The sequence below is a fragment of the Zootoca vivipara genome, chromosome 2, assembly GCF_963506605.1.
Source record: "Zootoca vivipara chromosome 2, rZooViv1.1, whole genome shotgun sequence".
Taxonomy (NCBI): domain Eukaryota; kingdom Metazoa; phylum Chordata; class Lepidosauria; order Squamata; family Lacertidae; genus Zootoca; species Zootoca vivipara.
Genome location: NC_083277.1, coordinates 65,710,287 through 66,863,719, shown reverse-complemented (window position 1 = coordinate 66,863,719; position 1,153,433 = coordinate 65,710,287). Strand labels below are relative to the sequence as shown.

Here is a 1,153,433-nt window from a genome sequence, read left to right as displayed (position 1 = left end):
CTTGGGTATTGGCTTATGGTTCATGTTTGTTTGCTGATGCACACATTTGTTACATGCTTTCCACTTTAAAAAAAAAAATTTAAATAATGTTTGTTAACACACAACCTGAAAGCTTTAGAGTTTCCTAAAAGCTTTAAATGTAAATGCGGTGCTTTGCTCACTCTCCTTTTTCTCCCAAACCACTACTGAGAGCTGTCATGAAAGTTTGAAGGAGGAGACAGATGAAGAGCAGGTGCGGTTGTGAGAAGGGAAGTGCCTTCTGTAGCCTTACACACACCCTCACACTGTAATGAACAACCATAAAGATGAGCATTAAAAAACAACATCTTCTTCCATTGTGATGGAATGAAGGGGTATAAGAAACCAGGAATAGTTTTCCCCCTTTTCCCTTTCCTTAGAACTCTTGTAAAAATCCTGTCTAAGTATGTGCCCAGAGGCACTCTGATGCTGTATTCTAAACGTGTGAGGGGGGGCAGGAAACTGTTGCTATTTTCTTGCAAATATTGTGCTAATTTGCTCACAAAGTATCACAGGCTGTAGAATATGGGACCAACAAAACTAGGGATGGGGAAGAAATTCAGTTAGCATTTATAGGCAAACACAGTGCTTTTTGGAGGGGGGGAGGTAAGCAGGGGTACGCATACCTCTAAACATTTTTTTAGGGAAAAAAGCACTGGGCAAACATATCCAGTTTTCACTTTGCAAAACAATGCACAAACTGAATCACAGCCATCCTTCAAAATGCACGCTTCTCTGGTGCAACATGCACCAAAATACATATTCCAGGGTAAAGTGTGTGGAAAATGCATATTTTAGTACAAATATCATACAAAATGCATCATATGAGGGGAAGTTGCTTTTAAGAATGTGTAAATGAGGCATAATAGCATACAAAGATTAGTATATGAGGAGAAACTCCTCATATGCTGCTGAATTTTTATGAAGACTTATTTTTAAGGCAAACAAACAATGCACACATGTATGTGGAAATGTGGAGAACCGAATTAAAAGAGTAGGAAAATAAGCAAATGAGAAAATCTGAAATAAGCAGCTTTACCCATTCCTATACTGAACCCATTTAGCAGTCTCGCAACACATGGTTTTGCACAACAGGGTCAATATGCCATGCTTTTGCTACGGCTCTGGGACTGCTTGAGCAGCACAGGGGACGGTCCTGAAGTATGTAGGAAGCAATAAGACATGACTAGAAGATAGGGTTCAGCACAAGGGAGGGTTGTGTCAGCCTGAGCTGCCATGTCCTGTACTGATTCTATCCTTTCTACCTTTTCCCTATTGGAGTAGTGAGCTCCGTCTATGCACTTTATATAGTAAACTGCGATAAATAGTTGAGAAATCAAGTTATAAACAACAATTGAAGATGGGTGGTAAATAATTGGCTGCCGACTATTAGGTGAGCAAAATATGAAAAAAATAATGGACTGGCTATATAAAGAAATCAGTTTATTAAAATCCCTCTTGTTGCTCAAACCCATTAAATGTAATATAAAATTGCATCAGAATCAACGACTGTCCTTTTCCTTTTAAGGTAATTGATGGACATTCTTAAATGTTTTTTTTAAGACGGAGAGGGCTAATCCTGGAGTGTTTAGGAACAAATCATCCCACATATTGGCCCAGCTCTCATTGCTTATAAAACCCAAGTAACAACAGCACCAGCAACACACAAACAAGAACAACTTGAAAGATAATGAACAGAAGCGGAGTTTGTCTAATTCTGTGTGCATCTTTTTAATGCCTTTTGAGCATCAAAGGAATAAGCATTGTAAGCTATGCCAGATGTGGTTCTTTGAAGAACCAGGCAAGGAAGTGTCAAAACTGACAAGCCTCTTGCCACCCTCCCCTTCCACCACCAATGGAAGTGCAACTCTTTGTGTGCTGCTCCCAACTGTGTCAATATACAGTGAGGAAATTGCACTAAAGCAAGAAAGAGCGGCGCTTCGCATTACCAAGTTAAGGCAGCTGGGAAACCTGAATCATGAAATGCTCTGCAGAATGCTGATTGTTGCTCTTTAGAGCCGTAAAATAGATGAACTGCCCGCATTATAGCCATCTTAGCTCTTTATTCTAGAAAGGACTCCTGGAAACAGTATTTTACTTCTACAAATAGTGACATTCAGCCATGCTCTACTTTGTGACTAAGACACAACACCCAGGGTGATACAACACAGAAGATAAGAGCAGATTTCATTTCCGGTGGCTCAGTGTCCTGGGACTCTCAGCAGGAAGCAGATTTAACCCCCAAGTTCTTCTCATTAGTTTATGTTGTGTGAGAAGGATTGTTGTTCACTCTTACGGAGAAAAGTAAATAAGTTTTGTAGTCCTTACTGGTGCTCTCACTGATGCTCCTACTGGCTGTCCCTGGTGCTCATAGAAGGTTCTTTGACCCAGCAGAGGCTTCCATGAACAGAGAGCAGAGAAAGGTGATGCTTTCAAAGTCCCCATTTTCTTTGCAGCCCACAAACTATTCTGGAGAGCCCATCAACTCTGCGGAACAGATGCTTTGGGAGTGTTGGAGTCCTATGGTAGGAGGAATCTTCCTTCTGTTCACATAAGTCTCCTCTGGATTGAAGAGCCTTTTATCAATGGACGGATAAAATTGGAATGCAAACTATTTACCTCTTTTGGTTATGATTGTTTTCTCTGGCAGCTGCTTTGCTGGCATTGTTTTTCCCTTGGCTGATTCCACCCGATTAAGGAATGGGAGGATACTGCAATGCTACCCTGTCAATTGTATTAGGGTATGTGATGACATCACAGGAGCTAAGTGAAGGGAATTTAAATGAACCAGCCAAGATTTTTACAACAAGAAACAAAAGGGGGAAAGGAGAGGATGTTTTCTGGCATTGTTGAAAACATTCATAAAAGGGGGGGGGGGGTCGTTTGGCCAAGATCCCTCCTTGCAATCAAGGAATCATTATATTTTGTAACAAAGATACCAAAATGGTAATGATCAAGCAGTTTTTTAAAAATATATATATATCAAAATGACAATACCAAGCAATTTTTAAGATTAGCCAGGAACAGACCTTGGGCCAGGTAGGGGCTGTCAATATTGTGTCCTCCAGATGTTTTGTTTTTTGTTTAAAAAAGATTTATTTATACTCAAATGAAAATGAAAAGTAATATATTTGGGGGAAGGATGTTACAACTACTAAAATCAGCTTGTGATTCTTGAACTTGAACTTTATATTTATACTCATTAAACAGAGTGATCTTATTTGCAACATTTATAACCAGATGATCTCTCTCATTCTGGATGGGAAATAGATGGATGGAGGAGGAAAGCCCTCTGCAAGGAATCAGATCTATGACAAGAGGGACCGACCACTCCTCTGGCAGTCCAGAGGTGGCTGGGGAGGGTGGCAGATGGAGATAAAATGAACAGGGTTAACAAAAGGATAGAACAAATGATGCTAATGACTTCCTCACCCACTGCTAGCATGCCCCCCCCCAACAGATTATGCATGAGGTAATGTAAAAGACATTCTCTGTAAAAGACTCTCTATTCTCATACAAACCTATTCTCATAAAAATGACTAAATGTGTGAACCAGTGAGGTGGCCAATGATAGTGGTGCACCTGGGAAATATGCACAATCACATTTGGCCTCAAACACAAGGGGCAGGGAACTGCTACCCATGGTTTTGCCTGAATGGTGCCCATCTCCATACCAGTTTGGAACTGAGTCTATAAATTGACTTCGAGGCTGCATTAGCCTAATTTTTGTACTAAAAAAAAGTACATCTCCTCTCCACCTGTTTTGGGTCCATATTGCCAGATTACAAGTTCTGATGAAACTGAAAATTTGCTACACGTTTGTGACATTTTGGTCACTATTGCTTGCCTGTAGATTTTGGAATTTATCAGATGTTTCATTGAAATTGTCAGTCAAGCAATCCTGCACCTATGCTGAGGGAGGTTTAAATTCAAAATATGCATATCTAGTTGTTGTCTTTCAGACTTTCATAATTCCATTACTTGCTTGGTACACAATGCTTTATATAAGCATGTTCAGTAAATGCATTTCTTATTTTAAGACCTAAAAAAACTCAGTGCTAATTCTGAACTTAATGAAGCCAAAGTCCTGGTCTATTACTTGAAAATAAACAGAATGTGAAGTACATTGAAAACTCTAGCATATGAGGTGATAAATCAAAAAGCCGAATACGTTAATAAAATAAAAACAGTCTTTTCTTTTATTCATACACATTGCAAAAATGTCAGCAAATGATTATATAACTATGTTTTCAAAAGTCCAAAAAGAAATGTTTTTACTTATTTCTAAGCATTTCTAAACTGCTTAGGGTTGTATCGAATGTTAATCCTAATCGGAATAGATTCATTGAAATTAATGGACATGATTTATGTAGGTTCATTGATTTCAATGAACTTTGAATAAATGTTATTTGGACACAATCCTTAATCTTTAAAAATGGAAAAGGCCTGCTAGCAGGGTGGGTCAAGTTAGGGTTGTACCCTAAATCTGTAATCCTAGCCATGCTTTCCTGGCAGAAAGACTTTTCTAAACATAGTGGGCCTTGCCTCTGAGGAAATATATGCAGGATTCTGTTGGGCTAATAAAGTAGCCCTCAACTCTTTCCCTCTTTTTCTTACACATGGAAAATCCTTATAATATTAATTTCTACTTGTAATTTGGTGCTTTTAAAACATTTGAACATTGAATCTCTGACTCTGATACTGATATCAGTATTAAAAAATAAAAAAATAAAACTTGACAATGCAAGCCTGGTGTGTACAGAAGTAAATGTCATTGAGCTTGAAGGAGCTTATTTCTAGTACTGGGGTGAATGGGGTGTTAGGGGAGGAGTGTGGGACACATAACACTCCTTCTGGGCTAGTTTGTCCACCTTTGGTCCCCACCCTGCACTCAACTCTTGCCTGTGGCTCCTAGAAACTGTCAGCATGCGATAGCAGCCACATCCTGGAAAACAACTTCTACTGGATGGCTAAACCAGGTGAGGATAGCCAACAGATCTCAAAGCCTTGGCGAGTTAAGGATTTCCCCTTCATGTGAAGACAGCCTCTGTCAGATTGAGTGGACAAGACCAATAGTGTGTCCAACGGTAAAGAAGGTGGTTTCTGCACATGCTGTAGAGCAGGCATCCCCAAACTTCGGCCCTCCAGATGTTTTGGACTACAATTCCCATCATCCCTGACTGCTTGTCCTCTTAGCTAGGGATCATGGGAGTTGTAGGTCAAAACATCTGGAGGGCCGCAGTTTGGGGATGCCTGCTGTAGAGGGCCAGATAGGGCTCATGAACCTGAGAAGGTAGCCCATCTAGGAGAAGGAAAACTCTGATCTTAAACCACCACTGCCTTATGGCTATACTCATTTCTGAGAAAAGCTATGGGGGTAAACCTTGATGAAAAATCCATAACCACTGCCTTGCAGGACAACTTACAGAGGAGAAAAATCTAAGGAGTAAAACCCTACACAAATCCAGAATGGAGTCCCTAAGATGGTTGGTTGACGCCTTGTACATCTCCTTCTCCAGCTCCTATAGCCAAGCTGGTGCCAAATGTTTTGTTTTGCTCTGCTTTCTTTTGGACCACATCAGCAGGCCCAAGAGGAGGATCCTGTCATCTGGGTAGCCCAGGACCTCCATTCACACTGCTGAGTCTTGTGCCTTGGAGAGGTCATTTTGGTGCTTCTAACTCAGCAAAAACAATGTGTGATGCAGCAGTTATGAGTTACTGGTCTCTACACCACAACAGGCACTGTGATTCTACAGCAGTGTGACTTCACCCCCAGAGATGCACTGCATTGTCTCTCAAGACAGACAGATGCCAGCAACAAGTCCCACTAAAGTCAGTAAGATTTATTTCTGGGTAAACATAGTTAGGTTTGTGCCTAATCTTCCCCTGGGTGTTTAACAACAAACTCTTAATTGTTCTATCAATATCAATGGGAAAATGTTTGTAGCACAATATTAAAAAGAAATGGAGAATTTCAAGTTCTGGACTACCCTTCAAATATATTCAATTGTCTACAGCCAGTTATATGCATGTGAAAATAACACTGTTGGCATAGCATCCATGTTTTTAATTAGCCCCTTATCATTATTTTTGCTAATCATTTTTTTTTGATGAGTGATTCAATATTACCATCCCTTGAGTAGTGAAGGACATAGGGGGTTTTGTGCATTATCTGAAATAGGTCAGCTGAACAAAAAGCTTTGGATATCTTTTACTACTGATCTCTCTGCAAACAAAGTCACAAATTAAAAGAGATGCTTCTGTATCTTCCATCTAAGACAGTTGAGGGCATTGGTTGAAATCTAACAAGGGTAAATTCCTTTCTCGGAGAGAACTTACTCTGATGGTCTAGATATTTGTCAAACCCCTGCTGAAATTTATCATCACGTACCAAGCAGACACTCTTGAATCTGACAGTGCAGATAAATCCCGTTGGATGAATACATCACACAATCTCTTCTTAAACTCTATTTTGGCAGTTGACATCTTTGAACCCACAAAATGATTTACAGAAATACTATGAAATTGTGTCATAAGCAGGCTTTGACATCCGAGAAGATTGCTTGACAGAATTTAAATGTCACTTCCCTACTGAACGAATCTTGAGAACCCTCTGCTTCCAGTAATTGAAAATATACAAACATAGCCTCATTTGCAACAACAGAATGACTTCTTGTGTGAGCTCATAATACAGATGTGGTTGTCCTTTGTGTACATAATATGGATTTCAGAATAAAATTTTCCATTTAATAATAAACAGTCACATCATTACTATCCACTTTACCTCCCTGGCTCTTTAGAGCCTATTGACTTCCTTCCCTCCTGCTTCAGGGCTTTCAAAATTAACCTTTCTATCATTGCATTTTGTACGTTTCCCCATTCTAATTACACTAATTACAAAATAACTCAAAATTTAAATAAATACAGAAAGGTAGAAAACTTCTCATTACAAATATTCAGACCACCCTGCTAGTGATGTTAATTGCTTACAATAATCTTTCATATATCATATAAATTTACTCCGGTCCTTTTGGAATACTCGATTTTAGAATTTTGTTCTGGGAAGTTTCTAGTCCAATTGCTTCGCGTTGACCCTAAATTCCTGTACTATTCAGAATTTGGGAATATAGTTTAGATCAGCCTTTGCCAACCTGGTGCCCTCCAGATGTTTTGGAGTGCAACTCACAGCTAGTGTGGCTGTGTGCGCTGTCACTGGTGAGAGTTATACTCCAAAATATCTGGAAGGGTATTTTGGCAAAGGCTTGTTAAGGTTCTAAAATGCTCTAGTCAAATTTCTCTCTCTGAGTTCTCCAAAACTTAAACTTTTATCAGCTATATTGATACCCTAATTTTTACTTAAACAATGTTATGTTTCTAGCTATCTATGTTGGTTTGGAGAACACAATCCCGAAGAAAAAAAAAAGATTTAACTTGTTTTAGTCTATGGAAATAGTTGCCAGTTATAATAAGGGCATATCTGAGCAAAGACTATCTATTTTGGCTTTATTGTATTTTTACATGTAACAAATCTTTTTTGCCATTTATTTATTTTTATCCTTATCTTCCAAACCACTTGCATTGAAGGTCATGTGCTGTTTATGGCCTTGCACCATCTTATGCTCCTTGTAGCTCATAGCATCTCCCTCATGAAGGAAAGATGGGATACAAGTTATTTAAATGGTATCATATGGCTAAAACTATGATGAAGTTTTGATGGACCAGAAAAGGTTTTGCAGAACAAAAGATCCCTAACTACAGGGAAGACGTGACACGATGTGATATTGACACAACCAACTAATGTTTTATGTTTTTATAGTATGCAATTAACACTTGGAATCAGAAAACACACTTCAATTTTCATAGGGAGGTTTACAAGAGAAACTGCATAAAATGTGGCTAATTATTATTATTATTTTAATTAAAGGTTTGGCTGATCTTATGTTTTTATTCATGGCTTGTGTTTTTCATAATTGTCTCTTGACTGCTTTACAAATAAAGTGTCAGGCAGCAATCCCTAGAGTTCCCAGCATTGAAATCAGCTGTGCATTTCAAGAAAGAGATGGCACAGAAAGCAAGTCCTTTGGACAATCTAGTGCAAAATAAAACCAATCACTCAAAGGCATAGGGCAAGCTGGGATAGGTTCTCTGGAGGGAGTTTACATTGCTTTTTGAGTTTACATTGCTTTTTGAAGCCCTAGAGTATATTCAATTTATACCCCACCAAAGATCCCCAAATTCAGGATTTGCATTCCTATAAGCTACCCAGGTGGCGCTGTGGGTTAAACCACAGTCTAGGGCTTGCCGATCAGAAGGTTGGCGGTTCGAATCCCTGCAATGGGGTGAGCTCCCGTTGCTCGGTCCCAGCTCCTGCCCACCTAGCAGTTCGAAAGCACGTCAAAGTGCAAGTAGATAAATAGGGACCACTCCGGTGGGAAGGTAAACGGCGTTTCCGTGTGCTGCTCTGGTTCGCCAGAAGAGGCTTTGTCATGCTGGCCACATGACCCGGAAGCTGTCTGCGGACAAACGCTGGCTCCCTCGGCCTATAGAGCGAGGTGAGCACCGCAACCCCAGAGTCGGACATGACTGGACCTGATGATCAGGGGTCCCTTTACCTTTAAGCTATTGCCACACTACACAACAGCCTTCCCTCATATAAACATTGCTATTCATGAACATATTATATGAATTAAGATTCTTTTGGCTCCCTTTTAACTCAGAACTTCTGAGTGTCCAAACTGGATGCTTTGGGCTATAATTCCCTCCAACCCTGACTAAATTACGCTATGCTGGCTGGGGCTGATGGGAGTTGAAGTCCCAGACATCTGGAAGGCACCAGGCTGGGGAAAGGCTGGACCAGTGGGTAAGATAAAGAGGCAGGGGTCTTCCCTGCTGAAGAGCAACATGAAAGGAGAGAAGGGACTCCAACTGCAGCTGGCCAGCCTTTAAGAACATGGAGAAGAAGGCACTGGTGAGAACCAGATGGCTTCAGCCTTCTTAAACAGGGCTTTTGGCAGCAGTCAGGTGCTGGAAACAACACCTATGGTTCCCAGTCCTACCTTGTTGCTTCCTGCTCTCCATCTGGATCCTTGGCTTTGTGATCATTTCCTGACCTCTGGATTGACTGACTACATGGACTGCTGTTTGCGCGACCCTTAGAATGGAGCTGACTTTGTATGCTTAACTCTGCCTCTAGGCCAGCGTAGCTCAGAAACTCTTCTGTATCTTCTGTATGCTTTGCTTCGCCTTCCACTGAGGTCAAACAGAGTGAGCAAAGCAGGTGTGATGCCTGCCTGAATTTGCCTGCACGAATTTGACCCCTGCACAGTTGTTTTGATAGTGAGCAATCTTGGGGTGAGTTCATTAGTAGCATCTTGCTATAACACCTGAAATGGCAGGGTTGTAAAACTGCCCCAGTCATTATGATACAGTACTGGGAACACTTTACTATTAGTAGGATTATACTGTGCCACAAAGTGATATATCTCAAGTGATTCACTAATAGATTTCTTCAATCTACACCTAAAATAAAATCTGTAAAGAAAAACATTCACCTGATTTTAATACGTTTATCATTTCTCTCCCGAGAAGAGGCTCAGAAGAGATGAAGGTGGGACTCTGTCAATCTTTTGTGCAGTAATTTCTTTCTGTTAGCTCTTTCTGGCAGGCAAAGATTTCTTGGTGATTGGTTTTTGTGTGTTTTTGACATGCATCTCTTTTGCTTCTCAATTTGAAAGTGGGGGGAGCCCAGATAAATTAATTGAATTGTTTATCAGACAAACACCTTTGGCATTCCATGTCTAGATTTTTTGAGAGGAATATTGATGACTTTCCCCATCCAAATTGCTCTGTTTATGGAAGGAGATTATAATTCTTCCAAAAATAGTTTTGGATAATTCAAATATTCTCCAGTCCTTTATGCATAAAAGTAATTTCAAAATGAGCAAGATTGAAGATAGATTTAATTCCACCCACCCACTACTCAGTATGGAGATTGAACACTCCTATGGGGTGGGGGATAGATTTTTCTGATGTTGTTTCAAGATTTATGGTGGGGGGCAGGAATGAAATGAGCAAATAATCGCAGCCCTAAATTATTAATCAGAGCATATGATTCTTTTTTCTAGGAAGGGCACAGAAAAAAATAACAAACATGCTTGCATTTTGATTCCATGTGAAATTATTATTGACAACACTTTACCTGATTTGAAATGACAGCTTGAAAGATCTATCATTCCCTCCTAGCAGCTTACATTTCTAATTTGTTCTCTAATAAAGTTTGGTTTGGAGACAGAAGACAGCTGAAGAATTAAAATGAGAACAGATATGGATAGGGTTGTTCTGTATGTGTCTTGAGATGTGTCTCAGCCGTTCATGATTTCTTCTCCATCCCTTCTGCCCATATTATTGCTATGTGTCTCTATTTGTCTAATAGAGAGTGATCAGAATATGGTAGGGATAGGCACACATTATTGGGCAATACATCCAATCAGTGCTTTTTTTCCTGGGGGTACACAGGGGTACGCACACCCCTAAACATTTTGTGAATCTAAGTTTGGTCTCATTGATAGGACAGTATTTCAATATGAGTAGGATAATGAAAGTACCCCTAAACATTTTTTAAAGAAAAAAAGCACTGCATTCAATGCTTTTAGGCTTCATTTGGTGGGAGACACACAAAGTCGGACACACGCATGAATCAAGAAAGCCTCCACAAGGGAAAGAAAGAGAATGTGTAAAGTTGACAAGTTGGTTAGTGTCAAAATGAGCTGCTACTTGTGAACTGACTAAAAGCCTATTTGTTTCAGCTCTGATATTAAACACAATTAGTTTTAATGATATGTGCCCTTAGGAATGTCTAAGTGCTGCTGGACAGGCTGGGAATTTGACCTTGTCAAGTTACATGAGGCGCTTTGCCCAGTTTATTGGAAATTGCTAGGCATTTGAAAGGCATACTTTGGGCTCCTGCTCTGCTCATGAGGTACACTAATGCTTTGTTTGATAAATAATATTGGGTTGTATCCAACTAAGTTCTGCTCAGAGTAGATCCACTGAAATTAATGGTCCTGAGTTAGTCCTGTACTTTAATTTCCAGCAGCGGGAGACCTGGGACATGGACCTTACTGTGCCAGCTCCATCATGCTCCATCCCTCAGTTGTCATCTGGGGGGAACCATTCCATCAAAGTACATCACTGGGAGAGAAAGAAAAAGCAGGGCTCGTTCTGTCAGCTCGTTGCTGAAAGCCCAGTTCCATCGGGCATCTCCTACCCCTTAACTGTGCCAGATAGTCATTAATAAGAACAAGTGTTTAAAAATTAGTGCCCATGTTTCATTTTTATTTTCCTCTTCCTCTCTGTGTCCATTTCTCATTGCATGTAATGGCTTTTAGATTGTCAGCCGGTAGGCAGGGGCTGTCTTGTTTTAAATATGTGTAAACTGCTCTGGGAGCCTTTTATGGCTGATGCTCTAAATAAATATAAACAGATAGATTAGATAGATTAGATAGATAGATAGATAGATAGATAGATGATAGATGATAGATGATGATAGATGATGATAGATGATAGATGATAGATGATAGATGATAGATGATAGATGATAGATGATAGATGTAGATAGATAGATAGATAGATAGATAGATAGATAGATGATAGATAGATAGATGATAGATAGATAGATAGATAGATAGATGGTAGATAGATGATAGACAGATTTAGATAAAAATGGATCCCACTAAATACACAGAATTTTTGTGGGCAATGTGTGGTGGACATGGGTTCGCTCCATACTTCCTCCTCTGAATGTGTATTTTGAGACCTTGCCATTTCCCCCTATTCTCTTTGCTTCTTTCCTTTCCTTTCCCCTTTCCCCATCTCCAACCTATCTCCTACTTCCCCTCTCTAAATTGGACCAACCATTCCTAACTTAACTACCTAAACAGCCAGCTAACTAAAAAATTTCATCTTCCATCTCTTGTGAGAGAAGAATCTGATTTAGCTTCTGGTTTTCCACTCAGAATCTCTTGAAAGACAGAAGTGAAAGACAATTTCCCCCATTGTTAGACCTTAAGCACTAGAAGAGAAGCTGTGCCACTTGGCAATACAATCATACTCCAGAGGCCACTCTGAGGGTGGGAGAAAAAAGGCCAGGCAGAAAAGCAACAATAGCTTAATGGTGAACAAGAGGTAACTTCAAATGGGAATTGTCTCCTTAGCCTAAATAGAAAAAAGAGAGAGAAATCGTATTAAGCAGACGGGACTCTTCCCTTGGCTGTATCACATGACTAGGTGTCTCTGCTCTGTACAGAATGAATGGTGTTGTTGTTGGGGGTTTGGGGAGAGAAATAGTCCTAGATTTGTTGTTCAAAAGAGAGATCATGCTGGAGAATTAAGAAATGTCCCTGAGAAACAGGGCTGGTTTAGCACCATATTCTCTTGCAATTAAGGTTAATGTAAATTTAATGCCTGTGTGTGCTAGGAGGCCAGTTGGTTAAGCAAATGCATCATCCAGGTCCTGTTTGTGCCCATGAAGAGCAGATCCATGTCTATTTCAGTCAGACTGATGGTCTTGCTGATTTTAGCTTGTGAAGCAACTCTTTCAACCCATGTTGCAGCTTTTCAATAGAACACCCAGCAAAAGCAATCCCAAGCAGCGCAGTGGCACCTTCCTCTTTTACTGACGTACATCCAGAGAGAAGGCAATACTTTATGCTCTAACATGAACTGCCTTCAAACTGCTGCCATTTGGCTCTTTGGTGCAAGAAAATCAGGAAGTATTGCGTTTACACTTAAATGTCTTCAAGATGTTATCTGACGTGATGTCAAAAAGCTAACTCAGAGTGAAGAAGGATATATCGTCCTCAGTTTAAATGGGTGGAGCAGAGACACTGTTTTTTACAAAATGGCACAGACAATCAGTTCTCTTTCAAACATAAAACTATAACCTGACCCAGTCCTTCTACCAGTCAGGATATCTACCATTTCATGAAGAGGGGATCCTGGGAGGCTGAAAGTTGGGAAGCTTAGACTAGCCCCTGGAGGATCTTGGTGACTCAGGGGAAATGTCTCAAACAAGCTAACCTGTTTGTTCACCATTTGCTTAATGGCAAGGTATTTGTGCTTCTGCAAAAGTGATTCCAGAGCAATACAAATTCCTTAAAGAATTCTGGCATGCTCCCCACCCCCCTTCTAGTCTCAGCAACAGTCGCGAATGTATATCTGGTAATACCAGAAATCCTCAAAGGGGCAGTGCAAAAAGAAAGAGTCCATTGGGAGGTACCCATGATTGTGTGGCAGAAGTTATAGCCCCAAACTCTTAAACAGACAAGGTGCAACAAACAAACAAACAAACAAACAAACAACAAAGAAAGAGTAATATCTTCAAATGCATTGGGGGAGGGGGATGCAGTGTGTGTGTGAGAGAGAGATGGGGGGAGGGGTCAGGGGGCTATTGACTACTTATCCATTGAGAGGCTGCAATTTGTTCCCATGTGGGAATGACTAGAGACTGGCAATTTTTTTAAAAAATCCATTGCTTTCTCAGAAATTATCTTTCTTTTCCAAACACACACAGAGAAAAATTTGGAAAAATTTCTGAGGCTCGAAGAGGAGCCCGCTCCCAGCATTCCCTGCTCCCCACAAATACTCATCCTTTACTTACCACCAGAAGAATCCTTTTTCTCCTCCCTTTCCATCATTCTGGTTTCTTGCATTTCATCATGTCCCTGGCCCAGAGCCCATGGGAGATGTAGTTCTCCTAATGGCTACTGCAGCCATCAAAGGGATGAAACCCCAAAGTTCTTCTCCAGCTTGGGAAAACTTCACTGATATGTCTATAAATAATTTTATGAACTCATTTTTCCAGTTGATCCAATATCACACCTGGGAGAGGAGAACAATATTTGATTTGTGGGAGTTTGGTCCATAGATATTTTTAGTGCTATGTAAGAGAAAGTGGGGAGAAAATTCCAGACTGGCACAATCATTCAGTGTGGTAATGAAACACCAGCACAGCTCCCAAAATGTTTCCAGTACTGGCCAGATGCTTATTACCGTATCTGTTCTTCTACGCAGTAAAGCCTTATTGCATACAGAGCCATAGAGCCTATTTACCAAGTATTCTGAGGAAATTAGCTAAATGGTGAGATGAGCCAGCAGGGATGAAGAGAGAGAGATGGAAGAACAAGAAACCAGAAAGAGAAGTACTGATCAAACCCTGGTAATGGTTGTAGAAGAGACTGGATTGCCAGCACTGCTTAATTATTCCTGTTTTCTAATACACGTACCAGCCCTTAATCTGCTAATCACATGGATTAGTTATTTATTGCTTTCTTTCAACTTCTTTCTTCCCAGACTTCTAAACTGTCTGAGACCTCATTAGATGCTACAACTTTTATTTTGCACACTTAAATGGCCTTGGTACATTCAGGCATATATGAAAACACACACACGCACACACACTGAGCAATATGGCTCCCTGGGCTCCTTTGGGAAGAAGGGGTGGGGTGTAAACTTAATAAATAAATAATATAATACAATATAATTATGTACCAAATATTACACAATTTGGTAAATGAATGGTGTAATTTTCATGGGTCCACCCACAATGGCGGTGGTATTGTCACAAGGTTTTGTTCTACAACAGCATGATAACACTAGCCCACTGACACCACTACAGTCAAGGTAATTGATGGGATTCTGCTATATTTAATTATATAACTCTCTCCGTCTCTTTTCATACTGTCCTGTGGAAGAGGTATACCCAAGCTCCATGCATAGAAAAGTGCCATGCTGGAAGTGGAGTGCAAATTCATTAGTCAGGGGTTTAGGAGCAGGACAATCCCGACCCAAGGTCAAGAGCTAGGTCTAGTTTCATGTATATGCCACAGATTGTAAAGGTAAAGGGACCCCTGACCATTAGGTCCAGTCGTGACCGACTCTGGAGTTGTGGCGCTCATCTCACTTTACTGTCCAAGGGAGCAGGCGTACAGCTTCCAGGTCATGTGGCTAGCATGACAAAGCCGCTTCTGGTGAACTAGAGCAGTGCACGGAAACACCGTTTACCTTCCCGCCGAAGCGGTACCTATTTATCTACTTGCACTCTGACATGCTTGCGAACTGCTAGGTTGGCAGGAGCTGGGACCGAGCAGCGGGAGCTCACCCGTCGCAGGGATTCGAACTGCTGACCTTCTGATCGGCAAGCCCTAGGCTCTGTGGTTTAAAGCCACAGATTGACCAGCCGCCAAATTAATAACAGATTATAAATGCAGTCAAGATCAGGAACAAGGTTAGGGATCATAAATGCTGTCAGTATCATCTTTATATACCAACAGAACAAGCAAGAGTGATCAGAATGATACAAGACACAGTGACCACAGAGTTCCAGGATGCAATAAACAGAATTAAATGTGCCAGCAGTTAAATAATCAGGAGCTAGGCATGCAAAGCCTCAGGGGAAAGTACAATAACTTGAAAAGAAAACTGGAAGCTCAGCACCATGGGAATGGAGGTATGATACCAATAGTCACTGAGTCAAACTCCAAGGAGTTTAACTCCTAACTCCCTATGACTTTCCCCTTAGTTTTTAAAAACAACAAAATCTATTTTTAAAAAAGAATTTTATCTCTGGCTACAACCAGATAGACTTCTCTTCAGACCTCTGGGTAGCTGAGGAATATGGGCACAGATAATTTAATCTACAGACATATTTTGCATAAAGACCCTGATGTTGGGAAAGATTGAGGGCACTAGGAGAAGGGGACGACAGAGGACAAGATGGTTGGACAGTGTTCTCGAAGCTACGAACATGAGTTTGACCAAACTGCGGGAGGCAGTGGAAGACAGGAGTGCCTGGCGTGCTCTGGTCCATGGGGTCACGAAGAGTCGGACACGACTAAACGACTAAACAACAACAACAAAAAACAGTTGTACTCACTGGGGAATTAGAATAAAAAGACATTCAAATATAAAAGAAAATAAGATATTTCTAAGCATGCTAAAAGCCACATTTCCTTCATCTGAAGATAGTATGAAAAGAGTAGGCACATATTTGCATAGTTATGAGAGTTAACTATATATTTCAAATCAGAAACAGATTTATATTTTTAGAGTCTAATCTGAAATTGACTCTCTCTTTTAGCCAAAATTCTAGAATTTATCAACAAACCTATTTTATACCAATGTTCAGTGGCGTCTTGAACCCTCTGTGCAGTACAATGTGACAAAGTTGTAGGTCATGCTCTAAAATGCCAACCACAACCTTAGTTGGCCTGTGGTAGTTCGACTAAATTTGCCGGGGGACTTCTCCCAGTTTTGCTACTATTTATCTGAAGATCCTCTAGCAACATAGTACATAAAAGTAGAAAGGTTTGCTTTTGAATTATATGCAGTGAGAAGCATAAGCCCTGCTGCAAATCTGGTTATGTAAACCACGTGAGTCTAGTGGCAAGCTTGATTATAAAGAACTGCATCCAGTTGAGTATATCTACGGTAATTATAACCCATTTAAAAAGTAATTTCTGTTCATTATATTAGACAGTCATAAAACAACAGAACAAAATAAAATGCTCATCAACGTGATATGAGTGAATTATATGAAAAATGCATAACTGCAAGAGATTATGAGGCATAATTCTGCTGAGTGTTTAAAGGGGTAAAATATAATGGAAGTTAAGAGACTTCCACTTTTTTTAAAAAAGTAATCTTTATTTAATTCAAACATTTGCAACCAGATATATTTCGCTTACATCAATTTTCCTCCAACTGTGTTTCACATAGAACAAAATTCTTCAAAACCTAAGAAAGAAGGTAAAAGGAAAAAAGAAAAAGAAAAGACTACAATAGCTAAAAAGACAACAGAAAAAAAATTGCATTAGACTTCCACTTGAGCAATGTGATTTCTCCTTCTCCCCACCCAGTAGCCTCCATGCACTTACAAAATCTGCTCTGGTAGGTTGGGACACACACACACACAAAGATTTGAGAGTTATGGGGCTTCAGGGAGAAGGAAAGGAATAAATCCTATTGGCTGAGCAGATGTGTGCTTATGCACTATTGAATGTTATCCACAGACATTTTTAACATGCAAAATAAATATTGATCTTTCTATATAGTTATTGTTAACTATAAAAAGGTAAAGGGACCCCTGACCATTAGGTCCAGTCGTGACCGACTCTGGGGTTGCGGTGCTCATCTCGCTTTATTGGCCGAGGGAGCCAGCGTACAGCTTCCAGGTCATGTGGCCAGCATGACAAAGCCTCCTGCCTGCACATTTCATAGAAATATTACCCTTCTGGAGGACTGTATTCAGCCTTGGCAAAATCTTGGGTGACTCCAATCCCCCACAATCCACGGGTGGAGCTGGATAATTTTATTTTCACAATAAAGAAGTACATTTATCAGCTAAATCGGGTAGCTAAAATCTGATTTCAGAAAATTGATGTTTGCAACTTCTTTGACCTCTCCCATATAGAGAGCAGAAGAATGAACTTTTCTACTACTGTAATAATGGAGAAAATGACTTTACCAGTCGGGAAAGCCTAGGTGATATTTACTCTTGTATGAAAGTGCTGCACTCCCCTGCAGATTAAGAAATACTCATTCTTTCTGGACTCACAACTCTGCCTTTGCTTACCCATCTATTTAATTGCTGTTTTAACAACTGATGCTCTATAGAGCACACAGCCCCCGCCTCCCACTTTTGGCTGTGTATTTGGTTTCTTTCCTGGTTTTCTTAAAATTAGAATCTAATTTTGCTATTCATTATTCATTCAGTATATATATTTATAATTTTGGCTTTGTATACCACGATGTTGCTGATTCACAGTTCCCCTCATCATTGGCCATTGGCCACACTGGCTGGGCTGATGTGAGCAGAAGTCTAAAAACATCCAGAAAGTCACAGGTTTCCCATCACTGGTCTATAGAGATCAACAATGAACATTAAACTGAAAGGGTTGCAGTTTTGATTAAACAACTTGGTTGTACAGTTTAGTGTGACACACATCTGCACACGCACAACTCCAGAAGGAAGAGATGAGAGTGTGGCAGATTTTAATTTGGTCACAACTTTACTGAGGACCTATTGAAAAGGGATGCAATAATTAAACCCCAAAGATAAACCTTCCCTTCCAGTATGGACAGAACAAAGGAAGAGCATGAATACCACTTCTCCTTCAATAAATTGATCCCACCATGGCTTAGATCTGGAAATTAAGCCAGTGTTCTGTCTCTCATTTCCATCCATACACTTCCTTGAAATGAAGGTCTAGGGCTCACCTGGCAATGAGCTCCCATACTGATGCTCGCCAAGCCCGAGAAATCTTCCCAGCTAACTTGCAGATGGCCCAGTTCCATGTGATGTATTAAGGGCACCCTCCCATTTCCCATGCCTTCCTAGAAAATGCCTTTGAGGGAGCAAGGTATTTCCTTAATGTTTCCATATCGTCTCTCCATTTCAACTCTACTCATCCTGCTTGTTGCGAGGTACGGCTGAAAGTGTCAATAAGGCAAGGCATGCTGTCCTTGGTCAGGCTTTTTTCTTCATCTTGCTGTCTTAGGACTGAACCAGATAGAGGCTTAAGAACGACACCTTTAGCTTCTAGCTTTTCTCAACATACAAAATTGTAGCCATTGCATAGGGACTTCATCTGCAAGCCTATGCACACTCTCCTGGGAATAAGTTCCATTGAATTTAGAGAGACTCACTTCCCTGTAGTGATGTCTGTGCATGTGGTCATGACTGTTATCCCTCCAACTGGGATGAAGTAGAATTCATCCCTTATTCTTTCCTCGCCAGTGGGTTGAGAATTGTTTCATAGTGCACTGTTGGATCTCGGTGGGGAAGCTAAGCTGCTGCTTGATTCAAACATGTGATAAGTCAAGATTCTATAGCAGGCAGGCAGGGGGGAAAGCGAGAGAGCAGCCCCATCAGATGGGCAGTTTTCTTCAACATTACTGAAATTGTACTACAGATGTTGTGTGTTTCAAAGACTCTCTCATCCAGAATGCCCTACCTGGGAGATAGATTGTGGCAAATGACTATGTAAAGGATAAATCACACCCATACACCGCATGCAGGACCAAAGAGTTTATAGTTATGTCCAGCTTGGAGAGAGATAGCACAGGAGCTATGACTCAATAAGAGGATAAAAATATTATTGATTGTTCACAAGATTTTCTTCTCAGCTCCCAGCATCAGAGAAAACAGATGACCTGATTTTCTTCTCACCTCCCTCATGTGACTCAGGAGTGATGACTGAAGTCAGTACATTGATTATAATCAGCTGGCTGTGGTGTTAGGGAACCAGCTCCTCACTTTTCCACTTTACTATGCCATCAGCTGTAAATCTGTCTCCCAGGGTTCAGCGAAGTGCAAGGCTGCATGATGGAGGTGCAACGTGCTCAGTTTTAAATATCTGGTGCCTTTTCCTAGCTGCTTTCCTTGTTCTTTTCTAATAGGACTTCCAGGTTTCAGATATATTACTCCTACAGGAGGAAGAGGAAATGGGTTGCTTAAAGAAATACACCGTGCTAGTGCCAGTGCTGAACCAACCTTGAGGCCGCAATATATTACAGCAGCTTGATAGCAACTCATTGTTCTGTTCCTTCTCTGCCAAATTTCTTGTGGGAGTCAGACAAATAGCTCACCTTTACCATATGTGAGGTAAAAGCTTTAAGACTATTTCCTGTTAATGCTGTTCCTAACAACATGCCCAAAATGGTCCTAGAAAAATGGAAAGGGGGCCATTATTGCATCAATACCGACAATGCAACAGAAAGGTTATGAATTTGGTGAACCTTAACACTGAGTAACATGAGGTTTCATCCACTATCGACACTCACATACTGTTTATCTGTCAGAACCATCAGTTGTAAGTGATGCTGATCTGGGCATGCCATATAGCAAGAATGGGGCCCTTGAGTGCAGCTTATTATCTCTGCCTTATGCAGCAGCAACAGGTTCTACTTTTAAAAAATGCATCTCAGCAATTAGAGCAGTCAAACTGGGGCACAGCTTGGTTTGTCAGCAATAAGGTGGAGCTGAGGCTGTGCAATGGGGTAAGGGGCTTAGAGTTTGGCCAGTCTGCTATATCCGCAATGGCAATGTTATCAGGCTGTTTGTTGATCTGCCCATCACCTTCATAAAATAACCTCTCAGTGGGTAAACAATGCCTCGACAGTTGCTTACCCTGAATGGAAGTGTTGTTATTGTTGTTGTTGTTGTTTATTGAATTTATATATCGCCCTATACCCGGAGGTCTCAGGGTGGTTCATATTGTCCTTGATCATGGCTCAGCAAAGAGTTAGTATCCTTATCGGTTATGCCCTTCACTACTGAGGTGAACATGAAATACTTTTTCAAGCTCCATGTTACTTCTGCAGAGAAGTGACCAATTGTCTTGTTAACTGTACAATCAGGTCCCAGCTTCTGGAGCAGCCTTCTCATCTACAAACATGCCCTCAACACATGGGCAGCAAGGGGGCAAGACCGGCATGGGATATGATGCTGGAGCAGGGCTAGAACATGCTCCTCTTCTTTCTCTCTCCCTGTGATCTTCACTGTGTGGAGAAAATGAGGAATGAAAACAGCTAAATGAATCCATGCTGAGCAACGAATCCATGTTCATCAACCAGAAGTAAGGGGGAATGTAGAAAAGACCAATGAGCCAGAGAATGGAGAGTTTAGCTAAAGCACATAATATGCCTCCATGTGTTAAACAAAATCTAGAGTATTACAGAATTCCAAAGTTATCACACGTTTATGTTATGTAGGTAATTTAATAATATGAATCAATCCGGTGCAGCAGATATTTCAAGCATGAGAATGAGTAGCAGTCATTACATGACATACTGTTACAATGGAAAGGTCACTTTCATATCAGTAAAGTGTCCAAGGTTGGAGGGGGGGTTGGGGGGTGAGTGCAGGATATCTTGACAGATGAAAATATTTTCACAGTGCTTCCATATTTGCCTATATAATGACATTTTTGTGTGTGTGGCAATCCACTGCATTGGGAAAACTTCCATAAATAGGAGCCCTAAAGCTATGCCCTATAATGGAAAGTCTCATGATAAAGTTGTCAATTTAGCAGTTTGGCTGGGTGGGTGGGGGGAAGCTTAGCATGTCAGGGATATATACAAAGAAATAATATAAGCAACAAATAAGACTATGAAACATACTAAGTACATAAATATTGTTCACAGCTGCCAAGTTATCCCTTTTTTACAGGGATTTTCCCTTATGCTGAATAGGCTTCCTCGCGAGAAAAGGGAAAACTTGGCAGCTATGATATTGTTGTCGTTACCATTCGTTACCCTTCACCCTAAGGTACCAAGGTGGGTTGGAGCAATTAAAGCAAATGTTCTCAGCACTTAAGGAATTGGAGTAGTAAACATGTTTACCGAGTAAAAGACAAGGCTTAGGAAGTGTGAGTGTGGTGGGATAAGAGTAGGAGTCGAAATGATAAGGAAAAGCCCATTAGATCTTTATTGGCAATTTGGCAGAGATCTAAATTGGATACCAATCATATAGAAGATCCCATGTTACTCCATGAAGGAACTCATTCCTGCATCACCATAAAAGGTATCTCATACCATTAGAGGCCGCTCACCCACATCTTTAGTCTTGAGAAAGCTCACCTACGAACATGCTTGATCAATCTGTCTAGAAAGGCTTTATGCTGTGCTGGGATATATTCCTTAATTTTTGCAAAGATGTTAGATTATTAGAACAGGGATATGACCATGTGAAGTGTAATGGAAAAAATCTATATTGTTGCAAAAATGTGAATAAAGCAATTAAAATGGCATTCTGTGTCTATCCTTCTTAGGTTGGCTAGAATGGGATTCCTGATGTCAATCTTCATGTACTCCTGGACCCGCTGCCTCCTCAGCAAACTCCGCCCCATGTCACCTCTACAGTGGTCCTTTGGCAAATAGGAAGTGCTGCTGGTTTCCTCCCACATTTGTTCCTGATGTAGATCTTCACTCCCCACTTCTTGGCTGGTGGGGAGGCACTATTTTGTAGTTTGCCTCAGGTGCCAAAATGTATTGGGTCAACCCTGGTCATGAGTTTGAGTGTGTACCAGCAGTAGCTGGTGGAAAGTTCATAGAGCAAGAAGTGAGAAGATGCAGTGTGAACAGGGAGATCTAAGGGGAGCAGATATCAGAATATTTACAGTAAGTGATAGGAATCAGGGTTTTAGCATGTTGGCATTTGCCCTTTGGAATGCCTTCCTGTGAAATATGAGAGAGGCACCATTTCTGTTGTCTTTTCAGTACCTACTGAAAACCTTCTTTTAAGCAGAGATCTTTCCCAGTCTGCATTGATATTGTTGTTGAGCTGTTTTATCAATTGTGCATTTGCCACCCTAGGCTCCTTTTAGAAGGAGGGATGGGGTATAAATTAATGAATTTCTCCTCACTATTTGCTAAGATCTGTAGGATTCTAAGGAAAACACCCAAAAGTCATGACTATGTAATTTCATAATAAGAAACACAATGGGTTATCTCTAACTAGGGCCCACTGAGACTAGACCCATTGGAATCAATGAACCTAAGTCAGGCATGGCCAAACTTGGCCCTCTAGCTGTTTTGGGACTACAACTCCCATCATCCCTAGCTAACAGGACCAGTGGTCAGGGATGATGGGAATTGTAGTCCCAAAACAGCTGGAGACCAAGTTTGGTAACTTATACATGTCTATTAATGGGTCTGAGTAGGACCAGCATTGGGTACAACCCATTGTAAACACTAGCTAGAACTGAATTAACAAGGCAAAAATGAACTACTATATTTCAGATCAACTGTGTTTCATTTGTATAAATATTTCCCTTTCAGCTGAAAAAACCCCAGACTATTCTTCATGAAGAATATTATATAAAGATGATGAAGTAGCCATAAAATGATATCAAAATAATTCCATCAACTAAAGGCAAACTGGGGGAAGAACATGCAATTCTTCTTTCATCTATAATCTAGTTATGTGAGCTTATAATGAGATCCTGCACAGTCAGGCAAAACAGAATCACTGAAAATGTATTGTTTAGCATTGAAACCCAATGTGCTTCCAGACCAAAGCCAGCCACTTTCGGTAGAGAGGGAATTAGTCAGTTTTCTCACTGCTTTTGAGTGTCACAGAAGAAGATTTTGTATTTCAACTTTCGATAGGAGTGGGAGAATCAATATATTTGATTCCAGATATAAAGTATGAATAAAATGGCAATAAGTCCACAGTCAGACTGGCTGGGGAATTAGCCTTCCAATGATAGGAGGGCTGTGAGTTGGGGGCCCCTTAATTGCCTGAGACATGGAGGAAAGAGGACCAAATGTATCAGTGCCAACAGAGAGAGAGGCCAGCAGCTTATTTAAGTCTGTAGCTTCCCTCCCAAAACAGCTGCAGTAAACCAGTCGCCAGAGATGCCACCATCAAGTCCCTATTGCCATGGCAACACAGCTGCTACCATATTGACAATGGGCAGGAATTCTTTCCCCAGGGTGCCATTGCGGGGATGGGGCAGCTTGGTGGGAAGTGGAGTGGAGTTCCAATCTCCATGCCTGGGACAGAATTTAAATAATGGATTTCATTTTATTGTGCACAACATCTGGGAGTGGTCTTGCAAGATCACAGGAAACAAGATCACAATTTCAGGAAATGATGAGGTGCAGGCGGGGGGAGTGGAGAGACCTCCGACTTTTGCCTGGCTAAGAGTCACATCCATTGTTCCACTCACTTTTACCTCTGACCCTGCTCACCCACAGGAATATGGACCCCCAAAGTTTCCTCACGAGGAGATGCAGACCTCAGATTTACAAAAAGCTTCCTCACCCCTACTATAGAGGAAAAGGCTTCTTCAGCCAACCTATTATTATGGTCACCAGACTGAAATCACAACTAGCTTTGCTGGCTGTCATTTCGACTCCTGTTCTGGAAAGAAATGAAGCAGACTGCAGGTTAAATTTATGTGGTTTTGAAGTCAGTGGGGCAATATTAATTTTCAAAGTAGTTGTAAAGAAAGTAAGTAGTGGAATAAAATGGCCCATTATGCTTGAAGTAATTACTTTGATGTCATCTCGGCTATACACACATACCATGGATAACATGAAAGGCTAATTCATTTATGTTGTCTCCCTCTCATTCCAAAGATCTAAAAAAAGCTTTCGTGATGTTTAAAAGCATGCTGACCTTGCATCATTTTTTCTTAGTGTTAATCACATTACGGTGTAAGACGTTATTGCTTCTTGCAACGTCTCATAGTACCAAACAACACCAATGGACTTTAGGGACATAGAGTCATAGCTAGCAATGGTGGGTACAATTTCTCGGTGGAATCCCCTGGAGAAGGGCAAATGGGTCTATCTCTGGTTCAAGTCACACAAGGACACAGGAAGAGCCTGCTGAACCAGGCCTATGGCTGATCTAGCCCTAGACTTGCAGCAGCCAAGCAGATGCTTGTGGGAAGCATTCAAGCAGGGCATGACTGCAACAGCATTCGCACATGTGTAAGTCACTTCCATTTGTGTTCACTCAAGTTCATTCCATCTCATTTCCACATTAATCTGCATGGGTGCTGCGGATGGAATCTACACGAGAACTCACATTTAAATACACGTGCCCCTCCAAAACAAACAAAACCATTGCTTTTCTAAACATACATTATTATCTCTGAAAATACCCATTTTACATGTTGAAGCAAAGCTTTTTTCTTCAGGCAAGCACTATGTAGAACATTCAGGAAGAGCTCAGTTCGAACAAGCACATTGGTCCAAAAGTTCTGTTCATATTGGAATTCACAAAGATCAAATCCCTCAATTATTCCTACCACTTTGCATGCACACACACTGCTCTGTGAGCGGATATTTTCTGCCAACATGCCCCATACGTATTGGCAGTGATTCCACGCTGCACTGACTATATTTCCTCAGGACAAAATAGCACACAACAAAGTAAATAAAGTATAAAAACGTGTTAAATGAGGTGAAGCCAATTGGTAGAATTAGTCTGCATCTAAACCAAAAATGAGCAGTGCAGGACTTGGTTTTGCATATACATTATTCCAGGAATTTTATGACAGGCAGAGCAGTATTCAACCCGCCAGGTGGTTTAACATGTGCCTTGTTGACATGATCCTATAAATTCTTATGTCCATTGAAGCTTATGTCATTATAAATGTGTTAGGCTGTAAGCCTAATGCCACTTACTTGGAAATAAGTCCCATTGAATTCAATAGGACTTACTTCTGAGTAGGCATGGTTTGGATGGTATTAGTCATTAAAATGCCACAGGCTCCTTGTTATTGCTTTTGCTACAATGGATTAACACAGCCTGTTGTAGATATACTTAGGAAGATTGCCTCTTTTTTCTCTCCTGGGCCAATTCCTCTTCTGTGGATGCTGTTTCCTATATATTCACTCTTGTGCAGGGGGTTCTTATTCACTACAAAAGAACAATAGTTGTTAGCACAATTCATCAGTCTTCCCTGGAAATGGATCAAAATGCACACAAGTCTGTTTTCTTGAATTTAATCAGCAGAATCAAAACTGGATCATCTGTGGTTGCACGTCTGATTAAAAAATAGTAGCAAAGAAGAGAATTTAAACACCATTGACTATACGATAGAGGAAAAACAGACTCCACACAAAACCCATCTTAATTTATTTTCCCTAGTTTTATTGAGGGAGAAGCAGAATTTAAGCAAATTTAGATGCACAAAAGCTCTTTTTTGGGGGGGGGGTCTTTTATGTAGTCAGTATCTTATCCAATTAAAGTATACCATAAGGCAAAGCTATATTCTTCTGGTCACCTGACTTTGTTCTGTTTTGCCATTTATGTAAAATACTTTTTTTTTCATAATCTGTGAATGCTAGGATAATATGTGGAAGCCCGATCACAAAAGGATCACAGTTACAACTGATCATTACCACGACATCTGGGGGAGGGCAGGGGTGTTCAACCCCTTCCTCTGCACTTCATGGTTCCCATCTTGGTTTCCCCAAACCAAAGCTTCTATACATTTGTTCATTTAAAAGACATTTAAATGCATCCAGTTGGGCTCTGACATGGTTCCTGCTAAAACGGGTCCTCCCAAGAGGGCATGTGTTGCGGCAACCTGGCAACCAGACCCTCTGTTGTGGGTGGGAACATTTGGACAGCCACAACACCCTATTGGGGGTCCCTCGAACCTGGGTGCAATTGGGCCAGAGGGAAGCCAGTCAAAGCGATCAATGGACCTCTGTTTAAGCCCATGCATGTGTCCCTGAGCTTCCTCTTTGGGGCTCTGTGGATCGGAACACCCGTCCACCTCTCTCTATATTTAGGGCTTGCGCTTGACCTTTTATGTCATCGTGTGTCGCCTGTCGTTGGGACAGGGCAAGAATTTTCCCCACTTGGCTGATGCCTCTTGGGTTTCGCCTGCCACGTAGCAAATCATCACAACTTGTAAGGTTGGCGGATAGGCTCTGGTTCAGGTGATGGGGGGGGGGCAGAGTGGTCTGGCCATCCCTATGTGAAGGGTATTCCGTTAAAGGAATCCAGGAACATTATGGTTTGGTCAACCCTGAGAGGGGTTGTCCCCATGGTTGAGTCCAGGGGGACATCTGGCTGGTGGACTGGTTGGACACCGCCTTCCACTGGGCTGGGTGTTCACCCCATAGCTGCCAAGTTTTCCCTTTTCTCACGAGGAAGCCTATTCAGCATAAGGGAAAATCCCTTAAAAAAAGGGATAACTTGGCAGCTATGGTTCACCCAAGGCTGACCTATGGTGTGCCCTGGGTCAGCGCTACCTGCAACGGTGCAGGGAGCTAGTTGAACCAGAGCCTATGCAACCACTCACTTGATTGTAATCAATAAAGTTGTGGCCTAAATTCTGCCAAAAAACAAACCTAAAATTTGAATCTTGTCTGAATTTATTTCAGGAGGTGATTAAAAGGTCTCTACATTCAAATGCAGCTTGCACAAATTATATGGCATGCTTTCGTATTTGTAAGCCAGATAAGTAGTTAATTTGGCATGTAATAAATGTAATATGGACTAGATGACCCTCAGGGTCCCTTCCAACTCTACAATCCTATGATTCGCTTTGTTCTGCCTCCCATTAGTGACTATATTTTGACCAAATTGTTAGGTATAACACTTTCACGTGATATTTTCCCCATGATCACAGCCCTGGGGAGAGCACTCAGGGAAAGTAAACATAAGCAAAACACGTCTTTCTTGAAGGGATATCTGCACACAAGTGGTTTTGTATTCTCCCTGGATAGATTTTTTTCCCCTCATGGGCAGCTGAACCCAGATAGAACTGACGTCTCCCCAGGGACAGCATAATGTGCAAAAACCTCTAAATAAAGAAATCAATGTCCTAGACTGTTTGGTAAGGAATATAGTTTTTAAACATGTAAGCTTCGCCACTTACATCAAGAATATTTATTTAACAACATGTATATATTGCTTGATTGTAATAAAACTTCAAAGCTGTGTACAAGAAATATTAAAATTAGCAGTTAAAGCAGTTTTTAAAAAGTGGTTAAAATTCAAAAGATAATTTAACAGTAAAAGATTAAAACATGTCAACACAATGAATGGGATTTTCCCTCCTCTTCTCCCACCCCACATCCCAAAAAATCTAGAGAAGCCCCATAGCAGCATTTTGGGAAAGGAGAGGGTTCAGCAAGCGAAAATGCTTGTGTGGATGGAATGATTGGAACAACAGAATGTGGAATTCCTGTGCTGTGCATAAAAAACCAAGCTGAAGTATAGTATAGTATGGTATGGTATGGTATGGTATGGTATGGTATGGTATGGTATGGTATGGTATGGTATGGTATGGTATGGTATGGTATGGCATAGTTTCTGGTCCTCTAGATATGCCTGAACTATAATGCCCATAATTCATGAATGTTGGTCTCGCTGCCTAGGGATGATTAAAATTAGAGTCCGGCAGCACCTGGAAAACAGAATCAAGCATGGCACCACAACAGCAGCATTGAAGTCATCTGCACTGAAACATATTCTAATATTCACTCCAAATATTAGTGGACCGGCATGAAATGGGGCTGCTCCTCCAAAGCTGCTAAGTAGATACCATCACAGCAACATGATGAGAAATTTACAATACCTTTGAGTATTTCATTCCCAGCTGTGGGGAAATCAGTTTCAAGATGAGCTATCTTTATCCATTCATGTGGCAATAACCCTTTCTTTCAAAGTTAGTGACCGATTACATATGCTCAGTGGGAGGACCATTACATGACGAAAAATTGTAGTTCACAACTGAAATAATTTTGAGATGCTTAATTCCCATTGGGAACGAGATAGATGTCAAGCATGGGATCAGAATGTCTGTCTCTTAGAGCCACTGACTGACCTTCCATGCATGAAATGATCTAATCCTTCCTAGACTCATTTTTCCAAATAGATTTCAAAACATTTGGGGCAGTGACTCTCACATTGGATTTTGTGTGTGTTGCTTCCTGGTAGTTTTCATCTTCCTGAAAAAATAAGCTAGTGCTAGTGCTAGTACCTGCTAGTACCTTCTATGGCACCCACAAAAAGTTTCAGCAAAAATCCACAGTGTATAAAATACTGTTTGTTTTTCTTGCTCCATTGCTGTTTACATTGGCTTGACCTCTCCTACATGCCCACATTTCGTTGGATCCCATAAATTTATACTTTCTGTTCTGAAAATAGGAAAAGTGAAAAGAGCTTCTTTCTGTGAGTAAGCATGGTCATGGCTGCCTCTTCCCCAGTGATAGTGGCATGCCCCACAATTTTGTGGGCCTGACTTTTTCTGCATGTTTAGATGTGGCAGCCATTTTGTGCTGTGCCATGCTCATGTGGCAGCCATTTTGTCTTATGCCACACACCGCCACAGCGGCAATTTTGTGACTGCTGCCCATGGTGGTCTCTCAAAATTTCAAATGTGTCCCCAGGCTCCAAAATGTTGGCAAACCCTGTGCTAGACATTAAGGTCAGAAGCTGTTAGATGCCATTTTTGCTGTGTGTTTTTTAATTAACAGGAAAAATTATCATAAACAGTCACGATCCTATACCATTTTAATCATATATCCTCCCCACTTCCAATGATAGCTTTTCTGTTTTCATAACCCCAAATCTCAGTATCTTCATAAAGACTATCCTTTGACAGTGTCCTGTCTTTGCACACCAAGTCCAGTGATAAGAGGGACCAGGCTATTTCTAGAACAAGATGAGAACTCTCAGCATCACAGGGTTTGTCATTCAAGAAGTATATGTCACACGATCAGCCAGCTATGAACAAGCAACTGTGAACTAAAGAGCTGTAGTGTGAAGCATAAAGACAAGGTGACCCAAATAATACTCTTAGGGATATAAGGGGAAGTCTGACCTCCCACACAGAAAGTCCTCACCTTGAATCATAGGCTACCTCTGCATAACTGACACATTTTTTAAATAAAGCATAACTGACGCCATTGTTAAAAATATGCATGCAGAGTATTCTGTCTATTATTTGTTATTAATTAAATTTATATACCACCCATGACCTGAAGATCATAGTGTGGTTTACAGCATATAAATGTAAAATAAAAACAACAGAATACCTAACAACAAAAACCAATAACCCCACCTCACACAAACAAACACATTTAGATTGTTTGATCAGCTCAAAGCCTGTTTACAGAGGAAAAAAATTGCCTGGCAATAACATGTAGTATAGGTGCCAGGCAAGTCTCCCCGGAGAGAGCATTCCACAAACAGGGAGCCACCACAGAAAAGGCATGTTCTTGTGCTGCCATCCTCCGAGCCTGTCGTGGAGGGGGCACACAAAGCAGGTACTTAGATGGTGACTGCAGGGTCCAGGTAGGTTCATACGACGGAGTCAATGAAAGGCATTCTTTAAAAAGGAGCCTGTGAGAGAGGATGCTACAGTTAAGAAATCACCCAACAAGAGGCTGGCAAGATGTCCTGCTTTACAGAAGACACACCTGCGTTTTGAAGGATTGTCTCATTTATACTGTATCCAGTTTCAAGATAAAGAATGATGGAAAAGGAGAGAAGGAGCCTTGCCGTTGCCCACCAACAGTCAACAGCACCTAGGTCAGCACATTAAACAGGCACACAAGTCATCTGGTGTCTTCCCCATTATGGTGAAATACAGGGCTTTTTTTCAGCCAGGTCTCAGTTCTTGCACCTCTCACCATTGCCATTATAGGTGAACAAGGGAGCCGTTTATGGGGCATTCCGGACCTCTTTTTCTAGAAAAATAGCACTGGTGAGCTATATTGTATTAAAGCGTTATAATTTCAGGCAGATGGCATCTGCAACTTCTGGATCGCAGAACTCAGCAGAACTACTGGGCTTTAATTTTAATATGGAAAGCTGGGGATGCTAGCTACCAAGCGCCTTAGATCAGCACACTCAATAATTTTGTTTTTAATGGAAGCCATTCCTCTTACCTTTGTAGAAGGAATGGTATTAGGTAAGTTTCACAGCTTGTTTTCATGTTCTTTAGACAAAAATATGGCACATGCTCTCAACTTACAACTACAAATTTAAGCAACTAAGAGATAAATTTGGTAAAAGACATATTTTTTGTTAACAGGTATAGACTTTATTGTATGTGTAAAGTCAACTGAATGAAAGCCATATTTTTCCTCAATAATTATTGCATTTTGCACAAAAAGAGCAAGAAAAGCATTTGAGACAGAATTTGAAAAACTTTTATTTAACAATCTCTTCGTACTTTGCCTTTTTTCTGTGCCTTATTTTGTTCCCATGTGGAGGAAAGGAATATTAGTTGTTTAATTGTGTCTGACTCTTCATGACCCCATGGACCATAGCACGCCAGGCACTCGTGTCTTGCACTACCTCCCGCAGCTTGGTCAAACTCATGTTCGTAGCTTCAAGATCGCTGTCCAACCATCTCGTCCTCTGTCATCCCCATCTCCTTGTGCCCTCAATCTTTCCAGAGATCAGGGTCTTTTCCAGAGAGTCTTCTCTTCTCATGAGGTGGCCAAAGTAGTCAAAGCTCTCCACTATGACCTGTCCATTTTGGGTGGCTCTGTACAGCATAGCTCATAGCTTCTCTGAGTTATTCAAGCCCCTTCACCACGACAAGGCAGTGATCCATGAAGGAGATGGAACCCCACACAAAGTGATAATTCCCCAAAGGGCAAAAGTACATGAATGAGGGCCCTCTCAGCATCCTGGCAGCTAGACCAGGAAAGCATACAGGAAACTGCTGGCAAGATCTAATCATTATACAAAGGAATAACTGAAAGTGTATGAATATAATCCAAAAGGCAAATTTACAAAATTTTGAGCTAGAAAGGAAGGCTAAACATAATAAGAAGATCTGCAAGTACTTTAGATACAGAAAGCAAAGGAAATGGTAGGACCATCGATAAACAGAAACAATGTTCCTAAATTATAACTTGAGATGCAGAACAAAGATTTGTTGGAGCTTATCAGGAATACCTCAGTGAGGCAATCAATAACTGCTAGGCTAAATTCAATGTGCTTATTTTATTGTCTAAGGCTTGTACAGTTTGGGACCAGGATACTTAAAAGATCATCCCACCCATTATATACCCAATTGGTCTCTGTGCTCTGCAGGTAAGGGCTTACCTGTTCCACATAATACAGGAGTCAGGCTTTTAATACCTTGGCACTTACCCTTTGGAATGCCCTCCCCATAAATATTATACCGATGTTGCATCTACTGTCCTTTTTCTTCCAACTTAGCCTTTTCCAAGTGGGTAGATGGGATTGAAGCAAAGCTTGATCAGTGCAATTTTCTCTACAGTAGAACTTCATGAGGCTGTTGGTGGCATTCGTCGCCATTGCCATGGAGTCAGAGAAGGAAGATGAGCTTGTCAAAAACCAAGGTTGCTCTGCCACTGTCTGAAGAGCTGGACAAAGAGTCTGTCCAGTAGCAGATAGTGCTGTGAGGCTGTACTGCTTACCTGACCTCCCTCCAGTTGAGTCGCTGCTGCATGGCAGGACATTTGCTTGCTACTTCCGGCCACCATAGCCAACTTAAGGTAAAACCCACAAGTCCATTAATATTGACTGCTTACTTTCCAAAATGGCTTCTAGATTGCCCAAAGTCAAATTCATAGAAAGGATATACCCCCATGAAGGAACTTACAGACTCACAGCAACTGCATTATGATGACATTGTGCCTTCTGAGCTCTCAAGAGCAGACGACAACATCACTGGTGTTCATGAAAGGCTTCCTACGGAAAACGGCATTGCAAACATTTGCCATTTTGCACAAGAGTTAGCAGCACTGCGTACGCCATTGCTTACTGCACACCATCAAAACGTAGAAAGGTGAGACAGAATAAGTGTCCTTTGATTCAAGCAGCAGCAAAGCGCTATTAGGAAAACAGGTTCCCAGGAAGAAGCAAGCTTGCTTGCTGTAATACTAATTTCCTTCCATGATTACATTAAATATGACAGCAGCAGCAGCTGCATTTGCAAATAAGCAATGTGACTGCAGAGCAAATTAGAGAGCAAAGAAGAGTGCAGAAGACTACAGAACAGTTTATTAGGCCCCAAACACATCATTTCCTACTATCTACAAAGCATAACACCCTTAAAGTACAGTAGTTATAGCAAAGGATTTATTTCCAACTTTAATTGGAAATACTGATTTTTAAAAAATCTTACTTATGTTTGCATTTTTCACTTATAACGCTTTGCTTTCATTTAGGGGTTTAGTGTATATTGCCTAATAACAGTTGCTTTATTTCCAATAACGTGCACCACAATTTGCATCTAGAATGCTAAAAGCTGTCACACATGGCCCAACTCTGTATGTTAAGGAAACTTCAAAATGTGTGTAGTCACGATTGCATTCTCAAGCCATGCACACCTACTTCATTCCTATTATATTCAAAGGTACTTCTGAGTATTTACTTGTTTGGAAACAGATACATCGCTATGTCATAAAAATATATCAAAGCGTTTTACAGCAATAAAATACGAAATTGTATAATAAAACTAGTTCCCAACAACATCATATAAATGTTAAACAGCATGGGAGACAAAATGAATCCCTGAGAAGCTGCAGAGGATAGATGCCATAGGTCTTCCCAATGTAACAATCCTGCAGCTGGAAGCAGAACCACGGCTATCCAGTGCGTCTAATGTCCAACACAGAGTTGTTCCAGGAAGATGGTACAAGGGTATCAAAAGCCACAGAGAGGTCAAAGAGAATTAATGGCGTAGTACTCCTCCCATCTCTTTCTCAATAAAGTTAATCAGGGTAACCAAGGCTGTTCCACTACCATATCCAGTCCTGAAGTCAGACTGAAATGAGTCTGCTGAAAGAAACAACCATTTGAACCTGATTTTGTAAAAAACAACCACAGTGCAAAACAAGCATTCTTGAATACTAGGGCCCAAGTCATTGGACTGGTCATGTTGTGCAGATGCCTGATGATCGTCTTCCAAAGCAACTACTCTATTCCGAACTTAAAAATGGAAAGTTTAATGCTGGTGGTCAACAAAAGAGGTTTAAAGATTGTCTCAAGGCAAATCTTTAAAAATGTAGTATCAACACTGACAACTGGGAAACACTGGCCTGCGAGTGCTCCAGTTGGAGAACAGCCTTTACCAAAGGTGTCATGGGCTTTGAAGAAACTCGATCTCAGGACGCAAGGGAGAAACGTGCTAAGAGGAAGGCACGCTTGGCAAATCCACATGGTGATCAACTCCCGCCAGCAAAACAAATGTCCCCACTGTGGAAGGACGTGTGGATCCAGAATTGGCCTCCACAGTCACTTACTGACCCATTGTTAAAATCGCGTTTATGGAAGACAATCTTACTCGGCTACGAGTGATCGCCAAAGAAGAAGAAAAGATTGGTTAGCTGGGACGTAATTTGAGCCGATGCTTGTCTGTCTATTGGTTAAACAAGCACCTGAGGAAGTCGCCTGTCAGCATAAAAGAGTTGCAGAGGGCAGAATCCTTGGACTGCTTGCTGTTTAATCTAAGGGCATGTAGACATCAATCCCATTTTTGAAGCTGATGAATTGCCAGTAGCACTCTGTATCTTTAACATTTATAGCTTATTAAACACCTGAAGCACATACTGAGTTACAATCACTGTTCAGACAGGTGTATTGAATCTACTGCTGAGGCTTTATTGATTTGAAAATTATAAGTTTCAATGACTATGTTATTTGTTGAGAATGTATCATCGTTTTAGAAAATTATGGAAAGAGAAATCAAAACATTGATTACATTCAATGATTTAAATCAATTTACATTCAATAAATTAAATCAATTTTTGCCACTGGTAGTCATTTAATTTAAAATGCCTACTTTAAAGAAATCACTCATGAAGTTCAGAAAGTGAAAAGTCCCAAATTGGTAGTACAAGGGAGATCTCTTAGCGGCCAACAAGTTCACCCTTTCCTGAGCTTTTTCTTCTGGCTTATAATATAACAGTGCACAAATTGTGATCTGCACTTATCATACTGCCCCCTGAGAACTGTAATTTTTAATGCACCTCCTCCCAAAAGAATGCACCCAAGAATCTATTCAGCATCTCCATCTCAAAAGAGAGGATGCAAAACAAAAGAAGTCAGGTACATTGTTTGCACTGTTTCACTGATCGGAAGGTCGGCGGTTCGAATCCCCGCAACCGAGTGAGCTCCCGTTGCTTTGTCCCAGCTCCTGCCAACCTAGCAAGTTTGAAAGCACACCAGTGCAAGTGGATAAATTAGTACCGCTGCGGTGGGAAGGTAAACGATGTTTCTGTGCACTCTGGTTTCCTTTATGGTGTTCCATTGCGCCAGAAGCGGTTTAGTCATGCTGGCCACATGACCCGGAAAGCTGTCTGTGGGCAAACACAGACTCCCCTGGCTGAAGCGAAATGAGCGCCGCAACCCCATAATCGCCTTTGACTAGACTTAACCATCCAGGGGTTATTTACCTTAACCTTACTCTGTACAACTAAAGGGATAGATATAGGTAGGTAGCCATGTTGGTCTGCCGTAGTCGAAACAAAATAAAAAAATTCCTTCCAGTAGCAGGTGCTACTGGGAGGAATTTTTTTTATTTTGTTTCAACTAAAGGAATATAAGCAGTAGGGCCTTGTTTCTTTGCCTTAGGCTTTTGCCATTCTTGTTTTGTTAGGATTCTGCCCTATTGATCCCTGTTAGGTTTTGTGCAGTGTATGCTTATTATGCTTTATTCCGTCTGGTACCTGTGCATTATGCTCAGAAGCAGGCTAGCAATGTGCAGTATGCTGATTCTTGCTTTATGTGAACAACACTTGCAGTCATCATCCAAAAAGGTGCTTATTGCCTCCAAATCACAAAGAACAGCTTCTTTTGGGAAAGCATTGCCACAATTCAATTGGGGCCTTGTCTGCTTAGGTACTGTGGTTCATCAGTGCACAGTGGCTTGCAGAGTTGCAAGGGAGGCTATGGAAGTTGATTGATCATCTCTTATTTTTACTGGTATTTTTTATTTTTTGTTTTGCAGTGGGGGGGGGGTCTTAGAATTAGAACTGTAGCTGTGTTAACTGGACCAAGAGATCAACCTGGCCATCCAAATTGAATTCCATTGATTTCTGTGAGACTTATTGCAAGTCTCATTAGTATTTGCTGAGTTGTTCTGTTTGTTTATACCTCAAGTAAACTGTCTCCCTACTGAGTTTTCTCCAGCCCCATATTTTACTTTGTTTACTTTGCCTGAATAATTGGAAAGACAATTCTGAACAAGCATATATATGAAATCAAAGGAAAACAAGTTAGTCTTTAGGTGCTTGTGTTGTATTGTTTGTAGTATGATGTAGTCACGCCTTAAATTCCCCGAAATTTTATTTTGTCAGTAACCAATCAAATGTTCTCTGCACTGAGTGCTTTTTATAAGTCATGCAAGCAAAACCTTGACGACTAGTTTTGAGACAGTCTTCTGATGCTTGGAAGCTTTTATTGGCATTTTTAATAACTCATAAATGGAATATCTCTAAACTTTAATGTTCATTAAGAAAATAGTCCTTGGCCTGGACAACCTGAACTATATGGCTGGCAATAGTGAATTAGTCCATAAACACCAACATCATTCAAACACCAAGCATTTCCTAAAGTATAATCTATTGTGTAATTTTCTACTTTTAAAATGTATCTTGATCAATTGAATACCAAATTCTCGTGAAATTTGGACAAAACCCCATTCTCCCATTTTCTCATCTACTGCCTCATCTACTAATCAGCACAGAGCAAAATGTTGTACAGGAAAATGTTTCAAGTATCTAATTGCTATTCATTCCTTCAGCATGGACTTAAATAAACTATTAATTCTAATTAATTTCTAGGGGTGATAATGATAGTGTAAAATGCACCCAAGAGAGTTACATTGGAAGAATAAAATGTAGTAAAGTAACAGGTTAATAAGGAGTTGGCAAAATGTGTGCAGGAAGTTAAGCAGATCAAAACTCTTTTGCCAAGGCGAAGAAGAATCATGGCAGCCCTCCACTAAGAACTTCAGTACTTTGACTCTGCTTACCATTTTCCAGGCATATGGGCCCTGCGCCTCACTTACCGTATTTTTCGCTCCATAAGACACACTTTGTTCCTCCTAAAAAGTAAGAGGAAATGTCTGTGCGTCTTATGGAGCAAATGTGTGGTCCCTGGAGCCGAATTGCCCAGGGGCGAAAGGCAGATTGTTGTTTTTGTTTTTGTTGTTGTTGTTTAGGAAGAGCTAAAGGCTAACAAGAGGCAAAGAGAGTGTTGAAAGGACCCACTCAGCAGCTGATTGCAAGAGATCGGGGAGGGAGATAAAGGGACTATCTCCCTAGCTCCCTTCCCGCCCTGCCCAGGCCCCTTGCCCAGGCCTCAATTGTTGTCTGCAGAGAGAGGCTGCTTGTTTCCCCAGCACATGTGACTGGCTGATTAGATTATCTGTCTAGAAACTGTAGAAATGGGTCCCTTTCCTTTCCTAGAGAAGCTGCAGAACTGTGAGTTGAACCCCATAAAAACAGGATTTTTTCCCTTTGCAATGTAAGCTCAACAACTTTGAGCTGATCCTCAAAAATGGAGCTTTCCCCCTTTGCAAAAAAGATGCACAACTGTGAGCTGACCCCCCCCCCCAAAAAACGGGGCTTTTCCCATTTGCAAAAAAAGCTGCAGAACTTTGAGCTGATCCTCAAAACAATGGAGCTTCCTCCGTTTGCAAAAGAAGCTTCCTCAAATATTTAATGGGTGGGGGCAAAGGCACCTAGGCCTCTAGGTGTTGGCTGCTATGCCTAGGACAATTCAAGAAAGCAAAATATTTTTTCTTGTTTTCCTACTCTAAAAACTAGGTGCATCCTATGGTCAGGTGCGTCCTATGGAGCAAAAAATGTGGTATGCCTTGCTGTGAACCCAAAAAACCTCTGTATTGTGTTTCTGTACTAGTTAAAGGTTTTCCCCTATTTAGAGGTAGTTCAACTAGGTCCCTCCAGCTCTAATTGCTATGTTATTTTGCCATTACTCAGTGGGAGATTGTATTCGTCTTTCTAGAAATCTAAATAAACACACGTATATCCAATATCTAACTGAACGAGTTGCTAGCATCCTAGCGATCAGAATAAACAGGAAAGGTTCTATCTTACCAGAGCTATTATCTCTTCATGGATGGAAATGAAATTGCTTCTAGGGGGAAAGGGGGGGTAACAACCACCATTTAATTAACTGTCATTTTAATAGTGCACCCTTCCCAGAAAAGATAGTACAGAGCACAAAAGCCACAAATAACATATTTCTGAATTGGCAATTTCCCTACATTATAAGAAAAAGGCTGGGCATGTTTGGTGCCTGTCCAATTTTACTAGCCTGTATAACAGCCTAAAGGGAAGATATCGAAGAAAAGGAATCAATAGCACTTCATTTCTCAGATAAATAAGGTACTTCAGAAAGGGAAGCAAGCGACCAAGGAAGGGAAATGGGGACAGGCGCCAACTTCCAATCATTTTAGCATCTCAAATGTGATGGTATGTACAAGAATACACAGAACCACTTTGCCAGAGGAATGATTGAACCAGTCCAACAGTGCCTTTGGTTCCTATTGACAGTTACTAGACACATCTGAGTAGACAACTGAGTTTTGGAGCCACTATTCTTAAGCCCATAATGCCAGCTAGAGCTTAAAGACTTAACTGATTTATCACTTTCTGTTCAGTCTAGGGTTAGGTTTTTGCACTTGTCTAGTTCCTTGTCAGAAAGGGAGGAGCAATGGGAGTGCAGGAGGATCATTATGGAGCTATGTCAAGTTTTGTCAGCCTGGTGCCATCCAGATATTTTAGACCACATCTCCCATCAACCCCAGCCATCGCAGAAGTTGTAGTCCCCACTAAAGCCTGAGTGCACCAGACTAGCAGTGACTAAACTATGTCATTGGCTAGCTGACCTCAGAATGTAGACATGATTTAAAACTGCTTTTATGATAATAGAAACAGGCATTGTAACAAAAATTGTTCTCAACTAGCGTTACCCACCCACCCACCCCCCCAAAAAAGCTATAGAAAAAGCAATTCCTATGCTAAATTTCTCTTGGCCACAATTTTAATATGAAACTACCTATTTCACACTTCCCAAAATGATAAGCCAGTCAAAATGTATCTGTTCTTCAAAAATTTGGACGTCTCCTAATCTTGCAGTATAGCTATGCAGCTGAAAAGAGTGCACAAAGGTGGAAAGGTTGGGAGAATGTGCATATAAAAATGCACATATTCCTGAAAATAGCATACACAGATTTGGGGAAACTGATAGGAAAAATATGCATATTAGGCAAAAATGCATACAAAATATGTTTATTGGGGGAAAGCACATTAGAATGCTGATGACTGTTTTTAAATACAGCACACGCACACACACACACACACACACACACACACACAAAAGCTGATACGGAAATGTAGTGAACTGAAGTGAAGATTGGGAAAAGAAGAAACTGAGAGTAATGAAAACAGACAAGTTTGTGCATCCTTGCTTGAGACCCCCTGCCAGTAGCAAAGAGTAAACCCGCTGCTCACCACACTAATACCACACTTTCAGATCTAGCAGATCTAATCCATTTTGTGACCCTTTGCTTTCTCTCTTTCGCTGCCCTGGAAGCCCTTTCATTATTAATACCTGGGTGAACATGAGACATTCCCATCTCTCTTTATGATTCCCACTGCATATTTTATGAGCTTAAATTGAAATATGCACAACATCTCCACACCATTTTAATGACCTTCCATACCGGATTGACTCATCAGACAGAGCCCTGGCATTCTGAAATATTCTCAGCAGCACGTTATCTGTTTGGGAGATACAATCAGCAGGGGTTGTTCTGTCTCAGGGCAGGAGCCTCACAGAAGGGTCAGGTTTTCCATTTAACTCTTGGTACATATTTATATTTCACAGATGTTGAAGCTTCTGCCGATTATGCATGCGGATTTGTTCTGCAGATGCGGGGTCAAAGGCAGTGCAAATCCGGAGACAGTACAAGCAAAATCTGATTATAAAGGGATATGATGAAGCAACTTGCCTTCCTTAGTATCTAACTTTACATATTCTGAGTTGCATTTATACAGGAAATGTCACCACAGGCAACTCATTCTAGCCGGCTGATGACCTTATCAGATTTTAACATCTGCTCTTATTGCTCTGAAGTACGTGGCAACGCACAGTATCCAGTTTTCAATTTATTTATTGTGCAGCTTTGCAAAAACATTGCTCCATTTCACCCAATATTTGGGGGGGGGGAAGGTGAGGAGGGCTGTAGCTCAGCAAACATGTTTCATGCAGAGTATCTCAGGTTCAATCTGTTACATCTTCAGGTAGGACTAGAAAACACTCCCCTCTGAATTCCCAAAGAGCCACTGCCAGTCAGTATAGAGAAAAATGAGCTAGTTTGATGGACCAATGGTCTGACTTGGGCTGCATTCACTTTACAGTGGTACCTCTACTTACGAATTTAATGCATTCCAAACACACATTCATAAGTCGAAGATATTTGTAAGTCGAATCCGATAGGAATGCATTGGGAGAAAAAAATTCGTAAGTCGAAGCAACCCTATCGAAAAATTCGTAAGTAGAAAAAATCCTATCTAAACCGCATCCAAGATGGCGGACGGAGCTCCGTTCGTAAGTAGAAACATTTGTAAGTCGAGTCATTTGTAAGTAGAGGTACCACTGTATTACATTTTCCCAGTGTTTTGTTCCCTGTTGATTTTTATCTTTTATATGCTCTTTCACACATTCTAAAAGCCACTTCTGTAAATCTTGCAGAATCTAGTGAAAGTTTAGTAGTCATTTCCATGTTAATTGCTTCTAGAAAGATCTCACTGCAAACTCATTTACCCAGAAAATCACAGTTTTCATGGATCACACCAACACAACTCACATGTTGTAATGTGATGTACAACCAGACACTTCATCTGCCCCAGCTGCAACAAAACATGTCTCTCTACAGCCATAGCAGATGCTGTAACCTTCTAACAGTTTGACTTAAGCCCCAAAGGAACACTCATCCATTATCTCCCAAGACAGATGGATGCTAACCGGTTCAGGCATATAGCTTGTTGTTGTTGTTTAGTTGTTTAGTCGTGTCCGACTCTTCGTGACCCCATGGACCACAGCACGCCAGGCACTCCTGTCTTGCACTGCCTCCCGCAGTTTGGTCAAACTCATGTTCGTAGCTTTGAGAACACTGCCCAACCATCTCGCCCTCTGTCATCTCCTTCTCCTTGTGCCCTCCATCTTTCCCAACATCAGGGTCTTTTCCAGGGAGTCTTCTCTTCTCATGAGGTGGCCAAAGTATTGGAGCCTCAGCTTCAGGATCTGTGCTTCCAGTGAGCACTCAGGGCTGATTTCCTTCAGAATGGATAGGTTTGATCTTTTTGCAGTCCATGGGACTCTCAAGAGTCTCCTCCAGCACCATAATTCAAAAGCTTCAATTCTTCGGCGATCAGCCTTCTTTATGGTCCAGCTCTCACTTCCATACATCACAACTGGGAAAACCATAGCTTTAACTATACGGACCTTTGTTGGCAAGGAAATGTCTCTGCTTTTTAAGATGCTGTCTTGGTTTGTCATTGCTTTTCTCCCAAGAAGCAGGCGTCTTTAAATTTTGTGACTGCTGTCACCATCTGCAGTGATCAAGGAGCCCAAGAAAGTAAAATCTCTCACTGTTATTGTTGTTGTTATTAGCAGTGCTTTCTAAGGCCCATTTGACTTCACTCTCCAGGATGTCTGGCTCAAGGTCAGCAACCACTCTACCTGGGGTGTCCATATCTTTCTGGTATGATTCCTCTGAGTATTCTTGCCACCTCTTCTTGATGTCTTCTGCTTCTGTTAGGTCCTTACCACTTTTGTCCTTTATAATGGTAATCCTTGTACGAAATGTTCATTTCATATCTCCAATTTTCTTGAACAGATCTCTGGTTTTCCCCATTCTGTTGTTTTCCTCTATTTCTTTGCATTGCTCATTTAAGAAGGCCCTCTTGTCGCTCCTTGCTATTTTTTGGAAATCTGCATTCAATTTCCTGTATTTTCCACTATCTCCCTCACATTTTGCTTGCCTTCTCTCTCCCGCTATTTGTAAGGCCTCATTGGACAGCCACTTTACTTTCTTGCATTTCCTTATCATTTGGGATGGTTTTCGTTGCTGTCTCCTGTATAATGTTACAAGCCTCCATCCATAGTTCTTCAGGCACTCTGTCCACCAAATCTAAATCCTTAAACCTGTTCCTCACTTCCACTGTGTATTCATAAGGGATTTGATTTAGATTGTATCTTACTGGCCCAGTGGTTTTTCCTACTTTCTTCAGTTTAAGTTGGAATTTTGCTATAAGAAGCTGGTGATCTGAGCCACAGTCAGTTCCAGGTTTTGTTTTTGCTGACTGTATAGAGCTTCTCCATCTTTGGCTGCAGAGAATATAATCAATCTGATTTCGATGCTGCCCATCTGGTGATGTCCATGTGTAGAGTCGTCTCTTGTGTTGTTGGAAAAGAGTGTTTGTGATGACCAGCTTGTTCTCTTGACAGAACTCTATTAGCCTTTGCCCTGCTTCATTTTGAACTCCAAGGCCAAACTTGCCAGTTGTTCCTTTTATCTCTTGATTCCCTACTTTAGCATTCCAATCCCCTAAAATGAGAAGAACATCCTTTTTTGGTGTCATTTCTAGAAGGTGTTGTAAGTCTTCATAGAACTGGTCAATTTCACTTTCTTCAGCACTGGTAGTTGGTGCATAAACTTGGATTACTGTAATGTTAAAAGGTGTGCCTTGGATCCGTATCGAGATCATTCTATCATTTTTGAGATTGCATCCCAGTACAGCTTTCGCCACTCTTTTGTTGACTATGAGGGCCACTCCATTTCTTTTACGGGATTCTTGCCCACAGTAGTAGATCTGATAGTCATCCGAACTGAATTCGCCCATTCCCATCTGTGAGGGGCAAGGGGTATCGCGAAGCCCCTCCCCTCCTGAGTTCCAGCCCAGCCCAGAGCACGACTGAGAGCAGGGAAAGCTCCAGCTCAAGTGGGGAAACAGGAAGTGGGGTCCAAGGCTCTGGCAGGGTAGAAGAGCCAGCGTCCCAGGTGGGACAGGAAGGAGGAAGAAAGGGGGGGAGACCCATCCCCCCAACTCCGGAACTTCGCAGAAAGCGTCGGGGGAAGAGGATGGGGCTCCCCAAGTTGTTATGCTGGCGCAAGACGCGCCAAACGCCATTCGGAGGTACTGATTCAAGCTGAGAAGATGTGTCTCTGTAAATAGCTCCACCTTTAGCACTGTAAATACGTAACACAAATAAAAAGATAAAATGCAGAGCGGTGCAGAGTCGTTACTCTGAAGTAGCCCTATCCGGTCACTGTGACACCATCCATTTTAGTTCACTGATGCCCAGGATGTCAATATTTATTCTTGTCATCTCATTTTTGACCACATCCAGCTTACCTCCATTCATGCTTCTTACATTCCAGGTTCCTATGCAATATTTTTCTTTACAGCATCAGACTTTCCTTTCGCTTCCAGGCATATCCGCAACTCAGCGACCTTTCGGTTTTGGCCCAGCCGCTTCATCAGCTCTGAATCTACTTGTACTTGTCCTCCGCTCTTCCTCAGTAGCATGTTGGACGCCTTCTGACCTGAGGGGCTCATCTTCCAGTGTCATAACTTCTATCTGCTTGTTGTCTTTGTCCATGGAGTTTTCTTGGCAGGGATACTGGAGTGGCTTGCCAGTTCCTGCTCCAGGTGGATCACATTTAGTCAAAACTCTCCACTATGACCTGTCCATCTTGGGTGGCCCTGCACGGCATAGCTCATAGCTTCTCCGAGTTATTCAAGTCCCTTCGCCACGACAAGGCAGCGATCCGTGAAAGGGGGATATAGCTATTTCCCACCATTTTCATGGGGTTAAAATATCTGGCTATAAACAAACAAACAAACAAAGGAGGATGTTGTTAAGATTCTGCACATTGTTTCATATCATGCTGTCAGGTCTCATCAGTAGAAGTAGACACGCTATGTTGTAATAAGGTGAGCTGCTTTTGTTTCAAGGTTGGAAAAGCTAGTTTGACAAGGAACATCGATGGAGCACGTTGTGCTCTCTTTCTGAATCCCCTGAGGATATACAGTATAATTCTGGGAAAACTATTTATTTGGAGACATGAAGCTCCAAGAAAGCAATTTAACCCCAAGTCACATCTAATGGCTGTCTAACGTGGATAATGTTTTATCCACAGCTGTGAGAGCATGTTGCATGAAAACCTCTCTGGTGAATCAGCCCATCTGATGATAAGCTGTTTTTCCAATCAATCAGTCTAGAAACACTTTAATTAGAGAAAGAATTTAGTGAAGAAAACCGTGAAGTATCATGGCATTAATAAATGCTAGTGCTTCAGTATAGATATTTGGATGCCAAATGTTGACCACATGTAAGAATTTCAGGGAACATTTCTGTTCACAAGCTGAAGCTTGGGGATTGATTCTTCAAACAGCCCAAACATTAGGAAGAGACACTGGGGTTTTTATTGCCACCATGCTCTCTTTGTGGCCTTCCAAAGGCAAGTGGCTGGTTGCTGTGGCATCCTGAACTAGATGAGACTTAATCTGATCCAGCAATGCAATGTTTATGTCCTAATGGTCTCACCATGTGCACATTATCTAACTTTTAGCTCTATCTCTCCATTTTATGTTATAATACATTGATGTTTAATGCTCTAGCAGTTAAGTATGGATGGGTCAATGCAAGCTCTGCCAGCAAGTGTCATCTGGCTAATTTCAGGCTATGTCTTCCACCTTCTACTGCAGCCGTGTCTAAAATAGACCCCGATGTTCAGGGATACAGAGGGGGAAATAGACATTAGTTGTACAAGCCTCCTTGTGAGAGGAGGTGGTCGCTGCTTGCTTGAAGGAGGCAGTGGTGAAACCACTCCACAAGAAACCTTCCCTGGATTCAGAAAATGTAAGTCATTACTGGCTAGTTGCCAATCTCCTCTTCTTGGGCAAGGTTCTTGAGCTCACTCTCGGAGGAAACTCATTTTCTGGATTCATTTCAATTGGGGTTTAGGCCTAGCTTTGGCACATAAACTGCTCTGGGCACCCTGTATGATAACCTCTTTCAGAAGAGACAGGGAAAATGTGTCCTTGTTATTTCTCCTCGACCTCTCAACCATAGTACCCTTCTGGAGCAGCTGTCCGAGTTGGGGTGGGTGGCATTGTTTTGCAGTGGTTCCGATCCTACTTGGATGGTCACATTCAGAGGATGATGCTTAGGGCTATGGAGCCTTCAATGTGGGGTTCCTCAGGTTCTGATTTTATCCCCCATGCTGTTTAACAGCTACATGAAACCACTGAATGGGCTCATCCAGAGTTTTGGAGTAAGTTGTCAGCCATATGCTGATGGCACACAACTCTACTGCTTTACATCTGCAGGCAAGGCAGTGGATGTGCTGGACCCTTGTCTTGCCTTAGTAATGGATTGCATGAGAGCCAATAAACTGAAGCTCAATCCAGATGAGACTGAGGCACTGTTAGTGAGTGGTTCCCTGAACCAGATGTCTGGGAGGTCGCCTGCCCTTGATGGGGTTACACACCATGTGAAAGAATGGATACGCAGCTTGGGGATACTTCTGGATCCATTGTCACCTGAGACTCAGGTGGCCTCAGTGGCGTGGAGTTCCTTCCATCAGCTTTGGGTGGTGGCCCAGCTGGACAAGAATAGCTAAACTTATGTCATCTGTACTCTAGTAACCTCTAGGTTAGATTATTGTTGTGTGTCATATGTGGGGCTGTCTCTGAAGACAGTTAGGAAACTAAAGCTGGTACAGAATTCAGTACCCAGGTTGCCCACTGCATGCGGCAAGATGGTTTGAACATATAACACCAATCCTGGCTCAGCTGCACTGGCTACATAATAGTTTCTGGGCCCAATTCAAACAGCTGGTTCTAACCTCTAAAGCCTTAAATGGCACAAAGCTACAATACCTCAAGGACCGCCTCTCCCAATATGGACTGACTGGAACCCTGCAATCATCATATGAGGCCCTTCTTTGTGTGCCTCCTTTGCAAGAATTCAAGAAGGTGCCTTTTTGTGGTGGTTCCCTGCTTGCAGAATGCTCTCTCCAGGGAGGCTTGCCTGACCTCTTCATTACATATCTTTAGGCACCAGGCAAAAGCATTCCTCTTCTTCCAGGCCTTTGGCTAATTAAACAAACAATGGCCTGTGGAGTTACTCTATGCAACTCATTTACTCATATGTATCAAACTTTAACTATGCAAATCTTGGGGATGTCTGCCAAGAAATGCAAATAACATCCTTGGATTTTATGCGCTGGTGTTAGTGACAAATTCTGCAGCTGTGAGAAAAGGAAGACACATCACAAAACTCACAAAGCACCCTAAAAACAACATTACCTTCTCTGTTTAAAATGCAAGTTTGCTGGAATTTCAGGTTTCCAGAATTTCCAGTCATGGGGATTACAAAGGTTCTTTTTAACTGGCACTCATCCCTTCCAGTCTTGCACTCTTCCTGCACTGCACTTGCTTTGGGTGGGTGACTTCATCTTGTACCTCCTGTATACCTTCCTTGGTGCCCTTATGTATATATTTCTTTCAAAGCCTCTAAGATCCTTTGCCAACACCAAGATCTACATTACCTCAGTAGGGGTGCCATCATAGCCCTAAGATAGTTCTGCAATAATCTTTTTGCATTCTCTGCTTCAGAAAATCAGAGGGGCTCTGTGTAGTCATCTAGATCTGAGATGCTACCTGTCTAAGAATGTAAGGTAAGCCTCTTCTCTGATTTGAGCACTAACTCTTCAAATCCCACAAGGAATTTATTCATCTGTATTCATTAATAGCAGACTTGGTGGGCAGCACTTTCTACATCCTTAGATGGACACACTAATAAAAATGGTAAATTGAAGACTGGTGGCTGTAGACTTCACCATCCTTTATTGCATACCATGAATTTGATACAGAGATATTGAAATTCAGTTTTCTATCCATTTTTACTCAGAAATAATTCCCACTGAGTTGAATGTGGTTTACTTACAGTAAGTGAGCATAGGACTGCAACCTTTGCACAGCAACCTTAGCAATTGTACATCAACAATATTGGCAGTTCTTCCTAACTCATATTTCTAGTACGTTTTCAGTAAAGACATATGGATCTGTGTTAACAACCTTGTAATGTTGTATTGATTTATTACCTCTCATCCAATAAATGAACCAGCTCCTCCATCCAAAAAAGAAAGCAAGATATAGATTGATAACAGTAAGCATGGATGCATTCAGAACAAATTATTCTAAAGCACTTGCTCAGTTTGTGTGCTAGAAATAAGACAGAACTGAGAGAGCAGATGAATAAGCAATCTTGGTCTTAATAATTTTGAAAGCTTACCCCATGTTTCTACATAATTGGACCTGCTACTTACCAAGTAATTCCTTCATTGATTCTCTGAGTCTTTGGTGTTGGTCTCATCGAAGATAGGAATAAGAATAGGATAGGAAATGCCCATCCATGTAGGAACTATGATTTTGGATGTGGCCAGTGTCAGTGTCATTGGTGCGCATGCATGCTTATATAAAAATGGTCAGCTGCATGGCTCAATAATTCAATACACACTTGTGGCTAGAGAGGATAGAGGACATGTTCTTCAAATATTCATTCCATCCTGACTCCATATTCTGTTTATAATAGTTTTGCTCCCCTTTCCTTTTTTTAAAGCATGCATTCTTCATTTTATAAGGTTTAACTCCATTAGTCATCCAAGGTTGCAGTTAATCAACCAGATTGCCTTTCCCATATGTGCCTACTTGACCTCTTTGATCTCTGGACCTGCCAATCTTACAAGTGCCGCATAATACTCACTCCACAGTTGTAAGACATCAATATTTTACTGTGGCAGCACCTACACTTCGAAACTCCCTGCCTTTTGACACCAGGCAATCACTTTTGATGTGTGTTTTTCAGCACCTACCTAAAACATTTTTGTTTAGGCAAGCCGACCCACACACATGGGTGCTGATGGGTTTTAATCTTTTACTGGGAATTTTCAATTATTTGTCAATGTTTTAAATTGTTTTAACTGTTTCTACTGATAAATTTAATATTTTGGTGAACCACTTATAGCTTTTTACTACAATAAAGCAGTATATACTTTTTGTTAAGGAAATAAACACGTCATCAGCTAACTTCTTCATTGCCCTAATGTAATTTTAGTTACATTAACTTTTGGGGCCTCACTACATGTTCTACTTTCCCCTACAGACTAAAAGCATTGGTTTTATGGCTGTCGGGCTAGAAAACAATGGAACACCCTCTTTGTTTTCAGCGGTGAGCTGACTTTTAAATGATAGCTTTGGGAATACTGTTAAATTCAACACAATATGAGAATATGAGCCTAGGCAAGATTTATATATTCATATCTAAACCCTCAGATTCTCTTTCCTTCTCAAATACGATTTTCCCTATAGAGGGGGTGAGGAGATAGATTTAACCCCCTTTTTGTACTGCCTGTTCTTCATGCCCAACAGAAAACATTATACAGTGGTACCTCGGGAGGTCCGTTCTTAACCTGAAACTGTTCTTAACCTGAGGTACTAATGGGACCTCCTGCTGCCACTGCCCCACCACTGCACGATTTCTGTTCTCATCCTGAAGCAAAGTTCTTAACCCGAGGTACTATTTCTGGGTTAGATGGGTTTGTAACCTGAAGCGGCTGTAACCTGAAGCATCTTTTAACCCAAGGTACCACTGTAGTAAATATTATCAGATTGATGTTCCTTTTAAGAAACATATGGAGCTGCCTTACATGTATTGAGTCAGATCATTGGTCTGTCTACTTCAGTGAAACGGTAACAACTCTCTAGGATTCCACAGGTATATTTCCCAGTTCTACCTGGAGAAGCCAGTGATAGAAACTGGAGTATTCTGCACTCTGGGCATGTGCTCTGCCCCAGAGCTATAGCCCTTTACTTACTGCAAATTAGTGAAGGTTTTAATTTCTTTAAGTTTGTTTACTTTGACTATGATTGGCTTATGCTAACATCATTCATTCAGGAAGAGTGTTATTGTGAAACTTAATCTTTTATTTATTTACACACCACCCTTCATCAGAAGGCAAAACATTTTTTTTAAAAAACTATCTCAAAATTATAACCTTAGTTTATTGTTTTGTAAATCCAATTTGTTAGACAAAGGATAAATCATATGTTATAAAACTCATAGTCATCCTTTGTTGGCTTGGCGCTGCTCATTCCTTTCCTCCTTCTGTTTTACCTACCACTCATATATGATGTTGGTTCAATCACCACCATCATCATAATCCTCTATCATTATATAATACACTTATACAGATATTCCCCCCCCCAACTTACCTCCAAACATGCACACACACCTCAACACGTTGATTGTTGACTTTTGGAGTTCCAAATAGCAAAGTGATCATAGCAATGCAATACTAATGGCAATGTGCTGATGCTGCAAATAGTAAATACCCTAAACCTCTATCCATTGCATCACCAGTCATAGCTGCAATGAAGATTTCCCTGCTCCTTTAGTATTCTTTGCTTGTTTCCTCAGAATGCCTGCCATTCACACACACCACAAATATTACCCTCTAGGTTAAACAGTCCTGATTGTACTATTCAATACCACCTCACTGAAAATGCCAAGTATTAAGTATATATGGCTCTTAATCTGTCATGCCATAAATTCAGAATGTGTTTCACTTAGCACTCACCCCAGGCAATAGAATATTTTATTATTATTCCATAATAGAGCAAGTTTTAGAGGGTAAGAGGTAAAATGCCTCAATGCTGTATCAGACCTTTATTACGGTAATTTCTACTTCCTCCACGCTCCCCTACCCACACATTAAAAAATTAGGACTCACTGTAATCCCCATCACCCTGAGGTTTATGATTGATTCTGGGCCTTGCAGGTGCTCTTTTCTGGAAACATTCCCCTGTCTCACCAGGTAATCTGCCCTCAAAGTGCCAGATGCAACTTCTAACACAGCATAATGAGATCTCACCAAATACAGGAACTTTTAAATATGCCCAAAGGGCTTTTTGGATCATGGCTGATGGTTCAAAATAATTATCTTCCAACTTTAATCAGGATAAGGATAGGAAGACAGAGTGCAGTAGGGATAGGCTCTGATTTTCTATACAACAGGTGCCTATATGGATTTTTCAGTAATGTTCCACGACTTCACCTTGGCCTTCTGTAAACAGATAAAACCCAACACATTCTATTAAACCAAATTCTCACTTCTTTCATGTGTCTGAATGAATTTTGGAACCACAAGCACACTGGAAACTGCTTCAGCGCAGGCCTCTTCTTGCTTGCTTGAGATAGCATCACAATATTGAAACTTTCAGGAGCCAAAATGTTTTCCAGCTGGATTGAATTGTCAAGCCTGGTTAACACAAGCAAAAGAACATATGGAAATGCAGAGATAATGCTTGCATGGTTGCACCACAGCCTTCTGCCAGATTTAAATCTTTAGAATCAGAGCTTGGAGTTACCGTAAAGATTTATGCTTCAGTGGACCCAGGTGTCCTTGTGACTTGTATCTCCTAGATCTTAGCAGGAACGCCTTGCACAGCTTGTTAATTGCAAAGATTTCTATGAAATTTTATATAACATTAAGATCTAGCAATTATTTCTGCCCAAAATAAGCACTCTTAATCCCACTGAATTCAAATTAATAGTTTATTATTGCAATTAAATTATGAATCGCCTTATAGCAATGGTCTGAAGGCAGTTTAACCATGAAATAATTGAAAACAGTTTTTAAAACCAACAAAAGCAACAAATACATTTAAAGCAAGACTAAAACCCTAGCTAATGGACACTGGTAGTAAAGATCCATTTATCCAGTTGGGGATGCCTGTCAGAACAAAAATATCTTCAAAGGAAACCAGACCTAGCCATGCTTCAAGTATAGCTCTTTGCAGTGGTTTCAACAGAACTTTTTAAAGCATGTCTAAGGCTGTAATGCTAACCCCACTTACCTGAGAGTAAGCCTCATTGAACTCAGTAGGACTTGTTTCTGATTAGACAAGCACTGTTAGTCTTGATCCAATGCAGTTACTTTGAAACTGCAAGTGGTCCTTTCAAACAAGTCCCTTTGGCATGATTTAGAGGTGTGAGTTGGTCACATCTTGACCTCATATTCTTGACATCTTAATGGCATATGTGTTTGTCCAGCAGCTTAACATTTCCAATCATGGCATGCCTTTTATAAAACCAATAAGAGGTGTGACTTGATAGCATTTTAAAATCTGTAATGCCAGCACTTGCATTTTACAAATTGCTTTCTGCCAAATGCTTCAATTTAGCTCAGCCTGTTGATAGCCAGCTTGATAGACTGAAACACTTCCCTCCCCGCATGTGAAGAAAATTGCAGTTTCATTCCTAGCTTTTATGAATAGGTTCATCATGTTAAGGTTCGATAATGTCCATAATGTGTTGTCTGCTTTTGTCCTTTGCTAACAAATACCTTCTGCAGTGATACAAAAATGCTTTATGTTCTCTTAGCCCAAACTGCTTGCCTCAAACTTGGTCATTATTTGTCAATTCTCTAATGGGTTTGTTGTGTTCCTTCTCCTTTCTTTGTATTCCATAACATGCAAATTATCCTATTTTAGTACTTGAGTAGAGTGGTAGGGATCAATCAGTGCCTATAGCTGACTGCGGTGAAAATACAATTTGAATAAAAATCACCTCTGCAAAGAGATGGTCAACAGAACAGGAAAAGGAGGACTTAACAGTAAGTTTTAGTTCTTTTCAAGACTTTTGATGTGTTTGTCCCAAGTAGGAGCCATGGCTATTACCTGTGCTTGATAATCAGCAGAAGCTCATTGGTTTCACTGTGGGTGAATCCAATAAATCTTACTTATGAAATAACATAACAAAAACAGAGCTGTAAGTCTGGGTAATGTAGAAATGCATTCCTAGGGAGGAATTCAGCATTGGAGAATGATCTCCTCTCTCTTCCCCACCTATAATTTCCTGGGGGTTCTCCTGACCCAAGTCAATATGTGGGGCATAATGGGAGGAGAGTGAGAGAATGCCTATTGTGCTGGGTGGGACTCATCCTGGCTCTTGTTAACACAAGTGCTTAGTTGAATCCAGCTCTCAGTTTGCAGATCTGTACGAGTCAACAAGGGGGATCTGTTGAATCAGTAAGTGGCCGGGTATTCAAACACTAGAGAACTCATAAAACTCAGTGTCTTCATATGAAGACCTTATAATAGAAGCAGACAGACCAACAGCATTGTACTGTTTAGAGGGCATGCATTTGGAATATCCATATGGATAAGTAATCAGTGTGAATGTGATTATTAAGCAACTCTTTCAGAGAATTCCTTGCTTTTCTTGATGGGAAGCCTGTTGAATGCAATGTTATTACCACAGCACTTTCCCCAATTTGAACATGCTGCGCTTTTTAAAATAGAGGTGAATTACTATTATTATGGCCTTTTATGTTTGGTTTGTATATTTACTGTGCCAAAATGCCATGTGGATGTATAAAAACTAAATTTACAATATTTAAAATGCACACATTCTGGGAATAAACAATTACCACAAATGATTCAGTATGAAATAAAATTAAATGAAAATAATATTAATTCATACAAATCCAGCCCTTGACAACAAACCAAAATATTTTCATGCTGGTGAGCAAAATGCAGGTCTTGTGCATTTTAAATGTACCAAGTCCCCTACATTTACATATAATCATCATGATTTTTTAAATGATTAATTCCTCACATTCAGATGACATGAATCCTAAAGAGGGGAACAAATTCAGGTTCAAGTTGCTCAGGTTTGGGGGTTCACTGCAAGGCCAGTGCAGGGCCGGCCCTACGGCCAGGCTGGGTGGCGCAGGGCACCACGGTGCCGGCCCGCCAGGAGGGCGCTGCGAGCTGCGCCCGCCCGCCGGTCCGCCGCGCAGCTGTGCCCACGGCAACCATGCTGTGCCTGCCCGCCCGCCCGCCGCGCAGCAGCGCCTGTGGCAGCCGCCCTGCGCCCACCCACCCACCACGCTGGGAAACGGGGCGGGAGGACGCCGGATGGATCCGGCGCACCACGGTGCCAGGGGCGCTTAAGACGGCCCTGGGCCAGTGCTATCTTTCTCAGTTCTATCCTTGGGAAGAATCTCAAGCAATTTGCTTCCAGTATCATGAAAGAGCAGGAAATTGTTAGTTCTTTAATTTATTTTATTGGGAGTGTTTTTTTCTCTCTGAAAGGGAGCGGGAGAGGTACCTATGGTATTTTCTGCCTCAGATACATGTTTGACTTCTGGGCAGGGAAATGTTGCCATTTGCTGTGCTACCCCAGGCAGCAAAGTATCCACACCATCAAGACACAATGTTTGTTTTCTGGAGGAGCACTCAAGATGGCAAAAGTTGTCTTATGGTACCTTATAGACCACATGACTGTTTGTGAACAAGAGTCCACTTCATCATATGCATGTGATGGAGTCCATAAAATGTCATAATAAAGTTGGTAATCATTATGGTGCTTTAATAATTCTTCGCTGCACATTCCAATATAAAAATCAATACAGTTGTAGCTTGGAAGTGAAAAACCAAAGCGTTTGGAAAAGTATAAAAAAAATGAAGCTCCTGCAGCCAATCAGAAGCCCCGGCGGACATTCGGCTTCCAAAAATAGTTCGAAACTAGAACACTCATTTCCAGGTTTGCGGTGTTTGGGAGCCAAAACATTCAACAACTAAGCTGTTTGAAAACCAAGGTATGCCTGTATATACATTTTGTGTTGGACAAGGGGATAAACCCATTGCCTATTGCTTTGTTTACAGTATATTCAATCAACTGCTGCTTTAGAGTACACAAGAACCTTGCTGAATCAGACAAGCATCTAGTCCAGCATACTCTTTCCAGGAGCAGCCAATCAGAGCCAGGAACCTCACAGAGTGGAAGGTGATTGTCTCTCCCAATGTTGTCTATGCTCAGCACTTGGCAATCAGGAGCATGTCGCAATTGAAAACAAAGGTTATTGTTCATTGGTATGGGTTATTGGTATCATTTTCCTTTGTGCTTCATAAAAATGAAGCATAACCTCATTGTTGACAAGTATGAAAATATTACATAGGTCAGGCATGGGGAACCTGTGAGAATTCTAACTCCCATCAGATGCAGCCAGCATGGCTAATGGTCAGTGATTATGGGAGCTGTAGCCCATCAACCTCTAGATGGGTCTAGGTTCCTTATCTCCAGCATAACCAATGAAAAAGTAGAAGTGCGTCTCGAAATCATCTGGTAGTCATGGTAAGTTAAAATCCACAGTTTGAGCACAAATTCAATTCTACATAAGTCAACACATCTCACCATTTACACAGTCACTACTAAAGTATTGAAAAGTACATTCTGCTTTCAGATCTTTACCTTCAGAAGTATGAAAAACAATGCAAAGTAATTATAAAGTGTTACCCTCAAATCTCAAGAGGATCATATTGCTACAGATGTTCATAATATTTGCAGAGTACACTCTATTGTACTGAGATGCCAAGGCCTTTTTTATTCTAGGATGTTGTTAAATTTCTTTTCACCCACTCCCTTTTGACATTTGCACTTTCGGAGACTGACTCTCAGTAAATCTTCATGCCCTTTCTTCATGATGTGTGAGTAATAACATACCTTGCCTGCTAAACTGCAGCATCCCTTCTGGAAACTAAGGAAAGTGGCTGGGAAATTCTCCATGCAAATTGCAGAAAGATCAAACACATAAAATGGGAGTTTTGTAAAACAAAAGCCGGTGTCAGCTTGCTTTGTTGTTTAGTCATGTATCACTCTTCGTGACCCCATGGACCAGAGCACGCCAGGCACTCCTGTCTTCCACTGCCTCCCGCAGTTTGGTCAGACTCATGTTCATAGCTTCGAGTACACTCTCCAATCACCTCGTCCTCTGTCATCCCCTTCTCCTTGTGCCCTCCATCTTTCCCAACATCAGGGTCTTTTCCAGGAAGTCTTCTCTTCTCATGAGGTGGCCAAAGTATTGGAGCCTCAGCTTCAGGATCTGTCCTTCCAGTGAGCACTCAGAGCTGATTTCCTTCAGAATGGATAGGTTTGATCTTCTTGTAGTCCATGGGACTCTCAAGAGTCTCCTCCAGCACCATAATTCAAAAGCATCATTTCTTCGGTGATCAGCCTTCTTTATGGTCCAGCTCTCACTTCCATACATCACTACTGGGAAAACCATAGCTTTAACTATACGGACCTACCCTTAAACAAATAGCTGCTTTTCAGATACGTTGTTTAGAAGCTCCTTTGATGTTAAGATTAGGGATGGGGAGAAATTTGATTCTGTTTGTATTTAAAGACAAGCCTACCTAATTTCCATTTGTCAAAATCATACACAAACTGAAACACAGCCACCCTTTGAAATTCACACTTCACTCAATTAATTCTGCAGTTGAGTTTCCAGTCATGTAAATGTCTACAGTGCGTATACTAAGTTAAAGTGTGCATAAAAATGCATATAGTAGTGCGACATGCAAACACGTGTGATATTAAACAGCATTTATATAAAGTAACTTTCCCAAAATGTGTACATCAGGCAAAATTGCATACAAATACCATATTTTTTCCGTGTATAAGACGCCCCCATGTATAAGACTACCCCTATTTTTTAAAACCCCAAATTAAGAAATTAAGTTGTTTAGCTTTATTGGGGGATTGGGGAGGTCACTTCCGCCAATCTCTCACCCAGTTTCCCGCCACTGCCAATCGCTTGCCACAGCCAATGCCAATCGCACACCTCACCACAGCCAATTGTCTGCCTGCTCACTGCCACCAACAGCCCACCCGCCCACTTGCCGCAGCCACCAATCACCCGCCCAGTCACCGCTGCCAATCTCCTGCTTGCTGCTGCCATTAATCGCACGTCCCCCCCTCTGCATTCACAATCTGTGTATAAGAAGACACCCAATTTTTGCCTAATCCTTTTTAGCACAAAGTATCATCTTATACATGGAAAAATGTGGTATGTATATTAGGAGAAACTGGCACTAAAATACTATTGAATTTTCATGAGGACTTTAAAACAAAAGCAAACTGCTGTGGAAAAAATGAACAAAATATTGGGAAAATAAGAAACTGAGTGGAAAGGAAATTGACAGATTCGCTCACCAGTCAAGAATAATAAGATTCCTTTATTTTTCCTATTGGTCCACATTTCTCAAAATACTGATTGAGAAGTAAATAGATGAAGCAAACAAAGAAAAATAATACCTTTGAGGTATTTTCACTTTGCCTTTGAATAAAAAAAAATGCATTTGAATCGGAATATTTGCTGTATCTGTCCATAAAGTTCATGACATCCCAAATCTGCATGAAATCTGGGCCTTTGCTTCCACTATAATCTGATTTTTAAAAATGGGGGGCAAACAACTGGAATTTGCATTGGGCTTAACTGGGTATATTATTATTGTCAAAAAGAGAATATGGAGGGCAGCACTAAAAATTGAATTCAATTGGGCTTACTCCCAGGTAAGTAGGTTTAGGACTGCAGCCTTAGTATGAGAGGTACTACTCTATGAAAAAAACATGAACAGAGTCTTGCTCCTGAAGAAGGACTTCACACCTCAAACATATTTGGATGTAGTTTGTTTGAGTTGAGATCCCATTCTCTTCATTTTCATATTAGCCCTATTTCATGGTTGCTGTCACACAATTAAGAATAATCTGAAAGGGAGGGGGTGTCTCAAAGGCATCAAAGAAATGCTGATGAAATATTTAAGACATGATCTAAACCCTGATCCTAAGATTGTCTGTGTCCTTTATTTGAATACAATCATGATGCTGTTCCAGCATTTTAGACACATGTGCCATCATGAAGTTTAGGGCAATCATATGTAAACACTATATTTCCCCCAAAATCTGTAGTCCTTTGTGGCTAAAAGTTCATATACTAAGCCTATCATTTCAGCGAATTCAAGTGTTAAGCTTTCACAAATGGAAATCTATATTTTAAGTATAAGTGAAAATATCAGCCCCTGGTGTGATGATAAAACATTATTTATGATCGGTTTTTACTGGCAACCTTTTGAAGAAATTTAAGGAAAAAACCCCAAATTATGAGCAAAGCACAGCCTTCTGTAAAGACTTCAGATAAAAATGCTTTCTGCTCAGTTTTATACCACCGCTATTCTGCATACTAATTTGAGAACACTTAACTAATGGATTATATACAATAATGGAATATTAATAATATTTTCTCTCTCCTCCTCCTTTCTCCCATTCTTGCATCTGCATTAGGAAGCTGCCTGTTGCTAAACTGTAAGGGACCAGTAGAATATAAATCCATAGAAAGGGCAGACTAACAGTTCCATTAGTATAACACGATCCAAGATGGTGGAAGTACTGCTCTAGTGCTATATGCAGATATGCCAATGCAATTAGCATTGAGTAGAGTTGTGTATTAGATTTGAATGAACCCTGAACACTAAATCACTTCTGATGGATTTGGGGCTTGTCTGAGATTAAGTGAGGCACCCCTAACCAAAGCAGTGACCTTGACATGTTGGCTATGTACTAGGAGTATGCAATGGCTCTGGGTGTACTCCAAATTATGAGGAAAATTTGAGTGATTCAGGGATGGTTTCCAGATTTCTGAAATGGATCGTGCCATTAGCAAGGCATTGAAAACGAGTGATCAGTGATTTGTTAAGGTTCCAAGTGTGTCCATGGCTTGGGGTCTCCAGAAAAAAGAAAAAAGCCCCACAGCAACAACCCCCACCCCTGGAAAACAAAGGAAAGCTGATTGAGGAAAACATCAGACCTCACAATGGAAAGAGGGGTCTTTTATTTTTATCAACAAGTCTAGCTTTTAATCACAGTGAATTATTTTCCAGGGCTGTCCAGTCCTAGTGAACTGGGGGAGAGAATCTATATCTCCCCATATGTGAGGTTTGCATAAGTTCTGTTTGGGTGTTCAATCTCTTCACAAGTAAGCATAATCTGTACACAGTTCAGTCTTCTTTGGCACATCATCTGTACAGTTTAGAGGCCTCCGTTAGTTTGTGGGGAAAGTTCTGAAGGGGTCAGCATTTCCTACTTATGGAGGCTCCCCTGATGCATAGCTGCCAAGTTTTCCCTTTTCTCGCGAGGAAGCCTATTCAGCATAAGGGAAAATCCCTGTAAAAAAGGGATAACTTGGCAGCTATGCCCTGATGACTTAAAACCATGATTATGCATGGGGAGCTGCCATGAGTACAGGAGACTCCACACTTCAGGCATTTGCCCTCAGACTTACGAAGGGCTCTAAACTATGATATGCCATAGTGGGTAGAGCTTTGAGGCACATCTTCACTTCTCACATTATTCTGCTTACACACAAAGAGATTGAGTGCCCAAACAGGACTATAGTCTGCTTGGATCTTCATCTTCCTGAAAATTTTGATGTCATCTGCAAGCTTGACTTCCTAACTCAGTAACATTTATGCCTAAAAATGCATTCCTTAACAATCCTACTAAGAAGTGAGCTCCATTAAATATAGTCAGGGCCTGAGCTAAGATTGCACAGTTAGGTCCCTGCAGATATTTCCCCCACTGTCTTAACTATTTCTGAATTTTTAAAAATATTACACGCACAGCTGTAGAACCCCAAGAGTAGATTATCCATTACATAATTGAACACTTTCTTGCAAACCTAAATCATAATAGCTGTCTTTCTTTTCACAAGTTTAAGGCCAAAACAAACACTAATAGAACTGGCCAAGGAAGAATACAAACTGGCACAATAAAAATATAAGAGAAAGTGTGTTTTTCCCTGCAGGAAAGTCCTATGGATGATTATAGATCAAAGCAATAAAGTGGCTAAAAGCTGTTCTCAGGAACCTACAACAGAAGGAGGAAGAGTTGAATTAGAGCTCAGTATCAAATTAATGGTCTACGTACAATAATAAGACGGGGCCTAGCATTCTTCATTTATCCAATCCTCCCCTCCCCATGAAATTAACCATCTTAAATTAGACAAAGAGGAGAATGGAACAAAAGCAAATCCTGGGCAAAGCGCCATACATTTTGACAAATTGTAATGACCTTTCCTCATTTGTCAGGCTCAGCTGCTCTTGCACCTTCATGCAGTTCCACCGAATTGGCTATTTAGAGACAATCAAGTCAAACTCCTATGGAAAGGAGAAGCCAGGGGACAAAAGCTACAGTGTTAAAACTCTTCCTCCACAAAAGCAATTATTTTTTAGAGCCAGAATCAAAAACACAAAACTCATGGAATTAGGGTAACGCTCATAATACTGTGTCAACTTGCTAGAGCACAATTGCACCTTAATGTTACAGCTATTTCTGCTACCTTAATTGGCTGTAGTAGAGGGAGAGGGACAACAGTGCTTTCTCTAGTGGCTTCTCTGAGAAACCAGCTGCCATCTGACTCCTCCCCTCCCTGAACTGTTTCTAAATAACCTGGTAACTGTAAGACCAACTACGGTATTTAACATTAAGAACAGATGCCTCAGGTTGCTGATTTTCCTTTCCCCTTCCCATCCCAAGTCCCTTTTAGGTTTTGTCTTTTAGACTGTAAACCATACAGGGTGTTATTTTTAATCTGAGATTTAAGTGATTTATAAATGACTGCTGCTGCGATGGGGTGAGCTCCCGTTGCTTGCTCCCAGCTCCTGCCAACCTAGCAGTTCGAAAGCACGTCAAAGTGCAAGTAGATAAATAGGGACCACTACAGCAGGAAGGTAAATGGCGTTTCCGTGTGCTGCTCTGGTTCGCCAGAACCGGCTTTGTCATGCTGGCCACATGACTTGGAAGCTGTACGCCGGCTCCCTCAGCCAATAATGCAAGATGAGCGGCGCAACCCCAGAGTCGATCACGACTGGACCTAATGGTCAGGGGTCCCTTTACCTCTGGTTATCTTGCACAATAGTGCCCATTGGCAAAGTTACACGGCTCTTTTGCTCCTTGTGAAGGCTACCTCACTACTCATCTTTGATTCGAGGTCCTTGATGCCAGAACAATGATCCAAATATATATTTAATGACAGCCATGAGGCCTGATCCTATACATGTTATGTCAGTCCTGGTATTTTCAATGGGACTTGAAAATGCAAAGAGGAAACAAATGAAGTTCCCTGTATGGGAAGGGTCAAAGGTTAGTTACAGAGCAGGCAGAAGGTCCCTTGTTCAATCACTGGCCTCTCCAGGGAGGTATATGGAGGCCCCTTTCTGAAACCCTGGAAAACCACTGCTGCTCAGTGTAGAACATACTGATTTAGATGGATCAGTGGCCTGACTAAGCATAAGTGAGACTCCTATCCGCTTGGTGTGACAAAAACATACCTGAGTAGAAAGGCTGTTGGTTTGCCAACAAACAGAAAGCAGGAGGAGAAGGGCCCAAATGTACATCACAAGTCAAGGTACAGTGGTACCTTGGTTGGTTGTTGAACTTAATCCGTTCTGGAAATCCGTTCGACTCCTGGAACAGTTCAAAAACCAACACGTGGCTTCCGATTGGCTGCAGGAGCTTCCTGCGCTCAATCAGAAGCCACAGAAGCCATGTCAGACATTTGGCTCCCCAAAAACTTTTGCAAACCACAACACTCACTTCCAGGTTTGTGGCGTTCAGGAGCCGATTTGTTCGACAGCCAAGCCGTTCGACAACCAAGGTACCACTGTATTCCATAATCTGGGTTTGGTTCTCATCCCAGCCCTTTACTCCTCCACATCACAGGTGGAACACAGAGAAGGGTCTCTCATCTCCAGCAGATTTTAGGGTTCTTTATAAATGCTGATTAAATTATTTATTAGCAAGTCAATATGCAGTGCTTTAATATTCTTCTTGTTATTGTGAGCTATGGCAACTGGTTCATATACCATGCATGCATCAGACAAGTGCCCTTAGGCCAGGTGTGGAGAAGCTTTGGCCTTCCAAATGCTGCTGACCTACAACTCCCTCCGCCATCAGCAAATACAGTCAATGGCCAGGAATGATGGGAGTTGTAGTTCAGCAGCAACTGGAGAGCCACTGTTTCCCTACACTTGCCTTGTGCTTTCTGCCAAGGGTAGGCATACCTTGTTGGAATTCTGTCAGAATTGTCTTTTTTTCCCTTCCTTCCTTCCTTCCTTCCTTCCTTCCTTCCTTCCTTCCTTCCTTCCTTCCTTCCTTCCTTCCTTCCTTCCACTATGAATGCAGACCAACACTTTTCCTCCTCTTAGAAGGTGATTCAATGTCACTGCTAGAATCCCATCTACTATGAAACGCTAAAAATACAGTGATGCAATGTAAATATTAAATGGGACCGCATCACTATATGGCAACTGAACCATGAAATACAAAGTGACCTATTAAATAGCGAAATTTACTATTAAAATATTGCATAGCATCTCTACTGAACTGTTCAACCAGCTTGCATAGGCCATGTGTGCTTATGAGTGTACACTGGCACATAGCATGAAGTGATATATGGTCCAGCTGAAACTAGGAGAAGGTGAGTCCAACATCACACGTGGTCATTCCATCCATGGAACTTCAGAAGCAAAAATCTGATTTCCAGTTAAACTTCCAGTGTAGCATTGAGAAATGTGATGAATCACATATGGTAAGGTGTGCATAAATCACATTCCACCAAAAGGAATAAAATAATTAAGCACGCTGAAATCACATTGGTGATACATTAATACTGTTTGGATCACAATGTGTTAGGCTCAGAACTCCCCTGACATTTTTGCTTTTAAAATTTCAGCAATTGCAATGCACCCATTTTTTTCCCTTATAAATTTGGCCACAGTTTAAAACCTGGGGCAAACTGCCAATGTGGCTTTTACTTGAGCCACATTTTGCTATTTCAGCAAAAGTGGGGAAACCATTAAGAAACAACCTGACAGATTCTCAGACTAATTCTCTTACTGTTGCAATATTGGCACAAGGAAGCCCACAAGCTAAAAGCCCCCTGCAAAACTGCCATGCCACACATTCTAGCCCAGTTCCTGTACAGGCAGAGACATATCCTTGGCCAGCTTAAGACTGAACCCATGTCATTGGAAGGATTTTCCCAGCTGCTTAAGAAACTTGTGTGTGTAAATTATTAGAGTCAACAGTTGCTTGCATCCTGACAACATTCCTTTTGGTGAAAGATACACCAGTTCCTTAAAGCCTGAACCACTCGGGCAGGGATTTGTGTTGTTGATGAACTATGGTTAAACTAGATTATTTTCACACCATGTTTGGGAGATCCATGGAATTTGGGTCCATTTCATGTGGTCAGCTGAGATCTCTGGAATTTCAAAATGGGAACAAAATGTCCCAAAGAAGAAAAGTCTTATCAGAAGGTTGGTTTCAGTACTTGCCCAATGAGACACACTGCATTCTCTACCACCAGATCCTGGAGAGATCCTGGAGTTCAAGGTACCTGAAACTAGGGATGTCACTAAATTATACTTGGAGTAGGGTCTGTTGGTGGATTTGGAAGTCACCTGGACCAAGAACTGAAAGAGATGGAATCTGGATACTTCTTTTACAGGATGAAACCATTTTATTGCAAACCACTCTTGTGTTCCTATACCAATAATTTAGGAACTTTCACCACTGTAACTAAGCCAACTTTTATTGCTTGTGTTTCTTGAACAGCTGACACATGAACTTGGTCTCTGGAGAGTTTGTAAGTAAACCATTTTTAACTTACCAAATGTGTGGTCTTTTTCTATCCTAAGGGAAAGGGGGAACTTTGGATGGAACTTAGAAGGGCATAGTTTAAAGCTCTAACAACCTATATTTCCACACTCTGTTTTCCTGAATATTTTGTTATTTTAAATCTCTGCTGGGGTTCTCTCACCAAAGAGTATTTTCCCCAGACTTGGGTCTTGTCATCTAGGAATTCTCCTTTTATACCCATTTTTTCCTTGCAATCAACAGTAAGCACAGCATATGAAAAGAATTATCTTTGCACATGACTAATGTCAGATAGTCGCTAAATCTTATCCTGAGAACTTTCTTGCCCAAGCTAATTTTCCTGACTTGTATGAATCTGATACTGCTTTACGTTAGAGCAAAAGGGCTAATGAGCCTGTTTTGATAAAAAATTGATCCCTTCTGAGGTATGTCATGAGATAATGTCAAAGATGAACCTTGTCTGACTTGATGACCATGGAATGAATCTCAGCTCACAGGTGTTGGTTTTTAACAAATTATGCCTGCCTTTTTCTCAGAGCTTTGACAGATCACCTGATGTCGCTTTGCAAGCGACAAATTAATATAGATACATGCAGGTTTCAGGCAGTCTCAAATACCATTTTAGTCTTATACATCTGTTCTTTTTCTCCATACCACAATGAAACATACCATGAATGTTAAGTAGTGGGAAAAGAAGGTTGCTTGTTGGAAGGTACATCAAATAGATTTATTGATTTATTGATTTCCAATAGTCCACAGTGTAAATTGTCCACAGGCTGTCTGAGAGTTGAAGTAGATCAGATATCATTACAGCCAAGCTTGCTGGTCCTGTGAACTTGTGAAAAGTGAAGAAATGCTCTCAGGCACTACAGACAGGCTGCAACCAAGCACACGCGGCAACTCATTCTATTAGCTGCAGCAGAATGCTTTGTTCAAACTTAATATACCTGAAGGAGTGTCTCCACCCCCATCAATCAGTCCGGACACTGAGGTCCAGCTCTGAGGGCCTTCTGGCGGTTCCCTCACTATGAGAAGTGAGGTTACAGGGAACCAGGCAGTGGCACCCACCCTGTAGAACACCCTCCCATCAGGTGTCAAGGAAACAAACAACTATCTGACTTTTAGAAGACATCTGAATGCATCCCTGTTTAGGGAAGTTTTAAATGTTTTATGTTTTATCGTGGTTTTAATATTCTGTTGGGCGCCGTCCAGAGTGGCTGGGGAAATCCAGCCAGATGGGCAGGGTATAAATAATAAATTATCATCATTGTTGTTGTTGTTGTTGTTTTCAGCAGCAGGGGAAGAGATCCTGTGGGCACCAAGGAAAGCCTCTTCCAGTACAAGTAGGCACCACATTGGCAACCTCTGTATTAGAGACAAGTTTTTGAGGTAGGAACTTCTAGTTGTAGCTGCTGCTGTTGTTTAGCAAAGCATCCAACACTTTCTAAGCACTGCATACATAATAAACGGTATGACTGCCCCCGCCTGCAGCCGGATAATTGACTAGACACGATACAAAAGGTAGAAGGAATGGGGAGGGTAGATGAAAGCAAGCACTGGAGCAGCTACGTCTTCACTGGCAGGTGGCTAGGAGCAGGTTGGTCTCCTCCATACTATGACATTTTTCCAGGAAAGCAAAGAGTGCAGCTTCACAGAGGCTCATAGTTTCACTATCAGTACCTTTTAATGCTATTGGTGTCTTTTGCAGTTCCTAAATTGCTGTCCACACGATTGGAATACCTACCAATTGCACTCTATCAGTTTCAGCAGGCTTGAATCCCAGAACTGCTGAAGTTGTGAAAGGAGTAACTCTACAGACTACCTCTAATGCCAGATCTAATTTTGATGGAAAGGGGATTAATAATACATCACAGCCTGCAGTTCCTTCATTTGGCAGTTTGAAGGATAAGACTTTAGTGGAGGGACAGTGGGATTAGTAGGATATGAACCTAAAATCTATTTCATTTTATTCTATAGCAGTTGTGTTGTTTATATTTTAAGTTGCGGTGTCAATTTGGTGAAGCGCAGCAGCAGCTTTATGTGAGGTAAAGACAATTGTAAAATGTAAAATGTAAAGAAAAAGTCAGTTCAGGGAACGTGGAATTGGCACAGGTATACAGGTAGGAAACAGGTAGAAGAGCAGGCTTGGAAACAGAGGAGCCAAGAGGGAAGCATATGGAAAAGTTAAAAGGCAGAAAAATTCAAGAAGCACTCATATTCAATGCACTATGCAGTTTTAGGATTTTTCATCTGTAATATCAATAATTTGGTGCAGGCAATGGCTTATGGTGAAGGACCACAGAGTGCAGGAAACGGCCAGTTAGACTTTCATTGAAGTTTGGAGAAGGGATTATCTAACTTAGTGTACCTGGAATATTTGTCATCAGAATTAGTACACTAAACAGCAGCTGCTAGAATGCAACCATGGGCTGTGGGTACTGAAACATTCTCCTGAATTCCTTGATGACTTCACAACATATTGATTTTTAAAACACATATCTAGCTAGGGAGGACTACTGAGCATTGATCCCCAGAAATGTTCAGTGTCTCTGAGCTGTGGTTTTGTTGAAGCTAACCTCTTCACAAGGTCCTGCCAGCAAATTTCACATAGCAGGAGTCCTTTGTCGAAAGGAACCTATGCTGTGAAATTCTCTTCCTCAGGAACTCCACAGGGCTCAGAGTACTTTGACATTTCAATTAATTTAACAGCCTGTCTTTCTCTGCATCGGCAGAAATTATACATGTGGGTTTTAAACATTTTATTTGCCTATTGCTTCAACACACACACCCGTCTCCAAGCACCATTTGCCATGGCCATGAAGTGCACTGGTTAAAACCATCAATACAGCAGTAGGAAGGAATCTAGAGACAGAACTAGGTAAACTTGAACCTTTCTTGCAGAATAATTTTGTATTATTTTAAGTAAGTCAGGGACAACATCACCAAATCATTTGAGTGTGCCAATGTTAAACAAAGCCTAACTTCATTTTCTTTCTGTAATTATGTTCTGAAAAGCATTTGGGCTGATCTCTCTTCCTTCCCTCCAGCTTTGATTTATTATCCATGCCATAAAGCAAAAGACCCGTTGGTGTGGCTTGCCTTATAAGTTTATTTTCATCACACACAATGCAAAGCTCCCCCAGTATAGAAAGTGGAGGATTCCCCAAAGATCCATCCCTTGCTTTCATAAATCTAAACTGTCATATATCTAAGCAATTGTCAACTGTGCCAGTCCTAAACTTAAACATTTTATTGCTCCATAATAAAATGGGGTACTATCGAAAAGGGAATGCATTCCTTCTCCCTTTTATTCTTCCTGAAACATCTCCATAGAATGTAGGGAGGAGAGTTTTCAACATCACAGCATTTCTCCCCCCCCCCCATCCTAATACCAGAGTGATCAGTGAGGAGGTGCAGCATCAGATACCTTTCAGGTGTGGAGTCACTGCCACTTACAGGGAGTGGGAATGGGGGTGTGATGAGTATGGGCACCTCAGTGGGAGTGCCAGATTGGTTCCCCACAAAACAAACCTCCCTGCCCCTTCCCTTTCCCATTCTTCTTCTTCTTGTTGCTGCTTAGTCGTTTAGTTGTATCCAACTCTTCGTGACCCCATGGATCATAGCATGCCAGGCTTACTCTTAATAACCAGCAATTCCACTGTCAGGAGGTGAGGTGTGCAACAGCATCCCTCCTCATTGTCACTGCTCCTGTCAAATCTCCCTCCAGGATATTTACAATAAACAGTTAGAGGCATGAGAATGCCAATTCTTTCTCCTTACACATCTCTAATCACCTCTCCCTGAAAGGACACATCAGCACTCTGTACAAATTGGAAAACCTACAGTTGTTATCAGGCTGCTTTTAAGTCTCTTTCTTTCTTTCTTTCTTTCTTTCTTTCTTTCTTTCTTTCTTTCTTTCTTTCTTTCTTTCTTTCTGTTTACAAATCAATATACTTTAGTGTACCCAGGGAATCCCTGGGTATAAACTGCTACCTTGTTTTTGGGTGGTCTTGTTCATTTCACTCCCATCCAATCACTCACCTTTGCTGCTAGAGAGAACAAGTGGGACCTGCTGCAAAATGTTGCTTGGATCAATCAAGCAAGGACTTCAATGTCCCAGACAACTCCTCATATCCTCCCCCTGCCCCTCTCCCCTCTTTTTGCCTGCCATTCTGTTTTTGGGTCCTCCTCCTCACTCTTTTGCTCTAGTTTCCATTTCATACCTCTCTTGTTTCCTCCTCTTGTGTCTGTGGTTGACCTTGCCCTTGCCCTTCCTTCTGCTCATCCTTTCTCATTTGCTCTTCCCTCAGCTCTTAGTGGTCCTGTTTCCATTGTCCCTCTTGTACTTTTTCCTATCTCCAGCTTCCTTCTCCCACTTACCTCTGCTCCTGCCAGCACCTTATACCCTCCTGTGTTATTCTTGCTTCTGCTTTTGTAATCCATCCTCTACTGCAGTGTTTCTCAACCAGTGTGCCTCCAGATGTTTTGGGACTACAACTCCCATCATCCCTAGCTAGCAAGACCAGTGGTCAGGAATGATGGGAGTTGTAGTCCCAAAACATCTGGAGGCACACTGGTTGAGAAACACTGCTCTACTGACTTCTACTTTCTGCTTTGAGTTCCTCTCTACCTTTGCCCTCATCCCCTCCATTGATCATCTGTTGGTTTGCATCCCGTTTCTCATTCTCCTTCCTGCTTCCACCAAGGCCTTATGAAAACCTGCCACGTTAGGCCCGGCCTGAATAGATTGTATTCAGAACAGGGAGAGAACAGGATGAGTCTAGCATATGTTGCATATCTTCACAGTTGCAATCAAAGTCTTTGGGGAATTTCCCAAAGTCTTTGGGAAGGAATTTCCCCCTTCTGGGTTCTCTCTCCAGATTTTTTGTTGTTATCTGGCATATAAATCTAGGGTTAAATAAGTACATCATAGATTCTTGGCATTACAGCCAACAGAGTCAACTGGCATCATCAAACTGAACTGTTTTTGTGCCATGCAAGTGTGTGCAGTACAGAGTTCTCTGTAGCTGCCCCACAATGGAGAATCTCCCTGTCATTAAGAGATGAATAAATCATGGCCCTGGATGCATGAGCTGGTTTAAATACAGGGTGAAAAAAAGTTACAAGCAGGTGTGAAGCAGGTGTGTCTTTTAAATAATGAATCCATCCAATTAGCGTTATCCATCTTCTTCAGTAATCCATGACCCACTGAGGTCTCTTTTGCTGCAGGGCACATTCCTATGCTGCAAATTTGGCATATTTCTAAAGTTTGGTGTTATCATAACATTGTGTGTCTCATCTTTCCTTGGATTTATGTGAAGAAAGAAAGTAAACAAATCCAAACAATTCAGGCAAATTAAACAAACCAAGAAAAATTACAGGAACTGGTGCTAGATGAAAGGCAAACAAATTAACTCAAATTAAACTACTATGAGCCAGATTGCAAAATTGTCATCCACAGGCCACTTTGTGCTGTGACCTGACCCCAGATAATGCCAGTCATGATCTCTCTCATGAACATCAAGTCAGGATCATCAGCGTGGGGGACAAGGTTATTCCACAGATTAATTGACCAAATGTAGACTCTGAGAGGAAATTCTCTCTTCCTTGAGAATGAGGAGGACAAGGTTATCAGACTCTTGACTATGAGAATCACAACACATATCCTTCGGACAAGCCTGATCTGATAAGGTCTGAATCTATGTGGTCAGCAGGCCATGACTTCCCACAGCCACATTCTGTTGGCTCTTCCTGCCTGCAGAAATTCGTGATACAGCATGTAACAGCTGGCCCATCCACACTGCCTCAATGATATCTGTGAATGTGTGAAAGGAGACTCAACACAACCAATTGTGCATGGCCCTTGACCATAAAATTGGACGGGTGCCTAGAGACAATGATGGGCTGGATGGAGACCAATAAACTGAAGCTAAATCCTGACAGGATGGAGATGCTGTTGAGCTGATAGTTCCTGTGTTCAGGAATTGGGTGGATTACTTCCTTTGAAAGGGTTTGTGCTCCTCCTGAAGATGCATAATCCATTGCTGAAGGCCCAAGTGGCCTGTGCAACAAGGGGTGCTTATACCCAGCTCTGCTTGGGTTGCCAGCTGTTGCTCTTTCTGCAACTAGATAGCCTGGCCTCCACAGTCTACCAACCTTCCTTCGGAGTACTGTAATGTAGTTACCCTTGGAGATAATCCAGAAGCTGCAGCTAGTGCAGAATGTGATAGCCAGGGTGATGAGTGCAACAACATGGTGGGACCACCCGCCACCAGTCAACAAAGCACTGCACTAGATGCAGGAGGGCTAGTGGGCCTGATTCACAGTGTTGGTACTGGTGTACAAGATCCTAAATTACTGAAAGGCAAAGTACTTAAAAGAGTTCCTCCCCAGTATCACCCTCTCCAGGCCTTACAATTGACAGAAGAGGTCCTGCTGTTATTGGGTATAACAACGCTTTCTCAGTGGACATATGGACCCTCCTCCCTAATTATATGTTTTGGCCCCATCAATATTCTCCTTCAGAAAGAATCTGAAAGGCTTTCTGTTCACCCAGGCATTTGGTAACTGAAAGTTGGTTTTAGCAGGTCTGAAAGTGTTGTTTCTGAAACAACACTTTTCATATGTATCTTAAATGGTTTTTAATTCTGTATTGTTTCTGTATGGACTCCTTCAGGCGGGTGTGATAAAATTTGTTGTCATCATAAATAATCTAAATAAAATTCTGTTTAAATGGGATCCTGATCAGAGACTGGCATTCCTTCTTGTATGCCTAGGGTAGTATTTTTAAGGGCCTAAATATGATTTGGGGTCAGGGTATTACAGCTCAAGACATTAAGGGACCGATTTAGCAGGAACTAAATAAAGTCCAACAAACAATAATGCAAACCAATACAGTACCTTGGTAAGAGCCATCCAGTGACTTTAGTGTAAACTATTCAGAATCCTTGTGGCCATGAAATGTTGTTCATTAACATACGTTTTTCATTAACATGGACTGATATTAAATGCCATCTATTAGTTTTGGTTACTCAATTAATGTCCACATGTTTTGAAAATGCTGATTTCATCTACCTAATTTACTTTGATATCAAGTTTTTTCCTGTTCTGAACTATTTATCATCCGAGTGTAATGAAAAGCCTTTTCTAAATCATCTGTTATCATTAAAACTAACACATTTAAGGAAATATGCATAGTTTAGTGACTGGATCATGAAGTCTTAATTATAAACCTAATTCAGTGATGTAAGCCAAAAACCTAAATCCTAAGGGCATCTCCCTGTATTGAGTAACAGATATTCTATCTTCAGACATAAGCAACCTAATTTAATTATTTAGAAAGACTGTGCATCTTTCATGCAGCAGAATAAGAAATCCCCCTTCGTCTAGTCATTTATACCAGTTTCCAGGAACCGCAGGAGGGAAGAGAGCTGTTGCTCTCAGGTCCTGCTTAAAGGCTGAAAGGTAGGCAGAATGGAAAGAGGATGCATTCGGTGGGGTAAGGAAGGGGCCTGAGATGAGACCTTTCCTGAATGGAAGATAGAAAGGGATGTGCAAGTATGAAGAAGCTGCCACAGTGAGAAGGAGGTGACGCCACCACAGGAAAGCAAGCAGGAGGCGGGGGGGCAGACACAACACCCAGATCTAAATCTGCCACCCTCCCAGAGTCCTACTTGAAGCAACTGCCTCAAAAAGGCTTGTGTGGCCCTGTTTCCTCTCACCTGAGTGACTCTGAAAACAACCCCTTTTAAACAACCCCACTTTTATGGCAGATGTATGGCCCCCATGAAATGGGGTGGTGCGTTTCAGTTCAGCCCACAGGGAACTCCCTTCTTATTGTGGGGTTGGCGCTGCTCATGCACACAACTTTGGTTTTGGCCGGGGAGGCATTTTCCACACAACACTGTTGGCATCAAAAAGCCAGTCCATTGCCTGCTCCGTTTGCCATTCCCAAGGAAAATCCAGTAAGTATCACACACAAACACAGCCTCTTGCCAATGACACATTTGTGATCTATCATTGCCATACGATTTGTGAATTAAGCCCCGCTCTGGAAGCACCCTGAATCTCAAGATACTGCTAAGTTTTATCAGATGTTTTTAAAAGACAGAAAATAGATGGCTTTGTAAATGTTTTTCCATCAATCTTAGTCCAGGCAGTAATAGTATTCTGAGCAGTGGTTTGAAAGGCAAGTGAGGGACACCCGAGCTGCAGACCATATACTGCGGATCACTTTCAGAAGAGAAAGAGTTCTCTCCTCCCTTTGTTCTCCATCTTTCCTTGCTAATCAACTTTAGGACTGATGCTTTCCTTCCTTCATTCCCCTGCTGTGCCCTCAACCACTGCCTGTTGAAACTGTAAACATTTCTCACTTTTATCTCTGGGATCTCTTTACTCAGCTTTAAGTAAGACAGATAGCTAGTTTCCAGCACCGTGGCATGGATTTGTATGTGAATAATGAGCAGCAAAGGGGAAATGATTAATAATTTTCTATATAGGGAGGGGGTGTGTGGGGATTGATATACGGACTGTTATTAGTGCAGTACATTCAGGGCTGACTGCAGAAAAGAAAAGGAGCAAGAAAAGGTTTCTTGTGTGGAAATTGTAGATGGCATATAAGGAAGAGAAAGCAGCACAGGACAAAGGGAAGCTGACAAATTGTAACATAAGGAGGGGGAGAGCAAAGAGAACGAGCAATCTGTGCAGCAAAAAGAAAAAGGGGTGGGGAGGGGGGAAGCATTAGCAGAATATTAAAGATCCCTGAACAATTCCTTAAAGAAAGAAATGTCCAGGAATGAAAGGAACAATCAGAGGAGAGGCTTTCTGATTAAATAGTGAAGGTCTAGAGAGTTAGACTATGACTCACATAAAGGTCTTAATAATTCTTTTTTCTTCCTTTCAAAAAAGAGATGGTGGTTTAAAAGGCAATACTACATGAAAAAAACCCCATCTGATATTGATCTTGCATGAGGTTACTATACTTTTATAGAGGAGAGAGGAGGAGAAAGAACTGAAGAGGAATATTTCCAAGCAAACCATTCAAAATACAACATATGTGTGGTAGTTTGTTAGATGTACAGAATACAGGTGTCTTCATTAAATATACAACAGGGGCAATGGCTGGAGCATAAGTGGTGTAAATCCTGGCGTGAGCATGACTGGACACGTCATCATGTGCTGGTGGAGGCAGTAAATAACACCTACTTGTTCATCTCTATTGCATTCTTCAGTAAACTATCCCAAGTGAGTCCTTAGACAACTAGTAACATATGGATGGATTGAGAGGGCAGGATTCACCTAAACAGCTTCATCAGCCAAAGCCCTGTGCAAGGAATTACATTTGCTCAACGGGGCTTTCCTCCTACTGCTCCCTCCGCAGCTGTCAAAATTGGCTCGGGGGGGTGGGGTGGAAGAACCCCCCAGAACAGTGGTGGTGGGAAGAGAAGAGGGATTGTTCCACTTTGTAAGCTGTAATGCTGGCACAGATGTAACAATTAGAAAAGTGTCATGCTGAATTCCACCCAAGGGTCTTCTGAACCACCCAAAACTTGCTGTGACAATTTGCAAGGCGCTTCAAGTCTACAATTGCCCAGAATTAGATACCAGTGTTAAGAATAGTCCTGAGGATGTGTCCCAAACATTGATGGCTCCTATTATCTTGTATGAGCTTCAGCTATTCCACTTGGATAACCTGCTCTGGATGGAGAGCCATTTCCAGCTGGTTCATAGCTAGGAGGTGCTTCTTGACCCAGGACAATCTCTTGAGACCCAAGTGGCTAGGAATGAGCCTTTCCTGGACCGAGAAAGCTTGGTTGCAGTGACTGATGCTCTGGCAACCTCAGGAATGGTTTATGTCATGAACTCTGTGTGGGGCTGCTGTTGAAGTGTTGAGAAGCTGCAAGTGGTTCAAAATGCAGAGGTCAGGATCCTGGCAGACACTATGGGCTGGAAACAAATTATGCCAACCCTTAAAGAGTTGCACTGGTTGATGATGTGACTCTGAGCCCAGTTCAAGGACCATTGCAGCCAGGCAAAATATGGGGTGTGGTCTCAGGAGAAGGGATGTGGCCAAGGAGTTAAAAAGCCCTGGAGGGTCACATTTGGTTCACGGGCCAAATGGTTCACGGCCCACCTCTGCTCTGCTATATCCCTCCCTTACATAGCAATCTTTTACTGGAACTTACTTCTGTGTAGACATGTATAGCATTGCACTGTTGCTCATATATTTTCTAAATGAAACCACACCAAACACATTCCACCTGTGGCTAGACTACAGCTATTTAACAACTCTTGATATCAAAGATTAATATTCCCTGGGAAAAAGAGGCAAGTGAATGTCATGTTTCATCCTACAATGAAAGGAAGATAAAACAAAGCAATTAACTTGAAGAGGAGGAGAATGTTTGTTCCATTTCCCTTGGGTTAGATCGTCCGTTGGAAATAAAGCACCCTGCTGACATATTTTTATGCCATCTGAGGATATGATCCCTATCTCTTTCCATTCATGTGAGCACACTGGCATTCAATGTGATCTCTAAATATGTCGCTTCCTGCTTCAATAATAGAATATGTGTTTTTAAAGAAGTAATAAAAGATTTTCATTGTTCAAAAAGAAATGTTAGCAAATAAGCAATAATCTACTGATTAGATGCAGTTCAACTCTGTAATAAATGCAGGATTTGACAAAATGTTAGTTGGTTTTGATGTTCTTTTGAAAAGTAGCAATTTCTGGTTGTAGGAGATAGGTAATTATTTCCTGCAAAGATCTTTAAAGGTGCAAATGCTCATCTTTGGAAAGGTTTGCTGCTATAGTTCCCCATTTCTGATGATGTTTCACCATCACCCTCTCTTCTCCCATTTCTGCTTTCTCAATTGATCCCAGGCAATCAGAAACCACATTCTGCATGTGATAGTATGACAATGCTATATAGCGCATCAGCCTGTCATTAGAAAAGTTTGTAAATATTGACCCCTCCATCACAGCCCTGATAATTTGCTAACTTAAAAAAAATCAAAGTGGTTATGCTTTCTTAAAGCACTTGTGGAAAATGTGAAAGCCTACTGTCTTTTGAATAAGAGTAAAGCATTCTTATTTAGCACAATTCCAAATTCTGACTTTAGTAACCTTTAAATCCCTAAATATCATTTAAAAGAACTCCCTACTCCCAAAAGCTCCAGTATTTTACCCACCCCAAATACATTGTACATTGGCTATGGAAGTCCCTCCTCCTATTTGTTCACCTGGCATCCAATTTGATGACCATTAGGTGCCAAGCAAAATTATCTTGTTTTCCTGGGCTTTTAATCGTTTCTAAATTGGCTTTAGGAACTCTTGGGGATCCGATAGCTTTTAAATGGCTTTTGAAGAGTCTGCTACTGCTGAAAAATGCTGTTTATCTGTTTAATAACAGGCCATGCTTGAGAGCCTCTCAGTAGGGAAGAGTAACTTGAACTGTGGGTGAGAATACTCTGCATAAAGCAAACCTTTATGGTTCTGTTTTGGATTTAGCAATGCCTGTGCTATCTGATGCTTGCCATCAATTCTTTCTCAGCTTGCAAATATGTGAGCACATCCTTATTCGTAGATTTCATTGTGCAGTTCTCTGAAGGAAAACCAAACCTGAGAAGGCTCCCTGAACAGGATCCCCTGAACATGACATTGATCTGAAAAGTGAAAGGGAAATGGTATGATGCTCAAAGCTGCCAGAAAACAAGCCCCAACATTGCTTAAGAGATTTAGAAGCCCACTAAAGTATTCCCATATGAAAACTAATTGATCGTTTGGTTTCAGAGAGGAAGACCAGTTGTTGGTTCCTTACAATGCAATTATTTGCTTAGCAAATGCCTTGTGGGCCACTGTGAGGAGATGATGATGGACTAGATAGAACTTTGACCTGCTCTATTAGGACTCTTCTTATTTCCATGAACATAGTTAAGTATGAAGCGAAGGTGGAGAAAATGAGTAGTAAGGCAGCCTCCAGCCACAGTGGCTGCATATTGATTCCTTGGTTCAGCACATCGTACTAGACATTGAAACGTTGTTGAGAATAACTCTCCTCTGTTGCAACATAAGGAGAGTGTATGAGGGGTTCTTCATGTCATGGTGAATCCAAAAAGAATTATATTTCCCTTGATCAAGGCATGTCTTTACTGGATACAATACAGGGGTACCTCGGGTTACAAACGCTTCAGGTTACAAACTCTGCTAACCCAGAAATAGTACCTCAGGTTAAGAACTTTGCTTCAGGATGAGAACAGAAATCGTGCTCTGGTGGCGTGGCGGCAGTGGGGGGGCCCATTAGCTAAAGTGGTGCTTCAGGTTAAGAACAGTTTCAGGTTAAGAACAGACCTCCGGAACGAATTACGGTAAGTTTTTAACCAGAGGTACCACTGTACACTGGGAGCAGTAGGGCAAAGTCAGGCAACATCTATCATACCCTTTTCTGGAGTTCAGAGGTGCAAGAACAAACACAGTATAGAGACCTCCAAAAACATAGTTACACGTGCCATAAAGGACACACTGAAAGGTCTCTGGAAAGACTTGTGAAGGACTTGGGTGAGTTGTGTAATTCAGGGTTCCTTGGGTAGTTACACCCCTTGTAGTTAGCTAGGGCAGTGTTTCTCAACCTTTTTTGGGCCATGGCACACTTGTTCTATGAAAAAAAATCCCGCGGCACACCAACTCTGTGCCGCCCTATATTTAGTTTAGTTTGGAGGGGAGATGTAAAGCATGCCACTGAAGAACTGCTGCGCAGTAGCCAGGGGGACCCACCAGGCGCAGAGCCTGCAGAGCGAGCGGGGACACCTTAGACGGCACGCACAGACCCCAGGCGGGCAGACACGGGCACGCAGCTGCCGCCGCCTCCCTCCCAGCCGCCCCAGGCAGCCGCCGCCGCTCTGGCCCAGCGAAGGGAAGCCCTGCGCAGCCTTCTCCGCCTGCCTCCTCCTCCCCAGGCTTTGGCGGTGCCCTCTCTGGCCTCCGGTGCTCGCCTCGCGTCATGACCCGGCCGGCTTCCTTTCCGGCGGGTCAGCGACGTGACAATGCAAATCGCCCTTCTCGTCGCGGCACACCAGCCAGCGTCTCACGGCACAGTAGTGTGCTGCGGAACACCGGTTGAGAAACGCTGAGCTAGGGACTTCCCCTGCATATGAAGACAGGCTCCAGTGGATTGAGCAGATAAGACTAATATCCAATGGTCAAGAAGGCAGTTACTGCATGTTCTGTAGAGGGTCGGATGGGGCTTGTCAACCTGGGAAGGTAGCCAATCTAGGAGAATAAAAATGCTAATCCTAAACCTCCACTGCCTTGCGGGATATCTTCAGGAGAAGAAAAAGCAACTCCTGTAGCCAAGCTAGTGCCAAATGTATTGTTCTGCTTTCATTTGGACCACATCAGCAAGACCAGGCGGGGGGGGGGTGTCTTGTCGTCTGGGCAGCCCAGGTCCTCCATACACACTGCCCAGGCTTGCACCCCAGGTAGGTCACTTTGATGCTGCTAAGACAGTGGTTTGACTTCACTCCTGGAGGCACCCTCAATTGTCTCTCGAGACAGATGCCAACAACTTGTTGCTTAACAAAGTAGGAGATGGGGTCTAGGCTTTAGAAGGAATTTGAAATATTTCTTGTGAAGGATACTTGAGAATTTGGGCCCTTATCAATCAAGAGGTGGGACATTGTTGCTTTGATTATATGTAGAACTGGACAAAGATTGATCAATCATTTAATCATTTCAGGACACTAGGGAATGGAAGGTGCAGACACTCCCTTGAATTCCAGTAGAGGATATTGGGCCAAGAAACTTTCAAGTTCATTTTGTCCTAGTTTTCTAGATCCTTTCCAAGTTAGCTAAACTTTCCAACAAAATACAGCCATTTGAACTAACGTGCTCATAATGGGATACACAAAATGGAAGCAGATCTTGCTCTTTAGCTGGCAGAAATAATGCTAGAAAGCAACAACAGCACTCCTTAATCAAGTGACTAAGCAGTGATGTCATAAACATCTACTTCCAAAGGCCAAAAGGTTCTCTTCAGGAGCCAGAACTGTGTGCACATAGTTCCAGTAAGGCCGTCAATGATAGCATTGAACATCTGTTTGGGATTATGTGTTAATAACTAATTTGTGGAGAAGCAATTTCAGTATTGAGCTCTTAAGAACTTCTATTATGAACAAATCTCTTTCTTTTAGCACTAGTGAAAAGCATTTAGAGAGCTCATTTCAGCCAAGATAGGGCTGAATGATTGCCTCCACTGGTAAAGTTTCAGCTTGAGTCAGGCAGAAGGAACTAATTGGCTAGAACCAATTAGGATAAAAATCTACAGTGTGTTTTGGTCTCCATTGTCTATGGAGACCTCTGACTATACAGTCACATACTAATCTGAAGTGGCTTATTTGTGTTCTTGCTTTCTTTAAGATGAAGGTAAGATAGATAATAAGACAAAAGCTAGTTCCCTTTCTGTGGCATTGACTGATGACTAAGAATTGTAGTTATTTAAAAATATGCTGAAACCTTAGGATTCATACTTAAGTGTTCAGGATGGGTCAGATAGGCTGAGTCACATAAAAAGCTGCTCCAATTTGAATATCCAGGTGGCACTGTGGAAGAAACAAGACCCTTTTGGGGGTGTTAATGCGCTGTGGGTTAAACCACAGAGTCTAGGGCTTGCTGATCAGAAGGTCGGCGGTTCGAATCCCTGCAACAGGGTGAGCTCCCGTTGCTCGGTCCCAGCTCCTGCCAACCTAGCAGTTCGAAAGCACATCAAAGTGCAAGTAGATAAATAGGGACCGCTCTGGCGGGAAGGTAAACGGCGTTTCCATGTGCTGCTCTGGTTCACCAGAAGCAGCTTTGTCATGCTGGCCACATGACCCGGAAGCTGTCTGCGGACAAACGCCGGCTCCCTCGGCCTATAGAGTGAGATGAGCGCCGCAACCCCAGAGTCAGACACGACTGGACCTGATGGTCAGGGGCCCCTTTACCATATATATAAACTGAATTTCTCAGTTTATATATATATATATATATACTGAGAAATTCAGCTGTTTGGGCAGGCACTTTCAGCATGGCCAGTGGTCAGCAATGCTTGTTGTTGGACTGAAAAACATCTAGAGCAGGAAATAAATAAAAAATCCTTCCAGTAGCACTTTAGAGACCAACTAAGTTTGTCATTGGTATGAGCTTTCGTGTGCATGCACACTTCTTCAGATACACTGAAACAGAAGTCACCAGACCCTTATGTGTAGTCAGAGAGTGGGGAGGGGTATTACTCAGAAGGGTGGTGGCTGTTGACGACTGTTAACGACTGCAATTGGTCTTACAGGGAAAAGCAAGGGCTAGCTTTTTAACCATCTCACCCCTTGCTTTTTCCTGTAAGACCAATTGCAGTCGTTAACAGTCAACAGGTTTACCACTGCCAATCACCCATTCCCACCACCCTTCTGTATAATCAGGGCCGTCTTAAACGCCCCTGCCACTGTGGTGTGCCGGATCTCTCTGGCGCCCTCCCGCCCCGTTTCCCAGCGTGGTGGGCGGGTGGGCACAGCGGTGGGTGGGCAGGCACAGCGCGATCTCTCTGGCGCCCTCCCGCCCCATTTCCCAGCGCGGTGGGCGGGTGGGCGCCATGCGCAGCGCGGCACCCACAGGCGCAGCTGCGCGGCGGATCGACCGGTCAGCGGGCGGGCGCAGCTCGCGGCGCCTTTCTGGCAGGCCGGCGCCATGGTGCCCTGCGCCACCGGGGTCTACCTAGAGCCGGGCCTGTGTATAATGCACTTAAAACATATTTGCAGCTGTATAGCCGAGTCCCTGGTTTATGTACTTTAACTGCCGCTTTAAATCACACAGAAATATTCCTGTGTTAGTCCTGGCAGAGGACTAACAAATTGTCAATAATTTAGGCAAATTTTAGCAACAATTTACTAAGTGCAGCCCCTGCACAAGCTGCTCATTTAAACAAATGGCATTTGTCCAGCCGAAGTGCTCAGTGGATTGCATGCTACAGATGAAACCTGGAGGATGCAAGAGAATTTTGTCCAATCTAGCTCAGCAGTGGATATTAGCCAGTTTTCAATATCTTCATTCTTGAACATGGTTCAAGTTTCAGTTGCATTCAGTAGTAAAAGCATGCCAAGACCCCAACTTTAATCAGAACTGCAAAAAAAGAAACAAAACAACCACTCTCTTAATAAGCTCATCATATGTAATTAAAGCACATGAAGATCACATAAATTCACCATTAAAAATTAACATCCAGCAAGGAAAAAATCACAGGTATCACACAAAATTAATCCTATGCATACCTACCCAGAAGTAAGTCCTACTCCATTTAGGTATGTGGGAATATGATTGTATCCATAGGGAATTGAATGAATGAATGAATGAATGATAATAAAGGTAGTGCAGTGCATCTTGTATAAATGTGATACCATACTGCATCATGCAGCTTTTATTACCAACTTCTACCATATAGCTTTAATCAAGAAGTTGCCTTCGATGCACCTGCTCCAAATGACTTTTTAAGTAGGTTTCTAGTATAAACTGAGGGCTTTTACAGCAACGAGAGATTTGTGCTATTATCTCATCTCATACTTTTTTACAGTGTGTGACTAGTATTGGTTTAACCTTCTTTTGTCTATGAGTTCCCATAGCCAAATTCCTTCAAAGGGCTATGCTGTTTTCCTATTATTTAGGTCATGAGTGCTAACTTATGTAGATGAGATTCAGTACACCAGCCACAAGTGTCTGTCCTGTGCTCCTGCAACAAGAGAAAGGGCGTTTAGCAGCTTCCTTATGAGAGGAGAAGGCAGAGCTCAGCAGCTGAGCACATTATACACCCATTTCAATCCCCAACATCCCCAATTAAAGGATTTCAAGCAGCAGAAGTGAGAGAGTCTTCTAATTAAGATTCTCTAGGAAACTGTGCCAAGCAGGCTCAGCAGCAAGAGATGTGAGATGACTTGAAACACTCATCTCCCCTTCACCTGGGTCCGATTCAAAGTGGCAGTCACATCCTGCCCTACAGCCACCTGCCTTTCCAAGCAATGGTCCCTTACTTTGGGAGAAGGGGAAATAGTATCATCAGGGGGCAAAGGGGGTTCGTTACCACACAGGAGAGATCTTCTCCATCACCATCACTGGAAATAATGCCCAGAGAGTCATTTCCTGTCAGGAATGATGGGACTTGTAGTTTTCATACTGTTCGGTAATGAATTTTCCTGAAGTATTTTGTTTGTGTTTAGTTGAGAAAGATGGTGGAGACTGGTCGGAAAGTGAGGGGCTGTCCTTCTTCACCTTTTTGAATGTCACATAGTGCTTTCAAACCCTGGAATAACACCTCATGATTGTTTGAGAATTGAAGAGAAATGCTCACAAAACCTATATAGTTTTTTTGAGAACCAGAGTGGGGGAGAGACTAAGACATTAATAGGTGGAATATTGGTCTGACTTTATCAGTGTAAGACTATATATAGCCTTACAATATCCATTATACTGTATGTCTTTATTTATTAAATTTATTCCTTCATCCGAGAATCGTAGGGCGGTTTACAGTATAAAAACACAAAACTAAACAACATAATAACATACAAAACCATTTCCCACAGCAGACAGAAGTTCTTATTTTCCAAAATATGGAAGAAGGAAGATACCATTGTATCTTTTTTGGAAGAGGGAAACCAAACTGTGCAGGCATGGATAAAGGAGGCCGTTGCGTCTGGTGTCAGCTGTGAAGTCAAAACACTATCAGATACTGTAGGTGCTTGCGAAGATTACATTACATTAAACAAGATTACACACATCTGCAGTAACAGCATTGGAAGAGTTTTTACTGTTGTGATTTGTCATGCCATGCGTGCTACTGGCTATTATGTAGCCACAGGGACACAGTAAGAATTCAGGAGGAAAAACATTCACAGACACTACAACTGCCTGTCTACAACCCAAGGACAGTTATGAGACTGGATGAAAACGCATAGACCTACACCCCTCCCCTCACAACTGAGACCTCAAAACCTTTCAGCAAATGAGGGACAGGCCTGCTTAAAACCATCCTGATTATGGCAATCTTATTCAGAATTATTGACCACTGGATAATAAAACAGCAATGGGTAACTGGTGAAGGAGGTGGCAGCATTTTCTATTATGTGTTATTGGTCTAGGCAGGTAAGGTCAGTTGGAGGTCAGAGCTGTGTATGCCACATGGCATGTCCTGGGGGCCCCTGAACCTGCCTGCTGCTACAGGTACAGTGAAGGATGCTAACCAGTTGCCAGTGTAGAAGTAAGATTCAGATGCCAGTCCAATCAATTGCTGTATGCGGAATGGAGAGGTAGGCCATCTGGTCCTTTGCCTCAGGCAGCAAATGTTTGGGGCCGGCCATGAACACACTGCTGTATCTTGTTCTATGGAGACTCATAGCTACTTTTTATTTAATGTTCACATCATCTGAAATGAATGTCTGCCAAACTGAGAACTGCAATCATGGTACATTTGCTTTAAAAAGCAAAATAGAAAATCTCTTTTTTTGAGAGCGTTTCTGCATTTTGGTGGGAAGCAGTATAGATAAAATTGCCTTTTTATTATTTGCTGTGCCAATTCAATTATCAAAGTTTGCTAAATTCAGTTATCGAGAGTGGATAACACAACAAACCATTCTAGATTAGTCAAGCCTATGCACTATATAGTACATTCACACCTGGGGCATATTCATTTTATACATAAATGCATGTAACATAGCCATAAAAGTTCTTTTGTTTTTCAGTGTCTTCTAGAAAAAGAGGTGCCAGTATTCACTATGAAGTTGTTACAGGAAATGCTATGTTTTAACCAGTGCTTTTCTTCTAGAAAATAGGTGCTGGTGCTGTATAACTTTGAGTACCCCCAGAAAAAAGCACTGTTTTTTTCCCTTTTTTAAAATGACAAGCAGACTGAAGATTTGGTGGGGTTTATTAAGTGGAGGAACAGTAGGGGAACAGTAGGGGAAGGTAAAGGTAAAGGGACCCCTGACCATTAGGTCCAGTTGTGGGGTTGCGCGCTCATCTCGCATTATTGGCCGCGGGAGCCGGCATACAGCTTCCAGGTCATGTGGCCAGCATGACAAAGCCGCTTCTGGCAAACCAGAGCAGCACATGGAAATGCCGTTTACCTTCCCGCTGTAGCGGTTCCTATTTATCTACTTGCATTTTGATGTGCTTTCGAACTGCTAGGTTGGCAGGAGCTGGGACCAAGCAACGGGAGCTCACCCCCGTCACAGGGATTCGAACCACCGACCTTCTGATCAGCAAGCCTAGGCTGCTTAATTCTTCACCTGCTTGTCTTTACTGTCCAAAATCATTCTTTGGCTCCTATTCATTTCACTGGTTCCATATATGTATGCCCATAAGTTTAGTTTGGCTTCATATTTATACCCCACTTTTCTATGAAAAAAATGGTTTATTAAAACATACAATATACGATAGAGGCAGAAGAATAAAATCACATAACCAATTGACGACATTAAAACAATAATAGCAATAAATAAAAACAAGAAGCACAACAAAATGAATATCTCTAACACTTAGAAATGAGATCCCATCTTAGAAACTAGCTCTCAACTAATGTTTGCACCTGTCAAAGACAATCAGAGAGAGAGAAACACAGTGTATTTCCATCAGGAGGACATTCCATAATTACATCACCCAGCAGTGGCAAATGTGGTGGGGCAGAAAGCAAAGTTACCCTCCTGACATTGGCATCATTACAGCATACCTGGGCAGGGCTTGGGTGGTGGTGAGGTCAAAGCCATGCAGAAACAGCAGTGGAGCCAATCCATTCATAGCTGCCAAGTCTCCCACCGAAGAATGCGGGATCAGCAGCGGCCCAGCACCGGAAGTCGCGTCTATGCATGTCCGGACATGTGTAGAAGCAACTTCCAGTGCCGCGCTACCCATGTATGGGCACCAGAAATCGGGCAGCGCCAGGACTCAAAATGGAGCCTCCCTGGCAGGTAAGAAATCTGGGGGATTTACGGGATTTTTTTCAATCCAGGCTGCCAGTGGGAAACTGTTTAAAATACGGGGATTTCCTGCGAAAAACAGGAGACTTGGCAGCTATGATTGCTATTAGCAGTGCATCCAAGCAACTGCTACTTTGCCAACATCCAGCGCCATTTTAGTAAGCTGTAGCGACACCAGCCTAAGCAAGGCAGGACCACAGCTCTGCCTAACCACACTGGCACTACTGTCACCATTACCAAAAAGACCCTGTCCCTTGCCCATCTAGCAGTTCATATGGGAGGAACAAAGACCAAGACCCTACAGCCAAACTGAAACGCCAACAGGCTCATATGCACAAGCACTTTTAAGTTGAGCCCAGCAGAAAATGAGAGCCCAAAACAGAAAGTGTAAGATCAAAGAAATAGCCTCCAATATCATGATAGCAGCAAACAGCCTAGCAGCCAAGTTATGTACCAACTGAAGTTTCTGGATTGTCTTTAAAGGCAACACCTCAATGAAAGCACTACATCAATCCAGGTTGGAGGTATCGAGGGCATGAATGACTGATGCCAGGCCCATCTTCTCCAGATAGGTTTATTATCTGTAGACCTTAATACCAAACCTGCAGCACTATCCTATTTTCAGTATTATAGTTCCACAAACCAGATGGGAAGCCTCACACTATGCTTTTCACATATTGTGCATATAGGAATGGAAATGTCAGAGACACTCCCCCACCCACCCACATATTTTTCTTGTTATGGTCAATCCAGAGCAGTACGGAGCTGCAATGGTGTTGGTTATATGTGGAAGAGATCTCAATACAGTGTTTGTTTTACAAAAAGAAGTAGAGATGTGGCCCATTGGATTATAAAGTCAAATGCAGATTCCTTCATAGAGAACAGATCAGGCATAGGCAAACTCGGCCCTCCAGATGTTTTGGGACTACAGTTCCCATCATCCCTGACCACTGGTCCTGTTAGCTAGGGATGATGGGAGTTGTAGCCCCAAAACATCTGGAGGGCTGAGTTTGCCTATGCCTGTTCTAGATGATCTACTTATTTGGAAGGTGGATAACAATCCTTTTTCAGAGCTGCAGTAAACGCTGTCTGTCAAGTATTATTGCAGTGTAAAACAAGCCATTTCCTAAGGCTACTTGACAACGCAGCTGCCTAAAACCCTGGGAAAGGATTGTTAGCCAGCTGCCAAATAATGTGCATGTTTTCATCTAGCAAATGTTTCATACCCTTATATCTAGCCATAAGCATATGTCCCTCAGCAGTGAGAAAAGAGAGATATTGCAGATCACGTCTGTGGTGATGCAAACTGGCATTGTTCTGTTGCTTGATGAAGCTGATAGCATAACCTTGCCAATCTGGCAAATACAGCAGGTTTTCTATCATAACCTTGCAGAGTTGAGAAAAATTCTGTTTTTCTATCTCCGCCATCTGAAGCGTCCTTCTACCATTTTCTCTGGGCAAGTGGGCACAATTGCCATTTTTCTTGTTTTCAACATATGACACGAACAATTCTGAAACAAGATATGTCTGATACTAAATGGCTGAGAAATGCGGCAAACTGTTTTAATGTCTCTGTTGCGTTAGATTGAGTTGATTGAATGCATGGGTTTTCTTTTATGAGGTTTGTGAGTGCCTAAGCATGTTCTGTGTACAGACAGGGAATTTTCCATTCAGCCATCTAAATGCTTAGAGTGTTACTTTTAGGCTATATCACCTGAGAGAGTGGGTGTGATTAAGACAGTGCCTTGGCATGCTCAGACAACACAAGTGTGTACACATCAGCGCATGAAAGGGAGGAGCAGGAATCTATCTTAGGTGTTGGCTGATCTGCCAAACTGCCTCCCACTTCCTTTTGGGGGCATGCACAGAATTCCCATGGGACCATTTCCCCCTGGAAAATACCTACTGTGTGAAATTCAAAAATATTTGCCCTCAGGCTGGCATGATGCTTCCTCAGCCTGATTCAGTTATAAATGTAATATAAACTGTATGTTATATAAACTCATTTAGGTAGAACATTTTGCTTCCTTTGGGGCTATTTTGAAACCTTTGCGTCTTTCTCTTTTGTATCTTAAAATGATTGTGTTGGTGGTGACCCTGAAAACTCCTGAGCTTACTTCCCCATGAAGCCCATCCAGTTTGTCCATGCTACTGGCTGTGAGTGCTGAAGGCTGCTCCCTGCAAGGCACTTTTCATCTGGCCTAGGGGGTGGGGCCCAGGGCTCACCTTGCCCTACCTCAGCGACTCCTGGGAGATTGGAGGGACACCTACCAGCTGTGAGTGCTGAAGAGCCCAGACTCACTGGAACAACTCTGGGGTGGCTAGGGAAACCCAGCCAGACCGGCAGTGTATAAATAAATTAGTAGTAGTAGTAGTAGTAGTAGTGAAGAGAGACAGAAGAAACAAATGAAATGCCACTGGCTGGAGGAAACTGAAGGACTGGTCATCTCAGCTGTAGAGTTCCCACTTAGTAGTATGCATACTGTCCCTAAAACAGTTCTCCTGGTTGGTCAGGCAAATATCAGTGTGAATGACTAGTGGCTGCTTCTACCAGTCAGAAGTTAGAGGTAAGTGGATTCAGGATTAGAATTTGGCTGAAAGTTGATTCAGATATTTAACAGGCGCTAGAGTGCTCTTGCATACTAGCAACAGCAACACCAGCAGGTAATAAAATCACTACTCATAGAATTGTATTAGGTAGTCAAATTCAGTAGTTGATATTGATATATTATGAAAATAAAATATCAGAACACCTCAGTGTTTATACTAGGCAAATATAGTGCGTCCTAGTCAAACAATATAAGGGGAGAATCTACTCACATATTCAGTAGACATTGTGTGATATCCTATAGGCTTTTACTAGTGAAGGTATTTAACTTATCTACAGTAAAGATGAAAGAACGGGAGCATTGCCTTTTTCTCATTTTTATTTATTTAAGTAGGCACAATATTAGGAACAATTTTTTTGTATTTATAACTAACGTAACATCCATATTTTTTCTTGCACTTTAACACTGGGATTCTCTTGGGAAATTAAAGTAGAAAGATGAAACAGATCACATACAAAGCAAAATGTGCTGGAGGCCCGAGGCTAGCCACTGGTACTGGCAGCATTCTCTGGGCACAGGATGAGTGTTTTGTCTCATCCATTTATCTTCCATAAAAAAAAAAGGCCCTGGTGCTACAGTCCGCATTATTAACCAACAGAATGTTGTTTCCCTAAAGGAAATATAAAGCAAGATTATGAAGACTTAGAACCGTCTAGTATCACATTCTACAGTTTCATAACCAAATTCAAACATCGTACAGTCCCTAGAGATACCGTGTTAAAAATAATTGTTCAGAGCATGTTGACAGTTCCAAAACGCTTGAGTGGCATGGTATTATAGACAACAATAGAGCTCATTCTGCTTCTTATAAATATATGCTGTGAAAGAGAGAAACCTCTGGCCAAGTCAAATCCATTATGTCATCAGCCTGCTTGGCACCCCTCTTTCCCATAACGTATATCGGAAAGGAGAGCTGGTTATCAGAAGGGAGACTTGCTGCATTCTCCAAGCTACATCCTGAAGTTCTAGGGTTGTTTTCCCCTCTTAACTATTTCATTGGAAATTTACAAAAATAAAGTAGTAGTTTCCAAATCTTGAAGGCCTAAATGCTGTCGCTACTTTTCAACATGTGCATATTTTTGGCTGGAAATTTTAATTTTGGCTTAATTAAAATGTGGGAAACGTGTGGCTCTCGAGCTGCTGTTGAACTTCACCTCCCATCAGCCCCTGGTCAATGGTTCAAGGGTGAAGGGAGTTGCATGTGAAGTATAATTGGTTTAATTCACACAGAAATGGAGGAAATGCCTGTGTATTAATGAAAGTTTAAAATGGAAAATGGTTAAATGTGTATTGCTAACATTGGGGTTTTGCCACAGTAGTTTTCTAAGTGGTCTCTGAGCTCCTTAATGGATTGATAATTAACTAACTGTTGTTTTCTGCTAGCTTACTAACACGTGAGTGAGTGAGTGAGTGAGTGAGTAAGTAAGTAAGTAAGTAACTAAGTAAGTAACATTAGATCAAGCGATTGCAGGCATCCCCAAACTGTGGCCCTCCAGATGTTTTGGCCTACAACTCCCATGATCCCTAGCTAACAGGACCAGTGGTCAGGGATGATGGGAATTGTTGTCCAAAACATCTGGAGGGCTGAAGTTTGGGGATGCCTGGATTAAAGTATTGAATTGCAAATTGCCATTTTGAAGGGTGTTGCCTTTGGTTCTTTGTTCCCAAACTTTGTGGAATGTAAATGAAGCTCTCCATGTACATCTAGTTGCAGGTAGGCAGCTGTGTTGGTCTGGCGTAGTCAAAACAAAATTAAAAAATTCCAAACAACCTAAGGCAGGCTGCAGGCTGTGGGGAGAGACAGGCCTCTGCTTCTAGTTCTGTTGGGGTCATTTCATATTTTCTAAGATGCTGAGCCTGTGCTCACAATATATTGTATGGCTATTTTTGATGTATCTTTGATGCTTTTGTTACGTTTTGAAGAAAGTTCTGTAAGTTTGAATAATATTTAATGGGTCTGGACAATGCTTCCTTTCCAGGAGGAGTCAGTTTTCTTGCATCCAGTCACTTCAAGCTGTGCGGTATTAATACCTGCAATATTGCAGTCCAGAAATATTAAGTTGATGGCAACAGGTTTCTCACTTCCTAGTGCATTGAGGTGTGGGGCACCTTGAACTCCATTTCCCAGTCTTCCTAGCAGCAATGAATTCTTGTGAAGAAAGCCCAGGACTATGGGGGAGATAGGCAGTGGGTTTTTTGTGTGGCAGGAGTGGAGAGGGCTTGTGTGTTTAAAATTTACATCTCTTGTGAAAGTGTTGTACTAAAATATGTCAGGAATAAAGGACATAATATTTTGCTATGTAGCTATCCTCTCAGTTTTTCTTCTACTATATGGCCCACTAGCCTAGTGTTTTACACAGGTATAATATGACCTAATTAAACATATAGAGATCATTACTGTAAGGTGATAAAAATGGAAGGAAATGTTCTCTGAAGTCATTTTCATTACCATGCTATCTTCTGCTGAAACAATTTTGAAAATGAATCGGCCTTTGTATTACATGTATCTGCTCACTGATGGAGCATAACAAATAGGTGAAGCATGAGTATCCAAGGAAATTATTATTCAGCCCTGACTACAATAATGTGAAAAGGTATCTGAGGTTGAAACAAATGAGGAACTGATACATTCAGACTTGACGCTATTTGCCTTTTAAAGAAAGGTCTTTAGTTTAGAGCTGCTATATGTGTCATCAGTGTGGTGTAGTTTTCTAAGTGGTCTCTGAGCCAGTGTGGTGTAGTGGTTAAGAGCAGTGGACTCGTAACCTGGTGAACCGGGTTTGCATCCCCGCTCCTCCACATGCAGCTGCTGGGTGACCTTGGGCTAGTCACACTTCTTTGAAGTCTCTCAGCCCCACTCACCTCACAGAGTGTTTGTTGTGGGGGAGGAAGGGAAAGGAGAATGCTAGCCGCTTTGAGACTCCTTAGGGTAGTGATAAAGCAGGATATAAAATCCAATCTCTTCTCTTCTTCATCAAAACTTAAGCCATCTGGATGTATGTGGTACCATCTCTATATAATCAAATAGTCAGGAGGTGCACAGATCTCCAGCAGTACAGTAGTCACACTCAGAGTAGAACCACAGAAAGCAACTTAACTGTTTTGACTTCAGCAAACCTACTCTGAGCATGACTTAGTTAGCTATCACCCTTTGATAGCACTGAGCAATGGTACTGAGAAAGGAAGTGGTATACATGGAAGACTATTTTTAAGGTATTCGTCTGCCAAAAATAGAGTCCAGGCAGAATTTCCAAAAATCGGCCAAAATCTCTGGGGGAAACCCGGGTGTATGGCAACCCATACTAGGAGTGTAGACTGGCAACCATAATTTGGTGGTGTGTGGAGGCTTCTGCCAGGCAAAAGGGACTAGCATTCTGAATGTGCTCTGGTCCTTTTCAAACCATTACATTCTGTGATAATCACACAAAGTAACATAGTGCTTGAATGGCTTCATCTCTAGGCAACCTTGCACGATTTCTCAAAGCTGTCCTAGTGCCATCTTAGTGCCCTTAGGTGATAGCCAACTGGGTATAGTCCAAGTATGACTAGCATTGAATATCACACATCGTATCACATCCTTCCTCCAAGAAGAAGCATAGGATGAAATACATAAGTAATCACCGCAATTTTTAAAATCACATTAACAAGATACGGTAGGTTAGAGTGAGAGGTAGTAGCTGGCACAAAGTGAGCTTTCTGGTTGACGGTGAATTTGAACAACTCCAATACCCACAAAATTGTACTATGCTTTTCCTTTTGGTCCCTCTGTTTGCTGCTACTTCTGAAGTATGCAACAGATGAATGCAAGATTTAAGTGCTAAAGAAAGCACCAGGGAGCCAAAGGAGTGAGTAAAAGAGAAGAATGCAAGAAAAGATGGAGATGAATGAGCAGCAGCAGCAATCTGCATGGAAATCTCTGTCCAGAAGCCAAGTGTGGGGCCAATGGGCCATAGAGGTTTTAGCAGTGGCCAGGACCGGACCATGTCAGTGGATCTGTGTCTTGACGTGGTCCATACCCCAGACATGACCCTGCATAAGCTTCAGTCCTCCATTAGGGGCTGTAATAGATATACACCCAATGCCCGAGCCAAAACCTACCTATACAGTCGTACCTTGGAAGTCAAACAGAATCCGTTCCAGAAGTCTGTTTGACTTCCAAAACATTTGAAAATCAGAGCACAGCTTCTGATTGGCTGCAGGAAGCTCCTGCAGCCAATTGGAAGCTGCAGAAACCCCATTGGACATTCGGCTTCCAAAAATAGTTCACAAACCGGAACGGTCCCTTCCAGGTTTGCAATGTTCGGGAGCCAAAATGTTAGGAAACAAAGCTATTCGACTTCCAAGGTACGACTGTATCTGTAATCAATAAAGTTGTAGGCAATTTTTAATCCCAGATCATTGTCTTGTCAAGTTTGTTCTATCACACTTTTACTATTGTCTTCGCTCACTGGGGTGGAGGGGGTGCTGCGTTTGGCTTCACAATATCAAAAAATAGCATTCAGAGACTGGTAAAAACATCATGCCTCCATCTCATCTGCTATTGCCAATGGTGGCATGATTTTATTAAATTTAGCAAAGTATTGCTAGAGGATATTTACTTCCAGGGTTAGGAGTGGCTGTGACCACCAAAACCTTTTAACATAGTAACCACAGGGTCTTGCAGAATCATTGGCTTGTATCCAATACAGAGCGAAGTAACCACCACATCAGTGCAATAATTTTCTCCCAGGGCCCTCTCCAAATCTGCTTGGGAAGGAGAGGGGAGGAAAGTCCCATTGCACAAGCCAAATACTTGTGCTGATGGGATGGTTACTTAGCTCTGCATTGTATACAAACCATTGGCTCCACCAAGTCTGACACTGTCCAGTTCTCACTATGTGTGTTTGCATGAATTTGAAGGGAGCATTTCCATACTAAGGAAACACAGTGGGATAGATTTGCCTGTAAAGGTAAAGGGACCCCTGACCATTAGGTCCAGTCGTGACCAACTCTGGGGTTGCGCGCTCATCTCGCATGATTGGCCGAGGGAGCCGGCGTATAGCTTCCAGGTCATGTGGCCAGCATGACAAAGCCGCTTCTGGCAAACCAAAGCAGCACATGGAAACGCCGTTTACCTTCCCGCTGTAGCGGTTCCTATTTATCTACTTGCATTTTGACGTGCTTTCGAACTGCTAGGTTGGCAGGAGCTGGGACCAAGCAACGGGAGCTCACCCCGTCACAGGGATTCGAACCGCCGACCTTCTGATCAGCAAGCCCTAGGCTCAGTGGTTTAACCACAGCGCCACCTGGGTCCCTTTTTGCCTGTATCCAGGCATAAAGAAGGTGAAGCAGGTGTTCCAGGACCTCTTAAGGCTAGATAAGCTCAGTCTCTATGGCTAAGTAGAGTACATTGTTGGAGCTCTGTACTTGACAAAATGAATTCATTACCAAAGGGCCCAGATCTCTATGTCGCCATGGTGAGCCAAATCTAAGAACCAAACATGGGCTGCTACTATGTCTCATAGCTGCTAACTATTCAAATATAGCTTCCATTCTACCATTGCTTTGTTTAGTGACAAAAAGATGCAGCTCACGTACCCAGAACACTGAAAGATTGATATATCTAATGCAATTATTCTACTGTTTTCTTTGGGGCTTAATTAAATTCCAGTTACCACCCTCTGAAAGTAGATTTGACACATGAAGATTTAGCTTGGCATGTTTGGCTGCTTAATTTTTGATTTAGGCTAAGTCGTTTAATTTAATGAAGGGGACAACAGTATGCTTACGTCATTGATAAAGCAAATTCATACTTAGAGTAAAATATGCAGCACACACACACACACACACACACACACACACATATTGTTGGTAAAGAATGCAGGTTTAAACTGTTGAGAATTGGACCCACAAGCCTCACTCTTCCAGAGTCTTAAACCAAACTGTTTCAACACAGAAAACACACACAAACACACACACACACACAGAGAGAGAGAGAGAGAGAGAGAGAGAGAGTCTTCTAGTGCATAGGAACCATTTTGTCATACATTGATTTTACAAAATACATGCTACTATTTGAAAGTGCCCTATATTTGAGGGATGGTCTGGTCCAAATCTGGTTTAAACAGGGTGGGGGCATAAGAAAGGAGAGCAGTTCCCTTAAAGTGGCAACTGGTCATCAGAGTGAGTGGACACATGACACCTGTGTCCCACGCTATGTTGAAATATATTAATATGGTCATTTTATCAAAATTATTATCATTTTTTTAAAAATACTTCTCAGTATTATTTCTAGTTATGGGGTGGCGCTGTGGTCTAAACAACTGAGCCTCTTGGGCTTGCCGAGTAGAAGGTTGGCGGTTCAAATCCCTGTGACGGGGTGAGCTCCCGTTGCTCGGTCCCAGCTCCTGTCAACCGAAAGCATGCCAAAAAGTGCAAGTAGATAAATAGGTACCACTCCAGTGGGAAGGTAAATGGTGTTTCCATGCACTGCTCTGGATTCAGTGTTCCGTTGCGCCAGAAGCGCTTAGTCATGCTGGCCACATGGCCCGGAAAAACTGTCTGCAGACAAACGCCAGCTCCCTTGGCCTTTAAAACCAGATGAGCACTGCAACCCCAGAGTCGTCTGCAACTGGACTTTACCTTTACCTTTTTATCATTTCTAGTTATGATTCCAGGGTATGGCTTAAAGGCAGATCAGCTGCCCCACCTTGGCTGAAGCCAAGCAGGTCTAGAACTGGTCAGTACCTAGATGGGCAACAGCTTAGGAAGCACATGCATGCCATGTTGGGTTCCATGGCAGAAGATAGGTGACAGATAAAATAAATATGCGTCTACATGTGTGAATTAGCATATGCAAATTTCATGCAAATTGGGGGGGGAGAAAAGAAAAGAAGAATAAAATTAAATAAAAATAAAGCGTGAGCCAAAACATGAGAAGACTCTTCTATTGTATGCTTCTGTCAAGGTCACAACAGATCGTTATTCTTATCAATTCCCTCTATTTACATTCCATGGAATCCCTCATCTTGGTATCAGGGAACATTTCCCTATAGTTTAACTACCCATTCACCTTTGGTGGGTGCATTTTTATCTTTCCAGTGTTTTGCCATTATAACCCTTGCTGCTGACGTCGCATACATAAATAACCTGATTTTGTTTTTGGGAATATTATTTGAAACAATTCCTAATAAAAATTCTTCTGGTTTCTTACTAAATGTAATTTTTGTCAATCTCTTTATCTCTTCATAAATCATATTCCAAAATCTTTGTATCTAGACAGGGCCACCACATGTGGTAATATGTTCCTATCTGTTCCTTACATCTCCAACACTTATTATTATATGATTTATTTATTTTTGATAATTTTACAGGGGCCATGTACCATCTATAGTACATTTTCATAAGATTTTCCCTTATAAGATAGCAAGCCGTAAATTTTATATTTTTAGTCCATAATTCATTCCAACTATTGGGTTTAATCATGTGTCCCTCTCCCATTTTACTGTAATTTCTTTAATATCTTCCTCTTTACTTTGCTAATTCGTCTATTCTACTCAATCTGCTGACTCACCGCCTTCTCCACCTTCCCCTCTATTTTATTCTGTCTTCCACAGCGCTCTCATCGCTTCTCCAGGTCCCCACAAGCCTCTGGTAAAGGGCTCTCCTTGTTACTGTCATCTGTTTGACCGGTCTAGACTGCTCCTCCACTCCAGGCGATGATAACGTTTATTGGGCTATTTGGGAGCATGGAGAAACCCCTCAAAACCTCTACCGCAATGCTTGTTCTGCAGCGTTAATTTTTCTTGTGAGGGATGACTTCCTTTTAACATTCCATTTGAAACATCTTAATTCTAACTATTTACTAGTTTCCCCCTTTTATTTTATGTTTCCAACATATTGTTGGGGCTTGTATAACCCCTTTATCGCTGTATCACATTTTGGGGGGACGCGCCTTAAGTTTGTGTCAGTATCGTACTGGAGAGTCCAGTGCTAGCTCATGGGGTCTGGAGGCAAAGGCGGTCTCGCTCTTTTGTGCTGAGGTTCTCCCCTAAATTCCTTCTTTAAAATGTTCTTAAGACCGTTTCTGGGAAAACCCGCTGGGAAAACCCTTTAGACTTCCCGATCATGGAAGTGTTTGGGTGAGGGAAAGCATCAGGATTCTCTTCAATGGAGCAAAAGCTGCACATTTTGTCATGCTACAAAACAAAACAAAACCCTGATAATTGGGATGAAGAGCTGTCCTTTCTGACACATTTTTTAAAAAATTAAGAGACAGTGTGGTGTAGTGGTTAAGAGCGGTAGACTCGTAATCTGGGAAACCGGATCCACATCTCCGCTCCTCCACATGCAGCTGCTGGGTGACCTTGGGCTAGTCACACTTCTCTGAAGTCTCTCAGCCTCACTCACCTCACAGTGTGTCTGTTGTGGGGGAGGGAGAGAAAGGAGAATGTTAGCCGTTTTGAGACTCCTTGGGGTAGTGATAAAACGGGATATCAAATCCAAATCCAAACTCCTCTGCTCCTGGGAAATCCACCCGAGAAGGGGCAACTTACATCTCCCACCGCTCCTACTTAGCCTTACCAGGTGCAGAGTCTGTCTCGAGCAGCTCAGAGCTCAAACTCCGACCCGACGCTGAGCACACTGTTCCAGAAGTTCACTTTTATTTCTTTTTTTAATTAAATGGGAAGTGAAGCATCTTGGCTATGGCTTTTATAATGTAGTGGAGAGAGTAAAGCAGCATGAAAGGGAATTCCTCCAAGTAAAAGAAAAAAGAAAACCCCACACGATTGCATAGCCTGCTTCATGTCTATGCCAGGAATGGCTACCATACAGTGGTACCTTGGTTTACAAATGCTTCAAGTTACAGACGCTTCAGGTTACAGAGTCTGCTAACCCAGAAATAGTACCTCGGGTTAAGAACTTTGTTTCAGGGTGAGAACAGAAATCGTGTGGTGGCGGTGCGGCGGCAGCAGGAGGCCCTATTAGCTAAAGTGGTACCTCAAGTTAAGAACAGTTTCAGGTTAAGAACGAACCTCCAGAACAAATTAATTTATTAAGCCGAGGTACCACTGTACAAAAATAATGCACCTCACAGTACAAGCTTTCCAGTGCAAGGGCGTAGCCAGGATCAAAACTAGGGGGGGGGCAAGCCATGATCATTCAGGGGCGGGGCCACAAAGTGGGAACGTGGGCGGGGCTACAGGGCCAGCTGGCCTGACGACATTGTGGTGGCGGCAGCGGCGGCAGCGGCCACCTTGTGCTTCTGGGGCTGGCAACGGCGGCGGCTACCCTGCTTGGCTGGAGAGGACGGGAGGGTCGGGCAGGCGAGAGGGGGTGACAGGGTGGGCAAGGGCGAGGCAAGGCACGGCCGCAGTCACGACGGCTCCGAGGCGTTGCTGCATATCAGCATAATATTTCAACCATGTTGTGGGTTCAAGCCCCACCTTAGGAAAAAATTCCTGCATTGCAGGGGGTTGGACTAGATGACCCTTGTGGTCCCTTCCGACTACAATTCTATGATTCTATTGATATATTGCCATAGCATATGCATCATTCTGCTTTCTTGAATTGTCCTACTCCTAGGCATAGCAGCCAACTCCTAGAGGCCTAGGTGCCTCCCCCCCCCAAATACTAGTAAATACCGTATGTGAAAGAGTCATCCCCCCCCATGTTGATGGGCTTTCTATGTGGGGCTTATCTGCCCCCCCCCATATTTTATTAAGAATGGAAGAGGGAGGGAAGGAAGGAAGAAATAGAGAGAGGGATAACTCATATTTGTGGGTGCCTCTGGGTGATGCTGTGAAGCTGGAACTCTGCAGCAAGAGGATGGGAGGGTCGGGCAGGCGAGAGGGGGTGGCAGGGCGGGTGAGGGCGAGGGAAGGCACGGCCGCAGTCACGACAGCTCCGAGGCGTTGCTGCATATCAGCATAATATTTCAACCATGTTGTGGGTTCAAGCCCCACCTTGGGGGAAAAATCCTGCATTGCATGGGGTTGGACTAGATGACCCTTGTGGTCCCTTCCGACTACAATTCTATGATTCCATTGATATATTACCATAGCATATGCATCATTCTGCTTTCTTGAATTGTCCTACTCCTAGGCATAGCAGCCAAATCCTAGAGGCCTAGGTGCCTCTCCCCCCCCCCCGCAATTACTGGTAAATACCGTATTTGAAAGAGTCACCCCCCCATTTTGATGGGCTTTCTATGTGGGGCTTATCTGCCCCCCCCCCCCAGTATTTTATTAAGGATGGAAGAGGGAGGGAAGGAAGGAATAATAGAGAGAGGGATACCTCATATTTGTGGGTGCCTCTGGGTGATGCTGTGAAGCTGGAACTCTGCAGCAAGAGGATGGGAGGGTCGGGCAGGAGAGAGGGGGTGGCAGGGCAGGCGAGGGCGAGGCAAGACAGGGCCGCAGTCTCGATGGCTCCGAGGCGTTGCTGCATATCAGCATAATATTTCAACCATGTTGTGGGTTCAAGCCCCACATTGGGGAAAAATTCCTGCATTGCAGGGGGTTGGACTAGATGACCCTTGTGGTCCCTTCCGACTACAATTCCATGATTCTATTGATATATTACCATAGCATATGCATGATTCTGCTTTCTTGAATTGTCCTAGGCATAGCAGCCAACTCCTAGAGGCCTAGGTGCCTCCCCCCCCAAAAGAAATTACTGGTAAATACTGTATTTTAAAGAGTCCTCCCCCCCCATGTTGATGGGCTTTCTATGTGGGGCTTATCTGCCCCCCCCCCCAGTATTTTATTGAGGATGGAAGAGGGAGGAAAGGAAGGAAGAAATAGAGAGAGGGATAACTCACATTTGTGGGTGCCTCTGGGTGACGCTGTGATGCTAGAACTCTGCAGCAAGAGGAAGATACCGGTACACCTGTACAGGAGCCTTGTAAGCAGCTTTCTCTCTGCTTGATTTACAGCAGGCACGTCCAACAGGTAGATTGTGATCTACCAGTAGATCACTGGATGTCTGTGGTAGATCACTGCTAGATCACTGGCACCCCTAAAAAAAGCTCACCCAAATTTTTCCTCCTCCCTAAAAAAAGCTGAACTATGACCTGAAGCCCTAAACAAAAATGGGCCTCCCTCCCTCCTAAAAGAAGCTCAACAAGTTTGACCTAAACCCCCCAAAACAGGGCTTCCCTTCCTTAAAAAAACTCAACAGCTTTGACCTGAACCCCCCAAAAGGGGGTAGATCACTCCCAGTTTTTAACTCTGTGAGTAGATCAGAGTCTCTTGGGAGGTGGCCACCCCTGATTTACAGTATACAGATGCAGGAGGAGGGGCAGACTGGAACACCAATGCTTTTTATAAACATCACTGTGTCTATCAAAGCTACAGCCCCCCCCCCTTCTTATTCACTTCCTTTTAGCCTTGCAGGGCCACCTTAGTCAAATTGAATCCTCTGCACCCTCATTAAATCGCCAATAGAACTGTTAATGCGATCCCTGAATGCCCATTAACAACTCCCACTGAATAACAATAGGGTGAATAGGGTGGACCTTGCCTGAAGGGATATTCTGCTCCATTGTCTTAACTGCTTAAGTACTGGTAGCCACTTTGCTTTATTTATTTGATGTGTTTTTGTTACAGCTGTGTTCCCGCCCCCAGCAAGTGGAGAGCTGCTCTTGCTAAAGCAAAGCCCTTTCCACTTCAGTTTTTGGAGGGGCAAAGTATTGGTTATGGTCTGTAAAATACAATAATTTTTTGCTTCTAGGGGGGGCAGCTGCCCCCTCCTGCCCCCCCTGTCTACACCCATGTTCCAGTGTGACATCCTTCTTGGGGGAATCGGACCACTTCTTCATTTCTTGTTCCCCAGTCCTATTAGGAGCTCTCAACATGTAGGCACTCTGAGAATCATGGCATCCATTTATATTTTTCTTCCTGGAACATCTTGCAATCAGAGTTTCTATTCAGAAATAAGTACGAAGTATTGCATCAGTTATGAGAATGCTTCAATAATGTTATAAATAATTATTTTTTTAGAGCCTATGAAGTTTTTTCATGGGGTCATTGATTATATGTTCTTATCTGTTTTGTTAACAAGATGCTTACATTTTAGGATTATTGATAATTATGTTGCTGGCTAATTACTGATAGTGTATTGTTTTATTGAGGGTAAGAACTATCATCGATATGGGCCATTCCGTGAAAAATGAGCCTGATTAGAAAAAAATTATTTTTAAAATATACTTATTTTACTTATAGTTTCATTAACTAAACATATTAAAGTTCAATATTCCAAAGGAAAAAAGAATTTGAAATTATTTTTTTCATGAGAAATCTGAGCTTGAAGTTTCAGTATCATTTTTCTGATTGTGTAGCTTAATTTTGTTCATTTAGGTTGGCATTATTTTTTAAAGATAAACAAAAATTGTGGTTGTCATTGTTGGTATATTATTAAAGTGAAGAACTTTGTCTACACATTGGACTTGAAAATTTTTAAATAGGTAAGTTATTTCTATTTTATTTTTATTATTGAATGGGATGCTGTTTCAGTGTCCCACCCGTGACAGCAAAAGGTACAAAAGTTTATTTTGTGATAAAACTAATTTATAGGTTATGTTTGTTTTATTGTGGGAGTATGTATTAGAGTATAACACACCTATCAATAATAAAAATGCAGTTAATTAATGTAAACACCATGAAATTTTAATAATTCTTTTTCTGTCCCACCCGTGACAGTTTTCAACTTGTTTTACTGTTGTAGCTTGAGTTAGTGATTTCAGCAAGTGATTTCAGCTCTCTGCAGACAGGAGACAGATTCCTCATGTAACAATTCTTTATTCTGGCAAACAAGACTGAGGGACTGAGGAGAGGGGAACTAGCTAGAAAGGGATACATTTTGGAGGGAACAATCTCAAGCAATCACAAAGCTGCCTTTTGGTGGAAACCAATAAGACTAAGGAGCCAAATGCAGCTGCTTGAATGAATCAATAGTAGCTGTTCCTTCTGGAACATAAAGGCAGTTACCGTTACTTTACCCTAGTACGAATACATACAGTAATACAGATAATATAACCTTTGAATCAATACACAAAATGGGAAAGACTACATCTGCAGAACGTATGAGAAAGCTGCGTGAAAAACTAAAACAAGATAAAAACAAATGTGAAAGCTTCAAAGAAAAGGAGAGGGTCAGAGATAAGAAGAGGCGAGAAAAGTTGGTAAAGAATTTGTCTGCAAAATCACTTATGGAATACAGACGGAAAGAAACTGAGCGCAAAAGAAAGTACAGACAAAAGATAAAAGAAAAAAATCTAGGCCAATTGGCGACACTACTATTCCAGAGATTGGGTCATTTAAATGCCCACAATCTCTTGGAAAGGCTGTTACCAAAGTTAAAAGAGTGTTCCATTAAGTCCATGGAAAAGAATAAAGAATAGCCATGTTACGAAAGCTTGTGTATGAGAGTTCACCTCAAGCGCCAAAAACACTACAGTGGTACCTCGGGTTACGAACGCGATGCGTTCCGGGTCGCAGTTCGTAACCCGAAAAGTTCGTAACCCGAAAAGGGCCCAAACCGCCTTTTGCGCATGCGCGCGCGGCAAAATACTTCCCGGTTTGCGAAGTTCACAACCCGAGGTACGACTGTATATGATAAAAGCCCTAAACAGAACACCAAAAGTTCTATTATTTCACAAGATAATATCTCAAAGGTCCATGAGTTTTATAATTCAGATGATATTAGCAGGCAGGCACCAGGATTTAAGGATGTCAAATCTATTAAAGATCCGACAAGTGGAAAAAGAATCAAAATCCAAAAGCGGCATATGAATATGACAGTCCAAGAAGCCTATGCCTTATTTAAGATTGCATAGCTGCCAAGTTATCCCTTTTTTTAAGGGATTTTCCCTTATGCTGAATAGGCTTCCTCGCGAGAAAAGGGAAAACTTGGCAGCTATGAGATTGATAATCCAACAGATGAAATCAGCAAATCAAAATCAAGAAAATATTTTTTTAATAGATTTTAATTTTAGTACAGTGGAACCTCGGTTTACGAACACAATTGGTTCCAGAAGTCTGTTCATAAACCGAAGTGTTCGTAAACTGAAGTGAACTTTCCCATTGAAAGTAATGGGAAGTTGATTAATCCGTTCTAGACGAGGAAAAACACCCCCTAGAACGGATTAACCGCTTTGCTCCGATGCCTTCGCGGAGGCCGGGGAGCGTTTCCGCGACTGGGCTGCAGCCGCGAAAGCGGTCCCGGCCTCCGCAAAGGCATCGGAGCAAAGCCCCAGCCTCCAGAAGGCATCGGAGCCGGGACTTCGCTCCGATGCCTTTGCGGAGGCCGGGGAAAGCGGTCCCCGGCCTCCGCAAAGGCATCGGAGCGAAGTCCCGGCTCCGATGCTTTCCGGGGGCCAGGGAGCGTTTCCGCGACTGGACTGCAGCCGCGAAAGCAGTCCCCGGCTACCGGAAGCCGGGGACCGCTTTCGCGGCTGCACAGCCCAGTCGCGGAAACGCTCCCCGGCCTCTGGAAGGCATCAGAGCGAAGTCCCGGCTCCGATGCCTTTGCGGAGGCCGGGGAGCACTTTCGTGACTGCAGCCCAGTCACGAAAACGCTCCCCGGCCTCCGCAAACGCATCGGAGCGAAGCCCAGCCTCCCCGAAGGTATCCGACGCTCCGATGCCTTTGGGGAGGTTTGGCCTTTGCTCCGATGTCTTCGGGGAGGCCGGGCCTTCGCTGCGGGCCTCCAGGAGGCATCGGAGCGAAGGCCCGGCCTCCCCGAAGGCATCGGACGCTCAGTAGACCTCCGGCACCTCGGTTTACTAACTTCCGGGTTAGGATAGTTCGTAAACCGAAAGTTCGTAAACCGAGGTGTTCGTAAACCGAGGTACCACTGTAAATACAACATTATACTTTGTAGGCTATGGTAGATAGTAAGTATAGTAATAGCAAAAGGTTTTTTGTAATTATTCCATTTTTAACAACCTTAATTGTATGTTAAATCAAGTGTATGCCAGACGCGTCCCACCCGTGACATTTCATTGTCCCACCCGTGACAGCATTTTTTTCCTTAATTTTGTATCATTAAATTTCTTAACCTGAATTTCTGATTGCATAGTTGTAACCGATAAACATTGATTTAAACAAATATGCTGAGTTTATAATTGATTCACCTCCCAACTCACAGAGTTTTTCCATAAATCAAACTTATCTCAAGCCCCATGTCCTTTTTTTGTCCCACCCGTGACAATACTTTAACATTTAATAAAATTGTCAAAAATATCCATAAAAATAATAAAAAATTAGTAAAATGTTCAGTATCTTATTAAGAACATAGTTCAAATTTTGGTTGTTAATTTTTATGTATATTTACATTCTTACACATGTGTGAATACCAAAAAACATGGTCCAAGTGTCCCACCCGTGACAATGGAATGGCCCATATGCTGCTACTCTTTTTTTGTTTAAGATGTATTCTGAATTTGCTTTCATCAATGTAATTTTGTTTTGTTCACCAAAATGATTATTTTAATTTTGGCAGTAGGCTATAGAAATAATAAAATAAATAAGACTGAGGCTGAAGCCATCAGTTAGACTTGATTCACACTCTCATTTTTGTTCTTTATAGCTGGTTAGCAGAACTGATTCCTTAGCATAGCTGCTTGAACTGCAAGAGGTGATTATCCAAGGCTTGGCAGAGGATAGTTAAGCATCAATTGTTACCACTTTAGGCTTGTGTTGTGTCTGCTGTGAGATCTTGTTATGGGTCTCCTAACAATCTCAGAAGCTTGAACAAACTACAGTTCCCAGAATTCTTGGGGGGGGGGTGTCATGAGTGTTAGCAGCTCCTGAAGGCTTGTTCTTGGAGTCTGAAGATAATGTTTGGGAGGGCATGAGGAACAGTGCTGAAGGTTCTATCAGAGGGAATAGCAAATTTAATCCACACTCATGCCTTTTTCAGAGCACTGTGGGAACCTCAGGGTCATAACTTGAACTTCCTTATGTTAATTTTGGATCCAAGCCTTTATATATGGGACAACAAAGCTTGAATTGACTCTGGAGGGTTTGCTTTCTATTGATCTTTTTAGAATTGTGGGAGGGAGAAAAAGGATTGATCAAGCCTCCTATACGTAAAGAATTATATGCAGGTGTGCTTTCAATTTCCTTTCCTTGATTCATTACTTTTAACAATAAAACCCATAAGCAGGTTCTGTAGCACCATTTGGGCTAATGCCAGTGCTAATGGGATTACTCTGGAATAACTAGATTAAAGTTCCTGTCCAAAGTCTGGTTCTTAGGGATAATCATTTTTAGATATAAATAGTTGGCATGCCCTAGAAGTCAAAGTTAAGTAGTATAAGCCAAATTGATTTCAGTGGGACAATAGAAAATCAATGGGATTCATTGAAACAGAAGGGCTTATTTTTGGCTGATTTATCCCATTGCTAAGATGTTTTTAGAGCCAAATGCTTTTCTTTTCTTCCCAGCACTAGCTAATCTGATTTGATAAGAAAGAACTGTACAGTAATTTCAGGATCTTAGTCAGTAGATTACCCTTCACAAGTAGCCAAGATCGTGTGTTAATTTTCACTGGTGATGGAAAATAGGAAGCATGTGACATTTTATGATTTGATGCTTTTGTGTGTGACCAAAGGAATGACACATTTCACAAATAGCATTGTCTGGATATGTCCAAGGGACATCTACAAGACAGCTAGGGTTGCATCCAACATCATGTGAATGGGAGGCAGTTTGCTCAACTAATTTTTCTCTTCCTCTTCTCTCTCCTGCAGCGCCCTGAACTTTGCCTGTGAAGCTCTCTCTGAGTACTGTCGTCTGTGTCTTACAGGGCTACAGCAGGATTGGGAACATTTTGGTTGAGCCCCCCTTCCTCTGCAGAGCTGTCAGACTCAGTTTACAATATTTGGTAGGGTTTTTTTGACGATAAGGAGAAGTTCAGTCCCCCTCCCACATTTTTGGTGATGTTTCACCACATGGTCACCTTCTTGTTTAGGCAGGTGTTTGTACTTCTACGGTATTTTATCTGTTGCACTTTCCTCTGTTTTTATTACAGTGGTGGGTTTTTTTGGGGGGGGGGTGTATTTCATACGAACTAAAAGGGTGGGACATATATAGGTATTTCTTTTCAGCCAGAACTCACCAAAATTCAGTTCAGGTGGGTGCCATTGCCATTATAAGATATAAGATTTTCTGAGCCATGTCTTGTTGTCAGCAAAAGAACCCTGCAAATGTCTGTAATGGAACCTTGCTGTATTACCAGGAATTTAGAGGCATGTGCTGGGATATACAAGACTATGCCAGATTCACCTTGCTGTCCCATTACATGAACCCACAGAGGAGTAATAGAATGAGAGAAGTCTGTTCATTTCTACTCATTTCCCTTGTGACATGGGTATTTGAACTGTTTTCTCCTGTTGGGCAGTTTGCCAGCCTACTGGTGTTCTAATGGATGATGAGCTAGGCAGCTCTGGCAGTTTGATTCATATTCTTGGGCATAATTTTAGCAAAACCTTGGTATCCTTTCTACAAACATCTTGGGGTTGGTTTTTTTTAAAAAGGAGTGAAATTCAAAGCATTGCTGTCTGTCACTCCATCAGCATGCTACTGATGTGCTTGGCAAGTCACCAGAAAAGAGAGCAGCAGCTGCTAATGGCGCCCACTGACATTTATATGCGCAACGTATGCATTGACAGCAATGATAAATCCACACGGGAAAGGCTTTACTCCAGAAGCCCATGACCCACAAACTGAATTCAGTTGAAATATTTCAACTACGTTCTTGAGTGTTAATAATAATAAAACAGGAACAGAACAGAAAGCCCTCTTCTCAAAATCGGCTCGCATCAATAGAATATTTTTCAGGACAAAATCTTTAGACATTGTCACTGTAAGCCATTTTGCAAGGTACAGTATACTGAAGTGAAGAAAGATATTTCAGTTGGGGAATAATAGTCGCATACACTGTTGGCCTTTCTGGTGTGTTGCCAGAGATTGGATAGAGAAAGGGCCAGATAATGCACATTCACACAGACTGGTTTTTCAAAGTACTTTCATGGTATGTCAAATGTACAACCCATAAAGTGCTTTGAACTATCTCTTTAGGTGGACTGCATGAAAATATTATATTGCAAAGTGCTATAAGCATACTGTAAGTGTTCGCTTTGAATATACATTCTCAGAGGTATATACATTCATACTTAAGAGTATGAAGTAGCTTTTAATTTGCAATAAATAATGTTAAAGATCTGCAACTGCCTAAGTGCTTTTGTTTTGTTTCTATATCCATTGTGGGTATCTACAAAACTCTCATTTTAAGTAACTTGACACTTATTATTCTTACCAAGCCATGGTGTTACATTGCATGGTTCATGCCCTAAGATCAATAAAATATTTTCATTTGAATTATTTTATTTTATTTCATATTTCAAAAAATGTATACACCGCTTGATCGTAAAAAAAACCACCACCTCGAAGCAGTTTATAAAATATAAAACAGTCAAGAAAAATTCACAACCATACTTTAAAACATGCAAAAGTCAAACTATTAAAGCAATTTAAAATTATCTCGGCTTTCTAAGCATCTTAGATTACCTTCAAGATAGCTGTACCTCATCCAGAACACACAGAAATATTTATTTAGTTGGAACTTAATTCTGCTGTCTTTTACTTCCTGCACAATGAAAGTTGTTTTCACCCATTCCAAGTTTAATCTTGCTGGTGTAGGTTGCTGATTTCAATGATATCTATTTGTTTTCTCAGTCCAATGGGTCATATAGAGACGTCTACCCTGCTCTGTCCCTTCCTTGAGTGATTTTGCCTGGCTAGAATGTGTACCTGAACAGTGATAATGCCAGAGTGGAAGATGGAAATGTGTGTGTTAGAGACCTTTGATTTATGTGTGGCCACAATGTAGCCCACTGCACAAAAGTAAGTCACATCCATTCCTCCACCCACAAGTGCCTCTGATGAGCTAGTGCTTGTGGTACAGGAGGTAACTGTGTTTACATATGCCCAGCTAACATGCGACAAGCTTATTTATCTTGGGTCCAATCCTACACCACTTTACCTAGTTCCGTTGGATTATGATGTTAAAAAATCAGCTTTCTATAACCTAAAATTATTACTATTTTAGTGTAACACAGTGGGTTGCATTTAACCTGTGAAGGCCTGGACTCGTATCCCTATTTGACTAAGACGTGGGTGGCACTGTGGTCTAAACCACTGAGCCTCTTGGGCTTGCCAATCAAAAGGTTGGCAGTTCAGATCTGCATGACGGGGTGAGCTCCTGTTGCTCTGTCTCAGCTCCTGCCAACCTAGCAGTTTGAAGGCACCCCAGTGCAAGTAGATAAATAGGCATCGCTGTGGCAGGAAAGTAAACGGCATTTCTGTGAGTTCTGGTTTCTGTCACAGTGTTCTGTTGCACCAGAAGCAGTTTAGTCATGCTGGCCACATAACCTTGAAAGCTGTCTGTGGACAAACGGCAGCTCCCTCGGCCTGAAAGCGAGATGAGCACTGCACCCCATAGTCACCTTTGACTGGACTTAACCATCCAGGGGTCCTTTACCTTTACCTTTACCTTTACCTGACTAAGATGTTTGCTAGGTGACCTTCAACCAGCTGTTCTTCCTCTGGCATTTTGGGGGCAAGCATAGAATGAAATCACACACACACACACACACACACACACACACACACACACACTAAATAAGAACAGGAAAGGTGAAATTGAAAATTTTCTGGTATTTACAATTAAGGCAAAGGAACTAGTGAAAGAAATGAAGCAGTAGCTAGACTTGAATAAGTTTATCATTGGCTATTTTGTTCCTGAAAGACAAAGCCCTGCTTCTCCAAAATTCTCTGTTTCTTTTATCTAATATGAGAAATATCTTATTAGAGTTGCCATTGCAGTAGAAATGCAAATTACATTATAGTGCTAGAACAATTAAGATTTTGTCTGCAGGTTTATTGCCACAGGAGAACTGTAATTGAATTCATACTGCTTCCAGAGTAAGTGGAAATAAGCTATAATGAAACACATCACTTTTCTACTTCACATGTCATTGTTTGAACACCGAAACATCTGTCTGGAACTTTTCTTCCCACGAAAGCAGATCAGAGAAGTATCATGAGAAAAGCTGCTAAATATTGTTAGTATAACTTCTAATTGTATAAACTCAAGGAATTAAAAGTTATGTGTCCCTAAACTCTCTTGATTCTACTAAGTCTAAAGTAGCTCAAGAACAAATTTTAAAGAGTTGCATTGCTCACTTTAGAATTTGATTTGGGAAAGAGTTCATTTGTAATTTAAGAAGAAAAATAAAGGTTCCCAGGATCCCATTAGCACACACATTTTCCAATGAGCAAAGGAAGTATATGAGCAAGTATAAATTAAATTAAAATGAATAACGTAGGCAATAGGGCCCAAAGCTACTTTTACATATACTTGAACAAATAAATTGCTTAGTCCTAGGGCCAAGCTAAACTTTATGACAAATATGCGGCTATCACCAAAGATGGTGTCCATGTCTCCAGTTCTCTCTGATCATCTTTAATGTCTAGTAAAATATACTTCATGTGATGTCACAGGTTTCCCTATTTCTCCATCTTCTATCATCAGCCAGATTATGTGGAGCAAGAGCAGAACCCAGAATGCTGTGATATTAAAACACAAGAGGGTAAATTCTACATGATGTTACAGGATGTAATGGGAATTAGATAGGCAGTCATTCTTTTTGACAACAATCACACATTTGCCACAACATCCTGTATTGCCCTTAAATGCAGCTATGCACCACTTTTCTGTAAAGCTTTGTGTAGAGGTGCAACCCATATACACAGGAGCAGCATGCTCACATGGGACTATGAGTGATCAAGCATGCAGTGTGCAGTTCATTCTGGATCAACCAAGTGGTATAGTTCCTGACTAAGACTAGAGTGCTACTGAAGGAATTTTTTTTAGAGTACAAAAGATTGGGATGAAAAATTAGCTTTCTTTGGTAGCAGATAACTCAATAGGACACAATTCAGTGTACTAATAACAGGAATTTCCAAAATAATTGCCCCGGGGCATTGTACTCTCTTAGAACAAAGAACATTGACTTCAACAGTGCTTAGTTTCCCTTGCAGTCATTTGAACTGTTGCTTCGTGAATGAAACAGTTTTCTTGTTCCCTAGATTAATGTAAAGCGAAATAAAGCAGTATGAGTACAGGAAAACTCCAGTCATCCTATCCATTGGAAAAAAATACACATTGATTCTGAAACTATCCCCTGTCCCACCCCAGCTGAAGATCCTTTATTCTCTGAGACGCTATGGAAAGTCATTGAAGAAAAAAATTTATACTGGACTTTTGGGGTTGTTTTAAAGCCATTATATTTCATCCTCATAGAAAACAGATCCCATCCTAATGGTATCAAAGTCATTATTCACACATTTAAAGTTAAGCATGTGGTCAATATATTATCTGATCATTGCCTTATATGTATGCATAGCTTCATTCAACATGACAATTTGTGTTATTTGTTACATGGTTGATGTATTATTCTGTTACTTTCTCTGTTACTGGTTTATGAGTTGGTTGATTTAATTTCAAGGAACAATGAAATAGTACAGAACATCATTTATCTGCCAAATGGCCCAGGACATAGCCAAAACAGTTGAATTCCCCAGTGATAAATAAGCATTTATGCAGGCTATGTAATGACGGGGAGATCCCCATAGTCCAGTCCAAAAATTCTCTCCTGCAGCATAGAGCTGCATGTTTCCTGGCATATACAAGTATTTCTGCTTCTCAAGCTTGCTCAGTAAACAAGTTTACAGCTCTGAGGATTGACTGTCTGGTAGGAACAGGGGCCACTGCTAATAGCACAGGACCTCTATTCTTTTTCAATATAAGAGTAATTAACAGTGCACTCCAATATATGTCCAGTGGGTCCTGATGAGTTCAGTGGTACTTACTTCCTGATGAACTGTCAGTGGAATTGACTCCGTCTGAAGGTAGTGGGCTCTCCTTCATTGGAGGTTTAAAGCATAGCTGCCAAGTTTTCCCTTTTCTCACGAGGAAGCCTATTCAGCATAAGGGGAAATCCCTTTTAAAAAGGGATAACTTGGCAGCTATGGTTTAAAGCAGTGGTTAGATGGTTACCTGTCATGGATGCTTTAGTTGAGATTTTTCCATGACAGGTGGTTGGACAAGAGATGGTACCTGTCCTAACCAGAAAACTATGGTATGAGCAATCCTTCTAAACCAGCATGACCAATGTTATACTCAGATCCAGCTGATGAAGCAGCTTGCCTCATGTCTAGCTGATTTAGGCCTCTGCATTGGTTATATATATATATATATAACACAATCACTAGTTTAAAATATATCAAAGGATGTTGGGCTGTGGGAGGGAAGTCACAATAACAGAATAAGATAGACACAGAATGGAAAACGGGAATTTTATTAATGTCATATTTTACACTGTATATTTTACACTGTATATCTTAGAACATATATTATATGTTATAATAATCAAATTAAATAAAGATTTAGAAATAATAATAAAGATTTGGGCCTCTGCACTTAATGGTTTGACTGACTGACTCTTTGTTGCTGATGGCAATCATACATCAAAATAAATAAAAAGTCAAACAACCCTTTCACAGGTAAAAGCTATGTACCTTAGTATCCGATCTTATGCATATTTATTATTATTTATTGCATTTGTTAAGCAACAGGACAATTTACTCAGAAATAAGCCCTGTTTTGTTCAGTTAAGCTTCTTCCCAGGTAAATGTGCTTGCGATTACTATCTTAATCACCTTAAAGCAATTTCACATGATATTATAGGTGTCTTTTATTTCATGGAGATTCATTGCCAAATTCATTCTACTGTATCAAAAACCTAAACAATACTTCCCTTTGTTTGTAAAGCATATAACAAAAGCAATATCCATAAAATAATATCTATAAAAGCTCATTTTTACTTCACAGTTGCATAACTGATAATGAACTGTTTTCCAGCAACTGGGTCATTTATTGCTGATATTACTAACAATAAGTGACACATGGTCTGATATTTTTCCAGGCTAAATACTTTGTCGCAAAGATGGGTGGATGGAAAGTTCTTTCTTCCTTAGTGTGCCATATAGCAGAAATAAAAAGCAGCCAAATATTCCTGGTATGGGAAGGAGTACAAGTAAATGACTACAATGCATATGTAACATATTACCTTTGAATGAGAGATTTTCTCTTTGTTGTATGACTGATAGTTTATGGTTTTCAAATGGACAAATGAACTGATTTGATTCAGTTACTTCTACTATTATATTTTATGCTCCATGGAGAAAGTAAAATTCTAAAACAATTATTAAATATAACTTGTGTCTTGAAATATAATAATTATGACTTGTAAGCAAGGCCAGCCCCTAGGATAAAACTGCCCTAGGCAAGGACTGCTCTCTCTCTCTCTCTCTCTCTCTCTCTCTCTCTCTCTCTCTCTCTCACACACACACACACACACAGAGAGAGAGAGAGAGAGAGAGAGAGAGAGAGAGAGAGAGAATGAGTTAGTTTCGCAGAGCCCCCCAGATGGTCTATTATGGGGCCTTGTGCAAGTGTGATGTTGGCAGCCCTGCTGCTGCCCACTATACAGACTCATCCATATGTGTAGAAAGCAGGAGGTACATGTGAGAATTATTGCATGCATGGACTACATGTATGAATTCTTGCTTGCAGCAACTCTTGGATTAAGCGGAATGATGGATGTGTGAATCGAGATCAGGTTGTGCATCTTCCAAATTCCAAACCCCTTCTGGCAGAACTTCTTTCTTTATGCTTCCTGGGGCTCAGTCTCTGTGAAGTTTAAACTGCATCCTTTATTTAACAACATCAGACAACCGAAGCAAGGAGTTAAGGGGCAGGTGCAAGAAACTAAATTTACATACATTCGCTTTTCAATGGATTTTCCCCACCAGTACAGTGGGTATTAATTAAAGACTATTGCTTATTGCAACAGTTCCTAGTCTAACCATCTTCCAGGTCCTAGTCCAATAGTCTAAAAGGCATCCCCAAACTGCAGCCCTCCAGATGTTTTGGTCTACAACTCCCATGATCCCTAGCTAACAGGACCAGTGGTCGGGGATGATGGGAATTATAGTCCAAAACATCTGGAGGGCTGAAGTTTGGGGATGCCTGGAACACTACACCACTCATTTTGACTTACACATTGTAGCAACGATGCCGCTTTCATTACATGGCCATTAGAGGGTTTCTTCCTTCTAAAACTTGCACATGCCAGATGAAAGAAGCTCTACCCATTCTTTTGTGTTAGTGTTTGTTGCTTTAATTTGTATCCTAGCTCCTATAAATGGAAGGAAAGGAAAAAATAGAGACATAAAATCTGCCTATATGGTTTATACCAGGCATCCCCAAACTTCGGCTGTCCAGATGTTTTGGGCTACAATTCCCATCATCCCTGACCACTGGTCCTGTTAGCTAGGGATCATGGGAGTTGTAGGCCAAAACATCTGGAGGGCCGCAGTTTGGGGATGCCTGGTTTATACACAGCCTTTCTTGATAAGAAAAACAAGTTGAACATTTCTCTATGACTCATCTAGGCTGGTAAGCATTCTCACACTGCTTCTTTTAATAAATAAAAACATGACCTGTGAGCTGTGACCCCATTTCTGCCACCCTTCAGACTCTGTCCTACCCAATCTGAGAGAGAAACATAAAATCTCTCCATACTTATTCTTTTTCTGCATTAGAAGTATAGAATGATTTTGAGAACGAGAGCCTGAAGCTGAACATATGTTGCTGTCAAGAATGACATTTTCCCCTTTTCTTGCTCAGTAACTCAGTCATAATAGTATTAAGATAACACATGAAGGCATTCCTGGTCAGCCTGTGACCTTTGCCTGCCTTCCATTTGGACTATGCTAGCGTCTACAGTTATTATCTGCCAGACTTGTTATCCGTGAAATAATACAGCACAAAAAAATTTTTGTGTGAAGTAGCAGACAGTCTTTTAAAATACAAGGCTCAATCCAGGCAAAGTTAAGTGCTTTGAGATCCATTTATTTACATTCTATTCATCATAAGGAAATGCTATGAGAATGAGCATCGTTGGCCACTGTCTTGAATTAGGTGTGCACTATTATATGTGACTATTTCTGGATCAGGACCTAGGTTTATTATCTCTAAATAAAAGACACCCTGTAGGCATCCCTCTGTGTTAATATCTCTCCAATATGAATTCATTTAATTGTTCTCTTGAGTTCAGCTACAAGGTACAGTATATTAATAAGCATTTGTGTTCATCCAAAACTTACAGCTCAATTTGCTTATTGGATTTCATATCCTTATCCAGGGAACCAAAGCTTACCATATGTTTAATGAAGCATTCATTAGATTTCTTCCCTTCTAGCAAACATATTAAACAGAATGTGGTGTTGAGTTTTGGCCTCCCGCGACACCTAATGGGAGTTTTTAAGGCACACTGTTTCCATGTATACGGGACATGAAGGAAATTACTCTTCCATCTTATACCTGCCCATCTACAGCTAAACTATAGTGTATGGGTGCTAGAATCCAGATTTTGATGCACATAGCTAAGCTTTTAATTTCTGCATTCCATTATATTTATGCCACTATTTGTATTTTTAGATTGTTTAAAATGATAAAAACCAGGAATGCAATACATAGTTTTATCATACAGATTGTTTAAATGATTGGGGCTCCCTTATAAATAAGTCCACAGAAGTTACTATCCTGCAACTCTTTTACTCGCCTGCTAAGAGGATAGTAGCCTGTGTTTCTATGCTAGACATGGAAGAGGGAAAGTCCCTGCTTGGTGGTCAACATGGAAATGGAGGCTACCCCAGGCTTCTGGAGGAGCCATGAAGCAATCTATTCCTCCTTGGTCAACTTTCTCACTTGCCTGCCTTGTCACCGATGACAACCAGGCAGCTTGCTAAATACAAGGCTGACTTAAGGTGTGACTTAGTGACGCAATATGTTCACGCAGCTAACACAAAGGTTGACAACTCAGATGCAGGTGAAAGTAGCAGGGGCAGTGCTAGTGCATGGAGATGGAACTACAGCATTGTTGTTGCAATGGGGATATTAATACCTTGTCCTAAAAGCTTTTTGGTCAGTGCAAATGGACATAGGATTGGTCTGTTAAGAGGATTTGTCCTTGTGCAGGGAGGGAGGGAGGAATATAGCACAGCAATTGAAGCAATTCATACAACAGTCTGAACCTCCCATGTCCCTTAAGCTTTGGGGTGCCAGGGGGAGCTATGACTGGCTGTGTGCTATATGCACCCACAAAGATATTCATATCCAGCATCACAGCTGTTTCTACTTATTCCTTTCACTCTCTGGAACTGATTTGTTTCTGGAAGGGAAGAACAGGGGTATAACTGTGACTTCTTTTCTCTTGACTTCCTTCTACTGCCAGAGAAGGAGCTGCTGAATGGGCTATGTGTTGCTGGAAGTGAGAAGGCTGCAAGGGACTTCCAAACCCAACCAGGAAAAGCATTTGTGGAGTACTCATCTATCTTTTTTACTTGACAAGGATATTTGAATGTGGGAGGGAAATCTCATCTTCTTTCTGCACAGTTGGAATCAGTTGCTGATCGGCTGCTATCAACAAGGTGAAGCTGGCAGGAACACAACTAATTCCAGTATGCCTGGGCTCTGTGGGAGTTGTAGGGAGACAAAGTGATTTTTATGCCTAAAAACTCACTTCCCCACTACTTCAGTGACACTGTTCGGGACATGCTTTTCTCAAGGGTGCTGAGAATATACTTCCTTAATGTTATATACAATCCCAGCATACCTTGCTCTTCTTAGGCTCAAACATTTGAGTGACGAATGTAAGTACACTAATCTCTTATTAAGCAAGCAAGCATACATTTTAATCAATTCTGCAATCAGTGCTGTATTGAATAAGCAAGCAAAATGACCGGCTTCTGTGAAGCAATCTGGTGTGTGCCAACAGGTTATTAATTTCACTGGCTCCAAATTAGAAAGCAGCTTGCTGCATTTCAATGATGCTAAACACATATATATTTCTTATCTGAATACATATGACAGAAAATGTAACGCTATAAAACTGTCCAGACCTGTCCATGGGAAGTCTGAGCAGAACTTTCTAAACATACTATCAGAGAATAAGAGTAGTCCACTTGAGAAGCAGGGTGGTGGTATCCAACCCTAAACCAGAAACTGAAAAATTATCATAAAACAAGAAACAAAATCCAGGTTCAATATATACTCTGTAGTACCCAGGACAGCTCCCAAGCAGCAGACACCCTACTTCAACAACTTCCAAAATTATCAAGAGCCCCTATATCACCCACCATTCTGGCTCTAGGTTCTAGTCTTTATTTGAGGAGCAAAGATCCTTATATAAGCCCTATACGAAGGCATCCCAACACCATCTTGACTGAACAAGTGGGGAGGGGCAGAAGTAGTTCTGCTTTCCATGTCCTTGGAGTGCGACAATGCCTCTTTCTAGCCTCGATGGAGAGATGTGGGTGTCTAGAAATGGCTAGCTTTTGCCTGACTGGAATGTACAAAGGTAAAAGGCATATCCATTGCTCTGCCCACTCTGACAATGCCCATCACTTGCATGTGCTCCCAGAAAGTTGCTTGTGACTCTTAGTCTGAGAAAAGCTTCCCTATTCTTGCATTAGATAAATGTGTATAGATATGTATATCAATGATGGGTAGTTCTGACATGGTGATAAATACCAGGGCCACAGCTGGAGACATTGCCAGGTGGTTGGATCCAGCCTAGGCTATGCTTAGTTGTTATATTCTAATTTAGATTAGAATTGAAATGGGCACAATTAAAAAAACTTTTCTGCTAACCTACTGCTATCAAAAGCTGTCATTGGGAATGCTTTTGAAAAACCCCATCGAAGAGGCTTTAAAGCAAATTCTCAAAGCAACACATTTCTGTGTTCTAGAGACTCTTCTATTAAGGAGATAATTGGTTGGGGGTTAAAGAGAAGAAGAATGTCTTATTCCTGCGGGAGTCTCTTGGCAGGTTTCATTTTAAATAACAGTCAACAACAACAAGGCTTCAAGTTTGCCAGCTGCCTTTTAGAAAGAAAAAGACCCATCAAGATTGGTTGTTCTCACAGGCAAAAGCAATGTTCTTTTGTTTTATACCCTAAAGAATCAGATTAAAAGAAAAGAAAATGATTGTTTTCCTGTCCTTGTTACCTGTCATAAGTTAGCAAAGAAAACAAAATTATGCTCATAGGTCAAAAAGGGAAGAGCAGGGGCCAAGCATGAGGCAAAACCAAAAATGACTGAACTAAAGACTAAGACATGTGCTGTACATACGTAATGCTGTTCTCAGGTATGAAAGAGCAACAGGTTCTTATGGGACAAAACCCTGAAATATTTTCTCTCTCACACAGCCCTCTTTTGCCATGGCAGTTGCACTTTTTACTCAACTTATTGTGCCCCATGCTAAGCTGGCTCACTGCATGCGCCAGGAGTTGGCTTAGTTTTCTTAGCACACCATTGCAAAAGGAGAAATGACGAAGATGGGAATGTGTGCTAAAGATATCAGTCACAGTGATCTACAGGGTTCAGATCATTAACATTCACACAACCTGCTCAATACATGGCACTGTGGCTAAAAGTTACCATGCTATGGGGTGGTGGTGTAGATAGCCGATGACTACCAAAAGGTTGGTGAGAATAGCAGAGTCTGATATTGAAAACTTCCACAATGTATTTCACAGTATGCAACAATGATTTATGAAGAAAGATGCATGGCATGGCATGGCATGGCATGGCATGGCAGCTAGATCAGTTCTCATGTTATACTGGGAGGGAGGCATCCACAGGTGAGTTCCCCTTGACTCATTTCAGAACTAGGCTTAACACACTGAACCCCAAATTGTCCCCTGCAGACCCTCCAGCCAACTCCTGCCCAAACAGTTTCTTCCATTCCACCTACATAAACATTCCACTAGAGGCTTCTCTATTCATCTCTCATTCCCATTCCCATTGGTTTCATCACTAATCCCTTCAGAATCTTATGAACTCCTGACAATGGAACAACTCATGCAATAGAGTGTAACTCATTGATGACAGTAATATACTATAAATCTAACAGAGGGAGAACCAAATACTGTACAAAGCCAGGAACAGCACTGAGCCTAAAATATGAAGTGAAAGATCACCTCTGCCCATATATGCCTACCCAAACCTTCAGATCCTCTTCAGAGGCCCTGTTCCAGGTGTACTGGCCAAATGAATTTAGGTGAGTGGCTACCAAGGTGAGGGCCTTTTCGGTAGTGGCAACTCTGCTAACCTGGAGAGGCTGACCTGGAGCCTTCTTAATTGTATTTTCAATGGCAGGTGAGGATCTTTAAAGCTTTTTAATTGTGCTTTAATAGGAGGCTCTTTAATGCCATCTCTGTAGTAATGAAAATATTTTATTACCTTCTATTTCACAGGTTGGTTTTAATCATGAAATACTGCATTTGAGCACTTTTTTGTTTGAAAGTCACCTCAGAAATGCTTATTGATGTGAGGCTATATAAATGAAATGATTAATAATGGTGGTGATGATGATGATGATGATGTGACTAAGATGTTAAAGTTTTGTGTTGGATTCAGACTTAGTCATGCTTAGAGTAATGCACTGACACCAATGGGAGTTAAAGTAGCCATGACATGAAATCTGATCTAATCCACTATTCTTTGGGGGGTTTTGTGCATTTATCTCAGTCTGCCAGTCAGGGAAATAAGCTCTGCTGATGTTGCTGCATTTGCTCTAAGAACGTCATTGTCCTAAATGGAATATATGCATCAATATTCATGGCATAATTTGAATCCTGTATTAAGCAGAAATTCAGTACTCAATTACGCAGAATAAATAATAGTACCATTTTGCATATATTGTTGGCATAGCTAATTTGTCTCCTTCCGAGAATTTGCAATAAGATTATTATCCAAGCCTTTAGCTTCATGTAATATTTATTTACCATTCCTTAGCCCTTTGTAAATCACAGGAATGGCAAACACATTTCAATACCAACATGACTTTATACAGTTGTCAGAGGGGGCACTAAAGAACAGTAAATCTACCAGTCTCATACTATTTGTTCATGATTAATTCATATTCTTGTAATTCACAACATTCTTCTTAAAATTTCATGAGACTATAAGGCAAAGGCAAATCATATAATATTGTAGTGTGACTGTAAGATTGTTTTAAATACATATGAAACTGACATGTTTTTAGCAATCATTCTGAAAATCTGAGCTGTTGATTTAAATGTTTTTATTTAATATTATATTTCACTCTGGGAACTTTTCTATGACTTGTAAAAGTTTAAAATGTGCATATTTGATTGTTTTTCAGGTTGTTTTGTGCTTTTTAAGCAAGTGCAACTTGAAGCTTTGATATAGAAGAGCAAATCTTCAGTTTGGCACATCAAAAGAACAGCAATGAAAGATGAGAGGGATTTTTGGAAGCTTCCCTGGTTCGATAAAGTGAAAGCATTTAAATTGTCTACAATTTTTGCATTTTTATAAGTCATTGAAAAGTTTTCAAATCATGGGGTTTTTATTTTTCTCTTTGTTAACACCTTTCCAAAAAAAAATCCTATGACAACACTGGCTAAAAACAAATACGTGTCACGTGTCTTTCAGATTATCCAATGTATATTGGTAAAGATGTGCACATTTGAGGACCAGAAGATGCTCAGGCTGAGATCTGACCACAAAATTGAATATGACCTAAGTTAGAATGTCTGCTGCCACTCATGTACATTGTCCCCCATGGGATTCAGAACCTTGATTGTGCAGGGTTCTGGAGCAAACTTCTGATCTTCCTTCTCCATCATGTTGAAGATGGCAATGCAACAGAGATGGTACAGCAAGGGAGCACTGTCATCTTCCACGCCCATGCCCCCCATGCATGGGGAAGAGGCGGATAAGGCAGGGGTGGACTTTGGTAATCTTCCATAATATGGCGCCCTGTGCAAGGCCAAAATCTGCCATCCCAAAATAGATCTTCTCAATAATGGATCTTGTCAATTTTGTGCCCCCTCAGCTCAACACCCTGTGTGAGGGAACTGCCCACACCACCCTAAATCTGGCACAGGATAAGGTTATAGTCACGGTGATACAGTTATCAAGTATAGGCCAGTAACTTCACAATAAAGCTGACTGCTTTATAGGCTGCAACCCAATGTGCACTTATCTCAGAATAAACCCCATTCAAAACCATGGAACTCAGGCTGCAATCCAAGACCTGGCAGGTCAATGCCAGGGCTTCGTGGATTAGTGGGGCTGCTGCCAAATCCTCAGCGCTGCCACTCACAGCAGCTTGGTTGGAAGGCAAAGGATCTGGAGGTGGTGCAGCGAGGGGGTCTGAATCAGGGCTGATGCCATCACATGACAGCAGTGGGGCCAAGGCTCCTCCCTGCCCCAACAGAGTTCTACCCACATGTGCAGTGGAATGAATGAGTATCTCTGTGCTAGGGAAGTGGTGCTGGGGCCACTCTATGGGCAGATGACTGTAACTGTCAGCAGGGCTGGACAGAGGGACATCTTTGCCCAATCTAACCCACCAGCCTGGCACAATGAGGGTTTTAATGCAGCCCTAGTTCTGAGTAAAGGATTGCACTGAAAATAGTTATTTATTTATTTTTTATTGCCTTTATTATCCTTTCACTGAATGCCCAGGAACAACATTTAAAAAGTAAAACACATCAAATAGAATAAATAATAATAATAATAATAATTTATTTATACCCCACCATAGCTGCCAAGTTATCCCTTTTTTTAAGGGATTTTCCCTTAAGCTGAATAGGCTTCCTCACGAGAAAAGGGAAAACTTGGCAGCTATGTACCCCATCCATCTGGCTGGGTTTCCCCAGCCACTCTGGGTGGCTTCCAATAGAAGAATAAAATAATTGATTAAAGATTAAAAGCCTCCCTAAACAGGGCTGCCTTCAGATGTCTTCTAAAAATCTGGTAGCTGTTTTTCTCTTTGACATCTAATGGGAGGGCGTTCCACAAGGCGGGCGCCACTACCGAGAAGGCCTCCGCCTGGTTCCCTGTAACTTGGCTTCTCGCAATGAGGGAACCGCCAGAAGGCCCTTGGTGCTGGACCTCTGTGTCCGGGCAGAATGATGGGGGTGGAGGCGCTCCTTCAGATATACTGGACCGAGGTCATTTAGGGCTTTAAGGGTCAGCACCAACACTTTGAATTGTGCTCAGAAACATACTGGATCAATTAATCTAAGGATCAATTAATCTAAGAGTCCCAAAACCTGTAGCCTATCTACGGCCAAAATACAATAGGATGTGGACACATGTCATTCACTGTAAACTAGCCTTTCACAAAACTCTCTAATTTATAGAACATGGTGCGTCAGCAGCAATATTATATTTTGGCTGTGAAAGAGCTAACGATGTTGAGGCTCTCCATTTAATCCATCCCTAACCCAGTTCATTAAAAGAACAGATGCACATTTAAACAATTAGAATTGGACTAAGGTCAGTGATGAATGGAGTGCTGCAATGAAGTCTCTTTGGCTAAACTAACGGATGCACACAGCCTTTGAGGTTAGTTATGCAGATTTCCAGAATTTAAAACTGTATTCTGGAAGGCCGCATTTCATCTGAATGGTTTCCTGGCCTGTGGGAAGCATTGCAGCACTAACTTAAGAGGGGAGGGAGGGAATCCCCACACATCAATAAGCAATATTGGTAGTCATAAACTTCAGAGCAGAGTTAATAAAAAGCCCTTTGTCCTCTCCAGTGGTTTTATTGTACAGCAAATGAGCATACTCTTTTCTTGCTCACAAAACAGACCATCTACTTAAGTGTTCTATTTGAAATTCATGCACTTGGAAGAGCTGGAGTTGTGTGTGCCCAGTTAGATACTCTGTCACAAATCAGCTGTTCATTGAGAAGTTGAGGGGCACTGCCCCTTGTTTTAAATTACACAACATCACACTTATCTCCTTTTCTCACTAGATAGTTTTAGATTATCCTGTAACTCTTCAGGCAATCCTAACTACCTATCATCTTCCCAATATTCAAATATATTTAAATATACTTATTTAACTGATTGATTAGTTAAAAGGCATATGATTAAGCATCCAGGCATTCTTAATCAGCTGACATGCGAGAATTATTACGCATCTTGATGATGTACTAAAATATGTCAAATAGTTTTTCAAAGTAAAGCTGACTTTATATTTTACTTATTTGGGAATATAGCCATTTGTTTTTAAGCATTTAATTATCTTTTCATTGAAAGCTCAGTATTTGTGACAACATTTTAATGTATTTGTAACACGTTTCAGTGTTGAATCATGCATGAATGGGGCTTCCATTTATCAGCTCAGGGATCATCCCCTGTGGCTGTTAAGTACTGTATACTTCCCCAAGTATGACTTTTCTACACCATTTCCTATTATCAGTGATGCAGTGGGTGGGGTGGGGGCAGCTGCAGGATGCTTTTTCAGAGCAGGAGGAATGACATTATCTGCCAGAGAGCCCCACTACAATTTTTTTTTTTACTGTTCTTCAGCTTTTGATAGCTTTTAGGCAATATCACAATGAACTGCTGCACTTTAAAATTTGCCACTACACCCCTGATCATTATTGTACATTTAAACATAATCTCCCCTCTTCCATTCCCCAAAGTATTATTTGCAGAATAGACAGAACAGAAGGAAAGGTTTGGATTCATGTGCTGTGTCTTCTTTCAAACCACATTAAGAATTGGGGGATCGAATCTTGCATTTATCATGGATGTCATCGCAGGGCTGAATTGCAAAAGGCTCTTAAGCTACGTGCTTTATTGCTGATGATGACTATGGGCTTTGGCAACAATTAAAATAAATGTAATTTTGTAAGCTGATCAGAAAAAGGTCACATATTTCAAGTAGCTAATTAGCATTCCATCTTACTTTATTTATTTATTAAATTTACATCCCATGCTTCCTCCCAAAGGAGGGTCCTGGGCTGCATTAAGCATGATCGACAAATCTCTGGTGATGACTCCTTTATTAAAATTGGCAGTAATAAAAAAGACAAGCATTGACGGATATCCATTAGAATCATTTTGAGAGGAAGGAAAGGCCATTTCATCTTCATATCCTTTGGAATTAAAAGGCAAATCCATGTTATGTCTGGCAGAGCCCTGACTGAGTTGGACAAGCAGTAAATCTGGCTGAGACTCGGGCTGGCAGACTTACAAGCAGCCAGATGAGAAAACAGGTCCAGGACTTGGTCTTCCCTCTTAGAATACGTTTTTCAAACAGATACTCCATTTGAAAGTCTGAAGCTGTCAAGATCCAGGTGAAGCCTCTAATGCTCCTTCCTGTCACCTGGCAAGCGCTGAGCCGGCCAATGGCAGCAGGGGTGGAGGAAGGGGGTGTGGTGGGTGTGGTCTGCCCCAGGTGTCAATATGGAGGGGGGTGACAAAATGCCAGGCGGCACTCACCGCAGGGCCTGCTGCGAGCCCGAGCCATGCATCTCTCCTGGGAGAGACATGGTGGCTTGCGCACGAGAGCCTCCGTGCTGCCCAAACAGTCTGCCTGCTGCCTCCCCCCCCCCAGCTATAGGGCAGCTGAGTTGGAGGAGGCAGGCAGACTCCGGAGGCCATGTGGTGCACCCCACCCCTATGGGCGTCTCACCCCAGACGCCTGAGTGGCTTCCTCTGCCGCTGAATGGCAGCACTCGATTCTGGCCAGGTTCATGGATGATGACCAGCTAGGGAAAATAAGATCCTAGTGGCTCCATCTTCTGGAGATCTGCTATTGTAGAGCAGCGAATAAAGTGCTTAGGTCTGCCTGCCACTAAATTATATGTACAGTGGAACCTTGGTTGTCGAACGTCTTGGCTTTCAAACGCCGACGACCCAGAAGCAAATGCTTCCATTTTAGAACGCGCCTCAGAAGCATAGCTGTCAGGTTCTCCCTTTTTGAAAGGGAGATTCCCTTATGCTGAAATAGGCTTTCTCGTGAGAAAAGGGAAAACTGGACAGCTATGCTCAGAAGTCAAATGGCTTACGAGGCACATTTTTCCCCATGCATTTTGCCGACCGGCAATTGCTCCTCGCTTGTCGAACAATTCGGAACTTGAACAGTCTTCCGGAACGGATTACATTCGACAACTGAGGTTCCACTGTAATATGTGAAAAAATTGCCTTTTTGGATTTGTTGCTAATCTACAACAATACATATTAATTTATTAATGCTCCAGTACACTGAAGAATGCTGGTTTACCCTGACTGTGTTACAGTGAGATAAAACATACAGTATTCAACAAAACATGCTGTGGGAGCTAGCCCACTACCCTGATTCATTGATGGTTGAACAACTAGGGACAGTTGTTATAGTCATGTGCATTTCCTTTGTATTTGTATTGTCTGTATGTGTTCCACTCAACAAAGTGACAAAACAACTAAAATCTACGTACAACAGTGCATCGATATCAGTGATATCTACACAGAACAGTTCAAAACAGCTTCAGAATAACAAAGCCATAAGATATGCCCAGTGTCAATGTAAAAGCCAAGGCGAATTATTCATTGCTAACACAAAGAGTGAGATGCCTTCTGGCTGGAGCAGCAGCAAAATGCGCATGCTCAAAGAGATGCAGGGCAAGACTGGGGAACCTCAGCCCCAAGAAAGTTGCCCAGGAGGGCATGTGACCTTTGAAAAAGGTTCCCCAGTCCTGCTGCAGAGGGAGGCTGGACCAGTTGTCATGAATTTAGCCTGGGATCAGAGTAGGAGTGAACAGAAACTAAAGCACTGGCACCAGTTTTCAAAAGTATTTATTCATTTTTATCCATTCTAGAGCTATCAGTCAAACAGCACATTCACACATGCCCTGCAGCAATATAGTAACCAAAGGTAGTCACTCTGACTAATGAGTGGCCAGCCTGGTAGTACATAGAGACGGTGCAGCAGGACAATGTTCAAGCTTCCCACTGCCCCTTTGGGTGCTGCAGAGATCTTCACCCAAAGATTGCTCCGCCTTCAAAGTTCTTGCACTCTCAGCTCAGTCTTATATCACATCACACAGCCTTGAAAATTTGAGTAAATTCCTTTTAAAGCCATCTCAAGTTGGTTGCCATCACTGCATCTTGTGGGAGCCGAGCTCACATGTTCACTTCTTTTTATCTATCCTGTATTGGAGACTTTAGGTTAAGCTGGTTTATCATTGCTCCACTTGACTTTCCTCTGTCACATATGGCTTGGCTTACTTGCTTTGTCTTTGAGAGCCATTTATTTCATAAGCACCTTCTGTGGAGAACCTGCTCCCTCTTGTGGTATAGTGTACTATGGCTTTTGATTGCGTACATTAATTGGCGAGGGTTCGTGGATGACAGAGAAGACTTTGTCTTTGGTGCAAAAGGGCTTGACTTGAGAGACTTTCAGAAGCTGGATCCAGTCCTCACTCAGAGGCACTTTATCTACAAACTGCATTCAAATTTCTGGTGGCCATCTGCGAAGTGTTTTCTTCATCCCTGCTTTAAAATATGAATATCTTCTACAAAAAAAATTAAAATGATTGCAGTTTTAAAATCACTTATGCCAAGAAAGTATTTTCACTGATTTTCCCCTAGCTTGATTAATCTGGGGGCTGGTAGCCTTGAAATGTTGGCCTAAAGGCACACTAGAGATCCATGAATTACTGGTGGCTCATCAGTAATTCCCCAAATGCTAGCCTTAGGTTGCTATACTAAGAAGTAATCATTGCTTTTACCTCTAGGAAGATGGAGTGCTGCTGTAAGAAATGCTGGAGGTAAGTAGGAAACCTCAGGCCATGACAGATGGCAAGCATGCAACATAGAAAGTAATTTACTCCAGGAAAATGCTGTGCACAGTGTAATGTGTGTGTACAAGCTCTTGGTCCAACAAATGCAATTATGATTATGTTAAGAAAAATGACAATAACTAGACAAAGATCATGCTGCCTATCAAGGAATCAATCTAACTCAGACAAAAACCTTTCAATTCACTTCAGTGGGCATTTTAATCATCTTCAGGCATTAGCAGTGCATTCCAAATATAAGCCCAGATGTTAAAGTGCATCCTACAGAAGGAGGCCTCCGATAACATAAGAATATAAAGAGGAGTAGGATTTCACAGGGGGGGAAAGGATGACTAGTGAAGTATTCTGGAGACAGAAGCTGAAAGGCTACAGTCCTAGTGGCTTGTGGAATAGTGACTTGCCATCTTCACAGTTTAACGAAAAACAGTGACATAGTGATGCCCTCAAAATACAAATATGCTCAAATATTTCCACATCAGTCACAATTACCAATTATAAGAGACAATGAGCGGGTAGGCTAAAAGGGGTTGTACCAGACTATTTTAGACTCATTGTACTGAAGACCCATCCAGTGTAAAAGAGGTACAGATGCCATTTATGGGCATTTATACCCTCTTTTCACCAGATGACCATATGGGGAGAGAGAGAGAGAGAGAGAGAGAGAGAGAGAGAGAGAGAGAGAGAGAGAGAGAGAGAGAGAGAAGATCACACACAATACCCAAAGTTAGAAAACCAGCATGAGTGATTTGGGGACTGAGATTTAAACTAAGGATTTCTTTAATTCACTGTAGTCTCTGAAATGGTTGCAAGACTCTTTGATTGCAAAACCTTTTATTTGAACTCCAATGCTTTGTAGAAACTAATTGGCACTAATTAGTGTGATCCTTTTATCTCACTCCAACCAATACTCTTCCCTCTTCAGCGATACTATAAGGAACGAAGGGACAGGGGCCCATTCAGCTATATTGTCTTTAAGGACTGTTGTTGTCGTCGTCAAAATTAATTTCAATGCAGTTACTAAAGTCCTAGAGCCTCTTTATTAAATGCTTCAGCAAACAGAAGCTGTATTGCCCATAGCCAGAAGCGACACTGGTACCTTTGAATTTATTGATCTGAATTGGCATTTTGAAATGGTTGCTTCCAAAAATACTGCCCTCTCCATGATATTTAGGTCTTTGTGAATTCTAGGATATTGAACTTCAAACCACTAGGTTGAAATGCAAGGATTTTGCTTTCTATATGCCACAACTTTTCCTATATTTTTCCAGGTATGTCTGACTCTATTAACAGTGTTGTGATTTTACATGAATATTGGCATGTATTGTGGGGGTTTTTTTGACATTGTATACATTGCAGCAGCTTTTGGCTATAAGCAATAAACTTGACTGAGTGACTGTATTGTGATTTTACACTAATACAGGCCGATTTAATCCGGTCCTCGTGGCTCAACAATTTTGGTTGGCCCTTTGGTCACCCCCCCCCAATAGCCCTTCACTTCATCGAATCTGGCCCTCTTTGAAAAAAAGTTTGGACACCACTGCATTAATACATAAAATATCAAGTATTGTAATCCTAATTGCGGTGTTCCCAGCAGTGCCCCCGAGGCTCCATGCCCAGTGTGAGCAAACTACGGTAGTCACACTTCCCTAAATCCACCTCTGTCCTTCTCAGGTAGGACTCTGCTAGAAGCTAGAACCAACCCAAGCAAGAAAACTGCACATGGGGTACAGATGCAATCAATGCACTTCCACAGCAGGATCAGGGGTGTATAGGACCGAGGACATTTAGGGTCATATCATGTTACCTGCAATTAAGTAAAAAGCAGAAAAATAAACTCTGGTTGGAAGCGATCCACACATGCCTTTTTCTCATATTAGAAAGTTGCCGTTTCTTTCTCTCTCTGGTGTAAACCATGCATTAAACCCATAAGTATCTGTAATGCAGACTAATATCAGCTATATATTTTACAGACTGAGAACTGAGGTTGAGAGATACTGGTTTGCCTAACTCTTCCACAGATGTTTCGATTCTGGCAGTTTAATCCAAGTCTGCACAGCAGTTTTAAACAGTCTGGTATATAGTAAACAATCCATTTGTGCTGCTTCACTGAGTCAAGTGCAATTTTTGAACCTCTGTTCTTAGCATTTCAGGACCTTGTCTAGGAGCAGGGAACACTTACGTAAGAAGGGCATCATTGTTCCTTTGTGCAACCTTTAAAAAATCTGCAATGTTTTTATCATTATTGCTTCATGGAACTCAGCTTTCTGAAACAATTTAGCGGCTCAGAGTTATGGCAACTCCAAATATTTCAAAGAAAAGTGAATCAGGAGGGGAATGACATTTTCTTTAGAGTTGGCAGCCAAGTTTTCCCAAGCCAGTTCCAATTAAAAAAAAAAAAATGCCAGGGGCACATAAAAAATCTGCCTGAAATGGCCATCTTAAAAAACAAACCCTGAGCCAAAGTGGAATTCCCAATATATCTCCCTTCCATTCTCACACCCATCACCCTCCCAATTGCTTTCTTTGGTAATCTCAGTCCCCAATGCATCCTCTTCCCCTCTCTTCTCTTACCTGGCAAGCATATGAAGTAAAGAGGAGGGATGTTTGATCTTTCCCTCTGGCATTCTCATTACCACCATGCCTGGGCACAGCAAAGGGGTCTATGGGACATAGTAGTAGCCCTTGAGAGAGAAACAACTGCCATGACTCATACTTTGCACCCTGGTGTGTTGTTCATGGTGATGAAGAACAAAAGAATGGAAAGGGGAGTGGAGAGTATTTCAAGAAGTGGGGTTGGCATAAGAGGGGTTTTTGAAGACAAGATAGTAGTGTGTCATTTTCCCAAGGCTCCAAATAGCTAGGTAAAACAAGTCTTTTTTTTCAATATTATTTTTTGTGGGGGGGGGGGAGCTCTGGTCATTTTCAACTTAATCTGAGGTGAGTGGAAAAGCTCTCACCCATGTCTAATTTTCCTGCCATTTCAGTTCAGCAAAGTCTTCCACCACTATCTCCTGACAGCTTCAGGCTTTTTAATACCAATGTGAAGGCATTGTGAAATTGTCGTTTATAGTTTTCTAATCCTTACTGTTCTAGGAAAAGCCTGACTGATATAGAATGAAGAGCAGGCCTGTCTATGAAGTCCTATTGCACTAATGAGACAGTAAATGTTTCCATCAGTCTTGACATATAATGAGCCTATTTAGTCCAGCATCCTGTTCTCACAGTGACTAACCAGATGGCTGTGGGAAGTTTGAAAGCTGGACATGAGTGGCACATTGTTCTCTCCTTCTGCAGTTTCCAGCATCCATGGAGGCAGAGAATAGCCACTGTGGCTAGTAACCATTGATAGCCTTATCCTCCATGGATTTTCCCAGTTATCTTTTAAAGCCATCCAAATTGGTGGCCACCACTATCTCTTGTGTCGACCACAGCAAACTATGGCAAGTTCTTAAAGAAATGGGAGTGCCTGATCACCTCATCTGTCTCCTGAGAAATCTCTATGTGGGACAAGAAGCTACAGTTAGAACTGGATATGGAACAACTGATTGGTTCAAAATTGGGAAAGGAGTACGACAGGGTTGTATATTGTCTCCCTGCTTATTTAACTTATATGCAGAATTCATCATGCGAAAGGCTGGACTAGATGAATCCCAAGCCGGAATTAAGATTGCCGGAAGAAATATCAACAACCTCAGATATGCAGATGACACAACCTTGATGGCAGAAAGCGAGGAGGAATTAAAGAACCTTTTAATGAGGGTGAAAGAGGAGAGCACAAAATATGGTCTGAAGCTCAACATCAAAAAAACCAAGATCATGGCCACCGGTCCCATCACCTCCTGGCAAATAGAAGGGGAAGAAATGGAGGCAGTGAGAGATTTTACTTTCTTGGGCTCCTTGATCACTGCAGATGGTGATAGCAGTCACGAAATTAAAAGACGCCTGCTTCTTGGGAGAAAAGCAATGACAAACCTAGACAGCATCTTAAAAAGCAGAGACATCACCTTGCCGACAAAGGTCCGTATAGTTAAAGCTATGGTTTTCCCAGTAGTGATGTATGGAAGTGAGAGCTGGACCATAAAGAAGGCTGATCGCCAAAGAATTGATGCTTTTGAATTATGGTGCTGGAGGAGACTCTTGAGAGTCCCATGGACTGCTAGAAGATCAAACCTATCCATTCTTAAGGAAATCAGCCCTGAGTGCTCCCTGGAAGGACAGATCGTGAAGCTGAGGCTCCAATACTTTGGCCACCTCATGAGAAGAGAAGAATCCTTGGAAAAGACCCTGATGTTGGGAAAGATTGAGGGCACTAGGAGAAGGGGACGACAGAGGACAAGATGGTTGGACAGTGTTCTCGAAGCTACGAACATGAGTTTGACCAAACTGTGGGAGGCAGTGCAAGACAGGAGTGCCTGGCGTGCTCTGGTCCATGGGGTCACGAAGAGTCGGACACGACTAAACGACTAAACAACAACAACTATCTCTTGTGGGAGAGAATTACGTACATACTGTAGTTTAGCTATGTGTCATGCATGGTATGGCATGTGATCTTCTAACCAAGGCAACAAGGAACTGGGCCAAAGTCTTCTGTCTGGCTAATATAGAATAATGCTTTGCTATCTTCTTCCTCCCATTTTAGTTCATTGGAAAATAGTGAAATGAATCTTTCTTCCAAGTTTATTTTAATGGATGTCAGTTGTTAAGCTTAATGATCTGAAATTACCTGAATCCCTTGAAGAAGTCCCATATGGGACAGTGCTAAGCATTGCCATTTGCATGGCAAGCCATTTGCATGGCAAGCATTGCCATTTGCATGGCAAGATCCCCCCAGCTCCCTGAAATAAATACACAAACACAAGAATATTGGGTTAATGGGATAAATAAAGCCACAACTTTATTGGTTACAGATGTGAGCGGTTTGGCTTAAGCAATTGGGTGAAGCAAGACTATAAACTAGACAGCATGTTAAAAAGCAGAGACATCACCTTGCCTACAAAGGCCCGTATACTTAAAGCTATGGTTTTCCCAGTAGTGATGTATGGAAGTGAGAGATGGACCATAAAGAAGGCTGATTGCCAAAGAATTGATGCTTTTGAATTATGGTGCTGGAGGAGACTCTTGAGAGTCCCATGGACTGCAAGAAGATCAAACCTATTCATTCTGAAGGAAATCAGCCCTGAGTGCTCACTGGAAGGACAAACCAAGCAAGAAAAGAGGGTGGGTGGGCTGGAAGATCGTAAATTGGAAGCAAAGGAGGCCGCCTCCCCAGCCACACCACAATTTAAATTGTGGGTAGCCACGCCCCCAGGCAGCCCGATTGGCTGGCCGGAGGCGTGATGCAGCCTGGGATACCGCTGGCGTGGGCTGCGTACCTCTGCCCACAGCCAAGTCACAGGATGGCCCCAGATTCCCGCCCGCAAAGCGACCCTTCAAAGAGGGAGAGCTGACTTATCTCAACCTCCAGAAATGTTTCTACAATGCTCCTTATTTACTCTAACATCTTCAGATGACAGCAGTTCACTTACAAAATCCTCTGTACTGACTGTGGATGGCTGTGTAAAAGATTGAATCTTTGTGCAGTGTTTTGTTTCCTTTCTTACCAAAACTATTTTAAAAAAGCAATGTTTGTAGTTTTAAAAGAAGTGAGGGGGGCTATATTGATCCTGTTGGAATCAGAGACATGTTGGCCTCTGTAATGTGCTTATTGGGCATCTTGATACTTTTCTTAATTGCCTCACAGAATGTGATGAAGTGGTGTGGTACTACTAAAGAGAGGATTCAAATCTACAGCCTCGGTTTTCTGAAATAAAGATGTACTTTAAGGGTCATTTTCCTTAGTTATTTCTGGCCTTTTTAAAAAAGACACCATTATAATGAGTCAAATTTAAAAGGCTGGTTCAGCTGGACTTCTGGGGGAGACTTCAGTGTGATTGGCAGTAATGAGAAAGCTCTTCATAGGAGCTGCTCTATTTCCTTCCTCAGAGCACAGTTCTTCTGACAAGGGAAGAACTATTCAGTGTGACACAATGTGGCTGTTACTGAGTGTTATCACACATCTCCATGTGGTTGTCACTGTTGCTTAATGTCCAGAAAATGACCAGTTATGGCCGAGTGTCTACATCTGAACTGGAAGCCTTTCCCCAAGTTTCTAGTGGGTGATGAGGGACATGCCCTTAGAACTTCTTAAGAAACATTTTTGCTTTCTATTATTTTATTGCATATTCTCCAAGCTAAAGCCTTCCAACTTTCTTGAACAGAAAGGAGAAGACGACTCTGCCATTTACCTTTCATTTGCCGACACAGCCTCCCCAAGGAGCTGCTGATTCCCAAACCTACAAATAATGTGTGTGTGTGTGTGCTTTTAATGGGAGCAGCCATTTTCATTTCTTTGTTTCGGTGCAAAATACGTTTTGCACCAAGAAGGGGCACAAGAATCCCTTGAATCAATCAATCTTAAACTTCTTTCAATCTGTGGGTGGTGTGGTTTAAATTTCATTGTGGCTTTTACTAGTCATGAAGACTATTTGTGATTCAGTGGTCATATGCCACTGAATATCAGTTACTGGGGATCATGAATGGTGAAGTGTTATGCTTGTTGACTTCCCATACGCATTTGGTATGAAAAAAAGAGTGCGGGACCTCTGGTCTGATCCAACATGGTTTGTCTTACGTTTATAGACTGACTTAAATATTTCACCCACCCATACAGATCTGTACAGATTTGCCATTCATGTCTTAGGGTCATATATTTATTATTTCTGGATATCCCTGGATTGGAAACTTTGTAAAATGCCCCCCCCCACACACACACACACCTCACCACCATGTACTCTCTCCTTCTCAGTTTCTCTCTGTCCTCTTGTCCTTGATTCTTTTTTCCTCGCTTTCCATTACCTTATTTTACACCTTTTTTCCACATTTGCTTCTTACCAGAGTGCTAAACCAATGGCTTGCACCTCCAAGTCAATATTCTGAGCCACCCCATTTGAAGGGACACAATAAAAGTGCACCCATGAGTGTTCACCTTTAATGTTTAATGGGGGCTTGCAATCTCAATGAGCTACCAGCAATTCCATGTCTCAATAAGAAAAGTCATACATAAACATAAAGTGAGAATGCTAATAGAATTTGCCTTTTGGGTGAGGGGTCTTTAATCATGATGCCACACAGAGCCAACTAATATCCAATCTGTGTCAGTTAGCTGCAAGCCTTTTTGGTTTCAAAATTCTGGTCTTCAGGAAAAATAATAATCAAAAACCAAAAATAAAAAGGTGGCAAAAGCTTTTAGCAATGTGGTCCCTACAGAGAGTGACCCAGTGACATCAAAGATAGTAAACAAGAAGAGAGGTTCACCCACCCTTAGAAACAAGCCTCTAAAGCATTTTACCGCCACAAGTCATTTGAGAATGATGGCCTTACCTTTTACATGTCCTTCAAAGTTAAAGGTTTCAAATATAAGACGTAGAACTTTGCTTCAAAGTACTTGACAAAGAGCACGTGGCTTAGAGGCAGAACACACAGAAGGTCTATGCTTAACTCCTCACATCTTCATTTAACAGATCAAAGGGTCAGTAATGGAGTGCTGGCATAGTGTATGACTCCAGGGCAGGGGTGGGGAGCATGTAGACCCCCATCTATTGATAGTCCAAAACTCAGATCAGCCCCAATAAGGATAGTCAATGGTCAGGGATGAGGCACATTGGACTCCAGCAACATCTGAAGGGCCAATGGTCCCCCACCCTTGCGCTGGAGCAGAGTTTCCCAAACTTGGGTCTCCAGCTGTTATTGGACTACAACTCCCATCATCCCTACCTAGCAGGACCAGTGGTCAGGGATGATGAAAATTGTAGTCTAACAGCAGCCAAAAAAACCCCAAGTTTGGGAAACCCTGCTCTAGAGCCATAATAATATTGGAGTGTATTGCACAAGTCAGAAGTTGTGGAAGAGGGCCCATCTGTGTGAGGGGTACAGCTGCTCACCCTTTCTGAAGCAATACACTTCTAACTGTCCAGATTATAATCGTACTGGTGAGTACCATCACAAAAAGCAGTACACAAGGACCATCACCTCTTCTTTTTTTGCTGCCCATGGCATCCACTTGATGCTAGTACACATAACACTTTCAACAAGATATGAGCAAGGATGCCAAAAGGATTTCCTGGCTCAGTACACTTTATTTGGATAAGCTCCCTTGCCCTGTCCAGCAATCTATTGCCAGCCCATTGTGACCCAGACCACAGGACTGACTCAGGCTCTATCCACTGATGTCAAAATATCTCCCATCACAGGATGGGGAAAGCTGCCTTAAACCCCACATACTCTCTGTTAATTTTCCACTTATTTCTTGGAAACTCTTGCTCTTTCTTCTGGGTGGACAATGGTGTGAGTTGTTTTCAGAGCACTTTCTCTCTGCATCCTCTTGTTCTTTCCCTTTGACAGTATTCACTGGGAGAGCATTTACATGGTGGACAGTTCCTGTTGAAGGCTGCAGACATGCCAACAAAGAATCTCTAAAAAGATAGTGAAAGTATCCTATTTATCTCCAAAACCATGGAACAAAGAAAAGGGAAGGATAGATCTAAAAGACACTACAATTAATGGTGTTTGAACTAACTTCACAAATGCTACTTTTGAGAACTAAAGGATGTATGATTCTTGCAATCCCGCACTGCTACAGCTATACCTCTGATTAGAAGAAGCACAGCCTTTCTTCTTCTAATCCCTTTTTAATAATCAGAACAGTCTCAATTCATCCTACAATAAAGTACAGGGTGTTAAAACATTGCCCAGCTCTACAGGGAACCTTCCTAAGCTACGGGTTTTCCCATGAGGAAAATGGACTTCTGCCACATGCACACACACAGCCACATTCACACGCACACACAGTGTGAGTTTTGTCTGAATTTTCCAAGGACAGACCTTCAAAGCAACATTCTAGCAAAGCAATGGAGAAATGCTACTACATTGCTTTTGTAGACGACTTGTGTTTAAAGGGTTGGCCCTGGAGAAACTTGAAGGAGGCAAAATAAATGCCCTGGGCCTAGGGAAGGTTGTGCTACAAGGATATTGTTATGTACTGAGCTGAATCCTAGAACAATAGGATTCAGAATCAGCAGTCTGATTGGTCAGCAGGAGCTACCCAATCCAACTCCAGGTGGAAGTGAATCCGCAACCTGATTGGCCTGCAGGAGTAGCCAATCAGGCGGCTGGTAGAAGTGAATCTGTAACCTGATTGGCCTGTAGGAGCAGCCAATCAGGCTGCAGGCAGAAGTCAATCCACAACCTGATTGGCCCACAGTTGTAGCCCTGAAGTAGCCAATCACGCAAGGCCCATTGTGTAAATAATGTATATAAGCAGATGGTTTTGGGAAAAGAGCCATTCTTCTCTTCTTCTCCTTGATGACTATGAGCTCAATAAAGATATCCTGAACACGGGTGGACTTGGAAAAGAGTTCTCTTCAATTCAGCCAGGGACAAATAGCAACAAATAGAGAAAACCTAGTAAAGGTGTAACCTCCTGAAAGTGAGAGAGGGGGAAATGGTTCCCATTCTGTTGTGAGTGGATTGACACAGCAAATCTGCTTATTCCCTGGTTGCGTTCAGACCTTAGCTATTGAATAGAAGGAGAATATGAACCTCAGATTGATTTTGTATGTGAGTATTCTTGACTAGAGTGGAAAAGGACAATCAATTAAACTAATTTTAGGCAAGAAGATAGAATGGAAATTCTTAAAATAAAGATTTAGAGTGTAATAAGAGCCTGCCTGGACTCTTGATAAAATCATGAGACTCTCAGATCACATTGTGCAAAATGAAATGAGCTCAGCAATAAAGGTATTTGACTGCTAATCTGAGCCCTTCAGACTGAATGGGATGTGCTGTCTTGGCCACAGCGACATGTTGGACAAGGGATGGCTCTGAATTTCCAGACCTTTACAGTTGTTCACATCAGTCTGCTTAGGCTTTATCCAAAGTCTCACATTATCACAAAACATACCCATATACACAATCAAAAAAATGTTATCCAGATCCATCACTATGTACTCAATGTGAGACCTACTCAGACATGACTAACCTAGCTCATTAATTTCAGTGGGTCTACAGTGGGAAAACTTAGTTGTAATAAATAATAATAATAATAATAATAATAATAATAATAATAATAATTTATTTATACCCCGCCCATCTGGCTGGGTTTCCCCAGCCACTCTGGGTGGCTTCCAACAGAAAAATGAAATAAAATAATCTATTAAACATTAAAAGCCTCCCTAAACAGGGCTGCCTTCAGATGTCTTCTAAAAATCTGGTAGCTGTTTTTCTCTTTGACATCTGATGGGAGGGCGTTCCACAGGGCAGCCGCCACCACCAAGAAGGCCCTCTGTCTGGTTCCCTGCAACTTGGCTTCTCGCAACGAGGGAACCACCAGAAGGCCCTCGGAGCTGGACCTCAGTGTCCGGGCAGAACGATGGGAGTGGAGACGCTCCTTCAGGTATACTGGACCAAGGCCATTTAGGGCTTTAAAGGTCAGCACCAACACTTTGAACTGTGCTCGGAAACGTACTGGGAGCCAATGTAGAACTTTCAAGACCGGTGTTATGTGGTCTCGGCGGCCGCTCCCAGTCACCAGTCTAGCTGCCGCATTCTGGATTAGTTGTAGTTTCCGGGTCACCTTCAAAGGTAGCCCCACGTAGAGTGCATTGCAGTAGTCCAAGTGGGAGATAACTAGAGCATGCACCACTCTGGCGAGACAGTCTGCAGGCAGGTAGGGTCTCAGCCTGTGTACCAGATGGAGCTGATAGACAGCTGCCCTGGACACAGAATTGACCTGCGCCTCCATGGACAGCTGTGAGTCCAGAATGACTCCCAGGCTGCTCACCTGGTCCTTCAGGGGCACAGTTGCCCCATTCAGGACCAGGGAGTCCTCCACACCTGCCCGCCTCCTGTCCCCCACAAACAGTACTTCTGTCTTGTCAGGATTCAAACTCAATCTGTTAGCCGCCATCCATCCTCCAACCGCCTCCAGGCACTCACACAGGACCTTCACCGCCTTCACTGGTTCTGATTTAAAAGAGAGGTAGAGCTGGGTATCATCCACATACTGATGAATACCCAGCCCAGCTGCATGTAGATGTTAAAAAGCATGGGGGAGAGGACAGAGCCCTCACTATTGCTAATCAACTCACTATTGCTACTCTGAAGTAAGCAAGGGATATTTATAGATGGCCCCAATATTATTATTTTTGAAATCAATAATTCAGGGTCCAACAACCAATTACATATCCCTGTTCGCTATGTTATAAACATTAGAATATGTATATCATGTGTAACAATATGTCAATCAAAGGTCCACAAATCAAATGATCAGAAGGAAGCTATATAACAATTCAATAACAAGGGTAATGAAAAGAATGCATGAAGGAAAATAAATCAGGCTGTTCCTCTGCATTAGTTTTTTAAAAAAATGTAGGGTACAATCTAGTCCCTTCTGTGTATCTAACAATAGACTATGCAAGCAACTGCAGAATCATGTTCCTGATAGAAACCTCAAAGGCTAGCAAACAATATAGCAGACCCAAAATGCAGGTGCACAAATAGCTCCCTTTGGTCTTGTTGTTGGGTCTTTTGTACTTTGCCTCGGCTGCCCTTTTGACATCCTCTAGAGTGTTTCTGATCATAGCCGGTCTTATCTGCAGGCTGCTAGGCAAAATGAGATGCTAGTCTGTTTTCTAAAAGTCACCCAAAGATTTCAAAATGGCCTGTTTTCAGCATTGTACTCCTGGCCTCCACTGCAAATCCCCTCAGCTGCATTTTGAGGCTATATAAAAATGTCATGCTGGGTCAAACAAATGGGTCACCTTAGTTGACATTTTAGTGTTGGTAAAGAGAGGAGACTAGCCTCAACCTATTTGGGACTCTAGATCCTCACTCTGGAAGTCCTGAACCTCATTTCAAGATATGGAATTGTTGAGATTGCATATTAGCGAAAGTTACTTTGCATATTCCTACTATGAAAACTAAATGGCCTTGATGATTCCTGACTCAAATGAAGCTGCATCTATGGACAGTGGCAAATCAGCTGCTTCAGGGTGGTTCACCTCAGTTTGCCTTGATACACTCTGACTTCCCTTCTTAATATATGGACAAGGACAAAGCTTTTGACTCCCTGGAAAACATAATCTGAAAAGAAGTTTAAGCACACTCATTTCTGAAGAAAGCAGCTGTTTTCATTATGGGAAAAGGCTCCATTGAAAGGCTCTATTCAGCAATTCTCCAGCCACCTGTAATGGCAAACTCTTGTTACAACCACCCAAATAAAATAGACCAATCAGTCTTATTCAGGTAAGATTCAATTTTGTTTCTTCATTTTTCTTCATGAAGCAAGGCCTCCTTTTATTTAAGTGGAATAGCAAGAAATCATTGCTTGTTTGCCACAAAAGAACCAAGGCTTTAGCAAAATCATATCATTTTTTAAACAAATCATTAAATTCAGGTTTTCAAAGGTGAGCGTTCTTTTTTGGCACAGACTGTTAAAAAGTAACTGTTGCATGCTTATTATTTTTTAAATGTTATGATTATTCAGAATTGGGTTTGTGTCATGGCTACTTGGAGATCCAGGTTGGCAGGAAACTCAAAAAGAAGCAAGGAAACAAATCAAATTAAGTGACTTTGAATCCAGACTTGCTGATCTGAGAAGGGACAAATTCATTTACAGAAGAGTCTTCAGTACATTGAAGCACCTCATATTTGTAAAGTAGTGGGGAAATTTTCCAAGATTCCCCCTACTGCCTGCAGCCTCTCCCTGACACCAACTACCAATGAAATAAATGGAAAATGATGAACTGAAGTACTGATTAATGAGTGGCAGGGAGCTGCCTGAGTTGCATTAGCAGATGGTTTTTGCATGCCAAAGAGCCCAGGGCACTTTGGAGTCTTGAGTTAGTGAGGTTCCTTTGACAGCAGCAGGAAACTGAGCCTTTATTGCTACAGGCCCAGTTCCGTGGAATGTTCCTTCTGGTGCTGATGTGTTGACATGGCCACCAATGCGTTTCCTGAAGAATTGACAATTCACCTCAACTCAAGGTCTTGTCTTGATTGTCTAGAATAGCAATCAGTACTAAAATCAAGAGAGGCTATGCTCAAGAAATATGAACGACATGGGAGTGATTAAAGTGTTTGTCAGTTTCCAGGAGAGCCTCCTTCACTTTCCTTCCCATGGTTATGCCCAACAGCTATTATTTGCCAGATCCTCGTTTTCTTTCTTTACAGTGTAATCCACAACATGCTCACTATCCAGTAACTTTTTCAATATATTACCATGAGACACAATTCTTACAAAGTGATAATTCCTACAAGATGACTGTTATTGAAGTGATAGTTGTGCCTATGAACAGAAAAGTAGACTCTCAGACCGAATTTGGAAAAGTGGAAGTAACCTTTGATATTTCATTGACTCACTCCTATAGATCCAATATTTCAAGAAAATGAGTGTCAGACTAAGCTAAGAAAAAGGTTCTTCTCCTTCCCAATGCTGAAAGATGTACAAGTTAGGATGACTGCAGGTGCCCAGGGCTGAGTGCTATGTCAACATATGCATGTCATTACACTGATGTGACTCGCACATGCCGGGGGCGCGATGATAGTTGCACACACACTTGGGGGTGTGCATGTGGAGCCGCACCACACTTTGTGGGCTCCTGGTCCCCTCATTTAAAATGTTGTGGAAGCCACAGCATCCAGGGCCCCTGGGACCGGGTGCCTATGGTCACAGCCTTGGATTCAAGCAGAGATCTGGCCTCTCTCTCCCTCTCCCTCTCTCTTCCAGTCTGCTACTTTTGCATCTAAGGACGTGGGTGGCGCTGCAGTCCAAACCACAGAGCCTAGGGCTTGCCGATCGGAAGGTCGGTGGTTCAAATCCCCACAACAGGGTGAGCTCCCATTGCTCGGTCCCTGCTCTGTCAACCTAGCAGTTTGAAAGCACGTCAAAGTGCAAGTAGATAAAAAAGTACCACTCCGGGGGGAAGGTAAATGGCGTTTCCGTGTGCTGCTCTGGTTTTGCCAGAAGCAGCGTAGTCATGCTGGCCACATGACCCGGAAAAACTGTCTACGGACAAATATTAGCTCCTTCAGCCAGTAAAGTGAGATGAGCGCCGCAACCCCATAGTCGTTTGCAACTGGACTTAACTTTCAGGGGTCCTTTACCTTTTACTTTTGCATCTAGCTGACATAACTGCTAACTCTCAGCTCTGGATTTATTCCCAGTGGGGCCCCACCCATTTGCCACCTCCCACAGAGCCTCTTAATCCCCCTTAATGCTTCATCACCCCGCAGGAAGCTAGTTTGGCTTCATTAGATTTTAGCACTTGCTGGATCCAGGGATTAAATGGATCTGGCACCCACAAATTCATAATCTGTAACTATAATCCTCATATGGCCTCTGGTAGAGTTTTTTTTTATGTAACCAAACTTTTGAGCCAGACTTCATACTAATGATGATTAATACATTAATAAGTGCACACAGTAGCTGGAGGCAAATCATTGGTGCAAAGAAAAGGACAAAACCGTGGGTGACGTTTGCTGTTAACACCTTCCATGTCATGTGTATTCATGTTTGACTCCAAAACAACCCCCCAACCAAACACACACACACACACACAACACACACACACACACACACACACACACTCCAGTGTAGCATGCTTTCATACTGCAGTACATCAGTTAGAATCAAGAAGCAGGAATGAAAAAAAGGGTAATCAAGTACCCCACCACACAGGTTCCATACATCAGAAGTATTAGAGGCAAGTCACATATTTCTGCAAACAATAAACAAAACACTGCATTCCATACCAAAATGCCCAATGAACAGATTCCTCCATCAAAGTGGGGGGAGTGAGTCAATGTACAGAAGGAAACAAAGTCTATTGAAAGATCCACAGTAGCTTTCTGTGGAATACCATTTCTGACCAGATATGGCGGGTACTCACAATCTACACATTCTGGAAGCAATTCTGACAGGCTCCCTCAGGTGGATGAGTGGGTCTTTGCCATGAGCACCGATTTTGCATAGTTTCACTTTAAATATATCAGCCTGTTTTTTGCTTTAACTGTTTTTAATCGTATGTAACAAGGCAAAAAATTAAAATTTACTATTTATATAATTTGAGAATGCATGGAATTAAAACTTTTCTAAACGTAAGTCTATGTTTAAGTTATCTTAGCCAGCCTCTCTCTTCTAGGCAGGGAAACACGTATTATTTGTGGGGTTAAATTGTGGGGCCATGAGTCACTCAACCAAACAGAATGCCTCATGTTGGAGCAGGAGGAGAAGGCATCCCATAAAGATTTAAAAGATCTTTTAAAAATCATTTTTAAAGAGGTTCAAGATGAGTGATTTCTTACCAGGTTCATCATCTTCACTTCCCACTATGGCGGGGGCAAGCCCGGCCACTGGCTGTGGCTATGAGAGAAACAAAAAACTTTGGGGGTGTTAATGCTGTGAACCCCTCCATCGTAGACTGTGTGTGTGTGTGTGTGTGTGTGTGTGTGTGTAAATAAACCATATATCATAAAGACACCACATTATTCACTCTGCCATATTTCCAAACCCCTGAAATTTCACACCACTTAGAGACTGGGATGACGTGAAACAATATGACACATATTAGCACATTGTCTAGAATTCTTCAAAGTTTACACAGTATATTTTAATGCATATTAGAGCCAGAACATAATGGGTAAAAAAAAGGGGGGTGGCATGACTTTGATTGACTTTAAGACATTATTAGATGCATATTTGAACCATCTTATAAAAAATGGGGGGGGGGGGTATTAAGGGAAATACCCAGAAACTGACAGTGAATTTTATAATTGTAGTGTTTACATAGGGAATATTCAATATGGGATTTAACGTCTGCATTCTAATGTACTACAGTACTTAATGCAGAAGCATTAAAGCTGCAATCTCTCTCTCTCTCTCTCTCTCTCTCTCTCTCTCTCTCTCTCTCTCTCTCTCTCTCTCACACACACACACACACACACACACACACACACACATATCCCTGGCAGTAGATACCACTTAATGCAATAGGGATTACTTTTGCTAGTGAGTATAGGATTGTAACTGAAGCCTCATGATAGGCAAGCTCTCTCTGGCTTACTTCAGTTTTCAGGCAATCTGAGGCTTGGAAAATGACAACCCAGCTCCTACCAGCTATCCCAAACACCCCTGTTTTCCATTACTTGCTCAAATGCAAGCAGGAGTGGATATCTAGTTCTCCTGAGGGCTACTGCAATTATGGATTTTGATACAGGTGAGTGCTGAATTCAGGGACTTGTCAAGCTCATTTAAGGAGGGAAAAAATTACCAGTATCTCTAGTTTAGCCTTTTGCCTACACATAGCAGCTTCCAATATATTCCACCTAGATCCATTTTTGGCCACTAAAAGGATTGATAATGTTATTTGGCGGGAGGGAGGGGCAGAGAGGAAAGAACTAATTTATAATGTATTTTAGCTTGGCTCAGCACAGAGAGATGCTGTATTTCAGAGAAATAGAAATGAAAGAAGTTGTAAAGGCTGAGATAAGCCTGAAGGAAATGGTTATGGTTTCTTGCCAAATAGTACTTTGCCCCTATTCAGAACAAAAACAACACTTTTTTCATAGGTCACAGCAGAAAAGGCTTAACAAAGACATGTTTTTTTTAAAAAAAAAACCAACCGAAGTTTTTCTTTTTCTTTTTTAAATAACTAAAAGAATGTAGCCAGTATGTGTTATCAAGCAAAAATCAGGAGTATGTTGTACAAACAGAAGTCCTTGAAAGTTTATTTCCTATAACTATAGGTATGCAATATATATAGTATATTTATAGTATTATATTATATTTATGTTCTATTAATAGTATAGTATTTTTAATAAGAATACAGAGAAATAATTGAACAGTAGGGATATAACATTTATATACGCTGCAATGAATATTCAAAATGGATTAACTGCAGACATGAGGGCATATTAGGATTCCAGATGAATGCCAAAAATTATAGAGTTACACTAACAAATGTCGGCAGCAGACAATGACCTTTAGGTGATATGCACATCCACTGATCTTTCAGTGCTATATCTTTGGGCATTTCCCAGATAGATAAATGATAACCAGTACTTCCTAATGATGGTTGACCTTGTCTATATTTCACTTGAAAATATATATTGTCTTACCGTATGTCTAAAGGGGTCTCATGTGAGCAGAAAAGCATTATCTGCTTGTGCCTGGTGCCACCATCAAACTTCCTCATCCTCCTGTAGCTTCAGTGCCACACCATCCCAGGGGACTTTGCTAGCAACTGAGCTCTGGACTTAGCAAGGCTCTTGTAAGCAAAGAACCTTCTCTGGGCTCAGAGAATGAAAACTACTTGTAACATCTGATAATACTATGTATGTACATAATGTGTATGTGTTGGCCTAGTAAAGATAACTCTGCTAAACAGTTGTTTCCTTTGGTGAGCTCAGCCACTTGACCGAGCACCCAACAGAGGTCCACTCAATCTTCTCTACATCCAAATCATAATTAGCAAATTTTTATATGTTAGTGCATGGCATGCTATGACAGAATTTGAGTATCAGGCAACAGAAAGCTGTTCTTCATATTCATAACCCTTCTGCCTAGCCAAGTATGGTCCCATGTTATTAATAACTCATTCTCATGCCATTGAGCTACATCATTTGTGGACATAGTCACATTGATTTAGGTGAACTAAACTGGTCCCTGATACAGCTTACAGTTACATAAAAGAGATGCAAATATGTTTGCAAAACCAATTTTTAAAAAACCAAGTTGATGACTGATTTTGGCTGATGCTGACTAAAATGCTTTTCACTTACTGGAGCATAAAGAAGTGGCAACCACACTATGAAGTGATATAAGAAGTGCTCATTGACTTTCAGGTAAGCGTGCTCTCAAAAACATAGCCTTACAAGAAAAGTGCATGCAAACTATGGCAGTTCTTAAAATATGAAAAACTGCAAAAAAATTGCAATCTTTTCTATTTTGCTTGTTGCGGGAAGAAAATTGTAATTAAATTTAAAAAGAAAAGATAGATTTCCTGCCACATTGCTTTTACAGTGTAATAGTTCTGCAAACCACTCAAGTCATCTAGGCAATATGTAATATAATAATAATAATAATAATAATAATAATAATAATAATAATAATAAATTATTTATACCCCGCCCATCTGGCCGGGTCTCCCCAGCCACTCTGGGCGGCTTCCAACAGAAAAATAAAACAATAATCTATTAAACATTAAAAGCCTCCCTGAACAGGGCTGCCTTCAGATGTCTTCTAAAAGTCTGGTAGTTGTTTTCCTTTTTGACATCTGCTGGGAGGGCATTCCACAGGGCAGACGCCACCACCGAGAAGACCCTCTGCCTAGTTCCCTGCAACTTGGCTTCTCGCAACGAGGGAACTGCCAGAAGGGCAGTAAACAAAATCCATTGAAATCAAAGCCTGATGAATCAAAAACATCAAGTTATAGCATCCACATTAAGGAACATCCCACTAGTAATCACCCTGCCCTTGCCCTTTCTCTTCTTGCCCTGCCTATAGATACACAGAATAGGGGAAGACATGAAGGCAAAATGAATACGAAGGGGCTTTGCCTAAGCTTCTCTGATCAGACTGATCTAAGATTAGAGATTGCAGAGCTCTCTCACTTGAGCAGCTCAGGCATTTGCCAGAGCTGTGTGCTGCAGGTTAGCTTAGGAATTTCATAGTCCCTCAGAAAAAGATGCCTTTGGGTGCTTTTGCACAGCTACCTCTCGCTGTGATTTGTCTCCAGAACTTGGATGGAAAACACAGGCTCACCATTCATTTTCAGGCACTTTGTTAAGCTGTGAAAGGTTCACCTTCACCAACTATACAAATGGCAGCAGAAAAAACAAAACTCACCTGAGTGGTAACCATCACCTTCATTTCAAAATACAGAGGGGAATAAGTTAATATACTGGGAAGAACTTGTATGGGGTGGCTACTGTGGTACCTTCCAGCTGTTGTTGAACTGCTAGTCCCATAGCTCCAGCCACCATAGCCCATGGTCAAGGATGATGAGTGTTATCCTTGTGTTATCCAGCAATATCTGGAGGGCATCATCATAGAGCATAGACTTGTAGAGTTGGAAGGCACCACAGGGGTCATCTGGTCCAACCCCCTGCAATGCAGGCATCTTTAGCCCCACACGGGGCTCGAACCTGTGACCTTGAGATTAAGACTCTCATGCTCTACCGACTGAACTATCCCAGGCCTGCCCTAGCTCCCTCTAGCTTAGAAATGCTATAATGAAGTGAGGGTGGGTGAGTTGGTTTAACCATAATTGTTTAACCACTATTTGTTTATTAAAATATTCCTTTCGTGTATCAGAGTATTATTCATCATTTAAAACAATGACAAATATATAGACGTGTACAAATAGCACCCTAATAGCACGACAAATATATTGACGTGTACAAATAGCACCCTAATACTCGATCAGCGCCATCAATTAGCAAACAACACTGGATATCTGTTTGGTAAGGGGGAACTACCTCAGAAGGTGATGGAGTCAGCTTAACTGGAGGTTTTTAAAGAGAGGTGGGATGGCCATCTGCCAGGGGTTCTTTAGCTCTGATTCCTGTATTTGAGGGGGTTGGACTAGATAATCTTATGAGTCTTTCCCAGCTCTACAATTCAATGATTCTATGATTCATGCACCAGCATGTATATACATACATATATACATAATGCTGGATATATATGGATTGGAGAAAAATATATTTAGAACGACAAGTCTCAGAAAAGTCATACTTTTGGTATTTTATAGTAGAATGCTAATTCATAGTTCATAGGGAAGAAAATTGGGCACTAAAATAATTTTGCTGAAAAGAAAATATGCACGGCCAAAAATATAATTCACAATCCTTTTGCCAACAAACATATTACAGACAACAGTAATATGCCAAATCCATTTAAACACTACTCAGTTCAAAGCCAAGCAAAAACTCATGATGTGTTTAATTTGCCAGAAATTTAATGAGCGAATACCGGAAGCTAATATTATCTATTTAAAAATAGAGAGACGGTCATAGTGGCAAGGGCCCTAGCACTGAGTGAGAGTCCTCCCTCTAATAAAACATGGTGACTTTATCAGACTGTCACCTGGAGGCAGCCATTACATTAAGTACCTCAGTGGGAGAAAAGGGAAGCAGGGCTTGTCCGCTTCATTGAAACAATAGCTTCCATCAGACACCACCTACCCCAACCCCTTGTGCCAGGGGATTGATTTTTCCCCCTTCTTCATTACCTGTCCTTTTTCTTTTGTGTGTCTTTTTTAAAAAATAAATCTGTAAGTTTGCAGGCAGGGACTGTCTTGTTTTAATTGTGTGTAAGCCACTCTGGGAGCCGTTTTTGGCTGTATACTCATATACAAATATACATTTTATTGCATAAATTATTAGGTTGGAAAACTGTATCACAAAATTTGGAAAAGTGAATTTTGAAGGCTCACTATGTTTCAGTTTGCACATGGTTTCAGAAAGCACATATTAGGTTTGTTTTAAACTCATAACCAATCTAAAGGAGGAAAGGAGAAATGTGGGTGGGGAACTTGCGTGTGGAGGTCCCCAAACCACCACCCCCCCAATAACTCACCACGGAGACAGGATTTAAGTTTAATGGTTTTTTGGCATGAATTTGGCCACAACTTTTATTTAATACAAAACATGTGAGTGGTTGCGTAGGCATTGGTTCTCAACTGTCACCTAAGGACAGAAATGATAATACTAGTAACTTGCCTTGTCAACACGGGGAAATCCAACAGGGAGAGATGGGGACCCGGGTGCAATGAACTCTCCCCTCTCAGGCTCCCAGAGGCATCAATATGCCGGCCTGGCCCCCTACCTTGGGGTTACAGACACAGCATAGAGCCCCTGTATTCCTGACCAGGATTTCCCCAACCACGCAAGCATAAACTTGGGGCCAACTTAATCAATAAGACCCTTTAATACAACCAAAATAACCAATGCCTAACTGCCAACCTTACAAGTTGTGACTATTTGCTATGCAGTAGGCGAAAACCCAGATGGCACCAGCCAATCAGCCAAATGGGAAAAATTCCTACCGGCCCCTGAATACAGGCGACCAACGAAGTCATAGCAATGTCAACACAGAGGCCTAAAAATAGCGGAGGGAGGGTGGGGATCAGAAACACAGCCAAAGAGAAGGAAAAAACCAAGCATTTAAGTATTTATACCCCAGGGGCTTGCCTTACCAAATTGTTACATGTGATTTTGCCCAACAACAGCCCAGATCCAATCGAACGGTGGCCACTCATGCCCCCCCCCCTTGACTCAGGCGTGGTTTGCCAGCCCCCACCGCAAATCGTGCTCTCTATAATAAAGAACCCGCATTATAAGAGGGAGGGGAGATGAAATGGAAGAAGGGGGAAGAGGCTGAGTAAGGAAAAGTGGCAGTGGGAACAGTTTATTAATAAACACGAATTCCTGTCACTTGATTCTTAATGCTTAGCTGTAACACAGATAGTCTTCAACTAAGAAGCAAATTCAGCTGGGCAATGTGTTCCTACAATAATTAGACAAGTTATCACAGACTTAATTATGTCTGGTCCCAGATTCTCTTTAATGTTTAAACATAAAATATACTTTTAAGCAGAACATTTTATCTGTGTTATTTTTGAAGTTACTCCCAATTCCAACTTTCAAAAGAACCTAAAGGGCAACACTGAAAGCAAGAAACATGATCATTTATTTGGAAAATAGTACATTTGCTGCTGCTGCCCCTTGCAAAGCAAACTACATGGTCAAAGAGCAGATGTTATCCATGTAAAATGAGAATGTCTTCTTTTATGCCCCATTCACCCCATCCTAACTTCATGCAAATCCAGGATTGCGATGCTGCACCAATACTCCAATGGCAGTTGCCCAGTGACAGTCCTACATTTTTATGTATATAGAAAGATATATGCATTTAAAAATGGCCTCACCTTACTAATTGACAGTGAGTGTTCTAAGCAGTCACAACACGAGACCTAGTAAAAGGAATTTCTCACAATGGCAAAGATTTGATCACATAATGTGTTGCTGTAACAGTGAACTTTATAACAGGCAATTTATAACAAACTTCACATTTGTGTACTGCACAGTACAGTGGAACCTCGGAAACTGAACGCCTTGGTACCGATACTCGTATGTTTCGGCTCCCGAACGATCAAAACCCAGAAGTGAGTGTTCCGGTTTTCAAATGGTTTTCGGAAGCCGAACGTCTGGCGCGGTTTCCGATTGGCTGCAGGACACTCCTGCAGCCAATCAGAAGCCACACTTTGGAAGTCGAATGCTTTGGAAGCCGAACAGACTTCCGGAATGGATTCTGTTCGACTTCCAAGGTTTGACTTTATTTATTTATTTATTGTAAGAAACCTACTGTGAAACAACTTATTTCCTTTTAACTTAGGGCTTTTGTGCGTCATCAAGTACACAAGTTATCCAGATAATATTTATAGTACTCTCCAGGTGAGAAAATGATTTCTGGAGAGCCTTAGGAAAAGAAACCCAGCAAGAAAGATGCAAGCAAACGCTTGATGTCTAGCTGTAAAAGCTTTCAATTACTTTGTTTATGAGGCATAAAGTATCAGAAATGTAGATTTATGAAGCAACAGCCAACAGTCATGTAAGAGCATTTAATTTCATTTAGAGATTTGATGAAGGAAGGTGAACTGAGTAACTCAAACAACCACTATGTTTATTGTGATATATGTGACATTATATTTCTATGACATTAAGAAACATGACCTACCTGAAAATACATTGAAATCCCTAGACTGATATCCCTAGTCACCCTTTAACTTTATCCTGTGCAATAATTTTTCTGTACCAGGGCATTTATTTGTAGCGGGCGGGAACTCAGTGGCATGCAAGATGTCTCAGGTACAATCCCTGGCTTCTCTAGGTCACTTCTGCCTGAACTATGGAGGAGCCACTGTCACTCAGTGGAGACAGTACTGAGAGCAGCGCTGGGAAAACTCATTTTTAATAGCAGCTAGGACTCATTCCAGTTCACCCTGTGCAAAAAAGGAACTATCTCAAGTTCGTCCTTTTTACAAAACAAGCATGTTTATCCAAATGAACTTCTTAAGTTTATAAAAAAAGTTCATCCTTGGCCAATTTATGTCGCTTCAGCTTTTAAAGGACACCAGAGTTTTTAACTGGCTTCCCTATCCGCTCCGAAGTAAGTGCTATTGAATTCAGTGGGCCTAACTCGCAGGTAAGTGGGTTTTAGGATTGCAGTCTTAGCAAAGGGATCAGAAGCTGGATTGCAGCAATGATCCACCTCCTCTTTCAAACAGTAGAATCTTATGTGCCTGGCATTTTGAACAGTACAATGGCGCATTACTAACATATGTAACGGCCCCCTTTGATGGGGCACTTCTGGTGGTTCTCCAAGCCCCTGAGGTTTGGTTGGCAACCACTAGGGATTGAGCCTTCAGGGTAAGTGCCCCTGCCCTACTTACAACTTTGGCAGGGACTGTCCTTGCTTTCTTCCAGACATTTTCTGAAAACTCCACTGTTTAGAGAGGCCTTCACAACATGGCTTTTTCTTTAAACCAAACAGTGCCCAGTGATGTTTGCAATTCTATTCTATGGATACTTACTGTATAGACTGGTTTTATTGTATTTCACATGTTGCAATCTGCCTTGTTATATTTTACGGCAGAGCGGATTGTAAATTTTCAAATGAGCAAATGCCATACAAACTATGTAGATGTGGGCAATACAATAAAATACCACCCCCACCCCACCCCATTCCTTTGAAAGTAGACACAGATTAAAAGCGCATCCTGTTTAGTTGATTAGTTATGGGGAGGGGAATTGTAAAAGTACGACTTTCAACTAAAACATTCATGAGCTTTAGACAAAGATAGCCAACGTGGTGCCCTCCACCTGTCATTGGGCTCACAAGTTCCCACCAGCTCCAGCCAGTATGGCCAGAGGCCAGAAATGGGAGTTAGCTCCCCCTACCTACTGATTTAGGGCCAAAAAAAGTGACCTCGCCAAACTGGTTAGAAATGAAAAGCCATCCCTTCAAAAACATTTTTAATGCGGCTGAAGAAAGAGATAATATTCATGGCACATCCTGCCATCCATGTTTTCAGGGAAGAAAAACTGAAAAAGTGGAGGTCACATCTGTTCTTTCTCTTGGCAGATATTCTGTCAAAGTGTACCGCAGCTGAGGGGAATTCTTCACACTGAAATCAAATTAAAACTGGCTTTGTGGTGGTTTGTTCCCCTCCCCTGCTTTCATTTTTTCTTTCTTTGCTTTATATGTTTCCAGATTTGGGAGGGATTTTTCTCCCCCTTTTTACAGCATCCTGGAAGTCGCCCAGGGAAGAGAGTGCTACATAACCTCATAACCATTTCTTCATTTGCTCACTTGCTGGTCCTCACCCTACACACACGCCCTACATATCTGACCCTCATCGATCATGTAAGAAGCAGATGGGTGCCTTGACAGTATATTCTTTACCACCAGGTGAAATGGACATTGATCTATCTATAAGCAGTTCTCCAAAAGGAACACTCCACGAATGGGGGCCCACAAAATCTATTTGCGGATACAGAAGGAAATAACTGCTGCTTGAAGCTGGGAGGCTGAGCTAGAAACAGAGAAGGCAAAATCCGAAGAAAGATACAAAACCTAAGAATTTGCTATTAGTCTGCAAACTCCATTGTCACCTGTTTAGATCCAAGGGGAGATTTTTGGGGGTGCATCTCATAATTTGCAGCTAGGGACAGCTTTTTTAAAAAGCCTCCTTCATGTTTATTTCAGAGAGTATTACAGGAATTTGGTGGATTTTGAGAATTAAGCAATTTTGGCACAGCTGACAGTTTCAGTGTGGTAAGGAAAGAAGATAAGCAAAGGTTACCCTGGTGAACACTCTGACATCTGTATGGTGGAGAGCCATTAATACAACTGACTTCTTATGGAAGACCAGAGCAAGAGGCTATGGGAAAGTTGGTCTTTAACCCTGGCAAACACAATTAAAACTGACCTGCAGCGTAAATTAGTAACGCAGTGTCTTCTTCAGTAAAAGAATAAAAGCTTTACTGAGTTAAAATAAACTTGTTTGCAAATAACAGCATAGTGAACAGAAGATTAAACTAGCTTCAGAGCATACACAGAGTTACTGAGTCACACAGAGTCTCCATTGAGCACAGGCTTCACAGAGCACAGGCTCCATCTTCACACACACACACACACACACACTGACTGACTGACTGACTGAGTCTGCCTGCCAAGCAGATACAATACTTATACAGAAAATGAGTCATCCTCAATATGAGTCACAATGATTCAGCATGCTAAATGATTCTGCAGCTTTTCAGCATTTCACAACATTTCTAGACTCCTTTACTGCTTCTGCTCTCAAATACCTTTGTCACATGACAAAAACATCTTAATAATAATAATAAATCTGGCTGGGTTTCCGCTCTAGGCGGCTCCCAACAGAATACTAAAAACACGCTAAAACATTAAAAACTTCCCTAAACAGGGCTGCCGTCAGATGTCTCCTAAAAGTCAGGTAGTTGTTTGTTTCCTTGACATCTGATGGGAGGACGTTCCACAGGGCAGGTGCCACTACTGAGAAGACCCTCTGCCTTGTTCCCTGTAACCTCACTTCTCAGAGCCAGGATGGAGTCAGCCATGCCAGAAATACAGTGGAATAGGTATGCTCTGCATTTGCAAGAACTCGATCGTTTAGTGTGGCAGCATCTGCACTTTGGAACTCCCTGCCTATTGAGATCAAGCAGGCGCCTTCACACAGTACTCTTTTCAGCACCTGCTAAAAACATTCCAGGTTAGACAAGTCTACCCAGATACTTAGAAAGCTGAGGTAATTTTGGTATTTTAATTTTGTATTTTCCCTCCATTTTATAGTTTATCTCTTTGTAAACCACTTTGAGGGGTTTTTTATGATCAAGTGGTGTATACATTTTATGAATAAAATGAAATAAAATGCTCTCCGCTTTCACTTGAAGTTAAGGGCCCAGACCAGACAGCCTTTCAAATAGAGAATTCCTTTAAAACGAGGTCTGAGCTCCGTAAGGTGGGACACATTGGCACTGCATTTGCATGGGATGTGTGTTATCACCGTTTCTGCTAGCTGCAGGCACTGACAAAGATAAATTCTGCTTTACCTGTCCTGGAGCTGGAATAACAATCTCAAAGCTGTACTTTGGTTACCTATGCAAGTGCAGGTAACTGTCTTCTTAAACAGAGCCATGCCTATCCTTGCCCCCCTTTACTAGGCTTTACGGCTTTGGGTTTAAGATCTGTGAAAGCGAACCAGCACATGTCTGAGCCTAGGTTAGCCCCTGTTGGATATTTGCTCATAATGGGCCATGTCACAGCAAATGCTTGGAATATGTTCATAAGAAGTACCACTGAAAGCCAATTCTTTAAAAACCTACAAGTGTATCAGACATCAGGAGGAAATCAGCACAGTTCACCTTCCTTTTTCCAGGGCAGGCGTGATGGAGAATGTGGCCTGGGTTTGATTTGAAATTAATACAAAGCAACAGCACTAGCTGAATAAGTTATATATCTAAACTGTTGGGTCTTCTAGCACCCCCAAATGGAATCTAGAAACAGCTGCATGGACCTAGGCCTAGCAGCAAACTCGTCTCCTTCAGCATATCGGAATAAACAACAGATTCACTCCTATTCATATTGCAGTATTTCCTCTCTCAAAATGCATACATATGCACATGTATTGAAAATTGCATATACATCTTATAAAATCACAGGGGTATTGAAAAAATGTTTTGTTGAAAGGTAAAATTTCATATCAACCCTGTTTGACTTCAATACAATACTTTCCTGTTGTGACTGTCACTAAGTCACTCCTTCTCAGACAAAGCGAATATTATATCTTATCTAAAAATAAGGTGATTGGGAAAGTGTTCTCTGCTAAACTTTGTTTTTACGTCTTCAAGAATATAAGCAGGACCTGCAACAAATAGTTGCTGTGCATCTCCAGATCTACAGAGGACTTCTGCTCTTCAAGACACATATGCATATCTAAAGTATCCCCTAGGTCAGTGGTTCCCAACAGGTGGTCCGGGGACCCCCAGGGGTCCGCGAGCTATGCCAGAGGGGTCCGCAAGATGCTATTAGAATAAAAAAAATATTAAATATATTTCGTATGATAACAGATTTTTTGTTTTGGCCGCTTCCTGCATGAGCAGAGTCTAGCGCAAAACTAGAATTAGATAGAGGCAGTAGTTCTGCTGTATGCCGTTAGGTGGCGCTTTACAAACACTACTGTTTTGCAAAGAGGCAGCGCGCACATTCTACTAACGCTCACCTCCCCAAGATGCTTTGCGTGTGTCAGCTTCATTTGTGCGTTACTGCGCAGGTACCCTGTCTTCTCCATTCCCCTCCCTCCTCCCTGGCAGGCGCTGCCTCTTTGCAAAACAGTAGTGTTTGTAAACAAAGCGCTGTTTTTCGCGGAAGCTACAGTTCGCGTAGTTAAAAATGGACCGTTGGTTAAAAAGTGGTTCGTTAAAACGACAAAGGCCTACAGATGACGAGGAAGAACTGTAAAAAACGTATAAATATAAAATATAAAAAGACTCTTAATTTGGCTCTCACTTTTTAATTTTAGGATTAGGAATTAATGGGGGTCCTTGTCACAATAGCGGCTCGATGAGGGGTCCTCGAGAAAATTTTGTTGGGAACCCCTGCCCTAGGTATAAAGAAACTACTACGGTACCTTTTCTTCCCTTGTATGGCCTCGTTTCACTTCCAAATTGATAGGCATTCAACCACCCAAGGTCATTATTAGAAGGAATGGTATACAGTTTATGAACTGTGGGTGTTTGTATTAGAATCTTAATGTTTTATTTATTTATTTTAAGGATATCGTGTAGTTATGCTTCTTTTAAAAAACATAAGCCACTTGTAGACCTTGGTAACATGTGACTAATGGGAAATAAATCATGGTTAGTAAACTCAAGCAGCAACTGGAAGAGAGGTGGAATTCCCTCTGTACTTCAGTTAAGACTTTTAAAAAGTGCTGCTTTGTCGACAAGTTCTTACATCTAAAACTGAGGTGACACAGCCAAGAAATGAAGATCAGACAAGCATGGAGAGCAAATGGCTTTTGAAGATGGGTTTAAATGAAGTGGGGAGGTAACTGGGAAGCCTGATGGGAGATAACACGAACAAAGAGGAGGCAGGAGTGGAAAAGAAGGGGGCAGGTGACCATTTGCAGTATGACAGTTGTGCAAAAATGGAGATCAGGCTGCTATTACCCTTCAGCAGGATGAAGTGGCCCATAGTTGTCAATCATATTTTTACAAACATGGTAAAAATACCAATTGGATTTTCTGCTTTAAGTACCAACATGATTCAGGCCATATCATAAAAAATAGGCTCTAAAGGAAAGTGGATTTTAAACATCATGGTCCCTACATGAGCCATCACCACACAGAAGCATGTTTGGTGATGTGCAACATTTGAATTGCGAGGCCTTGTTTTAATCGCCACTGTTGGGCTATGTAAATGGCTTTAGTCCACTTGGGGATCTGGTCGCAATAAAACAGAACAGCAAGCTTGCAATTGTCTCTCTTCACTGTTTCACAACACAATATCTTTACCCGTCATCATTTTGCAGGTTTTATTTACTTATTTGTACCTAAGAAATTTATTAAACAACAATAATGGGGAAGGTTCAAATTAACATTAGTGGACAAGTTGGAGAGTTGGCATTACTGCACAAGCAGAACTGTAACAGTACAAAACAGTATACGATAGGCAGGGCCGGCCCTAAGGCAAGGCTGGGTGGCGCAATGCGCCAGGGCGCCGGGCCGCCAGGGGGCGCCGCACTGCTGCACCCACCAGACAGCCGCACTGGGAAACGGGGGGCGCTGGAGGGATCTTCCACCATGGCACCAGATATGCTTAAGACGGCCCTGACGATAGGTTAACACTTTTGCCAATCCTAGGTACTAATTCAATTTAGCTGTTGCACTACCATAGGAACAGGGCTTCATCTAACAGGCTGGGTCTTGCAATAGTGAGTTGCCACAGTTGGATCTCTAAATAATGATGATGATGATGATGATGATGATGATGATGGATGATGTCTGGGCAAAAGCATCTTCACTCATACACTAGAGTTGGAATAAGTATAACATAGATACATCAATTCAAGAATACACAAAGGAACATGAATGGAACATGTCCAGATTTTTAGTTGCCCATCCAGAAACCTATCTTACTTAGTGTAAGGAACATGCAAACTTATGCTGCACATTAGCAAACATTCCTCAAATGCATTCATATCATTTCATTCTTACGCAGAGATACAGCTTGCAATGAGAAGCTACTTTCATTCTGGGAAGCTGAAGGGATGAGAGTACATAACTATACTACAGATTAAAGTCAATATTGGTCACAATCTTGTAAATCCACATACCGGTAGATCCCATGAGGATGAAGAGTAAAACGGGGAAAGATTTAAAAGGTTCTGTTCAGTCATGGGTTTTTAAACCCAGGAGTCTTAAGTGTTTGCTTCGACAGATTGACTGCTGGTGTTTAAATAATCTCATGGTTTATTTATTGAGGGGCATGGAGCAAGAAATGTCAAGAATGGCTGAAGCTGGCACAGCATATACATCTTCTTCCACTTCAGTTTACTAGTCCACATCCAGTCTATCACTACCTCTACACAACAATGCAGCATCTGCACAGCCCCACACAGCAAACCAACCCCACTGGTTATCCCTTCCTGTGGCTGTGTATAGATGTTAACCAATAGAGGAGACAACCCTATAGGACCCCACAGTGCAATTGCCATGGAGCTAAGCAGAGCTAAGACACTCGCCAGAGCAGAGTGAAGCAAAGCCAGCATATCACCAAGATACCATGGTCAGCATGACCAAAAGCTGGTATGAAATCAAGGAGAATCAACTGCCATGATCCATGGAGAGTCCAGTCATGAATAGGTCAGTAGCTTCTCATTCCCCTAGTTGGCCAGGAAAGCACAGCGTGGATGTTTGAAGCTGAACATCTAATGTCCTGAACTCGGCTTCAAGTGACAAGAAAGGAGATTCCAACTAAACATATGGAAAAAAACTTGCTGACAGTAAGAGCTGTTTGACAGTGGAACAGCCTGCCTCAGGAGGTTGTGGACTCTCCTTCCTTGGAGGTTTTTAAGCAGAGGTTGAATAGCCATCTGTATGGATGTTTGACCTGTGATTCCTGCATTGCAGGGGATTGCACTAGATGACCCTTGGGTCCCTTCCAACTCTATGATTCCATGAACCTCTGGCCTACCTGGCAGCAAGTCAGTATTTCAAGTGCCCAGTCCAGGGTCAATCCATGACTGCAAAGTCCTGCAGAGATTCTGGAGCATCCAAGCTGAGGTCCATCAACATGGGCAGTTGAGCAGACACAGCATTCTGCTCTGCTGCCCTTTTATACTTTGCATACAGATTGCAGCATCTGGGCTCAATGTGGCATGTGACCCTCACCTATCCAAGCCAACTTCAACTGGGGAATCACACACCTCCTCCCAAAGCTTGCGAGCCCCACCTGGCCAGGATTTTGGGCCCTTGCCTACCTCTGCCTCCTAGGGAGCACCGCCCGCTGTTCCTTACGCCTTAGAGCAGGCATGGCCAAACTTCGGCCCGCCAGCTGTTTTGGGACTACAATTCCCATCATCCCTGACCACTGGTCCTGTTAGCTAGGGATGATGGGATTTGTAGTCCCAAGACATCTGGAGGGCCAAGTTTGGCCATGCCTGCCTTAGAGCCTGTTGTGTTCAGAGAGAAAGGGCCCCTCTGGCTCTGGTGATGAGTCCTGCTGCTCTGGTTCCTGTGCAATGACCCCCTTCCCCTTGTCATCCTCTGTCACCCTGTGAGTACTTCCTACACCGACCTCTCCTTCTCCTTCCCCATCCCCAGCTTGCCCCAGTCCCAGCTACACCCCTTGCTGGGATCCTCTTCCTCCTCCCCGTTGTTCTACCAGTTCATGACATCCAATTTGGACTAGCAAAGGCCTGGTGCAACTGACTGAGTTCTATTATTTATTTATTTATTTTATAATGCTTTTTATTAACTTTTCATTACAGCACGCACACACATGACACTTAAGAAACAAACTAAAAACACACACACAAAACAAATGGCAAACATATAGCCATAAATTCACACGTTCTTACATACAGACTTATGTTACCCTATGTTCTCTTTCCGATTCTTATTCTATTCTAATAGACTTTCTTTCTCCTCAAAGCGGTTCTGGTTTCGTGTTTGATAAACGGTTTCTTTCTCATTTAATCATTTCTACCCTTCTCCATATACTCCATAATTTATTTTGCAGAAATTACTCAAAGCAAGTCCAGGTTTGATTTGGGGGCCCTATTTTTTTTTAAAAGTAATCTATGTACATTCCTCACTCTTTTTGAAATTTTTGGTTAGGCTGTCCCCCTAACTGCATCCATCATTTTTGCCAATTCAAGAAAATCAAATAGTCTGCCTTGCCACTCTTTTTTTGTTTGTACTGTTTCACTTTTCCAATTTTTTGCAATTAATATTGCTGCTGGTGATGCATAAAGGAATAGTCTCTTATTTTCATTTGGGATGTCTGAGTCTAATATGCCCAATAAAAAGGCTTCTGGTTTTTTAAAAAATAAAAGTTTGTTTAAATATTTTTTTTCAGCTCCTCATAAAAAGTGTCCCAGAAGCTCTTAATTTTGTTGCAGGTCCACCACATATGAAATAGTGTCCCTTCTGCTTGGTTACACCCCCAGCACATTTTAGATCTCATTTTGAATATTTTGCTAGGTGTTATATACCACCTATCAAACATCTTTAGGAAATTTTCCTTTATCGAGTGCAATTGACTGAGTTTTATAGCAGGTCATCATTGACTAGAAACCCCATCTCTCAGTGGTGCCTCCTGGGCAGTTAAAGGGCTGGTGTGTATTTCTGTAGCCATTGGCTTCTTTGAGCTGATGGAATTTCTGGCTGTGGGATCTTCACTCAAGGTTCTGTAAACCTCCAAGGAGTCTGAGGACCAGCCTCAGAATCTGATGACAGCTATTTTCTGCAGGTTCAGAGGAGGGGAGGTGGGCAAAAAGCAGCATATTAACAGTACAGCGCATATTCTACCAGCACCAAATTTTATTTATATTTTCAATTTCCTTTTGCAGCAATTTCAAGAGTGACCCAAAAATGTATTCTGATCATATTCATCAAATTTGTTCATGACTTTTTGTTTTCTCATAGTCAAACAAGGACATTTCTCTAACAAATTCTCCACAAAGCATTTTGTATTGCACAGGGTTTTGCTGCCCTCTCGTGTTGGAAATCAGTTTGAAGATGTTTCATGCTAGAAGTACCTTCCAATGGAGAATTAGGGCTTCTCTGCAAATACATCTTAAAGACGCCCACTCCCGTTGCACTTTTTCCAAAGTTCTGCTGCATTTTTTACAAAGGTGTGGTGCCAGTATCCCTTCACTTTGGGAGAAACTAATTTTGAGGACTCAGAAAATTGTAACTGCATCTAGAAAGGGAATAGACAGCTAAATGGCTAATTGCCACTCTTTATTCTCCTCCTCCCATACAACTGTCATAGAGGATTCTGCTTTCTGAGCATCAGAAGGAAGAAATCGGGGAATACAACTCTTTATGAAGAGGAGTGAAACTAAGCAAAGTCATGCAGAGTGCACTTCATTCAGCAGCGGAGATCCACTAGTGGGCAGAGTGCAAGGGGGGAGAGTGGAAGGTTTTACATACACACAGAGTTGCTGCCTCTAGGTCTTATACTGCAACATGGATCATGTCATTTTCAAACTGCTGCCCTATTCATGCATTACTCACATGTAGCGTATTCGTGTGGTGAAACAGGAGTGCTGCTGGCCCACTCCCAAAATTGTGCACCTGAGCTAGCCATGCTTCCCAATAGTCACATGGATCTTTTTTAAAAAAGCTATGAAAAAAAAACCATTATATAGCTCTCAATGTGATTTTCAATTGACTGCTGTACAATGCCACCTGCTGTCACATTTTTATAACACATTTATAATGTTATAACTCACCAGTATAGATTAGTCCAGTGCAGATGGCTGCTCATACATGGAACTCCACTTGACTGAGACACTCAGTCGCATTAACCCCCTACTAGTATGTAGACCTCAATAAGTAAGCAGTTGCTCACACATAGGAAATCCTTGGAAGTCATTCAGCATGAAGTCATTGGAAGGCAAGGCTAGCTTGGGGTGTGATGTCAGGGATAGGGACAACAGAACTGCCCCACATCAACACCTTGCATGTAAATAATGTGTAGATAGGACTTGTGAAAAAAGTCATTCAGACACTTGCATGATTTGGCAGCAAAAATCAACATCGTCCTATGAATGATAATATCACATGGGAGCAGGTCCTGTTGAACTCACTCATGCATACCTTGCATGTAGGGACTAGAGATGATTTCATGTGAATGGAAGAAAACTGCAAAATACAGATGACATGACACAGATGTCAGTAAAACGCAAATTATTTTGCATGAAAAGCTTAAACTTTTGGTACTCGAGAATTATGCTGCAAATCTATCAGGTGAGTAAGTTATGGTGGGAGGGTTTCCTCACTTTATTTGATTACAATGGTACCTCGGTTTATGAACACAATTGGTTCCGGAAGTCTGTTCATAAGCTGAAGCGTTCCAGATGGTCTGCGGAGTACTTAAACTGAAGTGTTCATAAACTGAAGCAAACTTTCCCATTGAAAGTAATGTAAAGTGGATTAATCCGTTCCAGACGGGTCTGCGGAGTACTCAACCTGAAGCGTACTTAACCCGAAGCATGGGTGTAATTGGTTCTGGAAGTCTGTTCATAAACTGAAGCATTCATAAACTGAAGCGAACTTTCCCATTGAAAGTAATGGAAAGTGAATTAATCCGTTCCAGATGGGTCCGCGGCGTTCGTAAACCAAAAATTCGTAAACCGAGGTGTTCATAAACCGAAGTTCCACTGTATATTGAAAGGCAGAAAGGATGGGAGATGGCTCAGTTGCTAAATTTTATTAGGCCAGATGGGGCACTTCATAGCTAAAGATTTGTCAAATCCCTATTTATATTTTATACATAAAATACAAAAAATATGGGAATCCACAACTGTTTGCTAGATTGCATAGCGTTCCAGGGGCTAAGTAGAGAGGCTTGGAGGGCTGCATGAGACCTCAGGGCCATAAGTTCAACACCACTGCTTTAAACTATGTAATTTGAGTCCCACATTTTTATGTGATACTAGCTGTTCCGGCCACGCATTGCTATGGCTCAGTCTGTTAAATGGACCTTCAGAGTCCCCTCACCTTCAGAGTTCCTGTGTGTGACATCATCTTCCTTCCACGTGACAGCACCCATCACCCCAACGGCTCTATCTGCCCCCCCTTGCAAACCCCTGCGGCCTGGCCAGTTCCCCCACATTGGTGTTGTTTTCTGTTAAAGGCCCATATTCAGTTGGTTGGAATGTTTTGTTGTGATGTCACTGCTAGTATGCAGCCAATGGCAGCAGGTGAGGTGTATGTTCCTTTGACGTCCACTGGAGGGCGCTGTGTTTTTTTTTAAAAAAATCATGTTTTTACCTGTGATAGGTGACCCATCTATGTAATATAAGTGCATGCAAACATGCCCACATTGGTCTGGAACGTTGTGTCAAAATTTCAACCCAATTGGTCAAGTGGTTTGGGAGAAAAGTGGATGCCCACCAACACACACACACACACACACACACACACACACACATATATATATATTGATATTTCCCTCTAAGACAAGCATGTAGTCATTGTTTACGTAGCACCACTGAATAAAAATATACTATTTTTTTCTTTCCCACCATCCCATGGCAAGAACAGCTATTTTTAGGCTTCTCAATCTTCAGGTATGCAACGAACATTATTTCACTTCTGTAGACACTGCCGCAAATTGACTGCTGACTCATAAAGATGCACAGTTCAGCCAAAATCTCATCTTATTCCTCTTAGTAGTTACTGCATGCCATTAACTGGGGTAATATGACTCTCACAAAATTGTACTGCATTGCATTTGTACTTGGGGACAAAAGGGAAGGTTGTGATGGGGAAAAAATAAGGGGTCAGGGAGATTGTTCCACCAGTGACAGAAATGCACTGGTGGAATGATTTCCTTAGTGCTATGTTGAATGCAACCCTTAGCTTCTTAGCCTTTATAGTTCTGTGTTAATAGCTAAAAGATATGTACTAAAAGTGGGACGCGAGTGGCGCTGTGGTCTAAACCACTGAGCCTAGGGCTTGCCGATCGGAAGGTCGGCGGTTCGAATCCCCGCCATGGGGTGAGCTCCCGTTGCTCGGTCCCAGCTCCTGCCCACCTAGCAGTTTGAAAGCATGTCAAAGTGCAAGTAGATAAATAGGTACCACTCTGGTGGGAAGGTAAATGGTGTTTCTGTGTGCTGCTCTGGTTTTGCCAGAAGCGGTTTAGTCATGCTGGCCACATGACCCGGAAAAACTGTCTGCGGACAAACGTCCTTGGCCAGTAAAGCGAGATGAGCGCCGCAACCCCAGAATCATTCATGACTGAACTTAACTGTCAGGGTCATGTACTAAATGCTCCATGATAGCCAACAGCCATGAAAACCACGAGCAGACAAACAGTTAAACTGCACAGTCTAATATGGCAATATCTCCACTTGACACAACACAATGCTACTAGCATATCATCATTGTAATATGTCACTTGATGCATTAACAATCCCAGTTAAAAAAGAGACCGTACAGCATCCATATACTTTGTCCCATTGTCTACATATTGTTTTTTTTCACACCCATTTAAAATAAGTACGATGTATTGCTGTGTCACGAAACTTTGAAAACCTTTTCCTGGTGTGCTTTATCGACTCCTGTCCCTGACTGTTACTCATTGTTAGCAGTCCTGTCATGGCTATTAAATGATTGGGCTGATCCTCTTGGCTTACATTAAGTTAGCACTTAAGATCAATGAAACGTCTTGATAATTAATCACTTCAACAATGAGAACCACTGTCAAATTAAGCTTTAATCTCTTACAGCTCGAGCCTCGTAGTGCTCAGCACTCTTAGCTGCCACTCTTCACACACAATTTCATTGTCTTCAAATTAAAATCTTTATCCTTTCCAGGCACAGTAAAGTTCAACTATCTTCAATCACTTCAGTTTTCATGATAAATTAGGCTGAAATCCTTGTTTTGAAAATGTCAGCCTATTCAAATACCCCTGTATTTTAAAATAAATAAATAATAAAACTCCCCTCAAGGGTAAATGTAAGCCAGTGGACAAAGATTTTGAAAACCTGGGTTCAAGGCTTACCTCAGCGAAGCTTTCATTGTGCAGCTTTGAGGGAATTGCTATTTCACAGTCTTAGTCCCACATCTCTAAAATTGAAATTATTATCCTCACAAATAGGGTAAAACTCTTTGCATAATAATACCACAATATTGAACATGTTTAGTTGGAATAGAAAGAACTTTATTTCGATTAAACCTTATTTCATGCTAGTCTATATATGTGTGTGTGTGTGTGTGTGTGTGTGTGTGTGTGTGTGTGTAAAAAGGGCATGTGGGTGTGTTTCCACTTTTCTCCAAAACCGCTTGACCGATAGCGTTCAAATTCGGACAAAACGTCACATGCGAATGTGAGAGTAATCTTATAAAGTTTGCTTAGACAGATGTCACACCTGGGCCACGTAAAAACCCCAAAACCACGTGTTCCAGAACTCACAACTCACCCTAAAGTGCATGCTGGGGAAAAGAACAGAGAAGCAGTGTCTCCATTGGCTGCAGACAATCGGTGACATCACAAAATTCCACAGCAACCAACTGAAATCAGGCCTTTTGCAGCAACAAGGCCCAGTATTGCCCAGCAGACTGAATAGGCCGCAGCATTGCCCAGCCGAGAGAACTGGCTAGGCTGCAACATTGCCCAGCCGGGAAAACTGACTAGGCCGCACCATTGCCCAGGTGGGAGAACTGACTGGGCCGCAGCATTGCCCAGCCAGGAGAACTGCACCATTGCCCAGCTAGAAGAACTGCACCGTTGCCTAGCCAGGAGAACTGATTAGGCCACAGCATTGCCCAGCCGGGAAAACTGACTAGGCTGCAGCATTGCCCAGCCGGGAGAACTGACTAGGCCGCAGCATTGCCCAGCCAAGAGAACTGACTAGGCCACAACATTGCCCAGCTGGGAAAACTGACTAGGCCGCACCAGTTCTCCCAGCTGGGAGAACTGACTAGGCCACACCATTGCCCAGCTGGGAGAACTGACTAGGGTGCAGCATTGCCCATCCGGGAGAACTGACTAGGTCACAGGCAACAACAAACTAAATATGGGCCTTTTACAGGGTCGTGCTTTTGGGTAGGATAAATGTGTCAGGGCGGGGGTGGGGTAATTTCAGATAACACGCGTGGGTAGGGGAGTCTGGGTTGTGACAGGGCAAAATTTTACAGAACATGTGTATTGGGGGGAATGATTGTATGCAAAATGAAGGGGAACTCTGAAGGTGAGGGGACTCTGAAGGGAGACTCTGAAGGTCCATTTAACAGAAAAAGGTCCATTTAACACAAAAAGCCACAGCAACGCGTGGCAGGGCCAGCTAGTACTATATAAAGTACAATATTACAAATTGTACATTAACAGTACATTCTTTATTATACAAAATTATTTCATCACTGTCTCTCTAATCCAATTATATCCTATCCTTCTGTGTAACAATAAAGCAAGAACAGTAACACAACATTTTGAATTCACAGAATTCCTTTATTCGCAACAGCTGCGCTGCTTGCCCATTTATTTCTGGGACTAATTCAAGGTGCTCATATTGGTGTTTAAAAGCCTAGGTGACTTCGGCCCCAAATATCTGAAGGAGCACCTCTTTGCCTTCAGGAGCACTTAAATTTTGCTTTGGGTTTCAGGTGCATTCTGAGGAAGGGCATTTTGGCTGAAATTCTGAAGGGGAAGGGGAAAACACGTTGGGATTGGGCTTTGGGGTGTGGCTTTTTACTGCTCCCCTTGCCTTTTTCATTTCTTCTTTTTGTATATCTACTGTAGTAGGAGTCAAAGTTCTGCTGCTGCCATCTTTCCACCAACTCAAACAGCTGTAGAGCAGCAGAAAAAAAAGGGCTTTGGGCACCATTTTGAGCAAGTTTCAAGACACATAAGCATTTTAAAAGCTTTTATTCCTTTCTGCCTTAACTGTTGGGTACTTGTGAGAGAGCCAGAAGGAGTTTTCCAGGAGTATAGCTTCTCTGGGAGACCAAATCACAGCAGAGAAGCTGGGGACCATACAATTGAGCTCTGTGGCCTCAGCAGGCGCCTGCCTCCTAGCAGATTTCCATGGCAGCGCAGCAGCAGAAAGAGTTTGCATGCGCCTCACTGAAATGGAGTGGAAATATTCCTTTACTTGAAGAAACTGAAATGATACTGAACTTCCCCATGGGAGCATTTGGGGGAGATTATTTCGGGGGGGGGGAAGGATCTCATGCCTTCTGAAAACTTGTGGGTGACAAGGAAGGGAGAGGGAGGGGGCAGTTCTGGCACTTTTTGTCCAGGAACAAACACTGCAGCTACTGGTGTGTTTTCCACTGTGAGAGGATGATTTAGATTACAGAAAGATGTAGAAGAGGACTAAACGGTTTCTCTTTCCTTCCCAGTGACCATGCCTCCATCCAGTTTGAGTCTTCCTGCTATCTCTTATACATTACACCAGAAAGTCCTGGATCGCCGGCATAATGCCCTGAGACTGGAAAATTATGTATTGCCATGGGAGTTCATGAGTGAGATCAGATTAGAAGAAGCTCACAACTCAAACCGCCGCATATCAGCTGTCCTGTGAATCTGAGTTTATCTGATATGGCTTTCCTCTATACATACCAAATTCAAAATTGATTGATACATATGCAAAAGTGTCTCCCATCTCGAGATTCAAGTGATTTGGAGGTCAAACTGCTAACTTCCTTTAAACAAATGAAGTTTTGCATGATAATGTAATTTATATCTTTGTCCAATCCAGTTTGCCTCCTGGGCAATGAATTCTTCACCCACACGTAGCACCATTCTTATTCAACTTCTGCCACTTTTATTTAAATCAGTCCAGGCTAAATGGAAGAAGCACAAAGGAAGTTAATGGTGTCTGTTAATTCAATGAATTCAGCACCAGCTCCCTTGAAGAGATTCTGGATAGACAGAGTGAATGGAATTGTAGGGGAAGCCTACAAGTGTGGGGAAACCTACAAGCTACATTCTCAATTTCTTACAACATGGGGATCGGGGAAGGGTGCAGGGGTAGAACATCTGCTTGCCAAGCAGAAAGGCCCAGGTTCAATCCCTGGTATCTCTAGATACTGCTAGGAGAAATTCCTGCCTGAAACCTGGAAAGCCACTGCCAGTCAGGGTAGCAAGTAAAATAAAAAAATTCCTTCAGTAGCACCTTAAAGACCAACTAAGTTTTTATTTTGGTATGAGCTTTCGTGTGCATGCACACTTCTTCAGATACAGTGAAATGGAAGTTTCCAGGCACTTATGTAGAGAAGGGGTGGGGAGGGGTGGGGATGGGGAGGGGGGATCACTCAGAAGGGTGGTGGAAATGGGTGATTGACTGACTGATAGCTGTTGATGACCGCAAACGACTGCAAATGGTTTTGCATGAAAAAGCAAGGGTTGAGATGGCTGAAGATCGCTTATCATGTATAATGAGATAAGAACCCGATATCTCTGTTCAAACCAGGTCCCTCCATGGTTTTGAGCTTGGTGATAAGTTGCAATTCAGCAACTTCTCTTTCCAGTCTATTTCTGAAATTCTTTTGTAGTAAGACAGCTACTTTGAGATCTTGTATAGAATGTCCTGGGAGATTGAAGTGTTCTCCTACTGGTTTTTCTGTCTTCTGGTTCCTGATGTCAGATTTATGTCCATTTATCCTTTGGCGTAGGGTTTGGCCTGTTTGTCCAATATAGAGAGCTGAAGGGCACTGTTGGCATTTGATGGCATACACAATGTTAGAGGATGAGCAATTAAATAGTCCTGAGATGGTATGTTGGATGTTGTTGGGGCCAGTAATGGTGTTGTCTGGGTGTATGTGGCAGCAAAGTTGGCATCTGGGTTTATTGCAGGCTCTGGTACCAGTGTCCATGTTAAGTCTGGTGGTTGTATTATTGTGGGTGAGGAGTTGTTTAAGATTGGGTGGCTGTCTGTAGGCAATGAAAGGTCTTCCTCCCAGAGCTTGAGAAAGGGAGCGGTCATTGTCCAGGAGAGGCTGTAGATCTCTGATGATGCGTTGTACTGTTTTAGCTTGGGAGCTGTATGTGATGACTAGTGGTGTTCTGTTATTTTCTTTTTTGGGTCTGTCTTGCAGCAGGTTCTCTCTAGGTATCTGTCTGGCTCTGTTGATCTGTTGTTTAACTTCATCAGGTGGATATTTTAGTTCTAAAAAGGTTTGCTGTAGATCTCTTAGGTGAGATTCTCTGTCTGTAGAGTTGGAACAGATGCGGTTGTAACGTAAGGCCTGGCTGTATACGATGGATTGTTTGGTATGTTTGGGATGGTAGCTAGAAGCATGTAGATATGTTTGTCGGTCAGTTGGTTTTCTGTATAAGGTGGTGTCTATACGTCCATCCTGTATTTTTATAGTAGTGTCCAAAAAATGTATTTCTTGCATAGATTGGTTCATTGTTAGGTTGATGGTGGGGTGAAAGTCATTGAATGTCTGGTGGAAGGTTTCCAGGGTCTGTTGTCCATGTGTCCAGATAATAAAAATATCGTCAATGTATCGCAGGTACAGGAGAGGTTTGAGTGGGTAGGAGTTAAGGAAACGTTGTTCTAAATCTGCCATGAAGATGTTGGCATACTGTGGGGCCATGCGGGTGCCCATGGCTGTGCCGCTGATCTGGAGGAACAGGTCATCACCAAATTTGAAGTGGTTGTGGGTAAGGACAAAGTGGCAGAGTTTGGTAGCAAAGTCCGCTGTGGTTTTATCTGAAATGGTGTTCCTTATGGCTTGTAAACCATCATTGTGTGGGATGTTGGTATATAGAGATTCCACATCCATAGTGGCTAGTATAGTATTGTTAGGAAGATTGTTCAAATATTGTATTTTCCTCAGAAAATCTGTGGTGTCACGTACGTAGCTGGGAGCACTGATAGCATATGGTTTCAGAACAGAGTCCATATAGCCGGAAACACCCACTGTAATGGTGCCAATACCTGAGATGATGGGGCGTCCTGGGTTTCCTGGTTTGTGTATTTTGGGTAGAAGATAGAAAGTTCCTGGCCGAGGTTCCGCTGGTGTGTTTGTGAGGATCTGTTCTTGGATGTGTAGGGGTAGCTCCTTAATAATCTTGTTCAGTTCTTTTTTGTATGCTTGTGTGGGGTCTGAGTCCAATTTCATGTAAAAGGCAGTATTGGAAAGTTGTCTGTGGGCCTCTTGGATGTAATCAGTTTTGTTCATGATGACGACAGCTCCACCCTTGTCTGCCTCTTTAATTATAATGTCTGGGTTGTTCCTGAGATTTTCTATGGCTCTCCTTTCAGCATGGTTTAGATTTTGTTGTAAGCGATGGTGTTTTCTGGTCACATCCGTTTGGATTCTGTGGCGGAAGCATTCAATGTACAGATCTAGTGTGGTATTGCGTCCATCAGGAGGGGTCCACGTGGAGTCCCTTTTTGTGTAACTTCTTTTCGGTGGTAGTTGGTGGTCAATGTTCTGTTCATTGATGCGTTTGGAGGGTGATGGTTGTTCCCCAGTAAGTTGAGAGGTGTTGTGTTGTGGGGATGTAGTTTGTTCTACTTTGTCTTGTTCTTGTGTGTGATGAAAATACTCCTTCAGGCGTAAACGGCGGAAAAATGCTTCCAGGTCCCCGCAGAACTGAATCATGTGTTGGGATTTGGCAGGGCAGAATGATAGTCCCCGTGAAAGGACGGATTCCTCAGCTGGGCTGAGTGTTTGCTGTGAAAGATTGACAATGTTGTTGATCTTGTTTTGATTGGTGGCCTGTAGGTTGGAAAGGTTGCAGACCATCACCCTCCAAACGCATCAATGAACAGAATGCTTCCGCCACAGAATCCAAACGGATGTGACCAGAAAACACCATCGCTTACAACAAAATCTAAACCATGCTGAAAGGAGAGCCATAGAAAATCTCAGGAACAACCCAGACATTATAATTAAAGAGGCAGACAAGGGTGGAGCTGTCGTCATCATGAACAAAACTGATTACATCCAAGAGGCCCACAGACAACTTTCCAATACTGCCTTTTACATGAAATTGGACTCAGACCCCACACAAGCATACAAAAAAGAACTGAACAAGATTATTAAGGAGCTACCCCTACACATCCAAGAACAGATCCTCACAAACACACCAGCGGAACCTCGGCCAGGAACTTTCTATCTTCTACCCAAAATACACAAACCAGGAAACCCAGGACGCCCCATCATCTCAGGTATTGGCACCATTACAGTGGGTGTTTCCGGCTATATGGACTCTGTTCTGAAACCATATGCTATCAGTGCTCCCAGCTATGTACGTGACACCACAGATTTTCTGAGGAAAATACAATATTTGAACAATCTTCCTAACAATACTATACTAGCCACTATGGATGTGGAATCTCTATATACCAACATCCCACACAATGATGGTTTACAAGCCATAAGGAACACCATTTCAGATAAAACCACAGCGGACTTTGCTACCAAACTCTGCCACTTTGTCCTTACCCACAACCACTTCAAATTTGGTGATGACCTGTTCCTCCAGATCAGCGGCACAGCCATGGGCACCCGCATGGCCCCACAGTATGCCAACATCTTCATGGCAGATTTAGAACAACGTTTCCTTAACTCCTACCCACTCAAACCTCTCCTGTACCTGCGATACATTGACGATATTTTTATTATCTGGACACATGGACAACAGACCCTGGAAACCTTCCACCAGACATTCAATGACTTTCACCCCACCATCAACCTAACAATGAACCAATCTATGCAAGAAATACATTTTTTGGACACTACTATAAAAATACAGGATGGACGTATAGACACCACCTTATACAGAAAACCAACTGACCGACAAACATATCTACATGCTTCTAGCTACCATCCCAAACATACCAAACAATCCATCGTATAAAGCCAGGCCTTACGTTACAACCGCATCTGTTCCAACTCTACAGACAGAGAATCTCACCTAAGAGATCTACAGCAAACCTTTTTAGAACTAAAATATCCACCTGATGAAGTTAAACAACAGATCAACAGAGCCAGACAGATACCTAGAGAGAACCTGCTGCAAGACAGACCCAAAAAAGAAAATAACAGAACACCACTAGTCATCACATACAGCTCCCAAGCTAAAACAGTACAACGCATCATCAGAGATCTACAGCCTCTCCTGGACAATGACCGCTCCCTTTCTCAAGCTCTGGGAGGAAGACCTTTCATTGCCTACAGACAGCCACCCAATCTTAAACAACTCCTCACCCACAATAATACAACCACCAGACTTAACATGGACACTGGTACCAGAGCCTGCAATAAACCCAGATGCCAACTTTGCTGCCACATACACCCAGACAACACCATTACTGGCCCCAACAACATCCAACATACCATCTCAGGACTATTTAATTGCTCATCCTCTAACATTGTGTATGCCATCAAATGCCAACAGTGCCCTTCAGCTCTCTATATTGGACAAACAGGCCAAACCCTACGCCAAAGGATAAATGGACATAAATCTGACATCAGGAACCAGAAGACAGAAAAACCAGTAGGAGAACACTTCAATCTCCCAGGACATTCTATACAAGATCTCAAAGTAGCTGTCTTACTACAAAAGAATTTCAGAAATAGACTGGAAAGAGAAGTTGCTGAATTGCAACTTATCACCAAGCTCAAAACCATGGAGGGACCTGGTTTGAACAGAGATATCGGGTTCTTATCTCATTATACATGATAAGCGATCTTCAGCCATCTCAACCCTTGCTTTTTCATGCAAAACCATTTGCAGTCGTTTGCGGTCATCAACAGCTATCAGTCAGTCAATCACCCATTTCCACCACCCTTCTGAGTGATCCCCCCTCCCCATCCCCACCCCTCCCCACCCCTTCTCTACATAAGTGCCTGGAAACTTCCATTTCACTGTATCTGAAGAAGTGTGCATGCACACGAAAGCTCATACCAAAAAATAAAAAAAATAAAATAAAAACTTAGTTGGTCTTTAAGGTGCTACTGAAGGAATTTTTTTATTTTACTTCGATCCAGACCAACACGGCTACCTACCTGTAACCAGGGTAGCAAGTATTGAGCTAGATGGGTCAATGACTCAGTATAAGGCAGCTTAAAAGGGACGCAGGTGGCATTGTGGTTAAACCACTGAGCCTCATGGGCTTGCCACTCAGAAGGTTGCCAGTTTGAATCCCTGCAACAGGGTGAGCTCCCGTTGCTTTGTCCCAGCTCCTGCCAACCTAGCAGTTCAAAAGCACGTCAAAGTGCAAGTAGATAAATAGGCACCACTGCCGCGGGAAGGTAAACAGTATTTCCGTGCGCTCTCCAGAAAGCTTCTGTGGACAAACGCCAGCTCCCTTAGCCTGAAAGCGAGATGAGCGCCACAACCCCATAGTTGCCTTTGAATGGACTTAACCATCTAGGGGTCCTTTACCTTTTTTAAAAAAAATAAGGCAGCTTCCTATGTTTCTAATATATTAAACATTTCTCAGATTCCTGTAGTGAGTATGGTTATTTTCAAATACCAATTTCACCATGTTTTTATTTTCAAAATTGCTGTTTAATGAGCCATCTAGTGATTATCCCGAAACATATGAGGAGTGGTGTGCAGACACAAAATGCCCTCCTGTGGAGCAAATAGCTTCTGTTTCATGATGGCACGTTAGGCAAGCACTAATGAAACAGAACAGCAGAGGGCACTGCCAATCCATAGGTAGGAGCCATTTGTGCTAAGTTGATTTGAATGGTCTTTCTCAGCAAAGCTAAAATCTTAAGATTTTCTCCAATTAAAAGTATCTTAGGCTGCATTTGCAGCAAACTGGAGTGATAACAACAGGTTTTCACTGTGTGTTCAGCAAACCTTCAAACCTTCATCTGTCTATGGTTTGTCCAGGGGCTTGCAGAGCTAAAGCAGTCCAGGTAAACATTCTGCAATCGGAACACATTTCTGACCTTCAAAATAGCTGAAAATTCATGGCATCAGATTTCTCAGAGAGGTATTAAAAATTGTTCAACTGACACCTTGAATTCTGAAATCAGGTTTTGATGCTTCAGTACAGTATTTGCATTTTTATGCTACAGCTGGGAGTAAGGTGAGAGGTGTTATTATACAGGTGCAATGACACAGTAAGCAGAAAATACATCACTGCTTTCATCAGATTTTGCACATAACATTACAAAACAACAACAACACACCTCTGGTCTAAAAAGATTTGAAAAAAACTATATACTGATATGAAAGAGGATGTGACTAAACGTCAGAAACACTAGAGAAACAGAGGCTACTGGAGCTTTTCCGTTGCCTGATTGGGTTTGGATTTGGAATTTGTTTTAGGGGAACACAGTTTCACTGGAAAATATCTGGTGCTAGCTGGACTGTACAAAACTGAAATGTAGATATGGAGGTCTCAGATTCCCTCCCCCACCCCCCAGCCTTTGTTGCCAGGCTAGAGAAATAAGAAACTGGTCAAGAGGGCAGGTATAAGAGAACAATTAGCAGTAAGCTACTGTCTGGTGGGATGCGGGTGGTGCTGTGGGTTAAACCACTGAGCCTAGGATTTGCCGAGCAGAAGGTTGGCGGTTTGAATCCCCGCAACAGGGTGAGCTCCCATTGCTTGGGCCTGCAAACCTAGCATTTCGAAAGCATGTCAAAGTGGCAGGTAGATAAATAGGTATGCTTCGGTGGGAAGGTAAACGGTGTTTCCGTGTGCTGCTCTGGTTCACTAGAAGCGGCTTTGTCATGCTGGCCACATGACCTGGAAGCTGTATGCCGGCTCCCTCGACCAATAACACAAGATGAACGCTGCAACTCTAGAGTTGGTCATGACTGGACCTAATGCTCAGGGGTCCCTTTACCTTTACCTTTACTGTCTGATGAGGGTAAGTCTTGGTAACCTAATTATAGCCATGTGACCTTGGGGAAAGGGCCACTGGGTCGTCCATTGGCAGTTACATCGATTGATGTGGAGTGGGTAGGGGCAGGGAATCACACAGGCCACAGGGTAAGCTAGACCAGACATAGAAAATAGTCTAGGGGCATGACACAAGGCTGCTACCTTCAACAGCAGCCGCACAGCCATTCCAAGGTTGTTATTGTGTGGATGTCACAGAAAGTGATATAGGATCTCTCCATTTGCATTTTCTTCCTGCAATGTCCACTGATGGGTATTAAAATCCTATAAATCATAGCAACATTTTTTTTTCACTAGCCGTTTTCAGGCTTTGCTCTTTTTTTTTTTAAAGCCACTTCAGTTTTAACTCACATATACCATATTTAACAAGAACCCTGTCATAAGCTCATATTTATGGATTTAGTCAATAAAAATCAGTTGGACGTAATTGATAGCTCTATATTCTTATTGTGTTTAAATTATGCAATTATCAATCCTGGCCTCTGGGTTGCTATTAAAATGTGCATAGTAAATGGAGGAGCTGGATATCATGTTGTCGTGTCTTTCCTTGACAGAAGAGCAGAACACTGAAACAAGTGGATTTAGTGCGGCTATTTCCCCCTTCCTACTGCCTCCCGCAAAGGGAGAAGGAAAGTAATGCTGTTGGCCAGGCTTTTCTTCTCTATGATAAAAGTTTAGCAGCTACCAAATTCTGCTGAGTTTAATGTCCTTGCTCCCTGCATGAGCCATTACAGATCTGAATTCCATTATTAAATATTTTTGCACAGCTGAGGGGGGCAGGGAGGGGAATGTGGACCCAGGCCGGCACTATCCATATCTCAGGTAGGCTTGGCCTATCCCATCATGCAAAGCCTGAAAACGGCTAGTGGATTGGCTGAGATAATCTTAGTGGTCACTAATAAGACTTACTAGGAACTGTTCCATTGATTTTTATGGCTTGGATCCAGGCTTGCTCTTCTATTGGCAGAAGGGTGTTTGAGCCAGCAGAGACTCCAACTGAGAGGAAGGAGAAGGAGTTTGCCACACACACTTCCTGCAGCTTCTTTCGCATATTCCAGAAGAACCCCAAGCCTCCAGAGCAGAGGTGTGATGAGGCTGCAGGAAGAAAGTGTAATTGACAAAAAATCACCTCCACCCTTCCATGAGAGGGAACATCCCATGAGCTGATCTCTGGATCCAAGCCTATATATTTTTTATATTTTGTTCCTTTTCCATCTGGCTATTGTACACAACACTGAAAATATTGTTAAAACCAGGATGCAAATGGTGGAGGAGCTGAATTTAAGGGATTAGAGCATGGGTAGGCAAACTAAGGCCTGGGGGGCTGGATCCAGCCCAATCACCTTCTAAATCTGGCCCGCAGATGGTCCAGGAATCAGCATGTTTTTACATGAGTAGAGTGTGTGCTTTTATTTAAAATGCGCCTCTGGGTTATTTTTGGGGCATAGGAATTCGTTCATTTTTCTTCTTCTTCAAAATATAGTCCACCACCCCCCACAAGGTCTGAGGGACAGTGGAGCGGCCCCCTGCTGAAAAAGTTTGCTGGCCCCTGGATTAGAGCATGAGACATACAGCAATAGATGCACTTCATTGCATTCCTTCCTGCATGGTGTTTGTTCTCTGAGTGTCAGAACAGAATTCACTTCCCGGGGGAGCATAACTTTACCACAGTCCTAGTTTGTTTAAAATGCTCAAGTCTCAGAATGCCTCCCAATAGGCCTACTCTTTGACACACAACTGTAAAAAAATGAGGGACCAGAAAATGTGACTGTGAAAGAACAGTTATCCCTGCCCTGCCTAATATTTATTTTATGTGGTTTTTCATAAGGTATCAATTGCCTCGTCAAAAATACTGCCCGGGGCCATGTACAATAAAATACGTAAAACCTATACGATAAAACATCATAAAACCAGACAAAAACAACTGAGTATATTCTCATAAAGGAGCTCTTAGCCCAAATACCTGCCTAAAGAGGAAAGTATTCATCTTCTACCTAAGAAGAAACTGGCTCAGGTGGGCCTCATTGGAAGAAACTGCCAGAGAAAAAAGGCTGGTAACCTGCTGTCACAGAGGAGCAATATGGAGGTAGCTGTGCACAACAGAGTTCCATTGTCCTGCCTGCAGTGAGCCCAGCTTCTGGTATGGCACTGTAGTGCTGAGAATGCTGGTTTGCTTGTAGGTGGCATCTTCTAGTTCTTTAGTACCCTGATTTTAATGCAGAACATTGCTTACATGTAAAAACGAAATGTGAGTGCAAAATCTGAATTCCTGCAAAGTTTATTGTTCCACTTCTAAATATTATCAAGGATGTGCAGTGACTTCAGACAAAGCTGAAGCAGGGTGTTTGGGAGTGTTTCTTGGTCTGTCTGAGATAAAGGTAGAATGTGCACTTCATCATGCATTTGACACCAAAAAAGAAAACACTACAGAGAAATGTCTGTGCAAAGCGAAACTGGTATCTCTAAGGTTACCTTATAAGGGAGACAACGGGGAGAGGGTTAGAACAAATGCTCTTCTGGAAAGAGGGCAAATTCTGCTGTAACTGACAGGTCAATTTTATAATCAGAGGGGATGATTTACCCAGACCTTTCAATCCCAATGCTTTGGGGAAGGGATGTTGATGGAAATAAAAACAGCCTCTTGTTCATGTGCTTCTTTCTCTTTGCAAATTGTTTCCCCCCTGAGAAGCAGAACTTTACAGAGTTCTGCTGCAGCCTTTTGTTAACCACTCATCATTCCAACCTAGTCCCTTATTTATAACCCATTTTCTTCCAAATAGTTTTAAAATAAAATAATAATAATAATAATAATAATAATAATAATAATAATAATAATATTGACAGATTCCTTATCTAGGAAGAACTTCTTTCGTGTCTGCTGTTTTCATAACAATGGGAGAGAGTGAGTGATTCCATTTTTAACCCTCCAAAGAGAAGCTGACGTGAGCCATTTTCTGAAGTACCGAATCAGAGTCCTCGCCAGATCTTGTGGTCAGTGCACATCTCTATTATTCTTCTGTAGGTTTGCTCTGCCCCACATTCTACTTTGCCTGTCTTCTATTTTATATGGAGAATCATTTTTTGCCAGATATTCAGATTCACCCACTCACACCAAAGAAGCCCAAGATGAAACAGGCAAGGACCGAGTAAGAATTCACCTGGCAACTGCCATTTGCTTCTTTGGCCTTGCCCACATTGCACATATGACTGCTTAGGAATGCACAGCATTCTTGCATATTACTGTATCTGGAATGGATCTATCAAGAAAAAACAAAAACAAGTGGCACTTTTTAATATTAGATTAGGTTGATCTTCTGATTGCTCAACTTGTATATAAAATATAAAATATTTTAAAACAGCAATATTAAGCCTAGAAATCGCAGTTGTTTCAGTGTGTGTGTGTGTGTGTGTGTGTGTGTACACACCACATACAGACGTACCTTGGAAGTCAAATGGAATCCATTCCGGAAGTTCGTTTGACTTCCAAAACGTTCAACTTCCAAGGTGTGGCATCCTGCAGCCAACTGGAAGCCACAGAAGCCGCACAGGATGTTTGGCTTCTGAAAAATCATTCAAAAACAATCACTTCTGGTTTTCGATTGTTCGGGAGCCGAAACGTTCGAGTTTACAGGCTTTTGGCTTCCAAGGTTCCAGTGTGTGTGTGTGTGTGTGTGTGCATTTACATCCCACCTTTTCTCCAAGGAGCTCAATGTGCTGTATATGATTCTCCCCCACCTCATTTAAACCCCACAACAACCCTGTTAGGTAGGTTAGGTAGGGAGATAATGACTGGCCAAGGTCACCCAACAAACTTCATGACTGAGTGGGGACTGGAACCCTTGTCTCTCAGGTCTTACTTTAGCACTTTAATCACTGGACTACACAGGCTCTTGTGTTATTCTCTCTATTGCTGAAGCACAGACACAAGTGCTGGTGCATATGCAGCCAAAACACCACCACACATGCACAAGTAAAAAAAAAACACCCAACATATTGGGAAGGGGAAAACTAAGGAGAACCACCACCACCACCCAACTCAGCCCATTGAGGACTGTGTGTGCTTAGTACCCAAAAAATGCTGCCTTTGGGTGGTAGAGGGAAGAAAAGTGGGAAAGAGGATGGAATGGAGTAACCTGGAGAAGGTCATAACTAATTGACTGAACAATAAAAAAGAGAACTACACATAGAAACACTTCGTCGCTGGTCCCACTTCTACCTCTGTCTTTTCTTAAATAATTCCCAGATATTAAGAAAATTGTAGCCAAAACCTGCTTTGCATCTCTTCAGCATAATACACAAAATGGGTTGATAGGACCCTCCAAGTGAATATGAAATCCTGCCTGCTCATCTGCAGTTACATGCAAGTGCTGTACAAAAGTAATGTGTCCATATCAAAAGGCCAAAGCCAGTATAATAAATGGGAATAATTTTCCAACACCAAGGAACTTGCTCAGTTATGTTTTGCATGCCTTCCTAGAAAAGGAAAATGTTAAAATTGTTCACTTGCAGTTTGGGCTTTTTTTTTTTTAATGAAGAAGAAAAACATTGATTGAGCTCAATCTTTACGTATTGCATTAGGTAATAAGAGATGGAATTGAAGTGTAGCTATGCAAAGCTTTCTCTTCTGCAGTACCAATGGCAAAGGAGAGATAGAACCTTCCTCTTCTTTGTTTTTTATATAGTCATGTATGTTAGATCCACTATATGGTACATTGTTCTCTTAAATTAGCTGATCTTATCCCTCCCTCACTATACTCAGGCACACACCCCTGCACTGCAAAAATAAACACAAAAATAAACACACAAAGACCATAAAGAAGGCTGATCGTCGAAGAATTGATGCTTTCGAATTATGGTGCTGGAGGAGACTCTTGAGAGTCCCATGGACTGCAAGAAGATCAAACCTATCCATTCTTAAGGAAATCAGCACCGAGTGCTCACTGGAAGGACAGATCGTGAAGCTGAGGCTCCAATACTTTGGCCACCTCATGAGAAGAGAAGAATCCTTGGAAAAGATCCTGATGTTGGGAAAGATTGAGGGCACTAGGAGAAGGGGACGACAGAGGACGAGATGGTTGGACAGTGTTCTCGAAGCTACGAACATGAGTTTGACCAAACTGCGGGAGGCAATGCAAGATAGGAGTGCCTGGCGTGCTATGGTCCATGGGGTCACGAAGAGTTGGACACGACTAAATGACTAAACAACAACAAAACACACAAAAACCAGGCTACCAGAATGTCTATTAGAAGGCTTGAGAATGTTGATCCTTCCAGACACTAGGGTTACCGTTTCTGCACTGCGCTACGTACACTTCATCCCACATGTATTATTTGGGGATCTGCAGATCAGATATTTCAATGGTCTATTGAAAGCATTTTCCTTCAGTCACAGTTCTTCAGGTGCTCTGCCCACATAGAAACTGTCATGAAGTAGTGATCCTGTGAGCAATGACCGCTGGGTTGGGGCCCTCAGGCAGGTGGTAACAATGAGTCCCCCAAGTGGGAGCATGTGATGGGGATGGCTGGTTGCCAGCATCCCCCAGCCCCTATAAATCTTCGAGTTAACCTGCCAGGGGAGGCAGAGAACACGCCGTGTTTTAGACTTGCTGTTTGATGTTCTGTAGCTGGTGCCAGAGAAGAAGACAAGAAAGTCTGGTATCCCGTTCGGTGCCTGCATGTGATGGATTAGTAGCTTAGAGGGAAGACTCGGGAAAGCGACCCCCTTCTTGACAGAAACTTCTAAATCGTTCTTTCTTCTCAGATAAGGAATTTCTAGTCATATATACCACAAGTCTTCTTTGAAACCTCTTGTATGTTTTCTTTCGCCTAGCAGCACTGAACAATAATATGGAAGCATACAAATTTCTTTAACAGATCTGATTTGTTGAGTCCATTGGATATAGAAGTTTCCAACAGCAACAATACAGTTTCTGTATATCATGTGTAGAGTTTGGAATGCAGAAAATATGTACACAATTCATGTTTTATTTGGAGATGCAGATATTTGTACAAACAAGGAAAAAGCACAGCAGTTGATGACTAAAAGACAATGGGAGCGCATTGTTAATATATCTTTAGCTTCACATGTTTTGATTTTGTCTATTGTATCTTCAAGAAAGATGCAATCACACAGAAGAATGCAAAGTAATTTTATTAAAAGCCTTTCAAAACAGTATAAAGCTCCATTTCATTCAGTAAATATCAAGTAGTCCATACATTCATTTTTCAATGTAGCTTAATACTGTCTTTTGAATTCTATGGGAGCTGAGTATGCAGTTAATCCACAGGAAGTTGTGGACTCTCCTTGGAGGTGTTTAAGCAAAGGTTGGATGGCCATCTATCATGGATGCTTTAGTTAAGATTCCTGCATTGCAGAGGGTTGGACTAGATGACCCTCAAGGTTCCTTCCAACTCTACAATTCTATGATTCAGTGAGTCCAACAGTTTAGACTGGGGCTCCCATACATCCAGACATTACCGAGATTTCCAAGGCCGAATTGACATGGGGGGGGTCTGAAAGGCAGCGCTTTGTCCTGGGGTTTATCTAAGAAAAGCTCAACAATTTTGGGGGTGTTCCATTTCCTGAATTTGCAGGTAGAAATTGACCTAGCCCAGAAACACTTGTTTTCCTATGAATCATTTAGAAGCATGAACATCGAATACTTCTGGCTTAATTAGTTAAGGGATCTGAATTTATTGCCATATGAATCCATATATACTTCTTCACAGATTGATATTACTGGGTAAAAGTAGCAGAATGGGACAGCATTAAACATTGATTGAGGACTGTTCAGCTGTCACCATCATTAAAAAACTAAAATCTCAGCACGAAGACTGCGATGATATCTTACTCTTCAAATTATCTGAGAGTCAACAAGGACCATTACTATAACATACAGACATGTGAATCAGTATCCTTGTTGTATCTGTCTAGCTAACTGTCTCTACTCTGCTGCACCTTGCTTCATAAAACAAATACAAAGAGGAAGTTAACCAGCAAAAAAGTATTGTAGCCCCTTAAAGACTGTGACCTAAATAGAGATGGGCACACTTGAGCCATTGATTTCAGTGGGCTTTAAGCATGGGACAACACTGTGTTGGATTTAAGCCAAAGACTTAACCACAAATTAACTACAACATATTCAGGACTGGTGAAGTTTTGTGTGCAGGGGGCTCCTGCTGGTGACACATCTACTTTGGCAGAGCCTTCCTCTAGCATACAGAGCTGCTAGCTCCTTCCCTTGATGGACAGCTCCTCTCCATTGGTAGAGCAGTACAGCTTCCTGTGGCTCCTCAGCCTTTGGCCAGCTCTTGAATTACTTGGTAACAAATTTATTATGACATAAGCTTCCAAGTCCAGAACACCAGAGGTGTATGTTTTTCAGGCTGCAAAACTGTTGGCCTGCCTCGCCAAAGCGTTGGTGGTGCTATGTCCAGCTTTTGTCATGTTGCAGACTACAAGTGGGAGAATCGCTCATTTGAATGTTCCCCCTTTATTAGATTTTTAAAAAAGTAAAGTATGCTGCAAGAGTATTCAATACAATATCCTTAAAAAAAAACCTTTAAGAGTATTGGTTTTTTAAACATTTTAAATGTTGATGTTCTCTTATTTTCTAATCTAAAGCATTACTGTCTAATTCATGGGGTCCTGATGATTCTACATCTTGCTCTGTGAGTCAAAACACATATTATAGTTGTCATGAAGATACCATCAAGAATGGCTTCCACGTTTTGCTTGCCTTGTCCATAACATTTGCACATACTGACTGCCTGAATTGCTCTCATGATATTCTGAATTTATATGAAGCCCAAGCTACTAGCTAGAACATGAAGTACTGTCAGACAAACTTGCAAGGGCTACTCTGATATATTCTTTAAGGGGGAAAACCTTTATAAAAGCAGTTCAAAAATTATAGCAATAAAGATAGAGCAGTTTAAAAGTTAATCTGAAATTTTGCACAATATAAGCAAGCAACTGCAGTGATACCAAGTGCTCAGCTTCCACCATAGCTGCCAAGTTATCCCTTTTTTTAAGGGAAATTCCATTATGCTGAATAGGCTTCCTCGCGAGAAAAGGGAAAACTTGGCAGCTATGGCTTCCACATCTCTGGCTGATGATGTCGCTTGCTCCAGTGGGATTCCTGGACCAGCCCATCTATTTTTCTCTGTTTAATTTAGTTTAGCCTTTGCTGAGCAGACAATTGTTCATTACAGAATTAGACAGCAAACTGATTTAATGCCATATCCCACTGAGCAGGCAACTGAGTGAAGAAATTACTTAAGGCAGGCAAAGAGCCTAGCATTTGAACAAGTTGGTGTTGTTCAACAAAGGTCAACTTAAAATTGCCAGAGGCCTCTCAGTGGTTTTCCTGTACTGCATGTGAGACAACTACCTTGAAAATGAACCCACGTTTGTAGCTGTGTTGATAAATCGTACCTAGGATTGCCAACATTTTCTTGGCATGGCTGCTATACCTTTAACAAGCAGAAATTCACCAGGTTAAGTTTTCTGACTTGTTACACCTACACACTGGAAATCTTTTGCTTACCACGGAGCCATTAAATGCACAAACACCCTGTAGGGAAAGAAGTACCTCATTATGCTTTGTTTGGTAGTTGCATCCCCAGGGTTGGTGTAAACAAATCATTATAAATGGCAGAATTGTAAAATCTTCCATTTTCCATCTGCATTTCTCTCTTTTGTCCAAGCTGAAGGCCATTTAAGAACTCCACTGGTTATCATCTGGCGGGCAGCAGACTCTGTATGGCATGTGTACTGCACTCTTGAGTGGCATCCTGTCTCATTCTTTGGACTTGCCCTGTGGCACACTTGCAAAATGGTTGGCCAGCTCCACAGATGTATGTCAAATATCTCCAAGGACTACAGCTGTTAAAGGCAAGGGAGATCACCATTGGAGGCCAAAGCTGACACCTCTAGAAAAAAATATATATGGTCAGTTCCCCAGGGTTCATGTAAACAAATCAGTATCAATGGCAGAACTGAAAAAGCTTCAACTTTGCATTTCAATTCTACCTTCTTGTCTCCCTGAATTCATAAACTGTGAATTTCATTGGCCACAATCTGGCAGCAAGAAATTCTGCTGAACACTCTTAGTCGGAAATAAACTGCACCCAATAAATGAAAATAATTTTAAGCGGCCAGTTCATAGCTGCCAAGTTTTCCCTTTTCTCGCGAGGAAGCCTATTCAGCATAAGGGAAAATCCCTTAAAAAGGGGGATAACTTGGCAGCTATGGGCCAGTTGGAGCCTAGAACTCACAACTGTGATGCATTTTGTAATTTCAACGTTTTGGGCCAAATCCATACATGAGCCACTAGCTATCTAATTTTATGCATGTATATATTTGAAATATTTATATCCCACATTTTAATTTCAAGAAAATTCACAAAGTAGGTTCTTTAAAAACACAGCAAAAAAAAGTCAAACATTCAATAAAACGCAAACTCTGTAAATTGAGCAACCTGGTAGAACACAGCACAAGAGAATAACAATAATAATATAAACTATTCATCTAAATACCAAACAAAGACATTTGACTTGGCAGCGAACACTTTATAGGATAGGCACCAAAGCTACTGTTTCTGAAGCCAGTGTTCCCCAGTTTGACATCACTATCAAACAACATTTCATAGGATCAGAGAATTGTAGAGTTGGAAGGGATAATGAGGATCATCTAGTCAACCCCCCTGCAAAGCAGGAATATGCAGCTGTCCCATATGGGGACTGAACTTGCAACCTTGGCATTATCAGCACCATGCTCTAACCAACTGAGCTATTGAAGGTCTTAACTGGGCAAGTTCATACATGAGAAAGTATTCCTTTAAATGCCCAGCTCTCAAGCAGTAAAGAGCTTTTCGTATCAAAACCAGCACTTTGTATTGTACCAGAAACACACAGGTACCAACTGAGGATCTTTGCACATGATTAAGCTATGTTCCATGTGAATAGTTCAAGTCAATATCCTTTCCAAAATATTTTGCATCAATTGGCATTTTAGCAGTCTTTGGGCATCCCCATGGAACATGCACTGCAGTAATCTATTTGCATGGATAAATCATCAGCAAGGGCATGGATAATTAATCCTGCTATCTCTATCCTGGAGGGGTTATGCTAGCGAAAGGTGCTTTGTATATCACAAATGTCATCTGGCAATCTAAAGTAAGGGCTGGACCTAACAACTGTGAACAGCTCAAGCTGTTAACCTGCTCTTTGAAGAAGAGCACAGGCTCATATAGGGTGAATGCCAACTCCGTGGTCAGAAAAGTCAACCACTGAAACAGACATCTGGATGAGCTTCAGGTTATTCACCCTCATCCAGTCCATTACTGACCCCTGCTCAGAACAGATATGAACCATGGATTCTGTGAACATTTGTGTACATGTGCTTTAGCAAAATGTGCCCCAGGGTCCCCTTGCTTGTTGTTGTTGCTGTTTCTGCTGAGTTCTGTGTATTTCTTCCATGTCTGGGGACTGGTGACACAAGAGACTCACCCCTGGCTCAGCCTGTGCATATTGGGTCTCTCTGTGTCCACATGGCATGTAGCCACTTTCAGCAGTTTTTCCAGGGGCACTGCTAGCCTTGTACTTCATAGTAGCATAAAGCAAGTATAGGATCGCTCTATTATCTTAAATGAATGTGGAATACTGTATTATTATTATCTGTGGCTTAGATCTAAGCAAACTTATACATTTAAACATATGTGCACACAGACAAAAATGCACACACACTTTTGCAAACAAATATTATGATGCTGATAGTCATTTTTGACAACATGGAAATATACACAGAAGTAACAGGGAAAGTCTGTTGCATTGCAAGAATATACAAGGATGATCTTGACTATCAATAACCTTCCCTATCAAAAGATTATAGCAGTTAGTGAAACTAGTAAGAGGTTCTACATTATGTACAACCTACATAAAGGGATTTAATTGATGTCATATTTTACTAGGAAATATAAATCGACAGATTAAACATTTATGTCCATTAAGCAAATTTTTTTGTATTGTGCTCAGCGGCATGCCAGGCCTTGGTAGAGGATGCAATGGGAGTCAATTTCTACAACAGTATGATATATGATGTTTACAGTAGTATGAACAGGAAATGAATTAATAAAAGAGTCTAGGGGTTTGGATTTTAAAATTTAACACAAGGGCAAATTTGTCTCAAGCTTTGCCTTGCAAAGTAGAACACAGCAGTTGCTCTAAGACATATCAGTTCCAGCATGGCATATGCAAAAGCCCACATGGCTATCACGAATCTCACAGACCATTTTGTTTGATTGTAATTGCATGAAAACCAATATAGGAGTACATCAGCATAAAATTGAATTAGTGCCATGGTAAATCACAGACATTTCTAGGTGCATGCATTGGTGATTAGACTAATTTTTGCTGCCTATAATGGTAGTGATAAAAAAGAAAGTCTTGTTCTTAGAACCCAACTGTGCACAAGCTCCTAGTAAGAGGAAAGATAATAGACTTCAGTCAATTAAAAATTTAAACAGATCTCTTATTTAATGCAAACCATCTGGTACATGATAATACATGCAATGTGCCTGGAGATAGAAGAGATGGACTGGGCCAGATTCTACAGAAGCATTCCAACCACTTACTTTACCTCCCAGTTTTACTGTGCAAGAACCTTAGACTAAAGCTGTGCTAAATACTTTGGAAACAAGTGGGGCTTGTGGGGTGAGATCTCTGGAAATGGCTAAGTCAAAGTCTATTATGGCTTAGCTTTAGAGAACTTGTGACCCTCCAGATTTCATTGGACTTCATCTCTCATCCTCCCTGACGATTGGCCTTACTAGCTGGGTCTGATGGGAATCAGAGTCCAACAACATCTGGAAGGCCATAAATTCCCAAACCCTGATGAAAAGCTTAATTACATTACTATACTTCTTTCCATACTTGTCACTTTGTATATACTGATGTATATTTCATCAGTGATAGAGTTTAGGAATGTGAATCCTTTGTGAACAAAATTTATTTGTGCCAGGAAAATAAATAAGAATCACTCCTGTTACGTTGGCATGAGAGCAAGGGCCGCACCCCTTTTTAGGTGTTTTAGATTATCTCCTGCTGTAATGATTATTTCATACTAGATGTGCTCCCAATTTTGTTATAAAGACATTTGTTTTGTGAGCAGTTATTTACACTGATTCAGGAATGTAATGGAGGGGAACATAAGGGAGGCAATTTTTGGATTTTTCAGGGCAGTAGCAATGGTGCTATCTGCCAAAGCACCAGGATAATGGATGGGTCCTCCTTACTCTGGCAAGTGAGTGAGGTGATAATGAAGCTTTCACATGTTCTGCTGTTTGTGATGCATATTGCTTGAGATATATTAGCATAGAGGAAGCCGGACAATGAGAACAAAACAATATACAAACAGAGGCTGGGTACCTATTTCATTTTATTTTATGTTCCTACTTCATGCTAATACGGTAGTTTAAATTGCACAACTATTTGATGGGAGACTAGGGTAGGTCATGACCCTTATAGCTAAGAAAATGTTTGAGTTCCACACAATCTAGGTTTCTCTAACCTTGAGACTAATGGGTGGAAATGTGTTAATAATAATAATAATAATAATAATAATAATAATAATAATAATAATTTATTATTTGTACCCCACCCATCTGGCTCGGTTTCCCCAGCCACTCTGGGCAGCTTCCAACAAAGATTAAAAATACATAAACAAAAACAAAACAGTTATACTAAAATTAATCCCCAACCAGATATCCATCCCACCCACCCCCAACAAAGCAAAAGAGGGTGGAGAGGAGAAAAAACTTAAAATGCCACCAACTGCTTAAGGACATTTTAAAACACATTAGACACTTGGAACAGGGAAGCAATAGCAGAACAACTGCACACCTCCCCAAGAGTTTGTTCCAAATGAGTCCAGCCCCAGTCTAGGCACTGCAGCAGGAGTCCTTTTAACGCTGGGAGTGTGAAGGCCTGGGCCAGCTGGAAAAGGCCTTGGAAGGGAGCAGGCCCTGCAGTCCTCACCACATCCAATGGTTTACCTATGGCTGCAGTGCCTCAGGCATAGAATGTTCCTTCATCAGGTCTCTAGGATGGCCAATTATTTTATTTTATTTTATTTATTTTGTTAGTTTGTTAGTTGCTGTAGTATACTGCCCTTCATCTGAAGCTCACAGGGTGGTTTACAACATAAAACTACAAAATGGTAGGGAATAATAATAATAATAATAATAATAATAATAATAATAATAATAATAAAAAACAATGAACCAAAAGCTCCCTCCTACAAACACATTTAAAAGGTCATAGATTTCTTAACCAGCCCAAGGCCTGGTTACAGAGAAGCATTTTTGCCTGACACCAATTAGTATGCACACCTTGCTGATGTGATTGCATTAGGAATGGCATGGAGGAAGACGCCTTCATATTCAGGATGCCTCGTGTATCTTTGCATAATGCCCAAAGGGTCACTGCTATGTTCTATGCTAATGGACAGCAGACAGGCTACACTCCTGCTTGCTCATGCCCTGGGTTTCTAAGTCCCAGATGAAATGGAGATTTTAGCAGCCAAGGTATTGTATAGATACTTAAAATGAGAGCAAGGTTGCGCCTCTAGGTAACATGTTAGATAACATACTTTTTTCATACTTTTCATACTTTTAACATACTTATAACATGCTAGAAAGAACATTATATTTCTTTCACTGACTGGTCACACTTCAGAAGTTTTCTTTTTGACATTTATATTCTGCCCCGTGTCAATCCAATCCTTAAAGGGTTAAAGGATATTGTCACTCGAGACCGAAGATGACCAAAGCCTTAGACCTCACATGCAAGGAAACCCTAGACTCAGATTGTGTCTGGGAACATGCTTTTCAAACAAAGAAGCTGTGAATGCTAAGTATGAGCTTGTGATGAAAAATCACAGTGTGGTTTGATATGCATAGATTTACATGCAGTGAGAAGCAGCAGGGGTTAATGGTTAAGACCTAGCAGGTGCAGGTAAGGAGACAACTGAGATTAAAAAAACTCAGAAGCTAGTGATGAAAGACAGTGGGGTGAGAATGTCCTTTACTTGACAGTGCCATGCCACAACACAAATGATCTTGTGTCATAGCTGCCAAGTTATCCCTTTTTTAAAGGGATTTTCCCTTATGCTGAATAGGCTTCCTCGCGAGAAAGGGGAAAACTTGGCAGCTATGTCTTGTGTTCAAAGAACAATGACAAGGCTGGCGGCAAGACAGGCCATCAGAGGTTCAAAGACAACATACCAAGAAAGACTCTATTAACCAGAAGATACACACAGATGGATACTTCAGAGAAAGTTTAAAGGAACAACAAAAGGACTATTTGAGGACAAAGGTTAGGTGACCACAAAACAAAAACTGAAGGTAATTGGAACAGGTGATGACCTCACTATTGGTGAATGGTGAAATTATTCCACCATGAGGGTCCCTATCACTGACCAGAACTAGGGTATAAGAAACGCCATGCAATGGAAGCTGAAAGGCATTCACCTTACTTTTGGCTTCACCTTACCTTTATCTTTTTTTATAAGGGTTTTTTGTTGGTTTGAAGGTTTTTGCCAAAAAATAAAGCAAGATATCTAAGCCAAACGATGCATTTTGCTTTGACTTTATTCAGTGGACACAAAGTAAGGGAACACTTTTCTGCAGAATAAAGGTCACAAATTGTTGTCCATCTGCCAGCCATTATGGTACTGGTTCCTCAGTACCATAAATGTTATGATGGTGTGATGGAAAGATGGGTCTGTTATGGTCCCGGTTGGATTTTGATTCGTATTGGAATATCCATACAATTCATGAGCTTCGGAGCAGTTTCCTTTGTGCAGCTCTAATGTGACTAATGACAGTAATATTACCTGGCCAGTTTTACTCCAAGAGTCTCTGCAAGCTTTGTACCCTGTAAATTTTACTTTTATGGCATTTCATGCTTCTGCACATTGCTGCCAGAGTTACCTGCAGCATTTATTGCTTTAACAACATTTTCAAACAGTCTGCCAGAAACTAATTGGCTTTCAATGTCACAAAGTAAACATGGCAAAGGCAAGTTAAGGAACATCAATGTCTAACAAATAAGCAGACAGATGCATGGATCCACAGACAGATGCATGGAAACTACAGTGGCATTTAATCATATCAGCTAGTAGAAAGAAAGAAAGAAAGAAAGAAAGAAAGAAAGAAAGAAAGAAAGAAAGAAAGAAAGAAAGAAAGAAAGAAAGAAGGTCTATCATTTGCTAAGTGTAAAGGCACACTTTGGAGTTGACTCAGCTCATATTGAGGGTTCCAACAGGGGCAACTTTGAAACTATGGAAGTCGCTTTCTCAGGAGACAGTGATGGCAACCAACCTAGATGGATTTTAAAGAGGATAAGGCAAATTCATGGTGGAGAGGGCTATTGATGGCTGTGCTGTGCCTCCACAGTTGGAGGCAGTGGTGCTTCTTAATACCAATTGCTGTGAACCACCAGAAGGGAGAGAGGTCTTGAATCCTGCTTGGAGGTTTCTCACAGGCATCTAGTTGGCCACTGTAAGAACACTGCAATGAACAGGCAACTGTTCCATACGGGGATCGAGCATGCAACCTTGGCATTATCAGCACCATGCCCTAACCAACTGAGCTACCAACCAAGAAACTGTTGAAGATTCATTCCTCGTGCCTGCTGTCATGGGATTGTTCATCACATGATGGTGTATGTTTGTGTTACTCTGTTTCCTGAAGTGGGACTGTTGTCCTTTGTTCTTTCTCTTTGCTGCCTGATGCTAGAAGGAGAGGGAGCCATGTTGCAGTGTTCCATGTTTTTATATGTAAATAAACGTAGATTAGCCAAGATGCTGGGTTTCTGAGTTCTGTTACGAAACTGCCCAACTCTGCGGATCCGTAAGTGTGCTGTTTCTTGGCATCAGTCGCTGTGATGTTTGGACTGAAGAAAGCTTTTGAAGCTCCCGAACAATTGACCAGGTTGCCTGTGTGCCTGCTCAGCCTACTTGCTGTGACTTCCAGATCCCTGCCACTCTTCCTTCTCATGGTTCTTTATCTTTAAAACAGACTTCGACCAGAGAGACCTTTAAAGAGAAGAACTCCTTCAAACAGAAGACTGTCTTCTGTAAAGTAGGATATATGACCATCCTAATTTAAAGCATGCAGTTCTAACTGGGGGAAACTGCCACTGTGACAGACAAGGTCTGAAAAGCTACATTAAGAAAGGCTAGTAGCTCACAATGCGGAATAGTACGCTGCCTTGGAGCAGAGTAGCAGAGTTCACATTTGCAGAATGGGGCTATTCCATCTTCCCTTTGCAGTTCCTGGCCCTCTCCCATCCCCAATCTACACACACCAAAAGAGGAGAAGCTTCAGAAGCCAGAGGCTTACTGGGAAATTTCAGCTACCAAAAAAGAAAAAAAAACCAAAAACTTCTGCTTTGGAGTAGATTTCAAGGTGACTTAACAGACCAAACTGACTTCTATCTAAGCATGTTGTATATTTTGTGTAGGCTTTTCATAACATGTCAATACATCATTATGTGTTATTGGGCAGAAATGCACTGCCACAAATGGAGCGGGGGAAACCACCCTGATTTTTGATACCTACCAATCCTAAGTGATGAACTTGGACAAACAGTCTGTACCAAGGGTTTGCGATCTTGAATTAACTTTATTCTTCAAATAACTAATCACTCAATTAGCAAATGGTAGGGGAGTGGATGAAGTGGATGAAGGAAGGAAATAAAACAAGTAGTTCACAGCTTGCAACCTGTGACAGCCAATGATGTGGTATATTGGGAAATAAGAAGCTGAACAATGGCTGAGTGGCCCAGATGCCTTTAGCATTGGGTGCTTGGAAGTGCATGGATATGGTGATGTCAATGCCATGCAGGTATACAGCTGTTAACAGATCAGTAGCATCTAAAGCAGGTCTGAAGCTCATTTTGGGTTATGCAAGCCAGAAAACAGTACATGGTGTTCACCTAGTAGCTGTCATTCCACTGCCACCATCTCCTGCCACCTGTTAGAAAGGGTATTGGTCTTCCCAGCTGCTACCTAGCAGCAGTGGTCTCTTACTTTCTACTGAAAGTAACTGCTGCTTACCAGTTTCACAGAAGAATGACTAACACCAAGCCTAGAAATCCTACATCCTACTTTCTAAAGTTGCTCTGAGAGTCAAAGTAGCTGGTGACAGAAGCTTCCATTAAAACAAGGCCCACCATGGTGTTCTCCAAGTTCTATTGTTAAAAATTAATTTGGCAGATTTATCTGTTCAGCTGTCTTTTGTACATGAATTACAGTGGCTGGTGGATGATGCAAACAATTATCTTTATATCAAGATGGAATATGCAGTCTGTAATGTGTGTGTGTGTGTGTGTGTTAAAAAAAAATATGGTTTTTACATATGGAATTTAAAATTATTTTAAAATGCTTTATAGAGGGAACTGTTTTTAAATGTTCTTACACTTTTCTTCTTTTGTGGTTGTAATTATTTTATAACTTGCTATTTTATTATTGTAGCCAACCCTGGAACTTTACAGTAAAGGACAGGAATCGGAATCTAATAAGAGAAATAAACAAATACATACTCGCATTAAAAATCTGAGGAAAAGATCAGTTATGGAGATATAGTGTGCAAGAAAGGAGGGGCCATGATGAAAATGGGGCTGGGAAATTTCTTTTGAAGGACCTAGGCACATGAGGGACTTCGTAGTGAGGAGAGGAAGGGAGTAGGCATATGTGGGCACAAGCAGAAATTTTTTTGATCATTTATTTAAAACTCTTCACTTTCACCTTTCCTTGGTGGGGAACAAAAATAAAATCAGAAGTTAGCATTAAAAATATCTCTTACAAACACTAGAACACTAACACTTTAAACCAACAGCAGAAACAGCAGCAGCAATAAAAATAAATATGCAAAGTTCCAGAGACAGTTAAAGTCATTTTCATAAAATTTATGATCCAAATGCCTTCAGAGGTTGCCTGTGTGTGTGTGACAGTTTGATTTGTGAGATGTTGTAGAATTTCCTAAATTAAAAACACGGTATATAAATGGACCCAATAAAATAAATAATGAATAATAAAATGGAAACTTTTTCACTGTTTTATGAAAGGCCATTAGAAAGGAAGCAAGATGGGCAATTGAATAGACAACTACTTTGAGAAGGGCTGCAGCTCAGTGGCAGAGCATCACCTTTGCATGCAAAAGGCCCCAAGGTCAATCCATGGCATAGCCAGGTAGGGCTGGAGAGACCCCTAACATAAAAGCCTGGAGAACCGTCATCATCCAGTGTCAACAATACTGGACCAATGAAGCTTGGACCAATGAAGCTTGCACCTTAAAGAACTGCAGAGTTCAGAAAAGTCAGCTAGGTAATGTGTCTTCTGTAACAGAAAAGGGCATGCCTCTAAAATTCTTCTTTCTGTGCAAATGCAGAAGCTGTCTCTGCCATCTGTAAGTAAACCCTGAGAGACCCAAGAGGATAGTGTGTAAATGGGATTCATAAACTGATTTCAAGCCAAAGCTACCAAACAGAAAATCCAGTACCTTCAAATAAATTGTTTCCCACACGGTCAGAAAGACACCCAGTTTGGGTACCAGTGTAACACAGGGATGCATCACAACTGTTTGCTCTTGCTCTATTCCACAGTTTCAAGTTCCCCTGCTGAATTTGTCTGGTTAAGCATTTCCAAATCACAGTAGGATAAATGCTGCTGCAACTGTTTTAATTCTTGTAATTTTCAGTAGATTACAGCTAGTAGCAAATAATTGTAGTTACTGTGCTGCAATACTACAATTTTATGTTCCAGCTAGCAGTGTTGCTAACATTGGCTTTATTATATTCCCTGTCTTCTTGTGCAGTCTCCGAAAATCTAATAGTAAAATAAAAATCCCAGGAAGGCACATATATTTCTATAAAGCATTGGCAAAAGCACAATACAGCATGAAAACCTTCACCTGAAATGCTCTTGATACACATGAGAACTATGATTTCTTTAATAAATCTAGTTTGAAAAGCTTTATAAACAGATACATTAATTTTTTTTACAAAAAGAAGTGGGCAACTCATTTCTATAGTGCATTCGTGACTACTTTACTGTCATAACTACAAGCTAGTGTATATTCTATACTTGGTGAACAGTGTCAAGAGTCATGACGTAGTCAAGATGATGCAGGTATGTTTAAATCAATTGTACAACCAGTCACAATGCTGGGCCCGAACAACATCCCTGCCAACTCACAAGGAAAGCACAATCCATACCTATATTCTTCCCCAGAGGTTTTTAAGCAGAGGCTAGATGGCCATCTGTCATGGATGCTTTAGTTGAGATTCCTGCATTGCAGGTGGTTGGACCAGATGACCCTTTGTGTGCCTTCCAACTCTAAGATTCCATGATTCTATGAAGTATCACAACCACAGGGAAGGGCTGTAGCTCCCGTTGTAGAGCACTTGCTTTGTATATAAAAGGTTCCAGGCTCAATGCCTGGTATCTCCAGCTAGAACTGGGAAAGATACCTTTTCTCTGAAACTCTGGAGAGCAGCTGATGGTCTGTGTGGAAGTACTAATCTAGATGGATCAATGGTCTGACATAGTAGAAGGCAGCTTTTGATGTTTCCGAGTTCAAATCCATATTCCCGTAGGCTATGTAATTTCATTTTCTTAACTGGAATAGCTGCTTACAGTTAGCATTCCCAATACTACTCAAAACTGACATATATTGGCATCTACATAATTGAAATAAGTGTTTTGCAACAGTTCGTTTCAGAATTCAGCATAGTAGCTGTGTTGAAGCCGCAAACACAACAAAGGCAGACACATCACAACACCATCAAATGCAAGAACGTGGCGTGCATTTGATGACATAGGGCCTTGCCCGCAAAAAGATTGTGGTTAGATATATTTGCTTGTCTTTAATATGCCACTGATTGGTACTAAAGAGAGGAAATGGGTCAAGGTATCATCACACAAATAAATCCTTATCACTGAGGAAAGAATAGAAAAGTTATGTGTGGAGGGTCAAATCCAGTCAAAGCAGTGGATTTTGGTGGAAATGGAAGAGCTCAGATGGCATAAGCTGCTATCTCCTGGTGTCAGATTTACACATTCAAATGATGTGTGCAGATTACAGATAACAATACTTAACCAATATCAATGGCCACCAGAGTTGGGATTTGGAACTTCTTATTTCCACAAACTTACCAAAATAATCTTTTTCTGCTCAAGGTAGTCCAAAACTTCATGAAAATAGATTTTTTCTTTATTAATTTACTTGTCATAGAATGTTTTTCATCACATCCTGATCACTAGTGGTTTCCAATATATCGTATTCATGAAACACAATTAAGATTATCACAATTTATAACAAAAACAGACAGTGCAGTCACTTCTAAAATCTGGTGCATGCTAAAGTCTTTCAAAAGCCTGTTAGAATATGTATGTTGTTACTTGGTGATGGAAAAATGGCAATGTGGTCGTTATCTGTGCCGCCAGGAAGAGGGAATTTCACAGTTGGTGTGCCGGAGAGACACTATGCTGTACTGTGAATGTACACCTGCTGTCACCCAACCACCACTGAGCTCAGGTTCCAGGTCAGCTGATATGGGAACAGGCACTTCATCAAGCATCTCAGCTCAGGGCTTTATATGTTAACATGAATACCTTAAATTTGGCCATGCAATGTATAGGCAGCCGGTGCATGTCCTGAAAAATGGGTGTCATACGTAGTGCTGTATCAGCCAGTACTCTAGTGGCAGCATTCTACACTAGCTCCATTTTTAGACCATCTTCAAGCTCCTGCCAACCTAGCAGTTCGAAAGCACATCAAAATGCAAGTAGATAAATAGGAATCGCTACAGCGGGAAGGTAAACGGCGTTTCCATGTGCTGCTCTGGTTTGCCAGAAGCGGCTTTGTCATGCTGGCCACATGACCTGGAAGCTATACGCCGGCTCCCTCGGGCAATAATGCGAGATGAGCGCGCAACCCCAGAGTCGGTCATGACTGGTCAGGGGTCCCTTTACCTTTACCTTTTACAAGAGAATTGGGGGAGCAGGCTTATGGACGCTATAATGTGAAACACAAGCCCCCCCCCCCACTTTCTGGATGTACTCACTTTTTTCGAAACAAAAGAGGCCCAATTGTTGTTATCGTCCCTCATAGAGATCACCTGTTCGTCACATGACATCACAGCAAGATTGATGGATTTGGTAGGTTTGACTTGGGAACTCCATAAGCTGTAATATAACAGTGTTTCAAAAGGGTGTGATTCATGAGAGGGCCCTTCTTTGCTGATACAGTCATGATCTTCACCTTCTTCATGTCAGTACAACCAACCAACTTGGGCAAACATATGTGGGATAAGAATGCCATCTGACTACTACCAATTCTGCCTGTTTCTGATGGAGAAGACTTGTGGGTGATCAGAGTAGGTGTAAAGCTTTTTGACCAGGAACAAAGCAGCACCAGGTCTAGTTAGGCATATGGCCTGTGAGCTGCATGATACAAAACGTACACAAATATATCTGCACGTAAGTGTGCACTTTTATCAGGGATGGTGAGAAAGGGTTGTCGGTACAATCAGAAACTTTGGTATCCAGTTGCAATTTCAGATAATGCATTGTCTAGGCTTGTAAACATTTCTTAGATGTGCATTAAGTAGGTAGGAATTTTAGTTGGGATTCTCAAATGTAGCCTATTATTCAGAGTACATGCTTTATAAAACAGTGAGAAGATGGCATTTTACATGGTTTTTACCTGCCATTTTCCTATTAATTCTAGGCTGTTTGGTTGCTTTTCTGGTTCCCTTTGTCTGAAATAAATATGCTATGAGACTTTCTTCCAGGCTGCAGGTATTTGTATGCTCAATCACGTCTAGGGAGAGCAATTATTCCTAAATATGGTAATAGGCTCTGTGTAAAAAGCTTCAAATAGAGGAATTGTGCCCTCTTTTTTGCTGGTTACACACAAAAGAGGTTAGGAAGAGGAAAAATTACATTTCACACTCTGTAATTTTGTTAAGTGTTGCCAAAAGCAAAAGCCTTTAGCAGTTTAATACTAAAACAAAATTAACCTTATTTATGGCAGTTTTAAATTAAGTAATTTGAGAAGGTTCTTGTGTAATGCATACCTGAAAGCAGTGAACCAAATGTTCTCCTGTTGGTCAAAAGTGGTGGATGAATATCTAACCAACAAACAGCCTTGCATTATATGAAACAAGTGTGATCCTTCCTGAATCAGTTACATGTGCAGTCCAGTCCATCAGGGAGCACACAGTGAACAGGACGATGTCACAACACTATACAGTGGTACCTCGGTTTACGAATAGCCCTGTTTAAGAACTATTCGGTATACGAACTCTGCAAAACCAGAAGTAGGTGTTCCAGTTAGCAAATTTTACCTCGGTCTACGAATAGAAGCCGAATGTTGGAAAGGCACCAGCGGCGGGAGGCCTCATTAGGGAAAGCGTGCCTTGGTTTAAGAACAGCTTTGGTTTATGAACGGACTAAGTTCATAAACCAAGGTACCACATTTCAATAAAACACAATTCTGAGGGCAAACACAACCAATACAGAGTTAGGGCAATGCTTCCGGAGTATCTGAAACATTTCCTCTTTTTTGTCACATGAAAAAAAAAATCACTGAAAGGGGGGGGGTATTATTATATCAAAAATGTTCACAAAAGTGCCTCACCTTTTCATCATGGTTCTTTGTTTTGAGCTGATGTTTATCTGAACATGTTTATTGAGATCTTAATAATGAATTAATATTGCTCTGCAAAATGCATATTTTCTGTAAATTCACATGATCCTTTCCTACGGTTTCATATTTGGGGTCTGACCAAGTTCAACTCAGATTTTTTCTTCATTTCCAGAGACTTTCCCTTCATATCATTTGATCATATTGTTTGATTTCCTTCATAACCCTTGATATTGTTTTCAAATTCTTTCTCTCTATGTTATTTATTTCTCTCATGCTGCTGAATCAAACACATCCTCTTGTGCATTAAGCTGAGATGCTTGAACAAACTGGGCCAGAGTGAAAGTTGTCTATTATGTAGAAGAAAGCCCATCATCTTGTTCAGCACAGCTGTAAATCTGCATAACTGGCAGCACAAAACAAGGGAGCAAACTCTACCCAAAGATGGAAGGGGTGGTTAAATTCATTGGCAACTGAGCTTGGTGTTTCTTCTCCTACAGATGGGTAACTTGAAGCAGAATCTTTTAAACTCATTTGGCTCCAATCACAGTGCAAGGCAGTGGTGCAACGGTGAAAAGAACTCTTTAACTAAAAAACCCACAAGCTTAGTGGGCATACATGAGAGTGCCTTTTCATCGGTGGTTCCACTTTTGTAGAAATAAACTCCAAATGATATCAGACAAACTATATCCTTGTGAATTTTTTGAGTGGGCCATGAAAACATACTTGTTCTATTGAATTAGCACTGTTAGCCACCTCGACCATTATTTAGTGTAAAGGTAGAATACAAATATAATACATTTTTAAAAAAATTACTGTAATGTCTCCAGGAATTGTAGCTCCGACTGATGGGTGGGCTCTTTCCTGGACTCAACTCTTGGGCTCTGGACTCTCAGCCTGGCGTCCCCGAGAGCCCGGCACCCAGGTGCCCCGCACCCTAGCACCTATGGGTAAGACGGCCCTGAATACAGAGCATTGCACTCAAACACATTTTATTCCCTGATCTTCTTTCAGATTCAGTATTTTAGATAAGGAAGCTTTGTAACTGGGTGTTCCCCCCGCTCTTTTTTTAAATTAAAAAACAGTATTATATGAAGTATTAGTAGATAGCCAGTCATAATCACATTGGCACAGAGAGGATAGTGGACAATATGCTAAATTAGATGCCACTGAAATGAGTAGGACTTGCATTCAAGTCATCTGGATATACAAACCACCTAAATTTGAGAATTGGGCTTAAATATGACTTGGTGCCACTGAAGTCTTTGATATTAAGGTGATATAGAAGCTATAAGGCAACTGGCCTTGCTATTTATGTGTTTCTCAAAAACATACTGATTAAATAGATGAGACTATTTGGAACAGATTATTTGACAATTGCTGCTGAACACGGTAAAAGACTGCATCCAGGATATCTGTTGCCAAAGGTACTGCAGTATTCTATCAATATCCTGGGATCCAATGTCTATTATTGCTAGAACTTTTCTGTTTTATCCTAACTACACACTGGTGAAGCAAATGTTGGTACTAGACTATGAGACTGATCTTTTTTGAGTAAAAGTCCCTGGCTCCCTTAATCAAAGGGGGAAATGTTAAAGTAAATGTTAAAAACCATACAGTTATTCAGATTCTTTAATATGGAAGCAGCCCATGAAAGCTTTCAGTTTGGTAGACAGCTATCTATATATTAGACTTGGCAGTAAAACTTTTCTAATAACTGAGGATATATTGGTCGCTTCCACATTTTATTGTCCTTACATTCATAAGCTGACACTAGAGTCCTTTTACTTAAATGTCTGGACTAATGTATCAGTCCAATTAATGCTTTTATTCTCCTTGAAGGGCAGCCTAATAACAATTAGATTGCTTTATTCCTAAAAGACAAATCAAGTTCTGCAATATGCCTCTATATAGCCATAAACAAAATGTCTGATGTCATCACCTTAAATATCGGGAAAGAGAGACATTGGCATCTCCTGTAGCTCTTTTTTAAACTAGCTAGCATTTCCCTATGTTAACTGAGCCCTTTGACAGTAATAGGTATTAATTCAGCAATGCCTATTGTTCAAGACAGGCTTGATTAACTGTCAAATCCCATGCTGTTGATACTAACTCCTAGGCTCCTTTCTCTGACAGTTGAGCTCTTAACTTTTAAGATGAATGGAAAGTTTAAGAGATGACTTCATGTACCTACCTCGGGACCAAGAGCTGGAAATTGATATTTTTTTCTTGCTAAGAGCCAGCCAATAGCATAGCTGTGGAGCAAGAGACCACTCCATCTGACTTCAAATGACACAACAGAAAATGTCTCTGAACATTTAAAGTACTATTTGGACTCAAAAGACATACTCAGTATCCTAGAGAGACTAATTTAATTGCCCTCTGCTGATCTACTGAAAATGCCTTAGCCTGGGAAAATCGCATTCTAGCCTCTGAGGCTTCATGTATATTCTTTTTTATATATTAAAAAAATTCATGCAATATCAAAGGAAATGCCTATAAGAATATAAATTCTGAGCATGCATTTGCTAATATCAGATTTTTCTGAACAGGATGCAGAAATTGCTAGGTGAATGTTCTGGGCCTGCATTAGACAAGAGGTTACATAAAATGATGGGTTCCTTCAGCCTTAAAAAATCTATGAATACATTTATCTAAGGTTCCTTGCAATTTATATTCATGGTGAAATTTTCCCAGAGTCCGGTTTTGATTCAAAGGGGCCATTTTCACAGTTACAATGTGATTTAGCAACAAGAGGCACTTAGGCTTCCTACGTAAGGTTATATCAGGTAAGAAATTGTATGCTGTGTCTTAGCATTTACAGTATGTCTTTTTCAGCACAACCCCATCATACATGTGTTTATTTGGAAATAAGCTCAGAGTTCATTCAAACTTACTGCCTAGTACCACAGTCTTAGACACAATGCAGCACATCCTGAACAAACCCCTAATGTATTTGAAGAAATCCTTTCAAGTGTTATTTTTATCAGCTAATAATAATTTTTTCCTTATTGGGACTGCTAAGGGTGTCACCAGTTGCTTTAATCAAACCATTGTTTTTTATGTTCAAGTTCCTATTCTAGTTCGAGTTAGACATACACTTTCAGAGAGTGATTCTCCATTCTGCTCTGTTTTGGGAAACAATAAAGATTCGGTCACGTTTGGCTTGACTCCCTGACAATGTGAGCAGCTGAGGAATATTGACTTCCACAAGAATATATTATCCATATAAAGATGACAAAAGAAGGGCAGCTGAACCAAGAAATTCACAATGGAAATGGACTCAGATGGAAAACTGTGGCACCTGAGACACTTGCAAGAATTATTTATAATGCCATTTCGGTAGCCATTTTGATTTGCTTTATGTAAATATATGTACGAGACCAAAAGTTACTGCAAAATATGTCTCATCTATTCAAAGTTTAATAAATGAAGGTCTGTTCATCATCTTATGAAATATCCAATAGAATACACTTTCATATTACTGCCAAAATTAAATCAATTTTCCCAACTATGTCTTACAGTGCCCTAGATTAGAAATGTCTATACAATTTTTTGACATTCAAATAGTGGGAGACAAAAAAAAATAGGTAGTTAGCAAGTGACTTCTCCTTGGAACCAAACACAAGGCTGCAAATAATAGCCTTTATTGTCTTTCTATATTCAGACATCACCTTCCAGTAATTTACCAGAATCATTACTCACTGGATGAATCATTAGCTATTGGAGAAATGATGGAAAGTGTCATATATTAAAAGACAAATTTATAAGTTAGAAACAGAGCTTTAGGATATCTGAAAATGTAATCAATACAGATGGAAGTTATATAATGTCATATATTGTTATAGCAAAAACTTCACATCTAATTTTAAAACAATTCCTCAACCTAAATAATAAGTATGGTCAGTATAGTCATGTGACTTGAGAACCCAGCTTAAGTTAAATTGGCAAAAAGGGTGGTATAATATAAACTGTTTAAAGGTTTGTTTTCCCTTTGTCAGACGTACGCTGTCTTAGCTAGCAGTAACCCTGCGAGAAAATGGAGTTTGGATCTGGCTTATTTTGCCTTGGCTTAACTTTAATTTCTCCTGCCAACCTAGCAGTTCAAAAGCACGTCAAAATGCAAGTAGATAAACAGGAACTGCTACAGCGGGAAGGTAAATGGCGTTTCCATGTGCTACTCTGGTTTGCCAGAAGCAGCTTTGTCATGCTGGCCACATGACCTGGAAGCTGTACGCCGGCTCCCTCAGCCAATAATGCGAGATGAGCGCGCAACCCCAGAGTCGTTCACGACAGGACCTAATGGTCAGGGGTCCCTTTACCTTTTTAACTTTACTTTATATAGGTACAGTCATACCTCGGTTTAAGTATGCCTCGGTTTGAGTACTTTCAGTTTAAGTACTCCGCGGACCCGTCTGGAATAGATTAATCTTCTTTCCATTACTTTCAATGGGAAAGTTCGCTTCAGGTTAAGTACGCTTCAGGTTAAGTACAGTCTTCCAGAACCAATTGTGTACTTAAAGCGAGGTACCACTATATAAGTATAGTGTACAGGATTTTCCTGTATTATAAAACTTGACTACTTCAGTAACCTTTTTTTAAAAAAAAAATTGATGATCAGCTGGTTAGTCTTTTGCTGTCAGCAATCACTGGATGCATTTCATTTGTTCAAACTGCTGGGCTATTCCAACTGTTTTCCAAATTAATGTGGATTTCCATTGCCATTTTTTATGTAGCAAAGTGATTACAGTCATCGCAATGTGAAAGATCCACTTGCCAGCAGGGATGTGATGAGATTATCAGTGTGCTTAGACAGACCCTTTGTTCAAAATTCATCTTAGTGTGTGTTTGCACAGTCAATTTTGACAATAAAGGGCACATTGAAGTGAATTATCCCCAGCACACATTAAGTTTATTGTGGATGTGCCCTTGTTTTGTGCAAATAGATTTTATGATCTTATTCAGGACGTTATTCTGTAGGGTCCTTTATTCTATTTAGTCCATTTTATAGACTGCCCCTGTGAGGGCTTTGAGAAGTTGATAACAAAACAAAATAATTAAATGATGTGGTCAGTCTTACATTTAGTTAGATTTTGAAGCAACTTATTTTTATGTTTAAGTTTATGGCTAAAATATAATTATGGCATGTTTTCATTTTAAAAAAGAAGCAGCTTAACCATACCAGAATGACAGTGGGGGAATTGCCACCAGCTGACCTTTTCCTGGACAAAATAATTATGTGAAGCTATTCTTATACAATACACCATAGGAGTGCTTCACATATCTATCATCCAGAAAGTTCCTCCACAGACTTACCATCAAGGCAAGTGCATGATGGAACATGTGGCACAGAGCACCTGTATTTCACAGGCCTTTCCACTAAGGGTAAAGTAGTGAGGGATCCAGAATCCACCATATGGATGCATGTATGTATGTAGCTACTATTCTACTTGGAGAGGGAAAGCTCTCACTAACAGAAGTTGGCCAAATTAGAGTTTCCAGCTTGCCGACTTTGTCTCTCAAACTGTTGAAAAGATAATTCCTTGCAATTGCTTTCCTGCACGAAGTTTGTCAAATTCAGGCAATGTGATAGCATAGTTGCACCAGTCACCAAGCTGTATTGCTCTTTAGATGCAGTTAACTGTTGCAACCCATTCCCATCACATCCTCCAGCTAGCATTGTTTCTGAGATTTATTTCACTCCTGGCCATTAATATGGACAGCTGGCTCTGCCCTGAATATATTCTCATGATAATATCCATGTATATCAGGGGTTGGCAAACTACAGCCCCCGGGCCAGATTAGGCCCACCTGGGTCCTAAATCCAGCCTACGCCGCAAAGTCGGAACCTGCCACAAAGCCGAGACTCCCGGTGGTGGCGATGGGAGGAGAGCGGCAGTGCCTCTGCCACTTAAACACTGTGCCTGGTTTACCTCAGCGGCATTTGATTGGTAGAGCCGCTGCCGCTTGACCTCCTCCTCCCATTGTCGTCGCTGCCCTGGTGCTCCTGCGGGCCAGAGAGCAGAGCAGACAAGCTCGCCCTGCCTATCCACGAGAAGCAGCAGTGGCGGCAGCGGTGGCAGCCCCTAGGAAGGTAAGCGCAGCGGTTGGGGTTGGGGGTGGGGAGGGGGACTACTTGCCCACCTCTCTTCTTCTTCCAGACCCCCCCCCCTGTGCCACTTCTCTGGCCCACCGCAAGGTCTGAGGGACATTGGACCAGCCCACTGCTAAAAATAATAATAACAACCCCTGGTGTATATTCTATATGTGCATGTTGACCTGCCAGTTGTTATTCTGATCCACCAAGGTGCATGTTTTTGGCAGAACAACATATGTGTGGAATAGAAGTTGGCACCTGCTGAATCAGGCTGACAGCACATCTATTCCGGCATCCTGTTCTCACACTGGCCAACCAGATGCCCGTGAGAAGCCTGCCAGCAGGACCTGAGCACAAGAGCACTCTGCCCATCTGCGATTCCCAGCAATTGGTATTCAGAGGCATATAGCCATTAACAGTGGAGACAGAACAAAGCCATCATGACTAGTAACCACTGATAGCATTGCACTCCATGAATTTGTCAAATCCTCTTTTAAAGCCTCCAGGTTGGTGGCCATCATCACAGCCTCCTGTGGGAGTGTGTGGAGAAGTACTTTCTCTCTTTTTTTGTCCTGAACCTTTCAACATTCAGCTTCACTGGATGCTCACTAGTTCTAGTGTTGTGAGAGAGGGTGAAAAGCTTTTCTCTATCCACGTTCTTCATGCCATGCATATAAATTTCTATCGTGGCATAGGAGAGTTGCTCCATCCCTTTGATCATTTTGGCCATCCTTTTCTAGAAGATAATGTAATGAGTTGAAGAAATAAAAATGCTTTGGAGAAAACTGGCAAAAGAATGACTGGAGGAGAGCTCCGGTGTTCCAGTGAAAGGGGTGGTGAAGCCACTGCCTAAGGTGGTGCACTTGTACACTGGACCCTCTCTGTGGGAAGCCCATGCAATAGTAATGCAGGGGGGTAGAGTGCCTGTGCAAATTGTTTCATAAATATTGTATGGCTCTCAATCTTTCTGGGGGCGAAAGGAAAGGTGTTACAGCCGTGGAGGCTCAAGAGAGGTTCGATAGAGCTCAAGATGCCCAGCAGCAAATTCCTGCAGGAGAAGAGCACATAGACAAAAAAAAGGACGCTTATTGTGTCAGAATCAGTTGTGAAAGTAAATGATAACAGGGATTAAAGAGCATCTTATGAAAGCACAATGTGTTGCTGGGGAATTGGAACAGCAGAATGAGAGTCTGCTCAAACAAGTTTCTCAGATTGCTGGACTAAAGGAATTAGCTACGGAGTTAACACATGAAAAGCATGTTCCATCTCCCCTGTGTTCTTGTGAGCAGGGAAGGAGGAAAATGGAACAGCATTGTAAAATTGTAAGATGCTTGTTTAACTGGTATTTTATTAAATATGAATAATTCCTTGAATTTAGGAAATTGAGGGGTTAAAGTGTGTCTTTTTCAGTCCAGTTAGAGAAATTGGGTATAATGGAAAAGTTAATATGCCAATATGCATTAACTGAATGGCCTAAAGTAATAGGTTTGTTCAACATAATGGATGTATCAGTTTGCAGTCAACAGGAATGAGGATATTGTCCATGTCATACATTATCTCTAACCTGAGTAAGAATCTAGAACACTTATTGGTGGCTCTGGAAAATGATCTGTCTCCAAATTTTTTGAAATATATCCCAGTTGGATAAAAATAAGTATACTGGATGGAATAATGTATCTGCTTCTCAGTATCAGTCTGTGTGTGGAAAAGCTGTGTGATTTCTTTCTTTTTATTCAGATGCTTTAACATAGGCTGGGGCAAAAAGAGCACCCTATTGGCAAAAATCAATATATTTCCTGGAATACAACCAGTCTCTTTATTGGTTTTCAAAAAAATAAAACTCTTTCTTCACACTTAGACCTGCACCACTGGAGTTTTTTGTCAGAAAGAAAAATTACCCAGACTCATTACATTGGCTGGGACAAAAAACAGATCCCCACATGTAAAATTCAATTGGTTTACTTCCTCCCTCCACCTTTTTTTTTTTTTTTGGTCCCTGGTGATTTTTCTGTACAGAATGAAAACTGAAAACAGTAAGCGGCTGAAATGTAGAGACATTGCTTATTACTGGACAGGACTGCACTGTGAATCTACTCGGGTGTAATTTCACCCTCAAAGGTCTGGGGTATTAAAGAGCTGAGTTAAATGATAATAAATGTTTATTATAATAATAGGAAATGCAGAAAGGAAATTGATCCTCTGCTGTCTGTCAAGTGATCCCAAGTATGCACTCTTGCTTAAGTACATAAGAAGTACCATGCTGTGTCAGGCCAAGGACCACCTAGCATTCTTTGCAAAAGCCCAGAAACCAACAAGTACAAGACTGTCCTTTGGGAACTGGTCTTCTGCTAGATGATGGTCTACCCATCCACTCTTTAACTGGCCAACTAAAGACACACACACCCAACAGCACCGTGCCTGTTTTTGTATTTGTCCCAATCAGAACCTTCTGACTAATCATCAGGTTCTTCCAATGATTCTAAATCCTTGTTGGTCTATAACAGGCATCCCCAAACTTCGGCCCTCCAGATGTTTTGGACTACAATTCCCATCTTCTCTGACCACTGGTCCTGCTAGCTAGGGATCATGGGACTTGTAGGCCAAAACATCTGGAGGGCCGCAGTTTGGGGGTGCCTGGTCTGTAACTAAGGACCATTGATTCTGAAAAGAGTGGTCACTAAAAGACTTGCCTCAATTTGGCAATTTTCCTGACCTCCATTATAGCCAGATTTTACTGGTAACTTCCACACACATAAACTGTGTTGAAAACCTTAACTGCTTCTTGGAAGACCACGTCTTTTTGTTTGCTTCTAGCTTCAGTCAAAAGTGAACTGCCAGTTTATCATCTCACAAAGTTAACCCTTTACAAAACAGTGCTGATAACAGTATACTGTTGTTATTGCTTAACCATCCCCTCACAATCTAATTGTTTCTTCAAAGCATGAATACAGAGGTTCAGCCACAAGGAATGAAAGGAATAGTTGGATTTTCACCATAATATACAGAGAGAAGTTGAGTGAGGACTTGGTAAGAAAAAGAGAAATCTAAGATAAAGTCAAGACCTCTTCTCTAGTCAGTGAGATATATGGGCATTGTCAGTGAAGAAGGTCTGTTTGTGAGTAAGATATGAACAAGAAGGTCTTTTTCCACACACAGTGTATAAGAAGGCTGTTTCCCACAGGCATCTGAGCGGCCACTGCAAGAATAGCACATTGGACTAGATGGGCCATTAGCCTGATCCAGCAGACTTGTCTTGTGTTCTTAACCAGAACTTGTGTTCTAGTTTATAGAAGGCAAGGAGATACATCATAGGAACACAGATGTCCAATACTATAAATGCCTACTCAGAACTTAGTCTCATTGTTTTTCATTGTAACTTACTCCTGGGATTTGACCATTTCTTAATTTTTTATTAGGATGCAAGCACCAAATATTGAGAGCCACAGTCTCTGCTAAGATCGGACATGGGCAAAATAAAACCAAGTGGCATTTCACATCCTGTCGCAATACAAGTGCAGCTTTAAAATGTAGCTTGATATATAACACTGATGGACATAAGGTAATATATTCTCAGACCTATCTCTTTTTAGTTTAATAGTAATAAATGGAAGTGAATTCAGTACTACTTAGTTTACAAGTCACATTTAAATGTATCTTCTGAGGACCACTTTCCTATGAAGAATGGAACATTTCATATTTTTCCCCTTAAAAACCAGGAGATTAATTTTCAGCAGTTGGTGTAGGAAAATGTACAGATGGTTCCTTTCAATTACACACAAAAGCAGTATTTTCCTCTCAACTGCTCTGAACTTTATACAGGTGTATCTCAGATGAGAAATGACAATTTCATGCATTACTTTCAGTCCACGTTTTTGAATTCTGGGCCTGAGTGACCTCAAAAATCAGAAATAAGGTCAAAAGTCTTGCATGAGGTTTTTCAAGTCTGCATTCATACATCCTTAAAGAAAAGCTTTTCAGGTATTGTGAAGTCTACAGCAAGGCTTTTCTGTGGATGTAAAGACAGCCATAAAACTGTAGGGGGCAGAGATTGAGGCACTATCGTTTGATTTATAGCTTCATTCTTTTCACACAAAGCTCACCTCACTTAAAACATAAAAAAATGAAATAAAAAAATCAAGTTATTGTTTAGAGAGCTAGCAAGCGATGGATAATAAGGAAAGCATGTGGTAGGACACAAAATAAATTACTGCAGTGTTTCTCCAACTTCCAAACAAGAACAGTTCTGGTTCAGGAACCAACCAAACTGAAATGGGAGCCTTGTAGCAAAGTTTGGGGTTCACAGATGGCACCAATGGAAGTTGGTCCATTTGGGCAGGTGGGATACTGTCTCCCCACCCACCTGCCTTCTTTCTTGCAATGAGCCCAAGGGGTGACCCTGCATGCCAGCTTCCTCCTCCTTAGTCTTGGTGTTGTCATTGTAGATCTCAACAAAGAGAAGGATGGGCCAAGGGGACTAGAACTGGCTCTTCCTATCATTTTCTCTGACTCCACCTACTGTTGCTGACCCTTGCGGCCTTCCACCTTAGTTGTTCCAATGGGCACCAGTCACTGAAGGACATCCCCCCCCCATTTCCAGCCTACTGAAAACTTCCAGTTATGTGCTATGTAGTGGTAAAGGCCTTAGGACTGGAGTCCCCAGCTCTGAACCTGACTGCTTTATTGTAACTTAACTGGAGGGGAGTAGAGAGATTTTTTAAAACTCATGGTGTGAGGGATTCAGGGCAGTATTCTGCTAAATAAAGGCACAAGATTTTGACTTGCACTATGAGACTTTCAACCCTTCTCCTCTGCTTGTGTGCTCCCTGCACCATTTCCGTATCTTCTCTGGAGGGCTGAGGAGTTCTCCCCATAGCTGCCAAGTTATCCCTTTTTTAAAGGGATTTTCCCTTATGCTGAATAGGCTTCCTCGCGAGAAAAGGGAAAACTTGGCAGCTATGGTTCTCCCTGGTCCCATTCCCCCTGTCAAATTCTTGGCTTCATTGCCCTCCACACACTGAATTTTTGCTGAATTTTTGCAGCAAGAAATCTTCTCTGTTTGTATAGATCCTGGCATGATTTAGAACCCAGCTCCCCCTGCCACATGATCAGGAGAGAATATTCTTTAGAATATTTTTCCTGCAGGGCAGGTGAGATCTTTCCATTTTTTAAAAAAACAACAACCAGGGAAATCCAAGATAGGACATGATACTTCCTAACTTTGGCATTCACGGTGAATCAGTAAGTTGCCTCACCACACATTGCAGTGAATAGCAGCAAGTACTGGACTGATTTCACTCATCCAATCAAGTCAAAGCGGAAGAACTGATGTAAAGTCTGAAAGCAATGGGAAAGACAGCATTCATTATGAGTGCTGTTATATTCAGCTTGCTCTGAAATTAACATTTCCATGGAGAATACAGCAAAGGCATTCTACAGAACCAGTACAGTATAAAGAACCTGTACACAACCCACAGAAGCAAGGAAACAGTATAACTTAAAGGATACAATATTTGGTCCTCAAGTGATCTCCTTCCCAAGGCAACTTGCAATTCAAGAACAGACTGGTATGGTGACACTTAAGGTTGATGCAGCAAAGGAATTTGGAAGTTGGAAACAAAATCTGTGCCAGGGGTGGGGGTGGGGGTGAGGAATAGAGTGGAAGTCCATAAAAGAGATTTTGTTTAAGAGAAAACATCAAGCTATGCAAATGATAGCTAAACAAATACCAGATGGTGGGTACATACAATTAGATTTGCTTTTTCTTTCCCTAAGATTTGCAGTCATTGCTTCAATAGGAATATTATGAATGTTTTCAGTACAAGCTTGGTGCATATCTGACCATTATTTGATGAGTCTCTGACATCACAAACAAACCAGTGTGCTCATTAGCACCAATAAGTTGTCATTCAGAGGATAATTAACTGTGCTTTAGCTAGAGGTGTCTTTCTGCATATAATTCCACAGACTGAGAACGATAATTGCTATGACATGAATGTTATGTAACTTACATGTCAAGAAGATAGCGCAGGGCACCCCTCTGTCTCTGGCCATTAAAGTCAGGTATTACATTCACCAGGATTACTATGGACCAGGACTTCCTACTACTTCCATTGCCTGTGCAGCATCCAGAGGGTGAGCCTTTTCTGCCCTGGCATCAAGCCTTTGGAACCCCCCCCCCCTAGTCCATTGTTCCAATTCTCTAATATTATTTAAGAAAATGTATGATGGCTAAGCTTTTCCTTGAGCAAAGGAACCACAATGTTTTCTTACCGCATCTAGCAAGAAGATTCTTTATAATCAGATGCTATGAGAAATGAGGTGCCTTCAGTAGAGGTTGGTCAATTAGGAAAATAGGGCAGTGCCCTGCCAGCCTCAGTCTGCCCCCAGTGAATCCAAGGGGTGGAACTGCTTATAAACTTTCCCTCCTCTTTTAGTCTCAGAGTTGCTCTTGTAGAATCCAGTAGTGAGGAGATTGGGGACAAAGATAATATTAGTTAGCTCTGCCCATCACTGAATCATAGAATCATAGAGTTGGAAGAGACCACAAGGGCCATCCAGTCCAACCCCCTGCCAAGCAGGAAACACCATCAAAGCATTCTTGACATATGGCTGTCAAGCCTCTGCTTAAAGACCTCGAAAGAAGGAGACTCCACCACACTCCTTGGTAGCAAATTCCACTGCCGAACAGCTCTTACTGTCAGGAAGTTCTTCCTAATGTTTAGGTGGAATCTTCTTTCTTGTAGTTTGAATCCATTGCTCCGTGTCCGCTTCTCTGGAGCAGCAGAAAACAACCTTTCATCCTCCTCTATATGACATCCTTTTATATATTTGAACATGGCTATCATATCACCCCTTAACCTTCTCTTCTCCAGGCTAAACATACCCAGCTCCCTAAGCCGTTCCTCATAAGGCATCGTTTCCAGACCTTTGACCATTTTGGTTGCCCTCTTCTGGTGGTGCTTGTCATTGGCTCTGTCTCCACCTACACTTTGGACTTCTTGCTTTACACCCCAACAGTCTCAGTAGGCATCAACCACCACTGGGTGCCTTTAAAGATTCATTAGATCGAACACCAGAGCTTTAGCTCTTTCTAAAGGTAAAGACAACGGGAGCTCACCCCGTCACAGGGATTCGAACCGCCGACCTTCTGATCAGCAAGCCCTAGGCTCAGTGGTTTAACCACAGCGCCACCTGGTCCTTAGCTCTTTCTAGCCCATACCAAACACATTTGGTACTCTGCCTCAAAAATCTCAAAGACACAGTGATAATAAACTCTTACACTAACAGGGAAACAGGGAATTTTCAAAAGGCAACCAGTGGAGAAACCCACATCAATAGCTATAGATCAGCTGTAGAAATGGGTTGCATCACGTAACAGTGCTAGTGAGTATAAATCTGGGTTAAGAACTGCAAAGTATGCAAAACTGAGCCAAGGGATGTATAGGGCTGACATTGCTATTTGCTACTAATTGCTACCATTATGCAGTGTTGAGAAGGGCATAGAAAACAGACGTACTTTGGAAATGAGTCAAGAGACTTGTGAGAGAAAATATGGATCCACCCTTCCTTCCAGCCCACACCTGCAACAATATTAAGAAGACAAGCATTAAAATACCGTGTTTCCCCTTTTTTAAGACACCGTCTTATAACTTTTTTCTCTCAAAAAAACACAGGGTGTCTTATTTTCAGTGGGGTGTCTTATTTTTTTATTACCTGTCATCTAGCCCAAATTCTACCATCAAGTTACCCCAAAGCAGATGCAGCACATGAGTGTCTGAAGAGAGGGGAAAGAGACGGAAAAGGAGGGAGGGAGAGAAGTTCCAGAGCAACCCCCCAGCCCTCCGGATGCTGTGGGGCTGCAGTTCCCATTATCCCCAACCACTGGCCATGCTGGCTATTGGGAGTTGGAGTCCAGCAGCACCTGAAAGCCTGGCTTGGATGAACATCTTCTCCTTAGCCCTCCCCATCCGCTACGCTTTGAGCAACGTGACGATGGGGCAGAGCCGATCTGGGGAGGAAAGGTGGGGAGGCGGCAGCTGGGGAAGGTGGGGTTGGATTGAACCCTGAGAAAAGCAAACCCAAAAGGTCCACACCTCCTGTTTCTTGTGCCCATTTCTGCTTTGCTGCAGATAATATTTTTAAAAGGAAAAGGAAACTACCCAGTTATCTTCCTTTTTAAATGTGAAATTTAAACAGACAACAGAGTTCAATGGTTGTAAAGAACTAAGGAAAGACGTCTGTGCATTTCTCAATTGGCCGGGAGGGTTCCACAATTACACACACACACACAGAAAAGAAACGGAGGGGTGAAATTGTAATAATAGTGATGATGATAAGATATAGTTTGCATTTCTGTACATTGCAAAAAGGGAAGAAAACAAGAAAATGCAAGAATCCAAAAGGCACACCCCAGTCGCCCTCCCACCCAGGCCCCTGATTTCTGCCGATCCGGAGGCCACTGGCTTACGTGGTTCGCTCGGCCCGGCAGGGCGCTCCAAGTGCTTGGCGCTGCGGAGCGTTTGGCGTGCTCCACGCTGCAGCTGCCGGTTCTGGGTGGCGGGGAAGCAGGTCTCCTTGGCCGGGCCAAGCGGAGGCCGCTGGCTCAGGCGCTCCGCCCGGCCCGACAGAGTGCTCCAAGCGCTCAGTCCTGCAGAGCGCTCGGCGCGCTCCACACTGCAGCAGCCGGATCTGGGCGGCGGGGAGGCAGGTCTCCGCCGGGCCAGGCGGAGGCCGCTGGCTCAGGCGCTCCGCCCGGCCCGACAGAGCGCTCCAAGCGCTCAGTCCTGCAGAGCGCTCCAAGTGCTCCATGCTGCAGCCGCCACTTCTGGGCGGCAGGGAGGCAGGTCTCCTCGGCCGGGCCAAGCGGACGCCGCTGGCTCAGGCGCTCCACCCGGCCCGACAGAGCGCTCCAAGTGCTCAGTCCTGCAGAGCGCTCCAAGTGCTCCATGCTGCAGCCGCCACTTCTGGGCGGCAGGGAGGCAGGTCTCATCGGCCGGGTCAAGCGGAGGCCGCTGGCTCAAGCGCTCCGCCCGGCCCGACAGAGCGCTCCAAGCGCTCGATGCTGCGGAGCGCTTGGCACGCTCCACGCTGCAGCCACCGGTTCTGGGCGGCAGGCCTCCTCGGCCGGGCGGAGGCAAAACCGCTGGCTCGGGTGCTCTGCGCGCTCGCCGCTGCAGCAGCAGCTGGCTCCAGGCACCAAGCCGGCAGGCCTCCTGCTGCTGCAGCCGGCGTTCTGAGTCCCGCTGGCTGGCTGGGGCCCTCGGCGGTCTCGCTCCACACGGCATGGAGGTATGTCTTATTTTCAGGGTATGTCTTATATTTCACAAATGTTTAAAAATCCTGCCATGGCTTACTTTATGGCTACGTCTTAAAAAAGGGGAAACACGGTAGTTGCCATTACAGCACGCCAACCAGCTCACATGCAAATATCCAAATTACTCTAATTGGAACGGCATTCTAGAAGAGTGTAATGGCTCTCTGAATTGGATGTACTTAGGCCTAATAGTCACAAGCAGCAAACGAGCTGGCAAATTTGTGTCTGCCAGTGGACACTCAGTGACTAAACTTAAATAAATAAATGAAAACCCTGCACATGGACAACTAGATGCCAAGGAAAAGTGTTTTATCCTAATTATAAAAAAAGTCCAGTTGCACCTTAAAGGTACAGGTAAAGGGACCCCTGACCATTAGGTCCCGTCATGACTGACTCTGGGGTTGCAGCGCTCATCTCGCGTTATTGGCCGAGGGAGCCGGTGTACAGCTTCCAGGTCATGTGGCCACCATGACAAAGCTGCTTCTGGCGAACCAGAGCAGCACACGGAAATGCCGTTTACCTTCCCGCTGTAGTGGTACCTATTTATCTACTTGCACTTTGACGTGCTTTTCAACTGCTAGGTTGGCAGGAGCTAGGACCGAGCAATGGGAGCTCACCCCGTCGCAGGGATTCAAACCGTCGACCTTCTGATTGGCAAGCCCTAGGCTCTGTGGTTTAACCCACAGCGCCACCTGCATCCTTAGCACCTTAGAGACCAACTAAGTTTGTTCTCGGTATAAGCTTTCGTGTGCATGCACACTTCTTCAGATACCTAGTCTTCTCTCAGACATACCAATGTCGGATTTCCCCCCACCTTGGGAATCATCGACATACCTGTATCTGAAGTGGTGCAGTCCACATGCAGAGCTCACACTAACATGCACACCACTAGTCATGTGAACAGCTTCCAGCAGTATACATTGCAGGTTATTCAGCCCCTGTCCAGCTGAGGGTTATATGGAGGCAGGCCTTGGTGTATGTGCGGGAGTGCTATTGGCATTCAGTTCCCTGCCTTGGTTCAGCAGCCGGAGACATGTGTTTGTAGTCCTTTTTAAAAAGTGGAACTCTCACTAATTGGGTGTTCTGGGAAGATGGATCCCATCTCTCTCATTGCCCCTTCTTTACCAAACAGCTAATTGGTGGGATTCTGACCTATTAAAAAAAATAAGAAAGACTGCCTGCTCTGCTTTGTGAGTGCTACATTGGATTGAAGTTATAAAATACAAGTGCATGTGTGTGTACTAAATGGAAGAAGATATCATCCTTGGAGAACAGATCACATATCTTTTTCTTTCTTTTTTTAAGAAAAGCTCCCAGGATCAGAGACACTATTTCTTTTTATTTTTCTATTTTCATATTTATTTGTGGTGAACAATTACATTGCCAGTAATATGCCCATCATTGTGATTCATGAGACATGTCTGGAGGCAGAGCTTTTTATTTCAATGATCCCTGAGCTGCTGCTCTAATCCCATTCAGGGGGCAGAGGAAAGCTACTTCTAAGTTAAAATCAAAACCATCAGGAGATCAGAACAAGAATCTCTTACATAAAATATAGTTTGACAGTAACTTGTCCAATTAATGTGAAAGTTACTTGAGAACTATATTTCTTAAGACTGGGGCCATAGATTATTGGTTATTTCTTTTTGTGTGGCTATGGCACATTTCTGCGGGGAAAAGAAAAGATAAGGGAAATTGAAAGGCTCCAGAGGCAGGTGGAATAAAATAACTTCCTGGGACACTTTTTATCCCAGTCATAGTAATAACATCCCTGACATTTTTCAATGTTCATTTTTCAATTAGTGCTACATAGCATGGTTGTGTACAGAATTGTACAGAAAGACAAGCAATTTCATATAAAGTTTCAAAGGGTATGCCAGAAAAATTTTGCTTACCAGCTTGTTTTCATTCCTTCTGTTACAAAGGCCTTCTAATAACAGAGCAGAGACTATTCACCTTTTAGGTTCACATGCAGAGCAGAAAAAAACAAAACCATTGCAGCACTGTTTGTTCTTGTTGGTTTGCAGGATTGTGTGTGTGTGTGTGTCCATCAACCATGTCAGTGCAAAATCCTGTTTATTTTGAAACAAGCTGGTGATTCCCCAGTGTTTGACTCTTTTTTTTTAATACTGAGAAAGGTCATGTTTCCCTGTGGGAAACAAAAAGGAAATCTCCACGTTAATTCAAATTAAAAAAGAATGATATATGTATACCGGGGGTGGAGTGGGGTAAGAAAAAATGATGCAATGTATATATCTCTATATAATAAAATTGTAAAGATGTTGTCAGAACTAAAGTATGAAGGCAGAAGAACGGGAAGGGACCCTGGGTAAGTAGTGTAGGTGTTGGGTAGCCCAAGTAAGCTTCAGAATGAATCCTTTATTTTGTACACAGTACACACACCTTCTCTGGCAGAAAAAGACAGGTAATTTTGAGGTACATAGGTATATAGTTTTATTGCTACAAATTGTCTGATCATGAAATGCTAATTAATTGACTGGCAAGGATCATAACATGGATAGTCAAGCTATAGTGTGGGTGTCATTTTGTAATGGGTCGATAATGATGAGTTATAGGCACAGACTGAAAGAAAACATCCTCTTCTGTGGGAGCACACCTTTCTATTAACAAGCTAGGTATGTAGCTCGGCACATCTTTTGGAGCATGTTTGTTTGGCCTGAAGAAATACAGGTTTATATAGATGATTACCTCATAGACACTGTTTGGTTTGTTCCCTTGGGATGTAACAACGGAAAAAGAATACTTAATTCTTCGAACAAGCAATTTAATATGCCAGTTTCAGATAAAAATTCTATATACAATACATTTTTGGCTTTTGAAGGTTTTATTTTGCAGCTACTACTATATTTCCACAGCCCTCTGTTTCCTTTACTTTTCATGCCAACATGTCTAAATTTCATCAGGATTTAGTATTTTAAAACCGTGCCTTCTAATCATGTCTCATCTTCCTTGTATTGTAATAGATGGTGCATGCTGATCGCCATGCCTTCCGCAAATTAAGATTTCCAGCTTTGGAGCCCTCGAGATTTTGTTTGTGGCATTTTGATTGGCTCATCAGTATTCCTAAGCCTTTTAGACTGCCTTTGTTTCTCATTCTTTGTGGCCAAGTTTTCAGTTGTGAGGGACAAAAACAGCAATGGGAAATGGCTCTGGTAATTACAATACTGTTACTTCTTTTTCTTGATTTAGCTCATTGCGAGGTCTATCACAATAGCAGCATTGCTGAATTCAAAACTAATGGTGGGCTCTCAGCCTCACCTGAAGAGATCCTTATCTCACAGTAATTCATATTCTCAGCACCTGCGTTCAGCATGGTGGCACTACTGGTGTGGTATTCTGGCATATTTATTTATGTTAAACATTTATATCCCACCTGTCCTCACACAGAGCTCCAGGTGGCTAACAAAGGCAAGTTAAATCAAATAGGAGTGAAACAATGAAATGGACAAAAACAACAGAGGGGGAAATGTAAACACAAAATAAAAAGTAAAGTCAAATATGGTTATTAAAACAATTTCATCAAGCAGTTTCCAAGGTAAAACAATTCAGTGCAGGAACTTAAAAAACATTTTTTTTCTATGAAGGGAAGCTTTTGTCAACCCAAGAGAAGACCATGAAAGGAGGAGGGGAGGGAAGCCTCCCTAGGAAGGGAGTTCCAAAGCCTGGGGTGGTAAACCTAAAAGGCCCCCTTCCTAATCCCAAGTATGCTTACTTCAGGCATAGACAACAGAACATCCAATGAAGATCTCAATAGACAAGGGGCAGGATCATACTGGAGTTGGGCTTTTGAATTAACCATGCACCCCTTAATGATAGTCCAGCCTCCAGGTTCCTCAGTCTCTCTCTGCCTTTGGACTAGGACAAACCCTGTTGCAGGCTCGTGTTGTTAAAGTCCTGCCAGGGAGCAACATATACCTGTATAACCCTGTATAAGAAGCCTGTTATGTCGTCAGCTTTGTGCAGAGCTGAAGTTCAGCAGACCACACAATGTTGCACTATAGATACAAATGTTTGTCATTGCCCTTCTGATGATGAATTGAATTTTATTCTTATGGCCACAGACCAGCTTACAAAATCAGAAGAATCATAAAAATAATAAAACACAAAAATAATACACAAAAATTTACACAGCAGGAACAACACACACACACATATATGTATATAGCAGCATTTAAAATGTATAAATTGGAACTGGGACACTAAAATAAAAACAAGTCCTTTCTGTGGTGGCTCTCTGTTTGTGGATTGCTCTCCTCAGGGAGGCTTACCTGGCACCTTCATTACATATATTTAGGCCATAGCTGCCAAGTTATCCCTTTTTTACAGGGATTTTCCCTTATGCTGAATAGGCTTCCCCGTGAGAAAAGTGAAAACTTGGCAGCTATGATTTAGGCACCAGGTGAAAAAGGTTCACTATAACCTGGCTTTTGAATAATTAATCTGTGGCCTTTTAAATTGGTTTGAGGGAGGGGTGCTATGGTTTTTGTTTTTATGTATTCTGTGTTTTCTCTTTCTTTTTGTATTTTTATGTTGTGGACTGCCCTGTGATCTTTGAATGAATGGCAGTATATATCTTTAATAAGTAAAATAAATATTTTTGTGCGTGTGACTTGGGTGTTTTCTTGGCATTATGGACCCAAACTGCACCAATTTGGATGCTTCTGAAGATATCAGTTTGACATGAAATGATGCAACCCTGCCAATTTGGGTGCCTCTCAGGAGGGTTGCTGTTGTGGAGGCAGCAATATTTGTCTATGTTTGGATGGTGGTTGCCATTTCAAAGCAAGATGGCAGACTGAAATGTGACTTTGGTGTAACTTCACCCAATTTGGCATGACAGTAACAAACAAGGTTTCCCAAGGTTACACATTTTGAATGTTGGAAATCCACATTTTGAATGCTGTAAATGCAGTAGCTGGAGCGTGGAGTTTTAAAAATAACAACATTTTGGGGTTCCTCTAATTCCCAGGCAGCGCCAGGTACTTCCTATTAGTAAGAATATAAAAGGAACCCTGTTGGATCCAGCTCCAAAACCCTGTTGCTCACAGTAACCAACAAGAATCCTCTCCAAAGCCCACAGGCAGAATGTGAAGCTGATTGCCTTCTCCTATGTTACTTCCCAGTAGCTGATATTCAGTGGCATATTGTGCCTGAAATAGGAAGGTGCCTGAAACCAGTGGTACTAGTAGCCATTGACTGACTGCAGTGCTAATTAGGCAAGAAATATGGATATGTGCAGAACCCCAACTGTCTGCCAAAGTAAATGGATTCAAACTGTCTGGCACCCTAAACCTGAACACAAACAGAAAATATTTTTGTAGGATTTTGAAGTGCGTGATTTTCCCCTCCTCCTGCAAGCAGCCTCATGACATGCAGTGACACAAATCCACAGTTTATATGTTCCAGATTGCTCCTTGTTGGATCATAGCAGGTCGGTCCAGAATTGTTGCTAATCATTATAATGGGGGGGATTTAAATCAACGTTAGTATTTCAAATAACCTGCCATGGTAGAAATGATTTTAAAAAAACCCAACAACCAGTGTATCAGAAAAGTCCTTTGGAAATTTGTTGTTGTTTAGTCATTCAATCATGTCCGACTCTTCGTGACCCCATGGACCAGAGCACACCAGGCACTCCTATCTTTCACTGCCTCCCGCAGTTTGGTCAGACTCATGTTGGTGGCTTCGAGAACACTGTCCAACCATCTTGTCCTCTGTCGTTCCTTCTTCCTAGTGCCCTCAATCTTTCCCAACATCAGGGTCTTTTCCAGGGAGTCTTCTCTTCTCATGAGGTGGCCAAAGTATTGGAGCCTCAGCTTCAGGATCTGTCCTTCCATTGAGCACTCACGGCTGATTTCCTTCAGAATGGATAGGTTTTATCTTCTTGCAGTCCATGGGACTCTCAAGAGTCTCCTCCGGCACCATAATTCAAAAGCATCAATTCTTCAGCGATCAGCCTTCTTTATGGTCTAGCTCTCACTTCCATACATCACTACTGGGAAAACCATAGCTTTAACTATACAGACCTTTGTCGTCAAGGTGATGTCTCTGCTTTTTAAGATGCTGTCTAGGTTTGTCATTGCTTTTCTCCCAAGAAGAAGGCGTCTTTTAATTTTGTAACTGCTGTCACCATCTGCAGTGATCAAGTAGCCCAAGAAAGTAAAATCTCTCACTGCCTCCATTTCTTCCCCTTTTATTTGCCAGGAGGTGATGGGACCAATAGGCACTGATTTATTCCTTTTTTTTCCAAAGTAAGCATCACATCTTCAAGAGGAGCACTCATAATTTAGCATATCCTACCTACCTACAATGAAATACAGTGAGATACTGGGGAGGATGCTCACAAATGTTAAGTGATGGATGAAAATAATGGGAACAATTTAACAAGACTGACTCAGATAGAAACTGGAAAGGGATGCAATTCAAGTCACAAAAGGACTTGAAAAAATAGGCTGGATTTCTTTTAAAATCTAAGGGTGGCATTCACCTAACAAACCCCATCAGCAGAATGCCTTCAGGGAACAGATATCAGTCAATTGATTAGAAAATGGCAGAAATAACTAAATTCAGTGGTTTGCACAGCATGAACAATGGAAAAGATATTATGAGCTCAGTGTCTGACATACATTAGATCAAAGTGCCTTCAATGCATAGCTGCCAAGTTTTCCCTTTTCTCGCGAGGAAGCCTATTCAACATAATGGAAAATCCCTTAAAAAAAGGGATAACTTGGCAGCTATGCTTCAATGAAATTATAAATTTGATTAGTATTATAGCTGTTTGAACTTCTCACTTAAAACACCAAGGGGGAAAATACTACTTTTACTTTTATTTATTGTTAGTATTGCTGAAATATTGGTTAAAGAATGTTTGTTTCACAAATACAATGAACCAGGTAATATCCAAATCATAAACCTTTCCTAAGAAAAGAAACAACAGCTTTGTTTTTAAGAAGTTAGTTCAAATATTTGATTTTCTCAACCAATCATAATTCATAACAAACAAGCAAGGAAAGTAATGTAAATGTACTATTCAAATACTTAAATTTGCTAAATAGTTAATGCAAGATGAGTTTTCTTAAGTGTTGCTTAGCAATGGATTAAGATACTTCATTCAGCATATTAAGGCAGGTTTGGGATAATAAAATTGCCTCTGAAAGAAAATACTTTTTAGGGAGTTGTTCTTTAGTACTTGGATATAGGTTTTATTTATTATCCACTGCACTATGCTGAAAGGACCAGGACTATAGTTTGTAAGTACTCCTGGATCCAACACTATCATGGGAGACTGAAGTAGCCTTGGAGCTAAGTGTCAACTTCCAGCAACAGCCCCTATTGCACAGAGATGACTTGACCCCTGTATTCCATGCACTGGTAACCTTCAGACCGAACAGTTACAATGTGCTCACCTTGGGCCTGCCCTTGAAAATGATTTAGAAACCAAAATGCAGCAGCCAGTTTCCATTTAGAACTGATATAGCTGCACTGGTTGCCATTTTGTTTCTGGGCCCAATCCAATGTACTTGTGTTAGTGTTTAAAACCCTAAACAACAAATATCTGAAAGACCATATCCATCCATATTGACCTTCACAGATATTAAGTGTCACAGAGGCTGTTCTCTTGGTAACTCCACCACCCTCAGTGTGGGGTTGGCAGTAAGGGAGAGGGCATCTAGTTGATGCATCTAGCATCTTCATGGTACCATATGCTGAAGACACACCTCTTTACCTTGGGCTTTGACATTTTGAGTATTTTGTTCTGTGGGGCTCCCACCCCTTTTGCTGCATTAACATTGTTCTGTTCCATTTGCAATGGTTTTTTTGTGATTTATAACTTATAATTGTATTTTCTATGCTGTAACTTATTGTGAAAGGTGGGTAAAAAATCTTTAAGCCTTTTTCAAGCTTCTGGGGTATTTTACATTCAAGAAGCATATAGATTTTATGAAATAAATAAATAAAATCGTAATGTGTTTTAAAACATTTTAACAATTGTTTTATGTAAGCTTGTAAGATGCCTTGTGAGGATTATGCAGTGTTCTAAAATATGTAAATAAATTAAGTATAAGCTTAATGTAACATATAGTTTGACTCTGGAGGATAGAAGAGGCTTCCACTGATCTCCTACTTCAGAGATTGGAACCCTGGGCCCATCTGAAGCTTGGTGGTCTGGGATGATGGTAGTCATAGTTCAACAACCTCTGGAGGGCCTCGGCTTCCCCATCCCTGTCCTATGGTGACAGCTCCTCACATGGATGGCTATGATGTGGTTTTAATTGAACCAAAGGCAACTGACCAAAGTGATTAATAGATTGTCTGGCACACACAGGCATGCACAGACACCACCAACCAAATAAAACTTAGAATCTGCAAGCGTAAATCTATTCAGCAATTTCAAGTCTCTTAAATATTCATTAGAATGGATGCCAAGCTCAACCCGTGAAGGTGATAAGTGCTTTGGGAAACTGTCCATTGAGGGGTGGGGATGGGTTGCGATGAGTTCTGTTATGTATAGTAATCCCTCAGAAATCAATTAAATTGTCCTAAAAAGGGCACTCAAATGAACCAGAGAGGCAAACCAAAAAAAGTAAAGTTACAGAGCAGGAGGCTGGTGTGTGGGGAAAGCTAAAGAAAAGGAAGGATGGTCATATATGGAAGACATTAATTTCTCCTTCCTATGCCGCTGCTTCAGTAACATGTACTAGATAAATAAGGCAGAGCTCTTCAGCATCACTATTTTTTTTAATGGTATTGGGGAGACAAACATACTCTGAGAAGAAGAGGAATGAATGGTAGCAGCCCTTCCATATCTTCCACCTGTTTTCCATACCCCTTGCACTGTACAGGAGCTCATTTAGTATGCTGGAATAGTGCCATCCATCCTAGAACAGCAAAAGGGGTCATGCCACACTGCTCTGGCAAAAGGAGAAAGTGCTACTTTGTACTGTCACTGAGGTTGTGTCACACAACACGGTTTTTCAGTTCTGCCCGAATTGCAACTGTTGCTGGATTGGGATGGCATTGCCAGGATATCATTGTAGGGCTTCCATCGCTATGAGCAAACTATTTCCACATACCATACATTTCTAACAGTGATGTCTCTTGTTGGTACTGATGAGATTCATTAGTAAGCTCATGGGGATCAACGATGTACTCCCTTAACATCTAGTCTGACTCATATCAATAAAACTTTCACAGATGTTCTTTGTTGGTTGTACCCTGTTGTATCAACAAAAGAGCACTTTTTTGCTTTGAAAAAGTTGCACAGAAATTTGGCAACAATTTACATTCATTTATAACACCCTTTGCATGGTTTCCAACTTTTCCTCCCCCGCCGCATGCACCCAGCCAACACCTGTGTTGACTTCAAGCTTGGCAGCTGCAGTAAAGTCTTAAATTGGATTTTTTTTCTCAGGTTATTATAACTAATTAAGGCTAATGAACTGTTTGCAGAATCTGCTAATTTGTTGGAGTCCAATTTTGCTGCTCCTATTAAAGTCAATGGGATTTCTCCCACTGGGCCATTGGGAGTATGCAATTTCAATACGATAGTATCTCTTACTGCTGAGTACAGGGAAAATCTGCAAAGTCTAATATATGGTCAGTGGTTCTCTGTTCTGTTAGCGCATTACTTTTCATGCCAAGTGCCATTTTTCTTTAGTTCTCGTTTAATTGTGTGGATATGGCAGACTCTTGACAAGATCCATGTCCTTCGACTGTAAAATATCCTTGCACAGCCATATGGGATTGAAAGCATGCCTGTCTTAACATTGTGGAAGCTATGAATTAAGTCCTTTTCACTGCCTGCTGCTTCCAACTTCAGAGCAACAGAAAGATAGGGGAAGAATTGCAGCTCAGTGAAATGTGGAAGACCATCTAAGAAACATTTCATTGCCTCATAATCATTTCCAGTAGGGGATAAATGAGCTTTTCTGTATTACTCTGCATCACAGCTAACAATGCTGAAGTTGCAATCTTGGAAATCTCAAGGGTGTGGGGTGGAACCATAGTATGTGAATTTGTGCAAATGTCACAAATGGAATATCTATGCCATGTAGTCCTGAGAGAGATGTAAATAAATGATGTGTGCATGTAGGTTAAAGTACAGTGGTACCTCGGTTTACAAACACAGTTGGTTCCGGAAGTCTGTACTTAACCTGAAGCGTATTTAACCTGAAGCGAACTTTCCCATTGAAAGTAATGGAAAGTAGATTAATCCGTTCCAGACGGTCCGTGGAGTACTTAAACTGAAGTGTACTTAAACTGAAGTGTACTTAACCTGAAGTGAACTTTCCCATTGAAAGTAATGGAAAGTGGATTAATCTGTTCCAGACGGGTCCGCGGACTACTCAACCTGAAGCGTACTTAACCCGAGGTATGAGTGTAATTGGTTCCGGAAGTCCATACTTAACCTGAAGCGTACTTAACCTGAAGCGAACTTTCCCATTGAAAGTAATGGAAAGTGATTTAATACGTTCCAGATAGGTCCGCGGAGTACTTAAACTGAAAATACTCAAACCGAGGTGTACTTAAACCGAGGTATGACTGTACTGGGGGGCAGGGAGCTAGAGCTATTTTTTGTGTTATTTCAGAAGTGTTTTCATTGCTACAGAAACAGCTCACTTTTAAAACAAAATACTAGTGTATCTGTTTCTCTTCTCATGAGAAGAGAAGACTCCCTGGAAAAGACCCTGATGTTGGGAAAGATTGAGGGCACAAGGAGAAGGGGAAGACAGAGGACGAAATGGTTGGACAGTGTTCTCGAAGCTACCAACATGAGTCTGACCAAACTGCGGGAGGCAGTGGAAGACAGGAGTGCCTGGCGTACTCTGGTCCATGGGGTCACGAAGAGTCAGACACGACTAAAGGACTAAACAACAACAGTGTGTCTGTTTAGAAGTGGAAACTACTACAATGAAAACAATTAATGGAACTGTAGCAGAATATGTGGGTCTTTCTGCTCTACTTGCACAATCACTTCTTTGAGTCCTGGTATGGTACTTATTTTTCTTTTTTGTGTTGGTGGTAGATTTTTTTTAAAAAAAACCTAAACATAATTTGGCCCAGAACGCCATATTTATTTGTTTGCGAATCTTAACCTGGGACAAATACGGTAACCGTCTCCTGGCACCAACGAGCAGGAAAAGGCATGCCTTACTGTGGTGCATTTTCATGTCCAGAAGGGGTGTGAATCAGCTTCATGAGTTGTATACATTTCCTACCCATAAATTACTTCCCCCAAAGCAGGAATGCTCCTTGAAGTCCCGAAGACATTACAAAAGTCACTACCCCTTCCCCGACCCCAGAAAGCGTTATTCTTACTGTCTTTCCTTTTCAGCAACTGTATTTCATGGAATTGCATTTCATGGAATATTAGTTTCAGCAGCCTTCCACTCTATTATAATATAAGTAAGTGTGGTGATCACACTGGGTCCCTGGACGTTTAACGGTTGATTGATCCCTGTGCCACCACGGTAATCACTGAGTAATCACTGAGTCCAGTAAGGGTTTTGAAAGTGAACACAAAACTTCACTTTATTTCTTACAGAGTAACAAGCATATGGTTTCTCAGGTAGTATTCAGTCAATATATTAACTTAGTTCCTATACCGGCCTAAACCTTCCTATACTTTCCACCCTCAAGTTCACACTTCAACCAACCTCCTCCCAGTTTCCAACCAACTGCCTTAGTTCTTATCTGATCCTCTCAGATGCTTTCTCTCACACAGACTAAACCAACCCACAGCCTCCCCTCACAGAACTCTCCACTCTCTCAACGACAGCTCTCACAACTGTCTCTCAATTCCTCAACTCAACTTCAACTGCCTCTTAACTCCCCAGGACTTGTCCTATAACCTAACTGACTCCACACCCTGGGTTCCTTTTGGATATACATTTAACCCTTTCACACACAAACTAGGATTACATCACTGGCTGTAAGAATCATGATAGTCCCCTGCCAACAGGAATTAGGTAGGATTAAGGCATTTTATCCCTTTAGGAGGGCATATAAAAGGCTATGGTGATTATCATCCAGTTGGAGGTGCAAGTGGAACGATTTTCCAAGGAGGCATTGCTTCCTGGCCCTTCAGTCCTGCAAGTGGTCAAGGCAAAAGAATGAAATGAGGAAGCTCAACCATCTCCCCATATAGACTCAGACTTCTGATTTGATGCCCTCCTATCAAATCTTTTACTCGCTGAACACCCATCCTTGAACATTGCTTTTCATTTGTGCCTTTCATATTTGATACTCTGATACAAATCTCTGAGTGGTGTAAGATTCCAAGGGTTCTGGGATTGAGGCCCAGAGGAGATTATGGCATCTTTGTGATATATGTTTTTTTTTTAACATCTACATCTACAACCCGAGCCTACGATGGAGGGGTTCACAGTAAGAAGGTCTTGTTTCTCCCAAAGCCACAGCCTTGGATTCAAACAGAAATCAAATGTTGCTCTGAGTCTTTCTCCAGTTGCTTTACATCTAGGTCACATCACTCCCACACCCAACTCCAGGCTCTGGCTTTGTCTGCTGAGAGAGTGGCCTTTTGCCATCTCCCACCAGAGTCCCTTAATCCCCCATCACCTCACTAGAAAGCGAGCCTGGCTATTTCCTGGAATGGGAAGGCATGATTAGCTTTTAACATTTGCTGGATCCAGAGATTAGCAGGATCTCACATACAGCCTACTTCCACACGCCCCACCAAAAACTCATTTATTTATTTGTTTATTTCCCACTCATCTGACTGGATTTCCCAAGACACTGGGTGGTTCCCAACAGAATACTAAAAATAGAATCAAACATTAAAAACTTCCCTAAACAGGGCTGACTTCAGATGTCTTCTAAAAGTCTTACCCCTCCCTACCCTCTGACTATACATAAGGGTCTGGTGACTTCTGTTTCAATGTATTTGAATACTGGTAAGTGTGCATGCACACGAAAGCTCATACCAGTGGCAAACTTAGTTGGTCTCTAAGGTGCTACTGGAAGGAATTTTTTTATTTTTTGTTTCGACTATGTCAGACCAACACGGCTACCTACCTGTAACTTCTAAAAGTCTGTAACTTCACTTCTCACAGTGAGGGAACCACCAGAAGGCCCTCGGTGCTGGACCTCTGTGTCCGGGCTGAACGATGGGGGTGGAGATGCTCCCTCAGGTATATTTGGGCCAAGACCGTTTAGGGCTTTAAAGGTCAGCACCAACACTTTGAATGATTAAGTCTCAGAGGATGCAACCCTGGTCTGGTTACAATCCCAGGTCAATGAGTACAGGGTACAATGAGTACCCTTGTACAGTGCCCCCCTGTACAGTGCCCCCCTCCCGTCACAACACTTTCCCTGCAACTCTTTTGTGCTTCCAGCCCCTCCAGCCTTGTTGTAGCTACTATCAGTAACTACAGAGAAAATGGCACACTCTATTCTAAAAATTGAAACTATCTACAATATACAAAAAGGGAATATACATTGCTGTGCCCCCCCCCCCCCGCATTATAATTATGCTTCAGAGCTTTAGTTGGTGGTAAATATATTATTAATCTATAGGCAAGTGTTTATATTTTTTACTGCTACTGTAAGTAATAAACAGCTGTGATATACTGCAGCTGTTGAAGGATGTGAAACACTGTCAAAGATTAAACCTAGAATTGCACACTTAGTAGGATCAAAACGGATTAGAAGCATTTGAAATATGAAATTATGGCATAATTAGGCAAATGGGAACACATCTTTCTTGTGCAAACATAATCCATGTTACAATGTTCAGAATATACAAGCAAAGCACAAAACTGTTTGGTAAACTTGTAGAACAGTAGGGTTTCTGGTACCTTGAAGGTTATGTTTATATGTCACCCCCACAATTTGCACTCTTTAAAAGTTCTCATTGTCTCAGTCCCAAGCCGATTATTTTGTTAATTTCCCACATGTGGCTCAGATCTATTTTCCACCGCCACAATTCAATGTGATGTATTGCATTAGGCATGTGTGGATCAATGCCACCGTCCTGCTCATCCCTTCTTTCCATGAAGTAAATATCATATTACATGCTTTGTTTAAACTTCAGAGCTTCTGGGACTGGGTGAGGCTTGGGGACACTCATGCTGGAGGGCATAACAGCAGGTGTGTAAGCAACTCCCATAGCTGCAGCTGTCATTGCCATGCTTTGCCACAACCCCACCTTGCCTTTGTTGAATCAACAGAATATGTTTGCATGGGTGTGACTGTAGAACAGAAGTAGATTGGGATCTACTTGGCATTTTCAGCTTTCAAATTGGGACTATACAGCTTGGGACAAGGATCACCTCTTATATGCCCAATCAACAGCTTCAATGTGTAGGTGAGAGTGTCCTGCAGATACCACCTTTGTAGGAGGTCCATTCCTTGCAATACAGTGGTACCTCGGTTTATGAACACAATTGGTTCCGGAAGTCTGTTCATAAACTGAAGCGAACTTTCCCATTGAAAGTAATGGAAAGTGGATTAATCCGTTCCAGACGGGTCTGCGGAGTACTCAACCTGAAGCGTACTTAACCCGAAGCATGGGTGTAATTGGTTCCGGAAGTCTGTTCATAAACTGAAGCGTTCATAAAGTGAAGTGAACTTTCCCATTGAAAGTAATGGAAAGTGAATTAATCCGTTCCAGATGGGTCTGCGGCGTTCGTAAACCAAAAATTCGTAAACCAAGGTGTTCATAAACCGAGGGGAACCAGGCAGAGGGCCTTCTTGGTAATGGCACCCGTCCTGTGGAGCACCCTCCTATCAGATGTCAAGAAAATAGACAACTATCTGACTTTTAGAAGACATCTGAAGGCAGCTCTGTTTAGGGAAGTTTTTTAATGTTTGATTTATCATGTTAATATTCTGTTGGGAGTTGCCCAGAATGGCTGGGGTAACCCAGTCAGATGGGTGGCATACAAATAATAAAATTATTATGAATTATTATTACTCTTCTTCTGGCTTCATTGCTGAAATAAAGGCTTGGGGAATGTATTTTGTGGGTAGAAAGCCTCGCTCACTTGTGATACTGAAAACAAAACCCTGGGCTGTACAGAGACACCTTTTCCTCAGTTCTAAATACATGTTCAGTCACTGCTTGGTGCCTTGCTCCAGCTCATGGAGTTAATGGGTCCATCCCAAAATAGATCCCACAAGCCCTAATTCTGCTTATCATTGCTATAGAGCAGGTATCCCCAAACTGCGGCCCTCCAGATGTTTTGGCCTACAACTCCCATGATCCCTAGCTAAGAGGACCAGTGGTCAGGGATGATGGGAATTGTAGTCCAAAAGCAGCTGGAGACCCAAGGTTGGGGAAACTCTGCTATAGAGGAATCACACCCACTGTTTTTTTCAGCCCTGGGTTCCTGAACTTCTCATGTGGGTGCTATTTTGCCATTACAAGAGAATGAGTGAGTTCCGGCACCTCTTTTTCTAGAATAGCACCGACCACAGGCATGCAAGTATCTCATGCAGGAGCTGAGCTCAAACACTTAGGTCCCCAAAGTATTTTGGGTCCTCAGCACAGAGCTTTTGCAAACCAACTTCGCGGCAACCGGACCTCAACAATGCACACCTGCATTTACAAACCCCAAGCTTGAGAGTCTGATGCCTGGGCAAGAGTGTTACAAGACGCAGAGGTGGTTAAAGAAGCTCTGTTGTTGCACACAGTACTTTTGAGCTGGTGAGGCAGCGAGCAAAGTGCCAACATTTTGGCCACCGGACGCCTCTGCAAAGGAGCTAGCTAGGCCCCAGGATGCAGCGCAGCCGGGAGGAGCCGGTTCCTTTCCTCCTCCACCAGGCGCCGCCGCAATTCCACCGATCGGTCAGCAAGCGGCGCCAGATTTCGATGATTCACGCCGAGCCCGCGAGGAAGCACGCGCGCACACACAGCCCGGCACTTACACAAGCGCACACAAAGCGGCTGGGCGAAAGCTGGAGCGGGGCTCCGACGCCGAGCCAGCGGGGAACGGCGGCGCAAAGCGAGGCGGAACGGGTGGCAGCGCGCGGAGAACGGCAAAGCCCTCTGACCGAAGGTGAGTGCGCCTGGAATAGCTCGGCAGGGAAACTTGCAGGCTGCTTCTCGCGCCGCCCTTGAAAGGTACTGGCAGCACCCGCGTCTCCCTCAGAGCGTCCTTTTATTCCCTCAGCCGGAGGGGCGGCTGCTTTTCTTTGGGGAGGAGGCGCAGGGAGGGGCTCCCAAGGTAGGTCAAGCCCGTGAGGAGAATCCCTACTTCTGCCACTCAAACTTTCCCGGGAACCCTCCGCCCTCCCTTCCCGGTATGACTGCTGCTGCCTTGGCAGTTTTGGTTTCATCTCGAGGTTCCTCTGACGGAGCGCCCTGTGCGGTGAGCGAAGCTCGCGCAGGAGACCATCAGCTGCGTCTCCCATCAAATGCGTGGCTCTCCCGCCTCCCTTGCCCCTCCTAGAGCTATTAAGTCGCTGTGTTTTAAACGCTTGCCTCTTTTTCCTTTTCTTGTGGACTGATTGATTGAGACAGGTATTTGTCCCTGTTCTCTCTCCCCCCCCCTCACCTCCTTTCTTTTCTTCCTGCTTTCTCCCTCTCCCAACCACCCCGCACCCCGTTTTGCAGATGCATAGGATATTGGCCATAGTTGTTTGGTGTTTTCTGCAAGTGGAAGGCAGGCATCCAGAAATCATCCCTGGGAGCAGCAACAATGGCAATTTCTTGGACAATGACAAATGGCTGAGCACTGTTTCCCAATATGACAAAGATAAATATTGGAATAAGTTCAGAGATGTAAGTACTCCTGTTTTTCCCCTCCAAGCTGGTCCTTAGAGATTTTTTTTTCTTTGCTAGAGACTGTCTGATGGTTCAGGTGTGTTGTTTTGGTGGGGTCAGAGGGATGGGTATATGTCAGTGGTTGCTGTAGATTTGGAAGAAGATCCTCATCCTTTAAGATCAGCTGTGTTTGTCTTCTTACTATTAGTATTCTGTATATGTTTGGTTAAGGACTCATTTTCTTGGTGTTCAGTTTTTCCTTAGGGCATAACTTTCAGAGAACTTTCTGTGTGCCTGTGTTAAGAGATTAGTTGCTCTTAAATGCAACCTTCTAGAAAAAAAAGGATGCAAAACTATTTACCCACTCAAGCCACAAGGTGGTAAACACCTGAAGCTTTCTTCATGCACATGTGGCAAGAGACCAAAGCAGAAGATTCTATTATCTCAATTCTGCTCTCAGGGATATTTGTTATGGTGTCTGTATTTCTCTGCCTTGGCATACTAAACATTCAGGAATGATTTCAGCTAACATTGTTACTCCAGTTTATGGATTGTGCATAAACATGCATGCATTTGTTTGGGCGGGGAAAATGTATTTCATAACCAAAACTTTAGGGAAAATGAACACTTCGAGAAACAATTCCATTGTGATTAACCTCCCCAGGATCAGTAAGGGGGGGGATGAAATGGCTTTGTTACTAAGGCTAGGTATTTGAGAAGCTTAATGCAACCCATTTAGAAATGTCTAAAGGAATATTGTGGTAAGCTATTAACAGATTCAATCTCCTTGCAGTTGGTATAAGCAAGGGCATTATGCCAAGTGGATTGTAGGGAGATGGCTGGGAATAATTGGTCACCTGGTGTTCTAAAAACAATGAGGCAGATTCACAGCAACATTGATCTGCTTATGCCAGGCCTTATGGGAAAAATAAGAGCAGATTCTTAAAAAGATGGCATTTACTTGACTATGACTATTGCAATCTGTTATTTAGTGCAAGCAGTTCTCCAATTAAGTAAAGCCTCAGTTCAGTCCCATTGATGCTATGTTCATTTTTATTCAACTTCCTTATATATATTAAACAAAATTCTAAGTTTACATTGAACCATGAGTGATAAATGTATCTAAGCAGGAGGAGGTGTTATGATTCAGTTAATGTTTCTGACTGAATAAGGATTGATCTATATGGTCAGAACTCAACAGGAATTTTGCTATTGAGTCTAGTGGATTTGACTTGCAACCTTTTTAAGAATTTTATTGAATAAGTTAAAGCATGCAGTGAAAGAGTGGCCTTCTCCAGTCTCTGAGCGGACTCTCCAGGAGATGGCAAAATATTCTCCACATCTGCTCATTTCAAACCACCAGTATGTTTGGCCTGTGGTTGCTAACTGGCAAGGGGAGGGGAGTGTGGTCTTTATCTGCCCCCTTAATAAAGGTTTTATGTGCAGAAAAGAGAAAATTATATTTTCCATGGTATGAAACTAAATATATTTAGCAGTCTGTGGGAATCAGCAAGAGATAGCAGGATAACTAATGGACTAAGTCCAAAAGTTGGCAGCCCTTTGCTTAGCACACATCAAGGATACTACAGCAAGGAATACAGGTATATTTTGCAGCAAATGTGGGGAAGGAGATAAGTAAGGTGTGTAACACATGGATGCTACATTTACCTGTTTACATGTTTATTGACCATCCATTAACAGCACTCTTGGAGTGGCTTGCAGGTGGTTCAAAACAACCTAACATACAAAGAACTTATAACACAAACATCAGTATGGAAACCAGCACAAAGTGTTTGAAAAACATTCCTTCCACTTACCTGATAAATCAGCCTTGCAAATAAGTCCACAGCAGTTCCTAGTCTATTAACCTACCTGCTTAATAATGCCATATAAGTAATTATTTTATGGCACAAAATAAGGAGGGTAGGGATTATTCCAATTAAGGGCTTATCCACACTTCCTCTTGTCCTGCTCCTTCTCCCACCCTCCTGGGGAAACTGCTCTTTAGTGCTCAGTTGGAGTAAATGGCAATTTGGATTGTCTCTGGATTGAGATTTGTTTGGTTTTAGCACTAAAGAGCTGATTTTTCTTTGGGAAAGGAGTAGGGCAAGCAAGGGGAAAACCACTCAGATGTATGCCTAGAAAGTGCAGGTCTAATAGAAGATGGCTTGGACCAGTTCTTTCTAGGCATGGGAGAAGCAGAAGTATGATGAGTCGAGTGGAAGTGTGGATGAGCCCTTCGCTAACAAAATTGTCACCTACCTGGTCATCTTGTCACTTGTTTTTTTTTGACCTAGGTGAATAGGTGGGTGGGCTAGGCTTGATGAAACTTTCTAGTTACTGCATTTTATGTATTCCCACTGTGATTTTTTAAGACCAAAAGATAATACAGTGGTACCCCTAGTTGGGAACTCAATTCGTTCCGGAGGTCCGTTCTTAATCTGAAACTGTTCTTAACTAGAGGCGTGCTTTCGCTAATGGGGCCTCTTGCTGCCGCCGCGCCGCCGGGACACGATTTCCGTTCTCATCCTGGCGCAAAGTTCTCAACTTGAGGTAACTCTTCCAGGTTAGCGGAGTTTGAAACCTGAAGCGTTTGTACCACTGTACACTGTACCACTGTAATTTACATAAGCACATTCAAAAGTTGGTGCTGTTTAGTGGATGCAAGTAAGCTGAGAAGTTGACCTGATTGGGTTCAACTCGTTGTTTAGACTGGATTTGGATGTTTGAATTTTTCTTTTAAGTAAAATTACAAACTGATTTTTGAAGTTTCCTTGGTTTTCAAAGTGGTTTGTTGTAAGCCGGCTGAGAAACACAAACACAAAATGCATTTTGCTTTGCATCTCATTTTTAAAATATATCTTTCATTATTCTTCTCCACACCTCGTAGAGGAGTATACGGTGGTTTTGGCTGTTTGATTGGTCTCAACTACTGCTTCATGCATGGTCCAGTATGCTGTGCTTGAAGAGAGCAATTTATTTAATATGACCCATTTTCCTCAGAGATGAAAGGAGGTAGCAGAGGCATACTCTGCTATGACATTTGGGTCATTGAAATGAGCATTACCCGGAGCAGATCTAACTCATGTCATTGGGCCTAGCACACCAGAAAACTGGTAGATTGTTTCTTAGAATGTCAGGAGAAGATTGTTCACCAGTCACCATCCTTCTTCTTGAAGAGAAGTGCACATTATTCAAATTCTGCATGCCATATATGTTTAAAAGGAGATTCGAGTGCCTCAACTTGGGCAGTAATAATGCTGTCAAAAGATTATCAAGAGAAGGAAAACATTAGGGTTCAGTATGTAGGTGAATGGCCCTGTGTGTACTAAATCTTAAAACTATATAAGTAATTAACATACATGTTTCTTTCATGGCTTGGGTATTTGGTGTTTTGAGCTACCATTTGGGGCATGCATTTCATCAGAATAAGAAACTTAAGTTGCCAAACTAGATGTGCTGGGAGGTGTTTTTGCTTCAGCGAATGCCCTTCTGTGAAAAGATATATTTTTCCCGATCCTATGAGCTTTTTGCTTACTTCTGCCCTCAAGGCAACGAAATATACTTTGGTGCAGTAGAGAAGAGAAAGGAAGAGCAAGCCCTTTCAGATCCCTGTGGAACATTGCTTCCCCCTTAGGAACGGTTAACTAAATTTCAGAAGGGTTGTTTACACATTGCGTTCAACGAGTGAACAATCTCAGTATGCAAATTGTTGAGCTGTACACTTGTTCTTGCAGTTATTCACATGTAATGCTTAACAAGTGCACAGTCTGTGTACCTGGTTAAATAATACCTATAGAAACCAACAGGCTGGACACTCTTTTACTTAAATGCTTGTGCATGTGTAGAAAAGGCTTGTACCTGGGTTCAGGGTAACATGTAAACAAACCCATGGCATACCATTATCTGTTTAAAGTCATAGCCATCTGTTTTTACTATCCTTTTAGTCTATGGCTGTGAATTTTAATTATCCCATCACAATTGCAGTACTGTAAATAAAACCACAGGGATGCGGGTGGTGCTGTGGTCTAAACCACAGAGCCTAGGGCTTGCTGATCGGAAGGTCGGCGGTTCGAATCCCTGCGACGGGGTGAGCTCCCATAGCTCGGTCGCAGCTCCTGCCCACCTAGCAGTTCGAAAGCACGTCAAAGTGCAAGTAGATAAATAGGTACTGCTCCGGTGAGAAGGTAAACGGTGTTTCCGTGCGCTGCTCTGGTTTCACCAGAAGTGACTTAGTCGTGCTGGCCACATGACCTGGAAAAACTGTCTGCGGACAAACGTCTGCTCCCTCAGCCAGTAAAGCGAGATGAGCAGCACAACCCCAGAGTTGTTCACGACTGGACTTAACTGTCAGGGGTTCCAGTATGAGTTGTAATATCTGATGCATTGTGCCTGAGCAGGAAACTACAACAAAAGTAGGGGCCAGAGGTTATAAATACTGGTCCCTCTCCAAGCATCCCTGTCCCCAACCTTGAGGAGGAAGGTGTTTCTATCATCAATGCTTTTACACACACACACACACACACACACACACACACACACACACACACACACCCTCTCAGAAATAAAGGGAGGACTCTCTCACCAGATAGCAGGATGTGCATTTTCTTTTCTTCTCTTGTGTCTTAAAGGCATTTTGTCATTAGATTGGGGAGTCTACTTCAGTCGCCTGGGCTCCACCATACCTCTGTCTTCCCTCAGCATTTTAGGATGAAAACATTGATATCCAGCAAGGAACAGGTTAATAAAAAACATACATATCCTGCAAGAGGATATTGGCTAAGAGGGCAGTTTAGCATAAGCACTACACCCCACCCCCAACCCTCCATTGCCAGCCAGAATCCAAAGCTTTCCACTTCACTGGGCTGGCACTATGTGTTAACTTCCCCTGTTAGGATCAGTGGACTTTTCTCCTAGGATATAGAGAAGGAATGGTCAGCGGCGTTGCTAGCCTTCTGGCTGCCGGGGGCGGCAAACCCGAAGGCACCCCGCTGGGGGGTGGGGCGTCTGTCGCACGCATGTGTTGTGTGCCATGACGCATGCATCATGACGCATGATGCACGCGTCATGGAGCACGACACATGCGGGTGCAGGGCGGCGGCCGCGTCGCACAGCAGCGGCAGTGGCCGTTGGAGGTGGGCAGCCCCGTCTAGCCCCTTCCAGCCTGCTGCCCCCGCCCAGCCTGCCGCTCGGGGTGGCACGCTCCCACCGCCCCCATCTTAATACGCCACTGGGAATGGTGTTTGTTACCACTTTTTTTAGTTTAGAGTGAATGTGATTCACTTCCATTGAGTTCCAAACCCTCCAACTGTCCCTGTTTTCCAGGGACAGTGCCGGGTTTACAGAAACTGCCCTGCTTTCTTTTTGATACTGTAATGTCCTGCTTTTCCTTAGGATGTCCCTATTTTCATCAGAGAAATGTTGGAGGGTAAGGAGTTCTGGTAGCTCAGAATAAAAGAAATATCCTTCTGTGCCAAAATTTAGCAGAGTAGAACCCATTCATACTTTCAAGAGAGAGCATCATGTTTTATTTTGAAGGCAACTTCCTTGAATATAATAACTCGGTGGTCAGCAATCCAAATCAGATGCATTTGGCTTCAAAATAGGAGAGCAGCTCATGGCAGGAAATCTAAATTAATAGTACTGCAATGCTTTAGCAGGAGTGATAATAAGCTTCTCCATTTGCTTTGTGCTCATAAATCAGTATTTGATAAATCTATTTGGAATAATGAATTTTAATCCAAGGAACACATATTCTGCAACTTGTGTATGCAAGAGCTAAGAAAATATTTAGACAGAGAATATTTCTATCTTCCATATATATAAAAATTGGGGAGTCTTAGAGCATGCATTAAGAAAGGTGTCATGGTCAGTACAAAACTGAAAAGCTTGAGTCATAACAGCAGAAACTTTGCAAATGTGTCAGTTTAGTCACATGTATTCAGATACAGTATTTGAAGATAAAATAGTCTAGGTTTGTATTTGCTTTATAATGCTTATGTAGAATAAAGAATATGTTTGGCACAATTTTTTAACCCAGTAATAATTACGTAGCAGTGAAGAGATGTAAATGACCTACTGAGATCATTAGGAATTTTTATTTTTAAAGCAGTTGGATTGCAGCCACAGAGGTCCAAGCAGTCAAATGATTATGTATTATGCCTGCATATAGATATTGGTCATATCTATATTTCCTGCTGCTAGGTTATTGACATGCCAAAAAAATGTTTCTTCATATTGCAATGTTTGAAAGTAGAAAATACATTGGGTGCAATGCTTTCAGGGAACTTTCTTTTATACAATGATAATGGTTGAACTGAATTATGAACAATTACAGTTATAGAACTGGACAGGGTTATCTCTGTATTTGCCGGTATGTTTTCAAGGTAGTTTTCATCAGCCTGGGCTGCATTTTAAAAAATTGTGCCCATGTTTCAAATTTGTCTGTCATCTTAGAAAGAAAGTTATAGTTTGCTTTCTGGATGTTGGTTATAGGTACCAAAAATAGCCAAGCTGCAGGGAACTATAATGATGTTGAGATTGTGCTATCTTCATGTTGAGGATGGAAACAGAAAAAGAAATATTTCAGCTTTTGGTGAATTGTTGAGTGGAGTGAAATAAAATGAAGAAAATTGACAACCTTAATATGGAAGATGGATGCCTTCAAGGATGAAAAGGGGCAAATGGGCAAATTAGATCTTAGCCAGATGTGCTTGAGATGTGAATTGTTTTTAGATTGATGAAATCCTAAACCCTTGTTAAATAAGCAGCCTCTGGGCAAAATTCTCTTTTTCAGTAACATTGGCAAAACCTAAACTGAAATGAAACAGTATTGCCAAAAGCACTTCTCTGTATCTCCTCATTAAAAAGTTGGTAAGAGACAAAACAGGTTTGGAAAACAGACCCATATTCTAGTATACAACAGTGTAGCTGTGGGTTTGTATAGCTATAAAAGAGTCAGCTTTTGAAAGTACACTACTCTATTGGGACTTGATGCTGCCCTCCTGCCATGTATTTGTGAAGAGACCATTTGATGTAGCAGCTGCAATATTAGGTTCAAGTATGAGAAACTTAAATTCATATCCCTGGAGAGCAATGAAGTTCCAGTGATCGTTATAATAAGTCACTTTCTTATTCTAAGGTCCTTTCTGGTCTTTTAAAGAGGCCCCGATACTGTCTGGTTTTGTGGAAAAGAAGCTTCCAAACACACACACACACCGTTCAGGGCCATCTACACTGGCTCTCCCTCTTCTGGGTAGATGTTCTGCCTCCCTTGTAGTTACATAGAGAATAAATCAGACTGGTAACCCCTTGCTGTACGTATAATCCTGTGTCATCCTGGTTTCTCTTTTCCTCTGCTTCCTTTGCTGACCTTTGTTCTTAATTTAGATTGTAAGTTCCTTGGGGCAGGAACCTGCCATCTTCATTTGTTACTCTGTAATGCTCCATGAAAAAAACAGGTGGCAAAATCTTATAGAACCAAGAAGTAATATGAGGCTGGGGCTTAGTGCAGCTTGGGGACATCCCCAAGCTGTGCTAGCTCCCACTTTGCATGATCCATTGACCCCTAGCCGAGAGGAGAAGTGATGGCATTATTACTTCCTAACTTTGCTGAATGCATTGAAACATATAAAACAGGTATAGCAAAACAAGGGAATGCCTGCAGGCTGAGCTGGTTTCCGCCTTGCATGTGATGAGGCTTGCTTTTTCTGTAGATTATCGGAAGTGGGGATAAATTTAGAGTTCAGTTCAGGACCCAAAACTAACATCCGGAGGGATTCAAGGAACCAGAGTAGAAATTTCAGTAAATGGGATGCGGGAAGGGAAACCAGTGCATCACAAAAATTAAAAACCAAACACTGCAAGCATTTATGAGATATTAGCATCTGTCTGTCTTGAGAGACAATGGGCTTTGCCTCCGGGGGTGAACTCCAACTGCTGTGTTAGCAGCACCAAAGTGATCTCCCTGTTGTGCAAGCCTGGGTAGTGTGTATGGAGGTCCTGGGCTGGTGTCCAAGGGAAAGCACAGCAATATGTTTGGCACCAACTTGGCTGCAGGAGTTGATGGAAGGAGGCATTCAAGGTGCCATCCAACAGTCTTAGGGACTCCACTTCAGATTTGTGTAGGCTTTACTCCTTAGCTTTTTCTTCTCCTGAAGATATCCAGGAAGACAACAGAGGTTTAGGATCTGAATTTTCCTTCTCTTAGAAGGGCTACCTTCCCAGGCTGACAAACTTCATCTGCCCCTCACTTCCCTCTACAGTGCATGCAGAAACAGTCTTCTTGACTGTTGGACCCACTATTGGTCTCAGCTGCTCAATCTTCCAGAGCCTGTCTTCACATTCATGGGAAATCCATAACTCTCTGAGGGTTTGAGATCCATCGGCTACCCTCACCTGGTTTAGCCAGCTTGTTTAAGCCCTTTCCTGGGCTATGGGTGTGTTGAATGGTGACACCTTCTAGAAGACACAAGTGAGATCTGAGTGCAAGGTGAGTACCAAAGGTGGACAAACTACCCCGGAAGGAGCACAATGTGTCCCCTACCACAGGTACTACCGTGTTTCTCATATTATAAGACATGTCTTATATTTATTTTTTCCTCAAAAAAACACACTATGGCTTATTTTCAGGGGATGTCTTATATTTTTCCTCCTCCTCCTGCCATGGCCGGCATTGCTGCTGCGCCTATCACTATGTCTTATTTTCGGGGTGTGGCTTATATTCCTTGAATGCTTAAAAATCCTGCTATGGCTTATTTTATGGGTATGTCTTAAAATATGAGAAACAGGGTACCCCTCCCCTAACCATCCCATAAACCCCATAGAGCCCCTGAACATGCCTGATCTCATCTCGCAGGGTGCTTGGATGAGAGAAAATCTGAGAATACTGGGTGCTGTAGGCTTTTATCTCATGAAATGTATGTGTTATATCATCTTGTTAATAAATTTGATCTAGTTTTAAATGACCTAATAGCAAAGTTACTGTTTGTCCAGGATGATATAAAGCAGAATTTGGTATGCTACAGGTACCTATACTTTTCAAAATCTGGTATAGTTAGCATACCAAACATTGCATATCTAATTTATTTTTTATACAAACCCCTTCTCTCAATTATTTCCCAGACATAGTACTCACCATGTTGTTAACCAGTGTGTCTAAATCTTGATTTCAGTTTTACCAAATTACTTTCCCCTCAAATTCCTGAATAATGTCACTTCTTGGTTATTGCTTGAAGAAGTTTGTTCTGCCAGTCGGACATTTAAAAATTTGAATGTTCATTTGAGCGGGGTTGCTATTCCATAGTGGGATTCAAGGGCAAGTGACGTTTTAAGAGGCAGCTTATAGTTAAAATAATTCCTAAAGTTGTGCAGCAGAGGCTTTGTCAGGGAGGCAGCTTGGGTTAGTAGATCAGTCTTTTATCTGTCACCTAAGCTGTTTGGTTTGTAATCCATTGTAGCAGAAAATCAGTCTCATTAAATGGGCGCAAATGACTTAAATTAATTTTGTGGAATCCTATTCATATCTACTCAGAAGTAAGTACTACTGAGTTCAGTTGAACTTACTACTCTTAGGTAAGTGTATAGTATTGCAGTCTTAGTTTATTTAATGATCTAAGCACCATAAATTCACCCTTCTCCTTCTTCGACTTATTCAGCCCTTCCTCCGTGTTTTCTCAGAATGCACACATTTTAACATGGGTATGAAAAAATTTTCTTTTGCATTTCTCCCAGGCTAGGACTCTGGAGAGTAAGACAGCAAATGATAGATGTGTAAAAATGTCCTTGGTAGTGTAAACACTGAAGTCAGTTCAACTGTCCTTGTTCAGTGTGCTTGCTATATGCTTGTAGCAGGTTAAGAAGAGGACAGTGAAAAACTTTTGAGAGGCATTTGCAATAATATTGTGTTGTATCCAGCTAAACCAGGCATACCCAAACTGCGGCCCTCCAGTTGTTTTGGACTACAATTCCCATCTTCCCCGACCACTGGTCCTGTTAGCTAGGGATCATGGGAGCTGTAGGCCAAAACATCTGGAGGGCCGCAGTTTGGGGATGCCTGAGCTGAAAAATCATATGCCCAGAACAACATTTGCAAGAACAGTGGAACTTTCCCTCCATCTCTTCCCCTTCATTCCCCCCCAAAATTCTCTCTGCAGTTTTACCCAACTTACGGAGCAGGCTTAGAGTCCAGGGGGAGCAGAGGGAGATCTTTTGTGCTTGCAGAAGCCATTCTGTGCACAAAATGATTTAGTTTGGCTATAAGCCAACATTATCACAGCACTATTGGGCAATATGTATTTATATACAATCTTACATTTTTGGCCTGCTGTCTGAAATTGTCCTGTAAATAATTTGAGATTGTGATGAAAACCACAAATCTCTATTTTGTTAGTTTGGGGATATGTTCTTACAGAAGATTCCAAAGCAAAATCTTAGTAGCACCTTTTTGCTAACAGAAGCACATGAATAATCCCTACACAATCAAGATTTTATAACTTGGGTATCCCAAGTGATAGCCAGCTTTTCCAAACCTATTATACTCAGAACATCCTGACCTGTGTAAGAATTCTATTACTTTTCTAGTGCTCTCATATGTACCAGGATGCAATATACTGTCTCTTAGATTTCATTGAAGCTTTGCAAAGCTTATTCATTGTGCTATGCAAACACTTTGGTGTAGCTATGAGTAATAATCATAAAACATAGAAAAGAGATTGCCTTGTAAAGATAAGAAAATGAAAGATAATAACAAAATGAAATTGAGAATAACATTTTCAGTGAAGGTGTGCATTCCGTCTTCCAAATGTAATTGTATTAGACTTGGGAAACTTTGTTTCATGCATGCTTATCTAACTTTCTTCTCTTCCTCAACATAAGAAAAAATAATAGTTATGGTGAAAACTGGGGCCTCCTGTTATTACATCTAGGGGGGAAAACCTCTGGTGTAGCTCATGACCCAGAGTGTATTTGTAAATCCACCTAGGCTTTTTGGAGCTTGGGTTTTAATTCTCATGTAGATAAGGTTCCCATACGGTAAACTGTGGTTTAACTATGCTCAGTGGAAACAAAACAATGTCAAACCAAAACTGATGAATCTGGACCAACCGTAGATAAGATTAAGCTCAATTTAAAGTTTGGATGACATACTAAATTGGGGTTAACCTAAATGGAAAGAGAAGCTCTTTAATTCATTGCCATATGGCAGTTGTTGTCCATCACATCACGCTGATGTTTAAGCTTCATTCTGGATAGATGAAATCAGATATAATTACATTTTTGTAATTTTATCAATATATTATATGTTCATACTTTTTGGAGAGGCTTAAAGATGCATTTCATCATTGTGCACATGCCAGTAGTACTTTACATAAGTTTTTGCTCTCCCCAAATTCTAAGTTCAAGTGTGGATTTGCAAATCCTTCTTTTCTCTTATCAATATGACCTAGGCCTCTGTAGCTTCTGGGTGCTATCCAACTAGTGTGTCCCTTCAGTGCAAGAACGTCCCTTTCTGCAATGGAACTCCCTTTTCGCTCCTTGCAAGCCCCACACCCTTGCCAAAGCTGTTCTGGAGGGTGAGGGGTAGCAAGCAAAAGAAAAGATGGCAAAACTTGAACCTGAGATCTTCTGCATGCAAACCATGTTCTCAGTGGCTGAGCTATATGCACCCCCTGCAATCAACTAGTGTCCCAGTTGAAACTGAAGTGACAGCTTCTCATTCCTAAGGCATACTTTCTTGATTAGGGACATTCCCTGGAATTCTGTATTAAACCTGAATATTTGCTCAATATTTCAACAGCAAGGCTTCTTTTTATTATCTGATCCTTTGTAAGCTTAATATCACAGATGCATCAACCTGATGCCTTGCTCATCCTCATTGTTCTGTCCTCATCTGCTGCTTTTTATATAATTGGCCACAGAGGACCTTCTTTTAGCTTTCTGCTCTCCATTATGCTTATCATGCTATTATTGAATGACTTTCAAGGTAAAGTCTTGTACAGGTTTTTTCCCCTTCAAAGAGAACTGTTGGTTTCATCATTTAGTTGTTATAGAGCATATGGAATTCAGCTTTATATAGTTGGTACATAGAAGTAGTTTTAAAAGCTGCTTAGCTTGTCATCCACCAAGGTGAGCATGACCAGCTAGCCCTGTATGACGGCCAATGGTAGTCTCAATAAACTGCACTTAAGGAGTACAGTTAGTTGTCCCTCATGGTTTCAGAAGCCTGACTCATTTAAACTTAGAAGTCAGGCATTTAGAATTGCTGTTCCCATGCTGTGGGACACTGTTCCAATGAGTAGACGTTCAGCAGGCATCCTCACAGCTGACTTTCAGATGTTTTTCTTTATGCCAAGAGGCCAAATTATTTGCTTAAATTTCCTTAAGCTGAGCTAGTATTTTAATGATATTTTGTATTGTTTTCATATTTTATGTTCCATTGTATTTGTGATTGCCGTGCATTGCCTTGACATTTTATGAATGGCAAGTTTTATCTCTTTTTTTTTGGATGCCTGGATGACACCATGGAAACAGGTCAAAAACTCAACAAGTCATGATACATAGCTAGTGGGATGCATTTGGCTTCTTTTCATACTTCAAATTGAAGAATAGGGTATTAGGAATTGCATCCAAGAGGAAAACGTCTGCATACCATATTTTAAGGCCCAGCTGCTACAAGCTGAATTTTGCATATATAATTAATGCTGATATGCATTAATTCTTTCTGTAATCTGTAGGTGATAATTATAAAGCGCTTTGATCATAAGATGTACCTTTTAAATAATATGTATTGGATCATTAGTTTTATTCAGTACATGCTTTTTCAGTACAGAATATTGGTCAATTAAAACTTGTCCTGGAAAACTAGAGCTTTCCCACTTTTTCACTTCTGTAATAAAGTACTGGATGATCATTGGAAAAGCAGTGTGTAGTATTATTATCCCATGTGTCTTTGTAATTATATGTGTGGAAGTAGTTTCCTTTTTTGTGTGTGGAGTACAACTTAATCATCAATGAGCAAGACCTGCAAAATAACTAATTTTCTTCAAATATTTTGACAGTTCACATTGCTTTCATTGTACATTGGTCCATTACCCAAATACCAGGGTGTATGTGTATAGCTATTTCAAAATCTTCAACACTTAAACCAGGCATTTCACTTCACACAGCATGAGGATCACCTGATCTAATCCTTCATAGTTTTCCTCCAGTTCTTACATATTCCACACTGAGGTTCAGTGAAGTGGACACACTGTATTTATTAGTTTAAAACTGTTAAGATTGCAAACCACAAATAGCTCATTCTGGAATGATCCCAATGAGTTAATTTGGAATACACCAGAGAAGAAATATATTGTCATTGTGCCTTCCAAATGACATTTAGTTTGGTTTCCCTTGTGTTTCTAAAAAATGTGAAACCTCACAGGGACTTCTCTTCTTATTTCTATCTGTCCCAGAACTGAAACATAAATGTACAAAACCATGCTAATCAAACCAACGCACTTGCAGATGTAGAATGACTAGTTTCTGCCTAACTCTCCTAACATCTGTGTCTACTGCACAAACTGCTATGTTGGCATTCAATAAGTCCCGTTGCTTTCATCTGAGTTTTATTTCTCTACAGATGGAAAAGGATGCTTCACTGCTACCATTTTAGGTCCACAGTTGTATATAACTCAGTGGGAACCACTAAATTTGAAGGAAAATTCTGTGTATGTGTGTCATAAATTAGTTTTCTACATTTAATTTTATAGCCATGTGTGGGAGTCCTGTGCAGTTACTTGGACACATTGATGCATATACAAAACTTAAGAATATAATATGAACAGTAACTCATAATTTCCCTTTTTTGAATGATGGGTGCCATAAACATGTTTTAAATAACTAGAAATTATCTACCGGTAAATTAGAAGTATAATTAGAAATATAAATCAAACATTTATATTGACTGTTGCTACTTCTCTGCCCTCTTATAAATTACTGTGTTTGTGCCCTTAAATATATATATATATACACGTTGGTCCCTTTACCATATGTTTTCCTTTAAAGAACTTGAGTTTTCAATAGCGCACCCTTTTTCCTGCCTGGTCTTGATGCCACAAGGAGCTGTCCAGTGCTGAATAATTCTACAAGCACCTCATTGAGTTACTGAGGAAAGCCAGCTTGTATTACATGAAGAGTGCTTTAATGTAGGAAAGGTAACCCAGTCACTGACTCCTAGGTATCCTGCGTATAATTAGCATTGTCTTTGATATCCCCCGCCCCACTACCATGTAGGAGCGCCTTAAGTAATATTTTGCTGAATGCATATCAAACATCACATTTTCATCATGTTGTCTCTCCCTAGGGGAGCTGCACAGCAGCAAACAACTTTAATATTAGTCCTCTCTCACTCTGTCTTGCCTGTCTGGGCTTCACTTTAAATGGAGAACTGCAAGTCCATTTGTGGAAGGAGCACATGTTAAATTTCTTAACATTTTTGCTGAGGTAATGGCAAAAGTTTTTTACATTCGTAATCAGAAGTGGAACAGATGGCATAGTCCTAGTTTTATCCACTAAACATTCCAGTAATACATACTTAGTTTATCTTGCTTAGGTTTATACAAAGACAAAACAGTGCTTTAAAACAGATACAAAGTACTAAAAGAAATACTTTTGGCTAATTGAGCAAGCCAGATCAATGTGCATAAAATATACTGCCTTGTATAAACCACCATACTGGCAGGGCGATGAGAATTCACACTGTGAGGGTGGGAGGGGAGAAGCAGTAAGGGTATAGATGCTGAGGGCCAGGATCTAAGAAGCATTGGTAGGGATGAATGTATTCAAAGCAGAATAACACATCCTTTTGCTGCTTTTCAACTTCCAACTTATGCTAAGCTTTTCTTCACAATCTAGTGACAACTAGAAAAATGAGCAACCCAAATTTTATTTAGCTGACTTTTATTTGTTTATTGGAAAGTGATTTTTTTGTCAATTTTGAAGTTCTTAACAGTTTCAGGGAAATTGGGATTGTATATCTGATGTTGAAAACATGCTAATAGTGGCATGTTTGCCATTATTTGGCCAACCTCTAGCCAAAAGTTGTTATTTTTGTGTATTGCAGAACAGCAAAAGTTTTCAGTTTGGTCTTGCTTTATCAGTGATATATTTTAATGTGTTTACTTCCTCCTTTTGGGAAAACAAAAACAAAAAACATTTATTCTCATCTTTTCTGTCTTCACATTAGTTCTTCAAAGCCAGGAAATGTGTGAAGGAGTTTTGTAAGCTTTTCACAGTGATACTAGTTCTACATAGAAAGCCAGAGGGCAAAACAAAGTGGTTTCTTTTGGTCCATGTAATCTACTTAGAAAGCAGTTGTAGCCTTACGGGCACAATCACAAGGGTCTATGTGAGCTACTGTTCAGGAAGATAAGATTTTAGATGCAAAAGCTGCCTGGTGATTAGTTGTGAGATGGTCCTTTGTACAAATTTCAAATGGGAAAAAATGAGTTTTTCCTCCCTTCTGTGTGAGAAGGAGAACCACTTTAAAGTACTCTATTTCTCTAATCTAACAGATATATTATTTTTATATCCTGAAGAGACTGGATGGATTATTGCATCCTGTCCTATATTGCCAGGATCAGTTGGTTTTATTTTTCCAATTTCTTCTTGGTTCACAATCAGATGGCTTCAGAAAAAGCCAAAGATAAATGACATTTTGGATGCTTATCTTGTAAGATAGCTTATATTTATCTTCAGGCTACAATGAATAGAGCATTCTGATAAACATAGCAGTCATGTTTTATACTGTACTTTCATTCCTTGAACTTCTAAAGGAGAGAGAGAGAGAGAGAGAGAGATGATTCTGACAAAACAGGGATGGCATCTTCAGGTGTATACAATTACAACTTCTAAGTGTATAGTGTCTATTTCACTTCCAGTGAAGTAATATTTTGTGATGCATTCCTCTGTTCTGTATGGAAAACTGTAAATTTTGATGCTACATTGCAGACAACATCTTCTGTGTGCCACTTGTAATGTCCTGTATTTCTTCACAACCAGAATCACAAGAAATGCAGAAGCAGAAATATAAGAGTTCCAGTGCTGGGCAAGAACAAAGTTATTCTATCTCCCAGGACAAATTGTTGGAAATAGTGGTCAGGGATGGTGAGAGTTGTAGCCAGCAACATCTGGAGAGCAACAGTTGCCCTGTCCTTCTTTTGAGGAATCATAGAATCATAGAGTTGGAAGAGACCACAAGGGTCATCCAGTCCAACCCCCTGCCAAGCAGGAAACAAACTGTAAATTTTGTTAAAAAGTTAAAAAGAAATACCACATACTTTAGATAGCAGCTGAGAAGTTCAGCTCAGCTTTAAGAGTTTTGTGAAGTCTTTCAAAATAACATTCCATGACAAATTGCTCTAGTTTTGCATGGTATTCATTTTTGTCGTTTATAAACATATTGGTTTATTTTATTGAGCTTGCAGAACTGGTGAATAAGTGAACTGATTCTTGTTAATTCGCTTTTTGTGTAAGCATTAAAAATAAGTTTGAAATAATAAGAAATAGCTGCTTAGATGTTTTATCACACTGGCTAGGCACACTATGAACACCAGAACTAAGCCTGTGAGCTAGTGACTTTTTTCATACCCGCTTAATATAGGAATGGGCATATTTCTGCAGTATGGTAAGAGTAGCCCTGAACTGTATCCTACTAAATTAGTCATGTCCATTAATTTCATTGTGTCTACTCTGAGTAGGATTTTTGAATTGCAAGGACTGTGTCAGAGTTTTCAATTGTTCTCTCTAGTCTGGAACCCTATGCACAGTAACAGCTAAGAGCAATTTCCGAGTAGACATGCAAGACTTGTGTTATAGCTACCCTCTTCTCAAATTTTTATTACTTGCTATTTTCTCATAAAGCATGAACTTGTACATGTTGATATAGGGGTCCAAAGTTAGGGAACTAATACTGGCACGAGTACTATATGAATATATTGTATATATCATATAGTCCTAAGTGAAGCCAATCCCTGCCAAAAGCAGGGTTGGCAGTCAGGGTTGAATTTAAATTTGGTTTCAAATGCAAGCCCTGCTTTAAGCAGGAATCTCAGCAGCCCTACCTTGGTTTCAAGCCATGGCCGCAGTTGAAGAAAGGAAGAATCAGCAGTGCTCTTAGTGTTTGAAATTTGCCACCTGACATCTCATGACACCAGGTGATTAAGTGGCCTGTGGAGGGTGGGCCAGATCTCCCCTCTGACCTGTACATTGGCACCAAGGGTTGATTCAGATATTCTTGAAATCACTTCTCCACATTTCCTTTTCCTACTACACAGATAGGCAACTGTGAAGCACAACATCATCCTTTTCTTTCGGGTTATGTTAGCTAGAAGCACATTTGGTGCAAAAAATTGAAAAGCCTTTTCACATCTGAGTGCCCAGCACAAAGTTCCTCTCAGCTATATACAGTCAGTTGCAGTGCAGACCTAGGAATTCCCAGTATCATGACCCTTTTATCGATCACCATACTTCATGTTATTAGTTTAGTCTGTTTGTGAACAAAGAACACTTCGCTAAAGGCTAGAAGGCAGGTTTTGTTTGAGAGTTGCTGAGAATATCAGGTTTTTTTGAAAGCTGGCTTCCCCTCTCAGTTCTTTTTCTTTCTGTGCTTTTACTTTGCTCTCTTGCTTCTTCAGACATTGACAAGGCCATCTGAGCTCATGTATCGCTGTGGGCTAGACTTTAAACTGCTTCATGAGTCAAGTGCCTTCAAGTTAATAGTCGTTAACTTAAACGCCTTCTGCACAATTTGGGAAGACAGCATAATCGTTTCAACACACTTTTGGTCCTGTGGTAACCCTCAGTTGTACAATTGCATTGTAAATGTTTTCATTGGCTACTTTGCAACTCATCCAAGCTCTGAGCAACCTTAAACTTAGGGGACACATTTTCAAGCAATTTGTTATCAAGCTCTACTTTAAGAGGACAACCACTGCACTGAAATATTTTGAACTATCTGCTGTTCTGGAACATTCTTATACATTTAAATGGTCATTTCCCTTAGATACAAAAATCAAGGTGGGTACTACAAATGGATGTAAATCATGTTGCAGTGTGAGGAGCAGGGGCGTAGGAAGATAGGGGCGGTGGGGGCGGTGCGCCCCGAGCGACATGATCCCAGGGGTGCCATCAGCCCCAAAATGCGCACCCCACCCCAAAACGCACACCCCATCACTGCGCACGGCGCCCCCCGCCCCCAGAATGCGCACCACATCACTAGGGGCAGTGTGCCTGCTCTCCGCCCCCAGTGGCGGAGTATGATGCACCGCCGCTGGTGAGGAGGAAAGAATAGAGCATTCCAGATTCAGTCTCTATATTTCTTTTAGTACAGAAACAATCTCTACATGTATGTAACAGTGCACAACATCCTGATGGAGGGAAAGGGCAAGTCTGAAGTGAACTTGAGAATTAGATTAAAGTTTGCTTCAGATCCATGATCTAGAAAATGCCCGAGAGAGTCTTCCTTGGCAGTGCATCATTTTAGCCCTGACTCCATTAGGCATAATGCCTTCTTCTGCCTCTGATTTATGCAGGCTAGTATGTAGGATTGTAGATACCAACCCCCTCCATGAGATGTGATTCCTCTGTGATTAATTACTACAACCATTTGGAGACAGACTTTCTGACTTTTGATAGACCTTTTACAGTTCCAGAGCAGTATAAATCACTACAAATCATTTTGGGTCCACCCAACCTGTTCTGTAACAATTTGTACCTGCCTCAACTTCGTCCCAATTCAGCACAAATCACTACAAGTTGACCTGATTTGGTTTGTGAGTTGGTCAAATCAGTTGCATAGTCACAACACAGTTGCCTCCATGTTTAGGGGTTGTTGGGGGTGGTTTTTTTTGGGGGGGGGTAGGTGGCAATACTAATGTGGCATGGCAGGCAATGTGTCCAGTGCTAGGGGTAAGGCCAAGGGTGCAGTCTCACTCCTTAGTACTTGCATGGTGCCCCTTCATATATTTAATGTATTTAGGGGCCTTCTGTGTTCTTATGGACAGATGACATTTTTATGCAACCTTTAATCAAATAAGATTCTAGGACATTGTACAATACATGTAGTTCACAAGCAGAAATCCAAATATCTTTTAAAGAAAACCCCAGAAAACACTGAGGCATTACATATAGTTTAATAATGGATGTGTTAATAATGTATAAAAACTTGTAAATATAGACCCACCATTGAAAAGGATGTATAGAGGACTTAAGGATTTTATCCTTAAAACTAATTTTCTAATATTTAAGCTACTGTTATTGGCCATAAAGATCAAGAGAGACATCTTTAAAGGTGCACTACCCATCAGACCCAGATTAATCTCAGAGTTAGAGGTACAACAAATTAAATTGAAATTTATAAGCATCTGTATCTGACCTTTAGTTTCACCCAGCTCTACCAGCACACCTGTCCTTCTAAGAGCAAAAGTGCATGTTGTGATCACTGGTTGACTTTCGTTTCATACCCACTCAATACCCTAAAGCAGGTCTTGCCATTGCAACCATTTTTTTAGGCAAGTTCCTATAAATGTTCAACAAAGGCCTCCAGTTTGTGTTAGCAAAAAGCTGTGTCCCCTGGAATTCATATTATATTGTCTGGGGGACTTTCAGTGTGTGGTAAAGGACTCTGATGAGGATGAAGTTCAGGCTGCTTACTCAAAGGAAGAACCATCAGTATCATACTTGGGGACCTCCTGGTCACAATGCCACCTTCCTCTGATTCAGACAATGAAGACTCTGCAACACCTGTCTCCTCCACACTCCCAGAAGTAAAGTACTGCAAAGTAAGGTAAAAGCCCTTGAACCTCCCAAGTCCTCTAGCAGGTTAGAGCCAACCACACTCCAGGTCTGGTCAGCCTACACAAAGCTTCAGAATCTGTGTATCAAGCTTCACCTGCCGTTTTCAGACACTGCTTGCTATAATGGAACTATCGCTCAGCTGTCAATGATGCCGTAAGAAGGACATGATTCATTCTGAATCCATTGAACTTCATTTGATGCTTCCTTTCTGTGGGCTTTCTACTAGGTGGTAATGATATGTGTGTATTTCAGAATAAAGTTGAGAGAGAACACAAAGGAAGCATTTGTTGTTCTAAAAGCATCAATCAAGAAAATATTAGGTGTAGCTTTTTAAAAGCTCTAGGTAGCCTTGAAATAATTGGGAAGTTGATATATGCCAAATATATATGATATATGCCAAATGCCAATATTATACAAGGCCCACTTTTTATTTCTGAAGACAGAGAGGGAGAGCGATTGGCATCCTAATGAGAGTTGAGCTCTCTTATCTCTTGCAGCCCTGTGTACACTGCTAGAACTGGGACATATGCTTTAAAGAGATCTCATATTTTGAAGGACATTCCTGTTAACAGAAAAACAGTGCACCATAAAATATTCTGGTTTCCTCTTATTTCAGAAAGCAACTACTGTACTCTGTTGTAGCTCATCAAATATTTGTGCCATAGATAAACATGTTGTAAAATGTTTTGTTCACATTTTAAACATTTAGCTCAACAATAAATCATGTCTGTATGAAAGGGAAGTGGCACTTGGTTGAACATTCCACAGGAATACTGAACCTGCAAGGGCTTGAGCAAGTAAAATGCCAAAAGTGTATTCATAGTACTGGTGAAGGTGGGTAGTTGTTGCCATCCTTGGTAATATCATCTGACTAGTGCTGGAATTGTTGCTCTGGTAATCATTTTACATTCTTCCACCTGAGCAGAACCCTATTTAGAAGATGTGTTATCAGCACTTTGTTGTTAGGGTGCAACCTTTAAGAGGATTATAGTTATACCTTGGGTTGCGAACACTGCGGGTTATGTGTTTTCGGGTTGCGGACCGCGCTGAACCTAGAAGTAATGGAACGGGTTAGTTCCAGGTTTTGGCACTCGCACATGCGCAGAAACGCAAAATGACATCTGTAACGGATTGACACAGTTTTGAAATATTTATTCCTACCTGGCTGGAAAAGAGTTAATCCACCTCCAGCCTGACTGACATAACATTCTGATGGGGGCGGGACTGTTCCCAGTTTAAAAGGAGAGAGGAGCGGTTTGGTCAGTTAGGTGGTTGGCAGTTGACAGTTGGGAGTTAGGGAGTTGGTAGAGAGTAGAGTGTTAAAGAGGGATGCAGGAGCTGTATGAAGAAAACTGTGTTAAATAAAAAAGAAGATATGTGCTTTTAAGAACCAAAGAAACTCATGTTTATAAGTTAAATAATAACGTTAAATGTGCTTAAACGTTCACTGACTCAGCAGTGTCTCAGTACCTTCAGAGGTGTGACAAAGAGGGGAGAACAAAGCTTTCCTGGGGAAGAGGAAACTGTTTGCTGTTTCTCCTGTCATACAAAGGGCTGGTTAGCGAAGCTGAAGGAGCCACATAGTTGCCTAAGGGAGAGGCACACTGTAGCAGTAGGGATCCCAGGGAGGGAGACCCCACTGGTGGCCATAGGTTTCGAACGCAGAGCCTGAGGTACTCTGGAGACAAGTCCAATTTGGACTCTGGAGGTTTTTTTTCTCCTGTTTGTGGAGAAGCACAGGGAGAGCCTCTGAGGTTAAAGCAGTGAGGTGGGGGATCCATCACAACATCATGCACAGAAGCACCAAATCACGTCACACACACACACAGATGTGGCGCTGTGGGTTGCGAACGCTGTGGGTTACGAACGTGTCTCCCGCACAAATCACGCTCGCAACCTGAGGTATGACTGTACCCCATAGCAAATTGGAAATGCCCTTGTTGAGCCTTTAGCTTTTGTAAAGTCAGCTGCGGTTCTGAGCATCCTAGATGAGGTTTCTATCCTTCTATACTATATTCTGATACTATACTATACTATACTATACTATACTATACTATACTATACTATACTATACTATACTATACTGTACTATATTTTACATATGAAAAGACCAAAGCAAAAACAGTATAAGTGCAATATGCTTTTATTGTATTATCTCTCTGTTTTCTAAGATCCCTTACTTTGCTCCCTACGTTTCTACTGTTCTCTCTTAGAGGCATTTAGGTAGTTGACTTGAAAAACAGAATCCTCTCTCAAAGAAAAACACCTTTCAGCTTGTTTACAGTGGGAGTTAATGGTTCTTAAACACACACACACACACACACACACACACACACACACTTTTTCCTTTTTTGACTTCTTTTAAAATGAGTCAAGATTGTAGCATCAGTTGAGTCATTCTCTGAGTCACATAATTAACTAAGCAAAGCTATCGTATTTACTTATTTTACAGTATTTGTCTCACTTGGCAAGAGCAGTAATGGCGCATGGCAGTGGTTATTTAATGCAGTGGTCTTATTTAATGGCGCATGGCAGTGGTTTTCAACCAGTGTGCTGTGGAACCATTGGGTTCCTTGAATGATGGTCAGGGATGCCACGGGCAACACTGACCTCTGTCTCTGGCAGGTGAGGGAGCCAGTTCCAGGCCCCTGTGGGGCAGTGTGAAGAGCCACCTTTCTTCAGAGTGGGGGGCATTTAAATTTTTTAAGAATCCAACAGAGCCCCTTGGAACTCTGCAGGCAGTGTTCTGGACAGATAGTAAGGTCTATTGGGAAATAATAATAATAATAATAATAATAATAATAATAATAATAATTTATTATTTATACCCCGCCCATCTGACTGGGTTTCCCCAGCCACTCTGGGCAGCTTCTAACAGAAAAATAAAATACAGTAATCTATTAAACATTAAAAGCCTCCCTAAACAGGGCTGCCTTCAGATGTCTTCTAAAAGTCTGGTAATTGTTTTTCTCTTAGACATCGGATGGGAGGGCGTTCCACAGGGTGGGCGCCACTACCGAGAAAGCCCTCTGTCTGGTTCCCTGCAACTTGGGTTCTTGCAACCAGAAGGCCCTCAGTGCTGGACCTTAGTGTCCGGGCAGAACGATGGGGGCGGAGACGTTCCTTCAGGTATACTGGACTGAGGCCATTTATGGCTTTAAAGGTCAGCACCAACACATTGAATTGTGCTCGGAAACGTACTGGGAGCCAATGTAGATCTTTAAAGACCAGTGTTATGTGGTCTCGGCGGCTGCTCCCAGTCACCAGTCTAGCTGCCACATTCTGGATTAGTTGTAGTTTCCGGGTCACCTTCAAAGGTAGCCCCACGTAGAGCGCATTGCAGTAGTCCAAGCGAGAGATAACTAGAGCATGCACTACTCTGGCTAGACAGTCAGCAGGCACGTAGGGTCTCAGCCTGCATACCAGATGGAGCTGATAGAAAGCTGCCCTAGACACAGAATTGACCTGTGCCCCCATGGACAGCTGTGAGTCCAAAATGACTCCCAGGCTGCGCACCTGGTCCTTCAGGGGCACACTTACCCCATTCAGGACCAGGGAGTCTTCCACACCTGCCCGCCTCCTGTCCCCCACAAACAGTACTTCTGTCTTGTCAGGATTCAACCTCAATCTGCTGGCCGCCATCCATCCTCCAACCGCCTCCAGGCAATCACACAGGACCTTCACTGCCTTCACTGGTTCTGATTTGAAAGGGAGTTAGAGCTGGGTATCATCCGCATACTGATGAACACCCAGCCCAAACCCCCTGATGATCTCTCCCAGCGGCTGCATGTAAATGTTAAAAAGCATGGGGGAAAGGACAGGACCCTGAGGCACCCCAGAAGTGAGAGCCCAGGGGTCTGAACACTCATCCCTCACCACCACTTTCTGAACATGGCCCAGGAGGAAGGAGCGGAACCACTGTATAACAGTACTCCCAGCTCCCAACCCCTCTAGATGGTCCAGAAGGATGTTATGGTCGATGGTGTCAAAAGCAGCAGGACTAGGAAACAGCTCTCACCTTTGTCCCTAGCCCTCCGGAGATCATCAACCAAGGCAGTTTCAGTCGCATGATGAGGCCTGAATCCCAACTGGAAGGGATCCAAATGGTCCGCTTCTTCCAGGCGTGCCTGGAGTTGTTCAGCAACCACTCGCTCAATCACCTTGCCCAAGAATGGAAGATTTGAGACTGGGCGATAGTTGGCCATATTGGCCACATCTAAAAATGGTTTTTTAAGAAGCGGTTTAATAACTGCCTCTTTCAGCGGGTCTGGGAAGGCTCCTTCACAGAGAGAAGCATTCACCAACCTGTGAAGCCCATCGCCCAGCCCTTCCTGGCTAGCTTTTATAAGCCAGGGATGGGCAAGGATCAAGGAGACAGGTGGTTGGTTTCACTCGTCCAAGCAGCCTGTCCACATCCTTGGAGGTAACAGATTGGAATTGATCCCACGCAACTTGACTAGACAGACCTCTAGCACTCCCCCACCATGGCCCTGCTTCCACGATGGAGTCTACCTCTTCCCAAATCTGAGCAACTTTATCTGCAAAAAAAAAAAAAACTTTGCAAAATCGTTGCAGGAGATCATGTGGCCCGTACTGGGCCCCGATGGAGCAGGTGGTTCCACTAAATGGTGAACCACCTGAAAAAGTTGTCTGGTGCTGTTTTCTGCAGATGCAATGGGCTTGTAAAGGTCCATTACTTGATTAAAAACAACCACCAGAAGGAAAGGCTGGTGTGAATTTTTAAAGGAAAAAAGATAAACAAGAACACACACTACTGTACTTCCCCACCTCTTTATTATTTTAAGGGAAGAAAGAGATAAACTGCCACTCCACCTTAAAGGACCATGGATGAAAACATATCCCTTTTATTTCCCTGTCAAAAAGATTCTTGGCCTATTTGTCTGCAATTTGGCAGGCTTAATTGATTGGGGAAGGATTCCTGTGTCCATAAATTTCATTGACTTTGGTCAAAATGTGGAAATGTTTTAGCTATTTTTAGATTCCTCATTATAGTGAATGGAAAAACACAGCTTGCCTTGTACAGAGAGGCTCAGAACTGATGCGGAGAGAGCATGGAGTGACTCAGAACCAGAATGGAATTTTTAGAAAGTATACAGGTGGAGGTCATATTGGGCACACTCCTAGTATATACAGTTTAGTAAAGGTGTGCTTACAAACTCTAATGCAACTTGCACTTCTTTAATTAGTCTTGGGCTGCAATTGATTATTATTGAGTAATTCTAAAGACAGAAAGTGAAGCAAATGGATATTTTTCTCACCGCAACATATTTCAAGGCACCACACTGAAATGGTAATACATATTGGCCCTAAATAACCTTTGCTGTTGAAGTTTCCACAGTGCATTGCAAGAAATATTCAGTCCTATTGTACGTGCATAGGATGAAGGCATTTTTAATGATTGATGAAAGAGCCTGCTAGTTTTTTCACCAACCTTTTTGGGTGGTATATGAACATGCAGAGATCTGCTGCTGCACTGCTTTTGTTTTATTTGAACACATTATATGTAAAGTTATATTTCATCTGGTTGAAAAGTTGCATAGAAAGAATGTGACAAACGGCAAGAACTGAGACATGGCTTTGAAACTGTGCTCTGCAACTTAAATGACAAGGGAGTTGAAGGTGTGCTAAAGGAGGATAAGGAGATTGCTGATAAGTTGAATGAATTCCCTGCAACTATCCTCACAGCAGAAGATATTAAACTGTTCAGGCTGTTAAAACAAAAAAGGGGGGAAGGAAAGAAAAAAGAAACTGCAAAAGGAAAGGACCAATTTGGACTCTGGAGGTTTTTTTTCTCCTGTTTGTGGAGAAGCACAGGGAGAGCCTCTGAGGTTAAAGCAGTGAGGTGGGGGATCCATCACAACATCATGCACAGAAGCACCAAATCACGTCACACACACACACAGATGTGGCGCTGTGGGTTGCGAACGCTGTGGGTTACGAACGTGTCTCCCGCACAAATCACGCTCGCAACCTGAGGTATGACTGTACCCCATAGCAAATTGGAAATGCCCTTGTTGAGCCTTTAGCTTTTGTAAAGTCAGCTGCGGTTCTGAGCATCCTAGATGAGGTTTCTATCCTTCTATACTATATTCTGATACTATACTATACTATACTATACTATACTATACTATACTATACTATACTGTACTATATTTTACATATGAAAAGACCAAAGCAAAAACAGTATAAGTGCAATATGCTTTTATTGTATTATCTCTCTGTTTTCTAAGATCCCTTACTTTGCTCCCTACGTTTCTACTGTTCTCTCTTAGAGGCATTTAGGTAGTTGACTTGAAAAACAGAATCCTCTCTCAAAGAAAAACACCTTTCAGCTTGTTTACAGTGGGAGTTAATGGTTCTTAAACACACACACACACACACACACACACACACACACACACACTTTTTCCTTTTTTGACTTCTTTTAAAATGAGTCAAGATTGTAGCATCAGTTGAGTCATTCTCTGAGTCACATAATTAACTAAGCAAAGCTATCGTATTTACTTATTTTACAGTATTTGTCTCACTTGGCAAGAGCAGTAATGGCGCATGGCAGTGGTTATTTAATGCAGTGGTCTTATTTAATGGCGCATGGCAGTGGTTTTCAACCAGTGTGCTGTGGAACCATTGGGTTCCTTGAATGATGGTCAGGGATGCCACGGGCAACACTGACCTCTGTCTCTGGCAGGTGAGGGAGCCAGTTCCAGGCCCCTGTGGGGCAGTGTGAAGAGCCACCTTTCTTCAGAGTGGGGGGCATTTAAATTTTTTAAGAATCCAACAGAGCCCCTTGGAACTCTGCAGGCAGTGTTCTGGACAGATAGTAAGGTCTATTGGGAAATAATAATAATAATAATAATAATAATAATAATAATAATAATAATAATAATTTATTATTTATACCCCGCCCATCTGACTGGGTTTCCCCAGCCACTCTGGGCAGCTTCTAACAGAAAAATAAAATACAGTAATCTATTAAACATTAAAAGCCTCCCTAAACAGGGCTGCCTTCAGATGTCTTCTAAAAGTCTGGTAATTGTTTTTCTCTTAGACATCGGATGGGAGGGCGTTCCACAGGGTGGGCGCCACTACCGAGAAAGCCCTCTGTCTGGTTCCCTGCAACTTGGGTTCTTGCAACCAGAAGGCCCTCAGTGCTGGACCTTAGTGTCCGGGCAGAACGATGGGGGCGGAGACGTTCCTTCAGGTATACTGGACTGAGGCCATTTATGGCTTTAAAGGTCAGCACCAACACATTGAATTGTGCTCGGAAACGTACTGGGAGCCAATGTAGATCTTTAAAGACCAGTGTTATGTGGTCTCGGCGGCTGCTCCCAGTCACCAGTCTAGCTGCCACATTCTGGATTAGTTGTAGTTTCCGGGTCACCTTCAAAGGTAGCCCCACGTAGAGCGCATTGCAGTAGTCCAAGCGAGAGATAACTAGAGCATGCACTACTCTGGCTAGACAGTCAGCAGGCACGTAGGGTCTCAGCCTGCATACCAGATGGAGCTGATAGAAAGCTGCCCTAGACACAGAATTGACCTGTGCCCCCATGGACAGCTGTGAGTCCAAAATGACTCCCAGGCTGCGCACCTGGTCCTTCAGGGGCACACTTACCCCATTCAGGACCAGGGAGTCTTCCACACCTGCCCGCCTCCTGTCCCCCACAAACAGTACTTCTGTCTTGTCAGGATTCAACCTCAATCTGCTGGCCGCCATCCATCCTCCAACCGCCTCCAGGCAATCACACAGGACCTTCACTGCCTTCACTGGTTCTGATTTGAAAGGGAGTTAGAGCTGGGTATCATCCGCATACTGATGAACACCCAGCCCAAACCCCCTGATGATCTCTCCCAGCGGCTGCATGTAAATGTTAAAAAGCATGGGGGAAAGGACAGGACCCTGAGGCACCCCAGAAGTGAGAGCCCAGGGGTCTGAACACTCATCCCTCACCACCACTTTCTGAACATGGCCCAGGAGGAAGGAGCGGAACCACTGTATAACAGTACTCCCAGCTCCCAACCCCTCTAGATGGTCCAGAAGGATGTTATGGTCGATGGTGTCAAAAGCAGCAGGACTAGGAAACAGCTCTCACCTTTGTCCCTAGCCCTCCGGAGATCATCAACCAAGGCAGTTTCAGTCGCATGATGAGGCCTGAATCCCAACTGGAAGGGATCCAAATGGTCCGCTTCTTCCAGGCGTGCCTGGAGTTGTTCAGCAACCACTCGCTCAATCACCTTGCCCAAGAATGGAAGATTTGAGACTGGGCGATAGTTGGCCATATTGGCCACATCTAAAAATGGTTTTTTAAGAAGCGGTTTAATAACTGCCTCTTTCAGCGGGTCTGGGAAGGCTCCTTCACAGAGAGAAGCATTCACCAACCTGTGAAGCCCATCGCCCAGCCCTTCCTGGCTAGCTTTTATAAGCCAGGGATGGGCAAGGATCAAGGAGACAGGTGGTTGGTTTCACTCGTCCAAGCAGCCTGTCCACATCCTTGGAGGTAACAGATTGGAATTGATCCCACGCAACTTGACTAGACAGACCTCTAGCACTCCCCCACCATGGCCCTGCTTCCACGATGGAGTCTACCTCTTCCCAAATCTGAGCAACTTTATCTGCAAAAAAAAAAAAACTTTGCAAAATCGTTGCAGGAGATCATGTGGCCCGTACTGGGCCCCGATGGAGCAGGTGGTTCCACTAAATGGTGAACCACCTGAAAAAGTTGTCTGGTGCTGTTTTCTGCAGATGCAATGGGCTTGTAAAGGTCCATTACTTGATTAAAAACAACCACCAGAAGGAAAGGCTGGTGTGAATTTTTAAAGGAAAAAAGATAAACAAGAACACACACTACTGTACTTCCCCACCTCTTTATTATTTTAAGGGAAGAAAGAGATAAACTGCCACTCCACCTTAAAGGACCATGGATGAAAACATATCCCTTTTATTTCCCTGTCAAAAAGATTCTTGGCCTATTTGTCTGCAATTTGGCAGGCTTAATTGATTGGGGAAGGATTCCTGTGTCCATAAATTTCATTGACTTTGGTCAAAATGTGGAAATGTTTTAGCTATTTTTAGATTCCTCATTATAGTGAATGGAAAAACACAGCTTGCCTTGTACAGAGAGGCTCAGAACTGATGCGGAGAGAGCATGGAGTGACTCAGAACCAGAATGGAATTTTTAGAAAGTATACAGGTGGAGGTCATATTGGGCACACTCCTAGTATATACAGTTTAGTAAAGGTGTGCTTACAAACTCTAATGCAACTTGCACTTCTTTAATTAGTCTTGGGCTGCAATTGATTATTATTGAGTAATTCTAAAGACAGAAAGTGAAGCAAATGGATATTTTTCTCACCGCAACATATTTCAAGGCACCACACTGAAATGGTAATACATATTGGCCCTAAATAACCTTTGCTGTTGAAGTTTCCACAGTGCATTGCAAGAAATATTCAGTCCTATTGTACGTGCATAGGATGAAGGCATTTTTAATGATTGATGAAAGAGCCTGCTAGTTTTTTCACCAACCTTTTTGGGTGGTATATGAACATGCAGAGATCTGCTGCTGCACTGCTTTTGTTTTATTTGAACACATTATATGTAAAGTTATATTTCATCTGGTTGAAAAGTTGCATAGAAAGAATGTGACAAACGGCAAGAACTGAGACATGGCTTTGAAACTGTGCTCTGCAACTTAAATGACAAGGGAGTTGAAGGTGTGCTAAAGGAGGATAAGGAGATTGCTGATAAGTTGAATGAATTCCCTGCAACTATCCTCACAGCAGAAGATATTAAACTGTTCAGGCTGTTAAAACAAAAAAGGGGGGAAGGAAAGAAAAAAGAAACTGCAAAAGGAAAGGACCAAAGTGAATATGTGGTAAAATGGCAAATGCAGTTCACTGTAAACAAGTGTAAAGTGATACATGTGCTTGGGGTGGGGGTGGGGTATTAATTTCACATACAAACTCACAGGGTCTGAACTGATGGCAACTGATGAAGAATGAGACCTTGCGGTTGTAGTGGATAGATGGATGAAGATGTTGACCATGTGTGTGACAGCTGCAAAAAAGGCAAAGCCCATGCTAGGAATCATTAGGAAAGTAATTAGAAATAAAACTGCCTGTATCTTAAGGGCCATTATACAAATCTATTGTTCAACTCCATTTCAAATACTGTGTACAGTTCTGATCACTTCTCAAAAAGTATATTATAGAGTTGGAAAAGGTTAAGGAAAGAGTAACCAACAAGGGGATGGAGAAACTTCTCTGTGAGGAAAGGTTGGAGGCTTTGTAGTTTAGAGGAAAGGTGTGAATAAGAGGAAACAGAAGTGTACAAAATTTAGCATGGCATGGGGAAAGTAGTAAGAGAAAACACTAGAACTCATGGACATCCAGTGAAGCTGAGGGTTGGAAGATTCAAGACAGACAAAAGAAAATGCTTATTCATGCAGTGCCTAGTTAAATTGGAATTTGCTTCCACAAGAGGTGATGATGGTTTCCAAGTTGGATAACCTTAAAATATGATTGGTCAAACTGATGAAGGATAAAGCTATCAGTGGCTGCTAGTCATGATACAGCCAGAGGAACATGCTTCTGAATGCAAGTTACTGGAAATGGAAGGATGAAAGAGTACTGTTGTAGTCAGGTTCTACTTCCAGGCTTCCCTTGGGTGTCTGGTTTGCCACTCTGAGAACAGAATGCTGGACAAGGTGGGCCTCTCACCTCATACAGCAGGGCTATCCATATGTTCTTAATTGCCATGATTCTACTCTGAGCTGACCTATGTCTAAAGGTATACCTGGGTGGGGGAAGGGGAAATGGAAATATAAATATCCTAAATATTAAATGTGATGTTTCCTTTAGAATTCTGTGCATGTTCCAGAGCTAAGTATGACCCTGTTTTTAATCTGTATTAAACCCCAAAGCAAGATTTTTGTCTCTATTGTGTGCATGTGCAAAGTCATACATTTTCAATGCTGAGAGCAAATTCATCAGAGCTCTCTTTTTTGGAGTTGAGGGAGAGAAGCATGTTTAAATAGGTTACTGAAAACATATTTCACTTGTTGTTCTTATTGAAAATATGATCAAACGATGAAAGGCCTTCCAACAAGCTTCATTTCATTTTCTAGTTTTTCTCCAAGGAGCCCATATAATTAGTTCCTTTTTCTGTGTACAGATAGAAAGCTTTCCCCTGGAGCTTAAAATGCACTGTGTGTTATTTTATCCTGGGTAACAAGATACTGTTGCAATTCCTGCAAGCATAACATGAATGTAGCAGCTTATTAAAACAATGCATAATATAACTTCATCCATTAAGAAACACAAGATAATTTATTGTTATTGCTGCCCTAGATGCAGTTAGGACAGCATGGAGCATTTATGGTCTCTGCTGGACAAGTGGGGGAAGTAGAATAAATCTTCACAACTGTTCCATTTAATGGTCACAATTAATCATTTAACTGTTCTCCCAGATAAGGCCATTCTCGACCACAGCTGAGACTTGCAGCTACAAAGATATACCTAGAATCTGGTCACCATTAACTGTGAGAAATGTTATGAGCCATACATTGCCACAGAATTTGCTTCCTCTGATTTCTGGGTGCTGGGGGAGTAAAGAAATGCTGTTTATCATTTGACTGGGACTGCCCCTCTCTGTGGGACAAGAGTGATCACGTGATTAGTTAAATTGGTTCTCTGTTCTTCATTGATCTTCCGATTCAATCCTTGGGACTTCAAAAAATGATTAATTTTTTTTAATGTAACACTTGCAGACTTTTATCTATGCTTTTGGCGCTAGCATCTACTTTAAGCAGAGCCAACATCAATAGTAGGAGCGCAGACTGCCAGAGATCCTGAAAAGAGACAGAGAAGCCAGTAAACATCACCACTCATTGCTGTCTTTGTTCTGCATTGTGCACATAATCAAACATATGCATAATGAAGCTGTTCCTCTCCTGCAACCAATAACAAGCAAAAGGGGACAATGTGGTATGACAATGGCACTTTTAAATATACAGGAGCCATCTTCCTATGGCTTTGCAATACATTCAGCCTCCTCTGTCAATTGAGAAGAAGGGAGAGGAGATGCTATGTTGGAAAACATCGCTGCTTCCATTCATGGGAGCCAAAGCAATCTTCAGCTGCAGAAATGGGAGGGAAAGTAAAATATGCCACTACTGCCGCCAAAGTACTGGATGTAGCCCTGGCTGGGAACATAAAATGCAGCTGCTCTGCTCACTCTTCCGCCACATGGATTGCTGGGAAGTTTAAATAATCCCTTGGCTGGGCGTAATGTGTGGCAATCAGAGGTGATGAAACACTGAAGAGCCAGTTTCCAGATTCCTTCTCCACATACTGAACCTAGAGTGCCAGTTCCTAGAAAGGGACACTTTTTAGAAGTAATAAATACAGGGAAAGAGGCACAAGAGACCATACAAATCTGGAGCCAGTCCTCCTTTTAAAGCTGTACCATTATAGATTCTTATTTACAGTACCATTTTGGGCACATTATTAAAAACTGAGTGACTATGTTTTCAAGTGTTGGATGCTGAGTGGCATTAACTAAGAGCACAACTGATGAATGTGCCATTCCCAGCTAGGCTCACATTTCTTCTTTCCCTGCCCCATTACGCTTTGTGTTTTTGTTTGTGGCTGATTTGGTATACAGCTGTCCATGGTCATTCAAGTGTGTGGTGGGTGAGCTTCTTCCTACTTTGTGTAAATAGATAACGGCTAAACACAAGGGGACATGAGTGACACTTTCCATTACACAGTCCTGGGGTGTCATTTACACAGAAACAGTTTGCTTCATTTGAAGAAATCCTCATATGGATTTTTTCTCTCCCCCCCCCCTTTTGTCATGAAGAATGCTATGTGGCATTTGCTGATACATTACCCTGCATGACAGTGGAAATAACGTGCTGTCGGGTGTGATTAATAATGTGCTGCTAAGCTCTGTACAATTAAATGTTGCTATTTAATGAAATATAGTCAAAACCTGAAGCCAAATTCTAACTACTTTTGTGAAATGCTTCCATGACTCTGTGTGTATAATGTATAAAGAAAAAGCACATTTTAGCCCTAGAGAAAAGAATTTGCTCCTCCATGGCTATGATGTCATCTATATTTTATGTTCCACCTTTGGGGATGCTACCTTTTGCATCAGCTTATAGCTTACTGAACTACAGTGTGTAGTGAGACTGAAATTGATAGTGGTTGTGGCAGCTGGGTTAGTACCATATTTTGTATAGCAGCATTTCCCCAGCCAATGATGAGTAGAAGTGAGGCTATTGCAGTGTCATGGCTACTACTAACTATGAAAAAGCCTCAGAATAATGGAGCTATAAACTTGGAAAGTACATCCAGGAGTTTTCTAATTTACTCCTGCCCCCAAGAACAGGGTTGGCATTTACCGGTGTGAGTGTCTTTCAATACCAAGTCAGTCCCAATTCAAGGCAGTAATACTGCCTGTTTTCAAGGAGTTCCACCAACACTCATCACGTTACATTAGATTGGAACAAGCTGAGGTAGATGGTAAAGCTAAGTAAGATGTTAGCTAAGTGGTATATGTGCCATTAAAGTTCAGGGTTTTTGTACAAATTGCTAGTTTGTGGGACTAAGAATCCAGTGGGTGGGGTAGGGGGTGTTTTAACCCCCTGCATGCTTCTTGGGCCCCAATTTGGATTGGCATTCATGGCTGCAATTTGTATTGTGGGTGGGGGCTCCCATTACTTAACATGTTTAAAATGTAACTTCTCTGAAACAGTAGGTTTAGTGGTGTGCAAATAAGAGTGCCCTTTCTTACAGAAATGTTAGTACATTAGGGATTGGATGGATATCCCCAACTATCTGGGGTGCAACCATAGTTTTCAGAAGGTGTACAAGCATTTCTATAATGGTCCCAGGACCCACTTATTTCTTCCATTGGACCACAATAACTCCTGCCTGCCATGAGGTGCACTGTCTTTCTTGACTTTATTGAGTGCCAAGTGAAAAAGTTTTTATTCTGATAATTTGATTGGTTCACTGTTGTAGTTCACTGCTGCTACTGCTGTTTGTAAGCACTGTTTTTTAAAATGATTTTAGCAGACAGGCAAGACATAAATATCTTAATTAAAATTAGTATGAATTATATTTTAAAAACCTATGAAATGGTGACATGGTCTTGCATGTTTCGTCATCTCAAGAGTTGCTGTTGGGGAGTTGTTGTTTACAGAAAGAGTTGTTGTTTACAGAAAGTGCATGTGGCATTGGATTGGCACCTACAAATCTATTATATTGCAAGATAGCTAGTTTAGGATGGAGACATGTATGCACGTGAAGTCATGCAATGGTTTTCTGTAGAAAAGAAATTCTAAACACTATGAATGACTAGATTGTAGCATTTGAAAGGCCAGTGTCTTTCCTAGTTGAAAACACAGGCATTATCACAGGCAAAAAGTGTCAACACTGACCCTGCCATTCCTGTCTATTTTCCTTGGCATGAGGGTATGAGCACATTGGAAGGTGTAAATTAATGCTCCTAGCACATGCTGAAAGTTTAATGTAGGTCCCTGCCTCTGTATTTGGTAGATTCCTGAAAAGGCATAGTTAGTCAGCTTACGGCATGACCTCGCTCCTACTGAAGCTAAAGGCAAATCTCCTACTGGCTTCAATGGTGTTGGATAAAGCCGCAGAATTGATTTCCTATAGTGCCTGTGGTGCTAGGAGTTGTTAAAGAAGCTATAGAGTTTGGCACATTGTTCATGACTGCAATACTAAACATTTCTGAAACTCCCTATAAGAGAATCTCTTGCTTTGTGTTTTATGGCTTTCATGTAGAATTCTACTCTTGATGAAATTGCCTGAAATTGCCAGTAATTTTAATCAAGCAATTTAGTGTCAAATAGTAGGCTGCAGGCATAATCCAGCATGCATTTCTGCATGCATGCGCAAGCAGTCCATATAGGACTGATTTGCGATTTAACTTTAAAACTGTTGAAATAAAAAAGCTGCATCTTGCTGTTTAGGTTATCTTAACAGTTGTAGAGTTTGCAACTGAATGATGGAACTGGTCAGCTGGTATATTAGATGCTCTGGGGGATTATTCATTGGATAATCCTGTCCAGTTGAAGATCCTGCCAGAACCCTGGTGTCACTATGGAATGATGAGATTAAATGTACAGTTGACACAATTGCTCCTGAACGTCTTCCCCAGTGCAGTGGAGCCAAAGTGACTACTTGGTACTTTGGGGAGCTATGAGCTATGAAGCAAACCAACCGAAGGAAAGAGTGCAAATGGTGCAAGTCTCACTCTGAAGCTGACTGAACATTAGCTAGTACATGTAATTGTGTCTACCATGTGGTGAGGGGAGAGACTTCGTCAGGCAAGGCCTCCTTCCACCTGCCTTTCCCCACCCTCTAGTCTCTGCTTCTCAATTTGTATTGTATTATTTTATGTACTGTAGCTTGCCATTATTTTATTGATAATAGTTTAGAAATTATTTTTGTAACTGTTGAGTGGATTTCTGTTTGACTTTTTATATGTTGATATTATTATTTTATTCTATTCTAATGATTGTTGAATGTTACTTTTTGATGTAGGTTGCTTATTTTAAAATTTTGTTTTATTATCACATTTTTGTATTACATTAGATTGTTATAAGATGTACATTTTTTTGTTTCTTCAGCTTATAAACCACCTTGAGTATTGTAAGATAGAAAGACGGTATACAAAATAAAAATGATGATGATGATGATGATGGCAGTGAAGTTTGCATTGCATCTTTTAGTAGCCAGCCAGTGAAGTTATTTCAGACTGTGCAGAGGTTATTGACTTGCAATGTGGTGGAGGAACCTGTGGAGCATTCAAGGAACTACTGTGACCTGACCTACTGTGAACTGACTACAGATGATTAGGATAAAAGTCACTTGACTTCAGAGGGGGAAAAGCTACCCCCTTCCTCGGGAAGATGGTTGAGAGGGTTGTAGTGGGGCAGCTACAGGCATTCTTGGAGGACACAAACCATCTTGACCAGGCATAGGCAACCTTGGCTCTCCAGATGTTTTGGAACTACAACTCCCATGATCCCTGACCACTGGCCCTGTTAGCTAGGGATCATGGGAGTTGTAGTTCCAAAACATCTGGAGAGCCAAGGTTGCCTATGCCTGATCTAGACTCATTCCAATCTCAGTTCAGGCTGATGATACTTAGCTCTCTTTATCCATATCATCTGAATCAGGAGAGGCTGTGCAGTCCCTGGACTAGTGCCTGAACGCAGCAATGAGATGGCTGAGGAACAGCAAGTAGAATTCCAGAAAGGCTTTAATGATACAAGCATATCTACCAATAGTGTAAATTTGACATACTGGTAATTCTGGAATTGTTGCTCATATATGTTTTAAATCTGCTTCATAGTCTAGTGATCTGCATCTCTGGTACTGTTCCTTCTTGCACAAGAAATTATTAACCACCTATGTAGTTAGTTGTCACACTCCGACATATGACTGAATACTAAATTATACCCCTGAAATTAGAAGACAACTTGATGTTCCACTTACACCCCTTCATGGGAAGCATTTAAAAAAATGGTATAATAAGTTTTAAATCAAATACAGATTAACAGACACCTGAAAATGAATCTAGGGAGAGCTTTTAAAGTCACCTTCATTTTTAATGGAGCTTGGCTAACATTCAGCACCTTCTGTATACAATCAGAATAAGATAGGGAATGAATATTCAATTTAAGATTTATTTACATATAATTCCACTCAGATGGGATTTGGAATTGCTCAACCAGACACTCCTGTCAGCTAGCAGCTAAAACCTGTCAGTCTCAGCTGTTTTGATTTGATGCCTCCATTCCTAATCATGATGTGACTGTGCAGCAGTATGTGGAGTAGGATTTAAATTTTAGTGAGAAGGATTAAAAATTTGATTTTAACTTCAGGCCGCTGAAATCTTGCTTCATATCAAAATATTTGAAGCTAGCTTTCAAACAAGATTTCTAGGAAGTGCCATGTATATAGAAACGTGATCCAGACCAGAGCTCTACATAGATGATAAAAACCAGGTCAGAGACGTATCCAAATCTAGGCATACATTAATGAACCTGACATAGTACACGAAGGCAGGAATGGAGAACCAGTGAGTCTCCTGATGTTGTTGGACTCCAGCTCCCAGCAACCAAGCTATCATGGCCAGTGGTGAGGAATTGTGGGAGTTGTAGTCTGGCAGCATCTCGAGAGCCATAGGCTTCACATATCTGCACTAGGGTTTCCATAACCAAGAGTGTGCCTGTACTCTAAATGCCCAGGCATGTTCTGCAAGGGCATCTGCTGGCTTGTTTCTTACCAATTCCTCCACATGTTCTTTCCCCTGCCCCTTGAAATAAACAGCATGCTTATTTTTGTTGATGAGTTTTAGAACTCTTCTCTTCTGTCCTCCACACTCTGATTCTGGAAAAAACAAGCTGTTCTCCTTTATTATTGCTGACTATGTTCAGGGTGTTCTTAACTGCTCCCCCCCCCCAGTGTGTTTTCTAGCTGCAGTGATGGGAGCAGATATAGTTGAGCACAGAGATTTCATGAGATCTGATGTTTCCAATGCAGAATGTCATGGGAACAGCAGCTTGCAAGGATTTCCAACCCATTACCAGAAGCAATGATCAACTCAGTATGGTCCACATTTGGTTAGGAAAAGCAGCCCTCCTCTTCACTTCCCTCTCCTATCATGCTGCTACAAAATAGGTCTGGAAGAAAGATGGCTGGGGGTGAGCCTTACAATGGGAAGAGGAGGGAAGCTGGTTGTAATGAAGATTGAAAAGAGTGTAGGCCTGCAAGAGAACTGTTTGGAATGGACTAGGCAGGGGCAAACTTGGGTCTTTCCAATTTTCTGGCAACACACCTTAAAGCTGACTGACTGAAGGATGCATAACTAATTCACATGCAAAAGAAATGTGAATGTGTGTAGGCTATGCATGTGTTCTACCCTTATTGTTGTATATGAAACTTATAAACAGTGTCATGGCTCAGCAAGGATACTAATCCTGTAGTCATAAGTTGTCCTGCTTTATATATTCTACATCATATTAAGTGTGCCGGACTGTGAATTAAACTCTTGCATGCACAGTAATCCACGCCAGCTCTTTGCAGCGGCGGAGCTTCATGCTCCGCCACCAGGGGTGGAGAGCAGGCATGCTGCCCCCAGGGACGTGGCACACGTTTTGTGGGCAGGGCGTGTCACGTGCAGGGGTGGGGCGTGCAGCAGCGATGGTGCCCCTGGGATCGTGCCGCTTGGGGCGCCCCACCCCCACCGCCCCTATCTTCCTACGCCCCTGGCTCTTGGTAACAGCTATCACTTGGTGGAAGAGATCCTTTCACCTCCCTTGTTTCTGATTTTGTGCTGGTGAAGCAGAATGTTCCAGCCATCTTAGCTGGGTGCATGCATGCAGCCCACTCCTCTGTCCAAACATCTCTAGATCAGCCACATGGGCTCCATATAGAATGGGGTTAAGTTACAGTATGTAGTGGAGAAAATGAAATGAAGCAGACTGAGGAAGGAATGGCTTGGGGTTTTTTGTTAACCCAAGTTGAAGGAATTATGAAAAATGCCCAGGACCCCCTGCTTTTTTGGATCTTCCAGGCACATTCCAGAAATAAGAGAGGTGGTATTGTGTGCTCCATAATGTGCCCAGCCTATTCTATTCCCATCTTTCATGTCTGAAGGCCTCCCATCATGCAGAGGAATATCAATAGCTGGAAGGCTCTGGAGTGGATGATGTAAAGTGACTTGAGATGTTCCGAGGCTGAACTGAGACTCCCCAATCCCCATTCTCAGGTATCCAGAGTGCTACAAGGGCAGCAATATCTGCTCAAGCCTGAAAATAGATAGAGGAATTCATTTCAGATGCCCCCATCTCATAAGAGATTCGATAAAATAGAATGAGTTGAATCCATTCTTCATAAAAGCTTTTTGCAGCAGAACCTAGTGATTCTACTCATCTGTAAGGTCATAGTGATATCACATACAAAATGGAGAAAATATATATGTTTATACACTTCTTAATAGTGGTTAATTAACCCTGGAGAAGAAAATAATGTTGACAATCCTATTGAGGGTACAAAAGCTAATCAAGTGAAATAATTTTCAAGTTGGTGATCTTAAACTAGAACACAAATGTCCTCCTCTGGGTGATGATTTTATTTTTCTGCAAAGTTCCTTCTCCTTTTATTTTAGAGGTCATCAAGATTGGGTTTTAAAACCAACACACGGATCAGCAAATTCCCCATTTGGAACCTTCTGTCTGGAAGTGCTATCGGATCTATTTAATTAGGTTTCAGTACAGCATCTGTAGCACCAGTAAATTCCAATAATTAAGCTCCATGATTTCTTCTGTATTATAAATGTCACTAAAATTGCTGTTGCAGAACAGATAATTTCTTTTTATAATTGGAATTTGTCATGAATTGTTTCCTCACTTACCGCTATTACAAGTTACAAATAATTCTATATAATTGGACTCCTTTTATTATTTTAGTTTATTTCCTTTTTTTGTTTTGTATTTTAAATATATAATGCTTTTCTGTGTTCCTATAGTCTAATGTGCCTCCTTTGCTCTACTCTGTACAGCATGTTGGTGAGCTGCCGCTTTAAGGCCTGCCTTGTAGATGAGCTAGAGTAGAATGGTTACTGCCACCTGGTGGTTGCTCTCTCCCAGCTTCCCAAATATTTGTAACCTTTCAGGCGTGGAATTAAGATCTTGGCTATTAAAATGGGTAAAACCTTTTTTGTGAACCCCCCTGAGACCTCTGGGTATAGGGCAGTATATCAAACAAACAATTAAAACTGTTTATTACTGATATTTTGGGGAGAAGGGACATGAAAAACATTGGTGCATTTCTCTTTTTGCATAATTGGAGCCAACATCTGTCATTCATGGACTATAGGAAGCTGCCTTATGCTGTCAATGGCTCTCCACAGTTTCAGACATGAGTCTTTCCCACTGGAAATTGCAGAAATACATCTGGGAGTTTCTTCAAGCAAAGCATGCCCTCTACTGTTAAGCTATGCCCTTCCCCAGTGATTTGTATGATGTTGAAATCACAGTGCAGTCATCTGAATTATTTCCTTTTGCCAAATGCAAAGAATACAAAGCAATTTCTGATTATTATTATTATTATTATTATTATTATTATTATTATTATTACTCTTGCTGTTTTATGTTGCCCAGTGGAACTAGAAGTTCTGCTTGTTTACCAGTCCCTTTCCAGAGCTATTTTGCTCTTGGGGTGAGGAATGTATTTAGCATAACACAGCAGTAGGTAAATCCGTGCCCTCCAGATGTGAAACAAAATAAAAAAAATCCTTCCAGTAGCATCTTAGAGACCAACTAAGTTTGTCATTGGTATGAGCTTTTGTGTGCATGCACACTTCTTCAGTGGCTCCAGATGTGAGTTGAAGTCAAATAATGTCATCTCTAGTCAGCATTACCAATGGTCCGGAATTGTGGGAGTTGTAGTCCAGCACTATCTAAAGCAGCCTTTTCCTCAACAATTGGGTCCCCAGATATTGTTGGACTACAACTCCCATCATCCCTAGCTAGTGGGACCATTGGTCAGGGATGATGGGAGTTGTAGATGACTGTATTACAGAAAAAAGGAAAAGAAAGGCATACAGGCAGGAAATGTGCAAATGGGTTGGGGGCAGATGTAATTTCTGGAAAGATTGTGGCAGAGCAAAGTAACAGTACAGTGGTACCTCTGGTTAAGAACTTAATTCATTCTGGAGATCTTCTTCTTAACCTGAAACCATTCTTAACCTGAAGCACCACTTTAGCTAATGGGGCCTGCTGCTGCTGCTGCGCTGCTGGAGCACGATTTATGTTCTCATCCTGAAGCAAAGTTCTTAACCTGAGGTACTATTTCTGGGTTAGCGGAGTTTGTAACCTGAAGTGTTTGTAACCTGAAGTGTTTGTAACCCAAGGTACCACTGTAAAGATTCCAGTATTCTGCCTTATAATAATGGGCAGAAGCTTTCCAGAGTTTTAGATAGGAGCCTTTCCCAACCATACCTGGGCACCCCAGGGACTGGACCTTGGAAGTTTTCCAATGTGCTCCATGCTCTAACAGCAGCTGTGGCCTTTGTCTCTAGATGAGGCACAAATGAAAGAATCCTTAAAAAATGGAGCGAGTCTTGTGATTACTCTCAATGCCTATGTGACATTTCTGCCACGAGTACATGTAAACCTTCTTCTAGGAGACTTTTCAGGACTGAAAAGTGTGTTGTCAGCATGCAGTACTAGATTTCCCAGGATTTCCCTGGAGGGGCTGAACTCGCCACATTAAAACAACAATAGAAAGAGGAATTCCAAGGGAAAAGAGAGATAATCATAGCTTTTGAAGGGGCCTCAAAGGTCATCTAGTGCTACCCTCTGCTGGTTCTACTAGTCCATGTGATAGTAGCAACTGGACTGCTCATTGTAAGACATTGGAAAGCCAATAATGCCCAGAGGCTGAAAAAATGATTTTTGCTATTTTTATTTGAGCAGGGGAGTGGCAGGGGAAGCCCAGCCAGATGGGTGGGGTATAAATAATAATTTATTATTATTATTATTATTATTATTATTCTCAATTTTGTAAGGATGGGTTGATTAGATGATAGAAATATGTAAACTAAATAAATTGAAACAATTGCTGTGATAGAAACTTAAGACCGAGTGTATCTGAAACTTAAATCAAGCTCTGTGTCTAGCAGTGCTAAGTCAGTAATACACATTAAAAGAAAATATTGATCAGATCCTTTGATACGATATGTTACATTAAGATTTATGTTGGATTTTTCCCTGGCAGGTTTCTATTAGTTCATTTTGCTGTGATAAGAACTTACACAAGACTGGGGCAAATAAAAAAAAACCCATCCAGATCAATAAAAGCATTAGTAATAAATGCAACTCTCCTGGGTGAGCTAATCCATTGCGCTACACCAAAATGAAGTGTTGGATGGAATATATTGGCCAGAAAAAGCGCATTATAGACCAATCAATACAGAAGCCCTCTAGATGCATCAGCTTAACATTAAGTGCTATTATTGGTCTTAATAAAATATTTGATACTCTACAGTAAATACTGGGATAATGTGGTAGTAAAGCAGGTCTGAACTTTGGAAATCATTGTGCCTTAAACCTAGAGCTTATGATCTCCAGGAAAGTTAGGAGTAATCGCTGCCTACCTACAATGGTCAGAGAAATCAATGAAATAGAGGAAAGTTTGGCTGGAGAAAGTTTGGCTGGAGTGGCTTCTGCTATGGATCTTGCTTTGAAAATCTGGAAGTATACAAAAGCAACAGTGGGTCTGATGCCAACTAGGGATCTGCAGCTTTGAGTTGCTGTGTGTTGAAAGCTAAAAGTGCTGACACTAAGACGTAATACATAATTCTAAGGGAGCCTACGGTGTGTGGCATGCATTCCTAACTTGTGTTAATCAAGTTTGTGATGTTATTAGGTGTTTGTGGTTGGGTGCCAGTTTAGAACCTGCCAGTATATATTTATGGCTTTTGACAGCATGGAGAAGAAGGCTCTTCTTAAGTTATTTCCCAGTTGCCCCTGAATAGCTTTGAAAAGTTAGATAATCTAATAGTTAAGATACCAAGAAGAATCTTTATATGTTCATCATTTGCCTGCTCAGCAATGTGTTGTCAGTTGTGTAAGAAAAGACAGGAATAATCCTTTCTGCATGGTAATTTGCAGTCCTGCTATATTCTAGAACATATTTCTGCTGGGTGTTCCATTAGTAGCAACATTCAAGTATCACCTCAGTGTTTAATTGTAGCTCTTTATTTTAGCAGTCACATGCTGTTATTTGAACACAGTAATTATTTCCCAGTGGAATATTGCTAATATAACAAATGCAATTTCTTACAATATCTAAACAAATACAGTCAATATTTTTCATCTCCTTTACGAATTTTGTCACTGACTAGATGAGGATAATCAAATTCTTTCAGAAACCTCAAGATTACTGCTAGTTTATAATATAATTTCCATACCATGTAATGTTGCAAATCTTGTATTCCTCCAGATGGCATCCTGTTATAAATTGCATTCAGGAAGCTGCTTCAGTAAACTCACCAGGTTTTGTCAACAGATCATAATTGTTGCTGTAATGGAAACTGCTCTTGGCTATTTTATAGAATTTTTGAATTTTTAAACTTATAAATGGGTTTGAATTTTTTTCTATGAAAATGATGACTACAATTTAATAGATAAAAATATAATCAATGCAAACTCTTTATTCTATTTTGATTTACTTTTGCTGCAGTTTGCTTTTTGAGTCCAAGTGTATTACGGTAAGGTAAAAGGTAAAGGACCCTGGATGCTTAAGTTCAGTCAAAGGCGACTATGGGGTTGCGGCGCTTATCTCGCTTTCAGGCCGAGGGAGCTAGCGTTTGTCCACAGCTTTCCAGGTTATGTGCCCAGCATGACTAAACCGCTTCTGGTGCAATGGAACCCCTGACGGAAGCCAGAGTACACAGAACGCTGTTTACCTTCCCACCTATTTATCTACTTATTTATCTACTTGCACTAGTGTACACCTATTTATCTACTTGCACTAGTGTAGTTTCAAACTGCTGGGTTAGCTGAGACAGAGCAATGAGAGCTCACCACTGTCAAGAGGATTTGAACCTCTGACCTTCCAGTTGGCAAGTCCAAGAGGCTCAAGTGGTTTAGACCACAGCTCTGAGCACAAACATTCCACCCATCATAATGGGAGGCATGTCACTAGAAATAAAAAGTTCTGAAGTGCTATTAGGCTATTTCAAGTAGACAGTGAAGTCTAATTCAACTAAATGTAGAAATACTTTGCTATCCATGTTTCCTAATCAGAAATTTAATTCTAGTCATGATTGAACTAACATATATGATCTTGGCAGGCAGAGAGAGAGAGAGAGAGAGAAAGAAAGAAAGAGGAGAGAACAAACATATGAGGCCAAGACTCACTAAACACCATGGTTTGTGACTGCATCTAAACTGGGCCTAAATGTCCTATTTTGAATCTGTTAAGTAGTTAGAAAGGGTAAGCAACTCAAAATCTGTCTTAGTATCGGATATAGCTGTTGATTAATAGCTGCAGTGGATATGTAGCTTGCCATTTTTGGTTTAGATGGACAAGAGTGTTTCCCAGCTGCCTGCTCTTTTGATGTCGAAATGTCATCCAAGAGCATTCTTCTCAAGCCTGTATGTGGGCTATTGGTTTAGCTTTACCTCCTGCCTTGAGTGTTGCAGTTTTTTATATCTATGTCTGAAATTGTCTCTAAAAATCTTTGGGCCCTACATATATGTATATAGTACCCTTATTGAGAAGTCAACCGGAGTGCCATTTCACAAATGCAGGAGCACTGAAGAACAAATCTGAAATGGCTCCTACTTGCACTAACACTTACTTAGTTTCCGTTCTGTTTAAACTTGATCTTTGGCAACATATCAGGTCCTGGCCTCATTAGTATCCGACAGTGATGTACGTCAAGACATATTGGTTTCTGTTGTATTTAGTGGGAAACGTTTATGTTCTCACCCATGATCACTGAACTCTTCATATAAGAAGGGTTCTGGTGCTACTCCAGAGTCCATAGAATACACTGTCAGTGTGTTAATGCACAGTATATGTTTCTTCAAATTAGAAGAGAGCAGCTGCATTTCCAGCATGTCTGTTAACTTACCTAAGCATGAAGGTGAAGTTATTTGCAGCAGAGTCCACATCTTCTTTACTCATAAATAAGCACCACTTGTTGTTTCCTGTATTTCATTTCAGCATGTACAGTCATACCTCATGTTGCGTCCGCTTCAGGTTACGTCTTTTCAAGTTTTGTCCCGCGGCAACCCAAAAGTACCAGAACAGTTACTTCCGGGTTTCGCCACATGCGCAGAAGTGCTAAATCATGCCGCGCACATGCACAGACGTGGCACTTCTGGATGCGAACGCTTTGAGTTGTGGGCGTGCCTCCAGGATGGATTATGTCCACAACTAGAGGTTCCACTGTAAACTAATTGTTTTTATTTATGCAAAAAGATGCATCAATGTGTGGTGTAGTGCACCACACCAGTGTGGTGTAGTGGTTAAGAGCGGCAGACTCGTAATCTGGGGAACCGGGTTCGCGTCTCCGCTCCTCCACATGCAGCTGCTGGGTGACCTTGGGCTAGTCACACTTCTCTGAAGTCTCTCAGACCCACCCACCTTACAGGGTGTCTGTTGTGGGGGGGGGGAGGGGAAAGGAGATTGTTAGCCGCTTTGAGACTCCTTCAGGTAGTGATAAAGCGAGATATCAAATCCAAACTTTCTTCTTCTTCTTCAAAATAAAGATTACCCATTTCATCTTTTAGCCCTGATCTGTAACATAGCGTTGTTCATAGCTAAACATTTACCATTAATTTGTATTTAAAATTAAGATAATACGTGAGCTTAGGTGAATGAATAGCTTGCATTTCCGTGAGATATCATTATTTTTCATTTCCCACATTATAATGACTACCTTGTCCTTTTCCATAGCTGCTTTGCCTGTTGCTTTTTCTCAGTCATCATACAGAGAAAAACAAAGGATAGTATTTCTTAAAAATGAGAAATGAATAATATTTAGGATTTAAATGAGTGATCTCTAGTTTCCTCTGCTTCAAAGGCTTAATTTTTCCCAGTCAAGCTTCTTGGGAGCTGTAGGTAACCTGGTGGTTACATCTTTATCCATCCTTTGGAGCATTGCCAGTGAAATTTTTCCATCATGAAAAAACCTGGTGGACCTTTTATGGTCCTGCCAGTTTCCAGCAGGTGCTCCTCCCACTTGGAAACTGCCTCTCCTGGAAGACCAAGCTTAGCTTTCCCCCTTCCCTTCCGTTTCTAGCCACATTAAATTGGGGATTTCCCCCTCCCCTCTGCTTCCCAAGCAGCAAAAGTTACACCTTGATCTTTCCATTTATTTGATAGCATTGTAGATGCAGACAGATGAAAGTTGGGTATAGCTGAGTATTTCACATTAATTAATGCTAGGCATTGTTGCCGAAATGCTTAGGTATTAGAGAGAATTTAAATTAGTACAGCTGGTAGACCCAGGGGGCAATCAGTAGCATAAAAGAAGCTGCTAACAGGTTAAAGTATCGAGATTTATTATGACTGAAAAGTTCAGTAGTGATACTGTACTTGAAGTTTGCAGATTCTGACATTGAGTTTTGAAAAGTTTTTTGCTTTTTGGGTTGTTTCTTTTTTGCCTATTAGGCTGAAGTAAGGGAAGTTATAATATGCTGCCCCTTCCCTTAGCATATGGCAAAGATTTTTCATTTTGCTCTGCACTTTTGCCCTGGGAGATGATATTTCTGAGTGGGAATTCTATGTACTGATCATCTTTTCTCTGGCAAAGCTTTTTCTCTGGCTTCAGGATACATTAGTTTTTGACACCCACAAGAACGTATGATAAGAGAGAGAGAAGCATAAAAGGGGAACAGGTTCTAATTGCATAATAAACCCAATAAATAAATAAATATTAATTAAATAAGGTATAACAAGGCATCAGCAGCATTTAGTAAAATTCCCTAAAAACTAGATAAAATACTGAACAAAATTATATATCACAAATAAAATTTAGCCATATACAAAAGTATACAATTAATTATTGAGAGCCATACAATAAAAGTAACTTTAAAAGAAGTATTTAAAGGCCATGACTGTCTTTGCACCAAGAATGGTCTGACAGAGGAAACTCTATCATAGAGTGGGTGCTGTTGCTGAGAATGCCCTGCCTCTACATTGTCACCAAGTGGCAAAACCCAGCGATGATTTTTTTTTTAAAGGAGAAAATGTGATGTCTGTATTGCCAGCAGTTGCCTTCAGCACTGGGAGAATCCTTTTGGGGAAAGGCATGGGGTAAGGGAATTTAGCTCTGAGGACATGAACCTGAAGGGAAGCATGTTTTTTATTCTAAACTGTCCCTAAAATGAAGGTGTAAGGCACAGGTGTCAAACCCAAGGCCCGCGGGCCAAATCCGGCCCGCCAGACCTCCTCATGTGGCCCGCCGAGCGCCCCAGCCAGCAGGACCTTGCTGCTGAAGCGCCGTGCCGACAAACAGGCCGCTATCTGGAGGCGCGCGGGGAGCGCTCCGCTTGGAGACTACAGCTCCCAGGGGCTCCTTTCGGGAAACCGTTCTCGCCTCTTACTCTTGCGAGATGGCCTGCCGCCGCTCCCTTCCCCAACCCCACCTCTCGCAACTTCACGCTCGCTTTCGGCGCGGTGGTTGAATGTGGGGCGGGGCGGTGGCGGCGATGGCAACGCGCTCCGCTGCCGCGTCGTCTCCTCCGACGAAGCTGTCCTTGTCGCCGTTCGTCCAGAAGCTCCGTAAGTCCTCCAAAGCCCCTCTCCCTTTCTGGCTAGAGGAGACAAGTGCGCTGGAGCCGCAGCCGCGGCTTCCAGGGGCGCCGGAATGAGCGGCAGAGGCAGGGCTGGCTGCTGCTGCTGCTTCTCCCTCTCGCTCGCTCGCTCGCTCGCTCTGAACTACCCAATGAAGGGTTGCTTCACTGGGAGGGATCAAAAGAGCAGCGAGGGGTGTGGGAAGGGAGGGGGGTGGGAGAAATGCAACAGTGGAGAAACTGAGGTCGGGCTGCCTTTAAATGGGAGTTTTTTAAAAAAGGTTTCAATCCAAGTGGGGGGGGGGGAGAAGGAAAAAATCAACTCCTCCTGATTCCCGAGGAAGTCAGAAGCAGATTTCAAGACATTTAATCACACACAGGGTGTCACTCCCGTGTGTGTGTGTGTGTGTGTGTGTGTGTGTATGTGTGTTATGCTTTTCAAAATCTGCTTCACCCAACAAGGACAGCGAATTTGGGTTTCCTGTAAATTTCCCAAATGGAGAAGGATTAATTGGCGAAAAAGGGGAGGGAAGGTAAACGGCGTTTACTCTGGCTTCCGTCAGGGGTTCCATTGCACCAGAAGCGGTTTAGTCATGCTGGGCACATAACCTGGAAAGCTGTCTGTGGACAAACGCTAGCTCCCTCGGCCTGAAAGCGAGATAAGCGCCGCAACCCCATAGTCGCCTTTGACTGAACTTAAGCATCCAGGGGTCCTTTACCTTTTACCTTACCGTAATACACTTGGACTCAAAAAGCAAACTGCAGCAAAAGTAAATCAAAATAGAATAAAGAGTTTGCATTGATTATATTTTTATCTATTAAATTGTAGTCATCGTTTTCATAGATGGGGGACCCTTGTAAATCCATCTTCCTGAACAGCAGCTCCAAGCGTTTGGCAATATTTGTATGTTAAAAAAAAATACTGTCTGTTACCAAAAATCATTTTTCAATAAATTGTACAATAATTGTACATTTGAATATCTACTTGCCATTATTCTGACTATGTTTCTGCTTTCAGAGCTAGTTATTACTTATATTATTACAAAAAACAGCAATAATTGAATGCAGTGACAATAATTCATGATAATAAAGAGTGGACACATAGTCCTACAGATGCAACCGGCCCTTTGAGGGTGACCAAACTGCTGATGCAGCCCCCGATGAATTTGAGTTTGACACCCCTGGTGTAAGGTGATAGCAGCAGTGTTCTGTTGGAAGTTCCTGTTCTGCTGTGTTAAGTCATTGTCTTTAAACACTGTGATGTCCCATGAAAGTGTAAAAAAAAAAAAAAGCGGGAAAGCATAGCTTGATTTAAACATATGGTTAGAAGCAATAAATATCAACACCCCATGGAACTTAATGGATGATAAGAGAAGTCCCAATTCAATTTAGGAACATAAAAAGAGCCTGCTAGATCAGGCCAGTTGCCCATCTAGTCCAGGATTCTGTTCTCACAGTGGTAAAAGAGATGCCTGTAAGAAAACCTTAAGTGTTGTTGTTGTTGTTGTTGTTTATTAAATTTATATACCGCTCTTCATCCTGTCTTTCCTTTTCATTCTTTCATTTGATGTTGTTTTATCTGCCTGAGAAGCAAATATGTCTGATGTATAATGGTTTTGGCTACATATTGTTATGGTGATGATGGTGATGATGATTGATTGATTACTAGTAATTTTTAGCAAAATAAAAAAAATTCCTTCAGTAGCACCTTAAAGACCAACTAAGTTTTTATTTTGGTATGAGCTTTCGTGTGCATGCACACTTCTTAAGTGTGCATGCACACAAAAGCTCATACCAAAATAAAAACTTAGTTGGTCTTTAAGGAGTTACTGAAGGAATTTTTTTATTTTGCTTCGACTCAGACCAACACGGCTACCTACCTGTAACTAGTAATTTTTAACTATCTGAGTTGTCAAATTTCAAAATGAAAATTTTCAGTTCCCTGAAGCTCAGAAGAGCTAGGAAAGTTGAATCGCTGTCATATCTTAGAGATTCCCCCACCCTCATGAGTTGCATTTATCTTTGAGTAGAATCTCTTATAGGAATGTTCTGTGAAATAAACACCATTCATACTGCTTCTTTTTTTGCATGTACAGTGGAACCTCGGTTTATGAACACCTCGGTTTATGAATTTTCGGTTTATGAACGCCGCGGACCCATCTGGAACGGATTAATTCATTTTCCATTACTTTCCATGGGAAAGTTCGCTTCAGTTTATGAACGCTTCAGTTTATGAACAGACTTCCAGAACCAATTACACCCATGCTTCAGTTTATGAACATTTCAGTTTAAGTACTCCGCGGGCCCGTCTGGAACGGATTAATCCACTTTCCATTACTTTCAATGGGAAAGTCTGCTTCAGTTTATGAACGCTTCAGTTTAAGTACTCCGCGGACCCGTCTGGAACGGATTAATCCACTTTCCATTACTTTCAATGGGAAAGTTCGCTTCAGTTTATGAACGCTTCAGTTTATGAACAGACTTCCGGAACCAATTGTGTTCATAAACCGAGGTACCACTGTACAGTGAACACATGAAACAGTGAGGTCTCGCAGGACAGGAAGGGCTGTCATTGATGCAGTCACTTAGCCCATGACTTTGACTTTTGCATCTAGTGTCAAAGGTCTGAAAAGTAGGAACAACTGAAAATGCAAGTGCCCCTTTGAGGTCCTAAGCTCTTGGTGTGAAAGTTGTGGGCAGGAGGACCAGACAGGTTTGCAACACTGGGGGATTTTCACCATACACGTGTTGCCCATAAACGTGACTATTCTATGAATGGGACCATAGTTTTGAATATATGTCCAGGTACAATAATGAGATGGTGATAACCACACATGCCTACTTTTAAAGGTTTCTCCTACACTTGTATCTGTCAAGGGTATATTATACATGGCAACATGTAGACCAGGAATGGCTAAGTTCTGATCCTCAAGATGCTTTTGGACTACAACTCCCATCCTTTTTAGGCAGCATGACCAAAAGTCAGGGAGGAAAGAAATTTGCCACTGCATTGGCTTCTCTTGATATAGACCAGAGGTCCCCAAACTAAGGCCCGGGGGCCGGATGCGGCCCAATCACCTTCTAAATCTGGCCCGCAGATGGTCCAGGAATCAGCATGTTTTTACATGAGTAGAACTTGTCACTTTTATTTAAAATGCATCTCTGGGTTATTTGAGGGGCATAGGAATTCGTTCATATTTTTTTCAAAATATAGTCCGGCCCCCCACAAGGTCTGAGGGACAGTGGACCAGCCCCCTGCTGAAAAAGTTTGCTGACCCCTGATATAGACAGACTGAGAATATGCATTGGGCATGGGTAATAACATTGCTTAAATTATTAAGCCTGTGGAAGTTGTGTTAAATAAATCCATATCTTTCCTATGCCGATTTTACTCGAGAAGTATTAGAAACATTTTCAAATATGGTGTTCACATCTCATATAGCCTGAAGCACGTCACATAAAGGTGACGTTAAACAGAAGGCAGTGAGCCTTAGGATGGCTTTGAGATTAAATAAATTAATTGCTTTTTACAGAGGGTCACGATGTTGCTACACTTGATCAAAATATTCATGTACCAGAGTAGTATATGATTTTTAGAATCTGGCTTTTGTACACTGTGGGGAAGCAGGGAAATGAGGGCAGCAACAACTGGTGCAAACTCAAGCTGTGGTAGAGGACAAAAATAATATTTATGGAAGCATTATTACCATAATCATATTTATTTATTTTAAAGAATAACGGCAGAAAGCAGCTCTTAAGAACAGTGAGGATGAAAAAGGAGAACCAGTTTCAGGAAGCTGAGGCGTATTTCAATTTTTAATAAATGCAGTACACTTTAGCTTGGTATTGAGATTGGTTCTCATTTTTGTTGTCTTTCATGTCTTTCATTTTTGCATGTGTTTCTCAAAATGTACTGTAGGTACACCAAAAATATAGTCATAAATGCATGATTTCACAAAAATAGTACGGTACTGTATTTTGTACCAACATTGGTGAACAGACTAATATTCATACTAATAGCTAGGCACCTAATAATATAAAAAGAGCCTGCTGGATCAGACCAATGACCTATTTGGTGCATCAGCCAGATGCCTGTGGGTATCACCTGTAGCTGCAGTCGCTTCTTTTGTGGCTAGAGAAAGACGGGGCTATGCCCTTCTAGTTCAGGTGAAAATGGACAGGGACAAGGTCTTCAAGGACTCACTACAAGTCACTATTGTGCACAATGTGTTTTGAGTACAGCCTGCTCTTAACTGGAGGGAATTGCTGCTACTTTTCTCCAGAATCAGGAGCTGCTTCCCCTTCTGAGAGAAATGCTTCCCTGAGGCAAGGGGTGCTTCCATAAAAGAGTCTTTCAGCTCCACTGAGACTTTGCTTTTTCATAATTATCTGGAACAAAATTAAAATATACACAGGCTTTAATATAATGCTATATTTACTAGTGATGTCCTTCCCCATAGCCAGGATCTTTCTATAATTACTCGAAAGTTTTCCATTCAGCAACATTCCTCAAAACTTCAAATAAAAGACCAAGTTCCTCTTGAACAGCCCTTCATCATCTGTGTTCAAATGAAAATATAGTTTATGCTTGCTTTACTGTTCAATGTATTAACCAAGAACGGGCTTTAGATGACACTTCAGTTTTATTTGAAAAGCTGTGTAGTCCTAGAAATGGCTATTATACCTATTGTAGCCTTTTCCTCATCTCCAAAGTGATGACTCAGTGTATGTGGCAAGACTTACTGATTTTTAAAGAAATAAAGTGGCAGCTCAGAAGTTCAGGGGGTGGATTCATATAAAAAAAATGGGTGAGGTGTAGGTCAAAACCAAGCATAATTAATAAAATGTACATTCCCCCCCATGTTGCAAATACTACCGTAGTACTGTGTCCCAAACCTGACCTCCATTTTTTTGAAAGTTTTCTCCCATCACCCCACAGTGAAAGAGGCTTTGTTTTTTCATTTACAGAGGGATTCCCAATCGATAGAATATCAGTGGAGAAATACCATATTTTTCTGTCTATAAGGCACCCCCATGTATAAGACACCCCTTATTTTAGGGGACTCAGATTTAAGAAAATGGGGGAGGGGGAGAGAGAGAGAGAAAGAGAGAGAGAGAGAGAGAGAGAGAGAGAGAGAGAGAGAGAGAGAGAGAGAGAGAGAGAGAGAGAGATGTATCAGTGTATAAGACGCCCCCTAATTTTTGACATTATTTTTAAGGGAAAAAACCTAGTCTTATACACGAAAAATATGGTACTTTATCACAGTACAAGCAGGCCAGTGGTAGTGTGTGTGCATTTCTTATTCATTTATTTATGTTGCAGGATTATTACTTTGTTGTCTCTGAATTTTTTCCCCTTTTGGTATTATCGTCAACATGCAACAACCAACCAAGTTGTCAAAGTACTGGTATTTCTCTAATTTAACCGAAGTAACAGCCTGGCCCACACAACCAGGAACTGCATCCATCTGTTCGGGTTTTTATTATTATTATTAATCTTGTAGAAATATTTTTATGATGCTGGCATAGAAAAGGAACAACAGAAATTTCATGTGGCTTTTCACCGATTCAGGATTTGGAATAATTGTTCATCATTAAAATGTTAGTAGCAAAATGTCTGTTTATGGCGTTTGGCATTCACACCGGGTGTGTGCGCACGTGTTAGGGAAGATTTCCAAAGCCAGATGCACAGGGCTCTGTGCACAAGTCTCCTTGCATTCCTTTCTCTGAGTGTGGTGTTTGTGAGTGTCAGCTCCTTTAAGGGACAAGGAGCAAAGGGGTGTGGAACAGCAGAAGCTGGAAGATTAATTATGAATGGAATTCTTTAGTATTAAAACAAAATAAAACATTTGTCATTTGCTTACAAGTTCCTAGCTTTGTTCTTTAATACAAGGAACAACACAGTTCCTTGTGCTGGAAGCTGGGTCATTTTTGCATCAGGGTTGGAATGTGTTTTTCATTTATAAGGGAGAACTGGAAGGGTCATAATCAGAGACCCTCATGAGAGAGGTGCTTAAACAAGCTTTATAACCAAGCCTGTTACTATTTGCATAATCATATCCCTTTTTCTAATCCTTGGTGATGCACCAAAATGCAGACCATACTTGCATGCATAGATTTCCCTCTGCTTCCCCATTCCATTCAGTACATTAAAATGGCCTTTGTATCTTCACCACTACCCTTTTGAGCTTTCATTACTTGCCTCTGTGTGTTTGTATTTAGAATGTTTTATATAAGAATCTGACTTTTAAAATGTAAAAGCATGATTGATTGATTGATTGATTGAAAGTAGTACTTCAGTGGACAGCAGAACAATATTTAAGCTTGTCATAAAAAAGTATTCTTCTTCTTATATGCTTGGCATAAGCACTGAACTTGTTATGCATTACTTTTGTGCATTACATTTCAATGATTACAGTATGAGAGGTATTTTGTACAAGTTCAGTGTGACAGCTGTGGCTGTAGCAAATCATGCTCCTTTGCTGACCCTCAGAGATTGATGCCAGAAGCTGGTTAACTACGTTCTTGGATGAAGTAACCACAAATCTTTGACCCACAGCCAAAACAATAGGTATTGTAGATTCAGAAAGGCAATTTGGGGATGTTGCTTAGAATAAATGATTGCTTTACATTAGATGTACCAGTTTAAAAATCAAGGGCTGCTTTAGTTTGTCTTCTCTCAGACTTCTTACTTCGTAGCATACATCACTGTTATACAGCCCCTTAGTGATCCCTCCATTTCATAACCTTAATGTCATCAGGCTTGGCTGCCTGGTAATTTTATATCCCCAAGGGGAAGGATTAGACCAAATGCTCAGTGTTTCATTGAACCTGTGCATATGGACTGCTGGAACAACCTTTCTCAACCTAGCGCCTTACAAATGTTTTGGACTGCATGCTCCATCATCCTTGATAATCAACCTTGTTGGCCAAGGTGGATGGGAATCTTAGTTCAAAGCATCTGGAAGGCACTAGGTTGTGGAAAGCTGGCCTGAAAGATTGAGTGCACATTTAAGCCTTCTTGATTGAGGAATCAGGAAAGGCTCCTGCTTACATGAAAACCTGTGTTTGATCAGCTCCTCATGCATAGGTTTCTTGACTGCAGATGTCTACAACAGTGTGGGAATCTGGGCAGGCCAGCAGTGCAGCATTTTCACCCGTGGTTGTGAGGTGCACCCAAGGCTTTTTTTCAGCTGGAACTCAGTGATGGCACCTCTCAAGTGGGCTCCATTGCCATTATAAGAGAACAAGGGAGGCATTCATGGTGAGCTCCGGTACCTCTTTCTCTAGGAAAAAAAGCACTATTATACACAAATTAAAGGAACTTGTGACATATGCAATTCTCTGTCAAGAAAAATGTAAGACAGCACAGTGTTTTGCAAGCTATTTTATGTCAAGCTTTACAGGATTTCAGACAGAAGTGTTTCCTAGTGCTGCCCGGAGGTGCTAGGAATTTAACCTGAGACCATCTGCATGCAAACCCTGTGTTCTACCATTAGGCTAAAGCTCAACAATTGAGAGATTTTGCTGGCTCAGAGCTGAGTGTGCAGCATCCAAGTGGGACTATGTCCATGGTGTGTTTATTTGACAAGTTATGTTCATGTCACCAGGGTAGATTTAAAAGGCATTTGTAAATAGATGCAAAGGAAGTCTGTTACAGCACACATATTTTAATGGCTGTAAAGGAGCTCAAATCAAATCTGCTTGCCATATCTCAAAAGTACGCTGATATTTTATCAAATTTTTATAATTATAAAATATGAGACAAATAAATGAAAATATATAAGCTATTCAATCTTGTTATATGTATATTTACTTGGAGGAAAGTCCCACAGAGTATAATGGTGTACTCATTTTGCTTTGTTGCATTGTGCTATTGAATGTGTCTGATTAAGGCAACTATCATTTTACCCTTGGAGAATCATCAGTCGAAGTTCATCATATATCCAGTGCTCTTGTTACTTCCTTTTGATATTCTTTGCTTTGGTTTGCCAACATTTCAGGATCAGATGCTGCCATTTGCATAATAGATTGCATAGCTTTTTCCTCTCAATTGGCAGTTACAAGCGTCATTATGTCAAATGCCACTTAGTGGAGCTTAAAACTGATTTAGCATGATTGAAAGCCCAATCTTGACATCAAAGATGTGGATGTTTTTGTAAAATGGTATGCTGATATTGCTTTGGAAAATGAATCAAGGCACAATTTTTCAGTTTCTCAATTTGCTTATGCCAGTAAGTAGCAAATGACAATACTGTGCTCGATTCATTTTTCAAAACTAAGTGTCATTTTATTATCATGTCTCATGTTTATTAAGCTACTGTTAATAAAGTCTGAACCATTTTGCAAACCCATTCATGCACTATTCAGGAAGCAAGCCTTCAAATGAGTCAGTAGGGCGTAAGACAGTCATTTGAAACAATGGTGATGTAAAGGTTTGTGTCTACTGGAATGCTTAAGCTTCATTTGGTAAATAGAATTGCTAAGCATAGATTAGCTGCATACATAATAAACAGTAGATAAATTGTGTATGGATATTGAAGCAAGAATATTTAAACTATTCCTTTGTCTTCTCTCTGTGAAATCATACAGCCATTACATAGTAATGTATCTTGAGTCTCAGAACATTCTTCACACAAAATAATATCCATAAAAAGGAACATCCTTTTTTTAATAAAAAAAAGGAAACAGAAAAAAGTCTAAGCTTTTAAACTTTTGAATGCTCAGTAAAACTTTTTCTAATAGTCTGAGAATTCTCTCTTTGAGGTAAAGATGAATCTGCATGTTTAAAATCTGTTTTATAGTTTAACAACATTAGCATTATATTCAAGATAAGAAAATCTCTTCAAATGCTTACTATATCTTTGTTGTGATGAAAAGGTTATATAGGCTCACTACCAACTACTTTGTGTTTAATTGTTTTGGGACGAGGGCTGCAACAAAAACATAGTTCTTTTGATTTTAAAGGAACGTGCTAGAATTTTGCCCCCATACTGAGAAAAAAGACTCAAGACAACATGTTGGGTGGTTTTTAAAAAAGCTTATGTTCTACAAAATATAATGAATTAGAAGATTTCCTGGTAAGCCAAATAATTAAATGCAGGCAAAGGAATCAATGATTACATGTGAGGAACGTATCCCTCATCCTCCAGGCACGTGAGCTAACAAATTATTTGCTCCTCAGCCAAGGATTGGGAGAAGTTTCACCTTGCTAAGTGAAACTTCGATAATTAAAGTCCAACCTGTGTACCTGGGCCCTGCTGTCTATTTCTTACCATGGTGCGCAGGTCAGGCCCTCAGACTATTGAGTGATGACTGAAGACTTCCCTTTATCCTCATAATGCCTAAGGTTGGCATCAGGGGTCCCCCCCCAAATTCCTACTCAGCCCCAGAAAAAAGGCAGCTAGGCAAAGCTCACACTATAGAGGGAGGGAGGGTATTGTAAGGCAAAAAGAGAGGGAACAGGGGATGGAGCAGCCTTAAATGTCAGGCAGTTCTGGCCTTTCCCTCTGGGCACTCTGGCTGGCCCATGTAACTCACAACCTTCTCCCCCTGAGAGAGATCAGTTTGAGACTCTTTTTGCCCCCACTGAGAGCACTATTACCATACATGTTATACTTACCTGTCTGCTGTTGTGTAAATGTTTGCTGCTGTGCTACAAATGGGAAAGTAATACATTTGCTAAATCCAAAGGTATAGAAGGTACAGGAAAGTATGTTTTAGGGCTGTAGCTATGACAAGCTACCTGTGCATTGCTCATTTGTTTCCACAGAGTTCTCCAACTGTATCCTGGCTTGCAGAGATGAGCTTTCACCTACTTTGCTTCTCCCTGGTCCTTTTATCTCAGCAAGCTTCAACTTAGTGTTTCATCCAAACATAGGATAGCATTTAAGCTCTCACCATCATTGCCCATGATCTGTAGCCTGATCCTAGTGGTTCCTTTGCCATTTGAAGGTGTCCTTATACTCCCATCACATGGTTGTCCTTGGAGATTGGCATCCATAACCTGAGAAGCAAAAGATACAGGATTTAAAGGGGCGAGTAAATAATTGCTTGGTTTTACTACAAGTGTAGTAAAGCAATTTCTTCTCAAGTTATAGTTTGTGATCTGTCTAGTTGGTAAATCCCATCAGATTATCTGATGGACCCGATAGCAGTCCATCAAAGTGCAAAGAACAGCCAAGAGGTCCATACTTTTCTATCTGCAGTTCTTGTCTATCAGCGCTTCCAATCCATTTTGGAAGTCACAAATAAGGAGAAAAGGGAGGGGAAGCAAACTGTACACATTTATTGGTTCTGCTCCATACTTTCCAGTCATTACAGAAAATTTAAGATGATACTGTTACCTAGTGATGTATTTTAAATCATTAGCAATCTGTGCCGGGGTGACTAACCTGTGGCCTTTCAGATGTTCCTGGTCTACAGCTCCCATCATCCTTGACTGTTTGTTGGTCATGCTGGATGGGGCTGATGTGAGTTTGACTCCGAGAGTATGAGGGTGGGGGTACAGGTTAGCCATCCTTGATCTATGCAAATGAGACACATAGAGCTGTCTTGTTACTGCACAGTTTTGGAACTCAGTGTTTCGGCTGTGGGTTGACTACATGTTTTCTGTAACTTTTGAAATGTTTTCATGTTTCCAAAGACATATATAGCAGATAGATACTATTGCACTCCACCCCGATCTCTCTGCAATGCAAGGTTCCAGGGGTTCCAGGCATGCTTTCCTGGGGTTCATGTTTTCTTTTGGGAATGAGGCACAGCGGAAACTGTAGTGTCTTTAAGATATACACTGGAACCTTGGTTTATGCTTACCTCCGTTTACGAACGCCTCAGTTTACAAACGCCGCAGACCCGGAAGTGTTTATATCCAGGTTCTGCGGCGTCAGATGCGCAGACGTGATCTGCACAGCTCGTGCATGTGCAGAAGCAATCTGCGCAGCATGCACGTGCACAGAAGCGCTCTATCGGCACTTCGCAGACGCGCAGAAGCGTGCCTTTGGCGAGTGAATGGCTCGGCAAGCGAACGCCTCCGCAGAATGGATTGCGTTTGCAAACCGAGGTACCACGGTATAGTTTATTTACACATATATACAACCTGAGCTGATGATGGAGAGGCGTACAGTATTGATACTCTTGAGGGGGTCTTACTTCTCCCATAGCTGCAACCATGGATTCAGACACCAACCATGGCTGTGACTCTCTGCAGCGGGCTGACTTTTTCACACTGCAAGCACTTTCCCCTGGGTCACCTCACAGCCAACTCTGAAACTACTTTTAAACTTTGTTTTGTCTTCTAAACTAAACTATGAGTTGAGGGAGGGGCCCCTCCCATTTGCTATCTGGCACAGAGTCCTCTCTTTTTGGCTTTCCTAATGGCTCATTAACTTCCCTTTGTGTTTCTTAATGGCTTGTCTTCCGTCCTGACACAGGGACCTGGCCTGGCTTATCCAGTTTTAACGCTCTAAACATAGATTAAAGTCTGGTGTTTACTTAATCCAGGAATTTAGGGTGTCTAGCACCCAGAAACTCATATCAATACATACCATTTAGCCTTGGCTAATCACAGCACCCCAGTGGCAAGTTTTACTGTAGTTGAACAAATATCCTTAAGATGTTTCAGGAAGTACTCAAGATTTCAGGTACTCCTTTGATACTGCAAACCTTAAAGGAGTGAAATTGTTCATAATCGAACAGTTTTCTGGGAGACAAATTTTCTAATGTGTTAAAGTTATGATTTCCTTTTCAAAAACTATCCTAGTTGGAATTGAAGGGAGCGAGAGAAAATCAATTGCAATGTTATGCCATCTTGTCAGCCAATTTATACTAAGTTCCTTATTGCACTTGACTTGATTCATTAGTACTTTATCTATTGCTTCGGAGATATCTATGCATATGTCAGCTGTGAAGTTCAGTGTTCACACATGATATCTATCAGGCTTTCATTTTGATAAAGGAAAAGGGCATTATTAAAATACGTTTCAAACTATGATTTGTCCATTTTAAAACGATCAGCTGAAAATCTGGTGATGCAAAGTAATTTGATATTGAACCTTGGACGTTGCTATGAAAAAATTAAATGATTCTGTTCCAGGGCAAACTAACATCACCAAAAAAGGCAGATGAGTGAGTGCATAATTTATCATCCCTTCCTTTACCTTACTACCTGTAGGTTAAGAATCCTCATGCAACATTAAATACCCTGGTCATGCAGGACCTTGTTTTGGTGTTGCAGCAAAAACTACACAATCTACTCTTTACTTTGCCATTTTGTATTTATTATTTACAAATTACAGTTTTCAAAACATTAGTGTGTTTCTTTCATTTGCACTTCCCAAAATGCATGGCGACCTTTAATCTAGTACACCCTTTCTCAACCTTGGGTCCCCAGCTATTGTTGGACTGCAACTCCCATCACCCCTGACCACTGATATTGCTAGTTTGCAGTGATGGTAGCTGTAGTCCAGCAACATATGGGGACCCAAGGTTGAGAAAGTCTGCTCTAGCAACATCAGTAGAACTGAAGCCTACTTCCTAAGTTTCTTTCAGGTTCCTTTTGCTCTGCTTTCCTTTGGACCACATCTGTGAGGCTGAGGGGGGAGTTTTGTCTCCTCAGAAGCCCAGGACCTCCATAGACATTGACTGGGCTCATGCCCCAGAGTGGTCACTTCAGTACTGCTAACACAACAAAAACAACTGCAGGAGGCCGCAGTTATGAGTTACTGGTCTCTGCAGCCACAGCAGGTGCCGTGATTCTCCAGCAGTTTGACTTCACCCCCAGAGGTCTGTTGAGACAGACAGATGCTAACAATTATTTGCAAAGCATTTCCACTCAAATGCTTTATCACATTTCAGATTAAAATTGTATATGATGAATGTGGCAAATCTGTTGACTCTGAAGTAAACATTGGTGTAGTGCCATGATTAAAGCAAACAAAATGTTGCAGGGTGACGTGTATGTTTTGGAAGGTTGCTTCCAATTTGCAGACCCTGCCTTATAGATTGGCAGTGTTACATCTGTCTCTTACCACAAACTATATTTAAGATTTTGCAATTTTTTTAAACTTCCCTTTTAAATAAGTCTTGTGCAATAAAATAAGAGGCATTTTCAGACACAGGTTCAGTAGCCCGGGTTCACCAGGGCTTGGAGGCATGAAGGTACCAATAATGACCTGGGAATGAAATGGCCCCAACTTTTATTGGATTTCAGATTTGAGTAGACTTTGGTATAGGCAGTGGCTATGTATCCTGAAACAGTCCTATCCAGTTGGTGGTTGATTGCTCCATTAGGTTCAATCCTGTTTTAAAGGATTTCCCCCATGGCATAGATCAAATAGGGCAAACCTGCCAGGACACCACTTGGAAGAGTGTTATGACCCATTAGTCCATCTGAGTCTTCAGACAAAACTCTCCCCAGCACCCTTTACTGGAGTATCTTAACCTTTGTTCCAATTTAACTAAGGATCCAGGGACCCAGGTGGCTCTGTGGTTAAACCACTGAGCCTAGGGCTTGCTGATCAGAAGGTCGGCGGTTCGAATCCCTGCGATGGGGTGAGCTCCCGTTGCTCGGTCCCAGCTCCTGCCAACCTAGCAGTTCGAAAGCACGTCAAAATGCAAGTAGATAAATAGGAACCGCTACAGCGGGAAGGTAAACGGCGTTTCCATGTGCTGCTCTGGTTTGCCAGAAGCGGCTTTGTCATGCTGGCCACATGACCTGGAAGCTATACGCCGGCTCCCTCGGCCAATAATGCGAGATGAGCGCGCAACCCCAGAGTCGGTCACGACTGGACCTAATGGTCAGGGGTCCCTTTACCTTTAACTAAGGATCCAACTGAGGTCTTTTCCTCCAAAAGCTGTGACAGTTACTATGAGGTAGGCAAAAACCCCAGATTGGCCCAATTTATCCGCAGGCAAATTCCTCCCTTGCCCCAAGTACAGCAACTGATTAATTCCACAGCATGATCATGCAAGAGCACTTTCCACTTACCTTCAGAAAGTGCACAGGTATACAGAGTGGGCAGGTGGGATGACCTTTTTGCTGACTGCAGTGTCCACCCACAGCACAGATTGGATATATGGCAGAGAGGTCTCCACACACTATGCCCGCCCCCAAACCATCCCCGATTGGCCATCTCGAATTTGAAATTTGGGCTGGAAGCCTCCATGGCTAGCCAAGGCTGAAGACACTGTCAGTCATGCAGCAGATGATTCCCAGTCCCTCTGCAGCTGTGCTGGACTACAACTGCCCCTGCAGTGTTTCTAAGCTTCTTGTTCTCAATGCACTGAGGCTGCCATTATGAAAAGCAAATCAGTAAGAACCTTCCCATAACTTCTTTGTCTAGATTATCACTTCTCAAAGATACAGCAATCACTCTTTAATTTCTGTTTGCCAGAAAACTTTGAGACATTACATTCTGTTTGCATTTCCAACAGATTGATTACAGTTGACAAGTGTTTGTGATTATCAGCTTAATCTAAAATGAACTTTCCTATCAAAATAACACAAAGGTAAATGCTCTGACAAAAAATAACTAAAATTGGCACACAGCTTTGGCTTGGTTGCTCCAGGGGAGTATGGCATGCATTGAAATTATGTTTCAAGAGAAAAGAATGATTATGATAGAAATTTCATTATTATAGAACAGAACCTAATGGGTTTATACATGATGGGGAAATGCAATATCTTTCATCTAAAGGTTCGATCTTAATGCATGGGTGACTTTACCACATCAGCTAAATGTGGAAATGATGCCTGTTGTGAGGTTAAGCATCTTGATTACAGCAGTCTGTTTTGCAGATCTGAGAAAAAGCCAAATAATGAGTCTCTTACATCTGATTTATTTATTTTAAGTAATTCTTGCTTGCTTGCTTTTTCCTCTTTATTTTGTTGCTGAGCTCTTTCTGAGCTTCTATATTTCTTAATTTCATGCCTTGTGATTACTCTTAGAAATTCGCTTTTTAAGTCACCCAGTTCATACATTTACTGAGCTGGCAATAGTCTTTCTGTGGTGAAAGGACATGTATTCTCATTCCTCTCCACCAGTGTCCCAAAAGTTCCTCTTATAGGAACTGCAAGCTTGCTGCTCTTAGGTCCAAACTAAGCAATTTCTGTTTTGCATTTGGTCTGAATTCACAATAACTGCTGTACGGAATGGCTCCTGGCCAATAAGTGTGTTATGTTTTATGGTGGATTGCAGCAGTGTGAAAAAGCTAGGTCCTGTTTGTGGTAGCATCTGCATATCAACATGGCGCCATTGGCTAATGCATCAGGCAGCCACAGAGCAGCTTCAGTTAGAGCTAGATAGCTTATAGTACAATGTATTGTATTTTAAACATACTGTACTTTTTCCTGTATACAAGGTTGGCTGCATTTTTGGAGTTGTGCTTGTGCTCGAAGAATAGCTTGGTTAATAATTGCGAAATATATGACACCCTCAACTTTGGGGTTCAATAAAGGGTCATTTAACTATAAGTATATAGTTAAAGCTATAGTATAGTATAGTATAGTATAGTATAGTATAGTATAGTATAGTATAGTTAAAGCTATAGTATAGTTAAAGCTATGGTTTTCCCAGTAGTGATGTATGGAAGTGAGAGCTGGACCATAAAGAAGGCTGGTTGCCGAAGAATTGATGCTTTTGGATTATGGTGCTGGAGGAGACTCTTGAGAGTCCCATGGACTGCAAGAAGATCAAACCTATCCATTCTGAAGGAAATCAGCCCTGAGTGCTCACTGGAAGACCAGATCGTGAAGCTGAGGCTCCAGTCCTTTGGCCACCTCATGAGAAGAGAAGAATCCTTGGAAAAGACCCTGATGTTGGGAAAGATTGAGGGCACTAGGAGAAGGGGACGACAGAGGACGAGATGGTTGGACAGTGTTCTCAAAGCTACGAACATGAGTCTGACCAAACTGCGGGAGGCAGTGCAAGACAGGAGTGCCTGGTGTGCTCTGGTCCATGGGGTCACGAAGAGTCGGACACGACTAAACAACAAAAGGGTCATTTTGACCACCCTTATTTTTGGCAAAATGCTTGTGGCTTTTAAGCTTCTAAATCTGTATATGATCAGTTGAGCTGAGAAATACATATGGTACTTGCGACCTTCTGGTTTTGCACTTTAGTATTCCATTGGTAAGGCTTCTGAGCTTTTATTAGTATCCACATAACTGAGAAATGTAATCTTTCAGGTTGCTAAATGTAAACAAGTTAATAAATCGAGGAACTGCAGGATCAAGAACTATTCAAAGGAAGAAACATGTAACTATCTCTGTCTTCCTGCTTTGGAAAAATTGATTCCTCTAAAAAGGAGATGTCAGCAGATGGGCCACACAAATTAAATGCAGTTGAAATAAATCTACATTGATAATTATATAAATCCCACATAAATTAATCAGTGAATACTTTGTCTGCTTTATTTCCGAAGATATAATGGCATGCTGGATAACATTTTATCCTAATAAACCCAAGTAATACAAATACAGGTGAGAGATGGCCTGTTCTTACTGATGGAACATAAATGTATACTGGGATATAACATTTGTGAAACTGAACTTTGTATAGTAGATATATTAAAAATTTCAGATGATTAATACTGCTGTATTTGTTCAAACAAAATGCCATCTAGTCATTTTAATATTGTGAAGTGATTAAACACAGGATTCTGTTTTTTCTTTAACATGCTCTGTCTCCTATGTCTATGAGAGGAAATTAAACAAAGAAAATGAACTTAAAAGAGATTTTTTAAAAAACCAACCCTATGAATATTCAGAGAGGCAGACCAGAGAGAGAAAAATGAGCTGACTCGTTGGAGAAAGTCGGCATGTGAAAAAGGAACAACAGAGAGAAAACTGAAAAGGCAAACATTTCATTTAAATTTGTCTGTCATCTTACTCTGCCATCTAGGGAACCAGTAAGGTCAGCCTGGACAATTTTGATTTCCATGCCTCTACTTGGCCCTAATTAGAGAGCTCCTTTTGGATCACATTAGATTGGTTCAGAAATGAGACAAGCTATTTCCTTGAAAGTTGAGGCATGGCTCTGTTAGTTTCTGAAGAAATCTGAATTCACCAACTTATCCTGGGGGAAGCCCTTCAAAGGAACCCTTGATGTAAAACAACAAAGATGCTTCTCAGTTGCTTTGCCCAAGGCAGGTGTTCCCAAACTCTGCTCTGTGGACCACCCATGGTTTGTGAACTTCATTCAGGTGGTCCACAACATGCTTGTAAAATGGTTGTGGATGACAGGATATGGTACATCCATCATATTCTATGGAATTCAAATTTCCCTAAAATACAATATACAAAAAAGCAGCAATATAAATACAATTTTGAACCATACAGCAACTTGCATTGTGCATCACAATTTATATACTGCAACAGGCACAAAAATCATTAAGTGGAGAAAGTTTATGAACCACTGGCTTGAGATTTTTGTATTAATTACTCCACTTCCAGAATAGCTTCCAAATCAGTCAAAAAAAGAAACCCCCAGACAATCAGACTCACAGTGTAAGAGAGATGGAGAAAGAGAAACTTTGCCACTTATTTTAAAAGTTACATTGTACAACTGTACCTTGGTTCTCAAGCATAATCTGTTCTGGAAGTCTGTTTGAATTCTGAAAACGTTCGAAAACCAAGACTTGGCTTCCGATTGGCTGCAGGAGCTTCCTGCACTCAATCAGAAGCCGCAGAAGCCACGTCAGACATTTGGGTTCCAAAGAACGTTTAAAAACCAGAACACTCACTTCCGGGTTTTCAGTGTTCAGGAGCCAAAACGTACGAGTACCAAGGCGTTGGAGAACCAAGGTACGACTGCATGTAAGAGTTAGTTGGGATGTAAATTGTTCATGTAGCCAGGTTGGAAAAGCTGGTGGCTTTGAAGCTCACCTTAAAACTTCAGCTGTATGGGGTGCCCCCAGGGCTCAGCAGTCCCCAGCAGGGTTTGGGCACAGATACCTCTTCTGCGGTTTTGATTGGGGGGCAGCTCTTCAAAGTATTTCCCTAGGAATTAGCCCAGGGGTGCCAACTTGAATAAAATATTTGAGGGGGACAAGTAGGCCTCGCCCCTGCATAATCAGTCACATGACACAGTGCCAGTACACCATTGGAATGGTAGTGCCTATCAGCTTGGGGGGGGGGGTCCCTCAAGGGGCGAAGGCTCCTCAGCCCCTAAGAGTTGGCTCTTTTGAATGAGGTTGCCCAGGAATGAAAACTGGAGCTGGAGGGTAAAAGCATGAGAGCATTGGGACATGAGCAGAAGGACTGTTTTGAGCCTATTAATTCTCATTTGCATTGCCAACTTAGTTTCATCAGTGTTTCTTGTCCTTATAAAGGTATCACCACCACCATATGCTCAAATAAACCAAGTTAGTGCAAGTTTTTCAAGCTCAGGGTGAATCAATTGATTGAATCTTAGCAGCATATTAAATTGTGATGGTTAAAATATACCTTCTGGTAGAGCATTCTTCTTTTATGAACCTAAATATTTGTCCTTCGTATGGAACCCCATTTTGTCCAACTCTGACTAATATTCAGAATATTTTTTGTTGAGTTGGAGAGCTTCTTTCTCATGCATTTCACAAATACTGGTCATCCAGAGCTCTGGATAGAAATCAGGATAAACTGTGAGAACTGTAGAAAATCACCCTGGCTTGCCCCCGCAATTGAGGAGGTTGGCTCTGCGTGCAACATGCCGATGTGTCATGTGCATGCTGTGCAGTGTGTGTGCATGACATTAGCACGTTGCATGGCTTTCAGGTATGTTGTGTGCATGTCACCATGGGATATCAAGGGGGCTCAGTCCCCCCCTTGAAAATTTCGGGGGTAATGCCCCTCAGGGTCCCCTAGATACTCCCCCCCCCCCCGAGTGTAGCACATCTCTTCCAAAAAAACCCAGTTCTTCTTAATTGATATTGCTAATTTCACTCATACCTCTTTTTGCCAATCTCATCCACACCTCTTTTATTGCTTATCTTTCTTTGGCTCAAAGAAGTATGACACATTTTACAGGCTGTGTTGGATTATGACATCAGAGAATAAGTTTAACTTCCTTTCTAATTTGCATGCTTGCAGCTGCATCAGTTATAAGGCTTTCTAGGGCTTTGGATGTGACTTCAGGTCAGACAGAAAATGACTTGAACTGTTTAATTGAAAAAGGCCGAAATGTTCTTGTCTAGTTTTTCTGGTGCTACTTCATTCTGTACATAGCTGTAGCCCTTATTACCCTTGCACCTGTTCCTGGTATCTACATTTTTTATTGTTGTGCAGCTGCATTTTTGATACTTCATTTGATTTTGATTTTTGTGAGCCACTTTGGGTTTATTTTTGGAGAAAAGAAGAATATGCTATTAAAAAAGTAAGGGTTTTTTTTTTTACAGCTATGCATATTCAAAACACGTCAGAGCACAGGAAGTAGCAGTCATGCCTACAGGAATAAGTACAGCAGGAAGAGACCAGGTGCCTATTTAGGCTTTTTGGAAGTCTAAATATTAGAACACAGAAACAAATATTCCTGAGTTACAAGTGCAGATGCTGGTTCTCATGCACAGCCAGCCTTGGATGTAGAACAAATGGGCAGCTACGCTGTATTACTTATGTCTGTACAGCCTGCTGAACCATTTTAATGCTGTGACTTGATAGCTGTCAAGCAGATGAATGTAGTTCAGTTCTCTGCATGGTGAGTTTTCATTGTATCATGTTAACTCTTTTGAATTGTTTGGGTGACTAAGCTTACATCACACCGAGACCTACACAGATGTTTGCTGGAGACCTTTGTCCATGCTGTGGGTTTCTCACCTGCTAAATAGGAAGCAATTAGTACCGATTCATGCTTTTTAAGTACTGCTTGAAAATTCAGTTAAGGGGGATACATTTTGGGGTTATTGTAAATAAGTGGTGGTGCAGCAGTTTTAATAAGGTCAGCTGTAATGTTACATGAATTGATCCAGAGGGGGCGGGAATTGTGTGAGTGACAATATGCATACTAAAAAGGGGGCTGTATAAATATTGTTAAATTCCAGAAAGGTTTTAACATGAATAAATTTGCATGAAAGAATACCTTGCATCTTCTCTGAATGAGGGTAGTGATTCAGCATCACAAGGCAGAAATAGATTTCTCTCTATATGCAAAATTTCCAGTAATCTGGACTTCAGCATTCTGCATACTTAGTCTCAAGAAAGAAGACATCCTTAGAACTGTGCTTTAAGACATAACCAGAAGGACAGGACGGGACTATATTGCATTGCATAATTGTAAAGCAGCATGCAGAAATCGAATTTTGAAAGAATCGATCTACAACATTCATAGGAGGTGAAAACAATAGCTAGGCCCAGTGATTCTGAATTCAGTGTTGCTTCATTGACTTGAAGGAAATTGACAATATTTGGGGCCATTCATAGCTTACACTAAAGATTGGTGTCAACGCACCTAATGGTATTCATACTTTATTGTTGCTGATCAAGAATTATTTCTCACCTTCATTGTATTTCTTCTGATTTACAGCAGCATGCTAGTGTGTTCCATTCGGTATTGATCAGGCTTGTATCTCAAAACCCATAAACAAATTAAAATCCATTTGCAACCCACCAGCTATACCTAAGAAGTGGCATTGTGCAGCCCAGAAGACAGGTGGCTCTGTCTTGCTGTGACACCGGCATTCTTCAAAAAGTTGTGCATTGTTGAGGCCACAGCCCCTCTTTCTCTGGGAAAGGTGAAATAGAAGCCTCATTACTATGGGACCCCACTATGTAGTTTTTAACTGGGAAGTTAAAAAGGACTTAAATATGACCAAGTAAGTTCCTTCTCCAGCTAATGGGCATGTCACACAATCATTCTCTTTGTCTGGTTGGCTAGATCCGTCACCCCCAAATGCCAGTCATTGTTATGATTCCCTGCCTTTTAGTGTTTTTAGCCAATGAATGAAGAGGATAGTCTCTCTTCCTCCTCCTCCTCCTCCTCCTCCTCCTCCTCCTCCTCCTCCTCCTCCTCCTCCTCCTCCTCCTCTCCTCTCCCTCTCCCTCTCCCTCTCCTTCTCCCTCTCCTTCTCCCTCTCTCACCCCCACCTTCAGATACCAATTGTTCCAGTAATGAATTTGTTGTGGTTACCTCTTACATTGGAAGGTAGATTATCTTTAGCAACTTAAATCAGTATTCTTTGTGACCACCAAAGAATTTATGGATTTGGTTAGAAATGATCAGCTGGACTATTCTTTTCAAATAGGCTTTTAACCTCCAAGGGTAATGGAATTTACCTGTGTTTATGTTACCTGCCTTCATGGTTGTGTTTATTTTTAATTAATTCCCCAGTTTAAGGAAGAATCTGAATCAAAAAGTAAGTAAAGATAATCCATGAAATGGCATTAACTGTTAAAGCCTTCATGGATATAAATATCTCAACCAACCTATTTATTAGGAACATCCAAGATTAGGTGGTTGCCCATTGCATGTTCTATATGTGTTCTTTCTTGAATGAACAGACCCTCTGGATAGAGCAGGAACATTTTGCCAGTGTGTATTTTCCCCCAACTCACTTTAGCCTCCAATTCACAGGCTTTGTGTTTTCACCTCAAATAGCAAATGCCTGAGCAAAAAATCAACCTACATCTGTAATAAATAAAGCTATGGCCATTTTCAATCCAGATTGTACTCACTGCATTGAGGGGGGGCACTGTGACTGGTACTGCAACCACCTTGCCCTGATAAGCTACGTTCTACAAGATGTGTCATTTTAACATTATGTTTCCTAACCTAGACTCCTTTGGGAGGAAAGGTGAGATACAAATTTAATAAATATATAAAGCCTACCTGTCCTTCACTCACCTAATTGGCACTAGCAGACTCCCTTTCTCTGTGTCTCTCTGAGATACGGTTTGTTACTTCCAAACTTGTACCTTACCGAATACACAGAACCAAGTTTTGAGTAAACCCGATAGAGAAAGTTGCATGTTGAAATGAAAATGTGCAAGCCAAACTGCACCTAAGTTGCAGAGTTTCTGAATGCTTGTCACATGTCTACTTACTATTGGTTCCCAGTGGCCTAAACAGCCCACTGGATTCAGATGAATTGCTTACATTTTATTAAGTCTGGCAGTTCTGTATTTCACCATTGATTAGATGACCTAGGAGCACTGTAGGTTGTCGTCCGCGGATTGAAAAAGGATTGGCACTGCCTGCCAAATTAGGCTGGATTGCCGGGAAATATCAATGTATGCTTCCAAGGATTTGACAGAAATTAATAAAGTCAAAAGTTTCTTCAAGGTAGTCAGTGACATCATGAGAGCAATTTATTTTCTTTCAGTCTAAGAAAAGCAAGGCACTATTTTTATTAGTGTAAAAAGCAGCATTTAAAAGTAGCTATCACTTATTGTGGGCACAGTGTAATAATAATAATAATAATAATAATAATAATAATAATAATAATATAATACCCCACCCATCCAGCTTGGTGGCAATAAACTGAAGCTCAGCAATTTGCCCCTCTTTGGATAACCTGATACATTATTCCCATTAAGAATGGAGATTCAGTACCTATATTGAAAAGAGAAATAGCCCAAAGTGTGATGCCTCATTCTTCCCCATATAATGTTATGAATACCTGTGATCATGATGGAGCACATTCTTTTTCTAAACAACTGTGTTATATGAAGTTAACATATCCTGGAACTGCTTGGCAACTTTGAAGAATATGAACTGACCTGGCCTAGTGGTTTCTTTTAAAACTTGAGTCCTCTAACTGCATTAGTTAACCGCAGGATTCTTAACCAAAATGCCATATTTATTTTCCTGTGCTCTGAAAGTAAAATTACAGAATTTGTTGCAGCAACAGCCTAAACCCTGGTCCATTACTTACACACAGTAGCATCCACACTTTAAAAACAACAAATGTTTCTGCAATAAAAAATATTGGGACTCAGTCACCGAAACTGCATTTTCCAAAATTCCTAGCTTCACTCCTACAGTTAACAGACTCCCGAACCTATTCCTATGGTAAAGGATCAGGTGTGAAATGCCTCTCTGCTATGCATAGCCTGTTGCCAATCTTTGAGGTCACCAACCTTGTGGGCCTGTGGGCACATGTAGCATTCTGAGAGAGAGGAATAGTGGGCATCCAGCACATTTCACCCCCTCTTTCTCATGTAAGAATTAAGAGAACCACTTGCCACCTCCGCACACATACTACACACAGGTGCAGAATATTACACATACATGCAGCACACAGCATGCATATATATACAGATGCAGACACACAAAACATTCATGCATGCATAACGAGACACACAAATATGCTCACTCAGTCCAATTTCCTACGCCCAAACAGGCTTTAAAAAAGTATTTTAGCTTTTTCAAGGCTATTGGGAGGATAATCTTCCCAGGGGAAAGGGTTAAGCTTTCCCTCCATCAACCCCGCCCCTAGCTTTAATCTCCACAACAACCATACAAATATGAGCTTAATTGATGCTGGCGGGTTCGGTTCATATGGAGGGGTTTCATCTAAGCAGTCATGACTCCACCCCCAAAAAACCAGGGGGCATTTGTGGGGCACAGATGGTGAGGGTACAGTCTCAGAATGCGTCCTTTGCCACATTCTGGCTTGAAAGATGCTTTCTGTTGGCTGTGATTTTCAAGCCTTTTTTCAGCAGGCAGGAAGGCAGGTGGAGAAGCACTAGGGTCCTCTCAGTGTCGCCAGAGAACTCATTGTATTTGTGTGTGCATGCCAACAATCTCAACTTCACAGGGGTGGTGTTGCGCCACTTGAGACAAAACAGGAAATGCTGCCCAGCTCTGCCACCACCAGCAGCAGTGTAGAAGCAGCTTCAGCATCGTGCCAATTTCTGCAAGATCCCATGAGGCCTTGCTGGAAATCAGCACTGATGCCAGCACTGCTTCTATGCCATCAACAGATGTGGTGGGCAGGGTGCCTGCAGGGGCACTGCCTCAGGGACTTCTTCTACCCAAAATGGCTGCTTCAACCCACCTCATAGGTGAGCATGACCTGCAATTTTAATATCTGTCAGTAGGACACGGGAGGTGCATCATGCATGCACCTCAAGAAGAGACTTTGAAACCTTGTGATGCCAAGAACCAGGTTCTAGGTGTTCATTTCTTTGACTATCATTGTAGGGATCATGGGCTTGGGGGGGGGTCTGTTGTTTGTGAGTGTGTGTGTGTTAAAGTGAATGACAGTTCAGAAATGTGCCACCCACACTTTCCTGGGCTGCTTCTGCCCCCTGTTGACATCTGTCTGTCTTGGGAGACAATGGAAGAGTGTGCCTCTGGGGACTGAAGTCAAAGCTTCTGCCCCACAACCTACTCTTCTATTAACCGCACCCTATATTCCCACTGATGAGCTGAGTAGCAAGTGAACGGTGTGGGTCTTCATAAAAACAGCAGGCTATCCTACTTTTCACCACTGGCAGCTATTCCTCTGGATGATCTGGCCAAGGATTGGCCTCTGGAACACTCAGCCATAAGTTGTGAGGGGGCACTTTGGGGGATAAAGTTGCTCAGCTCCTTAGTGCTTTAGATATCTTGAATAAGCAGTCAGTGTGTGTGGTACAACTTAATGTTTAGCCTGCAACAAACAAATGTCGATACCATCTAAATTGGAGAAGGCAGGTCTAAAGTAGTGTTGTTTTGTTTTGTTGTTTTTTGGTGCAGCCTAGGCTTATATAGTTCCACTAAATTCAGTGAGGCATATTCACAGGTAAAAATGACACCTTCTTGAAACTTCTTTTTAACTTTAAAAATATCACTTGTTCAGTGTCCTTGAAATTACTTGACCCATTTATTATTAATTTTATACATTCATTTCCCCCCCTTGGGATTTCTTCCAATATAGATCTCATACCATAGACTCCCCAGCTGACAGGCTGTAAATAGTCTTCCTTTGAGGCTAATTGGCTATGATAGACAATTTTTAACCATCCGTTCCCAAAATGGAATCTTAAGAAGTAGTCCTCTATTATCTGTGTTCTGTATGCTTTGTGATAAGTTTGTCATGGGGAGAACTGACAGAGTGCCTATTAAACTGAAGTTCAAAGTATAGAGATCCTTTATCTGATCCTGCAGTTCTTGAACATTTTAGCCAGGAGGTATAGGTACAAACCTTTTGCATTCTTCATATTTTATCTTCCATGGCAAGGTTTCATTAAAGCAACTGGAAAGGTATATCAGAATTTTTCTATATCAAAATATTTTTTAAAAAACCCTTGCCTCTTACAAGGGCTTGTAGCTTCTGCACAAAAAATAATGGTATGATAAAAAGTGTCAGAACAGGCTGGCACTAGAGTTGAAAGAGTGATTGGAAAGTAGTAATTCTAATCTAAAGAACATTCAGCATGTTCTGCAAAAGAGGCTGCACTGTAACGTGTATTACTTTTCATATCTTCAGGAGTTATACCTGCATATAAAGTCAAGCTAACTTTATGATGATCTTAACAGCCAGAATTAAAGCACGTTCAGGCCTGTGGTATGGAACACCGTGAAACAAGTGGTACTGTGTTTGTATTCTGTTATTCACATTAAATTTTACACATTGAGAATGTGTTGGGCATGAATATAAAATATTTGAATCATGCTATAGCGATTATAAAATGAGAGAAATGGATTATTCTCTTGTTGCCAGCAGAATGGCTTTCACACCACAGAACATCTCTCTCTGTTTGTGTGTAGCAATGTGATATAAATGGGGGGGGGGGAACCAAGCAGTAAATCAAGAAACCCAAGGGAACATGTTTTGGGATCGCATTGTGGTGAAAAGTGGTTCATTCATGTGTGTGTGTGTCTTTTGGTGGCAGTCTTATTGGAAGCATTTTTCTGATTTGCATATGTGTCAGCTATATGTGTTCTCTTGTACCTTCTGTCATAGCAAGAAGAATCAACACTAGTCCTGCACATTATCTGAAGTCCTTTTGATTTGCAGGATTGTGTGCTCCCGACATAAAGATTGTAGCTTATGCTCCATGAGAGCTGCAACACTGCAGACTTCTGAGACATGGGTAATGGGCTAGGGTGTCTCCTTAGTGCTAAGCCCAGAGACACTGTTGTCAGACATTGACTGTTTTCTGATCTATAGTTCTCACAGAGATGGTAATCTTGTCTCTGGGTTGAATCACTTCAGGCTGCAGGTGAGATCTCAAGCAGAACTGGGACCATGAAGGGACTTTAACTATTTGCCTATGCCAGGGGTCCCCAGAATACGACCCGGAGGCCACATGCGGCCCCAAGGCTCTTTTATGCGGCCCCTGGGGACCCCCGCCGCCACCCGCTCTTACCGGCGTGGTGCGGTACGGCTGCCAACTTCCAACCCGGAAAAGTGACGGAAATAGCTTGTGCGCATGCGTCATTTCCGGTGTACTTTCGGGTCGGATGAGGCTTCTGCACATGCGCACAAGCTATTTCCGGCGCTTTCCAGGTCGGGAGTGTGCCAGAAATAGCGTTTACGCATGCGCATGGGCGCACACAACCGCACGCTCCTGCGCCCCCGCACACGCCCCCCCACCCTCCAGACCACCACGCAATCCGACCCAAAGCCGGGTAAGTTTGGGGATCCCTGGCCTATGCCTTGGTCCCAATCTGAATTGCAGGTGTTTCTGACAGCTTTTTACAATTTGAGGAAAGTGTGAGATAAATCCAGCCTCATAAAACAAACATACTTAACTCTAATCAATGCATTGGAGGGGGGGGGGATTAAAACAATAGAGTATGCTGTCCTGCCAGATTTAGCTAGATAATGCATTTGGGAGGAAGGACTACTAAACTTTTTGTTCTCCCACTTTCCACAATACTTTTTTTCTATGTCTGAATTGGTTGCTCCAAGCCCAGACCTCATGACTTTGGCAAGCCATCTTTGTATTTCTATACAAATAATTTATAAATTTTGAAACTAATTTACCAATTTTGAAACTGCCTGTCTTTTCTTGATGCTATATGGAAAAGCACATGAATCTGACCTTTGCTGCATTTGTAAGTAAACCATATTTAACTTACCAAACATGTGGTCTCTTTTGATGCTAAGGGAAAGTGGGAAGCTTTGGAAGAAACTTAGAAGGGGATATTTTAAATGTCTAACGGCCTGTATTTCCATGCTTTACTTTGCTGCATGTTTTGCGATTTTAAATTTTTGCTGGAGTTTCCTCACCAAAGAATACTTGTCCCAAACCTGGATTTAGGCATCCAGGGAAATCCCCCTTTATTCTTTAACCAAATTTACTACTAAAAACCAACAGAAAGTTCCCATCAATAGAAGTTTTTATTCCATTGCAAATAGCCAAGATGCCTCCCCCACCACACCACACCGCAATGTGGACCATGGATCAGAACCATGGTGTGGGCAGAGGGCTAATAACCAGGACCCTGGTGCTGATTATTTATTGGGGGGGGGGGATGCATGTCTTGGCTAAAGATGAGAATAAAGTTTAGTCTAGCATGGCCCTAAATTTCTTCTTCTTTGCCAGTCTTTGTATTTCTTCTCCTAGATTTCTGCAGTGTCCTTCTAGAACAACTTATGTACTGAAAATAAATAAAAAAATTCTTTGTTTTCTGTGAGCTGGAGAGCAGGTGTTATTGATAAACATAATTCATATCTCCATGATGGATTTCCCGGCTTTTACCCATTTTGTAGCATGAATTAGGGCTGTCCCATCATATCTATGTCCATGTAACTGAGGGACTGGGACTCGCAAGAGGATGGTAATTTCTACACTGGCTCTAGTCTAGACATTCCTGAGTTTATGATAAATTGGAAAGTTACATGAGACCTGATTAGAGTCTCAGCCAAGGAGTGTGAAACAAAATAGGTGAACAGAATGCAATGACAGAAATGACAGATTCTGGGAATTGATATTTATATACTGAGCATTTTACTTGTATCACTGGGCTGGATCAGCAAAATATTCTGGTCACATGATGTCTTTCACCGCTTAACTTATGGGGGGCATGAGGAAGCTTTCTGTGTTTTCTGTCTTCTATGAAGCATTAGATATCTGCTTTGAAGCAAAAATTATATTGTATGAAAGTCTCTGTTGAAGATTCATTCAGGGATTTTCATGCAATTCATTAAAATTTCCAAAGGACCAAATGTAGGTAAAGACAGTAAGAGGTTTTTATGATAATTATCATGGGAAAGAATTTTAACATTATAATTGACTATGGTGTGATTTAAAATAATTTACATTTGGGCTGTGAATAAATTGTTCCAGTAGATGTACTTTACTATCCATTCTTTTTATTTGCATTTTCCCAAGAAGGGAGAGGGTAGAACATTTCATAATGGACTGAGCTTGGAAATTATAACACAGGTTTCTCCTAAAAAGCTGGTAGTTTAACCATTAATTATAAAATTAGAGATTGAACTATCCTTTCTTCCTCTAGTGTTTGCCTTCAGAGCTTTCCCTCCCTTTGCAGAGTGGGTGCAGAGAAGTAGCAGGTGGGGAAGTTGTCAACCTTTTCTTCATCTACCACTTCCCCTTCTCAAAGCACATAATAATTGTGACACTGATTTATGTAGGTCAGACCTGGCCTAGATCATTTGTAATCTACCAAGCCAAAGGCAACTCACCAGCCTTGTACTGTGGCCTGTCAGGTGCTGGACCACTCCGTTGCTTGTCACCTGAGAGAGCTAGTAAAAACAGGAGGATTATCAAGCCCCAGCCTGCTCGCCTGGTGGGCTGCATTGGCCTTCGTATGCAAGCTTGTTACTGGTTAACCAAATTCCGAGAGAGTCAAAGCACAAAGCAGAGTTATGCCTAACAACATTATAATTCACTAAGAACCTGGTAGAATAATAAAAAGTGTTAATTGCCCACCTAAAATATAAGTAAAAAGGAGAAGTCCAAATGTCAGTTAAGTCTTAAAGCTCACTTGAGTTTGATGTGAAGATAAAATAGATAGGTGGAGAAACAAATAATCACCAAGCTCAATAGGAAGAGATTTATTTAGTGCCTCTTATACGCCCCTGCCTCCAAGGAGTTCAAGGACTGATAAATAATAAGCAAATAAGAATTATGCTGGATCAAGACTGATTTGATTTGTCAGGTTCCCACAGGAGTCAACAGTAGGCCCTTAACTAGGGGTACAAATGAAGCCCTTCATGGGCAGCAGCATAGTGTTTGCAGGTACTGGGTTGGTAGCCCCCAGACTCCAGACTCCCCTAAGATTGGCAGTGGGTGACCCCACTGGGGATCATTGGAGAGGGGTGCCTGATTGGTAAAGAAAGAGGGACACCAGCAGCCTATTCTCTAGACTGAACCATTCGCTTGCTAAACTGAGCCCAAGAGCTAATGTTTGAGGACAGAGGGAGAAAGCATTGAGAAAAACCAGCTGTAAACACTGTTATTATGTAACAATACGTACCGTTTCATTACTGTTGGGCTCCCTTTTGAATTTATTTTTTAATTTAATATTGGACCACCTTGAGCTCCCCCATCTTAAAAACACATTTGGGGCCCAAGTGTGTTTGAATTTTCCACTATATCAATGACTTTATATTCATTATCTTTAAAAGGGGTGGGGATCATCGGGTTGTCTTTATTTTTATTATGCATTTTGTGTTTTTTATATTGTGATTTTATGTTGTGAACTGCTCTGACATCTACGGGTATAGGGCAGTACTGTATACAAATTTAATTTAAAAAATAGCAATAACAATAATCTCCTGTAACCATATGAATATGGTTTTAAATTCCAATTCTTGCTTTAAAAAAAATTGAAGTTCAACTCAAGTTTGGAATTTTTTTTGTCACTCTAATACTTTTCCAACTATATTTTCCATATCATTGGCAAAATTATTGGGCACTATCAGAAAGATGGCTGGCTTATTTGCCCTCCCCCTTCCTGTCCTCTGATTTAGCAACAAATTAGCAATATCTTCCCTGGGTTAGCTTTTCAGCTGATTGTGTATTTGCCTAATGTTGCAGTACAACTCAGATTTTTCTATCTGGAATTGTCAAGTTTATTAGCGATCCTGATACGCATTACATAATTAAATTCTTTCATCTTCTTTGACTGGTTAAACTATTAAAGGAAAAAAATCATTGGACACAATCCAGCCTACCTTAGTTATGCGCAAGGAGGACTGGGTGCAGACACCTTTAAATGGATGCCTGCTGCTTATCATGAAGATCTGCATACCATAATAATGGCAGACCCCTCCATCCCACCCAGTGGGAAAGGGTAAGAATGACCTCGAAAGCTGCATGAATGAGCTATATTGGAATTATTCTCACGAGAGGTAGTCACATAAAACTTCATTACTGTATAGGATAGCAACAATTTCTAACTTAATATTGGAATACTTTGATTTGAGCATTGCATAGAGCAAACCAAATTCATATCTCTCCAAAGGGGTTCAATTTCTTTTTATCCTAAATTTTTCAACATTAATTTTAACTTCAAAAGTGTCATTAAGGAAGTGGTAATCAAAGCAATGGTTAAAGTACAGTACAGAAAAAAAATACGGTATGAAATATTGCTATGTTCACATAGATGTTTCTATTTTACTTATGGGTATGTTTGATTTTAAATAGGGAGCAGGAGGGTCTGAATCCAGCCACTTGGGTCCCTAGATGGACATGATATCAGTTTATGTTTAATGGACTTACATGCACATGGCCCCAGTCATAGATAGTCCTGCTCTTCTCTTCATAGGAAATATAATTTCCTTTTCACTGAGTAAGAAGATGCTATGGAGAAAGAAATCTGTTTTCCAAGAGTTCCCTCCCAGGTCATAATGATGCTGGAGATAGTGTCACTGTTATATTGTCACTGACCCTTTGAAATTGTTGTTGGTTTACAGTAACTTGCACCAACTATAGCAACTGTAAATTCAAGTGCTAACCACATGCCCATCACCATCTGCAAAGAAGAAGCAATTGCAATAAACAATCAGGAGAATTCATTAGCCCAAGTAAAGAAGATACTTGGAAAAATAGTTTATTTGATCAGGTAGTTCTGGTTGGTATATTGTTGTTGTTTATTCATTTAGTCGTGTCCGACTCTTCGTGACCCCATGGACCATAGCACGCCAGGCACTCCTGTCTTCCACTGCCTCCCGCAGTTTGGTCAAACTCATGTTCGTAGCTTCGAGAACACTGTGTCCAACCATCTCATCCTCTGTCATCCCCTTCTCCTAGTGCCCTCAATCTTTCCCAAGGTTGGTATATTACATATCCGTAAAAAGCAGTTTCATTCAAAGTATGGGGTTGACATTCAACAACTTTTGCACCTGTAAAGCAGCTGACTTGGGGCAGCTGGTCTGCTGAACTTTGTATATCAGTAAATTTTATTTAGGATACTGAGCCAGAGAAGTTTTCTTTAATAAAAAACAACAACTTGGCACTCAGTAATACAGCTGAACATTATAAAAAAGGAAATTTTGTCCAAGTGTAGTACAGCAGACAACAATTTATTTGTTGGAGAAAGCTTCTCTTATAGAGATTTGTGTTGTTCAAACCATGTACAAAATAATATTAAGATTTCCTCCCTTGATTAACATTGATTACCAAGAAATCATTACAGTGCTAGAGGCAGTTTTCATTAATAACTGTTTTATATTTAATCATTAAATATCTGCCTACAGGACAATGTGTTCACATACACCATTTATATGATGTAACAAACAATAGTTTTACACAAACATTTAAATCCTGATTAGCTTTAAGCAGCTATTTATATTACGTTCTGCCTTTGATGATTGTGTAATCTTAGTGGAGCCGTTCAGCAGCTTTACTCTAGATTTTACATTGGTGTAAACAAAGGAAGCAGTTGGTGCTGCTGTTTTGACACAGAAGTTTATAAGATTTGATAGGACAGCCCATCACAACTGTGAGACAATAGCAAAGTTGACAAATATCTGAAGTCGATTTGTTTCCTTGTGTGATGCCAAAGGGCATGCTATCCAATGGTATCTGCAACTATGTTAATGTTGGCAGGGTGTTGGTTACAAATGTCTCTCTTTTTTGTAATTTTTACTTGTGGTCATGTTTAGATGTCTTCCCTAGCTATTTAAAATCTATTGGGTTATATTCAATGCTAGTCCTGCTCATAGTAGACCCATTAATGTTAATCAACATAACTAATTTAGGTTCATTAATTTCAGTGGGTTTAATCTGAATAGAATTTAGTTGACTACAACCCCATTTTGACAACACTGTAGAGAACATTCTTGCCCAAATAAGCATCTAGGGGTGTTAGGAAGCATAAGTATTGTTTGTAATTGTTCATAGATTACCTGGATAATGTTGAGTATGAAAAAATCAGCCAGCAGGCAGGGGTGATAGGAGTAGTACTCAAGCAATATCTCGGATTGCTACAGGTTTTCACTTTCTCGTCCAAGGCCTATCTCCTCTGGCTTAAATATATCACAGTATAAATGATAATAAGAATGCTGAAAACTATGGAAGGAACTGCTCTCAAAGAGATAGGTGACAAGGGAAATACTTGATCCTATTGTGTGCCTGATCAGTCATTGGCAACAGAATAAGACCAAATTGGCCTAGGTTTGTTTTAAAATTGGATTAATTTGGAACATTTGTTCTCCAAATTAATCTTATTCCAGGGGATCCTTTCTTGTGCAGGATGTCTGCTAATCCCCGTGCTGTTTAACGATATCTAGTAATCATATTATCAAAGCATCATAGTGGAATTGCTCAGAATCTGGGAATATGTGAGTATACAGATGAGAATTGGGGTCCCCCACCCCACAATCCTTAGGAACAACTGTCAAGAAATCAAGCTCCCACATCTTAGCCACTTGCATGGAGATCTGTATAGCTGAGAATGCACTCTACGGGATCTCACTCTCAGGATTGTTTTGCAGCCATCAGTGGAATTCTATATCCAGTAAACAATGATTGAATAAGATTTGACATTGTCCTTTGTGTTTGTGTAAACACAGAGGTCTGGAGATGTTGCACAGCAGGGGAGGTGAGCAAAATAATGCTGCCTGTTCAGGAATTATTATTATTTTCAATATGAGGAAAACATCTGATTCTGACAGCTTGTCTTCTCATAAAAGGAACAGTCTAGAATGAGGCTACAATGGTAGAGATGAAAAATCTCTCCCCACCTTGTATCGGCAGAAGGGACATGGATGGACCTTCAACCATGTCAAAGAATCTATGCTGGGGGGTGATGTTTTTAAACTTGTTCATAAATAAGGTTGCCAAGTTCACAGATCATGCTACATAATCCAAGGTGGTTAGAATAAAAATAAGAAAAGATTTTTAAGAGCTCCAAAAGGATCTCTCCAAATTGGGTGAATGGCAATAAAATGGCAGGTTTTGGTCAGTGTAGCTGCACATTGAGTATGGTGAGGGGTGGTCCTCAGTGCACATAGGCAGTGTAGGGTCTTCAGAATAACTGAGTGAAAACATAAACCCAGCGTGTGACAGCTGTGAAAAGGCAAATCTAATCCAATGAATCATTAGGGAAGGAATTGAAAATAAAACTACCATTATCCTAATGATGTTATACAACTCTGTGTTGCAATGGCACTTGGAATATTGTCTACCATTCTTGCTCCCTCATCTCAAAATGTACAGATGGAAATGGACAATCAAAATGATCAGAGTGACTCTCATATGAGGAAAGCTTATAACTTTTAGGACTTTTTAGTTAGGAAAAGTGAGCGTGAGATGTATAGAACTATGCACAGTATGGATAAAGTGGATAGAGAGATGTTTTTCTCCTTACCATCCAATGAAGCTGAGTCTTGGAATATTCTTCACACAGAGTATAGATAACTTACGTCTTTTCTTGATCACAAAATGTGGTGGTGGAATTATACAAGCTCATGGTAGATAACTTGACATCGCACCATGTGTTTTCTTTTGTCAGATGTTACTAGGAGTGAGAGGAGGCAATGTGTGCTTGTTGCTTTCAGTGACAGCTGTGCATTCATCTTATTTTACTTCTGTGCATGAAACACAAAGTGCATGTACATCTGTGTGTACCTCTCTGAGGCTGTACATAGTTGCCAAAATCCTTAGTAGGGATGTTCACCCTTGTTTGAATGCTTTCCAGAAATATTGAGGTGAGTAGGGCTGTGTTTACCTGGCTCTAAAAGGCTCTAAAAGGTAAAGGGACCCCTGACCATTAGGTCCAGTCGTGACCGACTCTGGGGTTGCGCGCTCATCTCGCATTATTGGCCGAGGGAGCCAGCGTACAGCTTCCGGGTCATGTGGCCAGCATGACAAAGCCGCTTCTGGCAAACCAGAGCAGCACATGGAAACACCGCTTACCTTCCCACTGTAGCGGTTCCTATTTATCTATTTGCATTTTGACGTGCTTTCGAACTGCTAGGTTGGCAGGAGCTGGGACTAAGCAACGGGAGCTCACCCCGTCACAGGGATTTGAACCGCCGACCTTCTGATCAGCAAGCCCTAGGCTCTGTGGTTTAACCACAGCGCCACCTGGGTCCCTACCTGGCTCTAAAGGCTAATAATTTACCTTTGGGTCCAGTGAAGGGGAAAATGGCAGCGGAAGCTGTGATGGGCATTCCCAGACATCTGGTGGATTGTGTTTTCCCACCAGGGGTGGGAGTGGGACTATCAGTCCCAAAATCTCCAGCAGTAAAACATTATTTACTTTTCTGCTGGGGAGAAGTGCACAGTTTCATCCCCTTTCTTATCACTTCCTCTCATAAGAGGGCCTTATCCCCAGATGAAATTTTGTGTATGGAAGAATTTTTCTGCCAGGGATTCTGGGAATCATATTCCCAGTCCCATGTCCAATGGTTTAAGCAGACTTTGGGAGTGCTCAACTCTGCCATTGCTTAGGAACTGGAGTACGGCCAGCAGTGAAAAGGTCCTAAATGTTTAACTTACAAAACATGTGCACCAGTGACTCCACAGGTTTCTATCAGACGCAGGCATAAAAGAATCCAATAAACTATTTGGATTCAACATCTTTTGTGTCTCCAGGACTTTAAAAAGATACTATTGATCTTTACCATCAGACACCCAGGCAATCAGTCATGTGCTGACAGTCACACATATGCAAACTAGAAGTTATCATATCTAGCAGTCTGCTCCCCAGAGAGATATTGATTTTGACTTGGTTTTGAGAGTTTTCCAAAGATACCCTAACAACTTTTCTTTTTTCATGCTGTAAATGATCTGTGTGGAAGGGACAAATATGCAGAGCTGGAAAGTGCAATGCTTTCAGTGCTATCGACATGCTTGTAAAACTTCAGGCCCGGGAGGCTAGTTTAAAAGTGGTATTGATTTTTTTCAGGGAGGTTATTGAAGTCTTAAATGCTTAACTACATTCTTTCCATTCAATTATATTGAAATCACCAGTCTTAACAATTAGCCAAGTTGGTATTATTAGCTGTTGAGAAAGATTTATACTGAATCCACTGCACTGTCCTTCACAGAGCATCAATAGTATGTATACTTTAGCCAAAAATGTTTCAAAGTATCCCATCCAACCAAGGCAATGGTCTTAAAAACAACACAAAGAGCTTCCAATGTATTTTATTCTAAAGCAGTTGCCTTATGCACATTTCTTTCAATTGAAAAGAGTGCAGCTTCTGAGTAAACATGCATAGCACATGACTTTAAACGGGAGTATTCTTAAATACAACGTTTTCACCATAGTTGTGCTAACATGAAAGAAAAGAGAGTAATCTCTTGTTCATTCATCTTTCAGTATCATTAAATATTCAAATGCATTCAATTTTGGATAAGTGACTGGAATATGAACTGTGGGTTATATTATATTAATTTAATCAAGTGAAAACGCCAGTGCCGTATTGATTTCAGTGGGCTTTGGGTGGCTCCTATCAAAAGTGACAATAATGAAAATGTGTCACTTTCTACAAGCAAGGATAATTAAGTGCTGGAAATCATTGCCAAGAAAGATTATCAACTCCTTACATAGATTATTAGGTGCCTGTTTAAAAAATTAATTCAGCATTCAAACAGTACAAAAATTGAGTCTGCAGATACTGGCCCCGATTCAGTACTCTCTGACCACCAGCACAAGGGCTGTTGCACTAGCATAGGGATGGAAATAAAGTTTGTACAATATGAAATGCAGTTGCACTAGCAAAAGCTTGCTGCACAGCAGCTTGAGCAAGTGGAAGTCCTTGGGACTACAGCAGAACATCAAGTTGGGCATAAGGTACAGACCATTCCAGTAGTGCAACATCAGTGGGTGAGGGCAGTGGCTCTCAGAACTGGACCGGATTGTCAAGGAATCTCCAGCATCCACACTCCTCTAGCCTGACAGATCAAATTGCCATTCTCTGATCCTGCTGTTGTGTGGCCCAACTAACCTGCACTAGATTCTGTGCCATTGGGGTCAAATTCAATGACTATTAAGGCAGACAATGTCTCATTAACCAAAGAAGCTTTGCTCATTGTGAGGAGCTGGCTACTCAGATGTAGCTGCGGCTTTATCTGAGGCTCAGTCTAGGTTTGGTGTTGAAACCACATTCAATCCTGCTACCTGACGCTTCAGCCTGTCTTCTGCATTGCTTGCTGTGTCTTTGTTTTGACTGACTCACATCAAACCGGGATTTGGCTTGGATTGGCTTGGCTTGGCTTGGCTTGGCTTGGCTTGGCTTGGCTTGGCTTGGCTTGGCTTGGCTCTCTGGAAACTGAACCTTCTCATTTTCTACCTTTCCATGCTGGTTGTGCTGAACCCAAACCAGTCCATAGCCCTCACCACTAGAATCTCAAATGTCCAACCGAACCCCCCACCCAATGCTGGTCCAAGGAGTCCCAAATGTTTCTAACCAACTTTGTGCAACCAGCCATTCTCTCGATTTCTGGAAAGGGTGCTGCTTGGGTGTCCTTCCTACCTTTTTTGGGAGGGGGGTTGCTGCTGTTCACATTTCCAGATGCTAGTAAAGGGTGGGGGAAACACACACACACAAATTTCAAAAGAAAATAAATCTATGAGAAAAGTATATGAACCATAAAACAAAGACATAATTTTGAGAAAGGCACCCCCTCCAATTCCACATACATATATACTCTGTTTTAAAAAATGCAGACACACAAACCTGTTTTATTTTAAGGGGTGATTAAAGCAATTTTTCACATTATTGCTTATGAACTGTGGTTCTAAAGCTGCACAATTTTTTCTGTGGGATTATTTTTCTTTTCCCCTTGGTATTTGGATATTGTAGATGCAGGTTTATTGTTTATTCTCCAGTTGCTATAAAAAGCTCTTTTTTAATTAAAAAAACCATATCAACAGCTATATAATCATATCTGGCTCCGTTAGCTCAAAGTGAGAGCCAGATACAAACTATTTGAATTGAACTGTGGGTTTTGAAGCTACACTGATAAGGCTGGAGTTGCCTTCTATTAGAGGATGATAAATCATTCAGGAGAAATCTCAAGTTAGTTTAAACTAAGTCACGTAGGCAGTAGATTTGTTGTCAGAGAGAGAAGAGCTTATCACTAAAAGTGGGTTGAGAGCTGAAGCTAACTGTCTGCAAGTTGTAAAATGAAGCAGTAGCTCTTACAGACCAAAACCTTGGAAAGAGAGAAAAGCATGCCCTCAGTCTTTGAGGTAGTGGTGAAGCGTGTTATTTTCTCCTCTAATACGATATTCTCTGCAGGACAGCCGTAGCCCCAGGGAAACACACCAAACACTTAATAGAACTTAATCCTTGGAGAGTAGTTCAAGGTGGTGACACAATTCATTTTGCATTTTCTCCTCAATGATTCATGGAAGATTGTATGCTGCTAAAATTCATGACGGCTGTTTCTTTTTTATTTTTTTGCATTGTGACTGAAGGCATGATTCTGCAAAATGCTTGTGTTTCTCAGTAAATCTCTGTCTATAAGTTGTAGTGACATCTATAAAAGCAGTTGTGGGAGCCGAATTACAGGTTTTCCAGTGTGATACACTGCCTAATCCTGTATGGGCTTCTTGCTCTCAGGGGGGCTAGAAGATTCACCACACATAAGCAGCAGCCTCACATATTCCATTTTAATCTGTTGCTCCTCCCACAATATGTGCTACAACTCAACATGAACATTCAATATTACATATTTCGCTATACTGTATTTATCATGTTGTCTTACTTGTTCACTTAAACTGACTTAAACACAACACTTCCACCATTTATTTATTTGTATATTAAATTTCTCACCTGTTCTTCAATATAAGGTCCAAGGCCAGCTTACAACAATATAAGAATACAAATCATTTTTGTCAAACATGTCTAAAATGTGCTGTTTCTTTCCCACAATAGCAAATGCTTCCTGTCCCAAATTTCTGTCAAGTGTTTTATCATCTCTGTACTTCTGATGGTGATCTTGCAGCTGCCAATATGAATGTTAATGTCTGGCAGGTATCCTTGCTGTGCTGTGCCAATAGTATCTCTGAAATAAGGTTTAAGCAGCTCTGGGACTATATGTGAATAGGTTTCCTTGTAAATACTTAAGGGCAGAAATGCTTGTCTAGTGTTGAATTTTACACCCCTTCTTCGCCTGTTGAGTCGAGAGGATGGAAACATTTTGCTTAATTCCAGAGAAGGTCATTAGTTTCTTGTTAAACTTTGTTAGTCTGTTTCTATTTTGTTTTCTGCTTTTGGGGGGGTTATGTTTTTGCAAATGGTCTTTTACCGGTATTTTTAGTAAATGTTGTATTATAAGCAATTGCAACAATGCAAGACTACAATATAGAAATCAGTTAAAACAAATTATATTAGGTAGGGGTGTGTGTGTGTGTGTGTGTGTGTGTGTTTCAGCTGTCAAAGACCTGGGTAATGATTCCCCTCCTCACAAATTGTCCTGTGTGTGACTAAGTCCTGTTCTAAGCCAAGTGAAGAGGGCTGGGTGGGTGCTTCAAAGGAAGAGGCATATCCACAGAACAATTTGAGAAGCCTTTATACATGTACCTTTGGAGTCCATATCTCTCTCATATCTAAATAGGCCAAACATTTATTACTGTTTTTACAGCCTGGCATTATTCTCCTCCCAATGGTTAAACAATAAAACATGGGTTTGTTTGTTACTAAGTCTGAGTTGCTAGGCTATACCTTGAGTGGAAAGCAGGCAGTATGATGTATATTTTAGTATTGTCACTACAGTCATACCTCATGTTACGTCTGCTTCTGGATGCATCTTTTCGGGATACGGACGCGCCGAACCCAGAAGTCCTGGAATGGGTTACTTCCAGGTTTGGCTCATCTGTAACCTTTGCACATGCGCAGAAGCGCCAAATTACGTCACATGCCCGCGGAGACGCGGCGCTCAGGATGCAACCTTTTCAGGTTGTGAATGGGCCTCCGGAACAGATCCCATTCGCAACCAGAGGTACCACTGTATAGTATTACCCTAAAAAATCAGGGTTCTAAAATGTGCAAGTAGCCTATACAGATTCAGCAGACTCTGATGATGATGATTGCCCTCTAGTTCATGGCTAGGGGATAGCGGTGGAGTGAGCAGGGTGAGTACTTGTCTGCACTTCCTTTTCCATGTAATGTTAATCACATGCATAAAGGGGCTCCTGATGATGGCTATTGTCTTTGGCTCTCAGTGGTTATCCTACTGTTAAAATGAGGAAGATAACTAGAACTGACCTTCTCTATGCCTTGCATTGTTTTAAGCTTATACCATGCCACTTCTTATTCACCTCCTCACAAAATTGTCTTAACCTTTTAGAGCTTTTCTCATGTGGAAGACTTTCCATGCCTCCAGTTATTTTTGTTACCCTTGCCTGAACTTTCTCCAATTTGCCTCTTCCTCTTAGAAATGGTGTGACCAGAATTCAACACAGTACATTAATGTCAAGACTTATTAGTATAATATTTTTCCTTCCACTCAGTGTAGCAGAACACTATGGCTTGTTTCTGAACTCATTGTCTTTGTTTTAAATCAGAAGAAACTTCACCAAAGTCTGTTGAATAAATCTGAGTAAATCTGGGTTCAGTATCAGCTTCTTCTTGTCTTAAAAACAAAAACAACAAACTTCCCCCAAAACTTCCTTAATATCATTGACATGTGGAGTTAAGAACATATCCTATTAAGGCTATAGGAACCACATATAATCTTATGTAAGTTTTTCTACCTAATGCTTCCCTGTAAACCCCATTGAATTCAAAGGGGCTTACTTTTCATTATTCATGTATAAGACTGCACTGTGAATGGATCAGCCTACCTCTTTCACTAGTGGAAAATTTGCATTTGGTTGTCATTTGTGGGTCATTATTTCATCTCACACACCGAATGTGCATTGACTAGTACAAGCCTAGATTTGGCCTTGCAAGTGTCCCATACCAGACTTTACCAATCTGGTGCACTCCAGATTGTTGGACTACAAGTCCCATCAGCCCCAGTTTCGTTCACCAAGCAGCTGGAAATGAGGACAACAATTTGAAGTGTAGATTGGGGAAGTTTGTATTATCTAATGGAACCAGTCTTAATTCAGGTTGAACTGTCCCATCAGTTTCATAACAAAGTCCCCTATAATATGCATTTATTTTCTACAATTTAAGCAACTCCATTTCCAGGACAGCTCACATAATTTCATCAAAAGAATTAACAACAAAAGATGAAAATATATTAAAGCTCTGAAAGAAACAGCAGTATAAAAAAGCAGATTTTTTTTTAAAAAAACTGTGCCGAATAGTAAATGGCAAAATTATTTATTTATTTATAAAAGATGTTTATGAATAAATTGTGATGCTTTGGAGAAATAAAGCTGTGTGTTATCAGTATACTGGAAACATTGTGCTCCTAAATTCTGACGGCTCCTAAAAGTTTCATATAGATGTTAAATAGCATTGGTGACGAAAATGTGCCCTCTGGAATCCCATAACTCAAGTGCCCCCAATGAAATTCTCTGGACTTGGCCATGCAGTTAGTAATGAAACTACTGCAGTACAGTGCTTCCAAAACTCATCCCACACCATCGGTTCAGTTGGTAACCATGGCCGATGATATCAAAAGCTGCTGAGAGAGTAAGAGTAGCACACCCCTCTTGATTAAGGTTATCTATCTGGGCAAGCAAGACTCATTCAGTCCCAAACACAGCCCTGAACATAGGTTGAAGGGGGTCCAGAGTTGTTGCAAGAGCTGCTGAAAACCCTCTAATATTTGATGGTTAGAGATTGGAAGCTAGATTATTTTTTCTTGGCGTTAGGACAGAATATATATATACCATGCAAGATGATTATTATAATTATCACTATCATCATCATTGAAATAAACTTAAGATAGCAAAAGAGTACAGGGTGCCAAATGTATTTGTGTGAAGATCAAATTTGGGCACACGTTTTCATCCACACAAATGAATCCAACGAAAACCAGTCTCCACACAACTGTGTGCCTTTTATGCTCTGGTATAACTTTGCAATAAGTTTTGAAACAAATAAGCCATGTTTGCGGAATTAAATTTGAGATACAGTAGCTTTAAAGCACGCTCCCTACAGGGAGTGTTATTTGTTTTTTATAAGCTTTATTAATAAGTAATAATTCTTAGAAACTATACAAAAGTTACAGTAGCACAGTAATCTAAATGAACATTAAAATATTAATTCTCTGAAGTGTTTAGTGTGAAATTATTAAATATGCCATACCATTACTTTACAGTTATATATTTATAATATTCATTCTAACAAATACAAGACTTGGTAATAATAATAAATACTGATCACCAGCTTGTTCTTCATTTAATCTCCCTCTTTTTCCTGGATATTTCTTCACTGCAGAACATCATGTGTTGTCTACAGGATACTTGTGCATCCTGTATGTTAATAAGGTTCTTAAAACAGTTCTTGAAAAGTAGTTTTGATGTTAAGAGATTGCCTTTATTTCTAAACCATAGAGAAGAAGTTAACTTTAACAGTGAAAAGTCCCCCCCCCAGGCTCTTCCAAATAAAACATTAGTCTTTTATTCTGTGGTGGTGTAGAAGGATAATACTGTGATCATTCTACTAGGTAATAGACTCTATCATTACTGGAAGCCAGTTCTTTATAAATTCATTTATCAACTCCCTGCACCCTCAGAGCTTTCCCCTTCTTATATCTCTGGGAATTAAATTTAGTTATAGCTGTGGTAATATTGCTTTCCTCTGTACATCATTTTCTCATGGTGGGAGAAGATGTTTATTCAGTCCAATAAAAAAGTGGTTTTCTGGCAATACGTTCAAAATCCAATCACCAAATAACTGTGTGATTGATGTGGATTCCAGTTCTAATATCTAAGGGACAATGAAGGCCTGTAGTGAGAACAGACGCAAAGCTTATTGTTCCTTCTTTCTGACCTTTACGTTGAGATCCAGCACTCAAATGTCAAAAGGCTTGGAAAAGCCTGTTGCCAGAGATTTTGTTTTGTTTTAGCTACATTTTCTACAGAAACTGTGGCAAGGGAGGATATGGGGTGATCCAGGACTTTTATATCCATTGGTATTGGTGCAATCCTTTTAGTTGAGGATGGATCAAGGTTTTATTGGTTTGCCCTTGAGAATATGTGTCAGGAGTAGACCAACAGAGTGGAAATTAGTACACACTCTTCTTCATAGTCCTAGTCTTTGATTAATAGGGAAGACACATGTATTTTGAAGGTATAGCCTTACTGCATTGTTTTTTCTCCATTGTGAAAAGTATAGGATCCAGCAGTGTATTATTTGCAAAGGAATCACTTTGTAGATAGAGAAACAGAGAAGACATTTAATGCAATTTACTCATGGTTGTATCAGAGTTTCATTGCCTCTAAAAAAATCTAGGTTCCATTTCATTTCTTTATTTTTCTTAACATGGTTTATATGCAACTTAACCATCAAAGCCCTCTTACATGAAGCAATAAAAATAAATTTTAAAAGTATACGGTATGTTAAAAACAAGTTGACAATCCCCCCCCCCAACAAAAAGAATCAGCAGTTACATCTACTATGTATTTGGGAAAGTGGTTTGTCCATAGCTGTCAAATTCTCCCCATTTTTAAGGGAAATTCCCTTATGCTGAATAGGCTTCCTCGCGAGAAAAGGGAAAACTTGACAGCTATGGGTTTGTGAGTCAATCTTTTCTCCATAGCCTTGGGCACCTCTCGAAATGTTGTCATCAAACTTGGTACAAGGTTTCTTGAGCTATATAGTGGGAGTCATTGATGATGTTGGATGCCAGCTGCCATTTTGAATCAAGATGACGGAATAAAATGTCACTTTGGCATGACTTAGCCCATTTTTGGCATAGGTTCAGCCGCCTCTTGTGATATCCCCAAACTCATCATGAGGGTTCCTGAGGTGTGGGTGACAGACTATGTTGCTGTTTGACTGCTGAGCACCATTTTGAATCAAGATGGCAGACCAAAAAGCAACGTTGGTGTGACTTCAGGCATAGGTTTGGCTGGCTCTTGAGATATCATCATCAACCTCAGCATGAGGATTCCCATGCTGGGGCTGGGGGTCTTCATTGATGTTTGGATGCCAGCCACAACTTTGAGACTTTGAGACAAAAAGAGTCTTTGGTGTGTCTTCACCCATTTTTTGGCATAATGAGTCCAAATTAACAAACTTTCCTTTTTTTAACAACAACCATAGTTTTTGGTTTCTACAAATTCCTGGGCAATGCTGGGCACTCCCCACTAGTACATAAAAAATAAAATTGCATACTAATATATATGTAAAAAATTCATGTCTGAGTGGTCTTTTAATTACCGGTAGGTTTTTAACAAGTTTTATTAAGATTTTAGCATCAATAGGTACGGTACCTTCTATTAATTTGTGTAATCTTATAAAGCCAAACACATGACATGAGGACATCTATATTTCCTTTTCGTGTGTACTGGAACTTGCTGCCATTCACGTATACTGAATTTTCAGCTCCCATTTTACTTCCTTTTTTCATGGAATTCTCTCATGGAATGCCATTTAGTGCAACACTTTTAAACATGGGACGCAGGAAGCTCCCATAAAGATGCACCCTTGAAGTGTTTATAGGAATGAGCAACTTACAGACTCTGCCAAGTGTGCTAATAACACTTTGTTTGTTGTTAAGACACATTTTACAGTTCATTTGATTTCAAGTATTTCCTGAATAAAATGGCTTTTTTGACAGGTGTATAATAGAAATTCTTCTAATATACTTGAAGCCAGGCAGCTTTAAAATCATACTTCAAATTGACACTAAAGCAAAGAAATTATTTTCATACCTTTTTGACATGGCTTTCCACTTTGGAATCGAGTCAACTACCTATAAGCATTCAATGAATTGATATATTATTGCCATGCTATTACTGTCAGTCATTGCTTTCTGGTGCAGCTGCATATATGAAGATAAATGAGCGATTAAAGCAGCCTTGCTGCATTTGTGCTCTCGTGAAATATATTGTTTACTACAGCTTTAGAATATCCAGCTTCAAAGTTCATCTCAGATTTTCTTGTCGCTTGCCCAAGTTCTTTATTTGAACTTGCTAGCTAGCTCTTTGTTTTCTACATATTCCCAGATTGGCATACCAGCTAGGACAAGAGTGGCCTTCAAGAAAATATGGCATAGCTTTTAACAAAAGTGCACTCCAGTCAGCCATGCCATCCTTTAGGAAACATCATTCTATTGCATTGTTTATTTTTTCTTTTCCATCTAACACTAAAAATTCTATAGCTATTGAGCATGCTACTCAGCATGTTTTTGGGCTGTTCTCATTTTGCCACCTAAGTTTTTTTGTTAAAATGTTTTTTTCTGTACTTCTGAAAACATCTGGGTTCACACAAACTCATTGATACATCCTTCCATCGCTAAGTAATCCAGTTTTGGGTTCATTTTTGTCAGCACTCACTACCTGGGTTCTCTGTTGGAGAGAGTGATGTTGAGCTGTTAAGCACAAGGTCCCCATTTCAAATCCTGTTGCTGTGTGCAAAGTCTTAGTCAAATCACATACTCTCAGGTTCAACCTTCCCCACATACAATCTGTGAGGTAGGGGTTGTAACATATCTGCATTACTGTATGTAATTTAGATTAATTAAGGACAGATCCTGAAGCTGAGGCTCCAATACTTTGGCCACCTCATGAGAAGAGAAGACTCCCTGGAAAAGACCTTGATGTTGGGAAAGATTGGGGGCACAAGGAGAAGGGGACGACAGAGGACAAGATGGTTGGACAGTGTTCTCGAAGCTACCAACATGAGTCTGACCAAGCTGCGGGAGGCAGTGGAAGACAGGAGTGCCTGGCGTGCTCTGGTCCATGGGGTCACGAAGAGTCGGACACGACTAAACGACTAAACAACAACAATACCACATAATCAAAGGTGGTAAACTCTGGCCATCAGGATTGGCACATTTTTTTTTGACCTTGATTCCATTTAAGCACATTAAGCTATTCTATAATTTACTTCATACCAGGAAAAGATTCACCTACTAAATTTATGTGTGTCATGCTACTTTTGAAGTCAGGCCAGTAAAATGTGTCTGGCCAGTAAATAAAATGCTTTAGAAGCTTTTACACACTCAAGGACTGAGGGGGCTAATGTAATGTACACTGATGCTGTTTAAGCTGACATTGAAACTCCATGGCAGATATTCTCCAAGAGGCTCCATGAGGATTTTCTCAGATACTTGAACCCACTGTGCTGACTGTATACATTCTCTTCAGCACAGGTTGGCAACAGGCCAGGGGTACTACTTTAATCATCAGTAAACATCTGCCCGGCATTACTTCTGGTACTTAATGTAGTAGATCCCATATTTCAAAATTACTTTGATATCATAAATCTGTGCCACAGTTTTTTCTTCCAGTTTATAAATACCATCTGTGATATTGGCAACTTAATTTGGATTCAGCTTAATTTCCTCTCAACTAATATAATCAGAATGTGATTAATAATAAGACATTAGGAATGATGATGCTTCCATTATTGCAATTATGTATTTGTCAGCATATATTAGTATCCAAAACTACATTGTTTTGTTTCTTATGTTTTCACCTGACATTTTAAATAAAAAAGGAGCAACTATTTAGAAATGTGCAGAAGAATATAGCAGGCAATAACACCATTAAGTAATGTATGACTCCAAAATAAAAGAACTAAGAGATGGATGCTTTTGCTTGACAGGTTTCAGAAGTAGAAGATATTTCTATTCCAAAATCTAAGGTGAAGCAGTGTGGAATATTGCTATTTTATTAACATACTAACTCATAACTGTCAGGTGTCTTTGTGGTATGAAAAGGGGATGAATGAATAAGCAAACATAAATGCACAGAAACTTAGAGAGTGTTCCTCGAATCTTGTATAAATCATTGGAACTATTTTGAGGGAGGAAATGGACTGTGTTACTGTGAATACTTGTTGAAATCGACTGCTTTGAAAGTTAAAGTTATAGAAAACTAGATTGAAGGCAAAGTTTGACTCGTATGAAATGATCAGCAAACTAAACTAACGTAGAGGGTACTAGAGTATAGACAACAGAAGTTAGGTTATCCCTGTACAGATAGGGTGCAGTTGGGTCATCAGCCAAAGCCAATAAGAGGCACTCAGTGCCACCAAGGCTACTTTAGCCTGAAACTACAGCAATGGATCCATAAGTACCCCCAAGCTGCTTACCCGCTCCTTCAAAAGAAGGTGTAACCCCATTAAGAGCAGGCAGCCTCCCATCCATCAGCTCTCAGGAACCACCCACAAACAGTGCCTCAGTCTCATCTAGATGGAGCTTCATTTTATTGGCTCTCATCCAGTCTGTTACTGAGGCAAGGCAATGGTCTACCACACACACTCTCACACACGCAGATGCAAAGATGTAGAGCTATGTGCAATCAGCAAATTGCTGACAACATACTCCAAAATGACCCCATTCAGTGGCTTCATGTAGATGTTAAACAGCATGGAGAATAAAATCAAACCCCGAGGAACCCCATATTGAAGGCTACCTGGGGCTGAAGACCACTCACCAAGTCTCACCCTCTAGAAACAACTATCTAAGTAGGACCAGAACCACCACCAAGCGGTGCCACCAACCCCTAGCTTGGACAGCCACTCCAGAAGGATATCATGGCTGATGGTATCAAAAGCCACAGAGATGTTGAGGAGAATTAACAAGGACACATTTCCCCTGTCTCTCCCCCAAGAGAGGTCATCATACAGGGCAAACAAAGCAGTTTCTGTGCCCAAGCCTAAACACCAATTGAAATGGATCTAGATTAGAAAATCAGTTTCCTCCAAAAGCACCACGATCTTGTCCACAACCACCCACTCAGAACTTTGCCCAGTAAGGGGAGATGGGCAACTGGCTGGTAATCAGATTTTCAAAATACAGGGAGGGTTTATTGAGGAGTGGCTTTACCTCTGCCTCCTTCAAGCAGTTCTTATATACCTGGATATAAGAAAGACAGATAGATGAGAATTTATACCAGGGCAGAATCCAACCCAGATCTAGGCACATTTTAAGCCCATAAGATTCAATTTCCCACATACAAGGGATGGATGTATTTATTTACAGGTGGAATCGGTGTCCTGAATCAATTAACAGCTTTTGCAACTGATTGTAGATTCACAAATAAAACAATAAGTAACATTTTTTGCGCAATAAATTGCAAAATCAAGCCAATTAAACAGAATTAAAGGACATGAAATAATCTGATCTTTTGAGAAACAGTTTGGTACAGTGTGAAATAACAAGGTGGATAAAACTGATGGGGAACTGTGATACATGAAAGCCCATCAGTACATGAAATAGCAGGTCAGTTGACAGCATGTGCACATTATGCAGAAACTAAGTTGTAGTCTAACAGGAACGGTATGTTCAGAATATCCTGCCATTACATATCCCCTTTTTTGGATTAATGCCCTGAATTTGCAGCATCACACTTTAGCAAGCTGAAAATTTCCATGCAAATAATATGGAAGGTTTCTCTCATCCCTACCATACCTTTATTTGATAATGCCCCATGAGTGAGAGTTACACTGTGGGGTATACAGAAAAGCCAACAGGATATTTAATCATAGTACCTACACTCAAAACTATAATCAGGATAGCACTTGTTTTTGATGTGTGTTTTCAAATCACATTGTCACTAAAAATAAATAAATAAATAAAATTTCCAGCCTAGCACTGCAAAATATTTTTATAACAAAATTTATGGGCATATGGTATGTTTAAACAAGCAAATTGACAGCAGGTAGAGCCAGCCTCTTGGGAAATTGACATTCTTAGCACTCTCTTATCTACAAAGCATGATTGCTTGGAAGGTGATGCTGTCTGAAGATAAAGTACACTACAGTACTGTGGGTAAAGTAGCATTGGGAAACATCTCAGCAAAAAAAGCCTAAAATAAGGAAGTAGGGATCCTTCTGAAATTATGTTATCTGGTTACCATTATTACCATTGTAACAAATGTTTTAAAAAATCTGTACTCTGAAAAGGAGAGAGTTCCACAGAATCACAGGGCTTATTTTTATTTTTTTCTTACCGTGCAGCAAAAATGCTTCACCAAAATTTTTTAACACATGAATGAACCAGCAATTTGAGTTGACTCTGGCATGATTGAATTACAAGGGAGAGCAATACTTTATTTTTTGATCAGCACTAAACCCATGACATTAAGGATAGTATGTTCTAAGAATGGTACATTCAAAGTAATGGCAACAGCCTTGCTACTAACAAGCTTCATTCTGAACTCATTCTGAACTCATTCATTTAACCTAGGGGTTGTCAACCTGGTCCCTACTGCCCACATTATTTTTATCAGATATTTTAGCGATTTCCTTATTTCTGGTAACATATGTGTGTTTTGTCAATCCAATAATGTAGGAACTGAATTTTTTCTTTTAGAACTGATGGATATGATTCAAGAAAAAAGAATATATAAATATATATATTGTATCAGATTTACTTTCAGATTGGAGGATGGCCATGGGTTCATTTGCCCCCAATGTGGCCAATTTATTTTTGGCATTTTTGGAAGATAATGTAATTTGTGTTCCTATTCATAATCCCTTCTATGTTAATATTTTATTTTACAAATAGTGTATTGATGGTTTTTATTCCATTTTTGTAAATCAATACAGTCATACCTCTGTTTAAGTACGCCTCGGTTTGAGTATTTTCAGTTTAAGTACTCCACGGACTCATCTGGAACGGATTAATCCACTTTCCATTACTTTCAATGGGAAAGTTCTCTTCAGGTTAAGTACGCTTCAGGTTAAGTACAGACTTCCGGAACCAATTGTGTACTTAAACCGAGGTACCACTGTACCTTACAAGACTTTTAAAACTGAATCAACACCGTTCATATCAATCTAAAAATTTCCTTTCATTCAGATCAACATAGTATTTAATTTCTAGATGCTGAGGTGTACAGACATCACAATCAATTATGAACTTTCATCAAGCCCATAGACAGGAACTCTCTCTTGGATTTCATATATTTCCATAATAAAAATAATAAAAATAAGCTCACTTCAGTGATGCAGACATTTATTTGCCTTATGGACAATAGCTTTGTCTTAATGTAAGTCCTGAAAAGAAAGGGATTTTGCCCCCTCACTCTGTTGGCCTTAATTCCATTCTATGGCAAACATGCTTCCAAGCCCTCAGCTGTGTCTCCTCTAGAATGCAGCAAATGTCTAGGCATTTGTCTGGCTATTTAAATACCAAAAGCTGGTCCGCCCTTCCGCTTCTCCTTATGTATGCTAAGCTTTACCAACTATATCATCCCTATTCTAGTTTACCGCAAAGTAAATCAGTGGCTTTATGCTTGTTCTCTGTCTGTGAAATAATGTATCTCCTCTAATTTGTTTATCTTATAATATTTACTAATTCAATATTTATTTTGATGAATAATTGTTTAATAGGGATTTAATTGCTCATTTTCTGTATTTCTGTGACTACCACCACCTCAACCAAAGGACATTTCCATTACATGTGTAGGCCTTGGTTAGTTACTATGAGTGAACTATACAAAATACTGAGGGAAGGAAAACTCCAGTGCCAGCAGAGTAAATTACACTGTGATCCCGCCATGCTGGGGCTGAGCTCAGAAATGATTAATGTACTATAGATTTTGTACAGCAGGACAGAAGGGGAAAGAAAATAATCCCTTCGTTCTCACCAGGACTCACACCCCTCTGTTTGGTGTGTTCATCCACACTTTGACTGTCCAAAGGATATAAAACAAATGGAGAAAAGGATATTGATCACAATTCTGTTTAACTTCTGTTTAGGGAAGTTGACATTAAAGTTTCATTACAGAAAGTACTGGAACCACAGTTGCAGTCCTGCACATGTTTTTGTGTGTTGAATGTGCAAGTTGTGCATGTGGCCACTGTGTGGTTGATTTACGCCCAGGATGTGTAGATTTCAATCTGTGCTGAATTTGGTTTTGTTTATATATCATCAGATATATGGAAGATAAACATTTCTTTTAAGAAATCATTCCGCTTTGATTTTTTCCCCTTTCCTTTTAAACTGTCTTCTGTTTTCCCAGTAATTCTACAGTCATAAGAGAAATGTACACTCTCTTCCCTTACCCTAACTACATATTGGTATGCACACGAAAGCTCATACCAATGACAAACTTAGTTGGTCTCTAAGGTGCTACTGGAAGGAAATTTTTTATTTTTTGTTTTGACTACGTCAGACCAACACGGCTACCTACCTGTAACTACATACAGTGGTGCCTCGACTTACGAATTTAATCCATTTCGAAGATACCTTCGTAGGTCGAAAAATTCGTAAGTCGAAAAGTGCCATTGGAAACGCGATTTCCCATAGGAATGCATTGGAAACAGAAAAATTTGTAAGTCGAAGCAACCCCATCTAAAAATTCGTAAGTTGAAAAAATCCTATCTAAAACCACCGCGGTTTCCGTTCGGATGTCGAGAAATTCATAAGTGTGCGGCCATTTGCCCCACTCATAAGTCGAAAAATTCGGTTGTCGTGTTGTTCGTAAGTCGCGGTACCACTGTATTAACTAATACTGTCAGTCTTTGCCTAAACTTTAAACCACAGGGCTAGGATGGGGTGCATTTCTAGTACATTCCACAGGACTGGGAAAGCTCATAACACCCTGGGTATAAAGAAGACTGGGTGAGCGCAGGGGTTCAAAATTAGATGATGAGGTTTTCAATAGTGCTGTTTGAGAACCATTGTGATGTAGTTGTATCTAGTATAGTGCCAACTTGAAATGCCTTCCACGGTTTTGTCATTCCTATTCAAAAGCTGAGAATATCAGTATTTGGGCATCTTTTCAGGAATCCGGAATCCTCCAGGCATCTATAAAGTTGGGACAGGAGGTACTGCATTCACACCAGTTGGATTCAGGATGAAACTCTGCTTTTTACCCTCATTCTGTGACTTTCTGAGGGGGAAACTGGGGGAGCCAGACATTACCATCACCAGAAAAAGGTGGAATCTAAAAGGTGGAATCTAAAACACTGGTGGAATCTAAAAAGGGGAACCAGGGAGCAGTTGCATGGAATATTTCACTTTGCCTTCATTTTCATCCCTAAAGCTCCACTGTTGTTTAGCTCTAGTAATGATCCTAAGAGAAAGCAATGAGCAATGAGCTTTAACCCCCTCTTCTTGATATAATAATATAATAGAATTTATATTTTTCAAATACAATAGAAAGTGGGAAAAGCCAGCTCACATTAAGAATAAGAATATTTTATGAATTCCAGTTGAAATGTATAATCATCTTATATGTACAAATAGATATCTAAATGAGTTTATTATAAGCCATGCTTTTGAACATAGAATTCTTAGCGTCGATGTAATTTTAAATATTAAAATATGTGAATACAGGTGTTTTTTTTTAAAAAAATGTTTGATACGTAAATGTAACTCTTGCCAAACTTTTCCTATCAGATATTTTAGCAATTTCCTTATTCTTATTAACATATATGTGCTTTGTCCATCCAGTAATGTACGGAACTGAATTATGTTACCTAAGATTACTTTGACAATGATCCACAATTTGTATTCTTTCTGTTCCTTGAGACAAATTGCCAAGTATAAAAAAATCATTTCAGCTTTGTTGATTTTTTTTATAAAAATAAAATGCACCAGAGTAAACACAACTTAATATAATACTGTTATATATTTCCAGTTCATTGCTTTCATTATTGAGAAATAAGCAACAAAGTAAAGCATACACTGTAATCCTAATCAAAAGTGAAATCTTGAGTTTATTTTCAGATTCAATATTTCTGTTTAGCTTTCCACACAATGCATCTACATTATTCGATGAGTGGGGTGGGGTAAGCTAGAAGGGTCCCCCTCCCCATCCATTGCTGGTATCAGATTGCAATTTAAATGAATTGGGTTTATGGATGGCTGCAGAAACTGTCTTTATTCACACTCCATAAACATCCATCAGACACTCTGCAGAATTTTACTGCAGCAGTAGGGGAAGAGCTAATCAGAATCACCCAGTGGAATGTTATGATAGGAAAAAGAGAAGAATAGATTACATATTTATGTAGTCTCCAGAAATGCATTTGGACAGAGAGAGTGCTTATAATGTAGTCGGCACTTCCATTACACGGCCAGCCATCCTAAGCAATATTTTGTGATCTAACTTCACTGGAGTTAGATGTGGGATATTTTATCTCAGGTGCAGCTTCTGTTAAACTTGGGACGTGGATTGTCCTGACCGTATTGAAGCTTTAATGAGTTTCCTCCATTACATTAAAAATAAAATTTTAAGAAGGTGACATTTTATACTTGTAAAAATAAAGCCAGTTCTCTCCATCTGCTCTGCTGAAAGATCAGCTTCATCAGCCTTCTCGCTCAACTATCATCTACATTAGACTACATTAGACTGTAAGGAGTGGTGGCGCTGTGGTCTAAACCACTGAGCCTCTTGGGCTTGCTGATCAGAAGGTCGGCGGTTTGAATCCATGCAATCCATGCAATGGAGTGAGCTCCCATTGCTCTCTCCCAGCTCCTGCCAACCTAGCAGTTCAAAAGCACACCAGTGCAAGTAGATAAATAGGTACCGCTGCAATGGGAAAGTAAATGGCATTTCCGTACACTCTGGTTTCTGTCACGGTGTTCCCTTGCACCTGAAACGGTTTAGTCATGCTGGCTACATGACTCAGAAAGCTGTCTGTGGATAAACGCCGGCTCCCTCGGCCTGAAAGCGAGATGAGTGCCACAACCCCATAGTCACCTTTGACTGGAGTTAACCTTCCAGGGGTCCTTTACCTTTTACCTTTTTAGGAGAGGGAGGGGTATATGACTGTAGGATCCCTCCCTCAAATCTGCTGAAACCTTTGGTTGTTCCTCTACTTGGAATCCTTTCATTGCAGGGACTTCCATTTCTTTTCTCCCCCCTTCTCAATTCCTTTTTCCATCTGTGTTGTGTCTTTTACATCATAAACCTTCTACTAAGATTTGAGAGTTGCTTTGGAAGCCTTTCTTAGCTAAACAGCAAAATAAAGATGCTTGTTAAATAAAATAGATCAAGGAAGATTGTAGAATTTTATATTCAGTTTAAAGAATACTGGGGAGAGAGTAATATTTCCAATGTTTTTGAATATTCAAAGGCTTAGGGTTAGTTCACACGTATGGCAATCCTATCAGAAGTTACTATTTGTTACATTTCTTAGTCGCTTTAAAAAAAAACAAGCCACAAAGGGACCCCAAGTGACTTACAACAATAAAGTTTTCCTTCCCTGAGCTATTGTTTGAATGAATTTCAGAGGGATGAAGTCAAGGTTACACAGGTAGTATATATGCTGGTTTGTATACAGTATTAAACTGTGGCAATTCTTTCAGTTGCTATCACAATAGAGGGGATTAGTGCAATCCACATAAGAGCATAAGAAGAGCTGGAACCATTCAAAGGTCCACCTAGTCCAGTGTGCTGTTTTTCTCAGTGGCCAACCACATGATTCTTGGGAAGCCCACAAGTAGGACAAGAAGGCAATAGATGTCTCCTGTTGCTGCTCCTCGGCAACAGGTATTAGCTGCTTGATGATTCCAAGTAGCCATCATGGTTAGTAGCCATTGTTAGATTTTCTTCCAAGAATTTATCTAATACCATTATAAAACTGTCTAAGGTGTGTGCACGCGTGCGCGCACACACACACACACAAGAGAAATAGCTTTGCTTTAATGAAGGAATGAAGGTCCCAGGTTCAATCCATGGCATCTCTTGGTAGGGTTGGAAGAAGCTCTCTGCCTAAAAACCCGGAGAGGCGGTGCCAGTCAGTGTAGACAGTATTAAGCTGGATGGACCCAATGGTCTGACTCAGTGTAAGGCAGTTTCCTATAAGCTGAAGAACACTTGCATGAAAGAAATTAGGGGCACATGGGAATTAGCCTTGAAGGAGGTTGGAATTATATATTAAATCCTAATGACAGTTTAACACAGGGGTGTAGCCAGGATCAAAATTAGGGGGGCAAGGGGCGGGGCCAAGGCACGGGGGAGGGACCACAGTGGGGCAAGGAAAGCCATGGTCGTTCAGGGGTGAGGGGGAACCGGGATCAGCCCGAAATCGGGCTGCTCCAACCCCCTCCTCCCCCTCCGCAATCGGCAGGGGCAAGGGGGCGCCAGGATCAGCCTGAAATCGGGCTGCTCCGACACCCTCCTCCCCCTTCGCGATCGGCAGGGGTGAGGGGGCACCAGGATCAGCCCGAAATTGGGCTGTTCTGATCCCCTCCACGATCGCCGGGGCGGGTGGAGGGAAAGCTGGCTTTCCCTCCACCCGCCCCACAGCCAGCAAGGGAGAAGGGAGACATCCCTTCTAGCCGGCTGGCTGTGGGGCGGGTGGAGGGAAAGCCCCAGAGCCGTGCAAAGCATTTGGATGGCTTTCCCTCCACCCGCCCCACAGCCAGCCAGGGAGAAGGGAGACGGCACCGGGTGGTGGCAAGCAGTGGGGCAGGCTGGCCAGTGGCCCTGCTTCTAGGGGGGGCAACTGCCCCCTCCTGCCCCCTGCCTACGCCCATGGTTTAACAGGTGGCTTAATAATGATCCCCAGTGCTGCAGTCCTGAACTCAGTGAAACTTACTTCTTACTTCTAAATGTATTCACATTTAAAAATCATTAAAACTTAAGAAATATGGAAGCTGAGGACAAATACATTATTTTTAGAATTGAAACAGGGAGTGTAACTTCACGTGTGCTGATAAATTATGATCCTCCATCGTTTTCAATCTTTTATGTTGAAAAAGGATAATACTTTAGGCATATATGATTTCATAAGTGATGTAGTCAGAAAAATTACCAACTTCCTTCATTCCTGGCATTAAAAAACACACACAAAAAAACAGAGCTGGCAGAGTTTTAAGAGAGTTGTGCCTTTTGATAAAATAAATTTATTGTGGATTTTTCAGTGAGTTTAGACCAAAGTAGTATTGGTATTTATTCACACAATTAGCAGTTGCATCATTTTTGCATGTGAATGAAGTTGCATCTGCAAAGGAGGCAGTGGTCCAGATCAGGATCACAGGATAGGCTTTGACATTTTACCACACTCTCAGTCTTTACTGATCTGGACCTGCCCTCACCAACCCCCAATAGCTGCTTTAGAAAAGCAGGTTGTGTTAGGGAAACCAATCACATAATTGCTAATTGAGTGAATAATGTCAGGTCTAATTTGGCTCTAAGAAGTTGAGACATAAACATGTTCAGCAAAGTTTGTCACCCTCAAAGACACAATCTAAACTATTAAGGGCATGTTTTTTAAAGAAGTGTTGAACGGGTGAATTCTTTTGTACTGCCAAGGGAGTTTTGCCACTGAACTAGATCAAAGTGGTGATATGTCAATGTTGCATTTGTATTGGAAATCCTACCTTAATGGCATTGTAATTGAGTGCCTCTTGAAACTGCATATGCAGCTATCCAAATGTTACTATTTACTTTTAGGATGACCCTGATTAAGAAGACCATTTGCTAATTGGCTGAAAATATTGGCCAAGAGATTGACTTTTCTCAGATCTGAGGCTGAGGGTGAGCATTGCTGTGTATAATTACCTCAGCAAGACAACATACAGCTCAGGACACATGAAAATGAATTTGAGTTCACTTACCAATTTGCCCTTTTGACTGCCACAGAAAATTACATACAATTTGGCATGGCTGGTGGCCTTTTAACAACATAAAATCGAAGAAGCAAAGACATTACCCTCCAGAATAGGAATTGCACTAACAAATACATGATAACAAAAAGCTGAATGGCCAGTAAGGCTCTAATGGGTACTTCTTTTGGGGGGAGCCACCTGCATTTTAAGCCTCAGTTCAGGAGACCAGAAGCACACAAAAGCTAACTTGGCTGGCTAGAATTGTTGCTGATAGTCTCCTCAAACAATCAGCTTGAAATAAAACAACAGCAGTAACTCTCATCACTGGTATGGAATGGATAAAGATAATCCCCATTCCTGGCATGTCACATAACCCCTAAACTTCAAAATTCTCCAGTGGCTCCATACTTCTTGACTAGAAGTGCAAGCAGTAGCAGGTGGCATAGTGGGATGGTGGCACTTGCCTGAGAGTTGCTGCTGCATACTGGGAAAAAGAATGGGAGGGGAAAGGCAGAGGTTGGCATGGCTGGAAAAGATGACCTGACACACTGGCTAGCTAGTATGTCTATGCCACACTGACCTTCCTTCCTCCCCTTTCACCCCCCTCTTCTTCCCAGGAAGAAGCAGCGGTGTTGCTATCAGGAGGTCAGGTGGGTGCTGCCCCTCACTGTCCACTACTGAGTGTAGGTGAATGAGCCAGGTTATATAGAATAGCATTCAGGGGTCATGGAGAGGAAGGGGAGGGGAACACCCACTTTGTAATGTTTATGGAACAGCTCAACTAAAGACCTAATTAGCTGATCAGAACGGACTGTTTTCTCTTGGCAAGCCCCTAATAGCACCATTTTATTCAGAAAGGCACAGAGTAACTTGACCAAAACAACTGCTGAGTGTCCACCCAGATTTCTCAGCCAATACTAATGATGCCATAATCTATGCTGCCCACATGCCACTGCAATAGTTAAAGGCTCTGGTATTCCCATTCATAGCAGTTTATATGGAAACTTCTCCCACATCAAGATGCATTAACAAGTCAATATGCTCTCCACCTTACTTGAAATTCCAGAAACACAGGTTGTTAGATCCCTGTGCAAACTCAAATGTGACAGTAGTTTTCTACTTTTGCACATTTAATCTTCCATCAATTTCACTGAATATTTCATCCAAGCTGAAGACTTTATCACACAAGGAGCCTGAGATAGCTTGGTATTATCTCATGGGAACACCTCGCTATTGCCTGGTTTACATCAAAGTGCACTTGATGAGTATTATGCCTTTGACACTGTGCAAGAGCAAGGGACAGAGCACAGTCCCTTGTGCAAACTCAAAGAAGCTGAAGCCTTTGACTCTTCACACTGAATAATATGTACTAGCAGAACCTAGTTTTTTTTCTCCATTCCAGTACGCAACAACTTAGTTTCTCAATTTCAGATAAAGATTTTCCAACCCACCAGTCAGAAATGCTTCAGCTGAGGTTACAGTTATCTCCAATCACAGAGAGCCTCAGACTTTTTTTGTTGTGCTGTCAATCTAAGATATGTTGTTGTGGGAGGGTGGGTGTTTGGCCAAGAGGATTTTACCTTCTCATTCATAGTCATAGACATTTGCAAAATATACAATAATGTCACAGAGTCATGCTTTGAAAGCTCATCTTTTTTATCCAGCTGCTAGGATTATGGTTGCACTTTTTATGTTATCTTAACTAACAATATGCCCACCTTATGTATGTTGTTACGAATATATTCTACAGTGCATTGTCCAGATCCACAGGCCCAAAGGAGAGTGGTTTATTGCAAGGATACCAAAGAAGAATGCCAAATACACCAAAACGACCAGTTCTAATCCTTCATTAACGAAAAGTGTGAATTTACAACACAGTCTGCAAAGTGTTGCTGCTGTTATAGACTCAGGATGGACACAGAAGCAGTAGGACTCTTTCATGTCTTATCTGTGAAGTGCTAATATATGAAGCATTACTTATACAAAAAGCAAGCTACATAAGCTGCACCTACATAACTCATGCCTGGAATAGAGGCCCCTCCCCAATTATTATCCATCTCTTGGATAAGGAAGTAGCTGAAAGGCAGGCAGTATGAGAAGCCTCTCCTTTCCCAACTAACTGAAGAAGCTACATCTATAGTGGAGTCCATAGAAGCTCATGCTGTAAAGAATTTGTTAGTCTATGGGTGCGTCCAGACTGTTGCTGTTTTTCAGGTGGAATTCAATTATGTACCAGCAAATTTAGTTGGTTCTATTATAGCTGGTTTGGCAGTCATCTTGCACAATCAATCTGCTTCCCACCATAACTAATCAATCTGCTTCCCACCATAACTAAAAGGAAAGGGATGGGAAATATACTGGGAAGTGTGGGATAACAATTGCTTGATGCAATGTCAGAACAAATGTTCAAGTAACATACTGGTGTCATCTGACTGCCTTGCAAACAATAGGGTTGCGTTGTTGTTGTTGTTTCCTATTTAATACTCTAGAGTGCCACTTATAAATCATAAAATGGCAGTTCTGCAAATGGTCCCTATATGTGGCCTAAGCCATTTACAGCAACCTTCTTGAATAAATAAGTTTAAAATCAGATGGTACCCGACATTGTTTGGCTTCTGGATTTTAGTGGAGAAAAATTAACATATACTGCTGAGCTGCAAGTTGAGAATGGAGACTGACTTAGTAGATAGGAAACACAGAAAAATAAACTTGGTTATGCTGAGTACAGGTAGGTAGCCGTGTTGGTCTGAGTCGAAGCAAAATAAAAAATTCCTTCAGTAGCAGCTTAAAGACCAACTAAGTTTTTATTTTGGTATGAGCTTTCGTGTGCATGCACACTTCTTCAGATACACTTGAAACAGAAGAGTGTATCTGTTTCAAGTGTATCTGAAGAAGTGTGCATGCACACGAAAGCTCATACCAAAATAAAAACTTAGTTGGTCTTTAAGGTGCTACTGAAGGATTTTTTTATTTTGGTTATGCTGAGACAGAGACATTGCCTTTCCTATCCTACTCACATCCTAAGCCTTTACTTATGCCAGCCCATGCAACCTTATTTGCATTTCAAATATCTGGATGCACTAAAGGCAGCTAGACCTTCCAGCGTCACAAATGATGGGACATTTCAACTAGCAGGTTGCTGACAGCGAGTTCAGAAATTTCCTTTAAGGCTTTATTTACATTTGATTAATGCGTCTCACAGTTCTGACATGACAAGGAGTACATCTCTTGGATCAGCTTTCAGGCTGTCAAGCTGAAACTGAAGCTTAATGTTTTTCTTTCAGCATACTGCAGGTTCCTCCAAGTTTGGCTCTGCAATGATACTATTACATTTTCAGCACAGAAAAAAACGTACAGGGGAAAACTGGCATATCCAAGGATATTATTCCAGGATATAACACTGCTGCAAGGTTGCTGACAGCAATCCATGTTATTGCAAGTTCATGCAGTTACAGAATTAAAGCATTTTGCCGGTCAGGAACCTAGGAATGCCTTACTCCTTGTCAGACAACTTTCCTTTGATCCCAGCATTGTCTTCTGACTCTCCAGGGACTCTCCAGGGAATTAAGTAGAGGTCATTCACACCACCCACCACCCAGTACAGTTAACTGGAGAGGCTAGGGATTGATTGCTGAGATGCTGTGCATGCAAAGTATGTGTTCAACCTCTGAGCTATGGTCCTTCCTGATTTAATACTGTATCACATTTAGAATACAATTGAATGCTCTCAGATTATCCAAAGGAAATACCTGGCATTGTGTTAATTAAATACAATTTTGTATCATTAGGTTTTTAAAAACTAAGAATGCATTGGAGGAGGTTCTTACAATTCTTACTAACAAACTGTAATATTTTTAAATGCCTAGTTCTTTATTATTATCATGGATTGCTCTGGGAGGTCATCTTAAATGTACCAGGTAACTCCAGGCTCTCACTATTTGTGGGAGGGATCTAAGTGCAAACCGGAAAGTTAGTTGCATACAATTCCAGTGGATTAATGCACTATGTCACTCTAGAGCACAAATCTACTGGGGGCATGGAAAACTTTGCTGTAAGGAAGGTAATGGGAAAATGCACTGAAAAGTATAGGATGAATGATTATTGAGAAGACATGCAAATGCTCATCTAGCAAATCGGGATGAAGGCTTATTGTTGTATAACCACCCTTTATACAAATAAAAATAAATGCTCCATAAAGACCAGACATAGGCTAGTCATTGCACAAACAAATCAGGATGATTGCTGAATAAACAGGTCATCTGGAACAGCCCACAGATACATGATTAAAAATAAAGTAGCATCACATTTCAATAGCATTCTGTAATCTTCCAGATTCAATTTCTAATGTGATCCTTGCCTCTCCTTGTGATTTAATTTCAGTTGCAGGGGCAGGGGGCTTATCAGCATATTTACACGTACACTCTTGTCATCATGATTGGAAAACGAACAGAAAGCCCACTGCTGCTGCACTGATAGGCACTGTCTTTGAGAAGTTAAAGGGAGGCGAAAGGGTACCTGCTGTCCTCTGTGAAGGTACGGTAAATGCACCTGCCGTATCCAAATCAGAGACCCATTTTGCACCATCCCTCTTAGGAGGAAATGAAACCCCAACTCTGTTCACTTTGCTACAGCCCTAGTTTCATCTCTGCTATTCACAATCTTTCAGGTGGCAACTGTGCAATGTTGCAATCCCTGGCTTAAGGCCAGAGAATATGTACTAATATAAGCAGAAATCTGGAAATCTTATATGTACCCTTTCCTGACTTCATAATTTCCAGAAATCTCAGGTACATGAAGTAGCATTTTGGTGTATTTGTTTGAATTTATTCTTGTGAGTAAGTCTTGGTAGAAATATCAAGATAATTGTCCCAATACTCGTTTTCAGATTTGCAGTTTATTAGTCCATTCTTTGGAGGATGTTTGGAGATAACAGTATGAATTATATCACTTTGAGTTAATCCCTCTTTTGTTTCTAGTGGGGAGAAAGTTCTTTATGATCATAAAATTGTTGTTTTGTGGAGGAGAAGAAATTAGCATATGTACAGATTAGCCTGCAAGATACATCAAGTTCTCTGGTTTCCATCAAACTTCTATAAACATCTCAAGCGTTTGAAAAGCTTAAGAATATTAAGCCTGCAACTGTAAACTTTTAAACTTATCTGAAAAGTATATCTCTGAAACTTTTTGAACTCATCCATATGAAATGCAATGGGGACAATATGGATTTTGATATAAACATTTTCCGTTGTGAAGGACTAGTTTGCTCGAAGTAAATAGTAGACACATTGTTACCCTTCATGTAAATAGTTAAGTGTGTGACATCCTATTCTCATCTAGAGCAGGATAGGCAATTGAAGAAGTTAGGATGTAAATCATGGGCTTACTATCTGCCCCTATTGTCACTAGCTAGAGGTGGCAAGAATACACAGAGGAATTATACCAGAAAGATATGGAGGTCTCGTACACCCCAGGTAGTGTGGTTGCTGACCTTGAGCCAGACATCTTGGAGAGTGAAGTCAAATGGGCCTTAGAAAGCACTGCTAATAACAAGGCCAGTGGAAGTGATGATATTCCAGCTGAACTATTTAAAATTTTAAAAGATGATGCTACACCCAATATGCCAGCAAGTTTGGAAAACTCAGCAATGGCCAGAGGATTGGAGAAGATCAGTCTACATCCCAATTCCAAAGAAGGGCAGTGCCAAAGAATGCTCCAACTACCGCACAATTGCGCTCATTTCACACGCTAGCAAGGTTATGCTTAAAATTCTACAAGGCAGGCTTAGGCAGTATGTGGACCAAGAACTCCCAGAAGTGCAAGCTGGATTTCGAAAGGGCAGAGGAACCAGAGACCAAATAGCAAACATGTGCTGGATTATGGAGAAAGCTAGAGAGTTCCAGAAAAACGTCTACTTCTGCTTCATTGACTATGCAAAAGCCTTTGACTGTGTCGACCACAGCAAACTATGGCAAGTTCTTAAAGAAATGGGAGTGCCTGATCACCTCATCTGTCTCCTGAGAAATCTCTATGTGGGACAAGAAGCTACAGTTAGAACTGGATATGGAACAACTGAGTGGTTCAAAATTGGGAAAGGAGTACGACAAGGTTGTATATTGTCTCCCTGCTTATTTAACTTATATGCAGAATTCATCATGCGAAAGGCTGGACTAGATGAATCCCAAGCCGGAATTAAGATTGCCGGAAGAAATATCAACAACCTCAGATATGCAGATGACACAACCTTGATGGCAGAAAGCGAGGAGGAATTAAAGAACCTTTTAATGAGGGTGAAAGAGGAGAGCGCAAAATATGGTCTGAAGCTCAACATCAAAAAAACCAAGATCATGGCCACTGGTCCCATCACCTCCTGGCAAATAGAAGGGGAAGAAATGGAGGCAGTGAGAGATTTTACCTTCTTGGGCTCCTTGATCACTGCAGATGGTGACAGCAGTCACAAAATTAAAAGACGCCTGCTTCTTGGGAGAAAAGCAATGACAAACCTAGACAGCATCTTAAAAAGCAGAGACATCACCTTGCCGACAAAGGTCCGTATAGTTAAAGCTATGGTTTTCCCAGTAGTGATGTATGGAAGTGAGAGCTGGACCATAAAGAAGGCTGATCGTCGAAGAATTGATGCTTTTGAATTATGGTGCTGGAGGAGACTCTTGAGAGTCCCATGGACTGCAAGAAGATCAAACCTATCCATTCTTAAGGAAATCAGCCCTGAGTGCTCCCTGGAAGGACAGATCGTGAAGCTGAGGCTCCAATACTTTGGCCACCTCATGAGAAGAGAAGAATCCTTGGAAAAGACCCTGATGTTGGGAAAGATTGAGGGCACTAGGAGAAGGGGACGTCAGAGGACAAGATGGTTGAACAGTGTTCTCGAAGCTACGAACATGAGTTTGACCAAACTGAGGGAGGCAGTGCAAGACAGGAGTGCCTGGCGTGCTATGGTCCATGGGGTCACGAAGAGTCGGACACGACTAAACGACTAAACAACAACAACAACAACAGGCATCACTGTTCTGTCTAACCAAGAGGCAGTTTCCCATTCCCACATTGGCATAGCACTTCCTTATCCTAACACCTATCAAGTAGAGAAGCTGGAACTGGATACAACCAGCACACAGGACATTTGAAGGTTAAAGCAAGAGGTAGCCTAGTAGTTGGGCTACAGGCGGAGGTGGAAGTTGTGGGAAGCAACCAGTAATTTATTTCCTATTGCTCAGAAGCCAAAAGAACACCTAGTGATTACTAGGCAGCTTGTACTCTACACTTACTTTTCTCTAGATAGTTCTTTTCTTCCTGGAAAAGAACTGGCTTTCTGATTCTGCCAGCTGTAACCTGCATTGCAGTCAGGCGCAGGGGGGCGGGACAGGGACCCTTGCTTAGAAGCTTTGTGGTTGGCACTAGCAATGCACATAGGAATGGGCAAATATGTTTTGGTCTACATTAACTCATATGTTCATTCTGCCCCTTTTCCACATTAATCTGTGATTTTTTTAAATACCACACAGACATAACTGTTAAAATATGTTTCAACATATTTTCTTTCAAAATGTTGTTGTTGTTTAGTTGTTTAATCGCGTCCGACTCTTTGTGACCCCATGGACCAGAGCACGCCAGGCACTCCTGTCTTCCACTGCCTCCCGCAGTTTGGTCAGACTCATGTTCTTCGCTTCAAGAACACTGTCCAACCATCTCGTCCTCTGTTGTCCCCTTCTCCTTGTGTCCTCCATCTTTCCCAACATCAGGGTCTTTTCCAGGGACTCTTCTCTTCTCATGAGGTGGCCAAAGTATTGGAGCCTCAGCTTCACAATCTGTCATCCAAACTGAATTGGCCCATTCCCGTCCATTTTAGTTCACTGATGCCCAGGATGTCAATATTTATTCTTGCCATCTCATTTTTGACCACATCCAGCTTACCAAGGTTCATTGTTCTTACATTCCAGGTTGCTATGCAATATTTTTCTTTACAGCATTGGACTTTCCTTTCGCTTCCAGGCATATCTGCAACTAAGCGACCTTTCGGCTTTGGCCCAGCCGCTTCATCAACTCTGAATCTACTTTTACTTGTCCTCCGCTCTTCCTCAGTAGCATGTTGCACGCCTTCCGACCTGAGGGGCTCATCTTCCAGCGGCATTATTTCTATCTGCCTGTTGTCAAATCAAATCAAAATACTTTATCCGACCGATAGTCAGAAAGAAAAACATTTCTCAATACAAATATAAAAATATAACACTGAAGGCATCAGAGGGATACATAAATGAAGTATGACTGTGCTACTGAACCTCCTACAGGTAACCCACATCAAGGCATTCAATTATACGTTTCTGACACTTGAGCGCCAGGAAGAGGAATTTAGCCACCGAGAAGGTTATTTTCCCAGTGGGCTTGTTTAGCAAATATGCTGCCTGCCGTTCTCTTAGTCGGGAACTAAACTGAGATAAATATGGGGTTATAAGATATTGCCTTAAATCATTATAAAAGGGACAGCTCAGTAAAATGTGTTCTGTGGATTCTACCTCACCCAAGGCGCAATGACACGTTCTCTTGACTGTATGGGACTCCTCCAAATCTTCCCCTCAAAACCGCCGAATCAAGAACATTCAGTCCGCAGTAAGTAATCTGTGGTATTCCACGTAGTGGATATCCGCCAGGTAACGGGCTGGTGCAGCCCAATACACCTGCTCCCCTAAAAACATCCCAGATTTCACGCAGGCTATGTCCTCCTGCCTGGCGATATCCCCCAATCTCTGAGCGATCACCGCTTTAGCGCGGCTATACGTCATGGACTCAATATAAAGGGAGGACCGACCGCATTTCTGCACTTCCTCTACCACTTCCCCTTCCCATGGAGATTTAAAATTATCCCTCAGAATCAGGGGGGCCAAACCCACTGGTCTGAAACATAGTTTGAGCCATAGCCATAATTTCACTTTCAGGGCCACATACCTACTTGCCTGTTGTCTTTGTCCATGGAGTTTTCTTGGCAGGGATACTGGAGTGGCTTGCCAGTTCCTGCTCCAGGTGGATCACATTTAGTCAAAACTCTCCACTATGACCTGTCCATTTTGGGTGGCCCTGCACGGCATAGCTCATAGCTTTTCTGAGTTATTCACGCCCCTTCACCATGACAAGGCAGTGATCCGTGAAAGGGTTCTTTCAAAATACACATTTCAAAATGTATTTTGATGCGGTTCTTGGTTAAGAAAATGTGTTGGAACATTTGCGAAGTGTTAAAACTAATGGATGGTGAAGTTCTGTTCCGCACTTCAGTCTGGCCCCTCAGATCATAATGGTTTCTAGAAAGTTCATCAAAGATCTCTTGTTTGCAGTGATATTGTAACAACTTCATTGGCACGTTTATTTCCACCATGTCCGGAAGAATTTATATATCTATTACATTAATATCTCAGGATAGTGTACATGAGTCTCCTTCCCCCTCAGCCATTTTTATCTTCACAACAGCTATGTGAGGTAGGTCAGAGTAAGAGGCAGTGACTGGACCACGTATGGTGCGTTATACCCAGATTGTCTTATTGGTGTGGCATTTGCTTCCTCTGTGGTTCTCAGCTCCATTCTAGAAATGTGTACAAGTTCCTAACTGTGGTTACTCGTGACTAAGATATATTGGGAGTAACATGCTGTTTGAAGTAAATGCATGGCAGGAGCTATAGACATGGTCTAAAAGTGATGTAAGAGCAACCAGGAAGATTGTATCAACCACCCTGGTGAGTGTTTTTAATAGGACAACTGCATATTAGTGTTTACTATGTTTGGCTAAAAATAGAAGAATCAATTGTTTCAAGCCCTGAGCGTAAGTCAACAGCTTATTAGAATTCTAGGCTTCTCATATTTGACAAGTTCTGCTGCTGTTAAATATCACATTCTCACCTTTGGATTTTCAAAGGCTGTTTTGGTTTGTTTGACACACCTCCTGATTTTCAATCTTTTTTTGCAGGTAGTAACTATAATGTCTCAAAAACAGGAAGACATTTCTGTCTTTATAACTTCAAGCTGAAAATTGCTTCTTGGCGATTTGGGAGCTCTATATTCTCTTGAGCAATAGCTATCTGGTTAGGAAGCCTTCTGAAATAATATTTTGTTTCATTTGATTTCCTTGTGTCAGAGGTCAGGCTATGCTGAGGAGAAAGGAAACACTGACCTTTTATCACTGAAACACAGAGGAATGTATTCTGGAAAGTTCAACAGAATGACATTTTTTTTCTCTGTGATCAGACTTCATTGCTTGTCTGTATTGGATTAAAGAAATGTGCAACTTTTGTACAAAGAAGTTGTTTTTAGTTGTTGAAGAGCTAAATCTCCACTTTTGTTGCTGTTTGCTCTGTTTCTTAAGTTTAATAATAATAATAATAATAATAATAATAATAATAATAGTGTGATAAAACATCAAACATTAAAAACTTCCCTAAACAGGGCTGCCTTCATATGTCTTCTAAAAGTCAGATAGTTGTTTATTTCCTTGACATCTGATGGGAGGGCATTCCACAGGGCGGGTGCCACTACCGAGAAGGCCCTCTGCCTGGTTCCCTGTAACCTCACTGTGAGGGAACCACCAGAAGGCCCTCGGAGCTGGACCTCAGTGTCCGGGCTGAACGATTGGGGTGGGGGAGACGCTCATTCTGGTATACTGGGCCGAGAACAATGTAGTGCAACCATATATCTGTTTACTCAGAACTAAGCACTATTTGTGTATACAAGGTAGGTAAAGGTACAAAACTTCAGTCCTAATGGCATAAGACTGAGATGGGCAATCTGTGGCCCCTTCATATGTTGCTGGACTACAAATTACATCATTCCTGACTATGGACTATACTGGCTAGGATTCATGGGAGTTGGAGTCAAACAACTTCTGGAGGTTCACAGGTCACCCTGGTACAGTAATTATTTATTGAGTCATGTAAGGAAGCATGTCCCTCCCAGTGGCAGTAACAGTAAGGGATCTCATTCTCTCCTCTCCAGGGAATTGCATGGGCTTGACTCTCTGAAGAATGGCAGCTGGGCTGGGCTGGGTGATGTTGCCTGTTGGTGCTAGTATGGCCCATGGGACTTAGTTTTATACTGGGGGTTGTGGGAAGCCTATGGAAAACTTAATCATTGCTAAATGACACTTCAAACCATACTTCTCATCTGTCAAGAAGGTGTACTCCTTGTCATAGTGATCATTTGTATTCAGACAACTCCTCCAGCATAGACTCCTGCAAGAGTACATATAAAAGAATATAGTATAATTATCTACCAGCAGTTGGTAGAGAAGCCACACCAACACCAACTCCTTCTTTCTCATATTTTAAATAGATTAATTAGCCTATTTATTCCCCTTGGAGTAGATCTCTCAGTGTATTTGCATACTCTGGGAGATATATTTTTTGTCACTATTATTCAAATATGGAATACTTAAGAAAATACATAGTTACATTAGCTATAAATAGAATAATAAATTTATTAGATTTGTTCTTGTTTAAAGACTGACTCGGTGGTGTTTTTTTTAAGATTTCTTGGTTTACAAAAGTATATGCAATGTCTCTTTCAAGTTATATTTTCTACAGATCAGTTTCATTTGTTGAGACATTAGTGTTACATTAGGAAGAAAAGGCGGAAAGAGGTGGAGGGGGCATGGTGAGTGGGAGTGGGGTCAGGTGGCAATGCTTCTATTCTACTTAATGTATGTGTGAGGTTTTGTGTCAGCGTCGCTTGTGTGGGTTCTCTTTACTGTTCACTTGTGTTTCTTTGGTGGCGAGAGAGGTTGGGGTTGGCATAGGGTGTGGTTGTTTGTTTGTGATTGGCAGTGGTGAACTTTGTTTTCTTATGTGAGTGGGGTGGGCGGGTGTTTTTGTATCAGGTTAGCCATATTGATTCATATGTTGTTGGTGGATTCTTGTCATTGTCTTGTTGGGCAGTGTATGTGATAAAGGGGAGCCATACCGGGGTGAAGGCGTCTTCTTCTATTTGTCCCCATGTCAGTTTCCGTTTATTGGTTAGCTTTTCTAATAAGGCTGTTTCCCATACTATTTGATACCAGTGGTCCATGTTTACTCCTGACAGGTCTCTCCAGTGTCTGGCTATGATGCTTCTGGCTGCTGAGAGTAGGTGGGTTATGAGCTCTTTATGATGTGAGTGGGCATTATTATCTTGGAAGATGTTTAGTAGGGCCAGTTCTGGGGTGACTTCTAATACTTGCTTAGTTATTTTGCATATTTCTTGTATGATTGCTGTCCAGAATATTTGGATTTCAGAGTATTCCCACCACATGTGAAGGTATGTGGCTGTGGAGGTGCATCCACTTCAGCATTTAGGTGAAGTTCGTGGGCATATTAGCACTAGTTTTCTTGGTGTTAGGTACTATATGTATGTGAGTTTCAGAGCGAGTTCTTTCCTTTTCACTGATATGGATTTAAAGGGAGCTTTAGACCACATTTTGGTCCATTGAGTGGGGTTAATCTCATAGCCTATGTCTTTCTCCTATTGTTTTTTGATTACGCATAGAGGGTTTGTGGGATTTTGGAGTAGTATTTTGTATATTGCAGATACCATTCCTTTCCCGTGTCCCTTTGTTGTTAGGAGGAGGCCTCGGTCCAGTATACCTGAAGGAGCGTCTCCACCCCCATCGTTCTGCCTGGACACTGAGGCCCAGTACGGAGGGCCTTCTGGTGGTTCCCTCATTGTGAGAATCCAAGTTACAGGGAACCAGGCAGAGGGCCTTCTCGGTAGTGGCACCTGCCCTGTGGAACGCCCTCCCATCAGATGTCAAAGAGAAAAACAACTACCAGACTTCTGAAGACATCTGAAGGCAGCCCTGTTTAGGGAAGCTTTTAATATTTAATAGATTATTTTAATATTATGTTGGAAGCCGCCCAGAGTGGCTGGGGAAACCCAGCCAGATGGGCGGGGTACAATAATTATTATTATTATTATTATTATTATTATTATTATTATTATTCGAAGGTTGTCAGGGGCCTAGTTGCTGTTGATTTTACTTGTAATTGTAAGAGGGCATGTAAGAGGGTGGTATGTTGGCCAGGGCATTTGGGTGTCTCCTACTTTGTCTTTTATTTCTTGTGTTGATAAGGATTATTTTTGTAGAAGTCTATGAAGAGGTATAAGCCTTTGGTTTGCCAGGTGTTTATCGGGAGGTTTTGCACTGCGTGATGGAATAATGGGTGATGTCCCAGCGGAATTAGTGGGGATGGGGTTGGGGACAGTTTACCAACTTCTGCTTTCCATCCTTTAAGCTTGATCTGTGTGAACCTGTTTAGTGTTGTGGGAATTTTCCTTAGTTTGTTTGGGAGGAATGGGTATGCTGTGGTGCAGGTATTTTCAGTTGTGTGCCTCTCCAGGTGTACCCATTGTTTTGTCTCATCTTCTAGTATATACGGGATTATGTGGCATACAGTACTTGATTGAAGACTGATTCAGTTGTGCATCAATCTCATTGCTATGCCTTATTAACTAGGCTAATACAAAAATAGATGAAATTAAGGAAGCTTTTTCTTTTTTAAGGAGCAGGAATTTATTATAAAGTTAAGTTAAATATATATATATAATTTGTCCATAGACTCTTTATTGGATGAGATAATTTTTGTTGACTTCTCTTCATACCCTTGCACAGTCTCTAATGCTGATTAGGAGGGTTCATTGTTCATCTGGAACTGTTTGGGGCCACTGGGGAAAGAGGAATTGGTGAAAATTGATCTTCCTCCATTGTTGGTGCAAGTCTGCTAAGTGCAACTCTTGCTCCAACTTGATAAGACCCTCTTATGACTTGTTTTTTACCTGGTTAGATAATCTAACTGTATTCAGTAAAAATAATAATAGATAACAATACATACGGCATATTGGGCTATACTTCCTGTACAATGATGTGAAATCACAGATATTTTTAAGTGGTTGATTTATTCTAGCCAACATGGTTCTGGACATTTTTGTCTTTACCCCATTACCCTGCACATATATTAACTGCATTCTGTTAATAGAATATCTGGGATGCTATTGTATTATTAATGGACATATATGTGGGCACCCCCATTTCCAGTCTTGAATGAAGAAATGGGGTGTCCTTTTGACTCTGCTAACAATAGTCTGAGCATTCTTTCAGTTTTGTCCTAATTGCTAACATGCAAAAGTGAAACTCCCTCCTTTATCTTCTTTCAGGAAGATAACAGGGAGCAAAAAACCATGTTATGTCTACCACCCAAATGCAATGTTTGTTCATATTCAGAGGCCTAGCTAATCTCCTATCAAAACTATGGTCTTGAGCATGAACCACTTAGCCAGTCTTTTCCACACTGAATCCAAATTGAATTGTCATTCAATAGCTGCAGCTCAAAGGATTGGGAATTACCTTTATACTCTGCAGCGTAGAGCACTCATGAGGAACAGACTATGATAAAAGTAGGTAGTCATATTCTACTCCCTTCTCCCCGCCCCAATAAAATTGAATCTGTCTCCACGGTAATTCTGGTCTGTGGATACTAACAACCTTTGCATTTGAGTCTCACTACAATCGTTATTGTAGTTTAGTGGTACATCCACTGAACCAGTATATTATGCTTTTTGTCTATTTATCTTATTTTTATTTCCTCTTTATTGACTATTCTAGCAAGCTCTTTCAAATTCAAACACTGTTCAAGCTTACAAAAAGTTTATCTTGGGAATATTATCGCCTCAAGCAGATGACACCATGCAATTTTATGGCTTATAACTTTTTGTCATTCATTATTAGTCCTCCCACACAGGTGCTACAACAGACACTGCTAATATATTTCAGTTATTTTCTGCCTTGCAATTTGAAAGTCTCGATACGTATCAGCAAGTGCATATAAATATACTGTCAAACGTTTGGAGGCAAGTTCACCTAATTCACCTATCTGGAATTACATGTGATAGATATTCGGATCAACTTCACACAGTTGGAACAATCAATTTCTACAAAGAATGATAATTTTTGATAGAGCACAGCCTAAAAATAATAAAAAGTAATAGTGACATAGGTGAAGTCAACAAGCCAGCAGTACAGCATTACAATGGCTGCAGTAGGCCAGTACAGTTCCAGGTGATCTAGAGCCAATGGTGATCACCTCTAGCCATTCTTGTTTCTCTTTAGACCTTGAAATATTGACATGGCCCTTATTTGTTTGACACAACCACAAGGTTTTGTGTTACCCCAAGCTTATCTATCTGGGTTCATCAATCAAGAGACAGATTCCTAAGGAGCATGGCTGGCGACTTCCTCAAAGGCCAGGGGTGATGGTAGTGCATGAAAAACAAATTTAGCAGTTTAAAAGAGCTAGCATATTGATATATACTTCCTTTCCTGAATGTGATTGAGAAGCTACCGTACTACCAAAAAAGATGGGAAAGTGCTTCTCCTGCCCATAATCACACATATTTATGTGAAGAGAGGCCTCCATCTATTGTATGACAACTCATTGGGTGTGGGAGAAGAGGAGGAGTAGGGAATTGTGTACATGTGTTCACATGTTAGCTCTGGGGTCAGCGCTAGATGAATGGACAACAATATGTCAAGCACAACAAAGCATGAACTGTGAAGTACTTCATGGAATGAAACAAAAATAGTGGTTTCACACAATGATTCAAGATATAAGCTTTGTCCTCACACTCTAGGATAAAGAGGTGTTCTTCCCTGTATGAGTTAAATTGCCTTTTGCCACAAAAGTAAGTGTTAAGGAGTGAGGCACAACTAACACCCTTAAATAGACCAGCAGGCCACCTTATGATTGGTTCTTCCACAAGATCCTGGTCTCCCATTGCCACATTCTTTGAGGCTGCTACTTAACTCTTTTGAGGGCATGGAGACAGAACATCCTCTCATGCAGCATATGAAAGTCTGTGCGGCTGTTAGTGTAAGAACACAAAGACTGAGGGTATGCATAAAAAGGAGGCATAAAGGGAACACATATAGTAGCAGGAGAATCAGGATATTGAATTGGGAAAATAGAAAAAGCTAATGAGAGAGAGAGAGAGAGAGAGAGAGAGAGAAGTTAAGGCCAAAATTAGAGATGTGGCAGAGTTTAGAAGCAGCAAAGTTTGGGAAAGAATCTGAGCAAAGAAACCAGTCAATATATAACTTCAATAGTCTAAATAAGAATATGGTTTTAATTTACTCTTACAAGGCAAGATAATAAAAACACTTGCCTGATCTAAAGGTGCCAGTTCACTGATTCCCCCCTTTCCTATCTCTGATAGCTTCCGTTTATTTCTCCAGCAGGTATCAAACCCAACAGAAAGCAGTGGTCATGGGCTACAAAGTGACTATGGTTCAATCTCTTATCCAGTTAGTATGCTAGTCTGATTTCTAATCAGCAGCAGGAAGAAGTTTATTAACTGATTAATTTCCTGACACAAAGCAACCTAAGTATTCAAGTACCTTCATCAGATTTCTAATATCAGTGTTTCCTACTATCAGTGAAACTGTGTATAATTACAAAATGTGGGGAATAGTACTGAGTGACCATAGCTAAAGATCCTTGAATCAAATTTGCTTTGTGTACTATTCTACATGCAAAGTTAACATGTGAACCTGATACTTCTTGACTGTCATCTAGGATTCATAATGATCCAGCTATTGTTGGAAGTTTAAGGTTGTAATTTCCTGCTGGATAATTTGTTGCTATTTATTGATGGAAGAGTTGGGTGAGCTATCTCTGTGCAAATTCCCATACCTTTTTGTTTAAATTATTGGCTTGGTGTGCATGGTGTGCTCTTGTCTCTGACACAGCTATCAAAAAATAAAATGGATTCTGCTTGTGCTACTTGTATTAATACAGTAACATGGATTCATCTTTTACTGCTAGCCTTTTTGCTGGGAGGTTTTCAGGACATACAGTACAAGGAATCTAGGCATCTCACCTGCCAGAAGCAATAATTTCTGTGCAGATTTGTGTTAGGGGTGGCACTTTTCTACCTATGAATTTTGAGATGATGATGATAATGTGATAATGACAGAACTTAGCATGGTATTAAATTTGTAAATGGATGTAGAGAGGCATTGAAAGTTACTCTGCAAAGTCATCTAGACAGAGCAGTAATAATATTATCAAACTTTAGAGGAAAATAAGAGGAGAAAAGTTATTTATTAAATATATTTTCAGCCTTTATGATGTGTTCCACTGGTTGGTTACAATATAATTGCACAAGAACCATTCCAGACACTTAAAGATACAGTCATACCTCGGTTTAAGTACGCTTCAGTTTGAGTACTTTCAGTTTAAGTACTCCGTGGACCCGTCTGGAACGGATTAATCCACTTTCCATTACTTTCAGTGGGAAATTTCACTTTAGGTTAAGTACGTTTCAGGTTAAGTACGGACTTTCAGAACCAATTACACTCATACTTCGGGTTAAGTACACTTCAGGTTGAGCTCCACGGACCCGTCTGGAACGGATTAATCCACTTTCCATTACTTTCAGTGGGAAAGTTCGCTTCAGGTTAAGTACGCTTCAGGTTAAGTACAGACTTCCAGAACCAATTGTGTACTTAAACCGAGGCACCACTGTACAGCACTGAAAGTTCAGTAACTACCAGAAATGCAGTGATGCATAAGTGCACAGACAAATGAATAGGTCTTTGCCTGGTGCCAAAATGCCTAAAGCATACATGATTCTAGGAGAGGTTATTCCAGAGTCAAAGTGTTACCACAGAGAAGTCCCATGTGACGAACTGATGCATTTCCCCTCAGTGGTAGGACCCAGGCATGTTGATACAAGGAGAGGCATTCCTTCAGATATCTGGTTCCCAAACTGGGGACTTTATAGGTCATCCTGGAAGCAAACAGGCAGCCAATGTAGATCTGTCAGGATTGGTGTTATATGATCCCAGTTCTGAAAGAACTCAGGGGAGAAACAATAGGAATTAAGAGTTGGTAGGGACACGGACAGTAGTGATCATCAGATAGCATCACATGCTGGAAAGGTGCTGGTGAGTAGAATAGCAAGCAGTAATTTGGGAAGCTATTCATCTTGGAATAGATGGTTACCAGGCTATTGCATTCAAACCCTTGAAGCATTTTCACACACACCCTCCTTTCAGAGTACTGCCTTCAACTCTTTCTCCTTCCAGGGCTGACATTTTTTCAGGCTCTTCATCTTTCTTACAGTGTGTTCAGCACTGGCCAAGCTGAAAGCATAATTCATCACTGCCATTACAGAAGACATTGAGCCTTGGTATTGTGAGAAAACATGAGTTCACACCTAATACTGGGCTAAAAAAGATTAAATGAGATTTCCATTCCTGGAGATGGAAAGATATAAATTTAATATTAAAAGCAATAAGTTAAGTTGGGAAATAAGATTCAGGAATAATTCAGCAGCTGCAAAAGTATTGCCTGATTATGTAGTTTTTATGAGCTATCTAAGTTAAGTATTCAAGCGACAGTAGCTATGGTGGCAGGGTTGCTGTTTTTCAAAGGAAAGTATTTCTAATTAAACATACTTGATAATAAGACTAATTCAGTAAGCATGATGAACTAAGCAGGGGAATTGATCATGTATCTATGATAGCCATGGCTGGCAGAATCAAAGTGGATTTGGCAAGCTTATGCAATGAACTCACTTCCAAAAATAAAAAATAAATATGGATTTTTTGCTGTTAGATCCTGTAAGCTCCCCATAATCAAATTTCAATGAATATTCTATAAACAGTAGCCAGTTTATCACCTCCGCATAAGCTTTGTGGAAACAAATCAGAAGGAATGCTGAAAGTGATCTAATTTGCAAAAGTGACAAATTATAGAAGGAAAGCATTGGTAAACTGTTACAGGAAAAACAACAAATAATCCTGTGATACTTTAAAAACTAACAAACACACCATAGCAGTAGCATTAATGGGCCAGAGACAAGGGTGGGGGAGAAATTAGATTCAGTTTGCATTTAAAGGCGAACATACCTAATTCACACTTATGTGAACTGAAACATAGCCATCCTTTGAAATTCACACTCCAAATTTTGTAGTGCAGTTGTCCAACCCAAGTAACATGTACAACAATGCAGGGGCTTCCGGTTGACCGCGCCATCTTGATCAGACGGGGGTCCGTTCAGCGGAGCGGACCTCGGCGCTTCAGAGGTGGAGGGAATCGCTCCAGCGAAGCGAAACCTCCTTAAAAGCCCCAAATCGAGCTTTTTGGGGACGGATTTTGCCTGGCGGCGCCAAAAGCAGGCTCTCTCCTCCCCGGATCGGCTTTGTTTAAGCCCCCGAGAGCGAGGAGGTGAACCGCGGCGGACAGGCTGACATTGCTGCTCTGAGAGCGCGAAGCTGCGTGTCTGGGAAGTGGAGGCGGTCAATTCTTCCAAGAATATTCAGCAAAAGAATAGACTGTGAGTAATTTGGATTGTTTGGAATTTAAATTAAGGCAATAATTTGGACCTGGGAGAGAGGGGAAAAAGAGGAAGCCACCCCCCCCCCACGGTAACATAAGAGACAGTAAACAGAAACCCGAAGCCGTAAACAGAAGATCTTAACTTATAAGGATCCCTCAAAGGCATCAAAGAGAATCTCCCCTAAATGCAGGGTAAAAGGGGAGAGAGACTGTGGTTGTGAGTGCCCTGCAGAAAGAGGTTAAGACCAAGAAAGACCTTTCTTTTCCTCGGGAGCCGGCAGCCCAGACAACCCAGTGAGCTGATCAGGATTTATAAGTCAAATTTTATTTCTATCTTTATTTCTGGACTTTTTGGGAATTCCTTTTTGGTTTATATGCTTTTGAAATGTGAGTTCGAACTTTATTTTTAAAAAGACTTGAAGAATGCAGCCAGCTTGTTAAAATGGAGTTGTGAAAATAAACTGAGATCATATTCCACCCCATGTGACAAGTTTTGACCTTGACAGGATTGAACTATGTCAACAAAAAGGTACTCGCCTGAGTTCCAGCGGACTGTTTTGACCTTAATGTGGGAAGTAAGAATAGAACTATGTCAAGAGGAGACACAACAGCGAGAGTTACAGCAACAATTCCGGATGGTGATGGCAGAATATGACTTCATAGAGGATGAAGCTATTGAAACTGAAGAAGACGAGAGAGAGAATGACAATGATGGGGACGGTGATTTGGAAGGAAAAGAGGAAGATGAGGACTGTGATAATATAACACAAAATGAAGCCCACCAGGAAAAAAATGATGATTTTATTCTACAAAAAGTCGGATGGAGTGTCTCCCCTTCGAGGGGGGCACGATTGGATTTACTGGAACTCCAGAATGCCCACAGGGAAGAAGGAAAAATTAAGCAGAGAAGAGAAGAAGCTCAGGGGTCTGGTATGGAGGCCTGGATGGCAAAAGACTGTAAACAGGGGGTGGGGTGAAGGGAAAGTGAAGTGGTGATTATAAGGATGGATTAATAGGATTATAACTGGACTGCTGACTACGGAACTTACTGGATTGGTGGGGTGGAGCCGGTACTCGGGGGTGTAAGGTTAGATTGGGAATAGTTATAGTTTTAAAAGTGAATTGATTTTGGAAAAAGGTGAAAATATGGAGGCCTATAGAGGGGGTAAAAACCAGGCACGGGAAGAAAAAATGGGAGTTTGATTTTTCAGTGATTGGATATTAGGTGAGAATGATAATAGTTAGTTTAAAAGTGGTATAAGGTATAAAGGTATATTTTATAAAATATGAAACTGTTGAAGATGATAAATAAGGGAGGAAAACCGGGGAAGGGGGGAGGGTGGGGAAGCCCACAAAATATGGTTTAACAATTATGAATGGAAGAAAGATTTTTTTGTTGTCTTTTTTTCTCTTTTGCCATTTTTTTCTTTTCTTTTTTCTCTTTTTCTCTTTTTTTATTCTTTTTTCGGTATGACAATAGATGGTTGGATGGATGACCTCCTGCGTACTGCCCTGGTTTACTGGAGCTTCCTGGTGGCAGGGGGGGGGCTTCGGGGGCAGGGGAGGGGGAGGAGGACAGAAATCCAATCATAAAATGGACCACTTCTGACTGTTCACCTGCGTGGGATACTTCTGTGGCAGGGGAGGACCCATGGAGGGGGGTGGGAAGAAGGTGGAAAAGGTGTTCATGTATGTACCATCGTATATAATTTGTAAAATCAATAAAAATTATGTTCAAAAAAAAACATGTACAACAATGCATATACAGGGGTAAAGAGTGCATAAAAATGCATATATTAGTGAAAGGGGTGTGAAAAAATGTGTATAGTAGAGAAATTTGCAATAAAATGATGATTTTCACAAGGACTTTCCAGAAAGAAAGAAAGAAAGAAAGAAAGAAAGAAAGAAAGAAAGAAAACACAAACCAATGTGAAAATATGGAGAGGTGAACCCAAGACTGGTAAAATGAAAAAATAGAAAGACTGAAATTGATAGATTCATCCATCCCTAGCTGGATCTTACAATTTAATATGTCATAAGACTGTTGGCTGGTTAAGGAACTATATTCTAGATCAGAAAAGGTTGCCTGTCTTAGTTAAAGTTTTATATTTTTATTCAATGGCAGAAAACACCCTACTAGTTTAATATGAAAGTTAAGTTATGTTGGCTCAAGCTCTACAAGGCCAGGAAAGTGGAAGCTAAGGCTGATGTCTTAACAAACATGGCCTTTTTTGTTGCAGAGTGTCATAAAATATTCTTACCTTCTGTGCATCCATACTTCTTGCTATTTCAGGCCCAAATGACTCTCCTGACTTTCAGTCCTACTATAGTGCCACACAAAGCAGCTTTTGTTGTGAGCCAGCATGAAAGTGATGAAGAGTACTAGAAGAAGTTTAGCTTCCACTCTGTAACCCATCCTGTCAGCTACAAAATAATAAACAGGCGTGGGCCAACTAACAGAATTCCCCTAGCAATCCAGTATAGCTCAGAGTCTTCATAAGGCAATATTAGTCTCTGTTAAACGTGAAAGAGTTGCTTTGTAACTATTGTTGTTGTTTGTTGTTTAGTCGTTTAGTCGTGTCCGACTCTTCGTGACCCCATGGACCATAGCACGCCAGGCACTCCTGTCTTGCACTTCCTCCCACAGCTTGGTCAAGCTCATGTTCGTAGCTTCGAGAACACTGTCCAACCATCTTGTCCTCTGTCGTCCCCTTCTCCTAGTGCCCTCAATCTTTCCCAACATCAGGGTCTTTTCCAAGGATTCTTCTCTTCTCATGAGGTGGCCAAAGTATTGGAGCCTCAGCTTCACGATCTGTCCTTCCAGGGAGCACTCAGGGCTGATTTAATTTGTAACTATTAAATGGTAGAATATAATCGGTAGTTTTCAGTTATATTTTCATTCACAACCTAAAGGGTACATATAGCTGAATGCAATTCTGTGTTGCAGCATCAAGTTCAACAACAACAACAACAACATTTAACTGCTAACCACATGGCATCTCATTTTCAGGCTGGGAGGAAGCCTTTATATTCCATTATGTTCAGTAGACTAGCACAGACAAATCTGGTCCAGATCTGGAAGCCACCTTTGCAATCTAAAAGCTCAGGCTCATAACTTATAGAGGTATACTGGCCTCAGGAACACTTAGTCTCTCTTTCTTTCTCACTGTTTCAGGATCAGTTAAAAATAAAGATTACACTTTAACAAACATGCCATGGCATATTTACACCGTCTCCCATGCAGCTAGTTAGTACTTAGGATCCTTTCAAGTACAGATACAGTAGCCCAGAAGTTTTTTCCAGTTTATTGAATGAAGCTGGAGGTAGGAGAGGAAAGAGGCACCAGGAAGTCGGTGTGCAAGTGAATAGAAATGACCATCTGCATTCAGAAAGATTTCATTCTGGATAAGTCTGCTTAGGATTGCACTTTATTCTTCTTATGTGAGATCTTATAGTTCAATTGCACAGTGAGAGCAGTAGCTTGTATATCCTTGTGCCTGTAAGAAGAAAGTATTGTGTGATCTAGCAATGCTTATGCTCATTCTGCCGCTGCTGCAGATCATATGTGAACACATCTTTCTTGCAAAGAGAACAAAAAGTAGCTTTGCAAAATAATAGTGTGCTTTGTGCTAGGGGAAAATGTCAAAAATCAGACAGAATGCTTGTCATCCTTATTTTGCACCAAAAATGAAATTTCCCATTGTGAAGCATCTTCACCTTTTCTGTCCATCCTGGAGAAATATGCTCATTACTGTGTTGTTCCCTGTTTAGGGAAGTTTTTAATGTTTAATGCTGTATTGTGTTTTTAATATTTGATTGGGAGCTGCCCAGAGTGGCTGGGGAAACCCAGCCAGATGGGCGGGGCATAAATAAAAAATTATTATTATTATTATTATTATTATTCCTTTTAATACATGCTCCGTATGCCAAGTTCAAAAGCCAACATCTTCAGTTACAGCAAGCAGAGTTGGGAAAGATCCCTGTCCTGGGACCCTGGAGATTGGACAGAATTCAACAATATGGACTTTAAGCCTGACTCTGCATGTGGCAGCTTCATCTGAGTCAAATTCCTAAAAATCCCTGCATCAAATAACCATTCATTCCATGGTCTAAGGGCATTACCATTTTAAAGTCTGTTTCATATCATAAAACTGCTCTGATAGAACATAGATAGTGCTATATGTTTAGGTAAAGTGCATGACAATGGTACTGTATTGTTCAGAGAGTTGTATGATCTTTGATGAAGGAAAAATTAGGGCCAGATTCAACTAACACGTACTAACAGAAGTTAATGCAATAGACCTTCCCCCCCTCCTCCCTTGCGCCCCCACAGCTCCCCCACATCTGCTCCAAAGGGTCAGAAGAATCCCAGAACATGCAGGAGAAGGAGAGAGGAGATTGGCTCATTGGGCAAACATAAATGTTTGCACTGATGAGACAATCTCCTTTGCATTAGTCAGCTCCCCCTTTTAGGAGGGACTGCTTTGCGGGTGGGAATCCAGGTCCTTGCAGCGACCCTGGAGTCTTATGTCGGTCGCCTAGTTGTCGGGGCCGGGTATGAATTTTTCCACTTGGCAAAATTGGCTCTAGCCATTTGGTTTTCACCTACCTATTAGCAATCGTCACAACTTCATAAGGCATTGGGTAAACCTTATTATGGGAGGGGAGGTTGTTCCTCCACCTGCCCCTCCACGTTAAGGTATCCCGTTAAAGAGATCTGAGGGTGTGGTTCCTGTCCAAAGCCTGGGCGTGGGCTATGGCCATGCCACGACCCCAACGGTGACCCTGGGGGTGCTCAATTGATGTACATCATTTTTTTTATAATCTATTTTTATTAATTTTCCAATTATATACAATTATATCTCATTCAATATTTCAAATTATACAAATACATATCAATCAAACCGAATGTTATGCCAAATCATCTAAAAATTTTCGGAGTTCCCATGCTTCAAGAAATTGGGGATTCCTCGCAGCTGCTCACTGTCGTCTTTTTCTAAAGTCCAAATCATCACTCAAAGTCTATTATAGTCCCGATCTTTCCCTTACAGTCACAAAGATGTTTTCCTCTCATCCGATTTTTCCCCAGCTGCTGAGATAAGTAACAAACGAGATTTCACATATGTTCTTTCTCCTGTGTGAGTTAATCAGTCCGGCCTCCCCATAAATCTTCTTGGTCTGGAGCGTCCCTGTTGCGTCGTTCTTTCAACACGAAACAGCGCCATCTTGAAAAAACTCAGATCGCTTTCGTTTTCTTCCCATAACTATGTAAATTAACGATCTTTATAAAATTTACAGCTTTTCCAGGCAGGAGATCCAGCTGTCACATTATGCATAGACTCTTGATAAATTAGTGGCTCTCCTTGCCCTATAGCTGAACTTAGCTTCAGGTCGCTGTTCAAATTCAAAGTGCGTCACACCCCATAAATCCTCCGAACGCTTTCCAGGCACTCCTTATCCAGTTAAAGGGGGGCTTCTCTCATCAGCAATTTTACATCTTCAAAAAATATACTCAGTATCAACAATTTATAAAGTTTATAAAGTTCAACTCACACAGATGTCTTTTATTTCTCGTTCGTTCCAAACAAGCCAGAACATCACGTCCGGGAAGGTATGAAGGTAACTCATAGAGTATATGCAAAAAATAAAAAAAGTCTCGCTTCCCTTATCGTTCCGTCCCCATCAATCCTTCTTCAAGATAAAATACAGCCTTTGACTCCTCACCCTCAGCAGCGCAAATTCCTCGGCAGTAAACAGAGCTTCTGCCCCTCCTTCTGAAGCATGTCCATGAATTTAAAACCTAATTATCTTCTTTAATCATGGAGATCCCCGCTGTGCAGTTTGGCGTCCGGGAGTTCCGACATTCCTCATGAGTGCTTTCAGCCCAAGCCTCCCCCCACTCCAATCAGAGTGGTTTTGGTGGCATCGCGGGCCAGCGGCCCCTCTCCGTAACCCCCGGAGAGGTAGGGGGGTTGCCATTTACTCCCCTAGCAACCGCCAAATTCCTCATGAAGGTCGGAGGGATGGAAAACAGGTCAGCCATTCCTGCAGGCGGAAACCGGAACCCAATTGATGTACATCATAGGGCTCCCCCTTCCGGTGGTTGACCCTTAAGAGACTTCCTGCAGTTGGGCAGGAGTCAGGATATAGTCTTCCTTCACCCAACTGCGTAAGCCAAACCGCTCACTTTTGTAACCAATAAAGTCGTGGCCTTATTTATCCCATTAACCCATATAGTTGTGTTGGTGTATTTATTTCGGGGGAAGCTAGGGGATCTGGGGCCTCGCCACGCAATATTGTAGTCCATCCTTAAAGCTGAAATTTGTGTGCATTTTTAAATATTTGTCTTGGACAAACAGCAGAAATTAGTTGGTCATTTATACAACTCTTTGAAAAACTTTCCACATAGTGTTTTCAGTTATCTCCATTGAGGTAGAACACTTGTAACACTAAATGTCAAAATGAGATAAACTGGTTGTACTTGACTGGTATTTGTTTCCCTATAGATTTTAACCAGTGGGGCTTGTAGTTCTTTGTGGAACATAATTACAATTTGATTTATAATTTAACTTGCAGGGAACTATGACTTCTGGAGAGCACTCATTTATCTGATATTAATTATTCTCAAAACGATTAAGAGTTAAGCCAATAAAAACAAAAGTTTGAGTTGCTTCCATAATACAAAGCAAAAACTATGGACACATATTTCATTACTAGCCATTGTTACCCTTGTTACTTGCTCTAGATAGCTCAATAGTGAATGAGGTTTTAATTTTATGTTCTTCTTTGACCTCATATATTTAGATATCATCCATGGGAAAACCAAGAAATTACAGGCCTGTTAAAGTCTGTCATTACGTTAGTGAAAGGCATTATTAAATCTCAAATTCTAAGTATATAGGCCTTGCTGAGGACAAATCAACATGGTTTCTGTAAAGCGCAGTTCTGCTTCATAAACATCTTTGGGGTTTTCTTAGAGAAGAAAAGGCAGCCAGCAGCCACCAAAAGACCTAGGAGTGCCATGAACAGGTACTCCAAACAAACAATGAGCCAATGGTGGCAGTGGCGAATGGGGACGCATGGCTGCCCTGGGCGGCACCCCCTGGTGCAGTCCATCCGGGTTGGCGCTGCTGCTCTGCTCGGCCGGCGTGCTCTGAAGCAGAGCGCACTATGGAGTGGGTTGCCAGGTGGCGGGTTGCCGCCCGGCAACCCGCTCCATAGCGTGCTCTGCTTCTTCCTGCTCGGGTGGAGGAGGCGCGAGTGGAGGAGGAGAGAGGCAGGTAAGGGGCTGGAGGCGCTGTCCCCATGTGCTGCCCCCGTGCTGCCCCCACCAGAGTGGAGCTAGGGGCGGCCCGCCCCCTTCGCCCCTCCCTTGCTATGTGCCTGAATGGTGGTTCCAGGGAAGTACTCATCCAACTAATCCCCCAGTTTTAAGCTCCTCTAGAAAGTGGCTTTGGAAAGACATAATTTAGGAAAGACACAAAGATAGTATAGGTGAGAGGAGAGATACTTGACTCTTGCCCCATACATCACTTCTTCACCACAGCTGCTGTCTACCTAACTAGGGTTCTCAAGCCATGTCTTTGTTAGGGATATGTGAACGCAGTCTTGCTCACCCCCCAAAATCGATGAGAATTTTTAGAGTGTTACTATTGGATGTTAAAAGAAAAAAACCAATGCAAGAATGCTCAAAAGCATCAAATCTCATAAACCTTTAAAATCACCTTGACATCATAGCCTTAGGTTGTTATGCAACTTGACTGGGCCTGAGAGAGTTTGCATATTGGACTGCAGCAGCTGGAATCCCATGCTATCCATAGTTTCTGCTTTACAGTAGAGAAGTAACCAGGGTTTGGACTGTCAGTTTCTCCTGGTTAGTGAAGAGACAAACATTTTATCTGCGGAAAGAGTCTATAATTTTAAAAGGCCTCGGAAATGAAGTATGTTAAAAAGGAAGAGGCTTAGTGGAATCGTCTGGTTAATTATAAGATTCCAAATAAGAGAGACTGTGCAGAAGTGTATGATTTTATCTTCATTGTTTAATAAAGTAAACAAAACTTATATATTTATAAACTTATGAAAAACAAACATTTATACATATAGACACATTCAAATGCATACCCAAAGCATCTTCAAACTGGTGACTCTACTAAAATTTCATAAGCAACTGAGGTGCAGCAACCTCAGAGAGCTTGATTCCCCCAGATCTGTACTGCTATCCAAAATCGTCCCTCCCATGTATATTTTGCATTATCTTCTCATGTGCACAAGTAGTATCACCTGACTTCCAGCTGCCTTGGCAAATGTATCAGCATGTCTTTAATTATTCCTTCTGCCAAAGGGTGGATGGAGGGATTACAAGAAATATCCCAATAGTATATGCAATCCATTCACTGTGGAAACCAACCTAATTGAATGAATATTCTCCACCTCCCAAGAGACAGGGCAGAAAATGATAGCTAGGAAAATTACAGTGCGCTTGGAAGGTTGAGAGACTAACCTCTCTTACTAGAGCAGGCTGTCATCTGTAGTTACAACTGGGAAATCTCCATTTGAATTAACAGGGAAAAATGTGTAATTTGCTGCTACTAGAGTTTGCTTTAAATGGGCATTAGACCTTGGGGAGATGTTTATGGTATAGGCTAGGTTGGTTTCAACAAGCTGCTGCTCCAACCTTTCTTTGATGTTGAGATTATTTTCAATATTACAAAGCAAGGACATCAAAAAGCACAGGTGTAACAAACAACCTCAACGAAGATGGATGCTGGGTATTGTGACTGATATTATGTGTATTCTACTAGATAAAAAATAAAAAAATTCCTTCAGTAGCACCTTAAAGACCAACTGAGTTTTTATTTTGGTATGAGCTTTCGTGTGCATGCACACTTCGTCAGATACACAGTGTATCTGACGAAGTGTGCATGCACACGAAAGCTCATACAGTACCAAAATAAAAACTCAGTTGGTCTTTAAGGTGCTAATGAAGGAATTTTTTAATTTTGTTTCGACTCAGACCAACACGGCTACCTACCTGTAACTACTAGATAAAGTTTTCACTGTATCCACACAGCAGAGGTACAGTTAACTGTTTGAGATAGCACTCATGTTTTAACAACAGCAAGGTGTTGTATTTCTGTGAAGGCTACCCAGTAACAACTCACTCTCAACTCGGAGGTTCAAAGCATGAGGAGGCATTTATGGAACAAAACTATTTGTTTATTTAATTACAATCAATGAATGTTTAACATTTTCTGATTTCAAAGGTGTGGCACAAAACTTAGTTTAAAATACAAACTCTTTACATAGGAACTTTCAAACAGCAGTCTTTTACAAACCAAGTCACAGGTAGGCAACCCCCCCCCCTCAAAAAAAAGTCTATCAGTGTTCAAACTAGCAACACCCACTCATTCTTTTCTTGGATTTAACTTGCCCTCAGGGAATCAAAACTGGGTTGCCTTGCATAGCTAACTGCACTCAGTTCAGATCCCCAACTGTCCACACTGTTAGTCCCTCTCCCACGAGAGTCAAATCCCTATCTTTGAGAGCCGATTCACTATCTATCCCTACTGACAGATACCCGCTAAGAAGACTGCTCAGACAGAAAGTCCCTATCTACCTGTTAAACAGTCATCAGCTCATTTAAATTCCACACTCACTCTCCTGATTGGCTGATTGCCTCAGCAGTTATCACTGCTTCAGCTCCTATGCAGTTATTGATCTAGCTGAAAAGTAATGGTCAGCTGGCCTTGGTCTGCCATTCCAGGACACTGATGCACAAAAGGCCATTTCTTGCCATGTACTTAAGGCAAAATTAAGATTAGTGTTTCAGTCCCCAAATATGTGAATGCATTGAGAGTAGTACACTCGCTCTGGAGCCCTTTTATTCATCTCATTCCTGCTAGATTTGTGTACAATGGAGAACTGCAATTTATCTGACATTTATAGTCCTATTTAGCTAATGTTTTTGTATTCATAAGCATTTTATGTAAGCTTCCTTTTTTGACAAGTTTGCAAAACATCTGTGAAATGTGTTCCTATGTAATAAAGAATTTACTTGCTTCAAGGAGTTTAATTATCAGGTTTATAAAGCAGAAGTTAAAAAAAAACCCAAGAATGAGATTCTGGGTGGAGTTACATAGATTTGGAACTCATCAAAGTTAATCTGAGCAAGTAATTTTTTGTGATTTGATTTGATTTTACTTCTGTTGTGATCTCTGTGTCTAGGATAGTTGTAGGAGAAGTTAAAGCTAATTTCATCCAAGATGGTGGGGGGCAAAATATAGGCTGAAATCTTTTAAAGCAATCTATAAGCTGTTCCAGGGGCCTTTTTTTAGATGAAGAGTGGAACAAACATTATTTTAATAAATGCTGATGGTTCTATGCCACTTGGTATGTGTACATTGAACACTATTAATGTTGCTACCCGCGCCCCCCTTCAAAGCTATCACTCTTACATTAGCAAGTATAACATTCTGATGTGTGTGAAATAAGTAATCGCATAATGCCCCAAAACTTGTGCATTGTCTGTCACAATTCCTAATCATTTATTTTAAGCAGTTGCTATTATAACCATGAACAACACCTTCTTCCCAGCACCTAAAAGCTGCTGGGGACTTTTGAAAGAAAACATCCACTAACTGATGTGCAAAAGTGGAGAACAGAACTTAAGATTCGAAAAACGAGAAAGTGAAAGAAACAAAAAATGGACAGATTCTCCTTTCCCATACTATGACTGAGCAAGAATGAGTACTGCTACCATAATACACTTGGACTCAAAAAGCCAACTGCAGCAGAAGTAAATCAAAATAGAATAAATAAGAAAAGAAGAGTTTGGGAAAGGTAGTCAACAAGAGTTTGGGTGTATTGATTTGAATGAGGAACACAAAAGAAACCTCCAGAGAATCCCACCAGAACTCTTCTTCTGTCCTGCTCCTTAGAGACAGAACTTTCAAAAGAGAAAGAAACACTGAAGAGCAAAGCTCTTTATTCCATCAGCATCTCTTCTTCTCAAAGCACTGTGATTGAAGAGCACTGATAAAATTATTCCCTCAGATTACAAAATATATCTGTAATCTGGTTTGGAACCCCCCCTTTCACATTTCCTCTGTATGGTAAGTTTAAAGACATAGTTTCACTTTTTAGCAGATGCACTGTAATTCTGTCTTTGACACCCACATCCCCAGTGCACCACAAAACGCTTCAGGGGACATTGCTTTAATTAAGGGCATGTTGGACAGATCCTGCTTCACCTTGAACAACATTATTATCCCTCCAAAGCATTCTGCTTGGGATTCATCTGGATCCCTGCACACCACCAAGATTAACATATTCTTCATATAGCTTATTTATAACTATTGATATACTTGGTAGATAGCATACAAACAGGGCCATCTTAAGCATATCTGGCACCCTGGGGCCGTGGTGCGAAGATCCCTCTGGCGCCCGCCCGCGCCCCCCCCACGCCCCGTTTCCCAGCACCTGCCACACGGCGCCCCCCTGGCAGCCCGGTGCCCTGGGTGCACCACCCAGCCTTGCCGTAGGGCTGGCCCTGCATACAAATACTAATATTGTTTAAATTAAAGCTTGTTACTTCATTGCAAATGTTTTAAAGAAAGTTATAAACATTTAAAAATTGTATGTTTCAATATATTATAATTTATTTCTTATTCCCAATGGTTTATAATCCTCTCACCTTGCTGGTTTCATTACATAAATGTTACATGTCTAAATCATATGTACTGTGATGTAAAGAATTGGGTAGATCTACTAGTCACTAGTACTAGCGAATTAAGATTCTAAATGCTCAGATGGGCAAAGACCCTACTGAGGCCACTACTGAACAATTATTTTTAGGGAGTATAGTTCTAATAGTAATTAGCATTGTTTCTGCCCCCCCCTTCTAACTTCACAAAACATAGGACTTAAAAAATTCAGGTCCAGGTTTATCCACAACTATGGCAAAATCATTCAACATAACATTAAGAGCTCATGAAAGATAAGCTCATTTCTGTTTAGTTTTCCTATACTTGTCAAGCATGACATTTTATTGCAGTTTTGTGATTTTTTTAAAGAGAATTTTTATTGTCTACAGAACTGTATGTTTATTTAGGTAATGGTAGCTTGGAAATAGCTAGATGACTTGCATTGGAATTTAGAAAGTATAATTGGGTATTCTGATGTTAAATTTTGTCTTTCATCAAATGTATCTTTGAATTGTTGGGGGGGGGGAGAGAGAGACTGTAAAAATGTTTGCATTTTTCCCCGACATTTAAATTCATTCTTTTATGTTTCCTCATTTATTATGCTTACGTCATCAGGAAGTTGAGGTATGTTTGCTTCTTCTTGTTAACAATTGAATAACTCAAAGGTACTGCATGGCATTTTATACACAGTCAACATTTTAAATAATGGTTTAGCCTCTTTGTTTCAAAACCTGTTCATTTTCTGGTCTCTGGTCTGTGAAATAGACTGGAAAGTATTGAGCAGTATTCAACTAAGCTTTCCTCAGAGTAGACCCACAGAAATGAGCAAAATGTAGCTGAATGCTGCCCGTTAAACATTACAGAAGTTTGTTGTCCCTGGTTTAACATCTGGGTACAAAATGGCTCTAGGCAAATTGATACAGTAGGGAGGGAACATCAAACTGGTACAGGCACTTAATCACACAAACTTCACTTGGACTTTTCCAGGGCTCAGTTGATAAAGCAGTAATAGCACAATAAATGCAGTTGTTAATTTTTATTTATTTATTTAAAATATGTATAAAGTGTCTCCCATTAATATAGTATCACCACGTCAGTGTACAAGAAAGCATGTAGTTTTCTACATGTTAAAAGTTTATATATCAGAGGTGGTTTCTCTAAAAAAAACAAAAAAAACAAAAACCATAGTTCCCTTATCTATGTATTCCGCTTCCCTACACAAACATGCTTTTATTCCTAAGAGACTTTGAGTTGTATTGAACATAGCATTATAACTAAGGTTCCATCAGTGCCCCTCCCCCCCTGTGTGCTCCCTAAATCTGTTGTTGGAGTCGTCCCCCCCCCCCAAGAGCAAAACTGGGGATAGAATTCTCATCAGACCAAATGGAATCATTGTGCTGCCTTCCCCTACAGTGCAGAGGGTAAAATGAATATGTTCCTCTCAATTTAGATAATGTAAGTAATGAATAGCTTAGGGAAGAAAAGACACCTAAGAAATACTAAAGCATTGTATTTTGTATAGGAATAAATTAAGAGCAATTAAGCTTAAAGCAGGGGTCACATGTAATAATACTTCTTGTGAGAGGGAAATATGCTTTCAGATTTATTCAGTTGAGCAGTAAAACTTTGTAGTAGTGAATCCAATGCATTAGAAGAAGCCCTGGGATGCAGAAGCTGCTAAAATAAAATGATGGTAGTTTAGAATATGTACATTGAAAATATCTTATTAACTAGCTGTCATTTCCTGCTTCATTTGATTAGATCTGCATTTGATCAATTTCCTACTCCAGCTCACATTTTTTATATACCACTCTGCTCTTTTGTAAACTGCTTTGAGGTTTTATTACAATCAGGAGGTATGTAGATCTTGTGGAAAGAACAAAAAAACCATTAACATCACCTTCAAAATATGCCTAATGCCATATAAATTAGCAAATTGCACACAAATTAAGCAAGCTTTGTCTGTAGGCTTACAATCTAACAAAAAGGCACGATAATATTAGGGAGGAAATGGAAGAATGGTCAAAAGGGGTTGAAGAGCAGCAGTTGGGAAAAGCAAGAATGTAAAGTAGTTTTTACTTCATTGTAAAATAGAGTCAGCTGTTAAATGGAAGAGCACTCCAGGGAATGAGAAATGGAAGTAGGTGGGGAATAGAAAAAGTACACTTAGGTTTAACTAGGAAATTGGTACCTTTAGAGTGAAGGCTTTAGGAAGAAGTGTGTGTAGAAATAAGAGATGGTAGAGAGGAAAAAAGATAATGCAAAATTATTTAAATACAAGTAGCTTAAAGCACTGATGAGAAGGAAGAGGAACCAAGTGACAGGAGCAGTATAACCAGAGTGGGGATGGGAATTGCATGAGCTGAAAGGCAAGAAGAATATATTAGGCAGGTGGCAGAGTTGAATACAGACTATAGAATTTTGAGAGCAGAAATAGCAATGCCAACAAGAAGAATGCTACAATTTATCTGTGCAGGAAATGGAGAAAATAATAATGACCATGAATAAGAGCAGTCCACTTCATTTGGTAGTGAATTGTTTACCTTAAATGTTAAGACTTTGAAAGACCATGGACATATGGAGGAAATGAGAATGCCTAGATTTTAAGCTTGAGGAGAAAAAACGATATGAACACATACAAGAGAAAGTTCTGCATAAGGAGGGAAAATCAGTAGCTCAATTTTGACCCAAACTGCATATTATTCATATGAATCGAAGGGTATCAGAAAACCTCAGGGGGTTGGCTTGGGTGTAGATTTATGTAGTTGTAACTCAATAAGCAGATGAAAGAGCCAAAAGGGAGAATGTCGGGGATAAAAAGAAAAGGGTCCAGTACTCAGTTCTTTCAGGAAGGAGGTGGTTAAGCAGAACCATTGTTAGAAACTGTGAAGTAATGACAAGAAAGTTACTGCTTAACTCCAATACTCAAGCAAGCAAGTGGGTAAGTCAGCTGGACTAGAGGCTAAAGAACCAGAAGAAGGAATACAGAGAAGAGATACTGCTGCAATAAGATTACTAGAAATAGAAGTTAGAGAGTGAAAAGAACTAAAACCAGTTTAAAAACGAAGAAGACCTATGGAAAGACTATACTTTCTGGAATTATCTCTGTACTATCAAACAAGAGATGTACTCAAAAACATTTGGTCAAGTGAACTGTGAGTAGCGAACCTTTTCTGAGCTGGAAGCGAGTGGGCAGCGTTGCATTCATGTAGCTGTTGCTTGCTATTTTTCGACCCTTATTCTTTCTTTCTCTAAGAGGGTTGGAGGAAGAGGACATAGACAGAGCGGCTTTTTTAAAAAAGTGACAACATTTGGAGGATGGAAAGTAAGACATTGGAAAACAGCAGTATCCTCAAGAAAGAGAAGAACAATGAGAGAAAGTAGGGAATGAGAATCAAACACTTTTCTTGGTGTAACAAGGGTACACTTATAGGAATGAAAGAGAGAACATATAGAGAATAATTGTAAATATGCAAAAAAAAAGGGAATGCTAGGGCAATGGATGTCAGGAAGCAAGAGAAAATTGAGTGAGGGGCATGAGTAGTAGAGTGGAAAGAGAGAATCACGAAAGACAAATATGAGTGAATAATCACAGAAAAAGAAGCAAATAATGGAACCTCAGCCAATACAGGAGAGGAGGAGGAGGAGGAATGTAGATGGGGGTAAAGGGAATGGATTTTAAAAATCTGATTTAAAATGCTTTCACCAAAAACTTCTGGCGGAAAGGATGAAAGGAGCAAGTGAAGAAGTTATACATAGTCCACAGCAGCAGGGGATTGAAATGGAGAGAGAGATGAAGAGAAGCTCTCAGAATCAATTGACTGAAGGCTGGAAAGGGGACAAGTAGTAATCATTTTGCTTCATTAAGAGATAATAATTAGTTTCTTATTTGAACAAAATGATGTCCAATATTAGTGATACTTAGAGTAGACTCACTGAAATCAATAGTTTTAATAACTTAAATCTATTGATTTCAATGGGTTTACCCAGAGTGTATTGGATATAATCCAAGATCACTAAAATTACCATGTGCAAGGTGACTAGACAATAGCAAGGCAATTTGAATTCATTTAAAAAATGTAGATAAATGTAGGGGATGGGGAATGTACTAAGGTTGACTAGTTAAACTGTTAAATTCAAGACAGCTCACTAAATCCTTTGCTTGTTAAGCAGTTGAAAATATTGGGTTTTTAAGATGTCATTTGCATGCCACCCTTCATGACTTCTTTAGCATCCCAGGGTGCTTTACAGGAGAGGAATAACTAATTTAAAAAAACCTGTCATATTTTTGATCATCTCTGGCACAGGATGGAATATGAGGCCTACACCCAGTCATTTCTCTCCCATGCAGGATATGCACACCCAGGAAGAGCCATTTGCCATGCTTACAAAATCCAGTATTGTGAATTGGAATCCTGATTGTACATCTTGAGAAGAAGACTTAGCTAATAGCAGCCAGTGTATGGCCCTGTTGAGAAAGGAAGCAACCTCTGCCTCTGCTTGTCTTGTGTTCTCTACTTGCACAATATTACAGTTCCTTATGCATAGCTCTTAAACGGATACCTTACCACAAAGGCCAGTTTCACAGACTTCATTTGTAAATTTGTTGCCAGTGCTGATTTCTACAGGTATACATGCCAGAGACAGAGGAAAGGCCACTTATCACTAACGTGTGTGCTCTTGGAGACAAACACCAAATTACCACTGTAATGGGTAAAAGAACCTTTGCTATCAAATTTAGTCACTGCAATTCATAATGCATTTGCTTTGAATAGGAATACCAGCAAATTAAAAAGCCCAGCTGCAATATGAAGCATTATTACTTCCAGAATTTTCCTCTAACTCAGATATAACCCAAGTTAACCCTCTTCCTTTCCCAATCTATTCCAGGTATAAACTTTGAAGTGGAGTAAGGGAGAGAAGTGATCTGGTTATGGGAAGGATTTCAACCATGTCACTCTCCACATTATGTCATTAGGTGTGCAATGATATCCCGAAAAAGTTTGGGATTTCACTCAAAAATAACCAACCTCTCTGCTGACTTTAAAAGAAAATTGGTTGGGCTAGATGAGCCCAATTCCAAATGAAGCCGAGGGGAGTTTTCCCTTCACTGGTTAGACTTCATTGAAATTCTCTGGATATATACACAACCCTGGAGCCACTAAGCACAGTATTTTGAGTTGTGAAATATATCTTCATTTTCTGTGTTATATTTAGTGTGTATATGTTTGAAAGCAACATTCTAATTTTTTAAACTTTGTTTTATCTTGAGGCCAAACAGTAAATGGATTACAGAAAAAGAGCTTTGCATATTTGTTTAACAAAAAATAAATAAAAGATTTGCCCAAAAGAATTTTATCGGTTTAACTGTTTTCACTCCTATTTTCTTCCCTTTAGGATGATTATTTCAGAAACTGGAACCCAAACAAGCCTTTTGATCAAGGTAAAAGAAATTTTATATTCACTCTATAAAATTGCTTTGTTTTATAAGTATCAATATCCATATTGCTTGGTTTCCCAACAACATAGCTTCACATATTGGTTTAAAACAGCTAATGACAGGAGCAGCCAGCCTGGCTTATTTCATAGAAATTGCTTACAAGGGTACCTGCACCTTTTGCTTCACAACTTCCTTTTCAAGGAGGGCTAGAACCTTAAAAACACTAAAGAAAGCAAATAAATCTTAGCATCTAGATGCTCTGTCCAGGAGCACCAGTGAAGGCCTTCACAGTTATCGTGGTGACTGTGGGCACTAGGTTGGTGACCCCAGATTAAACAATAAAGTTCCAAGTACTGTAGTTGCAACATGGAATTAGGATCTTCTGTGATACTTCTTTTACTCATTAGCAGCCCGGTGGGAATGCTTTGAAAACTGGGGAAGTGGTGCTTTGAAGAGAGTGTCTAATTTACTGTTGTGCCTTTCCCCAGTATAAATGACTTTTTCATGAAGACTGGTGCTTTACATGTTGTGTAAAGATCTCATTTTCCCCAGTAACCTTTCTATGATCTCTCGTCTGCATTGGAATAGCATTGTGAAAGTAAAAATAAAATAAAAATGCACTGCAAAAAACCGGTGTATTTTCATTTTTCTTGCTACATTTCTGTTCTTTTCCCTTTTCCCTTTTGAGTGTGCTTGTGTGCAAGCAATATTTTAGCTTGCTTCCTCATCTGAAAATAAAAGGTCACCGTAAACAATAGTGTAATGCTACCCCTGGAAAGACTGCTGTTAAATGCAATTTTTGTTTCCTTGTGAGTGCAAAAAAAAAAAAATCTCCCACAGCAAAGAGTACACCAATCAAATGTGCTAAAGGAAAAGGTGTCAGAGCTGTCTTGCTCTCGTGTGCAGTATACAGAAATAAAAGAGTCAGTGCTGTGATGCAATACAATATGTTGGCAAGGAAATACTGGTAAAGTGTTGATGAAATCTGTCACTCAAGGAAACAATGTTACCAAATTATGGAATCATTAACCTAGCAGACTAAAACTCACCTGCCTTGAGGAAAGTAACATGGTAAAGGAATATCTGGCCTGCCATTACTCTAAAAATTCATATAGCCCAATATCCTATCTATAACAGTAACATATGTCTGGATTCTTAAAGAATATAGAGCAGCACAGTATATTCACAATCCATTTCTAGTCAGATGATCCATTTCTAATCACAGATTAATGGAAGCCACAAGTACTTTAAGAAAGGTATTTAATAAATTCTGATTGGTTGGAGCACATAGAGATTTTACATGTGGGCAGTTTAGAAGTTTATCATAGGATCTAGAATTTCCAGAGACTCTACAGCAGTTTCTCAAACTTTTAGATCATCCTCCATCCTTAATGCCTGACTCTAGCGTCCGACCCTTTTATCTTTGTGCTGTCGAATGTTGTACAGATGAACATGCCAAAATTCTTAGTTATAACCTCATTTATACAGCCTGTTGCTGCTGCTTGTGTTGATCTGTGGGATACTAATCTGAACACTGGTACTATAAGAAGAGGAATAGAACATATCTCTAATCCTATCCATAAACTATAGTCAGGAAAATACCATTAACCACAAAGTGACTACTTTCTCTAGCTTCCTTCTTTTCAAATTGTATTAGGATGTTAGGGAAGTGGGGGTGCTGTCACAGCCCTTGCATTCAGTCCTCTGTCAGGGATATATACGTAATGCACCCAGGTCTTGGCTGGAGGTAAGGAAGGCATTACTTGCTTAATGAACACACATATCCATGTTCCCTTCAAGGGGAAAACCACCATTTTTTAACCCCTTCTATACAGGGTTGTGCAGCAGATTCTTTCCATATCTCATACTGAGAAGATAATAAGGCACATTAGCAGTCCTGCTGGGGTTGTACATATCAGTTTCTGCCAGTTGAGTAAAAAGCAAATAATCTGCAACCATTCAACCGGAAAGTAGTTCAAGTGCATATTATAAACTGAGCCATGTTGGCATGTTGGTCTGACGTAGTCGAAACAAAATAAAAAAATTCCTTCCAGTAGCACCTTAGAGACCAACTAAGTTTGTCGTTGGTATGAGCTTTCGTGTGCATGCACACTTCTTCAGATATCATACCAATGACAAACTTAGTTGGTCTCTAAGGTGCTACTGGAAGGATTTTGTTAATAAACGGATGGGTACCACACTAGATTTCTAACAATGTGACAGCCACATTTCTCCCCTAGAACTTACATTTCTGCTGCACCCAACAGCATGGCAGAAGAATACCATTCTGCACTGGTGTCCTGAAAACCCTTAAATAAGAAAAAAATAAAGCTGCTTGAAATGGTTTTCCATTAAGACTCTGTTACTAGCAAGGATAACATGTGGGACAATTAACCTTCCCTGGGTCTTGCCTCATTAAAATTTTAGCAGATGCTATTGATCATCTTTACACTGCATGGTGTCTACTGCAAACAAGCACTGCTGGCGCTCTGGCATATATAAGAGGACAGCTTCCCAGGCTGGTGACCAGCATTATAAGGCATGCAGTTTTGTAAATTACTATGCAGTAAGCAACCAGTTCTATTACAAATTTTAAAAATCCCTGACATTTCACTGGCACATTACAAATAGTATTCTCTTCCATATTTATTGCTGTATTATGTGATGTACATCACAGTAGTTACTGACCAATATGTGCCTGATGAAGTGCTAAAAGTATCATTGAGATCCAATCATTTCTACAAAAACAGCTAGATTGTGCTGTTGTTCTGCCCTGGAATTTATCTCTTATGTGTTTCTGGATGCAACTTAAGGACAATTCACTCATGCAAGTTTCAGGTTTGCCACTACTAGAATACCAATGAAATACATCTCTGTTTGGATTAGATGTTCAACATAATGTCTGTAGGCTACCTAAATCCCTCCTTAAGCCTTGCGTTTCCAGGATTTAAATTTGGTTTTTTTGTTTTTCACTGTTGATTGGCAGAAGAATTACTTTTCTCTGTGGACATACAATGATTTGAATGTGCAATTCTTAATGCATAATTATCTCGTTTATGCAAATAAGGTATTTGTGAAAGGACGCACCCATTTTCTAATGGTACATAATCTCAAGCTTCCCGGCTGTATTATGTGGTGATTGAATGTGTGTGTTGTAATGGTGATGTGTGTTGGGATGAGTTCAGGAGGGCTCGGTTTCATTCTTTACTGAAATGTGACCATTTTATATAAGTAAGCCTTATGCTCCTGCATTGCATTGCTGGTTTTTATTGTCTTGTATTTCCTGGGATGCTAATGTATTTGTGCTCTTGGAATTCTAATGATGTCAAGTTCTCTCTCATATTTGTAATTGCCTTACTTTCAAGCTGCTAATCAGTTTACTGTTATTGTGAATGCCACGTTTCCTCTCCAGGGGTTCTGAAGCTAGTCTGCACATTTTCTCCCTAAAAATCCAAGGCAGAGCTATTGCACTCTGACATATAATCAGTGACCTGTTTAAAATTATTGATTTAAGCTGTTCAGAAATCAGACTTCATAAACTGGGCAGTTTTTATACAGATAATTGACTCTTGGCAGTTAAGTCCTATTACCATAGGCCAAAATAAAGGCAGGCAGGGAATGACAGTGTTGTTGATACAACGCTACACATCATACATCTCTGTATGTCCTAATTGTTAAGAGTTTCATTTTAAAGCCTCCATTGTCAGATGAGCCAAGTATTCCTTGTTCCATAGTTTCCCATCATCAGAATACCACTCTGTGAGCTCCAAATACATGTGAAATGAATGTCTTATAGTCTCCCTATATGGGGTTTTATATTGGTGGTAGTGTGCTGTGATGCCATATCCTATGGCAGGATGGAAGGTGACCGGAGGTGGCTACTTTGTTTTGGGAGGTAAATTCCTTACACCAGGTTGGCAGGTTGTCTAAAGCTTTGCAGCGGTGTGGCCATGTTCTGGGTGTGTAGAAGATTTTGCATAAGTGTGCTCTTACGCTGTCCCATCCACAGCTCACCCAAATTTCATCAACATACTTTCACTGGTGAAATAGCTCTGCAAGCACAGTATTCTACAGGTATGTCAGAGGAGTTCTACTGGCAGATCTGTCAGGCCAGTATCGTATTTCGAGTTCCACCAACATAATTAGGCTTCTGCCACTTCCCAATGCACCTCTGCTGGTGGATCGGACTGCGCCCTGAAAGTCTCGCATAATTGATCAGTAATCAGCAGAAGTACATAGTTCTAATTTCAAAGTTTGGGTTAATTTTAATGCTGGGAATGTGTATTCTTGCTCGCTGTGACTAGGAAGTAGGATTGGGGGATAGGACAGGTGGCACGTTTGCCAATTTGAGGTCTTATTCCTGAATTTAAAGTGGAGGGAGGGAAGATATTGGCAGAACATGTTTATAGTCATAAAATGGAAGGGCCAACAATTAAACTATTAAAATAATCATTAGGATTCTATTCTCCTCTGAGATTACAATATTGACTCACTTTTCTCCCCTTATGCGGGAATTCTTTCACTTCAAATGTGAGGACTTGACAGAGAATGAGAGAACCGGATACACAGGCACGAGGATGAAAGGGATGTTTTCTTCCACTCTTAGCCCCGTAGACTAACAATGGCACCCAACAGAGATAGCGAAAACTCAATGGTTGGAAGCTCAGAAGCCGCAAACCTCTATGCTCTTTTACTCTTGGACGTAACACATTCATTCAGAATTAAAGATCGCTCCAGGGACTGGAAAAGAAACCAACAATCTGTACTTCGTCCAAAGCAGTTGTGGATTTGAGCCAAAAGAGAAGCGCACAATGGAGGTTTCTTCTGATATCATGGAACGTAGCAGTTACAAACAAACGCAAATGGCCCACACTTTCCCCATGCTTCCAGATCTTTTCTCCTTCATTCAGAATAAAAGGTTCAGATTTATATTGTAAGCCACTCTCTGATCCTTGGATGAAGAGTGGTATAGAAATGAAATAAATAAATATTCCAAATGAGAATATGCCTCTACCTGCCCCTGAGAGTGGAGGGAAGATGCTAGTGATGGAGGTTTATTGCCTGCTAAAATAAGGAAATATGTACATTGGCCACAAGTGCACCCCTGATTGCCCATTGGCAGGAGGTGTGACTTCGCTGTCTTATTTCTTGTTCCTAGAAGAGTAGCAAATACAGCTTAGTCTAAATGCTGCTGCTTGCCCTTCAAGTCATTCCAGAAGAACTTGGGTGTTGTGTAAATGTACCATATATTCCAGTTGTGCAGCCTGAGCCCGCCCCCCCCCCTGTTTGCGAGTAGTATCCTTCCTGTCATTTTTACTATAGCTGTTCTGCTACTGCTCATTGAACTACATTATAGGGCCGGCTCTCAAACATTAAACGTGCTCTGTGGACTTGAACAGTTCACCTTGTTACATTTTAGTCCTGATCCCTGCAATTATTCCCTTTTTAAAAAATAAGATGGTGTCAGATTTTAAAGATAGAGCTGGAAAAGTGGTTGTCTACCTTTACTACATACTTCATATGTACAAGAGAAAAAGTCATCAGTAGGTGTAGCATAACAGCATCATTTCTGTGTAATCACTATGAGCAACAACAATAATATATGTTGTTTGGCTTTATAAATAATAATACAGGCCTTTGCCCTATCCACAATTCTCAATGCAGTAGAGGTGATAAAGGAAGAGGAGGTGAAGGTGAAGGTAAACAAGGGGAGAATATGTTTTAGTTCAGTTATAGGTACTTCAGCTTCGCTTCACTAGATGATAAGAACTAAGAAGTTGTGCCAACAAGATTGCTGTTAAGAATAATATTTATATTCTCCCCTTCCTCCTGAAGGAGCTCAATAAACACATCAGTGGTAGAACAATACAATAAAACAAACTGAAAGCAATCCATGATTAAAAACAGTTAAATATATCTGTATAAAAATAATTAAAATACAGGTGCAAATCAGTATAAAGATATCCATTTAAAAGGCTAGTTGAAAGAAGAAGGAGATTTTTTTAATGAAGGATTTGAAGGAAGGAAGAGATGTGCCATCAGAAATGTGTTCATTCTTATCAATGGTTAACTGCTGAAATATTAAGTTAAAAGAACATATATCCAGCACAAAAAATCTTACATGCCACTGTAGCAGAGATTCATTTAAATTCTTAACAGATTTGCAGAATCCTAGATATGCAAGCAGATGCTGTTAATTTTTCTGGTAATGTGCACCAATAAAGAATAAACATTGATAGCCTTAAAATCAGTGAACCAGTTTGGAATGGTTTATAATTTGTTTGCCATATGGCATTTTAAAAAGCATCATTACCCAAAAGGCAGAAACACTGGAAGTAATGGGATGCTTTTTGTACTGCAGAAATATGCTTTGAATTAAAAAATACTGGTCTCACTGAATGACCATTATTATTTCTAATAAGCAAGCAGATGGATACACTGAAAAAAGAAAACCTGTCTCGTAAATGAGACTATATCCAATTTCTCCAGAATGTTGGGTGCAAGAGATTATAGAACTGCCAGATATAATAGATGTAGGAGGTGCAAATGTCATTCACCTATTTGGCAGGACCTTTCGAACTACATTTCCCACATGTTCCACGGCAGTTTCTGAAATTGCTCTAGTGAGGGTATACAAACATTTGTAATTAACCTCGAATAAGCAACCCAACCTCTCAAAGTTCACAATTGCATTAAAGCAAAATATTAACTTAAAAATGGCATGGTGCATGAATCTTCATTAATATCTTATTTCTATATTGACTAAATATCAAGGATAGCATAAATGAAAAAACTTGATGTCACCATGGGTCTCAGTGGTTCAGCAGAATTGGCTGCTTTCATAAAGAGATCTCTGAGACCCAGGCTAGACATGATACCAATTCTGTGAGCGGTCTTGGGACTGAGGAAGGGGAAGTTTCAGTTTTTCCTTTCTTGCCATAGTCCTGACAGAAATCACTCAGTGACCCAGTTTGCAAGTAATGCTAATGCTGAGCCAAACCCTGTCTCAGACTGAATGAACAAATGAGAGGCTTACAGAGTGATACCACAGCTACAGGATTCCTCCCCACAGTCTGACTGCTACCACATTACCCAAGGTTGGCTTAGTGTTACTGAACCAGGCTTCGGCAACATTAATTGCAGGGCTCCATCCCTTAAAAGCAACTTAGGGTCAAACTAGGCATGGCAGTGGCTCAGTTTACATGTAAAGCTAAGGCAGATCTTGTCTTAGTGCATGCAGGCTCCCAAAGAGGAGATTATGGCGGCTTTGCTGCTCCTCTGGTGCCAGAGTGGTGTAGTGGTTAAGAGCAGTAGACTCGTAATCTGGTGAACCGGGTTCGATTCCCCACTCCTCCACATGCAGCTGCTGGGTGACCTTGGGCTAGTCACACTTCTCTGAAGTCTCTCAGCCCCACTCACCTCATAGAGTGTTTGTTGTGGGGGAGGAAGGGAAAGGAGATTGTTAACTGCTTTGAGACTCCTTAGGGTAGTGGTAAAGCGGGATATCAAATCCAAACTCCTCCTCCTCCTCCTCCTCCTCCTCCTCCTCCTCCTCCTCCTCCTCCTCCTCCTCTGGCCCTCCTGCTTCTGTGAGCTAAGTCATAGCCCTTAGTGTGTTACCTGAACCCAGGTTTATGGTTTTGTCTTACACAGTCTTTGCTTGCCAGCTTTCTGTTTGATTGAATGTTGAACTCTAGAGCATGGATAGCCAATGTAGCACCCTCCAGATGCTGTGGGACTACAACTCTCACCATCCCTGGCCATTGGTCATGCCGTCTGGGGCTGATGCGACTTATCAACTAACTACAGCATTTGAGTGCATCGTTTCTGCTACTCCTGCTCTTGAGCCTCTACCCTTAAGGAAGACCAACCCATTCCCAATACCAATATTTCAACTGTTGAAAATCCTCGTCCATTGTGTTTATGGTATTCTGATTAGATCCACTAAGTTTGTTCTGGTATAAGCTTCAGATACCTTCAAATGCTACTGGACAATTTTTTATTCCTCCGCCCCTCCCCCCAACACAGACCAACACAGCTACCTACCTGATTAGATCCGACATCTTTGTATCCTTTTCATGGTTCCACCTTTTGAACCTTTTCTCATTCTTCCCTAATCTTGAACAGCCACTCCTATTCTTTTTAGCAGGCCAACTCCTAACTCGTTATTTCTTGCTATCTGATTTTCCACGCCCTGTCATCAAAAATTATTCATTGGCTTTTAGCTCTGCAGGAAGCAAATTCCATCTACGCATTCAGGTCAATATGCCTTGTTATCTCATGTGTGGAAGAGAAGAAGTGGCTGGCAGACACTATGTGCCCTGTTTGCAGCACCTAAAAGGCCCGAGAATGCCAAAAGTGTTCAGATATTTAAAAGGCCTGTGAGCATGCAGTGTAGTAGATTATTCTCTCTTCCAGATACTGTATTGTCTTTTCCCCAAAAGGGGGAAAAACTGTTCTCAGACACATAGTATATATAGTAGCTTATCCTTTATATTTTCACAAGATTCTTTTTTCCAAGAAGGAAGGATAATCATGAGAGATTTCCAAGCATCCTTCTGCACAGAAACTCCTGTATGCTTCAGCTGGAAAATATGATTCATTCCTCTGCTCCCTTGTTCCATTGGTATGCTAGCTGGTTTCTGGGCAGCCTTATATAAACTGGTGCATGTGAGACAGCAATATGCCCACTGGTCCAAGGAAGAAATGTTTCCAAGATGCACAGTAAAGTATTTAGCATTGTATCAGCTGGGAGCCCCTGGTATCTTTTATCTACAAACACCTGAATGTATACCAGTCCTTCCACTTTCCCATATGAAGTAAGAATAGGACCCACGTCTTCCTAGTGTCTGACAGCTGAATTATGACCCACAAAATGGTTTCAGTACTGCTGGGGGGTGGGGAGAGAGAGAGAGAGAGAGAGAGAGAGAGAGAGAGAGAGAGAGAGAGATGATGACTGGAGTTAATGAATATCCTTCCAGAAGGAGATAATGAGAGAATTGTGATGCAGGGTAAAAACATGGAACCTGCAATTATTTTTGAAGGCTTCAATTTTCGTTTAGCCCTAACCAAGATGTGCTTTTTGAGAAGCCACTCATAAATCCATTTTCTGGAATTGTTTATTTCTGTATCTATTTTGCTCCCCTTAAATGTGCAGTTTCCGAAAATCTTTCTGTTATTTCTTTTTCACTTGGCAGATTTTCTGTTTGGCCATTTATACCACCACCACCACCACCACCCCAAATACTCTGGGTTTTGACATTTATTAATAAGAGTGATTGCCCAATAAATCAGCTCTATTTTAATAGTGCTTGAATATGCAGAGAACAATAACTGAAACACTGTGAATGAAATGAAGTACTTAGCATTAAATATATAGTTGGAATAGCTGTAGGCTCTGACAAACCACATATGAGCAAAACCTATAAGGATGTCTTCCTGTATTATTTAATTCTTCAGTACATTATATTAGAATGTCTCTGTGTTTGACTTGCCATCAGATTTGTAATTCAGTTTAACATGAACAGAGCAATCCTAACCCCAGCCAGGCAGCAGCAGGGTGTGACCGAGCAGCACAGCCTCTGCTACACCCACCACTCTGCTGCTTACACTGGGGCTGCGGTAGGAGACAAGGCAGGTAAACCAGGAGCGGGCACAGCAGCTGAGCCCAATGATGGCATGGGATGACAGAGGATCCAGCTCTGGAACCAGGGGGTCCCATGTTGCCTTCCAACGTGCTCTGTTTGGGGGAATTTCTACAGGTTGCAAACTGGGGAACAGAAGACAGCAGAGCTGTTTGGAGCTGGGTAGAGCAGGGGTTGGCAATTTTTTTTAGCCGCAGGCCAGTCCATAGCTGTCAAGTACCCCATTTTCCCCGGGAAACCCCCGTTTTTTCATACCGTTTCCCAGCGGTCCCCCGTATCACTTCGTCTCCAGTTATTCTCCCTCATATTCTCCTGCTGGTGGCCATTCCCCCCCCCATGTCCGGAAGTGTGTAGACGCGACTTCCGGTGTCGGCAGTAGCCATTTTTGGTGCCCATAGATGGGCAAAGCGACACCGAAAGTTGCATCTACGCACTTCCGGACATGCGTAGACGCAACTTCTGTTGCCCGTGCCGGCCATTTTTTGTGCCCAAAGATGGGCAAAGTGAGGAGGCACCACTGTGGTGTGTGTGAGGGATAGGGGGGGAAATGGAATGACGCGGGGGGGGGGGGGAATGGCACAGACCGAATGAACAGAATCCCCACGTCGATCCATGGACAAGATGTGGGCCGGATCCTGAAGGCAATTTGGCCTGATCCGGCCCACGGGCCTTAGTTTGTCGACCCCTGGGGTAGAGGGAGATTTCCACCCCATCAAATCCTGTGATAGCAGGAAGGCTTGTTATGGCGATTGGACTGTAGTCTTTATAACAAAGGCATACCCTTCATTTAAAAAAAAAAGGGGTTCAATATATTGGCCTGTGACCAGATAAATGTGAGCTGAACTATTCATGTAAAGCTTGTCTGAGTGTTGATCCTCAAGGTTTGATGGTCCATCTGGAACCATGTGGGATATCTTCCATAGTTCTTCAGTGGACTTTTAGCCTCTTCTTAATTCTTAAAAAAAAACCCACCAGATTGGGGTACAGCAAAATAAATATCCTATAAAAATGGAGTAGGGAACTTCATTGCTCTGCCATGTTTTGTCTCTGGCCCAGTGGTCACCACTGGCATGTTGCCCTCAGGCTGGAAAAGTTTCCTCATCCCTGGTATGAAACAATCTAAAACCAGCAACAGCAGTAAAACATAAAAATGATATACAGTCCAGCAAGAGAGAACAGTACTTCCCAAATGCATGAATAAATAAGTATTCAAAAGGCATCTAAAGCCCCAAAGGGTTGGTCCCAGTCGAATCTGTGGTTAAATGGGATGCTAAGATTGAGAATAGCCTCTCGCACATCACCACATATTGCACCCTTGGTCGATGTATTCCTCTTAGGAGGGCTTCTTTAACAGACCTCAAAAACCGTGGTGCTGTATCAAGAGCAGAATCTTGGCGATCCAGTGGGCACCTAGGTACTAATTTGTGTTCTGCCTTATATGTTGATACAAGCACCTTGAACTTGGTTTTGTAGCTAACTGTCAGCAAATGCAGGTGTTATAAGTGCACGAGCAACTACCCACTCACTAACTTGGCTTCTACATTCTGCACTAGCAGCATCTTCCAAACTCAAGAGCAGCCCCATGTAGAGCACATTGCAAGAATCCAACCACTGAGCAGCAGCCACTGTGACTAGGCAGGCAAAACCAGTTTTGAAGAATATGCAGCCATGAGTTTAATTTCATATGGTGGTAGGATAAGAAGTTGGGAAATCAGGATATATAGGGTTGGGTTCAAGTGACGAATTTCACCAGCAGAAGTCCACACAATGACTTCTGCTTGTGCAGTGGGGCTCCCCACCCCAGGGGTATAGGATTGCAATGTAAATATGTATTGTATACTAGTGAAAATTGAGTTAAAGTTGTGATTAGGAAACATTAAGCACCAGTATTGAAACAGTCAGGCACCGTGTATTTTGAGGAGTGTAATAATATTGCAAAGTATTATTGGCATCATCCAACCAAAGTTTATAAACAGCTTATGCTTAACCCTGTCGTTGAAATTAATTGAAATTAAAAATGCTTAATTTTGGCTGTCTCAAGATTTATATATTCAGATGAGATGCAAGATCTGTATAATTTGTGTTAACTTTCTGCTTTGATTTTTACATTCAGCTTTCTGTGTGTGACCTTACTTAACCCAGAGTGCCTGTGTCTCAATTTGCTCATAATTAAAACAGAGGGTAATACTTAGGCTTGCACTAAGAAATAAAACACTTTGAAATAAAATACTCCTGTTAAGTGGAGGGACATTATTTTAATGCTGTGCATATTTTTAGATTATAGATTCTGAAAATAGATGAGAAGCCTGATTAGAAACACAATGGTAATTCTAAATACCTAGATTGCCTTTGTGTCACGCAGTATGATGTGCTGTAAGGATTTATTTAGATTTTTCATTTATTTAGTGCCTACATTTTTAATTAGAACAATAATTGAAGAGGTGAAATGATTTGGGTGGTGAGGGAGCCCACATTTCATTTACAGTAATGTCTTAACCTGGCAAAAATCCAGCCCGATCTTAATGGATTACCTTAGTCATTTAGTATGCCTTTCATTGCAAAATACACCATTACCACTTAAATAAATTTGCATTTTTTTCTTGAACTAACAATGAGAAAATAGCATTTCTCAAGTGCATTAAAGCATTTTTGGTGACAACTTCTACAACTTTCATGTTGCAATAATTTGAAGTGCCGAAGGAAAAGAAAGGCAAACCAAGATTACAATAAAAAAGCTCAGATAACCCTTTCAACTATTAGACGTCCAGGTGCTATTTTAACACAGTGCAATTTGTTTTAATGCAAGCAGTAATGACGATAACTGCAAATCACTGCATCAAGAAGCTTTTAGAGACTGAGCGCATGAAACAGAGGTCAAATGTTCTATTTCCCATTGTGAATTTTACATGAGTTAATACATTGGCATTTTCAGTACTGAAACCTGTGAAATACTGGCCAATACTTCAAAGGCACAATCTAATAGAGGCTCATAAAAATTGGACTTTAAATGTGCAGATAATTTTCCTCTTATATTTTCATTTGCATGAACCACATTGCATGTGCAAATAAAGTGTTTCCCTGCTTTCACATTCATATAGATGTATCCATTGAAATTTTGTCCTCTAATATGATCAGTGTAGCTAGTGTCGGGAACACAGAGGAGGAAAAGAATTGGCAGCTCCAGCAGCATTAATGGTCACATCCATCTTGCCCACAAAACAATGGAGACTGCCTGTCCAAACTGGATGCCTGTTTCATAGGTGCACACCTGCCCATTTCATTACTCTCCTCTCATACAGAAGTTGAGTTTGATGCCAGCAAGTAACACTGTAGGTTCCCAGAAGAAGCAAAATCACCGTGTTGGATAGAGGTACCTAGACTGGGAAACCACCACTCCAACACACCATAACTGGACAAAATACCAACATGATACATCTACTGTCTCTTTGCTTCTTAAAGCTCCAGACAATACACTTTTTTTTTTTGTAGAACATTCTTAATAAATTAAGAGTGTTGCCACAAATGTGGAGCATGGATAGATTGTGTAGTTCAACATTGCATTATAAATGAAATTTTGATAGAGGCAACTCTTTTATATCATATTATTACTTAAGAAAATGCAGCGAGGCACATTAAGTAATGCACACAGTGGGGTATACAGTTAGCTCAAAATGGAGATTCATGATGTGTTTATCTTGCCATAGTTTCAAATATTTTTATTTCCAAAAAACAAATACACCTACATAATGGACTTCATCCTGTTCACAGGATAGATGGCCAGCAGAAGAATTTGTTGCATGGAACTGTCTTCTTCTCATGTAACCCTATATTCAAGTTATAAAGTAATATGGCAGGCAGTGAAATCTGTGTCATATTACGGTATATATTTAAGCTGTATTTAGAGGTAAGGGAAAGTTGACAGTTCTCAGTAGTATATGGATTTTATGTCTTACAATACTGTGGTTCAATACAACTTCAAAACAGACACTGCCTAAAATGTTTCTTTCACAGCAGTGCCTTTCCATTGCCTAGTCTAGTACATATTAAAAGCAATGCACAATCTCCTCAGGATCTGATTTCAATACGTGAATCTTAAGAATGCTGGCCAGTGATGACAGTTGGAAGACCCTGGTGCATAATATAGAAGGGGCATTGCCCATAAGCTGTCCATTTTCTTTGATGGTAGATAGCATCCTTTTAGATGCATTTTAATTCCATTTTCTCTGGTGGCTGAAGAATCTATTCCAAGATTAGCAAGCCCTGCCACAGTTTTTCCATCTGTGTATTTCATTGGAAAAACCATGAACGATGCTTTGCTTTCTTGTGCTCACTTCTGTGCTAAAATTGTAGGGGTAATTTCTCATCATAATTTTGAGTGCCAGCCCAGTGCCTGTAATGCCAGATGTTTCTGTTACTCGCCAGACTTTTCCACTCATTGGTGTCAAATTCTTTTAAGTCACTTTTACAAACATCCTTATATCAGTCAGAGCATTGAGGTCTGACTGGCTGGGCATATGGTTGGTGTATAATTGCTTCAGAACACGCAGAAAGTAGTGAAACATCCCAGAGAAATTTCACTAGAAGACCAGCTTGCATTCATCTCTAGAATTGGCATAGTGAGTAGTGTGTCAGATTACAAATCTTATATGGTTCCATTGACCTAAATTTACAGTACACAGATTGGGGCATGTGAATTGAGTTTCATAATACGTGCTTTATCAGTGAAAGGACTAGCAAGACATAATATTTGAGAAGCTTTGCCAGAAACAACATTGCACTGTATTTTTAGACCTTAAAAAATGAAACTGTATCAACAGTTTGGTGCCAGCCTTAATGGATTCCGTCTTTCTATATTGTTCTGCAGGCAACCCAACTTCTGAACTGCCAGGGCAAATGCTTGTGTTCTGGTCCGCCAGGTGTTCCAAAACCATTGTTTTTTCTAGGCAGGCAAGGGAACGCATACTGGTGAACTATGGCTAAAAAAAACAAGAAGAACCCTGTCAGATCAGACCAGTGGCCTATCTAGCCCAGCAACCAGTGCTCTCATATGCCAATAGGAAGATTGGAAACAGGAAATGAATGCAGTAATACTCTCCTCCACAACAGTGGAGGTTCAGGGTTTTTAGAATATATTCGGTGTGGTGGTCTACAGTTTTGCAGGGTATTCTAAAAGCCCCAAAGTGTTCATCCATTCAGGTCACACGTGTGTGCCCTGAAGTCTTTGTAATATCTGAAGTTGCTTTAGGTCAGATTTGTAGGATATTTACGGAAGGTTCTTTTCTTCCCTCACAACTCCTATACACCCTCAATCCCAAAAGAGATTCGCATGTCCAAATAGCCCATTCCTGCTTGCTAAAAATGCCCGCATTAAAATACTATAGTGTGATTCAGGAAAGGAATGTGAGATTAATTTTGCAACATGTTCCTTTAGTGGACTTGCTCTTATTTTGTAATGAAGTTTCAAATTCAGTATTAAAATATTCAATCATTGTTTCATTGTAAGATATTGAATAGTCTAAAGGCATATTCTTTAACTGGCATAAAAAATATTAGTAATAAGCTTTACTTGACTTTCTTTGTTTTGTTTCGTTTTCCAAAGTGAGGAAATTGTATGATGGCTTTGAATAGGGATGTCACAAGTTTTCAAAGAGAGGTCTCTTTTAGGCCATGATTTTAATGTTCATAAGAAGATTGGGTCAAATGCAGCCTGATTCATAGCCTACTGGTACTGCTAGCTGGGCTAAATTCACTCCCTAGTACTATGAATCACCACTGAGGACCCACTTGGTACACACAGGGTTATAACATTCTGCTGTCATTTACCTGTCAGGGATCCTGGGAAAGAAAAGTTTCATACGTGTTCAGTTGAGCATCTTTAGTTTTGAACAACCTGAAGTGCTCTGGGTGTCTATAAAGTGATTTCTTCAAAGCCTAGTATAATTCTTTGGGCAGTTTATTTTTTTGCATAACTTCACAAATGGTTTGTTTTGTTTCTGTTTTTATTATTTATTTTCATCTTTTATTTGTTCCTTCATGGGTGGATGGGGGATTCCCCATGGATACAAACAGCCATTTGTACTCTCTGGGTCCAATACATTGTGACTGGTGAATCTTTTTCAGCCCAAAGGTCACATTCCCTCCTTAGCAATCTTCCAAGGTCCATCTGCCTGTGGTGGGTGAGGGCCAAAGGCAAAAGTGGACAAAGCAATTAATGCAGTAGGATGGCTTCTACATACACACACCCCTTTGTCCTCCATCCAGAGAAACAAGAGGCATTCTGAGAGTTCAATGGTATATTCCATCCAGGCAAAAACAGTCTGTTTCAGTGTGGGGTATGGCTTGGAGAGAATTCTGAGGGCCAGAGCTAAAGGTCTGCATTTGGCCCCAGGCCCTGAGGTTTCCCAACACTGAAATATATGCTGAAGTACATGATACATCTGTATTAGTTAACTAATAATTAGCTCACATTCAGGCTTTCTCATGTGTCGGCTTCTCAGATCGGATACACACAATCCCATTTTGTAAGTTTTCATTTGTTTGAATTACGAAATATCCAGTGATGTGCTTAAGAAAAATTGGTTAATCTTTAATTCACATTATTTTTCCCTAGTTGCCCAATCCCATTGGCTATTGTACTGGCAAAGCAGCTTATGCTTGAGAGTCATGGGTCGCCAACACAGTGGAATAGCTGGTGTCCTTACAGTGATACTTTTTCCCATGTAGCCCCCAGGGCATATATTGAGCAGGTTAACCTTATAAAAAGGATGTGGGTTGAACAAAGAGGTCACTGGAGCACTAAATCTTCATACCACAGTCTCCTTCTAGCTCAGCAAAGACAGCACACACACTTTGCCATTACTCAAAGGTTAATATTGTGCTGTATGTTCAAGATGTAAGACATGGCATTCAGAGCAATTTTGAGAGCTAAGGTTTGGCTCAGATAGCACACCAGCTTGCTATCTAGACCTGGAGGTCATATGCAAGCTTAGTGGCAATGGTAGGCATTTGGCTGTACCAGGTCATATGTTTTATCAACATATGTTCACAGTTTAAGTTAAAGGGCAGTCATTTGTGGTCATGACTAATGGTCTCAAAATAATAGGGAGTACAATTTAAGGATGCTCAGTATAGATCATTATTTTCTATCCACATTCACTGTCATATTTTAAAGGCAATATTCACTTTAAAAAATGCTATAATTTAATGCACTGATGGTGATGCTGATTCAATTTTCTGCTTGTATAAATATCTTCCAAATCCTTTATTATGAAAGAACATGGTTGGCCCTAGGTATAAGAATTCTCTTTCTAATCACGGAAGCAACCAGAACTAATGATTTGGTAATGACTCTGTCATTTGATAAACTGATCAATCTGACCTCATATACTGTACCGTGCCATTGTGTGTGCATCAATTAGTAAAAGGCATTAAATAAGACAAGATCTGTTAGTACTAAGCAGGATTAAAGGATTATTTAATGGGAGAGATGCAATGAGGGTGAAATTATTTCAAACAATGAAGAATCCAGCTTGCTGAAAGCTAGAAATTGTAGCAAAACCTTGGTGACGGCAATGACTTGCTTAGGTTTGAAGACAAACCTAGTTTTGATTCACTCATGTGCAATACCTTTTCTTATAAGGAAAACATAGCAAATAAATTGTCTTCATTAAAATTGTAATGAAGAAAGTGTATGATCATCAGTGTGTAGTACGTTCCTCTCCTCTCCGCAATGACCACTTTCACGAGGTGAGGTTTTATGGTCTTTATTTACAAGTATTTACAAAAGTCATTACAAGCTCATCACCATCAGTCTGAGTCCAAGAGATCAGATACCCCCAATGATTTATGACTCCGTTTCCAGCATCTAAAGTGCAAGAACTTTACAACTCTTCTTTGACTCTGCCTCTTTGACTCACGCCCCCAGGATGCACACCATGCCCCTGTGGGTGGCACACCATGTCCCCAGGGTGTGCGTCATGCCCCTGCAGGTAGCGGACCATGCCCCCAGGACTCACCACTGCTTCTCCCTCCTCTCTAGCCACACTTTTCTCTGCTTCTTCTGGCTCTTTCCAAATGCTCTCTTCCATGTCTGGGGGCTCTGGGCCCTCTGACCTAGCCCTGACAGTAGCAAATGAACTATTAACAGGAAAACATATTAACAGTGAATTCACCATTAAATTTACATCATACAGGTTTGATACATAGGGAAGAGATTATTTCATTTTACATTTGTTTGTGGACCATTGATTCACCTCTGCCAACTTAGATTCACATAGGGATAGTACAGTGGTACCTCGGTTTACAAACACAATTGGTTCCGGAAGTCTGTACTTAACCTGAGGCGAACTTTCCCATTGAAAGTAATGGAAAGTGGATTAATCCATTCCAGGTGGTCCGTGGAGTACATGCTGAGCCAGGCTGTCTGTCTTGGGCAGTCACAAGCCTTCAGCCACTGTCGGGACATCCCAAATAACTGCTGACTAAAGGGTTGCATCAGAAGGAACAGGTGGAGAAGTAATAACATGGCATCCCATTTGAGCAAAGGACTCAATCAACACATCCTTGGCATGGAGAAAGAAGAGGTGTAGGTGTACATCAGTGTGTTCTACAGCCAGGGACCTCAAACTCCCACAAGTGCTTCCTAAAGGTTCCCTCTCATTGATCAAATACTTTAATTTCCTCTGGATTCATTACTTTAATGTGCAGCAAAGCTGGATCTTGTTTTGTATGGCTCATGGTTGCTGTGAGTAGCGGTTCAGGGGCAGATACTAATTCCTGAATCTCTGAGGAGATTAATGTTATAATATCCCATTGCTTAATCACGATGCATCTTACTGTGAACAGACATAATCCTGCCTATTTGGCAGGCCGGCTTCACATAACCATATTTCTTTCATTTGTTTTCCAGCTAAAGGTAAAAACAGCTTCTACTGTTATTTAGGAAAAGGCTTAAGAATGTATTTCACTCAAGAGTAAGTAGCCTGACATAGGAAGGCCAACAAATAACTGCTTGAATTTTAGGAAGAAGTCTGGTTGCTGTAAAAAGAACTAGGAAGAGAGGTTTGCCTTAAAACCCAAATGATAAAGACTTTAAAGGACTGATTGTGTGTGTGTGTGTGTGTGGCTATCAGGAATGCTTTAGTTCCAGGTGTCTAACTTGTGGCTCTCTGTATCATAGCTGTCAACCCTCCCTTTTTTGTGGGAAACTCCTTTATTCCAAGCCACAGCTGTCAACCTCCCCCATTTTTTTGCTGGATATTCCCTTATTCCAGTGCCGTTTCCCGCTGCTATCCTGGTTTGTTAGATATACAGGTGAAACTCGGAAAATTAGAATATCGTCGAAAAGTGCATTTATTTCAGTAATGCAACTTAAAAGCTGAAACCAATATATGAGATAGATGCATGACCTGCAAAGCAAGATATGTCGAGCCTTAATTTGTTGTAATTGTAATTATTTGTCGTTAGGCGGGTCAATTATAAATGGAATGTAATTAATGAAATGTAATAGCGATGTTTATTTTTGTTTATTTTTGCATTATTGTAACTATTTGTTTTATTACTGTGGAATTTCCAAAAGAAAGCATTTGTAAAAATTAAAAGAAAAATTAAAATAATAAGTTGCATTACTTAAATAAATGCACTTTTCGACAATATTCTAATTTTCCGAGTTTCACCTGTACCGTAGACTGTCCCCAGAACAGGTGAGGCTGCTGATCCCTTATTTTCAAATGCAAAAGTGGACAGCTATGCTCTGTATGTTGTTGGACTCTGAGCTACCACTCTCATCGCCCCTGACCATTGGCCATGAAGTTGGAGTCCAATGACATCTGGAAGAACAGAAGTTCCCCACCCACTTGACTGTTTACACCTCAAGCCTGAGATGAGAACCATGTGAACCACATTGTGCCTGGCCATTGGGCTTCTGTATTGCCATACCAATAGTAACCAGGAGTCCCTGGTAGACTACTTCACTAGCAAGAGCAAAGGCATTATAGAGAAGCAGAGCTGGGTGACTGGCAAGTCATATCTTTTAGAGCCACCTGTGACACGCCTTTTGACAGCTCTACCCCAATTAAGAAAACTAGCTGTGAACCAAGAAACACTTGTTTTAAACCTCATATTCAGTCACAAGCAAGGGCATTGCCTTTGGAGAAGCAATGTTTCTCAGTTCCCTGTCTTCTTCTTTTTCTGTCTTCTTCTTTGGTTTACCCCACCCTCCTCCAAAGATGCTTGTGCCATTGTTTCTCTTATCTGATGTTCCTTTTTCTTGGTTAGCATTTATTTCTCCTTATCAGAGTGATCTTGAAAGTCCTGAGGTCATGGAGTAAATGTCGTGGCTTTCAAGAATGCTATTCAGCCAATGAGGTTTGGCTCTGTGCCAGCAACACAGAGGGCAAGTGAAGTTAACTTAAAGAGAGGGCAAAACTGCCTGCACATGTATGAATCTAAGTAGTCAGGTTACTGACAAAAGAAAGAAAAAAGAGACAGTGAAAACAATGTTCTCTGAATAGTTTTCAGTACATTCCTCAACAATCCCTTCTAAAAAAATGTTAAAAGGGAGGGCAGGTGTCTTTCAGTCCTGGCTAATTTTTTTTCATCTTCTGAACACTTCTCTACCACTTCAGCTCAGCTGTGTATAGAGCAGCTTGGTCATATAAAGAAATCTGGTACTAAAGTACATTGGGACTTGTCATTTTGGAGTAACTAGTGATATAAACAAGCACTCGTTCTTCACATATTTAGAAGGCAATATATTTTCTAGGCCAACAGAGTATTAGCCTTTTGTTACTTGCAGTTGGATGTAACACAGTGCTTTGCCAGGAAAAAAAAAAACCACCAATCTCCCAATGGAACTAATAAAACAAAGTGAAATAGCTTGAATATTATCACACAGTTATGCTCTACTAGATACCTAGAAAAGCAATTAAAGGGACGCCATCAATGAGAGGACCCATTGGAATGAAAATGAAACCCAATATTGCCATTGTTTACCTTAAGCTTCTGTGAACTGAAATTACTTTTTGTTGCTTCTGTATTCAAACACAATGACAAGAGCAATTTAATCTAATTTATGCCTTTTCAGAGGTTCCCGAAGGGAATGTTCTTGTTCCCAATCAGCCTTAGATTTATTCATCCATAATAGTGAATAGTATTGTGGTCAAAAATGCATCAATTTTAATACTGTCTTTCATTTCCAAAGCGTGCCACTTAGAATTTTTTCCTCCAAGGCTTTCCTCCTTCTCACCACCATTTATGGCTTTATTGAAAGTCTTACTGTAGAACGCAAAGTGTGTTTTTCATGAAACCGCCATTTAGGCCCGAAGTGAGTAATTTACATTCTATAAAAGGTTGCTAGTGTAAATAGCAGGCTCAATGGAATTAGAGCTGCAACTGAATTTAGCCTAAATGAAATACAGAGTTCCATCAAGACACAATTATTTCCCAAAATATGAAGTAACATGACCTATATCTGTACTACTTCAGAGGATTCAGACTCTCTTCTTTTGCACCTTTTAATTTGATGGGGTCATTGTAGTGATACCGTGTTTCCCCTTTTTTAATACGTAGTCAGAAAGTAAGCCATGGCAGGGTTTTTAACCATTTGAGAGCTATAAGACATACCCCGAAAATAAGCCATACTTCCGCACCAGCTAGCAGGACCCAGCATGCCGGCCGCGACAGGAGGAGGAAGCCTGCCGGGTCGGGTCAGTGCCCGGAAGCGGCGGTGGCTGCTTTAGTGCCAATAAAGCGTGCAGCAGTGCCGCACGGAGCACCAGCCAGCAGGACCCAGCTCCTGCAATGCCGGCCGCGGCAGGAGGAGGAAGCCTGCGGGGTCGGGTGGGTGCCCAGAAGCGGTGGCGGCTGCAGCGCTGACAAAGCGTGAAGCAGCGCCGCACGAAGCACCAAGGGCACGAGCGGCAGGAGGAAAGAGAGAGAGGCTCGTTACTTGCGGCACTTTAAGAGAAGCAGCCAGAACCGATCTCCACATTCCGAGCCTCCCTTTTGCGCGTGCGGGCATGTTAAAGCCCCGATCACTTCACTCCCCACTTCTTCCTCGCCATCCCTCCCTTTCACGCGTTGCCTTGACCCCGCAGCCCCCCTCCCTGGCCATCTTCCCCTAAGTGCAGCGCTGCTTCGTGAGCGCTGCAGCCGCACGCTCTCTGTGTGTGCTGCAGCCGCACGCTCTCTGTGTGTGCGCGCGTCTCTTTCTTTCTCTCCCTGTGCGTCCGTCTCTCTCTGTGTGTGCGTGTGCGCGCGCGTCTCTCTCTCTCTCCCCCGTGCGTCTCTCTCTCTGTGTGTGTGTTTGTGCGCGTCTCTTTCTTTCTCTCCCCGTGCATCCGTCTCTGTGTGTGTGTGTGTGCGCGCGCGTCTCTATCTCTCTCTCCCCCGTGCGTCTCTGTGTGTGTGTGTGTGCGCGCGCGTCTCTTTCTTTCTCTCCCTGTGCGTCCGTCTCTCTCTGTGTGTGTGTGCTCGTGTCTCTTTCTCTCTCTCCCCCGTGCGTCTCTGTGTGTGTGTGTGTGCGCGCGCGTCTCTTTCTTTCTCTCCCTGTGCGTCCGTCTCTCTCTCTCTGTGTGTGTGTGCGCGTCTCTTTCTCTCTCTCCCCCGTGCGTCTCTCTCTGTGTGTGTGTGCGCGCGCGTCTCTTTCTTTCTCTCCCTGTGCGTCCGTCTCTCTCTGTGTGTGTGTGTGTGCGCGTCTCTTTCTCTCTCTCCCCCGTGCGTCTCTCTCTGTGTGTGTGTGCGCGCGCGTCTCTTTCTTTCTCTCCCTGTGCGTCCGTCTCTCTCTGTGTGTGTGTGTGCGTGCGTCTCTTTCTCTCTCTCCCCCGTGCGTCTCTCTGTGTGCGCGCGTCTCTTTCTTTCTCTTCCTGTGCGTCCGTCTCTGTGTGTGTGTGTGTGTGTGTGTGTGTGTGTGTGTGTGCGCGCGCGTCTCTCTCTCTCCCCCCCGTGCGTCTCTCTCTGTGTGTGTTTGTGCGCGTCTCTTTCTTTCTCTCCCCGTGCGTCCGTCTCTCTCTGTGTGTGTGTGCGCGCGTCTCTTTCTCTCTCTCCCCCGTGCGTCTCTGTGTGTGTGTGTGTGTGTGCGCGCGTCTCTTTCTTTCTCTCCCTGTGCGTGTCTCTCTCTCAGTGTGTGTGTGTGTGTGTGTGTGTGTGTTTGCGCGCGCGCGTCTCCCCCCCCACAGAGAAAAGGTTCCGCTTCGGCTCGTCATTCAGCCGCGCGCGCGCGCGCCAGGGGCATGGGCCCAAGCCTCGTCCCCCTCGCGCTTCCCTCACAAGCATCTCAGAGCGGGACGGGTCACGGCCTCCCTCCTCATTCCTCGGCCGGCGTGAGAGAGCCCAGGGAGCAGAAGGATCCCAGGTTTAACCCCCAGGTACCCCCAAGTTTGAAATTCTGGAGAGCTGCTGCCAGCCTGGTTGACAGTAAAACCTGGATAGCACAGTAGGCTAGAGTGTGGTGTTTATAATGTGCGCGGAAGAGAGCACCGAGTGTCCTGAGCCAGTGGGACCCAGTTGTACCAGCACTTAAAAAAAAAGACACCCCCTGAAAATAAGCCACCGTGTGTTTTTTTGAGGAAAAAAAGTTATAAGACGGTGTCTTAAAAAAGGGGAAACACGGTAGAAACAAGAGATCTGATACAGCCAACCCAATGAGGAAGAACATTCCTGTGCTTTTTATTTTCTTAACTTACTGGGTTTGCCAAAGATGAAGCACAGCAATTAAAGCTTTGGAAGAAGGCAAAGGAATTTTTCTGTCTATTTTACATGACCATATAGACTTCACATAACAGACACATATTCCCAAGCAAGGATTCCTAGTTGCACAGTGCTTGGAAGCAAAGGTAGCTTCAGTGCATTGTTTGCTGGGACTTGTTCCACTTTCACTTTAGGAAATGCAAAATTTGTTTATACATGGTGTAGACAACTGTGGAACTTTAAATATTGTAGATATAGAACATCCGTTATGATTATGAACATTTAATATAATTCTATTAATTAGTACAATACAGGGCCGTCTTAAGTATATTTGGCGCCCTGGCGCCGTGGTGCGACAGATCCCTCCGGCGCCCCCACCCTGCCCCGTTTCCCAGCACGGCGGGTGGGCGGAGCTCCGCAGCGGGCGCCCGGGCGCCCTGCGCCACCCAGCCTGGCCATAGGGCCAGCCCTGGTACTATACTCAAAATGGCTGGTGTATCTCTGAACGATTCATGAGTCTTGCCTTACCCAGTCATCATCCACTGGGACCTGGTATTTTTGCCGCTTCTCAACATCAGGAGTAAATTGCATATTCAACCCTGTTTCAGAGATGCAGCAGGGTTATCTGCCCTCACAGGGTATATTTTGCATGCCAAGACTTTCCTTGTCTTGCCTCCTTTCAGTTTGGAGGCATGGTCACAGCCACCCAGAGACAACTTCCTTTCTGTTTCCACTGCCCAAGACAGAAATCTCGAAAGTGCTCTCTCTCTCTCTCTCTCTCTCTCTCTCTCTCTCTCTCTCTCTCTCTCTCTCTCTCTCTCTCTCTCTCTCCCTCTCCTCTTTCTCTTCTCTCTCTCTCCTTCCATGTGGGGTCTGGATAGAAGTCAGATCCAGCAGAATGAAAATGGGTCATCTTGAATTTGTATGATTTCACACAGAGTCCTGCCCCCACCCCACCCCGAATCCACCATTAAATTAAAGTTTATGCTTGTGGATTGGGGGTTGGGCAGGGTTGTTGACTCTTTGCTAGTTCCTATTAATTTCCTCACTATTTCAGTTCCCACGTGGGAAGACATTTAGTCTCCTCCCTCCCCCTTCATTGAAAAAAAACACCAAAATAGTACCACTCCCCTAGAACAACGAAAAGATAAAACACTTTCAAAATCCTGAGTGAAGTTACATGCAACTTCTTGGAACATGTAATTTGGTCCTAAGGATGTGGACTACTGGACATTTTGTACCTGTCTTCAGTAGAGAAGGCAATCTTGAATGTTATATCTCAGATGCTGGGAATTACGAGTGACTTGTGTATTCTCTCTTTGCTTGTTTGTAGAACCACAAGCAGAACTTGTGCATCTTCCTCCCTCAGAGCACATTTTAATTCAGGTGATGAGCATGAGCAGCAGCACACATTCCTGCTTGCCCTGCAGGAGACAATACCCAAAGCTTCTCTGAGAATGAATTCTCTTGCCTGGGTACTAAAATGGAAACTATATTTTATGAAGCAAATTTAAAAGAAATGAATGGTAGTGAAGGAGTAATAATAAAACTCTTCAGTTTGCCTGTTGGTAGCTCTGCTGTGAGGGAGAGCCATCGCCACGTGTGATAGAGGTTTCCTTTTGTTTGTTAATTCCTGTAGAGTACTAGTTTGGGGAAGGTATCACTCCATCCTTGAACATGAGTTAAGAATTTGAGGCATGTACTAAAGAGTGTGTTGAAGTGCCATTGTTGGTGTCTGTAACATACCTCGCAGATCTTTGGTGATGGTGAGCACAATCAAATTTTGTGCTATAGAAATAATAAACAGTGGCAGTACAGAAAGGAGGCCACTCTTTGAATAGACTGGTATGCAGTCAAGTGTTGACTTGATCACCCTGAATTATTTACAGCCTCCTCCAAAATCATACATAATGAAATTTAGCACAGAACTTGTTGATATGGATACATAGAGATTCTTTTCCCAACCTTTGTTTTATTTCAATATGTTTTGTCAACTGCCACCCCCCCCCTTAGTAAAATAGGGTTGTGTGGTATTTCTCACCTGAGCACGTGCTTCAGTGTTTATTATTGGTATGCATTTTGTAATCAGACCTGCCAAATAAGTGTTGACACCTATGGAGTATCTGTTTAGTCCTAAAGGCAGTGCTCTCTCTGTGTGTGTATGTGTGAGAGAGAAACACTTTAATTTGTGGCTGCTACATAATGACATTTTGAAATATGCAGTGGCATTTCTGCTTGGTTGCTTCTCATCATTTTGTTTCCTTGACATGAAAAATAAAAGCTTACTAACTCTGGAAAGAATTAGCATGAAACGTGTCCATCAATCTCCATGAAGAAGCATTATGCTGTAGAATTATATTAACTTTGAAGTAAAGGTGGCATAATTGAACAGAAATGTGTGCAATCACTGATACCTTTATAATGAGAAATTCTCTTCAATACCATATTTGCTCTGTCCAAAATTTAATTAATTCTTACCTTGCTTCTTTCTGTTGTTATACTTTTTTATATATATAAAAAATACATCATTCCAATATATAAATGTTATATATATGTTTTATGTTGTGAATAATTTTACTTTGGAGTATATTGCACATTACTTCTTTTTTAGATAAAAGGGTCCAAATTTCCATATATTTTGGAAATGCATTTTAGATTATTAGAGTGGGACAAAATTTCTTCTCCACCAGTCTTTTATCTGATCTGCCTTCCTGTTCTGGGAGTCAGATATAGGAAAGGAAATAGAGCAATGGGAAAAGATTTGTGGCTCAGCATTTAAACTGACCATATGCATTATATTCATTTATTTACTTCATATTTCAACAGAAACCTGTAAACAGTTTTCAAAGTCCAATGAAAGAAATCAGCATAAGAAATACAAATCCCACATTCAAAACCAAACAATTCTATAACTAGTAATAGTAATAACATTAATAATTATACATTATCATGTACAAACTAGAACTGTGAAGAAATATTGTTCCTACCCAGAATTCATGAAACATACAAGTTGAAATATTTATGTGGAGTTTATCTAATTGAATTCTATTTCATTTAGAGGGATCTTTGCTGATTCTCCTTGGGCAAAAAGGGAGGTGCTAAAGATGAGTTTCCTGAGGACATTGGCTAATAGGGAAATAGCTAGCACCTTGCTTTTTCTGGTTGCCTAGGCAACACAAGAGAAGGTTACTCTACAATTCGTGTGCAGTAAAACTTCAGGCTGCAGGCTGCAGCAGGAAACTAAGTTTGTCAAAGGCATTTCAGACTCACAACCACAAGTGATTCTGAATCATACTTATTTGGGAGTTAGTGAATTCATGTGTGAGTAAATGTTGTTCCTGTTGCAGATTGTGGTTATTGGAATGGTGTATTTTTAAAAAAAAAATGAAAGAAGTTTTTAAAAATATTACTGGACCATTCCACCTCTTGGTTGAATGGGAGTGTGTGCTTTTTTGCATATTGTTGCAAGGGAACGTTTTAATGGATTAAAATATATCATGCATTTGCAGTTTCCCAGAACATGTGCAAAGCGCTTTCTATTTCTTCAACTTGGAATTTACCACTAAATAAACATGCTTATGGGAAAGCATCATAGCTGTGACTAAGAGTCTTTGCTTAGGTTGAGAGACCTTAAATCCCATTACATGTAACCAACATGTATAGAAAGCTAGTTGTTTAACATGTAGCATGGTGGAGAAAAGCAGCTTGCTTGTTTCATTTTGGATCTATACTACCAGGCTACACCATCAAAAGTCTGTTTTGGTCACTCACTATTCTTTCTTATTCTTCTCATCCATTCATCCCTTCACAAGTTCTTAGCACGGATGACCCATGTATTGAAATTTTCACTTTGGTACAGTCATTCAACTAGCCAATTTTTTGTTTGGTCGTCTGGTTGACTTGGTTATAAGAAACTCTGAAATAAAAAACAATTGTTAGAAATTCATTTTCTGCTTATCTGATTCCTTTGCTTACAGTTTTAAATGCAATACTTTCTTGACAACTAAACTTTCAAACAGGAAGAAAGTGGTTTTGAACACTTCCAGCCATTGTGGTAGTAAAAGAGATGGTTTGATTCCTAGGTGCACTGTTATTTTGAAACCTAAATAAATAAATAATATTTTAAAGCCAATTGGCTGGCAATGAAATTGATTACTCTGGAGGCTGTAATCTTGAGGTGGCTGGTGTCCATTGGGACTGATAGGGTGGAAGGCAGGAGCCAGTGACAAGCACAGCCAACTAATTCCAAACTTCTTCCCATCCTCCTGACAAATTCCACAATGGCAATACTGAAACACTGAAGGGCAGAAGCTGAGAGGCAGTGCTGTTACCTGGACTAGTTGTAAGCAGGTAGGCCAAGCAAGATGGGGCTGGCTGGCTGAGGAAAGACTGAGTATGTGGAGCAATGCCCCATTTTTCTTAATGGAGCAGCCTCCTATGGCAGATTTCCTCAGTGAGATGGGAGCTGGGCAACATGACCAAGTCAGGTTGTTGTTTTAACCTTTGTCAATCCCTGCCTACCATTCAGGGGTTCTATATATGTAGTTTCATATCATATAAATCAGCAGCAAAGGTTCTTGATATTGAAGTGCCTTTGACAACTTATTTTATGATCTAGATGTAAACTAAAGGTGAGGTACAATGGAAACAAAAACTGTATTTTTTATTAACACATAATGAGGTATAAAGCTTGACATTTTCACTATTAAGGCACAGTACTTATTTTCTATCAGAAATTGTGTTTCAGGTTTAAACAAGAACTTTTCTCATAATTTTTCACAACAGAACTGTTTCTGTTAAATCTGTTTCTTCCTAGAATGGCTACCTGCTCTTACTTCCCTTGCCAGGCCCCATCTGCCAGTTCAACAGTCAAATTCCCCCTTTAACATCTTCACTCTCTCCTGATTGGTAGTTTCTCCTCCTTGCCATGATTGGCTAAGAGGCTCCAGGAGGACGACCCAATGGTCTGTTTGTCACCCTTCCACTTCCAGATGCCATATATCCTGCTAGTAATCCTTGTGAGGAATAGTTGCTTCTAGCTAGCAAGTTTGTTGGTGAGGTGAGATTAGAATTTGGTTCATAGCTCATGCGCTTAACCACTGTGCACTGCCATTTCAAAGTTCACATTTCACTATAGCTAGATAGTTCTTTATCCTTTTATTTATTTTGTACAGCCCGTAAAGCAGTATTTCTGTGAAATATCAAGGTGATGAATTGTGGCATAGTTTATTGTCTACATCCCAATAGCATTACTGTATTGAAGCTTTTTCTGCAAAGGGATCAGATTCTTAAGATACCAACTTGCCTCTCATTGTCATTGGTTTTGAGAAATCGGGTCCTCCCTAACTAGAGGGCATGTGTTGCGGTGGAACCTGGCAATTAGTCCCTGTGTTGTGGGTGGGAACTTTGGAGCGGCCACACAGGGCCGTCTCAAGCATGTCGGGCACGCTGGCGCCGTGGTGCAGAGATCGCTCTGGCACCCCCCCCCGTGTTTCTTGCCGCGGCTGGTGGGCTTCTGCGTGGCTCCACCGCGCAGTGCCCCCCTGCCGGCCCAGCGCCCTGACACCCCGCGCCACCCAGCCTACCCCTAGAGCCGGCCCTGTGGCCACAACACCCTGTTGGTGGTCCCTTGATCTTGGGTGCAATTGGGGTAACGGGACGCCAGTCAAAGCAATTGAGGGACCACTATTTAACCGCTGAACATGTCCCTGAGCTTCCTCTTTGGGGCTCTGTGCATCGGAAAACCCGCCCACCTCTCCCTGTTTTAGGGCTTGCCCTTGACCTTGCTATGCCGTCGTGTGTCGCCTGTCTTTGGGACAGGGTCACGGTAGGAATTTTCCCCACTTGGCTGATTGGCTGGTGCCACTTGGGTATCACCTGCAGCGTAGCAAACCGTCACAACTTGTAAGGTTGTGGATAGGCTCTGGTTCAGGTTGATAGGGGTGGCAGGATGCCTAGCCATCCCTATGCATTGGGTATTCCTTTAAGAAGGAATCCACGGACTCATGGTTGGTCTTCCCTGTGAGGGGTTGTGCCCTGAGCCTGAGTTCAGGACTCATCTGGGTGGAGGTCTAGCAGGGCTCCTGCTTGCCACTGTCCCTGGTGTTCACCCAAGGCTGACTTATGGTTGCTGCCCAGAGTCAGGCCAGCAGACTATCTAGTCGAACCAGAGCCTATGCAACCACTCACTTGATTTGTAATCAATAAAGTTGTGACCTAAATTCTGCCAAAAACCAAACCAAAAAATTGAGTCTTGTCTGAATTTATTTCTGGGGCTGGTTAAAAGGTCTCCACATGCAAGTATAGATGAATGGTGCCTTTATCCTAGAGCTGCATGGCCTATTGGAAATGCTTGGGTGCTTCATCCATTTCAAGATCATGCTTGCGGGCTCATCTTCAGACGCAACTGTGTGTTAAAATTCATGAAAACTGCCTTTTAAGATTGGTTATGCCAAGAATGTGAATACTGACTACTGTGCAAATAATTTGGAATGAAATATCACTTAGCTTGAATATTACCAGCCTTGTTCCCATAAAAGGAGTGTATTTTATCTTAACAGATTGCCGGACAAATTGTTAGACTGATGAAAGCTTTTCCTGTAGGCAAGTGTGGAGTTTATATAAAATTTGTAAGGGCTATGAAATGTGGAGCAGGAAAATACTTTGCAGCAAGCATATGGATGGCATGGCATATATACCTAACAGCGATCTCAGGAACAGAGAGTGAATTTTGGGATTATAATTCATTTCAGGTTAAAAGGTAAAGGGACCCCTGACCATTAGTTCCAGTCGTGACCAACTCTGGGGTTGCGGTGCTCATCTCGCATTATTGGCCGAGAGAGCCGGCATACAGCTTCCAGGTCATGTGGCCAGCTTGACAAAGCCGCTTCTAGCGAACCAGAGCAGCACACGGAAATGCCGTTTACCTTCCCGCTGTAGTGGTACCTATTTATCTACTTCAGTGTTTCTCAACCAGTGTGCCTCCAGATGTTTTGGGACTACAACTCCCATCATCCCTAGCTAGCAAGACCAGTGGTCAGGAATGATGGGAGTTGTAGTCCCAAAACATCTGGAGGCACACTGGTTGAGAAACACTGATCTACTTGCACTTTGACGTACTTTTGAACTGCTACGTTGGCAGGAGCTGGGACCGAACAATGGGAGCTCACCCCTCGCGGGGATTCAAACCGGCGACCTTCTGATCGGCAAGCCCTAGGCTCTGTGGTTTAACCCACAGCATCACCCGCGTCCCATCATTTCAGGTTACTATGGGTTAAAGATTTCCCTCTAAACCCTGTAAAGACAGAGAGCCTACTCTGACTATGAAAGCTACGTTCATAAGGTTAATTAGGGCACAGCTGAAAGTGTGCTAACCTGCTGTCAACATTTGCAGATTGAGTGTCTTCAAATGAATTCACACAAGATTGGCCTAAAATAACCACATGACTCTATAGTATTTCTGAAAAGAATGATACCTTCAAATTCATGGGTTAACCACAGAGTCTATCAGAAGGGCAAGTGGTTTCATCATATGTCATGAAACTATATATTACATGCATGTTAGTATATAAAGCCTGTGAGCACTTGGGACTAGTTTTCTCGTGGGATTGTCTTACCCCATATAAGGGTAACCACTTCGATATGCAGAACTGATGTTTGTAAGAAATTGATCCAGTGTGACAGGACCTACACTTTGGAGCTCCATTCCTTTTGACACCAGGCAGACATATTTGCTGTACTCTTTTTGGCACTTGCTTAAAACAATGTAGTAGTAATGTGTGTTTTTATTTCTTTTTAGCTACTGTTGATAATCTTTTGAATATTTTTAATACTAGTTTTTAACTAGTTTTTAATAAAAAATTAAATACATTTTATTTTATTGTAAGCCATTTAGACTGAATTTATTTACAATGAAATGATATACAAATTTTGGTAAATAAATAAAATGAGAGAGGTAAGTCAGGGACAGAGAGAAGAGACTCTTTAAGGGAGCTGCAGCGTTACAACTAATAGCCCCCTTCTGGAAAAGCTTGCACACACAAAAGTGTTGCATGCAGTATCTGGGAATCTGACACAGAGTAGAGGTCAATAGCCATTTATATTTGTGTTTGAAGCATCTGAGCAAGAAATGAATATATTTATAGATTAATGAGATTGGGAGCAGGCAGCCTGCTCGAACTATTCTTGTCTCCTGCATTTACAAGTGTCTTTGTGTATAAAATTGACTGAGCATGTGAATAGTGCGTGGATCAGGCTCTCTCTGGCTTACATGTGTTGGGTGTCCTGTTTGCTCTAAGCCTAAGATGTACCGCTTTGGTACAATTTACCATTGTTAAAATGCTTATCAGCAATCCTTCAACCATCATGTTGCATTCCAGCCCATGTGTGCCCTGGATGCTAAACAGGGCTGGAGCCAGGTTCGAGTCAGCAGTGAAGAGAAACCTCAACCATTTTAATTTCCCACCATGCCTTGTAGGATCATTAGATTGGATGCTCTGGGACACTGTGGATTTTTTAAATGATGGCTTAGAGACACCTGGCAAAAGGATCCAAGGGACAGATTCATACCCCTGTTGGGATACTGGGGACCTGTCATCTGCCTGTGGATGCCAGTCTTCAGCAAACTCACAGCTTATGTTCCAGCTGCTACGTGTATGTGTATGTACCTTTCTACTCCTGGATTAGCAGGAATTGGTAAATGCAGTTGGACTTATGTGAGCCTTCTGAACGCAGCACTGGGAGAAAAATATTTAGATGCCAGGTAAAAACAACAACACCTTTTTCAGGCTTTTAGCAGCTGGTGGATGAAGTCATTTCTGAGTTTGGATGCTGCTAATTATGACCATTGTTTTAATGTTTATGTTTATTATGTATTACATCTTGTATTGCCTTATTCTGGTGTAAACTGCCCTGTGATCATTCTGGTGAAGGGAAAAATAGAGATACATAATTAGGGAGGAATTCAACATTGTGCTAAGTCAGTTGTTCTGTCATGGCATTTCAGCTTGCCAGACAGAATGATCCCCCTCCCACCCTCTCACGACACACACCCCAAGCCAATTTTGGGGGGTGCAGGGGGCATGAGGGGGAGGACAGGGGAGCCCCCCTGTGCAAGCAGAAGTCCTACTGATGGGACTCGTTAGTTGAATCTGCCCATAAATAATATAAAAATAAATCTATAGTGATGTGACATTCAGATTCCTAGGAATCTCTTCCTATGTTCACACAGATATCTGCATCTGCTCTGACTGACAGTAGCACTAAAGCCTTCGGAAGCATTTTATTTTATACATTATGCACAGTAAATCGGGGGGTGTTGTTTTGTTTTGTCAGATTCAATCAAGACTAATGGTATGTTATCTATTTTGCAAACTGGGAGAAGAGTCTCTTGATACTTGACTAAACAAATTGATATGAAACTTGTTTGTATTTTCTGCCTGGGGTAATGTTCTTCTTCTCCTACTTGTACTAAGTAAATTTATAGAAAATGCAGAGGGAGGGGCATTTCTTTATGTTTAAAAATACCATACTATAGTAAGCAATTCATTCACAAATTACACAATGCTGCTTTCAATATTTCTACAGGAGGTTTGGGGAGTGTTGTTTTTTGTCTTTTGTAAATTTCACTTTCTGCAGTGAATGTTATTTGTGAGCTATTATTCTGTTATTGTTGGGAGTATGAATTCTTTACTGAATATATTGAGAAAGCTGCAGCTTTTCCATCTAACCAGGGGTGAACAGAATGTTAATAGAATGATCTTTGGAACCATGTCTATCTATGATGAATCCATTAACCAGCTTATGCTGCAGAAAGAGAACTATAAATGCTATAACCTTGAGGGTTCTCACTGGGTTTTTTAAGTTTTCTTTCATATTTATTTTCTCATAAAGGCTTAGAATACTATGCTTATTGTTGCCTGTTTGTTAACAGAAGTTAATGTTGCATACAGTGTCAGTATTGCATGAATTACCTTCTAAAATGAAACATCAGCTGGGTAGATAGCTATCCAGAGAAATAGCAGAGGGGAATTCGCCATCACCACATAAGTGGTGGTAGAAAAGTGAATAGACTTGAGTCAACGGGCTCACCCATGGAGCAATGAGAAAAGCACAATATTGTTTGCCTAGAAGTAGTGCTTAAGAAAGGTTTGTTCCATTTATGTTTGGCTGAATTCCATAGAAGTAACTTAAGACAGTCTTGAGAATGCCTTATGATTACTGACTTCTTTCCTTTAACCCACGTACCATCTTGCCATAGTACAATTTTTTAAAAACTATTTTAGTTTTCATTGTGGTTTGGGAGCAGGGGTAGTTGGAGTTGGCAAAGTCAGGCTCTTGGCAAAGCTCATGGGTTCGCTTGCTTAGCAAGGCTTCCAAATGCTTAGCTTTAGAAGTAGCAGTTGAAATGAAGGGGGAAAGTACATAATGAATTGCTACGTTCCTGATGTGGTGTAATGGGACTGTACAACACCTGACTACAGGTAGAAGGACTTTAATGTTTACCCACATTTCACTTTTTTTTAAAAAAAAAAAAGCCCTACCACCACCCCAAAATGCGTGTATATTTGTTATAGCACACGATTGTAATTCTTACTAACTATTATAGCGAAGCAGGAAAAGTCATGGAGATCTGACTATCCTCATCAGATTAGCCCTATTTTCCAAATCTTGACCCAAATCCATTGGAAATTCCATTGTTGTATTGCTTCAACCACAGACTGTAGAAAGATGAAAGCGTCTAGTGTTCCCTCTACAGCTGCATAGAGGGAAGGAGAATATTTTCTTTTAAAACTTTGCAGCGGGGAAACTCCCTCCTATGACCTGTGCAAAATGCACAGTAGTCCCCCCAACCCTGTAATCCTTTTGTATTTCACATAGTTCACTTTTCAGGTCTTTACTACAGGCAGATCAGTCATCCATATGTGATATGCATAATACAGGTCCATTCTCAGCACAGGAGGGAATTTGAATAGCTAGAGCCTCAGACACTTTTAATCAGATGTTAACACTACTCGTTTCTGAGCTTTAATTTTTTTTTCTTCAAAATGGGGTGAAGAGTATCATAGTCTAGATTTCCTATGCTATTGTAAGCTGTCGATCACAACTCCTGTATTAATTGTTTTTTAAACAAAAATAATCATGGGGGGAGCCCCACCTTTGGAAGACTGAATGCTTTATAGATGTAGAAGCTGGTAAAATCTCAGGAACAATATGAAATTCAGACCAATGTAGAGAGAAAAATCTGTGCTGTAGTTGCTGAAGGAGAATAATATTCCATTTCTATTTTTAAAAAGTTAGGAGCGTAATGAGGCTTTATTTCACCCAGGTGAAAGCCTCAGTTTGGTACACACACACCCCAGCACATTTGCGTACACAGAGAGAGAGAGAGAGAGAGAGAGAGAGAGAGAGAGAGAGAGAGAGAGAGAGAGAGACTGGGAGCCTCAATGGCACCCTTCTGGTGGCTCTACCCAGAGCAAAAAACCTGCCTAGCCCCCCACCTCCAGTGATGGCACTGATATAATGATCCAGCAGACAAACAAAACCTGCTCATCTGGCTTTCCCAGGCACTTGACATTCACACTTGGTAATCAAAGTAAGCAAGAGATGAGTCATTGCCCATGTTGTTTTCCAAATAACAAGCATTCACGAATCCCTGTCTTATGGATGAATGGAAGTGTAACAATGATAATCTTTTTTGAGAAAAGCGTGAGGCAATATTCAGATTGCAAAGTCACACATATTCCTGCAGAAAGAAACAAAAACTGGAGAAGGTTAGTGTTAAATGTAGCTTTCTTGCCCATGCTTAATCAACAGACTTAAGACTTCCAGTCTCTATTCTGCCATCTTATTAAAAAGAGAGTGGAGGGGGGATTTCCTAGTTTCATTGCTAGATTATTGGACATTCAGCTTTTTAACCATTTTACATGTGTAATGGAGGAGAGATAAAGCATATAAGAGCATTAAATTTTATCTCAGACTTCATAGTGGTTCTCTAATTGTGTTATGTATAAACAATTGTATTGTGTGTGTTAAATTATTACTAGTTTCTTGTTGGTACTACAGTATATAAAAACACAAAATATTTCAAATAACAGGGTTTTTTTTTAAAAAAAAGTTTCTTGATAGTGTGGGAAGTACTCTTGAAGCACCAATGTATTTTTCAACTGACTGTAGCATGGGGGAGAGGAGACCAAAGCATGGTATGGATGCTTATTCTTCAAGCTAGAGAAGAAAAAGTGGGAACCACAGATGGAAGGTGCCAACAGAGAGCAAGGTGACAGCAAAAAAGGGACTGAAAAAGAGTGACATAGGCTGTTTGGTAGAGAGATACAACTAAATTATATACTAAATTAGACCAGAGCAGGTAGGGAAGGGAGGTCAGAAGCATATGCAATTCTGAGGAGTGAAACAATTGATCCATTAGTCATTTGAAATGGAAATTTTAGTTATGATCATCCTAGCTAGAATCAGAAGCTCAATGAAAGTTCATCTCAAAATAATTTTGAAGGAACTAAAACTCACACAGTTCTGAATGTTTATGACCCTACCTTTTCAGGGGGAAGTTTCCCAACAAAACAAAACTATTTTCTATTACTTGGGTTGCACCCATTTTCCCTCTGATCTCCTGTTGTGCAGTTGTGAGGGTGGAGCAAGAAACTAATTCCCATGATCAGAGCAGCAGGATAGTGGTTCCTCATCACATTGGGATATAGATTCCAATGCACATCATGTTCTGCACTGCATTGTTCTCAATAGAATCCATATATGGATTTATTAATTTTATTCATTTCATAAAATCTATATGCTGCTTCATTGTAGAACAAAAACAACAACCCTCAAAAGTGAATTACAAAAAAAATATGATGCATGTTCCCATTTAAGCCCCTAGGCAACAAGGAAACATTTCCCCCTGGATGCCCACCTTTTTTATAGTTTCACAGTTTTCCAAGAGATGCAGAAAATCATCAAAAGGGACTTCTTAGAATGTACACAGAATGCTGTCATTCCATATCTGGTCAACATTAATTAGAAATTGTGTGCCACTCTGAAAAGTCTGTCTTCAAAACTAATCTATATGAGATTTGTATATTTTACAGTACAAACCTTAGAGAGCAGTAATATTTCCATGCATGCTCCATTTTGCTGACAAATCATTAGGTAACAATGGCTCTGGTAGAACATTTCAGTTGGCGGCTTGAAGATTTTAAGAAGTAATAGGAATAACAGTGGTTTGTCTTTATCTCTTTGATTTAATCTGATTCTGTTAAAATATGTTGTGCCATCAGTTGAGAATTACAGTACATGAAGAGATGAAATTCCAGTGTAAGGTTTGCAGATAGTAGTGTTACTAAGGTGACCTTAGCCAAGTAAAAACTGCTTACAGGAGAAAAAAAAACCCTTGATGTTTACAGTGATCTACAGGAACTCTTATTCATAAGTTTTTATTTTTCCTTTTCTTTGGAGTAGCTGAGAGCAGTATTGTGCATGAAGTAAATGTATTGGAACAGGTAGCCTTGAAATTTTATATAACCATACAAAGAAAATTAACTGCTCCAAGGGCACTGCAAATTTCAGGCTGGATGTGGAGTTTTTATCCAGTATGGGAGAATGTAAGCAACTCTTTCTTGAGTAAAGGCTTGTTTTAAAAAACAGAAAAAGCTTTTAGGTTCGTTCAACTTTTTTATTGTGTAAACATCCTTGGATGTTTAATGTATCCTCTTGCTTAACAGTTACAGGATAAATCTGTTCTACTTGTTTGACATAGGAACAAGCCTCACATATAAAAAATGGGAGAGGCTTTTGGGCACTGTGACTAACAGGGGCATCTTAGCCATAGAGGCTAGTGGTGCGGGGAAGCACGTCGCCCAGTTCTGGAGGGCACCATGGAAGAGGCGGAGGCTGGACGCGGGGCCTCTCCGCATCAGCTCGCCACCCTCGCCCGCCCCCACCATGCCAACCTAACAAGGACCTAAAATTTTGAGGAGCAGAAGTAAGCCATTGTTTCTGTCCTTTGCCAGCTAAATAGTTTTTTTTTGGGGGGTGGGCATTTTGCGAGGCAGTAGGAAATCCTAGTGCCTAATCCTAGTTGGGGTTTTCCCTAAGTTCAGTCAAAATAATGGTGTTTCTTGGAAAACTGAAATATCCAAAGATTTTGCAGTAGTGGACAATATTTGATAGTAGTAGTAGCAGAGTTGAAATCAGATGGTGTCTAACATGTAGCAGTTAATAGCATCCTACAGCTATTAGTGCATTATATAAAACATGCAGCAGCATTCAGTATTTGACAAATCTGACACCTTGATCTCAACAGACTTTAGTAATATTTATATTGACAAAAATGTGGCTTTCAAATTTAGTTGGCAAAGTTTGATTCTGAAATTCAAATGGAAATGAAAACTTTGCAATTTGAAAAGCTGCTGCATTTTAAAATTTGGCATGTTTCTTTGTTTCCCAAATGCCCGTAATGGTGATGGAAGCACCAACAGTCTCACTGTAGGCTTTGTAGCTGTGCTGGGAATTATTGCCTGCAAATACACTTCTATGATATATACTGTTTTAAGCATTGGCAGCTGTGACTACATTGTCCTGATTACAGTTTGCCACTGTTTATGATTTCTGTAACACCAACAGCTTGCTGCTCTCTGTGTTGCTTCCTTTATTGTGCAGCTAGTGTGTGGACTGCGAAAGGAATCAGCATCTAGAACTGTCAGTTCAGTACAGCACTTTTCAGTAGTATTCACTTAATCAAACCCAGTGAAGTCTGGCTTCAGGAGGATGAATATGTCTCTCAAAGTGACAGTGTACTAAAATTCCTTTTCATATCCTGACAGCAGCATACATGATGGAGCAGAATTGAAAGGAACCCCCTGATGTCCTCTCCACTTCTCTCTTTTTTTGTGGGGGGGGGGATTCATTTAATGTGTTCCGTTCTGATATTATGGTGTTGTTATGAACATCATTTCTCAGTATTCTTTAAAATGCCACTCAGATGAATCACACAGGTTTCATTTTCTATTAAAGAACCAAAGGTTTATATTTGCACACACAATATTGTAGCATCTGCTTTAAATGTGGAAGCCCCAACCCTGAAATATTTACAAACTGAGATTGTATCATAACTTTCCTGCTGAAATCTTAAAGAAGTTGAATCATAATCTTTTCTTCTGCCATATAGAGTCAAAATAATCATATTGTGGAAGTTAATCACTGAAACCCAAATCTTTAATCAATTCAAATATGTATGTGGATGCACTGTGATGGGTTCCTCTCTGAATTACTGTTCAGACTCTAGCTCAAGTCCCGATCATATTTCAAACAGGTCTTGGTTCTGAATCCATCACACATGCTCAGCATACAATGACTGAAATACAGCTGAGTCAAATAAGAATTCCTGACTTCTTTAGCCTAGCCCCATCCAGCTTCCCCTGCCTCAAAAGTCCTGCTAGTTTATCACCACCACAAAATGTGGTGCACTAGAAGAAGGAGTAAGATGATTTTTGGACACACATGTATAGAAAAAAGAAACTCTCCTTAATATAGAGTGTCAACCTTATGCAAATCTCCTTTGAGGGAGATATTGAAAATACAAAGAAATATCAAGTGTACACACGCATCAAATGCATGCACGATAGGGCTAAAAATACAGCAAGAGAATAAATGGCTCTATGAATATTGATGAGTTGTCAACATTTAAAAGTTGCTGGACAAGTGGTTCAAAAGGAATAAGCCCACTAAACTGGAAATGCTTGTTTTAGGAGTCTCATGCATATTCAATAACTAGATGTTTAATCAACTAATCAAAGCACTTCAGTAATTGAATGTTGATTGCCTGGTGCACTAAGGGGGAAAGTCAGCTTTCCAACCATGGCTGAAGGTGGTCTAATAACTAATCATAGGAAGAGTTCTTTTTTAAAAAAAGTTCTTACTTGTAATACAAATATTAACCTTCTAAAACACCATCCTCACCTATTGACTACTAATGTATTAATTTCCCTTGCTTTTTAGAGGTTCAGAAGTCACTCCTGCATTTGTATCAGTGGGAAACAACACAGAAGCTATATTACAAATGTAGAATCCCAGAAATAGGCATTCACAAAGTTTATGAATTGGGCAGAGAGACATCCGAAGCGGGATTGGGGGAGAGGGAACTGAAAGTTGATGAGCCCTACTTTGTATGCGGCAGTGGAACAGAAGGGAGTGTAGAGTGTTTTTTTCGTTTCCCCCAGGGTTTTCATTCTGGAATGTTGCTTCTTTCATTGGAAACAATGCACCAACTCCTTTGGGTCTATGCCCATCTCCCAGCAGAGTTTTGGGGGAATAATTTTTCAGGTTCCTAGCACTTATGTCATGGGATCCCACAGTGTTCTATCCTGCTGCCCCCAATTCCATTTAACCACAATATGAAGCCACTAGGAAGTGTTATCCAAAGCCTTGAAATAAAATATCAACTCAGACAATACATAGATCTGTTTTTCCATGTTATCTAATGAGTTGAGGCAATGAAAGGGTCAAATTGTTGAAAGAGTTCAGTAGTGCGCTGGTGTGGGGAGGGCAATAAACAGAAGCTTAAACTTGATAAGACATGGGTATTGTGAGTAGAAGCCAGGATTCATTTGTCTGGTAAGGAGGCTGAGGTTCAGATGGGGCTGCACTTTCCTGTAAGATCAGGTTTGCAGTTTAGGAATTGTTGCGGTTGGTGAAGAACGACGTACTGGTAATGAGACAGGATGGTTTCCAACGGGAAGGCGACATCGAGCATTTTCAGGCGCTCCCTTTTATTGAGAGTTCTACATGACAGCCTAATGATTAACCCATTAGCACAACTTTTAACCAATGGTGGTAGCGTGACTCCATACAAGGTGATGTTCCTGTGCACGTCATTTCCCGGTACCTCCCCAAAATGTCTCCATTGCCTACATGCAGTTTTGCCATGCCCTGCTGTATCCTTTAAAGTCCTTCATGGCTTGGAACCTAGAAACCTTAAGAGCTGTTCTCTCCCATATCAACCTGCACAAGAGATAAGATCTTCCACTGAGACCCTTCTTATGGTGTCACTGCCATAAACAAATAGAATTCTCTCTTCAGGGAAATTTATCTGGTTACCTACATGGTGGTCATTTGGGCATTAATTAAAACATGTTCTTTTCTTTTCTGAAACATTTTACATGAAATGAAGTTTTTAGATGTGATGGATTAGAAAGCTATAGTTTGAACACTAAGGGTGGAATTCAGTATTACTGTCTTATAAGTGTTTCTCCAAAAGCAATTGGGGAAGGGACATGGGCTGGGGGTTGGGAGCCCTATTGCATAAGTGCAAGGCTTCCACTGACAGGGCTGCTTAGGTGAATCCCACCCTTCATAACTGAATCATAACCATTGCCAGAATTGATTTGGAAGCTGTAGTGAAGTTGTGAAGTGTTTTAATTTGGGGGTTGCGGTTGGGTGTGTGCTTTCTTTTTATTGTAATTTCTTCTTTTGAACCAACCTGGGATGTATGGAGGTCTGTTTGTAAAAAGAGTGAGATACAAATATGTTTCATCAATAATTCCTTTTGATCCATATTATGCAGAGGCTTTAAAAGCTCATTTGAACCAAGCTTTTATGAGTTCTTATCTGAGCTGGGCTTGCAGCAAACTGGGTGGGTGGGTGTGTACATAATATACATGCATATATAGTAAGTATTATACCCAAGGCCAACTTTTCTAACTGTTGTATTAGTTTTGGATATTGCTGGCTGAACTGAGTACACTATTGCGTGCAGAGGTTTTCAATAATGCTTTGCATGCTAACAAGGGAAATATTAAAATTCTCATGAAAACAAATTGAAATATACTAATATTGCATTTTTGATAAACATTAGAGCAAGGGAGCATGCAAAGTCAATTCAAAAACAGATCCATACAGCAGGGGTCCCTTTTAATGTTATATAAGGGTGATGAGTGTGCATGATTTCTGCTGTGAGTACCTTGCTTGTGGGTGTGCTCAGGAGGACCTTAATGTTGTTTCTGTATTAACAAGTATTCATCACTGGCATCTGCTGTTCAGGAATAATTATGCTTCTGTTCTTTGGGCGCTTTCAGAAATCACTGGTGAATCATGCTACATATTCCAGTGATGCTACCATATCTAAGGTGGAGGTTCAGACAGCCTAACAGTCTATCAACATTTGTTTGATTCTTTGACAACACAAGCATTTAGCAATAGGATCACAAGAAATAATCTAGGAATGCAATCATGACTCTGAAGGTGGGAATACACGAGAATATTACACAGTAATAGGGATCAAGATTTGTCACATGAATTAAAGTCTTCTTTGTGTTAACTATGTAAACAGATGCTATCTTAGCCACTGCTTAGTGACACAAGTTTCAAAAAGCCCCCGGTTAGGAGCAGTAAATCAGTTAAATCAAAGTTCCTATCCAAACTCAAGAGAACACAATAAATATATTTATTACAGAATGGGGAAAATGTGGCCCTCCAGTTGTTGCTGGACTTCAGCTTCCATCTCTGACCATGCTGGCTGGGGCTGATGGGAGCTAGAATCCAGCAACATCTGGAAAGCCGTAAATTTGCCAGTCCTATTGAATTAGGACCAACTAAAATGTCACAAATTCAAACATTATATAACTCCTCTAAAGGAGTGAGAAATTGATTACGATCGAAAATCCCAAAGCCTGTGACTGACTCAGAAACAACATGGCCTCTTCAGGCAGCATGTGCTCTACTTGATAAGATTCCATAGGAATGCCAGGCTGTCCTAGAATCATAGAATTGTAGAGTTGGAAGGTATCCTAAGGGTCATCTAGTCCAGCCCCCATGTAATGCAGGAATCTCAGCTAAAGCATCCATGGCAGATTACCATCCAACTTCTGCTTAGAAACATCCAAGGAAGGAGACTACAACCTCTCACAGGAGACCATTCCACTGTCTCACAGCTGTCCTGTATGAGGCAGCACTAATGTATGAACACACAAGGGCTAGCTGGGAATTCACTCATGCATGCATAGAGATTTTTGTTTTAAAAAACTGAGTATTTATTTTTGAGGAGGGTTGTTTCATAACCCATTGTGATAAACTATTGATTGGGAGGTGGTTTAAGATCTGCACCTTCCAGAATCGTTCCATGTTTTAGCATATTTTGACTTTTTAAAAAACCAAACCAATTGTTCAGCATTTCAATATGACATTCAGTTTGTGTACTCCCCTTAGCAGCTTAGTGCACCAACTCTCTTCTGCCTTACATCTTCCTACAACAAAATAACTCCCTTAAGGGAACAAAATATAAACCGGTCTTATTGTGAACATATATATGCAACACAGAGAGAATTCATCAAAGGAAGTAGGATTCAAAATATTTCTGTGAATATCTAGACGCCCAAGACTCAGACACACAATGAAGACCTGTAATCACTCCTCTTAAGGGGGGGGGCATATTACAATCTGTGAAAATCTTCTGGGTTTTGAACAAGGAAAGCAATAGTTTCTTTGGTATTTATAATAAGAAAAGAAGTTCACAGTAAGAAGACAGTGTGTGTGCTTATTTATATATAGTGGCCTTGGTGCATCTTTACATAGTTTCTTAAGCAGAAACACAAACAAGTCTCTGCCCTCAACCTGGGTATAATCTGAAACACAGAGACAATGGGGATAGAACCAATGGAAGAGACACAAGGTTTGGAGAGCATTTTGAATACCACTCCTGTGTTTCTCTTTCCTCCTGTAGACAAAAATAGGTATAGATATATCATAGAAGGACCTTTCCAAGTTCTCTCCAATCAGATTAATGCAGTTGGTGACATTTATATAGCACTTGAAAAATAGACAAATGTGCAAAGTTCTGATAGTTATCTTTTAATACAGCTATTTGCCCAAAAGGATCTACAAAGCAGGAAGAGAGTCCTGGAAGAGACGGGGACTTAAAGAAACTTCCTGGTATTCAAGTTTCATAGTTGTCTGAATTTTAGAGATAATTCCCTCCCCTGAAATAGCATTCTATGGCAGTAGCCTGTTTATCCCTTTTAAGTCACAGAACTTGCCATCTAATGCAATCATGGAGATATGTCTTGGGGCAGGATTTGTGCACCAAGGCCAAACTTGTGTTGCTGTAGTTTCCACTCCAAAGCCTTAAATTGAACAAGTTTGAGTCACGTTAAAGGATTCCAATGTAGTGAAATAAAATGAGCCCTGATAGAATGAGGAACATAAGAAAGAAATACAGGTTTGGAGTGATTTAGGATGTTTATTGCATAGACAAGAAGGAAAGCATTTCAGCTGGAGTAGAATTACTTGTCCAAAATTGAAATAATACTGATGAAAATTTTGAACCAGGCTGTACTTGCGGTGAGCAGACTTTGTTACCATTTAATCATTGTGGATTAAAACACACATATGTTCTCTTTTTCCCCCCAACTGGTGTCACAGCCAGGTGGAGATTTCATCAGGAGTCTCAGTTCAAGACAAGAGTTCAGGGTGAAAGTAGCACCATGGACAGCAATGAGTGAAGCTGAGATTGAATACAATGAGAGTCAAATGTTGTTTCAGAAGCAGAAAGCTCTTGTTTGGGACTTAAATGTAGCTTGGTCTGGATTTGCCTCATCTGGAAGAAGACTCTTATAGTTAAAGAGGTCTTACCTGATCTGTTGGCCATTGGCTCTGATGGCATGGGAGAGACTGCGGGGATACTCTAAGGAAGCTGTGGGAAGATGGGCTCCTCATAAGCTGGAGGTTCTAGGAAAGTGTGGTCAGCCAGGTCTGGTGCTGAAGGAAATAACCTCTTCATCTTAATCATTTCCTCATGGAGAATCTTACTCCAGAGCCATGACAGTGTAGAACATACCAACCTTTCTCTATGCAGCCATGTACCTATGCATTATTATGGTTATTATTGTTATTATTTAACAGTCTATATATATTTTTGGTGATCAAAATCTAATGTGAGCCTTTCATTAAAGATACTGAAATGACAAATATCTCCACTGTCATTTCCATTCTAGCTGTGGAGTATAAATTCCTTCTTTTCTGAGGAAGAGAGAGGAGTATTTATTGAATAAGCCAAAAAAGGTTTCACTGTGTGTTTTACAGCACTTCTTTTTCCCCCAAATAGTATTCATTTTTACATGCTTCTCCTCTTTATTCCCACTGTATCTTACCTATTGCCTCCCTCATTATGTTCCAGTAACATATGGTAATACTAATAATTGTGTTGTGTGACTCAGTAATATACATTGCCGATCAGCTTTAATTGTTTGTTTGGTGGTTGCATCCAGCATCTGTACAGTACAGCGCTGTACATGTCTACCCAGAAGCACTCACATAAGCAAGTAACTGTAATGAACTGACAGGACAGCGGGGAAGGGGAAGAGGATCCCGGTGAGGGGTGTAACCAGGACTGGGACACACCAGAGTAAGCTGGAGATGAGGAAGGAGAAGTTGGTGTAGTAAAAGTACTCATGGGGTGACAGAGGATGATGACAGGATGGGGGTCAGTGCACAGGAACCAGAGCAGCAGGACCCATCACCAGAGCCAGAGGGGCCCCTGTCTCCATGAACACTCTGAAGTATAGGGGCAGTGGATAGGGCACTCTAGGAAGCTGAGGCAGGCAAGGGCCCACAGCCCAGCTCCCTGTAATTCCTCAACTGGAGTAGGCTTGAACAGGTGAGTGTCACATGCCTCATCAAGCTCAGATGCTGCCATCAGCATGCAAAGTATAAAAGGGCAGCAGACCTGAGGTGATGTGTCTGCTCAACTGTTCATGTTGATGGACCTCAGCGGGATGGTGTTTTGGTTTGGATGTTAGACACGTGGCTTGACCTGGAGTGGGCACTTGACTGCCAGGTAAGTCAGGGGTCCAGGACAACAACAAACTTCAACACTGGACCAGAGCACACTCTTCTTTTTGAGTTACTTGACTGTAGGGCATAGTGGGCTCACACACACAAAACATGATAGGACTCCAAAGTGCTAGGCAGGCAGCTACCCAACTAGGGTAGACTTCAACTAGCATGCATTATCCAGGGTTGTAAGAACTCTTCACTTTGGCAAGAGCTCAGGCATTCATTCTTTGCACTGGGAATTTGCTCATCTTTTTCGGAGACCGTTTAATGAGCTTTATTCAACACAACAATACAGAAAACAACTGTTCACGCTAGCTCATAAATAGATGGAAAACCAAGATACAACACAATAATTGTTTGGTTTTCATTTTCCCTTAATTTAATTATATTCCATTTAACTAAAATTACATCAGCAGGTAGAAAATATTTTGGACAAATGCAGGAACTAAGAAAATACACATTTAGGTAATATAAGTATTTAATACAATTTAGAGAAGCAAACTTACATGATACAGTGGTACCTTAGGTTACAGACGCTTCAGGTTACAGACTCCGTTAACCCAGAAATAGTACCTCAGGTTAAGAACTTTGCTTAAGGATGAGAACAGAAATTGTGCAGCAGCGGCGCAGCAGCAGCGGGAGGCCCCATTAGCTAAAGTGGTACCTCAAGTTAAGAACAGTTTCAGGTTAAGAACGGACCTCCAGAACGAATTAAGTTCTTAACCTGAGGTACCACTGTACACAAGGTGTACCAAGGTACACAAATTCCTTTCTACTTATTTTGTCTCCCCCCCCCCATGTCAATAGCTACAGGGTTAATGTGGTGTAGTTTTTAGAATGTCAGAGTAGACTTGGTGACACCTGAGTTCAAATCCCCACTCAGCTTGGAAGTTCATTGAGAAACCTTGAGCTAGTCATTCTCTCTCAGCCAAAACCACCTACAGCGCAATAGTTGCAATGATAAAATGAAGGGGCAAGAGAAGACTCATATAGATCACTTTGAGGTCTGTGAAAGAAAGGTGGGATAAAATAAATAAATAAATAAATAATTTGTTATATAAATACATCCATAATCTAGAAGTCTGAGAAATACATTTTCTTTAACAACTTCTTGAGTAGCTTAAAGTCTTCACGGTACCATGGTGTTTTTTTGATGAGTCCACTATATGATTTCTTTCCAAATTTTATATGGATGATGAGAAAACACCAGTTTTGTAATCTAATGAGTGCATTCATGCCGCGGTGCTTTTCTGAAAGATTTTGTTAAGTGATTATAATTCCTTGATCCCCCAATCTGCACATCAAAGGAATCTGCTTTGTTTAAATACTGTATCTACCAAGATTAATTTAACCGAACAGGTGAGGAAAGATACTCTACGATCTAGTAATTTTTAAAACTAGTTTGGGGGCCTATGTTAAAATCTCCAATTTTTATCTAATGCCAGATCAGCAGCTGCTGTGGCAGCAGAACCCCCAGATGAAAGGCAGAAGAGATAAAAGGGGAAAAAGAATGTTTATTAATTAACTTCAGTTATTTAATGGCCCCCTCTTCCAATTCACTCTATCTAAAATTACTGGCATGTATTATGGTCTGCAGATGGGTTGACTGAGGGTGTGCATATGGCTGTGAATTTCTAGCACATAGATCATCATTTTGAGCATGTTGAATGACTGGATTATGGGAATGGAATTGTCCACAGTTGTCAAAAAGGAACATAATGTGGTGCATTGCAAGAATTGTTGCAATAATCCACGTAAAGCTCTGTAAAGATTCACCTATACTTCTTTGTGTATAGGTGGTATGATGTGGGGGGGGGGAATACTCCCAAGTAGCAGTCATAGGCATAGTACAGTAATGCTTTACATTAGATATTGATAAAATAATAAAATAAAAAGCATAATAGTATGACAAATTCTTCATGCTACTGGTGCAAAATATCACATTTTAAAATCAGCCTATGTTTGCTACTTCCCCCTCTCTCTTCTTCGCCTATGCAAAAGTTAAAGGAAGGGAACTCTGACACATTTTTTTCCATTGATTATTCTTGGAAAATGAAAAGGAGACATCGACTCTGCCTCTGTATGCAAAATTGAGCCATTAATTCTTTTTTATTATGTTTTATTTAAGATTTGGTGCTACCTTGACCCTGTGTTGGCCTTCTGTGTATAGAATTAATTGTATAAAGATCAAGTGCTTAGTTTACCTCATTTTAATTCAAAAGTATACCAATATATCCAACCATTGCTATAAATATAGAAGGGCAGTATAAAAAATCTGACAACTGTTGAAGAAGCACTTCCTTAGAAACATTTTCTTCTAGAGAAGGTGTATAACAGGAACACAGGAAGCTGCCTTATATTGGGTTAGACCAGGCATCCCCAAACTGCGGCCCTCCAGATGTTTTGGCCTACAACTCCCATGATCCCTAGCTCACAGGACCAGTGGTCAGGGATGATGGGAATCGTAGTCCAAAACATCTGGAGGGCCGAAGTTTGGGGATGCCTGGGTTAGACAATTAGTTGTTGCACTCACAGAACAATTTGCATTTGTACAATTTCCTCTCCTGACCCCACCCCACCCCTTCAAATCTGCCCCAGGGGTTCTCCCAACCCCCCAGAGCAGATTTGAGGGTGAGTGGAAGGAGAAAAAGTAGAAGTTCTGTTTTTCAAACAGAGGTTGTTCACAATTGCAATGACTTAGTTCGATACAACTTTTAGTCCATTGGGAATTTTTAAGTATGTGCAGAATTAGGCCCCCCTGCTGTAGAGGGGTCATTAGGTTAATGGTATACATTGTTAATTAGGCCCCCCTGCTGTAGAGGGGTCACTAGGTTAATGGTATACATTGTGACTACAAACAATGAATTGATATTGTTGAATTCAAGTATTTTAATATCATTTATCCTACTCCAAGTAAAGTCAGTGGAGGCTGGTGAGATAGAGTGGAGATCAGTAGCCTTCTCTGGCACCCTGAGATGCCAGACTGAGATACCTTCCCCCCTCCACCTTTTCTAAGTAAGTATTTCCCCCTTCTAGAAAGAAAGTTGTGATGCACAATGTGCAGGCAACCTAAGCTAGATGTTGCCAACCCAACTCAAGCACAGGGATGAGTATAATTATTACTTTTGCTCTGCAGCCACAGCACTTGCAGGAGTTGGAAGGCCCCAGTCACTTCCATCTCCCATTGGCTATGATGTTAACTTCTCCCTTCTTTTCTGGAGTAAGGATTTCCTTGGGCAATTTTTGCGGGACAAACATGGAGAAGAAAGAATTGGCAGGTGTTGAGGGGTGTGGGGGAGTGCTGAGGTTGGTCCACTTCTGTTTTGGCTACCCATGAAGAGAAGAGCTATGAAGTGCATTGCCTGTCTTGTCTTCTCTTTCCTTTTCTGCCCATGGAAGTGCTTATTTAAAAGTGGTTGGGGAGGTGGGAAGAGAAGCTTTCTTGTTCATGGAGAGGCTTTTTGAAAATCAGGAAGAAGTGTCAGGGCCTCTTTTCCCTCCTCTTTACTGCCCACATAATAGGGAATTGCTGGGCTAAATCCTGCATACCTAGTATGTTATCTTTACTTATTTTTATAGAAATAGAGTAGCATTCAGAACTGATATCATCATGTGAAGTTTAAAACAGTAATCTACTACTTCTTACCACTGAGTAGCACTTTTTTTAAGCTCACAGCTAAATCTGTCTCAGAAACCATATAGCAAATATGGAAGTTCATTTTGCTTATCCCCAGCTTTCCTGCAGACCTAAAATTTAAGCTGACAAGGTAACAGCCAAGTTAGTCCTTTCCTTTGTTGGTTATTGGAATTAATGGCCTCAATATTTTTTTCACAGGGTATTCAGAACTGGCAGTATGCTCTTGCTCTGAGGGATTATCTTGTTCTGAACAGCTTGTTTAGCACTGATAATAGGTATGTGTGTCTACAGAGTTGCCACAGAGGTGGTAACGTGCCTCTTGGTTCTACAGAACCTACTATGACTAGAGAACTTACTGCAAATGAACAACATTGTTGAACTATTTGTTCTGTGATTTCTTTTTGTTTTGGCAGTGTCTCTTGTCTGTAAGTGCAGACTCAAAACTGATTGGTGAGAAATGCACTTCCGCATTGCGGTTAGCGATTAACATTGTGTTGCCATTTAAACACCGCAACAAAATTCAGAAAGTTGTGAAGTGGCTTCTGATTGCTCCTGCATGACATGACATGTTAGTGTTGTGTTCACTGTTGCTACCTGATGTTGTTCTACCCAGTTGTGATCCTATTTTGCACCTCCAAGAAATTAGAGAGGAACTCCTAAATGTTAAGTAGGAATCTGTTTGACTGACCCTAAGAAAATTCACGAGGTACTGGGTGAAAAGTGCAACATAAAACTCAAATATTTGTTCCCTGCTGTGCATCACAAGACTTCACTGGTGAAGATCAGTGGTGCTACTAGAATTTATTAAACTCTTGATAGCATATGAAGGCTTGTGAAAAACTAGAAGAAAGCAATCCATCAAGCAAAGCTGTTGCTGCTCAACTTCCACCATGCAAGTTCAATTTAAAATTAATAGAACTTGTATGAAAATTGAAAGTTCAGTCCATCTTCCCCGAGGCTCCTAGTGGTCTCCTGCCCAGAGACTGATCAGGCTGCTGCTGTGGAAATTTAGATGGCAAGCTTTCTGGATAGGAAACTGTTGTTTTGTCTATATTACTTTGTAAACCAAAATTTCCAGTGATATAATAAGAACTCAGCATGGTTTGAGCATTTCTCTAAGCTGACCAACTGAGGTGGTTATGAAAAGATTGCCTTAGAAGGCCACTACAACCTTACTCAAAAAGGTAAAAATGATTAGGTTAGACCAGGCATCCCCAAATTGCGGCCCTCCAGATGTTTTGACCTACAACTCCCATGATCCCTAACTAACAGGACCAGTGGTCAGGGAAGATGGGAATTGTAGTCCAAAACATCTGGAGGGCAGGTTTGGGGATGCCTGAGTTAGACCATAGCACTTAGACTCTTCTACCTCATCTGTGAGACATGATAGGCAAGAACTGAAATATATTGCAATACTGCAGAGAAGAAGAAGAAGAGGAGGAGGTGGAGGAAGAGGAGGAGGAGGAGGAGGAGTTTGGATTTGAGATCCCGCTTTATCACTACCCTAAGGAATCTCAAAGCGGCTAACAATCTCCTTTCCCTTCCTCCCTCACAACAAAGACTCTGTGAGGTGAGTGAGGCTGAGAGACTTCAGAGAAGTGTGGCTAGCCCAAGGTCACCCAGCAGCTGCATGTGGAGGAGCGGGAAGCGAACCCGCTTCACCAGATTACGAGTCTACCGCTCTTAACCACTACACCACAGTGGCAGAGGTATTCCTATCTCACACTGACATTTTTTTACTTACTTATGCACACATATTTTCTCTTTCACAGATTATCCTTTATTGTACTATTTGCTTTGAAATAAAATCAAGTCTCCCCCTTCTATTTATGAGTTAATGGAGTACAGTATCTAAGTAGTTTAGTTCATTGGGTCAAATCAGAGCCACAACCAGTCCTCTAATCTCTCTCTAGACTGGGCATCCCCAAACTTCGGCCCTCCAGATGTTTTGGACTACAATCCCCATCTTCCCCAACCACTGGTCCTGTTAGCTAGGGATCATGGGAGTTGTAGGCCAAAACATCTGGAGGGCCGTAATTTGGTGATGCCTGCTCTAGACCAATACTTTGAAATAGCCACTGTCAAGCCTCATGTTTTACACAAATAAATGGTAGAACTGCACTAGAAGGAAGAATATGCAAGAGCACTTGTGGCATCTTGTATCCCTTTAATCCTACTTTAATGGCTGTTTTGTTCGTACGGAGACAATAAATGCCTTCTACTCCCAATGCTGTGTTGAGTGTATAATGGTGATTCTTATCCACATTAACTAGTATGAGAATGCACCTAGAATGGTTTCACATAAATCTATAAATTTTAAAAATGGATTTCACTGAGAATATATCTAACCTATGGGTATGAGATATGGTGATGGATTTGCTTGTATATGGTTGGCACTAGAGGAAGAAACCAGAGCTGCCCATTACAATCCTCCATGTATTTCTGCTGACTTGCCAGTACAGCAAACAGAATCCGTGACTACAGAAAACAGTATAGAAAACATGAAAAATACTACTGAAACTGTTTTAATTATTCTTACTCTTACTCTTATATGCTGCCAACACTTGCTTTAAATCAGGCATCCCCAACTTGCAGCTCTCCAGATGTTTTGTCCTACAACTCCCATGATCCCTAGCTAACAGGACCAGTGGTCAGGGATGATGGGAATTGCAAGTCCAAATCATCTGGAGGGCCAAAGGTTGGGGATGCCTGCTTTAAATCTTCCCTGCAGCTCATTTGCATGCTGTCAATGACATAACAGTTGGTTAGTGTCTCTTATATTTGTGGAGCTGCCACAAAGGAGTTAACAGGTTTATAGGCTCTTGTGATCATTTTTAATCATTGTGAAGCAATGTATCTTTGAAATAAGTAAAGTGATTAATTACCGGTATCATGCCCTTTTTATGGTTGTAAATTCTGTCAGGGGTATTCTGCACTCAGTTGTAAATTGAGAGGAAATGAACTTATAAAGGGTAGGGGGAACTCTCAACCAAATTTCCCTGAATTGGGGTTGCTTGCTCCTCCACAAAATATAATCACATGGGTGCTATTCAGTTCATGTTCTTAATAAAATATAAGCAGAGTACAAGTCTTCAATGTTGTGCCGTAAATCAGAACCCCAAGCCATTAAAGGAAAGCCCAGCTCGCCTCGGCTTGTAATAGTTTGGTGTTGGCCTTCTCACCTGCTGTTTACCCCCACTCTTTCCAAATTACCATACTTTTACACACATACACACATATATGTCTGTATACAAGTACTTTTTTTAAAAAAATAACATTTTCATGGATTTTAGATGTGCTTTATCAGTAAGTTTATTCTGTAAACTGCTTAGGGAGTTTTGTGATTAAGCAGTACAGTGGTACCTTGGTTCTCAAACACCTTGGTTCTCAAACACCTTGGTTCCCAAACGCCTTGGTTCCCAAACACTGAAAACCCAGAAGTAAGTGTTCTGGTTTTCAAATGTTTTTTGGAAGCCGAATGTCTGATGCAGCTGCCAACTATTGTTTCTGGGGCGCCTGCACCAATCAGAAGCTGTGCCTTGGTTTTTGAACATTTCGACAGTCAAAGGACTTCTGGAACAGATTAAGTTCGAGAACTAAGGTACCACTGTATTTGGTGCTTTTGGTTTTGCTATTTATTTTGTGTTTTGTTTTTGAGGCTTTTTCGGTTAATTTGTTTTTGTGACTGCGTGCAACCCAGTTCAGCTGATTGATTGATTGATTGTGTGACTGTGGAAATGGATAAAAGTCCCCCCTCCAAACAATGTCTATCATCAGAGCAAGTAAGATGTCTTATTTATTTTATAGTATAGTACATTGATTGTTGCTTTCATTTTATGGATCAATGGTCTCGTTAGAAAGTAAAATACATGTTAAATTGCTGTTTTAGGGGTTGTTTTTAAAAGTCTGGAATGGATTAATCCGTTTTGCATTACTTTCTATGGGAAAGCGCGGCTTGGTTTTAGAATGCGTTGGTTTTGGAACAGACTTCCAGAATGGATTAAGTTTGAGAACCAATGTACCACTGTATATAAATTTTTCTAACATAAATAAATGCCAAGATGTGAAGAGATAGGAAAAGGGAAATGACAATGAAGGCTTAAGCCAAGAATTGCTTCTTTGCTGCTCCTGTGTTGCTGATATGCATTATGGGTAATGTAAGGAGGAAGATTCGTCGTGATTTGGAAGATTCATTTGTTTAATACCCACTATAGTTTCCAGTGTCCCTATCTACAGTGAAAGGTCAGAGCTGTTGTGTTTATCACAGAGACATTTCTTGATTCACATCAGGATTTCAGAATGCTCTGACAGACTAGTCCACCCCATGACTTAAAGTAGTATGGCAGTGTAGTGGGTTTTCCGGAAGCAAGAACACCAGTCTGCATGTGGCCTTACACAAGGAAATAAAACTACAATACAAAATGTAGTCTGAATCCAGATTCTTATTTCTAAGAGTTCCATGCCTTGAAACACAACAGGAACGTGCTGCAAAGCCTGCATTACAGAAAGCTGGAGTGAGGCATCCAGGAGCCAGGATGGCTGAATGATTGAAACCCTGAACAGAAACAATTTGTTGCCGTCCAACTTGCAATTTTGTAAAGTTCAATAATCCCAACGTTCATCACCTTAGCTCCCCAAGCCAAAACAAAACTCAACCTCATTATTTACTTTCCTCATAAGGAAGGGACTCCAACCCCTCAGTTATTTTGGTTTCCCTATTCTGAACCCTATATATCTCTTCAGAGATAAATATACTGAATATATAAAGACACACATATACAGAGGAGAGGCAGGCAGGCCGACAGACACAAAGTGCTTAGGGCTATGTTGTTGCGGTTGGCTTTTATTTAATGCTGTTACCATAGTAGCCTTGTGAATTTTGTAAATCTAGAAGCAGGACACATTTTTTTAGGAGGCAAGTATTTGTTTTAATGGCATTGGAATACAAGTTGCTTTATTTTCAACACTACATTCATCATTTTTCACTGCCACGTCATACTGTTTTGGTGTCTGCAGTAAACCCTGCTGCTTGGATAGCTACGGCCAGCTCAGATGCAACTGTGTGTATGTGGGAAGTTAGGTTGGTTTGTAGAGTTTTGGTCTCAGTATTCCGCACTTAAACCCACTGAATCTCATTTGTTTTATCCATTCACCCAATCTGGAAAGGTCATTTTGAAGTTCTTAACGTCATTTAGGGAATAGGCTGTAGTTCAGGTACAGCATATGCTTTGAATGTAAAAGGTCCTGGATTCATTTCCTGGCATGTCCAGGTAGGACCAAGAAAGACCACTGTCTAGATAGAACCATAGGGAGACACATAGACAATACTGAACTGGAGGGGTCAATGGGTAGGACTCAGTGTAAGGCAGGTTCCCATGTTTTTAATATACTGAGAAAATGGTTCTCATCCACAGACTTGAGTATCTCACTGCTCACCCCTGACTTGAGACAATTATGAACAGGTTGAACAGCATCTGTCTCAATAAAGATTCTTGAAGGACACACTATATCCATACCTGCCAAGTCTCCTGCTGAAAAATGCAGGATCAGCAGCGGCGTGGCGCCGGAAGTTGCGTAGAAGCAACTTTGGAGGCCGCTCTTCCCATGTGGGGAAGGCCGCATCTACACTTTGGAGGCCGCATCTACACATGCCCGGAGGCCATCTTGGTGGTGGCTGCACGGCAGTGGCTATCTTGGTGGTGGCTGCATGGCGGCGGCCATCTTGGTGACAGCCAGTGGCCACCGCCATGTGGCCACCACCAAGATCGCCGCTGGGCATGCGTAGAAGCGACTTCCAGTGCCGCTCTGCCCGATTTCCGGTGCCCACACATGGGAAGAGCGGCACCCAAAATTTAGGCTTCCTGGCAGGTAGGAAATCCGGGGGATTTCCGGGAATTTTCTCCATTCGGGAGAACAGTGGGAAATGGATTAAAATCCAGGGGTTTCCCACGAAAAACGGGATACTTGGTAGCTAAGCCTATATCAGCAAAGCAGATGATTCAGGGATTTAAAAGTCTCTCTGGAAGCTGAATGTTAAAAGCCACATTTAAAAGTTTCCAGGGGTTGTATTCTGAAATGTTTGAGTATGTGTGGACTTTCAAAATATACACTTTTAAGAGTTACTCTGGTAAAATCTGAGTGATCTGAGAAAGAAAAAAAGGAACTGTGATACTGGGCAGATCTTTCATACGACAAGTTATTATCTTCTCTCTGCTTATGCAAATAAATAAATAAAAACCTCACACCCTCTGAGAATATGAGAAAGTAAGCAGAAAAATATTGATGGTTGATATTGATATTGATGGTTGAACCTGGAATCAGAAGCTTAATGGAAACAGAAATGTATTGCACTTATTTTATGATGAGAGAACAAGACCTTTTCATAAGTCTAAAATAAATGAAATACTCTTGCAAAATTAGGAATATGCTTTTCATTTGCGAGAAATAATGGAGGGAGATGCTTTGTCTCCTGTTAATAACTTTCCTTCTGTCTCCATTGCGGAGAATTAATAGAACACCACAGCAAGTTAAGGGAAAGTACTTGATTGTATACAAGAAAATGACAAGAGCTTTTCATAGGGTCAGTGTTTATTGAATGGAGAGCAGTATGCCTCCGCTTTACATATAGAACCATTCTTGGAAGCATTTAGAAATATTGTGGTTAATATTAAGCAAAGCTGAAATTGTTTATACAACTGTTTATACAACAGCCATTGTTATCTGTAGCTTTGGCATGAATGAGGTGTGTTTAGTTGCCTTGTGAATGTATTTAGAAAAGCATTTATATTCTGCCTTTGGCCCTGATAATTGTAACTATAAAAAAAACAAGACAAGTCGAAAAGAGAAAATACCCTGGAGTTGGAGAGATAGTTACAAAATAATTTTAAAGACTTTAAATAGGAGAAAACGGAGCCCACTTTGAAAGGAAGATGCATGGGGACCAGTTTAACCCTGGGAAGCAAATAACTCTTGTAGGCCTCAGTGTCGGTGTAGCCAATGTGGCACTCTACAGGTGCTGCTGCTCTACAGTTCCCATCATCCCTGACTTGCTGAGGCTGATGAAAGTTGAAATACAGCAACATCTGAAGGGCAGATAAGCTGCTCCAGTGGAAGAAATCAAGAATCTTGTCATGGGAGAGTAGCAGGCAGGAAAGTATCTCTATATCAATTTCACGCTGTCTTTGTTGGGATGGAGGAGGTAAGGGGGAATTTCTGCCTGTCAGAAATTCTGCCTTACACAATTTTGCCTTACAGGACTGACAGGTTTTATGGCAAGCCTTAGCCTAGGCATTTTTGATCCAAAGCCAAAGCCATGGTAGGAGTAGCAAGAAGAGGAAGAAATTGGGACTTCTTCCATAACTTGCGGCAGATGCAAAGAGCTTAGTGGGCTTGGCACACAGAAATGTGCACAAGGCGAGGCAACAAAGGATCACTTCACAGAGAGACACAATTTGATTAGAACCTTGATTTGATCTCCATTGAAATCTGGGTAGAGGTTCTTTGCCAAGCAGCAAGAGTCATATAACAGACATGGGATTCTACTCAGAACAACACAAAGAAGAACACATCTCAAGGGAAATGTGTTGTTGATGTTAGAATTAAGTGGGTTGTAACTGCTAAGATAAGTTTATATTCAGAAGCAGCAGGGAGGGGAAAATGCAAACCCATCTTAGCTGGTACAGAAAAGAAATGCAAATGAGATAAAATGAATTGCCTTGAGAGATCTAGATTCCCTGTCCCCCCCCTGCCCCCCCCCAAAAAATAATATTAAATGTAGCTCTGATATGGCAAAGTGATTTTTGTTCCCTGTTCTACCCATGTAAGGGAAACAAATTCTTTTTTTTATTTTTTAAAAAAGAAAAGAAACGATCAGGTGTAAGAAATAAGAGGGCGAAGCCAAACACTTCCTACATTTTACAGCCACATTTGTGGGAGCAATTTGGAAGTGGGCAGTGTCCAGTGATTGGCAGCTGATAGAAGACATCTGGGGATGATAGTGTGATGATGATGCATAGCTCCCAGCAGTTTTGGAGTGGGAAATGACAACCACCTGGAGCAGTACTTATGTTACAGGCACAGTGTCCCCTTTTCTCCCTTATATCATCTCACTGGACCTCAGCCAATCTGGTATTCCTGCTAGTGCATTTGTGCCAGTGGCGGATCTTGGGGTCTCACGTTTCAGTGGCACCCTGTGTGATGGCAGAATTCTGCACCCCTCTGCCTCTCACGCTCCATTCTAAAACAAAGCTCTTCCCCCTGTGTGAACAACTGTGCCTCTCTCCCTGTGCATCCTGGTATGCTGCAGTTACTCAAGTGGATGGAGGGTATGTGTGTGGTGCTGCTGCATCACACTATCTGCTGCTGTTTGGAAGCCTTAAAGGATGTTTATCTTTGCATACCTGAATGTGGGACAATGGCTTTAGGCAAAGGAGAAAACTTTTCCTTGTCCCTTGCCTCTACTGATGGTCTGACTGGGGATGTTTTTGTCTAAGAAAAAACACGTTTATTAGTTAATGGAAAAATCATTTGATATGTTTGAATAGCTAATTATCTTTTTGCCTTTTATGTTTTTAATTTTTAATTTTTCTTATTTCCAGGACACTTGCAGCCATTAATAATTTAAGGAGTCTCTGTACAGTTGTGGAGGCTTACCTGGCAGGGGGAATACGTAGGGTTGTGAGTTTGGCCTTCTGATTACCGTACTGTGAATGGAACTATCACTGTGGTTTTGCCTGAAGTATCAGCTGATTGAGGCCAGTGTTTGACAAAAGCACTTGAATGTTCCATTAAGGGCTGTGGATGTCTCCTGAATGGGTTATTCACCTGCAAGAGCGCAGTCTCAGCCCAGTGCTGTTGCAGGGTAGATTTGTGTGAGATCATATAAAAGCAGCTACAGGAGAAATGTCAAGAGCTTAAAATGAGCTCCCAAGTCTTCTCAGCAAGTAGGGCTTGTTATGGTGTCAATTAGCTGACTGTCACTGACAGTGAGCCCCACTGGGACCAACTGTTCTAGGGAGTGTCCCATTGGGAACTCCTATTAAATACAAGGGGATTCAGTGTTGGTACTGAAGTGCACTGTCAGTGAGTACCTTTGAAGGTGCACTTCATTATCACACCATCACCAGCGCTGTGAGTTCTGCTTTGTCTGTTTGCAGGCCTGGTTTGTACTTTGTAGGTGTGTGTGAATCCAAGCCATGTCTGCGAATGGACTTCAAAAGGACTAATTGGATCCATAGATTAGCTGAGCAGTGCTTCCAGTGATCTCCTTTGAAGACACACTTCCCAATCCAATCTAATACAGTAGATAGATCAATAATAATAATAATAATAATAATTTATTTATTTATTTATACCATGCCCATCTGTCCGGGTTCCCCCAGCCACTCTGGGCGGCTTCCAACAAAACATTTAAATACAGAAATCCATCAAACATTAAAAGCTTCCCTAAACAGGGCTGCCTTAAGATGCCTTCTAAAGGTCTGGTAATTGTTGTTCTCTTTGACCTCTGGTGGGAGGGCATTCCACAGGGTGGGCGCCACTACCAAGAAGGCCCTCTGCCTGGTTCCCTGTAACTTAGCTTCTCATAGCGAGGGAACCGCCAGAAGGCCCTCGTCACTGGACCTCAGTGTCCGGGCAGAACGATGGGGGAGGAGACGCTCCTTCAGGTATACTGGACCAGTGACAAATGCTGTTGGGGGTTTTTTAAATCCCAAAGTGAGCTTGAAAATACTCTCATTACCCGCACCACAACAGATTTGATGCTTAGTTCTTTAAGAGTATGTATGGGAGTTGAAGCCTATTTTTCCTAATGTAAAAGTTAAAGGGACCCCTGACCATTAGGTCCAGTCGCGGATGACTCTGGGGTTGTGGCGCTCATCTCGCTTTACTGGCCGAAGGAGATAGCGTACAGCTTCCGGGTCATGTGGCCACCATGACTAAGCCACTTCTGACGAACCAGAGCAGCACATGGAAACGCCGTTTACCTATTTATCTACTTGCACTTTGACGTGCTTTCGAACTGCTAGGTTGGCAGGAGCAGGAACCGAGCAACAGGAGCTCACCCCGTCACGGGGATTCGAACCACTGACCTTCTGATCGGCAAGCCCTAGGCTCTGTGGTTTAGACCACAGTAGATAGGATTAATAATAATTCCCATCTTTTTAATGAATAAATTCAGTATTTTTACTTGGGACCCATATTACTGCAACATGCAAAAATAATTTCCTCAACAAAGTGCCTGTAATAAAGCATTATGTCTGCTTTAATAGCTAGGCCATGTAAAGTTTGCAAGACAGAACATTTCTGAACCAAGGGAAAGAGAAAGATGAATGCTGGAAATCTGAATACAGATGTGAAATCTGAATTTTTCAAATGTAATGTTATCATTTTTATTATCATTACCATCCACACTCATCTCTGGCATTAAATACATGTGTCATTGTGTAGTCATAGTAGCATTAATTTTTAAAGCATCAGGTTTTTTTTAAAAAAAGCTGGTTTACTGCTGCAGAAGATGTTTATTATACTACTGTTGTACAAGCCCTCATACAAATTAGCAGTTAGTATGTCCCTGGTGAGGAATGACACTTTCTCTCCTCAGATGTTTTCCAATGACTATTTCCTTACTTTGGGTGGGGAAGGTACAGACTAAATCTACAACTAAACTTTGGCATTGTAGGAAAGATTTTCTCCTGCTTTTCCTTTTAACCTGTGCCCGTTGCCTGACTGGAATTGTAGCATTTGCTGCTTGACTGGCAGAGCAAGACACAAAGGATGATTTGAAATTGCTTCACAGTACATATCTGTAATTAATCAGTGGAGGGCTCTGAGCTCATAAGTCCAGTCAGCATCTTCTTTAAGATTTACTGTGTCACATTCAGAGGGCTATTCATATCTCTGGAGGAAAACAAAGGTTCATCTCACGGTCTCTTACACACCTACACCTCTCTGCACACTATAGCAAAGCAAATAGGTTGAAACTGGGAGCACATGGGGTTGGAAGAAGGCATAAAATCCTGCTCCAACCTGTATTCGTTACAATCGGGGCTATTTCCATTCTGCTGAAGTTTGTAAGGGTAAAGGGACCCCTGACCATTAGGTCCAGTCGTGAGCGACTCTGGGGTTGCGGCGCTCATCTCACGTTATTGGCCGAGGGAGCTGGCATACAGCTTCCACGACATGTGGCCAGACAGAGCAGCACATGGAAACACCGTTTACCTTCCTGCTGTAGCGGTATCTATTTATCTACTTGCACTTTGAGGTGCTTTCGAACTGCTAGGTTGGCAGGAGCTGGGACTGAGCAACGGGAGCTCACCCCGTCGCGGGGATTTGAACCGCCGACCTTCTGATCGGCAAGCCCTAGGCTCCCACAGCGCCACCCACATCCCTAGTCTGCTGAAGTTTAGTTTCTGCCAAATAGTTCCCCTGCACTTTGGTTTTTCATCTCACTTCCCACTGTTAAAAATATGCTATGCAACTAGTTACATGATTTGCATTACTTACATTACATTATTTACATTACATTACATACATTCATTTGAATTAAAATAAAACATGAAAACAATGTTTTTAAAAGTCATTAATTACCTTTCTTGCAGACTTAAAAAAACCAAAACAAAGTTCTTTCTTTTGGAATTCTCTGTAATCCGTAGGAGCCTGTTCCAGGTGGTTAGAAAAGAGAATTTGAATAATAGATATAAAGATGAGGACTGGAAAGTTGAAGTAAAGGAACAGAAGACAAAGGGAAAATATGAGCAATCAGCAGCATGGATGAAATTGTACTTCAAGGTCAGAGTTTCGCTCAAGGCTAAGAAATGGGAAAGTCAAAAGAGCCTCTTAGTCAATACATGTTATGCAGCCACCTTGCTCAAACTATGCAAATGTGGGCCTGTTCAGAGCCTGGGCACTGAGAAGCTGCCTTGGAACCCTATATATGCTACCTTCATTGTGGAAAAAAGGAAGACTATATATGTACTAAGTCAGTGAAGAAACCTCCCATGCAATTGGGTATGTCCTGCAATTGGGTATTTTGTGAAGCTGCTTTCCACATGGTGCAGCCATGATTCTGCAGTTGCATAAGCAGGGCTGCAGCTCTAGATGAACTGATCAGCAGGTGACAGGGCAGAGATATCCACCAGAGATCCTGAAAAGGTGGTTTTACATGTTTTAAAACTGCAATGGTTTTATCTGTTTTTATAACTATGTGCTACTGTTGTAGCCTGTCATAGAGCCTTAAGGTGAAGGGCAGGTAAGAAATCATATATATGAATGAATATAGCTATCAAGAATTTTGTGTGCATTTTTCATTCCTTATGCCAATGAACCAATCCAAGGGAAGAAACCCCCTTACCAACATTATCTAAACTGCAAGGTAAATGAAATGCCTATAAATTCCTTGTCTCCATCGTAGAGGTAATACAGCCAACCTCTCTGTAATTGGATTCACTTCATGGCAGCAGAGATAGCACAGAAATTTTGTTAGTATTTACCTTTGACTTATCAGCTAATGCATATTAATACAGGAACTGAGTGAACTCATCCTGATTTTTCTTTTCTCCTCCAGGCCTTATTTCATTATCAGTAAGTTTCACTGGCACTGCTTTAGTAAATGTTCTTCTGATGCCTTTACAGAATATTATATATCAACTCCACTCTGTCAGTATAGTTTTGGAGTTTGTTTTACAGAGGCTTCCAATAGCTAGGCTCTGATTTGATTTCCACCTTCTAGTTTACGCTGTCATTAATAGATAATGCAATAAGAAACAATTATTCCTGATGACTGATGATATGATAAATGGAGGTAAGTTCATACAACCAATTATCATGTGTTAGTTTATCAATTATACAATGGTCAATGAAGAGCTGCCCTCTCCCTTCCACTCTTTTTTTCCTATATAAATTTGGAAGTGCAGAGAGATTCATACTGGGCAAAAGGAATACATAGATTCCTCTGGCAAAACAAGTGGGATAATGAAATATTCTATTGTATTTCAAGAAATCTAAGCACTTTATTCTTTTCACCCAGCTATGAAGTGCAAGAGAGGGCAAGGATAGAACGAAATATATTGCACCCCTCCTGGTCTCCTTTGCAAATTATCATTGAGCAATCTGAAAGCTCTTTTTTTAAAGGCTAAGATAATTTCATCTAAGTGTGTTATTGAAATTCCAGCTTCCATTACCAGCAGCAGCCCTGCCCAGAAACATTGCGAAAGGTATTTTAGCATGTACCGTGTTTCTCCTAAAATAAGACGGTCCTCAAAAATAAGCCATGTCAGGCTTTTAATTACTAGAATAAATATAAGACATCCCCCGAAAATAAGCCGGGGGTGGGAGCCGCTTAGAGGAGCGCAGCGCAGCGCGAAGAGCCTAGTGAGAGGCAGCTGCGGCTGCAGGTGAAGCCCGGGATCTGCGTGGGCGACTGGGGGCGAACGCCCTGAGCGCTGCGGCGGTGGAGAAGAGGCGCCCGATCAGCCCGCTTCTCAGCTGATCGGGCGCCTCTTCGCTACCGCCGCAGCGGACAGGGCGCTCGTCCCCAGTCGCCCACGCAGATCCCGGGCTTCACCTGCAGCCGCAGCTGCCTCTCACCAGGCTCTTCGCGCTGCCGCTTCAGGGAGCACAGTGCAGCGCGAAGAGCCTGGTGAGAGGCAGCTGCGGCTGCAGGTGAAGCCCGGGATCTGCGTGGGCGACTGGGGACGAGCGCCCTGAGCGCTGCGGCGGTAGCAAAGAGGCGCCCGATCAGCTGAGAAGCGGGCTGATCGGGCGCCTCTTCGCCACCGCCGCAGCGCTCAGGGCGTTCGCCCCCAGTCGCCCACGCAGATCCCGGGCTTCACCTGCAGCCGCAGCTGCCTCTCACTATGGTAGGCTCTTCGCGCTGCGCTGTGCTCCCCGAAGCGGCTCCCGTGCAGCCGCCTCTTGCTCCGAGAGCTCTACGGGGCGCGCACTTGCAGAGGTGGGGAAAGGAGGTCTAGAGGCTTGCTGACCTCCTAAAAAGTTTCGGGGGGGGGGGTTTCCCCAAACTCTGAGGGAAAGAGCTGTGGCGTCGGACGGTTCCCGGGAAACCGACGTTTGAAGTTGGAGGAGCGGTACCACGGACGCCGAGAGCAGCTCTCCCTCCACCCGGCAAGGAAGCCTGAAATCCAGGCGTTGCCAGCGGTTTGAGCTCCAGAGGGAATTTACGAAGAGCAAAGGGGGTGGGGGGTGGGGGAAAGAGAGAGAGAGAAGAAAACGGATGGAGAGCGCAAGAAGGACTGAGGAACTGAGGAAAGTATAACCGGATGATTCTTTGTTACCACTTTCTTATAACTTTATAACTCTGCACATTCGGGATCGTAAGAAAGTATCGAGGCTTGGCGCTTGGATTGCCTTTCGGACTGTCTTTTTTATTGAGGATTAATTTTTGACTCTGCATATTCCGAACTATAAGAAATTATAAGTGCTTGGCTCTTTCTGATAGCCCTTTTTTTCTTCGACTCTGCACATTGTGATTCAAAACAGAAATGCCTGGCCTCCTGAGTGCCTTATTGACTATGCATACGCTAGCTAACTAATTAAGGCAGCAAACTCCTTGCGATATCTCTACCGTTGCTTAGCAAAACTGTACACCCCACTCCCGCTCGAAAAAAATAAGACATCCACCGAAAATAAGCCATGGTGTGTTTTTTTGGAGGAAAAATAAATATAAGACGTGTCTTATTTTAGGAGAAACACGGTAATAGCACAGGTGTTACTAGCTTCTTAAATTCGCCTTTTAAATTACATGAAACTGGATAGCATCAATCTTTAGGGCTGTATCTGCACCCTTCATTTCTGAAATTCAGTACTTCACGTGTTAGTACAGCACACTATATGCTGTACTAACACAGTCACAGCATAGTTTCACTACCATTTTCGAAGGGGTAATTCTAACCTGTAATACAGAAGGCTTGTCGGAGGCTAGAAAATTTGCATTGTTGCCCCAAAGCTTTTCCCTTTACAAAAACAAACAGCCACCTTTCACTGGGAATGGTATTTCCTTACATCTGAATCCATACGCTTCCTAGCCTGGACTTGTATCTTTTTGCAGTCATTGTGTAGAATGTCAAAACAGGCATGGTGAGAAACATGTGCCCATTGAAAAGCACATGTTTTTCATGCAGAAACTCCCATGTTCAGTTTCTGCCATCTTAACAAAAGGAATCAGGTAGGAGGTGATGGGAAGGACCTCTGTCAAAGACCCTGGAGAGAGGCACCACCAGGGTAGATGGTCAAGAAATCTGACCTAGTATAAGAGGGTCAGAAAGATTTGAAGGTTGTGATTTGTGAATATATTCTGAGGCTGGTTATGGTTATGTACATAGCATTTCAACTCCATGGTAGTTGGTAACAGGTTGGTAATGAAATGAGTGTACACAGTGGTTGTTTGGCAAGTATCTGGGGTGAGTAGCTATTGTGTGAGTATTGTGTTATCAGAAATGTTAACAGTGCATATCCTCAATTTGCAGGTGCTTAGGACAGCTGCAGACAGGAGAATATTTTTCCAGCATCAACCCAAAAAATTATGATGGGAAGATGCTCTGCAGCCTAGAAATTCTATTAATAAAATGTAATAGAATGGCAAAAATGTATGGTACAATAAAGTATATTTCTTTTCCCAAATAAAGTTCTAGAGCACAGGTTAATACTTTATAACTTTCACCTTTTAAATATTTAGCTGATACAATTCTTCATATTTCAAAATGAATTTATTGCTAGTCAGTATGCTGAGCCCTTTTATGATACATGTGGAATGCAAAAGCCTAAGATGTACGATGTAAAGAAAATGATAACACTCTGTTAATTAAGGCTGGATCTTGAAGAGGGGCTGAATGTCTCTCCACTGTTTCAGTGGGAACCGAAGGTGCTCTGGACATTCTCCAGCCTGACTCTGAGCTGCCTGGAAATGAAAGTTCAATTTATATTAATGAGGAAAATTGTTCTTTGTGCAGTACATCAAGATGATAATCTGTAATTTATAGAATACACTCTGGGCAGGAGCATACAAATTTTAGGGCTATCAAGATAGCCGCCTGTCCCTCCATAGTAGTGGCTGTAAAGTCAGGGTGGGAGAAGCTTATTGACAGAAGTTATATCCCATTAACAACTTCGGCTACGTGCCCGTATCCTTTTATTGCTTTTAATTTTCCTGATGTAGTCTGAGAGCATTCAGCGGAATCAGACCAGGACAATTTCCAAATCACTTTCTCTGGCTTGAAAGCACATGTTGAGAACTCACTGCACTGTGAAGGACATGTTGGGAGCTCAGCCTTTTTTTATATTAATGTCAACGTACAAACTAATCAAATGTTGATATCGAGTCTCATCTGCGCTGGCTTGCTCACCTGCCCTGTTGCTTCTGCTGCCCACGCTGCCTTCCTTGGCAAGGAAGCAAAGCAGCAGCAGGCCTGCTATTTAGCTACCTTTTTGGTCCATTGAAGAAACTACAGTATGCTTGTGTTCTCAAGTCTGGAAAATGTCTAGCCTGAAGCCTGGCAGACAGAAATATGCAAGCGAACTAAGGAAGGCCTCCTCCCATATATAGCACCTTATCATGAGTCGAGGCTAAGTAGAGACTTTAATGCAAGTGTTTTGTGGCTTTGTAGTACGATGGAGGAGGACTGCCAATTCTGCACATCAAGGTCTTGCATATTTCAACAATATTGTGCCCCTTATCATTATTTCGCTGTCCGTTTCCCCCACACACACTTTGGGTCACAGCAATGGTTATCACTATAACTGTGGCTGCTGGTAAAGAGGAACAGATTCTATCTAATGCTGTTCCACTTGTGCAACAGACTTCCACCTGTGCAATGTAAGTTTTCCCTCCTCTGCAGCTCCTGTTGCCATCACCACACACCCTCAAAATCTGCAGAGTGTTGGGGGACCCTCATGGGAGATTTTGGGGGTACAGGAGTGTTGGGAGAGTGCTCCGGGCTATCTGCAGCCCTCCCCCCAGATCACCGAGCATCCTCCAATGAGTATAGCTCTGAAAAAGGCATCCCCTTCTTTTCCAGGGTGCTCCAGCGATTTATGCACACTAGCCTTCTGGCTGAGCACAGCAAGAAGAATGAAGCATCATAGTTCTAAACTACTCTTTATTTACACTATATTACACAGACAAGGAATCATGGTGCTCTCTCTCATCCTGCTCCAAGAGAGAACAGGCAAAAGTGAAAGTGCAACACAAAGTACATACAGATAGGACTATATATATCCGGTTCTCACACTTCCTCTCAGACAGACCATGTGATTTCCACTAATCACAAAATGCAGCCTCGGAGGAGTGAAATTGCTAACATCCTCCCCCATTTCAGGTAACCGATGCTGCATAGGCTAACGCAGCAGTAAGTGAAGTAAACATACAGTTGTCATACACATAGTATACCCCTGTAGTACCTGTTCCACCTTTGGAACTCCCTGCAACTAGGTTGACCTCCTTGCACCTCTGGTTACCTCCCTTCCATGGGACTAGAGCCTTAGCTAACAAGGAGAAACAGGGAAGGAAAGGGAAGTCTTTTTGTGTGAGTGGAACTCTGTACACGAATGCAGCCCAAAGATATGAAAAATCCAGATTTCAAACTTTTCCACTCCATAAAGGTTCACAGAATAAGTCACTCTGGATCAGTTCATTGTGTTGCAGTCTAAAAAGCCTGCTCTGTGCTTCAAATCATAGCTAGCATGTGCAGGCAAGTACTAGGCACCATAAACTTTGTGGAGACATAGGATACAGAAATAGTTGTAACACTATTCATATTAATAGTATGTGACTAATCATTTCCATTTGCTGCATGTACTGGGAGCGGTTAGAAGTCCACATGGTCTGGGTCAGGGGTCAACAAACTTTTTTCAGCAGGGGGCCGGTCCACTGTCCCTCAGACCTTGTGGGGGGCCGGACTATATTTTGGAAAAAAATATGAACAAATTCCTATGCCCCACAAATAACCCAGAGGTGCATTTTAAATAAGAGCACACATTCTACTCATGTAAAAACACCAGGCCGGCCCCACAAATAACCCAGAGATGCATTTTAAATAAAAGGACACATTCTACTCATGTAAAAACATGCTGATTTCCGGACCGTCCGCGGGCTGGATTTAGAAGGCGATTGGGCCACATCCGGCCAACGGGCCTTAGTTTGGGAACCCCTAGTCTAGGTGTATCTATGGGTGTAACGTAACTGAAGTTCCCAAACCTATATTAGTCTCCTACTTCATAAAGTCAACATGAGCAGCAAATGAGCAAAAGCTATGTTATTTTATTTTATGTAACTAACCCTGAGTCCTTGGAATAGCATGGGAAAGAAATTTAAGTATTGTAAGGTATAAGTAACAGTCAGGTTTACAGACTCTTGATCGTGTGTTGGGTCCTGTGAAGTGGTTTCAAGTGAATCACAGCTACTTGTGCAACCAGATAGGATGTTTCTTAGTGTTCTAAGGTCCTATGTGACTTGGATATATGCAATGAAAACAGATGGTGTTGAATGCTGTTCACAAAAGTGCAGCACAATAAGCATACCCCATGCTTTCAAAGTATTAGAGATAGGGAGTGAAGGTCAATCAACTCACTTTGCATGATCAGTTATGTTTTTCCAATACCCTTCTTCTAATGGTTGAAGCACTTTCAGTTTTTCCCGTCTCTGTCTTCCCATTTTGAAATGGTGACTCACCAGCTAGGTTGGTGGAGCACAGTATGTAAGGCCCTAAACCATTTACAAATGACAAGACATATGTTGGTGGCTGTTTAATTATCCCATTTCTGTTGTGCTCATTGGAGATTTGCCTTAGGAGTTTTAGTTATTTCTGTTAGATGAACTGATATTTCACCCTTGCCTGCGGGTCTTTATAGGCTGTCATATTGTTTGGTGCTGTCGCTTTGCATTGCATTAACTGTCCTTCTCTAATTTACAGTCCTATCAAATTGCTAACCCCCGTCTCCTCCCCACTGTGCACATCTCCTTGGCAATATCAGTAAGCCTTTTTAAGGCTGGCTATAAACAGCCACGTTTCGGGACTACTTAGTTCTGAATAACATTTCCAGAACTGTACACTGCAGAGGCTGCTGTTTTCTGTTTCAAGTTGCTGCCTGCAACATATAAAACCTTAAAATAGATAACCTGTTGCCCTGAAAAGTAGGGAAGTGAAGGAATTCACTTAATCTTGAGGATCACTAGCATACAAAACCATTAAGTCTGTGTGGGAGTATACCTGTACAATGGCCAGACACAATAGGAAAAAGGTCAAAGCCAGCCAGCATAATTGATCAGTGCCATCAGTGAAATCAGCACATAATTGTTTATTGACATGTTGAGAGTTTAACAAGTACCCACTGGAACAACTCTCAGAATCTTTCATTTGGTTATACTTATTAGTTGGGGAACGGGAAGGGTAGGAAGAGATCAGACCAGTTCAAAACACTATTATCTGACTCTGAACACTACTTACATAACTTAGCATAGAAAATTAACAAAATAATGTTTTTTCTTCTTCCCCATCTTGTTTTTCCTCTTCCCCATCTTGTTTTAATTCAAAGTCAGTGGTGCCCTCGGGGCAGATGTCAAGGTCCACACTTAGCAGAATAAAAAGGAAGGCATCCAGTAGCCTCAGGCAAGGCACGCCACATTTTGAAGTATACATTACCATCTAAAGAGCCCCCCACTTCCCCATAAAACCATTAAATCCAGAGTCTAAAATTACCTAAGTACACCATATTCAAATTGTACTGAAATCTGATATTCCTAGCATTTACATTCCTTTGGGACTCTCCATACTAAATTGTTCTACATTCCCCACCCCACCCCTCAAGTAGCTGCATCCAACTTACATATAACCCTCTTCTGAAGAAACACTTTTAACACTTCAGTTTTAAAACCACAGTGTGAAAGTGGATCTCTCCTCTGTGTTCTGTGCTTCGCTTCTTCCCTTTTGAGATCATGGTAATACTTGGCATGAATCAGCATTGCATGCACAAGATTTAGCATCAAATCAATATTGCAGAAATATTCTTACACTGTAATTTAAGTAGCTTGTTCTGTAACCTCATGCATGCAGAGTTTTCTTCCCACCTACCACAGTATATAATCCTCATCTGAAGAAACAGCTCAGGTTTGCACCATGTTCAGCAAGCCTCATGTGAACCATGCACAGACTCAGCATCAGCACCCAGCACGGTCAGACAAATGCAGTTGTCTACATGTTCAGGGGCAGTGGCCCACAGTGGCTCCCACCTGGGCTGGTGCCAGCCTCTTTTTAATGAACAAAATTTTAATTAACCCAGCATTTTGCAAAGGTATTTGGCAAGTCAACTACAGGTACTTTTCCTTTCCAATGCCTGTAGGTCACACCCCAAATATGTAGTGCATGGCAATGATTCTCCACTGCTGACCAGTCTGTGCTGACCATACCCACCAAGAGGCAAAGAAACAACTAAAGATGCCACAGGGTCCAGAATGGTGTAATAGTATAATTAGCACTCCTGCATCATTGTTGCCAAAAAGCCTCTGCAATGATATTCCATATTTATTTATTTATTATTTATTTATTATTACGGTCGAGGACCAGCTCATATGATATTCCATATGATTGGCCTACCTCCAAATCCCTTTGTAAGTGTGACTCTGTTTTCATGCCACAATACAACAGAAAGCTCTCTAGAGCCTGTGCTTTTACTCAGCTCACAGACAAGAGTCCCCAAGGAAGTGCATCTTCCTAGGTGATGTGTGAGAAGATATTTTCATAGAAGTTGGAAGATACTCATGGCAGATAAAGTTTGCAATGTTCAATCTCACTTGGACAAGAAGCATCTAGGGAAATCTTTGTTATAAGAACCACATTATTGAAATTCTTAATGCCAAATAATTATTCAGATATGTAGACAGTTTGACAGATTTGTCACTAGCTGTAGGTTGTACAGTATTTGAAAAGCATTTCACAGTCTTTATTGTAGATAAATACACTCACATGATGTTAACAAAACAAGAAAGGGGTAACAAAGCAGTCCTTTGGTCAGAATGTATGCCTTCTTTCACCTTATTTTTTGGATTGAGAGTATACCACAGAATCTTCCTTGCTTACACCAGTCTCTTCTTAGAAATAGACAAATGACTCTAAAGTGACTGTGTTGTTGGACAGTCTATTATACTTGCTAAGAAGTGTGGTTCCCCAGTTGGCAATTCACCTTACATTATAGACTGTAGGTACTGTCGTAATCTTGTGGATGATGAGAAAAAAACAAAGCATGGAGATTTGTGGCTCATTTTAAAAACTACAGGGCATGAAATTGATACTCTTATGAGGAACAGAGAGAGAAAATCCCTCATTAGCTTCTGTATGTTGGTGCAAAGCGTACAGTGGCTTTATTGTTTACTGATGTGTTGGTGGGGGTTTTTTTATGCATCTTCGCAGTAGCACTCTTAGACATTCCACAAGGAGTAATACTTGTGAAGGACTGACATATCTCCTTGTTGTGGTTCGCAAATTGTTTAAATTTGTTTTTATGCAAGCAATAAACATGGTGGGAGAGTGATCATTACATACTGTAAATGGTTCCATTGAACACTTACCAGGTCAGAACCTCCAGAGACTTGTTTTACAGCTAAAATGTTTACACTACAGACCACAGGCTACTTAAGAGGAGCCCTTGTGTTTCAGATGGCCTAAACATATTGAGATTAATCAGAATTCCCTGGCTTTACATGCCAATAAAGTTTGTGGATCAAGTGCTTAAATTCTGAAGCATTGCTTTATATCTCTTTTGGGTTGCCCACTCATACATTCATTCTTGGCTCATATTAAACCCAAGTGCTCATTCTGAAACGTAGGAGATTTTGTGACCCAGGATTGCAACCTGTTTTGGATGGGGTTGTGCTCTCTCTGAAATATCAGGTTTGCAGTTTTGGAGTGGTTCTGGATCCCACATTACTCCTGAATGGCCCAATAGCTGCTGAGGCTAGGAGTGCCTTTACCAAAGCACAGCTGGTGCGCCAGATGCATCTCTTTCTTGGGAAATCAAATCTGATGCATGGTTACATATGCCTTACAAATATCTAGGTTAGATTACTACTATCCATGGCTCAGCCCCTGAAAAGTTCAAAAAGTGGCAGTCTGCGTAGCCGCTATCACACCAGTCATTTTACAGTTGCACTGGCTGATGGTTCATTTCCATGCTGAATTCAGAGTGCTGCTTATTACAAAGCCTTGAATGGCTTGGGAGTGAGGTGTTTAAAGGACCACCTCTTCCCACATAGACTTTCCCATCATTTGCGATCAGAGTTGTAATCCAGCAACACCTGGAGGGCGCTACCCATGCCCTAATTGCACCTGTCACTACCTCGGATTCAATAGAATCTAGTATTTATTTCTGAACACTCAAGTCGTTGCCAGGATTTCCTTTTAAAGATAAGGACATGAACTATACTTAAAAATAAACCTCAGATTCTGAAGGTTCAGGCAAGGTTTGTTGCTGCTGCTTCATCAAAATGGTTCTTGTAATAACCCCACAATCCTTAGTTGATTTCTGTGCAACAGAAGTGGTGCCTGTATTGTGTGTGTGTGTGTGTGTGTGTGTGTGTGTGTGTCCACACATAAAATATATATGTAGTTAAAATGTGGACCGTGCCAGAAGTGGTGAGAGTGAAATTCTGTTGCACTAAACAAAAAGAGTTTGTTGAATTCTATAGACCAATACGGATTTAAAATGATTGATTGTACAGAAAGATTCATATGATTAAACTCCGAGACTGGTGAATGTTGATTTTCCCTCTCCCAGGGGCTCAGATTATTGCGAGATAAGATTATTGAACATCCCTATGTTGGGCTCAGAATTTAACGGGTGTTGCCTTCAAGTACTTGCAGAAGCTTGACAGATTTTGTGTGACCTTGGAGACAATGCTTGCAAAACCCTGATGTGCCTATTGAATTCAATAGAAAGAGACAGTGGTCTCCACTAATTTCAGTAGGCAAAGAAGTGGCATGGCCACTTCTTTATAACGGAGGGGGGTGGTACAGTGAACTCTTGCACTTAGAATCTTTAGGAGGAGGATTGCTCCTTACATTTCACCATCCATTTTCAGCCATGGAGCATGCTTAAACCTGCCTTTTGAAATCTGTATATTGATTTAAACAAACTGGCATGTCTGGAAGCAGCTGGTGGGAGGAAGATAGCAAGCAGACAAACCCAAAGCTGATCATGTCACAAGGCTCTTCCTTGTCAGTTCACTGCAGCCACCACCAGCCATATTTCTGGAGCTGCAATCTTAAAATCATTTGAGCCTTTGTGTAATCTATCAATTTCAATCTGAGAGCACTGCAGCTGAAAAATCAGCTGCTATGGGGTAAAAAGAAATATTCCAAGAGGGTCTTTGATGGTGGGTTGCTTTTTTCCTTGCGCCTGGTGTTTTTGCAGCTATAGGCTTTGCAGCTCTAGGGCCAAAGGTGCTGGCAGGCATTGTCAGCAGTCTTGATCTTAGGCTGCAAAAGGCAGCCAACCTCAGCGCAGCCTTGGGGAAGGGGAGACTGGCCCATGATGGAGTGCAAGCAAAGAATAGATAAGCAGTTTCTCTGCCTCTGATTACAAAATACTTTGAGAGCAGCACTGTTGTTGGAAAACATTTTTTTTAAAAAAATCTTGAGAGATCCTTCCACTTACTATCTGTGAAGCTATCTTTACAGCAGGGAGCAATGAAATCAAGATAAATAAAACACTCATATATTATTGCTATTGTTGAAAATACCTGGTCTCAGGAAATAAGCCTAAAGTTCCAAACTGACCACAGTGGGGGGTAAAATTGGGCTGCAATTCCAATTGGCATGCTGTCTCAAGCCCCAAAATAGAACCCCACCCCATAGGCACATCATGAAAGAGGGGGTGCTGAGATCTCCCTTCCCCTTCAAAGTGAGGGATTTCTCCCTTGCATTATATAGGGTGGTTTATTCTTTCTGTACACCTTTTAGGAGGAATGGTGTACAGACCCAAGTCTGTTCCATCTTATTTCTGCATGTGTTCTAACTCAAGACTGCCTATTCTATTCTGCTCTATTCTAATAGATAATACCAGCTGTCGAGAGGAATGACTAGCACGTGGAGCTCCTCCCATTGTACATTTTGGAAACAGTGTAGCATTTCCCCCTGAGAATTATGGGATCTGGTGACATACCATTTCTCCCAAGGAGATTGTACAGGGGGAAAAACATGACTACTCACATAGCTTTATGTGGGCTGTTTCCCAGTACAATCTTCCTGGGTATCGTGGGATGTCATCAGGACCCATTGCTCTCAGGGGTAATTGTTGCATTCTTTTCAACCTGCATAATCCATGGTGGCTGGTGTCTATTGGGGCTTGTAGTGCATAAGACAGGGGGACATATGAGGCTGCTGGTTCAGGCTAATGAACCATCTGGTCCAGCATCTTGTTCTCACTGTGGCCACCCAGGTGCCAATTGGAAGCATGCAAGCAGGACTAAAGCACAGCAGCACTCTCCCATCCTGCAATTTGTGGTCAACAATAAATGAAGCCAGAGCCAGTAATAGGTGCAACCACAGCCAAGGATGGGCTGAGCAGACTACAGTGGAACCTCAGTTTATGAACACCTCAGTTTACGAATTTTCAGTTTACGAACGCCGCGGACGCATCTGGAACGGATTAATTCACTTTCCATTACTTTCAATGGGAAAGTTCGCTTCAGTTTATGAATGCTTCAGTTTATGAACAGACTTCCAGAACCAATCACACCCATGCTTCGGGTTAAGTACGCTTCAGGTTGAGTACTCCGCGGACCCGTCTGGAATGGATTAATTCACTTTCCATTACTTTCAATGGGAAAGTTCGCTTCAGTTTAAGTACTCCACGGACTGTCTGGAACAGATTAATCCACTTTCCATTACTTTCGGTGGGAAAGTTCGCTCCAGTTTATGAACGCTTCAGTTAATGAACAGACTTCGGAACCAATTGTGTTCCTAAACCGAGGTACCGCTGTAATTCTTATTCCCCCCCCATCCTGCTCCTTGCTGAATTCTACAATGGCAAAGAGCCCTTTTGGGTGACTGGTTTTACCTGGAGAGAGGCGGCCCTTAGACCACCTCATCATGAAGTCCATCAGGAGTGTGGATTCTGAGGTGGACCTACAGTACATCCAATCTACATATTGGTCTGGATGGTACAGATGAGTCTGCTGAGGAAACTGAGCTCACAAATTCCACCCCCATCCCTACCTATAAGAGTGCTATAATGCAAGATTGGTCTTTGGAGGTTTTCTGGCTGCCCTAAAATGACTCAGAGCATTAGTCTATTTATCTCAGTATTCTTTACACACTGAATGATAGTGCCTAGGCAGGGTTTCAGATAGGAGTTTCCCACAGCCTGGGCTGGAGATGCTAGAGATGGAACCCGGGGCCTCTTGTGTGCATGTGCTTTGCCACTGAGCTGTGGTTCTTCTCCTTATTGTTTTTAATAGAACAGAAAACATCGGTTAAAATGTTCACGAGTAGCATATACAACATTTGATTTTTAAAGTCCTCTGTTAAGTTGTAAAATATGGTGATATTTATATCAAAATATATATCACCTGTAGAAGTTCGTTTTGGGTTCTGGTTCATTTGTTTTAAATGAGTTGATTGTCCTGATCGAATGTTACATTATTTTCTGTCTGACAGATTTCAGTCTATCAATTATATCACAATGGCAGGTTATCTCTACAAGGTCTGTATTTTAGTACAGTGATTTCTCTAAAAAGTGACATTATGAGCAAGCTAAAATGAACCTGGAGAAGCAAGTTTCATCCCTGAAGAAAATGGATTTTCTTTACCCAGTATAAATTTTTGAATCATTCCTATATGCATACAAGTCACAAGCATAATAGCAGCAACACTTTGGCCATGTATAATAGCTGCTTTAGAAAATGTCATTAGAAACGTATGGTACAAACTTTGAGCAGATGTAGTGGGGTGGGGAAGATTCTGTGCTCCATTTATGAAGACAGAGATCCATAGCATCCTATCTCCACAAACAGAGACAGTAATGCTTCTGAGTATCACTTGCTGGAAGCTGCAGGAGAGGAGAGTGCTGTTGTGCTCAGTTGCTGCTCATGGATTTTCCATAGTTACCTAGTTGGCCACTGTGAGAATGGGATACTGGACTGGATGGGCCAGTGGGTTGATCCAGCAAGCTCCTCTTATGTTCTTACCCCCTTAGCTGGCACTTAGCCTCACTCCTTGGAAGCATAGGCTTGCTCCCTAAAATATAAGTTCCATTTAGGCAAAGTTATAGGCCCAGGTTATTAAAAACCCAGTGGTGCCTGGGTGATTTAATTTTTTGTGAGGAAGATCATCCTCTGGCTCAAAGATCAGCATTATTCATTTCACAATATGTACCTTGGATTCAGATACATTCCTTGGCCATAAGAGTATTTTTTACAGGTAGGTAGCCGTGTTGGTCTGACGTAGTTGAAACAAAATAAAAAAATTCCTTCCAGCAGCACCTTAAAGACCAACTAAGTTTTTTATTTTGATATGAGCTTTCTTGTGCATGCACACTTTTTCAGATACACTGAAATAGAAGTCCCCAGACGCTTATACGTAGAGAAAGGGTGGGGAGGGGTATGGGTGATTGACTGACTGATAGCTGTTGACGACTGTAAATGACTGCAAATGGTCTTGCATGAAAAAGCAAGGGGTGAAATGACTGAAGATCACTTTATCATGTATAATGAGATAAGGATCCAACATCTCTGTTCAAACCAGGTCTCTCCATGGTTTTAAGCTTGGTGATAAGTTGCAATTCAGCAACTTCTCTTTCCAGTCTATTTCTGAAATTATTTTGTAGTAAAACAGCTACTTTGAGACCTTGTATAGAATGTCCTGGGAGATTGAAGTGTTCTCCTACTGGTTTCTCTGTCTTGTAATTCCTGATGTCAGATTTATGTCCTTTGGCGTAGGGTTTGGCCTGTTTGTCCAATATAGAGAGCTGAAGCGCACTGTTGGCATTTGATGGCATACACAATGTTAGAGGATGAGCAATTAAATAGTCCTGAGATGGTATATTGGATGTTGTTGGGGCCAGTAATGGTGTTGTCTGGGTGTATGTGGCAGCAAAGTTGGCATTGGGTTTATTGCAGGCTCTGGTATCAGTGTCCATGTTAAGTCTGGTGGTTGTGTTATTGTGGGTGAGGAGTTGTTTAAGATTGGGTGGCTTTCTGTAGGCAATGAAAGGGTCTTCCTCTCAGAGCTTGAGAAAGAGAGCTGTCATTGTCTAGGAGAGGTTGTAGATCTCTGATGATGTGTTGTACTGTTTTAACTTGGGAGCTGTATGTGATAACTAGTGGTGTTCTGTTATTTTCTTTTTGGGGGTCTGTCTTGCTTTTTCATGCAAGACCATTTGCAGTCGTTTACAGTCGTCAACAGCTATCAGTCAGTCAATCACCCATACCCCTCCCCACCCTTTCTCTACATATAAGCATCTGGGGACTTCTATTTCAGTGTATCTGAAGAAGTGTGCATGCACACGAAAGCTCATACCACAATAAAAAACTTAGTTGGTCTTTAAGGTGCTGCTGGAAGGAGTATTTTTTACATGTCACTGGAATAATTTGACTCATTGTGGGACTTGCAGTCTCATCCTATGTGGAGTACTGATATGTCTAAATCCATTGAAATGTATGTGCTTAGACATGCCTAACTCTGCATAGTATTGAGTGGTAGTTCTGCTGCATCATGCTAGAGAGAAAGAGACCGGGATGTGTGAATCATTTCTTCATTCATGCAGATTTCTAAAGGATGCTCTTATTTCCATATAAAAGAAACATGATTAATCTTTGAAATTTCCCCTCTCATTTTTGCATTTGGTTTTCTCAGTGAAGACTAAAATTAACATAATGTGGAAACAAGTCTTTAATTGTTGATAAAGGAAATAAAATGCTTCCACACATTTCCTTGGTAACAGGCAGAAAGCTATGATGAATTATCTTGGCTCTGAGCTCTGCAGGGGTTTCTCAGCTGTTTTGTATAATTTATTTATCAGTAACTGGTCCTGGTAACTGTAACTTGGCTTTTAGATGTGGTAGCATGGCAAAAGGTCCTCTATGAGTACCTCAAGTAATCTACAGGTAGGCATTATTGCTCCTATTTTAAATGTGGGGGGAAATGAGAGACAACAGTCCTAAACCGTACAATGGAAGAAGAGAAGCAGAACTTTAAATGGGTTTTCTGCCACAGTCAACTAATACTTCATTTCTAACAGTTCTGTCTTGTATTCTCAGCCAATGTGGGGGTTGGTAGAGGCAAAGTAGCTTGTTGTGTACATACTGAGATCCAAAGGACAAAAATAAAATCAGATTTGATGTCCACTTAACCTAGCAGTTTGAAAGCACACCAGTGCAAGTAGATAAATAGGTATCACTGTGGCAGGAAGATAAACAGTGTTTCCATGCGCTCTGGCTTCCATCATGGTGTCCCATTGCATCAGAAGCAGTTTAGTCATGCTGGCCACATGACCTGGAAAGCTGTCTGGACAAATGCCGGCTCCCTCGGCCTGAAAGCGAGATGAGCACTGCACCCCATAGTTACCTTTGATTGGACTTAACCATCCAGGGGTCCTTTACCTTTTTACCTTTACTAGGGAGGGAAATCAGTGATCTCTAGAGACAAAGGAGAGTGGACTATAAAGTCATTGAACCCATTTCCAAATTCACTTGGAAATATGAATTTACTTGGAAATGTAGGTATATAATTGGATTAGATATATAAGTGGATTAAAGTGTTTTGTTGCCCTAGCGCAAGATATCCACTTTAAAAAAAGAAATAAACTTTTTTTCCATTTAGGAAAGTGACAAGAAATTGCTTTGAGAAGCATTGGATGAACAAATGATCAATACAAAGCCATCAAAATACGACACAAGCTAATGAGGATGGATGCTAATTGTCACATACACACCCCACAACAAATTGGAACAAAAGCTCAGTAAAGACCAGGTATGGTCTAACCCCCTCAAGCAAATCAGGATGAATGTTTAATAAATAAGTCATCAGAGTCTAGATACATAACTTCCTTCCTAAGTCAACCTCTGTTCTTTTCCCATTTCTTTTCTGGCAAATTGGCTGGATACTTCCCCATTTGAAACCCCATCCTCTCTTTTGTACTATTTCCTTGCTAGTCAGATTGAGCCGGTTCTTCACTCAGTTTCTATGTTTGGTTCTCTGGAGATTCCCCACTCCCAGTGAGCGCGCATACATTACAAGAGACTTGTGCTGCATATTTATGGCACAGACTAAAAGTGCAAGATGCTTTCCCCGCACAGTAAGACTAGAAGCTATGCTCTACTGCTTTCCCAAGAGGACTGAGTAACCCACTCTATTAGATGCTAACAAGGTGAAAAGTGTGTGAAGACCAATTTTGTTCTCACTATTTAGTTGGAAGGAGGGGACCAGAACCAGAAAAGCACCATTGGAAGAAGGTGAAATATTACAGTTGCCCTGGATGTAGCTGAAAATATAACACAACCTATCATTATACCTAATTGCTTTTGTAATTCCGAATGTGTTTTGGATGTATAAGATTGATTCCCTGAATGGGAATTACAGGCACAGTAATAACTATACCACATAGCTTGTCAACTCCCTATGCAATTCCACTCCGCATATGTGACTCAGCCTTTAGGGATATGAATTTTCAAAAGCTCATAGGGACTGTGGTGTTTACTAGGAAACAGCCTTATTATTCCTGCTGAAGTTCAGATTCATAAGCTTGATAATTTGTTGCTTAATTTTCAGCAAATCATAATGGGCTCAGGTTTATTAATGGTGGCTTAACCCCCCCCCCCCCCGGAGACATAGTCTGCTTGCAAATTTGGAAATTAAACATTCATGTGGCTCATATGTTTTCAGTAGATATAACGATATAAATGGCTACTGCAGAGCTATATTGTAGCTCTGGTTAGGATCTCTTATTTAAGAACGACAAAGAAATTATATAACCAAAGTAATTTATTCCAGTTACAGTGTATTATAACGTGTATTATAATGCCTGCTAGCACTTCCCACACACTCTCTTATTTAAGAACAATGAAAAAAAATGATATAACCCAAGTAATCTGCTCAGGTATTGCAACATGAAACTTGCAAACACCTGAAAGCGCCTTATTTGAATGCCTGCTAGCTCATCCCACACTGCATTTTGAAATTTACCAGATAGGCATGCAGACACGAACAGCTAACTAGCAACAGCCGCCTTTCCCTGCCCTTCTCACCCTTAAGCTTTTTAAACATTTAGTGTGATAAAGAATTATCCGCAACTTGAAAGTTTGCACACTGTCTTATGACATTTCTGTTCCTTCCCTGTATGGGGTTGGGAGGGGGGGCACATTTGCCACACCCTCCTCCCCTGAAAGGAGTGACATGAGTAACCACATGGGGGTGATTTGCCCTATAGAGGAGAAGTGGAGATCAGACTTTTTAAGCCCGCTCCACCACATGTTCTCCCCTCTTCTCACTGAGTCAGGCTAGGGAGAGTGTGTTAGTGTTTGGCCCAATCTAGGCCAATGCCTAAACCTTACTCTCCTCTCTCCCTTTTTTGAACATTATCTTATGACATTTTGATTGGCCTAATAAAGGTATTGGTCTAATGCTCCTTTGGGGGAGATTTCTTATGGGCCAGCATGACTACCTTTGTTCTTAGTGTAATATAGCTCAGTCAGGCATTGGAATCTTAGTTGTATGGTTCCATAGGTTCCATCTCACACCAAAGATTGTGGGTGCCCACAACAAAGGGCTTCAACTTTGCCCATTAACTTTGAGGGGGCCCAGCCCCCACCAAGATATTATTGTGGGTGCTGAAGCACCCAAAGCCCCCTGGAGTTGGCTCCAGTGTCTGGTTAGGATTGTGTGATGACTGGGAATCTCAAAAGACAGCTACCATTTGTTAGCTCATGTCTCCTAATAATCAATAAGTTGCTAATTGAAGAATAGTACTGCACTCTGACCAAATGTAGGTACCAGTACATGTAACTCGTTTGGTTTTCAAAGAAAGCTCAAGCATGTGCTTTAATCTCTAGCATTTATATCAATGGGGTTTAGAAGCACAAAACTTTGGTCCGACCATGCCCTGCACATCATATTTAATGGAGCATCAAAAGCGTATAATTATAACTCTCTTCCACAACATTGTGGGTGTAGAGGAGTCATCTCAAATGATTTTTTTTGTGACTGATGAAGTGGAGTCTAGCCCATGGAAGCTTATGCTACAATACAATTGTTAGTCTTTTAAATTCCATGGGATTTTATGTTATTATTAGGGTTGCTTCTCATATTAGCCCTAGTCCAAGTATCTGCACATACAGCTATCAAAGAAAGTGGTCTGCTCTGAAAGCCCTTGGTATGTAGGGAAAAGTCTGAATTAATATTTGCCAACTTAAACTGATAGCTGTTGCTCAAGGCTACTGTCTTCTAGAACACTGGTCTTCAGCTGGTGGATTGGGACTTGCCATTTTGTGGCCTGGGTTGTAACAAGAGCACTACCACCATGCAGATGTATGGTAAAATATTACAAAATTGGTCTCCAAATGCATGTTTTGTTTTGTTTTGAAAAGTCCTGGTTCCTGGGTGTGAAAAGGTTGAAGATACCTGTTCTAGAGGATGCATATGTGGAGATCATTTAGCTCAGATGGCAACATGTCAGTCCTGAATTCTGGAGGTAAGGTTAGGTATTTAGTGTACTCCACATGTTACCCTGTTGCATGCAAGACACAATGAAGCAACATGATTCTACACAGAGCCCTCCTTCTGGGCGTGGAGTGATATTGCAAGCCTTTAAAAACATGGATGTACCCTTGAGAATTATATCTTAAAATATGAAAATGAAGCTCATGCTTGTAGAAATAGGCAAACTGGTATGAAAAGGCTCTGACAAGAGGAACAGACTTAAACTCCAGCCGTTTAAGTAATTCCTCATTTGTATTCTCCATACTTCGCAGAGTTAATAATTGGGTAAACAGCCAACCACTGACCTTGTTTCAAATCTATTTAGTTTCAAACAGAGTTTGGCCTTGAGCTTATCAGGACATGTGGCATAGCTGCCATAGAGGGAGAAGCATCCAAGAACAAATTAACTCTCACAGACAGCAACTGGGACTTAAGGGACCAAGATGCTACAGATGTCAGTTTATAGATTATCAGTCTAAAAAGAATGGTCTTTGCATCCATTCGTTAAATGTTTGCATTTCAAGCACCATCCTTGTTGCATCCTTTAGTTTTAAAGCTAAAATATACTACAATAGATGCTATTGTATTTCTTTGTTACATTTTCAAAAAGTAGCATTTCCAACTAACTTGATAGTTGCAGTGCATTGATTTAATAGTCAAATTAAGGCAGCAATCCTGTTCAGCCTTACATGGGAGTATGACCTATTTGACATATTTCTTAGTAAACATGACATGAGTGGGGCTGTATGACTTTATTCTACTGTTTTTGCTCTTTCGTGTAAATCTGTTTTACATAATCTGTTAACCATCTTGGAATCAGTAATACTGAAGGGGCAAGGTTCGTACAATTAAGCAACAAGACAGCTGCAGAGAAAGCAGGATCCATCACTTACCCATCAACCTCTGACAGATACATGGGGTTTTATCCAATGCTGTGTCAACAGAGTTCCACTTGAGCAATCGAACTTCCCCTCCTTGTGTGTCCCTGAATCCTCCTCTGGAAGATTCCAACCCCCTGAAGCAGTTTTTGAGGGTGCACAGATGAGAAGTGAGGAAAGGTGAAGTCCCATGGCATTGGCACAAGCAGGTCTGCTGTGCAAGTGAAATAGTAGCATTGGATTGCAACCCACTGAATGTAGATACCTTCAAAGCAGAAATCAGGCCATCTAACTGCTTTCAAAGTTCTGTTCTGAAAGTTGGGCTCTTTTCAACGGTTTGACATCATACGCCACTGGTTTGGTGATTCACGTCTTGTTACTGGAGACAATGAACTTGTTTCATTTTATCCAGGTGCGCTTGCATACAATGTGTTTCCTCTGAGCCTTGTTCGCTACTTCTCTGTTTTGACATGCTAATTAATTTTCAGGATGTGAGGAAGATGTGACTCTTCATGAGATAAACTGAAGTGTGTTCCACACATTGATGTACTTAGACAAAAAAAGGACCACAATTTTGCAAGGTGCATGTATTCTGTATGTCCCCATAAGGATGTCATTTGCATTCTTGAAAAGATTAATATTATTAATGCACATAAATGTTCATATCAGCATGAAATTCAGGACCATATATTTGTCATATTCGTTGGTGTTTATCTCAGGCATCCAGCCTGGTGTTTTATAGCCATCACCTTTTATAGCTGGCTCTCATATACTTTTTATCAAACAGGCTGTTATTACTTAGGTTTCTTATCACAGTTGGGAAGCAAATCTGCCCAGTCCTTTTACAGTATCTTTAGCGTGGATATCCACCCGCACCTTCATACTTCAATAGTGAAAGGTTATTTTGGAAATGCCAATGAAAATAAAATAAGTGCATTTTTCCTCTCTTTCTTACTGTTCATATGTTATAGTTTATATAAAACAAAGGACGCTGCAGAAAATGAGTAACCCAACAACTTAGTCTGTCTAGGTTCAACATATATTCAACATACTGCTGAATCAGAGTCCCATTAGCCAAAGGATTACTGCTAGTGCAAAGGGACTTCTCCCTTTCCTCCCTCCACATGCCCCCTAATTCTGTTCTAAGGGTTCTTCCAACCCTCCAGAGCAGATTTGGGGGACGTATGAGGTATGTGCAGCAAGAGGGAGGAGTCTCATTGGACTAGCAGTACTCCTTGTGCTAACAGGACAACTTAGTTCGATACCACCCTCCATTTTATTTTTATTTTTTACAATGTAAAGTTTGCTTACTTGAAATTAATTCCTTGATGTGTCTGAAGCATTCATATCTATGATCATACATTAGTTTTAGCTAGATCCATTTCTATATGCAAATAACTAGAAGCAATAATGGGCTGGAGAGTGTTAATCAGAGCCTCTCCCTTTATATGTGCTGCAGGAGGGGCACTGAGAATTTCTTTACTAATGAAGCAGAATGGTTTCTACCAGGATTTGTAGAAGGAACATACAGAAACTTAATCATATGCAACTTATTTTTTCCTCTAGTTGGTGCTACTAAATAGCATTTGGTAAAACAAAAACAAAAAACAATATATACTGTAATATTGCTATTGAGATCTTTAAATTACTTCTTCATCAAGCTCCATGTAAACTGTAATCAAGGCAATGTCTTGACTTACTAAAAGGCATTAAAAACATGTTTTATCTTGAGTAACTATTGACTGCATTGCTGAATGCTTGTTAGAACAAAGGATTAATGGTTTGGTCTTTAGGGTTCTGTTCTCTCTTTGTCACTGGCAAGGCTATATGTAGGTCTTGCTCCCATGAAGGTTATAACATTGGATTTTAATAGCATTTTAATTGGGCATTTCATCTTTTTTTTATCATTGTCCTCCCAAAGATGTCAGGATTCATTTGGCTATAAATACAAATAGACTGGGCAGGGGGACATTTTTCTCAAGACCGCCAGTATTCTGATCAGCTTTTATTTTTTCACCAAGGTGATGTAAACTTTTCCTACATCAGCTTCTGTGGAGGACCTACCCAAACAAAGGGGAGTTGTTTAAGTGCTTTTATAGGGACTGGGAACCCATATATCAGGCTAGTTTGGGGGACATGCCTTTGCAACTCTAGTGACTGACGTTTTCAGACTCTGCTGATATTACTTGTTTTCAGACTGTACTTTTAATTCACACACAGCTTTTCCTGGCTGCCTGAGTACTCTGGGACACAATAAGCCACACAGATAACTAATATATTGTTCACAGATTCCCGAATAGATTGAGGGGAAAGTTGAGCCAAACAGCCCTTGACAGACATGTGATTCACTATAAGTACATAATAATAAATAGTGTCTGTTTCTTTCCCAATTTTAGAGCCTGTTTCTCAGTGACAGTGATTTTTTCTCCTGCTTATTCTTGTTAACTTATAAGATGTCCATTTGCATTAGTTGCTCTATGTGGGCAAGATGGCAATATACACAATACAGATCTGTACTGTAGGGCAGGGATGGGAACCTCAAGTCCTGGTGACAAATGCAGTCCCAAATCCAGCTTTGTGAACCCCCAGGCCACAATCTTCATTGACCCTGCTCTGTGGCCTCCTTGAGTGTGTTTGTAATCATGCTTCTTGCTTGCCTAAAGGGGGGGAGAGATGTGGGGCAGCTGTAGAAACCTATTTTTATGGCTGGAAGATAGCCTACTGCATCAGGCTGTAAGTCACACCCCCACTGCCCCATCACCTGAGAGTAAGGGTGTGGTGCCAAGGAGACAGGCAATCACATCGCGCATCCGTAGCAGCAACCAGATGAGAAATGACTGCTGGGAGGACCACGGGGGAAGAAACACTGTGATGTGTCTGCAGCAGCACAACCATCATCTGCCCCAGCTGCAGCAAAACATGTCTCTCCTGCATTGGTCTCTACAGCCACAGCAGGTGCTGTAACCATCCAACAGCTTGACCAAATGTGCACACCCCCATTGTCTCCCAAAACCAACAGATGCCAATGAAGGGTGTAGTGCCAAGCCTCACCTGTTCAGGCACACCACCTACAAAGTTCTAAATACATTGGATGTTTCCACAATTACAGGAGGCTCCCACTTCAGACCTTCATCCTTCAGCTTGTGGAGGGCTATGATGTGCTGTAGCGTGCATGTGATTTTCAATCCCCAAATAGAACTAGAGTAAAAGCTGAAAGCTAGTTGTGAGCACTGAGACACACTGGTCGTGAGCACTGAGACACACTGACAACATTTGATCCTCTTTGCATTCAATCTCAGCACTGCTGTCCATGGTGGCGCTGTGGTCTAAACCACTGAGTCTCTTAGGCTTGCTGATCAGAAGGTCAGAATAGATACCGCTGTGGTGGGAAGGTAAATGGTGTTTCTGTGCGCTCTGGCTTCCGTCATGGTGTTATGTTGCGCCAGAAGCGGTTTAGTCATGCTGGCCACACGACCTGGAAAGCTGTCTGGACAAACGCCGGCTCCCTCAGCCTCAAGTGAGATGAGCACCACACTCCATAGTCACCTTTGACTGGGCTTAAACGTCCAGGGGTCCTTTACCTTTACATCTTTTTTTACCTTGGGGGTCTGGTATGAGGCAGCGGGTCTGGTGCCTACTGGGAGTGAGTATGATGCTTGCTTCCACTTAATTTCTAGTTGTAAGGTAAAGGGACCCCTGCATTAGGTCCAGTCGCGGACAACTCTGGGGTTGCGGCACTCATCTTGCTTTATTGGCCAAGGGAGCCGGTGTACAGCTTCCAGGTCATGTGGCCAGCATGACTAAGCCGCTTCTGGCGAACCAGAGCAGCGCACGGAAACGTCGTTTTACCTTCCTGCCAGAGCAGTACCTATTTATCTACTTGCACTTGATGTGCTTTCGAATTGCTAGGTGGACAGGAGCTGGGACCGAGCAACGGGAGTTCACCCCGTCGCAGGGATTCGAACCGCCGACCTTCTGATCGGCAAGCCCTGGGCTCTGTGGTTTAACCCACAGCGCCACCCGCTGTTATATTACAAAAAATGCCATAAGCTCCTGATAATATTTTCTCCAAAAAGGAAGCCAAACCCGAGGAGTGTTGCTCCTGGAACATCTCAGAGCTTGGGGAAATGGGGAGTGTGTAACATTATTTTCCTTCAGTCATTTCTGAACAGATGTTCTTTCTTTGTCTTACACCAAGAACAATTTCAAAGGGATTATGTGAGGCAACTATTCTTGACATTTCATTATATAAAAGTCCTTTTGCTTTGGAGTGATCATGCTAGTTACAGTAGGGCAATATTGAAAACAGAGAGTGTTTACATAATGCCATATTACCTTTGATTGCCGGCTTTTAAGGAAAAGCTATACTGTATCGTTGTGAGCTAGATGGATTTTCTTAATAAAAGGATGGCTGTGAAGCAAAATCAAGTTCATAAATCATCTTGCAAATGCATTATAAAGTTCTGTAGAATTGTGCCTCTATCACAGAAAGCTTTTGGGAGTATTTATTTGTTATCACCCTCACATGTATGAAGAATAGTTTTGCTGTGTTGTGTGTTTAAAACATATCCTGGAGCTACAATATACTCTTAATATGCTAGCCCTCCAAAGGATTTCTACTATCTTGACTTGAAAAAAATTCTCTCAGGTCATATGTCTGTCTTTATATGTCTGTCTATATATAAGCATGAAATATAATGGGAAAGTAGTTCAAGCACTGTTGTTAGCTCTTTGTCCAGCAATGATTTGTATTAAGTTACTCATTTTGCAATAGGTAAGGGACAGAGCAGCCTGTGTTATTCATAGCAAAATGGCCTACTCTCTGGATCATAAGAAGGCAAGACAAGTAGGGGTCTGAAATGCAGCCCGCATTGCTTGTGTATGTATGTGTTTCTATTTATCTACCTACCTATAACAAATTCTGGTTGGTAGTTTGTTAAGGACCTAGTACAGTTGTTGGTGTTTACTTCCCAATTATTTTGATAGCTCTGAGAAGGAGCTGCAGAGGATTTATAGATTTAATAAGGGGCTTAGAAAGCTATGAATAACAAAAGGTCAGCTGGAAAACAGTGGAAGAAGATACTCTCACTGCATTTCACCCTTTAATACTTGAAGCCAGAAATTTGCTTGGATAGCTTGGCTTTGGACAAGACTTTGAAACACTGCACATAGATGGAAGAATCTTTTAATCCTGCCTTGGGTTTAGCTGACCTTTTGCCTGCCTTTCAGCCAGTGTGGCCTCTCAGCAGGTTTTGGTAGCCATGGAAACTCTATATCAAGTGAGTTGTTGACCTTGACTTTCAACTTGCTCCCAACCATGACATTCCTGTGAAATGTTCTTAATTCCTCTCATCTGTTGAGAAAATTTGTGTTGTTTCATTTTGGTCCGCTTAGTGAAATTTCACAGGCCTGGCAAACTCTTCATGTTCCCACCAAATAATAAAGAAAGCTCACCTTTTCAGGGGAGGTGTTGCTTTTATTCTTTTAATTCCCTTCTCTGCCCTGCCACCAGTACCCTATGCAAATATATTTTATGACCCATTTTATGACCCACTGGTATGTAGGGGTATGTGCATGTACACCAGGCATAGGCAAACTCGGCCCTCCAGATGTTTTGGGACTACAACTCCCATCATCCCTAGCTAACAGGACCAGTGGTCAGGGATGATGGGAGTTGTAGAGTTGTAGTCCCAAAACATTTGGAGAGCCGAGTTTGCCTATGCCTGGTGTACACAGACACGCACACATACACCCTGATACCAGCTGAGTGACAGCTGTATGGGAAAGATTTGTACAACTGGCACTACCCATATGGTGTTGGTTCTTTAAACATTACCACAGTGCTTTGGGATGAAGCTATGGAAAGGTGGCTGCTACACAAAAGAGCACATAAAAACCAATTCCCAAGCCAAGAGAGAATATACATGTTCGTATTATGAGTTCCTTCCATACTGAGCAGAAGAAAAGTGCTAAAGAACCACAGTTGTAACAGACGTCCATTGGTTGAAGGAAATATTCCCCAGGAAAGCAATTTCTGCAAGATTTGGGGGGGGGAGACCCCATGAAGGGCTTCATACTACCTCACAATTCATGTACAGTTTCTTAAACTGTGGGTTGCCCTCTCTCTGCACGCAGCACTGGCACACATATGTAAGATTGGATCCGCTATACAAGCAGAATGGATATTCGCTCATGCAACAGCATTTTGCCTTTCTTGCCTCCTCCTCCCCTGCAGCCTTGCATCTTGGGGGACACTCTGGGCAGATTTCGGGGGCAAGAATGTCTGCAGAGGGGAGGAGGAGAAGGTAAAATCCCATTACACAAGCAGAACACTGCATTCAGCCTTAAGTTTACTCCTGGAGCACCTATTGCTCATGTGAGAGTGCTGCATTAAAAGGAGTCAGTCGCAGTTTTTTTTTTTTTAATTTTATTTGAAAGATTGATAAAACAGTACATTATATCTTCAACTCGGTCCAAGAACATTCTTGTACATTTTTTGAATGTCGAAATTATGAAATATCAGGAGAGAAAAGAAAAGTAAAGGAGAGAGAGGAAGAGGTGGAATGTGAGTAGAAAGAGTGGTATAGAACCATAGGGAAGGGAGGAGTAGGCAAATATCAAAAAAAGAAAAAGAGGGGGAAAAAATAGGTGCACGAGAGAGAGGAAAAAAAAAAGGGAAGGGGGGAACAAGAAAAGAAAAAAATAAGGATAAGAAGGGAGGGGGGAGGGGAAAAAGAAAGCAAAGAAAAAAGAAGAAAAAGGATTATATAAAGGTCCACTTGAAAAAGATCATCTCAAGGGCATAGTGCTTCCACCGCTTTCGGCACAGTATTTCTTGTTACATTTTCATCCTCCTGTTAAAAATATTTCAGTAAACATTTTACCTTTAAATCTGTCTAACAATATATACTGTATAAACACTACTCATCCTTACAAGGTTATTCCAAACATAGCCATGTTTTTGTCCCCTTGTCTGTTTTCGTTAAGTAGTCATTTAAACATTCCCATTGTTTTTTAATCCTATTTTTTGGTTTTTGTCGTATTGTATCTGTGAGTTTCGCCAACTCCAGATATTCGCATAGTTTGTTTACCCATTCCCCTTTTGTTGGTATAAGGGTACCTTTCCAATATTTAGCAAGTAACACTCTGGCGGCTGTCGTCGCATATAGAAATATATTGGTTCTGTCATATGGTATTTCACTACTTAGGATGCCCAGAAGATAGGATTCTGCTTTTTAAAAAAATGCTATTTTTATTAACTTTTGGATTTCCGTATGTATCATGTCCCAATATTTTTGCACGTCTGGGCATGTCCACCACATATGAAACAGGGAGCCGACCGCACTTTGGCACCTCCAACATTTGTTGCTCATGTTCTTGTTCATTTTTGCAAGCCTGTCCGGTCCCAAGTACCATCTGTGGTGGAGTTTCATAAAGTTCTCTCTTAGTCGCAGTTAAGGACTCTGTAGACCAGTTGCTTGTTCATGTGACACACACTGCACAAGTATTTTGCTTAACTGCATTTATTTTTACTGAAAATGTTGCTGTATTTCACAAGCAAGCAGAAAATAAGCATGTAATCATAGCAAAGCAAAGCTGGGTGTTTAAAAATCAGTAGGCACAATTCAAATCTCCTATTGGGGCCTCAGCAGAAACATAAAAACTTTACAAGGTAAATGTGTCTTTCCAAAAACCAGCTGTAGTTTTTTTAGTAAAAAGTGAGTTTAATACCTTATTTATTTAATTTAAACAATGGTTATATTCCAATTAAAGAATCTGCATGAAATGATTAGTCACATGCTTTGACTCCTGGCCTACTTATGCAAGCAAACGAAAATTGGATTGGGAATGACTCTGCTTCTGGTGGCAACAGACTGCTCTTCTGAAGAAAACACTGCATCGTATACTGAGTGAATATAGAACAGCCTGTGCATTCCTCCATTTTGCAAACATATGGCCTTATGTTTCTCTGTCAGTTTTAGTGAGAATCACCCACAGAGATAGAGACAACTTACAATAATTTCTAAGCACTGCAGGAATCTTCTGCTCAGATATTAGATTATATATTACACCCTGTTGTCTCTTAGAATTGTTTCTAGAAATTATGTATCTTGACGTGGTAGACACAACTCCAGCATATAGGTATGGTGGCTTCTTTGATACCAGCATAAAAATGAAGGGTGGATGGGTGTGGAAACGTTGCCTTGTTTGAATTCTGTGGAAATGAATTAATGAATTCTTAGTCAAGGTGGTAAAGGGCGCTTCCTTTGAGTGGCATGGCAAAATTTTGACTATTCTTTCATAAAACTGAAGTGCAGCAAGGAAACTACCCATGTAACATCACCACTGTGAGCTGCCGTACCACCTTATTATAGCACTTATTTGCATATCTCTTGCAAGGTCTTCATGAATAAATCCTTCATGCTCTTGTCTTCCTTCCTTCTCTTCTTCTTATGTGCCGAGATTTGCAACTGTTCGCTTCAAAGCTTTCACGTTCAACGCTTTAGGACACAAAGAACTATGATGACAAAATACAGGATTTGTTTCTCTTTAATCTTTTTTCCCATGGGTTGCTTTCCCCTACAGATGATGAGCATCTGCTCCTAGAAACTGATTAATGGCACATGATCCATCATTAGCATATTTCAGAAAATGTCTCTTATACTGTGCACAAGGCAGATGGGATTGAGGTGTTGCCTCTTAAAAGTGTGACCTAGCGTAGTCCTTTAAGGTGCTAAAGAAGTACTGTACTATCAGTCCTAGGAAGTGCTGAATGCTCAAATAATTGGAAAGAAAATACCACCTTTTTGTTTTTGTGCATCCCAGGTTAGTGGAGCTAAGTGCCATGGTGGTGTGACAGGGTTTTGTTTTTTTTCTTATTCTGGCTAAGCAATGGGTAACCCAATGTGGTGCCCTCCATAAATTGTTGAACTACAATTCTTGTTATCCCTGATCATTGGCTTGGTTGGAGCTGGAGTCTAGTCATATTATTCCTAACAATGAGAATCAGAATCAGAAGTTCATTTGCTTACAATGATAATGATCATAGCTGCCAAGTTTTCCCTTTTCTCGCGAGAAAGCCTATTCAGCATAATGGAAAATCCCTTAAAAAAGGGATAACTTGGCAGCTATGATAATGATATGGAAATTATTCATGATTCAAGTATATAAATAAGTTATAGCTCGCCAGTTCATTCTGCATAGGCCCTAGTGCTTTTATTACTTTGAATATGAAGAAATCTGTCCTAAACTATAGGTGAAGCATTTTTATTTTGCTAATTTTTAAGCTATTTTTCTTTCCAACCATGAGAGGAGACAAGTGATAAATTTGAATGTTGCTATGCAGCAATGAATCTGAAGTGCCGCGATGAGTCAGCAACGGAGGGTTTTGTTTACAAACTCTTCTTACAGCTAAGATGAACCTGTGCTTTCAAGTTCCTTCAAATTATACCTAAATGTTTCCTTAATGGAAACTAATGGAAGGTTGGCTCTTAACCCCATAGTGAACTTCTGATCCACCTTCTCATTACCTTCTGCTACGGACTTAATTGTGTTAAGGTGCCAAAACTAGTGCCACTTTTTAAAAAATGTTTATTTTGTTTTGAAGACTTCCAGTGACTTGTGCTAAATGTACCATATTCATATATGTACATATGTACATATTCATATATTTCGTGCATGCACACGAAAGCTCATACCAAAATATAAACTTAGTTGGTCTTTAAGGTGCTACTGAAGGAATTTTTTTATTTTGTACCATATTCAGTACACTTGGACCAATTGTGCTCAGCTACCCATTCTACATTTCAAAGGGGTGTTAATGCAGAACTTTATTGTAGTTCTAAATACCTGAGCCAACACTGAGCAGCTACAATACTCAGCTCTGGGGGAGGGGACTGAGGAAATTGCTAATTGTCAGACAGTCATCTGCAGAGTTAATATTGGTGATAACTGAGCTGAAATGCGGAACATACAAAGGTTCCAGTAATTGGTCCTTAGGTAACTATTCCAGAGTAGCTGCAGACTTTGCTAATGTTCATATGAATGTGAATCTTGGGGGCCGCTCTAGTAAGTGCCTTTTCTTATAAAAGCAATATGTGCATTTGTGCTTGTGTATGTATTTCAGATATTTCACATGTGTATTTATTTATGCACATACTTCCTCCACCATTTTATGTGCCCACTCCAGGTGCCTTGACTCAAATGGTTCCATTTTGCCTTCCTGGGAAGGAAAGCTAATAGAGATGTAGCTAACCGGGCAGATCAAGTTTTAAAATTTCCCACTAAAATGCTCCACTGATGGACAGGTGTGTGGTCATTGTCACTATTCAGCTAGTATGGGACCTCCTCAGATCATAAATTCCAAGCCTTTCTCCTGTTCTAACCAAAGCCTCACTATACTGCCCTTTTGAATTGGCCATTGAGAGTCCTGAAAAATTAAATGGCACTATACAAGAAGTACCATAAATCCCACTGCAACCTAGACAGTGGGGAATAGCTCTCCTACTTAAGAACATCAGGCCTGTTGGATCATGTCATCTAGTTTAGCACCCTGTTCTCACAGTGGTCAAACAGGTGCCCATGGGAAGCACACAGGCAGCATCTTTGTTTTCTGTAACTCTTGATTAAACACCAAAACACACACTTCTCCAGTATTTGTGCAGTCAGTATTCACAAGACTGGAACCCAGACTAAAATGGATCTAGATAACTCCATCTTTTCTAAGATCATCTACAGCTGAGCCACATGATGAAGCACTTTATTCAAATAAATCTTGACTGGCCAGTAGTTGGCTATATCAGAAGAGTCCATTGTTTTAAATGGTTGAACCAGTTCTTCCTTCAGAGCTGACATTTTCTCCATCCACCCATTCCACTCTGGCTTGGCAACTCTGGTTAGCAAAGCTGGGCAAGTATTAAGAATGCAAGTTATCATACTTCCTAAGAACAACAAAACAGTTATCTCTGTTTAAAATATATCCTAAACAACAGGGCAAGAAGACTCTTCAGATAGCAAACATTGGACCACAGACAGCTGCTCATGTCCCATCTCTGACGCTTCTCCCAGTTGAATTATGCAAGCTCCAAAGAGTGATTTGTGTTGAGATGCAGCGACGAGCCTTCTTTGCTGATGGGCAATAATTTTGCTGCACCGCTGCATCAGGAGTGATTCAGTGAGATCCAGTCATGCATGATAGCGAGACATATTAAAATTCCCCACCCCAGTGAAGTCTGACATTAAGGACACAAGACTCAGAGCAGTAAATTATGCAGATGTGTAATGGGTAACCTCCTTTGTGGGTGGTGTATTTGGGGCTCACAGGAGCAATTATTTGGTGCAATCCAGTGCATGTCTACACAGAAGTAAGTCCCACTGGGTTAAATAAGGATTATTCCAAGCAAAAGGGTAAGCCTGCCTTGAACATAGTGGGACTTAATTCTGAGTACACATGTTTAGGTTAGCACTGGTAATTACTAGATTTATTCCTTACAGCACCCTACCTTGTGTGTTATTGCTTTGGATTGGCAGTTTAAACAGTTCATCCTGTTGGGTTCTTCTAGAAATTGGGGTGGGGGTGGGGTTTGCATGCATAAACAGCAACAATATACAAGATAGTCATTATGACAAAATAACTGCTTATTATGTACATTTTACACTATCAGCTGATTGTTGGCACTTGCAATGCCTGACTTGATAGCATGCCTTCAAAGTCCATTTGCAGCCGCAGTTTGATCTCCAGCTAACCCTGCGATTGGAAATGAAAAACATCTGTTTGCTGGCATAGTTTGAATTCAAGCCATACCTGAAAATGGAGTACTTTCCTATCTCTTTGCAGATATGGTTTAAATGCAAACCACACCTGCAAACAGACTTCAAAGGGGTCCTGTGCAGTCAGTGTCAATCAGCTCCACTGGTGCTAAGAGCAACCTCCTTTGAAGTTGTCATCTGACACCAGGTTTTGACAAATGGGAGGGCCCGCCCTCCTAACAGATTTGCTCTTGGGGGAGGTAAGTATCCAGCCTACCAGCCAGATCCAACTCTACTTCTTTATGAGCAAAGTTGTTTTCAATCCAAATTTCTGGTCTTTCACCTTCTATTTTACATTGCCTGTCACTCCTCATTTCCAATGCTACCTGAATTTTGAGTATCTGGTGTATTGTGTCAATATGACTTCAAGACTTTCTGATGAAACCTGCTTGATGTAGAGATTTACTAAAGGGCTAAAAATGAGGTGGAAAAGGGAGGATATTAGTAAAAGATGGAATGGCGTCTTTCTGAGTGGTGGCAGAATGAAGCTGGACTTGAGAATGGTTACTGCATGAGATTTAGCTCCAGAACATTTCTCACAGGGTCAGATGATCAAAGTCTCAAATGGTTTCATTCCTCTTTCTATCCACTGCTAATTTATCCTTGTCAGACATAATTTATCCCTGTGCCTCATAAGCATACATCTGAGAGCATGCAGTTTTTCCCTTAAGAATAGATGAAAGCCAATGTGAGGAACTCATTCACCTCTGTGAAATGCTGTGAATATGTATCATAGGTGGCAAGGTGCAGCTATTCTGCATAGTAAATTGACATGTAATTAGATTAATTGGTGTGGTTCTTCTGGGATGCTATGCCATGGCTAATATGCATGTTTAGAGTGACAGAAAAGCATTTCTAAAATTTCTTGGAAGATGGCTCTCAGTTAATCAGAACATGCACTTTATGGCTCAGCAGATATATTTACGGCTCAGCAGATATATTTATGGCTCAGCAGATATATTTACTCAGAAATCTATATAGAGTGTCAGAAAGAGTTAGATTTCAATGTAGCACTTAATGTGGGGAAGCACATTCTAAAATGCTTGAAAGTAAGACAAAGCATTTCCATGCCATGAATCCCATTTTTCCAAATAACAAATTGTATTGAAAAATGTAGTAGAAACTTAGAAATATTTGTGTATTTACAATAGTTCTCACCTCAACAATGAAGCTTTAGAAGGCCATGGAGGGCTGACTCTTGGGCCATCTCCTCTTCTACAACAGAGGGACAACAATACTGACCGTTCAAACATTGTTATTCTAAAAGTAAATGAAATAATAAAATGTCAATTGCTTCACACTGCACAATTTAACACTAAATAACATGAACGGGAAGCAGGACCATACTCATTGAGTGAGCAGCCCAAAGCCTGATAGAACATGCAGCGCATTAAGCCTTCTGCACCAGGCAGCAGTTTGGGAGGGTGGCAGAACAACCACCAAAGCCTGCTTGCATACCACCTGTCACCCACTTGCCCACTGCCCACCCACGGCTGCAATTCAGAGCGAAAGCCAGGTGCAAGCCCATGGACTTCATCCTACATAACTTCATTCAGCAGGTGAATGAGGAAGCAGCTGCTGTCATCAGCACACCTGCTGGCTGTGTCTTCCAGTGTCCAAACATTTGTCCAGGAGGTGATAAGAGTTTCAGAATGCACTGAGGAGTCTTTCATACATTCAGCCATGCATTCATAGACTTGCACTGACAGCGATCACATGGACATTGGAGGCAGAGCATGCAAGAAGGATGTCGTAACCGGCTGGTGCATTCAGAAACCACACAGGATGAGTGTATTTGAAGCAGCATGGATAGAAAGCAACAGTGCAAAAATTGTTCCAAGAATAATACTGCCCTTAAGTTTCAGGCACTTCCCTCCTTTTACCCTTCTGTTATGTTCACATATTCATGCTGCATACTCAAAAGGTTTATCATAAGCTAAATGGGACATTTTCATAGGAGCCCCATCTAATTGTTGGCAGAACATCAGTGGACTGCTTACAGCCCCTTGAGATCTTTTTTTTGGATGTGAAAAGGTTTTAATCCTTGTGTCCTGGCAAAATTCCAAATTTGTAATTATTTTTCTTTCTGTGGAATTAAAAAGACAGCCTGCAGTTTCACCACGATATGACATTATTAATTTCTTTGAATCTACAACATGGATCGGTGCTGCCTTGCTCTACAGAGATGGGTACCCAGGTGTAATTGTATTTAACTGGCAAATGGAGCATCATCCGCATGTGTGTAAAGAGAACTTCAAAGGTTCTTTTGGATTCTTTGTGAGTTGATGTTTAAAGGTGTGATTGTTGCAATAATGATAACATCTCTATTCTACACTAGTATTTGCATGTCATGCTGGCACTAGCTATATCTGGCATGCTGTGTTTTTGTTGATTTTAGAATTATGCTGAATACAAGAAATCTCACATTGTAGTAATACAAGATTGCTTCTATTATATGGGACTGAGCAATCACTACATGTCCTGCTGCACAGTAGCAATCATTAAGTAGCTGGCTGTACAATTGTTATTTCAATAGGTAACTGGCATTTTGCTACAGTCCAGAGTTCCATGCATGATAGACTGGTGGTGTTCTCTGCAGTATTCTTCTTTTTAAAAAATCTTGTGTGATCTATCTAAAAATAGTTTTAAAAATCAATTATGATGTGGATGTTAAAATCAAAGGAAAAATGCATAATGGATACAGAAAGCAGTTTTTCATGCCAAATATTTTGGAGCCCAGGGAGAATTGTCATTCAGACCAGCACCTAGTTTTTCATGCAACCTGTTTATGTTTATGTTCCTCACCCTGAGCAGCAGTGTACCTTCACTACTTTTCTTTATTCATCATATGAATTGCTATTGACTCTGTACTTATCTATGATCTCATAATAAATAGTTATGTCCCACTTAAATGGTGGCATGGGGGGGCAAGAGGTGGATTCATCCAGCTGTGTACAGTTCTGTGATTCTGCAGATCCAAGCAAAAGTGTATGTAACTAGCAAAAAAACATGTGATGTTGCAGTGGTTAGAACACGGGGCCTGGATAACAGATCTATGTAGCTTTGAATCCTAATTGGATGGCTATAAAGTACATTGGACTGTATCTGAGCATAATCTTTCTTGCAGAGTGGTGAAGATAAATGGGGTAAACATTTTTACACTGAAAAGTGTTTCCTCATGAGATGCTTGGCTCATTATTTTGGCTAATGAGGGAGGAGAGATAATTTTCTAAAGTATTTCTTTATATCTTGCTTTTAATAGCTCTTGATCCTTCCAAAGACCCATGTTTGAAGGTAAAGTGCAGCCCACATAAAGTGTGTGTCACTCATGACTACGAGACAGCCATTTGTGTAAGTCGCAAACAACTGGTACACAGGTAAGAATGTTGTGATTTATAGTTTCAATTAAACATCTCTGGTTGGTTTTCAGAATATTCTGGGAGCTGATGTTATGGCAGTGATAGGAAATGAAGCTCCTGATTTGGGAGAGGGAGGAAAGAAGGAAAAAGGGACGCTTCCCCATTATTGGGACAAGGGACGCTTCCCCATTATTGGGACAATTAGATGGTTCCAGTCTTGTCATGTTGTGTGGGTGGTTTCATTTTCTTGTAGCAAAACAGGAAGAATTGGCTTGGTTGCTTGAACCACAGGGGCCCAGTCCTCCTCCCCCTCGACACTGTTCACTGCAGAGTAGGCAAACGCTATTTGCAACTCTCAGAAAATTACCATGCTTTTTGCAAGGTTCCAAAGGACCAGTGAAAAGTCTCCTCACTGCCACCACTGTGGGTTCAGTTCTAATTGCAAGTGTATGAGAAAGAGAATAATCTAGAATATAGAATAATATAGAAGATAAAATGTAAGAATTTCCATGTGTTACAAGAACTGGATCCTGACAGTATTAAGTATCCAGCAGTTTGTCCGTTATATTGACTCAATACTGCTGGAGCCTTTGTTATGCACCAAAGAGGCAAATAGTGCAAACTGTGTGCATGTATGCATCTGCGTATGTTTTAAAGATCTGGACAAGTTCCCAGATAAAACATCTGTCCTCCTACATTGCAAATCAAGGCCTTCTGTTGAGTAGAGAGGCAGCAGGCAGCACTGACAACTGCATTTATCCCAAAGAAGTGGAGCTAATCTTTCTTTTAAAAAATCTAATTCCACTAGTTAGTTAGCTCCCTGTGGCACATAGAAGCTGCAAAGTCATTTCTCCCATGCATGCTAAACTATAGTTGCTTCCCTCCTAATCCACAGGGTGTTTCATCCAATTGTGCCTAAAAGGGAAATTTAGGAAGGGAAGATACTAATCATTGCAATAATTTCTTATCCTTGACCACTTTAAAGAGATGAAGTAGGATTTGGGGCATTCTGTCTCCTTGTTAGGCTTTCTGGATGGGCTTTAACAGTGTGTTATTCTTATATATATATTTTCTGCCTGTGTATGTATATATAATTGTACACACAAATATATAGACACCATTTGCATTTTCTTTTAAGATTTGTTGAACATAAAGCCTATAAAACTGAACAATGTATCATTAATCTACTTTTTAAGTCGCCTATACATACCCATGTTTCCCTCTTTTATGTTCATGCTTTACCAGAATGTTAACTAAGAGCTGACTTGCATCCAAGCACTCATTTGGGGGCAGTTTTTCCATGTATTAAATGTCTGACCCTTGCCTTTTTATAGCCAAGACAAGGTGAAATGGCACATGATTCTTGAGGCATTCCTCATTTAATTCTGAGCAACATACAAATGAGTAGCTATTCATGGTTTTTATATTTATATTTTATTTATTAAATTTGTATTCAAACTTCATCCGAAGCTCTCAGTTGAAGAGGCACGGTTTCGCCTGGCACCTTAAAGGTGTATAATGAAGGTGGCAGGTGAGCCTCCCTCAGGAGAACATTCCACAAGTAGGAAGCCACTGCAAAAAAGTCCTGTTCTCATGTAGCCACCTTCTAGACCTCTCATGGAGGAGGCACATGAAGAAGGGCCTCCAATGATGATCCAGGTCAGTTCATAGGGGGAGAGGCAGTCAATCCAGCTGGATGCCTACAGAAGCCCAGCAGGAGGACTCGTCAATTGTCTTCTCCCATTGTTGTTTCCCAGGAACAGTTATTCAATGGTATAATGAACCTGGAAGTTCCACATAGCTATCTTGAGCAATAGCTACTGATAGATGCATCCTCCATCAATCTGTCTAACCCCAGTACATCTGGCTCCCAGCACGTTTCCGAGCACAGTTCAAAGTGTTGGTGCTGACCTTTAAAGCCCTAAATGGCCTCGGTCCAGTATACCTGAAGGAGCGTCTCTACCCCCATCATTCTGCCCAGACACTGAGGTCCTTCTGGCGGTTCCCTCGTGGCGAGAAGCCAAGTTACAGGGAACCAGGCAGAGGGTCTTCTCGGTAGTGGCACCCGCCCTGTGGAACGCCCTCCCACCAGATGTCAAAGAGTAAAACAACTACCAGACTTTTAGAAGACATCTGAAGGCAGCCCTGTTTAGGGGACCTTTTAATGATTAATAGATTATTGTATTTTAATATTCTGTTGTGGGCCGCCCAGAGTGGCTGGGGAAACCCAGCCTGATGGGCAGGGTATAAATAATAAATTATTATTATTATTATAAGCCACATTTAAAGGCATTTGCCATATCTGTGGTAGCAAATTCCTTAAGTTCATAGGCATTGTGTGAAGAAATACTTTAAATGTCCTAAATCTTTGTTTCAATTCATTAAAGCAGTGGTTTTTTACCAGTGTGCCGTGGTACCCTGGGGTGCCTTGAATGCTGGTCAGGGGTGCTGCAGGCAACACTGTCCTCTGCCCCTCTTTCCTTCCATCTCTCCATTGATGCGTTCTCACATCTCTCCCTCCCAAAGGCTTGCACAGCTGTTTGTTGCAGCAACCCTGGCTACAAACTCCCCAGGCGAATGGTGCCTCTGGGGCTGGCCAGGGGGTGCTTCCCAGGCCTCTGTGGGGCAGTGTAAGGAGGCACCTCTCTTTGTGGAGGGGGGGCAGCTCAGAGACAAGGAGTGGCAGCTGGACTCCCAAGGAGAGGGGAGAAGAGAGGAGGCTGAGGGAACACTGTACAAGGATGGGTTCAAAAAGGGTTGAGGGGCTGCCAGCTCTGCAGACAGGGGGTGGCATAACTGGTCTCCTGAGCCCCATACGGGTGCCACAGAAAATATGTAGTTGGTCAAGGGAACCATGGACCCAAAATGGTTGAAAACCTCTGTATTAAAGCATTATTGGAACTGCATTCAAACAACTCAGGTAGGGTGCTGACCCTCCTCCTCTTCCTTTGCATATTTGGGAAGGAGCTTAGAAGCTTCCCCTTCTGATTGTAGTAAATAATACTTGGCTTATTTCTCTTAATGTAGCAAACTATGGTTAGCACAAACAATAGTTTTCCCTCAATCCAGGATCCCATACCCAGATCGAACCATGATTTGCCATACTGCTTTGAGAGTTAACTATGTTCTGAGCAAACTGCAATTAGTTGTATTTGGACAAAATTGTAAATTTATTTTTCGCTGAGGCATCTAAACTCTCATCACCTGTGAAAGAAGAGTAGGCAGGTGCCTGCGAGCCCAAATCTTACTGCTGCACGTTATTATACTGACAAACCATGATTTGTTATTAGATCCAAATTGAGCCTCTAACTTCTACACCCCAAGGGAAAACTTGAGAGTGGATCTGTATCCCTTTGGGAGAGCTTTTGAGGCTGAGCAGTGCAGGAAGTGATATTCCCAGGGAAGGGCTGGTGTTCAGTGTTACAGCATGTGTCTTGCATACAGAGAGCCCCTTGTTCATTCTCTGATATCTCCAGATAGGCCTGAGAAAGTATTTCTGTCTGAAACCCTGGAGAACTGCTGTGAGTAGCTGAGCGTAGACAATCATAAGCTAGATGTATCAATGTTCCTATTCATTTCTGCTAAACCTATACATACTTCTTTTTCATCCACTGTGTATGGGGATGTTGTAATTCATCCCGGACACTGAGATCCAGCACCGAGGGCCTTCTGGCGGTTCCCTCGTTGCGAGAAGCCAAGTTGCAGGGAACCAGACAGAGGGCCTTCTCGGTAGTGGCACCCGCCCTGTAGAACACCCTCCCAGCAGATGTCAAGGCAATAAGTAACTATTTTACGTTTAGAAGACAACTGAAGGCTCTCCTGTTTAGGGAAGTTTTTAATGTTTGATGCTGTTCTGTTTTTAATATTCGGTTGAAAGCCGCCCAGAGTGGCTGGGGAAACCCAGCCAGATGGGCGGGGTATAAATAATAAATTATTATTATTATTATTATTATTATTATTATTATTATTATTATTATTATTATTACACCAACAAAGGCTGGAACTTCCCTTGCCTGTGGAGACATTCTATAAATTTCAGTGGCTCAAAAGAAAACAATTCTGTAAACTACTGTTATTGGGATGTGTTTGCTAGTGTACAGTTTCTCTAGTTACACTCCAAGTTACAAGAAAATGGAGAGTGTTCATAACTACATTTTTATTTATACTGCTATGTTTTGAGATTTAGAGCTCTTTAAACTTTTGTTGCTGTAGAGTTGGTAGTTAGAACCCAAAGAGAACATTCAAATATTGCATTCATCCCTTATGGGGGAAAAGATCATCAGATTTATTTGTAGCTTGGGAAGAGTGGAGAGAATATATTCTGGTTTCATTGAGCAGTAACCAGTAAGCATTCTTCCTCTCCGGTCCATCCTATAATACTTCCTAATTTACATGAAATTTGTACATGTACTGGAAGTGCAATGCGGGCCAGGACTGACTTCAGCATTTTAAAAGTTCTTTTTATATTTATAATATAATTCCTTGCAGTAGGTTCCATACTTTACCATTAGCACTCACCAATTGTACATTTAAAAGTATCCGGTTATGGTTTATATGATCAGGAGAAAGTTGATCTGGAGGTCAAGGAGAAAGGTATTACCAGACATGTAAAGAAAAGAAGAGAAACATATCGAAAAGCAGAAAGAAATACTATATAAAGCACTGAATCTTTTGCCTATTTTACAAGATGGCTAGACAATTTGTTCCTATGCCCTGGAGCTTCAAAGTTTATGACAAAGAAATAATAGCCAGCTAGAAATATCAAATATTTTGGTTCTTTCCTGCTGATGGAAAATTGCAATAAAATGTATGTTGGGTAGGTTCTGTTTGGACCTATTTTACAGCAGTTTTGTTCAGTCAAATGCCCTTGAGAAGTTTGTTTTTAAAATGCAAGAAATGGTGTCTGCAATTGCCCCATGTGAAAGTATGTCATTGGTTGAATTTTAACTATGTTACAGATATAGTATGTTAGTTGTTGTTCATTTCTGTATTGATTCATGAATGAGTTCAGTAGTAGGCAATGTTGAAGGTGTTATTTGAGCCAGATTGTCAATTTCCTTTAGAAAAATACTTGTAGTGGAGATGCCCTTTTATCAGTTCACTTCCAGAACAACTGTAGATACATATGATGCTGGTCTGGATTCCTACACACTTTTTTGGGGGAAGTGAAATTTATTTCTAAGTAGAAGTACTGTATATAGATTCCAAATTTAATAATGTGTTTGAATTGTCTGATACTGTATTCCCTTAATATTATCTGAGCTGTGCTTCACAGTGTTTCCAGCAGGAGTGGGCAGAAGGTAGATCAGAATCTGTTTGTAGATTTCTGGGTGATTTGAAGTCACTCAACAAGGATTTCTGACTCAAAAATGTCTAACAATTGAAACATTTTTATTCCAAATTAGGCTGCTGAAATGAAGAAAGATTTGGGGAAAACCTAAAGTGGATTTTTGTGTGAAAGGGCCATGAGCTCAGTTCTGGTACTGAAGACAAATTCTTCAGAGGTGCCCTGTTCCTTACTTCTAAGCCACTGTTTTGTACTTGGCTTCAGCTGGTTTCAGCCTGGGGTCCTGGGGAAAAATAAAGTAGATCCCACAAGCAAAAAGTCCACTCACCCCTGACTTACAGTGTAATTGCCTTTTATTACCTAAAAGTCCCCTTTCCCCAAGTCTAATGTGTTATCTTTCTGTCTGTGTCTGAATGCTTTAGCTTATGCCAGGGCAACTGGGGAGTCCTTTAGGATGCAAGCCTCAAATCTACTTTTCTTTCATCTTAAAAAAAAAATCTCTGGCAATTAGAAAGTCATTTCACTGTTGTACTGTGGTACAGTTCTACTGCACTGGAACAATATGATTGAACAAACATCCATGTTTCACAGATTTGGTAGCAAAATGCAGCAATGAATACAGTACATGCCCCAATATGAATGTTTGTGATTTCTGAATAGTTGTAGCAGCTCTGTGGAAAGATGGCACTTTGTTGTGCAAGATGTTTCACTATTAGGGCTGCTTTGTGGAACAGTAGCCAGTGTCCTGTGCTTTAGCAAACCAGAACTTTCTATCCTAAGCAGGGCGGTCAAGACTTTGTATGGGGGAACTAGATGGGAAACAGTAAATTGGTCAATTTCTTTAAGTGGGAGGCCATGTGCAATTAAGCCTCACCATTGTGAATAATCATAATCTTTTCATAAGGGGAGAGATGTGTATGTTGTTACCAAGGATTCATTTTACATGTGCCCCATGCCTCTTGGATCTAGAAATCTCAATACTTAACTGGAAAGCTTGCAGAGCAGAAGCACAAACACCCAAGGCAAGAAAGCTTCCCTTGGCATTTAATGACCTTGATGAAATTGACCAATGAAATGCACATAGTGGGTTTGCAAGCCAATGCCTTTCTCTACTGCCTAATCTCTGGCCAAATTGTCATTCCTGATACAGTGGTACCTCGGTTTGCAAATGCAATCCGTTCTGCGGAGGCATTCGCTTGCCGAGGTATTCGCTTGCCAAAGGCACGCTTCTGCGCGTGCGCGAAGCACCGATAGAGTGCTTCTGCACACACACACTGCGCAGATCACTTATGCGCATGCGCGAGCTGCGCAGTTTAGGTCTGCGCATCCGACGCAGCGGAACCCAGATGCAAACACTTCCGGGCCCGCAGCCTTCGTAAATGGAGGTAGTCATAAGCCGAGGTTCCACTGTATTTCCTAGTTTACAGTGTAAGCTTAGCAATGGGGCTTACTTTCAGGTAAGTGGGTTTGTAGTCTTGGTCATCTTAAATTCCTGAAGGAGGAAATGGCATGCACCAGCGCCACTGGAAGGCACATGACTGCCAAGTAGCATACAGTGGTACCTCGGGTTAAGAACTTAATTCGCTCCAGAGGTCCGTTCTTAACCTGAAGCAGTTCTTAACCTGAGGTGTGCTTTCACTAAAGGGGCCTCTTGCTGCCACTGTGCCGCTGGCACACGATTTCCATTCTTATCCTGGGGCAAACACTTCCTGGTTAGCGGAGTTTGTAACCTGAAGCGTCTGTAACCCGAGGTACCACTGTATTTTAAGGATAGGATCCTCCGCTGTAAGTAGGCACACATAATCATTTCTACACCACAACATTCCTTTTGCCCTCAGCAAGAAAGCAATAACCATTTGGTGTACATAACTTTTAGGGCCTCCCAGTACTGTAGATTCTCCTCTTCCTTTGTTCTGGGTAAATTCCTCTCCTTATGTAGTCTAAGATTTAAAACTTCTCTTCTTTGAGTCTTCAGCATAGAGACTATGAGGGATCTCCACAGATTTTTTTTCCCCAGTCAGCCTGCCTCCCCCTCCTAGTTTTCTCTCCTCTCTTCTCTTTTTGTTGCTTTATATTCTGTTCACTTTGGGCCTGGATTCTTCTCTCTAAGTCTGCATCAAGGGATGTTCTAGTTTTCTTTTCCCCACTGTCTCTTTCATCCTCTATTCCTCTAAGCAAGTTAAGCCAAGCCTGCTCCCAACCAGCACTGTTTGGGAGTCTAACCTTACTCCAGTTTAACTCCTGGCATGCCTGCCCGGTGACTCTTGCCCTCCTTCCACCATTTGTTTTAGACCCTCTCCTCTATGGGCTTCTGAAGTTAACCCTGAGATTGCTGCTCCAATTTTAAGCTGCCGGCATATCCATTCTTTTACTTCTGAAACAATTTGCATACCAATCAATTTTTTTTCTTTCTAATGTTGTAATACATTTGTACATTATTTGATTTTAAACACTGACTTATTGTCTGGTTAATAAATCTCCCTGCTGCTAGGGTGTTTGGAAGTGCCAGAAATAAAACTGCTAGTATGTTTTGCAAAGCTAAGCAGGGTCTGGTATGGTTTCAAATTGGATGGTGGGCCACCGTGTTGAGATTCCTGCATTGCAAGGGGTTGGACCAGATGACCTTCAGGGACCCTTCCAGCTCTCCAATTCTATGATTCTGTGCTTCTAATGTTAATGTAGGTGAAAGATATATGTATCAGTTGAGAGTAGTATGCTTTGGATTCCATGTACATGTGTAGAAAGGACACATGATAACATCTGTGCATATGCACCTTTGCAAAAAAATAAATAAATCTGTATTTCCTGTGTATAAGACACCCCCATGTATAAGATGACCCCTATTTTTGAGCCCAAAATTAAGAAATAAATAATTGCAACATTCCATGTATAAGATGACCCCCAATTTTAAACTTTAAAAAATTGGGGGGAAACATAGTCTTATACATGGAAAAATACAGTATGTGCTTTTATGGGAGCAGGTAACAAGGTGCAATAATGATCTGAACTAACCTGTGAACCAACAAATAAGAAAACCCTACCCTCATGAAAATTCCTGACCCCAGAGATGTAGTGTCAGTTTTGACAAGAATAATGGGGAAGATTTTACTCATCATTGCACTTAAATATCTCTGTTGATTATCCCAAAATATCCTAGAAGGAATACAGGTCAGTAGTTGGAGCACTTCAGGGTTTTGCTTCCAATAAGCATTCTCCCTTCTTCTTTATTCAAGCTCTTACTTGTCTGGCTATCTTTCCTAGCCATTATCTTAATATTAATCTTAACAGTTTGCCCATTTCAGAACTCAGTAGATAGTTTTCATGTTAGCAGTGGGTTGTTAACTGTAGCTGAGAAATCCACAAAACTGCTTCTTTGATTTGAATGCTTTTTGTCTTTTTCCTGTTTTTGTCTTATTATCATCAAGCTCTTAAGAGCAGAAAAGGGCAATCTGAACTCCTTTCACACTGGGGACATCACTGTAAATTAGTTGTAAGTAGATGGTTGTCATAAGTGTCTTCCTTTGGACAAATCTTGAGAGACCACTACTAAAGAGCAATAAAAATGTTATGCTAGTAAATATATGCTAAGATTCTTTTAGTGCATCCTTTGTGCTTAGGGAGAGAATTAAGATTACACATGCTGGAATAACTCTGACATTTTCTTGACTGATGAATGCTTCGTTGAGCAACCTTCATGTTTCATTACTGCATGGTTTGACTACATTATTATTATTAATCATTTCAAAATAAACATCACCCATCACACCTATCAGTTTCCAGCATGGGCAAAAAGTGCTACAAAGGCAGTCATGACATAATCTTGAAGATTCTCACCATTTTAAATTGCACCAATTTAAATGTATACCCAACTCTACATTTCTTGGCTGTAAAAACAACAGCTGTCCAGCATGACTCTTGCTTAAACTAGAGACCAGACATGATGCTCTAAGGCAAGGTTGAAACAAGTATTGTACAAGGCCTAGCAGAAAAGCACCAGGCAAAGGCATTCCTTTTCTCCCAGCCGTTTGGCAGATTTAACAGTCTATGGCCTTTTTAATGTGTTTTGGGGTGTTGTTGTTTTGTCATTGTCGTTGTCTTATGTATTTTGTGTTTTTATACTGTAAACCACCCTGTTATCTTCAGATGAAGGTTGGCATATAAATTTAATAAATATTTTTTTTAAAAAAAAAATGCATTGGAATATTAGGCACCATTATACACTCAAATTATTTGACTCCCACCAGCATTCAAGCCAGTTGCATTTTGTACCAGCTGTGGATTCTGAACCATCTTAAGGACACCTCCACACATTGTAGTAGTCCAGCATAAAACTAACCAGGGCATGTATAACTGTCCCAGATCCACTTTCTCTAAAGAAAGTCACAGCTGGTGACTCAGCATAAGGCTCTGATACAAGGTACCTCTGCCTGCCAGTTTCCTAGTTCTTTCCTCAGCTAGACTATCAAGACTTCGCTTGAGGGTCAGAAAAATGTAACTGATTCTCCTATGTCAATTGCCAGCTTTGACCCATTGGGTCAATTGACTAAAATGTTTCCAGCAAGCAGAGGGCTTCCATAATTCCAGGATTCATTGTGATAGGGACATGCTGCCTAAAATTCCCGGTAATGTTTTTAACATATTTACAGTTATAACAGTAGTGAGTGGCATTGGGGAGTGTTGTCATTCACCTGCCCTCCTGTTGGCTGCATTGCTGCTGCTGACCAGAAGCAAGGAGGAGGAGCAAGGTGGCAGTGAGGTTGGCATGGTAGTGCAAATTCACTAGCACCATGCCAACCTCCCCACCATCTCACCCTAGCCTCTCTACTTCCCACTAACCAACAGCAGCATGAATGTTCATAGGTCAGGTGAGCATCATGCTATCCGCTACTGAGTTATAATAACTGTGACATAGCTGGCAATGATGCTGAACACAACTATTTATTTTTATTGTTTATCCATGACTAAAATTGGCTGAGCAATTCACTCAAAAAGAAATTGTTATTTAATGTTCACAAATGACCACCAATGTTGCTTCAATCATTTTTCATTTCCACAATAATCTACTTACAAGAGTTTCTAAATTTATTGCTTCCCCCCCTGTTAAGCCTCGGGACATGAATGTGTTGAGCAGAAAAGTCTTTTTAGTGCTAATAAAAGGCATGCTTTTATAATATTGAAATTGATGTTTACAGGGAAAGGATTTTTATTAAAGCCTTTCTTCAATTCCTAACATCCATACTATATTGGTGGGAAAGTGTTAAACGTACAGCCTTTTAAATTACTATCTTTGGGCAGATGATATTACAAACTCCTGTAGCAGTATAAATTATGAACACAAAATATTTCATTCATATGAAATATGCAGATTACCCTCTTTAAAATATTGCAGTTCCTTTCAAGGTGGTCAGTATATAAAACCTTTTCTGGAGCTTTGTATCCATTATGAATTAGGAGTTTTCTTCTCATAGTGTTATATCATGTTAAACATAATCGGATGGTAAGAGGCCTTGATTTCATTTTTTTTTTAAGTGGGATCTACAGAGGAGTGTTTTTATCTTTTTAACTGCTTTGGAAAGGTCATTCTTCCTTTCTACACACAGGCCTAATTTGCCCAAATGTTTCGTAAATTCATTCACAAACCATAACATGTGTGAAGTCCCAATAATGGAATCTTGAACATTCTACATACCTATTCTTCACACCAACCGAAAGTATGTTAGTTCAATCAGGCATTTATGGGATATTTAGTGTCCAGACTAAAGCACTAAGATTTGTTTTAGTGGTTCGTGTTTCTCTGATCTGTCCCCCCACTCATCTTATTCTATGATGGTCCCGTTGCCAGTGCTGGAGGAAGAGGAGTGTGGGAAGAGCGCACCTCCCCCAGCAGCGCGATCCCGGCAGGGTGCCATCGTGGCTGCCCCCCACCCGTGCTGGTGCCCCGCCCCCAGGATGCATGCCAGCCCCACCCCTGCCTGCTCTCCGCCCCCCAGTGCCGGAGCATGAAGCTCCACCACTGCCCGTTGCTAATATCCCTTTTAGCTGAAAGGTGATGGAGGGGGAGGTTCAGCACATGGGAATGGGTGTGCATGTTGTACTCCTGTTCAAACCTGCACCTAAACAGGTGACCAAATCTAACAGGGGCATGGCAAAATTATGTGAGCGTTTTGATATGGGAAAGGCAAATCAACACTCCATTCCTATAGCCATCTTCTCTGGTGCTTAAGCAACAGTCTCATAGCTGCCAAGTTTTCCTTTTTCTCGTGAGGAAGCCTATTCAGCATAATGGAAAATCCCTTTAAAAAAGGGATAACTTGGCAGCTATGAACAGTCTGCATTTACCAAACAGCTGAACATACCAATTATGAATTTGCCCTCACTTGAGATCAAGTGTTCAAGTATCCCCAAAGCAGACTAGCTAAGCTGGTAGTGATCCAAATACAAAAAGGAACATAACAAGATCTATGTGTGTCCTGATGTTTCAGATTCCCCATGTCTCCAAAGCAGCTGTTGTCATTGCCTGATATACTGCCCCCAAATTCAGGGGTGGGTGGGGGTTTAAAAACTGATTCCAACACAGTAAACAGAGATTTGTGTTCCCAAACAAAAACAACAAAGCTGTAGCAAAGTATATCCATGCAACAGATCCTTGACATCAAAGGCTCAAAACATAGACACCTTTAATATTACACATTCTTTCTTTTTTCCCTTTTTTAAAGCAAGACTTGTGTTCCAAACTGTGGCTTATTAACACAGACTATGATATATCTCCTTCATGTACACTCTCTTCCACCAAAGCATTGTAAAGTGAGCACCGCATGTAGATTTATTTCCTTAGTAACAACCTCAGTGACAATTGTGCTTTAACCTTCTAGCCAAGCATTTCACTATTTCCTCAAAGGTCATGAAGCTTTTGGCAGGCCAAGCAGGAGTCAATTTCGGCTTTGGTCCTGTAAACACATACTGTACCTGAAATGAAGCACTGCCAAACCAAGTGGGACTTACTTCTGAGTAGACATAGGTAGGACTGCGCTGTCAAGAGTTGTAACACTAAATAATTTAGTGCACACCCAGAGTTGTTGGACATCCTTCTCGGAAGGTGGGTAATTGTGCTGCCTCTGGAATGATTGAATGATCCAGTTATAGCTTATGCAGAGATGTGGTACAGCTTCCCCTGTCGGTGGGGTCTTGATTATTATTTTTATTTATTGCAGGATACTAGCAGTTTTCTAACAGTAGAGCTTAAACATAGGAAAATCCCAACAATGGATGCTTTATAAAGTATGTGGATTAAGCAGGGGTGGCCCAGCACTTTTCACCACCTGAGGTGAAATGGGAAGCTGCCATTCACACCATCAGCACAGCTTTGCTTATCGGGGTTGTGTTGTGGTACAACAGTAGCTTCCGGTGAGATCTCACAAGAGAAGCAGCTGTGCAACCCCAGTGGTAGCAGAGGTGGGCAGGACCAGTCTTCTATCCAGCTTTGCTTGCCAATTATTTGATCTTTTAATTCTTGCTGTGGTCCTGATGCAAATTCCACCCACCTACAATCTGCTACTTGCATTACAAGAAAAGCTTCATTGATGCGTACTGTGACTTCCCTCCTGATGCAAGTAGCAGCTACTAGGGGAATTGCTGTTGTTTTTTATGGAGACCATAATGTAGAAGTTAAGCTCCCCCTCTCCATTCCTTATGGTTCTATTGTTTCTCCTTCAATACCACTCTTTCAACATCTTCGCCTTAATTGCAGTCACACTTTTTTAAAGTGAGTTTTCACAATGTAATCTGATTCCAAGAGAAGTATCATCCAGCAATCACCAAACATTTCTGCCAGGGGCGTAGCCAGGATGAAAATCAGGGGGGGCAAGGGGCGGGGAGCATGGGGCGGGGCCAAGGGGCGGGGGCGGGGCCACATCGGAGCAGCCCGAAATCGGGCTGCTCCGACTCCCTCCTCCCCCTCCGCGATCGGAAGGGACGAGGGGGAGCCAGGATCAGCCCGAAATCGGGCTGCTCCGACTCCCTCCTCCCCCTCCGCGATAGGAAGGGACGAGGGGGAGCCAGGATCAGCCCGAAATCGGGCTGCTCCGACTCCCTCCTCCCCCTCCACGATCGGAAGGGACGAGGGGGAGCCAGGATCAGCCCGAAATCAGGCTGCTCCGATCCCCTCCTCCCCCTCTGCAATCGCTGGGGCAGGTGGAGGGAAAGCCCCAGAGCCGCGCAAAGCGGTTGCCTGGCTTTCCCTCCGCCCGCCCCACAGCCAGCCGGCTAGAAGGGACGTCTCCCTTCTCCCTTGCTGGCTGTGGGGCGGAGGGAGGGAAAGCCAGCCAAACGCTTTGCGCGGCTCTGGTGCTTTCCCGCCGCCCGCCCCACAGCCAGCCAGGGAGAAGGGAGACGGCACCGGGCGGGCAGTGGGGCAGGCTGGCCAGTGGCCCTGCTTCTAGGGGGGGCAGTTGCCCCCTCCTGCCCCCCCCTGCCTACGCCCATGATTTCTGCTTTTAAGTATGAGGAAAGGATGTGTGTATGTTGAGTGGTTAATGTGCATAACAACTGATCATTTTGCACATTCCCCAGGCCCCTATGCATAATGACTGGAGAATGTACAAAATATATTCACATTCTTCAAGGCCTGTTGGAGATTCTGTACACAATTCCCTCTTGATGGTCAGACCATGAGTCCTGGTGAATGTGCACAATGACTGGTTGTTATGCATACTAATCGCTCAACTTACATTCTTACTAACACACATATTCCTCTGGGATCGGCAATGTGGCACCCTCCAGAAGTTACTGGATTCCAGTTCCTGTAAACCCCAAGCAGCATGGCTAACAATCAGACTCGGGGAAGATGAAATCCAAAATCAACTGGAGTGTTTGTTTGCTTTCTTATTTGTGCATACAAACATTCTACAAAGCTCATGGTAAAATCATGAGTTGTCAATACTAAAATAACTACATTTTTCTGTTTGACATATGTGGTCTTACCACATTTATCTTCTAATCTGTTACTTCCTAGTACTTTCATTTTTCACTTTCCTCTCATCTCCTTTTTCATTAATAAGCCTGCAATTGCCTGCTTAGCATTCTGCCAAAACTCATCACGAGCTCAACCCACAGATTTTCAATTTAGTCATTTTCTATCAGATTAATTTGACCAGTGAACCATGAATGACATTATTTATGGGCATCAGCCATATAAGTACAGTCTCTTTCAGGCTCTGAGCTTATGGGTTATATTAATGCTGGTCTAAGATTAAACCACATGGATTTGCTTGTTTAAAATAGATGCACTGATATGCCATTGTTTTAGTTATAAATTATCTCCAAAAAGGCCACTAATCCAAGTCTGCCCCATGGTCAAAGAAAAGCACCATGTTTCACATTTAGGAGAAATAGTTTCATACTGTGAAGTCAAAGAATGTTGAACATAAACTTTACAGGATCATGTGTGCCCTTTTTGCTCCTTGGGGCAATGAGACACTGCTGTCCTGATAATTTTAATACTACCTTCTTGCCATCTGCAGCAGTGGCCATGAAACAGAGCTAGCCAGAGGGCCGCCCCCCCCCCGTCCCCGATAAGCTACTGCAGCGACAACAGGTAGGGTGCAAGAACCCTCTCTTCTAGAACCTCTGCGCCTTGCGTTACAGTTATTCAATATGTATTTTCATGCTTATGTAGTTCGCTGCTGCCGCCTGTTGATCTGTATGCACAAAGCAGCTCACAACATATCAAATGAAGAGCAATAACAATTTCAAAAAAACATTAAGAGCAATTACAATTAATCATAATGCCAATAGTGCATTGATGTGTGTAACATTCTGTAAAGCAATACCTACTGTACTTTTAACAGGTTGAAATTAAACAGGAGAGAACATAAAACCTAATAGAGGAATAAAAGCAACAGCACAGAAGGTCCAAAATAACTTCATACCACTAGGCATTCCACAAAGGTTCACATTTTGCTGGCCTGTGTTAGATGGCACTTTCCCGCTCTTTCACCAGACATCTCTTCTACCAGTTCATTCCCCATTTCTTACTGGGAGAGTAAATATTACTCCTCCTCCCCCCAAGCCCCACATAGACTCAGTTTTGTTATTGGTCAATTTCTCTTATTTAGTTTGCTAGATAATTAGCTAGGTGAGTTCATTGAGAGTCCTTATTCTCTGAGCTTCCAAAGTAGTTTGTAGAAATAGTAGGTCACAAATTTTCTTATGTAAACCATGGGTGTGTGCATGTAAAATATATAGATGGGTGATGAGCATTTCTGCATTCTCTCTGTCACCAAATACCATATCTTTATCCTATCCACACAAGGAACCTACTACTTGCTTATTTTTTCCTTTTGCTTCGAACCTAGCCAAAGAAACTTTTAAAATTATCTTTAACTTTTCTTGCAAGCCTGAGTTCATTCTGAGCTTTGGCCTGCCTGACCTTCTCCCTGCATCTGTTGGCTACTCATGTATACTCTTCCTTCATGATTTCCTCTTTCTTCCATTTCTTACACATACCCTTATTAAATAGCTCGGCTCATTTGTAAGCTCCTTATACAGCCAAACTGGTTTTTTTAGATGCCTCCCATTTTTCTTTCTCACCAGAATTGGCTGTATTTGTGCTTTAAATATTTTGCCTTTAAGAAGTTGACATCCACCCCATACCATGCCCCCAGGATGTGCGTCATGCCCCCTGGGGTGCGCATCACGCCCCCTGGGGGGCACCAGCCATGGCCCCGCCTGCTCTCTCCGCCCCCGGTAGTGGAGCATGCAGCTTCGCCACTGGACGCAATCACTTCCTCCCAAATTTTATAGCACTTCCACCTCATCAATCAGTTCTTCCCTATTGGTGAGGAGCAGGTCCAAGAGAAATGATACTCTTGTTGCTTCTTTTACCACCTGGGAAATGAAACTGTCAGTGTGGTTATTGAAGAATTTATTGGACCTTACATTCCTGGCAGAGTTTGAGTTCCAGTCCCTGACACTACAGCAGCTCCCTCCCAGTCCATGTCTCTTGGTTCTAAGCACAGCATGAGGCAGCACTCGGGGCCTCCCCCTCAATTTCCCCTGCCAAACACCCTCACAAATGTCCCTGTTAAAAGTCCTATTCACGATCTCCTGTAGGACCAAAATCTGTGAGCTACCCTTTCTGATAGTTGCAGCCAAACTACTTTGGAAGCTTAGCAGAGAAGACTCTTATTTGATAATTATGAGCTGCTGTTTGGAAGTGGGTGGGAGGGGAGAAGCCCTGGTGGGTGCCCAAGGAGCTGCTATGCAGACTGTTTCTTAGTGCAACAATAATTGGTTCCATGGCATCTAGAAACATGCCTGAGAATGCTTAGTGATGTGCCCTTTGGGGCCATTTTGTAGATGGTTCCCACAGGACACTTCATTGTCTTCACAATAAATACTTTCTGACAGTTCATCTTGGATTCCCTTTGATTTTGTCACCACCTAACCTGCTGGGGACTTTGCAAAGAAATGACTGCATCCCTGTACAGTAGTGTAAAAATAAGTGTTGCCTCATATATCTGAGTCAACATGACCCTATACAACCTGCCTTTAAACAATGTTTGTGTGTGGCACTCCGGGCACACGCACACTCTCCACACACACACACCATTCCTATGGCTAGAGGCTTTTGTAGTCATGTGAATTTTGTATTGATGCTTTCCTTGTTGAAATGGAAAATAAGCTGCTCCATTACTGTGTTCTTCAGTGGAGCCCAGCTGTTTTCCCTGTGATGAATAGCATGGTTTATATATATTAATTACACGTATTCATTTAAAGAAAATACACATTTCTGTGTGATACCTTATTCTACAACTCCCTTACATTTAAGAAAGTGCTTTTGTCTCCCAACAGCTGCCATCAGGAAATCAGTCATTTTGAAACTAATCTGAACCCAAACAAAACTAGTTTTCTTGTTTCCTAAAGAATTTGCCTTTTAATTGTTTTGTTTTGTGTACTCACTATGACTAAGAAAAATAACAATGATTGGTGTAGTAGTGTATTTTTCGGGGGGGGGGGAGTACATTTATAAACCAACCTGAAGACACTTAAGTCTTAAAATTACAGTCTTAAAATGCATTTGTTTTCAGCTTAATGCCCATGGTCTGGTTGGTAGAAGCCAAGGAAAGTGCAATATGGTTTGAAGGCATAAGGAGTGATAAGAGTTGCAGAACTGGTTTATCACATATCTCTGAGAACAAGATTTTGAAAAGCAACCATGGCAAAATGACAGCTTGAGGAGAAGCACTGGAAAACCATGATTATTGGTCAAATTACAGGTAGACCCTACTATCCAAATGCTCATTATATGAAAATTCACTTATCCAAACACAAGGAATTAGTACCCCAGCCTCACTATACACACAGCAGATTCAGCTATTTAAACAGCCAGACTGGTGTGTAATGCTGTAAACTAATAAGCAGCCTTAAACAAGCCTTTCTTTTTTGTGTTTTGCTGTTTTGCCAGGAGGGAAGGAAGAGATTGGACCAATAAGAGAGCATTTCCCACCTTATTGCTTGCCTTTTGCAAGGTTTCAGAGCATTTTCCTGGGTTTGCTGTGGTTTTTTCATCATTTTGGGCTCAAAGTTCCATGGTCAGGAACACATTACAAATTTCTCCATAGGAACCAATGGAAATTGTCAACTCGTTGTGCAAACACTTGTCTAACAATCACATTCCAGCCATGCAAAAACACTGAATGAAGGCCTGGAGGAGGCCAAAGTAGGATGTGGCCTGGGGAGAATCCTAAGGGCCAGATCAAGGCACTTGGAGGGCCTCATTTGGCTCTCAGGGCCGTCCCCCAGCCCTGTTGTTAACCATTCAAAATCTGTGTGAGTAGTTGATATGAATGGTGTTTGAATGGTTGCACGTGGTGATGCAACGAGCTGCATTTAACAGTAATATGCTAATTTGATGCAACTATTTGTATGAATGTATTCTAAAAGGATATTTAAAAGTTTATTTTTAAGACACTTTAGTTCAGCCATACTGGGGCCAGCCAAACTCAATTGACAATACCCTACACAACTGAATTCCAGGAGCTTTTAGGATAATTGGGGAAATTCCCCAGGAAAAATACAGATCCTAGGGACAATATGTCCTTTGTTCCCAGTTGCAACCCTTTCTTTCCTACTGTGCACTTAAATGTATGGTACTTACTTGTGTACATTGCAGTGTCTCTCTCCTTTATTTTGTTCACTTGCATAGAAAAGCTCAGCCAAATCCTTGAGGAAGAAATAAAGTCTCCTGACCCCACAAGATGCAAGGAATTAAGATAGCTGTGAGCTGACCCTGGCTGCTGCAAACCAGGCTGGGTGTGCATTAATAGGCTGCTAGTTGACCACTGTGTCCCTGTTTTGCAGGCCACTCATGTGTGCATGAATAGCTTGCAGAATGCAGACCATGTTGTAGCGTATTGCAATACTACAATGTATAATTATCAAGAGACACTCCAAATGAGAATTGCAGTTTTCTTCCAAAACTGAACTTTCAATGATTTGCCATGATACCTTTGTTCTGGTGAGCCTATCATAGTTAAACCACTGAGCCTAGGGCTTGCTGATCAGAAGGTCGGCGGTTCGAATCCCTGTGACGGGGTGAGCTCCCGTTGCTTGGTCCCAGCTCCTGCCAACCTAGCAGTTTGAAAGCACATCAAAATGCAAGTAGATAAATAGGAACCGCTACAGCGGGAAGGTAAACGGCGTTTCCGTGTGCTGCTCTGGTTCGCCAGAAGTGGCTTTGTCATGCTGGCCACATGACCTGGAAACTATACGCCGGCTCCCTCGGCCAATAATGTGAGATGAGCGCGCAACCCCAGAGTCGGTCACGACTGGACCTAATGATCAGGGGTCCCTTTACCTTTTTAACAAGAATAAAATCCTAATAAATATATTACATATCCAGGATGACAGTTTGGAGTGTTGTCTTGTTAATTTACTTGACCTCTATCATTCAGCTTTTGATTACCAGGCAACCTATCTTCTTTCATTAACAATCCCCCCCAAATCCTGAATAATTACATGTTATCAGTAGTTACCATCAACTACCAGGGACTAATTAATGTCAGGAGTAAGTCAGGATGTTTAATTCATTCTAGAATTGTATTTTATGCCAATTCACTTGGTGTCAGAAAGATTGCTCAATAACTTCCAGTACTAAATTACACTCGCTAGTAGCACAGTAGTGGGACTTCACAATGCCTAGAGATGTCAAATGATGATGCAAGCAACATTTGACTTTCTGAATGATTTACTATGCCCAATTCTTTTTGCACCTTAATACTTGTTTTGCTTTTGATGCTTGGGTTTTCTGTTTGCAGCCATCTAGTTTTACAAGTCTAAAATATGTCTTTAATTTTATATTATTATGCTTCTTACATTGTACATGCTTCATACATTTACCAAGATGCTGCCGTCTCTGAACTTACAGTTGTCCACAGGGATATATCCAGCAGCAGATTACAGGTGCCCTGTATCAAATGCTTCTGAGCAGAACAAGTTGAACATAGCCCTAGATGCAACCTGCTGCAATCCATGAGAGCAAAGCTGTTTTTACTCTGATCCCAGGGGCATAGGAAGATAGGGGCAGTGGGGACGGTGCGCCCCGAGCGACGCGATCCCATGGGCGCCATCACCGCTGCACGCCCCGCAAACGTGCCTCACTGCACACGGCGCGCCCCGCCCCCCAAAACGTGCACCACATCCCCATAACGCTCGTCACGTCACTGGAGGCAGCGCGCCTGCTCCCCACCCCCCTGGTGGCGGAGCATGAAGCTCCGCCGCTGTCCGGTCCTTCTAACTGATGCCTTCCATTGCCCCAGAGGTGATAAAACTTGCCTTCACCCTGGCAAAGGGGATTGCAGGCATTCCCAGTTTTACTTTCACCTTGAGAATGCAACTGAGACTCCCAAACACCAGCATCCCCAGTGGGAAAGAGAAGCTGCTTGTGCCCAGGACGGCACATGCTGGGAGCTGAAGTTCCAGTTCTCCATCACACCAGTAAGAAACTGATGCACTGCCTCTGTCTCTGACTTCACCTGCCCATATGTACATTTCTTTAGAGAGAGTTGGAAGCAACATGAGTGCTGTTGCTGCTTCTTTTACCTTTGGGTGATTTGTGTTTCCTTTGGACAAATGCAAAGGTGATGGTGCAGTCCTGGTACTCTAGTCTTTAAAGTCAAGGGTGTGTAGTAAACCAAGAACAAGTGTTACAGATTGTGATCATCAATAGTTTTGCATTTACATGTGTGGCATGTAATGTATTTATATATTTCTCATTTCTACTTCCCCTTCAATGCAGAAGGATCTCCAAAGCAGCTTAAAACGACAATTAGAAATACTATTATGCTAGTCACAGTCATTAAAATCACTTCAAAACACAAATTCCAAAACCTGTAACGTTGTGTCATGGCTTAAGAAGTCCAGATACACATCTTCAAGAGAACAGCTCTTTATTTAGGGCAAACAGGACTGGGGATTGGGGTAAAGTGAAGCTGTATATATAGGAACAAGGGATGGGTGAAGAAAGATACATTTAGGCGGGAACCAATAGCACTCTAACTTTCCGGCGGAACCCAATCAGGCTGAGGGTTGTGCTTGTCCCCTTTAAACAGACAAATGAACAGTACTCCCGCCAGATTACAGAATATTTGAATTAATACACAACATGTAAAAATGAAGGTTTGGGTTTTTTAATAAAAAAAAGCAGAGGTGTCCTCTAAGTGCACCAACCCACTATGCGTGAAGTAGAAATGTTGTCATCCTCCACAGCACCTGGATAGCTTCGCGGATGCTCTTATCAAGGGAGTTTTACAGATAAGGGGGGGGGGCATTTAAAAAGCTCTGTTGCTTGTAGCTATCTTCTGAGGTACAGAAACCTGACACAAATAAAATGAGATATTATTGGTTGGCCGTAAATATAGTGGAAGATTTGTACAGAACTAATTTGGCGTTTAAACGATTAAAATTAGTGAATTTCAGAGCCTGCCTGAAAAAGACAAAAGCACACTGAAAAATGGAGGCTCTTTTTGAAAATAAGAAAAATGAAAGCAAAATTCAGCAGATTGTTTTGACTTGGCTCTAGTGTTAATGCCAAAGATATTATGAGATAATAAATCGCTGCAGAATTTGAGCTATATATAGAACAGAAAGAGCTACTTGAAGTTCATCAGTCTGCAAATGGACTAAAATAAAGCTCTGAGGGAACACAAGAAGATACAGCAAGTTGTAAGACAGCACATGTTAGAAGAGCTACCAGAGTGACAGGAAGACAAAAACTACAGAGAAGAACAAGAAAGGTCCAGGGGGTGACAATTGTGTTAAAATGTTCAGTCATGATAACTATGTTTTTGTGCAGCAGAATGGATCAAGTCATGCCTTTTGTGACAACAGTCCAACTAATGTCCCTCCTCACCCATCCCCTAATGCCCATGGTTTCTATTAGTGTTCAAGGCTAAATAAGTGTTGGAGTTCCTAGTTAGCTTACAACTGAAGGGCACTGAACTATACAAGTAAATATGAGAAAGAGAAACCACTTTCCTTCAGACATCTTTCCTTCAGACATCAAGGACTTACCCATTGTCTTATAAGTCCTGTGCAAGTTTCAGAGGAATTATTGGCATAGTCTAACTCTTGGGGAGAAGTCTTCACAACATTGGTATTTACAGGGCCGTCTTAAGCACAGCCAGCACTGTGGCTCCCCCACCTTGCTCTCCCATGTGGTCGCGGCACTTATGAATTGCCCTAGCTGGAGGGTCTCACTGCAGACGCCGGTCCCACCGCCCGGAGAAGACCACTCTCTCTTCCTCTCTCTCTTTCCGTGGCGGGCGGTTTCTTCCCTCTGGCGGACTTCTCAGAACAGCGCCGTGCCATGTTTAAACAATGTTTAGAACATAATTTTATAGAATTTGCAAAATTATATATTTTGTACTAGTATCACATCACAAGTTATAATCTGACATCTGCACACACACACACACACACACACACACACACACACACACACAATATCTAAACACAGTTTCTTTAATGTAAATATACTGAGTGATCTAGCATCAGCCATACTCATTGTAGACTGAGAGCAATGGACTTCATTTCAGTGGGTATATTCTAAGTATGAGTAGCACTGGATATCACCCATAGTTCATTTTGAAAACTGAATTACATTTTACCTTTTTAAAAAATGGGATAAGTGGGTTGTTCTCAATGTAGCGCTACATGACTGTTCCATCAGCACAAAGATTTCTGCTTGCAATGTAACATTCCTTCCCTCTCCTTCCCCTCATGCCTCCTAAATCTGTTCCAGAAATCTCTCAACCCCTCTGGAGCCGATCTGGAGAGGGCATGGGGTGCAGAGAGCAGGGAAATCCAATGGCATAAGCAAAAACTACTGTGCTGATGGGATGGGTTAGTTGAATGCCACCCTATGTTTATTTAAAATATATATGTTACATGCAACTTTCCCAACATTTTCCCAAAACAGCTTACTTGACACACTAGGAGAGAAATGTAGTTGTACCTCTGTGTGGAAATAATATATATTTTTGGTAGTGGACAGAAAATATTTTTCAAATATCCTTATTGTTTAGTGTTCTGTAGCCTCTTGAGAATGCAGTGCTTGTCTCTTTAAGGCAAAGTGTCAGAAAAGGCAGGCATTTTGCTAGGACTTAAGCTCATTATTTGTTTCATAGTGATCTGCGAGGGTGCCAGATATTACGCAGCACATATGAAATGAAATATTTGGTTTCTTTCTCTTAAGAGCTGAGAGCACTTTTGTTTCCTAATTGTTCTGGGATTCGAATACCCCTTTCCAGTTTAATTCATGCCAAAATTTATAATTCCTGAAAGTAGCTGGGGGATTTTTTCACATGTGCCCTTTACCTTAATCAGAAAATGTGTTGTGTGAGATTTTTGTAGTTTTATTTCTTTTTTAAAAAAAACTGCATTGGTGAAATTGTGCAAATGATATGTTACAGTGGTACCTCGGGTTACAGAAACTTCAGGTTACAGATGCTTCAGGCTACAGACTCCGCTAACCCAGAAATAGTAGTACCTCGGGTTAATAACTTTGCTTCAGGATGAGAACAGAAATCGTGCTCTGGCCACGCGGCGGGAGCAGGAGGCCCCATTAGCTAAAGTGGTACCTGAGGTTAAGAACAGTTTCAGGTTAAGAACAGACCTCTGGAACGAATTAAGTTCTTAACCCAAGGTATCACTGTATCTCCATCTCCTTTATTTTGGGTTTTGTATTGCTTTGTTTTAGGGGAGGGAAGAAAAGGCTTTGTTTGGTGGTCTTGGCTATATATAATATTTTACTTTGAAACAACTTCTGTAACCATCCCTGATTAAGGATCACCTTGTCAGTCCATTGGAAGGTCTTGAATAGGGATGGAATTTTCTGAAAATCTTGATGTCTAAGCTGATTCACACTGGGGTTTTTTCCCCCTTTAAATGGGGAAATGGGCATGTTGTGGACCACAATTCTAAATACATTTGTAGATTGCCCTGTATTATTCATATTGATTCTAATGTAAGGGTAAAACAAAACAGCTGTCTCTGGCCAAATGGCCAAGAATGTATTAGGAACAAGGGAAAGTCTTTGACAGAGATGTACCAGTATTCTAGTTGCCTTAAGGTGTTTGGGAGTTCAACTCCTTTATCCCTGACTATTGGCCCTACTGGCAAGGGTTGATGGAAGTTGGAATCCAAAACATCTGGATGCCTTATGGGGAAGATTGCCTGGTTTTTGGTATGCAGTGGTGGTGTTTCAACCCAGCAAAGAAAAAATGTTCTCCAAGAAGCAAAGTACTATAAAAAAAAATAACAATGTTGTTGCTCATGCTTTTGTGGCAGCAAGAATATGTTTACATTTTGTAATGGTGTATATGGTAACTATTTATAATAAGAAGTAACTATAATAACTTACGATTTTATATGCTGCATTTTGTATATTTGGCTACATCATGGCTCATAGGTTAGACCAGTAATCATTTACAGTGATACCTTGGTTTTTTAACATATCCGTTGACAAACATTTTGGTTTTCGAATGCCGTAAACCCAGAAGTAAATGCTTCGGTTTTCGAACATGCCTCGGAAGCTGAACATGCCACACAGCTTCCGCTGAGTGCAAGAGCCTGATGCCTAGCTGTTGGCTATTGAGTTTTCAGTTTTTGAATGTTTCAGAACTCAAACGGTCTTCCAGAACAGATTACGTTCAAAAACTGAGGTTGTGGGCTTCTTTGGTTCCTGGTGATGGTGGTTATAAGCTACCACTTAGTGACAGCAGCTGGGAAATACAGTGTGCCCATGCACCCCTCCATGAGACATAATGTTCAAATCACACTGTTATGAAATGCCTCTGGTCAAATTATTGTAGACTGGAAGAGTTAAAACAGAGCACTTTGACTTTAAATATTAACACTTCTCCAATCCCGCAGGTTCTTCTGAAATTCTAAGCTCCCCTTGCTATTTTTTCTACATTTTTGTTCTTGAAATTTTCGTTTACATTAGTATAAAAATAGCAATAAAAAGAAAACAGTTCGTATTTTTTAAAATGTATGAAGTCCAGAAAGGTTGTGAAGCTGTGTTGTATATTCACAGCAATGGTACAAAACAAAACAAGGCTTTTTTTTTTTTCCGGGAGGGTGGGGGTGTTGGGCCAGTGCCCCTTTAATATTTCAGTTTCTCTGAGTATGCATGATACAGATCAGAAAGAAAGAACGAAGAATAGATATTGCATGGAATGGTAATAATATGATCCTTTGAGCAAAGTAACATCCTTTTGAAAAGAACAAGTTTTTAAAGAGTCCGAAGCCAGCAATATACCAGCTGCTCCCATGACCTTCAAACAGCCTAGTTTCAGTCCAGAAAACAGCACCACTGGCAGGATGCAATAACTAGAAGGGTGTTTACATTAGAAAAATGGGCTCATAACAGAGCAAGTCAGCACTGTGATAATAATTACTTGTCAAATGTTTATCGGGATAGCTACTTCCTTAACAATTGTAAAACCTTGAAGATAGATGAATAGCCCCATTTGGCCTTGCTTGCTGAGGAGTGCTGATGCTGAAGGATGATGATACCATGCTCACTAATACTATTGGAAATGTTTTAGTTCTTCTACTGGGAGGTCTGGGTGGCAGAGCTTCAATGAGCAGCAGGTGGGAGGAGAATGTGGGTGCTCGTTGACATGCAGCTGCTGGGTGACCTTGGGCTAGTCACACTTCTTTGAAGTCTCTCAGCCCCACTCACCTCACAGAGTGTTTGTTGTGGGGGAGGAAGGGAAAGGAGAATGCTAGCCGCTTTGAGACACCTACGGGTAGTGATAAAGTGGGATATCAAATCCAGACTCCTCTTCTTCTTCTTCCACAAGCTGACATACCGTCTTTCCCCTTTTTTAAGACACCGTCTTATAACTTTTTTTCCTCAAAAAAACACAGGGTGGCTTACTTTCGGTGGGATGTCTTATTTTTTTATTACCAGTACGGTTTTTACGGCTCAGGGTGCTGCTGGGCTCTCTTGAGTGCTTGGCGCTGCAGCAGCCACTGGTTCCGGGTGGCGGGGCAGCAGGCATCCTAGGCCGGGCCAGGCAGAGGCCGCTGGCTCAGGCGCTCTGCCTGCCGCTGCAGGGCGCTCCAAGCTCCTTGGCCGGGCCAGGCAAGGAAGAAGCAGTGAGCCCAGCGGTGGCGACAAGCACAGAAGCGGCAGGGCGGCGATGGACGAGAAGGCGGAGCACGGGGATGCAGCCAGCAAGGCGGGAGCGCGATCAGCTGTTAAGTGGAGCTCTTGGAGCGCCACTTCAGAGCTGATCGCGCTCCTGCAGTGCCAGCTGCATGGAGTGACTCTGTGAGTGGAGGTGCCTGTGGGGGTTGGTTTCCGCGGAGCGGAAGTATGGCTTATTTTGGGGGTATGTCTTATATTTCTCAAATGCTTAAAAACCCTGCCATGGCTTACTTTCTGACTACGTATTAAAAAAGGGGAAACAGGGTAGATGCTTTTATTGTGCTGTGTTTTGAAAGATGTAGAGAGTTGGATGTTGTCCTGACAGGAATGAGATGGAATGGTGCCCCGTGGGGCTGGATGTGCTGATTGACAGCAGTAGGGAGGAACCGATCACCCTTCCTCAAAGACTGCCCAAAGCAGTGCTTAATTCAAAGCGTATATAAATTTAATAAATAAATACGGTGAATAAAAATAAAAAAGCATAGCCATTTGGTTCTATTTGCACAACCCTGTTAATTTTTTTCTTACTTACACTTTGGAAGAACCAAAAGGCTTTTTTTTCAAATCTAAATTTTAGCATAGCTCTGCTAGACTGAATTATACCTAGATTTTAAACATGTGCCTTAGCAGCTGTGCTTGATGCTCTCTCACCTATGAAGCAGGCAGCATGTGTAAAGTGCCATTTAGAAGTGTCTTCTCTAAGTAATCATTATGTGGGCACATGGCTGCTGGTGGCTCAGCTGTCCAAGTACAGTGGTACCTCGGTTTACAACCACAATTGGTTCCGGAAGTCTGTACTTAAACCGAAGCGTACTTAACCTGAAGTGAACTTTCCCATTGAAAGCAATGGAAAGTGGATTAATCCGTTCCAGACGATGAAAAACACCCTCTAAAACAGCAACTTAACACGAATTTTACTGTCTAATGAGGCCATTGATCCATAAGATGAAGGCAATAATCAATGTACTGTACTATAAAGTAATTAAGACAGTATTGTAGATGAAAAAAATTAACATTTTTTCTTACCTGGGCTGATGATAGTCATTGTTTGGATGGGGGCTCAGGGTCCTCTGACACAATCACTTCTCTCCTGCCATTCCGCAGCTGCGTGGAGCGTCCACAACTGGGCCGCAGCCACAGAAGCGCTCTGATGGCTCCGCGAAGGCCCAGCCTCCGGAAGGCATCGGAGTGAAGGTGTAGCCTCTGTGAAGGCATCGGAGCATCGGAGGCCTCGGAAACCTCGGTTTACTTCCGGATTACAATTGTTTGTAAACCGAAAATTCATAAACCAAGGTGTTCGTAAACCGAGGTTCCACTGTAGTCCACTTGGGTGGAGGAGCTCAGAAACTGAAAAGGTTCTGCACCCATGCTTTAGGTCCTTAGGGATGCACTAGACAAGGGCACAACTCTTTTCATTCCCTCACTTCAGAAGTCATCTAAAATGATTTTTTTTCTGCTGTCCTTCACTCCTACAAGTCCCATAGCTGAGTTTGGCCTTTACATAACCTTACCTGTTGAGAGAATGCCTGTGTTAAATACTGTTATAGTCATATTAGACAAACAGGTGTGATTTCATTGCTGTTTAAGAGCTTTCACTAGAAGTGGATTTGGACCATATACTGAGGCACAAACAGAACAACCAGAGCGATAATCAGGGGTCTTCTCTTGTCAATGCTGTTCTCAGTCATTGTGTATACTCAAGTCAACATGCCTGCAGTCTATTATTTCAGATTTTTCTGGGAGAAAACCAGGGGAGTAAAAGCAATCACTTGCCTGAAAGCATGTAAAATGGCAAAATCATTAATTTCATTCAAATCACAGAAATACCATTCAAATCTTCTACGCTGATGGTGAAGGAGCAAGACAAATCCTCCCATTTTTGTTATTATTCTTTGCAAATGTATTTAATCCAGGTGGGAAATGACTAATTTGTGCCTTTCACTTAAATGAAGGGTTTGTGTTTCATTCAAAATCATGCTTTATTGCTCACAAACAGAATACAGGTGGAGATTATTTTTTCCACATGAAATGATATCTGAGCAGAGGGCTCTTACAGCAGCTGCGGATCTATGCTGGCTTTATTTAAAAATTTAGAAGACTATTAAAATGTGCCTTACCCCTCTGCATCAGTAAATGTGCAGAACAGTGATGTAAGATGAGAACATAGCTTTGACATTTATCCTAGCAAATTCAAAATTTATCATTTCCTTTGTTGAAATCGCAAGAAACTTCTTGCACAAGGTAAAGGCGAAAACAGGCTAGGGACTAGTGGTTCTCCTGTTATAATAATAAATTCCTTTCCAGCAGACAAGAACACAGTGTGCACAAGGAGCAGACACTTTAAAAAAAACAACTTTGCTGTTTGTTTAACTATGAATCATTTCAGTGGCAGTGAAATATTTGAATTCTACTTTGACTCTCAAAATATTTTAGTAGAAGTAAATATTTAGTGGAAGTTTTGTTCAATTTTTATTTATTTTTTTACAATTCTCTCATTTGCTTTTATACACAAAGGGTGCCATCCTGTCCACACTTGCATGGGAGTAAGTCCCACTGAACTCAATAGAACTTACTTCTGAGAAGACATTTATTTTGTTTGTTTTTATCAAACCCTTCCCTTTGTTGTAACCTGACCTGGGGTCTACAAACAAGGAACACAAAATTATTAAATATTAAAAGCAGTTGAAATAAACTTTCCATGACCAGCAGTCTGTGGCCCAGGCATGTACTGTATCAAAGGCATGTCAAAAGACACACCCCCCCTTTTCAGTTTCTATCTAAAGCTAATCCAGGTTTGTGCCAACCAAATGTCCCTGTCAGGTGTGTTCCCTAACTGGGGTGCTACAACTAAGAAGGCCCTGTGTTGAGTTATAGCTCCTCAAGCTTCTCTCACAGATGGCACTGCCATCAAAGTCTTCTCATCAAGTTATGGGGTGGTTGATACAGTGAGAAGCTGCTCCATAAGTAACTGGGTCCTAAGCCATGTAATACAGCATTTTATAGACTAAAAGTAGTGTTATGCCACAATTTATTTATTTTTGCTCTGCTTTGTTCTTTTCCTCAATCAAATGAGACAAGAAATTGCATTTGAATGGGTAATTTTACACACACACACACACACACACACACACACACACACACTGAGTGGAATGCAGGATTTTGTTCTATTTACCTTACATTCAAGGTTGTCAGGGAGTGTTTGTGACTAATGACCTTTCTTTAAACCTCCACATGGTAGCCTTCTTGGCTACTTGCATTTCCTGAGGAAATCCCAGGAAATCCTCAGCTGGGTTTTCACATAAGCACAGGAAAGCGTGTAGGCTGCCAACTGTGCTCCTAACAGTTGTTCTCTATTATTTTTTAAATAAAGCCATTTTACTTTTAAGTGAAGCCTCTCTTTTTTTACTAGAAATCAGTGTGGGAAGATAGTTTATAGAGGTAAAAAGAAAATCAATCAGCACACAAAATCAATTGGTATCCAGCACCCCACGCTTCAGTTAAAGCCCAGGGGCTTCACTTAAAATCCTGCATTCCACTCTGTGTGTGTGTGTGTGTTTATGCTGTATTACATGGCTTAGGACCCAGTTACTTATGGGGCAGCTTCTCACTGTATCAACCACCCCATAATAGATGGCACTACTTTCTTTAATAATAATAATAATAATAATAATAATAATAATTCCCCTGCGGAAGAGACTTCAAATTTTCTTTGAATTTCCTCAGAATTTTGATGGGTGCAGGGTTGAGCTGACTTTTATTGTTGCGAAGTGGCCATGGGCAATGTTTCATGTTTCCATGAAACATTACTCCATCATTCTGCAGCCTCCCCAGGTGCCCAATATCCCTGAGGAAATTAAAAAGAAATTTGAAGTCTCTTCCGCGGGGAATTATTATTATTATTATTATTATTATTATTATTATTATTATTATTATTATAGAAACTGGAGAAGGAGTTTCAATACAGCACTAACTATGAAACATTGAATTGGGATCAATTGGTAGTGAGTGCAAATGTTGTGGCACTGCATGTGAGCACTTTGAAACTCTTTACCACTATATTCCTGTTGTCTGTACTTTGATTAAGCATGCATCAATAGGTCACATGTGTGAATATTATTTTTATTGATTTTAGGCTGGATAAAATATTGCAACAGGTGTGGGATCAACATAGGACATTATTTCTATATTTAGACTTTTCCAGCACTGATACATTTTTTCAGAGTTGTGGCTATAAAATAGCTTTGATTGTTGAACTGGTTTTGCTACTCCAATTTCCTGCATATTTTAAGGTTACAGGTAGGTAGCCGTGTTGGTCTGGATCGAAGTAAAATAAAAAAATTCCTTCAGTAGCACCTTAAAGACCAACTAAGTTTTTATTTTGGTATGAGCTTTCGTGTGCATGTATCTGAAGAAGTGTGCATGCACACGAAAGCTCATACCAAAATAAAAACTTAGTTGGTCTTTAAGGTGCTACTGAAGGAATTTTTTTATTTTACTGCATATTTTAAGTTTTGACCAACTACAGTATATTGTTCTGCTGGGGGGGAGGGTGTTCCCCTTTTTGATATTCTTTAAATTCCCCATCATTTTAAGTTTAGGAATGGAACAATAGCCTGTCTTTCAACATTTCACTTTGCTGAAGGCCAGAGAGACCAAACCAGGTCCCCATCTGTCTCTTGGAACAAAAGAAGCTGATTGCAGAGGTGTTACCAACTGGTGCAACCCTCTGGCCAAACAGGAGTAATTTATAAGCTACTTGATACACAAAGTTGAATGCCAATGCTAAATACACTGCCTGTAGTCTGAATCCCCTTTTTAAAAAGAGAAAGAAATCTTAATAACCATTTTTAGAAATAGATTGGCTTGTCTTCCACAGTAATCCCAAAGTCAAAATAGCTTTGCAGTTTGTTCACTTTGATTCCATGTTAATCACTTTCTACGTTTTAATGGTCAATATGTAACTACTACTATTACATTTCAGAAGAATAAAAAAAAGGCTTTGTTTACACATATTAGAATTAGACGGACTTAATATTTAAGTGTTCCTTTTTAAGGCAGATTGAATTCTTTAAAAAAAACAAAAGCCAATGTAATTACAATTTTAACCCCCTTAATTGCTGCTTCAATTACTGATTTGGCTATTTTGAAGCACCAGCAGCATAAAGAAACTGGAAAGGTTGTCTGTTGATATTGTTTGTCATTTAAAATTATAGTATAATGACTCAGCTCTTCTGTATCAGAGTCATTATGTTGAGGATGAAATTATTTTGCTTGTTAAAGCTTAATAGGCTCGTGTTAAATGATAAGCTGTTTTGTAGAACACATGCTCTTGGTTTTATTTGTTTGTTCATTCCATATTCCATATAAAGGCATACTATGTAAAAACTGCAAGTCTCTACTTGTGGGCAGATTTCAAGCCTGCTGATGAATAAATGATAAACATCATACAGAATAGATTGTCTGAAGTGTTGGTCTGGAATTTTAAAGATGTTTTCTTCATCTTTTCTTGAACAAAATCTCAGTCTGGACCTAAGCTGAAGCACAGTCGGTTTTTGCCCTTGTTAGACAAAATGAAAGAACATATCAAAGAACAGTAAATTGCATATTAAGAGCATGGTTTTATTTTATTACTTTTTTTGCTACCTGCTTAGCTGCTTTGAGCAATTGGAGGAAAGAATACCAGTTGCTGAAAATCTTGGGGAAAGTGCTCTTGTGCTCAAATCCTGCTTGTGAGTTTCCCACAGGCATCCAGTTGGCGACTGTGAGAACAGGTTTCTGGACTAAATAGACCATTGGCCTAATCAGGCATGCTCTTCTCATGTTCTTACCCTGGTTGGATCTCTCTTGTAATAGTCCTTCTGCTTTTTAACTGAGTAGGTGTCAGGAGTAATGTTTATTTCAGTATTTTAGGGTAGATCTAGAACTGAAATAACTAGTGAGCTATCTAATTTTCCTTACCTATTTACCTCCTGGGTTGCCATGGTAAGGATGAGGGATATGGAATTCCAAAGGGCTCCTAGAACACCATATGTCTGGTCAAATGATGTGCATTATTGAAGAGAAAGGAACCCCTACCCACTTGGTCCCTGCCCATTCAATAGGCTGGGATCACTTGCAACTGTGGTGGTCCACTGGGAGTTCAGACGAGGTAGAAGAAGGTCCAGCTCCAGCAGCTGCACATGAATCTGGACATAAAAATAATTATCTGCTTGACTGTTGAGCAGATAGTGTATGCATGAATTGAGCAGATAGTATAAACAAATTCTGTGAATGTTGCCATCATGTCTGGTTTGATGATTAAGTCAACATACATGAAAAGGCCCCATAATCTTGAATGTGGAGTCATGTAATCTGTCAATCACCATTTCATTTGTGATTGCTGAACTCATTTGAAATCCCTCCAGTATGAAATGACTGCTGCTTAGGGTTTTTTGGTTTTTTTTGGTAAATAAATAAAAGACAGGCTAGAAAGCTTCATGGATAGAACTGATGGGAGAAAGAAACTCAAAGTACTGTCTTTGCTGGGGCAAAGCAAGATGTTAAAACAGTTCCCTTACTCCTTTAAACTGCAAAGGGGGTAGATGTTTCAGCAGCATGGGTCCTAGGAGTGTGGTAAGCAGGGGAATGTTCTGCCCCTTGCCCACTGCCCACTACCACACACCACCTCACCTGCCACCCTGCCCTGCCCTGCCACCAGAGGGAGGGCATTCTGCAAGATTTTGCTGCTCATCTTCTCTACCCCAGAAGTGGGAAATATGAGTGGCAAGGCCACATGCTGGAGTGCCCCCCCTCTTGCTAAACTCTGTGTGAAAACAGCTGTTTTAGCAGCACTGGAAGTGGCACTTTTGCTACCTGAAGCAGCTGCTTCATGGGTGGGCCAGCTCTGGTTGGGGAGAATATGGAAGATAGGTGCAATGGGAACTGCCTTGTACCACTGCAAACCATTGGCTTTCCATGGTTTGAGACAAGAGTCTTTCCTAGCTCGACTGTACAGTGGTACCTCTACTTACGAATAACTCTACATACAAATGTTTCTACTTATGAGTGGAGCTCCGTCCGCCATCTTGGATGCGGTTTAGATAGGATTTTTTCTACTTACGAATTTTTTCCCCCAATGCATTTCTATGGGATTTGACTTACAAATTTTTTCTACTTACAAATGTGCATTTGGAACGCATTAAATTCGTAAGTAGAGGTACCACTGTATGTTCCTGGGGATGAACCTGAGACCTTTTCATAGTAAGCACATGTTATACCATTGAGCTACAGCCCTTTGACTCTAGGCTTTGAGCATGCCTGCTTAAATGCATGCTTTCTCTGTGATCAATTCCCTCTTACAGTTAGGTAGAACCACTTCCTTCCCTGGTTGCCTGCTGAGCTGCCAAGCTAAGATCTGCCTGCAAACGTCCCTCTGCTATTAGTGCTCACAGGCATCTGCACATTTTGTGGATAAAATATATCTGCATACCTGGATCTCCTGTCTTCTCATTCCCTCCTTTTTGCAGCCAGCTTATTGTCACATGGTATTTTCTGTTTGAAAATGTGGGGTGTGATTGTGATCTGCATGCAGTATACCTGTTCAACACTATACCCTCTTTCAGAGATACTAGGCACCTCACGGTCCTTTATCCCATTTCCAGCTGGGTGAAAACAGCCACAGCAGAAATCTCAGGCACTGCCTTAGTTCTTAACTGGTATACCTTATTATATTCTTTGTTGATTAGTAGAAAGCTGGTAAAGGTATAGCACCCCATCAAAATATTCATGAATTTGAAAATAAATTGCATGGAGACAAGGGTGCACATGTTTCTAGTTGCTCTTGAAACTTCCCCACCTCTTCCCCCCTGCATATTGCAAACATTTTCCCACTGAATAGAAAATGCCTTCCTTCACTATTCACTGCTGAGCCTGCTGCTGAATTACAGTAGATTCTTTCAACTGTGGATCTTAAAGCAAGGATTACAGGCTGTTAGGTTTTTCAGCAAAATAGAACTTCATTTGCCTTGGCCCAAGATGTTTCAACACATTCATAAGCGGGATGATTGGCATACCAAAGTAGATTCACAGTGTGTATTTGCCCTTCCATTGAGAAGAGATTTGCAGTCTGTCAATTTAACTGTAGCCGACATTTCAGTCTAGGTTTTAATTTGTTTGTTTGGGATTTTGAATTGCTGTTAGGGGTTATACTATTGAAAAGCATCCCTCCGCCCAAGAAATATTGTTATTCTTGCTCCATAAAGAAGAGTATTCACTTATTTGGTTCAGCAGCTGGCGTGGTGTACCTTCTGTACTTTTCCCATCATAAATAGATCCCATCATTTAAAAAAAACAAAAAACTATGTTAACACAATTAGATTCAACCACAGTGAAGTAAACTGTGTCTAACATACTTTGACTTGTGAGTCGAGGCCCCACCCCCCGCTTTATGATGAAATAAGACACATGGACACCAGCATTTTAGGTTAATGGGCTAAAAATGGCCACAACATTATTGGTTACAGAATGTGAGTGGTATTGGCTTAGGCACTGGATCCGAACAGACTATATTTGACTCCTGCCCGCCCTGCAGGAAGTCACACAGGGGTTAACAACCTGTAGGGGAAGCCTATTGATGCAAATCAACTGGAAGCTTTCCCTAGAGCAGTGGTTCCCAACAGGTGGTCCGGGGACCCCCAGGGGTCCGCGAGCTATGCCAGAGGGGTCCGCAGGATGCTATTAGAATAAAAAATATATTAAATATATTTTGTATGATAACAGATTTTTTTGTTTTGGCCACTTCCTGCATGAGCAGAGTCTAGCGCAAAACTAGAATTAGATAGAGGTAGTAGTTCTGCTGTATGCCGTTAGGTGGCGCTTTACAAACACTACTGTTTTGCAAAGAGGCAGCGTGCGCATTCTACTAACGCTCACCTCCCCAAGATGCTTTGCGCGCGTCGGCTTCATTTGTGCGCTACTGCGCAGGTACCCTGTCTTCTCCATTCCCCTCCCTCCTCCCTGGCGCGCACTGCCTCTTTGCAAAACAGTAGTGTTTGTAAACAAAGTGTTGTTTTTCGCGGAAGCTACAGTTCGCGTAGTTAAAAATGGACCGTTGGTTAAAAAGTGGTTCGTTAAAACGACAAAGGCCTACAGATGAAGAGGAAGAAAATGTGTTTGATGTTCAAGCAACTGTAAAAAACGTATAAATATAAAATATAAAAAGACTCTTAATTTGGCTCTCACTTTTTAATTTTAGGATTAGGAATTAATGGGGGTCCTTGTCACAATAGCGGCTCGATGAGGGGTCCTCGAGAAAATTTTGTTGGGAACCCCTGCCCTAGAGTCATGGAGGGTTGTGCCATGGCCCTAGCCCCCACCTGGACTTCGGACAGGAACCACGACCACCAGATTCCTTTATCGGAACACCCATAAAGGGGAGGGGTAGGTGATGGCCACAACCTCCCCTCCAACACACAACACATTTTCCAATGCCTAACCACCAAACCTTACAAAGTTGTGACAATTTGCTACGAGGTAGGTGAAAATGGTTGGTGCCAATCTGCCAAGTGGGAAAAATTGCTACCAGGCCCCTTCAACAGGCAACCAACCAAGGTCCATTGCAAGGTCAGGTGTAGAATGCACAAGAATAGAGGGTGGGAGGGAGGGAGGGAGAGGGAGGGAGGGAGGGAGGGAGGGAGATCCATGCATGCAGGAAACAAACAGGCTGAGCCACAGTCCTGTGCTTGTTTAAAAGTGGCAAACCATTCCCCTCATTGGCTGGCTGTGGGCATGATGCAGGCCAGGAACTCTCTGTGATGCAGTGGGCCATCCACGCCCACTGTGGAGCATGGGAAGCAAGAGCCCCTCACAACCCCTCCCCCCCCCAGGGAAGAGGAGAGGCTTTGTTGGCCAAAGTTTGCATAATTGACTTCAGAAAGAGTGGTTTAACTGTCAGAATCAAAAAAAACAAAAGTATGTTTTTACTTTTGAAACACAAACTGTTATATATTACTAAGGGCATTCTTGTTGCGTAATGTAAACTCAGCTGGATCTGCCCTGCCAAACCATAGGTAGCGGCCCCACAACTTTATCTCCAGATCTGATTGGGAGATAACATTTTAGAGTGATCTCTAAGTAGCAGACAGAGTGCTTTATCTCTCAGTTGGATAGGGAGATAAAAGATCCCTTCAGAGCAGTGCCTTCTAAGAGTAAATCCCATACCATATACAGCCTTCCTCATCCTCAGCATCTTCAGTATCCATATCTTTGCCAGACCTCTGAGTCGTCACAGAATGGTAGCCCCTCTCTTGCAGGGCACCTTACTGTGGCAAGCCAACTGGGCACATTGAGACTGCTTCCCCTACCCTGGCCAAATTGCAGTGTAGCGCCTGGTCTTTATTAGTTGTCCAGGGACTAGTGAAATTCTACATTCATTGAGAGAGGATGAAGGTATCAGGATATGCCTTAATTTTTCTTTCAAGAACTAATGTTTGCTTTTGAGGCAGCTGTTAAGAGGGCATCCCAGTCACAAGCCCTTTGCATTGTTTCTTTATCCACTGTAAACTGCTGGGGCAGATCTTCAAATTTAGTGAACCACTCAAAATGACTCTTAAAACTGTATTTCTAAATGACAAGAGGGCCAGAGGAGCAGAAAAACATTATTAGCACTAAGATTCATCTCCTATTAGAGGCTACTCCTGCAAATGGCTCTCATATGAGTGTGAATGGGAAAGAGCATGAGTTTTCAGCAGGGGTGTGACGAGAACCTATGTAGAGACTGAACTAATTAAACTATCAGTGAAAATACACCAAATTATTTCAGATAGGCTGAAGTCAGGTTTTTATCATAGCTGCCAAGTTTTCCCTTTTCTTGCGAGGAAGCCTATTCAGCATAAGGGAAAATCCCTTTTAAAAAGGGATAACTTGGCAGCTATGATTTTTATTGTTTTGATTAGATTATGATAAATCAAAAATTATGATGGAGGTGTACCCATAATAAATTGAAGAATTAGCATATAGCATAACAGGGCTGCCAGGTTCTGGCATTTGAATGAGAAGGAATCATCAGAATGCACTACTACTGGCTTGCCAGTGATGGGGGAGACAACAATGCTATGCTGTTTCAAAAAGGGAAAGGCCGAAGCTTTACTTTATTTTATGTGTGAGAGAGAGAGAGTAAGAGAGTGCTCCTACCAGTTACCTGCAACTGCGTTGCAGAGCAGAAAAGAGGCACACTCTGCCCCCTGCCAACAGATTGGTGACCTAGGACCACAGACCGCATCCTTGTATTTCAGGAAGAACATCATGGCAAAGGGAAGACCAAACTAGTCCTATCCATTGTGGCTTGAAGCTCCCATGGAAGGAGCAGCCTTGGCCCAGTATACCTGAAGGAGCGTCTCCACCCCAATCGTTCAGCCCAGACACTGAGGTCCATCTCCAAGGGCCTTCTGGTGGTTCCCTCACTGCAAGAAGTGAGGTTACAGGGAACCAGGCAGAGGGCCTTCTTGGTAGTGGCGCTCGTCCTCTGGAACACCCTCCCATCAGATGTCAAGGAAATGAACAACTATCTGACTTTTAGAAGACATCTGAAGGCAGCCCTGTTCAGGGAAGATTTTAATGTCTGATGTTTTATTGCTTTATTATTATTATTATTATCATCATCATCATCATCATCATCATCAATTCTGTGGGAGCCTCCCAGAGTGGCTGGGAAAAGCCAGCCAGATGGGCGGGGTAAAAATAAAAAATTAGTAGTAGTAGTAGTAGTATAGCTGTTGTAAGGCTTGCTTTCCTCTCACCACCACTCCCCCCCTTTCTGTGAAGTATTAGAATCTGAACCTGGGCAAGAACTGTCTCAACTTTTAATATGTACAAAATGTAAGAAACTTTGGACAAAATTATTAAACCTCTTTTTTATTTAAAAAAAACTACTGCTACTACTTATTACTATTCTGCTAAATAAGTATTCATAATAGGTTGTATCCATTGTTAGTTCTATGTAGAGTAGACCCATTTAAATTAATGGGCATGACTAATATCAGCCAATGAATTTCAATGGATATATACTGCATAGGACTTAGTTGGAGTCGTCATGCCAAATAGAAAATCAAGTTGCTATAATTATATCCATTGTGCAATGAAACTGACAACTTTAGCTTTAGGTGTGACTTTAGCCTTGTGCAGATTACATATTCAGAGACAAGAAAAGTGTGCCCTCTGGCCTCCCCTCCAGCCTTCACATATTAATTCACCTTTGTGACCGAAACAAACTCAGTACAGTATGTAGACTCTGTACAGAAGGCTAAATAAACACAGGGAACTGGGATAATAGTACTGGTGGCACAACCCTGACCCTTCCTTTAGTTATTTTCTCTGGATATGTTGTCTGCACAAGGCTACTGAAGCTGCTGCTGCTGAAGCAAAACAGTGAAGAAGCTTCTAGGATCAACAAAAGCCATGGGATGCAGTTCAAGCAGGCTGAAAGGAACCGTGCTTCACACCTGCTGGAGTGGCACATATTTATTTAAATCTCTGTTTTACAACACCAGTCATGAAAATTCATAGAGGGGAAAACAATAAAAACAACATTCAGTAAAGCAAAAGAAATTACATCAATAAATCAGCAAAAGCAACAGTCCTAGTAAACAGCCACTAAAATAAGCACAACTACCCTGAAAGTAAATGGTGTTAAATATGAAAGGTCCTCTGAAAAGGGACAGCCTTCAACTGCCCCAAAAAGAGAGAGAGAGAGAGAGACTAAATGAATCTCCTTTGGAGGATAATTCTAGAGCAGGCATCCCCAAACTTCGGCCCTCCAGATGTTTTGGACTACAATTCCCATCTTCCCCGACCACTTGTCCTGTTAGCTAGGGATCATGTGAGTTGTAGGCCAAAACATCTGGAGGGCCACAGTTTGGGGATGCCTGTTCTAGAGCATTGAGGCTGATCCTTGTAGGCTCCCCATAAATTGTTGCTAAGTTGATCCCAGAGAACACAAAATGAAGAAGAAAAACAGGCCTGCTTCTTAATGAGGTTTTCACAGCCATCACCACTGCATGCTGACTCTAAATGTTTACATTGCTTTTATCAATCTGCAATGCCATGGGTATATCCTTGCAATTAGTATGAAACTAATCAGGGCCGTCTTAAGCGTATCTGGTGCCGTGGTGCGAAGATCCCTCTGGCACCCCCCCCCCGGCCCCGTTTTGCAGTGCGGCTGTCTGGCAGGCGCCGCGCACAGCGCAGCGGCTGTCTGGCAGCCCGGCACCCTGGCGCATTGCGCCACCCTGCCTTGCCTTAGAGCCGGCCCTGAAAGCCTAAGTTAAAATCCTCATCCCCGCCAAATTGCATGTTATATAGCGGATCTTGAGCTGCAGCCAAATATGGCTGGCCAATGCCACGTTCTTCACTTTTGCATTTCAGTGTAGGTTTGCTTACTTATACTGTTATTACATCATCTCAACATTAATTTACCAGCCTCTTGTCAGCGGTAGCCAACAACCTGGAGAACTAGGGCAGGCAATGCATGATGTGACAATGAGAAGACTTGGGGGTAAATGTTGGGTTCATTTGTCACTGTTTGCTGTAATATGCTCACTGAGGTGACTTGGGGCCCAACTCTACATCCCATGGTCATCAAGAAGTAAACGATACCTCTTAAGTGTTTTAAAAGTGGGTGAGAAGTAAATTGTTTAGTGTGAGTAATTGCACTTATCAATTGGTATTTCCCTAACTAACCTTTGCTTGTTTCTTCCTATACCCATATAGCCATTCTTTCTTCCTATTTTTGGCATGCTGCTAGTTGGCTTCTTTTTGTTGCTGTTTGCTTTGGGATTGCAAAAAAGCCTAAGATTCAGCAGCACAGGCTTTTCTCACATGCTTTCTTCCCAGATCCATTAACCACTCCCCCACCACAGTTTGACATAATAGGAAATCCAGCTGTGCAGGTGGGAAAGGAGGAAAGACAAAAGAACTCTGGGGAAATGAGCAGGAGAAGACATAGTTGTTAAGTCTCTCCCTTAATCAATAAATGTAAAGATGTAGCAATAATTTCCAGGTTGTAACTGACAACCCTAGTTACACTTTCTGAACTACAGCTAATTAGGTCTTGGTCCAATAAATCATTTAAAAACATACATTTTTGCACAATGTGTCTCTCTGTTTCATGTCCACATAGTAAATTATTATAGGTATGAAAATGTTACAGGCATTAACTTTGAAATACCTGTTTTCCAGCAATCCTACATGAATTCTATTTACTACCAAGAACAGCCATAACTTGAGCATTATCTCTTTAGAGAGACGTACAGCAAGAACCCTTCTGTGGGTGTTTAAAATCTAGTCTTTTTTAAACCTGTGAGATAATATGAATGCTGCATATGTGATAACATCCCCAGGCAGGCAGAAATAAGATAATAAAAAATATTTTTTTCTGTCTGGGTTCTGAATGCTGGCAGGTCATACTTTTGACTCAAAGCACATACGCTTCTGGAACTGAGCAAGACAGAGAGATAAAGGCAAAACGAACACACATCTCTGTCAAGCTGAAAAGACAAAACGTTCATAACAGAAGCCACTCTAAAACTATTTTGTTTCTGATGTATTAGTGGAAAAGGCATTAATACAATGCCTTTTCCACTTAAAAGATTTGCAATGTATTTTTTTTCTTTTAAAACCCTGTTATTAATAAATTGAAGTTGCTTATCAGACCATTTCTAACAGCTAGAAGAAAGTGAAATATTGAGAAAAGCCAGTTTAGCTGATAACCATATTTTATACTTTATTTTAAATCTGAAACTTCTTGGGGTTGAGAGCTGTTTTTCTGCCACCAAGTACTAAGTATAGATTTGGTGGTGGTGGTGTGTTGTTTTTTTTACCTTTACATTTCAAAATGATCTAATTTGGATACTGAAAATTGAATATTATATGAACTTGTGCAAGAGGGCTGTACAATATTTCTGCTGAGAAGTTCTGGGTGAAATGACTAGTGGGTTGAGAGTGGCAATTAATACCTCACAGTTGCGTTTGCTGTATCTTAACATAACCTAAGCCCAACTTATGTTGTCTGTTGGTCTTTTGGTCTAAAAAGCCCAATAGGGAATGCAATCCAGGCTGTTAGAGCATTTGGCAGGCTTCTGTGTGATATAAAAGTTAAAACAAAGATATATTTTTAGATGATCAATTCAGACTCACATCATAAAACTAGCACCTGCTATGCAAATTGTTCCCCTCGGGAGGTTGGCACTCTTATTTTCCTCTTCCATAGCCAGTCCTCATCTCAGCAACATTTCCCTCGCATTTTCAATTATAGAGCATGCCATAATAGTAATATCCATCCTTGATTATTCTTTGGCATCTATGGAGCCGCATTAGCAATCACATTGATGGATTAAGTGGAACACATGAATGAAGAAGCGGACAATATTAACTAATTGCAGTTGTTGAGTAGATGGGAAAGAGATGGATGTGGCGTGGTAGAACTCAATCGATCATCAGCTTGAAGGAACAAGTAGAAGGTTATGACCCCTCATGGTTGGACTTTTTGAAACAAAAGCAGTGTTGAACACCTCAGGGACTAAATGCCTATTTCAACTGGTTTCTAGTTTTAGGGCTCTTCCAGACAAGTTGCTCATTGAACATTCATTCTGATTTGGTTGCTTAGAGGTAATATGACATTGCTGTCATCCCACACTTTCCAGTTCATTTTCCTGTCACTTTTCTTACCACAGAAATGTTGTTTTATGCAAGAGGGCCAAATTTGCTTTAACTGCACAACTGAAATTTGCTGGCAGAGTACTGAATATCATCTACAAAATAGTATAGTCTGAAAGTAGCCTTAGACTATCTTTGGAAGTTAGCACTTTCACAGTATTTGTTTGAGCAAATAGCGACAAACATGTTGCTTAAAAAAAAAACCATTCAAAGCATGACACTGCTCAGTAACCATCTATCCAGGGCATTTCATGAGAGTAGAACAGGGGCAGGCAACCTCAGGCCCGTGGGCCAGATGCGGCCCAATCGCTTTCTCAATCAGGACCACGGACGGTCCAGGAATCGGCGTGTTTTTACATGAGTAGAATGTGTGCTTTTATTTAAAATGCATCTCTAGGTTATTTGTGGGGCATAGGACTTCGTTCATTTTTTCTTCTTCAAAATATAGCCCGGCGCACCGCATGGTCTGAGGGACGGTGGACCGGCCCACAGCTGAAAAGGTTGCTGACCCCTGGAGTAGAAGATGAACTTGAATGCCGCCTTTTGAAATGTAGCCATCACATGTTCAAGTTAATTAACAACTTAATAATCTGCAACCACAGCAACTAAAATTTATTTTTTAAAACAAACCCATAAGATGGAGTTGTTGATTTCTTCTAACAAGATTCTGTGCAGAAAAACATATGTGCAAGTTACACAAGGGGACTGTGTGTGGGTTGCACATATGGCGTGCAAACTCCCCCCCCCCCAATAATGTGATCTGCTCCTGCTCCGATCTCAGGTCCCTGGTAGTCGCAGCTTTTTGTGCTTTTGCCTCCTAGCTATGATTATATGGCCTGATTTTTAAGATACTTACATTTTTGCAGGCATTCTGCCATGCAAAGATGTACTGTATATTCCTGCGTATAAGACTACTTTTTAACCCAGGAAAATCTTCTCAGAATTCGGGGGTCGTCTTATACGCCGGGTCGTATTTCTTATACAGCGAGTATATTCCAAACTCTATATTTTAACTGGGAAAGTTGAGGGTCTTCTTATACGCCGGAATATATGGTAGACATGTTGTAATATTTGGATAGCATCACTGTGAGCTTTACAAATTTGTACCCACCCGATTTCACAAATCATTTGCAGAAATTTTAATATACCTCACCCTTTTTGGTTCAATCCAGAGTATTTTACTATTCACCTGTCTTAATTATTGAGGAGTTAGTTTGTTAAGGAAAGTGAATGCATTCTAGAAGATTAACACTGTCATATACTGACAGAACTGGTTTTTGATACCAAGGCTTTGATTGCAGGCTTCTCTCTCTTTCTCTTTTTGGTTGGCCTTTTTATTTTATTTTTATTTTATGATATCGTGATGGGGTTGCTTCTGTAGATGCAAGGTTCCTAATAGTACTATTTATCACTGTGACAAAGGCTCAAGCAGAAGAAAGCTTTAACTGAAATGAAAGAATAGCATTTTTATTATGTTAGCAGCTGAATGTGATATTACAACAGAGTTTGAATTGTGCAGCAAATTGCAAACTGAGGCAAAATTGCTTTAAAGAGCATCTATATGTGTTTTCTAAACCATGATAAAGGCATTCGGTGATGTTTTAAAATGTTTTCCTTGTCTCGGCTAAACTGCTCTGATGTGCTTTCATATTAGGGCAAAGCAGTGGGATTGCTATTTCTTCCAAATGCTTGGGATAGAATTTATATATTGTTGTGAAATCTAGAATGCCAATATCACATGGAGCTAGTTCACACAGGATATTTACAGTCCCTCAATCATGGTTAAAGGGGTGGGCCATTAGACCTTGGGAGGCCCTCTGTCCTTACTAGAGCAAATTCCCTCCTAGCCTTACCCTTGATTAGGTGTAATGTTAGTCAGGGCTTGCTCTTAAGTAGGATTCAGTTTCATTTTTTCCCCTTTAATACAAAAACAAAGGGCTGGTTTGTTTGTTTTTACAAAAGGGTATAAGACATACAACTGGACGGGCATGTGGTAAAACAAGTTCGTAATTGAAAATACTTGAGAGTTACCTTTCAGTCCACTATGTCCTGGTCACCTTGAATTCAGAATATTGCATTGAATGCACGAACTATTCCAGTGGTGGTGTTGAGGTTCTGCTGTGCAAAGGATGGTGAGCGTATACCTTTAGTTTGAAGGTGCCCCAAAAACAAAGGAATTACCAAAACTATGTGTACATAATCCAGGTGTGCATATTAGGAATGAATTAATTGCAAGAGAGGACACAAACTATTTTTTGAGATCTTTGGTGCCCCATGAGTATAGGCTTTGTCTATATTCATCCTCAACAGATTATGACTACCTATCCCTGGCTTTTTTCTTGATAGCTCAACTTGCTCCTGGATTCAGCAACAAAGTCAACACCATCTTCTGTCACTTGGGTTAGAAAAAGCAACCAGCTGCATTAAAGAGGCTTCTAGATCATAACTTGCAAAATTTGTCAAGTCTGACATATTGAGGTTTTGTTTTTTTTTTTCACCACTGTACTTTAGTCTAGAACCTAAAAGAGATCATTGATTTGCTAGGTATTTAGCAACTTTGAATATTCCTAGGTAACAGAAGAACATTTCCATGTGGTGGTTCAGTGCTTTGCTATCAGCTGTTGTTGTTGTTGTTTAGTCGTTTAGTCGTGTGCGACTCCTCGTGACCCCATGGACCAGAGCACGCCAGGCACTCCTGTCTTGCACTGCCTCCCGCAGTTTGGTCAAACTCATGTTCGTAGCTTCAAGAACACTGTCCAACAATCTCATCCTCTGTCGTCCCCTTCTCCTAGTGGCCTCAATCTTTCCCAACATCAGGGTATTTTCCAAGGATTCTTCTCTTCTCATGAGGTGGCCAAAGTATTGGAGCCTCAGCCTCACGATCCGTCCTTCCAGTGAGCACTCAGGGCTGATTTCCTTCAGAATGGATAGGTTTGATCTTCTTGCAGTCCATGGGACTCTCAAGAGTCTCCTCCAGCACCATATCAGCATTTAGGGTCAATTTGCCAGGCTGCCCTTGGCACTCAAGAGTTTGTCCCTCGCAAAAACAGCTCAATTGAAACAATAGCTCATGTCCTCCTATACTGTAACAATTATTTAAAAGGCTTCTATCAGGAATGCCGGTTCTATTTTTAAGGTGTTTATATTTAATTTTTAGATATAAATATATTTTTAAACAGACATTTATATGGCACTTTGTTCACTGAATGCCCTTCGAATTTAATTTCATAAATCATGCAGTGGTTGACTTTTCTGACTTCTCTTGGGCAGGATTGGTAGCCAGCTTCAGAACAATGGTTTCAAATTCTGGGTATTGCTAAATTCTGCTTGGCACCAAGACATTGTGGAGATGTTTGTATGCTAAGAAGGGATACATCTTTATTTAGTTGACCATGATAATTTGATGGGCTGTAACATAGTAAATGTACAAAACTACTTAGAGGAATCTTAGTATTGTGCAACTGCAACAGATCAGAGGGTGGGCACAATGTCAGTGGACATTGGACTGCCAGGTGTCAAATTTTATTTTATCCATGGTGTTATTCACTCCTGTAGGCAATGGTTCTCATATCATTGGTGATTCAGGGCTAGCAGAGGCTTTCAATATAGACTCTAAAATCCAACAAGTTAAAAAATACCCTAGATCTGAAACCCCATAATATAACAGTTAAAGTACTGAAAAGAAGAAGTGAGAACATCAATGACACAGTCAGGAAAGCCATTCATTTTTGAAGTTTCAGATATCCAGAGTGGTACATTGCAGGCTTTTCAAGGCTTTAGAAATGTTCATAATCCAAAAATGGGCACATTGCAAAGCACAAGGAAATATGAACATTGTAATAGTCAAAGTCATAAGACTGACTTCAGCTGTGCATTGCCCCATTTAAAAATATTTCCTATGAGATTAAAAAATAGAATCAGTTTAACAATATATTCCTTAAAAAGCAGGCCACTGGAAACAGAAATATAATATCATAGTATTTAGCTCACTCACCAATTGAATGAGCTTCTCCGTACATACCAACTTTATTAATAAGCTAGTTGTCATCATTGAAGTGCTCACTGGAAGGACAGATCGTGAAGCTGAGGCTCCAATACTTTGGCCACCTCATGAGAAGAGAAGAATTCTTGGAAAAGACCTTGATGTTGGGAAAGATGGAGGGCACTAGGAGAAGGGGACGACAGAGGACGAGATGGTTGGACAGTTTTCTCGAAGCTATGAACATGAGTTTGACCAAACTGCGGGAGGCAGTGGAAGACAGGAGTGCCTGGCGTGCTATGGTCCATGGGGTCACGAAGAGTCGGACACGACTAAACGACTAAACAACAACAACAGTTGTAATCATTGGTTATAGTGAATGGGGTTTTATTGTTGTTACTTTTCATTTTGGAAGGATCCCTAAAATAGTTTAAAAGCATATGAAGCTACATTATACATTGTAAAGCTGTCCTCCTAGCTGAGTATTAAGAGCCCTGACTGGCAACAGCAGTCCAGGGAGTCAGGCAAGAGTCTTTTCTCACCCTACCTGATAATGTCAGAATTCAAATATGGTGCTTTCTGCATACATGTGATCTAAAAACATGTTAGGGAGGATGCTAGGCAAACAAAATACTCCACTTAAAATTGTAGTTCTCTGTGTGTAATCCTAGCTTCACTTTCCCAGTCAATATATCAATCTCTTATCTAAAACATATAAAATACATTCTGGATATCACTATTGTCCACATTTCTATGACTGTACCTTAAATTGTTGTTGCTGCTGGTGGTGGTGGTGCATTTTTGTTATTATGTGCTGTTTTTAATGCTATTCCTAGTTTTCATGTTTATGATTTATTTCTGTCTCCTATTGCTTTGCCAAAAATTATAAATTCACTCTTTAGTTGGCCCTGACATGTACTTAGGCAAAATTAGATCCAAAAGTATTACATGCACAAAATTTAGATTGTTTTTGGGCTTAGATTTGGTAGAGACTGTTTTAGTTGTCTTTCACATTCACACAGACCCCCGCCTTCTTTTCCAGCCTTCGGCAAAAGAAAGGAAACCTTCCCCAGAGACACTGGAATGGACCAGCTAATTTAGTAAAATGCAAGCCATGCCCTCTGATGCATGCCAGTGCGGTTTGTGGCTCCGATGGACATACTTACACAACCAAGGTAATGGCGAAAGCGTTTCTGTCATGATTCGGGCATTTGCAAAAGTACCATTTAGGAATGTGAGCTTTCAAACCCAAGCCATTTAATGAAACATGGAAGACTGTGAGTAAAGAAGGCTGTTACCCTGATGCTCCTCATGTAAACTGAGAGAGTGCCAGTAGTTCAAGAGAGTTCCTCTACACCCCAGACTGGAAAGTGAAAGCAGTTGAAGCATTTTTATGTCATGGTATTGTAAGATTGGCAGATTGGATGCCAAACTTCCTGCACAATGGAAATAATCTTGATATTGTGTTTAGAGTGTGCAGAAAAAAGCAGTAACAATTGATTGAAGACACCTGTTATGTGAATCTGTGGCTTTATGTTTCCCTATATTTCCTTTTCTTTATGGTGTAGCATAACACATTAAAATGAACGATGTGCACTGCATTTATATCACTCAATGCATGGTTGTTAGAGAGTAAAAACCTTGGTGGGAAGTGTAACATTTGACTTTATAGTGAAAATATAATTCACTTGGTGTGCTGCATAGGTCATATATATTCTGTACCAGTACACCAAAGCATAGCTAAAACACTAAAGGATTTCCACATCTGAGAGCAGATAATGCAGTCAGTGGATATTTTTAAATGGCCTGATTATTAACGCCTTAGGTGTTGATTTGGTAAAAAAAAAAATACCAATCACCTCCTTAGTCATGTTTAATTCAAGTGTTGACATCTCACTTTTTGAGTGGAATTAAGATTTTCATGTTTTGTTCTTTGCGGTGTACTATGTTGGATTACTCATTTATTCATACATTCATTGCTATAGACATATAATATACCCTATTCGCAAAGGTTTTGGTTGGATATGATACTTTATGATAACAAGTCTTCTGAAAACATAAACATACAGAAGAAAAGATAAAATGCATCAATATATACAATATAAAAAGGGCCCCAAAGAGCTGTAACTGTAGTGACCTAACTCACTTTAATGTATATTTAGCTCCTACATTGTATTAGTAAGTACCCAGGTGATAAAAATTGCATGATCCATGCACCAATGATTTATCATCTATATCAAGAGAGAGAAGTTTGCCTTCGATTGTGTAAAGGAGATGCCATAACAGAATCAAGTGGATGCAGTAGTTGAGGAGTGAGAAGAAATGGAGGTTAGAATGGATGTATAGTGATCTTGAGTGGTGGCATATAGGAAGGAAGACAAATTGCAGGAGGAGGATTGTTCCAGGCACAGGAAACAACAGGGTAGAAGGTATGGAGATAAACAAGGTGAGTGGAGGCAGAAAGGAAGGAGCATGAAGTTAAAAGGCCATAAAAAGAGAAATCTGATGCCAATTCAGTCATGCGTGTTGAGATCCTCATATGGGAACTGTACACAATTCTATGTGTTATTTTTATGATGTTAGCTGCTCTGAGCCCGGTCTTGGCTGGGGAGGGCAGGATACAAATATTATATGATGATGATGATGATGATGATGATTATTATTATTATTATTATTATTATTATCAATGAGAGAGAGAAGGGAGAATATGAATGTATTTGCTTCTGAATATTCTGAATTTGAATCAGGGCCAGAGAGGAGCAGAGCTGGGGGCGGCGGGGGGGGGAACCTTAGTTTTTGAATTAAATGCAAAACATGACAATTTGTGGAACATGACAAAGAGGCAGTGTGACAATTGTGGAGAAGTTGAGTTATCTATAGTGATTGTTGTTGTTTACTCGTTTAGTTGTGTCTGACTCTTCGTGACCCCATGGACCCCATGGACGCCAGGCACTCCTGTCTTCCACTGCCTCCCGCAGTTTGGTCAAAATCATGCTGGTAGCTTCAAGAACACTGTCCAACCATCTCGTCCTCTGTCGTCCCCCTCTCCTAGTGCCCTCAATCTTTCCCAACATCAGGGTCTTTTCCAGGGAGTCTTCTCTTCTCATGAGGTGGCCAAAGTATTGGAGCCTCAGCTTCATGATCTGTCCTTCCAGGGAGCACTCAGGGCTGATTTCCTTCAGAATGGATAGGTTTGATCTTCTTGCAGTCCATGGGACTCTCAAGAGTCTCCTCCAGCACCATAATTCAAAAGCATCAATTCTTCGGCAATCAGCCTTCTTTATGGTCCAGCTCTCACTTCCATACATCACTACTGGGAAAACCATAGCTTTAACTATACGGATCTTTGTAGGCAAGGTGATGTCTCTGCTTTTTAAGATGCTGTCTAGGTTTGTCATTGCTTTTCTCCCAAGAAGCAGGCGTCTTTTAATTTCATGACTGCTGTCACCATCTGCAGTCCATAGTGATAAGGCAGGCTAATTTTGCCAAGATATGCTCAATCAAGCACCAAATGGCAAGGTGTATATTGGGAAGTGTCATTGGCTGAGCTAGCACTTGGCTGTCTATATAGGTTAGATGGCAAGATAACATCTGTGAACTGTGTGCACATGTGTGAATGTTTCCAAAATATTAGAGAGTATTTAACAGGGAGTAATGTAAAGTACTACACTTGGCCAAATAAATAAATAAATGAAAGGCACAAATACAGGATGGGTGACACCTGGCTTGAGAGCAGTACATGTGAAAAAGATCTAGGAGTCTTGGTAGACCACAAACTTGACATGAGTCAACAGTGTGATGCAGCAGCTAAAAAAGCCAATGCAATTCTGGGCTGCATCAATAGGAGTATAGCATCTAGATCAAGGGAAGTATGTACCACTGTATTCTGCTCTGGTCAGACCTCACCTGGAGTACTGTGTCCAGTTCTGGGCACCACAGTTCAAGAAGGATACCGACAAGCTGGAACGTATCCAGAGGAGGGCAACCAAAATTGACAAAGGCCTGGAAACAATGCCTTATGAGGAAATGCTTTTTGTAATTTTCTTTCAAGAGCTAATAAATATTATTTTGATCCACTCTTGCAGGGCCCCTAAAAGGCGTGGAGCCCATAGGCCATAGCCTACTCTGCCTATTTGGTAATCTGGCAATGAATATCCCCAGCCAAAAGTATGTCCAGTATAAGGACTGGAAAATGTATTTTCCAGCAAACCAGCAGAGTTTCTGTCTGTCTGGGGAGGCTGTACTGAGCTCAATGGACCATTGGTGTGAGTAAGACAGCTCCATTTGAACCAGCACTTGCTTTCATACGGCACTTATGTATGCACCAACTAGATTCTCTGTTACTGATTCCTTTAAGTCTTCTTTCAGAAATACATTTCCATTCTCTTGTGATTATCTTGCTCTTCCATGCTCTTCTTAGCCACTTAGAATATGCTCAGATATAACAAAATGGGATTGACTTGATAAATCCATGGTAAATGCCTTTTATTGTATATTCAGTCAATCTGTTCCACTGGCTTATCATGCCTTTACTGCATGATTTAGGCTGAGCCCCAGATCTTTCAGAAGCCCCTTTGATTATTTATCACTACATCCAAATACTTTTTTGATCCAGAGCCATTGATATTGTTAGTTCACTAACCTTCTCTGGCTCAGTTTTGATTCTGCTCATTATAATGAAGACATCTAATGCCTCCTGCTGTTGCCTATAGCTGTCTGGGAAAGGCAGGCTCTTCCACCCCTCATTCCACTTTGAAAGAGATCTAGGTAAGATCAGTGTGTGGATGGCATCTGACCCATTGGCATAATTTCCTCCTTACCTCCTATATTAGGTGCATAGACTTGACACGGTACATGTGCAATTATACCCAGCATGCTTGCAAGGTAGAGATTTCACAGGGTATAGATTTTTCATGTACCTTGTACATGTTGTTGTTGTTTAGTCGTTTAGTCATGTCTGACTCTTCGTGACCCCATGGACCAGAGCACGCCAGGCACTCCTGTCTTCCACTGCCTTCCGTAGTTTGGTCAGACTCATGTTCGTAGCTTCGAGAACACTGTCCAACCATCTCATCCTCTGTCGTCCCCTTCTCCTTGTGCCCTCAATCTTTCCCAACATCAGGGTCTTTTCCAGGGAGTCTTCTCTTCTCATGAGGTGGCCAAAGTATTGGAGGCTCAGCTTCAGGATCTGTCCTTCCAGTGAGCACTCAGGGCTGATTTCCTTCAGAATGGATAGGTTTGATCTTCTTACAGTCCATGGGACTCTCAAGAGTCTCCTCCAGCACCATAATTCAAAAGCATCAATTCTTCAGCGATCAGCCTACTTTATGGTCCAGCTCTCGCTTCCATACATCACTACTGGGAAAACCATAGCTTTAACTATACTGACCTTTGTCGGCAAGGTGATATCTCTGCTTTTTAAGATGCTGTCTAGGTTTGTCATTGCTTTTCTCCCAAGAAGCAAGCGTCTTTTGATTTTGTGACTGCTGTCACCATCTGCAGTGATCATGGAACCCAAAAAAGTAAAATCTCTTGTAAAATCACTTGTACATACATATGCTCTATTTGAAGAAACATGCGGAAGGTGGGGTCAAGAAGCAATAATAATTAATAATTAATTAGTGATTGATGATTGGTGATTAGTAATACCACCACACCCATCTGATTTGGTTGCCCCAGCTATCTCCCAACTCCCCACATATTCATTCTACTGCATTTTTATCTGTACAGGACTTAAGTCTTTTGATAATGTGTGCTATAATTCCCATTTCAGTGGTTTGTGGTCCCCACAAGGATTGAAAGGAAACTTATTTTGACACCAGTTTCTGGAAAACGCAGCATGGATGACTCTGTTTATTTTTCCCCCAGTAGTGTACTATACCCCTTCCCATATGCTGAGCAATTATAGTTTTGTTAGCTTTCATTTTAATCAAGTCCAGAATTCTTCTGCTATTGTTATTTTTCCCTCCTTCTGTTGCATGTTTATAGCAGGTTTGCTTGAAAATTTGGATTGAAGTTTCTGCAAGTGACTGTAATAATGAATAGCAATTTCTCAATGGATATGTCAATCACAGCTACCAAACGCAGAGTGCTTTTGACCTTTATACTACAAGGAAGTGGTCCATTGCCAGAGTGCTTTCTTGTAATAGTACTTGGTTGCAAATGATGCAAAACAAATGTGTATCAAGTTTCACAGCTTGACTTGGGTAACATTAAAAAATCTCTGTCTCCAGTTTGTTGTTTCTTTCAATATAAACTTTTCATCACTCACCCAAAATAGGTACTGGTAGTATTTTTGTGCAGTACTTCTCTTGAAACCAGTTCTTTCACATTATGTTTATTAGTAAATCGTAACAAAATCTTAGATTCTCAAAAAAATTGAGATAAAAGTCAGTATAGAATAGGAAAATTGATAAGAAATAATAATGCATACAAAAGATTTCACGGTTTGCTTGTTCGAAGATTTCTAAACCACCTCTCAGGGTGCATTGCCCTCACAAGGCACTGTACAACATTCTGTCACAAAAATATATTATATAAAACCATCTGAATAAAGCCATGTTTCAGCCGTGTTGTTTAAAACATGATACTACTTAAAAACCAAGTGACAGCTCAGCAGTATAAGGCAAGGGTTTATGTTCAGGCAAGCCGAACAAAGCAAGGAATAGTAGGGCAAGGCTATTCACTGGCACCCTGGTGCCAAGATTCTACCTGATCCAGAACGCAGAAAGACTTCTTCTGAAGAAGAGACTTGGGACTATGCAGAGAAGTCAAGTACTCCTGAGAATCTGGAGGACCCTGCAATTGCCCCTAGGCAACCTGAAGTGCCTCAAATCATTGATGTTTCACTTGGGGTTTGCATAATCCCTACATCCACATGTTGCAGCCTGTCTTGATCCCCAATTCTTCTCATATTCCACTGCATTTCTATGGTACAATTTATAAATTTTGTAAATATGCAGATATATGGGGATGAGAATGTTATATCTACCACCACCTCAAGTAGGAGGGGAATCTTTTGAAGCAGAACACCTGCTTACATTCATAGAGGCTTCCTGCACATTCTAAAACCCAGTTTTCCAGTGTTCTAAATGTGTGTGGAGCCTTCATATGAACAGCAGGTTCTCTGCATCACAAAATGACCCTCCAACTCATGAAGAGTGATCCAAAGAGTGACAGAGAGGTGGAGCATGTCCCCATGTTGTTTACTGAACTCAGTCAAAGGATGTCTGAAGGGTGCACATGTGTCTCAGAGATTCTGTGCAATGGACAAACCCCAGCACTCTCCCCAGACTCAGAGCGGCAGCAGAGGCTGATGAATTGTCCCTTACTTCATACTGAATTTCAGAGACACAGTGGAATGTAAGGCCAGTCCCATGATCCTACCCCATAGGGCAGGGCAGGGTTCTTGCAACCACAACATCTTGATTAGCAACCAATGATCTCTGTACGTACATTTTGTTCATTGCACAGATTTTCCATTTTCTGGGTGCATAATTTGATCCTTTTAGCTATGTGAAAACCTTAGTACGCCATAGAAATCAACCTCTACCCTTTGCTGTTTGAAAATTTCTGTGTTTGCAATGAGTAAATGGTACATCAGGGCCATTCTCTAAGGAGAAATGTAAAACGGACAAATGTAATGCAGGATTTACTCCCCCCCCCCCCGCCCCAAACTCTAATGTTACCCACATGGTTCTCAGCAGTGCCTTCTTTTATGGGCTTGGCATTTATTTCAGCTGTTTGACTTCACACACGGTTTCATTTCCCATGCAGTCTAAATTGTTTCAAGCAACTGCTGTGAAACTAAAGGTCAAGATTTAATGTCCTAGCAAATAAAATGTTGATGATTGTAAGTAATTATCAGGAAATTCTAATGCCTACCCAATATTTCAGGGAATGTTCTAGGCTTCAGCGAGCAAATGCTTTAATGAGCTTTACAAAATTCAGAACTGCAAAAGTGGCATTTATGGATTATCATTGTTTTGAAATGTAACATAGAAGACACAATGCATCTGACATAATAGAGATAACACTGTCGTATCATATAGCTTCCATGTGTATCTAGAGTGGAGAAAATTAGTTGTCCTCCAGAGGCCAAACTTATCAGAAGAGCTAAGGATTTGTGTCCCTATCTTGGAACATGATTTTCAGAATCCCCTTTGATGTCTATTTGTTAGTCCCCCACACCCCGGGAATATTATGTCAGAATGCACAAATATCCACAAATATAAAGGATTTATCCAAAACAAAGTTAACACAAACAAAAATCAGAAGAAGACACCATGGGAACTGCCCGCATCATGCATCTCGAGGGTACGATTTCAGCATTACATATATTGCATTTATCTGAACTAGTCAATTATTTCCCATAAAGGTGCTGTAAAATCCAGTATACCCAAAACATCATTTTTTGTGTGGAATCAGCCTCAGTTTTAAATCTAAGCACTACTTATTCTTCAAAGGACAATAAAACTGTATGGTCCTTTTAAACTGGAATGCCAGTACATTACATGATGGAGTGGGTTTATGATAACCAAAGCCACTGTCAGATGATTATCAGCTCTTTGGTTGTTTTGGCTGTCCACAGCAGGGCAACCTTTTATAATAAATGGCCACAGTGTTTCTATTTTCAAGCGCTCCCATGGCTCCTACTGTGCTGTCAAAATTATTGCACAGACTGCAATCACACAACAAGCCACCACAGAGACTCTTTCCAGTCTCAGCAAAGGTTGAATCTCACCAGCTGCAGTTCTGTTGAAATTTGTTGGCCAGAGGGGACAATGATATTTGTGAATTACTGTGTTCGTCCTTGTTCAAACACATAGTACCTGGGCAGCTGCATGTAACCCAATTGTCAATAATGACGGCTGCATCCCAGCACATTCCCATTCGTCATTCTCTGGTAATGATGGATGGTGATATTGCTACCATATTTTGTTGCTGTTGGTTGTTGCAGATTAACACCAGTAATAACATTTTGGCTTGCGGTTCACTCACTGGCAATCCAGCTTTTGTATCTGAAAATTGGATTTTGGATGCTTTCTGTCATGAAGCTGTAGAGCACACGGGTTGAGTACATAATAGCAAAACAAAACAAAATTCTGATGCCAGATACTGACTTTATTTCGTACAATAATTATTATTTCAGAACATTTATGATAATTTTATAGAATTCTCCATATTGAAAGTCTGGCATAAGTGTTAATTACAGTCTCATATAAATAACCAAAATCTGGACCTTGATATGCTACTCACAATAACAGTAGCAAGTCCTCCAAACCATTGGTGGCGCCAGAGGGGGCGGAAATGATGGCTGCTCCCTGTGGTTATTTGAAGAACACTCACATTTCACATATAAATTATAACTGGATCATAAACTTGAAATTAAAAATAAGGCTGCTATTCTAAGCATGCTAAATCCATCTAAGTCAACAAGGCATATTTCACATTGGGGCAAAGTTCCATTCAGTTTCCTTTTCACACACACACCCCTTTCTGGGGCCACCATTCTCAATACCACAGTGTGGATTTCCAGTTCATTTGGATAATAAGGCACTGAGACTCTGCACTGAATGGAAACAATGTCTATTAATGATAATGGCAGTAAAATGGAATTGCCAACTCAATATAGCATTTGCCTGGAACAGCAGGAGATCCAGGGAAAGAGAATTTAGCATACATTCCTGCTGTGTATTGTATGATTCTCAAATCACATCCCATGATGCACGAGCTGGCAGTGTTCTAAATTCTATAGGAGGGGGAATTAAGAACTGCAAAGTATTCCTGGATTATCTCCATTTCCTGGACTCTGTGACAATATTGGGTGTACATCTTGGGTATAGCCTCTTTACTAAATTAATTTCAAGTCGTTTTTATAGTTAAATGGCACATTGTGGTTGTAGAGTTCCCTTTAAAGAAGGTAATCTAAAAGATAAAAAATGTAACACAATGGAATTTGTATTTTGTAGCTCTTTCCAAGCTACAACTTCTCCAGCACCCTTAAAAACTTATGGCCATTCTTTAAAGAACACAATGCCCTTTCCTCAACAACAACAACAACAACAACAACAACATAAACATCTGTTGGCAGCAGTTCTATTCCTTTAGTGGAACCTACCCACCTATATCTGATATCACATTCAAAATTCATATTCTTGTACTTCTAAACAGACAGTGCACTAATTGACAATTTGAAGATACCCAGGATCATATTCCTATACATCTTTGAATTGTCAAGTTCTCAGTACACTGAAATCATAATTAAATTAATTAGACATTGGGGAAAGGTTGGACGGCTTATTACTTCTCAGCTTGACCTTGAACATATTTTTCGTGGAAACGAAGATCTGGGCAAATGACATTAAAACTAGTGATGGTGAGCATATGGAGGGTGAGATCGGGGCTGTGCCTTCTGGCCCTTCTCCTAGTCTCATGGTGTGGATCATCTTTATGGACCCAATACACAAGTTGTATCCTGTCACCTGCCCAGGGCTGATGCTTCAATGGAACTTGTTTTTTTAGGATCAAAGCCTTTCCCTGCTTGTTGAAAGAATCATAAACCATACAACTTATGTTCAGGTAGAACTTTATCTTGTTCTCTGGCATCACAGCAAGTACCAATTCATAGCATTTCCATCATACTCTTCACAAATGAATTATGCCAGCAAATATTTCCAGGCCTCTAAAAGAAATCTGTAAGCAAATTAGTTAGCACTTTTTCCTGAGCAACACATTAAGCAGAATAACTGCGTAGCTGCCACTTTTACAGGATGTGTAATTAAGCTAGTTAATAAAGCAATTACCTGAACATGACGATGACTGTTCTTCACTAATCAGAAAATGAAAATAAGGGTAATCTTAAATTACCAAATACTTCCTCAGTGACTAACAGCCCTTTCAGTGATTGGAAGGTACATATAGGTATAATTATTGCGCCTCCAAGTATGTACATTGTTGTTTGGCAAATTTAATTAAATGATTGTAAACAAATTAATCCAATTATCAAGCCTCTTGTTTGAAAAGAGGAACAAAAAATGCCTACTGTTGTCATAGCACTCACTGATTTGGCAAGAAAAAATTCAGGCAAGCAGTGTTTCCAGAAATTTGGGAGGGGAGAAGATGCAGTAGTTGATGCCTTAGTGCCAGTGAATTTGAATTTCATGCCTTAGTGCCAGTGAATTTGAATTTCTCTTTGCTTTATTGTATTCACCGTGATCTCTACACTGTCACTATTTTGTGAGAGGGATTTAGTCACATACCAGACATTTAGGTTTTCACAGTTAAGTTGCTTAGAGCAGGCTTCCTCAACCTCGGCCCTCCAGATGTTTTGAGACTACAATTCCCATCAGCCCTGACCACTGGTCCTGCTAGCTAAGGTTCATAGGAGTTGTAGGCCAAAAGCATCTGGAGAGCCGAGTTTGAGGAAGCCTGTCTTAGAGTGTTACTGGTGTTCTGGCACATCAAATCCACTTTTAAAAAAAAGACTTTTTGTGGTAAAGAAAGCGACAGGAAATGCACTAAAAAGTGTGGAATAACTATTGATGGATGAGAAGTCATATAACCTCCAAGCAAACAGATCAGGTGGAATGTTCAGTAAACAGGTTATCAGGACAAGCTATGCATCTACATATGTGACTCACTGGAGAACCTGCTTAGTCCCTGATACACATTAATGGCCAGAAGCAAAGGAAGATTGTGCTCCTATATTTTTAATGGCATGCAGAAGAGGGGAATTCCAGTAGTTGCAGCTTCGCTCACCCCAGGGGTGGATTTAGGGCTGTATGAACAGTGCTCATGCACTGGGCGCTGTCTCAAAGCCAGATAAGTGACTCACTGGGCTTTGGGGAGGAGGTGTGAGGCTCTCACAGGGTCCTAGAGTCCTCCCCTCCTTCCAAAAGCCAAGTTAGTGCTTTCCTGCCTTTGGGAAGGCAGCCCGAGGTTGGGGGGGGGAGTGCACCAGTGCTTACCCAACATGGCAGATGCATTTAATACCTGTGGGAGTTTAGTGTTCGACAACTATTTGTATCTCTTTACAACAGCCAAGTAAAGCTGCTTCTGGGTAGACTGTACTATACTATATCACCCAGTTTAGCTAATGGGGCCTCCTGCTGCCATCACATTTCTGTTCTCATCCTGGTGCAAAGTTCTCAATCCGAGGTACTACTTCCGGGTTAGCGGAGTTTGTAGCCCAAAGTATTTGTAACCCGAACCATTTTTAACCCGAGGTACCACTGTATTTATTAATTATAACAGAAGATCTGCAACCTGATTAGCCAAATTCAGAAAGCATGGGCAGGTGAGGTTCTGTGGAAATCTGGTAGGTGTCCTGCTCTGGTACCAAAACACACAAGCAGGAGCTCTTACTTATAAGGAAAGAAGGAATATTTACTCAGGCAGGTAACAGTGCAGCTGAGCAGCAGACACATTGCTGTGGAATCATGGTTTAGGACAGTGATGGGCAACCTTTTGAACTTGGTAGGAGCTCAGGAGCAGGGCAAGAAGTTTTGAACTGGAAGGAAATGACAAAAACATCCCAAGAAGTTTCCACACTCCATCTGCCAAGCTTTTAATGATGAGTGCTCACTCACCTTGTGCGAATGTCAGGATTGCAAAGATGTACACATGCTCATAAACTTCAACCTTTACTGGCTGGAGGAACACAACGGTACATAAGTTAGTTGCAACCCACCACCAATGTGGATGGGGAAAACCAAACTCACTCCCTAATAAGTGACATGTGACCAAAGGTGCAGTCAGTCAGTTTCAATTTCAGATTAAAAACATCAAAGAGCAACTGTACCACTATAGAAGAAGTACAGAAAGGCCCTGAGTCTTCCTAAGTCCCTCAACGACACCAAGCTTTTTCCCTAAACATGAAGTGCCTGCCTTTTTATTCTCTCCACTCAGAACCCCCTATCTAATCACAAGGTTCTTGGAATTCTGATATCTTATGGGACTATAACTAAAGACCAATAAGTTTAAATGGAATGGCCACTAAATGATCTATCACACTTTGCCCTTTTTAGTTTCTACTGACCTCTATCAAAATTGGGTTCCACAACTGTTCTAATGGAAAATCTGAAAAGATTCAGTATCCTCTTTAGTAATTTTATCAGCCTAGCTGTTTCTTGCCAAACTGGCAACTGAAGAACCCCTATACTGTACAACATTTATTCAGGTAACTTATATGCTAACCAGATTTTATAACATAATACAGTGGTACCTCGACTTACGAATGACTTGACAACCGAATTTTACGACTTACAAATGGGGCTAATGGCCGCACGCTTACAAATGTCTCGACATCCGAAAGGAAACCGCGGCGGTTTTAGATAGGGATTTTTCGACTTACGGATTTTTCAGTTTCCAATGCATTCCTATGGGAAATCGCGTTTCCAATGGCATTTTTCGACTTACGAATTTTTCGACCTACGAAGGTGCCTTCAGAACGGATTAAATTCGTAAGTCGAGGCACCACTGTATTGTAACATTGACCTTTCTGCTCAAAATGTCACAGCATTCCACCTCACTAGCACAGGGAATAAAATTTCCAGTTTAATGTCTATTCCTGATGGATCTTCACAGTGGGTTTATGGGGGATCTATTAGATCTAAGAGTCCATGAAAGTAAGCGGAACTTCATTATCTTAAAATATCCCAAATATAAGACCATTTGCCAGTTCAAATGTTTATTGTTCATAACAGACCTGCTTTATTTCCTTTTTGCACGCTTAGTATTTGTTTGCTATAGTATGGAATAAAGATGTAAATTGCCCTTTTCTGAGGTCCCAGGTGTCCTTCTGATTTTGTTCTTGTTAAGATTGCCATTAAGGTTGAAATTGCCCAATATTTGAGATCAAGCTTGATCAAGGTAGCTGAAACTAAAGAGGAATCTCACTGGGATGATTAAGTCATGCTAGGCTTCCTTCTGTCAACTCTAGTTGTTCCTGTCTTAATGTAATAATCTAGTGTATGCTTCACATGTCATCCCCCTTCTCTTCAGCTTTCCTGGGCAGCCAACTCACAAAGATCAAAGACAGAGCACACTATTAATCCATTGAAAGATGGTTGAGGAAGTGCTGACACAGGCAATAATAAACTATGCATTGCAACGTTTGACACTGTAAACAAACACCACCATCATCAGTGTAGCTGCTATAGCTTCCAAATAAATCTTGCAGCATTCCTTCAGGCTGTTTTTCACATCTGTATTATCCTGCTTATGTAGCATAATGAGTGTAATGGCACTCAGTAACCCACATTCTCATTTGAATTGGACCAAATTATTGCTTTTGTTGTAAATGGAGCAGCTCCAGCCCCCTTTAGCATCTCACCAGTTTTTACCAGAAGCACGGAGAAGACAAGTTCTTTTTCAAGTTCTCCTGGAGAGAAGTGCCAGCCTCTCATAGCTGCCAAGTTATCCCTTTTTTACAGGGATTTTCCCTTATGCTGAATAGGCTTCCTCGTGAGAAAAGGGAAAACTTGGCAGCTATGCAGCCTCTCCCATGGCCATAGCTGCCAGTTTTCGCTTTTCTCGCGAGGAAGCCTATTCAGCATAAGGGGAAATCCCTGTAAAAAAGGGATAACTTGGCAGCTATGCCCATGGCTACCAAACTGAGACCCAATAAGAGGCAGCTAACAGTGACCCAAATGAGGTCCTTTTCACCTGGCTTTTGAGTAATTGCTAAAATTTGGAAGGATTTTCACCCAAGGAACCAGTAAGATTCAGTGACATTCTTCCAATGTGTTTTCAGAAATTTAAAGTAGCTCACTTTCTCCCTCAGATACTCAGCTTAGATGCGCAAAATTCAGCAAATCCCACAGCCAACTACAATAATGGAACTCTTCCCTATTTCCAGATATATATTTTAAACAAAAACTGATATTTTTGAAAAGCAGAAACATTGTTAGAGATGTCTGTGCTTTGTTTGGCATTTAGTAAGTGTTTCATTTTATATGCTGAAGAGGGTCTCCCTACTCTCACACTCAACATGCTGTCTTTGGCAATGGAATTTCTGTTCTCTGTTGTGACTTATGATCCAAATAGTAAAAATTGACTGAGTGCAGACTTTCCCAGACATTTAGCATGATCTACAAAAAGAATTCCACGTACAGAAGCAGGCTTCTTCTTATGCATCTCTTCCTAACTCAGAATGGTTTTAAATAATATGTTATTCAAATTATTGGAATACACATCTAAGTGTGAATGCCATCTATTCACATTTGCACTGCTTTTACTCGAGTGCACAATTCAATGCTTATCCCCATCATGGCAAAACTAGTTGTGTGTAAAATACCAATACTAAAGAGTGACTAGAGCAGATCAGGTGATCAACCTTTTTATTAAAAATAAAAAGTACGGAGCAAAATAAAAAAAATTACTTCAGTAGCACCTTAAAGACCAACTAAGTTTATATTTTGGTATGAGCTTTCGTGTGCATGCACACTTCTTCAGATACACTTCTTCAGATACACTTCTTCAGATACACTTCTTCATGCACACGAAAGCTCATACCAAAATATAAACTTAGTTGGTCTTTAAGGTGCTACTGAAGGAATTTTTTTATTTTGCTTCGACTCAGACCAACACGGCTACCTACCTGTAACAAAAAGTACGGAGTTATCTAAATTCAGCATCTCCAGCCCCTTTGTATATGCACCTGGGGCTGATAAATTCAGGAGTTAATATGTGGCTAAGGAGGAAGGCACTAGGAGAAGGGGACGACAGAGGACGAGATGGTTGGACAGTGTTCTCGAAGCTACAAACATGAGTTTGACCAAACTGTGGGAGGCAGTGGGAGACAGGAGTGCATGGCATGCTATGGTCCATGGGGTCACGAAGAGTCGGACATGACTAAACGACTAAACAACAACAACAACAAGGAGGAAGGGAAATGGTGGGGAAACGATGGACTAGCCAATATGGGAAATTGATTAGTAGAGAGCCAATACAGTTCCTATTGGCTAGCAGAGAGCAAAGCTAGACACCTACAAAAACAAGAGATACTGTGGAAATTTTGAAATTTGTGTATTTTAATTGCAAAATTGAACAAAGCCAGAGTCTGGAGATGATTCTAAACCTAAATCTAGGTCCTTTATCTGTTCATATATTGAACCCTGGCAGTAACTTGTCACATGATAGTTAAAGAGGAAAAGGTGCCTTACGGCCAGTCCTTAGATGAGCCATTCATTTTAGTGCTGCCAGAGAGCCCTTGTCCAGATGATGTGTGTAGAAGTCTGGTTTTGTCTGCCATCTCAGTGTCTTCATAAAAAATCTGAAACACTGGAGCAATCTATTTAAAGAAAAACAAAGTTTTTGGAGCTATAGCAGCTACTCTATTTAGTAGAGAGTTTTGACCAATCCATCATCAAGCAGGAGAGCTGTGATCTTTGCCTTCCCTCTGCGCATTTCCTACTATGTCATCCTGCAAGGATTGACAATATTATTAATGTATCATTATTTCATGCCTTGAGTATGGCTGTTGAAATAGTTTTCCTCTGGAGGGAAAAAGGATCCCTTCTGTCAAGAAGTGTTTCTAGAGCTTAGCAGATAGCATTTCAGTGTCTTGCTGTACACATGACTAGCATTCTTCCATAGCTCTTCCTATGCTATCTCATCCCCCAACTACTTGATTCCACATTTTTCCATTCTCTCCTCTCCAGTATCCTCTTCCACTCTCAACATTGCCAAAATATGAACCCTATCAAACTTGTTAACATCACAAATAAAAATTGTATTTACGCATTATTTATTTACCGTATTTATTCATTCATTCATTCATTCATTACTGTATCTATACCCCCACCTTTCCTACAAGATGCTCAAAGTGGAGTAAATAGTTCTCCTCATTTGATCCTCACAACAACCCTGTGGGGTAGGCTAGGTGACTGAGAGAATGACTAGCCCAGTGAGCTTCATGAATGATATTATCCACAGAGGCAGCCATTAATCAAATAGGTATATCATAAGACAGGCATAGGCAAACTCTGGCCCTCCAAATGTTTGGGACTACAAGTCCCATCATCCCTGACTACTGGTCCTGTTAACTAGGGATGATAGGAATTGTAGTCCCAAACATCAGGAGGGCCAGAGTTTGCCTATGCCTGTCATAAGACACCGAGCTAATTGCACCCTAATATTTAATCATTGCCACTGATTAAATTCTAGTGAGTTCTGGCTGGGGGGAAAGTCATGGGTTTTCCATGAAAGACCCATGTGTGGCATAACCAGATTTGGTTGCAGTTTGAAGTTACATTTTCCAGCTGTTCATTTTGGACAGCCCAAGAGACCTAAGAGATCCCCTAATAGAAATTGCTTGCTGGAAGTTTGAAATTACGATCAATTCAAATCCCCTCTGTGAGCCTATGTTTTCTCCACTTTGTTTTGATGCTATAGCCTGTTTTCACGGCTCCTGCTGTATCACTGAATGAGTAGATATGTTGACAAAGTCATGCATGCATAAATGCACCCAGCATTGACATCATCAAATTCAAAATGTTGGATTGATGGACCAATATATCTGCAAAGCATTATATTGGAATTGTGGTCTTGTCTGACAGTTTCCCTTTAATTATTTGAGTTCCACCATCAAACTTTATGTAGCAACATGGGTTAAATTATAATGACAGCATGTCTGTCAGCAATGTGGAATGTACATAACCTTTTCCTAACCTTGTCTAACACATTATTTTCATGTTTTTTTCCTGTTTTTTTCCCTTTTTTGTGTTAATGTTGCATAGACAAAACAATTTATAGATTTTTTTCCCCCTATGGTGTTAAGGAATAGGTTTCTTACAGTTAGTTTTTCTTGTGTGGTTAAGATGTTTTGTCAGTTTATTGATCCCTACTTTTTATTCATAAACCTTTTATTTTCAGAGACAAGTACTTTTTCACAGTTGCCTGGTTTTAATTGTAATCAGGAAGCCACAGTATTTTGAAGATAGTTTTTCTAGTAAATTGCAAGCCATCATCTTTTAGTATTGAATTAAATATTAGAGGACTGTAATGCAAAAGGAATACCCATATATATTTTATGTGCAGTAACTTATTGCTCTGCTTGCTGTGCATGCATTTTAGTATTGTAACTGCCTATTGTAACTTTGGACATCACAGATATGGAATTGAGAACTTCCACAGGGCTAGAGAGGATCTCTGCCATCATTAGAGACCTCCTACCCTGTTGCAAATGAAAAAATCCCCAAACCAACACTAGCCAAGGATTGTACATCGCTGGCAGTAGAGAACAGCTCATATGCACAGCCCTTCATCAGAGAGGGCTGGAAGTTTGGATGTCTGAATAGAAGTAAATGAAACTTGGGCACACTTTTGGCACCCGTAGGCTTTCTCTCACCTGACAATGCCATGGATTCATTGAGCAATGGACTCTGATGCACCTGAGTGTCCCCTTGCCAGTTGGGAGAACTCTGTTCCCATCCTCAGCAGCCCTGCTAGTTCATTGTGGATACCTACTGACATCTTTAATATATGCCTGTTCTGTCTCGTTAGCATCATATCCATGGGCAATGCTATTTTTCTAGGAAAAGAGGTGCCAGAACTCACCATGAATGCCTCCCTTGTTCTCTCAGAATGGCAATGGCATCCACTGGAGAGGTGCTGGATCTGAGCTTCAGTGAACTCTTGCTGAAAAAGTCATGTCCCTGGGTAGCAAAGAAATGGTCATTAGGAAGAGACTTTGCATGGAAGCAGACTTGATCCTCACTGGATGCTTAAGTAAAAATGGCTGTAATTTTTACACAGGGTTGAATCAAATGGTGTCCTATTCAGAGAAGACTCATTGAAATTTATAAATATGACTAACATTTCCCACCTTCTACAATATCCTTTTTGAGGGGAGACAATCAGAACAGCACACAGTATCAGTGGTGGACTTTGCACCTTAACATTTCAGCAATGCGCTCTGCAGCACTTAAATGTGGTGACAACCCCACACACACCTCACCTCTCACCTTCCATTGCTCATCATTGTCTCAGTATCCCCTGCAGCACCATCTCAGCTCAGCTCCCAGTGTGAGCAAAAACCGGTCATGCTCCCTTCAATCCGCCTCTGAAAGTATTCCAAATTTAGTCTCACTATGGATTTGCATAACATCATTGTGATACCAGCAGTTTTGTTTTCAATCCTGTTCCTAATGATCCCTAACATGGAATTTGCCACAGCTGTTGCACACTGGGTCAACATCTTCACCTAGCTATCCATCACAGTGTTAGGTCTCTTCCCTGGATCCTATTAGCATATATGTGAAGTTTGGGATTTTGGGTGCCTTTGTGCATCATTTTGCATGCTTACATTGAATTGCATTTGCCATTTTAGTGCTCATTCACGCAGTTTGGGGAGATCCTTTTGGAGCTCTTCACAATCACTTTTTGTTTGTTTGTTTTCCACCCTGAACAATGCGGTGTTAGCAACAAACGTGGCCATCTTTCTGCTCACTTGTAACACCTGGTTATTTAGGAACAAGTTAAAAAGCACAGGTCTTAATACTGATCCTTGTTACCTCCCTCCATTGTGAGAAATATTCCTCCTGCACAGTAGGAATAAGCAGTCATCCATCATTTTGTCAGACGGAACCATCCTCCCTCTCCTCCCCCCTTTTGGAGGTTTTCCTGACCTCCCCAGAAACAATTGTGGGGTGTGGGAGGGAAGGGATGAAGGCCCCATTAGTGGTAGTCCTTGCACTGACTTCCACAAGTAGGGCTCAGTGGTTGAATTCTGCCCTCTGAGTTCAGTTATTGAACTAGTTACTGATCTATAAGAGACCTGCCTTCTTATCTGCTAAGCTGATGAGTCTTTTGTGATGGAATATATGTAAAATTATGAGATAGTGAAGATCATGGCAAACTCTTTTGGGAGAAGGATAATATCTCTGATGCTCACATGCTTTGCACAATGAAACCCTGACCTATTACCGCTAGGTAAGCAGTATACTGTAATTGATAACAGGAATAATAGTGTTAGCAGTTCTGAAGTTTCTGGCATAGTATCTTCCCAAACAGTTGTTGTTGTTGTTGTTTTATCCACTTCATTTATACACTGTACAGTATTACTGGCTGTTTCCCATAAACTTCACTCATGATGGCCTCTTTGGGTTTATTTGCCCAGTGGCAGTAAGAAATATTAGATATATAGTGGGAGAGAAAGCATAATTATAGGAATTGTTTTGAAAGGCATGGAAGAGGTGTGCTCTGAATGACAGCAGGCAATGTGCTTCATAATAACCTTCTGCATTAAAATTACAGTAGTTGCACAGGGAGAAGAGGCATTGAATAGGCTATGCCATGCTTACTTTGAATTAGCATGTCAGTAATGATGGATGGAGCAAACAAAAAAATTTGACCTGTCACGTTATGATTATGAGCCGGAAAGCCTTAAGGCATTTGTAATTGACTCCAACCAGCAGTGTTAACAAAGAGGAATTGGAAAATGAGATTATTAGGGTGATATGATCTTCTTACATTTTTAGTATGCAAAAAAGAAAGAAATTGCAAGCTACTTTTTTTTTAATGCAAGCCATAAGGTTCATGATTCCAAACTCTCATTCATTTGCTTGAAAAAATAGAAATAAAGGAATAGTGCCTTTTAAGCTGACAGTTTAGACCATGAAAAATACATGAGCTACTGGAAACTATGACGCTGGGCCTCATTCTGAAACTGTATAGGAAGTTGGCCTAAACTTCTCTTTGCCCATACTAGGATTGATATGTGTTTGTTTTTTCTATACATTATGCATCATTCTCCAGAGGGTCTCTGTGGGTTTCAGTGTCGATGAAAATGACTTTTTTCTCTTGGTGAATTTTCAACATACAGCAAAGAAAGTAAATGTGTAATGCAATACATGCCCTCAATGCAAGAAATAAACATTGATGTTAGAATTAGCATCATCACATTCCCTGCCTAAAATATATCTGTTTAAAAAATAGTCCATAAATATTGAGGGCTAGATTCAACTCTTCAGTTCCATTAGAGGAAACCTGTTCAAGGATTCCTAGCAGCATAGCAGGGCTTCCCTCCTCCTTCCTCTGCGTGTCCCCTATGTCTCCCCCAACTCCACTCTGGAGGTTTGAGAGAACCCCCAGAACAGTACATAGGAGAAAGGAAGAAGAAATTGTTCCATTGAGAAAGCAGAAATCCCTTAGCTCTACACTGAATTCTACCCTGACAGTGTATCATGCAGAAAAGAATAGAAACTAAGCTTGGTCCACATCTGCGTGAAAGTGTCTTGTACCAGGTGGCACTGAATTGCAACCAGTCCTTCATTTGGGTACAGAATACTGTCCGGCAAAGTGCCCCCATGCCAATCATAGCAAATATATGCAGGAAAAAATATGGAACTGAGGTGGGCACCCCACAACCTAGACAACATGTCCGCCATGTTTTTCATTCTAAACTAGGTATTCTGCGCCATCAAAGTGGACATTTCTGTATGAGTTTATTATAGAAGCCTGTTACAGGGACTGGACATGGGTGGCTAACCTGTGTCCCTCAAGATGTTGTTGGACTCCCAGCATCTATCAGTCCTAGCCAGTATGACCAATGCTCAGGGATCATGGGAGCTGGAGTTCAACAACTTATGGATGGCCAGAGGTTGGTTTCACCTGCTTTAAAGTCTTGGAGTGGAATTTCTCTTTTTGTTGTTACAGTCTGCCTTGTTCTGGAATTTCCCCCTAGTTACAGATGTTCCTACAGCTGCAGCAACATTCTATGCAAACCAACTGGAAGAGATAAATCTGAACACACAGATACTATGTGACTTGCAAACTCACTATTGAGTTTCTGGGTAACTACAGACTCATTTGATTCAGATTCAGCAGGGATAAGCTGATCCTAGACGCTATTGGTGCAGGAGTCCACACAACATTGTTACCTTCTGATAACAAACCATGCTACTTGGTTGTACTTTCATAGCTGACTTGTAAATAAAAGCTTTGCAGATCTTTTTTCTATTTGTAAACTGAAGCTGCCCTCGCCTCCTATATTGGAGCTGTTATTCTTCACTGACAAAGGGGAGCTGCATGCAGGTTGCTTACTCCTGCACTTGATCTCTCTGCCACAGCAGACGTGAGCTCAGTATGAGGCCAGTATGAGGAAGGTCATAAAAATGTGTTGTTGCTTCCCCACCTGTTTATTTGATGCAAACAAATGTATTTGTAGGAGCAGTTTATTCACAGGGTTTGGAGAAATATGCAGAACAAAGATCTCTTCCCACAGCAGCAGAACAATTCTCTCTTAGGAATATGTTCTTTAGAGCATCTTTGAGAGCCTAATCCAGGAAAGATGACATGAGGACTGTAACATACATATGTAGCATGCACATCATAAAGCACTCTTGGGACTAGGTAGAAAAGCACTTAGGCTTGATTAAGCAGAGGAAAGGAATCTGTGCATTTGTGAGCCACTTAGCCTTACCTTTTCTTCCTATCAAGATAAAGCTCATTACCCCCACAGCATGCTGCCTCTCCATAGGCTTGGAATGATACTAGATAACTCCAGCAACACAGCCAAGTGTTTTACATCACAAGCAAGTGCTGAAGTGGCATTTTCTGGCTCCTGAAGTTAGCAAATCTAAAAAGAGACACCAATAGGTCTCCCCAAGGGCACCTACTGCCATTTCACACCAAAAGTAGCAATCTTTAAAAAATCAATAGGGTTTTCTTAAACACTGAAGCAAAAATTGAATAGAAATATCCTTCAAGTTATTATTAATTCTATCCTTCAAATGTTTTATACTGCTGAACAGGTATTGCTGGTATCTCCTGTAGGCAGATCCCTTTGGGGGGGGGCAAGGAATTCAAGTGGGTTTTATAAGAGGGTTCTTAGCCTACATAGCGGCATTAAACTGAACAGCGAAGGCAAAGTCAACAGATTTTAAGCAAGTCTTATTTTAATTTATGGGTACATGATGATCCCTTTGGTGTGATTACTGTTGTAAATTAGATGAAGTGGAGAAAGACAATTTTGTGCTGATAATTTAGGTGTAAGCTAAGTTTTCCTATTGTCATGTGCACTGTGTGTTTTGCAATCTTGGGCTGGACGTTGGCTGGCTTAGCAACTCATCAGAAGAAGGTAGGATTCCATTCTCATTTTTCATTAGTTGGGTAATGGAATGCAATTTGGCACAGCTGGCAGCTTCTGCTAAAGAAACGTCCTGTATTAAATGAGAATGGTGTCAAAAGGCCAGAAAGAACTGCAGTGCTGTAACAGCTCTCTGCAGAGAAGCTTGCATGTTGTATTTTTCATATATTAATATTTATTACTGACTTCACATTGCTCTAGTACCCAAATTTTCAGCAAAAAAAAATCACAAAGAGCTTTTTCCTCTCTTAACATCCCAGGAGCAAAGGGAGCAGAACATACAAGCATCACCAAAATAATTAAGAGGTTAAAGGGAGGCCCTTTCAAGAGAATGAGGGCATTCCTCTTTTAATTTGATTATTCCTCAGGAGCACCTATATTTATTTCCAACTGAATGATTCTGCTTGGTGAATGAATATTGGTTTAAACACATAATTGGGTTTGTATGCCAGCTATGCTTACCAAAGGCATAGTTCCAGCAGTAACAGTATCAGGGCTTTAAAGGATAATTAGGTTTTTTAGCTATTGATCCCACCCTGGGCCTGCCAAGCTCTGCCTTTGACTGTCATATACCTCCAGATTTAGACTTGCCTCCAGCTAGGAATGGATGAATCTGTCAATCCAGTAAGCCTTGCAGCCATGATCCATTCCCTTATCGGCTGCTCAAATTGTCCTCAAAACCATTGCCCAGATCTGCCCCAGGAGGCTAGCAATGTGCAAAGCTTCAGCAGTTTGCTGTGGAATTGCAAAGCAGCAAGGGTGGCAATGAGGACGCCCCCCCCCCCAGTTACAGGAAGTTTACCTGGTGCTCACTCTGTCATTTTTCAGCAGGAGGCAAAAATATTTTTGTTTCCACAAACATTTGGGCTGTGTTAATGGTCCATCTTCTGCTGCCTGCTTCTGGTCCTCATTCATCAGTTGAGTAGGTGTGGTGATTCTGAGGTGATTTCAAATGAAAACATTTAGTATATGTTTATTGTTTTTACTGCTATTTCATTCCTCTAGTATTCTGTTTTACTTCTCATGTAAATCATGACGGGACTCCTTTGGGTTGTGTTAATTAAGCATAATAAACTAAAGTGATGAAGGTGGCTCTACTACTTACCTTCTGGTTACTGAAATAACTAGTAAAGGGAAGCAAGTTTTTGGACCTATGTTCTACCTTAGTTCATTATTCATTATTCATCTATGGAGAGTGATTTCCTCTGGATATTTTGAAGATTCCTGCTGTGAAAGAGGAACTGACCTTTCGCCATCCACTTCAAGCTTCTCACAGAATCATAGCTTGCAGTATTGCATGCTGGTGCCCTTGGCTAGGGCACACACAAAGATATCTTTGAGCAGACCTAAGCAATTTTCATCTCTCTCCCCCCACCCCACCTCAAACTGAAACAATAGGAAGAGAAGAGACAGGAGACTACTGAGATTATACAGCATGCCATCCAGAACTGCTTTAGTTGTTAATTTCATGCCTGTAGGCAGCAGCATTTTCTAAGTTGGTCTTGGTTGATTTAACCAGCTTGGATAGCACTCGTTGGCCACAAGCCTGCACCTTTGATGCATGTGTTCTTTTTCTGACCAAGGGAATATTCACAATGGGTCCTCATTTGAAGCCAGATCCACCAAACATGTGAAACAATATTTGAACTGAAACATAGCTATCCTTCCAAAACTGCACTCGTCTCAATTTCGCTATGCAGTTTGACAATCAGTGTTTATAAAAACGCATAGCCTATATCGGAGGAAACTGCTTGCAGAAAAATCTGTACATTAATCAGAACTGCGTCTAAAATGTGTTTCTTAACAACAACAAAATCCACTAAAATTGTTGCTGGCATCCATCTGTCTTGAAAGACAATGGAAGAGTACACCTTTGTGGGTGAAGTCAAACTGTTGGAAGGTTTGATACCGGAGAGGCATATTTTGTTGCAGCTGGGGCAGATGAAGGCGTCTGATTGTGCTGCTGCTTGAAAAAAAAATGTGTACATTGGTCAAAACTGCATCTTAAACCCCTGAGAACTGAATTTATGAGAAACTGGGAGAACTGGTATTTTCAGATGCTTCTATCACTAGTCATCACCACAGAGAAAAAAATATTCCTGTACACGTGGGATCTGAGCTTCAGTGATGGGCACATATTCCTTTAATACAGCTGTCTAAAACGGCACTCTTACTCTGTTCTCTTCTCTAAAACTCATTTTCTTCCTTTTTGTGTGCAGATAAATCAGAATCCTTCCACAGATAACTTGTTCAGCTCACATTACACCCACTTCACCAGCCATAAAAGAAAATGCCTTCTGTCAATATTTGTGTGTGTGTTTTAAATACGTAGACTTTTATGTAAATGAGTAAGTTTAAAGGCAATGTTGTAACTACATCATACATTCTGCCTATCTACAGCTCTCCTCCTTTTCATTACTTTGCTGAAAGAGCAGAGCATAATGCAAAAATAATTAAAAGAATCTCCTTAAATATCATCATGCAAATGTAGCTTGGCAGCAGCAGCATTTTCTGTAAATGACGGAAATTACTGCAGAAAGCACAGACATTGTTTCACACAGTGACGGGGTTATTACTGAGACAAAATTGTCGCACACAGAAATGTTGTTCATTTTCATCTGATGTCTCTCTGAAATGTCTTGGAGCTGTACTTATTCTTGGACCTCAATTTAAAACTCAGGTTTACCAAAGGAAAAGGCTACATCTCATCTGTGGAATTTATTTCTACATTGACCTGTGCTATTGACCCTGCCAAATGGGTATCACAAATCCACTTTAACACTTTAGTTTTAGTGGAGCCGAGTGCTTGCTCTTAGTCTGGGGCAAAAGGTTGAAGGACTTTGTACAGTTCTTGAAAAGAGGTGTCCAAGCTGTTTTAAAAGGTTCTTTTATAGTTAAAGAAATGATCCTTCCTCATTTTCAAAGTCCTGCTAACGGTGCAGGTTGTAAGCACATCTGTAACAACAAAAACAACAGTCGTCGTCAGAGCCACAGTAGTAGTCATAGGAAAAAAGAAGCAGCAAGAAATATATACTAGTTTCCCTGCGGATTCCAAATGCTGCACATACATTATCTCGCATCAACCCTCTATTGCACGGGTGTCGAACACAAGGCCCGGGGGCCAAATCCGGCCCGCCAGACCTCGTCATGTGGCCCGCCGAGCGCCCCAGCCAGCGGGACCCAGCAGCGGGACCTTGCTGCTGAAGCGCTGGGCCGACAAAGCGCTGACAAACAGCTGGGGCGGGGGGGGTAGAAAGGCGGCCGGAGCAGCGCCGCACGGAGAGTCCCGAGCCTCTGCGACACAGCAGTGCTCTGTAGCACTTTGAATCCTCCTCCTGCCACGGCTCGGCGCCTGGAAACGGCTGCTGCTCCTGCTGAAGCACAGACAAAGCACCCAGCAGCGGCGCATGGAGGAGGAGGAGGATTCAAAGTGCTACAGAGCACTGCTGCGTCCCAGAGGCTCGGGACTCTCCGCACGGCGCTGCCAGGCACCGACCCGGCAAGCCGCCGCCTCCTCCTCCTCCTCTTGCCTCTCCTCCTCCTCCTGCCGCGGCTCAGCCTCACGAACGTGCAACTCTGAGGCTTTACGCACTTCTCCTAAAATGGACACCCGCTGCCTCACGCTGCACAGGAAATGCTTTTTGCCCCTGGGTCCCTTCGCGCTCTTTTCTGGCGCTGAATCAAGGTGGCGACCCTCCTTTCCCTTTCTTTCTTCCTCTCTCTCGTTCTTATTCTTTCTTTCCCTCTCCTTCCTTCCTTCTTTATCTCTGTCTTCTCTCCCTCTTTCTTTCTTTTTCTTTCCTTCTTTATTCCTTCTTTCCTACTCTTCTTTCTCTCACCTCTTTCCTTCCTCTCTCCCTCCTGCTCCCTCTTTTCTTTCTTTCTTTCTTCCTTCTGTCCTTCCCATCTTTCTTCCTCTCCCTCATTCTTATTCTTTCTTTCCCTCTACTTCCTTCCTTATTTCTCCCTTTCCATCTTCTCTCCCTCTTTCTTTTTCTTTCCTTCTTTATTCCCTTCCTTATTTCCTACGCTTCTTTCTCTCCCCTCTTTCCTTCCTTCCTCTCTCTCCCACTCCCTCTTTTCTTCCTCCCTCCCTCCCTCCCCTCCCCTTCCCTCTCCCTCTCCTCAGAAACATAGGATGCTGCTTTATACTTCTGGCCCTTAAACCCTGGAACCAGGAGAGCAGCTCCAGTGAGTCAACCTCAGCCAGTCCCTTTGGTGAAGGGTGGTGGCTCACTGGCAGAACATCTGTCCTGCATGCAGAAGGACCCCAGCATCTCCAGGTACTAGTAGCTCTGCAAAGGTCCTGCATGAAACCCTAGCGAGCCTCCACCACCCAGTGCAGTTACCAAAAATCATTTTTCAATAAATTGTACAATAATTGTACATTTGAATATCTACTTGCCATTATTCTGACTATGTTTCTGCTTTCAGAGCTAGTTATTACTTACATTATTACAAAAAACAGTAATAATTGAATGCAGTGACAATAATTTATGATAATAAAGAGTGGACACATAGTCCTACAGATACAACCGGCCCTTTGAGGGTGACCAAACTGCTGATGCGGCCCCCAATGAATTTGAGTTTGACACCCCTGCTCTATTGCATACGAAAGAGACAGGGGGTTGAGAAACGGAGGTTCTTGCCAAAGGCAAGGTTTGTGGTTCATGTACGGTTTAAAGCACGGACTTCCTGGCTCACAGCCACTGCAAATGCTCTGTTTGGGTTAGCAACTTTTAAAAGGAGGGGAGGTGGGAGTAGCAACTTTTAAAAGGAGGGGAGGTGGGAGTAGGGAGGTATATTTGAGATTTCCACCGCACTACTGTACATGGAAAGACTTAGGTCTGGACTAATTTGTTTCTCTGTACCTGAACTTTACCTACAAAAGTTCACGGTAGCTCCAAGGAGCCTCAGCATGTGCTAAAAGATAAAATAAAAGTAACTTATCACAGCAGACCAAGAGTTAAAACAGCAACAATAAAAATCAAGTGTTTGGTTTTTAAAAACAACAACATTAGAAAGCCCTCCAAGACACCATTGCTGACCAGGGGGTGAAGTCAGATCTATAAGAAGGAAAGGCCTTAGAATCATAGAATTGTAGAGTTGGAGAAGATCCCAGGGTCATCTCATCCAACCCCCTGTGATGCAGTAATCTCCACTAAAGCAGTCGTGACAGATGGCCATCCAACCTCGCTTAAAAACCTCCAAGGAAGGAGAGTCCACAACTATCAGGAGGCTTGAGGCAACCAGAGTGGGGGAGTCTAAAAGCATCCAAATAAGGACTGGTTATGCCCCATAGCGATAGAACATTGTGTTTGTTGAAAATGAAAACTGAGAGGCAAAGGAAATGGAAGTGGTTGGCTGGAAGTAGCGAAGGGTGGCCACAGCAGCAAGAAGGCTGCAAAACTCTACAGATCTGCTTGTCAGGGAGGCTGTTTGAGACAGCATGCAAGGAGCTCAGAGCTGGGAAAGCAGAAAGATCTCTATCTCTTCCTGCATTGTCCTTTTTGCCATTTTTCTTCTTTTTCTTTTTCCAAAAGCAAGAAGCACAAGTACACAGAAGAAGGGACACGTGCATACAAAAATGTGAGAAAAAATGAGATATTTTTCATTTCCCGAGAAACTATTTTTACATGTCCCCAGCTATAGGAAAAGAGGGTTGCCCATAAAAATGAATGTGAAAGTCCAAGATTTTAACATAGCTGACATACCCAGTAGGTGCATCTATCCCCCCCAAGAAAACCCACCTCCCAAGATGTAGCAGCAAAGATACAAGTTCCATGTATTTTAAAATCAGTTCTTATTTAGTGTGATGCATGTATTTTCCTTATAGCTTTGCTAATGCAAATTCCAAAGCAAATGCAGTTCATTGTTTCCATATTGTAGGTTGGAGCACGCAGTGTAGTTAACACTGAATACTGCAGATCATGTGTGGAGTGCTTTATAACCACCCTTCATAATCACCCATCTGTTTATGCTACACCCCATGTAACATTTGAAAAAATCTGGTGGGTACAAGACAGGGGAAGACTGGGCTATAGTTTTCTGGTGTTCTAATTATGAGTGACCTGGAATGGTTAGAGAAAGGCAAGATTTGGTTGCTGAAAAATTAATTTGCTATTCACCAGAAACTGGCAACCCAACAAAATTGATTAAGACCAAGATTACTAGAGTCAAAAGTATGTATTAACATTCATTAGGTTGCTGCTATGATGCAGGTGGCGCTGTGGGTTAAACCACAGAGCCTAGGGCTTACCGATCAGAAGGTCAGCAGTTCGAATCCCCACGATGGGGTGAGCTCCCATTGTTCAGTCCCAGCTCCTGCCAACCTAGCAGTTCAAAAGCACCTCAAAGTGCAAGTAGATAAATAGGTACCGCTCCGGCGGGAAGGTAAATGGCGTTTCCGTGCGCTGCTCTGGTTCGCCAGAAGCAGCTTTATCATGCTGGCCACATGACCTGGAAGCTGTACGCCGGCTCTCTTGGCCAATAACGCGAGATGAGCGCCGCAACCCCAGAGTCGGTCACGACTGGAGTCCCTTTACCTTTATGACCCCATGCTAACTTTTATGAAGATTGCTTTGCCTGTGAGTTAGTTTTAATGTGGTTGCAAGCAGAAGTTAGTAACTGAATATGATGTGATGTTGTTGCTATTACTCCCTTTAACTGCCTCAGAAACTGCCCTGTTAAAGATAACATATATAGGGAGATAATTAATTGAATTATGTGTAGGAATTACATGATTATGTGAGATAGCAACATCAGTACTATTTATTAGTATATAGAATATCTAGAGCCATTAAACAACATATTGCATAAAGTTCTGTATTATTTAATCTCATTTGCAGAGAGAAAGCACATACCCAGGGCTGCGTTAAATGCCAAATAAAATTCAGTGGAGTACTTAAAGTCTGTGGTAGATCACGGTTTCGTATTGCTACTGGCCTTTACCCTGTAGATGTCAGATGCCCAGTTTTTCTAAGGAAACCTAGTCTCTCATCCATAAGAGAACTGCTCACTGGAAATTCCAATTTTAAAGTCATCATGTGTAACATGTTTGAGGGAGACATGTCAAGGAGCAACATGGTGCCAAGAGGGGTTAAGCGCAGTTGTTGATGGAAGCATGAAATCTGACGGTTGGGCATTTTTGCAGAACACACACACACACACACACAACCAATTTTGATTTGAAAGGAGCTGAAGTGAAAAAGCCATTTGAGCCTCTGCAGTGTGTTGGAATGAAACACAATCAGGTCACACTCAGGAAAAAGCATATCAGTTGCAGACTGCATTTTGCCTAGTTCCTATCTATACTTTCGAAATATTTCTTGTAAAGCCACACAAATGAAAGGCAAATGTCCAAAATCTATCATACCAAACCCTCTTCAGGAAAGTACTCAGGTTTTTCTGTTATTATTTCAATAGGTTTTGTGCAGGTAACAACAACGAAACAACAACAAAATAGGTTTCGTAATTCAGTACTAAAGTGTCTTTCTTTTCATTTTTTTATTTGTAAGACAAGGGTTATACTCTCCCCTAAATGATGTCACATTTAATTTTTACCACTAATCTTGTACATCTGAATATTTTGCAAAAGTGCGAGTCACTTTGCGGTATGTAAACCCTTCTATGCCCCGTCCCCATTGTTACAAGGTTTAGTTGCAATTTTTCGAAAGTATAAAGAAATAATTATAGTCTGAAAACGTATAGATGAGAAACGTATTGTGCTATGTGATCTATAATTATTAGTGATGGAGGCAAAGTTCAAATTGGAAGAGCTTGGAATACAAACTCTCCCATATCAAAATGCCTCAGCTAAACACCCTTTCAGAAATTTTGCTTCTCTGTGGTAATCAATGTGTAAGTAGGGCAAGCCACACTTCGTCTGTTGTGGACCATTCTGGCCTCACTCCTAATATCTGAAGGTTAAGGATGGATGTCTGAATAGGGGAATGTGCCTAGACATTCCCTCTTCATACATTGATGCTCAATGTTTGGACATTGTGGCCAGCTAGTTGGGCCCTCCTTGGGAACTGGTTACAAGCTTTTGTCAAAATTTCTGATAATGGAAAAAAATTTATTTCCTTTATTACCTGAAGAAATGTATGTACAATTTGATTGTATAAAACAAACAAACACCCCTCAAATATGAGCTGAGCTTAGATCCTTCCAGATCTAGTCCTGGGCTCACCAAGCTTTCTGACTTTCAGTATTCCCCATTCCCCCTTTCCTCCCAATCTTACCTGGCAAAATCTTTCCTGGTTCTCCTGCCCCTCTTTCTGGCTTTTAGAATGGAAAAGAGAGTTCTCAGCATTCCTGAATTGATATAGATATGATGGTCATATACGGCTACTAGTGCTATGTACTGTATATAAATCAATAGCATTCTGCCAAAAATGCACAAGGTTATAGAATTAGGAGGATGTCATGGAGAAACCAGATACAAGCACAGCAACAGATATACTTTGAGTGAAAGCACCTGGAAACACTATCAGTGGTATGTAAGTGCATTGCTGATGGCTCTTCTGTGAAAGATAAGAAGAATCTGGTTTTAAAGGATTCTTTTGAATTCTTGGGGCAGGTCCTGCTAGTGGAAGCCTGTGCAATGGCTTCCACTTGCACAGTGGGACTCCCTCCCTCCTTCCTCTGTGCATCCCCACGACCCCATAAACTGTCTCTTGTGGGTCAGGAGAACCCCTAGAATAGTGTGCCTGTGGGGCAGAGAAAGGGGATCATTCCATCTGGCAAGCTGAAATACTTGTGCTGACAAAAAGGTTACCATACTATTGCATTGAATTCTTTCCTCGAACCACATGTATCTCAATAATGGTGTCAATTCTACTATACTGTACCTTAATACAAGTTTTAAAACGAATGTGTTTTTTAATGCTTAAAGAGTTATCTTCCCAACAATTTTGTCACCATTCCAGGAACCCCTGTGTGACGGATTGGGCTGGCTTGAGTAGAACTCCAGGGTGTTAAGTGTTAAACACAGCCTCTTAGTTGATTGACGGCATTCCATTCCATGAGGGGCGGGACAGCCACGGGTTTAAAGAGGATGGGTAGCCGTTAATTCAGGGGAGAGAGGATTTTGGGAGCGGGAACGGGTGAAGTAGGTTACTAGAGTAGGTGTAGAAGAGGAATTGGTTAGGTTTGCAATTATATGATTAACAAGAACAGTGCTATTGAAACCACAAGCTTGTACACATGAAACTTGAATGCACCCGTTAAGATTTTAAGACATTAAATGTTAAGTTAAAGTGCCATCTAAACTATCGTCTGTGTGATCTTTCCAGCAGAGGTATCTATTGCTCATCTGGTGGGGATACTGATTAAAAGGACAAAAACCCTATCTAAAGCAGAAATGATAGTTTGTTGTCCCTTGAGTGCACCGAGAGGAGGAGGAAGAGGGAGACTGGTTCAAGGGTGACACAAAGTTTCCTCAGGAGGGAGGAAAGCTTCACAGTGGGGAAAGCTCAAGTGAGGAGAACCCCTTTCTGGTGTGTACACTAAGAATAGTCTCATGTTCACCTCAGAGCTTAAAAAGATACCGGGCCACGTTTGGGCTGGAAAAGTACTCTCATTTTATTTGTAAAACCCACAAGGGATAGGGGGGTTACAATAAGTCTGTAGGGAAGAGTAGGGAGGTTTAGTGTTACCTCATAAATCCCTATTAGTGCTTTTTATAATTTGAGAGGTTTGAAAACAAAAGGCGTAGGTTGGGGACTTCTTACGTCTAACCCTGCATGAGACCATGTGTCCCCATGTGCCTCCTGGGTTAAAAGCAAAAAACAAACAAACATTATTCTTCTTGAGTGCTGGGTGTGTACTATGTTACTAATATAACAGGAGCAATTGAATTTGCCCCAGATAAAATCCCATAGACTGGCAGAAAGTCTCCTGGAGTTGTTAGAACAATTCATATAGTCTGCAAAAACATTGGTGCCTAGTTCGCCTTTATATAAATTCAGCACATACGCTTTTCAGACTTCGGTTTCAAATGACACTTTAGTTAGGGTTGCCATATTTCAAAAGGTAAAAACCAGGAGACACCCCCAAAAAATTTTTACATAAATGCAAAAAAAAAAATCTATTGACTTGTCTAAGATCCAGGACAAATTCCCCCGGGACCTCAATTCCGCCTTTGAAATCCCGGACATATGGCAGTCCTAACATTAGTTTGGTAGGACCTACACTCACTTTGTAGCCTTCTGGAAAGCAGTTCTGTGCATAAAGAGACACATAGGGCTGGCTAAAACTTCAGAACCTTTGAAAACTATGTGCCTTTAGCTATTTTTATTTTAAAGCTACAAACATCACGGTGTAGTGATACTTTGATCTTTCTCAAAGGCTTGCCAGCAGCTTCCCTTCATGCAGGAATTTTCATTATGTATCATAACGCGGGCTCTGGTTCAGCAAAGTAGTCCTTTCAAAAGCTAGCAGGTGTGCTTCATACATACTAGTCAAGATTTGGGTGTGTCAGGCAAAATGAGTCAATGCAGGAAAAACAATTAGACCAGAAATAATTAATCAGTGCAGCTGTTCAAGAAGTTCATCAGTCACAGATTGCCTTTGGAGCCAACCCTTCAAAAGTTTATTCAGTGTTAAGGGTAATGTTATGTGCAATTTTGTGCATCCTTTGATTCACATAGTGCACTTAATCTCCCAAATAATTTAAGCTGCTCCCCACCCCCACTGTGTTTTAGTTAAAGGGCAAGAGAGTTAAATGAGTAACAGATGACTTACATAAAACATACAGGGTTTTCAGTCATTCTCAGTACAAATAAAGACAAGAGAAGAATACCAAATGAGAGATAAATCGCAGGAAAAGTCAGTCTTGCATTTCAAAATGCATGTGGAATTCAAGCAGGCATTGAGCAAGACTTGGATAAAGAAGGGGGCACCCAGACTCAGATGGTTCTCAATCAGGATATCAATTCCATGCAATATTTGTTGTTGGCTCAAGTAGTGGGCAGAATTTGTACACAGGAAAAAATCCATTCAAATTACGCTTCAATTCTTTTATAACTTTTATGTTGGCAAAGCTTTGTAACAAATTTAAGCCTTACATAATGTGTTACACATCATTGTCATATGTTTTCTATTTCTATTCCCTTTTTTGTTTGCTTCTGCAGGTTAATATAATCATGCACATTTACAGAATGGTGATTTCCATCCTTCCACATCTAATCTGACCTTGGTAATGGTACCTAACAGATATATGGCCATCACCTGAATTCTGTTTGGGTTCAGCCTTATATGAGTACTGAATTAATTTTATGAATAAGGGCTTCTCTTTTATCTATTTCAAAGGAGGATGCATTTTCAAATGTTTACCTGGCGTTTTATCTTGCATAGGCATAGACTAAATTGTTTGTTTATGCTGTGTATGTGTAGGGAGCTTGAAACATGAACCCCTTCTGACACCTGAAAAATCTGGCTAGTCAACTTTCTTAATTACATTTTTATGCACATGCTTATAAAGGATTTATGTTGGTTAACATTGGTGGCATCAAACCTAAAGAAACAGAGAAGCCTGAGCAGCATAGTTTCACATGAGAAATTCAATACATTTCCCTCCCTGGATTGCACCTTGCTGTGTATTATCTAGGCATGCTGGTCATTTAATGAACACTATCTGAACCACAATCATTTTTTTTTACCTAGGTAGATCTTTCAGCTTCTGTGATTTTGTATTTTGTGTGAGGGGGGGATACATTTGACTATTGAAGTGAATTGACTTTGAATATGTAAATAGGCTCCCCAAACACACATATTGTCAGCATGAAGCATGCAAATGAGACCTCCATGTTCTCTTTCCGAGGCTTCCTAGGAGGTAAATATTTGTAAGAGTTGCCTTGTTTGCTTCATTTCATTCACGTTTAGCAGCACAGTGTTTTATCTAAACTAGAAGAACTGGCCTTTTCGACTTCAAGGCATCTATTAATATGTATGAAGTCATTGAACATCTTATTGCAATAAAACATTTTAAAACTTCTGAGCCTTGGAGTTCTTCAGGAGATAACATCTAAGTCCTGCTAATAACTTTTTCCTAATTCCCAACTGTTTCTAAAATGTACAGTAAAAGATATCACATGTGCAGACTGATATACAGGAGAGTGGAAATATGTGGAGCCCCAAAAGCAGTAATTCTGATACAATGTTAATTTCTGACTAATTTAGACTGTATGTTGTACCACGATTATAATAGCCTCTCATTAGAAATGCCGTTAGGTACACAGTCTCTGGGCAAATATAGTGTCTTGACCCACAAGAAGAGAGAAAGGGTAGCAAAAATGAATTGCAAAAAGGCTTTAGTTTGGCAAGGATGCATGCTGCAGAATACCTTATAAGAGCAATAGATGTCATCAAACTTCTGGGAAGCATTAATTTGCATTTCCAAACTCCCCAAATAGCTCTGACTCTTTAATCCTATCCTCTGTGTATTCACACCCATGCAGACCTTAAAAACTGCTTGCCGTATGGCAGTGCAGAAGTTAAGATGAGACCTACAAACAAACACACCAAGCCCTCCAAAAACTACACATATACCGCCACCAACCTTGAGCCATGAAAAAAAAACCTTTTTGAGGCTTTCAGACTGATAAACAAGAAATGTGTAGCTGTCATTTATGTGTCAAATTGCCCAAAGAACACAAAGGCATAGAGTGAACTAATGGCATGTCTTGTACAACCTTGACAAAAAGAAGGTTAATGAGAATTCTAAAAATATAATGTAAAAAATAATGTGCAATAATCCGAGTAGAGCCTACAGGGAACCAGAATAAGCCATAGTTCAACTTGCTTACAACTTTCATCACCTTTTGGGAAATATCCTTCAAATGCCACCATATATCTTCTTAGAATGTATCATTTGGAAATATTCAGCTGTACCACACTGGAATTCTTCACCACAGAGATAAGAAACAATAGCAGTAAAAATGAAATATTAAAAATGGAGACACTTACAAGAGTCCTGGTATCTCTGCAAAATGTGGCTGTTTGCACATTTAGTATTGTCGCCACATAGGACCAACAAAATGAAATTGTGCAATCTCAGTTAACTTGAAAACTCATTTTTTGTTTTTTAAGCTGATTCTCATAAACTTGCATAACAGTGGTGGCTTGTGCCCATTGGAACTGGTAGGGCATAAGGAAGGAGACCAATAGTAGATGGAGTTAGAGTCAATGACAGACAGAACCAATTAATTTTATCCCCATCTTCCTCCGTGCTGAGCTCTACAAATGGACTGGATGTAAGTAAGGAAGCAAACAGCAGGGGACTGGCTGCAGTTGGCAAGGCAAAACCCCATTTGACCTAATGGACTACCCTCCACAACTACCAATACAGGAAAGAATGATATCACTGTGGTGAAGGAGCAGGATAAAAAAAACCCCAAAGCCAGAAATTGGGGCTGAACCAACAACAAATAGTTCATTCATGAAGTGGTAGAAACAGAGAGCAGAAGTGATCAAGGTCTGCATTCCAGAGAGGCCTATAGACCCAGACATGGGTGGCGCTGTGGTCTAAACCACTGGGCCTCTTCGGCTTGCAGATCAGAAGGTCGGCAGTTCAAATCCCGCGATGGGTGAGCTCCCATTGCTTCGTCCCAGCTCCTGCCAGCCTAGTAGTTTGAAAGCATGCCAGTGCAAGTAGATAAATAGGTACCGCTGTAGTGGGAAGGTAAACGGCATTTCATTGCACTCTGGCTTTTGTCACGGTGTTCTGTTGCGCCAGAAGCTGTTTAGTCATGCTGGCCACATGACCCAGAAAGCTGTCTGTGAACAAAACGCCAGCTCCCTTGGCCTGAAAGCAAGATGAGCGTCGCAACCCCATAGTCGTCTTTGACTGGACTTAACCCTCCAGGGGCCTTTTACCATTAGACCCGGAACAGGGACCCTGTGGCCATCCAGGAGTTGCTCAACTGCAACTGCCATCATTTCTGACCATTGGTTATAATGGGTAGGGCTAATGGTGGGAGTTGGGAGTCCAGCCTCATCTGGGAGTTGGGTGGGCAAGGGCTTCCTATCACTGTGGTAGACTTTTTACACATGTGTGCCTCCATCACAAAATGGGTGCATCAACAAGCACTGATTTGCTTCTAATGAAATGAAAGCTTGTGCCACAATCAATTTGTTAGTCTAAGTGTTATGTGGCTCTCTCTTGTTTTGCTGCAGCAGACTAACCAAAGCTTCTCTGATCAACCACGCAACTTTAACATCACCTCAAACATCACAGTTCTAAACATTCAGCTTATCATATAACATATAATATGATTACCATATGAATATGATATTCAGCTTATCACATGAAAGTGTGTAGGTGTTTTCAGAGCTGGCCATATTAAAAGGGTCAGATGGGGGGGGGAGTAGAGGGGTAAAGCATGTTTCTCCAGAATTTCCATATTCAGCATATGAAAATATGTTGTATTTTTGGTTGAAAAATGTAATTAAGAAGTAAGAATGCCTCTCCTTTATTATATGGTTTTGAACCTGCCTCCAATAAAAAACAAAACAAGCTTCTCTAGATCAATTATCTGAAACCATTGTGAGTTGTACATCAATTTCATTATAGTACTTTAGAAGTTTTGGAAGTTTTGTGGCAGAGCCATCCATTGTGGCAAAGTTTTGCAAGGTGAGGATGGATCATAAAAAAATCACAGAAAGGTGCTTTGCGATATATGGCCCATTTCACACAAGGGACATACGTCTCTTCTTTTGGGAGTTCAGCCGTGAAATAGCAGGAGATGTTCAGCTTGAAAAGTATATAAGAAATTGCCATTGAACTATTTTAGTTAGCGTGTTCTCAAACTGTGAAATAAAGGTTAGCGGTAGCCATTGTGTGGTTGTTCAATTAGAGGAATTCATCAAAAATAAGAAATCATTATGTAAATTACCAAATTGAGAAGATGCTAATATGAAAATTTATACCCATATCTTTCCCCAAAATGCCTAAAGAGTAGCCAGGGATTAAAGGAATCTCTACTAATTATTAGTTTTTCACACTTCTGCCCTGTTTGCCTTTCAAAAAGCTCAGAACACTTTGCATATGCCATCACGGCAGTCCTAGTAGTGCTCAGAGTCAAACTGTCTGCTTCTGAATACTAGTTAATGGTGAACATGAGTGAGGAGGTTTGAGTGTGATGCTCACGTCTTGCTTGCAGGCTTCTATAGGCATTTGGTAGGCCACTGTGAGAACAGGATGTGGCACTAAATCAGCTTTTGGTCTGGTCCAGCAGGAATCTTCCTATATTCTTAAGCATATTTCCACCAATTACACTTGTGCTTTCAGAACATTCAGACCCTGTATGCTACTAATCCTTAAAACCAGTGCTTTTTTTCTTTAAAAAATGTTTAGGGGTACTCTTGTTTTCCTACTCATATTGAAACACTGCCCATCAATGAGGCCAAACCTAGATTCACAAAATGTTTAGGGCTATGCATACTGCTGCGTCCCCCCCCCCCAGAAAAAAAGCTTAAAACATTAGTTGATTTCACCACTCCAATGTTATGCCTATATATGTTAGTATATAGATCTAGATAGATAGATAGATGATAGATAGATAGATAGATAGATAGATAGATAGATAGATGATAGATGATAGATAGATAGATAGATATAGATAATTAGCATAGCAATTCTATTTTCTGTCTACGGAATCTAGTTCCCTGCATATCTTTTCTATGAACCACCCTGAGACCTCCAGGTACAAGGCAGTATATAAATTCAATAAATAATAATAATAATAATAATAATAATAATAATAATAATACCAATGCAACTCCAAAATGAGAGAAGAAGAGAGAAAGGGTAGCAAAAATGAATTGCAAAAAGGCTTTAGTTTAGCAAGGATGCATGCTGCAGAATACCTTATAAGAGCAATAGATGCCATCAAACTGCTGGGAAGCAATAATGTGCATTTCCAAACTCCCCAAATAGCTCTGACTCTTTAATCCTATCCTCTGTGTATTCACACCCATGCATACACTGTTGGGAGAATGTTGTTTTATTTTCTCTTCCAGTTGACACCTAAATCACTACTTAAGCAAGATTGGGTTTTCTACTTTTGTAAAATTGGTTTTTAGCAGGCACACAATTAATTTTAAAGATCAATGTATTTTTTTAATTACCAGCTGTTTGTTTATGCCTAAAGCTAGTATAATTTAAAAACTGTTGATAAATGGGGGTCATGTAAAAGTGGACAAGGATTGATAACTCTGCCAACATCATTTGTATAGCTAAGACTTGTACATAGAGTTACATGGACAAAGGAGTGTGTAAGTGACACAGCATGGTGTACGTAAGTGATAAGACATGACATAGTGATCAGAGGACTAACCAACTCAGGCTGCCCCACTAGCAAAATTTCTGTTATATGTAAGCTCCCATATGGGAGTGAATACAGTAGTCAAGGATGGCAGAAAAGGAATGCACAGAGGTGGTCGAACGGTTTCTCGGGTATCTATTGACTAAGCATTAGACATGTAAACTTTTTGTGATGTAAACAATCAAGTTCAAACTAATGAACAGTATGGAATGACATGGCCTTGCATTGCAATTAACATCCCCTGAAAATGGTACAACTTGTGCGCTTCCTAAACACTAATTTCATATTGTAAGAAAAGATCAAATGAAGTATTTTCAGACTTGGCTAAACCCAATTGATTAAAGGCAGAGACACAGGGGCGTAGCCAGGATGAAAATCAGGGGGCAAGGGGCGGGGCAAGGGGCGGGGCAAGGAAAGCTCCCTTCTCCCTTGCCAGCTTTCCCTCCTCCCGCCCCGGATCACGGAGGGGGAGGAGGGGATCGGAGCAGCCCGGTTTCGGGCTGCTCCGACTCCCTCCTCCCCCTCCGCGATTGGCAGGGGCGAGGGGGAGCCAGGATCAGCCCGATTTCGGGCTGCTCCGACTCCCTCCTCCCCCTCCGCGATCGGCAGGGGCGAGGGGGAGCCAGGATCAGCCCGAAATCAGGCTGCTCCGACTCCCTTCCCCCCCTCTGCGATCGGCAGGGGCGAGGGGGAGCCAGGATCAGCCCAAAATCAGGCTGCTCCGACTCCCTTCCCCCCCTCTGCGATCGGCAGGGGCGAGGGGGAGCCAGGATCAGCCCAAAATCGGGCTGCTCCGATCCCCTCCTCCCCCTCTGCAATCGCCGGGGCAGGTGGAGGGAAAGCCCCACAGCTGCGCAAAGCGGTTGCCTGGCCTTCCGTCCGCCTGCTCCACAGCCAGCCAGGGAGAAGGGAGACGGCACCGGGCGGGCAGTGGGGCAGGCTGGCCAGCAGCCCTGCTTCTAGGGGGGGAAATTGCCCCCTCCTGCCCCCCCTGCCTACGCCCATGCAGAGACACATGAATATGGCAAATGTATTAGCAGTGGTTGCTTTGTTTTGGAACTAAAACAATTTATAAAGCATTTCTGTATGGGTTTCAGTCACAACTCATCCATTTTATTCTCCCACACATTGAGTGTAGACCCGTAATGTGTTGAACTGCATTTTGCTTGTCCTTGTTCTTTTTTCAGATTTTAATATGGTGCAACATGAAGCAACTGGATACATAAAAACTGATTCTTAGTGGAATAAAACATTGCCCAGACCCATTGAATATTATTCAAAACTTTACTTGCAGAACTTTCTTCAAGTAATACATTCAAATAATACCATACAATATCTTGTGCATGTTCGGCACAGGCTCAGCATCTTATAAACAGCCTAGGAGCAAAGGTCTCTATCCTTACAGCCTCCATTTTGCCTGGAGCTGTATTCACTCTCAGAGAGGCTCATTTACAAAGCCTGGGAACAAAGGCTAAAGGCAACTCCCTTGTTTACCACAAACTTTAATTTCAAAACTGTTAATAGTTAAGCTTGTCAGGCTTTTCTGCATATATATTCAGTAGTGGACAGCAGTGTGGAGCAGCAGCACTTAATTGACCTCACAGTGGGTGGGTCACTGTTGCTTACCCAGAGGCACAGTGGGAGGAGCAAGGTGGGGGGGGGGTCAGTGCTGTTCAAACGCAGCAGTAGAGCCAATATGACACTCCTGCTGCGGTATTTGCACAGCACCAATCTCCCTGTGGCTCCTCCCACTCTCCCAGTAAGTGGCAGCAACTCTGCTGCCAGGAAGTCGAGTAAATGCCATCTGCTTTTGTGTGTGTGTCGTTTCATTGGCTGCCAGTAGTTTTGTTCCATAACTGTTTACTCTGAATGAAATGTTGCTTGCTCAGTTATTTTTGTAAATACAGGGATTTTAAATGCATTGGATTGGCAAATGGATAAACTGACCTTGTTTTTAAACAATCTCTCCCATTAAATAGGCTGTGAAGTGGAATACAGTCAGTTTCCAAGAGCATTTTGCACAAAAGATGTTCATCGAATATGCTCAGATAGTAACTTTTGCATTTCCTCTTGTCCTTGAAAGGGCATATTGCTCGACAGTATTTTGTGTGCTGGCTATTATTCCTGACTGTGGTGCTTTTTATTAGAGTGGGAGGTTCTGCTGGTTTGGCACACCCAGAGTAAATATGTATTGGTGATCTTACAGCAACTGCTACAAGGTTTGTTTGTGCCTCCCAATATATGACTGCCAAGAGTGTATCCTTTCTATTTCAGCAGTGCACGCTTTACTTCAGGCATGGGGAGAACATCTACAGGTCAGCAAATTATGAGAAGGTATTCCTGTTGGCATCCATCTGTCTCAAGAGACAATGGAGTGCGCCTTTGGGGGTGAAGTCAAATTGCTACATTAGCCGCACCAAAGTGATCTCCCCAGGGTGCAAGCCTAGGCAGTGTGTATGGAGATCTTGGGCTACCCAAATGCCCCACTGATGTCGTCCAAATGAAATTTATAGGTATAGGTGTTAACTGAACTATCACCCTTGACTTTATTAGCCCATTATTGGTTCCATCAATGACAGACAATATTGTATGGGAGTGTGGGGCTCAGTAGTACAGTGAATACTTTCCATGCAGAGGAAGGGCAATTCAGTCTAGCATCACAATTTTTAAGAAAGCATATTGAGGTAGCAGGGATAGCAAACCTTGGTCTGACCATAGCTGTCAAGTTTTCCCTTTTCTCGCGAGGAAGGCTATTCAGCATAAGGAAATTTCCCTTTAAAAAAGGGAGAACTTGACAGCTACCCGATATGGGTCTGACATCTTGGAGAGTTAGTAGCTGCTAGAATCAACATTACTTGTCAAGAAACCTGACTTATCTATTCAACCCTTGACCAAAAACATAGCTTACCTTACTAACACCTCTGGGTAAAAAGTTGACCCCTTAGAAATAGCTTGTTCTCACTAATTGGAAAATGATCTCATGACTTGCACCTGTGCTGAGTCTTCAGCAACAATGGCAGTTAACTAATTAAAAGATACCTCAGCTGTGAGACAGAAGGCTCTCTAAAGTTTTGGAAGGTTACAGCTTGCTTGTACCTTGATTGGGTAGGAAACCTAGGCCAAACTTTTTCTTTTCTTGTCTGGTGCCTCACACTTTAATTTCTGACACCTCTGGTTATGTTTCTGTGCGGTCCGTTGCTCTGAAAGGTTTATATTAGAGCCAGGTAAGTTATCTTTATTGGTTTTTGCTCAGTTTTGGCATTAACAAATGTACTCCTAACTATTTCTGTTTTCTCACTGGTACACAGTTTCTTTTTATGCTGCTTTTAAAAAATCATTTAAAATCTATATCTTCAACCCTTGTGTATTTTCTCAGTGAAAGCCTTGGCACTGAGTCCAGTTATCTTGGCCTCTTGGTCAAACTGCTACTGTGGAGCTTTTGTGGGCCTGAAGCTCAAGGACAGGAAGCCTGGTTTTTAGTTTTGGTAGCTGTGAATCTCAGCTGACATCTGGTAACATCTGGGAGCATCCTGGCCCAAACTGTGTTTTACCTTGCAGGGTTGGTTCTTGACTCTGGTTACCTGGCAAATGAACAAGGGCTGGTCCGCAGGGTTTAGGAACCCCAGTACCACCCACATATGCACACAGCCTTTAAAGTGCATGATCTACACCAGGCATCCCCAAACTTTGGCTTTTGCCTTGGAGAAACCAAACTGGTAATTAGAAATGTTAAAATAGACCACAGTCTGACAATAGCAAAAGAGTTTAAAGCAATATTTAAAGGAAAGAAACCAAGTGCACTAGTCACCCATTATATAGTAATCAGTATGTTGGGAAAGAGAAGTAGTACTCACATGTGGAAGTATCAGAAGGCAGATTATTAGTCAGTTACATTATACAACTCACAGGAATCTTGTATGTGTTTTCAAGCAGGAAACATTGGCCCTTGTTTACATTCATTCAGCCTTAAGAAATACCTGAAAATCATAAATAGCAAAAGGGCATTTCTCTTCCTTAGAAGTGTGAGTTATGAGGTACAATTGCTGTTCACCTTTCAGTGCTTGTTGAAAACTTATCTATTCACTCAAGCCTTTGTGTGGACTGATGCGATACATGTTTTAGAAATGGACTGCTGCTGCTTGTTAATGAAATACAGTTGGCTGCCAGTTGTCCAAATATTTAGTTGAGTTCAGCCATTATGTTTTGTGTTTGTAAGGAGTCTTTGCCCTCTTTTGTGTGGTTGCTTTTCAGTTATTTAAAGAGTGTTATCATGTTCCCCTCAGTCCTCTTTTCTCATAAAAGGACTGTTGCCCACATTAAATGTTTTGTTTGCAGGTCATCCTAATGAAAAAAAACAAACCTGCAAATCCTGCTGAAAGCTAAGACGCTGAGAAAAATGTGATCGAAATGGTGAACTGTTGCGCTCCCGCACCATGCTTGAGAGTGTGGACAGACATTTGTATTACTGCACTTTTTGATCCCTGGCCTTCAAGCTGATAAAATCTAGCAGGAGGAGGTTGACTGGATGGATCCAGGCTGGGTTCATGCCTTGCTATGGGAGGGAGTTTTGCTGACCACCTTGAAAGAGGTAGTGCAAACTCTCATAAAGTGGTCCTCCATGGATCTGAAGGTTTTAGAAAACTGCCAACCAGTCTCTAATACTCAATTACTGAGCAAAGTGATTGAGAGGGTGGTGACCAGTCTGGTTTTAGGTCTATTTTTGGCACCAAAACAGCATTGGCTGCCCTTTGCCAGCATAGAGATGGGGAAGTAGTACCCCGTTGGTTCTCGTTGATTGCGCCATGTGTTTTCATACCATTGACCATGGCATCATTCTGGACCACGCCCAGCTGGGACAGCAGCTGTTCCCAACTTTGGTTGCCTGCCAAGGGACCTGGTCCCTGCAGTCCTCTTCACTTCTGTAGCAGCAGCAGCAGTCCTTCCAAGAGCTGCAGCAGCAGGAGTCTCTGGGTGGGGAAGGTGGCAGTTTTTGTCCCCAACAGCCACCACAGCAGCAGCAGGAGGAGGAGTCTCTGGGTGGGAAAGATGGCAGTCCCCACCGAGAGGTTGCAGGGTCAGGTAGATGGAATTCAGGGCAGGCAGGCTTTATAACACTGCCCCAGCAGCTGGACCATAACCAGCTGGGGCAGCAGCTGCTCCCACTTGCCTGCCTACCCAGGAACCTGGTCCCTGGAGTACTCTCTGCAGTCCTCTTCACTTATGTAGCAGCAGGAAGGGTAGGATTTTAATGATGTGGAGAGAGCTGATGTGTGAATTGATTTAACGTTCCCCAAATGTGATGGCAATAACATGTTAGTCTATATAGCCTCCTCCTGAAGAGGCTGCCTGGGCCCTGAATCAGTTTAATGCTTTGGTTAAAAAGCTTTATTAAATACCTGCTGGATTTTTAAAAATCTCCTTTGGACTGGCATATCCTTGCTGTTACTGTGCACACATTTTTATCATAAAACCAATGTGATTAACTGAACTTCTGAACATTTCTGCTTCTCCCAGAATGAGCTGATCCTCCAGCTATTGCTCAGGACAATTTATTTGGCATTAAAATAGCATTTTATGCTTGAGCAATCCATCTGCTGGGCCCAAAATTAGCTGATTCTGCCAGGTATAGATGAGCAGTTTTATAGAACAACTGGATGTTTCAACCAGTCTGCCAATTGTGAGCCTACATGCCCCCGCAATCACTAATGTAACAAAAGCCTGCAGAAATCCAGGCTTTCTTGTGAAATCAGGAGAGCACTTAAGGATATATATAGGAAACAATAAACAGTCCTCTCTAGGTTAAGTTAATGCCAAGCTCACAAAATTCAAATAGATTGCTATTCAGACTAAAAACTACAGAGGGGAACTACTTTAATCACAACAAAACAACAGGTTCAAAACTCAGTTAGGTTGTTTGATTTTCTTTTACCCCATCATATGTTAAAACTAGAGAGTGTATCCCCAGAGAGTAAGGGGAAATTTCCATTCACCAATAAGCCCAAAACCTTTGTTTCTGTATCACTACAAAAAAAGCAGGGGTGATATAAAGAAAGCAGTAACTTATTGTTGGTTCTGCACATTTCATAGCTGATGACCAGAAGGGTAGAGACTATTGCAAAAGTGTTTAACCGTCCATTTATAACTGGAGTTGCAAGCCTTCTGTTTGGGAACAACCACTATCCATTTCTTCATGGTAGTTTGCACGATCCTGTGTCAGATTTCTGACCATAGCCAGAAGTGTAACAGGTTCAAGAGTGGTTGCTCCAGTTTCTCTCCGGACCATCTTATTGTACAAATAACAACTTTAGAAGTGGCGCTGGCTTGATTCTAAGAGCTCCTTAGCTTGTCCATACACAGATGGCTGGTGGCAGCTCACAGGAAAACATGGCATTGGGAAAGGCTTGTTCAAGAGCTGCAGTCACAGCCACAGCTTCTCACCGGTGCCATCAAAGCAACAGAAGTAGAGCAAGTCAGGAGGTGGACTTCCCCAGATTTGTTTCTAGGAAGACTGCCTAGAGCCCTTCTCAGTAGACATTTCCATGGGAAGGATGGTGATAGTCAGGACCATGCACTCTTGACTCTGAACTCGTTGCAGAAGGTATATGCAAATTGGTTCTGTACACAGTATCAGCCTGTACACACAAAGGCTTTGTGAAGAAGTTCAGATAAATTTGTAGAGGTCAGAAGTGTGATCAGCAGACATGATTCACTGACACATTTTCGTTATCCATTGTCACATGAAAATGTGTTTGTGTCTGTATATAGATACGCACAGATATGCACCTGCGCGCACACACTCACACCCACTGCTGATCTGGTTAGATATGTGCTAGCTGTGAGAAGCCACCCCAGAAATTCCAAGCCTGGAAATGCTCTGCTCCAAGGCTTTTCCTGTCTGGCTGAAATCCAGTTCCATAAGTCATTTCCACCATCACCACCCCCTACTTTTCCTCCATCTGCCCTGGAGACAGCATCTGTGAATCTATCAGCAGCCTATTTTAGGCAACAAGAAAGGCCATGACAATATGGTCACCTGCTGCCTCTTATTTGGTAGTGACAGCAATGCCTGCACAGGTGTCCATGCCTCAAAGGGACCCATTCCTACAGATATTTTGGTGACTCCGTGGGGGGGGGGGATAGCAGAATTGTCTTCCCACCTAATAAATGCACTCAGTTCATTGCCAAAGGATGTCTTTTGTCAATATGTACTGAGTCTCCTTTATGTTGAAGCTTTCCTAATGTATACTGTTTTCCTAGCTGCTTAAGAATTGCTAGACTGCAGTGTAAATATGCACTGAGAAGGGAGTTTTTAATGTGTATTCGTTTACACAACAGTCAATAATGGTCTTTCATGTCAATTTACATTTAGATGCTAGTAAAACTGGTATTTCTGACCTAATCAGCTGTAAAATCTGCTTCAAAGAGGCAAATAACATCCACTTTAGAAAGCAAATTTAACACCCGCATTTCCCAGATGGTTAAATACATATTTACACTATAGACTGTGAATGTTAATTAGGGGGTCTTGGCCAGACCACCATCGCCAGATTTAATGCCTATTAATATTAATGGCAGTGGTGCATATTCACCTAGAGAACAGTGTTCTTAATTAGAACAGTGACAATTCCAGCCCAATGGAGTTCCCTGGCTGAATGCTGCTTTAGTTACATGGATGTGAATCTAGTTTAATATATTTAATAAATGGGAATAGAATGCAGCATTTGGAAGACTCATGTGTGCATATTTATTATTCATTGTTTACTCAATAATAAGTCTTTGAAGCTCTTTACATAATATAGTTAAAATACATAAAAATGCTAAAACGTATACATTGCAGTTAAAGCAGCATGCTGGCCACCTCAAATCTGAGTTCAGAAACAGCAATAAATAAAGAACTATATAACATGTGAAACATATATGAGTACTTTAAATAATGCATCATTTTCATGTTTTAAAAAGTAGTCTTCACAAGTTCAAGCAGTAAACTTGACATGGGGAAAAACAGCACAGCTATTGTAAAGAAACATTTCTCATTTGCATGAGAGTATCAGTGTTTTTAATTTCTGCATATACATTTTTTAAAGGAAGCCGCATTGTTCATTGAAGCTATGTATTCCATGGCATGCTCCCCAGCCCCATTTAAGCCAGAAACATCAGAAGAGAAAGATTTATAATGGAAACATCGATAGAACTCTAGCAGACAGTGTTCAAATACATGTAAACAAAATCTCTTTCTCAAAGGGATGTCTGAATTCCAATTGATTCTAATTATCTGCTAAGAGACACAGAAAAGAAGGAAAGATTAGGGGAGGATGACAAACATCTCTATCCTGTAGTTTCAAAATTTCACAGCTTTATCATGTAGCAGATGAGTAAAAGAAAGAATTTTTTAAAAATTATTAGTGTTTGCTGCTGATATATTAATCACACAGAAAGAAGTTAATATATTGAAAGGAAACAAAAAAAACCATAAAACAAGTTGCATGTTTTGCAATAATCAAAGAATGGGATGGACTGAAGGGATACATGAAAAATATTGTTCCAGAATTTAAATAATAATAATGTGTAAAACGCCCAGGGGTAAGTAAGAAAAGAATAATAGAATTAACTGGACAATTACTAAATTGAAATAACACAAGATGGAAGAAATAAAACTTTGAGATCACATATGGGTGGGGGGAGTGGGGGGGTTGTGGGAACATATATTATTATTTAGAATATAAATTTTCTAACTGCATTCATATATAGTAAAGAGAAGTTTAGAGTAATGATCCACGTTTTTTTTTCAATAGAGGCAATTTATGTAATAGACCTATGTTCGAAAATGAACTCTATGTTTGTGTTTTTGAATTTAAAGTTTGCATTGTGTTTTTTTCTTTTTTTTCTGGTTTTGAAATAAATAAAACAAGTTGCATGTTGACACCATTCTTTTGTGAGATTTAAATACGGTAGAACATATGCTACAAAATGCAAACATGTTGTAGAACATTTTTAGTTTGAGGATTGAAGTTGTGTTATTCTTGGCGTGCCATTTAGGGAGAAGGTGGGAAACTTAAATAATATTGAATTGAAATCCTACACTATGGTTTCAAAGGATTGACAGCCTTTATTGATCATGCTCATCAATCTTCTGGGCAGCCCTAAGACATGAAAATGTAGACAAGGGAAAGTATAAAATTCAAATTTGACCCCATGGGCCTAGAGACGTTATCAAGAGAGGGAGAGACTAAGCTGAATTCACATTCAAAGGAAGCAGCTACTGACTTCTTTTGGAGATGATGGCAGACCGCTGGGGTCCTACAAATGAGAGAAATATAAAATAGTTAGGAATAAATGTTTATGGTGTTACTTTATATTTCCCTTGAAATATGAATATTTATGCAAAATGCATTGCTGTAGGTTTTCTGAAAATTAAAATTAAATCATCACATATGTAAGGTGGAAAAATCTCAGGGGCCCACTTTAACTAGAATACACTCTCTAACAACTTGCCACACAGACTCAACTGTTAAACCTAGTGCTAGAATTTTCAGGGGTTGATTTCTGTTATCATCTCCTACCCCACATATATTTTATTGTATCAATGTATATTTAGCATCAAATTCAGCAGATGATTTCCATTTGTAGTAAAAATGGTTTTGGAACACTTTCATCTTTGGGGATCACAGTGAACAAATGTAGCTTAAAGCAGTATTGCGTTTATCCATTGAAATGTGCTATAGGAGATGTACAGCGTCATTATGGAACTTCAGACAAAGACGTGTTGGCTATCACACTGGTATGAGGTCTATGGCTAGCTGTTTCTGTTTCTGTTCAAACATTGCCGTGAGTTATATTGGAAAGAACAAGAATTATTCTGCCCATTTTCTTCTTAAGTTGTAGACCAGGGGTTGTCAACATTTTGGGGCCAATGGGCACATTGAAACTACAGAATCTGTCAACTAGCATCAGACACACCCTGCAACCATGCACACACACACCCATTGCAGTAAAACTCCCAGGCATGCACTTATTGCATCCACTGAAATACGCACGCACACTGCAACTACACATACACTAACTCCCACTCCCCCAGCAGTGGTGTGGATATTTTCATTTCCCCCCATAAAACATAATGGGCATAGGATGATCTTCCTAGAGAGTGCAGATGCGAAAGGAGGAATTACCGTATTTTTCTGTCTATAAGACGCCCCCATGTATAAGATGCCCCCTATTTTGGGGGACTCAGATTTAAGAAAATGGAGGGAGATGGTCCAGAGTATAAGACGCCCCCTAATTTTTGACATTTTTAAAGGGGGGGGGGAAACCCTAGTCTTATACACGGGAAAATACGGTAATCCAGCAGCAAGGCCGCTCCACTTCCATGTGGAGCAGTGTTGCAGGCAGGCCACACACTCCCACCGTGTACGGGGTGGGCATGGAAGTGTCCCTGCATCATAGAGGAGTGCCAGCCACATCACACCCCTGGCCAACCAATCTGGTTGGCGGGGGCGTGGCTTACTGTATTTAAGCAGCCTCATGGCCAGGGATCGCCCTCTTGTTCCTGCTTCCTCAGATCTGCTTAATGCTTCAGTCACTAAAACCTGGTTCATGGGAGGGGAGGTTGTGGCCGTCACCTGCCCCTCCTCTTTAAGGGTATTCCGTTAAAGGGATCCGGGGGTGTGGCTCTCATCCAAAGCACGGGTAGGGGCTAGGGCCATGCCACGATCCCACCGGGAACCCTGGGGGAGACCCAGTTGATGTACATCAACAGAGCTCCCGCTACTGGTGGTTGACCCTTAGGGGACTACCCGCATGGCGGGCAGGAGTCAGATATAGTCGGTTCAATTCCAGTGCCGAAGCCAATATCACTCACATTCTGTAACCAATAAAGTTGTGCCCTTAATTAGCCCATTAACGTAAAATACTGGTGTCCATGTGTTTTATTATTCAACAAATGGGGGAGGGCTCGGGGCCTTGACACACAATTCTCCTCCATGCACACTGCTACAGCAATTGGACTTGAAAAAGGGAAACATCAGCGGCATACTTTGGGCTCTCAAATTTCAGCAGCACCCAATGCGACACAAAAATTTCTCTCTTTCGCTCCCTTCTACAGCGTTGTTGTGGCACCTCCTGCAGTGAGGTGCCCAGTGCCATTGCAGCACCCTAAAACTGCCTCTGGAACCATTACAATATTTTTCTCAAGTCTAATTGCAGAGGGGAGGAGTGAATGGGGGGAATTCAACCGGGGGGGAGTTAATCCTTCGCTCACTGAAATTTCTCCTTCTTTGATGCAATTAGTCTTGAAATAAGACCATTATATATTGGCTCATGTTTATATCCTTCCCACAAAATTTTTGTTTTTATCCTGACCTTTTCTATCTTTTTTCTTGTTTTCTTCTTTTTCCGCGAGAATGTCTTTGTCTTCCTCTTAAAATGCCTTGAGTAGCTTTGTTATTTTTAACATTCAAATATCCTTCCTCTAGTGAGTGGATTTCAGCGTACCCCGTGATGTCCACTTTAGGGTAGTTGCGTGTGGTTCTGTTGTAGCCACACTTGTCAGAACCATGCAGACAAGCAAAATATCACAAAGTATCTCCTGAACAAAGCCTCGAGCAGATAGCTGGCTGTGTCAGTGAATTTTCTAAATCTGAAGGACAGAATATCATAGGGAGTGTGCAATCACCAGGGTCTTCTGAAGTTCAGAAAGAGCCCAGGAGATAATGTCATTGGTACAAAACGTCGTCGGAAGATAATGGTCTCCTGCTGCTAGATTAAAGCCTAGGAAGACTGAGCCCTCTTAGCAAAGCTACACACAAGCAGAACCAAGCTACTGATGGTATTTTCAAAGTAGGAGGCATTTATCTTGTAACAACATCCTATTCCATTCACTCTGCTCTTTTGTTGTGGCAGAATAGAAAAGAACTGTGTCATTGTTCAGAATATGCTTTGCTATTTTCTGATTGGTTCATCTTGCTTTCCAACCTTGCCATGATTCTTGGGCTGCTATCCTAAGCATGCTTAAATGGATGCTTAAACCCCAATTTAAATCAATAAGGCTGCATCCTTAAACACATGTACTAAGGAGTAAGCCTGATTGAACACTATAGGACTGACTTCTGAGTACTGTATGGGATTGCGCTGCTATTACTGTCTTCCAAGCATTTTAATACTCTACCTTTCTATTTGCAAACACAAATTTATTTCAAAAGAGGAACTAAAATTCCTCTGAATATGATAGAACAAAAGGCATCTCTAAAACATATATCCTCTCCTCGGCTGAATTTTATTATCGAGAATGTGTAAATACAAACAACAAATACCACTGCTTGAAAGGGAATAGCACTGGTGGTACTTTAGTTATTTACAGACTAAATAGCCAGGGCATAGTTGAGTTTGGCAAGGGGTGTTTTTTATATCCAATATCTCCACCTTACACCAAATATTTCAGCTCAGTGCTGATCTATGCTCTAATAAATCATCCATGCTCAAGAGTAGATTATTATTATGCTTTATATACCGATTTAACTTTCAGGAGCATTCAGCACTAAATCTATAGTATGCTGTGTTGAAACACTGGATCACTGATGAGCTCTCTTCCAGTGCCATCAGTCTGTAAATATAAAAGGTTATAACCTTTTTAAATTTTGCACAAAAAGGAACCATCACACCTATTTATGTATTTAATAAGATTTATACTCTGCTTGTGTTCCTTTCTTTAAAAAAACACAGTAAAAATCCATAAAAACAACTCTGTAAATCATTCAAAACAATTTATTTATAGGATCAGAATTTGACTTCAGTCTTTTTTTAAAAAAATAAAATAAAACAAGAGCAATAATTAACAGCACAACCCTATGCATATTAGCTTGACCTAAGCCACACTGAACACTGTGGAACTTATTTCTGAGTAAACATGGGATTGAGTTGTAATAATCTAAGCCTGAAATCCTATGCATACCTACCTAGGAATAAGTTTCATTTAACTCCTTAGGACTACTTCTGAATGCATAGGATTGTGTTGTTAGACTCAATTTGGATTATCTTCCAATTAAGGCAGTATTTTTTATTGCTACAAACTGGATTACATTTTGAAGATATGGATAGTAGAAAGTACAGTGTTTCTGCTATCATGAAGGAGTCCTAATGCTGTTATGTTAGGCTCAGACCAAGTCTTCCTCTACTTTTGTTATTTATTGCCCCCAATCTTCAATTTTTATATTAGGCTTGTTGTGTTAGGTAGGTCAAGACGATTGGCTAGCATGCATTTTGTTTGGGTTTTTGCCTAATAGTATAACCTGTTAGTGGCTTTTATTAAAAGGGCTTTTTGCCACATATGTTAGTCACAGTGCCTTCTGCATATGCTCAGCATGAACCTGTTGTGAGGGAAGATTAAGTGGAGGGTGTTGAATGGAATGTTGGATGAAGTGAGAGTGAGTGACAGGCATATTTGGGTCAGTTAATAAATTATACTTTGTGGGTGTGACTGTGAGAAAGCCAGAAAAGGAGAAGAGAGATATATAACAGTGCATTTTGTTTCAATTTGTTTTATTTTATTTTATGTTTTGTTGCTGAGGGTAAATGCATTCCATCAGTATAATGAAAAATCAGGGGGCAGTAGGTTCTACAATTTTTTAGTTTAAAAATGTCTCAACAAATAGATTTGAAACTTGCCAGTACAAGAAATGAAGATTTGAGGACTCTCCATGACAAATCTGGGGTAGAAAAGATAAGAAATGGCTCATTCTGAATGAGTTAAAGGGTATTGTATGTTTTTCTTCTACATAATTTGCTGGGGTTGTTCCCCATAAAGATTTCTTCCTGTGCACTGTGTTCTTTGGAAAATGGGCTGCTGATTTAGGTCAAAAGGCATGTCTAGTACAGTACTGTATTTGCTTTCACCTATGAGTTCTGTAAATTGTCATTAATTGTTATTAAAAATGCTTTTTCCTGGCCAATGTTAGTCAATGGACCTGTTATTCCATTGTTGCTAGGCAGCAGTTTTTGGCCAGTCTTAGCCTCTGAAGTACAAAATTCTCATAGAATAGGCCTCACTCTTGAAGAGCTTACAGGTCAGGTCAGCCAAGAGGTTAGGTGTTAGGTGTGAAAGGACAGGGAGAAAAAATCACAAGACATGAGTAAAAATAGTTTGAGAGGCACGGAGGAAGGGGGAAAGTCTTTAAGGTGCACAGTGGCTGGATTTCTAACAGGCAGCTTAAAGGCTCTAAGGAGTCTTCACAAAAAAGGGAAAGATTTAGGTGGTAACACTGTGCTGTATCTCCTGAATTTCTTTGTTCTCCATTCCAGCTTTTAAATACCAGCTTTACCAGGGCTTGCCACCACCCACCCACCCACCCTGCAAATCCAGGCCTTCTCCTGCACCTTCAATAACTATAGAATGTACAGAAATTGGCTTGAGTGGTTGTAGGGCATGGATACCAACATTGTAATAATTGTACTTGTAACTTGAAGGTAGTGGTGAAGATGGAACTAACTACAGGTTAGAATACCATACCATATCAATCTTGCCTAAATTACACACCTGCAGCTTAGCAGTTGTAATTTCCTGACATTTTGGAGCTTGTGTAAAGATGGAAAGCCCTTAACACAACATATTAAAGGAAAAAAAATTTGTTTATTGGACAAACACTCAAAACTGGAATTCTGCCATACCATGAAGAGGGAAAAGGAATTCCCGTTATGTACAGTGATACCCTATTGGCCAGGCACATGGATGCTCTTTGGGAAATAAGCTCTTTAGGAAACAACTGCCACCTCAAAGGTCCTAACTATTTGGCAATGTGTAATTTCTCTCTCTCGTCCTCCCCTCTCCCTCCACAATTGTTTTACCTCAAATGAAAGTCCCTTGTTTTGTTTTTGTTGCAATTGCAGTGCAAGTTGGAGTTTCATGCCTGCACATCTGGCAAAAACATTGCAGCTCGCTGTGAAGGGCCTTGCCCATGCCTTCCAGGACAGGAAAGTCTAAAGCACAAGGCTGAGAAAACTGGTGAGTTGATCTGTTGACTTTGATATAAAATGTCTTTCTAATTGCTTTTGCTGTTGGTATGGTATGCTGTCCAGTCCAATCCATATTTACTCTGAAGAGAGATCCACAGAGTTCGGCGAGACTTAACTTTCAAGCATATGGCTGTTGGATTGCAATCGATGTTGTAGCAACAGAATTACAAGTCCTGGAGCTCTTTTGTTATGACTTGTGAAGAACGTGGAAAAAGCCTCTAGCCCAAGCATTCTGGAATCCTAGATAAGTGATTTTCAAATACAGTGGTACCTCGATTTATGAAAACAATTGGTTCCGGAAGTCTGTTCATAAACTGAAGCATTCATAAACTGAAGCGAACTTTCCCATTGAAAGTAATGGAAAGTGGATTAATCCATTCCAGACAGGTCTGCGGAGTACTCAACCTGAAGCGTACTTAACCCGAAGCATGGGTGTAATTGGTTCCGGAAGTCTGTTCATAAACTGAAGCGTTCATAAACTGAAGTGAACTTTCCCATTGAAAGTAATGGAAAGTGAATTAATCCGTTCCAGATGGGTCCGCGGCATTCGTAAACCAAAAATCCGTAAACCGAGGTGTTCATAAACCGAGGTTCCACTTTACTGAATGGGTCACTGGAGCCTTGCAGTTGAATTGAAATGCTGCTGCAAGTTCATGTGAAGGGTAGTGCATCAGAAGAAGGTGGCAGGAATGTGTGTAATGGCTTCGTCAGTGTGGGAACCAAGGGTTGGGCTGCGGAGAGAAAAAATGCAACTTCCTGTTGGTAGAAGCCTCTGCAGAAATTTTAGAGCATTTATCTTTGACTGGTGTTTTGGGACACGGTATACTGTGAAATCCTATACATGTCTAGAAGAAAGTCCTATTAAGTTCCATGTGGGGCTTACTCTCATGTAAGTTCTGTAGTATAAGATTTCAGTCTGAAAGTGGGTTGCAGCACTATCACCATGCAAATAAATGTTTGAAAAATAGGAAGTGGGTCACCAAATGCATGTTTCAGCTAAAGGCAGCCCCTGAGTCTACTAAGGGTTAGGACTACTGTTCTGCATGAGTTCTAAGAACACCTCTTGTTTCTCAAACATTCAGTGTTTCTCAAACTTTGTGAGACGCCATCAATAGGTGTGTTAAAGAATGCTAACTGGGCAATCAGCAAAGTGGCTAGCCCAGAGACCATTGCAGCATTCCCAGCTAGTGGAATAGAAGAAAACAGTGTCCATGTCTCTCCTAAGCCTTCACTTATTACCACCTCCACTAATGGCCTCTGGTTTTCCTCTCCCACGTCACTAATGAGCCCAATGAGGACACATGCCAGCCCTGTTTAGGTTTCCAAATCATTAACATTATGAGGGTTTGTGAGGATGAGCACACTGGCGAATGACCTATCATTGCCCCTTTGCCCTACATTAGTTCAAATAATAACTTCTGGGTAGGGAGATTTTTCTACTCGTGCAGGTTCCTTGTGCGATTTAGAACCCTGATTTTCCAAGATTCTAAATTGTGCATTGAAAATTGAAGAAAAGCAACCTATATCTAAAAGGATATCTTTATTGTATTATTGTTTTTATTGTTTTTTTTAGACCCAAGGAAGATGATATTATGCTGCAGCTATTGTTCTAAATAACAGCATTTAATTGGGCTGCTCCTCTTAAAGAATGCATCATTATTTCCCCTGCTCACCACATTTTATCATAAAAAAAATTCCTTCAGTAGCACCTTAAAGACCAACTAAGTTTTTATTTTGGTATGAGCTTTCGTGTGCATGCACACTTCTTCAGATACAGTGAAATGGAAGTTTCCAGGCACTTATGTAGAGAAGGGGTGGGGAGGGGTGGGGATGGGGAGGGGGGATCACTCAGAAGGGTGGTGGAAATGGGTGATTGACTGACTGATAGCTGTTGATGACCGCAAACGACTGCAAATGGTTTTGCATGAAAAAGCAAGGGTGGGGATGGCTGAAGATCGCTTATCATGTATAATGAGATAAGAACCCGATATCTCTGTTCAAACCAGGTCCCTCCATGGTTTTGAGCTTGGTGATAAGTTGCAATTCAGCAACTTCTCTTTCCAGTCTATTTCTGAAATTCTTTTGTAGTAAGACAGCTACTTTGAGATCTTGTATAGAATGTCCTGGGAGATTGAAGTGTTCTCCTACTGGTTTTTCTGTCTTCTGGTTCCTGATGTCAGATTTATGTCCATTTATCCTTTGGCGTAGGGTTTGGCCTGTTTGTCCAATATAGAGAGCTGAAGGGCACTGTTGGCATTTGATGGCATACACAATGTTAGAGGATGAGCAATTAAATAGTCCTGAGATGGTATGTTGGATGTTGTTGGGGCCAGTAATGGTGTTGTCTGGGTGTATGTGGCAGCAAAGTTGGCATCTGGGTTTATTGCAGGCTCTGGTACCAGTGTCCATGTTAAGTCTGGTGGTTGTATTATTGTGGGTGAGGAGTTGTTTAAGATTGGGTGGCTGTCTGTAGGCAATGAAAGGTCTTCCTCCCAGAGCTTTTTTTTTGAGAAAGCATTTTCCATTGTATGGTCACCTAATATTACACATGTGTCTAGTAATCCCTGATGTGGATGGGATGGTTTTGGAAAAAAAACCTCACCGATAAATTGCCACCTTTTAATTTTCTTTTTTCTTCTCTTAAACAAATACACATGCACACCCATTGCCTCACATTATCTGCTCTCTCTATGCCCTTTCACATGCCCTTATCACAGGCTGTATCATATTAATAAATCTCCAGTGACATTTTAAGCACACAATTTCATTCACATAACAGAATAAATTCTAATAACCGTTAGGTTGATAAATGCAATTTGACAGGAAGTACATATTCAGCAGGCAAGCTTTTGTTTTGCTTGAATCTCTTATTAGTTAATTCTGCTGTGCAGAGCACATTCTGATGTGTTCACTCTCCTTCTGGAAACACAACTTCTCAAGTGATTGAGACAATAATTATTTTGGAGTTGGTTCTTTTAATGACCATCCTGTATGTTACTCTCACAATTAGTGCATGTGTGTAACTGATCTACCAATTTTTCCAATCACTGTACTGCTCTCTTATGTGGCCTGTGGCCAATGCAGGTGTCAAAATCCACACCCATGACATTTTCCAGGTACTTGAAGAAGGACAACCCTATGTAGTCCCATTCTAAGATTAAACTCAGGTTGCACCTGGCTAAAAGGATTGGGCTTTAACTGATTGTCCCAAGGAATCAAAAGTGGCATGGATCGCAAGGCCAGCTCCTGTAGTAAACTGCAGTGGTAGAAATGAGGGCCTTCTTTCCACTCCCACTACAACCACTGTGTTCTGTTGATTCACCAATGCCTGTAAATAATTAAAGTTATAGCCTAGCGATATTCCAAGACTGGGGCCTCCCTCTTTCTTGCCAGTCCCAATACAAGGGTGTTGCTTATCTCAGCCATCTCACAAAGGTGTCAGGTTTTCTTCTTCTGGCAACCAAGGTAGGCAGCAGTGACCAGAAGCAGATTGGCTAGTGGGATGGAGCTACAGCAATAGCCTCCCGGCAGCACTGTTGTGGCTGCCTACCAGAATGGAGATGGTGAAACAGTGAGCCTAGGCCTGCACAGGTCACCAGTTGCACCAATCCAACACTCCCACCACTATGCTCGCACAGCCCCAACCTCAGTTCTGCCTTGCTCTCCCTTCTTCCAATAAGCAACAGTGGTGCCACTGCTTTGAGGCTTTTTCTCCTGCTACACCCACCTCTTGCAATGGAGGTGCCCACATGGATCCATACTGCTGCCTCTGCTGGCTAGGGAAAGTAGATGGCTGCTTCTTTTGAGTAGCTAAGAACTGTGGCAGTAAGAACTGTAACGAGCATCCTTTTCTTTGAGAAGGGCCAGAGCTCAGTGGTGGAGTATCTCCTTTGTGTGCAGAATGTCCCAGTTTAAATCTATGGCATCCATAGATAAAGCTGAGAAACACAACTGCCTGAAACACTGGAGAACCACTGCCAGTCAGTACAGACAATATTGAGCTAGATGGACCAATGGTCTGCTCATGGAGGATATATTTCTCTGGCCAAAACTGCTGGGATCAAAAAAAAAACTTGATGAGGTTTGTTGCTGGTGGTTGTGCAATTCTTGTATCTCTAACATTGCCTTTGAGACCTAGCCTCTGCCCACTCGCAGTATCTCCCTGATCACACCCACCCACCCACTTATGCACAGAATATTTTATAATGTCTCTCCCTATAAAGCCAGCAATTTGGTGTCCTGCCTGCAGTTCTGTTATGTAATTAGCAAGGTCCAGTTTGTGCTGAGGTAATGTAAACAGAAAGTCTCTCAGAGATTAATTTGTTTTCTCAATAAGAGTGTCAGGTACAAAATTCCTTCAACTGAATTTTGCTGACAGGTGAGGCAGTATTTCCATCACTTATGAGAAGCTGAATTTGTGAAATCTATTCAGACATGACTATATTGCTAAGCAGAAATAAGAGAAGGCAGTGCTGAAACCGGTGCTTCAGTAGAGGGATGTTAGTGGGAAACTGCTGAACAGTGCCAGAGTTCTGAGCAAAATGGAAGCGTGACTCACCAAACTGCTGCATAAGCTTTCTTAATCCATTCATATGAGTTAATATATGTAATTTTAAACTTCTAATTTCCAGGCTTCCACTTTGTTCTGCATATGTTCACTTGGTTGAGCACAATTATGATTCTAAGTTAAAAGTATAAAGAAACATTTACTTTCCAGCATGCAATTAGATTAGTCTTTTAAAAAAAAACCAAAAAATGCCATGTGAATGAAAAACAGAGAGAGCAGTATTGGTGTGGCTTACCTGAGGTGGGATCTCAGATGATATTATTGGAAAATGTTTGCCATTTAAGCAACCATCATCTTATGGATCTTTCCCTTCTACTCAAAATTCTGTTGTGCAATTTTATCCTGCCCATGTGGCTTCATAATTCATGCGTTTTTCTAGTGGCAAGAGATCCCACTATAGGAAAGCAGCTAACACAACTCCCACCAAGGTGAATGGAGCCTGATAGGTGTGCTTTGAAATAAAACATTGTGTTTAGTAACTTAGAGCATCTCCATGGAGCCTCAGATCAGAGAATCAGAGCTTCATACTTAGGGGTGCAAAACAGCCTGATGGCCACCTTCCAAGGGCCGCACGCCAGTGGGGCAGCAACAGAGGCAAAAGTAGGCCGAGCAAGGAATGTGAATCCTACCTTTGTACAGTAGGCTAGTTTCTATACACACTCACATACCCTTCTCTGTCCTCCAATCAGGCAAGCACATGCCACTTTCACCTTGATGGGAGGTCAGTGGCTCTGATGGGAAGTGGCAGCTGGATTTAGCATCCTTATTTAGAATCTGAACGGATCCACAATCGCAGCTTGGCCATACCAAGTCTGGTGCTGATGGTGCTGCAGAGCTGGCAAGGACAACATGAACTCGACATGGAACACCTGTGGTCCACAAGTGCTTCCTGTTGCATGCTAAGGGGTGACAGGAATGGAGAAACAGGACCCTGGACAGTACCATTGCAGGCCCTAACTGCTAACATTTGATGTGTGGTGCAGGAAATTTGGTGTAGCTCATTCATTTATTCTGCAACTTTCCTGGGAGTAAGGAGGCCAGTATGCCCTGCATGAGACAATATTATATAGCACTGGCCTGATTTAGCTGCAGAGACCCATACTATGAATAGCTTGATTGGAGCTGAATTTGTAAAAATTATGCTGCACATCTTTCATGGGTCTCTTTCATGATTTATTTTGCAAGCCCTATTGAGTTGAATGGAAGTGTATTAGCTGCAGTGCCTGATTGATTACAGTTCTGATCTGAAGAAGGGTAAACTGGACAAATAATTTCTTTAATAATAGCTCCCTGTTAACATCAGCACCCAGTATCACTAAGGCATTCACATCATAATAATCATTTCATTTGAATTATAAGATGGTAAGAAGGAAAATTAAAGGACGATTTGTCACTATAATGATATATGCTCTCTGCATTGTCTGGCATTCTGCAGCAAAATCTTTGAAGAGACAAGCAAATTGTATTCTTTGGTCCCTGTGTTTTGAAAATTGGATTTTTGCTCAGTTCTCCAAGAAGCAAAACCCTCATAGTGATGCTGTATTACAAATGGCATATTTTTAAAGTGAAAGCAAATGTTTAATCCACATTCTCTGCCTGCCTGCCTGCCTGCTTGTGGCACACAAACTTTGAAGTTCATCAAAGCATGGGGTCTGTGCTTCATTATTAACAGCACCAGGCCTTACAGTCTGTTTTGGTGACCATTTCCAACTCAGCTGTTGAAAGATAAAGGTTTATTTGTAATCAGCTCTTGTTAGCTGCCCTTTCAGACAGTATGCCCCTGCTCCCTGAAACAAATTCAGTACAGGAAATATTTCAGCAAGGCAAGGGAATGAATACTGAAGTTTGAAGCAAGAGTCTGTGGTCGTTTAATAGCGTTGGAGGGCTTCTAGTCCAAACCTATGTGCTAAGAGAGAGTTAATCACAGAGCAGTACTTGCCTCCCTATCTACCCACAAATCAGCACCACAGTGTGTTGCAGAGAGAGAAAATGGAATGGGTCAGTGTATCTCATGAATGACAGTAAATATTATGGAGCTGATCCAAAGTTCCTTGGTTGCTCTGATTTGGTATTCATTCATTTATTAAGCTTTTTAAATTGTCCTTCAACAAAATGGGTCCCAGGGCAATTAACAAGATGAGACACCCATTGAAAATAAGGTTAAACAAATTATTGAAACAACATGGCAAGATATAGCTGCCAACATAAAATGGAGCTTAAAATCCACAAAATTCACAACACTGGACATTCTAACCAGTTTTCATCAAAAGCCAGATGAACAGATGTGTCTTGATGCATTGTCAGAAGACCAGGAAGAAGGAATTCCACAGCCAGAGTGCCACTACAGAGAAGGCCCTGTTCTGTGCAACCACATAAGGGACAAGCCCTGCTGGTGAGAAAAGAAATGCCCCTTTTGCTGATCTCAGAGCCAGATTGGCTGCTATAGGGGGAGGTGCTGCATCAGATCCCAAACTAATGTGAACATCTTATATTGAGCCCAGTAGCATTTAGCCAGCCAATGCAGATACTGTATATCAAAATAAATGTGATAATGATTCCACACAGATGTGCTAGTCAGCATCCTTACAGAAGAATTATGCACTACCTGAAGTTTTTGGAATGTCCTCAACCCCACATAGAGCATGTTGCAGTAATCTGGATATTAGAGTGTTGAGAAAAGACTCCTCAGGCTTTCCAGACCCAGGGCCCACCTTATCATATTTGTGTCTTCTGCCATTATGGAAAAATGAGAGTTCTAGAGAGTTCTTCATGTGCCACTGGAGGGAAGCAGATGAGCATCACTGAATAAATCTCTTACTGGCAGTGTTGCAGCTTCTGTTGAACTGCTGTAATAGCAATTAAGCAATAGAATAACTTAATTTGCCATTGGTATGTTTGTTTTGTAAGGCTATAAAATTGGCACAACTGTAATTGGCAGAAGTACAAAGCTACAGTTGTAGTTTTGCTGTTTTCATTTTCTTTGGTTTCTCACAACCTTTTATCAGAAGGGGAACGGAATGTGTATTACAATAAATTTCACAAGCATCTATTATTATCACAACTTCAGTTTGAGGCACTAGGCAAAACTTCTTTTTTTAAAGCACTCTCAAGTTCTTAAATAAGTGAAATTTCAGTTCCATAAAGTTAGCGTTTAATACAAGAAGGGGCAATACTGTAAATTAAGTGATGACCCTTAAAGAAGAAACAGCTGGCGATCCCAAAGGAATTTACATTGGCAAGTGCTGGATTTTAAAATGGCAATCGGTGTACTCGGCAATCTGTTTTTATGCCCTTCTGTAACCTCTGTCACCAGACTAACCCATAACAGTACTTCCTATGTCTTTTTAACTTTGCTTTCTTTAGTGTGTCTAGGTGGTATTATACTATACTTTGAAAAAAATACGAGTTTCTGTGTGTGTGTTTCATTTGTCCATGGATATATGCAATAATTCAGCAACAGCAGTCTTTACAACGTAACATTTATGTGACTACACCAACAGCAGTAAGTGGCAATGGCCGTTTCCTCCATTGCACCTGAGGGCACCAGTTATGGGGGTGCGGGACAGGCCATGTGATACACACAGCTCTGTCCTCTGACAAAAGAGTACATCCAGGGGTTCAGAAACAACATCCAGGGGGCAGTGCTTGCCACCTAGCATCTACTGTCTGAGATGGTTCCATACTCTGCCGAAAGGTAGGCCCGGCCCAGCCCCTCCCTGCTTTAATTCATATCAGGAATATGGAAAAAAAGAAGCATTTGGGCCATACAGGTATATGGCATACTGATCTTCCAACTTCCTGTCTGAAGGTCCAGTAGTCAGTGTAGAAGAATGCAGATACAGCTTATATTGACGACTTCCCCTCTAAATGTTACACTCTAAAGTGTACATCCTGTCCACAATGGAATGACTATCCTATTGTTTGTGCTCAACTACCTGTCTTCTCCTCTATTGAGTTGCAAGTCAGCTACATTTAATGAGCTAATCAATGACAGTTAACTCATTTCCATTCAATTTCAATGGAATTTCTTTAATCAGCATTATTTACCTAACATCCATCAGAATATAGTAAGTGGTTGTGCTGTATTTCAGAACCAAGAGAGAGAGAAAATTCCCAGACATGAAATCGAAATGTCATGAGCCTGAATACTGCAGGATGACATAAACCTTCTGCTCAGAAAATTTTGACAGCCCCTAGAACAACAGCTTTATCTTTCTTTTTTTAAGAAGGCATTATAGAAAGGAGGAAGAGGAGCCTTCAAGAATCTATACATTCAAGTAATCTACACCAACTCAAGCTAAATTACTGGACTATTTCCCCTTTCAATACCATTATTGTATTGAAGATCTGTAAAGCAAATTTCTGAACAGCCAGTGCTTAGACCACAGTTTAAATCAAAAGAGCTAATAACATATGAACATATGACTCGGTAACATTAGTGTTATGGCAGCCACCTGTCTTCCACCTCGAAATGCCACAAAACCTCTTAACTTTCTTCATGAGTTTGGGAGATTTTGCCCTAAAGCCTTCCTAAAAGCTCCTATTAATAATGTATTTGAGTCATATCTTCTAAGGACACCCTACAGATTTAAACAGCGGCCCTTCTATTATACAGCTTTGGCATATGTGGGCTGTTTGTGGCTTTCCAACTTCCTCTTTGCCTCACTTTTTTACTTTTTTGGCTCATATTTCAACATAATTGTTAGAGACTATTCAGAGACCTAAGAATAAAGCTCAGAAATTCTTACAGCTTCAGTACATTTTATTTTTTAAAAAAAAATTGTTCCCAATTCCAGCACATTATTAATGCTCTTCATGCAGCTGTAACTTTGTCTGTGTCTGATGCGACACTTACCAATATTATACCAAATTGTTGGCAGATCATAATGTTAATTTGAAAACAAATGCTTTAAATGCTCTTTCTCTAAGTATGTGCCATTGTAAGTGTTTTATTCTGGAACGCTGGCTGCCTAATAAGCTTTATTGCGTTTCGAAGCATAAACCTGGAATTGATCCTGCTCTTTGTAATGCTGTTTTCCCCAGAGGGGATATTAATATTTTACAAAATAAATAAATAAATTAGGTTTGTTTACTTTCAACAGCCCATCAAAGGAGCTGTTTTGCTTGGTATGAACGAGATTGTCTTTTACATGAAGATGAAATAGAGAGCCAAAGTGTACTTTTCAGGGGCTATTTTGCATATTGAACTGTCTCAAAGGTATTCACAGTAAGTTATATGTAAGTTATAATGTAAGACTCTAGACTAGGGGTGGACAAACCTGTCAGTTTTGGGTTTTGTCCATTCTCTCCCCCCCCCCCAGTATTAAGTTCACTCTGCCCCATTTCTGCATTAGTTTGGAACTTAGTGGGCTAATGAAAAAGCCACTTCCGCGCCTGCGACGGAGGTGGGGTTGTGGGCTGCCCGACTGTACCATCGCGTAGGGGCTGCAAGCTCAGCCCCTACGCAATGGTAGGTTCCCGCCTGCGTCACCCCCCGACCAGCCAATGAGGTCGGTCGGGGCGGGGCCACCAACTTTAAGCACTCTGCAGGCGGGAAAAGCTCCCTCTTTCGTCCCTCTTCGCCGGAGCGAACAATTCGCGGTATCGTATTGTTATGTGGCTGTGCGCTCTCCACTGCCCACCTGGGAAACGGGTTGCAAAGTTTTGGAAAAGGGGCATTTTTGCTGGGTTTTTAAAAGGGCCGCGATGGTTACCCCCAATCAGCTGGGAGGCGGGTGCTCGTTACTGTAGGGGAGCGTGTTCTGCATGGAGCGTGCGTGGGGGGCGAATTTCAGAGCTCTCCCCTCTGTGGGTGTGCAGGCTTGGTGGCTGCCCCTTTTTTATATTGCAGTGCTCGGGTAAAAGTTCTGTTGTTTACAGGCTCGTTCTCTTATCTAACCTTTCCGATCGGCTGTTAATCCCCTCCGACAGTGCTCCCCTTCCCTTTCCTGCAGAGTGTCTGACTGGGCTGCTGAGATTTCAGCTTCTTTCCCTCCCCCCAAGCTCCCTTTAATTGCATGATTGTGCTTGATTATCTTTAATGCTTGGTTTATATTTTTTCAGCATTACTGAGCGCTGCAGCTAGCTCCTGCCTGTGCTCGCTGCCCATAGCTTCCCTTCCTAACCCACCTTTCCCCCCAACTCATTCATCCGCTGCTGCCTTTCAGCCTCTTTGGGAGCCCTCTTCTTAATTCCCCCATCGTTTCCTTTAATTCCTGCGTTCAGTTTATTTACTCCCGGGCGCTGGAGCATGGTTCCTGGCGTTTGTATCGTTGTCATGGTTACAACTCCTTGCCGGTCTCCATTTTAAGTGTGGCCACGTGGCCTGGCAGCAGCGGCCATCTTAGGAGAGGCACGCACTGTCCCTCCAGTACTGCAGGGCTGTTTGGGGATTACTAATAACAAATTGCAATTAAAGAAGCTGCAATCTACAAGCGGGCTTTGCCTTCAGTTCATTTGCTTATTGGCAAGTTTTGCATGCCCGTTGGAAGTAAGAAGGGATTTATTTTCATGTTCCCCTTTACTATCTTTACACTTATCTCACAACCCCCACCCCCGCATTTTCTGCAGCTATAACTTTGAGGCAGAGGGGTCGTTAGGACCGGCACTTTCCACTCTGCCTTTCTGGTGGCTTCGTGAGCCTTTAATTGCTCTATTTTCGAGGGCTGCAACCTTGTTGCTGCACCAGAGGATGCCTTTTCTCTCTGGGCATTTTCCGAGCCAGCAGCGGTAGTTGTAACAATGTTACATTGTCCCCGTAACTCAGCAGGCTACTTCATTGCTACTTTGTGTTTCTCTTATCTGTGACTGCTACAAGTGTTATGTTGCTGAAAGTTTGCAAGCTGTGGTTGTGAAACGTAGACAGCAGGCTGCTATAGATTTATAGCTAGCATCCTTACGTATAACCATTCATTATCTTTAGTTGTCCCTTGCATTAAAAAAAGGGGGGGGATACCTTCAAATTTACTTCATAAGATTTAAATATTGCATTTATTGGTGCTGCTTTACCACGGTGACCTGCACATGTAGCCTAGATCTGCCAACCTTAAGATTAAACTAACATAATTTGATCTTACAATAACCAGATTTATAATAGGTGTATTTAATTTATTGGATTGTCTTTATGTGGAAACTAAATAACTGTAACTGTGTCTTTAAGTAGGACACTCTGAAATCATTTCAGTCCTGATTATAGGGAATATAAACAATACTGAACTATGCTGGAGGTCTGTATTGTCCTCTTTGTAATTAAAGAAATATATTTTTGGTGAAAGAATTTAATGGTACAGGGTCAGGGTTTTTTAATTTTTAACACTTAAGGGCTAGCCTAGCCAGCGCAGGAGGTGCGTGAGTAAAATATTCTATTCTACTGGTGACCATGCCATTTAATCTTGAGTCATCCTGTTCACCTGCTGCCTATCCGAACTCATGACCTTGGGATAAATACCTTTATTACTTCAATTATGTTTTGGCTAATTGGTGTTGCCTGTTCACACAGTGGGCATTATTCCGTTTGATTTTTCTGCAGTTACTATAAGTTAATAGACATTTTGAAAGGGGCTGGTGGAACCAATTTTCCACAACTTAATTTACATGGAATTCATTACGTTCAGTTGAAGGCTATTTATTTGCTTTTTCAAATAACTGAATTTAAGCTTTCATTGCTTCGGTGGGATACATTTTTCGGATCCACTACTACCTATATTGTTCCTGACATAATAATAATAATAATAATAATAATAATAATAATAATAATAACAATAATAACAATAATAATAAAATAAATGAATGAATACTTAAATAAAACTCACTCTAGTTTAAATTGTCCTAATTGCATTAACTGTTTCGGCCTGTTTTAGCATTAAGCCTGACACTCTCATTGCATTCATTAGTGTCGCTTTCTTTAAAATAACTGAATTTATTTAAGCGTTTGTTGCTCCTGTGGGATACATTTTCGGATCCACTACTATCCATATTGACATATAATAATAATAATAAATGAATATTTAAATGAAATTCACTTTAGCTTAATTGTCCTAATGGCATTAATTTTAATCATACGTTCTCTTTTGCTTATATGTACGCTTCCCTATTTTCGGCTGCGGTTCAGTATAAACAATACTGAGTTAGGGCGCCGCCCTTTAATGCATTGCTATTGTGGTAATATTTGCATAATTTATATAATAATAATATTAATAATTTATTATTTATACCCCGCCCATCTGTCCGGGTTTCCCCAGCCACTCTGGGCGGCTTCCGACCAAATATTAAAAACAGTACAGCATCAAACATTACAAACTTCCCTAAACAGGGCCGCCTTCAGTTGTCTTCCAAAAGTATGTTGTTGTTGTTTAGTCGTTTAGTCGTGTCCGACTCTTCGTGACCCCATGGACCATAGCGCGCCAGGCACTCCTGTCTTCCACTCCAAAAGTATAATAATTGCTTATTGCCTTGACATCTGCTGCGAGGGCGTTCCACAGGGCGGGTGCCACTACCGAGAAGGCCCTCAGTCAGGCTTGCCTAGGCCAGTGTACACTGTACTGTACCAGACCCCCCCCCCATCTTGAATGCTCTGTTGCATGGTGCCTATAATGCCAAGGTTGCAATTTGATCCCCATGCGGGGCAGCTGCATATCCTAGGGGGTCTAATGTTTTTTGTTTTTTGTTTCCAAGCTATGCCTTTTGTTTCTAAGTGCTCTCTAACAGTATATATTTGTAACTGGGACATCATATTTCATGCTGCTTCAAAAGCTAGGTGACCAGAGGTATCAGTTATAAAGGTTCCGGTACCACTAGCAGCTTATTGAGGTATGAAATTTATCTTGTATAGTATATCAGAATGTGCATGATTGTGAGAAGCATTTAGGGAACCATCCGGCGTCCTCTTGTTTCAGGGGTAAGCAGTCCTTTCAAGGTGGCAGGGGGCTTTATTTCCCCCCCCCACACTAATAATAATAGCAATAATAAGAATAATATATACAACAAGTATAATATTAACTATAATGATAATAACTGCTATAATAATTATAATAATACTTCAACTCTTAGGTATTTTCAATCTCTGGGGTTTCCTGAAAGAGTCAGGTATTGGCCTCGGTTATACGGTACGACCTCTCCAGCTTATCAGTATGAGATCCCTGATTAGGTTAGCATAGTAGGCTATTATGCATCATTCTTATGGCACCCAGTTGATGGCTAGAATGCCTGTATGCCATTTCATGCACATGCATACCAGATTAATCAGGAAACATTTGAGTTCCAAAAAAAAAAAAATAGAGCCTGGCTGCTACTACCATACGATGTTCCAAAACAATGAAGTGTTGATGGCTAGTATGGCTTCCTGGAGCATGTGCTGACGTTTGCCTGTGGACAAACTTAACGGCCTCAAGGAGACTATTAGACAGCTCATCCCCTGTAAAAAACTCACCCTTAGACAAATCCAATCACTCCTGGGTCACCTGAATTTCGCTTGTAGGGTAATATCACTGGGCCGCCCTTTCTGCCTGCGATTAGCCAGACTCACGGTAGGTCTAACTAAACCGTTCCACAGGAAGCGACTCCCTCACGGGGTAAAGGCCGACCTAGAATCCTGGCAAATTACAATGGGGTATCTCTGTGGCAGGACAACGTGGTCTTGCGTTCCGACTTTCAGGTGCAGTCGGACGCGGCAAGTACGTTGGGTTTTGGAGTCTATTTCAAAGAAAAATGGTGTGCACAGCGTTGGCCGGCCAGCTAGGAGGGTACAGACATTACACGCGACTTAACATTCTTAGAATTCTTCCCTATAGTGGTAACCGTGCATTTGTGGTCCGAGGAATTCAGGAATCAACGAGTCTGCTTCAGAACCGACAATCAAGCGGTGGTCAGCGTCCTAACTCTGCAATCTTCAAGATCTGCAAGAGTGTCACCCTCTTACGCCATTTTGTCTTACTGAGCTTGCAATTCAACATGCATTTTTCGACCAAATTTGTGCTGGGGTTTAATAATAACATCGCAGATGCTTTGTCTCGCTTCCAGATGGACCACTTCCGCTTGTTGGCACCAGAGGCGCGCCAGTGGCCAGAGCCGTTCCTGGAACACCTATGGAGCCTTGGGAGCATGAAATCCTAAAGGGAGTATTTGCGTCGGTTGCCCCTTCCACCCTTAGCTCTTATAAACGGGCTTGGTCGGATTTCACTAACTTCAGAAAAAAGGAGCTGCTGACTCGTCCCTGGCCTGCCTACTCAGGAAGAGGTCATGCAATACATAGTGCATTTAAGGAATCTTGGGCGAGCCGCAAAGACCCTTAACATCCACCCAGCAGCCATAACCTTTTTCTCTAAATCACTCTATTTCACAGACCCGCGTGATAACTTCCACTTACGCAGTGCTATGGAGGGCTGGCGTCGGCTCCAGCCACCTGCCAGTGATACTAGGCGGCCTATTACGTTTGACATGTTGGTTCAGATACACAAGCAGCTGAGGACCCTTTGCTGGACAAAGTTCAAAGCGCGTTTATTTTCAGCAGCGTTCTCGATAGCCTACTTTAGGGCGCTCAGAGTAGGTGAAGTGGTCTGCGAGGACCACCCTGATGGCATCACACGGGGCATTATAATAGGGGATGTGCCACTGTCCGACTCCCAAGCTATGGTGCACATCCGATGCTCTAAGACTGACCAGAAAGGAAAAGGCATTATTATACGCCTCCCGGCAACAGGCACTGCAGGTCCATGTCCAGTAAAAGATACCAGGAGGTTCCTCTACCTGCGTCCGGCTGGCCTGGGTCCCCTGCTTATTCATTTGGACAAGGCTAGGCTTACCCGCCACCAATTCGCCATGGTCCTGCGCAAGGCCATTGCCTCCTGCGGTTATAGCCCCAGCGAATTCTCTGCCCACTCTTTCAGGTTTGGCGCAGCTACTTCAGCCATGCACTTGAGCCTTTCATCCGAGAGAATTCAGGACTTGGGGAGGTGGAAATTGAACGCGTACAAATAAGTACATCCGTGCGTAGCGTCGACCGGGTCACCATCGCTGATCCCCGGTTGTCATTCTTTGTTTTCCAGGTGGCCAGATTGTGCGCGTTTGAATAGCCAGGCACAGCATAGTCCATTGGGCCCGGGAAAGGGCGATAGTGGCGGGCCTGGGGAGCAGTCTGGGGCCTCCCAGAATCTGTGAAAGTGTCTTGGATCGCAAGGAGAGGCATGATGTTGCTGCCGACCACCCGGGCACAGCATAGTCCATTGGGCCCGGGAAAGGGCGATAGTGGCGGGCCTGGGGAGCAGTCTGGGGCCTCCCAGAATCTGTGAAAGTGTCTTGGATTGCAAGGAGAGGCATGATGTTGCTGCCGACCATCCAAAACCGGGCTGCTTCACTCGGCTACCCTGACCTGCTGGTGGTGCAGCTCGGTGAGAATGACCTTGCTTGCCGTAATGCAGTGGATTTAAAATTGAAAATATTCAGTGACTTTGATATCCTCATGGACACCTGCCCGGGGATGACGCTGCTTTGGTCCTCCTTGCTGGAGAGGCGCTCTTGGCGCGATGGACGTTACCCTATCGCTTTGAACAGAACCAGGCGGCTCCTGAATTCCTTTGTGATCCACAGAGTGTTATCTTTGAACGGCCAAGTTATCTCGCATCCCAGTTTGAAACAGAGTGAAGCAGCCCTTTATCGCTATGACGGTGTACATCTGTCGCCTATGGGGAATGATATCTGGCTGGAGAACGTAATTACGGGAATGACAGATTGGTTACGTGTTAGAGAGCTTAACTAGGCGAATAAGAGATTAGGATCACGGCCCCTTAATAATTTAGAAGTGCTTGAATAATTAAATAATTAATTTTCGAATTAGGAAATTAGGGTGGTATTACATGTGAGCGGATTGGCGGCGAGCCTGGGGGGGCTCGAGTGGCGGTTAGGCGTTGGAAATTTGCATAACAATTAGATGGAGGAGGGGCAGGCTACGTCATCAGCTGCCCAAATTTGGAGAAGTAATTCCGTTAAAGGATTCCGGGGGCGAGGCTTGGTCCTGAGCCTGGAGTTGCCTGGGCCGTAAGGCACGCCCCTTCGGTGGCCACAGGAGGAGCTCTAGTAGATCTACGTCGCGGGGCTCCTTTCTGGTGGTTAACTTCTCACAGACTTCAACACACGGGTTGGAGTCGGATATAGTCTGTTAGGTTCCAACGCCTAAGCCAATTCCGCTCAACATGCATAATTAATAAAGTTGTGGCCTTAACCACCCAATTAAATCTTAATCACTGTGTCATGAGTCTTTATTACATGGGAAGGAGGGCTATTGCCACACAAAGCCACTTCCGCGCCTGCGACGGAGGTGGGGTTGTGGGCTGCCCGACTGTACCATCGCGTAGGGGCTGCAAGCTCAGCCCCTACGCAATGGTAGGTTCCCGCCTGCGTCACCCCCCGACCAGCCAATGAGGTCGGTCGGGGCGGGGCCACCAACTTTAAGCACTCTGCAGGCGGGAAAAGCTCCCTCTTTCGTCCCTCTTCGCCGGAGCGAACAATTCACCCGCCCGCCCACCCCTTAAAAAGAGGTAAGGGGACGCTGCTGTGGACGTCAGTTGGTCGCCCTGGTTGGCCAGGGGGCTGGGTAGGATTTTTCCCATACTGGGCTAGCCATGATGGGTTTTTCGCCTACCTCGTAGCATGTCGTCACAACTTAGGTTAGGCGGTTAGGCGTTGGAAATTTGCATAACAATTAGATGGAGGAGGGGCAGGCTACGTCATCAGCTGCCCAAATTTGGAGAAGTAATTCCGTTAAAGGATTCCGGGGGCGAGGCTTGGTCCTGAGCCTGGAGTTGCCTGGGCCGTAAGGCACGCCCCTTCGGTGGCCACAGGAGGAGCTCTAGTAGATCTACGTCGCGGGGCTCCTTTCTGGTGGTTAACTTCTCACAGACTTCAACACACGGGTTGGAGTCGGATATAGTCTGTTAGGTTCCAACGCCTAAGCCAATTCCGCTCAACATGCATAATTAATAAAGTTGTGGCCTTAACCACCCAATTAAATCTTAATCACTGTGTCATGAGTCTTTATTACATGGGAAGGAGGGCTATTGCCACACAATTCATATGCTTTGGGGGGTAAAAGCCTTTGTACCGTTTTTGTATGCAATTTTGCCTGGTATATATGTATTTTGTGGGCACGGTTCATTAATATACGTTTTCAGTATGCATTGTTTGGGTGGAGGACTAGAAAACATGAAATTCAGAGCAGATTCAGGAATCAATGAATGAATGCTGATGCTGATGCTGATGCTGCTCTAGGGGTTCTCTAGGGTGCTCTAGGGGTTCTCCAGACCCCTCTGAACCAATTTCAGGGGGTGCAGGGCCACTCGGAGGGAGGAGAAGGGGAGAAGTCTTGCTGCAGTGGCAGAAACCCATGAGCAGGTTTTAGATAGCAGGACTAGTTCATTGAATCCTGTTAGATTGGGCTCACAGTATTATTGAAGATTAATTTCAAACTACAAGCTTTCATAATTGAAACAAACCTGATTATTAGTATCACTTCACATGTTGCATGTTTTAGTGGTACAGTATCCATAAAATGTTTGGAATGTGGCAAATCTGCTCTAGGAAACACATTATCATACTATAGGCACACACTGCTCAAAGGGCATTGACTGGCTCTGACTCCATGTTGAGTGTACACTCAGTGGCAAATCTAGGTTCTCCTTTGCTTCTGTGAAAAATGGTCCCTACCATACCTCCCAGAATTGCTTCACGATTGCTTTCTTCAAGGGTATGTTATAGAAGGTTTTACGAGCAAAAGGTGGGAATGCAAAAAAGTGATGTGTATTAAGTTCTGTGTTCCTAGAGATACGCTTGCAAATGAGGCAGGGTGGATTGGGTCTCCCTGCCAAAGGAACACTAGGCATTTACTTGACCTATTGGTAAAATATTGTAGATTGTGTGTTCAAATCCTTCAGATGATCCAGTTTCCTGTAGGCTCCCCTGAACTGTGATTCTGAAAAGGGGAAGGGAAAAAACTGCCTGGTTAAACTGCAGGTGACAGCCTTCTCAATGACTCTGCTGATCAATGGAAGTTGTAGGGAGGAGTATTAAGCCTTTTTCTGTTTCAGTTTAGCCTTATTTGAGCAACAAGGTCTTCCTGATCCTTGGTTATTCTTAAGTCATAATACCTCTTTGATCTGTCTCCTGATATTTCCTACAGTTCTGTTATGTCTCCTGAATTGTCTGCTGGCTCTGACTTGCTCTTTAGTTCTAACTCTTGGCTGGGCCCATGGCTCTTGGCAGACTGTATATGAAAGACAGTATATATCACATACCTGAGAATAGTGATGTTGCTGCTAGAATGTTATCAAATATTTTGGAAGAATGTGCATGCGTCCTGATAAACAACAACATGGAGGTTATATATAGGGACAGTTGAGATTCCCAGTAGTCACAGTTCCTGGGATGTCCTTGGGAAGGTGTCGTGGCCTTATGCCCTAGCCAGCGATTATTGTAATCGAACCAATATGATGGTAGAGACCTGAGCAGAAAGACTATTTAGAACAGATTTTATTAAAGCAAAGCATAACACTGTGATATGATAAATTTTAAAATCGTAAGTTTTGTAACTTTAAAAATAATTTATGCTGCATATACACTTTTTATGGCTCAGCATCTGTTCACATTACAACTGCTTCAACTCAGAAAATTGGAGATAACAAATTCTGTACAGCTTAGGAGTTGACTGATCAGTGAGTTACTCCTACGGTCTCTCATAATGATGATATTTTGATGCCAGCTCATCTCAACACTGGAAGATTTGAATATTAAAATAATAGAGTGCCAGTTTGGGGGCACGATTCATCTTCATGAAGATGGAAGCACTTTTGATCCTCCAGCAAACAAAATGCCTTGTTAGGCCTCAGGATTTGACCTCACCCCCAAGAAAATTCTCAAATAATGAGATTGTAATTTACTTAAGCAAAGTTGATAATCATGAAACTTCTCAAAGGCATAACGAATACAAGATTATCAATTGACCCTTGTTATCTTGTTGCCATTCATGGTCTGTTAACAGTACACATACTGAGAAAGAAACATCATGGCAGCTGGCATGGAGGAGGGCTATAAATTATGTCAACACACAGTACCACATGAAACAAATGAAGACAAGTGAAACTTAATGATCCCAAGTGTCCATACAAACCTTTACATTTGTCAGTAAGTCTGAAGTTATTATTTCAAGTAGTTTTAGATTTAGATTAGTTATGGTCAGAACAAGGTGTCTTACGAGTCCAAACCATGCTGTTTTCTAGGAGAGGATCACTAACAAAACATCCTATTGTCAGGAGCCAATCTGACATAGACTCTGAGACTATCTCATCCAAGGAAGAAGCTTGTGACTCCATAGAAAGCCCTAGAGAGCTCATTAAGCAGCTCAGTTCACCTTGTGTTATGGATACCTTGTCTGGGACCTGAGATGAGCCCCTACACCATGTCATGGGTTCAGACTTTCCCCTTTCTTGCATGCACACAGGACCACAGGTGCTAAGATGAAAGTGGGTCTCAGTTCTCTCAGTGCTGGTCCTCATAGAATCATAGAGTTGGAAAAGACCACGAGGGCCATCCAGTCCAACCCCCTGCCAAGCAGGAAACACCACCAAAGCATTCTTGACATATGCCTGTCAAGCCTCTGCTTAAAGACCTCCAAAGAAGGAGACTCCACCACACTCCTTGGTAGCAAATTCCACTGCCGAACAGCTCTTACTGTCAGAAAGTTCTTCCTAATGTTTAGGTGGAATCTTCTTTCTTGTAGTTTGAATCCATTGCTCCGTGTCCGCTTCTCTGGAGCAGCAGAAAACAACCTTTCTCCCTCCTCTATATGACATCCTTTTATATATTTGAACATGGCTATCATATCACCCCTTAACCTTCTCTTCTCCAGGCTAAACATACCCAGCTCCCTAAGCCATTCCTCATAAGGCATCGTTTCCAGGCCTTTGACCATTTTGGTTGCCCTCTTCTGGACACGTTCCAGCTTGTCAGTATCCTTCTTGAACTGTGGTGCCCAGAACTGGACACAGTACTCCAGGTGAAGTCTGACCAGAGCAGAATACAGTGTAGCCAAAATGATACCATCCGTAGAGAAGAGAGAGATCAGCATGCTTGAATGAAGTACAAAGAACCCTCCTATGACCAGGAGCCAAGGAAGGGGGGGGCGGACCACCCTGGGTGTCTTCGCTGAGGGGGTGACATTTGACAATGGGTGGGTGGCGTACTGAATGTCCGCCATCGGCGGCTCACTCCACCCCCGTGGGTGGCTCACTCTGCCCCTGGCTGCAGGGCGCACATGCTGCTCCATGCACCCGAGTGGCTATCCCACACCTGGGAGGGCCCCCTCCATGCCGTGCCCTGCCCCCCTCAGGGGGCATATCCTCCGCTATTGCCTATGAGCAGGGAAAAAATCCTAAGGAGGCAAACAACAATGCTGAAATACAGTCCAGTTAGGACTGTGCATGCTCTGTAGCCACAGAATGCCAATTGATTATTGCCAGGGAGGGAGAGAGATTGGCAGAAAACCATGGAGGGGGGTTGGAAAGAAGTGACTGGAGCCCTTAACAGAGCTGAAAGGAAGTATCCCCACACTGCAATGTTTTGTGGCGGCTCCCAGTTGCACTTCCAGATTCCAGTTTGCTAGATAACAAGGGTGTGCCACAGCACAACACAAGTGAATAAAACTTAGTTCACATTATTTTAGTGATGTTAACTCATGGATATAGGCACAGAACCGATTTAAGAACAGAAAAGGAGCATACTGGAGAGTGGAGCAGACATGCCAGTTGCCTGTTTCCAGGGGAGTAAAGTGGCCCCGTTGTTGTGGAGATTAATACGTACTATTCTAAGACATTGTTTGCATCTGTTATTTCTTTTGGTTGGTTTCTGATCCCTGAAGTACTGGGATAAAAAATGCACTCGTCTTTGCTTGCGAGCACTTCCAAGCGCAGATGACAACAACATCCCAGTGAGTCACTTATTTCAATTCTGGTATTTTAACTTAACTGAAGGAGTACCACAGCTAATGGAACTATTCCCCAAGCCTTGGATTATTGTACATGCCAACTTAGCAGCCTCAGGCTCTGAAAATATGGTTTGAATAAAAAACAATATTTTAAGAGTTTTAATACAGGCAATGATTAGATGTGCCTTGCCCCAGCAAGCATCTTCATAATTTTCAAGTCAATTTATTTTCCCTGATAGAAGGCTTTGAGTACTGTGTGAGACAGTTCTTCCAGCAATAGAAAAGAGCACAGAAAGATGGAAAACAATATGGACTCTGAAGCTGTGTCTGTAATGTTGCATGGATTATGCATGGAGCTTTGCCCTAGTGGGATATTATTGTAGAGATTTAAAACAATCCTTCATGCCCTTCAAAGAAAACTGCTTTAATTCAGATTCTTTGCGCAGTGAGATTCTCTGATGTTAAACCCAAAAGGAACATGTTTATCAACTATTTTGGTGGGTGCAGAGGCAGGCAGGGGCCGGGTGGAGAGTAGGGAAATGGCTGTTCCGTTTTTCACTGAAAAGTAGTCCCACGTGTGAGAATTTTTAAACCTTTATTTTGAATCTCTGGACACAGTGCTAGAAGTGATGGCAGAAAGTAGTGCTTTTGGTGACTTATGCAAGTTTGCCTACCCTATGGAATACTAATACATGCAGCATATAGGATATAATTAGCAGGGCTGCCCTGTTAATTAGTCTAGTTTTAAAATGTATACAGTATGTATACAATATATACATTTTTTTTAGTATTGAAAGAAGTATATATTGCTAATGCCCTTAGTTTTGATGTATCTATGTTGGGGGGGTTGCAAGTTGCTTTGGGTTGCCCTGAGCAAGATAAATCAACTAACAAATTTAATTAATAGTAACTCATATAGAAAACATTTAAGCAGTGCTGAGCGAGTATAAAACCACAGTTAAACCTGAGAAAGATATAAAAGCAAACATCTTGTGGGAGTTCTACAAACCTTTACATCAAACTTGCCCTTTCAGAAGAAAGGAGGGTGGCCATCCCTACTCCCCCAAGCGGTGAAATAAAATATGATAGCCAGTTTTCAAACAGCTTGTCAATCTCTCCTACACATACACAAGTTCGTTCTCTGCTTGAGAGATAACAGAACTAGATATGGTGCAGTCTGTCGTATTCTAAGAATTTGCGGTTCGTCAGGCCCTCACACCTGAGGTGCTATCTCTGTTGTACTATCTAAGAGAAATATTTTTAGCTAACGATTCATCTCTGACTCTGGACTTCAGCTGAAGTAATGAGAACAGAGGTGCCTGCTATACAGGGAGACCTTGTGTAACTAGTCTGAGAATCAGAGAGATTGCCAGATCATCACATTCAATCATTATGGCAGAATTGCTAAAAGATAAGACTAGGGAAGCAGACTTCATTTTTCTTCAGCTAGTTCTTCACTCAGTACCGTAGTACTGTTTACCTGACATAATGTTTTCCCTCTGCAGAAAAAAAAACACCATGAAAATAACAGAATGCAAATGGACACGAATTTTAAAGGAGGGATCTGTGATCTAGAGACTAGAGTGCTTCGTGATGTCTCCTTCAAATCCATGTGGATATTGTGCTCCTCCAGTGAAATGATTTTCCCAAAGAAGAAAAACATTTGAAACAGAAACAGTCCACAGAGAACGATTATATTCCCATGAGCAATGCCAGTATAGCTTGACAGCATAGCTACAGTGGGCACTTCGTCCTCTGAAAGAATCCCATGTGGCACCAACTCACCTGGGAGATGATGCTATGGAGCAATTGAACTTATAGCCTTGGAAAATAGCAGTTGTTGATTCTCAGAAAACAGTGGTGCAAGTTTAAAGTTGTAGAGCAGGGCTGATGATTGTTACAATTGTGCACATACATCAGGTTATCCCTTTAAAAGTGTGTCTTAGTGAATAGCCTCCAAAAGATAGTTTCAAAAAGAAAAATATAATCTTATCAGCTCAGTGTACTTGGTGCAGTTGTGTCATGTTTAGCAATTTACATTGAGCACAGCATATTCTTAGACTGTGTGTGTGTGTGTGTGTTGTCTATAGGCTCTTCAGAATTGTGGGATAATTGCCATTTGTTTTTCTCCTTCACCCTTTTGCTCTTTTGAAAACAACTAGCATTCCGCAAGGGGATTTCAGTGATGAAAGGTGAAGTGAAGACTCCTCTGGCAATTGGATATTTTGGCTTAGTAGAGTCATTGCTGCTTGAAAGAGAAATTGGCTTCCCTAGAGAACATGTGGGCAATAAAGAAATAAAGTCACAGATGAGTTTGTATAAGAGCACATAAAAACTCACCCCTTTTGTCATAGTCATCTATGTGGGGAAACAGAGAACCAAATGGCTCACTAGCAGCATGACCGTTATATTTGTTTAAGTCATTTTACAAATCCACACCTCTTTTAGAAGTGTTTATTTCCCTGAGGAGACAAGCAAAGGGTTCTGTCTTACAAGTCAAGTATGCCAGCCTGTAACAGGATTAAATGACGCTTTGCTGTTGGACTGAAGTATGAAAAATGCCCTTAGCAGTAGGTCAGGATGTGAGGAAGTACTCTGGAGAAATCAAGCTGACCTGGGGGCTACAATATTAAGCCTTGCCAGAAGATGTCTGTTTGAGCTTTCAGAACTGCTTAAGAAAGCTAGGGATCTAAAAATCCCCTTGGTGATTAGGTTAAATATGCCTTTGATAGTCCTAGCTATCCTAGCCAACCTAGTTAATGTGTTAGTTTGTAGTGGCAAAATAATACTAGGTAGTTAACAATTCATCAGTTCACAAAGATGTTGCCCTGTCTCTATTACCCATTGGGTTGTCTATTGGTGCAGCTTTAAATGCTCAAGGCATTTGTTGGATGCATGCTTCTCTGATCAACCATGGGTCCCTTTTGCCTACCCCCCACAGTCAGCGAGAACCTGTGAATGGGAAAGAGAGATAGGCAAGAGCACTTGAACAGATCTTTCTGGAGAATCTCAATGTTGAACTAACCCAGGGAAGCATTTCCGATTCCCATCTTGCTCCTTGATTGGAACAAGAAGTGATTGTACATATTATCCTCTTCTTTGGTGATCACTCGTAGCTGAGTAAGATTGTCTTCCATAAATGTGGTTTAAACAATGAGTCCGTAAGTGACTGTGGAGGCCAATTCTGGATCCACACGTCCTTCTACAGTGGAGACATAGGTTTCTGGGCAGGAGTTGATCACGGTGTGGATTTGCCAAGCATGCCTTGCTCTTAGCACGTTTCTCCCTTGCATCCTGAGTTTGAGTGTCTTCAAAGCCCATGACACCTTTGATAAAGGCTGTTCTCCAATTGGAGCGCTCGCAGGCAAGTGTTTCCCAATTGTTGGTGTTTATACTACTTTTTTTTTAATTTGCCTTGAGACAGACTTTAAATCTCTTTTGTTGACCACCAGCATTATGCTTTCCATTTTTAAGTTCAGAATAGAACAGTTGGTTTGGAAGGCAATAATCAGACATCCGCACAACATGACCAGTCCAACGAAGTTGATGTTGAAGAATCATTGCTTCAACACTGGTGCTCTTTGCTTCCTCCAGTACACTGGTATTAGTTCGCCTGTCTTCCCAAGCGATGTGTAAAAATTTTCGGAGACACCGTTGATGGAATCTTTCGAGGAGTTGGAGATGGTATTTATAATGTGATGTTGAACACATTTTATTGTCCGCAAGCAACATTCCACCCTCCTCCTCCTGACCACTTCAGGCTCAGAAATTATGTTGTGTCATGCCTGCACCCATCTACTCCACTACCCTACCATGCTCCATCTCCCAGAGTTTTTGTTTCTGCAGTCACTCACTGTGTTTTTTTATGTACAATATATATATGGCCTTTTGCATGTGATAAATCAGGCTTTTAAAAAAAGGAAGGAAAGAAGGAAAAGGAAGGAAGGAAGGAAGGAAGGAAGGAAGGAAGGAAGGAAGGAAGGAAGGAAGGAAAGAAGGAAGGAAGGAAGGAACTAGACATACAGGAGCATGTGTAAGTTGTTGCTTGATTAAAAAGAAAACAGCAGACCAGTATGGTCAAAGCATTTGTGGCAAGAGAATGTGCTTTGAAGTGACAGCAATGTTGCTCAGCCATATTCAGGTGGTCTTGCCAACATTAAATTCATGGGTTTTGAAAGTGGAAAGTGGCATTATACCCTTCAACAGGCTTTGTGAAGGAATGTAACATTTCAGTTATTTCTTCAGTAGCACCTTAAAGACCAACTAAGTTTTTATTTTGGTATGAGCTTTCGTGTGCTTCTGAAGAAGTGTGCATGCACACGAAAGCTCATACCAAAATAAAAACTTAGTTGGTCTTTAAGGTGCTACTGAAGGAATTTTTTTTATTTTACTTCGACCCAGACCAACACGGCTACCTACCTGTAACCAGTTATTTCTTAATTATGTTTTTGTTTGTAAAAATGGTTGTCTTTAGTTAGAGCAGTAGTGGGGAACCCCAGGCCTCACTAGACCACATCTCTCCCCCCCCCAAGCCACACCCATCACTGGTCCAGATCTGCACCCTCTCAAGTGTTTTTGCCTGGCTAGAATGTGTTCTTGAACTAGATGAATGATGGAGAAGCTATTGGACATGAAAGTCATGCAAAACAGGTACTGAAAAGACTAGGTGGCTCCTTTCCTGGGGATCAAGCTAATCTGTCCATCCTCAGTGAATTTAACATGAAAGACTCCTGTGCAAGAGTCAGAAGCCCCCCTTCAAATGAGCCCCACCATTTGGTCCCATCCCCACTGGCTCCATCCTTGCACATCGGGTAGAAAGTGTGAAGGGGAGAACCTAGCCATATTCAGTTGAATATGCATTGGCTTTCCCATGCAGTTCAGAGCCCCTTGTGATCAGGCTTCCCAATCAGATACAGTGTGATCTGGGTACCCCTTCAGACCTGCCCAGTGTGTGAAGGTCTGAGGATGTTGATGTTGCTGCTAGCATATGCAGCTCCACTCCTCCTCACATACCTTCTTGGAATACAGGGCGAGGTTAACTTCTAAAATAGCCTGAAGCAGACTGCAGCAACAGTGGTTTATGACCCCAAACTATTGGAATGCACCAGGCGTTTAGAGCTCTTATTAGTTAGCTAACTCTGGCAATGCAATATTGTAATGTGGAAGGTGACCTTAGGAATTGCTATGATGGAGTGTGTCAAGTGCTGTAATGCTACTATCTAACTAAGCATGGTTTTACCCTTGGGTTACATGGGCCTTCAAACATTGTCCAATCAAATAATACACCCATACAAATATCCAGTGACATTTTTATGGCTTACGGTTGAGGAAAATGTTTTCCTGTTTATGCATTTATTTGTTATCTTTTTACCCTGCCTTTCCTCCCATTGGAGCCCCAGGTGGCATACATATTGTATAAAATATATAGTATTTGGAGGGTTGGTGCATGAATACAGATAACTGAGGTGTGTGTGTTGAGACAAAGAGACAAAGCAAGCTGCTGCTGTGGGTACAGTATGCATGTCAGTGAGCTAGAGTTATAAAGGCACAATATATGTGGTTGCTCTGCTCTGAATAGTACTTTAGGTGTAGGAACCACACTCCTACCTTTTTGTTGGAGCTAATCGAGCCTAAACTGTCCCCAAAGGAGCCAAGCAAAAATGGAAATGAGAGAAAGGTGATTAGATGTTACCGTGATGGTGTACTACAAAAGCTGATAGCTATCAGAAGGAGAATGGATATGCTGCCATCAGCTACTTCAGTACAACAATAAAGGAAATCACAGTGAGATCATATAATTATGTTGCTAATTATATTGTTTCTCATGTTAGCAACACAGAAATATGTGCAACATAATGTATCCTGGATAAAGGAATTGACTTGGAAAGGAGCCAAATGCAGACAAGCTTATAGTCATGTTTTCTTTTTCCTCCTGCCACCTTTATTCTGTTTCTTTTCTCAGTGCTACGAACCAGTTCACACATGAGAAGGCCCAACCATGGGTGCCTTGGGAGTGTGCAGGTCCCCCACTGGGTTTGAAGCCAGGCCTGCAGAGAGATGCCATTCAAATGAGTTGCTGCCTTCATATCAGATATAGATAGATACAGATATGCCCTGATTTTTGCAAACCAGGGTTTCTCATCAATAATAAGTGCAGCTCCATGTATTGCACCCTTGGTGTATATTGCTTTGCAAATGTACCACCTTTTAATATCATTTGAAATAAAGAAGACATTCCAGAGTGAGAAACTCTGTGTGTGTGTGTGTGTGTGTGTGAGAGAGAGAGAGAGAGACAGACAGACAGACAGACAGACAGACAGACAGACAGACAGAACCTGACAAGTTGACCCAAAAACTCATTTGCTACCACCTCCCTTTTTCCTCAGTAAATGTCTGTATAGTCTCCAAAATTCTTAATTATGATATGGATAGTAAAATTAATAAAGGCAAACGGAACGTGAAAGGAAAGAAGGAATTGCTGTACAGCTGTATTTTTAAACTTCCTGGAAGATCTGAATTTATGATCAGTATACTATCCAGTTAATGTAATGCAACAGGTGTGGGGAACCTTTGTTCCTGAACTACGATGTCGTTGCCGGCCATTGGCCATGCTTTTTAGGGGCTGATGAAAGTTGTTGTTCAGCAAATCAGTTCCGCTTCCAAATAGGACCATGTTGCACTTGGGCCACCAAGTCCCACCGCCGCCGCAGCATGGTGCGGGGTAGCGTCCCGTGTCACACTGAGGGTGTTCTGGTCACACCATTGTTTTTGGAGAATGCAGTAGAGATCACAAGGCATCACCTGCAGGTCAGCAAATGTCCCCGCTTCCCACTATAGAAAGGCAAATAATAAGTAGAAGCTTTGTGGTGGGTGCCATATTCAATGCTGCTTCTTCACATATGTATGCTTTTAAGTGTGCATGAAGCCACAACAGTCTACACCAGGGTCCCCAAACTAAGGCCCAGGGGCCGGATGCGGCCCAATCGCCTTCTCAATCCAGCCCATGGACAGTCCGGGAATCAGCATGTTTTTACCTGAGTAGAATGTGTCCTTTTATTTAAAATGCATCTCTGGGGTATTTGTGGGGCATAGGAATTTGTTTATATATTTTTTCAAAATATAGTCCGCCCCCCCCCCCACAAGGTCTGAGGGACAGTGGACCGGCCCTCTGCTGAAAAAGTTTGCTGACCCCTGGTGTACACCAAGCATCCTGATTTTTAAGATGATCTGCTTGACGTGGCTGTGAATGCCCATCATGCAAGTAAAGTTCAGGAAGCTGCAGAGTGAGTAAATAATGATGTGTGCTTAAGTTCCCTGGATGCATATTACTTATCTATTTAATATGCTTTCAACGGCCTTTTGAATATGTAATCTGGGAAGCCAAAGAGAGATTAAAGGGTGGACCTTTCCCCCTCTTTTTATGCATGTACATCAGGTCATCTTTTTAGCACTTGCTCTGAAGCACTTATCCCACCCACCCAGCTGTTGACCATGGCACTGTTCACATTGGCAGTTACCTGGAGGTGATGAGAGAAGCATCCCTAATTATACCTGTCAAAGTGCATGAGGCTAAGAGTAATCTCAAAACACATTCTAAAAGGACGAGGCCTTCCTGTGGCTATAATATGCACTCACCATTCAGTAAATAGCTGCCTTTGTGAATTAAGATGACATACAAGATCCTCAATCTGCCCCTGAGCTGCCTCTCCCTCTTGTTTTCCTTCTAACCCATTAAGGCAGGCATTAAGCAGTTCTGAAATGCCGTGTGTGAAAAAAGGGCACAAATTGCAGGCTGTCTATGTGACCTCAAAGGTTCACTGCTGTCTTTCTCTTTTCATCTCAGACATGAATGTCATCATCCTAGGGATTATGCTGGATGATAGATTTACCTGCATAAATACAGAAATGTCGGGGGGGGGAGAGAAATAACAGCCTGTTTACCCATCAATTTAAAAGCAGAGTGTGTGGAGATTTGTACTTTATTTGAGCCAGGTATGAGGTTCCTACCTGTACATGATTTTTATTGAATGTTTATAATTCAGGAGCAATACCTATAAGTAGAAAAGAAACCCCAGTTTGGATGAAACTCCTCAGTGATTGTTTGTTTTGATTGTGTTTCAGTCAATTGCCTTCGGTTCCAAAAAATATGCTTTTGAGCTGGGGAGGCAATCCAGAGCAGTAGCAAATATGCTTCAGGGAGGGGGGAATTGTTTTGCAGGGTAAATAGTTGTGTAGAAAACATAATGTTGCTTTGTTTACCAGCCCTGCTCCGAAAGCTGAAATTGCTGAGTAAGGGGATATCAGTTTATTTAGCATGTGTTGCATTCTCCAACACAGAAATGTGTTCAGGGTTAAAAGATTCTAGGTTTCCCATATGTCAGGAAAATTCTTGATATGTCCCTGTTTTTAGGTGTAAAAATAGCGTCGGGGGAATTTTGGCAAACGCGCAAAATGTCAGGGGAAACCCAGATGTATGGCAACACGGTGGAAAAAGCAGCGGAAACAGCCCCCAAAACTTAAAATCACTATTTTGGGGGGAGGTTTCCCAAAAAAAGCTCAAAACTTTTGGGGTCTTCCTTAAAAAAAACCCTCAACTTTTCGGGTGTCAGGAATTTTACTTCTTGAAATATGGCAACTCTGTAGAATCAAAAACGTCAGCATAAAATCTCATGCAACAACATAAACAGGACAGAGAAAGACCAGCAGGTTAAAACACAGGTGATGAAATGACTCAGCAGCAGTTTTAAGGGCGGGGCAGAAATGACATCCAAGTGTGTGTCAGACACACATCCCTGGAGAGAGCAATTCCCTTAACAAGGCAATGAGGATGCTCCTTTTGGTGGTCCCCATCTTTTCCTCTGAAGATGCCCAAGGTATAATGCTGTTCTGAGGAATGCCGAGAGGATGTCCAGCACTGTCAAGAATAATAAGTAAAAAGAACTGCCCCCTGTCAACACAAATGATAAGCCCATCCCTAAATTTCAAAGAATTTTGCTCCCCAACCAAAAAATAATCACCAGTTTCAGGGATTTCTGAATTCCCCTGCTTAGAAGTTCTGAAGTGAGAACTTTTTTTTCTGAACCCTAAGCCATATTCACCCTATGCATTTAAAGTATCATGATACCATTTCAACGAATCATGGCTTCCCCCAAAGAATTATGGGAGCTGTATTTTGTCAAGGGTGCTGAATGGTTTGATGATCAATCCATCTTCCCAAGGAACTCTGACAATTGTAGCTCTGTAAGGGGAATCGGGGCCTCCTAACAATTCTCAACACCTTTAACAAATTAGAGTTCCCAGAATTCTTTGAGGGAAGCCATAACTGTTTAAAATTGGCACCATAAATGTATGGTGTGAATGGGACCTTAATATATATAATAAAGCCTGTAGCACAAGTGTGGTTAGGGATTAATGTTAGTCTTGTATACCGTGTTTCTCCTAAAATAAGACACGTCTTATATTTATTTTTCTGCCCAAAAAACACAACATGGCTTATTTTCAGGGGATGTCTTTTTTTTTAAAGCTACTACCCTGGGAGGCTCGGCTCGCCGCTGCCGCAGCCGACGTCCTCCCAGGCGGAACGCTCCGCAGCGCTTTGCCCCACAGCGAGCCCTTCAAGGCGCCGCCACCGCCACCACCGCCGTTGGCCACCAGGTGCTGCTGCGGATGCGACGTCGGCTCCTCCTTCCGCTGGCCGCCGCTCATTGTCCTTTTCGGCCGCGGCCGCCTCCCTCCCTCCCCGCCGGACCGCTGCTGGGTCGGGGCTCGAGCGGGAGCCGGCAATGACAGGCGCGCCGCCGCCGCCTCCCTCCCTCCCCGCCGGGCCGCTGCTGGGTCGGGGCTCAAGCAGGAGCCGGCAAAGACAGCAGCGCGCGCTCGAGCCACGACCCAGCAGCGGCCCGGCGGGGAGGGAGGGAGGCGGCTGCGGTGCGCCTGTCTTTGCCGGCGCCCGTTCGAGCCCCGACCCAGCAGCGGCCCGGCGGGGAGGGAGGGAGGCGGCGGCGGTGCGCCTGTCTTTGCTGGCTCCCGCTCGAGCCCCGACCCAGCAGCGGCCCGGCGGGGAGGGAGGGAGGCGGCCGCGGCCGAAAAGGACAATGAGCGGCGGCCAGCGGAAGGAGGAGCCGACGTCGCATCCACAGCAGCACCTGGTGGCCAACGGCGGCGCCTTGAAGGGCTCGCTGTGGGGCAAAGCGCTGCGGAGTGACTCAGCGAGACCCAGCGGGACCCGGGAGAGACAATACCCCAACACATCTTATTTTGGGGGGATGTCTTTTTTTTTTTCTTTCGAAAATCGTGCCATGGCTTATTTTAGAGGCACGTCTTATTTTAGGAGAAACACGGTAGATTCGGTATTTCGATTGTATACTTTTCCACTTGTTTCCCCTCAGACTGCTAAGGCCGGACTGCAGAACCGGGAAAAGGTCATATAATGAAATGTATAATGTATTTAGTGTGTATTACGCAGCTGTCTTTCCCCTGAATTTATGGAGGGTTTAAAAACCTCTTGCAACAAAGATCATAATGGGAACTGAAAATGCCACAACATAAATTGATTTTGTGCTAATGATTGTGACAAGAATTGAAAATAAATGGATGCAAACATTACCTTTTACACTTAAAACCTGTCTTGAGACATTATGTAAATGTAATTGCATAGCCTGCTTCATATCATTACTACCCTAGCTTTAGAGATAGAGATATGCACACATACACACATATATACAAAGAGATAGGGTGGGAAGAGACGGCTTTCTCACAGGTGTCTGGCCACTGCGAGAATAGGATTCTGGACTAGATGGGCTGTTGACCTGATGCAACAGACTCTTCTTATATTGTTATGGATATATAACATCAAATCAAACAACTTTAAACTACTCACTCACTATTGACTTTACCAAGAAGATATAACATGCTTTGGTGTATGATGGTAGACTAAATTAAGAAGGCAAACTCAAGTCTCCTGTGGCCTCAAGGTCCACGCATGAAAAAATTCAATAATATAGCTTTTCCCCATTCATTGCATGGAGCAAATAGCAGACCAGTCAATTGTGAGGTTTATGAGATTGTGAGTGTGCATTTCCTTTGACTATTTATTTTAGCAATTTACTTCCTATGTCTTTCCAGGGTGGCTTACAAAGAGTTAAAATCGCAATGTCTCAAGGCATTACTTGGGCTTAAAGCTTAAGTTGCTTGAGCTCATTATTTGAGCTCTGATCTCAATTGCAGAGAGCAAAGGCTGTATGTGTACAAAAGGGGGCTATGCACAACCCACCCACCCACCCATTTCCCGAAATGCTCATGTGCACTGCCTGTGTGTGTGTGTAGGTAGGTGGGAAGCCCCATGGCAACCTCTCCAAATATGAATGCTGCACATCATCTCCTCACAAATAATGGTGGGACATAAAGGCCTCTTTTTAAAATAACGTTAACCATTGATGAGATATAGATAGAGAGACAGAGATATACTTCAACTGTCTGCTAAGAGACAAACTAGTAAAAAGGTGAATGGTGAAGGTCAAAGCTCATATATTTATATACCATATATAAAACTTGTGTAAGATATGCATATGGTCAGAATGAAAGCTTTCAAGCTTCAACAGTAAGTGCCACATTCAGTTTCTTATGTTCACGGAAGAAATTAAGTTACAGGAGTGGTGGTGATGGAACAGGGGGTGGGGGAGGGAAATATGACAGTTAGATGAAAATTACCACATTACAATTTCCCCATATCTGCATTTTCAGCAGAACCCTTTGAAACCGAAACAACTAAATCATATGAAGAGCTATGGGATTTTAAGTTCTCTTGACTGTGCTGTGCTAATTGGAAGGCTTTATGAAAGAGAAAGGGAAATAGACCTATCTGGAAAATGAGCATGTTGTTGAATAAATAAAAATGAATAAGGCACTGTTGTAGTAAATTTAAGGCCTTCTGCAACAGGAAAAAAAGAGAGAGAGAAAGAAACTGTATTCTTTAGGCCAAAGTGATGAGAAATCTTGTGCAAAGGACAGCTACCACATGAAAACAAGTTCACAATAAATGCAAGCTGGAGTGCATGTGAATTCAGTTGCCTTATACTGCATCAGCCACTGGTCCTTTTAGCCCAATGAAAGGGGTCTTTCCCATCATATACCTCTCAAATCTTCTTTAACTGGAGATACCAGGATCAGATCTGTGAGCTTCTGCATGCAAAGCGAGTGCTGCATCATTGAGCTAGAGCCCCTACTCTTTACTCTTAGAACAGTAGATGGAAACCCTTACTAAGCACCTCAGTGCTAAGATTGGAGATAATAATAATAATAATAATAATAATTTATTATTTATACCCCGCCCATCTGGCCGGGTTCCCCCAGCCACTCTGGGCGGCTTCCAAAAAAACAGAAATTCTAAAATACAGAAATCCATCAAACATTAAAAGCTTCCCTAAACAGGGCTGCCTTGAGATGCCTTCTAAAGGTCTGGTAATTGTTCTCTTTGACCTCTAGTGGGAGGGCATTCCACAGGGTGGGTGCCACTACCGAGAAGGCCCTCTGCCTGGTTCCCTGTAACTTGGCTTCTCGTAATGAGGGAACCGCCAGAAGGCCCTCGGAGCTGGACCTCAGTGTCCGGGCAGAACGATGGGGGTGGAGACGCTCCTTCAGGTATACCGGACCGAGGCCGTTTAGGGCTTTAAAGGTCAACACCAACACTTTGAATTGTGCTCGGAAACGTACTGGGAGCCAATGTAGGTCTTTTAGGACCGGTGTTATGTGATCTCGGCGGCCGCTCCCAGTCACCAGTCTAGCTGCCGCATTCTGGATTAGTTGTAGTTTCCGGGTCACCTTCAAAGGTAGCCCCACGTAGAGCGCATTGCAGTAGTCCAAGCGAGAGATAACTAGAGCATGCACCACTCTGGAGAGACAGTCAGTGGGCAGGTAGGGACTCAGCCTGCGTACCAGATGGAGCTGATAAACAGCTGCCCTGGACACGGAGTTGACCTGTGCCTCCATGGACAGCTGTGAGTCTAAAATGACTCCCAGGCTGCGCACCTGGTCTTTCAGGGGCACAGTTACCCCATTCAGGACCAGGGAGTCCTCCACACCCGCCCGCCTCCTGTCCCCCACAAACAGTACTTCTGTCTTGTCAGGATTCAATCTCAATCTGTTAGCCGCCATCCATCCTCCAACCGCCTCCAAGCACTCACACAGGACCTTCACCGCCTTCACTGGTTCTGATTTAAAAGAGAGGTAGAGCTGGGTATCATCAGCATACTGATGGACACCCAGCCCAAACCCCCTGATGATCTCTCCCAGTGGCTGCATATAGATGTTAAAAAGCATGGGGGAGAGGACAGAACCCTGAGGCACCCCACAAGTGAGCGCCCAGGGGTCTGAACACTCATCCCCCACCACCACTTTCTGAACACGGCCCAGGAGGAAGGAGCGGAACCACTGCATGACAGTGCCCCCAGCTCCCAAGCCCTCTAGACGGTCCAGAAGGATGTTATGGTCGATGGTGTCAAAAGCCGCTGAGAGATCCAGCAGAACAAGGAAACAGCTCTTACCTTTGTCCCTAGCCCGCCGGAGATCATCGACCAGTGCGACCAAGGCAGTTTCAGTCCCATGATGAGGCCTGAATCCTGACTGGAAGGGATCCAAATGGTCCGCTTCTTCCAGGCGTGCCTGGAGTTGTTCCGCAACCACTCGCTCAATCACCTTGCCCAAGAATGGAAGATTTGAGACTGGGCGATAGTTGGCCATATTGGCCGGATCTAAAGATGGTTTTTTAAGAAGCGGTTTAATAACCGCCTCTTTCAGCGGGTCTGGGAAGGCTCCCTCATGGAGAGAAGCATTTACCAACCCGCGAAGCCCATCGCCCAGCCCTTCCTGGCTAGCTTTTATAAGCCAGGATGGGCAAGGATCAAGGAGACAGGTGGTTGGTTTCATTCGTCTAAGCAGCCTGTCCACATCCTCGGAGGTAACGGATTGAAATTGATCCCACAAAACTTGACTAGACAGGACTCTAGCACTCCCCCGCCCCGGCCCTGCTCCCACGGTGGAGTCTACCTCTTCCCGAATCTGAGCGACTTTATCTGCAAAAAACTTTGCAAAATCATTGCAGGAGATCATGTGGCCCGTACTGGGCCCGGATGGAGCAGGTGGTTCCGCTAAATTGCGAACCACCTGGAAGAGTCTCCTGCTGCTGTTTTCTGCAGATGCGATGGAGACGGTGAAGAAGGTCCTCTTCGCCGTCGCCATTGCCACTTGGTAGGCTCGAAGTTGAGCTCTAGCCCGTGTCCGGTCTGATTCAAAATGAGTTTTCCGCCACCGGCGCTCTAGCCGTCTCAACGACTGTTTCATTGCCCTCAGCGCCGGGGAAAACCACGGGGCTGTCCGGGCTCCATGCAATCTGAGAGGGCGCTTCGGAGCCAGACAGTCAATAGCGCTGGTTAACTCCGCATTCCAGCGGGCCACCAGGGAATCAGCTGAAAGGCCATCGACATGGGATAAAACATCCCCTACCACTCTTTGGAAGCCAATTGGATCCATTAAGTAGCGGGGGCGGACCATCCGAATCGGTCCCACCTCCCTGCAGAGGGAAAGGGTTGCGGAGAAGTCCAGTTGCACCAGAAAGTGATCTGACCATGGCACTTCTTTTGTTTCGCTTTTACTTAATAAAAAGCGAAGATATCTGCATCTATCTGCTTTTTAACAGTAAAAGGTAGCATGTGGAGGCTTATTTCCACAGTGCTAAGTTCAGAGATAACTCTCTGCTACTACTTTAGTGTCACAGGCAGAGGCTTCTCTCCAGTCTCGTCACTATAGTCCAACAGAACTAAGATTAGGGAGAAAAGCAATGCTTCCCAGTCTTTGACCATAAAAGGCAGCATTGCCACCCATTCATAAAGTTAGCAATGGCTAAAGAGCTGGAGATGTAGCACTGGCTAGCTTTTTGCCACTACTATCAGATGCTGCAAAAGGCCTATGTGTCAACTTCCTAAGTGTATAAACAACTGAGAGGTGGAAGTGTGCTAAGTGTTATTCTGTTGTAATCCTTAGAGCAACATTGTAAAATAAGACAGTATTGTTACGCTCTGTAATGCCAATAGGAGAACTGAGGCTGGGAGAGAGTGGCCATATAATGGGTTTGTAGCACAGGTAAGATTTAAACTAGAGACTTCCTGATCTGTAGCTCAGTCTCTTGCAGTGCAATCCTGTCTACTCAGAAGTAAGTCCTATTAAATTCAGTGGGACTTGCTTGCAGACAACTGGGGTTAGGAATGCAGCCTTAACCACTAGATGCAGCACAGCACACTACTGTATTATTAAATGCTGAAAACATGCATTGCCTGAAAAATTGGTTTCTGTTCATAACATTATAGTGTCAAAATCATTATGCAATGAGGATGTAATGCATGATGGTCCTAATGTAATGCAACATACATTTCCAGGTGCACCCAACCCAAATACTATCTATGATTTTAGTGGTAATTCTGCGTGTCAGGCTATGTTAAAAAGACAATATCCCATATGAAGTTTTTCACTGCCTTCATTCTGAAGCTCACAGAGGAGCAGTGATCATTAGAGGTTTTTGACTAAGGCCAAGATGCATAGCTGCCAAGTTCTCCCTTTTTAAAAGAGAAATTCCCTTATGCTGAATAGGCTTCCTCGCGAGAAAAGGGGAAACTTGGCAGCTATGCCAAGATGAAGACAGCCTTAGATCAGAAACCAAAGAAGCAGAGGCCAGAAACAGAATATGCAAAGTGAAAAACATTTCAAAGTGGTGCCATATTATTCTTTATTTCCTTATTATTTTGCCATCTCCTTGAATTAAATTCATATTTCCCATAGGAATCACCCCAATTTAAATAATCATTCCTTAGTTTAAGTCATGCAATTTCATCCTATTATTTCAATCCATTCATCTGATTACCAAAGTAGAGCTGATATTTAGTTTCCTTGTGTTACTACTGCAATCCAGTCACTAATCGATGACGCCTGTGAAAGTGCTAATATTTTGCTCTATGAGATTGTAACAGATAATTTGTTGTTCTGATTTTCATAGACAGATGAATATGATAAAAGGGCAACTTTCTCATAAAATGCCAACATGTTTGATGCGGCAGACACATTTGACAAGTAAACAGGACACCTGATTTATAGTACACCATGTGGAACTTGCTGTGATTAGACTTTTAATGATGATAAAATGTTTGTGACTAAGACACAAGGAGGACAAGCACATATTTTATTATAAACAAGAGCAAGCAGCAGAATCTGCCCACATCATGATATCTGTAGCAAGGCTTATTTTCTTCAACTAAGTTTACTCATTCAAGAAATAACATAACATGCTTAAAAGAAGACCTTTTTATTGACATTTATCTTGCCTAGAAGATACCAGATTTTTCTGTAAAGAATTCATCTCACATTGTGAGCTAGATAAAATAAATTAACATGAAGAGGTTTTAGTCAATGCATTATGCATTGTTGAGATCTGCAGCCAGAATGCCAGTTTATACTTTTGCTAGTGGAAGGGAAGCTCTTTTGCTTCTTAAGTGACTCAAGCCTCAGCCTTGGTCTACACATATACAGTTGTACCTTGGTTCTCAAATTTAATCCATTCCAGAAGTCCATTTGACTCCCGAAATGGTTCAAAAACCAAGCTGCAGCTTCTGATTGGCTGCAGGAGCTTCCTCTAGCCAATCAGAAGCCGCGTTGGACGTTCAGCTTCCAAAAAACATTCGCAAACCGGAACACTCACTTCCGGGTTTCCAACGTTCAGGAGCCGATTTGTTTGACATCTAAGGCATTCAACCACCAAGGCAGTGTTAAAATGGATTGTATCATGGGACTAAAAGTGGGGGCTTTTGTTTTGGAATGCTCTCTTATCAAAAACATTCCCTGCAAGAAGATGCAGATATCAGGGGCATCTGTTGTAGCCATTCCTTTGTCCCTGCTGTGGTAGTATTATTGTTAATGCAGGGGCATACTGTATTTAGAAAAGTGATTTCCTACCTGAAGCCTAAAATTTTGCTATCTGTTCTACCACCTCAGGACTCTACCACCTCATTCCATAAATTGAGGGTCCCAATATAATACATATACAGTTGACATGCAGCTGCTCTCTCTTTTTCTGAACCAGTGTATAAGGATAGCTCAGAAGTGAATGTGGACAAATTTAGGCTTAATCCAGACAAGTTAGAATTGCAGGTACTAGGCAGAAGAGTGAGCTGTTGGGTAAGCTCTGTTCTTTCCTGCCTTTGCTCCATTATGAACACACATACCAGTTTCAGAACAGATTCTTACTAGGGATTCCTTTCATTCACATATACTGGGGTTTTTTTCTGGAGACCTTAACATGTGGGGCACAACCTGCCCAACTAGAAATATACTTTGCCCCTTCTGTGCCCTCCTTCCAGAGCTGATCTTTTTTTCCCTGGTGCCACCACTACCTCCATCACTTTCTCCCTGACTGTCTGGTATAGTCAAGGGCAGGACACCCATTTCTGCTGAAGGTGATGATGCCTGCTCACAACTTAGGATAGGGGGTCCAGAAAAGCAGCCAGGGGAAACTAGCCTTGCCTCCTCTGGTGCCTTGTCTGGTGCCTTATCTCTCATTGCTTAATATAAAGATATAGCTGTTCATTGATTTACCCATAATACTCACTGGGGAGGCATGAAACTTCAGTTTTCTGAACTGGGGTTCTAAATTGGACCTGCAGTGAAGCAGGCAGCCATCAAAGTGGTTCAAGCCAAACTAAGCTGATTTCTGAATTGGGAGTCCTAATCATATTTGTGGTTGGTACACACCCCAAATTCCTACCCCTCCTCTAATAAATCCTCCAAGCTTAATTTAAAATAAAAATAAAAATCATCCCATCCCCAGGACCTGGACTATCTGCTAAGTTACATGTTTGTTTGACAGCCCCCTATAAAAAAAGACAATCTATTAAAAGAAACATTAAAATATTGCTCTGCCCAGCATGTGGAAATAATGGCTCTCTGCCTGCTACCACAGCCAGCCAGCTGACTTTCTGCACAGCCAAGTAGAGAGGAAGGTAGTTATTTGTTTGTAAAAACAAAGACTAGCCAATCCACACTCTGCACATCTGGACAGGAGGCGCTGTTAGTCTAACCACCACGCAAATCTGGATGAATGCTGAACAAACAGATTGTCTGGATGAGCCTTAACTGCTTTGACCATGACAAAGTGGATGTGTGGAGTGTTTCCTGGCAGACACAGTTCCGTAATAAACCTCTTATTGCCCAATTATCATGTACCGATTGATCATTGGTATTTGCCAACTGCAAATACAGGACCTGAAAAAAAAAGCAAACCAGCTGTTGTCCTGCCAGAGTTTGTACCAAGGATTGGAATACCATTGGCTTGGAGTCACCCCATGCCCCATGTATAAAGCACTACTCACTCTGGATTTGTTCCTCTCACTTTTGGCCACATGAGAGGGGTGAGGGAGGCAAATACCGATGTAACTGAATAACAGAGTGCCACCTGTCAGAAAAACTATTAGAATGCATTGCTGTCACTTGTGTGGTTTGTTATTGGTCCAATTCCCTCCACACAAAAGCTTCAAGGGAGCAGGGAGACCTCTGTTTTTATAGTAAAATTTGAGCAACTGTAGTTAATTTCAGACTTAGCTTCCCTAGCTTTTCGCCAGTGTAGAGGTTCCAAGGAAATGAACTGTCAAATGTAATTTTTGTCTATCTCTTAAAGGGGAAAAAAAGCTTGATGGAATTTTATGCTTATAGGATTAATCTGCCTAGCGGATCAGCCATACAACACAATTTTAATTACACTTACCATCCTTCACTGCATTCTTTCATTCTCTGGCTGAATCGTATCGGAGCGAAGGTCTGTGAGATGTGTTGAGGTCTGCTAAGCACCAAGTCTGAAAGTTTGCTTTGCCATTGTTTTAAATAAATAAAACTCACGCTGGTGTTTTAGAGAGCAGTGGCAATTATATAAAAAGATGTTGCATATGTGGCAGACACAAGCTACACAAACTACTACATGTTTTCCTTTCCGGAGGGGGTTGAGGATACTGTAGAATCACTGGCAGAACTTTCAGAAATGAATGACAACAAAGGAAGTGCAGAAGTGCTGAAGCAGACCAGAAGCATGTTATGGAGGATAATTATTGCCAGTTGTTCATTATGTATCATGCTATGGTTAAGTGAGTTTTATTGCCTTTATTTGCATTGTAACTAGAATTTTCCTGGTCGTCGCATGTCACGGCAGTATCTTTCCAGTATCTAAATGTAAATCTGTTCTAGCTGCCTTTATCAATTCAGGTTAAAAAAAAAACCCACAAAGGAAACAAATGAAGGCTTGTCACTTAAGATAACTATGAACAGACAAGTTTTTCTACACACATCATTTGCCATGTAAAATATTGAGGTGGCTACATTGCAGATGCCTCACTTAAATGCTGTTGCCTCATAAGCAGATAATTTTGTAACTTCATTTTACAACTGAACACACCCATACAAGTACAATGACATTTTCCTTTTTGTTCAAACCGAGCTGAGAAAACATGGGCAAGGAGAATATTTACTGCTATATAGTTGTGGTATTTCTGCCCTGCAACTTCTGTGTCATGGTTTTTCCAAGGTTGGTACACCATAGTCACATTCATAATATACATTTAACGCACATATAAAGTACAAGAATTTCATCAAAAATTCCTGGAAACTGTAGTTTGTGAAGGGTGCTGAGAATCATAGCTATCTGAGGGGTAGACAACACTTCTCAGGATTCCTTGGGGGAAGCCATCTTTGTTAAGTGTGCTTTAAATGTATTGTGTGGATATGAGGCCAATCCACACTGTTTTTCTCTGATCACATTAAGGCAATATTGTATGTATGATAAGTTTGTTATTTCTCAATGTTCATAGTGTAGAGTCTTTGTGGGACCCCACATAGAAAATTATGTCGTCATAATATTTTATAGTGCCTTGGTTCGAATATACTGCTATGATTTGCCTCCTTTCTGGGTTTTCTGAGCCAGTGTGGTGTAGTGGTTAAGAGTAGTAGACTCGTAATCTGGGGAACCGGGTTCGTGTCTCTGCCCCTCCACATGCAGATGCTGGGTGACCTTGGGCTAGTCACACTTCTTTGAAGTCTCTCAGCCCCACTCACTTCACAGAGTGTTTGTTGGGGAGGAAGGGAAAGGAGAATGTTATCCGCTTTGAGACTCCTTAGGGTAATGATAAAGCAGGATATCAAATCCAAACTACTACTACTCCTCTTCTTTTCCTACATGTAGTGTCTGAGCATGCTGGAAACCTTTGTACATACTCAGTAGGGATGGTTGAAGCATCTGCCCTTACTCACAGGATAAGCAACCTGAAAAAGAAAATATTTAAGTTCTGCAAGTGATTCTTTGGTATCCTTAACCCCCTCCAGAAAGGAAAACATGTATGCAACATCTTCATAAATAAGTGCCACTGTTCTCTAAAACACCAGTGTGAAGGTTTTGATCACCTGAAATAGGTGTATGTCCTGTCTAAGGTAATGCCTGATTGCGACTCCTAGCGATGCCTCTCCATGCATTTCTCCTAGCTTTTCTCCTTGCCTAGCAATTTCAGTTCCCCATTTTCACAGGACATCTGAGGTCGCATTCTGTTGTTCCCACTTCATGTACGAGAGTGCACTTGTATTTTTATATCAGCTCAGTACTTCTCCAGATTTCCCCTATATTCATCTGCCCCTAGTATCACTACTTATTTCCCCCCATTTTAGCTAAGTCCCCCCCCCAGCAAGCTTGAACTTTGTTCTTCCTAGGCATCTCCCTTTGAAATCCAGTTTGTTCCTCTTGCCAACAGTTAAAAAGAATGTTTAAGATCAGAGTATCAATATATCAAATAAAGCTTTCCAGAACAGGTAGAGGTCTTAGTGTCCCACATAAAGCATAGGATTATGGGAACTGAATAAAAGAAGAAATGTGTAAGACTATAAAAGGTTTTTTCTTCTGAACGGAAAACTTGACATGTCATATCCGAAAAACTATAACAGTGCAAAGAAGGTCTAACTCTGTGGCATGTTTTACTGAGAGCTGTTTCATTGCACTCAATGGGATGCACTGTTGAGTACATGTGCTTAGGACTGCAGCCTTAGTCTACCAATTTTATCTTTTAGGCAATCCTACTGTTTGCTTTTCCTGCTGAAATCCTCTTTCTTATCAGTGTGCCAGTTCTGTTCATTTTGCACACCATCTGGGGATCAATATTGAGTCCTAGTACAGCTTTTTTTTTTGCTGCTTAAAGCCGCCAGGAAGCTAATCTACAGGAACAGTCAAGGGTTTCCTGAGACATAGAGGAATTCGTAGATGCCACTAAGGCTGCACAGGCTTGTGCTTATTTTATTTGTCTACAAATCTCTCTGTAGTTCTCAGCCTCTGCTTTCAGAGATCATTTCTGACTCATCATGAGCAGTGGACAGATGGTCTTTTCAAGTACAGGGCCTAACACTTCATCAGGCCACGTTTCCAGTGATCTCATTGAGCCATGGGTTGCACAGTCTTTATTGCATCTCCCTGCATAGGAATTAAAGAAGCTGGCTGTTCATCCAGCTCTTGGGAAGCAATAGTGGAAATACTGTAACAGAGAGAAGGGCAAAGAGATCAGGATTGTACAACAACAACCATAATAAGGTTTATGCAGTTTAAAAGAAAGACATGTGTCATAAATGTGAAAAATAATTTTTGTAGAAGACACTAAAAGCTTTTGTGAAGGTACACCCACATGTTCAGGTAAAATTACTTTTCCTTTTATTAACTACACACTCTTGCCACCAGTAGCACCTTGGTTGCTTTGTTCTTTATTGCAGCGTGTACACAGCAGCCAGATGTGATATCTTTTCAGATGTGCAATCCTTAGCGCTGTGAGAATTAAGATCCCTGATAAACTGGCCACAGAATTGCAGTGCTATATAAGTGAATTAGCATTTAAGACAGAATTTCATTCAGCACAGCCCAAGTGGTGAGACCAGCATCCGAAACAAAAATTAGTTTACCGATGCCAGTCTTCAGTGAAGATATTTGATGTTGATCGCTCCTCACCGTGCTCCCCAAAGCCACCTGTCTGCTTCCTGTGTGCCTGGCTTCCCTTCTTTGGGAATTGCCCTTCAATGACTGCTGAAAGGGGGAAAACTGGTGAGGTGTAAAGGGGAAGGTTGTGTAAGCTGTGAGCCAATGATGGTTAGCAAAGTTTAGGGGGTTGAATGGGGGTGGAAGGTAGAAAGGATTGATGGGCAATGTGAACAGGGCCACATACATAAAGTGCCATCAGGTGCTTTATAAAATTGCATTGGCAAGTAATAGACGGGTCCCCAATCTAAACAAGACAATGGGAAAAACAGAAGAGGGAGAAGAGACAAGGGTAATGAAGGGTGACTTGAATCTACTTCCTATACAGCACTCCTATCCTCTTCAAAGTCCCATTGAACTGAGTAGTGCTTCTGAGTAGACATGCAGGGGTTAGAAGTGCAGAAATCAAAGACATTTGCAAACAGTTCTACATTCATAGCTTCATTGCTTCCAAATATATCACCATTTCTGAAACCAATAATGTTTTATTCGTAGCTCATTTCTCTGTATCTGTGTGGCTTTTTAGATTTGGGATTGCTGGCTTTTCTAAGAGAGGTGAATTTATAAATGCTGAATGGGATAAGCCAGCTGCAAGAAGTCACAATTTTGTTTGTTTGTGAACTTTGTCACCCCGAGCATTCTGTCCATTTGGAGAGGCCAGGATATGGGGTAGATGGGTTATTTCCATTTTATTCTTTCATAGCAAAAGGTCAGAGGACAACAGTTCTAAATGATAGGATGAGAAATGTCTCAATCTTCAGACCATTTTTCCAAAGTAATTTAAAAATGCTGCGCTCAAACTTCCATTGACTTTTATGGATTTTGTTTGATTTATGTAGACCTGGCTATTCATCTTCCACTCAGCTACTTTGCCCAGATTTTGACGGTGAACTTTTTTTTTTTTTACACTGGGCCCTTACATAATTAAGGAACAAGCCTGTTGTCTTCAGAACAGTGTGCAAAAAATACATCGTACAGCCTTCTCTTCCCTCCCACGCTCTGTCTGCAGTAGGCATGACACAGCATCATGGCTTGGCCATCCATTTGAGGTTAGGGCCCACAAGCACCAGCTTATTCCTTTGCAACCTCCACATGCATTCCCTACCCCCAGACCTGCTCAGTTGCACATACCCAAAATTCCACCCACCTGCTCCACTCATAGAAGCCTCTCCTGTCAGCCACTGTACAGTTAAATGAAAACCCAATGCATAGAAGTGGTATACCTCTAAATACCAGGGGCTGTGATTGCAGGTCTCCCAGACACCACCAGACACGTTTAGAAATAATTACAGTAATTTTAATAGAAACACAGCATATCTCACTGTAGTGACTTGTGGGTCTGTTCAGTGTGCTGACCAGGTGTTAACTGTTTGTGGGCAATTTCAAGGGCCCCACTCACTCCTCTTCTGGCTCTTTATTATTAAACCAGACTTGGACCTGACAACCCTTCAGATGTCAGAAGTGGAAACTGCAAAGGTCAGTGGTGGTGGATTACAGCTCCCATCATCACTAACCATTGGGTTCCTATGTACAAATTTGCCATATGGCTGTACCCAGGATGGCCATGTGTCTTTACAGAGGACAGTCCTCTATTATTTGTTCTCTTATTTCAGGTATGATGAACCTGCACCCCCTACAGATGTTAAAATTCCAACCCTAGCCAGTAGGGTCCATTATTAAAAATGATGGGAGCTGTAGAGACACTGGCTTCCCATCCTTGTTCTACAGACTTGCCAGAGAAAGGCTGACGAAATATTGAACTATGGAAGAACCCCAAGAAATGGGCCAATATCTAGATCTAATAGAAAGAAAGGCAGACAAAGACTAGTATCATAACAGACTATGAGATTGCTTGTTGATACTAGTGTGTTTACACAGTACATTGTTAAATTTGTCCTCCCCCCAATATTCAGCTAAATAACTATTTTGCTTCCACAATGTATACAGTACTTTATAGGTGTGTGTGGAGGATGATCCTAATGAGATCTGCTGACTGATTTATTTCGGTTTGCTGGCTTTTTCCATGAGTTAAGAATCAGGGGTCTCCAGGCACTGCCCTCTAAGCTAAAACCCTGTCAACATTATCATCACCATTATTGAGTCCCTTCTTCTTTCAACCCAGCTCACATAGTTGATGGAGCAAGGAAAGTAGTTGCCTGCCCAGATGGGAATTATAATGACTGAAGATACAACATGGAGCTACTGTTTAGAATTTTCCAAATTTATACCAATTCCATATGATGAGGCAGCACCTCCCATCTGTGATCATCTGGCATGGCTGTTTGTTTGTTTTAATTATTGTTGCCTAGATGCCTCCCCCCCCCAATAATTCATTCCAATACTTGAAGTGACAAATAAGCTGACAGTTTAAGGTCCATAGAATGCAAACCCCATTATATTTGGTTTAAAGTGACAACTGACAGAAAATTGTATTGACAGGCCATGATAGAGTATGATTTCCAAACAGGAAGCAGTCATCTTGAATTAATTAATGATAATAGAAGTTAATTTGGAAATTTTGGTGGTTCAGAGTTCCCTGTCGAAATGCTTATCTGATTTTGCTTGCAGCGGTTGACTTATTCTGAATGAGATGTTTTCGTTTATAATTAAACTAAGAGATGCTGACACTTAAAGAAGTGGTGTGTTAGTTGCTGTATCAGCACTATAAACACTATAACATTTTCTATTCTAGCCTTGCAAGGGTGTGAGCTCTGTATTGAAAAAGTACATACCTCAGGGATTTCCAGTTTTGCCATCAGGTCTAACTTTACAGGTACCTGTCTTTGCTGGGGGCTTTTAGCATCAGTAAGGCTCTATACGTGTGGATTTTTGATTCTCAAAGACCCATTAGAATCAGTGAAGCATCACAAAGCCTTAAAAAGCTGTTGGGTTGTTTAAATGTTAAAAGAAAGAGAAAAAAATAGGTGTGCAGAGTGTTTGCTGTTGCAAGAAGTGCTAAATGAGAAAAGTGTAGACAGAAAGTATGTATACTCCAAAGAGGACTTTAAATGATCTATAGCATAGTATACTGTATAAATAAGACAAGTTAAGATCAGATGTCTCCCTTTCAAGACCTTTTCCCACTACGGTGCTATGTGTTGGTTTACTATAATGGCATTTGCTGTAAGTTTATAGCTGTCTCCAAAAATCTTTTATCATGATTTACATATACACTTCTTTTTCTTTGCTTCTTCTACATCCCTCTTGAAAGGGGAATGAACTTTTGAAAGATGTATAAATCACTGCTTTTTTCCTGATCCAGTGGTTCCTACAGAAGTCTGAGTGGAATCACTGTTTCAAAAAATAAGCAAGAATAAACTTCGGCAGACTGCTTAATACTGAGCATGAACTTGTCTTCATCAAAACCCATCTACACTTATTTTATTTTGCTGTACAACAAAAGCCCACTCTAGGTTTCCTGACATACATTAAGAAACTGTGTCAGTCCCCGAGATGTACTTATTTAGTAGTGCTGAAGTTCATCTGATCAGGTAATGGATAATTTTTTTATCTCAATTGGCAACTTACTACAACTGTTCATTAACTAAGGATTTACTGCAGGGATTTTCAACCAGCTCAAAGTTCTTCCCATATAGAGGAACCTCCAAGTACAGTACCTGGTGTGAAATCCCATGACTGAATACAAAGGATTCTGTGCTACATGTATTATATCAGTTCATGTGGGGTGCTAGCCAAGGTCTGGCCACCCTTACAATTCCCCAGGCAACAGAATGTTCCCTCCTACAACTTTATTGTAGTACAGTGGTGCCTCGCTTAACGAATGCCCTGCTTAACGAAATTTCCGCTTAACGAAAGGTTTTTTCTAGTGGAGGTTGCCTCGCTAGACGAATGCTTTTTACGAAAAATTCATCTAGCGAATCGCGGTTTCCCATAGGAATGCATTGAAATTCAATTAATGCGTTCCTATGGGCAAAAAAAAATTCAAAAAAAATTCAATGCATTCCTATGGGATTCGCTAGACGAATTTTTCGTTATAAGAAAAGACCTGTGGAATGAATTAAATTCGTCTAGCGAGGCACCACTGTACTGGGAAAGATGGCGAATGGTGAAATGCTTGACAAGCTTCCAAAGAACCCTAGTGCTCCCTGGAATACAGTTTGAAAGGTCATTTGCAGAAATAGTTACTTGTCTTCTATGAATCCCCGTGTAACGATGTTACTCTTGATGGTAAGTAGCATCAACCTGAGTCATTTTGCTGCCTTAAGTGAACAAGATGGTTGTGGCGCCCGCCCTGTAGAACACCCTCCCATCAGATGTCAAGGAAATAAACAACTACTGTATCTGACTTTTAGAAGACATCTGAAGGCAGCCTTGTTTAGGGATGTTTTTAATCTTTTTTTATGTTTTAACGTATTTTAAATATTTTGTTGGAAGCCACCTAGAGTGGCTGGGGAAACCTAGCCAGATGGGCAGGGTATTAATAATAATAATAATAATAATAATAATAATAATAATAATAATAATAAAATAATAATAATATGCCCTTTCCCTTCCATATACAGAAGCCAATTCTACTGGCACCTGAATCTGGCAATGGTTCAGCATCCTTCACCACATTCGAAGGCAACAAACACTATAATAATAATAATAATAATAATAATAATAATAATAATAATAATAATATATTTATACCCTGCCCATCTAGCTGGGTTTCCCCAGCCACTCTGGGCGGCTTCCAACTGAATATTAAAAACAGTACAGCATCAAAAAATATGCTGTATATATGCTGTATGCAAATATGCAAAATATGCTGTAAATAAAAATTTCAGAAAGGCTGTATCCTCTTATTAATCTTGATGCACCAGGATTAAGTTGAAAAGTCAATGGGGGGAAAGGTATACAAAGGGTAGTAATATTAATTAATGAATTGGTCAGAGATATTAATATTCCTCATTGGCAGGGATAGCACTAACCCAGGCTTCCTCAACCTCGGCCCTCCGGATGTTTTTGCTTAGGGAGCACAAGTTAAGCCATGTGACACACACACAGAGAGCTCCAACACCTTGTTGCATTTTCCCACTGCTTCACAGAGCACCTGCTCACTCAAAATAAACCATGCAATGCAGTGGTGATAGCACCAGCGTGCATAATGTGAACAGAGCAAAGCACACACATGCACAATGCTTGCTGGAGTGCCTTGCCCTGGAGTGGCTGCCTCTCTGCCTACTAACTCCTGAAATAATAAAAGTAAGCCAAACAGGTAGTTCTGCCCAGCAATAAGGAGGAGGAGGAGGAGGAGTTTGGATTTGATATCCCGCTATCCCGCTTTATCACTGCCCGAAGGAGTCTCAAAGCGGCCAACAATCTCCTTTCCCTTCCTCCCCCACAACAAACACTCTGTGAGGTGAGTGGGGCTGACAGACTTCAAAGAAGTGTGACTAGCCCAAGGTCACCCAGCAGTTGCATGTGGAGGAAAGGAGATGCAAACCCAGTTCACCAGATTACGAGTCTACCACTCTTAACCACTACACCCCACTGGCTCTCGGTGTGGAAGCATTGTTGCCACCAGAGCAGGAGGGTAGTGTCATATCCCCAGAGATGGAGTCCCTCTTTTCAGAGGATAAGACCATGGGTTCAGAGGAGGTGTCAGAGGGGAGGGCAGTGTGTGTCACCTTGAGCTCCTTGGAAGAAAGATGGGATGTAACTGTAATAAATATAAAATAAAACCTTGTTCACCAGCCATATTTTCTAAGCACTCACAATTCAGTTATTGCTACTTTATACTTCCAGACTAAGGGGAATTAATATTTCTAACCTGTCAAGTAGAACAAACATCATTTTACTTTCATAATAAACACAATATGAATAGAGAGAAAAGTCTAAACTCTGTAATAAAGTCCCACTTAAAGCCACAGTGTGTGATTTAGTTCTCACATGCTGAATACAATGAGCAGTGGAAGAGGCAATCTGTGCCATTTAGAGTAAGAAATAACTGAAATGTTTTACCTAGGCATTAAGGTTATTTTAAAAATAATAATATGAACCAGATAATTTGGTGTCATTACAAAAAGGAAAAAAGGCTTCTTCCATTTAGGAAGTCCAGACACCTTAGATTTCCTGTGCCGGCTGTATTGTTCAGTTAATACACAGTGCAAATGTTGTACAACTTCTAATGCATTCCCCCCCCCCATAGCTGAAGTAGTATCATTTGGATCAAGGGAAACATTGAAGGCTGCTGGAATTTAGTAAACTGGACAAGCCTTAATTGGTTTAATAGGTAGATGTAATCCACTTTCGCAAGCAGGTTCTCTTTCATTTCTCTTACAATTCTAGTGTGATTTTGTCTTCCCTGGCATTTCTTCAGGCTGCTTTTAAAGTAATTTGTTCTTTAGATGGGGGGAAATACAGGGCAGTTGGGCATGCCATATCCACTTCAGGACAATGTGCAGGCACCTTTTAAGCAGCAGGGAGAGCATGTATGAGAGTTGCAGATGCTTCCCTCTTTTTATCTATGAAAAGGTAGAGGCTGTATGTGATTGCAAGGATATTCCTCTCGACTCTCTTTTTATGGTGTTTTGGCACCATTTGAAGACTTGGCTGTTTCTGCTGGTGTTTGACATACCTGGCCGAGACTATATTATTCCCCCAAGGTATGTTTGTAGCTATTATGTCACCTTTAATAGATAAACGAATATGGCTAGCAGGATGTGTGAGTATGGAAGACTCTTGTTTTTCTAAGTGTGTAAATGCAGTGAGATCCCCAGTCAGTCATGGCTAAGCTATCCAGTGTCAGGTGTGTTGTGAAATGTTTTGCTCCCATCACAACAATGTCAAAGGGCACTGACTTTATGGCTGCCATTCACTCCTATTGAAAAATGTAAAGGTGTGCTATTGGAGGCATCAAAAGTCTGAGAGGTAAAACTGTTATCTTTCCTTACGTTCTCTCACCTGAGGCAACTGGCAGAGGTGCATCCCCCTCTAATGTATGACACATCCTATTTGAACTATTGGGATTGCTTTTTCTAATCTTGGAAAAAGAACTGGGACCCAGAGGATGCATGCAACTACAGCCCTTGAGCTACAGCCCCTCCCAACTGTGGCTAAATGCTCCTTTGATACACTGTGCCTTGTTCCATGTTGTAATGCTGGCTCATGAGAGGCTGCTAGGAAACTGTTTGCATGTATAGTATCGTGCCTTGGTGCAGGGGCTGGGCAAATCATGTTCTCTTCACTGAGAGCACATGCTGCTGTGAGATCGCCATAAACTGCCCTTTGGTTGCTGGGGCGGGTACATTTGGATAGCCACAACTACCCAGTTGGTTCCTCAGTTGCTGGGGCAGAATCTGGCAATGGGATTTCACAAATAGTAGCCAGGGAGCCTCTTTTATACCGCTGTACGTTGTGTTGGACTTCCTCTTTTTTGCATCATGCACCGGATCACCCCCCCCCACACACACACACACCTCCCTATATTTAGGGTATTTCTGACCTTGCTATGCCATTTGGTGTCATCTGTTTTGGAGCAGGGGCACGGTAGGAATTTTGCCATTTGGCGGATTGGCTGTTGCCTCTTGGTTTTTGCCTAAATGTAAAGGTAAAGTGACCCCTGACCGTTAGGTCCAGTTGCGGACCGACTCTGGGGTTGTGGCGCTCATCTCGCTTTACTGGCCAAGGGAGCCAGCGTACAGCTTCCAGGTCATGTGGCCACCATGACTAAGCCGCTTCTGGTGAACCAGAGCAGTGCATGGAAATGCTGTTTACCTTCCCACCTATTTATCTACTTGCACTTTGACGTGCTTTCAGACTGCTAGGTTGGCGGGAGCAGGGACCAAGCAATGGGTAGGTTTTTGCCTACCGTGTAGCAAATCACCACAACTTTGTAAGGTTTGCGGTTAGGCATTGGTTAAAGGTGTTCTTGGAGGGGGTGTGGCTTGGCTGTGGCCTGCCCCTCCAATTGTGGTGGCGTGGGTATTTCGTTAAAGGAATCCAGGGGCTCATCTTGCTTTTGTCCGACCTCTGAAAAGGAGATAGGGCCACGCGAGAGCCCCTGGGAGCATGTTGGGGTGATCTTGGTACTGCTCCCAGACCAATCGATCCCCCAGGGTGTTTACCATTACTGATCTCTGCACTGGCAGTTGTCAGTTCTGCTCCTGTCCTGGACAGGTTCAGATAGCTTGGAACCAATGCCTAAGCAAACCACTCACAGCCTGTAATCAATAAAGTTGTGGCCAAAATTATGCCAAAAACCTTAAACTCAAATTTGAGTCCTTTGTCTCTTTATTTGAGGGGGTTTGGGGGGGTCTTAACACGCAATATCACTTCATAGCTCTTTTAGCCCTATAGCTCTATATATCTGCTCCCTGCTTTGTGTTTCTACATCCTCGTGAGTCATGCAGTGATGTTGTCGGAAAATAGAGACATTCTACCTCAATAGCCCCCTTTTCCACTGGTCCTCTAGTGCACGGGTGTCAAACACAAGGCCCGGGGGCCAAATCCGGCCCGCCAGACCTCGTCATGTGGCCCGCCGAGCGCCCGACCCAGCAGTGGGACCTTGCTGCTGAAACGCCGTGCCAACAAAGCTGGGGCCGGGGAAATGCTTTTTGCCCCTGGGTCCCTTCGCGCTCTTTTCTGGCGCTGAATCAAGGCGGCGACCCCTCCTCCCTTTCTTTCTTCCTCTCTCTCGTTCTTATTCTTTCTTTCCCTCTCCTTCCTTCCTTCTTTATCTCTGTCTTCTCTCCCTCTTTCTTTTTCTTTCATTCTTTATTCCTTCTTTCCTACTCTTCTTTCTCTCACCTCTTTCCTTCCTCTCTCCCTCCTGCTCCCTCTTTTCTTTCTTTATTCCTTCCTTACTTCCTTCCTTTCTTCCTTCCGTCCTTCCCAACTTTCTTCCTCTCCCTCATTCTTATTCTTTCTTTCCCTCTACTTCCTTCCTTCTTTCTCCCTTTCCGTCTTCTCTCCCTCTTTCTTTTTCTTTCCTTCTTTATTCCCTTCCTTATTTCCTACTCTTCTTTCTCTCCCCTCTTTCCTTCCTTCCTTCCTCTCTCCCTCCCACTCCCTCTTCCTTCCTTCCTTCCTTCCTTCCTTCCTCCCCTCCCCTCCCCTCCCCTCCCCTCCCTCTCCCTCTCCTCAGAAACATAGGATGCTGCTTTATACTTCTGGCCCTTAAACCCTGGAACCAGGAGAGCAGCTTCAGTGAGTCAACCTCAGCCAGTCCCTTTGGTGAAGGGTGGTGGCTCACTGGCAGAACATCTGTCCTGCATGCAGAAGGACCCCAGCATCTCCAGGTACTAGTAGCTTTGCAAAGGTCCTGCATGAAACCCTAGCGAGCCTCCACCACCCAGTGCAGTTACCAAAAATCATTTTTCAATAAATTGTACAATAATTGTACCTTTGAATATCTACTTGCCATTATTCTGACTATGTTTCTGCTTTCAGAGCTAGTTATTACTTACATTATTACAAAAAACAGTAATAATTGAATGCAGTGACAATAATTTATGAGAATAAAGAGTGGACACGTAGTCCTACAGATACAACCGGCCCTTTGAGGGTGACCAAACTGCTGATGCGGCCCCCGATGAATTTGAGTTTGACACCCCTGCTCTAGTGCATTCTTTTTCCCTGCTGTTGCTGAAAAGGTACAAATTGCAAACCGTGTGAAACCCAAAAGCCAGTCAGTCAAGACTTTTAATTCCTTCAAGAATTCCTGTAATATAGTGTATTGGGTGAATAAATCTGATAAATGGAACTACCCTGGCTTAACATCGCTTTAGATATACAGTGAAGTCTTATAAAAATCCACACATTTTTTTATAAAAAAAAAACCTGTTAAGTACATACACTGCATGTCACTAAGCTGTTAGCAATTAAACAGCCTCAGCCGTAATGCTGATGATGTATGCATAATGTAAAAGTTTTATCTAGAGCTCAGAATCCTTCATTATATTAAAAAAAATGCCTGGCTGGACCTTTTACAAGATTTGTTAATTGCAAACACTTTGGGTGCATTGATCCATAACCACTCTGATGAAATAATTATTCAGAACAGTACCTATGAGGACTGACAGGAGACTGGCTTGAAGAACCACACAAGATCTACATTTAAATGAGGACTGTTGCCAAGCTCCCAGAACACAGCTCTTTGCTTGCATTTTCTTTCAATAACTACAGTTCCAACTACTATTTAATTTTCTCTAGAATGACTAACGTTTAAAGTGGATTAGTTGCTTTTGCTGAAACTGGCTTGAATCCATGGACAGGTGAGAGAGAGAGAGAGAGAGAGAGAGAGAGAGAGAGAGAGAGAGAGAGAGAGAGAGAGGGAGGGAGGGAGGGGGAGGGAGGGAGGGGGAGGGAGAGAGGGAGAGAGAGAGAGATTTCTGGCTGTACTCTTATTTATTTGCCCTTCTGTAGATGAAAGCAGTTGTGCAAACATCAAAGGAATTGTTTGCTTTGTTGTTGGAATGGTATGGGTTATGCTAGGGATGTAATGAGGTACATGTTTTGGCACCTTACATTTCCTTTCAATGCAGTTGTTCAACCAGTGGGGATACTGAAGTGCTTGGCTATCAAAAGTTAACTTACTACAGTATCCTGCTCCTTGACTCATCAGCTCCGTCAGACTTTAACCATTCTTTGCTAGAGGTCAGCTCGAAGTCTTGGTTCTAAAACACTCCCTTTATTAATGGTGGAAGGCTCAACAGAGAGTTTCCTACAAGATGATGAATACATATGTTGGCATGTAAGTGTTGAAAGAACTCTGCACAGTTGCAGTCAATAACATTAGCAGCTTAGCCAATTGCATGCATTTGTGATTTTAAATGGCCAGTGGAGACCCAGATTGTTGTAAGGAAAAATGGGGTGACTCTGTTCTTCCTCATTCCTGGAACATGGACAAATGGCTAAAATCACCAAAGTAATGTTGAGGGTAGGTTGGTTAGTTGGTTGGTTACATTAATAGGTATATTGTATGAAATAAATAAAATATTTCATACTTCACATTTAGGCAGAGGAGTACAGTTATAAGAACAGAGGTTAATTATCTCTTGCATACATGTTAGAACAGATAATAAAAACACAACACAGCATTAAGGTGTGTAGAAGGTGCTGTGCTATTCTTCTCAAAGTGAGACAACAAGGATTCTTTACCTAGTGTATTTAGCACCAGTTTAAATGCAACAGGTCACACCCCCAGGCCGCCGGGATTGGCCGGTCTGGCTGATGACGCGGCCGGAATTCCCCCAATTACACAGGGGCTGGGAACTCACCCCCTGTGCATGAGGAGGGCGCAAGGCTGCCCACAACTCCACCTCCTTGCAAGGCGGATGTGGCTTACTTGGACAAATCAGTTATCCCCTTGTGCATGCACTCTCCCGCTGATAGAATATATGGAATGGACCCTACTATCTTTTGACTCCTCAAAGCTAGCTTCTTTTAAAAAATCAGGACTTCTACATAGAAATAATAGGAATTGAGGGATAGTTTGTGGAAATGTTCTAAGAAAAGAACAAACTATGGCTGGAGAAGACAATGGATTGGATCCAGACTTAGGCTGCAATCCTAACTTTACCTACTCAGAAGTAACACAATCCTGTGTTGCACAATGATCTTCCGTTCTATGTGTGTGTTGACTATGAAATATATTATCAATGACTTCAATTTAGTTTTTTAATGACAAAAGCAATTCATTAAATAAATTAAATCTTAGAATCCAGAAAATCAGTGCTAGGCCCCTTTAATAATAAGGAAAAAGAATACTGTTATTAAGACTTAACGGCTTAGGGAGCTTGGCAATCGGCTTAGGGAGCTGGGTATGTTTAGCCTGGAGAAGAGAAGGTTAAGGGGTGATATGATAGCCATGTTCAATTATATAAAAGGATGTCATATAGAGGAGGGTGAAAGGTTGTTTTCTGCTGCTCCAGAGAAGCGGACACGGAGCAATGGATTCAAACTACAAGAAAGAAGCTTCCACCTAAACATTAGGAAGAACTTCCTGACAGTAAGAGCTGTTCGACGGTGGAATTTGCTGCCAAGAAGTGTGGTGGGGTCTCCTTCTTTGGAGGTCTTTAAGCAGAGGCTTGACAGCCATATGTCAAGAATGCTTTGATGGTGTTTCCTGCTTGGCAGGGGGTTGGACTGGATGGCCTTTGGGGTCTCTTCCAACTCTATGATTCTATGATTCTATGACTTTTTCAGGACTTACATAACCATTCTTATTGGTGCATGTGGCTGCCCATTTGCACGATAGATTCGCACTTTATGGAATGTGATGGCCTAGACATAAAATTATGGTAATGATACACAAGTAACAGTAGGTACTGCACCAGGTAGGAATTCTGATCTCCTCTGACATTTTGCTTTTTAATCTCTTCACCAGATGTCTGCTTTGTTATTAGCCCACTAGCTGAAGATCGATTTGCTTGCTCTGGATGCCTGTTTTGTTAGGAATCCTGACAGCCATCCCACCTCCCAGAGCAACACTTACTGAAGCTGTTTATTTTTCTGCAGGAATAATTTCCATGTATTTGTAGCTATAGTCATTTTTTTATAAAAAAAAATGAACTTTTAAATGAAAACATAGTATCTATGTCGATTCCTAATCAACAAGCTACTAGTCACTTCTCTGGTTCCTGGGAGAGAAAATCATTAGGTGATGATTTCATCGTATTAATGGTCTTTGCACTGTGTGACCTCTGCAGCCAACATAGACTTACGTTGTTCTTCCTTACATGATTGTAACATAGACACAACTGCAAGCAAACACAGGAGTCAGGATCCACCTTCCTTTGTACAGCACAATTATTATGGATATTTTGGGGCCTCAAAACCAACTAAACCACTTATAGGACACTTTCTGCGTCATATTTCAAAGGCAGAGCAGGCACACCCACATATCTCTAAAGATATGTGCAAAAGCATTATCAGAATTGCCACTAATACATTTGTCTCTGAAACAGTGTCCATGCATATCAGAACATACCTAGACATGAAGTGTGCATAGACAGAGGGTTGTTCCATGTGTTTTCAGAATTAATTAATAATATTCTCATTATTATTTGTACCCCACCCATCTGACTGGGTTGCCCCAGAAATGAGTGATGTGTTGTGGATCACCCCTCTCTTTGAAATGTTTTACGGAAGAGAGTTGTGATTTCGGAAGCTGGAAACCACAAGCTGCAGCCCCCTTCTGGCTTATTTTAATTTGCCTTGATTAGAATACAGCCATATTCCTACTGTTTGCATGTCCTGTCTATGGGTAGGGCATCAGAATCGTACTTGCTTAGGAGCCGCTCTTCAAAGTGCCCTGCCAGCAGAAGCTTCATTCATTTCAATTTAGAAGGAACAGCAGGGTAGAGAGATTCTTTGTTCTTTCCATGGAGTTCTTTCCATTGCAGCTCACAGGGGAGCTGCGTTTTTTCCTCATTTGCACACACTCATTGCCTTTCTGTCAGGTTTTCAGAAAATTGCAGGGAGGATCCATTGGGACACCTCTAAATGCTGCCATCCACACGATGCCCTAGAACACCTCATTTTCCTTTTGAAGTCTGTCTCTGTTTTCACATTTCAGAGTAATTCGCTGTATGACAACATTCTACTTTAATGAAGCCCTGGTGGTAGGAGACATGATAACATTCAGCAGGGAACATACAAATAAAAGCATAGAGGACACACATAATATAAAATCAAAATCAGCTGGGCATGCAAAAAAGCTAATGGAGGAGAAAAACGGTTTTTGTAAGCATATGCTGACTTGCAACTGCCTCTTTTCATCTTGCTGGAGCCAAGTTGAACTAGATTTATGTCAGTTCAGCAAAGATCCCTTCTGAACAGTAAATTGGGGGGGGGGGAATACACACGTGTGTTGATTCTCATCTTAGTTGGCCACTTACGTGTTGGATTCTTAAGACCTATTCCCAATTACACAGCTTCTGATCTTTAAGATACATCTGCCTCCTTTCTAGTTAAGTATGATATCTTTATTCAGACTGTTCCAGGTTCTGAGTCATATTTCAACTAAATCACAAAGCAGGAAATTACTTAAGAATTACAATAATTCAGCATCCATAACCACATAGATCCTGAGACAATTACTAATGAGTCTAAGGAAAGAGAATAAGCATATGTAAAGGCGTGAGACTTTCAGGTTCCTTAAATTACCACTTACATTATCAGAGAGAAGTGAGTGTTTGTATGTAATGCTGCATCACAATAAAAAGGGCATTTATCTTCACTGCATTCTTATTGAGGAATGCACCTGCATTTAGGGTTTGTTGTTTTTTTGTTCAAATAGTTACATGTAACATTTGCTTCCAAGTTCTGTTTGCAGTCCTGCACATATTAACAAATTGCTTGGAAGCTGAGCTGTAACAGCTAATCCTCTGTGATTCCAATACTTCAATTAAGCCAGCAATGGACAGACAACCTATGACATTCCAGATACTGTTGGATTCCAACTCATCCAAGAGCCCCATCCAGCATGGCCAATGGTTAGAAGTTGCCCGCCCCTGCTTTAACCTTTGCTATTTTATCTAGCAGTCCTCTTCCCTAATCCCAGATCTGTGGGAAGTTGGGAGCTGGCTGCCCTAAGGGAATGGTACTGTGCATGCTTCAATACATGCTTTCCTGCTAGAGTGCAGGCTTATAGGCCAATGCTTGGATCCAAGGCCATCTACTGAGGTCTAGCTGTGTAAATCAAGCCCATTCTTCTGGATGGAGATTTATGGATGAACACAGGAGAAAGTGATAAAGATTGGAAATAAGATGATTCATCTCTTCCAGCTTGATCCAGTTTCCTTGCTAATTTGTTTAGATTTATATGTTAAGCACTGTGGTCATGAAAGAAAATTATTTTGAATTTAAAAACCAACATCCTGTCTTTTCTATCTCACAATTTTCCATCTTTCATTTATTTTCCTTTCTTGGCAAGCCTTTGCCTATTATTTTTTCCTGTGGTTTTTAAAATGAGGCATGCACATCACATACACATCTTAAAGGATAGGCAGATTACATGGATCTTCTCAATATGCGATGGGCTACAAGCCAATGCATCTAACCCACGAGTAAATTTTATAATGCCATACGCATGATTACACATATTATACTAAGTAAACAGCTCAGATTAAAATAAATGATTTGGCTCTGAACAGGTACAGTTGATAATTTCATATTTGCTTACCTTTTCGCTAAGTAAATAAATAAGAAGCACATCACAATGAGACTTACTTCTATTTCCCATGGGTAGGTAATGAAAGAAACAAATTATGAAAACATCTAATTTTTAAAGGAATTAAAATAAAAACAATAACCAGCTGGGATCTAATTAATTTCATATGTCAAACATATTTGAGTAGAGCTGCATGAGTTTCATTCGGCAGTTTTATCCTTATGAGCTGCCACAGAATTCAACATTAGTTACACTGAATGAAAAATAGCAGTGTGGTTTTCTTCACTGAGTCAACTGTGCAGAAAGGTCCCACTCAAATTAAGAAGTCCAGCTGAGAGGGGGAAGGGACCACCAGGGTAGAAATGAGGGCAGAGAGGGTTTATTGTGTTTCTCCTTCTTTTTCTGTTTTGTGTTTCCAGTGGAAGGGAAATAAACTACAACAATTACTGGGCTAGGTTAGCATAGGTTTCTCCCTGGATTGAGAAGGCTTTGGATCCAAGTCCTTCTTTTCATCCATCCCAGCAGGTCCCCCAATCTACCCCCAGCACCAGACCCCCCAAGTGTCCCTATTTTTCAGGGGTGTCCAATTTAGAGAAGCTGTCTTGGTTTCTGATTTGATCCCAGAATATCCCACTTTTCCTTAGGATGTCCCTATTTTCATTGGAGAAATGTTGGAGGGTATGGAGTTATCCAGCCCCTGAGCTGTCTGAAGGCAATCCTGTATCGGGAAGGTTTTTTTTAATGTTTAACGCTTTATTATGTTTTTATATGTGTTGGAAGCTGCCAAGAGTGACTGGGGCAACCCAGTGAGATGTGAGGGGGCAGGTTATAAATAGTAAAATGGGATTGTGGAATGGGATGCCCCTATTTCCATCGGAGAAATGCCGGAGGGTGTGCAGCACGTCCCTTTTCCAGGCCTACCAACTCTGCTACTCTGATGTCATTGGGGCTGCAAAGGTTTCTGCAATGGTGGGGAGGGGGAAAGCTGACATCAGTTCTCATTTGGAGAGAGACATCTGATGCTTCCTATGGAAGTTCATTACTTTCCTAACCAGTGGTGGAAACAAGAAACTAAAAAAATAGGATATGATGCAAAGAATCTAATATTGTCAACATTATTATCTCCATAGTCAGCCAGTGTTTATTTTAAACCAGTTCAGACTGTACCTAGCCATTGTTAAGCACCACACTCTTAGGATAATTTTTTCACTGCTTATTCCCAAACAAAGACCATGTCCGTTTGCCCTCAATGCAAACTTCACCCATTTCAGTCTTAGCTGGGTGAGCTGGCTTTGATTCACAATGAAGAATACTGATTTGCCACAACATCACCTGGCAAGCTACTTGGAAGCCTACAAACAGAACAAAGAATCTCAACTCGCATTTTCCCACTAAATTAGTTCTGTTTCTGTTCTCTTTAATGTACAGGCAGTTTGTTTTCATGGTCATTAGGATTACTTCAACTCTCTAAGGAAATCACTCTTATTGTATAGATTGCTGCAGAGTATTCATGTAAAGCTTTTGTTTCTTTTAAAGAAGCAGCCATTTCCCTGAGAATCCCTACTTATGTGTAAAGCTTAAAATATTTTTTCAGTGAAATGTAACATTTACCATTATCTTAATCTCGGAAAGGTTGGCAGGAGGGGAGTTGGGTGGCTTCTCTTGGCCTTGCTTTTCTGTCTATGCATTGATCCAAGGTTGTATGCAAGTGGGAGACACTTGCACCATACGAAGTGGGAATGTGAATTTTGCAGCATCCATTATCACATGTATAGAAACTACATATGATGGTCAGATAAATGTGATAACTGACACCAGTGAAAGGCACTGCATTTTGTTAAGGCATTATGACATTCTTCCTGTAATGTTAGATGAACTGCAACAGCCCATGGACACATGCAAGTAACTGCATAATGTTGCAATCATTAGGTGTCACATTTGCCTACTTCCCATTGCCACCAATTGTATCTGTATACTCCTAACTTCCTTATGGATTGAATTTTTGTACACCCACAAGCTTTTCCCCAATCTGATGAGGTGCATCTTGTTTTTCCTGCCCATGTTGAGGCAAATGGGGCCCTGCTTTGAATGAGAAAAAAGTGGTATTACAAAGCTCAAGAGTACAGTAGATTTGAAAAGGAAGACAGTGGAGAATGAAGGGAGAGAGGGTGGTTGGAATATGTGTGGGATCTGCATTGGCGTAGGAATAAAAGGGGTCACTAATAGAAGGGAAGATGGGGAATGAATTCAGTTCAGCTAGCATTTAAAGGTGAACCTGCAACATTTGCATTTTCCAAAACGGCCAACTGAAGCACAGACTTCCTTCAACTTTCTCCCAATTTTGCAATGTTCTTGCTGCAGCTATCCTGTTTCTGCAGTAAAAATGACTGCTAAAACAAAACAAAAAACCCCAAACACTGCTTTCTTTATCCATTGCCAAAATTACAAGAGTCCTGACAGAATAAAAAGTAACCAATTAATTGGCAACAACAACAAAAATCCTCATATTTTCTCACCATAATAAATTTTGCAATTTGTCAGTGAGGAAAACGTCTAGCATCACTACCATGCTAGAGAAAGCTACACAGAATTGCAGCCTGTTGTGCAGCTGTTGAAAGCAGAAGCACCATGCCAGAAAGGGAGAAACATCTGGCAAAGCATTACAGGTGGTGTACAATAGAGAAGTTTAATCTTCCTGCCCAGTATGCTAAAATAGTTTGCATCAGTCTCTGTTTAGCTTCCAGATTTCTGGGCATCTGAGTAAGCTGAACTGCCAAAACTTTCAAGGTTCTCACAGAATTAATTAACACTTACATAGAAGCATCTGACATGAACTAGAAAAGTAGGCTATGGCACTGTGCTTCTCTCTGTGCATCTTTGAACGACAGCCCTCTGTCTTTGTGCTATTTTATCTCTGAGCTTTGTTCTTTAAAAACCCTGTTTTATGTAAGCTCCACGTCAGAATGTGTTTCCTCTGTTCAGCTGCTTTGGCAGGTCCTGTATTCATCTCACAGCGATTACTACGCATCTTGCTGTCTCCAGCTTTATTTGCAGCACCAGGTGTAAATAAGTGACAGGAGGATCAGAGGTGGTTATCAGGACAGGCATTGTGCTTCTAGAAAGGTGGCCATTAAAACACCCAGAACATTGTGTATGGTAACACTGGGGAACCACTTTGACATGAAATGTTTGTATCTAGAAAAATGTAGTTTCCCCAGCATTGAAGAATAACAGCCTTTTTCTTCTTCCTTCTACAGGCGACAGGGGGTGGGGGTGGGGACAGAGAACGTCATATTTTCATAAAAGAGCTACTTGCTTGGCTTTATGAAATGTCAGCAGTGAATATTTGGTCTAATTAGGAAACCTGTTTCTGAAGTGCATTCCCAGCTTCCCAACTGACTTTAAATGGAATTTCTACTAGTACTAATGGGAGAAATATCGGAATGCAATCACATGTGCACGCACACACACACACACACACACACACACACACACACACACACCACTGTGAGCATAACTCCCCATATTAACCATTTTCCTTCCCCCCTCTCCTCCCCCAAACCACAGATTCCTAAGGGAAGACCTTATTCCACAATTTCAAATGCAAGTCCAATGGGTGCCACTGTAGTTGATGTTCTGTTGAGTATGTGAGGAAAGGGTACTATGTCTCTATAAAATCACCCCAATCTCTCTTTCCAGCTAAGGCTTCAATTTTCTTTGTCATTTATTCCCCTAAAGGTAACCCAAACTTTCATTTCCATTGTGACATTTGCAAGTGTTCTAATTTTGGGCACCAAACTGCTACTAAAAGAAAAGCAATCAATTATTTGTATCTCAGGTTGACATTTTCATTTTTAAAGATTGTTACCAGTACTAAAATTGGGGTGCAAATAACATTTGTTTTGTGATCAAACTTATTTCACCAACAGCATTTTTCCAAAATGGCTGTGATTTGCTGCAGGCCCATGGCATAATACAGGCATCCCCAAACTTCGGCCCTCCAGATGTTTTGGACTACAATTCCCATCTTCCCCGACCACAGGTCCTGTTAGCTAGGGATCATGGGAGTTGTAAGCCAAAACATCTGGAGGGCCGCAGTTTGGGGATGCCTGGCATAATACGTCTATGTTCCAATCTCTTTATTATTAATGAAATAGCTTCATTAATATGACTGCACCTCAAAGGTGTTAAATTCCATCTGTGCAGCAGCTTAAGAGTATTCTCTTTTATGAGCCTGGGCACTGAATTTAAGGGCTTTTTGCCCCCACAGGCTCTGCCAATCTACCTCCTCAATTACTGTATCTAGATCAGATTCCCAAGTGTGTTTCAACAAATTTGTTTGTCCTAATCATATGTCACTAATGATTTTATAAATTATTGATTATATATGTTTAGATTCTGTGTTAGTACTTAAAGTTAGATTTTCAAATGGTGTTAGAGTTCTGGATGCATGCACAATAACTGTTGGATATACTAGAAAGTGTACCAGCCTTGGGCTTATAGGCTCCCTCTTCCACTTTCCCTCTCCTTTCACATACCAATATTTCTACACTTCCTGACAATCCATAATTTGCTCTCTCGTTGAAACTTGAGAGGGGTGAGTTTGAACAAACCACAGTTTGCCTATGAGAACCAGGAAGTGCAAAAATTGTGGTGGGTGGGGGGAGGGGAGAAATTACTTCTAAGTGTTTTAAGCAGCCCAGAGTTTTTCCAAAGGGCTTCAACAAGTAAAACTGATGAGAAATGGGAAGTACTTTTTCATTATCAGCAGTTCAGCAGTTCAGGAAAGAATACGTCATGTCCTCAGATAATTCATTAATTAAGGTATATTGCTCCTACGTGAAAGCAAACCAAGGAAGAGGAAGAATATTATAAATAAGATATAAGGTTGCATATGTTTCTGATAATAAAGAATAGAATGATGAATAATACATAGCCTTTTTGGTAATAAAAACAGCATTCTTGTTAAAACTGCATTTCCCTTCACTTTAATTTGCCAATTTTACATGTTTATGTCTTTGGTTAAGAAAAAAAACCTTTGCAGAACTTTGAGATCATATAAGAACAGCAAGTCTTCATTTCTTATTCAATAGATTTTGTAGAGCCCAGTTTATTTGCTGGTGACTTTAGAATGAGTGTGAAAGTTACCGTGATCTACTCTAGTGAATAGAGCTGACCTAACCAATGTAAGAGCCACCATAACCTGAATGTAGCCCACCAACCATATATAGTGGCCAACCAAGATGCCTGGACTTCCCCCGTCAATTGTTTATGTAGTCCCAGGCAGGTCACAGGTAGCAAAACACAGTTGTTTATTTTACCATGTAGGCTGCTATCTATGGGTCACAAGTTGTCAAGATCTGATTACGCCACTCAGTTTATGGCCTTAGGCAAACCCCTCCCCTATGCTCGTCGTAAGTTCTATGGGGATTTACAATGATCTCCTTACAGGAAAGCTGCAAGTCTAACAGGATCAGTGCAGTAAAGCAGCCAATAATGTTACAATTGCTTTCACACAGTGCTATTGTTGGCATCCGCCTGTCTTGGGAGACAATGGAAGCGTACACCTTTGGGAATGAAGTCAAACTGTTGGAAGGTTGCAGCGCCTGCTGTGGCTGTAGAGACCAATACAGGAGAGACATGTTTTGCTGCAGTTGGGGCAGATGTTTCACAATAGGCAAGGAATAAAGAAATTGTTTTTTTGGCTGCTGAGCATGTTTCACAAAGGAAGTCTATGTTTTCTTGCCTTCTGATATGATCTTCAGTTGTATTGGTTCATGCAATTGATTGTGCCTTTGCCTTTGATACATTGTCCTTCTGTTGGCCATCCCTGTCGTTTGTCATGCTCTCTTTTCTTCTCACAGTTTTAAACTCTAAGGTCCTTAGAGCAAAAAGGAACCTGTCTTGTCGCTTAGCTTTACAAAGCACAATGACATTCATGTGACTATATCAGAGATAGTTGGAGGGGCTGTATTAAAATATGCAGTGAATAGGGATTCTCTGCTGTGGATTATTCTGTAAAGCATGTCCTATGCTACTAGAGAAAAACCTTCTTTTGTATCTGAAGAAATGTTATTTAAATTTTAGAATGAGTTTATGACAAGAATGATAAAATGGCTTCAATCTGTGAATTCAAACACTAAAGATAATGCAAAACTGGAACATTCTTTGTGTCAGGAAGCACTGTCTAATCCCCCCCCCCTCCCCGGGCTAATAAATACTGGCTTCTGCTGGGCACTAATCTCTTGGCAGAAATTTATGAGAAAAAAATTAGATGTTTCCCAATAACAATTTATAAGGGAAGCAAGCAGTGTATGCTTTCATCCAGGTAACAAGAAGAAGCAGAAACACCCTTAAGAGGTTGCAAAGTCTTATTTGTCATCAAATTGGAGAACATGACAGCTTCCATTAAAAGAAAGATTTCCTATTGCCATGACAATAGCTTTAAACTAAACCAAAGAAGGGATATAAGTTATTCTCAGGGTCTTGTTCTAATAGCAATACTAGATGGTTTTCTTTTTTCCTATTGCTGTTTGATTGATGTTTTTTCTCAGAAGACCTAAAAGGTGACAACCAAAAAATTCCCACACATCTTGTGAGATGGATTTTTGTCTGGATTGTATACCATAAATTGTCTCCCACTTAGGCAATATTCAAGTATAATAATAAATCTTGCCTTGCTGCCTTGAATTTTCTTGATAAACCCTTCAACCTGCTACTCCTTGTCTCTTTGAAATCTAAACGTCTTTGAATCAAAGTTTCTTCTTCAAGAAACAGAAGAACAATAATCATCTTCTGTTAGGACATGTGTAGCATGTTCTCACTAATTTAATTATTGTCATTTTCTTAGCAGCTTGCACAGACAAGGAGCTGAGGACCCTTGCATCCCGCCTAAAAGACTGGTTTGGTGCTCTTCATGAAGATGCAAATCGTGTCATCAAGCCAACCAGCTCGGATTCAGCACAAGGCAGTAAGATGACAACCTAAAAATAAAGTTTGAGATAAGTTCACAAGTTCAGCAGGTCAACAACAACTGTAATGACAGCTAATGTGGAATATTTCGTTTAATTATGCTGTGGTACATTCTCCTGCTATTTCAAACCACCCATTATTTTATTTTCCTTTATTTTTTGCATATAGAAACAGGGTTGGAAATTTAACCACCATTTCCAGTCTGGTGAGTCAGGAAACTGTGAGGTAGCTAATGGACCATCTAGGGAAGAACTGTACGCTGCAATGCATTAAACAAATAGGATAATACTTTAATTGAACCAGGGTTAGGAAAAATGAGGTAGACTCGCAGGGGTCAGCAAGGCTTACCAGGCATGGGCCGGATCACTCCCGTGGAGATCCTCCACCGGAAATTGTGCCTGTGCATGTCCACAGCGCCGGAAATCACTTTTGTGCATGTCCGCGGCGCCGGAAATCGCTTTTGCGCATGCCCAGATGCCGAAAATCGCACCTGTGCAGAAGCGATTTTCGGCATCTGGGTATGCACAGAAGCAATTCCCGGCACCGTGAACATGCGCAGACACAATTTCCAGTTTCTGGGCATGTGCAGAAACGATTTCTGGAGCCGCGGAAGAGAGTCCCCGCACTGCGCTGCACCGGTTTAGCGCAGCATGCAGGGACTCGCCAAGCAGGCGGCTCGGTTCAGCGGCGGTTCATGGGCCAGTTAAGTGACCCTCATGGGCCGCTTCCGGCCCATGGGCCTTAGGTTGCCGACCTCTGGGGTAGAGCAATGGCTGTGACTCCTGCTGGATGTCAGACAAAGGCCTAATGGCCTGTTTCCTACAGTAGTCAACGAAAGGCATATGGGGAACACACAAGCAGGACTGGGGGAGCAAGGGGGACAGACCTTGCCTGTTATTGTCCACCAATAAGTAGTAGCTTGCTAGCTTCCTACCCACCCTTCAACAGGTCTTAACAATTTAAAATTCAGAAATTAAAAACAGTTAAAGAAAATACAGCCGCAAGAACAGGGTGGGTCCTGAAAACATTCCTCAAGGCTATGATAAAGTTCTGGGTCTTCTATGTTCACAGAAAGCTGTTTAGGGAAGGTGTGAGACATACCACTGCAGGGAGTGAATTTCAGAGCTTACAGAAGCATCAAGACTTGTAGAAATTAATAGCCTCCCCTCCCCAAATGAATTTGTCTAATAAATGAGTGCTGTGATTTAAAAATGTGCTGGTTCTGTGGAGGAAGGGTGCATAAGGGGGCTAAGTACAGTCTCTTGCCTGAGGGCCCACAGAATCTTGCATCTAGCAGGTGCTGTGTCAAGGCTTTGTGGAAGAGGAACAGGCCTTCTGCTGCCCTGCTGGCATTGCAGTGACTGACAGCATGCAGTAGGCAGGGAGCGGGGGGGGGAGGGGCTTTCTGTCAGTCCTGTTACTCCTTCCCTCTAGTGAGGGGCGGTAGAGTTTGCTGAAACTAAGTGAAATGTCAGCAGCCTCCCACCTGCTCTCAACAGAATTTGTCAAACTTGGGCAATTTTTCAATCTGTAGGTTAAAAATTCACAGCAGGCTTTGTGTGCTACAAATATTCCCACGACAGGCACTAGATTGGAAACATAATTTTAACAGAATGCTTTTTTATCCATTTATTATTAAGCATGCAACTGCCTGTCTCTGAGCAAGAAACTGCAAGACCTTTTCTGTGTGAAAGTGTCTTTTTTTCTTAGGTTAATGAGTATTTAGGGAGGGAGGGTGCAGACTGTAGGCAGGCTTAAGTGTTCATGGAACAGCAATCCTGAGTAGAAGCTATTGGTGTGTAACTAGATCTGGCTTTCCCTACCATTTATGTTAATTATTTAAAAGGACAAACTGCATTTTTAATCACAGGTAGGTAGCCGTGTTGGTCTGAGTCGAAGCAAAATAAAAAAATTCCTTCAGTAGCACCTTAAAGACCAACTAAGTTTATATTTTGGTATGAGCTTTCGTGTGCATGCACACTTCTTCAGATAGTGCATACACACTTCTTCTCACTGCAGCATAGGAGGGATGGCAGATGCAAATGTATTATTGGTATCTGAAGAAGTGTGCATGCACACGAAAGCTCATACCAAAATATAAACTTAGTTGGTCTTTAAGGTGCTACTGAAGGAATTTTTTTATTTTGCATTTTTAATCCTTCATGAAAACCAAGAGGACACTAAAGATGTTCTTTTGGATAGCCCAGGCCCCTTGAATAATCCCACCCAAGAGCCCAGTAAATACAAAGTGCAGACTCCATGTTTGTGGACTGTACCGCGTCAAACTGCTTGTGGCAGAATAACAGAATTGAATGATCCTTAATATAAAAACTCCCTGCTCACAAAAAAAAACTAGATATTGAGAGCACATTGGTGGATAAATCTTTTCCTTGGTCTACCAATTTATATATGCAGAGGGCCCACCCCCAGGGACAAATTCAGCTGTATGATTTCTTTGTCTGCAGTCTGAACTTGGGCAGACTGGACTTACCCAGTCCAGTGCTGTTTGTGTGAACCAGGCATAAGTTTCCAGTGCTCATGAATCTCCAGCCTTTCACCATTCTGCTTATATTTTCCTCTCCCGACATGTGATCACTTCATTGACATGAGCTTATGCTTATGGAGCCATAAGAAGCACATGCTTTTTTCATTGCAATCTATTTTGAGTATTTCTCTGTGGTTTTAAAGCAACTTCCAAATGATTGGAAATGATGGCTAATTCTCTGGATACACCGCATCTGGAGAAGGTGTTCCACTGAATTTTTGTGTGTGCTGAATTTTGATAGGATGCTGCTGTAAGTTAACGAAAACCGAGTGGATCAAGTTCACCTGCAGGCAAAAAGTAACGATTATATTCTTCCTATTCTATCGTGAAATGGAAGTAGTGGCACAGTTTTAAGTTTTATCTACTATAATATCATTCGCTGTCCATTTTAGGCAAAGCTCTTTCCTTTCTTATTTGCAAGCAACAGAAACAAATTTATTCAGAGCACCAGTTGCAATTAGTATCTTTTCTAAAGTGAGGTTTTTGTTTTAGTTTTAAATGTCACTGGAAACTAGTCATTCTGTGCAGTGGAAGCCTATGTGTGTTTTCTTGAAAGTAAGTCCCACACTGTGTTCAGTGGGTTTAATGCCCTAAAAAGTATAGTTAGGATTGAAGATGCAGCTAATTTATCTGCAACAGCCCAATCTTAGAAATTAGAAATTAATTAAGTCTTAGGGATGGAACCCACGGATCCACCTACATGTATACAAGATAAAGCATTCACATGGCATATAAGCAAGTGTAGAGCATTGCATAGCTTTCTTAGAAAAAAAATTATCCAGATTTGCCTTTTTGTCTTCCTTTTGGTTTGTTCATTCCACTAGTCCAGCACAAACACAAAGCCCCAATATATATAAACTGATATTTTATTTTACCTGCAAACAATAATGCAGCATACACAATTGTTACAGTAAGGCATAGAGAATGCAAGTGTTCTTATCCTTAGTTTTTTCCTACTAAATAGTTGTTTCCATCTAAGTTAAAACATCCATATATATATATCATTCATTTAAGAGAACCCATAATTTGCACATTTTTTAAGATTAGATCTGTAGTTATTCTAGTTCAGATGTGTACAATCAGTACACAGATTCAACTAAACTGGTGTGTCATCAGAAGCTCCGCTGAACTATGGTCTGTACCCACAAATTTATGTGTATCGTTTTCTATATTGAATCAGGCTATTCCAAAACTATTTATTATAGATTGTATTTTCATTAAGTCTGCTTCTGTCTAAATAGTGCATTGTGCCCAATGTTTCAGTGTACAATTTTCTGTTTATTTTTATGTGTGAAATGTGTAGGTGAAAAGGTTTTGAGACAGTAAGAAGCCTTTTAGAAATAGGTCACTTATTTGAATCTGTTCCAGAATCTGAAGTGATTGGAAGCTGGTGTCTCTTGTTACCAGCTGTCCAAGACAATGTTGCATGTAATGACTTTAAGCCCACTTTTGGTTGAGCAGGTGTTTTGAGTCCAAAGAATCCCCTTCCCAACAGGCACTAATTAATAACCTTTCTAGAATTGCCTGCAAAGATATCGAGATACTTGAATGACCTAAAAAGCTAGTGAGACTTTTGATCTTTGGCCTTATTATTTGAGGCAGTGGGATGGAGGGGAAAAGTGAAAAAGACAAAGCTTTTTCTTGATGCAGGCGTGTTTGAGCTGTAGCGTTGAATAGGTTTCTCGCTTACTTCCACCCGACATTGTAGGAGAGGAGTAGAGAACAGAAAGTCGACATCATTTTTTGAGTGAAAGAAATATATTAAGCTTCCCAACACATATAAAGAAACCTAACATTCAGCACTGTTGTCGTCTTTACCCCACTTTTCTTGTACATCCTACACTTCTGAAAACTGGCTGAGCACTGCCATGGAAAGGAAATATATCAATATGTATAAGGGTTTCTCCTTTTACATATACTTCATTAATGTGTATGTGACTGTATGCATTTTGACAGCCTGTATCTTGTTTATCAAATCGTGTTCTTTGTCATGACCCATCATTTGAGCAAACTTTTTTATGATTATTACACCAGTGATGTCAGAGGGATCTGTGCTAACAGTAGCATGCCCTTTAAAAGATATTCTTCACTGAGTATCCCTGCAGCACTATGATTTAGATTTACGTAAATAGATATTCCATTCCCTGCAAAAGAGGAGCAACTAACAAAAGGCAGGTGCTCAGCTCTCTCACTGAAATCAATGGGGAGCTTGGCTGGGTTACGTCCAATGTTTCTTTTGACCACTGTATTATACTGAAAATGTAAAGCTACAGGCGTAAAATTCAGAATTACAGTTAATTCATTATGTACATGTCAGTATTTAGGAGCTGGAGCAGGATTTGGGCTGGGTTTTTATCCCTGAGGTGGAACAGTGCCGTGCTGCTTGTGATAAAAGCAGTCTGAGTAAGAGACCACTCTAGCAAGACTTTTATAGTGTGGTAGTTTTGGTGAGGTGTTTTCCATTATCTTAGTTCAGGACAATGTCAAGCACAATAGATTTCCTATTATATATATTATTCACACCTTGGAGTTACATATATTCATTTAAGCAGAAGTTGACTGGTCATCTGCCTTGGATGCTTTAGCTGAGATTCCTGCATTGCAGGAGGTTGGACTAGATGACCCTTGGGGTCCCTTCCAACTCTACAATTCTATTATTTTGATTTTGATTTTATTACATTTGTATTCCACTGCTCCTCAAAAGAGCTCAAGGTAGCATACACAGTTCTCCCCATTTTATCCACAGCAAACCTGTGAGGTAGATTAGGCTGAGAGTGACGTATCAGATGTCTAAGAAAAGGTAATAGATTGGTGTGATGATTTTTCTGTAGTTTCTTGAAAGTCACTGCTTTGAATAAATGCATGCCTCAGATAAAATGCATTTTCCCCCTTAAAGTTTTACTTGTCTAGAAAGAGACAAGAAAGCGCACATAAGACTTGGCAATCTTGGACTTGATTGTTGACATAGGCATGTCAAGTAGTGATTCAATCAAAGCAACTTTTATTCAAAGGCAGTTTAAAGTGGAAATAGAAACTTGCTGCCACATCTCAGCACCATATACACAATATACTTGAAAGGCTTTGATCCCTCACTTCCTTGCTTTAACCTTTTAAACAGCAATAACTAGCTAGCTAATCTTTTCATAAGACTTCTTTAAATGCCTGCATATTCAATTAGCACATGAGCATTTTTTAGTAGAAGTCTTGATAGAAAAACATTTGAAAAATAATTATACTAAAATAAATCTTAGGCAAGTACAATTAACATCTTCTGGTTTTCACATTTGGCCCTTACAAGTGCATCATAATGCAGTCATTGTATCTATATTAATTACTGTGTAATTCAGTTAAGTGCTTGCATTGAGATTACATACTGCAATAATGTGATTAGTAGCAAAGCTTCTGCCGCTGTTATGGGAAACGCCAGACGTAACAGGTATAAAGCTGTAGAGTTTACCTAGAAGCACCTTCACTACGTTTATATGAATGTACCGGTAGCTACTTTTCTGCAGCATTTTTTAAAACACAGTTCTACGACTTTATAGGAGAAGCCAGTGGTACATGGTCCTAATTGGTGTCCACCCCTCCCCTGCTGGGTGCAACAAGAAAACTCCTCCCTCCCCTTTAGAAAGTATTTCTTTGCTTGTTTCTTTAAAGGAACAATCACTGAATGGGTAACACAAATTTGTTGCCACTGTTCCCTTGAAACATGAGGGTGGATGGATAAACTAGCATTTGGATTTGGTTGTCATGCATGCTGATCATTTCAGATGAAAAACCAAGGTCACCCTGCTGCTGAGGGATGCACTCGGAGCTCTCTTCTGCTCTCTATTATCTCTTTATTATCTGAATTAAAGGCATTTCTAAAATGCTTAATATCTAAACACCTCCAAGTGATATCTAAAAATACAACATAAAAACAATGAAACTGTATCACAGAAACTGGAAACCAGTAAACTGTTGTTATAAAAAGGTGTAAAAACAGGAAAGAGCATCCCTATGCAGGAATAATGGTAGAAAATGCCCTTTTTTGGGTCACTACCCTGTGATATTCTGTAGGCTGCAGTGCTACAGTGCTATAGATAGATAGATAGATAGATAGATAGATAGATAGATAGATAGATAGATAGATATTCTTCAAATATCTAAAGGGCTGTCACCTCACCTGGAAGATGGAGCAAGCTTGTTTTCTCCTGCTCCGGAGAGTAAGACCCCAACCAATGGCTTCAAGTTACAAGAAAAGAGATTCTGACTAAACATCTGGAAGAACTCTCTGGTGGTAAGAGCTGTTCAACAGTGGAACCAACCCCCTTGGAGGTTTTTAAGCAGAGCTTGGATGGCCATCTGTCATGGATGAGTCCTGCATTGCAGGGGGTTGGACTTGATGACCCTCGGGATCCCTTCCAACTCTACAATTCATATGATTCTATGAAGCCTCATTCCTCAGGTATCAATTGTACCCTGTACTAGTGTAAGAGGAGACCGTGATCACTTAGCCTCCATTCAACACTTTCCAGTTTCTTCCAAAATAAAAGTATCATGAAGGTAAAGGGACCCCTGACCATTAGGTCCAGTCGTGACTGACTCTGGGGTTGTGGCGCTCATCTCGTGTTATTGGCCGAGGGAGCCGGCGTACAGCTTCCAGGTCATGTGGCCAGAATGACAAAGCCACTTCTGGCAAACCAGAGCAGCACACGGAAACGCCGTTTACCTTCCCGCTGTAAGGGAAGGTATTTATCTACTTGCACTTTGACGTGCTTTCAAACTGCTAAGTTGGCAGAAGCCGGGATCAAGCAACAGGAGCTCACCCCATCGCGGGGATTTGAACCGCCGACCTTCTGAGCGGCAAGCCATAATAATTTGTGATCACCAGGATCATAAGTACTTAATTTCACTCTGGGAACTCAGAGTCAACCAAGGAAATGAATAATGAATAACAATAATAATTATGGCAATGATCTAAAATATGTGAAAGACAGAAAAGCCCATCTCTACAAAGCAAGGTACTGGAAATCTCAGACACTTGCTCTCAGGCCCCCGTCTCAGTTGTCTTTAGCTTGGAGGGCAATTGGTTTATCTTTTTGAAGTAGCATGTAATAAAAGAGCATTAATGTTTATATTACCTGAACACCTCTGATGATTCTTCAGTGTCACAGAGAACCCTCCACTGGAGTTACACCTAAAGAGCTTTATTCCCAGTGTGGTGCCTTTCTGATCCTCCACTTAAAATAGCAGATAGAGTTCTACTCTAGGCTTTCATGACAGTTCCGTCTAAGAGGTTTCCATGCCACCCTCCCACCCCCACCCCCCAGTTATGAAGAAACTCATATAATGGGGAAATCTTCCTTTTATGCACCATCAAGAAATGACAGCTGTTCAAAAAGAGAAGACAAGTTATTCAATGGATTGGTTGTAATATGTGGTAACCAATGTACTATTTGCCACCATCAAGTCAGAACTAGGTGCTAAAAATATGTCTCAGAAGGGGAAATAGAAGGCACTGGGTATACAAACTTGACTTTCTGAGCATTGCAAACAAATCTTTGACAAATTATGTGTCTTGCTTAACTCTGGGAGAAGCTATAGCACGATGAGCTGTGAGTGGTGCATCCAAAAGAAAAAAGTTGCTTCACACTATGAGTTGGAGGTGGGTTTCCAGGATTACAAGCAGAGATGCCAGGGTTCTTGGAGAAAGAAAATGTCCTGTAATTGTTTTCCTGAATCAGACGCTGCAAGCTGTTTAAAAGAAAAAGAAAAAAAAGCTTTGCCATAAAATACATGCAGACCAGCTGATCACTTCCATCAAAATGGGTTTGGAGAGCTAGTTGTTAACATGCAGAATGCAGCATTAAGAAGAGTGTATTGCAGAGAAGAAACATTTACAGAAAGAATTTTATCAGTTTAAGGAATGTGAGAGGAGACTATTAAGAAATCTAGTGGAGAAAAATGGGTATCTTTCATGATGTTTTCTGTTCTCTGATTCTAGGAAATTTGAGAATGAAGCAAATGTCTACTCCCAAGCCATTACAGTGCTGCTTCTTTTTAAGGGGGGGGGCTCCCAGACCTTGCTATATATTCCCCCTGCCCTGCACATGTGCAGCACTTTGCCATGTACATTAATATAATTGCTGTGAGTAGCTTTGGGACTAGGTTTTGGCTGAAAAGCAGGATAATATGTGCAGGATAAATAAATGTGCAAATGAACAGAGAAGGCAAAATTGAATTTTGAACAGGGGAAAAGGCTTCAATGAACTGTGAACCACTTACCTTGCCTTTTCATTCACATTTGTGAAACGATAATGAATGGCTATGACTCAGAGTATTATCCATCTCTAAGGCTTACCCTGCTTTCTCTTTAGCCCATCCATTTCATTCACACTTCGTTCTGAATTGGGATCATCATGTTCCATTTTCTTACAAGTCAAGAAGGAAAGGTTAATCTGAAATCAATTTTGCCCTAGTTATCTGCAAGACTGAAAACAGAGTCAATTAGCAGAGCTTCTTGTTTTCAAGAGAAATCTGTATGTTTTAGCTCAGTCTAGGTTGTTTGCTCCTGCCTTTACAGGATTTGACACTAGCATATTACCAATCTGCAAGGATTCGTTGGGCTGGATGTTCAACAAACTGGATATGAACTATGACCTTCTCCTCGATCACTCAGAGATCAATGCCATTTATCTTGATAAATATGAGCCATGCATTAAACCGCTCTTCAACTCCTGTGACTCCTTCAAAGATGGAAAGCTTTCAAACAACGAATGGTGCTACTGCTTTCAGAAGCCTGGAGGTAAGTTACTAAATTTTGTACTAGAAAATTGACTCTGTGATTGCATGTTGATACTAAAATATTTATACAGGAAAACTAGCTCCCATGTAATATTAAAAGGCAAATGCTTTATTAGGATTTGTATAAGGCACATCAACATACCTCATTCCTAATAAAGTTGGCATAGTTTTCAATTGATTAAATGAGACATACTTGATTTTCATACGGTAAACAACACTGATATTATTACCACTCCACTTAATTGTTATGTATTGAGTGGCATTCAGTTGAGTGGCATTAGACAGCTAGAAAATCCTGGTTGTGAAAATCCTAGCATCAAATAGACACTGACACTTAAAACGTTGAACCTAGTGATTAGCACCTGGTTACTGAACACACCAGGAAGCAAGTTTCTTCTTCCATATTTACAGAACTTGGCCACTGCAACTTCCTTAGTCCCTACTTCTCCAGACCAGTTTAGTTCCCATGGATCCAAAATACATAAGTTTTTTATAAGTTTTTTTGTAAGTTTAGGTAATGAATCCAAAATTCATTACCATGGCTTACACTGCTCTCCGCCCTTTCAAGATAAATTAGAAGTAGGTTAGAAGCAGATCCAGTTGCTGCCATCACCTTATCTTCTTTAAACCCTTCTAGGCTCTTCCCCAAGTGGATGACTGGAGGGTTAGTCATTATTCTATGATTAATTTCCTATTACGTACTTTGCTATGGTTTATGCATAAGGATTGCCCTTCCCATTTATTCCCTCCCAAAACATAACTTTGTCTACGGATGCGTTTTTCTCTTTTCTTCGTGCAGTTTCTGTTTAATTCCATTTTTATGAGATAATGAGAACAAGGGGAGAACTTGTTTTGTTATTTTTAGCAATATCAGCCAGACAGTCCTCACTGCCTAGAAAGAAAAGTTCTTTGACGTTTACTTTCCTCTTAGGTTCCTGTTTTTTCTTGCTTCTCTTTTTCTGTTTCTCTCTTTTCACTTATAATTTGTTCATTCTTCTTTTCTTTCCCAACTTTTTAGTTTTCCTTTTAGAATAAATTTCTTTCTAATCCTGGCATCCTTTAGTTTGCTTTTTCCATGTAATTCTCTCCCCTTGTCATTCTTATCTTTCCCATTTTATTATTTGCCCACAATTTTTGTTGTTGCTTCCTTTAAACATCTTCCTTAGACCCAAGCTTCCTTCCTCCTCTATTACTTACCAGAGCAACCCATGATTGTACATAACAGAAGCTATTCAATTAAGTGGGCTTAACTGTCATTAAAATTTTGTGAGTTCATGAATTTATGTGAAGGCTGCAAACATCTTGTATTTTTAAATGCACTCTTTCAGGCACTCTCATGCCTCCTCCATATCTATCTTTGGACCTGTTGAGAGGAATAGAGATCCTCCATTTTTATATCCGGTATACATTTTACACACAGTGTAGCAAGGTCTCGGTCTTCCTGCTCTTCTATCCCTTGTGGGTGTGAAGTTGAAGTTGGTGGCGTCATGTACGTGTCATTCATTTAAACACGCAAAAGTCTCTGTGTCCTCTTTTCCATATATAGGCCCTGGAGTCTAGATTAGGTTCATGGCCTCCTACTCGGTGGCTAAAAAATGCCTATGAGGTTCCTTTCACATGTTGACCTCCTTGTTCCATTGGCTGAGGAGCCGAGTGCCCCATGTGTGCCCTAGGAAATCTAGACTATGATCATGGTTTTCAATCTCAAAATTTGTTCTATTGGTATTAGCTTATTGCTTATGTCATTGCTTATAAGGTGAAAATTAGTCTTTTAGCAAGCAGTAAATTAGCATCCTAGCTTTGGATCAGGCTGGTGAAGGAAAGGAAAAACTGTCTTAACAACCAAAATGGCCCCCAAACACACTTTTAAAGCAAAGCATGTTGTGAATTTTTTAATTAGTAAATCTAATGGCATACATTTGTTCTGCAGTACAGTACAAGCATATGTGGTTCATTCATTCCCAGGTGTGCAATAGACTACCACTGCCTGTCAATTGCAAAGCTAATCATTAGAGAATCTGTCCCTTACCATCTGGAAACTACTCTCATGTATTTTGTTTTAGGTCTCCCTTGCCAGAATGAGATGAACAGAATTCAAAAGCTGGGCAAGGGGAAGAGCCTGATGGGTAAGTTCAGTTACTTGCCACTCACTCATTTAAGCTGCTAATTAAAGCTTCTGTTATTACTGTGACGTTACATGCTGTAATAGGGTCCCAACTGTGTGCTTGTGCCACTTCAGGAACTCATATAAATAACAGAACATCAGCCTGCGCTAAATGTGTTCCATGACTTTGCATACTAGGTAACATTATGCAGAACAGAGACTGTCTTTCTACTGAAATCTCAAATCAGTTCCATTAAATTGACACAGCACATAGGTTGAGTGTAGATTTATTTCTTTATTGTTTGACAAATCCAATGTAAGAAATAGGCTTATTGGATCTTCCCCTCCCCTAAAATATAAATTGAACTTTTAAATGTGCTGTAATGATACACATATTAAGGTAATTTTCGTATGTTGAGCACATAATGCCATTTGGAAGTTGAAGAATCCATCTGTTAAACTGTAGGTGTATAATACTAAAAGCTTTGGACACTATGGGCTTAAATCTGTGGATTTCAGTGCATTTCTCTTCCACATTAAATAATTCATAATTGAAATCAAATAATACTTCCAATAACGCACAGTGAAATTAATACAAACATCATTCTAAAGCAGCAATACTGAAATGCATACATAAATTGAAAACCATGCAAGTAGAAAAGTAAAGAAAAATCATTATGAGACACAGGATATGTGTGAAGAGGCAGCATTTGTACTTTTTAATGCCTTGACGTATCTGCACAAATATACTTTGCCTGGGGATTCTTATTGAAGGTGAGGCAACACACCGTGGCAGGGCAAGTTCCCCCTCCCTTCAAGTGTTCCTGCTTCCTTATCTGAAAGTATTCTTCCCACAAAACAAGACTTAACAATGAAAATAGTGTAGAAAGGTATTCCATTGCTGTTACTAGGGAGCTACATTAAGCCCATAAGGCACTCCCATTATTCATGAGATCAAATTGATTCATCCATATAGCCCAGGGGCAAACTTTCTTAATAGTCATTTGCAACAAATTGGTAGACGAGTAACTAATGCATGCATGATGTGGTACCTAAATGAACTGCAGTTATAGCTGTCATGACTCCTGCACCTTGGCCCCTCACACTACCATGAGGAAGATAACAATGAGGAGGAAATAATTTTTGCTAAGACACTCATCCCCTTCCCTTGGGCCATCCTGACCTGAGGATGTAGCTCTTCCAAATTCCTTAAACCTATTCCTTCCACAGTGCAGGTCAGCACCTGCAAAATCAGACAAGGTCCCTTTAAATCACCACAGCCAACTCCTCAGAAAGGTGGGCCAATTGCTGTTAATGCCAGCCTAGATAACGCCTCAGATAGGCCCAGAAAGCAGGGCTTGTGGGAGCTGGATACCTTTATTTGAGCTTCTGTGTTGACTTGCTTCAACCTGCCCCCCTGTGAGTCCCAAAACCTGTCAGAACAGAATAATGGCACCTGCCATATATATGCTACTTACAGTATATATAGAATGCCTAAAATAAGGCTCATTCAAAGTCACAGGTACTGTAATATTCTAGGAGCGTCCTAATTCCACGTGTATAGCTGAGGCCCAGTATCTCATAGTCCCATGGGTTACTATGGGCAGGAAATAACTAATGACAGGGCAGTGGCTGGGCATAGATTCATTTCATTTGCTAAGTCACAATGGACAGATTTTCATGCAATGTGTAGATTAGCATGATGGAGATTTACAATTTCACACTAATTGGCACTCTAGCAACATTAATCTCTTATGTTGCATAACCCAGTCTACTTTGGCCAGCCTGATCCTCCCAATTCTTCTGTCAGATTGAATCCCATCAAGTTAATAGTGCTTGGCCCAGCCAGCTGAATTGTTAGGTAACTGTAGTTGATGCCTGTGCTACATTTCTAGTCCTCAGCATTATTTTTGTCCTCTTGTCTGTACTACACGGGTTTAGTTAAAGAGAGAGAAGGATCTTGTGCTGTAAGGAGACAAGGAAAGACTGGACAGCAGATTCTAACAGCAACAAAGGATAGCAAGGTCGTCTACTGTAACCTGGGCTGAAGCTATGCCATATAGGGAATAAGCAGCAGCAGCCAATTGGGACCAAGAGGGGAAGAGATTCTTGACTAGCAGGATTAGGGAGGATTAGAAGCTCACAGGTGTAAGACGAAAGTTAGGTAACAAAGATCTGTATGTCCAAGGAATTCTGGAAATGAATTCAGCAGGGTTCATGTCACCTAAGTTGCAGTAGTAAAGATGGTTTGTAACAAACTGAAGATATTATAAAAAGAAATAAGTTGTGCATGCATCTGAAAAACCCTTATTGCAGCAATGTTTGTTAAAGCAACTTTGGCTGAATGGGGGGGGGGGGCGGTTTCAGGAGGGGCTAAATGCAAAACAATTTGGCTAGCATAATTTCAAAGATGTGAGCTAGGGGAAATGATAGCCAGTATTCTGCTGCATCTGTTACTGCTCCAAATGAAGCAGTATGAAGTGAAAAGGGGGAAAAGAGAGCTACCACATCAAAAATCCCAAGCACAACTTTCTCCTGGTCCTGGCGTAATATGAATGGTTTCTTCTTCTCCCACAAAATTGGGCTACTTGCAAACGATGTACCAATTGGATGAGGGCATTTCAGGGCAGCCCCATCAGTGGTACAGCGGCAGTAAACCAAAAACAAGAGGCGGCTAAATATTCCATCTCTATTAGGCTCTGGATACCATTTTGTAATCACAGATGCTTATCTTCTATTCATGCTTATGGTTTCTTTCATTAAATATTTTAGGCCAGTTACTTTAACAGACAAAGATTAAAATATATTATTTCCACTACTACTACCACCCATAAAATTTAGGTTAAAATACAGAAAGATTAATGTTTAGATATTTCAAAAGTTTGGGTTTTTTTTTAAATTGTGCATCCCATTGAATAACTGAAGAGGTTGAGATGGAAAATCCATTGACTTCTGAGGTATAAAAGACAGATATGGAGAATTACATTTATTTATTTATTTATTTATTTATTTATTTATTTATTTATTATACAAGTAACAGCATAGCAGTTGAGGAATGCATTTTCATTCATTTCCTCATCCATGTGAAATGAAAATAGCCCTTTTGACATTACATGTGCACATTGCAGAGATGCGTTGATCTACAGAACTGGTGAAGGAAGCCTTTTATTTATTTTGAGTAGTAAATCAAGTAGTATCTCTCTAACAAAGGTGCTAGGTATTTTCTCTGATATAGCCAGACCCAGTAAAAGTCTGTGCCTGTAACAGAAGCAAACAGTAGAGGATGGAAACTGCTATATAAAACCCATGCTCAATATTCATCTAACTAATCTTCATGTAGAAGTGGTTTGTTTTAAATTTATGCAAGTACATTTGCACTGAATCCGTTGAAGCTGATGGCAGAAATATCAGCTTTCATGAGAGAGGAACGAAGAGCCACAATGATACATGGAGCCAGTTGTTGTCATGGCACTTCTTATAAAATGAAGGCACTTTAGGGTTTTTTCTTCTTCTTTATTTCAAGATAACAATTTGAATTGCAGCCCTTTTGCACCCTCACAATCTCTTCTAAATGCTATTTGTGTGGAAGAACCTTACTGACAAAAGAACTGATGGGGGGGGCAGAGAGAGAGAGAGAGAGAGAGAGAAACAGTATGCCTGACCATTTCAACCTGCTGTGAAAACAGTCAAAGAAAGCCCTCCTTGAACGTCAGGGCCAGACAAATGCAAGTTTATCTTCCTGCTTAGCTCTACAATTACAAGTATTTGTATTATTGACAAGGGCACCATTTGCTGTCTCTAGGAACTTTCATTCCACGGTGCAATGAAGAAGGATATTACAAAGCAACTCAGTGTCATGGAAGTACTGGGCAATGTTGGTGTGTTGATAAGTATGGAAATGAGATAGCCGGCTCAAGGAAGCAAGGGACTGTTAGCTGTGGTGAGTAATAGCATGCTTTTCTCAGATAAAATAAGAATGAGTGTTGTGAGAGCCCTTGCCTGCTGCTGCAAGCCTGACTATGAGTCTACAGAATGGCAAAAAGAGAAACCTATTAGCCATCATGACAAGAATCTTCAGGCCTTCATATTTATAATACAAATGTGCTCATACAAGTAAGGTCTCTTCCTGAATAAGTGTGACAATACGAAATTGGCAAAAGCATTTGATTTTTTTTCTTGCCAGCTTACAAACTGCAGTAGTTTGCACTGCTAAAAAAATATTCTGGTTAGGAAGTTATTGCAGGCTGATCATTTAAAAATCCAATTTTTTAAAATCAACATGTTGCTCCTTGCAACAGAAAGCACAAAGTTAAGGAGTCCTGTTCATCTGGGGTGCCTTTTGAAAGAAAGACTTATCTGTGATATAGATTGCATTTTTCCCATGGAGGTTTAATCTGAACAAACAATTGCTGCTGAAATTACCCCACAAGGAGCACATGTACACATAATATAAATGTGTGTAGTAGATTGCAATCGCTACAGCTCTTCTAGTGGAGAAAATGAGTTTATAATGAAACACCTTGGCATAAGAAAAATGTCTTTTTGAAACTTTTAAAAGCCAAGTCCTACAAACATGTAGGGATGGAGGAGAATTACATTTGGTCTGCATTTTTAAGTGAACTGACCGAATTTGTACCTCCAGGAGAACTAATACACAGGTCATAATGTAATAAGATTTCAGATTTCGCAGTTCTCTGAATTTTGCAATGCTGTTTTCAGCTCAAAACAACCGAAATGTATTTTTAAAATGCATATTTTTAGGTAAGTTTCTTTAGAAATGTGTACATTGAGATAAAATGCATATTTAAATATGAATATGGATTTTTGTACAATTAAAAAAACCCTACAGACTATTGCAGAAGCAGGATAAAATAGAATTAATGGAAACATGGAATTGACATGGAGTGGAAATGGGCAGATTCATCCAGTTTCGATAGCCCTAATTTTGATAGCTATAGTCTTATTTGAAGCCCTGAAGTTCCTATAAATAAAAGTTCCAGGCATGACATTTCATCTTCAGAATTCAAGCACTGAAAATAATTCTAGTGGTGTGCTCTTCCTTCCCAAAAATGCTAGAGAAAAGAAAGGTAGTAGTAGTAGTAGTAAGGGGACAACAGAGGATGAGATGGTTGGACAGTGTTCTCGAAGCTACGAACATGAGTTTGACCAAACTGTGGGAGGCAGTGGAAGACAGGAGTGCCTGGCGTACTCTGGTCCATGGGGTCACGAAGAGTCGGACACGACTGAACGACTAAACAACAATAATAATAATATATTATTTATACCCCGCCCATCTGGCTGGGTTTCCCCAGCCACTCTGAGCGGCTTCCAACAGAAAAATGAAATAAAATAATCTATTAAACATTAAAAGCCTCCCTAAACAGGGCTGCCTTCAGATGTCTTCTAAAAATCTGGTAGCTGTTTTTCTCTTTGACATCTGATGGGAGGGAATTGTCTACAAGAGAAGGGATATATGTGTATCTGCCATGAGACTCCTTTGTACTGCAAAGAATTCTGGGGCTTATTACAGAGGCACACTTTCAGTTTGGCAGAGCACAGGGCCAGACCTGCAAAGGTGCTCATGTGCTCCATAGCATACTGAGCACACCTCTACAGGTTCACAATGCAGGAGGAAATTAGCAGTGGTGGGAGCACCAGGGAACCCAGTGTTTGAATGCCTAGGATCTACCAAATTTGAAAAAAACAGTAATCTAGTAGACTCACAGGAGTATATAATGACATCAGAATAGCAAGGTGTCAGTTTTAATAGCCTCATTACGACTTAAGACAAAATTGCACATGAAAATTTGCCACTTAATTGCCTCTGACTGCCCAGAAAGAACATTTATTGTCACCTATTAGCAACACCAAGCCTTTTATATATTGTATGTGTTTGGATTATTAATGCATTTGGATGACTTTGTATGATTTTATTGTTTAAACTTATACCAATAAAGGTAAACAAAAAACTTCAAAACACAGAGTTAAATGAACAAGTAAAGTGACAAGCAAATCAGCCTGGTTATTTTGAGGCAATAGAAATGGACCTTTTCAAATATAACCCCTTATTTGTCTCAGCTGGCAGGACCACGCCTGGCACTATGAGATTTTCTAGGCCAATTTACATTCCAACTTTTTCTGGACAATATCAGGACAGAAAGAAAGATATCACTTGGTGATGTTTGTGGTGAGGTTTTTATGAGGTACGCAATTTACTGAGACCACCAACTCATTTCAGATCTCTTCGAACACTCATCAGATGGTGGTGTCTTTCAGTCACCATTGACCTGGAATGGATTTGAACCAACAATTTAGAGATGTAAGGTTCTGTCTTCAGCTATTGCTTCCTCCTGAAAACATGTGCTTTTGTGGGTGTAGTAGAAGACTGTATATTACTTTGAGCACTTTACTGTGTAAAAATGTATTACTATTTATTTAGTTATCTTATATTTTAAAAAGCAGACATGTTAGGGGGAGGGATTAATTAAGTAGTTTAAATAATAAGAACATTGACATGTTTTGATAGAAAATTGGGCTTAAAGTAAAACTGTGAATTCTTCCTGGTTGCAGAAGAGGAGCAAGAAACCTCAGGGGATTTCGGGAGTGGTGGATCAGTGATATTATTGGATGATCTGGAAGAGGAACATGAAGCAGCAAAAAAGGACCAAGAAGGGAAACAGAAGATCCATGTAAGAGCAGCTAATGATGATGATGAAGACGAAGATGACGACAAGGAGGATGAAATTGGCTATATATGGTAGTTCCCATAACTCTGAGGACTCATGTTTTGCACAATATCACAAGTCATTTCGTATCTCTGCAATGGTAACTGAGACATCAGGCATTGCATATGGAGCTCAATCTAAACCCGTTTGGGCATTCCAATATGCACACAGGTATCCCTTACAATTGAGCTTCCCTTTCACTTTACTGCTGGGCATGACTCCACAAGCACAATGGAGATGAGCATGCAGAGCTGAACCTGACATTGAAGTGAAATGGGAAGACCTTTCACATGTGGGAGCTCCTTGCACATGTGGGACTTGGCACACTCATGTCCATTGGAGCTCTTTTAGCCAGCAAACTGCTGGATGGAAGCAATTATCTCTCCACTCAATTTAATTTAGTACACTGTGTTTAATTTGGAAGACAGCTTTCCCACCTGACTAGCTATTTTCTGGCATAATTGTAAGCATTGTTCTATTTCACTGACATGGTGACTTTCATAGCTTAATCTGCTCACATGCGTCTTTTATAAAAATGGAATATGGAACATAGCAAGAGGGTCAGCACATCCAAGCACTGGGCTCCTCTGATGTTACCAGAACTGAAGTTTTCAATTACTTGATCTTTTTTAATTGTGCCATTTGTTGTTACTACTGTGGTTTTGCTACTTTAATGTTAAAAGCAGGTAGGTTTGGGGTTTTTTCTGTGTCACCATCTGGAACTTGTTTGAAAATATCAAAATCGCCTTAACAGTCTGGTTTGTTCAGCCACTGGCTTTAAGTCAGAAATAATTGCATTTTAGTTCCTCCTCATTTTTCTTTAACATGGTTGGCAGAACCACTGTCTTATTTTAGCAGAACTCAATGAAAGTTCTCCCCCGCACCAGTAGTGCAGGATAAGATCTCAGATGACCATTTACCAAAATTAGTTCACTTTAAGTTAAGCATCATGATCTTGATGATTGGTATAGTATATGCACGCAACTTTTAGCAAACGAAACAAGCCTGGAATGGCCTTTCAAAACATGCGAAAAAGGAATGCTTTGCAAAGGCATTTCTTTACAATCGTTTTTTGCAGGCTTGCAAGTCTTGGATTTTGCTTTGATCAAGTTTGCACTAATGCTATGCAAGCTGCCTCTGCTTCCTGGATAGCATACCACTGGTTTTGCTGAAAACACTTTTTCTTCATTTACTCTAAATGAATCCTCATTTGGAAGTGCTGAAGCTGTCAGAGGCACTAACCATCAGAGTAATAAGCTGTCTTCCCTTTATTTTAAATTGTTGATATTTGCTCAGTTTTAAAAAAGAAAACATCTTTAGGCAGTTGCGTTTCTGGTTAATATGACATGTAATACGTACACATATGAACCAGCAGAAAATGTAATTAAAATATTCCACATACTTATATCTCCATAGCAGCATCTCATTGTTCCCCATTGCCATTCAGTGTGGGGAAATGAATTTGCCATTGCAGACCTTTTATTATGTTAGCTGTCCATGCAAGGACAAAACATGATGAGCATCTATGATTGGTTGGGAGGGGAAAGATAGATTTATAACAAGCCCCATCTTTTTCTCATTAAATGGAAGGAAATAAATGCCAGATAGGTCTTAAATTCTGCAAACACTAAGGACCATACCACTTTTGTTGATCAGGGCAATTATAGTGCTGTTATACCAGAAATGAACATGGCCTGTACACTTAAAGAAAGCTTATATTTCTGTGAGAAAGTGCTAATTTTTTAGTGTGAATTTCTATACAGTTTTCAGGCGGCTGCACAATGGCATCTATCCTCAGACTATTGTTTGCTGTGTGTGATACTCTTGTTTGTTTATGCCTTTTGCTTCTGGTGTGCTGAAGTCTGGGGTTGCTGTTTTTTAACAATTCATTTTAACACAAGGTCTGGTTTGTTAATGGACCCTTCAAAAATAGTAATGCCAAATGTCATTATGTTAATATTGCATTTAAGTTTGTTTTAATATTCCCAACAAGTGCAGCCTAAATTCACTGGCTTTGTGAAATTACGATAATATCCAGCTGAGAAGTTACCTCCCAGATATACAGCCTTAGCCTGAAACCCTGAGCTCAATGGATTCCAGTAATTAAATAAGCTGGTTGTCCTTTGACTTTTAAAAATGCCACTGCTACAATCCAGAAATGTACATCATACACACTTAAAAACTCTGTAGTTCCACTGAAGAAAATCCACACAATTGCTTTGGCCTTTCTGTCTTCTTTAGCCATAGTGATGCAAATTGTGTCCTGTGCTGTTGTGCTTAAGGTAGGATCCAATGCCTGGTGAATGAAGCCATTGGGCTCTGCCCTAATTGCCAGTTGACCTCTATCCCAATCCTCGTCGAGGAATGCACTGTCCATTCCTTGCTATTATAAAAGGACATAGGCAAGGGGACTGTGGATGCTCTGCTCTTCCTCAACTTTGCCCATCTCCAAGTAAAGCCATGTAGCTATCCTTAATAGGCCATCTACAACACACTAAGGGGTAGGGGGCAGCTGCTGGTATACAACCACTCCACTCCTGTGAGTTACCAGGTTCACAAAGGACCTCAGAGTATCAGCTAATGACATTGTTATCCAGAGCTCACACTTGAAAGTAAGTTACATGAGATTAATGGGGCTTTCTTCCACATAAAAGTGATGTTAACCACTAAATGTTTTAAGAATATGGGTTTTGTGGGGTGCACTATTAAGCTGTTTTTGGACACTGGCTGGACTAGTATACAATAAAAGTCATCTACTGTAATAATGTCCAATCAGAAGCTGCAACATAGCTATAATTTTCACCATACTGCTTACCTACTTAATTTAATAAAACCTGCAGAAGTCAAATTCACTGTGTTTGCAGAGAAGTGCTATTATCTTTTATATACTTACGATAAAGTTTCAATTTAGCCTTTGTTCTTGCTACGCACACAGAGAAGCTTGAATGCAGCTGCTTTCTGGTGAAGTCCATCATTGCTGGTGTGTGTGTAAATATTGAAACCACACGGGTGAGGCCACTCACATGGGTCTTTCCCAACTGATCTGCCTTCTTCAGCTCCAAATCATAGCCAAGTCCTATTGAAATCAATAAAAAAAGACTTTAGCCATACCATACCTAACCTACTGATTTCAACAGGATACAGTAGAAGTTTAATTTCTGGAGCAGGGACATTTTATTTATGTGAGTAAACAAAACAACCCTGCAGATTAAATCTTAAAGTCAGTTGTGGTATTAATGATGTAATTCATCTCATTACACATAAACACACACAAAACCCCATAATCCCTGTCTCCTCTAATGTTGCTTCTTTAGCACAAATGCTTAATTGCTGGGCTCATTGTCTTAAACACTATGGCTTTTGTTTATATGGGGTTTGTATGTATAAAAATTAACCAACACAAAGTGTGTTGTTTTTTCTTTTAAGAATCATTTCAAATTCTTTCCCAGCAATTCCCCCCTCCCAAGCAAACCCATGATAATACCGATTACTTCATACTTATTGCTATAGAATTCATTAACAAAAGTGAAAACGGGCAATGTCCTTAGATTCAATAATCTTCCTGAGAGTTAGTACATTTAAAAATAAGCTGTTAAAGATGAATCAAACTCAGTTTTGTCTGCAGACTATAATCATTCTCTAAAATTCTAGCTATTTGATTTCCTGTTTGTCTGGAGAGAAAATATTAAAATCAGAAAAGGGTGAAGGACAAAACTTCCATTTATTATTGTAACTAAAGGTGGAAAACCTGAAGAAGCAGCACCCTACAATTTTGTCAGATTCTCAATAGCATTTGAAGGAAAAATGAATCCTTTGTAGTAAAGCCCTTAGCAAAATACTAGAGCAATGCCAGAGAAGCAGAATGAAGTGGTGCCTTCAGAGGCAATGAAAAGTTGCAGTGTCATCTATTTCATGATGCCTCAGCTTCACCGTCTGTTGAACCATTTGTCCCCCCCGTTGCCCATGTAAGATTCAGGAACTAGGAAAAGATGGCAAAGCTACCAAGCAAGTCGCACAAGCTTTTTTGTTCCATTCTGCAACAGTGCAGAACTAACACAATCCAAAGCCACGACAGATTCTCTTGAGTTCTCTATCAAGACACAGGATAAATGCTGTCATTCATTTCTCATTACATTTTCCGGGGGAGAAATAATAAATGTACCTACAATATTGGCTTACCAAGACATTAATAGGTCTCCTGTCCTCACCTCCATGAAAATTACTTTGTTTATAACTTCTAATGGCTTTAACCTCTACCAGATAAAATATAATGATTAATTTCTGCTATGCCATATAGCAAGAACATACCGTGTTTCTCATATTATAAGACACGTCTTATATTTATTTTTTCCTCAAAAAAAACACTATGGCTGATTTTCAAGGGATGTCTTATTTTTTTCCTCCTCTTCCTGCCGCAGCCGGCATTGCTGCTGCGCCTATCACTATGTCTTATTTTCGGGGTATGGCTTATATTCCTTGAATGCTTAAAAATCCTGCTATGGCTTATTTTATGGGTATGTCTTAAAATATGAGAAACAGGGTACAATAGGCTTTTTTATACAATAGTATATATAATTTTGATACAGTGGTATGAGTCAGCAGCAGGCTCAATCAACAACAGTCTGGACCCAGCCTTATTGTGGATTTGTCTCGGGAAGTGCAGCTTTCCATCTCTGTTTCATTTAAATCATATTTTTTTTAAGATCAGTAAGCTACATACAATTAGCTACTAAACTTAGTGGCAGCTCCACATACTAAACTGCAAAGACTGCATGAATTTTCATATCAACTGACTTGATCCTTTTAATTCTAGTCAGAGTATATATTGCAGCCAGCAAAGGTGACCCATGCATAGAATCCAGCTTCCACCTTTTTTGGATGTCATTACATGTACAGTATACATAATGATGGAGCATGAGAAAGTAAAAAGCACACAGAAAAGCCAATGCCAAATTTGCAAGACACTGTGAAGCACAGAGGTAGCCAATGTAGTGCCCCCCCTCCAGCTGTTGCTGGACTCTATCTCCCATCAACCCTAGCCAGCATGGCCAATGGTTGGGAACGATGGGAATTCCACCCAGCATATATCTCTCCCAAGCTCATCAGATTCACCAGTTCCCTCACAGCAAAAGCAGTAAAATTAAATAGCTATGCACATTTATGAAGGGCTATGCTCTCCTATCCAAACATGAATAACCTTAATGTTACTTCAAGATGTTCTTGACGTTTATCTGAACAGAAAACAAGGCACAGCATATCTATTTGAGCTCAGAGGCTGGGGGAATATTGTTTTTCAATATACATTTGTATTAGTCACTGTTTAAAAGTAATGCAGGAATCTAGTTTAAAGGAAAGTAGAAAAGGTGGTTAACATGGGGGAGGATGTTCACTTTCAGTTTGGCAACCCCAGCTTCCTTAATCCTTCCCCAGTTCAGTAGCTTGCACTGCTGAACCAAAAATAAAATGTTAAAAACTCAAGTGCAGATGTGGCTCTCACCTTAACATTATTTGGGAACATGAATTAGGCATGCCATATCATTACCAACTGGTGCTTGAACTGTGGAATACATACCATGGTTCATCCTTACTACTTCTGGTGAAGTATGCATTTCCACTTCTCAATATTAGTAATATAAAATGTGAATTCAAAGGGTTTACTTTTCCACCAGTGAGAAGGGTCATAAGAAACCAAATGTAACATAATCTAATACATTATGGATCAGAGCAGAGATTTACTTCATCTAAATCAGTGGCATTCAATATGTGCATTTGATTACAGAATGTGGCCATAGTCAGCTCATGCTGTATACTCTTGCATGATATTTGCCTTCATCTGATAAGTTAGGCTGAGAGCTTTGCACAACGTAAGTGGAAAAGCTCAAGTGCTTATTGAAAAAGACTCCTAAAATCAATGCCAAGCAAATGGTTGCATATTTCTACACATCAGAAACATCATTTAGAACAGCATCTTCATTCTTTATGTTAGGGTGGATGGTTTTGACCATTTTTGCAAACTACAACTCAAAATAGTGTTGTTGTTTTTTCAGTCAATCACCATGCAATAAACTTACTTTGTTAGCTCAACAAAGCATCCAGTCAGTCTGCAATTCAGCATACATTAATCACAACAGTGTAATCCAATGTTGTAGAAGCAGCAAGACTTCCCCTTCCTCTCCTCCCACACCCATGCTCCCCCAAAATCTGCTCCAAAGGGAGATGGAGGTGCGTATGATTTTATGCTGTGAACCACCCTGAGATCTACAGGTATAGGGCAGAATACAAATTTAAAAAATAACAACAACAGGAGGTGACTATAGAATGGAAGGAGCAAAAGTTGAAATCCTATTGTGCAAGTGAACATCTGTTGGAGTCAATCCAGTATCTTTTCAAGGATTACTAAATGCCTTGAGTACTTATTTGAATACATGCTGAATCATTTACAGTTCTTCACAGCCCACTGAAAAGGGACAGGTCTCACAACTATCCATGATTCAGGGGCATGTCAGGCTTCGTGGAAATCTATGTATTCTTCAGATCGTAACGTCCCTTAATTTTCCCCCAGCGCAGCTCCAATTCACCTCTAGCACACACCCTTTTCAGCCCTACGGATCAGTAACATCAGTGGAGCAAGTATCATGGAAGTTTCTGCAATGGCAGGGAGGGTGCATCCAATATCAGTTCTCCCAAAGAAAACAAACAACCCTCGCCATAATTATGCCTGTTGGTTTTCTGGAAATGCCAATATAACAAAAAGGTTGATTTGAAAACAAATCTTGATAATTCAATGGAATTATTTTAAAAACCTGTAAACCAGAATATCAACAACACTGGTTATCTTTGTCAAATTCTTGGCCCATATTTGTTCATAATTAATACAAGAGTCAACATGGTTGGTGCAAGTATCATTATGTATTCATGTTTCAGAGTTCTTCTCACTTTCTCTCCACCCCATTTCACAGCATGCCTCAAGAAAAAAAGTGATACTCCAGATCATTAAAATGTTAAAGAAATAAGGCCTTTAATGCAGTATACAGTAGAGCCACAGGCTCTTCTATCCCACAGCAGAATTACCTATTCTATTTCTCCCTTATGATAATCTAAAGCTTTTAACTTGCCTACAGCTTGACTTAATTTCTGATTCCATTGGAAGCTAAAATACTGCATTTCCTTCAAATTACTGACCTTCCAAAAAGTTATGAGCAATGAAAAAAAAAGCCTCCAACACCAAAAAGAACAAGGCTACTCGGCAGTTTTCAAGCCAATCATTCCCTGTATTTAAATGACTTTCAAGGAAGTAAGCTTTGAGGGATGTATCCTATTCTTTTCTCATGATACTTTACAAAAAAAATAAATATTTTGGAGCCTTGTTGGGTTTTTGTACTGCGCTTCAGTGTGTTCTTTTTACAGATTTCACAAAAGGTAACATCTGTTCACTTCTAGCCTCCATTGTGCTTTGCATTCTTTCACACCTGATTTAAAACTACATTGTGTCCGCAATCCAGCACAGAATTAGGTGAGATAAACCCACTGATTTCAGTGGAGTTAAAAGATAGCTAAGGGGCAATTCTATGCACACTAGAATATGTTGCATTGATTTAAACATACATAGGATCAAACCTGCACCTCTGTGTTGAATTGTTGCCTATGAGTTTATGTTAATATGTAACGGTACTTCACATTCAACAGTCGTACAAGAAGTAACACAATCTGCTAGTCAATACTTTAATATTAGAAACTTCATACCATTTTCTCCAGGTAGCAAATGACATAAACATCTTAACTTTGGCTGGCTGGTGTTCTAAGTCACACTGATGTTAGTTAATGGCATTGTTAAGCATGTGGTTAATTTTCTCCCACTAAAATCAATGGGAACTCATTAAATTTGGCCGGATTGTGTCCACTAAATCTAGGGTCATTATTTGCAACAGACCACCAGAACTCCCAGTATTTGACTCTCTTTTTTTCATAGAAATTTCATGGCTTTTACAGCAGACTCTTCTTTCTGCCATTCAGTTGTCTTTTATTGCACAGACTGCTTTGTACTGTTAATACATATCAAAGAGCCCTTTCTACAGTAGGTGGTATTTGGTCTTTTTATACTTTTCTCAATGCTGCTGATGTCCGTTACTGTTTAATGTGTAGCGTTGTAAGGAGAGATCCAGATATTAAGTGTTTAAGTTTTATGTCCCTACTGTAGATGGAATGTACAATATCATAGTTAATTAGAGTAGCATAGTAAATTATGAATGCTTTTTTCCCCCCATGAAGATTTTAAATGGAATGTGAACATGTTGCTGATTTCCTTGGTTAATTGTAAATGCTGAATTGTAGTACTAAGTAGTTGCATTTTTGTCTGTCTCAATAAATTTTAATTTGTCTGCGAGTCCCCATTGTCTGACTTCTGTTTTGTTAAATTTCTGGAATATAATGAAGTAGAACTCACCACTTTGTCTGGAGTGAAAAATATGTGCTAATGCAGTCGTATGAAGTAAAGATAGGCAAGATCTGGACCAAACTTCCCTCCAAGTTATAGCAATCCACGCCTCACTTAACCTGAAAGACAGATGGAGACCCTGTTACTACCTCTGCTACAATTTGTTGGCACTTTGTGAAACTGAAGATATCTACACTGGCCTTTATTTAACTATGCATACAAACATCACTAGAACTGCTCCATGCATGTAGCTCTGGTGAAACAGATTTGGGGAACTCCCTTATACTGTACCGAGTCAAACCATTAGTTTACCTAGCTCAGTACTATGTATAATGAATGTTCTGGCAGCTTCTCTACCCACAAATAGGGCTGATAGTTTTCACATCCCTCTAGCTTATACATAAGGCTTTCTTTAGCTGGACTGAAGTTAATGCCTTAAAAAAAACCACTTTAAGAATCCCCCACGAGGAAGATAAGCATTGCAAGGAAAAACCTATGCAGTATTACTAGCTTATAATGAAAACAGTATAACTAAAGTAAGCAATTTGTTTCTGGGTGTGGGTGCTGCAATTTCACAACTGCACAGAATGACTTTGCAATCTGTGCTGGAGAAAGCTAATCTCTCTCACCTGGAAATTAATTGATAGTAGGTAAAACCCACCCACCATGATCGATAAAAGGCATGTTATGTTATTCAAAGCAGGAGGAAAGGGCTCTAGCTCAAGTACATGATTTGCATGCAAAAGCTCACAGGTTCAATTCCCTAGCATATCCAAGTAAAGTTGGGAAAGTGTATGTCTATAACCCTAGGGAGCAATTGCCAGCTACTCTGAGGGTTCTCCTGATCCTCCAGAGTGGTGTGCATTCTTGGTTGAAATTTTTAAAGCTTGCTGACATCTTTCACATGGTGGCTTTTTTCCTGTTGCAGGTTGTTACAGGCCTCCCAAGAGGCCTTACAATGTGACGCTATCTAAAACACTGCCTGCAGAGTTCTGAAGAATTTTGGGAGCAACGTAGGATTAAAAAGAAAAGCTTAAATGAAATTTTGAACTTTTTTTTAAAAAAAACCTCCACCATTGTGCTTTAACAACGAACAATTCAGATATCCTCTGGGCTCTGCAAGCAACATTTTCAACAGCCTCACTTTTTGCAAAGTCCATGGACAAAAAGATAATACAGGGAAATACAGAACAGTTTTCTTTCTTTTTCTTTTTTTATTAAAGATTTAATACAGAACAGGTTTGACACAGAAAACTACAGAAACAGAACAATTGCTCTGTGAAGGCCATCAATCTGACCAAAAACTATCCAGTTGTCAATGGATTTTACATGCATGCTCACCTACATGTAAAGAGAAAAAAAATAGGTAAAGCATATTTACCTCCTATTAGTAATTACAAAGTATAACTGACTATTTTGCTGGCTTTTGGTTTGTTTGAATATTTGAAATCATTTTATAATTTTTTTAAAAAAAACACAAGTCTGAGCACTAAGCAGTTTAGATCTTTGGTGGGCACAGCAATGGGCACAACTCTGCAGCAACAGCCCTACTGCTTACCAGCACCCACTTCCTTTTGCTCCTCCTCAGGGAAGCCTGGATTGCTGCCCACAGATCTTAGGTTGGCACAGCAGTGCTAGAAACATGAATTCTGGCAAGTAATGAAGAAGAGCTACAGTGGCCTGGCCAGGAGTGTTGACAGCAGTGGTGGGAGTTGCAGGTAGGTAACAGGATTTTGCCAGACAGTTTCATGGGTCCCTTGTGTGTGTCTATGTAGGAGACAAAGACTGCAGCCCTTTTCAAGAATTCTATACTTGCCTCAAACAAAACATGTGAGGGAGGAAGTGGAGACATGTGCCTAATTCCACTCCACCATACTTTCAGTTGCCCTCCAACTCAGAGAGTGCGCTACTTCTGCCCCTCTTTCATCGTTCTGGAAAACCAGAGTTTGAAAGCATGTGGGGAGCTTTCATGAGTACAAGAGGCTCCCAACTTCAGAATTTTCTTCACCATGATTTAGAGGATGACCTAAACAATGATGGAAGCAGAGCTAACACACTCATACCAACATGGTGCCTTCCATATGTTTTGAACTCCTATTAGCCCGACTCAGCATGACCAATGGTCAAGGATGCTGAGATTTGCAGCCCAAAATATCTGGAGGTCACCACATTGATGACCTCTGCTATAGTCAGACCTCGTTTATTTCAGGGGGCTATTACCTTGATTTCATCATGCTGGGATGTATTATAAGCACAAAATTAAAAATAAATATTACCTTCTTGTGAGCTTCATTGATAAATCTTAGTCATAAACTCACCTTCAGTTTTGTTCTTAGCTGTTTTTCAGCTGTTAGTAACAAAGCTACATGTCAAATATATGTAAATTGCCAAACTGTAAGAGCATCTAAACTGTTCCCCAAAGCAAAAACCTGTCAAAGCTGTTCAAAATGTTTGTTATATTGTACTAAAGAGATTTGCTACTCTCACATTCTAGAATGATTCCAATGGAGAAGCCCAAACCATGACAATTGTGAGAACCTAATTAGAGATTGAATAAAGGTTTTTTTCAAATACATACAGTACAGTGTATTTTGTTACAGGCACAGAGCCTTTAGGGGAAATTGAATATTACACTAAGGCAAATTGTTCTGTCAGGGCAAGAATTTTGGCTTGCCAGATGAAGTGATCCCCCCTTCTTCCCTGCCATGCTCACTCCAATCTTGGGGGGCACAGGGGCACACCAGGAAGGAGAGAATTCATTAGTTGAATGCCATTCTTTGTCATGAAAAGTGATGGCAATATTGAGGTTAGTTATGCATCCAAAAGCCAGCATCAAATGAGTAGTCTATACTGGTTGTCCATCCCACCACACCACTAATTATATACGGGGCAAAAACTACTATGGAATCAATTCAGGCCCTCTGTGCTACATGCCGACTTATATTTGCCGCCTTCCACAGATGTTTTTTGTTAAAAGAAAAAATACTCTTTGGGAGATGGTAACATGCATCTATCATGTAAGGTCTAGTTTGCCTAATTAGCAATGCACTCATATACATGTCTACTCAGACGTAAGTCTCACTGGGTTCAAGTAAGTAAATATAGGACTGAGGCTTCGTTCACTTAAAGCAACTGCATTAGAGAGACTAGCCAAAGCGCCAATCAATTCTTTCTCTACCAACTACTTTTCATGCAGAAACTAGCAAAAAGCGGCACTGATTGATTGGACATTGACAGAAGCAAAAGGAACTGACAGCACCTTTGCTTTTATTATGCAAGCTAAGTTATTTAAGGAGAGATGCCAAGGGCTAAATCAGACACTTGCCGGCTCGTGCCTGACATTTAGAAAAGCCCACAAGAAAGTTCCCTCATTCTTATTCTCGTCCTGAATCCTCTTCCAATATTTTTTCCAAACTTGGGTTTCCCTGAAGGAGCAGCATGCCTTAGCTTAACAAAATGCACAGATTATTTCCAGCTTGTCAGTCTGTAATTTGAATTTATTGTTTGTGGGTTTTATTTACAAATGCTCATTACTCTCCCATTTTCCTCATCTATCCTGTAAGTTCCCTTCCAGTTTTTTCAATTATTTCCCCATATTGTCAGTTTATCAATTATATCACTAAGATTCATTCTTGGTGAGCACAATTTGTTCCTATTGCATGAATTTTGACAGCATGATTCATTCCGGAGCTCAGTGTGGAATTCAAAGACATGGTGCTTTTAGAGCAAAACAAATATGTAGGAAACCTTTTGCCCCTGAATGAAACATGTTGGCAGGATACATCAGGGGGGGCGGAACTGTGTGCATTAACACCACACTTTAAAGCAACAGAAATAGAGTAATCTCTGATCATATTAATTTCATTGCCTTATCTAACTCCTGTTTGTGTAGTAGGGTTGTGGTTTGGTATGCAGCATTATGCTAAAGTGCCGAAGCCCCACAATCTATTTGCCACCCGTCTCCAGGTGAAAAAGATATAGAAAACATCATCAGGCTCTTCAAAAGTTCAGAACATTTCCCCTTGAAGTATAGGGAAAGCATTTGGTTGGTTGGTTGGTTTATAATTTTTTTGACAGACTAAGGGAGAACATAAACAGAAGTTTGAAAAATTAAGAACTGTAAAAGTAATAGATTATTTATTTTCTCTCAAACTACAACAACTTAGGGTCGCTCAGTGAAAATGATTCTCAGTCTTGACCTTACTGTCAACTTGCCAGTCTTATTTCATTTATTTTATAAATATGTGTGTTTTCCCTTCCAAAAGAAGTTGTTTAAAGCAGCTTGCAAAATGTTTATTTAAAATCTATTTAAGATGAGAATACTCTTATCATTAAGACAAGTTACCAGAAAGAACCCAAATGGCTGTGGCGAACTCGATTTATGGTTGGAAAAACAAGAAAACTGGAAAAATCAAGACCGACAGATTTGTCCACCTCAAGGGCAGAGCTAAAGTGCTCATCCCCACAGCCTCCTCCTCTTGTGGTCACTTCTCATGTAGCATTCACATGGAGAGATAATACAATGTTCAGTTAACTAATGCAGTTCGGTACCACAAGATGTGACAATAACCATTAACTTAAATTGCTCTTTAAAAAAAATATATTTATAGGAAATAGGGATATCACTGGCTATTGATGATTTAACCATTACAGTGGTACCTCGGTTTATGAACACAATTGGTTCCGGAAGTCTGTTCATAAACTGAAGCGTTCATAAACTGAAGCGAACTTTTCCATTGAAAGTAATGGAAAGTGGATTAATCCGTTCCAGACGGGTCCGCGAAGTACTTAAACTGAAGCGTTCATAAACTGAAACATGGGTGTAATTGGTTCCGGAAGTCTGTTCATAAACTGAAGCGTTCATAAACTGAAGCGAACTTTCCCATTAAAAGTAATGGAAAGTGAATTAATCCGTTCCAGATGGGTCTGCGGCGTTCATAAACCGAAAATTCATAAACCGAGGTGTTCATAAACCGAGGTTCCACTGTATAACTAAATGGAGCCACTAATGTCTGAATGATAGATGCTGGGGACAGCCAAAAGAGTTCAGCTCTTCATCTGAGGATCACAGGGTGGTTTACAAAATAAAACCAAAAAAGTATATAACATAGTAACAAATAAAAATAATACCCATCCCCAAGTTTAAAAGTCCATAGGTTGTTTAATTAGCTAAATGCCCAGGAGAAGAGGGGTGTATTTGCCTAGCACCTAAAGATAGGCAACAAAGGTGCCAGGTGAGCCTCCCTGCAAAGAACATCCCACAAACAGGGAACCACCACAGAAAAGGCCCATTTTGATATTGCCGCCTTCCAGACCTCTCACAGAAGAGGCACATGAAGAAAAGCTTCAAATGGTTATCACTGGGTCCAAGTTGGCTCATATGGGGGGAGGTGGTCCTTTGCTGTTTGACTTCAGTCCCCATTCCCAGACCATGCTGGCTAGGGCTGATGGGAGTTGGAGTCAAACACCACTTTGTCCATTCCTGGACTAGATGGACCTTAGCCTATACCAGCAATACATGTTTCACTGGTTGCTTTGACAATGCTGTTATGCTTTCTAAGTAGGTTTCGTGCGTTATGACTTCGCTTACAAACTAACCCACACTTCTATAGTTCAGCTTTATTTCAGGTTACCAAAGTAACAGCTCAATAAGGTTTTACAGGGCTGAAAAATTACCCAAGCCTTTGAATTTCTTTAGATCAGATAAAGTTAAGATGAAGTGTGCTCCTTCGTTTAATTATTCTCAATAAGGAATATTCAAGAGAATCTTTGTGTTTCATAACCAAGTGCTTTCTTTACAAAAGGAACACAGAAATGATGGGCTTCTCCTGCATACACACACTTTTTTTTACATAGCTCTGGGTTTCAAGTGGGCTGGTGAAAGAAGTTCTTCCTAGCCTTGCATGTAACAATGACAATCTGACTGTTGAATCTTCCCTTTCCTTTCCCCAGATCATGGGGTTTGTAGAAGCTGGTGATTTGCAAGGATCAGGATGTGAAGGACTTTCTCTTTCCCTGTTGCATCCATTTCCACATTCTAAGTGGTTTAAGGCACGTGCTCTCTGCTTTTACTCTTCATTTATTTAGATGGTGTGCATTTCTCTATATAGATCTTTCCCCACAACATTCATCCCAAGGCTGTGCAGTGTCTGCAGTTGATCTGGAACTTGATGAAGCACAATAGGGAAAATCTTCAAAATGACTGTCGTACATGGCATCAGAGAAGCCATTTGTTAAGCTTTACATAAGGCTCTGGTCTCTCATGGCCAACTTTGATTGCTTTCCAGATGGGAATGAAAAAGTACTGTAGCCATTGAAATTCTCAGAGAAAGGGTGGGGAACACTTCAAAGGGCTAGCCAGTAGCATTTTTCTCACTATTTCCTGATTCAAATCTGTCCTCGCCTCAAAGCTTCTCCTCTAGGTATTGCAGAAGAATGCTTCAAAACCTCTCTGTGTGCAAGCCCCTTTTATGTCCACAGAGCCTGAGCCAATGCAAGGCTTTGAAGATCACCCTGCTTGGCTATTCAGAGGGAAATTGGGGGAAAATGTTTAAAAAATGAGAAAACAGGTGATCAACTGCTCTTTGCATTCGCCTGTCTCAAACGACCTAGGAAATTCAAAAGGAAAGGTAGAAATATATGATTCTTTCCCAATTCTGTGACAGTCACAAGCAAATACAACCCAAATGGCTGCTGCTATTAATTTTGTTAACATTTTAAGAGGTAAAACTCAGTGTTTGATTGGGATTTAACATTTGTTACCCTGTTTCTTGGGGGGGGGGAGGCACACTGAACATTCAAATCCTGTTCTCTCTTTTTTTTTTTAAAGAAAATTTTATTTATTACACATAGGTAAAACAGAGAATGATACATATACATACATTCATACCATTCATCATACAAGACATGCAAGGCTTAGACAAAGAATACAAGACATACACAAAAAATCAATTACCTACATTGACATGCCTTACCTACACACATTACATTCCTACCTATAAGACTTTATTACTATTATTATATTCAAATTTCTTATCAAAGTTCGAAAATCTAATAGAACAGTTTTAAGGAAAGTTCGATAGGAGGAGAAAAGAGCAATAGACAGGCTAGACAGCCACTGAAGCTTCACCTGAGATATCTTTTTGGTATTAATAGAAAAGGTTTATAAAAATATCCCAGGAAAGGGAAATACAAGAAAAGGCTAAAGAACAAAAAAGAAAGAGAGAGAAGAGGAAAGAGAAAAAAGGCAGAAAGAAAGGAAAGAGGAGAGAAAAGAGAAAAAGGAGAGAAAAGGTCGTGAGGAAAGTAGGAAAGAAGAACAAAGAATAAAAAGAAAAAGGAGAAAGGAAAGGCAATTCAGACTGATTCAACAGTCATCTCTCAACTAAATACATTTCATCTTCTAGCACTTCCACCGCGCTATACACAGGAGTTTACACTTCAATATTTCTTATACTGTCCTCTAGTTACCACACATAGTCTCATTAACCTTCATACTTCATCCCGATCCCATACCCCAAGTCGTTAACATCTTATCACAAGTACTATAAGGAAAAAAAAAGAAAAAAACTAAACACTCTAAACTTCTTATAAACAATCCTGTATAGTTAGTCTAAACACAGCCATGTTCTGTTCCCCACTCCCATATTCCTTAAATAATCATTGAGGCACTCCCACTGTTTTCTGATCTTGTCTTTAGATTTATTCCGTATCAAATCTGTTAACTTTGCTAGTTCTAGGTATTCACAAAGTTTGTCGACCCATTCACTTCTTGTTGGTGTTCTTGGTTCCTTCCAGGTTTTTGCAATAAGCGTCCTTGCCGCTGTTGTTGCGTATAGATATATATCTACCTTGTCTCGGGGAATATCTCTGTTTAGAATACCTAATAGAATACCTAATCCTGTTCTCAACGCATCTAAAACAAAGCCTGCTTCTGACTGCTCAGCACATGTACACATTTTTTTAATAAAAAATCCCTGCCAGCTATCGATATCTGATTTGGTCAATTTAGGTTTCATCTGAAGAGTCTGTAGTTGAAAATACATTGTTCAATCAGAGCATTGTAGTCACCAAAAGCATCAGCCCTGTCATCTCTCCACTATAATGTTTTGTTCATAGCACTTAGAAGACCCAATGTGACATTACTGCAGCAAGCTTCCCTTTCTCTGCAAGCAGTAGCCAATGAATTGGAACAAGGGCAGACAAAGTTGGAGTGTGAGGTCACATCACATCATTTGCCGCTTCCTATATTACAGGGAAGACATGGAACTGGTGTTTACGGCAAGACCCATAACGTGCAGCTGCATTTTCCACAACTACCAACCAAACATGTTCTCAAAACAATATTTTATGATGGTAACAAGCAATGGGGGAGTCATAAAACTCAACCCTGAGATTTATTTTACTTTTATTATGTTGAATACATTCACTCCTACCTATGAAAATTCTTCTAAGGAAGGCAATATTTCAGAGGAAAAAGAAACATTTTTCTTTTGCGATCCGTTCTGCATTCATGGTATGAAAAGTTCATTTTATTCAACAATCCATTTCTTGTGGCTGAGGACAGTGTCAAAATATGTTTAAAAAGACATATGGGAATGAATAATAGAGGCAAGCACATTTCTGAAAGAATTTTCAGGCAACACTAAGAACATTTTACTATGGAAACAATAAAGGAACTTTATGTCACTCTGAATTTTGTTCAAAGGTAGAAAATTGAGAGGTGGGCACCATTTGGAATGGGTTCATTATATATCCCAATATAAGCAAATCTCCTTGCAAAATGGACATTTTTTCCAACTAAAATGCACTTTTAGAAAATAAAAGTTGAATATATGATATAAAACATTATAGTGTATCATATACTTGGAGTTACCCTGTAAAAACTAGTCTGGTTCATGAATTCCTAAGCTGCATATTTCAAAAGTGTGTGTGTGTGTGTGTGTGTGTGTTTATGTTCACCAAATACTTGATTTGTACTGCAAATCAAAGCTGCACAAACTACATGGATGCCCAGTTTGCACATAATCCTAAGCCATTATTCAGTGTTGAGGGTGAGCATAGGCAAGTCTTGGGTTTGCATTAATCCTCTATCCCTTATCCTCCTCCAATGTTTCTGCAAGGAATAGATAGAAGATTCCTACTTCCTTTTTAGCTTAACCCCTGTTTCGCACTATGTCCACTAAACTGTGGTTAATCTTAACTATGGTTAGTGAAGAAGAGGAATGCAGTTTCATGGTTTTGTTTTTTCCAAAGCAGGAACAACATTAGAGCAGTTGATGGACCCTCCTTACTCTGGCAAGAAAATGAGGCGGTGATGAGGCATCCAAGATTTACTACAGTGTCTGACATATTTACATAAAGGAAGTCAGAAAATGAGGGCTGTGGCTATCAGACAAACCTAATATAAAATATAAAATTGATACAGCAAAATCTTTTAAACTCCATCTCCCTGCCATCCTAGAGTTGGGAGGAGTAGAGGAAGAGAGTGCATGAGCTTGAAGCTTACCATAAGTCATCCTCATAATGCTAAGCCATTACATGCTGTAATGCAAACACTCAATTGTTAGGCTACACTTCTGCATTAAGCATGTCAATCATCTCACAGTATTAAGCATCAGTGAAACAATTCTCATCTGATATTCTACATCTTGATCTTTTCTGTGAGGATTACGTAACCCTACTGAAAGACACCACGATTTGTTATTTGAAATCATATGAACAAGAATTGTGCAAAGAAATAGTGGGCAAAAGTTTGAAGAAAGGGCAGGAGGCTCCTAGCACATAGAAAGAATAATCCAAAGCAGTGGTGGCCAAACTCGGCCCTCCAGATGTTTTGGAACTACAATTCCCATCACCCCTGACCACTGGTTCTGTTAGCTAGGGATGATGGGAGTTGTAGTCCCAAAACATTTGGACGGCCGAGTTTGGCCACCACTGAACCAAATGGAATGAGGGTGAAGAATCAACCAGGGCAGAGGTGTCAAATCCCAAAATCTGCTCTAGGGAAGTTGAATTCCCCTTTTAAAAAAATCCTTCTCAGTGGTTCCAACAGGAGAAAAAAAATCAGTGTGCCGGCTATATTCCCCCAGTTCATTCAGGGTGCATGTCAAACATACATCCTGGAACACCTGGTTTTTGCCCTCCACACTATTGGAGCACATCCTTTCACTGGTGTGAAAGAAGAGCCACAGCAGCAGCAATCAAACGTTCATGGATGGATCTCTCTTTCTGCCTGTCAAAAAGTATCAGAAGATTTTACCCCAACAATGTGATCCTGTACATATTTACTCAAAAAAAAGTCTCACTGTGTTTGCTTTGCAGTAAGGATGTTGGGGGGGGGCATGGGTGGCGCTGTGGGTTAAACCACAGAGCCTAGGGTTTGCCAATCAGAAAGGCACCACACTGGGAATAAAGCTCTTTAGGTGTAACTCCAGTGGATGGTTCTCTGTGACACTGAAGAATCATCAGAGGTGTTCAGGTAATATAAACATTAATGTTATTTTATTACATGCTACTTCAAAACAATAAACCAATTTCCCTCCAAGCTAAAGACAACTGAGACTGGGGCCTGAGAGCAAGTGTCTGAGATTTCCAGTACCTTGCTTTGTAGAGATGGGCTTTTCTGTCTTTCACATATTTTAGATCATTGCCATAATTATTATTGTTATTCATTATTCATTTCCTTGGTTGACTCTGAGTTCCCAGAGTGAAATTAAGTACTTATGATCCTGGTGATCACAAATTATTATGGCTTGCCAATCAGAAGGTCGGCGGTTCGAATCCCCGCGATGGGGTGAGCTCCCGTTGCTCGGTCCCAGCTCCTGCCAACCTAGCAGTTCGAAAGGACCTCAAAGTGCAAGTAGATAAATAGGTACCGCTACAGCGGGAAGGTAAACGGCGTTTCCGTGTGCTGCTCTGGTTCGCCAGAAGCGGCTTTGTCATGCAGGCCACATGACCTGGAAGCTGTACACCGGCTCCCTCGGCCAATAACACGAGATGAGCGCCACAACCCCAGAGTCGGTCACGACTGGACCTAATGGTCAGGGATCCCTTTACCTTTACCTTTAAGCAAGTTGGGGAAGAGAGACCAGGAAAGCCATTTCTTATCCCATGTAATCTTTTTTACATACATCTTTATAGATAGGTTTAGTTACAGGTAGGTAGCCGGGTTGGTCTGACGTAGTCGAAACAAACAAACAAAAAATTCCTTCCAGCAGCATCTTAAAGACTAACTAAGTTTTTATTTTGGTATGAGCTTTTGTGCTGGAAGGAATTTTTATAGATAGGTTACAACCCAAACACTTAATGATTTTAAATGAAGTCCCATATTAAGAAATACAAGGCTTTCTAAATGCAGCTTTGTGGAGTATAACATTTTAAAATGATCACTGGATATATTTTACAGAATATCTGTTCAGAAGTACTGCAGTCCAAGTATATATTTGGATATACTTGGATATACTTGGATATTACAATCCACTGCACTGAATGTCCTAATGAATAGAATATATTTCTTTTGTCTTATGAAAAATAGGTGAAGACCACTTGCTGATTTATCAAAACTAACTAGAAGAAAAATCCTAAATGGTTACTTAAAGGGGTACTTTTTGTAATTAGCTGAATAAATGGGATGGAAGTTACTATAAACAATGGAAAAGTGTTTACCTAGACATCAGGAAAGTGCATATCAGCTCACTAATTGGCAGTCCCTTAAGACTATGATACAAACTTTGGGTATAAAATAATTTGCTTCATGCATCTCTTAATAAGTGAAGAAAACGGAGATAAAGATCAGTTTTGTGGATATAGCCACACAGGGAATTGCGAAACCTAATTGCTATTTTCACATTCACTCCCCTCACCATTTCTGTTTCTTTCCAGTGACCTACTCCCAAAACAAACAGTTGAGTTTAATAACAGAGCACCAAAGGCTTCTTTCTCAGTCTGTCCCAGGAGGACGGTGTTTAACTTCTCACCTGCTTCAAAATTACTACTGAAAATTAGTACTGAAAGCAGTATCCTCTAACTATGCAAAAATGATTCACAGCCAAACAGCAGCCCTGAAAAAAGCAGATGAGCTAAGTAGACAACAAGTTCACATATACTGGTGTCATTGAAAGCACTGAGGGTAAAGGAAGACCCTGTTCTCTTAAACTGTTCATATCCCATCACTTCACTCCTTTAGTTCAATGAAAATTGGTGGGATGGTAGACTGAAAAGTCCAACAACATGAACAGCAAAAACAAATAGGGAAGGGCTTCCAGGGCACACCCCAGAAGTGTCACCACCCAGCTAGCCTGCAGGGCCAGTGTTTCCCCTGGCCAGAGGATGTGGCACTGCCTTCCTTGGACTCAAAGAGGCAGCATGGTGTAGTGGTTAAGAGCCGTGGACTCGTAATCTGTTGAACTGGGTTCACTTCCCTGCTCCTCCACATGCAGCTGCTGGGTGACCTTGGGCTAGTCACACTTCTCTGAAGTCTCTCAGCCTCACTCACCTCACAGAGTGTTTGTTGTGGGGGAGGAAGGGAAAGGAGATTGTTAGCTGCTTTGAGACTCCTTAAGGGGAGTGAAAGGCGGGGTATCAAGTCCAAACTCCTCTTCTTCTTCAAAGGATTCCATGGAGGACTCAGTGTGACCAGAGACTCCTCCATCACAGAAGACCAGAGACTCCTCCATCACAGAAAAAACAAATTGAGGATGCTGGGCCCCTTTTAAACAAGGCACTGTCTTCAAGAATGAGCTGGATTCATTATAAGTGGTGGTTGTGCTGCGCATATATATATAGTGGCGCTGTGGTCTAAACTACTGAGCCTCTTGGGCTTGCCAATTGGAAGGTTGGCGGTTCGAATCCCCGCAATGGGGTGAGCTCCCATTGCTCGGTCCCTGCTCCTGCCAACCTAGCAGTTTGAAAGCACATCAAAGTGCAAGTAGATAACCTTCTACTTGCACTTTGATGTGGGAGGTAAAAAGCGTTTCGATGCGCTGCTCTGGTGTCGGTGTTCTGTTGGGCCAGAAACGGCTTAGTTATGCTGGCCACATGACTCGGAAAAACCTGTCTGTGGACAAATGCCAGCTCCCTCGGCCTGTAAAGCGAGATGAGCACCGCATCCCCCAGAGGCGTCTGCGACTGGACTTAACTGTCAGGGGTCCTTTATTTACCTTTACACTATATGAATGAGACTTTTTTTCTCTACACCTTTTTGTATGCTAAATTAAAATTCAATAAAAATGTTTTTTATTTTTAAATCTAAAAACACTTTAAAACGTTATTTTAATATTAAGCAATTCCCATGAGCATTGATCACTGTTAAATTTGAGAGTTAAAGAAAGTTGTGGCCTATTTTAATCCAATTCATGGTGACCATCTGCAAAGAGTCACCTGCCAGTGGAGCTCCTGCCTGCGCAGCTAAATACTCGCTCCTTAGGTTACAATTCCAAGTTCCTAAAGAGCTGAACCAAGCTGCATGCATCCTTGCCAGTGCTGCAAGTAGCCCAGCAGAATGTTTGGAAAGGAATAATTATAGCTAATGTCAATTTCGACCTTTTGTTTGATCATCCCAAAGGAAAGCTGTGTTAATAGGTGAGAATTGCATCTCAGCAGACATCAGAGTTGCCTAGGGGCTCAGGAGCAACAGGATTGTTTCAGCTACTGGCTCTTGGTGATAAATGAGAACTGAGACAACTGCTAGGAGATTTGCAGCATATTGGCAACAACAAGCTGATCAGGAGTGACATCAGCATAGCTGTGGCATGGTGCCAGCACGCTACAAATCAGGCACATTTAGGCCTCTTCCTTTTTCTCAATTTGCCCACTGGGGGATGACAATTATTATGGCTAGCCAGGGTTTAGAATCATCCAACTTGCAATCAATAGTAAGTTATTGTATTGGCAATCGCCCTGTGTTTGATGACAGCCTGACAACTTCCACAGCACTGACCTTAATGAATGGTCTCCGTGCAATGTCAAGTGGAAGCCAGAGAAGTGCCTTAGCCATGCTTTGCAGCAGAAGGGTGATTATCATTTTCAAGTCATTTGAGAGACATAAAGGAGCAGAACAGAAAAGGGTTGTCAGGTAACTTTTAGGAAGTCTATGGGAACACACTCAAGAGCATTAAAAGAAGGCTTCTTTCACCTTAGCAATCCTGACTTAAATGGTTATTGGCAAGTTAAAAGGTGGATGTTTCCCTCCCTTTCAGTGTATATATGTGAATATGATACACACACACACAAGTCACACAGATGTATTTTTGAAACTGGCTAGGAGGAGAGAGGGCTGTTGCTTGTGGGCTTCCCAATGGCGACTAGTTGGCGGCTGTGAGAACTAGATGCTGGGCTAGATGGGCCTTTGGACTGATCCAGCAAGGTTCTTTTGTTCTTATGACTTGAGGTTGTTATTATAGAAGGAAAGGAAGTTGGATAACTCTTTAATTTTTCTGTACAAAAGTAGCTGTCATTTAGTTATTGGTGAGAACCAATGAATTTACAATACCACATGTTAAGTAGATGAGAGAGTTGTTCTACTGTTTGCAACTTTTGTCTATTTTAATACCTATAAAATACTGAAGTGAACTTCAGTTATAAGGTGGACTATAAAATATATAAAGAAATAGCTAGCTGATTTTGTAAAGCTGAGCTGCGAGAAGGGAGCCAGACTCTGATTTTTAGTTTAGATGTTAAAGTTGAATAATGCTTTTTTTTATGTAGGCAGGCTATGTTGAAACTAATATTTCTAAATACAATAAAAAAGAAAAGTTTAAATGTTGTATGTAGTAAAGGCATGGGCAACAGCTGATCTCCCGGCCTCTGACTCTCATTTGTAAGACAAGAGTGAACAAGGAGTAGATAGTGTTTAAGAATTCTGTCTTGCCATTTTGTTTTGTGAGCTGCCCAGTGAACTCTTATTATGGGGCACCTACATAAATGCAGAAAAATGAATAGATAAATGTATGTCTTGATCAAATCATCTTTCTAAACAGCAACATGGAATTGCTTCTATGGCTTAGGCCACTGGTTGCTTTTGACTTGTTTGCCGTGTTACACCCACTTGCTATGCACCTGCTAGATCCTTGCTACATACTGCCATGTGAATCAAAATTTATGACCTGTAAACAGCATTAACCTTTTTTTTCCTGGCATTCATTCATTTCACTCCTTTGCTAATTAACTAGGGAAGAATGGGGAGGGCATTGTTAAATACCCATGGGAACAGGAGGAAGAGGATGGGCACAGGGGGGAAGAGGTGTGGCAAAATGGGCATGAGTGAAGGCAGCAGGATGGCCCTTGAGGGCTGATATACAGCCTTCTTGATGAACAGCCCACAAAAACCTAGGAGAGAAAAGCCCCCAGGCAAGGACATTTTATGGTGCAAAATGCTTCTCTAAGCTGTTTTCCTAAGATATACTTCCTCCCAAATGCTAAGAAGTTAAAATCAGCATCTAAAGATAAAGCCAAACTTTATAGAGATGCTCAACCTTGTTTAGAGAAAAATGAACCCGGATTTTGTACTTATCACCATGCTCGATAACAGCTTAATCCAAATACATTCAACCTAATCAAATTACTATCTCTGAAGGCTACAGGGATAAATTTACAGTGCTGGGATCCTATTTATACAGTGAAATCCTTTAAACTAAATAGCTGGGATTGGACAGGGTAGCTAATAAATGAAAATATGCTGTACCAAATAAAATATATAGCCTATTTCATCTGCTGTAACAAAACTTATTTAACTGGAGTATCAAAGGAGGCCTGGAAAGGTGAAATTAATCATGGAAAAGTGAAGTGTAGCAAGAGGCTTATCGAAATCTTGATGCTGTAAAAGTTGCTAGTGGGGTGTGATTTCTCTGATGAAAATTTCATTTGCATCAAGAGCTTAAACATGTTTTTGCACTTGATGTTAATATCACACATAAATGTGACTGGATGACACTGTTACAAAGCAAAGCCCACTCAATGTGCAGGGCAGTAGAAGAGGAGGATGATTAATACTGATGAATGCTGTTTTCCTGACTCTTAGAATCCAATTAAATTGCTGAAGTCCTGAAGGTGATGAGAGAAGAAATGTCTAGTTTCGACAGCAATAGTTTTATATATCCATTAAAACTGAGGAGAAACAGCGACTTCAAAAGGAGAAAGGAGACACTTCTTTTACTCATTTTATTAAACCCAATCACCAACCCTTGTGCCCAGGGCTACCTTCAACATGGGATTTTTTTGTTGTTTGCAACACAGGGGAGCATAATCAGCACTCCCCTGTTGTTAGCCTTAGCCAATAAGACGCATTTCTTTACCTATTTATCAGATTTGTGTCCCACTCCTTCTATCCACATTACCCTCAACCACTCTCTGAACGAACTCATCCAAGGAAGTTCATGCAGCAGGGCAAACCAGAGTTTTGAACCCTATTCAAAATCTAGCATTCAATCCACTATCATTGAGAAACTCATCAGAACCATCTACACAGATATAATCAGAACCAGCCTGTGAGTTGCTATTCTCAGGCTCTGACATGGCTTTGATATAGACAATTCCAGCTGCAGCAACATTTCCTACAACAATGTTTGAAGCTGTCGTATAAATGGTTGCCCCGGGCTAAGAAGGAATGAATGAAGTCAGTTGTGCTCTTTGTGTGAAACGTGTTTAATAAAACAAAACCATTTCACATTTTGTCTCTCTCCTTAGATTTCTCCTTTCCCTCAATTGACAAGTAATTTTTTCCATATGGGCTACCAACTGAGAATACCACTCCTCCATCAAATTAGCAGGTACTCATTTCCAATTTGGGGCTTCCAGTGAAAACTCATTATGCATGCTGTTGTTGTTGTTGTTGTTTAGTCGTTTAGTCGTGTCTGACTCTTCGTGACTCCATGGACCAGAGCACGCCAGGCACTCCTGTCTTGCACTGCCTCCCGCAGTTTGGTCAAACTCATGTTCGTAGCTTCGAGAACACTGTCCAGCCATCTCGTCCTCTGTCATCCCCTTCCCCTAGTGCCCTCAATCTTTCCCAACATCAGGGTCTTTTCCAAGGATTCTTCTCTTCTCATGAGGTGGCCAAAGTATTGGAGCCTCAGCTTCACGATCTGTCCTTCCAATGAGCACTCAGGGCTGATTTCCTTAAGAATAGATAGATTTGATCTTTTTGCAGTCCATGGGACTCTCAAGAGTCTCCTCCAGCAGCATAATTCATGGGACTCTCAAGAGTCTCCTACAGCACCATAATTATGCATGCTATTCCCGCAGAAATCATTCATGAAACATACCGAACTACCTGCAGAATTGGGGCCTTAACAAGTTAAGTTTCCTTGCTTAGGCAAGCAGCATCTTGGAACATGAAACCATAAATGCAGATAGTTTAGGGTTACCATACATCTGGAATTTCCCAGACACAGCCAGGAATCGGCCATCGGAAACAGTGTCCGGGTGGAAATCGCTGAAGTGTCCAGGAAAATCCAGATGTATGGCAACCCATGTCGGCAGCGTCATTTTTTGTGATTTTCCTTAAAAAAAAGTTCAAAAACTAAGATAGTTGGGATTACCTGGATAATATGCTACACAATTCAAGAGAGTGAAGCAGCTCAGCTATAAAAATTGGACAGCAAGATGTGGATACATATTGAAAGACAGCAACTATTAAGAAAAACACACACACCAAAAAAATAGGTGGATGGTAAGTGTTCTATTTAAGTGAAATAATAAACTCTTTGGTAACATTTTGTACTGAAATAGTTTTACTATAGCTGACCCAAGACATTTCCCCCTATTTCTGTTTGACATTACATCCAGCTGAGCATCTGATGACACATTTTATAATTTACCTTTAGAAATCTTTTAATTGGCAGTTTCTCAAAATCCATTAAAGAGGCTCTCCGTGTACCAGACTATATTTTAGTATTTATATAATCACTCCGCTGAAGGTACCTCCTTCCTATATTAGAAGATAGATACTATTTCAGAAACTCCCTCTCTCCAGTATACTGTATCAGGTTTGGCTAATAAGAAAACTTAGTTATGACCTTTTAACTGTTTGTTAAATGTAACAAGAGGTCAATAAAAGATATAGAAATTTTGAAGAGATTTTAAAATGTATCCCTTACACTAGAGACAGGGAACCTTTTCCCTGCTGAGGTCTGCACTACTTTGATCAGAACCTGCTGGTTGTCCACATTGCAGCAAAGTTGGCAAAGCCAGAACAAGTGGCAAAAGTATAACAAACATGAATATAGGGACATTTCTCCAGACCCTCTGTCGGTATGCTTTCTCAGTCTTACCCAAAACTAAAAAGAACAGTGAGAAGAGATAAGACGACTGACCAGGGTTCCTGACTACAGAGTAGAGGGCAAAGCAGTTACAGTACTTCTCTATGGTCTCCATATACTGTACTCAGATTTCTGAGCTAGTGTGACTATCTGCCACCATGGTCTCTTGGTGCTACAGTTTAAGACAGGAAAAGCTGCTCCCAGCAATCCCAGATGGACTCTGACTTCCCAATGAAATGCCACTGTTATTTCTATTTGGACTGCAGTCCGGATTTTGACTTCTGTTATATGACCATGGTGGATGGGGCAGAAACTGTACAAGTGTCTGGAAACTTGCTTCCATTTTATTACCAAGTTAATGGCACACTTGTTGAAAAATAAGGGTGGCCTATTTCATCTTTATCTTCATGTTTCTACTACATTGCAAAGGTGAACCTTGCTCATGAGATTGTGACCATATGAAATTCAGACAAATACATATTTGAATATAGGAACTGAAATTCATTGTTCCTACACTGCCTCCCTGTTTCATGCCATAACCACTTTCTCTCCCCCCCCCTTTTCATTAAAAAAATCAACTTTTCCCATCTACACCTTAAGAAATGCTGATGCAAAGATTGTGATGGGGCAATAAAGCTTCTAAGCTTACAAAATGTTACCCTCTTCTGAATGATATGTATAGCTTGTTAAAAGTTGTTCCACCTCACTAAGCATTGCTAATAATCAATTGCTATTTAATTAACCAGTGACCTAATACATCTAAATTAAATCTTTATTGGAGACACTTAATTTAAACTGCAGACAATACTTTTTTATTAATTAACTGTGGTTTAAATATCTGAATTAAGTACGCAAACATCCCTGTCTCCATCCCTTAGTATCCAAACATCCCTGTTTGGCTAGCATTGAAGAGAGTTTGGTTGTACAGTATTATTACTATTCTTTGCAGCTGTTGTGAAGAAATTGGAACCTGAGTAGCTGTTTCTCTTGTATAGCACTAAAAAAAGTTTCATTTGCTCTATTTGTGGCTTATATTGTTTGTTCACATCATTTGTTCACATCAGATCCTGCTTTTATCATTGATCACCCTAAGGCTGAAATCAGGTCTCCCACATGACAGGTGGGGACACTTACCACTATGCTAACATGAAGTTGTCTGAGTTGGGGGGTTGGAGAAGCAGCAGTAACTGTACTCTCTCTAATTTTGTACTGTACTATGCAGCATCCCATAGCAGCCATTTTTGACTGGTACCCACAACACTTTGTCAAAATTCAAAATGTGCCAACTGGTCCAAAAAGGTTGGTGACCCCTGGTCTAATTATCTCATAATTCTGAGTACACACAAAGCCAATGCACAATGTGCCTGCAAACCATCAATCTAGAAGTAGGCATGGTAGAGACGTTCTCCTCCAAAATTACAGATCAAATTCACACCCATCAGCACTTTCCACGATTTAACCCTGCCTGTTCTCTATCACATATAAGCTTTTATATGTTCTATATTGCATATAAAATTAGGAGTTCTAATTTAAAAACGATTTGCCCTCAAAAAAAATATAGACAGTGCTGTGGTTACAATTTAAGCAGACAGCCTGTTGGTCTTTACCTAAACTTTTCTGTTACCTGCGCTGAACTTTAGCTTCTTATTTCCAATGCAATGGAATATATAAATAGAAGCTACTATAAACCATAAGACTGTCTGGTTAGGCTTCACATGAAGTATCTGGTTTGAAAACTTGTCTGTACCAATTAGAAAAAAGGAAAACAGTACCAGCTGGTGATCATGACCCTGGAACTTTCAAGGGAGACAACAGATGCCAAGTAAATGAAGCAAAACAAGGCAATATTCAGATTCCATGGAAGATTCTAGAGGATGAAAAGGTCAAATACAATCATCACTATTAGGGCTGTTGCACAATTGAAGAAGCCTCACTTTATAAGACTTGCTTGATTGGTCAATTAAGTGATCATAATTGCCTACATAGGTATATGAATAAAAATAATAGTTAATGAAGCAAAAATACTTGTTTTAGGTACATGTGTATCCTAGTGCAATGCCATCATTATCAATATACTGTATTGAGGCCAAAAAACCCACTATTTCCTGCCATATCAGGTAGGCAGCAAAGCTTGGGAAGTTACTGAGCATTGATGTCCTTTCATATATGGCTAGCAGCACAATCCTATGAATGTTTACTCAAGCCTACTGAATTTGGTTAAAGCTGGGTTGTGTTAAGTTTAGGAGGTCACAAGTTGTACAGGGCTTCACACTTAGAACAGAAAGACAGTTTCATAAGGCTGTAATGGATTTATGAGAAGCATTAATGATATAGGAAACCAGGCTTCACTGGACATCAATCAATCAATCAATCTGCAGTTTGCCTTTGCACCATTAATAAAGCATTGCAGATTTCTTTTTTGTTTCTTTACTGCTGGTATCTATCAGAGACTAGCTTTGATTTTATGGTGCTCTGAGGATTTGCTCCATTGTTAGAGGGAAAATCTCATGCTGCTGTTTATTATCATAGTCATAAAATAGTCCTTGATGGTTGTTGGGCAGCAGTAGCTGAAACAGACTCTTTTAGAGCTCCCAGTGAAATCTCAATATTTAGTCCGTCTGTTAGGTGATAAAAACAGAAGTGTTTTCCCTGAACACTTGCAGCCCTAATTATTGTCTCCACTGCAATCAAGCTTTAACGGCAATCACAGCAGTGTTTGTGACATATTCATTAGATTGTGTGTGCTACATTATGGTTACACATTTTGGCTACATTATGTAATGTCACTGAAAGGTTCTCCAGACTTCTCCAATGTCTTGGTCTATCTCAGGGGTAGGCAACCTAAGGCCTGTGGGCCGAATCCGGCCCAATCGCCTTCTCAATCCAGCTCACAGAGTAGAATGTGTGCTTTTATTTAAAATGTATCTCTGGGTTATTTGTGGGGCATAGGAATTCATTCATTATTATTATTTTCAAAATATAGTCCGCCCCACCACATGGTCTGAGGGACGGTGGACAGGCCCACAGCTGAAAAAGATTGCTGGTATATCAGCTGTAATGACAACCTTAAACCAGACTATCATCACAAAAAATGACATCATACAGCGGCGGAGGAAGCTGCTTGGGCGCCTGGGGCCCAGGAGCAGGGCAATGGTGGGGTGAGCAGCCCATAGGGGCAGGGCACACTGCGGGGCCTCCAGAGTCTGCCTGCCTCCTCCCACTCAGCCACCCTACAGCTGGGGGGAAGGTAGCAGGTGGGCCGTTGGGGCAGCGCGGAGCCTGCATGCGGCCAAGCCACCGTGTCTCTCCCAGGAGAGATGTGTAGCTCGGGCACACTGTAGGCCCCACAGTGAGTGCCGCCCAACATTTTGTCACCCCCCTCAGTGGGGACACCCATGGTGGACCGCACCCACCGCAACCCCCTTCCTCTGCCCCTGACATCATATACAATTAAAGTATATGTTATTTAACTTATATATCACACATATTAACAGGCAACCACTATTATGACTATTTCAAGGCTTGCTTCCTCACTACTCATTTGCTAATTCATTTACATGTAAGTGACTATTCCAATGTCCCAATAACATTGAACCTATGTTTGCCAAGAAAGAGTCAACAAGAGGAGAAACTGAAAACTATTTTGATAGCATACAACCAGGCAGGCAGCAATCTCAATTCTGGTACCATCTATTCCCACTTCTGACAAGCACTGTATTTTACTACCATGACCTTTGAATAAATCCAACTATGCGTCTCAGAAACTGTTAAGCTTTAAATTAGTATTATATGCTGAAATACAGAAGGATATTCATCCACACAAGTTGCACATTCACAACCAAAGGTGTTTCCCCCCCCCCACTCCACACTTCCTTTAAAAAAAAAAAGCTGGCCTAACAAATAGCTAAACTACAGGGTTTCTTTCTTTTCTTTTCTTAAAATAGTTTGGGAACTTTAGCACTCCAGGGATTCTGGGAAGAGTAGCTTTTGAAAGGAGAGCTGTGGAAAAATATGGCAAGTTGAAGGAACTTCTGTTCATAACCCTCCATATCCTGTTGCACTAATTTAACACTAATTAACACTAATTTTGCAACTCTGTTGCAAAAGAGACCGTCTATTAAAAGCAGCCATGCACAATGCAGAAGCTCAAGAACCCAATTCTATCACCTTGGTTCCCTCTCTTGATTAGAGGGTAGTAAATAATTGGCTTTCTCCATTGCAAATAGTAAATCTGTAGGCCTGACACTTGCGGAGCAAAATCTAATCCTAGTACACCAGCATCCTTATAAAAGGAGAACCTGGATGAATAAAAAATGGGGGGGGTATTCATTTTTCTGGAAGCTAGCAAAGGAATAAGCCACCTGCCTTTGCCTTGAGGATTAGGACACAGAACACTTTTTATTCTACTAGTTGATCACTCTCAGAAGCTGAAACCATAATAGCCTTTGTGTCATTATAAAAGTACTGCACATTCATGAAAAGGTGATTTGTGTTGGAAAGCAATCCAGAGTAAACTGAATTGAGTATTTTATGGAAATTAACTAGGCTTAGAATTTTGATACATTTTGACTATGCAATTTCCCCCCTGTGTTGGAATCCCATGTACTTTAAATGATAGTTTAGCAAAAATGACAACCGAAAAGAATGATTTTTCAAGAGTTATGACATGCAACAGAGCAGCAAGCATTGCCTACCTGCAAAACAGGCCATTGAAGCCAAAGTGCACAGAACCTCCCATTAAAAAACACTATTTATATGAGTTTATGGGTTAAGGGAACTTGGGAATTTAAATGTTTCTCTTTCTTGAAGTGGGCAATTATTTTGCGCAGGTTGATGTAAGACAGAACAAGCCACAGTGGAGCTCACTTTTGTATTTTTACAGCTTCAATTTCAAGTTGGTATCAGATGTACTAATCCCTTAGAAACTGCACATAAATCATTGCAATTCAATGAAAAGTAACAAAGAGTTTAAGAAAAAGCTCGAAAATATATTCTCCTAACAGTAGTGAATCGTGAAGGCAATTGAGAGAGAAAAATTGTCACTGGTGATGTGTGCAAAGTAATACAAAATGGTAGGAGGGGAGAACGTTAATTACAATCTATGGTACAGACTGGGTCCAAAGGTTTCTGACATTCATCTATAAAATGCTTCCTCCAATCTTCAGCCTAGTCCTCCCGACATTATTCTATTCTATTCTTTTTTAAAATGTAAATTGTATACTGTCCATCATATGAAGATCACAGGGCAATTCACAAGATAAAAACACTCCTCCTCTCCATTACAGTGTGAATTCCTCCTCTCTCTCTCTCTCTCTCTCCCCCGCCTCCCAGGATTTTTAACAGAGAATCCTACCCAGCACTATGTCCTGCATAACCTGGACTAAGCCAGAAAGTGATGGAATCATCTAAAATGAAGGTAAAACTCTGTTTTAAGAATTCCTTTAAAACAAACAAAAACTCAGATTTCTGACTCTTTAGTAACTTTCTGATGCCATCAGAAGCCGATTTGCCTATTGCAGGCATGTTCAACAGGTAGATCGTGACCTACCGGTAGATTACTGGACGTCTGTGGTAGATCACTGGTAGATCAGTGGCTCCCCCCAAAGAAGATAAAAAGCTTTGGCTTCCCTAAAAAAACCTCAACATCTTTGCCCTGCACCCCTAAAATGACCTGAACCACCCAAAACAGGGTTTTTCTTCCTAAAAAAAAAGAACAACTTTGACCTGAACCCCCCAAAAGGGGGTAGATCACTGCCAGTTTTTAACTCTGAGTAGATCACAGTCTCTTGTAAGTTGGCCACCCCTGGGCCTATTGTGTAGAGAGCATCCCTGCTTTCCAACTCTACAATTCTATGATTCAATCATCTCACCCAAAATCTTTTTAAAGGTGCCACTTAAAGCAAAGAGTCTTCATCAGAGGAGGGAAATGATTCTCATCTCTCCCTTTGATCTTGAGGATCTGTCAAATTGTTCCTGTCAAGATATTGAAGGTGATATGGGCAAGCCATGCTCTATTTGCACAGAGCCATCCTCAGTACCCACCCAAAGGTGAGAAAATCTGTTTCCATTGGATGGCACAGAGAAGCCATCTCCTGCTCCAAGGAACTATTATATTGCCAACAGAGACACTGGTGGCTCTGTGGTCTAAACCACTGAGCCTCTTGGGCTTGCCGATCAGAAGGTCAGCGGTTCAAATCCATGCAACGAGTGAGCTCCCGTTGCTCTGTCCCAGGTTGCCAACCTAGCAATTCAAAAGCACACCAGTGCAAGTAGATAAATAGGTAGCGCTGAAGCGGGAAGGTAAACACCATTTCTAAGCGCTCTGGCTTCCATCATGGTATTCCATTGTGCAAGAAGTGGTTTCGTCATGCTGGGCACATGAGCCAGAAAGCTGTCTGCGGACAAATGCCGGCTCTCTTGGCCTGAAAAGTGAGATGAGCGCTGCAACCCCATAGTCGTCTTTGACTGGACTTAACCGTCCAGGGGTCATCTATCTTTACCTTTTTTACCTATATTGCCAACCCCCGTCCTGGCAATCCCCCATTGCTAAGCTCACAAGATGCAACTGTGGGACCCCTAACCCCTGGCAATATACCGTTTGGAATTCAGATCAGCTTTCCTTCACATCAGATTCACCAAATACTTGGTAAAATCAGATAAGAGTGCAATTTTGAAAAATATTTCATTCACATGCCTGAACCCTGCATACCCTGACCATAATGTACCCTTTGATTCTCATAGGTACCAGGCTCCACCTTAGTTGGCCATTCAGAATCCCTGATTTGTCATGCATTGAAACATTTTATAGAATCCTCTCAAAGAAGACAAACCTGCACATGGATCTTCCTTCAAACTCCAGCTGTGCTGGAAACCATTGTCCCTCAATTCTTTGGGGAAGGGCCATAGTTCCATGATAAAGCATCTGCTTTGATTCAGAAAGTCCATTTGCCCTCTGCCAGGTATAGCTGGAAAAAGACTTCTGCCTGCAACTCTAGAGAGCTGCTACCAGTCAATGTAGACATTATTGAGCTAGATGATCCTATGGCCTGACAAAGAATAAGGTAGCTTCCTATGTTTGTTTGTTTGTTTAGACCACTCCCCTTCCCCGGGGGGGGTGGAGTTGTGGGCGGGCACCCGGAACCTCACTGTGACCCGGCAGGGGGCAGAGTAATGCCACCCACATCATCGGGACTCCCAGCCGCGTCACGCCCCCCGACTGACCAATCGGGTTAGCTGGGAGCGTGGCCTGAGAAAGTATAAAGTAGCTTCCTATGTTTGTTTGTTTACTTCAATTGCCTTTCTACTCTGCTCCCTCTGCTTATGGTCTTCTCTACTTTCTTCTTTCTCTTCTATGTAGGTCAGCAATGAAGGGTTTCTTTCAACATCTCCAACAGAGCATGTCAAGGGAAGAGAGGCATGCTCTCTCTTTTCCCTATTTGGCCACAGGCCTACAACTATGAATCTCAAGAAAAATTAACTCCCTGTTGTTTTGCTCATGTAGACATTGAACCTGCATGTAGCAGAAAGCTTAGGGAAGTATGGTGGTGACATTCTAGAGAGCAGCAGAGAAAGATTAGAATATGTTCTGAGACATATTCTAGGCAACCGTAATAGGTTATCTTTAGCACATGCAATGCATGAGCTGCTGCTGGGTGATACTGAGACAGAGAGCTTCTTGGGGAAAGCACCAACATTAGATGGCGGCTGAGGATAGAAAATTGGACCTCTAAGTCAATGAGCTTCAGTAACAAAGATAACTTCCTCATATTTCATATCTGAATGAAAATTACTCCACAGCTGGCTTCAGTGTTTTATTTTTCCATCCTAATTTGGTCAGATTCTTGTATCTTGGCACTTCAGTCTTTTACTGCAGATAATTTTCTACTAAATGAGGTTTCTGAATCTGAAACAAATACACCTCACAAAGCAAATGCATCGTCGGTCTGCATGATAAATATTAAAATAAGCATTGTAACGGTTCATGCAGAGAATATTTATACAAGAATGCTGCAGATGTTGTAAAAGCAATGGTAATTGCCAAATCAATCATTCTTAACCTTTTGTCTCAGACATTACATAACGCTTATGTTAAAGCTTGGCTTAATTTTTCAGGGTGTAAGTGGTGCTGTAATCATAGCTATAACGTACAGGTTCACTGGAGCCTTCGTTTTAAATGTACCGTTGTCAGTTTACACAGAAATCTGACTTTAAGCCATCTGTTGCTGAAACTGGTCATTATCAATTTTGTCAGTCTGTTACTAAGTTCTGCAGATGCTAGCCAGTTGGAACCATCTGTTTGTGTCAAAAAGTAACAGTTCATTTTGAAGGAGAGAAAGCTGGCATTATGGAGAATTCTTGCAATGTGCCTCTTGACCTCAGCAGAGGTAGAGCAAACCAACTCGTCAGAGTAACAATCATTTGTGAAATAAGTATGCTAAAAGCAATGACTATTTGCATCTCACTTCCCTACAAGGTCAACTTGAAGCTACTGAGTAACACTATACTATAAATTGACTTAATATTAGTTTTCTCTTTCTGTAGATTGTGGCCTGAATTTCTGCACTGGATATATAAGGGTTCCAAGTTTTCCTTATTTTCTGAAGTCAAACTTGGTAATTCTAGCTGAATTTTTTGCCCTATACTTCCTCCCTTCACTGTGATTAGTTCACTCCCTCCCTCACGTCTCTCTCTCTCTCTCTCTCTCTCTCTCTCTCTCTCTCTCTCTCTCTCTCTCTCTCTCACACACACACACACACACACACACCTTCCACAACCCACTGGTGCAATATGATCTACCACCTTTGGGGAATCATTATTTTAAAGTGTAGCATGTTGAAGGGGTAATATTTTAGTTTGCCATGAGCTAGTTCAATTTTATGGGAGCATAAATGAAATAATGAATTTATTTGATGGATCTCACAGCAAATGTCAAAATTCAACAACTTACCCAGGAATCTATCTTCCTAAAGAATGGGTTCTAGTGCACTAACGGCGCATGCAGGTAATGTATTTAAAATAATAAAGCAGAATGGGGCCTATTATCGCTGAAGGCTCATTCTTTTCCTTGAGTCTCTGTCATGCCATTATTTATTATTTTCCTAGTTCACGTTACGCACAGCTGCTCAAATCCACAGGAATAAAAGCCCTGTGCTCAAAGCACTGGCGAGACTGAAAGATATTCCCATGAATGTTCACTGAAAACAGAACAAAGAAATGAACATGAAAATGATCAAATTTCAGATTGGATACACTGTTCAAACCACAGGGGCTAGATACACTTCCATGACAACACTAACATGACAACAATAATATTTAGTGCATGTAGCTCATGCATTCAGGGTGGCTTTCAAAAATATTACAGCAGATTTTATCATCTAGTGCTGTGGTAGAGGATGAGGCTATTCAGTTTTCCTGTTTAGTCATGCTCATGCACTCCATTTTGTATAGTACTAGCAAACTTTTTCAGTTTTTTAATTGTTATTTTTAATGGTGCAACAGTGCTTTCATATAACACTGTCAAGATTATGTAGATATTGTATAGTCTGCTTCCTGGAAAAATGTAAGCAAACTGGAATATTTATTATTTTAAAAATAATATTCAAGATTGCAGTTGGAATAATAATAATTTATTATTTATACCCCGCCCATCTGGCTCGGTTTCCCCAGCCACTCTGGGTGGCTTCCAACAAAAGATCAAAAATACAATAAAACACCAGACATTAAAAACTTCTCTAAACAGAATGTCTTCTAAAAGTCAGATAGTTGTTTATTTCCCTGACATCTGATGGGAGGGCGTTCCACAGGGCGGGCACCACTACCAAGAAGGCCCTCTGCCTGGTTCCCTGTAACTTTGCTTCTCGCAGTGAGGGAACTGCCAGAAGGCCCTCAGAGCTGGACCTCAATGTCCGGGCTGAACGATGGGGGTGGAAGGTAGGGAAATGGCCCTGTGTATGAAATTTGCCCCTTGAAGGAACTGCTTCACAGTGCATCATGGTACAGCTGGCCTTGGAGATACAATCATCATTGCCCATACACTCTGAAAGCATCCTTAGAGATTATACAAATATATTCCAATCTCATCCAGAAGCAATCCCTGGAAGTTCAAACGGAATTGGTCTAACTTTTATTATGTGCAAGTACTTATTGTTAACTTTGAACTCCACATTTCTTTGTTCCTGCAAATATCATAAAAATGAAAGGGAACAGTGTTATATAAAAGTACAAATCTGATCATATAAGCATTCACTTAGGGCATTTGGTGCACTGAGGAGGGAACCCAAGTGCTTCCTGGTTTAGTTTTCCAGAAATACAATTAGGCCTTCCAGGCTGGAACTTAAAAGATGTACAAGACCTGTGTGGGGCAAACTAATCATTGCTAGCTCCCCTCTCTCAATCTCTGCTCAGGAGTGGAGTGCATTGTGGGCTTATACACAGATTAAAGTACCAGGCCTTTTAAAAAGTACAGGTCCCTTACCAAAGCAGCAGCCTGAGAACTCTAACCACAGTACTGGCACACAGAAGAGTTCCCCACACCCAGGGGTGGCATTCAAGGCTATGTGGTTTTTATTACTTTGAGTTCCCATTTGACATACCATATTGGTTGCTTCATATTACCTGTAGGACATTAAGCTTCTTCATGAAATAGTATTCTTCCTCTGCCGCTACACACTCTGCTGCAGAATATTTTAGAGACCAGGTTTGGATGAAGCCAATATGCTAACGTCATTTTGTTTCGGCCAACATTACCAGCAACAGAAGGTGAGGCAGCCTTTGCCAGTCCGGTGCACTCTATGTATTTTGGGCCGAAGTTCCCATCCACCAGCCAGCACAGCTGCAGCAGATGGGAGTTGTATACTTAACTGTCTGGGATGCACCAGGCTGGCAACGACTGTGCTAAGGGCTTCAGGAAATGGGGAGAGAGGTTGAAATAGCATAGGAACAAGGTGTGGAATTCAGCTTGCACACCAGATCCAATGACTCTAGTCACTGCAGAGAATACCCATAGTTTTGTGCTGTTATAAAAGGTTGCCAAGTCCCAAAGATTTTCTTTAACTCATTCTGATGCTTCTTTTCTTCCCTGGGTATCTGCTACGTGCTCTGCACACCTATCAACTGGCAACCACAAATAAAGGTTGTCTGTCCAGAACTATCCAATTTTTTTCAAGGCTGGTTTGCGTCTTAGTGTGTGTTTTTTTGTTGTTCCCTAAAAACAGTAAGTTAACTATAGCCCTTAGGTTTACCCTAGCAAACCACAGATATTTCCCCCCACATGACACTGAAAAAGACACATCTTAAAGCTATAACTTCACCATAAATAACAGCTGGAACAAAACCACCCTAAACTGCTATGTATATACTACACACAGGAGCTAAATTCAACTGCAGTAGAGCAGCCAAAATGAACGACAGATTTGATTCATACGCTCAGTGTGAAAGATGCACAATTAGATGTACAATGATGTTTCTAGCCAGGAGTAACGCAAATTCATATACTGTATATCTAGTGATGAGGTCAATATATGCTTAGCAGGAGAGCAGGATGAACAACAAACATGTGAATGTTCATATACATCCAAGTGGATACTCTACTTGAACTACTAGATCTTATAAATCATAAAAACAATCTTTAAAATTTGTTTAGGGAGGAAATACAATAGAATCAGGAACCATCAACTCAATATTCATAACATTGTGCATGATTATCTGCATGGGAAATAGTTACAGATGGTTTTGTCTGCATTTGGGGACTGCATAATCTAAGGACGGTAAATCCTTCCCAATTATGGTTTAACTTTGACATATGCCACGTATGTAGCCTGAAAGCATGACTGATCCAGTCAAATTTTAATTACGGTACAACCTCATTTATTCCCTTTCCCTGAGGGACATTCAAGTCATTCAGATAACTAATAGTTCAGGTACGTGGTGCAGCTACTTTTGTAAGGCAACACTGGCATATGGTGCCTAAGGAAAACACAATGAATTTGGGCAAAACTGTTTCTGGTATATTTTGCATGTCGAAATTTACCTTTAAAGTCATCACCCCAAATTTCTGTATTTTATTTCCTTAGTGAACAACTTACTCTGGAGACTAGTTCTGAAAGATGTCCCACTCCCAACAAATCTCAGTTGTGCGGCAAAGCTTGATCTTATGCGTGCTTTTACTTGCAAGTACCACTAAGTTCAAGTGTGCATGCACAGGTGTCCATGCCACTTAAAATACTGCATTTGTAGGTGTAAACTTAAGATATGTTTGCACTTAAAAACATAAAGTGCAATTGCAACAGGTATCATACACTAGTCAGGGGGTTACAACTGGCTGCAGGTCCCTGATTTAATGCACAGTCGGGGGCAAACCCCAAGTTTACATTCATATAATAGGTCATAGGTAGAATCAAAGCACGACAAAGCTCCAAGGAACTATCCACTTTCTATTAAGGCAGAAAATGACCCTTTTGAGAGGGTGCAGATAATATCTGTAAATAACTACAGTACTTACATAAGCAATCTAACATTCATCTAAAGTGGGGGTGCCCTGCTTTGGAGACCACATATTAGGTTGGATACGTTTCTGTTAGCAGCAGGGCTGTTTTGCTCATGACAGCTTCATACATAGTGAAAAACTTCCCCCACACATAAACCCTGAACATTTAGTTATTTCCTTGCCTTTGAAAGGCAGGTGAAGTTCTTGAATTCTACTAGCACAAAGTAACTAGGAATTTCAATCTGAAGGCTGAAGAGTTTTTAAATGTTTCTCTTATTCTTTTGCTATAATTGGGTTGTTGTTCCTTAGCATTATTAATGTGTTTTAACATTCTTAATGTCTGATCAATTCTTTGTGCATTTTATACTTTTTGGTTTTCTGCAAGTCAAAAAGTAACAATGCCACACTTTTGGAGCCAGTAAGAGTTTCCATTTTGTTCCATTGGATCAGAGTATGTCTCCAGTTTCATTTGTGTCAAGGCAATTGGGTATTCTAAATAGGGCAACAGTAGACAAGAAAACTCAGTGCATCTTCCCAAATGTGAGCAACGAAGAAAGCTAGTTAGCCTTGCTCCGTTACTCATCCTAATTGAAGTATGTGTCAAGAGTTTCAATTGACTTTTCTGCTCTTTCCTCTAGATATGTTACACTCCTTCCCACAAGAACAGCGCAGAATGTTGATGCTTTTCTATTCTGCTTAATTTCTGAAATAAAGGGCTGGAGGACAAATGACTAAATAGTAGCTTTTCAATGGACAGCCTTTCACATGGACAGCCTTTCACCCAAATTATACTTTATCTACGGTAATACCAGGTGTATGGCGGTTACTATATTAATGATTGACAAAAGGTGCTCTGTTCTTCTGGCGGTGGCCCAAATCCAGGAATTCCCAAATAACACAGATTACTGTAACCCATTTCAATCTGATCTTTAACTTGGTTTTGGAACTAAAACTGCCTTGGTTGCCCTGGCGAGAAATAGGTGAATGCATACCTGTTGATTCTCCTAGGGTTGCCATATTCCCAAAAGTGAAAATCCAGACAAAGCTGTTGACTTTTCGGGGGGATGAAGTTGTTGAGATTTTTTGGGAACATCTCTGCCCCACAAAAAATGGCTTTGGGCTTTGGGGGGAATTTTAAAGCATTTTTATTACAAAAATCGCCCTCGTTGCTTTATGTCCACCCAGACACCATTTTGACAGTCTGATTCCCGGACATGTCCAGGAAAACCCGGACATATGGCAGCCCTAGATTCTCCTAGACATTTCAGCAGCTTTTGATACTATCCATCATGGAATCCTTCTAGATTACCAGTCGGGAATGGTAGGAGGAGGCATCATGCTCCAATGGTTTTGCTCTTATCTAACAGGTCACTTCTAGAAATTGGGGCAGAGGATAGGTTGCTTTGTATCATGATATTTATGCTGCAACGTTCAGAGTTCTATTTTCCGCCCCATGTTATTTAACATTCATATGAATCTGCTGATGGAGTTAGGTGTCATTAGTATACAAGTGGCACCCAATTCAATTTCTCCTTCTCACCTCATGCATGCCAATCTCGATTCAAAAGGCATCGATCCCCCTCATTCCTTTATAGATCTATAAAGCTTTCAAATAGAGAAAGATAAGGAAGGAGGATCCAGTTTGACTTCTGATCACCAGCAATGTTAGATGAGCACAATAAATTCATTGATCTAAAGGTGATGCAGTGAACAGTAATGCAGGAATGATTTTAATAAAGCTAAATAAAAATCATGATTGTGGCATAATGATAACTGGAGAAAATTAGAACTGTAAGAGGTCTGCACTCTTAGCTGACAAACCTGCTTTGTTTCTTGTATTCTCTTCTGCTGGTGACCACGATAAATACTCTTTCCTGAGTGCCAATTAATTCAAGTCACAAACATCTGCCCTGGATTCTTGTAGGTAATTAGAATTGCAGGTTATCAACAGGAAGCTGGTACCCACTGGCACTTCAGATAATTGTCTTTCAATATTAGCACATCTCTGTCTCCCACTAAAGGTCACTGTGCATTCAATCAAGCTACCTCCATTCTCCTGTTTCATTTGCTAAAGCAGCGGCAAAAGTTACTACCATTGTCACAGATATTCCAAAGAGTCAGTGGAAAAAAAGCTATGGGCATTGTAAGTCAGACACATGAGCAATGTAAGCTTTACAGCAGGTTGCTGTACTCGCTTTCTGAAATGGCTTGCTAGTTAATGAGAAAAACACTGAAGCCTAGTTAAATGCCCATGTACTTGAATTTAATTGGAGGGAAACCATATGGAGAAAATATATAATTATGCTGGAGCAAAGCTATTGGTCATGCTCACCAACATGTGGAATATTGGTAAAGCTGTTATTTCCCAGTGGACAAATTCTAAATATTCTTTTGCCTACTCTGTAAAGAGTAACTGTTTACTGTTACACCGAAGTTCATTTTCAGAACCAAACTGTTTGCATAAGAGCTTCAAAATTATGTTTCCTCCATCCTAAATTTTAAATAAAAAATTATCTACACAAAATAGCAATCTTCTTTAAAATAAAGCATAACCACATATTGGGAGAATGCAAATATGGCCAAACATTCAAATATGGTATATTCATATACCATATCAAAGTGTTCTAAGTGCTGAACATACATTTACCTACTCATTAACAAATAATATGTATACCCCATCTTTCTATGCAAATATCAGCTCAATGTAGGTTGCAACAATTTCCGAATAAAAACCGCTCAAAAAAATAAAAATAAAAAACCACAAATCAAATTAAGAAGCAAAAAACAATGAGAGTCAAGTGCAAAAAACAAAACCCACACTGTATTAAAAAACAGCCCGTAACTTCAACACATGCTTTAAAGCAAGAAATGAAGAGCTAGATGCCCCTTTCTGGGTGTGGCATCTCCTTCCAACTCTATGCAGCACACTAGTATTATCCCCATAATACAGATGAGGCGAGGTGCAAGCCCAGTGTCACCACCTGCTACCTCCAGGCACATGTTGCAGCCCCAGTGCCCAACAAGTGCCTTGGGCAGTTATGAACCACAAATTTAAATATTCCACAATACTCCAGAGCTTGAAGTCACCCACCATTGCCATGAAGGAAAGCTATGGGAGAGGGGCACTAAAAAATTACTGAGAACCCCCTCAGACCTGAGAGTACCTTCTCTAAAACCACCTAGTGAGTTCTTTATAGAGGCAACATTTAAACCAGGGACTTGGGGCTTATACCTCACACTCTCAGGACCAATTACATTTAACATTGATTGAATTCATGCCATTAAACAGGCACAGGTTTTGTTGTGAAAATAGCAGTTATGGGGGAGCTTACACAGCAGTGGACTTATATGATGCTGACTAAAAATCTCCCCCATGCCATGGTTGTTTGCATAAGGAGAGAAGCCTCCATTGGTGCCAAAAGATGCAAACAATTGTTGGGAGAAGGGGAGGCTTCTGATGCATACAGCAACTATGGACACCATTTTCACCGAGATCATGTCAGGGGAGAAAGGGTTAAACTTAATCTCCTTGTTACCTGGTTCCCAATGCTAATGAAAAAGTTAATCACATTCACCCAATTTAATGGCACGTCTTGCTTAGCTCTTAGCCACTTCATATACAACAACACCAGCTCTCATCTGCAACTTAACACCTGTACTTTGCAAAGCCTTAGGCTTAGAATGCCCAGTCTTCAAAAATGGTGTTGCACTTCCAAGGCAAGAGATTCCTACCAAAAAGGGGGAAAGGAATTACTGCTATATCAGGTCAAAAAGTCAGCTGTGGGGCAGGACAGACTCTGAGCTTTCACTTTAACAACCACCACAACATCTGTAGCCATTGTAGCACAATAGTTAAGAAGCAAAATGTGCAGATACCATTATAACCAATTGCATTGTGAAAAATGAATCTGCTTCTACCTTCCAGTGTTTTAGCCAATGAGTGAAGTCAGAAGAGCATAGCTGCCAAGTTTTCCCTTTTCTCGCGAGGAAGCCTATTCAGCATAAGGGAATTTCCCTTAAAAAAAGGGAGAACTTGGCAGCTATGCAGAAGAGTGATTGATTAGTGCTATAGAGATAAGTACAGTATTAGAAGCACACACCCTAAGAGAAACTGCTTTGATTTTTCTGTACAATCAAGCAGTGAATAAATTTTATGATAAATCTAAAATAAAAACTTTACTATGAACCAGGAAATCTGCAGACAACAGAAAAGAAACAGGTGAAAAATTACAAATTAACAGCTATGCTACCAATGCTACCAATAACATTCATAGACATCAGTTGTCTCATGGCAAGTGCCTCCTACCCCCCACCCACCCCGCTAACTGACTATGAAAAATCCAACCACCTTTTCAAAAAACTCTATGGAGCTCCTGGAAGGAGGGGGGGAAGCACCACCTACTGAATGAGAGATACTGTGAGCAACATTTGCTTTCAAGGAAAAAAATCAATATTAACTTCATAGAGTGCAAAACTTTTAACCCCTCTCAGGTGCAGTCTTATAATCAATGGACTATTTGGGCTGCAGTGACCTTCACTAGGAACATGCTCAGTAGTCAGCACACTGTGCAAACTATCTATTACCTTGCTGCCTAATTAAAGCTTATGCCTTGTAATGTCACTGGATTTTCCCTCTGGCTGAGCAATATAGAACACAGCCCCGCCTTTGGCAAAATGTTGTCGTGTTGGATGTTAGGTCAGGAGTCCAGGGCAGAAAGTACACACTTGAACAAAGAGCAGATTTAAATTGTTACTGGAATTCAAAAGACACAAACTGTAGCCATAGATTCATAGGTTAATGCCCTCAATAGAAAATGGCAACTGTTTTGCCAGCTAACAAGAGACCTTTGTTTTATTTTGCAGTTTATCCTATAATTCAAACTTATTGCCACTATTATGTTTTTAATAGCATTCTCCCATTTCCCACCAATAGGATTCTCTCCCACTATATAGTAAGTCTTTACCACCTTCAGACTATCTGGGTCAGCCTTGGGTCAGCATACATTGGCCACGTTCAATGCCAAAGGGTTAACTTCCTTCATTTTGTACTGCATTCAATTCTGGCTGGAGCTCCCACTCAGAAAGTCTCAGTTTGGAGGTCTAGGTAGCAGACTCTCACACACTGCCGTTATGGCTAATCAACATTATTTATTCAAGTCAACAAACAGCAGCAGCATCAACAACAGGAGACTGGTAACTAGGACAAAACCATAAAGCTGTAGACAACTCACCTCCTTCCAGTGTCCAAGTGTGCCAATAAAACTTTATGACCTCTGGCCTTACAGTTGATTCAAGGTCACAGCTAGGGAAGTGAGGCCCCTTGCATGTTCCATGAAAATGCAAAAACTTGAGTGTTGCAATACAAGTTCTCCAACAGGTGACAGCAATGAGTGTGAGTGTGCTGCAAATACTTCATCCAATCAAAGGCAGGTGGCTACAGAAAGGCTCCTGCAGCTCCTTATGTTCTTTGCCACAGCCTATAGGAAGTGCAAGCAAGACCCCAGATACTAGTGTGGATTACAAACCTCTCCGTCCAGTAGTGATTTCGGTCAAAAAGGACGAGTCTATTTACTAGTGACTTCAGCCAATAGAAACTGCAGCATAAACTCTATGTGGGTTAACAAATCCCTGCTTTTAGCATCCACTATAGCAATGGCTCAGCTCTTACACACCTGGTTATAACAAGGTCTAACAACAATCAACTAGCTCTTCAGCTTTTATTCTACCAAGGAAAAGAGTAGTTTCCAGCAGAGGTGGTTTTAGGGTAGCACGGCTGGTTCGCCGGCACTGGGCACCGGCACTGCAGGAGGTGCTACAGCAATGATGTAGAACAGGGCGTGAGAGGTGAGGGGGCATGAATTTAAGCATCACACAGGGTGCTGCTGAAATTTGAGAGCCCAAAGTCCGCCACTGCTCCCAATTTTAATTTGCTTCTGTCCTCTCAGAGATACTTCCCTGACCACAGCTATACACCTGTATTCCTAGTGACACTGTGCTCAAGGTGAAACAGTCTAACTCTTCTTACTTTGTGAGGGTGGTTGTGGAGGAGCCCCCTACCAGTGTTGGTTGGTTAACATATACATACTGCAGCTCCACTCACCATCCAAATCAGGTTGCCATGTGTCCAGGACACATACTCTTTTTCATGGGTAGAGTCGTCATAGCAATCCATAGTTAAAAGTAGAAGTTGCCAAATGTGTCCTCTTTTTTGCTCTTCAAAATATGGCAACCCTTCAACGATGCCTCTGGGATTCCTTACAACAAGCACGCACTACCAGGCTCCACCACTGGCGGCCAGCTGCACATACAGTATGCTACCCGGAAAGTTGCCTGGTGCTTCCTGGAGGAAGAGTGTTTCATTATTTAGTGCTCCCCCATGAAACAAAACAAAACAAAACACTCCCTAAGATACTAAATCTGACAGTGAAAAGGGTTCTAGCCTAGCCTTTTCTGCAACATACTATTGTGATAGCCATTGTTTTTAATATATAGAGTGGCCATGTGTCTTATTGTGACCTAGTCCAAGTCTGACATGTCCTGGATGTATGGCAACGTGATGGCAAAAGCACAACAATTTGGGTTTGTTCAAAAAAAAAAAAAAAAAAGCTCAACATGTTTTGAGTGTTCAACAACTTTGCAAGTGCCAGTAATTTTACTTTATGAAATATGGCAACCCAAGTTTAAATAAAAAGGGGAAGCAGGGGCTTGAAATTGCCCATGAACTGTTAATGCCTGGGTGAAAACTGAGCAAGTACACAGGTTCTGGTATTCCTCATTATGGTGAGATGTTTTTTTATTTCTTCTTAAATTATAGAAAGTGTAAAATTGCATCTATACATATAAATTAGCACATGCAAGCTTTATACAAACTCGTGTCTTTTTTTGTCCTTTTTTGTACCTGTATTCCAAGGTATAAGTAACCACCCTATATCAATACCACCTGCAGTTTGAAACATGAATATTTTTTCCATGTTGTATCACCTGCTGATTGCATAGACCAGGTCACACTCTTTCCTGTTATCCTCTTTAAAACATCCATACCTAACATTGTATCACAGAGCCACATAATTTCTGCAGGCATTGCAAAAGGACACAATTCTGTGTTTCTTGTGATCATATTATGAAAAATATATGTGAGCTCATAGCACAAACAAAGGGAAAATTTGGGAAAATGAAAAGCTATGTGTGGAACTCAAGGCAGTCAGGAAAGAGAAGCTGGCAATGGGCCTGGTTCTTGCATGAAAGCAATTGTGTCATCAATGTCACAGAAAGGGCAGGGGAAACATTGGCACATGAATTACCTGGCACAGCCATATGTGATTTTTAATGTTTGCAGAAACCTTTTGCTTTTGAATGTGTGGAACCACCACCACTAGAAAGAAAAGTAAGAACACTACTAGTGAACAGGGCTAAGTAGATCGACCATTTGAAGTCAACCAGATCCAGTGTGCTGAATTTGACTTGTATCTCTTGCTTTGGAAAGCAGATCAATCTGTTTCAGAGTCACTCTGCATCTTTCCAATTTGACACATTATTTGGGACTGACTTAGATCTATTAAAAGTGAAGCTTTGTCTTTCCCCTTTCACTTCAATAGGGAATGCAATAACAGCAGTAACTTTTTGCCTTTTCAAAGTGGATGAAATCTGGAGGCATAGTAGCTCCCAAAGAGTGAATTAAGTGCCAAATTGTTGGCAGATACCTGTATGTACTAGGTTTCCATGCAGAACACATTTAGAGTGTGATTTAAAAAAATGGTAAAGGAAAAGTTGATAGTTTTTCTATTTTCTGCCAGAATTTGATGGAGTGGTTATCCCACAAGGCAGGTTTTACCATTTTGGGGTTGGTATAATGGGAATCAAAGTGGGTAGCAAAGACCATGGATTCCCATCAAAGACTGGGATGAGGAAACTATCACTCCCCCAAAAGTACCCTATTAGCCCAAGAATTGGGGGGGGGGGTTCTGCTCCTCCCCATGGATATTTTAGGATACAATTGTGATCTATTGTCTTGCACAGAAGACATGCTCTCTCAATGGTCACTTGTAGTGGGTGGACTTGTGGCACCCAACCCACTGATTTTGGGGGGTGCATTGTATATCTCCCCACTGTCTAGTATAGGGAATCTTTACTAATCCCTCCCACAAAACACTGTGAGTGGAGTGCCATGGGGAAATAATTCAATGTGATTAAAATCTAGATCTTTCCACCAAAACAATAGATCTCCTCCCCTACCCCTTCTCCTCTGTAGTTCTGGGTGTTTCCCAAAGCAGCTTGGTTTAGTTTCTCAGGGGGGAAAGAAAAGGCATTGAGGTTTCTGGACAGCTTCGACAAAAAATTATCCTAGTTTTGCATATTGCCTTTCAGAACGGCGCATAGTATTTCAGTGTCTCATTTTTGCTCCTTCACCATTTTGCACCTGATATAGCCCTTCGGTTTTGCATTTATATTCTTCACGTGAGGATTTTCTTCTTCTCCCTCTCATATCAACATGCTCATGGAGGGCAGGAGAAGAGAGAATCTGACATAGGTCTGTGCTTTCCAAATTGTGAAAAGCAAAAAGGACTTCAATTTTCTTATTTGGTTTCCTTCTGCCTCCCAAAATTGGTTCAAATGAATGTATCTAAAATGGTTGCCATGGAAACCAATAGACGAGACTTTGATTGTCTGGGGTGGCATTTCATGCATTGCACCATGTCAAGAAGGAGAAAAACAGTATCATTTGAGAGATGGAAGTGATTGGATGGGTAAAGAGGGAGAACACTTATGTCTTGCAGCAAAGCAGCCTGATGTGAAACCGTCATTTTACTCAAATCAGGGCATGCCACCGATTTTCGTGCTGCTTACAAAATGACCATTTTGTGTCACCAGATGTAGAGAAGCAAAATAATAATCATGTTAACCCTCACTGATCACAATCACCTGGATTCCTGGTACTTGGAGGAGTGGTTCGACCCAAGTATTTATGTGGTAGGTGGCATAACAGTGGCTTGTGTCACCATGGGGAAAGTAGAATTCAATGCATGGCACCTGTGAATTCAATACTCCTTTTTATCTTAAAGCCGTGAGATGGTTGCACCACACTTCGCCTGTTCCCATCCATAGCTCCTCTACTACAGAGCCAATGTAGCCTAGCTTTTCTGCCGTCTACCAATGCTGGGCACATTTATGCCAGAACAGGGGGGAGACACCAGCATACTTGCCAAATGCTGTCATTACAATGGGGCTGGAATTAGGCCTCCAAACGACAAAAGAAACCAAACATCTTTTGTGCCCAAGATCCGTAAATTGAGTCACAGTAAATAATCATCTATTTTTAAATAAAATTGTGTGTGCGAGCACATGCATACACATGCAATACAAATTGCTAAGAGTCAGCTAATGACATTGGAAAGGCAGTGGTTAAGCTCAGTTGTATTTTAATAATAAGCACAGCTGTGTTAATTTCAAGCTCTGTTGGAAACACAAGAAAATCAATGTCTGACAGATAGTAAGGGGCATAGATAGGTCAGGAAAGATCCTTGCTTCTGGGAAGATTCTAGCAACAATGTGGAGCTAAAAATACAGTGTGATAATCAAAAGAAGCTATTTTGTAATGTTTTCTTCCCTCAAACTACTTTAAAAGAGGACACTGCAGATGTCATGACACACTCACAGAAAGAGAGGTAAATAAATAAAATAGGAGCTAGCAATGTGCAAGACCTTGTAAAATGGGTTTAATAGTTGGCTATCTCATATAGCTATCATGAAAGTGAATACAATAAAGCACTTTGCTAATGTAAATAATAATGTTGCTCTAAATTCGGAGGATGTTTTCCATTCACATCTGTTCTTCCATTCACATCTGTTCTTCTACCCTATGGAAGGAATACAGGAAGAGGACAAAGGAGAGATTTGACTTCCAAGAACAAAAACCTATTTCCACAAAGAAACTACATGATAGTGTGTCAATGCCTAGAAATGCTTTATATGACAAACCATCATTTGCATCAGCACATACTTTGCCTCAAAATGCTTCACATACACTTTCTTGGTAAAATGTACAACAGCTCTGAAAGGTAGGGTCAGTACCACAGTTGCAGTGTTACAGATGAGAAGCTGATAATGAGAAACAGCTGAACAAATAAAAAAAAATTGCTCTTAGCCAGAGTAGCACTGCTTCTTTAAAACTTTCAAGCATTCCTACTCACCCCAGAGAAGATTTAAACCTGCCATGGTATCAACCAAAGATGAGGGAAGGGAATACTGTACAATTCAGTTCAGATTATTATGCAACTCTACATAATTTGCATTTCCTGAAACAATACAGGAACTGAAATTGAGCTATCCTTTGAAATCTGCATTCTCCAAACTTAGTAATACAGCTCTCCAATCAAATGTGTACAAAAATTGGAAATTCAGAGTAATAAAAATGTATAAAGTGAAAACAGCATACAAAAATCCACATTTACCTAGTCTTTCCCTGTATGTGGCCAATTCCAGAAAGTGTTGACTGGGGGAAAAGCAATGCAAATAATGGTAAAATGGAAGTTGCCTCAATTTCATAGACCTCCTAAGGTAGGATGTGGGATCCTAGGAAAAGGCAAAAGTGATCTCTTTTGTTTCATAAAATTTGCAGTCATTATAGACTTATCAACACACTGGAAATTTAATTCAAAGTCCACTGTAGCAGAAAACAAGAAAAGTGAGTCTTTTGAAAAGACAGGTTGAAACATCTGTAATTGGTGCTTTATCAAACCTGTTGCACATTCAAAAATGTGCGTGCTTATGTAACATTAAGTGGAATCCTATATAATAATGTCCAAGTTGTCCCTGCGTCCAAGCTGTCCCGTGTGTCCCTGGGTCACTGCGCATGTGCCCCAGGGATACAGGGATTGGACAGCAGAGACTGCGCGCGCGCACTCTCCCCCCCCTCCGCCTCCTCCAACCGCCGCTCCCGCCGGACACCGCCTCACTGCAGGGCACGTCAGGGAAGCGAGGGTGGAGGCCGGCGAAAGCCTCCTCACAACCCTCCCTGGCCGTGAGGAGCGGCGGTTGGAGGAGGCAGGGGGGGAGAGTGCGCGCGTCCTTCCTGTCGGCGGCTGGGGGAGAGGAACGGAGGAGGAGAACGCGGCGCTTTCTCCTCCTCCGTTCCTGTCCCCCTGCCGCCGACAGCAAGGACAGGTCCCAGGGTTCGGAGAAGCGCTGCGCAAGCGCTTCTCCGAACCCTGGGATGTCTTCTTCCTGTCGGCGGCTGCGGGAGAGGAACGGAGGAGGAGAACGCAGCGCTTTCTCCTCCTCCGTTCCTGTCCCCCTGCCGCCGACAGCAAGGACAGGTCCCAGGGTTCGGAGAAGCGCTGCGCAAGCGCTTCTCCGAACCCTGGGATGTCTGCTTCCTGTCGGCGGCTGCGGGACAGGAACGGAGGAGGAGAACGCAGCACTTTGTCCTCCTCCGTTCCTGTCTCCCTGCCGCCGACAGCAAGGACAGGTCCCAGAGTTCGGAGAAGCGCTGTGCAAGCGCTTCTCCGAACCCTGGGATGTCTGCTTCCTGTCGGCGGCTGCGGGACAGGAACGGAGGAGGAGAACGCAGCACTTTGTCCTCCTCCGTTCCTGTCCCCCTGCCACCGACAGCAAGGAAAGGTCCCAGGGTTCGGAGAAGCGCTGCGCAAGCGCTTCTCCGAACCCCAGGATTCTAGCGCCCGTTATTGAACGGGCTGAAAACCACTAGTTCTCAATAAACCTTGATTCGCTTAATACTACAACTGTGCACAATATGGCACAGAAGAATGAAAAAAAATCAAGCTTGAAGAATGTCCAAGTTAACTTTCAGATCTGACAGGTACACAAGTAGTTATAGCATTCCTGTAGTGTGCATTTTAATGCACTCTGAGGCAACAATTCTTTATTTCGAAATGTAAGTTTACTTTGGTACTGCAGCATCCATGTTCAGCATTTTAGACCAGGCACCCCCAAACTGCAGCCCTCCAGATGTTTTGGCCTACAACTCCCATGATCCCTAGCTAACAGGACCAGTGGTCGGGGAAGATGGGAATTGTAGTCCAAAACATCTGGAAGGCCGAAGTTTGGGGGTGCATGTTTTAGACCAAGGATAACTAGAGATAGAAGAATGCAGACATAGGCATAACTAACGCAATGAATGACGGACCGCTAATTTAGACCAATATAGATAAAAATGGAAATTAAGTCCAAAGCTACACCAACTACCAGTGTTTGAAACTCATACTGTGAAGGCTTGTGGGTGCATTACCTTTTACATCCTGCTTCCATACCAAGAAGCATCTGCTATATGTGCTTTAATGCAGCTGCCAGCCCCTCTCTAATGAAGGGAAAATAGTACTTTTCTTATTCTCCCCCTCTCAGTTCCTGTTGCTCTGCCAGGTGGTTGTGCAGCCATTGTCAGCTTGAGTCTGTACTTCTTAAGGCTTCTATCTCCATCTAGTCTTACACTGGTAGATGTGACTGCACACATTGTGAATTTAAGTACTGTACTGTACTGATGTTAGCAAGAGGCACCGAGTTCATAACACTGGCCTTACACTTATGCAAGACTGACATTTATAAAGTCTTATGGTACAGAGCTCCATCTAATTCTGCCCAATATAGCAAACTCCTCAGTCAGGGTGGTCCAACCTTCAGCCCGCAGGGCTTTTTCTGCGGCCCTTAGAAACATTCAACAAAAAAATCTTAAAAGTCTTAAAAATCTAAGCCTGTTTATTGGTAACATTTTACATAAAATTTTATTAGAAGTGTTGATCTTGCTTTTTACATACATGTTTGTTTATGGGGGGGAATAACAACAACAATTAGAAAAATATTTAAGTATGATAATCTTTACAATATCGAAGTTTAATTCAGTGCACGGCCAACAGGTTCTGTGTCAAAGTACTCTTGCGGCCCACTTGGTATGAAAAGTTGAACCTCCCTGTCCTAATCGTTTATCTGTCCTTCATCCTTGGAAGTTAATCTTCAGAGCTTTGTATAACAATGGTTTGTAATCAAACTCTATGCTCAAATTAGATACACAACCTGTATCTAATGGGGTTGCTCTCCCCCTGAAAGAGGAGGTATCTATGTCTAGGGATACTCTCAGATCCTGTCGCTTGAAGGTGTAATTGACCTCATTGCCAAGGAGCACTTTCCCCCAGCTACAGCTGGTCCATTAGCTGTGATCATTCCTGGTTATATCACTGTAATGCACTGTATGTGGGGCTGCCCTTGTAGAAAGACCGGAAGCTGCAACTAGCACAAAGTGCATTTGTTAGGCTGTAGAGTGGTGCAGCCTACTGGGATCATGTAACACCAATTCTGAAAGAGCTGCACTGACTGCCAATATGCTAATGTAAAAAACTACTGGTAATGACCTACAAAGCCCTGTACAACTTAGGACCTACGTACCTTAAGGAGTGAATCCCCTCGTATCTACCTACCAATGTGTTGAGAAAGTTGGAGAAGGCCCTTTTGGTTGTGCCACAACCAGCTGAAATCCCTTATGTAGTTACCCTCACTTCTGAGTTAGGCCTAGCGCCAAATCTTCGTTGCCAGCTGAAGACCTACTTATTCCTTTGTCAGGTTATTAATGCCTTGTGTGGTTTATTTTTTTCTGTTGTTATTGTATTGGCTTCTGTTTTAATTATCCTTTCTTTTATTATTTATTTATTTATTTGCTGCATATGTGTCCCACTCCAAGTTTAGTTTACATACAACCAATTTAAAACAAGGTGGCACCCTGTCCACAAGCTTAGAAACTAAACGTGGCATACATAAAGGGAGAAAAGGAACAGGAAGAAAAGAGGGGAGTGTGGAGCCAACGAAGGCACCAGTTCTTAATGTTAAATATTGATCAGCTGGAAACCGGTCAGGGGCAGGAGCTGTCTGACAGTGCTGGCCTTTCAGCGAAGTTGATGGAATAAGCCCTACTTCTCACCCCTCCTGCTGAGGCGGTCATATTATTGCTCATATACAGCTCCTTTTCATGTATCATCTTTTAGGATAACTGTTAGCAGTTTGCTTTGTGATAGGAGGTGAGCTAAAATTAGTTGCAGCCAGGCTAAAGTTCAATACGGATAAGTGCATCCTATCTCTAGGTAATCATGATAACAAGACATCAGCTCCCCTGTGGAAAATGTTAACTTAATCCTTTTAATCCCAATTAGCATGTCTACTCTCAAACCTGTCAACATGTCTAGGACTTGCTTCTCCTACTTACTCATTTTTAAAGGATAAGCTGTGGCACTCTGGCTCCCAACTGAAGGCTGCATTCATCCTAACAGTTCACTTGCTTTTAACATGGAATTACCCCTTGTAAATTATTGTCACAGTAGCACATACATTCATAGTTTTTTATATATATAAATTGAGTTTATTTAATGACCAGATTTACTTAAACTGCTTACGTAAGCCTAGGCATTAAATTGCCTTTGTTTTGCAGGGAATTCAGATTTACTGTAGCCAAATGGTTTTGATGTATATAGGATCAATGGCCTCTACTTAACCCACACTGGCTATAACATGGCTGATGGGACTAGCTTGAGATCAAAGTGTGCAGCACAGTCTATAATTAAGCTCCTTGGCAGATCAATTAAAGATTAAAATACTGTTATACTCCACTCCAATATCCAAGCGGTGCAAGATTCCAGGGTACCAGGCACGCTTAGCCAGGGTCTGTGTTTCCTTCTGGACACCAAGCACAGCAAAGACTGGTGTCTTTGTGATATATGGTTTTGGGGGAAAATATATATATTATAAGAATAAATATTGGAGAAAACAGGGTATTGAAACCTGCTTAATCTAAATCATATATCCCAGTTTCCAGCAGCCCTTTAAAGTACGCTTCACGCAGAGTATACGCAGTCAGAAGTTGACCTGGCTAAGAAAACACCACCAAGAGTGTAGGGAATTGTCTCCCTTATATGAAACCCCTTACTAGCTGTACGCTTGTAAAAGCATACAGAAGAAAATACAAACTGTTGGGTTTCTTTAACTGAAAAACAAACTGACTCTAAAGAGACTTTAAACTCTTTTAGCAACTTTATCTACCCACATTCCATCTTTCAAACCATTCCAAACCTCCCACAACCTCCCACATAACTCCCATTAAACTACCCAAGATTTAACAGCAAACTAGCTTTATAACTGTCAGGAGTATGGGCAGGAGTCAGGCTCTGGGGCCTGTAGTGCTTTGCAGGACTGGGGCATGCCTCAACTTGTGCTGGAGAAGCAAGGCGTGGCCACACAGGTGAAGTCCTCAGCTTGTGCTGGAGAAGCAAGGAGTAATCACCCAGGTGAGGCCACTTGAGATCTCACTGCACCTGGTGGCAGGAGCTGGGAGGGATAAAAGCCCAACATTTCCCTTCAGCTCTTTGCCACAGCAACGCTATCCCTGCCTGGTTGCATCTGGCCTCCTGTTCCTTGGACCCTTGCCTTGTTGCTGCCGTGCTTCTTGGACCCCTGCCTCGCCTTCGCCTTGCTCCTGCCCCGTGGACCTTTGCCTTGCTTCTCGTTCCTGGATCCTTCGCCTTGCTCCTGCCCCGTGGACCTTCACCTTGCTTCTTGTTCCTGGATCCTTTGTCTTGCTCCTTGCTCCTTGGACCCTTGCTTCGCCTTGCTCTTGCCCCGTGGACCTTCGCCTTGCTTCTTGTTCCTGGACCCTCGCTTTGCCTTCGCCCTGCTTCGTGCCCCATGGACCTTCGCCTCTGCCTTCGACCCTGCTTCTTCACCACCATCTTGCCTCTGGTCCTGACGCCCGCCGACCGGACCGTGACAATAACTAAGCAACTCTCATACTAAGATTCAACTGGGAATCTCTTAAACTGAAAATTAAATCACACTGAGAGATATTTAACTGAGAGAGTGATCTACTAAGAGATCTAACTAAGAGGCTTTCTGGCAGAGCCTTATATACAAGGAGCAGAGCCCACGCCTGTGAGCAATTAACAGAAATCACCAACATCTGTTTCTCTTAAACAGACAGTATTTACATTTGACTGGCTCTAAAGTAACTTGACTATTCAAAAAATACAACATATGGTTCATTTACACATACAACCTGAGCCTGTTATGGGGAGGTTCCCAGAATTACAGGTCTCTTTCTTCTCTCATAGGTGAAGCAGCAGCTCTGCTGTTGCTCTCATGGCTGCCACATTTGATCCAAAAACTGCCAACACACATACCTACTTTGCCAATTTTTTCTTCAATTCTGCCACTCTCTCCTGGCATTCTGCTAATTGTTTCGTATCTCAGGGAGGGGCTTTCCCCATTTGCTGCCCAGCACAGAGAGTCTCTGTTGTTGTTGGTATCCATCTGTCTTGAGAGACAATGGAGTGCACCTCTTAAGGGCACAAAGCTGGGCAGTCCAGGCATCAAGATAATCATCATCATCATCATTTATTGTTCATATCCTACCCATCTGGCTGGGTATGAATGGTGGATATGAATCAGCGTACAGGGGGGAGGTTCAAAAATATCTACATGGTGCTTAGAGAATAACTTGCACCTAAATATTAGCAAGACAGAGGAGATGGTGTTGGACTTTCGGAGGGAGAGAGGAGAACTAGCCCCGTTGTATATCGGGGGGGGGGGTTGTGTGGAGAGAGTCTCTTCCTTCAGATTCCTGGGAGTTTACCTTAGTGAAGACCTCACTTGGAAAAACAATATAACTCAGGTGGTTAGGAAGGCCCAACAGAGACTCCATTTTTTCAGGGCCTTGCAAAAGAACAATGTTAAACAACAATTGATGATGTCCTTCTACTGGTCCACAATAGAAAGTGTCCTCTCATATTGTATCACAGTGTGGTACGTTAGCTTGACAGCCACAGACAGAAAGTCTTTACAGAGGGTGGTGAACAAAGCACATGATATCATGGGGTGTCCCCTGAGCCCACTAGATGACATCGCAAGGGATCGTTGCCTTAGGAGAGCAAGAAATATTATCAGGGACGATTCACACCCTGGCCAGCACCTCTTTAATCTTCTACCCTCGGGCAGGAGATATATAGAAGTATAACCAGTTGTGCCAACAGGCTAAAGAACAGTTTCTATCCGTGGGCTGTTAGGCTGCTGAACGGAACATAATATAGTGCAACTGACTTTCAGGGTTGGTGTGTTGTGCGACAAGTGCAATGAGGTTGAGTGTTTGTGGGGGGTTGTACATTGACAATAAAGGTATTATTATTATTATTATTATTATTATTATTATTATTATTATTATTACTATTATTATTTCCCCAGCCACTCTGGGCAGCTTCTAACAAAAGATTAAAAATACATTAAAACATCAGTCATTAAAAACTTCCCTAAACAGGGCTGCCTTCAGATGTCTTCTAAACATCAGATACAGTGGTGCCTCAACTTATGAATTTAAATCCGTTCCGAAGGCACCTTCGTAGGTTGGGAAATTCGTAAGTCGAAAAACGCCATTGGAAATGCAATTTCCCATAGGAATGCATTGGAAACGGAAAAATTCGTAAGTTGAAGCAACCCCATCTAAAAATTCGTAAGTCGAAAAAACCCTATCTAAAACCGCTGTGGTTTCCGTTCGGATGTCGAGAAATTCAGAAGCGTGCGGCGATTTGCATCATTCGTAAGTCGAAAAATTCGGTTGTCGAGTCGTTCGTAAGTCAAGGTACCACTGTAGTTGTTTATTTCATTGACATCTGATGGGAGGGCATTCCACAGGGCTGGTGCCACTACCGAGAAGGCCCTCTGCCTGTAACTTCGCTTCTCACAGTGTGGGAAACGCCAGAAGCCAGCCTGGCTTATTTTTTAGCATGGCTTATATTTTAACATAATAAATTCAGTGTCTGATACCCAGGAATTGAAGGGGGGGTCCAGAATTAGAACGGGAGTCCAGCCACCTCAGAAACTTATAACAATATGATTGATTAAACACCAGTTATTGAGAGATTCCAATGAGTTTAATGGGACTTACTCCCTAAAAGGGTCATGTAGGCTTGCCCCCTCAAGCATACTTTAACATTTGTTGAATCTGAAAGACTTGCTTTTGGCTGGAATTGTGCCCGTTCCAGGAAACCACAAAGGTAAATACAGTGTTAAAAACCAAGGGAAAATGTCAGTTACAGCTAGTGCTTTACCCTAAAATCTTTTTTTTACTATTCTCCATCAAATAATGATGAAAGTGCATTAGAAAGGAATTAAAGGCGAGATTAATTTTCATTGATATTCCTTCCCATGGGTGAGGGGAAGGGTCTTTGGGATGCTTATCTTGCTTTTAAGCTGGCTTTTATATTATGTCTCAGCCTTGAGTGGTTAGGAATTATTCCACTTTAAAAAAAAAATGGATTTCAGACCCAGCATTCCAACCACCCTAACATCTCCACTACTGCCACTAAGTCATTTGAATTGTGTGGCCTTCAAAGATGTTAAGCATCTCTCTACCAGTTACCTTTCCAAGTTACCATCAGCAAGTGAATTGAAAAGGTTTTTATCCTTGGAGCAAAAAGTTCTTACACTCATAGCTCAGAGTTGAGACTAATTGGATCATCTAACTGGTCTGTACTCTTTAATGAAACTACAGTATAATTACAGAATAGGGTAAAGCCATCAAATAAACTAATTAGACGATCCATGAGCCAAGCAGCCCAAATAGATGGAGCTGACGAAGCACATTCCTGTTTGCAAAATCAAACCAAGAAGTAGCAATTACTCATCCTGCTTTTCCTCAGCTGTGCAAAGGGCACTTTGAATTAAAGATAGATAAATTCATTACTCCTATTAGTAAAATGAGAAAGAAAGCCAATACCATTGAAGAGAATTTGTTTGGGGCTTAGCCATGTAGGAAGCTTTCATTATAATCACTATCAGTGAAAGGCTCCCAGCTGCTTGAACATCAAACCCGTTGAAATAGAGTGTGGTCAGCTTACTCAAGCCAAAAACCGGGTCCAGATCCCAGTTGCATTGTTGGGTTCCAAGTGAGAACAATTTCAAACAACATTAATTTCCTACATGGCAAACACCTGTGTATAGAAAAAGGAACGGCCACATTCAATGTTCCCACATGTCTATTGTTCTGTCTGTACACACGGTGAAATGGATGCATGTCTGATCCATAAATAACAATGAATATGTTATTCCTGCACAGACGTTCTATACATATAAAATAAACTTATAAAGATGTTTGCATGTACCTCAGATATCTCAAAGGGACAGCGGGTGGCACTGTGGGTTAAACCACAGAGCCTAGGGCTTGCCGATCAGAAGGTCTGCGGTTCAAATCCCCGCGACAGGGTAAGCTCCCGTTGCTTGGTCCCTGCTCCTGCCAACCTAGCAGTTCGAAAGCACGTCAAAGTGCAAGTAGATAAACAGCGGGAAGGTAAACAGTGTTTCTGTGTGCTGCTCTGGTTCGCCAGAAGCGGCTTTGTCATGCTGGCCACATGACCTGGAATAATGCGAGATGAGCGCCGCAACCCCAGAGTCGGTCACAACTGGACCTAATGGTCAGGGGTCCCTTTACCTTTACAAATATCTCAAAGGCCTTATAGTGTTCTCTGTTTTGCCGAGAGTGCCACTTGCTCATAAGAATGAAGCCTCACTATTAGAATTCACAGAAAGGTGAAGGGTGAGGATACATAATTAAACAAAACACAGTGTTGTTTAATTCAACAGAAACAAGAAAAATACATGAACTATACTTTTTCCAGATGTTCAAGATTCAGAAACAATAATGGTACTTATTTGTTATGTAGAGTCTAGAAACCTCCCTGCCCCCTCCTGCCTGGTAATACTCCTCTAGTCCAGGGAGCGGGTGATGCTGTGGTCTAAACCACTGAGCCTCTTGGGCTTGCTGATCAGAAGGTTGGTAGTTTGAATCTACATGAACTGGGTGAGCTCCCATTGCTCTGCCCCAGCTTCTGCCAACCTAGCAGTTCGAAACACCAGTGCAAGTAGATAAATAGGTACCACTGCAGTGGGAAGGTAAATGTTTCTGTGCCCTCTGGCTTCCGTTATGGCATTCTGTTGCACCAGAAGTAGTTTAGTCATGCTGACCACATGACCTGGAAAGCTGTCTGTGGACAAACGCCAGCTCCCTCAGCCTGAAGCAAGATGAGCGCTGCACCCCATAGTCGCCTTTGACTGGACTTAACTGTCCAGAGATCTTTACCTTTACTACTATAGTAGAGTTGTTGCATTTTTCCGCACTGGTTGCATTATATAATGTACCTTGAGGAAATGCACTTTTCCTCCAAGCTGTGAAATCCATGCTGTATGAAATGAGATTGTATAAGTTAACATAGGCACGTATTTGCCATTGGCTACTGGTATCACCCCACCTCTGAATCATTTCAAGAGCAACCTTCTGTATGTCAGCTTGAAAGGCAAGTTATAATTGTCATACAAGCTAAAAAAAGGTAAAGGACCCCTAACAGTTAAGTCCAGTCGCGAATGACTCTGGGTTTGCGGTGCTCATCTCACTTTACTGGCTGAGGGAGCCGATGTTTGTCCGCAGACAGTTTTTCCAGGTCATGTGGCCAGCATGACTAAGCCACTTCTGGCGAAACCAGAGCAGTGCACGGAAACACAGTTTACCTTCCTGCCAGAGCAGTACCTATTTATCTACTTGCACTTTGACGTGCTTTGAACTGCTAGGTACATCTACACAATTAAAGATGCAGGAGCCCTACCCTGTTTTTCATGTGGCCACTACAAAGTAAGTCCTACTGTGTTCAATGGCGCTTACTGGCAAGTAAACTGTTCAACAAAGTGCTTTATGTTCCTCAGGTTGGAATGCAACATAGCACCAAGCAGGTATGTGCGCACAGAAAAAGGTCTGTTCATGCAACGAGTCTACACCCTAAAACCTGTTCTGGAGGTTCCCCCGACCCTTCAGAGCAGATTTAGGAAGAGGGGGGGGGAGTTCTGTTGCACGAGTGGATGTCATTCAATGCATTATAAACTTAGTTGAATCCTGCCCTAAGTGACTGTCAACTTCCCTCCTTAGACAATGTCCACTATCCTAGAATGCTATCATAGAACTGGGTCATTTAGCCAGCATTATTTCTTTGTTTTTTATATATATAATGTTCAAAAAGTGAGAAGCTTTCTCACTCCACCAAATTAGTCCACCATTTCAGCAAACTTTGGGGTACTTCTAAGATTCTTTATGTGGTAGTTCCAGCTATACAAAGCTAACATCAGAGTGATGGCCTCTGCATCTCATCACAAGTGCAAGAAGCTGTCCAGAGTGTTATAAGAGGCAAAATATTATAGTGATAGTATTTTTATATTGTAAACTGCCCTGTGATCCTCAGGTGAATGGCAGCATAGAAATTTAATAACTAATTATTACTTTTATTGCTAGGTGATGGATAATTAACTGGAAGATTAATACGAACTTTCTATGATCATGCAGTTTTCATCCCCGATCCAGGAGTTCCTACCTTCCCTCTGTGTGTAATTTACACAGATTACCAACACTTTTGGCTTCTCTATGAACCCAAACATTAAAAATGCCACTGATACTTTGTCACCAAAGAAGGCCTGCCCTATGGTATTGGCTTTCATGACTTGGCAAGGACACAACTTTATTTTGATTTATTTATTGGTTGCATTTAGGCTGTAGCCAAAGGACAGCCTTTGTTTTCTGCTACCCTCCAGGCACTTACATTTGAAGTTTCTTTCATCGGTGATCCAAACTTTGTGCAGCAATACTTTTTTTGCCTCCCAGTCATAAAATGCCTTTCCGAAGAAGGCAGCGGCTCCTAATGGATTTTCATACTGACTTCAGTATCTACAATGGCCACAATCCAATGCAACCTGTTGATTTCAAAGGGCTTAAGCATGCCTAACTCAGCACTGGATTGAAGTCAATACTCCTTGGGCAGATGTTATGGCATAACTATTATCCATTCTAACTCTTCATTTCTGGAAGCAAAATCCTACATGCAGATTTTCTTCACCTAAAACTTGCCATCATTTGTAATACTAGAAAAGAGCTCCTGTAACAATGTAGCCATTGTAGCAATTTAAAATCTTTAGATAATAAATGTTCATCATCACGTGCTGAGACACTGCAAATTCCTGTCCCCACTGCCTATCAATTAGACTTTTGCTGCAAGGCTTTGTTAATCATGAGTACTGGCTCCCTTCTCCTACACTATCAGAAATGTTGGATGGGGGTTTTTTTGGCTAAGGACATAAAAACGTACAAGGACTGATGGGTGCCTAAGGACCTTCTGTTGATTTGCTTCTGTCATATACCCTATGCCTAATTTTTATGTAACTTATCTCATTATATCAGATGGCTCTGTAATCATGTTTAATTTTGGTTTACCCATGGTAGTTCAGTCTGGCTCCAGGCTTTTAATTACATTTTACCCTCTAAAGCCATTGATTCAGTCTAGACTTCAAAATATAATTCTCCTCAGCCCAATTCTTTTTGCTCAACATAACCTTTGATTTAGAAATCTGCACAGCAGAATTTTGCATGGCACTTTCAAGAGCCTGTCCTCTGCTAGATCAGAGGGTTGGTCCTTTGTAGAGCATGAATAGAAAGATGTAGAGATTAAAAATATGCTGGTAAGTAGTGAGCAGGATAAAAAGCAGAGAGGAACCCTGCTCTTTATTACTGAAAGAGAGGGGCAATATAAAAGCTTGCCGCACACTCTAATCCCCAAGAGAAAGCAGAGGCCTTGTTCAAATGTTAGCAGAGTGCTTGTATTATAACTTGAACTTTCTAGTAGTATGCACAGTATTCTAACGTCACATAATGTAACCATGGTGCACACATGCCTGTGCATCACTTAACTCCATCTCATACTTGATGATTGGCATCTGAAAGTATGGATTGACTTTTACTATAGTAATGACCGCTTACCCAGCATAAAGGGGAGGCGCATTTTGCGCAGTCGCGTGCAGGCCCCCCTGGGATCCCTGAGGCAGTTCTGGAAGTTTGGAGGTTGGCACTGGTTACCTGAGGCTGGAGGCTGGAGTCGCCGCCCACTCAGTCAGCCGACCAATCTGGCCAAAGGTAGGCGTGCTAGGGGGATTGGCCAGGTAGGGTCAGGTAGGCTTACCTGCACACAAAGAAGAGGAGCCATTCTTGGGAAGCAGCCGACGGATTCAGATACGCCCAATGCCTGTACCAAGGTCTTCCTACATCTGAATTTAATAAAGTTGTGGCCAATTTTAATCCCATAAAATGTGGTCCTGTGTCATTATTCCGCTCGGGGCTGCCCTGGGGGACTGGGGGGGGGACTCTGCCTGGCTGCACAAATATGGTATTTCAGATTACCTAGACCAGCCTTCCTTCATCTGATGCCCTCCAGATGTTTTGGACTATAACTCTCATAAGCCCCAACCAGCATGGCCAGTGGACAGGGATGATGGGAGTTGTAGTCCAACAGCATCTGGGGAAGGCTGACCAAGGCTGATTTTAAATTTTCTCATTTTGGTCTATGATGGCTCAATCACACATCAAAATTATTATCTAACAATGCCAAAGTAAGTGATAAACTTGCATGTGTGAACCTGCCTGGAGTAGAAGCAACCATTCTCCAACCTGAACACTACCAAAAAAAAAAAAGTCAAAAAATCCTGAATGTTCAAAAACTGCACAGTATCATCTGAACATTACTTTCTGTTTGTAATGCTTCACACTTTGCTTCTTCTTACTCTTTAAAAGTGAATGGTAAAAGTGGTAAAAAAGATTGCCTCCCAGCTGTGTGCAATCAGATCTGAACTACTTTAATACTACTACTACTACTACTACTATTACTACTACTACTACAATAAGCATTCCATGATATACAGAGAGGTGCATACCTAGGAACTGGTCAGGTTGGCCCTATCAATGGCACAGGCTGGGGGGGGGGGGGGGCACAAAAATTGCACCTCTCTTGGTGCTTTGGCAGAGCAATCTGGACACTGACGTGGGCTGTTGCACCAGCCCTGCAAAGCCACCTCCACAGTTTGCCGGAAGCACTGGTGGCTTTTTTGTGCAGTGGGACTCTCCATGAAGACACAGCTACTTGGCCTTCCATTCTAGTGCGGCCACTGCTTCCTGCCCTCCGCTCCCCCTGCTTGCCCCGAGAGCGGCCTTTCAGCATATGTGGTGACGGAGAAACATCAGATGAGGCTCTTAATTCACCACAGCCGAGTTGCTTTTCCCTGGCTTCTTTCCCGCCTTGACCAATTTCCGGTGTGCGTGCCTCTGCATGCTTACCCCAGAGAGTAAGGGCCGTTGTATTAAGTGGAGCTTCCTTCCAAGTAAAGTGTGCACTGGGTCACAACCTCCAAGTTAGTGCCTTTCTGCTGGCACCTTGTTGGAACCAACGGAAAGACAAGCGAGGTATTGTCAGAAGTTCTTGCCTCTGGCTTGCCAGAGTAAGTCCCATTGAACTTGATGGGATTTAGTTTTGCGTAGACATTTTATAGGATTAAACATGTAGTTTAAGACTCATTTGTGATGATTGAATTTCTGGAGATGGGGGGGGGGGGCGCCGCCAATACAGCTCCTTGCCAAGGGCACAAGGAAGCCTAGGTATGCCTCTGTATACAGATTACATGTAAAGGTAAGACATGGGAAATGTAAATGACAGTGTAGTGCCAGAGCATAACAGTAACCTAGGAGGATGACTCCACTCATCATTATGGGCTTCTTCTGACCAGGGATGGGGGAGAAATTAAATCCAGTCTGCATTTAAAGGTGCACCTACTTAATCCACAATATGAAAAGGGAAATACAGTAATCTTTTGAAATATGCACTTCTCCAGATTTTGCAGTGAAGTTGTCTAGACAAGTAGCATGTAAACAAAATGCATGTACTGGAGTAAAGTACCCATTAAAAATGCATATATCAGTGTAAATAACATAGCAAGATACATTATTTTAGGGGACATTGTTTTGCAAAAATGTGTCTATTGGACAACATTGCCTATACACAGATGTGCATATTATAAGAAATTTACATTAAACAGCTGGTGAATTTTCATAAAAACTTCAAAAATAAATTGCAAACTGGTGGGGAAATGAGAAGAACTGAACTTAAGACTGGAAAAAAGAGAAACTGAAAGAGGAAAAGGAGAAACTGAAAGAGGAAAAGGAGAAACTGAAAGAATCCAAATTTGGCAGATTCACCCTATCACTTCCTCTTTATATACCTAAGCCCACACTTCCTGGGTTCTCTTCAGCACCTATCCCTGCTTTATTGTCTACAACCCAGGCATTGTTTGCTAGCCCCTTTTGCCACGTTTTTTCACACCACATCCCTCCTTTTCCCACAGTAGGAGAATTATTATCACAGCCACAAACCAATAAAATGAGCAATGTGTTCCATCAGTGGCTGGCATGGCTTCTGCGACATGTTTCTGAAGCATAAACATACATGGGACAAGTTAAAAACCAATAAATGCTTGATCTCAGGTTGGAGCCCACTGCCAAGCAACAAATTGCTTTCCCTTCCTACGCTTACATCTGCTCTTTAATGCCTTCCTCCTCACTTTCTCCTTTGCCACTCTCTCACTTTCTTTTGAAAATTGTCATATGGTTTAGAATCCTAAGGATTTAGGGAGTTAAAATCCTAAGCCACTTATGTGTTTCCGGAAACTTCACCCCCATTGCCACTACATGAAAAGTTATCTTCTTTCCTTGAGCGCTCACCTATTCCTACTGATTATTAGAATTTTTCATCCCTTTTCTGCTTGTACTGACAAATTGCTGTCTTTCAGAAAACTCATTTTCAACATTTTCCTTTGGTGCTACAATTTTCTTTCTCCTATTCTTCAAACTTTAATCAAACCCCTCTCAATCTTGCACACATCTTCTTCTCTAGCCCATATCCACGCGTTTCCTCCTAATTTTGAATCTTGCCACTCAATCAACTTCTATTTCATCTGCCCAGACAGACCATGAATCTGTAATTGTCACATTGCTGTGCACATTTTGTTTTTTCATTTTGTAGTTCCCTCCACTTTTGGGCAAGCCTGTCAGTTCTCTTCTTTTCAGCCTCATCTTATATGGGCCTTAGCTGATTGATAACGCTTTGCGTTAATGGATAGCTCAATCATAACTCCATGCTTAAACCCTACTAATATACTTTAATTTTCGGCTCCAAAATATGGTGTAGTGCAAGTAAAATTTGATCTTGTTAAAGCTCCTAAGGCTGCATTAATCACAAGTGTGGCCCAATTATAACAGTCTACTTTAGTTATAGCTTTGCTTTGTTCTGTTGCAATTAAAGTGGTCTACTAAGGGACCCAGGTGGTGCTGTGGTTAAACCACTGAGCCTAGGGCTTGCTGATCAGAAGGTCGGCAGTTTGAATCCCTGTGACGGGGTGAGCTCCCGTTGCTTGGTCCTAGCTCCTGCCAACCTAGCAGTTCGAAAGCACGTCAAAATGCAAGTAGCGGGAAGGTAAACGGCGTATCCATGTGCTGCTCTGGTTTGCCAGAAGCGGCTTTGTCATGCTGGCCACATGACCTGGAAGCTGTACGCCGGCTCCCTCGGCCAATAATGCGAGATGAGCGCGCAACCCCAGAGTCGGTCACGACTGGACCTAATGGTCAGGGGTCCCTCTACCTACTATACTAGACAAGAAAGGGTCAGAGCAATGCAGTTATATCTCATTTGCCATTACACTATTTCCTCCACATTGGCTTGGATCCAAACTGGCAAAGAAAGGGGTGTAGGGAGCATTAACACAGTTCCATGAATTCTTGCAGAAGATCTAGTGAAAGACTTCTCATGATACAATACCATAATCTAATCAAGGGTTGCATTACAGTACACAATGTCAATGCAGGCTCCAGTGTGTGAATGCTAATGGGCCACTCAAAGATGTTGAGGATTACTTTGTGCAAAGTCTAACACAAGAGCTTGTTTTTTGTGCAGCTGGAGGAATTCCTCCAGATTTGGGGTCACTTGTCTCTCAGCCCCGTTCTTCCACGAGTAGAAGAGTTTTGTGGTCTCATGTATCAACCTAAATCTAAAACTACTGTAAATCACTAAAACTGTTGCAGTGATTCTTGGGGTAGTCATTCCCTTCTTGTCCTTGCCATGCCTCTATCAGAGGTTTCTCAGATGCCTCTATTGCACATCAAACAGAAAAGGAACAACTGAGAATATTTGCCATGGCAGCACTGAATGCATTGAAAATTAGAAAGGGTTGCAGTTCACCACATTTCATCCTAATTTTCTCAATTTTGTGGGAATGTTCAGGGTGGCAGGAGAGGATATGTTGTTTATTAATATCCTTCCTAACTTGCACTAGCAAGTAGTAATAAAAATAATAAAAATATTTTATTTATTTATTTATTTATGCCCCACCCATCTGGCTGGGTTTCCCCAGCCACTCTGGGCGGCTTCCAACAAAATATTAAAATACAGTAGTCCATTAAACATTAAAAGCTTCCCTAAACAGGACTGCCTTCTAAAAGTCTGGTAGTTATTCTCCTTGAAATCTGGTGGGAGGGCGTTCCACAGGGTGGGTGCCACTACCGAGAAGGCCCTCTGCCTGGTTCCCTGTAACTTCACTTCTTGCAGTGAGGGAACCGCCAGAAGGCCCTCGGCACTGGAACTCAGTGTCTGAGTAGAACAATGGGGGTGGAGATGCTCCTTCAGGTTTACTGGATCAAGACCATTTAGGGCTTTAAAGGTCAGCACTAACACTTTGAATTGTGCTCGGAAACGTACTTGGAGCCAATGTAGGTCTTTCAAGACCGGTGTTATGTTCCTTTACTTCGCAGAGTGCATTCCCCTTTACACAGCAGAAAACTAGTTGCAAAGTCGCGTGAGTTTCTTAAGACAATAAGCAATTCAATCTGGCTTGTCCAGATTGAAAAGTGTTCTAATATTTTCCTGGTAAGACCCCTTGAATCTCTCCTAAAAGAATAAAGACACCACAGTCTTATTCATAAGCAATAAAAAGAAAGTTTACTCATGATCAGGCAGAGCACAGTGTGATCCCTGAAGGCAGGCTTAAGGCTTAAAGTTACAAGCATATTGTTTACCCCATATGTGGGTTGACCTAATGACTGCAGTTAGCAGTCCGGGAAGTTCACAGGACAAAAAGAAGATGAAAAAGAGAGAGAGAGGCAGCATGCCTTGGCCTTTTACTAGGTCTGGAAAGGTCACGCCCACCCACTAGCCACATACAAGGAAGGACGCTCTAGACCAGGAGGAACAGGAAGTTTCGACTGGCTGGACCAAACATTCCCTTGCATCTCCACTCTAGCAAAACAAGCAATGTTGTATTTGATTGCTCCCAATGGATTACAACCCACAAATTCTACAAAAAAAACCTCTCCCCTTTCAAAAGTCAAATAACACAAGTTAATTTTTAGTTTGATCATGAAATCCACTGCCTAGCTTTCTGAACGACAGTCCCCAAGCCCAGCACAGTGATTAAAAATTAAAATTCGTTCATCAAATATACTTTCAAATTATGCCTGTTGGAAGCAGATCTATTGTCATTTCATTACTTGAAAAAGAGAAGGCAGTACTATTTAAAAATATATACCGGTAATTGGGAATTATATTTGATTGCAACTCAGCTCTATCTCAGTTGGTTAACTCAGGTTTGCTGCCTGGTGTTGCTATGCAAAATACCAGGAGGCTGGTGAAAATCCTATAGTGCTCTCATTTTCAAAGCATGTGAAAAATACATTTTTTTCTTAGAATTTTATTTGAATAATGCTTGTGACCAGATACCAATGTGGACATAGTGTATATTGATTTCAGTAAGGCTTTTGACAAAGTCCCCCATGATGCAGAGAAGCTGGTGGAATGTGGACTGAACGATGTAACTGTTAAGTGGATTTGTAGCTGGTGGACTGATCAAACCCAAAGAGTGCACACTAATGATTTCTTGTCATCATGGGGAAAAGTGACATATGGGGTGGCAAAGGATTCTGTCCTGGGCCCAATGTTGTTCAACATCTTTATAAATAACTTATATGAAGCTATTGAGCGGGTGCTCATCAAATTTGCAGATGACACAAAAATGGGAGGGGTAGCCAGTTGCAAAGATAGACTCAGTTTTCAAGTGGACCTAAACCAGGCATAGGCAACCTTGGCTCTCCAGATGTTTTGGAACTACAACTCCCATGATCCCTAGCTAACAGGGCCAGTGGTCAGGGATCATGGGAGTTGTAGTTCCAAAACATCTGGAGAGCCAAGTTTGCCTGTGCCTGACCTAAACCCTGCCAGCACACCAGGTCTGAAACAACAATGTTGGACTCACACGTGAAATGGATTTTATTTTATTTTATATGATGTAACAGAGGTGCTGTTGGTAAGGAGGAAAAAAATGTGGTCAGATGCAAGAATGGACAGCGACTAGTGAAGGATGACAATTGGACATTAAACAAGAGGTGATGCAGCTAAGGGAGGAAATGGTCGACATATGTTTGCAACAGGAGAGGGAAACTTGATTTTAAGAAATTGTATTAAATTTAAATAATTTGGTTAGATTTGTAATAATTTGGGGAAAATAATCTTGGCCCAAACTAACAAAATGGAGAACTGGGCCCAAACTAACAAAATGATTTTCATTAGGGACAAGCGTAAGGCACTACACTTAGGCAGGAAGAACCAGCTGCACAAATATAAGATGGGGAACACATAAATTCAATTAACAACCACACTGGGTTTACCAGTAGTGCATGTGAAAAAGATCTAGAGGTCTTAGTAGACCACAAGCTTAATGCAAGTCAAAAGATTGATGCAGCAGTGCAAAAAAAGTAACACTATTCTAGGCTGCATCAACAGAAGTATACAGTAGTGTCCAGGTCAAAGGAAGGGCATACTACTGCTTTATTCTGCCTTTGTCAGACCACACCTAAATTACTGTGTCCTGTTCTGGGTACCACAATTTAAGAAGGATATGGACAAGCTGGAATGTGTGCCTAGGAGACAAGATGATCAAGGGTCTGGAAAACAAGCCTTATGAGGCATGATTGAATGAGTTGGGTATGTTTTGCCTGGTAAAGAGGAAAATGAGAGGATATATGATAGCCTTATTATTATTATTATTATTATTATTATTATTATTATTATTATTATTATTTGTACCCTGCCTTCTTTGCATGTTACTTTCACTTGGGCTAATGTGAAAGGAAAATTGGTAGGTTATTATAAATGTGTTTACAAAATTTACACAGTTCTGAATTTTAATCTATACCTGATGGAAGGCTCTTGTAGTGTTACCCATGAGTCATTCACTTCCCACATAAGAACTTTAAATGCAGCACTCTGTTCTGGGCATCACCAGAAGTTATTTTTTCATATATTAACTTAACACGGCCCACTTACTAATATTTCTTTACTTATTTGAAAGTTTTCAAGTCTGTGATTTAATCTTTTTCTTTCAAATATTTATTTTAAAGCGCCACCTTGCTAATAACCCCAAAACAAATCTACTAAGGAAGAAGAAGAAAATACTTACTGGTACATGTTGATTACTGCAAGGCCATTCTCTGACAGGCAGAACTTTATTTTTCATTTTTAACAATTCATCTTACGTCAATTGCTTAATATTGACTTTTTCTAGTTCCTTTGAGAATGATGACCTTGTTGCAAGCCTGACAATGTCTGATTTGCAGCCTGATTTGTTATAAACCCTTTCTATCTTGCATAAATTGTGCTAAAGGGGGGGGATGTATTTCCAATTTTAGTGCCGAATCCCCTCCCTTCCACCCCCCAGTTTTCCTCTCTATTTAAAACAGGCTTTAATTACAAGGGCAAATTCAATCTTGTTTGCTTCAAAAAGAAGGGGTCAGATCTCAGTAGCGGCTGTAACTCTTTGAATGCATTAATTTATTTTAAAAAATATTCCAGACTGCAAAGAGAAATTGTGTGAACATAAATAACATTAACTAATAAGCATTATTGTAATACCTTTGTACACTTGTTGGACTGTGGGGAACAATGCAACAAAACTAGAATAGAATCATAGAATCATAGAGTTGGAAGAGACCACAAGGGCCATCCAGTCCAACCCCCTGCCAAGCAGGAAACACCATCAAAGCATTCCTGACAGATGGCTGTCAAGCCTCTGCTTAAAGACCTCCAAAGAAGGAGACTCCACCACACTCCTTGGCAGCAAATTCCACTGCCGAACAGCTCTTACTGTCAGGAAGTTCTTCCTAATGTTTAGGTGGAATCTTCTTTCTTGTAGTTTGAATCCGTTGCTCCGTGTCCGCTTCTCTGGAGCAGCAGAAAACAACCTTTCTCCCTCCTTTATATGACATCCTTTTATATATTTGAACATGGTTATCATATCACCCCTTAACCTTCTCTTCTCCAGGCTAAACATACCCAGCTCCCTAAGCCGTTCCTCATAAGGCATCGTTTCCAGGCCTTTGACCATTTTGGTTGCCCTCTTCTGGACACGTTCCAGCTTATCAGTATCCTTCTTGAACTGTGGTGCCCAGAACTGGACACAATACTCCAGGTGAGGTCTGACCAGAGCAGAATACAGTGGTACTATTACTTCCCTTGATCAAGATGCTATACTCCTATTGATGCAGCCCAGAGTTGCATTGGCTTTTTTAGCCAATGCAAAAAAGCCAATGCAACTAAGTCAAATTAAAAACAATGGAATGGAATTCAGTAGTAATTAACATGTGTTGTGTTCCACTGAATTCAATAATAGTTATAAATATTTTTGTTGGGATGTGTCTGTGGTTTTTAACTTAGCTTTCACTTTCCTACACCTTTATAGTCCTTTTCCCTTATGAGTCCTTTAAACATACATACAACAGATTGTGTACTTAGAGATAAGCATAAGATGAAAAATTTCTCAAAGGGTTATAGTCAAAGTTAGTTCTACTGAGAGTAAGCCCATTAAAGTTCATGGACATAAATAACTTGTATCAATTGATTTCAATATTTCTACTCTGAGTAAACTTTAATTGGGGAGATGCCATTTGCTACAGGAAAGGATCTGAGGGCCATACAATGGGAAAGGGAAATGCAGAAACCTCCCCCCCCCACTCCTCTATGCAGAGAGTATTAGCTTTCATAATGGGCTTGCATAACAGAAAATGTAGTATGAATACTGGGAAGAAAATCACTGGCATATTTTCTGCTTCAAAAGAAAAAAGGATTTTAAGGATACAGTGAATTGATACCAAAAGGTGTAAAACAAACAAAACTGTTTATGCTGTAACCAATAAGTTAAAAACTAGTGTGGAGCTAGATATCCTCAGTCATATCAGACTTAGAAGTTTCACTTTGACTACAGTTAAAGTCATCTTTCATCTGTAGTCCGACCCTGTGTTCGTAAAGGTAAAGGGACCCCTGACCATTAGGTCCAGTCGTGACCGACTCTGGGGTTGCAGCGCTCATCTCACATTATTGGGTGAGGGAGCCGGTGTACAGCTTCCAGGTCATGTGGCCAGCATGACAAAGCCGCTTCTGGCGAACCATGGCAGCGCACGGAAACGCCGTTTGCCTTCCCGCTGTAGCGGTACCTATTTATCTACTTGCACTTTGACGTGCTTACACTTCATGAAATGAGCTACTTTGGGAAATACAGTAAGCTCCTGAGCTTGGACTAGATATCTCTGTTTTAGATTTAACACACACACACACACACACACACCCAAAATTGTCCACATTACAACTTTAGGAAAAATCAAAGAGAAAATAACTACAGGTAGGTAGCGGTGTTGGTCTGCCGCAGTCGAAAAAAAAATCCTTCCAGTAGCACTTTAGAGACCAACTAAGTTTGTTATTGGTATGAGCTTTCGTGCGCATGCACACTTCTTCAGATACACTGAAACAGAAGTCACCAGACCCTTATATAGAGTGAGAGGGTGGAGAGGGGTATTACTCAGAAGGGTGGTGGGAATGGGTGGTTGGCTGATAGGTGTGGTAAACCTGTTAACGGCTGAATTGGTCTTACAGGAAAAAGCAAGGGGTGAGATGGCTAAAAATAGCTTTATCATAAGAATCCAGGTCTCTCCATGGTTTTAAGTTTGGTAATAAGTTGCAATTCAGCAACTTCTCTTTCCAGTCTATTTCTGAAATTCTTTTGTAATAAGACAGCTACTTTGAGATCTTGTATAGACCCTTCTGAGTAATACCCCTCCCCACCCTCTCACTATATATAAGGGTCTGATGACTTCTGTTTCAGTGTATCTGAAGAAGTGTGCATGCACATGAAAGCTCACACCAATAACAAACTTAGTTGGTCTCTAAGGTGCTACTGGAAGAAAATAAATACTTTAGGGTGTGTTTAACTCCATACTTCTACTCTTGTTCCTGACCTTTAGATTTCCCTTGCTGTTGGGCACTCAAGAGAAAACATTTTAACTGGTTGTTATATAAATGACTAAGTGACTGTAAACTAATTGTGGAAAGAAATTTTATTATATTTTTATTTATGTATTGCTGGTTGGTGGGTTGATTTTTCTGCCCAGAAACCCATAACACAAAGTTTAACTCTTCAATGTTTGTTTTTCAAGGGGAAAAACAGGGTGTCTGGCCAAAGGAACACTACTATAGGGTGATTTCTTTCATGAAAAATCCACCTTTAGAGAAAGTCTTCAGCAAGCAGACTTGGGGGCAGACTTCACTGAATTTTTCAAAGGGTCCTATTCTTAAATCACTCCTGTTCTTAAAACAAGCTGTCATTCTTTAAATTGAGGTTTCTGTTGTCTCTCATGTCACAAATTAAATAGACAATTTAAAAAATAAAATCCTGGTGGATGGAGACCTCAGCCTAGGGGAGGCAGTACACCCATTTGCCCCACCCTGGCTACAGGGCTGAGACTAGATAGTAGGGATCATTAAGGGAGAAGTATGAGGAGAAGTAGGGTGTGGAAGTTAATATGAAAACGAATGTCTAATGATGAACTGAGCTCCCAACCTTCCTAAATTGGAAACAAATCTCCTCTGCAGTAAGAGATAGAGTTGGAGCTGTGGGGGGGGGGAGAGATTCCTAAGCTCCACCCACCACAAGCTTTGAGCAGAGGTATAGTATAACCAATAAAATTTATTGGCAGAAGAAGCTTGACAGATGAAAGAAAGCACTTATTCACATACTGCCCAATTAATTTGTGGAATTCATTCCAACAAGGATGTGGTGGTGGTGCCTTGCTGAGATGGAGATTAATGCATGGGATAATAAGTTTATCAATGGTTGTTATCCATGACAGCAAAATGGAGGATTCAGTTTACCTATGAATACTAGTGAGGACCAAGGGTTAGTGCCTTCATGCCTGCTTGTGGGCTTTCTAGAGGCACTGTGGGAAACTAGCTGTTTGTCTGATCCAGCAGGCCTCTTCCCATCTTGCAATGTGGTATTAAGCTACCTATCTCAAGTTCATATTCTTAAAAAGTGTTCCTTCGGAAATACTATTCATACATACTCTCTCAGCCATTACATAAAATCATCTTGTGCTATGTAAGAACAGAACACATAAATTCTAATCGCGGTCACAATTCCCCCTCAGTATTTGCTCAGCACTAAATCAACTCTTTATCATTTTCTCTTATTATTTTTCAGAATTGGCTCAAGTCAGAAAGCAAGAAAGATAAAGGAAGGCACAGAATATTTTGAAATAAGCTCCAGCAATATATTTTTTTCCCTGAATTAACATGATTTAAGTTCTGCCTCTGGACATTTAATTTCTACATAGAAATTAACTTCGTCAAAACTGTAGGGTGATTCAGACGTAACACCACACCATGGTTTGATATTAGTTGAACCAACAGTCAGGCACCTCAGGCTCACTTGCACACTTGTCCTATCCCCCTGTGGGGAGGCCAAGAATACCCTGGGAACAGCAAATGGGAGGAAGAGAGGGGAAACCATTCTGTCTTACAAGCTAGAATGCTCACCCTGATGGAATGATGGCCTTAGGCTTAGCACAACAGTGAATTTCTCTCAGACTTTTATTTGCACACATTATTTTGTATGTATTTTGGAACAATTCACTCTGCTCCACCCCAAGACTCCATGATCAGAAAGATCGTATCTTTGTATCTGAACAGCAAACAGTGATGGGAAAAGTTATTTGAAAACAACTGAAAGCCAATTGAAATCTGAATTGCTTTTCTAGAGAAGACACTAAAAAGAAACACGTACACACGCTCCCCTGTACACATTCCATTTTGGCACTCGGTGTTATCTCTACAGGGACACATTATCACACAGACAAAGCTCCCTCTTTCCCAGAGATACCTTAGATTACCAAGATCATTTTATTTTCTGATAAAGCTTGACTCTAACAAGTAAAGCATATTTAATCTAGATTCCCAAACATGTTGCTATAAATAACCTGCAGTCCTGCTGTTTACAAAGAGATGTGATACTTCTACCACTTGTTCACTTTAATCTGAGCTGCTCTTTGCAGTTTAAATGGCTTTCCTAATTGAATTCTACTGACAGTCTACTTTTCATCATGATTCATATTGTAACAGTGCTTGAAAACATCCAGTGTTAAAAGAGTTCCCATCAATTCACACTACTGCACAGGGGGGGGGGGGGGAGAGAAAAAAGAGGGGTGGTTCAGGTGTCTCAGAAATGTTTGCTAGTTAATGATATCGGAAATTAAATTAAATACAGAGCGTCTCATGCAAAGCAGCTCATCTAAAAAAGTTCTGAAGGCCAATTCACAGATCCCTAACCAGTTCTAAGTACACACAGTTGGTGCTTTTGCAGGAATCCATAACTAATTGGATTTATCTATGTATTGGGGAGACAGTTTGGGAAATTGGGAGGTTTGAAATCTGTAGTAGAGCTACTTAGCTATTTCCCTCATCCTAATCAGTTTTAAACGTCACATAGATGCCATGAATCACGGTAAGAACTCCAGCAGTTATATCAGTAGGGCACGCCATCTCTATGGACACAAAATGAAGCCCTTTGTAGAGGTAGGTTCATTTTGCTAACAAATCTGAAGTCATTTTGGCTGTACTTGTTCCCAGTAAGCAACAATGATTTGATTCTGAAACAATAAGCAGAAGAGGCACCACATTTTCACTTTAGTACCCTGTCTAGTGAAGCATCTCACCTATCTCCATTTGTTGTAGCAATAGCAGTGGTGCCCTCTGAATAAAAAGCCAATGTTTTATCTCAGATGTGCTTTTATTATTGTGGGGATGCCACAAGAAACATATTGCTCAGCACAAATTTGGCATGTTAATGAAATCAGGCATACCCAGGCATATTACGTAGTGCTCTTCTGTTCCACACAAAGATGTACACGATCGAGAAGCATCCATGAATCGCAGAAAGCACAACTTTAAGACTAACACCCTAAGAAGTTAGCCCAGTGCCTTTAGTTTTGTTTGGACCCCATTGTTGCTTACCCTTGCATGTGCATTTTCTCCTAAGTCTTGTTCATTTTAGTAGTGTCTCTTGAGAGGCGAACAGATATAGTTATGAGGATCCCATGGGTCGAATTCCTTCCCCACAAAGAAAATGTAGACAGATGGAAGAGGTCCCTTGGGAATGTAATTAGGTCATTTAAGCAGTAAGTAAGAGTGGGGTGGTAGGGCTGTGAAAGTGAGAGAAATATAAAACAAATACAGTAAGTGTCAGAGACATTTCATAGCTTAATAAGAAAATGAATTAATTTTCATCTTTGCTTCACTCGGGTGATGCCCAACCACTGAATAGAAACATGAGGGTAAACCATACATGAGGCCACTAGATTTAAATGATGATGATGGATGCAAAGAAATTTGCTTAAAATAGGGTTACCCTGGCTAGTTCTGGAAAAGCCTCCTTTACCTATCTGATTTGAAGCTGAAACATATTTTCAGCAGGTAGATTTGCTGCTGCACTGTATGCCTCAAGACTGCAAGTAGGGCATTCCACCTGCATTGTACAACAGTGACAAAAAGAGATGAGATTGCTGGTAGTGTGGTGTGGCTCTCAGTTCTGTTGATGGTGGCCTAGCAGCAGCTATAACCACCAACATGTGAAGTATAATGAGCACCAGACATTTCCTGAGACGAAGGGATGGCAAAATGTTTAACACTTGAAGAAATAATATTGCTGTTGGTTATGGTCTGCATTGCTGACTTGATTATCCTGATATCTGGGATATGTGTGTTATTGGTTTTGATCCAGCATTCATACAGTTCCCAATTGTTTGTATTTCCCCCAAAATATGGCTCAATTATTGAAGTGGGTGTAATGATACCAAGGTGAGACCCCATTTCCCCTGCTATTTTAGGGAGAAATCTACTGCACACATGCAACTCTTGCTATAACAATTCCTATAATACGTCCATCAGGAGGGGTCCACGTGGAGTCCCTTTTTGTGTAACATCTTTTCGGTGGTGGTTGGTGGTCGATGTTCTGTTCATTAATGCGTTTGGAGGGTGATTGTTGTTCCCCAGTAAGTTGAGAGGTGTTGTGTTGTGGGGATGTAGTTTGTTCTACTTTGTCTTGTTCTTGTTTGTGATGAAAATACTCCTTCAGGCGTAAACGGCGGAAAAATGCTTCCAGGTCCCCGCAGAACTGAATCATGTGTGGGGATTTAGCAGGGCAGAATGATAGACCCCGTGAGAGGACGGATTCCTCAGCTGGGCTGAGTGTTTGCTGAGTGTTTGCTGTGAAAGATTGACAATGTTGTTGATCTTGTTTTGATTAGTGGCTTGTAGGTTGGAAAGGTTGCAGAGTTTTTTATTTTTCCGGTTCTTCAGTTCTTCCACGTGGACCCCTCCTGATGGACGCAATACCACACTAGATCTGTACATCGACTGCTTCCGCCACAGAATCCAAACGGATGTGACCAGAAAACACCATCACTTACAACAAAATCTAAACCATGCTGAAAGGAGAGCCATAGAAAATCTCAGGAACAACCCAGACATTATAATTAAAGAGGCAGACAAGGGTGGAGCTGTCGTCATCATGAACAAAACTGATTGCATCCAAGAGGCCCACAGACAACTCTCCAATACTGCCTTTTACATGAAATTGGACTCAGACCCCACACAAGCATACAAAAAAGAACTGAACAAGATTGTCAAGGAGCTACCCCTACACATCCAAGAACAGATCCTCACAAACACACCAGCGGAACCTCGACCAGGAACTTTCTACCTTCTACCTAAAATACACAAACCAGGAAATCCAGGACGCCCCATCATCTCAGGTATTGGCACCATTACAGTGGGTGTTTCCGGCTATATAGACTCTGTTCTGAAACCATATGCTATCAGTGCTCCCAGCTAAAATACAATCTTTGAACAATCTTCCTAACAATACTATACTAGCCACTATGGATGTGGAATCTCTATACACCAACATCCCACACAATGATGGTTTACAAGCCATAAGGAACACCATTTCAGATAAAACCACAGCGGACTTTGCTACCAAACTCTGCCACTTTGTCCTTACCCACAACCACTTCAAATTTGGTGATGACCTGTTCCTCCAGATCAGCGGCACAGCCATGGGCACCCGCATGGCCCCACAGTATGCCAACATCTTCATGGCAGACTTAGAACATCGTTTCCTAGACTCCTACCCACTCAAACCTCTCTTGTACCTACGATACATTGACGATATCTTTATTATCTGGACACATGGACAACAGACCCTGGAAACCTTCCACCAGACATTCAATGACTTTCACCCCACCATCAACCTAACAATGAACCAATCTATGCAAGAAATACATTTTTTGGACACTACTATAAAAATACAGGATGGACGTATAGACACCACCTTATACAGAAAACCAACTGACCGACAAACATATCTACATGCTTCTAGCTACCATCCCAAACATACCAAACAATCCATCGTATACAGCCAGGCCCTACGTTACAACCGTATCTGTTCCAACTCTACAGACAGAGAATCTCACCTAAGAGATCTACAGCAAACCTTTTTAGAACTAAAATATCCACCTGATGAAGTTAAACAACAGATCAACAGAGCCAGACTGATACCTAGGGAGAACCTGCTGCAAGACAGACCCAAAAAAGAAAATAACAGAACACCACTAGTCATCACATACAGCTCCCAAGTTAAAACAGTACAACGCATCATCAGAGATCTACAGCCTCTCCTGGACAATGACAGCTCCCTTTCTCAAGCTCTGGGAGGAAGACCTTTCATTGCCTACAGACAGCCACCCAATCTTAAACAACAACTCACCCACAATAATACAACCACCAGACTTAACATGGACACTGGTACCAGAGCCTGCAATAAACCCAGATGCCAACTTTGCTGCCACATACACCCGGACAACATCATTACTGGCCCCAACAACATCCAACATACCATCTCAGGACTATTTAATTGCTCATCTTCTAACATTGTGTATGCCATCAAATGCCAACGGTGCCCTTCAGCTCTCTATATTGGACAAACAGGCCAAACCCTACGCCAAAGGATAAATGGACATAAATCTGACATCAGGAACCATAAGACTGAAAAACCAGTAGGAGAACACTTCAATCTCCCAGGACATTCTATACAAGATCTCAAAGCAGCTGTTTTATTACAGAGAAATTTCAGGAACAGACTGGAAAGGGAAGTTGCTGAATTGGAAATCATTACCAAGCTTAAAACCATGGAAGCACCTGGGATGAATAGAGATATCGGATTCTTATCTCATTATGCATGATCAAGCTTTCTTTAGCACCTCAGCCCAGGACTAATTGCAGCCATCAGCAGCCATTAACACCCATCTACAGGTTTACCACTCCCATCAGCCCATCTCCCATTCCCACCCACCCCCACCACCCTCTGTATATATATAGGGTCTGACACTTCTGTTTCTAGTGTATCTGAGGAAGTGTGCATGCACACGAAAGCTCATACCAAAATATAAACTTAGTTGGTCTTTAAGGTGCTACTGAAGGAATTTTTTTATTTTGCTTCGACTCAGACCAACACGGCTACCTACCTGTAACCCTCCTTGAATTGCCACTGAGGTGGCTAGCCCCAGAGCTGCTGCCTTTTCCTTCCTCCCAGGCTGTGTCCTAAGTCACTGTGGCAAGGCTTGCTCATGCCTTTGCTCTCTTTCCTTTTTTTGCTACTCCTTCTCGGTCCTCGCTTCCTCCTTGCAAGCCCATCTAAATGTGCCACCTATAATGACTTTATCCTCTATGTGGGACCAGACGAGGAATGACTGCTGGGAGGAGCACAGAAAAAAAGAAATGCCACAGCGCACCTGTAGCAGCAAAACCAGGAACCTTCATCTGCCCCACCTGCAATAAAACATGTCTCTACAGCCGCAGCAGGCACTGTAACTCTCCAACGGTTTGACCCCCAAACATATACTCTTCCATTGTCTCCCAAGACAGTCAGATGCCAACAACCACCTGGTCTAGAATAGTTGCAGATCACTAACAGTTCCTCTCAATGTTAAACTTTTTTAAAAGGCAAAATGTCTTTGCTTTCTCCAATATAAAACTCATATTTCCTTATGTTTTTGGTTTTGGCTCCTGATGATCCTAGGGTTAGTGCAGATCAGAGTTATGACTATGACTCACCTGCTCTTCTCTCCTGATCACTCCCAAGCAACCAACAATTGCCTGCCCGGGTAGATTCACACCTTAAGCGACAGCTGTGGCTTGTCTCCCTTGTGAAGGGAAGGTTCATGTATCTAACCTTGTACTGAACACATTATGGAGCTGCATGTTTCCTTGAGAATTTGGTGTCTTCTTGCAAACACCAGTCTATAGGAAGCAAGCACAATTCCCACCTGAAGTGTGAAATGGCCTTTGGTGAGAATGATTTCCTTAAAAGAACTTATGCCTTACAGAAGCAGCATGGAGCTACACAGGATGAAGGAGTAGTTGAAGATACACGCAATTATTGTCAGAATCTTCCCTTGTCCTTTTTCTCTTCTTAAGCTGAAGAATGCAGCAGTGTCCACAACAGCTAAAGAGACACAGCTGCAGATTCTTTTAGAGAGGCAGCAAACATAAGATAGGAAAGTGGGGTGTGTGTTTTTTCTTAAGATGTTAAATGATATCTTTTTAAAAATCAATTTAAAAACTAAGTGCATGTACTTAGTGCATGTACTAAGATAAAGTCAGGTTTAATGATGCTCCATGAGTGTCCTAGAGCAGACATGAACAACTTATGTGCACAGTTGTGATTCACAAAGTCAAATCCACTGGAAGTTTGATAGATCTATTTTTAGCTGCTTGCCTAGAACTCTGAAAAACAGAGGGGTTGTCAATTACCTTTAGGGGAAAATATAAAATTAGTGAGCTTTATTCAGCTTTGTGAGTCCCAAGTTGTGCAGAAGAGTGGCCATGTGCCCTACGTTACAGAGGACTGTCTTCTATTTGAAGGGCTATCTGGCCCACCTCTGACTGAAAGATAACCATTTAAAAAAACCAGGGATCTTGAAGTTGCCCATCAACTGCTAGGATGTGGACATCGTACTGTGCAGGTTTACAGATTACTTGGTCTGTCTTCCCCAATATGGTGACATATACTGTATTTCCAGTTTCTCAATTTGCTTCTATACATATAAATTTGCGTGAGCACATTTTATACAAATCATTGTCCCTTTTTGGTGATATATTTTCTCTTCTTAAACAATGTTGAAGTGACCAACCTACGGTATTGTGTAGTCCTGCAAGATTACTGTGAAGCTGCTCTTAACAAATCACAAACAATATCTGGTGTTAGCAAGTAGGTCTCAGGTGTACTGTGATGATTAAGTGTTTTGTATGGAATGCATGGCACAATGCCCAGGCTTGTGCCCCAGAGAGGTCACTTTGGTGCTGCTAATGCACCAAAAACAATGCAGGAGGCAGTAGTTGCAAGTTACCGGTCTCTACAGTCACAGCAGGCGCTGTGATTCTCCAGTGGTTTGACTTCACCCCTGGAGGCACACTCCATTGTCTCTTGAGACAGACCGATGTCAACAACAATGTATTAGGGTCTCAGTAACCAGAGTCAATGTTTTTATTTCTTATTCTCCTGGATGGTTTAGGTTAGTTCAGTTTCAATGCTATTTTCAAGTAAGAATGGCTTTGCTAATGCAAACTTTTTTTAAAAAAAAAAAATCTCCCACCCTCTCTAGGCAGAGCCTGGAAGATCTCAAAAGCTATTCTCTTCCCATAACCATTATGTTTCAACAGGAGGCAGCAGCTGACTGTTGAATAAGGAAGTCTGGAATGGAACTGTGCAAACATAAAAGCAGTGAGTTCTTCCAAAAAAATAAACTTCTGCCACCTTATTTCAAAGGCCTGAACTCTAATGTGCCTTCACAGACTACTGAGGGAATTATATAAAAATGATACAGAACTAAGAAAGTCAAATTATTTTCTATGCTTTGATGTTTATGTGTTTTTTGCACTGCAGGGCACTTGTGAAATGTACAGGGAAAAGCTAGGAGAATGAGTGAATACTGCTCAAATAATTTGGGAGGATGGAACAGCAGAAAAGCCGCTTTGAACTCAGCCTGATGACATATCTTTTTAATCTTTCTGCTGTCACCTACCTACGCCATGAAAGAGTTGCTTTTACAGTGAACCTGGTTGTAAACACACAAATAAAACTCTGAACATTTCTTCCTGCTAAATTAGACGTGGGATACCCATTTTCTTTCAAGGGTTTTGCAATCTCTCAGAGATAATCTAATGGGGGGCTGACCGCCAGCAGCAGGAGGAACCAGAAACAAAAGTGGATGCCCCCTGGGCTCCTCTGAGAGGAGGGGCAGGGTATCAATTTAAATAAATTGATAGTTAGAATAAAGGCTACCATGGCTAACCCAGACTGAAACTCCAAATCCTATGTAGGTCAAATTCAGAAATAGGCTTCAATGGGCTTGATGGGACTTCTCTCAAAGAGGTGTAACAAAGGATTTTTAAAATTATAATTATTTTAGTATAATCAGCCAATACAGCAACTGCTGCTCTAGAGAGCAAGTATAAGTAATTCCTTTTTTGGCTTTAGTGCAATACACACACTTTCTTTAATGACACAACTTCTGTCTCTGTGAACTATAAGTTTGCACACCTGTGTGGTCTACTTTGAATTTTCTCATTTTCTTCTGTAACAATCTATAAAGAAGCATGGAATCGAGATATCATTCCCCCAAAGTATTCTGTTGTGGTGAAATTGCATTTTCCCAGCAATAAACTACATAATGCTGCTTGGAAAATGTTATTTTCCTCAGCACTCAGTACTAGGGTTTCTGTTTCAATAACAGGTGCTATGTGAATGGTGCCTGCATAAATATCAAATGCACATTCTGGATGGTGCCTGTTGTGACGTGGGGTTTGTGATTTCAGCTCTCTTGACAAAACATGCTGGAGACAGTTCTCTAGTAACAGCTCTTTATTAAAGTGAACAAGACTGAAGACTGAGGAGAGGAAAGCTACATTTATAGGGACAGGGGACTAGCTAGGAAGGGATACATTTTGGAGGGAACAATATCAGGCAATCACAGTGCTGCCTTTTGGAGGAAACCAATAAGACAGAGGATCCAAATACAGCAGCTTAAATGAACCAATAGTAGCTGTACCCTCTGGGACCAAAAGGCAGTTACTTTACCCTAAAGCACATACAGACAATAGTAATGCAGATATAAAATCCTTTGACTCAATACACAACACCCCTCCCCCCCTAGTGAGCACAGCAGACGTAATCCCTCAGGTACTGTGGGGTCCTACAACTTCTACCTGATCTCCTGACAACAGGTGTTGCAGGTTCTGGATTGGGTGTTACCTGTGGTGGAGGGGCTGCTATAGGGGTTTCATCAGGAACAGATGGAGTCCCAGACATCTCAGGGTCCCCAACCTGTACCTCGTCATCCTGAGGACTAGCAGACCCTGGTTCATTTGCTGAAGCCCCTGGTGACTGTACCTCTGGACCATTTTCACTCTGGTCTTGCAGCTGTGCGTCATTAGCCAGGGATGAATTATCTGACTCCTCCCTGCTGAGCGCCCGGCGCCTCAGCTGATCTATATGTCTCTTCCAAACTTGCCCATTTTCCAAGGTCACATAATAGGACACAGGTCCACTAGCCCGGGTGATCACACCGGCCACCCACCGCGGACCTCGTGAATAGTTCCTCACCCAGACCAGATCTTCAGGGGCGAGATACCTTGTTGTGTCAGTCTCAGCCTGGGGGGTTGCTCTTGAATTACGGTTTGGCATTTTATCTGGGTGGACATAATCCAGCACCGTTACCAGTCTTCTACCTAAGAGCAGCTCGGCTGGCGACTTGCCCGTCGCAGTACACGGCGTCGCATGCTGCAAAAATAACATTCGCGCAATGCGAGCCGACCAGTTACCCTCCATTAAGCGCGCAATGGATTCTTTGGCTGTTCTTACCATGCGCTCAGCCTGCCCATTGGAGGATGGGTGAAAGGGCGCGGATGTGACCCCTCTTATAAAGTTATCAGCCAAGAATGCCCTGAATTCTTGGGATACAAAAGCTGCCCCATTATCTGATACAATGGTCTCAGGTAACCCGTGGGTAGCAAACAGCTGCCTCAACACCTTGATTACGGCAGCTGATGCCATGCTAGGGACCATCGCCACTTCTAACCATTTGGAATATGCATCAACGATAACCAAAAAGACCTTCCCTTGGAATGGCCCAGCAAAATCTATGTGCAGCCGGCTCCAGGGAGTCCTGGACTGCTCCCACCAGTGGACTGGTGCTCTGGCCACTTCTGGCCGCACCTCTTGGCATGCCTTGCATGTTCATACCCATTGTTCTATGTTCTGGTCCATTCCAGGCCACCACACATAACATCGGGCTAGCGACTTCATCCTGACCATTCCCGGGTGTCCCATGTGAAGCGTCTCAAGAACCCTGTTTCTCAGTGGTGCTGGGATTATCACCCTATCTCCCCATAGGAGACAACCCTTATGCATGGACAATTCGTGCTGCCTTGTCGCATAAGGCCTGAATTTTTCTTCATGCGGACCACCTGGCCACCCCCTTCCCACCCAAGTGAGCACACGGGAGAGAACAGCATCTTTCCTAGTTTTCTCAGCTATATCCGTAGCTGTTACAGGAGCCCCCGGAAGTGTTTCTAGCATCATAATGTGCTCCGCCGGAGCAGGATCCTCATTGCTCCCGCCAGGAAGGGGCAATCGACTCAGCGCATCAGCATGGCACAACTGTTTCCCCGGCACATGGGTCAAGGTGTACTGGAACCCATTCAGGAATATTGACCAACGCAACATTCTGGGGGAGAGAATTTGTGGCGTTTGTTTGTTTGGGTTGAACAACCCTAACAGTGGTTTGTGGTCCGTTTCAATGGAGAAATGGCGACCGTACAAATAATCATAGAACCTATTGATTCCGGACACAATAGCCAGTGCCTCTTTATCAATTTGAGCATAGTTGCGCTCTGTGGGCGACAACGTACGGGAATAGAAAGAGATGGGCTTTTCCGACCCATCCGGTTCCCTATGACTCAGCACAGCCCCCAGACCGTATTGAGAGGCATCACATGCCAGGACCAGCGGCTTTGACTCATCATAATGAGCAAGGACGCTCCTGCTACTCAGCATTCCTCGCAAGGAGTCAAAAGCCTTCTGCTGCTCCCGCCCCCATCGCCACACATTCTTTTTCTGCAATAGTCTATGTAATGGTTCAGCTACCGAAGCTTTCTGGGGTAAGAACGAATGATAAAAGTTAATAAGTCCCAGGAATGACTGCAACTCCGTCTTGTTCTGTGGTCGTGGTGCCTCGATGATGGCCTTAATCTTAGCATCTGTGGGGTGGATGCCTGATGCATCAATTTTAAACCCCAAGAAATCCACAGTTGGCACCCCAAAACTGCATTTTTCTTTTTTCAGTTGCAACCCCACCTCCTTGAACTTGAGCAACACTGCACGGACACGCGCAACCAGTTCCTGTGGGTCTTTTCCAGCAATCAAAACATCATCAAAAAATGGCAAGACCCCCGGCAGACCTCTTAACAGGCGTTCCATGAGCCCTTGAAAAATCCCTGGGGCCACACAAACTCCGAACTGTAATCTGTTAACTCTGAACGCCCCTTTATGTGTGACAATAGTCTGTGCTTCCGCTGATTGTGGGGTTACTGGCAGCTGTTGGTAAGCTTGTGCCAGGTCAATTTTGGCGAACACCTTGCCCCCAGCCAGTTTAGCCAACAGATGTGATACGACTGGAATGGGGTATGAGTTTCCCCTGAGTGCCTTATTGATAGTACATTTGTAATCTGCACATATCCTGACTTCCCCATTTGCTTTAAGGGGTGTGACGATTGGAGTCTCCCACTTAGCAGAGTCCACGGGTGAGAGAACTCCCTGCTTGACCAATTTATCCAGCTCTGCCTCGATCTTGGGTTGCAGTGCAAATGGCACTCGCCTTGGTTTGAGTCGGATTGGAGCCACCCCGGGGTCCAACTCGAAGTCAACTGGGGGCCCTTTATAACAACCCAGTTTTCCATTAAAGAGACCAGCAAATTCCTTGCATAATACCTCACTCATCTCAGGGCAGGTTTGGATTGAATTAAGCCCTGAGATACTCAGTCCCAGGGCAGGGAACCAGTCAGTGCCCAGGAGACTGGGGCGACTGCCCTTCGCAATCACCAGTTTGAGTACAGCCTGTTTGTCCCGGAACTGTACTCTCACGGCACACATTCCCATAACATGGATGCGGCCTGCTGAGTACGACTGCAAGGTTGCCGGAAAGGGCTCCAGAGGGGGCAACTTACCCCTGGGGAAGAATGTCTTCGCGGTCTGGTCCGACACGATGGTGAATGCGGATCCGGAGTCCACCTCCATGTCGCACTGCTGACCCTCAATCTTCACCTTGACGTGTGCCTTGCCTTGTGCTGGAAACTGCACGGCCCTCCCGTTGATCTCCGTTACGTAGTGGCAGTCCTTTAGAAAACGAGTTGCTGTGGGCGGTCTGCGATGCTCCAGTCTAGGTGCTCCTGTCGCTCCCGACGCCGCCGATCTACAGACCCTGGCGATGTGACCCGTCTTTCCGCACGTCCGGCAGATAGCATCCCTGAAACGACAACTCTTCCTTTCATGGTTTCCGCCACAACCTGGGCAACTGCCTCGGCGATCTCTGTGCACTGTGCAGGCCTGACGCACCGACTCGACCCCACGGACTGGGCTCTGGCTCGGAGTAGCCTCTAGCTCGTCCATGGCATGCGCAACTTCTATCTGTGGCTTAGTGGCCTTGCGACTGGCATCAAGCTCCTCTCTTTCATAATTCTCCGTGGCGGTGGCCTCTTTCAAGGCTGAAGCAAGGGTAACCTCTTCTTTAGCCACGATGCGTCTTCTGGCTTTCTTGCTGCTCAGACCACCAATAAACCGATCCAGGAGAGTCTCTTCCAGATTTTGGAAGCCGCAGTGCTGAGCGAGCTTCCGGAGTTCAGCCAGAAATGTGGATACAGACTCCCCAGCATGCTGCTGCCTCTTATGGAACTCCATCCGCCGGGCCATCTTGGTCTCAGTAGGCGCCAAGTGGCTTGTTAGGCAGGCAAGAATATCTTTGAGAGATGTCTCACTCAGCTTCGCTGGAGCAAGTAATGCTTTGGCCAGCTTGAAGGTCTCGGGCCCACAGTAGCTCAGGAATGTGGCCCTTCTTTTGCTGGCATCGGTGATCCCTTGAGCCACTGCAAAGAACTCGAAGCGTTCGACGTAGTCTTCCCAGGTGTGGGGCTCTGATGGCTGGAAGGGCTCCAATACCCTTGGACTCTCCATTGTCCTAGCGGGCAGGGTCGTCTTCTCAGCTGGCCAGTGAGTCTTGTTCTCAGCTGCAATCCGGACTCTGAGGCAGGGTTGTGTTAACCGCTCCTCAGCATTCCGGATCCCATCCTCGTCGCCAGTTGTTGTGACGTGGGGTTTGTGATTTCAGCTCTCTTGACAAAACATGCTGGAGACAGTTCTCTAGTAACAGCTCTTTATTAAAGTGAACAAGACTGAAGACTGAGGAGAGGAAAGCTACATTTATAGGGACAGGGGACTAGCTAGGAAGGGATACATTTTGGAGGGAACAATATCAGGCAATCACAGTGCTGCCTTTTGGAGGAAACCAATAAGACAGAGGATCCAAATACAGCAGCTTAAATGAACCAATAGTAGCTGTACCCTCTGGGACCAAAAGGCAGTTACTTTACCCTAAAGCACATACAGACAATAGTAATGCAGATATAAAATCCTTTGACTCAATACACAACAGTGCCCATGGCCATGATGAATCTAACATCAAACAGCACAGAGTCTTCTACCATACACTATATTTTTAAAAAATCTTCAGTGGCTGATTGTTCTTTTTGTATATTACTCACATCTGGGGGCATTCATTTAGACCTTGAATTATAGCCCTTTTAAAGGCCTTAGCTTTAGCAAAACTAAGAGTGCTGCCCAGGACTCTCTCCTGCTGTGAGTGCCCACAGGCCCTGTCCCTGCCTCTCTCCACCTGGTCTAGGGCAGGGCCTGGAAGGCCTCATAAAGGACTGCTGCCGCTGCTCTGCTGCTGGTGCTGCCCAGGACTCTCTCCTGCTGTGAGTGCCCACAGGCCCTGTCCCTGCCTCCTTCCACCTGGTTTAGGGCGGGGCCTGGAAGGCCTCATAAAGGACTGCTGCCGCTGCTCTGCTGCTGGTGCTGCCCAGGACTCTCTCCTGCTGTGAGTGCCCACAGGCCCTGTCCCTACCTCTCTCCACCTGGTCTAGGGCGGGGCCTGGAAGGCCTCATAAAGGACTGCTGCCGCTGCTCTGCTGCTGGTGCTGCCCAGGACTCTCTCCTGCTGTGAGTGCCCACAGGCCCTGTCCCTGCCTCTCTCCACCTGGTCTAGGGCAGGGCCTGGAAGGCCTCATAAAGGACTGCTGCCGCTGCTCTGCTGCTGGTGCTGCCCAGGACTCTCTCCTGCTGTGAGTGCCCACAGGCCCTGTCCCTGCCTCCTTCCACCTGGTCTAGGGCGGGGCCTGGAAGGCCTCATAAAGGACTGCTGCCGCTGCTCTGCTGCTGGTGCTGCCCAGGACTCTCTCCTGCTGTGAGTGCCCACAGGCCCTGTCCCTGCCTCCTTCCACCTGGTCTAGGGCGGGGCCTGGAAGGCCTCATAAAGGACTGCTGCCGCTGCTCTGCTGCTGGTGCTGCCCAGGACTCTCTCCTGCTGTGAGTGCCCACAGGCCCTGTCCCTCCCTCCTTCCACCTGGTCTAGGGCGGGGCCTGGAAGGCCTCATAAAGGACTGCTGCCGCTGCTCTGCTGCTGGTGCTGCCCAGGACTCTCTCCTGCTGTGAGTGCCCACAGGCCCTGTCCCTGCCTCCTTCCACCTGGTCTAGGGCGGGGCCTGGAAGGCCTCATAAAGGACTGCTGCCGCTGCTCTGCTGCTGGTGCTGCCCAGGACTCTCTCCTGCTGTGAGTGCCCACAGGCCCTGTCCCTGCCTCCTTCCACCTGGTCTAGGGCGGGGCCTGGAAGGCCTCATAAAAGACTGCTGCCGCTGCTCTGCTACTGGTGCTGCCCAGGACTCTCTCCTGCTGTGAGTGCCCACAGGCCCTGTCCCTACCTCTCTACACCTGGTCTAGGGCGGGGCCTGGAAGGCCTCATAAAGGACTGCTGCCGCCGCTCTGCTGCTGGTGCTGCCCAGGGGAACTTGAAACAGCACAGAGTTCTTTTTAAAATGCTTTTTAAAGAATTTTTTATGTTTTTATCTTCTTTGGGGTGGTAGGTGGGAGGGATTTTTAGTTGGGTGTGGGAATCTGTTAAATTTTAGTGTATTTGTAATTTTTATTGTTTTTGGTTTCATTGTTTTATTGTGCTTGGGGGGGTAGGTGGGAGGGATTTTTAGTTGGGTGTGGGAATCTGTTAAATTTTAGTGTATTTGTAATTTTTATTGTTTTTGGTTTTATTGTTTTATTGTCTTTTTTGTGTTCTTCTTTTGTTGAGTTCTTTGCTGTTTTTTACAGAGGTTTTATTTTGTTTTTAAGGGGAGGGGTCAGGGCTGCCCGGGAGGGGGTCCCAGCAAGCAAAATGGCTGGGGCAGATTCCACAGGGGTGTGTGCACTGGAACAACCGATCTCAGTGGTCACGGGTAGGAGGAGGAGTTACGCTAAGACCAGACCATGTCATTACCGAGGAGGCAGACTTAGTCGTCGTCTGAGGACTATCCCTGCCTCCAGGTCTGGTCCTGACCGGACGGATATTGGAATAGGCAAGGGATACCCACATGACCTGAAGGTGCTGCTGTGCAATGCCAGGTCGATGATGAATAAGACCACCGCCATTCACGACCTGATTGTGGATGGAGGATTTGACCTGGCATGTGTGACAGAGACCTGGTTGGAGGAAGCCGATGGGCCCGTTCTTGGCGCTGCTTGCCCACCAGGTTTCTCTTATGCACAGCAACCCAGGCCATCTGGGCGGGGAGGGGGGGTTGCAGTGATTTTTAGGAAGTCATTAGTTTGCACCAGGCGTCCTATTGGGAAGACCCAGTTCTCTGAGTGCATGTTCTGGAAGTTGGGCAATAGAGGCAGTACAGGATTCCTTGTGGTGTACCGACCTCCCCGCTGCACCAAGGATTCCCTGCCCGAGCTGCTTCAGGTCGTGTCGGATGTGCTCCTGGAGACACCTAGCTTGGTTGTCTTAGGGGATTTTAACATCCATGCCGACACGACCTTACAAGGAGCCGCTCGGGACTTCGTGGAAAGCATGGCCACCATGGGGCTGTCCCTGAATAAGTCTGGCCCAACTCATAGCCGCGGACATGCCTTGGACTTGGTGTTTACCTCTATGGATGTTGGTGATCTGACATTAAGTAAAAGCGAAACAAAAGAAGTGCCATGGTCAGATCACTTTCTGGTGCAACTGGACTTCTCCGCAACCCTTCCCCTCTGCAGGGAGGTGGGACCGATTCGGATGGTCCGCCCCCGCTACTTAATGGATCCAATTGGCTTCCAAAGAGTGGTAGGGGATGTTTTATCCCATGTCGATGGCCTTTCAGGTGATTCCCTGGTGGCCCGCTGGAATGCGGAGTTAACCAGCGCTATTGACTGTCTGGCTCCGAAGCGCCCTCTCAGATTGCATGGAGCCCGGACAGCCCCGTGGTTTTCCCCGGCGCTGAGGGCAATGAAACAGTCGTTGAGACGGCTAGAGCGCCGGTGGCGGAAAACTCATTTTGAATCAGACCGGACACGGGCTAGAGCTCAACTTCGAGCCTACCAAGTGGCAATGGCGACGGCGAAGAGGACCTTCTTCACCGTCTCCATCGCATCTGCAGAAAACAGCAGCAGGAGACTCTTCCAGGTGGTTCGCAATTTAGCGGAACCACCTGCTCCATCCGGGCCCAGTACAGGCCACATGATCTCCTGCAATGATTTTGCAAAGTTTTTTGCAGATAAAGTCGCTCAGATTCGGGAAGAGGTAGACTCCACCGTGGGAGCAGGGCCGGGGCGGGGGAGTGCTAGAGTCCTGTCTAGTCAAGTTTTGTGGGATCAATTTCAATCTGTTACCTCCGAGGATGTGGACAGGCTGCTTAGACGAATGAAACCAACCACCTGTCTCCTTGATCCTTGCCCATCCTGGCTTATAAAAGCTAGCCAGGAAGGGCTGGGCGATGGGCTTCGCGGGTTGGTAAATGCTTCTCTCCATGAGGGAGCCTTCCCAGACCCGCTGAAAGAGGCGGTTATTAAACCGCTTCTTAAAAAACCATCTTTAGATCCGGCCAATATGGCCAACTATCGCCCAGTCTCAAATCTTCCATTCTTGGGCAAGGTGATTGAGCGAGTGGTTGCGGAACAACTCCAGGCACGCCTGGAAGAAGCGGACCATTTGGATCCCTTCCAGTCAGGATTCAGGCCTCATCATGGGACTGAAACTGCCTTGGTCGCACTGGTCGATGATCTCCGGCGGGCTAGGGACAAAGGTAAGAGCTGTTTCCTTGTTCTGCTGGATCTCTCAGCGGCTTTTGACACCATCGACCATAACATCCTTCTGGACCGTCTAGAGGGCTTGGGAGCTGGGTGCACTGTCATGCAGTGGTTCCGCTCCTTCCTCCTGGGCCGTGTTCAGAAAGTGGTGGTGGGGGATGAGTGTTCAGACCCCTGGGCGCTCACTTGTGGGGTGCCTCAGGGTTCTGTCCTCTCCCCCATGCTTTTTAACATCTATATGCAGCCGCTGGGAGAGATCATCAGGGGGTTTGGGCTGGGTGTCCATCAGTATGCTGATGATACCCAGCTCTACCTCTCTTTTAAATCAGAACCAGTGAAGGCGGTGAAGGTCCTGTGTGAGTGCTTGGAGGCGGTTGGAGGATGGATGGCGGCTAACAGATTGAGATTGAATCCTGACAAGACAGAAGTACTGTTTGTGGGGGACAGGAGGCGGGCGGGTGTGGAGGACTCCCTGGTCCTGAATGGGGTAACTGTGCCCCTGAAAGACCAGGTGCGCAGCCTGGGAGTCATTTTAGACTCACAGCTGTCCATGGAGGCACAGGTCAACTCCGTGTCCAGGGCAGCTGTTTATCAGCTCCATCTGGTACGCAGGCTGAGTCCCTACCTGCCCAGTGACTGTCTCTCCAGAGTGGTGCATGCTCTAGTTATCTCTCGCTTGGACTACTGCAATGCGCTCTACGTGGGGCTACCTTTGAAGGTGACCCGGAAACTACAACTAATCCAGAATGCGGCAGCTAGACTGGTGACTGGGAGCGGCCGCCGAGATCACATAACACCGGTCCTAAAAGACCTACATTGGCTCCCAGTACGTTTCCGAGCACAATTCAAAGTGTTGGTGTTGACCTTTAAAGCCCTAAACGGCCTCGGTCCGGTATACCTGAAGGAGCGTCTCCACCCCCATCATTCTGCCCGGACACTGAGGTCCAGCTCCGAGGGCCTTCTGGCGGTTCCCTCATTACGAGAAGCCAAGTTACAGGGAACCAGGCAGAGGGCCTTCTCGGTAGTGGCACCCACCCTGTGGAATGCCCTCCCACTAGAGGTCAAAGAGAACAATTACCAGACCTTTAGAAGGCATCTCAAGGCAGCCCTTTTTAGGGAAGCTTTTAATGTTTGATGGATTTCTGTATTTTAGAATTTCTGTTTTTTTGGAAGCCGCCCAGAGTGGCTGGGGGAACCCGGCCAGATGAGCGGGGTATAAATAATAAATTATTATTATTATTATATTATTACTAACCCCACTCACTGCACATAAATACGGTATGTCTGTCACATTTACTGCATTGTTTCCTGTTATCTCTTGATTTTTAAGGCTGTACATACCCGTCACCTGTTCTTATGTACATGTCTGTCCTGATGAAAAGAACAGCATTACAGGATGCTGTTCAAACTAGTTGTCTGGCTCCATTCTCCCCCTCAGTATCAAGTAGACCATTACCTGGTGCAGTGATGTGACATTCTACATTTCCCTACCCCATACATACACGTGTGTGTGTGTGTGTTGCAACAAATTGTTTATCCCATCTATATCCTGTCTTATAGAGACTGATCGATCTAGCACTATGAGCTACCCGTAAGAGGATTGTGCAAATGAAAGCAATGAAGGTGTGCTTTGCAAGCCATGTAGATAGAATCATAAGCTCCATCACGCACCTGGAAATATTTCAAAGAGCTTTGAGGAAATTATTCTTACAAATATTAAGAGGAAGCAATTACGCCAATAAGATCTGATCATTTTCAGCCGCAAGAGTGAAAGGTAGACAGTATTGTAGGCTTCGGAATATAGATAGAACTTCAGCCATCCAAATACTCACTGCTGAAGGCCAATGGTATTTTTCCTCCTATGTGACTGATGGGTCAAGTTATTTTTAAAAGAATAAAATATTAAGACATTCAAGGCTTTTATCTCTGAGCCTTGGAGACTGAAAGAAGGAATGCGAAAATAGGACGGTGACATGAGTTAGTCCCCAAATGTTCCTTGCCTGTAGCATAAGAAACATGTCTTAAGAACACCAGTAGCACTTCTGCTGAGAAAAGTGTCAGGACCCTCAGAGAGAGGCACAGGAAGGTCACAAAGTCTTCACTAAGCACAATGTACTATTTCCGCACCCACATCATCATCACCCACAGTCATCACTGTGCTATCAAATTGCATTATAAACATCTTGCTCTATGAGCCAATAGCTCCATGTAATACTGAATTTTTAAAAATAGCCTTATATGTTGTATTTCTTAAATTATTGGTATTATTAAAAATAAAAAGATTACAATAGATTGTAAGCCTTATCCCTTTTTATAATTATATAAGATGTAACTAGTCCAAACCTTTGCATATTCTTTCTAAATGTTCATCTCGTTTCAATATATTATGAAGGATTAACAAGAGGAAATACCCCTGGTAGAAAGAATATATTTATGTGGAAATTGTTCACTTTCATTGTGTACTTTTTGATGTGTTTTATTTTTTGTTTAGGACTACAATCATACCTCGGTTTAAGTACGCTTTTGTTTGAGTAGTTACAGGTAGGTAGCCGTGTTGGTCTGAGTCGAAGCAAAATTTTGTTTGAGTACTTTCAGTTTAAGTACTCCGCGGACCCATCTGGAACGGATTAATCCACTTTCCATTACTTTCAATGGGAAAGTTTGCTTCAGGTTAAGTACGCTTCAGGTTAAGTACTCCGCGGACCATCTGGAACGGATTAATCCACTTTGCATTACTTTCAATGGGAAAGTTCGCTTCAGGTTAAGTACAGACTTCTGGAACCAATTGTGTACTTAAACCGAGGTACCACCGTACTTTTGATATATTTCTAATTATGTAATTCTTTTCATGGTGTAAGCCACCTTGAGCATGGTTTTAACTATCGAAAGGCAGAATACAAATAAAATGATGTAATGTAACACAATGTGATATGTTTCCTCCATATCACCCTCTTGCAAAACAGTGGAAGCAGCGTGAAGATTACATATCTGTACATCCTTTTCATTATTCACTAATAGGTGGGAAAGCACAGGATCTCCTATTGCGGAGGGAGGACAGACCTGTGATCCTCCAGACATTGCTGAACTACAACTCCCAACATCCCTAACCATTGGTCTTGTTGGCTGTGGCTGCTGGGAACTTGAGTCCACCAATGTCTACAGGGCCAAAGGTTCCCCACCAGTGCCCTCCGACTCACATAACATCATAGGGTGTGGCACTGATATCCACAGACGTTACAGCTTTGGCAAGCCTGAGGCATGCAAAAGATCATGTGATTGCACTGCCCTGTTCTTTCGAAAAACACTGCTGTGGCCAGGAAAACAATTCCTACAGCCCTAACTAGAAGCAGCCAAGTGCAGCTGAGTAAGGTGTTGTTTCTCTCATTAAGGGCAAACTATTCATAGCTGCCAAGTACCCCGTTTCCCCTGGGAAAACCCCATTTTTACTTACCTTTTCCCGGTGGTCCCCCGTATCACTTCGTCTCCCGTTTTTCTCCGTTATTTTCTCCTGCCGGCGGCCAGTTTTTTTCTTTCTGATTTGCCCTTCTATGGGCACCAAAAATGGCCGCTGCCAGCTTCGAAAGTCGCTTGTACGCATGTCAGGAAGTGCGTCGACGCAACGTCCGGTGTCACTCCGCCCATCTATGGGCACCAAAAATGGCCACCGCCGGCTTCAAAAGTCGCATCTACGCATGTCCGGAAGTGCATAGACGCGACTTCCGGTGTTGGCGGCGGCCATTTTTGGTGCCCATAGATGGGCGGAGTGACACCGGAAGTTGCGTCGACGCACTTCCTGACATGCGTACAAGCGACTTTCGAAGCTGGCAGCGGCCATTTTTGGTGCCCATAGAAGGGTAAAGCGACACTGGAAGTTACGTCGACGCAACTTCCGGTGTCACACGGCTGCTGGTCCCGGATTCTGCAGTCCGGGACTTGGAAGGTAAGCGAACTATTATTTGGTAAACCTCTGGAAGAAGGTCAGGCTTATATTAAACTGTTCTGAGCCTTCTGCTTACAAAGTACACAGAGATGTTGTTTTACAGACCATTGGTCATTTTCTGAATTGTTTGTGTGCCTTTGTGTATGTTATGAATTCCTGGGTGGTTTTTCGTTTGTTCATTTGTTAATAAAATGAAATATAAAAATAACCTGCACCCTCCACCTCTCTGCAATTGCAATACAGCACTGCACAACGCTCTGCAGTGTAATGTGTGCCTTAGGAAAGCTGTGGTGATATTATCAAATGGTTTTCCCAAGTGCCCAAACGATGGGTGGGATTCAACTAAGTTGTTGCGTGTGCAGAACGAGGTCTGTTCGCACAGTGAGATTTCGTGCCCCCTCACTTGCACCTCTAAATCTGCTTTGGGGGGGTTGGGGAACCCCTAGAACAAGTTTAGGGGTGCATAGGACAGGAGAGGGCGGAAACTCCCATTGGCATGAGCAGACCTCACTCCCCACACGCATATTCCATATTGAATAGTTTTGCCTGGAACAACATACGCTGCATCTCAAGCGAGCCAGACACTTACATGTGCACATACAACCCCCTGCTCCTCCTTTGAAATGTAGTAGATCCTAAATATGACTGATGGAACAGAACAGCCATTCATTGAGTTGTTCCAGCGTTTAAATGAAGTTACAGTACCTGTTCAAAAACTACCTGCAGAATTCCAAATGCTTCTGCAGATGAAAGGCATATGGGGAATTGTCAGGACAAAAGAACACATCAGATCAGTTCAGAGGGTAGCATTCTTGCCTCTGGGCTAAAAAGATTGTAGGTTTCAAACACACACAAGCATTTCTATATCAGTCTATCACTAGGGCAAGTGGGGTGGGGGTAGGCAGGTGCCAAACGGAAAGAAAGCATAATATTTCATACAGAGCTCTACAGATGGGCTTGCCCGATTTGTTCCTTTCTGAAGGAGAGCTGTGGTCTTCAACATTCAATTCAAAATCCACTTCAGATTTTGAAACTTCAAGGTGTTTTGTTCCTTAACCCTGCTAAATAGCAAAGGATTTTAAGCAAGGAGAGAGATAAAATGTCCTTTATCTCTCTTCTGACCTCAAGCAACAGGAGCTTCCCTGCTCTCCAGGCTCTGAAGCTACTACATGAATAAAATACTGAATGAGATGAATTAATGTATTAGTGCACATTCTCCTCAATGAGCATGCATGCACATACCACCTTGTCCATTGAGAATAATGAGACCTTACTTCCTGAGCTTCCACTGTCCAAATTAAGGATGGTTATTTCATTGGACAGGACCTTTTCAGTACCTTGATTATAAAATCATTTCTGAAATAGGGACACTGTCCCCCTGTTGGGATCCACAGAATGCTGTGCGAAATAGTAAGTCTGCAGGCCTGAGTGTACTAGTAAAGTGAAACTGGCTGATGCAATACTTTCTGTAGAAGTGCTGGGTCAGAATGACTCAGCAGTAATGTGCTGTTAGTTGATTGGCTGTCAGTGGTTTAAAAGGGAAACCTATCCAGCAATATTTGGTGGTGGTGTTGTAGAAGGGTGTGGTCAGTGAGAGGTTTAGAGAGTGTATGAACTGCTTGTGTATGAACTGCCTGTAGATATTTGTATATAGCTCACAATAAATATACTGCACTAAAGAAACTGGAACTCTTAACATCTCTGCTAAAGCGCCGTGAAGGAATTCGCGACACCCCCTCCCCACCCTGACCCAGGTAAATTCTTTGAGGCTACAAAGTATTTTGTTCTGCCAAGATTATGGGCAGAGCTGATTGACTTTATTCATGTTGTTTCTGAAATTGGCTTTATTAATGTGTCCATGTACATTTTTTAAAAAGAAACACACACAAAAGCATATGGTTTGCCTACAACTGCTATTCACTAGCCTTTAATTGTGGCCTCGGCCCAGTATACCTGAAGGAGTGTTTCCACCCGCATCATTCAGCCCGGACACTGAGGTTCACTTCCAAGGGTTTTCTGGCGGTTCCCGCACTGCAGTCTGGAAGTCTTTAACATTTGATGTTTTATTATGTTTTTTATATTCTGCTGGAAGCCACCAAGAGTGGCTGGGTAAACCCAGCCAGATGGATGGGGTATAAATAATAAAATTATTATTATAATAATTATTCCGAGTTTATGCTGGATCAGACTAAATGCTGGGTGATTCTAGGATGACAAAATTAACTTACCTCATTGCTGCATCTTCAGTTTCCCTCATGGAACTAATGCACCAGTCCACTCACTTAAACTAAATCTCATAGAGGAATATCATCAAACTTCATCAAAGTTTATTCATGTAGAATGTGCCATTAGCCACAGTCCTATAAATAAACACACTTTCTCATGCACATTACATTAATCTTGATCCCATAAACAAACAGCCAGAGATTTCTATGAAGCCCCCTGTAGAAAAGATACTGTAGCAGAGGAAACATCTAGCCCCTCGAACATATCTGGCTATAGAAGATGAAATCATATTATTTAACTTATTAGTTTATGATAGTAGGTTTATTGAGGGGAAACAAGAGCGGTTTTGTTTAAGGAGGATGCATACATTTAAATACAATGATATTAATTTTTAGCAGTTATGTTTTAATAGTTTGTGTTCCTGCCAAGAGCTTGGAGCACAGCTTTTAAAAATAAATCCAAGTAAATAAAATTCACAGCCACATGAGCAGCATCTGAATTCCTAGTTCACGCTGCAAAACATTCCTTTACGAGATTAGGAAAAAAGTAGCATCATCCTCAAGTCACAAAGCATTACATCTGTTTACAGGTCACTCTGGAACACCCAAAATGCTTTAACCAAATACAAAATAGGAATCAACTGAGTAGAAATTAGAAAATTATGAATAGACATCCCCTACACATAAGTTCTTCAAACACAGCAAACATTTCAAGACTGCATTTGCAGATATTTTGAAGTTAATGCTGGGAATTATCAGCACCAAAGAGAAATGCTGGTCTACGCACAATGTTAAAAGGGTATTGTAGGAGATGCACGGAATATGTAGCATTCAAAAGCAGGCACAGTCCTTCCCTCAAATATTCAATAAGAAATGTGGCTGTATATAATTGGGGGGGGGGGAGAGAAGCTTTGAAGGTCCACAGCCATTTCTTTCCACCGGAGCACAGCCACCATGGAAGGGCTTTGATATCATCGTGACAATTTTGTTTCCAGTGCAGCTACAGAGCTATTTGTGGGGGTGAAGGGGACACCCCTACCTTTACAATGTTCTTAGATGCAAGAGAGGTTAACAACAAGGAGAGAGGGGACTCGTAGGGGAAGCAGCTGACCATCTCACATCATCAGAAAGTACAGGAAGGGAAGAGTAAAGCACTCATGTTATGATAACCCAAACAGTTCTGTTGAACTGGAGCAAGGTTACTTTGCAAATAAAGGCCTGCTCACCAGCAAGGCAGGGAAGCTAGGAAATGGGCTTGAATGAAGAGCCATGTATAAATGACAAAGGAATAGGGAGGCTGAGGAAGAATGGCTTCATGACCATAGAGGTACAGATCAGGGCGAAATGCAGTTCACATTTTAGTACAAAACTGCATTTCCAAAAACAATACGTAAGTGAACTGAAACGCAGTTATGTTTTGAAATCTGCACTTCTCTGAATTTTGTTATATTAGTTCACCAACAAAACAGGGTACCCAAAAAGTGCATATAAGGCAAAAGTGTGCATAAAAATGCTTATATTAGTGAAAATGTTTTTTAATAGTGCATTGTATGAAGGAAACATCCTTTCAGGAATGTGGATATTAGGCAAAATTACATACCAAACATTGTGGTATGAGAAATTTGCTCTATAATGCTGCTGAATTTTCATGAGAATTTGTTTTAAATGCAAAAAAATGGAAAGCTGAACTTGAGATTGGAAAACAGAGAAACTACGGGAAACTGACATTGCCAGACTCATCCATCTCATCTACAAAGGAAGCCAGGAGTCTCAGAGATGAAGGAATAGAAACAGGGATGAATAGTATATTCCCAAGTGGTTAAGCTACTTCCAGATCACTTAGGGAACTGACATTTAGCACTGATTACTTGAAAAGTCTGAAAATTGCACATTACACTTTACTGTTAGAACTATGGATATTGTTTAGCTCATAACAGGGCCAATATTCCTACTCTGGGCAAGCTAAGATGCATATAGAAAGTTGCTGCCCCTTCAGGGCTGGATTTGGGAGGAGGATGCTCCCAGAAATATGTGTCTATGCTTGCAGAATGTAATCTTCATTTACCAGTAGAGTCTGAACTCCCTACAGTGCAAGGCCATATGTGTTACTTACAGAGCATGACACCTTTCTTCTTAATAATGAATAATGACTGTAGCACAAGCATCACCTCACAGGTATCAATAGCTGTTTATTCCTGCCTCTGTGCATGCTGCCATTTAAGATTAATGTGTGTATTGTAGATTACTGCTCAGAGCTAACAGATAACTGAGCCCTGCTGAAGGTACTGGCCATCTCAAATCACATTTACAGCTAAGAAGAGATGGTTTAAATGAAACTACACAGGCAAAGCTTGTGAATACCTTGAAGTACAATGACGTAAATGCTGGGACAGGCTTCCTGTGGCTGGCATTTACAATATCTTAGGAAATCCTGACTTCTACACTGGGAACCATAACACTTTTGCAAGACATAAAGCCTGACTATATAAATTATTTGTGAACACTCCAAATTACAGGTATGTAGCCGTGTTGGTCTGGCGTAGTCGAAACAAAATAAAAAAAATCCTTCTAGTAGCACCTTAGAGACCAACTAAGTTTGTCATTGGTATGAGCTTTCGTGTGGATGCGCACTTCTTCAGATATCTGAAGAAGTGTGCATGCACACAAAAGCTCATACCAATGACAAACTTAGATAGTCTCTAAGGTGCTACTGGAAGGAATTTTTTTATTTTGTTTCGACTCCAGATTACATGCATAGTCCTGGCATGCTTGGAATGTAGGATGGTGGACCTATTGGCAGGAGTGGGGCATCAAGGATCAGATATGATTATTTCTCCTTCTTTATATGTTCCAACAAAATAATTCTTGTTTCTCTTTTGGTGATACCTTGTCTTACAAACTGACACTTGTAAAGCTACATATAAATTGGTTCATTAACAAAATTGACCTGCTAGTCCCTATTTCTTACCTACTTTTCTCAGGAGGATAGAATTAAACCAAAATTAATTGTTCCATTAAAAACAACATGCAGAAACTTGAACCTGTATAACATTTCATCTTTCACAGGTTCCCCTTGGGTTTACTTTTTATTAAATGGGCTGTCCTTAACTTTTCCATTAATTGACATGACTTCTTGGTTACAACACTAAGCAATTGAGGCTGTTTTTTGTATTTTTACTTGGCGGAACGGCAGTTCTAAAAAGTTACTCCCTTCTAATGCCAGGACTTCTACAACACTTCTAAATTAAAAGGTGCTTTAAAATATTTTCACTGCGCCATGGTCTTATATTGAGAAACATCAATTTATTCACTGTATAGGCCTACCCAGAGTTGAGTCCCAAAATATTAAAACCTTTTAAAATATCTTGGAACACTTGGATTTGGTTGCATGCAGAATCTGAGTAAAGGCCCAGCAAAATGTATCAAAATCTATTTAATTCCTTGATATGTGAAACAGTAGCCTCCTCTCCAGCCGGGAAGTTGAATCCAAACCTGCCTGCTGAATTGGCCAATGGCAGGCAGGCTTAGTGGTGGGCACCTAATAAGAGTGGGGTACAGATCATATCAGTTCATTTCAATTTAACATCCCTTTACTAGGTCAACTGGACTGAAACAAAGGAGCACTCACAATTAGAAAATGCATCTTACTGTTCTTTAGCCATGGGAAGGGAAGAAGAATTCCAAAGCTCAGCTAGGCTGAGAGGAAGCATAAGTAGGTTTGTAATCATTCACCAAATTATACTTTGTATTAATGAAAAACACTTCAGGTAACCTGTCTGTCACATGCCCAGTGGAAACTGGGCTCAGAAAAACATAGTCACACAAGTTACTGTCTAAATCCATCTTCATACAGTATAGTATCATCATAAACCACCATTAGTGTGAGAATCCATTTCATAATGACCAGGAAAATATTGTAGACCAGATCATAATAAGTTTCTGAAATGACATTGGCTTTACTTAGGAGACATCAGGAGTCTTTGGAAACAAAAAAGTTTCAGCTCTGCCCCAAACTACCAATTACTTTTGCTTTTTGAACTCTGTCAAAAAGATTGACCTCGAATATTCTACACAGCTTCAGTTAACTATGGATGGATTTCTCACAGTTCTGCTGAGTGCATACAATCATGCCTTCTACGCACTCAGATGGAGCTCTGAAAAGCCACACAAAGTTTCTATGAAAGACATCTAGCCATTAGTAAACACTTCATGTCCCCTACATTGATTTCTTTCTGAATCCATGACTTTAAAAAGCTAACCTATGCAACACGTTTCAAAAACAAGACTGGCAGCTAAATGTTATAGCGATACTATACCAGCGAAAACAAGTAAATTAATTTGTTTTTTCCCCAACAAGAAGATCTTTGCAACTTTCAAAAATCTGTATCTAGGAAACAAATCTAGTGAAAGTTATCGCTTTGCTTACTTTCTCTCTACTTCAGACAGGAAGAAAAAATGCCCTGACCACTATGACTGCAGAAGTCCAAAACTATTTGTATCCTTTCCAGTCTGGGACATAAGTGGTTTGGGTCACCTTTGTGGACAACTGTGACAGAATCTAGACAGAGGATTATGCTGTGGAACCTTGTTGAGATGTGACTTGGAGGTAATCATGGTAGCTCTGCTCCTCAGCAAAAGGTGGGCTGTATGAGGTAACTGTTCGGTGAATTTATAGCTGGTTGACTGACTGAACCCAAAGAGTGCTCACTAATGGTTCTTTGATAACACTGGGGGAAAGTGACAAATGGGGTGACAATGTCACGTCATACCTCTATTTCAGATTTCCCACCCTATCCAGAATGTGCAACAAAATGGTGTTGATAAGTATATAGTATGCTATTACAAAAGCTTCTGCTCATTCAGAAGCCACAGCAAAAGAAAAGTGCATCAAGTCCCTGTTAAAAGTCAGCCTGATACATTTTGTACAAAACTGCCTCAAAAGCCAGTTTATCTTCTTCTGGCTTCATGTTTGTTAAATGAAACAACTCATAATTTCATGCCTGCAACAAATGTCAACATTTTCAACTGGAAAGTGATGAGGAACAGCCAATGCCATGTTGTAAGGAAATACTACATGCTCAGTTAGTACCAATTAAGGAACACTCTGATACACAGAAAGATCTTTGTCTGTGTCCCTCTGGTCAAGGAGGGTCAACATTTACATCTTAGAGCTGTACTGAAGGAAAACAAAACAAATATGTTCCACCACTTAAAATCCAACACAGGTTATCACAGCAATCCAGAATTCTGTGTTTTCCGTGCCTGAGGGACTGCTCTGGGTTTAATTAGGTTTTGGTTTTACAAAAGCATCTGTTGCCTGTTGCACACTCTGCAAATCTGAGGGGACCACTACAGGCTTGGTATATGTTTTGTTTTTACAGAAAACAAAAACTTTATCAAGCCTTGAACAGCCCTATTGTCCCTGAGGCCTGCAATGCTGCATGTGCATGCAAATATAGAAGTAGTCGGAGAAAGCTGCACAATGGACAACAACAAAGTGAGCAATCTGAGGGAGCTGAACAGTCTATATTTTCCTTGGCAAGCATTCATCTTTCCCTTTTACTGCAGCCAATTAAACATCAGAAGTTTGGTTCCCATGCGAAAATGGAGTGGGGGTGGGGAGCGGAAAAACAACCTTTGGAAAAGAGAGAAAGAACTGCTGAACATTACCACATACGTTAAAGTCTATCTAGGCATGAAATACATCCAAACAATGACACCATCCTTATCTTTGACTGAAGTGTAAAGGAAAGAAATTAGGTATACTAAAGACCTTCATTCGTAACATAAAAACCTTGTCTGTAAGCTAAAGCCTCTCAGCTTTATCATTAGTCAAGATTCAGAAAATAGTGGCAACTTGATACAATCAATAGTGCTTTCTGCAAAGCCAGGTGCTTACTCCAGCATTCACAGAGCGGGCTTTCTTCCACTTTGTCCAATATAGTAAGGTATGCCAGAGTATTTGTAGCTATGCCAATTTCGCAAAGTGGGACCATATCTAGGCTTTCTACATGCTTACTTTGATAACCTAGCCGTGTAATGAATGAGGCACTCCCAGCAGAGATGCAGTGCACCCCCCTAATAAAAGCAGCTACCACCTGCTCCTTTGATTTCCATTACTTCCCAGGCAGAAGGGACTTAAAAGCTATGATAATTTATCTGAGAGGAGGGGAGTACTTTTAGCAAGCTCTCTGGTATGCTTAGGTGAGAACCCAATCCATACCTTTCCTCCTGTGTCTCTTTTCAGCATGGTCGAGTAGCTCAAGCATTGAGTGAAATCAATCCAAGCTAGGCAGATTCATCAACTCAAGGCTTCTCATTCAGGCAATTGCATTCAAAGAAAGTTAACATGCAAACAAGTAAGGACATGGTAGTTACATAAAAGAAAATAAACCAGTTATTTATCCAACTAAGGCAATTTATTACAATCCTATTGTAGCTAGAGCTATTAAAATCCTAACTTAAAGCCTCCACTGAGTGAAGGAGAGGCTCAGGTCCTGTTCCTGAGACAAGATCTAGACTAGGAATGGAGAACTTTTCGCTCTCCAGATGTTGCTGAAATGCAACTCCCATCATCCCTGGTCATTGGCCACGCTTTCTGGAACTGATGGGAGTTGCAGGTTAGCAACATCAGGAGGGTGGAAGGTTTCCCACACCTGCTCAAGACAGTGAACAGAAATAAAGACCCCCAAAAAATAGCATGGTGTGGTATCTAACATTTAAGAATGTCAGCATCCAGTCAAATAATATTCTAAGTTTCTCTGGCTTTCCATGTATACAATATATGGCTACTTATCACTGCACATTCACAGGAATTAAGGAAAGGCATAAAGTCTTTGATACCTCTGCCCTTTCTGACCAGATGTCCAATGTGTTTTCAGGCAAACGAAATACAACAGTTTAAGCAACTACACTGGCTTACTTGGGGATTGTAGCCTAATTAAGACTTTGGGCAGAAAAAAAATTTGAAGGAACAGGAGTGATAAGAGCTAGCACTTCTGTTACAAGCTGTCACTCAAAAACATGGGCAGCATCCCTATACATGTAGGTCGTTCCCCCCCCCCAAAGTTAACCCTGTGTCAGTACTGGGGATTCTGGGCATGAAGATTTCACAGAGTGCAGTGGTTCTGCAGTGGCTCCTCTAAGTCACTATTTTGTGAAAGCTTGTAGAAGAAGTGAACATAATTTATGAGAGCATCCAATATTGCAAACCAGCTCCATTCCATTGTGACTTGTGTGTGAAATCCCCATCCATAGCTACAGTATTACAAAACTAGTTCTGAAAGTTTGAGGAGCAATTTCCTTCTCTGTTACTAATAGAAGGTTTGTTTTGTTTTGCATACAGCAATTTCAGGATTTCGGACTAAATTATCAAAACAGTGGATGCTTTCGATAGCAGCAAGAATTGTATATAGATAAACCCACCCACTCACTGCCGCATACTTTAAATTAAAGAGTACAGTAAATCTATATTGTGCACTCTGATAACTCAGTAATCTCAAATACTTTCCCAAAAGCACACAGTTTATTATAATAACATCACTTCTGAACGCTAAAGGTATTTTAAATGAAGCAAATAATGTTAGAACATGGCTGGCTCCGATCAGTAATGGAAAACTATAACTATCAAGCCTGATGAAATCAGAATCTTTGAAATCAGAATCTTTTGTTTTAAAAGTACAGACAGAACCAAAACAAATAAACACATAGGGAAGGCATTATTCCCACTATGGATTGTGGTATTCATAGAAAGTCTAACTACAAATCTGCAGGCTTCTGAATTGCTAATGGTGGCAAAATATGGTTTAGATTCTGTGGATTGACTTGCAGGGAACAGGCCAGATGATAGCCATACCCAAGAAAAAACAGCAGAGATATGTGCAACAGAGAAGCTAACACCAAAAAGCTAACACAATAGCATCTTTCCCAACTCCCTTCTTACTGTACTGAACTCTTGTTTTAAACCATCACTTCCCCCGTGTCTCCATCCCTGCTTGTTCTATTCAAATGTCTATTGTTGTTTAAAACCGCAATTTTCCTCTCAGTATTTCTCCATTCTTGCAGTACTCAAACTTATCCCTCTTCCTTTTCTCAGCTGCCTTGTGTGAGAGAGATAAAAGATGCAGAACCCTCAGATGTTCCATAGCACTTTCACGGAATGTATTACATCCCTGGAACTATGTGTTGCCTTCAACATGAAGTTCCATATTCAATGTAGTAATTTAGAACAGGTATTTTATTAACATGCAAACACCCTTATATGTACAATATCCATCAACTAAAGCAAACCTTCTCTATCACCGAACAAGCTAACCAACAGGCTTGCTCTTAAGATTCTATTCATCTTAAAGATACAGTAATATATGACATCACAGATGGGGGGGCTGCAAAACAGGCTGCAGAATAGGAGGGGGGAGGAGAAGGCATGGAAATAGGGGTGTGGGTGTGTACAAGGTGGAGCTGAAATTAGGAGCACGGGGTAGGAAAAAAGGGAGATATCGCATTAATGGGGTGTGTGGGCAAAGGGGGGCTGCAAAATAGGAGAGGAGGAGAAGTGGGAAGAGTAGTGGTCCATGGACAACAGAAGTTGAGAAAAGGAAGGAGGAGGGGGCAAGGGGGTGGTGAAAATGTGGATCGCAAAGGGGATTGCAAAAAGGGGGAGTAGGAGGTATGAGTGAAGATTAAAGTGGTGGTATGAGAGGAGATGCAGGATAGGAGGCTTCATAGCTGGGCAGGTGAAAGAGGTGTCTACAGTGTTATTTTTCTCGAAAAAGAAGTGCTGGTACTCCCCATGAATGCCTCCCTTATTCTCTGACAATGGCACTTGAGAGGTGCCAGAACTGAGTTCCAGTGAGTTCCAGCTTTGGATGTCTAGTAGTTCCAAGTGTGGGGAGGAGGAAGATTTAGGAGATCACCATGGGGTGGTCTGTGTGTGAGGGAGGATGCAGAAAAGAAGGTGGATCAGAGGCATGGATGTGGGGTGAAGTTGAAAATGTGTGTAAAGCAGGGCTGTAGAACAGAAGAGGTGTGGCTTCAGAAATGCAGCTAGAAAGGTAAAAAGACAGCTTAGTAGTTGCATGGGTGGCAATGGGAGACTCTAGGGAATGAATGTGGAGTAGGGAGTGGCAAGCAGAGTGAGCAGGGGCACAGCCAAGGGTCATGTATACGAATGATATACATCATGTATGCCCTCATATCTAGATTTACATAATCACCATGCTGCAACATGGTTGAAGGGAATTCCAAATAATGAATTGCTAATAAAAGTTTCCCAAGTCTCAACCTCAATTATCAAATGAAGAGGCAAGGAAATATACTGCTTAAAACAACTACTGGAAACCTTACTTGCTTTCTCTAACAGAGCAAGAAATATATTAAAAAGAGAAACTTTCCAACCAGAGGAAGGACAAGACAACCACATGCAGAATTGAGAATATATGCAGATTAGAAAAAACCTCAGGCCAGGAGTAAGTGGGAGGGTTGAGAATCTTAATTCCTTCTTGACAAATCAAAGTGGAACTATTAACTTTCCAGGAAATAACAGCACACTGTGTTCTGAAACTTTCAGCTCATACAACGAACATCTGCTCCAAACGCTGATAGGAACAGCTGGGCAAATAACGTTGACGTGAATTATTCAAAACCAATTCAACCTGTGATACTCTTGCAAATATCATGTGGGAGTGCTATAGAGGCAGGAACATTCTTGATTTCTTGAATAAATGCAATTTGATTTTCTATAAATGTAATTTATTTTACTGATTCACCTGGGACCACTTGATATGGAATGAGTGTCCTACACAGATAGCACTTCCATGTTGAAAAACAGTGCATGAGCCACATATAGACTGTGGTGTGTGTGTTGTATGTCTATCTGATTGCATTGCCACTCCCTGAAAAACTGACAAATGACTTCCCTACGCATGTAAAGGTAAAGGTACCCCTGACCATTAGGTACAGTAGTGGACGACTCTGGGGTTGCGGTACTCATCTCGCTCTATAGGCCGAGGGAGCCGGCGTATGTCCACAGACAGCTTCCAGGTCATGAGGCCAGCATGACTAAGCCACTTCTGGCGAACCAGAGCAGCGCACGGATACACCGTTTACCTTCCCACCGGAGCGGTACCTATTTATCTACTTGCACTTGATGTGCTTTCGAACTGCTAGGTGGGCAGGAGCTGGGACCGAGCAACGGCAGCTCACCCCATCACAGGGATTCAAACCACTGACCTTCTGATCGGCAAGCCCTAGGCTCTGTGGTTTAGACCACAGTGCCACCCGCGTCCCCTTCCCTACGCATGTACAGACAGCAAAATCAGTGTGCACACAACTGCTGTGCAGGATGTTTACAGATGGCGTACAAAGTCTTCAAACTTGGAACTGCTGTCCCAGTAGAAAAATAAACATGTTTGAAGTGGCACTTATCTTCCAGGAGGAAACAAGATAAATAGACAAAAGCTATAGAAGGGCTCCAGGTAACTAAAGAACCATACAAATAGTTCCATGAGGCCATGGGCCCTTTAGACTTGTTTCCCTGCCCTTAAAAGTCAATGTGGAAAGTTGCTTTTGAAACTGAGGTTTCAAGAACTGTTTACAACAGTCTCCTGTTCAAAAGAGGGCAAAGTCATATCTGCCATTAGATATGCACACACTTCTGGGTGAGTCTGAAGTAGCTCTTTGGACTCTAGACACTGGTTTAAAAACATTCCCTAGAAAGGACTTGATTGTCCACTATTGATCAGTGTTTCCTTTTTGTTACTTTGGCTTGTGTTTTTTCTTATCCATTTTCTTTCTCTTCTGACTCTTTCCAATTTTGCCGCACGCATTACCCCTGTGTACTCCTGTGGTGGGCCTACCTAGTACCCACCTAAAACAAAATGAGTCCATTGCAATGGTTTCAAGGCTGGAATTTTATTCACCATATTAACATTCAGAGCTATTACAGATGCCAAAACAGAAAACTCTGCTTGTTTGATTTTCCCACTTCAAACTAATTAAAATTGTAACCCAGCATCAGTTTAATTAATTTTAGCGTATCTGGCAACATTACTGCAGTGGCTTGGGGGAGTGGTACATCTCTTTTGCCCCAAACTGAGCTAACAAATATTCCAAATGAAAGCAAAACCTTAATAATTTTGACATCATTACTGACATCTCAATCCAAATGTCAATGGAATTTGCAATGCTTAAAAACCTACTGATAGTAAAGCTGAATAATTAGACTTAGGTCATAAGGACATCATGTTAGAACGGTAGTTTCTAAATAATTAAGAGTAAATAGAAAAACTGTAACATTATTTAAAATGCAATAGTGTGCACATCTACTAAGAAACATGCCCTGAGTTCAGCTAGACTTTCTCCTAGGTTGGATCTAGACCAGGCATCCCCAAACTTCGGCCCTCCAGATGTTTTGGGCTACAATTCCCATCTTCCCCGACCACTGGTCCTGTTAGCTAGGGGTCATGGGACTTGTAGGCCAAAACATCTGGAGGGCCGCAGTTTGGGGATGCCTACTCTAAATTCTTCTTATGTATGTCTTACTTAATCACTAGCAAGGATTAACCACTGCCATATATTGAAGGATGTTGCTCTGTTGAAACAAACTGGTGTTTACTCTTGCCTACAAAGAGTGGCACAGAGTATTTTTCTTTTTCTGTATAAAGGTAAAGGTAAAGGGGCCCCTGACCATCAGGTCCAGTCGTGTCCGACTCTGGGGTTGCGGCGCTCATCTCGCTCTATAGGCCAAGGGAGCCGGCGTTTGTCCTCAGACAGCTTCCGGGTCATGTGGCCAGCATGACAAAGCCGCTTCTGGCGAACCAGAGCAGCGCACGGAAACGCCGTTTACCTTCCCGCTGTAGCGGTCCCTATTTATCTACTTGCACTTTGATGTGCTTTCGAACTGCTAGGTGGGCAGGAGCTGGGACCGAGCAACGGGAGCTCACCCCGTCACAGGGATTCGAACCGCCGACCTTCTGATCAGCAAGCCCTAGACTCTGTGGTTTAACCCACAGAGCCACCTGGGTCCCTGTATATGTGCCATAATTAGTGATAAGCATAAAAAGGAAAAAATTAAAAACATCTGGAGGGCCGCAGTTTGGGGATGCCTGATCTAGACACATCAAAAACGTGATTCAGTTGAAGTGTTGTAAACTTCATGAGAGAAATCCCGTTGGCAAAAGACAGGAAGCCACAGCACCATCTGGTGTAACAGTGTTATAATGCATATAAAGGGCTTTATCTTTACTAATGTAGCTAAGTCCCTAGTAGGGTTGCCAGACTCAATAGTGGACGAGACTTCTGTGCCTTTAATTGCCTTGCCCTCTTTTGAGTCTGGAAACCTTAAAGACAAACCAGCAGGCCCTTTGTTTAATTTCCAAGCAAAGGGTCTGCTGGTTTCTCTTTAAGGTTTCCAGACTCAAGAGAGGGCAGAGCAGGGCAATTAAAGTGTCACGGTCCGGTTGGCGGGCGGTTGAAGCCCTGGCTGAGGACGTCAGGACCAGAGGCAAGATGGTGGTGTAGAAGCAGGAACAGATGCAGGGTTGAGGGTCCAACAGCAGGCAGTCACAGGGTCAAGGAGCAAGGCAGAGGCGAAGGTCTGAGGGTCGAGGATCAAGGCGTCGGCAAGGCAGAGGTCCAAGGGTCGAGGATCAAGGTGTCGGCAAGGCAAGGGTCCAAGGAGCAAGAGGCCAGATGCAACCAGGCAGGGATAGCGTTGCTGTGGCAAAGAGCTGAAGGGAAATGCTGAGCTTTTATCCCTCTCACCTGAGTGGTCACTCCTTGCCTCTCCAGCACAAGCTGAAGCCTCACCTGAGTGGCCACTCCTTGCTTCTCCAGCACAAGCTGAGGCAGGCCCCAGTCCTGCAAAGCACTACAGGCCCCAGAGCCTGACTCCTGCCCATACTCCTGACATAAAGGCACAGAAGTCCTGTCCACTATTGAGTCTGACAACCCTAGTCCCTAGGTAAGTGTGCTGGAATGCAGTTTCAGGCAAAAGTCATTGCTATCCAAAAGCATAAACTATTACAGTTTTATTGCAGATGTTGAACATCAGCTTCTGCACCAGCACAGTGTTGCCTAAACAATACTGAAGTTTGCTTTTTAACCGTCCCAAAAATGTATTACTTTATAGATAATTAAGACCACCATTAGTAAAAAAATTAGTGCAGGGAAGGCAAATATAAAGTGTCATTTCACTATTAGCCATACCCACAGTACGGTAGACCTATTGAAATCAATGAACTTAAGTCTGTTGCTTTTAATGGACTGACTCTGAGTATGACTCAGTTGGCTATAACCCAAAATTAGAACAGTCCAGCAATGTTGCCTGTTGTATTTATATCTGATAATCCTGACTTTAAGACTTCAAAAGCACTAAGTATTTTGAATTAATTTCCACATAATAAGGTATTCTCATATATTGATATTAAAATAAGATTTAAGGGGGAAACCTCGCCTACTGTTTGAATAGTTTCAAATTTGAGAATCATGGTATTTGTTTATGAACTATATTCATATAAAAATGTTCCAGATTTTGAATTTTAAAAAATAAAGCATGACAAATGTATTAATTCTAATATATATATTTATATTTCATTGCTTCAATATGAAGCAGAGTTAGAAGTTAAAGAGTGTATAGTGTGCTGGGCCCAAGATGTTAGCATCAATATTCATATGCATCTATGGGAATATTTATGAAACCCAGAACATAGTTACTCATTAAATATGAATATCAGAGAAAATTACTTCAAAATGGAATTTAAATGGTATGTTACTCCAGTTAAGAAAAACAAAATCAATTGCAGACAAAGCACCATTTGCTGAAAAACATAAAAATGGGCCAATCTTTAAACATTATTAACTCAGCACGAACATCTCTCTGGTTTCTCAGTCAGCTGCTCTAAATCTGAATCCTTTTTATAAATTTACGGAAATTGTATGTCTAAACTTATGATTTGTGCCAAATCAATTAAATATTTAGGAATTCACATTTCCAGTTTTTTCCATACATTATATCACATGAATTATAATCCAAATATACAGAAATTATGACCATACTTTTTATTATTAATTTTTATTGAGAATATTTCAATTGAACAGAATGGGGAGAAAGAATAAAGAAAAAGAAAGAAAAGAAAAGGCATATTACATCACTCTGTAGGCAAACAACAATAATTCCATATACGGTATATGTTTGTCTGGTATATAAGTATGTAAATGTTATTATTATTCAAATAGATGGATGCTTATTTATAACACACTATATTTTTATCAACGTGTTCCAAAATCGTTATACTTGTCCAGGCAAAGTTTATGTAATATAAACTCCACTGTCTATTTTATGTAGTAATCTGCAACAAATTTTAAGCCCCATGCTGAAGGAGTGGTCAAATTGTTCTGATTCCCAAAGGGTTTCTTTTTTATTGAATAGCTGCAGGCATGATAGCATGGAGGAAGTAGCAGACTATCTGAGAAAAGCCATAAAACTACGTTATCATAAGACTGGCTCTTTTTAACCCTGCTAGGCCTGTATGGTTTTCTCCCATAGTATCCCCTCCTGTGAACAGATGCCAAATTTTATTTGTTGATTGTTTTATACTGCTTTCTCTGTATGCTAATAAAGGTTGGTTGGTTGGTGTAAAATAAAAAATTCAGAGTGGTTTCAAAATGAAATTTCAAAATAAAATGTACATGCATTAAATAATAATAATCGGCAGTTAAGGGGATGGCAGATTTCAAGTGTACATTTCAAGTGAATGTAACAGCAAGTCACATCTTCACTTAATCAGTGGGAAATGAGGATGCTATCACCTAAATCATGAATAACTTGAACACAACCCTTAGCTCACAGAGGAGGAGTGGATGATAAAATTATTAACTTCCTAATCATTAATGCTGTTAATTGCACTGGATGTCTACTGGGTGCTTCTTGACGTGTGTGTTTATTTTCTCCCTAATCTTTAGTCTCATTCTCATACCCAAAATTTATTCGCATTGTAACAGCAGCTGGTAATAAGGGTGTTAGATTCAGCTGGCAAAAAGTGTGATGTGTGATGGAATAACTGCGTCACTTTCCATATAAACTGGCAGCGCAGTCCTGGACTGTGCAGCTGTAACCAGCTCTACTGTGACTTGCCCAGTTTCCAAGCATAAAAAGTTACCTGATCTAAGCCATTATAGCTAGTGTGTGGTATAATGTCCAATTGGCTACATGCCTCTGCCTCTGCAGCATGGCAGTGTGTATACCAAAGCAGCCCCCTGGCTCTTTAGCAGAATGGATTGGAAAGCATGTCTCAGTAAATGCATTGGTTACTTGGAGATGGCACTCTTCAAATTCAGTCACTAAAATTACAGACGGCACATTCCAAGGCTGAAGAGATGGTGGGGCAATGCCAGACTTAAGACAGCTGGTCCCTCATCATTCCTCCTATTTCGGGAGAGGAGACAATTCATCAAATAATAGCTTCTTGGTGACTACTGTGACATCAGCCTTGTACGAATTTGCCTTGAAGTAATCTGAATAGGGGACGCATGTGGCGCTGTGGGTTAAACCACAGAGCCTAGGGCTTGCCTATCAGAAGGGTCGGCGGTTCAAATCCCCGCGACCGGGTAAGCTCCCGTTGCTCGGTCCCAGCTCCTGCCAACCTAGCAGTTTGAAAGCACATCAAAGTGCAAGTAGATAAATAGGTACCGCTCCGGCGGGAAGGTAAACGGCGTTTCCGTGTGCTGCTCTGGTTCGCCAGAAATGCTGGCCCCATGACCTGTAAGCTGTACACCGGCTCCCTCGGCCAATAACGCGAGATGAGCGCCGCAACCCCAGAGTCAGTCACGACTGAACCTAATGGTCAGGGGTCCCTTTACCTTTTTAATCTAAATAGAGAAAGTTCTGAAATACAACAGTATAAGGACAAATTGACAGATACGAAGGAAGCAGGAATACAAGTCCCCACTGGGAAGTGGAAGAGTGGTAAAGACTGCAGACAGGGATAGGAGCAGGATGCGTACCTGAAAGCCGTCCCTTTCTTTCCCATGTCCAAACCCTTTATCAGGCTAACTGCTTCTGGGGAGTCAGAAGTTGTGAGCAAATCCTGCTTCTGTTACTGGGCGCAGGAAGCAAGCATTCCCTCAAAGAACTGCCTCATTGCTCTCCCTGGCCTTCCTGATCTTCCTCAACCAGCATTCAGTTTCTCTGTCTGCTTCCACACACAGAATCCTATTGACTTTACAACATAGCTGTCAAGTTTTCCCTTTTCTCACGAGGAAGCCTATTCAGCATAAGGGAATTTCCCTTTTATAAAGGGAGAACTTGACAGCTATGCTTTACAAAGAGAACAGAGCATTACTTCCCATGCTCAGAAGAAACTGCAAAGAATAACCAAGAAAGTGTAACTGAAACCCAAATTGACTTTCCCCAGTCACAGATCTATTTAATTTCTGTGTAACATAAATTTATCCCACATTTTTGTTTAAACCTAGAGTTTCCAGTGAACTGATTTTTTTAAAGCATGGCAGGATCCAGTCCACCTTCTCTTTGACATTCATTCCGTTGCATTTGGGGGATGAAAGTTGCTCTCTTGGAAAATGTTATAAAGATTACTATTGAGGCTGGTTTTATTCACTTTTTGTGTCAGTGGTCTGGAAAAAAAATATGTAGCAAGGTGATAAAGAAAAGGATAATGGCACGAAGTGGAGGGGCGAATCATTGTCAATTTAAGAGGCAATGGTAATAAACTTCAAAATGATTTGGGCCATGGAGGAGTAGGCTGGTAAATGATTTATGCGGTTCACTGGAGAAAAATGGAAGGTGATGATATAGGATATAGTGTTTGTCACAGGATTGGTTTAGCAAAAGTTTACTGGTGAAGAGGACAAAAGTCACTGCACACAGTTCTCAAAATGCATAGAAATAACCACTGCTTTACTTTAAAACAATGCCTCCCTCTTTTGATTTTTGGTGCATGCAGTAAGTCATGCAAAAGCTTGATCCATAAAACAGTCGAGCCATCATGTTGCACATAGGAAACTTTTGGGCTACAACAAAAGGTGGAACCTCTCAGAATAAAAATATGCATATTATATTGTTTGCAATTCAGGATAAATATGCATTTCTACCATGTGTATCCATGGGCTGGGCAGCCACTGTGTATATAATTTGCCAAGTCTCATATTCAAGACAAAAGAACTATCCCATCGTAATATGCACACATTTTCCTCTATGGATAAGACAACCATGAAGGGAAGTTAGTGGAAAAAGCAGTTCTTAATCTCTGGATACAACCAGTTCAACTACTGTATAAGTACAACAACCCAAGTAGATCACAGCATCACTCTGTATTCATTGGATAAACTATACATGAGCACAAGAGTCTAATATGAAGCCTTATAAATCAATTAAACCATCTGACCTTGCTCAAATACAAAGAAATTTGGGTCCCATACCAGCAGAAAAAGGTTAACTGGCACATATAAAGATATTGTTGAACTTATGAACTGGTTTCTGAATGAAATTTGCAGCTGTTCAATACTATTACAATAGAAAGGTAATACTTCACAAGAAAGCACTGTATTTCTGTGCTGAATCTGGCCATTTCTGCAATTGCAGAAATGGTTATCTCTCCCAGGATAGAGTGGTTATCCCTCCCAGGATAGAGATATCCTGAGAGGAAAACCATTGAGGGCTCAAAAAGTCCACTACCACAAAACCACTTCAGTTTATTTGGAGAAAATATGTTTTATTGGTGGTGGTAAAGGAAGTGACTAAATCATTATGCTAAACCTGGCATAAAACATTTTATAGACAAGGGGTGTCCTGCCAGCCATGTACATAGTTACAAATGCTTATTTTATTACTTTTCATTTAAACATGTTATCCTTTTCTACAAATCGAGTCCTCCCTAACAAGAGGGCACATATTGCAGTGTGACCTGGCAACCAAACCCTGTGTTCTGGGTGGGAACGTTTGGATGGCCACAACACCCTATTGGAGGTCTCTCGATGCTGGGTGCAATTGACCAATGGGATGCCAGCTAAATGCTACCAAGGGACTTCTATTTAAGCCTATGCACGTGTCCCTGAGCTTCCTCTTTGGGGTCAGTGCATCGGAACACCCCCCTGCACCTCTCCCTATTTTTAGGGCTTGGGACAGTGGCATGGCAGGAATTTTCCCCACTTGGCTGGTGCCATTTGGGTTTCGCCTCCCGCGTAGCAAATTGTCACAACTTGTAAGGTTGCGGATAGGCTCTGGTTCAGGTGATAGGGGTGGCAGAATGGTCTGGCCATCCCTATGTGATGGGTATTCCGTTAAAGGAATCCAGGGACTCATTGGTTGGTCAACCCTGAGAGGGGTTGTGCCCTGAGCCTGAGTCCAGGGGGACATCTGGCTGGTGGACTGGCTTGATCCCGCTTTCCACTGGGCTGGGTGACCTATGGTGTGCCCTGGGTCAACGCTACCTGCAACGGTGCAGGGAGCTAGTCGAACCAGAGCCTATGCAACCACTCACTTGATTGTAATCAATAAAGTTGCGGCCTAAATTCTGCCAAAAACCAAACCAAAATTTGAATGTCTGAATTTATTTTGGGGGTGGTTAAAGGGTCTACACACACAACAAAATGGAGCTTATTCCCAAGTCAATGTCTTTAGCATTTAGGCAGCAGAACCAAACTCCATTTTATTCCTGAAGTCATGCTATACTTTGCTTTAGGTGAGCTTAAAATATCTGCACGTGCTCATAATATTTCTGTTTTTATCAGGGTTGTTCAACTGTTTCTTTTGGCCTTTTGTTGTTACATAATTTACAACTGCTTGTGATATGTAAGAAGATAAATGTTAATTACATGTTTCACAAGTTAATCAATGCTGTCTAAAAAGAGCCCACTTTGATGGGTTTTTTTAAAAAGATACCATTAAGTGCAAGGTCCAAGGTGTAGGTGCATCTGCCACAGGGTCATTAAGTTGGCCTACAATCAGTTTTAAGCTAATACATTAATTCAATTGGGCTGAAAAGACAAGGAATACGATTCTGTGATCCACAACTACCGTATTTAAATCAGCATCCTTGAACTGAAGCAAGTTAACAACCACCAGCTAAATTCAAAGGGACTAGAACAGTTAAAATGTGTACAGTGGTACCTCTGGTTAAGAACTTAATTCGTTCTGGAGGTCCATTCTTAACCTGAAACTGTTCTTAACCTGAGGTACCACTTTAGCTAATGGGGCCTCCCGCTGCCGCCATGCCACCGCTGCACGATTTCTGTTCTCATCCTGAAGCAAAGTTCTTAACCCAAGGTACTATTTCTGGGTTAGTGGAGTCTGTAATCTGAAGCATCTGTAACCTGAAGCGTCTGTAACCTGAGGTACCACTGTATAAGGCAACTGGAGGTGATTTGCGAATCACACTGTAAAACCCTACCAGCCACACACAAACAAAAAATACAAAAATCAGAGGAAGACTTGTGGGTGATGCGTAAATCAATCTCCAAATCCACTGACATGATGTTTAGTCCCACCCTATCAAGGGTCAAATTCCCACAGCATGACATTTTTGTTCACTGAGACTTCAAAACACATCTTTTTGATGCTAAACATCAAACCAAAAGCAGGAGTTTAAATCATTAACAGCATTGATTGGCTGGGGGGGGCGGGGCATTTTGAACCACTGAATAAAACAAATTGTGCAATTGCAGGGACTCAAGAACCAATGAAACTATGCAAAAACATACTGAATTAGGATGTATGTCGGACGAGTTGTCATATGTTCCACCTGAGCCACAGACCTCCAACTATATCCCCAACAATATGCATGGAAATAAGAAATCCACTTTACATGCAGATCTGCCAGCTCTCCTTATTTTTATACTTATCTCCAGAATTTATATATATCACCTTTTTGTCACGCAGTGTATCCGGCAGAACACCATGGGGAAAATACTAAATTTGAGAACTAACCTCTCGTGCTCTCACTTGAAAAACTGATTTCTCAGCTTCATCTTCGTTCTGGACAATTTCACCGTCACCAGAGTATCCAAATCCATCCGTTTATCAATTAGAGCAGAACTAAACTGAGCTCGTTAGATCAAAGTGAAGACTTTTGAAATGCTGTTCAACTTGCTGGTATTGCTGCACCTTGATGCTGCACCTACAAGTTTCCCTGACCTGCGTACCTTTTTACTGACTGTCATTTGCCTGGATCAGTGGATATGAAATTTGGTCACATCACATATTTTGTATTAAGAAGAAGAAGCAGCGATATAGAGTTTCTGTTTCAGATAGCTGGCATGCATCTCCAGTAATTTCTGGTTCTTAGATAGAGTTGCCCTCAGATTTGGAGGGGGACCTTTCTGGGACCCCCATATGCTGCTGTTGTGGGGTGCCTCAGATGCTCGAAGCCTAATGCTTCTCAGCTCTGCAGTGGGGCTAGGCTACCCAGTTCTATCCCATGCCAATTGTGGTATTTCATTGTCTGCCACCTTTTGTCAGTGGGAGCAGTATCTTGGCATATTCCAAGCATGGCCTGTTGTATGGCCCCTAGACAGAATTTCTAAATAGCTGGTCAATTTGTATTTGTGGGGTTGGTAAAAGGGAGACCCCTAAGGACATATTTTAGTCTGGGTAGGATATTAATTTTAATGCTGTGAATCCTGCCCAGTCCTGAAGAATCTCTGCAAAAAGGAGACTATTAGCATTGAACTATTGTAACATATTTTGACCCTAAATTTATTCTTGACCATGTTCAAGATTTATCACAGAGAAGGAAATATCCTAAAAACGTTGATCTGATAGCAAACAAAAAAGCCCCGTCACATGCACAGTATTCAAGATGCAGCTTTGTTCAGACATATTAAGCAAGCACAGCATGCACATGAAAGTACCTTCTCCCTATGATGTACATACACTTATGAATAAACATTTTTATTCTTGGCATGGGCACAATGATGCCAAAACATTTGAAGGCACGATTAAGTATCTGCAGGCATGCATCGTGGATTCTCAGCATCTGCAGAATTAATCATGGGGAGCACAAATAAGGCTGAGAAGCTTACTGCCTCAAACAGATTTTTAAGAAGACTTCTTTATGCTTACTCTCCTACCATGCTACAGCAGGTTGGGGAATGGTGGGATGACCTAGGAATAGAGATGAAAGAACCAGCTTTTAGTTGTTCCTTGTCGGTTTGACTAATGCTACAGTGCTGCCCCATTTGTGTGTGTGTGTGTGTGTGTGTGTGTGTGTGTGTGTGTGAATTTTCTAAAAGAGCATGCACAAAGATATACATACGAACTGGATGCATTTTGAACACATTTTTCACATAAAATACATGGCTTTGTGTACACTTTTGGGGACTGAAACTGCATCGTGAAATCAGGAACGGTGCATAATCTGACTGACAGCAAGCCTGCGCGTATCATATTGGGTCCGCAGAAAAGTGGACCAAATGACTGTCCATGCTGATTCTTACCCAGGAAGCCCTAGTGGAATGGAGCTGGCAACAAATCTGAAGCCAATACACATGAGTTTTAAAAGGACTAAGCAATAGGAAATTTGAGTGGGGACACCGAAAAAGGCTTCAGACAGAAGCTGTGGAGTAACTGCTTCTATGATTACTGTCTTGTAAAGAATAAAAATTAAGACCTGCCATTTTAGCACCACAAATCTAAATGCAGGGGACTTCCGTTTTCCTTAGACTATTATCTTTGGCATGTCCTCATGATCTGTGATGTGCACCAAATAGGTCTTAGAGACAAGCCCAGAGTTAATCCCAACAATGTAAACTATAGAAATAACACTGCAGCACAGCATTTTAGGCTCTAATTAGTGTCACTTAGCTGTTCATTATGCATTTCCAGAGTAGTCTTTGATGCAGAGCAATGTGTCATGTGCTGGTTTTGCTATCAGCTATCATGTTATAAAATAATAATAATAATAATAGTAATCCTATTATTCATAAATACAAAAGCAACAGACGGAGAAACAGTTCTACATAGACACTCGAGTGATAAATTGAACATTTACTTCAATTTTTTTTTTAAATCTATCCAGCAGGTATACCTATTGTTTACTGGTGCCATCTTGTGGTGAAGAGAAAAGAGACTAACAATTTTATACATACCTGTTCAAAAGTAAGTTGCAATAGACTTGCTGTGTGTGTATGGACTACAGCCTAAAGGCTCTACTGCCATCAAACAGGAAAGAAAGAACTGAAGTCCTGTTCTTACTCTCTAGTTTTTAGTGGGTGTCCATATCACTTGACCACTGATTTCTAATGTCAAGTATTTCACAAAACCCATGTAGAGTCATGGTCCTTTTTAAATGCATCACAATGTAGGCCTTTGTCACAGTGATAGCAAGTGTGCTCACCAGGCCCGCAACATATGCATTCTTTGCTTGGCACCTCCTGTACTGTCAAAGCCACATTGACACACATTTACTATTCTATGTATGGGGTATTTTAGTTGTTGTTTGATCTCATTTTCAGCTATCTCAGTTAAGGCTTAAAGCCAGTAACTGTTCATTTTAATGTTTACCACTCACATACAAGTGCTGTTCGGTGTAACTGCTTGCTATAAGTTCGCCTGAATCCATTCTCAGTTGATTAACTTTAATTAGCATAACTCTCTATTTAATGTACAAAGTTAATGTTTTAAATACTCTATTTTAATCACACAGCTGATCATGTATATTTTGATTGGTCCAGAGGCCAGTGCTAGTTAGTGGCAGTGCCACATGTTCAGGGTTTGCTTGCACCAACATTTTGGAATTCTGTCCCTTTAGCAATTAGACAGGTGCCTTCTACTGTGTTGTAGACACATGTTGAAAAACCTCTCCTTTTAATCAGGTCCCCAGGAGAATTGATGCTTTTAGTTTGCAACCAATACGATCTATAACACAATATTTTTATGATTTCATCATATCTTATGTATTTCTATATAATCCAGTTCACATCTTAGATGTATATTACCGTAAGTGGTTTATCCTTTTTTAAAATAAATAAAAGTTTATTCCCATCATCCCTGACCACTGGTCCCATTAGCTAGGGATCATGGGAGTTGCAGGCCAAAACTTCTGGAGGGCCACAGGTTGGGGATGCCTGCTCTAAATTCTTCTTATGTATGTCTTACTTAATCACTAGCAAGGATTAACCGCTGCCATATCTTGAAGGATGTTGCTCTGTTGAAACAAACTGGTGTTTACTCTTGCCTACGAAGAGTGGCACAGAGTATTTTTCTTTTTCTGTATATGTGCTATAATTAGTGATAAGCATAAAAAGGAGAGGGGAGAAAATTCAACTAATGACATGCGACCGAACTTCCTTTCCCACCCCGTTCCAGTACACCCTACTTGTGCACTGTAGCCAAGGAGAAGGTGCCCATAAGGATCCACTGACAGTTCTGTGCTTGGCTTCCTTGCTTCCACCTGAGCTGAATTTCTGATTCACGTCAGAGGCACTTTTTTCCAGTGCAGCTAAAATCTGCACATTACTAGCCAAGCAGAACCACCAGCAACATGGTGCATCTTGCCTTTGGCTCCTACATGGCAGCTATTGTGACAGTTGCTTCATTCATAGGAGAAGACATGACAAAGATAAATGTGGAAAACTCACCCACTGTAGCACCAGCCTGTCCTTCTCATCTGCTACTCCAGAAGGCTTTTAACAGTAATTCAGAGCAAGGCAAAAAGGTCGGGTTTCTGTATATATAGATATAATGCCTTTCAGAAATACTGTAGGCTAGTTTGCTACACACACACAAACCATATATATCTATTCTGGTTAATATTTTCTTCCTAAGGATTTAAATTGGCAATGGTTTTTATTAATTGCTTGTGGGTACCTTTTATTGCATATAAATTTTAAAATGCCAGTACGGGAATCTCTGTCATACAACAGACTAGCTATAGCCACACTTGAAATTCTTGATGATCAGCCTCCAGGCACACCACTCATTTTGTTACTTATACCTTCATTATCTGTTGACTCATTAATCATAACCTTCGCTTGTAAGGCAGAGTAAATGGCCAGAGGCGGCACTTAAGAAGCTAGAAATCTCATGCTTATTTTGTTGAAACACAGAATTATAAAGAAACATCCATCCCATCACTACTATATATTGATTTTTTTAAAAGGATCACCACCAATTTTAAATATATATATTAAGACCAATTGATCCATTAATTTTATGGTTGTTAAATCCCAATTCCGTTTAGTTCAAGTGTTAATAGTAGGAGACATCATAAGCAAGCTACTCAAAAGGAGGAGGGAAGGTGCCTTATTTATAAATGATATATTCCAAATTCGAAATAGATGCTGTGAAAAGGCATATGCAATAATATCACTCTCCTGCAACCTTGACAGACCTATACTGAGGCAGTCTCAAAATAATAGCAATTGCCAGTCAATATGAATAAGTACCTTAGAGCTAAAGCAAGCACCTAGATTCTACTCCTGTCAGTTTAAACTTTATTCACATTCATGTAGTGCAAAGCCCTAAAACTTGAATAGGTGATAGCACATAAATTACTAGGTGTCTGCTTACAGAAAGCTTCTTCCAGCCCAATTCTACATATTTTTATCCAGAAATAGGTTGCACTTACTTCCACTAAGATTCCTCCCTAATACATCTGCATAGAATAAAGAGTTCTAGCACACAAAACTGGATCATTTTTAGCAAATTTCGACTCATATGTTTACAAAGGCTCTGGAATGACTAACAATTGTGCCATTTAACCTGGGAATGTTAGTCCCAGATCCATGGGAGGAAGGAGTTTATTACAGTCTGCAAGTTCATACATACTCAATGTCACTCTCTTTGTGATGTTTTCTCTCAACTTCCAATGCTGTACCCTTAACAAAGAAGTATTCCAAGGTCAAGCCTTGATGCCAATTAGGTTTTGTTCATAGGATTTTTCTAAATTTCAGGGATTTTTGTTGAGAGTTCTTTCAAGGAAGCCAGTGGACAACTGGTTAACCAACAATTACGCAAAATGAGGAAACGGACATTGGTTTCTAGATTGATTTCTAAATATTTAATTGTCTTATCTCTGTTCTGCACAAACTGCAAACATTTATATTGCAGTCAAGTTTCCCCAGGAGAAGTCATAGCCAGAGACATGTGGTTTTCATATTTATCCATGCCATGCAATGCAAGTTCACAATACATACTTCACAGCTTCAAAACCATGGCTTTACGAAGCTATGGACATGGCGAATCTAGCATACAGTGCAGAATTTTAGTATCTTGAGAAACTCACACATTTCTAACCTCTACAGGAAAAAAAGCTTGAGAGTACGTAGGCTTTAAAAATAACAATAATAACCCTCCCTTCCCCTTCAACACAAATGATTTTCTAAACTGGACCCACTCTGGAGCTTTCTTCCATCTTTTAAAAAGCTGCTAGGATGATTGATGCTGAGCTGTACACAAACACTTAGGATTGCTGCCTTTTTTCTGACACCTGCCTCTCAGGATTTCCCTCATAGCCTGTGGCCAAAGTGCTCCATGGAGGAAAGGAGTGAGAGGCATAGTAACTGCTTTCTCACTTGGTGCTTCAGGGGCTTTTAAACTTTAAAGAGTAAAAGCAGAGGAACATTCTCCAGATAATGACTGGGTTGCCTCCTAGTTGCCTCCCATTTTCCTGACAAACTAGCTGTGTGCCATTAATTGGTGAGTGTGAGGCAGAAACGCAGCTGTGCCTCCTTCCGGCATGGATGCCATGGGAAAGTAGCAAGGATCCTAACTGCCCTCAAGGCAGCTGTGTGACTGCCCTGCCCTCCTGGCTTGGCCATTTTCACTTGCTCCATTCTCAGATGAGATTGGCGCTGGGGGAAGCACTAGTAAAGGTAAAGGGACCCCTGACCATTAGGTCCAGTCGTGACCGACTCTGGGGTTGTGGCGCTCATCTTGCATTATTGGCCGAGTGAGCCGGTGTACAGCTTCCAGGTCATGTGGTCAGCATGAAAAAGCCACTTCTGGCGAACCAGAGCAGCACATGGAAACGTCGTTTACCTTCCTGCTGTAGCGGTCCCTATTTATCTACTTGCATTTTGACATGATTGCTAGGTTGGCAGGAGCTGGGACCGAGCAATGGGAGTTCACCCCGTCACAGGGATTCAAACCACCGACCTTCTGATCGACAAGCCCTAGGCTCTGTGGTTTAACCCACAGCACCACTCCTCTTTATCAAAGACAAGAAAGCCAGAACCACTACTGAGGCTGGCTGTTAACTTTGAAAACTTGTGCCTGAGCTTGCTTTTTTCCTTCTCCCTCCTGTTCCTTTTCCTACCCATAACATGTATTTTTAGACTGCGAAACACACTACTTCCCTCAACGAATTCTAGGCACTGCAGTTTCCCCCTCACAGGGTTACAATTTGCAGCAGCCCCTAACAAACCACAGTGTCCTGATTCCTTTGAGGAAAATAATATACTTCAGTCGTGCTTTAAATATATAGTATATATGGTCTGCCTCCTTGCAGACCAACAAAACTAAGCCTGTAAGAATCAACAGGTTTCAATTCTTGCCACAGCTGAAGTTTACCTGACTCATTCTAGAAAAAGAGATGCCAGAACTCACCATGAACACCTCCTTTGTTCTCTTAGAATGGCAATGACGCCCACCAGAGAGGTGCCGGAACTGAGATCCGGCGAGTTCCTGCTGAAAAAAAATCCCTGGCCTGACTCAATTTACAAAACAATAAACTTGATTTGTCTATGCATCTACTCCAAACTTCCATGCCTGTCAAATAATACTGGCTGCTACTGAGTTTATTAAGCTATGCCACAGGCGACAGAAAAGTGGAGCACAAACATACTTCTCACTGCAATTATTACAACTAATCTCAAAATGGCTGCTGTCCCATGAGCTGCCTTGCTGCACATACCCACTCACATAACATGTTGGTTTCTTTTCTTGATAACACCACTTATCAAGGAAATAAATAAAACATTTACCAATATTTAGCCTGCATAGAGAAGAAGAGCATGCAGGGCCCACTATAGTGCTATACTCACCAACTAGTCAAGGCAACCAGTACTTCCTGTTTCCAACAAAGGTGCCTGTGCAGCTGATTGGTTGTCCCTTGTGCCTATCACAAAGTCAATCACGCCGGCTCCCAAAATTATGCCACATCTGCCAATTTTCAGCTCCTAAAATTAGTGTCCCCCTCCCTTCCATCCTGCATCTACATGTGTCACCTGCAATTTGCAAATTAACAGTCCCACAGGTGGAAATGTCTGGATTTAATAGAGATCGCTGCCCCTTGCCGCAGAGTAGAATAAAAGAACACACATCAGCACATCAAAAGCCACATAATGGAAGGACTGGCCCCACTACAGCAAATAATTCATTCTGCAAAAGCTGCATTAGTGGTACTCAGCAGGCTAAGCAGTTATTTAAAAGATTAATATTCACATCTGCAGACTATGAAGTTGTCATTATCACACAGGTTTTTTCCTATGCAGGTACAAGTTCTGTTGAGTCTGAGCAGTTCTCCATTCCTCAGCTGTTATGCATTTTTATTGTTCTGTGGGAACAAGCACATATACACACATTTCTCTGTAAATCACCACTTCATATAAATTGAGGCCATTAAGCTAATCTCCTGCTCATCATGAAACCCTTCCCTGTTTGATGGCCTATATTATTTTTATATGATATCATCAAGCAAATTATGTATTTTTAATCAGCTTGGTGTGTGGTTTTGTTTTTTTAATAGAATTTGATATTCCAGACTTGAAGGCAGGATGAAACCCTGTGTTACAATGATGCTACAGTACCCAATTTCCTCAGGACTTGTGTGTTCTAATGACAAGGCTGTGTTTATACATAACCACTTGGTTTGACAATACCTTTTTGCAGCCTCCGTTTCTCTCCTCAGTTGTACTGAGCATGTGCAATAGGTATAGCTCCTGTTCATTTTAACTCCAATGCGGCCCCTCCACATGTTGCTGAACTATAACTCCCATCATGCCTGACCATTAGCCATATTGGCTGGTGCTGACAAAAAAAAAAAAAGTCCCACATCTGGAGGGCCACTGGTTATGCCCCACCCCACTTTAGATGGCAAAGCAGAAATTGCAACAGGTTTAAGTTTGGGAAGCCTCATAAAGCTATTTAAGGCTACAGAAGCCCAACCAGAAAAAGGCAGCAACACGAATCCATTCTTATCTTTTGTCTCACGCTTTCTAGGCTCAAGTCTGCACTTTAAAGCTTCATGTCTGAGTGCTTATTTTATGTTATTTTTGGTCTGCTACTCACCCCAGGAAAACTCACTCTTTACTGCCAAATTGTAACAAATTACAATTTGGGTTTTCTGTGGATTACCGTTTGCTCCAATTCAACAGTAAAGAGTGGGGTTTTTTTTGCTTTTGGCAGGGAAAGCATCAGGGGCAGGGAGAACACTCAGATATGGTCAGTGCTTTTTTTTTCTGGGGGGACGCAGGGGGATGCATACCCCTAAACGTTTTGTGAATCTAATTTCGGCCTTATTGAGGGGCAGTATTTCAATACGAGTAGGAAAATGAGAGTACCCCGAAACATTTTTTAAAGAAAAAAAGCACTGGACATGATGCTTTAAAGTGTGGGCCCATGCCTAGAAATGTGACACAAAATTAAGTTTGGATGAGCCCTGACTCTGCCTCCTAGGAACACCAAGGCCATAACAATATGATTAGTGATGGAAAACTACACTGCTGCTTCAAAGCTTTTAAAGAGGCAGTAGGCCCACCCATATTCTGTAATGCAGCCATTTTCTGCCAAGAGCTTGCATAAAATCAGTTCCTAACAGAGGGATAACTAGCTCTGTCATGGCTGGGTTCCAAATTTTATGGGAATTCCTCCTTTATTAGATGGCTTAGAGCAGTCTATCTGCTCTAAGCCATCTGGGGTTGATGAGAGACATAGCCTAAAACATCTGGAGGACTCCATGCTGCGGAAAGCAGCAGCTCTTAAAATAAGTTTGCCCATCACTCTTTAAAAAATCCCATTCAATGACAAAGAATCTTTTAGGAAGTCACTTTCCACTGCTAAGGTGCTTTTCATTATGTTGAGTGTTCAATGCTGGTCAACAAATATTATGCACCGTTGCGTATTTGGAATAGAGAATGGCAATGCAGAGGTATGATATTGCTCCTGGCAACAGAAAACATTTCCAGGAAACTGGGACTGCAGTGAAATGTTATCAAATTATTGCTGCAATTGCCCTTGTTCATGGATGAGCAATGGGTCGAGACCAATACCCAAGAGGCCAACAGCCTGAGGGAGTAGAACAAAAGCATGTGGAAGTCAGTTCTTAATGCTCCGGAGTTGAAGAACAAAAGGAGTAGATAGAGCACTTGCAGCTGGTCCTCAGTCCTTAGCTTTGAATGCCAGGATGGAAAGCCTTCCTAGGTCAAATTAGGTGTCAAATGCAAGCTATATCAAAAGAAAAGGGAAACCCCAAAGAACATTTGAGGTTTCCCTGGCTGGAAACGGGTCCCCAAGGAGGTGACAAGTTCTCAAAAGGAATCTGACACAAGGCAGAACAACCTTTTTTTTAATGGCAAGGGATACTCTGTCCAGGGATTTGCTCTAATAACAGTTTAGTTTCCTTTAGCAAAAACAAACATGTCAAGCAACTCCAATGAAGTAAAAGGCTGCAGTGCAGAAAGAATTCAGCTACCAGAAATGGAAGGCACAAAAATTCCTCAAACCAGGCAGCCTAAAGTCGCTTCCAGACAAAGAATATACAGTATTGTCCTGGTTTGATTTCACACAATTTTCATTCTATGTTGTCATCAAGTGCTTGTCACCCTGATTATTCCTGTAGTTTTCCATTACTATTCTCATTGCAAAAGGTCCAGGTGATTTATAAAATTCTGCATGGGCTGGAGAAAGTGGAGTGTTTTCTCTCTCTCTCTCTCTGCCTTTATCACAACACTAGAACTTGCAAACATCCAATGAAGCCGAATGCTAGAAGATTTGGGGGAAATAAAAATAAAGTACTTCTTCAAACAGCACAGTTAAACTATGGAAATTGCTCCCACAGGAGACAGTGATTGCAATTTAGACACCTTTAAGGGGAATCAACAAATTTATGGAAAAGGCAGTCAATGGCTACTAACCAGAATGGCTTGATTCTGCCCCCACTGTAGGGCCAATATGCTTCCGAATACCAGCTGCTGATAATCACAGGTGAGCAGAGCCATTGGGCATCTGGTGCGAACTGGATTCGGGACTGGGTGGGCCTTTAGCCTAATATGGCAGTCTCCTCTTAGTGGTATACTGTAGTATAAACTCCACTCTTTGATATGCCTAATAAAGGATATTTGTTTATATAACTGAATAAACTCCTCTCTTTATAGGCTTTACAGGAAATATGGTTACAAAGGTTATATGTGTGTTGGTGTTACTATTAATAGTTTTATCATTATGCATAGGGCAACCACAATGAAGTGCACCATCTGCTATGGTGCTTAGTCTGGCAATAGCAGCATCCATTATTTTTAACATCTTGGTCTCCAGTCAAGGAATGAAATGGACTTGGGTCCCAACTTAGTCTATGGGACGTGTAGGTAATAAACTGGTATTGTACATGTATCTGTGCAATTCTACTAAGTGTTTCTCATATAATTCATGCTTTAAGTCAGGCATGTCCAACAGGTAGATCGTGATCTACCGGTAGATCACTGGATGTCTGTGGTAGATCACTGGCAGATCACTGGTTCCCCCCAAAGAAGTTCAACAACTTTGGCTCCCCTAAAAAAGCTCAACATTTTTGCTCTGCACCCCCTAAAAATGTGGCTTTCTTCCTCCCTAAAAGAAGCTCAACAACTGTGACCTGAACCCCTAAATGTGGCTTTCTTCCTCCCTAAAAGAAGCTCAACAACTGTGACCTGAAAGGGGGTAGATCACTGCCAGTTTTTAACTGAGAGTAGATCTCAGTCTCTTGGGAGTTGGCCACCCCTGCTTTAAGTTAACTATGTGGTGTTAACACCAACTGAGGAAAAACATAGCAAAAAATATATAGTCTACTTGAACATGATAATTCTAGTGCACACCACTATTATTATGCTAACCCACAATTAGGAGAAAGATTCAAATTTCTGCAACTATTAGAAAGGTATTTTGAGAAAGAGAATTGTAGTTACAGCAGCTGCTCTACACATTAGTCTTCTTTGGGCTACAGTGACCTCCAGTGTCTGGTTTTAGATGGCACTTTCTAAGGCGAAAGCCTTTCATTCTTATTTTAGCACCCATTTTTTTCCAACTGCCACTTATATGCAAGAAAATGAAATGATTCTCACTGGAGATGCTATACCCTTGGAATTTTAGACTGATTGCTTTCTAATTGAAGGATCTGGAGCATTCATTTATCGGCTGTTGGTTCTAATTGCTACATGCCCTCAAAACCAGAAAATTAATTAGACACGAATACACAGATGTAAAAAAGTATCTGAAGTGACACGTGGGAGAAATCAAAGGAACTTTAGGAACTGCACTGTGCAGCATCTCGTTTGTTCAGATGTGCAAAAAAATATATCAAGCAACTTACCTGCCACTCTGTACTTTAAGTGATAGGGAAGTCAATTAAAAAAAGCAAAGGTAGCCATGTTGGCTGATAAGGGGGAAATCCAAAATCCATATTAGAGAAATACCTTTATTAGGCCAACCAAAGTGTCACAAAATAGCATCCAAAGTTTCCAAGGCTAGATGGTAAACAAAGCAACCAAGGAACCAATGAGAAGAGGATAAAAAAATAGAGTTTGCGTAGTGGTAAAACCATTGAATCTGCACCTTACAAATGTCTTGACAGAATATGGGACATTGTGGTAGACATAAAAAAATAAAAATGTTTATGATGTACAGCATTCTAAGTCTAATTTCAAAATCAGTAATGCATAGAAGAGCTTAGTAAAAGAACTGCATTTTTTTCAAAATGTGTGATACTTCCCTTCCATCCCTTCCAGACATAATGATGTTGCTAAAGGAGTGGAGCAGTAGCCTCTAAAACATATGGGAAAGAATCAGATCCTCCTCCACATGGAAGAGAATTTTCTGGAAAGTAATACCAGTCTTTTGTAATTTTCTGCGTTCCCTTAAAAAAAATCAACCTTTGTGACAGAATCCTACGCTCATCCTCCTAAGTCCTAACCAAGCAACAAAAAAATCATTGGGACAGCAAAGCTCATATTGTCCAATCCCCTGCCAATCCCAGAATTAGTGGGACACAGAACTATTTCCATCACTGAAAGAGAAAAAGGCTGTATTAGGATGCAACACTACACCATGCTTTAGCGTTCCAAAAATGGGCCTTCTCCTGAATTGGGGATGGGGTGGGGATACATCCAAGTAAACATGCCCAGGATTGCACTGTAGGTGGTAGCATTTTCACATGAGGGAAACTTAAGTAAAGTCACTTGCAGCTTAGTTGGCCTGCGGTCCTAACTGGGAAGTCAGCCCATTAAACACAGAAGGAATTGCTTCCTTGCTTCCAAATAAACTCACAAAGGATCAAAGTATTGGGTCATTTATACCAGGGGTCAGCAACGTGCGGCCCATGGGCCAGATCCAGCCCATGAAGACTGTTTTACCGGCCCACGAGCCACCCCAAACCAAGCCGCCTGCTCGGCGAGTCCGTCCCCCCCCCTGCACAGCGCTAAACCGGCACACTGCAATGCGGGGACTTGCCAAGCGGCGCCCGAAATCGCTCCTGCGCATGCTCAGATGGCGAAAATCGCGCCAGCCCAGAAGCGATTTCCGGCATCTGGGTATGCGTAGAAGCGATTTCCAGCACCGCGGTCATGCACAGACGCAATTGCCAGCATCGCGCTGCGCTGCCCTCGGACGATCTCCGCAGGAGTAATCCAGCCCATGGCCGATAAGCCTTGCTGACCCCTGATTTATACCATCCACCGCCCCGGATATTTGTCTAACACAGAGGTGGGGGACCTTTGGCCCTCCAGATGTTACTATACTGCAAGGATGATGTTGTTATGCCATCATCCCTGACCATTGACCATACTGTGCAGGGCCAACAAAAGTTGGCTTTTCAGATTTCAGGCTTCAGCCAATCCTTTTAGGAAAGAGAAACACGCAATGGCCAATTCCTCATCTCTGAAATTACATAAATTTGCTCAAGTCTGTCTTCCACCTACAAAGGACTGTGTTTTGCCTAAGAATGGAGAAATACCTGGGTTGTGCTGTGGAGTACATAGCAGGTTCCTGCACACCAGCATTTTAGCCGACTAAAATTGGAACCATAGGACAGTACTGAGAAAAAATGCATCTTGGTAATCAATTTACATGACAAATTACCACTTTTATACAGCTTGTGTGATACTTCATATTAGTGACCACATACATCCAGTTCACCATCTGAGCACCATTCGATAGGAAAGCGAGATACAAATTTAACAAAGAGCAGGCCTCTGATCTTCAACAGATTTTTCTTCCCAAGTAAAATGATTTGCCTATACCATGTGATAAGTAGTGCATCAAAAATCTCAGTATTTTTTTCAAGTGACTATCCATTGCCTGCTTAGATACATGCAGGTTTTGACCTCTTGGTGTACACATGCAGCAAATTATTAGGATTATTGACAGTGAATCATTAATAATTCTATGGTTCTATTATTTTGGTCGTACATTTTCATTCACTGTAACTCCAAAACATTGGCAGAATCAGAATAAACACAAGATCAATTTCATTTGCTCAACTTTATTCCCCCAAAATTCAATGTCCTTGAGAACAGATTTGACCTTTTGTTGTTAACATTTTTATGGAGTTTAAATTCTAGGTTTTGCTTCTGAAAAGAAACAGAATTGCATCACAAACCAGTTGGTCCCATGGCAGTAACCAGCAATTATAAGGAACTAACCAATAGATGTAATGTGCAGTATGATCTTAACTAAGGCTGCAATCCTACATACACTTACTTTCAAATAAGTTCCACTGAACAACGTGGGACTTGCTTTTGAGTAAGCATGCATAGGAGTGGGCTGTAAACCTAAGAAATATTAGCATGTTGAATTAATTTGTATATGGATCACAGCTACATTTTCTCAGTCTATTTTATTATTATTATTTTAAAAAATCTGTGCATTCAAGGTGAACGCTATTACAATCTTCTGTTAGCCTTAAAACATATTTTATACAATATATTTACAAATTAAACTTAGCATTATCACTACTGTACAAGAAAATAAAATAATTTAGGATCTCATGAAAAAAGGTTTACTGTATTCTTATGCCCACAATATATTAATCAAACAATGAGTTCATTCCACCATAGTTTGGTATTGCATGCATGAGCAAAACCGTCTCTGGGGCTTGCAGGGTCCCTCCTCCCCTTGCATGGTCAGCCCCAGTATGTAGAGCAGGCATCCCCAGACTTCGGCCCTCCAGATGTTTTGGACTACAATTCCCATCTTCCCCGACCACTGGTCCTGTTAGCTAGGGATCATGGGAGTTGTAGGCCAAAACATCTGGAGGGCCACAGTTTGGGGATGCCTGCTTTAGAGGGAGTGCCGGAACACCAAGTCTGCACAGTCCCTGCCAGAGGGCCTTGGACAGGATCTCCCGCCAGCCTTACTAGTGCTGGCTAGCAGCTGTCAGAAAAGCATCACCCAATGGGATTTCGCCCTTACCGGCTTCCAGTTGTCATAGTATCCAAACATGGCAAACTAGGATATGCCTCAGACATAAGCTTTGCTCAACCTTGAACAGGAAATCATCATCCACGTAGGAGACACAGGGCTCCCATGCTCCCCAACGTCCCCATGTGCATCTTCTCCACCCTCTCTGTTCCTGACCTTCCTGTTTATCTGAACAGTCTGAAGGGGCCCTTTTACCACTGCTGACTTGAGCAGAAGTAGAAACCTCTGTGCAATCAGGAACCACGAGGGGGCTTCTACAGTGGTACCTCAAGTTACAAACGCTTCAGGTTACAAACTCCGCTAACCCAGAAATAGTACCTCCGGTTAAGAACTTTGCTTCAGGATGAGAACAGAAATCGCATGGCTGCGGCGGCCCCATTAGCTAAAGTGGTGCTTCAGGTTAAGAACAGTTTCAGGTTAAGAACGGACCTCCAGAACGAATTAAGTTCTTAACCAGAGGTACCACTGTATTTGTATTCAAGGAAATGCTGGCAAAAGCCCCTTTCAAACCTTTCCTGATAAACACAGGAAGGTTGAAGACTGAGCAAGCAGGGCCAGGACAGCATGTGACCTTGTGTCTCCTACATGAGTGGACATTTCCTGTTCAGGCATAACACCTGAGCAGGGCTATGGTTTGCCCATAAACCATGATTAAGCTGTGTTTTGAGACTGGGTGTAGGAACCAAATATGGAAGTCAGTTTTGAAACTATGCCAGCCAAGGAGAGAAATACATGTACATATCTTGAAGTTAAGCTTGCTCATATACATGACACCAAACCACGGTTTCACACTGCATATAAAATGTAGCCACTATATTTTTCACCAATGAAACATTTTGGCAAAGCTACCATTCTTACAGGGTTGACAGACTATTCCCTTTTACTATTAAATAAAACCTATGAATGGCATGGCAATGTAACAGAATGGCTATATTTAAATAGTGCCATTTAAGAAAATTCAAAATTTCATATCATTCCAGATGCTTCAAATGTGAATCAACTTTAATTACACTGTATTATTCTATCTATTTGTCCTATGAGTTAATAGGGAGAATAAGCTAATAAGCTTTTGGACAAATAGTCATTGGTGTACAAATAGTGCAAAAAGTAAAACTTCAGTTTTTGTGGCTTAGTTGTGCAATACTAACCACAGTCACAGTTAAATATAAAATAGGATCAAGTTGAAATGAATTACTCGGGCAAACTTGCACACAAAATTCAAACAGTGCTAAAAGACTGGGGCAGTAAAAATAGCTTCATTTCTGATTTTTGTAGAAACAGTGCAGTGCTGAATACCCCTGAAGATAATGCTTTTGGCTATATCCAAAAGCTGACTGTCTGGAAAACTCCTTTAATTTTTGAGACTGAAAAGCAGGTTGAAGATATGCTACAAAAGCAATTTAAATGAGAAAGATGGGGGGGGGGGTACCACAGGCATACTAGCAGTTTCCCTTTGATGTCATGCCAAATTACTTTTTAAGAATTTAAGTGCATGTGGGAGTTCTGTGATGGGAGTTTCTGGGAAAGGATGTCTGCAAAGCATTTGCCGTCACATGCAGAGCATGGATGTGTCCAGGTTTTGGGCCTACACACAACTCTTATGGAAGGTCATCTTCTTATCTCATCACAACCTGACAAGCCAGCTTCTGGATAAAAGATTGCCCAACAATTTAATCAAAGAGTATTTGTAGAAACAGATTTATGAATTTTAGGTGTCCAAGGAAAACCTGTAAAAGGAGTTAGAGGACAACCAAACCTATTACCATTATTCTGACTTTTAACATTTAGCTTCAGAACATTATGTTCAGGTATGAGCAAGACACACACACACAGAGAGAGAGAAATACAGCAGTATTAATACACAAATACTTTGTGCACTGTTTGTCCAGCTCAAACAGTACAGAAAGCTAAACATAACTCAAAGTTCAAAAAAATAAATTCAATTGTTTTCTTATAAATCCAGCAATTTATGGTGTTATTAATCATGGAAGAAACAATACACAGTTAATTAACACGAAGTCCAGAAGTGTCCTTTTCATAAAATCAAGAGAAGCCAAAGGATTTTCCCTTTTTCAAACAAAAATATACAAGACACCATATACAAATGGCTGATGAGAACTGGGCCCATGGTGTAAGGATTAGACACTAATCATAATGCCACCAAAATCAAAGGAGATCCAAGAACTCTTCAGAATTATCTTACAAAAATAGCTGCATTAAAATTTGCAAGCTCTAAAGCTATTATTTTCAAGCCCTATAAAAAGGCAACCTTTGAAAGGATCTGGCTCAGATTATCGGCACAGTACAAATATTAAAAATGCACACACAATGCGAGATATTTCAAATGCGCTTTAAAGGGGCTATTGCAGCTGGTTTATTATGTAGCGATAATATTGCATAGCTGAAAAATGAGGTCACTTGACTTGCATTAACTGCAAGTTTACACACTGAAGGAGTGACATATACCATTTGCTAGTGGGTAAGTGACTGAGAGCAAGGCCATTTATGGTCCTGACTATTTATGAACACTCAGTACACCATGTGTTTATTGGTAATTTTTCCAGATGTTATATAGACATAGGTGCCATTTCAGAATGGATCATAGATCAGGCTAGCTCAAAAAGTCACTGCCTGTCAAGGGATATATATGACTGGCATACAGCTTTGGTGGTGAATGGAACAGTACATGTGCATCTGTGTCCGACAACTGATTCAGCAAATGAGGTAAGGTGTACTCTTAGTGTTTAATGATCCTTCAACCAATATGAGAGGGCAAGGTCTCATAGTATTTAAATGGTTAAGTGGTTTACACATTGCATTTCTTCATGTGGAGGTTTGAAGGAATAATCTTCTGCCTATTGAGTGATCCACATCTGCTACTGTGATTGAACAATGCAATCCTTTACATATCTATCGGGAGGTAAGTTCCACTGAATTCAATGGAGATTAATCCCAGGTGAGTAGATATAAGGCTGTGGGGCCCTAAAGATTGCTGCTACCCTGTGGAGAATCTCCACAGTGCTCTCAGACATTCAAAGGAACAAAATAGAGATTCTCCACACTAGAGAAGTATAAACAATGCAAAGCATTAGAGCTACAGCCCAGAACTCATACAGAGAGAGACCAGGGGCTATATGTAGCAGACTAATATCCTCCACACAGAAAGAATAATGCATAAACAGGTCCTGAAAAAAGATTTCCCACCCCAACCCTGGAAGCAATTCATTAGCTGCTGGCTGCATTCTCAGAAATACAGAGGGTGAAACACATGTAGAAACTGCCATGTTCCTCTTTAAAATACTCAAGTGTTGAGCAAGCAACGATCAGGCTCACTTGTGTTTTGAAGAGCGATTATGCACCCTGAATGTGCATTCTTCAGGTGTATTTTGTACTAAAGTATCTGTGCCAGAGTACAAAAGGTATCATAAGATGTAGCACTGAGACTCTTTTAAGGAAATTGTTTTGTTTTTATATCCAATTAAGGGATGAAAGCCCTTGTCAAAAATAATAGAATCTTACCTTATTAGCACTTGTTCAAAGCAAGTTCAGTTACATATTCTACTTCACTCTTGATATTTGGCAAGTGATAAAAAAGCTGTCTATCTACATAAGAAATAAGTTAAATGCTCTTGGGGAAACACACACACACACCCTTTAAAATGCACGTAGTAAGGGGTTGGAAGAGAAGGAAGGATATAGCATTACACATCCCAGAAGAGCTGGAAGTTACAAGAACACAAACTTTCTAGGAACAAAATAATTCTCAGTTGGATGATGACAGTGAACATAACAGAAGCTTGGGGGTTTTTTAGATTTGAGTTGAGCCAATTAGCTAGACCTGGCTTTCCTTATTTCCCCCAAAGCACTTCTCTCTCCCTTTTGGACTAAATGCTTAAAAGTCTGAGTAATTTCAGTACACATATATAATAAGGAAAACATAGTGAATATTTGAAAGGTCAGCAGTTAGGAAAAATGGCTGGTAGAATTACTGTGCAATCCTATACATGTCTACTCAAAAGTAAGCTCCACTGAGTTCAATAGAGCTTACTCCAAGGTGATTATGCATAACACTGCAGCCTTAACCAACTACATGGTGGAAGCATTAAGACACTTAAAGGTTTTTAAATCTTGGGCAACTTGTGGTATTTGGCCAAATGCAAGAGGTATAAAGGGATGGGTGAAGTTCTAATCTAAACTTGGGTAGTATTTACTAGATTATTGTTCTGGATAGAAGGTTGACCACCCAGTTTGTTATTCAGAAGTCCCATTTGCTCAGATGGGCTTCCCTGGTACTCTCAGCCCTTGCTCGTGACAATATCATTCATGTACAATATCATCCTACAAGTGACTGTGTTGGATGCAGCTCTCCAAACCTGGCTGTAACCCTGGAATCCACTACTGAATCCCACCACCACCCTGGAAATCTGGTGACAAACCATAGTTGATGAATTTAAAATACTCTTCCATGGTACTCAGATGCCCGTTAACAAGCAGGTGCAGTCTGGGTTTTCTGAATTGTTGGCAATAGTTAAGCGACACCATGTTATGACTCCCCACCCCTTTCAATGTCAACTGTGGTCAGAATTCATTTTTAAATAGCAATACCTCCCCCCCAGCCCACCTCTAGAACCTTACATTTTAGTGTGGTTACTAGTCTTTGGGTAGTTCACGTATGCTTTTACCCTAGAGAAAGACGCTGCTTGGATCATCCAACCACATATACAAAATAGGTTTGAAAATTGCAGTTCTACATCTAGGATAAAATTCATACAATGTACACATCCAGTGTCCTAAATAACACATTTACAGTAGTCAACTTGTGTATGTACATATGATGGGGACAATATACCATATGAGCTAGAGCTCCCAGTCTATTTATTCAGGTCTGCTTTCCTTTCGAGGGTTGTTTCAAAAATTCCAGTCTCAGTAGTAGATTTGTCTAAAAGGTTTGGTAAGTAAATAGGAAATGCTTTCTAGAACATATTATAGTGTATATGCTACTTCAGTAGTGAAGTATTTCAAAATACCCTTTCTCCTAGTTACATGCCATAGAGATACATTTCCTTGCTCTTGAGAAATTCAGTTCAAACTCAAGTCTTGACTGTACATAAAACAGCAGATTGCACCAAGAAAAACAAGCAACACCTCATTTCTGGAACATGTTCACAGCAAGACTTTTCACATTGCTGCACTGCCCATCGCTGAGCAGAGGTTGATGGTCTTAGCACATACTTGTCATGCTAGGAGTGCAATATTAGTGTGGCAGTTAAGAGTCAGATTTCAGTATCTTCCAAAACCCACCAAGCAAGATGGCCATTATTTCTTGTCTTTGCAGTCACGTGAACATGTGTCACAATGGTTTATGGATCACAGCTACACCTACAAGGGAAGAAAGTACACATGCATTAAATTTATATACCGCCCTTAACCTGCAGATCTCAGGGTGGTTCACAACATAAAATTACACAAAACCACAAGATACATAATAAAAATAAGAAAACTCTCCAGACCTCTTGTGAAGAAGGCACACAAAGAAGGGCCTCAGAGTCTTAGGGTCTGGGTAGGTTCATATGGAGAGAGATAGTCCTTGGGGTATTTTGGTACTGTGCCATTTAAGGCTTTAAAGGTCAAACTCAGCAAAACTGGGCCTGGAAACCAATTGGCAGCCAGTGGAGTCAGGCCAGAATTAGTGTAATATGCTGAAACTGTCTTGCTCCTGTGAGCAACCTGGCCACCGAATTCTGTGCTAGCTAAAGTTTCCAAACCGTCTTCAGAGGCAGTCCTATGTATAACATGTTGCAATAATATAACCTAGAGATTACTAGAGCATACACAACAGTAGTTGTCCAGATAGGGGTGTAGATGGGCCACCATGCAGATGATTTTTGGAGTAACCTTTTACTTGCACTGGGACTTATAGAAAGCTCAAGATACTAACACTTGGGGTACCGACTCTTTTCTGACCAGAGACTCTCTTGCCTGTAATGGCCACACAGCAGGCAGAATTTAAACAGATGCATCTTTGCCAGATGGACATCAGAGATGGGGAAATGTCATCTGTTGGATTTCTGCATGCCAATCAGTAGCATTTTAAAGACCCAGGTTCCTTTTATGAGTGAAATTTCTCTACCAGGAAAAAGCGTTGCTAACCCTGCCAAGAATCACAGCAGAGATTTGAGAAATGCGGATTCATCCAGCCCATCCTTCTGCTTCCACCTGGTTCAATGTACTGCTTACCTGCATAACTTCTTCCAGTGCTCATGTTTGTTGGTAATAATGTCCATTTATCAGTGACAGGATTATAGTATTCTACAGATGCCAAATTGCAAGAGCCATCATCTCCTCCAACCACATAGAGAAGACCGTTCACTGAACACACACCTATGGAGGAAAAAAATGTGTTATTTTAAGTTATTTTAAAATTTACATGGTTGTGGCATGGTGGGGGAAGGAACTCTAGCATTCAGGCTGGATTCACTCCAGATCCTTCAGGAAACCCCAAAGTATGAACCATCGACACTGAAATTGTGCATTCTAATTGTACTCAGAATGTATCATTAATTTTCATAAGCTGTTCTTGTGGCAAGGTAAGAGGTTTGTTTTTTTTTAATATTTAGGGATGTGCAAAAAAAGTCACTCATTATTCCATTCATTTTTGTTAATAAGCACATGATTTATTCAATGTTATCACATTCACTTCATAACTCACATCAATGAGGGAGTTTAGTGGGGATAGGGGGTTAATTTGTTTTTTCCTGTCAGCTGCGTACAGGCAGTTGCCATTTCCCCTTCCCCAGAACACTCCAGTATCCATAAAAGGGATTTTGGGAAAATAACATGAGGGATATTTGGAGATAGCACCAAGAGGACATCTGGAAAAAGCATCCCTGAATTTATTATGTATTTGGACATCTCTTTAGATATCGTAACCAAATTTTGCATGACTGTTCCTGAGATCAATGAGGTTTCCATCTATGTTTGGAGACAATTGTACACCATTTTGAAACAAGATGGCAGAATGAACCTTTTTAAAACAGCACTCATTTTAACCACTGATTTAAGAACTACACTGATTTTTCTTGTTTCACAGAACTCCTAAGCAACACCAGTTATAAAGCAGCTAGCGACTGGCATATAGATAACAAAGACCTTTTTCCTGTTGGAATTTGCTTTGTAACAAATGAAAAATGAACCAAATTGGCTCCATTTGCAACCCTGTTTAAAGCACTGGGCACAATTCAAGGATTGAGCAGCAGGAACAGCAAGGATAGGGGATTAGGAGCTGTGCAGGGTATAAAAGGCTCAGCCTTCTGACCATAAATGAAATACCCTTTGATTTCTATGCTTTCTGATCAGATGACAAAATCTGCTCCATATTTGAATGTTCTTGGTGAAGTCATGAGAGCAAGAAAAATGTTCTTGTAAAGAAAACAGACGTTTTGGAATTCATAATCTCCCTCTGCTAGATTCCATATTCCTTGTTACTCACTACAGATACAGATGCATAAAACACATGCACCTTCAAGCCTTCCTGTCTTATAAAGTAAAGGTAAAGGTAAAGGGACCCCTGACCATTAGGTCCAGTCGTGACCGACTCTGGGGTTGCGCGCTCATCTCGCATTATTGGCCGAGAGAGCCGGCGTATAGCTTCCAGGTCATGTGGCCAGCATGACAAAGCCGCTTCTGGCAAACCAGAGCAGCACATGGAAACGCCGTTTACCTTCCCGCTGTAGTGGTTCCTATTTATCTACTTGCATTTTGACGTGCTTTCGAACTGCTAGGTTGGCAGGAGCTGGGACCAAGCAACGGGAGCTCACCCCGTCACAGGGATTCGAACCGCCGACCTTCTGATCAGCAAGCTCTAGGCTCTGTGGTTTAACCACAGCACCACCTGGGTCCCTACTTATAAAGTATGGAGATTTAATTTTAAATACCTAAAACAGCAAGATACAGCTTCATAAAACTGATGTTTTTGTTTCAGTATTACTGTAAGCTTCTTTGAGAGGTTGCTTACACCTGAAGGGCAATATATATAAGCGTGCTGTGGTTGCTTGGAGGAAATAACAAAATAAATACCTGCATTTCTTCTACACATATTCATATCTGCCACTTGTTTCCACGTATTTGTTCCAGGATCATATACTTCCACACTTTTCCTCACCAAAGGGCCATCATGTCCCCCAGTAGCATACAACTGTCCACTAAGTACACCAACACCTGCAAAAACAAGAGGGCAGCAACTCAGAGCTTCAGAGCACAAGTTACTTCTAAGCGGCTGTTTCATTCAACAACCCCATCATAAAGGTGAGCTAAATATTTAAAGTAGGAGTTCTCCTCACATGTCCAAACACTGGAATCCCTTGCAGAAAGACAATTCATACCCTTATAAAGGCCCTTGCAGAGAATGCCTAAGATCCGGGGCAGAAGTCTTGTTAGAATAAAGTTATGAACACAAACAGAAAAGTAGCCGGTCCCTGGTGGGCCCCCACAGCCAACTTAGCCCTCCGAGGCCTGGAGCAAGTGTACCTGGCCTGCCCCCAATCCTGCACGGGCCTCCCCTTATACTACGATTACAGGCCTAGCATTTGAGAACAGTATGACAATACTGTATCATTAGTCTTAGCACACATTGCCAGGAAAATGGTACTATTTTCAAGAGCTCTTGTAACAAACTTAGGTACTGTTGAGAGATTTAGCTGTGACAACTACACAAGGAGGAAAAACAGCACAGTAAGATACCTGCACCACTGCGGCGAGTACTCATATCCGACACATATGCCCACTCATTTGTAGCTGGATTATACTGTTCTACAGTACTAAGGCACTGACGTGATGCTCCGTCGTAACCACCAACAGCATAGAGTTTACCTAGAAAAAATTAATTTGCAGCACTGAACATCAACAGGAGCAGTTGGCAATATTAGCACTTCAGAACATTTCATCATTGATCATTTGTATCATGTAAATTACACAATCCTTTTGTGATAGCCGCCTACTAGCTTGATAAATACCTGTACGTATAACATGTTTCAGTTGACCCTCATCATGTATACCAAATGCTCAGATCAACAAACACTTGCTAAGTGAGATGTTCTCAAGGATAGTTCGCTGCAGAAGGTTGTTCCATTATTTGCCATGTTACAAAACGGGTGAGAATGTACTTCTCCCGGATCCAGTGCAAACGTCTTTAAAACCCTGCTATTTCTACCAAAATTTCATTTGGGGAGAAGACCTTTTCGGCCATCCGTATTTAAAAATCCAACAAAAAACCTCTGGAAATAGGGAAAGCGTTATACCAAGCGTCCACAGTGAAATACAGAGAACCAATTAGCGGGGGAAATATTTAGGTAAGGATAGTTGGGATGACGTCTCTGAGGGCACAGAAACAAGGAGGTTTAAAATCATTGTCAGAACTTACAGAGTGTGAAAAAACTCCCAAATTCCTGACACACCTTGCATATCTCCCCGCTTCAGAAGATGTGAAACATCTACTTCCCACAAGATGGAGACACAGAGCCACGGAAAGAGCCATTGATAGTCCTTCCAGTTCTCTTCACACTGAGTGTAACGAAGTAGCTCTCACTCCATTCATTAAATTGTGAATCGTGAATAATAATAATAATAATAATAATAATAATAATAATAATTTTATACCCCACCCATCTGGGTTTCCCCAGCCACTCTGGTTGGCGAATCATATCAAGAGGCACAAGGAAAACCAGTGTAAGCCAGGAGGGGGGAATCTGGGGTCCAGGGACTCAAGGACTCTTCCAAGCTCACATCTGCTGCTAACCCTACTCTGAGTCCACCTAAAATGCATTTGCCAAGGTGGAATTTTTCCTTAAGCTGTGACAATGCCTCTTGCTTGCCTGGATGGAGAGATATGGGGGTGTAAGAAGAAAATTATGGAACGTAGTCTGCTGTGCAAAGGTTAAGGGACACATCTATTGCCCAACCTACCAGCATCATACGCCCCCCCCAAAAAAAAATGAGAATGCGACGGCGGCGCTTGGCATTGGGCTGAAAAATATTCCTGACTCCTGGTTTAGGACCTAGGCAGAACTGTGAGATTGACGTCCCTGAAACTTACAGAGTTCAGTGATTTTGCAGGTGAGGCATACTCAGTATCACTTTTTATTACAGATGATGTATTATGTGATGCAGAGTAGACGGACTAGGTTTTGTCCCTCCTCCCAGTGCCTTGATACCTACCAGGCCAGATGGCAAAACACTAAGATAACCTTCCCAACACAGTAGAGAAGGGGGGGGAGAGAACCCCACAACTTAACAACTAAACATGTCTCAGTCACTACTGTACTCAGCCTGTTCCCATTCAAGATGGGAGAGTGATTTTTGGAAAATGCAGTGTAGTCTGACAATGTTAACTGCCTGAATTTTTTGTCTTTGAAAAAGTGCTTGCTGCTAGGATATCACACTTAACTGTGCTGATGCGGCCAATGCAGCAGTTTGCTGTCTTTACCTTCCACGACCCCAACTCCAACGCTGCTTCTTCTTGTGTTCATAGGTGCCACAAAAAACCACTCATTGGTCTTATAGTTATATGCTTCCACAGATGCAAGACCTATTTTTGAAAATAATATTAAGGCACGTTTTCTACATCCTTAATTTAGCAGAGTATAATCCCTCTGTTGTCACAGTTACCATCCTGACTTAATTTTTCCAGACAATACTCTTGTATTAATCTTTACAAGACAAAAAGGGGAAAGGAAGCAGGTTGAGACTACTTCAGGATCAGGAACTGGATGCTAAACCCAATACTAATAATTTTGCACTGAGAATCTATATCTCAAAATACCACCCCAGTTCTCATCACTTGTGATTACTCAACAACCATGCATTGAAAAAATGACTGGGAATTACAACCCACCCAAGGATTTCTTCCATCCACTGCAGAAAACTACGCCAGGACATAATAAAACAGATTGTAACAAAGGTTTTTGTTTTGTTGTTTTATAAAGAAGAGGATTTGAAATGTAGCATCAGGAGCACTGAATTCAAAGGAAGTTCTACAGTTCTTGTAAAGTGTTTAAGAGCGAAGATATGAACAGCATTCACCCAGTTTTGTTTGTTCAGCAACCTACCTGTGCTTCCATCAAATCCACCAACAGCATAGAGGAGTTCATTTAGCACAGCTGCCCCTAAAGTGCTTCGTCTTTCTTGCATGCTGGCTATTGACGTCCACAAGTCTTTCACTCCATCATATACATCTACTGTTCGGACTCGTAAAGAGCCATTAAAACCTCCCACAGCATAGACTTTGCCTGCCATGAATACCACCCCTGTTAAAAACAAATTGGGAGACAGAAAAATGGGAGGCAGGTCATGCCTATAGGACAATTATTTTCTTTCACTTTTTCCTTCCAGAAGTTCAGGAAGGTCACCAAGCAATATTCCAGTGTGGTGACAACTACATATGGAATCTGTAAAGTTTGAATGCTGCTTGTTTCATGAATCAGGCCTATGAGAGGGTAAGCCTGGCACTGGCATGGAATCTCTCTATTCAATAGGTCTGATCCATGGGAAAAGCAAGCTTTCAAATGTTATGGGCTCACATGGCACCATTACCATAGTGAAGCATTTCACTATTTCATACATTACATAAAAAAGGCTGGGTTTGCCAACAAATGTACGCTCAAACAAGGGGAATAGAGCACAATATCTGAAATCACATTTGTTGCACTCATGCTATGTATGTTCAGCTTACACAAAAGTACTGATATGTGAAATGACTCTCGCTGGCTGCTGGAGTACATGAGACTGTTATTACTGGATGGAATTCAGCATAGCACTGAGGAGATTGTTCTGTCAAAACAAGCATAACTGCCTGCCAGACACAACTAACATAGTAAAAGCTGCTGAGAGATCAAGCAGAATCAATGGGTTGCACTCCCGTCTCTCTCCCGACAGGGTGACAGAGGTATGTTCCATGCCAAAACCAGGCCTAAACACCAACTGAAATGGATCTAGAAAATCAGTCTCATCCAAGAGAGCCTGGATCTGTTAACAGAGAAGGGCTAACTCTAATGTTTTACTGTATAGCCTAAAATTCAACTGAATATATAAAATCTACCCTAAATAATTTTTGGGATTATGATTGAGGCTATTTTTTTTAAAGAGAAAATATTTACCTGCTCTACATCTCCGAGAAGGAAGTTCAGCAACTTGATCCCATCGCTCCTCCTCAAAATCGTAACACTCTACACTCCGAATGGCTTTAGGTGCTTGCCCACCAACCACCATCATTACCTTGGTAGGAAGGGAGGAAAGTTATCATTAGAGCATTTTCAACAGCAAACAGAAATCCTTGAGATTATTTGGGGCATTCAATGGCAATAGGACACCATCAGCTATGTGAGAACTCATTCAAGAAAAAAAAGAACATTTTGCTTCAGATGCATCAGAGGTTGGCATTTGCATGATATTGAACTTGGCAGTACAGTCAATACATTACTGGATAAAATACTGATTGCAGCCTTTGGGCAAAGCCTATGTACTCTAGCTTTCACAGATTATCTAGCTTCCTTTGCAAAAGGTAATTAGTTCAGATCCCAGAAGAGCTACATTTTAATAAAAGCATGTGATAACAGCCTAGCAATGATATGAAAATTCTAAGAACAACGGAAATGCTGATGGTGCTTAGTATCAAGAGAGACTAGTTTTAACAAAGGGAGATTATAATTACCATGATACTTTGGGGGGGGGAATTACTTGAACAAGCATTTAATGGCTCTGTGTTTGCTTAGATCAGGGGGTAAGACAACCTAAGGCCCGTCGCCTTCTCAATCCAGCCCGCAGACAGTCCAGGAATCAGCATGTTTTTACATGAGTAGAATGTGTCCTTTTATTTAAAATGCATCTCTGGGCCCTGAGCGCTCACTGGAAGGACAGATCCTGAAGCTGACGCTCCAATACATTGGCCACCTCATTAGAAAAGAAGACTCCCTGGAAAAGACCCTGATGTTGGGAAAGATTGAGGGCACAAGGAGAAGGGGATGACAGAGGACGAGATGGTTGGACAGTGTTCTCGAAGCTACCAACATGAGTTTGACCAAACTGCCGGAGGCAGTGGAAGACAGGAGTGCCTGGCGTGCTCTGCTCCAGAGGTCATGAAGAGTCAGACACGACTAAACAACAACAACAATTTTCCTACTCATATTGAAGTACTGCCCTCAATGAGGCCAAACTTAGATCCATAAAATGTTTAAGCATAAGCATAACCCTGCATCCCCACAGAAAAAAACACTGCACACACACACACACAGTGTATGTGTGCATAAACCTAGCTGCATTCAAAATGGCAAAGGTTTCAAAACACATGCACATACTAAAACCATAGTGCTCCTTTACTGGCTGTTTGCTTTGGGCACCACTTTAACCCAACATCCCAACACCATCTGGGATATAACAGCATACTCTAACAGAGCAACCTTTCCCTTTTTGCTGCCTTTGCACCATGAAAATCACACAATGCCTCTGACTGGCATTTCTCCATGCAGTAGTGTGGCAGAGTCAAGTTTATGGAACAGTGGCTGATGTTAATGGGTTTTGAACCAGCTTTAATAGAAAAACTCGAATAGGAGTAGCAGTAGTTGTCAAAATATGAAACCGCAACGTTTCTCTGTTTGGTAAGAAATTATTCTAGCAATGATGTAAGAAGACTGTTGGTTTGCTAATATACATCTTCTATGGGTTGATACACATATGCCCCAGCAAAAAAATAAAAAAAATGTGCCTATTCATTACCATGTATAGGAACTTCAGCAAAGTTGAAACATTTACCCAGGTCAAAGTGGGAAGTCTCTTTCCAACATGCTGACAATTTAATGGACATTCATGTACCGTATGCAAAAGGGAAATGATCATTGTGTGCAGATATATCTGCATACACCCAATCCTCCTTCAAGGGGGAATCATCATGCAACTCTAACCACTGTGTATATGGCCATCCATGTAAAGGGGGCATGTGACCATCATCTTAGGTATTTCAGCAAGAAAAAATAGATTACCTTTGGCAGACTGACTGGGGTCCTTGGTTTTGTTCTAGGATTCTTTATCAACTGCCGTTGATCCAGAGGAAGCAAGTGATATTTCATGGCCTCAATAAGGAAATCTTTACATGTGTTATTGTTCTTGATTAAAGCTTCTTCTTCAACTGTCTGAAGATGCCAACAAAGATATTAGTACAATGGCTATTATCAGACTTCTTAAAAAGTGCCACTAGCAGGCTGGTGTAATGCTCATTCATGATTTCAGTGTAGCAGTACAAATTAAACCCCAAACTGATTCTTCCACATCATTATCCCATTCCCCTATTTCACTCACTACAATATTATCTACTTCAACTGCGCAGTAATGCTTGTTTTGTGTTAAACTGTGCAAGCTTAGTATAAATGTTTTGATTAGTGCATAACTACAGCAATCCCATCTTAAAATATTTACAACACTGCTTAATACAAGCTCCAGAAGACAAGGAACTATGGGATCTTATAACTTGGGAGACCAAAGCTTTGAGATCTCTCTCTCTCTCTCTCTCTCTCTCTCTCTCACACACACACACACACACACACACACACACACAGGCAGCAATCCAAAACCTCATGTTTGGGGCTCAAGTCACAATCCAGAAAAGACAGAGCTCCACAAATGCATAGGGCTCCTTCTCCTTTAGAAGTAAACAATGCAAAAGGCTGTGTTTTGAATGTTTAGCTGCATAATTGAACTGTGACTAAGATTAATTTGCACTAGCAGTTCCAGACATGGTATTTTAAGGAATCAAAACATTCACACAACTTCAGAAACCAGCAGTCATGAAACGACAAGGAGATATGCATGCTTGTGTGTCAGCTGCTCCAATCCCCACATTCCTTTTTAAAAATTTGAAATCTTTTTTTAAAAAGGAAAAGAAACAGTTCTGTGAAAAGGAAAACTTGGAAATAACTATAGTGTGCAACCGCATGTAGATATTAAACAAAGAGAATGGCCATCTTCATTTAAACTGGCAGCACTTTTCTCCAGTGCTTCCCCACTTGATCTATCAGTGAAGCAAGCTCAGCAATCTATCTGCTAAAGACAAATACCCCAAATTTCTATAATATCAGGACACAGAAGTGACAGCTTTACATTGCACCAGTTTTTATGGACAAGGTTAGCTCTCATTCTCTGCCCAGCAGAACCTTCAAGTGAAAAGGAGATTCAGAACATGTTTATCTGCTAGGATGGAACACATAATTATGAAGGCTATCCAAGGTCCCTTTGATTGATGGCAAGCCACAAACAAGCAGCCCAAGCGTATGTTATTAAAGTTTTAGTGCTGTAGATACTAGAAGAACACTAACCTGTACAAGGTAATCCCTGGGCAAGAGAGGGAGGCGGACATGTTCCATCAACTTAGCCATGTGTTCCAAGCGAGACTCTTTCTCATAATTTATCCAAGAAATGACAGCTTCAAACACCTGGAAAGAGCAATAAAACATCTGTCTTTAAAAAGGGACATAAACCATTAAATCCAACCTCAAGCAGAGGTTCAGCAAGTAATGAAATAGGTCTGGAAAAACCAACTAAAGGTATTTTCAAAAGCAAGGAGATATGATAAAAAGATGGATTTAAAAAGAATCAAAACTGGCTTATTTTATTGTGATTGTATGGTTTTCTGCATTCTGAAGGGTCAAACAAACTTTGTATTAAATGTCTACTGTACAATCTCAACCACAAAGACTATCTAATGCCATGAATATAAGTACTGCACAACTTAAATGCTGGTTTTTGTTGAGCTAAGTCCAATGTCAGACAACTTGAAATATGTGTTTCAATGAGAGAGTCTTTCATGACATGAACCTCCCAACTGAAAACATTTAAAATACTCATGGGCATGAGAAGGAACATTCAAGAGAAAGGATGTTCTGATGACTTACCATGTAATGGAACGCATAGGCCAGCTGGGACTTTGGGACTTAAGTGGTGATGGCATTTGTGCACTTAAATGCGTTGGCACTTTTAAAAAACCGTATCGTCTGGCCAATGTAAATTAGGGTTGGGGCATTAAATTTAAAGTGGCACTAATTGCATTCTATTTGGCTTGCTGTACTATCTACAGAAGGTTAATTAATTGCTCATTTAACTCTGTTTTAGAATTGGGAACTTTGACCTGTGTATCTTCTCACCCCTTCAACCTAATTAGTGGCTGCTGAAGCACTGTCCTTCCTTTCCCCACTGCAGCACAAGATACTTAGCTGCATTTAGGTGCTCTGTGACTTCATCTGCATCAAATCTTTCCTTAGGGTTCAACAGTCATAACCTTGCTGGGTTACCAGATATCACATTCCTTTAATTTACACATTTTACCCTTTCCAGAATTCCACCTTTGCTCTTGACCACAAGAAGCAGAGGCTTTTAATCACAAATATGTACAAATTAAAGCTAATATATCATGGGGCAAATTAAATTTGGAACAAGCTATTAAAGGGAGATTTTTATTTTATTTTTTAAAAGTACCATACTCACTTCATTTTAAACTATTGCTCAATTTGCTGTCTTGCACTTGCACCAGAGTTATACTAAAGGCAGGTGATTTAGTCCTGCTGAAGTGTAACCTGCCTGGAAATGCAAGCTCTTTGAAAAGAGATCAGTGTGCAAGTGAAATAAAATAAACATTTAAAACTATTTCCAAAATCATTAAAAACAGACAGGAAGGTAAGAGGCTTTTATTTTTATTTTACTTCTGACACTGAAGCGTTTATCTGTCTATATAGTAGCATGCTAATGCAACACAGTTCATTCATTCGCCACGACAAGGCAGTGATCCATGAAGGATCACTTTGGCCACCTCATGAGAAGAGAAGACTCCCTGGAAAAGACCCTGATGTTGGGAAAGATTGAGGCCACAAGGAGAAGGGGACGACAGAGGATGAGATGGTTGGACAGTGTTCTTGAAGCTACGAACATGAGTTTGACCAAACTGTGGAAGACAGGAGTGCCTGGCGTGCTCTGGTCCATGGGGTCACGAAGAGTCGGACACGACTAAACGACTAAACAATAACATTTAGCATGTGGGAAGGGGCCAATGTATACAGCAGCCCTCACTGCTTACCTCCAAATAAGAGTGATCAATACAGTGGTACCTCTGGTTACGAACTGAATTCGCTCCGGACGTCTGTTCTTAACCTGAAACTGTTCTTAACCTGAGGTACCACTTTAGCTAATGGGACCTTCTGCTGCCGCTGCCGCCACACAATTTCTGTTCTCATCCTGAGGTAAAGTCCTTAACCCGAGGTACTACTTCCAGGTTAGCGGAGTCTGTAACCTGAAGTGTTTGTAGCCCGAGGTACCACTGTATCAGAAAGTTTGAGTAATTGCATGAAGCTTATTTAACTATGCTTAAAATGCTTTTTCCTATAGAGCCCTGAGTGACGGGTGGTTCAGCATGCTTGTTTGACTGTCTAGATTCAAGACAGCACTTTCTAAACCAGGGACCCTCCAGATACTGCTGGATTCCCATTAGCCCCAGCCAGCACAGCCAGTGGTCAAGGACAATGGGAGACATAGTCCAACAACATCTGGAGCCCACAGGTTCTCCACTGTTGCTCTAGAAACACACAGTTCCCCCAATGAAGCACCACCTTAAATGTTTTAAAAATGTGTCAATTTCTGAAAATATTGTAGACTATCTGCTTCTAGTGCCCATATATTTTGTCATTCTTTTCCTGAAAACACTGCAATATTGTTATATTTCTGCATTACAGACTGTGCAGCAGGCCAAACCTTTTCTTCTGATGAAACGGTTAGTTTGTCACTTGATATCAAACTGCAAACTTGGTCTAGGCTAAGGCTAAGGAATTCTTCACCAAGCATCACTTCAGGAAAATGCTGCTCTGTTCAAAACAACCAAAAGTTGAGAAAATGAAGGTTATAATGAGTCTAAAGAAGGGACTAGAAGCAGTAAATTATATTGCAATTTTATGTTGTGAAATAATAAGAACAATGACATAGCCTGCACAGAATTGCCACAAGCAAGGAAAGAGGGACAACTCCACAGCCGCAGTGCTAAGCACAGTCTGCTGTTGTGCATATGAATCTCTGTATTCAAAAACAACAAGCCCATACCTTGGGGTAGAGCACATACATTGCTTGCCAAAGGTCACTCCTGTCTGAAACAGTGCTCTCATAAGTATTGGCAATTCTGAGTTATATGGACCAGCGGCCCTGCCTCAGTATAAGGCAGCTTTCCTATGGGCAGAAGCAATCAGAGTTGCCTGTAATAGCCCGGGAAGCTGCCTGCTACAGAGGTGGAGTTCTCTATTAGCTATTGACAATGTCATCCCTCTATTTGCCAGCAGGTGGCCCTTGCAGACACAAATCTCAGCCAAACCATGCATAATACACTGGTCTACAGGCCACCCTTTAGGGTAGAAATGTAGGAGTGTGATAATAATTTTGCAAATGCAGAAACTTATACTTAGCAGGAACATGTCATTTGCTTTAAGTCACTTTTTCAAAGGTGAATTTTTTTTCTAGTAAGTGAACTCATCTGCTCCGTCTTACTTTTAACATGCAGATATTTTGTTCAACCCAGTTAATGTATAGCCAAAGAACTTGGATAGCATTTTTTGAACGACTTTTCATTAACATTACATAGGATGCTGAAGTAAAAGGGCGCATGAAGGCCAATAAAACAACAAAAACAGCTCTTATAATTACCTAACAGCCAGATCTAAACTGAATGCAATACTTGCCTGGTTAAAGATTAAACAATTCTAAAAATCAAACCTTGAAGAGTGAGCCATTTGTCCCAGACACCAGTTTCTCCTTCGCTTATTATGCTGCAAGCAAGTGACTGAAAAGGTTTTATCTGGATTTGCAAGTAATTTGGCTATATTTGTACTACTTCCTAGAGCAGTGTTTCTCAACCTTTTTTGGGCCACGGCACACTTGTTCCGTGAAAAAAAACACGAGGCACACCACCTCTATAAGACATACCTCCATGCCCTGTAGAGCGAGACCACCGAGCGCCCCAGCCAGCCAGAGGAACCGGCTGCTGTAGCAGGAGGGAGCGTGCGGAGCACCCTGCAGCGCCTGGCCTCTTCTTTTGGGGGGGGCTGCCCGAGGCCTGCCGCCTCGGTGCCTGGAACCGGCGGCTGCAGAGCGGAGCGCTCCGAAACGGCGAGCGCTCGGAGCGCCCTGCAGCGCCTGGCCTCTTTTCTTTTCTTTTTTGCTGCCCAAGGCCGGCGGCTGCAGAGCGGAGCGCTCTGAAGCGCCAAGCGCTCGGAGCGCCCTGCAGCGCCTAGCCTCTTCTTCTTCTTTTTTTTTTGGTGGGGGGCTGCCCAAGGCCGGCGGCTGCAGAGCGGAGCGCTCTGAAGCGCTAAGCGCTCGGAGCGCCCTGCAGCGCCTAGCCTCTTCTTCTTCTTTTTTTTTGGTGGGGGGCTGCCCAAGGCCGGCGGCTGCAGAGCGGAGCGCTCCAAAGTGCCGAGCGCTCGGAGCGCCCTACAGCGCCTGGCCTCTTCTCTCTCTTTTTTTGGGGGGGGGCTGCCCAAGGCCGGCGGCATGTGACAAGGCAGCAAATTGCCCTTCTCGCCGCGGCATGTCCCGGCACACCAGCCAGCGTCTGGCGGCACACTAGTGTACCGCGGAACAGCGGTTGAGAAACGCTGTCCTAGAGGCCTGTCCTGTATCTGAAGGGTTGTCAGAGGACAGTCCTTTATTTGAAGAATGGCCTGGTCCAAGTCTGATTTAAATAAAAGAGAATGGCGAGACCTTGAAGTTGCCCATCAATTGTTGGTGCCTGGATGCAGAGCAGGAACACTTGTCACCATCTTCCTCGTTATGAAGAAATACACTGTATTTCTATTTAAATTATAGTAATAATTTCTAAATTTGCATCTGTACATATACAGATATGCATATGTACATATATATATATATGTACATATACATCAACAGATATACAGGTATGCATATGAAAAAAAATTAATGACTGTGTTCTCCCATGCCCTCTTTTGCAGTTACTCATTTCATCTATTTCTGGTGCTGCATTAAGTGGCTATCTTATTTAACACCTGCCATTTTCTAATCACTGTGTTTCTAAGCACAACTGCAAATGTTACTGTGAAGGCGGTTAACTGAAAGTAGGTCTAAAGTCTCAGACAGCAAGAGCCTGCTTCACTGTAAGGAATTTTAAACATATGTGTTGGAAACACTTTATCAGAAGGCTATCAAAAATTTAACAGACAGCCAAGAGATGTTCCTGGGTTCTGTATTTCTGTCCTGCCTACTGGGCATAGATCCAAATCATATTTTGAAAATCAGTAACATTTTGAAAATCAGTAACATTTCCAAATAATAGAGGGTAGGGGACACATAACATTGCTGGTGCAGTCCTCCTGTATCCATCATGTATGCTACCAAAGGCAGTATAAAGTCCAGGATGAGCAGGTACATCAAACTATGGCTTTAGTAACATAGAAAATGCAGTTGCATCTCAGTACAAAACTGGAAGCATGACAAAATGAAATGTAAAAAATTCTAAGTATTTCTACCCTTTTAAGTAGATTCAATCATCTGATTCTCTGCCTCCTCCCTCATTCTTTGCTTATGAGGAAGCAAGCAGGAAATTGTCCTCCAGGCATCAGTATCTTTATATTTCAAAACAAGAGAGAACTTGGAGGCGTGTTTGATCACCTGCATAGGCGTTGGCCTGTTGCAATAGTTCAGTGCAAGTATGCACATCTGCAAAGGCGCGAATACCAAGGCAATTTGTGGGATGGAGCTGAGATTGAAGAAAGTCACAACAGTTTTGTCGAACATCCATTAGCTGTAATAGGCTGGCTGCTGGCAACAAAACCTGAAAGGCAGAGGAAAAAATGGCAGAGAATGAACGACTATACTTTGCCTTCTTGGGTAAATATTCTGTTAGAACTTGCTACAACACAGTTGAGGAAGAGACAACGAAGCCATTTCAAAGTCAGAAGACAGACCACACATAACCAAAAAGAGAGAGATCTCATGCAGGCAAGTCATCCTTTTGATATCTCCCTTTCCGTTCAAAGGCAATGAAGATGTGGGACAGAATTAATAGTTCTGATATGTACGTCATAGCAAATCTACCTAAAATTACAGGATTTCTCATAAAGATTAGTATATAGAGTAGGTGGTGTTCTTAAAAAAGAACTTAGAAGAATATACTGTGCTATTTTTACTTCTGCATTTTGAAATTATCCCCCACTGAATAAATCATTGCTCATTACCTCATTCTTCACAGGATTTTGATTTTACCACTATGTTCAGGCCACATTCCCCATTTGTTGTTTTCATACCACACTGTAAGTGTACAGGGCTTCCATATGGTGTATAAAGGGCTACATGATATTGCCCTGCATGTATTTTACAAGCCATGCTCTCCACAGAACATACATTACAAAGCTGATACAGCCTCTACCCTCAGGAGAAATTATATACAGTCATTGTAATGAGCAATAACTTAACATGTATGGTAGCTACAGCCCTCTTGCCAATCATGAATAAAAAGAGCGTGGTCCTCAAGGTCAAAGCCAGTCACCACAGAAACTTTACATCTCCACAAAAAAACACTTCTTTATGAACAGCACTGGTACATCACTTCACCGTGAATCATTTTCCATTACAGGCAGCAAACTGTTAGTATATCCAAAGGGCTCATACTGCTGAAAGAATCATATCTGTATGTGACATTCTGGTGATGCCAATGATATCTACAATACTGAATGAAGGCAGATTGAGAAGATGGCCTGGGGCACTTACATTTGTTTATCTGCCAAGAAGACTCCTCACCAGCTCTAGCAACGAAAAAGCCATTTTTAAAAGGCAAGGCCCCTTTAAAAGCTAAACAGTATTAATGTCACTCTTTCCCTCACTGCTAAATATGCATTTACTCTGTTGGAATCAAGCAAACTCATAAGCAGGTCTCCAAGGAATGATCTAGAAAAGCATGACAAATATCGTTAAAGACTTACCTTGCCATTACACTGTGTTGGCAAGAAGAAAACTGTGTTCATCCACTGCCTCAACACACTTCATCCCAAAAGAACAGTAGTAAAACTGCAACGTGCCCTGGGGTGCATTCACTGTACTATTCCAGCAAGAAAAATCCAACCCAGCTGGATCACACAGGAATATTACAAATCAGTAACTTTTTCAGAGAATGCTAACCCCCAACAGGCAACAATAAAACACAGAAATTAATTAAGCTATGGTCTCTGGTTCCCAAACACTTTTGATTCCTAGCACAGATTAACTTAAATTAGCAAAAGGAAACTAATAACAACTGTTTCTTTTTTCCAGCAACTAGAACTGCTTCGGTGTATTGGAATTCCACTAATATGATAAAAGTTTCAAGTTTCAGTGTAGTTTTATAGCAACAGTTCCAAGTAAAGGGCAAATTCACATCTATGCTAATTATCTGTGAACCACATAGCCCTGTTTCTTGCTACAAAGATGGCCTAGATTGCCTACCAGGGCAATACTTCAGGCTCATACTTACCCTCCTCTTCTTGTGCATTCCAATTCCCTTCCTCACTTCCCAGCTTGTGAGAACTATGTCTCAAACCAGGTCTTCCCTGATCCACAACACTGGACCCTGTTATTATTGAACACCTGTTTTTATCTGTTTCTATCATACAGTGTTATTGTTTTATATTGCAGGCCACTTTGAGACCTTTAAACACTAAGTGGCCTGCATTGCAGGGAGTTGGCCCAGATAGAATTGTAGAGCCAGAAGCAACCCTATGATTTAAAGGGCTTTCAAACAAGCATATAACAACTATAATGTTCCATGGCATACAAATCAGATAAACTATGGTTAACTACAAATCACAGTTTGCATCCAAACAAGGATTGGAAACCACAGATCATACTAGGATTCTGGAATATTTCTTATGGTGGTCTATGACCATAATAAAGTTTTGATTATGATGATGTAATATTTCTATTCATGCCTAATTAAATGAAAATAGAAAGAAGAAAAGAAAAAGAAAAACTATGGCATACTACAATAACCATAGTTTGCGTTATATTCTTATAAAATGGCAAACTAGTTACTGAGAACCAAACAAAGAGAAGGAATGTGTGAGCGCACAAGGAATGGTGCCAACATCCTTGGTTGTGATGTCTGAATGAGACCATTGCCCCTGGCTTTGCCATTCCTTCCCCCCCCCCCAAAAAAATGAGAACAATAATAATTAATTTCCTTTTAAAATTCCACAGATTGCTTATATACGGAATGTGAAATTCTTCAAACATTCTAAATTGTTATATAAATGTCTGGAGCCAAATGACTGCTGTTCTACAGCACTTGATACAATTATTCAGCAGTGACAGAAATTAAACTGGGTTGGGAATACGTGTATCAAATAGCAGAGCAGAAACCCCCTGGGACAAAGTGGCACTGGCCTGCAATGTTTCCACTAAAAATACTGAAAGACAGGCAAGCAGCATTATCCAATGGTGCAAATATCTAAGTGCATTACTTGTGAATCCACATGATCTTTCAGCAGCAGGCCTGTCCATTAAAACAGAGTTCAGGAACTTCAACAATTATATCAGTAAAGCATTCAGCCAGATCACTTTTCAAGGGCCAAATCCAAACTATCAAAACACAGAAGACTGCCATTGATTTAAGTTAAAGTGCTTTGACCCAGGGTGCTTAACTTGTATCTAAGTGATCACCATGATCTACAAGTTCAGATTCATCTAGCTTCTTATAACCCACCAAGGAACATGAGAAACTGCCTTACCCCAAGTCAGACCATTAGTACATGTAGCTCAGTAATGTCTACATTGACCAGCAGTGGATGGATCTCCAAGGTTTCACGCAGGGGTCTCTCCCAGCTCTCCCTGGAGATGCCATGGATTGAATCTGGAACCTTCTGCATGTAACGCACATGCTCTCTTACTAAGCTTTGGTTAATATATTCCAAAAACTCAAAGGGCTCTGAGGGTTATGTGAAGATAGGGCAGTCAACATGGTGCTTCCCAGATGCTTCAGACTACAACTCCTACCACCCCAACTACTGGCCAAGCTGGCTGTTAGGAATTGTAGACCACAGCATCTGTAGGGCACCAAGTTGGCTACCCCAATTTAAAATCTTCTGATAAAGACATGTGAACAGGTCCTTAAGATGTAGTTCCCTAAGGATGTAGACCTTGCTGTTCTACTATTGACGTTGATCTACTATTCCTATCAGCATGGTAAATGGTTAGGGATGATAGGAGTGGTACTTCCAACATCTGGGAGGCCACAGTTTCCCCATTCCTGTCCTGGATAAACCATGAATATAAGCTCTTAAATTCTCACTCACTCTACAATTGCAGTAGTGTAACATTACTGATTCCTTATTCTACACCAATGCTGTACAAAATCTTTTAAGTGCATAATATTTTTGCCCCCAGAATACTAAATCTAAGCAGAGACAGCTGGGGAATGGAGAAAAAATTACTACCAGTGTAATCACAGTATTTCCCACGTATTAGATTTACTCCTAAATAAGTGTGTGTAGAAAGCTACCTTTAACATCAAATTTGCTATTCATTTACAATGTGACCTACTACCCAGAGGATGCCCTCTTTAGGGAAGACGTGTAGAACATAATTAAATTTTATAAAGAAACATTGCAGAATTCTATTGCTGAACATAATGGTTGTAATGATGGTGATATGACCTAATTTCCAAGCACATCCTGAAAGATCTCTAACTTCAATTCCTAGGTAATCTTTTATTATTGGAGTCATTTTATTATTGGAGTCATCTCACCTTTAAAAATGAAAAATTATGAAGGGAACTTACATAAGTAAAACACTAAAGCAAGTTCATCATAAAAACTACGTACAAGAAAAGGCAGAAATATCACTCATGGTAAGCCTTGGAAAATAATTTTTTAAAATTCAATTTATCGATCTCTCCAGGAAGGGAGCCACCACTAAAAAGGCACCTTTAAGCTCTCCTCACCTGAACATTTTCTTCTGTGACCTCTATCTCAGCCGTGTAGATGTAATCAATCAGCTTACTTAAGGTTAGTCCATCAACATCTTTGATCTCAATCTTCTTTGCTTTGCTTTCAGTCATATCTCCTGAAATTCAATTTTAAAAATAATTCCCCCAAAATGTGGTTTCTGTTTCTATTTCCACACACACTCACCCTTAGGTTCAACTGAGCACATGGAGAAATTTCTACCTATCCCTCTTAACAAAAACAAAAACACTTTTAGCACATTCTAAACCGTGATCCCATTTCTAGATGTCTAAGAAATACTCCCAAGTCTATGATTCCCACTTTCAAAATTACTTTTAAAAATCTGTTTGGCAAGTTAAGGCATCACTGCTGCACAGCTTTGAGAACAGATAGCTACAGTTCATATAACTGAAAAGCCAATTTTCTTTTCTTTTTTTAACAATATGTTTTAAAGCAGCTGACTCTGTTTGATACTCTTCCATGGAGAAAGACAGAAATATTCTTTGTTCCCTTTTCTACATTCTTAAAAGGAACAGGCTACTAGCGTTATACTCACTCAATAGGATTGCTCTTCCTTTGAAGAAAACCTGTCTACAAAAGAAAGGAATTGGTAACTTGCATGTATCTTAAGATCCCATGCATTCATTTTGCAGTAGTACGTTCCATTGGAAAGTACTTCCATGTCTGTATTCCGTGACATAGCCTTCAAATGGGAGGTCTGTATAAGGGACAGGCCAGAATATCTTGTGTCCACTGCAAGTTGTACCAAATGTATGTACTTTTGAATGGCTTTTCTCTTTGTTATGTGTGAGAAACAATAGAAGTTATTATGAGGGAAGTTGCAAATTCAAATAATAGCTTTCTATTACAAATTCTACTAGCATGATATTGTCAAACTTCACAGTTCTACTCCTGTCTTAACCAAGTGGTAAGGATTCCCTACATTTGCTGACATGGTCAGATGGTCACCTGCACTAGTGATCCAGGGCAATTGACATTTGAGTAGGGAAGGCACTCCTCCAACCTGCAGTGTTCCATGGCTGAAGTCATCTTCTGAGGTAGTGATGGGGACCCTGAGGCCCTCCAGATGTTGTTGCACTACAATTTCCATCACTCACCACTAGCCATGCTGGCTGGGGTTGATGGGAGTTGAAGTTCAACAAGCTCTGGAGGCCCAAAGGTTTGCCATGTCTGTTTTAAGAAATACCATCCCCTGCACTTTTTCATGTTGCAAAATTCCAAGTGTTATTTTTTTTAAAAAAAGATTGAAATAAAACTGCATTTTAAATATCATTATAATTTTCTTTGCTGAGAAATCATACTGTACCTCTGAAGCCACATTAGTTTATAATATTGGGTAATTTATTGTTTCAAGTTAATAGGGTCATCAGGTGTAATAGAGGACAGGGCTCCAGTACCTTTAAAAGTCATAGAGAAGATGGAATTTCAGCAAGTTTTGCCTGATGTGCAAACTACACCTGCTGTTTCCCTTTTCTGCACAATTACTAAAGGTGCAGGAGCCCAGTTCTCTTTTTCACCTGGCCGGGGGGGGGGGGGGCTTTTCCATTCATTTTGCAGTGGTTAGTGCATCCATGTGAGAGGAACCATGGGGAGGGGGTAAACTATACACATAACATTTGGAAACCAATGCAAACACCATTTCAGTGTGAAAACTTTTTAAGACAGTAAGAAAAGACAAAATAATCTACTTCCATAGATGAATTAGGGATAACATATTGCAGCAATATATGGACAGATGGGTATAATGAACACCTTCTATTCTTACAAACAGGGCAGACAACATGGTGCCTTGCAGGTGTTGTGGGTTCCAAATCCCATCAGCCCAGCCAGCAAAGCCAGTGGTCAGGCATGATGAGAGCTGCAGTCGAACAGCATCAGGAGTTCAGCATCGAACTAGCACTATGTTACTAGTTAGTAATGAGAATTGAAATAACAGCAACCATGGAAAAGTTCAAAAACAGTCACAGTTGTGTGTCTTGCTGAGGCACTTATATATTTAAGAAATGGGCAAACATTCCCATGTGGTGACTACATTCAACTTGAATAGCCTTAAGAACTGGAAAGCTGACTTTACAAAAATTAAAAGTGAAAAAAGAGGTGCAGGAAATGCTGAGCAGCTAAGGCAGTTGTGGTCTGGCCCAATATCACTGGCCTGGTTTGCACACACAGTGTTAAGCCGTACTATTTTAAACTATTTTTAAACTATGGTATTTTTTATTATTTTTATTATTATTATTATTATTATTATTATTATTATTATTATTTCATCACCATCATTAAGTATTTATTAAATTTGTAAACCACCCTTCATCTGAAGATCACAGGGAGTTCAAAACATAAAAATACAACATGATAACACAAAATATGTAATCAGACAAAAGCAATAACCACCACCCCTCCCACAAACACATTTAAAAGGCCATGGAATGTTAACCAGCCAAACGCCTGGTTGAAGAGGAATCTTTTCACCTGGCACCTAAAGGAGGAACCAGCCAGACTCCCTGGAGGGAGCATTCCACAAATGGGGAGCCACTGCGGAAAAGGCCTGCTCTTGTTTTGCCACCCTCCAGACCTCTCATGGAGGAGGCACACAAAGAAGGATCTCACATGATTATCACAGCGTCTGGATTGATTTATGTGGGGTGAGGCGGTCCTTGAAGTATTGCTTCTTTGGGTGATATCTACCACGGCATTTTTGGCTCCAGAAATTACTTAACTTACCTTTTTGAAATTTTTTTAAAAAAATTCTGGGATGAAATATATAAAGAATTTTAAAAGATAGTTAAATATTCGTTTAGAAAAGAGCCAGAAATATTCCTTTGGGGCAAGCTAAATGAAGAAATTAAAGTAAGAGACAGATGTGTATTGATGCACGCAACAGTAGCCGACAGACTCTTAATCGCAAAAAATTGGAAAAGCAAAAAAGTTCCGAGTAAAGGAGATTGGCTAATCAAATTAACAAATTATCAAAAGTTAGCAGTTAAAGTGGGAATATTGAAAGGGTTAAGTGAAGAGAAAGCAGGGAAGGATTGGTAATTATTCAAATTATATTTAAAGAAACAGGTAGAGAAAGCGAATCTTGTAGCAGAGGTATGAAGGGCACAAAAAGTAAAAAAGCAGGAAAAAAAGGAAAACAGAATAAAGTATGCAATACATCAAGGAAACATAAATCAGTATATAGGAGAGGCTGGAAGTCACAAGTGGTGGAGGGGGTGTGAGGGCAGTGGGATGAAGCTTTTTAGTGTTGTTTAATCTCAGGATGTTTCTGTTATATTGTTATTCTTGTTTATTATTATTTACTATTATTATATATATGATTTAAAGTTATGTTATCTTTATGCATATATGATTTGGATTCAATTTTATTTCATATTTGTTTGTTTCTTTTTGTTTGAGATTTTTGTTATTTGAATGTTTTTATGTTTGAGATTTTGTTACGTTGAAATTTTTGTTAAGTTGTGTTGGTTATGTTCATGTCTTTTTTTTCTTATTTCCATGTATGTTTTTAAAAAGTGAATAAAGTTTTTTGTTTTGTTTTTTAAGTAATTTCTGTAGAAAATTAAATTTTAAAGGATAAAGACCTGGCTCAGAAGTACAATGGGAGAGGACAGACTGACTGGGTTGTGTTTGATGAGCGTCCATCGGAAATTCTTCAAGGAAAATCAGGACTGGATTGAAATGAAAGTTTTGAACAAGTTTTCTTCAAACCCAAGAAAAATGATATTAATATAAGACATGTAACTAGAATAAAAAATTAAAAAATTATCAAGCAAATAATTGTAATAACTACCGTAATAAAGCACTGCTATAATTATATATAATTTTCTTAAAATTTTGGTTTCATTCGCTTTTTCTGTGCTGGAATTTCACAACCTGAACGACCATGGCTCCCCCCCCCCCCCGTTTTGATCCTGGGTACGCCCCTGATTGCGGTCCTGAGCCATTTGAGGCTTTATAGGTCAAAACCAACACTTTGAATTGGGCCAAGAAACAAACTGTCAGACAGTGTAGTCCAGCCAGGATTGGTGTAATATGCAAGCCAACTCAATATATACAGTGTGATTGCTTAATTGTGAAATATATACAGTCCCAGATGTAGATAGATGTTTGGGGCTGTAACGGAAGCTGCAATTGGTCCTCTTACTAAGAGGAAAAATTTGCAATCTCTTATCATTTGCACAAGCTGCCGCCCCATCCATGGAGGGAGCAGCTTGAGGGTGGGCGTTTGAGCTCATACAGCATTTATTTTTGCTGGCGCTTCTTTATAAGTGCTATAGAAAGAGAGAGAGATGATGTCAGGCAAGGCTCTTTTGAGCTATTTGTGTATTTCATGTATTCGTACAATAGCTGAGTACCTCTAACTTTAGACCAGTTGTGCTTGAAAGCTTGAGACTAGGTTTTATTAAATTGTTGTATAACTTCCCCTCTTTTGTCATTTTATGCAGTTGAAGGTCAGGGGTCAGCAACTAAATCAGCACTAAACTGGCCTGTGGGCCAAACACTGAATTGAGGAGGTCACAGTTTTCCTCACTCTCATTCACTGGTGGAAGAAGTATGGTAATTGGAAAGGAATTGTTAGGGTGGCAGGCACTGCCCTGTGGAACTGACTACCAGTAGAGGTTCAGCAGCAACCATTCCTCCTTGCCTTTAGATGTCTTTTGTTTAGACAGGCCTTTACAACATGAATTTCTTTTATTTTAACCCATTAGTATTTATTTATGCCTTTTCATGGATACTTATGCTGATTTTGTTTTTATATGCAGTATTCCTCTTTGCTATTTTTGTTATGGAATGAATTCATAAATAAATGAACCCATAATAAAGCTGTCTCATACATGGTCTGAAAATTTGCCCATCTGGCCCACTGCAGTCTTCTCTGACTATCAGTGGCTCTTCAGGGTCTCAGGCAGGGAGGAAGCCCTTTTCCTTCACCTGATTAATTTAACTGGAGATGCCAGGGATTGAACCTTCTGGCTACAAAGGGATTGAACCTTCTGGCTACATGCACTACCAGAATCTCTCCTCTGTTCCTGCCATCTTAGGCCAAGGAGGACTGTGAAGAGACTGCTGTTACAAGTTCATACTGGCTTCCCTAGTGAGTATTAAAAGAGAGAAGGGATGAAATAGAGGCAATCACATGTGTCACTGCTTGGCAACCACATAAGCATCTTTTAACTTAGTTTATTGTTAATCAAGAAGCAGAAACGGATAATGGCGTGGTAGCATGGCAACCACATGACTTTCCCCTCCCCTGTCCTGCTGTTTTGAATTAAGGTTACAACAGAAGTGGTTGCCACTGGTGCACCTTAATTTAAAGTGACCCAGTGATGATTAGGATTAGGTCCCAACCTCTTCCATCTTCACTCTGGGGCCAGAAGGCGTCTGTCCTTAAAGAGCCAGATCCACCAATTGCTCACTAATTTAGGTCCTTACCTACATTTCACCTTTGCAGGAGTCAACCTGAACAAGTAGTATCAGCACATATATTAAAATTCACTTTAAACTAGCACCTTGCTACGTCTAACGGCCAATTCTCACAAGACAAGCGTCTTTACATGGAAGTGTCCTGATTTTTTAAAAAAAGCCAAACCCCACATGGACCCTCACATGAGATGAGTACACAGATGTCTGTCTATTTTGCCACTTGCCAAACAAGGAGGAAAGTAACTATGGTTTGCAACTGCAATAGTTATTGTGAAAGCAGAAAATCCATACCTTACCTCAAAAGCAAGCTATCAGATGTAAAATATATTAATGATGCTATATACTTCCACAATTAATTACCAAACAATTTTCTGTAAAACAGTCATTCAAAAATCTGTGTTATTCCCCATGCAGTGTCTTTTGTTCTCTTGTAGCAAAATCCCTAAGGACTAGTTCACATGTTAAAGCTGTGACATAGAGAGGGTGAGACAAAGGAAAGAAAGGGAGGCATAGTAAATGTGGTGGTGGTGTTTTTGCAGGAATCAGTGGCAGCACACAGGCTGAATCCCCACAAAATATCCCTCAAATCTCAGCCTCAGGCTCACCTACAAACTTGAGCCCTGGCCCATGGCAGCGTTAACCATAGCTGCCAAGTTTTCCCTTTTCTCGCAAGGAAGCCTATTCAGCATAAGGGAATTTCCCTTTAAAAAGGGAGAACTTGACAGCTATGGCGTTAACATGAAAATAGTCTCCATTATAGAGCTTACTCTGATCTTTGACATGCCTCACCAGTACAATCAAGTCTGGGATGAATGCTCCTAATGCTGGATACATGATCAGGAAACACACACAAATTGCTGTTCACATAGTAAAGTTTAAACCTCATGTTTCCTTCCCCCCCCATACATGTTTCATTTCCCCCCTTGAAAAACAGTCACAGGCCTATACTCAAACTCTAATGGATACCAAATAGAACTAATCTGCATCTTAGAATCTGCACCCTACACTAGCACCCAACACATAACTTGACTCCAAATATATTATAATCATCAAATAACAGTTATTTGCTCAAAGGCCCAAAGATACCTGTAAACATTGCACAGAAATACGGACTGCAGGCTGCCAGGACAATACGATGGGCTTCGATCTCAACATCTTCTGCAACAATCACCACATCACAGAGAAGCTGTTTGCTGTGAAGACACCAAAAAATCATGGTTTCAGAACATGCTTCCAAACTGCGCTTTCTATATGCAGACTTGAAATGGTCTAGTTTCCTTCAATGACTCTTCTGCTATACAGCACTATTAAGAGGGATGTTGCTGTAGCCTCTATAGTCAGCCTTCTGGAATATTCAGTTCATTTTTAATTAACAAACATGACAATTTAGCTAGATTTCAAGGTTACAGTCTTGCAAATCTTATTTCAATATGTGGGTGAAGTCAAGATGCAAGTGTTCAAACATACAAAGAACAGTCCTGTTAAAAAAAACCTCATCCGTTTTGATGAACACTGAGCTGAATATATTTATATCTACAGCTTATGCAAAAGGTTTTTCCCCCTCTGTAATTATGTGTAGGTGTCTTAAGACCAGTCATCCATTATTGGCTGTCGAGTAATTTTTAAATAAATGGGAATAGCATGAAGAAACATCTTTTGGGGGGGGCGCCTTTGTCTTTTATTCAAAGCAGTTGGTAACACAGCAGTAGCCTCATCAGTCTTGCATTGAGTCTCCTCCCTCTTCAAGCCCTTCCAGAAAAATAGCCCCCAAAGAGAACATACACTTACCTCAAACCTCCTGCATTGTCCTCAAAACAGAGGCTAGACCACACACGAATGGCCACCCCCACCAGATGATTCCCAACACTGCCATGCCTGCTACCAATAGGCCTGCTAGGTGGAAGGGACCATTTGTGATGGCTGCCAAGAAGCAGATGTTGGCAACTTATTTCCCTCCCAGCCTTTCTAGTTTATGTTCCCTGTACAAGGGGTTTGCAAAGGGACTGAGTGGGCAACAGCGCCAAAGGCCACTGTAGCTCAAACTGTGCATTATCTGCTTAGGGATGCCACACACAAAAAGGACTTGCCACTGGGATATCCCAGGTGGAGAGGCAGCAGATACAGAGAATGAATAGTAAGAGCAGGCAACGCAATAGAAAGGGGTAAGGAAACTCTCCTCCCTCCCATGCCCCATACACCCCCCACTGATACCCTAAAATAGTACCCTAGCCACATAGCGCACACTAGCCTCCAGCCACTGGGGTTCTTGCAGCACACAAGTCTAGCATACTACACAACACCTAGGGAAAGGAGGGGACTCCACAGGTTAAGCCAAGGAGGCTTTCCACTACCAAGGTCACCATGTCTGGACAAGGGCCACCTGTTCTCAGTAGATCCTCTGTGACAGTGAAGGCTCAAAGCACAGCTGCTATCACTGACACTAGCCAGTCCAGGAACTCCAAGCAAAATGGGAAGGTGGCAGCACCTGTTATTGACATAATACCTACCCACTATATACTTTACAGTGCGGGGAGGAGAGGAATGCAAGGGACTCTGCCTGAAATATTATAAACTAAGGGACCCGATGCATTCGTGGCCGCTTGACCTCCTACAGGAATGGCCACTAGCTGACCCAGCAGAGATACGTATGGAGTAAAGTGCAGCTTCCCCCCCACACACACACTCCCCTGTCCCCAGCCATCATTAAGTTCTCACTGGTCCAGACTTGCCATGTGCGTAATATTGCCATGGAAATCAGTCTTTGCTAAAAAACAACAGATTTAAGGCATTCAAGCAAATGCCACAATTTAGTTCTACTACAGCTCAGCAGCAGCAGGGAGCCAAAAGCATAAATCGGTAATAAGCACACAAGGAAAGAGACAACAGAGGCTTAAGGGCAGCTGTAGTCTTACATGTTCAAAAGGGCATCATGCGCAAAAGAAGCCATTAGTTTCCACAAAGAGCAGCACTGTCATTCGCTCCCCCATTATCCCCCGCTGCACTCAAGTTACAAAAGGAATAACCTAATATTATATCACTCCAAGTACATATTCCACATAACTTAGGCAGCCAAGTGCTCAGGCACATAAGCAACTTTACTCCAGTCCCCTCCTGTTCTGTGACAGCAGACTAGAAGTAGAAGCTATCAGCCCCAAGATAACTGGGGGGGCTTAGGACTCTTAACATAATGCTGAGGCCCCTTTTGACATTACAGACATGATGAGAGGAGCTGCTGTTCCATGTGTTCATCTGATAGCATTGCCATAACACTTAAAAGCACACCACCATTTGGATTATTATCAAGGAATTTTTGCTCAGTAATGTGATGGCAAGCCTTTATGCGTTATAGCATCTGCAGCAATTCTACAGCTACCTCTGAAGAGTGCTATATTCCTGTCATGGTCAGAGTGTGTTGCAATTCAAGTACATTCGACCTCTGAAGTCAAATGGAATCTGTTCTAGAAGTCCATTCGACTTCCAAAATGTTTGGAATCCAAGGTGCAGCTTCCAATTGGCTGAAGGAAGCTCCTGCAGCCAATCAGAAGCCATCAGACATTCGGGTTCCAAAGAATGTTCGCAAACCAGAACACTCACTTCTGGGTTTGCAGCGTTCAGGAACCAAAATGTTCAACTTACAAGACGTTCGACTTCCAAGGTACGACTGTAATGCCAGCAGTATACTATAACTGCAGCTCTCTGTGTCCTGGGAGTGCTTTCTACCAACTTAGTCTGAAATCCTATACTTACTTACCAGAGAGTAAGCCCCACTGAACTCAGTGGAACCTACTTCTGAGTAGGCATGTATGAAAGAGTCTGAAATACAGAGCAGGCAGCATGGTGTAGGGGGTGCCGGAAGGCAGGAATGTAGACCTGCCTCAATTATCAGAGGCAGGCCCAACTCATGAGTGCCATAAAGTCTCATTACCTGTGCCCAGTGATGTGAGCTTCCAGGGATGTTTCACCTATCTATGCAAAGTAGAACAATTTGCATTGGAACATTTTCTGATGCCCTTGAGAGTAATCCAATTTATCATGTTTATCTTACTTGTATTTAGTAAACAAAGCTTTAAAAAATCCCGTGCATACTTTTTGTCCCAATACCCCCTCAAGTATTTGACATGAAATATGAGGGGGAGGGGGTTAAAGAACCCTTAAGCAATAGAGGAAAATTTTAATGGAAGAATTATAAAAATGTGAAGATAGCAATGGGATAGATAATTAGCTGATAAATAATTATTTTAATTAATTTTAATTGTCAACATTCTTGTGTTCAAATACAGCTTGAGGGTTTCCCCACAGGGATCTGGTTGGCCACTGTGAGAACAGGATGCTCAACTATAGATAAGCCACTGGCCTGATCCAGCAGGCCCTTAATGTTCTTATGAGGTTTTGCATCAAGTGACTGATCTGAACAATGGAAGAACTTTCCACACTAGTATAAAAGTACCATCCTTGTGTGAGAACTACCCATGTGATCTGTGAGACCGACATGACACAGAACTTTGTATTTTGAGACACAACCCTGCTTCAAAGCAATGCTTGAACTAAACCTCGTTTTTACAAAGTAAATATGTAGCTTAGATGCCTCCTATTCAAACTAACAAGCGGCAAGTGCATGACAATGCAAACTGAGCACAAGAAGTACCTCCTTAGTTCATTCATGACTTTGAATGCCTTTCCCATGTGACAAGGGTTGATGGTCACTGTTCGCTGGTCTTTATCTTCATCTTCCTCAAGTGGTTGGGGGGATCTCTTGATGCTAAAGAAAGGGGGGAAAGGAAGTTGATTTTTTTAATTCTCAAGAAATAAGGGAAAATATGACCCAATAACAATTCATGCAAAACTACTGTCATGCTCATTGACTGTGGTATCAGTTTCATGGTTTTATCTGGCATTGGCAGCTGTCTCCACTATGTTCTGAAGTGTAACTAGAGCACCCTTTTAAGATCTCAACTATGCTGTACATGCCTTCTACACAACTATGTGAAATATGTGCTAGAGAGGCATGCATGTTTTCCCCCTGAAATGATACAAATGTTTGTGAATCCTAGACTTGGGCATTTCACATTTCAAGTAAGACATATGCATATTTACCCACTTCTGAAAAAAATTAAGAAAGGCAGGCAGAAAATGATCATTTCAAAAATACAACAGTCAGATTACAGTGGTTTTATCATTGATCTCTTATCTACTGAACACAAAAAAACCACAGCCCAATACTTTTTATTAAACCTAGAATAGGCAAGTGTATAAACTATTCTGCACATTACAAGGAAGCAGGAATAGTTGTGAGTCACACATCCTTTTTCCATGCATCCAAGCACTGTGCAAAGGGGAACTTGCACATTTTCTCTGCAGGAGACACTTATACATCCTCTATAGTTAACATGCAAAACAACCCAATTAATCCTTCTGTCCAAGACTGAAGGTCAGTTCATATTACCTTAAAAGGAATGAATGTAGGTGTACAGAATGAGTTTTCTTCACTACATGTCCAGTTCCTAATGTTTCAATAGATGCACATCTATTATGTGGGCACAAACAACTGTCAATGTGCAATGGAAATCAGGACTTAGTTAAGCAATGAAACAAAATGCACAGCACCTCACAACATGTCATAAAAATTAGTCCATGTGTCCTTTTCCCCAACATTTCTGTGTAATTTCATGGTCTTATGAACTGGACCTTACATAAAAGACCCAAAACCCTTGTTTAATTTAAAATGCATTAAGTTAATCAGAGTTAATGTATTTCCTTAATTTAAAAAAGCCAGGTTATAGATCTAAAGGCAATGGAAACAAACAAAAAAGCTTGCCAAACCAGTTTCTCCCCTAAACAAAAAGACAAAACAAAACAAAACAAATTCCCTAACAGCACTGCCAATACAGCTGTATGCAAATACTTCAGCAAAGGGCCGGAACCATTTCCTAAAGAGAGAAGCCCAATTTAAACATAACTCTGGGCAAGACAGAATTCAGCCATGGGGTGTTCCATACAACCAGCTACACATTTAAACTAGGCCATCGGCCCCTGCACATGCAGGCCATGGACCTCTGGTGTGGTAGCAGTGTATGCACAAGGAAAGACAACACAGTTCACAAAACGTGCTGGTGAACAGAAAACTGGAGTAATGTTTGCCTTACACCCCCATCATAAAGGTTAAATCAGGGGTCGGCAAGGTTTACCGACCATGGGCCAGATCACTCCCACGGAGATCGCCCGTGGGCCGGACTGGCGCAGTGCAACACTGGAAATCGCATCTGCACATGTCCGCAGCACCGGAAATCTCTTCTGTGCATGCCTAGGCGCCGGAAATTGCACCTGCGCAGAAGCGATTTTTGGTGTCAATGCGCAGACGTGATTTCCGGCGCCACTTGGCGAGTCCCCGCACTGCACTGCGCTGGTTTAGCACAGCACGGGGGGGGGGGACTCACTGTGCGAGTGGCTTGGTTTGGGGGCAGCTCGTGGGTCGGTAAAATGGTCTTCGTGGGCCGCACATTGCCGACCCCTGGGTTAATCGAGCTCGAGATTCCTTTGAAAACATTTTGTAGAATCCTTCTTGCTGTCCCAGATATATTTCTGCAAATCTTACTGTAGCTGTTTTTATCATCACCAGTATACAGTATATTAATTGTTAGCAAAAAAAAAAAAAAAGGCCCATGAAATACCAGGAAAGAGGCTGAGGTGAAAGGAATGTTCCAGCATCTTGCCTCATCCCTTTCTAGTACTGTATACTCTATCCCTTTCAGCCACCTCTTCATTCTAGCTCTCCTATCCTCCTCCTCTTCATTCTCTCTCTCTCTCTCTCACACACACACACACATACACACACACAGAAAGACACACACACAGAGAGGAATATTCCTGTGACACTCTCCTCCATCCACCCATTTAAACAAGCCTCTGGTTCTTTCCCACAATGCAGTACTTTAGTCTTCTGTATAGGAAGGAATGACAGTTACCTACTTATGTGGGGGGGGGGGGTAGTCGATGTATTGCTGGGCCAGTTATTATAGCAGAGGCTAAACCCTTCCTTAGCCCCTCATGTTCTGAAGCATTAAGAATCCATATTGCTCCTAACTGCACAGCTGTCTTCCTCAGTAATTCTAAAGGAGGCCTGAGGCCTGTGTCCTTACTTGGGATCTCCAGTATAGCCCATGACAGTTAACAGACTTCACACCATCAGGTGGGGAAAGAGAGCTTTACCTTTCAGTGACTGCTACCACACACCTCAACACCAGTTTCTTCCCCACTTCCATTTAAATTAGCTGCACAGCAGTCAACGCATATGGTACATATGGAATATGCCAGGATAGCATAGGCCACCAAGGCAAAATTGATGTGAATTGCAGAGGCAGCAATTCCCTTTCCTCCTGGGAAAACAAACATGGGTGATGGGAATGTTCAGGATGTCGGATTGAAGCGGCTGTTGTAGGAAGCAGTGCTGTGCAATAAATCGCCATACCGTTGAATATTGAAATAAAAAGGTCGTTACCCCAGTGAGAGAGGGGGAGAAGGAAGTTGAAGGGGGGCAGAAAGAGAAGGAGATTGGAAATAAAGTGTTCGAAATACAGCAGAGGGGGGAAAGGGTTCAGCGAAATTTAGATTGGGACAGAGCAGGAGTGGGGTGAGGGAGAACTGTATTAATCTTTATTGACTGATAAAAAATGGTCTGAACTCGGAATGTATTAAGAAGCTGGCTGAACTCTCTGGAGACACCGATTCCAAGGAAAGGGGGGTAGATTTAGCTTTATGGGTAGGAATAAAAAGGGGGTAAAAGAATTTGCTAGTTAAGTTTGAACATTTTGGGGTAAAAGGGTAGAGAATATTGGGTAAAAAAGGCAATGTGAAGTGTAAAGGGTTAACAGTTAAGAAGAAGTTAAATCTAGAAGAAAGAATGTGTGTTTAGAATTGGAAACTGCAATAACTAGTGAATTACTGAGAACTCAAGAAGGGGGAACGAGAAAGTCCGATAGGTTTAGATTTGAAGTTGAAAAGTATGATTATATTTCTTTTACTATTAATATGGGTTCTTTTACTTTATACTTTTTTATATGTGAAGAATATTGAAGAACAAGATTTGATGACATTGTTTTATATATTTTTTGTATTTTCTTTTTTTCTATGTAAAATCCAATAAAAATTATTTTTTTATAAAAAAAAGAATATTGAAATAACACCGTAGTAAGTGATAAGGCAATATACCAGTGAACAAAAGGTGAAGACGTAACAGCCTTGCTCTCTCCCTCCTAGATAAGAAATGATGATAAACTCTCACACCTCTCCATCAAAGCAATTAAGTTACTTGAGGAGGGGAAGTAGCAAGGTCAATGTGGGGGGGGGGGTGGCACAGAGAGAGATCACTGCCTAAAAAGTACCCCAAAGTAAAGACAACACTCAGAGGGCTACATTCAGTCCTAGGGCTGAGGGGTCATGTAATAAAATGTTGTCCTGTGAGCAAACGGACTTCCACCAGCTCAACAGGATTTCCACTCCTGCACCAGAGGGTTGGGCAAACCCGTGGAACAGATTTGGGGCTGCCGGGGTGGAGGAAGTCCTTGTGCTAATTGGACAACTTTGCTAGACTCAAGTCATGGAACCCCACTCCTATTCTACAGAAAGAAAAGCTTCCCACCCCTGTTTATATGGTGGGAACAAGGACTGCAGGTGGTTGCTCAGGTGCTTGGAGAAATGAGAGGTAACTGGAAGACAACGAGCATAGTGGCACAAATGTTGGGGTAACACACTGGAGCTGAATGGCCAGTCGGAACCAGGGTGGTCGTGGCAACAATATTATTGGGGTGGACCCAATGCATCTTCTCAAAGAAGCGTTGGACCCCCTGACCCCATATGAGTTTGACATGCCTGGAGTAAAGCAGGATAGAAGGTTGGGAGATTGATGGCAACTGGCTAACAACTGCTTCTTCACTCTGCTCTCTCTTTCCACAGTCACAATGTTTTGACAACTTCAGAACTTACGTTCAGTTTCTGGCTCCACATTTCAGCCTCCACCACCAACCTGATTATTCCACAGCACTTTCATGGATGCAAGTGTGTCCACTTTGAAATCACATTTGGAGTTCCATTAAAACCAACAAACAAAACATTTCTCCATGACCCAAGCTCCCTAGCAGCACTGCCGGCATATTTAAAATCAACAATTTGGATATTAACATTCTGTGCTCTGTTTATATGCCTCTGGTGTCTAATAAGCCTGGTTGTTTTAAAGACTTGCCTCTTCACAAACAGCAAACCCTTCAGCTTTCATCCTAAAGAGATACAACAGAATTACACCTGATAAGTGTAACTGGGAAGTAGGAAAATCAGAGAAAGCAGAGGTGGAATGGGCTGCCTCCTTTATAAGCTGGCGCTTTCAGTTTACAGCAGGCATCCCCAAACTGCGGCCCTCCAGATGTTTTGGCCTACAACTCCCATGATCCCTAGCTAACAGGACCAGTGGTCAGGGATGATGGGAATTGTAGTCCAAAACATCTGGAGGGCCGAAGTTTGGGGATGCCTGGTTTACAGGAACATTTAATTAATTTCCCTTGGCATGCTAGCAGTTCTTCCACAATATACTACTTTTGCACCCTAGCGTGCTACCTTACTTTCAGCACAAGGCTCTTCCTCCCCCACCCCCACCCCCGGCTGCCCGCCCAAGAGGAAACATTTATACTCACCAAACAGACCCCTTTTTTGCCTCCAATCCCTACAAAGCCCACAGATATGTGCAGCTCTTCCTGCTTAATTTACATGCCAGCCAGCACATTGTGAAAGCTCAATTCTACTGTTTGCCTGACAATTCACCCTTTCACACCAGTGTTTGAGGACAGTGATGTAAAAGCCTTTTCAAACAGAACAACACTCACTTTGGTGTTAGCAACTTTTTTTTCTGCAGAGTTCCCAACCACACATGCAACCTATATGTGCATAGTAAAGTGCAGACAATGAGTGTAGATGGGGCTAAGGAACAGGCCTTGCCACTGCATGGCCACTCCCAACCGCACCTTACCTACATGCATGTGCAGGCATATGAACAGTATTGTTGATGATGCTATTATAAATAGTAATGAATATGGTGTTTGTCATGCTGATCACTTGATATTGATGGTACTGCTAATTTAAATGTGGAGGGGCAAGGGGGGTGTTGAGGCATTAGAAAGTTGAACTGTTTTTACCCACTAAACAGAAAGCCTGAAGATGATCTAGTAACCTGTGAATTGACACGTAAAGTATTGGGTGGCGCATTTACTTCTAGTTCTGCAAACAATAAATAGCACCCAGGGAACCTGCCCCATTGGAGCACCTGCTGTTAAATACACCAAAGTCTCTCCAGGGACTTATTTCTAAAGTTTACAAAATCAGATGTAACCATAATGTCCTTAGAAGAGCTGAGTATAGTGGTGCAACCTCCGTTGCAGATGGAATCCGTTCCGGAGGTCTGACCAAATCCTGAGAGACCGCTTCTGCACATGCGTGCACAGCAAAAACCCGGAAATATACTTCCGGGTTTGCCGCTTACATATCCTGACATTTACGTAACCAGAGGGCTACGTAAGCAGAGGTACGACTGTATTATATGGGAATATTACCTAGAACACAATGAATTTTGGCTGCACAACCTTTATTAGGTGGTTACGAGGATTTAAATAACAATTTGCAATAAATATAAAGATGTCCTGGTGGCAGTGAGGTGCTGGAGATTTCTGGGAGGATTGTCATTAGAAACTTAGTATGAATTGGTTTGGACACTTGCTTTTGCTGAAAAGCCGATGTGTCAAATGAAAGCAGCCAAAAGACTAATGGACTGAGAGTCATTCTGCGGTACACAGTACAGCTTCATTAAGCATCCTTCAGATGCAAAAAAGGCATTGGAGGGACCTGCTTGAATGATCAAGAAAACATACCACTGTCACTGCCTAACCTTATTACCCAGTCACATGCAGCTGATTTTTGTGGTGCTAGTTTTGTTAAACATACAAGATACTCATTTTTAAACCTTTTTCTTACAAGGTTTTAAATAAAAGTTACAACCAACAAAAAAAGTGCTATTGCTGAAATATTTCAGTTGTTGATCACATTAGTTTTTCTTGCTCCTATACTTATAGTGAGTGATTCAACAATCATATGAATTTATGCTCATTTGTCACACACCTGGCAGCACACAGGGAGAGCAAGTACTTTCCTACACATTTTAACATGAGTAGCATTGCTCCATACAACTATGAAGAATTGGTTTTGAACAATGTTCCAGAAAGGAGATCACTGGTGTTGTTGATGGCTATACAATTTTCATCAGGACTGTCAAGTTAATACTATGGTCCTCACCATTTAATTCTTTTTGCATATTCCCACTGAAGGAACTGCAAGTGGACTGTGCTACTGGGAAGACCATTGGGATTTGTCTTTGATCACTAGAATAGGGTTGAAACAGAAATATAGTCACTGAAACAACAGAGAAGGCAGCACTTGGGGAAGAATACTTGCAAATAGCCATGAATATAGGGTATGGGAGGGTAGAGAGAAAGAATCACTTCAAGCAAAAATTAAATCTAAACAGCTTTTTGTTAAACAGCACTATTTAGATGCAATACTGCCATAAGACTTAGGCCACACTTTTAAGCATTTTATGCAACACTTTTTATGCATTCACTAGTTCTGACTGCATATTGGCCAGAAAGGGAATCTCACTGCTTGGGGTACGTGATCAGCTTTCCAAAATTTCAAAGTCACTTTCAGCATCGAGAAGCAGAGATAGCTTGAGCAGCTTTCTGGCAAAGTCAACTGATACTCTGCACCAACGCACAATCATAACAGTGAATGCATGTCAGTGAGAAGGGAAAGACATGTAGAGGAACCCAACACTTTCCATGGATAACAGATGCCGTGAGACAGCACACATGCCATCTACCAGGCTATCCCCATAGGGAGGCAGTCACTGGTGAAGGTACTCCCATCTATCAGCATGGAGCTGGAGTCAAGAGCAACATGGAGTCGTAGAAACCACATGGGATTAGTCTTCCACAGTCTTGGAATTGCTTCCATGAATGCATTAACTATGGATACAAGACAGCCTGTTTTGGCAACTGCTCCCATCAAAAATATGAACTGCAATGCACATCTACATGCCCAAGTAAATAGTTTCTTGCAAGGTATCTATCATTAGTGGTGGTGTTCAGCAAGCAATATGAGAGTCCCTACAGCAGCATTTCCGCAGCCTGATGCTATTAAATTGTTGTGGATGACAACTCCCGCTGTCAGAGATGATGGAAGTTGTAGTCCAAAACATCTGGAGAAGGCTTCCCAATAGGGTTTCATACTGATCTAAAGACAGAAGTTAAAAGTGATTAAGGATATCCCTGCTATCCTCACTCCTCCTTCCTCTAATTATTCCACTGTCAAAATTCAGTTTGCAAACTTCTTAGGGCTTGAAATAGAGAACCCCTTGCCTTGAGCTCACCAGGTGACCTTAGGGAAGCCCCCCCCCCATCTCTCTCTCTCTCTCTCTCTCTCTCTCTCTCTCTCTCTCTCTCTCTCTCCATCTCCACCACCAGCAATTTGGGGATAATACTACTTTCCTACCTTACAGGGGAATTTAAAGCTTACAAGACAGTGGATGTGCAACATTCTGATTACTCAAGAGGGATTCGATGTTTGAGCAGTATTACACACTTTGGTTATAATTAGCATTTCTAATATCATCAATCATCGTCACCATCATTGTCATTCCTACATCCAGGCAACTGAACTCAGCTCCAATAATTTCAGCAAAGTAGCAATGCTTGGAGCTCTGGGGTTTCCAATACTTTTTTGCATCCCGGTTACTACAGGAAAGGAAATGAATGCATCCCTTCCAGTCATCCCACTTCCTTTCCTGCCTCTAATGCCATTCTCACAAGTTGAAGCCAGAAAGAAAGTCTGACATGCAATCCATCCCCCATACCCCAATGTATATTTTTCTTTAAGTCAGTGCCCCTAAGTTAAGTGGAACTTCATCCCCAATAACTGTTTGTTCAAATGTTTGTTCTCTGTGTTCTGGGAACAGGCTGGGGGTTTTGTTAGTGCTGCCCAACAATCACCTGAGCTGTCCAAGGTTGCACAGAACTTGGTGCTCAGGATCGTATTTTTATATGCATAGCTGTATTGTATTATAACTTCTTATGCAAACCAAGCAGATACATATTTCTATGAAGACTGCTGAACAACTACCTTTAATAATATATCCACAGCTACCCCAGCTATGGCCCCATGAAACAGCTCCTGGCTCTACTGTGACAGCTGCCTGCAACTTAAGTCTATTAAATATGGTCGTCTCTCATTCTGAAACCCCTTCTCACAAATTTCTCCCATCACGAACAAATGGGGAAAGTCCTCAGATTCCAAACTCATAGCAACTCCAGTGGGAGGTCAAAGCTCTCAAAGAATCTAGGAGCAAGTGTGTACATCAAGATGGCCAGTGCACAGGGAATGAGGCTGAGCTACTGATAGTGTACAGTAAGTCCACAGTCGAAAGCCCCCTTCTCTCCCTCTCTCTGCAATTATTGGAGAGATGTATAGATATACCATAAATATGTGTTGACACCAAGGATAAGAGACCAGTGGACTGTGGGTAGAATAAAACGTTTTGCCGATACTGTACAGTTTTGCAATAGGCACTGGATGGATCTCACCACAATCAAACCATTAGCACATGCCAGGAAAATGAGTTCTGAAGGAGAGAGAGAGAGACTGTCTTGCAAGCCTGACAATGTTCATTTATTCCTCCCCAAACACTGGATATCAAACAGAGCAAAGTGCTTCCTCGTGATACATTCCCACATTGACATGGGATTTATTTAGAATATTTAGATACCACTCAGTAACAAAACATTATACTTTGGGGGGGGGTGCGGGTTACAGTAAAGAAATATAGGTGAATACAGTCGTACCTTGTATCCCGAATGCCTTGGTACTCGGACGTTTTGGCTCCCAAATGCCACAAACCCAGAAGTGACTTTTCTGGTTTTCGAACGTTCTTTGGAACCTGAATGTCTGACAGGGCTTCCGATTGGCTGCAGGAGCTTCCTGCAGCCAATCAGAAGCCGTGCTTTGGTTTCCGAATGTTTTGGAAGTCAAACAGACTTCCGGAAAGGATTTCGTTTGACTTCCAAGGTATGACTGTACTGAAACCACAAGACTGAGCTTATTCACACGGGTCTTCCAAATAACGCACACAGACACTCCATGACGCTGAAGGACAACAGTGAATGGAAAATGTCTACATGACCATAGAAATACATGTGGGTGCAGTTATTTGGACATATACTGCAGCTCAATGAAAATACACCATAAGGAAAAAGCTCTGACACAGCTCTGGGCATATGAAAGTGGGATGTCCCACTGATTTCAATGAGGCATTGGATCTCAACCTTTAGAAAGAAGTACAGTATGTGAAGCAGCATTCCATCACAAACCGATAGCAGCAAAAAGTTAAGTTATACTATGGGAAGGAACTGCATCTCATGTTTCTACTGCTTCCATATGCAGCAGAGCCTCAACTTTTTTCCCCTTTTCTGAAGGCATCCAGTTCACAATGTGCAAAGGAAGTGCTCTGCACATCCTGTTTTTCCAAGAAAGCAAAACTAAGTATTCTTTCCATAATTGTTTCACGCAGTTCAAATCCCGTCACAATGCAGGAAAAACACATTTCTATTTTGTAAAGTGGAAAACACTGCTACACCCTCTCACCGTGTTCCAAGTATTATGCTTTATTATCTTAGTTAAGCATCACGGATATTGTAAATGAACAATACAAGACAAGGCTCTTCTATTATGTGTACTGTACCTATTATTGTTTGCCTTTTCATGTGCTATGTTACAGGTCACTGGTGTTACTGGTTTTGTCTCTGCTTTAGAATGAGACATAGGCATTATCTCCACAATGGATCTGTAAATGTTCTACAACATGTTGGTTTAAGTGTCTAAAATACTGCCAGACTGGTTAAGATTTAAAAGATCGGAAATAAGCAACCAAAAGCAAGGAAAACGTGCTCAGTATCGTTTTGGCAGTTACTACCAAACTGTAAGCGCTGGTTCACTTTGCATGTCTTTCCTTATATAATTAACTGTAACTTACATTTCTTTATGGAGAGGAAGTCTATCATGTGACCAGAATCACATCATAACATCAATTACTGTGTTGATCAACCACAGTGATGGTACGATCACATGACGTCCTGCATATCAGGGAGCCACAGGTGGATCACACACAGCCATTATCTAGAATGCATGCACGTGCCAAAAGTCCTCCCCCCACAACCTCACACCCCAAAATAAGTCAAATCAGCAACTGTGACAACAAAACTGCAGCAAGCAATAGTTACTAACATGCCACAGCAGGAGACCAGATTGTGTGAATCAACCCTGTGTTACTTTACTAAAAATTCTAATGTTTCCATAGCAACTGTTTGGGCTCCCACAAGCACACTTCCTGTACTTTTATTTTTTTTTTTTAGTTTTATTAAATCCAAACAAGTTAGCCTTTCACCTACGTAATTGCTGTGCCAAGGAACGAAGCCGGGCATGTATTTGCGGATTAGAAAGTGAATTCCAGAACAGCTGAAAAGGGGGGGGGGGATAAATTAAAAGGGAAAGCGGAGTTCATGCTGGAGCCAGCAGACCTGAATTTAATCACTGCTCCTGCATTCTTAACGTGTGGCCGGGCTACTGCCTGCTGTTCACAAGTCAGACTTCTCACTTAATTACATAGTTGTATTCTATTGTGCAAACGAAGCAGATATATATAGTACTATCAAGCAGATATGCGTTTCTATGAAGATTACCACCTTTTTAATGTGGTTATTAAACTCAAAACAGTTAAGTTAAAAGCCTGGCACGATCGAGGAGGAATGGTTGCTCTCAAAACGACGATTGCCTCCTTCAAGTAGCAAAGGCTCTTAAAACTGCACGACCACAGGGCGCCCCAGGTCAGTCGCTTGCAAAGCGATTTTCAAGTCTGAAAAACACGCCGAAAAGAAGCGGAAGGAGGGAGGCAGCGACGGAGGGAGGAAGAGAGAATTTCAAACCAGGGCCATCGGAGGCAGGAAGTAGGGAAGGGAGAGAGAATCTGGAAAAGTGATGAAGGATTCCGCGATGAATGAGTCCGAGGTGGGGAGGGGAGGGGAAGGAGAGAGCTCGCACTATGCAAACACCACACATCTCCAAAATACAAATAAGAAGACAGCCTGCCAGCGACCAGGAAGAATGACGATCCTTCGGGCCACGACAAACAAACGCACGCAAATGAACCGCGCCACGCGGAAGGTTATTGCAGCAGCTAACTTTGGGAGTGATGCTAAATGGATCCGGCAGGGCTGTCCTCCCATGGGGATCGGTCGGCCCACCGGAAAGCTCGGCGTGCCCTGCCACCCCTTCCCTACGCAAACACAAAGGCGCCTGCACTCTTCCAGTCGCGGACAAACACACACTTAATTCCCTCCCCTCCGACCCGCACAAACCTCTCGTCGTCCATTGTGCGCAGCCGGAGTGGAGCTTGAACTCTGCATGCACCCTCGTCTCCTGGCCTCGGGCAACGCCGCCGCGTCTCCCACCGTTGTCCTCCTTGATCGGGGCGCAGAGAGCTGGGCGAATCAGTCAGCGCCTGTGATTCAGCATGGCTGCAGTCGGCTCCCCTCCTTCCCTCCGCGGAGCTGCTTCCTCTCGCTCCTAAAGCAACAGCAGCAGCAGAGCTTAGCGTTGCAGCAGCAAACAGAACACTCCCTACCCAGAGCTCCCCGCTGCTGCTGCTGCTGCTGCTCTTGCTCCAGCCTCGGCAGCCCACTCCCTTCTGCCTCGCCTCCTCCCGCTCCAAGCTTGCTACTCTACTAGTCTCCTGGCAACAGCAGCTGTGGGCATAGGTGCAATTGCACCGCCCCAGATGCTGCATTTGCACAGTGCATCCTCGGGCCCTTTTTATTTTAAACACACACACACTTGGCAAATGCAGCAGAGCAAGATAAGTCACGTGATTTCCCCCTGATCTGGTAATTCATCCTGCTCCCAGAACTGACACCTTTTTTTTGTTCCCTTCTCTCTCTCTTTTTTTCTACAGGATGCATGTGCATTGCATCACTTAAAGGTAAAGGTAAAGGGACCCCTGACCATTAAGTCCAGTCGTGACCGACTCTGGGGTTGCGCACTCATCTCGCATTATTGGCCGAGGGAGCCGGCATATAGCTTCCAGGTCATGTGGCCAGCATGACAAAGCCGCTTCTGGAAAACCAGAGCAGCACATGGAAACGCCGTTTACCTTCCCGCTGTAGCGGTTCCTATTTATCTACTTGCATTTTGACATGCTTTCGAACTGCTAGGTTGGCAGGAGCTGGGACCAAGCAACGGGAGCTCACCCCGTCACAGGGATTCGAACCGCCAACCTTCTGATCAGCAAGCCCTAGGCTCAGTGGTTTAACCCACCTATCTGGATTTTGATCGCGTCCTGTTCTAAAGTCCCCCAGCACAGGGAGCCACCTACTTAACACATAGGTAAAAGGCCGGTGAAAAGAGGAAAAATTAACATCCAATGACACTAACCCTAGAATTAAAAAGTATTTCAGAGTGGGCAGGGCAAACTGATGCAAGTATTAGAATGCAAGGCAACTGCCCACCCTTACCTCATCTGAACCACTGGCTAGGCTCTCCTCTTTCAGCCACAGAAAAACATCCTGGGAAATCTAGGCTGTACTGTATTCCTAAACTAAAAAACATTCCCCATTGAACTTGGAGCATGCAGGTGACCAAGTTCCCAATGGGTTTTGACTTGCCCTTAAATACCATACAAAGCTCAAACACACTTGCTGAGTTATAACTTTTCTTGTAATCACTACAGCAGGGATCAAGCCTGCAGATTCCCATTGCAAATGTGTTCTTACCTTCACTAGCTTGCCTGTTTTCCATCTTATTGAATAGTTCTGTTTCTGTTTGTTTATTTATTTATAAATCTAATCATCATCATTATTATTGAATTTGTATACTGCCCTTCATCAGAAGATCACAGGGTGGTTCAAAACATAAAAATACAACATGATAACACAAAATACGTAATCAAATAAAAGCAATAACCACCACCCCTCCCGCAAACACATTTAAAAGGCCATGGAATGTTAACCAGCCAAATGGCTGGTTGAAGAGGAACATTTTCACCTGGCATCTAAAGAAGGAGCCAAGCAAGACTCCCTGGGGGGAGCATTCCACAAATGGGGAGCCACCGCAGAAAAGGCCTGCTCTTGTTTTGCCGCCCTCCAGACCTCTCGTGGAGGAGGCACACAAAGAAGGACCTCACAGCATCTGGATTGATTTATGTGGAGTGAGGCGGTCCTTGAAGTATTGCGGTCCTGAGCCTGGATCGGTGTAATATGCCCCCGTGACTTCAAAAAAGACCTATTCAATCAAAATCAAAAATTTCATAACCCATTATATATTAACCAAACAACTACACGGCTCTGTCTTTGCAGTAGATTATATATATTGTCACACATAAACACGCAAATGTAAGCAGCTTTCTGAAATATTTGGACAAATACCTGTCTGCTGAAAGACCAAACAGCCTGTTCTTTCATCTGTCCTATACATTTCCACTCCTACAAAAAGAAAATGGAACATGTCAGAGGAACACTGTTCATTTGCCAAGACTAACATAGAGTAGTAGTGGGTAAGAGTGAGCTTCTGAATCCTTGGTTATAACCCTTATTAACTAAGTGATCTTAACTAGGTTGCAGTTTCTCAGCCTGTTTACTATATGAAAAATGATTAATTTCCATTAGCGGTCAAGGTACGGTACATATTTTGTCAACAGAATACAGATGTATTGCTTCCCTGCAAACTTACATGTTATGAGTCCTTTCTCTTGCCCACAACAGGCTTTTTTTCCTAGGTGTGCTTTTTCTGCAGTTTGTCCACTTTATTGCTGTCCGCCTGAAACCATTCAGCAATTTAATTTTTGTCCATGTTGCATTCCAGCCATAATGTGCTACAGTGTGCAGAAATAATGTTTATTTAAGCATTTACTATTGATACTACATACTGCTTGTATCTTGGTCTAACCACCACACGTGTTAGAAACCAAGGGCAAACGGACTACAATCTTAGCATGCATTTATATAACTTGCGCATGACAAAACAGGTCATGCCCAGATACATATTGGACAAAGCATTTCAGCAAGGTATTAAAGTATCCTTTGTCTACTCCCAAACTCCCTTCAAAGCTGAACCAGTGGAAGTTGTTTTTGCTAGAATTCCCATGCACTGCCCTTCCTTATCAGCGCTGCTATAATTCTAAATGTACTTATTTTGATGCCCCCATTGAAATTTCTAGTTAATACTTTTAGGGTTAACGTTTTAAGCTGGCAAGTAACTTGGAAAGCTGTTTGAGAGGATGAGTAGAACTTCCTTATCGTCTCCCATGTTTTAGTTTTTAAAAAACTCCTAAGGAAAACTTTTTTTCCAATGGGTTTTTCCCCTTATGGACAAGAATTCAACAAGCATTTTGTTAAACAGAAAGAGTGATAGCACACAATTAAATACACATGAGTTCTCCAAGGTGGGGAGAAGGGCAGCAGGGAGACATTGATTGTACAGTGTTACCTCGGGTTACAAACACCTCGGGTTACAGACTCCGCTAACCCAGAAGTAGTAAAGGTAAAGGGACCCCTGACCTAGGTCCAGTCGTGACCGACTCTGGGGTTGCGGTGCTCATCTCACATTATTGGCCGAGGGAGCCGGCGTACAGCTTCCAGGTCATTTGGCCATGGCAAAGCCGCTTCTGGTGAACCAGAGCAGCACACGGAAATGCCATTTACCATCCCGCTGTAGCGGTACCTATTTATCTACTTGCACTTTGACATGCTTTCGAACTGCTAGGTTGGCAGGAGCTGGGAATGAGCAACGGGAGTTCACCCCATCGCGGGGATTCGAACCGCCGACCTTCTGATCAGCAAGTCCTAGGCTCTGTGGTTTGACCCACAACGCCACCTGCATCCCAACCCAGAAGTAGTACCTCGGGTTAAGAACTTTACCTAAGAATGAGAATAGAAATTGCGCAGTGGCACCCAGCAGCAGCGGGAGGCCCCATTAGCTAAAGCGGCACCTCAGGTTAAAAATGGTTTCAGGTTAAGAACGGACCTCCGAAATGAATTAAGTTCATAACCAGAGGTGTTGTTGTCGTTCAGTCGTTTAATCATTTCTAACTCTTCATGACCCCATGGACCAGAGCACGCCAGGCACTCCTGTCTTCCACTGCCTCCCGCAGTTTGGTCAAACTCATGTTTGTAACTTCAAGGACACTGTCCAACCATCTCGTCCTCTGCCGTCCCCTTCTCCTTATGCCCTCTATCTTTCCCAGCATCAGGGTCTTTTCCAGGGAGTCTTCTCTTCTCATGAGGTGGCCAAAGTACTGCATTGTCATGGCGAAGGGGCTTGAATAATTCAGAGAAGCTATGAGCTATGTCGTGCAGGGCCACCCAAGATGTACAGGTCATACTGGAGAGTTTTGACTAAATGTGATCCACCTGGAGCAGGAACCAGCAAGCCACTCAAGTATCCCTGCCAAGAAAACTCAATGGACAAAAACAACCATAGGTACCACTGTACAATTAAGCAGGGTAGAAAAGCAACCACATTTTGCAAACTATTAAACTCCTCAAAATATGAGGTGTGGATGGTGGCTGTTGAGCAAGGACTCTAGGCTCTTATTAATTCCTCCTTGTCCTATGAGACATAAGAGCACTCCATAAATTCTCTATGTTCAAATAAATCACAGCCGCATAGAAGTGTTACTGTATTGAGGTTGATTTCAGCATGGATAAAATGACCCTTTCAGCACATACCTGATGGAACATAAAGTACAGTGGCATCTACCAGACTCACATTTGAAACTTTGGAATAATGTTTTCCCATAAAACTCTGTGAGAGATGGGTAGGTAGGGGAAACTGTTTACAGAGGGGGCCTGTATTCTCATGTTTCTTATGAAAAACTAATAAAATATTTTTTTAAAAAAACATTGATAGTATGCTTAATGCCTTGGAGAACGTACAAGGAGAGGCAGACCTAAAAGTTAACTGAAAGTTTCCATAGTATAAGGGTGTGAGAGATTATTTATGAGTCCTACATACATAACTCCAGTATTGCCAACTGCAGCTCCGTGCCTTAAAATCTACAAGTACCTCTTTTCCCATCACTGCAGTCCTAGAAAGATGGAAAAACACTCTGCCATACACCTATTTCCACATGTTGAACCCACAGTGTGCTCCTGTTTTGGATTCTAGCCAACCATGTCCTCATTCGAAAGACTCCGTGATAGTTCCCATCCCAACTTTTCCAATTTCCCTCTAACAGTTGGCAAGCTCAGGGCTTGGAAGGCTATTTTGAGGGGAGGGGATTTCGCCACCTTAAGGAATTTTACCCTTAACAATTAAGGTATTCACACTTCTGCAAACCTTAGAGTTCTTGTAGCCTGTGGATACCTCCTTCTTGTGCATGGCTAGTGTAGTTTTGGACACCAAGGAGGGACAGTAGAGTCACTATTAAGTTTCTACAAGGCCTTGCAACAAAATGTTACACAATATCCCTGGAGTTTGTTACCTGTAGCTAAAGGGGTTGAAAAATAGAAGGCGCATCAAAGACTGGGTAACTGATCTGACTTGGGTCTTTCACCAAGTGCATAAACTGCTTTTGAGCATTTAAAAGGGAAACTATTCTGCACCAAAATCAATGGAGCATGAGGGTTTTAAATGCAATTCAGTGCTTGATTTGGCCTGGGAGAAAGTCTGACCTTGACTGTAACTCAAGCATGGAGGGTTTTTTTGTGTGGGAATCCAAACCCACTTCACAACTAGTCTGCAACATTAACAGTGGACTGCGGTGCCAGGGCCACTGTAAACTACTCTCAGGAATGAGGCACAGCAGCAAACTACACTGCAGTTTTATATCGCCCTTAGCCCAGCCTGCACTTTGAAGATAAAATCAATGAGTAACATTGCAGCCTGAATGTGCCAGTATTCAGTATGAACTACCCTGCAGGGCTGTGTGAACCTCTTCCCCCAGACACAGCCTCTTTCAACCTGCAATATGCACAAGGAGCTGCATTTGCTTTGGAATCTCTCCCTCTCTATGTGTGTGTTCACACTAATTAAGAACTAAGTTCAAGATACTTTGGGGTAGTTTTTTTCGGAGGGAGGCAAAGTTGGATAGACATGCTGGTGCCCAATCCCAGCTAAATTAAAATCCCATGGATCTGGAGGAGACTTGAGAGTCTCATGGACTGCAAGAAGATCAAACCTATTCATTCTTAAGGAAATCAGCCCTGAGTCCTCACTGGAAGGCCAGATCCTGAAGCTGATGCTCCAATACTTTGGCCACCTCATGAGAAGAGAAGACTTCCTGGAAAAGACCCTGATGTTGGGAAAGATGGAGGGCACAAGGAGAAGGGGACGGCAGAGGACGAGATGGCTGGACAGTGTTCTTGAAGCTATCAACATGAGTCTGACCAAACTGCGGGAGGCAGTGGAAGACAGGAGTGCCTGGCATGCTCTGGTCCATGGGGTCACAAAGAGTCGGACACGACTAAACAACAACAATGTACAGTATCTCCATTGACTTTTCTGGCCTGCTCCCACTTCTAGCCCTGGAGCATTTTAAAACAAGTAACCTGATTTGCAGCAGTAGGCAGTGTGTCTCCTCCAACCGCTCCATTCCATTCCCCCCGTCATTTGGTTTTCCAGGTGCTCCCCCATCAGTATTCCATAACCACTGAGAACATGCTCTGTTTCATGGGGCTATAGAGGGGTTGGGGTGGGCAAGGGTGTTATAAAGAAGTTTTGTGCTTAAGAACTCAGTATTACACTCAGCCTGTAGCTACCTCCTTTCGGTTTGTGGGCTCTGCCGTTTTTCGCCACATAAGTGCAGGCACTCTCCCCTAAAGATCAAGAGAGAGAAGGATCATTTTTAAGTGAAGGGCAGCATCATCACAAGTATAGGACACTTTCAAAAATATTACCCTAGCAACCCTAATCAAGACAGTATAAAGGACCTCTTAGCTTTCATAAATTAATTCACATGGAGACTGATCTTTTTCTGGAACCTCTGTAATCCTAGCTCTGACACTGTGTGTTAGAGTCACTAGCAATCCAAATCTTCAGATTTGCTGTGCCAGCAAATGAATGCTTAGTATTATCACACTAGTGCCAAGGATTGAGATTTAGGCAGAGTAAGCTTGAAGTAGAAAGAAAATTGGCCTTTATCGCCTACATTATTCAGCCACTTGATTTCTCTCTTGAAATCATTCACACAAACCTAGCATTCTGAGGACTAATTCTAAGGCTGCTAGCACACTAATCCACATGCAGCACAAAAATATAGTTTCTCTCAACCTGTAATTGTTCATGTTTGTCCTCACATGCTGCATTGATTCTAGATCCTGCTGAACACAAGGATGGGTGTGGTTATTTCATAAACATTTGAAAACCTTCCCCTTGGTAAAGTTATGGGTGGTTGTGGTGACATTTTTTTAACGTACGTACTGTATTGGTTTTTCCCTTGGCCTTATTTATGTGGGACTTTGTTTTTGTTTGTTTGTTTGTTTGTTTGTAAGTCTCATTAGGTTGCCTTGGGCAAGATAAAGCAACTAACTGATTTATAAAGTAAATAAGATATCCATACCTTTTCCTCCTTGCACATTCCGTTAGTGAATGGAGGAGGAAGTGGTGATTGTGATTTTGGTATACACCCATCTGTGTCACTGGCAGTAGTGGATAGACCCCCATTGCCAGGACTGCCTACATGTGTTTTCAAAGCAATACCGAATAGGATCAGTCCACATTGACTTTTTAGTTGAAAAATGAAACAATTGTCTCAAGAAATGCTTTTTAGAGGCACACACACACAAAAAAAAATGCAACGGATCTAGATCAGGTATCCCCAAACTCGGCCCTCCAGATGTTTTGGGACTACAATTCCCATCATCCCTGACCACTGGTCATGTTAGCTAGGGATGATGCAGTCCCAAAACATCTGGAGGGCTGAGTTTGGGGATGCCTGATCTAGATTATGTGTGGACTATTTTACAACTATTGTTTCTACTGATTCTAGAATAAAATGTAGCCCTAGGCTACAGAACTACACACATTTTGGACTGCGCTGAACAGTCACTTATTTCTGAGTAAAGACATGTGATTACATTGTAAAGCTGGCTATTTTAAAATACAGTACTAAGTTTGAAAAAGAAACTGATTTACAACATGGAGTAGATAACCCTCTGGGTCCCTTCCGGCTCTACAATTCTATAGGTTTTAATTCATTCATGCACTCTCCAAGTTGCTCAATATAGACTTCCTGTATTTCTACACAGTCTCTTTTCAGACATTATAAAATTGTCATTCTTCTGAAGCAGCAGTTGGTCATAGGCAGCTAGAGCCTGCTTTGGGTCAGAATTTGACCTCGCAGGTATCTATTTATATGACTGAAGTCTATAGGTCAACATTTCTTTGTGCCATATTTGTATTTCGAAAAGCAATCACTACAGCCTAGTGCAGCAAACATTCACTCTATGTAACAGCCACTTAGGAGCTGGACAAAATATAAACAGATCTATACTGTACATTCTTGTATGTCGTAGAGTCCAGTAATCTATTGACCTATTTATGTGGAACTGCTTTATGAATACTTTGTAGGTGTTGAAAGTTATAATTTTCTAGCATTTCTGCATAGCGCAAATTACAGAAGAGGTTAAAGATAAAATATTATTCTATAGGATTATTTGGACTAAGTATGAGTAGCGCCCAAGATCAGATCAGTTGTTCCCCTGGTTGCTCATTGGTTAATTATTGTTTTATGCTGCACAGCAGTGCAGATATGGTTGTGCTTTCACAAGTGATTTTTGGATAAGCTTACGCAAAGCTGACTTTCATGAGAGGTCTCTTGGGCCCATATAATGTTTGCTTCTTTTAAATGAACTCCGACTAGAACTCACCTTTACCTGCAGATCTATGCCCTCAGAAATTATTAAAACTGAGAGTAAAGCAGATGCTTTTCCAGGCAGTTACTTGTATGAATAAGCACCACGCAACGGAGCACAGATCAATTATAATTACAGTAATCCCAAGTAATTCTTTAGCATTTTCAGCAGTTAGGAACAATGTTAAATTTGGCAAGATCTATGAGACAGTGCATTTAAAAGGTTACCGTAGCTGGTTGTAGAAACAGTCAATTCAAGTCCACCATTGCTGATGATGCTCCCTGGGTGACCTTAAGTAACTTAGTATCTCTCAGCTTAACTTCTGATATTTGATCTCATGGCTCATTCACCAATGCAAATCACTAAGTACGGTTAATGAACATGCATGTGTAAATCACCATCAAGTTTAGGTTTAAAAAAACTCATTTATACCAAACACTGAGAACAAGCTTAGTTATTAAGCATTCATCTCATTTGCTTTTATAAGCACACACTACATGTGAACACCACCCTAAATTGTCGTTAATGTTACCGGTATATATAAAATGTGGATACTCAAAGAGGCACTGTTAACCATATGTGATAAATAGTATGTTGACTTCAAAGATTTAATCTCACAGCGCATTTAGATGTATGGTGTAAGAATTATTTCTAATAAACCTGCTTACTAAAATTTCAATTTCTGAACTAAAACCATACCTTTCCTTCAGGGTAGCATGACAAGACGTATGGGATTACAGCATCTGGCATGAAATGTGTCACAATCTGCATTGTTGACAGAGAGCTTTTCAGCATATCTATCCCAAGAAAGCTGGGGGGGGGGGATTCAAGGTCCCTCTTCCATTCATGTAAACATGTAACAGAGACAAAATAGAGACTCCAGGGCTAGATCTAATCCAAAGAAAACACAGATCTATGGAGAAAGTCTGTCAACATGTGAAGCAGCCAGAGCGGTGAAGACAGACAATGCACAAAGACCACCAAATATCAAAAGTTTTAAATGTTGTAGAAACTAAATTGTTGAATTTTAACGCACAAGTTGTTTCAAGCCAACATATTCACATCAAGCTTAATTTTGCCTGTGTTCATTTCCTTTCATATACAGCTGTAGACACAATGAAAATTCTAATTGACCAGATAGTAAGCAGTGAGTTATGAGGCTAAAAATAAAAAGCACAGGGTTGAAGTTTATTTCCACTTCACCAGGTTAATCACTCATTAGACTGATTGTTCAAACTCATGAGCAACTAAGCCTCCAGCCCTCATTTCAGTGAACCCCACTCTCTTATCTTTAAATGTGACATCTCAATGAACATTAAAACAAGCAAGTTTCCAATTTTGTGATCCCACATATAAAACACAGGTTAAGGTAAACTACTACCATTATTAATCCTGTCAGGAACCATACCAGAATCTTGGTCTCCAATACTGTACTGTACTCTTATGTAGGTATCAGTTAAAGCAAAGGGGGTGGGATCAGAATACTATAGTTGCTTCTTTCATCCAATGTATACACCGTATCTGGTATGTGTATAATTAGAACCATGATGTAAAAAACACTACAGAATTTAGACAGCAGATAGAAATTGACAATATTGTTAACATGCTGCACTTAATTAGACCTAGATCTACATTACATGTATTGGAGCTTGGCACACAGCTTGTTCTTAAACTCTGCCAAGCAAACTGCCTCTTTTAGGGAAACTCAGTTGAAGGGGGGGAGAGGTGACACAAGATACACTGGTCTTAACAGAACAGTACTGAACTGTAAAGTATTGCATCATTTGTACATTTCTCCATATACAGTAATGCTTTAGTTTCAGGACTCAGAAGTGCTGGTAGTCAAACTATTGAAATTTAAACTGACCTCTTTTTTGCATCACACACTTTCAGCCTCCAGCTTTTACTGTTTACAATATATGGCACACTCTGTTGCAGCAGATCACTTGAAAGTATGCAATGGCAGCTAAAGAAAACTTTATGGGCAGCATACACCCATTTTTATAACTGTGGTATACCACCAGCATTTGCCTCCTAGGAGAAATATACATAATCATGCTGCAGCTTATAGTAAAGCTTTAGTGCCAAAGACTAGACTACCAAGGTATTACACATAGCAGCATGAAGGGACTAGCACCATATATAGTCACCACCAGAGATGTTACCACCACTAGTTTGGTATTCACTCCTGTAAGAGTCTGTTCACAACATTCCTGATTATCAGATGCTAGAGTTTTAATTCCTCTAGACATGCATACTTGAGCATTACTACTCAACTACTGAAAATATGACTGGCAAAGGGGATCCAAAATGCCACCCACTGCATGTTTTGTGTTTGTAAAAGGCATTCCCAGTTCCTCATCGGATTGTTCTCACCTTTCATTCTTGGCATCTCCAGCATTTTCCTAATATTAAGTCCACAATTTACTAATAGTTTTGGATGCCAACTTTTCTTTAAGCCTTTAAAAAGCAGAGATCAGACCACCACAATTACAGACAGAAGCTATACGAAAAAAGCTGTTCTAGGCATTTTGTCTGAACACTCAGAGGTCAGTTCTATCTGCATGAGGTTTCTTATCTTCCTTACAAGAACAAAAAATTGAGAATACCTACTATTTTAAAAAATGGAGCCTGTTTGCTTTAAGGTGTCTTAGCCCATTTTTCCGAGACAGCATAACTTTCTAACTGCCTTTCAGAGGACTGAGTTTTGTTTTTTTCATATTAAATAAAGAAAAACAGAACACACTGCTGTGAAAGACCTGCATACAGAACACGTAATTGATAAAAAATATTCTTCTGCTATAGGTGCATGCGCTGCAAAGCCACAAACCACCTAACGTGGGTATTATGCATTCTTAGTGTTTTCTGTGAAGGAAAAGCATTAACATGGTATAAAATAATGTTTAAGAATTGATGTCTCACTGCTTTAAAGTTGGTAACTTAACACACGGTAACTGACCAGCAGTTGACCTGTGTGCTTTTATGCATCTAAGCCAAGAGTTATCAAGTCAAGTCAGTTCATTGTTGTACAGTCACTTGATGTAACTGTTTGTACTTCTAGAGCAAACTACATTAACTAATGGAACATGTTCTTTCAGATGTCTTCAACTACATAAGTAGCCATGAACTTTCTTCAAGGCAATAACCAATGCAAATCTACTTCAACCACCATAAAAGCCTAGCACAACTTACTGATTCAATCTTGCAGTAAATATTTAATAAAAGCCTGACTGAAAGCTTTTTTGACCAAATACCATCTAGCTTATGTTTCAGGAGCTAAGTCCTATGAAAAAGTTTCAGCCAGCAGTTTAAAAGCAAAGTAGTTTAGAGAAGGCCATAAGACTTTGGTTGAAGTCTGAATATTTTTAAAACAGGAACATTTTAGCCATTTCATACATACTCACTGAAGCATGTGAAGAATTCAATTCTTTATTTGCAATAATCCATAACTAGTCTATATTTCTACCGAGGAAGGCAGTTTCTCTCTAGAACATTGCTAATAGAACAACAAACTTCAATTCTACTGTGTGAAAGGGCTACAAATACATCAAGCAGACTACAGAGATTTTGATTTACAACTGGCACCTAGGTTACTGGCTCATTTATCAATCACCTAGCACAAAATTTGAAGACTGGGCAATTTAATTATTTATTCAAGAAATTTACTTATGGGTATGTCAGATGTATTTCTTTTCAGCCAATGTCCAGGATTTTTGTTGGCATGCAGATTTGACCTTTTGCAATTTAAAGTATTAAGTGTCTATATAAATTTGAGAGCAGTTTTGGTCTGTTGTAGTAAAGCTTATAGCAATGGTCAACTATTCTGCCAGCAGGTGGTGCTCTACAGGATTCTTGGCTCCTTTAATAAGAACAAGACAGAATTCAGTTGAAATGACTTCACTATGCAAACAAAGTACTTTTAACAGAAGAGAAAGCATCCTCCCCCATAATGGGTCGTTTACAGGCAAGCCAATAAATAACACAATGTGAAACTGAGCAATCTGAAAATTTGAACACTTATATGAAAAAAGCACATGCTCTAAATGTGTCAGAACAACATATGTTGATGGAGAACAACCTGTACAAAAAACAGACTAACTGTGTCAGCAAGGCAACTGCCCAACTACAAAAAAGTGGATGTACAATAAAGTATTTTAACTGACTACATCCACCCGTGGGCATTTCAAAAATTGGTGTATATCTCTTAAGTATTAAATCCAATCTAGTGGGGCAGCAAAAAAGTTGAGACCTTTACTAGAAACACATGTAGAAATCTGAGCAGATATAACTTGTTTGACTAAAAAAGCCTTTGCTTGAACTGTATGGAATGAACCCTAGGAAAAAAGACATGTAAAGGTCAATGAACACAATGATTTATTTAAAAAATAAAAATGTAAAAACCATTTCTCTCCCCCCTCCCCCTTTACAGCCACGGGAGCAGAGCAGATTTTGTAGAAAAAAATGTGTAGGTATCCAAGTCCTTACAAAGTTAATTCCCCTTTCCCGCCCAACCCCAAATAAACCAAAATTAAAACGGTATCTTATTCCTAGTATAAAAACGACCAATGTCCAAGCAATAAAAAAATAGAGTCCATCAATGACTAACACAAAATCGTTGTGTGTGAGGAGGCCCAGTCCATCTTCGGAAAGAAGTGAAACAGGCAGCAGAGCGACTCCAACAAGAATTAATTCGAGCAGCTCCGCATCACGGGAGCCTTTTCGTACGGAGGTGCCCCCTTAGGGCGAAGAGTAGGGGAACTATTAAGAACCTGGCCCGGTACAACAGAGGGCATACTCCATGCAGACAAAACCGACACCCCCAGAACAGTAATGGGCATTTCCCGCTTAGAAGGAGCCGCCGTAACCTCCCCCACCATAACCGCCTCTGTATGGTCCACTGTTACTGCGGGGGCCCCAGCCGCCACCGCCGCCCCCCGCGCCGCCGCTCTTCATGGGGCCGTAGGAGGACTGGTGCTGGCTGTAGCTGCCGAAGCCGCCGTACCCGTTGCCGTAATCGCCGCCGCCGGCTCCTCCACCGTATGAGCCACCTCCGTAGGATCCGTAGCCCCCGCCGCCTCCTCCTCCGCCGCCGCCGTAGCCACCATAACTGTTATAGCCGCCTCCGCCGCCTCCTTTGGAGAGCCCGTTGTGGTCCCGGTTGCCTCCGCCTCCCCTTCCTCGCCCCCGTCCGCCCCAGCTCGACCTGGAGGAGCCCCCGCCGCCTCCGCCCTGGATGTCTTCCTTAGGCACGGCCTTCTTGACCTCCACGCGGTGGCCCTGGATGGGGTGGAACTTGACCACGGCGGCCTTGTCGGCAGCGTCGTGGTTCTGGAAGTAGACGAAGCCAAAGCCGCGCTTTTTGCCGCTCTGCTTGTTGGAGATGATCTCGGCTTTCTCCACGGGGCCGAACTGGCTGAAGTGCTCCACCAGGTCGTTCTCGCCCAGGTCCCCCTTGAGGCCTCCGACGAAGAGCTTCTTCACCTTCGCGTGCGCCCCCGGCCGGGCCGAGTCCTCTCGGGAGACGGCCCGCTTCAGCTCCACGGCGTTGCCGTCCACCGCGTGCGGAGAAGCTGCCATGGCGGCGTCGGCCTCCTCGACCGCCGAATACGTGACGAAGCCGAAGCATCGGGAGCGCTTGGTCTGCGGGTTCAGCACCACCACGCAGTCAGTCAAGGTCCCGTAGGCCGCGAAGTGCTCCCGCAGCCCGGCCTCCGTCGTCTGCACGTTCAGCCCGCCAATGAACAGCTTACACAGCTGGGAGTTCTCCATGCTGGAGCCGCGGCCCGCCACACGCCGCCTCCTACTCGCCGCTGCCGCCGGTAGGGGGCAGCTGCAGCCTACCAGTACACCGGCGGGTGCGCTACGAGGTCCGTTCGGAGGGCCACCCGAAGGCCTAGGCTTCCACCGGTCGAGAACGGGGAAAAAGGGGGGTGGGGAAAAGGAAAACGCACAAAATGGCGGCTTCCACTCCTTAGGCGCGCTCGCAGCCGGCGACTGGGGCCCACACACAAAGGAAACGGCGGGTGACCACGCCCACCTTGGAAGCGCGAGGCACGCCCCCACCCCTCCGTTTCCCCTTGTGCCAAATGAGGCAAAGAGGAGTCGTCCCCCGTCTTTTGCGTCACTTTGTTGAATGACAGCTCTGAGAGCCAATCGGGAGGGGGTTCTTTTTGGTGGTTTTTTGTTTTGTTTTTTACCACCACAAGGTTTTGCCGGGGAGGGGGGAGCTTTTTAAAAGTAAGCTGCTGAAAAGGCCCGTGAGTGACGTCTCAAAGCACCTATCGCGTTCCGATCTTGAGATGGCCTCGTGCCGAAGGGGAAGCAGGGAAAAGAGAGAAGCCGCGTGCTAATACGGCGGCGTTCAAAGCCAACAGCCAATGGGCATTCCCGCTTGCTAGCGCGCGCTCTTTTCCTCTGGGGCCCCTGCCGTGCGGGGGCGGGTAGAGAGCGCAGAACTCGTTTGAAAAGCCGAGCGAGTGCAACCGACAATGCCTCGTTCTCGGCAGCATCGAAGAGGCGAGCTTATAACGGTGCCGTTGAAGCGAATGCACCGGGTCCTGAATAATAGCTTCCTCCACCACACATCCACAGAGGGAGGCACAAAGGTCCTGCCGGGTACAGGTTTCCACGTGGAAATCTGCACACCAACCTCTTACTGCGTTTCTGACGGCGCTTCTGCTAGCTGCTGGCTTATTTCTACGCGTGTCCTCATCACACCGCGTGTGCGGTGCAAACAGGTTTTGGCTGAAGCTGAAGATCAATAAAGAAGAGCCTGCTAGGTCAGGCCCACCCAGTCCAGCAAACTGTTCTCAATAGGGGGTGAACCAGTTGCCCGTGGGAAACCTGCAGGAAGCAGGCAGGATTCGAGCACAAGAGCACTCGCCCCTCCTATTCTTACAGCAACAGAAGCATTACAATACTGCCTCCCGTCATGGAGACAAGAGCATAGGCACCGTAGCTAGTCACCATGGATAACCTTCTAATCCCCTATTAAACCCATTCAAGTTGATGGTCATCACTGCCTCCAACCTCTCCCTAGGAAATAAGAGAAGGAAGGCTGCCTTTGTGCTGGAGCGTGTTAATATAATGCCTAAAGTTAGATGTATTCAATCTGCCAGATAACTGCAAATTGCACAAACACAGCAGTAGGATTAAAACCTATGCAACTGCTCGGGGGATTTCAGAGCATGGAGGATGACAAAAAGCCTGCCTGGGTGTCAGTAAAATTTATGTAGACCTAAAGCATCCCTTTGGGACGCAGGTGGCGCTGTGGGTTAAACCACAGAGCTTAGGGCTTGCCGATCAGAAGGTCAGTGGTTTGAATCCCCGCGATGGGGTGAGCTCCTGTTGCTCGGTCCCAGCTCCTGCCAACCTAGCAGTTCAAAAGCACGTCAAACTGCAAGTAGATAAATAGGTACCGCTCTGGCGGGAAGGTAAACGGCATTTCCGTGCACTGCGCTGGTTCGCCAGAAGCTGTTTTGTCATGCTGGCCACATGACCCGGAAGCTGTACACCGGCTCCCTTAGCCAGTAAAGCGAGATGAGTGCCGCAACGCCAGAGTCATCCGCGACTGGACCTAATGGTCAGGGGTCACTTTACCTTTAAAGCATCCCTTTACACTATTACACCTTGCTGTTTAAAGGGATCCTGGGATGGCATGGATTTTTTGACTGGTCACTTACATCCTCTCAACCAATTCCATCCCTTTAGGCTCTAGGGTTGAAAGGAAGCCAACAGCAGTGTTATTTGGTTCCCGGCAGCTTAACTCCCAGTTACAGCTGTTGCAACAGCGAAGCTTGTGCAAAGCTCTCTGCAGTCAACATTCCATGGTAGCATGATGGGAGTGTTCATTTGCAGCCCTCAGCTGCTTTGGCATGGATCTGGAGTGTATTTTAAAAAACCTGTCCCCTCCCCCATGCCCTGGAATCCCCCACTCTACAGGAATGCAAGGAGAACCTGTCCTCATTTGGGAGCCCAGTGGATCACTAAACACATCCTACTGTATGAGAGGAGTAGTGTTTCAGCTCTTTGTCCAAAGTGATAAAAATGGCCCATGACAATATAATGCTAATGACTGGACAATTTAGCATCATCAGCAAACTTGGCCACCTCACTGCTGCTCACTCTACCCCTAGATCGTTTATGAACAAGTTAAAAAGTACAGGTCTCAATACCGATCCTTGAGGGACTCCACTTTTTACTCTCCATTCAGAGAACTATCCATTTACATTACAGTATTCCTATTCTTCTTGCATCCTAACCAATTCCTGATCCACAAGATCCTAACCTGATCCTGATCCTAACCAATTCCTGATCCACTCTTATTCCTTGACTGCTAAGCTTAGGAGTCTTTGGTGACATGGGTGTACCCACCATGGGGCAGGGAGGGGCAGCTGCCCCCCCTAGAAGGCCAAACCGCGGGCCCGACTAGGGAAGCAAATACCCGGCGCCCCGCTTGCTGACGGGGGGGGGGGAGGAAACGCTGCTGGTGCTGCGGCTCCTCGGCGGCAGCTCCTCCTCTCATCCCGCCCTGCCTACATCTGCACCAATCCCCGCCCACTAAAGCCTTCGCGCCTCCCAATGGAAAGCCCTGCCGGGCGGCAACCTGTCCTACCTAAGAGTTCTGCTGGGCTGGCAAGTGAAGGAGACGTGGCTGGCAAGTGAATGCAGCCACTGCCGCGCTCTGCCTCCCGGTAGGCTGCACTGCGATCGTTGGCGCCGCGGGCTGGGAATCGCCTCCTTCCCCCCCTCCGCACCCCCACCTACCCCCCCAAATTAGGAGTTGGTACTGAGACTCCTCCTGGGCCGGGAGAGGAAGTGCACCGACAGGAGCCAGTTCAGCCTCAGCGGGCAGAAGCAGCAGAAGCCCGCAAAGGAGGAGTGGGGGGCGGTGCCCGAAGGCGGTGGTCGCGGCTGCTGAAAGGAAGCTGCGTGGGGGCGTTCGCGCCGGATTGCCGGTGGCAGGAGTAGCCCAGCGGCAGCAACCCTTCCTCGCCACCCTCCACCCCAGGCAATAGGAAAGGAGCCGCCTTGGGGGGCAGCACAGCTCTCCGCTCTCCCTGCGTGCATTGCCCTCTCCGGGCATTGGCTGCTGTTTCCTTCTTTCCAATGTGCCCCCCCCAGCCGCTCTCCCTTGCTGCCCCTGCCGAGAGAGGGGCGTTGAGGGCGGGGGAGCCGCCGCCGCTGTAGGGTCACAGCTGGGGGGGCTCACTCGCCTGCGCTGTGCCACCCCACCTTTCCCATCTTTTGCTCCCTTGTGATGGGGAGGCGGTGGTGGCAGCTTCTTCTTCTTCTTTGAGGGTCTCAGCTTGGTGGGGGGGGCCCGGTATCCTCCCAGGCCACAGGGGGATGGCCCCCCAGGACTAGCAGACCTCTGAGCCCCTTCCCCATCCCAGATATATAGGGTGAGAACTTGAAAGGCTTCGGGGGGACCTGGAGGAGGGAATGTGGGGCCCAAAGGGGTTTTTCAGGGGGGTGGTTAGGCCGTAAATGGATGGGAGCGGTGTCTTCAGAGCAGGGGAATTTTGTGTGAGAGAGTTTAGGGGGTTCGTTTAGCGGCTGCAGCCGCCGCAGAGTCATCAAGCCCGCTGGCCCAGTAGCCCCGCCCACATCCCCACTTGTGGCCCCTCCCCTCCCATGCCTTGCCCCCCCCTGAACGACCATGGCTTGCCCCCCCCTAGTTTTGATCCTGGGTACGCCCCTGTTTGGTGAGTCTTCTACAGTTTGTCACACCTTATGGAAACACCATATCCTGTAAATGCACAAATATTTGAAAAACATTTTTCATAAATTTGTTATAATAAATGTACGGAGGTTTGCAATTGTACTACTGTCTTTTTTTTCTTTTTAAAGAGCCTGTCAGACATTTTTTTTAAAAAACACAAATACCAAATTGCATCCACATGGTGGCAGAGCAGTATAAAAGATCAGTATGCATTCAATGAAAATGTATCAAAGATGTAACCAGCCTTTAGTAGCAGAACTGGAACACTTCGCTTTTTTAATTCCTGCTTGTCCCGTGGGTATGTCAGAAAGAATTTCCAACAGTATTTTATGTCACACACACAAATGATTGCACCACAACTCTGCACTGCAACACAACTGGAATCCACCCTACAATCCGGTATTACCAGCAATACCAGTGTTTTTGCACAGTCTCCAATGAGGCATTTGTGTGACAATATTTCTCAATAGAAATGGGTAAACTGCATGGATAAGTCACTTGGAGACTATAGGTGACTATTGCTGAATTACAACTTATTACCAAACTGAAAACTATGGAGAGACCTGGTCTGAATAGAGATACTGGATTCTTGTCTCATTACACATGCTAAAGCTATTTTTGATCATCTGCATACTATCCCTTGCTTTTTCCTGTAGGACTAATTGCAGTCATTAACAGTCATTAGCAGTCAACAGGTTTACCATAGCTACCCATTGAGCCAAGCACTCATCTCCTACTACCCTTCTGAGAAATACCCCACCCTTCCACTATATATAAGGGTCTGGTGACTTCTGTTTCAGTGTATCTGAAGAAGTGTGCATGCACACAAAAGCTTATACCAGAACAAACTTAGTTGGTTTATATAAGGTGCCACTGGACAATTATTTATATTTTTATTTTGACCTCAGATTCTGATTATCAATTCAGAATGGCAAACTAGGAATGGAAACTAGGATTTCCTGCCTTGTTTCCCAAAATGTCCTGGGGCAGGCATAAGGAAGTACAAGAAAAATGCAGGTACAAAACAGTACATTATAAATACTTCAAAAATGCAGTACAGTATCTTCATATTCCTAAGTACAGTTAGATACACAAAATAACTAATAAATGTGCATTTATTTTACAAAAAACAACTCCACATAGTGATTGAATGGAATCTCAAACCAGCCCGTGTGTGTGTGTGTGTGTGTGTGTGTGTGTGTGTGTGATGCTGCAGGGGATACCCCAAGGGACTAGGGTCACAGCTATAGGAGATAAGCCTTATCCAAAGTACTCACCAACACAGGCAGGGTTTCGGATGCAGCACAGTCCAAACAAACCAAGGTTAAGCAGAGTATCTAAGTCCATACATGAGCCAGAGACAGATACTGGCAACACACCAAGATCAATATCACAGGGAGTTTAGGCAAGGTACACCAAAAGAAAGGCAACCAAGAACCAAATATCGTATGTTGCTTGCAATACTCAAGAATGAGGTCTTACATAATCTGACCTCCTAAGGACCTAAACCACACCCTAAGCACACTGAAGGCACATCAGAGGTTGCTTACTCATGAGCAGGCCCTACCTCACCCTCACTCACAATTAGACTGACAACTCCGGGTTTGGATCCAAAGCATTTGGTGTCAGCCACCTTCCATCCTGACAACTCCAGGAGTTCTTCATCAGGTTTCAACCCAGAGGACTCCTCAAGGGGATCTTCAACCCTGGGTTATGGGAGGGGGTTGCCTGCTCTTCAGGTTCCTTGACTGTGATGTATCTGGTTCATCCTCTGAGGACTCAGTGTCTGGTACCAGGTCAGGGCTAGGCCTGACAATTAGCATGTTGGCCCATATAGTCTGCCTTCAACCTTCATAAGCATTTAGTCAATGAGCTGTAATTGAGTTGTTTGGATAGTCTTTAAACTCCTTTGAAGAAAAGGCACAAATTGTTGTTGCTGCTGTTCTTCAGGTAATTATCTCAAAACGGAAAATAAATTCATCTTAATATGAGGTGTAAAAATCATATAATGTAGGAGACAGGTCTGCATTGTTGCACCATGAGGCAAGAACAGCGTTGGCCCTACCATTTGGTTGAGTGAGGCAGTTGCTTCTGGTTGCAGATGCAGGGGGGCAGCAGGAACTCCTACAGCCCCCTCCCCCAGCCATTCCCCACTGTTGAAGATCAGAGCTTGTCAGACATCTCCTAAACTAGTCTGCTGCCCTCAGGTGCACTTGAGGATGCGGTCCTGTTGTTAGTGCTGAACATAGCTGCCAAGTTATCCCTTTTTTAAAGGGATTTTCCCTTATGCTGAATAGGCTTCCTCGCGAGAAAAGGGAAAACTTGGCAGCTATGGTGCTGAAGTAATATTCAGCTGCCCATCCAGTCAGTTTCTGTACATGAAATGATGAGTAAGAAGGTGACATTTTGTTAGACAGTAAAGCATCTTGTTCTGGGCCTGGCTACTAATGTTGACAGAACTATGGGCAGGGCCTCTCCCACAGATCTTGTCACAAGATGGAAGGTGATAGGAAAGCTGGTCCTTCAGTCACTTGGGCTGTAAGCCATATAAGGACTACATTGCAAACAGTGGCTAAGGGGTTTGCACCTACCTTGATTGTCAACACTTTGCTTCTTTCCCCGCACTACCACCTCCACTGACACTTCCTAGGATATGGGAGCCCAGAGGAAGCAGTAGCAGATACTGAGCTCTGTGCACCTTCTCTTCCTCTCAGAGCTACAGGAGACTAAGATCTATTCTAGGGGATGCACCTGCAGTGTAATTCAGAAACATCTCTAACAATGACACAGGCCGATTCAAGACGTTTTGCTGCCTGAGATGGAACAGTAAAAGAACTCCAGGCAAAGTACATAGCACACAAAGACTGAGGATTATTGACCTTTCTGTTTTTTGGGGAAATACTGTAGTAGGCAGAGGTAACCCTAAGGAACCTATCATTTATCAACTGTCTATTATGCTGAGAGGAAGGTGTCTGGGAAATGACACTAAATGAGGTCTGATCTTATCCAGGCCAGGGTCTAAGTGCTAGATAACCATCAATGGTTTTAATGGTGGCTGGTATGAATAAACTGAACATTAGATAAAAAGAGTCAAGAATAGATTTCTGTTGACAGAATAAATCTCTAGCTGGCCCCTGAATGTTATTGGAGATAATGGTGTGTTTTTCTTTCCTCTAGAACAAAGTTATTGAATGGGAGGATCAGAGTAAAGGATGAATACCCACACACTTTTTAACTAAAATTCCCAACTGATAAGTTTGGTGCTGAAGAGAAGCCATACTGTATGGTTCAAGTCTGAATAAGTTTTATATTGTTACTGCCTTGAATCTGGGCATTCCATTATCAGTTGTTACATGAAGAGGAAATGGAAAATCAGGACCATAATGCTGATGTTTCCTGCTTTATGAAAGACAAATTCACCTTTGCTATACTGTCTTTGGGTCTAACACTTGGCATGGATTCTATTTAGCAAGACTTTATCTGCAATATGCTCTTAATTCTTTCTTATCAGATTATAGTGATTATAAACTTAGCTCCCTAATGAAGCGTGGTCATGGCCCCATTCAGCAATCTATCTGTGTTTACCCAGTGCTAAAGGCTCGTTGGATGTCGCTTAGCAATTAAAAGTGGCACAGATATTCAAATAACCCAAACATAATCCTGCTATTCATTAACCTTTTTTGCAAACAGAATTAATATTGGGGGGGGGGTGTTTTAGTGCTATTTTTGTTAGTAGTCCCATAAATGCAAGGAATTGCATATCAAGATTAATTACTTATTTAAACAACCATAAGGTTCTGGTCTAACTATATTGACTGGTAGCCAAGTTACTCCTTCGGAAAACTTAATATAGGTGACAACCATCGCTGATTAGCAAATATTCACAGGACAATAAAAATGTAAGAAAGAGCCCTTCTGGACCAACCCATCTAGCACAACATCCTGTTTTCACTGTGACCTGATCAAGGATGCAGCCCAACAGCAGCACTACCGCCCACAAAATCTGGTGATCTTTATATATATAAATTATTCCCCAGATGCAGTTTTCGGTTGCAAGTAAGTTCCAAAGTTGAAGGCTACTGCCCCCAATGCCATATTCATTCTTAAATAAAGAATGAGATGCTGCTGAATATAAGAGGCAGGGGTAAAACATTTAATCCCATCTCTGTAGACCAGGCATCCCCAAACTGCGGCCCTCCAGATGTTTTGGCCTACAACTCCCATGATCCCTAGCTAACAGGACCAGTGGTCGGGGGAGATGGGAATTGTAGTCCAAAACATCTGGAGGGCTGAAGTTTGGGGATGCCTGCTGTAGACTATACAATGTAGACGTACACTCATGTACCCTTTCCCTCACCCGTCATAGGGAAAATGAACAAATTCCTATGCCCCACAAATAACCCAGAGATGCATTTTAAATAAAAGCACACATTCTACTCATGTAAAAACACCAGGCAGGCCCCACAAATAACCCAGAGATGCATTTTAAATAAAAGGACACATTCTACTCATGTAAAAACACGCTGATTCCCGGACCGTCCGCGGGCCGGATTTAGATGGCAATTGGGCCTTAGGTTGCCTACCCCTGGATAAGTACCTCACACATATCTAAAGGGGGAAAGGACACAAGTATGCTTTCTTTCATTATGTCCATGATGAGAAGTATACATTAAAATATTTTAACATTGTATAGCGGCACCCCCTACTCATAGGGCCATTAGGAGTGGTAAACATAAAATAAATGAGGAGTCCTATTTTGGTGTCAGTCCCTTCCATATGTAATATGCGTAATACATATGTGTAATAAATATGACTAGCTTCCCATTTCAAACAGTACAATTTTAATCACATCAATGAGATCTAATATCACAACTAATGCAATAACTGAGCTGCAAAACCTCAGCCTGGCCATGAAATCAATCTACTCTTGCCCCTTCCCCATACCATACTGTACAGTAGTGATATTTACTGACATTACAGGGTTGCTGTAGAATTGCCAAGATTTGTTTGTGAAGCAATTTTGCTATATATGTCCTAAGTTTTATCGGCATGTCTCTTGAATATTAGTGTCTGTGATTCTAGACAGAGAAACAGTCACTGCGTATATACCACACTGCTCAGAAACCAGTGGCAAAAATCCCAGTTAATTTGAACAGCTTACACATAACAATAAAAAGCTTACAGTGGAAAAACAACCATGGTTTTAATTGTGCACCGCCAATGTCTCAGAAGAATAAAAGCCCAATCTCTCATCAACACAGTATATTGTATATTCCCAATATTTTAACACTGCCACATTTTACAATGGACCAATAAGCCAAATGTAAATATTTACACATGTGAAATCCAGCGTGGGTTTTTTTTTTTTAAGTAAGCAAACGTTCTGTGAAATAGATAACTGCAAATCAGGTTGCAATATAATGCTTGAAAAAAACATTAATAGAAAAAGTGGTCCCCATGACTACTGGCCTCTCCTACTCGCCGCCTCCTTATTGGTTTCTCTCTAGAGCGTGCCTTACTTCTTAGTTTCTCTCTCAGAGCAGTGGCTCTTGACTGTGGTGATTTCAGTTCTCGGAAGGAAAAGCTCAGAGCATCAGTTTGCTTCAGAAGACCGTGAACTAAAGGGGCTTTGCCTCTGGTTGTAGTTAAAAGGCTCAAAATGCAGTACCTCTGATTCCTTTCCAAGCAAAATGTATGTCGGCTGATTTTGTCAATATTTAATATGAAAAGGGAAAGAAGGCTGGTCAAAGCAAGGGAGAGGAAGTGTTGTGTGGATTTTCCAAAAGGTAAGAAGTTGGGGCATTCATAAGACTTTATTTTTTCTCTTTTGCTTGCCTTGTGGACCCTGGCCAGGATCCAATCTCCTGTGCATCAGCGCTGCTGCTGGGAAGGCGAGGTGAAAAAGTCCCGATACACAAGTGGGGCTTTATGTTCAGCACCATTTTGGATCCTTGTACAGTAATTGATCCCAGTCTTATATAGATGTGTAGTTTGAAGTATCTTCCCTCCACCCTCCGATGTCTAGAATTTAAGATTTCATATTATTTCATTTGAAATCTTACATTGGTCATTTTGGGGAGGTGATATCTGATCCTAAATAATTATGAGTTCAACTTTAGAAAGCAACTGTGCATGAGAATGAAAATGAATTGATTGCCCAAATTTTATGTTCATGTGATGTAATAACTATATTTTAACAGCTGCTTGAATTAAAGCTAGGTGGCAAATAACTTTTTGTCTTCTATCAAAATAAAAAACATTGTCCATGTGAATCTTAATGGAATCATTCATTAATGCTATATTTATGAGGAATACTCTGTGTATTCAACATGCAGAATACTTCACAGTAGACACTGAAGTCATAGCTGCCAAGTTTTCCCTTTTCTCGCGAGGAAGCATATTCAGCATAAGGGAAAATCCCTTTAAAAAAGGGATAACTTGGCAGCTATGACTGAAGTATGTAATCATCCTTGGTGTGAACATAGAATAGTTATGTTGGTTTCTATCATCAGTTTTCATAAAACTAAAATGAAAATGATAATACTGGTTGCATAATGCATTGTGTGAAGAGAGACAATGTTCCTCACCTTTGATTAGAGGTTGCAAAAGAGCTTTTCTCCTCCCTACATTGCTTGGATCAGGTATCTTCAACCTTTTCAGACCCAGGACCCACTTCTAACCCAAACATGCATCCGGGGACCTGTTTCTTAATCTTTTATTATATAGTAAAAGTGGTAGTGATTCTGTTGCAACCATTCTTGGATCAGGCTGCAGTCCAGTAGGTACTGACCCACCAGTTAAAGACCCTTTGCACATCCCTGATACAGTTTTGCGCCTTAGTTTTCAGCACACAGGTAGTCAGAAAATTCTGCTGCTTCTGGTTTTTCACTCTCAGTGCCTTCTTCTACTGAGTTCTGTGGTTCCGGGACTGCATACTCAGGAAACTGCTTATTCCCGAGGAATCTTGGTAAAGTTCCATTCTAGCATTACTTTGAAGTAAATAAATAGCTCCTGGCTACACTCCTACAATGTGGGTTAGGCACATATAAGGTGGAATACTCCACCTCTCTCCATCACTCTCTCTCTCACACACACACACTGTCTCTCACTAACACATTTTTATTTTTCAGAGTTCCTATTATTTATTAAAAAGTAATAAAAACTATATATATGCAAGGTAAAAAAATATAAGAAAGGCAGAAGCTAGAAATAGAGCATGTAAAATATTTTTTTAAAAAATTAAAGTAACAACAACCAACATGATGAAAGCAGCATTGTAGAGAAATTTTAATTACATGACTTCTGGCATAATTAATAAAAGCAATTCAAAGGCCCATACCTGACTAAATGGAATTTACTCCATGAAAGCTTATGTGACCATGAAAAAACATTACAGATAAGAATGACGGTCTGTTTAATTTGTGTTTCCTCTTAAATTTATACAGCTTGCAGTTTCCTCATCTTGGCTTTACCTTGTAACAGCAGGATACTTATTGACAGAGGCAAAGACTCATTGATCCTGGCTTACATTTCAGTGTCACTTCATTAATGGACCACGGTGAGTCATATTTTGGCAATTCAGAGGGAATGCCTGCGTATCAAGGCTCTGGAGATTCTGAAAAGTTTTGCTTTAACAGTGAAAGATGGGCAAATGAGAATTTATTGGGCTGCATTCCTCTTTAGGTTTGGTAGCACAACCTAGCATAGTCAAGAAACGTGCTGAAGCCTAAATCCAAAACAATGAGCCAACACACTGAGCTGAGTTTTTTGCCTGAATATACGTGGGGCTTCTGGAGGGAAAAGAGAAATCTCTAGACCACACTTTTTCCAGATATTTTCCTGGCCTAGCCAGGTGTTATCTGCCTACATATTGCACTTGCAGGCCTCTAACATCCTCTCTACTTAGATGCTGACCCCTTTGTCCATCCATTCTCACTTCTGAAGCTCAACTTTAAAAGCGATAATTTGATAGGTGTCTTTATGTGTCTATACTAACTACCTGGAGAAATGCTCTCTCTGAGGCACCTCTCATCCCTCATATGGTAAGGCCAGCTGTAATTGCTAAAGTATTGTTGTATCAATATGGCTTGATATTGAATTATGGTTTTAATGCTTTTAATGAATTTTATGGTTTAAATGTGCATGTTGTAAACCACCCTGAGATCTTAATTGACAAAGGGCAGTTAGTAGGTAAATAATGCCAGTGAACTCACCAGCTACATTAAGCATCGCATCATTCATCTACAGGACCTTTTTAGGATTTGGCACTTAGAGGTGCAAGACAGCATATGAATATGAAACCCCTTTGCAAAATGTCAGGGTGACATGCACTGTAAGAGACAGGATTATTTCTTCTGGATTTAAAGAACAAGAGTTAGAATTTTGCACTCTAAATGATGTGAATAGAAAAACAATTATATGGGTTAAACAAATAAGCATCAAAGATCTTCATTTGTGTATTTTATTCCAATTGGTGTGTGTGTGCGCGCATGTGTAGAATACGGATATTGCTGTTAGGCACTAAGACAACAGGGAGGCAGCAGTATGGCACTGAGTTGCAATCCTAAACATACATACTAGAAAGTAGGTCACATTGATTCTTAACGCACTTAGTTCTAGTAAACATGCTTAGAATTGGGCTGTTGAGATCTGATTCAGCCGTTCCAGCACATATGCAGGGATGATTATCCCTCAATGTCAGGAACACTCTCACACACCTGTTGCTTGCACAAAGCTGTCAACAACAGTAAAGTAAATCCGGTGTGTCAGCTCACATGGAGCTCAGTGTATAAACTGGAACTAAACACCACTTTATCTAGGGCAACTGATAGGATGTAGGTTCAGTCTTCAAGTCTATGGGTTTAAAGACAGCAGTGCCATTTTTCAAAATCCAGGTTTGCAGTTTGGGAGAAGAAAAAGAAATTATGCCCCCAGTAGGTTAATTTCAACAGTGTGTAATTGCGTGCGTGCCCACTCCTAACACATGTATGTTCAAAATTCACCCAGGATCATATATCACCAGGAAATGGTTCTCAAAGGGTTTGTTTTCTTGAAGTATTCCTGCTGCTGAGACGCTTCAAAAATGCAATTAAATGAAGCAAAGGACGTTGAAAAAGTGTGTGTGTGTGTGTGTGGTGGGGACTTTCAATCTAAATTATGTTTGTGATTTCAGGAGTGTTTCATGAAGGATAAAACAAAAACATTCAAGGGCCTGGCATGGATCCGTCTGTTGCAAACAGCAGTAAGTTGCAGTTTTCACACTTTGAATCCTGCTTGCCGTCTGTTCCTGCAATCTTCTTCCTCATCACAGCTTACGCTGTAGTCATGCTGGTGGGGCTCCTTGGCAACCTTTGCCTAATTATTATCATCAGGAAACAGAAAGAAAGCCAGAATGTCACCAACATTTTGATCGCCAACCTCTCCCTATCCGACATTTTCGTTTGTGTCATGTGCATCCCTTTCACTGTTGCGTACACTTTGATGGATTACTGGGTGTTTGGAGAAGCCATGTGTAAAATATTTAATTTTGTACAAAGTATGTCTGTCACTGCCTCTACATTCTCACTTGTGTTAATTGCTGTCGAGAGGTATCAGTTAATAGTAAACCCACGAGGTTGGAAGCCTAGTATTTCACATGCATTTTGGGGAATTATCTTCATTTGGGCCTTTTCTATAATACTGTCGACTCCTTTTTTTTTATTCCACCAAGTCACCGATGACCCCTTTAGAAACCTTTCTTCCCACAGTGATATTTATATGAACAAAGTTGTCTGCGTTGAAGTATGGCCATCCCTTGAGGAGAGGCGTAGCTTTACCACAACAATGTTAGTTTTCCAGTATTTCTTACCACTAGGGTTTATTTTCGTCTGTTACATGAAGATATTTATGTGCCTTCAGAAGAGGCAGAGTAAAGTGGATAAGATAAGGGAGAATGAGGTCAGGCTAAATGAGAGTAAAAGGATTAATATTATGTTGATTTCAATTGTTGCAACCTTTGGGGCATGTTGGTTACCGCTGTACATATTTAACGTTGTGTTTGACTGGAACCACGAGGCCCTGAGCAACTGCCACCATAATGTGGTCTTTACTTTGTGTCATTTGGTAGCCATGATTTCGACGTGTGTCAATCCAATCTTCTATGGATTCCTCAACAAGAATTTTCAGAAAGATTTGGCTAGTCTGCTTCACAATTTCAAATGCTGTGAATCTCAAGGGTTGTTTGAGAACATCGCCCTTTCAACTCTGAACACTGATGTGTCAAGGGGATCCTTTAAGCTGAACAACATGCCTTCAAATATCTGAAACGGGCAACCTTTGAATCATTTACATGTCTTTGTCATGAATTACTGTATTGCCAAGTTACTCATATGGAAGTGTGGCCTTCTGGCTCTTGTCAGCAAAGTCCTGTTCTCAAAGTGAAATCAAGAGCCTACCTGAATATTAATGTATCATTCAAGTGAATAAAACAAATTGGATTAATAATATTTATTAACAACCCCATATTTATTAAAGACCTTTTACAGGAGCTTCCAATGTTGCAGTGCTAGAAAACTGGAAGTGTGGGAAGGAGAATCTGGAAAAGGAGATACCACTTGGATTGGACGATGATGCAATATCCTGTGTGGGCTGTATCACCTGTATTTTCCTCATGGTTCTCCTGGTCTGCCTGAATCAGTACTTCTGACAAAGGCCCCTTGACTACCTGAACATAATACCAATAATTAGTCTCTTAAGCAACTGACTCTTATTCTGCTCACATAACTACTATGTTGAATACAACCCATCATCTTGTCCTCTGATATGTCATTAATATGTCATTCTGACAGGTGCTGGATTGTATCAAACGCAATAACTGCATGCAGGACAACTTCTGTGAGTGCAATGGAACAAGCTCTCCACCCCCCCCCCCCAACACACTCCCTTTCCCAAATCTGCTATGGATTTCCCCCCAATGCTCTGAGTCCCATCAGTGGAAGCCCGGCACAAGGATCTATAGCAGCGATAGCTTAGTCAGTTTGAGCCCCACCTTGGGCAAAGGATTCCTACATTGCAGGGGGGTTGGACTAGATGCCCCTTGTGGTCCCATCCAACTCTACAATTCTATTATTCTATGCTTGTCCCCACTCTCCCTCATCACATGATGGATTAAAACCCCTGGATACTGCTTGCGTATGGTAGAAATTCCCTGCCAACCTAGCAGTTCAAAAGCACGTCAAAGTGCAAGTAGATAAATAGGTACTGCTCCGGCGGGAAGGTAAACGTGTTTCCGTGTGCTGCTCTGGTTTCACCAGAAGCGGCTTAGTCATGCTGGTCACATGACCAGGAAAAACTGTCTGCGGACAAACGTCGGCTCCCTCGGCCAGTAAAGCGAGATGAGCACCGCAACCCCAAAGTCATTTGTGACTGGACTTGACTGTCAGGGGTCCTTTACCTTTATGGTAGAAATGTTTGAACACACATCCTCAATCTTGAAATTCAATGAATATGTGTTCTGACCACTTCCACCACACTTTGCAATGTATGTCTGCCTCTAGTCTGACCACTATTGTTGAAAACAATGTGAGGAATGATCAGGGTTCTTTTCTTTCCAATTAAGGTAATTCTGTTCTTTCATTCATAGACATAGTTGCTGTATTTTTACTATGCTGCTTCCTGTGTCCTGAATAGCAGCCTGACATGCAAAATTAAAGAAGCTAAAGATAAAGAGATGGGGGTGGGTGATTTTACGTCCTAAATGTCTGCATGTCAAGCTAGTATTCAGGATACAGGGAAAGGATGACGACTTGAAATTCTACTGACAGAACTGTTGCCCTATTTATATAACTCAATAGCATATCATTGATTTCTGTGGCATTTGCTTTTGAATAAGTATACCTAGGATTGCAGACTGGGAGAATTTATGTTATATTTCATCCTATAATAAAATACAGGGGACCCAGGTGGCGCTGTGGGTTAAACCACAGAGTCTAGGGCTTGCTGCTCAGAAGGTCGGTGGTTCGAATCCCTGCAACGGGGTGAGCTCCTGTTGCTCGGTCCCAGCTCCTGCCCACCTAGCAGTTCGAAAGCACATCAAAGTGCAAGTAGATAAATAGGGACTGCTCCGGCGGGAAGGTAAACGGCGTTTCCATGCACTGCTCTGGTTCGCCAGAAGCAGCTTTGTCATGCTGGCCACATGACCCGGAAGCTGTCTGCGGACAAACGCCGGCTCCCTCGGCCTATAGAGCGAGATGAGCGCCGCAACCCTAGAGTCAGACATGACTGGACCTGATGGTCAGGGGCCCCTTTACCTTTTTATAATAAAATACAGGAACTTGTAAAAGAAGTTCATTTTCCTGCAACAATTCATCGTTTTTAATGTAAAAAGCCTACCTGTGCTGCCCTCGGACAGGGTGTAAAACGGCATCAATATTTTTCATCTGCAGCTGAATTGCTGTATCTTTGAATGACCACATTATTTTCTAAAAAGGAATACCTGCTTTTCTGTATTTGTTTGAAAACATGAATGTGACAGAAATGTTTCCAAAACAGCCATTAGTTTAAGACAGATAGATTGGAGCCAGCCACAAGAAGCTATCCTAACTGTTTACAAGGCAAAGACAGGTTTGAACTGCTTAAAAGATCATGAATCCAATGGAACTCTGAAGAGAGAAATCCAGTTAAAGTGAACCCATATAGAACATTTCAGACAAATACAGAGTGAAAAAAGAATCTAATAACATGAACACTTCATACCTGAGTGCAAACTATATTTCTATGAGAAGCAGCTGCCTCATCTAACCTCTATGTGACTTCAGACTGGTGTTATTGACAAATAATGGTACAGTAATAGTATCTGTGGTAATGTACATTTGACTGGAACTGTTTAGGTGTCATTTCTATTCATGATTCTAACAACATGTTTCAACTGTGGGCAACTGTTGGTCTTTACATCTATTTTTTTGTATACCAAATGTTGTACAACTTTATATTAGTCTCGTGGTTTTCGAGTGCTAAATTTTGTAAGCCATTGTAAGCCATATAAATATTCACTCTGAAATATATCAAATATATCAAAATAAAGATTGCCTTGCTAAGGATTCATAAATGCCAGGACTATGACCAGGCTCCAAATAAGTAACTGTATTACTTTTTAGGACTCCAAGTGAGCTTCACACCGCAATCCTAAGCATGTTTACTCAAATCAGCTGATGGAATGAAAGCTGTCTATCTCACCTGGGAGGTTCAACATAAAATGAGGGAAAGGTACAGGAGGAAGCAAGACTGGCTGGCATTCAACCTTAAATATATTTACAGTGGTACCTCTGGTTACGAACTTAATTCATTCCGGTGGTCCGTTCTTAACCTGAAACCGTTCTTAACCTGAGGCACCACTTTAGCTAATGGGGCCTCCCGCTGCCGCCACGCTGCCAGCACACGACTTCTGTTCTCATCCTGAGGTAAAGTTATTAACCCGAAGTACTACTTTGGGGTTAGCAGAGTCTGTAACCTGAAGTGTTTGTAACCCGAGGTGTTTGTAACCCGAGGTACCACTATACCTGCAAATCAGTTGACAAGTTAGTGTGCTTAAGGTCACAACCCAAAGACCAAAGTGTGTACTGTATAGTTATAATTATAGCTGTCCATTATTTAACATTTACTAAATGCCAACAGAGGGATAGAGCAGGGTTGGGGAAACTGTGGCCCTCCATAGACTACATCTTGCATCAGCCCCACTCAATATGGCCAGTGGTCAAGGATGATGAGGGTTGTCTTCCAACACTTTCAAGATGGCAGCAGGTTCCCTATCCTTGTGCTAGAAATGTGGAAACAGAGCTGATTGTCTCTTTAAGACCCACCCACACTCCCATTTCTCCTGTGATTTCAAGTCACAGGTCTAAGAGGATTGGTTTTTTGGTCCCACTGAAAACCTGCTGTTTACTGCTGAATTGAAAAAAAAAAAACATTAATCCACAGAAAACACAGAGGTGGGATTTTAAAAATCCCTTTCAGACCTGTAACTTGAAATCACAGGACAAAGTGTGGATGGGCCCCTAGTTTCAGGCCTCTTTTAATTTGGGAGGTTGTAGAGCCTGGAAGTGAAAAGATGGAGTATATCCATTGTAGCACCTTTGGATATATTAGAAAGATTTTTAATATCTATCTCCTGCAAGTTTTGCTTGCTTTTGTTCAGTACAACTTTAATGGATAGAAACAAAATAAAAAACTTTTAAAAACTTTTTTTTCTTCCAGTATCACCTCAGAGACCAACTAAGTTTGTCATTGTTTATCCATAAGTTTAATGGATAGGATTGCTTATGACTATCAGTGGTCGTTAGTTATGTAATGAGCACATATGATAGCATTCCTAGCGTATATTTTCAGTGTGTTAGTTTGTTGCTGTATTATTGACAGAAGGTAAAAGCAGAGTGGAAAAAAATGTCTGCCTATTGCGCTAATGCATTATACGCTCCTGCTCTGGGAAGCTCATTGTTAAGCATTTCAAATGGCATTAAGTCTAAATAAATTTCCAAGTTTCAAATCCTGCCTCTCCAGCTGACTGTGAGTTTTACTCCTGACTTGCAGAAACTCAGAAGTTTCGCTTGTGGGCACAGAGTATCTTGCTCCATCGCCATCACACATTCTAAATGAGACTCGCACTGTTTTCAGGTGGGATTCGATCACACATTAGCAAATTCAGATCACACAGTTGAAGCTGTTATGGTGCTGTTGCATAACAAATCCACTTCTCTGCAAAACGGGACTGTCTTCATCTTAAGAAATGTATGGGGAAATGCATTGGAAAATGTGGGGTAACGTTTGCCTCTTGCAATGTCATTTAACCTCCCTATGAACAAATCCAGATGGGTGCTCAATAACCAGGTCCTCTGGAAACAATGTGAGTTAAACTGAGAGTGCCTTCTCTTAACAACCAAGCCTGTACCACTTCCACATTCTCTTTCTCAATGCCTTCTGCTATTATTCATCCATTTATTCATTTCATTGCTTGATTGTTAAACACCTCGAGGTTTACAAGAAGATAAAACAATAAAATCAATAAGAATTTACAATCCTACTTTGAAACATACAGAAGTTAAAACTCCAAAACAGATTACAATTATTCCAACTTTCTAAGCCTCTGGGTAGGTTTGTCTAAACAATAATGTTTTTAGCAGGCTCTAAAAACATTTAGGCATTAACACTTTGAAATGCAGCGAGGTTGTCCCCCACCCCGGCTGCCTTTTGAGTTGTTTTTCCACATTGCTCTGTACACCAGAGAGGGGGCAGAAATATCTTCAAGCATTAAGGCTGCAATCCTAAACACTAACTAGAGAGTAAGACCCATTGAACTCAGTTAAACTAGCTTCATTCTGAGCATACAAACATATGTTCATTCTGTTAGGCAGCAATCGTATCAGCAGTTACCTGTATGCAGGTCCAGCTGAACTTGGAAGGACACTCGCAGTACTTCCAAGCAGGATTAGAAATGTAGGAAGTGGGAGTCTGAGGGCCAAATTAGACATGGCATTACATGTATGCACTTAACATGCCCACTTTTTCTCTTCTATACAACAGTGATTGGGATTGCGACCACAGCACATGAAGAGGAGAGGTTAACTTTTCCTCTCACCTTCCCAGTTCCATTTAAATTCCCCCCAAACTGCTATGAGTTGCAGGAGGGAAACTTCCACTGGCATTTCTTGGGTCAGATAATTTCTATGGTACCTTGAATTTAAATAATGGACCTTTTAGGAATTAACCACAGGATGTCATGTAGCTCTTATCTGGTAAAACAGGCACTGGCTAAACAGTGGGAATAACACTTCCCAGTAAGCAAGGTTTAAAACACGGGTAGGCAACCTAAGGCCCTTGGGCCGGATGCGGCCCAATTGCCTTCTCAATCCAGCCTGCAGACGGTCCAGAAATCGGCGTGTTTTTACATGAGTAGAATGTGTGCTTTTATTTGAAATGCATCTCTGGGTTATTTATGGGGCATAGGAATTCGTTCATATTTTTTTCAAAATATAGTCCAGCCCACCACATAGTCTGAGGGACGGAGGAGCGGCCCACGGCTGAAAAAGGTTGCTGACCCCTGGTTTAAAAAATGGTCACAACAATATTGTGGTGATCTTACTTTGGTGGTTGAGACACACTGTTTCTGGAAACTTTGGAATAATTAGTTGTGCGGATGTTTTGTATTTTTAAAAAATGTATTTTTTTAATTGTTCTCTTGCTTGTTGCTGTGGCTTCCTTTGGAAGGAATGGCAGGATAATATAATAATAATAACAACAACAATAATGGAGGAGGAATTAAACATGCTGTTTTTCTGATAATTCTGTCAGTGCAAGCATTTCAGTTTGCTAGACTCAACAATCCCCTTCTCCTTCCCCCACGCACTGTTCTGAGAGTTCTCCCACACACACGTAAGCCAATTTTGGGGAGCATGGAGGGCAGACAGGGGCGAGGGGAAAAGCCCTGTTCGGCATGCAGAAATCTTTGTTCAAGGTTTCCACTGATGAGACTTATTGGGTGAATCCCACTCCATAACAATAACACCCTACTCAGACCTCACACTCACATGTAAGTACAACACATGAGTGGAGGCAGTGAGGATAAGTACAGTATTCTACATCTGGGGCTACTTATCTCCCCTGCCATCAATAATTGAAGGGAAGCAGTGCAGACAGAGCCTCTTGTATTTGTGGAGACACTCCGATATCACCAGGATGTAGAATGGTGTTTTTCTGGGGTTCTGCTTTGGGTCCCCACTCATGTGTTCTACATACTTGTAGGTATAATGCCAGATTAACGCTGGTACCTCATCCATGTGCCGAAACCACTCAGTTCTAACCAGCCAGCAAGCCCTGCAGGTAGGATTTCTGGGAATGCTAGGCATCCTTCCTCAATTTTAAGCATACTACCAAACTACCTAAATTTGGCACCCAGGACTGCATGACTACATTTCCCAACATTTTCAGAAGGTACCTGTGTCAGCTTTTTGCCAAAAACACTGCAAAGAATCTTGTGCCACCTTAAATACTAGCGCACAGATTTTGTAACAGATACACATACGCCCAAGAGGTTCAGTAGTTTAGACCAGGGGTTCCCAACAAAATTTTCTCGAGGACCCCTCATCAAGCCGCTATTGTGACAAGGACCCCCATTAATTCCTAATCCTAAAATTAAAAAGTGAGAGCCAAATTAAGAGTCTTTTTATATTTTATATTTATACGTTTTTTACAGTTCTTCATCTGTAGGCCTTTGTCGTTTTAACGAACCACTTTTTAACCAATGGTCCATTTTTAACTACGCGAACTGTAGCTTCCGCGAAAAACAACGCTTTGTTTACAAACACTACTGTTTTGCAAAGAGGCAGCGCGCGCCAGGGAGGAGGGAGGGGAATGGAGAAGACAGGGTACCTGCGCAGTAGCGCACAAATGAAGCTGACGCGCGCAAAGCATCTTGGGGAGGTGAGCGTTAGTAGAATGCGCGCGCTGCCTCTTTGCAAAACAGTAGTGTTTGTAAAGCGCCACCTAACGGCATACAGCAGAACTGCTGCCTCTATCTAATTCTAGTTTTGCGCTAGACTCTGCTCATGCAGGAAGTGGCCAAAACAAAAAATCTGTTATCATACGAAATATATTTAATATATTTTTTATTCTAATAGCATTTTGCGGACCCCTCTGGCATAGCTCGCGGACCCCTGGGGGTCCCCGGACCACCTGTTGGGAACCACTGGTTTAGACCACAGAGCTACCCATGTCCCTTTATGTGTTCTAAGTACTGGTACTCAAGGGATACTTTTAAAAGGGATTTAAACTTTGTTTTACCGCAGAAATGAGAGTGAGAAATTAAGGGTCAACAAAGCAGTCTTTGTGCTTTTATAACCTTAAAATCAGATAATTATTTTTTCCAATTGAGCATTCATTTAGCCTCCTGAACCAGTATTGTGCTTTTTAGACAGCAGCAGTTAATTTGATTTTTGGATTGTGGTGACATATAAGGCATTCACACTGCAGCTGCTAATTCAATTTCTTGAAAGGTAGAGGCACACACACAACAGCTCCGTATTCTTGAAAATTTAATTTGATGCTCCAAAATATATTTTAATAAGATTTGACACAATAGTTTGTCCTTGGGTTATCAGACATTCAGAATATCACACAGTTGAGTGACCTCAGTTTCCTGTTCCTGTACCATTCCAAACTTAGGCTGACACAACTTCTGCCTACTCTTTTTTCCTCTCAGTAGGATTTACAGCTACAAATCCAATTTTTCCTCAGAAGTCTGCTCAACATGGCTGACTTTCACTGTGGTGTGTAAGTCATTGCATAGTATATTGACAGCACCGTCTATGAGAGCTGGTTTCTCCTTATCTTTTGGTTCAGTTCCCTCAGGGAATCCAGCTGTGAACATAACTGAATCCAGAATGACTCAAAAATAAGGACAAAAAAATATTAAATGAGGGATTATGGATTATGCAACTGATGTATAAACCAGCCATTTATGTAATTAGGGATGGTGGGGGAAGCAAGAAGGAAGTGATTTAATGTACTGAATACGGGGGGGGGGGGAAGGGGGGATGATAGTCTGTAGTAGCAAAAGTGACAACGGGACTACTTGAGACACCATAAAAACTAACATTTGTTCTGACAAACATTTGTATGTCTGCTTCTCAGACTTTATTAAATTTATCTAGTCAGAAGAATATCTTAATGCAGCTTAATGGCTTTGCCATTAATGGTCCATGGGGTCACGAAGAGTCGGACATGACTAAACGACTAAACAACAACAAATGGCTTTGCACATACAAACTGAAGCGTACATAAACTGAGGTATGACTGTAGTGCCACTTACCCAGTGTGATTTTCTGTACTTTTTATTTAAATAGGAGACAGGACGTTATGTTGCAAAGTGACTCATCATGTGTTATACAGGGTGAGAGTGGTCTGCTCTCCCCTCAGGCTGCAAGAACTCAGTGCATTATTCTTTTGAACCTGGCCTGAGTATCTAGAGATCCTCATATACTGAACATAATGTATATACATATTCGGTCCCATAAACCTTACACAATTTTGTATTTCAAATACTATAATGATAATTCAATTAGGCCGTGAAATATGAGCTGATATCCTGAACAAATCACAGAATCATAGAGTTGAAGAGTTGGAAGGGACCCGAGGGTCATCAACCCCCTACAATGCAGGAATCTCAGCTAAAGCACCCATGACGGATGGCCATGCAACTTCTGCTTAAAACCTTCAATGAAGAAGAGTCCACACCCTCCTGAGGGAGTCTATTCGACTGTTGAACTGCTTGAAAATCCCAGATATCCTGCAAGTGCTTAACTTAATTTAGAGCACTACACACCAAAGGATTCCAGAAGACTACCATTGCACATATTTATAGTGGGAGAATCTGGGGCAAATGAAGTCCTGTGATAACGTTGAGCCTTAATGGAGTGGTGCCTGCAGGTAACATTATACCTACCTAGTAAGATGCAAAGCAAATTAAACAGAAGTATCATTTGTTTGATTATTCTAAGTATTATAACAATAAAGAGTTGTTATTTTTATATTGGCCTTCAGTTATATTTCCAAGACGATTTTACAAAAAGAACAATGACAACTCAAATGGAAATACTAGGTGTAGAAAAGGCAAAATTCACAAACTAATAAAGGCAGCACAAGTGTGAAAGTCATATGCTGACCATACAAATGTTTGGCCTTTGAGGCTCCAACATTGGTGCAAAAACAAAGTGTTTTCAAGCAGTATAAAAAATGAGTGTGTATGAATTATACATTTTAATGTACCATACAGTGAAAGAACAGAGCCCTTATGTAAACAGCTGTGACTGGTCAATGGAATGCTTTCCCTCGGTATTTCATAATAAAGGCTGTTCTGAATCAAATATTATTTTCCCTTGGGAACCCAGGAACTCACATTATTATTTTTGAAGAAAAGGCTGCTTTAAAAAAGAAGAAGAAGAAAAGAAGAACTGCAGCAGTAGACAGATTGCTTCTTAATAAGGCTTGATCATTTGAGCCCCTGGAGCAGCTTCTTTCATTACAGCTCCTAGCTTCCCTGTTCCACTCCTACTATTCCAAAAAGAAAAAGAAAAGAAAAGCCAAACTCTCAGCTATTTCTTTTCTCCCAGGAGGTTAAGTAGGACACATTGTGGCTGTGCAGGCAGAGTGGGAGGGCAGCAAAGCCTTTGATGTTACCTGTAAAAATGCAGACTGCTTAAATCCCACTCACATCAATGGGATGTGAAGAACCACAGACCTAGCAACAAGTCCCATTGTCATATAAGGTCTCCATTTGCTTCACTCTGCCCCCATTTTATCACAAATGAACAGAAACCTGTAAACAAATAATGAAATACAAAACGATATTCAGCTTATCTTATACACAATGTTCTGAAGGCTACAGAAGATGAAGAAGCACTCTGAGGTGATATGGTGTGTGGTGGAGTGAAGGGAAGGGTGGAGTTTGAGGGGAAGTATCCCAGATACAAACTGCTTGTGGTGGGTGGCAGTGTGGTTGGGGCACTGCCCACCCCTTATCCTATCCTATCCTATCCTATCCTATCCTATCCTATCCTATCCTATCCTATCCTATCCTACAGAGGTGCTGTTGAAAGGATAAAGTGAGATAATTACTTCATATACCTCCTTAGCATCTTTAGGAGGGGCAGTATGCAAACAGGACTGGCATGCCCACTGCTGAGCCCCATAGCCTCCCAATCTCCTTGTGGCACTGCCTGTTCACCTGGCCCCTCTGCAATGATAAGCACCAGGAGACTGAACAGCCAACACCAGTTCCTCTGGAAGGTTCTGCAGATTGCGTCCAGAAACAGAGGGCAAGTGGATGGGCAACTGTGGGAAGAAGGCCACCTTGTGTGAGCCCCTCCCCTTCAAAAACCAGGAAGTGCCCAAATCTGAACGTGCTGTCATAGGAATGGAGGAACAGTTAGAAAAGAAATGCAGCCAAGTCTATGCAAAATGCTACACAGAAACCCCAGTCTGCCCTGCTACATATTTGGAATTAGTGTGGTGTGTTTTCAGACTAGAGATTTGATCTGCTGAGCAGATATGAACATCAGCACCTCTCCACTGAGTAAATTCAGTCCATAGACCTGCAAAGCTTTGGTGCTTCTGTTTTTAATCTTCTTATTACTTTTCCTCCACCCCTCTCTCCTATAAAAGAGGTTATTAATGAAACCTTAGAAAGCACTGCTAATAACAAGGCCAGTGGAAGTGATGATATTCCAGCTGAACTATTTAAAATTTTAAAAGATGATGCTGTTAAGGTGCTACACCCAATATGCCAGCAAGTTTGGAAAACTCAGCAATGGCCAGAGGATTGGAGAAGATCAGTCTACATCCCAATTCCAAAGAAGGGCAGTGCCAAAGAATGCTCCAACTACCGCACAATTGCCCTCATTTCACACGCTAGCAAGGTTATGCTTAAAATTGTACAAGGCAGGCTTAGGCAGTATGTGGACCGAGAACTCCCAGAAGTGCAAGCTGGATTTCGAAGGGGCAGAGGAACCAGAGACCAAATAGCAAACATGTGCTGGATTATGGAGAAAGGTAAAATCTCTCACTGCCTCCATTTCTTCCCCTTCTATTTGCCAGGAGGTGATGGGACCAGTGGCCATGATCTATAGTCTTAGCCAAATAAAAATTGACCTCATAATTACTCTGATGTGTTTCAGCTGTAAGGGCCAGCTATAGTACCTTCCATATTTGCTGGAAATCCAGTTATCTCAGTGGGAATTACTTCAGAGAGTAAAAATGTATGGGACTGTGCTGCATTTCTCACAGCAGAACACACTTTGTCTGCACAGTTTTTTGCGGTCCATCATGTTAACTACATTGCTTCCATGTGAACAGCAGGCCATATAACCAATTGACTTGCCTTGGTCAAGGCAGCTAGACAGTGTGGACTTTGATACAACCATTGATTGCAACGTGGGTGTAGGGGCTATTTGGCATTCAGATGATATTTGCTTAATTATTCACGTTAGAAAGTCATTCTTAATACCAGATGGTTGATAGATGCAGGCAATTAAAACGCCAGGTAGCAGAGATATGCTGGAAACTTTCCTCTTTAAACAGAAGAAACAGCATGCCTACTCACTTTTTCAGATCTCTCATGCAATCTCCAATCTGAATGTCTATTTTCTCAAAAGCTGGTTGGCTTTGTTCAGAGGCATTTTATGGAGTAACCAGGGAATCCACTGATTTAGTGTCCGTGACAAAGAATGTCATTTGCAAAGTAACTCTTTCCCATTACAGTTTTTGCATGTTCCACAATTCCATAGGCTCATATCTTATCTACTGTTTAGCAACAGGGTTGTTTTGTTCCTTTTTAGTAGCAATAAATAACAAATAACCCAGAGATGCATTTTAAATAAAAGGACACATTCTACTCATAAAAACACACTGATTCCCGGACCGTCCGTGGGCCAGATTTAGATGGCACTTGGGCCGGATCTGGCCCCCAGGCCTTAGTTTGCCTACCCATGACCTAGAAGCTTCTTGCAAGACAGACATTTGCTGTTATACTGGTTTTCCGGGGGGGGGGGATGTAACAGCTCTTTGATTAGAATGAGACAATTGTACAAGATGCTGTTTCCTTGTAGTGTAGCTGAACTAACTGAAAAGTAATAGGCCTCATAATCAAACTTTTCACTTCCACCTGAATAAAATATAGCCCCAAATTATATGGAATTATGGCAGCACCATGTTAGGATAGGGTCACTGTCAGATTTGTAGAAAGCAGCCAAACCCTTCTTTTACCTACTTACCCCTATCCTCTGCAAAACCTGACTTTTTAATCTGTTTTCTCCCAGAGGAGCTCTGTGACAAAAAAAGAGCAGCTTTCAAAGGTCATTTGGGAGAGGGAAAATTGGTGGGGCAGGGTCCAGCTCCGCCAGTTTCAGACTTGAGTGAACATTGTTGTTCAACCAAGGCTACGACAGTGTCTTGCATCATGCTCCTTCTCTTATTATTCTGATCACTAGTTAAATTGGGTTATGCACTTTGCCTTTGGAACGTGAAAGTTATTTAAAGGGCCATCTGTCAGTGTATTTTCAGGCCAGCTGTCCTTGCAGAACTCATACCTACATATGGACCATTACATACAGAGGAAGTAAAACAGACTGCACATGTTTCAAACAGATTCAACCCAAATATACCTATTCATCTCAAGAATCAGTCTCTGGTAAGCAAACAAAGAACAGTTTCACAAGGTTACCACAGTTCTACCAGCTGTGAATAGTGCTAACATGATAGATCCCAACGCTGTTGCCAAAAAATTCAAAGGTTTTTAAGAGCCTTTTTGAAGCAATATGGTAATGATTGAACAAGTAAATGCATGACTATTCATGTGGTACTTAAAAAAATAATAATAAAGCTAGACATCCCACCTGAAACAGAGGTAAGAAGGGCAAGACGTACACTGAGCCAACAACACAAGCCAATGCCTCCTTGTTTCCTACTGCCTTGTTCTTTCACACTGAGCTAACAATCTGGTCACAACGTGGTCATTCCCCTCACAAAAACTGAAATACAAGTGTGTACCCCAGTGAAGCCCAGTGATGATAACCTGCGGCCCTCCAGGTGTTGTCAGACATCAACTCCCACCAACCCCAGCTTACAAGCCCAACAGTCAGAAATGCCGGGAGTTTCAGCCCAGCAGCATCTGGAAACCCACAGCTTAGCTACTGCTGCAGTAGCCAAAGCTATGTGCAAACCTCCAAACCATTGGTCCATGGAGGACTGCTCTGAGAGAGACACTGCTGGCTGTTAATGACAGCCCATGTGATTCTGTGTGAGGTGGGCTCCTTGATGCTAAATTGGCATGTCCATCATTGTTAGGTATCATTTAGTGCTAATATGGAAGCTTTGCCATGTATTGAAAGCTTATTTCAGTGGCATTCTGGTCAAACTACCTACACTCGACTGTGTATGCTGTTGGTGTCTATATAGCACTTTTCCTAACTAAGCAAGTATGTGTCATCTACATCAGGAATAGCCAAAGTGGTGTCCTCCAGATGTTGTGGACAGCAACTCACATCAGCTCCAGCTAGCATGACCAATTATCAGGAATAATGAGAGTTAACAGCATCTGGGGGGCACCGCTGACATACATTGGACAGGATTCACGTAATGAGTCCCATCAGTGGAGGTCCTGCACAATGATATAGAGCTGGCATGGCTCTGTCGGTACAGCGTGAGATTCTTAATCTCAGAGTCATCAGCAAAGATTCCTGCATTGCAGAAGATTGGATTAGATGACTCTCATGGTTCCTTCCAACCCTACAATTCTATGATTTTATTACTTCTGCTTCTCCAAAAGGACTCCAAACACACACACACAAACACACACACACACACACACACACAGGTGTGCCCCATGTCCCCTGAAATTGGCTCAGAGGGTTCAGGAGAACCCCCAGAACAGTGCACAGGGAGAGGAAATCATTCTGCTTGGCAAGCTGAAATGCATGTGTTGATGGAACAGGCAGAAGAACGCAATGTTGAATTCCTCCCATTATCTCCGTAATGTAAAGAGGCTGGTATTATTATCTTTTATTAGAAATAGGAACTAAGGTCATAAATAGATGATAACTTAATAAAATGATAAGCACTGTTTTCTGTTGATAAAGAAAAGCAAATGGCATCTTTGGAGGCAAATAGTAACTTAGGTAGGACCTCTGGCAGAAAAATGTCACAGAGGGGCGCATCAAACCCACCCTCCCAGCATGCAGAAAAGGGGAGGAGCCCAGTAAGATTTGAGCTAGATATATCAACTCATGCTGCCAATCAATAAATGCAATAAACAGTGAAGAAACTGATTGTGATTAGTTAAGTGTGTGTGTGTATGTGGGCACTTAGCGTATTTTTCCGTGTACAAGACGATAATTTTTCAATAGAAATAATAGGCAAAAATTGTGGGTCGTCTTATACACAGATACCGGTAGCAGAGGAGGGACGGGCGATTGGTGACAGCAGCCAGTAGGAGATTGTCAGCGGCGACTGGGTGTGTGATTGGTTGCTGTGGCAAGGCCTGCTGACGATTGGCTGTGGCTGTAGCAATTCGGTGGGCTATTTACGGCAGCAGCTAGGCATGCGTGCAATCAGCTGTGGTTGTGTTGAGTGTGAAGGTGGGCTTTTTGTGTCAAGCGTTCTAATGATAGTTGGCTGTGGCAATGTGTGCAATGTGTTTATTGTTGCGGTCCAAAAAAAAGAGGTTGTCTTATACATGGATGCGTGTTACACACAGTAAAATACGGTAATTCTTTGTTGTGTGTCTAAGATCTGAACTGGAATCCAACCAAAACTTTTCCCCTTTAGGTCAAAAAATGAGCTCTGCAAATCTTGCCATGATGAGTACACATACCTATTTCTATTTGAGGAGATCAAAGTTCCACGTCCTTGCATTTGAGTGCCAGACTCGCTCATTCTGTAGCTTCTACATTGTGAGAACGCGGAGATATTAAGCAGAAGTTGTCGTGTTTCAAACCCACCCAGCTCTTAACAATAACAAGCTGCTTCTCAAACTGGAGCACTAGTAATCTGGTGGTATGTTCCGTTTGGGAAAGTTGATAAAGTGAATTCTAAATGCTCAATTAGGGGATTATTTACAGTTTTCCATCTTTGCAAGCATTTCAGTTAACGTCCTTTAATGAACCTTGGCTCTGCATCTTGTTAGCACCCCCTCTTAAGCATTTATTCGCTTGGCAATGAGAATGGAAAATACCAGCAGCAGTTTTAGGATGAAAAATGTCCAACATTTTGCTGCTGCAGTGTGTGTGGAGGTGTAGTGCTGAATGTACACAACTTGTAGGCTCATGCTACAGGGATCCTCCATAAAAAAACCACCCAGTTAACATTTCAAAGAAGCAATTAACCGTGTTGAGAGATAAATTTCAGCCTTATGTCAACACAATTCTCTTCCTCATTACTAATATCCATGATCTCTTTATCTAATAAGATTTGAAAAGCTAAAACAATCAATGTCCTCAATACTTTTTTCTAGCAGGTCAGCTAGTTCTTAACTGGATCCAAACACATCCTTTTCCCTCTTCCCTCCATCCCAAAAATGTATTAGCATACTGCCCAAGATGTCCTGTTTAAAGCACCAGCCACCCATTAGTAAGATGTGAGAGGAAGTCTTATGCATACAACCATGGTCTTTTTCTGTACTTGTGACATCCTTGATAATGCCAGCTTCTATGGTCTGGATCCAGAGGAACATCTTTAGACAGTTCTAAACTGTATATATAATATTGAAATAAATAAAGTCAAGTTTGGGTTATTGTAACCTCAACACCTACTGTAGGGTAAGATACGAGTTAACAAAGGGAAATGTTCCCAATAGTATAACAAACAAAATCACAGGAACCTCCAAAACAATGAAAAGGTGATAAAAAGTGCCTTATATGTGGCTTCCCATTTCCAGGAATGAAGTTCTCCCTCGACACTGCAGAGAGAGACAGACAGAGATAAGCAAAGAATGATGGGGGAAACTCATTCTTTGAATTCCTCTCTGGGTGGGCTCTCACCTGCAGAGTGCCCTGCGGTCTGGCACACGCTTCCCTATGGAATGCAAGGGCAGGCAAAGGCACTGGGTGCATGGAGCATTCTGACTGCCGCCACACACACACACACACACACACACACACACACACAATCCATTCCTGGAAACAGAGGATATCCTGCTAATTGGGCTTTAACTGGAGTAAAGCATAAGTGTGTGCTAGTGTTGAAGAGAAGACAAATAGTGGAACATCTCGGCTACAAGGATTTAAAGGTTGGAATTGAGATAAGGTTTCATTCAGTGCCAGAGATGGCGAGGGGAGGGGAATCTATGGTTGTTTTTTCAAAGTTTTCCTTCTACATTCGGCAACACTCCTCGGAATGCAAGGTTAAAATGTAGGCTAATATAAAAAGTGAGGGTGGAAGAAACTGGATTAATAACATGGAATTTAACATCAAACTGGAACTGCATGTGTGAGAGGAATAGAATGGAGAGAGAGAGAAAGGCAGACTGGCTACCTCACTTGAAACTATAAATTACTTAATATATTAACATGAATTGAAACCATCAGATTGTAGCTGTTGTTTAAGGGATTACTATCTTGAAGGGAATGTAGTTGAAATTATTAAGATTTTGGAACGCAGAAAATAAAATAACAAAGAAAGATTCAAACCCATCGAATCTAGCACATGAGGAGGCCACTTTAATTGTATAATTCGGTATATAAATAATTGGTTTTAATCATTGTATTAATTGGATAAAGTTGGCATTGTTATAATGAGGCTTTTGTTGGAATGATATTGAAAAATAAATAAAAATATTTATTTTTTAAAAGTGCTTTATATGTAGACAAAACAGGACAAGATTGCATGCACACACACACACACACACACACAGAGAGAGAGAGAGAGAGAGAGAGAGAGAGAGAGAGAGAGAGAGAGTAGCTACTGTTGTGTAAAATAAAAAGGTGTGATCACTCAAGTCACAGATTCCACACACCCAGGGAAGAGGCCATTTATCTGACTGGGAGGAAAATGTGTCCTCTGTGCCAGACAGAGGTTCCAACGGCCATTAGGCCAGCATCTCTTCCAGCCTGAAGGAGCTGCATTACCATCTTCAGCCACCAGCTCAGAGGCCACGGCAGACCACGCTACTAGAGCCCACAGCTCCTAAAACAGGCTGATTAGCTTTAAGAGCAGAGGCTCAACTCCTTAATGGCAGAGCTTGCTTCAAAGGAAGCTGTTTAAGGACCAGTCTGCAGTTGCAGGCTGTTGGAGCAACCAACATTCAAGGCTGTTTTGTTTGTGTGGCAGGTCAAGTGCCACTGAGAGCTATCCAAGGTGCTGCCAAATTTGCTTGTTTGCCTTTTGGGCTTTGCCTGACCTTGCTTACTGCACTTATCCCAGGGGTCCCCAAACTACGGCCCCCGGGCCGGATGCGGCCCAATCGGCCTTCCAATCCGGCCCGCGACAACCCCCGCCGCCCGCTGCCGCCGCCCGCTCTCACGGCGCGCGGCGCAGCGGCGATCTGAAAAATCGGCAAAAAATTGCCGAAAATCCTTTGTGCGCATGCGTACGGGCCTCTCCCGACCCGGAAGAGGTCATTTCTGGTGCACTTCCGGGTCGGGGGAGGCCCATACGCATGCGCACAAGCGATTTTCGCCGATTTTTTTTCCGCCCGTGTGCGTGTGCGCATGCGCACGGGCGCGCACTCCCCCGCCCTCCGGCCCGCTGCGCGCGCACTCCCCTGCAGTCCGGCCCACCGCGCGGTCAGCGCGGCGGGCACCGGCCCGCCGCTCGGTAAGTCTGGGGACCCCTGACTTATCCTCTTTTTCATTCTGACCCTTGCCTTGCTGGAATTTGTTTTTTTTTCCTCCTGGAACTGGAACTAGCAATATGTGACTGGAAACTCTTTTCCCTTAAGATCAATAAAGGAACGCCTCCAGACTCACCCCCCCCCCAAATGAGTCTATGTATCCGCTGTTATTGTCCTGCTAATGATTTTCTCCCATTGTTGATTAAACTTTCCTTATTTTCCAGCTGAGCTTCTATTGAAATACAGAATATTTTTTAGAAGATTGCTTCTATCGATTTATTATTTTTAATAATTATTTCAAATTTAGTCTTCAAGGTTCCATTCCTGTGCTTTAGGTTTGCTGCATGTGGTTCCTCAACAGAAAAATCCCAGAACCATGGAATGTTATTATTGTCTATCTTTAATCTAATTTCATTTAAGCTTAAGCAGCTGCCACCCTGTATAACCACATTAAATCTTGTTAAGCCATGTTTTATCCAATTACTTTAAAACCAAGATATAACAAATTCATGATTACATATGAAAAAAAAGTTAGCAATGATATTCTGTAGCCAGAAGTGTTTCTTTTTTAACATGCAAAACTCTTTAAAATTGCTATAAAATGGTTTTCATGTAGAATTATACTAAGCAAATTATATACTTGGTTATAAAATCATGGTAAAAGAATGAAAGCAAAATCTTGCTCTTAAATTCACCATGGTTTACTCATATATGCGGTTAATCATTGGTTGCATTCAGACATCATCATCATTTTATTAAGTTTACGAACTTAATCCAAGTTTAAGAACTTTGGTTCTTAAACCAAAACCATTCTTAAACCGAAGCGTGCTTTCCCTAATGAGGCCGCCCGCTGCCGGTGCCCTTCCACTGTTCGGATTCCGTTCTTAGACCAAGGTAAAGTTCTCAAACCAAGAAAACTATTTCCAGTTTTGTGGAGTTTGTAAACCAAATCGTTCTTAAACGGGGCTGTTCTTAAACTAAGGTACCACTGTATTTATTCCCCTCTCATCTGGCTGGATTTCCCCAGCCACTCTGGGTGGCTTCCAGCAGAATAGTAAAAGCACGATAAAATATCAAACAAAAAAACTTCTCTAAACAGGGCTGCCTTAAGATGTCTTCACCTGAAGACATCTGATAATGAAGGCCATTTGTCATGGACACTTTAGGTGAGATTCCTGCATTGCAGGGGGTTGCACTAGATGACCCTTGGTTCCCTTCCAACTCTAACATTCCATGATTCTATGATTCTACCATTCTACCCTCCTCTAGCATAGCCACAAGATCAGAAGCTTTCACTTCTATTTTAACTAACCAGTTTAGCATTATGGCCAAACCTGGAAACAAAGCAATGCCAGATCTAAGTTTATAAAGGCCATGAACCACAGTTCAGGGTTCAGATGTAATGTTTAACTGTGGTTGATTGAAAATAATTTGGATCAGGAATGTAGGAGCGCAAGGATTAAACCCATCCTCATCCCATACTATGGTCCCAGTCCAAGCCAAACCAATTTCCAGCTTATTAGTAAAGAAAACTATGTGGAGGGACCCAATTGTCAAAGTCACCTTTGTCACTCAATCTTGGAGGGGGGAAATGGTTCCCTTGCGTTTTATTATGGATGAGGAACTTGTGGCATTTCATATGTTGGACTACAACTTCTGTCATCCCTGAGCACTGGCCCTACAAGCTGATGGGAGTTGGAACCCAACAACATCTAGAAAGCCAAAGGCTCACCATGTCTACTATAAAGATAAATACATTCTGAAAGGGACTGGCATAATTCTATGTCTACTGAGAAGCAAGGACCATTTTGTTCAGTGGGGTGTACTCATAGGTAAGTAGGTGTAGCAATGCTTCCTAAGACACAGTATAGACTGCTTTGTGGCATAGGCACAGGGGCATAAGCATTGCAAAGAGGGAATATTTGCTTTTAACTGGTTTTTTTATTTTACTTATGATTTTTATTGTCTTATTCTTTTTGTAAACTGTTTTGAGGTTCTTTCTTATTATAATCAAGCAGAATATAAAAGCTGTGAATAGAGAATAAGTGCACTTCTTCAGTGAAATAAGCCTGCTATTTAGACAGGCTACAGAGTCCTATCATTAGGCAGAGTGAGGCGGCTGTCTCATGCAGTAGTTGTGGAGGAGAGAGCAGCAACAGCCATTCCCCTGCTCTGCACCCTGCAAACTCTCAAATCATGAACGCTGAAGTGAGATTCTACTTCCAGTCCAGTCAGTTTCTGTATCTTGGACTAGTGGTGGCACCATCCTGTCCTTCACTTCAGACAAGAAAACCTCTTGGGCCATCCAAGGGTCTGCCAGGGTTGTTTTAGGTGTAGGGCATGGTGCCTGGGATCTGGGCTTTGTGACCATTCAGTTTGTGACTCCATGGCTAAAAAAAGCCATTGGGAAACTCAGTGGGCCTTACATCTGAGGAAACAAAGACTCGTGATCCTAATCAGGCAGAGCAAACCCTAACCATGGCTGGGAAACAGCAGGGAGAAGAGGAGCAGTGGGCTGACTGCTCTATCCCAAGCCCTACTCACTAGTGACAGCCAAGGTGGAGGGTGGATGGGGACACCCTCCCCTCCTGATTTATCACTAAGGGGCCCAAGGAGCAACCCCCTCAGTGAATCCTCAGGGGATTGGATTCACTTTATGCCCGAGTGCTGTTAAACAGGCCCTATTAAAGAAGAAGCTGGCAACCCTACTCATTGTAATTATCATGGGGGGGGAATGGTAAGGCATGAAGGAAAGCAGGACACCAACTTTGCTGCTGCTAACTGACTGTGCACAAATTGTCTGAGCACTTCTGGAGTCAGGTAATCTAAACAACATGACTCCATGAAAAAGAAGGATTCGTTTATGGAACCTCCTGCTGAGAGTTCTACCCTTGAAAAAGTGGCCTGCCAAAAAAAGAGGGGGGGGGGGAAATTGCACAAGCTGACCTTGTTCCCTGGACGTATATCCCACGTAGTGGTACGCTGAATTTCACCCAGAGTCATCTCAAGATATGTTTTCTGTGTTCACCCTTAGTGGCATAATTGTCTGTGTTTGTGTAGTAGGAACATTCGTATTTGGGGTGCCTTCATGCTCTAGGACAGGCATCCCAAAACTGCGGCCCTCCAGATGTTTTGGCCTACAACTCCCATGATCCCTAGCTAACAGGACCAGTGGTCAGGGAATATGGGAATTGTAGTCCAAAACATCTGGAGGGCCGAAGTTTGGGGGTGCCTGTTCTAGGAATTGCTTGGAGCAAAGTACTGTAAAACAATTCAACTATTGCAAGCAATTTTGGACAGATATTGCAGCATGGGAGCAAGAACAGATTTGATGAATTCACAGGATGGGCCTTTGGCAAATAATGGCAGATGGGTTATATGGCCAGTGAATGCGTACAGTAATGCTTAATCTCCATGTCCGGGAGGTAAGTCTGTGCCACATGGGTATGCACTCTCTTTGAAGGAACAGGTATATATTCTGGGGCTGCTCCTGGGTCCGTCATCTGATGCACAGGTGGCCTCGGTGGCTAGGAGTGCCTTTTACCAGCATCAGCTGGTAAAACAACTGCAGTCATTCTTGGACCGAAATAGTTTGGCCACAGTAATCTTGGCACTGGTAACCTCAAGAATTTATTACTGCAACATGCTGTATGTGGGGTTTCCCTTGGGCTTAACCTAGAAGCTGCAGCTAAGTTGTTGACTGGGGCACCCCAATGACATCATGTAACACCTCTGCTGAGGGAGCCGCACTGTCTGCCAATATCCCACTGTCTGCAGCTCAAGGTTTTGTATTTTGTATTTAAGGCCCCACACAGCTTGGGACCAGGATATCTAAGGGACCAATATATCCCTGCTGGGCAACTGCAGCCCTCAGGTGGGGAGCTGTTGAGAGTACCATATGCACCTGTGATGCACTTAGCCTATAGCCTTCATAGGGATTTTAGTGCTTTAGCTGCAGCTCTCTGGAATCAATTACCAGACAAAATCAGACAGCCACGTAGCATGATGTTTAGGCACCCACTGAATAAATTTTTGTTTAACAAGGCTTTTCTGAAATATCAATTTTATGTCTGAATATTTTTTAAGAGTTTACTGTTTAGAGTTTATTGTTTTTAGTGTTTGCTGAATTGACTTTTATTATTTTCAGAGCTTGAGCTTTTGCTTTTTATTATCTTGTACACAGCTTTGATAGCCCTACAGATTTGTTTATTATCGTATTGCAGGGCGTTGGATTTTATGACTTGGGGTCCCTTCCAACTCTACAGTTCTATGATATATGATATGATATATCAGTCAAGTCCTCGTCAGTTGTTTTAGGAGGGAACTTTGAATTATGTTTGATACATTGTTTGAGCCAGCCTCTATAAAAACAGGCCAGCTCGGCAGTGGAGTTCAGTTCTGTTCCAGCTTCCAAGCAAAGAGCTGCTTTTGAAGAATCGGGGTGTCGTCTACCCACTATTTTACAATATGATATGATATATGGAATTCATTATCAGCATTACCAGGAAAATAACGAGAAAAGCCAGCTATAAAGGGAAATCTAAATACTGAAAAGAAGAAAGCAACACAAGGAGAAATAATGTCTGCAGGAAAATCAAGCCTACCAACTAGGTAGGTGCAGATTTAATAGCTGTGACAACTTGGCAATTCTGTTATGATATCATTAAGGCTGATTTGGGAGGCCTTGATTGTGAAAAAGAAGAAACAGGAAGGGAGGGCAATAAAAGGTTATTATATGTTGTGGCAATGTAAAATCATCAAAAAGGCCTGGGAGAAGATATACAAAGATTGGAAAGGACTGTAGGAAATGACTTGTTAAAAAAGTTGAAGTTATAATATTGAGATGTACAGGTTTTGTTGGACTTATTGAATGGAAAACTTTGTTCCTGTACTGAAGTGTGGATGCCAGGCCAAGACCAGCCAGCCCCCCTACAGAAGGAAGAAGCCTCCACCAAAGAAGATAAAGAAGACTGGCGTATTGAATTACGCAGGACAAACTAGTTAACTTGAAACCCAAGAAAGAAAGAGGACTTTGATTTTTTTTAAGAATGGCATAAATGTTCAATGCATAGCTTTAAAGATTTGTGTATAGATTTCTACATTAGTATAACTTTCAAAACTCACTTGTAATAAGATGAAGTAAGTTTAAAATTGAAATATAAAGAGTATAAGGTTTTAAGTATGTGCGTGAACGAATATTAAGCATTGAAACCAAGGGGAGGGAAGTCAACCAAAATCATGGTTTAAAAATTTGTTGGTGGTGTTTTTGTTGTTATTTTTGGAAAATTAAATAAATTGTCATTTCTAAAAATTATATCATTAAGGCTGCCATCCTAGTCACATTTACATGGGAGTAAGCCTCATTGAACTCAACAAGGCTTCCTTCTGCATGGACATGCATAGAACTGCCATGTAAGTTAACAGAAACCATACTTTTCTCTGATACTTACTGGAAGTCGCAGAACCTCTTTGTCAGTAGCTGTCTACCTCTCTTCTATTTTCAAAGAATAGATATTATTTTTTGGTGCATGAGTCAATATGTTGAAACATAAACTCTGAGGCCTGCTGGCCAAGGGAAGCGTCAAGGTCTCTAAAGGTCCCCACCCCCTTGCAGTGTGGAAGTTCAGGGAATACAAAACATGTAATATAGTAAGGTGCTGTATAGGGATGAAGTAGAAGTAGCTTGAAGTAGAGTTGAAGCATGTTGATTGAATTCATGGGTAGAAGTTTGCTGCCACCTGCTGCTTAAACATAAGAAAAACATGTCCAGATTGGTACAGTACTTGTGCTTTGTTGTAATAAGAAATCTACCAATAAACGTGTTTCATAATAAACTACAGTGCACTTTCTGGGGTATTAATGCTGTGAGCCCCTCCATCATAGGCTCGGGTTGTATACAGTATATGTGTAAATGAACCATATATCACAAAGACTCTACAATCTTCGCTGTCCCTCATTCCAAGGAAACCAAACCCTGAGTAAGTGCCTGGAACTCCTGAAATCTCACACAGTTTGGAGATTGGGGTGGCATGCAACAATATTATACAAGACTAATCTGTAAAACAGCAAAAAAACCTGTAGACTTTCAGAGGTTGTTCGACTATGGCTTTCATCATCCTTGACAATTGGGCCTTGCCGGCTGGGGCTAATAATAAACATTTTTCATAATCACCACAGCAAATTGATGTACATCCCAATCCTATACATCAGGCATCCCCAAACTTCGGCCCTCCAGATGTTTTGGACTACAATTCCCATCTTCCCCGACCACTGGTCCTGTTAGCTAGGGATCATGGGAGTTGTAGGCCAAAACATCTGGAAGGCCGCAGTTTGGGGATGCCTGCTATACATGCTTACTCAGAAGCATCAATGAGTTTGACAGAATTTATTCTCAAATAGCTGTGCATTTGACTGCAGTTATATTTTATTAATTTTATTAATGGAGTGAGCATTCATAAACAGTGGGTTTAAAGAGAGAGAGGGAGGGAGGGAGAATAAATTATCTCTTGATTATTTCTACTAAGAAACCTTGAAACATTTGACTGAGGGAACAGAAATGTGTTTTCACAGACATAAGCAGAGAGAGAGAGAGCAGCTGTTGGATTGAATCCCACACATTCAGGAGTGGTTTTGCAAGGCCTAAAAACGGAAACTCTGCCTGTCAAGAAGCTAAATTTATTTGATCTCGATTGAGTCAGGAGCTGTTTGGAGCCTGTGAAGTAAATGTAATCTGATGAAGACTTTCATGCTTTCATCAAGCTTTCACATTTATTCCTCAGTTTCTCAATTTTGCCTCAAAAACAGAGGTAAAATTGACGCAGGGCTAACAGTGGCATCAAATAGAGCTGAAGTACATGCTGAAAAACCTCAGGTGACTGGGAGGAATCCCCATGTTCATGAGGCCCTTACAAAACAAAAACCAACAGCAGCAAAGTGCACACTGGGACTATCCTGATTACTTTTCTGCCCCAGTGAAAGTGCATGGGAAACTCCTGTCATGTTTATGTGACTGGGATGCAAACCTCTCTTGCTGAGGGTGGATGGAGGCAGCAGAGGTGGAGGCAGCCACCTGAGGGCCTCAGCAGAGCAAAGGTACGTGAGGGGAGTGAAATTGCACCGCAGGAGAAGGAAGAACCATAAGGAAACAACACTTAAGGTCAGAGGGATACTGACAGAAAGAGAGGGAGAAATAAATCAGAGGATTAGACAAATTCATGCAGGGTAGTCCTATCAGTGGCTACAGGCCACTATCACTGTTGGAGGCAGCATGCTTCTGAATACCAGTCTCTGGAAACCATGGGACGGGAGAGAGCTCTCATTCTCAGGTCCTGTTTGTCAGTTTCTCACAGGAGCTGGTTGGCCACATTGGCCTGATCCAGCAGGCTCTTCTTATGTACTTAAATAAACTAGGCCTACCGAGGAGCCAGCATGTGTGGGTAAGAAGATGGACATCCTTTTATTTTATTTAAAACACACACACACACCCCTTCCCTATACTGTAGTGTGCAGGATTGCCTTCAGGCGTCTCGGAGGTCATATAACTCCATACGCTCCAACATTTCTCCAATGAAAATAGGGACATCCTAAGGAAAAGTGGGGACATTTCAGGGTCAAATCAGAAACCGGGACGGCTTCTCTAAATCAGGGACATCCCTGGATGAGAAGTAGAAAGCTGCCAATGGGTGGGGGAAATATCAGTTGTTAATAAAGACACACTCTAGAGCAGGCATCCCCAAATGCCTCCAGATGTTTTGAACTACAATTCCCATCATCCCTGACCACTGGTCCTCTTAGCTAGGGATCATGGGAGTTGTAGGCCAAAACAGCTGGAGGGCCGCAGTTTGGGGTTGCCTGCTCTAGAGTGCTGGATTTTGACCATCGTTTCAAGCTAGGGTGGTTAGTACTTTTGACTTTGGGTGGTGTAACTTTTCGTTTTATGAATAAACCCCTGAAATTCATGCTCATTGATGGGGCATTTAATAGGGGCATATATTTAATTGAATTAAGATATGAATCATAGAGGGGGAAACAGGCTCAATGCTGAGGTATATCAGTGAATGCTATCTTCAGTTGCCTTAATTCCCAACATTTGTATTTCAATAAACTTCTATTGGTTTCAGTGAGGGGAATAAAATGTAGATCTTGCTAGTTCACTGTATGGTCATTAATGACTCTATACAATCAGCAGAGCAACAGGTAAAGCAAATCTGGAAGTATGGAACCAGTGCACAAACCTTTAGCCTTTCCAGTGGCCTTCCACCCATCTTTATTGACGCTCCTAAAATTTAAGGATGCCATCAGTGAACCTGTTTGGAGAGAGTACAGGGTGATTTCCAAAATCTTTATGCATCCAGCAGCTTTCATCATATCACCAAGGATTAAAAATGCAAGGGATTTCAGTGTGCTAAGTAAATGGGAGCATGTTATAATATACAACTGGAGATCTAAAGGGAAGTCTTGTGGAATAATCCAAGCCAGGTGCAAATGACAAGGTATTCTTCCACCCCCCAGTAATGATTTTCACACAAAGTGACAGGAGACACCACAAGTGTGGGGGTAATTCTACGATTTTCTTTTTCCCAGTGGAACTTTTGGTCTTCGCATAAGTAATCAGAGACAACCCTGATAAAGGAATGTGGCTCATTGGTTCCAATGGGTAAATTTAAAAATGTCTATAACATGAACAGCGTAGGCATACATCTGGCAAGATCATGCCCAAGGTGATCATGTTCAGGTATCAAAAGGTGCCTGGACAGGACAGAAATGTCATACAACCTGTTCAGCAGCTTTAGGCTTACTGGCTTGGATTAAATAAAAAATTCCTTCCAGTAGCACTTTAGAGACCAACTAAGTTTGTCATTGGTATGAGCTTTCGTGTGCATGCACACTTCTTCAGATACTGGCTTGGATTAGTAAACAATAGGGTTGCCATAATTTTTTTCAGTCTTAAGTTCAGTTCTCTACATTTCCAAATCAGTTTGTGATTTATGTCTTTTAAGTCCTCATGAAAATTCACCAGCATTTTAGTGTGGCACATGTTTAGTGAGATACACGCTACACTTTAACCTAACAAAACATTTTCCCCCTCTAATATTATGCATTTTGTATGTTATTTTCACCAATAAATACATTTTTATGCACATCCTACCCCAGTACATGCATTTTGTATGCATTATTTGGCCGGAGAACTGTACTGTAAAATTAATAGAATTTCAGGTTTCAAAGAATGACTATGTTTTGGTTCACCTCGTGCTTTGGAAAGGTAAGTTTTACCTTTAAATGCTGATTGGGTCAAATTGTTCCCCCATCCCTAGCTATTAGTCTTGGTCCACAGCTTACTCTGTCCCTCTCACCTCTTCTGGAACCTGGAAGGTAAGAGGACAGGTTTGTTTCACAGTCTCAGGGCCAAGCTTTGGATGTCCAGATGCAGCCTCAAGGACTAGCAAACATTATGCATCAAACTGGAAACACCAAAGTATAAGAGGTAAAATTTGTCAAAGCAAATCTGCCCGAAAACTAACTCTCACTAGTGTAAATAGAAATGGATTGAGAGCATGCAAGCAAGCAATGGAAGGATATTTCTCATGTTGTAAGTATTGGAAAGAAAGTGTTGCTATTGTCCAGTGTATTTTGCAAAGATGGTTATGAGACTGAGAACTGAAGGGAAACATTTAAGTGCACCATGTTGATGGGTATTATAGCTGAATAACCAGGCAGCATTTCTGTGGACTGGCAAGTATCCAAACATGTCCCAAGACTCCTCAGATTAGCAGTAAGCACTCATACACATCTTAAGGGGACATTAGTTTAAATGACAACAGGAAATACATTAGATAGATGAGAATCCTTGAACTTTAGCATCACCTGGGAATGTATATAAAGCAGCAAATTACTTGAGAGGCTGCCAGAAAGCATGCCTGTTGGATCATTCAGTGAGCTGGGAGGATTTCCTGAAGAAGCAAAGGTGTTAGTCTAACAACCAGGCTCAGGGGGTTAGAACTTTGACAGAGCATGGACTGAAATTTCCACCAGGCAATTAATGCTTTTGGTCATGGAAACTGTATAACAGATGTGAGGAACCAGTGGTCTTCCAGATACAACTTCCTTGGCCCAGTATACCTGAAGGAGCGTCTCCACCCCCATTGTTCAGCCCAGACACTGATGTCCAGCTCTGAGAGCCTTCTGGTGGTTCCCTCACTGCAAGAAGTGAGGTTACAGGGAACCAGGCAGAGGACCTTCTCAGTAGTGGCCCCCGCCCTGTGAAACGCCCTCTGATCAGATATATAAACAACTACAGTAATCTGACTTTTAGAAGACATCTGAAGGCAGCCTTGTTTAGTGAAGTTTTTAATGTTTGATGTTTTACTGTGTTTTTAATATTCTGTTGGACTTCACCCAGAGTGGCTGGGGATACCCAGCCAGATGGGTGGGGTATAAGTATTAAATTATTATTATCCTTATAACTCCCATCACCCATGACTATTAGCCACACTGGTGAGAGTTGGGAATCCAAAAACATATGGAGTCCAGCGTATGAAGTTCCTGTATTCTGGAAATCAATCTCATTTTAGCCTTAGGCTCAAAATTTTTGTCTTTACCCCATCATATGAACTCGGGAAGCTGTCTTATATTGAGTCAGACTGTTGGCTCATTTGGCTTAGTACTATCTACACCAGGGGTTGCCAACCTGGTCCCTACCACCCACTAGTGGGCATTTCAGGATTCTAGGTGGGTGGTAGGGGGTTCTATGGCACAAGCTGAATCCTCCTTCCATTGAGCACTAATAGGCGGTAAGGAAATTTTACCATCAAGAAAGACGCATTAGTGGGTGGTAGGTATACACAGACTGGCAACATCTCTCCAGGATTTCAGATAGGGGTCTCTGCTAGCCCTACCTGGAGATGCTGGGAATTGAACCTGGGGCTTTCTGCATGCAAAGCAGATGCTCTGCCGCTAAGCTATATTACCTATTGCTCTATTCTTCCCCACTGTTTCCTGGCCAGGGTTAGGATTGATTGGTTATTAACCCTGTGCTAGTTCCTATGGTACTGGTTTGCTTTTAGAGCCTGTGACAGAAAGAATTGGAGGGGTCCATCCTAGCCTCTGCTTTTGGGCCCATCGCTGGGTTTAGTCCTGTAGAAGTGTAAGGTTTCTAACAGGAATATTTATTGACCTTGAAATAAGGTTCCGGAGGATGACTCTACATTAGGAGCCAAGTTAAGGGCACGGTAAGGGTCACATGAAAGCAATTAACCAAATGGATGGGAGAGATAAAATCTGAAGTCTAAAGAAGTTAAGGATCAATTCGTGGAAGGGGAGTTTATCAGTAAAAAGACTGGCTATTGGATGGTGGCGGAATTCTAGACGTGAGTTAAATAATAGAAACTGAGTAGGCGTTCATAATACACTGCTGTGGTGTTTTTTGTTTTGTTTTTTTCCAACTAACCCTGCATTGATGGCTGTCCTGCTTGTGTTAATGTAACAGAGCATGGGATATAGTGTAACTCCCCACCAGTCATAGCATACCAGCACCAGTTTATCAATCCCATACACTGTGGGGTGGATGTCAAATGCTTCCTCCTGGGTGTCTTCGTTGATGCTTCTGCTTTGTGGCCACACTCCATCTATTTCCCCTAGGTGAGGGCTCTGCAGTTGTCCTGATCTTTCCATCAGGGGTGTATGGAACTATTTTCTCCTTGCGGGAGAAATTATATATATATATATATATATATATATATATATATATATATAATTTTTCATTAATAACAATCCAATAGAGGCCACATTAATACAATACCAAATCATACCACATCATAATACAATAAAAAAAGCCAATTAATCAGTTCCGAAGTCAATGTTGTTGGATGACTTCCCGTGTTCCAGTTATCAGGAGTTGATGTTATCCCTTGGCCCTGCTCCAATTTCGATTAATTAGTCCAAATACAACAATTCTGATCTTAATCGTTTATTTTAGCAGCCACTGGTGTGGTGACTTTCGTTCATATTTAATAAATCTATATAATAATAATAATAATAATAATAATTTATTACTTATACCTCGCCCATCTGGCCTGGTTCCCCCAGCCACTCTGGGCGGCTTCCAACAAAACACTAAAATACAGAAATCCATCAAACATTAAAAGCTTCCCTAAACAGGGCTGCCTTGAGATGCCTTCTAAAGGTCTGGTAATTGTTGTTCTCTTTGACCTCTGGTGGGAGGGCATTCCACAGGGTGGGTGCCACTACCGAGAAGGCCCTCTGCCTGGTTCCCTGTAACTTGGCTTCTCGTAGCGAGGGAACCGCCAGAAGGCCCTCGGCGCTGGACCTCAGTGTCCGGGCAGAACCCGCAGTGTCCGGCCATTAACTTACAGAGGGAATTTATATGATGCAGTTATCTGTGTGAAATATTTGTTTACCTTCTTCTTTTCCTTCATGTTGTAATCAATCAATTCTCTTCAACACTGCCCCTTCCCCGAGAACTCATTTCTTAGTAAGCCATAATTTCTCCATTTTGCCTCTCCAAAACCGAAAGCACTCTAGCATCTGGCCGTGACTCCTGGCCTACTTTCCAGCATTGGTCTCCTTTGATCCAACCTTCTAATGAGCTGGTGTCTCGCCAAAACCACAATAAATCAGAATTAGAGCTCTCTTTAGTAGGCAATGTCGCAAGTCATCACAGTATTTCACACAGTCTATTCTTTCAAACACTCCATAAAGAAAATTATACGTTCTTGTTGAATCCCACACGAATCAATACCTGCACGCTCCCAGGATCACTGGCCCAAAGTGCCCCAAGGAGAGGACTTCCAGTGGTGCCACCATGGCAAACAGCAGATTCCACGATAGCGGATGCTAGCCGTGCAGTTAATTAAGGATAATTAGGGAGTAATTATCCTTACAAGCAGGTATTAATTTGTGTCCCTCCAACCGTACCAGTAGTCAACCCATTTCAGTAAATAATATATGATAAAAATAGGAGGGGAAATGTCCCAGTGTGGATCTGAACCAGTGATTCCGTGATCAGATGTGTTTGTGCATTATCAGAATGGAGCTTTAGCATTGGCCACGGCCTTTACTTGTTTCTGTGCATGTCTTGCATATTAGGGCCACAAGGGACTCCACCTCAGTCTTCATGGATTGGCAACTTCCATGTCCATGTGGCATGTGGGCTTCATTTCTGGTCCAACCACTGATTGGTGGGCTGCAGCAGTGTCTCTAGGGATGCTGGGGACATAACATGTTCTGTATTTTCTGTTTTTCATTTCCTCACCTGAGCACACATTGGATATGGTGACCATCCCACCAGTGTAGTGACAGTGTAACTCCAGACCCAAAGGAATGTAAGTAGAGGATTGCTGTGCCCATAGAGAAGCTGAGCAGAACTGCGGCAGACTCTTAGTGAAGACCCATGACCTTTCGACTTCAATTGAAGCCGGTAGATGAGTTAATTGTGCAGGTATTTACACACGTATCCATGCAGTCCCCCTGCCCAGTGGCAACACACACAGAAATCCTCCAGAAGGAAGATACACATTTGTATACATTTTACATTTTTAATATTTTAACATTTAATATTTATCAACCCCTTGCAGTTGGTTAACATTCTTCAAATGGGTTATATTTCCAAAAGATGTTGTTGATATGTAATCTTTTCGTGAAGAGAAGCCAAGGCAATAAAGATCAGGAGGGGATGGGGGAGAACCTCAAGTATCCAGACTCTAGGCCAGCTGCTTTGCTTCTTTTTCTTACCCTGTGAAAAGTTTGAAATTGTTTGAATAGTTGTCCCCCCCCCTTGCCATCCTTGCATTCAAGCCCATGTCAAAAGTTCACTGTGTAATTATGATGCCAAGAGGTGAATAATAGTTGAAATTCCTTGTATCAGACTACCCTGCCACAGGATCTGAGTGAATCCTGTTGACTTCAATTACTGCCCAGGAAAGAGGATGGGTCTTCGAAGGGAAGCACACATTCTTCTAAGCTCTTCAGGCATAAGAAATTATTCAAAAGGCAACGGCACCCCCCAAACAAGCAGCTGCAGCTCACACTTGACATATGCGGGGTCATTCCCAGTAGTGACAAATGTTGGTGTAAAGTTACTGATGATTTGCACACCGGCTGGGAAGCATGTAATTTAGCCTGCCGTGGTAATTTAGGAAGTCATAAACTGATGGTGTTTGAATAGGGCAGATGAGTGGAGTGAGGGGGTGTCATGGGTTAGGGTGGCCCACTGAAATCAATGCAGGGATGCAAGACAGGAAAACAACCAGTGGTGAAAGTGAGTGGGTACAGTCTGGTAGGGACAGTGCAGTACTTTGGGGGGAGGTTCAGGGGTACACATACCCCTAAACATTTTGTGAATCTAAGTTTGGCCTCATTGAGGGGCAGTATTTAAATATGAGTAGGAAAATGAGCGTGCCCCTAAACATTTTTTTGGGAGGGAGGGAAGCACGGGGAGACAGTGTATCCACATATGGATTAAAGATTATGTGTGTCACAGGAACCTTGCGCGATGAGAGAGTGGCTATAAGCTTGAAAAGTCTCTGGGAAGTTTTCACACTGTTCTCAGAATTGCTGGCAAGAGATATGGTGGGGGAAATGCTAACTTTTTAAAAAGAGAGATGCTGTGACTTAGGCCTGAATGGAAGCCATGCCATCTGTCTTGGAATATATTAATTCTATGTCTAAAAGGAACTGGATTGCAGTTGCTAAGTAAGGGCAGAAGGAAAAGGGTATCTCTCTACGCTAGTTCAGAGCTACTTTTCTTTATTCTTTGTGTCGGTCTTTCTAGTCAAAGATGACTAGGAGTGATGCTAAAATGCTTAGTGTAGAGGAGTATATGTGGGTGGGTAAAACCCACAACATCAGTAATGTCTGGAGGAAGTTCTATGCACTGTGCTTAACACCACTGAAAGTAGTGTCAGTAACTTTTACTTTTTACTGAATCTATCGAAAATGTAACAGGTTTTTTTAATACTTCGTGAACAACTTAGAAGCCTATTTTGGCATTAAGTAGCATAAATAATAAAAATCATCATCATCATCATCATAGAATTGTAGCGACAATCCTGAGATTAAGAGTCTTATGCTCTACTGACTGAGCTATCCCAGGGATATTATATTGCACATCTTCTTTTCAGATCAAGTTATTTTTACTTTTATTGCATCCCAACTCTGGATAGAAATATGAATTGTTTAGCAAAAACAAATGCAGGTAAGGTACTCTGTTACCTAGTCCACAAATGTGTTAACTGTCTTTACCATTGGGTCAGTCTCCTCCTCCTCCTCCTCCTCCTCCTCCTCCTCCTCCTCCTCCTCCTCCTCCTTCTCTGCAGCAGGCATGAAGAACCTGTGGCCCTCCAGAGGTTGTTGGACTACAGCTCCCATGATTCTTGACCACTAGCCATGCTGGTGGGGGCTGGTTGGAATTGGAGTCCAGCAATATCTTGAGGGTTACATGTTTCCCTTTCTTGTCCTGCTGGTCAATACCAGGGATAAAGAATTCTGGGAGATTTTAGCTGTTCTGTGCTTGGGACCTAAGCCTTGCTCTGCACACATATTTGATCTGAGCACTAGCTGAACATTACCACCACGTTAAAATGGGACGTAAAGCTCTTTAAAAAGCAGTGTCTCAACCCAACCGCAGTCAAGTACTGGCAGGGGTGGACTTTGGTATATGAGGATGAAATTTGGCGCCCCCTCCCCCCATTTCTTATTTTCACAGCAAATCCTTTTGGAACTATTTGTTAAAGAGCCGTCCCCCTCTTACCTTCCATTCTGCACATGCACTCAATTGTGCTACAGTGGTACCTCAGGTTACAAACACCTCGGATTACAAACACTTCGGGTTACAGACTCTGCTAACCCAGAAGTAGTACCTCGGGTTAAGAACTTTGCCCCAGGACATAGCTGCCAAGTCTCCCGCTGAAAAATGTGGGATCAGCGTGACACCGGAAGTCGCTTCTACGCATGTCTGAACATGCGTAGAAGGAACTTCCGGTGCCGGCGGCGCCTGATTTTCGGTGCCCATACATGGTTAGCGCGGCACCGGAAGTCGCTTCTACGCATGTCCGGACATGAGCAGAAGCAACTTCTGGTGCCGCTCTGCCCGATTTTCAGTGCCCAGGCATGGGCGGAGTGGCACCGGAAGTCGCTTCTACGCATGTCTGGACTTCTGGTGCCGCTCCGCCCATGCCTGGGCACCGAAAATCGGGCGGTGCTAGGACCCAAAACGGAGCCTTCCTGGCAGGTAGGAAATCCGGGGGATTTACGGGATTTTTCCCAATCCCGGCTGCCAGCGGGAAATGGTTTAAAATACGGGGGTTTCCCGCGAAAAATGGGAGACTTGGCAGCTATTCCCCAGGATGAGAACAGAAATCATGTGGCAGCAGTGGGAGGCCCCATTAGCTAAAGTGGTACCTCAGGTTAAGAACGGATCTCCAGAACAAATTAAGTACGTAACCAGAGGTACCACTGTATTTTGCACTCCCTCAGCTTAGCGGCCTGTGGGTGGGGGGAGCCATTTGTACCGCTCTAAATCTGGCACTGGAGGGTAAGGGTGGGGAGAAGGGCTGCCTTTTATTTTGCACATAATTACCTGTGTACAGTGGTACCTTGGGTTAAGAACTTAATTTGTTCTGGAGGTCCTTTCTTAACCTGAAACTGTTCTTAACCTGAGGTACCACTTTAGCTAATGGGGCCTCCCGCTGCTGCTGCACTGTTCTCATCCTGAAGCAAAGTTATTAACCCGAGGTACTACTATTTCTGGGTTAGCGGAGTCTGTAACCTGAAGCATCTGTAACCTGAAGTGTCTGTAAAGCAAAGGCATTATTTCCATCAACTAGCAGAGCTGGATTGGTTAGGAGGCTGTGGAAATGCCAATGGTGTGTTTTGTTTTATGTGCCTGCATCAGCATGGGCATTTGTGTGAGAAAGTGTATGTATTAATGTGTGAGAGAGAGCAGTAAAAGAGAGGGAGAGAGTGCTTTGTGCCTGAAAGTCTGTTGTGTGCGCGCACATGCACTATTTATGTGGTGAATGTACATGTATGGTGAGCGTAGGTGTATATGGTCTGCAAATGGAGTGTGCATTTATGTCTATGCTTATGTACATGCATTGGCCACACTCACTGCTGGCATGCACCTATTGGAGGGGTGGCTGACCATCAATGCAGCTCTCAAGTCGGGAAATGTTAGCCACCCTGATCTACAACATAAATCAGTGGATTTTTTTTTTTTTTTTGGTGGAAGTTGAAAGGCTCAATACACACTCAGTGGCCATTTACTGCTGTGGAAAGAAGCACAGAGGATACTAAGGCTGCAGTTTGTTGCTCTGATTAGTTCAAGTGAAAATGTTGATTCTTCTGCTCATGCAGATCATATAAGTGTGATATCTCTCTGTCTCGTTTTGGAATGGTTTGTGAGGTTTTTAAATTGCAGTGATTTTTATTTGTTTTAAAACCGTACTTTTCTGTTTGTTGTAACCCACCCTGGGATCGACCTCATGGTGAAGTGTGGGTTATAAATCTTATTTATACATACATACATACATACATACATACATACATTCTTACATGTTAATACTGATTGCTGATGAATACTTTTTTATTTGTAGTTTAATTCCAGCATTGTAAGAGTTAATCTGGTAGATTTGCTTTCACTTTAATTCTTTGATGAGCCTTTAGCTTACAGCTGCGTTGAGCCTGAGTGTATATATTTATGTGTGTGTGTCTGTATATAGTGTTGGAGTAATCCAGCTGCTCTAGAGGGTTGGGGTTTTTTGGAGAAGTATTTAAGAAACCAATTTTTTGGGTAAGTTTAAAGGCTTCAGTGTGCAAACTGGTTGCTATTTTATTTGCTTTTAAAAAGTGGCTTTGTAATGTGTTCCTAGTTATACAGCTTCAAGAAAGTTTATATTTGTTTATATATTTTATCATATATAAATTATAGCAGTAGTGTGTGTGTGTGTGTGTGTGTGTACATACACACGTGTACACATTATATTTGCTACCACTATAATTTATTTTAGGTATTTATGCTTATAAAGAGCTATAATTATAACTTCATTAGTTTTAAAATAAGAACATGTTGAGTCTTACAGAGTCATCCTACATGATGACTACGAGAGTGAGCTCCATTGAGATACAGGGACTTGCTTCCTAGTCAGCTGGTATACGAGTCAACCTCACTTCATTAGAAGTGTGACTTCTGGATTATGTTTGATGGCTGTCTTGCAACAATTCCATTATTAAGGAAGAGGCTGCTGTAATGGAACATATGTCAGAAAACAAAGGCAGAGGAACAATGGCTTTTCCAAAGCCTCTGAGCCCAAGACTTTGACTGAGGCATGTTTTGAATGCAGGTACATATCTAGCAGTCTATGAAGTGACTGCACACACCTCCCAGTACTTTTGTCATCAGCAGCTGCTGCTTAATGACAGTCATATCTCATTTCCTCAGAATGCATTCGAGGTCATGCACAATGGCATCATCGGGGTCCTTCAGTCTGTAACATGACTTTGTAATAGGACTCCATTTCTGAAGATTTAGACCTGATGAATAAGTTGTCACTGTGGCCTGGCTGTTGTGAAAAATAATAATTCTGCATGGTTTGGGAAGCACCCTATTTTTGGTAGTGTATGGACACATCACCCACATAGGTTGGTCAAACCGTGTCTTTCTTTACTCATGATGGCCAGTAACAACACAGCTGAGTTGTCTCAGCTGGCATTGAAAGGAAGCAGGGTGAGGCGTCCTACATGTGTACGTTTATTGTACAAATGTGTGTGTAGTTGGGTTACGTGGGGTTTTTTTTGAAGCTGTCTCATGAACTGAGTCTTTGGGTGAGTCTTGGGTAGTTCTGCTTAGGGTGACTGGTGATCGGCAGTGACAAAGACAACTTTATTTTCAGACAGCAGAGGTATTCCAGGTTGCGAAAAGCCTTGTGACACTGGAAAGACCTCATCCAGAGGTTGAATTCTTTCTTACCCTTCTTCTGCCATGGTCTTCAGTTGAGGGAACCATATTAACACCAGTATTGAAATTACTGATGTATCCAGTGCTTTTTTAAAAAGGGGGGGGGTACTCAAGTGTAGGCAGTACTGACACCTCTTTTTGTTGTTGTTAAAAAGTGTGGCACTTACTTTAACTATTTCATGGTGGGGACTAGCACCTATTTTTCTAGGGGGGGGGAGCACTGGCTGTAACTGACCTTTAAATTTTGTGTTGACTCCCAAGCTTTCTACTTGGGTGGGCTAGTGGTCTGGAATAATAACATAAATTAAGTCTGCAATCCTAGACACTTAGCCAAGGAGGGACTTAACTTCTGAGTTAAGGATAACACTGTAAAGCTCTCTGAACTGTTTCCAACTTTTGCTTTGTGTGCCAGTCAATTCTAAACAACCGTCTTATTGTTGTATTATAGGTTCCTAGGCACATTCTTGTCCAAGAATTGGATATGTTTCGTATTAAATGCTAATGAATTGAGGTGTCACTGGTAGTTGTGCACAGTAGTGCTGTGAAAACAATGTTCAATTTCATGTTCAGATAAACAATTTTTTAAAGCAGGAATTGACACAGTTAAACGACTCGATATAATTTCTGTATTTCCTGGAGGAAGCAAATAAATGCAGAATGGTGTGACATACTTTTCTACATTTAAGTCATTTCTGTTCCTCTTAAAATAGAGACTGCCTTGAAATTTCCTTAGCTGCTGGTGTTACACATGCATATGCTGATGTCATGCAATTTGTTTACAGACCTTGTTACCCAGAGGTATATGAATTAGCTCAACAATCACTTTCTGGCAGTGACAGTTCAAGCCCTGCTGTTCTACCTAGCAATCTTGAGTCAGCTGACAAAAAGACAGAAATCTGAGCATACTCTGAGATCACTTCCTCCATTTATCCCTAAGTGATTAGTGTGACACCCAGTAGCTCAAGGGTCTACCAACGGCTTAGCCTCCGCTCATGGAAGGCCACCTTTTGAAAACTTTTGCGGTGCGATTTGCATGCAACATTTTCCAAGGAGATTGATGAGTCTCAGCAGGGACACTCAGGTTTGAACAGTAGAGTCTTTTCTGAAAGATTGTATGACCAGAATTTTTTGTATTCGTTTTTACTGCTTATACAAACACAAACAGGTATGTAAAAACAGCATGCCATTTAACCATTGGGCAAAAAAATAAATAAATCTGATCACAGCTTTGTGATTGCAATGCTAAACCCTGACAGTGCTTTGGGGTGTTATACACCTTTTGTGTTTTGTAATAAAGAGGTTGTGTTGCTCTTTTTTGTTTTTCAGGTGCAATGGCAGCACGTTAAAAAAACCAAAGCACAGATTTCAGGCTTTTGCTTTCAGCTGGAAGAAAGCACTCTGCTTTAGCCCTGCACTTGAGCTGCTTGACAGGCCAGTAGATTTATGCACCATCAGCTGCTTCTATATTAAATGCTGCACACATAGTTAAAATTAGAAGTTAATCAGATCAGGTTTCCAAGAGTGGATTCTGCTATACATCCCTCAGACAGGCCGGGTCCATGGCCTGGGCTTCCTAGCGCTAATGGATAGATTGTCTGGCAGACCTCTGCTATTCCGTTAATCCAAAAAATCCGCATCCACTTGCTATCAAAACACCTAATTATGTTTGTGGTATATTTTGAGGCACTGTTGCACTCCTCTAGGAAAGAAGTTGCAAAGAAGCAGCACTCTGCAAAAGGCAAAGTGTAAGCATGCAATTTGCTTTTATAAAAGGTAGTATATTTTACTGTGGGTTTAGTGTCCAGAAAGACAGTGTATAAAAATTCAGAGGTGTGTTGTTGTTGTTTTTTTTGGGGGGGGGGAGGTAGTGGGAGGAAGACAGCAGCTGATGTACAAGCCCAAACTACAGGATACAACAAGAGGATAGCCATGATTCGTTGTTGTTCTCTTGCAAATGCCATATTGGTTCTGGACTTTTACTTTCAGGAATCAGTATGAAGAAGAACAAATACATAGATCATACTCACCTTCATTTTAATTGGGCGGCCATTTGTTCATCTTAGATTCTGAATATTTCAACCTCTTAGCTGAGTAATGATGCTCACAGAAAACTTGCATCCACAGGGTCAACATAGGTTCAATGTAGCTCTTCATATACTGCAGCACACTGTCCATTATACACTCCAATCTATTTATCATGGTTCTTACTGGTGCCTATCCTTCATTCTTTGAGCCCCCTGGGATGATTGGTCAATTCCTATTTTATTAGCTGTTTTTGAAATATGTACTTGTGAAGAATACATCTAAATTCAACACTGCATCCTCTAAATTTGCAGCGTTTGGTGTATTTTATATTCGCTTTGAATTATTAGATTGTCTCTGCTTGAAAGCACATGGGTTTGGCAAGATTGCATTATTCTTCCATTTTAGTGGCTTTAAGTTGACCTATGATAAATACCGGTACTTGTTTTCTCAAGTTGCAATGTTTTCCCATTTGAGGACAGCTGAATAAGTTGTCTGAGTGTCTGAGGAATTAGGTTTTGGACTTAGTATTTAATGAGAAGTGAGATAAACCATTTGTCATGAGAGCACATTACGACAGTGAATTCCACCAAAGTACACAGCTAAACATTATTTGTAGACAATTTCCTGTTCCAAAGTGTGCTAGCCCTTCCAGGCCAGTCAGCTAAGGTAGGAGACAATGACCTGTGCTCCCATACAATCTGCAATAGGAGCACTGTATGATTTGGTGCCAATGGAAGCTTGCCTTCTGATGCAAACAGCTGTCATCAGGACCATGGAAGGAGAATGGTTGAAGTCTCCCTCCTCACCCAGTCCCATTTCTGTTCTCTCTCCTCCCACCTTCTGCCTCAGGCCAGCTGCTAATCAAACTTTTTGAAAGCATGCACATTATCTGCATTCACACAGTGTTGTGTCATTTCAGACTGTAGAATTGTAGAATAGCAGGAGCCATAATGTTTGAGTCAAATAGTAATTCAGGGCTGTCTGTGGGACAGCAAAGGACCACCTCATCCCAGGATAGCAAAAGTACTGAATCATGCTCATAACCAATGTCCACAATCTTAGCAATGTCTCCTTGAGTTACATGTTGGCCTTTATATGGATGGGCACACCCAGAGTGTGCAGTTTGAAAGTTTGAATAGGGAGTGGGATCCCCCCCCCACACTTCTAAGGTGAATTTAGACCTAGCACTTGGCGATGGATTCTTAAAGTAGCAAATAAGGGTTTTCCCCAAACTATTTATTTCATATTTCAAAGTACTTTTGAGCAGTTGCTTAGCCCTGTGAAAGTTTCCTCAACACTTAAAAGATTCTCTGAGAGACCAAGCAAAGCCTGTTTCTAATGACATTTTGAGGATGGCCAGTTTGTGTGGAATATCTGAAATGTTTATAAAGAGCACAGAACTAGGAAATACCTTTTTATGGCAGTAAGAAAGAACAAAATGCAGGTATTAAGAACAAAAAGCCAGCCCAGTTAAGGAATCAGTGGCTTTAGAAAAGAAATTGCACACAGAGAATGGACTGTTCCTAACCAAATATCTCTTTATTTTAGCTTCAAGCATACAGACATCTTTAAAAAGCACAAGTCAAATTGTACTAAATAAACGCTAGGTTAATTTTTCTATCATCCTCTATTTGGCTTGCAACTGAGGTGTTCTGACTGGATGTTGACTTTTAAATAACCCTCTGCCCTGTTAGCACAAATTTCTTGGCATTCTCTTCTCCCTGTCATAACTTAATGTGGGCATATATCCCCTACTTAAAGGTAAAGATAAAGGACCCCTGACAGTTAAGTCCAGTCAGGAACCACTCTGGGGTTGTGGTGCTCTTCTTGCTTTACTGGCAGAGGGAGCCAACGTTTGTCTGCAGATAGATTTTCCAGGTCATGTGGTCAGCATGACTAAGCCGCTTCTGGTGGAACCAAAGCAGCGCACGGAAACACTGTTTACCTTCCTGCCAGAGTGGTACCTATTTATCTACTTGCACTTTGACGTGCTTTCGAACTGCTAAGTTGGCAGGAGCTGGGACTGTGCAATGGGAGCTCACCCCGTAGCGGAGATTCGAGGTACCGACCTTCCGATTGGCAAGCCCTAGGCTCTGTGGTTTAGAGACCACAGCGCCACCCGCGTCCCTACTTAGTCACCCACAAAATAATATGATCCAGGGATTTTCTTGCATCCTTGGGGAACCCACCGACTTTCATTAATTTTTAGAGAAGCTGCTTGGGGAACAAGCATCGAGCAGTTACTATCAAAGGGGTTGCTGACAGATAAGCAAATAAAAATAACTGGGGGAGTAGAGATCAAATTAACAACTCCATAGTCTCAGAACAAACAAAAAAAGCCCCATGGATCCACTAATTGCCTTGCATTAGTGGTTAATTGACTAACAGGAAGAAGAAAAAGAAGTCCTGAAAACCATAGAAAGCCATGCAGGGGAAAGGCACATATAAGTATCTATCACACCCTCTGGGGCCAGATATCTCCAGTTCTTAATTCCAGGTATGTGAGATCTAGCTAAGAATATGCAGTGATGAGGAAGATACCTTACAAATTTGTCACTATTTTCCTAATCTGGACTGTTTTGTTAACTAGTTGAACTGAAAACATACTGAAAGTCTACTTGCCTTTCTCCCGGGTGCCATTTTATTCCCTTAATCCTCTCCACTTTAAAAAATCTCAAATCCAAGATAGATTTTATCTTGCATCCCTTTTTTAAAAAAAATGTGGAGAGCCCAACCAAGTTAGTTTTGAGTTAGTACAGTCATGTACCTACTTCTGAGCTCCAACTTCTTATTGGGTGCATCTGGATGCATCACAATACAATTCAAGAATCTGAAGAAGAGGAAGCAGCTACTTGTGCTTTTCACATAAAGTTCTTCACAGGTGCTAGTACTGGTGGAAATATGACTGGCAACATAATGTCTGACACCACGAACAGGCAAATATGATATAATGTCTGACACCACCAGCTGGCAAATATGATGATCCAAGAAACAGTAAGGGGCCACAATGAAAAAATTCCCTTGGATTTTTGCTATTGTTGAATGACTTTAACAGATCTGCCAAGAGGTAAATCTTTGCCACTAGGAGGCTCTGCAAGAATAGCTTCTTAGGAAACATAATTCTTTACTAAACAACTAAGATCTGAGGGCGGAGAGGAGATCGAGCCTCCCTGAGTTACATACTATTGTTTCTCTATTAATTCCATTTTGGTATATGGTTATTGCCCCGCCCCTTTGTCACTGGATGTCTTGCCAACAGCGGTTAATTTCCTCTGAATGGGAACAAACATTCTGCAGAACTATGGTGTCTAGTGACAGATTAGCCTTATAACACTCTAAGTCTATGTTGTGTAAAATAAAAAAAATCCTTCAGTAGCACCTTAAAGACCAACTAAGTTTTTATTTTGGTATGAGCTTTCGTGTGCATGCACACTTCTTCAGATACACTTGAAAACCCTGAAGAATATCTGAAGAAGTGTGCATGCACATGAAAGCTCATACCAAAATAAAAACTTAGTTGGTCTTTAAGGTGCTACTGAAGGATTTTTTTTATTTTGCTTCGACTCAGACTAACACGGCTACCTACCTGTAACTAGATCTATGTTGTGTAGTTTTCCTACCTAGAAACATACTGTTGGAAGGGGCCACTAGGGTCATCTGGTCCAACCCCTGCAATGCAGGAATTTTTTGTTCAACGTGGGGCTCAAACCCATGACCCTGAGATTAAAAATCTCATGCTCTACCGACTGATCTATCAAAATTGTTAGTGCTTAACTCTCAAATATCACGAGTATTCTCATGGGATTAGCAGTACAAGTAATGACATGTTTTGGCTGGCATCTCTATTCTATGCTATGTCTTCTTCAAAGGCAAAATATTCAGGAGCCTTTTAAAAACCATTTTTTTTAAAAAAAGCTGGATCTGTTCTTAAATGCTGCCAAATACATTTATAAAAGGCTTTGTAAAAGTTGGGACGTACAAGCCTCATGCTTTCTACTGGGCTTTCTACATCTCTATGCTGTATATAGGAGTCTCTTGTGACTAGCATTTAGCACGTTTTAGAAATTCATTTGAGAACGTTAATTCTGTTCTTTCTTGCCACCTGTCATGTTGGCTCAGATGATCACATTAAGCTTTTACTTCCTTGCTCTATATATTCCTGTTCATCTGTAAAAAATACGAGATGAGCAAATTCTGTAAGAAAATCCACTTACAGAATTGATTGCCATAGGATATTGTGATGCCTCTTAGCTGACCTCTACTGCTGATTCAGAACTTCTTCGGGGGCTACATTTGATTGGGGAAAGACAAAACTCTCTTACCTTAGCAGCTTTGTTGGAATCCAAACTCAGAATAATACGGCCAACCACAAATAAAATGACAGGAAAATGCATAATTAAAATAGATAATTCAGTTAAACAATGCAGCTTTTAGTTCATATTTGTTCTGCATCATCAGTGACTGGAACTAATATACCACCATTACATAAAATATGAAAAATAGCATGGCAACACCAGCCAGACTTCAATTTTGTGTTTTCTCAATGCACTGGAGGCAACTGCCTTGCATTTTGCGATTTAAACAAACATGCAAAGTGAAAAACATACTATCAGAGGACTAAGTTCATGTTGTGTAAAAGTCTATAACAAAACTCCAATTTTATTTTATTGGTTTTAGGCCTTTGTTCCTTCTCAGTTTTACACTCATGATATATCAAATTCATGGGATAGTAACTTTTATGTTCCTAAATAGCCCATGGATCTTTTGAAAAGTGGGTCTTTTTAAATGTCCCTTTGTTTCTAAATATGTGTCACTAATCTTTCCAAGTAATATATGAAGTATTTTAATTAAAAATCTAAATTCCTTGTAGATTCTCTCATTATTGGTAAATAAACAAGGAGATTTTAGATTTTAGAAAAGTGACTTGTCTCTTTGGGTGAATTAAGGAATAGCCATGTTACTGTTGAACTACCGTACTTGTACTGTAATTCCCTAACTCAGCCTTGAGGCATCTTAAATTGAACCACAGGCTTCTCCAAAAGCATCCTTATTCATTCAACTCCTGTGTCCATTCAAACCTGGAAAGGGATGTAAAGATAATGTGCATAAAACAAAATGTAAGAACCCAAACAGAATTTTAAAGCATTGTACACCATAGATGTTCAGCATGCAGACAATCCTGTTAAAATAGCAGTTCAAGATGTTTGAATGTGGTTTGCATAATTCATCATATCCATAGTTAGTGGAAGACTTTACAGATGGACCTTGTTTATTTAACAGCACAAGACACACCCATGCATTAGAATGAATATTGTCTTACCTCTTTACCAGGGGGTTTCAGATATTCCTTTTCCCACCCCCACCCCCACCCTTCACCCAATAGAGTTTATTTCAAAATCTGCCAGAAGAAATGTTAGTTGCTACAACAGATTTAATAGTCTGTCTACTTTTCAGATCTCTGGCAAAGTGCTTCATGGAGCCTTCATAATATTTTCTTAACCCTCTGTGTTACATCTGTCCCTGTCCTGGAGACAGCATAATTGTGCAAACATCTCAGCTATTCAGGTAGTCGTCATTATTGTTTGTGTCAACAGCATGATCGGTATGTACCTTATTATAATCTTGGTGTTGAGTTGCAAAGGTCCTCCTCTCTTCATCTGGCTGAGTCTAATTCCGTCATCTTCACTAAGATCTAAAGTTACACCAAGTAAAGGTTGCCATTTACGTGGAACACTGAGGTTGCTAAAATGTCTCTCTTAGGTACAGTCTATGCTATTTCTTCTTCCAAGGACACAGTCAGGACAATGCAGAGGTTTTTGCCAAAGCAAATTAGAAACTCTTGATGTACAGATATGTGGAGTGAAGCGCCAGTTTTGTTTCTCCTTACCAGTTATTATGAATATGTCATACTGTTAAATTGATAAAGCTGTTCTTGAGTAATGTGAAATTATTCAAATGTGATCTTAGCTTCTTGGGTCAATTGGTAGCAGGGTGAATCATCACATATTTGATAAATTTGATTTTTAAAATTAACCACCAAAGTTTGCTGGTAAGCTACACCCTGTTATAAGTTTGTTCCCACAAGTGTGAAGTACCCAATGGAGACTAAATGCCCAGTACAAGGTTAGTTATACTACAAGTGTGCTAAAGTGGCTGCGGAATTGAGTTCTTTAGGGTGGCAAGGAAATTAGTTTGTTAGGATCTCTCATTTGGGTTATCTGAGAGTGTTCCCACAGCTCAGAATCTTCTTAAACTAGAAAAGATCTGAATTGTAGAGAGCCTGATGAACTTTTACACCGAGTGATGTATCCAAGCACAGTAGTACCTTAGTTCAGTGTTTCTCAACCAGTGTGCCTCCAGATGTTTTGGGACTACAACTCCCATCATCCCTAGCTAGCAAGACCAGTGGTCAGGAATGATGGGAGTTGTAGTCCCAAAACATCTGGAGGCACACTGGTTGAGAAACACTGCCTTAGTTTGCGAGCTTAATCTGTTCCAAAAGTCCGTTCTTAAACTGAAACCATTCTTAAACCGAGGTGCACTTCCCCCAATAACACCTCCTGCTGCCGGTGCCCTTCCACTGTTCGGATTCTGTTCTTAGACTGAAGTAAAGTTTGCAAACCAGGACACTACTTTTGGTTTTGTGGAGTTCGTAAACCGAATAGTTCATAAACAGGGCTGTTCTTAAACTGAGGTACCACTGTAAGTCCTACTCAGAGCAGACCCAATGAAATTAATGTACCTAAGTTAGACCTGTCTATCCATTTCACTGGGTCTGTTCTAAATAGGACCAACACTGGAAACAACACCCAATTTTGATATTTTATTGAATTATTTATAAACTGCCCTCTATCCAAGGATTTCACCGTGGAGCATTTTACTGGAATTTACACACAACAAAAGAGTGAAAGAAAAAAGCATGTCTTTGGAATGTTGTAGCATTCTAAAATAAAGTCATGATCCAGCTCTTCATTTCTGGTTTCAGTGGGTCTTGTAATTTCTAAGGTTATTGTCATTTTAAGATCCTCACCACCTTTTTCTTTTATTCAGGCTACAGTGCTAAGGACCCTTATTTCCAGGAGGTAAATTCCACTTCCTGAAGCAGTAAATGCTATTTGAGAAGTTCAAAAAATGAACAAAAACATCTTAAGGAAAAAGTAGCCCCAAAGTAGACTTTGAAAATTGAGCTATAAATATTTCCATTTAAACATTATCATGTAATATCCCATATTACATGGTAATAATGTAGCATGTTTCTTTATTATTATTATTATTAAACCTGTCTTTGCTCTCTTGCATTTCTTTATTGATTATTTTGGTTATCTTCATATTGTTATTGTTAATCTCCAGTTTTTACTTTTAACTTCTTGCTTTCTTTAGTTTTGCTCAGCTAGGGCAGTTTCTACTTTTGAAATTATTTACTTTCTTAAAGATACTGAGACTGTTCCTATTATTTCTGTTCCATACCTAGTAGTATAGGTATTATTATTTTTATAAATGATTATAATAATTATAATTTCTATGTTGTTGTTTAGTCGTTTAGTCGTGTCCAACTCTTCGTGACCCCATGGACCATAGCACGCCAGGCACTCCTGTCTTGCACTACCTCTCGCAGTTTGGTCAAACTCATGTTCGTAGCTTCGAGAACACTGTCCAACCATCTCGTCCTCTGTCGTCCCCTTCTCCTAGTTATTTGTTTGCTATTTTTATATCCCACCTTTCCTCTAAAGAGCTCAAGGTGGTGTACACAGTTCTGTCCCTCCTCATTTACTCTCCACAACAACCCTGTGAGGTAGGTTAGACTGAGAGGCAGTGACTGGCCCAATGTCACCCAGTGAGCTTCTTGGCTGAGTGGAGTATTCAAGCTTTGGTCTACCAGTTCCTGGGGCAACCTAGGCAGGTGGGTTGGGTATAATAATAATAACAATAATTGGGTATAATACTACTACTACTAACAACAACAACAACAACACTGCCCACCCAGTGATATCTGTAATGACAAATCTTTTCATGGCCAAGAGTGGCATCACTGCAGTCAGGGAATAGTGCAAACTCCCGCCAATACTGTATTTAAAGAGCTAACGATTACACGGAGCAGGAGAGAGTGAGGTCACTTCTACACCAAAACATTTAAAGCACACTTAACAGTTGTGGCTTCCCCACAAAGACTCCTGGGAACTGTAGTTTAAGGGGGCTGAGTTGCTTATTGCTTTATTTATTTATTATATTTGTATCCCACCCTTCCTCCCAAAGGAGCCCGCAGCAGCAAACAGCAACATGTTAAAACAATACAATTTAAAATAAGGTTACCAGATGTCCCCGTTTCCCAGGGACAGTCCCCGAATTAAAAATCAGTCCCCATACAAAATCCATTGAAGCTGAAAAGTGTCCCCGGATTCGATGAAAAAAATATGGTAACCTTAATTTAAAATCAAATTTAAAAAAACAACAAAGCCCCTTACAGAGCTGCAATACCCAGTGCACTTAACAAACTATAGTTATCGGGATTCTTTGAGGGAAGCTATGACTGTTTCAAGTGGTATAAGAGCGCTTTAAATGTATAGTGTGGATGTGACTACAGGCAGAGAACTGGATTGAGAGCTGCCAAGCCTAAACGTGGGGGTCTTCCTACAATGCATGTTCGCTGCAGGATTTGCAGTACAATCAGGGGCAGCTTTCCCTGTTCCTGCAGGACACTATGGCAGGGATGGGGGCCAAATGTTTCTTGCCAGCTCCACAAATATCACTAGCTGTGGTTAAGTTAAGGTTACATTATTCTTTCCAGTGAATCCGGGGACACTCTTCAACTTCCTCCTAAATAGATGGATTTTGTCAGGGGACTGATTTGTAAATCCAGGGACTGTCCCTGGGAAACGGGGGTGTCTGGTAACTTTAGGTTAAGTCTAGATATCTGTCTTGGTCCAGAATTATTGGAGGTTGCCTGCGCTTATAAGAATAACATATGCTTTTTAAAAAAGCTTAATCTCAAGAGGACCTTTCAAAAAGTTGAAGGGGCTGCAGCATTGTCTTTTCACTTATGTTTTCATCCAGTGGTGATACTGCTAGATTTGGAATAGTGCCGTCCTTTCCACCGACATTCAGTTTTCACCGTCCTAATCTGTTAAACTTGCTCATTGGTTCCCCTCAGGGCAAGGGAAGATGAAGTGAATTATGCTTATCATACAAGCCTGATTGATGTTGTTTCCTCTAGGTTTACAAGGAAATCCTGACCAAGCTCTTCTCTGTGAGTGTCAGCATACTGGCTGGCCCAGAGGAATGTCACAGTAAGTGAAGAGGTTCTCCATTGTGAGCATGATCACCCAATAAAATGTATGTCTGTCTCCCAGTAAGCTGTGCTTATTATTGTTTCTCCCCTGCCCTCAATACACTTAGGACCGAGCGGAAAACTTCCAGCCTGTCACTGACCATTGGATCACCAGCCAGTGGAGAGTTTAGCAGCAGCAGCAAAGCATGTCGCAGTTATTCCACTTTAATTCAGCCGTTATCCACTGACCCTCAAAGAGTAGGTTAAACACTTCCAGTTCCCTTTGCATTAATTTTGGCAAAACGTTGAATCCTGCGTTGAAATTCCAGTTTGTCTGCATTGGTTTCTTTCTCCCCCCCCCCATTTAAAACATGTCTGGCTGGTTTCTTTTCTCTTTTTTTAAGGCATCTATCAATGAGAGGATTAGAAGCAGTCATGTGGCTACCCTGGAGCTTAGCCATTTGTCATATTCTTCCAAAGACATTTAAGAAAGGACAGTTGGATCAAAGCAGCTACTTAGTATAGAGATGGAGAATTCGAAACATCCAGGGATTTAAATGCCTTTCAACTGATTGGGGGAAAGTGTGGGGAGAGATTACATAGGTTTCTTTTTATAAGATTCTGCTAAAGTAAAAAAAGCAAATATATTATCGGTGGTAGTAATTATTTCTATTGTTTTGCACTTTATTGACTAGTAGGCAGTTTCAGGCAGCCCCTATGAAATTGGCTTTGTTGTAAAGAAGTTTTAGAGACATAAATATCTCTTTACAAATGTACTAGTTGTGAATGCAGACAAGCACGCAGATACCAGAAATCTTGAAAGGAGCATGGAGTCTCACAAAAACAAACATAGCATGCCTACGGTTTGAAGCTTGTTCTCTCCAACTCCCATCCATGTCTGTCTGTGTTGTTCACAAGTTAGTATCCACCAGCCATCAAAAGCAATGGAAGGTTCTTCTAGCCATTAATGCCCATTGAATAAATTCCTTTAGCAAGAAGCTATACAAAATATATTTATTGACACAGGCGCATCTATATGTCCAAATCTACAGCAATCAGCATAATTTGCCAATGTTTCCTTCCTTATTTGAATAGTCGATAGCAAGAAATCAGTTGTAAAAATGTAAAATATTCTGATGACTGTTCTTCATCTGTCAAAGAGTTCCTGCTTATTCCAGAATCCCAAATTTCTATATTGCAGCTGAAATACTTTCCAAAAGAAAAAGGCAGCTTTCCCCAACTGGTATCCATCAGATGTTTTACTAGCTGGGGCTGATGGTACTTGTAGTCCAAAACATTTGGAGGGTACCAAGTCAAGGAGGCATATCTAGAAGCTGTGGAATCTTAAGTACCAAGGACTAGGTCTGGTTTACATGTTAACAGTCATAATATGATGGTTACCACATAATTAACTGTTCCTGTTCAGTAGCTCACAGTGTAAGTTAGTTGATTTCAATAAGTGATTGCAAGTGGTCAAAAAATAGTTTGCAGTGGCAACATTTTTTTAAATATAAGATGCAGGTGTTAAGCCATTAAATACCTATGTTTCACCTTGTTAACAAAATGCTACAATCCAAAGTGGCCTCCAGATGAGTGCAATAATAGCATGTCAACTGGCCCCAGGTCTACAACACTCGAACTACCGTATTTTCACTCCATAAGACGCACCTAGTTTTTAGAGGAGGAAAACGGGGGGGGGGGGAGATGATTGCTTTCTTGAATTGTCCTAGGCATAGCAGCCAACTCCTAGAGGCCTAGGTGCCTTTGCCCCCCATTAAATATTTGAGGAAGTCCCCCCCAAATGTTGATGGGCATTGTCATTCTTAGTGTGCATGCACTTTGTCTTGAGGTCAGTTGCAGTGGTTCTCAACCTGTGGGTTCCCAGATGTTGTTGGACTACAACTCCCATCATCCCTCAACTCCCATTATCCCTGAGCTCTGGCCTTGCTAGCTAGGGGCGATGGGAGTTGTAGTTCAACAACATCTGGTGACCCACAGGTTGAGAAAGGCTGATACAGTATGTGAGGTGGGGCTTACCTGCCTCCCCAATATTTTATTCAAGTTGGAAGAGGGAGGGAAGGAAGGAAGGGAAGAAAGAGAGACAAGGAAGGAAGGAGAGAGAGGGGGAGGGAGGAAGAGAGAGGGAAGGGAGGAGGGAAGGAAGGGGTGAAAGAAAGAAAGAAAGAAAGAAAGAAAGAAAGAAAGAAAGAAAGAAAGAAAGAAAGAAAGGGAGGGAGGGAGGGGTGAAAGAGAGAGGGAAGGAAGGTGGGAGGAAAAGAGGGAGGGAAGGAAGGGGTGAGCGAGAGAGAGAAAGAGAGAGAGGGAGGGAGGGAAGAGAGGAAGGAAGGAAGGAGCCCGAGAGCAGGTTTCCCGCTGCGCGTGGCTCTGGCCTTCGCTCCATAGGACGCACGGGCTTTCCCCCTTCCTCTTTGGGAGGGGAAAAGTGCATCTTATGCAGCGAAAAATACAGTATTTTCTCCAGAGTAGCACCCATTAGATGGCTTGAAGATTATAGCATAGGTGGTTGGGGGGATTATAGCATAGGTGGTTGGGGGGATTATAACATAAAAAAATGGAAGAGAGGTCTGCTACAGATCAAGCAGGAACTTACAAATATTATTTGCATAGCATATTTAATTCACAAAGTGCACTGTAGCAGAATCCATTTCCTCAGTGGAAGTGTAAATTGTTGGCCTTTTCTTACACTTTTACAAATGCAAAGGTGTGACTTGCCCAAAGCCATGTCGAGTTCATAAATTTCAGTACTCTAGTTCTATGCCCATCAAATATTTATCTACATTCCATAAATATTGTTATGACAGCTTTGAAGAATGGTCATTCTATACAACTGGCTAATGCAAGACATTTGGAAGAGATTTTGCTATCCCCAGGGGCTGCACTGCATGATTTACCTTAGGTCAAGTCCTAAACCTGGGAACAGCACAGGTAGGGAGGCAGAAGAACTCCATGCCATGCAGGGTTGTGTGCCGCCACAACTCCCCATTACCGTGACCCTGTGTGAATCCCAGGCTGCTGATCTCTTATGATGGGACGAGCAGATGAGCCATGTGACTTGTTGGAATCAATAGCATTACATTGGCATATCTAGGACACACATCTATAAAACTTTAAGTGGAGATGCCTTAAAACCATAACTCATTCATTTTCTTCCATACAACTTCCTTGTTGCTTTTTTCTAATAAGGGATTTTTAATTTTTTGGTATGGAGAGCATAAATCAGGATTATCAGAAGAGAACTGTATCATAGATAACCTAGTGTACAAACTCCAGATAAAGTTCTTAGAAGTTATTTTTTCCTTTTGTTAGAAGTGAACGATATGCAGCTTCTAGATATGAGATACAGTGGCAGCAATATATCTCATTTTTTTTAACATACAGATGCAAAACCCATCAAAAAACCAGACTGGATCCACGTATGAAGCTGCCCCTGTATTTATAAAGGTAAGTAGCAGAATCTAGACAGCAGCAGCTTGAAGCCAAAGGTGCTGTGGCAGGAGTGGAAGGCATTTCTGCTCACAGGAGGCAGGTTGCTAAATCTCCCTTCCAGGGTTTGATTGCTGGGAGTGGAATGCTGGGCTAGACATCCTTTGCAGGGCTTTTATGTTAACCTGCTTCCCCTTGGAATCTACCTCCAGGTGTTCCCTTTTGCTCAGTGATATCTCTTTGAAATACTCTCCACATTTGAAAAAGTGAAAATCCGCAACTGCTAGAGGTTTTATTTACAATTAAGTGGTATACAAATTCTTTTAAATAATACTCTAAGCAGTGTACAAGAAAATAAAAATCCAATTCCAAACTGTTGATCCCGTTTCTCTCTAAACAAAGTAAGTGTGGGGAAGTCTTTTGTCATGCATATTTACAGTACTTTTTAACTCCTTCAGGGTCTTCAAAACATTAGCACTACTAACGGCCAGCTAGTGGTGTTTGAATGTCGAATACGGGCATCACCCACTCTTCAAGTTCACTGGTACAGAGAGCACAATCAAATAATCGATTCTGCAGACTTCCGAATATTGAGAAAAAGTAGGTTTCCTGATTTTTTAAAAAAACTTCTGTATCTACTACCCAAATTTCCAATTTCAATTTATAAAAGAAAAAAGATTGTTTCAATCCATGGAATTTAACAAATCTAAACAAGCTGCAATCTGCAATAATGTCTCAAGTTTGTGCACAGTGTTCGGCAAATCCTGTTGAAGTCAATGAGACTTAAGCAGCCAATAGTTGAATAGCATGGCAAACCTAACAAATATCTACTTGCTGAGCAAAGTGCAGTTAAATATTACAAGCTTCTACCATGAAACATGCAGTCTGATACTACACGATTACTCAGATCTCATTTCAAGGAAAATACGCTATTAGATTAATATACATATGTGCATTATAACCAGGTGTTTATGGGGTTGTGTGACTGCTGCTGAACTGCATCTCTCCGGTTGGTGTCCATGGTAATGTCTAGTAAAAGAAATACATGACTGTCCTGTTCAGCATTTCCCCATTCTCTGCAAGTACCAGCCAATGAATGGGAACAGGGATAGAGGCCTGCTGAGCCAATGCCTTTTCATGTGTTTTCTTTTGCTAAAGAGAGTTTATTGGGAAGAGACATGTGGACTGGCAGCAGCCAGATGTCTGCATAATGTCTAGTTAGCCCCTAAAAAGCTTTAATATTGGCCTTTTGGTAATGCATCTTTCAAAAGTGTGGTCCATGGACTCAGGCTGTGTACATGTGGCATTTTATTCTAGAATCAGTGGAGACTAAGCATTTGGTTTTTCTACATAGTCCACACACAATCTAGATTTTTTTGCCCTTGAAAAGCACTTCTTGAGAAACCAGTTTATTTCTGAAAATAAAAGCTCACTGCAGATTTATTCTGCATTACCTCAAAGAGTGTCCATTTGAAACAAGATCAAAATAGATGTAGGTGGTCTTGAGTCTTGACAATAGGTGTGTGTGTCCACAGATGCCCAACGCTGTAGGTTGCGTATAGCAAGATCGCAATCACCACTTCAAGGTGAAGGTTTTCAAACACATATCATGTACCCTCTTTGGACATCAAGATCTGAAATCAATCTAGATTAAAAGCATGTGGAGGACAAGCATGGCTAATTCCAGACTGAGAGAAACTACATTTTTGTGCTGCAAATGAATTAATGTGCCCACACATTCTTGATTTCTAGTTAATTAAGACAGAATGAAGAAAATTGCTCAAGCAAAATTAAATGCAAATGTCTCCTTCTACCACAGATACATATGTAAAACAACAATTAAACTATTGTGTATTCCTGTTGTTTTGGGGCCTAATGCTAGCCTAGGGTTGACAGAAAACTAATATTGCTGGCAAGTAAATAAGTGCTTAGTTGTATCATAAGGTTCACAGCTTGTGTCTTTCAGATCTTCATTTTCAGTAGGCTTCACTAAACTATTAAGATCAATAGTCTTTCCATTGATTGAAAAGCAGTACAGATTGCACTCTTGGCATAATTTGATTGAAACCTAAGGTTAAAACCTAATAGTATTGACTATTGTTTAAGTGTTCACTTAAGTGGCTTTGTCCTAAATGGTACAGGAAAATATTTTATATGCAGTATATGCTGAGGCACTGGAGGTCAGTACTGAATAAGAGCAGCATTCTAACCTGTACTCTGTGCTTTTCCCAGACTTCAAGCATGCTCTCTGTTTCAGCTCTTTTCCAACAATGCATCCCTCCTCCAGCCCACCTACTGGAGGTAAAAACAGGTGGGACTGTGCAACCCTGGAGAAAGGAAGTGGGACAATCATTAAAATGAGAACAAGTGGGCTGTATTGGATGACAAGTAGCACAGATTATAAACTGATAAGAAGGCTATTATGAAATGCTAAGCCTGCATGGCATTTCAAACTGCATCAGTACCAGAATAAAGCCTAATCTCGAATGTCCCTCATATTAAATGAGGCTCCACTGACAGATGTGTTTTTCATCAGTGGGACTATACCGGTAGTATATTTATTAGGTTATGTATCTTGCAACAGTATTTGCTAGAGTCATTAGAAACCTGTGTATTCAGCTTGTTGAACAGCTCTTACTGCTAGGAAATTTGTCCTGAGCATAACAACTAAGCCATTGTCCATACTGATGTTCGCTCTCTCTGTCTCTCTTTGTGTGTGTTTCAGAGGCTTGTTCATCCCTGACCCCTGGTAAGTAATTCTAAAGGACTAGGCGGGAACTACCGGTAGTTGCTGAAAACCAGGCACATCCAACAACTAGTGACCCCAGATGAGAATGTGCATCCAGTCAGTACAATGAGGCTTAGCTGAGCGCAGCAATACAGAAGTGTCCCTGCATCAGTTACAACATGCACAGAATCTGCCTCGGTGTGCAGATATTTCTTGCTGCATCTGAGAGATATTGCTCAGCAAGCTGTATGCTGTATCATCAGTAAGAAATTCTGCAGCCTTCTGTGTAAAAGTGACACAACAGCAAGCAACGAAGTGCACATAATTTAATTTAATTTAATGACTTGAATTAGTTTACTCCCATGTAAGTAAACCTTGAATTGCAGTGGTATTTGTACACAGAATATCATATTGGTGTCATCCCTTCACAGCTGTTTTTATGTAGGCAAACCACGTTCTACATTCACCAGCCTGCATTTGTATGGTGGCCTCCTGAGTTTAGTTCTCAAAGCTTGAATGGGGTTAACATTTGCTCAGGCTTACATTTATATTAAACACATGTATTCTTGCTGTTTTAAAGGCTCTGCAGTTGCTGTTTGATTAGACTTTGCCTATTCATTTTATTTTGTCATAATTGAATTTGTTTAAAATCTTGTTAAAAATTGTTTTTTGTGAAAGTAGTCTTACTGAATATAGTGAACAGAGTGACAACAGAGTCTGCTTCAAATTTTTAAGAATAACCGTGCATTTATTCTCCATGCCTTAATTGCCAAAATAAACCATGAACTTCTATAGTGCTGCCTTTTTACCCAAGAAGTGCTTAATTTCCAGTAATAAAATCTCAGTTCTTTGGAAAATTAGGTCAATTCCTACTGGTATTATGAGAGAAATGGTAATATGGCAATGTTTAAAAATTCATTTTTAAGTGTCTCATTCAGCTATTACCTCCTTCCAGAGGAAGTTTGCACCTTAGTGATTACAGAAGCATTTCCTGAAGATTGTGGAATATTTAAATGCATTGCTGAAAACAAGTTCGGCGCAGTAGCCTCCAGTGCATACCTTTTTGTTTCCCAAGGTAATTGCAGATTCTTCGCCCTCTCAGTTTTGGTGGGAGGGTAGGATGCTGTTTCTTCTCTGGAAGGATGACTTCTATTTCCCACTCGTGCAAAACAGCCTTGTTTAAGCCTGGAATAGCTTGTTGCCAGCTGTGCAGCAGAGCAAAATGATCAGACTATATATACACAAATTGAAAGCTAAAAATGATTGTTTTAAATATATCTAGTGAAGCTTTAGACACACAACTTGCCTGGTCTAAAGACACTTTCTGAAAACTGAGTGCCTAGAGCAGGGGTAGGCAAACTAAGGCCCATGGGCCACAAGTGGCCCACGGGGGTTGTTTAACCGGCCCACGAGCCGCCCCCGAACTGAGCCGCCCACTAGGTGAGTCCCCCGCACTGCGCTAAACCGGCACAGCGCGGCGCAGGGACTCGCTTCTGCGGCGCTGGAAATCGCGCCTGCGCAGACGCCAGAAATTGCGGGCATGCGTGTGTGATCCGGCCCATGGAGGGATCTCCACTGGAGTGAACCGGCCCAGGCAAGGTAAACCTTGCTGACCCCTGGCCTAGAGCATGGGTAGGGAAACTAAGGCCCGGGGACTGGATCCGGCCCTATCGCCTTCTAAATCTGCCCCATGGATTGTCTGGGAATCAGTGTGTTTTTACATGAGTAGAATGTGTGCTTTTATTTAAAATGCATCACTGGGTTACATGTGGGGTATAGGAATTTGTTCTCCCCCCCCCAAAAAAAATATAGTCAGGTCCCCCACAAGGTCTGAGGGACAGTGGTCCGGCCCTGTGCTGAAAAAGTTTGCTGACCCCTGGCCTAGGGAATTAACGGAGATAATCAAGCCTTGCATTGCTCAGTACTGATAGCCTTGGACTTCCATGCAAGTTGTTCTGAGCTTTCCAAAGAATAATATGTATACTTTGCTTTAATTAACTAAATCTAAATCAAGGCATATAAATGGAGATTTGTTTGGTGCAATTCAAAGACAATACAAAACGCTTTTGTGTTTCTTTATAGTCCCTAACGTTCTCTCTTTTTATTTCTTTAAAAGCCTGCTCTTATTACCGTATTGGTTCTGGATTCTGTACCTGATTCCACAAGGATTTCCATCCTTAGTTTCTCTCTTTTCAGATAAGAACTGTCAGTTTATAAATAGTTTTAGTTGTTTTAGTTTCACTCAAAATATGCAAATCCTTTTCATCAAGAAGATACGGTGGAATTTCCCTGATGAGTAAAGAGATTAGAGAGAGAGTTACAATATGGCTCTTTAGAAATCGCTTTCCCACCCCCAAACTAGACAAAAATACAATGGTGTGGGTCAGTGCTTTTGGTTTTATATCTAAATTGTGCTTTTCAGGAACAGAGGAGATTGAAGGATTTGAAGTGGCTCCCTCACTGTCAGCTACGCCAGCCACAATGAATGTTCTCTCTACACCAAACAGCCAATGCGTAGGAATGGGAAGTGATGTAGACAACAAACCTTCCAGTGTTACACTACAAAAGTCTTCTGGCTCATCAAGTCCAGAGGAACCTGAAGGTTCCTGGTGGCGAAACTATGGTGATGAGAGCAAGGATTTTAGTGACATTTATGAAGAAACTTCAGATAACTCATATCATAGGTAAGTCAAAGCAAAGATTCTAATGACTCTTCTACTCAACTGTAGGAACTGCTTTCATCATAAAACACTGCAAACAATACCCCCCCAAAAATTACCCCAGATCTATAGGATATGAATGGATTTTGGAAGCACAGTTTCTGGTTTGCCTGCAGACAAATTTACCTTTTCATCTAGCCATGCAATTGCAAAGCCAGCTAGCTTTATATGCTCATAGACATTTTAATTTTGATGAATTTGCCACAAAAGTCAGGCAGGCTGTCAAGTACAGACCCTTTAATTCAGTGGTAGGGTACAGCACAATAATGGTAAGCACAGCTGCAAACATTTTCATCTGGCCACAGATTTTCCAAAATATGACTCAAATTAAAACTAATTTTTGCTCTCTGAGGTTAAAAGATCAGCACTGTAGCAAAAGGAAAGAAAAAGAAAAACCATAGAAAATTATTGTCTATGCATAAAACTAAAATAAATACCTGAACCCATGTCAAGTTCACTTGAGAACTAACACTTCATTGAGATAATGTTTGCCTCAAGAATGTCAGTTTCCTGTGATAAAAAGCAATGAGTAGTTCATTTGAGTTGAATATTTTATTTTTAAATTTGGTAATCAACATTTTAAAAACAATTACCTGTTCTTAATGCACCACTACAAATGAGTCAAGAGTTCCTAGTGCAATGATTTACACCTCTATAAAATTAATTTCAATAGCATGGCTATCTCTAAATTATAAATTAAAAAAATATCAGTTTATTTTTATTTTAGTGACACCAAATTTTGATTTGGTTCTTAAAACCAATTTGGTTTTTCTGTCTAACATCGTATCATCTCATGGTGGCTTACAATACAATAAAACAGGAAGACAGCACTATGATAAGACTTAATTCAATGAAACTTATAAAAGCAGTATAAAATACGGAACCGCAACCTGGGCTCTTCACTTGTCCAAAGAACCACAACTGTTCACTTGCAATAGCAACATAATTCCTAATAATATCCAAAAAAAACCTGGCAAACATAAGTTTTCACCTGGCACCAAAATCTCAATGTCAGTCATGACTCTAGGAAGAGGATATTCTGTGGTCAGGGTGCCACCACAAAGAACGCCCTATCCCATGTCACCACATAATGCACTTCAGCTGATTGGTAGAACAATGAGAAGGGCCTCCACTCCAGAACTAAGATAATGGGCAAGCTGATGCAGAGAGAGGCATTATTCAGTTGTTTAAATCCTAAGATACTTAGAACTTTGTGGGTATACACCATCACCTTGAATTCCACCTTCTTCTTCTTCTTCTTCTTCTTCTTCTTCTTCTTCTTCTTCTTCTTCTTCTTCTTCTTCTTCTTCTTCTTCTTCTTCTTCTTCTTCTTCTTCTTCTGTGATCACTCATAGCTGAGTAAGATTGTCTTCCATAAACACGATTTTAAAAATGAGTCCGTAAGTGACTGTGGAGGCCAATTCTGGATCCACACATCAGGGGCGTACCCAGGATCAAAACTAGGAAGGGGGGGCAAGCCATGGTCATTCAGGGGCGGGGCCAAGGCACGGGAGGGGAGGGGCCACGAAGTAGGAATGTGGGCGGGGCTATAGGGCCAGCGGGCCCGACGACATCGTGGTGGAGGTGGCAGCGGCCACCTTGTGCTTCTGGGGCTGGCAGCGTCGGCGGCTACCCTGCTTGGCTAGAGAGGACGGGAGGGTTGGACAGGCGAGAGGGGGTGGCAGGGTGGGTGAAGGCAAGGCAAGGCACGGCCGCAGTCACAACGGCTCCGAGGCATTGTTGCATATCAGCATAATATTTCAACCATGTCGTGGGTTCAAGCCTCACCTTAGGAAAAAAATCCTGCATTGCAGGAGGTTGGACTAGATGACCCTTGTGGTTCCTTCCGACTACAATTCTATGATTCTATTGATATATTACCATAGCAAATGCATCATTCTGCTTTCTTGAATTGTCCTACTCCTAGGCATAGCAGCCAACTCCTAGAGGCCTAGGTGCCTCCCCCCCGCAATTGCTGGTAAATACCGTATTTGAAAGAGTCATCCCCCCCATGTTGATGGGCTTTCTATGTGGGGCTTATCTGCCCCCCCCCAGTATTTTATCAAAGATGGAAGAGGGAGGGAAGGAAGAAAGAAATAGAGAGAGGGATAACTCACATTTGTGGGTGCCTCTGGGTGACGCTGTGATGCTGGAACTCTGTACGCCTGTACAGGAGTCTTGTAAGCAGCTTCTCTCTGCTTGATTTACAGCAGGCACGTCCAACAGATAGATTGTGATCTACCAGTAGATCACTGGATGTCTGTGGTAGATCACTGCTAGATCACTGGCACCCCTAAAAAACGCTCACCCAAAATTTTCCTCCTCCCTAAAAAAAGCTGAACTATGACCAGAAGCCCTAAACAAAAATGGGCCTCCCTCCCTCCTAAAAGAAGCTCAACGAGTTTGACCCAAACCCCCCAAAACAGGGCTTCCCTTCCTTAAAAAAACTCCACAGCTTTGATCCGAACCCCCCAAAAGGGGGTAGATCACTCCCAGTTTTTAACTCTGTGAGTAGATCAGAGTCTCTTGGGAGGTGGCCACCCCTGATTTACAGTATACAGATGCAGGAGGAGGGGCAGACTAGAACACCACTGCTTTTTATAAACATCACTGTGTCTATCAAAGCTACAGCCCCCCTTTTTCTTATTCACTTCCTTTTAGCCTTGCAGAGCCACCTTAGTCAAATTGAATCCTCTGCACCCTCATTAAATCATCAATAGAACTCCTAATGCGATCCCTGAATGCTCATTAACAACTCCCCCTGAAGAACAATAGGGTGAAGTGGTGAGCTATCAAATCTTGCTTGAAGGGGGATATCTGCTCCATTGTCTTAACTGCTTAACTACCGGTAGCCACTTTGCTTTATTTATTTGATGTGTTTTTGTTACAGCTGTGTTCCTGCCCACCCCCCAGCAAGCGGAGACCGAGCTGCTCTCGCTAAAGCAAAGCCCTTTCCACTTCAGTTTTTGAAGGGGAAAAGTGCTGGTGATGGTCTGTAAAATACATTGATTTTTTGCTTTTGGGGGGCAGCTGCCCCCCCTGCCTACGCCCATGCCACACATCCTTCCACACTGGGGACATTGGTTGAGTTGGTTGATCACAGAGTAGATTTGCCAAGCGTGCCTTCCTCTTAGCATGTTTCTCCCTTGCATCCTGAGTTCGAGTGTCTTCAAAGTCCTTGATACCTTTGGTAAAGGCTGTTCTCCAGTTGGAGCACCCGCAGGCCAGTGTTGCCCAATTGTTGCTGTTTATACATTTTTTAATTTTTTTTGCCTTGAGGCAGTCTTTAAACCTCTTTTGTTAACCACCAGCATTACACTTTCCATTTTTAAGTTCGGAATAGAGTAGTTGCTTTGGAAGACTATAATCAGGCATCCGCACAACAGGACTAGTCCAACGAAGCTGATGTTGAAGTGTAGCCTTATTAGCTTACTAATGGTTCTTTTAAGTTGCGCCCAGGCAGGGACAGAGACAGTCAATAACGAATCTCTCCCTTCAGAAGAATCATTGCTTCAACACTGGTGATCTTTGCTTCTTCCAGTACACTGGTATTAGTTCATTTGTCTTCCCAAGTGATGTGTAAAAATTTTCGGAGACACTGTTGATGGAACCTTTCAAGGAGTTGGAGATGGCGTTTATAAGTGGTCCATGTTTCACAAGCATATAGTAAGGTTGGTAGGCAGCCATAAATTGTCCAGATCATAAAGAAGAAGGTATATCTAGGTCTAGTATAATGTTATGAAACATTTAAGCCTGTAAATTTGTGTGCTTTGGACTAGCAAAATACATTATGCATTAATCCATACATGGGATGTTATTGAAATTCTTCACAAGCCTAATTCCAAGGGAAATGATTGAATAAGGGGAATTCCAAGGGAAATAAATGATTAAGTCTCCAGTCCTATATACTTACCTGGGAGAAAGTCCCATTGAACTTAATATGACTGACTTCTGAGTAGACATGTGTAGGATCTTCTGGCTCCTTAACAGATTTATTGTGTGTCATAGCTAATGTTGTAATAAAGCCTTTAAGGAACTATGGGACTCTTTAGAATTTCAGAAATCCAGAGTTGTAGAATGTGATACCTGATCTCTCTTGAGGCAGTGGTTGTTTTCTGTCTCTGGCATAAAGATGTTTTGGGCCAGGCTTTATTTTCTAGTTTCAACATCGTAATGGCAAGTTCAGCATGATTTTTTACAAGGTTGTTTTTAGAAGAGGTAGATACTGGAGACTTGTATCTCTGTAGTAATCTTTATTTCTTTACACATTAGAGCACGCAGGCTTTATGAAGCTGATAGTTATCCTGCAGTTTCCTTCTATGCCTGCTAATTCTGACTTTTGACTAAAAAGGCATAGTTTCAGTCACATAGCCAGTTTCCTTTTCATAATCACTATTTTCTTTAGGAGGAATTTTATGCTAATCGGTACCCAATTAATGCTTGCTTGATAGAATGAGTGTCTAAAGTACTGGTATGTGAGCTTAATTTTACATTTCTAATCAGAACCTTAATAGTTTTCTCTGGAAAAGATAAACAATCCAAAAAGGAAGTAGGTACTTTTGGTTTGCACATTTAAACTTTTCTCTCCGCTACCAATATAGATCAAAGCAATACTTCATTAACATATTCTTTTGAACTGCAAATTCAATTTAGGGTGTAACATTGGAACTGTTATTTGTAGTGGAAATTGGGGAAATAAACCTTTAGCTTTTTGGCTGACCTCAGTTACAGACAATTTCTCATTCCTGTTTGTTCCTGGATGGAACTTCTCACCTCCTCCAGTTGTAGCTCAGAAGTTGTTATTCTTCTGCAGCTCAAAGCATGCAATGTGAAACTGCAGATTAAATGGTCTAAACCTAACATGTTTATTCAGAAGCAAAGCCCAGTGATTTTTCAGTTGGCTTTAGTTTCATGTAAGCATGCTTAGGTATGCAGCCCAAGATGGAACTTTGGGACAGGAAGTGAACATGCTGTGCTACAGTGGAGAATGTATTGGATAATGGAAATGACAGGGTTGCATTTGGACCCAGTTTAAAGGTAAAGGGACCCCTGACCGTTAGGTCCAGTTGTGGACGACTCTGGGGTTGCAGCGGTCATCTCGCTTTACTGGCCGAGGGAGCCAGCGTACAGCTTCCGGTTCATGTGGCCAGCATGACTAAGCCGCTTCTGGCGAACCAGAGCAGCACACGGAAACAGCGTTTACCTTCCTGCTGAAGCGGTACCTATTTATCTACTTGCACTTTTATGTGCTTTCGAACTGCTAGGTTGGCAGGAGCATGGACCAAGCAACGGGAGCTCACCCCATCACGGGGATTCGAACCGCCAACCTTCTGATCGGTAAGCCCTAGGCTCTGTGGTTTAGACCACAGCACCACCCGCGTCCCTAAACCCAGTTTAGTGCACCCTAAAACAAGGCTGGGGAACCTGTGGTCCTCCGATGACATTGGACACCCAACTCCCACCAATCCTTACCATTGGCCATGCTGCAACTGGAAGGCCAACGGGTTTCTCAGAAGCCAGGCACTATATTGTAAAGGCTGCCAGTTTCCATACAATCTTTGTTCCTTATGATTTGTGGTTGCACAGCTGGGCTTTTGTCACTCCAGCATCATATTAGTGGGATGCTCTTCCTAAAGAGGTCTGCACACCCACCTCAATGCCAATGAGGAGAGCAAACTTAAATTATTCAGAAAAGCCTTTGGGGTTATTTGAACTAGGCTGAACAATCACAATGGCTTCTATGGCTTTTTGCTGGCATTTATTTTGTTTTTACCAGTTGTATAGATTTTAAATCAAGTTGTTTGCAGGCTGCTTTGGCCACACACACCCAAAAAAGATGGGCTATAAACATTTTATTAAATTAATAAACAATGCAAGACTTGGAATGCCTTCTAAGCCACGGTCAGCATAAGTACTTACTTATTTATAAGACTTTAGTGATCTCCAGAAAAAAAAGGGGGGCACATTATCTACCTGGCCCTGGCCTCTGCCTGGCTCTGCAAGGGCCTGCCTTTAACAGGGGCATTCTGAAAATGTCAAATCGGGGACATTCTGTGCAAGGCTGGATTATAACGCTGCAGCCGAACTCCTTTACAGTAAAGGAGTTCAAGATCTCGTGCAAATCTCTAAACTGAAACCCAGGCTGGAACTTCTCCAAGGAGGGAGGCAAGAAGCATCCCCGCCGGTGTATTGTGAAGGAAATCCGAGACTAGATGCCCAGAGAAGAAGAAAAACAATCACAAGCCTGTGACCGTTTTCATTTTTCGACGTCTCTCCACCATAAGCTAAGTATCCAGACACCTAGTCGGTTGGAACCGTCTGCCGAGACTCCCTGCGAGAGAGGAAGGTCAGAGGGGTGCTTGAACAAAAGGAGCGCCTGCAGGGCTAGGTTGGAAATCTGATCGGGTGCGACACAATCTCCCCGAGGCTCCGTTTCAGAATCAAAGTCCCCTCGACGGCTGGAATGGGTGTGTTTTATTTCGAAGCGGCTGCTCAACTATATAATCCAGTGCACTAGTTTATTCTGCCTCGTTAAACTCTCCTTCACTTCTTCACCTTCGCGCCTATCCTTCCACAAACAAGTGGAGCGGCTTCAGTTCGTCCCTTCTCTTAGCTGCCTGAGCCAACCGCTTTGCAAACGAAATGCCCAGTTAGATCATAATTTTACCTTTTCCTCCAGAGCCGGGCTTTGGTTCGGAAAGTTCACCCGGTTCAGCACCGCTGTTCTCTTGGAAGAGGCCCGCTGAAGTTGGAGCCAGAGGATCATGTGCAAAATTTAGGCGCAGTTGGCAACCGCAGAGCATCCGGGTGCGCAGGAATGGTAACGCTCCCGAGGATGCCCTTGGGGCGGTGGGATTAGTTCGATGCTATTCCGGGCTCGGTAGGCTGTGAGCTGCAATTTGCTTTGAATTGTAGTCCCAGTGAAGATCGGTGGGCGTCTTTTTCCCGGGGGTGGGGGGGGGGGGGCTTCAGTGAGATGGCCGGTACTGCAACCTTAATCGATGAATGAAAAGTTGTTTTAGCAGTTGGGAGCACTTCTCTTGCAAATGTGTTCTTTTTTCTTTCTGTTTTAAGGGAGCCTTTTTCACCAAACTTAATTTTATTCTGTCCTCCCCCAAATCCACGTGCTACATACGGACATGTCAAAAGTTAGGCTTGCTAACTTTTCATTGCTTTTCTTTCTCCCCTCCCAGTATCGTTGCCCGCGCAGGCGCCATGGGCAGGGAGGGGGCAGCTGCCCCCATCAAGTAAATACATAAAATAAATAACTAACTAAACTAACTGACCAATTGCATTGTAGATAATTTGGTTCTGCCCCCCCCCCAACGCAAGGCCTCCCTCCCCAATAAATCTTGGCTACGCCCATGACAGGCGTCCCCGACCAAGAGTCTCAAAAGACTAGTGCAATGGTTTTAAGGTGGTAGGCGGCCTTTTGCACGCCTACTCTGAGTCTGGAGTAAGCCTGATTGAATCCCTTGGGGTAATATGCACGATATATCGGCCTGCCTAACAGAATCGCTCGGCAGCCTGTGTCCTAACTAACGAGAGATGACCGTGGTAGGGCAAGGGACTTTTATTTTGACATCTTAGCCTGGGTAGGTGGACAAGCGGGCACATCGGATGTCATTATTTGGCAGCAGATAAAAGTCACTGGCCTTATTAATACTAAGCAGAGAGCTACTATGATTGTAGTCTGTGTTAGTGAATGGCTGGTTTCCTCCACCAGCACTGGTTAAAAACGCCTCAGGTGATACCATCTTTTGACAACAGGTAAGACTCCCCTCCCGCTTTGCTTTTAAACCGCTGGAGCAGTAAGTGCCGCTTTAGAGGCTCCCGAGTGCTTAGGAAGCAAGTACAGTATTGCGTTAGTCTGCGAAAAGTGCATCTTGTAGAGAGTTAAGACCCACAGAGCCCAGCGAGAGTTTTGAGTAAAAACTCGTTTAGGATCTCGCTGTTAGTAATGGATGCGAGGTGCAGTGGAAACTTCTCTTTTAAGATGAGTTGGAAAGGGAACGTTTTGTATTTGTGCTCAGCAGGATATGTGTAAATAGCAAAGTCAATTATATTAGGATCTTACCGGCTCGGTTTGTTTTGGGGTCTGGAAGACACCTTCCAAGCTTTATAGCGGGGGTGGAGAGGAAGGGTCGGTGTTTTAGGGTGGTGGTGTAATATTAAAGTGTTCAGCCTTCTTTGCTATACCGACTTGAAGGTGATTTTGTCTTGCATTCTTGAAATGTGCAAAGAGGAAGAAGTAGAAGACTTGTTGCTTTCTTTTTCATAATTATTTACTTAGGGTTGCATCTTCTTTTAAATATTGAAAGGAAAAGGCTTTATACAGTGCACCCCTCCCTCCCTTAATAATCTTACTGGGGAATGTATGACCTCATGGAACCTCCTTTAGGTTCTCCTGTGAAGGGAAGACAACGTACTGTATTTACACACACACACACACACACACACACACACACACACACACACACATATATATATATATATATATATATATATAGTATAGTATAGTATAGTATAGCAAAACAGCTGATCTGGGACTCTGCAGGGGGAAGCAGCTGTTGTGCTGGTAGTTTTTGATTTGGAAAAATAGCTGATGGAGAAAGGGTTAAGCAGCTCTCCCCCCCCTACTCCTATTCAACCTTCCTCCTAGAGGTATTTTCACTTTAAAAAAACAGTGGCATGCATGAGATTTGGGGAACTTGCAGACAGGTGCTTGTGGGATGGGTGCTTTTGATGTATGCATTTTTGCGGTTTCCACACAACATTGTTGGTACTGTATAAGAATGGCAGCCTGTATTCTTCCCCCAACCTCATCAGGATTTATCCTGTCTGGGTTTAAAATATATCTATATATCTAATTAAGTTTTCTAAAAAATTTCCCAACAACTCAATACAAATCCCTGTCTGGAAGCACCTATCGGGTTTGCTGTACAGGTGGATTTCCCCAGTAACACATTAATTGTTGATTCCCCATAAGCAACTTCCTGAATTTTTGCTCAATTTTTTTTTAAAAAAACTTCCTCTTTATCTATAGCTTACATTTTGCATATGAAGAGTCATGTTAATAGGAATTGTTGCTAACTAAATCTGTAAATGCATGCTTCTTGTAACGTCCATATGAGCATGTGCCTGAGAGTGGCTATGACTGCTAGTTCGGACAGAAAATGAATTGGGTTAACATAATATCCTGTATGAGGTTTATCTTTTGTGAGTTGCAAAAGGTTGGGGTTAATTAAGTAATTCTAATTTATAAATTTTATATAATTAAAGTTGTTTCTGCATATTTGCTGCTCACTGATTTTGGTAGTTCTCTATAAATTGTTGATGAAACTGCAACTCTAAACCTGAAAGTGAGGTCTAAACTTTTAATGTTCCCAGATGAGCCACTAGCTTCCAAGGAACTACTTGGAATGACTACTTAGCTTAAAATGATAATAATAATAATAATAATAATAATAATAATAATAATAAATTATACCCCGCCCATCTGGCTGGGTTTCCCCAGCCACTCTGGGTGGCTAAATTTATTTAGTTGTGTATATAAATTTCTGTAGGGTGAGCACAAGACAGAAAAAGGCAAGCTTATTCATCCAATTAATTTCAGTGGGACATCAACACACATTTTCTGGTTAGAACTTGTATCTATAGTTGTAAAATTACAGCATAAAGAAATCTTGTTTTTTGAGAAGACTAACAGTATGTTAGTGAGGAGCCATGTTATGTTAACCCTAATATACTAGTATATTCTGTAACTTTTTAAAACGAATTCGAGTCAATTTAAGTGAGATGCATTAGAGCAGCTCATATACTTTTAGTGTTCTCGGCTTTGGGGAATTTTTTTTTTCTGATCTGCTTACGCTTTCTTCTGATACACAGCAGCTAGAAGCATCCCTTATAATGAAGGCAAGATTGGTGCTTGTTCATTGTACATTCCTTTTACTTTCACACAAGGTTGTGAAACCTCCATGGACAATTAGTGTTAACATTCTATAATTATATGTCATTTACGGAAGTAAAGTTTTGCTTTGTTTTTGTGGTCTCCAGTAGTTGACCGCTAGATTGTATGCTGAGCACTGTGATCATTTATTTAATGGGCTAGTATCTCTTAGTGGTATCTATAGGGGTAATCCAACAAAAGTACGTAACTCATTGAGTTCCATTGATTTCAGTGGGCGAGAGGTTTTAGGATGTTTGTAATCAACATGCAAATTAATATGTAATAATACTGTATATTTAAGCAAGTGTATTCACTATTGTATTTTGGAGAGCTGAACTTTCAAAAGCATGTAAAGCGGAAAACTTTTAATAAAGAATTAGGCGGGGGGGGGGGGGAGAGGATAGACCTCCAGGATACTTTAGGTATAAGACATTATGTTTTGTCAGGGTTGGGCAACCATTGGAACCTTCCAGTCTGATAAGTCTACATGACTTTTTGCTAGTCATTGTGGCATGCCATTTATTTTTTATTTGTATTGTTTTCCTAAAGGAATTGCCATCATCAAGACAGCCACACACTGCTGAGGCAGGGATTCTGTTCCGCCCAGGAACCTAGCCGAGAAAGGCCACAAAATTTATCAGCTTATTCTTTCCAGCCACCAACCCAAAGCCCTTTTTTCACCTTCTAAAACACAGGACAATTGTGAAATCTTCCCCATGAGTGTCAGTAACCTCCCATCCGTGACCTCTATGTATCAACCAAGCATGTTTAACTATGAGCGTCCAAAACATTTTATCCAGTCTCAAAATACATATCAAGGGAAACCACAGCCTCCAGGACCAGAAACCTCTACTACGCTTCCAAGCAGGCAAACCAAACAGTCTTCCATTCTAATCCAGCCTTGTAATCCTAATGAGAAGAAGTTTTCTTCCTCCTCATCGCTGAGCTCGCCAATCTCACTCTCCTCACCTTCATATAGTGCTTCATTTCCCGTAACACCTGCATCTGCACAGTCTCCTGCTAGCTCCTCATCTGGGCAGAGGATTTCATCCATGCATAACCAGTCCCCTGCGGCATTCCTTTGCTCCGTGTTGCCCTCCCACTTTGATTATAATAGCCAAGGTCCTTCCTCAGTGGAGTCAAAGTAAGTATGTTCTTTCCCTTTGAAGTATGTGTTTGTATGGCTCTTGAAAACCCTTGGCCTGTTTCATCCTGTGCTCCCATGTACTGTACTCAGCTTCAGTGTTGACTCTGGAGACAGGAGGGGAAGCCAGGAATGGCAACCTTGAGAAGTGCCCTTCATTTTGCAAAGTCTGCTTTTGCTTTTCTAAATGCCAAGGGATGGGAGGTATGAGGCATGAGACTTTCCAAAGCTTAGCCTAAGAGAAGGCAGGACATGGTTGAAAAGTAAAAGTAGTTGCAGAATGTCCCATTCAGTTTTTTAGTTGGATACTTAAACCAGGCCCCAAATGCATGATTATATTGGTGCTCTTCACCTCAGTCTCCCCACCCTGGCCTCCTGGTTGGCGTATGATAAAAGCCATGTCTGTTAAGGGATCCTTTTTAAAGAGAGGATAAATAAATGGTTTTATCTTAAGCCAGATACGTATCCCTTACATTTTTCCAGGTTTTAAACATGAATTGTGGCTCTGTCTTTTTGTGAAAATAGGTGGGGGGACTGCTTGAGTGATTTAGATGTTGATTGACTTTAGTAGGGCTACCCCCACCAAGCAAATTTGCTACAATCCTAAGTGGACCCAAGTCCAGTTGAACTCATGATTTACTTCTGGGTAAAACATGCTTAGGACTGTACTGTTAACTCATAACCAAAGTTAGTCTTTCACTGTGTTTAGTGGGGCTTACTCCCCACTGAGGAAGTCTTGGATTTCAGCCCTAGTGGTAATTCCTCGTACAGTAGGAATTATCAAGCCAAGCAATTTACACGAAACAAGTGGAATTATTCCCTGGGTACAATCTATCCTCAGTGGAAATATCTCCTGCTGCTCTCCAGTATATTATGGTTTTGATAATGTATATTTAGATCAGACAAATATATAATGGAATAAATATATTGTGGGAAATTGAAGAATGAAAATTCTTCCCCTGCTACCCTTAAATTCTTTGAAATGTTTTATTGACAGTCAGCTTTCTTGAAAAACAAGCTTCATACCAATTAGGATAAGTGTTTTGTTCCCAGAATAAAGGACAACTCTTGGTAGTGCCCAGACAGAACGCAATGTTCCACCTTCCTTGTCTCTCCAAACAACCCTTTCTTTCTGTGCTGTGTAAAGCTGTGGCATTCCTATTCTGCATAATATCTGAAGGGCACAAAGGAGCACCAATGGCAGGAGTGTTTCCTAATCATAATAGGACTGAAATGCAGGTGCTACAAAGGCAAGACGTTTGGGAACAGCAATGCCAGTTGCCATTCTATTTAGAGAATTTGTCTGTAAGGGTTACACGTTCCTGCGTTAGCCAGCATAATACATGATACATTATAAAATACTTTGCATTCCTTTAATGCTTTTCATTGTAAAATTGCTAAACATTTTGCCATTATTTAAGTCCTCAGAGGTGAATAATCCTCCAAGACTAGGACTGCAACCCTAAATATGCATACCTGGAATCAACTTCTATTGCAATCAGTATGATGGAATTGCAAGTAAATGTGTACAGGAGTTGAGTGTGAGACGACAAACAAAAGACCCAGTGGTGGACTGTTTGGGGAAGTAGCATGCAAATATAGTAGAATTGGGATTCCTGGTGTTGGTGAATCCTGCTGTGAAATTATTAGGAGTGAATTCCCAAGAAGATCTGAACTAAAAATGCAAAAAAAATATATATGCAGGCATCACAGATTAATTGAGAGCTAATCCTGAGTCTTCCTTCATAAAATAAAAAAGATACTCTTCCAATTATCTGTTCAGAGGCAGATTCCTTGTGTCTCAGTCTTAAAAATAAATCAAAAGTTCAATTTTGGCCATATCCGATGTCTTGCTGGCATATGACTTAGCTCTCTTTTCTATAAAAATAATCCTAGGTTGCAGAAAATGAAATGAGACAAGTAAGCTACTGGCAGTTCTCAATGTATGTACCTATTGAGGCAACATACAGTATATGTACCTATTAGTATTAAGTAGCTTGGAGAATGCCCAGAAAATAAGGATCAGACCGATAGCTTGTGCCTTCTTCCAAACATTAATTATAATATGGGGTCAAACGTGTGGCAGGTGCCTTTGCCACACAGTAAACTGCAAAAGCCTTATTCACATCTTACTTTCATGTAGCATGTTACTGTGATTAATTTAGAACTGGGTCTAAAGTGCCGCTTGTTTGGATCACACACGTGAGCAGGAACATGTGTGTTAGGCACGTGGTTGTTTGAGGAAGTAGACACCACATGAGAAGTGTGGCTAAAAGCACAGCCCCACTTGAAAGTAGTTGCAGTAATATCCTGTGCATGAGTAATATGTGAATATGGCTACCAGCATGTCTACATATGGTGTTGATGTTGTATTCTGGCACAACAACTGGGTAGCAACACAAACTTCTAATGGAGCTGCCTTCAGTAGTACATCTTGTATCCAGCTTCAAATAGCTACCAATTTCACATTTTCCCTTAAATTAGCAGTTTTTCGAAGCCTATGTACAAGAAGCAAACCAGCAGCACCAAACCAGTGCAGAAGACATCTGACAGAGAGATACAAGGAACAAAAGACGCCCTCATTCAAGACTTGGAAAGGAAACTACGATGTAAAGACAGCCTTCTCCAAAACGGGAACCAAGTAAGAGATGTATATTATCTGGCAGAGGGCAACTTGCAAGTTAAGTGACTGAGCTGGATGGCTCTGAGCTTAGTTACCGTGCAGTTTGTACATCTTAAGGCATAGCCAATGTTGGGCCCTCTCTCTTAAATTCTATCAGTCCAAGCCAGGATGGCTCATGTTTTACTAAAACATGAGGGTACCATGTTGTCTCCGCTGCCTTAAACCAATTTAATTAGCTATAGCCCGTCTCTAAAACTTATTTGATGTGTGATCAAATATTTACGGTATTTATTTCATGAATTTTATGTATTAAAAACATTTTAAAAAAACAAATCGGCAATAAACTAAAAATGGATTACAACACACATCAGTATACTACACGTCTGGGGAGGCTTGTCTAATAAATACGATTTTAGTAAGTGCTAAAAGAGCATATTGAAGGCGCCTGCCTGATGTCAGTAGGCAGGCGCCTACTGCAGGTGATGCCACACTAAAAGATTGATTTCTTACAAATGCAGAATCTATATTTGACACCTATAACACCTGTAATGTATGTTGAAACTGCCATTCAAACTGTGTCAATTGAGAAAGACATTCTCTAGATTAATTTAGGAGTACTTTTAATACCAAAGGCAATCATTTCAGAATTGGGAATGATTTCATTGAAGTGTTGTCCTCCAGAGCTGTTGAGCTCTGGCAATAGAGTGGATTCTTGGAGATAAGTTGGCCCTTGAGTCACCAGTGCTTAATTTCTGATCAAGTGCCATTCATCGATGTAATCCTGTAATTTACAGTTGATGCCAAAGCCATAACCTGATCAAAGGCTAAGCTAAAATCCTATTGAAACAAACAAATAAATAGTCCAGTAGCACCTTAGAGACCAACTAAGTTTGTTCTGGGTACAAAGTTGGTCTCTAAGGCAGCGTTTCTCAACCGCTGTTCCGCGGCACACTAGTGTGCCGCGAGACGCTGGCTGGTGTGCCGCAACGTGCGGCGACGAGAAGAACGATTTGCATTGTCACGTGCCTGGCGGCCGCCAATATAAACCGCTGACCCGCCGGAAAGCAATATTTCTCCTCTTTCCCAAAGCTCAGTGCAAACGAGCCTGGCGGCCGCCAATACACTGCACTGACCCGCTGGAAAGCAATATTTGGCAAGTGTTTCTTGCAGTCATAATTATAATATAGGGCGGCACAGAGTTAAAATTTTTAACTTTTTTAATGGTGGTGTGCCTCGTGATTTTTTTCACGGAACAAGTGTGCCGTGGCCCAAAAAAGGTTGAGAAACACTGCTCTAAGGCACTACTGGACAATTTTTAATTTATTATTTCAACTGCATCAGACCAACATTGCTACCTACCTAAATCTAAAATCCTATGGCAAGGATGTGTGAGAGATTAGTTCAACCATCAGGATCTCAACCATTGGAGTATGTCAGACTATGTTGTTGCAGACAATTAACTACAAGGGTCCTGCCAAAAATGTCACTCCTGTGTTGAGTTTTCCCGGTGTCAATATCAGCTTACCCTGTATATGTCAATATATATGTTTTTCCATAGCAGCCATCTAGGAGAAGGTGAGGGTAGCCAGCACATTATGATTTTAGGTAGATTGAACTGGATTGATACTGGGTACATTGAACTAGACATTGAAAGAGGAGAAGAAGGATCTCCACATGAGACTGTTACTTGCCACAGTAACCCCATGGTTTTACCCTGCTTACACCTATTTAAAAGAAGTGGTGTTGCACTTTGTGCATCTTGTCCCAAAAGGCAGTGGATTTGAGATCTGAACCTGCGCACCTGTTGAGGTTCTGCAGAACACTTCTAGTACGCTAGCTTATTGTTGCTCTTGCTTTATGTATTGGCCGAGGCTGAATCTATCTCAAATGAGTTAAAGCTTCTATTTAACTTTCCAGATCAAGTATTTTATAGTTTATTCATTCATCAGGTAGATTGAATTGTGTAACAACCATTAGTAATTTGCAAGTACTCTCAAGCAGTGTGTGTGTATATGTGTGTGTGTAGATATCTGCCTGGATCAGCTGTATGTTTAATAATAAGTCCTCCCTTGGCCCAAGCCCTAAGAGGCATGCATATGGAATGGAATCCAGAGCTAGTTTTATTCTTGTTAATGTGTCCCTTCCTTGTTTCTCCTGACTGCAGTGAAGAGATCCCCTGAGTAAATCAAGTATTGGAATACTTTAAGGAGTTCATGGGCTTCTCTTGCAGTTATTTCTTCATGTAGTTAGCTCTGTTATGCTGAATAGGAATTAGAAGTTCAAACAGCATTAAACAGCCTTTTCTAACTAACCTTTTCTTTTGCTCTGTGTTTAGCGTTTAAGCTACGAGGAGAGAATGGCTCGCAGGTTACTTGGACCAGAAAATGCTGCATCTGTGTTTGAACCACAGAGTGAAGAAAATGTGCAGGATGCACAGGTAAGGTTTTTTTTTTTTAAAAAATTGTCCACAGTCCAGAACATAAATTGGGTTTTGCAAAAATAAAATGGGACTGGGAGTTGGTATCATAACCAATAATAGTCATATTTGTTCCTACTGTCATCCATACGACAGAGCAGATTTTTTTTCTAAACAACATTCAAGGGATGAATATTAGGATTCTTCATATGAGGAATAAAGATACATTACGTTGCCCAAGACAAGACATTGATTAGGTAACACTTGTGTCCTCCCTCCATAGTTTCCTATGTTACCATGGTAACATAAGGATAAGACTACTTCACAAGTGGCCCGTCATGGTTCACTGCAATATGCATAATAAATGCATATTCATAATAATAAAGACATATGCAGGTTAAATATAGGCAAGGAGGAGTACTTGTAGCCATCTGCAGGTTCCCATGCTGTCATGACCCGCACCATGAGGTGATTACTTCAACTGACACACATAGTTGAGTTGTATAATGGCTAGCACATCTACATTGCTTCTAGAATTTGCATCGGATAGTGATTCCTTACTGTGAAGAAAATGCCAAATGGCCACCTGGAAGATCCAACAAAGCTGTCACCATGAGGTGATTTCTCTCCCACATCAAATTCTTGTGACTCAAATAAATCCCAAGTGTTTGCTGTACAGCAAAATTTTTGATCCAGTTCACTGTGGCAGATGCTCGTAGTCTATTGCTGCTCAGATGTCGCCACAGTGGCTTTCCATAGCCAACAGGACACAGGAAGAAGTGGAGTGATGGGAAGAGAGCACACAGAGCCAAGGAAGTTGTAGGAGTGTTGCAGAACACAGCATGCAGAAGAATGATGGTGAGCAGAATTGGCTGTGCTGTATCACTGAGCATCCTAAGTGCAGATGCTTCACTTTTTCAATGGAACAATTGAGTCAAGAAATGCACTTCCCCTCTGCTGTTGGAACAATGGGATCTGACTGAGGCCCCATATACACTATGCATTTAAAGCAGTATTGCGCCACTTTAAATAATTTTGTCGTTCCCAAAAGAAGCCTGGGAAGAGTGGTTTGTTAAGAGCGTTGAGAGTTGTTGGGTGATCCCTGTTCCCCTTACTGAGCTACAATCTTCAAATTAATTTAACAGTCAGTGCCTCATCTCAGGGAACTTGGGGAATTGAAGCTCTGTGAGGAGAAATAGAGGTCTCCTTTAATAGCTCTCAGGACCCTTAAAAACTGCACTTCCCAGGGTTCTTCGGAGGAAGCCATGACCATGTAAAGTGGTGTGATGCAGATGGGGCCTGAGACAAAGGCTGAACTTGGGCCCTCATTACCAGTATTTGCTCCATTGATGTATAGAAAAAGTAGGGGGGGAATGATTGGGGGAACTATATCTGTAACCACTGTTAAATACCAGGTTAAGAATTTATTTTCTAGTGTGCTTTGTCCTAGCCGCTGCTGTCAGTGGCCTCTTCAGCTACTGGATTTATGATTTATTGATGGTTGATTAGGATTTTAACTGGCCCAGCTTACTCCCAGTACTGGATAGAGTGGTATGGCGATTAATGGGATGGGGAGCTGGAGACAATGTATCATACCAAACTCTGCTTTTACTTAAGGTTTTGGTAGGGTAACAGGTTAAAACAGAAGACAATACTTATCAATTTGCATCTCCAATTTCAACTTCGGGGTCACTTTTTGATTTTTTCTTCCACTCCTTTCCACTGCAGTATCCACCTGCTCCCTAACACTCTTCATTATTCCAACTCCCTTTAAAGTGTTTTCAGCCCTCTTCTATCTCCTTGCAACTGTTCAACTCTTCAGGTTTTTATTTCTCTGTCTTCCCAACTTTCTGACTGATTACCCTTCTTCTTGGAGTTTAAAGGTGTTGAAAGACTGTAGGAGAGTCTCTGTTACCACCACACTAGTCATAGTGTTATTGCACCTCAGTTATAATTGTTTGAAAATCCTTATATCTCTCAAAAACTTCCATAAAGTCTCTTAACATTTGACCCTGAAGACAAATTTGCAATGCCAAGTCATTATGTTTATGACAACTACAACTACCCTATTTTGAACATAGCTTATATAATAGATATCCCAAAGGAAAACTTTTAAACACCAGGAGGAGAGTTTTAGTTAAGTTTCTATTTCTTCTTTAATTGCTAGGTTGCTAGGGGAACCTTTTAACCTACAGTACCCCATTGTACAAAATTCTCTGAGCAAAACATCCCCTTGTACTTTTAACCTGCCTGTGAGCTTTTGACTCTCCTATACACAAGAGAGTTTAAAGTGAAAAGGACCATTTTATAAACGGTACAAAATAGCTAAAAGTCCTATTTCTTCACATTGTAAAATGTTGTCAGATATTATCTTCTGAAAACGCTAGCCGATAGTTCATTGGTGTAGCAAAATAAAAATACCCATGTTAGATAGTTCATGAGCTTACTCTGGTGTAAAGGTTCTCTTGACTGCTAAACCAGTGTTCCAAAATGCAACTATCAGATGTGAAGAACTTGACACAGTGTTAATATCGTACTGTGATGGATATACAAATACCTAGAACTGTTAGTGCTGCACTTCCTATAATTAACTGTCCTCATTGCTAAAATGGCAGGAATACCACTGTGCCTGAATTATACCTTGTATTGAATTCAATTACATCTGTTCTTTAAAATGCTAAGATGAGTTGTGTTAGTGAGGGGGAAATAAAATAAAATCCCAGTTGCTCTCATAAAGCCTGTGTGATTTGGTTCTTGCGCTGTGACCTAACAGGGAAAATATTTTCCAACTTAAGTTGTGCTGATTGCCATTGGTACCCTTTTATGAGTGTGCACAACAGTGTGCTCTTGCCAATACTTGACTTCTATTCCTGGTCTTCTGAAGGACACTGTGTCCCTAGCTCTCATTTCAGATACTCCAGTGGGATAATAGTCCCCTCCCCCACCCCACAACAAAGGTGACATGTTTGCCAAAATAGTTTGGACCAATGGAAAGAATTGTGTCATTCCTCTTGCACATGACTCTGGCTCACATTTGTGACTGCTGATTATGATGACTTTAGGAGATCAATTTCTTTTATAGTCTGCAGTAGAAAGTGCTTGTGATTTTAAATGAACAGTTTGTTTCTCCAGAAAGATTTAAGCTGTAGGATGTTCAGCTGAGAGTCCATCATACGTGTTCATGATTAAAGCAGTGATCATTTCCTCTTCTGATTTTTGCAGCAGCAGAACTTGGAAAGCACACGACTGCACGTTCCTTCAGCACAAGCAAGGTACATGTTATGCACACATCAACCTGCAAGGTGTATGCTAATGACATGAGATCTGACCCAAACTGCATACACTGGCTGTGTGAAATGATAGTGGCCCTCGAGCAAGGGTAGCCAGCATGGTGCCCTTTAGATGTTCTTTGACTATAGCTCCCATCAGTCAATGAAGAGGGATGATGGGTGCTGTAGTTGAACAACGTCTGAAGAGCACCACATTAGCTACCTCTGGCTCATGGTTTGGGAGCCTTGGGCAAGAGAATCCTTTGGAGTCCCTTAAAGGTATGAAAGCAAGTTAGGCATACCATTTCACTTAATGCCATATATAATAAGTGGTAATGAAAGTATGGATAAATGTATCATCATAAATTCACTGTGGTCATTTTCTATTACAAATAGAATGGAGAATGTTGCTTAATGCATTATATCAACACTACACTGAGTACAAGCAAAAAGAAACATTTCATTAGCACCATATGTGATACATGTAAATAGAAATGGTAAATAAAACCACCCAAGCCTTTAAAATCAGATTGTATGTTATCATGGTTGGAGGGCCCGTTTACTATAAAAGATGGTATAGTGATAAATCATTTAAGGGTCAATTATCTAGTACCCTATTTTATGAAAATAACTTTTATGAGCCTCCTTGGAAGTGACATCTTCAATCACACCACTGTAATCCCAACCTCTCCCAGTTTTATGTTTAGCTGAAATCAGTACTAATCCTACTAGACTTTTGGTGACACAGAAGAGCACAGATGATTTTTTTTAAAAAATCATTTTTCACCTTTGAAAATGACCTCTCACCAGACTCAACAGTTACAAATACAGTAAGCCCACAATTTGTGCAGGGGTTACATTCCAGGGGTCACAACTAAAGCTATAATCCCATATAGTCAAAACACTTAGGGTTTAATGGTGGGTAGGATTCCTGGACCACCACCCCCTTAAAAAATAAAAATTGCATTGCGCAGTGCCACCTCTCCTTTTGCTACTTTGTTTGCAGCAGCAACAAATAGCCAATGCAGGAGAGAAATCCTGCCACATGCTCCCTTCCTTAAAACTTACTGCTCCACACACTGATCAAAAGAGGGAGGGAGGGAGGGAGATGTAAATTGTGCAATCTTATGCATGTTTACTCAGAAGTGCATCCCTACTATCTTCAGTCGGATTCACTCTCCAGGATGTGTGTATAGGATTGCTTCCTGAAGTTTTCTTTGGGCAAGAAAGTTTATGTGTCATGGAGACTCCCATTTCCCCCCTTTCCTAAGCAGACATTCTGTTCCGCATTTGAGTTACTGTCCAATGGCATCTCCTCCTCCTCCTTCAGATTCTAGTCAGAACCAGTGGAAAATCTGAAGGAGATATTTTCTCCACTCTGCTGAGATTTCATTGTGAAACTAGTACAGCTGATATGGGTGGGCCTTGAGAATAGTAGTAATAGGAGTACTGTAGTAATACCCTGTTTCTCATATTTTAAGACATACCCATAAAATAAGCCATAGCAGGATTTTTAAGCATTCAAGGAATATAAGCCATACCCCGAAAATAAGACATAGTGATAGGCGCAGCAGCAATGCCGGCTGCGGCAGGAGGAGGAGGAGGAAAAAAATAAGACACCCCTTGAAAATAAGTCAGTGTTTTTTTTTGAGGAAAAAATAAATATAAGACATGTCTTATAATATGAGAAACACGGTAGTAGTAGTAAAAAAATACATACATACATACATACATACATACATACATACATACATACATACATACATACATACTTATACCCCGCCCATCTGGCTGGGCCTCCCCAGCCACTCTGGGTGGCCTGTGTTTTTGTAGGTTAAGGAAGGATATGCTTGCAATGCTGCTGAGTTAAAAACCAGGCAGACTGCCTCAAAAATAGACAGGCAGAATTTTGTACAAAACTTTGGGATCTCCTAAAATGTGGGCCCCCAGGAAGTTGCTCAGTTTGCCCAGTCCCTAAACCACCACTGACTGTTACATCTGAACCCCTTAACTAACCCTTGTTTAGTGAAGAAGCTAAAAGATTATCACTGGCCTGACCATTGTGAGCCAGCAGCCCTATAAAATCATTCTGCCCTTGTGCACCTGTCATGTCCTGCCCCTTTTGTAGCATCCACATCATCTGGTCCAGCTGCTTGCCACATGTGGAAGGTCTGAAGTGGGAAGCCTGATCATAATCTTGTGAAGTTGAATGCCCAATGGGGACAGAAAGAGTTTTTAAATCATGTACTTCAGCGCATATGATTGATTCTAAGTTCGGGAAAACATGCATTATAAACAACGTAGTTCAGTCTTCCTTTAAGGGGAAACTGTAAGGCACAAGATACCGCATTAAATGCCATGAGGCGAAAGATGGGAGTCATCCTATGAAATATGCATGAGTAATTCTCTTCAACAGTCCTAGGTAGTTCATTGCCATAATGAAGCTGCAAAACTAGAAATATAATTTTGCCTCTTTGGAAACTATCCTCACCAGGCTATCGTGAAATGGAACTATTAACACATACTTGCTGTGGGTGTGTAGGGGAGAAAGGTTATTATAGGAATACTTTATTGCCTTGTTGATGTGCCCTTTTAGGAGCAGGCCATCTTCAAGAGGGGAGAGGAATGAGCAAGGGTCAATCCAGGAGAAATTTTTTCAACCACGTTTTGTACAAGTGCCTGAAGACATAACAGTTGAAGAAGGAAGATTTTGCAGGATTGATTTCAAGGTAATGTATGATTTCAAGCCACTTTCAACATAGCTGTCCTTACTAATAGATTTAAGAAGTGCTTTTTTCTGGGGGGTACGCAGGGGTACGCATACCCCTAAACATTTTGTGAATCTTTGTACTTTTGTCCATTTACTGTACTTATTTTTCTCGATTTGAACTATAAAATGGTGATTTTCTTGAGTCAAAATGAGAGTACCCCTAAACACTTTTTTAGAGAGAGAAAGAGCACAGGATTTAAGAATTGTTGGACCAGTTCATTTTGTTCAGTGTTCTGTTTCCAGCTATGGTCAGTCCCATGGTTCCTAGAAGCTCACAAGTAGGGCACAGAGGTAATATCCTTCTGTTGTTGTTTCCTCAAACCTCTGAAGCTTTGGAAGTATATTGCCTCTGATCATGAAAACAGGATTAAACCTACACCCTCCATGAATTCATCAAATCTCTTTGTAAAAGCCATCTAAGTCGCCGGCCACCACTATATCTTCTGTTAACATATTGTGAAAGTAAATTGTGAAATTCCAGAAAGAGGAATTTAGGGTATGATTGGAAACCTTCCTGGGCTGCCTGATCATCCACTGTCACAAGGCAAGGCATTTTTAAAGAAGCATATTAACAGTGCAAAAATGTGGAGCAGTGTGTCTTCTGCAAACCAAGTGCATACTGTAGTTTGGTTTGTGCTGTGCCTGGTAATCTTCACAGAAATGAGAGTCTATGCACAATTTTGCTAGTGTTCTTGTGACCTTCCCCCTGCACTGCCTTTTTTGTGCTTGCATGTTGACAAAATCTGATAATGGGCAGAAAGGTCTGAAGTTTTGCAGGCCACTGAGCATTGCCCCAGTTTTCCCTTGTGACCTAGTTTTGTGTCATACAATTTCCTTCATACAGTTAATGTCACACCACTATGTGCTGTATGTATTTTTAGAGCACAGACCCATTTTGTAAATAGAAGCCACTCCTCGTCTTGTTTTTGTTATTTTGTTAAACTATGAAATTTATATATGACAGTACTAGACTCTTCTGTAGACCATGTGGTATGAACGTAGCTCTGTTTCTGCTTTACTTGGAAGTCGAACAGAATCCGTTCCGGAAGTCCGTTAAACTTCCAAAACATTCGAAAACTAAATTGCGGCTTCTGATTGGCTGGAGGAAGCTCTTGCAACCAATCAGAAGCCACGGAAGCCCCATCAGATGTTCGGGTCCCAAAATAACATTTGCAAACTGGAACAATCACTTCTGGGTTTGCGGTGTTCGGGAGCCGAAAAGTCCTTCGACAACCAAGGTACAACTGTATATGTTACAAAACTGCAACCCAGAATAACATGTACTACACAAGTCAGTCACAATGTGTGCAGTGATTCTGCATGTATAGAGTATCAAATGAACACTCATTGATGTTCCCATGCAGACTTGCCATTTGGCATGAATTATACTACCACAATACCTTTATCTGACACTACCCCCTGTGTATCTGTTTTCTTTCCCCTTGTAGGTCAGCGGCCTCCCAACTCCAGATGTGGCATGGTACCTAAACGGAAGATTAGTTCACCCAGATGACTTCCATAAAATGATCGTATCTGAAAAAGGCTTCCACTCATTCATTTTTGAAGTAGTCAGGGTCTATGATGCTGGAACATGGGAATGTGTGGCTTTCAATCGTGCTGGAGAAGCTTCCTTTACAGTAAAGCTAGATGTCATTGGTATGAGAGAGCTTTGTCTATTTGGAAACAGTTTTTTGTTTCTCTACTTCAGCTGGTGCAATCTGTTACAAATATCCTTTCCTGATGTGCTCTTTATTAAAGGCTGTATCTAAAGAAATTTTCTGGTTCAGGGTCTCAGTTTTAAATGATAGTGACATAAAGTTATACCTTGTGTGTATGACTTTCTGAAAATGAAATTTCTAAATGTTATCCACAGTGATGGGGTTTCTAATTCCACTGAAAGCGGGAAGCCACTACTTAGCTTCAATATATGAATTTGAGAACTGTTCTTGTTCCCCAAAGTGTAGGGGTAGAACACCAAATGAAGTGTAGAGCTGGCATGGATGCCATTGATACTGAAATAGGAAAAGTATGTTCATATCAGGGCTTCTGGATACAAAGTGAGTTTAGAATGGAACCACTGATTCAAGCATGTGTGTAATACATCGTGCTGTCCAGGATATATCTTTCATTTGCAGCGAAAGAGGGAAACCCCAAGCAACTGAGGGGGGAAAGCTGAAAGCAAAGGGGTAGAAGAAACTGTAACATCCTAAATCAAACAAATATTAAACATCAATTCCTTCAGCAAGGGATTTCAAAATGCAGAAGCCTAGGTCCTTAGTTCTGCTGTGTCCACTTTCCTTCTACTTTCTGTTAGCTTCTGTATTTTTGAAATTACCAAGTGAAGGACCTGATAGATTGAAATATACTGCATTATAAATGTGTTTGGGATATTAAAAAAGGTTTTGTTTTTATTTACCTTCACTTTTAGTCTGTCATGGCTGTAAAGTGTCATCTTTTGTCTTCTTTTTTTAATCCAAACTGCCATCTAGCACGAGAACACCGGAAAGCCCCAACATTCATCTTTAAACCTCAAAGCTCAAGAGTTTATGAGGGGGATTCAGCCAGACTTGAATGTCAAGTGTCTGCTATCCCCCCACCACAAATATACTGGAAGAGAAATAATGAAATGGTACAATTCAACACAGACAGAATCAGGTAGGTATCATGATGGGCCTCTGAGCTGTTCAGGAGTCAAGTTGAATCAATTGCTGTGATTTTCAGCTTCATCACTCTTCTATAAAAACATGGTGTTTGGAAGACTGGATTATAGTCTGCAGTGTGGGAGAGTATTTTTGCTTTAAGCAATCTTGAGCTGGATGTGGGCTAGATGTTGAATGCTCTCCAAAGTGACTGCATAATGGGAATTTGCAAAATATTAGAAACCGTTAGGACCTGAAAAGTAAGAGGGGATCTGCAAGATGCAGACTTGCTTACATGGCCTGATACTAGGTTCAGCTCAAGGACACTGCTGGACAGTATCTATATCCCCCCCTGGTATGGTCTGAAGGGGCATGAGACTGCCATCTTGTTGAAGCTAAGTAGGCCTGCCCAGGGTCTGGGTGGATGACCACCTGGAAAACACATTCATGCTGCTTTGAGTTCCATGATGGAAGAAAGGCAAAATATAAATATCAGCAAATTTATATATGCAGTTGAATATAGGTCTGTGTCTTAGAAATACCTGGCAATGCTTAACAAGAATGATTTTCACAAAATATATAAGTCTTAAGGTGGGAGAGGGGACTGTAATCTTCAAAACCTTTTTTGTCATTTTTCTCTTTTCCTAGTATGTTTCATGATACCTCTGGGAAGGTTTGCTTGCTGATCCACAATGTAAATAAGAAAGATGCTGGTTGGTACACAGTATCTGCAGTCAACGAGGCAGGAGTGGCAACATGCCATGCCAGATTGGACGTGGCTAGTAAGTACTTCTTCTTTTTCTTCTTCTACATATGTGAATGTTGATGCTAACCCCCCCCCCCAAAAAAGGCCTGCACAGTTAGGTGAACCCAGGCCAATTGAAATGAGCAGGTTTTAGTTAGGCCTAACTTTGCATACAGTTGGACTGAAGATGTGAAAGATGGAAGGTATTGATGCACCAAGTATATAAACATGTCTAATTGGCATGATTGCCTAAACTCCCTTTATGTGTCTTGCCTGTAGTACAGCTGATCTTCCCTTTTGATGTAGCAAGCTGAAACGGGGCGACTTATTTTGATTGGACTGTATCCCACTTTTCTCTCTCCCACTTTTTAAACAAAGTAATCTGAATTATTTCTCTTTGCTTTCTAAAATCTATTTCAGCTCACACATACAAGCCAGTTCCAAACCGCAAACCACTGAAGGTTCGACCAACTTTTAGCAAATACTTGGCACTCAATGGTAAAGGTCTAGATGTGAAACAGGCTTTCTTTCCGGATGAAGGAGAGTTCCAGCGTATGGCAGCAGAGTCTGGACTCTATGAGAGCGATGAACTTTAATTGGCAAAAGGGAAGAAACTTTCACTCCTGCAACAGACATTTATGAACAGCACATGCAGTTAAGGGTTTATTGCGCTGATAAGCAAACATACCTAATATATTTTTATTTATTATTTAACTCCTGCTCTTAGTTCTGCTGTTGTGATTTTATTAAGTCTGATTTTTATAAATGTGTGTGACTGTAGCAAGAAGGAAATCCAAATGTTTGTATTTTTAATTTTAAAGGCCAAGAAACAAGGCCAGTGGATGATCATGAAAGTGTAGATGGTTTGAATGCATCTAGATTCAGTCACAATATTTTTATTTGTACTGCTTTGTTAATACCATGCCCCATAGTATTATAATTTTCTGCTGCCTGGCTATTAAACATAACTTGAGTGCTTTTAATGAAAGTTTTATGTCTGATGCAAATAAAATTTTAAATATAAGACTTATCATGTGCTTTATCCTTATAAGTTTTGTGAGTTGTTGTTGTTATTTGAGCTTTGGGTATTTTCTATTGCAGAAATTCTCAACAAAATTGTCATAAACAGTACTTGACTAAAGAAAATTGTCACTAGTATTTGGGTTAAAGCCAGACAAAGGAGAGAGTATAAAAATAAATCTGAAGCAACTGCACTACTACTGTCAGGCCATAAACAGTACAGTATGTTGAATACAGTACAGTATGTTGAATACAGAAAGCTGATCGCCGAAGAATTGATGCTTTTGAATTGTGGTGCTGGAGGAGACTCTTGAGAGTCCCATGGACTGCAAGAAGATCAAACCTATCCATTCTTAAGGAAATCAGCCCTGAGTGCTCACTGGAAGGACAGATCCTGAAGCTGAGGCGCCAATAGTTTGGCCACCTCATGAGAAGAGAAGACTCCCTGGAAAAGACCCTGACATTGGGAAAGATGGAGGGCACAAGGAGAAGGGGACGACAGAGGATGAGATGGTTGGACAGTGTTCTCAAAGCCATCAACATGAGTCTGACCAAACTGCGGGAGGCAGTGGAAGACAGGAGTGCCTGGCATGCTCTGGTCCATGGGGTCACGAAGAGTCAGACACGACTAAATGACTAAACAACAACAAATGTTGAATATTTATTTAATTTGTATTCTGCATTTCCAAAAGTGCCCAGGCTGGCATATATCAAAATGTGAAACAGTGCAATTTAAAATAAAATACAAATAACATAAAAATAAATAAAATAAAGTAATTTTTAAGATAAAATGATATAATAATATATTAAAAACATTTAAAAATTCAGCATTGCACATTCCATTTGCTCTTATGAACCAATATTTTGATGCTACATTAAATGTTGGCTGGTTTCACTGGCCTGGTTTTGCTGCAGTGCCATGCTAAACTATGTCATGGTTTGGCTTAACATGTCCAAACCTGGGCACATAGTCTCCCTGGGGAAAAGTTGCCATGGTCTCCTCTATGGGTGCTCATGGATTTTAAGAATTAGTCTGCTGGATAGCAGAACTTCATACATAAGGAAAGTAGACAATGGAAGAGTTTTCAACTCCCCCAGTGTCTTGCATTTGCTTTTTGAGAACCCTACTAGCTTCCCTTAAAAATGCTAAAATAGTTAACTAAAGTGCTGGTTTCACGGTAATTAATGAGTTTTGACAGACTGAGGTAAAGGCAGCTTCCTGCAGATTGTGAAAGTAAAGTCTAGGTGATTTAAAATCCTTGCATTCAGGCTATAACAACTTGAATATGACACCTTCAGTCTCCAAGCAGTGTGGGGTTCCAGATGCTCACCCAGGGTTCATGTTTCCTTTTGGAAATGAGGCCCAGCAGAGACTGTGGTGTCTTTATGACATAGGGTTTATTTACACAAAAATACAACCTGAGCCTATGATGGAGGGGATCACAGCATTGAATGGACTCAAAGAGGGTCTTGCTTCTCCCATAGGTGCAGATCTGGATTCAAACAGACATCAAACATTCTGCTCTTATCCTCTCTCCTGCTTGTTACCTTTACCAGACTGCAACCTTTTTCCTCCAGGTCACATCCAAGCCAACTCTAAAGACTCTACTTCAGACTCTGGCTTTGCCTTGTAACTAACTCCCATTTGGCACAGCGCACCCTCTCTTTGGTGTTCCTAATGGCTCACCAGCTACCTTTTGTTTTGGCTTATATTTTAACATACTGGACCCAGGAATTTAGGGGAATCTGGTACCCACACACTCATAATACTATGAATACTGTACCATGAGCTTTCAGAACCTTTTTTATTTTATGGATTGTGTGACGTAGTTTGTAAGAAACACTTGAAGTAGCATTGTTCAGGGTACTCCCTAGGCTGAGCTTCTCTTAAATCCCCCTTCCGTGTGCAGAGTCATAGATTCCTTGGAGTGGAATATCTCTAATATCCATTAATATCCATTAATATGAATAATATGAATAATAAGAAAAAAATTGTGAGATACACAGGCTGAAACTTTTAGGACTTTTCTGAAAAGGCAGCTATTTCATAATTGGGCCCCAGCAACATGGTTCTCTCAGCTCCATTCCATCTCTGTCCTCCCTCCATTGGTCAGCAATCTGTGCCCATGGAGCATACCCATAGGCAGTGTTGGGGTTCTTTTTGCTCCATTTTGGTCTCCTCACTCCTTTTTCTGTAGGGGTGGAGGACACAGCAGCTGCTCTGAATTCTTTAGTTGCTCCATTGATGTCCACAGACAGGTCTCTCCTGGGCCTGGAGGCAATGAAAACCATCTTGCGTGAACCAAAAAGTGACATGCAGGAAATGAGATGCTTCTTTCTACAGTTTTTATATACAGTATTTCTCTGTTCTGTTCCCATCAAGAGTCTCTCAACATTCAATGCCACTGAATTAATGGCATGAGTTGGTTTGTTCCTGGTGGGGTGGAGGTAAGGAATCCACGCAGGTTTTTTTCCTGCCAATTTTTTTCCTACTTATTTATACCTTGGGGTTAGTCTGTACCGGCCAGTATTTCTCAGTATTTCGTGTGTTGGGTGTGGTTTTGGCTGCATAAGCATCAGCACAGGAAGACTCAATATAGAATATAGATAATAATTTATCATATATTGTATGTTGCATGGCATACAACATAATCATAACACTATATAATCCATGAAAACACAAAGTACAATTCTAAAAAAAATTGCAACCAATGCTTAAAGCAAAATAAGCCTAGCGAAAAGTATAAAAAGCTATACATTAAAACTAGCCACAATAAAGATCAGTGTTACACATTAAAAGCCCAACCATGTAACAATTTACATTATACTTGTGTTTTAGTTTTAAAAGTGTAAAGTGGGATTATACATCCAATAAATAATGTATGACAATTCAAAAATAGTGAAAAAGTTTGTGCAGGTTCTGTGTGCGCCTGTTTAGTACTGTATCAGAGTGTCTCATAGTCATTGTGATTGTGTGTTTAACTACAGCCATCTTAATCACTGAAGCACAGAAGCAATGTGTATTGGAAGCAATGTGCTGGGAAAGGTGGAGTGACAAAATGGATATGCTGCCCAGTGACTGTTCCACACAAATTCACACAGGCAAGACAAATATGCTTTGGGTTTCTATAGGGCAGATTTCCACATTTAAAAAATCTGTCATTGCAGATTAGGCCAACTAAACTCAGGAATCCAGGTGCATGAAGAAATATCTGACATGAGGTTGGAAACTAGTTTCAGACTTCATGGGTATGCAAAACCCTTCTGGAAAATGGCAATTGTAGTAGGATGCTGTGACTCAGATATTTATTTCTGATTTATGACTGCTCACAGGGATGCTTGGGACATTCCATCTGGAGATATTTTCAAACACCTAATCCTTTCCCACCTGATCTTACTTATGAACTTGCTCTATTAAAGTTATTTCTGTCTTCAGTAAGAAGTGGTTTCTGAATATTTAAAAACCCAAAATTACAGAGAGAGGACAGGAATCAGCAAGAAAGCAGATGATGCATATTATTATTATACCGGTACTTTATAAAGATAATAATATAATATTTTAGAGTTCAATGACATGATTTGAAACATCCACATCAATTAACCTCCCAATATTACTGGCAGAATGAAGCTCTTCCAACTTCAGAACTTCCAGACAGGCTGATTAAACATAGTATGCCTTCAAATAATAGTTGCTGGGAATCACAAGTGTGGAGTGTGTTGTTGCATTCATGTCTTACTTTGCGACCTTCTCACAGCGATATTGTTGGCCGCTATGAGAACAGGATGCTGGACAATGACAGGGCTTTTAACCCATAAGAAGATTCAGCAGCTCTTTTTACATTATTAAAGCAGGCAGGCTTTCTGTAACTTTATATTGAGAAGAGGTGGGAATTCTGGCAGGTGGAGCTGCTGGTTTTAGATGTGACGAGCTCCTTTGGAAATCCCCATATCCATACAATTCCCAAGGCTGTAACCTTAACTTATGCCTTCTTCCTCGAACGAGTCCCATTCAGCAACATGAGGCTGACTTCCGAGTTCCGACCACCTGAGGGATATGCAAAAGGTACAAGGAGCCTCGGCCGCCTGTGCAATTGGCGAGCTATCTTAACTGCTAAATTAAGTTTATACCGAATGTTATATTTGACAGCCAATGCAGTGTAGTAGTCTGGAGTGCCATACCAGGAGCTGGGATAAAGCAGTGTTCAAATCCCCACTTGGGCATGAAGTTCACTGGGTGACCTTGGGCCAGTCACTAACCTACCTCACAGGGTTGTCGTGTGGATTAAATGCGGCGGGGGGAAGCAATCCAGTCACAGAATAATCCTGCTGAGAAGTATGCCTCATATTTTTCCATGGGCTTACTCTCAGGTGAACCATACAGGAGGGCAGGCTGATTTCCCCACGGGAGTGATGGGTAAGGGGTTAAGCATTAGTATGTATGCGCCCTCAGCTTTAATCGATCTTTGTGGGGCGGAACTTGTGGTGGGAGCCCGCCTGCCCGACGCGGCACCTTGGCGGGGTAAACCGAAGGCGCGCCCCGTGGGGCGAAGCAGCCTCTACCCCGCCAAGGCAGCCGGCGGCGGCCCGTTCGTTACTTCGAACCCGGCGCGGAGCGGGGGCGAGGGCGAGGGCGAGGCAAGCGCCCCGCAAGCGCCCCGCGAAAAGAAGCGGCTCCTCTTCTCCGTCCCGAGAGTCGCCATGGCTGTGCCCACCCAGGACTCGTCCGTCCTAGAGCGGCGAAGCAGTTTCGGTGAGTACTAATGGCTTGCTGGGGCGGTGATCGCACCTGTCGGGGAGAGGGCCTAGCTAGGCCTCTGCTCGCTGGCTCAGCGCCTCGGCTGATCTCTCTCTCCCCACGTTGCCTCTAGTCAGGGCCACAGCCCGCCCAGTCCTTAGCTTCAGGGCGACACTGCCATTCCCACTACTTCCTATTCCCTGCCGAATAGGAACTTTTATACAGTACTTATTCTTCTTATGACGGAAGGCTTGGAAGAGGGAGGAGACGCCTCCCAAGCTAGGCCTGAGGACCTGGAGTAAAAATAAAAATAAACCAGAAATGCCGCTGCTGTCCAAAACGTAGATACCACTTCGACGACGCCACCCCCCCTAAAAAAAACATCCCCCCCCAGTCCCATTGCTGGCAACGTGGCTTGACATGGTGTCCGCATACCCTCCATCCCCATACAATCAAATTCATACATTTTGTATGAGGAGCTTAAGGAAACAAGTACGTAGAGACTAGTTGGATTGCACCAAATGGCATTTGGTTCCTAGCAGGAATAGCCAGGCAGATGCTACTACAATTCAGAAGCAAGGCATGCAGGCGCTCCTGTTTAACTCAAAGAGGCTTTCTCCTAGGAAAGTGCAGCTAGGCTTGCCATGCATTTTAGAGTTCATGATTCCCCTCAAATAATTCTGGAAACTGTAGTTTTACTTGCAACGTAGAAGCGGGCTTTTGTTTGGTTAGGTTTGATCATTCATACCACAAACATTTAATTAGTTTTTCACATTTTCTTTGTGTTCTTTCTGAAAACTTCATATTTTATAGGGAGTATTAAACCTCGACTGACTCATAGCAGAGAACTTGAAATGAGAACTACCTTTCAAGAGCTACTGATTTACATAATTTTCCTAACAGATCTATGTATATGTAAGTCCATAGGGAAAGGGGGATTGGTGACATGCAAATGCTGCTTTCCCCCCCTCCTGAAAACATCTCATGAGGTGCAAATAATGAATTACTTGGTTTGCAAGCCTATGCAACTTGAAAATGGTATAAATGTGGGGTGGGGTGGGGGACCTTAGGTTCAGGAGCTGAAGGGGCTCATCAAAGCTTCTCTACCCAGCCCTGGGAGCTGTGTCCAGACTACAGTCCTCACTGGATGAGTTTCACAACCTACTTGAACTGTTCTTGAACTGTGTCTTTTAAGTAAGTGTGATAATGCCTCTTGTTTGCCTAGGACGATGATGGAAGTGGGGTGTGAGTGGTGGTGGTGTAGAAACCTCTATCTATTGTGTAGCTGGAATTTAGCCTATTGTACAACATGTTTTTGACCCAACCTAACACTGACATTCGACCCCTGGATAGTTGCCCATAGCCTAACTCATCCACATGCAAAATAACTCCTTTGCAGCTGGTGAGTGGCTATGTAAATGAGGTTTAGAGCTTGGTATATCAGGAGAATGCTGTGGAGATAGTGTCAGTATCTTGATTTCAGTAAGGCTTTTGACAAAGTCCCCAATGATATGCTTGTGGAGAAGCTGGTAAGATGTGGACTGGATGATGTAACTGCTAGGTGGATTTGTAACTGACTGAAAGCAAAGAGTGCTTGCTAATGGTTCCGTGTCATCATGGGGGGAAAGTGACAAGTGGGCCCATTGTTGTTCAATATCTTTATAAATGACTTGGATGAAGGTATTGAGGGGATGCTAATCAAATTTGCAGATGATACCAAACTGGGAGGGGTAGGCAATCCTGCTGATGACAGAATCAGGATTCAATATGAGCTTGAAAGATTGGAGAAAAGGGCCAAAACTAACAAAATCAAGTTGACTAGGGACAAATGTAAGGTTCCACCAGTACACTTACGCAGGAATAGCTAGCTGCACAAATAGAAGACGGGGAACACCTGGCTTCCCAGTAGTACATGTGAAAAGGATAACTTCCTGATAGTAACAGCTGCTCAACAGTGGAACAGACTCCCTTGGAAGGTGGTGGACTCTCCTTCCCTGGAGTTTTTTAAGCAGAGCTTGGATGACCATCTGTCATTTATGATCTAGTTGAGATTCCTGCATTGTAGGGGGTTGGACTAGATGACCCTCGGGATCCCTTTCAACTCTACGATTCATTGATTATCTGTAGAACACTGCATTGCAAGAACTGCATATTTTCTACATACCGTGTTTCCCCGTGTATTAGATGAGGTTTTTTGACTCATAAATTATGTCAAAAACTGGGGTTGTCCTATACACGGATGGGGGGGGGGAGCTGCACACTGCTAGCCAGCTGGTTGGCGGACACGCAACTCTCCCCCATGCTGCTGCGGAGGAGCGCGCTCTAGGGAGCGTTCCGCGGCGGCTGGGGGAACTGCACAGCCAGCTGGTTGGCGGGCCTGTGCTCTAGGGAGTGTTTCCGCCCGCAGTGGCGTGGGGGGGGGAAGCGGCTGCCCACTTTGCCAACCCCCAGCAACTGCAATTTGAATTATTTTCCCATCTCCCTTTGTTGCTTAGGATTTTGTCCTGATTTCTTTCTTTTTAGTGACATTTGGAATGGTGAGCACAGATATGTATTATCTAAACAAAGTTATGGCAGATCTCTTTCTAGAAACCCCTCTGTCAGATACAGATCGTACAGACTTCAAGTCCATGAGCAGCATTGCTGACTTTTGGCAGGTAAATGTGTTTTTTTAAGTGAGAAAAGCATAACTTGTGAATAATAATAATAAACCTAATTTTTGGCGTAGACACATGGTTTCTGTAATCTGCTATTGTCCTATCACCACTAGACTGTTTCACACTATAAAGTTAAGGGTAGGTTTGGGTACCCTCAGAAACTTGCCTAGATTGCTGGGAAAGAGTTTGAAAAAAAATACATCAAGAGATATGTAGCGGTAAAGTTGGGGACTTGACTTTTTATTTTTTTGGCATTAAGTCCTGCCAGGTAGCAGGACTTAAATGACTTACTTACTCTACTTTTTATCTTGCTGGGGGGGGGGAACCATTTCCCCCCCAGTCCCATTGCTGGCAACGTGGCTTGACATGGTGTCCGCATACCCTCCATCCCCATACAATCAAATTCATACATTTTGTATGAGGAGCTTAAGGAAACAAGTACGTAGAGACTAGTTGGATTGCACCAAATGGCATTCATCACAATTTGTTGCTATCTGGGATTAACACCATATATTACCTTGGCGCAGTGATAATTGATTTTGGATTACAGTACTTTATATTTATGTAGTACTTTTCCTAAGTGTTCCAAGCACTAAGTGTACACGAATGTATACTATCTTAGTAATCGTTACAAAAGACCAGTACACAGTGGTACGTCTGGTTATGAACTTAATTAGTTCCAGAGGTGCGTTCTTAAGCTGAAACCATTCTTATCCTGAGGCGCGCTTTCGCTAATGGGGCCTCCTGCTGCGCACACGTCAAAGGCGTGCAATTTCTGTTCGCATCCTGGGGCAAAGTTCGCAACCAGGAGCAACTACGTCCAGGTTAGCGGAGCTCGTAACCTGAAGTGTTCGTAACCAGAAATGCCGCTGTAATATAAAACCTTGTGATATGTTGTATGCAAATGGAGTGACTACATGGGAAGAGGTGTTCAAACCCTACACCTGCTTTTGGGATAGTTGCTACATGCTCATTTATTATTATTAATATATATAAAAAATGTATGCATTGCGTGCGCAGAGGTCACAGCCTTTCTCCGTAACCACTGAACTGTAATGTAACAAATTTGGCCACAATGTTCCATGCCCATCAGTGAGGGATCTGGCATAATTTTTTTTCCAAAAAAAAGCAAATCTTTCATACGTAAAATAATGATTAAACACACAAAAAAGTGGCGCCCAAATTAGACGTCACCAGCAGAAGCTCTGAAGACTCCAGCAGCATCTAATAGAAAGGCAGATCGCCCACTGCTACTTCCAAAGGCGCACCAACAGATGGCATCACAAAATTCCACAGCAACCAATTGAAAACAGGCCTTTTGCAGCAACAAGGCCCAACATTGCCAAGTGGAGGTAGGGGCCTGCCGGGGGGAGGGGTAGGTAATGGGTCGGAACAGGGTGGGGGCAGACACAGGGATGAAACCTGCCCTCTCCACAGTATCTCGCCTCGGCTCTGCAGACTAGGCTGAGTGGATTTAGGGGGGGGATAGGGGGGCCAAATAGGCCGCAGCATAGAATCAACTGAATATGGGCCCTCTACAGGGCTGTGCCTTTGGGTAGAATGCATGTTATGTCACATAACACACGTGGGTAGGGGAGTCAGGGTTGGGACAGGGCAAAATTTTACAGAACACGCGCATTAGGGGAATGATTGTGTGCAAAATGAATGGGTCACGGGGGGGTGGATAGAGGAGAGGAGGGAAATCACAGGGGTAAGGGGGGTTAGGGGGAGGAGAGGGGGAAATCACAGGGATAAGCGGGGGGTGAGGGGAGGAGTGGGGGAATCACAGGGATACGTCATGGATCGGCACAGGGTAGGAGAAATCACACAAATAACCCTCAGCAACGCGTGGCAGGGCCAGCTAGTTATTTATTAAATTAATATACTGCCCTGTACCCTCAAGGCAATTTACAACATAAAATGACAATAAAAATACACAATAATAGTAATAATAATAATAATAATAATAGTAATAATAATAATAATAAAGACAACCCAATAATCCCCTCTTCCACAACACATTTAAAGGGCATTAAATGTCAATTAGCCAAAGTCCTGGTTAAAGAGGAACGCTTTTTCCTGGCATGGAAAGGTGTATAATGAAGGCATCGGCCAAACTGCCTTGGAGAGCGTATTCCACAAATGGGGAGCCACTGTGGAAAAGGTCTATTATCATGTTGCCACCTCCAGACCTCTTGTGGAGGAGGCACAGAAAGAAGGGCCTGAGACTAAATGATTTTAGGGTCTGGGTAAGTTCATATGGAGAGAGGCGGCCCTTGAGTTATTGCGAACCTGAGCCATTTAAGGCTTTATAGGTCTAAACCAGCACTTTGAATTAGGCCCGGAAACTAATTGGCAACCAGTTCAGTCAGACCAGGATTGCTGTAATAGGCTCAAACTCTTTTGGCCGCTGAAGTTTTTGAACCCGTCTTTAGTGGCAGCTCTACATATAACGTGCTGCTCCATCCTTATGAACTTACTAGCTGGCCCGGCCACGCGTTGCTGTGGTTCTTTCCTGTGATTTCCCCCCCTGTCTGGACACATGACTTACCCTGCCCCCTCCTCCCCCCACCCCCTGGTTCATCCCTGTGGCTGCCCTCTTCCTGTCCTAACCCTTGAGCTGTCGAGCTCCCTGCGGCACTTCCATGTGACTGGCCCCACTCTGTCCTGACCCATGAGCTATCGAGTCCCCTTCTACTCCCACCCCTCTGGCACATCCCTGTGACTGGCCCCGCCCTGTCCTGACTCATGAGCTATCGAGCCCCCACCCCACCCCTCCGGCACATCCCTGTGACTGGCCCCACCCTATCCTGACTCATGAGCTATTGAGCCCCCTCCTCCCCCACCCCCGTCTGAGCCCTCTGTTGTCTCCGGCGAGTGTTGGCCCCTCCCCCTGTTTCTCCATACCTTGGCCCCCACCCTTGGAGAAGGAACTATCAGCTTCTGGGTTCTGTTTCCCAGCATGCACTTTTGCCTGAGCCCTCTGTTGTCCCCGGGGAGTATTGTCCCCTCCCCCCTGTATCTCCATACATTGGCTACTGTGCATGCATCGTGAACATTTTTATATATATAGATTAAAAAATTTTGAAATAAGAACATGAGAAACAAGTTACTATTGTTTAATTTTATTTTTTGGGGTTGTTATTTAATTTGGTGGGTATTTGGGCATTGTGTGTTTTGTGGTTTGTTTGTTTGTTTGTTTGTTTGTTTTGGTTATTTGGATTTTCTAATTTTGGAGTAGGTGTTTTGAATGTAGGATGTGGTGTTGGTTTGAGGACTTAAACTGGGGAGAGAAAGTGCATGATTGTTGTTGTTTTTTAAAGACACAGAGGCTGGCACTCAGTCATAGTATAAAGCACTGATGGCGAACCTATGACACGCGTGTCACCACTGACACGCATAGCCATTTTAGGTGACACGCGGCCGTGTGCCGAGGTGAAACAGGTATAGGGCAAGTGAGAGCAACTTAAGGGCAGCACAGCTTCAGCCGCTGCCAGCGAGCATGCACGGCAGCTCCGTGACGCTTTCTCTTTCCTCCCAGCACCGAGAAGGGCGGTGCGTGCGTTGGCCGCATCAGCAACTTCGCCTAGCCAATCCCCCTCCGCGTTTTTCAAGGCGGCGGCTGGATTGGTTGATGCGACCGCTTTGCATGGGCGCTGGGGAATTGGCTGCCCAAGAGCAGGCTGCGGAAGGCGGCACCGTCAAGCGCTTCGCGGAGGGAGAGATCGGACTTTGGCGTGCGTGCCCCTGCTGCTGCTGGCTGCGCTGTGGGGCGGGGAAGCGCTCCCAGCTCAGGGGGTCCTGAGGCCGCCGCCACTGCCATCCTCGCCAGCAGCGCCACCGCCATCGTCCTCTGCCTCCACTGCGCCCAGCGGCCACGACGCCGCACCCGCCCTGGGCAGCAGCGGTTCCCCTGACGGCGAGGCGGCGTTGAGCAGCAATGCGAGTGGGGTGGGCAGCATGGCCACCACCGTGCCTGCCCTGCCTGAGCGCAACCAGCTCATGACCCAGTGCGCCCTCTCGGTTCTGGTCCTGGCCAGCGCCGCGTTCATCATCTCTATTTTGACATCCAGACCGTGCGACTTCGTCCCCAGAAATAGGTAGTTTTCATTTCCCCTTATTTTCAAGCCTAAGATTTTTGTAAAATAGCTTTTAAAATAATCTGTAGACTTGTGCACCCTGAAGATGCACCCCCCCCCATTTGAGCCATTTTGGACTTTCCTCACAGAAGAGCTGTTTTATTGCCTCAATCTTTTTGGTGACCCTTTTCTGAGCCATACATATTTGGGCAAGGGACTAGGACAAGCATGTCCAACAGGTAAATCGTGATCTACCGGTAGAACACTGGAAGTCTGCGGTAGATCACTGGTAGATCATTGGCTCCCCCCAAAGAAGCTGAAATGATGTGGCTTCCCTTAAAAAAAGCTCAAAAGTTTACCTCCTCCCTGAAAACACTCAACAACTTTGACCCGAAGCCCCCCAAAATGGGCCTTTTAAAAAAGTTACCTGGTTCTTTTATTCCAGGGGTGGCAAACTCCCAAGAGACTGTGATCTACTCACAGAGTTAAAAGCTGGCAGTGATTTACCTACTTTTGGGGGGTTCAGGTCAAAAGTTGTTGAACTTTTTTGAGGAAGACCCATTGGAGGAAGGCCTGAGCCCAGAGTCCCACTGGGAAAGACCTCTGGGTTTTGCCTTATTTTTTTCCTTTTTAAATATATTTTTATTTTTTTATTTTTAAAAAAACTTTAATAATTTTTTTACCTCCCCTTTTCCCTTTTTAAAGGGGAAACAATTATACATTTTTGTTATTTAAACTATAAATATCGTGAAATTGTGTTTTTTTTTCTCGAAGTGACACACCACCCGAGTTATGCTTGGTTTTTTGGCGAATTTTTGACACACCAAGCTCCAAAGGTTGCCCATCACTGGTATAAAGCCTAGGTTAAAAGGGGCACGACTGCCCTTACTTAAAATGGCCGCCATAGCCTCGCATGTGACACAACACCCACTAAATTAAAAAGCAAAAACCCCTCGCCGTGCCCCCAAGTGCGTATTAGGGGAAATGATGGACTGCCTAATGCTGCCAGGCATTTATTAATGCAGCCGCCGGGAGAGGCTTTGGGCTTGGGCTTTGGAGGTGGAATGGCCATTTTGGCGGTCAGCCTACTCAGCTTTCCCTGTCCCAACCCCCCCCCCCACTGCTTTGGCTGACTCAGGGTCCTCCCTCCCACCCATGGCTATGTGTTTTCCCCCTCCCTTTGTTGTGCCTCATCCCTGTGCCCCCCTCCCCGTTGTGAAAGGCCCTATTCTGTTCGTTTTTCCCTGATTGGCAATGCTACGGCCTATTGAAAAAGCTGGGCCTTGTTGTTGCAAAAGGACTGTTTTACATTGGTTGCTGTGGAATTTTGTGATGTCATCTGGCAGCGCAGCTGCTGGAGTCTTCAGAGCTTCTGGTGGTGACGTCTAATTTGGGCGCCACTTTTTTGTGTTTAATCATTATTTTAGGTGTGAAAGGTGTGGTTTTTTGATAATTTTTTTATGCCAGATCCCTCCCTGATGGGCAAGGTACGTTCTGCCCAAATTTGTTTCAATTTGGTTCAGCGGTTATGGAGAAAGGCTGTTTCATCCGCGTGCGCAATGCTTACATTTATATATATATAGATCTAACCTAGAGGTTACCAGAGCATAGACAACAGTAGTTAGGCTGTCCCTGTCAGAATAAGGGCACAGCTGAGGCACCTAGCCAAAGTTGATGTCACATGATAAAGTGCTTTACAACAGTCTTCACCTGAGGTCGGTAATGCTTATGTTGTGACGGGTATAGGGCTCCGTTGAGTTGTTTATGACTCAATTAGGAGCCTCTGATTATCGCCCGGCGCGCTTCCTCTCCGCTTCTCTGCTTCCGTAGAACCGGGCTGGCAGTAAAACACACACACAGCAGAGTTCTTCTTCTCACACAGCGAAAGCTTGTATAGCCGTTGGATAAAAAGCCTCTTAAGAACACACAGAGTCCAAAGTGTTCTAATAACTACTTAAGTTTATTCTAGAGAGAAAATAACAAACAACCTGGTGAGAGCGCAGACATCTTGCGACCGTCTCCCAGGCAGAAACGAAACCAACTGCGACATACAGAAACACTTCTGGTACATTCTGTAACATGATCTTCCTCAGTGGTCAGGTGCTACAGTACACAGTTAACTCTTTAGTTACTTGTTACTCATCACATATGTCTGGTGCCGAGATGAATCTGGTGTCATTAATTTCTGTGAAGAAAGATGCAATTTAAGTAATCTGTAAAATGTTATTGTTTCACAGATTGTTATAGTTTAGAGTTTGCTGTAGATAACAAAAAGATGCTGAACACAACCCAACAGCTGCTGTGCAAATGCAGGGCCTCTCATTTTACATCTATGCATGAACAGAACATCATTGATGAGGCACATCCCTTAACATGTACAACTCCTCCTGGAGGTCAGAGTTCAAATAAGCGGTGTCCACATCAAAGTGGTTGACCACTAGGCCTCTCTGCGCTGCAGTCGCTAAAAGCATCCTGAAAGATTCCGCTCTCGAAGTCGGACTAAAGACATCTGTGTAGTGGATTCCTTTCTTCTGAGTAAAACCTCTAGCCACTAATCTAGCCTTGTACTGAGGCTCTCCAGTCACTGTGGGTTTCAGCCTGTAGACCCACCTACAACTGACTGCTTTCTTGCCTTCTGGCAACTGTGTTAGGCTATACACACCAAGAGATTGCATGGAGTTCAACTCTTTCTCCATTGCAACTTTCCACTTCCTAGCTTCCTCCACTGACAACTGTTGCACCTCTTCAAAGCTTTCAGGCTCACACACTGCTAGGTTCGCCCATACACTGACAGCTGTAAACCTTTCAGGTGGTTTACCTTTCGTGGTGCGTTTTGAACGCCTTGGTCCCACATCTTCCCCCTCTAAATCCGAACTGCTTGTCTCTGACTGTGGCTCTCTCGGACTAGCAGCACTGTCAAGAGACCTACTACGCTTTGCAGCCCCCTCTGGGCTTGCTTTGGGTGAAGTGGGTGACCTACCACGTTTGCTGTACTTCCCAGGCTTGACCTGGGGTGAAGTCGGTGCGCTTCTGACTACTTGCTTCACTTCCCTAGGAGCTACACCACTTGGACCAGCTGCCTGACCTAGATCTGGTCCTGCAGCACCTGGAACTCCAGCATCAGCCACCTGAGTTTCCTCTTCCTGGTCAAAACCTGAAGACCAGTCAAGAAGAACTTCGGGGTTAGCATGAATGCGTCTCCAGCCCTCTTGTTCACAGAACGTAGCACTCCTGCTAATGTGAACGCGGGTTTGGTCCCCCTCTGCTGGTACAAACCTCCAAGCCTTTGAGTTTGGTTCGTAACCACAGAAGATCATTTTTCTGGATCTTGATCCACCCTTTCTGCGCTTCTGCTTTGGAATTAGAACCCAAGCCTCACACCCAAAAGTTCTGAAATAGTGCACCTTCGGAACTTTGCCATACAACATGTAGTAGGGTGTGTTGTCCACAACTGAATTAAAAGCGCGGTTTGAACAATAATTCACAAATTTATAGCATTCCCCCCAAAACTTCTGGGGTAGTCCTGCATCAAACAACGTTGCCTCTACCAGTTCAGACAGCGTTCTAAATTTCCTTTCAGCTAAACCATTCTCCTGTGGACTAAAAGGAGCGGTTTTTCTGTGCCTAATTCCCTTGCTTCGAAAAAACCCTTGTAGTTCTGCACTCAAAAACTCTCCCGCCCTGTCACTCTGGAAACACTGGACAGTGACGGAGAACTGTAGTTCTACTTCGGCTACCCACTCTTTTATCACTTTGGCAGCCTCCCCCTTCTCTTTCAGTGTTATGACCCAGGAAAAATGACTGAAATCATCCAGAAGACACAAAACCTATTTTGAACCACCTAAACTTAACGTTGACATAGGCCCAGAAATATCCAAATGCACTAACTGAAATGGCTTTGTTCTCTTCCTCTCAGACCTAGGATAAGAGCATCTCTTCGTCTTCGCTTTCGCACATGCGCGGCATTGCAGGTGTTTTTGACATGGCTTGAACCTGCAACCTTTGACAAAATCAGGGGCTTTTTTCACATAAGGAAAAGACATGTGACAATATTTTCTGTGCCAAGCATGAATACAATCCTTATGGATAGCGCCCTCTGTGCCCTTTGGGGTATTGGCACTTTTAGCCTGAGCATCACCAGTGTTACTTCCACCTGCTTGCCCCCTCCCATCTAGGACAAACAGACCATCAGACCCAACAGTAACACTTACCAGCTCAGCCCCATCTCTGGCAATTTTGCAAACACCATTGGCAAAACTTATTTCAAAGCCCTCACGCAATAAGCAAGACACACTTAAAAGACCATTTTCCATGCCTGGTACAACATAAACATCAAGGTTAGTGTCTAAGCATTGCATATAAAAAACACCCTTGCTTTTAATTGTTCCAGAAGAACCATCAGCAAGATGCAGGCTCTTTTCATCTTCAAGTGGCCTGCAGTTCAGGATCTGTCCTGAAGGAGGTACAAGATGATGGCTGCTGCCTGAGTCGATAATAAAAGTGAAACTGTCCTGTCCTCTGTTTCGAATCGTTGCTAAGGCAGCAGAAAGACGGCTGACAGGCTTATCTGGAGTTTTCCCACGTCCTCTGCCTCGGCGCTGCTGGCTGGTCCCATGACCACGTCCGCTGGGTTGCCTGGCACCTGGCTGAGTGACCTTGGCTGCTTCCGGAGCTGGGCAGAATCTCGCTACGTGCCCCGGCTCCTGGCACCGAAAGCAAAGCCTTGTTGCGCACGCACTCACAGTGGATTCCTCAGTGCTTTTTACTGCACCCCCACTGGCTTCTCTGCGCCCACGGCCCCCCTTCTCAGCCGATTCTTTCTGGCGTCTCAGTTCCTCATCCGCCAAACTGTCCCAGGCTTGCTTGGCATTCTCAGCATTTTGCACATAGGGCAGTTGCGTAGTATCGCAGCTCATGGCAATGGCACATAGAGCCTTATTGTCTTTCCTGGTTTCTGCTGCAAACCTCTGTGCTTCAGCTGCTGAATTATCAGCGACAGGGGTTGGAGGATTTAACACACAAGTCCACAAATCCTTTCCCAGCAACCACATTCTGGCCCTTTCTCTCCACTCTGCATAGTTGTCGCCATTCAACCTCTGGAACGGCACGACAAATGACTCCTGTAGCTGCTCCGCCATCGTCCACCCCCGGGCTCCGTGTCTGTGTACTCACTCAGAATAGCTCACGTTGCTCCTCCGGGTAGACTGCGGATCCCAGCCTTCAGGTACAGGGTCTTTCTGCTAGCGAGTGCATCTATTGATTGCCGACTGCAAGACAACAGGTTTCTCCCAGCTAGCTCTTTACACCGGCTTTCTCCAAGGCTTTTACAGCTGCAATCACCTTTTATTGCTTTGGTGATTGATTAGGTTCTATGACCCCTTATCTCCCATAACCTGTGACGGGTATAGGGCTCCGTTGAGTTGTTTATGACTCAATTAGGAGCCTCTGATTATCGCCCGGCACGCTTCCTCTCCGCTTCTCTGCTTCCGTAGAATCGGGCTGGCAGTAAAACACACACACAGCAGAGTTCTTCTTCTCACACAGCGAAAGCTTGTATAGCCGTTGGATAAAAAGCCTCTTAAGAACACACAGAGTCCAAAGTGTTCTAATAACTACTTAAGTTTATTCTAGAGAGAAAATAACAAACAACCTGGTGAGAGCGCAGACATCTTGCGACCGTCTCCCAGGCAGAAACGAAACCAACTGCGACATACAGAAACACTTCTGGTACATTCTGTAACATGATCTTCCTCAGTGGTCAGGTGCTACAGTACACAGTTAACTCTTTAGTTACTTGTTACTCATCACACCCCCTCTCACCTGAACACTGGGGATAGCGGGTATCCAAACTTACCCCAAAACCAACCCTTCACAGAATTCCCCATGCCGTTGGAAACTCAAGGGTTTTGTGAACCCATCTGCTAGGTTCTCTTGGCTTGGACAATACCTCAACTTTACCAAGCCTACCTGTATGCTCTGACATACGTTTCGGAAGCGGATGTCTAAGTGTTTGGTTCTGGCCTTGAACTGTCCAGACTCCGCCAGTCTCAAAGATGGTTGATTGTCGCCCCAAACAGTGATGGGCTGGCTACAATCACCCCAGATTTCCTGGACCAAACATCTGTAGTACTCCAATTCAGTGCATGTCGCAGACAACGCACAGAATTCGGCTTCCGTGGAAGACATTGCTATTAGGCTTTGCCTGCGCGACCGCCAACCAATCAGGGCATTTCCAAACTTGACTACCAAACCAGTCACTGACTTCCTGTCCTCCTGATTGGCCCAATCAGCATCTGCAAAACAAGTGAGTTGTGGCTCACCTTGCGCTGACATCTCCAAACAATACTCTTTGGTCTCCTGCAAATACCTAAGCACTCTCTTAATGCCATTCCAAGCATGCACGCTAGGTTTCGATGCTTCTCTACTGAGCAAATTGACTGCAAAAGCAATATCTGGTCTGCTCCATTGTGACAAATACAACAGACTCCCTAGCGCTGACTGAAACACTTCAGGACTCTCAAACGCTACTTTGTCCTTCACTTGTGACTCTTTCACAAAGTTTGTCTCCATGGGTGTTCTGACCCCTTTACAGTCAGACATTCTGAACTTCTCAAGCAAATGTTCAATCTTGCCTTTCTGACTGAGCAAAAAACTTCCATCCTCAGTTCTGTCTATCTGCACACCTAGATAAACATTCACTGCACCTAGATTCTTGAGTTTGAACCTCTTGCCTAGCTCTTTTGCAAACTTCTGCACTTGCGTCTGGCTCTTTGCTAAGCAGATCAAGTCATCAACATAGACAAGCAACAGTTCCTGTTGTTCTCCTTCACCTCTGAGATACAGACAACTGTCAGCTAGACTCTTCCTGAAACCTAGGCTCTTCAAAACAGAATCAAGACATGAATTCCAATTTTTAGCGGATTGCTTCAGACCGTAGATCGACTTGTGCAGCTTCCACACCTGACCTGGCACGTCACTCTCAAACCCTGGAGGAGGCAACATGTACAACTCCTCCTGGAGGTCAGAGTTCAAATAAGCGGTGTCCACATCAAAGTGGTTGACCACTAGGCCTCTCTGCGCTGCAGTCGCTAAAAGCATCCTGAAAGATTCCGCTCTCGAAGTCGGACTAAAGACATCTGTGTAGTGGATTCCTTTCTTCTGAGTAAAACCTCTAGCCACTAATCTAGCCTTGTACTGAGGCTCTCCAGTCACTGTGGGTTTCAGCCTGTAGACCCACCTACAACTGACTGCTTTCTTGCCTTCTGGCAACTGTGTTAGGCTATACACACCAAGAGATTGCATGGAGTTCAACTCTTTCTCCATTGCAACTTTCCACTTCCTAGCTTCCTCCACTGACAACTGTTGCACCTCTTCAAAGCTTTCAGGCTCACACACTGCTAGGTTCGCCCATACACTGACAGCTGTAAACCTTTCAGGTGGTTTACCTTTCGTGGTGCGTTTTGAACGCCTTGGTCCCACATCTTCCCCCTCTAAATCCGAACTGCTTGTCTCTGACTGTGGCTCTCTCGGACTAGCAGCACTGTCAAGAGACCTACTACGCTTTGCAGCCCCCTCTGGGCTTGCTTTGGGTGAAGTGGGTGACCTACCACGTTTGCTGTACTTCCCAGGCTTGACCTGGGGTGAAGTCGGTGCGCTTCTGACTACTTGCTTCACTTCCCTAGGAGCTACACCACTTGGACCAGCTGCCTGACCTAGATCTGGTCCTGCAGCACCTGGAACTCCAGCATCAGCCACCTGAGTTTCCTCTTCCTGGTCAAAACCTGAAGACCAGTCAAGAAGAACTTCGGGGTTAGCATGAATGCGTCTCCAGCCCTCTTGTTCACAGAACGTAGCACTCCTGCTAATGTGAACGCGGGTTTGGTCCCCCTCTGCTGGTACAAACCTCCAAGCCTTTGAGTTTGGTTCGTAACCACAGAAGATCATTTTTCTGGATCTTGATCCACCCTTTCTGCGCTTCTGCTTTGGAATTAGAACCCAAGCCTCACACCCAAAAGTTCTGAAATAGTGCACCTTCGGAACTTTGCCATACAACATGTAGTAGGGTGTGTTGTCCACAACTGAATTAAAAGCGCGGTTTGAACAATAATTCACAAATTTATAGCATTCCCCCCAAAACTTCTGGGGTAGTCCTGCATCAAACAACGTTGCCTCTACCAGTTCAGACAGCGTTCTAAATTTCCTTTCAGCTAAACCATTCTCCTGTGGACTAAAAGGAGCGGTTTTTCTGTGCCTAATTCCCTTGCTTCGAAAAAACCCTTGTAGTTCTGCACTCAAAAACTCTCCCGCCCTGTCACTCTGGAAACACTGGACAGTGACGGAGAACTGTAGTTCTACTTCGGCTACCCACTCTTTTATCACTTTGGCAGCCTCCCCCTTCTCTTTCAGTGTTATGACCCAGGAAAAATGACTGAAATCATCCAGAAGACACAAAACCTATTTTGAACCACCTAAACTTAACGTTGACATAGGCCCAGAAATATCCAAATGCACTAACTGAAATGGCTTTGTGCTCTTCCTCTCAGACCTAGGATAAGAGCATCTCTTCGTCTTCGCTTTCGCACATGCGCGGCATTGCAGGTGTTTTTGACATGGCTTGAACCTGCAACCTTTGACAAAATCAGGGGCTTTTTTCACATAAGGAAAAGACATGTGACAATATTTTCTGTGCCAAGCATGAATACAATCCTTATGGATAGCGCCCTCTGTGCCCTTTGGGGTATTGGCACTTTTAGCCTGAGCATCACCAGTGTTACTTCCACCTGCTTGCCCCCTCCCATCTAGGACAAACAGACCATCAGACCCAACAGTAACACTTACCAGCTCAGCCCCATCTCTGGCAATTTTGCAAACACCATTGGCAAAACTTATTTCAAAGCCCTCACGCAATAAGCAAGACACACTTAAAAGACCATTTTCCATGCCTGGTACAACATAAACATCAAGGTTAGTGTCTAAGCATTGCATATAAAAAACACCCTTGCTTTTAATTGTTCCAGAAGAACCATCAGCAAGATGCAGGCTCTTTTCATCTTCAAGTGGCCTGCAGTTCAGGATCTGTCCTGAAGGAGGTACAAGATGATGGCTGCTGCCTGAGTCGATAATAAAAGTGAAACTGTCCTGTCCTCTGTTTCGAATCGTTGCTAAGGCAGCAGAAAGACGGCTGACAGGCTTATCTGGAGTTTTCCCACGTCCTCTGCCTCGGCGCTGCTGGCTGGTCCCATGACCACGTCCGCTGGGTTGCCTGGCACCTGGCTGAGTGACCTTGGCTGCTTCCGGAGCTGGGCAGAATCTCGCTACGTGCCCCGGCTCCTGGCACCGAAAGCAAAGCCTTGTTGCGCACGCACTCACAGTGGATTCCTCAGTGCTTTTTACTGCACCCCCACTGGCTTCTCTGCGCCCACGGCCCCCCTTCTCAGCCGATTCTTTCTGGCGTCTCAGTTCCTCATCCGCCAAACTGTCCCAGGCTTGCTTGGCATTCTCAGCATTTTGCACATAGGGCAGTTGCGTAGTATCGCAGCTCATGGCAATGGCACATAGAGCCTTATTGTCTTTCCTGGTTTCTGCTGCAAACCTCTGTGCTTCAGCTGCTGAATTATCAGCGACAGGGGTTGGAGGATTTAACACACAAGTCCACAAATCCTTTCCCAGCAACCACATTCTGGCCCTTTCTCTCCACTCTGCATAGTTGTCGCCATTCAACCTCTGGAACGGCACGACAAATGACTCCTGTAGCTGCTCCGCCATCTTGTCCACCCCCGGGCTCCGTGTCTGTGTACTCACTCAGAATAGCTCACGTTGCTCCTCCGGGTAGACTGCGGATCCCAGCCTTCAGGTACAGGGTCTTTCTGCTAGCGAGTGCATCTATTGATTGCCGACTGCAAGACAACAGGTTTCTCCCAGCTAGCTCTTTACACCGGCTTTCTCCAAGGCTTTTACAGCTGCAATCACCTTTTATTGCTTTGGTGATTGATTAGGTTCTATGACCCCTTATCTCCCATAACCTGTGACGGGTATAGGGCTCCGTTGAGTTGTTTATGACTCAATTAGGAGCCTCTGATTATCGCCCGGCACGCTTCCTCTCCGCTTCTCTGCTTCCGTAGAACCGGGCTGGCAGTAAAACACACACACAGCAGAGTTCTTCTTCTCACACAGCGAAAGCTTGTATAGCCGTTGGATAAAAAGCCTCTTAAGAACACACAGAGTCCAAAGTGTTCTAATAACTACTTAAGTTTATTCTAGAGAGAAAATAACAAACAACCTGGTGAGAGCGCAGACATCTTGCGACCGTCTCCCAGGCAGAAACGAAACCAACTGCGACATACAGAAACACTTCTGGTACATTCTGTAACATGATCTTCCTCAGTGGTCAGGTGCTACAGTACACAGTTAACTCTTTAGTTACTTGTTACTCATCACATATGTCTGGTGCCGAGATGAATCTGGTGTCATTAATTTCTGTGAAGAAAGATGCAATTTAAGTAATCTGTAAAATGTTATTGTTTCACAGATTGTTATAGTTTAGAGTTTGCTGTAGATAACAAAAAGATGCTGAACACAACCCAACAGCTGCTGTGCAAATGCAGGGCCTCTCATTTTACATCTATGCATGAACAGAACATCATTGATGAGGCACATCCCTTAACAGAAGACATCAAGAGGTGTCTGCGTATTTATAGTATTTTAGACCATTACCAATGTTTTTAGTGGAATTCAGTGTGCCATTACAGTATAAAGAATTAATATTGAAGGACATATGGCCTTGTTTGCGCATTACTTAGAATCATGAGTTATTTCACTTCCAACAAACCATGATCTGTAGGCAGGATTTTTTTATTTGCTTACTTAAAGGGCTGTCCAAGGCATTTTGCTGCCTGAGGCAAAGGACAAAGACTCCCCTCCCCTGGCCCTTTACATGTACAGAATGGTTGGGGCAGCAGGTGCTGCCACCTGCAATATTTGCTTCCTGTGATGATTGCCTCATTTTGCCTAACAGTTTGGTTGAACAAAACAAACCTTGACATCTGGTTTCATACATAATAGAAAGCTAAGGATCTTGGTTTATTGCTTTAGTGTTCTAGCAAGGAGGAACAAAGCAGCTCAGATTGGCACATTCACAGTAAACTATTAACTGATTGACCAGGATGGGTGAAGTGACCCTAGACCTCTTAATCTGCCAAGTGAAATCAATTGTTGTTGTTTATAGTAGTCCAAATAAGATGTATAAAGCAAACAAAATAGCTAAACAATATTTTTAAGGCCATTGTGCCTCCTAAATTCCCAGGTGTAACAACGGGATTTCAAATAATATTTGCTTCCAAATATTCCAAATATTCCAAAAGAGTTTCAGATGATGAATTTCTTCTGGTAAAAGTTTATTTTCTGTTTATTTCATGCAATGTAGTTTATAGAAGGACCACTTCTGGATGGTCTTGATTGGAGCACTTCTTACAACAACGAATCCACAGCCAATGAAAGAAACACCACACTTATCTACTATGAGAATTTACTGTTAGGAGTACCTCGAATTCGGCAACTAAAAGTCCGTAACAACACATGTTCTATCTATCCCTCTTTCCGGTCATTTATGAAAGAATGCTATGGTAAATATCAGTATTTACATGAGGATAGACAATCATTTGGCTTTCAGAATGACTCTGAGTAAGTATCATAACATTTAATTTTCCTTGCTCCTTCTGACTGTATCTGAACATACTGTACACATACTTTAGCAAAATAAGTTTAATAGTGGGATTTGGCTTCCTTAGGGAGCACTGAGAAATTCTATTATTAATGTATTGTACTGTAAATAATGGGTGGCGCTGTGGTCTAAACCACAGAGCCTAGGGCTTGCCGATCAGAAGGTCGGCGGTTCGAACCCCCCGACGGGGTGAGCTCCCATTGTTCGGTCCCAGTTTCCTGCCCACCTAGCAGTTCAAAAGCATTTCAAAGCGCAAGTAGATAAATAGGTACCACTCCGGCGGGAGGGTAAACGGCGTTTCCATGAGCAGCTCTGGTTCACCAGAAGTAGCTTAGTCATGCTGGCCACATGACCCGGAAGCTGTCTGCGGACAAACGCTGGCTCCCTTGGCCTATAGAGCGAGATGAGTGCCGCAACCTCAGAATCGTCTACGACTGGACCTAACGGTCAGGGGTACCTTTACCTTTACTGTAAATAAATGCAACACTATATGTCAAGGGGCTCAAGTAGTGGCACCTTGCTGATTTGCACCTACACCAGCTTGTCCCATATAAGGGTGAACAAAATGCTGCCTTAGTTTAGACAATATTTGCACGAGCCTGTGCTACCCCCTCCCTCCTTCAGTGCTTCTAGATTGGAATTTATTGTAGAATTGGTGTTGCTCATTGTTTTTGCATGGTTCACACAACAATAAAAATGCCAGTCCATGTTCCCCCCTCCTTCATCTGAATTTCCCCTTACTTTGAAAACTGAAGTAAAAAGGAGCCAGTATGCACCTACAGTCACTGCTGGCATGGAAGCACATTAGCACATATTTTTTGTCATATGCGATCCCCCACTTCTGTTTGCTTCTCATTCAAGTACAGTCTAGCCATTTTGCTTCTGGTGGCCCAAATGATGTGACTGTGACTGTTTCCACCAATTGCTACATGCAGAAGGCATGTTCACAGTTCATATATCAGAGACCTCTATATTAAAAATAAAATTTGGCTCATCAGGAGTTCTGCTAAATCTTTTAGCCAGCTGTTTGCCACATGAGTAAGAAGCTAGAGTGGGAGGATCATGGGGCCCCATGGCTGCTAATGGGTGTGTGTGGCTCTTGTGGAAACCCTGCCAACCAGCGCAAAATATGGCCATGGCTATTACAAATTGATGAGACCATACAGGGCCCAATTGCTTTTTAAAAAGGACAGTGTGTTCTGACAAATGCAGCGGTTCTTTTTAAAGATATCAGGACAAAAGGAATGAGAAGGTGGATCGTGAACCAAGGAACCTTTATTACAGAAAACAAAACATACTCAATGTCCCCAATCTGCTCCCTGGATAGCGAGGACATGCAACCTAACTCAGTTCTCCAGGCAGGCAGGCTCTCTTCCCATCCCAAATGCCTGCCTTTTATAGAGCGCCTTCTCTTAATTGGCAACACCTGTGGTCAACAAGCTCTCTTCCCTTAAAAAAACATCCATGCAGAAGCTAAGTTTGGGGCGCACTCTAAGACATGCCATCTTATCTTCTCGTCACAATGTCTTCCACGTTGTTTCCCATACACAGTGTTGTGTTAAACTTTCTACAAGTTGTCCAGGAACAAACATTAACCTCAGTGACCTAGAATTTCATGGTTCCTGCCTAGAACCCTTAAATATAATTGTTTCACTGGTACCATATTAGTGTTACAGCTTCCGTGCTGAGATGATAATAAAGGGTTCAATTAGCTATTTCTGTTAAAAAGGCACTGGAAAGCTAAGAGTGATAGAATAAATCCTTGGGGAATAAATGGGGGGAAATGCTTTCTGTAAACTCAATTCCCTTCTTTCCTACAGGTGGCATTATTCAACTTCTAAATCACTCTCCCCATGGCATTGGGGCCTTATTGGGCTATACAGTAGTGGAGGATTTATGTTCACCTTGCCCAAGTCAAAGGAAGAAAGTGCAGCGAAACTTGCTTTCCTCAAGAAGCATGGCTGGATCACCAGAGGAACAAGGGTTATCTTCATTGACTTTTCAATGTATAATGCCAATGTAAACCTCTTCTGTGTGGTCAGGTGAGCTCTTCTGTTTGCTGTTCTTAAATTTTAGTTTTCAAGATAAAGTAATTGCATTACCAGTCCTGTTGATAAAGTAATAATGGCATGCTCTACTCTGTTGCTGAATGGACGAATCTCACCCTGTGCAGGCTATTTAAAATTGTGGGACATCTACTGCGCAAATCAAATCCTTCTTCTTTCCACTCCTTCCAGTTGCTGCTGGTTTAGCATACAAACTCTTCTATCCCTTGACTTTTGCTTTGCCTTTTCAGGCGTTAAATGTAGGGTGCCGCCACTGCATGGACTGTATCTCATTTCATTTCCTAAAAGTTCCACTGATGCCAGAGTTTGAAAACTCAACTAAATGCTATAGAGCAGCAGGTTTTTTTTGGATTCACAAAACTGAAACATGTTCAAAACTTGTCAAGAAACAAAACCCTCATATCTAGAGCAGAAGTGGCTAGCTTTCCTTGGTTCAATAGCTACCTACATCCTTAGACAGCTCTCTAGGTGCATGCTTGTGGTGATTGTGACCAAAAGTGGGTATGTGCATCCTATACTCACACAAGCACAAAATGCATGTGCGCATGCTCACATAGGTACAGAGCCCTTGCTGATCTACTGAGGAAGGGAGTTATTGCACCTTCCCTGCTCATTAAATGAAGTGGAAGGGTGTGATATGCATCTTCAACAGGGCACTGGACTGGGCCGAGGGGTTTAAATCTCTTGGGCCACTGCAGTGCATGCCTGTTTATATTTTTTATTCCTTTGCCACCACTACCAAGCAGAGCTTGGGGGCCAGAGAAACTTTCTTAGGCGACTACATCAGCCCCCCCCCAAGTCAGAGGTTAGCTACAACTGATCAAGAGGTAATAATAGTGCAGGGGGCTTTGAAATTACCCCAGGTGAGCTTTATAGTTTGGAATCAGTCTTATGTGTTACCGGATAGCATCCTCCTTTACTTTCATTTCACAGGCTCGTTGTGGAATTTCCTGCAACAGGTGGTGCAATCCCCTCCTGGCAGTTCCACTCTGTAAAGCTTCTCAGATACGTCAGCTATTACGATTATTTCCTGGCCTCTTGTGAAGTCATTTTTTGTCTTTTCATCTTCACTTTCTCCATCCAAGAAGTTTTAAAATTAAAGAAACAGAAAAAGGACTATTTTAGAGATGCCTGGAACTGGCTGGATGTGTTACTGCTCCTGGTAAGTCTCAGAAATTACAGAAAAGGAATTATGACAGAAACCATATTGCGGTATGGGGACAGGATGCTTTCCATTATGCCACTAGAGAGAGCTGGGAATACTGGGAAGAGGGGTAGATGTCCCGTGGGCAAGGAACATTCACAGCTTCAAATTTAGTATGTTTCTGCCCCTTGAGAAACATGGCAGTTAACTGTGTTTTATACATGGCAATTCTTTTCTGAAAACCAGGCCAAAGCGGTCAAAATGCAAGGCTCACAATCAATGTGTGCATTCAGTGTTGTATGGCCATCCACAACTTAGCTTGTATATGATTTACAGTAAGCATACCGGTAATCAGAATAATTTTGATTCCCTGCTTTCCTTAAAGTAAAGTGCTTGAAAAAGTTTTATTTTTCCACAATTACATAAGAACCTGGCTACATTAAATTGATTATATTCAGAGTGGTCCTGTATTTATGTTGAATCCAGAGGCATGGATTGCAATCCCTGCTCAGTCTTGGTTTCCCCTCCCCACAGTTTAAAAGGCCATAGATTGTATAATTTGCTAAAGGCTAGGGACCCAGGTGGCGCTGTGGTCAAACCACTGAGCCTAGGGCTTGCTGATCAGAAGGTCGGTGGTTCGAATCCCTGTGACGGAGTGAGCTCCCGTTGCTTGGTCCCAGTTCCTGCCAACCTAGCAGTTCGAAAGCACGTCAAAATGCAAGTAGATAAATAGGAACCGCTACAGTGGGAAGGTAAACGGCGTTTCCATGTGCTGCTCTGGTTTGCCAGAAGTGGCTTTGTCCTGCTGGCCACATGACCTGGAAGCTATACGCCGGCTCCCTCGGCCAATAATGCGAGATGAGCGTGCAACCCCAGAGTCGGTCACTACTGGACCTAATGGTCAGGGTCCCTTTACCTTTACCTTAGGAGAAGAGAAACATTTTTGCCTGGCACCTAAAGATAGGTACATAGCGAAGGGGCCAGACAAGCCTTCCTGGGGAGAGCATTCCACAAGGGGGGAGCTCTCTTGGCCTTCCACAGAGAAGGAGCCCTCTTGGCCTCTTATGCACATGAAGTGTCTCAGATGATTGCAGTGTCTGGGTTGGTTCATATGGGGAGAGGGGTGCAAACTTCCCATCATCTGAAACCATGTTGTGTCATGGCAATAATTTTGCGGTCCACAAAAGGTGACATCAGATTGATAAAGAATGGCAGCTCTATAACAGTAGCTAAAGAAACAGAGTCCCTATCTTTTTTCCACCTAAAAGGCTTCCACTTTATCATTTTAATGGCCTGCCAGTATTTGGGGGGCATTCCAGGTGACAGCAGAGCTTTAAGAAAGAGACAGGTACAGAGATAGAAAGAGAGACAGAGAAGGGATGTGAAAATCTAGTACAGAAGGTGGAGGCTTTTTCAGCAGTATCTGGGAAAGGCAAATCGTTATGTCATCATCCTGTCAGCCCAGGGAGAGGGGCTGTTTTCAGTCTCTGAGGTTGCTACACAAGCATGCAAATACATTTGCTTGCAAACTGTAATAATTACAACAGCAATTCTTATTCCTCATTTTGTATGTAAATAAATGAAATTCTGGGACTCATACTGAAATCTGAGGGAAATTCACCCCACACAGAATCCTTTTAGGGGAAACCATGCTAAGCTAGCAATAAAACTTAAATGAGTTCTTCATGTACCCTAAAACATTCTATTTCAGGTGACAACTATAAAAGGATTTAAGATGTGACTATTCCATGCCTGAAGAAAAATATTAATGTTACCCTCATGCTGAAGAAGTGCATGAGTTATGGTGTTTCATAAAATAAAATGCTCCTCATATAGATACTCTCCCAAAGGGCCTTCTCGGTAGTGGTGCCCGCCCTGTGGAACACCCTCCCATCAGATGTCAAAGAAATTAACAACTGTCTGGTGTTTAGAAGACATCTGTAGGCAGTTTTTAATGATTGATGTTTTAATGTATTTTTACTCCTTTGTTGGAAGCCGCCCAGAGTGGCTGGGGAGGCCCAGCCAGATAGAGTGGGTATAAATGATGATGATGATGATGATGATGATGATAATAATAATAATAAAAAATTATTATTATTTACTCCCTACATACATTTTAATGCATATTTGGCTTATAGGCAGATACGGTTTACCTCTCGTAGCCCTATATCAAACAACTTCATTAAGATATGAAGAATATATCAGAAAAATATAAATTGTAACCTCACAAACATTTGCTTTTTCCCCTCCAGTTGTCTGTTTTCGCTATTTGCTTCAATGTTTACCGAACTGTTGAAGTGTCCAGGTTGATGGAAAGTCTGCTCTCCAATTCAGAAGCTTATCCAGACTTCAATTTCCTTTCATTCTGGCAGACCCGTTACAATAATATGATTTCGGTGAATGTCTTTTTTGCATGGATAAAGGTACTGCTGCTCACATTGCTAAATATATTGACAATGTTTTATTTTCATACTTCTCACAGAAAATTTTCAAATTTTCTCTTAGAGATTTTAAAGTTATCTGAAGAATGTTTGCATAGGTGTTTATAGATCTTTTCTTCTTTCCTTCACATTCATAATGTCTGCCAAGCCCTTAGGGGACTATAGTACAGGCTTCCTCAACCTCGGCCCTCTAGATGTTTTGAGACTACATTTCCCATCATCCCTGACCACTGGTCCTGCTAGTTAGGGATCATGGGAGTTGTAGGCCATAAACATCTGGAGGGCCGAGGTTGAGGAAGCCTGCTATAGGACCTTATTTGTCAGGGAGATACTCAAAGATACCACTTCAATAATATCAACTGTTATGTTCTTTGTCTCCTTCCTTCTAAAATTGCAGCCTACTTAAGGTATAGGAATGGGAAAAGCTGCTGTGTAGTACTATGGACTGCTAATGTGACCATGAAATGATTTGCATGGCTTTAAAAAAATGGGTTAGCTTTTCACTAATCTTCCATTGGTCAAGGCTGGTCATACAGTCACACTTGGCCCTAGCAGTTACTCCAAATTCCAAATATGTCCGTTGGTCCAAAAAGATTAGAACACCCTGTTCTAGTGTAATGTTCAGAAGGGAATTTCCATGGAGAGAATGCCATGTTCCAGTTAAATAAAGAGCTTGTGCATTTCCCACATTTATTTTCCCTTTTGAACTTATACTGGAAGTGCTGTAAGAGAAAGTCCCCATCGCTTGCTCTTGTTTTGCAGTTTCAGTTAGGTTACCAGAGTAGCATGGGATCTCACACTAGGGAGCATGTAATGTTTGAAATTGGGCTTTAGTACCTCCAATATCCTTCCTCTGGAAAAGGGAACTGTGTGAGCACTGGAAGTGATCTATAAGCGCTAGAAGAATGGGATATATTTTTTTAAAATAAAAATTAAAATAATCTTTATTTTATGAAGAACTTCATTTCTCTAGTTATTTCATTTCAGACCCACCTGAATATTCATCCAGTTTAGTACCGGTATTTATTTCCTGCCAAATTTAAGCAGGTAACTTTCAGCCCCTACTGTTGGCTTGGTCTTTGTCCCATCACAATGTATCCTGTTCTGTTTTCTTCCAGATATTTAAATACATAAGCTTTAACAAGACCATGACCCAGCTGTCTTCCACTCTATCCCGCTGTGCTAAAGATATCATCGGATTTGCCATCATGTTCTTTATCATCTTCTTTGCATATGCACAGTTGGGTTACCTGGTCTTCGGGTCTCAAGTGGACGAATTTTCCACGTTTCAGAATTGCATGTATGGAGTCTTCCAGATTGTCTTCATTTAGTTCTGTGATTAGTTAGAGCAGCATTTTCTTAAGTGAAGTGCTAAGAATGCCTGAGATGTTTGATAATGGCACGTTGTGGGAGACCTGAGCTGCCTGCTAAATGTATATACCTGGAATGGGCAATGGTGGCACAGCAGATCTTGACTGGGTGGGCAAAGTGTCCCATCTACTCACAGCCATTTTAAAGGAGCTCGCACATGAAACAACAATATATCACCAAACCCCTCCCGCTTTAGTTCTCATCCAGGCACAGGGAGACATGGTGACTGTGAATGAACATTTCGGCATGTAGGGCACAAAGTGGATTGTTACTTAAGCCAGACATTCTCAACCTGGTGCCCTCCAGATGTTTTGGACTAGATGCTTTGACCCCAGCCAGCATGGTAATGGTCAGGGATGATGGGAGCTCTCATCCAAATCATCTGGAGGGCATCAGTTTGAGCAAGGCTGTGCTAAGCTTTTATGTCTTAAACTGTTTTGCCACTATACACTCTTTGGGAGTTATGCTGAGGAGCAAGGTAAAAATCTTAATAATAATAAAGTCAGCTAGTCACTATAGAAATAGGTTTGAAAGCTCAGAACAGGTAATCTATGGAAGCCAATGGTTGATATTTTTAAATTGAGTATAAGCTGTATCATAAGATTTAAGTCAATATAAATTGTAGGAAAATATTGTATACTGACGGTTCCTATATTTTTGCTCCCTCTCAAGTTTTACCCAATTTCGCATCGTGCTTGGAGATTTTAACTTTGCCGAAATAGAGCATGCAAATCGTATACTTGGGCCAATTTACTTCATCACATTTGTGTTCTTTGTGTTCTTCGTACTGCTGGTAAGTAGTATTTTAGATAATTCCAATTAAATACAAATACATATACAAACAAACAAAGTAATTAAATCTCTGTATTTGGGCTGGTGTCAGAGTCATAAAACGTAGTACACATGTTCATAGTTTTATGGGACAGTATTTAAATGATCATATATTGGCTTAATATGCTGAGATATCAATGTGCCTTTTTTTAGCACAGTCAAGTACTGTTCTTTTCAATTTGCAGTGCAAACAAATAAACCAGGAAAGCTTCAATTAACCATATTGCAAGCCACAATTTGAAGTTGTTTTAATACTCAGGCTTGTTCTGAAGCTGGTAACCATAGTTTCATGGCTTAGATAAAACTGGCAATTTTCATAGCTTGTGCAAAGGGAAGAGCTTGGTGTGCAAGCAAAAGTCGTGTTTATATGTTTGCTTATTAAGCTGAAAGACGATTGTTTTATATATATATATATATATATATCACCAAAGTTGTCATATTTTAATGCAAACCATGAGCACCAGAAAGCCAACAAAAACAACAACAACAACAGTATAATCCTATGCATGTCTTATTTGGAAGTAAGTCCCACTGAGATCAGTGAGACCCACTTCCAGGTAACTATGTACAGCAGGGTTGGGAATTGTGTCGCCCTCCAGGTGGTGTTCAGCTCCCTTTGGGCCCTGTAGAAGTATGTAACAACAACAACAACAACAATAACAATTATCATTATTTATCGATATGCTGCCCATCTGACTGGGTTGCCGCAGCCATTCTGGGCAGCTTCCAACAAATTAAAACATTAGACACAGTAAAACATCAGACATTAAAAGCTTCCCTATACAGGGCTGCCTTCATAGGCTTTCTAAAAGTCAGATAGTTTATGTCCTATAGAATTGGCCTGAGAGCACTCACCCACTTACAGAAGTGCAATATGGTCTACCTTCAGCTGGAATTTCTTTTGAGAGATACATTTGTAAAGCACTGTGGTACGACTTTAAATTATTCTGCTGTTTAAGCATTCAGGGCTGGCACTTACTTCAGCAGTCCTTGCAGTGCTAAGCTTAGTAATGGTTTGTTAATGAGTCAGGGAAAAAGGAGATGTGGCAAGGAAGCAGGGGTGCAACAAGAGGGAGATGGAGAGATGGTAGACTGCAAATGTTGTGGAGCAAGGAGCTAATTTTAGAAAGGCTTACCATTCTTATTTGTCTATTCCCTCAGGTTTAGAGGGTAAAATTAGAGAACTCGAGGTGGGGTATGAGTTTTCCTTTTTTATACATTGTTTTGATTATGTTGCCCTGCCAATTTACTGTGACGAACCTTGAATACTGAATTGCAGAGCCAAGTTGCTTATGTAAAAGTAGGCATGATTATAAAATGTAGGCCCACATTTTCATATTTGCCACTGGGGTGTTAGAAGATGAAAAAATTAAATCATTCAGTCATCCCAACCTTATTTTCCTCAAGCAGAGGTTTGTAAACATGGGGGTGCTTTTGTTAAGGCTGCAGTCTTATGAAGTAAGCCCAGTTGAATTTCCATTGTAAGCCTTTGCTTATATCAGTGCTGCATCATTTCCCCATTATCTTTTGAAATCTGGCCTACCCACTTTCCCATTCCTGTGCATACCTGGGGGTCTTTTTGCACACTGATAGCACACAACTTTACTTGTAAGCCGATTCACAGCCTATGTTGAGGGGCAGGTTCAAGCACTTAGTCTGTCATCATGATGAGCAGCAGTGTGGCATACTTATTTAATCGGAGGAGATTAAGCACAGTAGAATACAGAATGGAATCTTCTCACCAGTAAAACACCCCTGCCCCTCATTTGAAGTGGCATGGACAATGTATCTTGCAGTAGTCATCCAAACATCATGAGGAAAACTGCTATCAAGTTTGATTTGTACCTCATTATTAAGGTACTAAACATGACACAAAATTTGGAAGTAAAATCCTCATCAAGGACACTAACCAGCAATTGATGTGATGCCTTAGGATAAACAGAAAAAAATAGTGAGTGTAGTCAACATATTAATATTGGGACTTTGGAAGGAGTTGTAAAATTAATAAAAACTACTATTAGCCAGTATCTTACAAGGTTGGTGAGTTGTCTTCTATTATGAATGCACTAATTTTTCTTATTCACTGCACCTTGCATATATTGTTGACTCTAATTGCTGCTCTGTTGTGTTGACTAATCTGGCATCATTGCTTTTGACTATAATGGATCAGATTAAATAACCATTATAAGTAATGGCCTGTAAGTTCATTATAAGTAATGGCCTGTAAGTTCAGCCTCTGATTTTGTGACTCAAAATTCTTTCTCTTTTGCACAGAACATGTTCTTGGCAATCATTAATGACACATACTCTGAAGTGAAAGCTGATTTTTCAGTCATCCCAAGCAGAGAATTTGAGATCAGTGATCTTATTAGACAGGTAAGCACCTATAGGTGTTTCTTCATATTACCATTGTCAGCAACATAATAATAATGGCTGCTTGTTAATCATATATTGCAGGCATCCCCAAACTGCGGCCCTCCAGATGTTTTGGCCTACAACCCCCATGATCCCTAGCTAACGGGACCAGTGGTCAGGGAAGATGGGAATTGTAGTCCAAAACATCTGGAGGGCCGAAGTTTGGGGATGCCTGATATATTGGCTTAATAAGATGAGATGTGAAGAAGGCTGAAGCTTCATTTTGTACCTGAAGCCACTTTGCTGCTCCCTTTGTTAGAGCCAGTAAACAAAACAAGAAATATTTCCATCTCATCCTGACTGGGAAATTAATGGTTAATGGTATCAGGACGAACGAGTATATTAAGACTCATATAATGGTTTGGAGTGGTTTAATATCCTGGCTTGTTCCAAAGCTATCATGAGGACAAAATGGGAAATTATAGTTAATGGAAAATTTCCTGGCTTATTTTCTGTTCACACAAAGGGAAGAGCTAGTGGTTGTGTGTGTGATCAAAAGCTTGATCAAAAGCTTGTCAGCTTAATCACGTAATAATAATAGATAATAGAATCTATAATGAGTTACTGACTACTTGCTTTTTTCATAAAGTCCTTTAAAGGATCAACTCGGTGACTACTTCCTATAGTTCCAGTTAATTGAGATGCAATTCACTTGGCTTCAATGGGTCTGTGGTTCCATAGACAATGAATGGGGTTTTGTCACCTCATTGCTTGGGTCAAGGAGTCATTTCTGCTTGGCTGTATTTGTGAGGCTAGGAAAAATAGCACATGTCCCAAAAAACATTTCAGTGCAGCAAAATCTGTTTTAAAGTAGAAAGTCACCAGGTGATTCCAACCTTCTCTTCGTATTTAGGGGCTCAACCATCCCTACATTGGGATGATGTGGTACACTTTTTGTGACTTGTGAAAACTCCTTGCATCACTTTATATTACCCATGTCTTCTTTTTGACCATATGATATTTTTAAGCAGGTTACTAGCAGTGCCCCATTTGGTTGTGCAGAGCCTGGTGATAGGGAGAAACATGTGTTTGGTGTGGCTGATGAATATGTAAATCTAGTTTCATTGAGAATCTCATGTGAGATTTGCTTATTTAAGAGCACGGTTTTTTTAATCAGCCCCCCAATTCACTGTTATTTATTATTCATTTGCCAGGTGTATATTTGCAGTCATTGCAGATTCAGAAACTACAAACACTTTCTGCCTCATGCTTGTGTAGACACCTTGTTCAAAGCCTGATTAATCCCAAATTCACCAGTGTAACATACTACCTAATTTAGCTTCTGTTGACTTTTTTCCCCTATCCTTATTCTTGGGATTTTGAAGAAAGGCTGCTTTATTTTAAGCAACCGAGCATCTAGAGGACGAAAACAGAGTGCAGAAATACACATCCTGTGATAGGATGTTCAAGTGACAGGTGTCATAATTTCTAACATATTGAAATAAAAGTGTTCCCTCATTTTTAAAAGTGAAGGATTGCTTATTGCTCAGATGTGATCATGGGGAAAATATTAAGAAGGCTCATTTATAAAAGATATCATGGACATTTCCAGTACATAGAACTCCCACCCAAGTTTATTAAAGCTGTTTTTCACAACCCAGCCTCTATTCAGCACTGAATGTATTGAATCGATGGTTTTTGATGAATATAACAACTAAAATCAGTCAGGACAGTTACAAGTATGGTTGCCAATGTTTTATCCCCACCCCACCCCATACAATGTTATTAAAGTTTTTCCATAATACAATAAAAGAAAAGAAACTAATATAAATAGAAAAGAAAGATAAAAGAAAATGCAGAGTCCTCTCTCAAAGGTAGCTGTTAACCCTCACATAGAAAGAGGTCAACTTTCCCAGCTCTCACCAGGGAGCTTTCATTTTTTCTCCTATTCTCTCACCCTGGCAGATGTTCCCTTCCCTGCCTCATTCAGGGTCCTTCACAGCACCATCCATCACCAAGAATGGTTTCCAAGGTTTCTTTCCTGATGTTTCAGTTGTGTGTGTTTTTACCCAGTATGCCACTTAAAATTAATCTCCAGAATCACTTATAAAGAGTACCACTTTTTCTGCTTCTGTTTTTTTCCTCACAAGAAATTTGTGTGTTCTAAGTTGTGCTGGAGACAGATCTAGTAAGTGTTACCTTTCATAGTTTAAAAATAGAGGGGAAGAGGCAGCTTGCTTCTTTGGCACAGTAGCCAAATAATGTGCATACTGAAATTGTTTTGCATTCACCAGAGTTGCATCCATTTTAAGGGTACAATTCTATGTTCCTGGAATGGCATCCCAGTGGCCATAGAATTTTATAGCTTTGACTGTATCTGGGCAGAGCAGGACTCCAGCTATTCCTCCTCCAAGAGCAGGAAGAGGGGGAAAGGGGTATATATCTGTGGATCCAGGAAATCTTTGCATCCTCTGGATCCAAATCCTTTCTGTTCCCCTGCTATGTGCCCAAGATGGGGTTGGGGAAATACGTCAGCCCTCCAACCAGTCCCATCATTTCTACCCTGACCAGCACAAAACAAAATACAAAAAATCCTTCCACCTTAGAGACCAACTAAGTTTGTCATTGGTATGAGCTTTGTTGTGCATGCACACCTCTTCAGATACCTGAAGAAGTGTGTATGCACACGAAAGCTCATACAAATGACAAACTTACTTGGTCTCTAAGGTGCTGCTGGAATGATTTTTTAAATTTTGTTTCAACTATGGCAGACCAACACAGCTACCTCCCTGTAACCAGCACAAAACAGTTGGGACTCAGGATTTGATGGGCCTACGTCGCCCCTTCTCATTGGTTTCCTCTGCCTAACACGTCAGCATTCCCTCTTAAGACTCATACATACTGCAAACTTTGAGGCTCCAACATAATTTTTAGCTTTCGCTCTTTCCGCACCCTGTTTTGCTTAACATCCGTTTGAAAAAGTTTCTGACAACTCAGAAGCTTAATCACTATTTTGTGACATTTCAGTGAGATATAATGAATATATTGCCAAGCTATGGTTTTGGGAGATATCCACCTAACAGTGCTGTCTTTATATTATACTTAGAGTTACAATAAAGCTCTAGTCAAACTCAAACTGAAGAGACAGACATCACAGACAGAAGACTTGTATGGAGTAAGCAGGTAGAAATCACATGTGCACCTCAGTTTTCAAAACCTTGAAACCAAAAAAGTATTTGCTATGTCAGCTGTGTTTTTCAAGCTTGCAATCAAAGCTAATGTGCACCCTAATTTTCATGACGTAATTAGGCCAAAAAAGGTGTGCATTACATTCGAGTAAATACAGTATATATCCCATATACTATTTAGATAGAAAGAAGGCTCACAAGAGAATTCTGTTGCTGTTGCAGCATATGGTAGAAACCATGTTCTGTTGCAGTCAAATGGCAAAACTGATTACAGTGCTGCTAGACTGCATGTTGGGACACAGGTGGCACTGTGGGTTAAACCACAGGTAGCTGATCAGAAGGTTGGCGGTTCGAATCCCTGCGATGGGGTGAGCTCCTGTTGCTCAGTACCAGCTCCTGCCAACCTAGCAGTTCGAAAGCACGTCAAAATGCAAGTAGATAAATAGGTACCGCTCCAAGCAGGAAGGTAAACGGCGTTTCCGTGCGCTGCTCTGGGTTCGCCAGAAGCGGCTTTGTCCTGCTGGCCACATGACCTGGAAGCTGTACGCCGGCTATAGCGCGATATGAGCGCCACAACCCCAGAGTCGGTCACGACTGGACCTAATGGTCAGGGGTCCCTTTAGACTGCATGTTAAAGTTTTGAAATAAGGGGGCGGGGAATCTACTCCCAGTCCTGTCACACGTAAATTTAATGTCAATCAATCTAGATTTTTCCTGAAATGTATAGCCATTGCCATTCTATGTCTGTTCTTATCTCTTGGTTGAATATGTGTTATTGAAAGTAGTGTTTTCTTTCCACCACATCATACCACTTCCTTGGCTACTGTAGGCAAGGGGCAGGGAAATCCTGAATGGCAATAATAATCATGTCATGCAACTTCTTTGACTAGATATAATTGTGATGTGGGAAGAGATGTGGGTGAGCAGTGGGCATAACTTTTTAGGACCCTAAATTTGTGGAGTCATCCTTTGGCATTAATTGACTGATTAACTGCATTCAGGCTTTTTGGGAAGAAGTAGGGACTTAAATCTTTTCACACAAAATAAGATCTACATTTTACACAAGGTTCCATTTTGTAGTTTGCGGACATCAATTTCACTCAAAGCTGTTTCAAAGCAGCGAGGAACCTCTGGCCCACAAAGGCTGTTTTGAGCTGGTGTTGCCCACCAGCAACACCATATGACATGAGGTGTGGGACTGATAAAGCCATGAATGCCAAGGGACTCTCAGGAGAGCACACTAAGATGTGTGTTCCTAATTGCTCCTTTCCTGTGGGACTTGCATTTAATGCTGTATGTGAGCCTTGCTGCCTTCTACAGGGATCCGACCACCCAACATCATAATTGGATGATTGGCCTATACAGTACAGTCATACCTCGGGTTAAGTACGCTTCAGGTTGAGTACTTTCAGGTTAAGTACTCCGCGGACTCAGAAGTGTTTACTTCCGGCTTCCGCTGCGCGCGCATGCACAAAAGCACTCCATCGGCGCTTCGCGCACATGCGCTATCGCCGCTCAGGTTAAGTACTTTTCGGGGTGTGAATGGCATCCTGGAACCAATTAAGTACTTAACCCAAGGTACCACTGTAAATGTTAATTTTTTCCTCTACAATACTGTCTTGGTATTTATTTTCTAGTACAGTACATTGATTATTGCCTTCATTTTATGGATCAATGATCTCGTTAGACAGTAAGATTCGTGTTAAATTGTGGTTTTAGGGGGTGTTTTTCATCATCTGGAACAAATTAATCCACTTTCCATTACTTTCAATGGGAAAGTTCACTTCAGGTTAAGTAAGTACGGACCTCTGGAACCAATTAAGTACTTAACCTGAAGTACCACTGTTGTGTGTTGGCCACTGCTTGCTCCAGCCTACTGGACAAAAGTGGTTCCCCACCCTTGCTGTATCAGGAAGTGGCCATTATATGGACTGTAATTGTGTACTGTGTTTTATTGCATGACAATTAGAAGCTCCAGAACAGATGTGAATAAGAGCCTCCCTAGAGTTGGTAGTTTGGATAAGGTAAGATTCTTCTGTTCTAAAAACTTGATGCTGAATTCTGTACACAAGACTATGGACACTTTACCTCTTTTTGGCTGTGCTCTGGTAGAATCTAGCATTCATCCGACCCTGCACACATTCTTTTCTTCGAGTACTGTGTGTTTGTATGGATCAGTAATAGGAACTTGTTTTAAAGACAGAAAATGCCTAGTCCTTTCTTCTTTTATTTTTTACTTCTGCACTTTGTATAATGTGACTTTAGCATGTGAGCAATGCAGCACATGTACACGGGTAAGTGACTTAGTGATGGCTGTTTTTCTTTGGGTAAACAATATTGTGTGTCTACAGGATTATTCCATGAAACGGAAATCTTATGGTGGCTCATCTGCAAGGCTTCAGAATGGAGTTTCGTACGCTGAATTTCAAAGGTATGCTGCTGACAAACTGTTGTCTTCAACCCTTTCAGACTGGGATTCATGTTCAGGCCAAACGTATTGGAGACCCACTTGTCAAGTCCCCCCCCCCCCCCCCGCGCACATGCAGGAAATGCTCTTGTGACCCAGCTGAGTTCAGTTGTTGGAAACCACAGGAAGGGAGAGTGCTCTTGTGCTCAAATCCTGCTTGTGGGTTTCCCACAGGCAACTGCTTGGCCACTGTGAGAACAGGATGCTGAGCTGGATAGGCCATTGGCCTTACCCAGCAGAATCTTCTGATGTTCCTACATCAGATAGTAATCCAGTAATGGGGTCATGGGGGACCCAGGTGGCGCTGTGGGTTAAACCACTGAGCCTAGGGCTTGCTGATCAGAAGGTCGGCGGTTCGAATCCCTGTGACGGGGTGAGCTCCCGTTGCTTGGTCCCAGCTCCTGCCAACCTAGCAGTTCGAAAGCACGTCAAAATGCAAGTAGATAAATAGGAACCGCTACAGCGGGAAGGTAAACGGCGTTTCCGTGTGCTGCTCTGGTTTGCCAGAAGCGGCTTTGTCATGCTGGCCACATGACCTGGAAGCTGTACGCCGGCTCCCTCAGCCAATAATGCGAGATGAGCGCGCAACCCCAGAGTCGGTCACAACTGGACCTAATGGTCAGGGGTCCCTTTACCTTTACCTTAATGGGGTCATGATACACCAGTTGAAAACTAATGTATGAAGAGAGAGTGCGATCCTTATTTGGACAGTTTTCCACCCCAAGCAACTTTTTATTTATTCGTTTTAAAAAGCATGTTCCTGATGGGATCATCTGCACTACCAAGTTGGAACTGCATAATGTAGCTGATCCCTACCCAAAGCAGGGCTGCCTCAACACTTCTCAAAAGCACTATTTGACATAGCCACCACCACCCCAGTTAAAGGAGAAGGGGGGCAGCTGCTTCAAACAGTGCTTCTCCTTTCAGAGGCCCATGGGAAGTTTATCTTTCCCAAAGGTAGCTACTTCCAAAAGAAGCTGCTTTCTTTAGCTGCACATACTTTGTTCCCAGGAAGGAACAAGTACACACAAACAGCCCTTTTCAGGCCACCCCATGTTACTCCTTTCAACTTCTGATTTGGGAAGTGGAAATGGGCTGCAGGGACAGTGTCAAAGAGTAGCACTGGGAAGGAGAAGTGGTTTCCATTGAACAGAAACCTATTCCCCCTCAAGGCACACTCCTACTGCCCATCAGCTCATGGGTGGATTGGAGAGCACCTTGCTCCAGTAAAGGAACAACCAAGAGCCCACATTAAGTTCCCAATTGTTATTTTGAAGCACCACCCTCCACCTAACATCATGTAGGATCTCAGGTATAGGGCAGGTGGGTGTGGCTTCCCAAAAATGGCTAGTTGAGCCAAATGGGGAGGCCTGGCAGGCTAAAAATGATTCTAAAGCCCCAGAAGCGTTGTCTGTTTGTATGTTTTGTTGGGTTTTGATTTCCCCCCTTGTTCTAGACTTTCCAGATATACAGCAGATATGGAGAAACAACTGAAAGAAGTGACCTATAAGCTTGACACGCTTATGAACGCTGCTCCTAAAACCACAGAGTCACCATGAAAGCTACAGTAGGGAAAGGTAAGAGAAGAGAGAAAATTTTACAATTGAGGGACCCAGTCTGACTGAAACCTTAGATCAGGCACCCCCAAACTGCGGCCCTCCAGATGTTTTGGCCTACAACTCCCATGATCCCTAGCTAGCAGGACCAGTGGTCGGGGAAGATGGGAATTGTAGTCCAAAACATCTGGAGGGCCGAAGTTTGGGGATGCCTGCCTTAGATGCAACTTCCTATGCTTTTCAGGAATTGTTGTTGTTGTTTAGTCGTGTCCGACTCTTCGTGACCCCATAGACCATAGCACGCCAGGCACTCCTGTCTTGTACTGCCTCCCGCAGTTTGGTCAAACTCATGTTCGTAGCTTCGAGAACACTGTCCAACCATCTCGTCCTCTGTCGTCCCCTTCTCCTAGTGCCCTCCATCTTTCCCAGGGATTCTTCTCTTCTCATAAGGTGGCCAAAGTATTGGAGCCTCAGCTTCACGATCTGTCCTTCCAGTGAGCACTCAGGGCTTTTCAGGAATAAGATTGCCCAACTTGTCTCAGTATTTGTAAAGCTGCAGCACTGGGAAAACGCTCTAGACTCTAGAATGTAGATGTTGAAAGGAATCCTTCCCCAGCTTATGTATTGCCCCCTCCTTTCAAGTGGCGTGTCAGTTGCTTGGCTGAACACCACATAGATTCTGAGAAAAAGCTATTTCATAAAGTTAAAAAAAGGACAGTTTCAACCAACCAACCAGTGTCTAAATATGTGGTTGCCCAGGAGCTATGATTGCTTGCCTCCTACTACTAAAATGTAAGACAGAAGAGCTGCTTTTGGCATAACTTCTTTTGTCAACAGTAGCTTAATGGGAAGTGAGAACGGTAGGCATGTTACATAGCCATGAACATGCACTGAAACCTCCACCTACTGTTTTATTATGTGGCTGTTTGCCTGGGTTTAAGTACAATGCCCCCAATCATGTTGCAGCTGCGGGAAAACACTTAAGAATAGAAATGTTTTAAAAGATAAGCCAAAAGTGTTTTCTCTTCCTTCATTCTTTAGAGCAGCATTGGAGGGGCAAAGAATAAATCTCATTTTGGAACTGCTGGGAGCAGGCACCCCTTCACGGATACTAAAGAAAAATGTAGACAACACATTAAGGCTGTCAAATGTTATAGGAAACTAAATAAAGTTGTTTAGTTTTGTATCTATTGTATTCTGTATTCCAAAGCCAGTTTGAAAAAAACGATATCCCAATCCAGAAAAGGCAATTCAGCCACTTGCCACATACTTATCAGAAACCATGGACATACCTTAGAATTCCCAAGATCCCACTCCCCAAATTTGTCCTTTTAATTGATTTTCTTTCTGAATGTAAGAATTAAACAATTTTTAAAAGTGTAGAATTGCTAATGTGAAAGTCTTTTGGAAGACAGTATTTAGAATTGCTGTTCCCACCATACCCATGTTTATATGTTGCCCCCCCCCCCGGAGGGTTGACCATGGTGGCTGGCCTTCAGCACAAAAAAAGGTTAAGCCTGCCGTAGATACACATCTGAATGTACCTTCAAATAAAAAATGTTACTTTCAACAGGACACATTCATTGCACAGTTCATCACCCTCACGTCAGTGCGGTTCCAGGTTTGTGTCTGCTTCCCACTGAAAGTAATGGAGTACTTTGTGTGTGTGTGCCCCAGTGGTGAAGTGATCTGATTTACACTCCCAGCTTGTATTTTCTGGACCAGGGTAAGACTGGAGAAGTCAGTTGCTAAAGATAATGTGATATTTATTTTGTTTTGCATTTGCTACATTCTTGTGAAAGCTCAAGTAATTTAAAAGTGGATAAATACTGTAAGACAGTTTTCATCATTTAGAATATCCTATTTACTTCAGTAACCAAATGTCACCTGAAAATTAACACCTCTGGCTAACATACAGGCTTGAAATTTTATCCCCAGGGAAAGAAGGCACACAGCTGTAATGTAGTCACTGAGAATAGCCTTCTCTGTGCCCTTGCTGGTAGTGCTAAGAGGATGCTCTCAGGTACTTGAAACGGTAGCAGGGAGGTGTTAAGTATGAAACAGCTCACTTTGCACTAAAATAAGTGTGTCAAGGCCACTTATTTCCTGTGACTTGTATGAATTAAGGAAATTTACAAACATTTACTCCTTGCAATTAATTCTGCTCCTATAGATGAGGATGCTCAGAGCTGTGGATGGGAAAAGTAGAGGTTTCTTTAGTGCATTAGCATCAAGGCCATATTGCATCAGAAACTTACTTCCTGAAGCCATCTCCCAAGCTTACAATTTGTACATGGAAAAGGACTTTCTTCCGGCAACAGCCAAGTCCCATTTTTAAAAGCGTTAGCAGCTGAAAACCATGGTTAACAATAAAGGAAACCCTGAAAGGCTAGTATACATACATGGCTGAGATCCTCCCTTTAACAGGTACTGCTAAATTCTAAACCCAATCAGCATCTTGTTTTTAGTTCTTTAGGGGGTTTTTTTAATCCTATGTTTCCCAAAGCTCTTGCAACTGCACCATCATTTTAGATGGATCAGTTGTTTTTACTGCAAGCGATATTTCTTTGTGGATCAACAGAGGGCTCCAAGAAGGATGGATGTGTTGCCTGACTTGCAGCTCGGAAACACAAAACTACACTTCTACAGAACACCTCACTCCTCTCTTCCTTTTGAGGCCCAATGCTGTTTTCTTGAACAGCAGAGAATGGATCTCTGTCAAGTATTAGAACATATAGCAAAAGGTGCATGATAGTAATAACAATAACTTGTTAAGCAACAGTCTAATATGGAGGTTAATCAGAAAAAGCAGACCAAAAAATCAGATGGGAAGGAAGGACCTGCTGGCAGGAGTACCCCCAGATAATGCCCCAATGCCCCTGAGACGGAGAAGAAAAACTGCACTGCAAGCCGAAACAGGGTGGACCTTGGAACGCTCTGTACATCCACAAAGAAATTAGGTTAACAAATTCAGATGTGGAAAAAAACAGGTCTGTAGAACACAAGAATAACCTTGCTGAATATTCTAGAAGTATAATATAATAAACTGCTTCCACTCGGCAGCACTGTAAAAATTAGAAGAGTGTGCACAATGAATATATTTATTTATTTATGGGTCACCTTTCAACCTGAAGGCCTTCAAAGCAGCTTACAATGTAACAGGATAAAAAACACAAGTACATGCTTGTTTCTGGTGAAACTGCAACTACCACCAGTTCTGAGACTCTAAGCCAGGACTACATGTTAAAAGCCAAACAGTAGAATTTTAGGCAACAGCACACAGGATTAAAACAAACAATTGTTAAAACCTTGTTTAAACGCCCTAGAGTCAATTAGGAGAAACAACACATGTTCCACGCACACACACATACACACCACAAACACACAATGGAGTATGACAATAAAAGATCCTTTTATTATAAAAATCTATACAATGAAATGCCAGACATAGCAATCATTTATATCTGGTTTATTTATATATATATATTTATATATCTATATATCCACATATAGTTTTTACTTATACCAAAGTAAAACTATGTTATATCACAAAATGCCTAACACTACCATTTATTGCTTAATAAGATGGCACAACACACACTCTTAGCATAACCGATGCCATGCTAGCTACGATACTGAACAAACAGCCAAACACTGCATAACACACAAAAGCAGCTGTTATTTCTGAAGTGGAACCAGTCTGATCACTCACTTTATAAAAATATTGGAATCATTTAGATTTAAGCATTATAAAGGAGGAATATATTATTTAAAACATTTAAATAGTGCATATTGACATTTTGCATGTGGTATATAAAACATTCATGTACAACACTGTACAGTACACATAAGTTTCAATGTTTGGGTGCACCTGTGTCTGCAGATTGATAGAAAACAAAGTGAAGTGTACATTGCACAATGGAGCTGAATAAAAGCCACAGATGATCTCCAGATTAATTTCCAAACTTGTAATTCACTACTAAAAAAACCTTCTAGTTGTATAAAAAGGCAAAGCATTTGAATATAATCTCATTTCAGTGCTCTTGGGTTCCAAAATTACATGCCTATAATCACAGTAAAAATAGAGAGACGTAGCATACAGGCAAGTATGGAGTATTGAAAATCTACTTTCTATCTATTCCATGTTAACACAGAGACCTGATGAATTACATGCTAGCCACTTATTTCACAGACATTCATTTTTTGGTCTTTCAAAAAGCAATGAGAATCAATATCTGTGTTGACATTAGCTGTTCATAACGCATGCAGCAAATAGGCACATACAAAAACATGGCCACAGTACAAAAGATATAAAAAATGTGCCAATTTCAACATTTAGGGCTCAGTCCATTTGTGCCACAGATGCAGCACCCACATGCAAAGGAATCCCATGACATTGCCCTGTTCCTCCCCATTCAGTGTGCACACACTGGCACTCAATTCATCAAACCATTTTAAGGGCCTGAGGTACAGTGTCTGCACACATGCCATAAAGATAGGTGGTAAAACGGAGTCTCTGACCTTTGATAATCTATGTGCAGACTGTATGTCCACAGTAGGCTTGGATAGAGCCTTTCAGACTATGCAGATTTAAGGGGGGCAGTTGAGAAGAACCATTGAAGGCTACTGTCATCTATACTAGGCAAAATAAACATCACAAAAATGTTTCAATTCTGAAGCTTCATCATGCAATAACCATATGATATCTGCTTAATGCCACAAACAAATCACTTTTCCTTCCATTTTTACAACAGTGACATAGCAGAGAGGCTTTTCTCAAACTGTGTGTCTACCTTGAATCCATCACACTAATGATTTTATTTTAGCCCTTGGTAAGATATGCTTATTTTGGATACAACAGAGTTAAATAGCGCAAACCTGGAGCTGTACACATCTGAGCACAGACACTCTCCCATACAAAGGTAAGATGCAATATCCATTTGAGATCACACACTAAATCACCATCAGCTGATAAACTAACAGTAAAGCAAGTCTTATAGGCAATATGTGATATAAATGTTCAGGTTTTTCCAAGTTTTAAAAAAACAACAAGCAAGGTCACTTTCTGGTTTGTCCATTGTAATCTGAAACTGAAGACCAAGGAGCTTTAAGTTGCCATATCTACAGACCATAAACCATTCTATCGTATGAAAAATGTCATTTGAAATCAAAGGAAGTTATTCCGCAGCAGTCCTCTGAAAGGCATTTCAGTTCAGTGTTGAAAAACACAGTTGTGTTCTTAAATTTGCTGCCATTGTTCCCCAGCATAAAAAGGCAACAGAGGAAGTTCAGTACAACACTAACAAATGCAGATGAAACAAAGTTAGAAGGTCCAGAGTTTCTGAATGGTTCTAGTTCTACAGTCTTTTGGGAGGAAGATGCATTTTTAATTAAAAGAAACAAGGAAAATGTTTTCCAGAGTTGGACAGGGGAGTCTTAAGTTTTTTAAGTTTTTTGTTAGCTTTCTAGATAGGACCTACTTGCCTTTCAAATGTGGCACCATAAAATGTACAAAAACTGCATTCTTTCAACAGCGCAAGACAAAAGTGAACACCTAACAGTACTATGGACATCATAAGAAAACAACCTTTCACTATTATGAAGAAACTTAATTTATTTTGAAGAATCTTGTTTGCTGATAAGGACTTCAAGAAGCCGCAGTTTGGCTTTAACTTTCTTGTACTCTCTGTACTCATCAAGCATGGGAGCACGATCTTCTTTCTGAACGTTTCTGGAAAAATAAAGCCAATGCAACATTTAACAATTTTGTTGGTTTGAAATAGATTGGGGATGCATGCAGGCTAGAGGTGTTTCATGTTATACTGGTGAACTGGAGGTGGTGCATCTGTCATCCTTGAGACCCTGTGCTTCATTCTAAGCATTTTTAGGCAAAAGCTTGTATTTTCTGAAATAGGTATGAACATCAATTCATGGAAGGAACCTAGCAATCAGAGATATATTGCTTCTGAACATGGAGGTTACATTTCTATCAAAGGTAAAATAATAGCATGTGGTAACAATTTAAAGAGGTAACAAAAAAAAGGAAACACATCTGCAGCACTCTACTCATAACAGTGCACAATTCATTTTATCTGATGTTCTCATAAGGTTTTGCAAATTGTCTATAAAAAGTTAACAACTTTGTGGTTGTTGTTTAACGATTAAAAACCCATTTAAATGAGTTTGGAGCCCCCTCCAGCTTCTTTCACAGAACCTATTTCTTGCTGAATTGGGGGTAAAAATGGCTAAAATCCAATGGGAAAGATGTACTAAATTTTATCATTTATTTTAATTGGCTATATTTATACAAATATTCATTGAAACCAAATAGTATGGCTGAAGATCCTACTAAAATAGATGAACATTAGAGGCCACATTTGCAAAATCCAATCTAGGGATCCACTGTTAACCAATGCTTCCTGTTGCAAGTAAACATAGAAGCTATGTGCTTCCAAACTTAGAAATTGCATTGTAAGCACAAACATTTCTGCTTGCCTAATCAAACTATCTCCTCTATTTGCATGTATCCTGGCTTAGTAAGAGTCATGTGAACTGAGTCAGTGTTACGTTGTCATTTTCAACACTGTACATTACTAGCATAACTAATGCCTTCATCAACAAACACAATTGCATATTTGTCTCATCTTCATTATGAGTAAACCTCTGGGCCTACAATCATTGTATATTCAACTCACCTTCCATTCTGCTGATAAAACCCTTCTTCAAATTCCCGTAGAGTTTTGCGCAATTTCTTTTTCTCAGCTCTGGCCTTCCAAAGTTGCTCCAATAACTCAGGCCTATAAAATTATAAAAAAAATAAAATGCATAGGGTAATCAAAACCATGCATATTCCACCCATCAACAAAGTAATAATATCAATGTCCCTTGGCAACAGTTTCCAAGTCCCTGACTGTAGCACTGAGTATAGCATAGCTGCTTTCTGCAGTCATCAGCTATGCAATCAAGTTCACCACAGGGGAATGGATTGGCTGTGTGATGGTGTTTCCCATGGGGAACTTGGTCACACAGCTGATCCAGCAGCACCTCTGCTTGCCCCACACCTGATGTGGATTTGGGAGAACAGCCTCTCAGGTCAAACTCTGATCAGAGCTGGATCAAATCTGGCCCATGGGATCCTCTGACTTTGAGGAAACAGCTAAGTAAGTAAAATGATTTGGTTGACCTGTTACAGAAGGACATTGCAATGAAAATCCTTCACTGTTCCACCTCACACCCCATCATGATCCACAGGTGTCAAAAAAAAAATCAATCAGCTGTTTTGATTACAAAGCTACATTTGTTGTGTGGTGCTCACATGGTCACATTTACGTACATGGAAGCTGCACGTGTACTCGACAGACGAAGATCTCGAGTCAATTTCTCTTGACTTTCTTCAACATCAGATTCTGAGTTTTCAACTGGACTAGTAGTAATAGACTGCGTTTGGGTGTTAGTTTTTAAGAGATCAGTGAACTCTGATGACACATCACCATCTTCCTCCTCTTCCTGAAAAATAATAAAAATTGTTGTTCAAACATGCATTAAATATTTCAACTACCTGAGCTATAAACCCAGTAAAAGACACATTCATTCTGCACACACATTCAAGCTTACATTTTTGTTATAATTTGAGGTGTGGAGATGTGTGTATTAATGTGAAATGCAGCAATTAAACTCAACTGTACACTATAGGCCCTTATGGGACCTCTGTTGTCTTTGGATAGATAAAATACCTTGATTTCTTCAAAGAAGTGGGCTGTTTCTCCTTCAATGATAGGTTGTAACATCTGACCTCGTCTTTTGGTTGATGGTGAGCCCTAAAACATACGTCACAATATGTTACGCAGTATACAAGAAATCTATTATTTTGTTCAACGTACATTTGGGTTGATTACAGCATCGTTTTATATTTTACGCTATGTTGGCAAAACAGCACACTCAACCCTAGTCAACATTTATCTTCAGGCATTTGTTCCCAGCATAAAGTGAGAACAGTAAATCTTACATGCAAACCAATGCCCAATTCTCAACTACTGCACAGGAAGCTTTACAGAATGTCTAGAGAAAGATCACCATGTTAAAAAATGGTAGTCACTTCAGACAAAGGTCAGTATAACAACTACTGATGAATATAGACAAATAAGACACATTTAACATTTCCTATAGCTGAGAAACTAAATAACATCTTAAGAACTGCTCAGAGTTGGAACTAGTTTCATTACCAGATCATTGTTATTCCACCCTTCCAAAGGAGCCCAGGGTAGTAACCACCAAAGTAATAAAACCACTTAAAAAAATAAACTGAATACATATTAAAAACATTTAGAAATGAAAAGCTCTAAAAAATTTAAAGGCATTAATATTTTGCAAATCCAAAACTAGGAGACCATATGAAAACATGATTAAGGATTTAAAAAATTCACTATCTAGTGTTTCACCACCTAGCTTGGGAACACCTGTTTTGAGCGTAAGGGCTAGTCCAGAAGGGAGACATCTAGCAAGATGAGCACTCATTGTTGAGGCAAGTACACACCAATCAGTTGGAAAATGTATGAAACACTGATTACCGTAACTACTTACAAGAATGGGAGTAATGCTTGCTCGAGTTAACATTTGTTTCACAAGCCTGTATCTGTCATAGAGAGGTTTAACAATATGCCTTTCTTCTTTGGAGACCTGAGTGAAAGCAGAAATGGGGTTATCTAACACTGGGGGAAAAACAGGGTATCTTCACCACTAAGAGGATCACATGATGTCAGAGTCTCCTTGCTCACTAGTTGTCCTGAAGTGGCCCAGTTGATATGCAATGCTAAGCCATGATTTAGCACTATGTGGACATGTTTCCAGTAGCCTGAGCAAAGTGGCCTGTGGCACTTTCCTCTTCCCACATGGTGGGAGTAGGGCTTCTGCCAACTTTTGTTTCACTTTAAACTATCTTGGCTTGTCATTTTAAAACAATAACTGTGTTCACACATAAAACAAGTTCAGTCCACTCCCTGGCCTAGTCAGTTTTTAAATCTGTGATTTTAATTTGGAGCTGTGAGGTCCATAAGCACATTGCTCATTCACACAAACCACAATAAGCCAGGAAGTCTAGCTTATCATTATGAGCAAATGTGGCCAATTATGAGTTGCTAAACAAGCCAACTTTGATCCATGGGTTGGTTATAGAGCTGGCTTGTTTAACTGACTATTGTTTAAATCAGGGTCCGTGGTTCATACACGATGCTTTTTTTTTTTTTTAAATATTTTTATTAATTTTCCAATTAAAACCAATTATATCACATTCAATATTTCAAATTATACACATATATATATCAATCAGACCGAATGTTATGCCAAATCATCTAAAGAATTTTTTATTTGGGTTCCCATGCTTCAAGAAATTGGGAATTCCTCGCAACTGTCCACTGCCGTCTTTTTTCTAAAGTTCAAATCGTCCTTCAAGTTCATAATAATCCAGATCTTCCCCTTACAGTCACATAGATGTTTTCCACTTTCACGATTGTTTCCCAGCTGCTGATATAAATATCAAACAAAGTCTCACAGATGTTCTTTCTCCTGTGTGAGTTAATCAGTCCAGCCTCCCCATAAATCTTCTTAATGGAGCTCCTGTTGCGTTGAAGCAATTCGAAGTAGCGCCATCTTAAAAAGCTCAAATCACTTTCGCTTTTCTCTCATAGCCATGAAGATTTACGATCATTATAGAATTTACAGCTTTTCCAGGCAGGAGACCCAAACATCAAACCATAGACTCTTGGTAAATTAATGGATCTCCTTGCCCTATAGCTGAACTTAGCTTCAGGTCGCTGCTCCAATTTAAAGTGCGTCACAGCTCATAAATCCTCCGAACGCATTCAGAACTCCTTCCGTCCGACTAGGGGGGGGCTTTTCTCATCGGCAACTCCACATCTTTAAAAAAATATGCTCAGTAACAACAGTTATAAGGTTCAACTCACACAGTCTTTTGCTTCTCTTTCACTCCAAACAAGCCAGGACATCGCGTCCGGGAAGGTACGAGGCAACAATATGAAGAAAAAAAATAAAATAAAAACTCACTCCCCTTATCGCTCCGTCCCCATCAATCCTTCTTCCAGATGCAGTACAATCTTTGACTCCTCTCACTCGGCAGCATAAATTTCTCAGCAGTAAACAGCGCTTCTTTCCCTCCTTCTGAAGTATGTCCATAGATTTAAGCCTAATTATCTTCTTTAACCATGGAAATCCCCGCCATGCAGATTAGCGTCCGGGAGTCCTGGCCCTTGTAAGTGCTCAGCCCAAGCTCCCCCCACTCCAAAAACAGTCGGAGTGGGTCTGGGGGCATCGCGGGCCAGCGGCCCCTCTCCGTAACCCCCGGAGAGGGTAGGGGGTTGCCATTTACTCCCCTAGCAACCGCCAAATTCCTTACAAAGGTCAGAGAGATGGAAAACAGGTCCGCCATTCCTGCAGGCGGAAACCGGAACCCATACACGATGCTAAGCAGTAGTTATTTGGCAGCAAAATTTAACTCGGCAAAAGCTTTCCTCGCAGTCACATGGGAACCCAACACTTCACTCAGGCTAATGGAGTTTCATCTTCATAGTGCTTCCCCCAGAGTTTATCATAACAAGTAAACATGACCATTATCTGGTGATGCTTCAAATAGCTGGAGAATACCAAAACTGTGCAAGTTGACAATTTAGGTGTGGACAATAAGTAACCACAGAAAAATAAAGCTTTCCAATATTGATATTTTTGCATCTTGCTACTGAATGTGAATTCTGTAGAAAGTATGTACTTTGCAATGTTTTACACAGGAATGTACAGAGACCTGACTAACCTCCCTACAGTGCCAGAATAAGGGTTATTTATCTGTTATTTATTTGTACACAACATAAAAAATACCAAAGCAGTGAACTGAAAACAAAAATACATAGAACATCAGCTCAGAATATTTCTTCCCTCCTCAGTGTTAACAGTGTTTAAAGAGCTGCCCTTTGAATCTTATTTTGCAGCTCATTCTTTGAGCCTCTACATGGCACACAATCTATATGCTATTTTAAGAATCATTTGGTAATCATAAAATATGAGAATTATTTGAGGCAGGTGTTCAGTGCTATTTCATAACCACATTAACTGTGTATTAAATAATTGCAGGGAATGAAATAATGAGTATTACCGGTCGTCCATGCTGACTTTCATAGTACAAGAGACTTTTTTGGAGAGACGTTTTTTCTTCTGCCAGATCATCCTTCGTCATTTTCTATAACAAGAGAGACAAGTGTCTTATCCTAAATCTGCTCTTTAGTGTAAGCTTCCTTCTGAAGCTAAAGTTATAAAAGATAAGAAAGCTATACTGAATATATTTTAATCATATACAGCCCAAAAGCTCCAAAGAGTTCAAAACTCAGATAACTGCACCTGCTGCATGAGGCTTCCCCTACTGTTAGGAAACTGTACCCTAATGACAACTCTTGCTCCATATGTGCATTTGAGACTTTGCAATAGTTTGTGAAAGTGTCTGCTCATAAAATTAAAATACAGTGAATGATTACAGTAATCCAGTGTTGCATGTTATATGGTTGACTCTCATCTTGTGTGGGGGTTACGTGGCCGTGGGTTTGGTATGCAAAGCCAAAATCATTAATAGTCAAAACAACCCTTTAAAAAAAACTCCCAAGGCCACTGAAGACTCTGACCACCTCCGTAACCTCTCCAAAGGGCACTACAGCCTCTCCATGCACTTCCAAATACTCTCCCAGCGTGAATGCTATGGTGGGTGGGATTGCCGGCATTCCCATCCCTGCCCCCCCCCTTTGGACAATCATGTGAAGCTACGATCGCACAACTGAAATGTGCATAAGTTGCAAGTTGACTGCCTTAGGAAATTTATTAAGTGCTGTAAAATAAGATGAACTGTACTATTTTCATCTCTTCAAGTGCAACAATACAAATACAAAATAGGCATATATACCTTTATATCTTCTGGAAGGCAGCTTTCAATTCGTTTTTCCTTCAGCCTTTTAAAAATGAGTTCAACTGTGGCCTCCATGGTAGGCTTCCTTTCTTTCTGTGCAACCCGGTGATCATCTTCATTTTCTTCATCGTCATGATCCAAAGATGAGCCAAAACTTTTTGGAAGAGTGTTACTTCGTGGCCGTGTCTGAGGTATGAATTCTCCATCTGAGCTTTTGTGCTTTGCATCTATATTCAAGAAAGAATACCAAACCCAAAGTCAAAGTCACTTTGCAATTATTACTGTTCAATTACTTGAGTCAACACAGAAACAAGAAACTTATTCATTCATATATAATGAGTGAAAAATGAGTCACCCTGCTCTCCAGTAAGGTCCAATGAAAGGTGTAAAAGTCCAAGAAGATAAAACACATTTTTTTTACCTTTTATTTGCTTTTTCAATTTGGTAAGCTCTGTCATCCACTTTAAAACCTTTGGATTTGCTGCAATATCAGAATATGACGGCTGAAAAGAGATATGTATAGCATTAGGATGCTCGGAAATCCAACACACACTGAATTTAACAGGGTTGACTTCTTCATTGGGAGAGTTTTCCATGCCCCTTGCTGGACAAAGTAAGTAATAGCAGGAAAATCTGGGCTTGTGTTTTTCATACACCCCAGCATGCAACTTCTTTGGTCAGAGAATTAAGAACCTAAGAATTACCATGATGGATCAAGCCATCTACTTCTGCCCAATCCCCAATAGATTTTTTGGGATACAATTGAAACCTTTTCACTGACTACAATACAGGAATACATAGAGCCATGTGAAAAACATAACTTTAAATTTTGGGAATGCTAGCTAGCTACCAATGTGTAATAGCAGCTTACCTTGAAATTTTTGTCTTTTTCAAACTGCTCCTCAAACTGCCTTATTTTTTTCTGCAACTTTTTGACTAGCTGATAAGGAGTCTTGTCTTCCCTTCTGTCATCCTTAGAACTGTTAAATGATGCTCTTCGAGTTCTGGATTTAAAGGGTAAGGTTTTAGATACCAAATACACATATTGTAAAATACACAACACTGAAAAACAGCAAGCAGGTGTACATTTATATTTCCATCACAAAGGCCAGAACAAAAATAGTCTCACCTGTTAACTTCTCTCATACAACATTGTCACTAATCCTCACTAAAGCTGCATTTTGCTCAGATGAGAACATGGCAGGTGAAAAAGCTGTCAGTCAAGTGCTTGAGTCACTCATAAGGGCCACCCCTTCCTCTTGCCACAAGATGATTGATATCTTCCAAAAGCTGTAAACCATAACATCTAAAAAACTATTAAACCATTGCAAACCCTCCTCTATGGGAAAAGTACAGCTCTTTCACACCACAACTTAAAAGATATCTGGTAAAAGCAGTAACAGAAAATGATGTATTCCCTCTGACACCATTATCAAATTGTTTATAATTTGATCTTAAAAGCTCATTTCAACTATTATATTCACAATAGCATTGTTATTTAGCTCAGTTGAATAAAAGCTAACAATTGAGATTCAGAGCCAACAACTCCTACAAGTGCTAAATTCTATGCATGATTTTAGGATTCTTGGTTTGAAAGCATCAGATGAAGAACTGGAAATCAAACTGGCAGGGTATTCCTGATAAAGTTTCATAGTTTTTCCATGCCTTCTTCTTAAAGTATTCTATTTCTTCCCTCCTTGTAGTGATATGACCTGCAACAGCTACCCCATTTTAAAGGGTCTCTACAGCCAGACAACAAAAAGACTCTAAGATTTGGAGCTTATGCTACCGTAGCTAAGAGCAAACACTAAGGGCTGGATTCAACTAATGCATCCTGCAGCAGAAACCTGCACAAGGAGTTCCACTAGAGCAATGGGGCTTTCCCCCCTTCTCCACACACCCTCCCAAATTGACGCAGGAGGGGTTGGAACCCCTCAAGTAGCACAAATTTCACCTCAGTGTTGTCAACAATTCACTCTTCCTATTTTGCCTTCTTTTAGACTATTTTACTCTCTGAATAATATTCTGATCAATATTCTGCCAGAAAAAGCTAATCTCCTTTTACAGTCTCAAATTCAAATGGTGCACTTGAAAAGTGAAAACATTGGAAGCTCATAAAAGCAGGAAGAGACGGGAGAGCAAAAAAGAAAGAAAGTCAACACTGATGAAAATAAGTATCACTCATCTCAGAACCATGAAGATATGCATATAAATATATAAAAATTTGGCACTGGGTAACCTGGAAATTGAGGCTTTTCTCCCTACAATGTGTGTTTGTTTTGTACCTTTGGTAAAGCCTTTCCCCTTCAAGACTTAAGAAAAATATCTCTAATGCACCTTAGCTACTAATTCTTTATTGCACATGTCTGCCCACCTGTTATATATATTTACTCATTATGAGGTATGCCGAAGCATTATGAATGTTACAAAATTCAGTTTTAGGAGGAAGGAGAAGCCAAGGCTTAAGACTATCTTAAGATTATTTTGTCCCAATGCATCTGTAGAAATGGAACATCAGAACAGATCATTAGCTTCAAAGATGGTATTATGGCTGCCAGAAAAGCCACACTGAAACAAAATGGATAAGCCACAGGTTGAAACAGAGAGTAAGGAAAGAGCTGCGAGTAGAGGTGCCCCTCTGCCAATCCTTCGGACCCCCTGGGAAACTCAACAAACCTCTTGTACCTAGAACTGGGTGTGGAGAGTGAAGCTGAATGGGACACAGCTGATGGCAGCCTGCTGAAGTACCATCCACCTTGGGATTACCCATAGAAAGCAAGACTAGAGTGAGAGACTACGGTCATGACTGCTGTTTCTAGGAACTCTTCTCGCTGTGAAACTTTTGTGGGTGAGCTGAGTGTTTGTTTGGACCCTGGGTGAAAACCCAGAGGCTGGGAGGGAGGGTGTGTCAGAAGGAAAATGAATTGATACTGGTTTATATACATTAGTAACTTTGTGTTAATGTAATGTTTTTATACGTAACTCTGTTTTTGTAACAATTTGTTTAAGTTGTCTGTTGTTGCTTCTGTTTTCTGTAAACCGCTTAGATATTTTAAATATATTATAAGCAGTACAGAAATTAAAAATCATCAAATAACCAGCAATAGAATACCTATGAATCTAATGAATAGGCACTTAAAGAAAAATGTCACTGCTAATCATCCCATGCTTTGTGATGATCTCAGGATCAAGATGGCGACAACTCTAAATGTACCAAAGACTCATCTGGTGCCTACAACATAGGATGAAACAGAATTTTCTGGAGCCAGGGGCAGTTAAGTCCAGGGAAGTGAAAGTAGTACTATTTTAAATTGATGTTTTGGAAAAGAAGTCACAAATTTGGACAACTGACGACATGCTGTAATCCAGGCATATTAAGAAGTTATTTCTTACTGAACAACACAAATACCGCTCTATGCACCATGTAACTGTATGAGACATAAGCTCCAAGTATTTTGTTAATACCGTACTGGGGGGGAAACCTGACAAGGTTTGAGTCAAAGGTTGTGTAGAAGATGGAGACAGATGTCAGGTGGTCCATGCTTATGCAAAGTAATAGTCTCAGAAGACATATTGGCATGGGGTTAAAAGTAAAAGGCAGCAGAGAAAGAGATATAGAACAAGAGTGTATCATTATGCAAGATCTCAGAAGCCTGAATTCCCTAGCACCTGCTTAGCGAAACAAGTAACAACTATGCATTTTAAAAAACAAAAACAAATGGACATCACCATTTCTCCATAGATTTCCCCAGACCACTACTGCTCTGAGACAAAACCAGCCAATTTCCATTTTAATTAAAGTCCAGGGACCTTATTGCTGTAAACACCAAGATGAAGACTCTACAGATGTAGGTGCTGTAGGTATATGGTCTGCCCAGGTCCAACAAAGGTGCTTAAGAAGCAGTGAAGAATGGTAGTGAAATATACAAGTACACAGGGAAATGAGATCTTGAGAATGACAAACAATTTAGCTAAGCACTGGAAAGGAAAATAAAAAAGCTGACATGTTAGGACCCAACCAGTACTCCATAAGTTAAACACTATGGGCTGTATCTACATTTCTCTCTGCCACCCCAATTCATCACCAAAATTTGCTGCAGGGCATCCCCCTGTCTGGAGAAGGTTTTGAAGATGACAGTGGGAAGGAAAAGGACAAATCCCAACGTGGGAGTGTAAGTCTGTTCCATTCATGCAACAGAAGTGCTAGATGCAACCCTTAATACTTTTTGCAGCTATAAACATGTTTAGGAGCACTGAAGTCAGTTGTAGCATTGTAGAACTTTTAAACTGTAACCACTATCCATTATGAAGAAAGCTTGTGGCAAGAAGATGGTTCAGGCCCACATGAGACTTGAAGCCTTGACTGAGTATGCTTTTCACTCATTGTTCTTCCACTTCAGAAAAAAATGAAAACTTTGTAGTGACAATGGTTGGCTTGTGTATAATTTTCATAACCAGAAAAGTATTCTTGTGTAACAATGCTCAATAACTAACATGAATCAGAACTCAGGGCAAGTCAAGTCAAGTCTCCATCATTAAAATGATATAACATTTTGCCTATTATGGGTGGGTTCAGTGTACTCTAGAATGCCGTTCCCTACAACCACAGTGTTAAATCTGCTTTACGTTAGCTGGAAACAGGTGGAAAATCCATACACACTAAAAGTCAAACTAGATAGCATCACAACAATGACCATGTAGTTTAAGCATAAATGGATTGGATCCACTTAGTTATGAACAGAAGAACAGCTCTGCTGGATCAGGCCAAAGCCCATCAAATCCAGCATCCTGTTCTCACAGTGGCCAACCAAATGCCTATGGGGAAGCTGAAAAGGAGGACCTGTCTGCAGCAGCACTCTCCCCACTAGCGTTTCTCACCTGCAAGTACTCAGAGGTATAATACATTCACCGGTGGGAATAAAGCCATCATAGTTAGTAGCCACTTATAGCCTTATCTATAAATTTGTCTAATTCCTTTTAAAGCAATCCATGTTAGCAGCAAAATTCATATTTTATGCACCGTATGAAGAGGTACAGGATGGACCTGAGTACTAGTGTTATGAGAGAAGATGAAAAACATCTTCCTATCCACTTTCTTTACACTTTGGGTGGAATTCAATGTCGCTCTATGATGAACTGCTGCCTGCTCGATGGAACGATTGATCAGCCCCTCTCCTCTCCCCAATGTGCTGCCCTAGGAGTTCTCCTGAAACCCCCCAGGCCAATTCCAGAGGTGTGGGGGAGGGGGGAACTCCACTGCGCAAGCAAAATCCCTTGTACAGGCTTTGCACTGACAGATTAGGTGAAGACCGCCCAATGTTATCTTATACGCCTCTATTGTGTGCCACCTTACTTCTCAATGAAAAAGACCAAAATGCTCTAACCTTTCCTTGTAGTTACAACTTTGACTAGACCCACTGGATCCAGTAGGGCTTAAGTTAGTCCTGAATAGATTTCAATGAGCAATGAGCAAATTCAATGGATCCAAATGAAAATCAGGTTTGAGATTTCTACAGACTAGGTACAGAAGCCTCCCAAGTCTGCAATGCAGGGAGATGGACTAGATGACCCTTGGGGTCCCTTCTAACCCTACAATTCTATCTCAGCTTTTACATCAAAACACCTCTTTTCTACAGAGAACTGACTCCAAACAACAGAATTTGAAAACTGTGAAACTCCTCTCAGTAAGGCAAATGCTCCTAAGCTTGATAAAGGAGCTTTTCATCAGTGGATGACTACAACGGGATACAATAGTCTGCATTCTTCCCTTCATTCTTTCTGATAGGCATTATATGGAACCAAAAAAGGTTTTGCAAAGTAATTTCATAGGAGAGGATTACAGGACCAGATGGACACCCATTTCATGGCACTCAGGATTTGGGTTTACAAAGATGAGATAAAGAATTCTAAATCCTAACACATGGAATTGCAAGAATTTCTCTTGTGTAGCTTAGTTGTGAGCATTAACTACCTACCTAACAAAAGAAAGTGCTTTAGATGAAGAATCTGCTTTTTCTGGATCATGCAGAAAACGTTGGCTTTGTCCAAAATCCAAACTCCGATGGGACAATATGGGATGACTGTCTTCTTCCAGAGGATGATTCATTCTTCCAGCTTGTGGAGAAAGCTGAGCTTCTCCAGATTCACTTTCTTCCTGCCATGATTTAAAAGCAGGAAACGGCTCTACAAAAGACAATGAAATAAAGAGCAAATGGCACTTAGGTATTAGAGGAAAACCAAGTGTGCATTAAATAGTATCCTTATACACAAAATGAATGGTGAAATGCACTGGAAAGCTACATGTCATAAAGCAAACAAAAAATAAATACCCCAATGCACCCAAAATACATATACAACAATTTTCATGAGTGTATACAACTTACACATTTTTCTGAATAGTCAGCATGCATTACTTTAAAAAGTTGTACAATTCTGCACAACAGATTTCTAAGTAGACATGTATAGGACTGTACTGTTAGAAAACAAAACAAAATCTTCTATGCTTCAGTATATTAAAAGTTCTGACTTCCTTCATGTGTTGATATATAGGATTAGTTCACTAGTTTTAGAGCGATGTTGAAGGAGCATAAATTGTTTTCAAACATGAAAAAAGAACAGAATAAAATTCCAAATTTGAGGGAAAAAATGATTTGTTTATATGTTTCATAAAATGATTTCTGCTTTAAAGGAACTGAAAGATTAAGTAAGGGATCACAGGAAATAAAATCCTTGTTAATGTCCCTTTAAAATTTGTATAGATACATCTCTCTTAAGGGCTTTTTAGCTGTCTGCTTAGCTGCTAACAGGATAAATATAGTTACCATAATTTCCAGTGCAATTATTCTACTTGAACGCTAAGTTCAAAGAATATGGAATGGTAACACGACAAAATGTTGATTGACCCACTTGTACCTGCTTCCCACCGAGTACAAAAATGCCTTTAAGGAATCACTGGCTTGAAGTAAAAGATGCCGGGTTTAAAAAACACAAACCAGGCATGTCCTCATGTTGTGAGCATATTAAACTGCCCTATGCAGAGTCAGACCATTGGTTGTCCATCTAGCAGATTAATCACCACTCTGACTGGTAGCAGCTCTCCAAGGTCTCAAGCAGAGGTATTTCCCAGCCCTGCTGGTTGGAATGCTTTAACTGAACCTGGAACCTGATGCATGCAAGGCATGTGCCTCTATAAGTAAGTTATGGCTCTTCAGAAGGCAGCAGGTAAAGGGGTAATTTGAAAGCAACCATAACCATGAAAAAATGTAGATAACTGAATGTATGGCGAGCCATACTTACCCTCCCCTTCTGTCTGCAGATGCATTGTTTTGAAATCAATGAGGGGAAAAGTGATAGGGCATGGTGCTAATAAATGAAAAAATGGCAAAAAATACTGAAGTGAACACATCGCACAGTTAGAACAAACCATACATAACATGTAGGAAGTACAGCACAAGGAAAGTCTTCCAATTGAGTGGGCCAGGTGTGAGCACTCCATTCCCACTGATGTGGGACAGTTGAAGGTGCCCAGCACCACTCAAAATTAGGCCCTTTATTAATTAAAAGCCTTTCCAGAAGGGTTGGATCAGAGGTGACAAACAAAAAGCCACATGCTTTCCCATGTTTTAGCAAAACACGTTTTTAAAGGAAGAGGATTTCCACACAAGACAGTTTTTTGCTCACGTTGTTAAAGATAGTAATAGCAATTCAAAATGCAGGGAAATAATTAAATTATTTGTGCACTCAACATATGCATTTGTTTAATTAGAATGATAAATGTTAATATAAATACTGGTTGAAGCCGATTTTTTAATCACAACATACTAAGCAGGCCTCACTCTTCAAACTAATGAAGTAGACCAGGATCCCACAGGCTTACACAGGAATCCAACTAGTCTAACATAAAAAGTTTAGCATACAGTACTAGAATTCTAATTGATTTCAACAGAACAGAAAATGACCAGATTTAGTCCAGGGTCCAAAGGACCATGCATAACCTTCCAAGAGCACAAAGGGGATACAAGTACAGCAACAAACAGAATAAGAAGTCCTACTTGCCACATTTTTTCTTCTAATAGCAACCTGAGAAGCTGACATTCCTACCATCTAAACAAAGGACTGTTGTTGTTTTTAAAGCAGATATTTGGGCACAAGGTATACTCCTTATGCTTAGATTCAGGAAAAAATGGGGATGGAAGCTATCACCTATGTGGGAAGTAATTCCATGTTGGGATTAATATTGGTACACATCCACACACCGGCTCAGCTACATGGTTTGGTATGTGTGCCTTCCTCCAATATTCCTTCATGCTCAAAGCAGTTCCTGGCTTTCAGCATAAAGTTTACCCTTACATCCAAACTAGCAAACAACCATTTGTGTTTGTTCTGCAAATTAGGATCAAACGCTAATTTATTGTACATGTGCAAATCATAGTTTTCCATATGGTTTGCTGATAACAATGAAGTCCTTAATTACTCTAAATGTATTTGGAGAAGGTGGAAGAGGGAGTGCAAAAGCCAGAGAGACTCCTTCCAGAGTCATTCTCATAGTGCCACATTATGGCTTGGTGTTACATCTGATGCAATAGTATTCATACTTTTTATAATACCAAAAAATTAACCGAAGACTGAAAGTTTCATGTCTGTGTTCCTGGTGTCCAGGTATTCACCTTTCCCGTTCTATAAGAAATTCCAACAATTTTTATTTACCCATTAGTGTAAAAAGAATAGCCCTAAATGCCCGATACTACATAAGAACACCAGGTTGATTTTTAAATTATACATAAAACAATATCTATACCTCAAATTGATATTAATATTGAGGTTAGTTGAATTATGAGTTTCCAAATTTGTTATACAACAGGGCAGTACATACTTGCTTCGTAAGTAAGCTCTAACACTACATGCCACTGTATATCATTTAGAGCTGCACTTTGCACCAAAGTTAAAAACTGTGGCTAAGAAGCCCCTGCTGGTTTGGCCATTATATGGCCTACATGCTCCTTTCTTGTAGGAAAGGAAAGAAGAGAGGTGTGAATACTGCTTGGGCCAAGGCACTCAAGGCACCTCAGGAGCATAGCATTCAAGGAAGCTCCCACTCATTTCCCACAGTATAAGAGGGCAAGGAGTATTGCCGTTCTGGCTGCTGCTTGGGCTCAGGTGTTCTAGGCATCTCATATGCACAGTGATCTGGGAAACTGCTCCCATTTCTGCTGCTGTGTTCAGGAGAGAGTAGGGTTGTGCTCGGGTCCTGCTTGTAGGCTGCACATAGGCAACTGGATGGCTACTGTGATTACAGGATGCTGAACTAGAAGGGCCTCTGGTGTGATCCAGCAGGACTTTTCTCATGTTCTTAGGCTCCACGGCAATAAATGATGGTGGGAAGGTGGTGGGGTGACTGCTGATTTGAGCCTGTGAGCTTGGCACAGACAACCTTCAGTCTTTGTCCCAATCCTTGGGCCTGGAGAGGCATGAAGGATTCACTGCATCATTTCTAGGATGATCCCCGCCTACCTTGCAGCTTAAAGATTTGGTAGTGGATTCGCCAGAGGGTTGCAGTATACTTGCCATGCCAGCTATATACAGAGTTCTATACATGACAGATACTCTAAAAAGGTGACTCACTGGAAGCACACACATGTTGTACAGGAATGTTAAAAGCATATGAATACTTTTTAAGGGCTTGAATAAGCATTAGGTTGCTTTGCTTTTGGTTATGTTTAGGATAAACTGAATGGCGGCCTCAACCCCCAAAATGTATCATTCTAGTCATCTATTTTCTCTTCACACTTCTTTCAAACAGCTACTAGTCCATTTCTTAAAATGCTATGAGATCATCCAAAATTAATGGAAAACAAATGCAAGCTTCTGAAAAGTTTCAGAATTACTCTGTTCTTCAAAAGTATCAAAGGATTCAGAATTACCTTCCCATTTGTCACCACCATTCACATTCTTCAAATCAAGATGTGGGACAGGGACACACAATGTTGCTTCGGGAGCATTGTTATTTCTGTTTTTCAGTTCTTCCAGCTCATTTTTGACACTTGGATCACAAACTTTGCTAATAAAACCCTGTAAATAAACATCACAATTACTCTAATCACTCTACAGTGGAGTTAGCAAGTTTCAGTCTCCAGGGGAAAAAACAACCCAAAAAAATCTCTGTGTATTAAATTCACAGTGTTTTTCTGTCTAGAAGATCTATGAATGTGAATATAACTAAACATTATGCCAATGAACTCCACACACATAAGCAAACACTCCCCCCCCCCAAATAAGCAACCACTCTGGCACAAAGGAAACACGAGACTCTTAGGGAGAGTGCACATTTAAGTAAGCAAGCATGTTTAACACTAAGGCCTAGCTTTACAAGGAAAAATAAAGAAGCAATTTCTCACCAGAATCACGTGTGAAGTCATTTTGTCACCATCATCAAATGATGTACAATCTTGCCTATAAACAGAGTCTTATTATTGTTTGAGCAGATTATTACTTCAAAGCATCTGTGAAGACAATTTATTCTTTTATACCACACATATAGGCTCAATTCAGATATCACACTAAACCATGGTTTGTGCCAATCATGATTCAGAACCCCAAGGAACAGTTTAAGCTTCCAAACAATCAAGCAAATCATCAATTAGAGATACTTGTCTGCTTTCATTTTTCATCTGCCCAACACTCTCATCTCTAGATATAGTAGCCTTGGAAGGTGGATCAATAGCAGTAGCCACAGCTATTGTTTGTCAATTCAGAGGTCATGTGAAATCATAATTAGCAAAAACCATGGTTTGGAAACCCACTAAAAATGGCTTTCAGTTCTAGTTTGTCAACTGACTGCAAACCATGGTTTGTCAATTCAGACATCATGTGAAACCATAGTTAAACTTCCTTAACCATGATTTATCTGAATTGAGCCAGAATGTATAGCAGGAACTTTGCTAGAGGAGACACTTGGGGTCAGAGCCACAAGACCTTCTGATACATTAATAACTGCAAGTACAATAACTGAGTTAATGGAAAGGTTGCTATGCCAGATAATAGGCTTAAATTAAATTATTATTAACTTTCCCATTTCCCTACTCTAATAAAACAATTAAGTAATCACAAAAACCTGGACACCTAAGCAGCCCACCTAAAATAAAAACACTGTTTTTAAAAGCAAATGACTTTAAAGTCTAAACGGATAAAATAACTGCCAGTTTCTCCATTGTTCTGACAACAAATAGAAGTACTCATGCCAGTCAAATCACTTCTGGATGATGACTCAATTTTTGAAAGATTTTATCTGAACAAAAATTATTCAGCATTCACAAAGCTGATACTAGAAATGCAAACTGTCACATTACACCCCCTCAATACTCTCATTTATACTAAAATACATACTTATCTCCAACAGACTCTTTAGCATCTTCTGTTCCATCACATGGCTGCAATAATATGCCTGCTTCCTATTTAGGAAAAAACACAGACTTCAGCATGATACTTCAGACTGAAACATCCACATCTTATTTTTTAAAAATAAAAATAAACCAAACTTAAGTTTTTATGTGTGGTCAACCCAAATATACATTCAGTTCCTTAAGTTCCTTAAGCCAAACCACAATTTATTAGAAAACATTAATATAACATAAATAGACTGTTTATTTTTATCTCTCTTCTTATATCTAGAAAACAGATTTTTTCAAAAGGGGCTACTGACACATATTAATTGCAGATTTGAGGCCCAAAGATCTGAACTAAACAATAATGACAAACATGATGAGGACTTGTCCTCAGCTTATGTAAGATGAATCATCAGTTGGACACACCAAAAGGTACAATTAATCCTTGTTACTAAATAAAGAAGCGACAAGGATAAAATGAGATGCTTGCTACTGGCAGCAAGCACTCATACTATGTAAAGCAACAACAGAGGAACACATACTTTTACTCATTAGTAACAAGATCAGATTTATCGATGCAAATTTTACTGACAAAACACTTATTTCCGCTATAATGCATTTTGTGAGCTCCCTAATTCCAACTACATATAACAAGTTGGAAACTGCTGAGAGTCATGAAGTATTTCTTTTTCGGAGGCGTAGCTAGAACTGCCAGTAGCCTAAACTAAACTTATCACAGCTTGTTCAGTCCCTGTTGACATTTTGAAAAATAATTAAGGAATTCATACATCCTACCGAAGTCAGCGCCAAGCAGCTGTCCAGATTGCTAATGTAGCCTCCCAACTGCACCCCTCAAATCCCTCCAAAGGGACTGAGCAGGCTTCAGGCTGTTTACATTCTAAATGATCTTCCTCTTTTGACTCTTGCACCTATTTCTCTCCTTTTCCTCTGCTATGTCCATCCCTTGTGTCAATATCTAAACTTCAAGCCCCTTTTGGCAAGAACCTATCCTCTCCTTTGTGAGGTTTCACACAAAAACAACAACTCATCATAATTTGTTTCCCCCTATTTTTGTGGGTTCTGGACTTATGCCCAATGCTTACATTGATTCAGTTCGTGAGTATTCCTTGTGAAGGCGCTAACTGTGCAATATGATGAGCTCAATTCAAAAATATATGGGGGATCGAGAGTGAGCTTAAAGAATCTGGAGAGAAACATTCTGTTATGCAGAGCAATATTTGGGCTTTGTTGTTTCAAACCAAACATACAGTAGTTATGATTTAGCAATTTGTTGAATTTGGATGACACAAGCAGCTGTGGTTAAATAAAACCAGAAGCCAAAGCTTCTCCTCTTCATGGTCATGATGAAAGAGAGGGAGTGGGGTTGTGAGATCCCAAGAGAAGGCTACATTTCTTCCTGTCACAATAATTATGATTGTCCAAATACTGTATAACCTTGATGTGGAAAATTAACTTTCAAATATTTCAAAATACAGTATACATTTGCAACTATTTGGTACAAGAGTGCAACCATTTTGCCAACCATACCTAACACTACAGAACAAAGCTTCCAATTCCTATTGCTTTTCACTTGCCTCAGTTTCCACCATTTTCTGCAACAAGTGAAAAGGTGAAAAATATTTGTGAATATACACTACAAATGAGCAAATGAAAGGAGCTGAGAAGCTTGTTTCATGCCAAGCTTCCATTTTTTGAAGTTCATGAAGTGTAGTGGAAATACACCAGAAGATCCATGGTATTTTGAGCAGCACAATTAGTCCTTCATGTCATCATAGAGGATACCAGATAACAGGCCCTCTCTACTTCTCTTAGCCTCTAGGCTGGTAGCAGGTGATGTTATTACGGAATCATGCTGACTTGTTTTCTTTCCCAGACTGAAGTGCTAATGCGGGGAGCATCCCCTGATTAGAGATAATGCAGCTGTGGTACATCAAAAGGACCTCAGAGTTAATTTTGTTGCTTAGCTGTTGGTTTGTCTGATGGCACATACCCAGACCATAAGACCCATGGTGCTAGGTCTGGATAGTTAAACAAACAGGTCTGGATAGTTAAATGATCGCACCTCATGCCACATGAGGCGTGACAGGACATCCTAGGACAGACAGGATAAAAACCCTGAAGTTTGACCCAAGAAGTGAGCTTTTGATGCAGACCTGAAAGCCAGCATGGGGTCTCTCCGCTGCTGTATCTTTGGAGCTCTAAGCAGATGAATGGGGGTGTTATCTGCTTGCTTGTTTTGCCATTAACTCTTATGAATAAATTGCCATAAATCTTAAGACTTCCTTACAACCCATGTTTACTTCTGAAAACCCTGAAAAAGAAACCCCTTGCACTTGGCAAAGCATGAAGCTTTAAGTAAAATTTCCAAGAAATAAACTGGAGAAACTAGGGAAATAAAATCGAGTACTTCTACTGTAGTGCTGCCGCAAGAACTTTGGTTAGTAGATGGGACATCAAAACTGCAAGTTACAAACAAAAACAAATACAATAGCTTATTGGGATGGAGTTGAACAAAATATAGGTTCAGGGCACCTACTTTTCCCCAATGTTGCTATAAAGCATATGCAGTACAGTTCTATGCACATTTACTAAGAAGCAAATTCCACAGAATATTGTGATATAAGATGCACAAAGCATAATTCTGTGCTATGTTACCTGATAATTTTCCTTTTCCTCAGACACAGGCTGTATAACTTCATTGTCTAAATTAGTGCAATCCACAGCTTCAGAGCAGTCACCAAGATTCTCACCATCTTTAGTAATAGTCTTTTCAGAAACATCCCTAATATCAAAACAAATATTATTTTTTAAATGCTGCAATTATTAGAAGTTTAAAAAATGCTGGGAAAATCCTGGGGTACAATTAGGTTAGAAGACGTTCATAAGTCGAACTGCTTTCAGAAAAGAAAAAATGGGTTATTTAAAGGATCAATGATATATCTGAATTGTCTCCTCTGGCACAATTCTTAATTTACTATTAGTTACAGGCAGTGCTTTTTTTCTACTCTCATTTTGACTCAAGAAAATCACCATTTTATAGTTCAAATTGAGAAAAATAAATACAGTAAATGGACAAAAGTAGAAACATTCACAAAATGTTTAGGGGTATGTGTACCCCTGCATCCCCCCAGAAAAAAGCACTGGTTACAGGTATCACTCTTGGGGGAAAACATGTATTGCTCCTGTCAAGTACACACACAGACAGCAGATAATGGAATAGGCTGCCTTCACACAGTAATCAAGGAAATTCAACTACTAAGTTGTTCGGATCAGCAGTGGCAATACTTACGGTATAACACAGAGCTTAGTTACACAAAAGACCAAAATATTGCTCTGCCACATAGCAGTTGCATTTGTTTTATTTACTTACTGCCGGTTTATATACGGTAACATGATGTTGCTATATAAAAAATAGTAAAATATAATAGTAAAATATAATCCAGTAGTAAAATGTCAGCTTACTGGTTGTTAGATCCTTCATCCCCCTTAATATTTGCTTCTTGGCACACCATTTGGTGGTGGTGTAAATTCTTGAGATCTTGATCTATGCTGCTCTGCAGATCAAAGAGATGTTGTTCCACAGCTGCTCTAATTGTTCTTTCCAAGATGCTTTTTTTTAAAAAGAAGAAGTTATGTTTTAGTAGCAATCTAATTTATCCACATAGTATAATTTCATTTCCCAATTCTGTACCAAGCAAGCAGAGCACAAAAAAAGAAAACAGACTTGAAAACCGGAGTGATCAGCACGCATGTGCGTGCGTGCGCACGCACACACACACCTTTCAATTTACTTAAAACTGTATTGTATTAACTTTTTGCAAGACTATTCATCTAAAGAGCTTGGGCAAGTAACAAACACAGCTATCAAATAGTAAATCCAAAATATATTCTCAACAGATTATTCCTTAGATTGACAAGAGGATATTTACCACCACATGTGGTGTCATTTGGGTATTTTAAGTCATATGAAAACCTACTCTACTAGACATTAAGAAGGTAGTATAACTCACATAACTAAGTCTCTTATGCAGGGGTCTCCAAACTAAGGTCCGGGGGCCGGATGCAGCCCAATCGCCTTCTAAATCTCACCCGCGAATGGTCCAGGAATCAGCATGATTTTACATGAGTAGAATGCGTCCTTTTATTTAAAATGCATCTCTGGGTTATTTGTGGAGCCTGTCTGGTGTTTTTACATGAGTAGAATGTGTCCTTTTATTTAAAATGCACCTCTGGGTTATTTGTGGGGCATAGGAATCTGTTCATATTTTTTTTCAAAATATAGTCTGGCCCCCCACAAGGTCTGAGGGACAGTGGACTGGCCCCCTGCTGAAAAAGTTTGCTGACCCCTGATCTTATGCATTAGATATCCAATAGGTTGGCTTCTAGATTTCTGGCCAGCTGGGCTTTCTATAACGCATAGACTCCAGCTTAAGGTTCTATTGTTTCAGGACTTTTCTGATTAACACTGGTTATGTTTCCTAACGCAGATGAGACGTGGGTGTCAATTTTATTATGGACATCTGCCTACAGTACTTACTGTATTTTCCTGGGTATAAGACTACTTTTTAACCCAGGAAAATCTTCTCAAAAGTCGGGGGTCATCTTACACGCCGGGTCGTCTTATTTATACGGTGAGTATATCCCAAACTCTATATTTTAACTAGAAAAGTTGGGGGTCGTCTTATACGTCCAGTCGTCTTATATGCCAGAAAATACGGTAGATGTTTTTTATTCTAAAACTGTCAGCTACATCTGACCTAATAATGCTACTTGTAAAATTAGCAACATGGACTCAAGTTCACTCAAAATATGCCTGTTGCCATAAACTACCTTGTTCTTTGGGCTCAGGTGTTGTTATGTCATGAAATCTCTTGAGGGCTCAGAGTAAAGGTATCAGCAACATAACAGTGCAGTTAGCATGGAACTGAATGGTCAATTAGGTAGGAAGAAATGTTTCGAAAAGGTACATAGAGTCTCAACGCTGGCAAAATAAGAGAAAACAGAGGCAAGAGTGCTCAGAAGTGAAGTAAGGAGGAGATGCAGGATGGCATAGCTGAAGTTGGAAAGCTAGGCTGAGAAATAAGCACATGAAGTATTGTGGCACACAGAGGCTTAAAAGAAAAAGGTGCAATAGAGTAAGAAAAAAGGAGGATTGGAAGGGGAAATAACTCAAGGTTATGGACTGTTAGAAAAGTTAGTGAATAAGTAGGAGTATCAAGAAATATGGAGGGGGATTTAATATACGGACTTTAAGTAGCCATTCAATTCTTAACTAGAGGTGTCTCTTTAAACTTTATAAACTAATGCACAAACAGTGCAACACTTCCATAACAGAACACAGTCCAATTAATAGTATTTTCGATTCCTGTGGAGAATTTATACTTACTCTGCAGAGGCTGGCAGGATGCTTAAAGGAGAGAGATGAGCACTGCAATGAAAGAGAAATAATGGTCTCCCTTTGCCACGTAATATTTCAACATCAAACAGGGGTTCTGGATTAAACCTAATGGCGCTTTTCAGAATTGTACATATTCTATCTTTAAAAAATATAAATCAGGTGTCACCAACCATTTTGGGCCCATGGACACATTTGGAGTGCACTAAGGGCACCATCCCCTCTGGCTGCTTGTCTGCCTCCCTCTCCCAGCCAGAAAGAAAGTGCACACTTTGCTTGTCCATAGGGTTTGGGTAAAGGTCAGAATAAAAATGCATTCCTCTTGAATTTGTCTGATTTTACACAAGGTCTACAGGTCCAGAGCTTGCCAGCACCACAAAAACATTTACTGAAGATACAGATCCTCATGGATCTTCATGGGTTTAACATAGGTTGACAACAGTGCTATCAAAACCTCACAGAACAAATCTATAGACAGAAAGCTGACCTATGATTTGATGGTCTTTAAGGGGTTCTCTCGTAAAAATTAAGAGGCTTAATTAAGAATGTAGAGTTTTGTTTGTTCTTCATTTTTAAGTAGACTGATATAAAGCAGACCTCCCAGACTAAGATAGGGATCAGAACATAATTATTCCTGGGGTATTTATACCATGCCTTTCCCCCTGACGGGACTCAGTGATAGTTTTCTTGGCAAAATCTTAGATTGTGATGGGAATATGAAAGGCCCAATCCATTTAGTGCATGGTATAAATATACATCATCATCACAGTATTTTATACCTCATACCTACAAGGGGGGGTATAGAGGCAGTCTCAGCCTTTGATGACTTGGGAGTTCCACAACAAACATGCAAATCAATCCCCTAAAACATGTGGCCTAATATATGGTGAGGTGAATTGATGCAACTGATTAAATGGTAGCAGGATACTGGATCACAGTCATTAAGACTGTCCATATGGCAGCAATCCCAGCTAGGTCACTTAGGTATTAGCAATCCCAGCCAGGTCACATTCAGATAATTGGTCTCACAACTATCTTAATCAATACTGGACATGTGCCACTGAGAAGTATGAAGAGTTAGGGGGAGAAAGTTTTCATTGATGTAACCACAAATTGTACTTCCAGTCCTCAAAATGATCTCTATAGTTGAGATTGCAATAAGGCATCATCTGATGTCTCTCAAAGGGGATGAGCTGCTACTTGTCAGAAGGTTTAGTGACCGAGGACACCACCCCAGCTTACAAATACAGCTGATAAAGCATTTCAATGTAGAGTCACTTTGATTCCCTTGGCCTAAGAGGGTCCATGTTTTGTAACCCTGTCTCATGTTTAACCATTGTGTCCATGCTATAATAAATAGTTCAAGTCACTACCTTCCACACATTCACCTGCCTGTGGTTTTACTTTGGTTTTATTTTAAGGCTGGTTTTGTTTGACAGTGATCTGTACCGGTAATTGTATGTGGACTACGCATATTGTCATCAGATCCTGTTTGATAACACTATTTTGCAGAATTTTCTATAACCTTTCTTTTAAAATAATAATAATAATAATAATTATTATTATTATTATTATTATTATTATTATTATTATTATTATTTAAAAAAGAGGAGTTGGCGTGTTAGCCACACTTATTGTCTTCATTCACTATACAAAGAATGAATTCGTTTTCTGAGGGTGCATTCTTATGTAAGCACAACAGTATCATCCCCATGAGAGGGAGGTAGGCTCAGGACAACCCCAAAGATGTGCAGAAAAATAAAAGATATTTTTTAAAAAATTAAGAGGGGATTATCAAAAACAGCCCAACGAGAATGAAATTCTAGTGAGAATGGAATGCTAATTTATTGCTGGCGGAAGTGGGGGGCATGGCATGGGTGAAGGGCACTCTGTGGTGCAATATTTTGTTGCAGGTCACACTTGTTAGGTAGTGCTACCGAGCAGTGACGGGAGGCAGAATCTTAAAAAATGACATTTTGCCATATTTATGTTTAAGTCCAGAGGGAACTTGGATATGGGACAATTTTGCTGGACAGAGCCCTCAACATTTGATGGAGGGGGAATGTTGCCAGAGGACTTGAAGAGCATGTCTTAGCTGTTGTTTCTTTTAATAAATGAGATAATTAGTAAAATTCAGGAGTGTAATGCATAAATGTTTAAAACTTAGGTTCCATATCTCCCTGCACCTCCGCTCTAACTAAATAATTCTATGAATGTTTACTTAAGCAGAAGTCAGTCCCACTGAATTTAATACAGCTTACTTTCATGTATTAATACAAAGAACTGTATTAATACAAAGAACTGTTGCAACTTAAGAAGTATTATAACAGAAATGAAAAGGAAGGTGGAAAATATGCTGTTAACAAAGATATTAATATTCTTAAATGTCTTTGGGACATTATGGGGTCTCTAAAGTAAGGATCCAGAATGTAAAAAATCTGGTTTTATCCTGAATCCTGAATATAGGATTTTTTTGGGGGGGAGAGAGTACATGTATATAGCTTTTCCAAACTTTGTGGGCAGAAAGCATCACTGAACTTGAAATGTCCTTCACTTTTATAATAAAAATTTATTATACAGGGAAATTTAAAGTATGTATATTATGCACTAAAACCCACACTTTCACAACATTTGTTGTTTTCAACCAGAAAATGTGAAAGTTAAATAAATATTTGAACTTTTAATAAAAGGGCAGAAGGCTGAAACCTCAGTGTACTGCTCTCCCTAAGCCACTAGAAACCAGATTTTCACAAGGGCTTGTAAAAGGCTGCAATTCTGAATGTTCTCTTCCAATCTCTCCAAACTGGAGTCTTTAGAAAACTGATGGGACAAAAAGAATTGGAGATTACCTTCAAGAGTTTGAGATGGGTGGCAAAGGGAGGCTTATAGTCTTAGCAGGAAAGTATACAGTTCTTTTGGGGAAAGCTGTAGTCAGCCCTAAGCATATGACAGTACACAATGGAGCTCACTCAGGGATTACTATATGAAAGCATTATCAAGTCAGTAACTTTATAGCAAGTACCTAATCAGCTCTTTGCCCTATTTATATTGGAATAATACGAATCATTTTCTACTCCATTCCCAAGCTGGAAATATCAGTGACTGCTCCTTCTTTCCAATTTATAACATATCAGTACAGTATGTTACATACAGTACAAAGTACTTCATACACAGTAAGATACTTACAATTTCACCATACTGTATTTGGGGTGGGGTGGGGGGCGAGAGGAGGGAGAAAATAGTTGAACCTGAGCTTGATGTTTGCTTTAAAAAAACTATTTTTAAAATAAATTATTTACATTCTATTCCCTGGAGTTTGTAAAAGTTATTGTTATTGTGACTAAAGCCATCAAACTCAGTGTTTTTATTTCACACCACAATGCTACTCTATACTACTTATCTTGTTACTAAGCTAACCTATTCTGCTTTTGCTAACCAGCTGTTTATTTCAGAACTGGTACATTTAGAGTAGCTAATATAACATTTCATTTTTTGTACATTTAAAATGAACGAACCCTTAACCCACAAAATGCTTCAGTTCAATGCCATTTTTTCTCTCAGCTGATTATACTGTATGCTTAGTTACCACCAATGGTTTTAGTAACCATTTGAGCTACAGGACAGTAATTCCTGATAGCAAAATGAGAGGGAAATTAAAAGTAAGAAATTATAAATGAAAAACAATTAAAAATATGCTCCAGCCAACATTAAACAGTATGCCATTTATTAAATATATTAGTATATAGCATATTACAAATGCTATATATACTACAACATTTGTTTAAGCCAAAAATTCCAAGAAGCACAGAGAAAACAAAAAGGGAATTATAACGAAGAACAATCCTTATTTGTAGGAATTCAAATTTTGTGCTCTGAAACATCAAACCATAATAGGCATGCTGCTAGGCTAATCAACACCAGAACCAAAATATTCTACAATTTTCCTCTTCCTCTTACATTTTCTTCTCTCTCACCCCCCCAACACCTCTACTTATGCAATGCAGTGAAGATTCTCAGAAAAACAAGTGTATTGAAACAGCACTATTTCAAAGACTAAGGAATCCTATTACTAGTTCAAAGTCCCTCTAATCAGTTTAACAGGATTTGATAAGATGCTACACAGCACATAAATGTATTATGTATCCTATCAGTGCCCCTCCAAACATTTGTATTTCAAACAGCAGCATCATTTGGGTTGACTGCTGATGAAGAATGACGCAGCAAGATAGCAGCATAAACATTTTAAGGGCAAAGCACTTTGGATTTTCTTAAGCACTGTCATTTTTAGTAACAAAAATAAGCAATTAGGAAAATATTTACAAGCTTACTTTATATAGCTTATTATACATGCAAATTGTTTTATAGTGCAGTGTATGCCTTCAAAAATATTTGTGTTTAGCTTCTAAAAAGTTAATTTAGTCTTATCAAACTATCATTTTAAGTTGATTTACCTGTGCAGTAGAACTTTGTAAGCCATTCTGATTATTTTTGCTATTCCAAATGAGCATTTCATGTAAAAACACTTCATTTGAAAAACTATACAGTATGGCAATCTCTGTTGACTATCCATTCTGCTTGCTTGATCTCAATAGCTGCCTGTAAGATGGCACTATTGGAGTGCTGCACTAAGCCCTGCAGTCTACATAGAAATAGACTGCAACATGAGGTCACTACTGACAATAAGCTGCCCAATCAACATTTTAGCTCTAGTATGCTTTTCGTTCTATTACTTCTTGGTGCAAGATGGTGGATCATAAGGACTTCTGACCAGATTAGCATCCACTTCCTCAGTATGATCACCACATTGAAAAGAAACCTTAGCATATTCAGAGGAAATAATATGATATGGAATAATATGAACAAATAATATAAAGATAAACCCTGAGTGGAGTTATCCTCAATATACTCAAATTGCAAGAGAGCTAGCTTAAGTAGTTCTTAAAAGTAAGCAGCAGTGGGCTATGAAACATGTTTATCACAACAAATACTCCAGCTGTTTTAGAGGAGGATGAGCACCTGTTCAGAATTATTTAGGCATAGGAAATCCTGTCCATGCAGGATTTATATAATATTAAGGTAGCTGGAACACGAGAATTCATATTCTCCTTTTGTAGAAGCATTTAACAGTATCAACAAAAAAGTGCTTATCTAACTCAATCGTAATTTTTACATTACACAAAATTATTCAGGCTAGAAAACTAAGCTTTCAGAGAAAGGGAGACCATGAGCAGGGCCATCTCAAGCATGTCGGGCGCCCTGACACGGAGATTGCTCCGGCGCCCCCGCCCCACCCCGTTTCTTGCCGTGGCTGGTGGGCGGGCACAGTGCGCAGCGCGGCGCCCCCTGCTGGCCCGGCGCCACCCAGCCTACCCCTAGAGCCGGCCCTGACCATGAGCCACAGCCAAAAGCAGCCATACAAATGTCAAAATAAAGACCACAAAAAGCTTCCACCTTCAACTTCACAATGGAATGCCTATTCTGAAATCGATCACAGCATAATTATTACAGAAAGTGGATAGTTATGCAGTTTTGCAGGTCTTTATCGTACCTTACTCACATCATTACTAAAAAAAACTGCTACAGCAATGCGCTTCAAAAAGTAATCACCAGACTACAACTGGCATCAGGACAAGGTCCCAGGTTTGTATGCTCCCCATCAGGGTTGTTGTGACTACTCTTGAGTAACAACCTTCCACATGCTTGTCTTTCAGAAGCTTTTATTAGTGCACATTATTTACAGTGTAACGAACTGCTGGTTTCATGTCTACTGCTCGAGTCAGATTCCTGCACTGCCCCCCTCCACGTTCTAGACCAACATGAAAGCCTCGGAACTGAGAAGCGTCTCCCTTTCCTCCTCCTCAACTCCGGCGTCGGGGGGGGGGGGAAGGGTCTCCGTTCTGACTGATTCCTGTCCTCTCTCTCCCTCTCTCCCTGCCTATGGAGCAGGGGCTCTTGGATGTTGCCAGAGCCCTGGCACTCCCTTTCCGTTTCCTGACTCCCTCCATCAGACCCTTCGCTCTCATGACTGCTGGGAGACGAGCTGCTTCGGATGAGGGGGGGCTGTTCTCTGTAAGCCCTCCCCCTTACACTCCCTCTTCTCCTTGCTCAGATTCCCTGACTTGGTTCGAGGCAACACTCCTGCTGTTACCATAGCTTTCCTGGCTTAAATATACAGTATGTGCAAACCAAACCTGGCCCACAAACCTCTATTGAAAAACAGTTTGAAGTGGTTTTTAAACCTGAATTTGTCCATTTTAATTATTTTTAGTCATTTCAGTTGTAAAAAACTTGTGTTCAGAAAATTTTCTGAAAAAGATTTGTGATATAGTTACTCTCTGGAGGAAGCAGGCCCCACCCCCTGCCCCGTTTAGCAGGCTAGACACCCAAAACACCCTTGCCATTGCAGCAACTGCTTGATTTTCTAAGGACACAAGGCCCATGCAATGGCTCCAATACTGGAAAAGAAGCAAGGACTAGATATGAAACAGCAATATGGGTTGTAACAATACAGGAGGAAGATGTGGAAACAGAAAAAGTATTATGGAAATGGTATAAAGCTAGAGAGGATTAGCTGTGTGGGATACTACATAACAATCATATGATGAAATCCAGTAGGTTTGGTATTATTTTGACCTCATCTTAAATTTATGCATTATTTCCAGTACCTATCTTCCTTAAAACAAAACAAAACAAAAACACTTCTATTTTACCATGAAGCCCCCAAATTGAAACTTCACAAAATGTAGAAAAATGTAGAAAAACTTCACAAAAGTTAGAAAAGAGAGTTTCTACATCTTGCACTTTTGTCACTCAGTCAGTAAAATCCATGTTCATTATAATATTCTTTTTATTCCGGAATATATAAAGTCCATTTCTACTCAAGTAGTTATATATATATAGATATATATATATAATACAGACAGGAGGGAGGTCTAAGCACATGTCGAATCCTAACTTAAATCAATATAATATAGAATGGCTAAATCAGACTTCCTCAACCTCGTCCCTCCAAGATGTTTTTGGCCTACAACTAACCATGATCCCTAGCTAGCAGGACCAGTGGTCAGGTATGCTGGGAATTGTAGTCTCAAAACATCTGGAGGGCTGAGGTTGAGGAAGCCTGGGCTAAATGAACTGGGCCTGCTGAATTCTTTGGTACTGATTGAATCAAAAGCACACAAAAAACATGAAACTACTTCATAACCAGATTCTGTGAAATTTTAGTAGACAAGGCACTGATATAGATAGTAAAACAAAATGGATTTTTGTCATGAAAGAAGAAATTTTTATACACAAGAAAACCAGGACAGTGTAGCAACAGACAGGCACTTTGGGGTGGAATGTGGGAAACTCATATTCAAGTCATTTCTCAAACTTATTAACAACTCACTGTGTGACCTTGGATACGTAACGGGTACTTTTCCTCAACCAGACCTCTCTCATGAGATGACTGAAAAGCTAAAATTGTCCCTGTAAGTTTCTTAAAGTAAGAGTGGGATACAACATGTAATAGCTAAATTCTGGAGAGCTATTTTCGAAATGGAAGCATATAACAAAAAATATAACTAAACTCAAAAGCCACAATGGAAAACATAAGCAGGTATATTAAAGTAGTCAGGAAGCAGTACATAATCTAGGGATGGTGTCCATATTAGGAACCTTCATACCTTGTTGATGCTGAAACGCTACATGACTCCAAGATGCTCTCCATCATTTCTTGGGGCTCCATCTCCTGCCTGTATTCTGGGTCCTCCATGTTTTCTTCTTCTTCTTCTTCTGGCAGTTCTTCAGACTGTTCAAGCTTTATATCTTCTTCATCCAACAGATCATTTATCTTTAAAAACACACACCAAGTGAGACCACGATTTCTTAGAAAGACAGATTTATTAAATTAAATTAAAGTGTGAGAAGTGTGCTCTAAAAATAAAGTTGCTTAAGCTTTTTTAGCAGGCATTTTGTGATTCAGATCTCAGCACTAACATAGAAAACAAAGCCAGCCACTAGATATATTTTCTAAATAAACATTGTCCACTATAGCCGTATCATCTACTGTCAAAGCCCAGATATGAGGTAGTTTCAATCAGCTAAGACAGGCATCCCCAAACTGCAGCCCTCCAGATGTTTTGGCCTACAACTCCCATGATCCCTAGCTAACAGGACCAGTGGTCGGGGAAGATGGGAATTGTAGTCCAAAACATCTGGAGGGCCAAAGTTTGGGGATGCCTGAGCTAAGATATTCAATTTTAAGCTATTGTACAGCTAGAGAAAAAGCACTAACTCCCCATTATAGGATTAAGACTACTGGGACATGTTGGATAGCCATGTTCTCAGGCAGTAGTCTTTCTACCTACTGCATTTTTAACTGGCAATGCCAGTGATTTAATGAAAAGTGGTTTCAGAGCCAAAACCACACGTGTACAGACAACCGAGCAGTGCCTTGCTTGGCTGGCTAAAGCAACCCTATATAAAAACTCACCTAAGATTTACTTGTTGCCACATCACTGTAGGAGACAAATTAAATTCCTCATTTATTACAAAATAACTCTAGTCCTTAGTTAGATTGAACCACCAAATAATTTGTTTGTTCAACTCCATTCTCCAGGGTGCGTGGGCAAGAATAAAGGGCAGGAAAAACTGCAGATAGGTAGAGTTTACATTGATGAACATGTTGTAGAAGTTCTAAAAAGAGGCCCTAACATCAAAGCACAAGTGTAGTTTGAGCTCTGAATACTCCGTCTTTAGAATCTAGATCTATTTTAATTCCCAAACAAATAACTTTGCTTTCTCAAGTCTAAGCCATAATAAACAGGATTACAATTTCTTAACAATACAAAACAGAGGTAGTCAACATGCTGCCCTCCAGATTTTGTACTACTGCCCTAGGCATACCTAACCATCAGCTATGCTAGCTGGAGCTGATGAGAGTTGGAGTCCAACAATATCTGAAGGGCACAAAAAATTTGCTTCACAGGGTCAAGTGACTCTAGTGGAAACAATACCTACCAGAACACATATCCCCTCCCCAGAACTTTAATTTGTGTCACAGTCTGCAGAAGATTAGAAATAGGACTCTTTACCAAGCAGCAGCCAACCAACAATTTCTTCCAAGTTCTCTACAAATGTCAGATGATCTGGGGAAAGGCGAGGGTGTTGGCTGCAACCTCATATAAACTGCTGGCTGGTAAACCAAACCACTGTAAGTAGACCCTTACCTATAATCTATTATGAAGTTTCTCTAGGCTTTTTTAATAGCAAAGTCTTATATTAAATTGAAGCTGTACACAATTCTTACCTGCTCGGTTACTGAACTTAAATCATTAGATGAAAAATCTTCCTCTTCATTTTCAAAGAGTTCATCATAATTCTCTAACAGTCCCGCCATTATTCTGCTAACAAGTTCTTGCTCTTTCAGATCCTCCACATCTGTGTAAATGCTAACAAGAAAGGCAAAAACTAAATTTATTATTTCTGAAACTAATTCCTCAAAGGTTATTAATATGTTCCTACAAGGGGCTTTGGGGTGGAGACAGAGATCCTCAAGGACATAAAGGAACTGTCTGTGCACATACTGAAACTTTACATCCTTCATTGCTGGCCACTTAATTATTTAATTAATTTTGTATACTGCCCTATACCCGCAGGTCTCAGGGCGGTTCACAAGTCACAATATAAAAACACAAAATACACAATAAAAATAAAATCAAGAATAAGACCAACCCATAGGAAAGGCAGGTGGAGGAGTCTGCACTGTTGGGCGCCGCGGCCTAAAGGCACCCATACCCACCACCATGTAAGCCCTCAAGGAAAATGCTGGGCAGGGAAGCTTTTTGGCAAAACTGTCTGAAGGTTTAACAGCTCCTGTTTGACAGAGCCTTTAATACCCTTGACACACAGCTGCTGCACAATCCCTACCTTCCTCCCAACTTTGGAGCTGGCAGTGCTTAAATAATACCTGCCCAACTCTTCAGCTTCAAAGTTGGAAGGCTGGCCACATGTCATGCTCACCAGAGGGTGGCATCACAGTTGCTGCGGCATGCTGAGTAAATATGTTGTGCATCTAATGCAACATGAGTAACTATGCATAGAAGCACAAATGGTGGTAGGTCCACTAAGTGGAAGCAAACATCATAAACTTGGGATAGCAACCACAAATAAAATTAAGTTTTTGGGAATTTGATTTGATTTGATTGTACAGTAGTACTTCGGTTTGCGAACGCAATCCGTTCCGTGGAGGTGTTCGCTCGGCGAGGCATTCACTCACCGAAGGCACGCTTCTGCGTGTGCGCAAAACGCCAATAGAGCGCTTCTGAGCACGGACGCGCAGATCGCGTCCGCGCATCCAATGCCGCGGAACCCGGATGTAAACACTTCCGGGTCCGCAGCGTTCATAAACCGAGGTAGTCATAAACCGAGGTTCCACTGTACAGGAGAAAAATCAGCTTCTTATAGCTTTATATAATTATCCACTTCACAACACAGACAGGCAGGATAAATACTATAAATATTAAACAGACTAAAGATCAAGCAAACAGCTGTTAAATCAGGATAAACCCTTTTTATTTTAAATACTAGAATTCAGGAAGACATTGGAAACATTTAACTTTGGTTTAATTATTTTCAATGGCATTTTCTGTGCCATACAGAGCGTGCTCACGTACGGTTTATGTGTGTGGTACGGAAGCTGTACTTCTCAGGACAGAGCAGGTCTGTGTAGAATTATTAAAACAGCAGAGAGCATTATTGGCTGCTCACTCTCCACCTTAGAACAAATCTATACCACCAGGTGCCATAGAAAAGCACTAGACATATCAAGAGATCTAACGCACCCTGGTCACCATTTCTTTCAGCTCCTGCCATCGGGACGGAGATATAGAACTATGCAGGCAAGAACGAGCCATCTCAGGAACAGTTTCTTCTCTAGAGCGATTTTGGCCTTAAATGGAAAGCCTGGACTTTGAAGTCATCTTATTTTACTTGTTATTTGTATTATATTTACTGTTTTTAATTAGGTTTTGTAATTTTGGATTATGCGGAATGCTTTATCTGAGTGGATGTAGCAACCGAGTAATTTCGTTGTTCCCGCAAGGGGACAATGACAATAAAGATATCTTAATGACAATAAAGATATCTTATTTTATGTTGTTACAGCAGCAAGGAATAAAATACTGCGTTCAAGGAAAACAAGCTTATTGAAGAGTGATAGCAGCTAGTTAGAAAAAAATGCATGTTTACTGCAAAGTCACATTCAAAGTAGCCAACAAGTTCACATTATCTAACTTACTGAAAGATATCAGGACCAAAAACTGCAGCTAGAGAACTTGCAGACCAAATCTCTTCATGATGCGTTGCTACATTAGCTAAAAACCTACACAGAAACTTTAACAAACTGTAATTAAGAGGCGGAAGCTGCTGCAAGAGAAACCTCAACTTTCTTCCAAATTCATCTTCATTAAAATCTGTAAATATGACAGAAGTATTGTTAATAAATGCCAATACGTCTTTGAACATTTAACAAGACAATGTTAACTTCAGTAGTACAAATGTGTAACCAATATGATAAAAAGTTCCACTTGATTCATTGGAAATGCTCAGGTTTTTGTTTTTCTAAAAGGTTCAAAACTTGACCAGTATTCAGCACTTACAAGTTTCATATTAAGAGCACATTTCCCCTCATTTTATACTTTTTCTTTTCCCAATCGATTTGATATTTCAGTAAGCTCCTAGGCATTCCTGCACTGCTAATCACCTATTCCTTGTGAAATTCCAGCATTATTCTTGGACGCAGTTCACACTAAGACAAACTATGGCATAGTGCAAATGAGCAGGTTCTTGAACAGCAGATCAGTAAGGATTTTCTGTTCCTCAAGACCAGCTGATGCTGTATGCCAAGCCATGGTTTGGCTTAGCACTACGTCCAACAACAAGCTCAATCCAGATAAGCCGCAAACTGTAGTCAAGGTTTGCTCTATGGCTTACTGCTTGTTATTTATCAGGGCAGGGGGAGAATAAACCACAAACATGGGTTCAGGCATAACACCAAGACAAACCATGGCTTAGATCATAACAGCAGGACCAGAAGAACAGCAAAGCAGTCACAAACTTCTCTCTGGGAGCCCAGATAGTTCATTTGTACATTTGTGGTAAGTCATAGCTTAGGTTAGCACTATGCATGAACTGCGTTTGCTGAACTGTAGTTCTGATGGAGTGTTCCAATAACCACTCTATGTCCTGGGCAAAATAGAATCTGGAATGACAAACTTGGATGTCCAGTCTTTTCCTTCGTGTCTTAAACCTTTCTTTAATTTTTTCAAATAAATTTGGTGGATTTTTGTAAATGTCAAAGACCCAGTTTAAATGAACACAGAAGCTATGCACCAAGGGAGAGAGGGATGTACCAATCATACTCGCTAAACATCTCCATCTTGCCTCCAGACCTGCCATAGCATTTTTGTGTATTGAGTGAATTTAAAATCAACACACACAGAACTGAACTACATGGCTGTTAACCTACATAAAACCCAAAAATCAACTAAATGACTCAGAGTTATGGGTGTTGGATTATACATCATGCTATAGCAAATATTCTGTTTGCACATTGATTAACTGGTAAACCAGAGGCAGAACAAATGCATGATGGTAATTTGGTTCTGTTCCCTGACCACATGTAGCTTGTACGTTCATCCAAACCAGATCAAATTTCCCAATTATCTTCATATAAATGTGGGGTTTCATACAGAAGAAACCCACAACAACCCTAATGTTTTGATATGCTTATTTCTTGAAGCTATTTAATCCTTAATAAAAGAATTCCAATACCTTGAGAAAGTTGTATCAAATGCATATGTAGAGTGCTAGGAATAACTGGTTCTGGAAGTGCTTGAAGAAAAAATCTAAGAAGACTAATAGCTGAAGGTACATCCGCTTCTTTAACCAGATCCACATCTTCTCCATTGTCATATCTTTGCCGAAGCCACTCCACTGTTTCTGCATTTCCATTGACTTGAAAAAGTCCTTCTTGCTCTAGACCTCCTTAAGTTAGAATGAAAATACAAAATTCAGTACAACTGCTTATTTTAAAAGGTGCATATCTTACAGCATTATGTGTGATCCTGTGTGAAAGACAGAAAATATTTTTATTTTAAAAAAATAAACCTTACTATAATGCTCCCCACTCAATTACACTATTGAGGTATGATATCTGAGATAGCTATAACCCCCATATTAACTGATTAATCACTTTCATAATATCATGAAGTTCCACATATGGTGCAGAGAAAGGGGAATGTTCAGGAGAGCCTTTCAAGCCCTTTCCTAGCTCAACAGCTGCACAACTGCAGTGCTGCCAGTTGGGTCTTACTATCTGGTACAGTGGTACCTCGGGTTAGATGCTTCAGGTTATAGACGCTTCAGGTTACAAACTCCACTAACCCAGAAATAGTACCTCGGGTTAAGAACTTTGCTTCAGGATGAGAACAGAAATTGCGCAGCGGTGGCATGGCGGCAGCGGGAGGCCCCATTAGCTAAAGTGGTACCTCAGGTTAAGAACAGTTTCAGGTTACGAACGGACCCCCAGAACGAATTAAGTTCTTATCCTGAGGTACCACTGTAGTTGATATCACCACTCACCCATTAACTCTTGCAGCCCAGATGGGAGGGGATCTGAGTTGTGCCAAAGCAATTACTTTTACAAGAGGCTCTGAGCCAGTGCACCCTGCACTCCTTGATCTGACCTGTTCACAACCTGATGGGGCAGCAGAGCTAACTTCGAGCTGTGTAACCTTACTCTGGAGATCAAAGCAGCTTGCTCATTTCCCTGTCTGACACCCTCATCTTCCTAAGGCCCAGGAACTCTGAGATCAATGCACCCTGCATTTCATAGGCAGTTCCCTCAGAGTGCAAAGGCAGCTCAATGCTCCCAAAGTCTTTCCCACAGATGGAAAAACATGCTTCTCTCTTAGGACTCTGATCCTAAACTTTCAGTAGCATAAATTCCATGAAAGCATAAACTTTCAGTAGCATAAATTCCAAGTGTTTAGACACATGGGGATTCTAGAACCCTGAAGGTGGCAAACATTATTAGAAATAAAAGGTAGGAAAAAGCAGGAAGAATGTCAAAACAGAATACAAAATAAATCAGAGCACTTTGGCTCTAAAACTGACTAATCCCAGCCTATTCACTACAACATAGTCATTCTGGTCTACTCACAAGTAAGGAGGATGGTCTGCTTCCTGGTAGAATGGGGGGACCCAGTCTAGAGCCTGATGGTAGGAGGGACACAAGCTGCAAGAGCAGCTCGGCTGTTAAAGACTCTATCCCTCCCTTTGGAGGGAATGACAGATAATTAGTCAAGTGGGTCACGTCTCCCAGGTAGATAAGCGTTTGCATAGAACTGGCAGGAAATTTGTAACAGGATGGTTTAGAGAAACGAAGTGGGAAGACCAATGTCTGTCTTCACTCTGCTGGCTGTACTTCAAGTCTTATTTACAGATGTGAGCAGCTTCCTATGGACTGGCCAGTTTTCAGAAACCACTTGGGAAAACTAGATTAGCGTCTATAATTATATTTCTTGTGTGACTTATGAATGGGGGAAGGGCTGTAGCTCAGTGGTGGAGTACATGCTTCACATACAAAAGATACTTGGTTCAATCCCTGGCAGCTCCAGGAAGGGCTAGGAAAGCTTCCTTATCTGAAACCCTGGACAACCACTGCCTGTCAGTGCAGGCAATATTGGGCTAGATCAGAAATTCCAAATTAGCTAAGTACTGCAGACTCCCTGTTTTTCAAAAGCCAAGCAATGGACCCCCTACTTTTGGGTGGGTTACCTGGACTCCCTGGGGTCTGAGAACCACCAATTGGGAACCACTGGTCTAGATGGACCAATGGTTTGATCCAGTATGAGGAAACTTCATAGGTTCCTAAAGTCCCTCCAAACAAAAACTGATAAAAAGAGATGGCACCAGCCACCATCTCAAGATGCACTTTGATGTCAGTGGAAATGTGTTTTTAAATGGATCAAACAGGGCTGAAGGACAGGGTACAATACCGTTCACTTTCATAAAGTATAATGATGGAAATCTAAGTTCATAAACTCAAAGAAAGTTTACAAATGAAAAATATTGATAGTTCCAGACTTTGTCTGTAGTTAAGGCACAGCATGATGATACATACCATGTTCCTCAATATAGTCCACAACATGGCGGACTATGAATGGAACTTCACTGCCTGGCTGTCCTTCCTGCTGGAGTTCATCGAGTGGAATTCCAAATATTTTGTTAGTGAGAACAGAGTTGCAGTTACTCAAAGAAGGGGAGGAGCTCTTCCTCATATCTTTATGCAGCCCAATATCAAAGCTGTCTTTCTGTAAAATACAGTTGCCTTGCATTGAACTCCAACATTAAATGCCGAGTCACACATAAAAATACATCAGTTAATGAATAAACTTTAACCAGAAACTAGAACCCCAGCTATGAATCCCACACAAAATATCTTCCTTAAAAAAAGATTTATGGTACTCTCAAGCCCAGAATGTGATAAAAACTGAAACAGAATAACCACACAATGATTTTAGTTCCTGCAAAACTAAGATATATAAAACTGGCAACAACAGCTGCTAGAATTATTGCAAATAATAAGCAGATTTAATCACATGTGGTGAGCCTGCTAAAAGCCCCAAAATACTGAAATACAATAGAAACTATCATTTTTTATTTTAAAAAGTGTCACTTGCCAATTGTACTATACTGTATGCACTGGTTACTACCAGACAAGTTTACACCAGGTATTAGAAATGTGTATCATTCCTAAACAAGAGCAGCTGAAGAGATTGCGGGAAAATTTGGCTTGGCCAAATTAAACCGTACTTTAAACTATGGTTCTAATAATTTCTTAAAAGAAAAAGAAAGTTGAAGAAACCTACCTCAGAGCACTTAAACACCTACGTTTACAAAATATTTTCTACGCCAGCTACCCTTACTGACCAAGCATTCTCTTGTCATTTATGGCTGCTTGAGGTTATGGCAGAAGATCAGCCTGTAGTTCCTCATTGAAGAAGAGCAGAACTCGATCAGTACCTCAGCTGTTAATCTGGAAAACAAAAAGAAGGATTTAAGTACTCTAAATTTTGTGATTATTTAAAGAGCAATGTATAGAGGCTGGGGCAGGGCGAGATGAAGAGTCCATGGTGGAGCTACCGCCATTTCCCATGACCTGCATCGCTTGATGCAACAAGGGCAAAAGGTGGAGAGCAGGTGTCTCATTCCATACTTTTCTTTCTCCCCTCCCATTGACCACAAATTTAATTATTTCATTCCATCACGAATCACCTTCTGTGATATATCTTGAAGCAACTTAAAAATAAAACTACCAACAAAAACAATTATAAGAGTTTAATACAAAAAAAATTGAGAGACTTAATTATACCACCTTCAGGACTGGGATATTTTTAGGGTGTGTCAGAGGAACAAGGGAAGCTGAGGTTCTGTGGATCCACAGAAACAAAATATACATTTTAAATGCTATAATTATTTAAAACTCTACATGTTAAACCCTTATTTTAAACTCCAACTTAATCCACATTAAAAGCAGCTAAGATTTTCAGAAAAACAAGTCAAATTACACCACAAGATAAAATCAGAAATGCATCCATGAAATTGTTTTTTTTAAAAAAATGGAGTCAGCATAAAAACTTTTATCAGTTAATATTAATCTTCCTCAAATAAAACAGTCTTGGCAAGATGGTGCAAAGTCAAAAGAAGAAGCCACACAAACCCCCCATGCAAGTTCACTCCATAACTGGGCCACAGAAAAACCACAGACATCAATATACATCCATCCATAAACACAATGCCATTTAGGGCTTCATAGATAATAACCAGAACCTCAAATTGTGCTTCAAAATATTCTAAAGCAGAATATTTATGTATTTATGTATACATAATATTTATGTATTTATGTAATATATGTATTCCCATAAGCAACCTAGCTGGAGCATCCAGGACTACCTGAGGCTTAGAGAGATTCTTCAAAAGCAGCCCTATGTAGAGAGTGCTATAGAAATACAATTTCAATGTAGCCGAGCTGTGTGTCATCAAGACAAGCGGGGAAGGGCCATAGTTCAGTGGAAAAGCATCTTTATTCCATGTAGAAGGTGCCAAGATAAATCCCTGGCATTTCCAGTTAAGGATGGGAATATCCCGTGTTAAACCATGGTGAACCTTTGCCAGTTGGTGTAAACAACACTGAGCAAGACGGACCAATATTCCTATGATCTGAATAGATATGAGTCAAATGGAAAGCTACTTTAACGTCACCTTTTTCATGGGGATTTACAATTAAATGACACTGGTCATGAGACCTACTTAATAGCCTACAGATAATGTAGTTGCAAAGTTTTTAAGTACAATGTTTGTTACTAACAATTATCTTTAATCTGATAGTAACATTTACAAGCATGAAACCATTTCTTAGATTATCAAGGTTCCTAGAATTACTAGACTTTTATATGTCTTACATTAAGTAATGTACAGTTATCATATATACAAAATCCTTTTTAAAAAGCCACTTACTCACTCAAAGAGTTTCTTCTTTTGAGTCTAGTATAAGCCAAAAATGGAATCCAAAGTGGAACTATTTACCCTTCTTGTAATGGAAGGACCTGCTAGGAGCTCAGGGCAATGACTACCCACCCTGGGGTGGATTGAGGTTACTTAAGAGATAATGATTTGCCCAAGGCCACTCAGGGTTGAAAACATATCAAAGAGCAAAACTGTGCCCATTACACCATAATGGCTAGTGACTGACACCTGTCAAAGTTCAAAAGAGGCCATTATAATTAACCAGCTGATCAGCAATTAAAGCAACTTTCTTTGAAGACATGCTTTCAGTGCCAATCATCTGACTGGCACTGGGAATGCACCTTTAGAGAAGTAACTTCTGATCAGCTAACTGGCGGATACAAAGAGCTCATTTGATGCTTCTGCAGAGGGCAGAATGCTCATATAATCAGAGCATTTCCCCCTCTGCAGAGAAAGTGGTTTGGATTCAAAGTGCTTCCTCCAACTCTCTTGGCAAAGTTACAGTTGATCTTCGCTGATTGACAGTTGTACAGGGCTCTCCCCAAACCACAATCACCTTATCATAAGTGCTTGCAGAGTCCCACACTATGCTTAGAAGCCCTGACAATCAACTACCGTGTTTCTCCAAAAATAAGACACCGTCTTATATTTATTTTTCCTCAAAAAACAACAACACGGTGGCTTATTTTCAGGGGATGTCTTTTTTTTTTAATTAAGTATGGTACAGTTTAACCTACAAGCTTAAACTGCCTATCACTATGGCTTATTTTCGGGGTATGGCTTATTTTTGGAGAAACACAGGGATTTTATCTGTCCTATACCTGATGTCATATATGAAGTCAGGTGCAGGGCAAGTGGGCAATAAACAGTAGCACAGTGTCACAAATTGTAAGGCACAGGAATCTGTAAGGTCCTACTTAAATTGCCAGGTGTAGGTCAAGTGGACATAGCTTGACCAAAACTGCCTGGCAGGCCAAGTGGGGGGTGGTTTCGCAACCCCTGGTGTAGTCAATATTGAACTATATGGGCTGACCTGGTATAAGGCAGCTTTCTATGTTCCTTTGTAGGGTTCTCTCCCTCCTTCCTTAATTAATTGGGCTTCAAAACATGCATAGGAAAAGGGACAAAGGCATAGCTATGGAGCCTTCACAAAGAAAAATGGAGCTATCTACCAACTAAGTAATGTGGATATTCTTTTCCCCACTGCATGAAAAATATTGCTCTGCTCCTGATCACTGTTTCAGGAAAGTTCTGGCGCACAGTCACCAAAACAAACATGGAATTTAGGGCTCCTGAAATCACATAGTAGGAAAAACAGAATCCTTATTTTTTGTAGTGCATTCAACGTAGCACAAGCAGACTTCCACTCACACAACAGAACTTCCATTTCCTCGGCTCTCCCCATGTGTCACCAAAATCTGCTCTGGAGAGTGCCCAATCCTTTGGAGTCTATCTTGAGAGCACACAAGGGGAGCCGGTGGGCACAGGCGAGGAAGATAAAGTTACATTGCACAAACTTAAGTTTATTACACAAGCTGAACTGCAGCTTTGGATACAGCCCAACATAGCTTGAATAGACTCATGGACAAACAAAAGTTATTTCATTTATTTATATTCCACCTTTCTGGATATAATCCTTCCAAGGCAACTTACAAGAATCATTCATCTACTTTTTAAATTTATCTTTCCCCAAACATGATATTTGGGTCATTAGGAGCAAATTAAGAGCAAATAATTCCATCTAGAAACAAAACCTAACATTATCATATTAACAAAAAAATGCCCAGGAACTACATTGTACCTCAACCATAACAGCTAATAGGCGATAGGTAATTCTGTGTGACAGTTAATTGTATGCACAAAAACAGTTGCAGGAGTCACAAAGTTAATAAAACGTGCATAATGTTTCAACATAAAGTCAGTAAACTTATGCAACATTATATCCTGAAAACAGAACCGTTTAACATTTAATAATTATTTAAAAATGCTGGTTTTTAGAGGGATCTTTCATTGTTTGTTCTTGATACCGGTAGTAAAATTTCCTTACTGCACACCAGTGCTCAATGGAAGGAGGATTCAGCTTGTGCCGTAGAACCCCTACCGCCCACCTAGAATCATTGAAATGCCCACTAGTGGGCGGTAGGGACCAGGTTGACAACCCCTGGTGTACACTGTAACTGGCTCTCTAGGGTTCTCTTCCACTTCTATTGGGAAGTGTACCTTCTAAGTCACAAGATTGTGGTAGAAAATCTCGTTCTACTTTTATGGGAAGTACGAAAAACTAAAACTTTTAACAACATTTTTTTTTACATATAAACCAGGACTCTGAACAACTTTCCTCCTTTACAGCTGAATTCCTGTGCTCACTAGAAATAAGTTCTACTTTGTAGGATTCAACTAAGTTGCTGTGCGTGGGGAACTAGGTTCGCTCTCACAGTAAGACCCCCACCCCCACCCCTGCATTCCCTAAATCTGCTTTGGAGGATTCCCTAGAACAGGTTTAGGGGCTGTGCCGGGTGGGGGAGGTCTCACTGTGAGTGAACCTAGTTCCCTACTCATGTATGCCACTTTGTGATATGTTTGGTGGCATTCTGGGTGATGCTGAAAGTATTCAGATGTGTGTCATTATACTTCAGAATCACTTCATCAAATTGCTGCAGAGCTGTAGCAATAAATATGAAGCTTGAAAGTCACATCATATGCATCACCATCATATCAAATCAGTAGTGTGCTATATAATACATATCCACTGTGATTTCTTATCAATGAACATATTGATAAAATAGGAATTCTCCAAGATATACAAACAGACATTTCCTCCTCCTAGTACTTATCACTATATGATAAAAATAAAATATTAAGGATTTGTAGTCTTGGGAGGTCAAATGAAAAAGTGAACTAACCAAAAACAGAAAGAAAGTTAAGAAGAGAGAGGAACAGGACCAAGTTGTTAGAAAACCAACATGCATGTAAAAAATTAATAATGGTAGTCTCCAGAGAAATGAGAGGCCAAATGAAATTTCAAGCAACCCAAATGCAACAATGTCACAAAAGCCAGAATAGAGGAGATCATAACTGCAAGCGATCCCTTCTAAAAATGAAGATGACAAAGAATGCATTCATGCTACATTACTTAAGATCAGAAAAGGAAGCAGAAGAATGTCTTGGATTTCACTTGCTGGTTAAAAGAAAGAAAATAAAGAGACAGTATTTCTGGACAGTTGAACAATAGTGTGGATAACCTGGTGGAAAAGAGGGCTGCACCTTGAATAGTTGTGCAGAAGAGGAAAGTTCAGCCAGTGTAGCTCATATGCAAGCTATGCCCGTTGAAATTCCCTCTTCTACACAACTATTCAAGGTACAAGAGGGCTTATCTACTCTTCCACCTGGGCAGCCTAGCACAATTGCTAAAGAACTATTAGAACGAGCAAAAAATTAAGTACTTCAAAGGGAAAACAGATGTTAGTACAAAGCTGAAATTCCTAACCAGACTTGCATCATCTCTGATTTAAGATAATTTGAGAAAACAGCACATTAAGTACATTGGAATGTCACTAATTTGTAAAATAATATTATGAAAGTCTAACATTTATATTTCATAGAATTATTAAGTCTTTAGGCCATCATGATAGAATCACAGAATTGTGAATTGGAAGTGATGCAGAGGGTCATCTAGTCCAGCGTTTCTCAACCGGTGTTCCGCGGCCCAGTAGTGTGCCGCGAGACACCGGCTTGTGTGCCGCGACGTGCGGCGAGGAAAAGGGCGCTTTGCATTGCTGACGGACTTCCAGCGAGGCAAGATGGCGCACGGCACGGCAGCGCGAAGCTCCTGAGAGCGACCAGCGTGCCCGTGCCGCCAGCCTAGCCTCTGGACCGCCGGAACCGCCGCCGCCGGTACGCGGGCGCCAAGTGAGCCCGGCGGATCGACCGGGGAGCCGCTGGAGGCCCCCCCCCTGCGACCCCACCGGAGCGAGACCGAAAGTGCCCGGCTGGAGGATCGACGGACCCCTGGGCTCTGCGGCAGCCGCGTGGGCGTCGGAATCGCCCGGCGGATCAAGCGGGGAGCCGCTAAAGCCTCCCAGCGAGCCCGCCTGCGGCCGGGAAGAGCTCCGAAGCCCGGGACCTCCCACCACGCGACGGCCCTGCCTCGTCGCCGCAGCCATCGCCACCCCAGCCGCCCCAGGAGAAGAGGAAAAGGAGGGAGGCCCCCCCCCCAGGTGAGGGGAAAAGGGAAAGATAGGGAGGAGAGGGCCCCTCGCCACCCCCCAACCCAGGTGAGAGCGCCTGGTGGGTCCGCCTGGCTACCGCGCAGCAGTTCTTCAGTGGCATGCTTTACGTCTCCCCTCCAAACTAAACTAAATATAGGGCGGCACAGAGTTGGTGTGCCGCGGGATTTTTTTTCATAGAACAAGTGTGCCGTGGCCCAAAAAAGGTTGAGAAACACTGATCTAGTCCAACCCCCTGCAATGAAAGAATCCTGCCCACAGCCATCCCTGGGTGATAGCGGTGGACCTTGGGGTTCTGAAATTTCAGCAGCGCCCTGTGCAACACCAAAATTACCCCCTTCCTTTCTACATAATAGTTGTGGAGCCCACTGCAAAGCCCCCGAGGCTCTGTGCCTAGTGCAACTGAATCAGTCGCACTCCCCTAAATCTGCCTCTGGTGGATGGACTCACACCACCAACCAACCTTCAAGTTTGAAGAACTTCAAGTAAGTAACCTTTTATTGGTAGAAAAACATGCTATGTTCTATGTTACCTTAACCAATTCTATTGGAGTTTGCTAGACCCCTCCCCATCTCTTATCAATCACTCTCTTTAAACAACTATGCATATAGGTTTTACTCATTTTTGTCAATTGCGGGCATGAAAACTATGCCTGCCTTGAAATATCATATGAAAGAGGCACAAACTATCTTTCAATATCAAATCTTGTATGACTCATGCCAACATTAGCTACAGACGTTATCACTCGATACTTGAAGCTTTTATAGCACAATCCTACAAATGTCTATTCAGCAGTAATTTCAATGTGGCTTACTCCAAGGTTAAAAGGTATAGGAATGCAATCATCATTGTTCAACCAGTGTATGATGGTCATAAAATATATTACTTTAGATACCACAAGACTTCAAAGTATATTTCAATATTAAGTATAGACCAGGCATCCCCAAACTTCGGCCCTCCAGATGTTTTGGACTACAATTCCCATCTTCCCTGACCACTGGTCCTGTTAGCTAGGGATCATGGGAGTTGTAGGCCAAAACATCTGGAGGGTCGCAGTTTGGGGATGCCTGGTATAGACAATGCGGTTGGCGCTGTGGTCTAAACCACTGAGCCTTTGGGGCTTGCTGATGGGAAGGTTGGCAGTTCATGACAGGGTGAGCTCCCATTGCTCTGTTCCAGATTCTGCCAACCTAGCAGTTTGAAAGCACCAGTGCAAGTAGATAAATAGGTACTGCTACGGCAGGAAGGTAAATGGTGTTTCTGTGCGCTCCGTCTGCCGTCACAGTGTTCCGTTGTGCCAGAAGCGGTTTAGTCATGCTGGCCACATGACCTGGAAAGCTGTCTTTGGACAAACACCGGCTCCCTCAGCCTCAAGCGAGATGAGCACCACACTCCATAGTCACCTTTGACTGGACTTAAGCATCCAGGGGTCCTTTACCTTTACCATAGATAACTGGATATCAAATATATATGTAACAAATGATTCTGTATTGCACTATGCATGATAAAGCTTACTAGCTTATTAAGGTTTATCATTACTGTTGATTTTTTTAAGGGTTCTGCAAAATACTGAGATGTATTCTCACCATTATGTAGGTTTAAAATCAAAGTGCATATGAAATAAACAAGATGGAAACTTTTTGGCTTTTAAATAATGTTTTGCTGAAGACATGCCCAGTCTGAAGCACATGCTTCTAATTAGAGGCCATTAACACAAGCATCCATGTAACAGCTAGCCATGGGTAATGTAGAGAAAATATTAAATCTTTTGGCCTTTACAGCATTTCTTGCACCTCAAATTACAATTTCATGCTATTATTGTTCCCAGCAGCTTCTATATTACTTTACAGGAGTAGGCTTGTATTAAATTCTGATTTCATTTTTAAATAATGGGCTATAATCAACAAAGTCACTGCACAAAGGGAATAAATTTTGTTCATGCAACTGAACTTTCCAATGTGCCCCACCACCACCTATAAGCCCTCCCTAGGAGCTCCCCCATCTCACTAGAGCATATTTGTGGGCCAGGGTACAGAAGCATGTGGGTAAACTAGAGGGAGAGAAAGTTACTGGATTCAATCCTAGATTATTTTTATAGGAGACAATATTGAAACACCCTTTTTTATAAACAAAAATTATTATCCAACCCACCCAGAAAAAAGTATTTTCTCATTAACTATTAGTATTAATAAAATACTGTGATATGGTGGTTAGAGTTTAGCTTAAATGAGGAGAACCATGTAAGACACCTTGAGCTCCCTGCAGGAAAGGTAGGCTATAAATGCAAAAAATAAAAATAAAAATGTCAATGCCAGAATCAATTTCCCATGCATCTAAGCTCTCTGAGTAGAATTTTGGGCACATAATTATAGCAGACACAACTGCTGCAGGTTTATGGTTTTATGCTAGTGGTTCATGCAGGAAACATTTCAAGTGAAGATTCACTCATGCATCTTTAAATACGTATCTGGGAACATGCTCAACGTAACTACAAGACAAAGTCAGACAAATGCAGGAGTTCCAGAGAATCTACCACAGTTGATGTCAGCATCCTTTTTTTCCATCTATTTTTAGGTCTAGAACTGATAAAACGAGAGTTGGGTGAAGTGGCTGCAGCTGCCGCCACCGCCACCACCACCTTCTACACTATCCCCAAAAGCCCTACCTTACTGATCTTCAATTGGTGGGTCGGGACCCACTACCAGGTCATAGTTTCTCTAAGGTGAGTCACAGCAGCAACAGCAGGAGCAGCACTACACAAATATATGGTTAAATAAATTAAAAAATGGGTTCCCACATGCGTGTTTGGGTTTAATTAGTGTTAGCTTTATTAAATGTATTACCCATCCTTTGACAGCCGGTCAGACTGGGTTAGAACAATTTAAATTTATGGTGTGTCCCGTCTGAAAAACCTGAACACAACCACCCTATCCCTAAAGTACGCCACATTGGGGTTCAGGTGCATTTTTGTGGAAATGAAGGTGGGGGCAACTGCTTCAGCCAAGTTGCCTAGCACTTCTCTACTCAAAGGTGGACTAAGGGCCTATTCAAGGCAGCTAGAGCTGCATTGCACCCATTCCCACACATCCATCTCTCTGAACCAAGCTTGTTATGGGTAGCAAAACTTTACATATTTGCTGCTTCAAACACCCAGCAGTCTATTTTAACTGGGTATAAAGGATAAACTGAAAACTCCAAATATGCTTTCCTTGGTGGTAGAGAAAAGCACAAACAGGTGGAATATTTACAACCGAGATATCAGATGGACAGATTCTGCCCACAGAAGCAGTTAAAGTACTTTTAAGCTTCCCAACCTAAGGTACCAACAATTTGTCTGCCAAAGAAATAATTCTGCATTTATACCATGGAATCCCTATGCACTGCAGAGGATCGGGATGCATCCTAGGAGATAAAGTTTAAGTACTGTTCTATAGCCAGCCTGCTGAATTTCACTATCCTTTCATTCAACCTGTCAATGCACTCTAGAACATACCCAATAGTTCTTTGCAGATAAAAAGGTAAGTAAAGGTGGAAAAACTAATATACCCTTATTGGTCTCATTTGGAAACTCCCGATATGCCCTTGTGAAGTTTGAGGTTCCATGAGAGCTTAACTAAGTTATCTTTGGATTTGTGCATTGGGAAGTTTTCCAGTAGGTCAGATTGACATGGGACTCCGGATAGGACACCTTCAACTTGTAGCACATTACTTCCACTGAATCACACAGGGCTATTTTGTTCTAGGGAACCTTTCTGTGCTGCACCTGCTCTCTGTTTATGACACCTGATCTGAATCACGCAGCTTCATCTACACAGCCTGATAAAGCAGCACATGGGGGCTTGACGAAATGGAAGCTTTGATCCTTTGAAGCCTAGCATTCTACTTCCAGGAGGGAAGTAGCCTCCATCCTATTTCTGGGATTGGAGATCTCTGAAAACACATTCAAACGATGTCTAGGATTAGGAACTCCACATACCAAACGCTGGTGGCTAATTTATTCACGTTACTGACCAACGTCTCCAAATTGCTTTCTGTACCCATTGAGACACACCGTTACCCAAGTCCACTGTAACCAAATAGCCAATCGCCCTTTTTAAAAGAGATGCACCGCCACCCGTACATGCAGTTACGCTTTGACCAAGTTATCACGATTTCAATGAGGGAGGTGTGTGTGAAGAATCATCACTCCCGCTTCCTCAACAGCCTAACCCTCAAGGACATCGCCTCACACCCTCCCAAAAAAGGGGGGGCATAATCCCTAACTTCTGCTCTTCTGACCCCGAACCATTTGGTGCCCTCGCCAAGGCCGGTCACGTTCAGACCTACCGACAATCTACCTGCAGATTTACCTCCCCAAACCCACCGCCTTTTTCCAGCATCGAGGTCTCCCACCCCACCCTAGCCCTTCCAATCCAAACGAGACCTCCTCCTCCGCCTACAGTCCTCCCCCACCACCCCCAGCAGCAAATGCAGTTCCCCATCCCTCCAAAAATAAAAATAAAAACCTTCCCGTATCCCCCCTTCACCACTGCCAGCCACTGCCCCTGACGCGCATGCGCGATGGCGGCTGCCTCACCGTTGCCGGGTGACTCTCCCCTCGGCCCTCAGTTTCAGCAGCAGCAGGTTCCTCCGACTCTTTCCGTTCGAGGGCCCGGCTGGGCTGGGCCTGGCTCGGCTCCACAGAGCTGGTTCTCCAGCGGCGGCGGCAGCCGAGGGTAACGAGCGTGAAGCTGCCGTCCCGGTCCCGGCCCCGCCCCTCGAGGCCACACAAATACAGAAGATCTGGCGCGCGGCAGAGGCAGCCTCAGTCTCCGTAGCTGAAGCTTCTCCACTGACGGACTCTTCAACTGTAATGAGCAGAAAGCGGCAGACCAGGAAAGGAAGTGACGCGCGCCTGATTGACAGCGAGCGGCGCGCGGGCATCGCCCCTCCGCTTATTTCCTACCACTGCTCCCCCCCACCCCGACCCATCGGCAGGAAGTGACGTAGTATAACGAGGGAGGCGCTCATAAAGGAGCTGGCAGGGAGAGGCAGAGGGAGGTAGATGGAAGCCGCGGAGAGGGAGGGAGGTGAGAGAGGGGTTTATAAGCCCTGTGGTTGGCTTTCCCCCACCCGACCCCTTGTCAAATGTTTCCTTTCGGCCTGGAAGGCGGAAATCCAACCACTGTAGCTTTCCGCGATGTGATGAGGGAAAGTGTCACCTGTTGAACTAACCGAAGTCCTACCGGTACTAGATCGTGCCCTTATTCTCTGCAGTAATTAAATGCAGAAGCCTGCACTTCCCTGGTTAGATATTCACAGCTGTTAACAGGGATTAGATTCCACACATCAGTCAACCCCCCTCCGGGGCCCCCAAAAGAAGAAGGGAAATAGGGAATATCATATAATCCAACTGCTGACCACTGTGATTGCAAGTATAAACCAAATCCTGTACAGTATTTAAAGTCGTTTGTACTCTACTGTTTTCAGGTAAATGGCTCCCAGCGTGGCTTACACATCAGTTCAAAGAGCATGATGGTCCCTGTCTTCAGCTTTGCCTTCTGAAAGACATGGCACAAGAGGGGAAAGGGATGGAGAGGGAAGAGGAAAGCAAGCGCGTACCTGTTTTTAATGTTACAGTACAAAACTTGTAAAAGAAACCTGCTGGGATGGAAACAGATCAGGAAGAGACAGTCTCTCAGCCATCAGAGACAATGGAGTAGCCTGGCTGCCTTTGTCTCACTCTACTGCAGCCTGTGGAGTGGTTGCTATTCACTGACAATTTGAGGAAAGCAAAAGGGAGACCCAGGAGCTGTCAGGTGATGAATTACACTCTACAGCAGGGGTCAGCAAACTTTTTCAGCAGGGGGCCGGTCCACTGTCCCTCAAACCTTGGGGGGGGGGCAGACTATATGGGGGGGGGTGAACAAATTCCTATGCCCCACAAATAACCCAGAGATGCATTTTAAATAAAAGCACACATTCTACTCATGTAAAAACACGCTGATTCCTGGGCTGTCCGGGGGCCGGAATTAGAAGGCGATTCGGCCAGATCCGGCCCGGTGCATTTGCTTGCCTACCCATGCTCTACAGTAACTAACATCTACCAAGTGGCTACCTCTGTGAGGGTAGTGCTATCACATTTTCCAGAACTATCAGGTTGTGGGTAGCCCTTGGATTTTTAGGTGGAAATGAGCAAAACCCATAGAGCTGCTGAGTTAAACTGGAAGGGCATATTTATTTCTGAGCCTCCATGGGATCTTTCTATCTGGTAAGAACTCACAGATTTGCTTGTGAAGTAGTCTAGGTGGACAGGAGTCTCATGTTGGCCAAGGTACAATAATTGTCTCTAGCTTTTCATTGCCTTTACCTTCTCTCAGCTGGAAAAGATTTTGGGTCTCCCAGGAATTACAAGGAGAGCAAAAAGGTGCACCTTTTTGTCAGGACACCAGCTTTCTCCTTCCCATGTTCACACAGGAATCATCTTAGTAAACCACGCTGCAGATGGGATCTATGCTTTCTTACCCATAATAGCATATGAGTAATAAAGCATAGGTCCCATCTGCACCTCCTTTAGCCCAGGTCCCCCTACATCTCTGAAAAAGTGGCCTGTTTTGCCTTTAAAACGGTTGTTATAAGGAGAAATGTTTGTGGGGATGATAAGTTTAATTCTCCAGAGGAGCAAACCCTTATCTGATAAAATTATTAAAACCAAGAATTCTAACACTAATGTGTTTTACCACACCATGGTTTTTGTTTTTTTCAATCTGTGAGTTTTCTTTGCAACAGTAAGTTGAATCTTTTATTTGGTCGTATCATGCTGAGTCTCTAACCTTAGCTGAGGACTTTCTAACTTAGCATTGTCCTTATTTTTCAAATTTTGAACCAGTCATCCTAGAGAGGAAACAGAGAGCAGTGACTGAGGTTTTCTGGAAACTAATGAATCAAAATTTGATTGATTTGGTATCCATTATGTTACTAATTTATTTAATGAAACATTTTTTAGAAATTGGTGTGTGTAGTGTTAGCCGAAAATTTTCCACCCCACAACACTGATGGAAAACAGTAGTTGATCTGAGAAAGAAAGGAGGAAGAAAATGGCAGGTTCATTTACACCACTATCCTAAAAACACATTGACACCCGTGGAGTTTACTTTCAAGTAGCAGTTTTGGCATGTTGGAAATTAATGTTTCATTAATTTTATGTAATTGCTCCTAAACTGCATGTCTGCACTGAACCATATGTTGTGATTTCAGATTCTTGTGTGTGTTTATAGGAAGGGCTATCTTGTTGCTATGGGCAACTGTTAGGAGCATTTCAGTGATCAAACACTTCTAGGAAGCCGACCCAACTTCGTTATGAATCTGCTTGCTGCATTTATATATAGGTCCCTTCTGCCAAGGCACTCAATAGTGTTTACAATTTAACATACAAACTAAGACAAAAAAGAAAGATACAAAACATAAACCTACAGGATTGTCTCATGTCATTGGTGGCCTCTTTTATGAGAGCCTGAGCTCCGTCTTGCTTCCACTCAGGTCAAGTCTTGTAACATTATGATAACTATTGAGACATTCACTGATAATGTTAGAGATCTGCTGGGTTATTCAGGTCTGTAAAAGCCACAAACATCTGCAATTGTGACATGAAAGCTGGCAGCATTAACCCCACCATATGGGAATCCCTTGCATATGTCTGCAATGCCTGGAGACAGACAGGTTGTTCATCCATAGCAGTGATCAGAGGAGGAGTGCAGAGAGAAGAAACGGCATGATGCACCTCTAGCAGCAAAACCGGATACCTTCATCAGCCACACCTGCAATAAAACATGTTTCTCCCGCCTCAGCCTCTACAGCTGCAGCAGGTGCTGTAACTCTACAATGGTTTTGACTTTACCCCTGAAGGTGCACTCTTCCATTGTCTCCCGAGGCAGATGGGATGCCAACAAACAACAAAGGGCTACACATGACATGCAGCACACATGTCCCTGTAAGGTAAACTCAGTTCATTTGCTGCAGCCACATAGTACACATGTTAACATGCAAAGTGGTTCAACTTTGTCATCTGTATAAGGGTATAGGCGACTTCTCTGACATGGCACAGTTTGGTGAAGGAAGACTAACTGTAGAAAAAGAATGCCTGAGATAGTTCATCTGGTAGAGCATGAGACACTTATTGTAATTGCAGGGTCATGGGTTCAAGCCCCACATTGGGCAAAAGATTCCTGCATTGCAGGAGGTTGGACAAGATGGCCTTCGGGGTTCCTTCCAACTCTACAGTTCTCTGATTCTATGAATGTCTTGTTGGTTGTGGTTTTTGTTGCCCTGGGAGCTTTCTCTATTGAAGAGCTAGGTAAACATTAGAAAGTGCCAAGAAGCAAAGGCACATAACCTGCAACCTTGATATGCAGGGTATGTACATTGCTGTTAAAGACCTGCTATTTCTCACTAAGTGTTTGAAAGAAGAAGAAGAGTTTGGATTTGATATCCCGCTTTATCACTACCCAAAGGATTCTCAAAGCGGCTAACAATCTCCTTTCCCCTCCTCCCCCACACAGGTTCTGTAGTGCCCTTTTACTTTGAATGTAGAACATCCTAGTTTTCTTTTGTTTTAAATTTCTGGTTGCTTCTACTCCTTTAAATCGCAAACGGGTTTCTCAGCCATTGGGTTACTAAAGTAAGAAAAATACAGTGGTGCTGACCACATCCTTCCTTTGTTTACTGTAGGGAAAAAAGGAAAAAAGAAAACCCTGGCACACCTCAGTTCTACCAAACTGGATGGGCTGAGGGTGGAGTGGACTTTGATTTGACTTAAGGATGACTGCCAGAGACAAGCAGCCATCTGCACTAGAGCTTCCGCCTCAAGACAAAGGGCCTACAGTTTTAACTCTGCAAATCCAGATTGGTAGTGGCAAGAACAGGAACTGGAGGACAAAGGTCAGCAACGTGGAGCAACATGACCCACACGCTGCCCCTTCTACACACCCACGATTCATTGTCTTCTTGTCTGGGAACCTGTTTCTGTTCTCAAGATGAGATATTTTTGCTGGCAACAAAAGAGAACAAAAGACACAAGAAGGAATAAGATCCTTTCTTGGAAGATGTTCTTCTTGTTCTGTTTCCCTTTGTCTCCATGCTCAAATCTTGCGAAGCAAGCTAACAATAAATGCAGGCATGACAGGAATTCATTTTGTATCCAGGAGGTACAGAGACCTTTTTGTTTTCTATGTGAGTTAATATAGACTCTTGATGGACTAGCCCCAATTTTATTGTTTTTTGAAGATATACATTTCCTCTAAGGGTTTCAATCCTCAGGAATACATCACTCACTTTCACACAAAAACACACATCACAATAGTTGTGAATATAAAATGCTTTCCCCTCCTATCAAGTGGGATTGTTATTCCAAGGCAGCACTAATGTGATTATAAAATCACTTGTATCAGTTTATTGGCTCAAGTGCTTTGATCTACCAGAATGTCTGTTCGGCTAAAAATCCCATTAGAAGGTTTCTACCTGATCTAATGTCTTTTCCTGCTTTTGCATCCATTATCTATCATACTTACAAAAGGACCCATCCTTTATGCCAATCTTCTCACTATTTTTATTTAAAATATTTTTAAACATCACAATAACAAAGAAACCTAAAAAGGAGAGCTGTACACAATATTGTGTAGGACTACTGACTGGTATACTGATTAGGAAAATGGCTGTAATGTTCTTTTTTTCCTTTTTCCTTTTTGCTCCTGAAAATAAAGTAGCAAAGTCCCCTATGAGGGTGAAGAGGCACCTGACTGAGTGCTGAAATACTGTATGCCCTATTTCTGAGACCTCTCCTTGGCTGCCTGTTGACCAGTCTCTTCATTTGATGCCCTTCAAAACCTTCCCCTTGTATTTGTAAGCTAACAGTTTTCCTCTTTGTTTCAGTCAAAGCATTTCCTCATGATTATCAGCACAATCACATGATTGATATTGATTGTATAAAGCCTAACCATGTGATCATAAAAGCTGGTGCTCAAGGACATACTGCATTTTAACTCAGCAGCGACTTCGGGTATCTCCAGATAGGGAGCCTTTTGCCTAGATCCCCAATGTGTTGGCTGCAGATACTAGATGCCAGCTGACAGCGTAAACCAGATTCATATCTCAGTGCAACTAGCAGAAAAATTGGTTGGCATCCGTCTGTCTTGGGAGACAAAAGAGGAGCATGTTTTCATTGTTTTACATGGTTTTTTAAAATTTAATTTAACTGCAAACCATATTGAGATGGTTGTTGGCCCTGAAAAGCAGTATAAAAATACAGTACCTACATTATATAAATAATTGGGGCTTTTTTTCAGCCGGAATTCGCCAGAACTCAGTTCCAGCACCTCTCGGGTGGGCGCCCTAGCCATTATAAGAGAACAAGGGAGGTATTTGTGGTGAGTTCCGGTACCTCCTTTTCTAGAAAAATAGTACTGTATAATAAACAACCTCAATGGTAGAGTGTCAGATCGGACTGCAGGTCTTGTGGCCAAAAAGAGGTTTTACCAGTAGCATGTTTTAGCACATAGGTAGGTAAGTGTACAGCATCAAACCCACAGACACATTAATATATCAAGTATTTGATATAATAAAATGCTATATCAAGCATATTGATTTATTAAATAAAGTATTTTTAAGCATTTACATGACTTGAGTTACCCAAGCTACATCTGGCCAAACCATGTGCTTCTATGCAGACCTCAAAAGAAGAGGAGGATGTGAAACTACCTGTTCCCAATTTTTAAAACTTTATTTGAATACATGAACCAAACAACTTTAAAGCTGCCAGAGGTGGGGCTTGTGAGAAGCCAATCATGGAAATATATGCTAGGGAGAAGTTTCCAGTTTCCTCATGCAAATGAAAAGTAATGTGGATCTAAGAGTGGAAATCAATATAGTGTTCATAGGCCTGCACACAGAGTATAATTTTGCTCACAGAAACACTATCAGAGCTTCTGGAAATTCTAGCTCTCTAGTGAAAAGGAGACAGGAGTGCCTGGCGTGCTATGGTCCATGGGGTCACGAAGAGTCGGACACGACTAAACGACTAAACAACAACAACAGTGAAAAGGAAACATGTTGATTGCATCCAAACAAATCTCAGTTCTAACTGTTGCTACTTAAGATGAAATATATCTACTTAGTTCAAATATTACCTACGTTAACTTGTGTAACTTTGCAACATGCTTTTGTATTTCTCTAATGTGTCAACAGAAAACCTAGTTTCCTTCATCACAGTGTTTTAGCCTAATACTGTATAACCTAGGAAACAAGGGGACGCGGGTGGCGCTGTGGTCTAAACCACAGAGCCTAGGGCTTGCCGATTGGAAGGTCGGCAGTTTGAATCCCCGCGACAGGGTGAGCTCCTGTTGTTCGGTCCCAGCTCCTGCCAAACTAGCAGTTCGAAAGCACGTCAAAGTGCAAGTAGATAAATAGGTGGGAAGGTAAATGGCGTTTCCGTGCACTGTTCTGGTTCTCCAGAAGCGGCTTAGTCATGCTGGCCACATGACCCAGAAGCTGTCTGTGGACAAACGCCGCTCCCTTGGCCTATAGAGCGAGATGAGCGCCACAACCCCAGAGTCGTCCATGACTGGACCTAATGAATTACATCTTGTTGTTGTTTAGTCGTTTAGTCGTGTCCGACTCTTCGTGACCCCATGGACCATAGCACGCCAGGCACTCCTGTCTTCCACTGCCTCCCGTAGTTTGGTCAAACTCATGTTCGTAGCTTCGAGAACATCTAGTGGGCACCATAATCTTGACAGTGTTTAGGACCTCTAACAGTCTTAATCCAGCCCTGAGAGCTGGGTGGGACGGGACTGTGTGAAGCTGCAGAGTTGTAATACAGCTTTTACACTATTATCAGACTTGGACTCATTCAAGACAGGGAGCAGCTAGCTGAACAGATAAGGCAACTGTCTGTCTTTATACTGTTCTGCTTTTCATTTTGCTGTTGCCTGTTCATAACTTACTGGGAATGGGTCACACCCATTTTGTCTGCACCTTTTATTCCTTTGGATTAACTTTATTTGCATCTGTGCTTTTTTATAGTAATGATACACACCTGCTTTGCTGGACCTTCTAGCTGATTTTGTAATAACATTCTCTTCACTCACCCACCTTCTTCGCCTGTCTGATTTGGAGGGCAAGTGCAAATGATAGTTTGTTTTCTGATGTGCTGGCAAATTGTGCTTTGTCGTGAAAGGAAGAAAACTGGAGTGAACAAGAGAAGAAAGGAGAGAGCCTGAGACCATGTTAAATACCAAACTCTAGTATGGCGTTATGTGTGAACCAAGCCTTTGTCTTTCATGCTATAATTGAAATACATTTATCTGGTTAACTTTAAACCTAATCACTGAAGTCAAAAACAAGCATATTTGGTCTCACAGGTGGGCCATCAGAACGCGGATACAGTCATATGTTCCTTTCAGATTCTAACAACGGCAAGCCAGGATTTACTGGATTTCTGTACAAGACTGTTCACTTGTAAAATTGTTACAAGCAACTATTAACTTCCCTACTGCAGTGACTTGCCATACTTGGTCCTTCCATGCTACACATAATAGAACTACAGCATGGCAATGCATTGCAGGAACACCTTTTTTGCTAGCAGATGCTGTGATGTTAATGGTTCTCTCATTTCCTAGTAGTTATAACAGCTAGGCAAGGAAATATATATGGATCTTAAAATTCAGAGCTTTAATACAAATATTGTGCCTAAGAGGTTCCTATTACTTATGTACTACTACAACCTATAGCAGAAGCCCAAAGGAAGAGAGGATTTGTGGATGATTGGCTAGACACCAAAATTTTGGTTCCTGTGACCCAGCCCTCCTTTGACTAAGGCCAGCTTCCTCATTTCCATATTACAAACAGAAAGCAAGAGGGGGAAATGTTGGTGGCTGCCCTTTGACCAGGGTGGGCTATCTTAAATCAAAGCACCTTACATCATTGAGTTAAATAACCAGGGGAAACGTATGTTTAAACCTCTTATTTAAATCAAGTTCCCCATTTTCAAATCACTTATTTCATGTCTAGCTTTTATAAGGTCAACACTGAAAGGGGTACATCGCACATAAAGCATATTGTGCCAAGAGAACAGTGGCCATTTATAGAATTGTAGAGTTGGAAGTTACCCCCCAACGGTCATCTAGTCCAACCCCCTGCAATGCAGGAATCTCAACTAAAGCATCCATGGCAGATGGCCATCCAAACTCTGCTTAAAAACCTCTATTAAAGGAGAGTCTACCACCTCCCAATGAAGTCCATTCCACTGTCAAACAACTCCTACTGTCAGAAAATTCTTCCTGGTGTTTACTTGGAATCTCCTTTTAATTTGAATCAATTCGTTCAGGTCCTAGCCTCCAGAGCAGGAGAAAACAAGCTTTGCGTGTTTAGACCTTTAAACCTCCCCCTATAAATAAATTCAGACAAGACTCAAATTTTGGTTTGGTTTGGCAGAAATGAGGCCACAACTTTATTGATTACATCAGGTTAGTGGTTGCATAGGCTCTGGTTTGACTAGCTCCCTGCACCGTTGCAGGTAGCACTGACCCAGGGCACTACCATAGGTCAGCCTAGGGTGAACATCTGGGATGGCGGAAAGCTGGGGACATGCTATGTCCACCACCCAGACTCAGGTGGTGGACTCAGGCACGGGCACAAACCCTCTCAGGGTTGACCAAACCATTGAGTCTCTGGATTCCTTTAACGGAATACCCTTCACATAGGGATGGTGAGAACGTTCCCCCATCCCTATCATTTGAACAGAGCCTATCCGCAACCTTACAAGTTGTGATGATTTGCTACGTGGCAGGTGAAACCCAAGTGGCACCAGTCAATCAGCCAAGTGGGGAAAATTCCTGCCATGCCCCTGTCCCAATGGCAGATGACGGCATAGCAAGGTCAAGCGCACAAGCCCTAAAAGTAGGGAGAGGTGGGTGGGTGTTCTGATGCACTGACCAAAGGAGGAAGCTCTGAGTCACATGCATGGGCATATATAGGTCCCTTGATCGGTTTGGCTAGCGTCCCATTGGCCTGATTCAACCCAGCATCAAGGGACCTACCAATAGGGTGTTGTGGCTATCCAATTGCACCCACCCACAACACAGGGTTCGGTTGCCAGGTCGCACTGCAACACGTGCCCTATTTGAGGGAGGACGCAATTTCTCCATGTGACAGCCCTTGAGATAGTTGAAGATGGCTATCATATCTCCTCTTGGTCTCCTCCTTACCAGGCTAAACATACCCAGCAGCAGTTTGACTTCAGCCCCAGAGGCACACTCCATGCTCTCAACAAGAAATGTCCATTAAATACTTGTTTATGAAATGTATGCAGGAACCAGCTCCAGAAATAGATGCAAGGTCTCCATATGGGAGCCAGGAAGCTGAATCTTCTGTACATAGGAAACGGCACCCCAACATTGTACCCCCACTTTTTCTCCAATGGGTTCAAGGTAGTAGATATGCCCCCCTTGCATTTTATTCTCACAACAATTCTATAAGGAAGGTTAGTCTGAGACTCTTTCATTGGCCCATGATTGCCTAGTAAGCTTCATTGTCTGAGTGAAGATTTGACTCTGGGACTCCAAAGTCTAAGACTCTAACACACTACACTAGCTCTCTGATATCTACAGGCAGTGCCAGTGGCACAAGAATCCTGCTCTAGGGTCAGGGAATATGAGAACCCCCTCCTGCAATCATTGACACACCCCAGGTGGCTGTTGTTCTAATAAAAGCAAGCTGTAAAGTGTTCATCTTTCTTGCTTATTTCATCACATTCCAACCATCTTGACCTCCCACCCCCAGCCTCAAAAACAATCGAAAGGCCTCTGCCTCTAATTTCAAGTTGGGGGGGGGATCCTGCATTCTAGCCCACTGCCACATTATGGGTTGAGATGTAGAGCAAATCCATTGATTTGAGTGCATCTACCCTGAGTATGGAGACGTGGGTGGCGCTGTGGGTTAAACCACAGAGCCTAGGGCTTGCCGATCAAAAGGTCGGCGGTTCGAATCCCCGCAACGGGGTGAGCTCCTGTTACTTGGTCCCAGCTCCTGCCAACCTAACAGTTTGAAAGCACGTCAAAATCCAAGTAGATAAATAGGAACCGCTACAGCGGGAAGGTAAACGGCGTTTCCATGTGCTGCTCTGGTTCGCCAGAAGCGGCTTTGTCATGCTGGCCACATGACCTGGAAGCTGTACGCCGGCTCCCTCGGCCAATAATGCGAGATGAGCGCGCAACCCCAGAGTCGGTCACGACTGGACCTAATGGTCAGGGGTCCCTTTACCTTACCCTGAGTATGACAGCTGGTTGTCACCCTATGAAAAGAAGGGCTTCCCCCATCTACTAATCTGTGTCTGCTCTCCAGTACTCCTCCACAGCTAGGGCGGGTCTGCCCCCTTTATACCCATATATCTATATATCTATAGGATAGGACAGTTCTAATCTTACTGTGGAGCCATTCACTTTCACTAATGAGCGAGATGGATATGCCTGATTCTCCCCACCTCACCCCACCCCCATATAATTAGTTATTAAGATGCAGGTTCAATACAGGGCGAAAGTGAAAATAAAACACAGCTTTCTGCTTTTTAGTTATGCAGGGTGCTATCCCACCCACCCACCTACCCCCGCCAATCCTGTCTCCACTCCTGGCTATACCCAGCCTGCTCTGTGAATTAATAAGTTTTCATTTCAGAGCTACACTAGCAGCAAGCTTATCAATATTAATTCAGTTGGGCTGAGATGGGGAGGAGGAGGGATTAGTATGACCTTTCCAAGCCCATGCTGGCTCAGACGGTCAAAAAGCAGCTGAGGAGAGAGAAGCAGGGCAGGTAATGGCATGTGGCTATAGTATCTTTTCTGCCATCGTAATCCAAAACAGCAATAAAATCATATCACTTTTCACAGTCAGTATGAAAGAGCATATTGTGTCGGTAATCTTTGGGCTGGATTAATTCCTGGCTGAAACACCCTCACCCTCAGGGTGTGTCGTGTGTGTCCTCTGTTTGTGTAAGAGAAAACCACCGGCAACTAGCACAAAGGAAGCTGAAATAGGTGAAGTGTTTAATGGCAGAATGTTTATTTAATCAAAATCATTCTGCATGAAGTGCGGTGAGCAGTGAAGAGGGTGAGAGGGAACAAAGCCATCCACATCTGTCATTCTATTGTTGAGCACAATTGTTCACAGTAGCTAATCCAGACGTTTGCTTTGTCGTTGTATTCTGTTAGAAAGGAACTGGGGTGTTTGGATCTCTTTACAAATGATATCCCTTGAATAGATTTGTAAAATTATTGTTGATTGCTAAAGGGTATTCTAGAAAATAATTAAGGATGTCAGAAATCTGATTGCTGTGCATTGGCACTATGCTTTTCATTCATTTTTTTATTTCTTTGTTTGCTCCAAGATGAAATATAATAGCTTTCTGCCCTTATTTATTGTTTTCTACTGATGCTTAAATGCATAAATAATTCCTGCTATCTTGTGATGCAAAACATGTGATGCATTCTGCATTTAACAAAGAAAAACTGATCCAGAATTTTTTTAAAAAATGTGTTGTGTGTGGTTTGTCATGTGCACTTCACTAACGAAGCTGAGGGTGTGTTTCTCCTTCCTTTGTCAGGATCCATCATGTCTGACAAACCAGATTTTGCAGAAATCGAAACATTTGACAAAACCAAACTGAGAAAAACTGAAACCAGAGAAAAAAATCCACTGCCCACCAAGGAAAGTAAGTCAACCAAATTCAGCCTGGATGTACAATTAATAATTTGCTCAATGTGCATAATAAATAAATACTCAGAGAGCCAATAGTCCTAGTTCCTCAGGAATAAAACTTTTAAGTAATTATTAATTTGGATTTGTTATCTGCATGCACTTAGCTATTATTTATATTGGCCAATTAAATTAGTTATTGTGGCTTTTAAACTGGGTGCATTGTTTGCCAAAGGAGATAATATAACATGGACTTTGTGCAAGTTATTTTACCAGTGTGTCCAGAAGCATGATGATTATATAGTTGAATTTCAAATCTAAAGTTTCCTTTAATAAACGACCATAGACGCAGACATGTTGGACAGTTCAGCTTGCCCACACAAAGGATGCTGTGAAATTATATATCCTGACAGCTTTATTGTGTCATTAAAACTTACACCAGTATTCCACAACAATAAATCTGCCAGTTTTTCATGTGATACAAACTCTTTAATATTTTTATATTTAATAAAAGTACACCATTTAATAAAAAGTACACATTATTACTATATGAGACAATTACACTCCAAGGTTGCTTAGTGCTGCCCTCTTCTGGATTTTATCTATCGCATCTACTGTATAGTATTGGATGAAGTAAACTCCTGCCGACATTTATGCCACAATCAGTTTTTTAGGTGGTGCAAGACTGTTGTTGTTGCTGCTGCTGGTCTTTGAGAATTTAGCAAATGTAGAATTAATCAGGTTATATATTATCCCTGTTTTACTAGTGTAAAAATCAGACTTTTAATTTTGCTCTGTAGCAGTAGTCAGCAAAAGGATTAAACCCCAGGACTTCAGAGCTGCTTGCATGACATTTAGGAGAAAGCTGATCTAATCTCTCCTTAGTATATGAGGCTTTTTTTAAAAAAAGGCATTTGATATAGATTGCTGGCTCACCTGTTGGGAAGATGCTCTCTCTAGCCATTCAGTTTGTGATACAGTCAGTGCTTTTTTCTGGGGGTACACAGGGATACGCATACCCCTAAACATTTTGTGAATCTAAGATTGGCTTCATTGAGGGGCAGTATTTCAATATGAGTAGGAAAATGAGAGTGCCCCTAAACATTTTTTTAGGAGAGAAAAATCACTTGATACAGGCATAGATCCTTGTGCCCAGTACTATTTTTGGGGAAGTTGCTATAATTCTTAAGCACAGAGCTGCACTGGATCTACCCTTTACAGCAGGGTAGGGGAACCTGTGACAACATGGTGCTCTCTAGACGTTGTTGGACTACAACTCCCATCATCCCTGATGGTTGGCTATGCTGGCTGTTGCCGACATACACACTTGACATTATATATGATGCATATTTATGTACATCACAATGGAGAATATTAGGTCCCGGTTATTTATACAAGGTTAGCAACCTTGCCTCTTTATTCTAACAGAGGCAAATAACAAGAGGTCCAGCACGGCAGATTTTTGCGATGCTTGGAAACTACCATTAGCACAGCCCAACATAACATAAATCCTCACTGCATTGCCCACCTCTAAGTAAGACCATCAGAGCAGGGACTTGGGGCTCAAGGCCAGCAGCCCAGTTAGTACAGCAAGCTGGGGGGCTCGCCACATTTCAAATAGGCTAACATCAACCATCATTCTCTAAATGCATAGGCTTCTATTCCTGCAAAACTCACCGAGATTCCCAGCCACCCCCCACCCAGTAATATGTGATTCAGTAGAGAGTGTACAGTTATTAATGACAGCAGTCTGCGGACAGAAGGGACTTTAATTACATTTGTTTTGACAAATTGGTGATGAAGAAGAGGTTATTATTTGATAAGTGCTTAAAAAAACAAAAAACAAGGTGCTTTACAAGTGTCCAATGTTGGCAAACGAGATTTCTCTTGTTTTCTTGGCAGCCATTGAACAAGAAAAGAAAAGCAAAAACACACCCTGAAGTTGGACCAGAAGATATGGCCAATATATCCTGCTGTGGGGTTTTAAGTTCTAAGTTTTTTAACTTTGCTATTCATTGACTTGGCTCAGCTTTTTTTCTTCATTTTCAAAGCACTCTTTTCCTTTATTGGTGCAGCAGAGATTTTTTCAAGCAAATGCTCTGAAATCAATCAAATCTGATTTTTTATAATTCCCCAAAGGGACTGCAATCCTGTGTCCAATTGGTCAAAGATGTACACTTTCGTTGTCTGTCAATAGAAAATATTATTTTCATATAGTATCCTCTGTAGAACCTCACAATAAACCACTTTTATGTGTTACCCTTATTAAGTATTGAAATACCCTGGCACGAAAGAGTTCCACATCCAGAAAAGCCTATCTATGAATGCTCTCAGAAATAAGATGTAACTATTGGGCCACAGTTAATTATCAAATTTACAGGGAAATATCTCTTGTGGGAAGGGATCATAAAATATAAAATGAATTAAGGTTTGTTTATATAACCATTAATCAGAAAGTATAGTCACTGCATTAAGATATCCGTTGCCTTTTCCTTTTTTTACCAAAGTGAAACTTTTGTATGTCCCACATGGTCAGAGTCCTACTTAAATATGAAGCAGATGACTTTGCCTTCCAAAAGTAATAACAGAAGCTAACCTTAATTCATATTTTATTCTTCTTTGTTACATGGTACATGAAAAACTATTTTCTGATACTTTTTTTGACATACCTCTACTTAGAAACCCTAGAACCTAAGGTCATTAAATGGAACTGAATGGTGAGAGATTGAGAACAGACAAAAGGAAGTACTGTACAGTATTTCTTCACAGGACACATCATTAAAACTTATGGAATTCAGTCCCAACATTTTAACAGCTTTAGCCACAAGAGGGAGGGGTAGAGCTTGCAGTACTACATTGCTCCACAAGAGGGTAGCTGGCCATTGTCATAATCATCCAAGGTGTTTTGCAAACCACGTTTTAGGAATGGAAGAGAAAATATATACTGTTTCCAAACCTGGAGTGGCGATCCGATTCTTCTACGTGGTGGAGAATAAGGCCTGGTAGCCTATAACTTCTGGCTGGCAGATTGTGATCGTTTTTTACTAATAAGAGAGAGAGAGAGAGAGAGAGAGAGAGAGAGAGAGAGAGAGAGAGAGAGAGAGAGAACATGCATTGAATCTAGAAAGAACAAGTCACTTAAAAATTAAATATTATTATCTGTAAAACAGTTAAAATAAGCCACATACATTCCTTCGCCTAACTTGTGCCATGTGGATGTGGAATTCCAGGGTTCTTACGCATTCTGTTTAAAAGGCAACAGCAATGATTCATCTGCACATAGCTCAAGAGCAACTGCTTTGCTTGCAGAATGCCCCAAGATTAATCCCTGGCATCCAGAAGCATGGCTGGGAAAGATCCAAGTTTAAAACTCTGGGAAGCCACTGCCAGGCAGTGTAGACTGGGTATCTTTAACTTTTTCAGATCCAGTACCAACTTTTAACCTAAACATGAGTTTGCAGTCTTTTTTTGTTAAACATTGCAGCTGTATAGCTGAGTCCTAGGACTGGATTTAGGCAGTACATTTTTGGCCAAGTATTGAGCGAGCCATTGTCATTATGTTCACTTTTTAAAGCAAACATTATTAAATATAAAGCTACTACCATGCTGAAAAGCCCATCCAACTTCTGATACTCACACAAGCTCATGGCAACAGTAGCATCCACCCCCCCCCCACACCCCATAAACTGTCAGAAACAAGGCTTCTATGCACAAAAATTAAGTCTGGTGCTCTGTGAGAGTGGGAAACCACTCTAGAATATGTGTGTGCTTATAATACTGCTGCAGTCCCGTGCACTTTTACACAGGAGTTATGAAGCACAAGGGGACTTGCTTCGGAACAGACAATCACAGGATCGTGCTGCTTCGTGTTTAGTTTTGCTCGAGTGCCAAGAGGGTGGATTCAAACATTCATGGCCACTGGTCCCATCACCTCCTGGCAAATAGAAGGGGAAGAAATGGAGGCAGTGAGAGATTTTACTTTCTTGGGCTCCTTGATCACTGCAGATGGTGACAGCAGTCACGAAATTAAAAGACGCCTGCTTCTTGGGAGAAAAGCAATGACAAACCTAGACAGCATCTTAAAAAGCAGAGACATCACCTTGCCGACAAAGGTCCGTATAGTTAAAGCTATGGTTTTCCCAGTAGTGATGTATGGAAGTGAGAGCTGGACCATAAAGAAGGCTGATCGCCGAAGAATTGATGCTTTTGAATTATGGTGCTGGAGGAGACTCTTGAGAGTCCCATGGACTGTTAGAAGATCAAACCTATCAATTCTTAAGGAAATCAGCCCTGAGTGCTCCCTGGAAGGACAGATCGTGAAGCTGAGGCTCCAATACTTTGGCCACCTCATGAGAAGAGAAGAATCCTTGGAAAAGACCCTGATGTTGGGAAAGATTGAGGGCACTAGGAGAAGGGGACGACAGAGGACAAGATGGTTGGACAGTGTTCTCGAAGCTACGAACATGAGTTTGACCAAACTACGGGAGGCAGTGCAAGACAGGAGTGCCTGGCGTGCTATGGTCCATGGGGTCACGAAGAGTCGGACACGACTAAACGACTAAACAACAACAACAATAAGACTTTTAGACTGCTTTTCACTAAGAGTCCCCAAAAGCAGTTTCCAGTAATGAGAAAAATATGAATTGAAACCAAGAACAGTTTAAAATCAGATCATGCAGTACTGTATAAGCCAGTGCAAAACAGGGTTAATCAAAAGAGATGCTGGATAACTCTTCCAAAAGCTTGGGAGAACTGTAGCTCTTGACTAGACTATGAAAGGACTCCACACCTCTAGGCGGGGGCAGCAGGTGGGGGGTGCAAATTCAGGATGCAATCATGTGGAGGCAAGGAAAATGTGTTCCACCTCTGCTCTGCTACAAGAAATGGGAGTAAGTAATGGATCCTATCTGTTATTATACTGATTCATAAGTTACTTCCACTCCCAAGATGTTGTGATGGTCAAACAGCATCATGTCATGAAGGCATATAAAATAACTGGGACAGCTCTTTTCATTTGGTTCTCTAACCAGGGCTTTCTGCATATAGTCAGACCTCGATTTAAGTACGCCTCGGTTTGAGTACTTTCAGTTTAAGTACTCCGCAGACCCGTCTGGAACGGATTAATTCACTTTCCATTATTTTCAATCGGAAAGTTCGCTTCAGGTTAAGTACGCTGCAGGTTAAGTACGGACTTCCAGAACCAATTACACTCATACTTCAGGTTAAGTATGCTTCAGGTTGAGTACTCCGTGGACCCGTCTGGAATGGATTAATCCACTTTGCATTGCTTTCAATGGGAAAGATCGCTTCAGGTTAAGTACAGACTTCCGGAACCAATTGTGTACTTAAACCGAGGTACCACTGTATTATAAAAGATGAAGGTACCGTAAGTTGATGGCAGGAAGTAAGAGTAATGTCACACTTCACTTTTGAATTTCTCCTTTGGGGAGGGGGATACTTTTTAAAAGGTCAAGCTTTTAAAAAAAATCAAAATATAAACCTTATTGCGTAATTTCTAGGAGAGAATATCAGAATCATAGAATTGTAGCATTAGAAGGGATCCTGAGGATCATCTGGTCCAACCTGTGTGCGTAGCCGGGGGGGGGGTAGAAGGCAGCTGCCCCCCATCAAGTAAAACAATAGAAATACTTAACTGACCACATTAGTTCTGCCCCCCCCCCAAAGTCCTGCTCCCTTAACAAAAATCCTGGCTATGCCCGTGGTCCAACCCTCTCCAAAGCAGGAATCTCAACATACAATTCCCCATCCAATTTGAAACTATACCTGCTTAAGATTTTTGCAAATGTTCTAGTAGTTTTATTACTACACCACTAGGATAGTTATCAAGATGGTTATCTGTACCCTTTCCTGAAAATCATCTGTAAATTAAGGCTGTTCTCAAGTTAGGAGAATATAAATTTCAATCTTAGACACACAACCACTCTTCCTCAGATGACCTATGCAGATCAGTATTGCCCCTTCCCTACTTATCAAATAATCCATCTGATGACAGGGGAAGGGGCAATTTGTTCCCTTGCTTCATAGGGCTGAACTCCGTGGAGTGGTTTAAATCTCTAGGCGGAGTCCAGCTCCACTATGGTAATTGTAATACAAATTGCCTTATCCTCGCTCATCAAATTGATTGATGAGGGAGGAGGGGGGCAATTTGCATTGTCAGGGTGCTGGGCTGTGCCTACTTTTTTGTGTCTGCCACTGACAAAATTGTTGGGGTTTAGGGGGATCTTTGAAAAAAGAAGAAGTGAGTGGTGGGGCTGATTTGCACCTGGGCTTCTGGTTAACCATCGCTGCTGCCGAAGGAATTTGGAAAATATGGTGCATATGATTTTCACAAGGAATTTCAAACAAAAGTCGCTGGGGTAGCAGCATTGCAGAGGAATGTGCCCAGATTTTTATCAATTAGGCCACTTATCTACTTATTGCAACCTTCTAGAGAAAAGAGAGGATATCCATTTTGGAAAAGCATAAAGGGGATATCTGCAAGTCAGTTGGTCAGATATTTTATTTTTCATTGTAATAAAGGAGGTGTCCCTCACATTGTCTAAAACAATAGCATTCTTGGGTTTAATGTCAGCAGTGTCCTGCTAACATTACCTAGGTTGATGGCTATCTGACCCTAGGCTATAGACTGCCACCTACCAGACGCCCTACTATGATGAATGTTTAACATAATTCAATTTGCACACTAGATACGTCTTATCATAAAGCTTCAGTCCATCCCCAAAGGTTCAGCCCAAAGCTGCAAATTCCTGCTGATAACATTTCTATAGAAAACTGCTTTGGGGACCTAAGACTGCTGGGACAAACAAAGATAAGTCATGTGTTACTCATGGTCACAGAACTAAAGGCATTTCATTGTACAGCAGGTATAATTGTGGAGAAAGACACATTCAGTTTCTTTCTTTCTTTTTTTGCATATGATGTATGGGAGATTTGAAGGATACTTGTTAGAAAGGAGACAGTAGGACTTCCACCTGCCCTATTAGCCTTGCCAGCTCTCCCAAAACTCTGCATCTAAGAAGTAACTTCCCTTCCAATTGATTTAACACTGTAGTATTATAAACTGGGATAGGAGAGATAAAGATATCTCAAGTACCACAACCAGTATTATAGCCTTGAGCTGCAGTTGCCGTTTGTGCCATCTGCAACAACCCTACTAGTACCAGGTCTGCTATTTGGACTGCAAGAGAGCAGTAATGTAGGAGTGAGCGGTCATTCTAAATCCACAGCATCTGTAAACACCTGGAATCTGGATGTCCTGGTGCCAATAAATTAATCGTAGGAAAATACATTGGGAGTGGATGCAAATTTCTCAGATCAGAAGTCCAGCCTCTGGAAAGATATTTGAAAGTTCCAATGATTGTTTTGAACTCTGTTTTGACATAATGTTTTGAACTAAATATATATTCTGATAGGAGATGGGTGAAATATTTCATGCCACATATCTGCACACCTTACTTCTAGATCGGGGTGGAGGACCTCTGGCCCTCCTTCAATATTGAACTACAGTTCCATCATCCCCAGTAATTGGTCCTGCTGGCAATGTGTGATAAAATCTAAGAGTATCTGGAGGACCACAGGTCCCTTGCCCCTCCTGTCTTGCATCCTCTGAGGCTTGGGTGTGGAGGGATTCCATTCATGAGATTGTCTACTAACAAGTTGTGTTTAAATGCCCTATTCAACAAAGCAATTTCATCTATAAACATCCAGCGGGAGTCTCTAGGTCAAAACAAGCATCATACTAATTGTGGCAAAAATGTACAGGAAAGGGGGCGGGGAGGAGAGCAGGTAATGCTCACTATGTAAAATTAGGTATCCAACAGGTGTTTCAAGCTGGTGTCTTCTTCAGGGTCCATATAATTACACATCATTAATAACAATCACACCTCATAAATAAAACTATATTTTGTGGGTGAATGTAGCATTACTCTCACTTGTGGGATGCCTCAGGGTTCTATTCGCTCCCCCATGCTTTTTAACATCTATATGCAGCCGCTGGGAGAGATCATCAAGGGGTTTGGGCTGGGTGTTCATCAGTATGTGGATGATACCCAGCTCTACCTCTCTTTCAAATCAGAACCAGTGAAGGCGGTGAAGGTCCTGTGTGAGTGCCTGGAGGCGGTTGGAGGATGGATGGCGGCTAACACATTGAGGTTGAATCCTGACAAGACAGAAGTACTGTTTGTGGGGGACAGGAGGCGGGCATGTCTGGAGGACTCCCTGGTTCTGAATTGGGTAACTGTGCCCCTGAAGGACCAGGTATGCAGCCTGGGAGTCATTTTGGATTCACAGCTGTCCATGGAGGCGCAGGTTAATTCTGTGTCCAGGGCAGGCTGAGACCCTACCTGCCTGCAGACTGTCTCGCCAGAGTGGTGCATGCTCTAGTTATCTCTCGCTTGGACTACTGCAATGCGCTCTACGTGGGGCTACCTTTGAAGGTGACCCAGAAACTACAACTAATCCAGAATGCGGCAGCTAGACTGGTGACTGGGAGCGGCTGCCAAGACCACATAACACCAGTCTTGAAAGATCTACATTGGCTCCCAGTATGTTTCCGAGCATAATTCAAAGTGTTGGTGCTGACCTTTAAAGCCCTAAATGGCCTTGGTCCAGTATACCTGAAGGAGCATCTCCACCCCCATCGTTCTGCCCGGACACTGAGGTCCAGTACTAAGGGCCTTCTGGCGGTTCCCTCGTTGCGAGAAGCCAAGTTGCAGGGAACCAGGCAGAGGGCCTTCTCGGTAGTGGTGCCCGCCTTGTGGAATGCCCTCCCATCAGATGTCAAAGAGAAAAACAGCCACCAGATTTTTAGAAGACATCTGAAGGCAGCCCTGTTTAGGGAGGCTTTTAATGTTTAATCGATTATTTTATTTTATTTTATTTTTCTGTTGGAAGCCGCCCAGAGTGGCTGGGGAAACCCAGCCAGATGGGCGGGGTAATATAATAATAATAATAATAATAATAATAATAATAATAATAATAATAATAGTGAAACTAATTACTACTACTACTACTACTACTACTACATGATGAAAAAATATTGCAAGGAGCTAAAGAATTAATGAAAATATTTTGATCTAAATTGCAACCAGGGTGTGGATATCAAAGTTGTTTGCGACTCTAGGAAGGCAGTGGCCAGAGGTTACTTTATACAACAGAACTCAATTAGAAGGAAAAAGAGAGAGAAGAAAAAAATTAGACTTATTAGAGAAAATTAAAGAGGAAAAAAACAGTTGTATAGAACAAAATCGGGAAATGAGATAACAAACCAAGAAATAAACTATTGCAATTGGAATATGGCCATATTATAGAAAAAGAGATAGAAGGGAACATTCAGTTTTGGAGATAGACATGTGGTGGGAGTGCAAAGAGATAGTGGGATTTGGGGAAAATATTTATAACGAATTGAAAAAGATGATTAGATTTACATTTGAAAAAAACCCAGAATCCTTTCTCCTAGGTATCATGTCAGATGAAATAAAAAGAACGGTCAGACCAATATTTATGTATGCAACTATGTCGGCAAGGTTATTGATTGCCAAAAATTGGAAAAGCAGCAGCATCCCAACTAAAACAGATTGGCTATCTAAAATGATGGAATACTTCCATATTGCCAAACTAACAGGGAGGATAAGAGGAGATATGGTAACAAAAAGTGAATAAGGAGTGGGTTATCTTTAAGGAATACATCAAAATTTATGTTGAAAAAGTAGAATTTCTGACAGATATTGATTGAATCCAGAAAATGATTAGAGTGAAAGGAGAGTAAAGACAAGATAGAGGAAGATATTAAAGAAATAATGAAATGCGTTTAAGCTAGTTGGAAAAATAATGAGCGCCGCAACTCCAGAGTCGTCCGCAAATGGACCTTACGATCAGGGGTCCCTTTACCTTTACCTTTACCTAACAAGAACGGCTGGAAGTCAAGTCACTTGGTGGGTGTCCATGTGGGGTAGGTGTGTAGGTATGTTGATATGTATAGTATAGGTAGGTATTATATAGAGTAATGTAGGTATGTTTTATGCTATGAATATAAGGTAGTGTGTTGTGTATGTGTTTTGTGTAAATGTAAATGTATGTGTTTTATGATAATAAAATTTATGTTAAAAAGAAAAAACTATATTTTGTGAGCAAACATATATGTGTGTGTGTGTGTGTGTGTGAGACACAAACAAACAAACAAACACAATGGATAATGTTAAAATGATACGTAGTACTGAATGTAGGGTTGATTACAGTGCAATTCTATAACATCTACTGAGAATGAAGCCCCACTGAGTTCAGTGGGGACTCCTTTCAGGTAAGTGGGTATGGGAACACATATTCAGTGCCTTTAAATGGGAAGGTAGCACATTGTTCTTGAATGTCTTCAGATAGTCATCTCCAATTATATATGTGACTGCAAGTGGTTAAGTTGAAAACAAAACAGTGCAGGGAAATGAGTCATCCAAGAAACCTCCCCCCCACCCCGTTGCGAGTTTCTGTATACAAATAAAGTAGAGTCATACCATATGCTTCAGTTTTAGTACTTTCAGTTTAAATACTCCGCGGACCCGGAAGTGTTTACTTCCAGGTTCCGCTGTGCGTGCATGCGCAAAAGTGATCTGTGCGCTTTGCGCAGAAGCACTCTATTGGCGCTTCGCGCATGCGTGCTATCACCGCTCAGATTAAGTACTTTTGGGGGCTTAATCGGAACCAATTAAGTACCAGAACTTAACCCGAGATACCACTGTAAATGTTTTTTCCCATCTAAAATACTGTCTTATTTATTTTATAGTACAGTACATTGATTATTGCCTTCATTTTATGGCTCAATGGTCTCATTAGACAGCAAAATTTGTGTTAAATTGCTGTTTTAGGGGGTGTTTTTCATCGCCTGGAATGGATTAATCCACTTTCCATTACTTTCAATGGGAAAGTTCACTTCAGGTTAAGTACGCTTGAGGTTAAGTACGGACTTCCGTAACCAATTAAGTACTTAACCTGAGGTACCACTGTATATGGCATCACACATAGGGGATACATTCTGGCCTCCCATGGAGAACAGTGCAGATGAACACAATAAAAAAGGCCTTGATATATGTCTTCAAGGAAGGGGGGAGTCTTTCTAATTACCCAGCTGTTGTTGTGGTGGTGGTGGAGCTTTGCAATGTAAGATCTGATGCCTGGGCAAGGGAGCAAAAATTGGATTTTTTTTTTTGGAGGTGTCACCTGCTATATATAATTTTCAAATGTTCATCTCCACTCAAATGTTCCTTTGCACCACAGTGGAATAGTTGTAACTATCATTCGATTCAGTTTCTGCCATCTATCCCAGCCTCATATCCCTGACACAGTGAGGACACACTTACCTGGGAGTACCTCCTATTGGAATTTTGGGGATTTTATGAGTAAACCTTGATAGAATGAGGTTTCTCATGGCTGCTGCACGTAGTTTCATCATTTTTTCTTTTTCTTATAGTTTTTGAAATAGTTTGATTATAGGAAACAAGTAATATTCCATAACATATACAGTACAGCATGAACACAACTAAACAGTACAGCTGCATATAACAATACAGTACCTTACAATATCAAATCTGAGGTGCAGGTAAGGAGAAATATCTCCTTATTTGTTAAATTGTTATATTTTTGCATTTTGGCAATACAAGGAACTATCCTGTAAAACTTAAAAGGTAACGGTAAAGGGACCCTGACCATTAGGTCCATTCGTGACCGACTCTGGGGTTGTGCGCTCATCTCGCATTATTGGCCGAGGGAGCCGGTGTATAGCTTCCAGGTCATGTGGCCAGCATGACAAAGCCGCTTCTGGCAAACCAGAGCAGCACATGGAAATGCCGTTTACCTTCCCGCTGTAGCGGTTCCTATTTATCTACTTGCATTTTGACGTGCTTTCGAACTGCTACGTTGGCATCAGCTGGGACCAAGCAACGGGAGCTCACCCCGTCACAGGGATTCGAACCGCCGACCTTCTGATCAGCAAGCCCTAGGCTCAGTGGTTTAACCCACAGCGCTACCTGGGTCCCCACCCTGTAAAACTTACTATCTCCCAACTCCTGACTGCTGTTATACTTTCACCACTTTTTACTGACTTTGCCAGTATAGAAACTCACTGTCCCTAATCTTGTAGGAACCAGATGCCAATACCAGAGATATAGCTAGATGCAAGGGATACCCACACATAGAATGGATCGCCCAAGATGATGTGATGACCACAGGCTTCATTCATTCATTTAGCTGGGCAGGCAGTGTTTGTGAGCCACAAGGGGTGGGGTGTGTGTGTGAGACATTAAAATAAATTAATAAATGGCTGTAAAGGGGGGTAAGGTAAACTCGCAGAAGACAACTCTATCAAAAGAGATTAGCCATGACAACTCAGAATACCGTACCATATGCAGTCTTACTCCAAGCTTTCCTGAGGCATATGGTTGAAAATGGAGTGTTTGGGTTCTTGGTCTGATCCAGCAGGATAAGGATTCTTGTTATGTTCTCACCTTTTGCCTACAACTGCTGTACAGAATCTTCAAGTTCCATGGTAACTTAGAGGATTTTTTTTAAATGAAATCTTTGCCTACTTTACTGACATCCATCAAACTATTAAAGATCAATTCAGAACTGCAGTTAGGAAAATAAATACAGTACACAAAAGCAGGAGGTGCTTCTGTTGTATCGTTGGGGACTCTAAAGCAGGAGTGGGGAATATGTGGCTCATTTGACTTAGAACAATACCATTATCATCCTAGCCAAAGGATGAGGAACCTGTGGTCCTCCAGATGTTGTCAGACTCCACTTTCAATCAACCCTATCCAGCACAGCCAATGGTCAGGGATTATGGGAGCTGTAGTTCAGCTACATCAGGAGGGCCTCAGGTTCTCTCCCCCTGTCCTAGTCAATAGGTTGCTTTTCAGTAGATCTTCAGTAGATATAGGGTTTGGTTTGCCCCATTAAGAAGACAATTTCATAATCCTGTTGCCACCTTTTCCCTGGCAGAGAACTTCTGCTTTTTCAGTGCTGCACCACAGGAATAAATTCAACAGTTGAAGCCTCCACTATTTCCCTCCATGCTAGGAAAAAGCAACTCGTTGCATTGAACAGCATTGTGAGAATGAGAGATGAGCTCCCTCTTCACTACCAAAAACAAACCATCCTTTCCCTCCAAGGGCTTCCCATTGCTGCTAATCACTTCATCACCGCAGGGCTGTGAAAAAGCCAGATTGCAACTAGATTAATTTACCAAAAACAGTTAACATTTTTATCAGAGGAGTCAGCTACATTCCACTGAAAGTGTCTGACTGATGTTGAACAGTCTATGAAATGCAACCAGGACTGATGGGTTTCCAATGAAATCTGACACTTTGCAAAACTTACCTGGCTTCAGGCTATGATGTCTATCTGCATTATTGCTAGTCTTCTCAGTTTATTACTGTTTATATCAGGCATCCCCAAACTGTGGCCCTCCAGATGTTTTGGCCTACAACTCCCATGATCCCTAGCTAACAGGACCAGTGGTTGGGGAAGATGGGAATTGTAGTCCAAAACATCTGGAGGGCCGAAGTCTGGGGATGCCTGGTTTATATATTGCCTTTCTTCTGCAATGGAAATCTAGGCAGCATACATGGTGTTTCCTGATGGTCAACCATCCAGGTACTGATCAGACCCGAACATGCTGAGTTTCCTTGAATTCCTCGGTTCAGGTTCTTACACAGCACTGGGGAATCATAGAATTGTAGAGTTGGAAGGGACCCTGAGGATCATCTAGTCCAACCCCCTGCAATGCAGGAATATTCAGTTGAACATGTGGCCCTTCTGATGGCCACGGTGGATATGCCTCATGGGAACTGGAGTCCAGCAACATATTGAGGGTCATAAGTTCTCAACCCTTTTGTTGTAGACTGAGACCGAGTACTAAGATAGATGGTCCAATGGGTCTGGATTTATCTTCAGAAACTTCCTATGCACCTTTAGGAGTCTTAAGTCTTCATAAAGATACATTATCAGAATGTGCCTGCAGCTATGAATTTCTGACACAATTTACTACTCAAGTACTTAGTGATTAGGTTATTGTTTTTGGCAAAATGCAATGGATGAACACAATCAGAGCATGAAGATTAGATAGATAAGGATTTCAGACCTTTAAAACGATTTTTTTGGAAGGTGCTAAATAATGACTTTTATGCGAGAACCCTCTTTAGGTTCACCAGCCATGTTCCCATCAAACTCTTTATTATAAACAGAGGCCCTTTCCCGGGCTCTCTGGAAGGAGAGCTATCTTCCCAGGATGTTAATGATTAAGAGAGTGACTCCAGCCAGAGTTTTCCCTTCCCTGCAGGAATACATTCACTCTGTGAAAGCTCTGGGCTCATTAAGAGGTATTTTGCATTCATTACATTCTCACTAGCCCCCTGTTTTAATCCTCTGGTTGCAAATGTTTGTTTGCAGCTTTGCCAGACTGGCTCCAGGTTTCCCTTTCACATGATCTTGGGTGATGATAAGTTCCTTCTATTGCTTGCTAATAAACTTGGAGTCAATGGGAAATTGTCTTTCAGAGGGAAGGAGCCCTGGGCCTGCCTTGGCCATGTGGCTTGTGCTGCAATATGGAACTGGCTACCAAAACAGCTGGTAAAATGTTTCAGTGATGCCTTGTTTCATAGGCAAGGAATTTTACACTCTGTCTATGTGTATATGTATGTTTTCATATTTATATCCCACCTTTCCTCCAAGGTCAAGGTGGTATATACATAGTTCCCCTCCGTCCCATTTTACCCCACAACAATCCTGCGAGGGAGGTTAAGCTGAGAGATACTGACTGGCCGAAGGTCACCCAGTGAGCTTTATGGCTGGTTTCATATTATGAGGTGTCTTCTGTTTCACAAAAGTTGTACTTTTTTCTTTTTTAACAGAGAGATTCATTGAGAACAAGTTTAATTGCAGATACTCAAACCACTTTTTCTGGAGTTATTTAATGGAGTTTGGTTATGTTATTCCAGAGAAAGTTGTTTTAGGAGTTCAACCAAGTGGTACTAGTCCTGGGTTCATATCCCAGCTGTCATTAGCTCAGTAGGTGATCTTGGAGAAATAATTATCGGTATCATTTTTTCATCTGTAAAGTGGGAATTAAAGTCATCTGCCTCACAGAGTGATTGAGAAAATAAACAGGTGAATGAAATATTAATTGTTTTTAGAAAATCAAATGAATATTGCCCTAACTATAGGATGGGCATTGCATCTCATACAAATCATGTCTGATGGAAACTTAAGAACAGAGGTGAACTTTATCATAGTTATAATGGCATAGGGAGCCATAAACGGGATTTATCCTGCAAAATCCTCAGAAAAGCAGATTGTCCCTAAGCTTTTCACTAAATAGACTTTCAGGAGTAAGATCCACTGAACAAAGGAACACTTGCTTCCACTCTAAAATGATTTCCCCCCCCAATGCCAAATGATGCTCCCACTCACAGCTTTCCCTAGGCCCAGAAGACAGTGTTCTGTGGCAGCTGGAAAGCTAATCTATTGCATGATGAGCTTAATCAATCCTTTCCTTTTGCATATGCTAGAGAAAAGTCCATTGACAATTCCCAGTCACTTCTGTTTTAGATGTTTGTATGCAAGGGAAGATTCCCTGAAATTGCCAGGGTCTCTATTATGCTTGTCAAAAGTCAGGTTATAAGGAATGGATGGGCTTTTGTGCAAAAAAGTACAATCACCAGCTTTTATTTTCTGGAATGGTTTTGTTTTGTTTTTAATCCTAGTTGAAACCTCAAGTCTATTGCCAAATCCACAGCACATTAACTCTGGGATGGCTCCTGCAATGGCTATTGGGACTTCATTGGAATCATCAAGCATTGTAGCCATTTTTCTCCCAGAGAGAAAAAAATTAATAAAAATAAAATAAAATAATAGATCCTGGTTTTGGGGGAATGGCAGAAGAGATGGTGGTGAGAGACCTTGGCTAAGGAAGGGTGTGTGTGTGCACGCACGTGTTTGTTTGTTTGTTTAAAAAGAGAAAGCAAGTGCACCTCAGCTAAAGTCAAAAGCTCCCTTAATTGAATTAAAAGTTCTCTATTGTTAGGCAAGTTTGCCCTTCATCAGAATCACTACAGAGATTCAGATGGCAACTGCCTCCCGGCCTTTTGAAGTGCACCATCAGGCGGTTCCCTTTTGCTATCTCTTCAACCATTGGATCAGAAGCTCTTTTATCATTGGGCAGCAAATAGACGCCCTTCAGGAGCTCAGCTTATAAATAACTTGGGATTTTGGTTGCTGTAACTTTCTTTATTCTGGATTATCTCTCATTTGGCATAGAAAAAAAGGATTTTAGCTGTGTGTCCTCCTCCCCGCTCTAATCTAGCAAAAGCCTATTTTGTCAGGGGGGGAAAGCTTTTGGATCTGCTAGTGGAATACAGTCACCATGAAGACGGGTACCTTTGCCATCCTTACTGTTATTGGAATTTACGGAGAGATCTTCAGGATATCAGCATGGTAGGAACTCAAGCCTCACTGCTACTAAGTGGTTCTCACCCACTTCAAAAAGGATGGCCTTAAAATTCTGTTCAATGAGGTGTTTTATTGTTGTTTTTCTCTCCTTCCCTCCTTCAGGTCCGTGAACAACTTTTTGATGTCAGGAACCCAGGTAATTCTCACCCACCCACCCCTTTTCAATATTGTGAGTTTGAATAGCTTTCAACATAGTCTGCTTGAATGAAGCAACCACATCTGCTGCTACAGAGCTACAATTCCTTGTGCAGAATGGAGGGGAACTGGATAGAAACCGGCTGTTTCAAGGATGTTTGGGGGGTGGGGTTTTTTTTTTGAGAGAGAGAAAATAAACACCTCACTTTGCCCCTTTTTTGGTCTGTTAAAGGCATATTTGAGATATTCGTCCAGTGTCGCTGCTGGTGCCCTACGTGGAATTGAAGAGTGTAAATACCAGTTTGCCTGGGAGCGTTGGAATTGTCCTGAGAGCACCCTGCAACTCTCCACTCACAATAAGCTGAGAAGTGGTAAGTGGATTTCAGCATGTCCTTTCCTATAGACAGGTCTGTGGGTTCTGTGGTGGGCAACTTCTAATAAGGAAATGTGGGCTTGGTGGCAATGTCACGCTTTGATCCTGGAATGTGTGAAGAAATGAACAGACGAAAATGCTCTTGGAACACATTCAGAGTTGTTGTTTTTAAAATGAATAAATTATCATTTATTGCGTCTCTTCCCACCCTTCTTCTAAGGCTGGGGCACAAAGTTCTCTTGCACTCCTTTTACCTTTCACAACAACAACCTTGTGAGGTAGGTTAGACTGAAAGTGAGCAACTGGCCAAAGGTCACCCAGTGAACTTCATGGCTGAGTGGAAATTTGAAGTAAAGTTTCTTCAGCTCTTGCCTCAGTCTAACCAGTATACCCACCAAGCTGGCTTTCATTTCCATCACCACTGAATAACAGGGAAAGTGCTTCCAGATCAGGGGGTACTTTTTCCCAAGAGACCTCTCCCCCTCAAAAAATAACACATTGGTTTTACACAATAACATATGTATTTATTTTAAAGTTACAATCTCTTTTCCTATTTATTTTGTTTGAAAAAAATGTCAAACTATCTTACAAAATGCAAATGGAATCCATCTCCAGAATAAGAAGAGCTATAAACAAACAAAACAAAACAAAAACTGCTGTGTTTTTAGATTATTTCTGATATTTTATTATTTATTGTTACTTCATTTTATAATGTATGTCATTTTAGTTTTAACATACTGTTTTAAGGCCCATGTGTTTGCCATCCTGGTCTTCTTTAGGAGGAGGGGGTGAGATATGAATTCAATAATACATTAAATTGATGGGTGCAATTCTATGCCAGTCTACTCACAAGTACATCCCATTGAATTCAATGAGATGTAGTCCAAGATAAGAAGCTATAGGATTGAAGCTTCAACAGTAATACAAGAATATGTGAACTGCTGCAAGTACCACAGAGGTACCCTTAGTTTTTATAAGAAATAGGATATATAGTGTTCCAGCTCCAGCTTTCTGAAAAAAATTACCAGCTGAAGTGCCTAGTATTGTACTGTACTGTATCTTCATATTTAGGTGGCTACATTGTTGTTTAATACATTTTTGTTTAAGAATGGTTTTATTGTTTTTAGTCTGAGTCTGTATCTTTGGTATTTTATCGTATTGCACACTGCTTCTGTAGCTTTTAACTATAAAGCGGTATATAAACCTGCGAAATAAATAAATATTAGCAGCAGCTTTATTTTCCAAGAGCTTTTAGAACAGTACCTTCTCTGTACTTTCACCAAACAGCCATGCCAACTTTGTAAGATACGACTCTAAAGCAAGATAGTTTACCAACCTAATAGCTGGGATATAAAAGTTGTGATCATGGACTTTTTTTTTGTTTCCGTGTTAAAAGGATTGTATATATTCCATTATGCTCTGTTGCTAGTGATACACAGACCGTGTTTTAGTGCAGGAAAATAAAACCTGACCTAATGCTTAGTGCCAAGTATTATATATCCATGCTCATGTTGTAGTGGATTTATAAAAGGGATCTAGAGACCAGGAAAGAGTAGAAGAAGAAATGTGGACAATTTTTGCCCCCCCCCCCTGATGCTGACTGGTTCTTCTTTCAGCTACCAGGGAGACGTCTTTTGTTCATGCCATTAGCTCAGCTGGCGTAGTGTACACTCTTACCAGGAACTGCAGCATGGGAGAATTTGAAAACTGTGGCTGCGATAACTCAAGAAAGGGACTTGCAGGTGAGACCTCATCTTGGTGGGCGTAATTCTGTAATGAGTTCATTATTGCTTTGCTTTTCACACTTCTAGGTGTCAGAATCTCCATCTCCACGCTTTGTGCTAGCTGTTTTTGGTTGCTAAGTCTGGCTTCCCAGTAGCATGAAAGATACAATGCAAACTAAATTATAATTAATATATATTTCTTAGCCCCTACTTTCATTCCAGTCCCAACCTGGCTACTACCCCTTTCCCTGTTTCTTCTGTGATACCTCCATGTGCTCAAACCCATTTCTGTTGGAAGATTCATACCAGAACAGTTTGCAAATGGTGTTATTTTTGTCCCCCCCAGGTGGAAAAGGATGGGTTTGGGGAGGCTGCGATGACAATGTAGAATTTGGTGAAAGAATCGCCAAAAAATTTGTGGATGCTTTGGAGACAGCGCATGATACCAGAGCTTCAATGAATTTGCACAATAATGAGGCAGGGAGACTGGTAAGTGAGAAAATATGTAGTCTTCATTTGAAAAATACTTCTTTTAGAATGTGTAAATGGCCAAAGAGAATAGTGACATCAGAATTGCCCCTTCAGGCTGTCCTTTTCTGAATAAGCTGACTGACTCACTGATTTCATGGACTGACTGGAAAAAAGGGTTGCTCAACACTGAATGTGGGCAGTGTCACCTTATCAGGCCCTCAGGGTGAATTCCTGATTAATTTTACCTACTTCTTATTTTCTGAAATAGAGATGAGGCACACCTAATTGTTTTAAGCAGGATGGAGAAACTATCACCTTCAGTGTGTTACTTTAGAAACTAAACAACAAAAAACCCTTACAATTGTATTCATTTGTATTCGGTTGCAACAAAACAAGGAAATAGCAGTAAAATATTTATTTCATAAAATTTATACACCGCTTGACTGGGGGAAAAAAAACCCTACCCTCAGAGCAGTTGACAAAAACTAGAAACAGTAAAATCAAGAAAAACGTATAACCCTACTTTAAAACATACCAAAGTTAAAATGCTAAAACAGGTGAAAACCACCTCGTTTTCTAAGCATCTGGATTGCTTTGTCTAAATAGGAATGTTTTTAGCAAGCACCAAAAAGTGTACAGGTCTCAATAGGCAGGGAGTTCCACACTGTAGGTGCTGCCACACTGAGCAGTCAAGTTCTTACAAATATGGAACGGGTATTATGTGGTGCCTGTGTTGTTGTTTAGTTGTGTCCGACTCTTCGTGACCCCATGGACCAGAGCACGCCAGGCACTCCTGTCTTCCACTGCCTCCCGCAGTTTGGTCAGACTCCTGTTGGTAGCTTTGAGAACACTGTCCAACCATCTCGTCCTCTGTCATCCCCTTCTCCTTGTGCCCTCCATCTTTCCCAACATCAGGGTCTTTCCCAGGGAATCTTCTCTTCTCATGAGGTGGCCAAAGTATTGGAGCCACTACTTCAGGATCTGTCCTTCAGAATGGATAGGTTTGATCTTCTTTCAGTCCATGGGACTCTCAAGAGTCTCCTCCAGCACCATAATTCAAAAGCATCAATTCTTCGGCGATCAGCCTTCTTTATGGTCCAGCTCTCACTTCCATACATCACTACTGGGAAAACCATAGCTTTAACTATACGGATCTTTGTCGGCAAGGTGATGTCTCTGCTTTTTAAGATGCTGTCTAGGTTTCTCATTGCTTTTCTCCCACCTGTAGTAGTGCCAATTTGGCTGAAGCGGTTGAGTGGGCATAGTTATGGTAAGGTGATCTCATAGGTAAACTGGTTCCAAGTTGTTAAGACTTTTATGCAGCTTCCGGATTGAGCACGAGGGGAGCTCCACATAGAGTGCATTGCAGTAATGCAGTAGAGTGCATTGAAGTAACCAATGCATGAACTACTGTGGCAAGGCTTTCCTGCTCCAGGAATGGCCATAGCTGTCGAACCAGCTGCAGTTGGTAAAAGGCACTTCTAGCCATTGAGGCTACCTGAGCCTCCAGCGACAGAGCTGGATGCAGAAGCATCCCGAAACTGCTCCTTCAGGAGACAGGCAACCCCACCTAGGGTAGAAAACTGACCAATTTCTCAGACACAAAAACCAAAAATATATGCTTTGCTGCTATCCATATGGCTACCAGACCCGTACCGGTAATTGGCTGAGCAAAATTGTTGCCTGTTCTCTGTTAGGTGGATCAGTATTCTGTTCTAGGCTCTCTGGTCGTGGTTCAACCTAGTGGCCTTGGACAAGTCTCATCATGCCGCCTCCTCACTCTGCTTTAGAACAAGGGAATGTTTTTACACAAGGGTGATCAGTTCTGTTTGATTAGTGTGATGCAACTGAAATTTGAAAGAAGCAAATTTCTGGTTTAATCTCTGTTTATATATAACATGACTTTAAACAGTTTGTTCTGTTAAGCACGTTTTTGGGTGCAATGAAGATTAACCTCTTAGGCAAAGGACTAGCATCCTATACATTCCTGATATAAACTTGCCAGTCTTGAGTATCTTCTGGACTGAAAATTCAAGCTGCAATTCTATGCACACCTACCAGGGAGTAAGCCCCACTGAACACAGAGGAATGATTTTTGAGGAACATGCATTAGATTGGATGGCATGCTGCTTCCATCTAAAAGAACTCCACATAATTAGGAAATTTAGCTCCTAGAAAATAAATACTGAATGAGAGCTGATAATTTTTAAGATGCAGGGAAGCTTCTAATAGCATTATTCCAAATCTCGATCACCAAGGCCCGGTGTTGGCATGCATCATGGTGGGCCCAACATGGTTATCACCAGTCACCAGCTTCCTTTATTAAGAAATAAATATTAAAAGCTTTTAACGGCATGGTGCTAAACCCAGGGCTATATATGGAAGCACATTTTGCACAGGCAGCAGGTGCTATTAACTTAATTTACCCAGAATTACTTCTATATTGGGGTCTAGGGGCATTCTGGGTAAATTAAGCCCTGATAGGAAGGAAGACAGTTGTTGTTTATCATGCACTTTATACCTGCCTAAATTCCCTCTCCTACACAACTTTTAAAAGTGTGAGCAGTGCTTTTTTTCTAGAAAAATAGGTGCCGGTACTCACTATGAAGTTGTTAAAGTAAGTGCTATACATTTTAATAACAAAAAAGAGCGGTGCCAGTATTGCGTACCCTTGAGTGCCCCCTGAAAACACTGGGTGTGGGGGGGGCCCTGTTGCTCACAATAAGGTGCCCTTCAGATGTTATTTGACCCCCCCCCATCAGCCACAGCCAGGAATGATGGGAGCTGGAGTCCAGGAACATCCGAAGGGCACCTGTTGGCTCCTCCTACTAAGGGCAAATGAAGATGGCCACTATTACAGCTGCCTTGCCTGGTGCTTCTCTTCCCTGTCTCTCACTGAATGTTATGGCCCACATCCTCTCTCTGCCCCTTGCAACTAACATCAGTGTGGAACGGGGTGGGTGGGCACAGAGGACAGATTTCTCAGGCTCATTCCAGACTTGGTGTTCTTAATTGTTCTCCTGTCTCTCACCCAAGGCTGTAAGAGCAACCATGAAGAAGGTCTGCAAATGTCACGGGGTTTCAGGGAGCTGCAGCATCCAAACCTGTTGGCACCAGCTTTCAGATTTTCGAGACACTGGAAATTACCTGAAGATCAAATACCGCCAGGCTCAGAAGCTGGAGACAGACAAGAAGAGAATGAGAGCAGCAAACAGTGCAGACAGTCGTGGAGTCACACTCGAGACCTTCAGCACCCTGCTGGTCGGTGAACTTGTCTACTTGGAGGACTCTTCTGACTACTGCGTCAAAAACATGACCTTGGGCCTACGCGGCACTGAAGGACGAGAGTGCCTGCAAGGTGGTACAAACCTATCCCAGTGGGAGAAGCGGAGCTGTAAAAGGCTCTGTGCAGAGTGTGGGCTGAAAACAGAGGCTAGGCAGACAGAAACAGTTACCAACTGCAACTGCAAGTTCATCTGGTGTTGCAAAGTGAAATGTGAACAGTGCAAAGAAGTAGTCACCAAACATTACTGCTCCAGACGAGACAGCTCTTCCTCCAATAACACTCGGAGAAGAAACAAAGGACGCAAATCAGCAGCTGTCTAACTACTACCTATGACTGCCTTCCTGCGAACTGTTAAAAGATCACCACATTTGAGACATATTTTTTTTACTTGGAGTATCCAAAAAAGCTTTATATATTTGGATTATGCATACCCAAGTCCCTTTCCCCCCTTATTCTGGACACATCTTCAATTTGACCAATATTTGGAACCAAACTGGTACTCATTCAATGTATTTGTGCCGTACCCCCCTCACAATAATATACTCCACTTCTACTTCAGGTGCCTATTTCCCTACTCTTACACAATTTAGAGCAATATTCTGCCCTATAAGGCACCCCAATATTATAGGGATCTGTGGTTCAGGCTGGAAACTGGGATTTTTTTAGTATTTTTACTTTTCTCTGGTGTTTTAGGGGGACAGTCTGTTGGGATAAGATAGCCACATATCCCATACCTTCCAGGAATCCACACACACAAAATAATAAAACTAGGAACCCCCAGAACCAGCCCCCCGCAAGGTTGAGGGCATGTGAGGGCTCTGGCAGGGACCTAGAGCCCTCCCTCCACCTTCCCAAAGCCCAGTGAGAGCCAAAGCCTGAGAGCCCTCACACTGCCTTCCGAAAGCTGGGGATCACAGCTTTGCACAGGTGGGGTGAGCGGAATATATAAATTGAGAGTGGGTTTCTGCTGCTCTCCATTTATTTATGTATTTATTTACTCCCCTCCCTCCCCAAACAAAGCTGCGATCGTGTAAGTTAAATAAGCGTAAGATGCAAGTTACCTGTATGCTCCTTGTATACTTCCAGTGTTTTCCAGTTTACTTCTAAAGCTTCATAATTAGCTGTAAGTGCACTTGTAGTCACTTTATTGTCTCTTTCTGGTTGAAAAGCCTTCCTTTTTAGAAGTACCAAATGCAAAGGTATGAACTCCAGATTTCAATATTGTCAAAGCTAAATTTGTAAAACAAATTTTCCCAGGTCAAAGTCAGGGAAAATCATCTGCCATTATTATGGAAATGCCTGATGGTTTTCTTGTGTGCAGCCTGGTTCCCATTAATATTTTCTCATGTGGTTGCAGTAGTATAGTTGCTTGTGTGTATGGAAATCTTGTGTGTATGGAAATCACAAACAGTGTGAACTGTTGCACAGTGATTTTCACACCCACCACATGATGAGATCATGATGGAATTAAGTTATGTGGGATCTAAAGCTATAGGGACTTAATGGCCATTGTGTTTTCAACAAGGTAGGTTTTTGCATGTGCAAGTTATTGCATGTGTACGATGTATGTATCTCACCCCTTCAGGCAACCCAGTTGCATGCAAATTCCACCAAAATAACACTTGATGGGAAAATATGGGTTGTTTGAATCCTATGTTTATTCTTGAATGTATCTAATGAAATTCACAGGAAAGTGTTAAAGAGGCAGCTTCTTTGTAATGCTGCATGTGCATGGATTGTAAATATATACATTTTTAAAAAATGTGAAACATATGCACTTTTTGATGTGAAGAATTTAGTGTCGCTAGTTCTCCCTGAGGTGGGGGGTGGAAATACATGCCTGGGCTAAACCACTTCACACTGCATGTGGTGTTGAGGCTCACATGGCAGAATATCTCTTCATACCCAAAAAATTAATTTCATACAGAAAACAATCTCATAGACTTCGTTCAAAATACTAGTTTTCTGTATGCAAGCTATGTTTCTGTATGGAGAAGAGGAGCTCCTACCCAGGGTCTGAAGTGGTATGACAAAGATCCAGTTTTACCACCTCACTTTAAAAAAAGCCATATCCCCCCCCCCCCCCCCGGTTAGCATACACCTACTTTCCCCAACCACCACAAGGGTGGCTTTGTGGACAATATTATGCTTTACCTTCAATGCATTTTAAGTGTACTTTTCACAAAGTCATTGCAGTGGATAACCAAGCAACTTTTAATTCTCTGTTTCTGGACGAAATGATGTGCTTTGGTGTCCTTTGCCACCTAAAATCACAATAAATTCAACAGCTATCAATTTGGTGCTCTTTGGTAGCTGATCAACGTGTCCTGTTTTGAAGTGCTTGTTATAAGACAAGTGAAGCTGATGCTTATTTTGCATATTATTTTGCAATAAACCATTTTTTAAAAAAATAAAATGAATGTTTTCTTTTTGATTTTGCTTTTTTTTTTTAAAAAAAAAAAGCTGCTTAAAGCTTACTTTTAAAGTCTGTGTGTGTGCCATTTGGAGATAGGTATATACCTATGCACACACAATAATGCTACCTTAAAAAGAAGAAGCGGGGGGGGGGGTGGTGGTGGTGAAGAGGGTTGCTATGGCTTGGATAGCAGCCCACAAAATTAAGCTAGACAGTGACTCTCAACAGTTTATATCCTTTTTCTTTAGGATATAAATTGGGCAGAATACAATACTAGATTGCAAACATTGGCCCAGTAAAAGTAAATTTCCCTTGTTGCTTTAATTTGTCTATTGTCTAATGTTCTTCAAACAATGCCGGCTCCAATTGTGTTTGATGTGGTAAATATCAGGGCTTGTTGCAAAATTCTTTATTCTAAGTAACAAGATTAACCCTTTGAACTGGAGAGTATAAGTGAAAACTTGGAGGCAGTTGTGAATGTATCTGTCGGCTCCCTGCTGTTTGCTCCTATAAACAACCTGAAGACATGCATGCCTGGGAGGGGAAGAGGAGACACTGGCTTCAGCCAAATTGGCTTCTTGATTAAATGTGTATTCCAGATCTCTTCCTGGATTCAGCTGATTATTTTGGTGCCTCAAGAGGCTATTTCCCCCCACAAGGTTTATTAGCCATTTGCCGTGTTACATTTGCTATGTTAGATATTTAGTAGATGACTTGGCTAGTTCTCAATTTCTACTTTTCCCCTTAGGATGCCAGATATTTTAAAGTAGGTCTGACCACATGGCTCCAAAGGATGATAACCAATGGGTGCCTTCTGCTATTGACTCCAGTATATTATATATTTCTAAAATTTTAATCCAGTGCAAGGTTGTCACGTGGCTATTGGTTACCAGATGCTGGAAACCAGGCTCAGATTCTGTTGGAGGGCTTCCCAAAGGCATCTGGTTGGCCACCGTAAGGATAGGATGCTGGACGAGATGGGCCTTTGGCCTGATCCAGCAGGCTCTTCTTCTTTTCTGACTGCTGAACAGGCTTTTCAACAATTTTGAGTCCAGCATTCTGTTGTCATTTCCATCAACAATCAACCCTGGTACACGCAAATGGTTACAAATGTTGCCATGGCTAATGCTTAAAGCTTCAGAGACTGTATGATAAAAAGTATGCTGCTTGCAAGTTCCAAATGGCTACATGTCATAATTGAACTATATCCTGAGAGGGATACAACCTGAGCCTGGAACCACATTGATCAAGTGGAGACAGGAGGGCCTGTTGTAGGAAGTGGGAACAGGAATAGGCCCAGCATTACAACTACTCTCCTGGGTTTGAATGGGAATATGTGTGTGTTACGCAACTGCGTTTCCTCTGGTGGTTATTATCCCAAGGTAATTTTAAAGACCAACAGATGGATAATTATCATAGAATATAGTTTAGGTTACATTACTCTGCAAGGTTAAACCAATGGTGAAACCTCTGTGAGCAGAGATGGGCATACAGCACATTAAAGGTTTATATCGATATCAGGGAAAGTGATTGCAGGAATATTTCCTCAGAATATCTGTGATATTTGCAAGTGATCATAGGGGACCATTGCCACTATTTGCTTAAGAAGGGCAGGCAGGCTGAATGTACCGTAGCTGCTGCCTCTTCTCTTATATCCCTAGCCATCTATATGGACCATTGGTTGGGGAAAACAGAAGTACACCTGATTAACAATCCACAATTTAACTAAAGAAACACCAGAAGATTAATTTCTGCTGTCAGCAAGGCATCCTGTTATATTCATTCTAGGTTTGTTCCTTGGTGCCAATGACACACTAATGATGGGTTGTTGCGTTGTTGTTTTTACCCATCTTAGAATAGAGACAGAAGAATGTATTTATTTTTACACCATTCATTTCCTGCATTTCCACATGGGGTTAGCAATTGTATGAAGTGAATATTATGGCTCCCAATGCAAAGGCTCTCCATCACTCAAGCTGACATCTCCTCTCTTGAGAAGAATAAGTGACCTTTTCATATGCAGCTTAACTAGCCGGTCACACCACAACTAAATTGGGAAAAGCCATGGGTCACATAAATTCCTGGAGGCCTTAAAAACAAAAGTGAGAGACTCTTTTCAACTTGCAAAAAAACCCAACTCCCTTAACATTACAAAGTTAGAGGGTTGTAATTGCCATTTCTGATAGCCTTTTTTCCAGCATGAGCAGAGGCAGGTGCACAACACAAAATGGTGTGCAGGATTTTCAAAGCAGTCCAATAAAAGTTTGATGATGCCCAGAATTAAACTCAAATGAGGATGTGGGTGAGGGCTGACCAGATAGCTGAACTTAAAAGAAAGTGATATAAGAGTCCCTTTCAGAGGCATTTGAAAATATGCAGTGAAAACAGATGGAGGAATGGGATTTGGGTGCATTAGTTCCAGCTTCTGAGTCAACTTCAGAGGTGGCCCTACATGGAATGCATTGCAGTAAGCCAATCTGGCCCTACATGGAATGCATTGCAGTAAACCAGCATGTGGATAGTAGTGGTCAGGCTATCCCAGTCCAAGAAATGGCCATAGCTGTCATATAAGCCAAAGCACTCCTAGCCACTGAGGGCACCTGGACTTTTAGTGAGAGAGATTGATCCAGGAGCACAAAACAGGTAATTAACCACTTAATGGGGCTTGGGAACCATCCCACTCCCAGTAGGCTTCTGTCCTGTCAGGATTCAGATTCAATTTGTTGGTTCTAATCTAATCTACCAATGAATCCAAGCACCAGACCAGAGTTTGCACTGCCCCTTCCAGATCACTCTTTAAAGATAAAACAGAGCTAGGTATCGTCAACAAAATGAAGACACGTTGCCCCAAGTCTCCCAATAACCACTTCTAATGATTCTATATAGATGATAAATAGCACTGGGGACAGGATAGTACCCTTTGGCTCCCCCCAGCACAACTGCCTGGGGTCCGAACTATAATCACCCAGTGTTATTCTCTGAAATTGACTCTGGACTGGACTGGAACCAATACAAAACAGTGGCTTGAGCAAGTTGAGGAGGATACCTTTGTCAAGGATATCAAAAGGTGCTGAGAGATCAAGAGGGTCACAGTCCCCCTGTCCTTCTCCTCATAAAAGTCATCCATCAGAGCAAGGAAGGTCAATTCCATGTCGCTCCCTCCCCAAACAGCTACTCCCAAGCACATGTTGTAAGAAATAAGTTCTTAGTTCTTTCTTACTTTCCATAGGTGTGTCTAGAAGGCAGAGGGACAGGGTAATGTGAGTAAATGGGTGAACATGTCTTGCATGTTACTGGACAGTCTTAGGCATAGGTAGGCAAACTAAGGCCCGGGGGCTGGATCCGGCCCAATCGCCTTCTAAATCCGGCTCCCGGACAGTCCGGGAATCAGTGTGTTTTTACATGCGTAGAATGCATATATTTTATTTAAAATGCATCTCTGGGTTATTTGTGGGGCATAGGAATTGGTTCATTATTATTTTTTTCAAAATATAGTCCAGCCCCCCGCAAGGTCTGAGGGACAGTGGACCAGCCCCCTGCTGAAAAAGTCTTAGGCTTTGAACCAAACTTGCATCAAGTAAGCTCTGCTTCTATGCATCACCAGATAAAATACAGGAGTTTTTCTACGGTTCTTTCAAGATTCTTCCCTGCTTAATTCAACAACATAAAGCACTTGAAATTTGCACCGCCGGCAAATGAATATGGGCCCATTTACAATGGACATAATACTCCAGGCCAGCGATATTTGAATCTGGATTTCAAACATGACAAAGTTTGGAAGGAACAAATCAGATTCGAGGTAAATCTACCCTACTATCTTTTAAATGGGGTCACGAAGAGTCGGACACGACTAAACAACAACAACAACATCTTTTAAATGTGCAGCCATCAGCTGATGGGGTGTATGCTACCTTTCAGTGTACTTAATCAGGAGCAAGAAAGAGACCAAGAGAGATACTGTAGCTTTATCTCATTATATCACCAGAGAACCATCACAAATCACTGTATAATTCCTTCTCTGACAGTTGGAAGCACTAAATTGTGCCTCTGTTATCCAGAACTCCCTAAACTTACAAATACAGGCCAGAAACTTTAAAGACAAAAGATAGTGTAAATCATTCTAGAGGAGGTCTACAAAAAGCTTAAGACTTCCTGGCCTGTAATAGTAATAATAATAATAAAGGGTCACTTAACAATGAGGAATCTAGTTTACAGCATCCTTCTGGGAGAGATTACCAAAGATAAGGGTGGTGGTGGTTATGGAATTTCCCTCAACTTTGGCAGCACTGACAGAGATTAAAATCAGGCGTTAAAATGTTTTTAAAATACAGCAATAATCCAGAGAGAGCAGGGATAGATTCAGAAACTGCAAAGTACTCCACCTGTTGATGTTGAGAGCTCTCTAATTTTCATCTCCCCTTTCCTCCCGGAGAATCCTCTATAATCCTCTTTTAAGGGATAGCTCTCACTGAGGCAGACCGTTGTATCTGGATGGGCCGTACCACTTCAGACCCACTGCCTGTGGGAAGCTCCCACGTTCAAATTAGGAAAATCACCCTCCCCCTTGCAAAGAGAAATATCAAGAAGGGCTCTGTTGTGTTGTGGGTTTCTTAATAGTAGCCATTCAGTGACAACATCTTCACAATAACAGCTCTTTATTTAAGGCAACAAGACAAGACTGACTCTGAGGACAGGAAAGCTACATTTATAGGGACAGGGGACTAGCTAGAAAGGGATCCATTTTGGAGGGAACAATATCAGGCAATCACAGTGCTGCCTTTTGGAGGAAACCAATAAGACAGAGGATCCAAATACAGCAGCTTAAATTAACCAATAGTAGCTGTACCTTCTGGAAGCAAAAGGCAGTTACTTTACCCTAATGCAAATACAGACAATAGTAATACAGATATAAAATCCTTTGACTCAATACACAACAGGCTCTAGGTTGGATGAGTGCCTCACATGCTAGTTTTCTATCTAAAGCTTTATTCTGCATGAAGTACGGTACATTCTGGACACAGGCTTACCCCCTCAGTGAAAACTAGGCCTTGCCAGCCTTAAAGAGTGCTGAAAGCCCAGGTTTTTCTGTTCCTCATTTTTTTTAAAGACAATAGCCCTGTTCGGAGAACACACAGAGGCGCAATTTTGATTGTGGTGGCCCCTTCTATAAACCCAGCAACCACATGTTTATGCGTTAACCATGTGTTAACTTCTGCAGTGAGCAAATAGTCCAGTATTTATAACTGTTCTTCTAAGCCAAGGTTCCTCAACCTCGGCCCTCCAGATGTTTTGAGACTACAATTCTCATCATCCCTGACCACTGGTCCTGCCAGCTAGGGATCATGGGAGTTGTAGACCAAAAACATCTGGAGGGCCGAGGTTGAGGAAGCCTGTTCTAAGCTGTTACTGAGTCCCGTTTTCTTGGCAGTCTGTTAGCATTATTTGGAATACATTATGCAGACTTTATTTTCAACAGAGCTTGGTTGATACCCACGTGCAGAAACAGGCTTCTCAGGATGGGCAATACGTTTCATTCAAATTAATTTCTTTCTAAACAGCAGCAGCAGCAGCAGCAACCACCACCACCACCACCATAAATTACATGAAAACTATCAGCCTGATTCTAAATGTATGAGCCTGAAGAGCTATCATTTTATATGTGCATAGTGCCATAGGAAATTACATGAGAAGTTGCTTCCTCAGCCCTTTGAACCCCTTTCAGATTTGAGATGATGACACTATTCAAGGCAAGCAGTAAGGTGCCTGTTCAGTATTTGCAACACAAAGCCATGCATGGTCAAAACTCTGTTGGCCATTTTCACATATTTACATAGAAAACCCTAGAGGAAAATATGCCATGGGATACCCTAGTTTGGCATAACTCATTAGGAAATGAATTAGCTTGCAATAACCTAAGCAATTAGCAGGATTACCAGACACAAATTAAAAAATAATATGCCATGGCCTTGCTCCTGTGTTTTTCACAACAACCTGACACACTGATATTTATCAGATTGCTTTGTCCACGGTTCCCTTTCCTCCGCAGGAGAGCAATGGCAGGCTATGGCTTTTGGTCCCTGTTGTCTTATGAGTCTGGCAAATGGCCATCAGCATCTATTGCGCCAGAAGACAAGAGTGATGTGCAGCAGGAACAATACAACTCTTACCTGGGAACAACCCTTGCATGGGAACAACTTTCAGCCTGCTCCCCACCCACGCTGGGTGCCACGTCCCCACAGGCTTCATGCCACGCCATCAGGACACACACAATGCCCCTGCAGGTGGTGTGCCATACCCCCAGGATGCGCGCCACCCCACCCCTGCCTGTTCTCCACCCCCCCCCCGTGCCGGAGCATGAAGCTCTGCCACTGTGGCAAGGCCTGGCTACTTGACCTGGTTATGCAACTGTCCATTGGCACTGAGCTTGGAAAGGGCAGTTATAGGCAAGTGTTAGAATCCGAATATAGTTATTATTCTATTTTGTACAGAATATAAAATGCTGTGCTTTTTAATTTGCTATCTAAACATGTAATATAGTTTATATTTACAAGACACTTAAACCAACAAAAGGACAGAAAATTGGCTGAGGAACGAAAAGAGCAAATATATTATATGAAGAGCAAAAATATTATCTGATCTAATAACAAACAAACAAGTGAGAACCAGAGCTTGATGGCAAATTGATTAGCCAAAATCTTATGCAAATTTTTGAATTCTAGCCAAGCCCCTAGTCTTGATTTATTCCGATTCAGAATAAGGAACATCCATTATTTGGGGATTCTGAAATTCTGGAACATGGCACTTTTAAAATAAAACACTCCCACACAAAACATAGGATATCAAGGCACCTTAGAGAAAATGAAGTGGTTTTTAACAGAATAAGTCTGACCCTCAACATTCTTGCATACGCAAGCCTATAAATTTGAAATAATTATCTGCCAAAATGTTCCTTCTTGTAAGATTGTATATAAAAGAATAACCCTGGTATATGCAGGCCTTACTCATTTACATTTCAGTAGAAACTGTATCAGGATTTTGGGGTACTATAGTCGGCCTTCTGTCCACATAAGCACATAAACTGGCTCCAATCCTATCCATACTTGCCTGAAGGTATGCCCCAATGAACACAGCGTAGCTTATTTCTGTATAAGTGTGCACTGTACTACATTAGTAAAATGCCAGCAGAAAACGTTCTACAGTTGAGCTTAGTTTTATTCATGGCCATAGTGAAAGAGACACTGCAAAACTAGCTTTCAGGCAGGTGCTGTGAAGAGCAGAAATAGGCCTTCCACATTTTAGCAGCTCGGTTTGTGGCTACGCCTTTTCACAGTTCGTTTGCTAAATTAGGTATTATAAAAATAGCTGGTGTGATTGAGAGGATGTGTTAATCTCCGTGGCTTTACCATTTCCCTGTAATGAGTGTTTTATGTTGGGTACATGGTAAAATGTTTTATGGTGCAGGCAGGAGATTTATCCACATACATATGCTAAAGGCTCCTTGGAATGTTCTCACATAGAGAGCAAAGAGCCCCCAGCACAGAAACAAGATGCATTCAAAATATTGCTGTCATTTGTACTCCCAACACAAATGCCACCCAGCACGAAGAAACTATTAGTACAATCCATTGCCAGAAAGTTCTTCTTAATGTTTAGCTGGAATCTTGTTTCTTTTAACTTGAATCCACCAGTAGTTTTCCTACCATTTTCTAATAGTCAACAACGGAATTCATTATACAGCAGATGCATCCTATTTCTATTCAGATCGATGGTGTTTTTGATGCTGACCTCAATGGGATGTGATTGACACTTTGCAGGAATTTCACTTTTCTTTCATTGCTTCTATGCTTACTCAAAACTCAAATGGTTTGGGTAATATCTTTGATTTGATGAGTTTATTTATAACTGATGTTACTCAAGCCAAACATTTATGTGACACAAGGCATACTCTGAACTACATATGAAATTCTACATATTTACCAAGAGTTCCACTGAATACATTGGGGTTTTACGCCATCCTTAGCAGTGCAATCTACTATGAAGCAAGACACACTGAATGTAATGGGATTACTTCCAGGTAAGTGAAGACCAGATTACATCCTATTTTTTTTGTGTCCAATGCAGTAACCCTTCGTGAAATTACTACACCTGGAGATCTTTTTTACACTGCCATTCTGCAAGGGGGAAATTCATGCCATAAAACTGGAGACATTTTCAACCCTTTAATGTTCTCATGATGAGAGGTATCATTCCCCCATTTGTCTGCAAGCTGTTCTTCCCGCCCACTTGCCATTAACTGCTGCCACAATGCTGAGAAGAGCAACAAGGGACTTCCCTCTGAGTTGATGGTAGTGTCACTCTATCATGAGCTAGCAGGGGGTGGTACCACAGCAATTTGGTCAGCAGCCATTCTCTAGGACGCAATACTTATCAATCACGTCTCTGATGTGTTTGGGACTCCAGGGGGCTGGATACTTTTCTGGTCAAGAGGCAGTAACAGGGAGATTAGAACACTGGAGGAAGCCACTCTACATATGCACATATACAGGCATGATTTGTAGTACTATGATCCTGTTCCAAGGGAAGAGGATTTCTCTTGCCGTTAACAGAACAGCAGTTTCTGGGTTTCTCCTTTTCTCTGTACCCTTGCAGCTTATATCCAGAACAAACTTAGCTGGTCTCTAAGGTGCTGCTGGACAATTTTTTTTAAAAAAAATTACTTTAGCAGCATTATGTGAGGGCCAGCATGTTCTATGTATTTGAACTGACATTTGCAAATAAACAACATCAAAGTGCAAAAATGATTCAGAATGGTACCCAAAACATTATCATGCTGTAGACACAAGGCCAGGTGTTTATGTGGGTACACATTTCACACCTGAAATGTTCATGGCCTAAGACTAGTAGGCAGACATTTCAGCCCTCTTTGTAGCCAAAAGAATCTCCACCTAGAGCTTATACCCCACTTCTCAAAGTCTGCCACCCATCAGTAGAATAAAGTGGTTTAAATTAATTGCTCTGAAACACCAAGTTCAACAAAACCGAAGTCTTCTGAGTTTGGCTCTAGAGAGCATCAACTCTCCAAACCTTAGTTTGAAAAGCAGGAAAGTTGGTGTCCTTAATCTGGTCCTTTCATGTCAGCTACTTTACTCAATTAATTTATTACAATGCAATGGACAATCTAAAATTCTAATCCTTAAGGGGGGGGGTCAGGATTAGCCAATTTAGGATCCTAATCTCTAAAGGGTGGCCAAGATTAACGACTACTGTATGGGAACTCAGGAGAAAAGTGCTATTAAATAAGTCTATGGATTTAGTCCCATTCCCCCCCCCCCGAGATATAGTTATTATATCAATAACTATAGACTAGGAATTTAATTTCCTGAGTTTGGCTTCTTTACACAGGTTGATAATAAAATGTATAGTGTTTTGAGCTCCTTGGGGAACAGGACATAGATAAAAGAATGAATGGGTGATTTAATAAACACAATCAAATTAACAGCCACAGCCCCCAGGTCAATATTGAGATGACCCCTTAGGCTTTCTGAGTTGTATAGAAGCCTTAATCAGGTGTAGCTTTTCCCATCATGATGCGATAGTGATTAGAAGTCACACCTCGAGGAATGTTCTCTTGTTGCATCACTTAAAGGAACTGGATTCCAATGAAGGTCATGACTTGGTGCTCGTATTATCCTAGGCTGAGATGGAAGTTTCATGTAAACGGTGAGTTGTTTCCTTTGTGCATTATAATTATGTACTTTTATTATGTTATTTGAGTTTCATACCTACAGACATGGCTGATCCAGCAGACATCTCTACGAATGGGAGATGGGAGACCATTTTTACAGATTCCTGATTCATTCATATTCTCTCTCTCTCTCTCTCTCTCAGCTCTAAATAGGCAAGGGGCCCTCCTTATATCTATGGCTATTCATAAACATGTTGTTGTTTGGTCGTTTAGTCGTGTCCGACTCTTCATAATCTCCTGGATCAAATCAAGGGCCCATCTAGGACAGTCTACTGTCTTCCACAGTGGCCAACCATATGCCTTGAGGAAAGCAACAAATTGAGCAGGGGGTGGGCAGTAGCTCAGCTCTGTTATTTATTTGAATAAACATATTTGACTTTGAATAAACACTGGGACTCAAGATGTTATTGCACAAATTGTCGGTCAAGTGTAACATCTCTAAAGAGCTGTACAAATTGAAACAACTGGTTAACAGCAGTATAAATGAAAAGAGGTCATCTCTCAGCAAATTGCAAACCCAAAAGCAATTGTGGATAATTTACTTTCACCCAACTCTTACATTATTTGACATCCATTGTTTGCTACAAATGGGTCTTTATTCAAGTTCCAAATATAGATTTATTTATATACTATTTTCAAACTGTTTATTCCATGTAAATATTAATAAGAAATGCAAAAGACAGTAGTCGGCAAAATCTAAATTATTATGTTTTTGACAGTCTCTCATGAGTTTCAACATTTGGCAATTGACTTTTCCTCCTTAAGGTTCCTCTATAATCACATTATGTCGCAATTTAGGTGTGTTGGGATTATGTTCAATTAGCCAATCAGCCAGCCATGTCTACAGAGGGAAAAAATGAAGAAACAGGTTATCTTCAATTTCATTTCCATATGAAAAGATTTGTTGATTGGAAGAATTCAAATCCTGCATCTCTGCATATCGAATCTCACTCAGAATGAACCCAGTTTACCCAACTTCCCTAAATAATTCCTCAACTGATTTTTAAAAGGGGAACTCTTCTTAAAACCAATACACTTTGCTTCCAATGATTCTCACCTTTGTTTTGTTTTTAAATGAACCTGTTTGTGAGGAGTTGAGGAAGGAGGCAGGCAGTCTAGACTGTTCCTTACATGCAAATAATAATTGATCATGGGTATTCTGGCTTGATGGATTCCAAACTAAATATGCAGATAGAGAAGTACTGCTCTTATCTGCTGTCAATTTTTCTTTTGCATTCCCATTCTTGATAGCAAGGGCTGACTCCTCATAGGCAGCGGAGGTGGAATTAGGTCCCCCCACACCAACCCGAGGCCATCAGTTGTGTTCTCACGTTAGCAATAGGACACTAGGCTTGATAGTGGCAGTCATTGTGATACATACAAAAGGATCTGCTGGTTTCCTCTTGCACAGTTCCGTAAGTCCTTTCAGCAGGGTAGGGGTGACATAAAGGCTCAGGTAATCCTTAGCAGCTTGCCCGACTGGGATTGGTTCAATAATCACTAGAAAAAGGAATTACATATTTTACTGAAAACTTATTGAATGAGATTCAGCTAAAGAGCCCTGCTAGTGGAAACCCGTGGCAAGCACTTCTGCTCGCACATGAAGACTTCTTCTTTCCTTCCCTGCTCCCCAAAGTGGCTCTGGGACAGCACAAGGGGGCAGATCACTCCACCAGGCAAGGAGAAATGCTTGTGCTGACAGAGCAATCGGCTTAGCACAATGTTGAATTCCTCCCACAGATATAAAACTATATAATCTATTATCTTCAAATGTTGAACCTATTTTATGCTTGTTCTCTATAGTTATTAGCAACTAAGCTATTTTATTTCTAACAAAACAATGCAGAGAACAGATACAGTTTGTTGCTCCCAAGGTCATTCAGCACGAAACTTCATTGAATTCATTGTCTCATCACATAATGAAGTTGTTCTACACAGAAACAAATAGTAACAGCTGACCTTGGGGTAGTGGTGGGAAAAGCTATCCTAAGCCACATCTAATTCATTAGATAATAAATAAAAGCATTTCCAGATGATCAGTTTCTAACATGATAAATGTGTAGTTAGTACTCACTGGTTATATGAGATCCTGGTATTTTCTTTCAAATGGTTCAGATTATGTCCCCCTGCCCACCAGACCCTGTTCAAATAACAAGATTGGAAGTACCTAATGCTCATAGAGTGTAATGTCTGAGTTAAAGAGCCCATCCTAAAAGCCCTGCTGGATCAGACCAAAGTCTAGCATCCTGTTCTCACAACGGCCAGCCAGATGTCCATGGGAGCTCACAGCAGGACCTGAGTGTGAGAGTATTCTCTCTCTTCTCTTCTCTTCTCTTCTCTTCTCTTCTCTTCTCTTCTCTTCTCTTCTCTTCTCTTCTCTTCTCTTCTGTGACCCCCAGAAACTGGTACTAAGAGGCATACTGCTTTCAGCAGTGGAGGACAATAGCCATCATAGTTAGTAGACATTGATCGCTTTATCCTCCGTGAATTTGTCTAATCTTTTGAGAGCTGTCCAAGTTGGTGGCCACTGCTTCATCTTGTGGGAGCGAATTCCATAGTTTAACTATGCACTGTGTGAAGGACTTTATTTAATCTGTCAAGAATCTTCCAACATTCAGTTTCGTTGGAGGACCCCAAATTCTAGTATTATGAGGGGGACAAACTTCTCTCCGTCTACTTTCTCCACAGACATATACGGTAATCCCATGCACCTCTATCATGTTCCACCCTATTTCTAAACTAAAAATCCCCAAATGTTGTAAGCTTTCCAGCCTCTTGAATTGTCTGCCCCTTTCTGAAGCTTTTCCAGTTCTGTGGTATCCTTTTTGAGGCAACTAGAAGTGTACAGATGTGATCACACCACAGATTTGTATAATGGCGTTATCACACCGGCAATTTTATTTTAAATCCCTTTTCCAATGATTCCTATCGGGAATCCAGCTCTTTCAGTTGCTGCACATTGGGTCAACATCTTAATTCAGCTATCCATTATGACTCCCAAGGTCTCACTCCTGGTCAGTCACCGCCAGTTCAGACCCCATGAGCTAAATGTGGTATTAATTTTTTTCACCTGCATGCACCACTTGTTTACATTGAATTGCATTTGCCATTTACCACACATTCGCTCAGTTTGCAGAGTTCCTCTCAGAGCTCTTCTTGATGGCTTTCTGTTTTAACCATGCCAAACAATTTGGTATCATCAGCAAACTTGGCACCTTGCTGCTCACCTCTAACTCTAGTTCATTTATGAATATAATAAAATAATAATATAAAAAAAATTATTTATACCCTGCCCTCCCCAGTGAGAGCCAGGCTCAGGGCGGCTGACATCAATAAAGTTACAATAAAACATAAAAGAAAGAAAAACAATTGATTAAAATGCAGATTAAAATACAATTTAGATTTAAAAATTGTTTTAAAATGCAGCCTCATTTTAATAACACAGTTCCCAATACCAATCCTTGAGGGCTCCATTTTCTACTGTTTATCTTATCTCCAGTGCTATTTATTATCTACATGAAGCCGTTGGGAGTGGTCATTGGGAGTTTGGGGGCAAGGTGTCATCAGTATGATGATGACACTTAGCTCTATTTCTCCATAATATCCTAATCAGAAGAGGCCTTGCAGTCCCTGGGCCATTGCCTGATAAAGTCGTGAAATGGATGAGGAAAAATAAGCTGAGCTTGAATTCTGGCAAGACAGAGGAACTATGGCTGAGCAGTTCCACATTACCCTACCATTTCAAGAACCTCAGTATAGTTTTCCTGTTGAATGCGAAAATAACTGAAAATCTGGTTGTTAACATTCATCTAAACAAAAACTGCAAAGCTTCAGGTAGCATGAACACAGCACATGGATAAACCCAAGATTTGTTTATCTTATTAAAAGACCTTAAGGCTAAAGGAGCCATAGGGGCTGATTCTTCAGCAAACTATTGATACAGGACAAAGCTGATTGGGGTTATCTACTTTGGAACGTGTATCAAAGGGAAGGATTAACATATAATCTATCCAATTTATAAGAGAAAACGTATTCTATCTCCAGGGGAGTGGCTAGCGCCAGCCACATAAAAAACTTCTACTGTTCTATGGGACATCTTTTAAAATTGCTTGAATAATATTGTCTGACATACACAAACTGAACCAACTTTGAGAAGTTCAGAAATTACATAAATGCTCCAATCTGAAGCTGTAAAGCAGACAAAGACAATATAGTGCCCCCTGATGTTGTTGGACTTCAACTCTCATCAACCTCAGCCAGCAGGGCAAAAGGTCAAGAATGATGGGAGGTGTAGTTCAGCAATATGTTGACTACTTCTTCCACAAAAGGTGAAATAAAATCCTTTGCTTGCTTACAGAAAAACCAGGCAGACACACATACACAGCAAGGCACATCATTTTGCAGTATGGCTTTGCAAAGGGATGGGGAACTTGTGGCTCTGTGGGACTCAGGGTCCCAACACTCCTGACTGGTGGGCTAGGCCTGGGCAATGTATTGCTACATCGCCCGGGACCAGGATGAGGGGCAGAATGCGATGGCGGCTTCACTTGCCAGTATATTGTGAGTGAAACCACTGCTGCTCCCGAGTCCATCCGCCCCCAGCGCACTGAGGGAAAAACAAGCTGTAGCGGTGGCTGTTTCACCAGCAATATATCGCTGAGTGGAACCGCCATTCCACTCTGCCCTCATACCAGTGCAGAGGGAGAAACAAGCTGTGCTAAAAGGTAGACTATATTTGAATGAGGCAGGTGTGGAGGTAGGGAGAGAAGAACAGTTGGTTTTCCTCTAAGTAATGCTAATTCTAGATGGCAATAATTATGTACCTTCAGGAAACATGAACCGGATCTCTCTTTCAGCTGAGGAAAAGCTGGTACTGCCATGAAGTCCATTCCTTAGATCATCTGTCCCATAAATTGCTCTTAAGCTACAGACCATAGAGACATATTAATATGTTCAGTCACTGGTACAATAACAAACTTCTAATTAACATGTTTAATTGGTTTTTTAAAATATACAAAATAACTTGGTCTATTAAATTGAAAAGATGTGCATATATAAGTCACATATTTATATAAATAAAGGTTGTCTCTCCTACTTCACTCCATATAACTCTGTTCCTTTCTCCAAGAGCAATCAACCTATAGATGTATCCTAAACTGAAGAAGTATAGGAGGCACAGACTGGTTGGGCTGACTGTATCTAGGCCTTACATGCCTGGACTTGAATCTGCTAAATATGTTTGATCTGGAAGTCAGGAGGCAGCTAGGATATGGTAGAACCAAGGTTCTTGATGGAGGGGAGCCATGCCTGTAGAAAACCTCCTCCCTCTGCCAGTAGAAAACCATATGCCTGGTGCAGACATCCCAAAGTGCCTGGCAGAATCCCCCTGAAAGGGTATGTAAGCAGCGGGAGAGGTGTGCTTGGTCACATCAAAGCCCCACTCAAAGCCAAAACTAGGTGGATCCTTTGCCAATGAAAGGGCTGGCAGAAGTGGAAACAATGGGCAGGCCTGATTTGGGAATAACCAACCCCACCCTTGCTGACAATAGCATGGGAGTGCTCTTGGATGCAGCAGAGCACCGTGGCCAATCAAAGGCACATAAACCCTGGATATATAAACCCTTCATGTGTCAAATGCATAGCTACAAATACAAATGGTGGTGTGTGGGGGGGGTGGCCGCAGGGAGTGTGGTGACCGTGCTCTTGGAATCCTGCTGTGGCTATGTGATTTGTTTATGGTGTCACCCTGAAGCATGTGAGATGTGTATGTGTTGCTGATTGAGGCAGTTGTGTTGGATGAGGCGGGCATGCTTGCTGGGTGGTGTGTTTAGATCGGCTGCTAGGGATGCCATGGACACATCTTTGTGGCATCTACTGAGCTTTGGGGCTTTCCCCTGGCTATGGCCCCAGCAGCTAACAGGGTTAGGAGGTAGTTTGCGCTGGCAGTTTGTCAGTGGTCACACTGCATGATGGAGTCCCATGATTTGGTTTGCTCTGCCTGTAAACCTTAAAAAAATGAATTTGTGATAAGCTGGCCTTGCGAATTATTTCCAATTGCACTGTCACAACCCTATACCCATTTTCTAAAAGAACGGTTATAACACTGAAAATATTATGTCCATTAACTTCAGCTGGACTATTTGGGGGTAGGTGGTTTGTAAGTTCTGTGAATGGAGTACTTTACCTGTCAGGAAAATTTTCCCTCGCTACTATGGTATTTGAGGGCCCAAGCAGGTCCTTCCAATATGAGATACCATTATGCCGAGCAAGAACCATTGCAACTAAAGGTCCAGAACTCATATAAGATGTTAAGTTAGGAAAGAACATTTTTCCATACTGTTCAACATAGAAGTTGCTACACTGCTCTGGGCTTAGTTGGAGCTTTCGTTTCTGTAAAAAGAGAGAGAGAGGGAAAGAGAAATAGCTCCTTAAAACCATTGTTCCAAGATGATAAAGCACTACAGTTAGGATTAACATATCTTATTACGGTACTTAAGTATTGGGTTTATGGGGTAGTACCTCTCATGGGGGACACGTCATGTCTGGGGTAGTTTGTTCACCTTTGGTCCCCACCCTGCCCTCAGCTCTCACCTGTGGCTCCTAGAAACTGTCAGCATGCGACCGCGGCCACATCTTGGAAAATGGCTTCGACTGGCTGGCTAAACCATGTGAGAGTAACTGATGGGTCAAAAAACCCTTGGTGAGTTAGGGACTTCTCCTGCATATGAAGACAGGCTCTGGCAGATTGATCGGGTGGGATCAACAGTAAAGAAGGCAGATTCTGCACATGCTGTAGAGGGAAGTGAGGGGCAGGTGGGGCTTGTCAACCTGGTAAGGTAGCCCATCTAGGAAAAGGAAAGCTCCGATTCTAAACCTCTTGCTGCCTTTCGCTATATCTTTGGGAGAAATCCAGAGTAGAGACCCTAAGATGGTGAGATGGAGCCTTGTATGTCTTCTTCCGGCAATTCCTGCAGCCAAGCTGGTGCCAAACATATTGCTCTGCTTTCCTTTGGACTACATTACCAAGGCCGAGAGGGGGTCTTGTCTGGGCAGCCCAGGACCTCCATACATGATCCGCAGGCTGGCACCCCAGGGAGGTCACTTGGGTGCTGCTAACACAGCAGTTTGATTTCAACCCTGAAGGCACACTCCATTTGTCTCTCAAGACAGACGAATGGCAACAAGCATTGGTCTTTATTTTCCAGCAATCTCTTTTCCAGAGCCAGGCCTACAAAGGAGGAGACCACCTCAGGCAATGTGAGGGGAAGCAGAGGCCTCCTGGCTGTTCATCCTAAGCTCCCTCACTCCAAACCATTCCCCTCTGACAAGAGTTGTGTATGCTATGCAACCTGCTGCATGCCCCCACTAAAAACTAGCCTAACAATTGTGAAAGTAAGATTCAGCTGCCAGTCCAGTCAGTACATGGAATGGGGAGCAGATGCTTTCTTGTCCTTACACTAGGCAGCAAAAGGCTCTGCTTTCCCACTACTTCCACAGTACAGCCTGATATGGTACCTTCCCTAGGATGGAAGGGAGGAAAGAAAAATGCAGACAAGACAAGACTGTGCTTGAGATCTTGATCAATGGATGCCACCTGGAGTTCAATGGAGGAATTACCAATGATCCAGTATTGGGCTTTTACAAATCAAACACTGCATATTAATTCAACTCAACTCTCTTGGCTCATGGTAAGTTTTCTTTTCTTTGTAATAAAGCATATTATTGTTCAAATTTTGTGCTAGTATAACAAGTGAAATATATTATACTGAGAAGAAATATTTTGGGAAGAACAATGATTAACCACTTGTTTGCAAAACTGAAACTTTATGTTTTTTTTCTTAAAATGAGACTATAGCTGTGCAATAGCGACATCAAGTGGCCAGTTTCAAACAGTTTGTTATTGCAATACTGTACTTTCCCAATGCTAAATAGGCATGGTTATGGAAGCAGCATTAAGTTTTAGCAGTCTTAGCCAACAGCAAACATCTGCCAACACATTTGAACAACAAAAATATTTGTTATGATGGTGTGTGAATGATGGGGTATAATGAGTCTGAACTGGTGTTCACCTATTTTGAGTTTATTTTTAGTACTGTTAGACAGAAGCATGTTAATTTGACATGGAGGTTGCTTCTAGACAGGTGCTTATTGTGGGATAGGTGCTGCTGGTGCATGCAAGTTTTTTGCTGCATCTACACAATGTCTGTGGTATCAAAGTCCTAGCCCCACATCTTGTACACACACACCTATTTAATTTGGTTTCATCATTTCTACAGAAAATCCATGTTAAAAAAAGAACTGATGCCTATGACCTGTTTGTGATATCTGAATATTTTGTTTAAGTCACTGCCTTGAAGAAACCATAAAACTCTGGAGGTAGCGGAGAAAACCAGGTAGTGGCTAGTCAGCTGGCAGGGCTGCCTACCACTCACTGCTGTGCAGGAAGGATCCTGGCTTCTGATATTTTCATTGCGATTGTATTACAGTAATGCATTTTCACTGATGTTACTTATAAGTCACCTGCAAAAGTTATATCCCGGAAGGCAAGATATAAATACATAATATGAATAAACAAACAAAAGTGTATTCTATACAGTGTTTTACCTGAACACAAAAATATGTGTTTATTATAGAGATTATAGAGACTGCTTGGTATGACTAGCAGGTCAAAAGCATAATTTTAAATCAGGGCAAGGACCTTGTAGTTATATGATTTGCTAATTATAAATACACTTCGGTTTGCACTTGACTACGTAAAATATTCTTTTCAGGTTACCTGAACAATGGTGAATCCTGATCTGAGAATGATATCTTCTATTTCTTCTTCTTTGTTGATGATATCTGGTTTAATGATTGCCAGGGTTCTTTCAACATAAATCTGAGGATCGGGCATTAATGCCTGCATCTTGGTAGTTAAAATCCAAGTCCTCTTCTCTCACTGAAATGATAACATGTTACAGCCACTACATTTTAATCTCGTCAGGAGGGTGAATTAATATTCATCTGGCCACTTCAGGGTAATTACAGCACTCTCAAGATTACACTCTCCTCCGCCAACCTGTCTGAACAAACATGTGTGCATTTACTTGGAAGTAAGCCCTGCTCAATCCCAGCGAAGTAGGTCTGGGGCTGCTGCCCCTCTCTTAATGGTTTTGTGAGCAGCTGCTTAAAGCCAGAGATCACTCGGCTACCCTCGCCGAGTTACAGAGCTGCAAAAGGGGTCAGCTGCAGTTAACTTGCAATCTTACTCGCCTCTGTGCATAACAAGCCGCCCATTGTGGATCAAGACCCAATCCGATGCATGTTCACTTGGGAATAAATCCCGCTATATTGGGCGCAGAGCGGGGCTACTTCTCGGTTACGATGCGGAAGATTTATCCTCTCTCTCTCTCTCTCTCTCTCTCTCTCTCTCTCTCTCTCTCTCTCTCTCTCTCTCTCTCTCTCTCTCTCTCTCTCTCTCTCTCTCTCCCTCCTTTGTCCCCTCTTCCCCTAGTGGTCGTCTCGCCCATCGTTGCTTCTGCAAGCTGCCTGGACCCGTCCATTGTGAGAACGAGGTAGCAACCCTTTGGTCACCCTACCCCGAGGGCCAAAATGAGCAAGCTGGATGATCTCACCCCGTTATGAGGTCCCAGAGTCCCCCCTCCTCCTCCACGCAGACGTCACTCTGACCCGCGAGGAGTCCCCTCTACAAGCTGACTGATTAGCCCAAGGAACCCCAGGCACGGTTGCCGGGCAACAGAAGGAACTGAAGCTAAAAGCCGGCACCTACGGCGGCCGACAAGGCCAGTTTCCGTCGTTCTCATTTGACAGAGGCAAATATGGTTGGAGCGACTGGCGGCCAGGCGGCCGTAACGGATGGAAGATCTGGGCGAATGGGATCAGTATCTGCTTAGTCCGGCCGCGTTTGTAAGAACTCGATCGTTTAGCTTGGGGCCCCCGACACTTTGAAACTCCCTGCCTGTTGATATCAGGCAGGGTTTTTCCGCTGAGTTCTTTTCCGAAGGAAAAAAAAAAGTTTGCACAGATGTTTAGATAATTTGTATGGGTTTCAATTTGCTTTAGCCCATTCTATTGCTTTCTGCATGTTTTAAATTACGGTTGTAGTGATATTTTTTTGTAAACCACTTTCAGGTCCCCCCCCCCTACAATCAATCAGTATATAATTTTTGTGAAATAATACCGGTAATGAAATAGGTAATTGCAACATCGGTATGCACAAGGCCCTTGCTGTTCACTCCAGTTAGGGCAGCTGGGAGACATCCCTGCCTGCAGACCCTGGAGAGCTACTGCCTTTCAATGTAGACAATACAGTACTGAGCTAGATGGACCCAATGGTCAGATGCAGTATAAGGCAGTTCCTCAGGATCCTAACAGCTGCAGCAACAATAGCAGGGCAGTCTGGAGCAGGTCACGCACCCTGGTGCTGAGGGGCAGAGATCGCTCCGGCGCCCCTGCCCTCGCAGGGTGCAGCATGGTTTAAAGCTAAAGCACCGCGCCACCGGGGGTCTACCTAGAGCCGGCCCTGAACAATAGTCCTTGTACATCGCACTTTATAAACAATGAGAACATAGATCAGGCTTCCTCAACCTTGGCCCTCCAGATGTTTTTGGCCGACAACTCCCATGATCCCTAGCTAGCAGGACCAGTGGTCATGAATGATGGGAATTGTAGTCTCAAAACATCTGGAGGGCCAAGGTTGAGGAAGCCTGGCATAGATCCTTATCTTATCCCTAGTGTGTATGCAGCCTAAGCTTTGTTTTCTTTCTGTCTGTTTAAAGTTTTTTTTTACCCTGTTCTTCAGCTGAAAAAGGCTGCCAGAACAACATATTAATTATATATCACTTTTTATCACCCAGTGACCCCAAAGCAGTTTGCATTTTAAAAAAATATTCAATACATTTATATGGGGCTTAATTATGTTATTTGCATTTCTAAGTGGTGCATGAAAAAAAATAATAATCGATGGAAAACAGGACAATAAAGCAATTAAAATATCATCATCAAATACTACCGGGTCTGGTGACTTCTGTTTCAGTGCATCTGAAGAAGTGTGCATGCACATGAAAGCTCATACCAATGACAAACTTAGTTGGTCTCTATGGTGCTACTGGAACGAATTTTTTTATTTTGTTCATAATATTGGTAATAATATTACTAATAAGAGTCCCTGCTCTCAGGCTTGCAGTCTGACAGCAAAAAGAAAAGGGAGGAGACAATAGGAGCAGGGAAGCAAGTTTAGGCACTTTTTTTGTTACAGAAGTATGGTGGCCATGTGTCCTTCAAATGGAGGGCAGTCCTCTATTTGAAGGTGTCTTGTTTTTTTGAGGTGGTGTTTGGTCCAAGCCTAGGGTAATGAGCCATAAAAAGGGAAATTAACAGTTCAACAGTTAGCACTTGGACAGCAGAATGAGCTGTCAGATCACCTGCCACACAGCTCTAATCATAGCCTTCCTCACAATGGTGAGATGTACTGTATTTATAGTTAAATTAATCATTTCTAAATTTGCATCTATTACTATAAATTAGTACTGTACAGTATATGCAATTTTTATGCAAATATATGTTCCTCTTTTGTACTTTTTGGTTATTCTTTCCTCTTTTTTGGTATTGCATATAAGTGACCACTCTATACAACACCACAGCTCAGTTGTATAGCATCTCCCTTGCATGCAGGGAGGTCCCCAATTCAGTCTCCAGCATCTCCAGGTGGGGCTAGAAAAAGCCCCTGCGCCAGACCCTGGAGAGATGCTGTCAGTCAGAGTAGACAAGTCAGCGAGATGGACAATTGCTTTTGTAGAGTTATTGTAGTGACCAGCTGGAATGTAAAGAGCTCAAGGAAAGGGGGAGCCTAAAGTTGTTGGCCTTTCAGTAGAGCAAATGAAGATGTTCTGCATTCCCATCTCTCTCTTATAGCTGTGTATAAGTTATCCTGTTGTGAATACCAGGATAGTTCTAGCTGAATTATGTTTTGTCTGATTATTATGTTTTATCCATGCTCAGGCCTGAGTCCAGAAAGAAGCATGCCCAAACTAGAGGTCAAAGAGAACAACAATTACCAGACCTTTAGAAGGCATCTCAAGGCAGCCCTGTTTAGGGAAGCTTTTAATGTTTGATGGATTTCTGTATTTTAATGTTTGATGGATTTCTGTATTTTAGAATTTCTGTTTTGTTGGAAGCCGCCCAGAGTGGCTGGGGGAACCCGGCCAGATGGCCGGGGTATAAATAATAATAATAATAATAATAATATATTATTATTATTATTATTATTATTATTATTATTATTATTATTATATAAACCTGTGACTTCAGGTGGAGTGTTACTCCCATCCAGCACATGCTGGATTCCTTGTTCTGCTTTCCAGCTGACCATAGCACTTCTGTCTTATCTGGATTAAGTTGCAGTTTGTTCACCTTCATCCAGGCATCCCCAAACTGCGGCCCTCCATATGTTTGGGCCTACAACTCCCATGATCCCTACCTAACAGGACCAGTGGTCGGGGAAGATGGGAATTGTAGTCCAAAACATCTGGAGGTTTGGGGATGCCTGATCTATTCCATTACTGATGTCCGACACCAGTTTAGAACCAAGACAGCTTCCTTGGATTTAGGAGCTGGGTGTCATTAGCACTTTTATGTGAATGTTAAATAGTATGGGGACAGAACAGAACCTTGAGGGACCCTGCAAGCCAATAAGCAAGGTGTTGAACATGTCTGTGGGAAGCCACAAGCAGGATCTGAGCACAGTAAATTACTCCTAAATTACTCTGCAGTTTCTAGCAACTTGTATTCAGAATTCTACTACAGTACTCTCTCTCTAACGGTGGAGGTAGAGCATAGTTATTGTGGCTGGTAGCCACTGATAGCCTTATCCTCCATGAATTTGTCTAAATCTCTTTTAAAACCAGATAAGGTGATGGTCACTACTGCCTCTTATGGGAGACAATTACTGGTACTTAGTTTAACTATGGTGCTGGAGGAGACTCTTGAGAGTCCCATGGACTGCAAGAAGATCAAACCTATCCATTCTTAAGGAAATCAGCCCTGAGTGCTCCCTGGAAGGACAGATCGTGAAGCTGAGGCTCCAATACTTTGGCCACCTCATGAGAAGAGAAGAATCCTTGGAAAAGACCCTGATGTTGGGAAAGATTGAGGGCACTAGGAGAAGGGGACGTCAGAGGACAAGATGGTTGGACAGTGTTCTCGAAGCTACGAACATGAGTTTGACCAAACTGCGGGAGGCAGTGCAAGACAGGAGTGCCTGCCGTGCTATGGTCCATGGGGTCACGAAGAGTCGGACACGACTAAACGACTAAACAACAACAACAACAGTTTAACTAAGTGCCGTGTGTTTATTGTCTACAACATTGTGGTATTACTGGATAGTTGTTTTTTACTTTGAGAGCCATTTCGAGAGTGCTGAGGCTAGAAAGATTGATTTTATTTTTTTAATAGCAAACCAAAGGCTGCACACTTAGGCACACTAACTTCAGAACTGAGTTCAATAGAGCTTACTCCCAGGTAAGTGGCATAGGACTGCATATTGAGCATGTCATTTGTCTGTTACAGCCCAAAACTGTACATACCGTACTTACTTGAAAGTAACCTATATAAAGGTCAAGGGAAGCTACTCCCTAGTAACTGTGCATGAGGGATTGTAGCCTTCAGAATTTTTTGCTTTTGCAATTTTAATCAGAAGTAAACCCCAAGTTCAATATACAACTGAACTTGCTTGCAATTAAATGTGCATAGGATTGCAGCCTTGCTTACCAGCAATTGAAAATTATCTAAATGTACATCTCATTACACGTGGGCATATCCTCTAACATTTGGCATACAATGATATTTATACAATTTCTCCTTGCAGCCAGAAGAAACAGGAAGTGGTTGGGACATCTATGTTCTGTACTGATCTGTCAGATGCCTTAATTTATACTAATCTAATAAGCGGTTAACTGCATACCATGTATTCCATTGTGTCATATACTATTCCAAATTATGTTTACTCAGCAGTAAGTGATACTGATTTCAGTGGAACTTATTTCCCAGTAAGTTATTTATTGTCCAGTCAGCCACAGATTTTCTCCATAAAAACAAGTATTGACATATTGCATACTACTGGCAAAGTATTTGTCACAATCTGAAACTCAATTTTAATTTTGGCCATATAAGTCACAGGGAGACATTGATTTTTGGAGAGAATGTAAAGCCATTGCAGTCAGGTGAAAACATTTTGTCCCTTTCCCCAAAACTGGTATCACTAAAGAACCAGTCGCCTCTTCCCTAGCCAGCTAACCTCAGTTATAATTTGACAGGTTTTTATAAAAAAGGGATTGAAGCTAACAGGCGGTTTAACTGAATGTGCTTGCCTTGCACTAACATTCTAAGTACCTGTGTGCTTACACATATTTCAGAATAGTCTTACAGGAATATTTCTTCGAAGTGCTATTCTTTGCATACCCACATTCTTAATGTCCATTGTTCTTTGCTTCCTTACCAGTTCTACAACAAATATAGATTTGCTCACAGCAAGACACCTACCTGTGAAAAAGTGGGAGACAGGAATGTCTTGGCTGCAGATGCTGTTTGCAGCAGAGACACCCTGCCCCCCAGGCTAAATCAATAGAACATGGAGTCCTGTGTAGTTTCTGGCTTTGTGGAGACAATGTGTTATGAGAAAGATGTTAGGCTGACTGAAGGAAATAAGAGCAGAAAAGGAGGACGGGGCAGGGCACGCTATGAGGTGTGAGAAAAATAAGCAGGGATAAGAATGGCTTTTCTGAGGCAGAATAATAATAATTTGTTTATTTATTTACAAAGCGGAGCCCAAGTGCTCTTCAGAAAGTTTTATATGGGGTATAAGCATGTTATGTGTGAAAGCATTTTATATATGTAACATTTGACCTAGTCAGTCAAAAGAACTCTTCACATTGCTCAATGAGATAGAACGCTCACTTAAGCTTCACAAGATGATCATTTTCTTCCATGAGAACATGTGTGACACCGTCCAACATGATGGCTCATCCTCAGATGCCTTGCCTATAAAGAGCAGTGTGAAACAGGGCTGGGTTCTCACCTCAACTCTTTTTGGCATATTCTTCTCCCTGGTGCTCTCATATGCCTTCAGCAGCTTGACTGAAGACGGTGTGTACTTTCAATCAAGGAGCAATGGGGGTCTGCTTAACCTGACATGTCTCCGTGCCAAGATGAAAGTGTGGCAGGTCCTCATCCAAGAGATGTTGTTTGCAGATGACACAGCCTTGACAGCACACTCTAAGGAAGCTGTACAGAGACTCACCAACCATTTTGCTGAAACTTGCATGAAGCCGAAGCCTGATGAAGACCAACATCCTGGGTCAAGATATATAGTTGCAGGCTACCTCAGTCTCAGCCAAGTGGTACGCAAGATTCCAGAGATCCCGGCACTTAACCAGGGTTTGTGTTTCCTTTAGAAAATTAAGGCAAAACAGAGGCTATAGTGTATTATGAATTACGATTTATTTACACATATTTACAACCTGAATCTTTCAATGGAGGGGTGCAGAACATTACACCTCAAGAGTGTCTTTTGTTGCTTCCTCAACTTCAGTAAGCTTGAGTCACAGCAGAAACCAGCCATGCTCCCTGGCAGGGGCATACCTAGGGACTGGCTAGGTTAGTGCAAAAATCACACCATTCCACCCTGGTTTGGAGTGGCTAGGAGTCTGCTTGCCCAACCATGCACTCCCTGGGCCGTTCCTCCACTGCTCTGGGCAGTCAACATCTCCTTGCCAAGGGCGCAAGGGGACAGGGCAAGGGGTGCCAATACAGTTCCTTGCCAAGCACCTTTGTTCCTAGTCTCCTGGTGCAGCCTATTGCCACCTGTTACTCTGGCAACTTCAGTTTCAAAAACCTGCTGCAAAAGGCATTTCTTCCTGTGATGACATCACACCCTCTGCAACCGGTTCACAAATTCAGTTATCTTCCCTTGAAGGGCTAGTGACTGGACATCAGCACCATTGCTTCTTCAATGGCCCACCCATGGCTAGCCACCACCAACCTGGCCTCATGAGGACGTTAACTGCCTAAATTCAAGAATTTATCAGTTTGCTCACCTTTTACTGAATCTAGGGATTTGGGAGCTTGCCACCCCCCCATCCCCCAACATAGAGAAACATCATTTGATAATAGAGTGACGTAGCTGGTAATGCTGGCAAAGAGGAAATTCCTAGAATAAAGATATGCTTTATTCTGCTCCTTAGAGAGGCAGCTGTGCTGAGATTGGATTCCCCGATTCTTTGGATGTATTAATGGTTGTGTTAACCTAAGGGTGCATGCCTTTAGAGCAGGGTCCCCAAACTAAGGCCTGGGGGCCAGATGCGGCCCAGTCACCTTCTAAATCCGGCTCGCGGACGGTCTGGGAATCAGCATGTTTTTACATGAGTACAATGTGTCCTGTTATTTGAAATGCATCTCTGGGTTATTTGTGGGGCCTGCCTGGTGTTTTTACATTAGAAGAATGTGTCCTTTTATTTAAAATGCATCTCTGGGTTATTTGTGGGGCATAGGAATTCGTTCATCCCCCCCCCCAAAAAAATATATAGTCCGGACAGAATGTCTGAGGGACAGTGGACCGCCCCCCTGCTGAAAAAGTTTGCTGCCCCCTGCTTTAGAGGTATTCTGCCCTCTTAGTGGCACAGAATGTAGTGTACAAGGTATACATACTGTATGTAAAAAGGAATGGCCCTGCCAGCATGGAAAGGGAAAACAAGGCACTTCAGGACACCACTACCCCTATTTATTTGAAGTATTCCTTCACAGGATATAAACCAGAAAGGCCAAAGAAAGCTAGTCCAAGTTGCAGCTACCTTTGCTGCTTGGGCAGCCAAGTGGCTTGCAAGAATCACAGACAGTTGCTTCCACTCATTTGCCCCCCATTGTCTCTCCTTCTCAGGACAGGAGTCTCAATCCCCACAGCCACATAGGGGGAGGAAGCAGCAGTGGCTCATCCTAGAGCAGACCCTTGTAATAAACAATTTTTTTTGTTTATTACACCCTCCAAGTGTCTTTATTTTCCAGGGGCGTCCCTGATTCAGAGAAGCTGTCCTGGTTTCTGATTTGATCCCGGAATGTCCCACTTTTCCTTAGGATGTCCTTATTTTCATTGGAGAAATGTTGGAGGGTATGGCATTATCTGACCCCCCCCCAGCCGTTTGAAGGCAATCCTGTATAGGTGTTATAGGAATTTTTTTTGGGGGGGGCTTGAAGACCCAGAGAAGTAAGGGTTCTGACCCAGGAGGAGTCCAAGAACCTCAGCAAGAGGTACAAATTAGGAGCTCTTACTGACAGCGAAATGACAGAGACCACACCAGGACTTCCTAAAAAGCAAGGAGATTTATTGTAAGACAAAATAAAAAGCTGTTGCAACAGCGGTTCCCCCCTCACGTAGCAAGACGGAGCGAAGGGAAGGGTTTTTTATGTTTAATTTTTTATTATGTTGTTATATATGTTGGAAGCTGCCCAGAGTGGCTGGTGCAAACTCAGTAAGATGTGTGGGGTATAAATAGTAAAATTATCATTATGGAATGGGACGCCCCTATTTTCATCGGGAAAATGTTGGAGGGTTAAGTAGCAGTGACCTCGTGCTTCTGGGCGCTGCAGTGGGCCTCACCCCAACCACCGCGCCATATCCAGAGAGTGAGCACAGCGGTCTGACAGCAGCAGCTCCGATCCCCGTTGCTCCCTTGCGTGGGGGGGGGGGGAGAGCGGGAGCAGCCGGCGTCTCCATTCCCTCTGGGCGGCGAAGCGGGCGGAATTTGGCCTGCTGGGGAAGTGCGGTGGGGAGGCGCCGCTCCGGGCTGTAGGGGCTGGTCGCTGCCGGTGCCTCAGAGCAACCAGCTATGCTTATTCGGGGATATTTGTGTTGAGAGATTAATAGTGCTTCCTCCCATACGGGAACTGGTGGTCTCAAGGGGAAGGGGGAGGACTACTTCGCGCTCTCTGCCTTTTTAACTGTGAGGCCGCTAGGTTTCTATTTCGACATTCCCACAGGTTAGCTGCAGGCCTAGGCCTAGGCCGCTGAGCTAGGAGTAGGAGGTGAAGAGAGCGCATGGGCCTACCCGCGACGTATGAGAAATGCCCTTCTATGCGGGTGCCTGCTGCATTTGGCCAATGAGCGGGAGGCTTGCTGGAGGGTGGCCGCGCGGCCCCGAGGAGTCTATAAAAGGAGGCGGCGCGGGAACGTGCTTTTCCCCCTTCGGGTAGCGCCGAACTGCCGTGTGTGCTCGTCCGTCAGGGACTGCGCGGGAGGGGCGGAGCAGCGGCTGACGACTACGGCAGCAAGAGGCTCGTTGTGGGGCTCGTGGAACCGGATCGCGGGGTGGCCTGAGATCGTGAGGGGAGCGGCTCTTTAAACGTGAGTTCCGAAAGCCCCCGAGAGGGGAAGGCGGGTGGTTGAGAGGCGGCTTGGGCACCCGGAGAGGCGCCTTCCTTTCCCTTGCTAGGCCCCACTGACGGGAGGGCGGGGGACTTCCGTTGTTGTCGCTTGCGCAGGTTCGAGGCAGCGGCAGCATCGACCATGGCCGAGGTGGAGCACCAGTTCGGCGCCACCCAAAATGGGCACGAGGCTGCGGCGGCGGCAGCAGCGGCCGAGAGTTCCGCCAGCGGCGGCGATGAGGAGCAGCAGCCGGACCAGCAGCTGGAGGAGGAGGAGGAAGAGGAGCTGGCGGCGGTGGCTGTAGCCGAGGAAGAAGAAGAGGAGGAGGAGGAGGAGGAGGCCGCGGCGGCGACGGAGGAAGAGGCGGCGGCGGGGCAATCGGAGGCTTCGGCGGAGGCCGCTGGGAGCCAGAACGGAGCCGAAGGCGACCAGATCAACGCCAGCAAGAACGAGGAGGATGCGGGGTGAGCAGAGCTGCTTACTAATTTTATCTTCACCTTTATTTTTCTGGCGGCGTCAGGCGGGCCGAGCCGTAGAAATAAGCTCGGGATGACAGGCCGGAGGCCCCGTCGCTTCGCGTCAGCCCTGCGCGCCCTTTTCCTGTTTTGTTCGGGCTTTTGTTTGAGTGTGTTTTTGGGGGGGGCAAAGGGTAGGTGTTAAGCTATAGCGGGGGGGGGGGCTTCGCTTTGCTCGCGCCTTTGCTTTGGGGGCTGAAGCACACAATAAGCCGGGCCTAGGCTGCGACGGCGGGACCTCCTCCTTTGTTCTGGAGCTGCCTTTTGTTGGCGCCATGTGGTGGTGGGGGAGGAGCTGGGAGCATTTTTTTTGCTTTTCGAAACTGCGGCGAGTTTTTCCTTGCGCGCTTTTTTGGCGCGATCTCTTAGCGGTGTGTAAGGACTGCGTAATAGGGTTGCAGATCTACAAAATTTGAAGAGATATCTCATCTCCCCCGCCCCCTTCTCCCCGCCTGCTTGCGTGCTTTCCTCAAATACACTGACTCGCTTCCTCTTGCCACTTGACGGAAGTCGACGGTAGTTGGGTGAAGCGCGGGACACTTTCTATAGGTGCGTTCCTGTTTAGGAAGTTTGATATCATTGAAGTGAAACTGAGCAGTTTGCCTTCTACTCTTGGACAATACTTGGCCTTCAGTTTTGCCCCACGTCCCCCCACCCCCATTTTTTAAATGCTTCGTTAGCTATTTCAGTGGAGAGACTCTCTTAAATAGCAATTGGAAAACTAAAACCCCTTGACTTGGCTTCATGCTATTTTATTGGCTTTGCAGCAATGGCAATGCTTCTGTAGTTTGCATACTTAAATAGGCAACTTTTTTTCTGAAACAGGAGCAGTGAATGTGTAAACAAAACTTGATCAAACAACTAAGCAGTTCCTATATTAATCTATATTAATTGGTTTTTTTAATGCATTTGATAAAAGTAGATGCTTACAAACATTTATGGTTTAAAAAAGCATTATAGTACTTTTTGCTGTTGCCAGGTAACACTCCTTCTCTCTTTAGGAATAGAATACTATTTTATGATACAAGTAAACAATATTCCAGACTGCTTAGCATATGCTAAATAAAATTTCACATGGTCTATTTTACCTAAACTGTAGAATAAACACTGACTGTAAACAGTCAGTTGATATTTTTTTTAACTGTGTAAGACTATGCTTTTTATTTCTTTTCACTTTATTAACCTTTTGGGACTAACTTGTTTGAGTGACACTCCAATGACCAAACACATCTTAGGAATGGTTAAGAAATGTGTTGTGGCTTAATGAAACTGCTAAGTCTTATTTCTGTTGAATCGATAACATAAGACATTTAAATCAACATTAAAAAGTTTTATGATGCACAAATTTGGTAGGCATCTTTTACATGCTTGATTTTTGAAATGTCAGAGGAGTATGCAGCATGTTCATAAGTTTCTAAAAGTATTGAGCAATAGAGAATAGTCATAGAAAGTATAACAGGTATTCATTTATACCTGTTTTGATGAGATTAGAAATGTCAATATGAGTTGAAATTTTTTTTCCACTTATAATATCAAAGTGTAGTATGCATAGTATTTTAACCTTGTATTTAGTTTTTGTTACAGATAGCTGAAACCTGAAATAGACTGATTTGGGAGGAAATTGAACTTCTAATATAATACTTTGTACTTATTTTCTGGTAGTTAAATCTAAATGCATATTTGTGAAGTGAGATTTAATGTCACAATTTAAAGGAAATAGATGATAGCAGTTGCCTGTTTATGTTGCATGTTAAGATAAGATACTGACTTTCGTAACTGTAAGCACCTTAGGCTATACCATTTTGCTGCTGCTGCATTAAAGTTAACATTTAAACATTTCAGGAAAATGTTTGTTGGTGGTCTCAGTTGGGATACAAGCAAAAAAGACTTGAAAGACTACTTTACAAAATTTGGTGAAGTGACTGACTGCACAATAAAGATGGATCCTAACACAGGCAGATCAAGAGGTTTTGGATTCATTCTGTTCAAAGAGGCAGCAAGTGTTGACAAAGTGAGTTGAAAGGATTTAAACCCTACATTTTAATACTTTTGTATATCCTGCCAGTTTCATCATGATTTATTAAACTACTTTGTAGGTTTTGGAACAGAAAGAACATAAATTGGATGGCCGAGTGATTGATCCTAAAAAGGCAATGGCAATGAAAAAGGATCCTGTGAAGAAAATATTTGTTGGTGGACTTAACCCAGAAGCAGCAGAAGACAAAATCAGAGAATATTTTGGAGAGTTTGGAGAGGTGTGTGATCAGGCGAAGAGTTTAAATAGAATAGGAACTAAGATGTTGAAACAGACCAAAGGCCCACCTAGTCTAGCATCCTGTTCTCACATAAGAATTTCAGATTCAGAATTACATAATTAGAAATAAGGAGTATACTTTGGGCTCTAGAGTCATATTGACTGCTACATGCTACATACACATTCATGCACCTGATATGCCAGTCTTTCAACCAATCCATAGTTGGGGAAAATATGGGAATTGGAAATGTCCTGATAGTCCTACATAAAACCATGTATCACTGCATACTGTAGTACAGGTGTCGGCAACCATTTCAGCCGTGGGCCAGTCCACCGTCCCTCAGACCATGTGGCGGGCCAGATTATATTTTTTTTGGGGGGAAATGAATGGATTCCTATGCCCCACAAATAACCCAGAGATGAATTTTAAAGAGAGATGCATTTTAAATAAAAGGACACATTCTGCTCATGTAAAAACATGCTAATTCCCCGACCATCCGTGGGCCGGATTGAGAAGGCTATTTGGCCCACGGGCCTTAGGTTGCCTACCCCTGCTGTAGTAGCTAGATCCGACACTGACTGATACGATCTTAAATGATAGCGCTTTTTAGGAACTCAAAACTTTTCCTGATAAACACTGTTCAGTCTGAGGGATTGAGCCTTGGATGTAATAATTTGACAAGTCAGTATACCAAAGGCCTCCCCCCATTATGGTTTCATAAAGCACTAACCATTTGCTTATGAGACCCAGTTGTTGCCTTCTTCCAAGAAAATCTTAGAACTTAACTGTTGAATTCAACTTATTTTAACATGGAGCAATTGTACACTGAAAACTGAGACTTGCAGGGTGGGGTTACAAGGTACAGTAATGCAGTGTATTTATGGAACTTTGAATGGAAATTATGTTTCATCAGATTGAGGCAATTGAACTACCAATGGATCCAAAGACCAATAAAAGAAGGGGGTTTGTGTTCATCACCTTTAAAGAAGAAGATCCAGTGAGAAAGATTTTGGAGAAAAAATTCCACAATGTCAGTGGTAGCAAGGTGGGTATTCATGTTTTAATGAACTAATTTTAAGATTATTATTTAATCTTAAATTATTATTTAATTTGTGTTTATGTGAAAATGCAGTTGGAAAAGATTTACCACTGCATAGCATTTATAATTCGTTTGTTCAGAGCTGAAGACATTCTTGTTCCGAAATACAGTACTACCTCTGGGTATAGGGCAGAATATAAATTCAATAAATAAATAAAATAAAAAATACGTGAGTCTAGGTAACTTAAATACTTAATGTAAATAATCAAGAAAGAGTTTGTTTTAAATCAAGCTTTCCACGTTAACATTTCCTCAACAACCATGCCTATTAACTGGGTCCCATAGCAATGGAAACCTGATTGTGGTTGATCTAATCTACTTGTATATGTAGGGATCATTATAAGACATACAAGTTTGTTTTTCTTTTTCTCCTCCCTTTCACACAAGTGTCCCAGTAGATGGGAAGTGCACGTACATGTACACCCACACCCACACACCAGTTTGTGTAAAGGCCTGGAATGATCCCTGCACACACCATGTGTTACAGCTGGATGAAGAAAACAAGGCTGTTCTTTTCTATGAGGGTCTTTCTGCATGGAAGCTATGTACGTACACAGTGACTGAACTGAGCCCATAGGTTTGGGACATAATAATGCCTACAGTCTTTTGCTCATGCAGCGCCCATGCCATCTGCACAATAGAATTACATCTTAAGAGACAGCCAAAGAATTACATGCAATCTGTACACATTTAAGGAACCAGTCTAAGATCACTCACTTGAAAGTTTAATGCTGCAATACCTTAAGCGTTTATTTGAAAGTTTTCAGAGTCCAGTGTTTCCAGAAACAAGAGCTGGTAGTTGTTTAATTATTATTCTCTAGGTTAGAGAAAATAAAATGGCAACACTGATTTTAGTTGGTAGTGTCCATTGGGGAAATGCTACACTGCTTGAGTAGTTGAAGGACATAGAATAATGGAAGGACATCCATATTGTTTCCACAAATGATCTTTGTTTGCAAGGTGGATCAGGTGTAACATCAAATCACGATTGCAAATACTCCGTCCCTGTATACTTCAAGGAGCATCTTCCTTCCTTCCTTCCTTCCTTAAGGAACAGCTTCCATGGATAAAAGTTGGATGTTCTATTTCAAACTGTCATATAGACTGGGGGATTTTGGTAATACGGTGCCCTGAGTGAGGACAAGATCTGAGTGAGGACAAGATTTGGTGCTCTTTACCCCAAAAAATATTTTTACAGTAATTCCTTTTGCTAGTTAAGAGTAGGTATAAATTTAGATGGTGCTTTTATTTTATTTATTTAGTGCTGCTATAGGTTGTGTGACCCCTTTAGACTCATTATTAATGTTTGATCTTGATTTGTAGAGTTCATACAAACCAGTGTTTGTTGGTGTGGGTGCAGTGTGAAAGTAACTCAATTGAGGCTGTAGGGAGGGAAGACAGAGCATATAATAGCGCAGAGCTCTATTATGCTGCAGAGCTCTATTATGCTGGGTAGCATTTCCAATATCTAGCACAGGCATAGGCAAACTGCTCTCAAGATGTTTTGGGAGTACAACTCCCACCATCCCTAGCTAACGGGACCAGTGGCCAGGGATGATGGGAGTTGTAGTCCCAAAAGATGTGGAGGGCCGAGTTTGCTTATGACTAATCTAGCACCTATCTTGCTAGTCCCTGTGTCTAGTAGAAGCCAAAAAAATTATCATTAGTTTTTCGCCACAGATGTCAAACTTTACGATAGAATGGTCACTTTTAAGTGACCAGTGTAATTTATGGAGTTTGGGACTTTTTTACAAGTTTTATAGACATTAAACTAATGTTTTTAAAACATCTATTGGAGTTTAAGATAAATGAACCAAGGAAAGTTAACAAAATAGTTTTATATCATGTCCCTTCTGCAATTGCCCTTGTTCCTGAAAAGCTTGAAATCCCAACTCAGGCAACACTTTGTGTGAATCGATCTCCACTCAAAGAAGATGCCTCTGCCCAGTTTTATGTACCCCCATTGTTCAGGAGTACCAAACGCACCCATTTCCATTACTCTGGAAAGGCTTTTTGGAAGAAATCGGGGACAAAGGGGCAGTAATCTTTACTTCTATTATTTTCTGTAGTTTTACTTGCCTTAAGTGCAAAGACAACTGGTAAAAACAGACTTTTGGAAAAAACCAAACTGGCTTAATTATAAAAATTGATTAAAATACATAATCTTACTGTACCACCATTTTTTTGTATAACATGCATAGCATTGTTATTTGGAGGTCAATTGTGCATGGAATGAATGGACTAAAATAGAGAGGCTGCCATCAACATAAATTCTAGTGATTTGAGTCTTTTTAAGATGCACACTGAAGATAAGTGTTTAAAAGTCTGCTGTCCTGCCTTTTTCCATCCAATAGCTAGAGATTCAGATAAAAACTTGAATCTACTCTGAGCCTAACGTATGTTAATAACATGGGAATTCTATTCAAATAAAAAAAATTACATTATTTCAAACATAGATAAAAGTTGGAAGGAAGTGTTTGAAATACAAACCTTGATTTTTCCCCCCAGTGTGAGATAAAGGTTGCACAACCGAAAGAAGTGTATCAGCAACAGCAGTTTGGATCTGGGGGTGGCCGAGGAAGAGGTGGAAGAAGAGGTACGTATTATGCACAGTACGTTAGTATGGACACATTCTAAAACAAACCTTTATACTAAAATGGGATTTTGTGGATGGTTTTCCTTTCTATAGCTCAAAGTCAAAATTGGAGTCCAGGTTATGGCAATTACTGGAACCAGGGTTATGGGAGTGAAGGATACGGCTATCAGGAAGGTTATGATGGCTATGGAGGCTATGATTATTCAGGATATGGGTATTTTGGAAATGGACCGGGCTATGATTACAGTAAGTAAAGAGAACTGTATTGGGTATATGCAAGCACAACTTAATAGCAGTTTAATGCATTTGATCTCTTGTTTATAGGTCAAGGCAGTTCAAATTATGGGAAAGCTCCAAGACGTGGTCATCAGAATAACTACAAGCCATATTGATCAAAAAGGTATTCAGGTATGCAGTGGCACGCTGTAATGCAGAAAACAACTGCATAGGTTTTGTACTCAATGCTGTAGATGGACATTACAATTATGTACCAAAATTAACTTTACAATACATTTCTATGGCCTGTTATGTGTATCTGAAGAGCTCCCTGGAAATGTCTTTGTTTAATATTTACAGATAATAGTTGTCTAGACAGTGTGGTGTGTAAATTTCAGCCTTGCTGAAGATTAATGATTTTATTGATAGGTTAAATTGAAACTGATTTTGATGGTCTGCTTAAAGCTGCAGCTCTGCATCTAGGGACTGCCTCTCGGAGTTAACTATGAACTACGTTATTCCAGTTGTACAGAATGAGATGCATTTTAGGGAACCAGTGTCACTTTCCACCTTTTTATTTTGTATTGGTTTTGTGTCATACATTTCCTCTAACGGAAGTGTTAATTTTACTGTACTTTTTGGTACCTTTTTGGAATCTAATGTATTGTAAGGTATTTTACATGTGTTCTGATTCACCATGACATGGATATTGATGCTATCTTAGCTTTTGAATAAAAAAGCATAATCTAGTATCCTGTGCCATTATTCCAGCTATCCTATTGTAGCTCAGGGGAAACATCTACTAGAATTTCAGTAGAAATGATGGTGGCTGGTGCATAAATTTCAGGGTTCAGATTTGGAACATGTTCTAACCCTAAAATTGATGAGTGATCAGCGAGTTTGGTTAAACAGTTACGGATTCAAAGTAGTATGTATTGCAAAGCTAAGAAAAAAATGGTAATCAGAATAGGTGTTGAGATTCTTTCAGGTAAATGCATGGACTTATTGGATAACTGCATCTGATTGGCTTGAGTAGGAATTAGGGGAATAGGAATCTACTTGTAAAACCAGTGTGAGGCTCAAGGCTGTATTTACACACGCAAGAAAATGTTAGACATGTTTGCCACATCAAAGTCTGATTTTGTTGTATATCTGAGCTCACTTGAGCTGCTTTTAGAAATTGGGAAACGTGCTTAATACTATATATACAACCCCACCCTCCAGCATCTCATGTAGTATGTGCATTTTGTCTGAACCACCCAGTAGGCTCAAGTCGTTAATGACAGACCACACTTAAAACTGTCAACCTGCCTGGCTTTGTGCTCTTGTGTGCTTTATTAACTATTGTTTAGAATTTAAGCATTTAATGCTAAAAATGCTAAGATAATATTAAAGATGCCTAAAAAGCTGGATTTTCAGTACTTTTGTTTCTACTTTCTATCTTATAGCAGCCTTCAATTTTTATTATTTTAGCAAAAATTAGATCAACTAGTATGGCCTGGACTTTGTAGAGGGACAACCTTTTCACATTTTACAGTATGCTAAGCTGCCTCAACTCATTGTATTTAAAATATGCCGTATTGAATGCAAAGCAACATAAGGCTGCTGTAGCCTGCTGCTGAATCATAATTAAGGTAATGGGAAGGCTGTGAGAGATTGTGTTTTCTTAATACAAATGCTTCCTCTTTCACAATTGAGCATATTTAGTGTTAACTTTGGTTCTGACATTGGCTTTCAATTTTGGTTAGCATTAGCTATGGTTTAAAAGTATGTCGCCAACTATGATTATAGACGAGAAGGAAGTGGTTGGTCATGTGACAACTGCACCAATCTGTAATTTGATTTTATTTTCAAAGTGCAGCTCTTAGGTGACCAAATTAGGCCTAAATATTAAAGTTCATGGCTGCTGAATGTAGCATAGCTCCAGTTACTTGTTTTTTAAAACCATTTTCATAGACCCCATAGTTTGCTTGTCAAAGCATGAGTGGTTGCAGTGAACAGAGCCTGAAAGAAAAGACTGTGATTTAGCCTTTTTATAGCTAAATGTAATCTGTTCATTTCTAAATTGTCCCATGAGAAAGATAAAGGCTCCTATAAGCAAACCCTACTGACCCAAAAGCAGGTTGTCTCAAGTATCACGAGGCACTGCTCTGGGGTTATCTTCTTCCACTTAACCTCCTGTGTGGTGAGGGGCAGTACTGCTCTGCATCACGCAATTATAGATTGTTCCAGACTCTTCTATTCACCGAGTTCTTATAGGGCAAAATGATGTCAAATAGTTGGCATCCTGTGGTTTTTCCCCCCTCCTGTGTTTTCATGCGCAAAGAATGGAACAGTAGTGCAGATCCATGTGTGGCTTGGTGTAGCTTTTGCTTTTTTAAAAAGGTGTGGGGGGGCATGGTCTTGACACATTGGGAATGTGAACTTGTTGCCATGCACCTGTGCTTTGGCATGTTTACTGCTGTGGTTCTGGTCAGCACCATTTTATTGTATTAGTGCAGGTTAAACGATAGCAAGTTGAATTTTAAAACACTTTTTAGCGTATTATTTTTAAAGATCAAAATTTGTGTAACTGCATCTAAAGAAAATCTAAAAAGCCTGCTCAAAATTGTCCTTCCATACCTGTAGCAAAAGGAGCCAGCAATCTGAAGAGATACTATGAAATAAGGTCACTGCTGATAGGGACACAGTAAAATTTCAACCGGCAGACTAGTTCTAAATAATGTAGGTGGGTAGTTCCTAAATCTATGTCCTCTAAAAGTATACCTTTTTTAAAAAAAGAATAAGCTCTTGGTTTTTATTAGCATAGCCAAATCTGCTGTCTGTTTTAATAGTTCTTTAGTACCTTCCTTTGATCCTGAATGAAAAATATAACATGGATTTGATGGTAGGTAAATACTTTCCATGTAAAATTGCTTGTTGAAAACATTTGGAAAAAATAATTTTTTCTCTGAAATGCTCATCCCTACAAAACTTAGAAAAGATTCCCGCAAATGACTGGAAGGTGCTAATTTTATAATATAAACAGAAATGAGTGTAAGTTGTGGTTTAGGTTCTGTAACCAATAAAGCAGTTTGTTTTCTGGATAAATCAATTGATTTTTACCCCACTGCATGAAGAGTTGGATTAACAGGTAACATCTGTAGATTGAACTTCTGTACTATCAGTATTACAACAAATACAATAAATTTAATAACTGTAGTTGGGAAAAGGTAGTATTTTTGGTATTGTAGCTTAAGTAAAATATATTAGAAACATGGTAGAATTCAGCACCATGTCTGTAACCTGTAAGAGATGGAATGAAAGAATTAAATATCCACATTTCAAAGCTCAGTGAAAGTTTCCTTAATACTTTGTAATAACATGCTTATTGTAGATTATACATTGCTAGGATATAATTGTGTACATTCATTGTGTATTTAGATTAATGAATTGAATGGATTCCTTCATGGAGTATTTGACTCTTTTTTTATCATCAGATTACCTGAATACTTACCATATGAAGGTAGTGGAAGTGAACTTTCTCTAAGCTTCTCTTTTCTCTAACTCTGTAGAATATTCAACAATATTTATTAGATGATGATTCTACATCTCCCTGTAGCAAAGACCAATATTACTGGTTTTTCTTCCAGCAATACAAATTTTATTTCCATTCCTGAAGGTGATAAAGTTGATTCTTTGACATCTTCTTCCCCCACCCACTGTATACTGTTCCTCTATTCCTTTGTTCCTGAGCTAGGCTCAGAATAGTGTGCTCCTTGCTTTTAGTGTCCAATTGTGTTTCTTTTGGCAGTTCTTTGTCTTCCTTGCATCAGAATTCAGGTGGAATGGGCAGAACAGAATATAGACTAAATGTAGCTACATTTCAAAATCACAACCAAAACAAAGAAGGGTTTCCACATGGAAAGGGGCATGGCTGACAGTGTTTCAATGTGTGCTCATTCCCAATCCCCTTCTTTGAGAAAGGTAGCTATATGAGAAGACTTGCGTGTCATGAATGGCATACTGAAAGAAGTCATTACATTGAGGAAGGTGTTGGGGCCTCAGTGCACATGCATATAGTACAGAATTGATTTCCTTCCATGGGCCTTAAAATCAATGCCTAGCCCCCACCCCCACTTGAGTTGCAAAGAATAACAGGCAGTCAACACGTAAAACACACTTTACATCATTCAGCAATGCAAATCTTGTTCTGTGTAGGTGCAGGATTTGTTTCTCAGCATACTTTCCTTCCTTACCTGTTAATATTTTATCAAGTTTGTCCACAACCAGTTTTGCATCTTCTGCATTGAAACAGAGTGGTGGCTTGAACTTAAGCACATTTCTGCCTGGACCATCTGTAGCCAACATAATGAATTCTTCCTTTAATCTATATATTTTTTTTTAAAAAAGGAAAAAATGGCTAATTGAAGTAACTAGTGGTAAAATCTCGTCAGCTATTCTATCACTGCCAGTGTAGTCTCCACTAAAAGCAGCACTGCATGCTATCAGTAGCTGCAAAGAGCTTATCAACACTACCAGCAAAGGGGATTTTCTTCCTGCTCCATGAAGTGGACTAGAATTGGGCCCAGAGCTAGTGGCTTTTTGCACACTGAGTTCTATCCAAATAGACTACTCAGAGCAGACCCACTGAAGTTAATTGACCCAAGCAAGTCATTACCAATGCTTTTTTTCTGGCGGGGTACGCTGGTATACAGTACCAGCACCATTTTTTTCTAGAAAAAAATACAGATGAATAAATATAATTAGGAATGGACGTGTTTACCACATATTTGGGTAGGAGGAACTGATCCTGGGTGACAAGGGCAGAGAGGGAAAGTGAGCATGTCACAGGGCACTCCCTTCCCTTGTAGTGGGGCTATGTAGTTTCCCGGAACATTGGGTGGAGCTGGGGCATGGCTGGGAGGGAGAGGGAGATGCAGTTTTTTCTTATGGGCTACATACAACAATACTAATAATTTATTAGTTATACCCAGTGCTTTTTTCCCTGGCGGTACTATTAATTTCAATGCGCCTACTCAAGAGTATGTCAGAACCCAACAAGTCAATTGGACAGCACCTGATGGTTTTTATTTGTGTCTAGTGAACTCTGCACCAGGCAGTCTGATTGTAGTAGTTCCCTGCTCCAGAAAGGCTATGAGCTCACAGCAGAGAAACCACAGAATCTCATTGTGAATAACCTAGCAAAGGTCGAGAAGGAAGGAAAGAGGAATCCTGTTTAATAAACGTATGCCAGACCCTTACTGTTGCCTTCAGTGTACGTTGACCCCCATAATTACTCTCATATATTGTGCTTACAGTCCACCCTTCACCAAATGGTTCCAGGCAGGTTACAAAAATGTTACAATTAAATAAGCACACTTTACATTAAAATAATAAAATATGCACCCCAAGACATTTCCCAAGAACACTTTCTGGTATCACATGTCTCAAAGAGTACACCAAGGTGGGGGACGTTCTGGATCAGGTGGACAAAGTCTGCTGATTGACAGCTGTATTGTCTCACCTCCCTCTCTTGTACAGTGCTTCCCAAGTACATGGCAGACAGCTGCTTGGGAACTGCTGGACAAAGCACTTTGCAAGCACTGGGCTCAGCACTTCCCAAGTACTGAGCTGAGGACTGCAAAGCTGCTTTCTGCATGCATTGGCTGTGATCCAAGTTCCCAATGGGAGACACTTGCACAGCTGATCCCAGCAGGCCTGAAGTCTTCAACCATGCTAGTATCAGTTGCATTAGCTAGACCTGCTCCACATCTAATGTCCTTGCAGGCAAACAGACTTATGCTGGAGTATCCTTGCTACCCAGAATAACTGGAATGACTGATTCAAACTGGGAAAGAAGAAGACACAATAATTTAGCTTTGATGCAGTTTATGTGGGAGTGAGTTGGTGTGCTTTCCTTTTCTACCCTCTGCACTCATGCTGCAAGCTGGGGTGGAGAACCTGTGATGCTCTAGATGTTCAATTACAACTCTTATCTCTTGTTGATGGGAATCCCAACAACATCCAGAGGACCACAGGTTTCCTACCCTTGCTGTAGATTCTCTGCCCCAGTTCTTGGAATAGACACCCACAGATACCTGTGATTGATAGAAGGTAAGTGCAAAGGGAGGAATGGCTTAGAGGCTTGGCTCCTGCTTCCACCCACCAGTTATCTCATAGATCTCCACTGGTAATATTCAAATGACCAACTCTGAACATACAAGAAATTTGGAAAAAGTGAGGGGGACACAACAAATTAGTGTTGATTAGATGTGGGAAGCCATATATACCTTGTTATGATGATAGCTGCTTCTTCAGTAGCAGGGGATCTATTCTCTTGATCTTGCACCAAATCTACTCCAATGAACAACCCAACACCCCTTTTAAAAGAAAAAGGATATCGGTAAGAAGGCAACAAGCAACAAGCTGCAATGCATAGATTTTGGAAGTTGGCTTCACCATTTAATGCTCCATGTTTAGAAATGGCAAGTGGCAGTAAGGCAGGTAAGAGGATGAACTAGTTGTAGCACATAAAGATTGGATTGTTAAGAAATTGATACCTGACATCACCAATTAGAGGATGTTTTGCTTTTTGCTGATTGAGTAGTTCCATGAGGAAGCTGCCCACCTGGAGGGCATTGAGTTGAAGCTGTTCCTTCTCAATCACATCCAAGACTGCTATACCTATTGCACAGGACACAGGATTTCCTCCGAACTGAACCCGGGGGGGGGGGAGAGGGAGAGAGAGAAAATCACAAAGTAGAGATAAGCTTTCTACATTTAATGGTGGACTAATCTGAATGGAAAGAAATTCTAAAAGCAGCACAGTACATCTGTTTATATGAAAGTACATTAAACAAAAATGTCTAATTAAAGATTACTTTCACTGGTAGTTTGCAGTCACACAGTATGGACTTGGGAAGTTACCGTGTTAAAATATTCTACTCCTGTTGCTGAAAACGCCTCTGCAATTTCCTTTGTCGTTGCTACACAAGAGACAGGATGCCCATTGCCAATTGGTTTTCCCATGGTGATAATATCAGGAATAAAATCCTCTCCTTGAAGTTGAAATGCCCAAAAATATTTGCCAACCCTTCCAAAGCCAACTTGAATCTCGTCAGCAATGAATACGCCTCCTGCGCTGTGTATGTGCCTATTAAAAGAGCCAAATCACATATATAGAGGTATAAAAGATAGTATAAAACCCAATAAATTTATAATTTGTTTAGTAGCTGATTCTCATTTTAAAAGTTGGAATATTTAATTGTATGCTTCAAAATAGAAAATTTTAAATGGACTAAAAATTGTTCAGTGCTGACAAAATTGAACAGCAAGTAAGATAATTATTTCCATTAAAGAAAGTTGACCACTTCTAAGCCTTGTTTTCAGTGTGACATGGTTATTTCTCACAATGAAATAAATGGGATTTAAAAGTGCTTAACTTAGTCTGAGTTAACAACAGCACCAAAAGTCCTTAGCCAGAAGCTCAAACAAAGCAGTTTAGTTGGAGTGGGAAAATATATAAGGAAGGTTAAAAAACAATACTCACTCAGCTGCCTTTTGGAAATAACCAGGTGGTGGAATGATTTGTCCAGCAACACTTGGTAAAGATTCCACAAAAAATGCAGCAAACTGAAAAGATAAGATGAAGTGAAGCCAGTAGTGGTATGGATGCCACACGTTTGAAGCTGAATCAGCATTTTTTGTTCCTAATTCAGAAATCTTCATACACTAAGGCTGCCTGCCTGCCTTCCACACACAGGAATCTCTGTTCATTGAGCAAATGGCATGTACACCCAGAAGATAAATTATTATCTGAAACCTTTTCTGGGCAGTCACTCCTTGAGATGAAATATACACATTACATGTGAAAAATTTCCAGAATACATTCAACTCAGGTTGACATTATATGACGAATGAAAGGTTATATTCCACTTCTTATTTTACCTTTCTTCCTTTTTGCTGTGCTTGGTCAATTATTTTTTTCACTTCATTGGCATATGCCATGGCCGGATCCTTATTGTCTTCTCTGTATAATCCTCGGTATGTGTCAGGAAGAGGAGCCTGTCCAAAGAAAGTGTAATTGCTATTCACATCACCAGAGCTTAGATGAATTAGAAATTAATGGAAAATGGTCAAAGTACGCTCTCTTTTGCATACCACATGGACCCATTCCTTTTGGCCTTCTAGATTTCTGAATTTATATGGACTTATGTCAATCAGGGATGTCAGATGTCCATGATAAGCACTTTAAATAAAAAACAAACAATCAGTAGAATCACACAGTGAAGTCTGCATTAATTCACTGCGACTACCAGAGATTTTGCAGCATTTAGACTGCCAAACTGAAGAAGCTGCTTTGCTTAAGCACTTCACATATTCATTCTGTTGCACCTTTCTGGAGAAAGCAAGCTGCTGCCAGGAAGATAAATTTTCTGTTTCTTCAAGCTCTTGTAATGACAGTATAAATTATGATTTATTCAAGAAGCACAGTGTCCATTCCAGTGGTAGCACAGTGTAATTTCCTGCAAGGTTGTATGTACTGTACCTTGATGTTGACAACATGCAACCTGGGGCCCAGAAAATGGAATTAAGGAACCTGATGTACTTCTGGCTCAGAAACAGAAGCAGGTCTAGGCTTGACCGGTACCTGGATGGTAAGTTGCCTGGGAACCTCACATACCTTGCTCTGAGCCGTTGCTCTGAGCCGCCTTGGAAGAAGGGCAGGATTCAAATGTAAAAAAAATATGCAAGAGAATAAAGAACCCCAAGACACTCCCAACTTTCTAGTAAAAACATGTCTACGTTGGGCATTTTAACTTTCTCTTCAAAAGTTAAAAGCAAATTCCCATGTTTGCTTTATAATTTTGCTTTGATAAAAGTATAAATACACTTACTGGTCCACCACAAGTACGTCCTCCTGTTTTGTATACTGCCGTGCTAATCTCAGAGCAAGATCATTGGCTTCTGACCTACAATGAAAAAGTTATGCAGCTTTCTCTTTCTGTAGAATCAGACAATTGGTAACCTCTCCAACTTTACTGTTTTGTATCTATAGTATACAGAACTGAGCAACCAGATTTCAAATGTACAAATTGCACAGCAAAATGACAAAATGCACAAAAAAAGAAATACACAGCCTTATGGTTTTCGACCCACCCAATCTATATATTTTATTGCTTCCTTGCAATTGCATGATGTGAGGTTTTTCCTCCAAGAAAGGAATGCACAGAAATGTTAATTTTTCTCTAAGGTTGGGAACTATGTGTATTTGTCCTAATTTGAGGAACGTAAGTTAAAATACAAATAAATTACAGGCATTTGGCTTAATCAAAGCAGTTTGATTGTCCCAATAAACACAGTCTATTTTGCAAACAATGTATAAAAAAGACAAACTATAGGTTCTGAATACCTATTACCTATTTGTTTCCAATACCGTGACTAATTTAAAGTTAATTGCTTCATCTTACACTTTCTTACTTAGCAGAATTTCATTCTATGTTCAGTTGATATTTACTTCCAAGTGAGTGTACACAAGACTGCAGCCTTAGAATAAATGCAGCTTGAGATGGTGGTCATGAAGTAGTCCTATTAGCAATGTGTCACAAACTTACCCTGAATTCAAAAAATAGAAAGTGCACAGCTTCTTAGGCAATGTATTAGAAAGTCTTTGTGCATAGTCCACCAAATTGTCATGCAGATACCGAGAGTTTGTATTTAGTGCCAAATTTTGTTGATGTGCTGCTCTGATCACTTCTGAGTGGCAGTGTCCAACTGAAAAATAAGGAAGATGCTGATGAGAAAAGGGCAAGTGTCTATCCATAAATGCTATTAAGACAATCTGTGTTGGCTCTGAGGCTCTGACTCCTTTATTTTATATACAGTCCTAAAAAACCATGCAAAATTTAAAACATAAGAGGCAAAGGCCCATCTAGTCCAGCATTCTGTTCTCACAGTGGCTAATTATATATATATAATTTATTATTTATACCCCGCCCATCTGGCTGTGTTTCCCCAGCCACTCTGGGCAGCTTCCAACAGAAAAATAAAACACAGTAATCTATTAAACATTAAAAGCCTCCCTGAACAGGGCTGCCTTCAGATGTCTTCTAAAAGTCTGGTAGATGTTTTTCTCTTTGACAACTGGTGGGAGGGTGTTCCAAAGGGTGGGTGCCACTACCGAGAAGCCGCTCTGTCTGGTTCCCTGTAACTTGGCTTCTCACAGCGAGGGAACCGCCAGAAGGCCCTCGGCGATGGACTTCAGTGTCTGGGCAGAATGATGGGGATGGAGAGATGCTCCTTCAGGTATACTGGACCGAGGCCCTTTAGGGCTTTAAAGGTCAGCACCAACACTTTGAATTGTGCTTGGAAACGTACTGGGAGCCAATGTAGATCTTTCAAGACCGGTGTTATGTGGTCTCGGTGGCTGCTCCCAGTCACCAGTCTAGCTGCCGCATTCTGGATTACTTGTAGTTTCCGAGTCACCTTCAAAGATGTCTATATCTACTCTCCACACTTGTGATTCTAAACCAGGCATCCCCAGACTACAGCCCGGGGGCCGGATACAGCCCGAAGGGCTCATTTATCCAGCCCGCTGCCTGCTGCCCGCTCTTACTGGCGTGGCTGCCCACTTCCGGGTCACAGAGCTCTGGAAATAGCTTGTGCACATGCACAAGCATCATTTCCGGCGCACTTCCGGGTGGGAGGAGGCCTGTGCGCATGCACACAAGCTATTTCCGGGGCTCCTGCGACCCAGAAGTGTGCCAGAAATAGCGTGTGCGCATGCATATGGGCACGTGCTCGCCACCCTCCGGCCTGCCGCAGCATCGGTGCTGCAGGCACCGGCCCGAAGTGCCGTGAGTTTGGGGGGCCCTGTTCTAAACTGGTATTCAAAGGCATATTCCCTCTAGCAGTGGAGGTCTTGTATCAGGTCAGGGTATAGGTAGGTGACTTGGCTTACTGGCTAGCCAAACAATGCCTGTACAAAGGCTGTACAGATAGATATAATAGTTGCCTTCCTACCACCTCATGCCAGCCTATCCAGGTGCCTGATCTGGCACTGCTGGCTATGGAGTTGTGGGGCTGAGGTCTAATGGGCAAGCACTGGTGTTATTTGTGAAGGGATCAAACATTTGTCACATGGGGCAAATCTGCTGGATGTCTGTACAGTATGTGATAACAAACAGGTTAAATGCAGGGAAATAATAATGCAGGGAAAGTGCATACACTTAAGCCCCTGATTTTCCAATCCAGATTTCACTGTCCAAAATCAGTTTTGTCCAGTTTAAATTGGGCCACAAGGTTACCATTACAAGAATGTACACATAAATGTAGTTTATGCCCGAGAGTGCTTATTAACAAGAATGTGGTTTCACACTTGCCTTGAGCAACGTTGTTGATACAGTCAAGGTACTTGTTTCCATTTTCATCATACATATACTGGCCCTTTGCACTGATAATCTTCACAGGGTCTTCTGGGAAGAAAAGCTTGCAGGAGGATCTGGTTTTAATTGAAAACGAGAAGCAAATACCCCCACGTCACTAATTTTATTGCATTTTTTTAGCATGTTCAATGAACTAATGTTTTAAAATGAACGTTTTAGTTAATTTCCTCCATTGTCACTAATTCAATACTAAAACAAATTAGACTAAACTTTTATCATACTAAATTTCAAGAAATGTGAGCAGTAATTTAAAGCCTCCGCACTAATAAAAATCTAAGAGGGGTTATTGCTTAGAGAAGCCTTTGTCAATTTGGTGCCATTGACATATTCTGAACAAATTTTTATATATTTCCCTTGAGCTTCAGCCTTTATGGCCATGCTGGCTGGAGCTGACAGTCATGGTAGTCCAATGGTAGTGGGTTGGCAAAGGCTGACTTAAAGAATAAATAATACCTTTTACATACCCCTCACATGCCATGTTTCAGTTTCTATGCTCTGCTGAAAGTAGCCTCCTTAGGCCTCTAGCACATTCCCATAAGTTTCTCCTTTTGAAAGGTCTACAACATGTCAGTTGTAGAGAGTCCTTTTAGAAGTACGGCAATCCTTTTATTTGCATTTATTTGGCAACCAGGATAAGGATTAGGCTGTTTCTCCAGTGGTGGTTCTTTACTGGAGAGCCATAGCATCGTAGAATTGTAGAGTTGTAAAGTACCCAGAGGGTCATCTAGCCCAGCCTACAATGCAGGAAGCAACTGAAAGATCCATGACAGATGGTCAACCAATCTCTGCTTAAAAGCCCCCAGGCTCCACTGCACTAGCTACCAGACTGCCGAGTTAGCTGCCGAGTTAGTGGTAAAGAGTTTAGCCAGAGGTAATAATCAACAAATTGAACCTTACAATTTTTCTTCTCTCTTACCATTTCTTAGGTAATTTTATTTATTTAACATATTTCCACCCCACCTTTTTGGGCAAAACCTCAAAAGGCAGTTTACACTATAAATGCTCAAAACAAATTAACCCAAACATCAGCTTATAAAGCGAATATGGGGGTGTCTGCAGTAAGATAAATGCTTGGCAGAAGTATAACGTCTGTAAAGTCCAGTTAAACACCACAAAAGGAGACTCATGGGAAGTAATTCCACAGGTGTGTTGCTACCAAAAGTCCTGTCCCCTGATACCCAACAACCTTAGTGGCAGGGGTGCCCAAACTTTTTTCAAAGAGGGTCAGATTTGAACATGACTGAGGGCCGACTGAAGTTGTTGAGCTTTTTTTCTCAATTTTACCCCAAAGTTGTTGAGGTTTTTTTTTTTTGGAATTGAAGTTTTTTTTTTTATATTACCCCAGGACATAAACTGCCACGGGGGCCGGATTAAATTGACCGCCGGGCTGGATTAGGCCCCTGAAATGGGACTTTGGACATGCTTGGTGGCAGGTCACAGCATTAGGCCTCCAAAACTGATCTTAGAGCCTAGGCCGTTTAATGTGTGTGTAGGCAGATCTTCAAATGATCTGTTCTCAAAACAACCACCACAGGCTGACACTATGCCCCCAACATCACCTGGACAGGCCCCTATAGAAAGAGTTCAAATCCCCACTTGGCCATAAAGCTGACTGGGTGACCTTGGTTCTCTATTTAAGCACCTAACCTACCTCACAGGGTTATTGTGAAGATTATGGGGAGAAAGAGAACCATGTATGCGGCCTTGAGCTCCTTGAAAGCAAGGCGGGATATGCATCAAGTAATAAACAAACCAGCAATTTGAATTGAGAGCATGGTAGGGATAGTCAGGAGCTAGCAAGTACTGGGCTAGGTGGGAGGACTTTGTTCTGAAAGACCAATAAAAAGGCCTGACCGGGGGTGGGGGTGGAGAGCTTTATACCCTCACACTAGAAATTCAAACATTTGCTGGATCAGAATACATGTACTGTACATAACATTTATGTGTCCCTGCGCATTAGAAATCAAAACAGCACTCAGTTATAACTCAATATACTGAAGCAAGCATCTTACAAAGCTGTGGGAGAAGAGCGACTGTATTTTAGATTATATCCTAAGCGTTTTGCAGTACAGTATTGTTAGGTCGCGTGCCCTGCTGTGGTAATCCGCGAGAATGAGAAATACAAGCTGGTAACCCACACGAGGCAGCCGGATGCTATGCAATGGGAAGGGGCGGCTGTAACTAACGGGAGCGAGCGGGACATATTGCGGGTCTCTCTAGCGCACCTGCGACGTGGCAGCTACTAACTGAGCGAGGCAAGCAGGTTAAAGGTATCTGGCGCCGGGAGCCGGAACAAGTCCCGGAGGCTGAATGTTTCGGATGGGGCTGGTTTCCTGAGGCACCGACGCCGGGCTCAGAGTCACGTGAACAGCCCGAGCGCGTGGGCAACCTAAAGAGGGGCACCTCGACGGAAGCTGGGAGGGAATGCCCTCTCAGTCCCTGGAAGGACACCCCGCCGCCTCCTCCGCCCCCAGCCCAGCCTTCCCCTCAGCAGAATCACGACCTACCCGATGAGCTGCTTCCGCAGAGCCAGAGTCTCCTGGCGGCTGCGTGGCTCTGCGCTCATGGCTGCCCAGAAGTGTGGAAAAAAGGGAACCGTAGAGATAGGATGAAGTCTAGAGTGGGAACCAGATTTTTCCTGGAGGAAGGGTTTCCGGGTTCCTTGTGAGGCTCTTCCGCTGATAGAGGAGGCGGAAGTGAGAGCTGCCTATAGGGGACAGTGGGGAAAATAGGGTTGGGCAGCGGTTTCTCCGCCTCGGCGCAACAGGCAACGGCAAAGAGAGGAAGCGGAGGCACTTTCCGTTTTTTATTCTTTTGTGTGAAATGTGATCTTTTTGCGTTCCCCCTCGCCCCCCTCCCCAGCCAATGCAGCCTGTTATCTAAAAGTCGCAGCTTGGGGGTGGGGCGGGCGTTAGCATGCCTTTCGTGCGGCCCACGAAGTTACGCTACAGAGGAGGAATAAATAATAATAAGACGAGGGGGGGGATGAGGCCGGTTCGAGTTCACAGGCAGAGGCGGCCATCCCTCGTGCAAGGTCACCTCCGTGAGATTGCAGCAAAGGCCCAGCCACGTAAACGGCCACCTCGGTTGCCGCTGTGTTCAAAGTCCACTCGCAACGCTTCTGCAGGAGCAGGAAGCCCGCTCCGTGCACGAGCGGAAGCGAGGAATCCGCTCCCGCGTCTGGCCTGAGCAGCAGGAGTCCGCAACGCCCCCTGGTGGCGCTCTGCGGCTCTCGCGAGGGCAGCGTCGGAAGCCGCTTAAGAGCCTCGCAGTGAGATAGTTTAGTAGGCGGGGTTCCCAACCCGGCGCGATTCAATGGGCGCTGCTTTCCCGTTGCCGTCCTTGGTATTTTGGAGCTTGCGTTAACATGGCTCTTAACATGTTAAGCCGAAAGTTTTTGTTGTTCATAGAGATTAATGTTTGCCCGCTTATCAAATGCCAAATATATTTTCTGCAAAGCTTTCCAGTTCTTTATATTCTTTATACAATCCAATGTAAATCTATTTTGGATTATGACAGTGGGCATTACAAACATGTATTTGAAAGTAAGAGTAAGGTGAGACTATTTTATAGTAAGAAAATGAATTGGAACGAGTCCAGGTTTTTTTTTTTGTAATGGGACTATTTTTAAGTAACTGTTTTTAAAACTATTGGTCTGATTAATGGAACAACTTACTTTACTTTGAAAAAATAATGAAGCTAATTTGAATTCAAATGCTTTGATTGTTTTATAGCTCTGGTTAGAAATCTTGCAGGTATATAATTCACAACATAGTAAAAACAATCTGTACAAGAAGCAGTTTATTCTAAAATGGTTCAAATATCAAGTCTTACTACAAATCAAAGCACAAAACAATGGGAACACTGCCAAACTGTGCAGCGCCTGTTGTAAAATTTACAAAACAGATCAGTACAAGTCTATATTTTTATTCAATAATTCATAATACTGTATTAATGCCTTCATTTTAAAAATAGTTGTTCCCCCATAGTACAACTAAATATAGCAGTTGTTCTGGCTTGTACGTGTTAGAAATTTTACATAAAGTTGTAATCAATGACAACTAAACATTTTGCATAAATATTCCCTTCCAACTTTAAGCTATACCGTACATTTTATTGAAGCTCAGAAGAGTTTTTCAATATAAAACATGTAAAATACATTCCACAAAATTATTCATGAAAGAGGCATAATTCTCAAAGCCCTTTTACTTATTACTTACTGAATGAGATTACTTGCATGAAAAGGAGACTTCTATGCGCAGTTTGTAATACTGGATACTACCATGGGTAATTATGAGTGTCAACCTCTTCATTTGCACATTCATGCAGCTTCTATATATACTTCCTGATTAAGTTTTACTGAATATAAAATACAAGTTGTATTTTGTTCTTTGCTTAGAATCTCACTTAAAAAGTAGAAGATACGCAGTCCAACTGCTTTTTTGGGGGGGGATTGCCCTATGCTCTCATTTGAAGTCAAGGGTACTTGGTTTACTAGGACTCATTCTGATAGTTATTGTAGTTGCTCAGCACACTGTAAAACACGGGGCAGCAAGTGGAGGCACCTGGGCCAAATTCAGGCCCCTGACAGATATTGCAGTTGTCAATGTAGAGGTGAAAGGGGTATGCAGAAAGTGGCATCTGTGACAACAAAACTTGATAGCCGTTGCTTCCCCACTCTTAAGTGGCCCGTAGGAAAACTGCTGACCAGGGCTGTAGAAGCATGCCCCAGTTTTTGCAAGGCAGACAAGCAAGTTAGCAAAATTGTACTGTATGTGGAGCAGTGAATTACATTGTTCACTGTAGTTCAGCTTCTGCCTGTGCAATGAGTAGCAGTAATTTGTCTTAAAACTTGGGCACCAGTGGGTTTAAACTGCACATTTTTTTACAGCAAAACATTGAATTAGACAAGAGGCAGAGCCAAACTATATTTATAGTTGCAGCAATATATATTTAAAATGCCAATTTAGAAGTAGACTGAAATTTTTGACAGTATCGCTTTTCAGTTCTGTGGCACAACATTCTGCTGAGATAAATGCAGCATGATATAGCAAAGGTGAAATACTTTCAAGTTTCATCTCTTTAAGTGGAAGAGATTTAAGCCTGTGCATTATGCTTAATTCTACCATTTACTTTTGATTAGATTATACCTACTGATTACACTTATTTCAATTATAATTTCAACTCAGCAGAAATGTGAGCTTCACACCCCACCTAAAATGATGCTTTCCAATTCAACTGTCTACTTTGCCAAATGAACAATATATGTGAATGCAGTTTATTCAGCATGCAAAAACACATCGCTTAGGAGGCAATAGTGAATAAATGTTCAATTATTGTATCCTGATACTGATCAATCACATTGCTGGATATATCTTTGGAAATCAAACCCACCCAGAAAATGAAAATTAGCCGTTTGGAATCAAATTATGGAAGGGTTTTAGTACCATATAGTGCAAACCTTCACTTTTTTAAGGCATCAATTTGAAAAATTAGAAAATTATCAAAAACTGAAAACAACATGAAAATATTGAATGCTGGCTATTCTTTCTATTTCCATTGAAAATAAGAGCAATTTAAAGCATAAAACAAAATTGTCTTTATTTCACATACTAAAAAGATTGGTGCTTTTGAAAGCATATTAATGCCCTCTTACATAAAGAAGCCATGTTGGTAATCTTCAATGTTTTAAAATACTGTGCTGATTAAAAATACCAAATCACTACTATTCTGATGGCTAGTAGTGATTGGGTGATCTTAATTGGTACTTATGCACAGTAAATAGAGCATTTCTATTAGAAAGGAATTACCTAATTCCTTTCAGGGCTTTAAAGCTGTTATTTCCCACAATTCCCAATGCTAGAAAAGGTGGTGCTAATAAGCATTTTAAATGGGTATCGAAAGCAGGAGTTACAGGATCTTTGACTTTTCAGATGTAGAACTACAACTCCCATCAGCCCTAGTAAGCACTGCCAATGGCTAGTGATGGTGGGAGCTGTAGTTCAGCAACATCTGGAGGGCCAAAGGTTCCTCACTCCTGATCTGAAGTATGTCTTTAAGTGAATAGAAATGGATCAAACTATCTTGGTGCTGCTGTGTAGAGATTTAATGCAGAAGCAAAGCTTCTGATTCTTCCTTGCAGCTGTGCTGGAGGACAAAGGGAAGAGAGGGAGGGGAATAACATGATTTTTGAACCAGGCCAGTACCTGCTGCCACCACCCAAAAAAATGATATGCAGACAAAATATGCAGTTCTGAAGCATCCCATACAGGACTCCCATTGCTAATATATTCAGTGAATTCACTCGGACATGCATTCCATAGGTATAGACTAAGGTTTGAACTATGAAGCTTAGGAGCAGGTCTTGGGCAACTCACAATCCTTTAACTTACCTCATAGCAGGAGTGCCAACATGGGTGCCCGGGCCGTGGTTGCCATGCAGCGTGCATGGACCTGCCACCAAAATTTGTGGGTGCCCAGCCTCTTATGGGGAATTTTGTGGGTGCTCAGGCACCCAAGGTCCCAGGGAGTTGGAACCTATGCCTCATAAAGTTATGTGGACTGAATGAGATAATGCTATGTGTTCTTTTAAATTACTTATTATAGATATTTCCAAATCGCCTTAGAGCTTCTTGGAGGAAGGGAAAGAAAAATACGCCGTTGCTAACAATAGATGATGCGGAGTCACATTTTATAAGGAGTCTCACTTTGGTGCTGTCTACAATTGAATAAATAACTGTTGCTGAAGGTTGCTCTTTCTTTACAAATATGTTATCACCAAACAGTTTGCCAAGGGCTCACAAATAAAAATGGGTTTAATGCGCTAATGAACAACATAGTTGTTTTTTAAAGAGAGTTCAGAAATGAAAAGTACTTTTAAATATTTCTTCTGGATTTTGTTTTTCCAGTGCTGCCACTGACAGCTGTTAATAAGAGAGAATGATGAAGAGGTAATTTGTCTATTTTCTCAAAAATATATATATATATAATATATATATATAAAATAGTATAGCAGTATTAAAATTCATAAGTAGTGATCCAGAACGGCATGGATACATGTGGCCTTTTTTGAGTGTTCTCTCACAGAAACTTTGCCCCCCTCCCCGCCAAAGCCAGTAAATTACTAACTGAACTTCAAAAATTGAAAACAATGAGGGGATTTGGCATAATTTTTTTAAAATAAATGGGAGTTTTTTTGGGCTATAATTGTGCATTATTACTATTGTCACACTACCACATACATGCTCCAGCCTTTTGCTTCCTTTCCTTCTGCTAAGGATGACATTAACAGAATGGCAATTAGATAGATATACACATAGCTGCCAAGTTTTCCCTTTTCTCGCGAGGAAGCCTATTCAGCATAAGGGAAAATCCCTTTAAAAAAGGGATAACTTGGCAGCTATGGATATACAATGTACTCAGCAAACACTACAGACTGCAGGGAAATACTTTGCCAGGAGATAAGATTTGGAGGAAATGATATGCTGTAGAGGAAGAAATGAGTTGATTTTACTGCCCATGGACTTGCCACTGGTTTTTGCCACCTGTAAATAGAGTATTACATGCAGAAAACAAAGCTATGCACACAGCTGTTTGACTTTCAAGGAAGCCTTGAAAGCTAGTCTTTTGTATGGAAGGTAACAGCATTTTAATTGACAATTTTAAGTATCTAGTTTCTTTCTTAAGTCAGTGTAGTTTTTCTTCATTTACACAATAGTCTAATATCATTACAAAGCAAAATGTCATATGGACATCAGAAATCATACAATAAACCTATCTTATATGTGACCCAAGTAGTTAACAAGTGAAGCAATGTTAACTTTATAGTCTATTTTTGTGTGTATAGTATGCATCTTCTACCATGTGAAGAATTGTACACTGTTTAAAGCATTAACTGCAGTTTTTCTAGAAGACTTTACAAGTAGTAATAATAGAAATAATATACATTATTGCTAAAGATTCAGAGGATAGCAATCCAGAACTCCTCTTCTACCTTACACTAACGGAGAGCACCATGCCATCCTTACACATCTGAATTCTGATCAGTAACGCAATCCAGCACTTTGGAATAGAATTGCATCCCATCTCTGGGAATGAGGGCTTAAACTCTGAATTAGGAAGAAGCCAATTAGCACCAACATAAAATGGGAGAGGGAAATCCAGGCTTCCTAGGTTTTGTTCAAACCACGAAGTATTATGTCCCTTGGTTCCTATAAATGTGTGAGCTTTCATAATAGTTTTGTGCCTAGTTGATCATTGTTACTGCTTGCTGGTGTTCAAACAAACACGATGCTGAGGAAACTGTCATATAAGGCCTTAGCTAAATGTTCAGAGGTGAAAGGGTTCAAACGCTTCCATGAAGCTGTAACCTCTTTCCACGGGTCAACATTGCTCAGTCAGTTCTGCAACTGCTCCCAACTATGCTTGCCAACTCATAGAGAGCTGCTGTGCTTTTAACAGCTGTGAGACACAGAGAGGACCAAGGCAAACAACTTCTGCTATCACAGTGGTCAGACCAGCAGGACCAGGTGAACTTTTTATTGCCCTACTTTCTTGCCCTATGGAAGACATTGGTGCTCTTCAGAGCGAAGGGCCATTAACTCCACTTCTGCTGCTCTCCCTATTTACCTCAGTACCTTCCAAGCAATATACTTCTACCTAACATGTTTTGTAGCCCTTACTTCTTGTAGGTAGCATGCCTCCTGGATGCTCAGTCTCCTTTTAATATTCAGCAATCCAAGTATCCACTCAGCATCAAAACATCATTGCCAGAACCTTTTCTATACTCATTGTATACTTGTGAAACATTTTAGTTAACATGGCCTTCTAAATAAAAGATTCAAAACCTGGAGTGTGAAGACAGTTTTGCCAGTGTGGTGTTTGACAGAGGAAGCAAACAGGTGGAAGCTAACCTGTATCCTTCCAAATGCTGTTGGACTCCAGCCCCCATCTGCCCTAACCTGAGATGACTGGGTTGCAGTCCAGCAACATCTGAATGGCTACAGGCTCCCCATCCCTAAAGTAAACAAAGAGTGTGTATGTGATCCCATTGGCAGCACGGCAACAAGGGGGGTATAGAGCATTATATAGTTGCATAAATGGGTGAACAGTGTTGGTTGTGCTGCTTGAAATGAAATTGCTTATTGCTACAAATATAGGTTCAAGGTAGGCTATGTGTCGATGTGCTCAGGTTCTTGAAATTAGTAAGCTGTTGTTCAATATACCAATATACCAAATACTCCACTAGCAGTATTTTCTCCTCTTATTTGTGCTCATACCCACAATCCACTGGGACTAGCTGCATTCCAATCAATTGCTAGAGTTCCATGCTTTTTGTAGCCATTGTGTTTTGATTTGGCCAGAAGTTCTCAGGTACGCTAAAGAAATGTGCCTGTTCTCACTTTATGCTTTGCTGTAAGGGGTCACTGATGTAACACTGGTGCACCTTTGTTTGTTGCATAAAATATGGAGATTCTCCTAGACACCTTTACTTTGGAGAACTGAAACTGAAAGAGTTGTTTCCATGACCAAGTAAGTGACCAAACAATCACTGATGCTATTATTGAACTCCTGCACTTCTGACCACAGGTCGTTTTATTTGGGAGGTGCTTACACACCAATGGAGATACTCCCCCCTGAGTTCTGTACTTGGTTCTGCATATGGGAGTGGGGGAGCAAAGTACAAAAGCAGAGCTCCAGTTTATCAGTATTGATATGGCAAGCCCTGCCAATTCAGGGAAGCAAGCACTGGACTTCATACACAGGAATCCCTTCCCAGTTTGCAAACATGAGTTGGCACTCATGGACTGTGGCTATGGAAGAGGTTTTGATCAGCACTGGTGTCATGCTCCAAATCTGTAAAACTGAGATGAATATTGTACTGTTTCCTCTGTGTGTTTGTTTGTTTGTGTGTGGTCTGTATGGTATGTGAGGCACTACAAGTTTTTTCCAATTCTGCAGTAATAACAAAAGTTCTGCAAGAGAATCAACCCACTTTAAGTCACAGATTGTAGAATGCTAAGCAGAGGTTCTCCTGGTGACAAAGTTTTCTACATGTGGAAAAGGCCGCCACAGGTGACAGAGGTGATCATAACAACCAAGAACGTAACTGTTTTCTTCAAGGTGGAGGTACGTAGCAGCATGTGTGGTTACGTTTGTCTTGTATTTCTGGGTTGGCGGTTCCTCCTACATTCATCTGTAAGCCACTTTTTGTCTCATTTCTAAGGCTGCAGCTTCTTTTTCTTTCTCGTTTTCTCCTCCGTTTCCATCTGTGACTATGTGCAACAGAATTGCAGAGTTGAAAGCCATCGGTTGAGAAGAGGGGAAGTTCCTTCTCCCATGCAATAAGGCACACAAGGCACACTTTTTCAGTGCTGTTATTCCACACGGTAGTGTTAGCAGCAAGTAGCAATCATTCCCAATCATTTCAGAGTGTCCAGTTATAAAATAGTTGTTGGTTATGTACGTTTGTCCTATGGGCCTTGGAAAAGTTTATATCTTTTAAAATCCATACATGAAAACATCCAGTATGAAAAGATCAATATATTACTGTTGAAGAGTTATTGGGTTTTTTGTGACTTCCCCCCTCTTTTTTGTATAAAAATTAGAAAAAGATCAAAATATATCACACTATTATTTACACAGTCCATGCTTGGAGGATCACTGTAAAAGAACACAAACATGTTTTTAAAAATACACACACGGGCATAGCATGCATCACACTCTCATCTACTGTGAGACAGTGTTTGCAACTATTTGGAGACATTGCTGACTTCGATCATTTATCATATATAACATAATGCAGACATGAAAGCAAGATGCAAAGCCAGCATTAAAATGGAAATAAAACCAGATTTATTTGCCAGGCAGAGAATCAAGAAGAAAGAATCAAGCAGGATTAAGTTGTTATGTTTCCTGACCAATTAATGTTAGTTATAATTTCATAAGCAAAATGCTGAGTTTTTTGTCTCTTTGAGCTAATCCCTCTATGATGGCTATATTAATATGCGGGTATTTAGCAAAGATATCTACATTTGCCTGAGTTCATTTTCTCCCATTTCCCCCCCTTTTCCTTTACAAAATAGCTCTATTATGTATTAGTTCCATGCTATTACTCTTGCCAAGCAACAATCTTAATTCAAGCCAAAGAGAAAATGGTAGAAAAAGGTAGGGTACAATACCTTGTGCCAACATCCTGGTACTGGTAATCCATCTGGTCCCTGCAAAAAGTAAGTAACAATTTTGTATTCTTGGAAAGCACCAAGTGAATCGTAACAGCAACACACACACACACGCACACACGCACACACGCACACCCTTCATTTATAATGGATCTGCAAGACCTACCATTACCATAGATGTATTGGAAATATCCATCCAAAAACCATGTGCTGTGTTTGAAAAGTAGGTATGTAGGAACAAATCACATTCCATGTACAAATAAAATAATTTCTCGAGTTCATAAACAATTGCTTAAAAAATTCACCAGCTCTCTGCATTAAAGCAAATTTAGTTCTTTGATTTTAAGATGTTTTGTTTTATGCTGTAATATAAGTTTGATGAAGGGAGGAAAGAGCTATACTGTATAAGGATAAACTCAATACCAAAATACCGGTAAGTAAAATTATTTCAGGCAATCTCTCAGACAGTATCTCTAAGCTCAACTCTGTGACACAGGACACTGACTGGTGAATGGCTGTCTTTCAAAATGGGAAGTACATTGTCAATGGACAAGCAGAGGCATAAACATCCTCCCTACCTATCCTAGGTGAAGCATTCTTTTCATATTATCCATACTGTTTCCAGGTTTAGTTTCTGCCTATCAATTGTAAAAGACTTTCCTTGCTTGCAAAGCATTTTCTTTCTTGCGACTCAGCTACACAGGTCAATTTATAACGTTAACAACACATTATAAAAATGTGACACTAGATGGTGCTGTAGAGCAAAATCTAAAGTCAATGGCAGATTACCTTGAGAGCTTTCCCCCAGCACTCCATAGCATTTTAATAGCATTTTTTATTTTTGTATAGATCCAGCAATGCTCTTGAGTGGGGTGGAATAGGCTCACAACATCAGAATAACTCTAGCCTATGGGATTGGCTGATGTGATAATGTATGCAAGGCCATTCATTCAGAAGTCACAAGACAGGGAGAGTGCTTTACATAACAAGTGTTAAAATCATTTGTGGCATCAGATACATAAATAGGCATAGCTGTTGATTTCAACCTGTGCACTCTAAAACTACTCAAACTTATTTGCACAAAGAACATGTGTTTCAAACCCCATGACATCCAGGAATATGTGGCTGAATGACACACACATATTAAATATTTGTGCAAATTCATATCAATTTAAAAAAGTTTTCCTCCCTCCGTCCTTCCAGGTATTTAACTGCCTGGTCCATGCATACAACTTGCTAAGCTTATAGTAGCCAGAAGTATAGACACACCTTTGGCTACAAAGCCAGACTCTAGAATTAAGAATTTATAAGCATTTAGTTTCACAATGTGGCATGAATCTGGATGGAATGAACTGGAGCGTGCCCTGGCTTGTGAAATGCCAGTTCTTCCATATGTCTGTACAACTTTTGGTCTTTCACAAGTCATACAGACACATGACAAATTCTGGCCACATTTTCATATAGAAGAATGGAGGTTCCAGAGGGAAAGGAAGGGAGAATGTAGAAAAAAGACTATGCTATGCAAGAAAAGGCTTAAGTTATGCAGAAAAAGTCATGCAAAAGAAGAAAGAAAGGGGGGGGGAATACTATACCAAAGGGCAGAGCATATCCACACCATCCAGTTCAGGTAAACCTGGCTCCCCTTTAAAAATGAACTGTTAATTGAAAATGGAGAAATATACAGAAAAGTTAATAAGAAAGAAAAAGGAAAGAAGGAACAGAAAAAAGTAAAGAAATAATTCAGAAGCTTACAGAAACATTAAGCATGGGGGATCTCCGACCTGGAGGGCAAATGTGGCCCTCCAGACCTCCCTTATCCGGCCCTTTGTACTCTCCGCAGGCCACACCCCTCACTGCCCCTGTGCCACACCCTCCTGGGCTGCTTTCCTTGAGTCCTTCAACTGTAAAAATGCCTCTTACTTGCCTGGAGGTAGGATAGACAGGTGTGTGTAGGACCTCTGACTTTTGCATGGCCAAAATGCAGCCTAATGTAAGAGTCACATCCATCGCTCCAACAATTTTCGTCTGTGGGCTCACCCACTGGCATGTGACTCCCGCATGCCTGTCCATTACATTCAAGATATTTAAGGCTGCCCCACCCCGTTCCGCCCCTTTTGATTTTTTTGCTCACTTCTGGGTTTGGCATGTCGCACGTGGTTGCGCACATATTGTATTGGACATGCCAAAAATGGTCACTGCCTATATACAGGACTGAAATAAATTAAAACTGGCTTGAAGAACGAATCATCTGTTTCTGCCTATTGTGTGCTTGGTTTCTGTTCTGTCTTCCTACTGTTAAGCTCAGCGAGCAGTCACTTTGTTTTTTCATGGGTTCCTTTCTTTGATTGCTGATTCGCATATGAGGTGCCTTTCCCACTTTGTGTCTACCCTAAAAGCTGTATGGCAAGAAAGTGACATTCCAGCATCATGATAAAAAGAAAGGCCAGTGAAATTGAACTATTGGCCTTCTCCCGTTATCCAAATTCAAGGGAGTCTACCTCCAGAAACCATTTTGTGCTTCAGATGTCAAAAAGCAACAGAGATAATTTAAAGCAAACATATATTCCCAGCAATATCAAACCATACCACTGGACAAGGCTGATCCAATCCAGGCGGCCCTGGCTCTCCCTTTTGCCCTTTTGCTCCTTTTCTACCTGGAAGTCCTCTTTCTCCCTGTGACACAACAGAAAAATCAAAGCTCTTTTATAATCTGAAAGACTGGAGTGAGAGAAATACCACTTGTTTGCAAAGTCCTGAATTTAGCGTCCACCTGTTTGCATTGTGTTAGATTTATATAAGTGGCTTATATATCATGTAAAAGCTCAAATATAATACAGAAATTAACAGGGAAGCACTAGAAAGAAGGAATAACCTGCTATGTGAATGCAGCCCATGAGTAGTCACTTAAGAACAAACCTTGGTTAGCACTCATGGTTCATTTGGTGAGCAGCCAACTACTAAGCTGCCTGGGTTTGGATGTAGTGCTTAGCCAGACTATGGTTTTGCTCTTGGCAGCATGGCAGCAGAATAAGGAGCAGGAGAAAAGCAAAGTGGGACACCAAGAACAAACCTGGTTACTGCTCATAATGCTTTATACTTTTGCCTTGCATATGTATTCACCTACAAAATCTGGCACATGACCACATACCGGTACTATTTCGGCAAATTTGAACTAGCTTCAATTGAACAAGATATAGTTGGGCTCCCCTGTCCTCAAAGATTAAAGGTGAAATATATGGCCCTGTTCAGTTAATAGATCTCCAGTATTAAAATAATATTTCTTCTTCTTCTTCTTTGGCGATCACTCATAGCCAAGTAAGATTGTCTTCCATAAACACGGTTTTAACAATGGGTTCGTAAGTGACTGTGGAGGCCAATTCTGGATCCACACGTCCTTCCACAGTGGGGACATTGGTTTCCAGGCGGGAGTTGATCACGGTGTGGATTTGCCAAGCGTGCCTTCCTCTTAGTACATTTCTCCCTTGCGTCCTCCATTTCTCCCTTACGTAAAGGCTTTTTCTCCAACTGGAGCGCTCACAGGCCAGTGTTTCCCAGTTGTCAGTGTTTATACTACATTTTTAAAGATTTGCCTTGAGACAGTTTTTAAACCTCTTTTGTTGACCACCAGCATTATGCTTTCCATTTTTAAGTTTGGAATAGAGTAGTTGCTTTGGGAGACGATCATCAGCATCCGCACAACATGACCAGTCCAACGAAGTTGATGTTGAAGAATCATTGCTTCAACACTGGTGGTCTTTGCTTCTTCCAGTACACTGGTATTAGTTCGCCTGTCTTCCCAAGTGATGTGTAAAATTTTTCGGAGACACCGATGATGGAATCTTTCGAGGAGTTGGAGATGGCGTTTATAAGTGGTCCATGTTTCACAAGCATATAGTAAGGTTGTCATTATATATAATGACAAGTCATCTAGTGATATCTAGTACCATTTATGTAGATGAGGGCCAACATTTATTTTAGGGGATGTTGTCTGAGTATGGAATTTTTGTGTGTGAACAGATGAATTTGAGGCAGACATTTAGTTTAGTGCATCAGAAGCAATACAGACCTTTTCTCCTCTCTCACTTTTTTCTCCTTTTTCTCCTCTTAGGCCTGGGAAACCCTATAAGAGCAACATGGAAAAAAGTATGTGTTTAGTGCCAAATAGTTCTGGTAATGAGGAAAAGGAAAAACAAGATTGTTGTTGTTTTTAAAAAAGCAACCACTATGAATTGAGACAATGAAACATTTTCTGAAAAAAAGTATGCACATGTTTTGTACTAGTACTGTTTGTTTATTTCTTGCATCCCAGTCTTCCTCATACAAACACCATTTATAAAGTTCAGCATTAAAAACAAAGCTAGGCTGTGATTCACAACAAGTGCAAAAAAATATCACTCGGGATATTGCTATTAAAACATTTATTCTGATGAAGCACAAGGATGTTGCAGATCTTATACTACTACTCACACATGGCCCAGGGACACCTCTTTCACATTGGTACTGTATAAACCAAGGCTGGATCTACATTGACCTTCTAAACGTTATTGAAGTGAACATTCTATAAGGTTCAGTGGCAGTTTCCCTTTGTCAGTGGTTCATTGCTCTGCAGTGCGACAAGTGCAGTTCCACCCCAAATCAGGCAATAGGTCCACCTCAGCAGTACTAGCATCTGTTATGATTGCAAGGGACTCTCTAGGATTGCTGGTGGAAGTTGTTTCTGACTATGCAACCAGAGACCCTTGGCCAGGAAAGGCGAATCTTAACCTGAGATGAAAGCATTCGCCCTGCCACACAGTCATGACCCCTCCCTCTACTAATCATTTATAACATGAAAAATTATGTTTAATTGCTTCCTGCATTGTTTGCTGACATATTGATAGTATAGATAGTATAGTCATTACTTACATCTAATCCTGGTTCCCCTGGCTTTCCCTAGGGTTAAGAGAAAGAAATAGAGACAGTGAACTGGTGAGAGTGGGAAACCATGGGCAGGATTCAGCTAATGGGTCCCGTCAGAGGAAGTCCTGTGCAAGGATTTATGCTTGTGAAATGGGGCTTCTCGTCTTCGCACCCTGTACAAACAATTTCAGTGCTGCCCTGAAATTGTCTTGGAGGTGGGGGTGGTTGGGATAACATCCACAACAGCACACAGAGGGAGGATATCATTCTGTCTGTTAAGCCAAAATGCTTCCCCTGATGGAGCAACAACTGCCTTAGTGCGTTGTTGAATTTCTCCCCATGTTAAGTGGGTTACATTTATGTTAAGCAGATACCTAGCTCCCTCCCACTGAAATCCGCAAGTGTTAAAAGTGCTTTGCTGACTGGGTTCTGGCCCCAGTGTACAGCATATGGACAACACACATATTTTTCTTTTAACAGAACTTCTGTAATTTTAGTAACACAAAACAACCAAAAAGGAAATACTATTATTGTGTTGTTGTTTTTCCATTTTCCACTTTTTCCATTTCCACAGACGGATCGTTTAAAAAACAAAACAAAACAGAAAACTGCAGAATTTCACCACTGACTCATATATGAGGTCTATAGTTTGGACATGCACTTTTACTGTAAGCAGATGATCAGAATGATCACTGCTGCAACTCTCTGCAACACCGATGGGAAGTGTCTGAGAAAAAGACCACACAATAATTATGGGGTTTCAAAAAGGTGTCCGAAATCTGTTTAAAATTTCCATGTAGGGCACAGTAACTATTCTTATCAAATTCTCTACCATTACAATAATACTTAGAAAACAATTTAAGTTTGCCTGTAAGGAACTTTTATGTAACACAGAAGCTTTCTGCCTCATTAAAATGTAGTACTTTCAAATAAAAAAGTACAGTTATGAGTCATTTCGTATCCCTTTGGAGGACTGTGGTGGATGAATGCGTTAACCCATTTCCCATAGCAGATCTATATGCATTCTTACCTTCTCCCCTTTGGTGCCTGGTAAACCGATAAGCCCAGGAGTACCAGCAGCACCCTAGAGAGAAAAGAAAGCTACTAGAAAAAGGCTTGGAAAATTGCTATTAAAGCATCTCTTCAGATGAAGCACAAGGATGTTGCAGATTTTATACTACTACTCACATGTGGCCCAGGGACACCTTTTTCACCTTTATGACCACTTTCACCTTTTGCACCCTTTGCACCATCTGAGCCCTGCATAAAAACAAATACATTTATTAGGGTTTCAACTAGTTGGTTTTTTAAAAAATCACTTGCTTTATGCCTATTTCATTTTTTTCAATTAAGTTAAAATGAAGTTTCATGTTATCAAAATTTTACTCAAGGTATCTTTTAAAAATACTAAAGGAAATGCAAGTCAACATACAAATAAAAGCTCCCTATTATAATAATGCACCAGACCAAGAGTACACACTATCAGCCTTTGTACCTGTTTACAGAGGAACAAGAGATTGCGGGGTGGGGAGAGATAGTAGAACAATGAAACACTGATCTTGGTAACAGCAGCAGCAGCAATTGTGTGCGAAAGGGCAAGTGCAAACATACCCTTTATTTGCTTATATAAAGTTATACAAGTATATATATATATATATATATTAAAATAGATTGCATAAGAAAATTTCAAACCAAAGGTATGAGTTATGAATAGTATAATTCCATTCCTGAATTCTTGCTTAGTTTCTGAAACTCACATGGTTTGAATCAGAAAGGAATTTGACTGTTGGTAGACTGGGCAGTGACCGAAAGATCTCAACCTATATCATCACCCTTTTTATATATTGGGGCAATTATACTCAGCTTCCACCCTTCTGGTATGCAACCTGAGCTGTTAATATATGAAAACAGTTTTGCAAAAATGGGTGACCAGAAATCCGGTCTTATCTTATAAATCTCCACTGGGCTCATGTCTTCTCCTGGAGCTTTAGATCTCAACCTATGTTGGGTTCTTATATCTATCTGCCTGAAATAAATCTTTTGTACTGGTGTGCTCTAAGTTGGGGTTGGCCCAAGACATTTCGCTTCCCGAGCTGAAGGACAAGATGGCATCCCACCTCCCCATTCCATGTACAGATGCTGACTGGACTTGCAGCTTAATCTTACTTCAGTACTGGCAATGAAATAGGCTAAGGGTATGGGAAAGGCTGTGTGGTGCACAGTCTTCCAACAGAAGGGTAAGGCCAGGGGCCTTGGGTGAAAATAACATGGGAGGCTGACCCCACTGCCTCCCAGCATCTGCTGACAGAGCTGGTTGTCTCATTCTGCCTAATTGCTCTAGGAAAAGCTTAGTTAGTCTTCAGTGGTCAAAGTGGTTTGTCCTTGTGCTCAGTTCCAGTTCAATTCATAAATTGTGTGCACAATTTTAGCGACCCACCTTGTGTCCTTGAATTCCTTGAGGACCCTGCAAGATATCAATGATGCATATGAAAAAAGAAAATACAAGGGAGGTTGGGGGGGGGAGTTGATCTGTAATTCAAGCCTTATTCTCAAATCCTCAATGTTTGTGCAATTATATTTATCTTTCAGGCATTTTTTTTAGATGTAGAGAGAAACAGAAGCTACTCATGCAAACATGCCTGCATAATTCAGGGGATGTGGCTACAGTCTACAGTAGACGGGGCTAACTGTTTTTCTTTCTCTTTTTTAGAATGCTGTCATCTTAGTATGTTACTCGCCAACCTATAGCCTGAAAAGAATAAGGCACAAAGCTAGAACTTTAAATGCAGTTGTTCTACACCAGGTTTTGGTGAATGGTGCACGTCTTTAAGTTATCATTCTAAAAGTATTCTTTAAGATTAAACCATATAACCCATTGCATTTTTCTTTAGAAATCTACATTATATTCAGGGCTGTCTTAAGCATATCTGGCGCCCGGGTGCCGTGGTGCGAAGATCCCTCCTGCGCCCCTCCCCACCCCATTTCCCAGCGCCCGCAGCGTGGCGCCCCCCTGGCGGCCCGGCTCCCTGCGCCACCCAGCCTTGCCGTAGGGCTGGCCCTGGTTATATTTCAGTGTGGAAGGAAGCTTTGAGCATGGAAACTTTCCTTTCAGACAGAAATATCAACTTCTAAAGCCAAGTGAGAAAAACCAGGGGGAAGCCATGTTTGTTCATCTCTAAAGTGAGCTGTGTGTTTAATTTTTTATCAAAATAGATTGGTTGGTAAAGGGAGCTGAATCCTGGCCCTGCCATACCTCACTGCTCTGGGAAAAATGGGGATGAGAGGCAAAGTGGTCCATTCACTTCATCTTTTCTGAATCTTGTCATTAAAAAATTACATCCTACCCCTTCCCTTTCTTTAAATATGAACAGGGAAAACAAGTGAAGAGCAAAACCGGTTGCTCCTGTCATGTCCCATTTGTATTATAAAATTTAACAGTAAATGTTTTAAAAATAGTGTCAATAAATGGCAACTCTTAAGGGAGTTTGAACAGCCAGAAGGTGACTGACATGCTGAGGACACAAAATCATGGAAGGTCTAGGAAACAGTGAAGCGAAATGTCTCAGCATGTTCTTGAGGTTACTTGTCATTTATTTGTCAACTTTTAGTTTGCCTACCTGTTGAAGTAGGCAACGATGCAGTATTTTGGCCAATATTCAAAAGGATTAACTGATCAATATATCTCCCCTTAATTTTTTTAAAAGATTAATAATTACAAGAAATAAATAAAAAAGAGTCGGACACGACTAAACAACTAAACAACAACAACAAAATAAAAAATTGTCCAGTAGCACCTTAGAAACCAACTAAGTTTGTTCTGGGTATAAGCATGCCCATGAAAGCTTATACCCAGAACAAACTTAGTTGGTCTCTAAGGTGCCACTGGACAATAATTACAAGAGAAAATAGTATCAAGCATCATTAATGGACTAAGGCAGATGCAAAAGTTACCGGTATTTGCTTTAACATTAGAAATAACTGAAGGAAGAAAGGGAAGGATAACATTCCCTTTCCCAAGAAATCTGTAGGGATAGGCTCAAGTATGTATCCTGTGGCAACAATATAATTTAATAAGATGAATAAATTATATTCAGCAAGAAGTAAAATAGCAGATTTTCAAGCAAGGGCACATATTACTATGCCATGAGAAAATCTTTAATAAAAAAAAGATATTTAATGTAGGTTGGAAAAACCACATGGCATTTAGGTATTAGACTCACCTTATGCCCCTGTATTCCTTGAGGACCCTAAAGACAGCAATAGTTCCTTTTGTTAAAGAATGCTTAAAGTATCCTAACACATATTTCATGTACCACTCCTCTCACAAAGTTGTACACACAGCTATCAAACTTCCTCTTGAATACATTTGTTTGTATCCCACCCCCCACCCCACCCCACCCCATTATCATGGGTTAAAAAAACAATCCCACCCCAATCTAAACAAAAGAAAAGTTTGATCTAACTGATCTGATTATGTATAATGAAGTCAGGGATTCTAAACTTGTAGAAGGGAGCCTACCCTGACTTCACCGCCCCCCGCCAAATATCCATAAATATACTTCCTATGGCAATGTGCATTCTTTTCTGGAAAATGTCTTACAAATCTGTGATCACCAATATGTGTGTCACTACAAATGTCCACATTCAAACAGTTGTAACTAAGAGAAATAAATTTTAAGACTGAAAATGTTTAACACTGTACATTGCTCACTTTTTATTCACCCCCAAATTCCACTTCCCCAGATATGTGCTGAAATGACCACACCACAGTTCTTACAGTCCACTTATGTTCCTCAAGTCAATGCTCTGGTATGGGCTTGCCATCTGCTGGAATGTTTAGGATCTGATCCAACGGCTAATTATATCAAAGGAAGAGTTTGACTATCTGGATCTCTCCTATATATAGTCAGTGGGATCAACCTTCCTGTCAAACAACTAGAGTCAGCAGTAAAATGCTTGCTGAGCATATTGGGATCCAAGCTTACTGAAGCTTAGCTGTTCTGGGCATGCTCTCAGCACAGCATCTATCCTGAATGTGTGCAGTGTGGCGTTTTACTTCACACAAGGAATCATTTCATAGCTGCCTGGAAACTCTTGTTATGGGGTTTTGTTTTGTTTTGGCTCCCAACTCTGCAGGGTGTTATTCCATGCTTATTCCACAGAAAAAGTAGATAAAATATTAGCGATAAAATTATCTCATTTGCTAAAGTACTGAGATGATTTTATTGCAGTGATTTCTCTAAGTATTTTAGATTTGTACACTGATCATCAACAGTTGTTGATCTGCACACAAAATAAACCTCCCTATATAGGTTAGAACAGGCATCCCCAAACTTCGGCCCTCCAGATGTTTTGGACCACAATTCCCATCATCCTTGACCACTGGTCCTGTTAGCTAGGGATCATGGGAGTTGTAGTCCAAAACATCTGGAGGGCCGCAGTTTGGGGATGTCTGGGTTAGAGTCACAGAGATTGTAACTTGGTAAATATCACAATCTGCTCTGAGTATTAAAACAGAAGACTTACCATAGGGCCCGGTGGACCTGGTAGACCTGGAACGCCAGGAGGTCCTGGTTCAGCTATAATCTGCACCTATGGATTTTGTTACATAGTGAAGTGACTTGACAGAATGCAGACTTGTACGGGCATTATAAAAAAACAACATATTTAGAATGAAAAATTATTGGTGAATGAAAATGCTCTTAAGAAATATAGAGAACAAAGCAATTAATAAAAATGTTTTTTAAGAACATTAAATAAAAAAATTGCTTGTGCACAATTGCCACAGGTGAGGGAGGTAGCAAGCGGGGAGCTATAGTAGAGCCTATGGAAACGCTCTGTATTTGGGTGCTGTGCCCACACAGTGGACCCAATATGTTGAACATATATTGTTTTATGAGAGTAAGATAGGATAAAAACTGATGGCAGTATTTAAGTTTAGTACACTTTATGGTCACCATATGTAAATAAGGCTTGTTTTGTTTTTTGTTTTTTGTTTAATGAAGATTTACTGGAGACTGACAAAGCCCACCCTTCACTCTAATTACCAAAATGCTTTCAAAAAATCTCTGTGAGTACAGGTGAGGTCTCAGAGCACAACAAAACAAATTGTAGTCCCATTGATTTCAAACAGGTCTTAAGCAAGTGTCACAGTATGTTCAGAGTCTGGACTTAATAGTAAAAAACAAACAAACCCCTTCTGAGGTTTAAAACAATTTATCTCCTATGAGACAAATCATAATTTCATTACCATAATTTGGCACTATACTGGCAATGCATTCTTGGTATAGCAAGTTTATGTTTGGATCACAGATGAATACATTAGATTGATTGATTGATTGAACAAACAAACAAACAAACAATGTTCCTCTTATTCAGAAAGTGACCAAGTGTTTGTAAGTTGTAAGTGTTTGTATGCAAGTTAGAACTCAGGAAAGTGCCGTCTGTGAATACAAGAACTTATACAGTAATTATAGTCAGGCACAAGACTGAAATTTATTCTCTTGGCCATTTCTAAGGCTGCTCTTCTGACCTCATTTCTGTATCTTAGGCAAACAATTTAAATTTGAATCAGATGTGATAATTTTTCACCCTGGAAAGCCTACCATATATTTGATTTATACACAGGTATTGGGGTACACGGATAATTTAGGCAGAAAACAACAGACATATATAATACTTGTTGTGTTGAAGAAAGTTCCTGGCCTGTAGGAAACAGTCTTTAGGTCATGATCTTTATTGGTAAGTGATTCTCATTGAAATCAACAAGACTTATTTCCAAATGAATGCATTTTGATTTGGGTTCTGAAAACACTATTAAAAGTAAAGACTGTCACAACATGTATAAATTTTGTTGCAAAAATTCAGGAACCTGTAATGTGGAGTCTCAGTGAAAGCAAAAGTCCTGTTTCATATCAAATATTCAGTTTCATCATTTGCTTACGGAGCACCTCTTCACACAATGTGCCCCTCCTAATAGTGTTTGGGCAAAGGACTTTTGGATCTTTTGATTTGCTGTACAGACCACATCTTACTGCTGATTTGTATGATGTAACGGATTTGGGAATTTCAAAGTATATTTTACTATTGGCTCTGTGTTACTTTGTATTTGCATTGTGATCATTTCTTAATGGTGATATAAATTAAATAGAACAGATAAACAAAACATACGTCACTCTCAGTATGTTTAAAACTTACAAGATCCTTCTCACAGGGAGCGCCAGGTTCTCCTTTTGGTCCATCAATGCCCTAAATAGTAAAAAGAAAGAGTCTGGTGTCTGAGGATATATTTTAAGATATAAAGTTTGTAGAATAGTAACCTATTAATTTTCGGTGGGAGTTTTTCCTTGCAGGGCTGAACTTTTCTTGGCTCTGATATTGCGTCAGTTACAGGCAAATGGAAGGTGAATTATTTTTCCTATGCCTGGCAATTCTAGCTGAGCTGTGCTAGGAAATAGTAGGCAGCATGGCAACACTGTAAATGGCTATATACAATGTGCTTGTTACTCTTCATGTTTCTTGTAGAAAGTCCCATCTATATAAATTGCTATCAACCACTTCTTCATAGTGAGATCTCATGCGGATGCCTATGCACCTGCAACCCATGTCTGTGAGGCCAGTCACATGGCTCCTTCCCACCCAATCACAACCCTTACTCCCAGGAAGGACTCAAAACAATTCACCTCCCTAATTTGACTCCAGGATTCACGTTCATAACACTGCAGAAAAGCAGTTCCCATCCTGCTAGCATATGAATAAAACATAAAATGATTAAGAGACAGTGTTATCTAAAGAGTCACCTGTACCTGCCTGAGCCTGCCAAAGCATTGACTTTGGAGGCAGGAGCCAGACTGTCAGGCAATGGGGACTAGACTCTCTTCCATGCTTTTGGAACTCCCCACCCCAGGGACCTAAGTATGGCTTAATCACTTCTGGTCTTTTAAAAAACCTCTGAAGACACATTTATTGAAGTCTGTGTGGGTTGAATTGTGCTGCACTTTTTCACGCAACGCACAGATAAACCATGGACATTGCTCCCACAAGAGGCAGTGATGGCCACTAACTCGAACGGCTTTAAAATATGAGTAGCACAACATATGGAGGATATAGCTATCAACTGCTACTAGCTAGTGTAGCTATGCTCTTCCTCCACTGTCAGAGATTCACAAGTGGAATTGAGTTGGATACTCAGAGAACAGGATGCTGGAGTCTGGACCTAGAAGGGCCTTTGGCCTGATAGAGCAAGGCTTATGTTTCTCTTTCTTATGCTTATGCTCTTACGCCCCTGGTATATAGCATACACAAGTGAAAATTAACTTTTTTTCTAGTAATTAGCATCTATGGCAACCTTCTAGTCCCAAACTATGTTGAAGACAGACATACCGGTGGACCAGACAAGCCCATTTCTCCCGTCTCTCCTCTCTCCCCCGTTATTCCAGGGTTTCCTTGGTCTCCTTTCAATCCTTTCGGACCCTACAATTTAAAGGAACAGCAGTTTTCCCCCCCTCATCACCAGATAGATTCAGAGTTATGAACACACACATTCTGCACGTGTGCATCCAAAGTAGCCCTCCATATTCAGTAGTCTGTGAAGTCTGAAAAGGGGTTGGCGGAGTTGGGAAGGGAAAATCAGGTCACATATACTGACAGACACTTTCCTTTAACAGGTTTCTAGGTACAGGTAAAGGTCCAGTCGTGACCGACTCTGGGGTTGCGCGCTCATCTCGCATTATTGGCCGAGGGAGCCAACGTATAGCTTCCAGGTCATGTGGCCAGCATGACAAAGCCACTTCTGGCAAACCAGAGCAGCACAAGGAAACACCGTTTACCTTCCCGCTGTAGCGGTTCCTATTTATCTACTTGCATTTTGACGTGCTTTCGAACTGCTAGGTTGGCAGGAGCTGGGACCAAGCAACGGGAGCTCACCCCGTCACAGGGATTCGAACCGCCGACCTTCTGATCAGCAAGCCCTAGGCTCAGTGGTTTAACCCACAGCGCCACCTGGGTCCCCAGGTTTCTATAAGCCAAAATTAATAATTTCCTAATACAGCCTGCAAGAAAACATCTGTCAGCCCACAAAACATATGTAAATGGTAGGTGCTGAAGGGAAGCACCAGAAAGCTCTTTTATTAAAAGAACTGATACTCAACCCGGACAACAGAGTCACTGACTGATACTGTGAGATGTAATTGCTCAAGTAACAACCTACATCTATCACCCCAGTCCCCTAACAAATACCCTTTTCCATTATGAGTGCAGATGCCACAATAGAGAGAATGCTGGGAAAAGAAAGGGTGGTATTTTACTAGAGCATAACCAATAAGATGAATGGACCTAACTCAGTCGTGTTCCTTAATTTTAATGGATCTCCTCACCCATAAACACAAATGCAGATTTTTAAACTGAAGGATAGAATTTGAGGGGAGGGAGTTGTTTTGCCAAAAGAAATCATAGGAACTTAGAAAAGAAAAGAAACCTCAGGCTGCTTGTTACCTATCAGATTGCACATCTTGTCCAGATACTCGCTGAGTTAGTGGGATGTGCAAAAACCTGGGATGCCAAAATAGAACAGAAAGAGGAGACAGGCTGGACACAAATCCTGCTAGTGAACAGATGCTGAGAACTGCAGCAGCTGATGCCATCCTGACTGAGGGCAAAGTGGCCATTCCAGGCTCCAGCCAAAAAGGGCCTACTGATCTCTTTAAAGGGTGGACCATGACTTTCTCAGGGAGCTTCCGCGAGGAGGCTCTATTTTGGAATCTAGCCTTGCTTTCCAAGCAGCTTTATGAATTCCCTCAGGAATCTCCCCACCCCTCATATTATCAGAGACGCTACAGCAGGCACTTACACACCCATTTCCCATAGAAAGAGAGTGTGTGTGCGCGTGCGTGCGTGTATGTGTAATGCACCTTGTATATCAAACAACTGTATCTGTGAAAAAACTGTATTTAGTAATAGATATCGAAAACAGACATACTGGGAGACCAGTCATGCCAACATCTCCTTTCTCTCCTTTTTGTCCTATGAGTCCGGAGCTTCCTTGCTCTCCTTTTGAACCTTTAGGACCCTGTAATTTAAGGGGGGAAATGTAAGATAATTGGTTTTAAATTAATAGTATTCATTATTTCCCAGTGTTACTCTGTTAGAATATTTTTTATTTTGATTGTGTTAGAGGAACTGTTTACAATCTAATACTGGTTAAGAAGTGGAATGGAATTTAATAGATCATGTGGATGTGACCATTTCAAAGCACAGGAAATATCAGTAAAGATTTGGACATGCACACACTCGTCCTGAACACAACAATCTTAAGTATTTATTTTGAATTAGATGTAAATTAAATTATTGACTGCAATAATTTGATCATGTATCATGGAGGGGTGCTTAATAAAGACTCGGATAGAAAGATGCAACATAGGATAATGGCAGTGTTTTCCCACTCTATGCTCAGGAATGATTGGATGTTGGAGCAGAGCTCTAGTTCTGGTTGCTGAACACTTTATTTGGTAAATGACAATCAGGTGTGAACCTCATAGTGTTAGAGAGCAAATCATATTAAATACATTTATATATATATATATATATATATATATATATATATATATATATATATATATACACACACACACACACACACACATATACCATATATACCTACATACATACATACACACACACAATTATTGTCTCTGTATTCGTATCACACACACACTCAACATGCCATGCAGATTAAAAATTAGTAGGTTGTCTAGGATATGGAATGGTTGGAAGAACTGCAGGATGAAAAGTTTGCAATTTGCCTATATTTGCCTTTGAAGACTGCATGCATTCCAACCACTTTAGTAACTCTTAAACATTTAATAGGTAGTTTAATGCCTATTACAGAACTTTAGTCACACAATTGAAGACACATTTATTAATAATGCTACCCCACCCACCTTCTCTCCATCAACTCCAGGTGGGCCAGGCAAACCAAGTTCTCCCTGGAACAAAAAAAAAAGGGATAAATCAGAGCAATGACCCCATCATGAATCTAACCAATAAAAATCTTTTCCCCCTTCCCCAAAGAACTATATATTGCAGCGCTCAATATTTTAAAGGTGCATGATTAATCTTACATATTTCAAATGAAGTGTCAAATTTATTTAAGCTGAGACAAAGCCCTATACAGCTTGTGACTTGGTTACTTTTCAACAAACCTTCCAAATAGAGATTAAACTAGGTCAGCCCTAGAGAATCTTCAGCCAGCATGCAGGCTAGCTGATCATTCAATTCATGCCCAAAACTGTTTCATCTGGAACCAATAAAATTGAATCGAACACTTGTCTCTTGCTTCCTTTGCCACCTGCACATCCCACCATGATCTCACTGTGCCTGGGCCCACAAACAAGTGATTATAGACACTTGTTAAAATTCTTCTCCCTTTGCTAATCTTTGAAACTTTGAACATGTTACCCACCACTCTGACTCCCCTAAAGTTATCCAAGGGGATATGCCATTAACAAGATTCACATATAAACCAAACTCAGTGTTGCCAAGCAGGTACTGAGTACAGTACAGAACAAAATACATTTTATGTAAAAGGGAGTAAAACCCAACCTTTGGTCCTGGAGCTCCTTGGGGGCCTGGGGGCCCTTGGGGGCCTGGTGGGCCCTGGAACAAAAGACAGCAAATTATCTGTTAACTACTGTTAATACAAACGTTCTGAATTAACAGAGATGAAAAACAACTGGCAACAAAATCTATGGTTAGCAGGTCATCTCGTTTCCAACTTAAGCCCATCTTCCATAATGCAGAACATTTCCCCAAGAGGCTAGGAAGGGGATGGTCAGAAACAATAGAGAAAGGTGGGCAGTGGCTCCATGACCCCCTGCTGCTTTTTCTGCCTGTCTCCAAAGGAGTCTTCAGAATTCTCAACCATCTGAGCACAGCTACAGTTTCCCCTGCAGATGACTAGCGCAACACCTAGCTAGGACAGAGGACAACTTCTAAATCCCACTGATTTCAACAGGAGTGAAGCATGTTTTCAAAACAATGCCTAATGCAATTTTAAAGAAGCAAGCCAGAAACTATGAAACAAAGCAATTAAACACATTCATTACTTGATTATCACTGTGTCTGACACACATCTATCATGCTGCCAATGATTCAACCTAAGGGATTATGTCATTATTTTGTTAACAGAAATCAAATGTTTGGTAGAAAGTTTCTGAGGACCATGATCCAAAAATCTGAAGCAGAAAAGCCACATGCTAGGCCATTTAAAAAAAATAAATCCACACAGGCATCTGGCACATAACAATTTTACCGTCAATCTCAGTTTCCCTGCAGCCTGTTATAAAACAGTTAGAATAGTTTTCAAATGTATTAAGAATTAAATATTTATGCTATTCAAATACTTTTCCAATTGAAAAGACCATCATCTAAACATTTTTTATTGTTGAGAACATTATTATATAACCCCCCCCCCATTTGATCTGAAAGGACAAACTGAAATTCCACCCCAATCAGTCTGCTTGCAGTCCACTAAGTAACAAAGAGCTGCTTATTTAATTGTGAGTCACTCCCACCAGATGTGCCTGAATTTGCCTACAGCTGTTTCTAAAAACAGTTTTGATGGTCACCACACTGAACAGCTCAGCTGCTTTTGACCTATTAAGAAACAACATAAAGGTAAAGGGACCCCTGACCATTAGGTCCAGTCGTGACCGACCCTGGGGTTGTGCGCTCATCTCGCATTATTGGCCAAGGGAGCCGGCGTATAGCTTCCAGGCCATGTGGCCAGCATGACAAAGCCGCTTCTGGCAAACCAGAGCAGCACATGGAAACGCCGTTTACCTTCCTGCTGTAGCGGTTCCTATTTATCTACTTGCATTTTGACGTGCTTTCGAACTGCTAGGTTGGCAGGAGCTGGGACCAAGCAACGGGAGCTCACCCCGTCACAGGGATTCGAACCGCCGACCTTCTGATCAGCAAGCCCTAGGCTCAGTGGTTTAACCACAGCGCCACCTGGGTCCCGAGAAACAACATAGATATCACTATAGACACAAATTATGGCACTAGCCTAGCATGAACAGTATAAAGGATTCCAGAGCATCCAAACATTGTTGCCTTGTCATAACATTTCTCTTTCAAGGACCATTGCCCTTGATTGTCCCTTGCTTTTGATGACAGGTTTGGCAGTGGAGTTGTAGCAAAAAGCTCTGGCAACATGGACAGTTTGCTATGGCTTCAGTGGACCATGCCTAAATTTTTCAAACTGGCTTGTAAATTGGACTTTTGATTCTAGTAGGGGAGTATCAATCTTGCTATCATGTCCTTTTTCGTAGGCTTTCTAAATACCCTGAGCCAAATCACCCTTTGGCCTGATGTATCAGGGTTCTTCTTGTGTCCCTAAAATTTAGTGCCACTTCATGTTTGAAGCAAATTGTATAATTATCACATCATCATCATAAAGGTTACCTTAAGAGCTTCCAAGATTCTACCATCGTAGTCAATTACTACTGTATCACCCTGTTCTCCTTTCAGGCCTGGAGGACCCTAAAAAGAAAAGAAAGGCAATTAAAAACTTTATGGGAATAGAAATAATTTTCTGCTTTTCACATGCTATTAAGATGTCACTGTAAATTCTAGTTTCATAATTAAATACGGTACTTTAATTGCTACAGTCTAGATAATAACTGTTCACTGGATGAAAGTGGAATATATCACCTATGCTGTGACAGTTCCCATTATGGCCCATTGGGTACTGGAGGTCCTGCTCTTAGAGCCATCATTAGTTAAGATAACTTTGGCAGATGCTTTTGCAGTAGTAGCAACACAACTATGGAATTCCTCGCACTGGGGAAATCCTCCAAGCACACTCTCAATGTCATGAGCTATGAAAATATTTTTGTTCCTCTATGCTTTGGCACAATCCTATGCTTGTCTACTCAGAAGTAAATAAGAACTCAGATTCCAAAGGAGCTTATTCAAAGGAAAGTAGCTATAGGGCTGCAGCCAAACAGTGTGATTCTCTATGTATGTCTACTCAGTAGCAAATCCCCTTTGAGTTCAATGATGGAACCACCCAGCTAAGTGTGTCTAGGACTGCAGTCTAAATCTTACTATCTCTTCACACATCTTGCACCCATCTCCATCTCTGTTGGACATTTTCTCTTAAGCCCCCAGCCCCCCCCCCGGCTACAGCCTCGCAGGTGGAGCCAAACACCATAAATAACTGCCCCCTCCTCCTGGATCAATTCCCTGCCCTCTTCTCTCTGCAACACACTCATCAGAGCGCTGCCAGTCCCTGACAATGATTCATGACATAGGTCCTGGTGCAAAATGATTCAAATGGACTTCAATATGGAAGGCAGAGATGTCATAGAATATGGAACCTCCCTTTGAGCTTGTCAATGGCCTATAAAAGTCAAAACTAGTACCCAACCCATTTTATAAGTCCACACACAAATGTCAAAGACTGAAATTCATTGAAACAATTTTCTACTCCAGAATATTTATACTGATTGTATTGTCAGCTGAGTTAGTGCCAAGGGGGGAAATCCCAAGCTTTTGTATAGTTAATTTATCTTCCACAAATCTCACTGTGTATGTTTCTTTCAGCTTGAGTGTTTATTTTAGGGAGCTAAAGAAAGAACAAAAGTAATTCATACCCTTGGCCCAATGTGTCCATCTGCTCCTCTTTCACCAGGTTCACCCTGAAAATAAATGTTTGTTACTCTAAAATATTGATTCAGAGACAAGATACGTCACATATATATGTGTCTTGAGGAGCACAGCATAAGCAATAGCAGGTTTAGAAGACCTTCACACAACCCAGCTGCAAAACAAATCAGCCAAATCAGGTACAAGATAATAAAACAGCCTGCAGGTTTTAGTGTAACAATATGCACACCACACTGCTGCAAAACCAACTAACTTTTGAACAAGAAATTAGCCTGGCATATAAACTTAATCATGTCATGATTATACTTTTGCTTTTGCATATTGTATTTTGTGCTTGCATTGTTTACACTGTCAAATATTTCTTTTTGTAATCTCTGTAGTTTATGAAAAATTAACATGGCAAGTAGCAAAAAGGTAAAAAGACAAAAAGACACTCTAGCACGTCAAATCTTTATAAACGAAGACAGTTACTACATTTGGGTATTCTGAAACACTACGTTCTTCAGTTTTCCAGCATAAAAAGAGCTATAACCTAATAAAGAGGAAGGTAAGTTTGATGCAGACATCATGAAATACAGATCAGCTCTAAAGGATTAGCAATTTGGTTAAATGGACATAGCATAAACAAATGTTTCCTTTTCTCTACTTCAAGACGAAGACTCATGAAAAATTACATAATCAGTTCTAAAATGTTTTATCTTGGAATGAACAAAGAGGCAATTAAAATAACACTTTTTTCCCATCTTCCTAACTGATCGAACAGAGAAGCATACCAATGAATGTTGCACTGGTTCAAGCCATTCATTTTTGCCCCTCTCTGCTGGCTTACTCCACTTCCTCCTTCAGTGGGGAAAAGCTAATAAGTTCAGCTGGGTGGGTGATTAAGAAAGCAAGAAAAGTATCACCATTATGGTCATATGTCAGGGGCATCTAGCTCAATGCAGGTGGCCAGTTTACTGTTTTATCCATCTCTGTCAACTTACGGTTTGGAAAATAACGGATCAGCAGCCTCACCCAGCGGCGCGGCACTGGAAATCCATTCTGCGCATGTCCAGACATGCGCAGAAGTGACTTCCGGTGCCGGCTCTGCCCACGTCTGGGGCACCAGAAATCACTTCTGCGCATGTCCGGGCTGCCCATGTCCGCATGTCTGGGCACCGGTGCCCAGACATGAGCAGAGCGGCACCAGAAATCGGTTCTGCGCAGCAATGGGCAAGGTGAGGCGTTTTACTGGGCGGTGGCTGGCTGCTTGCTCGTGGGGTGAGTTGGGGCGAGTGGAGCCTCCCTGGCCAGCAGGAAGAGAGAGGAGCTGCTTTGAAACCCAGGAAATTTATGGGATATCTACAATCCGGGATAGCGGCGGGAAATGGATTGAAATAAGGGGGTTTCCCATGAAAAACGGGAGGGTTGACAGCTATGGTTTTATCATTTTATATCATATCTATCTTCTTTCCTGGAAGACTGAAAAAGTAGGAGGCTTAAATGAGACCTGCTGTTCCTATAGCAATGCAGTTCTGTGTGCATCATGGCAGGTTTTAAAAAATGCAAATTGTAATTGCTTGGTGGGCAGGATAATTACCAGAAGCAATATGGAGAAAGAATTTAATTCTGTTGTGGTCCAGGGAAAACAATCCTCTTCTGTATCTGGTATTTTATTTCAAAGGAGCTCAGTTGGTTAGAGCCTGGTGCTGATAATGCCAAGGTTGTAAGTGTGATTCCTATACGGGACAGTTGCATATTCCTGCATTGCAGGGGGTTGGACTAGATGATCCTTAGGGTCCCTTCCAATTCTACAATTCTAGGATTCTATGAATCAAATAGGGATGTTCAGAGGCGATTTCCTTGGCCCCACAGCAGAGGAAGAAAGGGTTAGATTATTTCTCCATATTAGCTCTGACATTACTAATTATCAACAACCCCCCGAAGCAAAAAGCTTGCAGGTTAAATGCAAATGCACTTTTAACTCAAGTCTAGACTGGGCATCCTTCTTAAATGGAGATTATAGTTTATTTATATTTCATCTATAGGTCTTCATTTTGCTTTGAGCCTGACATTCAGAATAGAATAGGGATCACCACCCCTTTTGGGTCTGTGGGCACAGTTGCAAACTGAAGATATTTCAATTCTTTTTCTCCAAGCCTATTTTTTGGGGGGGGGGAGGCAGTGGAAGCAAGAGCACCCTGGCTGCAATCTCCAGAAAGATCCTCCCCACAAAAATCCCTCAATGTTGGACACTGCCTTGGTGACCCATGGAACATAAAATCTTCAGGTAATAAAGAAACCTGCAGCTCATATGATACAATGCCCTAGAAGAGGCTGATTACAGATATTTTCTTTTTTTTTTCTTTTTGGAAAAGGACTCCCAACTCTTGAAAATATTTCAGTTCTCTATTTTCCTTGGGCTGATGCTATGCTGGTCATGCGAAACAAAGATACTTATGCTATTTTACATTCCATCCTGATTTCATGATACAGTATTTCCAAACTAACCTATTTGCTTTTCTTGATAACAAATTATCAAATGAAAAAACCTGTGCTTATTTGACTTGTGCTTATTATGTCAAACTTTTTTTTAATTTATTGCTCATTATACAATGACCTAAGAGTAGTATTTCTTATGAAGCTGTTAGAGCTTTTTATTGAGTTTTCAGTTTCTGTTGAAGTTTTCTTCCTGTTACCAGAGCAAATAAACATGCCATCTATGAAATAACGTCATTTGCTGTAGGGACTTATAAAATTTGTACACTCCGTTGTCATTTCCTGTACTGTTAATCAAATTATTGAATTACTATGCATTAAATTAATTAGCAGATGTGTGTGTGTGTGTGTGTGTGTGTTTTACTCTGCATGTCTTCATGGTTAGAATGATTCTACATTTTATTTCATAAAAAATTAATGCAGTATTGTTTGTTATCCTATATTAGCAGAGAAAATGAACATTCTATCTTAATTTCCCTTCATTTGGCATTTTTGGTTACAGTTTAATAGTGCCTGTTGTGGAGGACAGAGCTCCATAAGTGCAGGATAAAGCGTTCAAAGAGCCAGGGTTTGAGGTCATTAGGTGTGGGAAGTTGGATGTGCAGCACCAGACGCCCTGCTAGCACACTAGCAATTTCTGACAGCCATGTGCCAATAGCAGCCAAAGCTCATTCCATCGCCATCCTCCCATGTGGAAACCCAAGTGCATACAGCTCTTTAAACCACACTAGCTGCCCTGCTTTTCAGCATTCGCCATCACATAGACAAAAGGGCTCAAGCTGTCTCACCAATTCAACATGAGATGGAATTTCATGTGAACCTGGACCTCACCATTTCACAGTAAGCATGCAAATACCCTGCTCCGCACCATTCATGTATTGTGCATGTTCCAAAAGTAAAACATACATCGAGAATCATATGGAGAGGAAGAGGCTCGGGAGGGGAAGGAGTTACATAAGAAAAGAAGCAGTTGGGGAGCAGACTAAGCAGGACCCTCCCAACAGCTCAAAATGGTCATCTTCCTGAAAAAAATTTGACCACCTGTGTTTTGATGCATACATTTGATTACCATGTTTCATTTTGCTCTCCGTTACCAAGCAGGGTTAATACTAGTCTTGGGCTATGATCCAAGGGAAGTCTTCTACATGTGACATTTTTCAGCTACATACGTTTCCTTCAAACATCTGATAAACTGCTCCTGAATGTTGGAGAGCATGGCAGTGAAACATCCCATTAGATGTGAGGGGATGCTGCTGTAAATGCAAGTTGCAATTTCGTTGCGAATGAAGCATTTTGCATGTGTGCTTGGGCCACTCTGTTCATATCCAGACCTTACTATCCTTCCCATTTGATACTTACCTTTGCCCCTGGTAGACCATTTATTCCATTCACTCCTATTGGGCCAACGCTTCCTGGTTCTCCCTGTAATGTTTGAAGGAGGTGCAATGGAAAACTCTCAGTTTCTAAGCAGGCCAGGTGCTAGTTTCACTATCCTTTCCAATGTGATACTTACCTTTGGCCCTGGAAGGCCATCTATGCCTTTCTCTCCTGTTGGGCCAACACTTCCTGGGTCTCCCTGTAATGTTTGAAAGAGGTGCAATGGAAAACACTCAGTTTCCAAACAGGCCAGGTGCTAGTCTTACTATTCTTTCCCATGCGCCACTTACCTTTGGCCCTGGTAGACCATCTATGCCTTTGTCTCCTGTCGGGCCAGGGCTTCCGGGTTCTCCCTGAAATGTTTGAAAGAGGTGCTATGGAAAACTTCCAGGGCTGGATCCAGGCCTGGTTCTAGGTGCACTCCCGGTAGCACAGGGCGCCAGGGCGTCGGGCCGGCAGGGGGGGCGCTGCGCGATGAAGCCGCACAGAAGCTGTGGTGCGCCCAGTGAGGGCGGGGACCTGCTCGAGACGGCCCTGGCTGGATCCAGATTCTGCTAGCAGAAGCCTGCACAAGGCATTCTACTAGCACAATTTCCTTCCCTCTCCTCCCTCTGTGCCCTGCCATTGGCAGGAGTGGGTGGGAGAACCCCCAGATCAGTGGGGGGGGGGGTGTAGGAGAGGGGAGATTGTTTTGTTAAGCAAGCAGAAATGCTTGCATTGGTATGAGTGATGCCCTAACCTCACTATCCTTTTCCATATGCTGCTTACCTTTGGCCCTGGTAACCCATCAATGCATTTGTCTCCTACTGAGCCATTGCTTCCTGGTTCTCCCTGTAATATTTGAAAGAGGTGCAATGGAAAACGCAGTTTCTAATCAGGGCATGCGCTAATCTTTCTATCCTTTCCCATGCGCTGCTTACCTTTGGCCCTGGTAGACCATCTATGCCTTTCTCTCCTATTGGACCAGGGCTTCCTGGTTCACCCTGCAATGTTTGAAAGAGGTGAAATGGAAAAGTCTCAATTTTTAAGTAGGGCAATAAGACCAGTACAAGCAGCTGGACATCTGGGAGGCTGGGTAAGAAGACATAAGAAGCCCTCCTCAGCACTGCCCTCTGTTTATGTCAGCCTCCTCTGAAGAACAGATGAGGAAGCCAGATGTGAACCATCTAGTTAAAAGACCATTCTTTTGCTGTACTGTATTTATTGTCTGTTAACTTTCATTTTGCTCTGTACTCAGCCGTTAGGTCTAGTTTTTTTTTTTTGTAATACTGAAGACAGTATATTCTACATTTGTTGCTGAATTGTTGTTGTGCTTACAAAACTGGTTTCTCCCCAATCAATGTTTTGCTGTTTAATATGAAAAAAGGAATTTGTTGTAAGCTGCTTTGGGAACAGCTCACTGTGCAAAGGTGCCACATACAGATACTTAAATGAACTAACCAATCTTACAATCTTTCCCGTGCTCTGCTTACCTTCGGCCCTGCTAGACCATCTAAGCCTTTCTCTCCCACTGGGCCAATGCTTCCAGGTTCTCCCTATAATGTTCGAAAGAGATGCAGTGGAAAACTCTCAGTTGGTAAGCAGGGCATATGCTAATCTTAGCAATTTTCTCCATGTGCTGCTTACCTTAGGGCCTGGTAGCCCATCTATGCCTCTCTCTCCCACTGAGCCAGCGCTTCCTCGTTTTCCCTGTGGTGTTTAAGGAAGGGCAATGGAACTCTCAGTTTCTGAGCAGGTATCATCAAGTCTTAGTATATTTTCTGATGTGCTGCTTACCCTTGCTCCTGGTTGCCCTTTTATGCCCTTTTCCCCAGTCTGACCAATGCTTCCTTGATTTCCCTGTAGTGTTCGAAAGAGGTGCAATGGAAGACTAAGTTTTTAAGCAGGGCATGTGCTAAATCTTAGCAGTCATTCCCATGCACTGCTTACCTTTGGCCCTGGTAGCCCATCCATGCCTCTCTCCCCTGTTGGGCCAATGCTTCCCCGATTTCCCTGTAAATTTTGAAAGAGGAAGAATGGAAAACTCTTGGTTTCTTAGCAGGCTATGTACTTAGGATCTTGTTATCCTTTCCCATGTAATACCCACCTTTGACCCTGGTAGACCACTCATGCCTCTTTTTCCCACAGGGCCAATGTTTCCTGGTTCTCCCTGTATCATTTGAAAGAGGTGCAATAGGAAACTCTAAGTTTCTAAGCATGGATTGTGCTAATCTTAGCATTCTTTCCCATGCAATGCTTACCTTTGCCCCTGGTAGACCATCTATGCCTCTCTCCCCTACTGGGCCAGGACTTCCTGGTTCTCCCTATAGTGTTTTAAAAAAGGTGCAATGGAAAACTCTGTTTCTTAACAAGGCATGTGCTAGTCTTTTATCAACTCCCATGTGTGCTCCTTACCATTGGCCCTGGTAGACCATCTATGCCTCTCTCCCCTAGTGGGCCAGGACTTCCTGGTTCTCCCTATAGTGTTTAAAAGAAGTGCAATGGAAAACTCTTAGTTGCTTACCAAGGAAAGTGCTAGCCTTTTTTATCCTTTCTCATGCACTGCTTACCTTTGCCCCTGGTAGACCATCTATGCCTCTCTCCCCTACTGGGCCAGGACTTCCTGGTTCTCCCTATAGAGTTTTTAAAAAGGTGCAATGGAAAACTCTGTTTCTTAACAAGACATGTGCTAGTCTTTTATCAACTCCCATGTGCTCCTTACCATTGGCCCTGGTAGACCATCTATGCCTCTCTCGCCTACTTGGCCAGGACTTCCTGGTTCTCCCTGTAGTGTTTAAAAGAGTTGCAATGGAAAACTCTCAGTTGCTTACCAAGGCAAGCACTAGCCTTTTTAATCTTTTCCATGCACTGCTTACCTTTGGCCCTGTTAGACCATCTAGTCCTTTGTCTCCCATTGGGCCAACACTTCCTGGCTCTCCCTGTAGTGTTTAAAAAAGGTGCAATGGAAAACTCTCAGTTTCTCACCAAGGCAAGCACTAGCTTTTTTATTCTTTCCCATGCACTGCTTACCTTTGGCCCTGGTAGACCATCTATTCCTTTGTCTCCCATTGGGCCAACACTTCCTGGTTCTCCCTGGAGTGTTTATAAGAGGTGCAATAGAAAAAATTCAGTTTCTGAACGCAACATGTGCTTGTTTTTTATCCATTCCCATGTGTTTCTTACCTTTGGCCCTGGTAGACCATCTATTCCTTTGTCTCCCATTGGGCCAACGCTTCCCTGTTTTCCCTGTAGCATTCAAAAGAAGTGCAAAGAACACACTCATTTTCTAAGAAGGGTGTTCATCAGGTTTACTGTACCATTCAAGAAGATGCTTACCTTTGGTCCTGGTAGACCATCTATTCCTTTCTCTCCCATTGGGCCAACACTTCCTGGTACTCCCTGTAATGTTTGAAAGAGGTGCAGTGGAAAACTCTCTGTTTTTAAGCAGGCCAGGTGCTAGTCTTACTATTCTTTCCCATGCACCACTTACCTTTGGCCCTGGTAGACCGTCTATGCCTTTGTCTCCCATTGTGCCAGGGCTTCCAGGTTCTCCCTGTAGTGTTTTTAAAAAGTGGAGTGGAAAACTCTTAGTTTTTGAGCAAGGCAAGTGCTAGTTTTTTAATGCTTTCCCATGCGCTGCTTACCTTTGGCCCTGGTTTACCGTCTATGCCTTTGTCGCCCATTGGGCCAATGCTTCCTTGTTTTCCCTGTAGCGTTCAAAAGAAGTGCAAATAACACTCTCATTTTCTAATAAGAGGGTGTTCATCAGTTTTACTGTACCATTCAAGAAGATGTTTACCTTTGGGCCTGGTAGTCCTTCATTGCCCTTCTCTCCTATGGGCCCAATACTTCCTTGTTCTCCCTGAGATTAATACAAATTAAGGTGAACATTACAATCTTGCTTTCATCCCAAAGTCCAAATATTGAGCATCCTTCAAAAAGAATTCAGGCTCTAAATGACAGTCTTTAAACATGGTACAGCTGTTCTTATGGCTATTCAAGCTATTCTTTAAGAATGGTTGAGCCCCATAGGACCACAGTGAAAGGGAAAAACAATCTTTAATTTCTGATTCAGTTTGCTCTATGTAGTGTAGAATATGATCTTGCTTTATGACTCTCAATCACCAAATATATTTAGGATTGAAATTTAACATGATCAGCCTGTATGCCAATACTGCATTGATTCGACTTTGTTACCCATAATATATATATATATATGATGGGGAGCTACAAAAAGGAAATTTACCTTTGGCCCTTGAATCCCTGGTTCTCCTGGGATTCCAGCATCACCCTGATGAAACAGAACACACATAGGTGACACTGAAATACAAAAGTGCATTAAGTTTCCCAGGGTCAATGCTGGCAGAAGCTCAGCAGTTCACACTTTAAGCCTAACCAGAAAAGCAACTGCCAAATATTTTTGATCCAGAAGTTGGGAGTTAATTTCTAATACCTAATTTCTAACTGTTCAGGAGAAGGAGAGAGAGAGAGATTTCATTTATTAGCTCAGAGTAGTCTTACAATTTGCAGTGTGGATAAATCATGAAGACATCATTCATTATCTGTGGAACACACTGAAATTTAATCCTTAAACGTGTTTCCTAAAAATACCGTAGCCATAGGTTTTATGCAGTTCTGAACAGCATGCATTAATAATAACGTGTTTTCCAACTTGGCCACAACTACTTGGTGGCCCTTCTAAGGTCCATTATATGAAAAACACAATCCAAAATAAATATACACATATCCTGCCCCTGACTCAGCTGCCTTGGAGAAATATATACAGATATTTGCTTCTTAAAAGTCCAGTCCAGATATTAGCAAACCACTCCATTTGGACAGTTTCTAGAGGGGTAGCTGTGATAGTTTCTTGAAGCAAGAATGGCAGAGTCTTCTTAAAGACTGTTATGGCAGAAGCTTTCATGTACTGGATCAGCTTCAGAGATACAACAGCACAGAGTGAATAATGTTTGATTATCATGTCCATGGATGGGTGAGCCCCATGTGATTAGCCCTGCTTACAATGCAATAGTTACACAACCCCCCTGTAGTTTGGGATGTTGGTGGATGCTACTGAAATCTCAAGAGCATTGCTCCTCCCTTGCTCATTCTGCGGCTGTGCTGGGCAAGAAACAAACCACAGTCTGCTCTGGATCAGAGGATTGCTTTGTGATTGTATTGCTGTTTTTTTTTAAAAAAGATTATTTTAAATGTGTTTTGTAGTTTTAAATGCCATGCTATTTTACTTTCAAGTTGGAGATATTTTGTGACTCTGTTGTGATAACTGAGTTGTGAGGTGGAAATAGATAGATAGTAGGGGCAGGGTTGGGAACATGATGTCTGAATGCAAATTGCATTTGAAAGAAAGAAACATAAATAACTTACTTTTCCTCCTGGAATACCAGGCTCACCCTTCAAAACAAATAAATGAAGCATGTTATATTTGACATACAAATATCGGGAATGAAAACATTATTATTTTTTCAATGTCTAGGAAATAGTTACAAATAAAATTGTACCTTTTTAAAAATAAAACATATGCATCTAAGCTCATTAAAAATGTTGCTGGGTTGTGAATCTTTTTGGGGCCCAAAGGTCCATTTGCCATTTAGAGGAAGTGTCGTGGGCACCTCTATAAAACGGCTGTTGGGTATAACCAGTCACAAAACTTAAAATAGAAACACAATACCTGAGGCCATCCAACGAAGCTGAATGTTGGAAGATTCAGAAAAAGGAAACACTTTTTCATACAATGCATAGTTAAAACTATGGAATTCCTTACCGCAAGCTTTGAAAGGGAATTATTGGGGTAGGGAGAGAGAAAGCCTTACTGCACAAACAGAAGTTCTTGTGCTGACAGGACTCTCTAGCTGAATCCTGCCCACTATAATTATTACCCTTTCCTCACCAGCAGGTCTTAGGGGTGGATTTCAGCATTTTTTTAATTCAGTAAGAAAAACCAGTCAAAACGAATTACAGTCGCAGGAATAGGGTGGGTCCTCAAAACACGATGGGAATTACTCAGCTTAGTGCTAAGGAGATCACTCTGTCAGCACAAGCATTTCTACTCG

At 41.6% G+C, this 1,153,433-nt stretch overlaps 13 protein-coding genes, 1 long non-coding RNA gene and 1 other non-coding gene across 47 annotated transcripts; 8 read left to right on the top strand and 7 right to left on the bottom strand.

The window, feature by feature from the left end:
• The first annotated feature begins 221,870 nt into the window (after positions 1–221,870).
• SPOCK1 (SPARC (osteonectin), cwcv and kazal like domains proteoglycan 1) lies at positions 221,871–651,152 on the top strand. 3 transcript variants are annotated; one of them, XM_060271660.1, is made up of 11 exons: positions 221,871–221,940; positions 222,498–222,665; positions 362,233–362,278; positions 458,719–458,833; positions 505,527–505,659; positions 558,779–558,893; positions 624,496–624,612; positions 633,725–633,946; positions 636,009–636,071; positions 639,852–639,989; positions 642,620–651,152. In XM_060271660.1, exons 2-11 carry the CDS (start codon positions 222,498–222,500, stop codon positions 642,808–642,810), a joined length of 1,308 nt encoding a protein of 435 aa, XP_060127643.1. In that variant the 5' UTR covers positions 221,871–221,940; the 3' UTR covers positions 642,811–651,152. The 3 variants fall into 3 exon arrangements, with proteins under 3 accessions (XP_060127643.1, XP_034961395.1, XP_060127644.1); XM_035105504.2 differs by having other exon boundaries at positions 624,493–624,612; XM_060271661.1 differs by lacking the exon at positions 642,620–651,152 and adding an exon at positions 642,288–642,387 and having other exon boundaries at positions 624,493–624,612.
• LOC118081620 (small nucleolar RNA U3) lies at positions 359,916–360,124 on the top strand. The gene has a single exon (XR_004692091.1). It is a non-coding gene; the product is annotated as a small nucleolar RNA U3 (small nucleolar RNA).
• On the bottom strand, positions 640,366–823,534 carry KLHL3 (kelch like family member 3). Of its 4 annotated transcripts, none has more exons than XR_009557143.1 (16): positions 821,435–821,962; positions 809,584–809,697; positions 806,025–806,131; positions 799,490–799,611; positions 795,190–795,352; positions 792,277–792,386; positions 789,855–789,971; positions 788,526–788,675; positions 786,648–786,765; positions 785,601–785,798; positions 784,940–785,080; positions 783,238–783,366; positions 782,575–782,715; positions 780,736–780,879; positions 767,817–779,877; positions 640,366–640,376 (listed from the first exon to the last, which is right to left on the bottom strand). XR_009557143.1 is itself a non-coding variant. In XM_035105508.2 (16 exons), the coding sequence occupies exons 2-16, from the start codon at positions 821,446–821,448 to the stop codon at positions 779,849–779,851; spliced, it is 1,797 nt and encodes a 598-aa protein (XP_034961399.2). In that variant the 5' UTR covers positions 821,449–821,642; positions 823,496–823,534; the 3' UTR covers positions 753,724–779,848. The 4 variants fall into 4 exon arrangements, 3 of the variants coding, with proteins under 3 accessions (XP_034961399.2, XP_034961397.2, XP_034961398.2); XM_035105508.2 differs by lacking the exon at positions 640,366–640,376 and adding an exon at positions 823,496–823,534 and having other exon boundaries at positions 753,724–779,877; positions 821,435–821,642; XM_035105506.2 differs by lacking the exon at positions 640,366–640,376 and having other exon boundaries at positions 753,724–779,877.
• Positions 823,535–834,272: 10,738 nt separating this feature from the next.
• HNRNPA0 (heterogeneous nuclear ribonucleoprotein A0) lies at positions 834,273–835,991 on the bottom strand. The gene has a single exon (XM_035105514.2). The coding sequence runs from the start codon at positions 835,688–835,690 to the stop codon at positions 834,767–834,769; it is 924 nt and encodes a 307-aa protein (XP_034961405.1). The 5' UTR covers positions 835,691–835,991; the 3' UTR covers positions 834,273–834,766.
• Positions 835,992–845,172: 9,181 nt separating this feature from the next.
• Positions 845,173–854,459, top strand: NPY1R (neuropeptide Y receptor Y1). The gene is made up of 3 exons (XM_035105515.2): positions 845,173–845,431; positions 847,091–847,203; positions 848,818–854,459. Exon 3 carries the CDS (start codon positions 848,862–848,864, stop codon positions 849,945–849,947), a length of 1,086 nt encoding a protein of 361 aa, XP_034961406.1. The 5' UTR covers positions 845,173–845,431; positions 847,091–847,203; positions 848,818–848,861; the 3' UTR covers positions 849,948–854,459.
• Positions 854,460–887,900: 33,441 nt separating this feature from the next.
• Positions 887,901–933,581, top strand: MYOT (myotilin). 15 transcript variants are annotated; one of them, XM_035105524.2, is made up of 17 exons: positions 887,907–888,125; positions 894,440–894,550; positions 898,197–898,269; positions 898,379–898,508; positions 901,650–901,712; positions 902,153–902,294; positions 904,420–904,443; positions 905,378–905,497; positions 906,845–907,106; positions 920,720–920,876; positions 923,194–923,295; positions 926,497–926,546; positions 929,140–929,272; positions 930,762–930,969; positions 931,803–931,968; positions 932,601–932,734; positions 933,118–933,581. In XM_035105524.2, the coding sequence occupies exons 3-17, from the start codon at positions 898,262–898,264 to the stop codon at positions 933,291–933,293; spliced, it is 1,875 nt and encodes a 624-aa protein (XP_034961415.1). In that variant the 5' UTR covers positions 887,907–888,125; positions 894,440–894,550; positions 898,197–898,261; the 3' UTR covers positions 933,294–933,581. The 15 variants fall into 15 exon arrangements, with proteins under 15 accessions (XP_034961417.1, XP_034961412.2, XP_034961415.1 ...); XM_035105525.2 differs by having other exon boundaries at positions 887,916–888,041; XM_035105526.2 differs by lacking the exon at positions 894,440–894,550 and having other exon boundaries at positions 887,901–888,041.
• Positions 902,292–914,083, bottom strand: LOC118080383 (uncharacterized). Of its 3 annotated transcripts, none has more exons than XR_004691965.2 (4): positions 913,810–914,083; positions 906,576–906,711; positions 905,482–905,627; positions 902,292–904,021 (listed from the first exon to the last, which is right to left on the bottom strand). It is a non-coding gene; the product is annotated as an uncharacterized LOC118080383 (long non-coding RNA). The 3 variants fall into 3 exon arrangements; XR_004691964.2 differs by lacking the exon at positions 913,810–914,083 and having other exon boundaries at positions 902,292–903,328; positions 903,905–904,021; positions 906,576–906,852; XR_004691963.2 differs by lacking the exon at positions 913,810–914,083 and having other exon boundaries at positions 906,576–906,852.
• A 4,724-nt stretch (positions 933,582–938,305) lies between the features above and the next one.
• PKD2L2 (polycystin 2 like 2, transient receptor potential cation channel) lies at positions 938,306–977,651 on the top strand. Of its 4 annotated transcripts, XM_060271658.1 has the most exons (13): positions 939,518–941,109; positions 956,611–956,867; positions 958,728–958,949; positions 959,907–960,135; positions 962,370–962,540; positions 963,677–963,858; positions 964,602–964,722; positions 967,035–967,136; positions 970,222–970,298; positions 972,273–972,327; positions 972,655–972,734; positions 974,227–974,347; positions 975,368–977,651. In XM_060271658.1, exons 1-12 carry the CDS (start codon positions 940,987–940,989, stop codon positions 974,327–974,329), a joined length of 1,722 nt encoding a protein of 573 aa, XP_060127641.1. In that variant the 5' UTR covers positions 939,518–940,986; the 3' UTR covers positions 974,330–974,347; positions 975,368–977,651. The 4 variants fall into 4 exon arrangements, with proteins under 4 accessions (XP_060127639.1, XP_060127641.1, XP_034961438.1 ...); XM_060271656.1 differs by lacking the exon at positions 939,518–941,109 and adding an exon at positions 938,306–938,467 and having other exon boundaries at positions 972,273–972,734; XM_035105547.2 differs by having other exon boundaries at positions 972,273–972,734; positions 975,900–977,651.
• Positions 977,652–977,719: 68 nt separating this feature from the next.
• Positions 977,720–1,029,813, bottom strand: FAM13B (family with sequence similarity 13 member B). Of its 3 annotated transcripts, none has more exons than XM_035105541.2 (24): positions 1,029,456–1,029,813; positions 1,018,997–1,019,163; positions 1,018,249–1,018,438; positions 1,015,896–1,016,108; positions 1,014,361–1,014,535; positions 1,012,372–1,012,513; positions 1,010,747–1,010,913; positions 1,003,071–1,003,112; positions 1,001,147–1,001,293; positions 1,000,340–1,000,466; positions 997,665–997,729; positions 996,677–996,731; positions 996,203–996,350; positions 993,579–993,644; positions 992,258–992,465; positions 987,154–987,286; positions 986,704–986,785; positions 986,280–986,509; positions 985,485–985,568; positions 982,907–983,002; positions 982,060–982,143; positions 981,660–981,832; positions 981,022–981,123; positions 977,720–980,057 (listed from the first exon to the last, which is right to left on the bottom strand). In XM_035105541.2, exons 3-24 carry the CDS (start codon positions 1,018,403–1,018,405, stop codon positions 979,940–979,942), a joined length of 2,814 nt encoding a protein of 937 aa, XP_034961432.2. In that variant the 5' UTR covers positions 1,018,406–1,018,438; positions 1,018,997–1,019,163; positions 1,029,456–1,029,813; the 3' UTR covers positions 977,720–979,939. The 3 variants fall into 3 exon arrangements, with proteins under 3 accessions (XP_034961432.2, XP_034961431.2, XP_034961433.2); XM_035105540.2 differs by having other exon boundaries at positions 1,019,058–1,019,163; XM_035105542.2 differs by lacking the exon at positions 993,579–993,644 and having other exon boundaries at positions 1,019,058–1,019,163; positions 1,029,456–1,029,812.
• A 10,824-nt stretch (positions 1,029,814–1,040,637) lies between these two features.
• LOC118081534 (thymosin beta-12-like) lies at positions 1,040,638–1,043,875 on the top strand. 3 transcript variants are annotated; one of them, XM_035108026.2, is made up of 3 exons: positions 1,040,638–1,040,717; positions 1,041,507–1,041,614; positions 1,043,501–1,043,875. In XM_035108026.2, exons 2-3 carry the CDS (start codon positions 1,041,515–1,041,517, stop codon positions 1,043,536–1,043,538), a joined length of 138 nt encoding a protein of 45 aa, XP_034963917.1. In that variant the 5' UTR covers positions 1,040,638–1,040,717; positions 1,041,507–1,041,514; the 3' UTR covers positions 1,043,539–1,043,875. The 3 variants fall into 3 exon arrangements, with proteins under 3 accessions (XP_034963917.1, XP_034963918.1, XP_034963919.1); XM_035108027.2 differs by lacking the exon at positions 1,040,638–1,040,717 and adding an exon at positions 1,040,887–1,040,940; XM_035108028.2 differs by lacking the exon at positions 1,040,638–1,040,717 and adding an exon at positions 1,040,948–1,041,013.
• Positions 1,043,876–1,058,027: 14,152 nt separating this feature from the next.
• On the top strand, positions 1,058,028–1,064,422 carry WNT8A (Wnt family member 8A). Its single transcript, XM_035104958.2, has 6 exons — positions 1,058,028–1,058,098; positions 1,058,216–1,058,249; positions 1,058,481–1,058,619; positions 1,060,238–1,060,363; positions 1,060,692–1,060,834; positions 1,063,853–1,064,422. Exons 1-6 carry the CDS (start codon positions 1,058,028–1,058,030, stop codon positions 1,064,420–1,064,422), a joined length of 1,083 nt encoding a protein of 360 aa, XP_034960849.1.
• A 12,223-nt stretch (positions 1,064,423–1,076,645) lies between these two features.
• Positions 1,076,646–1,085,999, bottom strand: NME5 (NME/NM23 family member 5). The gene is made up of 6 exons (XM_035108030.2): positions 1,085,878–1,085,999; positions 1,085,040–1,085,201; positions 1,082,448–1,082,653; positions 1,081,087–1,081,187; positions 1,077,645–1,077,763; positions 1,076,646–1,077,104 (listed from the first exon to the last, which is right to left on the bottom strand). Exons 2-6 carry the CDS (start codon positions 1,085,166–1,085,168, stop codon positions 1,077,024–1,077,026), a joined length of 636 nt encoding a protein of 211 aa, XP_034963921.1. The 5' UTR covers positions 1,085,169–1,085,201; positions 1,085,878–1,085,999; the 3' UTR covers positions 1,076,646–1,077,023.
• Positions 1,086,000–1,094,462: 8,463 nt separating this feature from the next.
• Positions 1,094,463–1,102,106, top strand: HNRNPAB (heterogeneous nuclear ribonucleoprotein A/B). 2 transcript variants are annotated; one of them, XM_035105589.2, is made up of 8 exons: positions 1,094,463–1,094,654; positions 1,094,792–1,095,139; positions 1,097,033–1,097,201; positions 1,097,287–1,097,445; positions 1,098,359–1,098,490; positions 1,101,053–1,101,140; positions 1,101,234–1,101,386; positions 1,101,465–1,102,106. In XM_035105589.2, the coding sequence occupies exons 2-8, from the start codon at positions 1,094,817–1,094,819 to the stop codon at positions 1,101,530–1,101,532; spliced, it is 1,092 nt and encodes a 363-aa protein (XP_034961480.1). In that variant the 5' UTR covers positions 1,094,463–1,094,654; positions 1,094,792–1,094,816; the 3' UTR covers positions 1,101,533–1,102,106. The 2 variants fall into 2 exon arrangements, with proteins under 2 accessions (XP_034961480.1, XP_034961481.1); XM_035105590.2 differs by lacking the exon at positions 1,101,234–1,101,386 and having other exon boundaries at positions 1,094,470–1,094,654.
• On the bottom strand, positions 1,102,012–1,115,908 carry PHYKPL (5-phosphohydroxy-L-lysine phospho-lyase). Of its 4 annotated transcripts, XM_035105587.2 has the most exons (13): positions 1,115,290–1,115,908; positions 1,112,720–1,112,838; positions 1,110,953–1,111,112; positions 1,110,236–1,110,310; positions 1,109,499–1,109,586; positions 1,109,286–1,109,402; positions 1,108,888–1,108,970; positions 1,108,266–1,108,491; positions 1,107,899–1,108,053; positions 1,107,629–1,107,718; positions 1,105,595–1,105,725; positions 1,104,853–1,104,904; positions 1,102,012–1,104,641 (listed from the first exon to the last, which is right to left on the bottom strand). In XM_035105587.2, exons 1-12 carry the CDS (start codon positions 1,115,346–1,115,348, stop codon positions 1,104,882–1,104,884), a joined length of 1,326 nt encoding a protein of 441 aa, XP_034961478.1. In that variant the 5' UTR covers positions 1,115,349–1,115,908; the 3' UTR covers positions 1,102,012–1,104,641; positions 1,104,853–1,104,881. The 4 variants fall into 4 exon arrangements, 3 of the variants coding, with proteins under 3 accessions (XP_034961478.1, XP_060127635.1, XP_060127636.1); XR_004691967.2 differs by lacking the exons at positions 1,102,012–1,104,641; positions 1,104,853–1,104,904 and adding an exon at positions 1,106,416–1,106,536; XM_060271652.1 differs by lacking the exon at positions 1,102,012–1,104,641 and having other exon boundaries at positions 1,104,858–1,105,725.
• A 657-nt stretch (positions 1,115,909–1,116,565) lies between these two features.
• Positions 1,116,566–1,152,730, bottom strand: LOC118080387 (collagen alpha-1(XXIII) chain). Its single transcript, XM_035105584.2, has 41 exons — positions 1,151,609–1,152,730; positions 1,151,162–1,151,224; positions 1,151,007–1,151,069; positions 1,150,853–1,150,915; positions 1,150,699–1,150,761; positions 1,150,546–1,150,608; positions 1,150,393–1,150,455; positions 1,150,239–1,150,301; positions 1,150,085–1,150,147; positions 1,149,933–1,149,995; positions 1,149,778–1,149,840; positions 1,149,624–1,149,686; positions 1,149,470–1,149,532; positions 1,149,313–1,149,375; positions 1,149,160–1,149,222; positions 1,149,010–1,149,072; positions 1,148,856–1,148,918; positions 1,148,304–1,148,366; positions 1,148,152–1,148,214; positions 1,147,674–1,147,736; positions 1,147,520–1,147,582; positions 1,147,366–1,147,428; positions 1,143,516–1,143,560; positions 1,142,323–1,142,400; positions 1,141,169–1,141,192; positions 1,140,460–1,140,513; positions 1,139,799–1,139,843; positions 1,138,838–1,138,927; positions 1,137,244–1,137,333; positions 1,136,059–1,136,109; positions 1,134,388–1,134,453; positions 1,133,082–1,133,108; positions 1,131,299–1,131,325; positions 1,130,050–1,130,121; positions 1,129,892–1,129,945; positions 1,128,868–1,128,894; positions 1,128,029–1,128,082; positions 1,126,549–1,126,635; positions 1,125,555–1,125,617; positions 1,123,963–1,124,001; positions 1,116,566–1,123,056 (listed from the first exon to the last, which is right to left on the bottom strand). Exons 1-41 carry the CDS (start codon positions 1,151,699–1,151,701, stop codon positions 1,123,003–1,123,005), a joined length of 2,463 nt encoding a protein of 820 aa, XP_034961475.2. The 5' UTR covers positions 1,151,702–1,152,730; the 3' UTR covers positions 1,116,566–1,123,002.
• Positions 1,152,731–1,153,433: the final 703 nt, after the last annotated feature.

What these genes read in the sequence shown, in the direction of transcription:
- NPY1R (XM_035105515.2), top strand. Translation starts at nt 848,862, where the DNA reads ATGGATCCGTCTGTTGCAAACAGCAGTAAGTTGCAGTTTTCACACTTT.
- SPOCK1 (XM_035105504.2), top strand. Translation starts at nt 222,498, where the DNA reads ATGCATAGGATATTGGCCATAGTTGTTTGGTGTTTTCTGCAAGTGGAA. An exon ending in ATTGGAATAAGTTCAGAGAT is followed by an intron (nt 222,666 to 362,232) that starts GTAAGTACTCCT and finishes TCTTCCCTTTAG; the next exon opens with GATGATTATTTCAGAAACTG. An exon ending in GCAAGGGACTGTTAGCTGTG is followed by an intron (nt 639,990 to 642,619) that starts GTGAGTAATAGC and finishes TCCTGGTTGCAG; the next exon opens with AAGAGGAGCAAGAAACCTCA.
- HNRNPA0 (XM_035105514.2), bottom strand. Translation starts at nt 835,690, where the DNA reads ATGGAGAACTCCCAGCTGTGTAAGCTGTTCATTGGCGGGCTGAACGTG.
- KLHL3 (XM_035105506.2), bottom strand. Translation starts at nt 821,862, where the DNA reads ATGCAGCATCTGGGGCGGTGCAATTGCACCTATGCCCACAGCTGCTGT. An exon ending in TACTCGCCGCAGTGGTGCAG is followed by an intron (nt 782,716 to 783,237) that starts GTATCTTACTGT and finishes TTGTTTTTGCAG; the next exon opens with GTGTTGGTGTACTTAGTGGA. An exon ending in TATGTGTAGAAGAAATGCAG is followed by an intron (nt 780,880 to 782,574) that starts GTATTTATTTTG and finishes TTTCCTCCATAG; the next exon opens with GTGTGTGTTCAGTGAACGGT.
- WNT8A (XM_035104958.2), top strand. Translation starts at nt 1,058,028, where the DNA reads ATGAAGACGGGTACCTTTGCCATCCTTACTGTTATTGGAATTTACGGA. An exon ending in ATCTTCAGGATATCAGCATG is followed by an intron (nt 1,058,099 to 1,058,215) that starts GTAGGAACTCAA and finishes TCCCTCCTTCAG; the next exon opens with GTCCGTGAACAACTTTTTGA. An exon ending in ATAATGAGGCAGGGAGACTG is followed by an intron (nt 1,060,835 to 1,063,852) that starts GTAAGTGAGAAA and finishes CTCTCACCCAAG; the next exon opens with GCTGTAAGAGCAACCATGAA.
- PKD2L2 (XM_035105547.2), top strand. Translation starts at nt 940,987, where the DNA reads ATGGTGAGCACAGATATGTATTATCTAAACAAAGTTATGGCAGATCTC. An exon ending in TCAGTGATCTTATTAGACAG is followed by an intron (nt 967,137 to 970,221) that starts GTAAGCACCTAT and finishes TATTATACTTAG; the next exon opens with AGTTACAATAAAGCTCTAGT. An exon ending in GACTTGTATGGAGTAAGCAG is followed by an intron (nt 970,299 to 972,272) that starts GTAGAAATCACA and finishes CATGACAATTAG; the next exon opens with AAGCTCCAGAACAGATGTGA.
- NME5 (XM_035108030.2), bottom strand. Translation starts at nt 1,085,168, where the DNA reads ATGCAGGCATTAATGCCCGATCCTCAGATTTATGTTGAAAGAACCCTG. An exon ending in CAGGATTCACCATTGTTCAG is followed by an intron (nt 1,082,654 to 1,085,039) that starts GTAACCTGAAAA and finishes CTCTTTTTACAG; the next exon opens with AAACGAAAGCTCCAACTAAG. An exon ending in AGGGAAAATTTTCCTGACAG is followed by an intron (nt 1,081,188 to 1,082,447) that starts GTAAAGTACTCC and finishes TATGGTCTGTAG; the next exon opens with CTTAAGAGCAATTTATGGGA.
- FAM13B (XM_035105540.2), bottom strand. An exon ending in GGACTATATTGAGGAACATG is followed by an intron (nt 1,016,109 to 1,018,248) that starts GTATGTATCATC and finishes TTCTAACTTAAG; the next exon opens with GAGGTCTAGAGCAAGAAGGA. An exon ending in TGGTGGTGACAAATGGGAAG is followed by an intron (nt 993,645 to 996,202) that starts GTAATTCTGAAT and finishes TTCATTTATTAG; the next exon opens with CACCATGCCCTATCACTTTT.
- LOC118081534 (XM_035108026.2), top strand. Translation starts at nt 1,041,515, where the DNA reads ATGTCTGACAAACCAGATTTTGCAGAAATCGAAACATTTGACAAAACC. An exon ending in TCCACTGCCCACCAAGGAAA is followed by an intron (nt 1,041,615 to 1,043,500) that starts GTAAGTCAACCA and finishes TTTTCTTGGCAG; the next exon opens with CCATTGAACAAGAAAAGAAA.
- MYOT (XM_035105526.2), top strand. An exon ending in TATCCACTGACCCTCAAAGA is followed by an intron (nt 898,509 to 901,649) that starts GTAGGTTAAACA and finishes TTTAACATACAG; the next exon opens with ATGCAAAACCCATCAAAAAA. An exon ending in TTGTTCATCCCTGACCCCTG is followed by an intron (nt 904,444 to 905,377) that starts GTAAGTAATTCT and finishes ACCTCCTTCCAG; the next exon opens with AGGAAGTTTGCACCTTAGTG.
- PHYKPL (XM_060271652.1), bottom strand. Translation starts at nt 1,115,348, where the DNA reads ATGAGCGCAGAGCCACGCAGCCGCCAGGAGACTCTGGCTCTGCGGAAG. An exon ending in TTCTATTTTTTGAATTCAGG is followed by an intron (nt 1,110,311 to 1,110,952) that starts GTAAGTTTGTGA and finishes TTTTCATTGTAG; the next exon opens with GTCAGAAGCCAATGATCTTG. An exon ending in CCTCTAATTGGTGATGTCAG is followed by an intron (nt 1,107,719 to 1,107,898) that starts GTATCAATTTCT and finishes TTCTTTTAAAAG; the next exon opens with GGGTGTTGGGTTGTTCATTG.
- LOC118080387 (XM_035105584.2), bottom strand. Translation starts at nt 1,151,701, where the DNA reads ATGCACTTTTGTATTTCAGTGTCACCTATGTGTGTTCTGTTTCATCAG. An exon ending in ATGGGTTACCAGGGCCAAAG is followed by an intron (nt 1,147,737 to 1,148,151) that starts GTAAGCAGCATA and finishes CAAACATTTCAG; the next exon opens with GGAGAACCCGGAAGCCCTGG. An exon ending in TGGATATGCTCTGCCCTTTG is followed by an intron (nt 1,124,002 to 1,125,554) that starts GTATAGTATTCC and finishes TACTTTTTGCAG; the next exon opens with GGACCAGATGGATTACCAGT.
- HNRNPAB (XM_035105589.2), top strand. Translation starts at nt 1,094,817, where the DNA reads ATGGCCGAGGTGGAGCACCAGTTCGGCGCCACCCAAAATGGGCACGAG. An exon ending in AAGAACGAGGAGGATGCGGG is followed by an intron (nt 1,095,140 to 1,097,032) that starts GTGAGCAGAGCT and finishes TAAACATTTCAG; the next exon opens with GAAAATGTTTGTTGGTGGTC. An exon ending in ATTTTGGAGAGTTTGGAGAG is followed by an intron (nt 1,097,446 to 1,098,358) that starts GTGTGTGATCAG and finishes ATGTTTCATCAG; the next exon opens with ATTGAGGCAATTGAACTACC.